A 1,153,433-nucleotide genomic window follows, 5' to 3' on the forward strand; every position below is an offset into this window, starting at 1 on the left:
ATAAATAAATAAATAAATAAATAAATAAATAAATATATAGATAGATAGATAGATAGATGGATGGATGGATGGATATATAGACAGACAGATAAATAAATAAATAATTAAGGGATGGGGTACGAAGGGGAGGTGGGGCATTAATGGAAGTTAGAGAAGTCAATGTTCATTCCATCAGGTTGGAGGCTACCCAGACGGAATATAAAGTGTTGTTCCTCTATTCTCTACTTTAGAGATTACCTTGTATTACTATCACCTACACACCAACACATGCAAGAGAAAACTCTCCAAATGTGTATCATTGGTGTGAAGGTTGGACTTAGAGTCAGCTAGAGAAAGACTGAGACCATGACCCTCTATGTAGAGTCTCCTCCTCCTGTCAAAGCATGTGGCATTGATTTACTCAGCTCCAGCAGATTCACCTTCCTGGGCAGCATCACTCGGCAGGTTAGTGGGACCAAGGAAGATATCCAATGCAGACTCAGCAAAGTTAGAAATGTCTTCAGATCAATGAGCAACGTATCGTGATCAATCAACTATAGTGTCCACACCATGGTGAAGCTGTGTTCTAACCACACTCTTGTATGGGACAGAATGCTAGCACAGGACAGAGAGCTACCTTGCTAAGCTGTCATTATTCCATACCATAAGCCTCCAGAAGATCCTCCATATGTTCTGGCCAAGAAAGAATTCTAAACATGCCCTACTCCTTCAGTGTCACCAAGGGGACATGGCCACAATCATCACGAGGAAACGTTGAAGATGGATTGGGCACGTGATGAGAAGAGAGGCCAACTCTATCATCAAGACAGCACTTCATTGGATCCCAGAAAGGAGGAGGAAATTTGGGAAACCAAAGACAACTTGGCACCATACCATAGAGGCAGGAATGAGGACTGAATCATACCTGCAGCATAATAGGGAAGATGGCCAAGGACAGACATTCATTGCTGCCCTAAACACCAGTAGCATAAAAGGACAGTAAGTAAGTCATTTCGGCTGGTTTGGTTGGAGAAATTAAACCTCTAAGCAAACTGTTTGCCTTCCCATCTATTGCACTCAGCCAAACAAGTAGTCGTTCCTTATCAGCTATCCATTGTTTTAAAATACTGCTCAATTCATTCAGTATACACGATCCAGTAATCTGTTATGCAATCAAATGCATCTATCTTTCCAATGTAGCCAGCCAGTTCTGCTTTATTTGTTTATCATTATTATTATTATTATTATTATTATTATTATCACCCAGTACTCACTGTTTATGAAGTGTGGTTATGGTTGGGATATAGTAATGACAAGTAGTACAGTAACTACTTTGTCCAACAAATGGAATGCGGTAAAGACTGGATAATCTGTTTGGCTGATGTTAGTTGAACTATGAAGTTTTGCTACATTGCAAAATGTAACTTTCCACAGGATCATCTCACAACTCCCAATTCTGAGTCAAACAATCATCTTCAAAATTGGACTTGGAACTTTGACAGAACCGGACTAGCAGATTTTACAGACTACAGTAATGCCCAACTATTATTCAACTTTCTTTACATGTTACACAGAAGTATAATAATTTCTCCAGTGAGTCTAAAGAAAATATTCAAGCACTACATACCCTGGCTCTGGCTGTAAACCTGTCCACATTCCTGATGTCCATTGTTCCAGTTTTGAACCCTGAATGCAGCCACACACTGGGCTGACTGCATTGACCCCGGCCCTAGCTGCACACCTTTCATCATTCCAGAGCCCTGGTCTTCCAGTCCAGACCAATGAGTGAGCCAGATCCTGAGCCAACAGAATCCCCAAAAGATTAAATGCCAGATTAGTTGAATATTTTATCCTATATCCCAATAGGCCAAGTGAAAATATAAATCCTTTATTCACTGTGTGAAAACAATTGAAATATTTAGTTCCATTTCTTCAATCATTGGAGAACAACGTTTGTACTTGCACCTCAAGACAGCACAGGCTGACAGTACTTAGAACAAGCTTCGACTGTTAAATTTTCATTAGGAGCATTAGGAGCCTAGGTATACTAACTCAATTTTAAGCATAAGCAATGGACTTTCTCTAATCATTGCCTGACTTTCTGACCACAAAGTACAAACTTGTTTCTATTCCTTAACCTTCAGCTAATTTCTTACGTTTCTTTCCTGTGTTTTACTCTAAATTCTCATCTCTGCCATCATTCTCAGAGGCTGATTATCTAAAACATTGAAGCACATTTTGGAAGTAAAATCACAGGATTCCTAATTTCCTTCAGTTACAGTTTCCTCAAAAGTAATCTAAAATTAACCAGATAATAGCTTCTCCTTTATCTTGACTTATTATGCAAGAAAGAGATACTGGAATCTGGAGCAACATGGTAGCATAATGGTTAGTACAATGGTTTACAGTGCTAGTGATAAGGGTTCAATTCCCACTGCTGTCAGTCAGGAGTTGATATGTTCTCCTGATGACTGTGTGGGTTTCCTTCCAGTGCTCTGATTTCCTCCCATGTTCCAAAGATGTACTGAATAGGGCTAGTGAATAGGGCAACACTCATTGGTGTTGGCCATTGATGCAAACACTGCATATCACTGTATGCTTCAGTGTCTCCATGTGACAAATAAAGCTAATCTTTTTTTCTTGCAAACAAGATACTGGAAGAACTTAGTAGGTCAGCCAGCATCTGTGGAGGGAAATGGATGGTCAATGTTTCAGTTGGATGAAGGATCTTTAGTCAAAACATGGTTTATTTTTCAAGAGGTCATTCATACTTATGATAATATATACTCCCCAAGCAATCTCAGAAGGATTAAACCTTCATTTCAGAAAATTAGCCTTTCCACTTGGCATCACAACAGTTCATCCAACTATAGTGTTAATTTTGATGATCTTTCCAAAATAATGTCTGATCTATTGACTACCTGTAGCATTCCTTTTTATATCAGATTTCCAGTATTTGTTTTTGTTTTTCTCAAAATTTCAAAATTGCTCCTGCTTCCAACTTCATTTGTTTCATCTTATTTCCATATCCTAACAGATCATTTGCACAAGAAGTCTTCATCACACTCTTTCTACGACCTCTAACATTGTCAATCTTGTTCAGTTTCTTTTTCTTTCCACCTTATCTCATTCATTCCCTTTATTCTCTACATTCTTCCCCTACTCTACAAATAAACGTATGTTTCATTTCTAGTTTTTCCCAGAACTGATGAAGCAACAACATCATGAAACATCATCTGTTTCTCTTTCCACAGATACTGCCTGGCTTGAGGAATTTTTTTTTATAGTTTTTATTCCAGGTTTCCAGTATTTACAGGCTTTAGCTTTTTGCTCAGAGAAGAATCGCCCTTCAAAGCAATATTGTGTTTTTTTTCCACTTTCCACAGGATCATCTCACAACTCCCAATTCTGAGTCAAAATTGGCAAAATAGAAATTGAGTCAAAATCATCAAACAGGATTATTACAAATCTGAGAGAGCCTTTTAATACTTCAGTTTTTGGTGTATAGAAACCCAGAGGCTTGATCTGAAAGTAGGGGGTGCTTTTTAAAGATTTAATTTTATTCAAGTTATGGAAAAGATGATAATTGCCTTTATTAAGTACCATGTGTGCAAGTTAAGCACCACCTTCAAGAGTCCATACCTTAGGGAATCGATATCATCCACATTCACGTTCTCCAGAGAAAACTTATTTAACTGACTGCTGAATTCAGGGCACTTACGTGCTGCCCCCCCCCATGCCAATGATTGGAGAAAAGCTGCCACTCCTAATCTGTGAATGGTTAATGTATTGTAGGAGATCAGAGAAAATATGTTTGAGAAGTTTGCAGATCCTTAACATTAAACACATGGAAAAGTATAAACATCTTAAACATTAAAAAACAAAATCTGAGCCTTCTTTGACTAAATTAAAAACAGTCGGTTAATGTTGCTTTGATGGAAATGCTACAGTATGACTTTGATCAGCTAAGTGAAGGACTTCTGAATGAATACAATAAAGTTAGGCTGCTGTATGGGCAATAAAAATACCTGAAGATTAGTGAACTTAATGTACCTTGAATGCATTCTTAATTCATTTATAATATTTTAAATAATAAAATATGAAATAGTGATGTAAGCACTAATCGCTATAACTAGCAATATTTTATTCATCTTTTCCCCTTTAGCCTGTTGATGTTGCTTTGCTGGATCATTTAGACTGATAGGACAGTTGTTCTTAACAATTATCCAAGTGATGGACACAGGATGGTACTGGTCAAACTATTTCGACTAATAACAGAACATTCACTATAAAAGAGGGATTTTAATATTGCCAACAACTGCTGTTTACCCTTCATTCCAGTGGTTTTGTATATTGTTGGCACATTCTACTACACACCCTCATGACCAAGTCATTTAATTCAAATGTAAAGTGGTCTGGCTGCATCGCTTCGAAAACTCAGAGATATTTTAAGCAGAAAGCGGGGAGCGGTCAGAAGCTAGGAGGAGAACTAAATAGGAGAATCGACTTCAATCAGTTAATTTATTACAAATAATTGAGCATATTTCCAAACAATTGAAGCAAAATGAAAAGAAAATGCACCTGGTTTTAAACCATCAGTCAAATATGAAAGAACAGCTTGAGTGGAGACATATTTATTTTAAAGCTTTTTCAAAATTATCTAAATGAAGCACACATGTTCATTCAAATAATACTTCAAACTTCTGTTTATTATTTATCTCATATATAAGACCATAAGACAATAAGATATATGAGCAGAATTAGGCCATTTGGCCCGTCGAGTCTGCTCCGCTAATCAATCATGTCTGATTGAATCTCTTGCCTTCTCCCTGTAACCCTTGTTGCCCTGACTAATCAAGAAGCCCGGTGAAACAGTCATATAACAACAAAATGTATAAGACAAATACTGTAGACATCAAACAAAACAATTAAATGTTCTTGGACCTTCAGAGACTGAGGGATCCACAGCAGAATGTTTGAACAAATACCTACTTGTAGATCTAAAAACTATTTTTAAAGAGATATGTGGTACAATTAATATTGTTGTATATTTAAACAGACGTAAACTGTATTTAGTGTGAATTTTAAAGCACAATTTGAAAAAGAGAGATAGTTAAAGAATACCAGAACTGAAGTAATAAATATAGTAAGCGACAGCAGTCTGAGTACGGGAGGGAAATGATTGCTGGGCAGATCTTGTAAATGTTTCAGCTTGCAGCTAAGAAAAGCTTCATCTACCTGATCACAGGATTAACAGCTGACCGAAGATGACCCAAGAGAAAGTGAAGATTGTTTCTCTATTTTTTTTAAAAAAGCATAGTTTTGGAATGAAATGCTATAAACTGGGGCCAGTCTGGTTCTCATACATGAAAGCTGAGATTTATCATATCAACATGCAGAAATCCTAGTTACAATATAAATCATATTTGCACAGGAATGTCATCACAAAACAGTTTCAGCTGATTGTCCTGGGAAACATATTACTTTAATTATTTTCTTTCCCAAATAAAAATCAACAAATGTTATCAATATCGTGCATCGCAACCACCCTTGATTTTTATGGCAAATTTCCCTACCCAGTTATGAATTATCTCACCAGATTCAATATGCAGACATTCATCATTCAAAGCTAGGACAAGCCCCAGTCTCTTGAATCATGCGTTTGAAACAGAGATGTATGCCCTGTTCTTTCAGTGGGAAACCAATTGACCTTGTGCAAAATCATTGGATCAAAGTTTAAAATAAAAAATTCAGCCTTTACAGTACCTTTGGGAAGCAAAAATAAAATCTAAATGGCATACTTAAATATCACTATTATTTCCTATTGCTACAATTAGTCTTGATTCTGTTTTAAATGTGAAATATTGTTGTTCCCTTCTAGTATCGAGGAGGCGATTGTTTTTAAATACAGAAAAACAATGAAATCAAGTTCTATGGAAAATAACAGCAACCACTACCAAGTCCATTATCTTCATGAAGAAATGTCGGGTTAGACTTCTAATAAATATACAAGTAAATACATCTTCAGCTTCAATGGAGAAGCAGAGTCACCATTTCTGATCAATGATTTTGCATCATTGCTGGGGGATAAAACAAACCATGTCTGAGATGCAGAGATAGGGACAAGGGAACAGGAACAAAGAAGATCTGTGATTGAGTGGAAGATGGGAGAAATTAAATGAGAAAAAAGATGAGGCAACAAGGAAAGAACTAAAGCAGGAATATTTAGACGGCATTAATAAACTATAATAGTACATTCATGATATGAGATCACTGAGTTTGGAAGGAAGAATTGTGCCTAGTTGGGTGTTTTATCTGAAGCTCGTGTTCACCATTATTAGTCTTTGAACCTGGCAGGAGCTTTGGCACTTCCATGCAGTTAAATGCAGCAGTCTTGTAGTGATTTGGTTCTTCTTCCCCTCCCCAGTCTACTCCAGCAGAATCCAAAAAAAATTGAACTGACATGAACTTCATTAATGAATTAGTTCTATTATATTTACTGCAAATCAAAAATATAGGGACAGAATTAATTATTTGAATTCCCTAATGAGGTTTCCATCCCTGCCATCATACCAAAACTGTGTTGAACAAAGTCACAAATGACATCCTGTACAATTGTGACAAGGATAATTTACCTTGAATGCAACTCGGCTGTAGGTTGACCATACTGCTCAAATTGCAGGGTGATATACTTCTCACCTGCTTCAATTATCATCTATCCAAACTTCACCAAAGAATCCTCTCCACTGGCTTCTCCCTCTATACCTGCATCAGTTTTTCTGATGTCCCTGTGGCTCTGTCTGTGGTCTCCTCCTATTTTTCTCTTATCTAACTGTTGATCCTTAGTCCCACCAGCTGAAAGCATGGCATCAGTTATCACATGAACCAATAATGCCACCCAAGTTTATCTCAGCACCATTTCTCCTGACTCTTCCCTGGAGCCTGATATTGTAAACTCATTCCCCAATCATACAGTATGGAATGGATGGGAATGCCCTCTAACTTAAAAATGGAAAACATGGTAATCACCTTTGGCTCATATCACAGAATCAGTTCACCAGTCATAGCATAGATGTTTCTCTTCTGCTCCCGTCGAAAGTTTGAAACTGAACCAAACAGTTCAAGATCTTCCCGTCACATTTTCCCCTGATTTTCATTTAGGGCTCGTTTCTGTTCCAACATGAAACGAGGCCCAAAATCTTCTGCTACCGCAGCTTTGTCCAAACTCTGAACATGCTGCCTTCATTAATGCCATTGAGATTAGACTAATTCAACAAGACCAAATATCATAATTATATTATAGCCCTGCTGCCTTTTCTCATTTGGCTCTCTGTGAACTTAAATGTCATCCAATGTCATTAGTCTTATTCTACCTCAGATCATATTTAATTCAACATCTCCTTTTGCCAGCTGACCTGTGTTGTCTGAGCATTAATTAAACTTAGAATTCACACTTCTGTTTTCAATTCCATCCCTGGTTTTGCCCCTATTTCAATTATCTTCTCTGGTAAAAATACCATCTGAAATATCTCTGCTCTTCCAATTGTTCCATTTCTGCCAGTCATTCCCTAGGCTGCAACAGCCTCAACTGTGGAACTCTTTCCTAGATCTCTCCACTTCTCAAGGCATCCTTAGAAACCTGATTAAGCTTATATTTTCTAACCTTACATCTTATGCAGCTGAAAATTACTGTTTTCTTTGATAATGTTTCTGTGAATGATCTTGGGTACAATTTTTTGATGTTCCTTCCTGTTCCATTGTGTTTGAGAATTTACTCCACCAGCTTGGAAGCATCACAGTTGCTGAACACCAGAGATTCTCTTGATCTGATGTCCAACAGCAACAGATGTTGGAAAAGGGGGATTTCCATCAAAATTCCTTTGTTTTTGTTGGAGCTTCCTTTGAGGTCAGTGGTGAGCTCTATCGCTTTACTGCTGACTACAAAAACTTCAGAACAATGTTGAACCAATCTACATGAAAGATGAGTTACTGATATCTTGACCATACACTGACTCATGTCTTGGTGATTCAAGTTGCTTGCCTTTTTAATTTTCCATCCAGCTATGCTCTCAGCCTTCTGCACAGTTCTAATAAAATCTTAATGGAGATTTGAGGAGTTACTTTCAGCATTAATTCAGCTCAAGAATTTCAGCTAATTCTGCACATGAATACCTCGCTTCCTTATTTCTCCCTCCATTTTGCACAACATGATCATCCATTTTATTTAGCCTCTCCTGCCTCTTATCCTATCACATTCCCTTTCATTCTTTCTTTTCTCTCACAGCATCTTAAAATTTGTTTTGCTTCAAATATCTCCAGTCTGATGTACAGTCATCAATCTGAAACCTTAACTCTGCTTCTCATTCCAAAACTCCTGTCTTGCCTTGAGTATTTCCAGCAGTGTCAGTTTATTTTCAGCAGCTGCGATGTCTTGTTTTGTTTTCCTTAGAGCATTGGAACTACTGTTGTCTGTATGATGTTCCAGTTTGTGCTCTTTCCCCTCCACCCACCTTCTTATTCTGGCTTCTTCCCCCTCCCCATCTGTCTTGATGAAGGGTCTCGGCCTGAAATGCTGACTGCTTATTCCTCTCCACAGATGCTGCCCAACCTGCCGAGTTCCTCCAGCGATTTATGTGTACAGGTACTACACTGGATCTCCAGCACCTGCAGAGTCTCATTTGTTCATGTTCAAATACTTTTCATATTTAACAATATAAAATGTGTTTGCTTTTGATTGGCCTACCTGAAATATTCTTCTATAAATAGGAACTGTGCATGAACACTTGGTTTTCAAAAGTGCAAAATTCTTGCTACCTAACTTCCATTCACAGTATGAAATAGTTGTCTTCAAATCAAAACAGGACTGCACAAGGCTGCACTTGAAGGATGATTATCCCATTAGAGCAGGAACAATTTTCTCTCACTTTATTTATTTATTCACAGAGTGTGGATGTTGAATTATTATCCATCCCTGATTGTCCCTGAATTGAGAGGAAAGTGTGGATATAGAACCACATATGGGGAAGAATGGCATATTTCCATCCTTGAAGAATATTAATGAACTTATTTCGTCCAGGCGATGGGAACCAGAGTACGAGGTAAGAAAGTAGAGCAATGGGGAGGAAGGTAGATGTCAGGGCCAGTAAAAACAGGCAGGAGCAAAGTTAAAGATATGATGGGGTGGATAGTTTGAAGTGTGTGTATTTCAATGCTAGCAGCATTATGGGTCAAGGTGATGAATAGAGCATGGGTCAGTACATGGAGCTATGATGTTAAGGCTATTACAGAGACTTGGTTAAAAGAGGGAGCAAGAATGGGTGCTTATTGTCCCAGGATTATGATACTTTAGAAAAGATAGAGAGAGAGGTAAAAGAGATGGGGGATTTTCACTACTAATCAGGGACAATATCACAGCTGTACTAAGAGGGGACAAAATGGAGGACTTGTCCGCTGAGTCAATATGGGAAAACTCAATAAAGGGAAGAGAGCAATCAGTCTGTTGGAATTGTACTACAGACTGTGCCATAGTCACTGGGACACTGAGGATCAGATATGCAAGCAGATGAAGGAAAGGTGTATTAACAATAGAGTTGTTGTCATGGGAGTCTTCAACTTCATTAATATATTCTGGAACCTTATTAGTGCAAGAGGTTTGGATGGGGCAGAATTTGTTATGTGCATCCAGAAGGGTTTTTTAAATCAATATGTGCTGGGTAAGGAGCCTGACTGGGTATCTGAGCTTTCAGTGGGGGCATAATTAGGGAACGGTGACCATAGTCCTTACGTTTTAAGATCGCCATAGGTAAGGATAAGCATAGTCCTTGCAGGAGAGTATTAAATTGGAGCAGGTCAAATTATGAGAGGTTAGGCAGGAGCCAGGGAGAGTTAATTTGGAATAGTTATTTTGGGGCAGGTCCACATCCAACATGTGGAGGGTGTTTAAAGACCAGCTGCACAGAGTACAGGACAGGTATGTTCCAGTCCGAACGAAAGACAAGGATGGCAATGTAAGAGAACTTTGGATGTTGAGAGAGATGATGAATTTAATCAAGAAGGAAATGGAAAAGTACAGTGCAGATAAAGTGAAAGTTTTCATGTTTTATTGTTTTACAGCATTGAATCACAGTGGATTTAATTTGGTTTCTTTTGACACTGATCAACAGAAAAAGATTCTTTCGTGTCAAACTGAAAACAGATCTTTACAAAGTGATCTAAATTAATTACAAATATAAAACACAAAATAATTGGTTGCATAAGTATTCATCCCCTTCAAGTCAGTATTTAGCAGAAGCACCTCCGGAAGCAATTACAGCCTTGAGTCTGTGTGGATAGGTCTCTATCAGCTTTGCACATCTGGACACTGCAATTTTTCCCTATTCTTCTTTACAAAACTACTCAAGCTCTGTCAGATTGCATGGGGATCGTGAGTGAACAGCCCTTTTCAAGTTCAGTCACAAATTCTCAATTGGATTGAGCTCTGGACTCTGACTTGGCCACTCTGGGACATTAACTTTGTTGTTTTTAAGCCATTCCTGTGTAGCTTTGGCTTTATGCTTGGGGTCATTGTCTTGCTGGAAAACAAATCTTTTCCTAAATCAGAGTTCTCTTGTTGACTGCATCAGGTTTTCCTCCAGGATTTCCCCGTATTTTGCTGTATTTATTTTACCCTCTACCTTCACAAGCCTTCCAGGGCCTGCTGCGGTGAAGCATCCCCACAGCAAGATGCAGCCATCACCATGCTTCACAGTAAGGATTGTGTGTTTTTGAAGATGTGTAGTGTTTGGCTTACGCATTCAGTCTAATGGCCAACATTTTGCTTTCATCAGACCATAGAACCTTTTCAGTTGACTTCAGAGTCTCCCACATGCCTTCTGGCAAACTCAGGCTGAGATTACATGTGAGTTTTTTTTCAACAGTGGCTTTCTCTTTGCTACTCTCCCATAACTGGTGAAGCACCCGGGTAACAGTCGTTGTATGCACGGTTTCTCCTATCTCAGCCACTGAAGCCTGTAGCCCCTCCAGAGTTGTCATAGGCCTATTGGAGGCCTCCATCTCTAGTCCCCTTCTTGCACAGTCACTCAGTTTTTGAGGAAGGCCTGTTCTAGGCAGATTTACAGCTGTGCCATATTCTTTCCATTTCTTGATGATTGAATTAACTGCACCCCAAGGGTTATTCAGTGACTTGGAAATTTTCTCGTATCCATTTCCTGACTTGTGCTTTTCAAGAACCTTTTCACAGAGTTGCTTGGAGTGTTCTTTTGTCTTCATGGTGTAGTTTTTGCCAGGATACTGACTCACTTGCAGTTGGACCTTCCAGATACAGGTGTATTTTTACTACAATCGATTGAAACACCTTGACTGCACACAGTGATGTCCATTTAGCTAATTATGTGACACCTAAAACCAATTGGCTACACCAGTGACAATTTGGTGTGTCATATTAAAGGGGAGGTGAATATTTATGCAATCAATTATTTTGTGTTTTATATTTGTAATTAATTTCGATCACTTTGTAGAGACCTGTTTTCACTTTGAAAAGCGTCCTTTTCTGTTGATTAATGTCAAAAAAGCCGAATTAAATCCACTGTGATTCAATGTTGTAAAACAATAAAACAGGAAATAATTCAAGGCGGGTGAATACATTTTATAGGCACTGTAGGAAGCTAGAATCAAACAGAGCCCTTGTGGTTTATAAAGAAGCCAGAAAAGGACTCAAGGAGTGAAGTCGGAAAGCCAGAGGGGCCATGAAAAGACCTTGGCAAATAGGATTAATGAGAATCCTAATGCATTCTATACATTCTGTACATCAAGAGTAAGAGGATAACTCAGGAGAGGGTAGGACCACTCTAGGATAAAAGGGGGAATATTTGCTGGGATGTAGAGGATGTGGGTCTTTAATGAATATGTTACATTAGTACCAAGGAGAAGGACATGGAGGATAGGGAGATCAGTGCGGAGAGTATTAATAGCTAAGGCATTTTGATGTAAAGGAGGAGGAAGTGTTGGGTCTCTTAAAGAGTGTTCGGGTGGATAAGTCCCTGGGACTGATGGGATACCCCCATGTTTTTAAGACTGGCAAGAGAAGAGATTGTCTGGTCCTTGACCAATATCTTTTTGTCCTCTCTAGCCATAGGTGAGGTCCTCCTGGAGGTCTGGCAAGTAGCTAATTTTGTTCTATCATTCAAGAAGGAAAACAGGGATAATCTTCAAAATTATAGAATGGTGAGTCTCACATAGTGGTAGGAAAGCTACCGGACAGAATTATTAGAGACAGGATTTATGTGCATTGGGAAAACCATGGCTTTGTCTTACTAACAATTGAGTTCTTGGATGAGATGATGCGGGTGATTGATGAAGGTAGAGCTGTGGGTGTTGTCTACATAGATCTTCATAAGGAGCTTGACAAGATCCCTCATGGGAGGTTTATCCAGAAGATTGAGATGCATGGGGATCAGGGATGAATCGGCCATTTGGATTCAGAACTGGCTTGCCCATAGAAGACAGGATGTGATGGTCAAGGGGATCACCCAGCATGGCGATTATGGCATGCTTGCCTTCATTAAAATGATACTGGACAGATAGTAACGGGGGACAATGAAACGGCAGATGAACTTAGTAAGTATTTTGTGTCAGTCTTCACTGTGGAGGATGCTAACAGTATACCAGAAACATGAGAGTGTCAGGTGACAGAAGTGAGTGTAATTGTTATTACTAAAGAGAAGGTGCTTGGGAAGCTGAAAGGTCTGAAGGTAGATAAGTCACCTGCATCTGATGGACTGCACTCCAGTGTTCTAAAAGAGGCAGCCGAAGAGATTGTGGAGTCATTAGCAATGATCTTTCAAGAATCAATAGATGCTGGCATGGTTCCAGGTGACTGGAAAATTGAAAATGTCACTCCACTTTTCAAGAAGAGAGGGAGGCAGAAGAAAGAAAATTACAGACCAGTCAGTCTGACCTCAGTGGTTGGGAAGATGTTAGAGTCGATTGTCAAGGATATAGTTTTGGGGTACTTGGAGGCACATGACGAAATAGGCCAAAATCAGAATGGGTTACTTGAGGAAAAGCTTTCCCTGATAAATCTGATGAAATTCTTTGAAGAAATTACAAGCAGGATAGGCAAAGGAAAATTGGTAGATGTTGTATACTTGGATTTTCAGGAGGCCTTTGACAAGATGATGCACATGAGGCTGCTAAACAAAATAAGAGCCCAGGGTATTACAGAAAAGACTCTAGCATAGTTAAAGCATAGACTAGCATACAAAACCATAGACTATTTTCTAAACAGGGAGAAAATTTAAAAATCTGCGGTGCAAAGGGATTTAGGAGTCCTCGTGCAGGGTTCCCGAAAGGTTAATTTGCGGGTTGAATTGGTGGTGTGGAAGGTGAATACAATGTTAGCATTTATTTTAAGAGGACTAGAATATAAAAACAAGGATGTAATGCTGAGGCTGTATAAGGCCCTGGTGAGGCCTCACTTGGAGCATTGTGATCAGTTCTGGGCCCCTTATCTAAGAAAGGATGTGCTGACATTGGAGAGGGTTCAGAGGAGGTTCACAAGAATAATTCCGGGAATGAAAGCTTCATCATATAAGCAGTGATTGAAGGCTCTGGGCCTGAACTCACTGGAATTTAGATGATTGGGGAGTATCTCTGTGAAACCAATCGAATGTTAAAAGGCCTTGACAGAGTGGATGTGAAGAGGATGTTTCCTTTGGTGGGGGAGTCTAGGACCAGAGGGCACAGCCTCAAAATAGAGAGACATCCATTTAGAACAGAGATGAGGAGGAATTTCTTTAGACAGAGGGTGTTGAATCTGTGGAATTTGTTGCCACAGGCAACTGTGGAGGCCAGGTCACTGGGTGCATTTAAGGCAGAGGTTGATAGGTTCTTGATTAGTCAGTATGTGAAAAGTTATGGGGAGATGGCAGGACAGTGGGGTTAAGAGGGAAGTGGATCAGCCATGATGAAATGGTGGAGCAGACTCGATAGGCCGAATGGCTTAATTCTGCTCCTATGTCTTATGGATTCATTATCCAGGACTCTGGATCATTAACAAAACTGCAATGTTACTATATCCAGTTTGATAATGGGATACCTCTGCATGTGACTCAGTAGCACACAGAAGTTACTGGGCATGTGGTGCTCATTTTTGGTTTGTCCTTTGTTAAAGATCGGTAGAGACTGCACTGCTGTGCAGTGCTCTCAACGACTCAGGTTCAATTCCCTCACCATCTATAAGGAGTTTGTACATTCTCCCTGTGGCCGTGTGAGCTTCTTCAAACACGTGGCTTCCACCCACATTTCAAAAGATACCCATCAGTATGTTAAATGGTCACATGAGTGTAATTGGGCAGCATGGGCGCATTGGGCCAGAGGTGTTGGATCTCTAACTGACTAAGATTTGAGATTAAGTTTAAGGTTAAGGTTAAGGTTTGATTTGATTAGATTGATAAAGGACCCAAGCCTAACTGAACTGTTGCCACCTCTCCCTCTATCTTCCTTCTAAACTCTCAGTTCAGATCCAGCATTGTCAACCATCATTTTTCCTCCACTAATTCTGCATGACCCACTGAGTTAGAGTCATTAAAACAGGCCCTTCAGTCCATCTAGCTTGTGCTGAACCATTTATCTGCCTAGTCCCATCAACCTGCACCTAGACCAACAGACCTCCATACCCTTCTCATCCATGTTCCTCTCCAAATCGATCCCGCATACAGCACTCATTCCACACCCTCACCACTCTGAGAGAGGAAAGTTCCCCCTCATATTCCAATTAAACATTTCACTTTTCACACCTAATCCATGACCTCTAGTTGTAGTCTCATCCTACCTCGATGGAAAAAGCCTGCTTACACTTACCCTATCTATACCACTCAATTTTGTGTACCTCTATCAAATTTCTCCTCAGTCTTCTATGTTCCAGGGAATAAAGTCTAAACCTATTCAATCTTTCCTTATAACTCAGGTCCTCAAGTCCCAGCAACATCTTTGTACATTTTCTCTGAACTCTTTCAATCTTATTTACATCTTTCCTGTAGGTAGGTGACCAAACCTGCACACAATGCTCCAAATTAGGCCTCACCAACACCTTTTACAATTTCAACATAACATCCCAACTCCTGTACTCAATATGTTGATTTATGAAGGCCAATATGCCAAAAGCCTTTCCTACAACCCTACTAACTATGACACAACTTTCAAGGAATTATGCATCTGTATTCCCAGATTCCTCTGCCCTACTGCTCACTGGGTAAGACCTATGCTGGTTGGTCCTCCCAAAGTGCAACACCTCACACCTGCCTGCATTAACTTCTATCTGTTGCTTTACAGCCCATTTTTCCAGTTGGTCCAGATCCACTGCAAGTTTAGATAGTCTTACTCACTATCCACTACAACCGCTCCCCCCGCCCCCGCCAGCCTTGATGCCGTTCACAAATTTGCTGATCCAGTTAACCATGTTATCATCCAGATTGTTAATGTGGATGACAAAGAGCAACAGACTCAGCGCCGATCCCTGTGGCACACCACTAATCACAGGCCTCCACTCAGAGAGGCAACCACCTACTACCACTGTCTGGCTTCTCCCGCAAAGGCAATGTCTAACTCAGTTTACCACCTCATCTTGAATGCCAAGCAACTGAATCTACTTGACTAGCCTCCCATGCAGGATCTTGTCAAAGGCCTTGCTAAAGGCCACAAGACAAGATCCACTGCCTTGCCTTCATCGACTTTCCTAGTAACCTCTAAAAGCTCTGTAAGATTGGATAGACATGACTCACTGCGCACAAAAGCATCTTGATTGTCCTTAATCAGTCCCTGTCTATCTAAATAATTGGTATATCCAGTCTCTTAGAGTATCTTCCAATAAATTTTCCACTTCTGATGTCAGGCTCACCGGCCTATAATTTCCTGACTTACTCTTAGTCTTTTTTAAACAACAGAACAGCATTAGCTATCTTCCAATCCCCCAGCACCTCAACATTGGTGGCAAATGAAGCTTTAAATTATCTCTACTCAAGCCCCCACAATCTCAGAACCAGCCTCCCACAGGGCCTGAGGGAACATCCTGGGTATCTAGCTACCCTAGTTTGCCTCAAGACAGCAAACACTCCTCCTCTGTAATCTGAATGGGGACCATGACCTCACTGCTGCATTTCCTCACATCGATAGACTCTGTGTCTGTCTCCCAAGTAAATACTGATGCAAAATTATTAGACCTTCTCCCATCTCTCTTGGCTCTACGCATAAGTACCATTTTGATCTTCCAGAGGACCAGTTTTGTCCCTTGTTATCCTTTTGCTCTTATTATGTTTGTAAAAGCCCTTAAGATTCCCCTTCACCTTGTCAAATAGAGCAACCTTACGTCTTTTTTTTAGCACTCCTGCTTTCCCTCTTAAGTTTTCTCTTCCATTTCTTATACTCCACAAGAACTTCATTTGTTTCTGCCCGTTGCTACCTGCTATGCACCTCCTTCTTTGTCTGAACCAGGGCCTCGATATTCTCAAAAACCAAGGTTCCATAAAACTGATATCCTTGCCTTTTATTTTATACAAACTCTGCACTCTGAAGGCCTCGAATTTACCAAGTACACATTTGCCAGAAAACAACCTATCCCAATCAACACTGCTAGATCCTTTATGAAACCTACAAAATTGCCTTTCTCCAATTTGGAACCTTAACCTGAGAATCAGACCTATCTCTCTCCATAATTACATTGAAACTAATGGCATTATGATCACTAGATGCAAACTTCTACACAAACTTCTGTCACCTGCTCTCGTTTCCTAATAGGAGAACTAGTATCACTAGAAACAGGTGAATTGATTATGGGGAGCAAGGACATGGCAGACCAATTGAATAATTACATTGGTTCGGTCTTCTCTAAGGAGGACATAAATAATCTTCCAGAAATAGTAGGGGACAGAGGATCCAGTGAGATGGAGGAAATGAGCGAAATACATGTTAGTAGGGAAGTGGTGTTAGGTAAATTGAAGGGATTAGAGGCAGATAAATCCCCAGGGCCAGATGGTCTGCATCCCAGAGTGCTTAAGGAAGTAGCCCAAGAAATAGTGGATGCATTAGTGATAATTTTTCAAAACTCGTTAGATTCTGGACTAGTTCCCGAGGATTGGAGGATGGCTAATGTAACCCCACTTTTTAAAAAAGGAGGGAGAGAGAAACTGGGGAATTATAGACCGGTTAGCCTAACGTCGGTGGTGGGGAAACTGCTGGAGTCAGTTATCAAAGATGTGAAAACAGCACATTTGGAAAGTGGTGAAATCATCGGACAAAGTCAGCATGGATTTGTGAAAGGAAAATCATGTCTGACGAATCTCATAGAATTTTTTGAGGATGTAACTAGTAGAGTGGATAGGGGAGAACCAGTGGATGTGGTATATTTGGATTTTCAAAAGGCTTTTGACAAGGTCCCACACAGGAGATTAGTGTGCAAACTTAAAGCACACGGTATTGGGGGTAAGGTATTGATGTGGATAGAGAATTGATTAGCAGACAGGAAGCAAAGAGTGGAAATAAACGGGACCTTTTCAGAATGGCAGGCAGTGACTAGTGGGGTACCGCAAGGCTCAGTGCTGGGACCCCAGTTGTTTACAATATATACTAATGACTTGGATGAGGGAATTAAATGCAGCATCTCCAAGTTTGCGGATGACACGAATCTGGGCGGCAGTGTTAGCTGTGAGGAGGATGCTAACAGGATGCAGGGTGACTTGGATAGGTTGGGTGAGTGGGCAAATTCATGGCAGATGCAATTTAATGTGGATAAATGTGAAGTTATCCACTTTGGTGGCAAAAATAGGAAAACAGATTATTATCTGAATGGTGGCCGATTAGGAAAAGGGGAGGTGCAACGAGACCTGGGTGTCATTATACACCAGTCATTGAAAGTGGGCATGCAGGTACAGCAGGCGGTGAAAAAGGCGAATGGTATGCTGGCATTTATAGCGAGAGGATTCGAGTACAGGAGCAGGGAGGTACTACTGCAGTCGTACAAGGCCTTGGTGAGACCACACCTGGAGTATTGTGTGCAGTTTTGGTCCACTAATCTGAGGAGAGACATCCTTGCCATAGAGGGAGTACAAAGAAGGTTCACCAGATTGATTCCTGGGATAGCAGGACTTTTATATGAAGAAAGACTGGATGAACTGGGCTTGTACTCGTTGGAATTTAGAAGATTGAGGGGGGATCTGATTGAAACGTATAAAATCCTAAAGGGATTGGACAGGCTAGATGCAGGAAGATTGTTCCCGATGTTGGGGAAGTCCAGAACGAGGGGTCACAGTTTGAGGATAAAGGGGAAGCCTTTTAGGACCGAGATTAGGAAAAACTTCTTCACACAGCGAGTGGTGAATCTAGAAACATAGAAACATAGAAAATAGGTGCAGGAGTAGGCCATTCGGCCCTTCGAGCCTGCACCGCCATTTATTATGATCATGGCTGATCATCCAACTCACAACCCCGCCCCAGCCTTCCCTCCATACCCCCTGACCCCCGTAGCCACAAGGGCCATATCTAACTCCCTCTTAAATATAGCTAATGAACTGGCCTCAACTGTTTCCTGTGGCAGAGAATTCCACAGATTCACCACTCTCTGTGTGAAGAAGTTTTTCCTAATCTCGGTCCTAAAAGGCTTCCCCTCTATCCTCAAACTGTGGCCCCTCGTTCTGGACTTCCCCAACATCGGGAACAATCTTCCTGCATCTAGCCTGTCCAATCCCTTTAGGATCTTATACGTTTCAATCAGATCCTCCCTCAATCTTCTAAATTCCAATGAGTACAAGCCCAGTTCATCCAGTCTTTCTTCATATGAAAGTCCTGCTACCCCAGGAATCAATCTGGTGAACCTTCTTTGTACTCCCTCTATGGCAAGGATGTCTCTCCTCAGATTAGGGGACCAAAACTGCACACAGTACTCCAGGTGTGGTCTCACCAAGGCCTTGTACAACTGCAGTAGTACCTCCCTGCTCCTGTACTCGAATCCTCTCGCTATAAATGCCAGCATACCATTCGCCTTTTTTCGCCGCCTGCTGTACCTGCATGCCCACTTTCAATGACTGGTGTATAATGACACCCAGGTCTCGTTGCACCTCCCCTTTTCCTAATCGGCCACCATTCAGATAATAATCTGTTTTCCTATTTTTGCCACCAAAGTGGATAACTTCACATTTATCCACATTAAATTGCATCTGCCATGAGTTTGCCCACTCACCCAACCTATCCAAGTCACCCTGCATCCTCTTAGCATCCTCCTCACAGCTAACACTGCCGCCCAGCTTCGTGTCATCCGCAAACTTGGAGATGCTGCATTTAATTCCCTCATCTAAGTCATATATATTGTAAACAACTGGGGTCCCAGCACTGAGCCTTGCAGTACCCCACTAGTCACCGCCTGCCATTCTGAAAAGGTCCCGTTTATTCCCACTCTTTGCTTCCTGTCTGCTAACCAATTCTCCACCCACACCAATACCTTACCCCCAATACCGTGTGCCTTAAGTTTGCACACTAACCTCCTGTGTGGGACCTTGTCAAAAGCCTTTTGAAAATCCAAATATACCACATCCACTGGTTCTCCCCTATCCACTCTACGAGTTACATCCTCAAAAAATTCTATGAGATTCGTCAGACATGATTTTCCTTTCACAAATCCATGCTGACTTTGTCCGATGATTTCACCGCTTTCCAAATGTGCTGTTATCACATCCTTGATAACTGACTCCAGCAGTTTCCCCACCACCGACGTCAGGCTAACCGGTCTATAATTCCCCAGTTTCTCTCTCCCTCCTTTTTTAAAAAGTGGGGTTACATTAGCCACCCTCCAATCCTTAGGAACTAGTCCAGAATCTAACGAGTTCTGAAAAATTATCACTAATGCATCCACTATTTCTTGGGCTACTTCCTTAAGCACTCTAGGATGCAGACCATCTGGCCCTGGGGATTTATCTGCCTTCAATCCCTTCAATTTACCTAACACCACTCCCCTACTAACATGTATTTCGCTTAGTTCCTCCATCTCACTGGACCCTCTGTCCCTTACTATTTCTGGAAGATTATTTATGTCCTCCTTATTGAAGACAGAACCAAAGTAATTATTCAATTGGTTTGCCATGTCCTTGCTCCCCATAATCAATTCACCTGTTTCTGTCTGCAGGGGACCTACATTTGTCTTTACCAGTCTTTTCCTTTTTACATATCTATAAAAGCTTTTACAGTCCGTTTTTATGTTCCCTGCCAGTTTTCTCTCATAATCTTTTTTCCCCTTCCTAATTAAGCCCTTTGTCCTCCTCTGCTGAACTCTGAATTTCTCCCAGTCCTCAGGTGAGCCACTTTCTCTGGCTAATTTGTATGCTTCTTCTTTGGAATTGATACTATCCCTAATTTCTCTTGTCAGCCACGGGTGCACTACCTTCCTTGATTTATTCTTTTGCCAAACTGGGATGAACAATTGTTGTAGTTCATCCATGCAACCTTTAAATGCTTGCCATTGCATATCCACCGTCAATCCTTTAAGTGTCATTTGCCAGTCTATCTTAGCTAATTCACGTCTCATACCTTCAAAGTTACCCCTCTTTAAGTTCAGAACCTTTGTTTCTGAATTAACTATGTCACTCTCCATCTTAATGAAGAATTGCACCATATTATGGTCACTCTTACCCAAGGGGCCTCTCACGACAAGATTGCTAATTAACCCTTCCTCATTGCTCAAAACCCAGTCCAGAATAGCCTGCTCTCTAGTTGGTTCCTCGACATGTTGGTTCAAAAAACCATCCCACATACATTCCAAGAAATCCTCTTCCTCAGCACCTTTACCAATTTGGTTCACCCAATCTACATGTAGATTGAAGTCACCCATTATAACTGCTGTTCCTTTATTGCACACATTTCTAATTTCCTGTTTAATACCATCTCTGACCTCACTACTACTGTTAGGTGGCCTGTACACAACTCCCACCAGCGTCTTCTGCCCCTTAGTGTTATGCAGCTCGACCAATATCGATTCCACATCTTCCCGGCTTATGTCCTTCCTTTCTATTGCGTTAATCTCTCCTTTAACCAGCAACGCCACCCCACCTCCCCTTCCTTCATGTCTATCCCTCCTGAATATTGAATATCCCTGAACGTTGAGCTCCCATCCCTGGTCATCCTGGAGCCATGTCTCTGTGATCCCAACTATATCATAATCAGAATCTGTGAAATTCTCTGCCACAGGAAACAGTTGAGGCCAGTTCATTGGCTATATTTAAGAGGGAGTTAGATATGGCCCTTGTGGCTACGGGGATCAGGGGGTATGGAGGGAAGGCTGGTGCAGGGTTCTGAGTTGGATGATCAGCCATGATCATAATAAATGGTGGTGCAGGCTCGAAGGGCCGAATCGCCTACTCCTGCACCTATTTTCTATGTTTCTATGTTTCTTTCTAGTTGGGAATTCTATGTATTGATTAAGACAACTTTCCCAAACATATTTGATAAACTCTTCCCCATCCAACCCTTGTAAAGTATGGTAGACCAGTCAATACCAGGAAAAATCACCTACTATCACAACCTTATGTTTCTTACAACAGTCTGAGATCTCTGCACAAATTTGCTCTTCTAAATCCCACAGACTGTTAGGCAGTCTATAATTTCTTATTCCTCAATTCTACCCACAAAGCGTCACTAGTCAAGCTCTCCAGTTTGTTCTGACTGAACACTGCCGTGACATTTTCCCTGACCTGTAATGCTACCCCGTCCCCTTTACGCTGTCCTGCTCTGTCACATCTAAAACAACAGAACCACAAAACACTGAGTTGCAGCTCCTGCACCTCCTGCAACCAAGTCTCACTTATGGCTAAATTCCATGTGCTGATCCATGTCCTAAGCTCATCCATCTTTCCTACAACACACCATGCTCAACCTTTTGATTCCTGACTTTGTATTTAGGCTTAACAACATCTTTCTCCACAACCACAATGCTATCTGTATGGTGCTGTGGTTCCCATCCACGTTTTAAACTCCAGTTTAAATCTCCACCCCACACCTCGCCCCCCACCACTACATGCAACGCTAGAAAACCTTCTTACTAGGATATTAATCCCCTTCCAATTCAGTCCACCTTCCCTGAAAGAGAGCCCAATGATGCAAAAATCTGAAGCCCTCCCTCCTGCACCAACTCACTAGCATGCAGCATGGGTAGCAATCCTGAGATCACAATCCTGGAGACCCTTTCCTTTAACTTAGCACCTAACGCCCAGAATTCAATTTGCAGGACCTCATCACCCATCCTACCCATGTCATTGGTACCGACGTGGACCACAACTTCTGACTGTTCACCCTCCCATTTAAGAATGCTGTTCACTCGATCAGAGATGTACCTGACCCTGGTATCTGGGAGGCAACCAACCACCTGGGAATCTCATTCTCATCCACAAAACCTCCTTCTGTTCCTCTAACCAATGAATCCCCTATCACTACAGCTCACCTCTTCCCTTCTGAGCCATGGGTCCAGACACTGTGCCAGAGACCTGCTCACTGTGGCTTCTCCCTTGTTGGTCATCTCTGCCCCAAAAGTACCCAAAGCAGTATTCTTATTATTGAGGGGAAAAGCCACAGGGGTACATGGCCCTATCTGCCTATTCCCTTTCCCTCTCCTGACAGTCACACAGATACCTGCCTCCTGCAGCTTAGGGGGGACTACCTCACTGTAGCTCCTATCATCTCCTCAGCAGTTTGATTTTTGAACCATTGCTAACGATTATTCGCCAACCTTTTTCCCTGATTCATTGTTGCTTCCCTCCTGTGCTATATTTTTCCTTCCCCACTCACCCTCACTAATCGCATGCAGGGTTTTGATGTGAAATGTTGACAATTCTTTTCCTCCCACAGATGTTGCTCAACCTGCCAAGTTCCTCCAGTAGATTGTCTGTTACTCCGGATTCCAGCTATAGTCACTTGCGTCTCCAACCTCGTCAATCTCCTTCACCTCATCACCTTGTCAATCTTCAGGTATTCTTTTCAAGTCTCATCTCAAAGATCTCAACTCTTTTCCTATGACAGTGTTTTGATCACAAATACTTGCTCTTAGTGACCTGCAGGACATTTTAAACCAGTCATTTTAATTTTGGTCTGTTGGCATCTCTTGAATAATTTACTGGGACTAGTGCACAAGGCCTTAAGCAGAGGAATAATAGTCTGAGAGGGGAATTGAGTTATTCTGGGAGGAGAGCAGTTTTTCTACTTTGATGCGGCTCCAGGGATGTGTTTTAACCTACACATGATGTTTATTCCTTTATTAAACTGGAAAGGAAAAGTTAAAAATTTTGGAACTGTCTTATGTGGAAAAACTGAGTAGCTATGAGTTGTGAAAACAGAGCAGAAATTAGTATTTCAATTTAGTGGCAATGCAACATTTTCAGTAACTAAAACAAAAAAAAATCAATTTCCTTTCGTCCTTCAGATTACCATTGAAATGAAGTTGAAGTTAGCTGTCCACATGCACGAATTCTACCCCTCTACCCTTCAGGCAGATTTTCCGTACATTTAGTTTGGAATTATCATTAGCTTTCACATTAAGGATAGCTTTTTAGTCAGCTGAACTTAAAACATTTAGTTTAAAGTAGAAGATGTAATAGTTCAGTGTCTTGGGTCTAGTTTTCAGAGTTCTGGTCTCGATCAAAACAATCCTTCCAATTTTTGGCTCACCACTACAGCAGGAAAGTGTGGAGTTCATTGATAAAACAGCTTGAACATGCCACGCATCAGAGGCATTTGAACTTATTCTTGAAAACGCATTGAATAAATATTCATGTGGAATGAAGCTATCAATTACAAATCAGTGAGGCCAGTCGGATTTCCCTTTTAGAAGCTGCTGATAACTAAAATGCAAAAAAGATCATTGCTGATCTGAAACAGTTAAATCCAAGGAATCTAACTTTTAAGCAAAGCGTTTGTTCTATAATTAACTTCTTACAAAGGCTGGTATTATTTCTCCAGCTGAGGTTTAGCTGTCTTTAAAGAGCTACAGATCTGCAGTTGCATAGCCTCAGGTGACTTTGAGTTCTGTTGCAGAAAAGGAAAACGTGATCCATAAGTCATGCAAAGTCACGGTTTACATGAGGTGCTTAGAGATTTACTTGATATTACGTTATTTAAATAAACAGCAGCTGATTTTAAGGTTGGATTGTTTTAGTACTGTCAGTCAAATAAAAGTCTATTCAGTCTCAAGGTACAAGTGAACTTTATTTTTAATCTCATTACACAAACTGAAATAAACTCATTCCAAATAATCACCAAAAAGAGCTTTTCTGAGTGAGGTCTTGAAATACAGCAACTTGGTCCCTTTAGCAGGTTACTAATGTACAACTAGGCACCCATAAGATCCAAATTGTAGAAATGTTCACCCAGAAAGATGGAATGTTTTCAGCAATCTAGTTTATGAAGGTCTGTAGGTTGTCAACAACATCCCAAATGTAGGATTTCACACACACACCATAAGCAGGACGGGAACTCAAACAGAATTTCACAATTACAAAGAGTCATCAGAATTTAGTATAACAATGCTGAGATTATAAACATGTTGAACAAAGGCTATAGAAACGAAATCAATGGATACAATTCTGCGAAACACACACATTAGTGGAGAACAGACAAAACTTAATACACTGCATTGATTTACGGTTCATCTAAACTTTGAGGAAAGATCCCTTTTCCAGCCCAGCAGCATGCCAATGACAAGAACACAGTTTCCAACACATTATTATAAAGATAAAAAAAATCTAGATCATAATTTAAATATTGCTTTTTGTTCCCAGTAATATCAGTGCTAAGCTACCATAACATTAAGGGAAATAATGCAGAAAAAAGAACCATGCCTTAGAAAGGATATATACACTTCCACGTGCAAACCTTCTGCCCAAAAAGAATTTCTTTTTTTAAAAATTTGATCTTTGCATATGGAATAATTAAATCACAGGTGTAAATATATTGCTTACTTCTAACATAATTATGAACATCTGATTTAAAAATTCAGTTTTACATTCTTTTAAATCAGTCATTTATTCTTCTTACAGAGATGAAGGTAAAGAAATAGTCTTGTATTTCTTATGAATGACAATTTTATAAAGAATCATGTAAAGATTTGTTCCTCCTAAAAAATAGACATTTTGTATTTCTGCATCAGACTTATATCCTCTGGTGATTTACTAATGATATGTCAAATTCCTTGTATACTACAAAAATAGCAGTAAGCATTTCAAAATACTCTGCTTTCCTAGAGACTTTTAAGTTACATTCAAATTTATTAATGGATGCCATTATATACAGTGACAGGATTGTATGATTCCATTGATTAAAAACTGTCATTGCACCAATGATGGCTGTTCGTTCTTTTCGATGAAAGTCTCAAGATTTCCGCACGTGGTAGTGAGCTCCTGTGCCTTGAATCCACTATTAGTACCTTGTTTGATACTCATGATGCCATCGATTAAAATCTATGTAAAACAGTACTATGCTTCCAGATGCCATACCAGTGATGATAACCCTAAATTTAAAGACACACGATTAATTACACAGAAATTCCACATTGATCACCATTGTTTTTAAGACCTGTCCAACGGAATAAAGATAATATTTGAGGTAACAATGCAAGACATCTACGTTTGTACTTGTTCAAAAGTGCTAGGCATTTGGTGAATAATAGCATCTATATCTTTTTGCTCATTTTGTTTTCAAGCAGGACAGTACAGTGCATTACATGTAATGACAGCTGTTTTAATAACATTTTAAAGTTAGCACAATGAAGCCTGTTATATGTTAATAGAGATTTAGAGAGCCTACTTGGACAAAATACCTAAAATAGGAATTGATTGGTGCTGTGGATTTGATGCTGATTTCCTTGTGGTATTTTAATGTAAATGCATCTCTGGGCCAGAGAACATATGTCATTTCCCTGCTGTATGGATTCTAAACTGACTTTGAACCAGTTTTTTATGGCAATGAAGCTACTGTAAGAAACTTCTCCTAAAGTAGAAGTAAACTGTCATCTCAAAAGATTTTACAGGAAACATTATACCATCTTGATTAAGTAATGTTGCTCATCTGCGAACAGGAATGAGGCACCCTGTTTACCAGTGTTAGTTAGAACATAGTACTCTGCATATAACCATGCCTAGCTGGGAAGTTTATTATCAACCATATTTGTTTTAAATCAACTGTTTTTCCTTCAGGATTAACAATTCATGTTCCGATATGCTTCAAAATAATTTTACAGCTACATTAAACAAAGGTATTTAAAAATAAAATTTTCAAACCCAGTTATTAATTTTAATGACTGAAGATTAGTAAAGAAAATAATCTTGGACCACAAGAGACTGCAGATGCTGGAGTGAAAAAAACAAACTGCTGTGTGAACTGTATGCTGTATGAAGGTCGAGCAGCATCTGTGGAGGGGTTGGTGGGATGAGGGAGGAATTGTCGGTATTTCAGATTGAGAACATTGTTTGGCCCAAGTTGGTGCATGAGAAGTGCAGAATCATTTCACAAAAAGACCGTAGACCACTTACTGAAAATACAAAATTACAATTGTTTAAAACATTCATATCTCGCACTTTCGATCTGAAACAGTACATTCAGCAACAACTTGCATTAGACTGCCTTCAAAGCAATTATCTGGAATGGCCTCTCTTATAACACCTGGATTTCTGCTTCTGCCTCAAGACTCTTTTCTTGGTTTCCTCTTCCTTCTCATCTACAAAGGACATTTTCCTAAAAACGTAACATCAGCTACCATGTCGATGCTGCCAACACCCAACTCCATCTCAATGCCGAGCCAGTTGCAATTATAAACATCATATGAGTTTCAATCACATGTTGATGCCATACCAAAAATCCTCTTCTAAACTTTCTCTTCCAGAACACAGCTAAATTCAACTTTTTCTGTACGTTACAAACGAATCTGTCATTTGTGCTTTTGTTACCTTTGGGCTTTTCCAGGTTTCCTTCTTCTACTCTTCAAGAATCTTTCTAAAATCTGCTGCCAAGGACCTAATTAGCAGAATTCCTTACATTCTTCAATCCTGTAGTTGCTGACTAACATGGGTATATGGTAAATTAAAGCACTAGTTTGAAAATACTTTTAAAAAAAGATTCATCCTCTCCTTCTATCTGTAATTTCCTCTTACTTTGTAATATTCCAGTATCACGGACTCTCCATCGACTTCTGGTGCATCCTAATTTAACTGTACTACCACAGTAACCAAAGCTTTGTGTGAACAAAATCCTCAGTTTCTCCCTAAACATATATTGTTTTGCTTTTTATACTGAGAATGCTCCTTATACCTATCTCTCCCTCTGCTGCAATTAAAATCTTATTTTGAAAATGGGAATTTAATTGCAGCATGTATTAATAACATTTTATTTTAATCTTTTCCCTCCTTTACTCTCTCCACTTTAAATGACAGAGTAAATTTTCAGTAATTGCTCAGGAAAATTGTCTTTGGCAACTGAAAACGAAGAGACTGGTGGAGTTTTGCCTGCTTCACACAACCACACAGGTATACTCACATGGAAATGGATAATACTATAAATATATCTTTAAAAGAAGTTACCGTAAAAATCAAATTGATTTTGTCAGTTGAGCTTGTAACTATCTGGAATTTTTATATTATAAGCTTGGCATGGGGATTTGATTCGAAACTTTATGTAATAATTTTAATAAAAGTACACGATTGCCACTTTCCAGCTCCATATAACAGGTAGCACTTAATCAAAAACACAAGGTATTCTGCAGATGCTGGAAATCCAGAGCAACACACACAAAACGCTGAAGGAACTCAGCAGGTCAGGCAGCATCTATGGAAGTGAATGAACAGTCGACGTGTTGGGCCATGATCCTTCTTCAGGACTGGAAAGGAAAGGGGAAGATGCCAGAATAAAAAGGTGGGGGGAGGGGAAGAAGGACTTGCTAGAAGGTGAAAGGTGAAGCCAGGTGGGTGGGAAAGGTAAAGGGCTGGAGAAGGAGGAATCAGATAGGAGAGGAGAGTGGATCATGGCATAAAGGGAAGAAGGAGTGGCACAAGGGGAAGGTGATAGGTGGGTGAGGAGAAGAGGTGAGAGGCCAGAGTGGGAAATAGAAAAAGAGGGAAGGGGGAGGGAACAAAAAATATTGTAAGCAGAAATTGATATTCATGCCATCAGGTTGTTCAACCCAGATAATTGTGAAATGGTTCATTTCAGTAGGTCAAATTTGAAGACAGAATATAATATTAATGGTAAGACTCTTGGCAGTTTGAATGATCAGCAAGATCTTGGGGTCCATATCCAGAGGACACTCAAAGGTGCTATGCAGGTTGACAGTGTTGTTAAGAAGGCATATGGTGTCAAAAACCATGGGATTGAGTTCAAGAGCTCTGAGGTAATGTTACAGCTATATAAGACCCTGGTTAGAGCCCACTTGGCGTACTGTGTTCAGTTTTCATCACCTCATTACAGGAAGGATGTGGATGCTATAGAGAGGGTGCAGAAGAGATTTACAAGGATGTTGCCTGGATTGGAGAACAAGCCTTATGAGTTTAGGTTGAGTGAACTTGACCTTTTCTACTTGGAGTGACGGAGGATGAGAGGTGACCTGATAGAAGTGTATAAGATAACGAAAGGCAGTGATTGTATGGATAGCCAGAGGCTTTCTCCCAGGGCTGGCTAACATGAGGGGGCATAGTTTTAAGGTGCCTGAAAGTAGGTACAAGGGGGATGTCAAAGGTAAGTTTTTCACACAGAGAGTGGTGGGTATGTGGAATGCATTGCCAGCAAAGGTGGTAGAAACGGATACAATAGGGTCTTTTAAGAGATTCTTAGATAGGTACATGGAGCTTGGAAAAATAGAGGGCTATGTGGTAGGGTAACTCTAGGCAGCTTCTAGAGTAGGTTACATGGTCAGTACAATATTGTGAGCCGAAGGGCCTGTAATGTGCTGTAGATTTTCCATGTTTCTAGGTTGGATGCTACTTAGATGGAATACGAGGTTGCTCCTCCACCCTGACAGTGGGTCACGGTGGGAGAAGAGGAGGCTATGGACTCACAAGACAAAACGGAAATGGGCATAGGAATTAAAATGTTTGGCCACTGGGAAATTCCGCTTTGGCAGATGGAGCAGTGGTGCTTGACAAAACAGTCTCCCAATTATGTCGGGTGGCATTAATGTAGAGGAGGCCGAATTGGGAGCACTGGATACACTAGATGACCAAAAGACGACTCACCTGAAAAGTTTGGAGCCCTGAATGGAGGTAAGGGGGGAGGTGAATGGGCAGAGGTAGTATTTCTGTCACTTGTAACAATATGTGCCACGTGGGAGATTAATGAGGAGGGTTGAATGGACAAAGGAATCATGAGGGAGTGGTCCCTGCAGAATGCCGGGGTGGGGGGGGGAGCATATCCTGTTGAAGATGGCAGAAATTGCAGAGAATGATGCATTGGATGCAGATGCTCATGGGGTGGTAGGTGAGGAAAGCCATCCCTCTTTTAAGGTGGCAGGAAAATGGGGTGAGCTTGGCTGTCCAGGAAATGGAGGAGATGTGGGTAAGAGCAGCTTCAATGGTGGAAGAAAGGAAACATCTCTGTTGTCCTGGAAAGGAAAGCCTCATCCTGTGAACAGATGCAGCAGAGATGAGGGAACTGAGAAAAGGAAATAGTATTTTTGCAGGAGACAGGGTGGGAAGAGGCATAGTCAACATAGCTCTGGGAATCAGTGGGTTTATAAAAGATGTCGGTAGACAGTTTGTCTCTAGAAATGGAGACAGAGAGATCGAGAAAGGGGACAATGCTTACTCAAGTAGTTTCTTTATAATTCCTTACCTCTGATCATGGGACATAGCCATGGACCTAATACCAGCATCACAGCCTGGGTAGGTCATCAGCTGTTTGAGGTCCCAGACCTGCCACACAGCCACTACTCCACTGTCTCCCCCAGTGATGAGGTATTGCCCATCACGACTCAGTAGCATCGCCTGGAGAAGAACAGCACATATTACAACATAGATCTCAGCTCATATCCACTGTCAACTGCTACCTTTGGCTACATCTCAACAGCTGGTATTTTTAAACAAGCCTATATATTAACAGTATCACCCAGGGCTTTCTCCAAGGACATAATGTTCTCACTTCTAGCACTAAACTGACAGCTTTACTTTTCCTAGTATGTCAGTTTGTCACAACTGTAAATCATTAAGCACACTATCCTCATCTTACAGCTTATACTTACTTTTTAGCAAATATGTCATTTTAGTTTCTACTGGCCAACAAATCAAAGACATGTACGTTAACAATGGGTGAGATGAAAACATTCTTCGGTTAATGGCTGAGTTATTTGACAAATGACACTGTTATGCAAGTTATGTTCATGATACTGCAGTGAAATTACATAGCCGAAAGATGCATTTGCTAATGGATGACACAATTCCCACTTCAATATTGTTTAGAAGATGTAGAAAGTCTAGTGATTATGCTCGTTTAAGACATACATAAACAAGCAGAATTTGTTTGCCACTAACCACAGCTTTTGTAGATCAACAGCCTCTGTTGGCTTTCTGAAAATCATGAGCAGAATTTCAGTAAGTTTTGAGAAGACTGGAGAAAGCACACTACTACCAAATTCTTTGCTAAATATCATACAAATTTTGAAAAATCAGAAGACAGCTGAACTAACATGTTTATTTAATCATCAGACTATGTCTCATTTCAAACTCACATCAGCTTTGAAAAAGGATCTCGTGTTTTCTTGGCATAAATGACAAATAATCTCTTCTCAAGCTTCTAGCCGGGTATATGTATTGATTATCACTGAGGTTTCAACGACAAACCCTGTTGTTCAGCATCATCCCCGATGACGACGGCAGAGCTTGTCATCAGAACATCAGTTATAATTGATACCTGTACCCGGCTGGAAGCCCAAGAAGAGTTTATTTGTTACATCAGATTTATTCTTGTAATTCTGAGCATCAGCATTGTCAGGATATAGTTATGATATAAAACTGCACCTAAGCAGATGCTGAAGAAAACGATTATAGGCTTAAAAATTCAAAAATATTTCAAAGGGCACTGTTCATTGCTGCCAAACCTATAGCGACTATCATTAGACGTATAACTGTGCATTATAGTGACACCATAATATCTGAGAAAATTAAATATTTACTTGTAATTCCTTGGAGTAATGGGGGAAATACAAACCACCCGATCTGTGGATTTTCAGTCCAAAATTAGGAAGAAATCCACCTCTATGTGAGAGTTCTGTGTTAAATATGACTTCTATTCTTGCTATTTTCAAGTCACATTCCACTTGATACAAACTGCTAAAAGCAATTTGTAAGCCAAGTATTTCAAAATCTTGACAACTGCTCAAATACTGTATATGTTTTGATCAGAGCACTGGATTTTGGCGAGGATACTGAAGCTAAAATATTATACAAAAGGAATAAATCAAGTAAATTCAGAACAATTGCAACGATGGCCCCTGTTGTTTTTTCGAGATTTACCATCTGGGAGTTTCAGCTAGATTGTATCATTATTTTTTTCCGGCACAACCAGTCCAATCCTGGAGAAACCAGGAAAAACAGTAAGGAACTTTAATCCCAGATTACATTGTGTACAAACTTTTCATGGTCAATTGTTTTAGTTTAAAAACACTATATAAAGTGGATCTAAACACAAAACTGATTTCCTACCAATGTCTAATTACCTACTCTTATACATCTAACGTTTCATAGAAAGAACATTTTCTCCAAAATAACAATTTATACCTACTACAGGAAAATACAAATTCATTTTCACCTAATTTGAAAACGAAATGGATATTCCTCTTCCCATTGTGTGCATAGTTTCTTGACAAGAAATAGTTATTTTACTTTTGATATAAATAGTGAGCTTTACCCACAATGCAAAAGAAAATGAACAACAGAAGCAGCTTACGATGCCTCAAGAGCATTAAAGAAGCAATTCCAGTGTAGATACAACAGCACTTCTCTAGTAGATTCTGAATTCAATAATATGCACAGAAAAAGAATTCTTAAGATGTATTTTATGAAAACAACACACCTTAAAGCTGCTCTTTCTGTAGAAATGAATTGACTGCACAAGTTAGGGCAGTGTTATGCCACTATAAACTAAATAAAAAACAGCTGCAAAACAGGACAATTGGCCAAAACTTATAATATTTCCTCATTTTATTGGCTGTTTACCTTTTGATTGTCACAAGAAGAGGTTTAAAGCTACACAGGAATGTTTCTCTGAAAGGACCAGTCAGGAAGAAAAAAATCAGAAAGAGACAAAGGAAATAGATCGCATGAAGAGACAGAAAATCATAATGCAAGGATAGATTTCACCCATGACTCTTAATCTAAAATAAACTAACTAATGTTATAAGTGTCAGACTGATAACTTAGGACAGAAATTCTGGTTGAAACAACTGCAAATCCTTGGTGAAAAAGTACATATTTCACAGACAGAATGGAAGTTTGCTTGTAATCTTTCCTTGCCATGTAAGATAAAAGTGAATTTGAATCCTGTCTTATGCTTGAAGATTGGCAATGTTGCAGTTGTCAGCATTCTGGTATTCCTTTCATGACATCTGAAAGGTATCTCAAAGAATTTCTTGTACACAGTCCAATACCCAAAGGAGTTCTGCATTACCCGATGAATTCTCTTCATTTCAAATACCACCAAAAATGTCATTTCACAGTCTTTGAGCAATCATTGTTTATCTCAAATAGTCTTTAATCATATAATTTTATTTGGCTTAAAGCATGATAAACCTCAAAAGCTCAAGGCTGCTCAAAGCCAGACTCCAAAAGGGCCCTTTCTAAGGGCACATCTGCAGATTCCTTCACAATTACATAAAGTAAAATTTCCAAAGTTTAAAACACTTTAAATACTTAAAATCTGCAAAATGCCGAAGAAGTTCAATGAAATTCATTGTGCATATTTTTTTTAAATCAGCAGTAAATATATTTGAGCAAACCAAATCTTTTCCTTCTCAAGGTTCAATACTTAGGAAAAACACAAAATCCCTGCTGACAGGAGAAAGTATTCAATCATGGCAAAGGAATCTGAGCGATAACAGCAATGAAAATAAAATTAAGAATGTGTCTAATGCTTAATCATTTAGGGTAGTGCATTGTTTTACTTTTATTATACATAATTATTTCAAGCACTCCTTGTACTAGCACGAGGAGCGTACTGTGCTCTGATTATACACAAGATGAGTCACAGGCTTGGCTTAATGTCGCTGAAAGAGAAAGATGCCAACTCTAGCCCTCAAACCTGACCACAATACCAAAACTCAGACGAATGCAACATAGTAAGTGGTGCCACAGTTTTAATGAAATATCGAACTGAAGACCCATGAATCAATATAAATGACCATAAACAACTTCAGGCAGAGAATATTTGTGCAAGTAAATATTCTTTCCAAAGCCATTACAAACATGAACTTGAAAAGAGAAAAATACTGCAGATGTTGGAGATCTGAAATAAAAACATGCTAGCTGAGGAAATATTCAGCACTTCAGGCAGTCTTTGTGGAGAATTAATAGCTATGACATTAAAAAAAAAGCAGGAAATCTAAAATAAATGTAAAAAAATATCTGAACCATGCAGCAGGTCAGGCCACATCTGGAAAATGAGAAACAGAATTGTTATCTGAAATCAATGTTGAGCCAAGGAAGTTGAAATGTGCCCATTAGAAACTGTTCTTTCAATTTATGTAGAGCTTCTTTGGAATGGTGTAAGGGGCCAAGTGCTGACTAACTAGACACTCATCTCTTATACTACATATGAAACGTGGCCTGTGAATTTGCCCACACAAGAACAATTGTTGCTATGTTGAGGAAGTAACTAATTAGCTCTGAAACAGCTTGGGATGCCTCAACCACAGGAAATATAAAACTGATATACTGATTTTCTCTTTTTCCTTTCACAAATCTTGATCACAAAACAGTTTTGACTTGGGAGATAGAGAGGAAAAACTTAACTGATTTCCCTCCATTCGGGAACTTTACAAGCCTTTAAATGGATTGAATGGCGAGCTTAGAAGAAAAATCTTTTCAGAAAATGTTTATTCAAAGAAATTACTGCACAAAACCTGTCAGATATTGTTCATAGGTCTGATGTTCAACATAGGAGTAATTCTTCTGGTATTTCTCACTGTAAGTGCCAGTAAATGTTTAGGACTTCTGCATAAATTCAGAACTTGGGCTTCACCACTACTTTCCAAGCAGCACAAGCTTTTGGATACCTCAAGGTGCCCAACAATGGACCATGAGCTTGCTCAGATTCCAGATCAATAATCTTGCAAGGTCATAATTTTAAATAAAAATTGTGAGGTGATTTAGCCCTGGAACTTATCAAAATAATTTGGAGATTCCATGAAATTTCAAGGCCCTTCAGATAGCATTTTGTCTTAAGAAGCAACAATGCCATTGAATTAAATGGACTGAATCACAGCCAAAGGGAACCACAAGCTGCCAACTGCCAAGTCGTAAGCCATAAGTCTGAGGTGAGCTGGAGTTTGGACCACGGTACATCCAACAGTCAAGCTGCTATTAGAGTCACCATTATGTCCTGCAGCTGAAGAACAATATATTGACAAAAGGGACCAGATTCATCTGTGACCCTGCCCTCAGCCTTATCCCAGGGAGGCATGTCAGACAAATGGAATAAGTAAACCTGTGCTCACTTCTATTAATGTTTTTTTCAATTATGTCTTAATGTATTTTAATTAACATTTTAAAATGTTTAAATATTTTAACCATCAGCTCTGCCAGGCCATTTCAGGTAGTTAGAAAGGCCTCAGAATATGGTGCCCATGCATCCTTGTTGCTCAGGCTAGGCTGTCAACAACACGTCTGTTGGGTGTGCAGTGAGTTCATTCAGCCTTCTGTACCAGTAAACCTCAGTGGAAAGGATGAGGAATGCATTTGGTGAATCTGGAGAACCATGAGGGAGTGGTGAACTGTTTTTAATTATTTACACAGTGTTCTTAATTTGGTGTGAAATAATTTTTGAAATTTTCTGATTTTTTTTAGCTCAATATTCTAAAAATGCTTTGAAAGGAACATTGAAAGGTTTTGATGTCACAATAAGGAATAAAGCCAGAGGCCGAGTCAAGCCATCCACCAAAGCTTTTCAGGGAAGTTTATGAAAAGAGCTAGCCTTGGCCTACACACATCTCCTTACCAGCAGTGGAGCTCCTGCATCATTCATGGTCTCTCGGCCTGGCTCCAGGATATCTAGTCCAGGGGAATCAGCCCTCTGGATTCAGGAAAAGTTTGGTTGAATGGGAAACATGGGCAAGAGGAAAATGTAGATAATTGTAGATCTTTCTATTACTGTTACCATTTTTAGATCCCAACTTAGCATACACAAAGTGTTGTACTTTTGTACTGGTGCTTCTAACCTAGTAACTTAGTGTCACGATTCAATTCCTCATGTGAGGCTATTAATCATTTTGGCTAGCCCTGCTCTCAAATAAAATCTTAAATGTGACAGTCCAGGTACAGTTGATCCTGAAATTTCTCCTGACAAACATCTGGAGACTGAAGTCTTTAATTGGAAGTAGAATCTCATTGGCCAAGTACAAAGTTCAACATAGTTAAACCCAGCATCCTGGATTTCTTCACGACTAAATGTGGGGATGACCTGTTCTACCTGTGGAACAAACCTGAGACTCTCATAGACAAAGTGAAAGGGATCAAGGATGGAAAGAGGACAGGGAAGAAGTGAAAGTGGATAATGAGCTTTGGTCATAGGATTTATCAAAACTAACAGGAGATTCTATGAAGTTTCATGGTTCATCATATTAAGCAAAGCCAAGAAAACCTTGAGGACAATCACCAGTCTTATCCCAGTTTCATCTTGGCTAACCGCAGACAAATCAATACTTCTTCACATTTAATACTGCTTGGAGAAAGCATCAAGGATAGGGCACACAAAGCACCTTAAGTTCGAAATATAAGCAATTCGTTACCTTTGCCGAATCCTCCGTCTCCATCTTCGTTAGCAGCTTTCCATTTACACTGAAGACACAAAATTGTCCTTTTTCAAAATAAATAACGCACTGGCCTTCAGAGGACAACTGGATTAATTTGGGATGCAAGCAGTTTTCAGGGCTTTCAAGGGCCTTCAGCAAGTCCCCATTCATTGTGTGGATCAGGCATGGACCCTCTATGAATCCAGAAGAAAAAAGGCATTTTGGTGAATCTTTCAAAAACATAGAATCAACATTTCTTTCCATACAGCACACTCAAATCACTTACTTAGTACAGGGGAGAAGGGAGCCGGCTAGTTCACAAGTTAACAACAATCCACTCTCCTTATTTCCACATGCTCTTGCATTTCTTCTCTCACATGCCCATCAACCACTAAGGGGTGATTTGCAGTACATTTCACGAACTAGCAAGTTTTGGGATGTGGGAGGAAAAAGGAGCACGTAGAGGAATCCTACAGAATTAAAGGGAGAATTGTGCAAACTGTACATATACCGCGCCAAGGTCAGGATCAAACTCAGGTTCCTAGAGCAGTAAGGCACCAGCAACACTCCAGTTTTACTTTTTGCCCTAGGGTTCCACTGGTATTGTATACATTATTATTTATCAACCCAATCTACATTATGTCCTTTCTAGAATTGTCTTCTCAAAAAGAACATACTTTCTCATTGTATTTGAGACAATGAGAACATACTTTTTCATTGTGAGACAGCTCACACTTTCTCTGTTTTTCTTCTTTAAAAAAAGGTAAAACAGCAAATATCACGTGCAAGGTAGTTACAGATTCAAATGTGTCGTTTCAACATAGCCAGAGCCAACCTGAGTTGGTATGCTCTGCATGTCACAGGTTGAATCTCTAAGTCTGACCCAATGATCATCTTTTTAGACACAATGACAGATTTTGAAAAAGTTACTCAATTAAATAGAACTTTGTTTGGGTCAGACATCTGGTAATTCTTTTATAAAAACATATTTTAAAGCCTCTGGGAAAAGGTAATAAAATTTTTCTGGAGCAAAATCAGCAGTAGGTAGAGTTCATTAAAAAAAGGTTTCTGTTTTCACAGGAAATCACAAGCAGTGCAGGGATTTGGGATATACAAGAGTGTAAGCAAAGGCATTCAGACCAAGTAACAATTATAGTTTTTTTTTTGCACAGTGACACAAAACAGGACCAACATGATTAGAGCTTTTTGTATTAAATGACTTCCAAGTTTTACCTACTTTGACATTCCACATGGTGTATTATTTATGCGATTCATCTTCTAAAACTTTAACTATCCCCTTGTTTTCTGTACAACTGATCCAATATAATAATATTACTAGTAACACAGCTCACAAGACATCTATAGAATACCTAGCCTCAAGTTTTTTTCTTTCCATCTAAGCATATAGAAATTTACAATACTCAATCCAACAGTCAGAGCAAGAATTATTTATACTTTTGAGTCCAATTCTCTCGTCCTGTGCCCGTACTTCCGTACCATCTAAATCTTTCCCCCGGAGCTGTTACTATGACCTGCTCTGTATATTAAAGCTATTTGCTGTATTCTCTCTGGAACAGTGTATTTTACATTCACATTAGTCCTTATTCAATGAAATTTCTCCTAATTTCTACGTTTGGTCAGTTGGTACCTTATATATCTATTTTATCTAGTAACTAAATGCCAAATTCTATAAAGATCATGAAACTTGAAAGTGTATCTAACTTTAGTTGAATTATAAAATTAATTGCAAAATTTATGATACTCCACAAATCAAAAATAACAAAGAGAGAATGTGTATGAAGAAAGGGCTGCTAAATGATGGACAAGATAAACTCACAAGTAACAACACCAACAGTTTAGTTATTTTGGATAATGATTTCCCAGGATAGTAAACACCGTGTATATACATTAGAAAAATAATTTTAAATAAATGATTGAAATAGAAAATGGGGGAGATAAATGATCAAATGACGGGCTGGTGAAAAATCAAGGACATGCAGATGCTGGAAATTGAAAATAAAAACAGAAAATGCTGGAAATATTCAACAGGGCGGGCTGCATCTAATGACTTAAAAGATTTTTCAGACAAGAAAAGGTTCAAAAGGGGCATTCCCCAAGATGGCATCACTGCTAATGACAATTTGCAGAAATAGTTTGAATTTGAGAATTTAATATTTCTGCCTCAAAGAATTAACAATGCTGGTTAATACCAGACCTCAATAAAGATAAAAGAAAATATTAAGAAACTTGTAAAAATGTGCACACAATGTGAAATAATAATATCTAGTGTCTTTCCAATTTACCTTTGAAAAATTTTAAGAACTTTTCAAAGTCATCTTTTTCTTTCTTACAGAAAAGAGCCCGAGGCAATTCATCCTTTTCACTTCAGTATATCACCAGCATATCTGGTTAATCTTGTTTGCACCTTGGGAAATTCAGGAGAACCTCAATCACTCAAGGAATGATTAGAATGTGAAATGTGTTACAAGCAGTGGTTAATGTTAAAAGTATAGGTGAAGCTGGATAAATACATGGGAAAGAAAAAAAAAGATATACAGACAGGTTTATACATTTTGATGTGCATCTCCCAATCTAATTATAATGTTATAGCTCTCCTCCAGACATCTACATTTTCCCCTCATGTTAGATTGCCACAACTGTTGCCTCCAACTCTTTCTCATGAAATGACTCTTTACATAACCAATCTGTGAAAAGCATGATAAAATTAATATAGGAAATGGGGAGATTTTTAATATTAAGCAGGAAGATACAGCCCCTTAAAATTGCACTTTGCAATAAAATATGACAGTTCAATAAACATTCTTTTCCCATACCTACCTTTAGAACCACTGATAACTAGACCGAGTTCTGCACATACTGCAGCACAGCTAATCTCAAAGTCATGACCCGTTAGGATTGCCCGAGGAGCAGCATATTCATCTGAAAAGTAAGATGAGCAGTCATTCAGTTTAAAATAAAAGAGTTTAATAAAGTAGGACTTGATGTGTAAGGACTGGCGCCAGTTAGCATTTAATGTTGAATACTCAGTTAAGTTTTCTTTTAAACCCTGCTTTTACAAGTATAATCATAATGCATCTCATTTTAAATTCTGACCATTCAGATGCAGAACATTCAGCATTTTTAGCTATTATTTAAGTTGCTTGAGGAGATTACTGCTGGAAAATTGCAATGTAATAATAATGTTAGAAATGTACTCCATTGGTAACATATACTAAATATTTCCTGTTCCTTGCAGTTCATTATGTCATCATTATGCTTGCATAAGACTTTTAAGTTCACTCTTTACCAATCATTTTCTGTCAATTTGCTCACATCCACATTTCGTTAATCCATTCATTAAAAAATCATATAATGAGCTTTTTATTTTAGAAGAGAAGGAAGGGTAATATGCTAAAAATAAGTAATTCAGTCAAAAGATTCCTGTAACCAAACTCAAAATATATTTGGCTTACTTTGTTCAAGTTCAAAAGTTCAAAGCAAATTTATTATCAAAGTACGTATGTGTTACTATATACTACCCTAAGATTCATTTTCTTGCAGGCATTTACAGGAAAAGAAATACAATTAAATTTTACAAAAAAACTATATAAACAGACAAAGTCTGACAAACTCCAATGTGCAAAAGAAGATAAAGACAAATAAAAATAATACTGAGAACACAAGTTGTAAAGAAAGTGAGCCTATAGGTCATGGAATCATGGGGATTGAAGTTATCCACATCAGTTCAGGAGGCTAATCGTTGTTGATTAGTAACTGTTTCTGAGCGTAATGGTGTGGGACCTAAGGCTTCTGTACCTCCTGCCCAATGGTAATAGGGAGAATAGGGAATGGCCTGGTTGCCCACTTCTGGTTACTCATTCACAAGAAAACACCATCCATCATCAGGGACAATTTGCTTTTCTGCAGCAGTGCTCCTGCAAATGCATTCAATGGTGGGGAGGCCCTCTCCTGTGATGAACTGATATGATTTGTAAATCCAAAACTAATCAAAAGGAAAACGCAGGAGCCCAGGAGAACAAGTACGCTTAGCTTTACTGTAGTGAGGCACTCACTTATGACATGGTGATGTAATAACGTATGCCATTCACATACTTCTATATATAACCCATAATTAATTATATAGACAGCAAATAATGTGTAATCAAAAATATATTTATAATATTACTGAATACAATTGAAATATTAAATACACACACTCCTCCCGGCTTAGCTATAAACTCCAACTCAATACACAATGCATCTCAACTTATAGATACAATATATAACTACCAGGTTGAGTACCCCTTATTCAAATTCCAAATTCTGAAAACCTATGAATATAAATTTTTTTTGAGTGCTGACATGATGTCACGAATGGAACATTCCACAGGGTGCTGGGAAAGTTCCCGGGTGATACACAGGTCTCTGCGCATCACAGACAGTTCTGAGAAGTAACCACACATACATAATGAAAAGAAGTTAATGAAAAATAGAAAAAAATACTGCATAAAGTGAAAACTGAAGTTCTCGATTGTGTAGCGTCAGTGTCAGAGTGAATATATGCCACTTCAGTATGCTGATCTTGAAACAAGCAAAGATCTATCACAACAAACTGGAAATTGAAGGTAATTGCGAATATTCAGCAGGCTGGTTGTAGATCTTTAAGAAAAGGCATGGTATTAAATTTTTTAAAGCATCTGCTGATCATGAAAATATAGCAACAGAACAAGTCTATGATGCTCATTGTTTTTATCACTTATAGGTATTAAAATTTTAAAGCATTGCTGATGAAAATCTATCACCAGAACAAGTCCACAATGCTGATTGTTTTTATATTGTACATAAAACCTAAGAAAATGTAAAATACAGCAACCTTTTAATCAAAACACTGCATTGTAGGTGGAGACTGAAAGCCAGCTGTAGTTTGTTGTTGTGCAGCAGCTGATTCTCCCAATGCTGCGGTGCTGCTTTTGTTACCCTGCACACATTATATTTTCATTATATAACCAAAATCCAAAGAAAATCCCAAATCCAAAACACTTCTGGCTCCAAGCATTTCAGGTAAGCAGTACTCAATGTGTACTATACAGACATCCACAGCATATTAAACTTTAAATTATTCCACTCAGAACTAAATATTTAATCGCTTGCGGAAGATTTCTTACTCTTGTGGGATAATGTCTTTCCTGACAAGGTGGGGATCACTCTGTTTGGCAGGAGAGTCATATGGCTATGAAACAATCTCAGGTTCCGGGGCTCCTTGGAGTGGTTGTTGGAGTTGACTCTGGTACTGCAGGAAGTGATTCTGACAGCTCTGGACATCTTTCTTCTCTATCAATTGAGGACTCTGTTCTCCTCAACTGATTGATGTGTCATCTCCAGATGACACTAGAAACAATCTCCACTGAGAGTGGTCCCTTTCTGCTCTTAGTCTTTCCAAGTACTCACTTTTGATCTCCTCTGTAGTTCCCCACCAGGACCGCTCATCTAAGAGTGAATCATTGAACCTTCCTGTTTGAAGACCCCTTCAATTTGTCTCAGCTTCTTGTCCTGCTTACTCCTTCTGAGTAGGTTTGAAGAGATCCAATTGTGAATGCAAGGGAGGACCTAGGAACTCATAGCTGGTGAGTTGCAGTTTGTGGAGTGTGTTGCATTGCAATATGCAGGAATTTAGCAAGCTTCTGATTCAGTGTCACTGCAGTGCGTTCTGCTGACATTGCTCGCAGTGCATTCCTTACATTATGAATAAACCTTTCCATCAAGCCATTGACTAGCTGTGTAGTAATATGTCGTATTCCATTCATTTTTGGGAATGAGTGAAACTGTCCCACAACTAACTGTGGTCTATTATCACTGACTCAGTGTTCTGAAACACCAGTCCTTGAGAAGAAACTTCTCAACACATCAGCAGTGTGCAAGGTTATCAGATTTTTCATCAACAGCAGATTAGTGCTCGTTTTCGAACTACAACTTGACCTTCTATCTTTTTCTCTTCCCTGTGCAGTCCGTTTATTTTTGTCTGCCCAATATGCTCTTTGTACGCGTCCTACTTTGTCGCATTTTCTGCAAGTATCATCTTTAAACCTGCATTGCTCTAGTGTATGTGAAGCTCCTGCCACAATCATAACACAATTTGTTCGGCCAGCCAGGTTTCTGATTTGAGGTTGCAATTTTGTTCATACTCAGTTTTATTCCTGATTGCAACTCAATTGTGCCTCTAGCTGCAGTGCCATTAATATGCGATTTCAACTGTTCTTTTAAATGTGAGTTGTGTTTCAGTTAGAAACCGTTTTTGAATGCTTTCTTGTAAGATTCCACAATCTAAACAATCTTTCAGTGTATCATTAAGCCTATGCTCAATTTCTTCAATTCAGCTACATATGCTGAAACAGACTCCCCTTTCCTTCGATTCCACTTGTGAACCCTAAAGTGATCTGAAATCTACAGTGGTTTCATTTCTAAATATTCCTGCATTATGTTTACAATATCAGCAAAACTCATTTTGGCTGGTTTAGTTGGAGTAGCCAAACTTCTAAAGTAAGCTTCGTCGAGCACCTCCGTTCCGTCCGCCAAAACAGACAGGATCTCCCAGTAGCCACCCACTTCAACTCTGCTTCCCACTCCCATTCAGATATGTCCATACATGGCCTCCTCTACTGCTATGATGAGGCTAAACTCAGGTTGGAGGAACACCACCTCATATACCGTCTAGGTAGTCTCCAGCCCCTTGGTATGAACATAGAATTCTCCAACTTCCGGTAATTCCCTCCCCCTCCCTTCTCCTATCCCTATGTCACTCTGCCCTCTCTCTCAGCTGCCTACCACCTCCCTCTTGGTTCCGCCTCCTTCTACTACCCATTGTGTTTTCCCCTATTCTTTCTTTACCTTTCCTGCCTATCACCTCCCTGCCTCCCTTCCCCCACCCCTTTATCTTTCCCCTTACTGGTTTTTCACCTGGAACCTACCAGCCTTCTCCTTCCCACCCTTCCCCCACCTTCTTTATAGGACCTCTGCCCCTTCCCCCTACAGTCCTGACGAAGGGTTCCGGCCCGAAACATCGACCGATCTTTTCCATGGATGCTGCCTGACCTGCTGAGTTCCTCCAGCGTGTTGTGAGTGTTTCTAAAGAAACTGTATTCTCTTCCAACAATTGCACTCAGCAAAACTGACACACATTTTTCATTTGCTTTAAAATACTGCTCAATTTGTTCAGTGTATCCTTTGTGCACTTATCTTTCCAGTATAGCCAGCAATTTCTGCTTTTTAAAAAAGTTATTATCACCTAGTACTCACTGTTTATGAACCTGTGAATTTTGTCTTGTTTTCTGCCTTTTGTTTTAACTCAACCATCTTTCTCTATCCCTTCTGAAGAAAAAAATACATGCTGCACCTTTTTAAAAAACTCAAGTGTCTCTTTCTCCCCTTCCAAAGAAAAATTATGCTGTGCTTGTTTTTTAAACTCAAACATTTCATTGTGCTTCAACAGGTAGAAAGTAATTTTGGGTTCGTTTAAAAACTTACTTGTCACCACCATTATCTTTTGTAACTCCAAAACTAATCAAAGGAAAAAACACAGGAGCCCAGCAGAATGTGTACACTTAGCTTTACTGTAGTGAGGTGCTCACTTCTGACGTATGACATTCATATACTTTTACATATAACCCATAATGAATTATGTAAACAACAAAGTATGCATAATCAAACAATATATTTATAATATTACTCAAATATCACTGACATATTAAATATACTGGGCTGTATCCATCATTTTCTTGGCCTTTTCCGTTCCTGGATATTGGTGTTTCCACACAGGTGATGCACCTAATAAGGATATTGTCCACTGTACATGTATGTTTGTCAAAATTTTTGGTGACATGCCAGATCTACACAGACTTCTAAGAAAGCAGAGGTGTTGGTGTGACTTCTTTGTGATGACACTTATTTGCTAGTCCCAGGATATATCTTCTGATACGTTACTGCCAATGAATTTAAAGCTACTGAACCTCTTTGACTCTGTTTCCCTAATGAGAATTGGCTCATGGACCACCAACTTCTTCCTCCAGTAGTCAATAATTCGGGACAACAAAAATTTTGCTTCCGGAATACTTTTAGCTCTATCTTACGGATCTTGGGCTGTTGATCATGAAAATTGCCATGAAATTTCCCTATCATACACCATTTTTTTGAAATTGCCTATATTTGTTATTTCAATTCATAATTCAAGTCAGATTAACTGATGCCAAGATTAAGGAAGGCAATATTGTTGGTCCACAAATCAAATATGTCATCAATGACAGGTAATTTGAAAAACTTCTTGTGGGACCAGAGAAAATTGCATGGAAGGCATTCAAGGATGTTGTTGAAAATTTTCACCAAACTACATGCAGCTGGTTGACAACATGCTTCAAGCATACAAAACCATGAAGTGCAACATCACTAAAGATCCATTTTTTGAATTCCCATTTAGACATCTTCCCTGCAAATCTTGGTGCTTTCAGTGACAAGCATAGTGAAAGGTTTAACCAGCATATTGCAGTCATGGAGAAATGGTGTCAGGGCAACTGGAATCCATCAATATTGCTGAATTATTGTTGGGCACTTAAGTGAAAAGCCTCAGAAACTGAGTACAAATGAAAATCATCAACAAAACATTTTTAACTTAGTTGAACTGTTGCAAACTGTCAGCACCGTTATGCAACTACATGCATTATATTCAATAAAAGTTAATTTTTTGTTTCTCCAAATTCCTACATGATACAAGTAGTCTGAAATTATGTTTGTGGTCAGCTTCCAGCAGTCTATTATAAATAAAAAAAACCTGAAGAAGCAACACTTTAAAAAAAATTGTTGTCGAATGTAATCAGCTCTTTTGGTCTGATGTGGAGCGAGAGGCTGTTGTCACGGCACCGCTCAACCAGATTTTCAATCTTTCTCCTATATACTGATTACCTGCAGATTCATCACCAGCTTTGATTCAGCCAACAACAGTGAGGTCATCAGCAAACTTAAAGACAGCATTGGGGCTGTACTTAGCCACATAATCAAAAGTATAAAGTGAGTAAAGCAGGGAGTTGCATCTGTGCTGATGGTGAGTATGGAAGGAGATGTTGTTGCCAATCCGCATTAATTGAGGTCTGGCAGTGAAGAAATCAAGGATCAGGTTGCACAGGAAGATACTGTGACCCAGGTCTTGGAGCTTAGTGATGAGCTTTGAGGAGATGATAGTTTTGAATGACATATGCATCTTCATTGTCTAGATGTTCCAGAGCTAAGTGAAGAGCCAATGAAATGGCATCTGCTGTTGACCTGCACTGATGGTAGGCAAACTGGAGAGGATCCAGTCACCCCTCAGGTAGGAGCTGATATGCTTTTGCTTCATAACCAACCTCTCAAAGCATTTCATAACAGTGGATGTAAGTGCTATTGGATGATAGTCATTGCATTTCTGCTGACTTAATATCTAAACATCAAAATTATGCTGTAATATTCTAGATTAATTTATAAACTCAATCAAAGCTAGGATGAAAGTATATCAAATGAATAGTACTCCCATAAAGATTCTTAGCTTTTTCAAACAGAGGCCTTGCTGTCAAATATTTGCACTACGTGACTACTCCACATCCTTGGCAGCTCGATGGTCATTGTGTATAATTAACTTCCAGCTAAAGCAGGTGTGAGAGATTGGTTGCATGGTATTAGACTTTACTGAAAGCCATTGTGAGGGAAGAACACTTTCCAAATGGAATGTAGAATTAATGGGCTGTTCTTGACTGACAATTCTGTCAATAAGTAATTAAATAACAGCTGCCGATATTGGGGTTTATGGGATATGCTAAGTTTCGATTCAAAGATCTGTGCATCCAACCACAATCCAAAATTGTACCTGCTGGATTCAATAAGGCTGGGATGTTCTATTTTTATTGATATTCCTGGCTGCCTGCCTTGGAAATTCTTGCGAATTTCTTTGGGCAGACCTAGTATTCACTAAACCAATATAAAAGCAGCTGTGAACCACGAGACATTTCCAAGAATTATCTGCACTGGATAACAAAATGCCTACATCTTATCAAGAGGTTATCAAGAGGTTATTTCTGGCCAGCAAAAATTTTGAATAGTGTAATATAGACACGACTTTGATTGGACTTATTTCCAGTGGTAATGAGACAGCCTACAGAGGAGAGGTTGACACCCTGACACAGTGGTGATAGGATAACAACCTCTCCCTCAATGTCCAAAAGACAAAAGACTTGTGGATTACAGAAGGAATAGAGACAGGCTCGGCCCAATCAACATCAATGGGTCTGCAGTTGAGAGGGTGAGTAGTTTCAAGTTCCTCGGTATACACATCACCAATGATCTCACCTGGACTGTACACACCAGTTTTGGGGCAAAAAAATGCAACAGCATCTCTTCCACTTTAGGCAATTGAAGAACTTTGGCGTGGGCTCCCAAATGCTCAATGCTTTCTACAGGGGCAGCATTGAGAGCTTACTGACTGGCTGCATCACTGCCTGGTACAGGAACTGCACCAACAGAGAGTGGTACAGACAACCCAGTGCATCTGTGAATGTAAACTTCCCTCCACTGAGGACATATATAGTAACAGGTGCAGAAAGAAGGCCTGGAAGATCATCAGGGACACCAGTCAGCCCAACCATAAACTGTTTCAGCTGCTTCCGTCTGGCAAACGCTGATGCAGCATTAAAGCCAGGACCAACAGGCTACGGGACAGCTTCTTTCTACAAGCAGTTAGACTTTTAAATTCACATGTCTGTACATTGCAACGGAGTCATAACGCAAAAATTTTTACTCCCTCACGTTGTGGGATAGATGTAAGATTTAAATAAATTCTAATTTTAATTGTCTTACAACTTCCTTTAAAATTGTTCTCAATCACTATCAAACATACACAAGTATTTCTATACAAGCTTCCCATTATTTATTTTTGGTTAGGGTTTTGTGGCAATTTAATCAGAAAAAATACTATATAGTCAAGGATTAGAAACTATGAGCAAATAGAAAAAGCTACTTTACACATTTCCACTTCAGTGAAAGGTTAGGTATATTATAAATTATTTCATTGAAATCACTGGCATACTGTTTCAAGCAGCACTCCATGGAAGGGTGTTGAAGTGAGTGATCAAACTTAAGTTTATTAGTACAACCTCCAACTTTGTATAAATTGCATGTATTTTCTCACTGCTACTGGAATACTGTTTATCTTATTCCAAGGGAAAAACATGTTACACATTGTATATTTAACAGTGTCAGAAATGGTTAGCCCTGTGTAAAAACAGGGTCAATTTGTCATTTCAATTTTTACACATGCAAGTGTTCGTTTGCGTGTGATTCTACTTGATGTTCACCAATACAGTGGTTCAAATGTTTAAATTTCTACCAGTACTTCCCTGACTGTCAGATAACAACCTTAGTGGTATTTCTTACAGCAATTATGTTTATTAAGAAATGACAGAGGTCCACATCTTTTTAATATCAATAGCAAAAGTAAATAGGCTACCATTGGTGCTACAATCAGGAAATCTAGTACAAACAACTTGAATGACAGAATCAAATATAATACACAGAAGAAAATTCTACAAACAAAGTCCCTTACTAAGCAGCTTTCTGAAAGAGCTAGCCACAAGTTACCTTCCTCATCCTTTCAAACTTTGTTTTCTTGTACAGAATTAACTTTGACTTTTTGCATTAACCATGCAACTGTTACACTTTTCAAATGAAATTGAGCCATTATATTTATCAACCAAAAAGTACTGACCAATGTTCTGTTTTGGCTAGAACTCAGTGGCAGCACACCTAAAGCCAGAATCATTTACATTAGAGGCAAGTATAACTCCAGAATTGAGGACAGAATTCAGGGCACAGTACCAAGGGAGTGCTGTACTGTCACAAGTACCATTTTTGGGAATGTTAAATGACCAAAGGCCCTCTAATCTCTCAAATGAACACATAATAATCCACAGTGGTAAATTGTTTATGTGCTGCATCTAAAGTTTAATCCTCAGTCATCACTATAAATGATATGATCATCATCTCAATGGAATTTTCCCAACATTATAACAGTGCAACATAATCGGTTGTAAGTGATTTGTACTATCTGGAGATTCCAAAAGGTGTGACATAAATGCAAGTATTTAATTCTGAGGCATTGATACTTTAGGAATCAAGTTCTTATAACCTTGTCAATTAACATGATACTGTAAATAGAATCCATTATGATGGGCACATTATGCATTTCAATGGTGGGTAAAAATACTTGGCGATCTTTAGATACTATTAATAATACCAATGAAATAAAGAACTCTGTATAATTTAACTTCAATAAATTAGATGCACAAACTATTTCAAATTTTTACCCCAATATGTACAAGCTAAAATTAAGCTGGTGGCTTAATAATTACGTTTTTCCAAATCAAAATGCTGGAGGACCTCAGCAGGTCAGACAGCGTTCTGAGTGAAAAATAAACAGTCAACATTTTGGGATTAGACCTTTCATCAAGACTGATATCTTGAAAATTTCCCATTTCATAAAAGTGGCCCAGATGTGATATTATCAGCTGTTCAAATAAGTACCAGCAAGTTTCAAATTTCCAGATACTTGGCTGTAAATATTGATGTTCAAAATGTCCTAGAATTTGCTGCCAATTCTCCAGCTATAAACGGCCACTTGATTCCCACAGCCAACAAGGAAACTCAAAGTTCAACCAACTCTCTAGCACTGCATCATGAGGCCCAACAAAAGAACAAAATATCCTTAATTTCAGAAAAGAGGGACAGCTTAGACCATAAGACATAGGAGCAGGAATAGGCCATTCAGCCCATCGAGTCTGCTCTGCCGGTTCATCATGGCTGAGCCTGGATCCCACTCAACCCCATACACCAGCCTTCTTGCCATATCCTTTGATGCCCTGACTGATCACGAAACTATCAGCTTCTGCTTTAATATACCCACAAATTTTGCCTCCACCACCGTCTTTGGCAGAGCCTTCCACAGATTCACTGCTCTCTGGCTAAAAAAAATTCCTTCCTACCTCTGTTCTAAAAGGTCGTCCCTGAATTTTGAAGCTATGCCCTCTTGCTCTGGATACCCCCACCACAGGAAACATCCTCTCTACATCCACATCTTGAGGGACAATGGTTAATCAATTCATTTGTATTTTTCTGAATTCTCCAAATTTATGTTTTTAGTAAGTATTTTAATTTTTATTTTATTTTAATTATCAATGTTTAATTTTTTGAATATCTTGAGACCTCCACAAACATTCGAAGCTTTTGACATAGTGGCAGGTCAGTAAATGATGGTTGTTCTGGCCAGTCGTAGTTATGTTATAGAAGCCTTATCACAAGAGTTGGTTTAAGGATCGGCATAGTTCATCCAGGAAACTTCTGCTGGAGAGGTCAAATTAGATAAGATTTAGTTCATTCACTTCAGAGAAATTCAAAAAATTCCAACATAAGTTTTTAGCTTCTTCGTGCCCTAAATTAAATGATCCATTTTCTCTCCAACATTTAGTTTTTTCCTATTCACATTACACCATTGTCTTCAGAATGAGCATTAACTTTACTAGCTTTGCATTTGAAAAGATGGTGCAGCCAACTCCATAGGATCATTATTTCTTCTGGTTTAGGTGGTAATGCAGGTAGAATGGTTGCTTGGCTACAAGTGAGCACTCAGTCTATACTAGCTGAGTATGTACCATCTACATGAATATCAGTAATTTCCTTTTCATTATCTCCCCAGCCACGAAAGTCAAAGGTAAAATTAAGGTGTCTCTGTTATTCTTTGCTTGTTGTTGTAACATGCATTCTATATAGGCTGAAATAAACAGCACCAAGGCAACTGATACTGAAATTAAGTACATTTAATATTTTTGTCTGGTTAATTTAAACCATGATTCTTATCTGAGCACTATTAAGAACATCTTAACATGAAGAGGAATGAGATTATTGTATAAATGGAAAGTTTTTTTCAATTAATATGCAGCACTATGCAAAAGATGTAGGCACATATACAGCATATAGCTAGGTTGCCTAAGACTTTTGCATGGTATTATAGTAATTTTATGTATTGCACTGTATTGTTGCCACAAAAAAACCATTTCATGACATATTAAGTGAGGATAAACTGGATTCTAATATGGGTCTCGATTATGGACTGAGAGTGGGAAGGAGGCAGGGAGAGAATCATAGTGGGGAAAAGGGGAAGAGAGGGGAGGGAGTGGGAAACACCAGAGAGATATTGACCAGAGGTCAATAAACCAATTGTTTGGAATCAAATGACCTTACCTGGTGTTTCAGGGCTGGGTATGTCTGCACCCATGCTACACCTTGCCCCTGGCACTCCTCCTCTGCCACCTGCCTACATCCCTTCAGTGACACTCCACCCTCGCCATTCCCAACATTCTTTGCTTCTGCCAGATTTACAAATTCACTCTTTGGTCCATGATGACAACTACAGTGCTGTGCAAAAATAATAAGTGCATATATATAGCTAGGGAGCCCAATACCTTTGCACAGTACATACATGAGAACTCTGAACTGTAGCCATACAGGTCATTTGAGACACATGCAGACTGAAAATCTTGGCTCCATTCCCAAATTTTGGAACTTTAACATACAGGCATATGAGAGAAACCTTTTCTTGCTTTGATATATTCAGCTGTTGCTCTGATTTTTATGAACCGATAAAATGCAAACTGGCAGCCACCAAGAAATGACAGCAATATTCATGTCTTAACAAACGTTGTTGAGGATAAAAATATGGGCACAAAATATTTTTGTCTGGTTTAATAGCTAGGTCAACTAGTGAAAGCAGAGATTTCCAGATCTCTGCTCCCATTAAAAACTAAAATAACACTGCACTAAAGCCTTGAATATACAGTTCCCCACCTCACAGGAAACACCCTGCAGTGTATCAGCTATCCTACAATGTAACAGAAACCATTCAAAAGAAATGACAGAAAAGCTGCAACTACTCACTTCCTCTCTCCCTAATGACACAAATCTCAACATGCTTACATTGGCGCAAAATTTTCAATGGAACAAAGTTCATTTTGTGTAATTACGGATCTGCATAAAACAGAAGCGTATATAAACAACCGGTTTCAAACTAAGGAAATCTACAAACTACACAAATTAAACACTTGATTCTCAGTTAGAAGCAATTAGAAGTCCACCGCAGCTTGTTATTTTAACTTGCGTAGTCAAATCTGGGCAGTTTTTCCAGCACATAATTTAAGATGATATAAAGAATCACCTGAAAAATGTGTGTGCGTGTGCGCTAAGAATGTGAGACTATGCACCTATATGCAGGAGGAATAAATGAACTCATTCTTCGTCATACTTAAACCATCTAACTGATGCTACAAAAAAAATCTTGTGTTCCCAGCTGACAAAATTCTCTGCTGAGTAACTAAATAAAATTTGAGACAAACAGGGGAGAAAGAAAACAATTTAAAAAAAGTAATTTTTCGTTATATTGAGACAGAGGATTATATCAAGAGCAAATTATTTTTTTAACTGAAGTGCAAATTTGAAATGCTTGGAGAAGACAAGTTACAAAGATTATCCATTGAAACACAGGCTTGATTTAGATGTGGCATCACACTCACTTTATGAACAATTTAACACAGTACAAGACACAAATGAATCTGCAGGTCACAGCAATGAATCCGAGTTTCTTAGCGTTAATCACGGCATTTCAAATTTATGTGTTGTAGCCTAAGGGTGAAATGTGTAGTCAATTGTCCCATTAACCAAAAAGATAAATAAAATTGATGAATTGTTCTTTTGCTTAACTAGTGTGCACATGGTACGTATTAAGGTTGTACACAGTTAACATCTGAATACAATCCATTTTATTATTCCTGCTAGCAAACTTGGTGAAGGGATGTAAAGCAGTAACTACAGAGAAACAACTTCTTGCAGTCTGTACCTACATTTAAAAAATGCCTTCATTTATATTCTAGCTTTATTCCCTTGAATTAATAAACCATAAAATGCTTCTTCCATAAATGTTATGTTTCTTTCCCCCAAGGTACTGCTTGAATAATGTTCTGTTCAGTTGACACAGTAGAAACATGATGCTGGTACAGCAATACTGCAGAGATACAATCATCACGAGGTGCTTGAACCAGTGTCTGCAGCAATGCAGAAAAGCTGATATAAAGGATATTATTTTGGTCCTAAGACTAAATGAAAAGCAACATGCAACATTTGGACTTGTACGTTCATTTAAACAAAAGCCTTACCCAGCTGTGCACATTTTAAAAGACTTGGCAAACAAACCCATTCCAGATTGTAGAAAAACAATTAATTAGAAAACTCAAGGAAGTCTAAATGCATGCAGATTGATTCCAAACATAGCATTTTATTACTTAATTCAATCACAACTTGGCAATTTTTCATCATATGATATGACAAACAGCACCATGAGGTGGCACCCTTTCTTGCATACTATAAACATGCTTTAATAATTGATTGGCACTCAGCTGGATAACCACAAATAGGAGAAGTAAGAAATCCTTTATTCTGGATTGAATCAAGACAATCTTTAATTCAATCTGCAAGACCTATGACCGAGTTTGCAAAATACGCTCCCTGATAGCTTCTTTATCTGGTCAGAAACCAAGTCATATACAAGGAAGTGTTGCACTTCACTTTCCACTCATTGTTGAATTAAATATTCATAATGGGACAGCTGGCAGCAACAACAATTGGCCACAGTGTTAATGATGGAATGTTTAGAAATAAAACATGAATGGAATGTTGACATATTGTAAATACTTTAAATGAATATACTTTTGGTTTAGTGAATGAAAATTATGTGACACCCTTTTGCAAACTTTTATATTTTTTGATTAAAATTTATTTTGTATGAAAATCTTAGATTAAATCAGGAGAAAATAGGGTAGGGGGTCATAATCATGATAACTATGCGGTGTAGGTGTGCTTGAACTTTCTGAAACAAACTGACCTGCTAACAGCCATCTGGAAGGATCAAACATGAACTACAACCTCCTGAATGATGCACTGGAGAGATACTGTATCTCAGAAAAGGGATGGACAAAAGGTGAAATAAATGCTGTGAATTGTAAAACACATATATACTGTAGTTTCCTCAAAAAAAGGTTGAATTACAAATTATATTTTATACTACCCAGCAGCAGAAAAAACAAATAAAGCTGGACCTCCTGAAAAAGTGGTGATTTCCTACTGTACCACCACAACACAAAAAGATGGGTTGATAGAACTCCATGGACTGTCATTATTCATTGGTTGGAAACAGAATGCTTGTGCCACCATTCCATTCCACCCCACCCCCGCATCACTTTCCCCAGTTTATGGCTTTACACATCTGCAATTTCAGGAACAGACTGCAGACACAAAATTATAAGTTGCAATTTGACTTTTCAACAATTGTATTGAAAAGCACCGTGGAACGCTGATAGTTTTAGACTATTTATGCTTCAGAATATTGCACAATTTCTTCATGTAATTTCTCTATTCAATCCAAACAATAAGCACTGCATTTATTGTGAGTTTGTGCAAATTCTGTTTATTTAACAGAATAAAAGTTAAAATCTCTTATAGAAAATATGCTCTCAGAATGGAATATAATGTTTGCTTTTGTTAAATTTGTATGATGTAATTTAGTTTAATAGGAAACACTGTCACTCTCTTTGGTATGTTAGTTTACCGGTTGTTTGAACTAAGGATAAGCACTTTTTTGAAAGTACAATATATTTCAGTGTAAATATGAAACATCTTGACTGCAGTTCCAGAAGTAAGCAAGGGTGGATTTATATGCCCATAGCTGAAGGCTGAGAGGATTACTGGGCAGTCAAGATTGCTTCTGTTAACCCAAGGGGACAATAGTTTGCCTTACAGCCTGTAAACTACCATCAGCATTGGTTTTATTACACCCTTATATTAACTTTAAAAACAGGAAATGTTTTCACTCATTTTGTGCAGTTTATAGCCTGTGCTTTGCAACATAAGTAGGCAGCAGTCTGTTCTGTTGTACTATGATTTTGTCTGCAGATGTCAATTAATGGCTTGTAGCGAAAGCTTCCCGTGAAGGCTTCGGGAAGCCATCTTTAATGCTTCTAATACAAGTGTAAAGTAAATTAAAAATATATACAGCATATTTATCACTTAGTAGGCTTTTATGTTCTTGGATTTCTTGATGATTATGTTGATTTCTTCCCAACTTCATGAGCATACGTATCCCCTTAAGTAATGTATTTCCAGGGTACCTACCATCTACTCCACTTAAGGTGAACAGGCAACCTCCTGCATAATCTCTATTTGCTACCTTCTAAAGTTTACAAGAATCTGTGGAAAAATATCTGGTAATGACTGCCTATAAAATATTGTCCTCAGGACAAGTTCTTTGGCTTGGTAATAATGAGACTATTAACTCAGCAGCCAGCTTTAATGCAGACATGATGAAAAAATGATATTTTAGAAAAATTAATTGTACTGTTGAACTGTTATTGCTTGGACCCACATTAACAGGCATGATCATTAGTTGTTGAAATAACTCAATTCAGACATCAAGGGGGAAAAATTAGGTTATAAAGAATTTTTTCAATATGCGCTTGAGAGTGTAAAAATGGGCAGATAGTGTGCCTAGGGAGATGGTATAGGAGGCATTGGGTCTGGATCTACACAAAGTGGCATCTGTACAAGTCAGACAGGTTGCACCTCACCAGGGCTGGGATCAAAATATCCTCACGATTAAGTTCAGCTTTTCCTTTTGTGAATTTAAACAATTTTGTCAGCAGGATGAGAAGCTGAGCAAAGATTCAGAAGGGACAAAAGCAAAATTGGAAATGGAATCCATAATGCTACAGTAATTATAAAATTAAGCTGTGCTGTGAACTCAATATTGAATTCTACAACTTCAGCATCTTGATTTCTTGGTCTGTATTAAATGCTAGCTTAGCATGTTGAATTTTCTCTTTAAAAAGTGGAGGACATATCCAGCCCGAACAGCCTGCTTGCTTTGCATTTCACAACTCCATGCAGCCTCTTGTCTATTTTCTCATGTTCTAGCTGTTCCCATTCATTCTCCATAACTTTGTTTACAACTTATCTGAATGGACATCCCAGTTTCACCGCCCCCAGAACAATGGCCCAAATGGCCTAATTCTGCTCTTATGCTTTATGTATATAATCTGACAGGTTGAGTGGAAAATAACAGACACAATTTAAATCTTGGAAATATGAGGTGCTGTATTTGGGGAGGTACAACAAGGCAAGGGAACACTCAGTAAAGGGTATTGGGAAATACAGAGAAATAGAGAGCGTGGAGTGTATGTACATGCAGATCATCAATATTAGAATATTGGTCAATAAGGTGATTAAGTAAGCAAATAGGATGCTTTTCTATTAAGTCAAGATTTTATATGCAAAACCAAGGAGATTATACAAGATCTGAGCACAGCAGCAACTATGCTACAGTTTTGCTCAGTGCATAACACAAAATGTGAGGCCAGAGAACGTAAAGGAGATTTAAGCTAATGTTGCAGACTGGAAAATTGTATCAATATGGAAAAATGAATAAATTATGATAATTTTCCTTGGAACCAAAGAGGCTAAGAGTGACTTAATTATATACTAAATAATGTGGATCCTGGATAGTGTAAATGGAAAATGCTAGTTGCTTTATCACTGGGAGAAAATTTAGAAGGATGAGGGATATTTTTCATCAAGAGGTTGGTAAGAGACTTGGAAGGCAAAAGGGATAGGAAAGGCAGGACCCTCATCTTGTTTAAATAGCACATGGCAGCATATTTGAATAGCTATGCTTGACATGGCTACGAACATTATGCTGGAAGGGAGGATTAGTTGGAGACCTCTTTTTGATTAGCACAGACACAATGTTGTAAATTTTGTAAGATTCTTTATGTCACCGTCTAAAGTATCTGCGAGGCTAATGGAATGAGTGACAAGCTGGTTATAGGCATCCAATGAAAATATTCAATATTTTTTAAAATCCTTCAGTATTCTGTAACACATATGCAACATGCAATCATTTTATACATCAAGATAAAACACAAATAAATGCATTTACTCAGATTATGAAGTTGGACAGAGCCATAATCTGAACTAACAGTATGTGGATTAACATGTGCAGACGAAGCTGGAACAGTTGTCAGCATATATGACAATCCTATAATACATAGATTGTTTGCTTGGGGGTAGTATTTAAAATTTATATGAACTTAAATTAAAACCATCACTTTACAGTGCCAGCACTGTCCCTTTGGCACTGTCTTACAGAATGCTTAATCTTAAGTGGTTTTATTGGTTACAAAGTCAGACCAGAGTTTGCTAATACAATCTCATTACTCACAACAGTGCCTATGGTTATTCTCAAACCTGCTTATCTAACTGTGGAAGCTGCAGCCAGCTCCAGCAGCTGGGTCTGAATAGTGGCAGGGCCTCAGAGGATCCAACAGTACAACGAGGAACCTCCATCCATACAGCCTTAGACAGCTGCTAATACCTTCCCCCAACACAGCAAAAACTAAAGCTGCAAGGGAATCATAAGAGTTTGGCAATTCTCTAGCATAAATGTCAGTAAATCTCATCATGCTGCAGTCAGGCTACTGAACTCCAAAGGGAATTCAGTGGTGTAGCAAACCAACAAATTTGGTATTCCAAATCAGTCAGTAACTCCAGGACTTCTGTGTTTGATTTGATTTAATTCCATTGAAACAGACAAATGCTGTTCATAACCGCTAGCATATACCAGCAACATATGACCAATACTTCTCTTAAAAACAGTCTGGTAGTCATCTGTGGCCAACATCTCTTTCATCCCTTAAGGCACTTGTTGCTCCAGCTATCTATAAGCTACTCATCACCGCCTACATGTCTGTGAGGTATTTACCTGGTAGTATTGAAATATGACTCTTTCTCTTTTTCTTGCTGTGCAAAGAGAACAAGTGGGTACTATTTGTAAATAGAGATACAGTATGTCAACTTTCATGCAATAAAGTAAAGCTCGTTTGAATAAAGCTAAATACATTATCAATTAGGTGGCTTTATTTTGTGTCAGAGAAGTACAAGAACTCTGCTCGGGAGGTATATGCAGTGGATGAATGGAGCCATATACTTAGTGGATTTGAAAGTGCAGTTCAGTTTTCAATCCCATCACTCTGGGACAGCATGCCACAAAGAAGACATCACTTGCATTTGTGGAAAATGGCATTGAACCCTAGCTGGATAAAGTCTCAGTGAATGAAACACGAAAGAACAGATGCTCTCTTTCTTTTGGATACAACCTCATAGCTATTATCAAAAATGGTAAGGCCAGAAAATCAGGTTTTGAAAAAGGGAGAAATTTTCCTGCCACGAAGTGCTTGGGTGCAATAATCAGTTCTGCCATTTGAAAGGTAAAGGCCGTGTTATTAGCATGTATTTATTTTGTATCTAACTTGTCACAAATGCAGTTGACTTCTCCATGAAAATTTTATTGGTAGAAATAGTCAAGTTGGTCCATATCTGAGTTGAACCCAGTTTATTGTTATACAGACGTGTTTGCACAGCTGCAGTGAAAAACTTGTGCAACAGTAGCACAGGCCAATAGCATTAGAGACACAACACTCACAAGAAAATTATACAAAATTTTACAGGAAAGGACAAGTAGAACAAAAGAAAACAAAGAAAATAGTTGTGCAAAGTCATTACAGTGTCACTATAATCAGCTAGTGATACAGGATGTACAGGAAGTAATGCTCATTGTAAATAAATTGTGTTGAAATTCAAAAAGAATGGAGAACCAGAATACATTACTAGTCATTTATTTTAAATGTAAAATTTATCAACAAGTACAAGCATGTTAAAACAATTAATATATAATTTGTAACCCTTCCACCTTTACCTTTAGAGTCCCAATGAATTCCAGACTAATTCATCTTCCACACTTAATGAACTTGACCACATGCTAAATATTGATCTCTTTACTCTAAATCAAAGTATGCTCCTGTGTTAGCTAACACACACCAATGTCCATTTAAGCAAACTTCCATTTTAAGATTCAATTTGCTCATGGCTTAGCCCTTCCTACAAAACATCTCTCCACATCAACTCAACCGAAATATATCTATGCTCCATCAATTCATTTCTTTTGTTAATTCCTAATTATTAATTGCACCTCCACTGGCAATTATGCCTTTAGCTGTTGTGCCTTTTAAATACTGATGTGCCTTCACAAAAATTTTCATCCCTGTACCTCCTTTTGGGTGCTACTTAAAACTTTCTCTCATCTGTTCTAACTTGTGTTGGGCACGGGGCCAAGTAGTTAAGGCATTCGTCTAGTTATCTCAAGGTTGCTAGTTCGAGCCTCAGCTGTGGGAGCGTGTTTGTGCCCTTGAGCAAGGCACTTAATCACACATTGCTCTAGTGTCTGTGAGAGGAGTGGCGCCCCACACAGACTTCCAATATGCGCCTTGTAAGGCATGAAAATGCCGGACGCAGGCCTCTCATGGTCTGAGTCGACATTCCCCCACCCTAACTGCTCATGTGGCTTAATTTCGTTCAATAATTCCTAGTGAGGTACTTTAGGAGTGTACTAGGTGCTTTGTAAACAGTAATATTATCTTGTAATTAGATTTGTATTGAATTGAATATATTAAAATGTCACCTGGCAGCTTTGTATTAGCTCTGTACGGACACTCAATAGTCCAGAAAGGGAAAAAATCTGAATTCCACAAAGTTTCAATCTATTAATCATAACTACAAACAATAAGAACAACTTCAAAGAAAATTTAACTGGATTAACGAAGCACTAATGTTGGCTTTACATTTAAAACTTAAAGATTTAAGAATTGTCCCATATATGTATACAGTGACTATACATATGTTGCAAGACAACAATATAAAGTTGCATATGAAATAATTCATATAATCTTAAGCCCATGATCAGTGCTCATGATTTTTTTCTCCATTATATTTTTTGCATCATCTTCATTTGTTAAAATACACATTGTTCTCTATTTAATCACACACATGGACAATGATGTCAAGTATATGACAAATCACTATTTCAGGAATATTTATTTTTTATCCTTTCATCATTTATATGTATTTGTTAATATTCAGGCATTTTAGCAAATATCTCAGGGTTACCTGTTAACATGAAGAATGAAATATAAATTTTATTAGTGACTGATGTGCAGTAGCTACCAAGTCTCCAGTTTTCTTCTGGTGGCTGAAATGCTAAATTTATGTAATCTGACGAATTTTCAAAACCAATGTTGAAATGCAATTCTGATATGACTAACTGCTACAGGTCAAACTTAAAACATCAGTAGGAAAAATGCAAGTGTGTAGATGATTTGATCATTCTAGTTTTACAGAGTGCCTTTTAATAAAATTGAAAATGGGATAAAACTTTAAGCATATTCAAAACACAGCTGATTGGAAGTGCTATACCATTTGACTGCCCATGTGTAAATTTAACTGTATTTCCACCTCTTTGAAAGTAAAACAAAAAAAATACAATTCAATTCTACATGCAAAATAATCAGATTATTTTAGGATTTGAAAAGACAAACAGTAATACCTTAACATCAATTTTCTCATGATGATTGTCAGATAATTGCTTTTGTAACATGACAATTACACCAATTTACATGAAAAATACATCAAAAACAAAAAAAAATACAATTTAATTCTACATGCAAAATAATCAGCTTATTTTAGGATTTGAAAAGACAAACAGTAATACTTTAACATCAATTTTCTCATGATGAAAGTCAGATAATTGCTTTTGTAACATGACAATTACACCAATTTACATGCCTAAACTACTAAGATAGAGTGTTATAAATAACTTCTCGTGTCCCTTGCAAGAATATTTAGTAATGCTCCAATAAAGAGCTTCCAAGAACAGCAGTTATATATATATATATATATGTGTGTGTGTGTGTGTGTGTGTGTGTGTGTGTGTGTGTGTGTATGTATGTATATATAAAACATACAAACAATTTTCTACTTCATTGTAAAATCAAATGACTCAGGTCAAGTTATCCTTATTAAAAAACATCAATGTCTACACTTACAAAGTTTAAAAAAGCTGTTCCTAGTTAATGAAATATGAAATTTGACACTATTGAAAAACAATATGACTACAATTTAAATATTGATGGTATGTACATACAAAATGGGGGAAATAAGTTGTAGACTCACCACAATCAATGTCCTGTATTCTATAAACAATTCTGATACATCTCAGCAACACAGCTAATTAGGCATTTGGTATACTTCTTTAATGACTGCGAGGAAGTGACAAAAATTGTTTTGCTCTTCATCCAAAAAGCTTCTGTTAGAAAAGTCTGAATGGTACCATGATTGGGTCTTGAACACTGGAGGCCCTTCATGAAATGCTTAATTATTAAAACTCTTTCCAAAGATAGTAATCTGGGAACTACAGTATTTTAGTTTGTCCCACACATCTCATGGATTGAACATTAAGACTTGCAACAGGTGCTGAATTAAGAAAAGCATAATCTAGATCTCTGATCTATGAAACTTTCCATTTGTTTTGTGTACACTGGTCATCTTCAAAAGAACTTTATTTCAACTCAATTAAAGACAATCAAAGGTTAAACTTCTAATGCAGAAAACATCAAGGCAAAGCTTCATCCCCATACTTATGCAGACAAATTCAAACCAGCTGCACACTCTTACTGAAATCAATATAATATTCAGCAGCTGTTCCCCAAACTAATGTTTTAGCACAGAAGAGTGTGAACCTCAGAATATGTCTTTTTAAATTTTATTTTGAGATACAGCGCAGAATAGGCCTTTCCGAGTGTTCGAAACGTACTGCCCAACAACACTGATTTAAGTCCAACCTAATCACTGGACAATTTACAATAACAAACTAACCTATCTATTACATCTATGGACTGTGTGAGGACCTGGAGAAAACCTATGCATTCCAAGGGGAGGACATACAGAGATGCTGGGAATTGAACTCCGAACTCCAATGCCCTGAGCTGTAATAGCATCAAACTAATCACTGAGCTACTGTGGCACCTCAAAGTCTTCCCCCAAAATCTTCTGATAAACTAACAACTTCTGGCAGCCTGCTCACTATAGCACCATATCACACAGTCCTCCAGTACAGAAGGATCTGAATCTCAATCTGCAGAATCACTTCAAACTTATTCACTTCAGCAGACGATCATTGCTTGCAATGTTTCACAGACAGTGGGATTTAAAAAAAATAGGATTAGCTTCTGTGCAAAAGCAACTGCAATGCCAGTAAAAAGAAAGAGAATAACGGTAGCTAAGTGGAAATATATTGAAGATCGAGAAGAGAGGAAAGTAACTGATAACATAATATTTAAAAGCTAAAACAAAACTAGTTTCTGACTAAATTCCAAACATATTTTATTAAAAATCCATGTTTAAATATATTTAGAGGAATTGAACTAACTAGCATTTACACACATAATATCAGCAAATTCAGGACCTTCACTGCAGAATATCGGAACTTGCTGCAGATTCTTGCCTGAAAATCGATCAGCATGTATTGTTGTAAGACACCAGAGGGTCAGGAACATTGGCAAAAGTAAGGAAATACCTTTATCATCTGTCAAAGGCATTGACTGTCATTTTGAATATGGGGGCTTGTTCTGCACCATCCACATTTATCATCACCCAAGATCTCACTAAACTGGACGTAAAAGCTTTTAACCAGCAAGTTTTCTTCCCTGTTAGGTTATGTATAGGCTATGTATAGGCTACGAATAGGCTAATTTATGTGAGCCTTGTTCAGGTAATGAACTATATTTGATCTATAAATTCCATTCGAACATTTCACCATAAAAATTGTAACTGTGAACTTATAATCGTGCAATGCTACCACTTACTTAATGCAGACAAAGTCTCATTAATCTTTCAAGTGGTGATTTGTAGGAAACAAAGTACTGAGTACAGGAGATGAGTTGTTGGGTGGGGCTATAACTGGAGGCCATGGGTTAAGGTTGAAAGATGGAAAGTTTCAGGGGAACACAAAGGGAAACTTCTTCACTTAGAGAGTCATGAGAGTGTGGAAAGAGCTGCAAGCACAAGTGGTGCACCTATGCTTGATTTCAACCTTTAAGAGAAGCTTGGCTAGGAACATGGATGATAAGGGTATTAAGGGCTCTGGTCCTGTGCAGGTCAATGGGAGTAAGCAGATTAAATGGCTTGGCATGAACCAGATGGGCCAAATGGTATGCTTCTGCACTGTACTTTCCTATGACTCTAAAGTGGTTAATTTAAAGTTCCCCCTCATGTTCCCCTTAAACATTTCACCTTTCACCCTTAACTCATGACCTGTAGTTGTAGTATCACCCAACCTCAGTGGAAAAAGCCTGCTTGCATTTACTCTATCTATACCCCTCATAATTTTGTGTCCCCCCATTAAATCTCCCCTCTATCTTCAATTTTCGAGGGAATAAAGTCCTTGACTATTTAACCTTACCTTATAACCCAGGTCCTCAGATTCCAGGACATCCTTGTAAATTTTCTCTCTATTTTACCAATTGTATTTTAAACTTTCCTGCAGGTAAACAACCAAAACTGCACACAATACTCCAAATTAGGCCTCACCAACATCTTATACAATTTCAACATACAGTAACATCCTAACTTCAATACTTAGTACATTGATTTATGAAGGCCAATGTGCCAAAAAGTTTCTTTATGACCCTATCTACCTGTGACGCCACTTTCAAGGAATTATGAACCTGTATTCCCAGATCCCTTTGTTCCATCACACTCCTCAGTGCCCTCCCATTCACAGTAAGACCTACCCTGGTTGGTTGTCCCAAAGTGTAACACCTCACACTTGTCTGCATTAAGTTCTATCTGTTATTTTTCAGTCCATTTTTCCAGCTGGTCCAGGTTCCGCTGCAAGCTTTGATAGTCTTCTTCACTGTCTACTTCATCCCCAATCTTGGTGTCAACTGAAAATTTGCTACCACATTATCATCCAGATCATTGATATAGATGACAAACAACAATTGACTCAGCACTGATCCCTATGGCACACCACTAATCATAGGACCCCAGTCAGAGAGGCAACCATCTACTACCACTCCTTGGTTTCTCCCACAACGCTAATGTCTAATCCAATTTACCACCTCATTTTGAATGCCAAGTGACTGAACATTCTTGACCAACCTCCCATGCGGGACCTTCTCAAATGCCTTACTAAAGTCCATGTAGACAACATCCATTGCCTTGCCTTCATGAACTTTTCTGGTAACTTCCTCTAAAAACTCTTAAGATTGGTTAGACACTACATACTACCATGTTGACTATTCCTAAATCAGTCCCTAACTATCCCAATATTTATATATCCAGTCCCTTAGAGTATCTTCCAATAACTTTCCCACTACTTATGTCAGACTCACTGGTCTATGATTTCCTGGCTTATTCTTAGAACCTTTCTTAAATAATGGAACAACATTAGCTCACCTCACCTGTGGCTAAGGATGTTTTAAATATCTCTGCTAGGGCCCCTGCAATTTCTGCATTAGTCTCCCACAGGGTACAAGGGAAAACCTTGCCAGACCCTGGGGATATATCCACTCTAATTTGCCTCAAGACAGCAAACACTTCCTCCTCTGTAACTTGAGTTCATGACCCTGCTGCTACTTTGCCTCACTTCTATAACTCTGTGTTCAGCTCCCGATACAGATGCAAATACCCATTTAAGATCTCTCCCATTTCTTTCAGCTCTACACAGAGATTACCACTCTGATTTTCTAAAGGACCAATTTTGTCATTTGCTATTCTTTTGCTCTTAATATATCTGGAGAAGCCATTAGGATTCTCCTTCACCTTGTCTGCTAGAACAATCTCATGTCTTCTTTTAACCCTCTTGATTTCCTTAAGTGTTCTCTTGCATTCCTTACGCTCCTCAAGTACCTCATTTGTTCCTACCTGCCCTTACCTGCTAAGCACCATATTCTTTTTCTTAGCCAGGTCTTCAATATCTCTCAAAAACCAAGGTTCCTTAAACCTTGCCTTTTATTCTGACCGGAACATACAAATTATGTACTCTGAAAATTTCACTTTTGAAGGGCTCCCACTTACCAAGTACTGTATACCTTTGCCAGAAAACAAGTCTCAATCCACATTTGCCAGATACCTTCTGACACTATCAAAATTGGCCTTTCTCCAATTTAGAATCTCAACCTGAGGACCAAACCCATCGTTTTCCATAATTCCCTTGAAGCTAATGGCATTATGATCACTAGCTGCAAAGAGCTCCCTTACATAAACTTCTATCACCTGCCCTGACTCATTCCCCAATATGAGATCTAGTATGTTACTCTCTGTGGTTGTAACTTCTGTGTACTGATTAAGAAAACTTCCCTGAACACATTTGACAAACTCTTTCTTAATCTAGCCCTTTTACAATATGGGAGACCAGTCAATATGTGAAAAATTAAAATCACCTACTCTCACAACCTTGTTTCTTGCAACAGTCTGCGATCTCTCTACAAATTTGTTCCTCTAAATCCCAGTGTTGGGTGGTCTATAATATAATCCCAATAACGTGGTCATACCTTTTTTATTCCTCAGTTCTACCCATAATGCCTGACTTGACAAGCTATCCGGTCTATCCTGTCTCAGCACTGCCATGACATTTTCCCTGACTGGTAATGCCACTCTTCCCCCTTTAATGCCTCCCACTCTATCACATCTAAAACAACAAAACCTCCGAACATTGAGCTGTCAGTACAGCCCCTCCTGCAACCAAGTCTCACTAATGGCTACAATGACATAATTCCATGAGCTGATCCATGCCCTAGGTTCATCCTACAGTTCTCCTTGTACTAAAATATATGCAGCTCAGGACATTACTCCTACAATGCTCAACCTTTTGATTCCTGACTTTGTGTGCAGGGTCAACAAAATCTTGCTCTAGAACCACTCCACTATTTGTTCTGGAGTTCAGGTGCAAACCATTCCTTCTGTACAGATCCCAGCTTCCCTGGAAGGGAGGACAATGATCCAAAAACTGGAAACCCTCACTGCTGTAACAATTCCTAAGCCACATGTTAAACTGTATAATCTTCCTATTTCTGGCCTCACTAGCACGTGGCACAGGTGGCAATCCTGAGATCACAATCCCAGAGGTCCTTACTTTTAACTTAGCACCTAACTCTGTTAACTCCCTTTGCAGAACCTCATCACTCTTCCTATCTATGTCATTAGTATCCACATGGACCACAACCTCTGGCTGCTCACCTTCCCACTTAAGAATGCTGTGGACTCCATCCAAGTTGTCCCTGAATTTGACACCCGAGTGGCAACATACCATCTGGAAATATTGTTTCGGCCACAGAACCTCCTTTCTATTCCCTTAACCAATGAATCCCCTATCACTACAGCTTGCCTTTTTTCCCTTCTTGCCTTCCGAGCCACAGAGGCAGAGTCATTGCTAGAGACCTGACCACTGTGTTTTTCCTCTGCTAGGTCATTCGCCTCAACAGTATCTCAAGTGATATACCTGTTGTTGAGGGGAATGGCCACAGGGGTACTCTGCACTGGCTGCCTATCCCCTTTGCCTCTCCTGACAGTCACCCAGTCACCTGTGTCCTGCACCTTAGGTGGAACTACATCCCTGTATGTCCAGTCTATCGACCCCTCAGCCTCCTGAAAGATCTGAAGTTGATCAAGTTACAGTTTCAACTTCTTAACAAGGTCTGCTGGAAGCTGCAGCTGGATGCACCTCTTGCAGGTGTAGTCATCAGTGACACTGGAGGCCACCCTGCCTTCCCACATCCCAGAACGGAAGCATTTCAGTATACAGCTCTAAATGTGCAAAAAGCTCTGTTCGCCAAAGCCTCAGCTCCCCATTCTAACACTGGTTCACTCACACAATGGACGCTTTGCTTAAACCTAATTTCTTCTTATTGGACCTAGTCAAGTGCCTAATTATGCATAATTTAATGCCTTCTCAAGAATTGTGGCACACAAAATGTGCCAACTGCCCTACTTGCTTCCTTTGCACTCTCTTTCCCTCTATGCAATCCAGTCATATATAGTTGTGTCACTTGTTAGAGCTTCTTCAGAAGTGTGGTAGGGACAAAAATCTGAGCAAAGGACTTAAAAAACACTGAATTCAAAGAAAGATGGACACAGTATGGTAAGTAATAGCACATTCAAACATTATGGAGAGAAAAAGAATGGTGAAAATGGGGCAGTCAATCTCAAGGTCAGAATTGCCATATGTATTGGATTCTGAAAGCAGAAACAACGAACACATATTTGAAGCAAAGATAATTGAACACTGTGATTTAACATGATGATAAGGAAAGGTGAGTGGTAAAAAGACAATTTAAAGAAAACTTTCGTATGAAGTTTGTGGGGAAAGTGCTGACAAATTTACTTGTCAGTTTGTTGGGATTGGAGAAATTATACTTGATCCTACTGGCTTGTAAACAAATTGAAAAAAAGTGACATCATAATTTCTCTAGGGCAATTAGCAATGCACCATAAAAGCTAGCCCAAAGATACACTTATCTTACAAATGAACAAAAATCTAGCCAATTTTGTTCATTGTTAATTTTAAAAATCTCATTTTAAATTTAAGAGGAAAATTAAGAATTTTGTGTGGCAGATGGTCAAGAATTTGAGAGGGAAATGCATTTCTTTATAACAGCATTCTCAGGATTCCTGTGCACACGTCTAGGGTTTTGCCAGTCCCAAACTAGCTGGCTTTTTTCTACCTGCTCTATTCTGAGTGCATGTTCCACATTGGCCTAAATCCATCAGTGGAGTGAAGGTGCAGCAGGTCCCCACCATTTAGGCTGGATAACCTGCCTAATGTACCAAGCTGGACCAAGTGCAGGAACATGGACTACACTTACACAAATGGAAAGGATCAATGTACGAGGTAATTTACATTTTATTTTCTAAACAACTGAGTCACAGTTATTTTTTATTTGTTTTTAAAAAGTGTTCCCATTTTTCAAATTGCTGAAATGATTTCTTTTGTTTAGATAAACCTTCTGCATGTTTTTAAACAACATGATTTCAGACATTCAGAAACATTCTTCATTTTTTAGTCAAATTCAACAGCTGGTTTATGTTCATTGTTTAGCCAACTGTCAAAGTTCTTTTCAACTGTTTAGTGGACAAGTTCTGTGCTGCCCACAGTACCATCCAACTGCCCTTTGAAGCTTATCATAGCAATTCACAGATCAAGGGATGAAGATCAGGCTGGGCTGGTTTCAAAGTGACACCATTAAAATATGATTTTTTTAATGCAAGCCACAGAGGCCCACGGTAAGCATGAGTAGCTTACGGTTGGGTGAAAGTTCTAGGCTATAACTTTCCTTTAGCATTACTGCAACCGAAATTTGAGTCATGAAACATTTATTGAAAGCAAAACAGCACAAATACCATAGAAATGGAACTTTATATTATTTTTCCTTTACTTACTGTTTGGGTATCCCCCAACACTATGGTTTTTCCCATTCCAGTACCAGAGAAGTAGAGTTGCATCACGTGACCCTGACAGGATGTAACAGTCACCTCCGATGTATGACTCAGATCTGGCTAAACAGGTTACAACATCCCAGTGTCCAAAAATCACCTGAGTTAGTTTACCTAAAAAGAAATTAAAGAAATCACCATTAATTCAATTTTAGATGAATATATGCTATTTCATGACCCACTAATGAAATTTTATTTTATTGAACCAATATTCTGCACCATGTCCTGAGAGATAATGAATGGATTTAATGATTTCAAGATACATCTTATTAACATTTACATCATATATGAATTATTAGAATATTAGATCTTCTATTACCTCAATAGTTTTTTTTAATCCCATCACACACTTAACATAGAAAGTGAGAGCTAATAAATTTTCAGAGAAAAAAATCAAACAACTGGAGTAGATAGCTGTAAAGGATGAGATAATAAATATTCAAGTACATAATTCTTTGATTTGAGGAGATTAAAAAGATCGACAGTGCTTTGGGACCATTTCTGTGCAATGATTATGACAAGCAAATATAACTTAGCCACAGCATCTGTAAAATAAATAATATTACCATTACAAAAAGATCTTACTGATGTCACAGAAAACGTTACTGTGGTCAGTATCTGCAGCCTTTTATGTAGACGGAGAAATCTTGGCTATAACAGTGGATAATGCATTTTTTTAAGATTGAGGAAAAAGAAATGCTTTCCTTTGATCAACATACATCAAAGTTGCTGGTGAACGCAGCAGGCCAAGCAGCATCTGTAGGAAGAGGTGCAGTCGACGTTTCAGGCCGAGACCCTTCGTCAGGACTAACTGGAGGAAGAGTGAGTAAGGGATTTGAAAGTTGGAGGGGGAGGGGGAGATCCAAAATGATAGGAGAAGACAGGAGGGGGAGGGATAGAGCCGAGAGCTGGACAGGTGATAGGTAAAAGGGGATACGAGAGGATCATGGGACAGGAGGTCCGGGAAGAAAGACGGGGGGGGCGGGGTGACCCAGAGGATGGGCAAGAGGTATATTCAGAGGGACAGAGGGAGAAAAAGGAGAGTGAGAGAAAGAATGTGTGCATAAAAATGAGTAACAGATGGGGTACGAGGGGGAGGTGGGACCTTAGCGGAAGTTAGAGAAGTCGATGTTCATGCCATCAGGTTGGAGGCTACCCAGACGGAATATAAGGTGTTGTTCCTCCAACCTGAGTGTGGCTTCATCTTTACAGTAGAGGAGGCCGTGGATAGACATGTCAGAATGGGAATGGGATGTGTAATTAAAATGTGTGGCCACTGGGAGATCCTGCTTTCTCTGGCGGACAGAGTGTAGATGTTCAGCAAAGCGGTCTCCCAGTCTGCGTCGGGTCTCGCCAATATATAAAAGGCCACATCGGGAGCACCGGACGCAGTATATCACCCCAGTCGACTTGCAGGTGAAGTGATGCCTCACCTGGAAGGACTGTTTGGGGCCCTGAATGGTGGTAAGGGAGGAAGTGTAAGGGCATGTGTAGCACTTGTTCCGCTTACACGGATAAGTGCCAGGAGGGAGATCAGTGGGGAGGGATGGGGGGGACGAATGGACAAGGGAGTTGTGTAGGGAGCGATCCCTGCGGAATGCAGGGGGGGGGGAGGGAAAGATGTGCTTAGTGGTGGGATCCCGTTGGAGGTGGCGGAAGTTACGGAGAATAATATGTTGGACCCGGAGGCTGGTGGGGTGGTAGGTGAGGACCAGGGGAACCCTATTCCTAGTGGGGTGGTGGGAGGATGGAGTGAGAGCAGATGTATGTGAAATGGGGGAGATGCGTTTAAGAGCAGAGTTGATAGTGGAGGAAGGGAAGCCCCTTTCTTTAAAAAAGGAAGACATCTCCCTCGTCCTAGAATGAAAAGTCTCATCCTGAGAGCAGATGCGGCGGAGACGGAGGAATTGCGAGAAGGGGATGGCGTTTTTGCAAGAGACAGGGTGAGAAGAGGAATAGTCCAGATAGCTGTAGGCTTATAGTAGACATCAGTGGATAAGCTATCTCCAGAGACAGAGACAGAAAGATCTAGAAAGGGGAGGGAGGTGTCGGAAATGGACCAGGTAAACTTGAGGGCAGGGTGAAAGTTGGAGGCAAAGTTAATAAAGTCAACGAGTTCTGCATGCGTGCAGGAAGCAGCGCCAATGCAGTCTTCGATGTAGCGAAGGAAAAGTGGGGGACAGATACCAGAATAGGCACGGAACATAGATTGTTCCACAAACCCAACAAAAAGGCAGGCATAGCTAGGACCCATACGGGTGCCCATAGCTACACCTTTAGTTTGGAGGAAGTGGGAGGAGCCAAAGGAGAATTTATTAAGAGTAAGGACTAATTCCGCTAGACGGAGCAGAGTGGTGGTAGAGGGGAACTGATTAGGTCTGGAATCCAAAAAGAAGCGTAGAGCTTTGAGACCTTCCTGATGGGGGATGGAAGTATATAAGGACTGGACATCCATGATGAAAATAAAGCGGTGGGGGCCAGGGAACTTAAAATCATCGAAAAGTTTAAGAGCGTGAGAAGTGTCACGAACATAGGTCGGAAGAGATTGAACAAGGGGTGATAAAACAGTGTCGAGGTATGCAGAAATGAGTTCGGTGGGGCAGGAGCAAGCTGAGACAATAGGTTGGCCAGGACAGGCAGGTTTGTGGATCTTGGGTAGGAGGTAGAAATGGGAAGTGCGGGGTGTGGGAACTATAAGGTTGGTAGCAGTGGATGGGAGATCCCCTGAGCGGATAAACTCGGTGATGGTGTGGGAGACAATGGCCTGGTGCTCCTTAGTGGGGTCACGATCGAGGGGTAAATAAGAGGAGGTATCCGCAAGTTGTCGCTGTGCCTCGGCAAGGTAGAGGTCAGTACGCCAGACTACAACAGCAGCCCCCTTATCAGCGGGTTTAATAATAAGGTTAGGATTAGTGTGGAGGGAGTGGAGAGCAGAGCGTTCCGAAGGAGTGAGGTTGGAATGGGGACAAGGTGCGGTGAAGTCAAGACGGTTGATGTCCCGTCGGCAGTTAGCAATAAAGAGATCCAGAGCAGGCAGAAGACCAGAGCGGGGTGTCCATGAAGAAGAGGAGGGTTGAAGACAGGAGAAGGGGTCATCGGTGGGGGTGGAAGAGTCCTTGCCGAAGAAGTAGGCTCGGAGACGGAGACGGTGGAAGAAAAGTTCCGCATCATGGCGAACACGGAACTCACTGAGGTGTGGGCGAAGGGGGACAAACGTGAGGCCCTTACTGAGAACAGAGCGTTCTGCCTCCGACAGTTGAAGGTCGGAGGGGATGGTAAAGACCCGGCACGGATGAGAGCTGGGATCAGAGGGGGGGAGGGGGGAGGCTGGGGGTGTCAATGGAGAGGGGAGAGTTGGGGTGAGAGGAAGATGGAGCCTCTGAGGGCCCAGGAGCTGATGATGGGATCTGAGGGAGACGGGGCTGCAGAGTATTGGTGGGGGAAGGGGAGACGGGAGTCACAATAGCAGCACATAAAGACCCGGCCTGGAGTTCAAGGCTGGAGTCGCAGTTGGTGGTTGCACAATCGCTTCGAATGTGTCCATGGTCGTTGCTGGAGTCCGGGTTTTGAATATGCCCTGAGGTGTTGGAGCCGCCGAGATCAATGGCAAGGGCCGCAATCTGAAGTTCATGCCTGCTAGCGTCGGGGCCGGCAGGCTCTGGAGTCCGTAGATGTAGGATCTTGCGATCTTTGCCTAACATGACAAAGTCAAAAAAACGGCGATTGCAGGCGTGAATCCGACGGAGGATGAAATAACGGGTAGGACCATTACAGACGGATTTCCTTTGATGTTATGTTATTTTAAATTCCTCATTCACTGCTTTGTATCTTACCTGTACATTATTTACCATCCAGAAAAATAAAAAGGTAAATGGTTTCAACTACCTGTGGTTCTTTCACTTCCTCTCTTCACTCGTGCCACTACCTCCCAGATGGCAGATGGGAGCATACACCAATCTAGCCAAGCATTTTATTTCCTTATCTGTGATTTTCTTTCTTCTGCTGAATCACTCAACTCTAAATGGTGACCTCGATATGGTCATTGAATCAGTTAGTGGAGATTAAAAGATCCAAGTCACATTTAATATACTATATTTAGCAGTGAAATGAATTCTCTTTTCCTAACAATCTTCTATCCATTATCTTCAACTAGTTCAATGGCATCCATTCATTTTCAAGGCCTTACAAAATTCAAAATGTTACAGTCTTTAAAAGGGGGGCATCTGGTTTTACATTTCGTATATTTATATGTATTTGAAACAAGGGTTAAATAATGATTTCAATCCAATCAGGATGTAGAAAAGTGCTCTGCACAGGAATACATATCATTGCACACATGCGTTCACTTAAATGCTACATATGATTTGTATATAACTTTAAAAAGACCAGTCTGGAATGTACATGCCTAATAATAACCTCAAAGGTTTTACAATAGAAATGTTTGAAGTCGAGCACTAAGAATCTAGCTATGTTCATTTCAAATGCTGAGAAGAAGCACTGGTGATATTTAAACAAAGGCATGAAATGGAGGATAATATGCTGAATTATGCTGGACCAATACTTAAATGATTGTTTGCAACTTTCAATTAAAAGAACATTAAATGGTAACCTAGGCAATGACATTAGTTACCTCTAAACATAGAACTCTACATTTAAGCATTCTTCCATTGATGATGTGGATTTATCTGCAGGGCTACATAGCAGATCTATACATTTGATGTCAAGTAACATTTCCTCACGTTTGTGCATTTACACTGTGAATACACCATTGTCAACAATTAAGTGGCTCAGTTAATGGAGGTAATCTTTACAGTTCTAAGGATATTGCAAGGCTAGAGTCAGCAAGTCTTGACAACTGCCATTAAAGTAGGCACCAACTAAATGCTCTGCTAGCTCTGTAAAAGGTAAGTTTTCCAAAGCCAGCTGTAATTTAATACAGCAGAATTGCAAGAGCCTTACCAGTTTTTTCCTGTTTGTGATATGTTTGAGTGAAGTTACCAATATTAAGGAATCCACTAATACAGAATTAATTGTGGTAACATAGTAAATAATTACCTAAAACGTTCTTGTGAAACCCAAGTACTGAAAAATATAACAGGATATAACCAAGTATCGAAATGTCAAGTGGAGAAACTTTCTACTGCAGTCCACTTTGTATGAAATTAAAAGCATTGCCAATGATTATATAGTTTTATTCATAGCATGAAACAGGCACATACAACTTTTGATTCAAGTATTAGCTTTTCAACCAATAGCTTGTAATCTTTTATGTTTAAAAAGTAGGCAACTTACTGACAAATTGGAATGCTTAAAATATATTATGTTTCCAGATTATGGGTACAGTATAATAGAGTATTACATGCAATTTAATGATTAATATTAAGAGGAAGGATACATCTCATGAACACTGAAATCAAAGTACCATACAGCATTTTTCTATATTGGATATAATAGAAATTAACACCCACTTCATTTTTAGCTTTTGGGGAAAAATATTTTTCATTCTCAAATTACAAATACGAAATGTTTTTCAGAACATTTAAATTCACTTTAGGTAGGGATAATTCAGAAATTAATACATCTTCTGTAGGAAAAGACAGAGAACTTTATTCCAATACAAGCACACCAAATTACCTACATTGCTTTCTATTAACTTGATATTTGATATTGCATTTTTCCTAACATACAGAACTGATTAAAAGGAATTTGTGCTTCCAGCATAGAGCAAAGCCTATAACAGGAAACAAATCTGGGGTGCACAAATCAGTTTTTCAAATCAATAGAACATTTCAGGGGACTTCTCAGTACAGTTTCCTGGCAAGCAAGGATATGTACAGAGAATGAAGATTTAAGAAATTAATTATTGCCACTGATGTCTTCGGGGTTGCAGTTCCATTGGGATCGCTGTGTAACTCTGAAACTGTAGCTCTTTTTTGAGCTATAAGTATCTGTCACCAAAGCCAAATTTTGTTTCCAGTAATTAAACTCAAGACACTTTAGAGATTGTGATTGTGTTAAACGGGCTCAACAGGGTGCTTCAGGATGAAATAAAAATCAACTGCATATCATAAAATTGAACTTATATTCAGGACCACAGTGTATTTGGTGGTAGCAATCTATTCTGATTCCTTGATAAACAAGTTCAAGCTACGAGATAACCCACACATTCTGTTTTAGATGGACACTGTGTTTTCATAAACTGTGGAGAACCTTGTCCAACACCTTCAAATGTTTCTGAACCATTTTAGGAAACATGTCATTCTGATTCTATAGACTTGTTAGGATTTCTTGTACCATTTTGCCTGTGCCTGAATGCAACATCTTAGGGGCTGACTTCATCTCATACAGTAATCAATGCTTATGGTTTGTTTTCTCATGTAGTCATCAGATTCTTTGGCTCTTGATTTACTTGTGTGCAGGCATGAGACAAATTGCTGGGGTATTATGGACCTGACTCATCTCCAAATCAATCTTGAATGGTGGATCAGGATATTGCATATCTTCAGTGGCTCTTTTAAAGTCACTACTTAGCCCCAGAAGAATCTCAGAATTTTACTTTCCATGAAGATCACAACCAACACAATTGCTCACTCAATGTATCAAAACTGCTAAGATGAAGGAACGTCAGATCTGTACTGATGGTCCATTTTGTTCCATCTTTCACAACTTCTCCTTCATCTACTGATTAAGTGCTCAAGAAACCAATCTGGGTTGACAGCAAATAGGCTTGCCTCTACAATGATGCAAATTTGAGCTCATTTGGACCTTGTTGCTGCACATGTCTTGTTGGTATTGTACGAAGAATCACAGTAAGACTTTGGGTGCCTCACCATCAGAATGAATGAGAATCCAATAACAATGCGGTGCCCCATAAATAGTTTCTATGCATCAACAATGGTAATTCTGACCAGATAGACTCAATGACTGGCAATTGTTTTTCAAAGCCCTTGAACAGGATTCTTATAACACAAGTACTCTCATAAAATTGTAATGGACCAGTGAAGCTATGTTGAATATTTGCTTCTAAATTCATTAATGAGAGTTTCAAACCTATGTCAGCTATTATTTGTACTTAAAGATCATTTAAGTTGATCATAACCACTTTATCCGGTTTAAGATGGTGCTACCGAAGATGTTCGACAGCTTACTGGTAAGTCATAAGGCAAGAGAATTAATTAAAAACATTTCTTATAACATCTTTCATGAAGCAAATTGTAATGAACTATCACCGTAGATAGTGAGGAGGCAGGTGGAGGCGAGGCTGGTTCGGAGGATGAGCCATGCTGAGGCATTGCGAGGCGCAGACAGAGACAGAGACAGAGTTTGTATCATTGCCAGAGATGGTGTGCATGATTTGGAGAGGAGTCAACGTGGAAGAGTTTCAATGCCCGTCCACCTAACCAGATGCGAGGTTGGATCACTCCAAGCGCTGAGCGGATTTGGTGAGATTGAGATTGGCTCCGAGCGGGGGCGGCCCAGGTGTATTAGGGCACCTGGATCTGAGTCCTGGAATGGGGCACTACTTGGTGCTTGGACAATTTAAATGCCAGCACAGATAGACTGGAAGCCTGAGTGTCGGGACCGGAGACGAGGATTGGGCAGATTTTGCTTGCTCTCCTGTGAATGTTCATTCCTTTCTCTGCTGCACTGAGGCTGCTGTGCGCTTCTGTCCCACTAGTGTGAAAACTGGGGACCGAGGCTAGGCTTGGGCCTACTCCAGCTGTTCCAGGAGTGGATCTGGGATTCATTCTGGTTCAGGATGCTGTTGGCTTGCTTCTATTGTTTACATGAGATGTGTGGTTTTTTTTCCTCTCTCTTTCTCTGCGCAGTGGTATTTGGCCTTCTTAAAAATTGGGTTACTTGAGTATTTTGCTTTGTGGCTGCCTATCAGCAGACGAATTTCAAGGTGTATAATTTATACATTCTTTGATAATAAATGTGGTTTGAATCTTTGAATCTTGAATCTTTATCATCAAGCATCGAAAAGCACACCTTAGCAAATTTTCCATTACTCAAGATCTTATTTCATGCCCAATTTGCTTTCTAGAAAGGAACATTGCCATCACTGTCTCTAAAAGTTTACTCACAGATCCAACATATGTTCTGGGCAAAAGTGGCACACATTTTTAAGTTCCATTTACATACCAGTGGATTTCTAACATACTCACCTAAGCATCAAGTCTACAATGCAACTTCAACTAGTCCCAAAATGCCCTCTATTAAAGTCTGAAAATTACACCTTCAATTTGATATTCTTTGCCCATTTTTTAACCAACAATTTACACACCAATTTGCTTTTCTAGTCCCTTCTGCATTTACCAAACCTACACATTTCAAAGATTTCTGACAGCATTGGACTGAAATGCCCTTTTAAAGTTTTAACTGTACATACAATACCTCTATAGTCGCCCATAACAACACTCACAACTGTTTTGAATGACCGGCAGCAGCCGTATTAATTCTTTGCTTTGCACAATGTCATGTTTCTGTGTTCCATTGCCTCTCCTGCAACACTGGCCATAAAGTACATCTCTCTTTCTAGATAAAGGGAAAACAGCTGGGATTGCACATATTTTGAGATCCCCAAAATAGTGAATCATTTGCCTGCTATTCTTACTACTCCCCTCTCCACATGTGCCCTTTTTCAGAATTTTACTTACTTATTCCTTCACATTAAAAGTGCTGTATTGGAGCACCAAACCATCCTTGTCACCAATTGTGCCATGGTCTTCACTCAAGCTGCTGCAATAAAGACCGGTGGAGGCAGAGCCTAATCAGAATATCCCTTATTCAGGGAATCAACTAATTACAGAGTTTGGGCAGAACAATGTATTCAAGTCATGCAATTTGACATACTTCAATTTATACCTCATTCTGTACATGGCCCAGCAAATAAAATGTAACAATATTTTATTAGTAGGCCATTCTATTTGGCAAACTGTTGTAGAAAAATCTATAAAATATTCCTCTGACTGGCAAAAGATTAATATTGTCACATATAAACGGGGCAGGACGGGTATTGTAAGTAAGCTGAATTTAGAATATGATCTTCTTTAGAAAGGGATTCAGACTGACAATTCAAACACCTTTGAGTGCTACTTTTGAACTTCCACTGTCTTTCTGATTGTGCTCCATGGCTGGATTTCTCATGGATTTCCCAGCAGGTACACTGGGAAATATGGTTGCTAAATGTTTATCAGATGCATTCAATTTCAATGGACAGGAATGTTTCCAAGACAGCCAATTTTCAGATCATCTCCATGTTTTCAATAAATGGATTTACAAATGTATTAAATGTACTTTATTATTTTCAGGTGTTCTAATTGCTTTAAATGTACACTTTAATGATTTAAAAACTTGTAGCTTTTAATAGTATGATATCCTTAAAACATTTTAAATGGTTTTGAATGTTTGTGAATGGTATTGTTTCTCACTGGAGGCACCATTTACCCAGTTGCTAAAAATCCAAAGGACCTTGCTGAATAGGTTTCGACTTCAGAGTCTCAGCTGATATGTTAGTCAGTTTTGTTCCACACAAAGATCACCACCATCAAATATTAACCATCACGGACTGCTTGTTTTATTATTACAAAACTAAAAGCAAATTAAGTCGCATTAAGATAAAGTTCAACATTGTTTTCTGCAGAAGATGCTAGAACTGTTCCATTACACCTTCAATTTCATATACTTTGCCAATAGTGAAATTCAAGGGCACTTTGACACATAGCTCCATTAGCAGCAATGGAAAATGCAATTGTCAATCTGCACTATGACTTCATTTCCTTTCTTTAATGCAACATGGAAAGGGTTTACCCTGAATTAGAAGCTAAGAATCTATTTTCTCGAGCTAGTATAGAAAAATATCAACTATCCAGAAAACAATCAGTTTTGTAACAATTTTCCATGTCTCTTACAAAGGCATCCATGTACAAGCAAGGCCCCCACACTTTACATTTAATTATTGTAGGATGGTAATTGGTCAGCAGTTGGTCATGTGGTCAAGAAATCAAAGTTGTACTAATCATCAACATGATTGGATAACCTTTTTTAAACTCTTGCAACACTATAATATACAAGTAGAGCTACTAGGACTTGAAGTTTCAATCCCTATGATAAGTCGGCACTCTCGATGTTGGCAGTGGGCTTGGATTGGTGACGAGGAGGGAGGGTAGGTACATCATCGGGGTCATCAGGTGGGTACCCTCCTTCTTTGACATTTCATTGATAAGCCCACGACGTCTCCAGAGGGCTCAATGGTGCTACCTGGTGTCCCAGGTACACCCCCCTCAGTTCCATACCCTCCTGTCTTCATCTTGTTATTGTCTTTCCTTTTAATCTAAATCCAATTGCTGCTTTTTTCTGCTGCATTTGACAAGGACTTAATTGCTTGTTGGAGGGAGTGACCCCCACCCCCATCTTCTTCAAGAGACTGGTCGTAGATGTAGCAACGAATCTCCTGCATCCCACTTCTACAGGGAAAATCTTGGTCTTCCAGCCATTCTGGGCAGCTTCAGTTGCCAGTTCAAAGTACTTGGTCTTTTTCCTCTCATAAGCTTCTTCGACACCATCTTCCCATGGTACTGTCAATTCCACAACATATGCCAGCTTGGCTGTTGTGGACCACAGGACCATGTCTGGCCGGAGTGTTATAGCCGCAATGTCTGGGGGAAACACAAGTTTTTTTTCCAAGTCCACGTCCATTTTCCAATCCCGAGCAACCTGCAGAACGCTTACATCTTTTGATGTTATATGCTGCTCTGCAGGTTGACCTGCTGGTACAAATCGTGTGATGTGGATATTTCCTGCCAATGTTTGTGGGAGAGCATTTGTGGTGATTCGCCTCTGTTCCAAGATTGATGTCAGCTGTCTGAGAACTTGGTTATGCTGTCAAGTGTACCGCTCTGGGGTGAGGCTCATGGTGCATCCTGTTAAAATGAGCCTTACTGATGCAGGTGCTTGACAAGAAAGCAAGCGGGGCCTTCTCCCCACCACTGCTTCAGGTTCTGGGGTGTGGGTAGGAGGTCATAAGTGGCTCTGGTGACAAAACTTAGCCGAGATCCCTCCATCTCCCAGATGTCACGCCAGCTAAGTTTCCTCTTTTCCAGGCTCTCCCAATTAGTCCATTGGCCCTGCTTGGCCATTGAGACGGCCCTGGCGTTTCACTCTGCCTCCTCCTGTTGTCTCAACTCCTCCACCATGAGCCGTCTCTTCTGCACTGATGTTGCCTTGCGCCACTGAGGAGCTTTTGGGATGAGCCCGAGCCCGGCTCTCCCATGTTGGACTTGGCCAATCACATCCCTGAAGTGCAGAGCAGACTTAGCAATCTGAACGGCTTCAGATGGGGTCCACTTCCTCCCCGTTGCCACACGGGGGGGGGGCCACTGTTTGAATAACAGCATCTTCAGATTCAGTGAGGGTCATGACCAATCTTGCTTTGGTGCATTTGAATTCTTCCACAAGACTTGCAATTGGTAATTCCAATTTGCCATTCCCATACAGTATAACAGGACTTAAGCACCGTGGAGGTCCAAGCCACTGTTTTACAGGTGTGCTGATTACCCTTTCAAGCTTTTCAACCTTGCTGATGGGGATTTCGTACACTAATTAAAGGCCACATGAGTCTTGGGAGTATGCCGAACTGGAAGCACCACAGCTCGAGTTTTCCTGGCAGCCAGGTCTTGTTGATGTGAGCTATGTACATGATGGTATCCTTTTTTAGTTGTTTAAACTGCTCAGTGTCCTTGAGCTTAGCATCATACCATCGGCCCAAGCTCTTCACTGGCATTTCTGAAACAGTTGGGACAGGTATTCCGTCAATATGAAATCTTTTATCCGTGACTTGACCTTTGACAATGGAGATGCTTCTGCACTTGCTGGGCTTGATTTTCATCCTCGCCCATGTGATGTTTTGATGAAGCTTTTCCAGAAGTCTCTTGGTGCAGGGGACAGTTGTCGTCAGTATTGTTACATCGTCCATATAGGCTCATATCGGTGGTAACCGTTGACCAAACCGTAGCCCTTTTCCTCCCGCAACCCGTTTTGAAGTTCTGATAATGAGCTCCATTGACATAGTAAAGGCCAATGGGGAGATGGTGCACCCCATCATTATGCCTACTTCCAGTGGTTGCCACGCTGTGGTGAAGTCTGATGTTGTGAGACAAACTTGCAGATCCTGGAAGTAGAATTTTACCAGATTTGTTGTTGCTGCAGGCACCTGAAAGAATTCAAAAGCAGTCCACAGTAGGGAATGAGGAACTGATCCATAGGCGTTGGCCAGGTCGAGGAACAAGACCATATGACGCTGGTATATTCAGGGCATCCTGAGAAGCCTGTTATGCCAGCCTTTTGGATCGACGTATCAATGAAATGATTTTGTTTCAGATACTTTGTAAGTCTTTGCGCCAACACACTGAAAAAGATCTTGCCTTCTATGTTCAGAAGGTTTATTTGGCAAAACTGCTCGATGGTGGACGAATTCTTTTCCTTTGGGATCCGAACTCCCCCCGCTCTTCTCCAGGCTTTGGGGATAATTTGCTTTTCCCATGCAACCCTCATGTTTTTCCAAAGGAATTTCAGAACATCCAGGGTGTTCTTGTAGACACAATACGGAACACCGTTAGGGCCTGGCGCTGACGCCGATCTTGCCTTCTTCACTGCCTCTTTCACCTCGCTCAGCTTGGGAGGGCTGATGTTAAATTGATGTTGTGGGGGTGAGATTGGTGGGATGTCAGCTGGGACAAGTATCGGTTCATCTTTTCGCTGATCAGTGTGGACGATTCTAAGATGTCTTTCAACCTCCTCTTTTGATACTTTCAAGTATCCGCTTTTCTCTTTTGTGAAAATGCTTTTCACATATTTAAAAGGATCTTTGTAGAAGTCTGTTCTTGCTTTTTCCTTTTTGCATCGTTTCCTTAAATTCTTTACTCTGCGCAGCTTCGAGAGCCTCTGTTTTAGGTCCTCTTGAAGGAGGTTAATGCCCTCCCTTTCTTCCGCTGTTGCTTTTTTCCACAACTTCCTCAGGTCTCTTCTTTCTTTAACAAATTGTTGGATTTCCTGGAGACGACGGGATTTGGGGGGAGGAGGCACATCTTTCCTGCTGACTTGTTCCTTCACTCCAAATTTCTCCTTTCCATAGCTGTAGATCAGGTCATCCATCCTCTCCAACTTCTTTTCTGCTGATCCCTTGATGCCACTTAAGATCAGGCTCACATCTGCATTGATGGTTTCCCACCCCTTGCTGTTAGACTTTGGCCATTTCACCAACCGCTTATGTCCTTGCATGTTCTCCACTTTATAATGTGCCTGGCAATGTCTTGGACTGCTGCTTGTGCCTGAAACTTCCTCCACATCCCATAGGGTGCTGATACTCTGCGGACTGTGGGTTTCTTCCTGCTGCTGAGTTTCATCCAACTGATTTAACCTTCCTCTTAACCGAATCTGGTCAATGCGGGGCCCTGGGTTGGAGATTTTCAAGCATTTCTTCCGTCCTTGATGAATTTTTAGACCATGAGTTGATGTTACTTTAGTCCAGCCACACCAACAGGTCTGAAGAACGTGTCCAGCTGCTGCTTTCTCAAGAGTATTGCCACTTTCTTGATTCATTGTCATGTCCATGCCAAGGTTCGCTACCGGGAGGTCAGTCAGGGAGTCTTCCTGCGTCCCCGCTCTTGCAGACTCTCGGGGTATACTTCTTTTTAAACTTTCCGTAGCCAAGTGAGGGTAGCTCTTGTGCCCTGACAAGGGTGATGGAGCCTGCTGTTATGGGTAGCTAGCCCATAACAGCCCCATTGGGGTCTATTTCCTCCTGTCAGATCGAAGTCACACAGTCAAAGTTATTAATACTCAAGTCAAACCTTTTTTATTAATACTAGGAATATAAGAACTTCTTTGTCAAACATTTATGACATTATCATGCACTTATATAATTGCTCATGATATTCAGAAAAGCGTAATCAAAATGAATGCCGAACCAAAGAAAAAGATGTAAAAGCTTGATCAAATGGATATGTTTTAAAAAGTGGCTTAATCAAAGGAGAGAGAATGGCAATCATGCCAGATTGTATTACCTACAAACGTTGGGAGAACTATTGAACAGAAAAGAATGGGGTGGATATAAGTAACATGAAATACAAAGCATGAGCCTTATATTTAACATCCACAAGACACAGGTCCTTTACCAGCTCTAGCTATTGTACTGGCCTCTGATCATAACTGGCAGAACCATGGAAAATATGGACCACTTTCCGCTTCTCAAGAGTCACCTCTCAGAGGTGACAGACAACAATGAAATTCATTCTCTTCAGTGCACCAGAACAGACCTTGGTCAATTAACTAAAAGAGCATTTGAAGCTTAAGATTCCAGACCTGGCACAGTGATCTATGTCCTCCTATACAGTTCTAAAATTTGGACCATCTAAAACAAACAGCCCAAGGCACTGGAAAGATATGACCAATTCTTTACAAAATCCTGCAAATCTGTTAAAAGGATAAGTGCACCACATTAGCATCCTCCCCTAGGCCAACATATCCAGCACTGAGACCCTAATTACATCCAGTTGGCTCCAGTGGTTAGATCACGCCTATTACTAAACCTCAAAGCACTAACTATCTTAAGACCGAAGTGTGGAATTAACTTTTATCTCAAACTTGGTGCATTTATTTTCAATAATCATTTGCCATTATAGTGATATTCTCTTGTCTGACACAATAAATGATTCTTCATTAACATTTAGTGTGTTATAGAGAGTACCAGTTAGGGTAATTGTTTATACTTGATATGTAGTGATGATCTATAGACATTCTCACTGCAGTTAATTTCTACATGTATGCTGTAGACTCATACACGCAATCATTTGTTACACGAGATGTCCCTTGCAATGGAGTATAGTTTACACAAATCCATTATTTAAAGCAATCTTAAATTCAAATATTTTGGACCCTAATTTTTACTTTGCTAGGAGAGAAGCTAGTAGGGAAACTATCAGAAAGCCTAACATGGATTTCATGTCAAGTCAAGTCAAGTCACTTTTATTGTCATTTCAACCATAACTGCTGGTACAGTGCACAGTAAAAACGAAACAACGATCCTCCAAGACCATGGTGCTACATGAAACAACACAAAACTACACTAAACTATGTGAAACAACACAAAACTACATTAGACTTCAGACCTACACGGGACTATATAAAGTGCACAAAACAGTGCAGACAGTACAATAATCAATAAACAAGACAATAGGCACAATAAAGGATAAATTACAATATAATAATAAATGATGTAAATGTAAACAATGTTTGAGCAGGAATTGAGAAAGAAATGAGCAAAAATTGCAAAGGGAATGGAGTGGTGTTCAGTTGAGTGAGTGAGAGAGAGAGAGAGAGAGAGAGAGAGAGAGAGAGAGAGAGAGTGTGTGTGTGTGTGTGTGTGTGTGTGTGTGTGTGTGTGTGGCGGTTGGTGTCAGACTAGACTCTAGGAATTGAGGAGTCTAATGGCTTGGGGGAAGAAACTGTTACACAGTCTGGTTGTGAGAGCCCGAATGCTTCGGTACTTTTTGCCATATGGCAGGAGGGAGAAGAGTTTGTATGAGGGGTGTGTGGGGTCCTTCACAATGCTGTTGGCTTTGTGGATGCAGCATGAGGTGTACATGTCTGTAATGGCGGAAAGAGAGACCCCGATGATCCCTTCAGCTGACCTCACTATCCGCTGCAGGGTCTTGCGATCTGAAAAGGTGCAATTTCCGAACCAGGCAGTGATACAGCCGCTCAGGATACTCTCAACACATCCTCTGTAGAATATGGTGAGGATGGGGGGGGGGGGTGGTGTTCAGCCTTCACAGAAAGTACAGATGCTGCTGGGCTTTCTTTACTATGGAGCTGATGTTGAGGGACCAAGTGAGATTCTCCGCCAGGTGAACACGAAGAAATTTGGTGCTCTTAACAATTTCTACAGAGGAGCCCGTTGATGTTCAGCGGAGAGTGGTCGTTCCATGTCCTCCTGAAGTCAACAACCATCTCTTTTGTTTTGTTCACATTCAGAGACAGGTTGTTACTTGGAAGAATATGACATATTCAATGTATGAATAGATAAAGATGTAGTAAGCATTAACTTCAAAATAAAGGCAAAATATTAGGTAGGTAATAGGAGATAATTAGATACCCTAGTACCTGAGAACTTGTTATATTGGAAAAAGCAAATGCACTGTTGGACTGTTTTTAGGAGTATTGCTTTTCACTAGTTTTATTCATAATTAAATGACGGTGAAAACTGAACAACCAATTAACTCGTGCACATTACACCAACATATACTGAATGCAGTAACCAAAAATGTGTTATATTGCACACTGAATTTGATAAAATCTAAAAATGTGATAGATGGCACTAAAATGCAGTGCTATATACTTGTAATAAGATGATCCCAGGCAATTTTATTTCCATTCTTATTTGTGGAGTGGAATACGTGGCAAGTCTGGGGTGATCTTTTCACAGATTCTTATTGGGTGGGATATATGTGGCTAGTGGGAAGCCATTAGATTGTTTGGGACAAAGACAGGATGAGTGAAATGGAAAGATTGTTAGCTTAGGAAAGCAGCTGAGAATGTTAGACCAGCAAAAGAAGAGAAAAATAGTCAGTATCAGAAGGAAATGGAAGCAGGATCACACAGGTTAGATTAGATCAGTGTGCAGGGGCCACATTGTCTAAGGAACTTCTAATGACCATGTAGTCCAAATTCTCCTGCAAGGACTGTCACATAGAGAATGACATCATCCCATATATCTGACTTGAAAATCAGGCCAGAGCTTCAAGTGGCTGGTGGAGGGAGGCAGGAAATGCCTGGCCTTCAATTGATATAAAAAGGCTGGTATCAGCTTTTTGCCTGGAAAAAGATCAATTTTCAATTACACAATGCTGGAAAGAAGAGTATAATGCAATTATTTTCAGGCTTTCTAATTTACTCCTTTATTCTTCCTTAATTCATGCAGCAGTACTGTTCCATAATGATTAGCAGCTCTCTAGTGCCTCATCTAAATGACACTATGTCACGTATAACTGCTATAGAGAATGTTGGCAGGCAGTTCAGACAACCAAAGTCTCAACAAATACATCTTCCAGAAGTCATCATTGGATAGAAACCAGAAATAAGGACTTTGGCTGATTTGAACAAGCAATTAATTCAAAAAAAACTTCCTGTGCCTTCACAGAATAGAAAAGGAGCAGATGGCCAGTCTTTGTTGGAGAATTAAAAGAGTGACTGAAAGTTTAGTTGAAGTGTTTTTTAAAAGCTTTTAATGCTGAAAAGGAGATAAGTAACAATGAAGAGAAAATTCCAGGCTTGTCCAAGGTGTTTGAATGCCACACTACTGCAGTTAGGGTGGAGAGTAGATCATTCAGACAACTGATGCATGCAGAGGGAAATATAGTACTGGAAAGGGAAATATAATTGGGCATATCTGCAAATTCAAATAGGCAAGTGCCGGTCCAAAAAATACTAATTGCTTTTGTTAACAATCAATTGATTAGTTACATGCAAAATTAAAGTCCTTAAATACACAGCTAGTAAAGCCACTGCCACACAAGACCAGGATCAGAGGTTCAATTCTGATTTCAGCCCCATCTGAGCAGAGTTTGCAGGTTCTCCTGTATTCATGAGTTTCCCACAGGCACTCCAATTTCCTCCCATATCCCAAAAACATGCATGTTGGTTGATTAACTGGCTATTATAAACTGCCCTTAGCGCACAGGTGAGCAGTAGGATTTGGGGGAAATTGAAGAGAATATGAGGTGAAGAAAAAAAAGGCAGGAACATAGGGTTTGTGTAAATGGGTGATGGATGGTCGGTGGGGACAGGGAACCTGAGGGCATTATTCCATACTGTAATTCAACAGAGGCATCAATTGCATTATGGCTCAGAAATTATTCATTTCTGGAAAGATTCATTTTGTGGGTAGGTGTCGTTGGGTCACCATGTTTCTTTCAAGATTCTACTGTTGTAAAATTCTAATGATATAAGAGCTAAGGTACAATAAATTGTTTACACTTTATGCATTCAATCACCTTTCTTCTGCTTGCTCCAGCACATAAAGCAAAAACAGTTAATATGGATCTGGGTCTTGTGATATATGGGGAGGTTGAGGAGAGTTGTGAATTGGTTGGGAGACTCGAGGGAGAATTCCTGAGAGATTTTTTTTTAAGTGGATTTACTATAAGACAATGCCTAGCATTTGATTTTATAGATTAGGACTCTCTCAGGCAGGTCCATTGAACATGTTGAAAAAGGTCTCACATTACATGATGGCTGCTTCAGCAAGCAAGGCTTCCACTGTTCTGGGCCCCAGAGGCACAAATGAAAATAACAGTTGAGTGTGCATACATGTTGCACACCACTGACCACATCTATTGTAGGACGCCCAGAAGGAAAATCATGGCTTCATGGACCTTACAATAAATCACTGATTACATTTTGCAAATGATTTCTAAGAAATTTATCATGGAATCATATACAATTAAAATTTCTAGGATCCAGTTTTAAAGGTGTCACAAATTCACTCCCTAGTCAATGTTAATCGACTTTTCTGATAAATGAGGAGTGTCTCACTGACTGAATGCAGCAAATGCAAACAGATTTACCCTGGCCTATAGGTGGCCAAGAAAAAAAACATAACTTCCTTATGCAAAACTATCTTGAATTAGCAAGCAAATCAAAGCTGAAGAAATTTTATATTCTGATTTTTTTTTCTGCAGTAGGCCACTATATAAATGTAAAAGTGCACTTAATAACAATGACAAAACAAATAATTCACAAAATGCTTTCTTTTCATAAAATTGCAAATTTCCTATTGGAATCAATGGCGTACTTCTACGGCCTACACTTTGTATAATGCATAGAAATGCCTCCTAGGCTTTGCACATGTACAGGAATGGAATATATATCACAGAAGTCTGACTCAGCATTCCCTTTCTGTGAACAATGCTACCAGTGAGGTACTCATTCTGAACAATATTTTCCTACATCAATTATTTATTTACCAACAATAGCTACTTTCTATTAAGAATAACAGCAATTAGATTAGCTATTGATCTTTTGTTGATAGAGGAAAAGAACAGATTGACAAGGACAGACCAATTATTTAGCCACTTATCTTTAGCTTCATTAAAAATTTACAAAAAAGGCTCAATCATTGTTGAACTTAAAAATAACTAGGAAATAGCAATCAATAAATTTTTGAACATTTTACAACTTAATTATTTCTTTATTCAATATTATGCAATTGAAAAGTCACACATTTAACTGACAATATCCTGGAAAACTTGTGCATGCCAGTCAATTTCATAAAGCAGAAAATTTGTCCATAAATGATTTCAAGCAAGAATGTGAAAAACAGAATCAACTGACATTAAGCAAAAGAGTGAGGTCCTAAAGAAAGAACAAAAACAGAATATGGATCTGAAATTCAAAGACAGAAAGCCACTTTGAACTCATTATCTTGGATTGTCTTCCTCAAAATATTTAGGCTCAAGCAATCGTTAATGTCACCAGGTTTCACACTATTGAATCAAATCACACCTCCGCTTTTAACTTTCTTTACAAAACTTGATTTTTAAGTCATGTACGCACATTCTCAAGTGCATTCACAATATATCCTCCATTTCTAAAAGTGCTTTAATGCTCTGATCTGAAAGACACCCTTCAAAATGACCCAGACATTCAGGTTTAGCCAAGGCACATCAGCCCAGGAGATCCAACTCTAGTACACCTGGAGAAAGCACCCCCATACCATATTATTTTACCATCTCATGCATCATGTATGATTTTTTTTCAACAAACAATCCCAAAAGGCACCATTACTTCTATTTTACTATCCCTGAGAACATTTTTCTAAAATATCTTTTCAATCAATTGTAAAACAACATGTTAGCAATGTAATAAGATCTTCAACACACCATGCTCTTCTACTGTATACAGATCTCTCTTGACATTGCCACATAATGGGCCAAATCCAGCTTCAATTGCCTGGAACGGATGCAAAGGACAGATTAAGCTGATCTTCTGTACTCAGAAAGTGTTGGATAAGGTATTGGGGGTGATTAGGAATGGGGCAGTGTGCTGCTGAGGCTCCACTCTAAAATGTCTAACAGTCATGGATGGGAAACCAACTGGGGGTGGAGTTCTGCTATTTGTCAAAGTCAGGACTGTAATTCAACAGCTGTTGCTGCAAATCATTAAAAAAGTATTGAAAATACAAAGTAAAATATTGAATTAATTAAACCATTAAAATAAAATTAAAATGGCCTGATCTTCTTTTAATAACCAAGCAGAGAGTCACAGTTCAAATGTATGAGGAATTTGATCCAAGTCAAATCTAGAGAGGTGGATTCCTGAACAAGATGAAGAGGTGTGATCTTTATACATGAGCCCAGTTATGACTATGAAGCTACTAGTTTATTGCTCTGAAGCTCGACACCTTTCTTGAGAAACAAGTATGATGGCATATGTGTAATTCTAGAACCAAGGCAATGTGGTTGTCTTTGTAACACCCTGGGAAGGTTTCACTGCTAACGTAATGGTCTTTCTGTAGAAGCAGTGTTTGGGTTATGGTTAGAGATAACGGGTGCTTTGGAATGTGAGCCGCCCAATGAAGGAAGTGTGATTTTGTATTGTGTGCCTGACACCGGTGTGTGAGCTGGGTCTTTTGTTCGGTGGGAGATGAAGGGAGAAGACGCCGGACAGAAGAGGTCGTAGGACTCGACCCAGAGTGGATCCATGATTCAACGAAGCCCGGGAAAATCAAAGGAGGATCAGCGAAGGGGAAACCATGAGTCCAACTTGTGCACATTAGACTGTTTCATTAAAATGAGCCCTTTTCTTTTTTTTTACTAATCCATTAGTCAAATTAAGAATTATAAAGCTAAATTGTTCAATTGTATGTGATGTACTGTCTGTTATTTTGTGGTACTTATTTGTAACAGTGTAACGAATCACACAGCATCCACACAAACAGGGGGTTTCAGGGTGGGCCTACACCACAACCTCACACCAGCCCCTCTAATACTGCCTCCCAAGCGTCATCCTCTGCCGAGTGCCTTCGACCTAGCCCCGGCCGCTGAAACAAGCAAAGCCGAGGATTCGGGGCCTTCTGCTCCGGAGATTCCGGTTACCACACGGTAGCAGCGGCAGCGAAGCGGGCATTTCAGGAGTTTTCCAGATGTTCCTCTGTACTCTCACGTCCGTCTCCATCAAATCAGAATTGTGCATGGTCCCCTACTTGACAGATTACAGATATCATTCACTGGAGAGGCCGCGCGCGCTGCCATTGTGTCGCCATCTTCTCCTTCCAGTGGGTTGTGTGTTTAAGTCTGTGCTAAACTATTGCCCGGTAAAGTGATTACGGTACATGTTTATGGATGCTGCCAGGGCTGAATGCTGGTGTGAATCCACAGGGTTACTGGTAACGAATGCGTGCGTGTTGAGTGGGGTAGACACTCATATCCTGAATGCATTATTAATTTGAATTTTAAGTACTGTTAAAGCTGTAGGAAAAGTTACGATTGTGGGTACTATCGGAGGTTCGTGAAGGGCTACATGAAAGTGAATTATCCTTTAAATCAGCTTCTGTCTGGTTATCCTCCCTTGGGGAAGAAAGGAAGGAAGACAAAAGGAGATGAGAGTAAAGAGTATCTTAGCCCTTCAGAGCATTTTAGGGAGGTGGGATGCGAAATGTGAAGAGGACTTTAAGTCGCTGAAGAAGCAGATGACACAGGCGCTTGTGCTGGCTTTTACAGACCCCCGATTACCGTATGCATTGCATACGGATGTCAGCAGAGAGGGCTTAGGGGATGCCCTGTATCAGGATCAGGGCACCGGGTTGAGACCTATTGCATTTGTCAATCGGAGTCTGTCGCCCGCTGAGAAAAAGTATCCCATGCACAAGTTGGAGTTTCTGGCATTGAAATGGCCTGTGGTGGATAAGTTGAGTGACTGCGTCTATGGTGCCAAGTTTGAGGTGAGAATGGACGACAATCCCCTAACTTATATCCTGACCTCGGCGAAATTGGATGCCACAGGCCATTGGTGGTAAGCAGCGTTGCCTGCCTATTTCAGCCTGAAGTACTGGCTGGGAAGTAGGAACATTGATGCTGATGTTTTGTCCTGACATGCACATGAAGGGCTGGACAGGGACAAAGAGTGGGAGAGTGTTCTTGCCCTGGGAGTGAAAGCCATGTGCCAGTTTTCCACCATGGTGAAGGCAAAGGGAAGGGAAGGCAAGGGCAAGATCGAGCAGTAGATCAATTGGGAGCTTCTGATGACGCCATTCCACAAGCTTACTGTAACCAGAATTGAGTCCTGGGGAAGTGGCAGTTGCTCAGCGAATGACCCAGGCATTGCTACCATCTGGTTAGCAGTCGAAAAGGGAGACATGGTCCAGGTGGAGAAGAAGATAAACCCTGCGGTGCCTCCATTACTGAAAGAATGGCCCAGATTGGAGTTGAGGAACCAGATCCTATACCAGGTCACATCACCTCCAGACCAGCCTTGGCGATCCCAGCTGGTTCTGACTGAGAAGAAGTCACTTCATGATGATTTTGGACATTTGGGAGTTGAAAAGACCTATGGATTGCTCAGAGATCTGTCCTACTGGCCCCAAATGAAGCCGGAGGTCGAAGAGTATTGCAAGTTGTGCATTCGATGCATATGGAGGAAGACGCTGCCTATAAGAGCCACTCCATTCTCCCACTTGCAGAGTGCGGGACCCCTGACCTGGTGCGTATGGATTTCCTGTCAATAGAGCCAGATGCCAGCAACATGGCAAATGTCTTAGTCATCACGGATCACTGCATCAGATATGCGTAAATTTTCCCCACCAAGGATCAGAAGGCACCCATGGTAGCCAATGAGTTATGGGAGAAGTATTTCATTTATTACGGCCTCCCCAGGCAGATACATAGTGATCAGGGACGGGATTAAGAGAGTAGGCTCATCCATGAGTCACTGAGTATTCCTGGAGTCGAGAAGTCGAGGACTATGCCTTATCACCCACGGGTGATCCCCAGCCTGACAGGGTTAATTGGACCTTGCTAGACAAGCTTAGAATCTTGGAAATCAGCAAGAACAAGTGTGTCAACATATTGGACATCTGATCCACTCCTACAACTGTACACGAAGACTTATCTTACCAAAGACTTATCTGAAGTTTGTGCCTGATATAAGAAGGGAGCTGAAAAAGGCTGATGAATTAGCTGAGGTCGTGGCTGCCAGGCAGAATCAAGGAAATAAGAGAAGGTATGATCATAAGGTTAGGTTCTCCCAACTCATGCCGGGAGACCGAGGCCTTATAAGGAATTTGGGGCTATCTGGAAAGTACAAGTTGGCTGACCACTGGGTGGCTATGCCCTATGTGGTGGAGAGTCAGATGCCAAATGTACCAGTTTTCCAGGTGAAACCAGAGGATGGGAATGGGCCTGTCAAGATTCTCCATTGGAACCACCTTCTGCCTCTGGGACAAGAGATGTGGGTTGACCAGAGCTCAGCTTGGAGCCTACAGCTAGAAAGAGGACTCTGCGGCGACGCAGAGCGACTGAAGGACCAACAGCAGGAGAAATTAGATTGGCCCCTGCCCCTGAATGGGAAACCAACTCAGATGATGAGGAAATGTGGGTGTGGTATTTGCTACCTTTTGCCTACTCCCCACTGATTGAGCAAGAGATTCCCAACCCTTCTCACACTGAGTCGGGTGAATTCTGGGGGACTATCTGTGGACAGACTGGGTTTCAGTGGGACCATGAAAGTAATGAAGCAGGACTCAGCCAAGTGGCAGAGGGGTTTGAGTTGCTGGAGGGCACAAGTGATACACTGGAGAGGCCTCGCCATGTCATAGTCATAGTCATACTTTATTGATCCCGAGGGAAATTGGGTTTTGTTACAGTTGCACCAACCAAGAATAGAGTATAGATATAGCAACATAAAACCATAAATAATTATATAATAATATGTAAATTATGCCAGGAAATAAGTCCAGGACCAGCCTATTGGCTCAGGTTGTCTGACCCTCCAAGGGAGGAGTTGTAAAGTTTGATGGCCACAGGCAGGAATGACCTCCTATGATGCTCAGTGTTGCACCTCAGTGGAATGAGTCTCTGGCTGAATGTACTCCTGTGCCCAACCAGTACATTATGTAGTGGATGGGAGACATTGTCCGAGATGGCATGCAACTTGGACAGCATCCTCTTTTCAGACACCACCGTCAGAGAGTCCAGTTCCATCCCCACAACATCACTGGCCTTTCGAATGAGTTTGTTGATTCTGTTGGTGTCTGCTACCCTCAGCCTGCTGCCCTAGAACACAACAGCAAACATGATCGCACTGGCAACCACAGACTCATAGAACATCCTCAGCATCGTCCGACAGATGTCAAAGGACCTCAGTCTCCTCAGGAAATAGAGACGGCTCTGACCCTTCTTGTAGACAGCCTCAGTGTTCTTTGACCAGTCCAGTTTATTGTCAATTTGTATCCCCAGGTATTTGTAATCCTCCACCATGTCCACACTGACCCCCTGGATGGAAACAGGGGTCACCAGAAGCATCCCAAGGAGTGTCTGAACCTGAAGTAGATGATGGGGTAAGGAGGTCTCAAAGAATCAGGAGACCACCACATGACTAGTTGTGGTGGGGGGAGAGTGCAACACCCTGGGAAAGGTTTCACTGCTAACGTAATGGTCTTTCTGTAGAAGCAGTGTTTGGGTTATGGTTAGAAATAACGGGTGCTTTGGAATGTGAGCTGTCCCATGAAGGGAGTGTGCTTTCGTGTTGTGTGCCTGACACCAGTGTGAGCTGAGTCTATTGTTCAGCAGGAGATGAAGGGAGAATATGCCAGAGAGAAGAGGTCGCAGGACTTGACATGGAGCGGGGCCATGATTCGATGAAGCCCGGGGAGATTGAAGGAGGATTGGCGAAGGGGAAACCGTGAGCTCCAACTTGTGCACATTAGACTGTTTCATTAAAATGGGCCCTTTTCTTATTTTTTTTCTTTTTCTTTACTAACCCTGTAGTCAAATTAAGAATTATAAAGCTAAATCATCTAATTGTAAGCAGTGTACTGTCTATTATTTCATGGTACAGGTTTCCCCCTCCATCCGAAGGTACAGAGTTCCTATGAAACGGTTCGTAAGCCGAAATGTCGTAAAGCGAAGAAGCAATTACCATTTATTTATATGGGAAAATTTTTGTGAGCGTTCACAGACCCAAAAATAACCTACCAAATCATGCTAAATAACACATAAAACCTAAAATAACAGTAACGTATAGTAAAAGCAGGAATGATATGATAAATACACAGCCTATATAAAGTAGAAATACTTCTCTACAATAATTACCTGCACAGATCTCTGTAGCAAAAATCTCACACAAGTGTTCTCGGCAGAAAATCTCACGCAAGCGCTGTTGGCATAAACGCGCTCTCCAGTAACCTTTAAACTACGAAGTTGCCAAATCTACCAAATAACACGTAAAAATACACAGCCTATGTAAAGTAGAAATAATGTATGTACAGTGTAGTATCACTTACCGGAATTGGGAAAACAGCACCAAGCACACTGATGATGGTGTGTTAGACTGAATCATTGCAGGCTGGGTGGTGCAGTGGCCCCCACCCTCGGGGCCGCCAACCTGATACATTGCCGTGAAGAACGCAGCAGTAGCCGGGAGGCACACAGCACATTATTAAGAAAAAAGCTGAAATAAACATGCTAATTAATTAGGTGCTGCCTGGCACGTAAATGTCAGCGCAGGTCAGAGGCGACTGCATCGCCTCTGATCTGGGCCGACAATTACATGCTAGGCGGCACCTAATTAATTAGCATGTTTATTTCAGCTTTTTTCTTAAAGATGTGCTGTGTGCCTCCCGGCTACTGCTGCATTCTTCGCGAATTGGTACAGTATCTGTCCGGGGCTTGGGTGTTGGGGTGGTGGGACACGGGGGTGTCATCTCATCGTCGATCAGGGCAGGCAGCTCATCTTCTCCTATGACTGTCCCCCTCGATGTCAAAGGTCAAGGTCCGTCGTCTGCTGTGGCTGACGTGGAAGGCTTGCTTGACTGCTGAGCCTCACGCATTTTTCTATCATACAGTTGTTTGTAAGCACTCAAACCATCCTGCAAATATCCCCTAAACCTACGTACCCTTTCAAGATTGAAGTCGTACTTTATCATTGCAGCAAAAATCTCACGCAGTTGCTTCACTTTCTGCATTCGGTTTCGATTGTTATCCTTTCCTCTTCCAACTGCATCAGCTCTTCATCTATCAGTTCTTGGTCATGGGATGTCAAAACCTCTTCAACATCATCTTCGTCAACTTCCACAAGCCAAACTTACTTTGTCCTTGCTTCATTCACCACGATCGAAACGCTTAATTATGTCTAGTTTTACGCTAAGTGTAACACCCTTACTCTTCCAGGCTTTTCCGACACCTTAGAACTCATCATGCTAACGGCTGCTCAATGCAACGTGTTTAAGCAATGCCGTTCCGAATCAGGGCAGAGCAGCTGCTCGGGGCACGTGCTGCCTTTTATCGCGCGCTGCCTTTCTTCGTACAGTGAAAACACCATCTGAAAGCAAAAACAGGGTACTAATGTAGGTCTTTCATAACAGTGAGGTTTCATAAAGCGAACGTTCGAAAAGCGGGGGACACCTGTACTTATTTGTAACAGGGTAACGAATCATGCAGCATCCACACAAAGAGGGGATTCAGGGTGGGCTTACTCCCCAATCTCACACATTTGGCGGGGCCGGCTGGAGATCATCTTCCGTAGACTTACACAGCTGACGGAACCAGCGTGTTTCACTTAGAAATGGCCTAATAGCTACCTCTGCCAAATGGCACAATAAATCCTCAGAAAACTCACGCATGGTATACCCTAAATGGTTAAACGCTACTTACCCGATTTAACCAACACTGCAAACTCTCCTCATAGACATTTGAGAATGTATATTTAAACAGGATGAAATTTCTTTCAAATTACATCCCAGCCTTTCCATCAGCTGTCCTGCCATTGCAGTGTATACTCAGGAGAAATCTGCAATTAAGGCATTCAACGTTGACTGCAAGGTCACGTTAAATCACATGGCATCAGATTATCGATGGGCATGGAAACCACTTACTGATTATCATCTACCATCCTCTCAACTAATCAATGAAATATGAGCATTGCTTGGCAGGAGCTCTAAAGGGGCAGCAGAATCATGGACTGGTGGGAAATGGAGATGGCCATCATCAGTTTGCTCAGTAGCACTGTGGCTGACCAAGACAACCCCATCTTAAAGGACAGAGCTACAAAATGGCACCTGCAACATATTATGAGATCGACATAAGGAAATAAATCCATTTGACTCCATTCTTATCAATTTATCTGCTGTGGATGCACTGCTTGTGAATGGTAGGTATGGGCATTGTGGAGACTTACATTAAAGAGTACCTTCTTTTGTATTCTGTCTCACTATCATGGTGTTAAATGGGTGTCTTCAGAAAAAAAACTTGATGGCTCAAAACTGAGCAAACAATGATGAGGGCCAATAGCCGCAGTTGAGCTATAGTCTATTACAATCTGTAACAGGTGGGTTAGCATATTCCTCACTCCACCATTATTATCAAATCTGCGACCCACATGAAATGTAGAAGTCCAGGGTGCATTTCCATGCCAAAATGTCAAACCAGATTGAAACTGATACAGCAGAATTATAAACAAAATTAAGCAAGTGATCCCATTACAGGATTAAATCTAAAGTTCTGCAGACATGAAAGATGATGGAAATGTATACAAAGGAGGAAGAAGCTTCATTAATATTGCCACTTCACTGATAGCACAGCCTAAAAATTTATGTCGTAAGATGCTGAAAGTGGATGATCCATCTCAACTTCCTTTGAGATACTTAGTTAAAAAAAAGTCATCAAGCAATTTACTGATATCAAGAAAATGACTGAAGGCAATGAATGCAGCAAAGGCTATGGATTCCACCAACATCTGACTGCAGAACTAATGATGCGCTCCAAAAATAGCCATGTCTCTGTCCATACTTTTCCAGTACAGCTGTAATGCTGGCATTTGCCAAATATCTACTGACAAATGGAAATTTTTCTAGGATAATCCTGCCTACAAAAAGATAGTGGAATCCAAACCAACCATTGCCCCATTGACTCTCACTTGCCAGTAAAATGATTGAAGATATTGTTTTCTTGTGTGTATTTTCCCTAAGTAACCTGTTCAGTGATAGGGATTTTAGCTTCAACCAGGGCAACCTTGCTCCAGAATTCATTGCAGTCTTGGCTCAATCATGGGATAAAAGAGCTGAATTCCACAGATAAACTGAGAACAACTGCTTTTTATATCAAGCCAGTACTTGCATCAATCACCACAAACAAAATTGAAAACAATGGGAATTATTCAACTCTCAGTTGGCTAAAGCTGCAGGAAGCACACAGGAAGACCATTCTTTCTAGAGGTCTTTGCCCAGGATGTCAAATTAGATTCCTGGGACAACTCTCCTTAACTGCTTCTCCTGCCACCAAAAGTGGGAACGTTTACTAACAAATGCAGTTTTCAAACTTATCTGCAATTCTTCAGATAATGAAGAATTTTCAGTTTAAATGTAGGATATCCTGGACAATGCTCACACCTGGATTCCTGAGTGGCAAGTAGAATTCTCAACTCCCATATGCTGGGCAGTGACCATTTCCAAGAAAAACCTAACTAATTCTCATGACATTCAAATCCAAATCCCTGGAGTCTGTGGGGAGCAGGGTGTGTAAAATATAAAATAAATGAAATCCTATGTCATTCTTTGAAAGAAAACTCCTGGTCTTCTTAATCATTCTTGTTTGTTGTGTAGGGTTTTGAACATTTATTTATTTCAAAAACGGCTCATAATTTAGCTTATCTTCTTTGCCTTAGTACCTTCAAACTTTTTCTTTAAGGCTATTGTCAATGTCTCAAGAGCCCATGTTCTGACTGTCAGCAAATTCCCTCCAAGACAGAGTTAATAGCCACATCTGTGCGTTCTGAATATGTGTGCCTTATAGAATTTCCCAGCGTTTAATCTTGGATGCATGCTATGTGCCTCCTCTTATTCTGTGACAACTTGAGATTTTCTACTTTTTGTAAAAGACAAACAAACTACAGATGAATTCTTAAAGCTTTATCTCAAATGAGACTCGTGCTCAAAATATTAACAATAGTTGCTTTTCTATTCTGAATTGTTTACTGACACACATGATTAACAGCACCTGTAGTTTCTTTGTTTTCATTTAAAGAACAAAACTCGAAACAGCTGAAACACATCACAGTGAAGGTATAGACTTCAGCAACATCCCAGCTGCAGTGCTGAAGACATTGTACTCCTGAACATGTTGCACCCCAAGCCAAGCTGTTTCAGTACAGTGATAACACTCCCATTAGTAAGCAAAGTGGAAAATTGATCAGTTATGTCTTAAACACAGAAAACAGGTCAACTCCAGTCCAGCTAATTCCAGCTCTGTTAGTATTAGGAGTCCTCAATAGTATGGTCAAGTGACATGAGCTCAGTGATAGTCAGTTAAGATTCTGCAAAAACAGTTTCATTCTAGACTTCATTGAATAGTTGGACCAAACAAGGATAATTGAGCAGACTTCCAGAGGAACATGTCAGTCTTTGACATCAAGAAACATTGAACAAGTGTGCAGTAAGAAACCAAAACTGGTTTCACATGGGGCATGAAGCAACCCACTTCATGAGAGGGAAACATATTAAAAAAATGGCTGATATTGTTAGAGGTTCTGGAATGCTGCAAGAGTTCTAGGCTGTAAAGCACACCTAGGATGTAAAGGAAGACTCTACACTTGCCAAGATGTGCATGGCTGTAGCCACACAATCAGACACACAAGGTCATTCTTTCATTATCATTAGGTCAAAATCTTGGAATTCTTTATTGAATGACAATATCAACAGTAGAACACGGGATGGAAAATAAACGCTGAACACATAACACATCAGCAATGCTCACAAACTGAGAATGAAAACACAATCCCTGTACAGATTGTTCTCTTAATTCACTGTCTCATCGACTTGTGCCTAGTGAACACTATTGCTGAACTCAACCTTATTCTTCTCCTGATCAATTAATTTTCATTTTTACAGTTTACAAGCATTAATCAGAAAAAAAAATTTAAAGCAACATAACATTTAAAAATATAAATATAATATGCCTGGAGGATGTGGACATGCGCAATAAAAAAACTGGAGTTCAAAGCATGATTAGAGTTACACACAAAAATTTCATTGTGACTAAGATTTATAGAGCAAAGAGTAAATTATAGGCTGAGCAGAAACCCATGGATGAATTTAAAGGCATTGGTGAGATCAGTGGGTGTTGTGGAGAGTTCTAACTGACCATGAACATAACAGCAGGGATGAAGAATAATGATCACAACTGATTAAAAAAAAGATAGAAAAAAGTTCCCTACATCAAAAAAGACTAATGCTACAGATTCTGGAGGAGTGATTCTTAAACAACAAAGGTGGCCCTAATCAAAGTTAAAGGCTGCTGCATGATTAAAGAGCTTATTTAAAGCAGTTTACAAGTATAAAAGGTGTGGTTCTTCCTTCAACTTTTCATCTGTGGTGTCTCCACAACCAATGATTTCATTCTCAACACCCTATCCAGCCTTTTGCCCTTCCCCACTCCTCGCCACCTACTTCCTTCACAGATGCATAGGTCAGTTAATGCTAACCCACTGATCATACCCTCAACTTGCAGTTCTCTGCAAATTGGAAAACTGGCAGAAAAATTTCCCTGTACATTTGTACGTGCATGGCACTTTGAAACATAAGAGCTACTGAATATCAGAACCCCTGGACTAAAATGGTGCCATTTCCATGCTCTGTATGAGTGGAAGGAGCGGTCATGTGATGCCTAGAGAAGGACAGAGGAGTCAAATGAGGATTGCTGGGTTTATTGAGTTGGGAACAATAAAAAGATAGATGAAGGAAAGAAAAAATGTGGTCACATGAGGAAAGAAGGCCCTACTGATGGAAAGAGTCAGTGGAGAATGAATGCAAGATTAAGGTGGGTGGGAACAAAAAAGGCGCAAGAGAGGACTGGAAACGTGTCTGGCAGATGGTTAAAAACAAAATTGCTTAGTTCTTGGGGAGGGATTGTGAACAATGGCAGCAAGAGAAAGCATTTCTCATGACAAAATTTAGTATACAAAGAAATCTGTAGCAGCAACCTTGGTAGGGAAAACAAATGAGAGGTACTTTCCAAACAGATGATGTGGCCTTCCAGGTGTCCCTTTTCAATATTTCATAATAAATATCTTTCAATTGAAAACAGGAATAAGGTAACAAGAGATAATACAGAAAAGTCTGGCTTACATAAACCCTGATGTATTATGTGAAAGGTATTGGATGTTCAAGGTAAAAATTAATGAAGCATGTACTTCAACAGTAGCATATGCAGTTCATATAGGAAGATTTCCGGACAATGGAAAAATATATGAGCAAGAACACTTCAGAAAAAATGCAACTGATTTTCTGATAAAATGAAAACTGCTTGCAAATGAACCTTTTTCTCTTTTTGTCTTCCGTGAAAGGGTTAATATTTTAAATACCAAACAAATGAATACTGTTACTATCAATGTTGCAGTTAATTTATTACTTAAAAGCATGAATAATCACTTACATACACAAGGGGAACAAGATGCTTAAAACTTTTTAAGCAATACTGGTACCACCAGAACTGATTGACCAATACTGGAACGACCCATTCATCCTATCAGGTTCTGGTCTGTTATTAATTGCTGAGAGGGTAGGACAAAATTCCTTCAATTCATAAATACAAAATATAACAAGTTTGAACAACTTACCTGCAACTAATATTTGAAAATTCCAGCCAAATTGCAGTAAATTGCACATATTTTATCCTGAGAAAATTGAAGCAAGCCAAAGTCAACTGAAGGGCTTGGTATGTGGTCCAGTTCTCAAGCAGCTGTCCCTAATCTGTTCGCCTCGGCAGAGTTCAGGCCTTTTAGATTATCACAATTCATTTTTCTTTAGTTTCTAACTAACCCATAACCTGGTCAATTGTTCTTTATCCGTTTCCTTTAGGATAACTAGCTAAAAGCAGTGTAGGTTTTTAAAATAAGCTGGTCTCGACCAGTTAATTGGTGCACACACCTGATTGTGGTTAACTGTCTGAGCTGAGGGAACAAAGTATACATATTTTATTCCACTGGTTTAATAACGGACTTTTGTTGGGAGCATTATTTTCTCTAAAAACATTAATAATAACACAAACAATGAAACAAAAATGTAAACCAATTTCTATAGAAATTGTAGTTGATAGAAACAACTACCAGTATTGTTCTTGGGATCTCTTTCTCTGTCCTGCAACAAATAGTTTTGCTTTCATGAATGAATCATTAGCAGCATTTTGATTCTTCATTTTACAAAACGCAGAAAAAAGTGCACAATATTGCTATTTAGGTTTATCCTTATTTTAGCTCTTTGCAGCTTTGAATAAATTGACAAGCAGAAATTCTACCCAATATTACAAAATTCTCTTTTTCATAATCCTTTTTTTGTACCCATGTAGATAATGTTCAACATAATTTTTAGAAAGGCTAATTCTGCCTGTTTAACTTGAGTCATTATCTGAGTTAACAATAGACAATAATGAACTAATTACCCACTGTGTGGCCATTCAAATGCTACAACAAAATATGATGCACAACTAGAATTATAAAGCTAACAGTTTGGTAAATCAAATAAATTATTAGAACACATCTGTCCAATTGTATAACAGCAAAATGCTTCCGGCAAACTGAGGACAAATGCTCTGGCTGGTTTCACTATAGTGCAAAGGCATCAATTTCATTCTTCAGAATAAAAAGTTCTAAGTATTTCCATTATCAAAGTACATTCAGTATATGTCACCATATAAAACCCTGAGATTCACTTTCTCGCAGGCATTCACAGTAAATCTAAGAAAAACAATAGAATCAGTGAAAAACTGCACTTAACAGGATGGGCAAACAATCAATGTGCAAGAAGACAAAAGACAAAAAAGAAAAAAAAACAAATAAGCAATAAATATCGAGAACATGAGATGAAGAGTCCTTGAAAGTCAGTTCACAGATTGTGGGAATAGTTCAATTATGGGGCAAGTGAAGCTGAGTGAAGATAACCCCTCTGGTTCAAGAGCCTGTTGGTTGAGGGGTAATAACTATTCCTGAACTTGGTGATGTGGGTCCTGAGACTCCTGTACAGTCTTCCTGATGGCAGCAGCAAGAAGAGAGCATGGCCTAGATGTTGGAGTCATTGATGCTGGACCCTACTTTCCTGCAACAGCACTTCGTGTAGATACGCTCAATGGTGGGGAGAGCTTCACCTGTGATGGACTGGGTCTTATCCACTAATTTTTGTAAGATTTCCTGTTCAAGGACATTGGTGTTTCCATACTAGGCTGTGTACAGCCAGTCAATATACTCTCCACTACAAATCTATAGAAGTTTGTCAAAGTTTTAGATGACATGCTGAATCTTCGTAAACTTTACCTGTGCTGATGGAGATTGTGGAAGAAATGTTGTTGCCAATCCGAATGGACTGGGGTCTGCAAGTGAGGAAATCAAGGATCTAGTTGTATATGGAGGTATCGAGGCCAAGGTCTTAAAGCTTATTGATTAGTTTTGAGGGGATAATAGCATTGTTGATGAAGAGATACTACATTGATTGGCCTTATCTCAAATAATAGTGAGGCAGCCTACAGAGAAGTCATCACCCTGACACAGTGATGTCAAGAAAATAACCTCTCCCTTAATGTCGCAAAAACAAAGCAGCTGGTTGTGGACTACAGGAGGAATAGAGACAGGCTAATCCCTATTGACATCAATGGATCTGGGGTTGACAGGGTGAGCAGCTTTAAGTACTTCGGCATACACATCACTGAGGACGTGTATACATACTGTATAGGTGGTGAAAAAAAGCACAACAGTGGCTCTTTCACCTCAGATGGTTGAAGAAGTTTCATACAAGTGCCCAAACCTTAAGGACTTTCTACAGGGGCACAAGTGAGTGCATCCTGACTGGCTGCATCACTGCCTGGTATGGGAACTGCACTTCCCTCAGTCGCAGGGCTCTACAGATAGTGGTGTAGACAGCCCAGCACATCTGTAGATGTGAACTCTTCACTATTCAGGACATTTACAGAGACAGGTGTGTAAAAAGGGCCCGAAGGATCATTGGGGATCCGAGTCACCCCAATCACAAACTGTTCCAGCTGCTACCATCCGGGAAACGATACCGCAGCATAAAAGCCAGGACCAACAAGCTCCAGGACAGCTTCTTCCACCAGGCCATCAGACTGATTAATTCACACAGATACAATTGTATTTCTATGCTATATTGACTGTCCTGTTGAACATACTATTTATTATAAATTACTATAAATTGCACATTGCACATTTAGATGGAGACGTAAAGCAAAGATTTTTACTCCTCATGTATGTGAAGGATGTAAGAAATAAAGTCAATCCAATTCAATTCCTGCTGATGTATGCATCTTTGTTGTCCAAAAGTTCCAGGGTTGAGTAAAGAGCCAATGAAATGGGACTTGCTGTGGACATGTTGTGATGGAAGGCAAACTGAAGCAGATCCAATTGGAGTTGAAGTTTTATCGCCAGATTCTCAAAACACTTCATCGGTGGATGTAGGTGCTACTGGATGACAGTCATTGAAGCAGGTTGCCATGTTCTTCTTGGGCACCGATATTATTGAAGCCTGTTTGAAGCGGATGGGTACTTCAGACTGCTGAAGCGAGAGACTGAAGATATCAGTGAACACATCAGCCAGCTGATCAGGTCTTTAGTCTCAGCCAGGTAACCAGTCAGAGCCCGTTGCTTTCCATGGGTTCACCTTCCTGAAGGATGTTTTTACATTGGCCTCGGAGATGGAAATCACAGGGTTGTCAGGGGCTGTGGGAGTTCATGAAGGTTCCTCCAAGTTTTGATGGTCAAAGCGCGTATAAAAGGCATTAAGTTCATCTGGGAGTGAAGTCTTATTGTCACCTATGTCACTTGGTTTCACTTTGTAAGAGGTGATGTATTCAAGCCCTGCCTCGGCCAACAGCATCATTCAGTGATTCACATTTGGTCCAGAATTGCTACTTCACAAGTGAGAAGGTTTTCCAGAGATTGCACCTGAACCTCTTGTCTTACTTGGTTGCCAGACCTGAAAGCCACTCATCTGGCCCTCAGCAGAATGGGAATCTCATTATCTTCTCAGTACCATTAATTTGAACATGTTGACAGCAATTTCTTTACCAGAATATTTATTTCTCTATTCTATAAGATTTATGAGTGTACTACTACAAATAAAACAAGAGACTTTTGAAGAATTAATGCTTCTCACACAGCACACTGTAGATGGTAGGAATATTGGCCATCATATTCCATCCAGAGTCAGAATGAGTTTCCTGTCCTAACTCTACTTTTCATTATGGGATCAGTAGCCCAGCAGTTATGACCCTATAAATATGCTTCCTTATGCTCTTGAAATATGATGAGAGATTCTATTTTTACTGTATTTCAGGTAGTGAGTTCAAGACCCCTCTGCATGAGAAAAAAGTTTGCAAGTATCCTGATTGGTTGCATAATGGTTTGGGATGGCAATTTAAATGTGCAGAAATGCAAGACGCTGCATACAGTAGTGGACTGCACCCAATACGTTAAGGGTACATCCCTCCCCATCATCTACAGTGTGCACAAAAGGCACTGCTTCAAGAAGGCAACATCTACCATCAAAGATCCTCATCATCCAGGCAATGTCATTATCTCGCATCTACATTTGGGCAAGAGGTACAGAATTCTGAAGTCCCACATTGTCAGGTTCAAGAACAACTACTTTCCTTCAACCATTCAGCTCCTAAACCAATCTATATAACCCTAATCATTAGCTCAGTATAGCAACACTGACCACTTTCCACTCCAATCAATATTTTGTTCTAATTGTGTTTTTCTTATTTAAAAAATGTATATAATTTATGTGTATGTTTTTCTTATGAATGCCGTGTACCTGATACTATGTGCCCGTGATGCTGCTGCAAGTAAACTTCTCGTTGCCCCATGCAAATAACTGTACTTGCACATATGTCAATACACTCAATGTTGATATCTCTCTAAGCCCACTTGTTTCCAACACCTTTGCTAAAGGGAATCAATCTTTCCTATTTATTCTATCTAGGTAGCCTCAATTTCTCCACTTTTCTTTTACACTTAATTCTCCCCTCAGGCTCCTTTTTCTCCAGAAAGCAACCTTACCTTATCCAATCTTTCATCATAACTACATTTTCTAGACCTGGAAGCATTTTCATGAATGTCCTACGTACCAGCAACACTACAATCATGTATTTCCTGAAATGTTATGCTGAGGCCTATCTGGTGTTATGTACAGGACAACTCTCCTGCTTTTATACTACATTGTGACTAATAAAGAAATGCATCCTGTACGTCTCAGAAAACTGTAAAAGACAAACTCAAATATTTGTAAATAATCATCATCCTAGAAACAAGAAATCATGGCAATCTTGAAATCACTCTGTGTGCTTAATAGATTAACAATGATATGAGATGTTCTACGAGATGCAACATTTCAAATTAAATCAAATAATGAAAAGTTAAAGTGGAAAATTTAAAATTTATACAGTACATTAAATATGTTACATAGAATCAGGACTTAATCAAATGAGATATTTTAAGTTTACAAAAAGGGTTGTTTGTAGGGTTAATTCAAGTTCAGAAAAGAGATACCTGCTTTCTTTGCAGAGAAAAAGAGCAGATGGTGTAATACTAAAAAGAGAAAAAAAATCAGACCCTGACCCCTGTGATTAACCATAGACTATGTCTGGTTCCGTGAATGTGCAGAGGAAAATGGCAATTACCAGTGTCGGTGGAGTAGACACGGAAACTCTTATCCCAGAAGCCACAAACCAGGATGAAGCGGTTATCGGCAGTGATCACGAAGCACTGGGAATTGACTTGAATGCTTTGATCCAAGGGGTCAGTAATTTGCCTTCTGTGCATGCCAGTGTTATTAGCTTAAAGGAAAAAAGAGAAACAGCATTAGTATTCTATCAGTAATGGAGAAATATAGGTTATAACTTGTGCTTGGAAATGTTATATTACTGTAATTTAGATTTCTGAACAGCAGGCTCATAAAGCCAAGATCTGATCGCCTTAATGATGAAATCTTGGCATCGGTTCAATATTTTTCACCACTCAATGTAATAAAGAACTCTGCTGTTATTATGAAAATTTCCTTTGCAATGGGGCCACTACATTACGGGGGCACCAATTTATCATAACCCAGCTCATTCACACTCATCAACAAGTCCAAGTGATGAAACGATCCAATATTATCCTGACAGCGCTTCATGCGCATTCTCAATCGCACATTATTACAGCATCCATATTAATTTTCAGTGACACAGATTCTATCCCTGTACAAATTAGGCAAACCAACGAGGGAGAGTTGATGAAATACCAGAGAATCCACAGCTCATTGCATTCCAATTTGCATGCAAATGGTTTATCAAGAAAATTCCATTCCCAACCACCATGAGTGAATAACAACAGTAATCTCCACTTCAGTCCACCACACGGCATGTAATGAATTGCAGAAAGAAAAGCTGACAGACCTATCAGAGGATCGATTTCAACTGGCAGCTGGTATGACTGTTCTTGCATAGATCCATGAAGGCCTAAGATTGTAAATAAAAATTAAATTAGATGTTGTAAGAGCAGCTCTGTGGGGGAAAAAGTTACATATTTCTCCCTTAGCTTTGCAGAGATGTGTTTTCATGAATACAGGTATGCAATCTTGAAATTGCACTCTTCGCCACATAGACTTGATTCCAGTTAAAGATTTTGCCATTGAACCAAAATACATTGAGTGTTTCCTGCATAGTTTTCTGAAGGGGTTAAGAATTATTTTGGATTTTCTCTGATCCAAGCATCAGTTTTTTGTTTCATTCAGCAAACCTCATCTGGTTTCCAGCCCAATTTTCTTTTCTGTCTATTGACTGCTATCACCATGCAGAATATCTTAACATATAATAAATTTACACCAGGCCAAAATTTACAGTTTTTAAAAAATGTAGAGCACACGTAGAAATAAAAATTTAAAATCTATATTGTTTTAATGCTCTAATTTTACTGTGTTAGGGCTGTTCAATAATAGTAAACAAAATATTCTGTTTAATCATTGCAGATGTTAGAGCATAGCTGTCTTTTAACATGTCAACACTCTGAAAATGATAAATCTAGCTGTTGTCACTAACATCTCTGCACTCACCGGTAACATTATGCCACTTGTTCACAGCAAACAGTCTGCTCGCAGTTACTGTAATAATGGCTGGTACAGCCAGGCCCGGCTGAGTGTTGGCAGCAACATGGGTGACCGGGGAGTTGGATGGGAACTTAAGTACCATGATGACATCTTGCTGCATCTGGTCTGTGAACATCAGAGGAGTCTGCAGGAGGAGATACTGTTCAGTGGCAAAACCCCAAATCAAATACAAATCAAAACAGAAAAGGTATGGGGAAAGAGAAGGAAGCAAATAAGAGGAAAAAAGTGACAAACAGGAAGAAATAGGTTAGCAGCAGAGAACAGAGCAAAGATGCAACTACATCCCTTGCAAACCTTTTTGATACGAGGTTCTGAGCATCATTAAACATATTGCTCTCATGAGAACAAGAGCTTTAATTGTTTTAAATAAAGAAATCCAATTTAAACCAGAACAGAGTTGTTTTAATATAAAAAGCAGAAACTATAAACAAAGATTGAAAGAGTAAGATATTTGCCTTGTAGGCAAAAGAAAGTGATTTCAAAGAAGGAACATAACAAATAGTGTAAACACATGAATTATAATTGTAGAGAAATTGAAATAAATAAAAGCCATTTCCATTTGTCATACTGAAACATTTCAAGATATTCTGTGTAAAATTACAGTATCTTCAGTCGGCACATTGCTGCATCAAATCAGCCACTAACGACAAAATAGGAAACAGAATTCAACCAGATGTCGTCATGAGACAAAGCAAGAAATATTGCACTGCAACCATACTTTAATTGTTGAAGCAGCAATTCGGTTTTTGGAGCATAAAGGAAGGTACAAAAATAATAAGGTGGATAATAAGCTTCAGTGACACCCTTCTGTGAGAGTGGCTAAAAGCCAATCAATATTATGAGTTAATCCTCCCCAGATACTCATTCAATTAAAGGTGTCAGTAATGCCTCATCTGATGTAGCCTCAATTAAATCCAACTATCTGATCCACTGAAAGCACTTGGGGATAGGGCAACAGAAATCTCAGCAGACAAATATGTATTGTGCATTTGTCTGCTAATTACTACACCTGGCATAAATTACCACTGATGCACTTTGCACAGCATGACACAACCTTATTTTCTAAAATCTGTGCCTCATTTCGAAGGCTAATTTGCTTGGTGAAACTAAATTAATTTTTATTAGGTGACTTAAACAATAAAAGGAAACTAGAAGTTTGGCATGGGGGTGGGAAAGGAAAAAAGCACTCGATCTTTATAATGCATTTTTGTTAAAATATTTTCTCACTAGCAGAAAATATAACAGGCTCTCACCCTCCTTCCCAGACACAGAGGGAAGACATTTTTTTCTAACTTAATGTTCCTCCATTTTATGTTGTTCCACATGAAAGAACATATATTTTGATGCTTGAATCCTCCTCAGGCTGCTGGAACGTGACATTAAGCTCTTGCCACATAGGTTTCTGCAAGAACTTGTACCTGTCTATTGCATGCATAGAGCTAATGAGTTCACTGTTCAGTCTCTCGGGTTTTTTTTTCTTTCCCCCACAAAGAATATAAGAAATAAGGTGAGAATTTTAAACATTTTTATACAATAATACTTTCAAATAAGTTATTTGTTTGGCCTTGAATCATACACAAAGATAGCTAGCCCATATGCTTAGCTACGGCTGAGCTAAAACCAATGCTATCCCACACAAAACTAAATTTTAAACCTATAGTATACTAACATTTTCCTACCATTTCCCCATTTCTCTCCTGTTGTATCTCAGAGCAATATAGTTACACAGATGATTGTGGCTATGAGCACCTCATTGACACACATATCCTTAAGGCTGATTTATACTTCTGCGTCAAATGGACGCGTAACCTACGCAAGTGGCCTACGTGCATTGTGAGCATTTATGCTTCTGCATTGGTGTGTCTGTGTCGCTCTGCAATTCCCGCACATCGTGCTTGTGCACACCTACCCGCGCAAAGCTTCATGGCCATGGTAGTCTTTCTCTGGGTAAACAAGTTTAAAGCGCAGCTTAATGTCACGTTCCAGCAGCCTGAGGAGGATTCAAGCATCAAAATATATGTTCTTTCATGTGGAACAACATAAAATGGAGGAACATTAAGTTAGAAAAAAATGTCTTCCCTCTGTGTCTGGGAAGGAGGGTGAGAGCCTGTTATATTTTTTGCTAGTGAGAAAATATTTTTTTGTAAAAGCGAAATGTGTCCTCCATAATTTCAGAGGTCTGTAAAGCTTTATGGAAAGCATTGTAGCCAGAGTTCCTTCCTGCCCCTCAGCCAGCCAACGGGAAGCTATTGCATCATAGGAGGAAATGCGATGCTACCAAGTGGACCAATCACAGTTGTTGCGGTCTTCGTCGCTGCGACGCGCAGTTACATTTTGGGAGAGGTGCGCGTCAGGCTACGGTGTAGGGTTCGCAGCAACACGTTACCTACGGCGTCGAGTTGACACACAAGTATAAATCAGCCTTTATATGAGAGCCTGATGTTTGCTGGCCATTCATTTCAAACTTTGGTTATTCTTTCGGAGCCACCACTGACCTATCATTCCTGTAAGGAATCACTGCATAGTGATCACTGGCCATTTTCTACTACCCTCACTCAAGGCAAAGATGCCAACCTTATTGTTTCTACTGTGCCACAGTGACAAACATAGAAGATCAGATATTCCAGTTAGCACTCCCCACCACCACCCTATCACACTTTATTACCTGTCACTGCTTTGCACTGTAAATACTTCAAACCATTTTTACAAAGCTGTTTATGTTATAAATATATGCCTTTATTTATGTACATTTTATTCCGTATCTGTAATTATTTTTATTATATTATTCTTTATAATTGTTACATGTTGATGTTTTTGTTGGATGTCGCCAATACACCGCAGCAAATTCTTAATACATGTAAATGTATATGGTGAATAAAATTGATTCTTGATCCTTGATATCATCACAGAATGACTTTTACAAAACCATACACTACATTTACTCACTTTCACCAAATTATTAAGAGCCTTTGATTCAGCTTTAAAATTATTTCCAAAGCTTTTTAGGTAAGCTTCAAGAATATTGGATGATTTCCAATATCCATAGAGCCTAATTACATTATTTTCTTTTAAGTCAATGCAACAAAAAAGGTGCACATTGACGCCCAACTATGATTGAGTAAATGATAGAGGAATAAAGGGCCAGAGAATTTCTTTTGATATATTAAAATAATTACAAAGGCATTCGAGGGCAAAAGAACATAAATGATTAAGCAGGAAAATAGCTGGATGTTTGTTCAGAGTGCGAAATACCAAATGCCACATTTGGAACCAGATGTAAAATGGAAGTGGAAACAAAAGCATGCAACACACTTACCACTTGCATGGCAGAGCTTCTGGGAGGATGCGGTTCTATTAAAAGTTGAGAAGGAGTTTGGCCAAAACTTCGGATCTGGGCTTCAACAGCCTGTAGGAAACATGTAAGTATATGATAAAGGCACCGATCACAAGCATCAGAAACTAAATGGTCACCTGAAAATGTCATGCAACACGTCTGGATTGCATCATAGTGAAAATCAAGCCCGTATGTTCACTATAGTTGGGAGCTTGGCACTAACACCTAGGATTATCTCATCACTTAACTGTACATGTTATTTCCACGAAACACTCTTAAAACATTCTCATTCCCTCCATTTGATAAGAAACAGAAACTGGCTGCTACAGCCATAATTCTGACCTTGCCTTTGTTTTGTCTCTCAAATCGAGGAGCCTTCTGGTTTTGCATTTCTCAGTAAATAAAAGCAGAACTAAACTTAGACATATATTAGCATTTTCTGTGCTGAATGCCTAATTACAAAATAACTGAGTGTAGCAATAGTAAAATACTGAACAGTCTATCAATAGTGGCATTCCTTGTCAATCATATGTACAAGTTAAAGGAACTTATTTTTGCATTTTGTTTAACTTCTGCATTGATTCATAATTCTCTGGCATGGTACTGGCTATTGTAAAACTGACATTTATTTCCAGAAAATTTTTAACCACTTCGATACTGAAAACCTAGCATTTTTCATACTGCATACAATTTCTCAAAATGTGGTTTGAGTATACATAGAGCAATGAGTATTACTGCAGTACCAAAATATCAAAGACCTGAGATTCAAATTAAATGTATGACTATTTGACCCACACCCAGAGAGAACAAGATAAGCATAATTAAAAGGGATATAGTGGGGAAAACAAATACAGGATGAAAATTTGTCTTTCAAATGCTTATTTTTTTAGTTTAAAAATGTTATTCAACATTTTTGAAAAGTATATAATTTTACCTCCTCCAATATCAATTTGAATCCAACAAAAAAAAATCATCCAGAGGAAGTTAATGGTGCCATTGATCAAAAAGTTTGTGTTACAAGTGAATAAATGTCGAGAGAAAGAGAGAGTGAGATTACACAAACCTCTGATGCTGGATTTTAAAGCACAATTGGGTTTATTTTCCAAGTACAATAAGTTATTGGGAGTTTAAATTGAATGTCTGCCGGACAGAAAATTATAAAGTGCATTAAAGATCTCAAACAAATTGTTATAGGTAAACAGATGATCTTAAGAACAGTGAAGAATAAAAAAGATAGGATGTAATACTGGAACCTCTAGAGATAATAAAGGAAAGCACATTACTTTCGTTGACACCAGATTTTACCAAAAATGTATCTGATTCTTAGACTAAGCCATGCGCAATGGGTATTGATTCAAAACAAAATCTAATCTTAAGAACAAGCAACATGTAATGGTTATTAAATCAATTCTTGAAATGACCTGAGAATAGCTGCTATGTATCTTCGGTACAAATAACTTTACAGTGCAGTGAGAAGGATGACCTTTCAAAAATAGGCTCATCAGGAAATACCACTAGTAACAGATGCTATCAAAAAATAAATTCAAAATTGAAAGACAGTGGGAACTTCACAAGATCACATGAAATTACAGATTTGTCAAAATAGCAGTGAAAGAATGAGACATTCAGTTACACACACAAAGAGAAAACCAAATTGTTCCTGATGCAAGATCCATCCAGTTCAGGAATAATTAGAGCAAGTTATTTCAACTATGTACTATTAGCATTTAGATTAATACTATGGCTAGTAGTTGATCTGGGAATATGCCTATGTTGAAATTATGGTAGAATCTTACATAAGGGTGCATATTCTGGCACAACGACAGAAAAATAAAAAGGAAACAACCTCTCAATGCACTGAAGGCGGTCCATTTACATTCAATAATCAGAACAAAATGTAATTTACTTACTTTAAACTAAACCAAATGATGAAAGTTTACATACTTATTGAACGTCATTTTAAAATGTTAAAATTTAAGTTGTTCAATTTCAGAATATAGTTCACTGAAAACATGCCGCCGTTCTCCAAAGTGGTTTTTATTAACACACATTCTTAATATTCAGATAGAAGTTATATTGCTTTCAGATGAAATACAGGTGGTAAACTTTATTATACATCAAAACTGTCAATTGTACAGTAAGGACTGCTAAAGAAATACAGAGGATGATGAGTTCAAGCAACAAAAAGAAACTTATTTTCTCCACCTTTGTCTTTGCAGGATTTAACAGTACAATATGTTTTACTGAAAGTGGACATGGTATTAGAAGCACTGTGAAAACTTTGCTCTTTGAGCTGCCAAGCTGACAGACAGCTAAAATAGAACCCACCTAACTTCAGAAAGATGGTATAACCCAGACCTCATGTCTGGAGGTAATCTCCTTCACCGTACTGTCTGGACTACGAACAGTAGTAAACAAATTAAAGACCTTTTTAATGGCCAATAGTTCTTCTCACTCCAGGGGTTTGGGGAGAGAGACTGGATTTCTCTGTTTAAACGATTCACAAGTTAAAACACTTTTACAAGATAATGTTCAGACAACAAGTCTACTGCTAAGAAATTAATACCAATGAGGACATTCCTTAAATAAAAAATAAGTAACACACAATTGCCTTATAAATGCTATGCTCAGAAGCCAAATAGAACTAAGTTAAATTCCCAAAATGGAGAATTATGCCCCAAAAATTTGACTCTTGATTTTGAATGACTCTGAGCTCACTCCCTCATAATTCTTTGGACATTAACCCTCATCCTGATATCACTGAGATCTTTTTCTCTGTCATAAATCACTGATCATTTCTATCTGCTCTTTTCTCCCACCTTTTCTCCAGATTTTTCTTTCACTCTGCAAATCGCTTACATTGGTGATCAATGTCCTCCAGTTATCTCACCCTCTACATCCCTCAAAACCTCTGTCATTAAGCAACTCTTTGAAAAGAAATTATGCAACACTTCAAAATTCAATTGTTATTCTCTTTCGTTAATTTTGGAATACATTGGTTTTCATTTCATAAATACCAAGGTCAGGAAGTTGCTGTATCAAGTGTTGTGTACATCATATATCAGTGATATTTGAATAATATTGTAAATATATTGTTTGATTAAGCCTTCTTTGTTTAAATAATTCATTATGGATATATCCAAGAAGTATGTGAATGGCATACGTCATTACACCACGTCATATGTGCGCATCTTGCTAAAAGTAAAATACAACTATGACATGCATCTCCTGACTCTGTATTTTTCTTTCAATGAGTTTCATGTTTCTGAACTACAAAATATAACACCAAGTTGCCCAAAGGTTTTGCTCTAACAGTTTCCCATAAAAATTAGTTGAACCACTAAGGCTACGTCCACACTATGCCGGATAATTTTGAAAACGCCAGTTTCGAGTAAAAACGACAGGCGTCCACACTATGCTTTTTTCAGAATATCTCTGTCCACACCAAAACGGATATTTGGGCGAATCTACTCCAACTGGGCATACGCAGACACATCTAAGAAAACAAGCGAAGAGGAAACGGTATAATATTTACATTTCAGTGGCGGCGTTGTGCTATTTCCATAGAATAAAACTAGAGTACCAACAACAACAGCGAAAGAAAGTTTTCAACAATGTCTTCCAGGAGTACAAAGAAAACCTCCGCTGGAAAAATTACCGGACTTCTCCGTTTAGACAGACAATGAGGTCGAGCTGTTTCTGCCAGTTATGAACAACTACAAAGTCAGCAAAGCAGTAGGGATGTTTAATTCCAAACAAACTATTAACATAGAAAATAAAGTAAACAACACACGCATGAAGCCGTCCTCTACCCAAGATCAACAAGTTAGTGGCATCTTCTGCCGCCAGACCTGTACAGTATTTCCGACGTTAATATTTTTAAAGATAGACTCAATCAAATCAATTTAGGGGATCTAGTCAAAAAAGCTCACTTTACAATTTAACTCTCACGCCGTTCACACCGACTGCGCGTTATAACAGTGGTGGTCAGTCAGCGACAGTGCCGGCTTGGAGACCCCGGGGTACAGGAGATCGAGGGTACAACCACCGCAGACTGGGAGACCGGACGGTACGGGCAGAAGAACAGAGGATGCAAACAGAGAAACCGAGGGGACCAGCTTGAAAGCCACCTCCAGTTTAAATTCCATATGGAATATTTTGGGAGGATCAAGAAACAAGAACCAGAAACCAAGAACAGCCGTCCAGCAATGCTTGCACAGTCCCAAGCAGAAGCAGAAAAAGGATTGCTGTTGTGGTGTTGTCATAACAACATTTTAAAATCTCTCCGTTTACCCTGTACACACTTCAACGCGAAACAATCGTTTTCAAATTTACACACTCTGGAGAGTGTTTTCGAAAATCTCCATTTTCGGGGGATGAAAACGCCGGTTCAGTGTGGATGGAGGGTCAAAACGAAGAGAAAAAGCTTTGTTTTCAAAATTATCTGGCGTAGTGTGGAGGTAGCCTGAAACAGGATGGTCAAACACAAAGTGAAGGCCATCCTCTTCTATCTGTGCATCTGTTATGCAGATCAAATGGAATAGCACCCATTCCAGTATGCATAAACACTGTTTACCTTGGAATAACCCTCATACCCTTTACAAGGACCACATTCAGAAGATAAAAAGTAAAATCAATGCCCATTACATCATCACTTGCAAGATTACAAACTCAAAATGACAGGCCAGGGCCCATCGATTACAGCTTTCATATTCACCATATGCAATCCAGTAACAGATAAGTTAGTCTGCCATAGGACTGCTCGTCCATACAATTAAACTGAAATTGTCATCACTGGCTGTCTTAAGCCAACAAAAGTCAGCAGCTTGTATATTCTCACTGGAATACTATCACCAGGTGTCTAGGAGTTGTGACTAGCCAAGGAAAAAGAAAATGATAATCTGAGAATGTCAGATACCTTCTACGTTGTTAAACCAGTGCAGATAAATGTCACTCAGGACCTTTCTCTTTCTTTTTAAATCTTTTTATTGAGTAAGTATACAAAAAAGGTAAGCCATATAAACATTAATACAATGTTAAAGTATAATAAAATTCCAAAAGATAACAATACCAAAAAGAAAATACTACAATGTAATTTAAGCATAAGAAACCAAGATAACATAATAGTATACTAGATTTTATATATATCAATGGAAAAAAAGAAAAAAAAACCCCCAAAAAAAACCCACCATGCAACTAACTAAAAGCAAAGCAAAGCAATGGGCTAACTTGAAACCAAACAGAGTTAAACTTAAAATCACGTCCTCAATCCCGACCTCCATTAAAACAGTGAAAAAAAAACAAGAAGGGTAAATATTACATTAAATGAAAATATCGAATAAAAGGTCCCCAAATCTGTTCAAATTTAAATGAAGAATCATAAAGGTTACTTCTAATTTTCTCCAGATTCAAACATAAAATCGTCTGAGAAAACCAAAAAAAGGTAGTTGGAGCATTAAGCTCTTTCCAATGTTGTAAAATACATCTTTTCGCCATTAAAGTAAGAAATGCAATCATTCTACGGGCTGAAGGGGAAAGATTACTAGAAATTTTAGGTAGTCCAAAGATAGCAGTAATAGGGTGAGGAGAGATATCTATATTTAATACCTTAGAAATAATATTGAAAATATCTCTCCAAAAAGTTTCCAAAGTAGGGCAAGACCAAAACATATGAGTTAAAGAGGCTATCTGCCCCGAACATCTATCACAGAAAGGATTAATATGCGAGTAAAAACGCGCTAACTTATCTTTGGACATATGTGCTCTATGAACCACTTTAAATTGAATTAGGGAATGTTTAGCACAAATAGAGGAAGTATTAACTAATTGTAAAATCTGCCCCCAATCATCCACAGAAATGGTAAGCCCCAATTCCTGTTCCCAATCTACCCTAATCTTATCAAATGGAGCTTTCCTAAGTTTCATAATAATATTATAAATCATAGCCGATGCACCTTTCTGACATGGATTAAGGTTAATTATCGAATCTAAAATATATATAGGAGGAAGCATTGGAAAGGAAGAAAGTATAGTACTTAGGAAATTTCTAACTTGTAAATATCTAAAAAAATGTATTCTTGATAAGTTATATTTATTAGATAATTGTTCAAAAGACATAAGGGAACCATCTAAAAATAAATCCAAAAACCGTAAAATACCCTTAGTCTTCCAAGTTTGAAAAGCGCGATCCGTAAAAGAGGGAGGAAAAAATATGTTACCTAAAATAGGAATCGCTAACCCGAATTGATTAAGATCAAAAAATTTTCTGAATTGAAACCAAATACGCAAAGCATATTTAACGATCGGGTTAGAGACCTGCTTAAGGCGTTTCGAATCAAAAGGAAGAGATGAACCTAAAATAGAACCAAGTGTATAACCCTGAACAGATTGTAATTCCAATGCTACCCATTTAGGAATAGATAGTATGTCCCGGTCAAGTAACCAAAATTTCATATGTCGAATATTAATAGCCCAATAATAAAATCTAAAGTTAGGTAATGCTAAACCTCCATCTCTCTTAGCTTTCTGTAAATGTATTTTACCCAGTCTCGGATTCTTATTCTGCCAAATAAATGAAGAAATTTTAGAGTCGACTTTATCAAAAAAAGATTTAGGAACGAAAATTGGTAATACCTGAAACACATATAAAAATTTTGGCAAAAAAAACATCTTAACTGCATTAATACGACCAATCAAAGTTAAATATAAGGGAAACCATTTAGATGAAAGTTGAGTAATATGGTCTATTAATGGTAAAAAGTTAGTCTTAAATAAATCTTTATGTTTACAAGTAATTTTAATCCCAAGATATGAAAGATAATTATTAATCAATTTAAATGGAAATTTATAATATAAGGGAAGATGTTTATTAATCGGAAAAAGTTCACTCTTACTAAGATTTAATTTATAACCTGAGAAAAGACCAAATTGTGCTAATAACTCTAAAACAGCAGGAATAGATCTCTCAGGATTAGAAATATATAAAAGTAAATCATCAGCATAGAGTGATAATTTATGGGACTTTAATCCCCGAGTTATCCCAGTAATATTTGAAGATTCTCGAATAGCAATTGCAAGAGGTTCTAATGCAATATCAAATAATAGGGGACTAAGAGGACAGCCTTGTCGAGTACCACGAAAGAGAGGAAAAAAAGGTGAGTTTAAAGAGTTAGTACGAACCGAGGCTACAGGGGAGTGATATAACAGTTTAATCCAGGATACAAATTTCAAGCTAAAATTAAACATTTCAAGCACCTTAAATAAATAAGGCCATTCTACTCTATCAAAAGCTTTCTCGGCATCTAAAGAAATAACACACTCAGGAACATTTTGTGAGGGAGTATAAACGATATTTAACAATGTACGAATATTATAAAAAGAGTAACGACCTTTAATAAAACCCGTTTGGTCTTCCGAAATAATAGAAGGAAGTACTTTTTCTAGTCTATTTGCTAATAACTTAGAAAAAACTTTAGAATCAACATTTAATAAAGATATTGGTCTATAAGATGCACATTGACTCAGGACCTTTCTCATGCCAGGCAGTCAGCTTTATCACTGCATTTACCCATGATGACTCACGATAGATAAGACTTTCAAGGCAGTATGCGGGGTTCAGCACGATTAGTAGGATGGCAGAGCAGCTCCCAAAGGGGGAAGAGGAGAGCCCCAAGCTATCTTTGTAACCAATGGACCAGTCAGGAGCCAAGAAAGTAAAATGGGATTGTGCCACAATACATGAGACCTGCAACTGTGGCAGGACACAAACTTAGTCAGTTCATTTTCCAAGGAGAACCCCAGACACAACTGAGCATCCTGCTGAGACCAATATAAGCTCTACACTAAACTCATCCATGGAAAGTTTTTCACTTTTGTGGATCAAAATATGAAGAACACAAGCTAGGGAAAGGTTGGAACTTGTCCATTCGAGAGCAGACAAAGGTAGGTGATTTGATCATTCTTAATTACAGCAGTTAATTAAGACCATTAGCATAATTAGGTCCTTCAGTCCACTGAATCTGTGCTGTCGTTTAATCACGGCTGAGTTATTTTCCCTCGCAATCCCATTCTCCTGTCTTCTTCCTGTAACCTTTGATGCCCTTACTAATCAAGAACCCATCAAACTCCACTTTAAATACACCCAATGACGATCTCCACAACCATCTGTGACAATGAATTCTACAGAATCACCACCCACTAGCTAAAGAAATTCCTCCACATCTCTTTTTCAAAGATGCCCTTCCATTCTAAGGCGGTGCCCTCCGGCCTAAGGCTCTCCCACTATTTGAAACATCATCTTCACGTCTGCTTTGTCTAAGTCTTTCAATATTCAGTAGGTTTCAATGAGATCCCCTCATTCTTCTAAACTCCAGCAAGTACAGGCCCACCACCATCAAATGCTCATCATATAGTAAAAAATCTCTGAAAATTTTAGTCTATATGCTTTAAGTCTCATTTCCTCAGATTTCAATTAATCTTTGAGATCTACCACAAAATTATTAAATGCTTTAAGGTTGTTTTCTTTGCTCTGCTTTCTTTCCCAGTGCAATCTAACCTTGCACCATATCATTTCTTGTACAATCTGGTCTGAAATACGCCAGATTTCCATTTCCCAGTTAAAGAGATACTCAGTTTTTTTTTGTGTTTGTGAAGGGCCTAGATAGAGTAGATGTTGACTTCAGGAGGACACAGAGTGACTACTCTCCGCTGAACATCAACAACTCCTCCATAGAGATCTTTAAGAGCACCAAATTTCTTGGTGTTCACCTGGCAGAGAATCTCAACTGGTCCCTCAACACCAGCTTCATAGTAAAGAAAGCCCAGCAGTGTCTCTACTTTCTGCGAAGGCTGAAAAAAGTCCATCTCCCACCCCCCTATCCTCACCACATTCTACAGAGGTTGTATTGAGAGCATCCTGAGCAGCTGCATTACTGCCTGGTTCGGAAATTGCACCATCTCGGATCGCAAGACCCTGCAGCAGATAGTGAGGTCAGCTGAAAAGATCATCGGGGTCCCTCTTCCCGCCATTACAGACATTTACACCACATGCTGCATCCATAAAGCAAACAGCATTATGAAGGACCCCACACACCCCTCATACAAACTCTTCTCCCTCCTGCCATCTGGCAAAAGGCACCGAAGTATTCGGGCTCTCACGACCAGACTATGTAACAGTTTCTTCCCCCAAGCCATCAGACTCCTCAATACCCAGAGCCTGAAGTGACACCTACCTACTGCCCTCTATTGGGCATATTGTCTTGTTTATTATTCATTGTAAAGGGAGGTGAAGATGGTGGCGCGACGCAGCGCGCGTGGCCTCTCTGGTGAATGATATCGGTATCTGTCAAGTAGGATGCCTGCACAATTTTGATTTGATGAAGACAGATGTGAGAAGCACGGAGGAACATCTGGAGAAACTTCTGAAATGCCCGGTTTGCTGCCGCTGCTACTGTGCGATCGAGAACCTCCGGAGGGGAGGGCCCCAAATCCTCGGCTTTGCCTGTTGCTGGTGGCCAGGGCTGGGGTTGAAGGGCTCAGCAAAGATAGAACATAGAATAGTACAGCACAGTACAGGCCCTTTGGCCCACAGTGTTGTGCCGACCCTCAAACCCTGCCTCCCATATAAGCCCCCAACTTAGATTCCTCCATATACCTGTCTAGTAGTCTCTTACACTTCACTAGTGTATCTGCCTCCACCACTGACTCAGGCAGTGCATTCCACGCACCAACCACTCTCTGAGTAGAAAACCTTCCTCTAATATCTCCCTTGAACTTCCCACCCCTTACCTTAAAGCCATGTCCTCTTGTATTGAGCAGTGGTGCCCTGGGGTAGAGGCGCTGGCTATCCACTCTATCTATTCCTCTCATTATCTTGTACACCTCTATCATGTCTCCTCTCATCCTCCTTCTCTCCAGAGTAAAACCCTAGCTCCCTTGATCTCTGATCATGATCCATACTCTCTAAACCAGGCAGCATCCTGGTAAATCTCCTCTGTACCCTTTCCAATGCTTCCACATCCTTCCTATAGTGAGGTGACCAGAACTGGACACAGTACTCCAAGTGTGGTCTAACCAGAGTTTTATAGAGCTGCATCATTACATCGCGACTCTTAAACTCTATCCCTTGACTTATGAAAGCTAACACCCCATAAGCTTTCTTAACTACCCTATCCACCTGTGAGGCAACTTTCAGGGATCTGTGGACATGTAACCCCAGATCCCTCTGCTCCTCCACACTACCAAGTATCCTGAGATGGTGCTTGGTGCTCGGTGTCGGAGGGCTGGTCGGAGGCTCGAAGTTTTCGGATGGACTCAGAGTCAAACTGCGGTCGGGTGCTTCCAGGATGCTGCATCGGCAAGTTTGCGGTGCTGGAAGCTCATGGCAGGGAGAATTTTCTTCCTTCTACCATCTGCGTGAGATGATGGGACTTTCGAGAGACTTTGAGACTTTTTTTTAACTGGGCCCATGGTCTGTTTTTTGTCAAATTACGGTATTGCTTGCACTGTTGTAACTATATGTTATAATTGTGTGGTTTTTGTCAGTTTTTCAGTCTTGGTCTGTCTTGTGTTTCTGTGATATCACACTGGAGGAAAATTGTATCATTTCTTAATGCATACATTACTAAATGACAATAAAAGGGGACTGCGTGTCCTCATAATCTAAATCTAATGCCTGCACTGTTTTGTGCACTTTATGCCAGTGATCCCCAACCATGTAAACATGCAAAGCATGTGCTACCGGGCCGCGAGGAAATTATATGATTTGGCGATATGAAACGATATGAGTCAGCTGCACCTTTCCTCATTCCCTGTCACGCCCACTGTTGAACTTGAATGCACGCGAGGTCATTACGCACGTGTCATCCATGTCAGCGCGAGAAGATGATCAACTCCTCAAGCTTGCAAATGACGGTGGGCTGAAAAGTATGTTTGACGTAACATCTCTGCCGGCATTCTGGATCAAAGTCAAGGCTAAATATCCTGAGATAGCCATGAAAGCACTAAAAACGTTGCTTCCATTTCTAACATATCTCTGCAAAGCGGGCTTTTCTGCAATGAATACAACGAAAACAAAATTGCGGAATAGACTGGACATAAGGAACCCCCTTCAAGTATCGCTGTCTTCCATCACCCCTCTATGGGACCGTCTCGTTGCAGGGAAACAAGCCCAGGGCTCCCACTGATTCAACGATATTGGTGTGTTGCAATGATTTTATATGTTCATACGGGGAAAATATGTGCTGTGTGTTTAATATCCAAACGTTACTTAAAATGTTATGATGCTATTGACTTATAATTGACTTATCACTATATTCATTCGAGGAAAATATGCGCTGTGTGTTCCAATATTAATTTCGTTAGATAATCTCTTTTAGAAATGAAACTGAGTGTATTAGCCACTTATAAGTGACTTAAAGTTGACTTATCACCTATATTCCGGTCGTGATTAACAGCACCCCCCCCCCACCCCAGGGTTGCCAACTGTCCCGTATTAGCCGGGACATCCCGTATATTGGGCTAAATTGCTTTGTCCCATATGGGACTGCCCTTGTCCTGTATTTCCCCCGCTAAGGTACAGCATTCCTGTGAAACCTTTCATGCCAAAATGGCATAACGCAACGAAGCAATTATCATTAATTTATATGGGAAAATTTTTTGAGCGTTCCCAGACCCAAAAAATAACCTACCAAATCATACCAAATAACACATAAACCTAAAATAACACTAACATATAGTAAAAGCAGGAATGATACGATAAATACATAGCCTATATAAAGTAGTGTGTGTACAGTGTAGTTTCACTGAACAGAATCGCCAAAAACGATTTGTAGAAAAAAAATCAGCACGTACACGTGCACGCATGCACACACAGGTGCCCGCGCAAGGCTTCATGGTCATGGTAGTCTTTCTCGGGTTAAATGCAACACATTTGACTACTACTCTTGTCCATTGGCAACCCTACAACCCCCACCCCCATGGGTCGGCCGGTCTGCAAGAATATTGTCAATAATAAACTGGTCCGCAGTGCAAAAAAGGTTGGGGACCCCAGCTTTATGCAGTCCTGGGTAGGTCTGTAGTCTAGTGTAGTTTTTGTATTGTTTATGTAGTGCCATGGTCCTGAAAAACATTCTCATTTTTACTGTGTACTGTACCAGCAGTTATGGTCAAAATGACAATAAAAAGTGACTTGACTTGATGTTAAAAGGATGTTTCCCATGGTGGGAGAGTCTAGGACAAGAGGGCACAGCCTCAGGATAGAGGGGCGCCCATTTAAAACAGAGATGCGGAGAAATTTCTTTGGGCAGTGGGTGGTGAATTTGTGGAATTTAATACCACAGGCAGCTGTGGAGGCCAGGTCTTTGGGTGTATTTAAGGCAGAGCTTGATAGGTTCTTGATTGGACATTGCATCAAAGGTTATGGAGAGAAGGCCAGAGAGTGGGGCTGAGGAGGAGAAAAAAGGATCTGCTATGGTTAAATGGCGGAGCAGACTCAACAGGCCAAATGGCCTATTTCTGCTCCTATGTCTTATGGTCTAAGATCCCATAAAGAAAGTGGTAACCACCTTTTGATTTCTAATAACCCTAAGTTCCAATTCAAAGAATAAAACATAAGACCATAAGATATAGGAGCAGAATTAGGCCATTTAGCCCATCAAGCCGGCTCTGCTATTCCATCATGGCTGATCTCAGATTCCACTCAACCCCATACACTTGCCTTCTTGCCATATCTTTTGATACCCTGACTGATCAGGAAACAATCAACTTCCACCTTAAATATATGCACGGGCTTGGCCTCCACCGCAGTCCGTGTCATTTAGTAATGCATGCATGAAGAAATGATACAATATTTACTACTCTCTGGCTAAAAAAAATTCCTCCTTGCCTCTGTTATAAAAGGTTGTCCCTCACTTTTGGGGCTGTGCCCTCTAGTTCTGGACACCCCCACCATAGGAAACATCCTCTTCACATCTACTCTATCTAGTCCTGTCAACATTTGGTAGATTTCAATTCTTCTAAATTTCAGTGAGTACAGGCCCAAAGCTGCCAAAAGCTTCTCATATGTTAACCCCTTCATTCCCAGAATCATCCTTGTGAAACAGAGTATGGTAAGTGCCTGGAATACACTGCAGGCAGTGGTGGCTGAGGCTGACACATTACAGGTATTAAACAGACTCTTAGAACGGCACATGGATGAAAGAAAAATGGGGGTTATGAGCTATGTTGGAGGGAAGGTTCAGACTGATTGTATATATATGGTAAATGGCCAGCTGATGGTTCCCACAAATTCATTTTACTTGAGGTTGCAAGCATGTGCAATTTTTAAATTATCATTCCTTGGCCACTGGATGCAAAATCCAGTTAAGTGATGAATTGCTCTATCCAGTTTTCCTTCCACGATATTTATTTTCTTTTCCATATTACCATGCAGCTTTCCTTCTGATGCTCTTTTGTGTCGTTCTGAAATTCTTCCTTTATCCATTTCCCTTTACTGCCCTCCACATCATAATCCTAAATAGCTATTCGTTTGAGTACACAATTAAAATATAACCTGAACCCAATTTTTTCCACATCTGAATTAACCCAAATTAATTTGCTCAGACACTGCAGTGAGTCAGATGATGTCCATGCCTGAAAAAGCCTTGGTGAAATCACGTTTTCGCTCTCCATGGTTAGGTGTCACCATTTGATCATAGTGAACTTGATGCTGACACCCAGAAAATGCTTCCTAATCTTAGCAGTGTTCCTTGCCAACTATCTGGCTAGATTTTACCATCTGACCAATGCATTGAGGCAAACTGACATCAAACAAATCAGAACATCGAATATGGTTCTATCTGCTTCCTTGTCAAATATCACAACTTGCTACCAGCACCAAGCCAAATTTGACAACACCTCCACAAGCTCTTTGACTTACCACCATCAGGAAGAAGCATCAAGACTAGGACTGCCAACTGGGTAACAGCTTCTTCCCTCGAGCTGTGTGACTAATGAATACTCTGCCACCACTGAAGATGTTAAGACAGCGAGATGTTTACCGTTACTGTTTTGTTTACCTGTGCACATATATATAGATACGCACACACACAAACACACACACACATACAGTATCTTACAGACAGATGACAATATACTTGAACTTGAAGAAAAGGCACTTCAAACTCTGGATGAAGTTCTGTATTAAATTTTCATGGACAGTTGTGACTTGCAGAATTAACAAGGGGGAAGAATAATCAGTGAATGTAGCATATCTGGATTTTCAGGTGGCCTTAAATAATGTTTGCACAAAGGGGTTATTAAATAAACACAGGCTTTAGGGATAACATGTTGGTATGCAAATAACTTTTTGCTGGAGCAACAGTAGCTAGCAGGGTAACAAAAGGCTCCATGGTGGTGCCCTGGTTGTTCACGGTTTATAATGAATGATTTAGATGAGGAGTCCAAGTGTAATATATCCAATCTGCTAATGATACTAAGCTGGGGGGAGGGGCAAAGCAAATTACAAGGCATATAATAGACTAAGCAAACAGACAAAAAAAATTGATGCAATATACTATGGAAAAAATACACTTTGGTCAAAAAAGTAGAAAGAGATAATATTTTTAAACGTTGAAAGATTGAAATATGTTGTTGTTCGGGACCCAAGTGTTCCCGTACACTGTAAGTTTAACATACAGTTCAGGAAGCAATTATGAAAACAAGTGATATGTTGGTCGGTGACATTCCCCTCAATAATAAGCATACCATTTTGGATACTGTTGTGGGGGATGACCTCCCGGGGGAATGCCACGGAGACCAGGATACTGGCACTGAGCATGGGTCTGTGGTGCAGAGGGAAAGAGGGACAACAAGGAAGTGGTAGTGATAGAGGACTCAATAGTCAGAAGAAGAGACAGGAGATTCTGTGGCCGTGAACAGGACACTTGGATGGTATGTGGCCTCCCAGGTGCTAGGATCAGGGACGCCTCGGATCGCGTCCACAGCATTTTGGAGGAGGAAGGAGAGCAGCCAGATGTGTCAGCCTATATTGGTACCAATGACATAGAAAGGAAAGGCAAAGAGGTCCTGAAGAGAGAATTTAGAGAGCTAGGCAGAAAGCTGAGAAGCAGGACCTCCAGGGTAGTAATTTCTGGATTGTTATGCACCAGTGACGGTAGAAACATGATGATTTGGCAGATAGGTGTGGTGGCCGAGAAGCTGGTGCAGGGGTAAGGGCTTCAGGTTCTTGGATCATTGGAGTCTCTTCTGAAGGTGGTATGACCTGTAGAAAAGAGAGATGGGTTGCACCTGAACCCCAGGGGAACCAATATTCTCCCAGGCAGCTTTGTTAGAGCTGTTGGGGAGGGTTTATTCTAATTTGCAGAGAGAAAGGAACTGGAGTGAAGGGACTCAGGATAGGACAAATGGTAAAAAAGCAAAGAGAGCATACAGTCAGACAGTCAGGAAGGACAGGCAGATGACAGGACATAATTGCAGCCAGCAAGGTGAGTATCAGTGCATTAGTGATGCAGAACCAAAAAAGGTAGTAAATACAGTACTTAAAGTGTTATATCTCAATGCATAAAATATAAAAAATAAAGTAGCACCATAGAACACTACAGCACTGAAAACAGGCCATTCGGACCTTCTAGGCCGTGCTGAAACTTTATTCTGCTAGTGCCATTGACCTGCACCAGTCCATAACCCTCCAGACCTCTCCCATCCATGTCTCTATCCGATTTATTCTTAAAACTTAAGAGTGAGCCCGCATTTACCACGTCAGATGGCAGCTCGTTCCACACTCTCACCACTCTCTGAGTGAAGAATTTCCCCCGAATGTTCCCCCAAGCCTTTCCCCTTTCACCCTAAAGCCATGTCCTCTCGCATTTATCTCTCCTAATCTAAGTGGAAAGGGCCTACTCGCATTTACTTTGTCTATACCCCTCATAATTTTGTAAACCTCTATCAAATCCCACCTCATTCTTCTACGCTCCAAGGAATAAAGTCCTAACCTGTTCAATCTTTCCCTGTAACTCAACTCCTGAAGACCCAGCAACATCCTAGAAAATCTTCTCTGCACTCTTTCAATCTTACTGATACCCTTCCTATAGTTAGGTGACCAGAACTGCACACAATAATCTTGTAGATGATCTTGTTGCACTTTTATAGATTATCAGGTATGACTTTGAGGCCATCACTGAATCGTGACTGAAGGATGGTTGTAGCTGGGACCTGAATGTCCCAGGTTACACATTGTATCAGAGGGATAGGATGGCAGAGGGGTGGCGTGGCTCTGCTGGTAAAGAATGGTATCAAATCATTAGAAAGATGTAATATAGGATGGGAAGATGTTGAATCCTTATAGGTTGAGTTAAGAAACTGCAAGGGTAAAAGGACCCTGACAGTAGTTATTTACAGGCTTCCAAACAGTATCTGGGATGTGGTCTACAGATTAGAACAGGAATTAGAAAAGGTGTGTCAAAAGGGCAATGGGTGATTTTAACATGCAGGTAGATTAGGAAAATCAGGTTGGTAATGGATCTCAAGAGAGTGAGTTTGCTGAATGCCTACAAGATGGCTTTTTAGAGCAGTTTGTTGTTGAGCCTACTAGGGGATCAGCTATACTGGATTGGGTGTTAAATAATGAAACGGAGGTAATTAGGGAGCTTAAGGAAAAGAAACCCTTAGGAGACTGTGATCACAATATGATTGAGTTCAACTTGAAATTTGATTGAGAGAACGTAAAGTCTTTCCGTAAAGGAAATTACAGTTTTATGAGAGAGGAGTTAGCCAAAGTAAATTGGAAAGAGATACTGGCAGGGATGACAGCAGAGCAGCAATGGCGCGAGTTTCTGGGAAAAAATGAAAAAGGTGCAGGATAGATGTACTCCAAAAACAAAGAAATACTCAAATGGTAAAATAGTACAACCGTGGCTGACAAAGGAAGTCAAAGCTAACGTAAAAGCAAAAGACAGGGCATACAACAAAACAAAAGTTAGCTGGAAGATAGAGGATTGGGAAGATTTTAGAAACCTACAGAAAGCAACTACAAGAATCATTAGGAGGTAGAAGATGACATATGAAGGCAAGCTAGTAAACAATGTCAAGGTGGATAGAAAATGCTTTTTCAAGTATATAAAAAATACAAGAAAGATGAGAGTGGATATAGGACCACTAGAAAATGAGGCCAGAGAAATATTAATGGGGGACAAGGAGGTTGCAGATGAACTAAATGAGTATTTTGCATCATTCTTTACTGTGGAAGACACTAGCAGTGTGCCAGGTGTTGAAGGGTGTGAGGGAAGAGAAGTAAGTGCAGCTATTATTACAAAGGAGAAGGTGCTGAAAAAGCTGAAAGACTTAAAGGTACATAAGTCACCCGGACCAGATGAAACACACCCTAGAGTCTGAAAGAGGTAATGGTATAGATTGTGGAAGCATTAGAAATTATCTTTCAAGAATCACTGGACTCTGGCATGGTTCCAGAGGACTGGAAAATTGAAAATGTCACTCCACTCTTTAAGAAAGGATGGAGGCAGCAGAAAAGAAATTATAAACCAGTTAGCTTGACCTCAGTGGTTGGGAAGATGTTGGAGTCAATTGTTAAAGATGAGGTTATGGAGTTCTTGGTGACACAGGACAAGATAGGACAAAGTCAGCATGGTTTCCTTAAGGGAAAATCTTGCCTGACGAACCTGTTGGAATTCTTTGAGGAAATTATAAGTAGCATAGATAAAGGGGATGCAACAGATGTTGTATACTTGGATTTTCAGAAGGCCTTTGATAATATGTAACACATGCGGCTGCTTACCAAGTTAAGAGCCCATGGTATTACAGGGAAGTTACTAGCATGGTTAGAGCATTTGCTGATTGGTAGGAGGCAGCGAGAGGGAATAAAAGGATCCTTTTGTGGTTGGCTGCCAGTGACTAGTGGTGTTCCACAGGGGTTGGTGTTGGAACCTCTTCTTTTTATGCTATATATCAATGACTTAGATGATGAAATAGATGGCTTTGTTGCCAAGTTTGCAGATGATACGAAGATTGGTGGAGAGGCAAGTGGTGGCATCCATTAGTCTCGCGAGAACATGGATCTGCACCTGGAAAGGTTCTCCAGGGTGCAGGCTTGGGCAAGGTTGTATGGAAGACCATCAGTTGTCCATGCAGCAAGCCTCCCCTCTCCACGACACCGATGTTGTCCAAGGGAAGGGCAAGGGCCGATATAGCTTGGCACCAGTGTCGTCGCAGGAGTTGCCAGAACGAGGTTGAAGGCAACATCGGACTGCCTTAGGAACTCCAGCTCTGGATTTGTCCTCAGGGTTTACTCCTGAAGCCATTCCCATGAGTGGGTATGGCCACAAGACAGCAGAGGTTTGAAATCAGAGTTCTCCCTCTCTTAGATGGACTGACGAGCTCCATCTACCCGAAGGAGAGGCAAGTAGTGTTGAGGAAACAGGTAGGCTGCAAAAGGGACTTAGACAGATTAGGAGAATGGGCAAGAAAGTGACGAATAAAATACAATGTTGGAAAATGTACTTTGCCATGCACTTTGGTTGTAGAAATAAATGTGCGGACTATTTTCTAAACTGGGAGAAAATCCAAAAATCTGAAATGCAAAGGGACTTGGAAGTCCTTGTGCAGAACACCCTAAAGTTAACTTGCAGATTGAATCAGTGGTGAGGAAGGCAAATGCAATGTTAGCATTCATTTCAAGAGGTCTAAATACAAGAGCAGGGATGTGATGTTGAGGCTTTATAAGGCTCTGGTGAGGCCTCACTTTGAGTACTGTGAACAATTTTGGGCTCCTCAGCCCAAAGAAGAAAATATATAAGAAAAGATGTGCTGGCATTGGAGAGGGTTCAGCAGAGGTTCACGAGGATGATTCCAGGAATGAAAGGGTTATCATACAAGGAATGTTTGATGGCTCTGGGGTTGTACTACTTGCTGGAATTTAGAAGGATGAGAGGAGGGGATCTCATTGAAACTTTTCAAATGCTGAAAGGCCTAGACAGAGTAGATATGGAAAGGAGTCTAGGACAAGAGGGCACAGCCTCAGGATAGAGAGGTATCCATTTAAAACAGAACTGCAAAGAAATTTCTTTAGCTAGACGGTGGTGAATTTGTGGAATTTGTTACTACAGACAGTTGTAGCGGCCAGGTTGCTGGGTGTATTTAAGGTGAAGACTGATAGGTTTTTGATTGGCCACGGCATCAAAGGTCATGGGGAGAAGGCTGGGGAGTGGGGCTTAGGAGATGAAAAAAGAATCAGCCATGATTGAATGGTGGAGCAGACTCGATGGATCAAATAGCCTAATTCGGCACCTATGTTTGATTGTCTTAATTGCAAAAGGTTTTGATAACAATAAAGGTTCAACAGATTTATTCTTAGCAAGGTGGAGGAGGATGTTTGCCTATAATTTAAGCAGATTGGATCTGCATGCTCCTGAGTTCAAGAGTATGCAAGGTGATCTTATTGAAATACACTGTTTATGGGGCTTGACAGAGTACAGGTTAAGACAATGATTCTTCTGTCAGTGTTGTCCAGAACCAGAGGTTACAGTTTTTAAAATTACAGGATTACAGGTATTACAGGAAGGAAGTGAAAAGCAATTTCTTTGCCCAGAAGATATGGATCTTTGGAATTCTTTATCCAAGAAGGTTGTGGAGGCTCGGTCACTCGATACATTCAAGACAGAAACTGATGACTTTTTGGATATTGTGGGAATAAAGGGTCATGGTGTCATTACAGAAAATTGGCAAAATGATGAAAGATAAGCTGCAATCTTAATGAATGGTGAAGCCGACACAAGAGGTTGAATAACCTATTTCTACCCTGTTTCAAACGCTCTTACATCACCATCTGACTGTGTACCAGAGCAAACCTGAAACCAATAGCCATGAAACATTGCCCTACATCCAGCCAACATTATTCATCCCATTCCTTATTGGGCAACACACCCACTGAAGACAAGCTAAAATAACCTCTCATGAATAAGCTGAGTCCAGGCAACCCTCCCCATCCATCTTTTCACTAAGTTTCATACTACCACTAACAAAATGTCAAATTTGAAACTGACTTCACAGAATCAGGTTTACTATCACCGGCACGTGTTGTGAAATTTGTTAACTTTCACTCTTCCATTCCTGGTCAAGTCCTTATTCATTTCTGTGGTTAATAAGCACGCACACTCACTGACACAGAATCTAACTAAACTGGCTGTAGCAGTGTTAGGTCAGTTGGCATAATCTTGTCTGAGTTTGTTGGTAGAAAATAAACCTGTCAAAAACCAAACCCTAACTCAGTATTGGATTCAGGTTAGAGAATCTGGCACTATGCATACCTTCTAAAATGACCTGAAATATCCATCTAAACACACATTCAAATCCGTAAGAAAACCTAAGCAAAAACAGTAAGGTTAAAATAATCAATAGTACCATCAATATTCAAAACAAATTACATTTTGTCATGCCTTTACATAAATGAGACAATATCTGAGATTTCAAAATCATACGCTACACTCTCTTCATGCCAATTAACTCATTACGGAAAGTCTGATTCTTATAACTGTGGTGTAATTCCAAAACAATGTCGCTGAATTGATATCATAATATATACATAAAAGGTAAACAAAAGATTTTTTTTAAAAAAAGGTCCCAAGCAGGGGGTGGGGGTGGGTGGCACACATGATGCAGCTGATATGATCTTTCTTGGAAACATACAAGGCACTTGAACCATGCTAGTTTAATGATGCATGTTTGGATTAGTTACACATGAAATGAACAGTACATTGGGAAAAAACTGATTTCAAATACATTTTTGGCTTCTGGTTGATGTCATTTTTATCCAAGCACCAATGCAGCAAATAAAATTCCATTTGTAACATTGTGAATAATCTGTTTCAAATGCAGTATGTTGAAGCAAAATCATCCTAAAGTAAATAATGATCTAATTGGCAGGGATTTTGTTTAAATATTGAAGACACAAGTAAATCTTGCAATAGAATAGGTAGTGTGATATTTCTCACTCATGTACAAAATATTTAATCAGGAACTGCTGCTATTTTGGATTCAGTTCAACCTTTTGATAAGAGACTGAAGAGACTGGTATATTAAGGTTGGCCAATTGGCTACTTTTTTAAAGCTCCTGATTCATGCAGAAAGCATTTTTTGGCAATAGGATTCTGCGTTCATCAAAACATAATTGTACCAAATTGTCAATTTTGGTCAATAAAGGTTAATTTTTTTTAGCATATACTCTGAAACCAGGTCAAAACATGGCCTAAAATTACAAAAAAAAATTTAAATTAAAATTTAATGTTCAAACTGATTGTGAAGAATAATAGTATATAGTGAACCTTAAAAGTTGCGTTTCAAAATTAAACTGTCTAATTGGGACCTGACTAAAATGCCTACTTGGATTAACTATTTTGCTTTTAAAAAATATCTAGGCAATATATCAGGTTCTACAACAAATTTCACTTTTTTCTGGGAATAGACATGAAAAAAAACTTTGCCTGCAAATAAACTCCTGTTAGGTGCATGTTGATTGGAAATGCCAACCTTTCAAAAAGGCTCTAAAAAGAATAACACATGCTGGGTTAATTAGATTGTGACCCTTAAAATGAAAAAAAAACATATTCCTGATATAAACATTTTTAAGTGAACCCATCAACTTAAGAAAATGCTAACAATATTGTGGAAGCATGTGAACATTCAAAAGCAGATTCAAAACTAACCAGCCTTGTTGGTAAATTATACAAGAAAATTGAGACCATCTATACTTAACAATATAAAATAGTGCAGTAAGATAAATCTTGTGTTCTTTATTTGTAACTTGTAGTAAGAAATGATATATTTTTTAAAAATGTTGATATTTCTATATTGGCCTTCCACTTCAAAAAGTGTAGGTAAATTGTCAAACAGAAAGGAAAGTCCCCATGGTCTGACCTGTTATTAGCACTACTCTATTAAACCTAATTTTTGTGGCTGCCAAGCAGAAAAACAGGAAATAATCATGGTCTGTAAAAACTTGCAATTGTTTCCCCACCAGGGCTCTTCTTACTAAAGTAATGTGAGGCAATACATTCCAAACCTATTAAAATGTAGACCTTGCCGGACATGCTCACTCTAGCTGCAGCCTTCCAGCTGTCTGTCTGCTATAATATATCCCAGCTGTCAATCCTGAAGGAAACCAGCCAGTTAGAAAAGAAACTATTTTATCCACAATTTTACAGACTTCTCCAGGTTTACAAATACATAGATAGTATTAGTGGGATGGGCTGAATCAAATCTAGCAGGACAGTCAGAGGGAAACAAAAATTGCAACTATCAGTTTGTTTCTGGAACTTTGAAGAAAAACTAACATTAATACTTCATGACAAAAGGTGTTTCCAGTCACAGGGAATGAAAGCAAAAAAGATAAAAATCAATTAATATAACATGAAATATCATCTTTTCAAATGCTACATACTGCAGACCATGTTCAAAAAAATGAAAGGGCAACCTTCAGCATATAATCATTTTCTAAAATAATTAAAAGGATATAGACATAAAGTACTGACTGAAAGGAGTGCCATTTTCGCATTTTGAATGCAAAATTGTGGAGTTTGGGTAGTAAATGGAAATATGTAGAATAAATGTAGAAATGTTAATAGCTGTTAACAGTGTACCTTGTCATAGCCAGTTAGATGTCCAAGTTATTTTTGATGAGTAAGATAATTTTTTTTTGGTTGAAGTACAACCATCCATTAATCGTGTGCAAAGTAGTAACAAAGCTTGACATACCCCAGTTCTTTCTTACCATTTTGGTTTAAAGTTTATTATTCTGCCCCATGCCTTAGAACATGCAGCCATCTGGACAACACTGATCCAGTAATTGTTTATAAATTCTACAAAGATTTCAGTAATCCCTATGATAGTAAGTATGATGAATTTACAACTCATTGACATTGTTTTCTAAATACTTGATTTCTATCTTTACTCTGGAGACTGCAACCTCAATTCTATGTCCACCTGTCCAACAAAAGGAAAGGATCTTACATTGATGACACTTTCGAGAAGAATAAAAATGCATTGTGTTAATTAATTATGCACTTCCATTCACTTTGATTTAACTTATATAATTCCAAGTTTAAATCTTTTGTATCAAGTTATGTCACACTCATAAATCATTACAAAGATCTCTAGGAACCCTGTCACATGCTCTCACAAAAACTTCTAATTCTCTTTGATAACATGAATTAATAACACCCAGAACCCTGGATTTTTGATCTGGGATCTCAAGTCACACCAGGGCAGATTAAGAATTTAAATTCAAGTAATAAAATATATAAATTTGGAATTAAAAATCCAGTAACAGTAATGATAACCATAAAATTGCCAGATAATTATAATAACAAATATGCTTCAGAGAAGGAAATGTGCCATTCTCATCAAGTCTGGCCAATATATGATTCCAGGCTGATGTGGCTGACTCTTAACTGCCCTCTGAAATGATCTAACAATGCACTCAGTTCTGGAACAATTAATGATTAGCTTTATTTGTCACAGTGAAATGTGTCAATTGCATCAAGGACCATCATAGTATAAGGATGTGCTGGAGGCAGATCGCCAAATGTTAGCGTGCTTCTGGTACTAACATAGCATTCCCATAATTTACTCATCTATAAGTCTTTGGATTGTGGGAGGGAACCCATGTGGCCATAGGAAGAACGTACAAAATTCTTACACATAACAATGGGAATTGAACCCTGTAAAGCTACCATGGACAATAGATACTGAGGTTGCCAGTGACATCAATATAATTAAGACAAAAGCAAAAATCCTCTGGAAGTAGTAAAACCCCAAAATCTTGTAAAAGATGAATCAACTTACTGACATTCAGATTTTTTTTGTTGAGATTCAAAAATGGGAATCCATATACAGTTTGATTTGCATCACTAAGTCTACTAATTTAACAGTATGCTGTGTCTAGCAATCACACCATGAAATTATTTTTGTTAAATATATGCTTTCTCTATTATATTCTCCATAAATGATTTGTAGTTCTTAATGCAATGAAGAGGAAAATAATTCTGCCTTGAAAAAAGACAAAGCAACTCTAATGTAACTATCTCCTTTTTAAACTTAACCAAATAACCAAATATTATCATTTAAGATATACTTGATGATAGAAAAGATTCACTTCAGAATTCTAAATTATGAGGGAAAAAGCTGTCAGCTTAATCTTAAAAATTCTTATAAGGAAACTTGATTCCAATCAGTTACTCAAGCCTGTTTCAACTGGGTTGAAAAGCAGTAGTCAATTTCCTGTAATTAATCTAATGTTGCTGATTACTGATCAACAATTGAGCAAATAGTTCAGAAGCTCATTTATCCAAGCATCATGATTGCTACCAAATGTTCTTAAGTTTTACCACAATGGTCAGAATCAGGTTTAATATCAGCGGCATAAGTCGTGAAATTTAGTTTTGCAGAAATAACATTATCAACTAAATGGACAAAATTCTAACCAAGATACCCACAAAGGACCAGTAAAGAAATAGGCACAAAAAAATTATCAGATTCAAGAATCCAGTTTCCAAAATATGGTTCAAAATATTTTGTTGCCTCTCTTTGTGTCCAGCATGCAGAAACTTATTTGTTTTATTTACAATGGAAATATGTGTATTATCTTCCTCTGAAAATCGTACCTCCTGACTCTGTCAAGATACACACTTAGTTTATAAAAGCAAAACCATTTTAATAAAATTGAAGCATCAGTATTGAGTTTATATAATTCTATATTTGAGGGGTTGTTTTGAAGCAGAGTATATCAAAACCCACAAGGAAATAATAATGTTTCCTAGAATCTAGCCTTGAAGTCTCACTGTTTCTAATAGAAAAGCCATTAAACTGCAATTTGAAAAGCACTACATTTCTTCAAAGCCTATTAATGGAGTCCCTTGGAGTAGGCACAATAATGGTTTGACTAGTTACTTCTCTGCTTAGCACAGTAACAGATTAGTAAAACAGTACATTCTCAGAAATTAAACCTTGCTCCTTTATGTAAAAGCCTTCTGATTAATTGAATTAGTGCAATCATCAGAAATAATATTTATATACATTCACATTCTGTCTTTTAGCTTAAACAACTAGCCGTGTAGTACAAAATAAATACCTTCACTATGAAAAAGAGAGAGCACAGAAATGGCATATATGGGGCCCAAGCTAGGGGGAAGGAACAGGAGGCTCCAGCTGGAACCCACACTACAGAGTTCCCAGCTTACATCACTAATCATCCCCATCTTCACAGTATCAGCAGTAGCCTGGGAATAGGGCAAGAGAATTCCTTATAAAAAGCATTGAACCAGTGACCTGAGTTGGGAGCAAGGCACCCCAGGCACTCTGTATGCCAACCATGCTGCCAAACAAAATCAGTTCCCTTGTACTTTCTTCATCAGTCTTCTCTAAATTTACCACCATTCTCATCCTAGATGGTGAGAGAGAAGCAAAGATAAATATGATAATTAATACCTAATAATGATTACAACAACCAATCAGCTCCTAGAGGCATCAAATAATAAAGTTGTTCAAATGAGAACTAACTAGATATATGGACTATGCGATCTGCCAAGCTGAGAGTATACAGACTTTCTTTCAATGAATGGTTCTGAGCTAGGGCCAAGCATTCTCTGATATTCATTATATCTAAGACCCAGTAATTCCTAATTGATCAATAAAAAGAAATCATAGGTGCACCACTGAAACTTTTCAACTTTATTTAGAAGTGTCTAGCTTCTCAGTAGTTGGACACTGCGGGCAAGTCAGATATATATTGTTTAAACTTAATCCACTGTGGAAGATATTGGTGGGTTTTCATCTTAAAATGACTACAATTCATGTGTTCAAAGTACTTCTGTTATGTTATTAATGCAATTAGCATACCAATAGCAGAATGCCTTTTGCAAATAAGGAGCTTGCTTACCAAATAATGCAGATTGACACCATGCTTCTGTGGAAGGACAAAGCCATGCTTTGTAAAATTAATGATATGTTAGATTAAACAGAAATTACCCAATTTAACCCAACTTTGCAAGGAGACTCAAAATAAAATCAGGGTAAAGCACATTTAAGGAATATGCAGATTATTAAACTAGGCTGTAAATTTAGAGTATAAAGACTAAATGTTATAAATTTTTTGTTATTTTATGAACTGATAGTTTACATTCAATATAAAAATGTTTAACAATTTTCATATTAAAAATCCCTCAAGTCACCTTATGTTTGTTTTATTTATTCCTTCTAAGCGACAATGATTCCAAATCCTCATGATGCAAAGTATAGACAATACTCTTTGTTTGGAATAGATCTTATTTCAGTTGGACTCGGGGATTAGTCATAGGTTCTTCCAATTTAAAATGATATTCACAGTAATAAAATTTGAAGTATCTGGCTATCTGGAGAAGACAAATATCAGAGTTGTATATATTTGACAATAAAATGAACCTTCGAACCTTTTGACCTGTTTTGAAGTAAATCAGAAAACAAAGTGAAAATAAAAAGGGAAACAAAAACTCTTGTGTAGAAAAATAATGAAGCAGCAAAACTCCCAGCTGCCTTCGATAATGTTAACAGAGGAGGCTTTTTGTACAAGCAATGTTGTTCTGCTCCTATCTCATTGCCCCCTATTCCTTCCAACTTCAAACTCTTAAATAATTCTTTTAAAAAACCACAAATTAACCTACTTCCATCATACTGTCAGGTAGTGCATTCCACCACACTAGATGAAGAGATTTTTTTACGTTCCTTTTAGGTTTTTTTGCCTATTATCTTAAATCATTGTTGTTTGCAATTCAATCCTTCCATCAATGGGAAAAGTTGCAGTTTATTTACTCAATCCAGATCTTGCTGGATTTTGAACACCTCTGTCAAAAACTGCTCTTATCTTTTTCTGATCTTTCCATGTAGAAATCTCTCATCACTGGAACTATTCGCAGAAACCTTCACTGAATCCCTCTAAGGTGTTCAGAGTGGGACACAATTCTATTGTTCTTTGCCAAATCAATGTTTTCGAAGTAGCTCTTTACTCTTTGTACTCGATGCTGTTATTTAAAAGTTACGCACTCCATGCAAAACATATATTTTCACAATATAAGAAATGAAACAGTCGCATTTTTCAAACTAAAGAAGTGCATTATATTTCAAAATACAAAATATTACATTAAACTGCTGTTTGGAGATTAAAGTTGTATCTGATATGCACATCAATATTTCTGCCAATGAGCCACATCACCAACAATGCACATTGCTGATCTGAAGTTAGTAATATCATTTGACCGCTCCAGCCAATACCCTTTCTCAACATTAAGCAAGAGGAACAACATCACCTGCCCTATTTAGAGATTCAACTTCTTTCAGTTTAGATTTTGGCTAATTTATTATGGCTGTTAATGCAATTTTATAATCTGTTTAGTATTTTCATGGTTGTTTGAAACTGTGAAAGACTACAGGGCAGACTGCACTGATTTTTTATTCCCCAGGCTTCAATTCAGTTTCTGCTACAGAGCAGAAATTTTTCAGGTTTCCCCTGGGGAAAAAAAAGCTTTTCTAGCAGATTAAGCAGAGGTCACAATGGTGAGAAGGAGAAAAGAGAGTAAGAGGTAAAGAAAGGAAGGCAACAACTGTATTTGCCATTTTCTGTGGACACTGTATATGAAGAACTGCGTCAAGTGAGATACCAGTGATTGGAAAACCCAAATTTCCCCATCATCAATAGTCCCACACTCTTTATCTTCACTCTGTCACCAATCGTCACATTGCCCATCTTGACCATAATGGAAAAATGAAGAGTAGCGCAAATAAACATTGCAAATCAAGTTTATAAATAATATCATACCACAGCTGAAACAAATATATGCCCTGATTCCTCCCCTCTTGGAACTTCTACTTGCCTAAACACATGCAAAGCTACCAGCAGTCGTGTCAATGTGACAAGTAGAAAGACGTCGAACTGCAGAGATGGAAACTTCAGCTGACCTTGGAGAAGCATCTCTAGCAGTTCTGGATCTAGAGGCACAGCTTTATATCACATCATCTTTGTATGAGCAGTTATAACCTTTGTTGTTTAGCTCCCAGGTTAAGACGAGAGTAGAATGGTAGTAAGGTGAAACAGAAATCTCAACAGAATACCTTTATACTCTCTGGAGCAAGAATCACTTATCACAATTGTACCTCAGCAATCCTAACAACCTGTGGGATATGTTATTGAACTGCAGTAAAACTCCGACAATGTGCTGTCCTCCAAACTTATCTCCACATGAGATAGTGTTGGGACATCCCATGTGTTTACTGTTCACTCCTCCCTCTTTGGTCAAACAAATGGAAATCCATACTATGACTGAAAACATGTTGCAGTATTGTATGGCACTACTTCAAACTCTTAAAGCCTTCCATCAACAGGTACCTGAAGGCTGAAAGTCATGATGCTGCAGAGTGTCAACCCTAATAGTGGGGAGATAGGGTACTGGTGAGATCCTACCAATAAACGTATTGCCTTGAGCCCCTGTGGTAAGACCCATTTCAAATTCTGCTGACCAGATATACTGCGTGAAGCTCCAAGGGAAGCTGACGTGATTCCATACATCATTAATTGCACATTAAACCAGCTGGGCTACTAAACCAGGAAACTGATCAAGAAGGACTATGACAATTGACTAACTGAATTATCCTATGATTACTGCTTGCAACTTAAGTAATGATTATGAATTATAAGTTTTGGGTAGTCTGTAGTCTTTTGCCTAAGTATGGAATTACCTCATGGAGAAATTGGCTAATGAAATAACAGTAGTGTTACGTGACATACACCAGGCCACTAAAGACATCACAGCTGAAATGGTGGCAGGCCGTACTGTGCAACTTCAAAATTGACTACCACTGGACTTCCTGTTGGCTGAGAAGGATGGTACTTGTGCCACTATTGGCCAGGAGTATTGAATGTACATCAATGATATTTATCTCAGAACACTGATTTGGCTGCATATTCAGTTGGAGCTGACAAGATCAGAAAGATTAGGCAGGAGTTACATAGCACCCTATCTTCACCTTGGGGACCCGTTAACTGGCTTCACTCCCTACTAGACTCCATTATACAGTCGGAAAGGGAATTGTGATATTTGTTTTAATCTCGTCTGAAATTAATTTATGGGATGATAGCCCAAAGAACAGCTGCGTCCATTATAATTCAGCAACCCTCCTCTCTTGACAAAGTAAATGACAGGGTCACTAAGGAGCTCCTTGTCACGAAAGAGCTTCAAAGGCTCTGTGCTATTGAGCCTTGGCCAAGGCCCCTGTTCTTTGGAAGACAAAAAGGTGGGGGAGTGTGGAAGTTCAGTAAGGCAAGATTCAAGATGACAAACTGACAGAGATGGTACACATACATAGTATAGTCATCCAACCTAAACATGGCTTTTGAAAGCCTGACTCTCCTTAGTACAGCCTTTCTCTTCAAACCTGAGCCGAAAGGTCACCAAGTATACCAAGATAAGATAAAGATGCTGACAAAAGCTTGTTGACACTTGGTAGCTAGTGGAGAGTTATTTTACTAATTCTGGAGATTGGCCTTTAACGCATAGGTTTTATTGGCTATTAACACCTGTAACATGTTATGACTGGTACTTACATATGCAAATACCAGGATTTAGGTGCACACAAAGTTTCTATTGGATCAATAACTGTATAAAAATAGACAATTTTAAACTTGTTCAGTTACAGACTTTGAACTGTTTTCCTTGAGCACAAATAAGTAAAGTGTAATTGAAGAATGAGTGCAAGTTGTCAAAGTCCAGTTCATTGGCGATGACACCCCCAATGAATACTAATAGCTTAGCTATAACATTAACCACCTGAATTTGCATGAGTACAGTACAAGAATAAACTGTGGCATCCATATTCCCAGTGGAAACAATCGTTTGCTGCCACAGAAGCGGAAACATACTGTTCTCTAGCACTTTTGTGCTAAAACACAATGTGCTTAAACACAAAGTGCTTCAAGTTTAGGTTAAATACCACAATGCCCCTCAGCATTTAATGCATTCAGCACTTCATTACTCGACCCTGACAGTTGGCACCTTTAGCTTGGCTAACCAGTCCTTGTCCACATTGTCTGTGCCAGCACTCAATTAAACATGCCAGCATGATTAACTAGCAGTATATACAAATTTGAGATATACCAGTTAGCAGGCAGTACCAAGTTTGAAAGAGTATTACAACATAATGAACATTCGGTGCAGGTCCGGATAGTTATAAACTTCTGGCAGGGGATTAATGAATTAAGACACATGTGAGACCAGTGGTGTGATAATGCATCAAAATCCTAAAGCCTTGGCATCAACTCCTGTACTAATGTGGTAATTTAACCATTACTCTATTATCTCCAAAGGGTTCTCACATGGTGAAGGGCTTGGAGACCGAACAAGTGGCATAGTTTTCTGCTTTGTAATCAATGCCTATGGCCATGCGCTGTAATATCTTTTGAGTACAAACCAGATGGCTCCCTGACCCTGTGGATAGAGTGCACTATTTAACTTTGTACCTCTACTGAAAAATATCATCTATTCTATTCTCTTATTTTCTTTTCCATTCTTCACTCCTTTTCAACTCAGATCCATTACAAAACAGGTCTCAACAACTACTCCAGACACAATTGCCTTTCCTTTAAAGGATGCACGTGTACATTAAACATTTCAAACAAGCTGCATTATTATTATCTGAATGTTTGGTAATTTTCCTGATCATACTAGATTGGATCATTTCAAAATCAGTGAAAGGATTGTACTGCATGATGAATCTGTGCCTTTTGATTACAAAACATGCTCCTTGATCAATTTGTGCTGCCCACTCATTGTAATGATGTCTGGGTGCCAACACGAACAGTGTGGTTGACTGGATGAACACATCAGCTGGAATCCAAACTTCTTGCAGTAAAAGTGAATTGCACAACACTTCACCAACTAGCATGCCTCAGTGAAACCAGCTCTTGTCAAGTCCAGAACCTGCTGGGCAAGAGAGCTTTTACCACAATAAAAACACGATGTCGGTTAGGCGGCAGCAAATGGGAAAAAAATCATTGACAAAATCCTTACAGATGGTGCCATGTTGAACTCCAAACTTAGACTGTAATAGACTTGAGCTAACTGCTATGCTATTGTGGCACCCAATTATTCAATAAGATAAAAAAAAGTTAAAATATGTTAGCACAAGAAAATAATAGGGACTATTAAAGAATAGAATAGGTAAATCATCATTAAAATTTACTTATCTTACTTTCCTTTTCCCAAATTTACAGACTGATTATCCCCATTTCTCATTAACAGTGTCAAAATTCCTACACCAAATCTGGTAAAAGGTTAGGGCTTGTAAGTTCTCCATGTGACTGCATGGGTTTTCTCCGGGTGCTTTAGTTTCCTCCTACAGTTCAATGATGTACCGGTTAGTAGCTTAACTGGTCATTGTAAATTAGCTTCTGATTAGGCTATGTTAAATAGATGGGTTGCTGCGTGGTTTGTTGGGGTGGAAGTGCCTGCTCTGCACTTTATCTCTAAATAAAATAAAAAATCTATATACATTTTTAAAATAATAAATAATTCGATACTACATTAAAAACTGCTGCAAAGCTTGGCAGGCAGTGAGGCTCCCCCATCAACTTCGTTCCTGTTGACAGCTGTCAGGGCATTTCACAAGCAGGACCACAGCAGTGTGCTGCCTGAGCCTACTTGATGCCAGGGGTCAGCCTGTTTGGATGTTTGCCCCCAAGCCCAAGTTCAATGCTGGAATGTGGGAAGTAATGGCAGCAAGCCAAACCTGGCTTAATTTTGCCCACAGAATTTTGAATAGTAAGTTGTTCCAAGGTATATGACAGCAACGCAATAGTTAAGAGCATGATTACAGATGAAATATAAGATTCCTTAGGCTGCCTGCTTTGAAATGATTAGATCTATACTCAGTAATTGTAATCAATGCTCCAAATCATGCAAACTAAGAAAATACTGAGTATAATTTACCTCATTGCTAATTTAAATACAAAATATGCATTTACTCAAATAAGTAAAAGATGGTTTGCATGCGGAACCAAAAAAAGTTAACTAATTCACTAATTTCAACCTGAAATCTTTATAACAAAATTTCATGTTCAAAAATTTTAGCTTTCAAATTGCATGTATGCAACAAAATACAATTAACTAATTGATGTCAGCAAAAGCTTTCTTTTTCCCCTCAAGATTATACCATTCAGGACAGATGAAATTTTATAAAGAAGACTTCATACAGCCTTTTCATTAATGAGGCACTCATTGGAAAAACATGGATATAGGAGGGAAGCCATTACTTAAGCCTCAGTAGGGCCCTATACTACTATCTGTACATATTTCCCAGTTCCAGTTTTACCAGACATATGCTGCTGGGCTGCTTGAGAAACTACTTGAAAGCAAAAGTACTTCTCAGGTTAGGGATCAGTTGAGTCAACTGCTAGTTATTAGTTGGCAGGCAGTTTAATGTGCCTGCTGGTGGCGTAGTGGCATCAGCGCCGGACTTCGGAGTGAAGGCTCCCAAGTTTGAACCCAGCCGGCTACTCTGACACGCTTTCCATCCATGCTGGGTTGAGCGTCGAGCTAGCAACTTGACCTCAAAAAAAAGAAATTGCCTGCTACAGAAACATCAACGGCAAAAAATTGATGGCCTATGCTCTCTCATGAGTTTAAAAGGCAATTTCCTTCCAGTTTAATGTACAAGTCCAGTAACAACATTTAACACTTAAGAAATTATATCTCCAAAACCTCATCTCAGTGCTTCTGCGCACAGCAAATGAAGCTTTCATGACAGACACAGGTGGGGTGAGAGGTGGGGGAGGGGGAGACAAAAGAGAATGTTTTAGGAAAGTTTACTATAAAGGGATGATGAAATGTGGAAAATTGACCTGAGATGCAGTTTTGCCAGTACTATGAGATTAAAACAGTTTTGAAATTATAACATATTTTTGATTTTACTGCTTGTATAGAGGGCAATGGCATTTTAAAATGTTTTTCAAGATCATGATTTTTTCAGATCAGTTGCTGAACAGATGCATTCATATTCTCTTCCATTAACATGGACAACATTCAAAAAATTGAACAGAACTGCAGTTTCTGTAATCTGAATTAAAAAAAAAATGCGGGAAGAACTCACCCAGTCAAACAGCATCTATGGAAAAAGAAACCACTTGAAGTTTCAGAACAAACATCCTTCATCAGAACTAATCTTTTCTTTCCACACATGATGCTTGACTGGCTGAGTTCTTTCAACATTTCTGTTTTCGATTTATTCAAACAACCAACATCATTGTTACTCATGAAACTTGCTTTGCATAATTTAACAGTCAATTATATTAAACCTATTGCTTCTTTTTCAAAATACCAAATTAGTTGTAAAATATCTTGAATATTTTGAAAGGCACAACGTAGATGCAAGTTCTGATTGCACAGCTAGTAAGGGTACTTCTGGGAACTGGCAGTACTTATTCCATCCCAATCCTACAGTTGCACTTGTTACCAATTGCTGGATGTGATTGGAGCTGTTGTCTCCCTACTGTTGGCTACACAGTTCTCCCAGCCCAGATATTTCCCCTTGGTAATCTCAACAGCTAGCAACCATAAAGACAGACATAGGAGACTGCAAGTGCTGTAAAATAGAGCAACTCACAAGATGCTGGAGTAACTCAGTGGGCCAGAGAAATGCTGTCTGACTGGCTGAGTTCCTTCAGCATCGCGTCTGAGGTCTTAATATGCTTTAATTCTAGTTTTTTTGTATTTAGAATCATTTTATTATAAATAAATGTATCAAATCTTGGTATAATAGTCACCCTATTGAATAAATTTAAATGCCTTGAATTACAATGTTTCAACATACATGTAATTATCTTTCTGGAACATACCCTTAGTGAAATTTGGGGGTTGATACTATTAACTCAATCGTGAATGTTACCTTTAAATTTATTAAATTTCTATGGCCCATCATACAGATAAATTAGAACGTTGTGGAAAATATCAACAATTGAAATAGCAGTGTAATATATACAGATACAGTGGAGAACATTGTGACAAACATACCAAAGAGCATGCACTTTTTTTTTGCCTGCTGGATCTGTTTTCCAAATGAACCCGAAGGCCAAAATGTCACAAGTTTACCAAACTCTTAAAGAAACAATAAAATCTATAATGGAAGATTAGAATAGGATTCTCCACTATCTTTTTCTGTTCCAATACTCAGTGCAGGTCCTTCCCAGCTTCAGAACACCTGACATACATACTGCCCATACATTAAAGAGCAAGATTCTGGAAGATCAATTAGATGGATTTGTTGGCTGATGAGCAAGCATTTTTTGCTAAGTTGAGTGAGATCCGGGATCAGCCATGATGGAATGGTGGAGCAGACTCGATGGGCTAACTGTTCTAATTCTACTCCCATGTTTTATGGTCTTATTGGGGATCCCTGTTCATGGCCGCATTACTGACTCACAAACCGTCCTGGGTACAAACAGTTCACAGGAATGGAAACCTGTCATAGGTTGAGCAGGACTTGAACTCAAAATGAGGGCAGGACGTTGAAGGTACTCGTGCTTGCAAAGGAAAACCATTTCCAAGATATATACTTAATTAATTTGATCTGCAAAATTTTCCCTTTTGATAGATAATTAAAAACAAGTTAGTGGAAGTGGATGTTCTTATCTGGAATTTCACATTCTTGTTTTCCTCACTTGTCTAAGCCAGTTTTCTTTCAGGGACCAGCAATACTGATTATTGTTAAAATGAGCAACAGAGAGAATAAAAACAAATAGTGTTACTACTTTTAAAAGGGGTATAAAGTACTTAAACCTTCTCCTTACATGTTTTAAAAACCCAGATAAGCACTTTAACTGTTTGTACCCAGGTTGGAGTACAGCAATCACAGATGTTGAAATGTTACGAAGATTGTTAAAGCAGCTACCACAAGTAGTGTTTTACAGCTGAAACGACATTATATACATAAGAGCAGCATAAAAGTGCCTTGGAAGTTTCACTTAAAGAAAATGCACTAATGACTTTTTAGAACTTCTGGCAAGTCAACTACACACTGCTTAAGTGCATACAAACTGGTGCCTGGCTGCTGTGCATTGATATTTTTTCTGTCACTAATATGGTTTCAATTATTAAAGATATATAGCAGCATTTGAAAAAAAACATTTGGAAGACTGAATGATTAAAAAGTTCCCTCTCTCATACTATGTTGAAGCCTGGTATGTAATGGTGTAGCTGTCATACCTCATAATGTCTGAGTACAGTTAAGGTATCTCAGAAGTATCACCTCATGTATAGCAACTTGGCAGAAATAGATAATAAATCTTTTGATGCTAGCTCTAATATTATTTTTGAAGCTATTATAATATAGATCCCACCATGAAAATATTTTGACTCTGATAGGGATTGGTAGCTTGAACAAGTAATGTTGCACTATGCACAATAGGCTACTGAAAGTAAAATAGGAAAGCAAAGACACATTATGCCAGTGACCCAACATTTTTGCTTGTTTCCCACAAGCTTTGCTGGTTCATTCAATGCTGCATCATGTCATCACATTTTGCCACTATTTACCTCTCTTAGCACTGGGTCATTGATGGAATTCAGGTTGACAGCTCCTTCATAGGTCAGGTAATAGAAGACATTGAGAGCTCGGACAGCCTCCGGGCCTTGCTGTTTATATCCAAAAATTAGATCAATCCACTGGTGAAGCTGGCAGGAAACAAACTCACTCTCCAGAGCCTATAAATCACAAAAGAAGATGAACATCAGTGCTGGACATCTTATCCAGTTTACTAAGGATTAATTTTATGTAACCCACTTCTAGGCTAAGAACCTTTTGGACAATCAACTAACTGGACAATCCATTATGCAAGAGTTTATAAACTTGAACGTCCATTTTGCTTGTCTTTTCCTTGGATAATATCTAGTCTTCAAGTACAAAGGACACAATAAATGGAGTCAGCAACCTACAACTCTCTAAAACTTTTTCTGTCTCAGATTGACAGGAAAGTCGTATAAGTAAACAAACCTAGACTGTCGGGGAGCCAAAATTTTAGCTACCACATTTCGAGCATAAAGTAAATGTTTTGAGTAAGAATTAAGTAGTTGCTTAGCCTTGAAAATCAAATATGGCTTGTGATAGTTTTGGAACTCTTTTGCTAGGCTATCAAGTGCAATAACATGGGCAAGACTTCCATAATGAACAGCAGCACCATAGGTTTCCAGTAAGTAGCACTAATCGTGACTTCAGAGATGATCACAGTAATGTACAAGACATCCCAACTGATGAAAGTATATTTCTGTCATGGATAAAAGAAACCATGGCAGCAAAATAGGCCAGCAGCCTTGAGATTACATTAACAGTGACATCAGGTCAATTACAATATCACTGGCTCTTCAAAACGTTTGAACAATTCACATATATAACTTGACAAAATTTGTTGTTTTTATTTGAACAATTTTATGTTAGTTTACAATGTATTTATTATACACCTTGGTTATATGCTATTTGAAGTATATACTAGTACATTGTTTTTATGAATAAGGTACACTTCTGTTCACTCCCCGACCCTACAAAATTATTTCCTTTCAATGCTTATCAGAGTCCTATTTAATCACCGCAATTGAGTTTAACCTCTCTGATTTTGACAGCACAGTGCCTTGAAAAGGTATTCAGCCCCCACAACTATTTTCACATTTCACTGTCTTATTTTCTAAACTTAAAATATATTGAAGTAGGATTTTTGAGCTAACCTACAAAACATTGTGCATCAAGTCAAATCAAAAGAAAAATTCTAAAACCTGTTAACAATTTACTAAAACTTAAAAATGAAAATTGTAAGGTCGAAATGTATTCATCCACTTTGTAATTACTGCATTGGCTTTCCTCTGTAGCAATATATTACTTTACCAATTCACCCAAATTGTTGATGCCAAAAATTGGAGGATCACCTGTTTTCAAAGAATTCCAAAGAATACTGTAAATACCTCCTCTCTCTGTAAGGTCCAACAGTACAGTAGAGTTTCAACAGACCAGACCAAAATGAAGACAAAAGAGCATTCTCTAAAACTTTTTCTGTCTCAGATTGACAGGAAAGTCGTATAAGTAAACAAACCTAGACTGTCGGGGAGCCAAAATTTTAGCTACCACATTTCGAGCATAAAGTAAATGTTTTGAGTAAGAATTAAGTAGTTGCTTAGCCTTGAAAATCAAATATGGCTTGTGATAGTTTTGGAACTCTTTTGCTAGGCTATCAAGTGCAATAACATGGGCAAGACTTCCATAATGAACAGCAGCACCATAGGTTTCCAGTAAGTAGCACTAATCGTGACTTCAGAGATGATCACAGTAATGTACAAGACATCCCAACTGATGAAAGTATATTTCTGTCATGGATAAAAGGCAGAGAAATGATAATCAAAAAGCCCAAATCCTCAGGGGAAGGGTACAAGATCTTAAAGGCACTGAATACATATCAGAGCTCAGTTAAGTCCATCATGAAAAAGTGGAAAAAACATGAAATCACACTCACACTGCCTAGGTCAGGCTGCCCCTCTAAGCTTCATTGCCGGAGAAAAATGGCATTTGAAAGAGAGGCTACTGTGACACCAAAAGTCACTCTGAGTGAGCTGCTGAAGTCAGTGGCTGCAACTGGAGATGAATTCATGGCTCCACAATCTTTAAGGGCTTGCACTAAAAGAGTATTTATAGAAGAATGGCAAGGAAGAAACCCTGGCTAAAAGAAGCATATTCTTGCCCATAAAGACTTTGGAAAGCGTCACTTAGAAGATATTGTATAGATGTAGAAAAAGATCATGCGGTTGGATGAGACTAAAGTGGAACTTTTTGGCTTCAACACTAAGCAGTACGTGTGGTCTAAATCTAACACTGCACATCAGTCAGATAACACCATCCCCACTGCAAAGTATTGTAGAAGTAGTATCATGCTACGGGGAAGGTTTTCAGCAGCAGGGACTGGAAATCTGGTCGTGGTCGATGGGTAAATGATTGCTGTTAAATTCAGAGAGATCCTAGATAACAACCTGTTAGCATCTGCCAGTAAGCTTAAACTGGGGAGGAGGTTCATCTTTCACAGGACAATAACTCAAGCACACTGCCAAAGCAAACTTGGAGAGGCTTCAAACGAAGACAATTGATGTCCTTGAGTGGGTCAGTCACAGTCCTGACCTTAACCTGATCAAACATCTCTGTCAAGACCTCACGGCCTCTCCCCAACTAACTTGGCACAGCTTGAGAAATTTTGCAATGAGGAATGGGCAAATCTTACACCATCACTTTGTGCAAAGCTAATAGACACTTACCCAAAAAGACCACTGGCTGTAATAACTGTGAGAGGTAGTTCAACTAAGTATTGAGCAAAGGGGAATGAATACTTTTGAACTGCTGATATTTCAGTTTTTGAATTTTTAGTTTTTTATGCATTACATTTCCGTTTTTTGCGGCTCTACTATGAGAAAAAGAACATATGATTCACAAATAAAAATCCTCAGTTAAATTGATCAAAATCCCTGGTTGCAATACTAATCTACGAGAACAAAGGATTGGGGGTTTAACAACAGGAATTCTGCAGATGCTGGAAATTCAAGCAACATACATCAAAGTTGCTGGTGAACGCAGCAGGCCAAGCAGCATCTATAGGAAGAGGCGCAGTCGACGTTTCAGGCCGAGACCCTTCGTCAGGACTAACTGAAGGAAGAGTGAGTAAGGGATTTGAAAGCTGGAGGGGGAGGGGGAGATGCAAAATGATAGGAGAAGACAGGAGGGGGAGGGATAGAGCCGAGAGCTGGACAGGTGATAGGCAAAAGGGGATACGAGAGGATCATGGGACAGGAGGCCTAGGGAGAAAGACGGGGGGGGGGTGACCCAGAGGATGGGCAAGAGGTATATTCAGAGGGACAGAGGGAAAAAAGGAGAGTGAGAGAAAGAATGTGTGCATAAAAAGGAGTAACAGCTGGGGTACGAGGGGGAGGTGGGGCCTAGCGGAAGTTAGAGAAGTCAATGTTCATGCCATCAGGTTGGAGGCTACCCAGACGGAATATAAGGTGTTGTTCCTCCAACCTGAGTGTGGCTTCATCTTTACAGTAGAGGAGGCCGTGGATAGACATGTCAGAATGGGAATGGGATGTGGAATTAAAATGTGTGGCCACTGGGAGATCCTGCTTTCTCTGGCGGACAGAGCGTAGATGTTCAGCAAAGCGGTCTCCCAGTCTGCGTCGGGTCTCACCAATATATAAAAGGCCACATCGGGAGCACCGGACGCAGTATATCACCCCAGTCGACTCACAGGTGAAGTGATGCCTCACCTGGAAGGACTGTTTGGGGCCCTGAATGGTGGTAAGGGAGGAAGTGTAAGGGCATGTGTAGCACTTGTTCCGCTTACACGGATAAGTGCCAGGAGGGAGATCAGTGGGGAGGGATGGGGGGGACGAATGGACAAGGGAGTTGTGTAGGGAGCGATCCCTGCGGAATGCAGAGAGAGTGGGGGAGGGAAAGATGTGCTTAGTGGTGGGATCCCGTTGGAGGTGGCGGAAGTTACGGAGAATAATATGTTGGACCCGGAGGCTGGTGGGGTGGTAGGTGAGGACCAGGGGAACCCTATTCCTAGTGGGGTGGTGGGAGGATGGAGTGAGAGCAGATGTACGTGAAATGGAGGAGATGCGTTTAAGAGCAGAGTTGATAGTGGAGGAAGGGAAGCCCCTTTCTTTAAAAAATGAAGACATCTCCCTCATCCTAGAATGAAAAGCCTCATCCTGAGAGCAGATGCGGCGGAGAAGGAGGAATTGCGAGAAGGGGATGGCGTTTTTGCAAGAGACAGGGTGAGAAGAGGAATAGTCCAGATAGCTGTGAGAGTCAGTAGGCTTATAGTAGATATCAGTGGATAAGCTGTCTCCAGAGACAGAGACAGAAAGATCTAGAAAGGGGAGGGAGGTGTCGGAAATAGACCAGGTAAACTTGAGGGGAGGTTCCGACACCTCCCTCCCCTTTCTAGATCTTTCTGTCTCCGTCTCTGGAGACAGCTTATCCACTGATATCTACTATAAGCCTACTGACTCTCACAGCTATCTGGACTATTCCTCTTCTCACCCTGTCTCTTGCAAAAACGCCATCCCCTTCTCGCAATTCCTCCGTCTCCGCCGCATCTGCTCTCAGGATGAGGCTTTTCATTCTAGGACGAGGGAAATGTCTTCATTTTTTAAAGAAAGGGGCTTCCCTTCCTCCACTATCAACTCTGCTCTTAAACGCATCTCCTCCATTTCACGTACATCTGCTCTCACTCCATCCTCCCACCACCCCACTAGGAATAGGGTTCCCCTGGTCCTCACCTACCACCCCACCAGCCTCCGGGTCCAACATATTATTCTCCGTAACTTCCGCCACCTCCAACGGGATCCCACCACTAAGCACATCTTTCCCTCCCCCCCTCTCTCTGCATTCCGCAGGGATCGCTCCCTACACAACTCCCTTGTCCATTCGTCCCCCCCATCCCTCCCCACTGATCTCCCTCCTGGCACTTATCCGTGTAAGCGGAACAAGTGCTACACATGCCCTTACACTTCCTCCCTTACCACCATTCAGGGCCCCAAACAGTCCTTCCAGGTGAGGCATCACTTCACCTGTGAGTCGACTGGGGTGATATACTGCGTCCGGTGCTCCCGATGTGGCCTTTTATATATTGGTGAGACCCGACGCAGACTGGGAGACCGCTTTGCTGAACATCTACGCTCTGTCCGCCAGAGAAAGCAGGATCTCCCAGTGGCCACACATTTTAATTCCACATCCCATTCCCATTCTGACATGTCTATCCACGGCCTCCTCTACTGTAAAGATGAAGCCACACTCAGGTTGGAGGAACAACACCTTATATTCCGTCTGGGTAGCCTCCAACCTGATGGCATGAACATTGACTTCTCTAACTTCCGCTAGGCCCCACCTCCCCCTCGTACCCCAGCTGTTACTCCTTTTTATGCACACATTCTTTCTCTCACTCTCCTTTTTCTCCCTCTGTCCCTCTGAATATACCTCTTGCCCATCCTCTGGGTCACCCCCCCCGTCTTTCTCCCTAGGCCTCCTGTCCCATGATCCTCTCGTATCCCCTTTTGCCTATCACCTGTCCAGCTCTCGGCTCTATCCCTCCCCCTCCTGTCTTCTCCTATCATTTTGCATCTCCCCCTCCCCCTCCAGCTTTCAAATCCCTTACTCACTCTTCCTTCAGTTAGTCCTGACGAAGGGTCTCGGCCTGAAACGTCGACTGCGCCTCTTCCTATAGATGCTGCTTGGCCTGCTGCGTTCACCAGCAACTTTGATGTATGTTGATTGGGGGTTTAATACTTTTTCAAAGCACTGTATGTTCCAGATTCCAAATGTTTCTTATATCAAATATGGTGTGTTTGCCAATCAACTTCATTCCATATTCTTTAGTTCTTGAACTTCCAATTGAAAAATGCAAGCTGTTTCTTCCCATCTACTGTCTAGTTCTTTTAAGTCATAAAATAATTTTGTCTGATCCCCTCTCAGTATCTTCTTATCTAAGGATAACAATTACAGCTTTTCTAGTCCAATATTAAGCCAGATTTTCTGGGAATAACTAGGGTTCTCAGTCAGTAAGAAGCCACCTGCCATCTAGCACTCCAGTTGTGCCAAACCCTAATAGAGTTAGGCCTCATCTCCTGATGAAAAGGCTGAAAGATCCCAGCTCCAGTGGCAGAGTGAGTGACAGAACTTGTTGAAGAATGGGCAAGAAGGTGATTCAGCAGGCTATTCTGATGATCCAGCCACTTTCCAACTGGAAATGAAGGCAAGTTTTGACAATACACAAATAACTGCTTGTTGGTGGGTCAGATCAGCTAGCCCATTCTCCTTAATCATGAATGCCACCACTTCTCCACCTCCTTTCTCTGTTTCCTGAATAATGCCAAAAAAACTAAATTTGATTTTTTGCTAAATTTTTGGCAAACCTCCATTACTAATACCTTATCATAACACTGTGGCTAATTGTATCTACAGCTCTTTGTTTAATATACTATGTGTTGATGCACATGCACCATAAACCTTCTTAGACCTTCCTGCACATTCTCCTTCTCTGTCCTACATAAACCCCACACTATGTCTTGCTCTAGTTTGTTACCTCTTTTCCCCTCCTTCCTTCCTTTATGGTTTTGTTTTTCATTTTTAATGCTACAATGGAGGAACTTTATCAGCAGAAGGTGGCCAATCTGTAGAAACTATTGATAAAGAGGGCGGTAGAGGTCAAGTCACTGGGTGTATTTCAGGCAGAGATTGAAACATTCTTAATTGGTAAGGGAGTGAAAAGTTATGGGGAGCAGGCAAGAAAATAGGGTTGAAAAAAGCCATGCTTAAATGGCAAAGCAGAGACAATAGGCAGAGTGGCCTAATCTGTTTTTATGTTTTATGGCTACATTCTGGTGCTCAAAACCTACCAATTTAATTTTAACCCTCCTTCAAACAATCCCTGTTCTCTCCCCACTAGAAAGTGCACTGAGATACAACATGTCCTGCTTGTACAGGTATGACCTCTCACAGAAGCTGTGCCCTAATGCCCTAAGAATTAGAACTCTTGTAATGTTCTCCAATTACTATGCATACCAACATATTCCAAAGGAAGTAATCCAAAAATTACTACCTCAGAGGTCTTGATTCCTGAACTCTTTCCTGACTTCTAATAATCCCTCTACATGACCTTATCCTGTTTTCTGCCTGCTATTGGTACCAATGTGAACCACAATTTTGAGGTCCTAATCTCTCAGTTTCCCCTAGAGAATGTCATGCATACACTCAGTTGCGGCATTTCCTTGGAACCAATGAGATATAAACAACGTATGGCTTATTTTCTAAGCTGTAGGAATGTCTACCTATGGAATTTCCTATGATCACTGCATCTCTATGCTTTGATATCTCCCTTTTATATTCCTTTGACCCATGATGCAGCATAAGCATGGTAAACAACTCGGAGACCCCTGTGCTCCCTGCACTTTTGGAGAGCCGCACCTTTGCTACCCTAAGTTCTTTGTTTACAGGTAGCTACCACCACAAATACCTATCCTTAGAAATTCTAAGCATATGCTCAACAGAAAACATAGTGTGTCCTGAAATTACCAAAAAACAGAAGGCAATAGGTCACAGCTGGTTGTATATGACCTATGAAATCTGGCATTTCTTTGCTATTTTCTTTTTAGAAACAATTATTATTAATTTGTTATCCTGACTGAACCAACATATGACCTAACAGCCTGGATATACCACTCAGCTTCTAATGTATATTTAGTTAGATCATGGCTGATCTAATTATAACCTCAACCATGCATTCACATCCACCCTTGCTTGTCAAGTGCTTATCTATTTTGCCCTTAAGAATATTCAAAAACTTATACTTCCTTTTGAAAAGAGCGCTCCAAAGTCTCTTAATGCTCTGATAGAAGCCTTCACCAATTTTGATTCATCCCCATCATGACCCAACAATGTTGGTTCTTTCCTTACTTAATTGCTGTATCTACTCTACTTGTATCCTTAAATTTTCTCATGTTTTAATTTAAATTTAAATTTCTGATGAAGTAAGCATGCAGCACCCCTCCCTTTTTCACTGAAATGCACCTCTTTATGACTGGTAAAAGATGCACCCTGTGCATTTGCACTCCATATACATTTACTCCATCAGCCCCAAAATTCTCAACCAGCCACCAGTAATTTGCTACACCCGCCCATTCACCTTCTCCCTTGCCTCCATTCAATGACACAAGTAGTCCTTCCAGATGAGGCAACATCACCTGTGAGTTCTATCAGGGTCATCTACTGCATTCGGTGCTCTTGGTGCAGCCTTCTCTACGTTGATGAGACTTGATGGAGATTGGAGGACTGCTTTGTCAAGCACTTCCATCCGCAATAAGTAGGATTTCCTGGTGGCAAACCATTTTAATTCCAAACCCCATTCCTATTCTGATATGTTGGTCCATGACCTCCTCCACTGCTATGACGAGACCACTCTTAGGTTAGAGGAGTAACACCTCACATTCTGTCTGGTAGCCTCCAACCTGATGTCATGAACATTGATTTCTCTAACATCTGGTAATTTCTCCCCTCTCGTCCTCCTCTCATTTTCCATTCCCCATTCTGGCATGCTCATACCTATTCTCTCCTTCTCATTTGCCTATCTCCTCCCCCCTGGTAACCCTCCACCTACCTTTCTCCCATGGTCCACTCTCTTGTCCTAAAAGACTCCTTCTTCTTCACTCTTTTACCTTTTCCACCTATCACCAACCAGGTACTCCTTCATTCCCCCTCTCCTATCCACATACTCTCCCCCTTGCCCGGCTTCACCTATCACTTTCTAGCATGTACTCCTTCCCCACTCCATCTTTTTGTTTTGGCTTCTTCGCCCTTCCTTTCCAGTCCCAATCAAGGGTCACAGCCCAAAATGCCAACTATTTATTCCTTTTCCTGACCTGCTGAGTTCCTCCAGCATTTTGTGTGTGTTGTCCTCGTAATTTCAGGAAACCAGTTCTACTTGCAATCAAATTGCTTTATAAATGTATGCTGCTGTGCTGCATGCAAGCATTTGATCATTTATTTATTTAGAGGTACAGTAAGGTAACAGGCCTTTCTGAGCCAACAAACTCACACCGCACAATTACACCCATGGATAAATTAACCTACTACCCTGTACATCTTCGGAGTGTAAGAAGTAACTGGTGCACCCAAAGGAAACTTACACTATCACATGGCCAATATACAAATTCCTTACAGACGTCAGTGGAATTGAACCCAAGTCACTGGTGCTGTAGTAGTGTTACGCTAACCGCCATTGCTAACATACCTTGATTGATCTTGCTGGGTATCCTATGATATGTAACTCTCTTCTTGGCACCCTAAACCCCTCCAATCACTTGCAAGTTGGAAGTCAGAAACTTATCAGAATGCCCAAAATATCAAGAACTCCCACATAATCCAGGAAATGGCAGCCCACTTGATCAGCAGCCCATGACTGAAATGTGCACCATTTATAAAACGCTGTACAGCATAAGATATAAAAATAGCTATAAATTAAAATAAGAATATAGGTATATTTAATCTATATTCTTATTTTAATTTATAGCTATTTTTATATATTATGCTGTACAGAGAGCAAAATAGTGAGGTAGTACTCATGGACTCATAGACTGTTCAGAAATCTATAGCAGAGAGTATGCTGCTCCTAAAATGCTGGTGTGGGTGTCTTCATGCTCCTGTACCTCACCCCTGATGATAGTCATGAGAAGAGGACATGTCCTGGATGGTATGGGTCCTTAGTGATACACGTCCACCACTGCAGACCAGATCGCCTCTAGTTCATACATAGCTCAACTCCCTTCTTTGTTAATGGTGAAAGATGAAAGGGTTTTAAGTATCACACATCAAAGTTGCTAGTGAACGCAGCAGGCCAGCCATCATCTCTAGGAAGAGGTACAGTCGAGGTTTCAGGCCGAGACCCTGAGTCCTGACGAAGGGTCTCGGCCTGAAACCTCGACTGTACCTCTTCCTAGAGATGCTGCCTGGCCTGCTGCATTCACCAGCAACTTTGATGTGTGTTGCTTGAATTTCCAGCATCTACAGAATTCCTGTTGTTAGGGTTTTAAGTATGGCTGATATCCAGAAATAATGACTACTAAACATGAACTGAATAATAACTTCTCAAAAATTACATTTTAAAAATCAAAACAGAAATAATTAGAACTCTAAACAGAAATAATGTTAAAGAGGAACCTAATATCCCCCTTGTTCTATTACTCTCAGTCCTACAATCTCCACTGACAACAATAATGGTCATGAATCATCAGCTTGGTTGAACCTGACATAAGATCTCCAGTGTAAATGCGTTCTCAATCAGCAATTACCACCTAAATCTAGGCCTTTCGTGACACATGGAGTTTTACTTCTAATAAAAAAAATAGTCTATCAGTGATCTTTGAGTGACAACTTCAAATAACAATTAAGATCCAAAACATAGCCAGAGGATTCACTTGAAATTTCCTACCAGATAAAGTCATAAAATAATAATTAAAGTAATGCCAAAGGTTCATACATTTTAAGCCTTCGATCATTGAATTAGTATCAGTTTAAATATGCTCAATGTTCTTCATTGAGTTTGTAATATTAAGAATTGATGTGAAGTAATCTAATTGGGAAGAGTGCAATACATTCATGATTTAGTAAGCGCTTTAAAACACAACCAATCTTTAATAAATGCTACCAGAATTCCATAACGGTTTATTAAAAATAACATATTTTCAAAGGAAAGTGCAACACAACTAGACAGTACAATACAAAGTCACACAGAGGCAAAATTCCTTCAATATGTTCATATGAAGACAAGCTGTTTGATTGCCACTGCAGTCTCATGTCACATTAAAGCATGACAAACATTAAACCATACACTTAAATGGCAATTTATATCATTTAAATGTTTACTGCTGAAGCAGCTCATCATTCATTTAAATGTGACTTTCTGACAGCTAATTTCAGTTAATTTTCTGTATCCACTTAATTAGAACTTTCAATCAAGAAAGAAGAAGGGCTTGTAAATGTTTTGTGGATGGGATGACATTTTCTTCTTGTTACAATGAGACTGTGAATTGTAAACCTTTCCCCATAATGAATTATCAGATAGTACATCATGCCAGAGCAAAAGCTGACCATATGGAAATGTGTTCCAGTGATTCTTCTAGACATATGCTTTGGACAGAATTTTATTTATGTTCACATATAAACTAGAACCACCACCATTCCTTGATATTAACAGATAATTTACAAACCCGGTCCTTACAACAATAATAATAGTGCAATGAACTATATTGAATGACAACAGAATCTCTGGAAGTAACACTACAGCATTAAAAATTCAGTTCTATTTATATACAAGCTTAAAAATGTCTTCATTTTTGCACTGATGGATTTATTATGGGTAATGGAACAAAAAAATAAATAGAAATAAAATAATAAGGTAGAACCTGGAAATTAAGTAATCTGCCTAAGTATGTTGATCATTGCTCCAGGCAGGGACAAGCTGATTCGTTTTCTTCCTAAATAATCAGATAAAATTACCTATGACATTATTTTTTTCATGTTTCACAATGAACGGTGTCTGTACTGCTATCACCTTTAACTGAGATCTGTGCCATCTATATATATTTGATAAAATACAGATTTATTACTCCATCAAAAATTGAGGTACAAAAACACTTTAAAAATGTAATTATTATGTTACATTTTCAACTTAGTTCATTCTGATGACTGTTCGACATAATAGCCTTAATTTTGCAGTGAACATCTGTCTTGACTTTCATTCCTTGATTTACGAAAGGGATGCATTTCTGGAAGATGTTACATTAAACAAAATTTTGTAAAGCAAAAAAGGTAGATTGATGCTAGACAACAGGAATTCTGCAGATGCTGGAAATTCAAGCAACACACATCAAAGTTGCTCGTGAATGCAGCATCTCTAGGAAGAGGTACAGTCGACGTTTCGGGCCGAGACCCTTCGTCAGGACTAACTGAAGGAAGAGTGAGTAAGAGATTTGAAAGTGGGAGGGGGAGAGGGAGATCCAAAATGATAGGAGAAGACAGGAGGGGGAGGGATGGAGCCAAGAGCTGGACAGGTGATTGGCAAAGGGGATATGAGAGGATCATGGGACAGGAGGTCCAGGGAGAAAGACGGGGGGGGGGGGGAACCCAGAGGATGGGCAAGGGGTATAGTCAGAGGGACAGAGGGAGAAAAAGGAGAGTGAGAGAAAGAATGTGTGTATAAAAATAAATAACGGATGGGGTACGAGGGGGAGGTGGGGCATTAGTGGAAGTTAGAGAAGTCGATGTTCATGCCATCAGGTTGGAGGCTACCCAGACGGAATATAAGGTGTTGTTCCTCCAACCTGAGTGTGGCTTCATCTTTACAGTAGAGGAGGCCGTGGATAGACATGTCAGAATGGGAATGGGATGTGGAATTAAAATGTGTGGCCACTGGGAGATCCTGCTTTCTCTGGCGTCACTGGGAGATCCTGTAAGTTTGATGCTAAAGGTATTTTGGTACAGTATATTATCAGTAGATTGTAGTATACTATTCATCAATGCAAGAAATATATTTGAAGTTACATACCCCAGCATCAATGGCATAAAGTTGAAAATTTGTAACTGTGATATATGTAAGTCAAGGAATACCTGTACTCTCCCTACAATCAGATGGCCCCAAACATTGCAATTAATTATCTTTAAACAATCCATCCTTTGAAAGGGCAGTTGTGACATCTCCACACAGGTCCTGGAGAATGGAGGGCTTACAACCAGATTGTAGAATCACAAGTACACCAGAAGCAGGACTAGAACATGTGGACATTTGGTATGATCTGCCAGCCAATAAAATCCTGCACCTTGAAACGGCTTTCTAACCTGATTCACAAAACACCTAATTGTCCCTGTAATCTAAAATCCAGTAAAAGGTTAAAGCATACTCAATAACTGACTATCCACAGTCTGCAAGAAGTCTGTGGACATCTGCACATAAGATATGGAGAAAAAATCCTTTTGTTGCTCACTGTGAAATTTAGGTTCACATGTTATAATCAGAAATAGATATAATCTAAGTAAAAAATGTAAAAGACTTACTACGTCTTTTATAAAAATGAATTCCTTCACTTATATTTGTGCATTTAATTCTGGACAGTACAGTGTTATGAGGCCAATGCAAACAAAAAATCATGACTTCTTCAAATATGATTCCTGATCACCCTTCTCCCACCTTTTCCCACAGCTCCACACACGTACTTTTCTTCCCTTTCTCAACCCCTTCTTCCTCACTCTCTTCTCTCTCACTGGCCCCCACCCACCATTTTTCTTTATTGCCCCCTACCCTCATGAAGGGACAACATCATAGACATACAGGATATTTGAAACTTTCTCACTTCCCTCTTGGCCAAATGCACGATGCTATTTTACCGAAGTTGGGTGACTTCTTTGCATATGAAGCTGGAAAGATGGAAAATGCTTGCTACTCACCAGAACCATCTTTGGAGCCATAGAATTGTGCAGCATGGAAATAGGACCTTCGACCCAAATGATCTATGCTAACCAAGAGGTCTACCCGAGTTGGTCCCTCTTATTTGCCTGTGTTTGCCCCACATTCGTCTACACCTTTCTGGTTAATCACGCTGACTAAAGATCTTTTAAACATTATAAGTATAGCCACCTCTACCATTCTTGGAGCAGCTCAATCCACGAATCCACAACCTCTGTGTAGAATGCTAGCCCTTAAGATCCCCTTTAAGTATTTTATCTTCTCACCTTAAACCAATGCTCTGTGGTTCTCTACCATGGGCAAAAGAATATGACAATCCTCCATATCAATACCCTTCATAATATTATAGTACACCTCTACAAGGTCACTCCTTAGACTCCTATGCTCCACTGAAAACAATACCAGTTTATCCAATCTTAAACAGCTCAAGCCCTCCAGCCCCGGGAATATCCTAGTGAATCTTTTCTACACTCTCTCTCACTTAATCCCACCTTTCCTAAAGTATTGTGAATGTAACTGTACACAATACTCCATGTGTGGTCTTACCTGTGTCTAGTACAACTGTAACTGTTTCATACAATTGTAATTTACTTACCAGCTACTTGCTTAGACACATTTCCTAACAGGAGGTCTACTGTTTCCTCTGTCTACAGGACCATCTACAATCTTGCTTGATAACATGCAGATATACAGCCCAGTCCATCACATGTAAAACCTTCTCACCATTGAACACATCTATAAGAAACACTGTTGCAGGAAAGCAGCATCAATCACCAGAGACCCCCAACACCCAGGACACGTTCTCTTCTCGCTGCTGCCATCAGAAAGAAGGTACAGGGCCCTCAGGAATCACACTACCAGGTTCAGAAACAGTTATTACCCCTCAACCATCAGGCTCATTGACCAAAGGGGATAACTTCACACAACTTCACTTGTCCCATTATTGAAATGTTTCCACAGCCAATGGACTCACTTTCAATGACTCTTAATCTCATGTTCTTCATATGTATTGTTTATTTATTGTTATTATTATTTCTTCCTTTTGTATTTGCACAGCTTGTTGTCTTCTGCACTCTAGTTATACACCCAAGTTGGGTGATCTTTCATTGATTCTGTTATGGTTATTATTCTATAGATTTATTGAGTATGCCCACAAGAAAATGAATCTCAAGGTTGTATATGGTGACATAAATGTCCTTTGATAATAAATTTACTTTGAATTTTGAATTCAAGTTTTTGCTACTGCAATATCACTAATATACATTATCGATTTTACATTGCTGCTCTGCAAATTGAATATCTGTATTTACAACTATTAATTTTATCATGATGTAAGTAAATCCTGTCCTTGAAATGCTGAATAATTTCCTGCTGAGACTCTTTGTATTGTCTAAAATTCTATCAAATTATGTAGGTGGAAGATAGTCAAATTGTAAACAGACTTGAAAAAATTAAAACAGAAGACAGGCTTGTTCTGAAAGCTAAGAGTCAATGTCAATTGTGTATTATCCCTTTCTTTGAGCAAATGCAATGTCATTTCTCAGCATTTTAATGGCACAGCTGAGACTGGTTAGCGCAGGGAATATCATGGTCACAGATATGCATCCAGCAGGTCACAATGCTGGTGTATCAGAGTGCTCTGCTTTGATGTGGCTTCCTTGCACATTTTTCTTATCTTCTTTCTTATTTCGTCTAAAACCAATACAAATTATCAATTGTGAAATCAAATGCAACACACCTGTCACAAGAATAAGACATATACTGCTTATAGTTTAGTCTGCTACATGGAGCATTCTATTATTATGATTATGCTATGCAAGTCTTTCATTCTCTGATGTTCATATGTTAAGAACATGATTAAACCTTGTAAGTACATTTTCATGAAGCCAAAGAGACAGACAGATACTGTCAGTTCAATTTACTGAAACTCAAATTAGCCTTGATAAAGCACCTGAATGCCAGTATTGGGTTCATTAACAAGATACATTGGTTACACAGTTTAGAAAACTGCTGACATTTCTCTAAAAAGCATACAAGTTCATACACATCAAAAACAGCATTTGATCAATAATTTATAATAGTTATGACTAACTGACCAATATTTTGAGAGAGTGCTGCTGAGAAAATTTTCTATGCCAAACAAATTAAATAAAAACTAAAAAAAAACTTTTAAAAAGTTGTATGTGCCAAAGGTAGATACCTGAATCAATAAATGGTACTTTCCACTTGTTTAGATACACTAAGATCTAAGCATTGTAATGAAATGAGATGGGACAGAAATGGATCAGAGCTTCAGTTTCAATATGCTTAAAGATTTCCAGACAGCTGCAGTGAAATATTCAGAATACACTGCCTTTAAAATGGAATTGACTTATTTTCGTATTGTTGCTGTAGCAATCTATGCTTCACTTTATATACAGAAAAGTATATGGAATATTTTCACAAGTACTTGAGATAGCTGGAATATTATGTAATTCCTTATTTCCATTCAGATTTTTACCTTATACACCTGTGTAAATGCTGATCTCAGTAAAATGGTGCAAACAAAACTAATATAAAACAAAAACAAGCCTAAACTGAATCACTATGTGCAATATAAATTCAATACATGCTGTGTTCAGTGGGTACACTGGTGCAGAAATTATACAGTCCTCAATTTTATCACAGGGCTAAAAATTTATTTTCAAGGCTCCACTGACACTGCAGAAAAATAACTTCTACATCTTCTGTTGGCTAACTTACAACCTTCATAATAAAAATCATTTAGAGAGCTTTGACTCAGATAGCAAAACAGTAATTATGATGGGATTGAAACTGGCAATTATTTGATTCATAACCAGCTAATTTCACTGCCTCACAAATCTTTACTTCCTTGGGGATACACAGACCTATGTTACCTTCAATGGAAGTTCCGTTTTGATATCATCTTCATAGTATGCCAAAGTCAAATGGTATGTAAGCAAATCACAGAAGGTGTGATTGGAAGTTAAGGAATTTGTGCTTTTTTGAAACATTTTGATTATTTGAAAATGTCACAAATTATTAACTTTGGACAACTTGATCTACAGTGGAATCTGTACAAGTATATTTAATGGATTCTCACTTTATAGTCTTCAATGCAAGGGCTTGAATACTTGAATCACGATAGGCATTTTCAGTAATGTGGTCAACACAAGGCAAGAATCAAAATTTTTTTGATCTGAGTAGTCTGACTTAAGCAAGTTTTTGTGTCCTCTCTTCCCAAAATACTAGCTATAGTTATTGGCATGGGAACATAAGAATAATGGAAGGAAGCCAATTGATCTTTAGTGCCTACTCTGCCATTCATGAACATTGGCTTAAATTGCCAACCGTTTGGTTTGAGGCTTTATGGGTTTTAGACACTCCAGTCAGGAGAAGCATTACCTCCAAATCTTCCCTTATGGTTTGTAATTATAAGAACACTACATCAGCTTGCAGACATATTCCAATCACAAATTTGCAATCAACCTGTGAAGCCTGGCACTAGGACTAGCAAAGATCTGTAAAAATTAGTGTGAATTATGCACTGAAGGGACTTTACCACAAAGTTAAAAGAGCGAACAATACATTATTATTTAATATGAAATTGTTCCAAACTGAATTTAATTAAGAATAATTGTGGTCTCAATATAAAATGCTCTGGTTTTACAAGATGCTTTTCATTATTTGAGATCTCTGCAAATTTTACAGTAAGAACCTCTGTATTGCTGATGCGTTTATAGTGTTGGTGAAAACTTTTGTACAGGTTTGGTGCCTATGCCCTAAGTATAGAGGAAGGCAATGAAGGTTCAATAAAGAAACTCCTGTGAAGACAACATTGACCTATAAGGGAAGATTAGGCAGAATGGAACTAAACCCACTCATGGACTGAGAGATGATTTCCTGAAACATTAAATTCCTACAAGGCTTGGTAGGGTAGATAAGGGACAATGCTTCTCCAAGATGGCAAGTCTACAACCAGGGTTCACAGAATCAAAATAATATATTAGCAATTTATAAATAAGATGTAGAGAAATCTGTTTACCCACAGCATAATGAATCTTTGGAATTTTATATCTAAGAGGGGTCTGAAGGATCTGCCAGACTATGGTCAAGGCAGAATGTTTTTAAGAAAGAAAAGGAAATATGATTAGTTCAGCAAAAGTAATATTAAGGTTAAAAAAACAATCAGTCATTATATAATTGAATGGCTAGGTAAGACCCACTTTTCCTTCTATTTCTCATGTTCTTGTATTCTTGCAGTTGAATTAAAACTATACATAACCGCAAGATATCCACCATCCATACATACCATATTTTGTACAAATTAAAGAGACTAGCTTTATTTGTCACACGCATATTGATACATACAGTGAAATGTGTCATTTCTGTCAACGACCAACACAGTCTGTTGGTCCAAAGACCAATCAGGTCCGATAGTGCAAACATGTGCATGAAGTTGGAGGAAGTAGCGGAGGTACTTAATGAATACTTTGCTTCAGTATTCACCAAGGGAAAAGACCTTGGCAATTGTGGGGATGAATCATAGTGGACTGAAATGCCTGAGCATATAGACATTAAGAAAGAGGATATGCTGGAGCTTTTGAAAAGCATTAAGTTAGATAAGTCACTGGGACTGGATGAGATATACCCAGGCTACTACGGGAAGCGAGGGAGGAGATTGCTGAGCCTCTTGCGATAATCTTTGCATCATCAAGAGGGACAGGAGAAGTACCAGACGATTGCAGGGTTGCAAATGTTGTTCCCTTTTTCAAGAAAGGGAGTAGAGATAACCCAGGAAATTATAGATCAGTGAGTCTGACTTCAGTGGTGGGCAAGTTGTTGGAGAAGATCCTGAGAGGCAGGATTTATAAGTGTTTGGAGAGACATAACCTGATCAGGGATACTCTTCATGGCTTTGTCAAGGGCAGGTCGTGCCTTACAAGCCTGATTGAGTTCTTTGAGGATGCAACAAAACACTTTGATGAAGGTAGAGCAGTGGATGCAGTGTATATGGATTTCAGTATTTGATAAAGTTCCCCATGCCAGGCTCCTTCAGAAAGTAAGGAGGCATGGGATCCAAGGAGACCTTGCTTTGTGGATCCAGAATTGGCTTGCCCACAGAAGGCAAAGGGTGGTTGTAGATGGTTCGTATTCTACATGGAGATTGGTGACCAGTGGTGTTCTGCAGGGATCTGTTCTGGGACCCCTCCTCTTTGTGATTTTTATAAATGACCTGGATAAAGAAGTGGAAGAGTGGGTTAGTAAGTTTGCTGATAACACAAAGGTTGGGAGTGTTGTGGATAGTCTGGAGAGTTGTCAAAGGTTACAGCAGGACATTGATAGGATGCAGAATTGGGCTGAAAAGTGGCAGATGGAGTTTAACCCAGATAAGTGTGAAGTGGTTCATTTTGGTAGGTTAAATTTGAAGACAGAATATAAGATTAATGGTAAAACTCTTGGCAGTGTGGAGGATCAGTGAGATCTTGGGGTCCATATCCACAGGACATTCAGAGCTTCTGCGCAGGTTGACAGTGTTGTTAAGAAGGCAAATGGTGCGTTGGTATTCATCAACCATGGGACTGAGTTCAAGAGCCGTGAGGTAATGTTACAGCAATAGAAGACCTTGGTCAGACCTCTCTTGGAGTACCGTTCTGGTCACCTCACTACAGGAAGGATGTGGATACTATAGAGAGAGTGCAGAGGAGATTTACAAGGATGTTGCCCGGCCTGGATTGGAGGGCGTATCTTATGAGAATAGGTTGAGTGAATTTGGCCTTTTCTCCTTGGAGTGACAGAGGATGAGAGATGACCTGATAGAGGTATATATGATGATGAGGGGCATTGATCATGTGGATAGCCAGAGGCTTCTTCCCAGGGCTGAAATGGCTAACACAAGGGGACATAGTTTTAAGATGCTTGGAAATAGGTACAGAGGGGATGTCAGGGGTAAGTTTTTCACACAGAGCGGCAGATGTGTGGAATGCACTGCCAGCAGTAGTGATGGAACCGGATACAACAGGGTCTTTTAAGAGCCTCTGAGATAGGTAGAGCTTAGAAAAATAGAAGACTATGCGATAGGGAAATTCAACGCAGTTTCTAGAGTAGGCTGCATGATCAGCACAACTTTGTGAGCCAAAGGGCCTGCAAGGTGCTGTTGATTTCTATGTTCTGGACACAGCCTGTAAGTGTCGTTATGCTTCTGGTGCCAATATATCATCCACACAATTTACTAATCCTAACCCCATATGTCTTTAGAATGTGGAAGAAACTGAAGCATCTGGAGGAAAGCATTGGGGTCATGGGAGAACATACAAATCCTTAGAGATGGCGGCTCTAATGGCATTACACGACAAGTGCACATTCCTTTATCTGAAATTCTGAAATCTAAAAAGCTCCGAAAAACAAAGTTTTTTTTCCACCAACAGCTGACGTCACTCAGGTGTGCAAAGGCAGCATTAGCAGAGGCCACCAGACGTCAGTTGTGGCTTGACGCTCATAATGGTTACACGTGCATTTGCTGTTAGCTGATATTTTGTGTTCACTGTTGTCTTTGTGTTTAATTTCACTGTGAAAATGTCAAAAAGAGCTGCAGATACCCCTATGGGTAACAATGAGAAAAAGAGAAGGAATCTTCTCTATCAATAACGCAGGAAGTGGAGTTATTGCAGAAACTTGATCGTGGTGTGTCTGTGCGGTGTCTTACTGAAGAAAATAGTGTCGGAACCACCACCGTATATGATTTAAATAAACAGAAAGACAAGTTACTGAAGTTTTATAGTGACAGTGACGTTTTACATTTATTCCAATAAGTCATTTACCATGTGTTTGATTTGGTTCGTTTGAAGCTATATATTTTTATGTTTTATTGAATGCTTTTGTTGGAAATAAAATTTCTTCTTGTCATTATTCCCTAAACAATATAGCATAACAATAATTTACATGATATGTACATTGTATTAGGTATTATAAGTAATCTAGAGATGATTTAAAGTATACGGGAGGATGTGCGTAGGTTTGGTGCGCCGCCGGGTCCTAAAGTCCACCGCACTGAGACAGGTTAAATAAGGGACTTGAGCATACGTGTTTCTTGGTATTGGGCGGGGGGGGGGGGTCTGAAATCCGAAAAATTCTGAATTCGGAAATGCAACTGGCCCCAAGGATTTCGGATAAGGGATTGTGGACTGTATCCATGACACTACAGTGCCGCCCTAACATGTGAGAAAAGCAATATGTGACTTCACCGATAATGTAAACAACTGAATCTATACCTTACTGTTACTCAATCCAAACTTGTGTTAGGATCACTATCTCTTTAAAAACGGTCATATTTTTGGGGAGTTCTAAAAGAATTTAAGTTTGGCGATAAATTTATCAATATGATTCAAACACTGTATGCTAATCCTTCAGCCCGGTTATGCGTGGGAGGAGGTTTCTCAGAGTCATTTGACATAGAAGGGGGCACACGACAAGGGGACCCTTTCTCTCCTTTAATTTTTACTATATCTATTGCACATTTGCACACGCTTGCACACTTAATTAGAAACTCTCCTCAGATCTCCCATATTACAATAGGTACAACTTCACATTCCATATCAATTTACGCGGACGACATGCTAGTTTATATGGCAAATGTTCAACAAACTCTCCCCTATGTTTTAAAAACACTGGAGCAATTTGGATTTCTTTCAGGATACAAAGTTAATCTGTCAAAATCAGCACTGATGCTGATTAATACGGATAAAAGTAAGGTGTCTCTCCCTCCCCAGATTAAGGTTACAAATGAGGTCCTCTACTTGGGTATTAAAGTTAATACCTCCCTATCATCTGTGGCTAAAACAAATTACTCTTAAATTTGAAAAAAATAGAAGATATTAATAGATGGAGACACCTGCCAGCATCAGTCCCAGCCCATATATCGGTCACTAAAATGAACATCTTACCCCGCACTGATTTTATCAGCTCAATGATTCCACTTGCACCTCCAGCAGGATATTGGCAAAAACTGGACTCCTTACTACGAGGCTATGTTTGGAACAGTAAATGACCCAATATAAAATGGTCAGCTCTACAACTCAGAAAGTCGGATGGGGGATTGGCATGTCCAAATTTGGCATGGCATGCCTCGCCTCGCCTGCACCACTGTCAAGTTCAACTGCCAGAGCAAGATAAGGAACTGTCTATCGCTGTTTGAAACTGTCTCTCTGTGTCCACGCCTTCACTAGGTAGGTCCGGCCGTTTGCTGCTACCTAGTGTTAGGATCTGTCTCTGTGTCCACGCCTTCGCTAGGTAGGTCTGGCCATTTGCTGTGACCTGGTGTTGGGAACTGTCTCTGTGTCCACACCTTCGCTAGGTAGGTCTGGCCGTTTGTCGCTATCCAGTGTTGGGAACTGTCTCGTCGTGTTCAGCATTCTGTGTAAGAGTCCCGGCCCTACGTCCTGTTCCCAAGGAGGGGTCCTGGCTCTGTGTTCCATTCCCTGCGTACCTGTCTCTCCCTCGACCAAGGCTCTGCGTTCCTGTCTCTCCTTCGATCAAATCAAGGCTTTCAGCATTGTGTTCCGAGGTCCTGTTTCCCAAGACCACGTCATGTCTTCACCTAGTTCCGGAGTCCAAGCCCGAGTCAAGACGCAGGTTCTGGGTCATAGTCATACTTTATTGATCCCGGGGGAAATTGGTTTTTGTTACAGTTGCACCATAAATAATTAAATAGTAATAAAACCATAAATAATTAAATAGTAATATGTAAATTATGCCAGGAAATAAGTCCAGGACCAGCCTATTGGCTCAGGGTGTCTGACCCTCCAAGGGAGGAGTTGTAAAGTTTGATGGCCACAGGCAGGAATGACTTCCTATGACACTCTGTGTTGCATTTCGGTGGAATGAGTCTCTGGCTGAATGTACTCCTGTGCCCAACCAGTACATTATGTAGTGGATGGGAGACATTGTCCAAGATGGCTTGCAACTTGGACAGCATCCTCTTTTCAGACACCACCGTCAGAGAGTCCAGTTCCATCCCCACAACATCACTGGCCTTACAAATCCTTGTCCAGTCTCTGGCTCGGAGTCCGAACCCAAGCCTCGTCATGTCCTCACCTCGAGGAACCCAAGCCTCGTCATGTCCTCGCCTCGAGGAACCCAAGCCATGTCCAGTCCTATAGCCACGTCATGTCCTCACCTGATTCCGGGGTCCAAGCCCAAGTCAAGACCCAGCTTCTGGGTCGTGTCCAGTCCTTGGCTCGGAGTCCAAGCTCAGGTTCCTGTTCAGTTCCATGTCCTGGTTCCGCTTGCCTAGTCAAGTCCTAGCCCAGGCCCTGTATCCTTGTCTCGACCAGGGCCTGTGTCATGTCCAGCGTCCTTTCTTCCCCACTTCCCTTACTTGGTTAACTCTAGTCCTAGTCCTGCTCCTAGTATGTCAGTGTCTGTGTCTTGCATTTGAGTCTACTCCCAGCACGCCCCCATGACACATTTGTATTAAGAAGTCTTATTGGATGGAGGAGGATAAAGTTTCATCATGGAAAAATATAGAACAAGAGCTAATAGCACCAATAAGGTTGAAGGACTTTCTCCTTTTAGGTATGTCTACCAAAAAATGTGATTTGTATTACGGTCCGATTTTAACCCATATGCTACAAGTGTTTAGAGCAGCAGAAAAATTCCTAAAATTTAAAAGCGTATGGTGCAAATCATCTCCATTATGGAACAATAATCATTTTCTATCTGGGGGGAAACCATTTACTAACAGAACTTGGGAGGATAAAGGTATTACTACTTTTCAAGATATTAATGGGGCAAGTACTATCCTTAGCTTTCAAGAACTGATATTTCATTATAATATTGATAAACACTCTCTTTTCTTCTGCTTTAGAGTAAGATCAGCTTGTAAAGCCTACAGCATTCCCTGGGGGTCAGATTTAAAGGACCATCCCATTTTAAATTGGATACAGAGTGCTCCAGGACAGATAGTGTCATATATCTATGATAAATTGAACATCTAGAAATCTACTCCCACATCAGGAATGAAAGCCTGGGATAGGGACATATCTGAATTGGGACAAGACTTAGACTGGGATGCAATTTGGGATAATGTTGCCGGTGCTTCGAAAAACCCAAATCATCAGTATATACACTTGAAATTTTGTCATACAGCATATTTATCACCGAGAATTTGACATCAAATGGGACTGATTCCTGACCCGTATTGCTCATTTTCTCCCCACGGAACCGTTGGCTCTTTTATACATGTTGTATGGGAATGTCCAGGGGTTTTTGGTTTGTGGGGGAAGGTTATCAGTACTCTTACAGAACTAACGGGGGTACAATTACCAATGGACCCCACTGTACATCTTCTAAATGATGACTCCCACCTTTCCCCTACGGAAAAAACATGCAAAGTCTGGCTGGCAGGCCTGACTGCAGCTAAGAAGATTGCAGTCCAGCGTTGGAAACCTCCCCATGATATTTCAAATACTCACTGGCTTCAGAGCTTTTTGGACATTTCTTATCTGGAACTTTCATCAGCAAGAGTAAATGATGCACGAACAAACACAGTCTTAATGTGGACAAATACGATATCTAACTTAAAAGATCTTTTGTTAAAATAGGAGTGCTTTGTCTGTGTATGCACTACGACTCGGTTGGTAGAGGGGAGAGGGATGGGGGAGAGAGAGGTGGAGGGGGGATGGTGATGAAGGTTGGGGGGTGGCTGGGTTAAACAGTCAAAATGTAATTGGCAATTGGTTGTATTGAATGTAATTTGTTAGTGTTGCAATAAAAAAATTAGTAATAAAAAAATGGTCAGAACATTTCAAAGATAGAAGCTGCTGGGAGGTCAAGAAATAAAATTAGAACCTGGTGATATAGCTGATAGGAATCAAGGTAGAATAGGAACGAGGTAAGAATGAGATTTAAACACCATTAAACATACAGTAGTTTATAAGGCTAAATAATCTTAAATCAGATTATCTGATGAATACAGGTTTCCCCCACCATCTGAAGGTAGAGCATTCCTATGAAACAGTTCGTAAGCTAAAATTTTGTAAAGCAAAGAAGCAATTACCATATATTTATACGGAAAAATTTTGTGAGCGTTCGCAGACCCAAAAATAACCTACCAAATTATCCCAAATAATACATAAAACCTAAAATAACAGTAACATATAGCAAAAGCAGGAATGATATGATAAATACACAGCCTATATAAAGTAGAAATACTTTTCCACAATCGTTACTGAACTGTTCTCCGTAGCGAAAATCTCATGCAAGCGCCATCAGCAGAAAATCTCATGCAAGCGCTTTTGGCAAAAACACGGCGCAAGCGCTCTCCAGTAACCTTTAAGCTGTGAAGCTGCCAAATCATACCAAATAACACGTAAAAATACACAGCCTATATACAGTAGAAATAATGTATGTACAGTGTAGTATCACTTACCGGAATCGGGACAGCGCCGAGCACACTGATGATGGTGTGTTAGGCTGAGTCGTCGCAGATTGGAGTGGTGCAATGGCCCCCACCCTCCGGGCCACCAATCGATACTGATCCGCGAAGCATGCAGGGGTGCAGCAGTAGCTGGGAGGCACACAGCACATCTTTAAAGAAAAAAGCCAAAACAAACATGCTAATTAATTAGGTGCCGCCCGGCACGTAATTGTTGGCCCAGATCAGTGCCGATTTCCGATTGCGTCGTCTCTGATCTGGGCCAACAATTATGTGCCAGGCGGCACCTAATTAATTAGCATGCTTATTTCGGCTTTTTTCCTAAAGATGTGCTGGGTGCCTCCTGGCTACCGCTGCATTCTCCGCGAATCGGTATCTGTCCGTGGCCTGAGGGTTGGGGTGGTGGGACACTGGGGTGTCATCTCATCATAGCCTGTTTCCATTAGGGCAGGCAGGTCATCTTCTATCTCTGCCCGCCTCGATGTCAAAGGTTGAGGTTCGTCATCTGCTGTGGCTGATGTGGAAGGCTTGCTTGACTGCTGAGCCTTGCGCATTTTTCTATCACACAGTCCTTTGTAATGACTCAAACCATTTTGCAAATATCCCCTAAACCTACGTATCCTTTCAAAATTAAAGTCGTACTTTATCATTGCAGCGAAAATCTCACGCAGTTGCTTCACATTCTATTCACGACTGCATTCGGTTTCGATTGTTATCCTTTTTTCTTCCAATTGCATCAGCTCTTCATCTATCAGATCTTGGTCATGGGATGCCAAAACCTCTTCAACATCACGTTCGTCAGCTTCCACAAGCCAAAGTCACTTTGTCCTTACTTCATTCACCACGATCGAAATGCTTAATTATGTCTAGTTTTACGCTAAGTGTAACACCCTTACGAGCTCTTCTAGGCTTTTCCGATACCATAGAACTCATCTTGCAAATGACTGCATGCAGGCATGTGTTTAAGCAATGCTGGTGAGAATGCCGTTCCGAATCCGGGGAGAGCGGCTGCTCGGGGCGCGCGGCGCACTGCCTTTTATCGCGTGCTACTTTTTTTTCGTAACAGTGAAAACACCTTCGGAAAGCGAAAACAGGGTCTAATGTAGGTCTTTCGTAACAGTGAGGTTTCATAAAGCGAACGTTCGAAAAGTGGGGGACACTTGTAATATTGAAAATAATCTGAGATATTTGTCTAGCCTACAAAATAAAAATAAAATTTAACTCCATTTGTGTTTAAACATTATGTTTTGCAGAACCATTGCAAAATTGTATGAAAAAAATTAAACTAGTCAATATTTTTTCCAGAAACATTAGAAAAGATGACTATTTATGAGTTTGTGCTGAGCTCTCATCACTGCTAACTAGTATTTTGGACCTGTGAATTTAGTCTATTACAGTCACAAACTGCCTAGACCACCCATTTCATTTCTTTCCTGACCATATATTGAGAAATGATGAGCTACTAAATATTTTCATTTCATACTTGGATTATAGACAGCTATGTGGTAGATGAATAGAAACATCACCATCACAAAGATGTCCTCTAGGTCATACTCCATCTGAAATAGGGTACTGTTTGTTTATTACAGCTGGGACAAAGTCCTAGAATTTGACTAGATGAGTACCATCTCTACAAAAATAGTAGCTCAAAGAGGTCACTCGTCATTCTCAAGGGAAATCATAGATAGATTATAGGTGCTGGCCTAGCCAGCAATGTCCACTTCACATGAATTAAGAGTAGACAACAAGCTGCCCATTATAAAGAGATATGCTCACATTAAAAACTTCCTAGGGGAAATCATTTATATTAAGCTTCCAACTCATTCTATATTTTTGAATTATGCTTTCACATTTTGATTTCATTCTCAAGAAGTTCTATTCCAATACCAGAAGTATTTCAATGGAAGTTTTTTTCTCAACCAAAATCTTTATTTAGTGTGATTAATTATGTGACATCAGGAAGAACATTCTGTAATACAATGCAAGAGATTTAAAAAAAAGCAATTAGGAAAGTACATTATAAACTTGAATGTTTGGATGTTTTTTATATTTTTGTTGCATGTGATAGGAATAGTGTCACAGAAGGTACAGTTCAGGATTCAGGTGAGCTCTCTGCCATGGTCAAGTACTTGCATGGGAAAGCATCAATGGTTAGGTAAGGAGGGGATTAAGGGAATCAAAATACCTGGAGGGGAGAAATGGAAAGTGCACTTTTCATTAGACTGAGGATATGAAAATATAGGAGAAATGCATTATGCAAAATAAAAAGGTTAACAGAAGAGTATCAAAAGATGCCAGGGGTAAAAGAAATAAGGTCAAGGCCGAAGTGCAGAATTCACTAATTCTGATCAATTCAGATTTTGACTAGTCTGTGTACAGTCATAATTACCTACCAACAATAAAATTGATATTTCATAAAAACTATCAAAAATAGAACATAAAAAACTATCTGAATGAACATTTTAAATATCAGCAGTAATGTTAATAACTAGACCATACAAGTACATGATATTATCTGAAAATGTTTTATTGCCTAATTAGAACTCTTGCAAGATGGCACTGATATTATTTCTATAGGATTCATCTTCTGTTAATCTATTTTTCTAAATTAGAGAGTATCTTCAATATATCTGACTGAATGCGAAAACATTTCATATCTCAGATCATCATAATAAAGAGGAAAGAGGGAACTTTTCATAAAGTAACCACGTTAGAGAAGGCCATTATGTATTTAAAAAGTTCGACAAATTATTTACCTTCAGCATTTGAATTAGAATCAGATTTCATTATCATGACATATGTTGTGAAATTGTCATCTTGCAGCAGCAGTAAAGTGCAAGACATAAAATCTAGTTTCTACAAGTGCAGACAGATTTCCTGCCATTTTCTAGGGGTATGCTGCTGCATAAATTGGGTGGTGGAGGTAGGAGGGGGGTTGGGTGTTGGGGTTGGATAGTTAAGTAATGCTTCAGACAAGAGCTCAAGCCAGGCATGGATAGGCCTCGCTAATGAGCCTCAAGTACCCTGCAGTGGTTTTAAAAGTTGATGGCTTCAAATGATGCCACCGCATGACAGAATGTGGCCAGCAATAGGAGGAGGGTGATTAGAATAAATGACTGAAGTAATTAACTCTGATTCTAAACCACTTAACTGGAAAGAGAAGCCAAGGGCTGTTTAGCTGATGGTCTGCCATGAACAATCAGTACTGAAAGTAGTTTCTGTTGTGTTATGTTACATCTGTGCGTACACACACACACACACACACACACACACACACACACACACGTTATATCTGTGCATATTTTATACACAGATGTGTTAGAGTGTGTAAACAAATGCAGTTCTGAAAGAAAATTTAAGAGAAAATGGATTTCTTGACAGACATTTTGTTATAGACAAAAAACCTCTGTTAGCTTAAATTCAGACCTCACTGCTTTTCACCTCTTAGAAAGACAGACAAAAATGGACAGTAAAAGGAAAGTGATCTCAAATGGAATACAGTTAGCAATAAATAATTTTAACGTACATTTTAATCAAAATAAATAGATACATAATTTAAAATGTTCTCTGCTCTTAAAATGGTAGATTAGAGGATGGGTTAATAGTCTAGTTTAAAGGCCATTGTTTCTGTAAACTTGACAGGCCATTCAACTATAGTGAATTTTGCAAATAATTGTAATCAATATTAATTCAAACTTCACACCTTTGCCAGTAGGGGTCACTGGATAGTAAATAGATATAACCTGATTTTATTTCAGAACCACAGCAACTAACAAATGCCATCTTTAAAATGGCCAAGATCTGAGCATACACATGAATTAAATCTAATAAATTTCTTGGTTCTTTAAGCTGGTACAGCATTTAATTAAAGTGCTTAAAAATAATCAAAATGTTTCTAATTACAAGCACTAGTAAAAGACACTGTAAAATGTTGGGTGTGTAAAGCCTTTGTTTTTTTTCAATGTTCAGAATAACAAACAGAAAAAAATCAGTTGAAAATATATATTAATGTAGAAACAAACTCAACTTTAATTTGAAAATTAGGCAAATTAAATAAATTTTCATTTAAAACACCCATACTGCAAAGACAGCTATTTTATAAGAGTAATGAACAAATCCTCCCTCCTACCTGCTGAGTTACAAGCAGAACCTTAATGGAAAACGCCTACATTCTGCTACGTAAACCTGAATTTATTATTTAAAATGGGCAACACCGGGGCAACTACAAAAAGTACAACACGTACTATCATCTAAATGTTTACTTTTAACAAGCGATTTATTTGACAGCTTTACACCTTCAGGCATCGCATAATTAAATGTTTTGACAACCAAACAAAAACTGTATAACTTTACAAGCTGTAACAGTCTGCAGGATTTTAAACAGAAGTAAAACCCTGTTGTCACTGAACTGTACAAAGGCAACACTTCTAGAATCATCCGCATTACAGAGCGTGCTCCACATAAAAACATACCAGTAATGTAGTGCTATTCTGTACCCAACCACAGAGCACTACAGCACAGAAACAGGCCCTTCAGCCCATCTAATCCATGCCAAACTGTTATTCTGCCTAGTACCTTTTAACTGCACCTGGACCATAGCCCTTCATAACCCTTCCATCTACGTGCTGACCCAAATTTCTCTTAATGTTGAAATCGAACCCGCATCCACCACTTCCACTGGCAGTTCATTCCATACTCGCACCACCCTCTGAAAGAAGTTGCTCCTTCTCAGGTTTCCCTTAAATATTTCACCTTAACCTATGACTTCCAGTTCTAGTCTCACTCAACCTCACTGGAAAAAATATGCTTGCATTTATCCTATCTATATCCATCATAATTTTGTATACCTCTATTAAATCTCCTCTCATTCTCCTATGCTCCAGGAAATAAAGTCCTAACTTATTTGCTCTTTCTCTGTAACTTAGGTCGTCATGCCCCAGCAACATTGTTGTACACTTTCTCTGCACTCTTTTAATTGTATTGATATTTTTCTTGTAGGCAGGTGAGCAGAACTGCACATAATATTCCAAACTCCAAACCAACGTCTTATTCAATTTCAACATTACATCCCATTTCCTGTACTCAATACATGAAGGTCAATTTCCCAAAATCTTTCTTTATAATCCTATCTAATTGTGATGCCACTTTCAAGCAATTATAGATATGTATTACCTGAATCCTCTGTTCTACCACACTCCTCAGTGCTTTACCATTCACTATATGAGTTCTAACCTGTCTTCCCAAAGTGCAACACCTCAAACTTGTCTGCATAAAATTCCATCTACCGCTTTTCAGCCCATTTTTCTAGCTGGCCCATATCCTGCTGCAAGCTTTCGTAATCTTCCTCACTGTCCAGTACACCCTAAATCTTGGTGTTACCTGCAAATATGCTGATTCAGTTTACCACATTATCAAAATTGCTGATACGAATGATAAACAACAACAGACCCAGCACTGATCCCTGCAGCACACCATTAGTCACAAGCCTCTAGAAAGACACTATCTATTACCATTCTCTAGCTTCTTCTGCAAAGCCAATGTCAAATGGAACTTACGTCCTCATCCTGAATGGCAAGCAAATTAATCTTCTTGACCAGTCTCCCATGCAGGACTTTGTTAAAGGCCTTACTGAAGTCCATACAGACAACATCTACTGCCCTTTGTTCATTAACTTTCCTGGTAACCTCCTCAAAAAAGCTCTGCAAGATTGGTTAGACACAAACTCTCATGAACAAAGCCATGCTGGCTAGCCCTAATCAGGTCCTGTCTATCCAAATACTTATATACTCGTTTGCTTAGATTTACCCACTACTGACATCAGGCTCACCATCTCCATCCCATTTCTACATCAGACATTTAATATTTTGCAGATTTAAGATTTGCATTGTTTTCTCTCACCAAAAATGAGAGGCATAATTTTAAACCTGATTACTTCAGAATGTGGACTCTAAACGGTTGCTTGCAATGTCAGTATGATGACTGAATCAAATATATTTTCTAAATAAGAGCTGATTTTAATGTTGTCATGGAAAATGGGGAAGCACATTTTCCCTGAGTTCTACACTGAGAATTTTCAATGTTTTTTTCTTGTTCTTAAGCCTTAATCCATACCTTCAACCTGTGATAATGAAAAAATTAGGTTTTAAGGGGAGAAGCTATTGAAAGTTAATTGGATGATCTGTTACAAGTTGAATAAAGTGAACCTCTTTCTGAGATTCGTGTGGATACTTAATTGCACCAAACTTACTCAAGAAAGGTTCACTATATGCTGCATACAAGTCAGGAAACATATTATCTTCATCTTGTATCCAATAATAACATCAAACAATTGTATGTCAGAAGTTTTCCATTAACCATAGGTTTGAAACTGTAGAGGAACTACATCTTTATACTGTTTGATTCTGTATCTGTTTTACCTTGAGGTGCCACTGAATAATGCTGAACTTGTACCTCTTGATGCCAATTTTATGCAGTTTTACACTGCTAAGCTTACGTTAATTGAAAATTAGATTATAACTAGTCAAGATCATTTCACTTGTGACCTTTGGAAAACCACCATCACCCCAGATTGAATGTGAAGACAAAAGTTATGGCAAATTAATATTATTCAAATTTCTAACACATTTGCTTACTGAATTTCACTAACAATTTTTGCAGAGTTAAATTAGATTTTTAAAAATTTAAATACTTTTCTCTGTGGGAATAGAAGCAGTTCATGTTCATTTAATGCTAAGTTACTAGCATATTTAATTCCTAACCAAAATTTACATTTGATTAACAAATTAAATTTAAATGTAGGGGATGTATGCTAAAAATGCTCTGGAGGAAAAACAAATTTTACATTTTAAGAGAAAGCAATGACTTTATTTTAAATTACAAGAATCTTTGGTTCTCATGTTGGAACATCTGATAGTATTTAGTGTTTTAAGCCTTTTGACTTGTATTTCCTGCCATGACCAATGTTTAAAACTCAGAAGTTGTCAGAAGTGACCGAACAGCTAAAAAAAGAAAGTCTCCCATGAGGTCTACAAATGTAACTGTTAAATGTAGAAAACAAGCCAGGAAACTTGGAACTAACCATCGGTCTGTGCAAATAAACTTCTAGAGTCAAGCAGTTAAACTATTTTAATAACCAATCACTACCATTTTTCTATTTGCCTTGTAGGGTTTTTTTGATCAAAAAGAAACTGCGAAAAGTCATAAACCTGACTACCAGCAGCCCATAGTTACCTCAAGTTCTGTCCCTTTGGGACCCATATCTATGTTCCAGAGGTGAGTTCAACTGGAATAAAGGAGTCCTTGAGGCCACTGTCCGAAACAAATTAGTCAACATGTTTTTTGGGTTCATTTCAGCTAGTCATCTTTATTTCTAACCAATTACATATAATACCCACCCGCTGCCTGCTAACAGTATAATTAACTTCAAAGAGGTTGAAACTACATTTATAGCTCACTAAACTACAATCAAAATTTGAATGATCTGTTAGTTAAAATTGAAGGCATAGTTGTAACTCCTCCTTTCTCCCTCTGTCAGAAAATAACAGTGGATTATTTTTCCAAAGAGTATGCAGAAAATAATGCAGTCAGTTTTCAAAAACAAAGTTCTGCTACAAATACAGTTGCAGGAAAATGTGAGCACCAAACTATACAAAATGAAGATTATGTATTGCATTGTACAAAAGGAAAATGAGAAGGTAATACCATAAGATCTATAAAACAAAGTTTCATTTGCTAGTAATTTAATTAGGTTCAAAACTAATGAAACACTAATTCTTCAATGTAAAGGGAGTTTGTGAGTAATTGTGTAAACTATTTAAATATAATTCTAAGATGATTTTTCTGCCAATTATGGTTAGTCCTAACCTGATTTGAGAATTGCAACAAGGTGCACATGGACAAAATATATTAACCTTTTATTAAAGGAAATACATGCATATGCTTGGATATGAAGCTAAGTGCAATGAAGAAGTGGTAAAATAATCAATAACAAAACGGCAGAACTCATTTTTGGTAGGACAGCTGAAATTTGTTAATCTGAAATGGATTTAGATGTAAATAAGACTATTTCATTTCATAGTTACATTGTTTTTTCATGTGAACATGGAAGTAAATTTCACTATCAAATGCATATTATTGCCTATGTTATTCTTTTTAAAGAATTATTTTACAGCACACAGAACTAAAACATTATTTTTAAAATGTAAAATTGGGAACTCTACAAGCTTGCTCCTGTATTTTTCTGCTTTATTTTCACACTATCAGGGTAGATATGATAAAGTATGCATGTACACCATTAACCATTCACACATAGCTCATATTTTCAGAGCCCAGTATCTCATTACAAATTTCTTATTCTGCTCCAGGAAGCAGATGACACCAGATAATGCCAGTTATCAGTCATTACAGAGGCTCCACTGCCTGAAGGTCCCCGCTGTTCCCAGGTTATTTTCTCTAAAGCCTGTTTTGCACAGCTGTGCCAGAGGTTTGAACGAACTGCTCATACTGTTGCAGGAAATACCAAGGTTGTTAACTTAAACTACATTTTAAATTTTAGATTTTATTCATGACATACAGTATTTTACTTAACAGATGCCATTTCAAGTGATTTAGTTTAAAGCTTTCTGTTAAAAGTCACATTCAGTATTTTTGACAAGAAATTTAAACTATGATAGGCTTGCCATTTTAGAAACAAACCAATACAGCAAAGAAATTACAATGACTTTTTAATACAAATAATCTGTTAAAATATTTATGCTGAATTCACTTCCATCTACATTCTAGCTGTTAAATTTAAAATGACTTATTAACAAACAATAATTACCATTCTGATATTACCAAAGCATTATTTGCCACCCCCTAACAGTATTTGTACGTAATGAGTTTCAGCTCCATTATTATTTTAAACCTCATGGGAATTTTACAGCAGCATCCAAGTTTGCCAAATTGGATCTTCATACACGCGCAACAATCAGCAAACCAGAAAATCATTTATTCTTTCTACAGATTGGAGGGAAAGCAATGGCATGAGAGGAATTCAAGCTTCGGACAATGAACCCTGCTTAAAAACAGCACAGCAACTGTGAATTTATAATGAGGATTAACTACGTGACAAGTTAATACCAACTGATTCAGTAATTATGCTAAATATATACAGAAAGTACAAAATGCTCTATGGATGATTACTACTTCAACCAAAGTAATCAGTTTAGAAGAGAACAAGTCCCTTCTGTATTAGCAACCAAGACAAATTAATGGTCAAGTGATCCAACATATTGGTGTTCAGCTGCTTAGACCAGCAGGAGTTTGTCCTCCTTGTTATTACACACCTGGGTGTCCCTGATTTCAGTCAGCGTGTCTGCTTGATTTGTGATCGAGGAATCGAGGACAGGAAAGCTTATAGATACCCTATGTCAGCAAATCAAGTCTCCTCATTCAGTAATACTGAATTAAGAGTAGACCATTCAGCACCTTAATCTTGTTCCACTATTCATTTATATTATGGCTGATCTGTATCTTAATTTCACTTCCAATAAGATGGTGGCGTGCTCGGATGCAGCAGCTACTCTGGGTCCAATCAAAGGTGCATTTGTTCATTTTGTATGTCTTTATTACGATTGGAGCTGGACTCATTGCACACTGTTGCTGTGTTGTTGTCCGGACTTGTTATGTACCATGGTGTGGAGAAGGAGCTACGCTGCGAGTGTTTTTTTTGGATGTTTTTATTGGGATTGCAAGACCCTGTTGGACACTGGTAATACAGAATACTGCCAATCTGGTTCATCTGGCAAGACCGATAACGGGGAATTGCACTGCCTCGGCAGTGCCAAGAACTAGGCTCACGTCGCAGGGTTGCCTGTGCTGCCACCCAGGAGAGGAGGCACAGAAGCAGTGTGGGGTTGGGGGGCTCTGTGGGGCATGCTTCATCTATACTGAGTTGGTGCTGCCCTCTAGTGTTTGCTCGGTGGCAGAACAAGCTACACCAGGACATAAATCTAGTCAAGCCACTCAGGGACTTATTTCTTTATTTATTGAGATACAGCTTGGACCTGGGCCATATTATTTTTTTCTTTATGACCGTATACTTTTTTGAAATCATAACCCTATGTGTTATTTGTGCTATGTGCTGTTGGTAACGTGTTTTGTACCTTGGCGCCAAAGGAATGTTGTTTTATTTAGCTACATTCAGGTATGGCTGAAGGTTAATTAAATGAAGTTGAACTTGCTCACCCTGGTTCTATCAGCTTTAATGTTTTTGCCTAATAAATATCTATTTCAGCTTTGAAATTGTTAAACACTCTGCTTCTCTATGTCTTAAATTTGGTGAAGCACTTTCAGACATTAGCAATCAGTGGTTCATCTTTAATGTATTCCCTCACTGATACTCTGATCCTTGGTTTCACTCTTGGTGGCTATTCATTCATCATGTGCCAGATCTTCTGGAACGCTCCCAGAATTCTTCCATCATATCACATTTCAGTATACTACAATCCTTACACTTAATATCATGAATTTTGAATGCAGTTACATTTTAAAATGCTTTCTAATATTTTCCAAGGTGGGCTGCTGCATTCTAATTATTGTTCACATATTTGTTCAATTAAGTGAAATGTGTATTAATGGAAGCTTTTTTTCTTGTGTGTTCCATGCATTGTCACCTTAGGTAAGAAAAAATACTCTTCTCAATTTTCCTGCACTCTAGCAGTTAGAATTGTGCAAGTATTTCTAGTACTCTATCTCTTCCTACCTGCCTGAAGACAATATTGCTTGCTGATACAACTACAAATGTTAAACCCAACACATTGTATGTTCCACACAGTAAAATTCTGACGCCAGTGACCGTAGCAAATATCAACAGTCAGATAAATTGCTTATTATACCAGCTAACAACTCACTTGTTAATCAAGCACGCTTTCATACACACACTCGCACACATATCTGGGTACTGCTAAAGTGACAGAAACTTTCAAAACACAGTGACTCAGGCAGACACAGAAAGAAGGAGGGAAACTAAATATCATCTCACAATTTTGTTTTATCTTTTCTAGCAAGCATATAGATATATTCGATCAGCAACAGTAAGTATTTCAATGTCAATATCATTCACATTTAAGAACAAGTATTGTCAAGACTGATTAATTTCTCTAAACTGCCATATAATTTTACTTTCATGAAAACCTTAATGTACAAACGTTTGTAGTACTAAAGAGCAAAGAAAATAATAATTGAATGTCTAGTGTTCTAAAACAACTAAGGAAACATTATCTGAATGACTGGTAGAAGCAAATTTAATAAACAGCTTTCAAAAACGAACTCCATATATGATTGCAAAAGAACGGTGGATAAAGAGCAAATAGGTAGAAATAATTCAGTTATGCACAACGTCTGAGCTGCCTAAAGCATCCAAACCAATTAAATGTTGATTTTTTTCATTAATCTGGTGGTAGTTTGCAGTGGGGGGGGGGGGCTGGTCTTTGGTACAGCTTCAAATGGACAGCATGACTGAAAATGGTATAAATCACTTAGTAGTAGGAAGCCTTGGTTTCTAAAACAAAAGAGACAAGGTAGTTGTTTTCACATAGCAAAAGAAGAGTTGGTCTATCTCCAAACCCCAACTATCCCATCTTCCAATTCATTGAGACACAGAAATTGCAGAAGCTGGAATCTGGAGCAACACACAAAAAGTTGAAGGATCTCAATGGATCAGGCAGCATCTTTGGTGTGACCCCTGAGTTGTCTGGGATGAATTGCTGGGAAATACAGTACTGTGCAAGTCCTAGGCACATATATATTAAGCCAGGGTGCCAAAGACTTTTTCATAGTACTCTAATAATTTTATGTATTGCATTGTACTGCTGCAAAAAACAAGACAAATTTCAGGATACATGTGAGTGATGATAAATGTGATTCTGATATAGGTCTTTATCTGAGAGTGGAAAGGAGGCAGGGAAAGGGGAATCATGGTTAGAAAAAGGGAGAGGAGAGGGAGTAGGAAGCACCAGAGAGACATTCTGCAATGATCAATAAATCAATTGTTTGGAATTAAATAACCTTGCCTGGTGTCTCAGGGCTGGGTGCATCTGCACGCGTGCTACCACCCCTGGCACACCTTCTCTGCCACCTGTCCTGCACCTCTCCCCGGGCACTCCATTCTCAACATTCCCAACATCCTTTGCTCCTGCAAAATTTGCAAACTCACTCTCTGCTCTACATTGATAGATACAGTATTGTATAAAAGTCTTAAGCACCCTAACTATATATATGTGCCAAAGGCTTTTGTACAGTACTGTATGTACTGTTTTGTATGGTTATTAATTTAAAATCAAAAATGGGATATTGTTTACAGGACTAATTCCTTGCATTAGTAAGTAAATTGTTATTCATTTGTTTAGTTAATGTTTTACACTACCAATAATACCTATTTCATCATGGTTAAATAAAAAAATGTTTCAAAGGATTTAGATTAATATTATTCTGTTCACAAAATACTGACAACTGAGCCAATCAAACTGATCCTTTAGAGGTGACACAGACATGTCAAAACATAAGGCCTTCTTTTGTGTTGTATGGTTCCATTAAAAACACTAAATTGTCCAAACACTATGTTGCTACAAGTATCGATTTTAACCAAAGTTTCGATGACAAACTGCCATCTTCATCAGAGATGATACCTGGGTATGTCTAGTCCAATGGTATATATGCTCCCGTCATCTGTCTCTCCTGATTGGTTAGTCCTCATTCAATAAGGATTCCGCTATGCCACCTTGTTTACAATCAAATTCTAGTTCTTACTTTGATTGAGACCTTCGTCTTTGTTAAAATTCCTTTCTAGTTTTATTTCAATGGCTTCCTTCACCAGGCAACCTCAAAAGCCATTGGCACGGCACTGTAGTTTTGTGCTGTTGAAATCAATCCTATGGCCATTACGAATGCAGTGTTCTGTTACTACTGATTTCTCTGGGTAATCCAAACGGACACATGTTCTATGCTCCTTGATGTGTGTTTCCAATGTGTGTCCTGTCTGGTCGATATATGCTGCTCCACATTCACAGGGAATTCTGTAATCACCAGCCATCCTGAGTCCCAGGATATCTTTGATATATATGCTGGGAAAGCACGAGATCCTTTTTCATTATATTGTTGTTTTCTATTTTAGCGTAAAGAATGTTTGCGTTTCTCAGATCTTGTAAACTTCCAGTATCAAGTATGTATTCAACCAAGTTACTAGCTGGAAGATCAACCTAACATTTATGAATAGAAACAGGAATAATTCAAGTGTGCAAGACAAATATCTTTTTCTAACACAGAAGCATTACACCCAGGTAATTTCAACAAATATCAAATCAGCAAAAACGCCACAAATATATTATATTACAAGTACTGAATGCGATGAAATATTCCATTTCAAATTCATTCTAATCACTTGGCAAGTTCCACTTGTGCCAAAACTAAGATTTAAAATTTATTGCAACTAAACAATGCATCTATGGTGTCACAGAAGAGGCATCCTTATGTTGAAAATGTCACAGATTACTGCAGCTTTGTGTTCAATCAAATTGATTGACACACAGGGGACAAAGGTAACCCCAAACATTCAAAATAAATGAGCGCATCTAAAATAAATGTTTTAATTAACTTTTCTTCCAACCAGTAAGCCTAACATATTGCTACACATTGCCAATTGTCTTTTTATGAATTGTTGATTTCCCAGATCCTAAAGTCCAAATTTCATGACAAGGGCTACTAATCAGTCTGGTGAGCCCATATTAGGATTGTTGCTGCATCCTATTTCTCTCCAGATCCAAAGCTAAAGAACTCTGAGGAATTCATATGGCAAACATTTCTCATCCTCCTGATAGATCCTCCCAATGTATTTCTTCTTCTTTCCATCTCTTTAAGGAGCAGAGCCTCCTTAAATCTGCTATTATTTGTGCTGCACTTGAGTAATCTGCGATCAGTCCCACCAACCCACCAATGTTTTCATCTTTCTTCTCAGCATATGCATGCAGTTGGAATTGCAGCTTCTACTCTCATTCTTTTGTTGTCTCATAAGACTGTGAACCTTGCACTCTTTTCCCCATTATCTTCCTGTTAGAAATCTGATTTCTTTTTGGAACAGCTTTGGGGTGAGTTATGAGCCTGTCCTAAACCCCAGCCTTCCTCTCACAAGCATTATCCCCAATTGACAGACAAAAGCTTTGGATATTTTGAGCAGCTATCATTTAATAAAGGCCATGCCAACACTAAGGTCTAGGATGTTAGCCCAATTCCCATCCCCCTTTCTCTACTTCCTATTTCTGCCAACTACAAACTTCTCTTCTTTTAACCCCTATCTATTCACAATCTCAGTATAATTATTCATTTCTCCATTATCTTTGCATTATCCTGTATATTACATTTGAATGCTAATGCAGTATCGTAGGGGATTGATTAGTATTAAATATTTCAATTAACTGATCATTTTGCACCTCTCTACTTAAACCAGCATTTTCTCAAATAACTTTACACAACATTTTGCATTCCAATTCAATTTGAATTTTCCTCAGAGAAAAAGTAAGAAATAAGGCTTTGGTAAAGAAAAAGAAATCAGAACTCCCCTAATAAATAAGCAGGCTAACCTACAAATTTAAAATATTTTGATATGGCTATAGAAGTAAAACAAAAAAGTTAATCTCATTTGCATTTTGGCTTCTTCGGGACAGTCTTCTGCCAATGAAGTCCTGAAACTCTATACAGAAGTGAAACAAATTTAACTTATAGGACTGTTAACCAAAATTCCTCTCAAAATGTGAACAGACTTCAAAATGTTACCTTTTTTGTACAGCCCTTTTGTGTTTTATTTTTAAGAAACTAATAAAATCTACATTTTGTCCAAATATTTCAAATATATGATAAAATATAAGAAGATGTAACAATAAAATTTAACAAATAATATTTTTCAGACTCATGACGTATACTACATAACATTTTTGGACATAATGTTGGTGAATGTGAACGTTCTGTTGCAATTAGCCACTGTAACTAGGACTTCGGTGAATTGAAGGAATTCCAAACATGTTTAACAAGAGATGGCAGGGTGTTTATCAACACTCTCTATTTAGTCTGCTTGATCTGAGCCCCCAATGATTTTAATGGGAAAGATGCTTTATGGTTATAAGATGCAAAGAAAAGTAAGTCACTTACTTCAATTTAGTTTAACATTTATAATGACTTAAAAGACTGTTTAGATGTTTTCAAATAACTTCCATTTCTGAATTTTCCCAAATATTTAATTTAACAACTTCTAAATATAATTATAGATGTCTTGAAGTTTCAAAGCTTGAAAGACTATTTTAGGACATGACCTCTTTACTGCATTGCTGGAGGTTCAGGCCCCACTCAGGCCCAACTGCAGGAGTCAGGGATATTCTGGCTTCAACAAATAGACCATGAAAGCATGGGTGTGGAATGATCCTAGGAGGCAGGCATGGGCCAACAGATTCAGTCCCAACAATTTTACCTTGAAAGAGGCACTTATATGTCATATCAATAACATATAAACCAAATATCATATTTTGTGATTTCATGGTTTTACACAAAATATTGAGATGACCTTTAATACTTCTGTAATTTGCTCTTAAACTATTGGTCCTTCCCATCAACAGACTGCAGAGGAAGAGTACTGTAGAATACAAACAGAAAGATCAGCATGATTTCTCTCTGACTAGTCTTCATGTCAATCAAAAAGCAAAAATGCAAACTTGGAACTGAAAACTGCTATACTGAGCTAGAAGATTAATTCCAAAATATCTCAAACCCAAGATATAGCATTCCAAATCATGACAGCCTATTCCCTCCATGATGGAAAACCTTGTGGAGTCATACTGAAAACAGGAAAAGCTCTCCAGAGACAATTTAATGAACTGCTCTTTCAGGTATTTTCTTCAACCATAGAAAATCATATGGCTGGCATTTTATATTAAGTTAGTAGATACTGATAAATTCAGCATAGCATTTCTACTAATTTATAAACATGAAATTTCAATTAATGAGATTTAGTGCAGCATTTACTTTTCACATTAACACATAGCCTTTTCTGCTTTGTCAATTTTTACTTCGTACTATAGAAACCTCATTTATCCAAAATGAGTACTATGAAGGAAATACTCAACAAATCACGCAGCATCTCTGTGGAAACAGAATCAACCTTACAGATCAATAACCTCTTGTCAGTAATGGGATAGTTAGAAGTGAAACAAAATCTAAGTTACAAAGGAACAGCGATGGAGTGGAAAGGACATTAAGGAGGTTCTATGGTAGGTTGGAGACCATGACAGATTGAATGACATAAATGTGCATGACAGTTCTGGGTGGTAAAGGTGTATGGAGGAGGTGTAGACAGGAGGAGATTCAAGATAACTTATATCCCAGAAAAGGAGAAATTAAAAAAAAAACTGAATGTAGAAATGTGAGATACAAGGCAGATATTTGAAACTGCTGAACTCAATGTTGACTCCTGAAGAGTAACACACATAGTTGGTAGATGAAGTGCTATATTTCTTACATGGGGCTTCACTGGAATAGTATAAAAAGCCAAAAACAAAAAGGCCAGAATGGGATTAAGAATTAAAGTGAGAAGCAGCCAAAATCTTACAGGCCTTCTGTTGTCACCCAATTTGAATCTGGATTTCATAATTCAGAAGACATGCAGTTAAACATCTGCTTCATTGAGAAGGATTATTTGCATCCTTGGATGATGGAAGGGAGGAGAATAGCAGAGTTTTGTCACCTGCAGTTGCATGACATGGTGAGACAAAGATATTGGTAAAGTGAAATAGTGGATCAGTATTTCAAGGAGAGTATGGTCCCTTCTGAAAGCTAAAGGTGGAGGGCAAAAAGGGTGAGGAGGAGGAGGAGGAGTACATGTATCTGGTGATGACATCATGTATCAGAAATTGTGAAAGATGACCTGTTAAATAAGAAGACTGGTGGGTGAAAAACAAGGATAAGTGGAATAATACCCATACTCTCAAGGACAGGAGAAGGGCCCGGAAAAGAAATGCAGGAGGTGCAACTAATGTGTTTGTGAAATGTGATGAAAAAAATTGAGTTTAAATACAGTCTTCCCTTGATTACTATTAGATATTTTTTCTACAGACCAGACTACCAGACAGGAGCTTATCAAATGCCCTATTTAGATCCATATAGAACTGCTTCTTGGTTGCTTTAATCAAATTAGTGAAGCAGTATTTCTCCCAGCAAAGCACCATGCCAACTATCCCTGATTAGCCCCTACTTTCCAAACATGTATAAATCCTTTTACTTCAGACTTTCTCTAATAATCTCCCAACTACTGATGTAAGTCTCACTGCTGTGCAGTTACCTTGCTTATCTCTGCTTGAATAAAGGAACAATGTTAATTATCCTCCAAAACTTCTGGCACCCCGCAAAGATGCAAAAATCTTTGCTGGGATCCCATCTATTTCCTCCTATACTTTCCCATGGTAACCTGAGATAGAATTCATCTAGCTCTGGGGCTTTATCAACCCTACTATACATCCTCCTCTTCTTGGTTATCTATGTACCATTTCCTCAACTCACTATGTTCCATGCCCTTCTCCTTGGTAAATAGAGGGAGGTTTTAACTTAGGATCTCACCTTATCATCTGGCTCCACACACAGATCACCGCTTTAGCCCCTGGGGAGACCCTGCTCTTTTCCTGGCTACCTTCTTGCTTCAGATATACTGATAGAACGTAGGGGAAATTCTCCTTAATCTTACTTGCTGAGAACATACCATTTTAATTTACTCCTTAAGATTTCCTCGATACACTTTATATTCCTTATAAACTCCCTTGTTTTCAGTTGACTATATTTGCCATATGTTTCATTTTCATCCCTGATCAAACCTTCAGTATCCCTTATTATCCAATGTTACCTAATTCTTTTCTTTTTGCCTTTCACCCTTACTGGAACATGCTGACCCTGGACTCCTACTTTCTCTCCTGTAAAAGATTTCCACTTGTCAGCTGTTATTTCACCAGCAAATATTTGCTTTTGCTACACCCCCTTTCATGCTATTGATATCAGCCTTTTCCCAGTTCATGACCTTATCAGAATCAGGTTTATATCACTGGCATATATCATGAAATTACCAACCTTATCCTCTTCAAAAAGGACCAACCTTATCCCTTTCCATCACTATCTCAAAACTTACAGAACTATGGTCATTGTTTCCAAGTGCTTCTCCAACAATACTTACTCATTTGCCCAGTTTTATTTGCTAAAATAAAGTCAAGTAGGGTGCATCTAATAGGGCACTCTAGGTTTAATCTCAAAAAAAAACTTTCTTGGAGCCATAAGAACATAAGAAATAGGAGCAGGATTAGGCCATTTGGCCCATCGAGTCTCCTCCGCCATTCAATAAGATCATGACTGATCTGGCCATAGAGTCATCACCACCTATCTGCCTTTTCCCCATAATGCTTCGTTCCCCTACAATGCAAAAATCTATCCAACCTTGTCTTAAATATATTTACTGAGGTAGCCTACTGCTTCATTGGGCAGAGAATTCCACAGATTCACCACTCTCTGAGAAAAGCAGTTCCTGCTCATCTCCATTCTAAATCTACTCCCCAGAATCTTGAAACCATGTCCCTTAGTTGTAGTCTCACCCATGGAAACAACTTTCCCTCCCCTATCTGATCTAACCCTTTCAGATGTTTCTCATTCTTCTGAATTCCAGTGAGTACAGTCCCAAGCAACTCAATCTCTCCTTATAGTCTAGCCCCCTCATCTCTGGAATCAACCTGGTGAACCTCCTCTGCACCGTCTCCAAAGCCAGCATGTCCTTCTTCAAGTAAGGAGACCAGAACTGCACGCAGTACTCCAGGTGCAGCCTCACCAGTACACTGGACAATTGTAGCATAACCACCCTGCTCTTAAATTCAATCCCTTTAGCAATGAAGACCAACATTCTGTTTGCCTTCTTGATAGCCTGCTGTACCCGCAAACCAACCTTTTGTGATTCATGCACAAACACTCCCAAGTCCCTCTGCACAGTAGCATGCTGCAATTTTTTGCCATTTAAACAATAATCTGCTCTTTCATTTTTTTCCATACCAAATAGATGACATTGCGTTTACCAACATTGTACACCATCTGCCAGACCCTTGCCCAATCACTTAACCTATCTATATCTCTCTGCAGACTCTCCATATCTTTTGTGCAATTTGCTTTTCCGCTCAATTTAGTATCATCAGCAAACTTAGATACACTACACTCGGTCCCTCTTCCAGATTTTTTATGTAGATCGTGAACAGTTGTGGGCTCAGCACTGACCCCTGTGGCACACCGCTCTCCACTGATTGCCAACCAGAGTAACACACATGTATCCCAACTCTCTGCTTTCAATTAGTTAACCAATTGTCTATCCATGCTAATACATCACCCCTAACTCTATGCATCTTTATCTTATGGGTAAGTCTTTTATGTAGAAACATAGAAGAATTTGGCCCACAAAACTGTGCTGAACATGTCCTTACCTTCGAAATTACCTAGGGTTACCCATAGCCCTCTATTTCTCTGAGCTCCATGTACCTATCCAGGAGTCTCTTAAAAGACCCCATCGTATCCGCCTCCACCACTGTTGCCGGCAGCCCATTCCACGCACTCACCACTCTCTGCATAAAAAAACTTAGCCCTGACATTTCCTCTTTACTTACTTCCAAGCACCTTAAAACTGCGTCCTTTTGTGCTAGCCATTTCAGCCCTGGGGAAAAGCCTCTGATTATCCACACGATCAATGCCTCTCATCATCTTATACACCTCTATCTGGTCACCTCTCATCCTCCGTTGCTCCAGGGAAAAAAGGCCGACTTCACTCAACCTATTCTCATAAGGCATGCTCCCCAATCCAGGCAACATCCAACTGGAATGTGGCACCTTATTGAACTCCTTCTGAAAAACCAAGTAAATAACATCCATCTGTTCCCTCTATCCACTGCGCTCGTTATATCCTCAAAGAACTCCAGTAAATTTGTCAAACAGGACCTGCCTTTGCTGAATCCGTGCCACGTCTGCCTGATGGATCCACTTCTTTCTAGATGCCTTGCTATTTCTTCTTTAATGATAGCTTCAAGCATTTTCCCAACGACAGATGTTAAACTAACTGGCTTTTGCCTACATCCTTTTTTGAACAGTGGTGTGACATTCACCATCTTCCAATCTGCCGGGACCTGCCCAGAATCCAGAGAATTTTGGTAAATTTTCATCAAAGCCTCTACTACAACTTCTGCCATTTTTTTCAGTACCCTGGGATGCATTCCATAAGGACCAAGGGACTTATCAATCTTCTGGCCCATAAGTTTGCTCAGCACTACCTCTTTAGTGATAGCTATTGTATTGATGTACTCACCTCCCATCGCATCCATAACTTCTCTCTTTGGCTCTTCCTCCAACGTGAAGACTGACACAATATAGTCATTCAAAGCCTCGGCCATTTCTTCATTACCCAATATCAATTCCCCCTTCTTGTCCTCCAAGGGACCTACATTCACTTTAGCCACTCTTTTCTGCTTTATATAATTATAAAAACTTTTACTATCAGTTTTTATATTTTGTGCTAGTTTATTTTCATAATCTAGTTTCCCTTTCTTTATTGCTCGCTTAGTGGTACCTTGTTGCTTTTTTAAGTTTTCCCAATCTTCCAGTTTCCCACTACTCATGGCAACTTTATATGCACAAGTTTTTAGTTTGATGCCTTCTTTTATTTCCTCAGTTATCCCAGGCTGGCTCTCCCCACCTTTACTGTCCTTGCTTTTAACTGAAATATACTTTTGTGTGCACCATGAAAAATCTCTCAAAGTCTTCCTCTGCTCCTCAACTGTCCCACCATATAGCCTGTGTTCCCAGCGTACACCAGCCATATCCTCCCTCACCCCATTGTAGTCTCCATTGTTTAGACATAATCCACTGGTTTTAGATTGAACTCCTGCATCCTACACCATTTGTATGAGAAATTCAATGATACTGTGATCACCCTTTCCAAGAGGATCCCCAGCTACAAGATCACTAATTTTTACCTGAATCATTGCACAGGACCAGATCTAAGATAGCACGCTCCCTTCAGTAACACGCTGTTCAAGAAAGCCATCACAGATGCATTCTAGGAAGTCCTCCTCAAGGCTACCTCGACCAACTTGATTCATCCAATCTATGTGCAAGTTAAAGTTCCCCATGACAACTGCTGCTCCATTCTTACATACCTCAGATACTTCTCTGTTTATTGCCTGTGCCACTGTAATGTTATTATTCGGTGGCCGATAGACAACTCCCACCAGTGATTTTTTTCCCTTTACTATTCTTAATCTCTACCCAGATAGATTCAACATTCTGCTCCTTAGATCTGATATTGTCTCTCACTATTGCCCTGATATCATTTTTAATTAAGAGTGCCACCCCACCTCCCTTACCTTCCTGTCTAGCCTTCTGTATTACTTGATATCGTTGGATATTTAATTCCCAGTCCTCTCTACCCTGCAACCATGTTTCTGTAATGGTCACTAAAATACTACGGGCATTCAAATAAAGCGTCTTTACACTCATAGTGCTTTTAAAATCTTGTAATCTTTTACTCTTTTCCACTTGACTTTTCTTCACTCCACTCTTACTTTTCTTTTTTTTTAACCTTTTGTTTTTTCTTTACCTTTATCCACAATTTTCTTTTTTACTTTATCCATACTTCTCCAATCTGTTGAACCCATAACAAATTCCACCCCATTAAGTCCCTTGCACTAAGGCAATCCCAATCAATACTGGGAAAGTTAAAATCCTCCAGTACGATAACGCTGTTACTCTTACACCCTTTTGTGACTTGCTTGCATAACTGTTCCTCTAATTCCTGTTGATTATTGGGAAATCCAAAGTGTAACTCCAGCAAAGCAACTACCTCTCACATATTCCTAAATTCCATAGATATGGCCTCTTTGGAAGTTCCTCCAAGGTGCTCTCTCTAAGTACTGCTTTTATATTCTCATTAGTCAAGTAGTGCGACTCACCCACCTCTTCAGCACTCTCCGCTGTCACATCTGAAACTCATGAGACCAGAAATATTAAGCTGCCAACCCTATCTTTCCTTCAACAATGTTTCTATGATTGCAATAACATCATAATTCCAAGTGCTGAGCCACGCTCTGAGCTCATCTGACTTATCAATGAAGATCCTTGTTGAATGTAATAAATGCAATTGGACATGCCTCTTTCTGATCTGGTCACTGGGCTTGCTTGATTTATCCTCTATCTTTTTCATTTTACCTGCTGTATAGGTACAATACTTTCGAACCTCCTGCCAAACTAGATTAAACACTCCTGAGTAGTAGGAGCAAACCCCCTTGCAAAGATTTTGGACCGCTCCAGTTTATGTGCAATTTGCCATTCTTCTAAGAAGGAAGGCAGATTTAATATTATCAACGGTGAAATCAAATACATGATTTATCTTGGGTTCCTCCATAGATTTCCATCATGGGCTTCCATTAGGGTTTGGATGCAATTTGATGTGACAAAACCGAGGCAAGGCCTGTAGCAAAGAGCGTGAAAGGTCAGGCACAGGCTGAATCAAATCGGCAGGGTCCAGGCCCCAGACCATATCGATGCAACTGAACATGATGTTCGGACAGAGATTTACGGGCTGGATCGAGGTGGTGAAGTCCAGCATATCCAAGTAGCAGAAACCATTGTTCGGACAGATATTTAAGTGCTGGGCCAGATCGAAAAGGTTAGGATGTTGTGGTCCGAGATGAGGTATAGGCCAGTTAAGATTGCTTTGCCATGATGTTTTACTTGGCCCTGCGCTGAACAATGAAACTCCCTTTGCAGATTTCAGTTCAGAAAAGTAATTACTTGAGGTTACTGTTTACATGATTTTTTAAATCATTGCACACTGGGTGTTCAGCGGTCTTTTTTAAGAGTTATTTTATTCATTTATTTTTAATAGTTTTTTTATGGGCATGATGTGGTTTTTATTCTCTGCACACCTGTACATTGGGTGTTAAGACAGTCATATTATACATACACACACACACACACTTACTCACAAATGCACATATATGTTTTTTGGATGTCTTTGTTTTGTGACTGCCTGTTAGGAGGCGAATCTCAAGGTTGTATAATGTTTACATACTTCGATAATAAATGTAGTTTGACTTTTGACTTGATAACCAACGCCTTGCTTGGGTTTCATCACAACTACATAACTCCAGAGTTCATCTACACTCAATTAATGACAACAAAGAAAAAAGCTCCATAAGGGCAGAATTTCAGAAAAAGTAAAGTTACTGACCTTGAAATCAGGCAGTATTTGATTAAATATGGCATAAAGGAAATCTAGTATAACCAAAGGGTATTAAAGGAAAATCACTCCAAAGGTTGGAGTAAGATCTTATACAAAGAAGATGATCTGTGCTTGTTGTAGGTCAGCCATCGCAGGAGATCATTGCAGGACTTCCTCTGAACAATTTCCTAGGACAAAATATCTTTAAGCTGCTTCATCAGTGACCTTCCTACCTTCATAAGGTCAGAAGAGGGAAAATTTGAAAATAATCATACAACATTTAATTCTATTCCCAACTCCCCACTGAATGTAGACACCCCTTGGATGCAGCAGGCTGAATAACATTGAGGAACGGAGCAAATTAACAGTTATGCCTCAGAGGTGCCAGACAATGGCCATTTCCATCTACATTTGACATTCAATGGCATCACCATCACCAAATTCTCTTCCACTAACAGCCTGGAGGTCACCAATCCAGACATTCAAATACTGTGGGTACAAGACAACAGAAGTCAGGTTTTCTGCAGCTAGCCACTCATCTCCTGACATATGAAAATGTCGAGAGAGAGAGAGAGAGAGAGAGAGAGAAAGAAAGAGAGAGCGCGAGCGAGAGACTGCCTTTAAACTCATGAGAGATGACAGCATAGGCCATCAACTTATCAACTTTTTGCTGTTGATGTTTCTGCAGCGGCAATTTCTTTTTTACGAGGCTGAGTTGCTAGCTCGACGCTCAACCCAGCACGGATGGAAAGAGTGCACGGAAGCCGGCTGGATTTGAACTCGGGACCTTCTGACCCAAAGTCCAGCGCTGATGCCACTATGCCACCAGCCGGTGCACCACTCAAGGGCATGATGGAATTATTCCTACTTGCCCGGAGGAGTAGAGATCATTGAATACCATCCAGGACAAAGCATCTACTGGATTGGTAGCATTTCCATCACCCCAAACAGTTCTTTGCTCTACCACTGAATGAGAATGATCATCTATAAAATGCAGAGCAGTTACTCAGTCATGTAACTATAAATCTCAAGCCAGTGACCTCTACCACCAAGAATTTGATGCACTTGGGAAAACCACCATCTGCAGATTCTTTTCAGGAGATATACTATCTAGACGTTGAGAGATATCACCAATCTTTCATCATTGCTGGGCCTGAATTCCCTAAGTTCCCATCTAAAAATACCATGACTAAAGGTGTGCAACGGCTCCAGTTGGTAACTTACAACCACCTTTTCAAAGGTATTTAGGGATGGGCAGCAAATGCTGGCATTGATAAAAACATCCACATTCCAAAAAAATGAATATAATCAAAATCAAATCACACAACCAGCCAGTTACTTTACAGTATTCTCCCGACACTAAATTAATTACAACAAAGAAAAATGCTCCCCTACAGGTCCATCGGGATCCAGTAAGACATATTTAGTGGCTGCATGTCATAATGGTCCCACCCAGCCATCTAGCATGCATGGCGCATATTCTAAATAACAAATTAATGACATATGAAACTGTAACAAACACTTCCCAATCTTTAAAATACTGAGACCTAACAACAATTTCACCCTTCACATTGACTTGCATTCAAATTGACTATGAAACAGGTAAGATTCACCTTAGTGAAATTAAATCTTATGAAATGCAAGACAGACCTTTCTATCCTCACAAATTAACACACCACCATCCAACTTAAAGTGAGTAGCAAATATCTACAATTTTAACCAAGGTAGCATTAGTACTTTCATCCATACTCATAAGCGTAAGCAATTTTACTGATTGCTAATTGTTGCCGTACGATTAAAAATATGTCCCTATCTTGTCTAACTTCCATCTTCATTGCCAAATCAATAGTTATGAGGTAACAAAATAAATGCCAACAGATTTAAATGAATGAATCCTGCATTTGATTTCCCAGCATGGCTTGCTCTGAGGTTGAGTTTCCCTTAGCTGAAGGGGCATCATAGAAGATAACCCCATTCCACATTTTCTCACCAACAAGCTGAGTCACTGCCAAAACATTTCAGAATACATTTTATAATTTCATATAAAATTAATTTACATTAATGTTCTCTCACTGGAATAGAGTGCATAAAATTTGAATGAAAAATATATTTGATGTAGAAAAAGAAAATACAATTGCATCATGCCTGAGCATTGCTCATTCAAAATGTCCAGAATTGAAAACTTAATAACCCCATAAAAATAACCACCATGGAGAGAGACAAAAACTAAAGGACAAAATGGTTTTGGTTTTCCCACTGATAGCTTATTAACATTTATCTGGCTCTGAAGGAACCATAGATTTAAAAAGATAAACAAGTTGTATTAAAATAATTCATCTGATAAAGTTGCAAACCATATTCATCTCATTATAAAGTAAGATGTGTATATTTTATTAATAGCTGAATGGTACACTCCCAAGGTAGTTGACTAGAAGAAATAATTTACTTACAACATAAATTAAAACCATTAATATTAGAATTAAAACTGTGGGTGCACAGTAACTATCTATAAACCCTGTTCATTGCACTTCACCTTAATACACTTAAATATACCAAAATCTGTTAAATCAATAGTTTGCTCAAGGTCTGGTATACAAGATTTGAAAAGAAATAACAGGCTTTAAAAAAAATAACATGACTGTCATTCTAACACATACTATCAACATGAATTTCACACAGCATGTAGTTAATTAATGTTGTGTGCTGCAGCTCTGACCCGGTGGTGTACAATCTATAATTATACATCCTCCTATATATCATCTGCTCTCAGCTATGGTTTCATACAGAAGACAGACAGCTGCAACACAATATCCCTACTCAACCTAAAGACCATCTGACTTTAATTGTAGACACAGCTTGATGTGGCTCTGGTCATTTGAAGCCAAAGTATCACACCGTAATAATCTATGCAGCAGGAGCCTGCCAAGTTGGGGCTATAAACACTGGCTTGGGCTGTCTGGCTCTGTGGCGGGCTCCAGGAAATATGATTAATGAGAGTGGTATAATGATATCAGGAACCCGATTAGCACCACAAAAGGTCATAGATCAAAGTAGTGTGCATTTCATGAACTGCAATCATTGTGTAAAATTTTATTGGCAGATAGAGTTAAACCAAAGAGTTAAACCACAAAGCTGCTTACTTTCCAGAAGAGGTAACAGAAGATGAATACAAGTATTCTGGTTTTAACCAAAATGCTTAAACTCGGCAATTATGCAGTGCCTACTGATTTCCTTTGCTGCTCTCCACAAATGATAGAATACAATTTGAAATTATCACAACAAATCATGAAATATTATAGGGACAGAAACATGTTAGTGGCAGGTTGAAATTGTAAATCTTCATTCAACATTTAAACATTTTAACAGAAAATGCAGAACTTCCACCAGTTGTTTAGAATATATATGCTTAGATAAATAAGATCAGTAAACCAATAAATGCTGGAATGGCATTTTGGTTATGAAGATGAGTTTTACATGTGCTATTTATATCAAATTATATAATTTCTAAAGTGGTGGCACTCCAGTTAAAATGCCATGACATTATGAGGATAAAATTACTGCAACATAAAACGATTGTCAAAATATCCTCAGAAGTCAATTTTTATACTTCTGCATTCTACTGAATGGAAAAAAATACTATGGAGCCTAAGGCCATTTTTTTGTATTTAGATACTACCCAACAGAGGTGACTAATGTCAAGACAAGGAAGAAAATGTACTAGAGTAAAGGAAGATTTTCTTCTCTGGCCATTTCTCAAACACACTGAAATATTTTGGCACCTAATATTGCAGCTGCAGTCTTTGGACCTTCCATCTTTGGCTAACCTCTGGGTAAGCACAGACATCCTGGTCCACAGAAGTGCCTGCCTATGCCTTTACCTCACTTAACTTGGGCTGAATCAGTAGTTTAGTGTCCAAATGACAAACAAAGCTGAAGCAAAAGGGTGGACTGTGAATGCCTTTGCTGTATTGTTTAAATGAGTTCACCATGCTCATATCTCCTCTAACCACAGGTCTGATTAAACATCTGGGAAAACTATAAGAAATTGCACATTGAAATTCTCGGCCTCTTCACTTTTTCTTCCATTGTGCCTAACAAATATCAACTACTCAGATGTAATAAAGAGGAAAATCTGCCCTATGATGTTCATTTGCCTCCAAATTACCAAAACATTCGAAGAGAAATGAAATTAACATTATGTATGGGCAAAACACAATAAATACAGCAGTTTTACAAAAAATGTTTTATTAATATCATTTATTTTTGAAGTATTGGTCTCATATTGGGGACTAATTATTCCCAATGTTATTAATTCTATGCACAATGTTACTTTTAATACCATAGTGCTTCAATAACAACCTTATCGTACTAGGGAATATACCCATTCTTTGCATCTAATGCCTGACACAGTAAGGAGAAAGGCTGTTAGGATATTTTGAGATCATCATGGGTGAAGACTGCACATAAGACTGGATTGCAAAGCGGCAGCCTGAAGATTAATTTCTTGAAATAACCCAGTCATATGATAGTTATGTAATAAAGACATTCAGAGAATTCCAGATACTTTCCCCACAGGATGCGGGGAATGCAAATTTTAAACAATGGGACAAAGATAAAGAAAAAGAATAGAATGAAAATCACAGTTAGAGACAAAAGCCAATAAGGGAAAGAGAAATGAGATCATGATGAATGTGGGCAAGAGTGAGAATGCATGTGAATGAATGAATCGTAATTTGGATAATGGTTGAATTTCTTCCAAAGGTGAATCTTAAATTTTCTAAACAATTCTAATGTAAGCAAATGTGAAGGGTGTAATTATTTTTTGATGAAAGTACTTTGCAGATTGGAAGTTGATTGTTTCAACTGATACATCATTGATTTCTCACTTAGGAAAAGTGACACATGCTAAACAGCTGGAAAGGACCATCTTAATATACAGAATAATTTGATATTTAAATACTGACAGGTAATTCTTTAAAAAAATGTAGTTGAAGAGTTCGTAAGAGTTAATGCAGTAAGTTTTCTTTCAAAATTAGGTTCTATTCCTGTTGCAACTTCAAACCTTCCAACGCAATACTCTTAAGTACCATTTCACCATTTTTTGGTGATAGAGCAAGAACAACTCTGAAGGACTTCACACCCATAGTCAACCATTTAATCACCATCTCCAGAAATGTTTTCCATAGCTTTTTACCTCTCTAAGATTAAAATTTTCCTTCCATCTACTTATCTATTTTTTCTATCCAATCAATCAATCTTTTGGGCTTCGAAAGTATAATTTCATCTTCGTTTTAGACTCCTCAGACATCATAAAGTCTTTTTCTATCATGCCCTCTCATTATTCAACCAAATCTCATCTATTCTAACTGGATTAGCCTAGCTTTTTAAGTATTTGTTTTATTTTATTTTAATTCCAGTAATAAAAGCAAAATTTCTTGAAAATCTCAGCAAAACAGGCAGCATTTGTGGGAAAATAAACAGTCTATGTTTTTCTCTCTCTATCCAAATGCTACCTGACCTTCTGAATAAAACAGCACTTTTTGGTCACCTTTCTGGAAAACCTAGCATTCCACTGGCTATTTGTGGGAAACCAACACGATGACATCTTCAAAGAAAATAAATTTGCATCACTTTGCCTTTCCACATCACCCATTCTTGTCCCATTCAAGTATAAATTATTAATTTCATATATTTCTAACCATGCAAGAAGGCAGGAGAATGGAACAGAGGGAAAATAGTTCACACATGGTGGAATGGTGGAGCAGACTTCTTAGGCCAAATGGCCTAATATGGCTCTTATATCTCATAATATCACATTATGATATTAAGTCTGTCAGCCTGAATATTTAAACCAGTTTCTTCAAGCCTTAATCCAAATTACTGACAACAGGGACACTTTCCAGAAAAGGTTCCTATAAACATCCTCATCGGGTTTCAACAAATTTGAAAAAAACACTTTTAACCTCTTCTTTGACTTCATCTTTTTCAATCAACTTTTAATTTGATGACCTTTTAACAATCCATAATTTCCTGTGTACATTAACTAAAGGTCCATATCCACTACATTTAATTCATTTCTCCAACAGTTCATCAAATTATCTTGCTCAAAATTGCTGTTATTTGCTGGATTCATCTAGATATTTAAAATTGAAAGATCACATTGTTTTTGCTATCACAGGTATTAAGCAAAAAGACCAGTAATCAAGTGAACTAGATTTATTTTCCTATAGGAAAATGTCATGTTACTCCTCCCTATGACCTAGAGCACAGCCTTTCATTAATTATTCTTCTATTCTCACTTTCAAAAAAATCTCTTACTTCTTATGAAAGAGCAATTAAATTTTCCTAAAACATGACTTTGCACTGTTCCTTATCTCCTTAAGAATCCAACAGAATTTCTTCCCAAGTTCTCCTAAGAACATTGGATCAACAACGGTCATGTAGCACCTCATTCCTGTCCCCCCATTCAATTACAGCAAGACTGTCAGTATCCAGGCTTCACTAAACTATTTTAACCCCAAACCCTTAAGACCAATGATTATCAAAAGCTATCAAGATGAAAATTTCAGTTTCAGTGATTCACCATTTCTTTTGTGTTACTTGAATTTTATGAGCAGTAGCTTGATGACGGACGGGGATTCCCTGCTGACCACCGAACGAAGCATCTTCAGAATTATCTTGAAGATCCTCCTGACGCTGTTGTTGTGCGATACATTTTGTGAGTTTGACCATGGTTTTCTTAGCAAATAGATTCTAGGAAACCTAGAATCTAGCAACGGTGGTTTGCTATTGCCTACGTTTGGGCAAACTAAAGATATCGCCATTTCTCTTCTGCATGCCACTTGGAATGTAAGAACCCTATAATCAAGCAGGAAGATTGGACAATGTTGGAAATGGAAAGACTAAACTTTAACATCATGGGAATTGGCAAAGTTCGTTGGATAGATGCTGGAACATGTCGGAATAGAAATAAAACACTAATTTATTCTTGTGGAACACCCATACTAATGGAGTAGGAATTCTTACGGATGAAAACATGGCAAAATGTCTTTTAGGACATTGGGCAATATCAGAAAGAGTGCTCCTTGTTAGATTCAGAGGACAACCATTTGATTTAGCAAATACACAGGTATATGCACCAAAAACAGATGGAACAAATGAGGATATAGATGAATTCTATGAAGAGATTTAACAAGCAAAGAATGGATGCAAATCTCAAGATATTGCTATTGACATGGGAGATCTAAATGCTAAAGTAGGACAAGGTGCTGATCGAAATACCATAGGAAAATTTGAACTAGGGGAAAGAAATGAAGGAGGTGAGAAATGGGTAGAATGGTGCAAGATGAATAATCAGGTCATTATGAATACCTACTTTAAAAACCATCCAAGACGCTTGTGGACCTGGAAAAGTCCAGGTGATAACACCAGAAATCAAATTGACTTTATTACTATAAACCAAAGATTTAGAAACTCAGTAACTCAATGCAAAAAAAAATATCCAGGTGCAGACTGTAATAGTGACCATAAACCAGTAATATGTCATGTAAAAGTAAAACTTAAAAAACTAAAGCAGCAAAACCCTGAACAATCCCTTGACTACTTGCAATTAATTAAAGAAAAAAGTTAAGACAAAAATTTACAATTGAAGTAAGGAATAGATTTCAGAGTCTAGAAATAGAATCTGTTGAAGATGATAGCAATCACGTAGAAATGAAATTTAACTCTCTAAAGGATGCCTTGGTAGAATCAGCAAAGTTAGTGATTCCTAAAAAAGAAAAAAGCACAAAGAATAAATGGATGACAGATGAAATCAAAAATCTAATGGGAGAAAAGAGACGGAAGAAAGCAAATCCTACAGAATATAAGCCCTTAGATAAAAAAGTTAAAAGCTTATGTCAAAAAGCCAAAGAAGAATGTTTAAACCAAGAATGTGAGCAAATAGAAAGAATCCCTTTTACTGATCCAAAAAGGTTACATCAACAAATCAAGAATATCACTGGTAAAAAGCTCCTCTGTTCTTCAGGTGGATGTTTGAAAGCGAAGGATGGTACCATTATCATGGAAAAAAGATGAGGTTATGAACAGATGGACTGGGTATATTCAGGAATTATTGAAAGACGATCGAGGTGAAAAACCAGAAATTAAGAAAAACATTGAAGATCCAAGTATTTTAAAATCTGAAGTTCGTAATGCAATAAATAAGATGAAGAAAGGAAAGGCAGCAGGTCCTGATGAACTAGTAATAAAACAAATTATCACCCTTGAAGATTATGGAATTGAAAAACTTACTGATTTAATCAATGACATTTATGAGACTGGAATAATACCATAAGAGATGAAAAAAATCAGTATTTATCACTCTTCCGAAGAAACCTGGAGCAACAGAATGTGAATTACATAGGACCATACGTTTAATGAGTCATATCACCAAGATACTGCTAAGAATTTTGATGACAAGATCTAAAAGTAAGATACAAGCTGAAATAGGTAAAGAACTTTTGTGAAAGACAAAGGTACAAGAAATGCAATATTGATGTTAAGGATACTATCAGAATGAGCTATTCAAGTCCAAAAAGATTTGTTTGTTTGTTTTATCGACTACACAAAAGCATTTGATAAAGTGAAGCACAATAAGTTATTTGAAATATTACAGAAAACTCTAGATCTAGATTCGAAAGACCTCTGCCTAATCAGAAATCTGTACTGGGAACAAATGCCGCTGTAAGAACAGATGGAGAAGTGAGTCAGTTTACGAAAATCAAGAGAGGCATTAGACAAGGGTGTGTTTTCTCCCCGATTTATTTAATGTGTACAGTGAAACAATATTATAAAAAAATAAGAGACATCTTGGGAATCAAAGTTGGCGGTGAAAGTATCAATAATTTCAGATATGCAGATGATACTGTGTTAATTGCAAGGACGGAGGAAGACCGACAAAACTTAATTGATATAATTGTTGAAGAAAGTGCAAAAATGGGTATATCTATCAATTGCAAAAAGACAGAATGTATGGTGATATCCAAAAAGAAGGAGAATCCTATCTGCAGGCGGAGAATAAATGGGGAAGACATAAAACAAGTACAGAACTTTTGCTACTTAGGAAGCTGGGTGACATCAGATAGCAGGTGTGACATGGACATCAAAAGAAGAATAGGGATGGCAAAAGACACCTTTATGGGAATGAAGAATATACTGACCAATACTAAACTAGGCATGACAACCCGCTTCAGAGTACTGAAGTGTTACGTTTATCCAGTTATGTTAAATGGCTCAGAATGCTGGACAATATCTAGTAACATGAGGAAATGAATTGTAGCAGCAGAGATGTGGTTTTTGAGGAGGATGGAAAGAATATCATGGACGAAATGAATATCTAACGAGGATGTCATGAACAGAGCAACCACAAAAGAGAAATAATGTATGAGATCATGAAAAGGCAACATAACTTCATTGGACATGTGATTAGGAAAGAGGAGTTAGAATGCACGGTAATTATGGGAAAGATTGAAGGGAAGAAGGCAAGAGGAAGACAAAGACAAATGATGATGGAGACAGCAGCCAGAGAACTGAAAATGAATACCAATGAATTGATCCAGTTGACCCGAAACAGGAGTGTGTGGGTCATGGCAGTCAAAGCTCAAACTAGGCCTGGCACCTGATGATGATGATGATGATGATGATGATGATGATGATGATGATGATTCACCATTGCATGAACAAAGAAATTTCTCTTCAACTCAGTCCCAAATTGCCTACCCCTAGTTCTGTGGCTTGCCTCTGGTTGTAGATTCCTCAACTAGGGGAAATATCCATCGTCCTTCTACTCTTTTAAGCCTAGGAAGAATTTTGTAAGCATCAACTGCATTGTTGGTTTCTATCTTACGGAATCTTTTCTCAATACATTAACTCTCTCTTTAGACAGTAATCCCTCCTTTGCCAAATACCACCACAAGTCTTCTTCTACTGATTCTTCTACCCTGTCTACAAAAGTAACTTGAATTTTATTTTCATGCCAAGAATTGGATACCCTGAAGTAGAAAGAGAAATTAGGCGAAAAGGCGATTCCAGAATGGCTCTAATGTCCAGATATTCGGTCTTAGACAATAGAACAGTACTGCAGTGGACAGGTTATTCAGCCCATGTTGTTGTGCTGATCTTGATGCCAATTTATAGTAAATGTCCTCCTTCTGCGTATCATCCATATCCCTCCAATCCCTTCATATTCATTCTGTATGTCGATCTAAAAGGTGCCCAAATTCCACCAAATTAATTCCACTATTACCTCTAGTAACCTATTCCAGGCACCTACCACTCTATCGATAAAAAATCTTGCCCCTCATGTTGGCTTTAAACTTCCCACCAGCTAATCTTAACAGCAATCCTTCTAGTATTTGACATTTCTACCCTGAAGAAAATATTCTGATGATAATCCTTATCTATGCCTCTCAATTAATTTTAAAACCATCGTCTCCCTTTAGTCCCCAACTCGCTAGGGAGAATGATCTATTCCTTAGAGCCCATTCATCATCCTGGTGAACCTCTTTTGCACCCTTTCCATATCTTTCCTATAATGGGGTGAACCATTACTGCATTCAATGCTTCCAAGTGTGGTCTGATTAATGTTTTAAATGGCTGCAACATGACTATCTTACTCTTATATTCAACACTTCTACCAATGAAAGCAAGCACACTGTATACCGCCACTGCCTTATCCAGTTGCGTGGCCACTTTCACTGAATTATGGATCTGGACCCCAAAATCCCTCTGTTCTTCAATAATATTAAGGGGCTGCCATTAACTATATCCTTTCCCCTTTCATTCCTCCCAAAGCGAATACCTCACACTTTCCCAGATTAAACTCCATCTGTCACTTTGCTGCCCTTATCCGCAACTGATTATATCCTGCATATCCTTTGATAGTTCTTGATACTGTCTTCAGCTCCACTAATCATGGTGCCATTTGCAAATTGTCAATCTATCCATCTACATATTCATTCAAAACATTGACATATATCACAAACACAGAGGTCCCAGCATTGATCCTTGCAGAACACCACTGTTCATGGATCTCCAGCCTTCCACCCCTACTCTGTCTTCTATGAACAAGCCAATTCTGAATCCAAACTTGCAATTCATTTTGGAGCTCATGTATCTTTACTTTCTGAATCAATCTACCATGGAGGACTTTATGAAATACCTTACTGAAGTCCAAATAGATAATGCCCGCTGTCTTACCCTCATCAATCTCCTTTGTTACCTCCTGAAAAAACTCAATTAAGTTTGTAAGGCAAGACCTGCCCTGCACAAGGCCTTGCTGAATGTCCCTACGAAGGCCACCTCTTTCCAAACAGACATAAATATTATCCCTCAGTGTCCTCTCCAGTAGTGCCCTACCACTGATGTGAGGCTCACTGGCTTATAATTACCTTGTTTAAGGCACAACATTTGCTACTCTCCAATCCTCTGGAATCCCACCTGTTGCTAGTGAGGATACAAAGATCTTTGTCACAGCTCCATGAATCTCCTCACATGCGCCTCTCAATATTCTGAGAAAAAGGTCTTCAGGGCATGATGACATCCACCCAGTGCTTTTCAGAAGACCCACACTACTTCCGCTTTAATATCAATCTGTCACAGCACTTCAATATAGTAATGGACTCTCAGAACAAGAGCTCCCTTTGTAATGGTATGAAAATGACTATCAACCTTATGGGTTTCTTCCAGATGACAGCATTGCTGACCATTATCCGGCATTTTTATGACCCTGCCTATTAATCAGACTGCTGAAGTCACTGCTGTAGAGATATCATCCAAGTCAAGCCAATCATAGCTTCTTGAAAGTTTAACATAAGGACATTTTATTTGTCCAGATTATCAGGAGTCATCTATCTCATTGGCAGCTTCTTTGGTTCTACTTCTACAAAGCATTAGGGTATTCAAGGGTGTAAATATGCCCAAACAAAGCAATTAGAGTCAGAGTAATACAGGATGGATATAGGCCTTTTGGCCTAACAAATCCATGCTGACCACAGTGCTCACCCAGCTGGTCCCAAGTTTCCCATGTTTGGCCCATATCTCTCTAAGCCCTTCCCTGCTGTGTATCTATCCAAGTCTTTATCTAGCTTAACTGTCTCATTCCATACCCTCACCATCTTCTATGTGAAAATGTTGCCCCTCAGGTCCCTTTTAAATCATTCCCCTCTCATCCTACATCCATACCCTCTTGTTCTGGACTCCCCTGCTCTGAGGAAAAACAGTGTTACCCTGCATCCTATTTATACCTCCCATAATTTTAAATAGGATTAAATTGCTATAAGGTTGACCTTCTTTCTCTTATGTTCTAAGGAATAAGGACTTAGTCTGACCAACCTCTCCTGATACCTCAATTCCTCTAGTACTGGCAACAATCAAAAATTGGTTTGATATTATTAAGCAATAAGCAATCCTGTTGATGTCTGGAAACTAGGTAATGGTGGAATGAGTGACCTTGTTTAATTAACAAAAACTGAATGCAAATGAATCTGATGGAAGGTAGCAAAATTCATCTGTAGCCTGTTGTTGGAGCACATCTTTCACAAACGATTATTTCTAAGATAATCATGCTGTCCTCCCAGGTGAAGCCTCTTAACATGGAAGATGCTACTGCTCCTCTTGACCCTCTTCCTCTTGTGGTTCCTGACCTTGACATTCTGGCATAATTGTAGGTTGTAATGGCTAGTGATCTTCCACGATTGTCTATTGTGTATTGTGCAACGAAGTACAAATATAGCAACAATCTCTGTCACCTGTTGACCAGCCAAGATATACAAAACTCTGCTTGAGGACCCTAGTGGTTTGCTTAATCAACTCTTCATAGCTAGACCACTCTCATTTTATGATGCTATGCTGGGGGATTTCCAGTGTGGCATAGCATTACAGACTTTGTCTTGTCTCCCAGTATGCAGACACATATATTATTTTTGGGTTCAAAGATCTGTGGGTCAAATCACAGACTCAATATAAATGCATTGCGACAACTCCCTAGATAGCAGACATTTACCAGAATAAATTACCTCTGGTTGTACCAGACAAGCTGTACTCTGAGAGAATCTTACTCTACCTGAACCCCTTCAAGATTAAATGTGTGCAGTCAATGTCTTTCTATACCTTGGGGAAATCTCACAATCTGTCAATTTCTAGTGCTCTTTACCTCTGGGTTTCTCTGGCAAGAGGGAATGAAATATAGTCAGCCTCAGGAATGAGTAACACCCCAGAGACGTTCCTAATGCAGAAGTTTGCAGAAGGTTGTAAGATATGCCTCGTATCACTCAAGGCAGTCTGGATAATTCCAGTACCATTAAAGTTAAATGCTACTGTGACCTTGGGGTTGCCACAGGCAATACTGTGTTGCACATCTGAGTCTTCTTTCCATAAGGTGACAAATCATTGTAATGACCTTCATGGTAAAGGACAGCTTCCTCATACGTGGGTCAAATGAATGTAAGACTAGTGCTTACCAAATACTCTGAGTGAACAGAGCCTCCTGCTGAGGTACTCCCTTCCTTCCAACTACTACAGCTGTGTTAAGGCTCATCTTTTCTTCTAAACTGCCATGCAGAATAAACTGAATCCTTATCAAGATTCCCAACACTGCCATTGTCCTGTTAAATGTCGAATGTGCACACTTTTTAAAGCTAAGGTTCTGAGAGAGAGTACCAAGAAGAATGTTGATAGAGTGCTGAGATTCTGACAAAGCGTCCCAGAAAGCCTCCTGATGTCTCTCAAAATTCTGTTTCAAAGGCAATGTAATTGTCGATCTCAATCAGCAAGTATACACTGAAAGCTGAGCATGGCTGTAAGTGATGCTTGAAATACTCAGTGAGGACTTGTTTTATCCTGTCCAGCAGTTTAGAGAAATTGTTAAATTAAGTATTATCCACTAAAATGGTGTACAGCCTCTTTAATGAGCTCTAGTAGACGCTTTAGTTGTCAAATAGTTCTTAATAATTTGCTGGGTGGCCTTTCCTAGTGACGATTTCAACTCATTTGCTATCATGGGATTCTGAGCTAAACGTGGGCTAACAGCAGCTTAGAATCATACGTCTTTAACTATACTGCATCTAAAGTTTTATCTATGATCTTCCTAGCTTTTCCTTTCCTGCATTGTATTTATTCCCATAAGGACTCTAATTGGTTGGTCCCTTTGGTTCTCCCCCCGCCCGCCACCTATAATCACCCTAAAGCTTATTGAATGCCATTTACCTACAGTCAACAGCCCTGAACAATATGTATCAAAACAAAATCTTCCTAAATACTTCAAGCTGCAGTAACTGCACTGAAGTGCTGCCAACCCACATTCTAACAAAGCCGAGGTACAGTTTCCATCACCAATATAGATAATCCTGACTGCCTTTGCTCTGGAAGTATCAGATATTTAATAAGCACTGACATAAATAGAGCAACTTGCATCCTTGACTTTAAAACAGGTAAGGAATGAACATAAGTAAAATAATTCTAGGTCACAGTATATAAACAAAACTTAACAAAATTATTATGGTGATGGAATTCTAATCTAATAAAGCAGGAAAACTCTAGAATGCCTTTCAATGAAAGTATATTTTAAAATCCACTTTTTGAAAAACATCAGCCCAGATGCTATTGAAAAGCAACAAAAAATGCCATAAATTTGAAATAAAAACAGAAATTTCATATAAATTGTACTTTTAAAAGCACTTTGGCTTCTTTGCACAAAACAGTTTCCATATTCTATGAATGGAAGAAAAGCAAATGCAAATCAGATTCACTTCCTCTTTGCTTGGGTTATTCATCAATTCTGAATTACTTTGTTTAGAATTCAAATGTGTAACACAACATGAACTAAAATATAACAGAAAATTCAAGAAATGTCGATATGAATTTGCCAACAACACAACTATTGTTGGTATTATTACGAGGAGGTAAACAGGAACAAGATGAATCAGCTGCAGAGTGGTGTTGCAACAACAACCTTGAACTTAACATCAGTAAGATCAAAGAATTAATTGTGGACTTCAGGAAGGGGAAGTCAAGGGAATACACACCAGTCCTCATTGAGGGATCAGCAGGGGAAAGGTTGACCAGGTTCAAGTTCCTAGGTGTCAACATATTTTGAGTATCTATCCTGGGCCCAGTATATTAGTGCAATTACAAAGAAGGCATGACACAGATTACACTTCATCAGGAGTTTGTGGAGATTCGGTATGTTACCAAACACACTCGCAGATATCTGCAGATGTACTCTGGAGAGCGCCCTAACTGGTTTGCAGGGACCACTATCTGGTATGGAGGGGCCACAGCACAGGATTGGAAAAAGCTGTAGAAAGCTGTAAATTCAGTCAGCTCCATCACGACCAGTAGCCTCCCCAGCACTGAGGACCCTTTCAAAAAGTAATGCCTTACAAAGACTGCATCCATCTTTAAGGAACCCCATCACCCAGGACACGTCCTCTTCTCATAGCTACCATCAAAGATGGATACCGGAGCCTGAAGACACACACTCAACATTTCAGGGAACAGCTTCTATCCCTCTGCCATCAGATTTCTGAATGGACAATAAATCCATGTACACTACCTCACTATTTTTTCGTTCTACTTATTTTATATATTTCTTATTACAATTCATAGTTTTTCTACTATGATGTACTGCAATGTACTGCTGCAAAACAACAAATTCACAACATATGCCACTGACATTAAACCCGATTCTGATTCTGATTCTCAAAAGCAGTATTTCTGAAGAGAAATACTTCAGGTTGATGATTTTTTAATCATCACCCAGATGCAATGGGACCTGCAGAGTATTTCCAGCACTTACTTTCTCCATATCAGATTTTCTAGCACCAACTGCAATTTTCCCTCAGCCCATTTCAGCCAAACACACACAAAGACAGTGCAAGATTTTCACACAGTGAGCAAATTTCATCATTTCCTTTTCATAAAGTTGAGAGATTTAATTTCTTCCAAGACAAAGACAGATCATGTTTGAAAACTAAGACTTTATTTTCAATTTTTAACCAGGTCTATTAGCTAAGAACTAGCATCTACAATGCAAAAGCCAAGCTCTTAGACTCCAAATGCTAAATTGGAGATCACACAAAACATGGTTGTATGCTTTGGGATTTACATGTAAAGTAGTGATTTGATTAGAATTCTCAAACTATGAGTGAGAATTTACAAAGTAGTTTAGTTTTAGAGATACAGCACAGTAACAGGCTCTTCCAGTCTAATGAGCCTGTGCCACTCTATTAAACGTAGAACCATAGAACCATAGAAACTACAGCACAGAAACAGGCCCTTTGGCCCTTCTTGGCTGTGCCGAACCATTTTCTGCCTAGTCCCACTGACCTGCACACGGACCATATCCCTCCATACACCTCCCATCCATGTATCTGTCCAATTTATTCTTAAATGTTAAAAAAGAACCCGCATTTACCACCTCCTCTGGCATCTCATTCCATACTCTCACCACTCTCTGTGTGAAGAAGCCCCCCGCTAATGTTCCCTTTAAACTTTTCCCCCCTCACCCTTAACCCATGTCCTCTGGTTTTTTTCTCCCCTTGCCTCAGTGGAAAAAGCCTGCTTGCATTCACTCTATCTATACCCATCATAATTTTATATACCTCTATCAAATCTCCCCTCATTCTTCTACGCTCCAGGGAATAAAGTCCTAACCTATTCAACCTTTCTCTGTAACTGAGTTTCTCAAGTCCCGGCAACATCCTTGTAAACCTTCTCTGCACTCTTTCAACCTTATTTATATCCTTCCTGTAATTTGGTGACCAAAACTGAACATAATACTCCAGATTCGGCCTCACCAATGCCTTATACAACCTCATCATAACATTCCAGCTCTTATACTCAATACTTCGATTAATAAAGGCCAATGTACCAAAAGCTCTCCTTACGACCCTATCTACCTGTGACGACACTTTTAGGGAATTTTGTATCTGTATTCCCAGATCCCTCTGTTCCACTGCACTCCTCAGTGCCTTACCATTAACCCTGTATGTTCTATGTTGGTTTGTCCTTCCAATGTGCAATACCTCACACCTGTCAGTATTAAACTCCATCTGCCATTTTTCAGCCCATTTTTACAGCTGGTCCAAGTCCCTCTGCAGGCTCTGAAAACCTTCCTCACTGTCTATTACACCTCCAATCTTTGTATCATCAGCAAACTTGCTGATCCAATTTACCACATTATCATCCAGATCATTGATATAGATGACAAATAACAATGGACCCAGCACTGATCCCTGTGGCACACCACTAGTCACAGGCCTCCACTCAGAGAAGCAATTCTCTACCACCACTCTCTGGCTTCTTCCTTCGAGCCAATGTCTAATCCAATTTACCACCTCTCCATGTATACCTAGCCACTGAATTTTCCTAACTAACCTCCCATGCGGGACCTTGTCAAAGGCCTTACTGAAGTCCATGTAGACAATATCCACTGCCTTCCCTTCATCCACTTTTCTGGTAACCTCCTCGAAAAACTCCAACAGATTGGTCAAACATGACCTACCACGCACAAAGCCATGTTGACTCTCCCTAATAAGCCCCTGTCCATCCAAATGCTTGTAGATTCTGTCTCTTAGTACTCCCTCCAATAACTTACCTACTACTGACATTAAACTCACCGGCCTATAATTTCCTGGATTACTTTTCGATTCTTTTTTAAACAACGGAACAACATGAGCCACTCTCCAATCCTCCGGCACTTCACCCGTAGACAGCGACATTTTAAATATTTCTGCCAGGGCCCCCGCAATTTCAACACTGGTCTCCTTCAAGGTCCGAGGGAACACTCTGTCAGGTCCCGGGGATTTATCCACTTTAATTTTCCTCAAGACGTCAAGCACCTCCTCCTTTTCAATCTGTACAGTTTCTATGGTCTCACTACTTGATTACCTCAATTCCATAGATTTCATGCCAGCTTCCTTAGTAAATACAGACGCAAAAAACCTATTTAAGATCTCCCCCATTTCCTTTGGTTCCGCACAAAGCCGACCACTCTGATCTTCAAGAGGACCAATTTTATCCCTTACAATCCTTTTGCTCTTAATATACTTGTAAAAGCTCTTTGGATTATCCTTCACTTTGACTGCCAAGGCAACCTCATGTCTTCTTTTAGCCCTCCTGATTTCTTTCTTAAGTATTTTCTTGCACTTCTTATACTCCTCAAGCACCTGATTTACCCCCTGTTTCCTATACATTTCATACAACTCCCTCTTCTTCTTTATCAGAGTTGCAATATCCCTTGAGAACCAAGGTTCCTTATTCCTATTCAATTTGCCTTTAATCCTGACAGGAACATACAAATTCTGCACTCTCAAAATTTCCCCTTTGAAGGCTTCCCACCTACCAATCACATCTTTGCCAGAGAACAACCTGTCCCAATCCACGCTTTTTAGATCCTTTCTCATTTCTTCAAATTTGGCCTTCTTCCAGTTCAGAACCTCAACCCTAGGACCAGATCTATCCTTGTCCATGATCAAATTGAAACTAATGGTGTTATGATCACTGGAACCAAAGTGCTCCCCTACACAGACTTCTGTCACTTGCCCTAATTTGTTTCCTAACAGGAGATCCAATATTGCATCCTCTCTAGTTGGTCCCTCTATATACTGATTTAGAAAACTTTCCTGAACACATTTTACAAACTCTAAACCATCTAGACCCCTAACAGTATGGGAGTCCCAATCAATGTATGGAAAATTAAAATCCCCTACCACCACAACTTTATGTTTCCTGCAGTTGCCTGCTATCTCTCTGCAGATTTGCTCTTACAAGTCTCGTTGACTATTGGGTGGTCTGTAATACAATCCCACTAATGTGGCCATACCTTTCCTGTTTCTCAGCTCCACCCATAAGGACTCTGTAGACAAGCCCTCTAATCTGTCCTGCCTGAGCACTGCTGTGATATTTTCCCTAACAAGCAATGCTACTCCCCCACCTTTCATTCCTCTGACTCGATCACATCTGAAACATCGGAACCTTGGAATATTAAGCTGCCAGTCCTGCCCCTCCTGTAGCCAAGTTTAACTAATTGCTACAACATCATAATTCCACATGTCAATCCACGCCCTCAACTCATCCGCCTTCCCCGCAATACTCCTAGCATTGAAATATATACACCTCAGAAGATTTTTACCACCACTCACAACCTTTCTATCAGCGGATTTGCTTAAACTTTCAATATCATTTATTTTCATCCCAGCCACACTGTCAGTTCTGGCACTCTGGTTCCCATCCCCCTGCAAATCTAGTTTAAAGCCTCCCCAATAGCACTAACAAACCTCCCTGGAAGGATATTGGTCCCCCTGTGGTTCAAGTGTAACCCATCTCTCTTGTACAGGTCCCACCTGCCCCAGAAGAGGTCCCAATGATCCTGAAATCTGAAACCCTGCCCCCTACACCAGTTCCTCAGCCACTTGTTCCTCCTCCAGAGCATCCTATTCCTACCCTCACTGGCACCTAGCACAGGTAGCAAACCTGAGATTACCACCCTTGAGGTCCTGCTTTTCAACTTCCTACCAAGCTCTCTATACTCACTGTCCAGGACCTCTTCACTCTTCCTTACTATGTCATTGGTACCGATGTGCACCACGACATCTGGCTGGTCACCCTCCCACTTCAGAATGTCATGCAATCGATCAGAGACATCCTTGACCCTGGCACCTGGGAGGCAACAAACCATCCTGGATTCTCTGTCACGACTACAGAACCTTCTATCTGCACCTCTAACTATCGAGTCCCCCATCACTACCGCTCTCCTCTTTTTCCCCCCCTCCCTTCTGCACTGCAGAGCCAGACTTAGTGCCAGAGATCCGGCTACTGCAGCTAGTCCCAGGTAAGTCATCCCCCCCAACAGTATCCAATGCGGTATACTTGTTGTTGAGGGGAATGGCCACAGGGGAACCCTGCTCTGCCTGCTTTTTCCTCTTCCCTCGCCTGACAGTGACCCAATTTCCTGTCCTCTGCTCCTTTGGCGTAACTATCTCCCTGTAGCTACGATCTATAATCTCCTCATTCTCCCGAATGATCCGAAGGTCATCCAACTCCTGCTCCAGTTCCCTAACGCAGTTTGTCAGGAGCTGCAGCTGGATGCACTTCTTGCAGGTGTCGTTGTCAGGGACACCGGAGGGCTCCCTGACTTCCCACATCCTGCAAGAGGAGCACTCCAACATCCTGCCTGGCATTCTCTCTATGCTAGACAATCTGAACATGTGTGACTAATTATACGACTAACCCAAAGATTACATTTCGGAATGTGGGAGAAAACTGGGAACCTGGAGGAAAACAATGTGGTCACGGGGAGAACATACAAGCTCCTTACAGAGAGTGGCAGGGTATTCAACCCAGTTGCTGGCACGAGAAAGTATTACGCTAACAACAATGCTACTGTGCTGCCTAGTAGATTTGTGATTTCCCCCCCATTTATTAGGGATTCAAACACTAAGAAATACAAAATTTAAAAAAAAATTAGAAAACATTCCTACATACACAAATGCATAGATGTCCCTCGCCTTTCTCTTTTGAAAAATGTAATCAGTGCAACTTCACCTTATAATTTTAAATATAAGATTTATAGACTTTATTAACCAAAGCTATTAATTAACACAGAACAAAAGCATGCACACGGATATAGGTCAGCCATCATCTCACTGAATGGGGAAGCAATGACAAAAAGGTAAAAGCCTTTGCCTGTTCCTACATTTGCTGTAATTATTTCTTTTCCTTATCCACCCAGAAAAAATCCTTATTTTAACTGGTTTCACACTAATGAATCAGGTTCTTATGCAAAATAAATTGGAGATGGGAGATACCAAAAATAGTAGTTGGGTCACTTCATTGAGGAAGGGTGAAGGGCAAGGGTGTCTGAGGCACAAAGATCTCTGCATAATTAATTATGGCAATCCATCCAAAATTACCTGGCCTATGTCCCTTTTCATCATCTGCTATCTTGCATTGGGATATATCATCTGGTGTTTCAACTAGAGAATTAGAAGAACATTTTATTTTTCAAGTCAGTGAAAAATATAAAGGCCTCCTGACTGTTCAACTAAAGTGGAGATGTTTCAGTCTCAGTCTCAGCGTATTCCCATGAGGGCACAGGGAAGGGAAATTAAAGCCAGAACTCCACAGATGACCATAAAGATGGAGTAAAATACAGCAGAAAAAAAGAGGATATGGCAGATGCCAGGTTGCTAGCACAAGTGGGAACCAGACTGATTACAGAATGTTTGGAGGGGAAGTTTAAAAAAATATAGAAGCAAAAAGAAAAAAAATTGACAGAAAATACTAAAGAAAGAAACAAAAAAATTCTGGCATATGAACAGGAAAATTATTCTAAGAGGAAAAGTGGGGATAATCAATTAGACAAACTGGAAAGAATATAGTCACAGGCCAGGCACAAATGAGGTACTATTTTAATATTTTGCACCATTCTTTACCTGGAAGCTGCTGTTGGAGCTTCTGCAAAGGAAGATGAAATTATCTTATCAATGGACACAACATTGATAAAGAGAACCGATCAGAAGGGCTAACTGCATTGAAAATAAATACATCACATGATGAGGATGGGAAACATCTTACACTGCAAAGCAAAGGAATAAATTTCACAGCTCTGCTCTTAATTTTACCATCTTATTTAGGTTCAATGTTGGTATTTAAGGACTGAAAACTGCTGATGTTACATCCTTGTTCTAGAATAGGAATAGTAACTAGGTATTACAGATCTGACAGTTTAATCTGGTGATGGGGAAAGTTCCAGAAACAACAAAGAGGGATGGAATTAAGAGTTCTTTGGAGAAACTGTGCAATATTAAAGGCATGTGTCTAACATAGATTTGTCTAACACAATCTTCTCAATGATTTGAACTAAATTATGGGGCACAATTTTCAAACATAGGGTATTTGTAACGTGGAGGCATAGTGAACCATGGGGAGGATAGTAACGACTCAGGCTTGGTGGAGCGGGTGAATAAATAGTACATGAAATTTAACTTTGAGAATAATCAAGAGTTACATTATGGCATGAAGGTTGAGGCTAGGCAATAAAAACACGAGGGCAATATTATATAAAAATAAGTGCAAGAACAGAAAAAGGATGGCATGGTAGTAGATCAGTAAGCAATACTGCCTTATGCCTCTGGTGACTCGTCTTCAATCTATCTATATGAAGCTTGTGAGATCTCCCCATAGTCACATGGATTTCCCCTACAGCTCTCATTTTCACCCAAATCCCAAAGATATGCTGGTTAGTTAATTCACTATTGTAAATTATTCTTTACTATAGGCAACTAGTAAAGGAATCAAAGGGAGTTGATGGGCCTGTAAGAAAGAATAAACTAGCAGGGCTGCAGGAAAATAAGGAGAGGAATGGGAGGAGTATCACCCATTGCCCATCCTGGTCCAACCACAAAGACATCAAGTAGAAGAAAGCTCAGAAGTACTTCTACTTCTGCAGAAGGCTAAAGAATTTGGCTTGTCCTCTTTGACCTTCACAGATTTTTCTTGATGCAGCCCATCTGGATACATCACAGCTTGATATGGCAACTGCGATAACTTAATAACCACAAGAAACTGCAGGAAGCTGTGGACATAGATCAGCATGTAACAGAAACCGGTCTCCTATCCATGGAATCTGTCTACACTTCTCGCTACCTTGGTAAAGTGGCTAACATAATCAAGCCCCACCCAACCTGGTCATTTCCTCTCCTCTTCTCCAACCCCCCATTGGGCAGGAAATACAAAAGCCTGAAAGCATGTACCACTAAGTTCAAAGACAGCTTCTATCCTACTGTTATAAGCCTATTGAAAGGTCCCTCCTGGTATGATAAGATGGGCACTTGACCTCACAATCAACCTCATTATGACCCTGCACTTTACTATCTGCCTGCACTGCACTTTATTTGCAGCTGTAACACTTTATTCTGCATTCCATTATTGTTCACCCTCACACTATCTCAATTCACAGTTGCAATGAAATCATTTGTATGCAAGGCTTACAAAATAAAGATTTTTACTGTGCTTCAGTACATGTTACAATAATAAACCAGTTTACTGATGTACCAATTGTGATTGCTCTGGTGGAAGTCATCATGCTAGAAAAAAAGGCCTTCCTTCTGTGTCTTAGTAAGTGGTGCGGCTAGCTGAACTGCAACATAGGTTAAATCCTGACCTCTGGTGCTATGCCTGCGGAGACTGTACATTATCCCTATCAGTGCTCTATTATTTCTCCAGTGCTCTGGCCTCCTACCTCAGCGTATGGCTTGGTAGTTGAAATGGCCACTGCTAATTGTCCTAGATGAGTGGTAAAATCTGGGGGAAGTTGATGGGAATGTGAGGAGAATACGCTGGGTCAAGGTAATATTAGAACAAAAATGAGTCCTTGAATGTCGGCGTGGTCTCAGTGGGCGAGAGGACCTGTCTGCATGCTCCATCAATCACTCTCTGATTCTAACTCCTTCAGAAAAAAGATCCTGGTGTATATAATTTTAGTTTGTTGAAAGTGGCAGAACAAATTAATAACATGGTTAAAAATACATGCTGGATCCAGGTTTTTAAAAGTACAGTCACAAAGCACAGAAAAGGCCCTTTGATACAATTTATTCATGCTAACTATCAACTTCCCATCTATAGTACTCCTATAAACAGAAATAGTTCATAACCATCTATGCCTTGGCAAGTTAAGTGCTCACAGAAGCACAGCACTCAAGCGCAAGGAAATTATGATGAACATTTTGGTTCAGCCCCAAATGGAGCATTATATAGTATTTTTGGAAAGATGTGGAGAAGATGCAGAGATTCACCAAAAAATTGTCTTTAGTTATGTGGATAGAATGGAGAGCCTGAGGTTGGAGCAGATTAATTTTCAAAGAAATGTTTTAAAATTATTTAAAATAATGAAGAGTAAAGACGTAAGATAACTTGTTCCAACTGGTAGAAGGAATGCAGATTAAGGGGACACAATGTTAAGTGAATGATAAAAGAAATTAAAATGATCTGAGTGGTCATGGTCTGGAATGTGCTGCCAGTAGTGGTGGAGGAGGTAAAATTCAATTGTCGGCTAAATCTTGTCTGCCCATATGATAGCTGTTCTATGATTCTGTAAAATCCTCAGAAAAATACATCCCATAATTTAAAAATGTAAACACTAGAAAACCTGCAGATGCTGGAAATTCAAGCAACAGTTCAGCAACATCTGAGTTGGATGATCAGCCATGATCATACTGAATGGCGGTGCAGGCTCGAAGGGCCGAACAGCCTACTCCTGCACCTATTTTCTATGTTTCTATGTAACACACACAAAATGCTGGTGGAATGCAGCAGGCCAGGCAGCATCTATAGGAAGAAGTACAGTTGATGTTTCGGGCCAAGGTGTCGACTGTACTTCTTCCTATAGATGCTGCCTGGCCTGCTGTGTTCCACCAGCATTTTGTGTGTGTTGCATCCCATAATTTCTATCTTTTAAGCTGAAGTAAAATAAAGCTTAATCAACTTTCCAGTTTGACAGAATATTCTGGAACTTTACCACTGTTATTGTATCTGATGCAGGTTTCTGACCATCAAATAACCTGACTTTCAACATGTATAAAATAAAAACAATTTAGTATCTTTATCAAAATAACCTTTTACATAAAGCTTTTATACCACTTACTACTACTTCTTGAAAACGTTAAACAGGACCAAATAATTCACGTAAGAATGAGAACTGTTCCAATGAAGCAATTTTGAAAATGCCATCTGGGTATCAAATTTCATTGTTACATATTAAAAATCATTATGACAATTTCATACTATTGCTTCTCAGAAGTTTTTTTATCATCCCATACTTTAAACTGGTTTCATGAGTCACAAACCCAAAACATGACATTCTTGAAAGAAATAATCTAAATCTCTTACCAGTCTGTTTATGCGAACAAATTCTTCAGGAGTCTTGGCCCATGGTGGAAGCTCTACATCAGACACCACAGTGCCATCATCCATAACACCCAAATTGTAGTTGCTGGAATTCACAAACATCTCCGGAAGATAATAAAATTCAGGAATCAGCTCCTATGGAAGAAATAAATCATCATTCATTTCAGAAAATAAAGTACTTATAGCCAGAGCCTCTTTTATCATATTCTACGCAAAATTCAGAAATGAGATGCAAATACGCATACTTTATTCACACTGTTTTAATCTGCTAAAAATAATATTTATCAGTTTCAGTGAACTATGTTCTGAGTACCAAAGCAATTTAAAAATAGCTGTGATAGGATTAACCATCTCAAGTTCAACTGCTTAAAAATATCTTTTACAACCCAAGCACCAATCAGTTAACAATAACTAATGTATTCATTACTATTTTGAACAAACAAGACCAAATTGAAAATAAGCCGCTAAATAATTGATTAATTCACCCATAACTAAATATCTGACAACATAATTCACAAAAAGACTTAGAGCTCAAGATTTCTGAAAAAAAATCACTGCTCCTAGAGAGAAAATAGTAAGTAAATAAGGACTGAGGTTGGCTTGCTTCATTCAAGTGGGGAGGAGTGGATGAGGCTTGTGCATGAATTGTTTTAACATTTGGTGGCCTTTACATATCAGGTGCCACAAAGAACATGGTTCTGGTCCATGATGAATGAAGACTAGGCTTTGTTGCACAGACTAGCATGCAAAAATACATATCCACTAAGTGTATGCAGGCTTATTCTAGCCTCACACACACAATCTTGCCATCACCTTTTCCTCAGTTGTTCTTTTGCAACAACTATGCTTGATCTGTTACCTCTTTGTATCTCCCTACCTCTGTCCCCCTTTCCCTAACTGCTTTTCTTGGCTACCCATTTCCCTTGGTTCCCTCAGGCTCCCTAACTTACCTTCATTCCTCTAAGATTCTCTTCCCTTCCCTCTAAATTCCATCGCTGTTTGCTCCTTTCCTTCCCCAAATCTTCACATGAGTTGTGCACTCACCTCAAGATAGGTTACCTAATGACTGCTGCCACTCGCTTGGAAATCCATTCTCAATGGCAATCAATATCTCATCATACAGTCACTACAACTATATTTCCTGAAGCCTGTGGTGTAGCCAGAACAGACACTTGCTCAGTACTGCTTGTGTTGGCAGTATGTAATCTCCCAGCAAACTAGTTTGGTCAAGCAATAAATATTGTCCAGAACAGAAGGAACACAGAGGGATCTATTAAAACATGTAATATCTCATCCTAAAAACTGCATGCCCAGTAATATAGCATTTTCTCAGTACTACACTGATGTATTGACCTAAAAAACATTTTAAATGGTATTAACCTGCTGCATTGCATTTGAGAGGAGCATTTACCATGTTTCTTGATTATGATCACGAGCAAAGGCAAAATCCTGACAGAATACATGGGCCAGAGTTTCCCAACTATTCAAAGGTACATAGCTAGGAAGTTGGAGGGGGAATAATATGATTCAGATTGTTACACACAATTCTCCAAGGCTTCTGAATCAAAGTATAAGGACTTAGAGATATTCAGGTGGTGCAGTTGTTTCCTTCTAATAAGAACATTTTGTCAGAGTCATCAAATTACTAAACAGAACACTGTAACATTTGTTAGTAACCCTGGATCTCCACTATCTGGACGTACTTATCACATATTATAACTGCTTAATATCATATTTCACCTAAAACAAACACGTACGGTATCTGTCACTGCTATCACAATATTTAGTTTCATAAAATACAACATAGTTTTAAAAATGAGCTAAAACTGCTAAACTGTAATGAAATATGAATGCACCATGGAGAGAAATAGAGTGAATGCATAATTTTGATATGTTAAAGAAAATTAAAACTAAGAGAGACATTTAAAAGATAGCTAAGCTGTTATTGAGAACTTTATCACCATAGGTCAAAATTGCCCTCAAAGAAAACAAACGAAAAGCCAGTATTTCTTTGATTACCTTAAACATTGGTGAGATTTGTTATGTGCAGCATTTCTACATTCTGTTAGAAACCATTTAAGATTATCTATAACTAATGCAATGTACCCTCTGGTTATCAATGATCAAATACTTACATAAGTACAAACGACTGCACAATATGAAAAGCAATCCACTTTTGTAAATAATTGCTCCCTTATTTTCCCCTATATTCCTCAGGCACTTTAAAACCCTTCACCTTAACATTTCCCATTTCATTCATGGTAACTTCATGCTAATTATCTGCAACATTATTATTGCTGGTTAAAACAATTAAGAATGCTGCAAGCTATTTTGGGCCCCTCAAACAAAATAGGGGTAATGCTTGTAATTAGTGCTCCAAAAAAAAATCACAGCAAGCGTTTGATCTAAAATTTGTCTATCTCTTAACAAGCACAAAACACACGGCATTTAACAAGCAGAAAAATATAGGCTGGTCTGATGGCTATTATGTGCAATGGCCCAGCACAGCCATGTCAAAATCAACTGGCTCTGATCTCAATCCCTTGTTCTTATGGGTCAATGGACCAGTGGTTCCCAGGCATCCCTTAGGGCCACTTTCAACAGCAGCAGCCTTCCATACAACTGACAGCAACTGAGCAGGTCATCAGATGCTGAGCAAGGTCATGTTGGAGCAGTCAGTGCAGAGACAGCAAGGATCAAGAAAGGAATTAAGATATTATCTCTTCTATCACCAAGAACAATGTAGTAAACCACAAAATTGTAGATCTCAACAGAAATTTCACTTTTGACTCACATGATATAAAGACAAGTGTCTTCAGTGAAGCTTCCTTCACATCAGAAATTAATTATCAAACAATCACAAGATAATTTTGTAAATTTATAAAGTGTAAATGATACAAAGCAAACGCATGATAATTGTTAACAGATATAATTTCTTGAAATAATTTGGACAGCTACAATCTCACAATTTATTCCAGTTTATTTGAAATTAAGATATATAATAATTATTTTATTTTTTCCAACTCATGCTTATAAATTATCATAAATTTAAATTCTTCAAACTACTGCCCTGCAGAAATGTTTCCTTTATAATATGTCCTAAAATGCATTGCCTCAAAGTTCAAAGTAAATTTATTATCAAAGTACGTATATGTTACCATTACTTGCTTGAGATTCAGTTTCTTGCAGGTATTTACAGGGAAAAAACAAAGAAATACAAAAAAAGTATACAGTTAAAGACTGACAAACAACCAATGTGCAAAAGAACAAAAAAAAGTACAGAGAACATCAATTGTACAGAGTTTTTAAAAGCTAGTCTATAGGTCACAGTATAGATTCATACTTCAAGAGTAATAACTTTTCCTGAACCTGGTGGTGTGAGATCTATAGCTTAGGTACTGTCTGCCCAGTGGTAGTAGTGAGAAGAGAACATGGCCTGGATGGTGGGTGCCTTTGATGATAGATGCTGCTTTATTGTGGTAGCGCTCCCTGTTAAAGTACTCAGTGGCGGGGAGGTGTTTTGCCTGTGATGGACTGGGCTATATCCACCACTTTCTGTAATCTTTTCCAATCCATACTGCGCTGGGATGCAACCAGTTAAGATACTCTCAATTGCGGATCTACAGAAGTTTGTCAAAGTTTTTGTTGAAATGCCAGATCAATGCAAACTTCTATGAAAAAAAAATGACGTCTTCAATTTGATGACACTAACGTGCTGGTCGCAGGACAGATCCTCTGATACATCAGGTACTTCTTATAATATAAAAATTGCACGTTGCTTTATAGCCACTTTTGAAGAAATATTAGAATTTGAATATCTATGATTTTTTTCACAACCTCAATCAAAGTCAGTCAAAAAACAGGATTCAAGATTGTTTAATGTCATTTCCTGTACACAAGTATAAGAAGAATGAAATAATTGTTACTCTGGATCTGATGCAGCACAGAAAAAAAACACAACGGAAAAAGAACACAATAATAATAATAAAACAATAAATATAAATACATGATAGGAAATAATAAAGTATTCATGGAGTTAGTGGATGGAGGTGTTGATCAGTCTTACTGCTTGGGGAAGGTAACTGTTTCTGAGTCTGGTGGCCCTGGTGTAGATGTGACATAGCTTCCTCCCTGATAGTGGGACAAACAGTCCATGAACAAGATATGGGAGATCTTTCATGATGTGACTCGCCCTTTTCTAGCACTCTTCTGTATACAAATCCTTAATGACGGGTAGGCCAGTGCCAGTGATGCTTTGGGCAGTTTTGAATACCCATTGTAGAGCTTCCTGTCCGCTCCAGTGCAGTTTCTGTACCAAGCAGTGATTCAGCTTGTTAGGATGCTCTCTACTGAGCATCTGCAGAATGATGTCATTATGGATGTGCAAACTCCAGCTCTCTTTAACTGCTTCAGAAAGTAGTGAGGTGAGCTTTCTTGACTGTGCAGGATGTGGTCTGGAACCATGAGAGGTTGTGTGTGATGTGCACTCCCAGGAGTTTGAAACTGCTTGTAATTTCCACTGCTGTGCCACCAAAGGGACAGAAGAGGCGTGCAACTTCTCTTGAAGTCAATAACTATTTCCTTTGTCTTGCTGACATTAAGAAAGAGGTTATTTGCTTATCAACAAGCCTCAATATCTTCCATATCCTCTCTGTAGGCCATCATTGTTGGTGATGAGCCCCACCACTGTCATGTCACCAGCAAACTTGAAGAAGTTGTTGCTTGGGTGTTTGGCTATGCAGTCATATGTGAGCAGTGGACAGCAATAGGCTCAACACACAGCCCTGGGGGGCACCCATGTTGAGGATGATGGGAAGGGAGGAGCGGTTGTTCATCGTGACTGAAATCTGTTCTTTAGGAACTCCAGCACTCAGTTGCACAGTGGTGCATTTAGATCGAGGAATCAGAGTTTGTTCACCAACGTCTGTGGGACAATAGCGTTGAACACCGAACTAAAATTCAGACACAGCATTCTGACTTAAGTGCCTTTGTTTTCTAGGTGTTTCAGGGGCAGGTGAATGACAGGTACTATGCCATCTGTCATAGAGTGGTTTTGTCAGTAAGCATATTGGTGAGTGTCCACTGGGGCAGGAATGGAGTTTGTGATATGTGCCATCATCAACCATTCAAAGGACTTCATGATGATTGGCATCAGTGCCATTGGGCAGTAGTCATTTAGTTCTGAAGGTGCATGGTTCTTTGGTATGGAGATGATGGAGGCTGATTTGAAGCATGTGGGTACAGCAGCCTGGAGGAGTGAAGTGTTGAAGATATGCATGAAGATGTCAATGAGCTGGTATGCACTCTCCCTGAGTACTTGGCCTGGGGATGTTATCTAGCATTGGCACCTGAGAGGGATTGACTCTCTGCAGAATCCTTCTCATACCTGCTGCTGTTACTGACAGTGGCTGCTCACCTGGGGGTGGGGAAGGGGGAGCTTTTGTGGCCAGTGTTGTGTTGCATGCCTCAAAGCGTGCATAGAACTTGTTTACAGCATCAGAGAGGGAAGCATCACAGGTACAGTTGATGCTGTTTTTCCTGGCGCAGTCAGTAATGTCCTTGATGCCCAACCACATACACTGGGGATTGTTATCAGACAGGTGTTCCTGAATTTTTTTGTGTATAGGTGGTCTTTGCCCTCTTGATGCCTAGGATGAAGTTTCTCCTGGCTGCTCAGACAGATATTCTGTCACTGGACTTGAAGGCAATGTCCCGGGCTCTTATTAGGGGTTGCACCTCAGCGCTCAGCCAGAACTTCTAGTTGGGCTGTGAGCTGACCATCCTTGAGGTACCAACATCTACAGACTTACGAATGTAGCCAATGACAGATGAGGCATATTCCTCGAGGTCTGCGTCTACTGTGTTTGTGGCAGCCACCTTCTACATCTGCCAGTTGGTCTATAAATAATATTGAAGTCAAATTACTCTTGTAGTGTACAGAAACCCAAGAGTTAATTGGCATCGACCAAAATCCCATAAACAGCGTGATGATGACCAATTGAGTTGTTTCACTGATGTTGGTTGAGAGATGCATATTGCCCAGGACATGAGGAAAACCTGCCGTTTTCTTCTTGAAATATGCCACAGAACTTGATCATTTCACTCACCTAAGGAAGAAGAGGCTCAGCAGAATATATTAGCCAAAAGATAGTGCAGCAATCCCTGAGCACCTTGCTGACATGTCAGCCTACATTTGTTGACACATCAGCCTATATTTTCTGTTCTGGTCTTTGGAGTGTAACTTGAACCCAAAATATCCACCGATGGAAGAACTGAACCTGAACTAAGTTTCTAAATTCACAATTACTTTTAAAATAATTTTATAAACTGTTGTACTATCAAAATTGTTAATGCCAAATCAAGAAGGCATCCTGGATTATTATGATTAAAGATTATCAACATGTGAATCAATGAAAGCTGACAAAAACAATTAGAGTTCATGAAAAAACCTATGCAGATCTTATCATGAATCAATATTTTATATATTTTGTTCACTTTGAACAGAGATTTACTTTATCTGATATCTAAACATTTGATCAATTTTTTTCTGCGAATTGAGACATTTTGACTGAGGAGAGAAGCAGAAGAAACAAAGGATATGTCTTCACTACCAAAGCACCATAATACAAGCCAAATTCAATGGTGAATTGTTTGGAAGAGATTCATATAAATATAAAGAAAAGCTCTGTCACTTTTGATTAACGCCTTATTACCATGCACAGAGTAACATTTCACCTAAAGTGACTAAAATTAAATGAGTAATATAGGCAGCAAAGTGTTCTCCAAATCCTTCTACGAAAGTGAAACATGATATAACGCTGACATTTTGACTTACAAAACACTGCCACCTCAACCAGTCTTGGAAATAAATATGCTTGTAAACTACTGTTTACTATTAATTTTATTTTAATAGTTTTTCTTTTGGCGGCTCAATCAGATTGGCAAATAGAAAGGAGGCAACTCACAGCTCTATGAGTGAGATTTTAAAAAGGAACAATAGTGGACTTTCAGTGTCTTCCGGTGGCCCAATCAAATCCCAATTCATTAGCAAAGGCAAACAAAACTAAGGCAAGCAGAGCAGCCAATGTTGGAGTGGCATTGTGGGTGTGGACCAGTGTTAGAGTGGGGAGGCTTTGGTGAGAACAGGCTTGGGCAAGGTACGTGTCTGGTAAGTTTCTTCTTCTCCATTCTTTGTTAGTACATAGTTAGAGCAGTAAGAATGGCTCCATGGGCTGTGTTATGCTCTTTGTGTGAGATGTGGGAATTCTGGGAGACCTCCAGCCTCTTGGATAATCACACCTGCACCAGGTGCACCAAGCTGCAGCTCCTCAGAGAACATGTTAAGGAACTGAAGCTGCGGCTCAATGACCTTCAGCTCATATGGGAAACTGAGAAGATAATAGATTGGAGCTACAGGAAGGTAGTCACCCTTAAGTTGCAGGAGGCAAGTACCTGGGTGACTGTCAGAAGAGGGAAAAGAAATGAGCAGCCCGTGGCTGTATTCCTCAATAAGAAGTATACCATTTTGGATACTGTTGGGAGGAGGGGGGTGGTGGGGGTTGGGATGACCTATAAGAGGGAAGCCGCAGCGACCAGGTCTCTGGCACTGAGTCTGGTGCTGTGGTTCAGAAGCAAAGGTGGAGAAGAGGACTACACTAGTGATAGACGATTCCACCGTTAGAGCAGTAGACACAAGATTCTGTGGATGCAATAGAGACACTCAGAGGGTACATTGCCTCCCAGATGTCAGAGTCAAGGACATCTTGGATTGGATCTACGGTATTCTAAAGGGGGAGGGTGAGCAGCCAGAAGTCTTAGCACATATTGACACCAACGACATGTAGGAAAAGGCAGGAGGTCCTGAAGAGAGAACTTGAGGAGCTAGGTAGAAAGCTGAAAAGCTGAACCTCAAGGGTGGTAGTCTCTGTATTGCTGCTTGTGCCATGTGATGAATTTGGCAGATGAATACATGGTTGAGGAACTGGTGCAAAGGGCAGGGTTCCATATTTCTGGATCATTGGGATCCAGAAGATGACCTTGTAGTAGATTGGCAGGTATAAAGTTGTGGGCATCACTGAATTGTGGCTGGAAGAAAATTATAGTTGGGAGCTTAACATCCAAGGAAACACATAGCAGACCGGTACATGGGCAAAGTGGGTAGTGTGGCTCTACTGGCTAAAAAAAAAATGAAATCAAATGCTTAGAAAGAGGTGACACAGGATCTGAAGCTGTAGCAAGGGTTAAAAAAAACCTTGATGGGAGTTATATACAGGTCTCCAAACAATAGCCAGGAGAGGGGCTATAAATACAGTGGGAGATAGAAAATCCATGTCTAAAGGGCAATGTTACAATAGTCATGGGAGATTTCAATATGCAGGTAGATTGGGAAAAGCAAGTTGATGCTGATTTTGAATCCTGAGAGAGAGAGAGAATTTGTAGAATCTGTTAAGATGCAGCATGTGGTTGAGCCCACTAGGGGATCAGCTATTCTGAATTGGGTGTTGCGTAATGAACCAGATTTGATTAGGAAACTTAAAGTAAAGGAACCCTTAGAAAGCAGCGATTATAGTATGATAGAATGCACACTGCAATCTGAGAGGGAGAGACAAAAGTCAAATGTATTAGTATTACAATGGTAATATGGAATTACAAAGACATGAGAGAGGAGTTGGCCAAAGTGACTAGATGGGGATACTAGCAGGGATTACAGCAGAGCAGCAATGGCTGGGGTTTCTGGGATCAATTTGGATGGCACAAGATAGATATATCCCAAAGCAGAAGTATACTAAAGGCAGAATGACACAACTATGGCTGACATGGGAACACAAAGCCAATCTAAAAGCGAAAGAGAGGGCATATAACAGAGCAAAAATTAGTGGGAAGTTAAAGGATTGGGAGGCTTTTAAAAACCAACAGAAGGCAAGTAAGTAGACACGAGGAAATCTGCAGATGCTGGAAATTCAAGCAACGCACACAAAAAATGCTGGTGGAACGCAGCAGGCCAGGCAGCATCTACAGGAAAAGGTACAGTCGATGTTTCGGGCTGGGACCCTTTGTGAGAACTAACTGAAAGAAGAGATAGTAAGAGATTTGAAAGTAGGAGGGGGAGGGGGAGATCTGAAATGATAGGAGTCAAAATGTGGTCAAAAAGTTGAAGGGCTGAAGAAATTACAGATGGGGAGCAGTGAGAGAGGGTTTCACTAAACTCCTGTCGAAGAGAAGATCTAAACTTCTTCAGTGTAGGCATCTATCATAAGGAGGGAAAAGATTAAATATGAAGGTAAGATTGCCAATAACATCAAAGAGGATATTAAAAGATGCTTCATATATATAAAGCGTAAAAGAGATGCAAGAGTAGATATCAGATTACTACTAAAGGATGCTGGAGAGATAGTAATGGGGGCAAGGAAATAGTTTGAACAAATATTTTGCATCAGTCTTCACAGTAGAAGACACTAGCAGTATGCCAGAAGGTTGAGAGTGTCAGAGGGCAGAAGTGAGTGCAGTTCCTACTACTAGAGAGAAGGTGCTTGGGAAGCTGAAAGGTCTGAAGGTAAGACACCCAGAGCAGATGGACTATACCCCAGAGTTCTGAAAGAGGTAGCTGAAGAAATTGTGAAGACATCAAAAATCACAAGATTCTGGCATGGTTCCAGAGGGCTGGAAAATTGCAAGTGTCACTACACTCTTCAAGAAGACAGGGAGGCAGAAGAAAGGAAGTTACAGGCCAGTTAGCCTGACCTCAGTGGCTGGGAAGATGTGGAGTCAATTAAGGATGAGGTTCCATGGTACTTGGAGACACATGATAAAATAGGCCAAAGTCAGCATGGTTTTTAAAAAGGGGAAATCTTGCCTGACAAATCTGTTGGAATTCTTTGAAGAAATAACAAGCAGGATAGACAAAGGAGAATCAGTGGATGTTGTATACTTGGATTTTAAGAAGGCCTTTGATAAGGTGCCACACATGAGGATGCTTAGCAAGATAAGAGCCCATAGTATTAAAGGAAAGATACTAGTATGGATAGAGTATTGGCTAATTGGCAAGAGGCAAAGAGTGGGAATAAAGGGAGTCTTTTCTGACTGTCCACTGCTGATTAGTGATGTGCCACAGGGGTCAGTGTTAGGACTGCTTCTTTTTATTTTGTATGTCAATGATGGCTTTTGTGGCCAAGTTTGCAGATAATATGAAGATAGGTGGAGGGACAGGTGGTGTTCAGGAAGCAGGGAGGCTGCAGAAGGGCTTAGACAGATTAGAAGAATGGGCAGAGGAGCCAGGAAATAGATGGTCATGCACTTTTGTAGGAGGAATAAAAGCGTAGACTATTTTCTAAACAGGGAGATAATTCAAAAGTCTGAGGTGCAAAAGGACTTGGGAGTCCCCCTGCAGGATTCCCTAAAAGTTAACTTGCAGGTTGAGCTGGTGGTGAGGAAAACAAATACAATGTTAACTTTCATTTTAAGAGGACTAGAATATAAAAACAAGGGTGCAATGCTGAGGATCTATAATGCACTAGTATGGGCTAACCTGGAGTATTGCGAGCAGTTTTGGGCCCCTTGTCTAAGAAAGGATGTGATGACATTGGAAAGATTCACGGAAGTTATTCTGAGAATGATAGGCTTATCGAATGAGAAGTGCTTGATGGCTCTGGGCTTGTATTCACTGGAATTTAGAAGAATGAGGAGGGGATCTCATTGAAACCTACCGAATGGATGGGGTGAGAATTTAGTGGGGAAGTCGAGGACCAGAATGCATATTCTCAGATGTCTATTTAAAACAAAGATGAGAAGGAATTTCTTTATCCAGACTGTGGTAAATCTGTGGAATTCATTGCCACAGATGTTTGTGGAACCAGGTAATTGGGTGTATTTAAAGCAGAGACAGTTATTTCTTGCTAAGTCAGGATGTAAAAGGTTATGGGGGAGAAGGTGGGAGTATGGAGTTGAGAAGGAAATGGCAAGCCCTGATCAAATAGCAGAGAAGACCTGATGGGCCAGATGGTCTAATTATGCTCCTACAGTTATGGTCCTATCTTTTGTTTCTGACTTGAATGTTCCTGCAACCAAATAACACCGCCCATCAGTTTCTCTGCTTATTGATATATTTGTTTTAATGAAGAACATGTGCAAAGTAGCAATGTTTTGCTTGAGTGGAGTTACCAAGAGGTACAATCATTTGTTGGCATCATTGTCAATACATGCTCTGTTCCCCATCACAATTTAAAATCTTAACCATTGGAACAGAACAGATGTCAACTAAAACTACTTGGCTTTGTAGCACCTGGAAATTTCCTATAATATCTGGCATGGATTTCACATAGTTACGGATAAAACTGTAAGTGATGGTTGTGGAGAGACCCATGATAGTGCCCCTTTCTATTTTAGCAACTGTTAAAATCATGTTCAATAACATGAATGCCAAAAATTGCTACCAGTTTTAACCGAATTATGATTTAACAGGGATCAGAAACTGAAGAGCTGGGGATATATTTTGCTGCTACTGGTACTTGTACGGAGTAGGTCTGAAGCTTTCTGTGTGCTAAATGTGTTAGTTCACTTAGTCACTGCACCCCCTGTTTGGCAAAGGATCCCGGAACACATCAATTCCAATGGGAATCATGGGGCTGACTGTGAGTTAGTATGGAATGCAAGTTCCTTTCATTTTTAATCATTGTGCTTTATTTAATTGATCTTAGATGCTCCTACTTAACTATATTTATCTTTACTTCCAAGAAGCTAAATAATTTATATTTTAAAAACACTTATCTTTACATATTATACCTTTGGGAGTTTCTGAATGTTAGAAGCATTTTAAAGTTTTTAAACTACTTTCAGAATTCTTATTGGTGGCAAAGCTGATATTATGGCTATCTATTGGTTAAAGATTTTGGGAGTGGAGGGAGCTTCCTCGCTGAAGCAAGAGATGTTCTGCTACACCCAGTTCAAATTGTTGGGGTCTGTGATGCTTCATGTCAGCAAGCTCTGCATCAAAACCAACTCAGTACTCACATGAAGCACCTGAGGCATTGATGTCAGGTAGGCTAGCAAGATCTGTTCCAAATTTCATTTGTACTGTATATTAGAATCAGAATCAGGTTTATTATCACTGGCATGTGATGTGAAATTTATTAACTTAGCAGCAGCAGTTCAATGCAATACATAATCTAGCACAGACAGAAAAAAAGTAATAATAATTAAAATAAAACAATAATAAATAAACAAGTAAATTATACATATTGAATAGATCATTTAAAAATGTGCAAACACAGATAAACTGTATATTAAAAAAGTGAGATAGTGTTCAAAGCTTCAAAGTGCATTCAGGAATCAGATGGCAGAGGGGAAGAAGCTGTTCCTGAATCGGAGTGTGTGCCTTCAGGCTTCTGTATCTCCTACCTGATGGTAACAGTGAGAAAAACACATGCCCTGATTGCTGGAGGTCCTTAATAATGGATGCTGCCTTTCTGAGACACCGCTCCCTAAATATGTCCTGGGTACTTTGTAGGCTGGTGCCAAACATGGAGCTGATTAGATTTACAACCTTCTGCAGCTTCTATCGGTCCTGTGCAGTAGCCCCTCCATACCAGACAGTGATGCAGCCTGTCAGAATGCTCTCCATGGTACAATTATAGAAGTTTTTGAGTGTATTTGTTGACACGTCAAATCGCTTCAAGCTCCTAATAAGGTATAGCCGCTGTCTTGCCTTCTTTATGACTACATCAATGTGTTGGGACCAGGTTAGATCCTCAGAGATCTTGACACACAGGAACTTGAAACTGCTCACTCTCTCCACTTCTGATTCCCCTATGAGGATTGGTATGTGTTCCTTCGTCTTAGCCTTCCTGAAGCCCACAATCAGCTCTTTCGCCTTACTGATGCGGACTGCCAGGTTGTTGCTGCGGCACCATTCCACTTGTTGGCATATCTCACTCCTGTACACCCTCCCGTCACCACCTGAGATTCTACCAACAATGGTTGTATAATCAGTAAGTTTGAGACTATTTTAACTTGGGATATGAGATAAGCACAGCACTGCAGAATGAGCAAGAACCTCAATTAGACTTGTTGGCTTGGGCTTTGATCATTTGAACTTTCCATTTTCATTAATCTTGCCAAACCCAGTGAACCCAGCAGACAGCATCAGAAGAACCATGGTAGAAACCCAGCACCATGTTTTAGTGTAAGTTTTTCTGAATTGCAATTGGTCCATTGAAATAAAAGGCACCAGGCTATAAAGAAAAGGCAGTGAAGATGTTGACAAGGAGAAGCCCAAGGTTTAAGCATAATTTCCTGTAAGTATAAATACCTTTCACTCTTTGACCATTAAAAATACTTTGCTCTATTATTTTTCCTACAAAAGTTGATGAGCTCACATTATTCCTCATTACACTGCATTCCTCAACATTTTGCCTGTTCAAATGACCTGCCCGGATCCCTCCAAAGCCTCATTACCACCTAGTTATGTATTGTTTGTCAAGAAAATCACTGAAAGACTGCAAAACATTCTGGAGCAGGAAGGTGAATAGCCAGAGGTCACATATGTATTAACATCGAAACAAGTAGAGTGGGACCAAAAGTCTCTTGGGTCGGGGGGAGTGTGAGGACTGGAGAGTTTTGCAGATGCATGGAAAACATTATCTGGCGAGCCAGATGCTGAACTATCTAGACTTCCAAATGATCAGATGGTAGCGTGTCTGCATATTTACTGTACTTTAGTCTAATCCACTGATAATTAGATTTTCTTAGTTGCATTTATTTCATGCGTAAAAGCAAAAGCAACATGTGTACAACTTCACCAGCTTGACAACTAATTTTTAGGCCCATCTTACCCTTCTGCACATGCTCTAGACCACAACTGACCTGCCTCCGATCCCTCCATCCCCCAGTTTAACAGTAATAGTAGATTAAGTGACATCAATGCATCATGAATCTATAAATTGAGGTGTAATTCTGTTGAAGCTCTTCAATGCCAACTTTTAGAATTTCAATAGGCTTACACCATCTGGTATATCGCCTTGGATCATTATCCACATCTGTGAAGAGGAAGATATACTGGGATATTATAGCATCGTCAGGAAAGGAGACGTTCGGCATTGGAAATTACAGACTCTTCCTACTGTTTGCCAGGAGAAAAGTCATCTTCAGTACAGTCTCTTCTCAGTCATTGACAAGCTGCTCCCTGAACTGCAGTGTCCATGGAAGTAAAATTCATCTTCACTGCACAACAAGATAAATGCTGGGAGCAGCACCAGTACATGGCCTTTCTCAACCTCATCAAAGCTTTTATCTCTTTTGATCATGAGGGACTGTGGAATGCCCTTTTGAACTACAGCTGTCCTCAACATTTCATTTTTATCTTATGTTTCCTCCATGATGGGATCAAAGGGAAAATGTCCAAACCTATGGCTACTACACTCCAGCACCAAGATCTCATGAACTTCAATAGCTGAGCTGCAGTATGCAGATGATGCATATTACTTTACTTTATTGTCGCCAAACAAATGATACTAGAGCGTACAATCACCACAGTGATATTTGATTCTGCGCTTTGCACTCCCATGCTTAGGTGCACGTACTTAGAGAATAAGCCCCAAACCTTCATCAACACTTTCACTGAAGCATATGAAAAGATGGGGCTTACAGTCAACCTCCATAAGACAAAGAACGTCTAACAATCTGCCATATCTCAGAGGCCATCTTTTAACAAAGGCAGAAGTTGCTGATGAAAGTAGCCACCCACAAAAATGCACCAGCTAGGTCTTTTATTTTTTTTATCAAAACAAAAGGAGTATTTGAAGATCAAGACTCAAACAAAATTCATGGTTGATTGGCAGCAGTGATCCTTGCTCTCCTACATGCTTCTGCAATTTGAACTACGCACATCAGTTACCTCAAGGCATTGGAAAAACATCACGAATGATATCTGTGAAAAGTACTTCCAAGTTCACAGGAGGGAAACAATATGCCAATATCAGCTTCAAAACTCTAGTTACAAATTGCTGACTATTTGGCCAGGCCACACTATATGCATAGCTGATACCAGACTACTGAAAAAACATGAGCTTCACTGTGGCAAGAGATTACTGGGTGGACAAAAGATTCTGCATTTCTTCAAGGAGGCTTCAACTATGCACTTGAAGAAATACAGCATCACCACTGGTTCCAGGTGATGTCTGGGCCATGACTGCTGAAAATGAATGAGTAACATCCAGGATGGCATAAAAAACGCTGTGTCCAGGCACTGAGTGTATACTGATGTGCTGCAGGCATCTCTTGACCAATCACTGGAAGTGTCTGCTGTTCCTATATTGCCTTCACTAACCACCTCAGAACCTGGAAAACCAAAATGAAAGCAAGTCATCCTCAACCCTGAGGGATTCTCAATGTTTCAGATCTGTAACCCTTCATTAGAACTCGGAAAGAAAAATGAAGGCAAGGGAGGGATACTATCTGTAGATCAAAAATGATATTATCAGCAATTACTACCACATTAACCTTCTTGGCCTGTGTGATGAGTTCTTAATTGTAAGGCGGTGATACCTATCCAACAAGCTAGAAACATTGAACCCAATGATTAAAACAAGACAGACAGTGGAAAATGTTGGAAAACCTAAGCAGCTCAGGCAGCATCCATGGAAAAAGGAATAGTTAATATTTCAATAAATAGACTTTGGTGAAGTTGTACTAAACTCAACTGCAGTTTCAGAATCCAGTTTGTTATCACCAGCATGTATCTTGAAATTTGTTAACTTAGCAGCAGCAGTACAATGCAACACATGATCATATAAAAAGAAAAAAACAAGTAAATCAATTACAGTAAGTATATATATGTATATTAAGTAGATTTTTAAAAAGTGTAAAACAGAAATAATATATTAAAACAAAAGTGAGGAATTGGATGGCAGAGGGGAAGAAGCTGTTCTTGAATCACAGAGTGTGTGCCTTCAGGCTTCTGTACCTCCTTCCCAATGTTAACAATGAGAAGAGGGCATGTCCTGGGTGATGGGGGTCCTTAATAATGGACGCTGCCTTTCTGAGTCACCGCTCCTTCAAGATCTCAGAGGCTGATACCCAAGATGGAGCTGACTAAACTTGCAACTTTTTGTAGCCTCTTTCAGTCCTGTGCAGAAGCAACTCACCAATACCAGAAAGTAATGCAGCCTGTCAGAATGCTCTCCACGGTTCCTCTATAGAAGTTTTCTAGTGTTTTAGGTCAGTGGTCGGGGGTCCCCAACCACCGGGCCGCAAAGCATGTGCTACCGGGCCGCGAGGAAACGATATGAGTCAGCTGCACCTTTCCTCATTCCCTGTGACGCACTGTTGAACTTGAACATAGGGTTGCCAACTGTCCCGTATGTCCTGTATATTGGGCTAAGTTGGTTTGTCCCATACGGGACTGCCCTTGTCCCGTATTTCCCCCCGCTAAGGTAGAGCGTTCCTATGAAACCTTTCGTACCGAAATGGCATAAAGCAAAGAAGCAATTACCATTAATTTATATGGGAAAAATTTTTGAGCGTTCTCAGACCCAAAAAATAACCTACCAAATCATACCAAATAACACATAAAACTTAAAATAACACTAACATATAGTAAAAGTAGGAATGATATGATAAATACACAGCCTATATAAAGTAGAAATAATGTATGTACAGTGTAGTTGGGAAGATTAAGCCAAAACCGATTTGTGGAAAAAAAAATTGGCATGTCACATATGCGCATGCACACAGAGGTGCCCACGCGAGGCTTCATGGTCATGGTAGTCTTTCTCGGGGTAAACCCAAGTGTCCCGTATTTGACTGCTACTTTTGTCCCTTATTTGGGAGTGAGAAAGTTGGCAACCCTAACTGTAAAAGACATGTTGAGGTGAGTTTAACCCTACTTGAACAACACCCCCTCCACCCCCGGTTGGTCAGTCCGCAAGAATACTGTCAATATTAAACTGGGCTGCGCTGCAAAAAAGGTTGGGGACCCCTGTTTTAGGTAACAAACCAAATCTCTCCAAACTCCTAATCAAATATAGCTGCTGTCTTGCATTCTTTATAACTGCATTGATACATTGGGACCAGGTTAGATCCTTAGAGATCTTGACACCCAGGAACTTGAAATTGCTCACTCTCTTCACTTTTGATCCTTCTACGAGGATAGGTTCATGTTCCCTCGTCTGACCCTTTCCGAAGTTCACAATCAGCTCTTCCATCTTACTGATGTTGAGTTTGATCTCTGTATTACTGAAAAGTATATTTCATCAGGAGGTAGTGCAGCATAGACATATCCTTGAAAAGGATTGACAGGTAAGACCATATAGTAATATGGGGAGTGGTTGATAAATTTGTGGTCTAAGGTAGAAGGAGTCAATTTTAGAAAACCTAGCACATTTATTTTTCCTACGTTTATACACTTAGTCCAGCAGTTGTGGAGCATACGGATCCCTTCTTTGTAGAAGTTGGTGTCTTCGACAGGGGTGATTGATAAGTTTGTGGCCTAAGGTAGAAGGAGATGAGTTATACAGCTCTCGATAAGTGCACATGTAGTTCAACTCTTTGCGTGAAAATGCAGAAAGTTTGAAGTTAATAACTAATCTCCTTCTACCTTAGGCCACGAACTTATCAATCACCCCTGCTGTGGACCACTTCTACAAAGAAGGGATCCGTATGCTCCACGACCGCTGGACTAAGTGTGTACATGTTGAAAAACAAATGTGCTAGGTTTTCTAAAATTAACTCCTTCTACCTTAGGCCACAAAACTCATCAATCTCCCCTCATACATACAAAATGCTGGAGGATCTCAGTGGATTATATCAAAGTTTGATTACTATGATGAGGTTACACCTAAGTAGCTTTGTATGGAGTTGTCTTTTTAAGGTACCCCCCTTTCCATAACTCCTCCATCAACCATCTTTTTATACTAATCCAACATTAATCTTTTTTTTATTCCCCCACTTTAACATCAACTTCACCTAGATTCTATCATTCACCTTTATACTAGGGACAGCTTACAATGGCCAGTCAACCAACTATCCACACGTCTTTAGGATGTGGGAGGAAACTGATGCACCAAGATGAAGCCCAGTGGTCACAAGGAGACAGAAACAGAAAATGCTGGATATGCCCAGCAGGTCAGAGTGGACCTGCGGTTTGCAATCTGACAGATGCAGCCTGACCTGCTGATTATTTCCAGCATTCTCTGTTTGTGCCTTAGATTTCCAGCACCTGCAATTTTTTCCCACTTTAGTCACAAACAGCACCCCAAGGTCAGGACTGAACCCACGTCCCTGGTGTTGTGGGGCAACAGTTCCAGTAGCTGCATCACTGTGCCAACCTTTGGGCACAATAGTAGTTATATTACTGGACTAGAAAGCTGAGTTACTTTTCATTTGGTAAGGATTCTCCACAATTTTCCTATTGTTCAATAGCAACCTTAGGACTGCTTTGTCCTTCAGTGGAATCTGATCATCTGCCACAATCTGTGCAGGATTGTTGCAGCTTTGACTTTGAACAATAGCCTGGACCTGTGAGAGACTACAAGTGAGAACTACTCAAATATGGAGGCTTAGCAATACAAGGTAAAAACTTGGAAAATTAATAACTCTTTGCATGAACAAAATTTTTTATGGGCTTGGAAACCACACTTCATACTCTAGGTGTGATTCATAGCAGCAAAATTTCATGTTCATCTAAAACCAGCTGAAATAAATATCAAGAAAAGAATGTAGAAGATTAATTGTCAGGTCAGAGACTAGCAATAACTCTTTGGCACACAGAAGCAAATTCAGTCAGCATGAAGGTGGTTTAAGACTCTATAGATTAATGTTACTGCATCTACCTCTGACCTCCCTTGTCTTTGCTCCTTCCACAACAAGCTGAAGTTTAAGTGAAGAGACTGGTGTTATGTCAAATATTCACTGGAGTAGATGTATTCAATTTAAATGGGAAGTAGCTTGAGTAATAACATCCAAAGAACCTGTTAGAACATCATTCAACATGGAAATTTTTCACTGTATCATGCAATGGGCAAGATGCTTTAAAATTCTATTCTACAGTGCCCTGAAAAAGTATTCAGCCCCCACAACTATGTTCACACTTTACCGTCTCATTTTCTAAATTAAAAATATATTGAGGTAGGGTTTTGAGCTAATCTACAAAACATTGTGCATCATGTAAAATCAAAAGAAAAATTCCAAAACCTATCTACAATTTCTTTTAAAAACGACAAAAATTGTGAGGCTGAAAACATATTCATCCCCATTGTAATTAATGCACTAACTTTTTTATCTTACCAATTCACCCAATTTGTTGATGTAGAAAATTGGAGGATCATCTGCTTTCAATGAATTCAAAAAAATAAATACCCCCTTTCTCTGTATGTCCCAATACAATGGTAGATTTTCAACAGGTCAAACCAAAATGAAGACTAAAGAGCATTCAAGACAAATCATGGAAATGATAATGGAGAAGCACAGATCTGAGGAAGGGTACAAGACCATCTCAAAGACACTGAACATACCTTGGAGCTCAGTGCAGTCCATTGTGGAAAAAATGGAAAACATGTGAAACCACAGCCACACTGCCTAGATCAGGTTGCCCCTCTAAACTCTGCTGCTGAAGAAGAATGGCAATTGTAAGAGAGGCTACTGTGACACCAACAGTCACTCAGAGTGAGCTGCAACTGGACATAAAGGTCATGGTTCCACAATCTCTTAGGCCTAGAACAAAAGGCGTATTTATGGAAAAGTGGCAAGGAAGAAACCCTAGCAAAAAAAAAGATGCATATCCTTGCCCGTAAGGACATTGCAGAGCATCACTTAGAAGATACTGAAAAGTTGTGGATGAAGGTCTTTGTGTATATTTTATGGTGGATGATAAGTTCCCGTCCCTGGAGCTCGTCGGCTGACCATTTTCTAACATTCTCCAGGCACAGCTTGGAACATGGAGCCTCCAGGGTGTGGCCTTGCATTTGACCAATTCCAGGCAGTGTTGCTGACTGAGGTGTCACTGGAGGTGGAACATTAAGATGTCACTGCAGTGGATGTATGGAAAAGTGACACAGCAGACTGTAGTATCATAACTGCGACAGTCAGTCTCCCTTTTCGCTGTGAAAATGGTTAGAACCATAGAACATTACAGCACAGAAACAGGCCTTTTGGCCCTTCTTGGCTGTGCTAAACCATTTTTCTGCCTAGTCCCACTGACCTGCACCTGGGCCATATCTTTCCATACACCTCTCATCCATGTACCTATCCAAGTTTTTCTTAAATGTTAAAAGTCAGCCCGCATTTACCACTTCATCTGGCAGCTCATTCCACACTCCCACCACTCTCTGTGTGAAGAAGCCCCCCCCCCCAATGTTCCCTTTAAACTTTTTCCCCTTCACCCTTAACCCATGTCCTCTGGTTTTTTTCTCCCCTAGCCTCAGTGGAAAAAGCCTGCTTGCATTCACTCTTATCTATACCCATCATAATTTTATATATCTTGATCAAATCTCCCCTCATTCTTCTATGCTCCAGGGAATAAAGTCCTAACCTATTCAACCTTTCTCTGTAACTCACTTTCTCAAGTTCCGGCAACATCCTTGTAAACCTTCTCTGCACTCTTACAGCCTTATTAATATCCTTCCTGTAATTTGGTGACCAAAACTGCACACAATACTCCAAATTCGGCCTCAGCAATGCCTCATACAACCTCACCATAACATTCCAACTCTTATACTCAATACTTTGATTTATAAAGGCCAAGGTTGATTTCTCTCTGTGCTTTGTAGTGAGAGAGAGAGCCTGAGTCATGTCGAACTGTCAAGTAAAGAATAGTTTTTGTCAACTGCAGGTCATAGTCTCTCTTTGGGTGCTTTGCTGTTGCTTGGTAGGTGATGGGCACTGATGATTCTTGCTGAAATGGCCAGTGGGGGAGGGGGAGGTTGGTGCTTGCTGCTGCTTGCACAGGGGTGGGGAGAGAGGAGCTTTGTGGTTCTAAGGTTTTCTGTAATTCATTCTTTTGGGATTCTTCTGTTTTTCATGGATGTCTGCAAAGACAAGTATTTCAGGTTGTATATTTAATACATTTTCTGTTAATAAACAGAACATTTGAACCATTTGGTTGGATGAAACTAAAATGGAAATTTCTGGCCTCTACACTGACCAGTACATGTGACGTAAATCTAATACTTCACATTAGCTAATTAACACCATTCCTACTACAAAGTGTGGTGGAGGTCCCATCGTGCTATGGGGATGCTTTTCAGCAGCAAGGACTGGCAATCTGGTCAGGATTGATGGGAAGATGAATGCTGCTAAATACAGAGAGATCCTGGATAAAAACATGCTAGCCTCTGCCAGAAAGCTTAAACTAGGGAGGAAGTTCATCTTTCAGCAGGACGACGACCCACAAGAGCAACCGTGGAGTGACTTCAAATGAAGATAATTGATGTCCTTGAGTGGCCTAATCAGAGTCCTGACCTTAACCCAATCGAATATCACAACCTCAAGATTGCTGTACACCGCTGCTCTCCAACTACCCTGACACATGAGAAATGGGCAAATCTTGCTCCATCACATTGTGCAAAGCTATTAGACACTTATCCAAAAAGACTACTGACTCTTATAGTTGCAAGAGGTGGTCAAACTAAGTACCAAACAAAGGGAGATGAATACTTTTGAACTGCTGACATTTCACTTTTTGAATTTTAGTTTTTCATTCTTTGACAATTTCCTCTGGTTTTTGGGTCAACAGTGAAAAAGGGAGCATATGATTCACAAATAAAAATTCTCAGTTAAATTGATCAAAATTTTGGTTGTAATACTCATTTATGTGAACAAAGGGTTGGGGCTAAATACTTTTTCAAGGCACTATATTTCCAGGAGTGCTGCATGTTGATAAGACTGTAATTTAACCAAAAAGAGAACAACCATAAAGCCACTATGCTTCACTATAATCATTGGGACCATTAAATTAACCAGGACAAAAATAAATAAATTCTAAAGTGAGAGCCTAAATATAGCAAATTTTATTTTCAAGGATGAAAATCATGTTAGTTTCTATGTCAAACTTTTCCTGCTGTGAAGTATATTTCATTAGAAACTGATTATGAGTATCAGTATGTGCTCAGTAACTAGCAGAATGTATTTTTGGTACAATGGTAAAGTAGTTATGCTACAGGATGAGTAATCCCAGATCTGGTCTCATGATCCATAGGTACTGTATGAGCTCAACACTATGACATTTGGGGAGTTTAAATTTACTTAAAAGGAAGAAAATGGATTTAAAAACAGTTATGATTAATAATAGTGGTCAGTGCTTTTGCAGGCTGATATTCCATTAGTAGAAGAAAATCAGTGACACTTCCGTGGTCAAAACAAGGCGGGAGCCATTTGAAAAGAGCAAGTCTTGTCAGGAGTGAGTTTTATTTAAGCCAATAAAAAGAAGGTGGTATAAGCAGAGTAGTCATTGTTGGAACAGCCATCACTGGAGTGGACCAGTGTTAGAATGGGACGCTATGGCTCAACAGGCAGAGAATAAGTAAGTTTCTATTAAGTTTTATTCTTTCTTTTTCTATGTCTATTAGTGCATGCATAGTGCACTGAGAATATATCTAGTGTCAGTGGTATGCTCTATGCGGGACATGTGGGAAGTCTGGGAGATGACCAGTCTCCCTGATAACTACATCTGAACGAAATGCATTGAGCTGCAGATCCTTAGAGACTGTTATGGAACTGGAACTGCAGCTCAATAACCTTCAGTTCATACAGGAGAATGAGGAGGTAACACATAGGAGCTACAGGGAGGTAGTCACCCTTAAGTTATACGAGGCAGGTACCTGGGTGACTGTCAGGAGAGAGAAAGGGAATAAGCAGCCAGTACGAATACCCCTGTTGCTGGTTCGCCTCAATAACAACTGTACCCAACAGACAGGAAATTATGTTGAATTGAAAAAGAAACATAGATGGTATTTGGCCTTCCAGATGCAAAGGTCAGGGATGTCTTGGATCGGGTCCACAGCATTCTAATGGCGGGGGGGGGGAGCAGCCAGAAGTTGTGGTACATATTGGTACCAATGACATAGGTAGGAAAAAGGAGGATGTCCTAAAGAGAGAGTATGGAGAGTTAGGTATAAAGCTGAAAAGCAGGACCTCCAGGGTATAATCTCTGGATTGTTGCCTGTGCCATGTGCCAGAGAGGGTACGGATAGGATGATTTAGCAGATAAATGTGTGGCTGAGGAATTGGTGCATGGGGCAGGGTTTCAGATTTCTGGATCATTGAGATCTCTGCTGGGGAAAGTATGATCTGTATAAAAAGGATGGTTTACACTTAAACTCAAGGGAGACCAATATTCTTGTGGGCAGATTTGCTAGAACTGTTGGGAGGGCTGAAACTAATTTGGCAGGGGATGGGAACTGGAGTGACAGGGCTGAGCATGGGGCAGTCGGTATACAAGTAGATGCAGTGTGTACTGAGACTGTGAGAAAGGACCGACAGATGATAGAGCAAAATTGCAGTCAGTGGGATGTGTTGAAGGGTAATATGGGGGTAAAATCAAAAAAGGTGATCAATACAGGACTGAAGGAGTTCTATTTTAATGCACACAGTACATGGAATAAGGTAGATGATCTTGTAGTGCAGTTAGAGCCTGGTAGGTATGACGTTGTGAGCATCACTGAGTTTTGGCTGAAAGAAGATCATAGTTGGGAGTTTAACATCTAAGGATACACATTGTCACCTAGGCACTAAGGGTTCAGGTGACGATGACGATACACATTGCATGAAAGGACTGGTAGATAGGCAGAGGCGGTGGGGTGGCGCTGTTGGCAAAAATGAAATTAAATCCTTAGAAAGAGGTGACATAGAATCAAAAGATGCAGAATCCTTGTGGAAAGAGTTAAGAAACCGAAAGGGTAAAAAGACCCTGACAGGAGTTATATACAGTCCTTTCTCGGAATAGTAGCCAAGACGTGGGTTACAAATTACAAAGAAAGATAGAAAAGGCATGTAAAAAGGGCAATGTTACAATAGTCATGGGGGATTTCAATGTGCAGGTAGATTGGGAAAATCAAGTTGGGGCTGGATCCCAAGAGGGGGAAGTTGGAGAATGCTTACAAGATGGCTGTTAGGGCAGCTTATGGTTGAGCCAACTAGGGGAAAAGCAATTCTGGATTGGGTGTTGTGTTATGAACCAAATTTGATTGGGGAGCTTAAGATATAAGAACTCTTAGGAGACAGTGATCATAATATGATAGAAGCAACCCTGCAGTTTAAGAGGGAGAAAATAAAGTCAGATGTATCAGTATTACAGTTGAGTAAAGGGTATTACAGTTGAGTACAGGGAATTACAGAGGCATGAGAGTGCAGCTGACCAAAGTTGATTGGAAGGGGACATCAGCAGGAATGATAGCAGGACAGCAATGGCTGGAGTATCTGGGGGCAATTTGGAAGGTGCAGGAAAGGTACATCCCAAAGATGAAGTAATATTCTAAAGGGAGGATGAGGCAACCAAGGGAAGACAGACAGCATAAAAGCAAAAGAGAATGGACATAATATAGCAAGAATTGGTGGGACGTTACAGGATTGGGAATCTTTTAAAAACCAACAGAAGGCAACTAAAAAAAAAGCCATATGGAGTGAAAAGAAGAAATATGAAGGTAAGCTGGCCAATAACATAAAAGAGGATACCAATTTCTTTTCAGATATATAAACAGTAAAGGAGAGGTGAGAGTGAATATCAGACCACTGGAAAATGATGCTAAAGAGGTGGTAATGGGGGGGGGGGGCGGTCAAAGAAATCATGTACCAACTTAATAAGTATTTTGCATCAGTGTTCACTGTGATAGACACCAGCAGTATGCCAGATATTTGAGAGTTTCAGGAGGGCAGAAGTGAGTATAATTGCCAATACTAAGGAGAAGTTCCTTGGAAACTTAAAGGTGTGAAGGTTGTTAAGTCACCTGGACAACAAGATGGACTGCTCTCAGGGTTCTGAAAGAAGGTGGTGAAGAAATTATGAAGGCATTAGTAATGATCTTTCAAGAATCACTAGATTCTTTCAACAGATACTATACTGGAAAATTGGAAGTGTCACTCCACTCTTTAAGGGAAGGAGGAAGAAAGAAGGAAATTATAGGCCAGTTAGCCTGACTTCAGTGATAAGGAAGATGTTGGAGTCCATTATTGAGGATAAGGTTTTGGGGCATTTTGAGCCACATGATAAAATAAGCCAAAGTCAGCTTGGTTTCCTTAAAGGAAAATCTTGCCTGTTGGAATTCTTTGAGGAAATAACAGGAAGAATAAACAAAGGAGAATTGGTGGATGTTGTTTCCTTAGATTTTCAGAAGGCCTTTGACAATGTGCCACATATGAGGCTGCTTAATAAGATTACAGCCCATGGTATTACAAAGAAGATACTAGCATGGATAGAAGATTGCCTGATTGGAAGAAGGAAAGGAGTTGTAATAAAGGGGGCCTATTCTGTTGACTGACTGTGACAAGTGGTGTTTCGCAGAAGTTAGTGTTGGGACCTCTTCTTTTCATGATATGTGTCAATGACTGTAATGATGGAATTGATAGCATTGTGGCTAAGTTTGTAAACGTTACAAAGATAGGTGGAGGGACAAGTAGTTTTGAGGAAGCAGGGAGTCTGCAGAAGGACTTAGACAGATTGTGAGATAAGGCAAAGAAATGGTACATGGAATACAGTGTAAGGAAATGTAGGATCATGCACTTCAGTAGAAAGAATAAGGTTATTTTCTGAACAAGGAGAAAATTCAGAAATCAGAGGTACAATGGAACTTGGAAGTCCTGTACAAGATTCCTAAAAGGTTTGCATGCAGGTTGAGTTGGTAGTAAGGAAGGCACGTACAATGTTAGCATTCATTTTAAGAGGACTAGGAAATAAAAGCAAGGATGTAATGTTGAGACTTTATAAGGCACTGGTCAAATTTCACTTGGATATTGTGAGCAGTTTTGGGCCCCTTAAATAAGAAATGATGTGCTGACTTTGGAGAGTCGAGAGGAGGTTCACAAGAATGAGAGAATTAACATATGAGAAGCAATTGATGGCGCCGGGCCTGTACTTGTTGCAGTTTAGAATAAGTGAAGGGAAATCTCATTGAAATCTATGGAATGTTGAAAGGCCTAAATAGAGTGCATACGGGGAGGATGCTTCCTGTAGTGGGCAAGTCTAGGACTAGAGGGCACAGCCTCAGACTAGAGGGATGTCCATTAAGAACAGAGAAAAGACAGAATTTCTGCAGCCAGAAGGTAGTGAATCTGTGCAATTCATTGCCATTGACAACTAAGGAGCCATGTCATTGAGTAAATTTAAAGTGATGGTTGTTAGGTTCTTGATTAGTCAGGGCATCAAAGGTTACGTGGAGAAGGCAGGAGGATGAGATTGAGAGGGCTAATAAATCAAATAGCCTAACTCTACTCCTATGTCTTATGGTAATGTGGTCAGCTTTGAAATGTCCTCAATAGGCATTTCCAGATTCCTATAAACTACATCAAATTATGACAATAAATCCAATAAGAATAAAAACCCGGTATCAACTTGTGCACTATACAGCCCTCAGAGAAAGGTAAAGGGGATAGAATAAGATTATTTCACCGAATTTTCACCAACATCTTGGATCCCTGGGATTTTTCAGTACTATGATGGACAAAAGGCCACACACTTCAGGTTTGGCAAAAGGCACTGACAATGACCCTGGGAAATCTGGAAATTCTGCAGTTGACACTCGAAGCTACAGAACCATCTTTATGCTCTATACTCCTTGCAGGTTTTCAGAGAGGCTTATTCTAAGAATTTATTGCACCATCCACGAATCACTCTCTCGAGAACTAGCAGGTTTTAGATCCCAAAGCAGCTGATGTGAATAAGTCTTTACTACAACCACAAAGAGAAGCAGACTTTCACCAGGATCTCGAGACTGGCTATTTTTGTCGAACTTTCCTCAACCTGTGATCCTGTGTTGAAATTTGAGCTGGTGCTGAATATCTGTATGTCCTGGCTATGTGTTATACACTGGCTCCTCTGGACATGGTTGAGTAACAGAAGGATGAAGGCTTACCAACATAACTACATAACCACACTAAGAATACATAAAAATATCTCCCACACTGTGACTATAGTGTCTTTAGTACTAATTTTCTTAACACACATAGATAAGATGCTAACCAGATTTTGACCTACATAAATGTTATTGCTTTGACCATCCACACAAAATCCATTCAGACGTTAAGCCACAAACTGTCCTTTCATTTGTCACCAATAAATGGCCACTTTCATCAGTGGAGACCACGTCCGAACCCGACCAGTTCTATTGTCTCAGTTTTCTGTCTTAACAGCCAGGCAAACCTCACTTCCAAACTGAATTATTCTTTGATTTATGGGAGACAGTTAACGATCTGAATGATGCAACACTGATACTGCAAACTATTAAACATAATAATGAACTTTGTTTTATCTCATATATTACGTGAAATATTTGCAAAACTTGGTAACCTGGTGCTATAAACTAAACATTGTTTTTGCTGAATCATTTGCTTCATTATTCTTCTAGAAAAAGATGATTTTTTAAAAAAAATGTAATTTGCTTCATTCTTTATTTATTAATTTTTTCTACATTTGCTTTTAACAATATTTTTGTTGAGGGAGAAATGAGTTAGTTGGGTTCCAAGAAATTTACTAGTATTTTTAAAAAAAATTTTTGCACTCATGTCTTTGGAAGACTCCCACTAATATTTAAAAGGAGGGATAGAGGAGCAAGACCTTTAAGTGTTTTTGGAATTTACAGCCTGAAAGCCTTAATATTCTCTATGCAGCAAATCAGAAAGTCTGACCCTCAAAAAATACAATGCATTTCAAGTTTTAAAATATTAAATAAGTAGCTATTTTAAGGTACAAAAATATATAACAAGGGGACTCTAGTAAAATCATATGATAAATGTTTAGTAAAATACTGTAAATCAAAGCAGCTTTCAAGAAAAATGAGCAACACAAAAAAATATAAAAACAATTAATTTGAATTTGTGAAAAGACACTCGTACTAGAACATTCCAATAAGTTCAAACAAAGGTTATATCCCAGTGCAGCCATATAAGGATTAGATGTTTGCTTTGATCATGAACCCCAAGGCTTTCATGGTACGAAGACATGAATTGGTTGTGACCACACATATGCTTCAGCTTTCTTCATTAAAGTGTGATACCTACTGGCATGAACTCCTCCTGCAGCCAATTCATGTGATTCTCTGCAATGTTGATTACCACTGGCCTCCAGGCAAGCCAGCTAACTGATACTTGAACAAATCAAAATAATCAATCAATCCACTACCCAGGAAGGTTTTTTTCAAAATTAAAAAGATCACAGAAGATTCATCCTAATACCCATCAACTTTACATGAGCTGGATATGAGTTTATTTCTGTACACCCAGAAATAAACGGGATATGCTACGAAAATTGCTCCATTGCTGTGCATTACACATATGCAACTTTATTCTGTGATTAAAATACAGATAGATTTTAAGTACAAATGAACATGACAACTACCTCTTCAGACGGTTTATATTATATCCTACTTCAAAAAAATTGTGTTTGCCATACATTAAACAAAAAAAAATCATTTGAAGTTTGCAGCTGAATACAGTTAGAATACACGGAGAATATTAAAATGTTCCATCTTATTAGTCCTGTTTCTCAAAGCAAAGCAAATGAATACCAAAAATATTTTGTCAATTAATGAGTAGAGCATTTTGCTGCTATTTTTTCTATGCTTTCTCCTTCTAATTCCACTGAAACTTTTCTATTGGCCTACGAAAAAATCTTATCTGGATTCTAGATGTGGAGAAATTCCTACTTTTTATGCTTAAATCTGATAGGCATAAGTAGTAAATTAAGATTTAAAACCCATATATTTTCAATACACAGTAGTGCAGTTTCAATTCACAGTAAAAAGTGCCCACATATTTGCTAAGTTTAATTATTACATTTAAGTATGTGTTTTTTTTGCTTTTTTATTTCTGAAATATGAAATCTTCTCCTCAGGTGGTTACAGACATTTAATTTTCAACTGACAATTGTACATTTTTCTTTGTTGCAGAAACATCATCAATAGTACTCAAAAGAAAAGCAAGCTGGAAGGCTATTAAACGGAGCATATCCAGGAACATGCACAATTCATAACACATAATGTTTTAATTCTGTGGTCCAGAAATCTGAGACCTGCTGAATACTCCAGTATGCCAGCCTCAGTTGCTAGGTTTTATCCAGTTCATGCTTTGAAAAGCAAGTAGCATTGCTACAACAAACTATTTCACCCAGGGGAAAGACAGAACATGGATGGTCCTTATAGCACTCAGACAGACACCAATACAATGGTAATAATCTAATCTTCGAAAGCACCAGGAAAAATTATAACAACCGTGGAAAATCTCAATGACTGCTGAAATTGATAAATGCTTTTGTGTTAAATCAACGTTGTAGCAAAATATGTATATTCTTTGAAAACTTGACAGAAGATTAAAACAAACAGATAAATTCAAAGAGTAGGAATGGGAAATGACTTAAGGTAAGTTTGACAAGTGGATTTCAAAGAGGAATCTGAAGACATGGAAGAGAATTGCAAGCTTTAAGTGCAACTCCTTTTTCGATACAAGAGAGAGGGATAGCAAAAAAATTAACACTAGATGAGGCTCAAATGTGGGGTGTGTAAGGCAAATGGATTTGAAAACTGGCTGGAGAACATCATAAAAACCAGAATAAAGTCATTAGGTATTTTGTAATCTAAGTTCAAAGTTCAAAGTAAAAATTATTATCAGAGTACATACATGTGTCCATATATAACCCTGAGATTATTTTTCTGCGGAATACTTAGCAAATCTTTGGAACAGTAACCGTAAATTGTAAACATCAGGAACTGTTAACTGTAAACAAACTAAGCAAAAGCATATATAACTAAATAGCAGTAAATAACAAACATGAAATAACAATATAACAAAGTACTTAAATGAGTGTAGCTATTTACTTTTGTTCAAGAGCCTGATGGTTGAGGAGTTGTAACTGTTCTTGAACCTGGTGGTGTGAGTCCTGAGGTACCTGCATCTTCTACGTGATGGCAACAGTAAGAATAGAGCATGGCCTAGACAGTGAAGATCTTTCATGATAGATGCTGCTTATGCACGGCAACATTTCATGTAGATGTGCTCAATGGTTGGGAGGGTTTTACTCGTGATGTACTGGGCTAAATCCACTACCTTTTGTAGGATTTTCTGCTCAAAAGCATTGGCGTTCCCATACCAAGCCATAATGCAGCCAGTCAGCACACTTTCCAACACACACCTATAGAAATTTGCCAAGGTTTTTGATGACATGCCGAACCTCTGCAGACTCCTGAACAAGTAGAGGCCACACAGTCATAGGTGTAAAGTGAGTAGAGCAGGGGACTAAGTATACATCCCTGCGGTGTTTCTGTGTTGATGGAGACTGTGGGGATGTTTTTGTCAATCCGAATAACAAAATTTAAAACTTGAGTTCTTTGGAATAAGTTGGCCAGTGGAAGTGCGTGTGAATGAGGTTAAAAGGCAAGCAAAATTAAGCGCCACACGTGAACATAATCACAATCGGGATGAGTTAGTATTTGTGTAATATCATAAAACTAGTAATATTAAGTTTGGTAGTGACATCAGTACGTGTGAAGATGTCAGCTGTTCTGAGGATGAGAGTGAGTTAAATTTCTAGATGAATATGGGCTATCTTGAAGATGGACTGAATTTTAGTTTCAAAGATAAGCTCAGTGTCCAAGTAGTCAATGAGACTACTGAATTCAGAATTGCCAAAAGGGAGTTTGGATTTAAACATGTAGGTGCACAATTTCAAGTGAGAACGAAGATATTTGCTAAACATCCAAAAATCGGACTTATCCAATTTAGTAAATCTGAGATGAAAGCAATAGTTATGGAGATGATGATACAATACACAAATTAGAATATCTATTCTGGCCATTGAATTTATAAAATTTCATCATAATGAGAAACAGCAAAGGAAATTACTTGTACATTCAGTAGATATCTCCAACAATGTTTAAGACCTTCAATACATAATTTTAGAATATATAAACATTCTATCACGTACCTTTACATCAGAAGTATCACGCTGGCAGTTGCGCCATGCTCTGGACACTGCAGAAAATGTTCTATCAGCATGATCAAATTTTCCTCCTTGGAGGTTTAGAAAAAAGGTAGTAAACGGCTCCTGTATGGGAAATGATTAAATTAACATTTTGACGAAAAACAACAGTCCTCTATTAAAAAACAAAATTAACCATATATAGTTGGCTGATGGATTACAATGTTGGCAAATGCAAAGTCATCCACTTTGGGAGAAAAAACAGAAGATCAGATTATTATTTAAATGATGAAAGATTGCAGCATGCTGTTGTGCAGAGGAATTTGGGACCACTTGTGCATGAAGCACAGAAAGTTGGTTTGCAGGTGCAACAGGTTATGAAAAGGGCAACTGGAATGTTGGCTTTCATTACTGCAGGGATTGATTTTAAGAACAAGAAGGTTATGCAACAACTGTATAGGGTACAGGTGGGGCCATACCTGGAGTACTGCATGTGTTTCTGGTCTCTTTAGTTAAGGAAAGATATACTGGCTTTGGAGGTGGTGCAGAGGAGAATCATCAAATTGATTCCAGGGATGAGGGAGTTAGCCTATAGAGAGAGTGAACCACGTGGGACTATACTCAATGGAATTCAGAAGAATGGAAGAGAATCTTATAGAACCAGGTAAAATATTGAATGAAATAGACAAGGTAGAGGCAGGGAGTTGAAGTTGTTTCCACTCATAGGTGCGACTAGAACTAGGAGGAATTACTTCAGATTTGGGGGAATAGATTTAGGACCGAGATGAGGAGAAACCGCTTCTCCCAGAGTGTAGTGGATCTGTGGAATTCTCTGCACAGGAAAGCAGTACAGGCTGTATCATTAAATCTACTGAAGACAAAATTAGACGTATTTTTGTATGGCAGGGGAATTAAGAGTTATAAGACGATAAAACTATAATACATAGGAGCAGAATTAGGACATCTGGCCCATCAAGCCTGCTCTGCCATTCAATCATGGATAATCCTTTTTTTTAAATCTCCTCCTCAACTCCAGTTCCCAACTTTCTCCCCGTAACCTTTGATACCATGTCCAATCAAGAACCTATCAATCTCTGCCTTAAATACACCCAATGACCTGCCCTCCACAGCTGCATGTGGCAACAAATTCCATAGATTCACCAACCTTTGGTTAAAGAAATTTCTCCGCATCTCCGTTTTGAAAGGGCATCCCTCTATCCTGAGGCTGTGCCCTCTTGTCCTAGACTCTCCCACCATAGGAAACATCCTTTCCACATCTACTCTGTCTAGGCCTTTCAACATTCGAAAGGTATAAATAAGATATCCCCCTCATCCTTCTCAATTCCAGCGAGTACAGACCCAGAGCCATCAAAAGTTCCTCATATGATAACCCTTTCATTTCTGGCATCATCCTTGTGAACCTCCTCTGGACCCTCTCCAATGCCAACACATCTTTTCTAAGATGAGGGGCCCAAACCTGTTCACAATACTCAAGGTGAGGCCTCACCAGTGCCTTATAAAGCCTCAGCATCACGTCCTTGCTCTTGTATTCGAAACCTCTTGAAATGAATGCTAACATGGCATTTGCCTTCCTCACCATCGACTCAATGTGCAAGTTAACCTTTAGGATGTTCTGCACAAGGACACCCAAGTCCCTCTGCATCTCAGATTCCTGGATTCTCTCCCTGTTTAGAAAATAGTCTACACATTTCTTTCTACTACCAAAGTGCATGACCATGTATTTTCGAACATTGTATTTCATTTGCCACTTTCTTGCCCATTCTCCTAATCTGTCGAAGTCCTTCTGCAGCCTACCTGTTTCCTCAACACTACCTTCCCCTCCACCAATCTTTGTAATTCTGCAAATTTGGCAACAAAGCCATCTAATCCATCATCTAAATCATTGATATACAGCATAAAAAGAAGCGGTCCCAACACCGACCCCGCAGAACACCACTAGTCACTGGCAGCCAAGCAGAAAAGGATCCCTTTATTCCCACTCACTGCCTCCTACCAATTAGCCAATGCTCTAACCATGTTAGTAACTTTCCTGTAATACCATGGGCTCTAACTTGGTAAGCAGCCTCATGTGCGGCACGTTGTGAAAGGCCTTCCGACAGTCCAAGTACACAACATCCACTGCATCCCGTTATCTATCCTACTTGTAATCTCCTCAAAGAATTCTAACAGGTTTGTCAGGCAGGATTTTCTCTGAAGGAAACCATGCTGACTTTGTACTATCTTGTCCTGTGTCACCAAGTACTCCATCACCTCATCCTTAACAATTGACTCCAGCATCTTCCCAACCACTGAGGTCAGGCTAACTGGTTTATAATTTCCTTTCTGCTGCCTCCATCCTTCTTAAAGAGTGGAGTAACATTTGCAATTTTTCACGTCCTCTGGCACCATGCTAGAGTCCAATGATTTTTGAAAGATCACTTCTAATGCCACCAGTCTCTAACGCCACCTCTTTCAGAACCCCAGGGTGCAGTTTCCCTGGTCCGGGTGACTTATGTAACTTAAGGTCTTTCAGCATTCTGAGCACCTTCTCTCTTGTAACAGTAACAGTAACAATTCTTTTCCTTAACACACTACAACATCGGACATACTACTAATTTCTCCACAGTGAAGACTGACGCAAAATACTCATTTAGTTCATCAGCCATCTCCTTGTCCCCCATTATTATTTCTCCTGCCTCATTTTCTAGTGGTCCTATATCCACTATCATCTCCCTTTTATTTTTAAGATATTTGAAAAAACTTTTACTATCCACTTTGATATTATTTGCTAGTTTGCTTTCATATTTCATCTTAATATTTACTATCGATTTGTACTCCAGGGAGTGCGAAGCGCAGAATCAAATATCGCTGTGATGATTGTACATTCTAGTATCAATTGTTTGGCAACAATAAAGTATAATGATTTTTTTTAGTTGTTCTCTGTAGGTTTTTAAAAACTTCCCAATCCTCTATCTTCCCACTAATTTTTGCTTTGTTGTATGCCCTTTTTTTGGTTTTTACAACAGCTTTGACTTCCCTTGTGAGCCATGGTTGTACTATTTTACGATCTGAGTATTTCTTCATTTTTGTAATACACCTGTCCTGCACCTTCCTCATTTTTCTCAGAAAGTAACTCTCTTGAGATCCATTACCAACTTGATTTTCCCAATCGACTTGCATGTTAAAATCTCCGATGACTGCCATAACATTGCCCTTTTGACTCGCCTTTTCTATTTCCTGTTGTAATCTGTGGTCCACTTCCCAGCCATTGTTGGGAGGCTTGTATATAACTGCCATCAATGTCCTTTTACCCTTGCAGTTTCTAAACCCAACCCACAAGGATTCAACATCTTCCAATCCTATGTCACATCTTTCAATCCTATGTCACATCTTTCTACTGATTTGATGCCATTCTTTATTAGTAGGGCCACACCACCCCCCTGCCTACCTTCCTATCCCTCCGATATAACGTGTAACTTTGGACATTATGCTCCCAACTACAACTATCCTTCAGCCACGATTCAGTGATGGCCACAACATCATACTTGGCAATCTATAATATTGTAACAAGATCATCCACCTTATTTCTTATACTACGCGCATTTAGATATGACACCTTGAGTACCATATTTGCTATCCTTTCTGATTCTGCATCCCTAATGATTTGATACTCAGGCTGCAACTAAGTCTCATCACTTGCTGACAATCTGACTGCACGCTATCTTTACTTATTTACTATCCGTCCTATCCTGAGTCCCTTCACTCCAGTTCCCACCCCACTGCCAAGTTAGTTTAAACCCTCCTTAACGGCTCTAGCAAACCTGCCCACGAGAATATTGGTCCTCCTCAGGTTCAGGTGCAACCCTTCACTTTTGAACAGGTCATACCTCCCCAGAAGAGATCCCAATTATCTAAGATGCGAATGGAAAAGGCAAGTAGGCCAGATCAACCCTGATTCTACTGAATGGTACAGAAACTCCTGCTCCTATTTCTTATTGAAAAGCCTGTGTATGATAGTCTTTGAGCTCCAGCACCATTAAAAGGTCAAAACTAATTTTATGCACTCTGCAACACACACAAAATGCTGGAGGAACTCAGCAAGTCAGGCAGCATCAATGGAAAAAAGTAGTCAGCGTTTCTGGCCAGGCCTGACTCCTGCTGAAGGGTCTTGGCCCAAAACGTTGACCGTACTTTTTTCCATAGATGCTGCCTGGCCTGCTGAGTTCCTCCAGCACTTTGTGTGTGTTGCTTGGATTTCCAGTATCTGCAGATTTTCTCTTGTTTATGTACCTGATCTCTTTTTAATTGGACTGATTTGTTAAACTTTTGCAATGCAAAAGCCTACTCATAATTCATCAAATGACTTTCAAGAAATTATTTACAAAAACCTTAGCTGATCCACATCTGAAAATTCATGATTTCTTCATGCTGAATGATCATGATAGATAAATAGCTGTTGCTAATGATACAATGACTGGTTGCAAGGGATTTTATTTGCACAGGGCAGCAGTAGCAATGCTGGATTTTTTTTTCCTCCACAATAAAGAATGCATTGTTACCGCACTACTGCTCCAATTAAGTCTGATTGAGAACTTGCAAAACCTACCCAAAGAGAAGGAAAGTGACTGAGTTGATCAACAGTGAGACAGGACCAAGCTTGAACAATTAGTCTGGCTGATCAGGAGCACAGTGAAATCAATTTAATGCAATTGCAGGTTATGTAAAGGTGTGAATTACAGTAGGTAGCTACAGAAAGTCAATTAAGATAAACGTGAGAATATATTGTTTAAATTGATATCTTTATCTCTAATTAAATGATTATCACTGTCTGGTACTACAAATAAGAAACTTGTGTGTCTCAAGAAATTAAGAAGAAAATGAATAATTTATCTCAGTAATTCCACTTTAGATCTTTCATTCCCTCTTTTCCAATGTTTAAATCTGCAGTGGAAATATATCCATCTGTACTTGGTCTATCCATTATTTTCATTTTCATTTTTAACTCCATTTCTATTTCCTCTATCCCCCATAAAAAAAATTCCCTCACCATTTCTCATTTCCCTTTACAATTTCCCATACATCTTTCTTCCCAACTAACCTTTTTCTCTCATTCCCTTTTCCTTTCATGCTACTGTGGTGGGGGAGGGGAGAAATTAACTGGCATTCCCACTCTTGATCACTATGTTGTTATGGATTTTGGATGAGGTCAGGATCAGGCTCAGCTGTAATGCAGGCTACAATAATTACCTCAAATTAGTCTACACTTGGAGTTTAAGTTAATAAATTTATGGCCACTTGGTGAGGCACAAAAGGGTGACCAAGACCTTTATAGGAGAAGAGTAGATGTGCAAAATATTTGGAAAATTTAATAATTTCTGTATGTTATAATATTAAATTTTTTGTCTAATTTAAGATAAATCAATACCCAAAGAAAAAAGGTGAAATTAAAAATAAGCAGATACTTTAAAACAATACACATAATTAATGCGGGTCAGAAACAAGACCACAAATATTGGAAATCTGAAATAATCATGGTAAAAGGCTGAAGATCTAGAAATCTAATACAGATTGCATAAACAATGAAATAAACCTATCTTTTATTTTCACAGCAGCTGTCCAATCACGATCAACCTGTACATACATTCATACATACAGCAGATCCATATGCTTTTAGTTCAAGTATAAAATTTTGTGTGTATTGGGGGGGAGGGAGGGATTGAGGTTCATGGAAACATCATTGGATTATAACAATTTTCATTTGTAATTCTCAATGCCCAATTCCAACATTGTGTGTAAAAATACTCCAATGTAAATGCGCCTCATATCATAAAGAAAGTTGTTTTTCATATCTTTCTATAAGACACTTCACATCATAAAGAACTCTATTAACTGTAAATTATTTTATGGTTATACTTTATTGCAGTGTTTTCAAATTATCACCTAATTATCCCCAATCTATGCTAAAATCAAGCTATGAAATTGATTTTAAATGATCTTAAAATATATTCTGATTTGGAAAAAAAATCAAATGCAAGTAATTACCTGGAATTAGCCTAAGTACTCCAGTTTATGTATAAGATTTATGTCTCCTTTGTGCTGCATTATCCTGCCTTAATCAAGGGACTTTTTTTTCAAAGGAAGAGACACATTAATGTGCTGACTGGATGAAGCAGCTTTAAATTTTACAGCCATAGTACTTACTATTCTTAACAACCATGCGAGAGTGAAGCTACTCGTCGAATAATGAGTCCCATAGTGGAAAGCAGGAACCTGGTCATCTTCCCAGCTTTCATGACGTTCCAAAAAAAAGGCAGCTCTTTTTGGGTTAAGTGCTCCAATAGGCTAAAAGGAAAGACCAGAATAATTAGCTTGAAAATAAAAGTGATTCAGAGACAATAGCAGAAGGTTATTTTCCCCAGAAATAACTCACTGCTGAAGTCCTTATGCATCTGGTCTGGATGCATATCATAGTTTAGTTATTAATGCATTGGAAAACTATTATTGAATAATTCTCCATTCAAGCATCACTCTACCAGGAAATTACAAGTCACAAGCTTGATTTCCCTCTGCAACAGGGGTTTCCAACCTTTATTTATGCAATAGACCCTTATCATTATCCAAGGGATACGTGGCCCCCAGGTTGGGAGCCCCTGTTCTACAACGTCAGAAGAAAACATTGTAATGAGGACCTTTTAGTTATATTGACAACATATAACATTTATTTGTTGATACCATGCACAAAAAATACAAACTAGAATAGCATGTCACATGAACAATGTATTGCAGTGTGAAAGAAACATTGCTAACAGACAACCTTAACATTCTTTAGGATCCTTTCAAAATTTGCATTTACAGCTTGCCATGGTAAAATAAACACTATGTACTGCAAATAAATTATTCACCTTTACAATTTCAACTTCCATCAGCTGTACAAGTGTTTGTATTTTTTAAAGTATGAAGCTAGTTTCAATGCAAAAGAGCAAACCTAGTGTTTGCAATAGTTCTTTGTTCCAAATAATAATGGTTCAGAAGCACAAAAATCAAACACAATTTCAGAAAAGTATTTAAATCATGACACTTCAATTTCTGCAACAATGGCTATTTGAACCCAGTTACTGGTGCTTTGGTGCTCCATACATCTTTCAACTAATATAAGTGATATTTCTGCAATAGAATTAACTTCAGAAAATGCAAGAAGCCTGGTTAAACTGCAGTATTCCACTGCAGTGGAATGGTTTATATTTGTGATGAAGATCGTGGAACCAGAAAATTAATCCCTTCTGTCAGATAACTGATGATTATGGATCTTCAAATAGAATATGAATTGATACTATCAACTAATTAAAGTAGTCATTTATATTGAGGCTTAAGATGCTCAGGTAAGCCTTTGCTTTAAATAATGCATTTGACACTGATCACTGAAGTACAAGGGAAACAATTAAATCGGTGATTTGCACAAGGAGAGAGTATTAGGAGTATTATTCATTATCTCAAAAGTCCCAGCAATGTTCAAGTTATCAAAATTCAAATGCTTGAACTTAAATGGTGCTAAATGCAACTGCTTTTAAGATAAGAAGTAGAAGCCAAGACATTTTTTATATTAGGAGCACCAGGTAACAAACAATGAAAAAAACAATAAAAGGTAAGATCAGGACTACTAATGGATAAATGAAACTATCGTTTTGTGTGAGTTAATGGGGACAAAAACATTGGAGTCATTCTTGAGGCTGGTGGATACCATATGTAAAATAAGGGGATGGGTTGTGGCAGAATGCAGATTCATTCAGTGACATGATTTTATTTCTAATTTTTTTTTGCTACCCATTAACCCACACAAAATGATAGCTTGATTTCTAATTTCCAGGATATGTTATTTTCTCCTCTTAAACCATTACTAAATAATACTATTTATTTGATAGATATACAGGTCTTCAGCAACAAAAAATTTACTAGGACCACGATTGGGTCACTGGGCCACTCATACCTACTTCTCATTCAACAACATTATGGCTGATCTGACTGTTATGTCAACTCCACATTCTTTTTCCACTAAGTAATTTTGCCTTATTTACTCTAATACATCTACAATTAACTTAAAAATATAAGACAAAGAAAGAAAATTAGGCTCTTTGGCCCAATGAGTTTTATCCACCATTCCATCATGGCTGATTTATTGTTCCTCTCAACCTCTCCTGCTTTCTTCCTGTAACCTTTGACTCCCTTACTAACAAAGAACCTATTAACCTCTATTTTAAATAAAACCAATGAGGTTGGCCTCCACAGCCATCTGTAGCACAGATTCATCACCCTCTTCTTCTTTATCTGTTATAAAGGGATGTATTCTGTGCCTGTGTCCTCTGGTCCTAGACTCATCCACTAAGGAAACATCCTCTCAATGTCCTCTTTATCTAGGCCTTTCGACATTCAATAGGTTTCAATGAGATCCCTCCCTATTTTTCTAAACTTCAGCGCGTACGGGCCCAGAGCCATCAAACACTCCTCATACACTAACCCTTTTCACTCCCGGGATAATTCTTGTAAATCTCCTCTGGACCTTCTCCGATGTCAACACATCCTTCCTTAGATATGCAATGCAAAACTGCTCACAATAGCCCAAATGTGGCCTGACCAATGCTTTATAAACCACAGCATTACATCCTTGCTTTTATATTCTAGTCCTCTCAAAATGAATGTTAACACTGCATTTAGATTCCTTACTAGTGACTCAACCAGCAAGCTGATCTTTAGGGAATCCGACACAAGGACTCCCAAGACCCTTTGCACCTCTGACTTTTGAATTTGCTCCTCACTTAAAAAATAGTCTAGCCTATATTCCTTCTACCAAGGTGCATAAGCATACACTTTCCTGCGCTGTATTCCATCTGCCAGATCATTGCTCATTTTCTTAATCAGTCCAAGTCATTCTGTAGACTCACTGCTTCCTCAATACTACCTACCCCTCCATCTATCTTTGTATCATCCACAAATCTGGTCTCAAAGCCAGCAATTCTGTCATCCAAATTGTTAACCTATAATATGAAAAGTAGGCGACCCAACACCACTCGACACCAGTGGCCAACTAGAAAAAGCTTCCTTTATTCCCACTCTTTGCTTCTGTCAGACAGCCAATCTTCTGTCCATACTATTATCTTTGCTGTAATACCATGGGTTCTTATCTTGTTTAGCAGCCTCATGAGAGTAGCAACTTGTCAAAGGCCTCAAGAGAATCCACGTAAACAACATGCACTGACTTTCCTTTGTCTATCCTGCCTGTTATTTTTTCAAAGAATTCCAATGCATTTGTCAGGCAACATTACCTAAATATCTTTTCTTTCCTCATTGTTTTTTTAGTTGCCTTCTGTTGGTTTTTAAAAGCTTCCCAATCCTCTAACTTCCCACTCGGTTTTGCTATATTGCATGCCCTCTTTTTTGCTTTTATATTGTTCCTGGATATACTTTTATGCTTTTTCTGGATATTCCCACAAGAGAAACCATCTTCTCCAGATCTACCTGCAAATACCCCTCTGGGATCTCATATGTTACAATGAAGTCTCTTGTCAGTCTTCTAAACCACAGCAGCTATATGTATAGCTTGTCCAACTTTCCTCATAAGACAACCTGCCTATTCCAGGCTATTAAATGAAAATCAAAAGAAAAAGAGATGTTGGAAATCTAAAATATAGCCAAAAAGTGCTGGAAATGCTCAGCAGGCCAGGTACTGTCTGAGGAAAACAAAACAGTTAACCTTTCATCAAAAGTTGACACTGCACCTCCACTCAGTTAAGATGAGAAATAGTAATTTGGGAAAAGGAAGCAAGCACATTGGAAGATAGTTGAAGCCATGTCTACTCCACCTTCTCTATGATGCACTTCCACCCTTCCTTTCATAAGGAGGCTTAGTTTTCTGTACCTGTGCTCAACAAAGTTCTACAAATATGAACCAAGATCTCCCTACTTTTGTAATCAATTCTCTGAACAACAAAGACTAGCATTGGTGAATTTCTTTTTTATTTATTATACTTGCACAATAGTCTTCTCTGAATTAGAACATCCAGATCTCTCTGCATCTCAAAGTTCGACAATATCTCACCGGCAGCAAAATTTAATTCTCTTGTATTTCCTTGCCAAAGTGAACAATTTCACATTCTCCCCATTCTATTTGCCAAATGCATTTATGCCAAGAAGAACTTTATTTTATAAAATATTCTGGAGCATTCCTCATGGTCAAAATTTAAGAAAATGTCATGGAGAGAGTACAGAGCTCAAAGTTCCATGATGCACACATAACAGATGACCTAACCTGGTCCCACAACAGCTCCTCACAAGTCAAGAAGGCACAGCAGTGTCTAAATCTTCTGAGGAGATTGAGATGGGCAAGGCTCCCAGTCCCCATTCTAATGATTTTCTACAGGAGCACCATCGAGAGTGTCCTGTTTGGTTGCATCATTATATGGTAGAGAAACTGTAAGGTATCTGACTGCCAGACCCTACAGATCACAGTAAAACCCTGACAGGATCATTGGCGTTCCCCTCCCCCCAGTTGTGACACTACCAGGAGCATTGCAGAAGGAGGGCCATAATCATTGTTGAGGATCCCTACCACCCACCACACAATCTCTTTGAGCAACTACGATCAGGAAGGAGGTACAGAGCATCAGGGCTAGGACCGCCAGGCTGGGTAACAGCTTCTCACCTCAGACTGTGAGAGCAATGAATATGCTGCCACCACCCAGGTCTCGTCACTAGGACAGCGAGATGTTTACTGTTTACCTGTACTGTGCTTTACTACATGCATTTTGAATTAAATTTTATTAACTTATTTATAGCATGATATTTTGGTTTATGTGCTGTGTGTGATATATGTCGTGTGGGTGCACCATGTTCTGAAGGAATGTTGTTCCATTTGGTGGTATATTATATACAGTCAGATGACAATGAACTTGAACTTGCACTTGATTTACAACAAGGCCAAATTGAACAAGGTTCACCATCCCTATTCCCTGCCTGGCCACTCTTAGCTCAGATGCCTGTTATCAGATGTTAGCTTAGAAACAAGCTGACTGCCCACCCTCAAGAATCAGCACATATCTAGCACTCTGTCCTACAGATCTATGCCTGAAATGGTCAAAGAACCTTTGATAGGAAGTAGGGTGGGGTTGGAACTTTGACTCTTGTCAAATTCAGGCGGTCTTTTTTAAAATACTTCTGTAAGTATCCATGATGCTCAGACATATATTAAAATTGCAGTACATTACTTAAAATGTTACTGTTTTAAAAATAAACTGAAAATTAAATACATCATTCTTACAAGAAATAATTTAAAATGTTAAAATAAGCAAAAATGCAAAGTTTAATATAGCTTTCCCTCCTTCCATCTGCAAAATAAAAATTTTCTTCCAAATCAGTGGGGTCAACATTCTCATGCTAGGTCTGGCAGCTGTACTGAGACAAATTCCTGGGCATTGTGCTAGGAATATCCAGCACATTAGGCTTTGCTTCTGGACTCCATGAGGAATATACTATGGTCAGTATCTTTAAGGACAGCCTTCCCAGACGCATGTAGATCTGCTTTACTTCAGGGTAACCAGATTTGCAATCCTCTTAGTCTCCCTTCCTTCCTTTCCTCATTCCGACACCCTCCCCGGCCACCAAACAAAGACTAGGAAACAGATTCAAAAGTTCTGATAGATTCATAGAGGAATAACGTCTGCATCCATCACTCAATTGGGCCCCAATACATTTCCAGGACTTGGAATCTGCAGACTTTGTTTACAGACACTAATTAAACTGTGAGTAACCTCAAAATGTGTTTACAGCATTAATATCTTTGATCTAATGCAGGGCACTACATGCCATACTACCTTATTACTAAAATAATGACCACCACCCTTTTAGTGAATAACTGTATGGATAGCTACTGAAGCATAAATTATTTATCTTTATGCGTACTTCATTTCTGTTACATGTCATGTACAAATTATGTAAAAGCACAATAATGACACAAAAGGTAGTCATTATCAGTGCAGAATGAAATTCTCTGATAAAGTACAGTACCTACAGGATCTTAATTCACTTCCTATTAACACATAGAGGGTCTACAAATCAATATAGTCAAGTTACACAAGAGGACAAGAATATGACAAATGGAGCAAAACATGGGAAAAATATGAGCTATTTACTTTGGCAGTATATTGTAAAAAATACAATATACTGTAATTAGTAAGGGAGTAATGATAAGGGAACATACGCCTGGTGCTTAGTGATACAAAAAGATGAAATACAATGAAAAAGTAAACTGTAAGGCAAAGGGTACATTGCCCTTATTTTGTAAGGGTATAATGGAATATCTTATCAGGAGGTCTTGCAGTATTTGCAAAGACTTTTGTGAGACCGCACCTACACCTGGAATACTGCATGTGCTGTTGATTTAATAGATTGATTCAAAGGATGAAAGCATTGCCCTAGGATGAGAGACTGAGTAAGATTAACCTATAATCACTGGAATTTAGTTGAATTAAAGATGATTTCAACGAATTATATTAGGTTCTGAAAGGATTGACAGAGTACGTTACCACCTCAGATTTGCAGAGTGGTTCTCAATTCATTCATCACGTTAAGCCACAACATATTGAGAACTAAAGTTATGTGGACCGTAGTTGAAAATTATTTTCCAAGAATACATATAGAAATCTATTTGAAAAAACAAAGTATGGTGTACTGTGGTGATTGGGTTGTACTTGCTCTTGGACTGGAAGGATTTAAGGAAGCTTGGTCTACATTCAATAGAATTAGAATTAATCCCCTTGTGACATACAAGGTTCTGGTATACTTGAATAGAATTGATACTGAAGAAAGTCCAGAACAGTCTCATTATTAGCCACTTGAAGCCAATGCAAGGAGAATTTTTTTTACTTAGAAAGTTCTAAATCGGGGCATTCCTTGCCCTTACGGGCTGATGATGCTCATTTATTGAATAGATATGAAAGACTTGGATATTTGGACACAAAAGCAATCAAGGGACCAGGCTGCAAAAATAGACAATGTTGAAATTACAAATGAATGAAGGGAGCAAATGCCTAAAACTGCATCCATTTGTTGTGAACTTGAAGCAAGGATTTTGACCTTCATTCTTTTAACATTCAAATAGATTCAGTGTTGGGCTCATTCGCCATTTATAGCCTTTTAAACATGTCTAAATTTAGCAGCAAAATAGAAGTCTTCACAGACATTAATGCAGAACGTTCAATCCACTTTTCCTGCGCAAAACAGCCAAACCCATTTCAAACGCACAGAAATTACACTTAATTATTACTTTAAAGCAGTTCAAGTTCAAGTCTAATTATCATTTAACCAAACATGAATAAAGCTGAATAAACCAGCATTCCTTTGGGGACCAAGTTACAATACACATCACCAACAGCAGATAGCACAAAATGAAACACACTGTGCGATAACGATTTCAGAAAAACATATAATCACAAAGGAAAAAAACTACAGTCCAAGTCCCTGAGTGACACGACTATAGATTTATGGTAAATTGTCCTGGTCCAGTTTGTCCTTCCGTCGAGCAAATAATGGAGGGCAGCACTGACCGGACCCATTCTACTTGATGTTTCCTCTCCTGGTCAGCTGCAACAGGTGACCCCATGGTGTGGGCCTAGTCCTCGCCAAACCAAGGCAACGTAGCTCCCCCACAGTCAGTCTCACCAATGAACCGGACTTGCAGTATTCCAAGTTACTGATCTCCAACAGGGTCTTGTGATTCAAATTAAAACACCCAAGACAATCACTTGCAACACCGTGCACCTTCTCAGTACAATGGTATGTAACAAGTCCAGGTGACATCACAACAATGGTATGCAATATGTCTAGCTCCATACCTATCGAACAACTCATTAATGGAGGTTTCAGTACTTAATGCTCTTGGTATCCAGCATTGACTTGTGACAATAAAAAAGATGTACAAAATTAATAAATACACTTTTGATTGGCCACTGCATTCATCTTGAAGCATATTAACAACCCTATTGTACCTGACCTAGGAGGTTTGATTTAAGCAGAGTATTTAACAAAAATCAGATCTGAACTTGACTCCCTGACAGCTGAAATTCTGCATACTTACACACTCTCAAGTCACCTGAAGCAATCTCTTCAAGAACCCTGGCTAGTTTTTCCTTCCTAGATTCTTGACACAATGTTGCTATCCCAAATGGGATCACCTAACATGGCATAACCTTAAGCATTCATAAACTTCACGAAGATCAACAAAGGTTATTTTCCTCTAGGTGAATATGGGGTAACAACAATGGTTTGACAATACCTACACCTTAGTGCTGGAAAGCCTTTGCAGCATTAATATGCAGCTCAACACCTATACTGATTGCCCATCTGAAAGATATCACACCGCTCCTTCATTTTATGTGCTCTACTTTATTGTTGAATCTTTTTTCTTCCTTGCATTGTGATTGTCCATTTTCCTATTTGTCTACTTCCATAATGCATTCTATTCTAGCTGCAATTTGTGGAGTATCTAGATTTGACAAAATGTTTGCCAAATTACAGATCTGTAATTTCCGTAACAATTTTTCAACAATACCTACTTCATCTAAGTAGAGCATGTTAAAAACATTCATAAAAATAGAGCAATATATTTATGTAAAAAAATGCCAGATGCTGAACATTGTTACAATAATACATTACAGCACTCATGTACCCTTAGCGTAGCAAATGCCAGGTATGGTGTCTGACTCATATAGCCTAGACTACTTAATTTATTCTATAAACTACAAATCCTTTCATTTATTCTTGATAATTCTACCCCGAAGGTTAAGTACATTGCTTTGTGAAATACCATGACTGACTGAAATGTAATCCCTCAAACATTTCTGGATTGATGTGCCACATGATCTTTAAGTTTCACTGTTCGACTATGTTCTGTGTCCGGGATATTACAAAATTGGTTGTGTAGAGGTTATATAAGATATTTACAGATTCAGTGAATTTTAGATTAATCATAAATTTAAAAAAATACTCCAATGACATCAAAGTTACAGCTCTGAACAGTGTTGCATTTTATTTAGGCAAATAGAAATATTAGATTTACTTTACAAAATACAGTTTTGCAATAATGTTGAGTCAAAACACTTCAAAAAGAGTGCATTTTCTATATAAATAATGCATCCAAAGCAGGGTATGTGTCTACCACTAAAATTCAAAGAAAAATTTATTGTCAGAGTACATACTCATCACCACATACAACCCTGAGATTCCTTTTCTTCGGGCATTCTTAGCAAACCTAGAGAACAGCAACTGTAAACAGGATCAATGGACAACAAACTGGACAAATACAAATACAAATAGATAGCAATAAATAACAAGCATAAAATAACAAGATAAAAAGAGACCCTAAAGTGAGACCATCGGTGGTGGGATGATCAGAAGTAGTCTGAGTGAAGCTATCCCCTTTTGTTCCAGAGCCCGATGGTTGAGGGATAGTGACTGTGCTTGAACCTGGTGGTTTGAGTCCTAAGGCATTGGTACCTTATATCTGATGGCAGCAGCAAGAAAAGAACGTAGCTGGGTGGTGAGGATCTTTGATGATAGATTCTGCTTTTTTACGCCAACCTTTCATTTAGATGAGCTCAATGGTTGGGAGGGCTTTACCCATGAAGTACTGGGCAGAATCCACTACCTTTTGTAGGGTTTTGTGCTCAACAGCATTGGTGTTCCCATATCAGGCCATAATGCAGCCAGTCAGCACACTTTCCACCACACATCTATAAAGATTGCCAAAGTTTTTGATATGTGCCGAACCTCCAGTGCCTCCTGAGGAAGTAGATGTACTGTCGTGCTTTATATTTTAATATTTACATGATGGTTCCAGGACAGATCCTCTGAGATAGTGATGCTTAGGAACCTAAAGTTACTGATCCTTTCTCACCCCTGATCATCTGATGATTACTGGCTCATGGAGCTCTGATTTTCCTGTGCTAAAGTCTTATATCAGTTTCTTGGTCTTACTGACATTAAGTGAGAAGTTGTTGTGACACACCACTCAGCCAAGTTTTCAATCTCTCTCCTGTGTGCTGATTCATCACCACCTTTGATACAGCCTGCAACAGTGGTGACATCAGCAAACTTGCATATGGAGTTGGAGCTGTACTTAGCCACACAGTCATAAGGTGTAAAACGAGCAGAGCAGGGGGCTAAACACACTTTCCTGTGGTGCTCCAATGCTGATGGAGATTGTGGAGGAGATGGTTTTGCCAATCCGGACTAACTGTGGTCTACAAATAAGTAAATCCAGGATCCAATTGCACAAGGGGGTATTAAGACCCAAGTCTTGGAGTTTACTGATTAGTTTTGAGGGGATGATGGTATTAAATGCTAAGCTGTAATCAATAAAGAGCATCCTGATGTATGCATCTTTGCTGTCCAGATGTTCCAGGGTTGTGTGAAGAGCCAATGAGATGGTATCTCATTGCTTCAGTAGGCAAATTGGAGCAATTCCAAGTTCACTATTCTAAACCAGCTCTATGTTCCTGAGGCAAAACATGCATATTATAAACTCAATCCAATAACAACACTGTCTTAATAAACACCTTTGTTAGAAAAAAAATAATTTGCTTAAAAGTTTGCAGAATATGCTTAAGATGTTGAGTCAATGATGAAAAAGACTGTCGAAGATTTCCTCTCCTGATTACGATCCAGAAAGATCACACTGTAATATGTCTAAATTTGCATAGATTCAAATGCAATATGATTGTTAAGACTGCTCGGGGCAATGGAACTATAACAAGAAACAATTCTTTAAGGAAAGAGGAAAAACAGAAAAAAAATCATTATTAAATTATTACAAACAAATTGGTTTAAAAAAACACAGAATGAAAACCAATTGTATCCATGGTATAGAAATAGACAGAGAAAATAATGATACAAACAACAAACGTGTAAAATGGCGTTCAAATATATTTGTTGTAACTCCTTTGGCTCAGATAAATAGGATAATGGGAATACATTCAGGAAATACAACTTGAACATCAATTTTTCCATGATAATGTAATACCAGTAAGTCTACAATGACCTTCTCTCCTTGAAAATTAAACAAATTCCTTTCAGCTCACATTTTGGATAGGCCTCGTAAGGACTGACTCAGTATCCCATTCCTGCACTGCATGTGAAGGCACAATCACTGTGGGCTGCTGTTGCATCTTCTCTCATCTCTCCTCCAGGTCATCATCAAAATGTAAATTACACACTGAGATCACCTTTTTTATTTATAGTGCTTTTTACAGTTGGACAGCCTGCAGTGGGTTCGCACATCGACATTTCAACTGTCCATCTGTGCCTATGGTATTTTACTTCTTCCAAACTTAGTCTCACTAACATCCCTTACTGTTAACATTACAACTTAGAATGGAATGCTTTGTTATTTGCAACTTATATCATTAACCTATATTAGACAACATTTACAATTTAAGACCATAAGCTATAGGTGCAGAATTAGGCCATTTGGCTGATCCCTTTCCTTCTCAACCCAACCTCTTGCCCGCTCTCCATATCCCTCCAAGCCCTGACTAATCAAGAATCTATCAACTGTTGCCTTAAATATACCCAATGACTTGGCCTCCACAGCCACCTGGGGCAACAAATTCCACAGATTCACCAACCTCTGGCTGAAGAAATCCTTCTTCACCTCCATTCTAAATAAACGTCCCTCTATCTTGAGGCTGTGTTCTCTGGTGCTAGACTCCTGAACCACAGGAAACATCCTCTCCACATCCACTCTTATCAAGGCCTTTCAATATTCGATAGGCTTCAATGAGATCCCACCCCACCCCCCCACCAGTCTTCTAAATTCCAGGAAGTACAGGCCCAGAGCCATGAAATCTTCCTCAAATGATAAGTTTTCAATCCCAGAATCATTGTTGTGTACCTCTCCACAGTCAGCACATCCTTTCTTATACAAGGGGCCAAAAATTGCTCACAGTACTCCAAGTGAAGCCTTACCAGTGCCTTAAAAAGCCTCAGCATTACATCCTTGCTTTTATATTCTTGTCCTCTCAAAATGAAAGCAAACACTGCATTTGCCTTCCTCACCACTGGCTTGACCTGCAAGTTAACATCCAGGGAATCCTGCTCGAGGCCTCCCAAATCCCTTTGCACATCAGATTTTTGAATTTTCTCTCCATTTAGAAAATAGTCTACTCTTTAATTTTTTTCTACCAAAGTGCATGACTATACACTTCCCAGCACTCTATTCCATCTGGCACTTCTTCGCCCATTTTCCTAATCTTCTAAGTCCTGCTGCAGCCTCTCTACTGCCTCAACACTACCTGTGCCTCCACCTATCTTTGCATTGTCTGCAAACTTTGCAACAAAGCCATCAATTCCATTATCCAAATCATTGACATATGATGTAAAAAGAATTAGTCCTAGCACATACATACCCTTGTGGAACACGACTACTCACCGAAAGCCAACCACAAAAAAAGTTCCCTTATTCCCACTCTTTGTCTCCTGCCAATCAGCCAAAGCTCTATCCATGCAAGTAATTTCCCTGTAATACCATGGGTTCTTAATCTTTAAGCAGCATCATGTGTGGCATCTTGTCAAAGGCCTTCTGGAAATCCAATTATACAACATCAACTGATTCTCCTTTGCCTATCCTGCTTGTTATTTGTCAGGCAAGATTTTCCTTTAAGGAAACCATGGTGACTTTGGCCTATTTTATCATATGCCTCCAAGTACCCTGAAACCACATCCTTAACAATCAACTCTAATATCTTCCCCAAACACTCCTTCTTCTTCTTACCGTGTCCATGGACAGTCTACACATGGCCCAGCCAGAACTGGGCACAATTTTGCGCCTTGTTTTTTGAATTCGGCAAGATCTGCAACAGTACAGGGTTCCTCCAGTGATGGACATTGCAGGAGAGGTTGCATAGTTTGTGGCTCAGTTCCACATTCACAAGTTGTTGGGCTGGTTGTATATCCCCATTTGCTTAGTGACACCTTTGAAGACCTATGCCAGTTCTAAGTTTGTTAAGGCACTTCCAGGTTGCCCAGATGCAATTAGCTCCTGGGGGAAGGCTTTCATCCGGTGAAATTTCCATCATTGGGGGTTGTTTGAGACTGGCGAGCTGGACTTTCCACAAGGTGATGCAGGCTTCAGATGGGGTTGATTGTAATGGAACAACACTGTTCATGAAGCTCTTCCTTGACTTTAGGCGGCTGGGTGTAGGTGTATGACCATGTAGAAGGTGCCTCTCATCTTATATTTGACGGAGTCGTTCTTTCTTGCTGGCTACCGTTCTTCTTATAATCGGGGGAGCGATACCCATCAGGGTATATAGGCTGTTGGTGTTTGTTGGTTTTAAACAACCTGTGATAAGTCGGCGGCTTGCACTCAGAACGGCATCCATCTTCTTAGCATGATTAGATCTTTCCCATGCAGGGCAGGCGTATTCGGCAGTGGAATAGCAAAGAGTAAGTGCACTGGCTCGCAATGTTTTCGAGCTTGCTCCCCACTTTGTGTTAGTGAGCTTATTCAGGATGTTGTTTCGTGCACTCACTTTTGCCTTTGTCTTATTGACGTGGTTCTTGAAAGTGAGGCATCTGTCAAGGGTGACTCCTAAGTAGATAGGGTGTTCACAATTCATCAGTGTTGCTCCATACCAAGTTACTTTAAGCTGGCGCTTGGCTTCACGGTTCCTGAGGTGGAATGCACAAACTTGCGTCTTTGATGGGTTTGCGTGGAGGTGGTTTTCTTCATAGTAGGATGTTAGTCCCTCCAAGGCCTCAGAAAGCGTTTTCTCCACGATGTTAAAATCAGTTCTTTGGGCAGTGATGCATAAGTCATCAGCATATATAAAATGGCGTGTGATATCATCTATAGGCTGGTCATTCGTGGAGATGTTGTACAGCAGTGGTGTAAGCACGCTTCCCTGAGAAAGACCATTCTTCTGAATATGCCTCCTGCTGTGCTTCCCACCTAGTTCAACATAGAACCGGTGATTCTGAAGCATGCTTTCTAACAGCTCTGTTAAGTGAATATCTTTTGTCATCTCCAGGATCTTGCAGAGGAGAGGTCTATGGTTCACTGTATCATAAGCGACAGACAAGTCGACAAAAACAGCACCTGTTACCATCCCTTGCTCTAAACCATCTTCAATATATTGTGTGAAGTTGAGCAGTTGGCTTGTTGCTGACTTGCTGGGGCAGAGACCTGCTTGCTCTGGAATGATCTTCTATCTACAGTTGAGTATCAGGCATTCAAACAGCTTATTCGTGTGGCAAAGCAGTGAGATGGACCGAAAACTCTGAGGATCTGAGGGATCTTTTCCGGGCTTTAATAGTGCTATTACATGTGACTTCTGCCAAATATTAGGTAGCTTGTGTGTTGCCCCAAACACTGAGGGCAGGCTAACTGGCCAATAATTTCCTTTCTTCTGCCTCTCTCCCCTCTGAAAGAGTGGGTTGAAATTTGCAATTTTCCAGTCCTTTAGAACCATGCCAGGATCTATTAATTCTTGAAAAATCATTAATAATGCCTCCACAATCTCTTCAGCCACCTCTTTCAGAACTCTGGGCCATCTCGTCCAGGTGACTTATCTACCTTATAGACCTTTCAGTTCCCAAGCACCTTCTCACTAGTAATGGCAACTTTACTCACTTCTGCACCCCACTACCCTGCCGATATTCTCAAACTTCCACCATACTGCTAGTGTTTTCCACAGTGAAGACTGATGCAAAATACTTATTCAGTTCATCCACAATTTCCTTGTCCCCCATTACTACTTCTCCAGTATCATTTTCCAGTGGTCTGATATCTACTCTCTCTCTCTTTTACTCTTTATATATCTAAAGAAACCTTTGGTATCCTCTTTTATATTATTGACTAACTTACCTTTGTATTCCATCTTTTCCCTCTTAGTGACGTTTTTGTTGCTTTCTGTTGGTTTTTAAAAGCTTCCCAATCTGTTAACTTACCATTAATTTTTTGCTCAATTATATGCCCTCTCTTTGGCTTTTGACTTTGACTTCCCTTGTCAGCAATGGCTGCATCATCCTGCCTTTAAAATACTACTACTTCTTTGGGACATATCTAGCTTACACCTTCCAAATTGCTCCCAGAAATTACTGCTCTGCCGTCATCCCTGCCAATCAATTTTGGCTAGCTCCTCTGTCATGCCTCTGTAATTCCCTTTTCATCACTGTAATACTGATACATCTGACTTTAGCTTCTTCCTCTCAGATTTCAGGGTGAATTCTATCATATTATGATCACACTCTCCTAAGGGCTTCTTTACCTAAAGCTCCCTAATCAATTCTGGTTCATTGCATGACACCCACTCTAGAATAGCCGATCCCCCAGCTGGTTCAACCATGAGCTGCTCCAAAAAGCTTTCTTGTTGGCATTCCACAAATTCCCCTTCCAGGATCAACCTGATTTTCCCATATCTACCTGTACACTGAAATTCCCCCGTGACTATTGTAACATTTCCCTTTTGACATGCATTTTCTATCTCCTCTTGTAATTTGTAGCTCGCATCTTTGCTACTGTCTGGAGATCTGTTTGTAATTTCCATCAGGGTCTTTTTAGACTTGCAGTTTTTTTTACTGTAGCTCTACCCAGAAGGATTCTACACATTCTGATCCTATGTTAGCTCTTTCTAAGGATTTGATTTCATTTTTTTTTTAGCAACAGAGCCATACCTCCCACTCTACCTATCTGCCTGTCCTTTCAATAGAATGTGTGCCCTTCCTTGGATGTAAAGCTCGCAGCTAAAATTTTCTTTCAGCCACGATTCAGTGATGCCCATAATGTCATACATTTTAATAGAAATAATATTAACAGATATTTAACTTGAACAAATTGCTGCATGCTTTTTTATTTCAATTTGTTCTAATTTCTTGTACCTTTCACATTGTACTGCTGTAAACCTTCAGCCTGCAGAATGATGCAAGAATAGAGCAGCAAACAAGGCATTCATCATCTAGTGACTCTGGCAGGTTAAACAGCAACAAGGTGCACAAATACTTCTCAGTATGCAGAACTGTATATAGTGAGGTATAATTTGTTCAAAATAAAATGAATAAACCCTTCAAGGCTGAATCTTAAAAGATTGTTACATTTTAACATTCTATTTAATATCTCTGGAACAAACGGGCTCAGTTTTCTTCGTTTTTTAGGTATACTTTGAGGTTACTGGAAATGCAGAACTACAAGATGATAACTCATACACATGATAGACAGCCACCTTCCAACAGAATGCAACACTAGCTATCTTAATCAAAAGAGACAAGCATCCCAAAACATAACAACAGTTTTCTCTAACAATGGCATCACTGCCCTGAAATATTTTGTTTGCATCGAAATCTATCTTACAGATAGAGATTCAAACGAAATATTGTTGGGCGAAGGCAACAGAAGTACATTAATGAAAATCATTTAGAGCAGGTTTTTCTGAATATACCGTACATTATTTTTCCCAATCAGATTATGTCTCACAATGAGTGCATATCAATTCATATGCCTTAGAAAATGCAACTGAATTTCAAGTAGATCGATTCGAATTAGTATTTTTTTCCTTAGGGCCATATAGTTAAAACCAATTTGAATTGATTTTTAGTTGTTTTCAAAAGCAAGTGTGCATAAATCTGTGAAGACAATGTGCTTTATGGAACTACTGCAGAGGGATAATGCAATTTAAAAATTAAACACGTGGCGCAGCATTCTCATTGTATCTTAAATTGTGTTTATTTACAAGCAAATTAAAGAACATATTTAGCTACCAAGTGGGAGAATAGTCTGGAGCATTTTTGAGCTCAGGGCTGACATTGATGCACTGTCGGCTTATTCAGTGAAGTTACAGTGGGAATACACACATTGAATTATACATTACAAGTTTGAACTGATTTATTGCAGTAATAACATCCACCTCATTAAAAAAAATCCACTTGGCTGCAGTGAGAGCAATACATATTGTTTACTGCAATAAATTAATTGCAGTGCATGAAGAACCTTGTGGAAACCCTCTAACAATACATCTGTAATGACAGTGCTATACATCACAGCTTCCACAGCAGGTTTATGACAAATGAAGACAGGGTGCAGTATTTGGAGAATACATTTCTTAAAAATATGACCATTAGCTCTTGACTACTGGTCGGACAATGTCTTGACTCATTACAGTTCCATGCCATACGGCAAGATACTGTAGCGTAAAATATTGGAATGTTTCTTTCTCCCCTCCACGCAAGTACACAGATACATCTAATACTGCAAAATACAGACATGTTCACACGAAACAGATAACATTTCTATATTTTTGAAACATCGGAATAAGTAACAGTATAATTATGGTTTTGGAAATACCTACCTAATTCCATTTAGTATATACCTTACAGAGCTATTTATCAAGGATGTAGTGATCCTACATTTTTTAAAATAAAGACAAAATGATTGTAAAAAGCTTACACTGTGACAGATTTCACAGCTGTTGCAAAAACAAATGACAACAAAAAAATTCTAGTGAGTATAATAAAAGTAAAAGTGGCATTGTTACTGTAGTAAAATATTCCAGAAGCTTCACAGGAATTTGTATTTTATCAAATACAAGTTTACATTGGGCCAAACGAGATTATTGGAGGAAATACTCAAAATGTGATTGATGAATCGGGTGAAAAACAATTCTGAAGGAGAAGAGAGATATCAGGAAGTTCTGAAAGCCCATGGTGGAGCAATTAAAACAAAGAATATGCAACACACCAAAACTGGAAGATATTACATATCTCAGAAGCCGCCTTAGAGAAATTACAGATATTGTGAGAGATGGGCCACTGGAGAATCTGAAAATAAGGATAAGAAAATCAAACAAAATTAAGGCATTCCTGCACAGAGGAATGTTGGGCAGTGAGGAGAGCTGTGATGGATGTGGGAGAGATTCAGATTAAACTGACCAGGATTCAGATTACTCTAAGCAATAGTCTACTAAGTAACACTAGAATTTAAAAGCATAGAACTACCAGTATAGAACAGCCTGGGACATCCTTTGAGGTTCTTTGGGATAAGCTAAAAAGCTAAAGAAAGTGAGTCCTACCCTTCCTCTGTAAATGCTGCCTGCACTGTTTACTTCCAACGTTTGCAGTTTCAATTTCAGTTTTTGAATATTTGAAGTTGTTTTGCTTTTCAAAAGGTAATAATCGATAACTACTTAATTGGAACAAGCTTGACCTGCAAATATACAGCTTTGGTTCCTTATTAACACACTTGAGCAGAGAAAGTGAGGGTTGAGGTAATGGGAGCCAGAGGCAACAGCAGATCAGTGGCAGTAGCAACATCTGAGAAAGAACAGTGTGTGAGGATAGTTACTGGGATTATAAGTGGTAATGAGGGGTAATAAGATCATAAGACCTAGGCCATTCGGCCCATTAAGTCTGCTCTGCCATTCCATTATGACTGATTTATTATCCCTCACAACCCCATTCTCCTGCCTTCTTTCCATAACATTTGACACCCTGACTAATTAAGAACCTATCAACCTCGGCTTTAAATATAATCAATGACTTGACATTTGCGGCTGTTTGTGGCAATCAATTCCACAGGTTTACCACACTCTGACTGAAGAAATATCTCCTCATTTCTATTCTAAATGGACGTCCCTCTATTCTGAGGCTGTGCCTTTTGATTTTAAGACTACCCAACTCTAGGCAATGTCCTTTCATATCCACTCTGTCTAGGCCTTTCAATATTCAATAGGTTTTAATGAGATATCTGCTCATTTTTCTAAACTCCAGTGAGTGCAGGCCCAGAGACATCAAATGCTCCTCATTTAGTAACCCTTTCATTCCCAGGATCATTCTCATATACCTCCTCTAGACCGTCTCCAATGCCAGCACATCTGTTTTTAGATAAGAGACCCAAAAATACTCTCAATACTCCAAGTGTGGTCTAACCAATGCCTTATAAAGCCTCAGCGTTACATCCTTGCTTTTATATTCTAGTCCTCTAGAATAATTAAATTAATGCTAACATTGCATTTGCCTTCCTTACCACTAACTCAACCTTCAAATTAACCTTTAGCGAATCCCACACGTTTCTCTGAATGTCTGATTTTTTAAGTTTTCTCCCCTCTTAGAAAATAGTCTATGCCTTTATTCCTTCTACCAAAGTGCATGACCATATGCTTCCCTACACTATATTTCATTTGCCACATCTTTGCCCATTCTCCTAACCTGTCAAAGTCTTTTGGCAGACTCCCTGCTTCTTCAACAATGCCTGCCCCTCCACCTATCTTTGTACTGTTTGCAAACTTGGCCATAAAGTCATCAATTCCATCATCCAAATCATTGACATATAATGTGAAAAGAAGTGGTCCCAACACTGATCTCTGCAACACACCACTAGTAACTGGCCCCCTTTAATCCCACTCCTTGCCTCCTGCCCAAATCCCCAGATGATTAGCCAGACCTCACCAGATCATCTGCCTGGGTTCTTTCGCCAACCAATCTGCTCATTCATCTCAATAACTCCCCATCTGCACTCCAACACCTCATCCTAACACACAATGCTTTCCCTGATACCACAATGCAACAATGGTCACACCAACCCAGCACCCCCATCCCTCCCTCTCCCAAAGTCATCCTCTCACTCAACCACCTGTTGCAATTTTCGATGGTACATGTAAATATTCTTGTTAAACTACACGGAGCAGATCAACTCCACTCATTGCTCCTATGTTGCAAAGTCCGGAAATTAAATGGGAGCCTACTCCATCATCCATCCTTCTTTGAATGCACTGCCTGCTATGATTACATGTCATAAAACTGGAGCTGATCATCAGTTCTGGCTGAAATATTCTAATTACACAACAAAGGCAGTGACAAACAATGAGTATCCAGTAACCTGTCTATGGCATGAGTACATGGAGTAGAATGTGTTCCACTTATTTTAATAGGGAAAGAGACAAAATAATCATATTGGTCATAGAGTAACATTAAAAGAATCCTTTTTGACTATCTGTGTCAATCACTCTACTAACACAGATTCTCAAGAAGCTCTGCTTATGACAATGCAGCTAATGAAAACTTATCATTGTAGCTCTATTAAAACCGCTTCATGTTTTCTTTGGTATATTCAACTTCCATCCCACAGAATAATGAGTGATTTTCTTCCCCATCTGGTGCAGAGAAGTGAGGTCAAATGTAACATTCCTTTGGAATCAATGCAAACAAACCAGGAACCAAGTATAGGGCATTTCCAGTCCTTATGAGAGCATTAAAATATAGATGACAACTGAAGCAATTATTAGAGCAGACATTTTAAATTCCTATCAGCGTTATTTAAATTTGAAGAATAATCAATTTCCAAATTAGAATCTAATTGGGTGCGTGCTTTTACTTAGCATTGTCATCAATTTTAACAGTGTTTCACAGGACAGAAAACAAACAGTGCTAATATAATTTTTACTAAACCTATACAAAGTAGTGTGATGAACATACTTGATAATTTAAAAGGGATCTTTCTTTAAATGCTGCTTCATAACCAGTATGATTATTTTGTCTCTTTTCTCTGTTTTTAGTTCAGTAGAAAGAAAACCTCCAAATTCCATGCTTCAAATCACATTCACATGTTCTCATGTACTTCAAAGTCAAAATCAAAGAACTGCTGTCCATGCTTCAGTGATCAAACTCACATCATATTAGTGGCAGCAATCTGAATATTACAGCTCTATGTACTGATAAATCTAATCAGGCTTCTGATATAGCTGAACAAAGCAGTGAACCATCCCTAGTGCAATAAGCCATCTTAAGTCTCTTGGGCAAGGGAGCTTGACTGCTTGCAAGGACAAGACTGTCAAAACACAGCGAAAAAGCAGCTATTTGTGTCATATTTGAAGCAGAGCATCGTAAAGTGATACAGAAAAACTAAAAGAAATCCCAGACCGTGGAAGTTTGTGAATAAGATACATAAGTCTCTTATATTGCTAGCAAGTGATATGAAATGATATGAAAAACATCAGACTATTGAAATGGTTCTCTATATTTGTAAGAACTCTCCCATGTGGATTTGAAGTTTCCTCAAAGAACAAATTTGTAAATTAAACATTTTCCAAGTGTACTAATGGGAAGAAGAGTGGACGAAGTTGCTTTCCCACTCCACATGCTAAAATCACAGCAGCCAACATTAGATATCTTTAATTCAGAGGCCAATTAAAATAGCATGCAGTAGAATAGAGCAAATTAATATATAGATTGCATGTGGAAATTGTACTTATAAGAAATTGGATTTGTAGTATCAAATGAGTTGTATCGTTTTTTTCTGCATTCTGAAAATTTTCTAAGAAAAATTCCAAAGAGAAAAAAACCTTCATCTTAGACCTATTGTACTAACACAAAAGAATAGCATAGATCTAATACAATTGTTAAAGCTGTTCAGTTAAATACTAAACATGACTTTTTAATTTTAACTGTGAAACCAATTTCCATTACCATACTTTAAACATAGGGTCTGTGGAAAAGAATCAGTCGAGTTACTTTCCTTTAACGCCAGATCCATGCCACTCATATTTCTAGGATTTCATTTCTGCTGTATGCACTCATTCTTTCTCTAACAGCCTCCTTCTTACCATTCCATCTCTACACTCAGTTTTCCTTTCCATGCTCAATGTCTACATGCCACTTTCTCATTTATTGCATTTTGCAATTTCTTTCTTGCCTCTTCATGTGCCTCAATATTGAAAACATTAATGTCACTTGATATCACTAAATCATTAGGAAATTCAACTAGGAATCTGTGGAAAACAATCTGAAGCAGTCAAAAAGAGTGGATTGTTTTCAGAGTATGATAGGACTAGGATATATTTTCTATGCTATAAGAAAGCAGGCATATCGATGTAAATTCTCTAATATGGAGATACAGAAGTACATGTGAACAGGAGCAGATAAATATGGTCTACAATCAGATTTCTGTGGCATTTGTGAATTGAATGTTTCCTTGCACATTTTCAAATCCAAAATTAAATATATCAAAAATCTAAGATTAAGAATAATTACATTGAATACCCTAATCACACTAGATATACCTACTTGAAACCTGGAACGAACTGCTTGAAGCAGTGGTGAGGCAGGTACTTCCAGAACATTTAGGTATTTCAATGTCATAGAAGGTAATGGGCCAACTACTGAGAAATGGGATTAGTCCCAATAATACTTAATGTTCTCCATGAGAACAGTGGGCTGAAGGGCCAGATTCTGTGATGAATATCTCTATGTCTCTATAGTTTAATAAGTATTCTCATATCTCCGCACACATCCCAGCCTCATGAAGAAGAGCACAGTATTCTGTGGCTTTTTTACAGATGCTCTTTTATAACAAACATTGACCATACTTTTCTCCATAGATGCTGCCTGGCCTGCTGAGTTCCTCCAGCATTTTGTGTGTGTAGCTCTTTCAGAATCAGCCAACAAGATGGGCTCTTCTCTCAGCTACCGTTTCATTCCTCACCTTTTGGGAATGAACTCTAGCTTTGGCACTAAACCAACTAAATATGTTTAATAGAAGATTTTTTTTTACTGAGGGCAAATTAATTTTTAAAAGATGTAGCAAAGAATAAACAGTTCTGTTCAGAGTAATGTTCTCTGCCAAGAGCAAAATGTCCAAAATTTCTACACTAATGTTACTGGTTAAATTAACTCTTCAAGTAATGTATACTTAATTAGTTATATGATCAAAAGATAATTTGGCAAATTTCCAGTTAGCCTCTAAAAAGGACATGAGAGAAAAAAGTCATGTGGAGACGTAAGAAATTATGGAGAATTGCAAGATGTTGCAAACGTTATATTCATTTCAACTTTTTGATTGCAGAAGATGTAAAATTATTGAATAATGATAAACATGTCTGAAAAAGTAGCTCTATCCATGTAAAGCAGTAATAGAGAATTGATTACAACTTACAATTGAATACATACTTTTACAAACATTCAGACAAACAATTGAAGTATGAGAATTAGGGAATGAAAGATCAAAGTATTTTTTTGAATTTGAAAAATATACATTTTGGGTTTCTAATACTTTTCTTACTACCTTAACAATAATTGCTAGCAGTAGTAATGTAAATGTAAGAGTTATCACTGCCCATCACTTAAATCCCCTGCTTCAGTCACATGACTGTTATTGCTCTGATTTAACACTTTATACTTTTTATGTTACGGAACAACATCCAAAACAATACAGTGTGAGGGCATGGTAAACTGACAATTCTTGCTTTCCACAGGGATAAAGGCATAGAAGCTAGTTACTAATATGGCAATTCAAAGACATGGACTAATGATTCAGAGACACAAGTTCAGATATTGTCATGGCTGTTGGGCAATATAAATTCATTTAATTAGATAATTTAGAATCAATAACTTGAACATGCTTTAATGCCCTTCAGGGAAGGAAACCGGCTGTCCTTTCCCAATATAACAGATTCCAAATACACAGCTATGTTGTTGACTTGTAACAGTCCTTTGAAACAGTCCATCTCACAATTCAAGGGAAATAGGCAGCAGAAGGAAAGTCTTGCAATGGAATTCAATTCCAGGAAATCATGAACAATCAGTCTGATTCTGTTTAATATATTTAAGCCAATTGGCTACTTTTTGAAAAGGAAAATATACAAAAATTGTTATATGGTAAAAGTAAAATTGAATTTTTAGTAAGTTAATGCAGCAGTAGACCTATTATTGGTTTTGCCTTTTTTTTTGCCCCTTCTGCTACAAATTTCCATTTTTCTCTTTATAGCATATGCTTGTCACCTAGAAGATTAGTTAAGACTAGTTTTCATAAGCAAATAAAATTATAATTCCCTATCTTTTACTACTGGATGCAAATAAAAAGTGTTCAGTGCTATTATGTTAGGATGTTTCTGAGGAAAGCTAAGGATTGCTTTTTGAAATATATTTGAATTTTACGAACGTGTTCTAAAATTTGCAAAAACAGACAACTTGCAGTACCAAGAGGTATGTAACTGTTTATCAAACATTCAGTTATTTCACTAATTCTAAGTTGTATTTGCCTTCGCGATATTAAGAATTAATAGTGCTAAATTTGAAATCAATCAGGAGGAGAAGATGGCGGTGTGACACAGCTCGCAACGGTCGCTCCGGTGGTGATGTCTGTTATTTGTCAGGTAGGGTGCCGTGCACAATCCTGATTTGATGGAGACAGATGTGAGAGCACGGAGGAACATCTGGTGAAACTTCTAAAATGCCTTCTTCGCTGCCGCTGCTACTGTGTGATCCAGAATCTCCGGAGGGGAAGGTCCCGAGTCCTCGGCTTTGCTTCTTGCTCGGCAGCCGGGGCAGGGTCGAAGCACTCGGCAGTGGATGGTGCTCGGTGCTGGAGGGCTGGTCGGAGGCTCGAAGTTTTTGGACTGACTCAGAGTCGGCTGTGGCCGGGTGCTTCCAACGCATCGGCAAGCTTGCGGCGCTTGGAGGTTCATGGCAGGGAGAGTTTCTCCCTTCTACCGTCTGCGTGAGATGATGGGGCTATCAGGACTTGAGACTTTTTTTTTTACTGTGCCCATGGTCTGCTCTTTATCAAGTTACAGTATTGCTTTGCACTGTTGTAACTATATGTTATAATTATGTGGTTTTGTCAGTTTTAGTCTTGGTTTGTCCTGTGTTTCTGTGATATCTTTCTGGAGGAACATTGTATCATTTTTTTAATGCATGCATTTCTAAATGACAATAAACGAGGACTGAGTGTCCTCATAATCTAAAATAAAGCTATGTACATTTGCTGCTGTCCTAAGCAAAAGAAAAACTCCATACTTCTTTTATAGAGTGTGTTCACATGAACTTGCTGAGAAAAGCTAGCCTAGACCTCAGCACTAGGGTCTGACAAGAATACAGCCTTCCACAGTATACATCCCATTGTGAATAAAATGGAAACCCTAAGACACAGGAGCAGAATTAGGTCACGTCCATCAAGTCTGCTAGGCTATTCAATCATGGCTGATGTATTTTCCTCTCTCAACCATATTCTCTTGCTTTCTTCCCATAATCTTTGATAGCTTTAATAATCAAAAACCTATGAACTTCCAATTTAAATATACTTAATAACATGGTCTCCACTGCCAATTCCAGCAATGAACTCTACAGATTCACCACCCACTGGCTAAAGAAATTCCTCCTCATCTCTATTCTAAAGGAACATAATTTTATTCCGAATCTCTGCCTTCTGGTCCTAGACTCTAATCCCCATCATCAAGGGTCAGAAAAAGCCCTGCCCTCAAAATCTCTTAAAAACGGGTACATTTAAGCAACACTGCCAAATTTATCTGGCTATCGATCAGAGGTACAGGAGGTACCTAATAAAGTGGCCACTGAGTGTATTTTCCATTAGGCGAATTTAAGCTATCATTAGACTGAATTCCTTTACCTCACATCCAATGCTCCTCCACCTCCTGAAATTTCTAAGGTGCACACTAACTCCATACAAGGTAGGATACATGATCATGACATCTCTTTTGTGCTGCAAGTTGTCTGTTATTGCAAATTTCAGAATACTTTTGTAAAATTCAATTATATTTGAATAAGCAATCCTTAGTTTTCCTCAGAAACATCCTACTATAATGGCACTGAATGCCAACATCACCACTTCCATAACATACAGAAATGAAAAAGGCCATCAAAATTCAAAGCAGAGTTATGGTATGGTTATACAAAAGACATCACCTATAGATAAAACACTGCAGATCAGAAACAACAGTCTGTTCTTGCAAAAAATAAGGCTGCATTTCACCAACTGCACACTGCAGATATATGACAACTTACCTATCCCTTATCAAAACAAACCATTTCACTAATGATGCAATCTACTTCACACTACCATCAAAAGTAGAATTCTTTGTATGTCAATTATAGCATATTTATTCAATATTAACAACTTGCCCTTCTATGAAATCATATGGTTATATATTTATGTCCAGTCAGTGAATTACTCTGAAATAAATTGATATTTGAGTTCTGCGAATTTAATACTTGAAATTCCCTCAGGGAGAAAGATCATGACCAACATCTGTGGAATGACAGCTCAGAAGACATAATGGAGAGTATTAAAGCGCCCTCTGTGATTGTAATAAGCTCCATTACAACTAGATATCAAGAAATAAGTAGATTAGGAGTCATTTTTGAATTAAGTTACATTTCACATAACATGCATAAGCTGCCTTTTAACCAGGCACCAAGGGAAAAGTTTCTATGACACATTTCCAAAACAATTTCCACCTTCTGCACTACATCTGAGTGCCACACCCAGGCAATCGTTTTTGATTGCCATAGGCAATAACATAAAGTCAAAACTAACCACAACAAATCCCTTATAGGTATGTGTGGGTGTCAGAGTGCACAAAGGGGTACCACTTGGTGAAATCTGCATGTTTACAATCAAATATATTGTGCTAATTACTCAACTGAATGAATTTCTGTGCATACTGTCATTCAGTACTATGTGGGAACGGAGATATGGTACAACTCCTTGAAAATTTATCTGATTTCCAGTAAAGCTTCATACAGATCCTTTAATTTATATTTTGTTGAGATCTCTGATTCTCAGGTATTTACTCCACAAACTAAAAGCTGATCATTACTCTGCTTCTCAGTTAAATTTACTGACATATATTCAGGGAAAGAAATAAATATCCTTTGCACATCCAAATAAATACTTTATTACAATGAACAATGTGTAATGCCACTACTTTACTCAGATTTTGTCTAAAAGTATTCTGGTACAGAGTCACTGGTTTCATTGATCTGCATTTTCAAAAGGCATTTAAAAAGACACCACACAAAATTTTAAACAAAACTAGAGTTGACAGAGGCAATTTAATGTCAATGACTGACATTTGTTAATGGACAGGAATAGGTAAATGGAATTAAATGGATTATTTTTCAGGTTGGAAAGCTGTCCGTAGTGAAATGCTACAGGAATCAATGCTACAGAGACCCCAGCTTTTTGTAAACTGATAATCAGTGGATCAAGTGCAATGTATCCAAGTCTGCAGGTGATGGCAAGCTAAATGGCAATGTTTGTTGTGAGGAGGATACAGTAAGCTTCAGGAAAGTACATGCAGAAAATAATGATGGGCAAAGGCAAAACAAATGGAATTTAATATGGAAAAATGTGAGATTTTCCATTTTAGTATAAAATAGTTTCAAATAATAGGTTGTCCATTCATGATAACGATGAGAAAAAAATGTCTTCATTCTGTGAGTGGTGAATCTTTGGAATCCACTTGCCAAGCCAGTTCTGGTGACTTATTCATTTAGTATATTCCAGACAGATGCTGATTATTTAGAAATCAAGGGACATGGGGATAGATGGCATGCAAAAGCAACTATGATTTACTGAATTAAGAAAAATGTCCCTATTCCTATTACTTGTTGTCTCACTTTTATGATGCATTTGTGTTCTAGGATTAATAAGGAAAAGTATATTCACTGACTTGAATCTCCCATCCAGAAGCTATGCTTGAGGGAAATTTGGGTCAGAGAACAGGTTCTGTAGATCACTCTCTAATTCAAACTATTTTGGAGCTCTCAATCATTCAACTTATTTATACACTTTCACACGGTCTTAAATCAATATTTGGGTGCACACAAATTTGGCTTCTGGTTAAACTCAGATAATTTGTACCGATTGTGAGTAAGACCAGAAAGCAAAATTTAATGCTGGAGATTGATTAAAATATCAAAAAAATTGTGACTATCTGGCAATTATAACAAAGTAGGCAGTGTTGAGATTGTCTTCAATTAGTTCCTTAATGACTACAATACATCAGGCCGATGATCACATTGAATTGATTTCTTTAAACATTGACACTGACTGGTCTAAGAGGCTAGAAGATTGAAATTCAGGATCTGAATCGGCATAAATTTCAACTGATTAATACATTTATACTTTATTAGGAAAGAGCAGCAGAGTGATCAAGTTACACAATTGATGATGCAGAGGCCTGAGTTAACAACTCAGCAGCATCATCTTAAATCCCACTACAACAGCTGGGAAAAGAAAATATGTTGAAAGTACCCAGCAGGTCAGTCTACATCTATGGGTAAAGAAACAGAGTCAATGTTTCAGATAGGTGACCCTTTGTCAGAAGATGTTCACAGCTGGGAAATGAAATTCAGTTAACCAAATAATCTGATTTTTAACAACAGTCTCAATAATAATGCCTTAAAATTACCAGACTGACATTAAAACCCTTGCTATTTAAATAATTTGCTGCCATTACCAATCTAGATTATGTGTGACTGCAGATCTCCAGACCCACAGCGATGATATTAACTATAAACTTTGAAATAGCTGAGAAAGTCTCGGACTTGTATTAAAACTGCCATATTAAAACAGGAGAAGAATGAAACTAGATGGACCGTTCCATTCTGAAAGCTTCAAATCCAGGCATCATTATCCAGTTTCATTGGGGCAGTAATATTGATCAAGGCAAATTAAAAACAATGCCATTAATGGATTTCTGATATTGCAAACTTACTGTAGGTTATTCCTGGTATTTACTTGGAATTGTATGTAAGCCAAATTCCACTTCTTCATTTATATTAGAATTAATGACTGATGCTTGCCAGTACCAATCACATACTGTATATTTCATGAACTACTGGAATAGCTGATGTTTTCTTTAAGAGATACAGCACAGAAAAGGCCCTTCCTGCCCCATGAGCTGTATCACCCAGGAATCCACCTACTTAAGCCTAGGACAATTTACGATGACCAACTAACCTACTAACCGGTATGCCTTTAGACTGTGGGAGGAAACCAGAGCACCTCAATGAACAATATGGTGACATACTAATATTACACAATGCAACACAACAATTTACTATGACTGAATATTTTTTACACTGCAGGAAATAATTTCACAATTCATAACATCTAAATATTGCTGTTAGGAAATCAGGAGAAGAAACAAATCAATAAACAAAGAAATCACCAGTTCAATGAAAATTATTTTCATAGTTCCTCATGACCTTCTCTGATTTATGGGTTAAAGTAGAAATTTTAAGAGTTAAAAATGACACATAATCAGTCCAAAGGTTTTTTTTTAGTAAATGAAGGAACTTCTCAGCCAATACAATGAAAGGCTATTTATTTGAGAATGGTCCACAATATTACTATGGGCCTCTGCCAGATAGAGCAAAATGGAAAATGCTTGGTTGATATAAGAATTTGCATAGATTTCTCAATCCTCGACTATAATCAGTGGCCACTTGCCTCCTGTATCTAATAAAGTGGTCACTGAATGTATATTCATGTAGTGAGTTAATATCATAATATGCATCTTGTTTCTACACAAGGCTGATCTCTGTAACCTTGAATCTGACCCTTCTAGTTTTATTTTTTCTTTGCAGTTGTTTCTTTTTGCTGTGCAAACATTAATCAGTACTTCTCTTTGTAGGTTTTCCAAATGTTGTAACAAGTACACAAATAATGGCTGGGGGAAAGGTGGTGGTCAAAATCCTCCCTTAAAGAACTAATTATGGACATCAGAAAGGGTAAAATGAGAGAACACAAACCAATCCTCATAGGGATTAGAAGTGGAGAGAGTAAGCAATTTCAAGTTCCTGTGTGTCAATATCTCTGAGGACCTAACCTGATTGAACCTATTGATGCAGGTTTAAAAAAGGCAAGGCAGCTGTTATATCTCATTAGGAATTTGAGGAGATTTGCTTTGTCACCTAAAACAATCAAAAACTTTTACAGATGTGCTGTGGAGAGCATTCTGACTGGCTGCATCACCATCTGGTATGAGAGGACTTCTGCACAGGATTGATGGAAGTTGCAGAATGTTGCAAAATTAGTCAGCTCCATCGTGGGTACTAGCCTCCGTAGAATCCAAGACATCTTCAAGAAGTGGTGCCTCAGGAAGGCGGTCTCCATCACTAGAGACTCCCACCACACAGGACATGCCCTCTTCTCATTGTTACCATCAGGAAGGCAGTGCAGAAGCCTGAAGGGACACACTCAGTGATTCAGGAACAGCTTCTTCCCTCTGCCATCTGATTCCTAAATGGACATTGAAGCCATGAACACTACCTCACTACATTTTTAAAAATTTACTTTTTTGCACTACTTATTTTAACTTAACTAATATATATACACGTGTATACACACGCACACGAACTCCAATTCAGTTAACTAATATATATACACGTGTGTACACACGCACACGAACTCCAATTCAGTTAACTAATATATATACACGTGTATACACACACATGAACTCCAATTCAGTTAACTAATATATATACATGTGTATACACACACACTAACTCCAATTCAGTTAACTAATATATATACGCGTGTATATACACACACACTAACTCTAATTCAGTTTTTTCTATATTTATCATGTATTGCTGTCGCAAAGTTAACAAATTTCATGACATACAGTATGCCAGTGATAGTAAACCCGATTCTGATTCAGTAATACCACAAAGAAAATGATTATCCCGACATCCCTCTCTAGCAAAAGTCGTGCATTACTCATGAAAGTTTCAACACGTGTTGGGACAATTAAAAATAAAACAATTCCTTTGCAATTCCAAAGATAATTGCAAAATCAGAATCAGAAACAGGTTTATTATCACTGACATATGTTATGAAATGTGTTGCTTTGCAACAGCAGTACACTGCAATACAGAAAAAAATTGCCATGTTACAATTAGAAACAGAGCATAATAATGACATAATGTTTATGATCCATTCAGAAATCTGATGGCAAAGGGGAAGAAGCTTCTCCTAAAACATTCAGTATGCTCTTCAGACTCCTGTATCTCTGCCTGATGGCATAATGAGAAGATGTCATATCGTAGATGGTGAGGGTCCTGAATGACGAATGCTGCCTTCCTGAAGCATCGCCTTTTGAAGATATCCTCAATGGTGGAGAGACTAGTACCCATGATGGACTCACTGAGTTTACAAACCTCTGCAACTTTTACCAAACCTGTGCATTGGTGCCTCCATGCTCTCCACGGTACATCTGTAGAGATTTTCAAGAGTCTTTGATGATGTACCAAATCTCCAATGAAATATAATTGTTGGTGTGCCTTCTTCATAAATGCATCAATATGTTGGACCCAGGGTAGATCTTCAGAGATCTTTACACCCAGGAACTTGAAGCTGGAGATTACATCACTGTATGATGCAGTTATAGAGTAAAGTCAGCCAATTACATGTTATCATCCAGCTACCTCAAAATTCTGTGATGTATTCAGTTACAGCAAGAGTGGGCAGCTTGCTGTAAAAGTTCTGCTGAAAGAAAACCTAGCATATAGCCTAGGTTTTGTTTAAGAAGCCATATGTTTTGCCTTTTAACTCTCCTTAACCTTTGTACTTCAAATCCTCTGTCCACTTGGACATAATCTTGACCCTTCATTATCTTGAATATCTCATTAAATCTTCATAAGTTCACACAATTCATAAGAAAAAGTTATACAACTCCACCTACCAATTGTGATAGCTAAGAAATTTAAACCATGAATCTTGCCAGTATCCCTCCTTTGAATATCATTCACTATATGATACACGTATTTTAAGTGAGACTAAACTAATGTTAGGCCATAAGAGCATAAAACATAGGAGTAGAATTAGACTATTTAACCCATCAAGTGTGCGTTGCCACTAGATCATGGCTGATTTATTTTCCCTCAGCCCCATCACTCTGCCTTCTCCCCATATTGCTCACAATACTCCAAAGTGCTCTGACCAATGTCTTATAAAGCCTTAACATTACACCTTTGTTTTTATATCCTAGTCCTCTGGAAACAAATTCTATTATTGCATTTGCCTTCTTCACTACCTACTCAACCTGCAAGGTAACCCTTAGGGAATCCTGCACTAGGACTCTCAAGTCCATTTGTACTTCCAATTTCTGATTTTTTCCTTTTTACTCCTTCTACCAATGACCATTCACATACCTATACTTTATTCTATCAAATTCTTCTTTGACCAGTCTCTTAATCAGTCCTTCTGCAAACTCGCTTCCTCAACACTATCTTTTTATCATCTGCAAATGGTTGCTCTGTAAATGCAACAGTACTTTTTATTTTACAGTGGATAATTCTAATAATAAACCATATTTTTTCATACATCACCATGGCAATTTTCATGAACATTTTCAGACACACAATGACACTGTAGGTTTCTTTCCTTCAATACAATTTCATCTAACACACTTTCATTTGAAACACATGTTCCATATTATTCCCATCCAAATGTTTAACGCTACATTTCTAGTTATCTGACAAATGCGGGCTCAATTTCCTACTGCTTCTAGTAAACACCATCAAGGCCAGCACTGCATTTGTTTTGGGACCCTGTGTTTTTCCCAGAAATTTGTTTACCAAGGCAATCAGAATAATGTTGCTTTTAAAAACGCAAACACGAGGAAATCTGCAGATACTAGAAATTCAAGCAACAGACACAAAAAGTGCTGGTGAACGCAGCAGGCCAGGGAGCATCTATAGGAAGAGGTACAGTCGACATTTCAGGCCGGGACCCTTCGTCAGTATTCACCAGAATACTTTTGTTAACTGTCTGATACTGAGAATAGATTGTGGTCTAGATAGTGAAGTAAAAAAACAGACTTTTAAAACATCAGTGATGTTGTGAAGATTTACGGGAATATGCTATAGGAATTATTTTCAGATTTTTTTAAAATCCTTTAATTGTTATCAACAGTTTAACAGACAAGAAGATTAATTGCACATTTTTATGCAGTTTCTCATTTCTTGCGGACATTAAAAATTCTCTTTAGTATTGGCATCTGCTTCTCAAAGTAGTTTTGACTGATATTTGGTTATTGTTGGGTGTTCGCTCATTGTTATTTGCTTTCTTTTGTTTGATACAAGTTGTCCTGGATAATCAGGAGCAGTGCTTGTTCTCAGTAAAAACCTGCTGACCCTCATTTACTCAGCTTGTAAATGGGGTTCATATACTTTTAATATAGTAGAACTATTTTTTCTTCTAAGTTCACATTTCAATTACAGAGGATTCTGGTTAATTGGGACACATTGGGACCAGTACTTCTGGGCTCAATTAAATGACTGCTCCAATATCTGAAGTTTCATAAAATAGTTAAAATGGTATATTTAAAAAAAAACACCATTCAAATGAGTAACAAATTATGTATTTAACTGAATACACAACAAATTAGAATACTACCAACATTACTACTGGACTATAAAACTGCGTATTAATTTGTAATGTTTACCGACAGAAGAATTCATCGAGTGTGTACTTGATTAATATTTGATTAATAAACTATCCATTCTTAGCCCCTTAAAACATCTAGGTTTAGCGCTTTTCTCAATAATTAACAATTTCTTTTTATAAGTTCTTGACATAACTTGAACATAACACAGTAATACGAATATAGCTTTCTTTGAAGCTGATAGCATTGCATGTTTGTAGTAAAGGGAACTATCCAGTATGGCATGATATAAAGGGTCTGTTTCATCGGCATTGTAGATATCACCTGCACAAAATTTTTTGAAGCAACTCAGAGAATTCTGTAGATTTCCCTGTTTCTGCACTTGCAGCATCAGCACTACCTATCTTCTGTGTGCTTTCTTGAATTTAATGTGGTGCCCACATTTCCATCGAGATAACTAACCATCTGTTGCTTTAAAATCTTCATGACCCAACTTCTTAGCTAACTCTGACTCATTTTATTTTAAAACATTGGTCCGCTGACATGCACACCTGATCCAGTTGCAATGGAAAACCATTGACTGAGGGCCTCTTCAACATCTGGATCCTTACCTTCATGCTTTCGTTTTTGGGGTGATCCTTGTTGTCCCTTGCATAATGGCCATACTCTCGCAATTTACCTTACTGATGTATCAAGTGCACAATTGTAGATTTTAGCTCTCCAGCTATCCCTGCCAGCTGGTGATGAGTGGTGTTAGGGGGATTGCTTTTAATTTGGTCCAGCAGGATAATTTTTTTTCTGGCTGGTGTCAAATCTTTTCATGGTAAGGGACTCAGACTTCTTTAAACAGTCAAAATTTAAAAAAAAAATTATTAAAAATCACTGCTTTTTGAATCAGTGTCCGTTGGCTCAAATGGATAACATATCAAGCACCCACCACTGATGGAACTGCTTGTTCCAAGCACAGTGTAGTGTCTAACTGCCACACAGGTATACAGGACTGACCATCTCCTGCCTCAATTAAGCGACAGCACCCAAATAAATTAGGGGAATCCTAGCTATTTTCTCGATTTGTTTTTGTTCTTTAAGAGTTCTCCCAAATCAGTGACCACCCTGATTAATTGATGACCTAACTAAGTGGAATCCACTGTATTTTATGGTCATGACATACATCTCCTCGACCTATCTCACATTTCTTCTCTCTGACATTTGTTCTTCTCATTTTGAGATATGGTTAATTTAGAACATTTATTTAGTAGAAAGATAATCTGCTCCTGGTAGACATGCATATTTTGCATTAAGATAATAAATTAAAATTTTAAAATATTTACTCTCATTTCTCTTCTTGACCAAGGACTTCAACAAAATGAATATCACTATTCAAAGCTGGATCATCAGATTCAACACAAATAAAGGTTTAAACTCAAGCACTCTTAAGCTCTACCAAGGAAGACAATTGTCTTCAACTAAATCAATATATTAAAATAAGCTCTGACCTTAATTTTTGTAATGTTTTTAAAAGGAAACTTGTCCTGATATTCAGCGATATCATCGTGGTTATACATATTGACTCCCTTGACTTTTAACCATGCCAGAATAAATATTAATTGAACTAGTATCAACTATTTCTAATGGTGAAGTATCTAGGCCTCTAGCCTCCATTTGAGATACAGTAATTTATTTAAAATGTTACTTGAATAACCCAACATTGATGTTAAGATGATGTTACCTTGTCCGAGTTCCCATCGGTAGAAACACTTTCTCTGTCTATATTCTATCAATTCCTTACCAAATTGTAACAAGTCGTCTTGCTATTAAATGTGAGTTATATAAGATTCTGTCCAAGACCATTACTGACTGAATCAAGTGTAATTGGAGGAAGGTGATTCATCCAACCTTAATTTTTATCAGTCAACCATAAAAAGCATCCAGATGATTCATGGCATGGTATGGTAACTGCTCTGCCCATGACTGCAAGGAACTGCAATTACTATGGACCCAGCTCAGCACATCACAAAAAACAATCTCCCCTCATGGACTCTCTCTATGCTTTTTGCTGCCTCAGTTCAAAGTGGAAAGTTCAAAGTAAAATTTATTATCAGGGTACATACGCATCACCACATGCAACCCTGAGATTCTTTTTCTGTGGGCATCTTAGCAAATCTACAGAACAGTAACTGTAAACAGGATCTGTACTGCAAACATCAGGAACTGTAAACTGTAAACAAACTGTGCAAATGCAGATAATAAATAATGAGCATGAAATAACATGAAATGAGATGATAAAAAAAGTCCTTAAATGAGTGTAGTTATCCCCTTTTGATTGAGAGCCTGAGGTTGAGGGATAGTAACTATTCTTGAACGTGGTGTTGCAAGTTCTGAAGCACCTGTACCTTCTGATGACAGCAGTGAGTAAAGAGCATGTCATGGGTGGTGAGAATCTTCGATGATGGATGCTGCTTTTCCACGGCAACATTTCATGTAGATGTGCTCAATGGTTGGAAGGGTTCTGCCTGTGATGTACTGGGTCGAATCCACTACTTTTTCAAGGATTTTCCACTCTAAGGCATTGGTGTTCCCATACCAGGCCATAATGCAGCCAGTCAGCACACTTTCCACCATGTTTATAGAAGTTTGCCAAGGTTTTTGATGACATGCTGAACCTCTGCAGACTCCTGAGAAAGTAGAGGCGCTGTTACGCTTTCCTCACAATTATATTTATATGATGAGTCCAGGACAGGTCTTCTGAGATAGTGGCACCCAGGAATTTAAAGTTACTGACCCTTTCCACCTCTAACCCTTTGATGATTACCGGCCCATGGACCTCAAGTTTTCCTCTCCTGAAGTCTACTTCCCTCTCCCGAAGTTCATTAGTCTTAGTGACAATGAATGAGAGGTTGTTGTTATTACACCACTGAGGCAAATTTTCAATCTCCTGTATGCTGGTTCACCACCGCCTTTGATATAGCCCACAACAGAGGTGTCATCAGTAAAGCAGCCATCATAATCAAAGAACATGTCCACCCTAGATATTCTCTGCTCTCCTCTCTTCCATAGGGCACAAGATACAAAAGCCTGAAAACAGGTACCACCATTCTCAAGGACAGCTTCTACCCTGCTGTAATAAGATGGTTGCATGGTTGCCTGATACAAAGAAACAAACACTTGACCTCACAACCTACCTTGTTATTACCCTGCACCTTATTGTCCACCTGCTCTGTGCTTTCTCTGTAGCTGTTGCATTTTACTCTGCATTCTGTTATTGTATTAGCTTGTACTACCTTAATATACTGTGTGATGATTTGATTTCTATGCAGAGTATGCAAGACAAGAATTTCACTATAACCTGGTACATGTGACCTAATAAATCAATTCTGATTCCCTGTCAGTGGTTTGGGCCTTTATTCAGACCAACTCCTTTCCATTCATCCATGAATGTGCATCCTACATTTACATACAATGCCCCACATTTTCCATTGTTTGATGGTGGGCTTCCAAAACCTTAATGCCAAATTCCTCCAGAACTTCACAGTACTGTGCAAAAGTCTTAAGCGCATATATATAGCTAGGGTGCCTAAGACTTTTGCACAGTACTGTATATTACCTCATAAGAGAGTACTCATTCCGTTCCCCATCCCCCAACACCCTAATCTACTCTATAACCATGTGATCCATTGTTTATCAAAAGCTTCCGGTACACCCCACCTAACTCTCTCTAGTTTGCCTTCTCTCCCTTGCTGTTTTCAGTGTGTCAAAACTTCCCTTCAGCCAAACCTCTCCCTTTACTACACAACATCCATCCTCCATCTTCTTGTGAGATGAATGATGTGCAAATACACTTCTTAAAAATACCACATATTATTTAAAAGCGATTGATCAAATACAAAGATTACAAACAATCCTGATGAACGACACAAACAAAATGTTAAAATTAACACCCTCAGCCATCATTCAAATGATAAAGCATACGAATGCAATTACCCTGGAAGTTTTTCTGCTCGGTTATTTGAGATCTTGTTACAGCTGAGGTTACAAAGTAGTGATTCAACATTTCCTAAACAAATTACTCTGCTTTAAGGTAGACAAGAAGTTGCCCAATTTAAATTTTGATAACATGCTTGTAAATTAAAATCTGATTCCAAGGCATCGAAAATTCTATTCTCTGATACTGGAATTTAACAAAATAAGCATGAAAACCTCTCCTTGCAATTGGCCAACTAGTAAACAACAGTGGATTAGTTTGTACTGAGTCAGACCTTTTGCTCAAAGAGTATGGCTACCTGCATAAATTTTATCCATTTATGGAGGTGTGACCAGACTAAAACTGGAAGTCAGTATCACCCCTCACCACCACTGAGGCTACATCGACACTAGACCGGATAATTTTGAAAACGCCGGTTTCACGTAAGAATGATAGGCGTCCACACGCATTTTTGAAAATATCTCTGTCCCATTAAAACGGGTATTTGGACAAATCTCCTCCTACTGGGCATGCGCAGGACACATCTACAGAAAACAAGCGAAGAGGAAATGGTATACTTGTGCGTTTGTCCAGTTAGACTAGAAAAACTTAAAAGGAAATTGCCAAACGACAGACAGCTGTTGGTTCTCGCACAGGAGGACTTAAAACTGAAAAAACAAATACTGGAGCGTATGGAGGCAACCGACAGGGAGTTCACGGACAGTATGACCCAGTTGACGATGAACATTGAAAAACTGACTAACTCTGTTGCAGAGGGATTTGCAATGATGAGGAATATGATAGCTCCCCCCCAGTACTTTTCACTGCCACAATACCAGCCTCACAGCCACTACAATAGCTACACATACGGACACACAGACCCCCGGGTGGCCCCACCAACATCTTCCCCACTCCCACAGAGGGGTTACCCTGGAAACATTTCCTACAGTCATAGTCTCTTCACTGATGAAAGGGACGACAGGTTTTTTAAAACCTCCGGTTACCCTGTACACACTACAATGCCCAACCGGTGTTTTCAGATTTAAACACCTTGGAGAGCGTTTTAGAAAAGCTCAGTTTTCAGGGGAGGAAAACTCCATTTCGTGTGGACGGAGGGTCAAAATGAAGAGAAAAAGCTTTGGTTACGGATTTATCTGGTCTAGTGTAAATCAGAACAACTTTGAACATTGTATCCCGAGTCTCTATTCTTCAATTATCCAATATAGTCAAAGAGATCAAGATCAAAGCAATAATGACCTGCCAACACTTTTAAGGAACATGGAGATTCACTATGAATTACCATTTCCTAAACAGGAATTTGAATTAGATTTGATTCAAATGAAAAGTATGTAAGTGGATCAATTAACATATAACTTAGTAAGTTTCACTTAAAGAGGTTAAAATAAAATAGTAGTCAAGGTAACAATGAAAAAACAACAATAAAATATGACATCTATAAAAATACATTCTGAAGAAACAAATCCACTAATGCATAAAGTAATAGAAGCTTATATTCAATGAACACACAGGGGGTCAAAATGAAGGATGCACTCTCTATCTCAATTGATCAAACTATAGCAAGGTTTAGTAAAGACTTCAAGGAAATGAAATGTAATATGACTTACACCAGCAATATCAATGAACCACATTTAATGGAAAGAAGAAGTCAAAATACAAAATAGAAAATGACTACTAGAGGTCAAAAAAATGTTGGAAACAGATTTAGAATTTTTGAAAAACCTAGAAGTAGATGATTGATAGATACGGAGTCAGAAAGTAATCAATGTTAATCAGTTGATAAGTGCAGTTTTATTGGGTAAATATATTATTTTTAGACCAGTATCATAGTTGAACACCTTGCCTTTTAAAATGTTCTTACTGCGTACAATAAATCTATGTACTTTTAACATAGTAGAAAAGAATGAAATCAATAACATAATTAAATAATCATCTGTAAAACTGCCTTTTCAGAAGTCAATTTGATGAATTAAGCAATTGCCCCTTTCATGATGAAAATACATTATTATAATTACTTATCCTACTATATCAGGAATAAAGTAAAAACACTTCAAATGTATATTGTCCTCAACAACAAAAAAATCAAAAGTTGCAGCATTTTTCCAGCATTTATTTTCATTGTTTGCAAATATTGCAGGAGGGGTTTCTTTCAGTTGAAATATGACACAGGGCCCAGCCTTTTACATGGATGCAAAAAAAGTTCCATGGTCTCATTCAAAATGGAGCTAAAGAACTCTCCTGATGTAATGGTCAACATTTTTCCATCACTCAACTAAATTGTTGATTATGGAATATTATCCTTCACAGTCTGGCAGCTGCTTTTTCCTATGACAGTGATCATACTTCAAAACTACTGAAATACTCTGGAATATCATAATTTGGTGAAACACAATTGATAAATGCTAGTTATTTTCATTCTGAAATAATATAGAAATATATATTAATTTTGCATATAATTATTAAAATAGTTAATTGGGAATTGAAAGACATTAATACATGGAAATGGTCAAGTTTGTAATGCAATTAACAGATAGTAGGATGAGATGTGGAGCAGATCAGGTAATACTGAGGAGACAGTGGCACAGGTCATGGCAGAGGGCCTAAATTAGGACCTTACTCAAAAGTTTATGAAGGATGAAGAGGTTCCTGGAGTCTCAGCAGAGGAAGGAAGTAGTTGGAAAACCAGATGATAAAGCAGAAACACTAGAAAAGCAGCTGTCCTTTGGGTAGATAAATTACACATACTGAATTTGAGGCAGACTAGTTTGCTGCGGAAAGTAAGAACGAAACACACAAAAGTGCTGGCAATAAGCTTTCAAATACCGTTAGATAAGGCAGTGATGCCTGAAATATGGAGAATTGTATGTTATAGTCTGGTTCAAAAGGTGTGAAAAATAAATCCAGGAACAACACATTAGTCAAGTTAACTTCAACAGAAGTTAAAATAGAAATCAGTTTATTAAGGTTGAAAGAGGTTATATAGAGGAGACTCAGTAGTAGCATTGAGGGGCACAATTAGTAGTTGCTTAGACGGGAATGGATTGATTCAGGAAAGTTGTCAAATGCAAATCATGTTTAATAACTACGGAAGTATTTATAGATTATGTAACTGAGACAGCACAGGAGAACGATGCAGTTGATATTGTGCATACCCACTTTCAAATGGGATTTAATGAAATGACAAATAACAGACATAATCAAGACTGTCACTAGTACAATAGAAGGGACAGTAGCAACATGAATAGAAAATTAACTGAGTGACAGAAAACATGAGATTGATAATTTTTGGACTAGAATTGTACAGTATCTGGGGCCAGTACCAGAATAACTGATTTTCTTAATGTTCAATAATGATTTAGAATTGGGAATAAATTTCCAAGACATGACGACACAAGAACATGGAAGTACAATTAACTGAGAGAATGACAGCAATAAAGAGAACAGAGAGATTGATGGAATGTAAGAATATATTCCAGATGAAATGTAATACTGGAAAACATGTAGTCAAATTTTGGTAGGAAGAGTAAAAAGATGCAATGCAAGCTGGAGGGTGCAATTCTAAATGGGGTACCACAGAGATCTGGGCACATTTATCACTGAAAATGGCAGGGCAGGTTGAGAAGGTAAAGGCACTAAGTAAAGAAAGTAAAGTGTGCTTTATAAACAACAATATTAAGTACAACAGCAAAAAAAAACAAGTTATGATGGAACTTTATAAAACACTGCTTTGACTATATCTAGAGTATTTTGTCTACTTCGAGGAAATTTGAAGAAAGATGTGAAGGTTTTACATTAGATGCATTAGAGATCTGCTGGAATGATTAGAGGGATGATGGGAAAGAAAAAAGGAGTGCTGTTGTCTTAGACCTCATAAAAATGACCAAGGAGGAGGTATTGGATGTCTTACAGTGCATTAAGGGGAATAAACCTCCAAAGTCTAATTTGGTCTAATTTGGACATTACAGGCAGCTAGAGAATAAACTGTGGAGGTCCTTGCAGAGATTTTGTTTCGTATCTGACCACAGATGAGGTTCCAGAGGACTGGAGATTTACTAATGTGGCACCTTTTTTTTTCCAAAAGGCCAGGAAACTATAGTTTATTCCAGCAATTTACCCACCACCAAAGTTAATGAGTCCAACATCGTGGTGGGTAAATTGCCAGAGGGGATTCTGAAGGACAGGATCTACCAACATTTGCTGAGACATGGTACAATTCAGATAGTCAGGTTGGTTTTGTACATGAAAAGACATTGCTGACAAATCTCCTGAAGTTCTTTCAGACCGTAACTAAAAGGACAGATGAGAGTAGGGCAGTGGATGTTGTCTAAGTGGACTTTAGCAAGGGCTTTGACAAGGTACCCCATAGCAGGCTAGTTTGTAGGGTTAATTGGCTCAGTGGTAGGAAGTACAAGGTGATGTTTGAGGGCTGTTTCTCAGACTGGAGGCCTATGTCTAGTGGTGTCCCACAGAGGTCAGTGACAGGACCTTTGTTGTTTACAATTTACATTTAAAAAATTGGATGTGGATGTCCCAGACACAGTTAGAAAGATTGCAAATGATACTAAAATAGGTGGTGAAGATTGCGTAGATTACAAAAAGTTACAGAGAGATCTTGATTAGCTAGGTATGTGGGTTGATGATTGGTAACTGGCCTTCAATCCAGATAACAGGAATTCTGCAGATGCTGGAAATTCAAGCAACATACATCAAAGTTGCTGGTGAACGCAGCAGGCCAAGCAGCATCTATAGGAAGAGGTGCAGTCGACGTTTCAGGCCGAGACCCTTCGTCAGGACTAACTGAAGGAAGAGTGAGTAAGGGATTTGAAAGCTGGAGGGGGAGGGGGAGATGCAAAATGATAGGAGAAGACAGGAGGGGGAGGGATAGAGCCGAGAGCTGGACAGGTGATAGGCAAAAGGGGATACGAGAGGATCATGGGACAGGAGGCCTAGGGAGAAAGACAAGGGGGGGGGGTGACCCAAAGGATGGGCAAGAGGTATATTCAGAGGGACAGAGGGAGAAAAAGGAGAGTGAGAGAAAGAATGTGTGCATAAAAATGAGTAACAGCTGGGGTACGAGGGGGAGGTGGGGCCTAGCGGAAGTTAGAGAAGTCAATGTTCATGCCATCAGGTTGGAGGCTACCCAGACGGAATATAAGGTGTTGTTCCTCCAACCTGAGTGTGGCTTCATCTTTACAGTAGAGGAGGCCGTGGATAGACATGTCAGAATGGGAATGGGATGTGGAATTAAAATGTGTGGCCACTGGGAGATCCTGCTTTCTCTGGCGGACAGAGCGTAGATGTTCAGCAAAGCGGTCTCCCAGTCTGCGTCGGGTCTCACCAATATATAAAAGGCCACATCGGGAGCACCGGACGCAGTATATCACCCCAGTCGACTCACAGGTGAAGTGATGCCTCACCTGGAAGGACTGTTTGGGGCCCTGAATGGTGGTAAGGGAGGAAGTGTAAGGGCATGTGTAGCACTTGTTCCGCTTACACGGATAAGTGCCAGGAGGGAGATCAGTGGGGAGGGATGGGGGGGACGAATGGACAAGGGAGTTGTGTAGGGAGCGATCCCTGCGGAATGCAGAGAGAGTGGGGGAGGCATTGAGAAAGCAGGATCTCCCAGTGGCCACACATTTTAATTCCACATCCCATTCCCATTCTGACATGTCTATCCACGGCCTCCTCTACTGTAAAGATGAAGCCACACTCAGGTTGGAGGAACAACACCTTATATTCCGTCTGGGTAGCCTCCAACCTGATGGCATGAACATTGACTTCTCTAACTTCCGCTAGGCCCCACCTCCCCCTCGTACCCCATCTGTTACTCATTTTTATGCACACATTCTTTCTCTCACTCTCCTTTTTCTCCCTCTGTCCCTCTGAATATACCTCTTGCCCATCCTTTGGGTCACCCCCCCCCTTGTCTTTCTCCCTAGGCCTCCTGTCCCATGATCCTCTCGTATCCCCTTTTGCCTATCACCTGTCCAGCTCTCGGCTCTATCCCTCCCCCTCCTGTCTTCTCCTATCATTTTGCATCTCCCCCTCCCCCTCCAGCTTTCAAATCCCTTACTCACTCTTCCTTCAGTTAGTCCTGACGAAGGGTCTCGGCCTGAAACGTCGACTGCGCCTCTTCCTATAGATGCTGCTTGGCCTGCTGCGTTCACCAGCAACTTTGATGTATGTTGCTTCAATCCAGATAAATGTGATTCATTGTATTTTGGTAGCTCAAGCCAGGGTAGACTTATACAGTGAATGGAAAGCCCCTGAAGATGATTTCAGAAAATAGGAGCCTAGGAATGCAAGTATATACTTTTAGTCATTCTCATATAAAAAAATGTTATTAAACTGGGAAGAGTGCAAAAAAGATTTAACAGGATGTTGTCTGGACTTGGGAAACTGAGTTACAAGAAGAGGTTGTATGGACTTGGACTTTACTCCCTGGTATGGGCAAAATTTTGGGGAACCAGATAATGGTATGCAAAATCATGAGGGGCACAAACAGGGTGAAAGCATACTCATTTTCCCAGAGAAGGGGTCCTAAAAACAAGAAGGCATAAACTTAAGATCAGAGGCGAGAGATTTGATTTATAAGTGGTGTGCACTTCAAAGGGTGGTGTGTATTTGGAATGAGCTGCCAGAAATAGAAGTTGAGGTGGCCTCATTAGCAACATTTGAAAGCCATCTGGACAAATACATGGATAGGAGAGGTTCAGGGTATTATAGGCCAAATGCTAGCAGATAGGACTAGCTCAATGGACAACACTTTCAGCATGGACGACTTGATCCAAAAGGCCTATTCCCATATTGTATGACTATGACACATTTTAATTTTGTGGGTAGTCCAATTTCTCTGGAAGAAACGCGCACTAAGGCCTAAAATTTAAGGCTAGAGTAGTGACATCCTCTTTTAAATGTTTTCTTTATATTTGCTCTCACCATCTCCCACTATACCTGTTCTTGCTGACATCTACAAGGTCTACCACTTATCTGATTGAGAAAAGATTTTCTACGCCTTCTTGCCCAATCACCCACCTATACAATCCACTGGCTCCAAGTGTCCCTTTCTTCACCCAATACCAACATCCAATCTTGTCTAAGCAATCACTACCCAAGTAACCAGCCCCCCATCTTTCCCAAATCACAGCTTATTCCTTATTTCCTTCCCAATATTGCATCTAGTCCAGTGACACTCTATCAACTCCCAATCTCTCTTTCTACAAACTACTAATTCTTTCAATACCACCATCCGACCCACTCCTTTTCAATTCACAGGTTAACTGGATTTCTCCACTTGCTCTAGTGCTGAAGGTGAGATCAGCTACTCTGCTTTGGGGCTTGCACACAATTGGATTTTACTAGCAATGCACCTAAAACAAAATCCAGCCCACTTCAATCTATTTATCTTATGGAACATCTCATACTTGACATCAACAGCACCTTTCCAACCATGACATCTCTTTTACTGAATGCGAAGTAATGGTCTCAACTGCTTGACTACAAACCTAATTTCTGTGGATCACAATTCTGAATAATGGTTTATGTTTGGAAGTAAAAAGTTGGAAAATATTTCATTTAAATGTTAATACTTTATTACAATTTTAGAAATCAAAACCATATGGATTTGGAAAAAAAAATCATTTGTTGTTTTTCTTTCAGATTCAGATTGAAGTTTTGAATCAAACTAAATATCTTTCAAAAACTATACATTCAATAAAATGGTAACTTGAGTTGCTTGCTTTTGTCCTTTTATTTTTTTATATAGTTTTACAGAAATTAATGTTCGTGCATCAATCTCAGAAAGATGGACTATTATAGGACCATTTCATCTCAAGGGTTGAAAAGAATTTCCAACCACAGCCATAGGGTATGAGTTGGGTAACCTGCATTACTTTTCCACTGTGAAATTATAGATTAACTTAAATTGAAAAGTTTGTCCACTGAATGTAAGGATTTCAAGAAATTTTATTATTCTTTCCCCAAAATAAAATTGGAAACTAAATTCATATAGCATTATTTCAAATGACTTCCAATCACAAAGACTTCAACCACTTCTATGCATAAGTTTCTAAAACATTGATCCAAGCTTCTTTGATAAATTTCGGCTACCATAAAGTTTTACTTTTCATACCATTACCTGCTAGCTTGTGCCCTTCTCCTTCCCCTTTCCTTTTTTATTCTGCCTACCACCCTATTCCTTTCCAGTCCTGATGAAGGAACTCAGTCCAAATCATCGACTGTTCATTTCCCTCCATAGTTGATGCCTGACCTGTTGAATTCCTTCAGCATTTAGAGTGATCTCTAACATCTGCAAAATCTTCTTTCATATCTGATTACAACAGTCTTGTTTAACTGTCATTCCCTTCTGGATGACATTCAGTGGTTATTTTTCCCCAATGCCTCAAAGTTCAACTTCTCACCCTTACATTTAAAGTTTGCACTAACAACACAATTATTACAACCTTCAATCCTTGCCCCTGATATCACTGAAGAATGCTGTCCCTTCTTCCGGGCACCTGTCAGGAGCCTAGCTGCAGCATTTTGGACCAGTTGCAGACGGGACAGAGACAACTGACTAATCCCAGTATATGGGGAATTGGAGTAGTCCAAGCGGGAGGATATGAGGGCGTGAATGACTTTCTTGAGATCTTTGAAAGAGACAAACTGCTTCATTTTGGCAACAGTACGAAGCTGGAAAACACTGGCTTTTACTACTGCATTAACTTGCTTGTCAAACTTAAAGGTGGAATCAGATATCACACCAAGGGATTTAACACGGGGTTTGACAAGGGTGGACAGGTTACCAAGACTGTTGGTAATCACTTTGATGGAGTCAGGGGGGCCAAATAGGACAACTTCAAACTTGCCTAAAGGGGCAGGGTGAGCAGCTAGAAGTCTTGGTACACATTGGCACCAGTGGCTTAGGTGGGAAAAAGGAGGAGGTCCTGAAGAGAGAATTTAGGGAGCTTAGTAGCAAGCTAAAAAGCAGGAACTCCAATTATATGAATGAATCGATTTTATTTCTTACATCCTTCACATATATGAGAAAAAATCTTTACATTATGTCTCTGTCTAAATGTGCAATGAACAATCATCATAATTTATAATAAATAGAACAGTCAATGTAACATAGAAATACACTCAAATCAGTATGAATTAATCAGTCTGATGGCCTGATGGAAGAAGCTGTCCCGGAGCCTGTTGGTCCTGGCTTTTATGTTGTGGTACCGTTTCCAGGATGGTAGTAGCTGGAATAGATCGTGGTTGGGGTGACTCGGGTCCCCAATGATGCTTCAGGCCCTTTATTTACACCTGTCTCTGTAAATGTCCTGAATCGTGGGAAGTTGACAACTACAGATGTGCTGGGTTGTCAGCACCACTCTCTGCAGAGTCCTGCAATTAAGGGATGTACAGTTCCCATACCAGGCAGTGATGCAGCCAGTCAGGATGTATTCAATTGTGCCCCTGTAGAAAGTTCTCAGGATTTGAAGGGCCCATACCAAACTTCCTCAACCGTCTGAGGTGAAAGAGGCACTGTTGTGTCTTTTTCACCACACAGCTGTTGTGTACAGACCACATGAGGTCCTTGGTGATGTGGATGCCGAGGAACTTAAAGCTGTTTACCCTCTCAACCCCGATTCCATTGATGACAATAGGGGTTAGCCCGTCTCCATTCCTCCTCTAATCCACAACCAGCTCCTTTGCTTTTGTGACATTGAGGGAGAGGTTGTTTTCTTGACACCACTGTGTCAGAGACATTATTTTTTCCCAATAGGCCACTTTGTTGTTGTTTAAGATTAGGCCAATCAATGAAGTGTTGTCGTCAAATTTAACTAGTAGATTAGAGCTGTGGGTAGCGACACAGTCATGGGTATACAGGGAATAAAGGAGGGGACTTAATACACAGCCCTGAGGGGCTCCTGTGTTGAGAGTCAGAGGGATGGAGGTGAGGGAGCCACTCTTAACACCTGCCGGTGATCTGACAGGAAGTCCAGGATCCAGCTGCACAAGGCAGGGTCAAGGCCAAGGTCTCTGAGCTTCCTGTCGATCCTGGATGGAATTATGGTGTTGAACTGTAGTCCAAGGATAGCATTCTCACATAGGCATCTTTCTTCTCCAGATGTGTAAAGGCAGTATGTAGAAGTTGATATAATCCCAACATTTGTGCACCAATGAGAATTAACTAAAAGCAAATGGTGCCACCTTCTTCCTTACCAGAGTTCGCGGTTTGATTCATTCTGAAAACTGTAAAACCTTCTGGTCGTATCACTGCATCCAGTGTATCCGCATTTAACCAAGTTTCAGTGCAACAAACACGAGATCTGCCTCATCTGCCTCTGATATAGCAGCCTTGCCCTGAGATAATTAATCTTATTTTCTAGTGACGGCCATTCGCCACCAAGAGGAGGTCACATCCCTCTACTCTTCAGCCTGGTTTGAATTCTGCCTCTCCTGCCTCATTTTCAGCCGTGGCATTGACACTTGAAGGCTGTAGTTTGTGACTTTTGCTCCACACTTAACCGTTGAACCTGAGACTGATGTAATAACAAGCAGGCTAGACAAAGGAAAATTGGTGGATGTTGTGTACTTGGATTTTCAGAAGGCCTTTGATAAGGTGTTGCACATGAGGCAGCTTAGCAAGATAGAAACGCATCGGATTGCAGGAAAGATACTAGGATGGAGAACTGGCTGATTGAGATGAGGCAAAAAGTAGGAATAAAGTGAGTCTTTTCTGATTGGCAGCTGGTGACTAGTGGAGTTCGGAGAGGTCTGTGTTGGGACCGCTTCTTTTTGAATTGTATGTGATTGATTTGGATAACAGAATTAATGGTTTTATGGCCAAGATAGGAGGAGGGGCAGGTAGCATTGAGAAGCAGGGTGGCTGCAGACAGACCTAAGACAGATTAGGAGAGAAATAGCAGATGTCGGTAAGTGTATGACCATGTACTTTGGTAGAAGGAATAAAAGCATAGACTATTTTCTAAATCAGAAAAAAATTCAGAAATCTGAGGTGCAAAGATACTTGGGAGTCATCTTGCAGGACTCCTTAAAAGTTAATTCACAGGTTGAATCAGTGGTGAGGAAGACAAATGCAATGTTTTCTTTCATTTTGAGAGAACTAGAATATAAAAGCAAACAGTGCATTTATAAGGCACTGCTGAGGCCTCACGTGAAGTATTGTGAGCAGTTCTGGGTCCCTTAGCTAAGAAAGGATGTGCTGACATTGGAGAGGGTTCAGAGGAGGTTCATTAGAATGATTTCAGGAATGAAAGGGTTATCATATGAGGAACGGTTTAATGGCTCTGGGCCTGTAGTAATAATGAGACTATAATGAGTCAACCTATAGCCAGGGAAGTGATGACCCCCTCCTGTTAGTCTGTTTGAGGAAACTTAGTTTTTATTCTTTCTTACTTCTCTTCTAATATTTGTTTGTCTGTGAACTCGTAATGCTACTGTGACACTGTAATTTCCTTGGGATCAATAAAGTATCTATCTATCTACTCACTGGAATTCAGAAGAATGAAGTTGGGGGAGTGGGGTCGGGAACTGGATATCAATGAAATCTATCAAATGTTAGAAGGCTTAGATAGAGTGGGTGTGGAGTGGATGTGGGTGAGCCTAGGACCAGAGGGTATAACCTCAGAATGCAGTGATGACCATTTAAATGGAGATGATGAAGAAATTATTTAGTCAGAGGGTGGTGAATCTGTAGAATTTTTTGCCACAGGCGCCTGTGGAGGCCAGGCCATTGGGTATATTTAAGACAGAGGCTGATAGGTTCTTGAGTAGTCAAGATGTGCAAGGTTACAGGGAGAACGCAGGAGAATGGGGTTAAGAGGGAAATCATCAGCCATGATGAAAAGGCAGAGCAGACTCGATAGGAACAGAATTAGGCAATTCAGCCTATGTCTTATGTCTTGTATTTAAAACATCCTTAGCCACTGGTGAGGTGCTGGAGGATTGGAGGATAGCCAATGCTGTTCTGTTGTTTGAGAAAGGCCCCAAGAATAAGGCAAGGCATTTTTGGCTAATGGGCCTGACATTAGTCATGGTAAAGTTATTGGAAGGAATTCTAAGGGACCAGATATTTAAGTATTTGGATAGACAGGGACTGATGAGGGACAGTCAACATTGTTCTCAGCATAGCAGGTCGTCCCTAACCGATCTTATAGAATGTTTCAAGGAAGTTGCCAGGAAAGTTGGTGAAGGCACGGCAGTAGCTGTTGTCTACATGGACATTAGCAAGGTATTTGACAAGATCCCGCTTGGGAGGCTAGTCAAGAAGGTTCAGTCGCTTGGCATTCAAAACGAATTAGTAAATTGGATTAGACATTGGCTTTGTGGGAGGAGACAGAGAGTGATACTAGGTGGTTGTCTATCTGACTGGACCCCTATGATTTGTGGTGTACCACAGGAACTGGTGCTGGGTCCATTGTTGTTTGTCGTCTACATCAATGATCTGGAAGAGGATGTGGTAAACTGGATCAGCAAATTTGTAGATGGCACTATGAGAGTGTAGTGGCCAGCAAGGAAGACCATCAAAGCTTGCAGTGGGTTCTAGACCAGCCTAAATAACAGGATGAAAATGGCAGATGGAATTTGATGCAGACAAGTGTGAGGTGTTGCATTTTTGGAGGACCAACCATGGTAGGTCTTTCATAGTGAGCGGTAGGGCCCTGAGGAGTGCAGCAGAACAGAAGGATCTGGGAATACAGGTCCATAATTCCTTGAAAGTGATGACACACAGGGTTGTAAAGAAAGCTTTTGGCAGATTGATTTATGAAGGCTAATGTATTGAGTACAGGAGTTGGGATGTTATGTTGAAATTTTATAGGATGTTAGTGAGGCATAATTGGAAGTATTTTTTGCAGTTTTGGTCATTTACTTACAGGAAAGATTGAAAGAGAGCAGAGAAAATTTACAAGGATGTTTCTGGGACCTGAGGACCTGGGCTATAGGGCAAGTTTGAATAGGTTTGGACTTTATTCCCTTGAACATAGAAGATTGAGGGGAGATTTGATGGAAGTATACAAAATAATGAGGGGTATTGAAAGGGTAAGTGCAAGCAGGCTTTTTCCAGTGAGGTTGGGTGATACTACAACTAGAGGTTAAGGATGAAAGGTGAAATGTTTAAGGAGGAACATGAGGAGGAACTTCTTTGCTCAGGAAGTGGTGAGAGTATGGAATGAGCTGCCAGCACAAGTGGTGGATGTAGGTTAATTTCAACATTTAAGAGCAATTTGGATAGGTACATGGACGGGAGGGGTATGGGGGGAGCTGGTCCAGGAGCAGGTTAATGAAACTAGGCAGATGAATGGTTCAGCACAGGCCAGATGGGTGAAGGCCATGTTTCTGTGCTGTACTGTTCTATGACTTCATATTTTCAAAATAAATTAACCTAGTCCTTCGAGCCTTTAGGAACTACCTCCCTCTTCCCATTGTAATTAGAACTATAGAATCAAAGTCATTGGCTCATCAGCCTACCGTATTCAAACTGACTGTTTTCCTTCAGTTCTAGGACCCATCTTAATGCTATACTGAAGTTCAAGTGTACCTCAATTCCAAAACCACAAAGAGCTCCCTCCACCCCTGAAATCTTCTTCCTGATAAACCTGGATTCCAAAATCTCTACCTTAAGGATTCCAGAAACTATATCCCACTCAATACCTCACTCCAAAATAATTAAAAATTTACAGTCACAGCTGAGGTGCTGTCTGAGCAGAAATCACTTTATTATGACTGCTAGAACTAGGTGATATCCTGACTGTTGCTCAATCTGCACTTCTAATAGCATTACTTGTACTTGTACAACTTTCCTTAAAACACTTGAATTCTCATATCAACTATAGGCATTACATTTGTTATCAAAATAACTACATGGTCAAAGAATGATGGCGGGTAAAACATCAAAACACAATCAATATGCTTCTGTTAAAAGGTCATCAATCAGAAATATTAATTCTGTTTTCAGCTCCACAGATATTACTTAACCTGCTGAGTATTTTCAACATCTTCTGTTGTTAGTTCAATTTCGAGCACTTCTTCAGAAATAACACACTTGTAATTGCCAAAAAAAGTAAATTAATAACAGAAATGGTGGATAATAGGAAATCCTGGCATGTACATATGTTAAAGAATGCTTATCGAATCTAAAAGTGCATATCTACCATACTTCCTCAACATTTTTTCCTTTAATCATAGATAACAAACAGATCAGAATAGAAAAGAAGACATCAGGAAACAGTCAAATATTAAAATAACTTGTGAATCTTTACAAAATGGCACCTAAATTGGAAGTTATTCTTGAAACTTCCTCCTTTCCAGCCATCTCAGTTCAACATTCAGACTGGACTGAAAATCCCCAAAATTCTAAAATATACCCTTCTTTAAGAATTGACAGCATTTAAAATTGAAAACTTCAAGGGAACAGGAAAGCTGATCTGAAAGTTTAGCAGTGAAACTTTTTAGCTGATCCATGATTCTAAGATCCCTGCAACTAAGAAGCAGGGAAGAGACAAAAAGTAAGAATAATTGGAGGGATGGAGAAGTGGTCCAAGTGTGAAAGGAAGGGCCGTCTCGGGGGTGTGAAGGACAGGAAGGAAACATGGGGAGTAGGATTAGAGAGAAGGGAGGGGTAGCGTGAAGCAGTAGAGTGGGAAGAGGTAGGCTGTGAGATTGGTATAGGCCATGGGACAGGAAGAGAGCAAAACAAAGTGAGCATGGGATTCAGCAAAACAGAAGGAGGGAAGTACTGGAGTACTGAAGAGGATAGAAAAATAAAAACTGATTTATTAAGGTTGTAAAAGGCTCTATGGAGGTAACATGCAGAAAAAGAAGGGAACACTGAGAATAGGAGCAATATTGAAAAGATGCAAATCCAGCATTTTTTTAATTATAAAGAAGCACTTAATATGAAGCCAATTAATCTTACAAAATTTAATGGCTCATTAAGTTCAACTATTTCCCAATGAAGCTAAGCTAAAAAAAATAATGGCCAAACTAACAATAAAAGTATCCACGCAACACACACAAAACACTGGAGGAACTCAGCAAGCCAGGTAGCATCTATGGAAAAGAGTACAGTCGGCGTTTTGGGCCAACACCCTTCTCCAGGACTGGAGAAAAAAAGATGAGTAGTCAGAGTAAGAAGGTGGGGGGAGGGGTAGAAGAAATACAAGTTGATAGGTGAACTGTGGGGGTGAGGAGTGAAGTTGATTGCTGAAAGAGATACAGGGCTAGAGAAGGGGGAATCTGATAGGAGAGAACAGAAGGCCATGGAAGAAAGAAAAGGGGAGGGAGCAGCAGAGGGAGGTGATAGGCAGGTAAGGAGATAAGGTGAGAGGGAAATGGGAATGGAGACTGGTGAAAGAAGGGAGGCATCACCATTTTTTCCCTCCTCTCTCCCCACCTATTTAATGACTCATCTTTTGTTCTCCATTCCTGATGAAGTGTCTCAGCCCGAAATGTTGGCTATAATCTTTTCCATAGACGCTGCCTGGCCTGCTGAGTTCCTCCAACATTTTGTGTGTGCTGCTTGGATTTCCATCATCTGCAGATTTTGTCATTTGTGATAAAAGTATCCATACTCAAGATAACCAGCTTACAGAGGAATACTTAAAGGCGGGATGACGCATGGAAAAAAATTAACAAAAAATGTGAAAATGAAACCCAGAAGATATTTGAAGCTTCAGGAAGTCTGTGTATCACTTGATTCTGAATGTTCTAACTGATAGCACTGATAAATTTAAGAGACAATACCTTGGACAAATCTCTGAAATTGCTTGGCAGAGTCAGATCCAATTCTTCTGATTCATAATTAGTTATCACCCAAGGAAAGACCGGATACTGATTTAAGTCACTGTAGGTTCGACCTCAAACAGTAAAGGAAATAAAATTTAGTTCATGAGCTGGATATGCAATAAATTGAGCATTAAAGCTTCCAAGCAGTTAAATTGCATGTGGTAATATATTTTTAACATATGAAAAGAAATATATATAATTTCAGCAACACACATAAAAATACATATATATCACATTTCCTAAAGGAAGCTAACAAATGGAAAAAACAAGATTCAGTTCCACCACAGCAGAGGAAAATTGTTGCAACTGAAGAGGAGAACTGGAAGATTTTAAGATAATATGGAAATCAAGGAAAATGAAGCTACTGCAGGAAACTGGTGCAAATGTGTAAAAGGTTATGATTTTATTAAGAGATGGAACAACTCATTATCTCTTATTCCTATAACAACATGCATCAATTTAAATACCATTGATATAATAAAATGTCTCAAGTTTCTGGATGTACATGAAAGCAGACAGTGAACAAGAGTATGAAGGATAGAAAAAGAGGATTGCATTTTAAGTCTGAAAGAAAGTTCTGACCCATCAGAGTCAGTGGAGTAAACATTAAGAGAATGAGTTCTCAAGAGAAAACAGTAAATTGCATCGACTGAAGACACTGCTAATGAATGTCAATCAAAATGCTGATGCTGAAAATTCGAAATAAAATTGGAAAAATCTGGAAACACTCAGCACATGAGGCATCACCGATGTTAAGAGAATTAGTTAATGTTTCAGATCAGATACCTTCATCAGATCTTGATTTCCAACAAAGAGACCTGAACCTGAAATATTAAGAGTTTTTCTTTCTACAGATACTGCCTAGCCCTTTGAGTATTTTATCCTAGTGTTTCCTGTTTTTATTTTGTACTAATAGTGAAAATGGAGCAGCATATACATGACTGAAGCTCAGAGCACTGGCTAAGATGTATGGTCAATGCAGATTACGGAAGAAGAAAGTGACTAAGACATGGAAATTTAAATGTGTAAATTTATTTTGTTTTGGAATAGGAATGAGAAGCAAATTTGGCTGGGTGGAGGGCAGATTATCAAGTAGTTGAACTATAAATGAATTGTGATTGAGGAAGGATGAACCAAAGTTTTCAGCAAATATCACTAGAGTCTTCAGTTAACTAAGACTGAGATAAGAGATGACGTGTGTGATAAACAACTAGAAACAAGGACTATTGAAACAGTACAATGTTCTGCAATGAATCTCCCTGTGCATGGGCTGGTATCTAGAGGTTGTGCTCAGCTGACTACTAGACAAGGAACCTCTGCCATGCCCAGTTATACTTCTCAATTGAGTTTACAAGTCAATACACACTTCTGTTGATTCTACAGTTCTCAGGCTAGGAAATACAGAAGCACAACTAGTACCAGATTAAACCAGGCATCAAGTACAGCAAATCTATTAAAATAAAGGGACGTGTGTGTTTGTGTGCATGGTCAGAATACTAATGCTTTTAAAAATAATTTTTGATGGATCCAACTTTCAATTTGAGCAACATACATCAAAGTTGCTGGTGAACGCAGCAGGCCAAGCAGCATCTATAGGAAGAGGCGCAGTCGACGTTTCAGGCCGAGACCGGTCTCAGACCGGTTTCAGACCGGTCTTGGCCTGAAACGTCGACTGCGCCTCTTCCTATAGATGCTGCTTGGCCTGCTGCGTTCACCAGCAACTTTGATGTATGTTGCTTGAATTTCCAGCATCTGCAGAATTCCTGTTGTTTGCGTTTCAATTCGAGCGTCAGGTTTTACACCTGTTGGCAGTGATGTTTTTGTCACTACAGCCAGCTATTTGCCTCAGGAAGAGCTCATGCAGAACTGCCATCTGGACCATGAATTCAAGGTAGCTCTGTTTACTGGATTCACCTAATTCACTAAGAATGAGGATCAGACAAGAATACTGAATTATTGGTTGGAGTCTTAACAAAATCGTTTCACTTTTCTAGCAATATAGATTGGACATGGTAGTGAAATCTAAACCAGAAGAATAACATGGCTGATAAACTTGGTAGGTAACTTTAATGATAGCAATAAAAGAAGAGCTGCCACTGTGAGTAGCAGCGGCGTTATTGTGGATGGGGTCAGGATGTCTGGGCTGGAGAAACAGCAAGAGAAAAAAAATTCTTTTCTGAGCCATTGAACATAATGATTATGAAGAAACAAGCAAGCAGTTGAGGATAGATAGTTCATGATAGAGCTGATATCATAAGCTAAAGTTGATGTCATCTATGAACGGAAAACTAGAGCTGATGATGATCTGGAAAATGGAATGGCAATTGTCTATGAGGTGAGAGATTGAAAGCAGACTGCAGGACATCTATATTTTACAGTTCTAAACCTGTTGGATTTTTTTTAATTAGGCAGAAGAAGCACAAGTTACACTCCAACAGTGGGATTATAATACAAATATTCTTTTCCTCTGATTTTGCTCAACCAAATCAGAGGGCATAGAGGTCAAGAATACATTTCTTCTTATATTAAACTACATCTTTTTGTATTTGCTCCTATAAATTGGTTTACAATTTGAAAACAATGCGTAGAAGAACTTGCTGAAAGTGACATGCTAATTTAGAAAGAGATACCAATAGCATTTCAAATTCCTCTTAAATTTGAAAATCTAAACGTGCGAATAATGCACGATAGAAATCGTCTTTAAGTTACATCTAATGAGATAAAATTAACATAAATATTTCTGTTGTTTGTGAACTGATCAAACTCTTCCTTTTCCCCCATTTCTGCTTAACTGTTCTCATTTCTAATCAAAACATTCATGTAAACCGGCATATAAACAGACCACATGCTCAAAGCTCAAGTATATTTTAATATTTAATAAGGTCTGAGTGCCAGTCAAGGAAAATAATGTTATATGAATCAGCTAAAAGGAGATGCATTACAACAAATAGAATTTCAACACCTATCCATTTATTTTTCTCCCACAATAACCAGTTGAAATGCTGACAAAGCTTATACTCCACATTGATTAGTCCATTGGTGCATTTGTTTCCAATGAGAAATCAAGCTGCACTTTGTTATGAGTTGAATGCTTCAATTTGCACAGTGATGAATAACTAACAGGCTTTCCTAAACTCTAAACAACATTTGCATACACATTTTATAATTTCACTATTTGAACAAAATTAGAAATTAAATATTTCAAACTTGCAACAAAATAAAATTGAGGCAATAAAGTAAATCAGACAAATTTTGGTGTATAAGAATTAAGAAAGGGCACAAATTCCAAGTGCTGCTAATGAGTTCACAACAATGATAAGGCCATAACTGGAAAATGTTATCTCAGCAAGCATTGCAATCTAAATTATACCTACCTTGCAACACCCGAGCTACGGGATAGCTGGCCTATCTGAAATTTCAAAATGTTAAAAGGGACTGTTAAACCAAATCCAAATGATGTGCTTGAGATTGCTGGAACTCAAGAAGCAGGGCAGTCACAGCCGCAATTTAAATTACAGTAAGTGTGACGTACTGTATGGACCATCCCGGAAGGAAAAAGATAGCAATTTGAAAAACTATGGAGTATTTATTTATTTTGGAGAATATATAACTCATCTATTTTATCTGTTCAACCAAATGGATAACTTCAAATCCCATTACTCACTTCAGGTTTACAGAAAATTTGAACTTGGTTAAATGGTGTGAATAATAAAACTAAATTCTTCAGTCCAATTAATTGAAATTTGTAACATTTAAATTAATATAAAGTTCAGATTAATCTCCAATTCCCTCTTCAAATAGTAGATTATCAGATATTATTCCTTTACCATCATTATTTTCATCACTTGAATGGCGGATGTTTTCCAGTAGGCTTGCAGAACCTGCTTTCAGAATAAATATGACTCAAGGCTCCAGGTGTTATATCATTAATTCCCCTACCAGTCACCTGCATTGCAAGCTTACAGAATCTTTGCCTAATGCCATGTATTTACAATTACTAGTAAGTTTCAAACAACACTATTTAAAAAAAAGCTTCAATATTCCTTTACCAGCAATTGTGTTGAGAAACATGAGGTATTCGAAGTTGGAAATTTCTCGTCTCTGCCAACGCTGCATCATATTAGACGCTTTAAACAGTTGGCGGGGATTAGCCAGAGTGATTCGTCTGTAGATCATGCACAAAGAAATTTTAAATGCTTTTTTTTATTGTGTAACAATAAATTTATAGATTACATTATTAAAAGACACACTGTATAAATTTTCAAGTACAGTGGATTGCGGTTAATTAAGTTAACTGAGGCGGCCGCTGATTTGGGATAATTCTTAAAGGAAAAGAACTAATTGAGAAAATAGAAGGCATTCCCTTCATTTAGTTAGGACACTATGCTGCTTAATTGGGCCAGAAGACTGATGCCAAATATATTCTAACTAGCGTCTGTTGTTTGCATGCCATGTATCCCTTAAGACACTACACCCTGCTTAAAGCAAAAAATTTTTAAATAATGCCAGTTGTGTGTTTATGTTTGCCAGCAACTTTTGTCACTGGTACTTGGCAAATAATAAACAGTAAGATAATTCAGAACTGTTATGCTCACTGCGGTTTCAAGCATTCAAGCTTGAAGATGCCAGAAGCAGACGGGCATGAAATCGAAACAATTTCACTACTTCAACAAGTTAGGAACTATGAAGAACTTGAAGGAATCAACAATCATCTTGAATCTTTAAACGAAAATAAAGATTTGGAGGATTCAATTGTTGAAAGTACTGTCTGAAGGCAGTCCACTTTCTGCACTAGATGTTGGCGTTCATTTTGTTAATTTACAGTTAATCAAAAGACTACAGAAGCCTACACTAAATGAATTCTTCCATCGATAACTATTAGGAACTAATGCAACTTTATAGTACTGAAGTAGTTTGATAGTGTTCTGATTTGTTTCATTTTTCACTTGACTACACAATTCATTATTCAATTAAAAGGTAGTTTATCATTTTTAAAACCTTACTATTTCCATGAAACTTTAGCTAATTAGGGCAGCCACTTAATTGGGACAAAACGTACTGGTACTGATGTGTCCCAATTAACCGGAATCCACTGTACAGTATTTAAATAATAACATACAACTTAATTTTCACAGAGAACTAAAACAACCACTACCCTACTACAGTAAGAGTTTTGGCTCCTATCTAAGTAGTATATAGAAAACAGATTGTAGATACTAAATTTGTGCTTTTACCTTTCTTTAAAAAAGATTATTCAAAATGAGGAACAGCCTCTTATGCCTGCCTGTACTTTGCGCAGAAAAATAAAACTTCTCGTCTTGGGGAAAGAAACTGTAAATCTATTTCACTGCTTCTTTGAGATTAAGTAAAATGTGGCAGACTCACTACTCAACACAGTTAGCAAAGTGACCTAGTTTCTCAAAGCTTTACCAACGATCAGCTACAGATTCACAAGATTTGTGAATTCATGTTCACAATGTAAATGAGCTTAATGAAAGTACAAGAGGAAATCACGAGAGCTTTTCATGGTTTTGCTCATTCTGTTTAACTTTCCCCAGCAGAGTTTTAATAGTCTTTTTCGTGGCATCTGAAAACATTCAACACAAACAGAATGGGTCTGACAAAAATTATAGTTGACAGCAACTGGATATTGTCATATGGCATGATTTGCATTCTTCTTTACTTTTAAAAGCCAGTTTGCTCAGTTTCACAGCTGTGCTAGTTCAATTAGTTCAACAAGACCAAGTTGACACAATGCAGTGCCATTTTAGCACTGATTTATGGATTTAGCATTACTACACTATACAACAAAATAAATGCAGTTGCATTTTAATGAATGAAATTTTTTGAGTAACAGAACAGAATCCCAGGGCACTGTGTGTGTTAATAATGTTTAAAGATGAACCTGGAGCACAAAAGCTGCTTTGGAGTTGAGAGCTAAATTTCTTTCTGTAACAATTAAAACAGCATATCCTTCACTATATACAGTATGCTAATATAGAACAGGTAGTGAAAAAAATTCTCTAAAAATAACATCTCAGGAGAAAAAGGAACATTTTGAATAATATGGCTACATACCTAGTTTGTGGTAACCCAAAACCTGTGCCAACTCCAACACGGGGCAAACAGTTAACGACCTTCTTCACTGTAGCTTGGTCTGGGAAGTTGAACATGACAGCAGCTGGCAAAGAAACAAACAATAAAAGTACATTTTTAACATGACATCACCTTCTGTGATTTATATTGTAGTTTTTTTTTTGTTTAATAGAACATCTCTTTGCAATTAGATATATAACAGATGCAGAATTGCAAGTCCCTTTGTCCACACATAAATCATAGTTTTCAATGGGCAACGGGTTATTTCCGTTTCTCCGCTGAAATCCATTCCCAAAAAAAGATTTCCTGCTGCAAACATGAACATGGATTTAAACAAACTTTACCGCATGGATATCATCACAAAATTGGAGTAGTCTACATCAGAGATTTTGTGGAAATATGTGCAACAATTTTAACCCATGCTAGGACAGCAAATACATGAACCATTTCACAGAACAGTTCAGTTACAATATTGTACCTTTTTTGTGGTATTCCAATGCATATGTTTAGAATGAAATGTATAGAGCGCAGCAGTTTTCTCATTAATTTTGGAAATTTAAAGTACTTCAGATACTTTTGAAGAATATTTTGATTATTTTGAATGAAAAATAGGACCACATAAGGATCAAAAATTATGGTAGATTGGTGGTTATTAACAATTGTTACTTACTGTTTTTGGATTATAATCAACACACTACAATTATCCAGAAATTGAATAGTTTTAACAACCACCCACAAAGTGTTGTTCTGGTCTTAACAATTTCTCTCTCCCAATTCAATAGTTCTAAATAAATTATGGGATCAGAAATTGAAAAAAATCATTCCCCTCTCCAAAGTGCAGTTCTTAATGTTACTTCTTTAGCAGGACAACTTTTACATTATATTTACTGAAAATAAATACCATTTCTAAGTAAAGAATAATTTTTTTTCATCATTCTCCAAATTTCTCTAACAATGCTGCAAAGTTTGTTAATATATTGTAATAACTTCACACAGGTTAAATAAGTAAGTAGAAATATGCCAGCAAAATAACTAATGACCAAGTATCATTAAGAGAAGTACTTACTCCGATTGGCAATAAAAATTTCTAGTGCAGTATTTTGCAGCAAGTAGCGCCTAGAGAAAATAGCACGGATTTCGCTGAACAGCCATTTTCCATGAAGTCCTTCAGTATATGTCAAAATCTATGAACAAAGATAGAAATAAATGGCTATTCTTAACGGGAGGAAGCTTGTGTCTGTCCTGTTGGTGCAGTCTTTCAGTGATTCTATTATCATTATTGGATTTATTGAGTATGCCCACAAGAAAATGAATCTCAGGGTTGTATACAGCGATATATATGTACTTTGTTAATATATTTACTTTGAATAATGAAAACATTCATATAGCTTAAGAAAAGAATTAAAATGAATTGCATAATCCCTTCCAAATGTGAGCATTATCACAGAAATAAATAGTTAAAAGAACATGATTGACAGAAAGCTTTCAAGAAATTATAAACACAAAAAACATTTTGGAAATTATATAATTTATTAAGCAGATTTGTATGTTCATGTGCAAAATATATACATGGTTTAAAAACCTGTTTTTTATATATTGAAAAATACAATTGATGATATCGCTGTAATAATATTTGCAACATTTGTAAGAGATAATACTAAACTTGAAAATATAGTGCAACAATACTCTTACATAAAATATATATTCTGCTATACGTGTGTACATATTTTACCTGTAATTATTGAAAATTTACTGATTTACTAATAGAAAATAATATGTCACACACCTATATATTTTTGTTATTGGTGTGGAATATTTCACACAGAAATTTAAAAACTGCATACGTGCATGAGGCAGAGACAATGTTTCCCATTGAACTATTAGAAGTGAGTCATATTGATACACATGGATTAGTGCAAAGACTTTATTTATTAACGAAAAGTTATTTAAAGATCTTACTTATTAATGCATCTGTATTTATCAGTAGCTCTTTCCTTTATTAAATGCAGTATCCAAAATAAATTTTCTTAAAATTGCTTTGAAGAATGAAAGGCATTAGATTCTTATACTGATCAAAACCTTTTAATCCCATATACAGAACCGTTCAAAGCAATACGCTGCCTATGTAAAAGGTTAAGTATCATTTTGTCAGCTAAACCTAAACAAAAAACTGCAAATGAACTCGGCATAATCTCTCCATGGAATTAGTGGTTGTCAGAGTAACTCGTTACAATGCCTGTCATCTCAGCTGACAGACACAGATGCTTAGTCTGCCTGCACAATTCAAACTAATCCTATCCTTAGCCTGAAACCACTTTGTGTCTTTGTTGCTCTAGTTTTGCCTTTTATTTTAAAGCCTAATTATGAAGGTGTTAAGGGACAACCGGATTGGGCCACTTTTCTGCCACTGTGTAGAAGACAGCATTAATCAAAAATATTCAAATAGGACTAACAGGAGAAGAAGGCTCATGATAAGAGTTTCTTAAAGTACTCATTAAAACAAGGTGACAGTAGTAAGGAACAGCTGAGGCCTGGCTAAGCAAATCTGATTCCTCTCTGGAATAGTATCTGCCTGATCTGCAGCTTCACATCAAAGTCTCTGGAGTTCAATTAAAACTGGATTAGGTGGAAGCAGCCCATCTTTGGGACTTTTAGGTCTCTGGCACTCTCTCACTGACAGTACCCCAGATGATGGCCTCTGCCTCCACTGAACCAGTTACCATAGAAACTGCATCTCTGCCTTTGCTCTGCAATGGCATGCACAAGATAACCATTTGAAAGGTGCAGCAAAGGGGGGAAAAGCCACAACTTTCTTTAAAGCATTTTGAGTTTGTACTCCTATGCTTCTAAATGCAGTTGGTTGTTGAATTGACATAGTGCTTGCATTCTGTTCTGCAGCAACATATTTTGTGCATTGTATCACAAAAACAGAAATTTATAAAATGAGGCGGAACCTCTCAGTTGAATACATGCTATTTTATACAACAGCTAGTCAAAGATTTAATTCGATCTACCTGGAATACCATCTCCACAATTCAAATAAGAATATAGGATTTCACAATTTGGTTACCTTTTTTTCCAAAAGACAGCACTTTATTTCCTTTAAATGTCTTAGAGGACATGAAACTAGATGAACTGCAACTCTGGATTTGTCATGATAGAGTAGTAGAATTAAAAAGACCAAGAGTCAAATTGTTTCCTTATTTGCTCTGCATGATGTTAACAGATTGCATGAAAAAGATCAAAAGAAGGTTGAATAGAAGTACCCAAAAATAACTCCTTTGCCACATTTTTAGAGCCATTTTAAAAAAATTGGTTTTTAGTAAATCTGCATGTAATTACTGTGTATGTGTATCAATTTACATACTAACCAAATACTTTTGTGATTTTAGATTATCTCAGTTATCTGATGATTAAAGTAGTGTTTACTAGGGAGGTGTCTAAAAGAGGGCCAACTCAAATTATATTTTCAATATTTGGTCATTTTAGCTCTACCAGCCTAATGATATCTATTATTGGACTACTCTCATGAACATTGGTTTTGATTTTGATTTTTGTGAAATTATCATGCCATATCATATAAACTAAATACAAGCAGTTTTTATGATATGGATGATCTATTACTGAATATATGGCACAATATAAAAATAGCAATTCAATGGAATCAATGCAAAGAAAATTAGTATCAGTAGCATTTTTGACATTTTCAAAGATATCCTGCATTTCAGCTTTGATGAGATGCATTGTACTAAAGTATCTTTGGCATTTTCAGTTATAAAACAGGATTGTGGAAAATGAGTGAATGCCTCCCCAGGCACAGCTTAAGGGCTAAATATTCACAGCAAAATTATAATTAGGCTACAAACTCAATTTACCCAAGTAATTATTTTAATTTACTCTCTTTGTCCAGACTGTTCAATGTCAGAAATTGTAAAAAAATAAAAACAATGTGCTCCATTTCCTCATTATGTAACCATTTTTAAAATCTTGTGTTTTCTCTTTCAATTACTGGTGGTGATGATAAACCAGCAACAAATGATATATCAAGTCATTTTATCTTATCGCTTAGAGGCTCAGTGACAATGAAGTTCATATTTCACTGGTTTCATTGAAGATTGTGAAAATTACTTGCCCCTTTGACCTCAAATTTCACTCTAAGACAGAAATTTCTCTTCTGCAAAGTAATGCAATTTTTCAGATGTCAACCTTTAGCCCAGCTTTAAAAATTAATTTCATTTATATTAACCATGATATTGATATTTTCATGGGTTCCCTTAAGAACAGCCTTTGATACATGAAGCAGTGACTGGCAATTTGATGTCTCTAGGACGACCAAAACTATTTTATTCAATGCTGCCACATCAGACAGATTTATGACAGTCTGAAATTCTTATTTTGTAATGTAATATTTGTACTGGACGGATGCACCTCACAGCCCTTGCCTGTAAATAATTTAGAACACCACTGGCTGGGACTTCCCTTTTTGCTCTATGCCTTCGCTTGAAATCCTGCTTAGAGAAAAAAATAGCTTCTAAGATGTGAATGCCACAGAGCTGCACTTGATTTGCATTTCTATGAGCAAACGAAGCTGATAAGGTTTGTCAGACAAGGTTCTCCGGCCTATACAAATGAAGTTTAGATAAGTACGTAGGTCCCTTCAGAGCTACTTTCACGAGGATCTCTTAAATCTAAAATACTGTCATCTCATCTCCCTGTTGGATTTTGATTGATTGCACCTCTTCCTTATGTTCATTAATCTCATCACCTTATCTTTTATACCACTTCATTTTACCAGAAAGGTAATAATAAAACTCTCATCCATTATCCTTTTACTGATCTATTCATGTGGAAATGGTTAATAACATGTTACAAATTGAGCTTCAATCACCTAATTTTCTCCTTTGTCAAAGGGATATTAGCCCAAAAGAGAAAAAACACAATTGCTTCATGAGGATGAAGATTATCAATGATGACATAAGAAGTGAACATTTCAAAAGTTGCTTATTAAAATTACTCAAATAGTATTGCATCTGTTGATACCAAATCACAAACTTCGATTCGCCAGCAGGTTTTGATCAACAATCCTGTTAAATTTTTAAAAACGTGCTTTAAACAGTGTCTTTAACATAGTAAGATATACCAAGGCACTTCTCTGTGTCATCTTCAACTAAAATTTGTTATAGAATTTAATAAAACACATGAAAAACATTTATAATCAAGGCTCTGCTGGACCAGGAGACAAATCAGCCCAGCACAGCAAACATTAAGACACTGGGATATACTGGAAATCTGAAATGAATACAGAAAATGCCAGAGATACTCAAGTCAGAAAACCCTGAAACATTAACTGCGTTTTTCTTAGATGCTACCTGACCTACTGGGTGTTCCTAACACTTCTGCTTTTATAAAAGACGCAATGTGTATGCATGACATAGTGCACATTAAGGTCAGACGGTTGTTTTAAGGGCATGACCAGAAACTACCAAACCGTTTATTGGAATAGTCAGTTCCTGATGTAACAAAAGCATGGATGAGAAATATGGCAGTAGTAGGGAAATGAACCAGTACTAGATGAAAATATGGTATCTAGAAATACAATGGATATAGGACCATCTCTATCTATCTCAGTCCTATTGCATTAAGCAAACTCATCACTGAACCCTCCTTCCTGGCCTCAGCATTCAGGTTATATCATCCTTGACTTTCTTTCCTCAAACACTGCCCCTTCCCTTCAAATATATCATCAATGTCCTTCACTTCACCATTAATTTTAATTTGGATGTCACTCGCAAAACCAGCACTTATTGTCCATCCCTAAAATACCTGATAAATTGAGTCACCATTTTGAATTTCTTGTGATGGCACTCCCACAGTGTTGCTGAAGAAGGAACACCAGGATTTAGTCCAAGCTGCGATAAACAAGCCAAGATAGTGTGCAACTTAGAGAAGAATCTGCAGATTTTGGTATTCCTCTCTGCTCTCCACTTGGTGATCATGGTTGCAAATGTGGGAGGGGTTTTTAGATTAAGCGAAGAGACAACCTGCAGGTGGTATGTATTGCAGTCATCTACCTAAGTTATGGAGGGAGGTTTAGCACTGTTGGAATGGGTTAAATACTGCTTTGTTATGGATAGTGTTATATACTCATCCACACTAGCAGATAGCATTACGTTACACTTCTAACCTGTGTCTTGCCATCGAGAAAGGACATTGCGACTTTAGGAGGTAACATCCTGTCTGGGATTTCACTTATATTTATGAGGCTGATCCAGCCTCTCATAACTGGTGGCCAACAGCACCCTCAATTTACCAACACAATGCACCAGAATATTAATTCAGGGAATTTTATGACTTCAATTCAGAGGCAGGTGGTTAGATTCTTCCTTGTTAGAAGTGGTGGGTTTTCAGCTTATGTGGCACAAATATTATTTGCCTCTTCTAATAAGACATTGAGCCATAGGCTGATAAATGTTATTGTACATAATCATGAACTGCTGAAGGGAATGGAATTATAAGTTATGCAATCATCAGGAGACATCCCCACTCTTGACCTTGCAAAAGAAGCAAGGTAACTGATGAAGCAGCTGAAGATGTTTGGGCTTAAGACAAGACAGTGAGGGTTCCCTGCAGTTATATATGAGACAAGCATAACCAACCACAACCATTTTCCTTTCTGTGATGCACGACTTCAACCACTGACATGTTTTTCCCTCACTAATACTCACTGATGTCTGCTTAGCTAAGGTTTCTTGATGCCACACTCACTCAAATGCTGCTTTAATGTCATTGGCAGTCACTCTCATCTTACATCTAAAATTCAACTTGCAGTCCATGCGCAGACCAAGACAAGATCAAGGTTTGATACTATATAACCATGGTAGAGCCTAACCAGTAGGTTATAGATGACTGAGGCACCTGACAATGCTGAGAATGGCACCGTCAATCATTTTGTTGATAACTGAGACTAAACTGAGTGAATGACAATTAGCTGGATTAGATTTATCCTTTATTTATTTGTGTAGCAGCTCATAATTTTGTAATTTTCTGTATTGTTGAGTATATTCCTGTTATAACTACTGAGACAGCTTGATTCTTGCCATGGTGAAGAACATCAATAGAAAGAGTGGGCCATTTGGCCCTTTGTGCAGAATTAGGTCATGTTTCATCTTTTTAACCTCTGCACTTTATTCTTTAATATCCTATAATTTATTTACCACTATCTTCAATATACAGAATGACAGCCCTCTTTGATAGATAATTCCTACTCCATAAGGGAAGAAACTTCTTCTCATCTCAGTTTTGAATGGCTGACAGTCTATTTTGAGACCCTTGGTTCTCGATAAACCAGCCAAGGGAAACATCATTCCTGTATCTACCCAACTTAATTGACAACAATTTTGTATGTTTTAAATGAGCTCCCCCAGTCATTCTTCTAAACTTCAAAGAGTGAAAGGCAAGTCTGCCTTAACTGAACTTCCTCCACTGGAAATATAACTTCTGTTAGGTAAGGAGACGAAACTTGTAATATTCTATGTGTGGTCTTACCACAACTAGGTTAAATTGTGGTAAGGTGATTATATTCGTGTACTCAAATTCCCTTGCAAAAAGCCTATGGGGATGATGTATCCTGCAAGTAAAAAAAAAAGAAAATGATGGAAATACTCAATGAGTAACAACTATAGGATGAGAAACAGAATTAACATTTTAAGTGAATGACCTTGCAGCTAGTTTTGAATAAAGCTCAGAGTTAATGTTTTAGGTCCATGAGCTTTCTTTCACGCCAGATGTCCAGTGACTGACTCGGTATTTCCAGGATTTTCTGGTATCATTTCAGATTTCTAGTAACTGCAGTTTTATATTTTGAAATACTATTTCCCAATTTAAATGCTGACTGTACCTACACATTCATTTTTCAATGATTCATGCTGAACACCCAGATCCCTCTGAACACAAACACTTTAAAATTTATTACCATTTAAAATGTACTCTGATTTTCTATTTTTCTGCAAAGGTCAATGACTTCACATTTTACCACATTATTTTTCCCATTCATTTTGTCTATTTGTATCCAGCCATGCCCACTCTGCACCCTCTTTACAACTCCCACTCCGACCCATATATCACAAATGGACCCTTTATGCAAATTACTAATAAAGTTTGTGAATACCTATAGCCCAAATATTGATCTCTGCAGCATCCCAATTATCCAGCCTTTCTAATGGATCATTTGGAGTAAATCAAATTGGTTCAAGAGTGGCATCTGTAATGACAAGTTCTTAGGAAGAAGGTAAGATAGATCAAGTGTGTGGTGCTTCTGGGCTGCAAATGTATCAACTTGTCTTTGGCACTCATGCTGGGACCCAACTTCTGAGGTGGTGATTTTAATATTGTTAAAGATTTCTCCTTCCATTAACCATTTAATTCTTAATCAGTATCCACAAAGTGGACATAGCAGGTCTGCAAAGTTTTGATCTGATCAGCTGGTTGTGGGATTGCTTAGTTTAGCCTATTGCATGCTACACTTGTTGCTCACTTCGTACTTAGCTCCAATTTGCAATTTAATTGGTGTAGCAGCTCATATATACCCCTGTTTTTACCAACATGCCCTGTTGCACCTCATTGAATCAGGGTTTGCTCTCTGGCTTGATAATAATGGCAGAATGAGGGATATACTGGGGTGTGATGTGACAAACTGTAGTGAAACATAATTCATAGTACCTTATGCCAGTTTTAAGCTGAATGGCAATGCTATTCAAGGTGGTATGTATCTCAAGATAGTATATAGTGATATATACATATTTTGACAAAAAGTTACTTCGAATGCCACAAACATGATCAGGAGTGTTTTACATGCAAAGATTAGACTCTCTCTGCTAATATTCTTGCCAATGCTGCCAAAAAAGTTTGATCCCTTGTAAACAACTATCTCATTACCAACATCTTTATGTCCAAAGTCCATTAATGCACTGCAGCTATCATCGGTAACCCCCATCTTTCCTTATTTGAATTTTATCAGTCAGGTTTCTATATTGGACAGCCAATGGTGCAGTGCTAGCCAGAGCGCACCGGAGCATGTCCAGCACATTTTTAAGAAAAGAGCCGAAATAAACAAGCTAATTAATTAGGTGTCGCCCAGAGTGATTTGAGTATCTCAGAAACTGCTGAGCTCCTGGGATTTTTATGCACAACAGACTCTGGAGTTTACAAAGAATGGTGCCAGAAACAAAAAAACATCCAGCAAGTGGCTGTTCTGTGAGCGAAAACATCTTGTTAAATCCACTCGCTGGATTTTTTTTTTGACATACACAAATATGCAGTTTATTTATTTTATTTAGAGCAGTGGGCAGTGCAGAACAGGCCTTTCAGGCCCAACATGACCCACTGCCCAGCAACCCACCCATTTAACCCTAACCTAATCACAAGACAATTTACAATGACCAATTACCCTACTAACCAGTACATCTTTGAACTGTAGGAGGAAACCAACCTGCTCACGGGAAGGATGTACAAACTTCTTACAGACGACGCCAGAATTGAACTCCAAACCCTGATGCCCCAAGCTGTAATAGCGCCGTGTTAACCGCAATACTACCTTGGTACCCAATGAAATAATTTGTACAGTTCTATAATACAAATCCATCTGTGGTTCCCTCGCAGCCTGTAATAAATCATTACATGAATGTATTATCACATGAGCAGTAATATCCTTCGTTAAATATTGGGAAGTTTACAGATATCGACTTCAGTCCCCGCTGCTAACTTTCCTAATCACTGATACTAGAAGATCAACGACTGTAGACATGTAATTTTACAGAATGACTACGTTCCTTTGTGAACACTTGTCAGAAAATGATTAACAAATAAAAACAGTAACCTTTCATTAATATATCGTATTTGGAAAATAGATGTATAGATGTTATTAATGGTTCACCATAGAAGGTATAAACAGAGTCTGCAGGTTCATTTCAAACAATTTTCTACCCCTTTCATTTGAAATCTAGCTTCTATTTAAAGATCACTTCTCTTAATTCCTTTTCATTTAGTTGGAACAAATGAACAACCATTTTTAATCTGCAAAATACTCACTGCAATACTGAATGTAGCATTATGGTTTTTATATTTAATAAAACATAAAAAAAGTCCATGTACTGTTACAATATTTGGCTTCAAGCGGTCAAGAAATTTCAAATAATAACAAAACATTGGGATTCAGTAAACCTCTGAGTGTGGAAAATTTGCATTTTGAACCTGTCGGTGCCCTTTTGATCTGCTCAACAAGAAAGCATCAATATGTACTGTGGAGCGTCTCCAGAGAGTTTGTTAGTGCTAGAAACAAAATGCACAAAGGAAAATATTTTTGCAATTTGCCTTTTTCAGAGCACTGACCAGATAATTGGTCAGAAGGTTAAACAGTATCAGTGCCTGCTGCTTCATTACATGCAACAGCCTTTCACTCATTATGCCACGTTTTTATAAAGTAAAGAGTTCCTGTGTTACAGATCATTGGTTTGGTGCTGAAGTAACTGCATCTTTATCTAGTGCCGCTGAATGGCCTCCCTATACTCCATATGCATTTCTTTACAATCAGAAATGTCATTTCTCATCAGCAAATGAGTTCATCAATTTAATGAGCGTTCACACAAATCTAGCTTTTAATGAGAGCACGTACTACTGTGGCATGGGCTCTGCCCCAGTGCTGCCAAAATGCAGTTGATGAAACGATAACATATATTTGAGAATACATTTCTCTTTGTGTGTCTCCTTCATCCAATTAATTCACTATACAATGCTCTTACACCCATGTTATTTTTGTACAATCACTTCGAAACAGGAAAACAGCAGTGTATGTATCTAACAATATCAGTAAATTACTTACTCAGCAAATGATCACAACTAAATAAATAGCAAATCTAATTGAAGATTCCATTGCCTAGCTTCTGTTTAAATTTCTCATAAATGTTTTGAATTAGAAAAGTCAGATGTCTCAAAAGACTGCATGCCCCTAAATGTTAACTACAATTTTTTTTCAATACAAGCTAGTTAAGGAAGAACTATCGAATTGTCCAAAGCTACAAAAAGTGTTGCAAATACAAAGTGAATTTTATTCTTTAAGCTGGAATCACTTGCCTACATATTTTAATTTACTTGACAGAAAAGAAATTTAGTCATTACTTCACAGTGCCATTTCTGAAATTAATTCCTACCAGGTCAGTTCAGGCATTAAAGCACTTGGGCCAATATGTTTAAAATGATTTGTTTCATTTTTATATGTTTTGTAGAAACGCATTTGTATTTCAAGGTTTCTACAAATTTTAGGCAAGAGAAAAGATCCTTGACTTCCTGAGGAAAAAGCATACATCCATTCAGACCAGTGAGAGGTACACTGGTTACAAAGGCTTAATTATTACAATCAAAGCACATAGACAAAATAAAAAAACTGAACATATCATTATAAAATGAACTAATCAGTATGATGTGATAAATTAATGATTTCATTTACATATAAATATACACAATATATTTGAGAACGTGTTTCAATGCACAACTGCACTGTATAAAATGGAAAATTTATAGAAGGCAAAGATATATAGGGGATTAGAGGTAACTAACTATAAATATGACTTTTCTTAAATAGCTCAGAATAATTTTATCATTTTCTTTACTGAACACGGACTTTATAAATGATCTCATATTTCTCATTTGTCCGTATTCTCTTTCGGCATCTGGTCACTTCACATTTGTAAATCTGAACAACAAGTGCCAAAAAGCACCGGACAATGGGGGATGATTAAGTTTAAGCCATACTTCATCTAACATCTACAAGCACATCCTCTTTCTAACATTCATTGGTTTTGATCAGTATTGGAAACCATGGATTATTTATGCTTTTCTCTGGGCCAACTGCTGTTCAACTGTGATCAACTGGCCTAACAAAGACAACAAACAGAAACCACTTAGACCTGGCAAAGTCTGGGTGCCTGAGTTATTAGACTTTTATGATGGGGCAAGAGAACAAGGACAATTGAGACCAACTGGAAACAGAACTCAAGAAATGAATGGCTACTATCTTCCCCTTGAAACACTGGCAGTACAAAATCTCTGTTGAATTCTAACAGTAAGTTAAATGCATCTATAACTATTTAGAAGTTTTTTTTATATATATTGAACCTTTCCATTTCTTGGAAGTCAATGGGTGTTATTTAAAACAGCAAGATACCAATAACTTCACTCTGGTATTAAGATCAAGTTGAACACAAAGTTGCAAAGAAAAACAAAAACCAAGCACTTTTTCATTGCCATCCTAGGATGTGTCAATACGTCATGATACACTATATAGATGAGTGGTTTAAAGGTGGACATGGGAATATATATGAATAAAAGCTCACAAAATTTGGCAGTAATATTCTGACCAGAAATATGCATTATCTTGCCATAATGACGCAAAACAATAATGGCAAATGTAATCCTTTGAAATCCGGTGTCATAACATTGTCATGTGCTTGAATGGGCTGTCACAGTTATAAAATGTGAAAGGAAAAATCTTGATTGATAATGCATGTGAATCACTTCAAAACATTTTGCTGTTAAATGTAATACATAAAAGTTAATAATTATATATAACAGCACACATGAATTACTTGTTTGTTCAGGTTTCTCTTAAAACATCAAAAGTGTGGATGAGCATGTGCCTGAAGAGAGATGGCATGAATTTAACAAGACTAATAAATCAAATTTATTTGGAAAAATTCACTGGCATTGTAGATTAGAGTGGCTATGGATATCATATATAGGCTTTCAGAAGTTACTTAATAAAGCTTACAAAAATGAAAGTTAGCAAGCTTGAGAGGCCATGAAATTGGAGGTAGCCTTGTCACACAATAATTGTTTGGGAGGTAAGGGACAGAAAGTAGAGATAAAAGACGGTTCTGTGATTGGAGGAATATGACGTTTAGAGATCTTCAGCAAACTATTGATGCCTCTGGTTTTCATCTTGTATAGTAATGACATATATGAATGAAAAGAGTTTCCACTTATTATGACCAGTAAGTTACAAAGGAAAGCAAACTGAGTAACCATAATCAAGTAAGAAGATAGAATTCAATGCTCAGAAAATCAAATTGAGATGGTTCCTTAATGTCAAAAAATGGGCAAAACAAAATAATTTAGGCATCCATATCCATAAGTCACTAAAACTCAGCACATTGGTACAAAAAATATGAGCTATTAAGGAAAGAAGCAACAGCAGGAGTAACATAGCTACTCCACCACTCATTGAGAATATTGCTGATTTGTACTCATAAATTTCAATTCTAAGTTCCAATCTGCTCTCAATAACCTCAATTTCCACCTAGTCCAAAAATCTATCTTTGTGTTGAATATACATAATAGCTCACTATCAAGGGCTCTGAAAGATTCACACCTGTAGAGAACACGTTCATTTATCTTAAGTGGGTAATTCTTTATTCCAAAAACTAAGCCCACTATTCTAGACTTACTCAAAATGCCCTCATTTATGCTTTCCATCCCATTTACAACAATGTTCCATTTGCCTTCCTAATTACTTCCATCCTAACTTTGTGTTTTTCTAGAAGAACAATCCAATCTCTCTGAATGGCAACATCAATAGATATTGATCTTAATTGCCCTACTCACTACATCTCTCATTGTTTAGTTGTTTGTCTGCTCAGTTGTGCTTCCCAGCTTCTGCAATTCCTTTTCTTTGACCACCTTTTTTAAAACTTTTTTTATGCTTTTATATTCTTCAATTCTCTCCTGAATGAGTGCTGAAGAAAACGGAGGGTGGAAGTGGCATAGAATTTGGTTTCTGGGAATACGCAGCCACACTCTTGTCAAGACTTCAATGAGAGATTCTGAATGTGGCTAGGCGGGACTCATTATGTATGGAAGTAGTAAAAAAAGGGCACACAAAGTTTAAAATGATTAGTGGATGATCGATACATCAATAATTTTGAAAATAATCAACAAATCAGGTAGTATTGGTGAAGAGAGTTAACACATTTCAAATCATTGAGCCAGAGCATCATAGACAGCCACAGTATGGAAACAAGCCTACTGCGTCCACATTGACTATCAACTATGCATTTTCACTAATTATCCATTAATTAAAATTTTCCTTAATTCTCTCCACATTCCCATCAACTTTCCCCCTGTTCTACCACTAATGCACAGCAGGACAATTTAGTGGCAAATTAAACTACCACAACGCACATATTTGGCAAGGAGGAGGTAACTGGAGCACCTGAAGGAAATTTATGTGGTCATAAAATGTGTAAATTCCACATTAACAACAGCGGTGATCAGGATTAAACCCTGATCTCTGGCACTGAGGCAGTGGCTTCACCAGATGCACCACCATGCTGTTTTATATTGCTTTTCACAAGAGAGTGAAAGTCAAGAAAGTGGAGAAGGATGAAATTCATGTATGCTTTCTTTAACTGTTCCAATGTGATAAATTCTGCATTGAGGCTACCTGGAAAATTAATTCAGAAACTGTCAATGAACCTGTATCACAGATAAATTTGCTACAATTAGAGTAAACTAAAATTGAGTAAAATTTTAATATACTAATTTGAAAATGATAATAACTAACCAAAATGAACGATTTGTTATTTATTCAAAATTAATGTTCAAACAAAATATTAGATTTGATAAACGAGTTGGAAGATGATGTATTAGGATTCATTTGAACACACCCATCTTGAAACATGTACATTGAAAAAATAAGTCCACTGACGTGTTGTTATGCTCACAGATGCTAGGCACTTCAATATCTTACACTGTCAATCTGTGTTCTAGCCTAAAGGCCTCACAAAGTTTTTTTTTTGAATGAGTGAATTTGGATTTAATTGGAAGAGAAGCAAAGCCTTTAATGGATTAGTTCATTAAGCATTAAGCCGAGTACACTATTTTTCATTTAAAGTTAGAAAACTCTGATGGGACTGGAGCAACAATATTGTAGTACCTTGTTGAAGATGATTATCTTAAAAATGTACTGAGCTTTTACTTGTTTTTAAACATGTTTACAAAATTTTGGAGCCACAAAATAGTCAAAATTGTCTAGCTACTGCATCTAAGCAAGTCTTTTTTTATTGAACAGAGATTCAAAAGAATAGATTTCCCACATAAACTGATCATGTTTTATGAGAGTGTTTCCCCTGAGGTCAACGTATGCATTTTTAACATTTACATTCAAACAGTTTTAACCTCCTGAGCTGGAGGGCAACATTGGTCAATTATGGATAAATCAGAATAAAAGAAGGATAAAGGTAACATAAGTGAGGAGGTGACGACCGTGAAATTTGTGAGACATACGCAAATTGGGTTATCTTATCCTGGCCTTAACCTTGTGATCTGTGAAATAATCACCACTTTGTACGGTGAAGGAATTTCACTCATACTACTACTTCTTGGATAATCGCAGCAGAAATAAATTCATAAATTTTTCTACAATTAGGAATGTGACTACCAGCATCTTCTTAACGTTGTTCACTTCTTATTTGTGCTCACTCTTGCTGTCAACATGGGTTGCCTTTCCCTCCTCCTTGAGTTCCACAACTCCTAATAAGTAAACTTGTTCTAATCCTTGTATTATTAAGGCTTTAATTGGATTGGAGCCAAGGTGGGGTATAAAATAGACTCTTTTCAGTCAACAGGACTGTAGTCTTAGAGACAAGAATTTGAAAAGTATTCTTGAAAGAAAATCCACAGGGATTCAAAGATTAAAAGAGGACTTCGCTGAACCCACCAGATCCTCAACTTGTAACAAATTGTTTCTTTAAAAAGGTAACTTCTGCAATAAATTACCTTTCCAATTCAATGTTAACCTGAGCTGGTGAATTCTTTGTAACCAGGGAGGAAAACTAGCTGATTACACAAAAGTACTCAAAAGAAAGTTTGAACAAATATTATATTTACTTGTCACAGTTAATGATATCGATCGTCTTCAACCATAATACCCAACACCACAAAACTGTTCTTTAACTAATATAAGTATCAGCTGAACTAATAAAGTAATTCAAATTATTCTTAGATTGAGAGAAAAGTAAACAAAATAACGTGTACAACATTAATTGTGTCATATATAAAAGTGAAGTCAAAACGTGTAAAATACAGATTTAACAAATCCAGTTTCATGCACACTTAAATTTCATCAAGAACTTATCAAGAAACTCCATTTAGCAACTGATTTACAACAGAATCTATAAGCGAGTCCTGAACTGGTCCTTCAGGTACAGCTCAGAATTCTGCAGCAATTTACTTGTAAAGCAGAGAGGAGAACCACAGTGGCTACGTACTGCATCAACACACTGTTGTTCCGGTTACTACAAATTCACCATTTTCTGCTTGAAGACAACAGTGTAGATCAAAGAGAAACCACTGGTCTCAAACGAAGGCCAAATTTAAATTATGGTAATAGAAACAATTCACTATGCAATCCAAAACTAGGGACCAGCTTGTACTGGGAAGATACTTCTGTCAGAGGATTAAACTACAAAGTTCTGTTTGGAATGAAATCCATACTAAATTCATTTCAAAAGGATCTTTATGCGTAAATGAGGTGGCAAATATTTCAGATACTGACAGCTGCTTGACACTACAAATGCTGAGTCTAAAATGATTTATAATGTACTTCAAATTTTAGTCTGCCCGTCCAATAAAACCCTTTATTTGTGCAAAGAAACTAACATACAAAAAAGGTTTTCCAAAATAATTACAAAATTCAGCACAAAGATAGGCAAATCGTGCTACCAGTAGTTTATAACCATTATTACCAATATCTGTCTTCTCTATTTTCATGAAAGGTGGTCAAAAGTAATTTGCAATTATCTCCACTCAAACACAATATTTTTAGGCAAAGAGTTAAAAATGTAGGTTGGTAACATTTACTTGTAGCATTTGAGCAATAATATGGACATGCATGAACAACATGATAAAAGAAAATTGGGGAAAACTATGGATATCAGAAGTAAAAGCAGAAAATGCTGGAACATCAGCAAGTCAGGCAGAAACTTTCCACAGATGTTGCCTGACCTGCTGAGTGTTTCCTGTATTATTTGTACTTCTATTGTAAAACAGGTAAAAACCTAGTTCAAGTACAATGAAGAAGGGATCAAGGTAATGAAGATCAGAAACAATATTTAAAATTGTGGGGACATCTGCTAGACTTAGTCTGCACGATTACATAAACAGCCTTATTCAGAACGTAATATATAAGACAGTGTTTTCAACTGCTGAATTTCATCCATTCTCAAGCACACAAAAAATTGACTTTATTATTAAACAGTCTGCAAGACTTTGGTACACCTGGAGTTTTCCCTTACTTTCCCTTGAATAAACCATATAACACTTAAACTTGATGGCCTTATGAGTGATCTTTTTTCCCCACAACAATCTCCATACATAGCAGCCATAAACCCAGTGAGAGAGTTCCCTTTTACTGAGGCTGAACATCACAATTCAATCAAGCAGCCATTGTGATGCAAAACAGTGTGCTGGATCTTGATTAGGATGCACTAAGAATGTTGTAATTCAAGCATATGTTGACAGGCTTCCCCTCCAGGTGATCATGCAACTAACACCTTTAAGTGGCCAATTATATAGAAGCTTGCGGAAAATGATACAAGACATTGCAAAAAAGGACCTGAGAAAGTGGGATTATTTGTTCAATAATTTAATATGTGTCCTGCTATTATAACACAGGACCATAAGAAACAGATGCAGAAACAAAGCTACAAACACGAGGAAATCTGCAGATGCTGGAAATTCAAGCAACGCACATAAAAAATGCTGGTGACAGGCAGCATCTATAGGAAGAGGTACAGTCAACAGGACTACAAAGGGTCTCGGCCCGAAACGTCGACTGTACCTCTTTCTATAGATGTTGCCTGGCCTGCTGCATTCATCGGCATTTTTTATGTGTGTTGCAGAAACAAAGCTAGTCCATTTGGCTCCTAGTATCTGTTCTGCCTTCAGCAGGATCAGGAGTTTTATCTCACTGCCACTTTCAAGCACTGACCCCTCATCCCTTGATTGCCTTTTTAGCTAAAAATACATCGATGTCTATCAAGAATCCAGATTATAGTAATCAACTTGAACCAGACAACCTCCTTTTATAGATAATTGAAAAAATCTACCACCCTCAGGGTGAAGAATCTCAGTCCCTTATGGGAAACCCCTTATTTTAATACTTTGATCTGAGTTCCAGGCACCCCACTAAAATTAACATCAACACTGCAACTCCTCCATTATGTTTCATTGTGATCATGTTATTCTTTTGAACCCAAGAGTGTAAAACCAGTATTCTTCAACTCTCTTCAGAGCACAAACGCTCCCATCCCACAAATCAATCAGATGAACCTTCATTGCAGTTTATCTATCACAAACAAATCCAGAGCCATTCACAATTCCAGGTGCAATTTCACTAAGATGTTTACAAATATTAATAGTATCATTAATTGCACTCAGAACCTCTTGCAATAACAAACCAACTGCATTTATTCCTGCAAAACTTCACTAAAAGATTGCATTAGATGTCTGTTTCCAACTGTAAGTAATGTTCAATAGTTAGAACTACAAAATTAAATCATGTAAATGCACAGCTCCGGCCTTTTTAGCAAATGTTAATTGGTTAAATCATTTTGTTTCCTAATAATGTAAGAAACACTGTCTTTCAGTGAAGATAAGGAACAAAACCACGAGTGATTATATACAGTCATTTCAAAATGACATGTTATACATTTAATAGTTCAGTAATATTTGAATGATATTGTAAATATATTGTTTGATTGAGCATTCCTTGTTGTTTAAATAATTCATTATAGGTTGTATGTAAAAGTACGTGAATGGCATATATCATGATGTTACCATGTCACAAGTGCATGCCTTGCCTAAAGTAGAAACGAAACTAAGACACTCATCTCCCATCTCAAGCAACACACATAAAAGTTGCTGGTGAACGCAGCAGGCCAAGCAGCATCTGCAGGAAGAGGTGCAGTCGACGTTTCAGACCGAGACCCTTCGTCAGGACTAACTGAAGGAAGAGTTAGTAAGAGATTTGAAAGTTGGAGGGGGAGGGGGAGATCCAAAATGATAGGAGAAGACAGGAGGGGGAGGTTGGAGCCAAGAGCTGGACAGATGATTGGCAAAAGGGATACGAGAGGATCATGGGACAGGAGGTCTGGGAAGAAAGACGGGGGGGGGGAGCCCAGAGGATGGGCAAGGGGTATATTCAGAGGGACAGAGGGAGAAAAATGTCCCTCTGAATATACCCCTTGCCCATCCTCTGGGTCCCCCCCCCCCTTGTCTTTCTTCCCGGACCTCCTGTCCCATGATCCTCTCGTATCCCCTTTGCCAATCACCTGTCCAGCTCTTGGCTCCATCCCTCCCCCTCCTGTCTTCTCCTATCATTTTGGATCTCCCCCTCCCCCTCCAACTTTCAAATCCCTTACTCACTCTTCCCTCAGTTGGTCCTGACGAAGGGAATCGGCCTGAAACGTCGACTGCACCTCTTCCTAGAGATGCTGCCTGGCCTGCTGCGTTCACCAGCAACTTTTATGTGTGTTGCTTGAATTTCCAGCATCTGCAGAATTCCTGTTGTTTGCATCTCCCAACTCCATGTTTTTCTTTCAATTAGTTTTATGTTTTGGAGTTACAAAACATTACAGCAGTGACTAGTAACTTTTAATTGAATCCAAGATTATTACCTGCCTGTTGAAGTACAGCGAGATGTTCAAATTTTTTAAAAAAGTACAGTATACTTTCTTCACAACAGGAGATGACGCTCCAGTTTCAAAAAAAGGCAGAAAATGGACTAATTCACAGATCCATAAACAGTGTGCACAGTGATAATAATCATAAAGAAATTTTAAAAAGTGCAGAAATGGCTGGCTACATTAGAAAGATAGACACATTTGATTACATAACGGATAACCACATATTGTATACTGAGTGAATTAAGCAATATTTTGAAGCAAATGAAATAGCCACTGAAAAGTGAGTGCCAGCTTTGCTGAGTGCATTGGATGGAAAAGCATAGAAGATTAACTGGTCCAACCAATCCAGCCAAAATTAGCTTGGTTGATATTATGAAAGTAATTCAGGAACATTTAGAACCAAAACTATTGTTGACTGCAGAATGCTTTAGCATTTCAAAAGCAGAATCAAAAGACAGGGGATTCGGCTTACGTGGCTGAATTCAAGAAATTGTCCGCACATTGTCAGTTCAGTGATGATGCACTGAAAGGTTGTTTAGCTTGTGGTACCTTCCAAAAAAGTATTCCAAAATGGCTCTTAACTGAAGCACAACTCACATTTAAAAGAGCAGTTGAAATTGTTGTATCAATGGAAACAGCAGACAAGAGACGCAATTAAATTGCACTCATGAACGTAAGTGAGCGCAAACAAAATTGCAATGTCAAAACAGAAACATGCCTAGCTGAGCAAATTGTGTTACCATTGTAGCAGGGGCTCACATACACCAGGCCAATGCAGGTTTAAAGTGATCGTCAATCACTAGTGTCCATTTTCAATCCACAGAAGGTGTTCCACTAACAGCAGCAGCACGAACGCAGAACTGGGCTCTGTTTCTTGAAGGACACAATTATAAGATCGAATTCAAGAGGGCAACTAATCAAGGAAATGCTGATGGATTGTCCTGTTTACCCTTGGAAAAGGAAATAACTGAAATATTTACAAAAAAGGACACTCCTCTTGACAGATTCCCCCTAATGCAAATTGAAAATATCTCTATTACAGCAGAGATGAACCAAAGGGAAGCCAGAAAAGTTCCCACACTGTCTCAGGTCTACATGGCAACTCAAAATGGCTGGAATGTGCAGCAGAAATTCCAGTCCCCCAATTTTACCGATGCTGGGATGAACTTACCCTTGACGGGGTTGCCTGATGTGGGGATTGAGAGCTGTTGTGCCATCCAAGCTGAGAGCTAAAGTATTAGAGGAGCTACACTGCAGACACCTAGGCATGGTCAAAGTGAAAGTATTGGCTTGAAGCTTTGTTTGGTGTCATGAGATAGACCAACAGATTGAACAGCTTGCCATGCACAGTTCGAGATGCCAATGCATCTAAAAGATAACAAAAGCATCTTGGAGAAAAAAGAAGAAAGGTGTCCAGGGCCATCAGAATTACTTCCTGCATTACCAGAGTCAACCTCTGCAACCATCATGGAGGAGGCCCCAGAACCTGAAATTGTTCCACAGCAACAACTCTCACTTGCCAAACAGAGTGACTCCCCCCACCACCGCCTTTGTCAGGCAACACGCTATCCTACAAAAGTAGGAAATTCTCCACAGTGAGTAAATCTTTAGTACTGAATGGGAGCGACAATTTAAAACTTACTTTGCTGTGCATGTCTATATGTTTTTTTTTGTGTGCCATACTCTGCCAGAGCCTCGGCGACCACTTTCCAACTGGTTGTTTTGGAGGAAAGATTCTGTGAATGGTCCCCCATGTCTTCCTCACAACGTAGTTTTCTTTTACGAGGCCGAGTTGCTAGCTCGTCACTCAACCCGGCACGGATGGAAAGCGTGCCCGGGAGCGGCCTGACTGGGTTTGAACTTGGGAACCTTCGCTCAGGAGTCCAGTACTGATGTCATTGTGCCACCAGCCGGCTGTCTATATGTAGGTGTATCATATTGTATAAGCATATATGTTGAGATGCATTCTATATTGACTTGGAGTTTAAAGCTAAGCAGAGAGGAGTGTTATGTATTTAATATTTCAGTAATATTGTAAATATATTTTTGATTAATCATTCTTTGTTATTGAAATAATTCTTTGCAGGTCATATGTAAAAACACATGACCAGCACACATCATTACAGCCACCAGATCATAAGTATATGCCTCACCTAAAGTAGAAAGGAAACTAGGGCACGTATCTCCCGGCTCTGTGTTTTTCTTTCAAGTAGTTCTATGCTTTGAAGTTCCAAACAAATGCCACAGAACTGAAGATACTATTGACAGATTAAATTACAAATGGAATATATACGTATTTGATTTTATTTCTGCAAGACTAACATGTTCTGAAGGTTTAAATCAAATCTCCCAACAGAAAATTATATTTGCTTCATATGTGAATTATTTTTCTGAGCTAAGAAAATTCATGTAATGCATTCTGCAGAGTCCATTGGAAGGAAACTGTCTGCTCAACAATGTTGAAAGCAATCCATTATGGAGCAATTTGTTTCCTTTATAATTACACCATGAATTTAAAATTACATTCATTCTTTCTTATAATATTTTACAATATCAACATCATACGTCCTTGAATGGTGAATTAATTTTGCTGGTTACAAGATTTGTTTTGTCACTTCATATGGTTACATGTCTACACAAATGCGTTTGGTGTGCAAGGATGCCAGAAACAGGAAGGGAGCAAAAGCTTCATTCCTAAAGACACTGTCCTTTCACATTTTCACATGTTCCATTAGAATATCTATTATCAACTGACAGCATTTTCAATTCATTGTCCATTAAAATGATCTATAGAAGTTCCTTTTACTGTTTGATTATCTCAACATGCAAATCGTTTCTCTGGCTTAAAATCATGCAAAGGCAAAGACTCCAGGAGAAACAACTATTTATTTATACCTCTTCTGAGTTTATGCTTACTCACACAGTGGTTTGGACTATGTTGGAAAAGCCAAATAAAAACAGCTTTATTAAACACTTCTGTTGAGCACATTAGGATGATCCTGGCTCTTTATTTCCTCACCGCTGTAATTTGTACCAAAGTCCAATTTAATCTCAGACTCTTTTGGTTACTGTCGGGGGGGATGACCTGGCAGAGGAAAGCCACAACGGTCAGGTCTCTGACACTGAATCTACCTCTGTGGCTCAGAAGGGACAGTGAGGGCAGGGGGAGTGAGATAGTGATAGAGAATTTATTAGTTCGGGGAACAGACATAAATTTCTGTTGGTGTGAAAGATTCCCGGATGTTGCCTCCCAGGTACCAGGATCAGGGGCACTTCAGAGCAAATCCACAGCATTCTTAAGTGGGAGAGTAAGCAGCCAGAGGTCATGTCAGTACCAATGCTATAGGTAGGAAGGGTGACGAGGACTTGCAAAGTGACTTCAAGGATTTAGGTGCCAAGTTAAAGGACAGGTCCTCCAGGATAGTGATCTCAGGATTGCTACTCAGGGCATGTTCTAGTGAGACCAGAAATAGGAAGATAATACAATTTAACACATGGCTAAGGAGATGGCGTAGGCTTCAGAGTTTTGGATTGTTGGGCTCTATCCAGGGAAGATGGGACCTGTATGGATGTAACAGTTTGCACCAAAGGGGACTAATATCCTTGTGGGAAAGTTTGCAAGTGCTGTTCCAGTGGGGTGGGGGGAGGCTGGCAGTGTTTAAACTAGAGATGCCTTAGTTTGCAAACCACCAGCTTCAGAAACAGCAATTACCCCTTAACCATCAGGCTCTTGAACCAGAGTGGATAACTTAACTCACGTCAACACTGAACTGATTCCACAACCTATGGACTCACTTTCAAGGATGTGGTAACAATATTTAATTATTTATTTGTTTGTTTGTTTTTCATATATTTTTTCTTTTTTGTTTTTGCACAATTTGATGTCTTTTGCACATTGGTTGCCTATTTTGTTGTGTGCAGTTTTTGTTAATTCCATTATGTTTCTTTGTATTGAGTGTGTATTTTCTGCAAAAAAATGAATCTCAGGGTAGAATAAAGTGACATTTATGCACTTCAATAATAAATTTATTTTGAACTTGAACTTTGAATCCCAATAGTGGGATTTAGAAGGGCAAATTTGTACAGAGATCACACACAGTTGCAAGAAACATAAGGTTGTGATAATAGGCGACTTTAACTTTCCACATATTGACTGGGACTCCCAAACTGTAAAGGGATGGGATAGAGTTTGTCAAATGGGGACGTTGTATGCTCCTGTCAGAATAAAAGACAAGGGTGACAGAATTAGAAAACTTGGTTAAGAAGGTGTGGATGCATAGCAGGTATAGGCAGCAAGGAGCAAATGAGGTACATGAGTATAAGACATGCAAGTGAAACACTTATGAGGAACATCAGGAGGGCTAAAAGAAAAAATGTGGCTGCTCTAGCAGACAAGATGAAGGAGAATCCAAGGACCTCTACGAATATATTAAGAGCAAAAGGACAGCAAGGGACAAAACTGGTCCTCTTGAAAAGCAGAGTGGCCATCAATGCACGGAACTGAAAGAGATGGGAGTGGGGGAGATCTTAAATGGAGTTTTTGCATCTCTGTACTTACTTGGGAGACAGACACAGAGTCTACAGAACTAAAGCAAAACAACAGTGAGGTTATGGACCATAATTTGAGTAGATAAATCCCTAGAGCCTGACAAAGTGTCCCTTTGGATTTTGTGGGAGGCTAGTGCAGAAATTGCAGGAGCCCTAGCAGAGGTATTTAAAATGTTCTTGCACAGGTGAGGTGCTGGAAGACTGGAGGATAGCTAATGTTCCATTGTATAAGGGAAGCTCTAAAAATAAGCCAGGAAATTATAGGTCAGTGAGCTATACATCAGTCGTGGGTACGTTGTTAGAAGGTATTCTCAGGCACCAGATATACAAGTACTTGGATAGATAGGGACTGATTAACGATAGACAACATAGCTCTGTGCATTGTATGTTGCATTTAACAAATCTTATAGAATTTTTGAGTTTGCCAGGAAAGTTGATGAAGGGAAGGCAGGGGATGTTGTCCACATGGACTTTTACCAAGGTCTCACAAAGGAAGCTGGTCAAGAAAATTCAGTCACTTGGCATTCAGGATCACATAGTAAAATGGATTCAACATTGGCTTCATGAGAGAAGCCAGACAATGGAAATAGATGTCTGCCTCTCTTAGTGGAGCCCTGTGATTAGTGGTGTGCCGCAAAGATTGTTGTTGGGTCCGTTGCTGTCATCTATACCAATGATCTGGATGATAATATGATGAACTGGACTAAAACTAAAGGTCATGGGTTAAGGGTGAAAGATGAAATATATAAGGGGCACACAAAGGGGAACTTCTTCATTCAGAAGGTGGCAAGAGATTGGAACAAGCTGTCCTTAGAAGTGGCAGATGCAGTTTCGATTTCAACATTTAAGGGAAGGTTGAATAAGTACATGGGAGGCATATAGAGGGCTATGGTCCAGGTATAAGTCAATGGAACTGGGCAGAATAATAGTATGGCACAGTCTAGATTTGGCCTAAGGGTTTGTTTCTGTGCTTCCATGCTCTATGATTCTATGTCTATGTATCAATAAAGCCTCGCAGAAAATTGATCACCTTACCTTTTAAACTGACTTCAATAGAGCCTTCCTCAATATTAAGATCTATAACTTAAGATCCCATTTTCTTAGACACCAGTAGCTAGTAACAGATCTATTGTTACAATATAAACTTTCTTTCAACCCATCATTTAGTTTCTTTTATTGCCCCATTACTATTCCCTTATTCCCATTCTACCATATGTTTCATCTCCTCACACACACCTCCCAGATCATCATAGTTCTTATATTTCCCTCCCTCTCTTTTTCTCTGGGTCTTTATTTCCTTACCATTTGATCCACCTTTCATAACTTCCATTTTTGATGTCCTGAATGTTCTATTACTGTCTGCTTATATTTAACAATGCACTCAAAATCATAGAACACAAAGGAGATTAAAACAAATAAATCACAAAGAATTTTTTAATTAATCTGAAGCAAATATTTAATTGAAAAATATGTTGTATCATAATTACTAGTTAAAGGTATGGAGATTACTGAAGTCCACAAAGTGAAGATTGACCATCATCTAAAAAATAGGAAAGCTTGATCAAAGGGAGCAATATAATCCCTCTTGTTCATCTATTTAATTTTAACATGTAATTGCTAAGTATGTTATTGGTCACACAAAAAATTGAAAATTTATCTCAAATTGTCTATACCTTTATGTCTATTGCACAGAATACAACAGATTAAGCTATCATGAAACAGAAAGAATAGGGAAATGGTGCTTATAGCACATGGAAGACACCATGGTCGTTTTATACATTAGCCCCCTGGTCAGGCTGAAACAACTTTTTTTGCAACATCAGGCTTAAAGTTCTCACCAAAAGACAAGACAGTGTTGATAGCACACCACATAGAAAAAATACCACAAAATTATCACTGACTTCAAAGGAAGTATTCAATAGCCCAGATTTTGTTGTCAGGAGTGAGGGAAAAAGCTGTTATCTATACATGTCTAGCAATCTTTGAGCCAAGGACATCTTATAATATTCACTTTCATCCAACCTTAGTTTAATTCATTCCTGCTGCCCACCATTCAAGACATTATCTGTCTAGTTCATCAACAAAGTATCAGTGCTCTCAGAGAAATGAAATTATGAAACAATTGCTTATTAACTTTTTAAATATGACACTGTGTGATTAAAATTAAGCAAAAACAGAAATGAAGTAAACACCAAAATAGCCTAAACATCAAAAATTATTTCAAAATATTTCTTGAGAAAATAAAATATACACAATCTCACAAACATAAATAAATTTTGGGTCAATTTCAAAGCAGTAATTATGGCCTAGAGTCCATTAAGAACATACTTAGACCTCTTGTAAGTACAAGATTTTCAGTATATTTTATCACATTATTATTTAATAAATAGCTAAATTTGACATCAAGTCAAGTAATTTCAGTTTAATTGCAGAGAACTCTACAAGCTGCACATCCAGTGAAAGTACTCTGAATCACTGACAGCAACATCAGAATTTTTGAATTAAGCTAACTATATGAAAAAGCCGAAGTTAGTGTCAGTTACAGAGAGCAATGATGACGATATGATGACACTTTCACCGTCGTTACTACAACAAAATCCAAAGAAATAAAGCAGCCCAGATTCCTCTGTCAGCAAAGTGACAACATTTGCCACTGACCTCGAAGAAAGCTGCCCACAAAGGTCTCATGATCCCTGTGGTGTGGATGTCTATTCTCCCAACATCCTCTGAGGGAATCTCCAGGTTCCAGAAACAATTATGTCACCAATTAGGCTGAACTGCCAATCACATTGAAGAATCAATTTATAAAGTGCAAAACAAAGACTGGAATACTAATACAATTAAGACAGAAACTGAAATATCAAACTTTTAACAAAGTAAAGATATGCATTATTTCATCATTTTAAAATGACATTTTTGAATTACTTCTGCAATAAAGGCTACCTACATGTATAACTTGGTTTATCATTTTTAAAAAAAGCTTAGCTACATCTCAAGCATAACATACTCAGAGATCTTTCCTACAGTACAAGTAACTCTACATGTTAATCTGTGCATTCTGCACAAAACAGAGTGACGGTATGAAAGAGACATGTATGAAAGCACTCTGACAATGCTGCTAAGGAGAAAGTTCCAGGATATACATCCAGCAACAATGAAAAAATTGCAATACGTTTATAACTTAGAAAGGAACATGTGGGTGCTGGAGGTCCTTGTCCTCCTTAGTGATAAAAGCAATAAATTGGGAGGGAATGTCAGCAGAGCAAAAGCAAGTAATTGTGATACACTTTGTAGATGGTACATACCATAACCACTATACACTAATGGTGAAGGGAACAAACATTAATGGTGCATGGAGTACCTTAAGAAGCTGTTTTAGAGACACGAGAGGTTCTGCATATGTTGGAAATCTTAAGCAACACACACAAGATGCTGGCTGAATTCTTCCAGCAACTTGTGTGTGTTACTTCAGAAGCTGTCCTGTCCTTGGTGGTATCAAATTTCCTTAATGTTGCTGGAGCTGCATTCAAACACATCCCTTTTGACACATCTTTGGTTTCTCTACTTGTTGCAAAATCAGATTTTTTTCATGGAATCTTTGTCCCTTTTGAGATTTTATCATTATTACCATTCATTCTAATACTTGTCTTCATTTATGTTCCTTTAAAATAGAGCACAAAAGGTACAATGCTGTTTACATTTACCTAAGGCAGATCAAGCAGGAGTCTGGCCTCCAAGATTGTAATTCCTCCTCATGGGCCTTTCCAGCATGAGTGGTGTGACCTGCTGCCAGAATTACTCTACTCATCAAGAAAGCCAGACACACAGGACTACCAACTATCAAAATGATGGTTGAATTCCAACAAGCACAAATTCAGAGCATGATGTCAGTGCTCTTGTGATGGTCTCTTCAATGAGTCAGAGCAAAGAATCGGACCTCTCAAGGTTTGGTACTTTCAATGAGTGGTCTAAGGCTTTTGTTTTGGTCCTATTCAATGAAGTGATGTGTATCTTAGCCCATTTTTGGAATATCGTGCAGAGCTGAGCTACCGAGGGAATCCCATATCCCAGTTACTTCATTCAAAAGCACTCCATTGATTGGTTTTTTTTCCCTTTCAATCCTTAATCTTGTTGAATAAAAGGATGCACTGTCTGCCTTGTGGCTCACCAAGGGCTTCAATTGCCTTTTGCCTGTACTTGGACGTTGTCAACAATTTATTTCCAACAACTGGAACAAAAATATTTTCAACTGAAGAGTAGAGAGACAACAATGTTTGAGGGGTCCTGACGAAACTAGGCAGAGTATAATGCACAACAACGCTGGCAGCTATCATCCCCAACAGCTGAAGGAAATGCACATTTTTCCAGGCAACTGGAAAGTATGTAGCCACATTCCTGAGTTGTGTACTGACTGTGGAAATGCTACAAAGCGTCAGAGATAAGTTACTCGCTTAGGATACCCAGTTTCTGACCTACTCCTGTAGCCACAGCATTTAAGTAGATGGTGCAGATGAGACTGGTAAACTGTGACATCCGGAATATTGATACTGCAGGTATGGAATCAGTCAATGTCTCTACTTTCAACATTTAAATGGAAATGGTGTTATTGATAAAGCAGCCCATAATGGTTGACCGAGGAAACTGCCCTGAAGAACTCCTCTGGTGATGTACTGAGATTGAAACACATTGTCTTTAATAACAACAACTTCACTTTCATGGAATACCGATAACACAGGATGCCATTCAACCCATCATGATATCAATACTCCCGCAACTGAAATATATTTCAGAGACACGAGAGATTCTGCTGATGCTGGAAATCTTGAGCAACACCTCCAGGGTTTTGTATGTGTTACTGAAACATATTTCCTTTGATGCCCAATGGCTTGACTTTTATTAAACTCAGATGCTGCCTTGATGTTAAGTGCAGTCATTCTCACCTCAGATCATCCCCAAATTTTGTCTTACTGCCTCCTCTTCCATTATTTTCTTCTTCAACCCAGGTCTCAAATAGTCCCCCACTTACTAGAAGTTTTTTTTTCATTAATTGGATTGTATGTTGATGTCAGTGCTTAGGGAAGTAGAATTGGATTAAGTAGAGAAGAGAGGCATTACATTAGTACAGTATTTTAAAAAATAGCAGGAATGAACTATTAAGGACCAGCAGGAAGCTATATCAAGAGTTGAAAAATGGTCAGGGGGCTGGGGAAAGGGAGAAGGAAGAAAGAAATTAAGATGCTGTATGACAAGAATTGATTAGCTATTGAGCACTATATCTTTTGTTTTTTCTTTCTTAAAGTGGCTCACTTTAATTTACGTTTCAGAGCAAAATTGCAACTAAAAGTATTTTAATCCAGTTTATTAATCAGGCTAAACCTTAATTTAAAAATATTAATAAGCAGTTGAGAAACAATTACTAGTGCAAAAAATTATGACAAATGTGGCAAAGTAGGTAATGTCCTTGTAGAAAATGAGAATTGACAGAGCCCACTGAGTTTCTCAGCAATCATATTTGGATCCAGTTTCTATATCTCTTTGGCTCATTTCAGCCATTCAAGATGATCATCGCTGCACTGCCCCAATCTCAAGACCTCTTCCGTGCAGGTTCCATTTAGCACTGAATTCCCAATCTTTCAAAAATATTTCTTTTTAAATAGCTCCAGTGTTCAAGGTCCTCTGGGATAGAGAATTCCAGAGCTTCATCACACTGTCCCAGAAGAAATTCCTACACACCTTTTAAATTACTACCCTCTTTAAAGCATGTTATCAATCTAGACTCTCCCACTAGTCTCAATATCTATATGGATATCATATAATCACTAAGCAAACATCAAGCACTTATATTTCAGTAAAAGTAAGTAGCTGAAAACTCACTAGAAGGAACTGTTTGTAGACCACATAAAAATAACTACTGTACAATAGCATAAAACCTACCAAAATGATAGGTATGTGAGAATGGTTAAACAGTCACAAATCAAATTAGTAGAAGTAGTCTTGGGGACAATACCATAGCTGGTCTGATGATACCAATTTGAAAAATATATTGCAGAACCAATCAAGGAATAGTCCATATTGAGTGGATTCTGGTTAATTGGGCCATTGGTTAATCAGTGCAGCCACTTATTTGGGACACTCTTAAAGAACAAAAACTAATTGAGAAAATAGCCAGGATTCCCTTCATTTATTTGGGACATTATACCACTTAATTTGGCAGGAAATTGTTGCCAAACAGTTTCTAACTAGCGCCAGCTGCGTACATTTGCATAACAGTTAAGATACTACACCATATTTAGAGTGAACAGGTTTTAAATAGCATCAGCTACATATGTTTGTTCTAAACAAGCAGTGATGTTTGTCACTGATAGTTGGAGAGAAATAAACAGCAAGACAATTCAGAACTGGTTTGTGCACTGCATTTTCAAGTATTCAGGCTTGGAGATGCCAGAAATAGCGGAGGCGAAAATCAATTTCACTACTTCAACAAGTTAGGGACTGTGCAGAATTTGAAGGTATCGACAATCATCTTGAATGTTACGATGAAAATGAAGATGCCATCATCAAAAAGATTGCATGAAGGTAGCCCAATATCTACGCCAGGTGTCTGCATAGATTTTGCTCATTTACAGTCCATCAAAAGAACACGACAGCTTACACTGGATTAATTCCTCCAGCAACAACTATTAGGAACTAATATGCAGTTGTATAGTACTGTAATAGTAGTGATAGTGTTTTAATTTGTTCCATTTTTCATTGAAATACATAATTTGTTACTCAATTAAATGGTATTTTATCTTTTTATACCTTTTAAACTACAAACGTTTGTATTCCATGAAACTTCAGCTAATTGGGACAGCTGTTTAATTGAGCCAAAATGTACTGGTCCTGATGTGTCCTAATTGACCTGAATCCACAGTATAAGACACCATTAATGAACATTAATTGATATTTAGGAAATCCTATAAAATTAAGCAGAGTAAGTATCATTTTGAGGAAGAGAAACAACAGTTGAAAGATTTATTGGAGTCCTCCAAGTATGTAAAAAGCAGATCGGCTAAAGAGGAACCAGCAGACATCAGTAATACATTAGAATGCACTAAAGATTAACAACAGAGAACCAGCAAAGTTGTTCATTTTTCTCTTGGCAATTTTTACTCCTACAGCAACAGGAAGAAGTAGTTTTGTAATATATTCATATTTCAGGACATGAACATCATAGGCAAGGCCAAGATTAATTGTCTATCATTTGCTAAAATGAGAGGCATAACTCTAAGGTGATTTGAGGAGAGTATAAGGAGGAGATGTCAGAGAGTTTTTTTTACACAAGAGTGATAGAACGATACAGTATGAACATTTAATAGACTCTTAGATAGGCACATGGACAAAAGAAAAATGGAGCGCTATATGGGAGGGAAAGGTTAGAGTAGATTAAACCTTGGAGTAGATTAAAAACTTGGCACATTATGGGTCGAAGAGCCTGTATGTGCTGTAATGTTTTATGTTCTACGAATCTGTCTCCTTCTGCCCTGTTGGCTGCTTGTGAGTGGACAGTGTTGAGCTGTCCGGTCAATCTGTAGTAGCCCTTCTGGTAAAGGTACCATCAATTGAACTGGGCAGAGAGTTCCAGTTTTTAGACCTCTGGCCCTGAAAGACCAGCAATATATTTAAAGGGATCAGCCTGGATCTGATCAATTGGCTGTGAGATTGCTTAGCTCTGTCAATAGTGTGTTACATTGCAGCTTCACTAGATATGCTTGGCTCTGCTCCTGGCAAGCACTTCTGCATTCCTCATTGAAACAGAATTGATCCCCTTGGTTTGATGAAACAAAAAATGAACCTGGCTCAGAGCTTACAAATTGCAATAGTGTACAGTTCTACTGCTATTGGTAGGGCACACAACCTCATGTCCATTTTTTGAGCTGTCAGATCTTTTGCTGAAACAATTCTATTTAGCACATTTGTAATTCCACAGAAGAGGACTTTATCAATATTATCATGTATCAGGTAAATTGTCAAGGATGCCATCTTGCATTGCTTTGGTTCAGTCCTTACCGTCCTGCAGATCTAGTTTAGCAGCTGTTTGATGTCCTAACCAATTCTATTGGTGGTGAAACTACCAAACTACCCTTGGTAATGAACACTAGAGTCTAAGAGTACATTCTACATTCTTCTTATTTTCAGATTTTCTTCCAAATGTTGTTCAATATAGATGACAGCAGAGAGTTGGTGGTACTCAGGAAAAGCTCAAATTTATTGTAGTCTGACCGTACATATATACAACCAAATGAAACAATGTTCCTCCAGATCATGGTGCAGCCCACAAAACATATATCACACACAGCACATAAACCAAAATATTACCAGAAACAAATTAATCAAATATAATTCGAAATGCATGTAGTACTCAGCACAGGTAAACAGTAAATAGCTCTTGTCTAGTGATGAGACCTTGGTGGTGGCAGGTTATTCACTAGTCTCAGAGCCTGAGGGAAGAAGCTGTTACCCAGTCTAACAGTTGTCATCCTGATGCTTCTGTACCTCTTTCCTGATTGCAGTGAGTCAAGGAAGTTGTGGGATGGGTGGCAGGGATCCGCAACAATACGTTGGGCATCTTCTTAGTAAATACATCATTAGTTTTCATGGCCACATCCATTAATATTTAATATGGTAACATCATTGTCTCATAAGTCCAGAGAACTGAGTTCTACCCTGACCTGGTGCTGTCTGTATGATGTTTGCACATTCTCCCTGTGACACAGTGGCTTTCAAGTACTCTTGTTTCCTCCCACTTCCCAAAGACATGCTATATAGTAGATTAATTAGCTACAAGCAATAGCCCTGAGTATAGGTGAGTGGTAGGAGATCAGGGTGGAGCTGATGGACAGGTGAGAGAAATTAGACTTCAAGAAATGAATGGAGGAATGGAGTGACTGAATGGTTCTAGCAGGCTGTATTGAAATGATTGACTAATCAATGAATTAGAATGTACAGCACAGAAATAGAACTTTCTGCACACCGCAATTGTGTTGATCTCCTTACCCATCGCCACTAATCCTATTTGCCCACATAGGTGTCTATTATATTCAGACAGAAATTTAAATAGGCAAGGCATAGAAGGTATGCCCATTACCTTCTATGCTCTGCCTATTTAAATATCTGTCTAAATGTCTCTTAAATGTAGTGATTCTATCCGTCAACTATTTCCTCTGACAGTACATTCAACATACCAACTATTCTCTGTGTAAAAAAGCTTTCTCCTCAAATCCCCTTTGAATCTCTTATCTCTCACTTTAAAACCTATGCCCTTTGACTTTGATAACTCTATTGTGGGAAAAATATTCTGACTATCAATACTATCTATGCCTCAGAAAATGTATGTGCCTCTGTCAAGACACTCCTCAGTCTCCTTCACTCCATGAGAAACAAACATGCATTTTAGTCATTCACCATAACTAAATTCCTTCAATAGAACATAGAATAATACAGCACAGTACAGGCGCTTTGGCCCACAATGTTGTGCCGACCCTTAAACCCTACCTCCCATATAACCCCCCACCTTAAATTCCTCCATATACCTGCCTAGCAGTATCAACTCTATCAACTCAAGCAATATCCTGGTGAATAGTCCCTGAACTCTCTCCAGTGCAACCACATCCTTTTTGTACTGTGGTGATCAAAGCTGCATATAGTACTCCATAGAGTCTGACTAGTATTTTGTAAATTGCAAAGTACTGTTCCAAATATTATATTCTATGCCCCTACCTATAAATGTAAATATGTAATATTCCTTTTCACTGCACTACCTACCTGTGTTGTCACTATAGGGACCTATGCAATTGCACTGTAAGGTCTTCTGTTCACCCAATCTCTTAGTATACAACCACTGACTAAATTCCCTATCCTTTTTAACTAATCAAAATGCATCAACTTGCACGACTCCACCAAACTTTCCATCTGATTGATATCCTACTGTATCCTTAAGCAAACTTTCTCTGCACAATATCACCACTTTCAGGTTATCCACAAACTTAATATTCAATTCTCCAAGTTATTCACATATATCGTAAATAAGAAAAGCTCCAGCACTGAACACTATAGTATACCATTGTTCACAGACTTCCAATCAGAAAGTCAGCGATTGGAACCACTACTCTCTACCTCCTACGGCCAAGGTAATTTTGGATCTAATTAGCAGCTTGGCTTGGATCACGCATACAGGCCTACCATGCAGATACTTGTCAAAGTCCATGCAATGTCCACACACTGCTTTCTTGAATTTTCTTACTTGTCTCCTCAAAAAGTCAATCGAATTAGTGATACAGTATTTCCCTTGCACAAAGACACCCGGAGTATCCCCTGCCTTTCCCAAACGCTATCCCTTCAGATTTTCACCAGTAATTTCACTATATCCCCTGCCTTTCCCAAATGCTATCCCTTCAGATTTTCACTACATATGATATAAGGCTCACTGGCCTTCGGTTACCTGGCTTATCTCTGTTGTCCTCCTTCTGTAAAGGACAACATTTGCTACCCTCTACTTTTCTCAAATCTCCTCTATGGCTAATGAAGATACAAAAATCTTAATTAGACATTGATCATCTCCTCCTTTGCTTTTAAAGGCAACATGAGGTAGATTTATCAGTCCTCATGCACCCCATGATATCTAATGGTCCTTCTTCTTACTGAACTGCTCTAGATCATTCACTGTGTTCCACACTCTTCTCCTCAGTGAATATGGATGAGAAGTATTCATTTAGAGCCTTACCCACATTGCCTGACTCCACTCACAGCTTACCGCTTGTGTTCGCAAGGAGAACCCACTCCTCCCTGACTACTCTCATTCTGAAAACACTTTGTTTTGGGATTGTCCTATATCTAACTTGCCAAGAATGGTTGTGAGAGCTGATTTTACCAACTTCAGCTAAATAAATTTATAATGTAAAATTGAGTACAAACATTTGCTTTTGCCATTTATAAATTATGCACCATTTTCAAAGAAAAGTCCATATAAAATGCAGACTGAGGCGATAAGAGATGAACTTTTTACAGCTGCATTTTAATGATTGGATAGAGAAATACTAACTGATTCAGTGGCTTAAAGAGTTGCTGCTCAGTAAATCCTACCCCCCTGGGTGTTTTCCCTTCAATCAAACTAGATGGCTCATTAGATGTAATTACCACACACTATGCTATAGAAACTGATGTGCTTGGTCTGATCTGTTTTTCAGCTCTTAAAAGTCCAGTATCTGAAGTGATGACTACTCAAATAAGATTCCTTTTTCCCTATAAATATGAATAGAGCTCAGTGTTTACCTTGATTATTGGCACAGTGTGAACAACACAATTACAAAATATATTCATGCAATTGCAGTTCCCACTACTCTTACTAAATTATGGGTTATATAATTATATGGTATTATTCTAAGTGAGTAAATCTGCAAGTAGATCCATGCAATCCAATATAAATAACAGCAGGAAATTTAGATTGAAATCTATTATCATCCACGTAATTGCATACTACCCCTTAGGATACAAAATAGACACCAATATGCTGACATCTGATAATGAAAATGATATCAATTCTTGTTAATTTGGCCAGTTTGATTTCTGTATCATGTCAACAAATAAACCCCATTTTACCAACTGAATGTGAAATGTTTATTAGTAACCAGATAAGAAAACCTTAGAATTTTACCATTGTTTAACATTCTAAGCCTAACTTATGAGCCAGGACACCGTGAACCTGGAATTTAGTTAACATATTTGTGAAGGCAATAACAGCATCATTATTATTGAAGAACTAAAAGCCTGAACACATTATCCAGAGATGAGAACTTGAATCCCACCACTACAGCCAGGAAATTTAACTTCAGTAATTTAAGTCGTAACCTGGAATAAAAAGTTACTATCAGTCAAGGTAAACACAAAAGTTTGGGACTGTTGTCATAACATCTGGTTCAACAACATACTTCATGGACAGAACTCTATTGCCCTTTTCCAGTCTAGCTTATATAGAGTCCAAATCCATAACCAAATAGTTAGATGAATGGCATGTTAGCCAAATTGCTTCGAAATAAAAATAAAATCAAATGAACACATCCAGGCATAAACAAATATGCCACATTCATGGATGGTTATTCCTGACTATGTCCTCACCCACCAAGGGTGTTACACAGTCGGGGAAGAACCTACTCTGGGATATCTTACAGAGACAAGGAAATCTACCACACATCCCTCAGCCAATGGTTCAGTCTTTCTCTTCTGCCAACAAAGGATGAGGCTGACTTATAGGAACAGAGAATAAGAGCTCCTGGTAGGGAATTATATTGACAGTTACCAAGAGTGTTTTGACGCCCTGCCACCTACTAATTGACTCTTGAAGAATGTAATAATCAGACCAGGTATGAAGAGAATAATGAGAGAACAAATATCAGTTTGACCTTACTCTCACCAATTCATCCTGCAAATGCAACTACAGCATCTATAACAACTTTGATAAGAGTAATCACTACACACAGTCTTTGTGGCAGGTCCAAACATCTAAGACAAGGTATTCACAAACTGCCATCAAACTGCAAACTCATGCCTTTATGCTTACCATTAGAGGTGCAAAAATAAAGCTAAGTGGTAAAGCCACAACGGTATCCATATTAACTAGCAAGCTATGAACCCACACTTAATGGATTCAATCAAATCTCTGCAGTTGTTACATCCAGCCACAAATAGCAATAGCCATTAAACAGCTACTAGAAAGAAAAAGGACAATGAATATCCGTTCTTAACAATAGCAAAGCTAATCACATGTACAAAAGTTAAGGCTGAAATGCTTGCAGCCTTCTTCAGCCACACTTTCACAAGGACCCTTTCATCTCCAAAGCCAGCTTTCAGCCATATCATTTGAATATACATGATGCCAGGACTTGCAATGGTTAAAATAAAGACAATGATCATCAACAACATTCTGGCTGGAGGGATGATTAGCAGTTGTCCAGCAAATCATAAAGTTATTTAGCCAATTATTATTACACAAAATGTGAATCTATTCAATCTGGCCAATTTGAAATTCCCTCTCAATCAAAAATGTAGTGCCAGAAGGTAGCTGCAACAGTGCACGCAAACAACACATTCTCACGAATAACATGCAAGGATCACTCTACTACAGACCTCTTTAAAATCTTGATTCAAAAATGAACGAGAAACTTTATTCCAAAGGAAGATGAATGTTGCTTCTTCATATTAAGCAGCAATGCACAAATTGACAGAGTGTGGTAGCAAGGAGCTGAATAAAATCATCTGCTGGCTAGATGAGACCCAGCACATCGGAAAATGGTTGTGACTGTGACAGGCTGATTATCTCAATCCCAGGACATCACAGCAATTCTTCAAGCAATCCCCTACATTACCAAAATCAGCTCCCTCAAGATTGCCCTTCCTTTCATCATTCAGTCAAGAATTAGTTATATTTGCTAATAATTGCAGAGCATTAATTTCTATTGGCCACTCTTCAGAAAATCAAAAAGGCAGCCTCTACATGCAAGTTAAAGACAGAGTGTACATGCAAGACATCATTGGATCTTATGCTAACATATAGAAAGATGGCATTTCTTTCATACAATGACCATCTCTGAAAAAAAAAGCAAAAACAATCCTTGCATTGATCAGGAATATTATTACCACTAAATCCCTTATAAATAACATCCAGCATAGTCATCATTAACCAGAATTTTATCAAAACCGGGAACAAAAATATTATTGTTATAAATAAGTGCAGATCAGAGCCTGGGTATATTGCAAAGAGTGACATAATTCTTCAATCCCCAAAACCTTTCCACAGATACAAGCAAAATTCAGGAAATCAAGTGTCATGTTTGTAACTCCAGTAAAATTCAAAAACCCACACAACTTAGAAGAAAACAGTCCTCATAATAGGTACTTTCTGTCATCCAGAATATTCACACTGTCTACTGCCAGTGAGCTGTGTATGTGCTCATCTCAAATTACAGGATTCATTTGAGCTAATCACTATGATTAATTTGACACCACCTCTTAAATACAGGACATCTACCAACCAAAAGGCTCCGAGCAGAAGGGTCATTGGTATGGCACCAGTGACATTTCTGCCATGTCACTCACAGTTTAACATGCAAATAAATTGCCATTTATCCTCCAACATTGGGTTAAAATCCTGGAACACCCTACTTAACAGCACTGTGAGTAGCTTCACACACAGCAGGTGATAGTTCGAGAGGCCACCACACCACTGGCAGAGGTCCATGTTGACACACACCAACATAAGCACTGGAGAGATGTCCCAAAGATCCTGCACCAGCTTAGCGCTGACACAGGACCCAAGACTATATTGCTTTCAATTAAGATTGCAGAGCTATGAATAAAAGAGGGATTGGCTTTGTTAATTTTTTTAAATTATTTATAGGTGTTTTGGTTTTTTTTACACATCTTAAAATATAAATAATTAAGTTTTTATTTAATTATTTCATTTTTCTTTTTAAATGTGTCTGAATTAATTTGAGGGTTACGTTAGAAACATATAGAAGCCTATGCAATATACACAACTATAAAAACAAAATTATTTGGTTTTAAAACTCTTTATGGCTCCATTTTGAGCAATAATGTGACGAGATTCTCAGTTCAAAACTTTTTCAATTTATGTTTACATATATCAAATTTTCTCCAAATCTCTCCAAGAGATCAAGATAACATGCATACTTAGATGCATTAAGAATGCCTTTTTTTTTGTCTCTAGCTACATCATTATGAAGGAAGATAGCATCAGTGACCAAACACAACTCTTGCAGACAGCTTACTGAATCACTGGATACTCCTCTTCTGCCAAATATACTTCTGAACTGCGAATAATTGCAGCCAGTAATTTCTCTTTTAAGAATGTATTTATGGACCAACTGAATTATCTGGACCTTCTGCAATCTCCTGGGGGCATTCAGCGAGGAGTGCAGCTATAGCCATTGCTGGGGGTGGCCTCATCGATTTCTAATGGAAGAACACAAACCCTGTGGTCAGCTCTTTTACACCACGCCGACTGAAGAATCAAGCAAGATTAAAATTGACGGGGTCGAGAACGGAAAACAAATGGGAGTTCAGTGCCATCTACCTGTTTTTGACCAGTCTTCCTCTTGCTGCTGCTAGCAGAACGTGCAGAAGTCTTGGATCACATGTTGTGAGGTTCGATCACCTCAGCAGCATATAACTGTGGACTCACTTTCAGCTGCGGTTTAATGTTTAATGCGTTCAGCACTGAACATGCTTTAGTATTTAAGCAATTTGATCGAAGCACTTTGGCGCAGAACTGGATTAGTAGTTATGGCCTGTGACCATTAACAGGCACAGTGCTGAACTGACTGAATCGGTGGCTGTGGCCACAGCCATCGATTAACTTTTGGGGACTCTGTGGTTTGACGTTTAATGGTCTGTGTGTTACTTGTTCGCTTTGTGTTGTTTGCATGATTATTTTGTTTCATATATTTAATTGACTTGTGGGTAGGTTTTTCTTTAAATGGGTTCTATAGTGTTTCTTTATTTTGTGGCTGCCTGCAAGAAGATGAATCTCAAGATTGTATACTGTATACATCCTTGATAATAAACGTACCTTGAACATTACTATACACTAAAAAGAAATCAGAACAGACATTCAAAAAGCCTTTTAAAATATATTGGCTACATGCTTTGGCTCAACAAAATTAAATGGTAAATGACCTTTCAAACCAGCGTCGTGACGAGAAAGACACAAAGTTACACATCAAGTATCAAATCCTTCAAAAGTAGCTTTTTAAATGCAGTTATTGTCACTGACAGCAATTTTTCTATTGCAAGGATCTACCACTCCAGAGATCAATAGCTGTTTAATATAATTATTATATTAACTTAATTGTAAAATATTTGGTCTAATTTTATTAGCTTGCACAGAATTTCAAGAAGTGTTAATAACAATCCTACAAAAGCAGTCAAAGTAGCACTGCTTTCATGAACTAGAACAAGAGATTTCAACAAATATTGCGAGAGTCACTGACTAAGTCTTTAGAGAAGAATTATCTTGCAATATTGTACTCACTAACCTTCCAATCTGTGCCTGCAAAGGTATCAACAAAATAATGCACAAATTGTTTCAGTTAGATGGAAAAACAAATGTTTCTTTTTGTAGTCTATGTTGTTCTATCTTAAAGGAGATGATATGCAATGTTTACATCTATCTTAAATGGCACATATTATTTATTCATCAACCTAGAAAGAAGATGCAGTGGCATTTTTAGCACTATATTTGGAAGCTGGAAGAGCAAATTTAAAGTCAACATAAAGATTTAGCAAGTCACATGTCATTCTCAATCTGCAAGTTGAACAAAAATATATTCATATGCTAGAATGCAGTGATTTAGAAGATACCCTTCATGATTGATGTGTGTGTGTGTGTGTGTGTGTGTGTGTGTACGCGTGCGCGCTGTTTTCCACAATTCTAGACCTTTAACATTGAGAACAAAATTACACTGAAACAAAAGAGTCCTACTTTGAGATTACAGGAATCTCAAAGGATTGGTTCAGCTAGCTGAAATGCTGCAAATGTTCCACATTAATAAGTGTTGCTTGAATGTGACAATATTCATGTTTGCATGGACTGTCAAGTCAGCAAGATAGCCTGTACACTAGAATGACAGGACACTATAACAGCTTGCTTGGTTGACCCTCATCTTAAAAGGGCATAAGCAACAAAGGCAGTTAAAAACCTAGATGAAATTCAATTTGTAAATTTTAACAAGTAAAGATTGAAATTCATGAAATACCATCAGAACCTTATTGATATTTGAAAACTGTGGCTTTGCCCATAAGATCCAGTTTAAACCCTTAACCCTTTGCTGTTTGGGGAAAGAGGTTTTTTTTCAGAAAAAAATGGAATCTATTGCTATAGGAATGTCATTTGAGTTCTTTGAGGATATTTTTTCTTTGATTAGTTTATAACATTAATATGCAAAAAAACACATAGGAGTTTCACAATCAAATATATAGTAGGTAATCAAATGACCATTTCCTTTACCAAAGGAAATACACAGCAACTGGAGTATGAAGTACGCTAAATTAAACTTAGGTGGAAATGAAGAATGATAAAAGAGATACAGTAAAACATTATACAATTTTTTAGTTTCATATCTGTCTCATCAGGGTCTGTTTCTGTTGGTTCTGTAAATTCACTTGAGCCCTATACCCATATTATTATTAAAATTATCAGAGCCCCATTTACGAAATTCTTTTTAACCTAAGAGCTCATTCTGACACATCTTTTGAATTCACTGGGGCCATTTTTCTTTCAATCTCTGTACATTCAATAGGTTTCAATAGGTACATTTAATGTCAGAGAAGTGTATACAATATACATACTGCAATTCTTTTTCTTTGCAGTCATCCACAAAAACAGAGAAGTGCCCCAAAGAATGAATGACAGTTACAACATTAGAACCCCAAAGCCCCCCCAGCTCCCTCCTTCCACATGCAAGCAACAGCAAAGCAGCGACCCCCCCCCCCACCAGCAAAAAAGCATCAGCATCCTCCGAGCACTCAAGTGTGTAGCAAAGCATCAATAAAGACAGACTGGCAGTACCCCAAAAACTACTTGTTCACCTGGTAATTTGACATACCACAGGCTCTCTCTCTCCCTAATAAGGAAAAAAGAAGTATCCCTGTTTCACAGATACACTGGGAAATTCATTATGTATAACATCACTAACACAGCAAATTCAAAGTGTACTGTATGCTAACAGAAGTAACATGCAATAGTCTGGATCTCCTGGAGTGGCACCACAAAATACTACCCGGATGCCATGTTATTAAGAGTTTTACCATAGGTAAAAGGAAAACAGAGGTAAAACTTAAAATAACAAGTTTCCAAAATTCCCTGAAAATATAAGGACAGGGACTTTATACTTGTAGCAGTAACAGACAAATTAATGTTATATTAAACAAATATTACATTATTAAAAGGGTACTGGCATTATTAATTAATAGTTACAGATTTCATCATCTACTATGAAAATAGAGTGATATTCTTAAGTCAGGCACTGAAATACCAATTTTACTAAGTAGGGCAGCTCATTTTGTTCAGCAACATTCGGACAACTGCATATAACTATATTGCCATTCTGTACCTGAAGATGCTATATGAGCAAGCATCCTTGCCTTAACTATTATTCTGCCAGATTGTTCCACCCAACTGTAAAGGAAACCGTTTACAGAGTACACAAACACAGCCAAGTATTTGAGCAGTTTACCCAAAGCAGTGATGACTTTACAGGTAAACTTGCTGGAGAATTTATCAGAAAGGCATTGACATGCAAGTGGGGTAACAGAGGACTCCGAAAGCAGAAGAACAGTCCAATCATAGTTGAGTAGCTGGAGTTATCTCTGCAAGTAGACACAAATCTCTGCCACAACTGTCTATAAAATTTTATCTTCACTAGACATTGTTCCTTGCACTTCAACAAAGTTTGAGGTAGGGGTTTTTGGTCTTCAATAACTCAGGGAGAAGGGGATTTGTGGTCATAAATTTGTCTTTCACAAACAAAAGAAAATCTGCAGATGCTGAAAATCAAGTTAACACACACAAAATGCTGGAGGAACTCAGCAAGCCAGGAGTATCTATGCAACAGAGTAAACAGTCAATGTTTTGGACCAAAACCCTTCATCAGGACTGGGAAAAAAAAAGATATCAGAACTCAGGGTAAGAAGGTGAGGAGAGGAGTGTAAGAAGTATAAGGTGAAACCAGGAGAGGGGGAGAGGAGAAATAAAGAGCTGGGAAGTCGACTGGTGAAAGAGATAAAGGGCTGGAGAAGGGAAATCTGATAGCAGAGGACAGAAACCATGGAAGAAAGGGAAGGCAGAGAAACACCAAAGAGAGGTGATTGGCACATAAGGAGATGGAAAGAGAGGGAAATGGAGAAGTAGTTGGGGGGGGGGGGGAGAATTACCAGCAGTTTGAGAAATTGAAGTTCATGCCATCAGGAGAAATACAAGGCATTTCAGAATGGGAATGGGAATGAGAAGTAGAATTGAAATGGCTAGCTACCGGGAGATCCCGCTTTTGCAGTCGGACAGAGCGTAGGTGCTTGGCAAAGGCGTCTCCCATCTATGTTGGGTCTCGCCAATATACAGGAGGCCACACTGGGAACACCAGATACAGTACATGACCCCAAAAGACTCACAGGCGAAGCGTCACCCTGAATGGTAGTGGGAGAGGTGGTGTAGGGGCAGGTGTGGCACTTGTTCTGCTTGCAAGGAAAAGCACCAGCAGGGAGATCAGTGGGGAGGAACAACTGGAAAGGGAGTTGCGTAGGGAACAATCCCTCTGGAAAGTGAGGGGGGAGAGAAGGATGCGCTTGGTGATGGGATACAGAGAATTATGTGCTGGACATGGAGGTTGGTGGGCAGTAGGTGAGGACAAGAGGAAACCTATCCCTAGTGGGATGGTGGGTGGATGGGGTGAGGACAGGAAGAGATGCAGGTGATGGCAGCATTGATGCTAGAGAAAGGAAAGCCCCTTTCTTTGAAGAAGGGCATTAGTTCTGGAATAAAAAGTCTCATCCTTTGAGCTGATATATGTAGACAGAGGAATTGAGAAAAGGGTTGGCAATTTTACAAGTGACAGGGTGGGAAAAGGTATCTTTCAGTCCAGATGCAGGGTCTAGACCTGAACCATCACCTGTCCATTTTCCTCCACTGGTACAGCTTGACCTGCTGGATTCTTCCACCCTTTTAATATGCTGCTGTGATTTTAGCATCTGCAGTCTCTTGCATCTCCACGAACATTTCCAGCTCTCTTCCCTCAGGTTTCCCAGCCACATCTCAACTATCCAGCTAACTCTCCAGTACGTCTATCACAGAAGCAACTATACTAACATGATTTTATGTGGGGGGAAAATGGCAGTGGGCACAGCAAACCATCTAATTTGTATAAGAATGACATTCAGAATCACCAGTCAACTACTTGAGTGTTCTGAGGAAGACTAGGGAAGTGAGCATAATGCATTTAATTCAGCCTGCTGCACAAATTGTTATAGAAACCTATTTGTGTACTGTGAGTGACTGAACACTGATCCAAAATGGACCAACATAACCCAATTTCTCCAAATAAACAATGTAAAGTATTGATTTCATTAGATGCTCAATCCATATAGAAAATAGGACATTGGCATAAGAATGAGTCCTGAGGAGAAATGTCTAGTCTAATTTCTGGAGTGACACAATTCAGTCATTAAATCCATGCTCTCACATTCCATATGCTACTGAAAAATTCAGTGCTAAATGACGAAATTTCCAGGCAACAGTGCCTCCTCTAGAAAATTCATTTAATTGAGCCTTTGCCTATGCTGTTTCTATTGTAATTATGAGAAGTTACATTTACAATAAATTAACAGGGAGCATATGAATTTATAATTAAATGGTGCAATACCACAGAATTAAAAAACCCTGATTTTCAGTTTCCAAAATCCCAATATTAACCAGGAATTGCAGTATATTATCAATGATGTCTACACCAAAACTCAAACTGATATTGATAGGTAATAATTAAAACTCCCCAATTCAACCTTCATTATTTATTTTCCTTTGGCCCATTTTCTTTTTTTAAAATATCCTTGTACCACTATGAGGCTTACGTTTAGACTTCTCATTATGACCAATACGATAACTTTTCCATGCCAAAATACTGCACACCTGTGCAACCAATAAGAAGTAAGGAATAATATTGACCTACTAGGAAAAGAATACAACAAGGAAATAACAAGGACAGATCTGTAAGAGACAAAAAAAAGATAATGCAGCTGCAAAACACAAGTGTGAAAATAACATTTCAGTGAATAAAGCAAACAAGATAAAAGGTAATCAGGAGCAGTGTGAGCCCTTGAAAATACTGAGATCACAAATGAAAATAATGGAATAGCAGATATGATAGGTAATTATTATGCATCACCACTCTTTACAGTAGATAAAAAAGGATAGCATGTCAGACATTCCAAGGATACTAATAATGAATCAGGACACAGACCTGCCATAGTTAACATAAGCAAAAGATCAGTGATGAAGTCAATGATAGTATTAAGGAAAAACACATTCTCAGGATCAAATGATTGTTTATCTGGAGGTTAACGGGACGAAATCACTGCAGATACCTTGAGTCAACGTTCTTTTGATCTGAGAATTATCTTTTTTTCATTGAAAATTGCTTATCATGACTTAAGAAAGATAAATCAGGATAGACCAGTTAGCCCAGTATCTATAATCAAGATATTACTTGAATCTGTAACTAAGGACTGACGGTTTGAACAACGGAGAATTTTTATCTGTGATCACTAAAGCCACTCACACTCCTCTCCATTTTCCCTCTTCCGTCTCATTCTTGTAACCGGGCTTATTTTGTTCCTAGTATTAGTTGAAATGTTAGCACTCCCAAGTAAAGACTACAATTTCTTATCCTTCGTGTTGAATTTGCATTTAATTTGTTCCTAGAACTGGCAAATCTGTATAACCAACATGTATGTGGACAACACACTTATCTGCCCAGCTTGATGTTTTTTTAAATTTCTTTCACTTGGTTTGTTCAATTTACATCTTTTAGATTTGTCTTTATTTATTATACTTTCACTACAATTTCACAGTGTTATTGCAATCTCAAGCAACAATCGGCAGAAAGAACTCAATGTTGAGCATTTAGAAAAGAGTGAAGGGTGATAGAAATTATGGTTGTTGGGTAAAAAGCCTCCATATGAACTCAAGTTGCATTTTGACTCAAAAACATAATTTCCTCCTCCCTCACTTCTGAACGCAATGAGTTCCTCCAGCCAACTGTTTGCTGCTCAAGATTCCAATTTCTATAGTCTCTAGTGTTTCCATCATTATAATCTCCTCTATTTTGTTTCAGAACTAACATTAAATTTTAATCTACTTGTACCTACTATATTAATCAACTATACTTGGACTGAAAATCCAACCCAATGCAGATACATGGTATTCAGAGTGAACATGTTCTGCTGTCTCAGTACAAGTACCGGTGTCTGATGGCTTACAAGCTGCTCGGCCAATATGACAAAAGGGGCAGAGTTACACCTGAACCCGAGGGGGACCAATATCCTTGGCCAATGTGACCGGGACAAAAGGGGCAGAGTTACACCTGAACCGAGGGGGACCAATATCCTTGGCCAATGTGACCGGGACAAAAGGGGCAGAGTTACACCTGAACCGAGGGGGACCAATATCCTTGCAGGCAGAATTGCCAGAGTTGTTGGGGAGAGGTTAAACTAATTTGGCAGGGGAATGGGAACTGGAATGATAGGGGTGAGGATAGGTCTGTTGGTTTACAAGCTGAGGCAGTGTATAGTGAGATTGTCAAGAAGGACAGATAGATGATAGGGCAAAACTGCAGTCACTGGAATGAATTGCAGTGTAAATGGGGGACAAAATCAAAAAGGGTGACAGATACAGGACTGAAGGTATTATGTTTGAATGAATGCAGTACAGTATATGGAATAAGGAAGATGACCTTGTGGCACAGTTAGCAATTGGATGTTGTGGGCATCTCTGAGTAGTGGCTGAGAGTAGGTCATCCAAGGGTACACAGTGCATCAAAAGGACAGCTAGGTAGGCAGAGGGGATGGGGTGGCTCTGTTGGTAAAAAAAAAAATTAAATCAAATCTTTAGAAAGAGGTGACATAGGATCAGAAGATGTAGAATCCTTGTGGGTAAAATTAAGAAACAGAAAGGGTATAAAATACAATGATGGGAGTTATGTTCAGGCCTCTGAACAGTAGTCAGAATCTGGTCTACAAATTATAACTGAAGACAGAAAATGCAAGTCCAAAGGGCAATATTATGATCGTCATGGGGAATTTCAGTTTGCAGCTCAGTTGGGAAAATCAGGTTAGTGCTGAATTCCAAGAGAGAGAATTTTAGAATGCTTACAAGATGGCTTTTTAGATCAGTTAGAGATTGAGCCCACGAGGGGGTCAGCTATTCTGGATTCAGCATTATGTAATGAACTGGATTTGATTAGGGAGCTTAAGGTAAAGGAATCCTTAAGAGAAAGTGATCATTCCTGCAATTGGGAGAAGCTAAAATTAGACGTATCAGTATTACCGAGGAGTAAAGGAAATTACAGAAGCATGAGAGAAGAGCTGGCCAAAATTGATTGGAAGAGGACACTGGCAGGGATGACAGCAGATCAACACTGTCTGGACATTCTGGGAAAAGTTAAGAAGGCGCAGGATAGATACATCCCAAAGAGAAAGCATTCTAAAGGCAGGATGACTCAACAATGGTTGACAAGGGAAGTCAAAGTCAACATAAAATCAGAAGAGAGGATATATAATAAAGCAAAAACTAGTGGGAAGTTATATGAATGGGAAACTTTTATAATCAACAGAAGGCAACTAAAAAACCCATAAGGGGGGGAAAAATGAAATATGAAAGTAAGCCAGCCAAAAATATCAGAGGATACCAAAGTTTTTTTCCAGATATAGAGTATAAAGAGTAAAAGAGAATACAGAGTAGTTACTGGACTGCTGGAAAATGATGCTGGAGAGGTAGTAATGGAGAACAAGGAAATGGCAGACAAATTGAATAAGTATTTTGCATCAGTCTTCACTGCGGATGAGACACTAGCAGTATGCCGGAAGTTTGAAAGTGTCAGTAATGAGTGCAGTTTTTATTAGTAGGGAAAAGCTGCTTGGGAAACTGAAAGGTCTGAAGGTAGGTAAGTCACCTGGACCAGATGGACTATACCCCAGGGTGTCAAAAGAGGTTGCTGAAGAGATTGTGGAGGCATTAGTAATAATATGTCTAGAATCACAAGATTCTGGAATATTTCCTGAGGACTGGGAAAGAGTAAATGTCACTCCACTCTGTAAGAAGGGATGGTAGAAGAAATGAAATTCTAGGTCAGTTAGCATTTCCTCAGTGGTTGGGATGATGTTGGGAGTCGATTGTTAAGAATGTGGTTTTGGGGTACTTGGAGGCACATGATAAAATATGTCAATGTCAGCATAGCTTCCTTTAGGGAAAATCTTGCCTGATAAATCTGTTGGAATTCTTTGAGAAAATAACAAGCAGGATAGACAAAGGAGAATCGGTAGATGTTATGAACAGTACTTGGATTTTCAGAAAACATTGTACAAGGTGCCGCATGTGAGGCTGCTTAACAAGATAAGAGCCCATGGTATTACAGGAACAATACTAGCATGGATAGAGCATTGGTTGATGGGCAGGAGGCAAAGACTGGGAATAAAGGGAGATTTTTCTGATTGGCTGCCAGTGATTAGTGGTGTTCCACAAGGTTCTGTGTTGGGACCACTTCTTTTTACGACGCAGGTCTATCATTTGGATGATGGAATTGATGGTGTTGCAGCCAAGTTTTTGGATGATACAAAAAGAGATGGAGGGGCAGGTAGTGTTGAGGAAGCAGGGAGGCAGCAGAAGAATTTGGACAGAGTAGAGAATGGGCAAAGAAGTGGCAAATGGAATACAGTGTCGGAAAGTGTATGCTCATGCACATTGGTAGATGATTAAAAGAAGACACTATTTTCTAAACAGGGAGAAAATTCAAATACCCGAAGTGCAAAGGGACATGGGAGTCCTCATGCAGGATTGCCTAAAGCAAGGGTTTACAACTTGGGGTAAACAGACCCCTTGCTTAATGACATTGGTCCATAGCAGTAAAAAGGTTGGGAACCCCTGCCTGAAAGGTTAATTTGCAGGTTGAGTTGGTAATGAGGAAGGGAAATGGAATGTTAGCATTCATTTTGAGAAGACTAGAACATAAAAGCAAGGATGTAATGCTGAGGCTTTATAAGGCACTGGAATATTGGACTATTCCTCACTGGGAATATTCTGACCTGGTTTGGGATCCTTATTTAAGAAAGGCTGTACTGACATTGGAGAGAGTTCAGAGGCTGACAAAATAATTCTGGGAACAAAAGACTTGTATGAAGGGCAATTGATGGCTCTTGGCCTGTACTCACCGGCTTTAGAATAATGAGGGGGAATCATAGTCATAGTCATACTTTATTGATCCCAGGGGGAAATTGGTTTTCGTTACAGTTGCACCTAATTGAATCTAATTGAAACCTATCAAATGTTGAAAGGCCCACATAGAGTGGATAAGGAAAAGATGTTTCCTTATGGTGAGTAGTCTAGGATCAGAAGGCACAGCCTCAGAATAGAGGGACGTCTATTTGGAACAGAGATGAGGAGGAATTTCTTCAGCCAGCCACTGGTGAATTTGTGGAATTCATTGCCACAGGTGGCTGTGGAGGTCAGGTCATCTGGTGTATATAAGAGAGAAATTGATAGGATGTTGATTAGTCAGGGTGTGAAAGGTTACGGGGAGAAGGCAGGAGACTGGGTTTGAGAGGGAAATGGACCAGCCATGTTGAAATGGTGGAGCAGATTCAATGGGCTGAATGACCTGTGGCTTATTCTGTGATTAATACAACCACCCAGAGATTTTAATCTGCAAATCTCAGCTCTCTAAATTAGCCCTGAGAACCTTCTAAACCTGATAATTTGCCTTCTTGCTTCAATGCTTTTTGCTCTAATATTGATCCTACCTCCCCTTCAATTCTTTTAATCCAAGTTGTAAAAAATCCATCACCTTGGCACCTGCCAACATGCAAGGCGGGACTCTTGATACAGTTTAAAAGACCCAGTATCTATCCTCCAATCTGCAGACGTATAACATACCAAATACCCATCAAAACTTCTGCAGCAGGGGATGCTACGGAGACCAGGTTACTAGCACTGAGCGTAGGTCTGTGATGCAGAGGGAAAGAAGAAGAAGAGGGAAGTGGTAGTCATAGTGGACTCAATAGTAAGGGGAAGAGACAGCAGATTCTGTGGACGTGAACGGTACACCCAGATGGTATGTTGCTTCCCAGGTGTCAGGGTCAGGGACATCTCAGATCCTGTTCACAACATCTTGGAGAGAGAGGGAGAGCAGACAGATGTCTTGGTACATATTGGTACCAATAACATAGGAAAGAAAAGCAAAGAGGTCCTTCCAAATAGGTAGACAGCTGAAAAACAGGACTTTCCAGGTAGTAATTTCTGGATTGCTGACTGTGCCGTGCACCAGTGAGGGTAGAAACAGGATGATTTGGCAAATTAATGTATGACTGAGAAGCTGGTGCAGGGGGCAGGTCTTCAGGTACTTGAATCATTGGGATCATTGGTATGACCTGTTCAAAATTGACAGGTTGCACCTGAACCCAAGGGGAACTAATATCCTCATGGGCAGGTTCGTTAGTGCTGTTGGTGAGGGTTTAAACTAATTTGGCAGGGGGCTGGGAACTGCAGTAAAGACACTCAGGATAGGATAGATGGTAAAAAAGCAAAGATAGCATGCAGTCAGACTGTCAGCAAGGGCAGGCAGATGATAGGACAAAATGGCAGCCAGCACAGTGAGTATCAGTGCATCAGGGATGCAGAATCAAAAAGGGTAGCAAATACAGTACTCAAAGTGTTGTATCTCAATGCATGAAATACAAATGTTTGTATAAAAAAATAAGGTAGATAATCTTTTTGCACTTTTACAGATTGTCAGGTATGATTTTGTGGCCATCACTGAATCGTGACTGAAGGATGGTTGTAGTTGGGACCTGAATGTCCCAGGTTACACATTGTATCAGAGGGATAGGAAGGTAGGCAGAGGGGTGGCGTGGCTCTGCTGGTAAAGAATGGTATCAAATCATTAGAAAGACGTGATATAGGATGGGAAAATGTTGAATCTTTGTGGGTTAAGTCAAAAAACCGCAAAGGTAAAACAGACATCCCACCCTGCAAAAACTCATTTCAGGGAGGTAGCACCATCAATTTGCGAGAGACTCCAGGAACTTCCGGGAGAGGTGGGATGTCTGCAATAGAGCAGCTCCTGAGCAGCTAGCCAGCTAGTTTAAATAACGTTAGCTATGCTAATGAACGAATGACACCTGTTAAACTCACCTCAACAAGTCTTTTACATTTTAATCCACCATGGGCAATAGAAAAGTCACTGTTGTAAACAGTGCAGCGAGCAACACTGTCATTATTTTTGACCCATATTAGGCAGGGGTATACTTTAGTGTAGACTGGGGTGACATACGTTTTATATTTTCTTTTTTTGGAACATTCTGCCATGGCACGCTCTTGCTCTCTCTCTCTCTCTCTCGTGCTCTCTCACTCGTGCTCTCTCTCTCTCGTGGTTGCTCTCGTGCTCTCAAAAAAAATTGATTTCCGTGATATTGTATATAATTTGCGGACATCAGGGAGCCACTATTAATATGCGGGAGACTCCCGGAACTTTTGGGAGAGGTGGGATGTCTGGTAAAAGGACCCTGATGGCAGTTATATACAGGCCTCCCAGCAGTAGCTGGGATGTGGACCACTGTTTACAACAGGAAATAGAAAAAGTGTGTCAAAAGGACAATGTTATTATAGTCATGGAAGACTTCAACATGCAGTTCAATTAGGGAAAATAGGTTGGAAATAGATTTCAATGCCTATGAGATAGCTTTTTACAGCAGTTCGTCGTTGAGCCTACTAGGGGATCAGCTATACTGGATTGGGTGCTCTGTAATGAACTGGAGGTGATTAGGAAGTTTAAGGTAAAAAAAGTACTTCATAGGCAGTGATCACAATATGGCTGAGTTCAACTTGAAATTTGTTTAGGAGAAAATAAAGTCTGACGTAGCAGTATTTCAGTGGAGTAAAAGAAATTACAGTGGTGTGAGAAAGGAGTTAGCCAAAGTAAATTGGAAAGAGATGCTGGCAGGGATGACAGCAGAGCAGCAAAGCCATGAGTTTCTGGGAAAAATGAGGAAGATGCAGGATAGATGTGTTCCAAAAACAAAGAAATACTCAAATGGCAAAATAGTACAACCGTGACTAACAATGAAAGTCAAAGCTAATGTAAAAGCAAAAAATAGGGCATACAACTAGGCAAAAATTAGTGCGAAGACAGGATTGGGAAGCTTTAAAAACCCTACAGAGAGCAACTAAAAGAATCATTAGAAGGGACAAGATGAAATATGAAAGTAAGCTAGCGAACAATATCGAAGTGGATAATAAAAGCTTTTTCAACTATGTTAAAAAATAAAAGAGATGAGAGTGGATATAGGACCGCTAGTAACTGAGGCCAGATAAATAATAACAGGGGACAAGGAGATGACAGATGAACTAAATGAGTAATTGCAATAGTCTTCACTGTGGAAGACACTAGCAGTGTGCCAGATGTTGAAGGGTGCTCAAAAAAAAACTGAAAGACCTAAGGGTACATAAGTCACCTAGACCAGATGAACTGCACGCTAGGGTTCTGAAAGAGGTAGCGAAAGAGGCATTAGCAATGATCTTTCAAAAATTATTGGACTCTGGCATGGTGCCAGAGGAGTGGAAATTGCAAATGTCACTCCACTCTCTAAGAAAGGAGGAAGGCAGCAGAAAGGAAATTATAGACCAGGAGTCCTGTTGAAGGGTTTCAACCTGAAATGTCGACTGTACTTTTTTCAATAGATGTTGCCTGGCCTGCTGAGTTCCTCCAGCATTTTGTATGTGTTAGCCTGCCCTTAGTGGTTGGGAAGATGTTGGAGTCAATTGATAAGGATGAGGTTATGGTGTACTTGGTGACACAGGACAATGTAGGACAAAGTCAACAAGGTTTCCTTAAGGAAAATCTTGCCTGATGAACCTGGTGGAATGCTTTGAGGAGATTTCACGTAGGATAGATAAAGGGGATGCAGCACATGTTGTATATTTGGACTTTCAGAGAGCCTTTGACAAGGTGGCACACATGAGACTGCTAACCAAGTTAAGTCCCCATGATATGATAGGAAAATTACTGAGATAGTTAGAGCACAGGCTGATTGGTAGGAGGCATTGAATGGGAATAAAAGGATCTTTTTTGGTTGGTGGCAGTGGTGTTCCGCAGGGGTCGGTGTTGAGCCGCTTCTTTTTATACTGTATATCAATGATTCAGATGATGGAATGGATGGCTTTGTTGCCAAGTTTGCAGATGATACAAAGATTGGTGGAAGGGCAGGGAGTGTTGAAGAAACAAGTAGGCTGCAGAAGGACTTAGTCAGATTAGGAGAATGGGCAAGAGAGTGGCAAATGAAATACCTGTACAATGTTGGAAAATGCATGGTCATGCTCTTTGGTAGTAAAAATAAATGTGCAGACTATTTTCCAAACACGGAGAAAATCCAAAAACCTGAGATGTAAAGGAACTCGCAGAACACCCCAAAGATCAACTTGCAGGTAGAGTCGGTGGTGTGGAGGGCAAATGCAATGTTAGCCTTCATTTCAAGAGGTCTAGAATATGATCGGAGGGGTGTGATACTGAGGCTTTATAATGCACTGCTGAGACCTCTCCTTCAGTACTGTGAACAGTTTTGGGCACCTCAGCCCAAAGAAGAAAAGATGTACTGGCATTGAAGAAGGTTCAGAGGAGATTCACAAGCATGATTCCAAGATTGAAAGGGTTATCATATGAGGAACATTTGATAGTTCTGGGTCTGCACTAGCTGGAATTTAGAAGGATGGGGGGGGGGGAGGGATCTCATCGAAACCTTTCGAATGTGGAAAGGTTATTTCCCATGTTGGGGGAGTCTAGGACAAGGTGGGTCACTTCAGGACAGAGGGGCATCCATTTAAAACAGAGGGTGGCCACTTGGTTGGGTGTATATAAGGCAGAGCTTGATAGGTTCTTATTGGAAACTGCATCAAAGGTTACAGGGAGAAGGCTGAAGAAGGGAAAAATGAATCATTCATAATTGAATGGTGGAGCAGACTTGATGGGCTAAATGGCCTAATTCTGCTCCTATGTCTTAGGCTCTTATGGTATAACTTCCTTCTCCCACCCACCAACTTACAACAGTCTCTTTCTCCATAATGTCTTGTCAGTATTTTGGGCACCCTTTCTGGCACTATCATAACTTTGACTGTATCTTTGACATCACAGGGGACACGTACATTGCAACTGTTGGAGAGGATCTGATGCTTGATCTCACTCAGGTTATTCTTTTTCTGTACGCTATCAGTTGATAATTTTAATCCCATTAAAATCCAGCACCACTCTGACAGATGACATTCTACAGTAAGTTGCTCTGATATTCCTGCCCTTCCCTCATGTATCACAGCTTCTCTAATTCACACCATCTCAATGAGTTAGAAACATCAATCACTCAGGATACATTTGATGTATACAAGCACTCATTCTTGAAATACTCGTTCTTGAGTGTTTCTCATCCCTCATCTTTTAAACGTATGCTATGGTTTCAACAGATCAGAGAGCTATGCATTTAATAATATCAAAAAAATTATAAAATCCCTCAAGTACAATCTAAAATTCAGAATCTATATGGAGTTTACTGAATTATAGCAGGCAGAAAAGATAAAGAATTTCATTAGTTATTTTCCTGTTTTATAGTGTTAACATCATATTTTTGTGCCATGAATGACTTTGAGCAGCAATAAGACTGAATTTATCAGCAAATTAGCATATCCATTCAAAATCTGTATTGTAATCATATGCTAGAGGTATCAAGATAAGTACGGACCTAAAAGAAATTTGTCCCTGCTAAAAAAAAATGTGAACATGAACATTCAAAATAGAGCTGCCTGCTTCCACAGGGTGAAATCATTAATTGCCAAATAACCAAATATCACAGTGTCTGATCACATGTCACCACAGCAAGAACTTATTTGTATATTGGTAGAATGTAGTGGCAAGACCAAAATTGAAGTAAATATATTGAACAATTGCTTTGTTTGAACGTATTTTCATATGCTGGACTGGGTAAAAAAATTTTGTGTCAACATGTGCTTCATCCAAGGCATTAGTCATCATTAGCAGCAGCAAAAACATCAAGTCTAACTGCTTCCCCACAATGACTGAACAGCAATCATCTCTCCCTTCCTGACCTAGATAATAAAACCTTCCTTTCCTGAAAACTCAATTTATCTTTATAATCTAAAACCATCATTTTTGGTTTACATTATATTTCAATAGACAAAACAAAATTTCTGAAATCCTTTCAATAAAAAATAGTCAAAGCTTTAGATATTTTCATATCAAAATCTAGGCAAGTATAAACAATAGCAATGGTCATCAAAAATTACTTGAACATAAACCTAAACATGAATAGGAGAATTTATTAAAATTCAAACCCACGTTTGAAAACATGCAATTGTTTAATACATTATCAAATCAACGACAAAGTAATTTGTTTTTTATGCTGTCATCACCAAAACATTAGTTGCATGGCTATCTTATGCCTAAATGCTCCATTTTCTTAAAAACCAGTGTTATGTCCAGAATTGCAAGGAAAATAAACTTTCTAAAGAAAGACATGCATAACTGACCATCCTTGCTAAAGCGCCAATTATCTGTAACAGCTTGTAGTGTGCAATTTTAACAAGATAAAGCCTTTCAATGCACCTCACAGGAATCTACACCGTGCCTCGGGCTTCATACCCAACAGAATTTTGTAATGAAGGCCCATACACTTAACATACTGTGCACTGGACAAAAGAGTATTGTCCATTTCGTGTGGCCTTCTTGATACGGAATATTTTCTAGACCAGATCTATTTTGTATAATGGATAAGGCTACTATAGAGGGCAAACATATTATTTCTTTCTTCTTATTAAAGGTTAGACTATTTTTATTTTAGCAGCAGGCTCCGCCAATACCACTCTGATCAATTATGAATAACTGAATAACTACCTGGGAATACTCAATCTCTACATTGGGAAACACCTACTTCAGTATTTCTTTGTGCCAATATAGTAATTTACTACACAACATCCCACTACATGAAAACTGTCCCCTTGAAAAGGACAAACCAATTGCTTTTAAACTTAAAATTTCTAAGTACAATTTGACACTAACCATTTTAGCTAAAGCATTTATTGAAAAAGTAGGAAACTTCTATTGTCATATGAACAAAAGGAATCAGTGATAACAACAATACCTCTGCATCAGCAGTTTTAGTATAAAACCATAGAAACCATAAACCATAGAAACTACAGCACAGAAACAAGCCTTTTGGCCCTTCTTGGCTGTGCCGAACCATTTTCTGCCTAGTCCCACTGACCTGCACACGGACCATATCCCTCCATACACCTCCCATCCATGTATCTGTCCAATTTATTCTTAAATGTTTAAAAAGAACCCGCATTTACCACCTCGTCTGGCAGCTCATTCCATACTCCCACCACTCTCTGTGTGAAGAAGCCCCCCCCCAATGTTCCCTTTAAACTTTCCCCCCCTCACCCTAAACCCATGTCCTCTGGTTTTTTTCTCCCCTTGCCTCAGTGGAAAGTTTTTTTCTCCCCTTACCTCAGTGGAAAGTTTTAACTTTGACAGAATCTTATTGAAATGAACAGAATGATCATTTTCTCTTTGAGATATTGATAACACATTTTCATGCCATTTAAAGTAAAGCTCTCCATAACTTTACTTAGCATAAAATTGGCAAAGGTGTAACAAGTTTACCCATTATCACTCGCCATAGCTATTAAATTTAAAGAAAAACTGGAAGCTAATATTGTGGAAAATCTCTCCAGAATACTATACAGCATACATATTTCAATAAATACACTTCAAAAATGGATAATCTAACACTTTGAATGTTCACTTAGATTAGGATTGACAAAATAAAAAAATTAGTGTGAATTAAAAGACCCAAGACACATGTAAATAAGCAATATTAGAGGATTTTATTCCATTTCAACATATTACTGTAAAATTCTGTTAATCTAGTATGTTAGGAGTGTGTCTAAACCACAAATAAATTCCAAAGTGTTATTAAATAACAAAAAATTGAGGTTAATTTGTGAACATATTAAAGCTGATTTTAGGTAAGATCTAATACTGCCAGAAATTTGTAGAATAACGTTTTTTGGGAGCATTTAATAATTATTGAGAACAATACCAGACATAAATCTGCCAGTTACTCAGCTGGTTCTTAATTACCAAATGAGGAATTTTATTTTGCTCTTGAGTGTTTGATACAGGTTTGTAGCTTGTGTGTTTAAGGAAAAGTCCAACTGTACTGACTGACATGCAAATGCTTAGAAAATGGAACCAATTTTTCTTGGTAAATAATGCATTAGTGCAAAGAACAGCACCAAAAATATCATTCTTCAACATCACAGACAAAATCAGTCCAGGTACTTTTAAGTGCTATTCATTTGCACAGAAAATGCATTTTGGTCATGATCTGTGTAGGCAGGGATATCACCATTGTGTGTGAATTCCTTTTATTGTTTTAATGTCATAAATTAGGCTTTATGAGTGCAACTTGCCATCTTTGAGATACACTCACCACATAACTGTGGACACGTCACTCTGCTATGATTTAAAGATATGCTGTTGATGCTGGAACATCTGAATGACCATTTTCAGAAATAAGATTGGGCTAAAAAATGATTCATAGCTCATGACTGCTAAAACACTTCTGCTGAATTTAACAGCTGAAACACTCAACCAATGGGGTTTCCATAGCCGCACAAATAAATGCAACCCATTTCTAGCTGAATTGATATATTGGCCAAGCAGGTGTGTGAACTGCTCTGGAAAAACTAATTTATGCCATGTTCTTGCTCTGGATTGCTTTCTCTGTGGAGGTCAAGGTCATCTCACCTGTTAACCATAAGATCTCAGTTATGTCTCTGCATTTTCTGTTCTCTGAATCACTTACAGAGGTGCTCTACTCACAGAAAAATGATTTAATCGACTATGATGTCAGAATGAAAGAGGTAACTTGTCAAGGATATCCAAGATCCTCACAACTGGTACCAGTCAATAACTACAATCATTGCCCATTGGAATCTACTCAACAAACCTGACCTTCACAGCAACAGAAAAGGCTTCCATTCTTTGTAGTGGTTTTCAGAAGCACCCATTGATGGTTAATGCAATGTGTCCTGGCATCACCAGCAGCACAATAATCCTCAGGGATGGGGGGTGGGGCTGGGCATGTCCCAGTGAACTGACAACACTGGGATCCAATGGACGATGCAAATAATTACTCAAGTACTACATGTCCTATTCACAAAAAGGGCAAATCCAATAACCCTAAATGCCTAGGAACTCCGTCATGTAACCACTCTGCAAAAATTGATTTGTATTTGGGTGCCCCACCACACTAAAATAATTCTGAATAATGTACGTCTTCAACCTATAGACAACCATATATATATATATATAATGTAAATGCTCACCCTTCATTTCTTCCTCTATACACATCAGTGAAGAGATGTATTACTCGTTTACTGTAATAGCATGCTATAGATTCTGCGGACCCTATAAAACATATGACGTTCAGATGCCTCTGTCACTTTCTGTGGTCTAAATCATTGTTTTCAACATTTAAAGCTCTCTGTACTGCTGACATGCATGAAATAATTAAGAACCAGAACAGCCACAGCAATAGAATAATGCACATAACAGTAACATAATCTGACTTGCATTCAAAGTTTATGAAGATGCTCAGAGGAAGTAACATTTTTTTGTGATTGAAGTCAAATCTCAGGCATCAGTGAGAAGAAACTAATGAGACTATGTGAGGAAGCACTACATCATTTCAACAAATGGAGTATCTGATATATGGAGAGATGATTGGGGGTGTATACAAATGCATACAATTGTGGAAATTGTTGGAAACAACTTATCGGATAATTTTGGTAGAGCTACGCAAAACATTGATGTATCAGTTGAAAATGGTTGGTTCAAGGACACTTATGATAAATTTCTCCCACAATGTCCTGGGACAGAGTTGGTTGACCTTCAAAAATAACATCCAGCTTCATTTGTGCAAGACACAATTCCAATGACAGGAATATTTTCGCTTTTATCCCTTTTGTTATACAAGGGGTTCTTGAAGCCCTATCTAGTCAAGTGGTGTTTTGATGACAAGGGCAATCATTCTCAAATCAGCGCTATAATATTGCCCTTTACACCAAGGATGTAATGTGGTCGAGAGTAGATTGAACCTAGCATAATCCAGCTGAGAATCAGTAAGCAGACTACAAGTGCTGAATCAATGAGACATTCTTCAATTATTTTAAATCAATTAGAGCATGGTAAGAAGGTGAAGATCAGTTAGATTAGATTTGTCTTGTTTTAATAGAACAGATATTCCTGCACAAAATCCAGATTCTCAAACAAGCACCAGAGTAATAATCAACAGGAACAGTATACCTGTGACAAAGCTAGACTGAAGTGTATTATAGCCCATCTGCTGGACTACATAACTTAAGCTATTTCTAATGCCCTGAACATTTTTTTTCAATAAAATGCATGAATTGTCAAATTGGCTGAAGACTACTGGGGGTATCCAGAACTAGGGGGCAATTGAGGGGTGACCTTTTAGAGTAGAGGTGAGGAAGAATTTTTTTAGCCAGAGAGTAGTGAATTTGTGGAATGCTCGGCCATAGACTGCAGTGGAGGCCAAGTTCATGGATATATTTAAAGCAGAAGTTGATAGTTTCCTGATTGGTCAGGGCAAAAAAGGTTATGGTGAGAAGGCAAGAGTATGGGGTTGAGAGGAGTCTGGGATCAGCCATGAGGGAATGGTGGAATAGACTTGATGGGCTGAATGGCCTAATTCTGCTCCTATGATCTCTGGTGGCGACCAAGATGGATTGATACTTTAGAATGAGCACAACCGGCCATTTTTCAACATCCCAAGGACGTGGCCGGGAGACTAGCGCGCCTTCAGAGTGCCGGATTTTCATGGCTCTGGAGACGGGCTGATCCAAGGCTGGTGCCGCCGCTTGATGCATCATGGGAGACGGAAGATCAGAAGTAGTGAGCTGGCTGCTGGCTACGTGGCCAAAGACCTGAGTTTTTTGGGCACAGGGCTCGAAAAAAGTGACGCAACAGACTTTATACACCATAAATCAATGGGTTGTTTTGTTATGTCTTCCCTCTTGCTGTGAAATGGGGACATTTTTTTTCCTTTATTAGGGAGAGAGAGAGAGAGAGAGAGCCTGTGGTATGTCAAATTACCGGGTAAATGAATAGTCTTTGGGATACTGTAGGTCTGTATCTTTATCGATGCTTTGCTGCACGCTTGAGTGCTCCGTGGGGGGAGGTGCATTTTTGCTGGTGGCTTTGATCGTGGCTTTGCTACTACGTATGCGTGGAAGGGGGAGCTGGGGGGCTTTGGGGTTCTAACATTTAACTGTCATTCATTCTTTGGGGCACTCCTCTTTTTGTGGATGTTTGTCAAAAAAAAGAATTTCAGGATGTATATTGTATGCAATTCTCTGACATTTAATGTACCTATTGACCCCATTTGGAGTATTGTGCTCAGTTCTGGTCACCTCACTACAGGAAGGATGTGGAAACTATAGAAAGGGTGCAGAGGAGATTTACAAGGATGTTGCCTGGATTGGGGAGCATGCCTTACGAGAATAGTTTGAGTGAACTTGGCCATTTCTCCTTGGAGCGACGGAGGATGATTGGTGACCTGATAAAGGTGTATAAGATGATGAGAGGCATTGATCATGTGGATAGTCAGAGGCTTTTCCCCAGGGCTGAAATGGCTAACATGAGAGGGCACAATTTTAAGGTGCTTGGAAGTAGGTACAGAGGGGATGTCAGGGGTAAGTCTTTTTACGCAGACAGTGGTGAATGCATGGAATGGGCTGCCGGCGACTGTGGTGGAGGCGGATACCACAAGGTCTATTAAGAGGTTCCTGGATAGGTACATGGAGCTCAGAAAAATAGAGGGCTATGGGTAACTCTAGGTAATATCTAAAGTAAGTACATGCTCGGCACAGCATGCATTGTGCTGTAGGTTTTCTATGAGCTATGTTCTACGTTCTATTGAACATACTTGTCTTTGGTATTCAGACGCCATGCCCAGCAAGAGCTAAGGATTGTGGGCATTCTTGAATTTTCCTCCAATTCTCCTCCTATTAGCTTTTTAATTTCTGGTTACTGCGATCCTTTGGATGTGAAACCCTTTAATTTTGAATACTCCATGCCCTCCACCACAGTTGTGCTGCAACTTCGCCAAGTTGGCACCTTACTTTCAAGTATGCTTCCAAAAGCATCCTTCAACCCAGTTGTGAGTTGCCAGATATTATCCAAATCCATCCCATTTAACAGGATGGTGATGTCACACAATATATATGTGGAGGTATTCTGGAGGTATTTCACTTTCTATCTACAATATTCCATTTAACCCAAAGAATATCAATATAAAAAGAATCAAAATTCATCAAAGAAATATTTTGATCTTATGAGTTAAAAATATAGCCGCTTTAGCAAACAATCACACAAATTAAATAATAGAAACAACTTCATTGGGAATTCTTCAGATGCTATACAAAGAAGAAATATAACATTTAAATGGGCACCTTGGATGGCATCATTAGGTTCTGCCAAAGGGCCTGTTTCCATCGATTGGAAGAACATGCACAGATTTTGTATGGCATCAACAGGTTATAAATCACCTGATATGGAAAAGTTTTGTCATTCACTATCCCTGATTCAAAATACTGAAATTCCCTACCTATGCTTCACCTCAAGGAAGCAACTCACCAATTCAAGATTATGTTCATTAACATCACCTTAATTCTTTGGATTGAAATTAATTGCAGGCTGTACCTGCAATGACTTGAATACCTGATTATGATTACATTCACTCATGGTTGCTCCAATAATGCATCAGCAGTTGGATAAAAATTTGCAGAGTAAAACAGAACAAAGAGTAACAACAAGGGATTAATTGGGTTACTGTACAACTGAGTTAAGGAAAGGCAAGGAAAGGCATGATGGATTAAATTGCTCTCTTCCATGATTACAGCCAAAATTTATGCAAATAACTGCACTCAAAGGCAGTTCAATTCATTCAGAAATATTCATCTGAAATCAATTACCAGCATAACAACATTATTATTTTTTTTTACACTATGGATATTACACACTTTTATTATTCAGGATTTGCTAAGCACATTCGGCTGAAAGCAAATGAATGAAGATTCATTTGCATTTCATTCTCAACAGCCATCAGGGAAAAAGGCATATGAAAATATAGATTTTGTGCTTTAATTCTAGATCATTAAAATGTTGCTCAGCAGCTTTCATCTCCAAAGGATTAATGATCAGAAATCTTAGGAAAATACAATAAAGCCAAAGCCAAACCCCTTTGGAATTCTGCATAGATAGATCAAATTACTTCCGTACCTAAATAGACAATGATCCTTAAAGTTGGTGAATGTTATCTACATACTTTATACAAAACTGACAATTTTCTCCCTATACTAGACCTCCACTGTGCTAATGCAAGCAAAAATAGAACTGTTAATAAAGGAATCAATCCAAAATCCAAATAATACTTATAAATAATTGCATACCTAGCATGTAGGCATTAAAAAGATCATCCTTTTTACTGCGGGCCACAAGAACCTCCCCCATCTCTCTTCATCTCATTCGTCAACTTATCCTTGTATTCATTTATACCTCAGGCAAGTGCTATTAGTCTCAACTGCTTCACATTATGGTAAGTTCCATATTCTCATTGTTCTCTAAGGAATTTAAGTTTCTATTGAATTTATTATCAAATTGAATAATTACTTTTTAAAAATTCTATACGGTTTAGTTTTGGATTTACATACAAGTGGAAAAAGTCTTTAATTTCATCCATTAGAATTCCTTCAGAATTTTGAAAGATCTAAATGGCCTTGGGACCACAATGATCATGCGTGCAGACCACTGAGAAAACTCTCTGAAATATCTACTTATGTTGCTTAACTGGCTTTCATGAGGCACAAATCACATAAGCAACTTCTTGGACAACATAAAAACCTACTTTCCTATTCAGTCAGGCTTATAGCCTCACCTCCACATGAATAATAACTCTTGAAATAAGGGGTAGATCACCCATACCAGTACCACTATCCTACGCCAGAAAGCTTTGTACCACTGTAATATTAACAAAACCAGAATACTTCCTTGAATACCCATATTTGTAAACAAGATTAGATTTTGTGTGCTACAGAAAAGCTTCAATTATTATAGAACCTTTAATAGCAGATCTTTAATATTGTAAACATACAGTGGCAAGCAAAAGTTTGGGCACACCTGGTCAATAGTTCTGTTACTGTGAATAGCTAAACGAGTAAAAGATGAACTGATTTCCAAAAGGCATAAAGTTAAAGATGACACATTTCTTTAATATGTTAAGCAAGAAAACTTTTTTATTTCCATCTTTTACAGTTTCAAAATAACAAAAAAGGAAAAGGGCCCAAAGCAAAAGTTTGGGCACCCTGCATGGCAGTACTTAGTAACACCCCCTTTGGCAAGTATCACAGCTTGTAAACGCTTTCTGTAGCCAGCTAAGAGTCTTTCAATTCTTGTTTGGGGGGATTTTTGCCCATTCTTCCTTGCAAAAGGCTTCTAGTTCTGTGAGATTCTTGGGCCGTCTTGCATGCACTGCTCTTTTGAGGTCTATCCACAGATTCTCAATGATGTTTAGGTCAGGGGACTATGAGGGCCATGGCAAAACCTTCAGCTTGCGCCTCTTGAGGTAGTCCATTGTGGATTTTGAGGTGTGTTTAGGTTCATTATCCTGTTGTAGAAGCCATCCTCTTTTCATCTTCGGCTTTTTTTTTTACAGACGGTGTGATGTTTGCTTCCAGAATTTACTGGTATTTGACTGAATTCATTCTTCCCTCTACCAGTAAATGTTCCCTGTGCCACTGGCTGCAACACAAGCCCAAAGCATGATCGACCTACTCCCGTGTTTAACAGTTGGAGAGGGGTTCTTTTCACGAAATTCCGCACCCTTTTTTCTCCAAACATACCTTTGCTCATACACGAGGAAACCTGCAGATGCTGGAAATTCAAGCAACACACACGAAAAATGCTGGTGGAACGCAGCAGGCCAGGCAGCATCTATAGGAAGAGGTACAGTCGACATTTTGGACCTGGACCTTTCGTCAGGACTAACTGAAGGAAGAGACAATAAGAGATTTGAAAGTCTTTCCCTCCCCCCCCAACACTTTCCGCAGGAATCACTCCCTACGTGACTCCCTTGTCCATTCGTCCCTCCCATCCCTTCCCACCGATCTCCCTCCGGCACTTATCCTTGTAAGTGGAACAAGTGCTACACATGCCCTTACACTTCCTCCCTCACCACCATTCAGGGCACCAGACAGTCCTTCCAGGTGAGGCGACACTTCACCTGTGAGTCGGCTGAGGTGATATACTGCGTCCAGGCTCCCGGTGCGGCCTTCTATATATTGGTGAGACCCGACGCAGGCTGGGAGACTGTTTCGCTGAACACCTACGCTCTGTCCGCCAGAGAAAGCAAGATCTCCCAGTGGCCACACATTTTAGTTCCATGTCCCATTCTGTCTATCCACGGCCTCCTCTACTGTCAAGATGAAGCCACACTCAGGTTGGAGGAACAACACCTTATATTCCATCTCGGTAGCCTCCAATCTGATGGCATGAATATTGACTTCTCTAACTTCCATTAATGCCTCTCCTTCCCTTCACATCCCATCCCTTATTTATCTATTTAATATATTTTTTATTTTTTCTCCCTTTTTTTTTCCTGGCCCAAAACATCAACTGTACCTCTTCCTATAGATGCTGCCTGGCCTGCTGCATTCCACCAGCACTTTTTGTGTGTATTGATACCTTTGCTCATTGCGGCCAAGAAGTTCTATTCAAAAGGTTCAAAGGAACATCTAAACAAGCCTGGTGTGTTTTGGAAACAAGTCCTGTGGACTGATGAAGTTAAAATAGAACTTTTTGGCCACAATCAGCAAAGGTATGTTTGGAGAAAAAAGGGTGCAGAATTTCATGAAAAGAACCTCTCCAACTGTTAAGCACGGGGCTGGATCGATCATGCTTTGGGCTTGTGTTGCAGCCAGTGGCACAGGGAATATTTTATGATAGAGAGAAGAATGAATTCAATTAAATACCAGCAAATTCTGGAAACAAACATCACACCGTCTGTGAAAAAGCCGAAGATGAAAAGAGGATGGCTTCTACAACAGGATAATGAACCTAAACACACTCCAAATCCACAATGGACTACCTCAAGAGGCACAAGCTGAAGGTTTTGCCATGGCCCGCACAGTCCCCTGACCTAAACATCATCGAGAATCTGTGGATAGACCTCAAAAGAGCAGTGCATACAAGATGGCCCAAGAATCTCACAGAACTAGAAGCCTTTTGCAAGGAAGAATGGGCAAAAATCCCCCAAACAAGAATTGAAAGACTCTTAGCTGGCTACAAAAAGCATTTACAAGCTGTGATACTTGCCAAAGGGTGTGTTACTAAGTACTGACCATGCAGAGTGCCCAAACTTTTGCTTCGGGCCCTTTTCCTTTTTTCTTATTTTGAAACTGTAAAAGATGGAAATAAAAACATGTTCTTTCTTAAAATATTAAAGAAATGTGGCACCTTTAACTTTATGCCTTTTGGAAATTAGTTCATCTTTTACTCGCTTAGCTATTCACAGTAACAGAAATTTTGACCAGGGGTGCCCAAACTTTTGCAAGCCACTGTATATCAGATGGACTTCCTGTTTTTCTTGCGCTTCTAAGTGCTTTCCCCTGATTATTACTAAATCAGACAATCAAAATAAACTATAACCGAGCGAAGAAACCAAGTAATAATAGAAAATGCTAGATCTGTGCAACACATCAGACTAACATGTTTGTAGAGCAAAATAGAAATGGTATTTCAGGATGATGACCCTTCATTAGAACCACTTGGAAAAGAAATAAGCTTTAATTTGCTGAGAAAGGACAGGATGAGGAGAACAAAATGGGGAAAACTGTAATAGGGTGAAGACCAGGTAGCAAAGTTAACAGCTAAAAAATGCTATAGACCACTTATTAATCAAAGATATATCTGAGGGAGGTGCGAATACAATTCAATTAAAGAAATCTAAATTCACCAGGAGAGAAAAAAATAAGGGCTGGAAATCAGGTGTGTGATTAAATATTCAAAATGCTGAATTCATATGCCCAGCTGGAAGATGAGGTGCTGTTCCTCAGGATTAATTTTTGTCGAAACAATGTAGGAGATGTGAGTGGGAAGGAAAATTAAGGTGACATGCAACTATAAGTTCAAGGTTATCCTTAGGCAGTAAACAGACGTGCACTAAAAGCAAACACACAATCAGCTTTTGGTTTCTATAAAAAGTAAGAGTAGGTCGACTGGGCTATATTAAAGGTAGAAGCCAATGATTCTTTTTGAAAATGGAGGAGAAAATGCAATGTGAAGGGGAGTGGGTTTCGGTGGAAGTAAAAGGGTAACTACAGTTCCATGGAGGAAATGGAGTCTTCCTAACATTGGAAAGGGAGAGGGAGAGAAGATGTAGAAAGTGAAGATGGATTTGGTAATGGGAGAATAACTGGTCATATGTGTACAGAGCATGGGAGAACACATGCAGCTGGAGAAAAAGTTTGCACTAATTTGAAATGATGTTTGTAATCTAATGAAGAAATCCATTCAAGAAGACTGATGTGTTTTAAAAAAATCGCAGAATGAAGCTAAGTAACAGTATTTCCAGTGAAAATGTAGTGTGCCCATAAATCACAGAAAATAGCAATTGTTGTGAATTTCTTAATGTTGCACTACAGATAAATATCTCATTTAATGTGTAACCAGTTACTTTTATGTGCAGAAAATATCAATTTGACAAATCTGATCTGAATAGATCAACACTGGAGATCATTGTTATTATTTTACTGAGATTTAAGAAACACAAGAATGAAGAAGTATTCATCACAAATTTACACAAATCATATCGTCTTTACTTCATAATGGTAACGTTGAGACCCAACACTACACTTCTGTTCTGCATCATATCCAAATAAAATTTAAACAAGTACCCATAGTGATCGGTTATTTTAGGAAGTTTTTCAAAACATTTGCTCTTCTGTTTCATTTCAATCTGTCTAAGTTTTAATATTGTCAGTACAGACTAAGCACACCAGCTGGCAGTTGGTGTTACTTTTGAAATTTAAATCCTGTTCGTCCTTTCCAAGAGTAACAGTTCCAAGAAGATTTAATATCTTACACAAATGATTACATTCAATAAGAGTAACTAACTTATTTACCTGAACATCTTAAAGATGCTTTATTCAATTTTCCTATCCTCTCACAAAACAATAATGGCTCAGATTTTTGAGGAAATGCCAATAGTTCCAATTGAGATCTCCAGCGTATCCCCACATAACTAGCACAGAATTCAGGATTGTGAATGTGTACACTAACACTGAAGTCCTGATCTTGATGGCAGCTGTTCCTAACTGCACTGACTTTGGACTGAAGAAGACCAGCAGCAAAGCAAATTATAAAATTGCAACATCTGCCATATAGTGATGCTCAGAATCACGCCAAAATAATCTGTGGCATTTTAGACTCGGCAAAGACAGGGACCACATCTCCATTCATTTGAAGAGCATAGGTAGCAGAGGAGGACCACATTAAATAAATTTATTTAATTATTCAATTGTTTTTAAATCCACTTAAGGAGTATAATTTTTATTTGTTTTCATTTCTTTTAAAAATTTTAACAATATAAACATGTTAATACTCAGGACATTTTTGAATGTGATTCAAAAATGTCCTAAGTTTAAAACTTTCAGTTTTGGGATTTTCTCCCAGAAGGCCCTAACACTACATCAGGCTGCATAATTGAAAAGGGAATTGGATTTGTCAAAGAACTAGCCTCAGGAGAGCTACACCAAGGAAATACATGCATTTTCATAGGTCAGTATTCAGTGCAAATGACTTGGTGCTGTCTGCAAAATCAGGCCATTAATTCATTAACAAAAGCTCAACATTTCAACCTCTCCTTTGTGTCATTAAAACATAACCTGGCTTGTGCGCAAGCACAGAGAGGTTCCAGTGAACAGCCCTGCTTCTGGTTAACATCTCTTTTCAAATAGCTTAGTAAAGTTGCATGTTGCTTCATGAAAAAAATATGCAGGTAAGAGGGGTCTGATTCACTTAATACCTAAACCTGTGGCACTCTGGATTTGAGGCTGCAAAACTGGTCCTCGCACTGAAAGTGGGGCATATAGTAATATGGGATGGGTAATATTGCCAGAACTGAAAGCATTAAGAGACAAATGCAGTAGTAAAATTGGATAAACACTTCCCCAGCCTAAAAAAAATGTTTTATCATTAAAACAGTTTTTGTCATTTGCAGCTAAAATGCTGCATAATTCAAGGATATTGTTCTGTATAAAAATCATTCCTCTAATTATATTTGTGTATTCTTTTCTAACAAAAACAGCTTTGTCAAAAACTCAAATAATGAAAGCCATTTCGCCCTTTATTCTGTACCTCACTCAGACTTTCAAATAAAATGCATTTGGTATTTTTTTTATGTGCTTGTCACAAAAAGGTCATACAATTTATTGACCATCATTGGATACTCTATGTCAATGTTGAAGGAAATATGAGGGAAGGTTATGGCTACTGTTGTGGAGTTCATTGATAATGACATACCTGCCTTCAACAACCATTATCCATAGTACAAACTACTTAGGGATAACTGAAAAATCAATATCCTCGGAGCACTGGCTCCTGCCTTTATCCTGTTTGATTGTCAGCTCCTGTCTAGGGCCCAATCTGACAAGAAAGGGGCAGCAACTACATGATGCCTTCAAATCATCCAATATGGAACAGAACAGTAAATTTTGCTTCCATACCCTCCTTATCAATTAGCCTTAGGTGAAGACTGTCTGTATAGTGTATGCTCTCCATTTTAGAATGAATACATGCAAACTAAACACACCACTGCCCTCAGCAATAAACCAGGAAATCCAGTGACAGTTTAAACAAAACAGAAAGTTGTAACTGTCATAATCCGCATCACACTTTCACGCCAACAAGGGTCTTATCAGCCAGGGTAAGCCCTGGATCACATAGCTCAAGCATCCCTGAATCACCCAGTCATAAATTTTAATGCAAAGTGTGATAAAACACACAAAATAGTAATGAATTTTCAAGTTCCTTGCAAAACACACTGCACTGGGAAGCATAAAATGAGGGCAAGAAACCACGAAAGTGCTCAGAATTCTTTTAACAAGCTGAAAAGTTGCAGGTTGTGACATCTCACAGTAATTTGTGGAAGTTACCTTGTTGAAATGCATCAGTAAAACTGACTTTGAAGAGCAAAAACTATTCCAAACAGTGTAATAACTTAGACAATGACAACTTTATTTCCTATAAATAATCTAAAATTGAATGGCAGCTAGATCATAGAAATCTTTAAAATGGGAAGTTTTAATAAGTATAGGGAGGGTGAGCTCACTTTTGTAAAGAGGCACTAATTTTATAGATAAACTCAAGTTCTTGAATCAAAAATTAGAAGGAGCCATGAAACAATGTTTTTTTTATATTCAAGAAAAGGCTTGGTATTTTCTAACAATGCACGCCTTGAGGACAAGGGAAAGAGGACAATGTCGAAAGAAAGTAAGTTCTTACTGGTCTGACCTGAAAACTAGGTCATCTTCATCTATCCATCTTCAACAATGCATCTTCATGGATCATTACCAAACTGATAATGCAGGTTAGAGCTTTGTTTTTAACTGTTCTGAATGCTATTCAGGAACCAAATTTAGGAAATCTAGAATTAGTAGCACTCAACTAGACCAGCAGTTTCCCTCAGCTCAAATTCCCAGAAATCAGTATCCAAAAGAGAAAAATATGGAGATTAATAATTTATGAAGATGATGGGATCTGTAGCTGTCATCACTGAATGATTCTCCCACAAGTTAGGAAAGACAAAATGATGAGTCCCTAGTGTCTGGGAAATAACAGCTTTTTTTAAAAAAGAAACTTGTATCAGCAGAGTACTGCCCCTTCATTCAGCAGCTAAATTGGTAATATGAACTCAAGCAGTAAGTTCTACAGATTTGCTAAGGAAGCCCACAGGAAAAAGATTGTATGTGGTGACATGTATGTACCCTGATAGTAAATTTTACTTTAAACTTTGAATTTTTGAAATTAACTTTTCATTGCTATAATGAGTCCTTTAAAATATTCAAATTTTATCTTACCTTACTACGATAAAATGACAATAAAGTTGAATCTAATCTAATCTAAATCTAAAAGCACCACGGAAGTGTGGAGTGAAATACTAATACAATCATTACAGACTTAAAAAAATTATTTTTGCAGTTGCAATTTAATGACAAGCTACACTTCTGTTAAAATGTCATGGCCTTTTGTATGAACGTCTGATAGTTAAGGCTATGGACAGTGTCCAGCCCAGCAGCCAGATCATTCTGAAGCAGTCACAGCCATAGATCAAAGATTTTCCATAAACTCCAGAATTTAGCATAAATTCCACCTACCCAGGCCTCACTGAACAGACAAGGAAGTCTGTATAAAATGAAAGCTTTTGAAATCTGTGGATAGTAAGGAAAACAGAAAGGAAAAAATCTAGAAAAATATTAACAAGAGCACTTGCAAACTCTGGAATCCTACAGTAAAGAAGCTGCCTAAATGTAAAACAACCCATTTAAAAACATACATTGGGAACTTCATCATTAACAACTTTTTTTTTCTTTCACAACTTATGCTGCTAGATATTTCTTCCTAGGAAAATACTTTGTTAGTATAAAACTATTAGAGAATTAAACCAGCCATAGTCAACAATGAAAACGTGTGTGTATATTACATTTGCTGATAGACATAACTATTAAAAGACATTATTCTTGAGAAAAAACTTATTGTAGGTTAGTAAATATTTTGTACATTTCAGTAACAGCAGCCAATGGTTTTATAAAAAGATTCAGATCTCTAATAATATTCCCAGAATAGACACAAAGATTCTGCACGCAGCAATAAAATATATTAAATTTGTGAGTTTAAAGTGATTACATAAAGATTCTGATCCTAAACAGAAAACAATTCTGTGACAATGAACAAAGTTCCAATACTATTTATACATGTCTAATTGTGTTTTGTCATCTCCTTATAAAAATTCAAAAACACAAAGACCTCTAACTTAATATAATATGAAAAATTATTATACATTTCCCCGCTGCAAATTAGCTATTTATGACAAAAATAATCTACATTTAAATTGTTTCCATTTTAAAAAAATTACTTACTTGTTCCCAGGTTATATAAAAATTACATCCAACGTGCAAGTACAAGTGAAGTGGTTAAATAGACTACTCACAAACTAAACCATCAGACCAACAGAAGGTTGCAAATATAACATATAAAATGAAGTGACAATTGAGCCTAAATAATCTACTGAGTCATAATGAAAATTCTAAAAATTGGAGATGCTGGAAGAAGAAAAATACAAGGTGCCGGAAAATTCTCAGAAGGTCAAGCAGCATCTGTGAGAAGAGAGATAGGCTTCACATTTCAGGCCAAAGGCTCTTCTTCAAAACTGGAAAAAGGAAAATTTGCAGTTGATCAAGAGGTCAGAATTGATAAGGTACAGATATCTTGGAGAATGGCTAATGGATGAATAGAACTAGTTCAGAGTTAACACATAGGCAAAACAATGACAAGTTTATAGTGGATAAAAAAGAGATAAGCCAATGGAATGAGGGAAAAACAGAGGAATCAAACAAAGACTTAACTGAGATAAAATACAAGTCTTCCCTGATCACAGCAGAAACTGTCTTCCATTTTCACACGCAATCTGTATTTCTTTTGGTTCCCTTTAGCCAATTATTGATTTTACCCCAAAACATTAAGCAACTGAATATACACAGCCCTCCACAACAGAGGGTTTCAAAAGTTCACAAATGCTTCTCATAATTTTCTGATGGCCCCAGTTCTAAATTCTCTAAACTGAAGAAACAAGTCTGTCAGCCTCTACCTTGCCAGCCCTCACAGAATCTTTTGTTTCCATTAATTTGTTTGTAGTTCACTTGAACTCAATCCCAGCTTTTTCCTTTTAAGATAACATTCTAATTCAAAGAACTGAAGTGGTAAATGTATATTTTATTGCCAAGTATATCTTAGGAAAGGAAGACTCCATGTGGTGTGCAGGCATGGTCTCACCTAAGTGCTGCACAGCTATAGGAAGACTCCCTTACTCTTAAACTTCAGCTCAATTGTAAAAAAATGGTTAAAATATCTTTCATCTTAATAATTGCTTTATGTATATGCATACCTTTTTCCATTTTATTCCCAGATGCAGGCAGAGCTAGAGCTACACTGATCTATGATGTTATGGTGAGGACAAAAGATGGTCCTGATGAAGCTGCAGTGTGGTGGAAGCATATCCTAAATTCTTATATGACATCAAGACTGTAAACAGTCCAACTCAGTTTCATTCAGCTGCCAGGGTAAGGGATTGAACTGATAACTGATAAAGATAATTTGTGCTGCTGACCAAAGACAATGTGAAACAAGCTGTCAACGAAGAGGTAGCAAAACTTTAACCCAAAAACAAATTATTCATCACTCATCACAGCTAATGCTATTCCTATTATAAGTAAATCTGCATAAGATTACTTTGTTAATTCCAAATAATACGAGATTCTGCTACAAACCCAAAGGATAAAAGCAAAAAGGAGAAATTCAATGTTTGTTACAATTATGACTTAGAGGATTCAAATACAATGAAGTAAATGATGCAGAATGATTAATACAAAGACTTTAAAGCATATATGCAGAAAAAGGTGTTTTTTCCCATTAAAGTAAACAGGATTACAATTGTCAGACAGAGCTATCTACTGAAACCATTAACCACCCTGTCAATTAAGAAAGGAATACGACATGCATTACTAAATAATTGTTTCAAATCTATACCTTCCCTTTAGCAATTTGATTTTCATCACTAGTGTACTGATTTACGAATGTGACAGGCTGAGAGAATAGCCTTTCTCCATACTATGATGTTTGATTTTATCGTCTTTGTGTGTATCTCTAACAGCCTTAAACATTCTTTATGTTTGTTAGAATTGATTTAGTTATATTACAACCTTAATACTCAAGTATTTTAAAAACACAAAGCTAAACCTGTATGCAAGTTCAGACAAAGCACCACAACTAACTAACCGAAAATTTGTTACAAGTGCAAACGTTATGGAAATACAATAATTTGATGCTTCATGTGAAATTGTTTCACATTTTTCCATCCATTCAATTGTTCTAATGTAGCTATTCGTACTATAAATTGGTGTATGAATCATTGTGCAAATATACCGCCCATACAACAGCATTAAAGTCAAAGTAATGAATCATCACAATGCACCCAATATTTACCAAAGATTAAAGCAGATGGTATGTTACTGTACTATAAAATATTAGAACAATAATTTCTTTTCTGGAGTATTCTCAAAAATTACATGTCAGAAGATTGTAGAAGTATTCATACAGAGGAACCAGCTTAATAAAATGAGCACATAAATTCTAAAACCTATAAAAACAGAAAAGCAAAAAGTTGCTTGAAAATGCAAGAAAATATTTGCAGAATTATTAATAAAAGACTATATTAGTTAAATAAGGTTAGTTTAATCCAAAAAAAAGTTTAATCCATGATAAACAAGTAGTCACAGAATGCAAGATGCTGATTTAATACTTTTTATACCCACATTTGTGTCAGTTACTCTTAGATTCATAAAAAGATAAATGTGCATTTAAACTGGTAAACTGGGATAATAATTCCAAGTTTTAGCGATCAAAAATTCCCAATGAAAATAGGAAGTAGGAATTCAATGTTTTTGATTTTTTTTCAACATCCTTACTGTTGAATAATGAAATGTCATCAAAACAGCAGTGGTTTTAAGGTGACAATATAGGCCAAATGATTACATCCCTTTAAAGTAGCACCTCACAACTATTTATGCAACATACATTTTAACTGTTAAAGCCCAGGGTCACTGCCATAAAAATATTGATATTTCCAAACTGAATCCAAGCAAGGTTGCAGTCATATTATACTTTACTTGAAATAATTGCTCATAAGACAGCCAATGTTCAAATTTCCTTCAATGATGTTTAAAAATAATTTAGTGTCATTGGTCACTTTATATTAAATGTTACCAATGACCATCACTGCTGGATTAAAATAGAGCAGTAATACCGGTTAAACTGAAATAATTTGAGAAATTGAGTGTGTTGATATGTGCACTTATGATATGTGTGGGTCTGAGCGTGTATGGAAAGGGGTGGGAAACGAAGAAAACGGGACAGTTGCTTTGTTTACATGTAGCTTCATCTCACGCTTCTCTGGATTTCTAAGCATTTAAAGGTGCTGCTCACCCCTGCTTTAATACACACCATAAACACAGGGTAAACTAAACAAACACAATGTCGAACAACCAGAGAAAAAGTCCAGCCTGCCATAATGTATTTACTGTCAGGGAGCGGAACTACTCCTCCCCAGGCTTATTAGTTGAAGTATGATGAGAGGTGGTAAAGAGTGAATGCAGTTCAATTCACTGAGGGCTTTCAAGTACCTCTCAAGATGGAGAGATTTTTCTGCTTCTGTCTTCTTCACTCATTCTCTGTAAACGGACTCCGCTTGTAGCGGCCTGACAATTTCTATTTAATGCACCCTCAAGGAAGTGCTGATGGACTCAAAAACCAACATCACACTAAGAGTGGCAAAACACTTCAATTACAGCTTCTGATGGGGTCGCCTTTAATTATTCATGCTAAGACTGCTTTCCCAGGATTTGTACCGATGACTGTTTCAAAGCAATATGGTAACAGTTCAAAGGGCAACACACCTTTAAAAAAAGAGGTCCACATTATCACTGCTTTAAAGTATTTTTTATTTAGTTTGACGCATCAGCGTAATACCGTGAATTTGGGGCTATTAAATGAAGTGCACTGAGCGGAGCCATTATGTACCATGGAAATCTGTAATGAAAAGTGCGATTAAGGATGGATACTTTGGTTGAAGGGCTCTTCAATTAATTGACGCTTCATGAAAACGTTGGCCTAAATCGTTTGGATGTTAGTTGCAGTATGATGAGTAACGCCCAAACATCACTGCGGAAATAAATTACAGGGACTAAAGCAAACCGGTGTAAAGAATTCGTAGCAAATTTTCTTTCGTGACCAACATTGTCTGTATATTTTAAAGCCCGTAACCCCGCATTTGAAGTGTAATTGCAGAACACCTTTAAAATCGAAAAGCACCCTTTGAAATTATTCCGCACCCGTCACTAAGTCTGCTCATTTGCGGCGTGGGTTCCAAGCACCGCCGACTGTCGTCAGCTGGAAACATTCCGCCTCGCATCTTGCAGAAACAACGTGGCTTGAAAATGTAAAACAATTAATTTTATCAGAACCTTCATAAAAACAAGTCGTTGGAAACAATTTCAGAGAAATTGAGGGAGCAAAGACAAGGTAGTTAGAAAGCGAAGGCCGTCGACCTGTTCCGGGTTAAGGGTATAGCTAGAAAGCGTGGTATCGTTATTACCAACAGAAGCTACCAGCCCATTCTGTAAGGGAACGGGAAAGAGCTCTGCTGGTTAATAAAGTTTGACCTTGATTAAAACAGCAAGTCGCTTCTCACTCAGTTCACTGCCAATATAAAATTCGTCAATGTACATTTCAACCACGAATATAAATTTTGGCCTTAAACTTTATTTTGATGCACCAATTATACATACCACTACTTCATTACCAGGCTCAAACTAAAATAAAACCTCGTTTAATGTCACATGAACGAGCACGTATTTCCAATTAAAAAAACGTTAATTGCATTTTCCGGACTACACCGATATTCACAGTAAAAGATGTAAATTGCAAACCCATCCAATGTAGCTGTCTTACGTCAGATTAATTTTGAAGTCTGTACAAAAGAGAAAACGCATTTCCAAACTACACGATACCGAATTTAAACTCTGTTTCGTCACGTTTTCATTTGCGGTCGCATTCACGATATTTAGGTACTTTAAAATAGAATTCAACGTTTAGCTTTGCTATCGATATTCTCAATTTCTGCAATTATATATCATTAGGAATGTTCCAAATGCCTATGTGCAAAATAAACATTGGTGTAAGATCGATATAAACGAGTAAATAGAGCCCGCTCCTGCCCTTGCCCCAGAGTGCAAGATGTGGCAGCCACAGCGAGTTGCCTTTTTTTTAATCCGCTGTATCCAATCTCCGAGTCCGCAATAGTCATTGGTTCCTATACTGACAGATCACCGCGGATTGGGTGAAAGTAATAGCACGTGCACGTTAGGTTCGGCCTCTCGGTGTTGAGAACGCATGCTCAGCCCGGCGGGGACCATTCATAAACTAAACTCTTACACACTTCCTGAGCGTGGGGAAAAGTGGCCATAGGAATAAAAACAGTCAAACTCGGACTGAGAGAGCGAGCAATAGAGAAATGAACGCTAACAGACAAATTTCTCCACTTTTATCGTTTCACTACAACGACAATCGCCTCTGATGTAAACAAGATATTTTGAAGAAACCAGTTACTGATTTCGGAGGATTTTGGTTGACATTTGTACTTTGTCTTTCCTCACTTTTCTCTCTCCCTCTAACCAATTAAATTCAATGCACTTGTTTCAAATTTGCGCCAGTTAAAAAGTGGGTGCCCACGGAACACCGGTAAGCGTTGGATCCATCAACCTATTGCGAGACTCCGGTATATAGTCCGGACCTGAGTCCCAACATGATTGCGGCTCAAGCCAAGCTGGTCTATCAGCTGAACAAGTACTACAACGAGCGGTGCCAGGCTAGGAAAGCCGCGATCGCTAAGACCATTCGAGAGGTGTGTAAAGTGGTCTCCGACGTCCTTAAAGAAGTGGAAGTCCAAGAGCCTCGCTTCATCAGCTCCCTTAGCGAAATCGAAACGCGCTTCGAAGGTTTGGAAGTGATCGCTCCAACAGAATTTGAAGTGGTCCTTTACCTGAACCAAATGGGGGTCTTCAACTTCGTGGACGATGGCTCACTGCCTGGCTGCGCTGTGCTAAAACTGAGCGATGGGCGCAAGAGGAGCATGTCCCTTTGGGTCGAATTTATTACAGCTTCGGGCTATCTGTCAGCCCGGAAGATCCGATCCAGATTTCAAACCCTGGTAGCACAGGCAGTGGACAAATGCAGTTATCGAGATGTGGTGAAGATGGTGGCGGATACGAGCGAGGTAAAACTAAGAATCAGGGAGCGTTACGTGGTGCAGATCACGCCAGCTTTCAAATGCACGGGCATCTGGCCCAGGAGTGCGGCTCAGTGGCCCATGCCACATATCCCCTGGCCCGGTCCAAATCGGGTGGCCGAAGTTAAGGCTGAAGGCTTCAACCTTCTGTCCAAAGAGTGCTACTCCCTGACGGGCAAGCAGAGCTCGGCCGAGAGCGACGCTTGGGTTTTACAGTTCGGCGAAGCTGAGAACAGGCTACTGATGGGTGGCTGCAGGAAAAAGTGCTTATCCGTGTTGAAGACTTTGCGAGATCGACACCTCGAGTTGCCTGGGCAGCCCCTCAATAACTACCATATGAAGACACTACTGCTCTACGAATGCGAGAAACACCCCAGAGAAACCGATTGGGACGAGTCATGCCTCGGTGACCGCCTCAACGGCATTCTGCTCCAACTCATCTCCTGTCTCCAGTGCCGGAGATGTCCTCATTACTTTCTTCCAAACCTAGATCTTTTCCAAGGAAAGCCCCATTCCGCCCTGGAAAGCGCGGCTAAACAGACTTGGCGATTGGCAAGAGAAATCCTTACCAATGCAAAAAGCCTCGATAAACTATAGTAGATCTTGCATTCCCAGCAAACCGATTTCAACGATTATTGCAAGGCACAAAAAATGAACTTACTAGATGATTAAAACAAAATACTTTAAAAGAAGCAAACGGACTTGACGTGAAACAGATTCAAGGTACATTTTAAACTAAGTGTGACTGTTTTGTTTAGATGTTGTCAACCTGTGAGGAACCTTTATTTAAGTATGCACCGTCTTTTAAAGGCCAAGAGAATTTCAGTTGTGAAATGTATTTTGCGTGCCAACCCCGTTTCCCCTAAAAGAAACATGTAATAATGGTAATAAAATTATTTACCCTTACCTGCACTTTTTGTCAGTTAATTAACATCCGAATAGATTTGTTTGGTTATATCAGATTTTATTGTGCTTCTGAAATGGTTATTTCAATTACATTTTCTCCCGCAACATATCTAGGAAAAAATATATAAAATGGCCTCTCTCAATCTTACCGACTTTTTAACTCCAAGAATTTAGGGAATGTTAATGATTCGATTTCCTCCATATCAATTCAATTAATGCAGTTTATATCTAATACAATAATTAAAATAGGTATAATAAATCTTTTACCCCTCTTTTTAATATGCAGCATCTAGTTATTTAGGAATTATTCCAGAAGTTTTATGCTATCAGTAAATATTACAGAACGGCATGAAGCAATAGTTAAAGACATCACAGCGGATTTACATTCAGGAGGCTCCGCAGTCGCGACTGCGAAGGTTTTAAAACACTAGCTTTTCTTGTTGTTCGAAGATAGTCAAGTAGTTTTAAAGTTGGAGCTGAATTAAGGAGAGTCATCAGTGAGGCTGCAGCTGTACAGTTTGAAAAAAAAACATGGTAAAAACACCCCACAACAGAGCCACTAAAACGGTTATTTCGTTGGTATTGAAATGCCGGCGAAACTGCAATATCTACAAAATAAGCATCTTTAATAATGGCGCCAGTGAACAAATGCAGTCAACAAGGCCGAATCCTTCTAGTCGGGTCTTTATTCTTACAAAAAGAGCCTTACATTGTCGGTGGTTATACGGAAAAGTGTAAACATTAAGTATTTTTACTAAAGAAATGAAAAATGAAAACTAATTCACCACTATTACGGCGCGATGAGTAATTTGATATTACACGCAATACAGGCGCGGCGAATTAATTCTAATGTTACAGCTCTACTATAGCGTCCCACAGGTGTATTGATTAAAAAAAAATCGGACTACGTTCACCTCAAGGAACATTTGAATTATGGAAACGTTGGCACAGTATATTAAGCGATCAAAATTACAACTAACCACGTTACAACCCAAATACTTGTCTTAAATATAGTAATAAATGATATAAATACAATGAACTTATTAAAATGATTTACTAATTGGCGAAAGGTCGGGGATATCGTTTAATACGACAAAGTTCTAAAATGATCGAGGTTTATAAAACGAAGATTCATATTGAAATTTTGATCACAGCGATTACCGCCTTAAATTCGGGTTTCAAGATTATTGACATTCCGACGTCTGACTAATTTAAGACTTCACACTAAAACGTTTACGATATTAAAAACTGAGAAAGGGCAGTCTTATTTTTTTTAACTGGATTACGTTTCCTTGTGTCAAAGGATCAACAAATGGGTAAACTTGTCAGAAATGTGCTTATTTCGTCTGATTTCATGGAAGTGTTGCTACACAAGCAAAGGCCGTTTTGTGGCCTTTCAAAAAAAACGAATCATTTATAAATTTGGCCATTCAACAGGCGTCAGAACTTGTCTTATCCCAGTTATGCAGCTACTGTCGGTAATTAAAACACCAAACTGGTGTAAATGTGAAGCCTGAGGTTATCTGCAAATCTTATCAGACCTGGATCTGCTAAAAGCTTGTCAGTCTGTTTTGGTTTCTGGTGTTACAAACAACAGCCTTTTTTTACATGTTCAAAACGTCACGGTGGTGAAGCAAGGGGGACCCTGCTTTGCGAATGTGCTTCAAGACATCATAGTTAAACATTACAATTCAATTTTTATATTGGTGTTCCGTGAGTTTCTCCTAACTACAATGAAATTAAGCCATCCTGATGACTGTAAAGCAGGATTACTATTTTACTACGTATTCCAACGGAGCAGGAAGGGCGCTATGCACTTCATTTTAAATATTGGCTATATGCATGATTGAAGCTCATCTTGCGTTGTTATGTAAATTTCATCTGAAATCCAATTTAGATACAGCCAGGAAGACAGAGAAAAAAATGTCAATTACAACTTATCTCTGGAGCTGAGTTGTTTACTTCTCTTTCGACGATATGAACATTAAATTTTAGAAACAAAGGAAACAAACGAATGTGTCACAAAATATATGTCCCACGATGAAAATAGAGTATTACTTCAGGATGAACGGAGACGCTAGAGTTCTTTCAGGCTCTTAAGAATATTTCTACTTTTCTAAGTTGCACACGTTCTCCCTCAAACCATAAGGTAAATGTTAGATAGATTAGATTATGAGGACACGCAGTCCTCTTTTATTGTCATTTAGTAATGCATGCATTAAGAAATGATACAATAAGCATCAATAATGATCTTTGTGACATTAGACCCTTAAAAACAGGTGTCATCTTAGAAAGATTTTTCTAAAATAATAGCCATTTCTTCCAAAGAGTAACAAGGAACGATTTCAAAATTAGCTCTCTACCCCAATAGTTTATACTTCAGCCAGCGTGTTCTACTAAACATGCCAATTTATGTGTGTGTGTGTGTGGCGGGGGGGGGGGGGGAGAGATATGAAATACCGCAACACTTAGGCTAAATCTCAAACGTCATTGCTTCAGCCCGTGCAGCGTACAAGCTAAATAATCAAATGAATTTCAAAGGTATTATTTTCATTATTTGAGGTAACATTTATCATTATTTCGCGAGTTAACAGACTTCCTATTTGACAACCCCCAAAGTAGACAATACAAAACTACCTGTGACCTTGAATAATAAACTTAAACATTTGCAATAGAAAGGTGCTTCTCCTAACCAAAACGATACAAGGTATAATTTTCAAATCTAAATGAAGCTCAGTCGTTTAACAACCATTCTCCTCCCAAAATTAAGCACGTTAAATACTTTAAATAATCAATCATGAGACTAAGCACCACTAACATACCAGTACGTTTCAAATCGCAAAATCCAAGATGCTGTTTGTTTCTAGAAAACCAAACGAAGACACAAAATGGAATAGGACTCCAAAATGACTAGAATAAATAATGCGCAGATGCCAACTATATTAAAAAAGATCCCTTGTGCCATGCAGTATTTCGCATTTTCATAAACCATAATCAGTGCTCATGCTTTTACAAAATGGAATACGTACTAATAATCAGAAGGTCGACACAATAAAATTAATTTTAAATTGATATATTAGAAACACGCATTTTATTCTTGTTATTGTCAGTCTCTTCCCACCACGCCGTTTAGTTTTAAGTCAATGAACAGAACCAGCCTTAAAATGAGAAAGATGACATTAATATTTGCTAAGAATTAAAATACCTTATGTTTTCGCGAAACCACATTTTATTGCGTTTGTTATGTGCATAAAATTCCAGAGGAATCTCAAGTATTTTAAGGATCGAAATGGTAACTACTGCTAAATATTAATGCAAGTAAAGTTTACAAACTCTGGATTTATTTGTCATTGGATATTAGAAACTTTTTTTCATTCGCGATAAATATTTTTTTCTCAAATCAGTAACAACACATAAAACTTATGACCGGTAAAAAGAAGTGTTTTTTTTCCCCAAAAATAAAAACTAATAATTTCACGTACACCATTTTTGCAGACCGCTGAAACATTTGAAAGGTTTCAAAAACTAGCAAAAGTGACGATATAGACTTTAAAAGTTGTACATTTTACAGATGGAATAGACCGACGTGCGTGGAATCAGAATATATTAAATACACATTGCAGTTTTAACATGTGCACGCACGAAAACAATCTTAATTATTATTTAATAGCAACATTATTTCGAAAAGCGAGAGATTGTTAATTTCACAGTTTTGTTATTGAATGAATGTAAAATATTCTTCTCTCTGACGTATCTGTGACTACTCGAGTTAAAATTTGGTATATTTAAGAGCTGTTACTTAAACTCTTCCCAAATATATCTATGGCCCCTTACCTTGGGGTCCAGTTTTTTATAACTGGGATCTTCGTCGTCCACTTCAAAGTACAGCTCGGAAGAGGTGATTGACAACGTCCCCTTAGCGACTACAACTGGAGCTATAAGTTGGGCAGCCGTGGTCAAAGTCACAGGTCCTAGAAATAGGTGATCAAGATAGCTTACTAACATCTTTTGGTTTCATGCAGACCAAGTGAATAAAACTTAATTAAAATACGTTTTTTCCAGCAAATTTAGTTAGATAGTAAGAAAAACATGCACAAACAAATCTGAAAATGAAACCAGTTACGATACACCTCTATTTGCATTGCAAGATTGACGTGTTAGTCATTAAACGTTGTCGATGTCGCGCTTCTGGAATAGTTTCAGTTTTCTTTTCTAACGGAATTCGCTGCAATTATAATCTCTCGGTTTACTCATTCTGGTTTAATGCCCCGCAGGATAATTAGTTACGAGGGTTTTCAAACGTTTACTAGTGCTCAACACTCGTGTAACTGCTACTAAAATTGTATGAAATGTAATATATTTTTTAAATCGTACATTAAAATAAAACAACAGAACAGCTACTGAAGAGTAACACTATAATTCTTACTCCTGTATTTATGTATGCATGGATGTAATGCATGCAAGCATGCATGCAGTGTAGCTTTTATGAGAATTGCCGTTGTTTTGATGTACTGGGAATCCACATTGCACAGCTGCTCGGCTGGTTTATGCTTGAGTGCATTTCGTTGTAACAATCACGAAGTACAATGGGATTTCGAGAAAGATTATCATTTCGCAACAAGAGCACTGGGGCATTAGCTGTAAACATACAAAACTGATAGGTTTTGTCTGATATGCTCCAAATGACATAACTATGAAAGTTATGTTAAAGAAACGGTGACGGGAAAAGGTAGATATAATAATGGCAACCCAATTAGGTCAGGATTTTCTTTTTAGGTAGGAAGTAATTTACACGTTTACACACAATCGGAAACCACTATTTGGTCCTACGTTTATTTTTAAGCTTTGATTTAGGAAACATAAACTCTCTCTGACTATGGTGATTGATTTCGTGAAATTTAATGAATACAATACAACCTTTCGTAACACTTTAATAGAAATTCACGAAATGAAAATGAATCCTTGGGCCATTTCTCATATTTCGACGTGCAGATTTCAGAAGCGCTAAACTTTAACACCAGGCTAACTGTTCTACATTGAATGTTTACATACATATATATTATATAAGCGACATCAGATCAGGTTCACCCGTCCAAGTGGTGGAGGTAATCATTCTGTGAGTAATTGCCAAAAAATTTTCAAATTAATTGTCATTTTCATTGATTGCTTAGACCCGGGTAGTCTTTAATCTCTCATCAATCTTAATGTATGCCACCTCGACAATAGCGGGCGATTCTCATGTGAGATTAGAGCAGGATTTGCCCTCTATTCCCAGTCTACAATATACTTGGTTTGCAGATGGTCAGTAGAGAGATACAAAACCGCCTTGATTTCCCCAAGCTCTTTCAAAAGTGGATGGAATCACCATCTCGTGTTCTCTGCCGTCTCTCAGAGACCTTAATACATTAACATGTAATACAGGAGAGAAATAACATTTTTCAATCATAGTGAGACATTCAATTACAATGAGAACACAGCAGCCATCTGCAATGATCTGGCAATGCGCACAGCCCATGGGCTCTTATAGGAGACCCCAGATAACTTTCAGTTAATTTACACTACAGACTTTATTAGAAAGGATTACTGCTTAATCCTATTCCCAATGTCAAGATTTCATAATTAAACTCTAATCTCTCCGCACTGTTGCGAATATCTGCGCTGTATAGGAAGCTTGCTACATCGCAAAACAATTTCACACTTGTTACATTAGACGGAGGGATTGAAAAGGTTTAAATGCTAAATGCTGTTATTTATGGCAACATCTATAGGTGAAATAATTGTAAAAGAACATCTCCAAAATGAGACGATATGCAATGGATTAACGTGGCCGTTTCTGTTTCTGCTGTGATAAAAAGAATCCCAAGTACATATTATTTCCAAGATACATTAAAGCACAGCAATGCATTTGATGTTTATTTTTCCTTTAAATGTGAATGCCATAAATTTGATTTCAAGCATCGTTTTCACCATATATAAAAATGCTAAGAAATTGTTAACGCTTTCGAAACATTTTCATCTTTACCACACGACGCCAAACTCCCTTTGGTTCAGGATAAGCAGCGCCCAACGATCCAGGCGTTTCCCCCGAAAAGAGTTATAGGGGATATTATCCAAACCCATTCCACCCTTTCGAAACAGTGACAGTAACCCCTTTCGAAAACCATTCTTCTTGACGGAACATTCCACCTCCCAAGTCCCTCCCTGCGGCGGATATCCCATTCTTTCTCCAGCGCAGTTAGTTATCCTTTCCAATTTAAATGCAGTGATGTACGAGTTTTCTTCTCATTCTAGCGAGATCATAGGTAGCAACAATCGTCGCCAACAAATTCAGTGAGAGAAGCGTTTTGGTCGCCTCGTATGAAGGTACCTAAAAGAATGTGATATCTCTGCGCATACTAAAAAAAACATCTTTTGTATTCCTGAGAAACCTTCCGACCAACCTCGCATTTGTCCCAAGCAAATCAAGAAGCAACTGCATTCATTTAAACTCTCCCGCGATCCTAACTAAATTATTTAATTATCGACATTATTTCCCTTATTTGATTGGCGCTAGATAGTTAAGACGCAACTCCGTATATAATTGATGAAAATGAAGAATGTTAAAAGACAACAGACATCAGATACAAAGGGCAATTTCATAATTAAGGTATTAGTTTTGATATTAAACAGCTAAAGAAAAAACTATGCTGGAATTAGGATCCACCTCGATTTTACAGAGGGTAACTTGCAAATATAATTTTATAATCGATTTTAATGCTCACATTTTGCGGTTTGATGGTTCTTCGCCATATTTTGAACATCAGATTTGAGCAAAATTAATTGTACTTTACAGTGATTGATCCTCTATAGTACCAACAGAGTGAGGTAAATATTACCTGCTTATATATACACAATGTGTGAATCTGAAACTTGTACCCTTTTCATGAATTTTTTTGCAAGACTGCTCTTGAAAAGTTGGAACTCAGCCCCAAACATAGACTTATGTTATAGGCAGTAAGACGTAAATTAGTAATGTCGTTTTAGGCACTTGGAAAAAAAGAAACTTCATGTCAAGTCATTTTATTCCAAACTTTTCAAGGTGGCTAGAAATGAAGTGGAAGAAAACAAACTAAAAACACAGAAAAATATGAAACGCCAAATGCTCATGTAATGTTGGAGTTTTTCATTCAATTTCGAGGGGAAAATGGTATTTTATTGGCTTCACTAGAATTAAGTAAATTTATCACTGTCTCAACAAAAGTCTTTGCACTGAACGAGTGAAATTATATAAGGAGTTTTAGTTGTAACGTTAGGCTGGTGTAAAGAAAGACAAATTATTTTACCCGCCATGTTATCAATCTCCTTCTCTTCCAGTGAAGTGATGGTATCATCGTCTCCCTCCAGCACCATTTCGCTCTCGGAATTCCGGCTGCTCACTGCTGGAGCCCGAATGGACTGCCTGCCTTTAACGAGCACATCATCTTCAGAACCTGCCAACACACACAGCAGAGACCGGTGAGAAACTAAGCAAGATCGGCCCGAAGAGGATCGCTGTTAAAAATCAAACACAGTGTGCAAAAGAAATTGCTTATAGGCGATTGCCCCAACATTTCCTTTCCACCATTCCAGTTTCATATTGTTACTGGAAGCTGCAAATATTCTGCGCATTTTTACAACTAATAATACTGATGTAAATATAAAAGGTTGCTCGTATTAGATGTTTAGTTTTCACTGTGGTATCTCTTATCGTATTGATAAACGCATTCAAATATACAACTTGTAGCTTTCCACTGTATATGGAAAATCTGGTCACTGAAGTACAATTTCGAGGAGAACGGTTAAATCACAATGCATCTTCATTTCTTACAAACACCGATGCTAATGGACGTACTTATAAAAATAATCACTCGCAATTCGCAAAAGTATCAAGGCAAGATAAAGTGAGTAACAGTTATTTCATACATGCAGAAGTATAACAATATTTCCTATTTTAATTACATAAGTTTATCTCTTTACTCCAGGTAATATTTAATGTGCACAACTAAAGCCAATACGTTGTGAAGAGTGTTCGATTTCAAAGCTGCCCTGTAACACAGAGTTCCTTGGAACAAATCACCGAAAAACAATGAAGACCTTTTTTCCCGCAGTTATTTTCAAATTCATCAACTCCATTTGATAAGTTTATACTTTTTGGACTTCCGATTTCAAAAATAAGAAATAAAAACAATTCAACATTACGGGTATTAAGGGGAAAAGTTCGCCGACAATATTTAGAATGGAGCAATACTTAGAATTATTTATTGCTCTTTTTGGCAAAATCTGAAACCAAACTTCTGACTAACTCCAGACCATACTAATTCAAGGTAAATGGCACAACTCAGAATGATGATCGGAATATTACTTCCATATTAATACGCGGAAGTAAACCTTTCTTGGGTTAAATAATTTCACGTAGCTCAAAAGACCATTATAGGTAAAGATATAGTTCTCAACATCTACCAGAGGAAACTTTTTTTTCATTGATGCAATATAAGACTGAATTTTAATCGATATAATTAAATATTTTGATGAATTATGTTCGTGCAGCGTTTTTAACCAAGTCTACTTAAATGCAGACTTGATACCCTTCAGTTTTATAAGCCCTTGAGCTAAAAGGTGTTCAAAACATTTAGGTTTCCCATATTATAATTAAAATCAGGAATTAAAATTATGCCCCTAAAACATGGATTTCCCATCTACAGTTTAATGATCATTACTGAAATAACTATTTGGGTGCTTTCTTGCCTTTGAATTTGAAAGTTCTAAAAAAGTACTGAAAAGTTTGCTGGATATAGTTCAGAAGCCCTTGATATGGCTGAATAATACACCCTTTGGGAATTTAGACACTCCTCTTAAAAAAGCTCACAATTTCAGAAATACAATTACCATAATTTGATTAACAGCACAACCACAAAATTTCAAAATTCATAAATACATCCATATTCTGTAACTGAATTCTATATATGGAAATTTTCTTCATATCCGTCCTTTAACCTCTAACATTGCCAGCTATTTATACATATAGTTTATTTTTATATAATTCTTTATATTTAATAATTGTTGAAAATGTTTTTTTTTGTTGTATGTCCTGTCCTGACTAACACCACCTCAAATTCTTAATTCATTTAAGTAAATGCATATGGTGAATAAAGCTGATCCGTTGATCCTTGAAAGTGGGATGACCAATATTTCGCAAGACTAGATTACATGTTTCCACTTCTTTCAAACACTATTTTACATTTCTAAAGTCCCTACAATAATAATTTTCAAGGATGACATAAGAACAACCATTACATAATGAAATGTTTCAAAAATCCACAACACATATAAAGTTCCATTTTCCTCCGTATATATATTACTCATCAAGTTTATTAAAAGGCCTCCCTTCAATTTTACATTTAATGCCAACTTTTCTAAAGGAACAAACACAAATGTTTCAACATGACTTCATGCAAGAGCTATTAGACTCCTTATTAAAATATCAAATATTTAGCAATATGCTACTCTACTGCAAATTAAATATAAGAACAATCAAATGAATTAACTGCTTTCCAGTATGGGTTCTTGATAGACCAAGCATACTCATTAGAAAAATACAAGGCTTTATGTCTGAGATATTTGTCTTTCATTAGGTTATGCAGTATTCATATATTATTACAAGCAAAAGATATGTATTTATCAGCACCAGATGGCCATATAATTATTTTAAAAGTTAAGCATAGTTAAATTATATTTTAATATTAATATTATGTTCAATCATGGATTCTCCATTAAATTAAAAATTTGCTTAACTCCAGTTAAGTTGATGCATGAAACATGGGATCAGATTTTCAAATCATGTCAAACCACTTGTTGGAAACCAAAGTATTTCTAAAGTCAGCCATGATGCATTAATGTAAAATAGTTCTCCAAAATGTTTGTTCTACAGAAAATATAGTACTATTTTTACCATTATGAAATAGCTCTATAAATAGGAAAGCAAACAATACAAATCTATTTTATATCAGTTATTTGACCCAGTTCATTTTGGTGTGGCAAAGCTGTAGTTATTTCACTCAAAGCCATGCTTACCATAAGTAAACTAAATTGGATTGTGATCTCAGGAAACAAAACAATTCAATTATTTAGCATACTACAGTAATGCAATCCCTTGTGGCATGCTAAATCAGTCATGTTTCAAATTTGTTTTCAAGTACAAAGCAGTTCTTTTTCCGCAGTACTTCACAGCTTTCAGGTATGTATTAGAATATGATCTGCCTAATTGACATCTTAAATTGTCACCAAAAGTTTACTCAGTTGCAATATTAGCAATAAAAAATTAAGCAATTCATAAAAGAATCATCAAATGCCTGAGTGAAAAAGAGAATAAGGCCAAAACTCTAACCCAGAGGCATGAAACCAAACTAATTAGTTTGTGCAGGGAAGACAAATCATCCATTATCTTGGTGAATTGTTAATACAAAGATCATAAGACCATAAGACAAAGGAGCAGAAGTCAGCCATTTGGCCTATTGAGTCTTCTCCGCCATTCTATCATGAGCTGATCCAATTGCCCTTTTAGTCTCACTCCCCTGCCTTCTCACCATAACCTTTGATGCCCTGGCTACTCAGATACCTAACAAACTCTACCTTAAATAGACCCAATGACCTCCACTACCACCCATGGCAACAAATTCCACAGATTTACCACCCTCTGGCTGAAAATATTTCTTCGCATCTCTGTTCTGATTGGGCGCCCTTCAGTCCTTAAGTTGTGCCCTCTTGTACTAGACTCCCCCACCATGGGAAACAACTTTGCGACATCCACTCTGTCCATGCCTTTCAACATTCGAAATATAGATATATATATATATACACACACACATATACATACACACACAGACACACACACAAGGGGTGATTGATAAGTTCGTGGCCTAAGGTAGGAGGAGTCAATTTTAGAAAACCTAGCACATTTATTTTTCAACATAGTCCCCTCCTTCATGTACACACTTAGTCCAGCGGTCGTGGAGCATACGGATTCCTTCTTTGTAGAAGTGGTCCACAGCACGGGTGATTGATAAGTTTATGGCCTAAGGTAGGACATGAGTTATTAATTTCAAACTTTCTGCATTATCACTCAAAGAGTTGAACTGCACATGCATGTAACGAGAGCGTCTTGGACCTCCAGGTGGTCCACAGCAGGGGTAATTGATAAGTTCGTGGCCTAAGGTAGGAGATGAGATATACAGCTCTCGTTACATGCACGTGCAGTTCAACTCTGAGTGAAAATGCAGAAAGTTTGAAGTTTCTCCTCATCTCCTTCTACGTTAGGCCACGAACTTATCAACCACCCTTGCTGTGCACCACTTCTGGAGGTCCAAAATGCCGACTTCTACAAAGAAGGGATCCATATGCTCCATAACTGCTGGACTAAGTGTGTAAATGCAGGAAAAATAAATGTGCTAGGTTTTCTAAAATTGATTCTTTCTACCTTAGGCCACAAACTTATCAATCACCCCTCATATGGCTAACTATGGGAAAAAGAAATCCTGTACAAATATTTAACATGGTCTTCCTGCAATTAACCCTCCCTTGAGGTTTTTCTAGCTAATAGTGGTATTACTGCATCCCATTATACACACCCAAGAGTTAGTTATTATTCACAGTCCAACAGTACTTTTAATATTTTGTTACTTATAAATCTTGACCTATTCAGCTAGTGCAGGTAAAATTTGGGTGAGAATTCAGCTTTACTATTATCTTCACAATTCTTGTTGACAGAGTTACCATATTCAAATTCTGACAACTGGTGCAAAATGTATTGAAACAATCATCTCAAGTTCTGCCAAATGATGTCAGCTGCAGTATTAGATTTACCAGGATAAACAGAAAGTTCAAAAACATAAAATGATATTTTATCAGAAGGCTTTTCAATTCCCATTTTAAAACAGCATTAAGGAACTCAGAATTTGGATAGGAATGAACAAAGTTTCACAAAGGCTCTGTTTTGTTAATTAAATGGAAATCTTGTGTTAGTAACTTACACTATTATTGTTTAAAGACATCCATACCTATAGATTAACTACTGTGGAACAGAATTCGGCATTAAACAAATTCCAAAACATATGATAGCTGGGAAATCAATCATAAAACTGATTTATACTGTGTGAAAGAGAAAATGTACAACATGGATAATGAAGCACAAAAAGCAGTAATAGTTGCAATATAAAAATATCCATGCAATCATTTTTACCAGATGCCTTTAAAAAGTCTTAAAATCAGCCCTGAAAAAACACAATTAAATTGTCAGAATTAACAAATTTGTTTTTAACAAGAGAGTGGCCTCAAGTACAATGGTGGGTCTGGTATTGATCGGCAGCGCAGCGAACATTACTCTTCAGGTATTTACTCTGCCACCTCTACACCAGAGGCTTCAGTCCAAATCAATTCCAAGAAAAGATGGCCTTTTCCAGCAATAAATACATAACTAGCCTCAGCAGAACTACATTGCTCTGGGACATTTTATAATAAACTGTTTTAAAGTTCTAGCCTGGTTTAAACAATTGCATATGTCCCAGGTCTATAGAATGAAAGGAATTCTTTCTAAAGTCTGTTGTTAAAATGAGAAAAAAAAGAAAATGGAAGTTCAAGAGATCTTTTCCCCATTATCACACAAGGAAAACAGGATCTTGTTTCAAATGTCATGATTTCCATATTTGCAGATGGCAATATGCTACAATTCAGATGAGAAAGTTTGGGAGGGAAACAAATAGTTCCTCTTTTAGAGTCATTGAGTTATATTGCACAGAAACAGGCCCTCAGCCCAGTTGATCAATGCCAACCAAGGTGTCTTCCTGAGGTAGCCCCATTCACATGCACTTGGTCCATCTTCCTCCAAAGCTTTCCTATCCACTTATCTGTCTAAATCTCTTTTAAGCATTGTAATTGTACCTGTCTCTCTCATTTCCTCAAATAGCTTGTTGCATATAGCCACCACCTTCCTTGTGGAAAAACTTATCTCTCAGGATCCCTTTAAATCTTTCACACGTATTACGTTCTGTTCTGGTTATTTCATTATCGGAAGAATAAGGGTACAGAGGAGATTTACTGGGATGCTGCCTGGATTAGAGAATACATTTTATGAAGAAAGGTTGAGCAAGCTAGGGACTTTCTCTTTGTAGTGAAGAAGGAGAGTTGATTTGAATGGTGTATGAGATTATCAGAGGCATAGATAGAGTGGATAGCCAGCATCCTTTTCTGAGGGCAGCAACGGCCAATACCAAAGGATATCCTTTTAAAGTGAGTAGAGGAAAGTTTGGGGAGATGTCAGAGGTAGGCTTATACACAAAGAGTTCTGGTGCCTGGAACACAATGCCAGAGGTAGTGGTAGGGGCGGATACAATAAGAACATTCAGAGACTCTTAGATTGGCACATAAATGTAAGAAAAATGGACAGTTATGGACAAGTAGGAGAGGAGGGCTAGGTTGATCATGGAATAGGTTACATAGGTTGGCACAACATTGAGGGCTGAAGAGCCTGTATTATACTGTTCTATATTATCTCATCATAAACTTATGCCTTTTCACAGACTGCCCAACCCTGTGAAAAAGATTGTGACCATCCACTTTCCTAATTTTCTCATGGTTTTAGAAAACTTATAAACCTTATAAAGTCAACCGCAGTCTTCATTGCTCCTGGAAAAGCAGTCCCTCTCCATTCAGTCTCCTCACAACTCAAGACCTCCAGAACCAGCAATATCCTTGTGAATCTTTTCTGTATTCTCTTTAACTGAATCACAGCAGTCCAATATTATAGTAATCAGCACTGCACACAATATTCCAGATATGGTCACATCAATGCCTCATAGAGCTATAATAATATGTCCCAACTCTTGTACTGCTTGCCCTATCCGATGAAGACAAGCATTCTTCACTAACTTGTCAAACTGTGTTCAGAAAACTCTATACTTGTACCCCTAGGTCACTCAGTTCTACAAACTCCCCAGAACCTGCAAATCACTGTGACTATTTTGACCTGGTTTAAAAACTCAAAATGCATCACCTTATTGAGCTAAACTTCATCTACCATTCTTTGGTCCAAGCTCCCAGTTACCTAGATCTGTTTTAGCCTTAGACAACCTTCTTCAATGGTCATTATACCACCAAATTTTGGAATCATTTCGGTTTCAAATTCAGACGGTCACTCCAGTTTACCAGTACATCACCCAGGACTAAGGATGATACAAAAGTCTCAACTATAGCCCAAACAATTTCTTCCCCTGCTTCCAGGATATACTTAGGTCCAGGGATTTATCCACCCTCATTCACTTCAATACTGCCAGAAACTCTTCTTTCATACTGTGAGAATTTTTCAGGACATTACCTTTTCCCTTTCCAAAGTCCTTTACTTCAATGACTCTTTCCATACAGATGAAAAATATTAATTTACGACCTTGCATATCTCCTGTGAAAACACACCAATCCTTAAGGGAATTTATTTTCTCCCTAGTTGCTCTTTTGTTCTTGATATACCATTGGAATCTCTTAGAATGCTCCGTTACCCAGTCTGCCATGGGTATCTCATATATCCTCTTTCTGTCCTACTCATGAGCTCGTATATAGGCTGAAAGAGTCAATTAATTTTAGGGTGCAGATTTTCCTCAGTGGGGTTTTCTTGCCCTACTTACTTCCTACATTCATTTAAATGAAAAAATAAGACCATAAGACACAAGAGCAGATCTAAGCCACTCTGCCCATTGAGTCTGATCCACCATTTGATTATGGCAGATATATTTTCCTTCTTAACCCCATTTTCCTGCCTTCTCCCTTACTAATCAGAAACCAATCAACCTGTTCTAAAAAACTTGGCCACGAGAGTCACCCGAGGCAATTAATTCCACAGATTCAGCACACACTAGCTAAAGAATTTCCTCTCATCTTTGTTCTAAAGGGACAGTCTTCTACTCTGGGGCTGTGCTTTCTGGTCCTAGACTCTCCAACTATTGGATACATCCTCTGCATGTCCATCCTATCAATATCTGGTAGAATTTCTTCGATCGATCAGGGGCTCAAAACTGCTCACAATACTCCAAATGTGGTCAGATCAACACCTTATAATGGCTCAGCATTATGTCCTTCTATATTCTAGTCCTTCATTTATTCGAAATGAATGCTAACATTGCATTTGCCTTCCTTAGTACTGACTCAAACTGCAAGCTGAACATTAAGGAATCCTACACTAGGACTCCCAAGTCCCTTTGTGCTTCCAATTTCTGAATTCACTGCCATTCATGTCTTTTGCCTCTCTCTCTTCTTAAAAAGTAGACTGACATTTGCAATTTTCTAGAACCATTCCAGAATCTAGTGATTCTTGTAACATCATTACTAATATCTTCACAATTTCTTCAACTACATCTTTCAGAACCCTGGGGTGAAGTCCTATCTGGTCCAAGCGACTTAACTACCTTCATATTTTTCGGCATCCCAAGCATGTTCTCCTTAGTAATGGGAACTAGACTCACTTCTGACACTCTTGAATTTCTGTCTTGTTGTGGGTGTCTTCCATAGTGAAGACTGATGCAAAATACACACAACTCATCTGCCATTTCTTTGTTCCCCAATACAACCTCCCCAGTCTTGTTTTCCAGAGGTCCAATATCTCACCTCTCTTTTAGTCTTAAAATACCTGAAAATCTTTTGATATCATCTCTTATATTAATGGCTATCTTACCTTCATATTTCATCTTTTCTCTCTTCATTGCTTTCTTAGTTGCCTTCTGGTGGCTTTTAAAAGCTTCCCACTAATTTTTACCATGTAAGCTCTCTCTTTTGTTTTTATGCTGTCCTTGACTTCCCTTATTAGTCATGATCGCCTCATCCTCCCTTTAGATTAATTCTTTTTTTGGGATGAACTGTACTAGCATCTTTGAATTACCCCCAGAAACTCCAGACATCGCTGCTCGAACTTCAACCCTGCCAGCATCCCCTTCCAATCAACTTTGGCCAGCTCCTCTCTCATGACTCTGTATTTACCTTTATTCCACTGTAATACAGATGCAGCCGATTTAGGTTCTCCTTCACAAACTGCTGGATGAATTCTATCGTATTATGATCACTATCTCCTAAGTGTTCCTTTACCAAAAGCTCCCGCATCAAATCTGGTTCATTACACACACCCAGACTAGAACTGCCTTCTGCCTAACAGGTACAACCACAAGGTGCTTAAAACGTCATCTCATAGGCATTCTACAAATTCCACCTCCTGGGATCCAACACCAACCTGATTTTTCTAATCTACCCGAACTTTGAAATCCCCATGACCTCTGTACATGTTTTCTGTCACCCGTGGTAATTTGTACGCCACATTCTGGTGACTGTTTGGAAGCCCATATATAGCTCCTATCAGGGTCTTTTTACCCTTGTAGTTTCTTAACTCTACCCACAAGGATTCTATATTTTCTGATCCTATGTCACTTCCTAAGCATTTGATTTCATTTTTTTCAACCAACAAAGCCACTTCAACCTCTCTGCCCAGCTATCTGTCTTGTGATGTGATGTACATTCTTGGATGTTCCCAGCTGTGATATACTTTCACCCGCAACATCATACCTAACTATTGTACAAGATCATCTATCTTATTTCATATATTGCATGCATTCAAATATAACATCTTCAGTCCTGTATTCATCACCTTTCTTTTCAATTTTGTCTTCATGTTGCTTGAAGTTAAATTCTTATTCCTTTCTGAACTTTTTGTCTAATTCTTAATTCTGGGGACTTCAGTAACTCTCCTGCACTCTCCTTTTCTTTTACTTTTTCCCTACTTTCCAAGCTATTGAACCTACTTTTTAGTTTAAAGCCCCATCCACAGCCCTAGTTATGCAATTCACTAGGACCCTGGTCCCAGCATTGGTCAGGTGGAGACCGTCCCATTAGATCAGCTCTCTCCTTCCCCAATACTGGTGCCAATATCCTACAAATGCAAATCCACTTCTCCCACATCAATCTTTGAGCCACACATTTAGTTGTCTGATCTTACTAACCCTGAGGCTCAGCTATCAATCCGGAGATTTTTACCTTTTTGGTTCTGTGTTTCAATTTAGTCCCCAGCTGCTCAAATTCCCCCAGAACCTCTTTTCTTGTTCTTCCCATGTCACTGGTACTCACACAGACTACAACAACTGGATCTTTTCCCTTTCACTCCAAATTCCTCTGCAGATCAGATGAGGTGTCTCAAACCTGGGTACCAGGTAGACAGCACTGCCTTCAGGACTCTCAATCCTTGTTATGGAGAACTGCGTCTATTCCTCTGACTATACTGTTCCTAATTATAAGTACATTTATCTTCTCTTTCCACTCTTGAATGGCTCCCAGAACCATGGTGCCATGGTTCGGTTGCTCATTCCTTCTATAGCCCCACATGCATCCTCACAGGGAGCAACAGTCTCAGATCTGTTGGGCAGGATCAAAGGCTGAGGCTTTTCCAGCAGAAATTTTTGGATCTTCGTACTTTCTTAATTTGCAGTCAGACCCTCTTGCCATGGCAACATACTTAACTTGAAATAGTTAATCTAGCAGGTGTGAATGACTCCTGAACCAGTGTGCAGGTAACTCTTGCCCCTCCCTAATGCATCACAGTGTTTAAAGGTCAGATTCTAGGTCATTGCTTTGAGCCCGAGTTCCTTGAGCAACCATCAATTAATACAGATGTGGTCATCAAGAATCATAATAGGCTCAACCAGCTCCCACATCATACAGCCACAACATATCACCTGATCCTGCATCCCCACTTTATTTAATTAGCTGTAATTTCGTATCATTTTAGTTAACTACTATAAAAAAAATTACCTGTTCTCACCTGCGCCTCCTTGCGAAACCTCTTGAACCAAAGCCTCAGACACCTATACTGACAAACTTACACAATGGCCAATCCAAAATGGTCTCCAGATCCTTGGCCTCTCCCTTCTAGGTGAAGCCCTTGAGCCAAAGCCTCAGATCCCCGAGCTAACCCTGTCCACTCCCACAATGGCCGCTCCGCTTAAACCTCACTTTTTACTGGCCCAAGTAAAACTCATATGCTACAACCTTTTCAATGGTTCTGACTCTGACTACACCAAAGTGACAATAAGTACTCCTGCTCGAGTACTGTTGGTGGGGGGGGGGGGGATGGCCTACCTGGGGAAAGCAACAGTGGCCACACCTCCGGCACAGAGTCTGGCCCTGTGGCTCAGAAGGGTAGGGAAAGGAAGAGAATGGCAGCAGTGATGGGCAACTCTGTAGTTAAGGGGTCAGACAGGCAATTCTATGGATGCAGGAAAAAAACACGGATGGTAGTTTGCCCCCCAGGTGCCAGGGTCCAGGATGTTTCTGATCGCGTCCACCATATCCTGAAGTGGGAAGGAGAACAGCCAGAGGTCGTGGTACATATTGGCACCAACGACATAGGCAGGAAAAGTGAGGAGGTCCTGAAAACAGACTACAGGGAGTTAGGAAGGAAGTTGAGAAGCAGGATCACAAAGGTAGTCATCTCGGGATTACTGCCTAGGACACGTGAAGAGTATAGGAGTAGAATGAGGTGGAGGATAAATGCATGTCTGAGGAATTGGAGCAGGTGGCAGTGATTCAGATTTCTGGATCATTCGGACCTCTTTTGGGGCAGGTGTGACCCGTACAAAAAGGACGAGTTGCACTTGAATCCCAGGGGGACCAATATCCTGGCAGGGAGGTTTGCAAAGGCTACTGGGGAAGAGTTTAAACTAGAATTGCTGGGTGGTGGGAACCGAACTGAAGAGACAGAGGAAGAGGCGGTTGGCTCATAAATAAGAGAAGCTTGGAGACAGTGCAAGAGGGAGGATAGGCAAGTGATAGAGAAGGGACACACGCAGACCAATGGTTTGAGATGTGTCCATTTTAATGCAAGGAGTATTATCAACAAAGCGGATGAGCTTAGAGCGTGGATCAGTACTTGGAGCTATGATGTGGTGGCCATTACAGAGACTTGGATGGCTCAGAGGCAGGAATAGTTACTTCAAGTGCCAGACTTTAGATGTTTCAGAAAGGACAGGGAGGGAGGCAAAAGAGGTGGGAGTGTGGCACTGTTGATTAGAGATAGTGTCACGGCTGCAGAAAAGGAGGAAGTCATGGAGGGATTGTCTCCGGAGTCTCTCTGAGTGGAAGTTAAGAACAGGATGGGGTCAATAACTCTACTGGGTGTTTTCTATAGACCACCCAATAATAACAGGGACATCAAGGAGCAGACAGGGAGACAGATTCTGGAAAGGTGTAATAATAACAGGGTTGTTGTGGTGGGAGAATTTAATTTCCCAGCTATTGATTGGCAAGTCCCTAGAGTGAGGAGTTTAGATGGGGTGGAGTTTGTTAGGTGTGTTAAGGAAGGTTTCTTGAGGCAATATGTAGGTAAGCCTACAAGAAGAGAGGCGGTACTTGATCTGGTATTGGGAAATGAACCTGGTCAGGTCTCAGATCTCTCAGTGGGAGAGCATTTTGGAGATAGTGATCACAATTCTATCTCCTTTACCATAGCTTTGGAGAGGGATAGGAACAGACAAGTTGGGAAAGTGTTTAATTGGAGTAAGGGGAAATATAAGGCTATCAGGTAAGAACTTGGAAGCATAAATTGGAAACAGACGTTCTCAGGGAAACGTATGGAAGAACTATGGCAAATGTTCAGGAGGTACTTGCGTGGGGTTCTGCATAGGTACGTTCCAATGAGACAGGGAAAGGATGGTAGGGTGCAGGAACCATGGTGCACAAAGGCTGTTGTAAATCTAGACAAGAAGAAAAGCTTATGAAAGGTTCAAAAAACTAGGAGATGATAGAGATCTAGAAGATTATAAGGCTAGCAGGAAGCTTAAGAATGAAATTAGGAGAGCCAGAAGGGGCCATGAGAAGGCCTTGGCGGACAGGATTAAGGAAATTCTATACTCTACAAGTATGTGAAGGCATTCTACAAGTATGTGGAGAGCAAGAGGATAAGACGTTAGAGAATAGGACCAATCAAGTGTGACAGTGGAAAAGTGTGTATGGAACTGGAGGAGATGGCAAAGGTATTTAATGAATACTTTGCTCCAGTATTCACTACAGAAAAGGATCTTGGCGATTGTAGGGATGACCTACAGCGGACTGAAAAGATTGAGCATGTAGATTAAGGAAGAGGATGTGCTGGAGCTTTTGGAAAGCATCAAGTTGGATAAGTCACTGGGACTGGACGAGACAAACCCCAGGATACCGTGGGAGGCAAGGGAGGAGATTGCTGAGCCTCTGGCAATGATCTTTCATTCATCAATGGGGACGGGAGAGGTTCCGGAGGATTGGAGGGTTGCGGATGTTGTTCCCTTATTCAAGAAAGGGAGTAGAGATAGCCCAGGAAATTATAGAGCAGTGAGTCTTACTTCAGTGGTTGGTAAGTTGATGGAGAAGATACTGAGAGGCAGGATTTATGAACATTTGGAGAGGCATAATATGATTAGGAATAGTCAGCATGGCTTTGTCAAAGGCAGGTCGTGCCTTACGAGCCTGATTGAATTTTTTAAGGATGTGACAAAACACATTGATGAAGGTAGAGCAGTAGATGTAGTGTATATGTATTTCAGCAAGGCATTTGACAAGGTACCCCATGCAAGGCTTATTGAGAAAGTAAGGAGGCATGTGATCCAAGGGAACATTGCTTTGTGGATCCAGAACTGGCTTGCCCACAGAAGGCAATGAGTGATGGGTCATATTCTGCATGGAGGTCAGTGATCAATGGTGTGCCTCAGAGATCTGTTCTGTGACGCCTACTCTTCGTGATTTCTTATAAATGACCGGGATGAGGAAGTGGAGGGATGGGTTAGTAAATTTGCTGATGACACAAAGGTTGGGGGTGTTGTGGATAGTGTGGATGGCTGTCAGAGGTTACAAGGGGATATTGATAGGAGCAAAACTGGGCTGAGAAGTGGCAGATGGAGTTCAACCCAGATAAGTGTGAGGTGGTTCATTCTGGTAGGTCAAATATGATAGCAGAATATAGTATTAATGGTAAGACTCTTGGCAGTGTGAAGGATCAGAGAGATCTTGGGGTCCGAGTCCACAGGATACTCAAAGCTGCTGCGCAGGTTGACTCTGTGGTTAAGAAAGCATACAGTGCATTGGCCTTCATCAATCGTGGGATTGAGTTTAGGAGCCGAGAGGTAATGTTGCAACTATATAGGACCCTGGTCAAACCCCACGAAGTACTGTGCTCAATTCTGGTCACCTCACTACAGAAAGGATGCAGAAACCATAGAAAGGGTGCAGAGGAGATTTACAAGGATGTTGCCTGGATTGGGGAGCATGCCTTATGAGAATAGGTTGAGTGAACTCGGCCTTTTCTCCTTGGAGCGACGGAGGATAAGAGGTGCCCTGATAGAGGTGTATAAGATGATGAGAGGCATTGATCAGAGGCTTTTTCCCAGGGCTGAGATGGCTAGCATGAGAGGGCATGGTTTTAAGGTGCTTGGAAGTAGGTAGAGAGGAGACGTCAGGGGTAAGTTTTTTTTTATGCTGAGAGCGGTGAGTGCATGGAATGGACTGCCGGCGGTGGAGGCAGATACGATAGGGTATTTTAAGAGACTCCTGGATAGGTACCTGGAGCTTAGAAAAATAGAGGGCTATGGGTAATCTTAGGTAATTTCTAAGGTAAGGAGATGTTCGACACAGCTTTGTGGGCTGAAGGGCCTGTATTTTGCTGTAGGTTTTCTATGTTTCTGTGAAAATGTTGGCCAAAGTGAGTGACCTAAAACTGAGTGGCAAAGTCTTGAGTGGTGACGTGGCTTGGAATGAAATAATCAAGTGTTTTAGGGGTCACTGAGGGGGGGAGTCCAAGTAAGACTTATCCCAAAGCTCCTCCAGAGACCTTAGACAATCCCTCACATTCAGAAAAATGTTAAAACACTTCACATAGAAAATAAAACAATCAAATAAACTGAAAATGAAGTTGTACCTTATTTTTAGTTTTCTCCCCTTTGCTTATACAGTATGTACACTGAGAAAAACCCGTATTTACACATGAATCTGCAGGCAAAATAGAAAATCTAGTACTGTTTTTTCACTTGATGATCATTATTTGCATCAAGCCAAAGTACAGATGTAAAATCTTTCTTTGATGTTGGCTCTTTAGAGTCATGAAAAATTAATATAGGTTGTCTTAAATCCAACTCTTCGTGGATGTAAAACTGCAAATAACTCACTGCTCACTGTTCAACTCCACTCAACACTACAAGGATATACTGTATGAGAGATAAACATATTTTGCTGACTGCCTTAGTTAAAAAGCAACTATAGAGGCCAAGAATGAAGAACGTGACTTCTTCAGACTCCTAATACTTCAAACCAACGTCTGTTTCAGAAATCACAATCCATATAATACTGTTTGAGAAATAATTTACAAATTATCCAGAATATCCCAATTAAAATTATAAATAAATATGTAATACATTTTATTTTTGTCTTGTAAAAGATTTGCTTTTAAATCTAAGCTGTTTAAAATAATGTCATTTAAAATGGATCTGAATAAATTGCTTAACTATTTACAGGGCGATTGGCGTGGGTTTTATTAGATAGTTTGACCATAGAGTAAGCTTAGGTATGGTAAACCCAGTGGCCTTCACAATGATGTTTCCAATGATTCAACAAATAGCCAATTTCTGAGGGAAGGTCAACTTTACCATTGTACAGTTAGAGAACATTTAAACAATGTAAGGTATACAGAACACAAACTAACTCAAACGAAACAGAAAATTTCCAGAGAATATAACATGCTTAAAGGTTAACCAAAGATTAACAAGACTGACAAATTAAAGTTACATAACTAAAGTAAAAAGACCATTGCCCCTTTCTCAGTTTTTGGAAAATACTATCTATTGAGCTTTGACTTCCAGTGAAGCTAAAATCACCAAACAATGTAATAACTTTAAAATGAGAGGGAGTGCAGACACTGTACTTGGAGCAAAAAAAAATCACACCACTGGAGGAACTCAGTGGGTCAGGCAGAATCTGTGGAGACTCAAGGATGGTCAATATTTTGATGTGAGACCCTGCATCAGGACTGAGAGTGATGTGGAGAGATTGACAGATTAAAGATGCGGGAAGGAAGAGAAGCTGGGAGGGAATATGTGGATCCAGATAAAGAGAAATATAATGAACAGACTGGCCAGCTTCTAACATTGCACTGGAGAATATCAGGGGACTAAGAGGGATGGGTGAATAGTGATGAGTGAATGGGTGTCACACAGAGTTGTCTCTGCAGAAAGCAGAAAGGAATGGGGAGAGGAAGATGTGACTGGCAGAAATGTTGAAGGACGACTTGCCGGATATGTAGGCTGGAAGGGTGAATGGTAGAACCAAAGGAAGTCTATCACCATTCTGTCTGGGGAAAGGCAGGGTGAAGAAATGGATGAGGCAGAAGCCACATTTCATGGAAAATGATGGTCCAATTGCCCTTGAACGAAAAGCCTTGTCTTGAGAACAAATGCAATGGACACAGAGAAACAGAGGAAAAAGAATGGCATCCATAGAAGGCTAGGTGAGAGCTGATGCAATCAAGGCCAGAGGTGGTAGAGCTCACCTTCACATCAACAGCACATTTTGATAGGAATTAATGAAAGTTGGAACATGACAGATTAATTATTCACCAATCAAGATTGATGAATAACTTCAATGTATACCAATAAAGGCATTATTGGCAAGGCATTGCTAGAACATATAGACAATTACCAACATATAAATCTATATGTAACTGTAAACATTGCATTTCAAGAGATTTCAAAGAACAAGTGCAATTTCAATACCATCTATGTGTCAATTAGCATTTTAAATCAGCCATGTTGACAAGTACCATTTGTAGTGCACAACAGGCAAACGCTAACATCTAAAATCTAATGGTTTAACCACATACCAGCCAATGACAAAATGGAGAATCCAGATTTCACAGATTGTTAAAAACAGATTCTGCATGAGTTTTTATCATTACAGTATATGCTGCATCAAATCCAATTGTAGTGAAGTTTCTACTATTTTGTTCCTTCATTTCTCTTCAAAATAAAGACACCATAGTACATTCAAAATATTTGGAACTGCATAAGGAAAAATACCTGAAAACAGCAGAATTTAATTTGATCTGAAATTCTCTAATTCTCAAAAGGTGAAGCAGTAAATGCAATTTTACTGAACTCAGCACATATTGGGGTGTCTGCTGCCAATAAATATATCTTCATAATCTAGACAATTCCACTCTTTATTAGGAGGTCCACAATTTAGACATGACAAAAACCAGTATTTTTAAATGAAACATGAAGTGAAAGGTGAAAGACACACTGGGCTTGACAAGGGTGAAAACAGCCAAGAATATCACAAACAATGAATGGGATGTACACAGCATCAAACATTGAAAGCCTGCTAACTGGAGCAGAGCAAAGAAATGACTGGCTAGAATTTGCACTGATTTGAATTGAGCGTAGTTACATTGCTGGAAAGAAGAATCACAGCTTAAAGAAAGTGAGGGATCTAATATAGGAAATGAGTATTTCAATTTGACTATGTCAATGACAGTGAGATGGGAACGAAGTATAAATGTTAACATTCATTGTTGAGGTTTGAGCACTATAACATGCTGAGATGGAATTTGGTCTTCTTGGATCAAGTTTTTCCAGTTTGTATCAAAATTGCCCAGTTCTGATGTAAGACCATTAACCTGTAATATGTGTAGCAGTTGTTTTCTCCATCTCATAATCAGGATGACACAGTAGCGCAGCAGCTAGTGTATCCCATTACATCACCAGCGAAACAGGTTCCATTCCTGTCACCATCTACTACGGGTTTGTCTGTTCTCCCTTTGACCGCGTGTGTTTCCTCCAGATACTCCAGTCTCCTCGCACATTCCAAAGACGTATGGATTAGTAAGGGTTAGTACAATGTGGGCATGCTATGTTGGCGCTGAATGCTATTCCCACCTTTTAGCTTATTCTTCCCACTGATAAACACTCCACTCTCCACAACAATCTTAACCAAAACTCTGCTTCCAATACCTAAATTTGCACTGGGTTCCACTTTGTTAGTTGAGCTATATGGGATCTCAAACCAACATACGCAAGATTTAAGAGTAACATTCTAATTTCACATCACATCATGGCCTCACCTGCAGTTTCTATTTCTTCTAGCACTATACTCCTCCAATTCTGACGTAAAAATTAAAAAAAAATAACTGCAGAGACTATACATCTAAACCAAAAACAGAAAATGCTGGAAATGCTCAAAAGGCCAGAACACATCAGTGGCACGTTGAAACTTTCTAAACTTAATATTGAATTCAAAAACTTCAGGTAATAATTTTTGAGTATGTTATCAGTCACCCATTTGAGATAATAGCTCAGATTGTTTATTTTTTTCTCTTTGGCAGTGGAGATAATGCCCAGCCTTATCTGCTGGACGTTAACCTGCATTTTGAACTCCTACATACTTTTGTCTTTGTTCTCAGTAAGTGTTCCTATTCACTCCTCAACCAGATACAGTCGTTTATCGCTTATCCACATGGTCACCCCAATTTTAACATATTAGATGTTTCCTACCTCCCTGCAGTTTAGTGAGCTTCTTTTGTTTAAACAGCAGCTTCATCGAGGGGTATTCAATCTAAAACATATTCAATCTGAAACATTAACTCTATTTCTCTTCCCATTGATGGACCCTGACTAGCTGAGTATTTCCAGTATTTCCTGCTTTATTTTCAACTCTGGCTTTTTCGCACCCTAAATTTTAACATGCATTTCTAAAGCATTCACACAATGTACAGCATTTCAAAGAGCAGAAGAAATAAAATGACTGGTTTTTGCTGAGGAAGTACATTGAATATCAAAGATTTCAGATTGAGATGCTTGGTCAATCACCATTTCAGCAGTAAATTAGATGTTAGGTCCTTAACGAATTTACAAATGAAAATAAAGTTTTAGATTTAAATCTACTCAGAATCATGGAACCAACAACGATTACCAAAGATTGGTGTGGTGGGTGAATGAGATTTGGGATGGGAGCAATCAACTTTTGATTAGTAGCGATTTTCTATTTGTGTACAAGAAGAGAATCACTTTATTTATTTAATGAGAAAGATAATGGAGAAGTAAAAATGTTAAGTTATAAAAGTGTGGACAAATGTTTCAATTGGCAATACTGTGACATTGAGACAGGGAAGCCAATGTTACAACAGTTTCCTTTATATGATATGTTGGAAAATGTAACACAAGTTCTTTTTCCCAACAAGAGAAAATCTGCAGATGCTGGAAATCCAAGCAACACGTACAAAATGCTGGAGGAGCAGTCCTGATGAAGGGTCTTGACCCGATATGTTGACTGTACTTGTTTCTATAGATGTTGTCTGGTCTGCTGAGTTCCTTTTGACAGTGAATAGCATGACAGAGATTGGAAAAGATACCAATACAAAAATCAAGTTTATTTTAAAATAATTGAAACAAATAAGACCTATCATATGCAAGAATTTTAATAGATGTTATTTCACAGTTAGTTCAAAAGCCTACTTCCAGACAATGATTACTTTTCGGCATTTTCCAGTGTGACAAACAAACTCAAATGATAGGTCAAGTTCATCAAGGGAGTTTCAAAGTTCATATTAGTAGGTTCTGAAAAGATTTCCCAAAAAAGTCTCTTTCAGCTGATGCTCAAAACAAGCAAAGGTTTTGAATGCTGAACTACAAACACTCAGAACCAACAATGATAAGAAACACTGTTGCTGAAGATATGACTTTTTGATTCTTTATTTGTTATTACTGCATTCTTTCACCTTGGTCCAAAAACTCATCTTTCATGGCTTCTGCCTGAATACAGTTCTTCCTTTTGAACCTCACTCCATATTTACCTCGACCTTGAAGATATTTCCCTAACTTCACCCATTTCTGATGAAAGGCATCTTCTAAAACAGAGGGACTGATTGTGGACTTCAAGAAGAGGAAGGCCAGGGAACATATGCCAGTCCTCATCGAGGAATCAAAATTGGAAGGGGTGAGCAATTTCAAGCTCCTGTGTGTCAATTTCTTTGAAGATCTATCATGGGCACAACTTACTGATGCAATGATAAACAAGGTACACAAGGGGATATATTTCATTAAGAGTTTGATGAGATTTGGTATGTCACCCAAGGCACTTGCAAATTTCTACAGGTGTATCACAGAGAACATTCTTACTGGTTGCATCTGCATCTGATATGGAGAGGCTACTGCACAGGATCAGAAAAAGCTGCGGTGGTTGTAAGCTCAGCCAGCTCCATCATGGGCACCAGCCTACCAGCCTTCCCAAAAACAAGGACATCTTTAAAAGGTGATACCTCAAAAAAGTGGCATCCATCATTAAGGACCCCCACCACCCAGAACGTGTCCTCTGCTCATTACTACCAACAGAGAGGAAGTATAGGAGCCTAAAGACACAAATTCAATGTTTTAGGAACAGCTTCTACCCCTCCATCATCAGGTTTCTGAATGAAATCACGGTGATTTAATTTGACTTTTTTGACAATGATCAACAGAAAAAGACTCTCGTGTCATAGTTAAAACAGATCTCTACAAAGTGATCTAAATTAATTACAAATATAAAACATAAAATAATTGATTGCATAAGTATTCACCCCCCCCCCTTTAAAAGGCCACACCAAATCATTACCGGTGCAGCCAATTGGTTTTAGAAGTCACATAATTAGTTAAATGGAGATCTGTTTTTGGAGACCTGTATGGAGTCAAAGTGTTTCAATTGATTGTAGTAAAAATACACCTGTATCTGGAAGGTCCAACTGCTGATGAGTCAGTATCTTAGCAAAACTTATACCATGAAGATAAAAGAACACTCCAAGCAATGCTGGCAAGAGGTTATTGAAAAGCACAAGTCAGGAGATGGATACAAGAACATTTCCAAGTCATCGAATATCCCCTGGAGTACAGTTAAGTCAATCATCATGAAAAGAATATGACGCAACTGTAAATCTGCCTAGAGCTGGCCATCCTCAAAAGCTGAGTGACCATGCAAGAAGGGGACTAGTGATGAAGGCCACCGAAAGACCTGTGACGACTCTGAAGGAGTTACAAACTTCAGCAGGAGAGATGGAAGAGACTGTGCATACAACAACTGTTGCCCAGGTGCTTTCCAGGGCTAGAGTTTGGCAGAGGGATGTGGGAGACTCTGAAGCCAGCCCTAAGAAGGTTCTATGGTCTAATGAAACCAAAATTGAGCTTTTTGGCTGAACACTGCACATCATCAAAAACAACACCATCGCTACTGTGAAAGAAGGTGGTGGCTGCATCATGCTATGGGGATGTTTTACTGCAGCTTGAAAGGTTTGTGAAGGTAGAGGGTAAAATGAATTTCACAAAATACAGGGAAATCCTGGAGGAAAACCAGACACAGTCTGCAAATCAACTGCGTCTTGGGAGAAGATTTATTTTCCAGCAAGATAATAACTCCAAGCTTAATGCCAAAGCTACACAGGAAAGGCTTAAAAACAACAAAGTGAACGTCCTGGAGTGGCCAAGTCAGAGTCCAGATCTCAATCTCAAGGGATGTTCCCTCACAACCTCCATACAATCTGCTAGAGTCTGAGCAATTTTGTAAAGAATGGGGAAAAATTGCAGTGTCCAGATGCGCACAAAGCTAATAGAAGCTTATCCACACAGACATTTGAATTGCTGCCAAACATGCACCTACATGATACTGACTTGAAGGGGATGAATAGTTATTCAATCAATTATTTTGTGTTTTATATTAGTAATGTTGGCGCATGGCCAAATGGTTAAGGCGCTCATCTAGTGATTTGAAGGTTGCTAGTTTGAGCCTTGGCTGAGGCAGCGTGTGTGTCCTTGAGCAAGGCACTTAACCACACATTGCTCTGCGACGACACCGGTGCCAAGCTGTAGGGGTCCTTAATACCCTTCCCTTGGACAACATCGGTGACGTGCAGAGGGGAGACTTGCAGCATTGGCAACTGCTGGTCTTCCATACAACCCTGCCCAGGCCTGCGCCCTGGAAACATTCCAAGGCGCAAATCCATGGTCTCATGAGACTAACGGATGCCTATATATATTTGTAATTAATTTAGATCTCTTTGTAGAGACCTGATTTCACTTTGACATGAAAGAGTCTTTTTTCTGTTGATCATGTCAAAAAAAAGCCAAATTAAATCTACTGTGATTCTATTCAATGTTGTAAAACATTAAAACATGATAACTTCAGGGGGAGGGTGTGAATACTTTTGATAAGCACTGTATATCCCAAAGAGGAAGACATATTCTAAAGGAAAGATGGCATGACCATGCCTAACAAGAGAAGTCAAAGCAAACATAAAAGCCAAAGATAATAATAGAGCAAAAATTAGTGGGAAGTTAGAGGATTGGGAAGCTTTTGAAAACCAAAAGAAGCCAATTTAAAAAGTCATTAAGAAGGTAAAGAAGGAATGTGAAAGTAACCTAACCAATAATATTAAAGAGGATATCAAAAGATTTTTTTTCGAATACATAAATTGTAAAAGAGAGGCATGACTGGTAGTAACAGGGAACAACAAAATAGCGGATGAAGTGAATTAAGTATTTTGCATCAGTTTTCAGTGTGGGAGACACTAGCAGTATGGAGGAAGTTCCAGGTGTCAGAGGTCATGAAGTGTGCGGTTACCATTACTAGAGAGAAGGTTCATGGGAAACTGAAAGGTCTGAGCGTAGATAAGTCACCTAGACCACATGGTGTACACCCTAGGATTCTGAAAAAGGTGGCTGAAGAAATTGTGGAGGCATTAGTAATGATCTTTCAAGAATCACTAGATTCTGGTGTGGTTCTGAAAGACTGGAAACTGTAAATGCCACTCCACTCTTCAAGAGGAAGAGAAGCAGAAGAAAGCAAACTATAGACCAGTTAGTCTGACCTCAGAGGTTGGGAAGATGTTGGAGTCGATTATTAAGGACGTGGTCTCAGGGTACTTGGAGGCGCATGATAAGATAAGACTGTAGTCGGTATGGTTTCAAGGGAAAATCTTGCTTGTCAAATCTGTTGGAATTCTTTGAAGGAATAACAAGCAGGACAGACAAAGGAGAATGGGTCAATGTTGTGTACTTGGATTTTCAGAATGTCTTTGACAAGGTGCTACACATGAGGCTGCTCGACAAGCTACGAGCCCATGATATTACAGGAAAGATTCTAGCATGGATAAAGCTGTGGCTCACTAGCAGGAGCCAAAGAGTGGGAATAAAGGAAGCCTTTTCTGGTTGGCTGCCGGTGACTAGTGGTGTTCCACAGGGGTCTGTGTTGGCACTGATACTTTTTACGCTATATGTCAATGATTTGGATGATGGAATTGATGGCTTTGTTGCAAAGTTTGCAAACGATATGAAGATAGCTGGAGGGGCAAGTAGCTTTAAGGAAGTAGAGAGGCTACAGAAGGACATAGATTAGGAGAATAGGTAAAGAAGTGGCATATTGAATACAGTGTTGGGAAGTTTATGGTCATGCACTTTGGTAGAAGAAATGAAAGGGTTGACTATTTTCTAAATGGAGAGAATATACAAACAACTGAGGTGCAAAAGGAGTTGGGAGTCCTTGTACAGGATTCCCTAAAGGTTGATTTGCAGGTTGAGTCTGTGGTGAGGAAAGCAAATGCGGAGTTAGCATTCATTTCAAGAGGACAAGAATATAAAAGCAAGGGTGTAATGTTGAGACTTAAAGCACTGGTAAGGCCTCACTTGGAGTATTGTGGGCAATTTGGGGGACCTTAACTAAGAAAGACTGTGCTGTCATTGGAGAGATTTCAAAAGAAGTTCACAAAAATGATTCCAGGATTGAATGGCTTGTCATATGAAGAGCATTTGATGGCTCTGAGCCTATATTCAGCAGAATTCAGAAGAATGAGGGGTGACCTCATTGAAACTTATTGAATGGTGAAAGGCCTTGATAGAGTTGATGTGGAGAGGATGTTTCCTATGTTGGAAGGGTCTAGCACCAGAAGGCACAGTCTCAGAATAGAGAGCATCCTTTTAGAATGGAGATGAGGAGGTATTTATTTTGCCAGAGGGGTGGATCTATGGAATTCTTTGCCGCTGTGGAGACCAAGTCTTTATGTTTATTTAAGGCAGAGGTTGACAGATTCTTGATTGGTCAGGGCACGAAGGGATACGGGGAGAAGGCAAGAGATGGGGGCTGAGAGGAAAGTTGGATCAGCCATGATGAAATGGCGGAGCAGACTCGATGGGCCAAATGGCCTAATTCTGCTCCTATATCTTATAGTCTTACTAACCCTAACTATTTGGAATGTGGTAAGAAACCAGAGCACCTAGAGGGAAGCTAGGAGTTCCTATCATATCCTTGGATGATAACAATTCTCTAACTACATAGCAGTCATCTTCAGACAGATGCATACACTTAGAAGAGCTATTTAGCACAGAACAAACTCTTTTACGAGTTACGTGAAATTAATACGAACTTGGACTTTTTCCACATATGCAAATGTTATCTTTACGTATTAAAACATCTCTTACCAAGGGAATTGTCAATCCTTGTCTGTAAAATCTTAGGTTACTTGCTGTTAGATTGAAATGTAAACAAAGCAATGGTATTATTTAGGGGAAAAAAGGTCACTGAATCATGCACTTAACTACAATTGGGACTGAATCATTTTCTTATTAAGCACGCTTATTATCAAAGTGTTCAATTATTGATGAGCACTAAACTCTAATGTGTATACCTGGCATGAGCACAGTATTTGCAGCACTCCCGCAGAAGGGAGAAATGATGCATCTATCTCTATTGCTATATTTCATTTTAAAGGTAGACTCTCTGTAGATGTGACTGATCTCAAAATGAATCCTGATGCAAGTCAGACAATTCAGTTGGTTAGACCATGACTGAGGCAACAGACAGTAAGAAATTATCACCAGTTTGGAGGATTATAGCTTTCACAGACAGGGTTCTTCTTTAAATAGAAGTAATGACCTTTGCCAGAAAAACAATACAAATCTATGCTTTGCCTTTCATTTCAAAGTTATAATAAAACATATTTTGTGCTTTAATATCATGCCATTATATAGAAACCACATAGTTTTAGTATTTTCTACATTGATAGAAGAGATTCTGGGAAAATGTCAATGTTTAGAGTATAATGAAAAGAGTCAATATCATGAGAAACAGCAAACGTTTGTAAAACTAAACCATCATTCTGAGCTTGTGGTACCTTCTTATTACTGACTCTGACCATGTACATCACTGTCTGTCAAAAAGAAAATTACTCTTGAAAAGCCAAATAGTGATCTCAATAAAGACTGGGTATTTTTATATTCCATGTAATGTGCTACAAAATTCTGCAAATAAGAAATTCTGTTCCAGATTAGTATAGTTCAACCATGAGCAGAACAATTCATCACATTGAATGCAAAAGTAATAGCATTCACAATTGTATGTTTAAATGAGTACAGCATTGTACAGCAATGAAAGTTTACCAGTCTACCTCTAGTAGTTTTATGTCCTATAGCTTCGGCCCACTTGAGCATTATTTTTGTACAACAAAATTTAAATAAATGTGGCCACCATACTATACCATTTAGCTTAAGTTCATCTCAGCTATACTATTGGGACAATGATAATATTGAGTTAATGCCCATTTGAACTTTCTCCCAGAATAGTGCAGTATTTTCAAACTTTAAGACATTTTTGGTTGCAGAAAAATTATTCTTAATTTTACATGTTGTGATTTCAGTGTTTCTGGGAAACTTAGCACATGGAATTTATCTTGAGTGGCAATACTTTGGCATTCTTTGAAAGTTACCATCTGATTACAGAAGCAAAACATTATATTATGCAGTACAGATTGATTACCAGTAGAGGGCTGTGTGTTAAATTGCTGCATAATCCATTTTACACATGCAATATCTGTCTACATTGGATTTAATCTTATTGGATTTAATCTTGTTGGCCATAGTCATCACTTCTGAAGGGAACTGCACATGTTCAGTGATTCAGACAGATACATGTCCCAGACTTTAATATGTAGAATCTAAGAGTAAGAGCCAATCCTTATGAGATTCTTCAGCATCATGCTGACGAAACACACTCAAGATCTTACAGTACCCCCCCACCCCACCTCCAACACAGATTTCCAAAGGAGCTGTAGACCAATAGTGAGAACATATAGGCTAAGCTTCATTGAATTTTTAAATGATTTTAAATTATTTTTAATTATTTTTGTGTCTTAACATTTTTCGATTTTCAACAATTACTTATCAGTTCACTTCTATTTTAATGTTTCTTAAATGTCTAAGAATAATAAACACAACTGAAAATCAAAAAAATGCTGCAGATGCTGGAAATCTTAAGTAACACACAAAATGCTGGAGGAAATCAGCAGATCAGGCAGCATCTATGGAGGGGAATAAATAGTCAATGTTTCGGGCCAATACCTTTCATCAGGACAATGATGGAAATACTCAGAAAGTCAAGCCTGGTCTTTGAGAAGGGGGAAAGGTTATGTTTCCGTTTATTTATGTTGCAGTCTTCTGGACTCCATATTGAATTATAGAACTTCAGATAACGATTTCTCTCTTTGTGTTAGTTGTCAAACTGTAATTTTGGCATTAGGGTTAGGGTTTTTGTTAAGTTTTTATTCTGCAAGTGGAAGACATCCAAATATGACCTGCTGAACACATCACCAAGTTCTGCATTTCATAATTCTTACATTCTCCTATATTCACATTCTCTCTTCTCATCTATTTATTAATTGACTAGATGACCTTGTTTATATTTCACATCCATAATCACTCTGATTTACCTTATCAGATATCTCTTCACCCCCACCCTTCTGCAGCTTAACAAGCTTCTCTTCCCTCTTCCCAATTCTGACAAAGGGTCTTCAACCTGAAATACTAACTCTGTTTAATTTCACTGACCTGCTCATATATTCAGCATTTTCTATGGAGAAAAATGAAAACTGTTAGAATCATCTGCATGTCTGACAAAAAAAACAAACAAACCTCTGCCTCCAGAGTATTACAGGGGCAGGAACCTTCCATAATGCCATTAAACTTCAGTTATTAGCTAACTGAAGAATACGAAGGGCCAGCAACATCAGTAGCTAGTCAAGCTAACTATTTGTTTTTTCAGTTTTCTTGTGTAGTCCACTGATTGATCCCGATAAGCTTAAACTGAATAAATAGTTTTCACAGAATATATATGGACACTATTGTAGCGTTTAAGCAAAGGATGATAACTTGATACACATCCATCTGCATTTTTTTATTCTACCCTCTTTAATTTACTTTGAAAGAGACTTTGGCATGTTTGGTTGGTGCTCTGCCTTACTTCCAGCTCAGCAAATAATCTTGACAAGTTGAGTTTACAGAGTTTACTATCAACAACTCCACACAACATTGTTGCCTTCGTCAACATGGTCATGGATACAGATGAGAGGTAAACCTTATACTCAGCATTTACAAGATGAAGGCCCTCTACCAACTTGCCTCTGCTGTCCCACACACTAACTACCCTCTGATAAAAAGATTGAGAAGGAAATACTGGAACAATGGACCACTTCACAGATTTCAGGAGCCACAAATACAGATACCAATGAAGAAGTTTACCATTGCCTTCATTATCCCAGTACAGCCTATCATTGATTAAGTTACAGGATATTGAAAGATCAAGAGCTGAGCCTGAGGTAAAACTCATGGTATGAGTAGCAGTGATCCTTGCCAACCTCTATCTGTAACCCGAATTACTGATACTAGGCACTGAAAAAAAGTACCACCAACACAGTATCTGCAACTCTTTCAAATTCACTGGGAGGATAAATGAACCAGCGCTGCATTTCCTCCAAGGCCAACATCTGAGTATTAAGGTCAGAGGCTACTTTAGACAGATAACATTATTTGTATAGTAATACCACATTCCTGAAACAAGCGAACTATTTTTAATTCTGTCATAGGCAGATATTATCAGGCAGAAAAAGAGGTTCAAGTATATACTCAAAGCTTCCTTGAAGAAATGCAATACCCCAGCTGATTCCTGATAATCTCTGGCCCTCAACTCCTCAAAAGGGAGAAATATAATGGTATCAAGAAACTCTTCATCAAGAACACACACAGAAGTGCTGAGAAAGCAGCTGAAGAAGCACAACACTTTCCCATCAGGTGGTTCCTGCCCCAGATGTGTAAGAGTCTGTTGCTCCCTCAATGCCTCATCCATTACCTTGGAAACTATAAAACTGGAAGCAAATCATCCTTAGTCCCAAAGAGACCTAAATGGAAAAACAGCAACAAATGCTGTTTCCATTCTACTGAAGTTTGGACTCTGTACTTACATGACCTACATTTTAATCAGAGGGCTAGAAAATAGTAACTTAAAAAATATGGACCAGGATGAAAAAAAAACATGCACTGTATTGTTTTTGTGCTTTATCAACAAGTGCTAAGAAAAACTGAGCTTTTCGCTTATTTACTTGAGAAAAGCAGCAGGAACATGAAGTGCTCATGAAGCTTGTTTAGCCAAGGGATTTGTTTCAGACTAACTAAACAAAAAATAGCATTTGCACCCAAGTTATAAGATTTAGCACCATTTCAGAACATTACCTTAGGTGAAATTTCAAAATACCACTGAACAAATACAGCACTATAAAACATGCAATCTTTCAGATGAAATATTAATATCAGATTATTTATCTTCTCACATGGACCTAAAAGATTCCACAGATAATTCAAAGTTAGTGACATCCCAGCCAAAAAACTATTGCTCAATCCAAACCAATTACATAGTCATTTATCTCACTACCACTTGGAGATCCTGCTGTGTGCATGGTTAGCCAGTTGAATCACCCAATGTTACAGTGACTTTCCTTCAGAAAACAATTCAAAGGGACATAACAAAGTCATAAAACAGCTATACAAGTACATTATGCATTCTTGCTCAGGTTTCTAATGATATTCTTAAATATTAATTGATCACTCTAGGATCATAGGATTTGAAACTACTCGAAGCATATAATCATTAACTTAATCAATGTTGGATAGTAAGCTCTGAATCTCAAGATTCACAAATCTGTCTTGCATGTCTACTGTATTCACCCATCGCCAGCAGATAACATCAACCTGAATCATCAGACTAGAAAAGTACAAGAAAAAAAAAGTTTAAACCTGCAATTCTCATCGGATGAGGACACCTGGGAAGCAATTATTTATAAGTCTTCTACTGATTTGGAGTTATTTCTGCTAAAGAGCTAGTCCTTCTTCTCATATCTGTTCCATTATTTGCACCAGCCCCACTGCTCATGTCACCTGATTGTAATACACATTGCTGTGTATTTAGTGGGTCTTTATCAACATGTGCTGAATAGGGTACCATACTCTGTTCTAACATTCTATACAAGGCCTGTTTATGAGAGGTACTACCTTTCCAGTAAGTGAAGAATTTGACTTTTGTAATATTTATGAAACTTCTCTTGGCTTGTGCAGCTGCTCTAGCTGTTGGATTTGTGTAGGTGCCACAGCTTCTGATTTTAGCAAACATGCCTCTGTATAAAGGGCAGGCATATTCGTACTTATCTTGAAAGTGTTTTAATATTTATTTTATTTGTATTTCCTATCAATATAGAAAGAAACCTTTTTTGACCATGAAAGCCACTGCACATGGTTTCCCTGAACTAAGTTTTTATTTGCTTATAATCACTAGTGCACTGGACTGCTGCGTGCACGATCTGAAAAATGGATGGTAATATCTGACAAAGTGGTTCAATTTTAACTACTAAACCAGCAACCTGAATTAGCTAGAAAGACAAAGTGAGCAGGTACATGGGAATACCACTATTTTCAAGTTCCAAACTGTCATAAGGAGGTGGCTGGGAACGGACCCAAGTGCAAGACACAGACACTGAAGTACTAGGCACAGGACTAGGATACAGGGCAATGGCAAGGACAAGGACAGGAAAACCAGGAACCTGGAACAGGACTGGACAAGAGAGTTAGGAGCCCGGGCTTGGACTCCGAGCCAGAGACTGGACAAGGACCCAGTACCTGGGTCTTGCCTCTGGCTCGGACCCCAGAACTAAGGCAAGGCTTGGCAGGCAGGCGAGACGAGGCTGGAGTCTTCAGGCTTGAGGCTAGGCAAGAGACGAGGCGAGACTTGGCAGGAGGCAGGAGGCTGGAGACTTGAGGCGAGGCGAGGCTGGAGGCTTGAGACTTGAGGCGAGGCTGGAGGCAGGAGACTTGAGGCGAGGCTGGAGGCTGGATGCAGGAGACTTGAGGCGAGGCTAGAGGCTGGAGGCAGGAGACGAGGCGAGGCTGGAGGCTAGATGCAGGAAACTTGAGGTGAGGCTGGAGGCTGGAGGCAGGAGACTTGAGGCGAGGCTGGAGGCAGGAGACGAGGCGAGGCGAGGCTGGAGGCAGGAGACTTGAGGCGAGACGAGACTGGAGGCAGGAGACTTGAGGCGAGACGAGACTGGAGGCAGGAGACTTGAGGCGAGGCGAGGCTGGAGGCAGGAGATGAGGCGAGGCGAGGCTGGAGGCAGGAGACTTGAGGCGAGGCGAGGCTGGAGGCAGGAGACGAGGCGAGGCTGGAGGCAGGAGACGAGGCGAGGCGAGGCTGGAGGCAGGAGGCAGGAGACTTGAGGCCAGGTTGGAGGCTGGAGGCAGGAGACTTGAGGCGAGGCTTAGCAGGAGGCAGGGGACTTGAGACGAGGCTTGGCAGGCTCCTCCTGGGCAGGGCGCGGATCACCTGGGCAGGGCACGCATCACCACCCGACAGAGGCAAGGGACAGAACCAACCCCAGGTAATGGCAAGACGGCCTGGCTTACCTGGGCGGAGGCAAGGGACAGGAAGGGAGCTAGGTACAGGGTGGCTCCAGGACAAGACTGCAAGCGAGACGAGGCAAGAGTTACCGGCAAGACAAGGCAAAGCTTCTGGCAAAGCAAGGCGAGACGAGAACTTCAGGCGAGGCGAGAGCTACCAGCAAGACAAGGCAGGGCTTCAGGCAAGGAAACAGAAGGCAGAGCAAGGGATACAAGGAGTAAGGACAAGAACAATCCAGCAGCCACGCCTGGGTCTCTGAAGGTATTTATGCAGTCAGCCCCTACGAGCATCAGCTGACTCAATTAGAGCTCAACAAGACAGAAACAGGGTAGACAGGAAAACCTGGAGCAAGGGTCGATGGACCGGACCGTGAACCTGAATATAGACATTACGGACCGGACCATGACATAAACTCTACATAAATTCCTGGTATGGAATTGTATTGCTACTACTTTGTTGGGTCAAAATTCTGAGAAACCCCACTAAACACTTTGTGGGAGTTCCTGCAGCTAAAGAGCTGAAAGACAATGTTCCAGAACTAGCTGCATCTTTATGCAAGCTGTTCCAGTATATTTGCAAAGCTGGCATCTACTCAAGAGTGTGGAAAACTGCTCAGGTTTCCTTATATACAAAAACAAAATGCAACAGATCCAATCCAGCAAATCACTTTCCAATCAGTCTGTTCTCAAATGGTAGAAGGTGCTGTTGATAGTGCTACCGAGTTACCAGTAGACTGCCTAGGTTAGGCTGTGCCAGCAGAACTTGTCTCCAGGCCTATCCAGTAAAGTATCAGAGTTGGATTCCAGAGTGAGGTAACGATGGCTGTCCTTGACAGCAAGGCTGCATTTCACCAAGAGGCACTTCCAAAATGCTTGGTAAAAATGACGTCATTGAGTATGAAGAGAAAGGCACAATAATGGTTCCAGATACTCCTGAAAAAAAAGTAAGTAGCTGTGACTATTAATAATCTACTGGGATATTGTTGCAAGAGTTCTTCAGCGCCTTTGGTACAATATTCCATCTCACTTTGTGGCACTACAAACTTTCAAATGTAATTGTTTCAGTCGAGATCTGAAAATGGAGCATCCATGTTGCACTATGGCCCAGCAGCAGCAGAAGATGCGCACATTACCACAACCACAAACTGTAATCTCATGGCCCGGCATTTCCCTTGCTCTGTTACCATCATCAAGCCAGGCGATCAACTCTGATTCAATGAAGAGAACAGAAGAGTATGCCAAGAGTAGCATGGCATACTTAAAGATGTTAAGATGCTAACCTGGTGAAGCTGCAAAGCATGATTACATGCATGCAACAGACACCAAGCGATCTCAAAATCAAGGGATCAGATCAAAGCTATGTAGTTTTACCACATCTTGTCATGAATAGTGATGGCAATTAAGCAGCTAATGGGAGGAGGAGGCTCCAAGGGAAGCTCCTAGGAGCAATGATGACAGGCCCCAGCACGTGAGTGCTAAAAGTTAGTAGCAATCACATTCAGCCAAAAGGGCAACTAAATTATCTATCTCCTCTGCATCGGTCTCTAATCAACATAATTCACATAAAGCCATGCAGATGCCATATCAGAATCAGGTTTAATATCACTGCCATATGTCATGAAATTTGTTGTTTTGTGGAAGCAGTACAATACAATACGTAATTTTTAAAAAACTGACAATTACAGTAAGTATACATAAAAATTAAATAAGTAGTGCAAAAAGCCAGCAAAAAAAATTAACGCTCATGGGTTCATTATCCATTCAGAAATATGATGACAGAAGGGAAGAAGCCGTTCCTGAAACACTGAGTGTGTGCCTTCAGACTTCTATACCTCTTCCTTGATGGTTTCAATGAGAAGAGTGCATATCCTGGATGATGGGGGTCCTTAATGATGGATGGCACTTTTTTGAGGCATCACTTTTTGAAGGTGTCCTCAGTGTTGGGGAGGCTAGTGCCCATGGCAGAGATGGATGAGTTTATAACTTTATGCAGCTTTTCCTGATCCTGTGCAGTGGCCTCGCCATACCAGATGGTGATGCAACCAGTCAGTATGCTGTCCACAGTATATGTGTGGAAATTTGTGAGTGTTTGATAACATATCAAGTCTCCGCAAAGTTTCTTTGTAATTGCATCAATATGTTGAACCCATATTCACCATTCTCAAAGAATGAGAGCAAAGGATATAGGAAAGGCTATGGGACCAGTAACCATCCCAACTCTGTTACTTAAAACCTGCATCTCGGAACCAAACACCTTCCAATCTCCATTCAGACTATCCTCAAGGATCAGGAAAGTGATGGAAGCTGTCATTAACAATATTAATAACCTATTCGTTTATATCATACATCATTTAGCCTAAACATGGGCTAAACTGATGAATTCCAGACTTGAGGCAAGAGTACCTGTCCTTTACATCAATGCACCTTGATAAAATGTAATTCACCAAGAAAACACTCCATTGGAGGAGTCATACCTCGTACAAAAAGACAACTGTTGTGCTTACTGGCGATTAATCTTCCCAGTCCCAGGACCTTATTTTAGGAGTTCCTCAGGATAGTGCACTGAGTTCAACCATATTCAGCTACATTGTCAATAGCCTTTCTACTATCATAAGTTCAAAAGCATGGATATTGACTGACAATTGCACTATTTTTAATTCTATTAATTCTATTTCCAACTCCACAGTAAATTAAAGAGTTCATCTTTGCACATGGCAAAACCTAAATGACATTCAGAGAAGAGCTTTTAAGTGCAAGTAATATTTGCATCACAAAATTACCAAGCATTGATCATCTTCAACAAGAGGTAATATCTTTTAAGATTCTTCAGCATCATGATCATAGTTTACCTCACCATCAACATCCTGGTGGTCAACAATGATCAGAAACTCAACTGGACCAGCTACATCAATTCCATGGACATAAGAGCAGGTCAGTGGTTGAGAATCCTGCAACTAATCACTCAACACAAAGCATTATAAATCAAGATTATAATAGAATATTATCCACTTAGCTTAATATCTGCAACTCCAACAACGATCAAACAACTTGACACCATTCAAGACAAAGCAGTATCCAATCAACATGGTCAATGTTCACTAATGCAACACAGTAGGTGAAGTTAATGTAATCCAGGGAATTAATTGTAGTAACCCACACAGATTATTATTCTAACAGCACCTTGTGAACTTGCAACCCCTCACCAAAAAGAATAAGAGGCTTCAAACTCATGGAAAAACAATCATTTGCAGGTTTTCCTCCACATTCCACACCATCTGAACTTGGAAATATATCAGTATTCCTTCATCTTCACTGCAGAAGTCTCTCTCTAACAGCTGTGTGGAAGTGCCTTTGATTGAAGGCTCACCATCACCTTGAAGGACAATTGGGGTGCACAATATATGCTTGCTTTGTTAAAGATGCCTTGAAACTGAAAAGTAAATAAGTGGGTGGGATGGAGAAGAACTAGAAAAACCCAACCTTTTCAAAGACAAAGGGGGATGGGTGTTAAATGATGATTATGTCAATGATGTCCAGATGCTAGGAGTGATAACAAAGGAATTAACCAATGAAGAGTCTTCAACCTGAAATATTCACACTATTTCTCTTTCCAAAGGTGGTGGTAGACCTCCTGAGCAATTCCAATGTTTTCTCTTCTTATTACAAATAAATATTAATACTAACAGATAAGCAGTAGTTCTATATAGCTGTCCTCCAGAAGTACAGAAGACTTATAGTGCTTGGTCCATCCAGCAAGGAGTGATAATGCATCTTATGGTGCACAACTGGAATTAAAATTTAAATTCACAAACAATCAAAATACGTTTGTAAAATCAAGCTTTGGCACTATACACCCTGACAAATAAAAGTTAAATTTGAAATTTAAATGTGAAACAAATTACAGACATATGAAATCTCATCCATTTGTCACCATCCACAAAAGTCAACAAATGTAATCATATATCATGGGGGGGGGGGGGCGGTCTCAGAATATATTTAACATCCCTAAGCTTCACCACGTGTTTCTTTTTATCATCAACTGACACCTTATTTAGCAACACCAACAAAAATTTCATACTATGCATATAAAGATTTTCTTACATGTTAGAGACTTATTACTGGCAGGGGATCATAGGTTTGCGCCATTGGTGGACTGGGTTAAGCAACATCTGCTGTGACGATGGAGTCCAATGCAGGAATGACAGTCCTTGCCACATTGTGAACAGCAGAATGCTGAGGCAGCTCTGACATCTTGGGCAGCTTGGGATCAGAGCTCTCAGCGGGCTCTCTTTTCCTCTGCGTGTTGCATCAGAATGGTCTTCTACCTCAAGAGACCCCTTTTCAACTCCCGCTTCCAGGCACACCTGTCTGAGGCAACTGCCTGCCACATGTTGGTGCTAATACCAAAAGCCTTGAGGTTGCACTTGCAGGTGTCCTTGTAACGCAGCTGGGGTCTTCCTGTTGGCCTCTTTTCAGACTCCAGCTCCCCAAAGAGAAGGGCCTTCAGTATGCGCCCATCTGCCATGCGCAGGACATGGCCTAGTCAGCACATACGCCTCTGTTTGAGGAAGGTGAACATGGAGCTGGTGCCCGCTCTCTCGAGCACTGTGTTGTTGGTAATCTTGTCTTCCCAGGTGATACCAAGTATGTGTCTGAGGCAACGCATATGGACACATTGTTTTGTGTGCAGGACCCAAGTTCCGCTGGTGTAGAACAAAGTGCTCAGCACACAAGCTGTGTACACCTGGACTTTGGTGTCTACGGTGAGCCTGTTGTTGGCCAAGACTCTCCTGGTCAACGTTGAGAAGGTTGTGGCTGTTCTTCCGATGCGCTCGTTGATCTCCTTTTCGAGTGACTGGTTATCCAAAATCATGGAGCCCAGGTATGTGAATTCGTGGACAACTTCCAGCTCCTAGTCAACAACGTAAATGGATGGCTTGTCATCAATGTCTTGCCACATCACCTGTGTCTTCTTTAGGCTGATAGTCAGGCTGAACTCTCTGCAGGCTTCCGCAAAGCGGGTCATGAGATATGTAGCTTCTGCTGTGAGTGAGTTGTGACAGCGGTGTCATCGGCAAACAGGAAGCCTGAGGAGTCTTATTTGCACTTTGGTCCTCGCTCTGAGTTATGTCAGTCCGAAAGAGATCTCTGTCTGAACTTGAACGGAGATAAATGTCCTCAGAGGCCCCTCCAAGGGCAGACTTGAGCAGGATTGCAAAGATGTTGAACAGCGTCGGAGCAAGTACACACCCCTGTTTTATCCTGCTGAGGAAGTTAAAGGACTCTGATGTGGAGCCATCAAACACTATGGTCCTCTTCATTTCATCATGAAATGATCTGATGATACTGTGTGGGATTGGGGGACAGCCAATCTTGGCAAGGATCTCAAAGAGGCCCTTTCTGCCCACAAGGTTGAAAGGCTTAGTAAGATCGATGAAGGCCATGTAGAGTAGTTTCTGCTATTCTCTGCACTTTTCTTGCAGTTGCCTGAGGGAGAAGATCATGTCAATGGTGGACCGCTCAGCTCTGAACCCATACTGAGACTTGGGATAGACTTTTTCTGCAAGCAGCTGGAGCTTCTTCAGGGCAACTCAGCAAAAAGCTTCCCCACTATTCTGAGAAGAGAGATGCCACGATAGTTGTTAAAGTCACTCCTGTCGCCCTTGTTCTTGTAGAGAGTGACGATGTTTGCATCCCTCATACCTTGGGGTACGCTACCTTCTCTCTATCACTGGCAGAAGATTTGGTGCAGCTCTGGGATGAGGGTGCCCTTGGCACACTCTAGAACCTCAGCAGGGATGCCATCTTTTCCTGGTGCTTTCCCAAAAGAAAATGCTTCCAGTGCCTCGCTGAGTTCCTCCAGTGTGGGGTCTGCATCAAGTTTGATCAGGGTGGGAAGAGGTCCAATGGTGTTCACAGCTTTTTCTGCAATGACAGTCTCTCTGGCATACAGCTCCGAGTAATGTTCTACCCAGTAATTATCTTCCATCTGTTGTGTTCTGTCCTTCATGACTTCTCCTGTTGATGATTTTAGTAGGGTAGTCTTGCTCTGTAATGGACCAGTGGCTGCTTAATTCTGTCATACATTCCTCTGATGTTGCCAGTGTACGCAGCTTCCTGGATCTTGGAGCAGAGCTGGAGCCAGTAGTCATTGGCACATTACCTGGCAGCCTGTTGAACTTTGTTCTGGGTAGACCGGAGCACTTGCAGGTTCTTCTCGCTAGGACAGGACTTGTACACTGTCAATGCTTTTCTCTTCCCCTCAATCAGAAGCAACAGCACTTCAGAGTGGGCCTCAAACCAGTCAGCAGACTTGACCGTCTGAAGGTGGATATCGCAGTGTTGTAGATGGTGGCCCACAGGTTTTCCCATCTCTTGCTGACATTGTTATTGGGAGAGCCAGGCAGAGCTTCATCCAGGGCTTGCACAAACTCGGGTATCTTTATAGGGTCACAACTATTGCTAGTGTCAATGCGTGGCCCCCCTCGCATTGAATGATGAAGTCTAGAATGATGAAGTCTTCTCGGTCAAAGTTTTACCTTGCTGCACACAAGGGAGTGGTCAGTGTCGCAATCTACACTCTGGTAACTGCGCGTCATTTTGATAGTCGAAGACTGCTGCATCTTGCGTGGATGAGATCAAGTTGGTGCCAATGTTTGGACCTTGGATATCTCCATAACACTTTGTGCTGAGGCTTGGTGTTGAAGAAGGCGTTAGTGGTACAGAGGTCATGTTGGCAGCAGAGTTCAGGGTGGCACTGGCCGCTTTCATTCATCTTTCCAGACTATAATTACCCTTAAGTCTAGGTTAAGACCATAAGATATTGGAGAATAATTGGGCCATTTGGCCCAAAGAGTCTGCTACACCATTTTATCATGGCTGATCCATTACCCTCTCAGCCCCAATCTCCTGCCTTATCCCCGTAACTCTTCATGCCCTGACTAATCAAGAACCTATCAATCTCTGCCTCAAATACAGCTAAGAGCTTGGCCTCCACACTTGCCACTGTTAGATTCACCACTCTGTCGAAAAAAAATTCCTCATTATCTCCCTTCTAACTGGACGTCCTTCTATTCTGAAGCTACTTCCAGTCCTAGACTCCACCACCACGGGAAACATCTTCACCGCATCCACTCTATCAAGGCCTTTCAACATTTGTTAGGTTTCAATGAGAATCCTCCCTCATTCTTCTGAATTCCAGTGAGTATAGACCCAGAGACGTCAAATACTCCTCAGATGACAAGGCTTTCAATCCCGGAATAATTTTTTTAGATTATGAGGACACTCAGTCCTCGTTTATTGTCATTTAGAAATGCATGCATTAAAAAATGATACAATGTTCCTCCAGAAAGATATCACAGAAATACAGGACAAACCAAGACTAAAACTGACAAAACCACATAATTATAACATATAGTTACAACAGTGCAAAGCAATAATGTAATTTGATAAAGAGCAGATCATGGGCACGGTAAAAAAAGTCTCAAGTCTCGAGAGCCCCATCATCTCACGCAGACGGAAGCGCCGCAAACTTGCCGATGCATTGGAAGCACCCAACCGCAGCGGACTCTGAGTCCGTCCAAAAACTTCGAGCCTCCGACCAGCCCTCCGACACCAAGCACCAGCTGTGCCGGGCGCTTCGACCCCGCCCCGGCCGCCAAGCAACAAGCAAAGCCGAGGTCTCGGGGCCTTCCCCTCCGGAGATTCTGGATCACACAGTAGCAGCGGCAGCAAAGCAGGCATTTCAGAACTTTCACAGATGTTCTTCCGTGCTCTCACGCCTGTCTCCAACAAATCAGGATTGTGCACGGCACCCTACTTGACAGATAACAGGTATCATTCACCAGCCACTGCAAACTGCATCGCGCCGCCATCTTTCCCTCCTCCCTTCGTTAATCTCCTTTGAACACTCTCCATGCTTTCTTAGATAAGGTGCCCAACTGCTCACAATACTCCAAATGAGACCTCACCATTACATCCTGGCTTTTATATTCTAGTCCTCTCGAAATGAATGCTAAAATGGCATTTGCCTTCCTCACCACCAACTCAACCAACAAATTTACTTTTGGGGAATCCCAAGTCCCTTTGCACCTCAGATTTTTGCATTTTCTCACATTTAGAAAATAGTCTATGCTTTTATTTCTTCTAGCAAAGTGCATGACCAGGCACTTCCCAAAACACTGCATCCCATTTGCCACTTCTTTGTCCATTCTCCTCAGCCAAGTCCTTCTGTAACCACTCTGCTTCCTCAACACTACCTGCTCCTTCACCTAAAAGCCAGCATAAAAGCCAGGACCAACATGCCGCATGACAGCTTTTTCCACCAGGCCATCAGACCGATTAACTCATGCTAACACAACTGTATTTCTATGTTATACAGATTATCCTGTTGTACATACTATTTATTATAAATTACTATAAATTGCACATTTAGATGGAGACATAACGTAAAGGATTTTACTCATGTATATGAAGGATGTGAGTAATAAAGTCAATTCTTTTTCAATATTTTTATTAATTTTCTACATAGGAGAATACAGAGTTCAAGAAAAAAGAATTATATCAAATAACTATACTGAATCGCACTAATTCCTTACTCTATATTCATACAAATTGATTAATTCATAATATTGAAATATAGTAAATTTATTATATAAAAAAAATCTAACCCACTACCAAGACCGAAGCTGATTGGCAAAGAAGAAAAAAGGAAAAGAAGTATATTATTAGCCATCATCTGTGCTTTAACAGCAAATCAAAGGTTTTGAAAATAGTTCAAAAAAGGTCCCCATAATGTTTGAAAGTCTTGATTAAATTCAGAAATCGAACACCAAATCTTCTCTAAATTTAAACATGACATGACATCACGCAGCCATTGAACGTGAGTGGGCGGAACCGCATCTTTCCATTTAAGCAAGAGCGCCCTCCTAGCCATAAGAGAAATAAAATCCAAAATGTGCAAATCAGATTTCTCCAAAATAAAGTCCTGATGAAGGGTCTCGGCCTGAAATATCGACTGTACCTCTTCCTAGAGATGCAGCCTGGCCTGCTGCGTTCACCAGCAACTTTGATGTGTGTTTCTCCAAAATAATATCCTTTCCTACAGCAATACCAAATAAAGCGGTCAAAGGAATAGGTTTAAAATTTACTTTTAAAAGTACCATGAAGGTTTGAAATACTTCTTTCCAATATTTTTCAAGACTCAGGCATGTCCAAAACATATGAATGAGGGAAGCTTCTCCAATATTACATTTATCACATTTATCAAGTAAAAGCGAGACAACTTATCCTTGATCATGTGGGCCCTATGGACCACTTTAAACTGTAGGAGAGAGTGGTGAGCACATAACGATGAAGTGTTAACACGAGGAATTCTGCAGATGCTGGAAATTCAAGCAACACACATCAAAGTTGCTGGTGAACGCAGCAGGCCAGGCAGCATCTCTAGGAAGAGGTACAGTCGACGTTTCAGGCCGAGACCCTTCATCAGGACTCAGGGTCTCGGCCTGAAACGTCGACTGTACCTCTTCCTAGAGATGCTGCCTGGCCTGCTGCGTTCACCAGCAACTTTGATGTGTGTTACGATGAAGTGTTAACCAATTTAAAAATTTCATTCCAAGTTTCCTCAGAAATTGAAGTCGCTAAGTCTTATTCCTAAAGATTTTTAGTTTTATCTAAAGGAACACTTCTCATTCCCAGCAACATATTATAAATATTAGATAAAGATCCATTATAAAAAGGTTTCAAATTAAAACTTACATCCAGTCAATTCTTATCAGGACTTTAAGGAAATGTACATATTTGAGACCGTAAAAAGTCTCTTATTTGTAGGTATCGAAAAAAGTGAGTTTTGGGTAAGCTATATTTAGCTGACAGTTACTCGAACGAAAGGAGACTTCCCTCCACAAACAAATCCTGGAAACATTTAATACCTAATCTATCCCATTCCTTAAAAGTCACATCTATCATAGAAGATCTCAAAAAACTTAGAAAAAATGGGACTTGAAAGAAAAAATCTCAATAAGCCAAAGTATTTTCGGAATTGTACCCAAATTCTCATAGTATGTTTAACTACTAAATTATCAGTTAACTCTGCAGTCCCCAACCACCGGGCCGCGGACCGGTACCAGGCCGCAAAGCATGTGCTACCGGGCAGCAAGGAAACGATATGATTTGGCAATATGAGTCAGCTACACCTTTCCTCATTCCCTGTCATGCTCTGTTGAGCTAGAACGCATGCAAGGTCATTATCCGCGCGTCACCCATGTCAGTGCGGGAAGAAGATCAACTCCTTGAGCTTGCAAATGACGGCGGGCTGAAAAGTACGTTTGGCAATAACATCTCTGCCGGCATTCTGGATCAAAGTCAAGGCTAAATATCCTGAGATAGCCACGAAAGCACTGAAAACGTTGCTTCTATTTCCAACATATCTCTGTAATGAATACAACGAAACTAAATTGCGGAATAGACTGGACATAAGGAACCCCCTTCGAGTATCGCTGTCTCCCACCACCCCTCGATAGGGCCGTTTTGTTGCAGGGAAACAAACCCAGGGCTCCCACTGATTCAGCGATATTGGTGTGTTGCAATGATTTTATATGTTCATATGGGGAAAATATGTGCTGTGTGTTTAATATCCAAACGTTACTTAAAATGTTATGATGCTATTGACTTACTTATATAACCATATAACAATTGCAGCACGGAAACAGGCCATCTCTGCCCTTCTAGTCCATGCCGAACGCTACACTCACCTAGTCCCACCGACCTGCACTCAGCCCATAACCCTCCATTCCTTTCCTGTCCATATGCCTGGCCAACCTTTCTTTAAATGATAATATCGAACCTGCCTCTACCACTTCTACTGGAAGTTCATTCAACACTTACTTCAAGCTCCCCTGTCCTCCCCTGATAACTGCCTTATCACTATATTCATGCGAGGAAAATATGCGCTGTGTGTTTAATATTGAATTTATTAGATAAACCCTTTTAGAAACGAAATTGAGTATATTAGCCACTTATCACCTATATTCCGGTCGTGATTAAAATGGTCCCCCTACCCCCCGAACAGAATCACCAAAAACGATTCGCATGAAAATAAATCGGCAGGTACACGCATGCGCACTGATGCCCACGCAAGGCTTCGTGGTCATTGTAGTCTTTCTCTGGGTAAACACAACGTATTTGACTGCTACTCTTGTCCATTGGCAACCCTTCCCCCCACCCCGGGGTCAGCCAGTCCATAAGAATATTGTCAATATTAAACCGGTCCGCAGTGCAAGAAAGGTTGGGGACCCCTGAGTTAACTTACTCAGGGATAAAGGAAGTGAGGCTCCAAGAAGAGAAATAATAGAAAATTTATCAATGGAGTTAGCTTCTAAAGAAACCCACATCGGACAATCCTCACAATTAATGTAATATAACCAAAATGTAAGATTTTGTATATTAACTGCCCAACAAAGTTTGGTAAAGCTAGCCCTCCATTCTTTTTAGCTTTCTGAAGATGAATTTTGTTTAGTCTAGAAAACTTATTTTTCCATATATAGGATGACTAGACAACGGGGTGACCCATTGGGGCACCCTTTGAGAGAAGGGTAGTGCAGTCTGATGTGACCAGAATGAACATTAAATTTTCCTGAATGCCATTGGTATCACTTTGCATTGGAAACTGAAGTAGAAAACCTCAGTTTATTAAAGAAGAATGATGTGTAGCAAAGCAAATATAGCTCCTCCTCATTTAACGAGGGACACTTTTGATAGTATCATTTCTGGTTTATCTGCCACCCTCGTGCCTCTCATTGTCATTCTGGAGATGTGCAGTCCTTTCATCCCCCGTCTCTTCATCTCTTCTGTCGTTTCTTCTTTGTCTCTGATCCTGGAGATGTGCATTTCTCAGCTCCTTTGTCCCTTCCTCTCTCCTCCTTCTGTGCCTGTTTTTGTCATTCTGGAGACGTGCAGCCCTTTCATCCCCCATCTCTTCAGCTCTTCTGCTGTTTGTTGTTTGTCTCTGATCCTGGAGATGTGCATGCCTCTTCTCCTCTGTTTCTTCTTCTCTCATCTTTTTTGGTCCTGACTCTTTGATCCTGGAGTCGTGCCGCCCTGGCCTCATCCAATTCTTGTTCTCTCCTTCTCCTTGCCGCTTCTCAATGACGTTTGGCGTAATCTCTTGACCATAATGTCCCCTTTCCCTTTCCACGTGGCATGATTAGGCTGACCATTTTTTGTTTACCCTAATGCTGGATAGAAGATACGAAGCACTAACACCAAAGGATGCTGATTATTCTTGTTGATGTGGTTGGCACTCTCCTAAATGGACGTGATATAGTCACCGCTGTCCTTTGCAGCAAAGGGTTTTATGGGTGTCTTGAAGTACGTAATTACAATAAGATTTAATTATTTCTTATTGATGGGTGGCAGTTAGATCTGTCCCAATCCTGCACATGCTGATGGCGATTAGCAGAATGTGACCCCTTGAAATAGAGCTGCCCTGACCTTTTGCTCTGGTAGGTGTCGCTGCTGAGGACGGCCGTGTGCATGCGTCGGGCTATCGCGTCCCGATTTCCATGATGGCCGATCGGGTCTCAGGTGAAAGCCAGCCTGTTGATTTTTGGTGAATGAGCAATTTTATATGAATATCTAACCCTGAACTTTGCCTGCATTCTGTAAGTTAGCACATTTTAATTCGATTTAGCTAAAAAAAGTGCCACTGTAACACACCGTTTGCGCTGGTTGGAGGTCAGAAACAGACAAACAGAGCATGAGAGTTTTAGTAGTATATAGATATAATAGAATTAAGAGAATCAAAAAAAGACTTAGGGATAAAAGAGGTAATGCCTGAAAAAGATATATAAATTTAGGTAAAATATTAATTTTAATAGAATTAATTTGACCAATCAATAATAATGAAAGAGGCAACCAATTTGATAGTGTCCTTCTTACATAATTCAATAGGGTAAGAAAATTTCCTTTAAATAAGCACTTATAATTTTTAGTAATTGTTATATCTAAGTAATGAAATTGATTTCTTACAATTTTAAAAAGGTTAGAATTAGTTGATATCCAATTATTCAAAGGAAAAAGTTCACTCTTATGCTATAAAATTCAGTTTATAGCCTGAGAACTAGCTAAAACAGGAGAGTAAAGAAAGCGCAAGCACAAGGAGATCTGCAGATGCTGGAATTTCAAGCAACACACATAAAAATTGCTGGTGAACGCAGCAGGCCAGGCAGCAACTATAGGAAGAGGTACAGTCAACGTTTTGGGCCGAGACTCTTCGTCAGGACTAACTGAAAGAAGAGATAGTAAGAGATTTTTTTTTTCTCTCTCTCTCTCCTTTTTTTCCCTCTGTCCCTCTCACTATACTCCTTGCCCATCCTCTGGGCTACACCCCTCCCCCTTTCTTTCTCCCTAGGCTTCCTGTCCCATGATCCTCTCATACCCCTTTTGCCAATCAACTGTCCAGCTCTTGGCTCCATCCCTCCCCGTCCTGTCTTCTCCTATCGTTTCGGATCACCCCTTCCCCCTCCCACTTTCAAATCTCTTACTATCTCTTCTTTCAGTTAGTCCTGACGAAAGGTCTTGGCCCGAAACGTCGACTGTACCTCTTCCTATAGATGCTGCCTGGCCTGCTGCGTTCACCAGCAATTTTAATGTGTGTTGCTTGAGTAAAGAAAGCGCATGGGATAACAAAGTCTCGACATTAGAAATAAAGAGCAATAGATCATCAGCATAAAGCGAAACTTTGTGGATAGTGTCTCTCCTTAGAATACCAGTGATATCATTAAATTCTCGAAAGGCTATGGCTAGGGGTTCTAAAGCCAGTTCAAAAAGCAAAGGACTCAATGGACAACCTTGTCTGGTGCCATGTTGAAGCTTAAATGGTTTGGAGTTCTGAGAATTAGTAATAAACTGAGCAGAGGGAGCGAAATAAAGTAATTTAATCCATTGAATGAAATCAGGTCCAAAATTGAATTTTTCTAAAATTTTAAATAAATAATTCCATTCAACTCTGTCAAAATCCTTCTCGGCGTCTAGGGATACCATACATTCCGATATCTCCTTAGAAGGAGAATAGATAACATTTAATAAACGATGAACATTAAACTGAGAATATCGATTTTTGATAAATCCAGTCTGATTATCAGAAATGACAGATGGTAAAATATTTTCAATCCTACGGGCCAGAACTTTAGATAGAATCTTAGTATCAACATTAAGTAAAGAAATTGGTCTACAGGAAGAGCATTCAATTGGATCCTTATTCTTTTTGAGGATAAGCGAAATGGAAGCCTCATAGAAAGACTGGCATTTTAATCTAACTTTGTTATCTGATAAAGATTTTTTTAAGTTTCTGGAGAGACAAATTACTCTTTTTTTTTAAAAGAATACGTTAGAGAAGACTTCTAGTCTTATCAACAGGAATTCTGCAGATGCTGGAAATTCAAGCAACACACATAAAAGTTGCTGGTGAACGCAGCAGGCCAGGCAGCATCTCCAGGCAGAAGTGCAGTCGACGTTTCAGGCCGAGACCCTTCGTCAGGACTAACTGAAGGAAGAATGAGTAAGGGATTTGAAAGTTGGAGGGGGAGTGGGAGATCCAAAACGATAGGAGAAGACAGGAGGGGGAGGGATGGAGCCAAGAGCTGGACAGGTGATAGGCAAAAGGGATACAAGAGGATCATAGGACAGGAGGTCCGGGAAGAAAGACAGGGGGGGGACCCAGAGGATGGGCAAGGGGTATATTCAGAGGGACAGAGGGAGAAAAAGGAGAGTGAGAGAAAGAATGTGTGTATAAAAATAGGTAACAGATGGGGTACGAGGGGGAGGTGGGGCATTAGCTAGAGAAGTCAATGTTCATGCCATCAGGTTGGAGGCTACCCAGACGGAATATAAGGTGTTGTTCCTCCAACCTGAGTGTGGCTTCATCTTTACAGTAGAGGAGGCCGTGGACAGACATGTCAGAATGGGAATGGGTTGTGGAATGAAAATGTGTGGCCACTGGGAGATCCTGCTTTCTCTGGCGGTCAGAGCGTAGGTGTTCAGCAAAGCGGCCTTCCAGTCTGCGTCGGGTCTTGCCAATATATAGAAGGCCACATCGGGAACACTGGACGCAGTATATCACCCCAGCCGACTCACAGGTGAAGTGTCGCCTCACCTGGAAGGACTGTTTGGGGCCCTGAATGATGGTAAGGGAGGAAGTGTAAGGGCATGTGTAGCACTTGTTCCGCTTACAAGGATAAGTGCCAGGAGGGAGGTCAGTGGGGAGGGATGGGGGGGACGAATGGACAAGGGAGTCACGTAGGGAGCGATCCCTGTGGAAAGCAGAGAGAGGTGGGTAGGGAAAGATGTGCTTAGTGGTGGGATCCCGTTGGAGGTGGCGGAAGTTACGGAGAATAATATGTTGGACCCGGAGGCTGGTGGGGTGGTAGGTGAGGACCAGGGGAACCCTATTCCTAGTGGGGTGGCGGGAGGATGGAGTGAGAGCAAATGTGCGTGAAATGGGGGAGATGCGTTTCAGAGCAGAGTTGATAGTGGAGGAAGGGAAGCCCCTTTCTTTAAAAAAAGAGGACATCTCCCTCGTCCTGGAATGAAAAGCCTCATCCTGAGAGCAGAAGCGGCAGAGACAGAGGAATTGCGAGAAGGGGATGGCATTTTTGCAAGAGACAGGGTGAGAAGAGGAATAGTTCAGATAGCTGTGAGAGTCAGTAGGCTTATAGTAGACATCAGTGGATAAGCTGTCTCCAGAGACAGAGACAGAAATATCTAGAAAGGGGAGGGAGGTGTTGGAAATAGACCAGGCAAACTTGAGGGCAGGGTGAAAGTTGGAGGCAAAGTTAATAAAGTCAACGAGCTCAGCATGCGTGCAGGAAGCAGCGCCAATTCAGTCGTCGATGTAGCGAAGGAAAAGCAGGGGATAGATACCAGAATAAGCACGGAACATAGAATGTTCCACAAACCCAACAAAAAGGCAGGCATAGTTAGGACCCATACGGGTGCCCATAGCTACACCTTTAGTTTGGAGGAAGTGGGAGGAGCAAAAGGAGAAATTATTAAGAGTAAGGACAAATTCCACCAGACGGAGCAGAGTGGTGGTAGAGGGGAACTGATTAGGTCTGGAATCCAAAAAGAAGCGGAGAGGTTTGAGACCTTCCTGATGGGGGATGGAAGTATATAGGGACTGGACATCCATGGTGAAAATAAAGCGGTGGGGGCCAGGGAACTTAAAATCATCGAAAAGTTTAAGAGCGTGAGAAGTGTCACGAACATAGGTAAGAAGGGATTGAACAAGGGGGGATAAAACAGTGTCGAGGTATGCAGAAATGAGTTTGGTGGGGCAGGAGCAAGCTGAGACAATAGGTCGGCCAGGACAGGCAGGTTTGTGGATCTTGGGTAGGAGGTAGAAACGGGAAGTGCGAGGTGTGGGAACTATAAGGTTGGTAGCAGTGGATGGGAGATCCCCTGAGCGGATAAAGTCGGTCATGGTGTGGGAGACAATGGCCTGGTGCTCCTTAGTGGGGTCACGATCGAGGGGTAAATAAGAGGAGGTATCCGCGAGTTGTCGCTGTGCCTCAGCAAGGTAGAGGTCAGTACGCCAGACTACAATAGCACCCCCCTTATCGGCGGGTTTAATAATAAGGTTAGGATTCGTGCGGAGGGAGTGGAGAGCAGAGCGTTCCGAAGGAGTGAGGTTGGAATGGGAACAAGGTGCAGTGAAGTCGAGACAGTTGATGTCCCATCGACAGTTAGCGATAAAGAGATCCAGAGCAGGCAGAAGACCAGAGCGGGGTATCCATGAAGAAGAGGAGGGTTGAAGACGGGAGAAGGGATCATGGGTGGGGGTGGAAGAGTCCTTGCCGAAGAAGTAGGCTCAGAGACGGAGATGGCGGAAGAAAAGTTCCGCATCATGGCGAACACGGAACTCGCTGAGGTGTGGGCGAAGGGGGACAAAGGTGAGGCCCTTACTGAGGACAGAGCGCTCTGCCTCCGACAGTTGAAGGTCGGAGGGGATGGTAAAGACCCGGCACATATGAGAGCTGGGATCAGAGGGGGGATGGGGGAGGCTGGGGGTGTCAGTGGAGAGGGGATGGTTGGGGTGAGAGGAAGATGGAGCCTCTGAGGGCCCAGGAGCTGACGGTGGGATCTGAGGGAGATGGAATTGCAGAGTGGTGGTGGGGGAAGGGGAGACGGGAGTCACAATGGCAGCACATAAAGACCCGGCCTGGAGTTCAAGGCTGGAGTCGCAGTTGGTGGTTGCACAATCACTTCGAATGTGTCCATGGTCGTTGCTGGAGTCCGGGCTTTGAATATGTCCTGAGGTGTTGGAGCCGCCGAGATCAATGGCAGGGGCCGCAATCTGAAGTTCATGCCTGCTAGCGTCGGGGCCGGCAGGCTCTGGGGTCTGCAGATATAGGATCTTGCGATCTTTGCCCAACATGGCAAAGTCAAAAAAACGGCGATTGCAGGCGTGAATCCGACGGAGGATGAAATAACGGGTAGGACCATTACAGACGGCGAAGGAAGTGTCCCAAAGGTGTGGAAGGGTCTGGGATAGGGACACCAAGTACCTCCTCATGGCGGAGAGAGTCGCCTTCAGAGCTTGACGGGAGAAGCGGCGAGAGGCAGAGTCAATAAAATGTGAGTACCTGGGATCCTTAGAAGGTCCAAATTGAGAGGCTTGGAAACGAATCCTAAAGCCAACTGGAGTAAGTTGGCGATGGAGGCACATTCCAAGAAAGGATATATGGCTGTGATAGCGAGTCTGAGTCAAAGTGTGGTCGAAAAGTTGAAGAGCCGAAGAAATTACAGATGGGGAGCAGTGAGAGATGGTTTCACTGAACTCCCTTCGAAGGGAGGATCTAAACTTCTTCGGTGTAGGCATCACCGGAAGAGGCTTCGCAGTAGTGAATTTAAAAATGCAAACAACAGGAATTCTGCAGATGCTGGAAATTCAAGCAACACACATAAAAGTTGCTGGTGAACGCAGCAGGCCAGGCAGCATCTCTAGGAAGAGGTGCAGTCGACGTTTCAGGCCGAGACCCTTCGTCAGGACTAACTGAAGGAAGAATGAGTAAGGGATTTGAAAGTTGGAGGGGGAGAGGGAGATCCAAAATGATAGGAGAAGACAGGAGGGGGAGGGATAGAGCCAAGAGCTGGACAGGTGATAGGCAAAAGGGATAAGAGAGGATCATAGGACAGGAGGTCCGGGAAGAAAGACGGGGGGGGGGGGTGACCCAGAGGATGGGCAAGGGGTATATTCAGAGGGACAGAGGGAGAATAAGGAGAGTGAGAGAAAGAATGTGTGTATAAAAATAAGTAACAGATGGGGTACGAGGGGGAGGTGGGGCATTAGCAGAAGTTAGAGAAGTCAATGTTCATGCCATCAGGTTGGAGGCTACCCAGACAGAATATAAGGTGTTGTTCTTCCAACCTGAGTGTGGCTTCATCTTTACAGTAGAGGAGGCCGTGGATAGACATGTCAGAATGGGAATGGGATGTGGAATTAAAATGTGTGGCCACTGGGAGATCCTGCTTTCTCTGGCGGACAGAGCGTAGGTGTTCAGCAAAGCGGTCTCCCAGTCTGCGTCAGGTCTCGCCAATATATAAAAGGCCACATAAGGAGCACCAGACGCAGTATATTACCCCAGCCGACTCACAGGTGAAGTGTTGCCTCACCTGGAAGGACTGTTTGGGGCCCTGAATGGTGGTAAGGGAGGAAGTGTAAGGGCATGTGTAGCACTTGTTCCGCTTACACGTCTTATCAGATGGGATGCCTTTAAGGCGTATATTAGAGGACAAATTATTTCTTATACTGGAAGTATTAAGAAAAAAGCTAATAAAGAGAGAAGTGATTTAGCTAACCAGTTGAAACAATTAGACCAACAGTATGCCTTGGTTCCAGATCCTGCTTTATATAAGAGGCGTGTTGAAATTAAAACTAAATATGATCTCCTTTTAACTTATCCAATTGAAACTCAACTCCTAAAAGATAAAAGTCAATTTTATATTCACAGAGATAAAACAGGTAAATTATTGGCTAATCAAATTAAAACCTTTATAGCTAAACAGCAGATTAAAGAAATACATAAAGCTAACAGTGATAGAACAACTGATCATTTAGAAATAAATGATACTTTTAGAGAATTTTATTCTGGACTCTATAGTTCTGATTCTCCTAAGGATAACACTGTAATGAACAATTTTTGAGACTAATTAAACATTCCCACAATCTCTGTTGACAACAGAAAGCAGTTGGAACAACCTATTTCTTTTGAGGAAATTGTCGAGGCTGTGCGCTCATTGCACTCGAGAAAAACTCCAGGTCCAGATGGATTTTCTGGAGAGTTTTATAAGACCTTTTCCTCACTGCTTATACCTCATTTATGTTCAGTTTTTTTGGATTCATTTAAGTTAATTAAGTCAATTCAATTTAAAACCCATCTTTATATCTTCAGCCATCTCTTTCAGAACCCTGGGGTGTATACTATCTGGTCCAGGTGATTTAGCACTTCTGTCCCCCGACATCCTCTAACTTCCAGCACTATATACAGTTGAAGTCATAAGTTTACATACACCTTAGTCAAATACATTTAAACTCAGTTTTTCACAATTCCTGACATTTAATCCCAGAAAACATTCCCTGTCTTAGGTCAGTTAGGATCACTACTTTATTCTCAGAATGTGAAATGTCAGAATAATAGTAGAGAGAATGATTTATTTCAGCTTTTATTTCTTTCATCACTTTCCCAGTGGGTCAGAAGTTTACATACACTTTGTTAGTATTTGGTAGCGTTGCCTTTAAATTGTTTAACTTGGGTCAAACGTTTTGGGTAGCCTTCCACAAGCTTCTCACAGTAAGTTGCTGGAATTTTGTTCCATTCCTCCAGACAGAACTGGTGTAACTCAGTCAGGTTTGTAGGACTACTTGCTCGCACCTGGTTTTTCAGTTCTGCCCACAAATGGGGTGTTAAAGAATTAGGAAGTTTTAAAAACCAGTAAAAGGCAACTAAAAACATCATTAAGAAGGAAAAGATGGAATACGAAGGTAAACTAGCCGGTAATATTAAAGAGGATAAGAGGATACTATATATATACACACACACATAGCTGAAGTCAGAAGTTTATATTCACCTTAGCCAAATAAATTTAAACTCAGTTTTTCACAATTCCTGACATTTAATCCTCGAAAAGATTCCCTGTCTTGGGTCAGTTAGGATCACTACTTTGTTTTAAGAATGTGAAATGTCAGAATAATAGTGGAGAGAATGATTTATTTCAGCTTTTATTTTTTTTCATCACTTTCCCAGTGGGTCAGAAGTTTAAATACACTTTGTTAGTATTTGGTAGTATTGCCTTTAAATGGTTTAACTTGGGTCAAATGTTTTGGGTAAATTTCCACAAGCTTCTCACAGTAAGTTGCTGGAATTTTGTTCCATTCCTTCAGACAGAACTGGTGTAACTGAGTCAGGTTTGTAGGCCTCCTTGCCCGCACACACTTTTTCAGTTCTGCCCACAAAAATTTCTGGCCTATTATATGCCCTCCCTGGGTTTTAAGTGGCTTTGACTTCCCTGGTTAGTCACGGTTGCATCATCCTGCCTTTAGGAACACTTTTTCTTTGGGATGTATCTATTCTGCACCTTCCGAATTGCTCCAAGAAACTCCAGCCATTGCTGCTCTGCTGTCATCCCTACTACTGTCCCTTTCCAATCAATTCTGGCTAGCTCCCCTCTCCGTAAATCCCTTTACTCCACTATAATACTGATACATCTGACTTTAGCTTCACCTTCTCAAACTGCAGGGAGAATTCTGTCATACTTTGATCACCTAACCCTAAGGGTTCCTTTACCTTCAGCTCCCTAATCAGTTCCTAATCATTGCACAACACCAAATCCAAAATAGCTGATCCCCAAGGGGCTCAACCACCAACAAGTCTAAAAAGCCATCTAGTAGCTATTCTACAGATTCTCTATTGGAATCCAGCACCAACCTGACTTTCCCAATCTACCTGCATATTGAAATCACCCATGATCATAACACTGCCCTTTTGACATGCATTTTCTATTTCCCATTTGCAATTTGTAGCACATACCATTGCCACTATTCAGAATATAACTCCCATCAGGGTCTTTTTCCCCTTGCAGTATCTTAGCTCCACCCACGATTCTACACCTTCCGATCCCATGTTACCTCTTTCTAATGATATGATTTCTTTTTTTTTCAAACCAACAGAGCCACCCCAGCCCCCCTGCCTACCTGCCTGCCCTTTCAATGCAATGTTTATCCTTGGATGTTAAGCTCCCAGCTATAATATTCTTTCAGCCATGATTCAGTGATGCCCATAACGTCATACATGCCAATCTGTAATTCTGCTACAAGTTCATCTACCTTATTCCGTATACTGTGTGCAGATATAACACCTTCAGTTCTGTATTCATCACCCTTTTCAATTTTGCCCCATATTACATTGCAACTCATCCTGTTGACTGCAACTCTGCCCTATCATCAAGCCTGTCCTTGCTAGTAGTCCCATTACACCTTGTCTCTGTTTGTAAATCAATAACCCCACCCTCAGCCCCATCTCTCAGGGTCCTATCCTAATGGCAAATTATTTTTTTGTTTAAGCCCTCCTGAACAGCTCTAGCAAATCTGCCCATAAGGATATTGGTTGCCCTCGGGTTCAGGTGTAGCCCATCCCTTCTCTACAGGTTGTACCTTCCCCAGATGAGGCCCCAATAATTTAGAAATCTGAACCCCTGCCCCAGATCCTCAGCCACACATTTATCTGACAAATGCTCGTATTTTTATCCTTCACTGGCACATGGCACAGGCAGCAATCCAGAGTTATTCAGACACCTACACAAGATTTCCTTTCTTTTAACATACCAGAGAATAGAAGCACATTACTGTTATCTCAATTTCTTCAGTTTAAGTTTTAGTTACATTTTTTTTTATTTGTGAAAGGTTTCAGGAATGACAGCTTTTCTTTACCAGCAAAAATGACTCTGAGTGCAGAATTTAATAATTCCACATTTGATTTTATATTTCAAGTGTGTACAATTTGTTTGTAAAGCTACCTTGATTAGATAAACAATGCTACAATTTTTTTTTATTTAGTTTTTTTTCCATTATGGGATTTTTATCTTATAGATTACTCAGCTACATTACCTTGGTTTTAAATGCATCATCTTAAGCAAAATAGTGCTCTTAAAATGGAATTTCTTTTCTTTAAATACCAATATGTCCGAGAAGTTCATTCATGCCCAATACTGGTTAAGTCTGCATTGTGATCAAGGGAAAAAACATACAAGAACTACAAAAAAGGAAATGCGCATTTATCAAAAACAGAAAATAATCTGCAGATGCTGGGGTCAAAGCAACACTCACAACACGCTAGAGGAACTCAGCAGGTTGGGCAGCATCCGTGGAAACATCAGTCAACGTTTTGAGCTGGAACCCTTCATCTGGACTGAAGAGGGAAGGGGCAGAGGCCCTAAAAAGAAGGCGGGGGGAGGGTGGGAAGGAGAAGGCTGGTAGGTTCCAGGGGAAAAACCAGTAAGGGGAAAGATAAAGGGGCGGGGGAGGGGAAGCAGGGAGAGAATAGGCAGAAAAAGTGAAAAAGGAATAGGGGAAAGTACAATGGGTAGTAGAAGGAGGCAGAACCATGAGGGAGGTGATAGGCAGCTGGGGGAGGGGGCAGAGTGAAATTGGGATGGGGGAAGGGAGGGGGAAGGAATTACCGGAAACTGGAGAATTCAATGTTCATACCAAGGGGCTGGAGACTACCCAGATGGTATATGAGGTGTTGCTCCTCCAACTTGAGTTTAGCCTCATCATGGCAGTAGAGGAGGCACATTTATCAAGTTTTTGTGCAAAAATATACTGAGATCAGTGTAATCCTAGCACTTACAGCATTTATCACACAATACTAGCAACATTTAGCTAAAGAGAGTAACGATGGGTTCAGGGCAATGAGGTTCTACAGGGTGATTTCAATCAAGCATTTTTAAATGCTATTCAATTCTGGCTTTGACAATGTTGCATAATTCTGAAGAGAAGTGCACTAATTAAAAAATAGTAAAGTTTAATTGTTATTATATTGCTGTAGTCTTTTATCAATTCCAAACTGAGGGTTTGCAAATAAAGCCATTCAGAAAATTTTGTTAATTTCTGTCTTTAGTCTCTGCTCAAAAGTAAACACACTACAGCTACTTACAGGTATTAACAACCTTTGTGTATCTTTTGATAAGTTTTCCTATTATGAGGTTGTGATACAACCAATATTAATGGTAACATAAGACTTGATTGAAAATTTTACATGACTTCCATGGTATTTGGATATATCAATTGTTTGTTCCTGGATGCTCTGCAATTAATTACTGGGGAGCTAATTTTTTGTCAAAATTTATACTATAATTTTAAAAAATATATAATACTGATAACATCTCAGCTTTCAGCTACTGCCTCAGACAAATTCTATCTATAACATTACTATCCCAAGTGTCTGATCTTTTTTGCTTTTTGTCAGCTATGCACTTCAATATCATCCTTTCCCATCATTGTCAGAGTCCAATGCTGAAACACTCATCTGTTGTTTTTAATACTTTTAAACTTGATTACTCTAGTGCTCTTGTGATTGGTCTCCCATTTGCTTTAATGCACAGAAGTGAACTCATTTAAAATGCTGACTATTCTTTTAACCTGTACATCTCCAACTTACCCATGAATTTTTGAATTAAATTGGCATCAATGCCTCAAAATTTAAATTTCCCATTCTCATATTTAAATAATACCATGGTCTCACTTTCCTAACTTCCCTTCCAAAACAATGACTGTTACACTGTATACAAACCCAACATTCATCTGTCACTGGAGTCTTGCAAATCCGATATGTCTACTGACCACACTATTAACAGAGATGGACCTGCTAGATCAAAAAGCATTTCACGGATTCACTAAAGGGGCATTGTCAATAAATGTTATTTTGAAAGATTAATAAAACTAACAAAACCAACAGAATGTGATTCTAGAATTCCTTTTTGTCACTTGTATTTTTTTTAAATAATCACCTTTTTTTCTGTCTAATGACGAACTTCTGTTGTAGCATTACATAAGCATGTTAAATCAGGCCTTGGTTATCTGGATACCTTTGCCCAAAATCACAGCAGTAGAGTGTGGTAAATGAAAAAAGTGACCATAAATAGTGAGTATAATCTTTTGAAATAATTCCGATATTTGAATGGTAAAATGAATTAAAACAAAAACTATATGCAAGTCTGCTTTTAAAAAAAAGCAATGCTGAATTTTTGGTCTAATAACTCCAATAAGGTTACAACAAATTGACAATGGTTTTGACAAAAAGAGATGCCTACCATAACAAAACAGCTGGGAGAAAAAAAATAATGGACAGAAACATGAGCAAAAACAATAGAAACAATTGTTACTCTGTAATATTGGAGGAAATCAAATAGCTCACTAAGATTATTTTCAAAATAAAAATTACAACTTGTAATGCAAAGCATAATACTCTCAAGCCAAAATTTTATTTGGCCTTTGTCAGATTAGATTTTGATCTCTATTTCTAAAATGCATTTGTGATGCCTGACCTGAATAAAGCAGGGAACATGTTATTTTGAAAGGATCAAAATTTGGAGTTAATGGGCCTCCAGAATTCTTGTTAGTTCAGTGAATCTTTTTGAAAAAAGTACAATACAGAAATGTGCACTGGTCTTATGGGTTATGTGTACAAAATTATTATTTTAATATAAGCTACCACTGGTCTGAAGAAATTCAGTAACCATGTAAAGAACATATACTTGCTCACAGCAAGAGTAGTTTGGGATAAGGATGCTGATTATTTTAATAGATTTAAACAGCACAAGAAGCATGGAAGATTTAAAAAAAAGAGTCAATTTAGATGCATCAGTAACTTGGGGAGAATAATTTCTGGTAATGAAGGGGAGTGCGTAGTCAAAATCAGTCAGGTATGTCAGATGCTATGATTCCTATTATAAGTGAGAGGATCAACACAAGAGCTGAAAATTTAGGTAGATCTTGACTATTACAGAAAAATTATGTGGCATAATTAAGTTAAATACAGAGCTAGCTCAGTTAGAAAGGTGTAGGCAGGGTGGGAAGTGGGAAATTAGAATATTGACAAAAGAAACCAGCTAGAAATTTAGCTTGTTAGCTCGTTTTTATTGCCATATAAATCTTATTTGTGATAGATGTAATTCTGAGGTAGCTTCCTTGACACACATGTTCTGGTCTTGTCCTCTTTTAGAAAAGTATTGGAAAGATATTTTTTGATATTACTTCAGCAGTTCTGCGTATTGATTTAGAACCTCATCCTATTACTGCAACTTTTGGACTACCAGTGACAGATTCTAGTCGTTTATCCAAGTCAGCTTACCGTCTAATTGCATTTGTTACATTAATAGCCAGAAGATCCATTTTATTTAAATGGAAAGATTCTAATTCCCCCACGACATTTCAATGGTTTTCCCAAACGATAGCATTCCTAAACTTGGAAAAAATTAGGAGTGGTACTATGGATCCTTCGGTTAAATTTGAAGAAACTTGGAGGCCATTTATTTAATATTTTCATATGATGTAAGTTGACCCTTTCTGAATCCTTTGTAGTAATTTTTTTTCATGTATAGAGGAGCGGAGTTAACAACAAATAATTTTAGCCGAGGCAATATGACAGCCCAAGCTTTGTTTGTTTTTTTTAGTTTCGTTTCTATTTAGTTTAGGGGGTTTTCTTTTTCTCTCTTTATTAATATCTTTTTCATGGTCAATTACTATGAGATTGGGAAGCTAACTATATTTGCTACTTGGAATTTATGCTTGTACATGATAACTTTTATCATTGTAATCCCAATCTCTATGTATCATTACTATTATTGTTATGTTTAACTATGAAACCTAATAAAAAGATTGAAAAAGAAAGAAATTCAGAAATGGGGATATGTACAGATGATAAACATCATGGGGAACAGAGCAGAAATTTAATTTGTTTCTATACTCTGTCAACAAAATTTGAGAAGTATTCAAACAATTTGCCAAGTTCAAATAAGATTAGTTAGTTTGAATGATCTACAATTGGTGTTAAAATAAAGGTATTGGTAATCCTAGATTTTGCAATTATATGCAAAGCTTTCAAAATTTCTTAATTTATTAAATAAAAATGAATTAGGATAAAGGGGACTAGATATAAGAGTATTTGGACAGACAGAGACTGATTAGGGATAGTCAACATGGCTGTGTGTGGAGTTAGGTTATGTCTAACCAATGTTATAGAATTTTTCAAGCAAGTTACCAGAGAAGTTGATGAAGGCAAGGCTGTGAATATTGTCTACGTGGATTTAGCAAGGCCTTTGACAAGGTCCTACATGGGAGGAGTTCAGTCACTTGGCATTTAGGACGAGATCATAAATTGGATTAGGCATTGGCTTTGCAGGAGAAGCCAAAAAGTGGTAATAGATGGTTGCCTCTCTAACTGGAGGCCTGTGATTGGTGGTGTGCCACAGGGTCGGTGCTGGGTCTGTTTTTGTTTGTTATCTATATCAACAATGTGGATGATAATGTAGTATAACTGGATCAACAAATTTGTAGACGATACCAAGACTGAACAGCAAGGAAGGCTATCAAAGCTTGCAGCAGGACCTGGACCAGCAGGAAAAATAGACTGAAAAATGGCAGATGAAATTTAATACAGACAAATGTTTAGTGTCAACACGAGGAAATTTGCAGATGCTGGAATTTCAAGCAACACACATAAAAGTAGGTGAATGCAGCAGGCCAGGCAGCATCTATAGGAAGAGGTACAGTCGATGTTTCGGGAAGTGTTGCACTTCTGGAACACAAACAAGGGAAGGACTTACATGGTAAGCAATAGGGCACTGAGGAATGCCATAGAATGGAGGGATCTGGGAATAGAGATCCATAATTCCTTGAAAGTAGTGTGATAGATATATAGGGCTGTAAAGAGAGCTTTTAGCACATTAGCCTTCATAAATCAAAGTATTGAGAACAGGAGTTGGGATGTTATGTTGAAGTTGTATAAAACATTAGTGAGGCCTAACTTGGAGTATTGTGTCCAGTTTAGGTCACTTACCTACAGGAAAGGTAGCAATAGGAATGAAATAGAGCAAAGTTTACAAGGATGTTGCCAGGACTTGAAGACCTCAGTTATTGGGAAAGGTTGACTATATCCCCAAGAGCACAGAATGAGGGGTGATTTGATAGAGGCATACAAAAGTATGAGGGGCACAGAGAAAATGTAAGCAGGCTTTTTCCACTGAGATTGGGTGACATTTGAACTGAAGGTCACGGATTAAGGTTGAAAAGTGAAATATTTAAGGGGGACATGAGAAAGAACAACTTCTCTCGGGGGGTGGTCAGTTTGTGAAATGAGCTGCCAGCAAAAGTGGAAGATGTGGGTTTGATTTCAACATTTAACTGAAATTTGGATAGGTACATGGATGGAGGGGTATGGAGGGCTATGGTCCAGGTGCAGTTTGATGGGCCAAGGCAAGTTAATAGCTTGGCATAGACTAGATGGGCCAAAATGCATGTCTTTGTATTGTAGCACTCAATGACTCTAAAAGGACAATCTTTATTCTCTCATGGAATATCAAAGCATAAAACTCATTCAGTGGAGTATGCTCTCACATTTGGAATGGTCCTGACAGAACAATGGGACAATGTTTTAATGGCAATATCTTAATGGACCATGCAAAAAGGGAGAAAGATTATTTACTAATGACAAGAATGGTTGGAAGAAAATGCGAACAAGAGGAATCTTGCCGTTGGCCCCAAAGAGAAGGGAAATTGCTTAAAATGTGGATAATGACTTTGAAATGATGCATTACCTTCTCTTCCATATCCCCTGAAATCCTCTAGTTATTCCATCTGGATTATGTAGGATATTGTTGGAAGCATTAAACCCATGGCTTCCTCATTGTACTTCCCTCAATTTCTTTGATCTCGTTCAATTTGAGGCTCTAAATATAGATCCCAATATGTTTATTTCAGTCTGCAAAGTTAGAATTTTGACTCCCAATTGTTAAACTCACAATTTCAAAATGATCAACTCAATATTTTATTCAATCCTTCCCTTTACCATCCATCTTTCAGTTCAGTAAAAGTTATTTGCTTCTTTCTGATTCATTTGGGTTCATTCTTTCAAACGTTGGCAACCACCACTGGTCTTAATCCCTTCCTCAGGTTGATACCTATTGCATATTCTTAAAACCATGGGACTAAAATAAACTTTCTTTCGGGCAACATTTTGGAAGACAGTTGCTAGTGAGCTGTTGTCTGTACCCTTCTGACTTTCACGCCTGCGGAATGCAATATGGAAGCACGGACAGTCAAGTGCCAGCACAGTTGATACCCCATTCTGTGCTGGGTCTGGCAGCAAAATCCAGAGGTAGAGCACAAATGTCCTGAGTAGAAGGGCTGGATCTGAAAAGCATCCAACACCTCAACTGTATCATTACACTGGCTGTCACATCTAGCATTTATTTTCTCACTCATGTGAATAGAGTCACTAATATGGATGGAAAGATAAGTGAGGGCAATGTTTTCCATTTCAATTAATATTAATATATTAATCAATATACATAAAATAAATCATTATTACACATTTAAATTTTTTACTCTTTTCAATTTATTTATTTACATTTTTCTACAGTTTTCAGATGACTCTGATGATGATCATAAGCCAGCCATTAAGTGGCCTTCAAGGCACTTCACTGGTGGGGCTCAGGTTGGACCACATGAATCAACTCTCTTTGCAGGCTGCGTTTTTGCAGTTCAGCCACTGCAGCAGGTATTGAGATGCTTTAGACCCACAGTGACATAAAAGGTTAATGTAGCTATCAGGTTGAGAAAAAAGGGGATCTGGTCAACAGCAGTTATGCCCACAATCATCTCACTTCTTGAAAAGAATAACCATCAATGTGGCAGAAATGATACTTTATACTTTATTGTCGCCAAACAATTGATACTAGAACGTACAATCATCACAGCGATATTTGATTCTGCGCTTCCCACTCCGTGGATTACAAATCGATAGTAAATATTAAAAATTTAAATTATAAATTATAAATAGAAAATAAAAAAATGGAAAGTAAGGTAGTGCAAAAAAACCGACAGGCAGGTCCGGATATTTGGAGGGTACGGCCCAGATCCAGGTCAGGATCTGTTCAGCAGTCTTATCACAGTTGGAAAGAAGCTGTTCCCAAATTTGGCCGTACGAGTCTTCAAGCTCTTGAGCCTTCTCCTGGAGGGAAGAGGGACGAAAAATGTGTTGGTTGGTTGGGTCGTGTCCTTGATTATCCTGGCAGCATTGCTCCAACAGCGTGCGGTGTAAATTGAGTCCAAGGACGGAAGATTGGTTTGTGTGATGTGCTGCGCCATGTTCACGATCTTCTGCAGCTTCTTCCTGTCTTGGACAGGACAACTTCCATACCAGGTTGTGATGCACCCTAGAAGAATGCTTTCTACGGTGCATCTATAAAAATTAGTGAGGGTTTTAGGGGACAGGCCAAATTTCTTTAGCTTTCTCAGGAAGTAAAGGCGCTGGTGGGCTTTCTTGGCAGTGGACTCTGCTTGGTTGGACCAAATCAGGTCATTTGTGATATTGACCCTGAGGAACTTAAAGCTTTTGGACCTGTTCCACTTGCGCACCACCGATGTAAATGGGGTCGTGCGGTTCGCTACTCCTTCTGAAGTCAACAACCAATTCCTTCATCTTGCTGACATTGAGGGATAGGCTATTGTCTTCGCGCCATGCCACCAGGTTCTTAATTTCCTCTCTGTACTCAAACTCATCATTACCCAAGATACGGCCTACAATTGTTGTGTCATCAGCAAACTTATATATTGAGTTCGATGGAAACTTGGCTACACAATCAAGGGTGTACAGTGAGTACAGCAGGGGGCTGAGTACACAGCCTTGTGGGGCACCGGTGCTCAGAGTGATTGTAGAGGAGAGCTTGTCCCCTATTTTTACAGCCTGGGTCCTGTCTGTGAGGAAGTTGAAGATCCAGCTGCAGATCTGAGTGCTAAGGCCCAGGTTCCATACTAAAACATCAAACGTGATACACAGATATGTACCATTTTCAGTTGCCCTGCATTCCATCAATACTGACAAATGTAATTGGAAATAGAAATTCCTTTTATTTAAGCAACATCCTCCAGAGTTGGTGGTGAATTCTCTGATACTGGTTGACCAAGAAATACTACTAATTTAACAAACATCTTGATACCACTGTTCTCACAGAGGCCTGTTGGAGAACATTATCACCAATAAAAATGGGTTTCAAATGGTTAACTATATGAACACCATAAATCTTGGATTGGCTCAGGCATTCTACACAATCACTGGCAGTTGTCATTAAGAGTTCCTTTTATCTACCAGGCCTTTAAAAGAAGAACATGGACTGTCCCATCCAATCAACAGAAAGCAGATTAACTTACTGCTTTCAGACTGGAATTAAAATTTTAATGTACAGGTGCACACAAAAATCACACAGCCAGTAATCTTTCAAATATGTAAATGGCGACAAATAAATTAACTAAATCATGCAACATTGCTATGTAAGCCTTTTTATTACTGCACTTAAATGCAATATCAACTATAAACAGTTAGGACTTCAGTTTGAACTGGAAATGATTGTAATGAATAATGTTGTAAAGATACAAAGCTTCCACTTAAGCTCTTACTTTAAGCAGATATTAGTAACAGACTATAATTTAAATAGTTATTTTTGTGGACCAGAACAAAACCTGAATTCATATTGTGACTTATAAAACAAAACCATCTATGCAGCTAAACAATTACAACAATTTTAGAAAAAACCTATAATATAGAAGTGCCAGTGATGCTTCATAGAGGCAGTTTTAAAATTATTGTTAAACTCAAGAAAAGGTTATTTACATATAGCATTGTGCCTGGATATTTAATAAATTATATTTAGATAGCCTTACATATCAAAAATTGAAACAAGTAGATTGGTTCTGAAAATCACAAGGCAGTGTTGAAAAATTCAGGTGCACTTGAACACGAAGAAAGAATTCAAGTTGAAGTGCTTTTAGTAGAGAGTATTTGGCACGTGTTCAGTAGCCAATATTGATGCATTTGTAAATATTGCTCTTGTCCACATGTTAACTGAAAAATTATATGAAATAAAGAGGAAAAATGTTTTATCTATTTATTTATATATTCTGCTAATAAGATCAGTACACTACATAAAAATCCCTTTGGCAGAAGCAGCCCAGCTGTGCACTTCACCTATATGGTCTTGATCGAGTCTCTGAGGATCTCCAGATTTGGTATAGTTATTGCTTTTAGATCACATTCTTATTGACTAGTGTCAGCCTGGTCATTCATCTTGAGTACAGATGTCATGGAGCAGTGCTATCTTGTGACATATTGTGAACATTTTCTTCCAGAAATACCTCTTTAAGGCAGGGTGCAATAGGTTAAACTACTAGACAGAAACCAAAATACAACTCATTGTGCTATTCTATTCCCTTTGTTAAAAATACTTCTAAGACTTGAAATTATAAACTACAGTAATAATCAATTTCCTAAGCGTATGCCTGTAAAGTGAAAAGGCTTAATAGCTGAACAATATCTTTTATTAAAATTACCGTAAAATTGACGTTAACATAAAATAATGCTCCAATATTTGAAATTCAATGATTTTTTTTCTTTTACACTTGATCTCTAAGAATCATTTTCAGAAAAGATGCCTTCAAGAAAAAGGAGTAGAGGTCTTCAAATGCACCCCGATGAGATAAGTGTTATGAACTAGTATTTTGAAGCTTTCATTCAGGTCACTTTTATAAGGTAATCAATGCTGGTTAATTAGTTTTCACTGCAGTTTAAAATGACCAAGTGCACGATCAAGTTAAATAAATCTGTTTCTGTAGAAGGAGCAATCAATGTTATATCTCATTAAATTACAGCTGCACTCCTGTGATCATTATAACACCAACTATGGTTTGGGAAAGGGCTTTGGGAATGAGGAGGAGAAAACAAAGAAAATATATTTTCATTCCTTTTCAAAACAATTGGAAGACTAGCCTTAGCTGATTTAAAAAAAAACTGAATTATTTTACTTTGTGTGCCTTTATTACAATACTTAATTTATTTTGTCTTAGACTATTTTTTCCCAATCAAATGGGATAAAATCATTGACCTCATTCTGCTCCACAGTAGTTTATTTCCTCGGCCATCAAGTAATCAGTTTTGCTATTAATTCTACATTCTTGTATATCAAATGGTGATTTAATTTACTCCAGATGAAATACAAATGCATTTTAGGCATATGTATTATTTTTTGTCCCTAGCTTTTGAATGGAAGAATGCCTACATTCAAAGGGGCATAAACTTAAAAATGGAATGGATTCTAAGTGGGCAAATTGGTGTCAATTTGTACAAAATTAAAATTCTCACCTGAATGACTCCTTTTCACTTTATGTACTTTGCTGTGCAATATGCAGAATAAGTATAAACCAATCTAGAAACAAATGCAGGTATACAGATCTTTTCCTAGTGAGACAACATGGTGCTATCCAGCAAATAAGTGTTTGCACTTCAAAATTGGTTATTTGATGTGCAAACAAGTGTTGTAGTACAATTTAAGTAATCTAACAAATGTAGCTCTAATTTTGTATACCCACTGTCATTTGAAAAAACCAATTGTCTATGAAACTAACCGTGTTCAATTGCTGCTTTAAGTGTGGCTTCAGGATGTGTTGATCCAAATGAGTTGCGAACGAACCGGCGGCGGCGCCGCAAGTCATCCTCCCAGTAGTCAAGGCGCCAGAACTCACGAGGACGACTGCAATGAAACAGAGGCAGCACATATGTTAGCAATTATCAAACAGCATGGTGGCACATAAGTGCTGAATAAAGATCTCCTTGTTTGGTTGGTCATTTTTGCAGTCTGCAATCCTTAAGTTAGGTTTGTCCTTGAAAATAACAATATCACCTTCCAGACTAAGAAACCCCTTTCCCTTTTCTTCTTGGAAGGTGAAATGAGCACTAAATACATCATTTTGAAATGAATTGCTGACAGTGTGATCAGTTTCCCCACACTCTAGTGGCATGTGCTCTGATTTCAGCCTCATTTCAGCCTCAGCAGGACACCTTTAGCTGTGACTGCATTTATAAACCAGAATAGGGAAAAGGCCATTATAAATATGGTATAGCATTACCTATATTAATCAAAGTCTACTCCTTCATCATTTTTCTTCCCAATTTGTGTGCTTTCACACAAGGTCAGTAAATCATACCTTGTGTTCTCAGTTCAGAAAGTGTTAACTTTAATGAACAGTACTGTTATGCGCGTACATGAGAGATAATAAAATATTACTCTATTTAGACGTGCAGAAATTTAATTAAAATAATCTCTTAAAATATTCATTACATTTAGCCCCTGAGGCATAGAGTAACATAAGAAAATGCATTTCCTTTCTTTTACTGATATTTTAAGACCCAATCCTATGACGGTAGAACAAGGTAATGCAGTATATTTAAAACAGATGATGTTTGATGTTATTTCATATTAAAATTAGGAGTGCTTGACATTTCTCCTCTTAACAGGACTTAAAATCTTTTCTCTAAATCTGTTCATGTCAACTTGGAAGGATGCTACACTGTAGAGAATAAAAACTACCTCTCCCTCTTACAGCTTTTTCAATGCTTTCACAATTCAACATGGGAAGATTTGTTAAATCAGATAAATCTTATTTGAAGACATTTCTTAGTCTTAATATTAGTCTCTGATTCTAACTGATATTATCAGTTTTTACAGGAAAGACAGGTGCATTATATTAAGGACTATTACTGTAATATTAAAGCATTATTTCAAAACACCAAGCTTCACACATCATTTGCAGTCGTACCCATGAACACACTACAGAGAAACAGAAGAATTACCTTGAATACCAGTGGGATGCCTCTGATATAAAAGCACTCACTTTACAAAATATAATCTAAACAAATTCAGTAAAACATGGACTATTCTGTGTCAGTACTTTGCATTTCCCAGTAGTAAGTGAATTTATGTGTATGGCTTCATCAATGTAATTAAGCCATTAAATCACTTGTGATACTAATTCACTAATATGGTCTTAATCCTATTGTAAAATCTCCTACGCATTTGCTTGTAGCTAATAATTAAGTTTTTATCACCAAATACACGTGCATCCTCTGTTCTCTTTATTTTTACAATGTAGACAGTGTTAAAGTTCAGGCAAAAATAAAGCGTGCTCTAAGATCAAGCTCAATCAAAAATATCTGTTTCTTCTTTTATTTAAAATTGCTGTCCCCCCAGCAAAAATGTGAACACTAGGTCCATTACTCGATTTTTAGCCACATGCGACAGACTGTTATGTGTTTGGCTGCGATAGCTGCAGTGCCAGAACAGGCACTTCATCATCCGAGCTTCCAACGTTCAGCTATTAAAATTATTATCAAATATCTACTGAGATCCAGGCGTGAATCATATACTGCACCCAGTCTTCTGGGGAAAGATACAATGAAGGTCTATTCATCAGTATGGCAATCGGCAGAAGTAATTAGTTCCCAAGACCTAGATTTCTTACAAAGCTTATTTCACACACTGCCACAAACAACATATGAATGTGAAAAGCTAATGAAAGCCTGTAAAATGTGTTAACCTCTCCAGCCATCAATCGTTCTGTTACTTTGTGTTAATATTTTTTTAAAACCAATAAATTTTTAATTTCTCATCCATCCCTGACAGTTTTTGACAGAATTACGTGGTCCCATTTTCTTTGAGATAACAACAATTACAATTACAAAAGGAATCTGCAGTATTCATTTATACACCATTTGTGTAATTAGTTCTCCAGCAACAAGATGCCCCACTCAAGAGTAATCTTGACAGAAAGCTCATGTTGTCCATTTGCTTCCTTCCAATATGATTTGTATAATTGTTGAATAACAGTGCTTCTTCTGGAGCTCCCTGAAAGGTCACAATGGAAAGTTTTTTTTTGTCTATATAAAACAAAACTTCTAAGTCCTAGTCTCTGCTTGGAAGTCAATGATGAAGGGGTATAATTACATTCAGTGCCTGAGCCTTTTGAGTAAGTCTAGGCTTTATAAATGTATGTAATTTACCCCTGATTGATAGGAGTCATTAACAAGATATCAACTCCTGATTCAATATGCTGCACAGCAGTATCTTCCAGAAACCAGGGCTACTTTAGAAAAACTGGAATGTTGAAATCTTACAGGAAAATAATGAGAAAAGAGAAAGTAGTTAAATTACATAAACTTAAAGTTGCATACTAGGTACACCTTTATGGTAGATTCCTAACTACTTTTTGAAAGCTTATTTATTTACAAATATCTAAGCATGCCACCATCAACTTGCATCATGTGTACATTTAAAAGTGACACCAGAAAAGTAGAAAATCTTCAAATTGCAGTAATTCAAGAAAATAAAACAAACTATATTGAACCAAATTGTTATATACAGTGCCTTGAAAAAGTATTCAGCCACAAACTCTTTGTGCACATGAATTAGTATTACAACCAGGGATTTTGATCAACTTAACTGGGAATTGTTGTGTGAATCACATGTTCCTTATTTCACAGTAGAGCCCAAAATACAGGGAAAATTGTAAAGCATGAAAATCTAAAAATTCAAGAACTGTAATATCAGCAATTTAAAAGTATTCACTCTCCTTTGCCCAGTACTTAGTTGAACCACCTCCCAAAATTATTACAGCCAGTAGTGTTTTTGGATGTCTCCATTAACTTTAGACAATGTGATAGTGTTAGATTTTCCCATTCCTCCATACAAAATTGCTCAAGCTCAGCCAAGTTAGTTAGGGAGCGGTAGTGGACACCAACCTTGAGGTCTTGCCAGAGATGTTCGATTAGGTTTAGGCCAGAACTCTGACTGGTCCATAAATTTTATCTGAAGCCACTCCATGCCATAGTTGCTCCGCCAGTGTGCTTTAAGTCGTTGTCCTGCTAAAAGACAAACTTCCTCTCCACTTTAAGCTTCCTGGCAGAAGCTAGCAGTTTTTTTTATCTAAGATCCTTCTGTATATAGCAGTATTCATCTTCCCATCAATCCTGACACGATTTCCAGTCCTTGGTACTGAAAAGCATTCCCATAGCATGATGCTGCCTCCACCATTCTTTACATTAGGGATGATGTTACCTGGCTGATGTGCAGTATTAGATTTATGCCATACGTACTGCTTAGTGTTGAGGCCAAAATGTTCCACTTTAGTCTCATCCAACCACAAGACCTTCTTCCACATCTTTACAGTATGTTCTAAGTGACACTTCGCAAAGTTTTTACAGGCAAGATATGCTTTTATATTTAGCCAGGGCTTCTTCCTTGCCACTCTTCTGTAAATACCCTTTTGGTGCAAGGCCTTAAGAAATTGTGCAGCCGTGAATTTCATCGCCAATTGCAGCCACTGACTTCTGCAGTTCACTCAGAGTGACCGTTGGCATGACAGGAACCTTCTTACAAGTACCATTCTTCTCAGGCAACTAAGTTTAGAGAGGGGACCTGACCTAGGCAATGTGGGTGTGGTTTCATATTTTTTCCACTTTTTCCACAATGGACTGCACTGAGCTCAGAAGTATGTTCAGTGTCTTTGAGGTGGCTTTGTACCCTTCCCAGATTTGTGCTTCTCTATCATTTCACTGACTGGACTTGAATGCTCTTTTGTCTTCACTTTGGTTTGGTCTGCTGAAAATCTACCATATTGTTGGATCTTACAAAGAAAGGGAATATTTATTCTTATTACTTCATTGAAAACAAGAGATCCTCCAATTTTCTACATCAACAAATAGGGTGAGTTCCTAAGGTATATTAAGAGCGAAAGGATTGTAAGGGATAAAATTGGTCCTCTTGAAGATCAGAGTGGTTGGCTTTGTGCAGAACCAAAGGAAATGGGGGAGATCTTAAATAGGTTTTTTGCATCTGTATTTACTAAGGAAACTGGCATGAAGTCTATGGAGTTAAGGGAAACAAGTAGTGAGATCATAGAAACTGTACAGATTGAAAAGGAGGAGGTTCTTGCTGTCTTGAGGAAAATTAAAGTGGATAAATCTCCGGGACCTGACAGGGTGTTCCCTCGGACCTTGAAGGAGACTAGTGTTGAAATTGCAGGGGCCCTGGCAGAAATATTTAAAGTGTCGCTCTCTACAGGTGAGGTGCCGGAGGATTGGAGAGTGGCTCATGTTGTTCCGTTGTTTAAAAAAGGATCGAAAAGTAATCCAGGAAATTATAGGCCGGTGAGTTTAATGTCAGTAGTAGGTAAGTTATTGGAGGGAGTACTAAGAGACAGAATCTACAAGCATTTGGATAGGCAGGGATTTATTAGGGAGAGTCAACATGGCTTTGTGCGTAGTAGGTCATGTTTGACCAATCTATTGGAGTTTTTCGAGGAGGCTACCAGGAAAGTGGATGAAGGGAAGGCAGTGGATATTGTCTACATGGACTTCAGTAAGGCCTTTGACAAGGTCCCGCATCGGAGGTTAGTTAGGAAAATTCAGTCGCTAGGTATACATGGAGAGGTGGAAAATTGGATTAGACATTGGCTCAATGGAAGAAGCCAAAGAGTGGTAGTAGAGAATTGCTTCTCCAAGTGGAGGCCTGTGACTAGTGGTGTGCCACAGGGATCAGTGCTGGGTCCATTGTTATTTGTCATCTATATCAATGATCTGGATGATAATGTGGTAAATTGGATCAGCAAATTTGCTGATGATACAAAGATTGGAGGTGTAGTAGACAGTGAGGAAGCTTTTCAGAGCCTGCAGAGGGACTTGGACCAGCTGGAAAAATGGGCTGAAAAATGGCAGATGGAGTTTAATACAGACAAGTGTGAGGTATTGCACATTGGAAGGACAAACCAAGGTAGAACATACAGGATTAATGGTAAGGCACTGAGGAGTGCAGTGGAACAGAGGGATCTGGGAATACAGATACAAAATTCCCTAAAAGTGGCGTCACAGGTAGATAGGGTCGTAAAGAGAGCTTTTGGTACATTGGCCTTTATTAATCAAAGTATTGAGTATAAGAGCTGGAATGTTATGATGAGGTTGTATAAGGCATTGGTGAGGCCGAATCTGGAGTACTGAGTTCAGTTTTGGTCACCAAATTACAGGAAGGATATAAATAAGGTTGAAAGAGTGCAGAGAAGGTTTACAAGGATGTTGCCGGGACTTGAGAAACTCAGCTACAGAGAAAGGTTGAATAGGTTAGGACTTTATTACCTGGAGCGTAGAAGAATGAGGGGAGATTTGATAGAGGTATATAAAATTATGATGGGTATAGATAGAGTGAATGCAAGCAGGCTTTTTCCACTGAGGCAAGGGGAGAAAAAAAACAGAGGACATGGGTTAAGGGTGAGGGGGGAAAGTTTAAAGGGAACATCGGGGGGGCTTCTTCACACAGAGAGTGGTTGGAGTATGGAATGAGCTGCCAGACAAGGTGGTAAATGCGGGTTCTTTTTTAACATTTAAGAATAAATTGGACAGATACATGGATGGGAGGTGTATAGAGGGATATGGTCCGTGTGCAGGTCAGTGGGACTAGGCAGAAAATGGTTCGGCACAACCAAGAAGGGCCAAAAGGCCTGTTTCTGTGCTGTAGTTTTTCTATGTTTTCTATGGTTTCTATGGTAATATAGTATCTTGCACTTGAGGAAAGTTAGCGCTGTAATTACAAAGAGGACAAGTACTTTATCAGACTCACAATTTTGGTCTTTAATTTTTAGTAGATTGTTGACAGGTTTTGGAATTTTTCTTTTGATTTAACATGAAGCACAATGTTTTGCAGATTAGCTCCAAAAAATCTTACTTCAATATATTTTATTGGTGTTATCACTTCAGAGGACCTGTCCTGGGCCCAGCATACAAGTGCAGTTAACGTAGAAAGGAGGGTAACACTTCTATTTCCTTAGAGGTTTGGAAGATTCGGCATGACAGCTAAAACTTTGACAAACTTCTATAGATGTGTGGTGGAGAGTGTATTGACTGTCTGCATGACAGGCTGGTAAGGAAAATGTACAGAAAATCTTAGAAAAACCAGTGGACATTGCTCAGTCTATCATGGGTATACCCCTCTCCACCCTTGAGCACATGTACACAGAGCACTTTCACAGGAAAGCAGCATCCATCAAAGACCCACATCACACAGATCATGCTCTATTCTCGCTGCTGCTATCTGGAAAGTGGTACAGGAACCTCAGGACTCACACCACCAGGGTAAGGGACAGTTGTTACCCCTTCAACCATCAAGCTCTTGAACCAAAGGGGATAACTTCACTGCCTCATCACTGAAAAGTTCTTACAACTCATGGACTCACTTTCAAGGACTCTTTATTCATTGTTCTCAATTTTTATTGTTGCTTATTTATTTTTTTCCCTTTTTTTATTTGCACAGAACTTGATGTCTTCTGCACACTGGTTGTACGCCCAGTTAGTGCAGTCTTCCATTAATTCTATTATGGTTATTGGGTCTATCGAGAGTGCCTGTAAGAAAATGAAGCACAGGGCTATATATGGTAACATATGGACTTTGATAACCAATTTACTTTGAATTTTTAAATTTAAAAAATGAGACAGTAAAATGTTAAAATAGAAGTGGGAGCTGAATACATTCCAAATACCGGAAGATCTTGATTTACAAATTTCCATGAAAATGTTATTGACTCTATGAGTTTTTGAATTAGGAATGTGTTCAGTGCTGAAATGTATAGCCACCCATTGGAATAAATTGCACCAACATATATTTCACCTAGCCTTTACATCTTTAGCTTAACTAAAGTTTTTCAAGAAATGCATCCATATTTGTAAATTAAGGAATACTTGAAAAAACTTGTTGAAAATCTACCATATTGTTAGATCTTACAAAGAAAGGGGATATTTATTCATATTAATTCAGTGAAAACAGGAGATCCTCCGATTTTCTACATCAACAAATAGGATGAATTTCTAAGGTAATATAGTATCTTGCGCCTGAGGAAAGTTAGCGCTGTAATTACAAAGGGGATGAATACTTTATCAGACTCACAATTTTGGTCTTTAATTTTTCGTAGATTGTTGACAGGTTTTGGAATTTTTCTTTTGATTTAACATGAAGCACAATGTTTTGCAGATCCGCTCCTAAAAATCTTACTTCAATATATTTTAATAACAATTTCACATAAATGTTATACTTAAATACTTAAACCCTCTGTTTTCTGAATTACAAATTATAACTCAAGTTAGAGGAAAAATCTCAATGAAAATTGATTGGCTAATGAAATGAAACATTTTCTGAAATGAACTTACCACGATTACCTATGGATGTTTCAGTTTGGCTCAGTTTGAATAAGAAGGTTATATGCTACAACACAACTTGACTATCTGCAAGTATTCTTGACAGACATTTCAACATTGTCAAGTCCAATATTATCTGAGGTGATATAGTCTGAAAAAAAACTGAATTACAATCTTTTAACAGATGTTAAAAAAACACATGGCTTAGAAGAACAGGAAGGGGAAGTCGAGGGAACACACACTAGTTGTCATTGAGGGTTTAGCAGTGGAGAGGGTTTAGCAGTGGAAAGGGTGAGCAGTTTCAAGTTCCTGGGTACAATTTCTGAAAAGCTGACATGAACTCAATTTATTAGTAGTTTGAGGAGGTTTGATATATCATCAAACACTTTAGAAAATTTTTACATATGTACCATGATTCTGAATAGGCTTATATAAAGTACCTACAGTAAGTACATGAATCAATATAATGCCATTTACCTCTTCTGTGAGATCTGACATCAAACTATATACCTCCTACATTTAGTGACACAACTATTACTATTTCCTGAGGTACTTAAAGGGCTTTTGGGACATACCTGAGCAGTAATAAAGACTAAACTGTCACTTTAGGGATACTGCTTTCACATATTAACATGTCAGTTACTCAATAAATTTTTTAAAAATGCAGAAAACTAGAACGGTACACAAGAGTACAGAACTGAGTTTCTCCACTTACTAGGAATCACACTTAATCCCTCTCTGCTCCCTGTTACTATGGATGGCGAAGACACGGATGTGGTGAGGACCTGGGGTGCACCTGGATGACAGACTTAAGTGGAGCACAAACACAAAAATTGTGTACAAGAAGGGCCAGAGTCGCCTCTACTTCCTGAAGAAGACTGAGGTCCTTTGGAGTATGCAGGTCTCTCCTTCGCGTGTTCTACCAGTTTGCTGTCACCAGTACAATCTTCTATGCGGTGATGTGCTGGGAAAATGGCATCAACATGGGTGATGACAGCAGGCTCAATAAACTGATTAGAAAGGCTGGCTCTGTTATAGGTGTCAAACTGGACATCCTGGAGGCTGTGGCAGAACAATGGACCCTCCGTAAAATCCTGGCAATTCCGGACAATGTTTCTCACACTTTGCATGCTATCTTGGCTAAACAGAGGAGGGCTTTTAGTAATAGACTAAGACAACTGCACTGCTCCAAAGAGCGCAATATGAGGTCACTCTTATCTCCGGCCATTAGGTTCTATAAGTCAACCTATAGCTGGGGAAATGTTGCCTCATCAGGAAGGACTGTTTGAAGCTCTGAATGGTAGTAAGGGAGGAAGTATAGGGGCAGGTGTAGCACTTGTTCCACTAGCAAGGATAACTACTGGAAGGGAGATCAGTGGGGAGGGACAAATAGACAAGGAAGTCGCATGGAGAGCAATCCATGAAGAAAACAGAAAGTGGTGGGGAATGGAAAGATGTACTTGGTGGTGCGAAATGGATCAGGTAAATTTGAGGGCAGGGTGAAAGTTAGAGGCAAAATTGATGAAGTCAACAAGCTGCACATGGGTTCAGGAAGCAGCACCAATGCAGTCATCAATGTAGCATAGGAAAGTTTGGGAAGTGATAATGGTGTAGGCTTGGAACATAGACTGGTCCATGTAGCTGCCAAAAGGGCAGGTATAGCTGGGACCCATGCGAAAGGATGGGGAAAGTGAAAGCAAGGGAGGAGATGGCTGAGAGCAGGAACTGGGGGGCGAGGAAAGATCAGGAGTGGAGCAGAAAGAGAAACAAGCACCTGCTGGGTGGAAATAGGGCAGAGATGGAAATATTTTAGAAGAACGTGGGGTGATCTTATGGAAAGGTCTAAGATCCTCAAGGTACATGGCAGGATAAATGTTGAGATTTTACCATTATTGGGAGTGGATCAAACAAAGAAACGTAACCCTAAAATGAGGAGTGGCCAATTAAAACTGAGGTGTGCTGGAATTTCTTCAAGCAAAGGAAGTGAATCTCTTAATTCTCTACCCTGGAGGGTTGTTGTGCTAGACTACTGGAGATATTTAAAGTGAAGATATTTCTGAAAAGAATAGAAATTAAAAAAGAGAAAAGATATAAAAAGAAATATTTATACAAAGCATTACATTTCTTGGCCAACTCAAAATCCTTTAATGGCTGAACGTGGGGTGGAACTCACAAGATTCTGATTTAGAGATAAAACTGGTGCCACAAAGTCAAGAGCTCAGACAACAAAAACATCCTTTCTTAAAGTTTCATGTCAAATGGATGCAAGATCTATTTTAGAGCTCTTTCTCACAGAACAAAAGAAAGCCACAACCAAATTTTATTCAAAAATCTAATATTTAAAATGAGACGCATTACTATTCATTCAAAAATTAAATAGCATAATAGCACAAACTAATTTATAAAGGGTTATGCTGATAAAATATATTTTCAACCTCTACTGAACTTCACCGAGTAGCACAAATCCATACAGAAGAAAATAAACACATCTGATAAGGGCTTTTCACTAAAATCAGTTTAAGATGGCACTGGTGAATTTCAGCGACTTCTGGCTGGTGGCTAATGAAACAAGGAAAACAACTATATTCCTTATTAATCATACCTTTTCTAGCAAACAATCATCGCAAATAACTTCCCTCTGGATTTGAAGGTAATTTGATGTGGCAGAACTGAGGTGAGGCGAGGCAGCTTCACCAATAACGAGAAAGACCTGAGGTTTGATTGATTTAAGTGTCGTGCCCAAGGCTGAATTGAGGTGGTAAAGTTCAGGCACCAGAACATACCAATTCGACTGAACTCAATGTTTCAGGACATTTACAGCAAAAGGTGCATAAAAAGGGCCCAATAAAACTGGTGCCACAAAGTCAAGAGCACTGGAGAGCCGAGTCACCCCAACCACAAACTGTTCCAGCTGCTACCATCCAGGAAACGGCACTGCAGCATAAAAGCCAGAACCAACAGGCTCTGGTACAGCTGCTTCCACCAGGACAGCAGACTGATTAATTCACTGACACAATTGTATTTCTATGCTATTTTGACTGTTCTGTTGTACATCATACTATACAAATTACTATAAGTTGCACATTGCACATTCAGACAGAGACGTAATGTAAAGATTTTTACTCCCCACACATGTGAAGGATGTAAGAAATAAAGTCAATTCAACTTAGAGACTGAAGCGTTATGCCGAAATGGAAAGGTCGGTGGGGTCCAAGCCGCAGAGCGTTTCGAGGCAATTGAACCTGATGTTTGCACATCGATTTGACCAGATTGAAAAGGTCAGGGTGTCTGGGCACAAGGTGAGGGACGGGCCAGTTCAGATCGCTGTTCCACCAGGTTTACTCGGTTCTGCACTGAACTATTGGATTCTTTTGTGTACTTCAATTCAGAACACTATTTGCTTGTGAATTTATTTTTCTCCGCACATTGGGTGATTGATAGTCTTTTTTTTTTGTTACTATCAGTTTAATATTTTTTTATGGGCTGTTTTTTAAGGGCACGATGTTTTTTTTTCCTCTCTGCACACTGGGTGTTCTGACTTTTTTAAAAATATGGGTTCTTTTGGGTTTCTTTGTTTTGTGGTTGCCTGTTAGGATACAAATCTCAAGATTGCATAATATATACATACTTCAATAATAAATGTACTTTGAACTTCGAACTTATAAACTGCTTCATAACAAGACAGCGCCAATCACTACTGAAAAATGTGCCTGTAAAATTATATGTTGTAGTTACTACTTAAACATGTAACACATATTAAGGTTTAATGAAATGAAATAAACAGAGAAAACACTCAGGTAGCTGTGCAGCCTTTTCAGAAAGAGAAATAGTGTTAAGTCATAATGAAGAGTCTTTATCTCTGGGGTGGCAAGGTAGCACAGCAGATAACACAATGTTTTTACAGCGTCAACTGTAAGATTGGGGTTTGATTCTCACCGCTGTCTGTAAGGAGTTTATATGTTCTCCATGTGATCGCATGGGGTTCCTTTGAGTGCTCCAGTTTCCTCCCACATTCCAAAGATGTATGGTTCGGGTTAGTGAGTTGCAGGCATAATATATTGGAACCTGAAGAGTGGCAACACATGTGGGCTGCCAGCAGAAACCTCACTGATTTGATTTGACCAAACACCACTTCACTTTAGTATTAAATTTCTTTTTTCCTCAAGAACCTATCAAATTTATGAGTATTTGCAGCAACTTTTCTCTTTGATTTCTAGTATCTAAAATATTTGATTTTAATTTTCCAAAATGGAAATGATCATATCCTTAAGTACAGGTTTTCCCTGCCATCCGAAGGTAGAGCGTTCCTATGAAACGGTTCGTAAGCCGGAATGTCGTAAAGTGAAGAAGCAATTACCATTTATTTATATGGGAAAATTTTGTGAGCGTTCGCAGACCCAAAAATAACCTATCAAATCATGTCAAATAAGACATAAAACCTAAAATAACAGTAACATATAGTAAGAGCAGGAATGATATGATAAATACACAGCCTATATAAAGTTGAAATACTTTTCCACAATCATTGCCTGCACTGTTCTCTGTAGCGAAAATCTCACGCAAGCGCTCGCAGCAGAAACACGGCGCAAGCGTCGTCGGCAAAAACACGGAGCAAGTGCTTTCGGCAGAAAATCTCACGCAAGTGCTCCTGGCAAAAACACTCTCTCCAGTAACCTTTAAGCTATGAAGTTGCCAAATCATACCAAATAACACGTAAAAATACAGAGCCTATATAAAGTAGAAATAATGTATGTACAGTGTAGTATCACTTACGGGAATCGGGAAGACAGCGCAGAGCACACTGATGATGGTGTGTTAGGCTGAGTCGTTGGAGGTTGGGGTGGTGCAGTGGCCCCCACCCTCCAGGACGCCGACCAATACCGATTCGAGGAGAATGCAGCAGTAGCCGGGAGGCACACAGCACATCTTTAAGAAAAAAGCTGAAATAAACATGCTAATTAATTAGGTGCCGCTGCATTCTCCGCGAATTGGTATCTGTCCGCGGCCTGGGGGTTGGGGTGGTGGGACACTGGGATGTCATCTCATCATTGTCTGTTTCCATTAGGGCAGGCAGCTCATCTTCTCCTATGACTGCCCGCCTCGATGTCGAAGGTTGAAGTTCGTCATCTGCTGTGGCTGATGTGGAAGGCTTGAAAAACGACAGTATGCTTGACTGCTGAGCCTCGCGCATTTTTCTATCATACAGTTCTTTGTAAGCACTCAAACCATCTTGCAAATATGCCCTAAACCAACGTACCCTTTCAAAATTAAAGTTGTACTTTATCATCGCAGCGAAAATCTCACGCAGTTGCTTCACATTCAGTTCCTGAACACCTTCACTTTCAGTCCGTTCACTACTGCATTCGGTTTCGATTGTTATCCTTTCCTCTTCCAATTGCATCAGCTCTTCATCCATCAGTTCTTGGTCATAGGATACCAAAACCTCTTTAACATCATCTTCATCAACTTCCACAAGCCAAACTCACTTTGTCTTGACTTCGTTCACCACAATCAAAACACTTAATTATGTCTAGTTTTACGCTGTGTAACAACCTTATGAGCTCTTTCAGGTTTTTCCGATACCTTAGAACTCATCTTGCAAACGGCTGCTCACAGGCACATGTTTAAGCAATGCCAGCAAGAATGCTGCTCCGAATCCGGGGCAGAGCGGCTGCTCGGGGCGTTTGCTGCTTTTTTTTCCCACACGCTGCCTTTTTCGCAAGCTGCTTTTCCCCGCATGCTGCCTTTTGTCGTAACAGTGAAAACACCTTCTGTTCGCGAAATCAGGGAACTAATGTAGGTCTTTCGTAACAGTGAGGTTTTGTAAAGCAAATGTTCGAAAAGCAGGGGGCACCTGTATATTGTTTCCTTTATGAAAGAATTCCCCTAACCATGGAATAAGTACTGAGGTTGTATCCTGATTTTTAAATTTATAAATCTTCATTAAGATGCCTGTCTATAAACAATAGATGTAAATGGAAATGGATAGTGAATAGTGTATGGATAAACAGGGTTTATCACATTATAAACTTTGTAACAAAGAACTAAAATAATTCATTCAAATTGTAATTGCTTTTCCATATGTATGCTGGGGCAGCAGGCTGAGGGTAGCAGACACCAACAGAATCAACAAACTCATTTGTAAGGCCAGTGATGTTGTGGGGATGGAACTGGACTCTCTGACGGTGGCGTCTGAAAAGAAGGTGCTGTCTAAGTTGCATGCCATCTTGGTCAATGTCTCCCATCCACTACATAATGTACTGGGTGGGCACAGGAGTACATTCAGCCAGAGACTCATTCCGAGTTGCAGCACAGAGCGTCATAGGATGTCATTCCTGCCTGTGGCCATCAAACTTTACAACTCCTCCCTTGGAAGGTCAGACACCCTGAGCCAATAGGCTGGTCCTGGACTTATTTCATAATTTACTGGCATAATTTACATATTACTATTTAACTATTTATGGTTCTATTTCTATTTATTATTTATGGTGCAACTGTAACGAAAACCAATTTCCCCCGGGATCAATAAAGTATGACTATGACTATATATTTTGGAATTATTTATGGAAATTTCATATACATCATACAAAACTTCAACTAATGTAAGACACAGTAATAGTAATAAACAACAGCAGAATCACCAACTTTGACTGGTCATCTCTGATGAAAGTCTCCCATAATGCTTTACTACTTGCCTTTGTTATAGGTATCCGTTAGTCTCATGAGACCATGGATTTGCACCTTGGAAGGTTTCCAGGGCGCAGGCCTGGGCAAGATTGTATGGAAGACCAGCAGTTGCCCATGCTGCAAGTCTCCCCTCTCCACGCCACCGATGTTGTCCAAGGGAAGGGCATTAGGACCCATACAGCTGGCACCAGTGTCGTCGCACAGCGATGTGTGGTTAAGTGCCTTGCTCAAGGACACACATGCAGACTCAGCCGAGGCTCGAACTAGCGAACTTCAAATCACTAGGAAAACGCCTTAACCACTTGGCCACGCGCCAATATTTGCCTTTGTAATTCAGCAATATCTCTCCAACTAAATTACTTCCTCAGATTCAGAGTCTTTGGATATAAATATCTACAAAGACATTTGGTTTATATAAGTTTTACATCTCAGCAGTAAATACAAATTGATGGAAGCAATATAATGTACTCTTAAATTCAAGTTCAATTATGACACTGATATAATTAATACTATTCATTTTCAAATACGTAACAACAACATAAAGTGGCATCAAAACACAAGAAATTCTGCAGATGCTGGAAATGCAAAGTAACACTCATAAAATGCTGGAAAAACTCAGCAGGTCAGGTAGCATCCACAAAAATAAACAGCCAGTCAATGTTTCAGGCTGAGACCCTTCTTCAGGTCTGGAAGGGAAGGGGTAAGATGAAGAATAGCTAGAAAGTGATAGGTGAAGCCAGGTGGGTACGAAAAGTAAAGAGCTGGAGATGAAGGTATCTAATAGGAGGGAGGAGTGACCACAGGAGAAAGGGAAGGAGAAGGGGCTCTAGCGGAGGTGATAGGCAGGTGAGAAGAGGAAAGGGGAAGAGTGTGAAACAGAGGAGGGGAGAGGGAGGGAGGAATTTTTTTTTACCGGAAGGAGAAATTATATTCATGCCATCAGTCTGGAGGCTACCTAGACGGAATACAGGGTTGCTCCTCCACCCTGAAGGTGGTCTCATCGTGGCACAAGAACCATGGATGAACATATCAGAATGGGAATCGGAATTAAAATTTTGGACCACGGGTCGTTCAAGTCTTGGCGGATGGAGTGCAGATGCTCAACAAAGCAGCCCTCCAATTTGTAACAGGTCTCAGCAATGTAGAGGACACAGTATTTGGAGCACTGGATACAACAGATGACCCCAGCAGATTCACCGGTGCAGTATTGCCTCAACTGGAAGGACTATTTGGGGCCCTGAATGGAGGTGAGAGAGGAGGTGAATGGGCAGGTGTAGCACTTTGGGATAAGTGCTGGGAGGGAGATTAGTGGGAAGGGACAAATGGACAAGGGAACCATGGAGAGAGTGATCCCTGCTAAAAGCAGAGAGTTGGTGGGAGGGGGTAAGGTGAAGATGTGTTTGGTGGTAGGATCCCTTTGGTGATGGAAGTTGCAAAGAATGATATGTTGGATGCAGAGGCTCATGGGGTGGTAAGGACAAGAGAGACTATCACTGTTAAGACGGTAGGAAAATGGGATAAACACAGGTGTCCAGGAAATGGAGGTATACTGTTTAATCATGGTGAAACACCGGAAAGTTTCATTCAAATGATATTCCCTTTACAAAATATTGTACAGTATTGCATTTGTCTTTGAATACATTTATACCTTTCAGATGAGTTTAGGGTTTGTATATTTTCTGTGTATGAAAAAGATACATATAAACAAATAACATTTTTAATCTAAAAAAGCAGCCAAAATTCTTTACCACTTGTTACCATTGAAAAGATCTCTCACTACTGAACGTCAAACAGGCTAGAGTTAATTCTTCCTTATAAAGAATACTGACTGTATGAATAATTTTCAGATTTAGCTTATTTTAAATCTTCAACATACTTTAAACCGTAGTAAAATTATTACAACCATTTTCCTTTTAAAATAAAAAAGTAAAATATCTATTTTGTCCACCACTAAAACCTAAGTTGTACCTTTCCTTGCAAGACTGATTCTGAAGTCACTCTTAATTTTAAACAGTCTGAAACTGATGGCTGCAAGAACATGCCTGCAAATGGTATTTATTTCCAATTTGGTTTCAACTAAACAGCCTGACAGTTCATTTTACAGGTGAAGGGTCAACCACTTTGGCATGGGACCGGAGACTCAAACAAATGAGGCCAGGTAACCATGACAGGTTTCCTTGGGAAAAGAACATGAAGGAACCAAATGCAATTTTCCTTCTTTTAAACTCAAACCATCTGGATTGTTAGTCAAAGTTTCTCCTTTGCTTGTCTAATATTGCAAGCATTATATGATCATAACTGATGTCAAGTGAACATTTCAAACTTCACTGAAGGGTTAAGACTTTATAAAGATTTGGAAATATTTGGAATAGAAGAATAATCCATCCAGTCCCTTGCACATGCTCTATCAGTCAATAACATCATAGTTGATTTTTTTTAACTTGCTGCTCACATTCCTTGATTTCCTTAACGTCCAAAAATCAATTTATATCTTAAATGCATTCAGTTACTGAGTACTCTTGGGTTCAGCATTCTGAAAAAACAAAATCACTTCCCTCAACTGAAGAAATTTCTTCTCATCTCAGACTCCTTATTTGGAGACTGGTGGCTCTCCACTCTGGGAAACATTATTCCTGAAACCATCTGACAAATTTCATAACCAATCAACATTTTTCATTTGATGATCCTTTTTACCGCCCTTCCTTGGCATCGCTGAAATTGACTTAGTTAACCTGTGTTGCTCTTCCCTGAATGCAAGCATGTACTTCCTTTAGTAAGGGGATTGACCTGCACACTGTATCCTAGGAATAGTGTCACCAGAGCCATATAAAACTGCAGTTAAGACAATTCTAGTATTGTACATGGAACACTTTTGCAAAATGCCACTTCTTTGCCTTCTAATTTTATATCACACAGATGACCCACAGATTACAGGGATATTTCATTCTTACAAAACGGTCCATAGCAAGATCTTCCATTACACAAAGCATGCAAAAAAAATCATTTATTTACTTTCTGCATAAAATTCATGAGCGTGCATTTTATTCGATATCTCAAATTTCTGGGTAGAGATTTGTGAAGTCTGTTGAGGTAAATTTCTATTCTGCACAAGGCTGTTATATGCAACGGGGAGAGTGGTGGTTGTTGGTTGCCTGTACTTAATGGCTGACTTTGCAAGGAGACCTGCAACCTTCTGATTGTCAGCAACTTTCATTTTGCATACACATAATGCCTTATACTTTGCATGGATATTTAGCAGTTCAGAATGCAAGATTAAAGTAACCATTTGGTAACACTAGAAATCATAATATCATAAATATTTCCATTAAAATCAATCCAGCGATTATCTTTGTGGAAATCTAAGAGAGATTTACACAATTTGTGACATCCATTTTCTTCAACTACTTCTACACAGCTTTGTATAATGGCAATGTGGCAACAAATTATTAGGCCTTTCTACATGCATGAAAGATGGAGCCTCCTGCCATAGTTAGCTTCAAATGGAAAGCAAGATCTTCAATGCCATATCCTATTGGAAATTAATTTGACAATGTTTTCAGCATTTTCAAGTTTATGACAGGTCAAAATAAGTGACTTTGTTCCTCTTTAGTTTCTTTGTCTTTTCCTTGTTGTTCAATGTAAGAATGGATTGAAGGGACTAAAGAGTACTATATTATTATGAGTACAAATATGATTATGATTAACATCCTGTCAAACCAAGAAATTTGTTGGCTTATACTTGCATTGTAACATTCAACCACTTCAAGTCTAAATTACTCACAAAAATAGATATTTTCATTTTGAATATTTGGAACATATAAGTTCTGTTGTTCTTCCAAAAAAATTCTACAATATATTATTAGGGAATCTTGCTCAGAGATTTTGACCTTGTTTTGTGAGCAGGAAAGGTTATATAATTTGTTTAAAAAGGAAGCCATCAGAAAATATAGTAGCTTCTTTTTCCACACTGCAACAGTATTAAGATACTCCAAAACATGGAATACCATAAATAAAATATTTAAAGAATTTTGTATAAACATTCTTGAAAGAATTCAAATAAAATGATGATTCATGGAAAAGAAATTTGAAAAATTAAACTGGACATCTGCTTGAACATAATTGTTTGCAATTGGTTCACAAACCATAAGAATGCTATGCAAGTCTTACTATAAACAATAATAGAATCTAGATATTCACATTATGGTTAATATTTGATCTGATACTGAATTTCATAGCTCCATCATATATTATGATTACTCATTTGTCAGTTCACTAAGCAACATTTTACATCAGTTTCAAGCTGAAAACAATATAGTATTACATCATTTATTTGTGATTTATAAAGCGTAAGTTAAATAACTGAACATTAAGAAACAATATAAAGCTACATTCAGTTGATAACATAACAAATTATTTGCATTTAGTACATATTAATATTATTGTAATTACTATATTAAGATGCAACCTCATTCAAGAGAATCTCCAAAATATTTTCATTTTAGGTACTTTAATAATTTTAGGAAGTTTGATGACAATATTATTTCATTGTCTGATTTTCTTTCTGTTTTGACAAAGATAAATGATTGCCATCAATCTTGATCTAATCAGCAATGCACAATCTCAAGGAAATGCATCACTCTTTATACTAGTTTTTCAGTTCTTCATGGGAACAGTACTTCAATTTTTTTATGCAATGAACAAAAACATTCCAGCCAAGAAATATGTCATTCACACCCACTGCAAAATTAAAAATCATAACTAATGATTGCATTTATCTTTAATGCATGAGGCATTATATTAGGGACAGAATCCTTTATATCTCCATTGAAGGTAAGGTAAATATTAGAATTTAAAGCTTGAATGGGAGAACTTCCACCATATAACCAGTTTTATGGGAATTATTAAATTTCCTAGAAGTAAATTAGCAAATTAGTTTAAAGAAAACTGATGATTTTTTTCAGCTATCTTTTCAAGTGAATGAGATAGACAGCCATTCAAAAATCAAACCTAGAAGGGAAAATTTACTTACTGAAAAATGTATAAGGAGAACGTTTTGACCAGCAAGAAAGCCTGCAAGTTAAAGCCTGTTGCTCATTTTCTTTTAGATTAAACGAAGTCCAATTAAAATCTAAACCACTTTCTCCAAGGTTTCAATCGTGCAATTCCTTATGTTATTCCTGAAATTACTGCTCTCAAGGATGAATTTTCAAAAACTTTGTTAACAACAAAGTTTCTCAACAATGAAAGTCATGAAAAATGTTGAGATACAAACTAAAAACTGTTTCAGAACTCGTAAAATACCATTTTACATGACACATATCTACAATGCTTGCATACAATTCCTTCTTCAAATATTATTGATTAAAGGATATACAGTAGTATGCAAAAGTTTCGGCACTCCTGGTCAAAATTTCTGTTACTGTGAATAGTTAAGTGAGTAGAAGATGAACTGATCTTCAAAAGTCATAAAGTTAAAGATGAAACATTCTTTTCAACATTTTAAGCAAGATTAGTGTATTATTTTTGCTTTATACAATTTTAGAGTGGAAAAAAAAGGAAAGGAGCACCATGCAAAATTATGGGCACACCAAGAGATTTAAACACTCAGATAACTTTTACCAAGGTCTCAGACCTTAATTAGCTTGTTAGGGCTATGGCTTGTTCACAGTCATTGTTAAGAAAGGCCAGGCGATGCAAATTTCAAAGTTTTATAAATACCCTGACTCCTCAAACCTTGTCCCAACAATCAGCAGTCATGGGCTCCTCTAAGCAGCTGCCTAGCACTCTGAAAATTAAAATAAATGATGCCCACAAAGCAAGAGAAGGATGTAAGAAGATAGCAAAGCGTTTTCAGGTAGCCGTTTCCTCAGTTCGTAATGTAATGAAGAAATGGCAGTTAACAGGAATGGTGGAGGTCCAGTTGAGGTCTGGAAGACCAAGAAAACTTTCCAAGAGAACTGCTTGTAGGATTGCTAGAAAAGCAAATCAAAACCCCCATTTGACTGCAAAAGACCCTTCAGGAAGATTTAGTAGACCCTGAACTGATGGTGCACTGTTCTACTGTGCAGCGACACCTGCACAAATATGACCTTCATGGAAGAGTCATCAGAAGAAAACCTTTCATGCGTCCTCAACACAAAATTCAGCGTCAGAAGTTTGCAAAGGAACATCTAAACAAGCCTGATGCATTTTGGAAACAAGTCCTGTGGCCTGATGAAGTTAAAATAGAACTTTTTGGCCGCAGTGAGCAAAGGTATGTTTGGAGAAAAAAGGGTGCAGAATTTCATGAAAAGAACACCTCTCCAACTGTTAAGCACTGGGGTGGATCGATCATGCTTTGGGCTTGTGTTGCAGCCAGTGTCACGGGGAATATTTCACTGGTAGAGGGAAGAATGAATTCAATTAAATACCAGCAAATTCTGGAAGCAAACATCACACCGTAAAAAAGCCGAAGATGAAGAGGATGGCTTCTACAACAGAATAATGATCCTAAACACACCTCAAAATCCACAATGGACTACCTCAAGAGGTGTAAGCTGAAGGTTTTGCCATGGCCCTCACAGTCCCCTGACCTAAACATCCTGGAAAATTTGTTGATAGACCTCAAAAGAGCAGTGCATGCAAGACGGCCCAAGAATCTCACAGAACTAGAAGCCTTCTGCACAGAAGAATGGGCGAAAATCCCCCAAAGAAGAATTGAAAGACTCTTAGCTGGCTACAGAAAGTGTTTACAAGCTGTGATACGTGCCAAAGGGGGTGTTACTAAATACTGACCATGCAGGGAGCTCAAACTTTTGCTTCAGGCCCTTTTCCTTTCTTGTTATTTTGAAACTGTAAAAGATGGAAATAAAAAAGTAATCTTCCTTAAAATATTAAAGAAATGTGTCATCTTTAACTTTATGTCTTTTGGAAATCAGGTCATCTTTTACATGCTTAGCTATTCACAGTAACAGAAATTTTGACCGGGGTGCCCAAACTTTTGCATGCCACTGTATCAGATGAGAGTGCTTCATAAAGGTAGAATATAATACCTTTGGACTACACAAATGTTGCTTGAAGAATGCACACTTTTAAGCATGATCTAATGCCATGTAAATAGTTCCAGAATTATTAAACTACATCATCAAGAATATTATTTTTTGTGATAATTAAGTGAAAGAACACTAAAGAACCAAATCCTCATGCAGGATTCTCAAAAGGCAAACTTAGGTTTTCAGGTCATTGTGATTTAAGTTTTTTAAAATAGTATATTTTCCAAAGCACATCAAGATATTATATCAAAGACTTACAATGCATTCTTTTGTCACTTGCAGACATGGATACAAAACCCGAGTTTAACATCAACAAAAGCAAATACGTACATTTTACTCCAAATACTTTTATAATTTTGAATATCTTCCACTCCTTTTACAATGTGAAAAGAAAATCTCATTAAAACAATTATAATGAATTTTTATTTTATTCATTTATTAAATGAGTCTGAGTTGTTAATGAACAAGAAGATCAGAATCAGAAGCAGGTTTATTATCACCAGCATGTGACATAACATAGGAGAAAAAAAAACAAAACAAAATAATAATAATAAATAACTAAATCAATCACAGTATATGTATTGAATAGATTAAAAATTGCGCAAAAAACAGAAATACTATATAATAAAAAAGTGAGGTAGTGACCAAGGGTTCAATGTCCGTTTAGGAATCAGATGACGAAGGGGAAGAAACTGTTCCTGAATCGCTGAGTGTGTGGCTTCAGGCTTCTGTACCTCCTACCTGATGGTAACAGTGAGAAAAGGGAATGCCCCGGGTGCTGGAGGTACTTAATAATGTATGTTGCCTTTCTGAGACACTGCTCCTTGAAGATGTCCTGGGTACCTTGTAGGCTAGTATCCAAGATGTAGCCAACTAAATTTACAAACCTCTGCGCAGCTTCTTTCGGTCCTGTGCAATAGCCCCCCACACCAGACAGTGCTACAGCCTGTTAGAATCCTCTCTATGGTACAACTATAGAAGTTTTAGAGTGTATTTGTTGACATATCAAATCTCCAGACTTCTAATGAAGTATAGCCACCGTTCTGCCTTCTTTACAACTGCATTAATATGTTCGGACCAGGTTAGATCCTCAGCGATCTTGACACCCAGGAACTTGAAAATACTCAAACTCTCTCCACTTCTGATCCCTCTCTGGGGATTGGTATGTGTTCCTTCGTCTTACCCTTCCTGAAGTCCACAATCAGCTCTATCATCTTACTGATGTTCAGTGCCAGGTTGTTGCTGCGATACCACTCCACTAGTTGGCATATCTCACTCCTGTACGCCCTCTCATCACCACCTAAAATTCTACCAACAATGGTTGTATTATCAGCAAATTTATAGATAATATTTGAGCTGTGCCTAGCCACACAGATATAGGTATATAGAGAGTAGAGCAGTGGGCTAAGCACACATCCCTGATGTGCACCGGTGTTGATCGTCAGCAAGGAGGAGATGTTATCACCAATCCGCACAGATTTGATCTTCTGGTTAAGAATTCGAGGATCAAATTGCAGAGGAAGGTACAGAGGCCCAGGTTCTGCAACTTCTCAATCAGGATTGTGGGAATGATGGTATTAAATACTGAGCTATAGTCAATGAACAGCATCCTTTCATAGGTGTTTGTGTTGTCCAGGTGGTCTAAAGGTGTGTGAAGAGTCACTGAAATTACAAATCTGCTGTTGACCTATTGTGGCGATAGGCAAATTGCAATGGGTCCAGGTCCTTGCTGAGGCAGGAGTTCAGTCTAGTCATGACCAAACTCTCTAAAGCATTTCATAGTCATAGTCATAGTCATACTTTATTAATCCCGGGGGAAATTGGTTTTCGTTACAGTTGCACCATAAATAATAAATAGTAATAGAACCATAAATAGTTGAATAGTAATATGTAAATTATGCCAGTAAATTATGAAATAAGTCCAGGACCAGCCTATTGGCTCAGGATGTCTGACCCTCCAAGGCAGGAGTTGTAACGTTTGATGGCCACAGGCAGGACAGAGATCACAGGGTCACCAGGGACCTTCACAGCTGTAGTTGTATTCTCCCTTTCAAAGCCGGCATAGAAGGCATTGAGTTTATCTGGTAGCGAAGCATTACTGCCATTCATGTTATTGGGTTTCATTTTGTAGTAAGTAATGTCTCGCAAACTCTGCCAGAGTTGTCGTGCATCTGATGTCGCCTCCAACCTCGCTCGAAATTGTCTCTTCACCCTTGAAATAGCCCTCTGCAAAACATACCTGGCTTTCCAGTACAGATATGGGTTGTCAAGACTTGAATGCCACAGGTCTAGCCTTCAGCAGACGATGTACCTCCTGGTTCAACCACGGCTTTTGGTTTGGGAGAGTACAGCAAGTCTTTGTAGGCACACACTCATCCAGGTTCAAAGATGAATCATAGAACATAGAATAGTACATACAGCACAGTACAGGCCCTTTGGTCCACAACGTTGTGCCGACCCTCAAACCTTGCCTCCCATATAACCCCCACTTTAAATTCCTCCATATACCTGCCTAGTAGTCTCTTAAATTTCATGAATCCATGAATACAGTCCAGTCCACCGATTCAAAGCAGTCCTGTAGGCGCTCCTGTGCTTCCCTTGCCCATACCTTCTTAGTCCTTACTACTGGTGCTTCAGACTTCAGTCTCTGCCTATACTCAGGGAGTAGAAGTACAGCTAGGTGTTCAGACTTCCTGAAGTGAGGGCGTGGAATAGCACAATAGGCATTCTTGATGGTGGTGTAGCAATGGCCAATGTGTTGTTTCTTCTGGTATTGCAAGTGATCTGTTGATGGCAATCGCTTAGTGATTTTTTCAGACCAGCCTGTTTAAAATATCCCAAAACAATGGCGAAGGTGTTAGGATGTGCTGTTTCATGCGTGTTGATCCCATTGCTCAGATCATCTAAAGCCTGACTGACATTGGCCTGAAGTGGAATTTATACTGCTACCAAAATGACCCCAGAGAACTCTCGTGGTAGGTAAAAAGGACGGCACTTTACTGCTCGATATTCCAGGTCTGGTGCGCAGAATTGGGACAGCACTGATATATTTATGCACCAAGAAGAATTTATCATGAGGCAAACTCCTCCACCTCTGCTTTTGAGAGACACTATAGATCGATGCTGATGATGTGTAGAAAACCTATCGATCTGAATCGCTGCATCCGGTACAGAAGGGGTTACCAGGATTTTGTGAAACAAAGGACATACGCGGTCCTAATGACCCTCTGATTCAGCACCCTGGCTCTGAAATCATCGATTTTATTCACCAGAGACTGCACGTTAGCCAGCAAGATAGTCAGTATTGAGAGTTTAAAACCCCGCTTCCTTAAACACACTTGTATCCCCAACCTGCAACACGTTTCCTATGTGGACCCTTCCGTCCACAATCAGTGTTGTTTCAGTCAGTTTTAAGCAGCGATAGTTTGTTTAAATGCATTAAGACATCTTTGTTGATTGTACTAACTTTGGAAGCAGTTGTGCTTTTTAGCCGTGTCAGGTTGAAATAAGAATATATAATCATATCCATTGAGAGTTCTACTGCTACTTGAGTCGCTCCAAGGCACCCCAATAAGGGTAAAACAGTGTGACTTTGGTACAAATCATTATGCAAGTACTAAAAATGCTAAGTAATGGAAGTAAGAATGTATATCAAACCTCTGGAAGGTTGAAGACAAAAGTACAGTATCAGAGCATAAGTAGAAAGTTTTGTTTTTTGTATTCAACAAGTGTGTGACAGAGAATAAATTTTGGGGTACATGGAATGAGAGAAGATTGAATAGGGATGAGTGAAATTGCACTCCTGGGTGCCAGCAAGGACCAGATAGGCTGAATGATCTTTTTTTTTATCATTCTCAGACTAACAATGTTCTGGGAATGTTTGGTTCTGACAATGAATGCCCAAAATGCAAAAGAAAAATCAAATTAATATTAATGTCCTTCATAACAAGACAAGCAAAAATCAGCATTCCTCAAATGGAAAACATTGACAAAGCTATATTAGCCATAATCATGATATGAAGGACGCTGCAAAGTGGCAGAAAACAGCCATGGGAAAATAGTCTGTCAAATGGCAGAATTTAACGCAGACAAGTGTGAAGTGTTGCACTTTGGGAGGACAAACCAGGGTAAGACTTATACAGTGAATGGGAAGACTTTGAAGTGTGCAGTAGAACAAAGCAACCTGGGAATACAGATCTATAATTCTTTAAAAGTGACAGCACAAGTAGATAAGGTTGTAATGTGCTTTTGACACATTAGCCTTTATAAATAAAGGCAATGAGTACACGAGTTGGGGTGCTGTTGGGCCGAATTTGGAGTACTGTGATTTAGATTTATTTATTACATGTACATTGAAACACACACTGAACCTGTGTCATTTGTGTTAACAACTAACACAACTAAGGATGAGCTGAGGGCTGCCGCAACTGTCGCCACACATTCCAGTGCCAACAGCACGCCCACAATGCTTGGCAGAATAATCAGAATCAGAACCAGGTTTATTATCACTGGCGTGTGATGTGAAATTTGTTAACTTAGCAGCAGCAGTTCAGTGCAATACATAATCTAGAAGAGAAAAAATAATAAAAATAACAATAATAAATAAGCAAGTAAATCAATTACAGTATTCATATATTGAATAGATTAAAACAAACATGCAAAAAAACAGAAATACTGTATATTTTAAAAAAGCGAGGTTGTGTCCAAGGATTCAATGTCCATTTGGGAATTGGATGGCAGAGGGGAAGAAGCTGTTCCTGAATCGCTGAGCGTGTGCCTTCAGGCTTCTGTATCTCCTACTGACGGTAACTGTGAGAAAAGGGCATGGCCTGGGTGCTGGAGGTTCTTAATAATGAATGTTGCCTTTTTAAGACACCGCTCCCTGAAGATGTTCTGGGTACTTTGTAGACTAATACCCAAGATGGAGCGGACTAGATTTACAACCCTCTGCAGTTTCTTTCGGTCCTGTGCAGTAGCCCCCACCCCATACCAGACAGTGATGCAGCCTGTCAGAATGCTCTCCATGGTACAACTACAGAAGTTTTTGAGTGTATTTGTTGACATACCAAATCTCTTCAAACTCCTAATAAAGTATAGCCGCTGTCTTGCCTTCTTTATAACTGCATTGATATGTTGGGACCAGGTTAGATCCTCAGAGATCTTGACACCCAGGAACTTGAAGCTACTCACTCTCTCCACTTCTGATCCCTCTTTGAGGATTGGTACAGTATGTGTTCCTTCGTCTTACCCTTTCTGAAGTCCACAAAAAGCTCTTCCGTCTTACTGACGCTGAGTGCCAGGTTTTGCTGCAGCACCACTCCACTAGTTGTGGAACAACACAGAACACAACAAACAACAAAAAAAAACAAAACAAGTCCCTTTGCTCTCTCCAACCCCCACACGTGGACACCCCCCCAAAATTTGGCCATCAGGCTATGACTTCCGTACTTTGATTGACCTTCAGAATTCCATCTTGGGTATCAACCCCTGAACTAACCAATGACAGGTCTCTGCGGCTCGAACTCCAAGGGTACTGACTGACCAGCTCTTGTGCCTCCTCCTTGCATGGACACGCACCAACCTCAGATAGCCCAACAACCATGGATGTCCTTTGTCGCCATGCATACGTTGCTAGACCATATGTGAAGCATAGATCTGGACTCTGGTTGTCCTTTGTCCTACGTCCACACCACTGGCCTTTCCAGCGCAAAACTTTGGCTTGGCTCCGGAAGTCCTTTGTCACCAATCCACATCGCTGGCCTCCGCAGCATGGAGTTAGGGCCTGATCTCTAAATCCTCCGCGGTCCTGTCCCTAAACCCTAATCTGAGCTCTAACTCCCTGTCCCTAAACTCCACTCTGTACCTAAAACAACCCTATGAACTTACCACTGAATCTGAGCCATGATCTCAACGGAGACCACAGTTTGGTACAATCTTGTGCAGTCCTGATCACCCAACTACAGAAAAAAATATCAATAAGCTTGAAAGAGTGCAGTAAAAATTTACAAGCATTTTGCTGGGTTTTGAGACCCTGAGTTATAGAGAAAAACTGAAAAGGTTAGAACTTCATTCCTCAGAGCATAGGAGAATGAAGGGACATTTGACAGTGGTATATAAAATTATGATAGGTATAGGTAGGGTGAATGCATGCAGGGTTTTTCCCCAATCAAGATGGGTGAGAATACAACAATAGGTCATAGGTTTAGGGTGAAAACAAATACAATGGATTCTGGTTAATGGCCATCGATTATCTGGGGCAGCCGCTTACTTAGGACAACTCTTGAAGACAGAAACTAATTGAGAAAATAGCTGGGAATATCTTTGTTTATTTGGGACACTATATCACTTAACTGAGACAAGAGACTGTTGCTAGTTTCTAACTAGCATCTGTCGCATGCACTTGTGTAGCCATTAGACAGTACACTATGCTTAGAATGAACAGTTTTTAAAATAGTGTCAATCACGTGTGCTTGTGTTCAAAAAGCAGTGATTTTTGACTGATATTTGGCAAAAAATAAACAGTCAGACAATTCAGAGTTGTTTTGCTCACTGCGGCATCGAGCATTCAGGCTTAGAGATGTCAGAAGGAGCCGGGAGTGAAAATCAAGCAATTTCGCTACTTCAGCAAGTTTGGAACTATTAAGAATTTGACAGTATTGACAAATATCTTGAATATTACAATTAAAATGAAGAATTGGAGGATGCAACCGTCAAAGCATTGTATGAAGGCAGTCCATTATCTGCAAACAAGAGAAAATCTACAGATGCTGGAAATCAAAGTAATAAACACAAAATGCTTGAGGAACTCAGCAGGTCAAGCAACATCTATAGAAAACAGTAAACAGTCGACGTTCTGGGCTGAGATGCTTCATCAGGGTCCATTATCTGCACTCTGTGTCTGCACTGAATTTGTTCATTTAGTTAATTAAAAGAATATGGCAGTGTGCACTGAATGAATTCCTCCCTCTACAACTATAAGGAACTAATACACATTGTTATACTACTATCATAATAATGGTAGTGTTCTAATTTGTTTTGTATATCATTTAAATACATAAATTTGTTATTCAGTTAAAATGTAATATTTTTAACTTTTTAAATGTAATTACTTTTTAACTATTCCATGAAACTTCAGCTAATTGAGAGAACTGCTTATTTGGGCCCGAATGTACTGATCCTGATGTGTTTCAATTAACCAGAATCCACTGTATTTAAGGGGAATCAGAGGGAGAGCTGAGAGGATGGTGTGAGTGTGGAATAAGCTGCCAGTAGAGGCAGCATGTGCAAGTTCAACTGCAACTGCAACATTCATGAGAAATCTCAACAGGTCCATGGTTGAGAAGGGTATGGAAGTCTACAGCGCAAGTGTATGGGACTAGGCAGACCCCTGCCAAAATGCATCAGATGGACCCCAGGGCCTGTTTCTATGGTGTAGTGTTCTATGATTCTAACTAATTTTCGTCACTGCCAAAGGGGAAATGATGACAAATGCATATCGGTATCTCATTTGTATAATATTAACTTGGGTTCTCAAACTACACTACGGTCAAATACTGGAGGTTGCCACAAGAAGATGCATAACGAAGTCACATCAACACATACGGTATATCTATGTTTTTGATACTTCAACTGTACCCCCTCATTATCTCAGTGACATGGTCTGCAGTTCCATTTCTTCACTATATTTGGTGATTTGACAACAATAATTTTTCATTATTTCAACCAACATACATCAAAGTTGCTGGTGAACGCAGCAGCCCAAGCAGCACCTGTAGGAAGAGGTGCAGTCGATGTTTCAGGCCGAGACCCTTCATCAGGACTAACTGAAGGAAGAGTGAGTAAGGGATTTGAAAGTTGGAGGGGGAGGGGGAGATCCAAAATGATAGGAGAAGACAGGAGGGGGAGGGATAGAGCCGAGAGCTGGACAGGTGATAGGCAAAAGGGGATACTAGAGGATCATGGGACAGGAGGTCCAGGAAGAAAGACAAGGGGGGGGGGGTGACCCAGAGGATGGGCAAGAGGTATATTCAGAGGGACAGAGGGAGAAAAAGGAGAGTGAGAGAAAGAATGTGTGCATAAAAATGAGTAACAGATGGGGTACGAGGGGGAGGTGGGGCCTTAGCGGAAGTTAGAGAAGTCGATGTTCATGCCATCAGGTTGGAGGCTACCCAGACGGATTATAAGGTGTTGTTCCTCCAACCTGAGTGTGGCTTCATCTTTACAGTAGAGGAGGCCGTGGATAGACATGTCAGAATGGGAATGGGATGTGTAATTAAAATGTGTGGCCACTGGGAGATCCTGCTTTCTCTGGCGGACAGAGCGTAGATGTTCAGCAAAGCGGTCTCCCAGTCTGTGTCGGGTCTCGCCAATATATAAAAGGCCACATCGGGAGCACCGGACGCAGTATATCACCCCAGTCGACTCACAGGTGAAGTGATGCCTCACCTGGAAGGACTGTTTGGGGCCCTGAATGGTGGTAAGGGAGGAAGTGTGAGGGCATGTGTAGCACTTGTTCCGCTTACACGGATAAGTGCCAGGAGGGAGATCAGTGGGGAGGGATGGGGGGGACGAATGGACAAGGAAGTTGTGTAGGGAGCGATCCCTGCGGAATGCAGAGAGAGCGGGGGAGGGAAAGATGTGCTTAGTGGTGGGATCCCGTTGGAGGTGGCGGAAGTTACGGAGAATAATATGTTGGACCCGGAGGCTGCTGGGGTAGTAGGTGAGGACCAGGGGAACCCTATTCCTAGTGGGGTGGTGGGAGGATGGAGTGAGAGCAGATGTGCGTGAAATGAGGGAGATGCGTTTAAGAGCAGAGTTGATAGTGGAGGAAGGGAACCCCCTTTCTTTAAAAAAGGAAGACATCTCCCTCGTCCTAGAATGAAAAGCCTCATCCTGAGAGCAGATGCGGCGGAGACGGAGGAATTGCGAGAAGGGGATGGCGTTTTTGCAAGAGACAGGGTGAGAAGAGGAATAGTCCAGATAGCTGTGAGAGTCAGTAGGCTTATAGTAGACATCAGTGGATAAGCTGTCTCCAGAGACAGAGACAGAAAGATCTAGAAAGGGGAGGGAGGTATCGGAAATGGATCAGGTAAACTTGAGGGCAGGGTGAAAGTTGGAGGCAAAGTTAATAAAGTCAATGAGTTCTGCATGCGTGCAGGAAGCAGCGCCAATGCAGTCGTCGACGTAGCGAAGGAAAAGTGGGGGACAGATACCAGAATAGGTACGGAACATAGATTGTTCCACAAACCCAACAAAAAGGCAGGCATAGCTAGGACCCATACGGGTGCCCATAGCTACACCTTTAGTTTGGAGAAAGTGGGAGGAGCCAAAGGAGAAATTATTAAGAGTAAGGACTAATTCCGCTAGATGGAGCAGAGTGGTGGTAGAGGGGAGCTGATTAGGTCTGGAATCCAAAAAGAAGCGTAGAGCTTTGAGACCTTCCTGATGGGGGATGGAAGTATATAAGGACTGGACATCCATGGTGAAAATAAAGCGGTGGGGGCCAGGGAACTTAAAATCATCGAAAAGTTTAAGAGCGTGAGAAGTGTCACGAACATAGGTCGGAAGGGATTGAACAAGGGGTGATAAAACAGTGTCGAGGTATGCAGAAATGAGTGCGGTGGGGCAGGAGCAAGCTGAGACAATAGGTCAAATTTTTCATTATTTGCAAGGTTACAAACTTCAAAAACTCTTGAACTCTGTAACTCTTCTCTAACTTTTGCTTCCCTTGTTCCTAATCTGCACCCACCCATCCCCTCCAAACTTCACCCCAAATGATGCCATCCAGCATTACACCCTTTGCTGGGTTTCCATTGTTCATTCTGATTATCACCTCTTTAATTCTTAATATTCAGTCATCAGCAGAGGCCTTGGCTTCTTTACACCATATCCATCTCAATTAATGATGTGGACCTATTCTGCAAGCATTCAGAATCAATTGTAATACTATTATCAAACTGACTGACAAAATAATGCTGTCTGGTGAACTGACCTCTACCTGCAGATGTTGAGAGGCAGCATTCTCGATATATGCTTGTAACTTTCATTGGACCTTGCCCCCACCATATAGCCTGTTTTATTTAATCCTTGCAAAGGACCATTTGGAATGTCATGGTAGATACACTGTTTCAGAATGTTTTTGATGCTACTAACTTACTTCTTCCTGCCTTCCTAACTTGAATCTAATGTTTTTCTCTTCATCCAGTCACATGCCACTTACAACTGTGTTACCATCTATCTTGAGAGTTTTCTGGTCCCACATGGCTCATTTTTACCAAGCTTATCCAATCCCATTGCATCTTCAGGTCAAGATGGTGCCTGCGTACAACGCAATTTGGGTCAACATCTTCTGGATAGATCATGGAACCATATATTTCTTTGATGTCTTTTCTGTTTTTTTTTGTCTTGAATGAGATTCTGGAACTGTTGGAGCCTGTGATTTTCAGTTTGGAGATCATTTGGGTGTCTCAGCGCTCTGCAGTCTCCAAGGGGATTCTGGGAGGCAGACGCAGCATGCGGGAACCTTGTGGTGAGAAGACTAAGGGACGGAGTGCAAACCGATGGTGAACTCCATTTCACCGATTAAAGGTTCCATTGTTCACCAATAAAATGATGAGGGAGATTGAAATATCGAGGAGAATGCAGGTGAGCACCGGCTGCCTGCCTTTTTGATCGTTTGCTACCAGAGAGGAGAGACTGCCTTTTGATCACTGGTGGATCGCCTTGCTACCGGAGAGTGGAGACTGCTTTTTGATCACTGGGGGATTGCTTTGCTACCAGAAAGGGGAGATTGCCTTCTGACCACTGATGGGATCGCTCACTGCCGGACAGAGAAAGACCTGTTGCTGTGCCCAGAGAACATTACCCCAGTTTGCTGCATTTTTCATATGCATTTGGACTACAGACTTATTTTTCAGTGTTAAAGTTTTTTGTATTGTGTTTTTTGCCCAACCTTTCTCATTCTTTGTGTGCGAGGAAGAGGGATTTGGAGGTCGACGATAGTTCCTTTCCTAGTTTCAAGGCTATCTCGAGAAGACAAATTTTGGAGTTGTGAGATATCTGAAGTAATGTACATCCTGGCTTTTCCACCAACTTTTTTTTGGATACAATGACAACTACATTGCCTCTGCACAGATCCTCCATTTTTCCAATACATAAACCGGTAACCAAGCCATGGCTGCTTATACCTCTGAGAAAAGCCTGAAGATTCTTCACAGTGTAGTCTTGAGTCAGGTTCTCAAGTCTCCTGTAGTTCAAGCCTTCCACATCCAGAATATATAATCTGGTTGACCAACATATGTTGGTGACTGTTGTGAGCAGTAGGCGAGATTCAGCCCAACTATTTTGAACAATAACATGAACTTTCTCATCTGGATTTTAATATTTACCCACATTCCTCCACATTTACCCATTCTAACCCTTCTACAATTTTGCACATTCTTATTAAAACTCTTTTCAACTTTATCTTCTCCAAGAAAAACTCTGGATTCCCTAATCCATCCTTATTCCAGAAATTCCAGATCCCTGGAACTGAACTAGTAAATATATTGAGCCGATGCATCTTTCTTTAAAAACAGTGACTACAACTGATGGGTTACTTGGGTATTAAATTTAAAACATCTAAATGAAGTCTGAGCACAGCCTATCAAAATTCAACTGTAAGATCTACAACTGTTTGAGAGAAAATAACTCACCTCACATTTTCTTATATGAGTGCCCCCTTTATTTTAAACAATGACCCTAGTTCTAGTTTCACACACAAGAGAAAGAAATTCTCTCCATTTGCACCCTGTCAACCCTGTCAAAAATGTTATCGGAAGGTGCTTCTATTTAGGTACATACTAGACTTTGAACAATTAAACAATCGTGTCCTCAAACCTGACCTCCGCTAGTAACAGATAAAATCCAGAAAGGGAATGTATATATGGTCAGAGAGAAAAAAATAGTTACATTAAATGAAAATATTGAATAAATGATCTCCAGGTCTGTTCAAATTTAACTGAAGTATCATAAAGATTACTTCTGATTTTTTCCAAATTTAAACACAGTATCGTTTAAGAGAACCAAATAAACGTAGTTGGGGCATTAATCTCCTTCCAATGTTGTAGAATACATCTTTTCGCCATTAAAGTAAGAAATGCAACCATTCTACGAGCTGAGGGGGGTAAATTACTAGAAGTTTTAGGTAATCCAAAGATAGCAGTAATAGGATGGGGAGAAATATCACTATTCAAAACCTTTGAGATAATATTAAAAATGCCTCTCCAAAAAGTTTCCAGAGTAGGACAAGACCAAAACATGTGGGTCAAGGAAGCTATCTCCCCATGACATCCATCGCAAGGAGGGTTAATATGAGAGTAATAGCGAGCTAATTTATCTTTAGACATATGCGCTCTATGGACAACTTTAAAATGAATTAGAGAGTGTTTGGAACAGATAGAGGAAGTGGTAACAAGTTGTAAAATATAAGCCCAGTCCTCAGCCGGGATAGTAAGACCCAATCCCCTTTCCCAGTCAGTCCTAATCTTGTCGAATGGAGCTTTCCTAAATTTCATGATAATATTATAAATAGTAGCCGTTACACCTTTCTGAAACGGGTTAATGATGGTGTCTAAAATATTTGTGGGGCGTAACGTCGGAAAGGAAGAGGGTATGGTATTTAGGAAATTTCTAACTTGCAAATATCTAAAAAAATGTGTTCTTGGTAAATTGTATTTATTAGACAACTGTTCAAAAGACATAAGGGAACCATTTGAAAATAAGTCAGAAAACCGTGATACACCATTAGCCTTCAAAATTTGAAAGGCACGGTCCGTAAAGGAGGGGAGAAAAAATATATTGCCAATAATAGGAATCGCTAGCACAAATTGATTAAGATCAAAAAATTTTCAGAATTGAAACCAGATACGTAAGATATGTTTAACTATCGGGTTGCAAACCTGCTTATACCGTTTCAAATGGAAAGGAAGAGAAGATCCTAATATAGAGCCAAGTGCATAGCCTTGAACAGATTGTAATTCCAGTACTACCCATTTAGGAATGGATAGTGTATATCTTGGTCAAGTAACCAAAATTTCATGTGTCGAATATTAATTGCCCAGTAATAAAGTCTAGTATATACCTAGATAGCCCATTGCTTTGCTTTGTTAGGTTAGTTGCATGGTAGGTTTTTTTTTTCTGGGTTTTGTTTTCTTTCTATTAGGTATATATGAAATATTAGTATACAATTATATTACCTTGTTATTCTATAATTAACATACATTGTTTGTATTTTTTTTGTATTAATATTACTTTTATATTTATATCCCTACAATGTATTGGTTGCTATATGCTTTACTCTTTGTGTACTAATTCAATAAAAAGATTTAAAAAGAAAGGAAGGTGCTTCTATTGCACTTAAATCCATCTTGACACAAGAAGACCAACAGTAGATACAATATTCAGATATGGTCTCACCAATGCCTTATACAAAGTTTTAACTTTTGTATACAATTCCCCTATCAGTCAACAATAATATTCCATTCGCTTTCTTAATTACTCTCAGTATCTATATACTCGCTTTTTGCAAGTAAAGTATTCAGATTTTCAGCATCCCAACACCATTTAGATCATCTGTTTGCTTTTTAGTTTTTCTGTCAAAATGGACAATCTAACATTTGCCCACATTATACTCCATTTGCCAGATCTTTGTCCACTTCTTTAAACTATCTAAACACCTTTGTAGCTGGCATCCCCTCTTTATATCTTACTTTTCCTACTACTTATTTATCATCAGCAATATTAGCAACTATTCCTTCTTCAGTGCCTTCATCCTAATTATTGACATAAATTGTAAAGAATAGAGACCTCAACACCAATGCCCAGATATATTTTACCAATCAGAAAGCAACATGCCAGCTCCCACTTTCATATTAGCCAGCCAGTCTTCTCTCTGTGCCAATATGTTACAAAATACTGCATGAACTTTCCTTTTCCACATTAAGCTTTGGTGAAGCACTCTGACCAAATGGTTCTTGAAAATCTAAGTGCAGTGTATCCAATGGTTCTCCTTCACCCATGGCATAATACTTCTTCAAAGAGGCCCAATTAATTGTTCACACGTAGGTTTGATTTCACAAAACAATATTGATTTTGCCTGATTTATTTTATTTTCTGGACTTGGATTTTCAGAAGGCCTTTGACGAGGTGTCACACATGAGGCTGCTTAAAAAGCTACAAGCCCATTGTATTACAGGAAAGATTCTAGCATGGATAAAGCAGTGGTTGATTGATAAGAGGCAAAGAGTGGAAATAAAAGGAGCCTTTTCTGGTTGGCTGCTGGTGACTCATGGTGTTCCACAGGGTTCTGTGTAGGGCGATTCTTTTTGCATTACATGTCAGTGATTTGGATGATGGAATTGATGGCTTTGTTGCAAAGTTTGCAGACAATAGGAAGATAGGTGGAGGGGTAGGTAGTTTTGAGGAAATAGGGAAGCTACTGAAGGATTTACACAGATTAGGAAAATGGGCAAAGGAATGTCAGATGGAATACAGTGTCGGGAAGTTTATGGTCATGCACTTCGGTCGAAAAATTGAAAGAGCTGACCGCTTTCTAAATGAAGTGCAAAGGAATTTAGGAGTCCTTGTGCAGGATTCCTTAAAGGTTTATTTGCAGGTTGAGTCTGTGATGAGGAAGACAAATGGGTGATGCTACCATTCATTTCAAAAGGACTAAAATATAAAAGCAAGGATGAAATGCTGAGATTTTATAAAGCACTGGTGAGGCGTTAGGAGTATCGTGTGCAGGTTTGGGCCCCTTATCTTAGAAAGGATGTGCTGAAACTGGAGAGGGTTCAAAGGAGGTTCACGAAAATGATTCCAGGATTAAACAGTTTGTCATATGAAGAGTGTTTGATGGCTCTGGACCTGTATTCACTGGAATTTAGAAGAATGAGGGGTGACCATATGCCAGACTGCTGTTAATAGACCAGTTTGGCGTTTAACACTATCATACCCCTGAAACTGGTGGGGAAACTGTCCTCATTGTGTCTCAACACTCCCCTTTGCAATTGGATATCAGACTTCTTAACAGAAAGGCCAGTCAGTTAGTGTGGGCCAACTGCTGATGCATGACTGTGTCGCAGGATTCAGCTCCAACTGTGTCAGGAGAGAAAGTTGAATGGCTGGTGAATTGTTGTGAGAACAACCACCTAAGCCTAACCATGAAGACCAAGGAAATCATTGTGGATTTCAGGAAGATGCAGATGAACCAGCCCCCTCTGCAAATACATGGCTCCTCCATAGAGAAAGTGAAAAGTACACCAAGCTGCTAGGAGTTCACATCATGGATGACCTCTCCTGGTCCCATAGTATCACCCCCCGAACAAGACAGCACAGCAGCGCTTCCACTTCCTGAGGAGATTGTGGCAAGCAAGGCCCCCACACACCAGCTTAACTGCATTTTACTGTAGCAACACTGAGAGCATCCTGACAAGCTGCAACTCCATCTGGTATGGAAACAGGCAAGCATCAGACTGGAAGTCCCAACACAGGACCGTGAAAACAGCTGCAAGGATCATAGGGGTCTCCATACCATCCACTGGGGATATTTATCAGGAGCGCTGCGTACACAAAGCCCTTAGTATTATTAAAGATCCCACCATCCATCCAGCACCCTCTTTGACTTTCTACCATCAGACTTTCTCTGTTGCATAAAAACAAGAATGGACAGGATGGGAAATAATTTCTTCCCTCAGGCCATTAGGCTTCTGAAAGTTAGAGATATTGATGTTCCTGGTATCAGGCTGAAACTAACATGACAGATAAAAGAGGTGCAGCTCCTCCGACCTACATCTAGCCTCATCATGAAAGTAGGGGAGGCTGTAGACATCACATCAGTGTGGGAATGGGAAGTGAGATTAAAACAGGTGGTGACCAGGAGGCGGGAGGAGAAGATGGCGGCACGCCTGCATGTGCACAGCCCTCCGGTGAAAAATGATATCGTATCTGTTAAATAGGGCCAGTGGACAATTCTGACTTGATGGAGAATGGACGTGAAAGCACAGAGGAACATCTGGAGAAATTTCTGAAACTCCCATTCGCTGCTGTCGTTACTGTGTGGTCGGGAATCTTTCAGAGGGTAGGCCTCAAAATCCCGGGCCTTGCCTGCTTTTGGAGACCAAGAAGGAGACTGAATCGTTCGGACAGAGATGGCGCTCAGTACTCGGTGTCGGAGGGCTGATCAGAGCTCAAAGTTTTCGGACGACTCAGAGTCCGATTGTGGTCAGCATGGCAGGGAGAGTTTTTCTTCCTTCCCCCGTCTGCGTGAGATGTGGGACATTTGAGAAACTTTGAACTTTACTGTGCTCATGGACTTCTTCATCAAGTTATGGTATTGTTGCACTGTTGTAACTATATGTTATAATTATGTGGTTTTGTCAGTTTTTTCAGTCTTGGTCTGTCCTGTGTTTTGTGATATCACACCGGAGGAAATAATGTATCATTTCTTAATGCATGCATTACTAAATGACAATAAAAGAGGACTACGTGTCTTCATAATCTAAAAAAACAGGTGGTGACCAGGAGATCATGGCTGCTCTGGTGGATGAAGCAAAGTACAGCTGTTGCTTCATTTCTGCCATGTGCCCAGGACCATACTGTATTCTTACATGCAGTCAGCTCCAACAGACTCATAATAACTTCCCAGCACACTTCAAACATAAAAATAAAACACAATGGATCTTTGGATTCACAAATGCAACTAAAACCCAGTATCAACAGAAGTTGGTTTATTAAGGTAATATCCTCTGGAGTAGGTTCAAAAGTGGACCATAAGAACATCACATATAAAGTGGCTGATCAAGCCAATTACACCTACAGTATCTCCAACCTGATGGCATGAGCAACACCTTAAATTCCGTCTGGGTAGCCTCCAACCTGATGGCATGCATATTTATTTCTCCTTCCAGAAAAAAAAAGACAATTTCCTCCCCCTCCCTTCTTCTAATTCCCACTCTGGCCTTTACCTCTTCTCACCTGCCTATCACCCCCTGCTGGATCCCCTCCTCCTTGCCTTTATTCAATGGTCCACTCTCCTCTCCTACCAGATTACTTCCTTTCCATTCCTTTACCTTTCCTCCCCATCTAGCTATCTTCCTTTCCCTCCCCCCACTTTTTATACTGTCATCTTCCCCTTTCTTTTCAGTTCTAAAGTAGTGCCCGAAACATCATCTGTTTATTCATTTTCATGAATGCTGCCTGACCTGCTGAGTTCCTCCAGCATCTTGTGTGTGTTGCTTTGGATTTCCAGCATCTGCAGAAACCTCATGTTTATGTTAGTATCTGATAATATTGGTTTCCAAGAAATAGCGTTAAACATAAATTTAAATATATAATAAATTGTTCCAGCACTAAGGTTAAACGAACTAAATGTTGCATGCTAGAAAAACTTAGGATCCAATTATGTTTAGGACAAATCAAACAAAGCTTCGATTAACTAATCGGAGGTAATCCTGTTACACAAAAAAAGAAAACTGAAACAAAATGAATAAAATCACGTCTCTGTAATATCAGTGACTAAGGAGGATTTGAAAAATCCCAAGGGAGAGGATGAATAAGAGCCTTTCTGAATATGAAGCAAACCTGTCGGAAAAATGCAAATGGTTTCCTAATTATCTACAGGCTATTAACATGAAGTTCCAATTACCACCAATTAAAATCTGTTTAAACATTATGACAAAGTTTATTGAAATGTGGAGGGGGGGGAATAATATGCTAATTATTGCACAATAAAAATGCTAAGTGCCTATTTTGACTAGCAGTATAATAAATAGAAAATTTTATACATCTTGAATTGGTAACAGGCTATTCAACACTCAGTCTAATTTGGAAACAATCCCATAGGTATCTGATGCACTTATGAAGACAGAAGGTTTATGAGCCTTCATTTTTAAAGAAAATCTGAACAGATTATTATCATTCATATTTCTAAAAATTAAATATGCTAACATTTGATTTGTCACAGCTAATTCTGCTAACTGCTAATAGTACAAGAGCAATTTGATGGCTCCACATTAAGCTCAATAATTTTTATACCGGATTTTATTTAGACACATCCTTGAAATTTAATAGATAAGAAAACAGGCCATGATTTTAAAGGTACTGAGCATTGATCTATTAACTATCATCAATCTAACAACTTTGATTCGAAGGAATTAGGTAGTGTTTATCAGTTCACTGCAGACGGAAATGAACAATTTCCACCCTCTTTATCTCATTTTAAAAAGTTTTCCAAATTTAACAAATTTCCAATCTTCTAAACTTTGTCGTTCATATACAACCACATTTTTGAAACCAATCAATAACTCTACAATTTAATCAGAAATGTTTGTTTGACATAAACAGTGATCAAAATATAGTGAAAACATTCCCTATTCAATTGTTGCATTCACTGTAACCTTTCTATATGTTGCCAAGTAAAGCTACATATGATGACATACCAAATAACAGTTCAAATGGAGATCTAAAGTATTATTCTTGCATTCCACACCTACAGGGCCTCAAAATTAACAATATTACATACTAACACTTGAATTAACAGAAAATGCTGTAATGAAAATAAATATAATTACAAGGTAGATTAAAATTTGCCTCAAAGCAAATTTGGATATACCTATCAATATGAACTACTTTCTCAAAATTTGGATGATATGAAGATGATACATGATGCACTTCAATTTTCACTTTGGAAAAGTGAGCACAAGATCTGTGCTAGAGCAGGAGCCATTCAAAAGAGCAAGCCTCATGTGAGGATCACTTGGCCCAATAAGAAAAAGTTTGATTTAAATGGGGCAGCCATTATGGGGGCAACCATTAAAGTGGACAAAATTAGAATGGGGAACTGAGACTTTGGCGAAAAGGGGCAGAGGTAAAGGACCTGGAGGCCCTTTTGGATCTGCCATTATGTGAGTGGGCTAGTCTAAGAGTTTGAGGTCTAAGGCTTCAGCTCAAGAGGTTTCAGCAAGGAGGCACAGGTGATAAGATGGTATATAGTAGCTAACTAAAAAGATACCAAATAACAATGAATTAAATAAAATAGGGATGTAGAATCAGGTGATGTGTTACATGATGTGGGAGCTAGTAGACCCCATTGTTGTTCCTGATGACCACATATGAAGCAAGTGTTGGTTGTTTGAGCAACTTAGACTCAAGATGATGACCTGGAATCTGAGCTTAAACACTACGATTCATAAGGGAGGAAGAGTTACGTGGATGCTGTACTTCTTGAAGCATTCACACCCATTAGATTCACTACTTCATACTGGTATGTGGTCAGACCAATATAAGAGAGTGTGATTGTGAGGGAAGCAGGTAAAGGGATTCAAGAGGTAGTACTGGAGGAGTCTCAATCCTTGACGTTGTCCCACAGGTCTGAGATTGTTGCTCCTTGTGATGATGAGAGTGGAGGCTGTAGAAAGGATGAGAAGCTGAGTAGCCAAACCCAAGATCCATTCGGTAAGGGGGGGGGGTGGTGAGAAGGTTGAGCGAAGACAAATGTAGCTGTAATTGGGGTAGTATAGTCAAGGGAATAGAACAAGGATGTTACAGAGATGGAGAGTCCCGAGGACTGTATTGTCTACCTGGTGCCCAGATCGGGATATCTCATCTGACTTGAAGAGGATTCGAATTCTTGGGACATTGATGCCAGTATTCCGGAAGGAGGGAGGAGTTCCAATGGGATGGGCACAACTTGAAACATGAAAATGCTGGGACAAAGGACCTAGCAAATTGCATAAATAAGAATCAATACAGCTTTAAACTAAATTGTAGAGGAGAATGAGTTCAAATACTGGGAAAAGTAGGGTTAAAGTAAAGGGGAAGGAGAGTTCAGGAGAGGTTCCAGAATAGAGATTAAAACAAAAACGTTAAAAAGAGATAAGAATTTAACTTTATGCAACATGGTACACAACCGAAAGCAGCAGTGAATACAAGACTGTATGTTTTATATTTGAAAGCATGAAATATAAGGAACACGGTAAGTTGATGCTCTTAAACTTTTCGATGATTTTAAGTTCCCTGGCCCCCACCGCTTTATTTTCACCATGGATGTCCAGTCCCTATATACTTCCATCCCTCATCAGGAAGGTCTCAAAGCTCTCCGCTTCTTTTTGGATTCCAGACCTAATCAGTTCCCCTCTACCACCACTCTGCTCCATCTAGCGGAATTAGTCCTTACTCTTAATAATTTCTCCTCTGGCTCCTCCCACTTCCTCCAAACTAAAGGTGTAGCTATGGGCACCCGTATGGGTCCTAGCTATGCCTGCCTTTTTGTTGGCTTTGTGGAACAATCTATATTCCGTGCCTATTCTGGTATCTTTCCCCCACTTTTCCTTCGCTACATCGACGACTGCATTGGCGTTGCTTCCTGCAACGCATGCTGAGTCCTGACGAAGGGTCTCGGCCTGAAACGTCGACTGTACCTCTTCCTAGAGATGCTGCCTAGCCTGCTGCGTTCACCAGCAACTTTTATGTGTGTTGCTTGAATTTCCAGCATCTGCAGAATTCCTGTTGCATGCTGAGCTCGTTGACTTTATTAACTTTGCCTCCAACTTTCACCTTCCCCTCGTTTACCTGGTCCATTTCCAACACCTCCCTCCTCTAGATTCTAGATCTTCCTGTCTCTGTCTCTGGAGACAGCTTATCCACTGATATCCACTATAAGCCTACTGACTCTCACAGTTATCTGGACTATTCCTCTTCTCACCCTGTCTCTTGCAAAAATGCCATCCCCTTCTCGCAATTCCTCCGTCTCCGCCGCATCTGCTCTCAGGATGAGGCTTTTCATTCCAGGACGAGGGAGATGTCTTCTTTTTTTAAAGAAAGGGGCTTCCCTTCCTCCACCATCAACTCTGCTCTCAAACGCATCTCCCCCATTTCACGCACATCTGCTCTCACTCCATCCTCCTGCCACCCCACTAGGAATAGGGTTTCCCCTGGTCCTCACCTACCACCCCAGCAGCCTCCGGGTCCAACATATTATTCTCCATAACTTCCGCCACCTCCAACGGGGTCCCACCACTAAGCACATCTTTCCCTCCCCACCCCCCCCGCTTTCTGCAGGGATCGCTCCCTACGCGACTCCCTTATCCATTCATCCACCCCATCCCTCTCCCATTCACTTCCGCTAATGCCCCACCTCCCCCTCGTACCCCATCCGTTATTTATTTTTATACACACATTCTTTCTCTCACTCTCCTTTTTCTCCCTCTGTCCCTCTGACTATACCCCTTGCCCATCCTCTGGGTTCCCCCCCACTGTCTTTCTCCCTGGACCTCCTGTCCCATGATCCTCTCATATCCCCTTTGCCAATCACCTGTCCAGCTCTTGGCTCCATCCCTCCCCCTCTGTCTTCTCCTATCATTTTGGATCTCCCCCTCCCCCTCTCACTTTCAAATCTCTTACTAACTCTTCCTTCAGTTAGTCCTGATGAAGGGTCTCAGCCTGAAACGTCGACTGTACCTCTTCCTAGAGACGCTGCCTGGCCTGCTGCGTTCACCAGCAACTTTGATGTGTGTTGCAAGGTAACTTGACCTTTAGATTAGAGGCTTACAGCCAGGTAAAACTGGCCCTTCCAGCCCAACAAGCCTGCACCACCCAGTTATATCCATGTGAGAAATAAACTTGTGAACCAGTACGCTTTTGGAATGTGGAAGGAACCCGAAGCACCCAGAGGAAATCCACGTGGTCACAGGGCGAATGTACCAACTTATAGGCAGCAGCAGAATTGAGCCCGGGTCACTGGCACTATGATCGGCTCTGCTAACTGCTACACTACCATGCTACCCACTTGTAGCACATTTATAAATTGGCAGTTATGTCATTGTGGGAATCACTGAGAGATGGTGGAGAGAAGATCACAGCTTAACATCCAAGGATACACATAATATCAAAAGGCCAGGCAAGTGATCAGAGAGGATGTGGTGCCTTTGATGGTTAAAAAAATGAAATCAAATTCTTAAAGAATTGACATTGGATCAGAAACCTTCTGAGTAGAGTTAAGAAACTGCAAGGATTTTAAAAAAGCCATGATAGGAGAGGAGATATTTACAGTCCTTCAAACAGTAGCCAGGATATGGGCTACAAATTGCAACAAAAGGTAGAAAAGGCATGTAAAAAGAATGCCAAGTGATGATGGTCATGAGGGATTTCAATATGTGGGTGGATTGGAAAAATCAGATTGCTGCAAGCTCTCAAAAGGAAGAATTTGTAGAATGCCAATGAGATGACCTTTTAAAGCAACTTGTGGTCGAACTCATTAGCAAAAAGGTAACTTTGCGTTGTGTAATGAACCAGATTTGCTTAGGGAGCTTAAGGTAAAGGAACCCTTTGGAAGCAGTGATCATAATACGGTAGCATCTATCCTACCATCTGAAGGGGAGGAGCTAATATCAGAGGCACTGATTCAGTATCGGTACTACAGTGGAGGAAAAACAACAACAGGGGCATGAGAGGGGAGCTGGCCAAGATGTCTGGAAGGGGACAATAGCAGAGAAGACGTAAGAGCGTAACGGGTAAAGTGTCTCGGATTAATTTAGAAGTCCATTCCAAAGAAAAAGTGGCATTCCTAAGGGAGGATGACGCAACTGTAGCAGACAAGGGAAATTTTAGATAGTACAAAGGCAAAAATGAGGTCTTACAATATAGCAAAAACTAGTATGTAGTTACAGGGTTGAGACATTTTAAAAAGTTAATGTAAGGCAACTAAAAAGCAGTAAAGAGAAAAAAAGTTTAAATATGAATGTAAGCTAGCCAATAATATGAAAGAGGATAGCGACAATTTTTTTCAGATATATAAAGAGTAAAAGAGAGGCAAGAGTCAACATTAGACTGCTGGAAAATGACACTGGAGAGGTAGTAATGGGGACAAGGAAATAACAGAGGAACTGATTAAGTATTTTGAATCAATCTTCACTGTGGAAGACACCCCCTCTGTATTTACTACAATTACAACATCATTGACAAAGAAAAAAAATCTGTTGCAAAATCAGCTTCTCCATTCCCCAAAACCTGATGAAAAGGCTTAAAATTTCATATGCCATGTGAGAAGGCAGCTCAAAACATTCACATCATGGGCACAAAACTGCATGGAATTATGGAACAGATCTAATATAGAGTTTCAATAACTAATCACTGAACCTACAGCTGAGCTCCCTAGCTTTGACACCACCATTTAATTGAAGGTCCTTCTTTCCTTCCCCCCTTCCCACTCTCCACTCCCCAACATCTTCATATCTCCAAGTACATGCAGGCTAATAACATTCCAAGCTTGGCAAAGAACTGACTGATTGACAACTCATTGTTCCTCACTCACTTATTGTCTGAATTTCTATCCATGGCATTCTCTGTTCAAACTTTGAGCACAGCATTAAATGCTACCTTTATTTACCTTGTCTAATCTCAGTTTCTTCCCTTATTCCAACACTTTACTATTTTCCTCATCACTAAACTTAAACTCTTTGAATTTCCTTCTGTTCAATTCCTATTTCTGTTTTATGGTTTTGGTTTGATTAAGTATTAATCATATTTACCTATCTACTTGTTTAAGATGGTAAAAACAACCTTCACTAATTCCCCAAAGAACAGCCCACGCCATATCAGCTATGAGCCAACTTTAAGATGAAGTTAACTGATAATACAAAATTCAGCTCTCCTGCAAACATTTAAATCAAAATCCTCAAAAGATATTAAGAGAACTGGCAAAAGTGATATTCTCTACGGCTAGAACCAGAGAATGTCACTGCCCCTCATCTTGTCCAATGTATTTGAAGGTCAGTCAATTATCTCACCCTCTTCATTTCAAGTACTGCCAATTTGTGATAAAATCTCTGTAGTTGTAGTGCCAAGTACAATATAGATTCTGATAGTTATCAGCTCTGCTGTTAGCCCAACTTCTATCGAAGTTGTTTATTGATTATAGGTCAGTGATCAACACCATCATCCCTTCATTACTAATCAATAAGCTTCAAAACCTGGGCCTCTGTACCTCTGCAACTGAATCCTTGGACTTCCTGAATAGGAGACCACAGTCAGTGCAGATCAAAAATAATATCTCCTCCTTGTTATCAATCAACCTGGCGCACCTCAAGGATCTGTGTTTAGCCCACCACTCTACTCTCTCTACACCCATGACGATATGGGTAGGCACAGCTCAAATACCATCTGTAGATTCGCCAAAAAGACTGCTGTTGGCAGAATCTCAGATGCTGACAAGGAGGTGTATAGAAGTGAAAGAGATCAGCTGGTTGAGTGGTGCCCAACAACATTCTTGCACTCAGCATCAGTAAGGCCATGGAATTGAAAGTGGACTTCAGGAAGGGGAAGCCCAGGAACTCACTCAAGTCCTCATTAAGGGATTTGCAGTGAAAATGGTGAGCTGTTTCAAGTTCCTGGCTACCAACATCTCTGAAATTGTATCCTAGGCCCAATATAGTGATGCAATTACAAAGATGGAATACCAGCCTTTTTATTTCATTGGAGTTTGTGGAGATTTGGGACGTATATCACCAAAGACTCAAGCAAATTGCTACAGATATACCATGCAGAGTATCCTAACTGGTTGCAACTCTGCCTGGTCCCGGAGGGGCCACTGCACAGGATCAGAAAAAGCTGCACAGGGTTGCAACCTAGCCAGCTCTATCACGGCACGAGGCTTCCTCAAAAAGGTGGCAATCATCACTAAAGACTGCCATCACCCGAGACAGGCTCTCTTGTCATTACTACCTTCAAAGGAGGTAAAGGAGCTCAAATACACACATTCAATGTTGTAAGAACAGCTTCATCCCCTCTGCCAGATTTCTGAATGGACAATAAACCAATCAAAAACACTAACTCACTATTTTTGCTGTCTTATTGCAGTACTTAATAATTTTTCATAAACATTTCTTATTGTGATTTATAGTATTTTTATGTATTGCACTGTACTGCTGCTGCAAAACAACCAATTTCACGACATACGTATGTTAGTTACAATAAACCTATTACTGACTTTACAATCATCTGTCTTGTCAGAACACCAATCCAACACTGAATCACGGAAAAGACAGTTTTCCTGCTATTTAAAGCCGAGGGTCATGACAACAAGTGGGCATTTTAAGGGTAATGGGAGAGGCACACTGAAATATATCGAAGTCAAAGTACATTTATTATCAAAGAATGTGTAAATTATAAACCTTGAGATTTGTTTGCTTACAGGCAGTCACAATGCAAGACACCCAATGAAAAAAAAGGCCATAACTACAGTGCTGAGAAAGAATAAAACGCACACATCAATAGGAGAAAACAACATTATTTCGAACCAGATTGAGTCCTTATATCCGCTCTCTGCAGCAGCCTGAGTAGGCCCAAGCCTCGATCTCAATTCATCATACTAGCGAGGCAAAAACACCACAAAACACGCAGTTCATAGCCTCAGCACTGGAAAAAGAGGAATGAATGTGACAGGACAGCACGCAAAATCAGCCCAACCCTTGCCTCCAGTCCTGGCACTTGGGCTTTCCAGTCTAGCTGGACCAGCATTTAAATTGTCCAAGCACTGTGTAGTACTTCGCTATAGGACCCAGATTCTGGTGCAGCAATATCTGAGTGGATTTATTTTACTTTCGTTTTCCTAATGTTTCAGTCCGGGAATAGACTGTCTGGTGTTCAATTGATTGGCATAGTTCTGGAAGAGTCCAACTTCAGTTCTCAACCATCTGTGCTGAGTTATCTAATTTCGACCTAATTGACCTAGTGCCCCAAGTGTCCTTAAGGTAGCAGAATAAAAACAGAAATTAAAGTACCACTCACTATTATCTGCTTAAACACTTTGAAAGCCCATATAGAAATTCTGCAGTTTTCAACAATCTGAAAATATTTCCTGCATAGGCTCACTTCACTAAGGTAATGAAGGGTGACCAATCTTCAGAACAGTTCCTCTTCAGCACTTAGTATCATTTGGAGAAATTAGAGGAAAAAATAAAATTACAGAGAACTCCATTTGTCTGAATGACAGAATACGGCTCTTTTGTAAGCAATTCTCCAATTCTCCATTGAAACAGGTCTCTGTACAGAGAAATGTGCAGTGAAATAATGTTAATCATCAGATACTAAATTCTTTCTTTCATTAGACAGTTGCTCAATTTTACATTCACTCCATTTTCTGCAAGATAGACACAGAAAAAGATCATTTCCAGAACTCTCAATTCAAGCTCTAAAATCATCCACACAATCAACCCGATCAAAAATACACAAAACCTAGAAGAGACCCTATAGTTACAAATATCAAGTGTAATTTGGTTTATAAACTCTTCAGTAAAACTAATGCTATAAATGCAAAATCAAACTGATGAGTCCTTTTCTAACCCCCACCCCATCTCTTAATGTGTAGCCTGTCTTAAAATGTCATCTAAATTCAATTGTTCGTTTATAGTAATATCTGGTGAGTATTGATCCTTTGGTCCAGTAGTTAGTCAAAGGCTATCTCCTTTGACTAACCTTTTCCTTGGTGTCATCCTTCTTGTGATGAATTGTTACAATCTCAGCTAGCGTAATTACATACAAGCAGAGTGGGTCATTCATTTCTTCAGCATTGCCATTTGCCAAAAAAAACCTTTTATCTGTAGACCCAAATCTTCTATTTGCTGTGAAAGACAAAACAATACATAACAAAATAATGCCCTGCGAGCTGTCTGAACCCATCCAACTGCAAAAAAGCAACCAAATACTTCATTGTTGGATGTTTTTAAAGTAGGATTGAAATAGAAATGGCCCTTAAATTGATTATCAACGTTTGATTAAATAATTATTTTTGTAAGTACTTCAATACACAATCTATCAGTACAAATTAACTTCATTTCTTTTTGATAAAAAATTTACTCTGGCTCTGCTTTTTCTAGGTGTAGTATTACTGTATCTATACATAAGCATTCACATATGCTCACATTTCTCCAACTAAAAGCAGTTCTTGAATCAACAACAACAAAAATTCCCACTGACAAAGCAAGTATGCTCATGAATAACTGGGTAAATTAAATCCAGAATTTCAGAATAGAACCCAGAGCAAGGCAAAGTTCCCTTGCATTCTAACAAAGAAAGGTTACAGAGGTACAAAATTGTTTCAGTGGTGGTATTACAATAAGGATACATACAAAGTAGTTGCACATTTGCAACAGAATCCAGGAAAAAACATCAGATCAATATTACTTATCTATGTTTCAGTCTCAACACATAGAAATAACCAAGGTCTAAACAAGAAGATCCAGATATACACATCTTGTACTCAAGCACAGAAATACAGAATTTGTTACGAAATCATAGCAAGATTTCCCAAACTGTAAGTGTGCAGTGCCTGAACTCCAGTGGCCATCGTTACCTGAATACCATTAATAGTGGACAAATGCTCTCAAATATACCTGAAGGTTGACATTAATGTCCACCCATCACCCAGACTTTTCTTGGTGGTATTAAGGGTTAACACAATCTGAACTGACATATTGAATCCTCTCAACTCCTCTCAAAGCAATGTTCTAAAAGGTAGTGAAAGATTAACTGTTTTTGAAAAGGCCGAAATAATTATTTTGAAAAGGATTAGAATAGAAATAATCCAAATAATGTTAAGGGCATATGTTTATTAATTTTTCATTTGTATGGAGGGGAATAGTGAAGTGCTCAGGGATTTTGTCTGCTCTTGTTTGACTTGTTCAGGAAATTAAATCAGGGAGCCTCATGTTAAATAACATGCAAGTGATATCCAGAGGAAGTAGACTCAATGTACTAAATGGTCTCCTTTCATTGCATTATGTACTTAAATGAAATTGAAGAATGTGCTATTTACATCAGAATGTTTCTAGTAAATTGACAGGGGCTAAGATTCTTTTGGCTAAGATTGTGCCCAGAGTCAGGTAAAACATAAGTAATCAGCTTAATGTTGACAGACACCCAGATAGAATGGACATAACTAAGATGTCTGTCTTTTTAAAGAAAGCTACGTGCAGCTTTGGAAATATAATAATGGGGGAGGAGATTCTTCAAAAACTCAGTTGATGCAATTGAAAACCACTTAACTAAGTGATTATTTAAAAGCTCAGGTATCAAACCTAAATATGAGCACCATTCCTACCATCATTGTATGTCTCCTTATTTTGACTGTAACAAACAAGGGGAGCTGACACATCACAAGGTTACATGGGACATCCTCTTCATGGGGAGTTCATGGTCATATTTATCCCTCTTGCAAATCCCTGTGCAATCTCATGAATCTCTGTCCCAACAAATTTTTCAGCTTTTCCGATGAAATCTCACCATCAATGCGGACTGCAAAATTTTATAGATGAAAGCAAATGATAACAAGTAACAAAAATCTATTATTAAATCTATAAATAAATTATTGCCTTGATTTGGCTTTGCACCACTGGCATTTAATTCTTAATGCATATTTTCTTTAATTCCCATTTTAATTTTGAATTCAAAATCCATACCCATCCGAAGAATTTTAACTTTGCTGTATTCCCTGCTAGAGAAAATATTCTGACTGTATACTGATTGTCTACTGTCTTAATATTCCCCATTTTCTTTAAATCATATTTGAAGTAAAAACAACAAAATATGTTCCAGTATTTGTTAGGTCACTTATATGAACAAATATGAAAAAAAGTCTGCGTATAGCATTAATGATATGTGTACTGTATAGCCTACATTATAATAAAGGACTACTTTATGTTGCAGTAACACATCACTGAATGCTCTATTAAGCGTGTATGAGCTGTACGTGTGTGTTCAGTTCGGTTTCAGTCAGTAAAGAACCCTGTTAACTTAGCTCCCGTCTCCAGCGTTTTTTATTTATAGCTTTGTTGTGTAACCCAGCCACATACACAATAAATTTGGCGACGACGTTAATGAACCTACATCGTATCGGAATGCCATGTTTTAATTGATAACGGCACTCGAAGGAAGAACGCAAGGAGCAGAGTGAGGCCACGAGTCTCAAAGGAAGCGGGAGTACAGTCGGGGTCGGAAGACTAAGAGACACAGTTGGAGCCGCAGCGCGTTCAGGCGAGACAATGAACAGCGCTGAACCCCAGGGCTAAGGGTCTGCCTGCCCCAGAAGGGAGATAAAAAAGAGCGACACACACATATCCGGACGGAGTGCGCAAAGGTCACGTGAGTCCAAAAAAAGGGGGAGAACAGGGCTAAATTAACATAACAAAGATGGCGATGATTGGAAACATTACAGCATTTGATAGTTCATTGAAGACTGGGCAACTTGCATTGAAATAGTGGTGTTATATTGTGATGCTAACGATGTTAATGATGAAAAGAAAGCCAGTGTCTTACTTAGTATTATGGGAACAAAAACACACAGCTTGCTACAGAGCTTGTTAACCCCTGAAAAGCCAGCTGACAAAACGTTCAAGCAAATAGTAGATACTCTCCAACGGCATTTAAACCCCAAACCGCTGGTCATTGCTGAAAGATTTAAATTTCACAATCGGAATCAAATCAAAAATGAAAGCATTTCTAAATATTGTGCTGAATTGCGCAAATTATCAGAACATTGTCAATTTGGAGCTGGTCTATCGGACGCATTGAGGGACAGGTTAGTGTGTGGCATGCACTGTGAAACCACACAGAAGAAGCTCCTGGGTGAAAAAGACCTTACGTTAGAGAAGGTGCTGAACATTGCAATATCAACAGAATAGCCACACGAGGTGCTTCTGAGATACAACAAAAATCTCTGGAATATGCTACAAATAAAATGTCATTAAACAGAAATGAAGGAAAGAAATGTTACCGTTGTGGGAACAGGTCACATGACCCAGGTAACTGTTGGTTTAAAGACAAAGAATGCAGAAACTGTGGCAAACAGGGCCACACTGGTAGAGTATGCAAAGCTAGTAAACAGCAGAAAAAGGTCAAAATACAGAGAAACAAGAAACTCCAGAAAGGAAAATACAACAAGGTACACAAAATGAAAGAAGGCAGTTCTGATGAAAACGAATCTGACGAAAGTTTTATCTGCAACTTCACAGCATGAAAGAGACAGATGATCGAAGAGTAATATGGATCACTCCACAAGTGGCGGGCGTGAGAAAATGGAGTTGGACACAGGCTCAACTTTAACAGTGATCTCTGTACATGACTACAAACGACTGTTTTCGCACATACCTCTGAAACGAACTGGAGGCATCCGTTAGTCTTGAAAGACCATGGATCTGCGCCTGGAAAGTCTTCACTCACCAGGCGCAGGCCTGGGCAAGGTTGTATGGAAAACCAGCAGTTGCCCATGCTGCAAGTCTCCCCTCTTCACGACACCAATGTTATCCAAGGGAAGGGCATTAGGACCCATACAGTTTGGCACCAGTGTCGTCGCAGAGCAACGTGTGATTAAATGCCTTGCTCAATGACACAACACGTTCCCTTGGCTGGGGCTTGAACTCACAACCTTCAGGTAGCTAGTCCAATACCTTAACCACTTGGCCACGTGCCCACACCGAAACGAACTAAACTTCTACTAAAAACTTACACAGGACAGAAAGTGCTTCCGAAAGGCAAAATTAAGTGACGGTGACCTACAGAGGTAAAACACAGCAACTGAACCTCCATGTACTGAAAAATGGAGCACCACCATTGCTGGGACGTGATTGGCTCAGGAAAATCCAGTTGGATTGGCACACCATCAAGGCACTAGATGTGTCAACAAAGGAGAGCAGCTCAGCGGGGAAGATGTCCACAGCTTTCCTCGCACCCATTGTCGACTATTACAACGAAGAGGAGGGGCTAGACAGCGACAACAGGGAGTCAGATATTGCCAATAAGCAGGATGATGAAGACTACCTGGAAGTAAAAGAGCAGATTGACATCTCTCAAAAGACAGCTACAGCAGTTACAGGAAGGTACTTTGCAGGAGTATCAGAAAAGGATGAAGAAACTAGGTCAACAATACAAAGTAAGATTATGAAATGCAGAGCTTTTTCTGCAACTGGAGACAGAACAAGTGGAAAGGAATCATATTCAAGAGAAGAAAGCAGCAGTGAAAGAATGTGAAGATAAAAAGAATGAGTTAGAAGAAAAAGATGATTGAGAATGAGAGGCTAACAATGGAACTCACAGGAGATTCTATGGAGGTAAAGCCAATAATGACTAGGAAACTAAGAAGGAGACCTAATGACCCTGTTCCAATTACAGACAAAAGACGAAAACCTGCACCTGCACAGTTAAATTACTTGTTAACAGAGGAACAGATAATGGAAGATCTGCAAACTCTCAATAAGATTAAATCTCCAAAAAGACCAGCATCTCCATCTTCTCCTGAACAATTTCCTTGGGAAAGATCCATAAAAATTGGTCATCCCTTAAAAGCTCTTGGACAAAATCAACTCCAATCGAACAGAACAGCTTTTGCACAAGGTAAATCTTGAACCAATCATTTCTTCAATTGAGAATCATACACTTAATCCTTTGCAGGGAAGTTTCTTTTGCACGTACATATTTTGAATCCTCAGCCGACGTGTCTTGTTTTGCACAAGGTTGGGAAACAGCATCAAAACAGAGGTGAATTCTGGCAACAAACTGTAAGGTTTCTACTGTTGTATTTTCAGACTTGTGCTGAATGTGCATCTGAAGGAATCCTCCCTCTTGAGTCAGGCAAGCAATCTTTTCTTGCACTGTGCAAAACTGGGATTTTTCATACATAGAATCCTCCAAACAATTCTGAAACAGTGCATAGAGTTCAGTCTCATTTTCTTGACCAAGATTTGTTTTTCGAACTTCAGACAGATAGCACTGCAGGTAGTCCTTAATATCAGCAAAACTGTACTTTCAACCAACTGCTTCATCAAACGGTGAAAGATTACTGGTAAAGTACTGATCTTTCTGTGAGTCATTGGATTGCCCCGACTTGAATAACTAACAGATCACCAACCACTTCTTTTGTTGGTGACAAGTCATCTTTGAAGCAGACCATGGAAACCGAAGCTACGAAAAATGCATCACACCTCTTGCGAGATATGACTAATTTTGCTACAGCTTCACTTATTTCTTCTGTTACCACTGGTACATAATCATGATCTAGAGAAGTACGGCACAGTGGGCAGAGTCCTCCCCAGAGACTTGAGTTACAAATGGGTCTTAGACCAAAAGTTTAAAAAAAGGCTTGTTATAATTTGATATTATTACATTACTAAGTAAACAAATGGTAGGCATTTGTACGTTAGGGGTAAATATATTTGTTTAGCATGTAGTAAAAAAGAAGTTGATACACTATTAAAATAAAAGGGGAGGAGTGTACTGTATAGCCTACATTATAATAAGGGACTACTTTATGTTGTAGTAACACGTCGTTGAATGCGCTATTAGGCACATATTGATCTGTATGCGTGTGTTCAGTTCGGTTTCAGTCAGTAAAGAACTCTGTTAACTTAGCTCCTGTCTCCAGCGATTTTTATTAATAGCATTGTTGTGTTGCCAGGCCACATACACAACAATATGGATCTGCGTTTACTCAAATTTAACACATAGACTACAGTCTACAAGTAGAAAATTCCACAGGTCAACAGTTAACTTATGGGAAGTTATAATAATCAAAGAATAAATGGCCTCTTTCACAGACTGCCACATAGTTTGTTGGTTGTTTCAGAATATCACTGACTGAGCATTGACAATCCTGCATTCATGATGAATAATGCTAAATCTAGCAATTACAATGTAATAACAAGCTACACAGGAAAAGAATGCAATTTTTTTGTTGAATCACAAATTATTAATGTAGTATTTCAAGCAGGAAAACTTCAGTCAGTCTTTGAAGGGAAATTAAGAGTAGTGTATTAAGAGAAATCAAGAATTGCTGAACTCTATTTGGCATTTAAAAACCTGACTAGAAATGAAGTCAGTACCATATCAACAAGAGTGAAGATACATCCATTATCACAAAATATTACAAAACAAGGTTAACAAACTTATTAAGTTTGTGATGGGGATTTCCTGTATTTAAGCTGCAATCAATTCCATAATTCAGCTCACTACTACAGATTTCAATAATCCTTTTTTGTAACCTATGAAATTCTAATTTAAAAATAATTCATGGGCACAAAAATGTAACATGCAGAATCCTAGCTTCGGAGCATTTACTCTGTAAAAACATCTTTTCCAGATACTCTTGATAATAAATTCATTTTGTCTCAAAATAAGGCCATAAGACCATAAGACATAGGGGCAGTATTCTGCCATTCAGGCCAATTAAGTTTGCTCCACCATTCCATCATGGTTGATTTATTATCCCTCTCAACCCCTGCCTTCTCCCCATAGTCATTGATCCACTGACTAATCCAGATCCTATCAACCTCTGCTTTAAATGTACCTAATAACTTGGTCTCCACAGCCATCTGTGGCAATATATTCCACAGATTCACTACTCTCTGTGCCATCAGATTTCCAAATGGATATTGAACCCATGAACACTACCCTCCCTACTTTTTAATTTCCTATTTTTTGGTGCCCAAAACTGCTCACAATACTCCAAGTGTGGTCTGACATATACCTTATAAATCCTCAGCATAACATTCTTTCTTTTATATTTTAGTCCTCTTGAGATGAATGCTAAAATAGCATTTGCTTCCCTTACCACCGACTCAAGCTGCAGGTTAACCTTTAGAGAATCCTGCATGAGGATTCCCAGGCCCCTTTGCAACTCAATTTTTTCAGTTTTCTCCTTGTTTAGAAAATAGTCCACGTCTTTTTTCTTTCCACCAAAGTGCATGACCATACATTTCCCTGTAATACACAAATGCTTGTATTTAATCTACCACTTATTTGCCCATTCTCCCTAAGTTTTTCCACAGACTCCCTGTTTCCTCAACACCAACTGTCCTTCCAACTATCATCTATAAATGTGGCCACAAAGCCATCAATTCCATCATCCAAATCACTGGTATTGGGACTACTTCTTTCCACGTTATATGTCAAACAGTGTGGAATATCACGAGTCACTGCAGACTACCAGAACTGACATTCCCATTCTCTACCTCCTGCCAGTCAGCCAATCTTCTGTCCGTGCCAGTATCCTTCCTGTAATATCATGGGCTCTTATCTTATTAAGCAGCCTCATGTGTGGCATCTTGTCAAAGGCCTTCTGAAAATCCAAGTATACAACATCCACTGACTCTCCTTTGTCTATCTTGCATGTTATTTCCTCAAAGAATTCTAACAGATTTCTCAGGCAAGATTTTCCCTCAAGGAAACTATGCTGACTTTGGCCAACTTTATCATGTGCCTCCAAGTACCCTGAAACCTCATCTATAATAATAGACGCCAACATATTTCCAATCACTGAAGTCAGGCTAACTGGCTTATAATTTCCTTTCTCCTGCCTTCCTCGCTTCTTAAAGGTTAGAGTGACATTTGAAATGTTCTAGTCCTCCAGAAAACTTCCAGAATCTGATTCTTGAAAGATCATTACTAATGCCTCCACAATCTCTTCAGCCATCTCTTTCAGGACCATCTGGTCCAGGCGCCCTTCGGGCTTTTCAGCTTCCCGAGAACCTGCTCCTTAGTAATAGCAACTACACCCACTGCTGCCCCGACTCAAATTTCTGGCATACTACTGGCTTCTTCCACAGTGAACACTGATGCAAAGTACTTATTCAGTTCATCGGTCATGTCTTTGTTCTTCATTGCCACTTCTCCAGTGTCATTTTCCATCTCTCATTTACTCCTTATACATATGAAAAAAAAATTTGGTATCTATCCTCTTTCATACTAGCTAGTTTACCTTCATATTTCATCTTTTCTTCCCTTATGGCTATTTTTAGTTGCCTTCTGTTGGTTTTTAAAAGCTTTCCAATCTTCTAATTTCCAACTAATATTTACTACATTATATGCCCTCTCTTTTCATTATATGCTCTCTTTTCCTTCCCTGGTCCTCCCTTTAGAATACTTTTTCTTTGGGATGTATCTATCCTGCACCTTCCAACTTACTCCTGGAAACTTCAACCATTGTTCTGCTATCATCCCTGCTAGTGTCCCCCTTCCAATCAACTTCTTGCTCATGCCCCTGTAATTCCCTGTACTCCACTGTAATACTTATACATCCGACTTTAGCTACTCCCTGTCAAACTGCAGGATGAATTCTATCATATTATGATCACTGGCTCCTTAGGGTTCCTTAACCTTAAGGTCCTGAATCAAATCTGATTTGTTATACAACACCCATTCAAGAACTACCTTTTCCCTAATGAGCTCAACCACAAGCTGCTCTATAAAGCAAACTTGTAGGCATTCTACAAATTCCATCTTTTGGGATCCAACAACAACCTGATTTTTCCAATCTACCTGGATAATGAAATCCCCCAAGACTATTGTAACATTGCCCTTTCTACATGCCTTTTCTATCTCCTGTTGTAATTTGGATCCCATATCCTGGATGCTGTTCAGAAGCATGTATATAACTCCTATCTAGGCTTTTTACCCTTGCAGTTTCTTAACTCTAGCCGCAAGGATCCTACACCTTCTGATCCCATGTTATTTCTTTCCAAGGATTTGATTTCATTTTTTTTTACCAAAACAGCTACTTCATCCCCTCTGCCCACCTGCTTGTCCTTTCGATACAATGTGTAGCTTTGAATGTTAAGCTCCTACTATGATCTTCTTTTTGTCACAACTCAATAATGCCCACATCATACCTGCCAGCCTCTAAATGTGCTACATGATCATCTACCTCATTCAGTACATTATGTGCATTCAAATACAACACCTTTAGTCCTGTATTCATCACCCTTCTCAATTTTGTCTCCATGTTAAACTTCAACTATTCCCACAGACTGCAATTTTGCTCTACCATCTGCCTATCCTTCTACACAGTCTTGTTACATACTGCATTACTTGTATACCAGCTGCCCCGTTCTCAGCCCTATCGCTCTAGTTCCCACCCCACTACTAAATTAGTTTCAACTCTCACGAGCTTACGGGATCTCTTAAATGATTTCACATAGAAATGCAAACAATGCACTATTATTTTATTTATCATTCAAAAATCTCCAACGACTGTCATGTCACCAGTTAACCTTCTTAGTTCAAGTGAAAGAGGTTCTTCCCTTCAAGCATCTCTTCACAGCTGCAAAATTTCACACTAATAGATATACAATGCATTTTCCCTATTGATTCCTTATTAAGACCACAAGATATAGGAACAGAATTAAGCCATTTGGCCCATTGAGTTTGCTCTGTCATTTCATCATAGCTGATCCAATTTGCCTCTCAGCCTCAGTCTACTGCTTTCTCCCTGTATCCCTTCATGCCCTGACCAATCAAGAATCTTAAATATACATAAAGACTTGGCCTCCACAGCTGCCTGTGACAATGAATTCCACAGATTCACCACTCTTTAGCTAAAGAATTTCCTCCTCATCTCTATTTTGAAAGGACACCCCTCTATTCTGAGGCAGTGTCCTCTGGCCTTGGACTCTCCCACCTTAGGAAACATCCTCTCCACATACCCTCTATCAAGGCCTATCACCATTCAATAGGTTTCAATGAGGTCACCCCATATTATTCTGAATTCAAGTGAATACAGGTCCAGAGCTATCAAACACTCTTCATATGACAAGCCAATCAAATCCTGGAATCATTTTCGTGAACCTCCTTTGAACCCTCTCCAGTTTCAGCACATCCTTTCTAAGATAAGGGGCCCAAAACTGTTCACTATACTCCAAGTTAGGCCTCACCAGTGCTTTCTAAAGTCTCAACATTACATGCTTGCTTCTCCTAATCTGTCCAAGTCCTTCTGTAGCCTCTCTACTTCCTGAAAACTAACTGCCCCTCCAGGTATCTTCATATCGTCTGCAACTTTGCAAAAAGCCATCAATTCCATCATCCAAATCATTGACATGGAATGTAAAAAAGAATCATTCCCAACACAGACCCCCGTGGAACACTACTAGTCGCCAGCAACCAACCAGAAAATGCTCCCTTTATTCTGAATCTTTGCCTCCTGCAAATCAGCCACTTATTTATCCATGTCAGAATCTTTTCTGTAATACCACGGACTTTTAGCTTGCTAAGCAGCCTCACGTGTGGCACCTTATCAAAGGTCTTCTGAATATTCAAGTACACAGCATAAACTGATTCTCCTTTGTCTATCTTGCTTGTTATTTCCTCAAAAAATTCCAATAGATTTGTCATTCTTGCCTAAAGGTGTCTAAAGGTGCAGCTAAATCTATTTTAAAACAACTGAAATACAACTGAAGGTGCCTGATAAATAAAATCAATACATGAGAAAAAAAATCTTGATATTCTGGTGCAAAAAACAAATCATGAAGTGGGTATGGGATGAGTTGGATGGGTTAAATTAACTTGTAGCCTTGGGCTAAATAACACATTGTCATAGCATATTAAACAAGCAAAGGAATAAATTCAACATGACATGCATCGCCCAAGAAAACATCTTAAGTATAAGAAAGCTTCCATGTGATTATAAAGAATAGTGCCAGTCTTAACAATAATGACAAAACAACCCAGGAAACAAAGGGCCTTCCATTTGTGCCATGGGAAATAAGGAAAACACACTGAAAAGGCCAGTTAATTACAAAGGGTGATTGATAAGTTCGCGGCCTAAGGTAGAAGGAGTCAATTTTAGAAAACCTAGCACATTTATTTTTCCTACATTTACACACTTAGTCAAGCAGTCATGAAGCATACGGATCCCTTCTTTGTAGAAGTCAGTGTCTTGGACCTCCAGAAGTGGTCCACAGCAGGGGTGATTGATAAGTTTGTGGCCTAACGTAGAAGGAGATGAGGAGAAACTTCAAACTTTCTGCATTTTCACTCAAAGAGTTGAACTGCACGTGCATGTAACGAGAGCTGTATAGTTCATCTCCTTCTACCTTAGGCCACGAACTTATCAGTCACCCCTGCTGTGGACCACCTGCAGGTCCAAGACGCTCTCGTTACATGCAAGTGCAGTTCAGCTCTGAGTGATAATGCAGAAAGTTTGAAGTTAATAACTCATCTCCTTCTACCTTAGGCCACAAACTTATCAATCACCCCTGCTGTGGACCATTTCTACAAAGAAGGGATCTGTATGCTCCACGACCGCTGGACTAAATGTGTACATGTAGGAGGGGACTATGTTGAAAAATAAATGTGCCTGGTTTTCTAAAATTGACTCCTTCTACCTTAGGCCACAAACTTATCAATCACCCCTTGTATTATTTTGATTGCTTAATACTTAGAGTAACTAAACAAACTACCAAATTAATTTGCAAGGTGATCTTTCTGCAGATCAAATTTATCACAAATACATTGGACAGCAAAATTCCCAGTGATAATTCACATGATGTACATGTCAGGGATTCATGCATAATCATTAATGAAACACAAAGCTACAGGAATTCAGATATAATGTTGAAAGATTAATAAACGACAACTATCAGAATACTGAGAGAAAACTAACATATCAATATATGTAAATTATTGTCTTAAGAGGCAAAAGTAAACAAAATTGGTATAACCTTGAAGGGCCAAATATTGCTATTAAATAATTTTGAAATATTACGTGCTATATAAAGAAAGCAAGGTACACAGCCATGTTTCATGGTGCACTTGCTGCCTCAGTAAAGCAACCAGCATAATCAAAGATTCCACTCATCCCAATCATTCTCTCTTCTCCCTCCCCCGTTCCATTCGGAAAAAGATACAGAAACCTGAATGTATGTACCATGTGCAGTTTCTATCCTGCTTCAATAAGACCATTGAAAGGTACAATAAGACGGACTCTTTATTTCACTATCTATCTTGCAGCTTACTGCCATTTCCCTTTGGATGTCACACTTCTTTCTGTAATCTGTTGTTTTACTTTGCTCTACCTCAATGCATTGTGTAATGATTTGATTTGTATAAACAGTACGCAAAATAAGCTAGCTTGTACCACACTGTAATTTGGTACTTGACAATAATAAACCAATTCCAATTACAAAAATTTTGCTGACATTTTATTTTGCAATGGTCAAACCACGAGGAGTTAAATCAGAACAAAACAAAAAGAAATGCTAGAAATACTCAACAGGCCCGGCCATATCAGTGGGAAGAAAAATAGAGTTAACATGTCGGATCAAAGACCCTTCGTCAGAATGCATCTTTTGATTTTCACAAAGGATGAATCAAGAATCATCCTTTGTAAAGAGAATGAATGAAGACAGAACTCATCCTCAATGCAAAGTGGTAGCATACAGAAAAAGCAGAACCAGTAATAGTTTGACTTCATGGTGCTTTTAGCCTGGAGAATTTCTGATCAATAATGTAGCAAATGCCTCTCTAAATTTTCTGGCCTTGTAGATAGACTAAAAGTAGTACATAAATGGCTAAAATATCTTCACTATTTATGCCAATAGACACCATTCTGTGATTTGAGTCACTGCAGTTCCAGAGAAGACTGGTGGCTAGAAATTCTACCCAATCACACTATTAGCAGAAGAGATAGTTGCAGTAGCACTTTGCATGGCAGACCATTTGAATACACCTCACCAAGTATTGTTTTATGTTTCTCACACCGTAACATTACAAAAAAGAAATCTTTCTACGCAAAAAAAGAATTATATCCAATGTGACCAGAGACCTGACAAAATACTGACCTTATTTGTCATTTTCATAACTATTTTAAAGTCACTGCTGCTTCCTTATATTGTAACTGTTATTGTCAGTGATAGTATAAAATTACTTGATCTAATCCTGAAAATTTCAACACAAGAAAATAACATGATAAATTATTTTACAATCAGCTTGTTTGACCAAGTTTTATGATTATGGAATCAACAGAAACACAATGGCAACCAGTAGGGCACCAAATCTGATAACTGTAATATCTAAGATTTTGATTGTGTCTTGATTAATATTTAAATTTATCTTTAAAGAATAAGTATTATAAGTACAGTTTCAGTTTTGGGTAGCTACTGAACCTAAAAATGTGGTAATTTTGCCAAGTCTTTCCCCCAGACCTCTACAAAGTAATTTGCCTATTGCCACATGTGAGAGAAGTCATGAACAAGTACTACTGGGTTAATTTAAGAATGCAATTTTAAAATGATTTTTAAAAAATTTTTTTTTGAAAACTTTAAGAATGCCACATTAGCGCAGTTGATTAAGAGTTTAAGATGAGTTAATGTAAAAAGGGTACTTACTTCAGAATATGATCTACCTTGAGGAACACAATTTTAAATCACTGAGGAACACAATTTCCTTGAGGAACACAATTTTAAACCTGTACTTGGCTGGAAGCCCGAGAAGTTTATTCATCATGCACTCTTTTGCTTTAAAAGAAATATACGAAAATATTTGATTCTAATATCTGGGTGGTCAGTTTGCAGAAAATTCCAAAAAAAAGCTATATACTCCAGCTTTTAAGAACAGACTTATTCATGACCTAACACCCAAACAAACTTAATTTAGACCCTCTGTAAAGATTTGCAAAAAGTCCAATCAGCAGAATGTGGATATTATTATTTTGGAATTGCCATCAGTTTTGTAAGCAAAATTTGCTACAAGCATGTTTCCTTATGTGTTAATGCAGTCTGGATTGGACCCAGAAGGCACAGATGAGACCGCAAATTAATAGTTTTCATCAGTATTCACAAAGGAAACAGACTGTATCATTGGAGAATTTAGTGAAGGGGTAGATGAAAGTCATCAGCAGGTCTCTGGAGATAGAGGATTTAAGGTTGGATGAGTCTCCCGAACCCAGTGGGATTTATCCCAGGTTATCATGGGAGTCAAACGAATAGATTCTTTGTGCTCTGGTTGCAATTTTTAAATCTTTGCTGAACACAAGTGAATGGATAAATGTCCTCCAAATGACTGGAGGACAGTAACTATGGTCCTCCTTATCAAGAAAGGTATCAGAGAACAACCTAGTAACCAGAGACTTGGAAGTTTAATACAGTACCAGTGGTAGAAAAGATGCTGTAAAAAATTCTGAAGGAGAGGATTAACAATTACTATGAAAGGCAGGCACTAGTCAGAGGTAGCCAAAATGGCTTTCTTAAGGGTAGATTCCGTCTGCCCAACTTGATTAAATACTTTGAATAGGCAACAAAGTGGATTGTTGAGGGCAGGGAAGTAGATGTTACTTCAAGAATCTTAGAAAAGCTTTTGACAAGGTTCCATTCAGCAAACTGATTCAAAATGTTACAGCCTCTGGGATCTCCTACTATCAAACCAATTTTGGATCCAGTAAGCCAGAGGATGATGGTAAAGGTTACTTTTGTGATGGGATGCCTGGATCTCGTGGTGTCACACAAGGATTGGTACTGGTGTCCCAATATATGAATAACTTGGATGTGGATGGAGGAGGCATTATCAGTAAGTTCACCAATCACACAAAGATTGAAATAATTGACAATAGTGTGCAAGGCAGCCTTAGGCTGCAGGAATGCATCAATGTGATAGTGAAATGGGCCACAAAGCCAGGCGAAGTTTAATCTAGTCAAATATGAGGTGATGTACTTTGGATATACTAATGAGACTTGGGCATACACACACATCCCACCCTGCAAAAACTAATTTCAGGGAGGTAGCACCATCAATTTGCAGGAAACTCCTGGAACTTCCGGGAGAGGTGGGATGTCTACAATAGAGTAGCTCCTTAGCAGATAGCCAGCTAGTTTAAATAATGTTAGTTATGCTAATGAACGAATGACACCTGTTAAAACTCACCTCAACATGTCATTTACAGTCTTAACCCACCATAGGCAATAGAAAAGTCATTGTTGCAAACAGTGCAGTGAGCAACAGTGTCATTATTTTTGACCCCTATTAGGCAGGGGTACACTTTAGGATAGTCTGGGGTGACGTATGTTTTATATTTTCTTTTTTTGGAACACTCTCTCTCTCTCACGCTCTCTCACTTTCGTGGTCTCTCACGCTCGCTCTGTCTCGCTTTCGTCGTCTCCCGCGCTCGCTCTCTCTCTCGTGGTCACTCTCGCGCTCGCTCTCTTGCTCTCATGGGCTCTCTCGCGCTTGCTCTCTCTCGTGGTCGGTCGCTCGCTCTCTCTCTCTCTCTCTCTCTCTCTCTCTCTCTCTCTCTCACGTTCTCTCTCTCGCTCTTGTGGTCTCTCGTGCTCTGTCTCTCTCTCTCTCTCTCTTCTTCGCTCTCTCTCCCGCACGCGCTCTCTCACTCTCAAAAAAATTGATTTCTGGGACATTGTATATAATTTGCGGGCATCAGGGAGCCACTATTAATATGCGGGAGACTCCTGGATCTTCTGGGAGAGGTGGGATGTCTGCATACACCATGAATGGCAGGGTCTTAAGCAATACTGAGAAACAGAGGAACCTAGGAGTACAAGAATGCAGATCTTTGAAGGTGGCAAAACAATGGTAGATAACGTAGCTACAAAAGGTACATGGAATACTGGCTTTTCTTTGTTGGGGCATCAAAAATAGAAATAGTGAGGTTATGCCCCACTTCATAAAACCTTGAGCAGATGTCAAATGGAGTACTACATGCAATTCTGATCAGCATGCCAGAGAAAAGATACGACAGCACTAGAGAGGGTGTAGAGGAGATTCAGCAAGATGTTACCTAGGACAGAACACTTTAGTTATGAAGAGAGGAGAAGCTATATCTGTTCTCTCTGGAGCAGAGGCTGGGAGGGAACTTACTGTATGTAAAATAATGAGGGGTATAGATTGTGTAGATTACAGGAAACCTTTCTCTGGAGCAGTGGTAGATAAAACTGGAGTACATAGGTTTAGGGTAAGGTGGGAAGACATTCAGAAGGGATAATGAAGGAGGTCTTTTTAACCAGAGATTGGTAAGTATCTGGAATGCATTGTCTAAGAAAGTGGTTGAAGCTGGGTTACTGAAAGACAAGCATTTGAATTATCTAGGCGTAGAAAGCTAGTACTGGGAGATGGGATTGATACAGGCAGTACTTAATAGTCAGCATGGATGAGCAGGGCCATATGGCCTATTTCCATGTTGTGCAATTCTACGACTCTAACAACCTCTTTCTGCACAAAATGCAATACACATTTCAAATCCAGTGATTCTTTATACTGTTTGACAAATTTGCGTGAAATGCATGGAGAAAACGAGCACAACCAGGCAGAACTCTTCCTCAACAACAAAAAAATTCTTAACTGTGTACTCAATATCACAAACTATATACAATGTGCTGCAACTTTCTGGGTGCAACACTGATTACAAGCAGGAGATTATAAAATGCATTACTAAATGTCCCATTATGAATATTTTGGAGGGTTAATGTCATCCAGAAATTTAGCTGGACCTACCAAATAAATTGCTAGAAGAGCAGACCAGTGGTTGTTTATCCTGGTACAAATGCTGCTCTTGCCCATTTCCCTTGCTTTGCAACCCTCACCAACACATACAACATATATTAGGAGTATTGTGTAATACTTTCTACCTGCCGCAGTAAAGTCATAACATCACTTAAGAAGCTCAATCCACTTGAAGATGAAACCTACCACGATACTGGCATCCCATCTACCACTTGTTCCATCACTGGTGCAACGTGGTGCAATTTGTTCAATTTACAAATTGACAAGACTTCTTCCACACACCTTCCATACCCACAATCCCTACCACTTAGGAAAAGAAATGAAAACACATAGGTACTACCTACCAGCTTCAACTTGCAACACACATCACACAGTTTCAGACTTGAAATATTTTGCAGTTCCTTCTGGCTGTTGGGTTTCAATCATGGAAATCATCACTAGAGTACTTTAACCAGATCAACTGCAGAGGTTCAAGGAGTCAACTTACTATTATCTTCTCAACAGAAATGAGGGGAGTCAATAAATTTTAGCCTTGCCAGAAGTACGTACTTCTTTAGGCATTTTGGTCAGTAAAAGAATTTTCAAACTGCCACTTAGAATTTGAATTTACCAGTTCTGAATCACTATCCACTGAGATAAGCAATATGGTACAATACCAATAAAATATTACTGATTTTGTAATACTGCAACAGAATTCTGAATGCTGAAAAAGCAGAGGGAAAAATCAGTTCAACATTTTACTTCAATGATAGCACTTCCAATAATCCAACACCCTTTACCTTGTCTCCACAAATTAACACAGCAATGATCCCATACTGTACTTCAGTGTTAACAATATAAACCTCTAATGCTTTATCATATTGGGCATTGAACCATTCAAACTTAAGTGGCCCCATGAAGTGATTACAAAAACCTATGCTGGTTTCAGGATTAGTATAAAACGAAAATGCATATTTTTCTTTCATGTGCCATATTTAATTGTAATTTATATTTAGGAGCAACTTTATTGATACTTTTAAACAGCTGCTTCTTCATTTCTTAAGATTTTCATCAGCTTATTTTCTTTAAAATCTAAGTGATTTTTAAAAAAATAATATTCAAAAGATGTAGAAAGATTGATGACAAATCTTACTGTGGTTTGCGGTCCATAAGACTTTTGTACTAATGTGGAACAATGCCAAAAATTTCCCAAGGCATATCATTAAGCAGCAAAAATTTCATGCTACCCGCAAACAAAATTATTTTACATTCTTATAGAGGTAATTATTGCAATGTGCAATCACCACACAATTAAGCCAAATATACTACAATTTAATATTTACCAGGAAATTGTGCCTAATTATTGCAATCAGCATGTCTGCAATCATTGATGAAAAAGCCAGTGCGCCTTGAAGCTTAGACCATTTAATCATTCATTTAGCACTTTACGCTGAGCAGAAACAAAGGAATTTATTACCTAATGTCCACTGCCATCTTCAATTTCACTATCATTTCATTGTACTTAATGAGCAAAGTATTGCAAGCATAATACATTTCATGCTGAGGTAAGGATTTCTATAAGTAGTTGATATCTGATGTAAGAACAACTCAAAAGGGGAGTGAAGGGAATGTGGGATTGATATGTTATATAGTTCTGACACACACACACACACAAAATTATGTTACGCTTTATCAGGAAAGCAAATCACTAGTAACCCACTAATACGGCATTAAAATTGATAAGTGACATAACTTTTCAAATATATTCTAATCTTCTGTCAGAACAATTAATAATTATCTCTTTCTGTTAACCAGCCACTTGATTTTTATAAAGCATTTTGTACAAAATGAACCTGGGGGTTCAAAACTCAAAGCCCCAAAACAGACCACAGCTACAATTCCATTAGATATGTGATCACAGAACTGAGTTAAACTCCGTTGGTAGTTAAGTGATAAATATTAAAAATACACTTCATTTTTAAATCAGAGAAGTCTGAATACCAGCTGTTTATAAACATGTTCCACATTGCAATACAAAAGAAATCAGTTCAAAGTTACTTGTACATCAGAAAATTTGACACCAAGATCAGATATAAAGAGCAGAAAATAAATTGGCATATTTGAAATATTTAATTTCTTCTGCCCCCCCCCCATAAAATTCAGAAAACAAACAAATGCTAAGATTGAATAATTATTCTTGAGCTCTTTGATGTGGCTCACAGAGGATGCAGTTGTGAAACATTTTGATATAATACAGCGATGTGTTCCATATAGAAGACCATACTTGCACTCACACAGTTAATTAAATCATCATTTCTTTCCAAATATCTTCAAATAAACAAGCTTAAGTAGCAGGTATTTTTAATTAATCTTTTTGGTTACACAATAATTATAATTCTATTTTTGTACAGGGAATAAAAGCAATACTATTTTACATATTATATTTAAATTTCAAGCCATACATTCATATCAAACTACTTGGTTCTAAAATGATATACTACCAGATAAAATAGTAATGCTAATATTGATAGTTTGTCCATTACAGGTCAGCTAACTGTCCACTGGAACAGTTACAAAGCTGTTAGTTTCGATTTCACAAGGCCAATCAATACGAAGGCATACTGTTTCAATTTTGCCTGCATTGATTTTTTTTTTGTAACACCCCAACCTAGGAGCATTCATCTTTCTGAAGGAAGGAAGATTTGATTTACTGAAGAAAAATTGGAGAGAGCATCACAAAGATTTTGCCAGCAAGTCTGTGACACAGAAAAAGATGAATGTCCCCAAGGCAAGGATGCCTTTTGCTTAAGGGCATCCATTAGAAAATATCCATGTATGCTGCAGTAGCCAAAACATGCATTTAAAATCGAGCTACTCTGCTAGCTTAATTAGAAAAGAAAAATGTGTAAATTCTATTCTGCAATCATATTTTCACAACACTTAGCATTTCTCAGAGATTCAGAAAATATATTACATGCCTAAGTCATGAGGTAGATGCTGCATTTTTTGGAGAGCAAAATGCCAGTTTTCTCAATACCTAGAGCAAATTTCCATGGTACATTAGTCAGCCTATTAGAATGCAATGAAGGACGATATGAGAAAAGGGGAGTATGTCCTTAGAGACTTGCATCCAGCATTCTCCATCATCTCTCGTACATTCAGCCACTTTACCAAGTGTCATCAACATGAAAGATGATTTGTCTCCTGACCCAAATAAACACAATGCCTGCTCTGTGCACAGCAAAAATTACTTCTGCCACTCTGCTCATTTACAAGCCCCTTTTGCTATTTTCGTATTTTCTTTAAAGAAGCTTTCTGGTTTCACCTGGATCTCATCACAGGTGACTGTGTGTTACAAACAGGCATTTGTTCACCTGCTTAGTCCCTGAAACCTTCTGGAATTTGTGAAAGCAATGACAAAGGGGGCCATACAGTAATATTTGCAGAGATCCTTCCCCTTGGCAACGGCAGGACTCTGGATATCAGAAATGCATAAAATGTTTTTTTTTGCAGTGGCAACTGGCTTAAACTAAATAAGCACCAATTGCATTGTGGCAGATCTCTGGGTGTCAAAAAATATTCAGTGTCCTCTTGTAGAAACAATAACTCCCATCTGTTTCACAGAAGACAATATTTTCATTTCTGTTTATTGAAAGAAACTTCTGGGAATATGCTTATACAAGGGCCACCAGAGGCAGCAAATGCAGTATGTTCTGAAGGTTATGATCAAGAAAGCATGATCCATAAAAGGCAAATTTCAGCTTGTTTAAAAGGTGGAAATTGGATTCTTCCATCCTACCAATAGTTATGATACTGTACCAGATGTTTCTCAAATGCCACATGCTGGGGCTCCTACACAGAATGCAGCTTCTGACCTTCTGCATAATTGACGAAAAATATTGATGTAATGACACTAGTCTGATTGTGATTTATTAAATCCACTGGCAATCCCAGGCAAACTGCCAGCATCGCAGCCGAGTGATCGCATGGCATTAGGAAAGTCATCAATATCAAAGCAAAAATAAATAACATTAATGGGCAAATATTAGAGATTCAAAATCGAGTTCTAAAGAAGATGAGTTCTGCATGCATGTGCACCACCTGTACAACATATATTAATTCAGCAAGTTTTTAATTTAAACATGCAGCATAAAATATGTACTGTATACAACATTTGCTACTGAGCAAGTATATATCACATAACAAAACCTATAAAACTACAATAGGTGGCAGACCTCAAATTACTATTGCCTTTAATTACTCTCAAACACATAGTACCTTCTTATTTCAGTGGTAATCATAATATAGTCAAGAACCATTTGTAACTCACCTCTCTCTGGTAAATACAGTGTATTCCGGTTAATTGAGCCATAGGTTAATCGAGACAGCCACTTATTTGACCCAACTCAAAGAACAGACACTAATCAAGAAAACAGCTCGGATTCCCTTCATTTATTTGGGACACTATGTCGCTTAATTGGGGCAGGAGAATCCTACCGAACAGTTTCTATCTAGCATCAGACACATGCCCTTGTGTTGCCATTTTACACCACAGTGTGCTTCAAACAAACAATCTTTTAACAGTGTCAGTGCTGTGTACTTGCATTCAAAAATCAGTGATTTTTGTCACTGATAGATAGTTGGTGAGAAGTAAATGGTAAGATGATTCAGATCTGAGCTGGTCACTTCAGTTTTAAGCATTCATGCCAGAAACTGATGGGAGTGGAAGTGAAATGATTTAACTACTTCAACAAGTTAGGAACTATGAAGAATCTGAAACTACTGACAAATATCCTGAATGTTACAATGAAAACAATGATTTGGACGATGCAGTCATTGATAGTATTGCATTAAGGCTATCCATCATCTATAAAAGGTGTCCCTGCTGCTTTTGTTCACTTATAGTCAATCAAAAGAATGCTGAATTCCTCTGTTGATAACCATTAGGAACTAATACACTGTTTTATAGCACTGTCATAGTATTGATAGTGTTCTAATTTGATCTATATTTCATTTAAACACATGATTTGTTACTCAGTTAAATGGTAGTTTGTCTTTTATGTACCTTTTTAACTATTTCCAGTAAACTTCAGCTAATTGAGGCAGCTGCTTAAATGGGCCAAAATGTACTGGTCCTAATGTGTCCCAATTAACTGGAATCCACTGTATTTGGACTTGAATTCACAAACATCACTTGAAAAATAACCATTAAGTATTTAAAGGTTCCTCTGCAGACAGAATGTGAGTGTGATCTTTATAAATGGCTCTGCATAGCATTACTTTTTCATTAGAGGTCTTAACCTTTGACCTACTCCAGGAAAAGACTTTCCAGGTGGCTCCTTCAATCGTAAGTAGAACAGTACAGCATAGAAACATATCTGTTGGCGTATAATATCTCTGCTGAACATGATGCTGAATTTAAACTAAATCTCTTCTGCCAGAATGTGATTCATATTCCTCCATTCCTTGCCTATTCATTTATCTACCAGCACTATCGTATGTGCTTCCAGCCCGTTCTACCAGCACTACTTTTGACAGCCCATTCCAAGCACCTACCACTCTGTGTAATAAAAATTCGCCCCGCACATCTCATTCAAACTTTCCCGCCTCACCTTAAATGTATGTCCTTTGATACTCAATACTTCTATCCAGGGAAAAAGATTTTGACCCTCATAAAATTATACACATCTATCAGTTCATTGTTCAGCCTCCGAGAAAGCAAACCAAGTTTGTTCAACCCAGCATTCTGGTAAATCTCTTCTGCTCCCTTTCTAAAGCCTCCATATCCTTCCGAAAATGGGGTGACCAATGAAGGAAAGCATGCCATATACATTTCCTAACCACTCTACATATTTGCATAGCCAGCTTCAGTGAGCAATGGGATAGGACCTCTGTACATCAATGCTATTAAGGAACCTGCTGTTAAATGTATACAGGTTTCCCCTGCCATCCGAAGGTCGAGCATTCCTATGAAACGGTTCGTAAGCCGAAATGTCGTAAAGCGAAGAAGCAATTACCATTTATTTATATGAGAAAATTTTGTGAGCATTCGCAGACCCAAAAATAACCTACCAAATCATGCCAAATAACACATAAAACCTAAAATAACAGTAACATATAGTAAAAGCAGGAATGATATGATAAATACACAGCCTATATAAAGTAGAAATACTTTTCCACGATCATTACTGAACTGTTCTCCAGAGCGAAAATCTCACGCAAGCGCCGTCGGCAGAAAATCTCATACAAGCGCTGCTGGCAAAAACACGTGCAAGCGCTCTCCAGTAACCTTTAAGCTATGAAGCTGCCAAATCATACCAAAAACCACGTAAAAATACACAGCCGATATAAAGTAGAAATAATATGTACAGTGTAGTATCACTTACGGGAATCGAGACAGCGCCGAGCACACTTATGATGGTGTGTTAGACTGAGTCGTCGGAGTTTAGGTGGTGCAGTGGCCCCCCCCCCACCCTCCAGGCCGCTGAGCGATACATTGCCGCGAAGAACGCAGGGGTCTAGCGGTAGCTGGGAGGTACACAGCACATCTTTAAGAAAAAAGCCAAAACAAACATGCTAATTAATTAGGTGCCGTCCATAACTGTCGGCCCAGATCCGTGCCAATTTCCGATTGCGTCGTCTCTGATCTGGGCCGACAATTACGTGTCGGCGACACCTAATTAATTAGCATGTTTATTTTGGCTTTTTTCTTAAGGATGTGCTGTGTGCCTCCCGGCTACCTTTGCATTCTCTGCGAATCAGTATCTGTCTGTGGCCTGGGGGTTGGGGTGGTGGGACACTGGAGTGTCATCTCGTCATCTGTTTCCATTGGAGCAGGCAGCTCATCTACTCCTATGACCGCCCGCCTCGATGTTGAAGGTCGAGATTCATCGTCTGCTGTGGCTGATGTGGAAGGCTTCTTGACTGCTGAGGCTCGCATATTTTTCTATCACACAGTTCTTTAATAAGGACTCAAACCATCCTGCAAATATCCACTAAGCCGACGTACCCTTTCAAAATTAAAGTCGTACTTTATCATTACTCATTGTTATCCTTTTTTCTTCCAATTGCATCAGCTCTTCATCTGTCAGTTCTTGGTGATGGGATGCCAAAACCTCTTCAACGTCATCTTCGTCAACTTCAACAAGCCAAACTCACGTTGTCCTTACTTCGTTCACCACGATCAAAATGCTTAGTTATGTCTAGCTTTACCGTAAGTATAACACCCTTACGAGCTCTTTCAGGCTTTTCTGATACCATAGAACTCATCATGCAAACAGCTGCTCACAGGCTCGTGTTTAAGCAATGCCGGCAAGAATTCGGGGGAGAGCGGCTGCTCGGGGCGCGCTGCCTTTTATTGCGCGCTGAATTTTTTTTTCATAACAGTGACAACACCTTCTGAAAGCGAAAATAGGGTACTAATGTAGGTCTTTCGTAACAGTGAGGTTTCGTAAAGCGAACGTTCGAAAAGTGGGGGACACCTGTACTCTCCGTTTAAGTCCAACACTTCATACTTGCCCATCTGTCATTTCTCCACCCATACCTTAAACTGACCTATATTCCGCTGTATCTCTTGACAACATTCTACACCGTCTACAGTTCCACCGTTGTGTTGTCTGTAAATTTACTAACCCACCCTTGTTTATTTTCATCCCAGTAATTGATATACATCACAAACAAATGACAAGTTCCTTCTCATCTGTTAACTAATTGTTATATGATTGAGATATGCATAGTTCATTTGATATTTGATGATTAATAGTGTCACACATAGACAGACCTTGGAATGCCTTGGTTTATTATAATATGCATTTTAAATACATAATTGATATGCTTACAAGTTAGAAAGCAAAAGCACCTTAATCAAAAAGTACCCTGAGCAGTAAAATATTAGCGCGATATTGTCGTCAAATTGTCTAAAACCACTGTACATTTATCAAAATCTTTTTTTAAAAAAGCACTTCATAACGAATTATCAAAAGTAAACTTGAGCTAATCTTTGTTAAAAGGAGTCACAGATACACAGTAAGGTGCAAAGTTTCAATGTAAAACAAAGCATTAGTGCAGTTCTTACCAGATGTTGCTGGACTTACAATTCTGAGGACTGGGTTAAACGCTTAGCAAATGTAATTACAAATCCTACCAATCTTTTGAGAATTTGATTTCATAAATATTGAACTGATTAGCACAAAAATATGGAAGAACAGCTAAGATTTGACTGAGATGAGATGAGACAAGGACTTTTAAACTTGCAGTACAAGATAATGTTGAAAATAATTTGCAAGCAATATAAGCTTTAATAAGATATTGCTCACAACTGTTTGTGGTGGTTAAATTGAAGTGGAATAATTAGGAGAGGGTTGTTGGCTAGACATTCTTCCTATGGAATAGGATGTAAACAACAAAATATTATGAGGCACCTGCCAACAGTTTTGTAACAACAAATAGGAGAGCCACCATGTCAGAGTAGAATGCTTTTATCAAGGCAATGAAATGGTACAAACTAATTCAGAAATTTAAACAGAAAATAAACATTGTAGAAAAGTACATATAGTTAAAGCAAATTTCACCTGAAAGTCAACTGTGAAAGCCAAAGAACAGCTGCTTAATTATGGTCATAGGAAAAAAGTCACGGCCTGCTCCATAATGAGGGAACTTTGTTTGAAGATTTAAGAAAAAAAAAGAACAGAATTCAGCTATGCATCCTCTCAAGCTTGCACTGTTATTCAATTTCATTTTTCTACGTAATTTTCTATAGTCTAAAAATATATTGCAGCCTTGAATATACTTACTGACTCCAATTCCTGCTGGGTAGAGAACTTTAATGATTCACAACCTTTTAGGTGAAGAAAATATCCCTCAGAATCTTACATGGGCAATTTATGAAGAGCTATATTTCTCCAGATCCAAATTTGCCATTAGAGGAAACATCCTCGCTGCATCTAATCTGGCAAGCTTCCTCATAATCCTATAATTTCAATTGGATCCCTCGCATTTTTCTGAATTCCAGACCCAATCTGTTTAATCTTTCCTAAAATCGTCTATTCATATCTGAAATAAATATATGTATCTGGAATAAATACAATGTACTTCTTCTGCACTAGGTCTAAGGAAAGAATTTCCTTCAATAAGGAGCCAAAACTGTATGCCACAGCCCAGGTGTGATTCCAAAGATTTTAACTATTGTGACAAAACTTACAAAAGTTACCACACATTATTTTATACCCCATTCTCCTGCAACAAGGACCAACATCCTATTTGCTTTCAGACTTGTTGTAATCCTCGTACACCAAAACCAAAATCACTGAACACCAGTTTCAATTGTTTAATGCCATTTAAATGGTATTTCATTTTTCGATCACACATTTTCACACCTTCCATATTTCACCACACTGAACTCCTTATTACTTTTGCCCACTCACTCAACCTGTTCGTATCTTTGCAAATCTGTTTCTTCTCACAACTGATTTTCTTTACTTCTATGTCATTGGCTAACCTTAAAATTATATACTCAATCTTTGTATCCAAATTGTGAATATAGATTAAATTGTCTGAGGCCAGCACTGATCTCTGTGGCTCTTCACTGGTTACAGTTTGCCATTTTGAAATAATTTTGCTATTTTCCCTGTTTTCTGTCAGGCCTATTTTCACACTACTATATTAACCTTAATACCATCAGCCTTTATCTTGCATAGACACTTTCTATCTAACAGCCTATCAAATCTATTTTGAAAATATAAATACACTATATCCACTGATTACCGACCAGCTCCTAAGTTTCATTGTGTAGAAAATTCTAAAGGTTCATAAACTATTAAGAATTGCTCCTCTTAAAGTAGGAACTTAACCAGATGTATGCTCCCCTTGATCTAGATTTCTAGAAGGAAACAACCTCTGAGCATAGAACCATAGAAACTACAGCACAGAAACAGGCCTTTTGGCCCTTCTTGGCTGTGCCAAACCATTTTCTGCCTAGTCCCACTGACCTGCACACGGACCATATCCCTCCATACACCTCCCATCCATGTATCTGTCCAATTTATTCTTAAATGTTAAAAAAGAACCCGCATTTACCACCTCGTCTGGCAGCTCATTCCATACTCCCACCACTCTCTGTGTGAAGAAGCCCCCCGTTAATGTTCCCTTTAAACTTTTCCCCCCTCACCCTTAACCTATGTCCTCTGGTTTTTTTCTCCCCTTGCCTCAGTGGAAAAAGCCTGCTTGCATTCATTCTATCCATACCCATCATAATTTTATATACCTATATCAAATCTCCCCTCATTCTTCTACGCTCCAGGTAATAAAGTCCTAACCTATTCAACCTTTCTCTGTAACTCAGTTTCTCAAGTCCCGGCAACATCCTTGTAAACCTTCTCTGCACTCTTTCAACCTTATTTATATCCTTCCTGTAATTTGGTGACCAAAACTGAACACAATACTCCAGATTCGGCCTCACCAATGCCTTATACAACCTCACCATAACATTCCAGCTCTTATACTCAATACTTTGATTAATAAAGGCCAATGTAACAAAAGCTCTCTTTACGACCCTATCTACCTGTGACGCCACTTTTAGGGAATTTTGTATCTGTATTCCCAGATCCTTCTGTTCCATAGCACTCCTCAGTGCCTTACCATTAACCCTGTATGTTCAACCTTGGTTTGTCCTTCCAACGTGCAATACCTCACACTTGCCTGTATTAAACTCCATCTGCCATTTTTCAGCCCATTTTTCCAGCTGGTCCAAGTCCCTCTGCAGGCTCTGAAAACCTTCCTCACTGTCCACTACACCTCCAATCTTCGCATCATCAGCAAATTTGCTGATCTAATTTACCACATTATCATCCAGATCATTGATATAGATGACAAATAACAATGGACCCAGCACTGATCCCTGTGGCACACCATTTAATTTTCCTAACTAACCTCCCATGCGGGACCTTGTCAAAGGCCTTACTGAAATCCATGTAGACAAGATCCACTGCCTCCCCTTCATCCACTTTCCTGGTAACCTCCTTGAAAAACTCCAATAGATTGTCTGTCATGTTAAACCACCTCAGAATCTTGAACCACATTGATTATGTATTTTATGATCAAGCTGTGTTATTACACTTCTTAATGATTGAAGCCAGCATTTTCTCAATGATAATGTTAGAATAACTGGGCTATTGTTTCCCCAAATTTTCTTTTCAGTTTTTTTCTTGAATAGCCGTGTTACTTCTGTGGTTTTCACATCCCTGGTAACAATCAAGATTTCATGCAACTTCAGAGGATTGTAATCAATGCATCCACTATATATCTTCCTTTCAGATGCAGGCCATCATGATCAAGAGATTTATCAGCATTAGTCCCATGATTTGCCAAATACATTTTGTTCAAAAATAGAGACACCTTCTCCTTTGCCCCTAATATCAAATTATTTTTTGTTCGTCTTCTGTGAAGATAGGCTCAAAATATCGAGTTAAATATTTTTGTCCAATGGAATTCAAGGTTCAGCTAGGAAACAAATTACGTTCAGCTGATTTAGAGGAGCGTGGCCCTTAAAAAATTAAGAAAATATATTTTTACATTATTAATATTAAATTTACTCTTCAAGAATTTCCAAAATCACAAATCAAAAAGTATAAAAATGCTATACTTCAGTATCTTTCGTTTCATGATAGAACTAATGGAATATTAGAAAAAGCTTCACGTAAGTCCTGACAAGTTCACACTCTAATGCACACACATTCTAAATACACTTTCATTATTTCTCATGTACGAGACCACCAGATATGAGATTTCATGAAAAAAAACAAACTGAAACACAAATCCAATTCTAAACCAATAAAAATCATAAAATCTATTGTAAGAAAAAGGAATTTCACTTATTCTGTCACTTTATGGAGATGGTCTTAGACACAGGGCTTTATTCAGAGCAGCTGTGTGGCCCTTTTGTGTTATCAGCTTTTTTTGTGGTTGAGTCAGCTAGTTTAAAATTATAGTCAGCCTTTCAGAGTTTAATAGTTCGGTGCATATAAAACTATCGAACTGGTAAAATATCAGATCAACAATTCTGTGGGGTTTAAATGACCAACCATTTCACTTCATGCATTCTGACCTGTGGTTACTACTTTTCAGACTGTATTTACAAAAATCAAACTATTAAACAAGTGAGTACAAAAACTGTAAGTGTGTGGAAGGAGCTAGACACTAACACATAGTACCCTTTTGCAAATCCTTGCAAAATGTAATTTGCAACGAGTTCAACATGTGGATTAAAGGTTAGCAAATGTGAACACACTGTTTAATAAAGCAAAGAGAGAAAGCAGATTAATTGGGATTTATTAGACTAGTAACAATTGTTGCAAAATGCTGGAATCTGTAATTAAAGATGTAATAACTGGATATCTTGAAAAAAACACACGAAAGAGCACAGTCAACAAGGAGTTATGAAAGAAAAAATGTTTGACTGATGCAGTGGAATTCTTTTCAGATGCAACTAAAATAGTTAAGGACAAACTTGATTTTTCAGAAGATTTTCATTATTTGTTAACAGTTGGAACATATGGAATCAGAAGTAACATACTGACATGGATACAGAATTAGTTGTTAGATGGAAATTAAAAAACTGGAATCAACTGGATTTTTTTAGGTAGCGAGGCTGTTACTCAGCTGTAGAGATCAGCACTTAGGCCCCAGTTACTCACAACCTATGCCAACAATCTTGCTAGGAGGAGGTGGGATCTCATATCATTTGCTGAGAATAAAACCTCAGTGGGAATTTTGCATACAGAGGGAGATAAAAGTGGCTGTGGTCTGATCACAGCCTCTGCGGATCGGAAAAACATTTCCACTTTGCTGATAATCAACACTGGCACACCTCTGTGATGCATGCTTAGCCCATTTAAGTACTCTCTCTTCACCCATGACTGTATGACTAGGCACAGTTCAAATGCCATCTATAAATTTGCTGGCAACACAACTGTCATCAGAGTTTCAGATGGTTACAAGAAGGAGCGAGGTATATCAGCTAGTTAAGTGGTGTCACAGTGCAGCAACAACCTTGCAATCAACATCAGTAAGACCGAAGAACTGATTGTGGACAAGTCAAGGAAACACACACAGGTTCTGAGAGGGATAAGAAGTGGAAAGAATAAGCATTTCAAGTTCCTGGGTGTCAACATCTCTGAGGATCTATCCTGGGCCTAACATATTGGAGGAGCTAGCCAGTGGGTCAAAAGAGCCAGACTGGGTTTGGAGGAACTGCCTGCTACTCAAAGGCATTGGAGTTGATGCATAAAGGCGGCATGCGGTGTAACCATGGGTCATTGCCTTGGATGTTTCTCTTGCGATCGCAAGTCCCTATTGGACACTGATAATATAAAATGCTGCAGGCCTGTTTCCCTTGTTTGTTGAGGTGACAGACAGAGGGGAAGCTGCGTAGCCTCGACTGTAGCGAGGATTAGGCCTGAAACTGCGGGCTTGCCTGTTGCTGCAGTCCAGCAGAGGAGACGTCAGAGGTGGTGCAGCAAGGCATCCATGCTTGTGGGTTGGGGGGGGGGGTGCAGCTGGCCTCTCCCGTCGATGCTGCTCGCCAGTGTTCGATCAGTGAAATGACAGGCTGGATTGCAGTGCCAGGAACTATACCATAATTTGTGGGATATGTTGCTCACGGTCTTTTTTTGTGTAATTTATTTTTTGTTGAATTTCATCATCAAACAAACATTTCCGTAAGATGTATTTCAGATACTAGTATATTTGTCACAAATCTCCACATAATATTTATCTGAGGTTTACACTTATAGAAAGGAGAGGAAAGAGAGAACAATCGAAAGAAGAAAACTATGTACTGTTACGTACCCCGTAACTGGGTTGCCAAACCAGCAGAAATGGATCACTCAGTTGGAGTCTGGAGTACTAGAACTAAGAAAGTTTTATTAAAGAAACAAGCAACACAGTAATCGAAAGGATAATAAATGCAACAATTCAACAATGATAACCACACATGTGCACAGAACTAAGATAACAGCATCAATCAAGCTCTATCGTTGTCTAGGGGTAAATGACCAATTTCAAAATGACTCAAAGTTCAGCCCAGTTTGTAGTTCAGTTCGCAGTAATCGTTGCCATGGCGATGGACAACGTGGGGGAAGAGAGAGAGAGAACAGGAACAACTGATCATTCAGAACGGCTTCACTCACAGACCAGCGAGATGGCTCACAGACCAGCGAGATGGCTCACAAACAGCTTTTGGGCAGGTCCTTGGTGATGTCACCTGAGGTCACCGACTGTGACCCCTCCTCCAGATGCGGTCGATCCTCTGCAGTGAACCCGGCACCCAGGCAAGGGCGGACACACACCGGGTTCCCGCTGATCGTACCTTTCCACCCTTGTCGTTGTCTGATACTTCTCACCCACTCGTGAGAAGCGCACCGCTTCCAGGGTCTCGTCACCTCGGGTGGCGTGTGTGCCTGTCTTAGCGAACCTGTCCCTTTTTATCCCCCTGCTGGGGTATCGCCTGTCCATCACTTCAAACAGTTCAGGGTTCAAAGGGGGGAGCCGCTCCAGACAGCTCCTCCTCCCACATCCCTTCATTACACATCTCCAGACGCTGCTCCATTGTTCCTTATCTCTCCTTCCCCTGAGGGCAGGTGGCAGACCAACTGCTGATGCCACTGATGCTAGCCCAGGCCAGCAAACATCTTAATTTTATGTGTATTCTCGTAACACTTCCCCCCTTTAAGGATTTTTACCGGGAGGTAAAAATTACAAACATGACTACATTATCTGATACATACACAATATACATCTTTAACAGTTATTTGGCTAACACAGCGAGTTTGAAGCTGTCACACCTTGACAGACAGTCATCACATTTTCTGTTCCTTTTACACGTGTTATTAATAATCCCTTAGACCAGGCTCCAACTCAGCAAACTTCATAGTGGCCAAAAACACTGATGAATTGCGACCAATGTAACCTCTCATTTGGTTTTTGTCCCGGACCACAACAACAAGGGTCGTCCCATTCCGACTCAATTTTCTCTCGCAAGGGCTTAGTAGGAGGGGGACGGGTATTGACCGCAGAGTTATTGCAAAACTTCCTGCAGTACCCCACCATCTCCAAAAGCCTTCTGAGGGCCCTCTTGTCTGTCGGGGTTGGGAGGTCAGCGATAGCCTGCACTGTAGCTTGCATCACTGCCAGCTGCCCCTGTGTCACCACAATTCCCAGGTAAGTGACCTTCGTGTGGCCGAATTCATTTTTTTCAAGGTTCACTATCAAGCTGGCTTCAGACAGCCGTATTAAATTGCCAATACACACCTCTGTGGTCATCAGCCCTTTAGTCACTGAATTACTCAAAAAATATGGGTGTTGTTTACTTGGCTACCCTATTGTAACCACAATCACCCAACGTCCCAGTTCTTTGCATTTCCTCGGGACAATCAAACACATGGGTGCGAGTCGTTTAATTACTCCTTCGGGGATTAAGGGAGAGACCTTATCAGTAGACCTGGCCAAAACAATAGCCTTCTCCCATCTGACCGATCCCATCCTAATCTTTTCAAAATGGTTTTTTCCTCTTATCAAGGGGCCCCTAGCTTCATTGATTTCCACGCTAACACCGACTAGGTTTGTTAGCATATCAAAAGCCGGTGACCGTCTCAGTTCGCGTCGGTCATGATCAATAACATTCTTCCCCCTGGGCAGCCGGTAAATCTCTTTCATGATTCCACCAACTGTTTCCTCCAGCACCGCAAAATGTCCACCGGGGGGTACCTCGTGGGCCATGTTAAAAACCTCATCCCCATAACTCTTTTGCACCACCCCCCACTCCTCATCTGCGGATGCTGTACTTGATTTCCCTTTCTTCCTTAGCACTTCCTCATCCGCACAATAGCCTACTAGTTCCCTTGTCAAGGCTGTGTCAGAGAGAGCTGTCTCTGCAAAACCCATCAGCCCCTCGCCTCGCTCCTGCGTCTGCACAAATTCTTTCCTGGCTACTGCTACGTCCGTCCCAGCTCCCTCACTACCTCTTATCTCACTACACCCTGTCTCATACAAGGTTGGCAGAAATGTTTCAGCCAAATTCACCATCGCGGGCGGGGCCTCCATGCTGGCAGGCTGACCCGTCAATCTCACGACTGGGAACACGATTCCTCCGGCGATGTCATTACCGAGCAAGACTTCCACGTCTTTCATCGGTAATTCGGACCTCACCCCGATCGTGACTAGTCCAGAGACCAGGTTGCTCTGTAAGTGTATCTGGTGCAAAGGGACTGACTCTGTCCCTTCCCCAACACCTTTGACCTCTACCTCCCCAGTCTGGGTCTCTGAGCTAAACTCTAATACACTCTTCAGTATTAGTGACTGACACGCTCCCGTGTCTCTCCAGATCCGCACTGGAACTGGTTTTAACCTCTCCTTCACTGACACCAGTCCGGCCGAGATAAATCTCTCGCGCCCTTCCTGGACTTTTTCAGACCTGTCCTTCCCTAGCGGTTCGCTTAACAGCTCAATACAGCCATTCAAAATTTCCGCTTTTCCTTTCCCCGTCTCCTTCCTTGGGGCAAAGCACCTGGACGCAAAGTGTCCGACTTTCCCACAATTATAACAGACGACCCCAGGAGACTTCCTACCAGACTGCTCCCGGTCTACCTTATCCTTTTCACTAGTCCCCGGCTTACTTTCTGACTTTTCCGGTGGACTCTCCCCGCCGTCCTGACTACCCTTCTGGTAGTCTTTACTCGGGGCAACCTTCATTTTATGCGTCAACGCATACTCATCCGCTAACTTAGCAGTTGCGGCTAACGTGGCTGCCTCTTTCTCATCGAGGTAGGGTCTCATACCCTCAGGGACACAACCTTTAAACTGCTCAATCAGAATCAGCTGCAGCAGTCTGTCATAATCCCCCTCTACCCCTTTCGAGGCGCACCAACGCTCACAATATGTTTGCATCTCACGAGCAAACTCCAAATACGTGCGGTCCCACCGCTTCCTCGCATTCCGGAACCTCTGCCGGTATGCCTCCGGGACCAACTCATAAATCCTGAGGATGGCCTCCTTCACCACCTCATACTTCTGGGCATCTTCTGCGGATAAAGCGGAGTAAGCTTGTTGGGCTTTCCCTTTCAGTACACTCTGAAGTAAAACAACCCACTTATCCCTCGGCCATTCCTGACTTATAGCCACCTTTTCGAAGTGGAGAAAGTACCGATCCACATCGGTATCGTCAAATGGGGGAACCAGCCTAACCTCCTGGGTCGCCCGGAACCCTCCACCTTGGTTCGGCACGAGCCCCTGCTCGGCCCTTATCTTTAACTTCTCCAGCTCAAATTCCCTTTCCCTCTGTTTCTCCTCTCTCTCCAACTGTCTGTCCCTCTCTCTCTCTTCTCTCTCCAACTGTCTTTCTCTCTCTTGCCTTTCTACCTCTTTCTCTCTCTCCCGCCTTTCTAACTCTCTCTCTTTCTCTTCGTGTTCTAACTGCCGTACCCGGAACTCGTGCTCGAGTCTCAGTTTTTCAAGCTGTACCTGTACCGCGTCTCCAGCAGGTTTTTCAATAGACACCACCCCCAGCTCACCTTGGGGAAACACACCTTTAGATACATAGTGCTCTACAATAGCTCTGTGTATCTCCTCTCTCCTCATTGTCGACTTCACCTTAGCAAGATTCACCCGTTTGGCCACAGCTATCAATTCCGATTTCCTGGCATCCTCTAATGCCTCCAAGGTCGGCGCCTTTATAAATTCCTCAACCTCCATTTCTGCTGTTTGTCTTTTCTTTCTTTCGGGAATTTTAACCCAATCAATTTACTCCGTCCCAAATTTAGCGTTCAAAATCCCGGACGAGCCCCCACTTATGTTACGTACCCCGTAACTGGGTTGCCAAACCAGCAGAAATGGATCACTCAGTTGGAGTCTGGAGTACTAGAACTAAGAAAGTTTTATTAAAGAAACAAGCAACACAGTAATCGAAAGGATAATAAATGCAACAATTCAACAATGATAACCACACATGTGCACAGAATTAAGATAACAGCATCAATCAAGCTCTATCGTTGTCTAGGGGTAAATGACCAATTTCAAAATGACTCAAAGTTCAGCCCAGTTTGTAGTTCAGTTCGCAGTAATCGTTGCCATGGCGATGGACAAGGTGGGGGAAGAGAGACATAGAACAGGAACAACTGATCATTCAGAACGGCTTCACTCACAGACCAGCAAGATGGCTCACAGACCAGCGAGATGGCTCACAAACAGCTTTTGGGCAGGTCCTTGGTGATGTCACCTGAGGTCACCGACTGTGACCCCTCCTCCAGATGCGGTCGATCCTCTGCAGTGAACCCGGCACCCAGGCAAGGGCGGACACACACCGGGTTCCCGCTGATCGTACCTTTCCACCCTTGTCGTTGTCTGGTACTTCTCACCCACTCGTGAGAAGCGCACCGCTTCCAGGGTCTCGTCACCTCGGGTGGCGTGTGTGCCTGTCTTAGCGAACCTGTCCCTTTTTATCCCCCTGCTGGGGTATCGCCTGTCCATCACTTCAAACAGTTCAGGGTTCAAAGGGGGGAGCCGCTCCAGACAGCTCCTCCTCCCACATCCCTTCATTACACATCTCCAGACGCTGCTCCATTGTCCCTTATCTCTCCTTCCCCTGAGGGCAGGTGGCAGACCAACTGCTGATGCCACTGATGCTAGCCCAGGCCAGCAAACATCTTAATTTTATGTGTATTCTCGTAACAGTACATAGTAGGGAATGGTCTTTTTTTTTTACAACATATTCATTGATTTGTGAGAATAAAATCAGGCCTATGAGGTGTTATGTAGTTAAACCATTTTTTCCAGTATGAATAAAATTGTTCCAACTTATGATTAACAGATGCTGTTATCTTCTCCATTTTGTAAATGTCCATTGTAATTTCCATCCATACATTTAGAGTTGGGCTCTCCTGTGATAACCATTTCCTGGTAAGGGTCTTTTTACCAGCCACCAGCAGTACATTCATTAAATATTTATCTCTTTTCAAACATTCTTGAGGTATATACCCAAAGTATATGGTCTTACTCTCTAAGGGTATTTCACATTTAAAGATGTCTTGTAGGGCATTATATATGAGGAGAAAAACAAATTAGTGAAGCCCATTCTCTTTAATTTTCCATGCATCGCTCACAGTCTTAAGCTATAAATGTAGTTTTTTTTGAATGACTATGTATTTTTGCTCACTACTTTGAATGGGCTGTGTATGTTTTGCACCTTGGTCCTAAAGGAACACTGTTTCATTCGGCTGAATCCATGTATGATTGAATAATAATTAAACTTGATTTGATTTGATTTGATTTATCATGGAGACTTATAGCAATTGCATTGTGCCTTTGCAAGATTTACCAGGCCACTGTGTATAGCTTTGGTCTCTTGGTTTGTCAGAGAGAAAATTCAACAAGGATTCAGCAGACTGGTTTCAGCATTAGCAAGATAAATTGAGTGAGATGAAACTGTACTCACATCAAAGCTCACAGCAATGTTAAACAGCTTGACAAACTGTATGCTGTGAGGATGTTTCCCTTGACCAAGGAGTCTCGGACCAGGGGAGAACAGTTCGACAATAAGAAGTAAGCTTTTTAAGACTCAGATAAGCAAACCACTTCACTCAAACATTAGTGAACTTTTGGAGTTGTCTGCCCAGGAGAGCTGCATAAGCCCAGTCTTATGTTCATTCAGAACATAGATTGTCTTAATATCTATTAGTTACCAATCAACAGATATGAGATCTCTGCTCAAAAGAGTGCTCAAGCCTTCGTGGTCACTTAAATTCATGGCTAATTAGATTGTAATCTCATCTTCACATTCCTGTATACCTTGATTATTATTTTACCTCCTTGCTAATAAAAAATACCTACCTTTGCCTTAAAGTATTTAAAGAATTTGTTTCCAACAACCCTTTGAAGAAGAGTTACAAAACCTCACAACCCTCAATTAGAGACACCTATAGTAGACTCACTGAATGGGTGAGGGGCCATGCGGTAACTGAAATGCTCCCACACACATAGCTCTTCACTACTTTACTTGCCTACTTATTTTGGTGTCACCAGCTAACTGGGCCATAGTGTGTCAAGATTGCAATAGATACCACCTCTCACAACACACTGTGAAGGCTGGATCGTGTCCTGAGGGCAGGGAAAGCAGAATCTGATTTATTATCACTAACAAATGACATGAAATTTGTTGATTTTCAGCAGCAGTACAGCACAAAGACAAAAATACTATAAATTATAAAGTAACCAAACAGTGCAAAAAAGGGATAATAAGATAGAGTTCATTGATTCATAGACTATTCAGAATCTGATGGTGGATGGGAAGAAGTTGTTTCTAAATCACTGAGTGTGGGTTTTCTGTCTTCCATGCCTCCTCCCTGATGGCAGTAATGAGAAGAGAGTCTATTCTGGATGGTGAGCATCCTTAAGGATGGATGCTGTCTTTTAAAATGTTCTCAATGGTGTTCCCATGGAGCTGGTTAAGTCTGCAACCCTCTGCAGCAGCTTGTAATCCTGTGCATTTGAGATTACATGCCAAGTTGTAATGCAACCAGTCATAATGCTCTCAACCGTATATCCATAGAAATTTGCAAGAGTCTTTGGTGACATACCAGATCTCCTCAAATTCCTAAAGAAGAAAAGACACTGACATGTCTTCCTCATGGTTGCACCAATGAGCTGATGCACAGGAACATGAAGCTGCTCACCATTTGCACTGCTGACTGATGTGTGAGGACAATGAGGACTGATATGTGTTCTCCCAACTTCCTCTTCTTGAAATCCAGTTTCTTAGTCTTGCTGATGTTGTTACACCACTCAACTATCCAATTTATCTCAGCACTGTACGCCTCCTCTTGCTAGCTGCAAATTTATAGATAGCATTTGAGCTGTGCTCAGCCACACTGTAATGACTATAGAGAGAGTAGTACAGTAGGCTGTGCACACATCCTTGAGCTGCACCTGTGCTAACAGTCAGTGAGAAGGAGATGCTATTACTGATCTGCACTGATTGTCATCTCCTATAAGGAAGTCAAGGATCCAGTACAGAGGCCCAGGTTTTGAAGCTTGGTTATTAGCACTGAGGGTATAATCATATTGAATGCCAAGCTGCAATTGATAAACAGTAGCTTGACATGTCTTGCAATTGTCTGGGTGCAACAAAGCAGAGTGGAGAGCCAGTGAGTTTACATCTGCTGTAGACCGATTGAGGCAGCAGGTGAATGGCAAGGGGGGAATTAACTCCAACTATAACCAATCTCTCAAAGCACTTCATTAGAGTAGATGAGACAACATAAAGTTATAGTAGTATTACCATGGTGGGAAAGGTCAGTTTGGATAGAGCATTGGTGGGAAGGTGGTGGTCCAGGGGTCATCTTCTAAATAACAGGTGGCATTGAGACAGTAGAACCTCTCACAATTATGTCCTAAATCACAATCCTGGCAAACGGGCTATATTGCCCAGAAAGAGTGCACAGATTTATGAAAATATTTCCAGAAGTTAAGATCCTGAGTTATAGGGAGAGGTTGAACAGGCTAGCACTTTATTCCTTGAAGCACAGGAGACTAAGGGGTGACCTGATAGAGGTGTATAAAATCATGAGTGTCATAGATAAGGCATAAAGTCTTTATCCCAGGAAAAGGGAATTAAAAACTAGAGGACACAAGCTTAAGGTGAGAGGGAAAAGATTTAAATGAGACTTGAGGAGCAATTTCTTCATACAGAGGGTGCTGCCAATATGGAACAAGCTAGTAGTGAAAGTAGTTGAGGCAGGCATATTGCAACACTTGGACAGGTATATTAATACGAAAGGTTTAGAGGGCTATGAGACAGACACAGGCAAACGGGACCAGCTTAGAAGGTGTCGAAGGGCCTATTACCATGTGTACTTACCTGGCCAAATTGCACCACAAAACCAGATTCAACTTTTATCAGTAAAGTCCTGGCAGACAACCAGTAAACCTATACCCCCAGTCTTACTGACTTTCAGAACTACTAAAATGAGAAATCCCATGACTTATTCACAAATATTTCTTCAAAAATATCATTTTTCTAAACATTTAAAAATTACAATCCTTAAAACAAGATAAAGTACAAATAGATTTAAGTCACCTCAATTCAAAATAGAGTATGTTGCTCAAAACTAACCTCACTCCCTCAAACAAAATGAATCAAGTTCACTGTCAACTTCCAATATATCTGACGAGAAACATCAGGAAGTTACACCTGCATCTGGAGTCCACGAGATGTTCAAAGTTGGAACACAGCCAGAACGACAAAAAATAGTATGCTAAAAGAACATCAGATTTCCACATTCATACATGCATTCCACACGTAACTGCCATTTTTTCTTTAAAAAATTTGGGTAAATTGAAATGATATCCAGGTATCCTAAAAGCTCCTTGAGATTTTTTAAATGTCTCATTTTACTCACATGAAGATTATATTTTTTGTTCATTAAAAGCAGACTTTTTGCTTAATCACATAGTGTACATTTGCAACTCAAGCCTGAGGTTTATTCTTTTTTCTAATACAGTTTCAAATTCAAATTAATTTAACATCAAAAAATAGTACTAAAGTACATTAGGCTGGATTTCCACTAACAGCAAACACAGAGACAAGATCTGAATGAAGATATAAGCAGAGACAGTCTCTATGCATACATTATCAAGTTATAAATCTACACTAATGGCATATTTACTCTGTAGAACAGTTCCCTCTAAAAGCATCCGAAATAAAAGCTCTTTAACATTTGCCATACACACAGGTAGTTGACTTTGCTAGGAAGTTTTTTTAATTCCTTTATGAAATACAGTTATCACTTGCATTTAATGCCATATTCTCAAGTACAGAGGAGGCAAGCCACCTTCCAGAACCACAATGTTACTGGGTTGGAAGCAAACATACTGACAATGAAGAAACAATGATCTATTTCCATGTCCGGTGTGCAGTGGTGCAGGTGGTGGTGTTCAAATGCACTTGCTGCCCTTATCCTCCAACATTATAGAGGTCATTGGTAAAGCAGACAAGTCAATTAAATGATGTGAATTTTGCAGATAGTAACATTGCAGCCACCACATGCTCATAATAAAGGGATTGCTTAAAACTGATGAAAATATAACAGTTTGGCTTGAGTTATATAGTGTTGACATCTTGAGTGAGTATCGCTGGACCTACACGCATTTTTTCCATCACACTGTACCTTACATAAGAGATTAGTCACCTACATACTTCTGGCAATTGGTCTATTTTGTTACTCATTGATGCTATGGAACTCAGTATGATTAAGCTACTGATTGTAAAGGTAAGATAGTCAGCTTTTCATTTGCTGCAGATAGTGTTACCTGGCATTAAACAACCCTTCCCTAAAGATTAAGTTTGGATCCATTCAAGCATGAACTGCCTCATTTTCAAAGGACTTTCAAGTGGAACTGAAGATTAGGCAATCATTAGCAAACATTTATTTTTGTGACTTTATGAAGGTGGACTTGAAGAGGTTTTGCCCTAGGTACTGGCCAGAACAATTCTGGTAGTGGCATCCTAGGAATGAGATGGTGGGCTTCCATCAACTGCAATCAACTTGTTTTGTTCAAGCTAATACTCCAATTAATTAGTGTTATATCACTGATGTCTGATTTCATTTGTACTAGAACTCTTTAATACCAAACTAATACCAAATAGCACCTTGATAACCTGGACAACCACTCTCCTCAAAATTCTGGATTTCAGCTCTTTGATCCGTGTCTAGACCGAGGAGGCAACCAGAGCTGAAACTCAGATATCCTGGGAAAACCATTAGTGATTAAGTCCTACTTGGCCACACAGTCATCAACCCTTTTCATTGTTGATTGAAATCAGCCAGGTCTGTTATGGAGGGTCTACTGCGCAGGACTGAAAGCTGCTGCAGAAGTTTGTATATCTAGTCAGCTCCATCTTGAGTACTAGCCTACAAAGTACCCAGGACATCTTCATGGAGTGATGTCTCAGAAAGGCAGCGTCCATTATTAAGGACCTCCAGCACCCAGGGCATGCCCTTTTCTCACTGTTACCATCAGGTAGGAGGTTCAGAAGCCTGAAGGCACACACTCAGCAATTCAGGAACAGTTTCTTCCCCTCTGCCATCGGATTTATAAATGGACATTGCATCTTTGGACACTACCTCACTTTTTTGAAAAATATACAATATTTCTGTTTTTGCACTTTTTAAAATCTATTCAATATACGTACAGGTTTCCCCCACCATCCAAAGGTAGAGCATTCCTATGAAACGGTTCGTAAGCTGGAATGTCATAAAGCGAAGAAGCAATTACCATTTATTTATATGGGAAAATTTTGTAAGTGTTCGCAGACCCAAAAATAACCTACCAAATCATGCCAAATAACACATAAAACCTAAAATAACAGTAACATATAGTAAAAGCAGGAATGATATGACAAGTACACTGCCTATATAAAGTAGAAATACTTTTCCACAATCATTGCCTGAACTGTTCTCCGTAGCGAAAATCTCACACAAGCACTCTCGGCAAAACACGGCGCGAGCGCTCTCCAGTAACCTTTAAGCTATGAAGCTGCCAAGTCATACCAAATAACACGTAAAAATACACAGCCGATATAAAGTAGAAATAATGTACGTACAGTGTAGATTCACTTACGGGAATCGGGAAGACAGCACAGAGTACACTGATGATGGTGTGTTAGACTGAGTCGTCGGAGTTTGGGTGGTGCAGCGGCCCCTACCCTCCAGGCAGCGAACCGATACTGATCCGCGAAGCATGCAGGGGTACAGCGGTAGCCAGGAGGCACACAGCACATCTTTAAAAAAAAGCCGAAATAAACATGCTAATTAATTAGGTGCCGCTCGGCACGTAATTAATTAGCATGTTTATTTTGGCTTTTTCTTAAAGATGTGCTGTGTGCCTCCCGGCTACCACTGCATTCTCCGCGAATCGGTATCTGTCCACAGCCCGGGGGATGGGGTGGTGGCACACTGGGATGTCATCTCATCGTCGATCAGGGCAAGCAAGTCATCTTCTCCTATGTCTGCCTGCCTCAATGTCGAAGGTCGAGGTTCGTCGTCTGCTGTGGCTGATGTGGAAGGCTTGCTTGACTGCTGAGCCTCGCGCATTTTTAGATCATACAATTCTTTGTAAAGCACTCAAACCATCTTGCAAGTATGCCCTAAACCGACGTACCCTTTCAAAATTAAAGTCATACTTTGTCATTACTCATTCAGTTTCGATTGTTATCCTTTCCTCTTCCAATTGCATCAGCTCTTCATCTAAGAGTTCTTGGTCATAGGATGCCAAAACCTCTTCAACATCATCTTCGTCAACTTCCACAAGCCAAACTCACTTTGTCCTTACTTCATTCACCACGATCAAAATGCCTAATTATGTCTAGTTTTACGCTAAGTGCAATACCCTTACGAGCTCTTTTAGGCTTTTCCGCTACCTTAGAACTCATCTTGCAAACGGCTGCTCACAGGCACGTTTTTAAGCAATGCCGGCGAGAATGCTATTCCGAATCCAGGGGAGAGCGGCTGCTCGGGGCGCGCGCTACCTTTTTTTTAATCGCGCACTGCTTTTCTTCGTAACAGTGAAAACACCTTCTGTTAGTGAAACCAGGTAACTAATGTAGGTCTTTCGTAAGAGTGAGGTTTCGTAAAGTGAACGTTCAAAACGCGGGGGACACCTATAATTGATTTACTTGTTTACTTAATTTTTTCTCTCTCTGCTGGATTATGTTTTGCATTGAACTGTTGCTGCTGTTAACAAATTTCACACCACATGCCGGTGATAAAACTGATTCTGATTCTTTACACCCCTAAGCAATCTTCCACATTAATGGGCAGATACTATTGCAGGACGGCTAGATATATAAGTGATTCAGGGACAATTAATGTGTTGCTTGGTCCTAAGGCCTATGCTGTACCCCATACTCTTGGTTACTTGTTTCCTATCATGTGGAGGAATCAGACTAGATGAATAGACTGTTTTCTGTAATAGTAGGGACCCAAGTAGGAATCAAATAGATTGTAGAAGTCCTGATATATCTGACTGAAGATGGTTTTAAAATCCTCAGCCTCATTTCTGGCACTCAGTAATGGGCATTCCATTCTTGTAGATGCAGTTGATTCAGAATTCTCTCTTTAACTTGTTACGTACCCTGTGACTGGGTTGCCAAACCAGCAGAAATGGATCACTCAGTTGGAGTCTGGATTACCAGAATTAAGAAAGTTTTATTAAAGAAACAAGCAACACAGTACTTTAATCAAAAGGATAATAAATGCAACAGTTCAGCAATGATAAACACACATGTACACAGAATTAAGATAACAGGATCAATCAAGCTCTATCGTTGTCTAGGGGTAAATGACCAGTTTCAAAGTGACGCAAAGTTCAGTTCAATTCAGTTCAGTTCAGTTCGCAGTAATCACTGCCGTGGGAGATGGACAGTGTGGGGGGAAGGAGAGAGAGAGCAAAGCGAATGAATATTCAAGCGACTTCCACACAGACCTTCGCAGTCAGCTTTCGGGCGAGTCCTTTGTAATGTCATCTGAGGTCACCGACCGTGACCCCTCTGTTTCCAGATACGATCGTTTCTCTGCGGTGAACCTGGCACCCAGGTAAGGGTGGACACACACCAGGTTCCCGCCGATCCTGCCTTTCCACCCTGTGCGTCTATGGCTTGTTCCGCGACCAGCCGTCCAAAACTTCCCACCGACTTGTGAGAGAAACACCGCTTCCAGTGTCTCATTACCTCGGGGTGTCGTGTGTGACCTGCCTTAGCGAACCTGTCCCTTTTTATCCCCCTGCTGGGGTATCGCCTGTCCATCACTTCAAACAGTTCAGGGTTCAAAGGGTGAGCCGATCTTGACAGCTCTCCTTCCGTTAGACTCTCCCGTCCCTTCATTAACATCTCCAAATGCTGCTCCATTGTTTTCCTTATCTCTCTCTCTCCTGAAGACAGGTGGCAGACCAACTGCTGATCCCACTGGTGCCAGCACAGGACAGCTACATCTTAATCTATGTGTATTCTTGTCACACTTCCTCCCTTTAAGGATTTTTACCGGGGGGTAAAAATTACAAACATGAATACATTATTTGATACACACAAATACACATCTTTATCAGCTATTTGGCTAATACAGCGAATTTGTAGTTGTCAATACCTGACAGACAGTCAGCCATCACATTTTCTGTTCCTTTTATATGTGTTATTAATAATCCCTTAGACCAGACTCCAACTTAGCAAACTTCATAGTGGCCAAAAACACTGATGAATTGCGATCAATGTAACCTCTCATTTGGTTTCGTCCCGGCCCACAATAACAAGGGTCGTCCCATTCCGACTTAGTTTTCTCTCGCAAGGGCTTAGTAGGAGGGGGAGGGGTAGTAACCGCAGAGTTATTGCAAAACTTCCTACAGTACCCCACCATCTCCAAGAGCCTTCTGAGGGCCCTCTTGTTTGTCGGGGTTGGGATGTCAGAGATAGCCCGCACTTTAGCTTGCATCGCTGCCAGCTGCCCCTGTGTCACCACAATTCCCAGTTAAGTGACCTTCGTGTGGCCGAACTCATTTTTTTCAAGGTTCACTATCAAGCTGGCTTCAGACATCCGTATTACATTGCCAATACACACCTCTGTGTTCGTCAGCCCTTTTGTCACTCAATTACTCATTCTATAGGGCTGTTGCTCGCTAGGCTGGCCTAGTGTAACAGACACCACCCAACGTCCCAGTTCTTTGCATCGCCTCGGGACAATCAAACACACGTGTGCAAGTCGTTTAATTACTTCTCCTAAAGAGTCGCTTTGTTCGGGGATTAAGGGAGAGACCTTATCAGCAGCGCTGGCCAAAACAATAGCCTTCTCCCATCTGGTCGATACCATACTCATCTTTTCAAAATGGTTTTTTTCTCTTATCGGGGGACCCTAGCTTCATTGATTTCCGCGCTAACACCGACTAGGTTTGTTAGCATATCAAAAGCCTGTGACCGTCTCAGTTCGCATCGGCCATAATCAATAACATCCTTCCTCCGGTGCGGCCGGTAAATCTCTTTCATGATTCCACCAACTGTTTCCTCCAGCACCGCAAAATGTCCACCGGGGGGTACCTTGTGGGCCAGGTTAAAAATCTCATCCCCATAACTCTTTTGCACCACCCCCCATTCCTCATCTGCGGGTACGGTACTTGGTTTCCCTTTCTTCCTTGCCACTTCCTCCTCCACACAATAGCCTACTGGTTCCCTCGTTAATTCTGCATCAGAGGGAGCTGTCTCCGCCAAAACCATCAGCCCCTCGTCTCGCTCCTGCGCCTGCACAAATTCTTTCCTGGCTAATGCTACGCCTGTCCCAGCTCCCTCACTACCTCTTGTTTCACTACACTCCTTCTTTTCACTTTCTACCCCCTTCTCGTACAAGGCTGACAGAAACGTCTCAGCTAAATTTACTACCGCAACCCCATGATGAACCTGTGAGTCCATGGGCGGGGCCTCAATGCTGGCAGGCTGACCTGTCAATCTCACGACTGGGAACACGATTCCCCCGGTGACGTCATTACCGAGCAAGACTTCCACGCCTTTCATCGGTAATTCGGACCTCACCCCGATCGTGACTAGTCCAGAGACCAGGTTGCTTTGTAAGTGTATCTGGTGCAAAGGGACTGCCTTTGTCCCTTCCCCAATACCTGTGACCTTGACCTCCCCAGTCTGGGTCTCTGAGCGAAACTCTAATACACTGTTCAGTATCAGTGACTGACACGCTCCCGTGTCTCTCCAGATCCGCACTGGAACTGGTTTTAACCCCTCCTTCACTGACACCAATCTGGCCAAGATAAACTTCTCGCGCCCTTCCTGAACTTTGGCAGACCTGTCCTCTCCTAGCGGTTTGTTTACCAGCTCGATACAGCCAGTCAAAATCGCCGTTTTTCCTTTTCCCGTCTCCTTCTTTGAGGCAAAGCACCTTGACGCAAAGTGTCCGACAATTATAAAAGACGACCCCAGGAGACTTCCTACCAGACTGCTCCCGGTCTACCTTATCCTTCTCACTAGTCCCCGGCTTACTTTCTGACTTTTCTGGCGGACTCTCCCCGCCGTCCTGACTACCCTTCTGGTAGCCTTTACTTGGGGCAAACTTCATTTTATGCGTCAACACATACTCATCCGCTATCTTAGCAGTTGCGGCTAACGTGGCTGCCTCTTTCTCATCTAGGTAGGGTCTCATACCCTCAGGGACACAACCTTTAAACTGCTCAATCAGGATCAGCTGTAGCAGTCTGTCATAATCGCCCTCTACCCCCTTCGAGGCGCACCAACGCTCACAATATGTCTGCATCTCACGGGCAAACTCTAAATACGTACGGTCCCACTGCTTCCTCGCATTCCGGAACCTCTGCCGGTATGCCTCCGGGACCAACTCATAAATCCTGAGGATGGCCTCTTTCACCACCTCATACCTCTGGGCATCTTCCGCGGACAAAGCTGAGTAAGCTTCTTGGGCTTTCCCTTTCAGTACACTCTGAAGCAAAACAGCCCACTTATCCCTCAGCCAGTCCTGACTTGTAGCAACTTTTTCGAAATGGAGAAAGTACCGATCCACGTCAGTATCGTCAAATGGGGGAACCAGCCTAACCTCCTCGGTCGCCCGGAACCCTCCACCTTGGTTCGGCACGGGCCCCTGCTCTGCCCTTATCTTTAACTTCTCCAGCTCAAATTCCCTTTCCCTCTGTTTCTCCTCTCGCTCCAACTGTCTCTCTCTCTCTCTCTCTCCTGCCTTTCTAACTGTTTCTCTTTCTCCTGCCTTTCTACCTCTCCCTCTTTCTCCTGCCTTTCTAACTCTCTCTCTTTCTCCCGCCTTTCTAACTAACTCTCTCTCTTTCTCCTGCCTTTCTAACTCTCTCTCTTTCTCCCGCCTTTCTAACTGCTTCTCTTCGTGTTCTAACTGTCGTACCCGGAACTTGTGCTCGAGTCTCAGTTTTTCAAGCTGCACCTGTACCACGTCTCCAGCAGGTTTTTCAATAGACACCACCTCCAGCTCGCCTTGGGGAAACACAGAATTAGATACATAGTGCTCTACGATAGCTCTGTGCATCTCCTCTCTCCTCATTGTCGACTTCCCCTTAGCAAGATTCAACGGTTTGGCCACAGCTACCAATTCCGTTTTCCTGGCATCCTCTAATGCCTCCAAGGTCGGCGCCTTTATAAATTCCTCAGCCTCCATTTCTGCTGTTTGTCTTTTCTTTCTTTCGGGAATTTTAACCCAATCAATTTACTCCGTCCCAAATTTAGCATTCAAAATCGCGGACGAGAACCCCACTTATGTTACGTACCCCGTAACTGGGTTGCCAAACCAGCAGAAATGGATCACTCAGTTGGAGTCTGGATTACTAGAATTAAGAAAGTTTTATTAAAGAAACAAGCAACATAGTACTTTAATCAAAAGGATAATAAATACAACAGTTCAGCAATGATAAACACACATGTACACAGAATTAAGATAACAGGATCAATCAAGCTCTATCGTTGTCTGGGGGTAAATGACCAGTTTCAAAGTGACGCAAAGTTCAGTTCAATTTAGTTCAGTTCAGTTCGCAGTAATCACTGCCGTGGGAGATGGACAGTGTGGGGGGAAGGAGAGAGAGAGCAAAATGAATGAATATTCAAGCGGCTTCCACACAGACCTTCGCAGTCAGCTTTCGGGCGAGTCCTTTGTGATGTCATCTGAGGTCACCAACCGTGACCCCTCCGTTTCCAGATACGATCGTTTCTTTGCGGTGAACCTGGCACCCAGGCAAGGGTGGACACACACCAGGTTCCCGCCGATCCTGCCTTTCCACCCTGTGCGTCTGTGGCTTGTTCCGCGACCAGCCGTCCAAAACTTCCCACCGACTTGTGAGAGACGCACCGCTTCCAGGGTCTCGTTACCTCGGGGTGTCGTGTGTGACCTGCTTTAGCGAACCTGTCCCTTTTTATCCCCCTGCTGGGGTATCGCATGTCCATCACTTCAAACAGTTCAGGGTTCAAAGGGTGAGCCGATCTTGACAGCTCTCCTTCTGTTAGACTCTCCCGTCCCTTCATTAACATCTCCAAATGCTGCTCCATTGTTTTCCTTATCTCTCTCTCTCCTGAAGACAGGTGGCAGACCAACTGCTGATCCTACTGGTGCCAGCACAGGACAGCTAACATATTAATCTATGTGTATTCTCGTCACAAACTTTACACTAGTACTCATCACTAGATGTGATAGGTTTACAGAACTTTGCTCTGGCTGCTGTTTTTTGGATTGCTTGCTTTTCTATTGCATGCTGTTTACTAAGGATGTGGTCATGTCTGATAAATCATTCTAAAGTTTGCCCAGGTGCTGCACACAATACATTCATCTACATGAATCATTAAAGTAGGGTACAGATCCCGGCTGTTTGGTAATGGTAGGATGCAAGAATTTTGATACATGGGGTTACAGATTGTGGTGGCTCATAGCCCACAGAACCTCAATGATGCCCTGTTTTGAGCTTTCCCAACTGGTGCAAAGGTAGCTCCAAATAACACAAGATAAGATTATCTCTACAAGAACGATGCAATAGTCACTCCCACCAAAATTGTCACAGACAGCTGCAAACTGCCAAAGTTCAAAGTTTAAAGTAAATTTATTCTCAAAGTACATACAGTATATGTCACCATATACAACCCTGAGATTCATTTTCTTGTGGGCATTGTCAATAAATCCAATAACCATAACAGAATCAATGAAAGACCACACCAACAGGGTGGACAACGAGTGTGTAAAAGATAACCTGTGCAAGTACAAAAAGAAAGAAATAATAATAATAAATAAATGAATTAGCAATAAATATTGAGAACATGAGATGAAGAGTCTTTGAAAGTGAGTCCATAATGGTTCACATACCACCAGTTAGAGGTAAGTGATTAAATATTTTATCTTTCCTAAATTTTGAATATAAAACCAATGTTTTTACCTTAATGAAGAGCTTCCCCAAGCGCCATGTTTATCTGTCAAAATGTTGACAATCTTCTGTATCAACTGGGTTGAAGTCACATGATCACGATACTTTGCTGCTCTTATTAGGTGATCACACATCTTTTCTTCTTCACGTCTTTCCGCTGAATACTGGGCACACAGAGACTGTCGAGAAAAGAATTAATGTATTTTTATTTATAATGTTATCATTTTTCCAATCAGATACAGCACGTCAAAAGGGCTATGGAGAATTAGGCTATATCTTTCTTCTTTATCAGTCTTTTTATTAATTTTTTAAGAAGTACAAACAAGAGGAGAATTATCTCAAATATCTATATCGATAACAATACATATAAAAGGTAAAATAAACATTATCAAGATCATACATAGTACTAATCTAATAATATATAATAAAAATAAGATAATCAATTCTCCTCTTATCATTTCATAAAAGAAAAAAAGATAAAGAAACTTTTATAATTTTTATATATAAAAAAACACTAGTCTCTATAAACAAAAACAAAAGGTAAATAATAAGAAAAAGGAAAAAAAGGAACTGGGCATACTCCACACTGAGAGTAAAAGAGAGAAGAAAGAGAAACTTTCTGATCAAATCCAAAGTTTCAAGAATGTAACTGGAAGAGCAATAAATCAAACCATATGAAAATATTGAATAAAAGGTCGCCAGGTTTCTTCAAACTTAAAGGATGTATCAAATGCCCAACTTCTTATTTTCTCTAAACTTAGACAGGACATAATGGAGGAAAGCCAATAAAAAACAGTAGGTGGATTAGAATCCTTCCATTTAAGCAAAATGGCTCTCCTAGCCAATAAAGTTGTAAAAGCTATCATCCGTTGAGTGGAAACAGGAATATATCCTGCTTCCGTTGGAATGATCCCAAAAATTGCTGTAAATAAGTTCGGTTGTAGGTCCAAATTCAAGACTTTCGATAAAGTTTTAAAGACATCTTTCCAAAAATTAACTATCTTGATACAAGACCAAAATATATGAGTTAAAGTAGCCACCTCAATATTACATCTGTCACAAATAGGATTAATATTAGGAAAAATACGGGCTAATTTATCCTTTGGCATGCAAGATTTTGGGCACCCCGGTCAAAATTTCTGTTACTGTGAATAGCTAATCAAGTAAAAGATGAACTGATTTCCAAAAGGCTTAAAGTTAAAGATAACATATTTCTTTAATGTTTTAAGCAAGAAAACTTTTTTATTTCCATCTTTTACAATTTCAAAATAACAAAAAAGGAAAAGAGCCAGAAACAAAAGTTTGGGTACTCTGCATGGCAGTACTTAGTAACACCCCCTTTGGCAAGTATCACAGCTTGTAAATGCTTTTTGTAGCCAGCTAAGAGTCTTTCAATTCTTGTTTGGGGGATTTTCACCCATTATTCCTTTGGTTTTCCAAATTAAAAAGGTCTGATCGAAAATCGATGGTTTAAAAAAAATAATTAAGATGGATTTTTACTAGAAAGAACAAAGTTTTTAAACTCAAAAAATCTACGAAACTGAAACCAAATTCTTAATGTATGCTTAATAATGGGATTGAGGTCTCGACTACCAACCTTAGAAAGCAAAAACGGAAGAAGAGCTCCCAGTAAAGAGGCCGACTGTATTTTTAAATGTCTTCTTAAGAGACTATCATCTTTCACATGTTTACTGCAGCACTACTAATATTATCAACCGATGAAAATCAGAAGCCTTATCACTATATTTCACTTTCACATCAAAGCAATCTCCTGACCACCACTGACTGTTCAAATGGAGGGGAAAAATCTTTGTTAAAATTAATATTTAATAAATTTCAGCTCTGGAAATTTACGGGTAAAAATTAAACTCTGATCATCAATTTGGACTAGTCTGCAGTACGGCAATATTGTGCCTATTTTTAATTACGTACCCATGCTTTAGGAAATTCAATTCCAAAGTTTTTGGTGATGCTTTCATTTGTTCTGCTATATTGTTTCCAGGTGCAAGTCTTCATCAAGTGACATTAACAGCAGTGTAATATTCATAATTCTTTATTAGCATAATCTTCAATCTCATTGGTCTAAAAGTGAAGGTTCTTAAATTCATAGAAGAATTAGTTTTTATTAAAATTGTTTCTATTGAAATTATGGTACCTTGGAGGCCAACACTGTAATTGCATTCTTTGCCTTTACTGAGATTTATGAATTCAAACACATGTGCATGTGCTTGGACTGCTTTGCCTCTGGAGGTTAAAGTTATTGTCACTCTCAGCTCTCTCACTATAGGGTCATTTCCAAGATTAAAAGGAGAAAATGTGAGAAACACTCAACAGAAAGAGAAACAGTTAAGTGTTCTAGGTTCAGAACCCTTCGTTAGAACTAGTATTCGGTGCTTATGAAAGGACTCAAGCCTGAATTGTAACAGTTTTTCATTCCACAGATGCTGCCTGACAAAGTGAGCATTTCAAACACTTTCTGCTTTTATTTTGGCAGTTTAAAAAAAATATTCTCACAGTTTGCTATTTACTGCTGCATTGAGGAAGGCATCTAAACTCCACACTCAACTATTTTTCCTTTAAGCCACAGAACCAGGCAGAGCAGCCCGAGCAATTGCTAGAAAATGTTGGTATTCCTAGATTGTATTCATATGGTATTACTCCATACAGAGAATACCCAAGCAACCTCTTGCCCTGACTAGTCTCTGTGGACCCTAGTAAAAAGAACAAACTTTTTAGGAGAAGATGGCGGTGCGACGGCAGCGCGTTCGGCCTCTCCGGTGATGAATATCTGTTATCTGTTAAGTTGGTACCGTGCACAATTCTGATTTGATGGAGACAGACGTGAGAGTACGGAGGAACATCTGGAAAACTTCTGAAATGCCCGCTTCGCTGCCGCTGCTACTGTGTGGTAACCAGAATCTCCGGAGCAGAAGGCCCCAAAATCCTCGGCTTTGCTTGTTTCAGTGGCCAGGGAGAGGATGGCACTCGGGAGGCGGTATCGGAGGGACTGGTCGGAGGCTCGAAGTTTTCAGACGGATGGACTCGGTGCCGGTTGTGGTTGACTGCTTCCAAGGCATTGGCAGTTGACGGTGCCTGGAGGTTTATGGCAGGGAGTTTCTCCCTTTTGCCGCCTGCTATCGGGGACTCGGGAGTCAATTGACTCGGGGACTTTTGAGACTTTTTTTTACCATGCCCATGGTTTGTTCTTCATCAAATTATGGTATTGCTTTGCACTGCTGTAACTATATGTTATAATTATGTGGTTCTGTCAGTGTTAGTCTTTGGTTCATCCTGTTTTCTGTGATATCACTCTGGAGAAACATTGTATCATTTCTTAATGCATCTATGCATTTCTAAATGACAATAAAAGAGGACTGAGTGTTCTCCTAATCTATAAAAAACTGCATCTTCACAGTTGACCATAACTCAGCAAGAATTTGTGGCTGCAATATACTGTGTTTGCATTCACCACATGGGATTTTAGCAAACTTTGCATCACTCAATCATCAGTGCATAGTGAAGGCCATAGGCTAGCCTCTGCACATAACCATGAAGGACCATGCCTGGTCATTCCCAGGTGATTGCCATGTAAATCTATGGAAGCGGTTCTTAGATTCATTGATTATTAGGACTGGGAAGAGCTTCAATACTATACTCCAAATAGGACAAAGCTGAAAAACATCACCATGGGTTTCCATGTCAATCTTGTGGAAGAATGGGGTACATTGCAAAAATAATCACACAGCTAGTTTTAATCTCTTGTTTGAAGCTTCACTAACAGTGCGTGTGACCATTTACGACCCAACTCTCCCCTTCCTGTTTTTTCCCAAGCTCCCATTCAACATTCTTGCCAATTAGTGACTCAAATGCACCAAAAAATGAGTATGCAGCTTGGATCACTGGGCAGAGCAGGGTGTCCGTGTGTGTGTGTGTTGGTGGTCATCATCAACACAGACTGGGAGATTACACAACCAGAGTATGGCAAGGTCCTCAATTTGCAGATGAGTTGGTGGGCCTGATCTACTGACTTGTCTCAAAGTCTGATCTACAAACTCTTCTCATTCAGTACTTTTAAACAGGTGAGGCAATAGCGATTATTCCTGTAATTGTAAATCAATATATGCTCAAACTGTCTCATGGGCACTATTCTTCAACAGCTGACCTACTGGGGTAAATTCAACTACCATTCTCCCCCCGACCCTCTTCTGCAACACGATAGCATGGTAACATAGCGGTTACTACAATCACATTACTGTGCCAGTGATCACCATCAGGGTTCAATTACCACTGCCTGTAGGGCATTTGGATGTTCTTCCTATGAACATGTAGGTTTGCCTCCCGTGCTTGAGCTTCCTCCCACATTTCAAAGATGTATGGTAATGGCTAGTGAGCTATGAATATCCTTATAGAAGTTTATAATGAGCTACATCCTTTTAAAGAGCTAGCTGCCAAGACTGCAGCTGCTAATCCAAATGCCAGTAGCTATGAGAATTAACACATACAAAATGCTGAAGGAACTTAGAAGGTCAGGTAGCATCTACAGAGGAAAACAAACAGCTTACATTTCAGGCCAAGACCTTTCATCAGAACCTGAAGCTTTGACTGTTTGTTTTCCTCTATAAATGCTGCCTGACCTGCTGAATTCTCCAGTATTTAGTGGGTGCTGATTCAGATTTCCAGCATAAGAACTTGTTATGGATTAAAAGATGACGCCCCACTGAAAGTGACCCAAAGCACAGCACTATATACGCATTTACAGGTGGCACAGCTAATAGAGCTTCTGCCTTGCATTGCCAGAGGACTGGGTTCAATTCCGACCTTGTGTGCTGTGTCGGGCTGACACACTGGAAGTTCAAAGGTCTAAATCCATGCAATTTCTCTCTATGAAAACTCAACAGAGCTGGTCTGTGAAACCCGTAACTGAAAAAAAAATGTTGTTTTACAGAACAACCAAAAACAGCAATAGTGTGACCCACAACACTATATTAACACTATTAAAAGGTAACAAAATAATTCCGAGATATCAGTCCTTAACAATAAATTAAATTGCACACCAGCAAGAGAAGTTCCTTAATCAATTACCAAACAGAAATAATCAAGAAAATTTGCAATTATATATCTAAATTATAAATATTAATGAATCATTATCCTTATCAGTGATTTTTTTTTAAAGAGGGTGGGAGAAAAAGAGACTGAACATGAGTAGAGTTCACACAATCCGAGTCCTGTACAGTGAAATACACAGAATACTTGCAAGTCCTTTCTCAAAAGTACTTTTTAAATCTGAATGCATGGAATTAAGCTGTTCATAGGAATTACCTAAAATAAAAATGAACCAAGGGATATGCAACTTCATATTAGTAATGAATAAAAACAATTTTATATTTCAAAGGAATTCTGTATGATTTTCACATTTTTAATTAGTTTAATTTTACTTTCTTTGCATAACATATCAACATGTACACTTTTGCATATGTATTTGAATGTTCATATTACTCTTCTGTGCAATATATTAGATGAAATATGGTAAATCACACTTGCTGATATGTACCCAAAATGAAGATGATCTACACATTACAATCTATTTTTGTGGTGGTATCTGCAGCATAAGAACTAGGTTGGATACATTACTCTGAAAGTGACAACAACATTGGAATTTTAATCTAAATAATCTCTAAATAAATATATTTATTTATTATCTGTGTTTACCTCTCTATCTAAATTGGAGGAAATCATGGGAATTGATGTAAATTTCAGGTCCTAAAGTAGTTAAGTTGTAAAATACCTGAATATCACTCACTTGGGTACATGATTCTAAAGTGGGTATTTAATAATTGCATACTAAGCCTTAATTACTGGACCTAAAAAACTAATTTCCACAAGCACTTTAAAATTTCTCTGAAATATTTCAAGCCACATGAGGTTTTGAAAATTATTATTTTCATGACTTTTGATACACACAGAAACACATATACACACATATATACATTTATACACACACACACACACACACACATATATATATATATATAGATAGAGAGAGAGAGAGAGAGACAGAGACACACACACGTTTTGAATTTGACTTTCATTTTGCATGTTTAAAATGCTAAAAGGCAGGCATTTTGGCTCTGGCTAGATTGCCAATGAAAGTTACTTGATGTTACTGACAGCTCAGCAAGCTCTATAACATTACAGCAGCTGGTAGCTAAGGGTTCCTTTGAAGTGATGCCTGATTGTAGCGACTGTTGGAAACGGAGGAGTCCTCACAAGATCACCAGATCTTTGGAGGAAACTTCTTCTAAGGACAATAGCAAGCACTGCCTCTTTGCCACTAGTCACAAATTCTTGTTCTATACATTATTTCCAGATATACGGTATTCAGCATCTATTTTCTAACTTTATTACATCAGAAAACTAAATTCATTTAAGTGTTTTTCTTTCATTCAAATACATGCCAATTTCAAGATCTGCTTAATATATTTTCAATTTATTTGTTGACATAGGTATATTATGGAAATATGGGGAGAGGAATTAAAAATGTTGAAAACAGGTGAATGGAATAAAGTGTTAAGTAAATGTCTTAAAGTGCCCTATAATTTACAGTTAGAACCTCCTCCACAATTTAACCATTAACTTTTCAAGTCCGACATATAATCTATAGCTATAAATCATGTTAACAAGTTAAGCTTTCCCTTTTATCAATCTCTGTCTCCTTAAAGAGAAGTTTCACTTTAAACATGTGATCAAAAGGAAATCAAACAACACTTAGTAATGACAGATGGACTTGCATGTGTAAATGGCAAATCCGATGAGGAAGTGGATAATTGTGCCAGCACAAAATTACAAATATGAAGTTATTGTATGTTAGTCAACTTATTTTATATCATATTGACAGCCTCTACTGAGCCTTGATTTCATAAACAGGTTTAAAGTCTACCAGTGTTGTCGCTTAACTTAATTGTAATTGTGTAAATCCATCAACTTACAAATGAGTTAACTTCCAGCAAAAGGTTACATTAAACAAAATCTCAAACACTGAAAAAGCAGTTCACATCAGTTTAAATGCAAAGGCTCTTAATGCATTAATATATTAATGCAAGTTTCAAAAAGTGAAAGGAGATTTGATTGAAACATGCAGGATCCTGAGAGTGCATATGGAGAGGGTGTTTCTTGCAGAGAATCTAGGAAAAGGGTATCTGTTCAAAAATATGAGGATTGCCCATTCATGATAAAAGTGAGGTGAATTGTTTCTCTCAGTGTCATCAATCTTTTGAAATTTCTTCTCAAAGCAAGGGAGAGGGCAGAAGGAGACAGATTCATAGAACATAACAGTACAGCACAGGCCCTTTGGCCCACAATGTAGTGCTGACCTTTTAATCTACTTTGAGATCAATCTAATTCTTCCCTCCCACATAGCCCTCTATTTTCCTATCATCCATGTACCTAAATGTCCCTAACATATCTGCCTTTCTCACCACCCCTGAAAGCAATACCATGCATGCGCCACTCTCTATATTTAAAAAAAACTTTCCTCTGACTTTCTCCCTATACTTTCCTCCAATCATCTTAAAATATTGGTTCTTTCCATACTGGGAAAAAGTCTCTGGCTGTCCACTTGACCTTTGCCTCTTTTCATCTCATACACCTTTATCAAGTCACCTCTTATCCTTCTTCACTCCAAAGAGAAAAGCCTAGCTCGCTCAACCTATCTTCCTAAGACATGCCTCCAATCCAGGCAGCATCCTGGTAAATCTCCTCTGCACTCTCTCTAAAGCTTCCACATCCTTCTTATAAGAGCTGATCAGAACTGAACACAATATTCCAAGTGTGGTCTAACCAGGGTTTTATAAACCTGCAAAAATACTTCATGACATAATCCTGTCTAATGAAGGACTACACATCATATGCCTTCATAACAACCCCATCAACTTGCAGAATCAGAATCAGGTTTATTATCACCAGCATGTGACGTGAAATTTGTTAACAGCAGCAGCAGTTCAATGGAATACATAATCTAGCGGAGAAGGGAAAAAAATGAAAATAATAATAATAATAATAAACAAGTACATCAATTGCATATATTGAATACATTAAAAATGTGCAAAAACAGAAATACTGTGTATTAAAAAAAGTGAGGTAGTGTCCAAAGATTCAATGTCCATTTAGGAATCTGATGGCAGAGGGGAAAAAGCTGTTCCTGAATCGCTGGGTGTGTGCCTTCAGGCTTCTGTATCTCCTACCTGATGGTAATAGTGAGAAAAGGGCATGCCCTGTGTGCTGGAGGTCCTTAATAATGAATGTTGCCTTTTTGAGACACCGCTCCCTGATGATGCCCTGGGTACTTTGTAGGCTAGTACCCAAGATGGAGCGGACTAGATTTACAATCTACAGCAGCTTCTTTGGGTCCAGTGCAATAGTCCCCCATGCCAGACAGTGATGCAGCCTGTCAGAATGCTCTCCATGGTACAGCTACAGAAGTTTTTGAGTATATTTGTTGACTTGCCAAATCTCTTCAAACTCCTAATAAAGTATAGCTGCTGTCTTCCCTTCTTTATAACTACATCGATATGTTGGGACCAGGTTAGATCCTCAGAGATCTTGACACCCAGGAACTTGAAGCTGCTCACTCTCTCCACTTCTGATCCCCCTATGAGGATTGGTAGGTGTTCCTTCATCTTAACCTTCCTGAAGTCCACAATCAGCTCTTTCGTCTAACTGACATTGAGTTCCAGGTTGTTGCTACTGCACCACTCCACTAGTTGGCATATCTCACTCCAGTATGCCCTCTCAACACCACCAGAGGTTCTACCAACAATGGTTGTACCGTCAGCAAGTTTATAGATGGAACTTGAGCTATGCTTAGCCACACAGTCTTGTGTATATATAGAGTACAGCGGTGGGCTAAGCACACACCCCTGAGGTGCGCCAGTGCTGATCGTCAGCGAGTAGGATATATTATCACCAATCCACATAGATTGTAGTCTTCCGGTTAGGAAGCCGAGGATCCAATTGCAGAGGGAGGTACAGAGGCCCAGGTTCTGCAACTTCTCAATCAGGATGGTATTAAGTGCTGAGCTGTAGTCGATGAACAGCATGCTGACATAGGTGTTTATGTTGCCCAGGTGCTCTAAAGCCGTGTGGAGGGGCATTGAGATTGTGTCTGCCGTTGACCTGTTCTGGCAATAGGCAAATTGCAAAGTTGCATTGCAACTTTGAGTGATCTATTAATGTGAACCTCAAGTTCCCTGTGTTTCTCCACACTGCTAGGAGTCCTGCCATTAACCCTGCACTTTGACTTCAAATTTGACTTTCCAAAGTGAAATTCTTCTTTACTGGGTTAAATTCCATTTGCCACTTCTCAGCCCAGCTCTGCATCCTGTCAATGTCCTGTAGCAACCCACGACAACCCTCCACAAAATGCACAGTACCATTAACCTTGGTAACATCTGTAAACCTACTAACACTTCCACTGTCCTCCACCAAGTCATTTATAAAAATCATAAAGAGCAGGAGTCCCAGAACAGAACTCTGCAGAACACCACTGGTCACCAACCACCAAGCAAAATACACTCCATCCACAAACACCTTCTGCTTTCTGTGGGAAAACAAATTCTGTATTGAATTGAATTGACTTTATTACTTACATCCTTCATACACACGAGGAGTGAAAATCTTTACGTTACGTCTCCAACTAAATGTGCAATGTGTAAATTTATAATAATTATGTACAACAGGATAGTCAATATAACATAGAAATACAGTTGTGTCAGTATGAATTAAGCAGTCTGATGGCCTGGTGGAAGAGGCTGTCCTGGAGCTTGTTGGTCCTGGCTTTTATGCTGCGGTACTGTTTCCCGGATGGACGCAGCTGGAACAGTTTGTGGTTGGGGTGACTCGGGTCCCCAGTGATCCGCTGGGCCCTTTTTATGCACCTGTCTTTGTAGGTGTCCTGAAAGGTGGGAAGTTCACATCTACAGGTGCGCTGGGCTGTCCACCCCACTCTTTGCAAAGACCTGCAATTGAGAAAAGTACTGTTCCCATACCAGGTGGTGATGCAGCCAGTGAGGATGCTCTCAATTTTGCCCTATAGAAAGTTCTTAGGATTTGGGAGCCCATACCGAACATATCCACAAAAGTTTCCTGGATCCCATGCCCCCTCACTTTCTGAAAGAGTCTACTTTATCCAGCACCTTACTAAAATCCATATACACTACCACGTCCATTACTCTACCTTCTTCAATGTGCTTTATCACATATCAAAGAATTCAATCAGGCTTGTGAGGCATGACCTGCCCCTCACAAAACCATGTTGATTATCCCTATTTTCCCTGATTATCAGACTATGTTTCTCCAAATGCTCACGAATCCTCTAAGAACCTTCTCCAATTATTCATCCACCACTGAAATAAGACTTACTGGCCTATAATTCCCTGGGTTACCCCAAATTCTTTCTTGAACCAAGGAATAACATTTGCTATCCTTCAATTGTCTGGTACTACTCCTGTGGCCAGTAAGGATGCAAAGATCATCACCAAAGGTGCATCAATCTCTTCTCTCACTTCTCTTAGTAACCTGGGGAATACCTTGCCTGGCTCTGGCGACTTATCTACTGTACTGTTTTTCAAAAGTTCCCGCACATCCTCTGGAACTCAATCCCCCAAATAATGAGGCCCAACACACATTATTCTTTCTCAACAACCCCATCAATTGCCCAGCAACTTTAAGGGACCTATGTACGTGGATTGGATGACGCCTGTTCTTCCATACTGTAAAAAATCCTGCCATTAACCCTGTATTCTGCCTTCAAATTCAACCAAAGTGTATGAGTTAAACTTTTCTGGATTGAACTCCATCTACCACTTCTCAGCCCAGCTCTGCATTCTATCAATGTCCCATTGTAACCTCTGACAACTTTCTACACAATGCACAATACTACCGACATTCGTGTCATCTGTAAACTTACTAACCCACCACTCCACTTCTTCATCTAAGTCAGTTCTAAAAATCACAAAGAGCCGGGGTCTCAGAACAGATCCCTGCGGACCACTGGTCACTGACTTCCATGTAGAATACGCTCTATCTACAAGCGCCCTTTGCCTTCAATAGATAAGCCTCTTCTGAATCCACATAGCCAATTTTCTCTGGATCCCATGCCTTCCCACTTTCTGAATGAGCCGAGCATAGGAAACCTTATCAAATGCCTAACTAAAATCCATATACACCACATTCACTGATCTACCTTCATCCATGTGTTTTGTCATATCCTCAAAGAATTTAATCAGGCTCATGAGGCAAGACCTGACTGTTACAAAGACGTGCTAACTATCCCTAATCAGACAATGCTTCTCCAAATGTTCTTAAACTGTTCTTCTAAGAATATTCGCCAATAATTTGCTCACCACTGAATTAAGAGTCACTGTTCTATAATTCCCCAGTTATTCCTATGCCCTTTCTTGAACAAAAGAATAATATCTGCCACCCTCCAATCATCTGGTTCAACTCCTGTCACCAGTGAGGACTCAAAGATCATCACCAAAGGCACAATAGTCTCTTGCCTTGCTTCTCATAGTAACCTGAAGTATATCCCATCCAGTCCCAGGGCTCATCTACCCTCATGTTTTTCAAAAGTTCCTCTGTCCTCTTTATTAACGTTGACATGTTCTGGTATAACTTCGGGTTTTATGCTGTCCTCATAAATGTCAAAGTAATTCCTGATAAGCAAGATAATGTTGACTTAACACTGCTAGAAAGAAGCTCAAAGTTTTTAATACAATAAAATCAGTCATGTTGTTAAATAGTGGAGCAGGCTCAAAGGGAGAGCAGCTTATACCTGCTTCTAATTTGCATATTTAAACAAAAGTGAGAGCAAAACATCAAACGACACTTGTTTGACTTTTGGAGACTGCTGCAAAATTGAGTGAATATTAGTCTATTTCTGATAGTCAATTGTATCAGCAGTCAATTATATCAATAGATTGTGATTTCATTTAATAGGAAATCACATCAGTGGTTTGTTCAAACAGTCAAACAGCAGCATCAACAAAGATCACTGCCCACTTGTTGGGGGTAGTCATCTCTCGACATATCCTGAGATCCCAATTGCCAGTTATCGCTAATATGAAGGATTACTCATTAAAAAAGGCTTCTTCAATTGTTCTGCTTCTAGAGGCACTGTTTGTTTTGTATGCAGTTCGTTTTGTACAAACATCACTTCCTGTTTGTAAGCTGTTTATCATTTCCTGTAGTGGTTCATTTGGATTTCAACTTAGAGTAAACACAGTAGAAAGACATCCTCTATCAGGTATTAAGCAGCAATTTCTGTGAGTCTTAAGCTTTCTTAATATTGGTAAATATTTAGTAGATGTACCTTAAAGGAAGTATTATGCGTATCGTTCATCACTATTAAGCAATCATTATAGCATGAGTTCACTCTACCCCACAGCATAGCTATAGAATGTTGCATTTATGTATCACTTTGTTTATTGTTGATCATGAGACTAATCGATAAAATTAGTATGTTCAGCCATGTGACAATTCTGTATTGAATCTAATATATGTTTTACGTAACTTTTTACGATCACACTAAGTTTTCTCATTAAAAATCCTGAAGAAAACTTTCGGTTCGGGTGATTTTTGAGAAGTTGTTTAACTCCCTGCCTTGCTTTTGTACGCAATGTACTGTGAGGGTGGTAGAGAATTATCTTCAAAGGCATTGCCCTCAGACTGGAAATGCATCTGAGCGCCATACGCTACAATGACAACCTCTGAACCCAGCAACTTCGATTGTCAAGCCCTGGAAGTCAGGTCAGAATGCGGCACATCGATCGCTTTTTGTGACACTCAAGTGAAACCACAATTGGCACAAGCCCGCGCCAGAGCTAAAACAACAAGAATGAGGGCACCTGTATACTAAGTGAGAAGTTGAAATGCTAATGGAAAAAGCTCGTATAGACAGGGAGAAAGCACACACAGTCATGGAAAAAGCTACAGAAGCTACAATGAGTGCACTGAAGGAGGAGCATGAAGCTGAGGTTACCTTAGCAAAGACAGTGTATGAAGCAACAGCTGAGAGAGTGATGATCATCTCTAGCAAAGTGATGAACAGTCAACCATTGGCGCAAGCCCTCTAATACGCCATGGTTGCTCAACAGAGGATGAAATCAAAGCAGCAGCCAAAGAAAGGAACCAGCTTCACACTAAATTTTTACCCAGTCTACCTCTGAACTAAATGCACAGCCCTCGCTCATTGACCAGGCAATTGTGATAAAAATCACCATTGGACAATAGTTTGAATGATAGGCTGAGTCTAGCCTGAGGAGACCTGAGGCAGAGTCAGTCTGAATGTGGACAAGACAGTCATGCAGATAGTGGTGGGGAGTCTGGGGAGGATTGCAAGGAGAACTGGAGAAGCAGTAATAATATATTGCAGAACACAGAGGGACAAAGGGTACCAAGAAACTGAGCCAAGAACCTACTGACACATCAGGAGAGTTAGATCCAGATACAGCTGCAGATTCAGGGTCAGCACTTTGGGCGAATGGTTCCAGCACAACCGCAGCACAGCACGGCAGGCAGCCAGTTGAACATCCATCAAATGTAGCTAATTCCCTATACATTCTAAAGACATGTTCTGGAAAATCAGAAGCTACCAGAAGTAGAGCCGGTGGATTCATCACACAGTCAACAGGAGGGGTTTATGCCCGGGAACTCTCATTGGCTGTGACCATATTCCCAAAAACAGGAATGAAAAACCAAATCCTGAAGCTGTACACATTCATTCATATCTTAAGGACATAGTTGACAAAATCTTCACACTCGACTCTTCTCCTGAGATTCTCCTGTTGCTTGGCAGAGACACCGTATGTGCACATAAAGTAAGTGAACAGCACAACGGTAAGCACAATGCACCTTATGCCCAATGATTGGACCTGGGTTGGGTCATAGTGGGTAAAGTCTGCTCAATGGTGCTCATCAGCCCACCGTCAGCATATTTAAGACTAATGTTCTGAAGAATAGACAACCAAATCATGTCACACTCAGTGAGAGTAAGATCTATATGAAAGTGAAGACTGTAGGACTAGCCAAAAGCAGCCTTTGCAGTTGTTGGCACATTTATAAGCAACCTCTCAACGCAGACCAAATGAATCAGGCAAAGATTAGAATCATTCTTCTTGTTCAAAGACTGCTAAATGCAGAGGAAGTGCAGTGCATCACAAAGCAGGAACCTCTTCCAATCCAAAGTTATCTCAGTGAACTCTGTCCCTTTCTTGATGCTGAGGGGCTACAGCAAGTTAGAGGATGTATTAAGGACAACTCACTTCAGAGGTACCTCACACAATCGTCATTCTAGGTGTGCACTGTGTCACCAGCCTGTTCATGAGCGAGTCTGTCATCAAGGACACCACTTCTGAAGCAAGAATGGTTAGACTGTGCAGTAAGACTGTTTTCAATACCAGACTCTGGGGCTCCTTCTTCTGCCAATGACTTAATGAAATAATTATTTCAGCTTTAGCTTCAGTAGTTAAATTTGAGATTATGGATATCAGGCGTGTAAGTGTTCTGCCTCTGGAGGCGCTGTTCATTTGTATGCATTTTGTTTTGTACAAACATCACTTCCTGTTCATAAGCTGTGTTTTTTTTTTACATAATTTCCTGCACAGGTTAATTTCGACTTGGAGTAAACACAGTAGAAAGGCACCCACCTCCAACCACTCTTTATTTGTCATTAAATGGAAATATCTGTGTCTTAGGCTTTCCTAATATTGGTAAACATTTAGTAGATGCACTTTGAAGGAAATATTATGTTTATCATTCATTGCTATTAAGCCATCATTGTACCACGAATTCACACTACTGCACAGCACAGCTACAGAATTTTGCATGTGTTTATTACCTTGTTTGGAACACTGATCGTGAGAATAATCGATAATATTCAGGCAAGCGACAAATCTGTATTGAATCTAATGCGTGTTCTACTTAACCTTCTGCGGTTTCACAACACTTTCACATTAAATACCCTGAAGAAAGCATCGGGCTCGGTAATTTTTGAGAAGGTATTTAACTCCCGGCCTAGCTTTGTACGCAACACACTGTGAGGGCAGTAGATCGATCAAGGTCACATACCCTGAGGTCAACTACATTATAGCAAATGTTTATAAACAGCATGTTTGTAAATAAAGGGATATTTGAATTATTCTGATGAAAGTAAGGATCCCACTGTACCAAATGAAAAGATTTCTCACAATGGAACTAATAAAACATAAATACATGAGCTAATCTGAAAACCTTGGCTACAAAAGCCAGCACAAAGATCCCTGAATATAGTTACTTAGATATATCATGAATGCTCCAATTAGTCTTATACATATCATCATGCTATAGAAACACAAGGCTTCCTTTTCAGTGAGTACAATTTTTTAAAAAACAAAATTTTCCTGAATAAGTATACCACAGTAATAGTATATCCATGGACCAAAATATAGTGCAAGAAACATACAGGATTAAATGCCACACCACAACTTCCTGGGATAATCATGCACACCGTTGTTTTACCCATACAGGCTACAAATAGTTAAATATTGCAGCTGTATCTTTCCACTAGATCCAATACAATTATTGCTCTTTGCAATTCCATTTTATTATCATGGGTTTGACAGCTAGGCCAGGAACTTAATACTTCTAAGTGCAAGCGCAACAGTGTCAGTTACCAAGATGCTGAACTATTGCATCAATTTACACAAAATAATTTGCTGTTTTAAAACATCTGAGCAATCTTAGTGGAAAGATAAAAGAATAAAGGTTATTCTAGTAAAATGGGATAAAGAATAGCAGATCAAATTTAACTTGGAGAAGTGTGGGATTATGCATTTTGGAAAGTTATACCATAGCTGGCTATACACAGGCTAGGGAAGTGTTGTAGAATAGAGAGACTTCGTACAAGTACATAATTCCCTGTTCCTGACAACACAGATAGACAAGGTGGTGAAGATGATGTATGATACCTTTGCCATCATCATATTGGCATTGAGTACAAGAGTTGGGATATCATGTTACAGGTGTAGAAGATGTATATTAAACACATGAATCCTAATAATTCCAGTCATGGGAATGGAAATGGATGAGGACAAAAGATGCTCATGCAAATATTTGTACAATTGCAAAGGTAATTCTGAAGGGAGAAGGCATTGTATAGATTGCTCAAGCTATAATTGTAAAGTCAAGCAAGCACAGACTCACTGAACTAAACAATGGAGGAAATGTTTCAGAAACCTATGGTATAATTAACCATAATGAAGTCTGTGCAGAGGTTGGGGGCTGGGGGAAATGAAGGGAATGTAGCATACCACTGTAAAAGAAAATATCATGCTGTGCAGGGATGTAAACATGATTGGAGAAATTCTACAACAGTTTTGAGAAATATAGATTCTAAAGCTAAGAAGACAACTGAGAACGGAATAGCAATTTACAAGGACAGCTTTGAGAGCAACATGGATAGCAAGGAGGAAGAAGAATCATTAAAACTATTATAAGGGATTGACACCCAGCAGGTTGTCACTAATTCCATACTAATAAGGTCAAATTACCAGGATGAGGGACCAGGGGAAGGCTTGAGGGATAAGAAGAAAATATAAATACAGCCGGTCATGACAAAAATCTGGTAATAGAATAAAAGCAGAGAAAGCAGTTGTAACAGATTGTCTCAAGCTTAGACACAAAGAATGAATGACAAAAAGACTAACATGATTTCTTGAAAACAGATAAACAATTTTCCCCTTTCTTTCAACCATCAGGCTGTCTAGCCACGGAACCATATTCCCCACAATTTCAAGGTCTGGATTATTCTTTACCCGCCTTGTTGCACTGGCTCTTGAATTTGAACTGCAGAAAGTTAGGCACGTGATCGGTCCCACATGGAGAAACAGGAGGCTCAAAATGGTGATAGTCTCAGGAGGCAAATTCCAATATCTGTCCTGCATCACTTTGATGGCCTTGTTTCACCAGCAAACTTGGTTAAACTACATTATTCCCTTTTCATGTAAATCATAAATGTAGACTCCAAAGAACAGAGAACATAGTGTGATCTTTCTGGCACCCCTCTGTACAATCTGCCCATTTGAGCAAACAATTATTTGTCCTCAAATTGTTTATGTCTCCGTTGAGCTACCTTATATATCAGTTTTCTGCTGTCAATTCTTCATCTATTAATCTGGGCTAGATTTCCTTTCTTAACAATTTTAACTCTACAATACTATCACTTGAGATAACATTCCCGAATTCCATTCTAGAAATCCATGTAGTTAATCTAGCTATTAGTGCAGAGTAATTATGAGAAGCTTTCAGATTAAATGTTAAATCCAAGACACTGATTGCTCTTGAATGGATATAAAGGATACTATTCATGCATCGCACATTCAACTGAAAAATTGCCAAATGCTTGAGCCAATAATATGAGGGCTTTATCAGGACAACAGTACAGGACAGAAGGACGGGAGAACATATGCAGTGTCCTGGCTAATACACCCCTCAACCAACATCACTGAAAAGGAATATAGAATCACTGCTGTTTGTAAGACCTGTGGACAGATCGACTGCCACGTTCAAGGGTTTGGAAAACCTTGTGGTTGTGAAAGGCACTCCATAAATGCAAGCTCAAATAAAAAACCTTGCATTTGCCAAGTTTTCTTGGATTATGCACTGTAGTGCTCCAGAAGTTGGAACAAAAGCACACCAGCTGCTTTTTGCATGTTGGAAGTTTTAATATTCCTTTTCCAAGCTGAGGTTTGAATACATAACTAACATAGATCATTTTCAATTTGTGGAACTTAAACCTAACCTTCAACTTGCATTATCAATTCATTTTAAATCCATCAACAAAAACCATTGATTAAATCCAACAATATGGTTCTCACGGAAATGCTCTGCCTCCCACCTTAAACTATGAACTTATGTTTCAATCAAGTTAAAATTTAATTAAAAGATTACTACACGCAAAAAAAAAATTGATGTCTTTTAAAAGGAAGTAGTTAAAGGGAGCCAACTGTATCATGGAAATGTGTCTGGAATGGACTGATATGGTGCCACTTTAGGATTTTCTAATCAAAGACACCACTTAATAACAACAAACATATTTCATTGTTAATGAAGCACTATAAAGGAAGGTTCAATTCTTTCCATCAAAGTATCAAGGAAAATCACACAGAGCAACAGAGGAGCATCAGTGGAGGATCTCTTTCACATTAAGAATCCCATTAGAAAGAAAACACTAAAAGGTAATTGAATTTCCTTCAGTTATCTTCATCTCTGTCAGCTACTGCTACAATAACTTACTCTCCAGAGCAGAGATAACTCAATTCTTTCCAGCAAGCATATGTTATGAATCTTTTAAGCAAACTTGTCTAAATCATTCTGGCCCTCTATCAGGTTCCATGTGTATAGGAACCCTGGCAAAGTGCAAACATAAATATATTTTTATCTATTTGATAATTCACCCTCTTTCATGTTTTATTTGAAGGTTCACTGGACATTCATATCACTCCTGACAACTGCTTTGTTACAAATGTTTTTGAACTAATACAACATAGAAGCAATGCAATATTTTATCTCAAACAGATAACTTTATCGGTTTACCATAATTGTCAGCTAGTTTTGATTCTAAATCATCAAAATTTGATGTACAATTTCAGTACTTAATTTTTGATGTTTACTTGTTGGTAACAATTGATGACAATATGATGCACAAAACATTAATAATATGTGACCAATGTACATAAAATGAAAAGAATGTCAATCTTATTGCAATGTAAAATTATGAGCAAACAAGCTTAATTCTCCTAAATCCAAGCAATAGATGAGCCTCCATTACTACTTCCAACATTTTTATTACATACTTAAAACAAATACAGTGGATTCCAGTTAATGGGACACATTGGAACCAATACATTTGGGCCCAATTAAGCAGCTGCTCCAATTAGCCTCAGTTTCATGGAAATAGTTAAGAGGGTATAAAAATACAAACTACCATTTAACTGAGTACAGAATGTGTATTTAAATGATAAACAAAACAAATTAGAACACGATCAATAGTACCACAATACTATAAAGCTGTGTATTAGTTCTTAACAGTTATCAATGGAGGAAAAAAATCCAGTGTACTCTACCATGTTCTTTTGATTAACTGTAAATGAACAAAATCAGCACAGACACCTTGTGTGCAGCTGCTTTTATACAATCCTTTTGAAGACTGCATCCTCCAAATCTTCATTTTCATTATAAAATTCAACATGATTGTCAATACTTCCAAAGTCTACACAAGTCATAATTTGTTGAAGTAGATAATAGTTTCATTTTCACTCCCAGCTATTTCTGGCATCTCCAAGTCTGAATGCTTGAAAATTCAGTGAGCAAACCAGTTCTGCTTTTTGAATACAAACACAAGCAAAAGACACTATTTAATAACTCTTCACTCTAAGCGTAGTTTCTAGCAGCCACACAAGTGCACATGACTGACGCTAGTTAGTAACTGAACTGCAACAATCTCCTGTCCCAATTAGGTGGCATAGTGTCCCAAATAAATAATGGGAATCCTGGTTACCTTCTCAATTAGCTCTTCTTCTTTAAGAGTTCACCTAAGTGGCAAAATTAACTGGATGGCCCATTTAGCCAGAATCCACTGTGCCTACATTTATACAACATTTTAGCATATTCCTGATAGAGCAGTGCAATAATTTAAACAACCAAGCAAAGCAGTAATCTTGTGCCATTCTAAATGTTAAGAACACCAATCAGATAATGACCAGTTTTGTGGTTTATATCATGGTTTAATTAGACAGCTTTATTCAAAACTCTGTCATTTTCTTTGAATAGAAACTAAAGCATTAGAGAGGTTGTTTTGGTTTCCGGCACCTATGCTTGTTCTGTGAAAGACCCAACTTATATCTTATTCAGTAAACCCATGTATTCCTTGTTCTCAAGTACACCTTAAATCCCTTTGTAGAATTTTTATAAAATCACCTTTTACCATCCCTACAGATGATGTTCAAATTCCACATACTGTAGTTGGAATCAAAGGAACTGACGGCATAGAAAGGAGGCCACTGGTCCATCTTCTCTATGCTGGCCACGAAGATGTTTGTTTTGTTTAGATCTCACTTCCTAGCTCTTAGTCTATAGTTCTGTAGGTTATGGGTCTTCAAGAGCTCATCCAGATATTCTGAAGTGTGAGGAGGGTTTCAAAATTCACTTGAGTTCTAGACACCAATAATAATTTTTGAGTAAACCATTTCTTCAATTTCACTCCAAAATCTTCTTCCATTAAATAAAATCTACATCCCCTAGTCACAAGCCCTCCAAGGAAAACAACTTCATCCTGCTTACACTTTCTTGACACCTTATATTGACCTCAGTTAAATCCCCCTCAGTATCTATTCCAAAGAAATCACACCAGTCTTACCAAGTTCTCCTCATAACTGAGATATTTTTAGACCTGGCAATACGTACTGCAGCTGCAGCCAAACAACTGTTTTGCACATTTCTAGCAAGACCTTCTGTATCCCATGCCTTGCCTAAAAAAGACATATAACCCATAAGCCTTCCTACTGTCTTGATAGATTAGTCCTGCTAGCTCTTGAGATGAGTGGTCATATACTCAAGATTTTAGAAGAACTATTTTTACACAGTTTTCATTGCCAAGCCATTTATGGATCTATTTCCTTCCCAAATCTATGACCTCATACTCCTAACTGAATTCCATTTGCCACATTTGTCTATCTAATGAGCTGAGTGAAGTTCTTTTGCATTCTACAACATCAGTGTCACCATCAACCACACTGCCAACTTCTGTGTCATCTGCACAATCCTTAAATCCAAATAATTGATGTATACCTCAAAGGAAGGAAGAAACCCACAATTGAATCTGACAGAGCCCATCCAGTTTTAACACTTCTGATAACCATTACCTTCTGAGGGTATCCCACTGAGCCAATTTTCAATCCAGTTTTACTTTCCCTTGGTTTCCATGGTCTTTTACTAGATCAAATGTACTACCATTATTGATCTTTCTTGTTACCTTCTCAAAAAATTCCATTAACAATCAATGAACTTCCCTTAAGCCACCCATGCTGACTTTAGAGAAAAAATACCTCATCTCTCTTCTAGATGGTTTGCCAATAACTTTCAATGTCTGACTGATAATTAGTGACCCAGTCACCAGAGGGAATAATATTTTTCTATCTACTCTATCAAACCGCATCTTGAAAAGCTCTAATTAAGACAGCTCATTTATGTTCAATATATAGCTCTCAGACAGCACACGCCCTTTGTGGCATTCTGACTGTTAGCCTCCAACCTATCACAGAAAGTTATACAGTTCATCACACTATTCTACCCTCTCGGCAATGAAAATGTATATGATTTCTGATGTGCAATTTCTCATGAAAGGTCACATACCTGAAATCTCATTTCTGTTTTCTCTATCAACACTACACAAGCAACTAAATATTTTGAATAGATGGTGACATGGTTTAAGATCGTATCCAAAAATCAGCACCTCTGTCAGTGCAGCTCTCTCTCAACACAGCACTGGACTACAAGAACATAAGACCATGAGATATAGGAGCAGAATTAGGTCACTTGGCCCATCGAGTCTACTCCACCATTTCATCATGGCTGATCCAGTTTTCCTCTCAGCTGCAATCTCCTGCCCTCTCATTGTATCCCGTCATCCCTGAACGAATCAAGAATCTATCAACCTCTGCCTTAAACATAGATAAAGACTTGGTCTCCACAGCTGCCTGTAGCAAAGAATTCCACAGATTCACCACCCTCTGGCTAAAGAAGTTCCTCATCTCCGTTCTAAAATGGTCGCCCCATATTGTGAGGCTGTGTCCTCTGGTCTTAGACTCTCCAAGGTAACATTATCTTCACATCCACTCTATCAAGGCCTTTCACCATATGATAGGTTTTAATGAGGTCACCCCTCATTCTTTTGAATTTCACTGAATACAGATTCAGAGCCATCAAACGCTCTTCATATGACAAGCCATTCAATCCTTGGATCATTTTCCTGAACTTCCTTTGAACCTTCTCCAGTTTCAGCACATCCTTTCTAAGATGAAGGGCCCAAACCTGCTCACAATACTCCAAGTGAGGCTTTACCAATGCTTTATAAAGTTTCAACATTACATCCTTACTTTCATATTCTAGTCCTCCTGAAATAAATGCCAACTTTGCATTTGCCTTCCTCACCACAGACTCAAACTGCAAATTTACCTTTAGGGAATCCTGCACAAGGACTCCCAAATCTCTTTGCACCTCAGTTTTTTTTTATATATTCTCTCCATTTAGAAAATAGTCAACCCTTTCAATTTTTCTATCAAAGTGCATAACCATACACTTCCTGACACTGTATTCCATCTGCCACTTATTTACCCATTCTCCTAAGTCCTTTTATAGCCCCTCTACTTCCTCAAAACTACTTGCCCCTTTACCTATCGTCATATCGTCTGCAAACCTTTCAACAAAGCCATCAATTCCATCATCCAAATCATTGACATATAACATAAAAAGAATCAGTCCCAAAGCAGACCCCTGAGAAACACCACTAGTCACTGGCAACCTGTCAGAAAAGGCTCCCTTTATTCCCACTCTTTGTGTCCTGCTAATCAGCTACTGCTTTATCCATGCTAGCATCTTTCCTGTAATACCATGGGCTCGTAGCTTGTTAAGCAGCCTCATGTATAACACCTTGTCAAGGGTACTCAGAAAATCCAAGTACACAACAGCAACCAATTCTTTTTTGCCTTTCCTGCTTGTTATTTCTTCAAAAGAATTCCAACAGATTTGTCAGGCAAGATTTTCCCTTGAGGAAACCATGCTGACTAGAGCCTATTTCATCATGTGCCTCCAAGTACCCTGAGACTTCATTCTTAATAATCGACTCCAAAAGATTCGCAACCACTGAGGTCAGACTAACTGGCCTATAGTTTCCTTTCTTCTGCTTCTCTCCCTTCTTGAAGAGTGGAGTGACATTTGCAATTTTCCAGTCTTCTGAAACCATTCCAGAATCTAGTGATTCGTGAAAGGTCATTACTAATGCCTCCATGATCTCGTTAGCCACCTCTTTCAGAATTCTGTGGTATACACCACATGGTCCAGGTGACTTGTCAACCTTCAGACCTTTCAGTTTCCCAAGAACCTTCTCTCTAGTTATGGTAATTTCACACACTTCATGTCCCTGACACCTGGAACTTCCACCATACTACTAGTGTCTTCCACAGTGAAGACTGATGCAAAATACTTATTCAGTTCATCCACTATTTTGTTGTCCCCCATTACTACTTCTCCAGCATTGTTTTCCAGTGGTCTGATATCCACTCTTCCCTTTTTTTTAGATTTTAGGTAACAAACACATTTATTGGGTAGCTTACTTACGTATTCCATCTTTACCTTCTTAATGACTTTTTTAATTTCCTTTTGTTGGTTTTTAAAATCTTCCCAATCCTCTAACTTCCCACTATTTTTTGGTCTATTATATGCCCTCCCTTGGGCTTTCATGTTGGCTTTGACTTCTCTTGTTAGCCACAGTTATGTCATCTTTCTTTGAGAATATTTCTTCCTCTTTGGTATGCATATATCCTGTGCCTTCCAAACTGCTTCCAGAATTTCAAACCATTGCTGCTCTGCCATCATTCCTGCCTATGTTCTTTTCCAATCAATTTTGGCCAACGCCTCTCTCATGTCTCTGTAATATCCCTTACTCCACTGTAATACTGATACATCTGACTTTAGCTTCTCCTCATCAAATTTCAGGGTGAATTCGATCATATTATGATCACTTGCCCCAAAGTTTCTTTTACTTCAAGCACTCTAATCAACTCTGGTTCCATGCACAACACCCAATCCAGGATAACTGATCCCCCAGTGTGCTCAACCACGAGCTGCTCTAAAAAGCCATCTCGTAGGCACTCTAGAACCGCACCCCACCCCCCACCCCCCAAGCACCAACCTGATTTTCCCAATCTATCTGCATATTTAAGTCCTCCATGATTATTGCCTTTGCCCTTTTGGCATGCATTTTCTATCTCCCATTGCAATTTGTAGGCTACAACCTTAGTACTGTTTGGGGGTCGGGGGTCAGTACACAACTCCCATCAGGGTCTTTTCACCCTTGCAGTTCCTTAGCTCTATCCACAATGATTTAACACCTTCTGACCTTATGTCACCTCTTTCTAATGATTTGACTTCACTTTTTTTTAACCAACAGAGCAATGCTGCTCCCTCTGTCTTCCTGCCTATCTTTTCAATACAATATGTATCACAGTGTCAGCCTGGATTGGATTACCCTCAGTTAATGAAACCATTGGACTCAGAAGAGTATTACAAACTGAGCCATGTTCCACATTTTGTTTGTGAATAATCCCAGTTAAATGCAGTGCCATGCATATATGAACATGATGAGTGATGAAGCTATGTACAACCTTCAGGGAAAAATATTAAGGTAGATGGAGCTCTAGGACACAGATCTTTTAAGGTTAATGAACAAATCAGTGAAGCAAGGCCAGAGTGAATAGTATGTTGGGATGTATTTATAGTACCATTTACAAGAGAGTGCATAGTTTTTCATCATTGACTGAGACCTTGGTACAGCTTCAGCTTTTATTTCCTCGTTTGATGGGTGCTATTAAGGACCCTGACAGCTGATGGACCAATTCCACATTTAAAGCAATTTCATGGACTTAAAAATACTGAATCATTGCACCTTACAGAAGTATGGGCCCAACATTTCTAAAGGTGTCCCTGAATTTCCAGTCAGCAGCATAATGTTTACACTCACTTCTGACCCATAAAAAGATTGCATCGATCTTGTCTATTTTTTCCTGACAACTCTAGTGAAATCAGTGAGATTCTTGCCAGAATAGCTATGCATGGTAGAGGGTAAATCCCATCATGTAAGAAATTGGCAGGTGGTGGGGGTGCAGGGGCAGGTAAACAAATCCCACACATTAAACAGCTCACTTGTTCAGCAAAACCACTTACTCTGCAAAAACTGATTGTGGACTTCTGGAAGAGGAAGTTCAGAGTGCACACACCAATGCTCATTGAAGGGTCAGTGGTGGAAAGAATGAGCAGTTTCAAGCTCCTGGGCATTAGCATCTCAGAGGATCTACCCTTGGCCAAACACATTGATGCAAGCATGAAAAAGACATGCCCTGCTTCATTAAGAATTTGAGGAGATTTAGTACATCAACAAGCTTCTACCAATGCATGGTGAAGAACAATCTAACTGCTTCCATCACTGCCTTGTATGAGTTCCTTTTTTTTTGCGTGTGCGTGCGTGCGAGTCTGTGTGTGTGCATGCATGCGTCCATCCGTGATGACGGATTTTTCATGGCTTTTACAAGGCGAGGAACGAGAGAGAGAGACTGCGTGGTGCACCACTCCTCACACAGACATTTTTCCCAATATTTTCCCTTTGTTTTACGAGGTCAAGTTGCGACCTTGACACTCAACCCGGCACAGATGGAAAGCGTACTCGGGGACAGACCCAACTAGTTTCGAACTCAGGAACCTCCACTCCCAGGTCCGGCCCCAATGTCGTTGCGCCACCAGTCGGCCCACCTTGTATGAGTTCCAAAGCACAGGATTGAAAGAGGCTGCAGAGAGTATAGGCTTAGCCAGCTCTACCATGAGTACAAGCCATTGAGGACATCCTCAAGAAGGCAGGATCCATCATGAAGGACCACAGTACGTGACATGACCCATTCTCATTACCACCATCAGGAAGGTACAGGAACTTGAAGAGGGACACTCAATGTTTTAGAAACAACTTCTTCCCCTCTGCCATTATATTTCAGAATAGTTCATAAACACTGCCTTATTATTCCTCTTTTACACTATTTATTTAATTATTGCAACTTATACTATTTTTTATGTCTTACACTTTACTGCTGCAACAAAATAATTTTCATGATACAAATCAGTGATAATAAACCTGATTCTGATTTTTAAGACCTTTGGCTTAGCCAGCTGTTAATGACTTTTTCAACATCTCTAGCATTCAGAGATATTCGTAAGATTACAAAGCTATTAACAAACTAGCTTTACAAAGGAAAAGTCCAATACCTTTTATTCTGGCATTTTTCCCTGACCATTGAAATCAAGGTTGATAAATTCACTAAGCCAGATCCCACTTGGTGCAGGTTGCTCATTCAGCTTCCATAGCAATATGGAGGATTGCTGCAGGTTTTCACACTGGATTCAGAGTGTAGTTGGCAAAAGGCTTTTAAACAAATGTCAGCAAGTTTAAGATATCCCTATTTTCACTTTCACGCAAGGAAATCCTGAACTTAGCTACTGGCAATTCTATGGGATCAAAAGAGCCACAAATAGTTCAAGTTGATAATCATTTCCAATTAAATGGTTTAGACAGAACTAGGGTCACCATGTTATAATTTTAAATTTTGCATGATTGTTTTTCCTCATGTTAGGTGAAGGGCATTATTCCCAGTGAATGACAGTCCTAAAGTGTAGGCAGCTTGCATATTGGATAGTTATTTGCAGAATGCCTTCCAGCAAAAACTGGACCCATTTCTGACTGGGGTACATATAATCTTTTCATTTTAAAATAAGGCAGGCATTGTACAAAAATATCAGTGACCATTTGAACTGGTTTCAACTCACTTGTGTGGTTAGGTGGCTGTGGGTTATAGGAGCGCGGTGATGATGGTGATCAGAGAAAAATCATCCAAACTTTTCTCTGCAAAAACAGCATGTTCGAGAAACCATTACATTAGGTGAATTGCGGAGAATGTGGATGACTACTAAAAGATATTAGGCAGGATTATCCGGAGGTTTCTTCAAATTAAACATTTTTCATTTGTTTTGGAAAATATTACTCATTTCTCCTCATTCTCATTTTTATCTTACTTTTCCTCTAGAAACTACCTGGTTAAACTAACCTTGTTCACAAGATTGTATTTCTACCATGCCTGCTGGGTAATCTATTTTTTTGGATTTCAACATTTATCAAGGCCTGAAGTCTTCTGCACCTTGCCCAAGATGCTCATTTCCAAACTTTCTGATCCCAGGAAAGCTCTAACTCTCAGACTCTCTTTTGCTGTACAAACAATCCAAACTTATTCCTTACTTCCTACCTTCTATTCTTTGCAATGATATTTATAGTCCGACGTTCACACCAACGTCATCCCAAAATCAGAAACATTCATAGAGCACTTCAGCACAAAAAAGGCCCTTTGTTCCATCTTGTCCATGCCAAACTATTATTCTGCCTAGACTCATTGACCTGCACATGGATATGGCCCTCCATACCCTTCCATCTATGTATTTATCTAAACTTCTCTTAAATGTTGAAATTGAACTGATATATATCACTTCCACTGGCAAACCATTCCACACTCTCACCACCCTATGTCTGAAGAAGTCACTCCTTAAACATTTCACACTTCACCTTCAATCTACGAACTCCAGTTCTAGTGTCACCCAACCGCTTGCATGTACACAATCTATACACAACAGCAATTTGTATACATCTATCAAATCTCTCCTCATTCTCCTATAACTCATATCCTCAAGTCCTGGCAACATCTTGTACATTTTCGCTGCAAGCCTTCAATCTTATTAATATCTTTTTTTGCAGACAAGTGACCAGAACTGCATACAATACTCCAAATAAGGCTTCATGAATGTCTTATGCAACTTCCACATAACATCCCAACTCCTGATTTATGAACTCTGATCTATTGTATGAAGGCCATTGTGCCAAAAGCTCGCTTTACAATCCTATCTATCTGTGGCATCACTTTGAAGGAATTATGGATCTGTTCTACCACACCCCTCAGTGCCCTGTTGTTCATTGTGTAAGTCCTACCAAAGCGCAACACCTCACACTCGTCTGCATTAAATTGTCATTTAATTTGCCATCTGGCATTTTTCCAGTTGGTCCAAACACTGCTGCAAGCTTTAATAAACCTCCTTGCTGCCCATTATGCTCCCAATCTTGGTGACATGCGCAAATTTGCTGATTCAGTTTAGCACATTATCATCCAGGTCATTGATAAAGATGACAAACAATAACAGACCCAACATTAATCCCTGTGGCACACCACTATTCACAGGCGTCCAGTCAAAGAGGCAACCATCTACTACCACTCTCTGGGTTCTCCTGCAAAGTTAATGTTGAATCCATTTTAGTACCTCATATCCAATGGCAAGTGACTGAACTTTTTTGACCAACCGCCCATGTGGGACCTTGTTAAAGGTCCTGCTACAGTCCAATTCAATGCAAAATTCAGTACAAAATTCAATGCACTTCCTTCATCCTTCCAAGTAACCTCCTTGGAAAAACTTCAAGATTGATTAGACATGACCTACCAAGCAGAAGTCCATATTGACTATCCATCGTTGACAATTTCTATCAGTACAGGTGCAGCTCAAGGCTGTGTACTTAGTCCCTTCTCTACTTGCTCTATATTTATGACTGTGAGGCTACACATAGCTCCAATACGAATGACACCACTGTCGTAGGCCAAATCAAAGGTGCTGCCAAATCAGCATATAGAAGGAAGAGTGAAATATGACTGAGTGGTGCCACAACAACAACCTCTCACTCAAAGAGGGGCTCAGAGGTGGCGAGGATCATCAACTTTAAATTCCTCAGTATTACCCATTTCAAAGGATCTGTGCTGGGCCCAGCTCGCAAATGCCATTACGAAGAAAGCAAAGCCACAGCAGCACCTCTACTTCCATAGAAATTTGTGAAGATTTGGCATGACATCTAAAACTTTGATTCATGAACTTCTATAGATGTATGGTGGGGAGTATATTGACTATTCGCATCACAGTCTGGTATGGAAACACCAATGATCTTGAAGGGGTATATCCTCTCCACCACTGATCACATCTACATACAGCGCTGTCGCAGGAAAGCAGCATCCACCATCAAGGACCTCCATTGCCCAGGCTATTTTCTTTTCTCACTGCTGCCATCAAGAAAAGATACAGGAGCCTCAGGACCCACACCACCAGGTTCAGAAACAGTTACTGCATCTCACTCACCCCATCACTAAACTGTTACCACAACCTATGGACTCATTTTCAAAGACCCTTCATCTCATGTTCTCGATATTTATCACTTAATTATTTATTATTATTATTTTCTTTTGTACTTGCACAGTTTGTTGTCTTTTGCACATTGGTTGTTTGTCCACCCCGTTGGATGTGGTCTTTCATTGATTCTATTATGTTTCTTGAATCTACCGTGTATGCATGTAAGAAAACAAATATCAGAGTTGTACATAGTGACATATATGTACTTTAATAATAAATTTACTTTGAACTAATCATTCCCTGTCTATTCAAATATTTATATATCAAGTCCCTTACAATACCTTCCAAAAACTTACCCTCTACTGATTTCAGGCTCACCAGTCTGTAATTTCTTGTCTTATTCTTTTCTTTTTCAATCTTTTTATTAGTTTCATAATGATAAACATACCATAACATTGATACAAAGTTGTTGGGATTACATTGTTATGATTAACATAGTTAAATATAAACTCATTTAACACATGGGTAGTAAACCTCCCAATCACACAAGATGCGAATGTAATAAACAAAAAAAAATAGGAAAAAAATCATGAAAAAGGAAAAAAAAATATACCCCAAAAGAAAAACTTACCTAAACAGTGTTAATCTACTAGACTAAGAGGAAAAAAAAGACATGGGCTATTATATAACATCAAAGAAAAAGAAACCATTAGTGTCGTCGACTCCGCTCCTCTCAACATTTATTAAAAAGGAATAGAATAAGTTTGGAAAGGTCAAATTACATCATATGGAAATGTTGAATAAATGGCCACCAAGTCTTTTCGAATTTAATAGAGGGATTAAAAATAACACTTCTAATTTTTCTAAGTTTAAACACAACATAGTTTGAGAGAACCAGTGAAATGTGGTGGGAGGATTAATCTCTTTCCAATTCAGCAAAATGGATCTTCCAGCCATTAATATAAGAAATGCAATCATCCGACAAGCTGAAGAGGTGAAATGACTTGATTCTATCACTGGTAACCCAAAAATTGCAGTAACCGGGTGAGGGTGTAAATCAATATTCAGAACAGTTGAGATAATATCAAAAATATCTTTCCAATATTTTTTCAAAAAAGGACATGACCAAAACATATGAGTTAAAGAAGCTATCTCAAAGTGGCATCTATCACACATAGGATTTATATGAGAATAATAACGAGCTAATTTATCCTTGGACATATGAGCCCTGTGCACTACTTTAAACTGTTTCAATGCATGTTTAGCACATAATGTCTATGTCATTGATTGGACGGATCAATGCTATTATGATGATCATTTTGCCTAAATTTTTATATTTATTTCAAGCGATGCCAATTTTTATTCCAAAATCCTTTTTTGATAATGTTGATTCCAAAATTTCTTCATACATATGGCAGAACAAAAATCCTAGGTTAGGTAAAAAACATTTACAGAAATCTAAAAAGGAGTGGGGTTTAGCTTTGCCGAATTTTAGATTTTACTACTGGGTAATTAATATTTGATATTTAAAATTTTGGTTATGGGACTTGGACGTAACTTCAAGTCCACATTGGGTTAATCTTGAATGCAATTCTTTACAAGGGTTTTCACTGGGTTCTATTTTAGGGACTTCACTTCGCTTTACTCTTTCTAAATTGTATAAATGAATGGATAACCCAGTAGTTAAATATACTTTACGTACATGGCTTCGATTTCGAAAATCTTTTGGGTTGAATCAATTCATTTTAGCAAGTCCTATAATATCTAATTTTTTCTTTCAACCCTCTACTATGGATCAAGCATATCTGGCCCGGAAAACTAAAGGTATAGTACAATTTTCTGATCTATTTATGGATAATTGTTTCATGTCTTTTGAACAATTATCTAATAAATATAACTTGCCTAGATCCTATTTTTTTTTAGATATTTACAGATTAGAAACTTTTTAAATACTATTTCTCCTACCTTCCCGAATTTATATTCAATGGATATTTTGGAAAAAATTTTAGATTTCAATCCTTTTCAGAAGGTGTAATAGCAATTATTTATAATGTAATTACGAAAATACGTCCAGACGTATTTAATAAAGTTAAGACTGATTGGGGAAGGGATCTTGGCTTATTCTTAGAGCAACATTAGGCATCCTCCAATCCTCCAATCCTCCGGCACATGGCTAAAGGCATTTTAAATAGCTCCATTAGGCCTCCTGTAATTTCTGCACAAGTCTCCGCAAGGTCGGAGTTAACACCTTGTTAGCCCCTTTGGATTTATCCACACTAATTTGCCTCAAGACAGCAGACATCCTTCTCTGTAATCATATACAGTCCACAACCTCACTGCTGTTTTGCTCTGTTCTACTCAGTAGTGTCCATCTACTGAGTAGAACACAGAAAACCTACAGCACAATACAAGCCCTTCGTCGCACAATGCAGTGCCAAACATGTACTTGTTTTAGAAATTACCTAGGGTTACCCATAGCCCTCTGTTTTTCTACGCTCCATATACCTATCCAGGAATCTCTTAAAAGACCCTATCGTATCTGCCTCCACCATCATCCGGCACACTCACCACTCCCTGCGTAAAAAAACTTACCCCTGACATCTCCTCTGTACCTACTTCCAAGCACCTTAAAACTGTGCCCTCTCGTGTTACCCATTTCAGCCCTGGGAAAAAGCCTCTGACTACCCACACAATCAATACCTCTCATCATCTTATATACCTCTATCAGGTCACCTCTCATCCTCCATCGCTCCAAGGAGAAAAGGCCGAGTTCACTCAACCTATTCTCATAAGGCATGCTCCCCAATCCAGGCAATATCCTTGTAAATCTCCTCTGCACCCTTTCTATGGTTTCCACATCCTTCCTATAGTGAGGCGACCAGAACTGAGCACAGTACTCCAAGTGGGGTCTGACCAGGGCCCTATGCAGCTGTAACATTACCTCTTGGTTCTTACACTCAATCTCACAGTTGATGAAGGCCAATGCACCGTAGGCCTTCTTAACCACAGAGTCAACCTGAGCAGCGCTTTGAGTGTCCTATGGACTCGGACCCCAAGATCCCTCTGATCCTCCACACTGCCAAGAGTCTTACCATTAATACTATATTCTGCCATCATATTTGACCTACCAAAATGAACCACCTCACACCTATCTGGGTTGAATTACTCATCTGAGTAAATTCAGATGGAAAAAATCAATTTCAGAGTTTCATGACCTCTTTCAGCTCCACACATAGATGAGCACACTGACGTTCCAGATCACTAATTTTGCCCCTTTCTGTCCAATTGCTCTTGATCTATCTGTAGAAGCCCTTTTGGGATTATCATTCACCTTGTCTCCTAGACCAATATCATGCTGTTTTTTAGCCCTCCTTTACTTCTCTCAAGTTTTTTTTTCTGTTTCACTTTCATGCTTCTTCAACATTTATCCCCAGCTTTAACTCTTGTAAGCTCTCAAATCTTGAGCAGCTAATTCAGCAACCCCTTCATTTTTTGCTCTACAGGTACTGAATTTTAACACTTCATAACTTACTTTTAGACATTTTACTAGTTAAATGGTAATACACAAGTTGTGTTTTTTTTTCCTTGTCTTTATTTCGAAGAAACAAATATCCAATAGTATCAAAATGACAGGTACCATAAAATTGCTGATTAGGTTAATCGTTCCAGGAACGATTTTGTGGGAGTTTGCAATGTATCAGTTAGGTAATTATGTCAGCTTACGTAACAACTGAAATGAGATGGTGAATGCTGATAATACTCAACAGATTAGGCAGCTTCTCAGAAGAAGGAATCAGATACGAAGTTAGTGATCTTTAATCAGAATTTGAAACAGCTACAAATTTGAATTGTATTGGAAAATAAGAAAATGTTGCTGCAGTCCACAATTTCACAAAGATATAGCCATATGCAAACTAAAATATGATCTTAATTGGGAGTTTATCCCACCTAACAAATGTGGGTAATGTGAGAATACCTAAACAATCTAGAATCTGAACTTGGAAGTATAATTTTATGATTCTGTCATCCAGTCCTTAAGAGATCCCATGAGAGGCAACTCTCATGCGAATTGGGTAAATTCAAGAAGAAATATACTGCACTATAGCAAAAAAAACTTAATACTTGATTGTAATGTATTAATCTACAAACAATGGAAACCCAACCAAAATAACAAAGATGAAATATTGTAATGGTATATTTTTTTTTACGGCAGTGTATTCAGAATATCATGGTGATATGAGAGACGAAGAAGAAGAAGAATAGCCCTTAACTCGGCAGTGGAGTTATTGGGGCACCGTCATGACGGTGTTTCCGTAGCAAGCTATTCTTGTTTTTACGAGGCCGAGTTGCTAGCTTGACGCTCAACCCGGCTTGGATTCGAACTCGGGAACCTTTGCTCTGGAATCCGGCACCAAGTGGGACATGTGATATAAGTGAGGGAGATGTTAAATAGTTTTTAAATCACACTTTTCATCATTTTGAAATATGCAGATATGAAGCCGTTGCTTTTGGACTCTGCAGTCACTTACTTTCCTCACCCAATAAAAAAATTAGTGCAGTTACTATCATGAAAACATTAAAACAGTATCTAGCTGGTTTTCACTTCGATTAGATTCCTGGTTCCTGACTTTAAGCTCCCAGGAGATTTGGCTGAAGCCTCACAAATTACACAGACATTAGCTTTCCAACTTTCATGGTAGAGTTACCCCATACTGAATGATTCCATCTTTGGATGTTAGGTGCCAATTACTGCAACAAATATAGCTAGCATTACTTTTCCTTAGATGGAGAACAGAAAATTCCCCTTATATTTCAAGCTACTGAGAGATAAATGCCGTGAATATAATACAGTTGGAAAAAAGTTCAAGCTTGTCAGGAAAAAAATTATGCTTAAAAACTCAGACTCTAGGACAAATCTCACAATTTGTTATATGTAGGTGGATAATAAACTGCAGACATGTGCACAGTAACAGCTCTCTCCCAATCACATGCATGCATTGTGCATTTGAACTTTTTGCTTAACACTTTCTCATGAACATCTCAACATTTTCCACTGTCTGTATCTTTCTTCACAGGTGTCTTCCACAAATGCTGTAAGTTCCATGTTACTCATCTGTTCCCTCACTGATATATTTGAGACTTTTTCTTTTTTCCCCCCTTGATATAATTACAGAAGCCCACTTTTCTTACATCTCACTTCTACATCTCCATTTGTGTCTACCTCTTTCTACAATCTTCATTCAACTCTTCTGTCTTCATTCTGTTAATACAATTTGTAGGGAATTGGCAACTAGCTTATCTTACCATAACAATGTCTTTTGCCTTTGTCAAAGAAAAATATCGGAGAATACCACCTGATAGTTCTATTTGGTGCCCTGAGCATCGTGGTGATAAGGACATTGAAATCCTTCCCGAAAAAGTGATGTCAAGTAAATTTCCTTGCCTAAAATGGCCTGATGCCATGAGACTTCAATGGGTCCAGAAACAATCTGAGGATTCTAAAGGTTGCTCTCTCCCAACCACATTCCACCATGTTGCCATTACTGATAGGATCTATCCTGTGGTCACACAGAATATATCAAGTGATGCTAATTGAACCATCTGAGGTATTAGGTGTCATCTGTGTGAATAACAATGAGAAGTTGTTGTGAAGGAACCTTGGCAAAAATTAACTGTTGGCTCTCAAAACAAGTGCCAAGGATGAAACTTGCTATCCCTGTTAAACTTACCTATGGTACTTTAGAAGAACCAAGTGATTTCCTCGGCCAGGAGTCCTGAAAAAATGTTTTTATCAGGACTCCAAAACAATGGATCATTGCCTCAAAATATACAGTAGCTATAGTTTGACCATACAAGGTTTCCCCAATCCTGATGCTCATGATCTACTATATCTACAGATTGTCTTCCAAAGTTGTAAAGACTTGTTACAGCATTGGTTACTCATTAGACATTACAGCTGACACTTTATCTATGGGAGATAATTCACTTAGGATTCAATTTAGATCCATCAACTCTACACAAAACGAGCAGACACTGTGCATCAGCAGACACAGAACTATAAAATCTTAAGACTATGAGCATAAAAATGTGGATCAAGCACACTTTAGACCGAGAAAATGTATCAGTGCAGTAACATACATGTTACTTTAAGCAGAAGACTTCTGACTACATACAGAGACAGGTAAATACATGTATTCTTTACCCCACATCCATCCTTGGCAAAAAAATAGTTAAAGAATGAATCAAGAAATTAAGGGGACAAATATAACATTAATTAAAACATTCATAGCCCATACATGTTGGATTTCTCTGAAAGTATATGTTTGATTAGCAACAGTTCAATTGTTCCACAAGTCATATACTTGGTTGCATACTTCTGTTATGATGTCAAGATCGAAGAGGATGGAGGAGCATAGCCGCCAACCCCGGATTCGGGACGGCACCCACTGACTGACTTCTGTTACAGATGAAAACAAAGTTTGTAGCGAACAGGAATTCTGCAGATGCTGGAAATTCAAGCAACACATATCAAAGTTGCTGGTGAACGCAGCAGGCCAGGCAGCATCTCTAGGAAGAGGTACAGTCGACCTTTCAGGCCGAGACCCTTCGTCTGACAGAGGGTCTTGGCCTGAAATGTCGACTGTACCTCTTCCTAGAGATGCTGCCTGGCCTGCTGCGTTCACCAGCAACTTTAAAGTTTGTAGCTTCCCTTCATGAAGCCCCATCAAAGGCTTCATCATGTCTATGGGATGCCTATCAAACTTACCTTAATGAAGAATGACTGTATGCACTGTAAATTGGAAGTAGAAATTTCTTAGCAATAAGCAAAATATTGCACCTTAGCATACATCTCCAAAGTTATACTTTTCCTCATGTTTTAACCTATAATTTCACTACACTTTAGAACACCAATTTGAAAAAATTTAGCAAGGAAATATTCAAAGTATATCAACTTCGGTTTTTTTTAAAAATCAAAGGACATCACCTCATATTGTCTCTAATTTCTTTAAAGCACAACAAACATAACAGCACAACATTTCACTTTGCAAAGCAAATGGTCTGTTAAGGCACTTTAACATAAAATGTTGACTGGTTTCTCTTTCCACAGATGCTGTTTGATTACCTCAGGTAATCCAGCATTTCCATCTTTGTTTCAGGTTCCAGCACCTGCAGTTTTATTAGTTTTCCATTACCAGCGAAACTCAGCTTACCTCAAACTCAGCATGCCTATGTATATCTTCTGCCCGCTGTCTGCTCAGGATAAACTCAGCCTCATTTGCAACCCTCACCAGGTGATCTTTCATAGTATGACACAGGAGTCTATGAAGGAAAAATGCAACGAAGAAAAAATTCAAAAAATAAAAATACACTTTTATTCAATACTCCAAGCATGTACTGTAAAATAAATGAGCAACATTCCATGAACATTTTTCATCTTACAACACGTAAAGGTAAGATTTTCATAGGGGATAAGGAAATACATCCAGATTATTTTATTCTGCACAAATTATTTTCCTGTTTCAAAGACAAAAGAACATAAATCCTTAACATAAAACTTGATACAATATGAGCAAACTTTTAACAATACAGCAAAATTTAGCACTCATTAAAAATACTAAATTCTTAAAACTAGGAACAACCTTATTGAAAACTTTTAACTTTAAAAGGTTCTTGAGTGAAACAGAAATGAGTTGCAAATGTTTTCAACCACTGAAACTTATTACAAGCTACATTACTTAAAAAGATAACAGCCTTATGACCCTTTCACATAAAAGCAAAATTAAAGCATTCAAAACCAAATTATCACAGCTGCTGGATAAAATAAAACAGAATATTATGAAAAACAAAAAAGCATCAGAGAGAGGGAGTTCAGTGGACAAAAACACATTGTTAACGTGAGAGGTCAGAGGACAATGGCCAGGTTGGTTCAAGCTGACAGGAAGGTGGTAGTAACTCAAGTAACCACATGTTACAACAGTGATGTGCAAAAGAGCATCTCTACACACACAACAGGTCAAACTTTGAAGTGGTTAAGCTACAGCAACAGTGACCATGAGCATTCACTCAGTGGCAACTTTAATAGGTACAAGAGGTAACAAACCTGTCCAGGGAGTGTAGAATTAGAAATTAACTTATACTGTCAAATTATTTTCACAAAGTAGTGTAAAACTACCAGGATTATAAATAATTTGTCATGCAATGCATTAGCACAAATTCTTTCAAGGCACTTTTTAGTTTTGCAATGTTATTGTTCAAATAGCTATTCAAATATTTTGAACATCTTTCACAATTGACGTAGTGTATTGTCCCACCAAATGGCATTTATTGCCATGGTTAGTATTCATAGAGTTGATTATCATCAGCTTCACTGGTTGAATTGCTTAAGTAGCTTTGACAGGCCCAATAGTCTGTTCATTCTTCTAAACAAAATTCATTTTCCAGGAAAAGCTATGCAATGAATTCCATTCACCTGCTTTTTGCCTGCTGCTCAGAACATTTTTTTCCTTTCAGGTATTCAGAATGAGCATCCTATAGTTTCACCAACATTGTCAAAACAAAGCTTCATATTTCTCTTCAGATCTGCCATGCCCTTAATTTTGTGTTATCGCCTGGATTACTCTACTTAGAAAATTCAATTTAAACTATCATTTGATTGCCTAAGCTTCTCAATCTAAGAGAACAGAATCCTAGTTATGCCATATTATACAGCACTAGAACGGCCATTTAGCTCAATCAGTTCATGCAGATGCTTAAGTTCATTTAGGTATTCCTTATTTCCTTATCCTGGCTATATCATCCCCTTTCCCTTCCCCCCTCATATGCTAATCCGGTTTCCCTTAAATGCATCTACACCAACTATCTGTCACTTCCTGTAACACAGTTCCAAGTATTTATCCTGGAAATTAAAGGTTCCTTCTTCATTCATTATTTTACTTCCCCGGCCTCTTGTCTCTCAACTAAAAACACTACCTGTTTCAACTTGAAATGTGTTTCTAAATTGTTTTTGCAAAATGATGACAAGAATAGTGCATAACACAGCAAGTACAATTTCTTGCAACATACATCAAAGTTGCTGGTGAACGCAGCAGGCCAAGCAGCATCTATAGGAAGAGGCGCAGTCGACGTTTCAGGCCGAGACCCTTCGTCAGGAGGGTCTCGGCCTGAAACGTCGACTGCGCCTCTTCCTATAGATGCTGCTTGGCCTGCTGCGTTCACCAGCAACTTTGATGTATGTTGCTTGAATTTCCAGCATCTGCAGAATTCCTGTTGTTTGAAGTACAATTTCTTGTTTCAGTTTCATCCTTACATCAACCTTGGTGTTTGCTTCTTTTTACAATGGTCGATTAATTTGCTGCTTTGTTTACTGGGCTGAATACTAGGTTATAGTAGTGACAAAACTGTCAATAATTTTGGGACTTCAAAGTATGCTGTTTAATCCAGAAATCACTGTTATATTCTCTAAGGAGGGTGTTATTTTTTTAACCTTCTGCACCATAATTAAAGGAAATAAGTAAAGTGTTTAACATTTAAGGGTATTTTACAGTGTGAATAGCTTGCAAATGCCTAAATCCCATATTATACTGTTTTACATAAAATGTGAATGAGATTCTCAAATTTAGGGACATGGATTGCAATTCTCTTAAACATTTCAAAATCTAATGAACAACACCGCCCCCCCCCCCCACCATTTTCAACCTTGATTTTGTATATATTCCAAATCTATATTTTGTTCTCACTGGAATGTTTAAAATATTAAAACTTAAGCTTCTTTTTTTCCTAATTTGTGGTTTGTTAAATTTCTTCATTTGCTTTTCAGTTCAATCAGTTATTCTCAGTTATCAGCTAACAGACACTTGACGGTAACCACTAATGAAAGGAAACATTCCTACCACGAAATCACAGACACCACACATACGACTTATTGTTGAGGCCAAAGAGTTCCACTTCAGTCTCATCTGACCACAAGACCCTCTTTCACATCTTTATAGTATCTTCTAAGTGACACTTTGCAAAGTCTTTATGAGCAAGGATATATTTCTTTAGCTGTACCTGTGGCATAAATATAATACTGCACATCAGTCAGGTAACACCATCCAATTGTAAAGTATGGTGGAGGTCACATCATGCTGTAGGGATGCTTTTCAGTAGCAGGAGCTGGAAATCTTGTCAGGGTTGATGGGAAGGTGAATGCTGCTAAACACTGCCAAATACAGAGAGATGCTGGATAAAAACCAGCTAGCCTCTGCCAGAAAGCTTAAACTGGGGAGGAAGTTAATCTTTCAGCGGGACAATAACCCAATGCACACTGCTAGAGCAACCATGGAGTGACGTCAACTGAAGAAAATTGATTTCCCTTAAGTGGCCCAGTCAGGGTCCTGACCTTAACCAGGTTGAACATTTCTGACAAGACCTCAAGATTGCTGTCCACTGCCACTCCCCAACTAAACTGGCACAGCTTAAGCAATTTTGCAAGGAGGGATGGGTAAATCTTACTCTATCATATTATGCAAAGCGAATAGAGACTTATCCAAAAAGACTATTGGCTCTAATAGTGCCGATATAATGGCTCTAATTATATGAGAGGTGGTTCAACAAGTAGCTTTCAACTGCTGTCATTTCAGTTTTTGAATTCTTAGTTTTTCATGCTTTACAATTTTCTCTTTTTTGGACTCAACTTTGAAAAAATGAACACATGATTCACAAATGAAAACTCTCAATTAATTTCATCAAAATCCCTGGTTGTAATACTGTTATGTGAGCAAAAGGTTGGGGACTGAATACTTCTACAAGGCATTGCATATTAAAGAAATCCATGCTGAGTATTCTGTGTCATATTTTGCTTTCAACCCATTTTATTTGCTTTAGTAGCGATTCCATTATTTTATCCACCACTTACAGCATACATTCCCTCTCATATTTCAAAAACAGGCATTCAATTAGCACTGCGTGATGTCACTGATATTACTCTTTTCAAACAAATTACTGAACACGTGCAATAGGGTCGTTACCTACTAGTTCTCTCAGTCATTGGTGATAGAATGGGTCACTGTGGGATAGAGTCAAAGGCACTCACATCAAGGTCACAGTGCCTTTGTGTTACTTCTAGATGGGGAAAACTATCTGTCCTTGATAAGTTCACTTTTCAATAAGCTGATTCTTGTGTGCCTGATCTACAAGATGACTTGACAGTGCTAAAAAATCTGCACGTTAGACTATCAGTGACTGTTCTTTAGGACATAGGTTTTCTCCTGTACTTCAGCTTAACAGGTATCTGTTTTTTCTCTGAGGAATTGTACGTTTCAATCCAGAAAACACTGGTTTATCACAAATAAATTAACAAGTAATAAGGTGCATATACAAGTTAAAAAAAATAAACAGTGTATCGCTACTGGTGCTTCATATGTGACAGCAGGGAGTTCAGTAGTTTTACGGCCTTGGGGAAGAAGCTGTTTCTCATTTTAACAGTTCTGGTCCTTCTGCGAGTAGTACCTCCTGCCTGATACTAGAGGTCAAAGAAATTGTTGGACAGATGGGAAGGATCACTGACAATGCTAGAGGCCTGCGTACACAGAGCTCCTGATAACTATCCCTAATGGGTGGAAGAGAGACCTCAATGATCCCCTCATCAGCCCGCACAATCCTTTGCAGGGACTTGCTGTCAGATGCCTTGCAATTCCTGTACCAGACAGTGATGCAGCTGGTTGGGAGAGTCTTGGTGGTGCTCCTGTAAAAACTGGATAAATAGGCAGCTGGGAGCCTCACTCGTCTCGATCTTCTCAGGAAGCAGAGAAGCTGCTGAGCTTTCTCGATCTTCTCAGGAAGCAGAGAAGCTGCTGAGCTTTCTCGAGCTTTCTCAATCTTCTCAGGAAGCAGAGAAGCTGCTGAGCTTTCTCGAGCTTTCTCAATCTTCTCAGGAAGCAGAGAAGCTGCTGAGCTTTCTCGAGCTTTCTCGATCTTCTCAGGAAGCAGAGAAGCTGCTGAGCTTTCTCGAGCTTTCTCAATCTTCTCAGGAAGCAGAGAAGCTGCTGAGCTTTCTTGACCAAGGAGGTGGTGTTGAGGGACAACTTTGATGTTTTGTGGTTAGGTTGAGATAGACAGAGAGACAACAAAAGGCTATTCAGTCTTCCTACCACACCTAATCAACGTGATACCATTTAAAGAAATAGCAAGGTCTTGAAAGCAGACAGTAGCCCTGTGAGGTTTTAAAACTCAATGAGGAACTCTAGTCACAAATCCACAACCTGAGAGGTTTCCAGGGACCACAGGGATACCATAATCATAACCACCTTCAAGAGAGGACAGTAAATACAGAAGAGTATTTTGCCAAAGGCAAAGTTTTTTGCCAGAGTCCTTAGTCGTCTCCACTCAGTGACCAGTGGGCTGCTCCCCAAATCTCAGTGTGGATGCAAACCACCTGAAGGCACAGTGGACATAACCCTCATAGTGAACTACAAGAGAAAAAAGAAGAAACTGTGCCAAGCACAAGATACAGCCTTTATTCAACATCAATAAAGCCTCCGACTCCATCAACCGGGAGGGAGCAAGAAACACTCTCCTTACACTTGTTTCATGGAGCCATGGAAACCATATTGCTAAGTCCACAAAAGATCCAATCTCAGTGCAGAATAGTCTTAAAGCAAGGTTACATCATTGGCTTAACATATTCTACACTCTTTCTTATGGTATCAATATTCTTGCTGAAGTACAACTAGTCTACAGGAGTAATGGGAAAATCCTGAATCTATTTCCATTCTACAGCCAAAGCCACCTCAAGATGAATAGTGGAGCTGCAGTATTCATAGGGGTTCGACCAATTTCTGCACCAAACTATAGTACTTCAATAACAGAGTTCCCAGCAAAGCACTGGTAAATGTGGATCACACGTGGAGAGTCATCTCTCAGCAAAGACAGCATCAGTGATAAAATTCATCTTCAGGACAAGGGCATTTGAAGGTTTCAAGCTCACGTAAAGCTCATAGATTATGGGACATAATTTTCCTCATCATATCCAGCTCTTCATATAGCCAGCACTCAAAGTTTAACCTTCAAACCCAGATACCTTGCATCAATCAGCTGCACTTGTTCTCAGGCAAATATACCAGGAAAGCAAACAGAACAGGAAATAATATCATATCGGCTGTAGATGATACTGAGTAACCCTGATGAATGCAGAGGCTGTGCACCAAGAGCATACAGAAGCTCACCATAACTCATGGAAGGAACACAGTGCCTCCCATACCACTGAACCACCCATCTCATTAAATATCTACAGCTCGATCTATAAAGTCCAGAGTTCCAAAATTGGCTCAGAACCCACTGAAACCATGTCATTTTTCAGGCTGGGAAACAACGGAAGACAGCAATTTCGTTTCTTTCCTTAAAAAGAAATCCATGTTTTTCTTTGAATTTGATTATATTGCAGAGGCCCTGGCAAAAGTACTTAAAATGTCTTTTGGCTTAGGTGAGGTGCCAGAGGATTGGTGGATAGCTGATGCTATTCCATTGTTCAAGAAAGGAATTAGTATAAATACATATTTAGTGGTCACAGCAGAGTTGAAGAACCAAAAGTCATTTTCCATGCTGTATTTCTATGTCTATCTATGAAAATGAAGGTTTTTGAAACTACCCTGCCTAGAAGCTGTGCAATTAGAGGGAGACAAAAATGGACAGACAAAAGCAAAAAGAAACAATACTGGAAATACTCAAGAGGTCTGGCTTAGCAGAGGAGAAAGAAAATTGAGTTAATATTAAAGGTTGATAACCTTGCATCAAAACTAGCCAAGCTCTGGCATACATTGGAAAGGAGGGTTATGTGAAAATGCAGAAGTCAATGTTGCGTCTTGAGGGTTATAACCTGATGAAACAAAAGATCAGGAACAGGTTCTAAAGTTTGCATTGGGTTTTGTTGGAACAGCAAAAAGGCCAAAACCAGAGGTCAGAGTGTTAGTAGGAAGGGCATCCATCTGGAAAGTGAATGAAAATATTCAAGAAAACACTCATCCATTCTACAACTGGTTTGCCCCATTCAAAGGATGCTGCACATTATGAGCACCAAATGAAATACTCTAAATTGGAAGTCAGAATACATTTTTGCTTTATCTTAAAGTGTTTGTTCTATGGATGAAGGGAAAGGTAAAGGTAAAAGGACAGCTGTGGCATCTTCAGAAGTTGCATGGGAAGGGTCTCTGAGAAAAAGCGTGAGCATTTGTAGAGATGGAAGAATTGTGGAATAAACTGTTCCTTCCTAATGTTGCAAGGTAAAAATCGGTAGCAAAAATGATGCAAAATTTATGTTCTTTACCAAAACAGAAAGCACCACCATGACAGTCATCAATGCAACAAAAGGTGATTAAAAAGAGGCTCAGAACCTGACTGAAACAAGTTTATTTTCAGATATCCTTCAAGAAACTTGTACGGCTTGGTCCCATAATGGTTCCTACAGCTACACCTACTATTGGAAAAATTAAGTAAAGTTCAACAAGTAGTTACTGAATTTCAAAATGAGTTTAGCCAAGTGGAGGAGAATGATGATAGAGGGATATTGTTGGGCTTTGATCAAGGAAAGAGGCAAAGGTCCCTCTGGCCATCTTGACATAGGGGAGAGATGCAGAGATATGGGACATACATAATCAAAATGAACCAAGACCAAGAAACAGGAAACCGTGAAAATCTGTAGATAATCAAGAGCATCATGGATGCTAATGTGAAGGGATTGGGAAAGGGGAGAAAAAAAAAGAGCAAGAAGAATTAAACTCTGTGCCAGAAGAATTGATTAAAACATCACACAAGAGAGTCTAGGGAGGAAGTGTAAGGAAGCCATCCCTGAAGCTCAACAATAGGGAGGGAAGGTATCCTAAGGAAATCAGACACAAAACAGGAACAGAATTAGGTCACTTGGCCTTCGAGTCTGCTCTGCACTCAATCATGAAGTTACTATGTCTGAAAGATATTTCAGAAAGTGGCATGAAGTGTTTTTATAATTCATATCAAAAATGTGGGCTTCACAGGCTGACCCAGCATTTAATTGTCTAATCCCTGCAGTGCTTAAGATGATAGTGGTGAGCTATCTTCTTGAAGTGCTGCAGTCCTTGAGGTGTGGATATGTCCACAATACCGTTCGAGAGGAAGTACACGGATTTTAAGCCATTAACCGTGAAGGAATAGCCATATATACTTTCAAGGCAGGAGTGTGTGGCTAGGAGGACAACTTTCAGTTGGTGGTGTTTCTGTGCTTTTGTTGTCTTTGCTCTTCTAGTTAGTAGAGGTCATGGATTTGGAGTATTGGTGAGTTGCTGTAGTGCTTCCTGTAGATAGTACTAACTAACGCTACTGTGTGTCAGTGATGGAGTAAATGAATAGTTGTGCATAGTGTGCCTATCAAAAGAGCTGTAAGGTCAACACTTCTGGGCCCAGTATATCATCAGACTGTGTTGGATGTTGACACAAAACAGTGGATTTCTCTGTACAGTATCTTTCTATGTTTCAATGTTTTGATGTACATATGACAAATAAAGCTAAAGATAATTTTTTTCTTGAGTATTGTTGAAGCTGCATTCATCCAGCCAACTCCATCACCCTCCTGTCTGAGGTTCAAGAAGTGGACAGACTTTGAAAGTTTGTAAGTCAATTTTGTACTGCAGGACTCTAACCTGCTTCATAGCCACATTATGTACATATATGACCACTTCATTTTCTTTTCAATAGTAATCCCAGATTACTATTTGAAAGTAGTGGTAATGTGACTGAATGTAATGAGACAGCAGATGGATTTTTTCTTGTTGGATATCACTGCATGGCAAATAAGTGGCATGAATATTCCTTGCCACCTACCAGTTGAGTCCTGGATATTTTCCAGGTCTCGCTGCATTTTGTTGTGGACTGTTTCATTAACTGGGGAGTTGCAAATGATGTTGAACATTATGCAATTATCTGCAAACATCCCTAAATCTGACCTCATGACTGAAGAAAGTTTATGATGAAGCATCTGAAGATAATTTGAATATCTCTCTGAGGATCCGCTGCAGTTAGTCTGTGGTTGAGATGAATGACCTCCATCCACCACAACCATCCTTCTTTTGTGTTAAGTATGATTCCAACCAGCAGAAAGTTTTCCTTCTGATTCCCATTGAGCCCAATTTGGCAAAGGCCCCTTGATGGCATACTCCATCAATACTGCCCTGACGTCAAGAGCAGCTCTTCTCACCTGACCTTTTGGACTAAAGCTTGAAAGAGGCCTGAATTGCCAGTACTGATGCCGGTGTTGCTGTAAGGGAATGGCTTAGCCAAGAGTGTGGCAAATTCTGAAACATGTCTGCAGAAATATTGTCAAGGCCCATAGCCTTTGCAGTATTGAAACTTCAGCCATTTATTAATATCACATGGAGTGCATTAATTTGGCTGAAGAGTGGCATTTAAGGTGCAAGGGACTAATGGAAGAGGCCGAGATAAATTATTTACTCAGCACTGTTGGCTGAAAATTCTTGTAAATGCTTCAGCTTTCACTCTTGCACTGATGTGCTGGGCTCTCTCATCAGTGAGAATGTGGTGTCTGCTCCAGTAAGATTTTTGGTTATCAGAATCAGAATCAGGTTTATTATCACTGGCATCTGACATGAAATTTGTTAACTTAGCAGCAGCAGTTCAATGCAATACATAATCTAGCACAGAGAGAGAAAATAATAATAAACAAGTAAATCAATTACATATATTGAATAGATTATTAAAAATGTGCAAAAACAGAAATACTGTATACTTAAAAAAAAGAGAGGTAGTGTCCAAAGCTTCAAAGTCCATTCAGGAATCGGATAGCAGAGGGGAAGAAGCTGTTCCTGAATCAATGAGTGTGTGCCTTCACGCTTCTGTACTTCCTACCTGATGGTAACAGTGAGAAAAGGGTGCTAGAGGTCTTTAATAATGTATGCTGCCTTTCTGAGACACCGCTCCCTAAATATGTCCTGGGTACTTTGTAAGCTAGTGCCCAAGATGGAGCTGACCAGATTTACAACCTTCTGTCGGTCCTGTGCAGTAGCCGCTCCATAGCAGACAGTGATGCAGCCTGTCAGAATGCTCTCCATGGTACAACTATAGAAGTTTTTGAGTGTATTTGTTGACATGCCAAATTGCTTCAAACTCCTAATAAAGTATAGCTGTCTTGCCTTCTTTATGACTACATCAATGTGTTGGGACCAGGTTAGATCCTCAGATATCTTGACACCCAGGAATTTGAAGTTGCTCACTCTCTCCACTTCTGATCCCTCTATGAGGATTGGTATGTGTTCCTTCGTCTTACCCTTCCTGAAGTCCACAATCAGCTCTTTCATCTTACTGACATTGAGTGCCAGGTTGTTGCAGCGGCACCATTCCATTAGTTGGCATAGCTCACTCCTGTATGCCCTCTCGTCACCACCTGAGATTCTACCACCAATGGTTGTATCATCAGCAAATTTGTAGATGGTATTTGAGCTATGCCTAGCCACACAGTCATGTGTATAGAGAGAATAGAGCAGTGGGCTAAGCACACACTCCTGAGGTGCGGCAGTGTTGATCGTCAGCGAGGGTGAGATGTTATCCCCAATCCGCACAGATTGTGGTCTTCCAGTTAGGGAGTCAAGGATCCAGTTGCAGAGGGAGGTACAGAGGCCCAGGTTCTGCAACTTCTCAATCAGGATTGTGGGAATGATGGTATTAAATGCTGAGCTATAGTCGATGAATAGCATCCTGATGTAGGTGTTTGTGTTGTCTAGGTCAGGGGTCCCCAGCCTTTTTTTGCACTGCGGACCGGTTTAATATTGACAATATTCTTGTGGACCGGCCGACCCGGGGGTGGGGGGTGAGGGGTGAGGGGGAGGGTTACCAACGGACAACAGTAGCAGTCAAATACGTTGTTTACCCAGAGAAAGACTACAATGACCATGAAGCCTTGCGCGGCACCATTGCACTTGCGTGACCTGCGCATGTGTATACCTGCCGATTTTTTTTCTAAAAAATCATTTTCGGCGATTCTGTTCGGGGGGGGTAGTGTTAATCACGACTGGAATATAGGTGATAAGTGGCTAATACACTCAATTTCGTTTCTAAAAGGGTTTATCTAACGAATTTAATATTAAACACAGCGCATATTTTCCTCGCATGAATATAGTGATAAGTCAATTATCAGGCGAGGTCAGGGAGCTTGAAGTAACTGTTGAACGAACTTCCAGTAGAAGTGGCAGAAGCAGGTTCGATATTATCATCTAAAGAAAAATTGGATAAGTATATGGACAGGAAAGGAATGGAGGGTTGTGGCCTGAGTGCAGGTCGGTGGGACTAGGTGAGAGTAGCGTTCGGCACGGACTAGAAGGGCAGAGATGGCCTGTTTCCGTGCTGTAGTTGTTATATGGTTATATAAGTCAATAGCATCATAACATTTTAAGTAACGTTTGGATATTAAACACACAGCACATATTTCCCCCGTATGAACATATAAAATCATTGCAACACACCAATATCGCTGAATCAGTGGGAGCCCTGGGCTTGTTTTCCTGCAACAAGACGGTCCTATTGAGGGGTGATGGGAGACAGCCATACTCGAAGGGGGTTCCTTATGTCCAGTCTATTCCGCAATTTAGTTTTCGTTGCATTCATTGCAGAAAACTCCGCTTCACAGCGATATGATGTTGGAAATGGAAGCAACATTTTCAGTGCTTTCATGGCTGCCTCAGGATATTTAGCTTTGACTTTGATCCAGAATACTGGCAGAGATGTTATGTCAAACACACTTTTCAGCCCACCGTGACCTGCAAGCTTAAGGAGTTGATCTCCTTCCCGCGCTGACACAGATGACGCGCGGGTAATGATCTCGCATACGTAATGGCTCAACAGTGGCCGTGACAGGGAATGAGAAAAGGTGCAGCTGACTCATATCGCCAAATCATATCAATTCCTCACGGCCTGGTAGCACATGCTTTGCGGTCCGGAGGTTGGGGACCGCTGGTCTAGGTGGTCTAAAGCCATCTGAAGAGCAATGGAGATTGTGTCTGCCATTGACCTATTGTGACAATAGGCAAATTGCAATGGGTCCACGTCCTTGCTAAGGCAGGAGTTCAGTCTAGTCATAACCAACCTCTCAAAGCATTTCATCACTCTCGATGTGAGTGCTACCGGGTGATAGTTGTTAAGGCAGCCCACATTATTCTTCTTTGGCACTGGTATAATTGTTGCCTTTTTGAAGCAAGTAGGAACTTCTGCCCGTAGTAGTGAGAGGTTGAAAATGTCCTTGAACACTCCCGCTTGTTGGTTGGCACAGGTTTTCAGAGCCTTACCAGGGACCTTCTGCCTTGCGAGGGTTCACTCTCTTTAAAGACAGTCTAACATCAGCCTCTGAGACAGAGATCACAGGGTCATCAGGTGCAGCAGGGATCTTCACAGCTGTAGTTGTGTCCTCCCTTTCAAAGCTTGCATAGAAGGCGCCGAGTTCACCTGGTTGTGAAGCATCGCTGCCAATCATACTATTGGGTTTCACTTTGTAGGAAGTAATGTCTTACAGTCCCTGCCAGAGTTGCCGTGCATCTGATATCACCTCCAACCTCACTTGAAATTGTCCCTTCATCCTTGAAATAGCCCTCCACAAATCATACCTGGTTTTCTGGTACAGGCCTAGGTTGCCAGACTTGAATGCCACAGATCTAGCCTTCAGCAGGCGACGTACCTCCTGGTTTATCCACGGTTTTTGGTTTGGGAATGTACAGTAAGTCTTTCTAGGCACACACTCATCCACACAGGCGTTGGTAACAACTGCAGCATACTCATCCAGATTCGAAGATGAATCCCTGAATACAGTCCAGTCTACCGATTGAAAGCAGTCCTGTAGGCACTCCTGTGCTTCCCTTGTCCAAACCTTTTTGGTCCTCACTACTGGTGCCGCAGTCTTCAGTCTCTGCCTATATTCAAGGATTAAAAGTACAGCTAGGTGATCAGACTTCCTGAAGTGAGGGCGTGGAATAGCACAGTAGGCATTCTTGATAGTGGTGTCACAATGGTCCAGTGTGTTGTTTCCTCTGGTATTGCAAGTTATCTGTTGATGGTAATTGCTTAGTGATTTTTTCAGACTGGCCTTAATCTCCCAAAACGATGAAGGTGTTAGGGTGCACTGTTTCGTGCATGTTGATCCCATTACTCAGATCATCTAAAGACTGCTTGACATTGGCCTGAGGTGGAATGTAAACTGCTACCAGAATGACCTCAGAGAAATCCTGTGGTAAGTAAAAAGGATGACACTTTAATGCTACATATTCCAGGTCTGGTGAGCAGAATTGGGACAGCACTGATATATTCGTGCACCAAGAAGAGTTGATCATGAGGCATACTCCTCCACCTCTGCTTTTGAGAGACTATAGATCTATCCAGACGGTGTGTAGTAAACCCATCAATCTGAATCGCCGCATCTGGTTTGGAAGGGGTTAACCAGGATTCCATGAAACAAAGGACACACACGGTCCTAATGTCCCTCTGATTCAGCACCCTGGCTCTGAGATCATCAATTTTATTCACCAGAGACTGCACGTTCGCCAGCAAGATCACCGGTATAGGGAGTTTAAAACCCCATTTCCTTAAACGCACTTGTAATCCTGATCTTCGCCCACACTTTCTCCGAGGTTTTCTCCATGGACCCTCCCGACCACAGACTGTGTTGTTTTCTTTGCTTTTAAGCAGCCATGGTTCATTTAAATGCATTAAGACATCTTTGTTGACTGTACTGACCTTGGAAGCAGTTGTGCTTTTTAGCTGACTTGTACCTGGTACTACTCTTTGTATGCCCTATGAATTCTTTATTGAACCAGGGTTGATCCCAAGCATTACAAATAGGCAGTCCTGAGCACTTACATCTCTTCACAGACTGCCCCATTTAATATGATGGTAGTAGCCCCAAACAAAACAATGAAGCACATTTTCACTGTGAATGTGGAATTTCATTTCCATAAGGCCTGTACAGTGGTCAGACTGACAAATAATGTTATAAAGAAATGTATCTGTGATAAATAAATTGATGATGACAAGATCATGTAGGTTTTTGCATTTTGTTGGTGGTTTCAATAGCCGACACAGACCCAATCTAGCAGCAATTTCTTTGAGTTCTTGTTTAGCTTGATCAGAATCTGTGCTACTGAGTTACTCCACCCAGAGTACATTCTGCATCTCTGCCATTCTCAGTGTTTTTTTTCCAAGTGGTGTGCTGTATGGAGAAGCACTGATTCATCAGCCAGGTGGGAGGGCAGTCAAAAGGCTTCTTAGCCAAGTTTAACTAGGTGCCAAAAGATTTCATGGGATCTGGAATTAATGGTGAGGACTCCCAGGACAGTTTCCTCCATTTAAATACTTCTGTGTGTCTGCTTTCTCTGCCCTGCCGGGGGCAGACATATCCAGGGATGTAGATGGTGGTGTTTGGGATATTGACTGTAAGATATGATTCTTTGAGAATGACAATGTCAGGCTGTTACCTGACTAGGCTGTGAGCTAGCTCATCCAGTTTTGGCCCCTAGATGCTAGTAAGAGGACAAGTTTTTGCCATTGTCATTTCCGGTGCCCAAGTTGATTTCCAGTGTTCTGTCCAGTTTCATTCCTTCAATGCAACTTAAAACATACTCATTTTCTGGCTTTTTCTCGTTCTACTGGCAGGTAATGTACATCAAGAACAAGAGGACAAGAGGGAGAGGGTAGGACCACTCAAGGGTAAAGGGGGAACATTTGCTTGGATGTGGAGGAAGTAGGTGAGGTCCTTAATGAATACTTTACATCGGTATTTAACAAGGAGATGGACATGGAGAATAGAGAGATAAGTGCCAAGCATATTAATATGCTAGGGCATTTTGAAGTAAAGGAGAAGGTTGTGTTGGGTCTCTTAAAGAGCATTAAGGTGGTAAGTCCCCAGGGCCTGATGGAATATACCCTAGGTTATTGCAAGAGGCAAGAAAAGAAATTGTTGGGCCTTGACAAATCTTCGTCTCCTCTCCAGCCACAGATAAGGTCCCAGAGGACTGGTAATTAGCTGATGTAATCCCAGTATTCAAGATAGTAAACAGGGATAATCCTGGAAACTACAGACCGACGAGTCTCACATCAGAGTTACTGGAGAGTGTTATGGATAGAGTTTATGAGCATTTGGAAAACCATGGCCTGATGAGGGAGAGCAAGCATAGCTTTGTGCGGGGCAAGTTGTGTCTTACTAACTTGATGTGAGTTTTTTTGACAAGGTGACGATGGTGATTGACGAAGGTAGAGTCATAGATGTTGCTTATATGGATTTTAGTAAGGTGTTTGACAAGGTATCTCATGGAAGGATCATCCAGAAGATAAAGATGCTTGGGATTCATGGTGAATTGGCTGCTTGGATTCAGAACTGGCTTCTCTACAGAAGACAGAGGGTAGTGATCGAAGAGATTCTAGCTGGGGGTCTGTGATTAGTGGTGTTCTTCAAGGATCTATACTGGGTCCTCTGTTGTTTGCAATGTATATAAATGACCTGATTGAAAATGTAGATGGTTGGAATAGTAAGTTTGCAGAAGATACAAAGGTTGATGGTGTTGTGCGATAGAGTACAAGACTGGCAAAGAATACAGCAGGATATAGATCAGTTACAAATACGGGCAGAGAAATGACAGGTGGAGGTTAATGCAGAAAAGTGTGAAATGTTGCACCTTAGTAGTCAAATGTAAAGAGGGCAAGATGCTTAACAGTGTTGATGAGCAGAGGAATCGTGGAGTCCAAGTTCATATCTCCCTGAAAGTGGCTACACTGATTGATAGGGTGGTGAAGAAGGGATATGCCATACTTGTCCTTATTAGTTGAGACAATGAGTTCAAAAGTCAGAAAGTTATGTTGCAGTTTTAAAAAACTCTAGTTAGGCTGCATCTGGTATATTGCATCCAGTTCCAGTTGCCCCATTATAGGAAGGATGTCAAGGCTTTGGAGAGAGTGGAAAAGAGCCTTACTAGGATGCTGCATGAATTAGAGGGCATGTGCTATAACGGATTGGAAGAACTGGGTTGTTTTCTCTGGACCGGAAGAGGCTGAGGAGAGATCTGACAGAAGTGTCAAGGAGGAGCTTAGGAGAATGATGGCACTTAATGGCAACTCCTTTGCTTGCATCTTCGGAAACAACTCTACTTGTGTCTTTAATATCTGTATTTTTCCCTTTCAGGGTTCTTTTGAAGACCCTGACTTCGGTTCTTTGCGGGAATGGAAATCACTCCTGGGGTCTCACAACTCAATATGCCAAGAATGCGGCCTAGAAGACTAGCATGCCTTTGGCGTTCTGGGATTTTGTGGCTCTGGAGGTGGGTGGACTTGAGGTTAGTACCGCTGCAGGAAACTTGTGTGTCATGGGAAACAGAAGATCGAAAGCAGCAAGCTGGCTGCTGGTTCTGTGCCCAGAGACCCGAGTTCTTTGGGCACAGAGCTTGGAAGAAGCGATGCAACAGACTTTTAACATCGTAAATCAGCAAGTTGTTTGTTATGTCTCCCCTCTCGTTGTGAAACGGGGACACCTCTTTTTCCCTTATTATGGAGAGAGAGAGAGCCTGTGGTATGTCAAATTACCGGGTGAACGAGTAGTCTTTGGGGTATTGCAAGCCTGTGTCTTTACTGATGCTTTGCTGCACACTTGAGTGCCTGGTGGTGGGTGCCAATGCTTTTTTTTTTGTTGGTGGGGGAGAGGGAGGGTCGGTGCTTTGCTGCTGCTTATGTGTGGGTGGGGGGAACAGGGGGTATATTGGGGTTCTAATACTTAACTATCATTCATTCTTTAGGGCACTCCTCTTTTCGTGGATGTTTGCGAAGAAAAAGAATTTCAGAATGTATATTGTATACATTTCTCTGACATTAAATGTACCTTTGAAAACTTGAAACCATTTGAATTTTATAAGATTATGAGAGGCACAGATAGTCAGACAGTACCTTTTATCCCCAGGGTTTAAATGTCTACAAAAGGAGATATGAGGGGCAAGTTGTTGTTTTTTTTTAAAAATAGAGTGGGGGGTACCTGGAATGCACTGCCTGGGGTGGTGGTGGAGCCAGATACATTAGAGACTTTCAAGAGGTATTTAGATAGGCATGTGAATATGAGGAAAATGGAAGTATATATATGGACATTATGTAGGCAGAGGGGATTAGTTAGTTGGCCACGTGATTACTAATTTAGTTGGATCAGCAAAACAGTGTGTCAAAGGGCCTGGTCCTATGCTGTACTGATCTATGCTCTATGTTATTCTGCTTCTCTGTACTGCTGCCACCTGACCTGCATTTCCAGCATTTTGTGCCTTCATTTCTGATTCCTTGCATCTACATTATTGCTGTACTGCAGTTGCCTGTCACTTTAATTACAGTACAATGTTAATGATAAGGGGAGATATCACATCCACAAGGCACTGATCAAAGTGTATTATCTATTATGGCATTCTTTTCTATTGCCGCAGCTGCAATTACAGTAGAAAGAGATGAATATTCCATCCTATTCTTTACAAGAGTATTACTAATTATGCTGGGTGCATTTAAGGTGAAGATTGATAGACTCTTGATTCGCCATAGCATCAAAGGTCACAAGAAGAAAGCCGGGGAGTGGGGCTGAGGAGGGGGGAAAAGAAGGATCAGACATAATTGAATGGCAGAGCAGACTCAATGGGTCAAATAACTTAATTCTTTTCCAATGTCTTATGGTCTATTGACAAACATACTTTGATCAATCAGAAGGCAAGATTCTCTGCAAAGTACCCAAATCTGTTCTGCTTCTTCAGCACAGTATTGACATGCCTGATCTAGTTAAAATCCTTCTTAATGATGACCCATTAAGTGTTAATGGTAGAAGAAATGGGAACTGCTGATCATGAAACTCAAGAAAGTTGTCTGGACATTAACTTGCTTCAATACTTCCAAATAATTGTTAATGTTTCAAAATAATTTCTTTTGACATCTAATTTAAATTCACAATTCCATTTGACTGACAGAATAAGAGCAATCTTCACATTTCATGGAACCTCAAATGTGATTACAGGTTTCAGCCATCCTTTCCAATATCGTAGCTGAGTTAGTGCATTTAACACCTTTCCGAGTTTAAAACCCTAAGCTATAAGCTGTTCTTAGTGCAGCAAAGCCTATCGATTCATTTCCCCATGCAACTTGCTTGCAGCTGTTGATATACAAAAGTTTGGACACCCCTGGTCAAAATTTCTGTTACTGTGAAACATTCTTTTCAACATTTTAAGCAAGATTTGTGTATTATTTTTCCGTTGTACAATTTTAGAGTGAAAAAAAGGAAAGGAGTACCATGCAAAAGTTTGGGCGCCCCAAGAGATTTGAGCTCTCAGATAACTTTTACCAAGGACTCAGAACTTAATTAGCTTGTTAGGGCTATGGCTTGTTCACAGTCATTATTAGGAAAGGCCAGCTGATGCAAATTTCAAAGCTTTATAAATACCCTGACTCCTCAAACTTTGTCCCAACAATCAGCAGCCATGGGCTCCTCTGAGCAGCTGCCTAGCACTCAGAAAATTAAAATAAGTGATGCCCACAAAGCAGGAGAAGGCTATAAGAAGATAGCAAAGTGTTTTCAGGTAGCTGTTTCCTCAGTTTGTAATGTAATGAAGAAATGGCAGTTAACAGGAATGGTGGAGGTCCAGTTGAGGTCTGGAAGACCAAGAAAACTTTCCAAGAGAACTGCTTGTAGGATTGCTAGAAAAGCAAATCAAAACCCCCATTTGACTGCAAAAGACCCTTCAGGAAGATTTAGTAGACCCTGAACTGATGGTGCACTGTTCTACTGTGCAGCGACACCTGCACAAATATGACCTTCATGGAAGAGTCATCAGAAGAAAACCTTTCATGCGTCCTCACCACAAAATTCAGCGTCAGAAGTTTGCAAAGGAACATCTAAGCAAGCCTAATGCATTTTAGAAACAAGTCCTGTGGACTGATGAAGTTAAAATACAACTTTTTGGCCGCAACGAGCAAAGGTATCTTTGGAGAAAAAAAGGGTGCAGAATTTCATGAAAAGAACACCTCTCCAACTGTTAAGCATGGGGGTGGATCAATCATGCTTTGGGCTTGTGTTGCAGCCAGTGGCACAGGGAACATTTCACTGGTAGAGGGAAGAATGAATTCTATTAAATACCACTAAATTCTGGAGGCAAACATCACACCATCTGTAAAACAGCTGAAGATGAAAAGAGGATGGCTTCTACAACAGGGTAATGATCCCACACACACCTCAAAATCCACAATGGACTGCTTCAAGAGGCACAAGCTGAAGGTTTTGCCATGGCCCTCACAGTCTCCCGACCTAAACATCATTGAATATCTGTGGATAGGCCTCAAAAGAGCAGTGCATGCAAGACGGCCCAAGAATCTCACAGAACTAGAAGCCTTTTGCAAGGAAGAATGGGCGAAAATCCCCCAAACAAGAATTGAAAGACTCTTAGCTGGCTACAAAAAGCGTTCACAAGCTGTGATACTTGCCACAGGGGGGTGTTACTAAGTACTGACCATGCAGGGTGCCCAAACTTTTGCTTCGGGCCCTTTTCCTCTTTTGTTATTTTGAAACTGTAAAAGATGGAAATAAAAAAGTAATCTTGCTTAAAATATTAAAGAAATGTGTCATCTTTAACTTTATGCCTTTTGGAAATCAGGTTATCTTTTGCCCACTTAGCTATTCACAGTAACAGAGATTTTGACCAGGGGTGCCCAAACTTTTGCATGCCACTGTAGATTCAAAAAATTCAAATAATATCCTTTTAACCTTCAGTGATTTTGTGTATAAAACAAAGATAATTATACTATTGTCTTACTTAAAAGTATTTAAGTATAATCCACTCAGAAATAAATAAAATGTCATAGTCAGTCCTGACATTTTCTCAATACAGATGGATTATTGGGAAGAAGCTGCAGGAAACTCTAACCTTAATGTTCAACTGTGGATTGTTAAATTTAATGAGTGGTTTATTACCAACATCATAAATGGACCGTTGTGATTTAGGTGTTTGGTGGATAACAATGAAAAACTAGCTATGGAGGTACTTGGTTGCCTCTTGAATTACATGGGCACAAGGACATTAGCAAATACAAGTTCACCATATCATTTCCTCCCAATTTAAGATTGGCTATTCTCCATCAATATGTGAAGTTCAAAATAATTATGGGATCACTCCATTAGTCCTGTTAAAATAATTCCTGATTGGATTATTTAACCACATGAATTTAGTGGAAGACCTTACAGTACTCCCTCAGCACAGCTCATCACAAAAAAAATAGTTGGTAATTGTTTACACTTCTTCATCACTAATTGATTAGTTAATGATTAACATCTAATCCAGATGGACCTTACCAACTCACTTATGAGCTCAGAATCTACATGTTATCAGTGCTCATAAAACATTAATCAAGGGCCAAATTCTTTTGCAAAAGGTCAAAACAGGTCAAGACCATATAATGAGAAATAATAACAGGCCAGGTCTTCATAATGTAATCCAAAACCCATGTTACTTTACACTGGCCAGTAGAACAAATTGAAAAGCAAACCCCATAGCTTCCCTCCTATCCTATCCCAAGCTAACTTTCCACACCCACTGCCGCCAAACTTACAATAAAACAGATTCACTCTTCCACAGCTTAATACATTTATATGGTCTTGTTCCATGCTAATTTTTCTAATTGGAAATAAAGTTACCCAAAACGATTTCATAAAAAACTCAAAACTGACATTACACAAACACAGTAAAAACATTTTTTTTGAAAAAACTGTTTTTCCTTGGGACAGGGCAACCACAAAATGATACAATTTACATGTATAACACTAATTGAGAAGTTTAGGTATGAAATACTATAGATGACTAAGAGATCTATTTTTTTATTTGTTTATTCTTAAAAAGTAATTAGAAAATAAGGCCCAAAAAGTGGTTCTGCTTTTTGTGGCCTGAACACAGTGTCATAACTCAGGAAATAATATTTGCTCTGTAGTCTGGCCTGGCAGATATTTAAGGACAAACTTTACTTTTCATTGATGGAGTACATGGTAAAAGTTACTATGAAACAGTAATCACATTCATCTATTTCTAATAAACGATGCAGTTGTTATTAACTGTAAAATGTACAAGCTACTAGCAGTGTTCTCAAAATAAATACAAGGATGTCTGTGAATATCTTGCAAATCCTTTATTAACCATGAATCAGCTTCACCTGGTAAAGATCTGTACTTAATAACTAAACTACTTAAATAACCTTACCTTCCTTCGTTTACAAGTTCAATAAATGCCAGACCGGCATTTTTCTGAATTGAGTTCTGCCATTCCTGTAATAAAATTTAAAAGAAAGATTAACTTCCAAGTGAAGCATACAAAAATAAACCAAGTTACAGTATAGTCCAGTGCCTTCACAACACAGCTGCCAAAGGACTGCCACTTACTATGAATTTTTACTTTATAATCAGTGAAGATAAAAAAAATGCCAGAATCGAGAAGAAAACATATTTATTATGATATGGTTTACTGTTATCTATTTCACACACAATTATCAAGGTACACTCTCCAAATAAGCCTCAACTGAATCAAATCCTAAGTGAGTTTTAATAGTTCTAGAAACAGCTTGATCATCAATATCTTTCAGAACCAATTTAATATTTCAATACTGCATATTCAGTGAACGATATGTGTGCAGGGTATGGTCTGAGATAGCCATTTCCCAGTGGCATTGAAAAAAATAACATGCTAAAAGCCTCAGACCTGACCACTAATGCTTCTAAAGTGCCGGAAATCATATTTTAGCGCTTCAAAGAGACAAGCTGTAAAATGCAATTAACTCAAACAATAAATTCATAGCCAGTCCTAAACTGTACACTGATGTTTTACAGAGATATTTCAAATAATACTTGCATCACATTCTATTCCTGTTAGAGCAATGCATCGTAAAACACGGAAACACCAATGACTGGTATAAAATCAAATTGAATCAATGTAATAAAGGAACGTAGAGATTTTATTTTCCTTGCACCTTGTTAATTGGTCACATTTTGTAACCAACTCCTCCAAATTAGCTACACAAGATTAATGGAATGGTGACACTTTCTCCTGACCCACAAGACCATGGGCTAACAGACTGGACAAGCAACCTGGACTTGGCATTGTCAGAAATGCCATCTTTTGGATGACATGTAAATTCAAGTCCCTATATAATCTCATGATGAAAATCTGTAAAATACAATGATAGTGGAGGATGACTCAGTGAACACATGTTTTTGTGATTTTGTATGAATCCCATGCCACAGGAATGATAATTGGTCTGCTCAATGGGTAATTGTAAGGGCAACGATTAACATCAATATTTTCACTGTTAACTTCTATCAATTCTATTAAACTGGCATGTTTTTGGGTGAGAGCACCAAATACTTTATTTATCACTGTGAATTTAAGAAAGAAACCTTTGAATTTAAGAAAGAATGTTCAAAGTGCATTTATGCATTCCGTAAACTCTATAAGTCTAAAGTGAAAGATTAAAATTATCACATTAGCAGATACATACAAGCTCATCTGCTTACTCTCAGAAAACCCCCGCCTGCAGGTTCTAAACAAACCATCCAAATTCAGTTGCATATTAACTGCTTCAATTGATTCCTGTGCCACATTTTCAAGTAACCAGAAGCAGGACTGTTTTACATTGCGATCATCAGGATTCACCCAACAAGGTCTCCACAAATGAAGAACGTTGCAAACACAAGTTGGCCTGACCTCAGGTAGGGGTCAAACAAAAAAAAAAGTGTTACTTGCTTCCTGCTGCAATTTCACATCTCAGAATGATCCCAGCCCCTCTGTCTGAGGTCAAATCCTAATTAGCTGATGAGCAGAATAGAAGACTAGGACCTTGCATTTCTAAGTTACTCTACGGTAAACTGTTGTCACCCAAATTGCCATGTGATTCCATAAGATCATAAGATATAGGAGTAGAATTAAGCCATTTAGCCCATCAAATCTGCTCCACCATTTCATCAGGCCTGATCCATTTCCCCTTCAATCCAATCTCCTGCCTTTTCCCCATAAGACATCACAGATCTCTCAGTGGGTGATCATCTGGGGGACAGTGACCACCGCTCCCTGGCCTTTAGCATTATCATGGAAAAGGAAAGAATCAGAGAGGACAGGAAAATTTTTAATTGGGGAAGGGCAAATTATGAGGCTATAAGGCTAGAACTTGCGGGTGTGAATTGGGATGATGTTTTTGCAGGGAAATGTACTATGGACATGTGGTCGATGTTTAGAGATCTCTTGCAGGATGTTAGGAATAAATTTGTCCCAGTGAGGAAGATAAAGAATGGTAGGGTGAAGGAACCATGGGTGACAAGTGAGGTGGAAAATCTTGTCGGGTGGAAGAAGGCAGCATACCTGAGGTTTAGGAAGCAAGGATCAGATGGGTCTATTGAGGAACATAGGGAAGCAAGAAAGGAGCTTAAGGAGGGGCTGAGAAGAGCAAGAAGGGGGCATGAGAAGGCCTTGGCGAGTAGGGTAAAAGAAAACTCCAAGGCATTCTTCAATTATGTGAAGTAAAAAAGGATGACAGGAGTGAAGGTAGGACCGATTAGAGATAAAGGTGGGAAGATGCGCCTGGAGGCTATGGAAGTGAGCGAGGTCCTCAATGAATATTTCTCTTCGGTATTCACCAATGAGAGGGAACTTGATGATGGTGAGGACAATATGAGTGAGGTTGATGTTCGGAGCATGTTGATATTAAGGGAGAGGAGGTGTTGGAGTTGTTAAAATATATTAGGATGGAGAAGTCCCCGGGGCCTGATGGAATCTTCTCCAGGCTGCTCCACGAGGCGAGGGAAGAGATTGCTGAGCCTCTGGCTAGGATCTTTATGTCCTCGTTGTCCACGGGAATGGTACTGGAGGATTGGAGGGAGGCGAATGTTGTCCCCTTGTTCAAAAAAAGTAGTAGGGATAGTCCGGGTAATTATAGACCAGTGAGCCTTACGTCTGTGGTGGGAAAGCTGTTGGAAAAGATTCTTAGAGATAGGATGTCTGGGCATTTAGAGAATCATGGTCTGATCAGGGACAGTCAGCATGGCTTTGTGAAGGGCAGATCGTGTCTAACAAGCCTGATAGAGTTCTTTGAGGAGGTGACCAGGCATATAGATGAGAGTAGTGCAGTGGAGGTGATCTATATGGATTTTAGTAAGGCATTTGACAAGGTTCCACACGGTAGGCTTATTCAGAAGGTCAGAAGGCATGGGATCCAGGGAAGTTTGGCCAGGTGGATTCAGAATTGGCTTGCCTGCAGAAGGCAGAGGGACGTGGTAGAGGGAGTGCATTTAGATTGGAGGATTGTGACTAGTAGTGTCCCACAAGGATCTATTCTGGGACCTCTACTTTTTGTGATTTTTATTAATGACCTGGATGTTGGGGTAGAAGGGTGGGTTGGCAAGTTTGCAGACGACACAAAGGTTGGTGGTGTTGTAGATAGTGTCGAGGATTGTCAAAGATTCCAGAGAGACATTGACAGAATGCAAAAGTGGGCTGAGAAGTGGCAGATGGAGTTCAACCCGGAGAAGTGTGAGGCGGTACACTTTGGAAGGACAAACTCCAAGGCAGAGTACAAAGTAAATGGCAGGATACTTGGTAGTGTGGAGGAGCAGAGGGATCTGGGGGTACATGTCCACAGATCCCTGAAAGTTGCCTCACAGGTGGACTCATATACAGGATTGATGTTTAGTGATGTCATTCCAGTGAGGATGTGCAAGCTGTTCTCATTGGTTAGTTTAAGTCAGCTAGTAACAAGCTTGCAGATATCATTCTGCATTGTATCTTTTTTGTTTTTTTTTGATAGTGCGTTCCCATCCAGGACACCTTTAATCACCATCAGGGCAATTTATAGTGTGAAGGGAGTTCTAGCCAACAAAAGGTAGGCCCAGATTTTAATTTGCAAAGTTACAGATAAAGCTATTTTTAGCACCATCTTTACTTTTCACATGGCACTTGTACAGAGGGCTGAAGATTCAGCATCACTGACGAAACCATTTTTGGCGTGAGTGATGGATTTTGTTCCAACTACTGCTTAGCTTTTTATTTATATGAGGAATGCACAAGTGGAAGAGACTCTACTACTTGGTAAGAAAATAAAGACAGAGAAGGATGGCAGCTATCATAAAACAGCTATTTTTATACCCACTGTGGTAAACCATGTATATATGTTGTAACTCGGTTACCGGTCTGGACACACCCCTCTGCTGACTGCCCCTATGGCTCCTCCCACAGAGTCCTGTATAAAGGTGTTCGCCTTGCCCCTCCCCCTCAGTCCGGGGCAGACACTCACTGTGGAGGTCGTATTGTACAGCGAATAAAAGCCTTTCAGTATTTTACCAAACCTCAGTCTTTTGGAGTAATTGAAGGTGCTTCAATTTTATTCGCTGTACGTTTTAAAACATGGAACAGGCCCTGAGACCAGAAAAATTAGGCCTCAATCCGCAAACACCTGAAGCTGGAAACGCTTTCGAACTCTGGCTGGCCTGCTTCGAAGCGTATCTAGAGGAGATTAAAGCGACCGACCCCGTAGCGAAGCTCAGAGTTCTACTCTCCAGGGTCAGTCCACGGGTCTATTCGCTGATCAGAGACCAGCCGAACTACGATGGCGCAATGAACGCACTCAAAAGACAATACCTGCGGCCGATAAACAGCGTCTATGCTCGGCACCGTTTAGCGACACGGCAGCAACGCCCCGGGGAATCAAGTGCTGAGTTCGTCCAGGCCCTACGGACACTCGTGCGAGCCTGCAATTGCCAGGAGCTGACGGCGGCGCAGCATGCAGAACTCCTAGTGAGAGACGCCTTCGTCACAGGGACCAGGTCAGTGTACGTGCACCAGCGGCTGCTGGAAAAAGCCAACCTTACCCTAAATACGGCGATGGAGCTGGCTGATACGCTGGAGGCCGCTCTGCATAACTCCGAGGCTCTCCAGGCACGCAATCCCCCGATGGCCTCGTGGGTGCCGCAGACCCCACAACCTGCCGGTGAATCGACCTCGGCTGCCGCCAGTCGTGAGTCCGCGAAGTGCTACTTCTGCGGACTGGAGAAGCACCCCCGGAAACGCTGCGCGGCCCGACAAGCTACCTGTTCCAGCTGCGGAAAGAAGAGCCACTTCGCCAAGGTCTGTAAGTCACAACCGCAAGCGGGATCGAGCAGTGCTGCGTGCGAGACGTGGGGGTCGCCATCTTCCCTGCACACTGCCACCACGTGCGAGACATGGGGGCCGCCATCTTCCTTGCCGCCATCTTCCCTGCACGCCACCACCACGTGCGAGACATGGGGGCGGCCATCTTGGTCGGCGCCACCTCCCACTGCCTACGACCAACAGGTGCTCACGGGGCACCCCACCACGCCGGACCAAGACAGCGACCCCACCCTGGCTTCCGTGACCCTCGACCAAAGCGCTCCCCACCAGCTCGCAAGGTCAATGATGGACATCCTGGTGGAGGGGCACAGGACAAGCTGCCTGTTTGACACAGGCAGCACGGAGAGTTTTATCCACCCGGCCACGGTGCAGCATTGTGGACTCATGATACGGCCGGTAAGTCGGAGGGTCACCATGGCCTCCAGGTCTCATACAACAGACATCCGGGGGGATTGTGTAGCGACACTAGTAGTGCAGGGCACAGAATATCGGGACTTTACGTTACTGGTCTTGCCTCAACGGTGTGCCCCTGTGCTGTTGGGGTTGGACTTCCAGAGCCACCTGAAAAGCATGACAATGAAGTATGATGGGCCCCTCCCGCCAATTACTGTCATAAATCCCCTGTTTTGTAGAGATATGTCACGTACCCCGCTACTGACCACACACACACACCGACCCGCGCATCCCACCCAACATCATGCCAACTGCCACACTACCGACACCACTTGCGGCCTCTCCACCCTCAGGATCCCTCCCCCGCCGCTGTTTGCCAACCTGACCCCCGACTGTAAACCTGTGGCAACTAAAAGCAGGAGGTACAGGGCGGGGGACAGAGCTTTCATTAAGTCGGAGGTGCAGCGGCTGCTCAGGGAGGGGGTCATTGAGGTAAGCAAAAGTCCTTGGAGGGTGCAGGTGGTGGTTGTTCGGAACGGGGAGAAGAATAGGATGGTCATGGACTATAGCCAGACCATCAATAGGTTCACGCAGCTCGACGCGTAACCTCTACCCCGCATCGCGGATATGGTCAATCAGATAGCACAGTACAAGGTGTACTCGACCATAGACCTAAAATCCGCTTACCAGCAGCTCTCCATCCGCCAGGAGGACCGCCCTTACACTGCCTTCGAGGCGGATGGCAGGCTTTATCAATTCCTGCGCGTCCCCTTGGTGTCACGAATGGTGTATCTGTCTTCCAGAGGGCAATGGACTGGATGGCGGACCAGTGCCAACTGAAGGCCACATTCCCATATCTGGATAACATCACCATCTGCGGTCACGACCAGCAGGATCACGACAACAACCTCCAAAAATTTCTCCAAGCCGCCAAATCTTTCAACCTCACCTATAACAAGGACAAGTGTGTATTTGGGACCACCCGACTTGCTATCCTTGGGTGTGTCGTGGAGAATGGAGTCATTGGTCCTGACCCCAACCGTATGCGCCCCTTGTTGGAACTCCCTCTTCCCAATACCCTCACAGCCCTCAAAAGGTGCCTGGGCTTCTTTTCATATTACACCCAATGGGTCTCTAACTATGCAGACAAGGCCCGCCCCCTGGTCAAGTCCACCACATTCCCCCTCTCTGCCGAGGCCCACGCGGCCTTCAACCGCATAAAAGGGGACATTGCCAAAGCAGCAATGCATGCGGTGGATGAGGTCATTCCCTTCCAAGTAGAGAGTGACGCCTCCGACTTTGCGCTGGCTGCTACCCTCAACCAGGCAGGAAGACCAGTGGCGTTCTTCTCCCGTACCCTTCAAGGCCCTGAAATTCGGCACTCTGCGGTAGAGAAAGAGGCCCAGGCCATAGTGGAAGATATAAGGCACTGGAGGCACTATCTTGCCGGCAAAAGGTTCACCCTGCTAACTGACCAGCGCTCAGTCGCATTCATGTTTAATAATCAGCAGCGGAGCAAAATCAAAAATGGTAAAATTCTGAGGTGGAGAATCCAACTCTCCACCTACAACTATGACATCACGTACAGGCCTGGGAAGCTCAACGAGCCCTCCGATGCCCTATCCCGGGGAACATGCGCCAGCACGCAGATCGACCGGCTATACGCCCTACATGTAGACCTTTGCCACCCGGTAGTCACCCAGCTTTTCCACTTCGTGAAAGCCCGGAACCCCCTTCCCTCCACCGACCGCAATGTGTACTTTCTTAACATAATTGACGAGTACTCGCGGTTCCCCTTCGCCATCCCCTGCCCCGACACCACTACCACGTCAGTTATAAAAGCCCTGCGCAAGCTCTCCACTCTGTTTGGATACCCATGCTATATCCACAGTGACAGACGGTCCTTGTTTATGAGTGACAAGCTGCGCCAATACCTACTGGCTAGGGGAACTGCAACCAGTAGGACCACGAGCTATAATCCCCGGGGGAATGGACAGGTAGAGAAGGAGAATGGCACAGTGTGGAAAGCCACACTCTTAGCCCTCAGGTCAAAGGGACTGCCGGTCTCCCGCTGGCAGGAGGTCCTTCCCGAGGCACTCCACTCCATCCGCTCCCTGTTATGCACAGCCACCAATGCCACCCCTCATGAGCGGCTCTTTTCTTTTCCCAGAAAATCGACCACTGGAACCACCCTAACATCTTGCATGACGTCCCCAGGGCCAGTGCTACTCCGGAAACATGCGAGGAGCAATAAATACTCCCCGATAGTCGAGAGGGTTCACTAACTTCATGCGAACCCCCAGTATGCCTACGTGGTTTTACCTAATGGGCAGGAGGACATGGTCTCCATCCGTGACCTGGCGCCCGCAGGAGCTCCGGGCCCCTACCCTGAACACTACGAGACACCGTGCACCCCAAACCCTATACAGACACCACACGACACTCCCATACCGGGCGCAACGCACACGCACGAGGGATTACCGACGCCTAACGTGCTGGCACCTGAAGTCAGGCCGGAGCCAGCACAACCGCTATCGCCGGTACAATCACCGCCGGTTCTACGTAGATCACAGCGACGGACTCGACCGCCTGATAGACTTAACCTGTAAATATACTTCTTGTAAATATTGTCAGTCACTTCACCCCGCGGGACTCTGTTTTTAAAAAAAAGGAGGGGTGAATGTGGTAAACCATGTATATATGTTGTAACTCGGTTACCGGTCTGGACACACCCCTCTGCTAACTGCCCCTGTGGCTCCTCCCACAGAGTCCTGTATAAAGGTGTTCGCCTTGCCCCTCCCCCTCAGTCTGGGGGCAGACACTCACTGTGGAGGTCGTATTGTACAGCGAATAAAAGCCTTTCAGTATTTTACCAAACCTCAGTCTTTTGGAGTAACTGAAGGTGCTTCACCCACGGGGTAAGAAAAATTCCATAGAGAAGAGACAATCAATTAGAAAATACTTATTCAATACTGTAGTAAAAAGTTAACCAATGGGGAGAACACTTATTCACCTGACGTGGTACAGAGCTTCCAGAATTATACTTTGTACAGCTACTAAGGATCATTGTTAGCAGTTACTTGTAAAGTACTGTGCAAAAGTCTTCGGCACATGTAAAAAAAACTAACGGGAAGATGTTTTGAAAAATAATGAAATAAAAGTATCTAAATATCAATAAATCTACTATAAGGAGAAGCAAACAGTAGGAAACTAAATGAAATCAACATTTAGTGTGACCACCCTTTGCCTTTAAAACTGCATTGATTCTCTCAGGTACAGTTTGAATGGAAAAATCAGGTGGTAGGTTGTTCCAAGCATCTTGGAGAATTGCCACAATTCTGCAGATTTCAGCTATATCACTTGTTTCTGTCTCTCCAGGTAATTGTAACAGCATTGATGATGTTGAGACCACGACTCTGTGGCAGTCATAACATCTGTTGCAGAACTCTTTATTCTTCTTTTTGCTGAAGGTAGTTATTTATGACCTTGGTCATGTGTTTGGGGTCGTTGTCCTGCTGCAGAATGTAGTAGGGACCAATCAGATGCCTCCTTGATGGTATTGCGTGGTGGATGAGAACCAGCATTGAGGATTCCATTAAATCTGACCAGTTCACCAGCTCCATTTGCAGAAATGCAGCCCCAAACCCACAAGAAACATTTGCTGTGTTTCACCATTGGCTGCAGACATTCATCCATGTGGGACTCTCCAGCTCTTCTGCAGACAAACTGCCTCCTGTTTGAGCCAAAATTTTCAAATTTTAGCTCATCAGTCGCGAGCACTTGCTGACATTGTTCAGCACCCTAATCCTAGTGTTTTTCTGTATAGGTCTCTTGGCTTTGTTTCCACTTCAGAGTAACAGCTTTTCAGCAGTAGCTCTTTCATAAAGACCACCGCTGAACAGAGAATTATACATTTTTTGCAGAATAGGCCCTTCCAGCCTTTTGAGCTGTGCAATCCCCAATTTAATCCTAGCCTAATCGCAGGACAATCTACAATGACCAATTAACTGACCAACTGGCAAGTCTTTGGACTATAGGAGGAAACCGAAGCACATGGAGGAAGCGTGTGGTCACAGTGAGAACTTACAAACTTCTTACAGGCAGTGGTGGGAATTGAACCCGCACCACTGGTACTGAAAAGTGTTGTGTTAACCACTATGCTATCTTGCTGTCCTTTACCTTCTAAGTAATCAAGTTTAGTTCAAAAGTGGTCTTTCACTTAATATGTTACTTCATTTAGCAAAACACAAAAAATTCTATAAGTTTGGAAATCCAAAATTTGCTCTTTTCTGCTGACACTAATGTAAAAGCAAAAAAAATTAAAAACAGAATTTATATAAAAATACTTGGGTTCCAAAGACTTTTGCACAGTACTGTATACAAGGGTGATAATTAATTGTTAAATGGCAAACAAGATAATTATACAGTCAGATCTAACACAGGACATAAGAATTTTTTTTCAAGTTTTTTTAACCAAATGAGCCACCCCACCCCCTCTGCCCACCTGCCTTTCCTTTCAAAATACTGTAATGTGTATCCTTTATTATTAAGCTCCCAACTGTGATTTTCTTTCATGACTTAGTGATACCCACGTCATACCTGCCAATTTCTAACTGCGATGCAAGATCATCTACCTTATTTTGTATACTGCCAGCATTCAGGTATAACACCTACAGTCTGTATTCATCATCGTTTTCCATTTTGTCCCCATGTTACCTGAAGTTAAAATTCATAGTCCTTTCTAAACTTGTCTGGCTTGTATTTTGGAGACTTCCATAACTTCTCCTGCACTCTCTTTCCTTTTACTTTATCTTTATTTTTCTTAACTGTTGAACCCATTCCCCCCGCCCCACTACTTCATTTAAAGCCCTTTCCACAGCCTGAGTTATGCAATTCGCCAGGACCCTAAATCTCAGTAGGATTCAGGTGGAGCCCAGCCCATCAGAACAGCTCCTTCCTTCTTCAATACTGGTGCAATATCCCATTGATTCAAACAAACTCTTCCCACACCCATCTTGAGCCATGCATTTGGACCTCTGATCTTATTAAATCAGTGCCAACTTCAATGTAGCTCAGGTAACAATCCAGAGATCATTACTTTTTTGGTTCTGTGTTTTAATTTAGCCCCTAGCTGCTCAAATTCCCTCAGCAGAACCTCTTCCCTTGTTCTTCCTACATCAATGTAGCCACATGGACCACAACAAATGGATCTTTCATCTCTCAATGCAAGTTCTTCAGCTGGTTCGATAAGATGTCACAAACCCAGGTAACCAGGCAGACAACACCGCCTTCAGACTCTCAATCTTTGTGACAGAGAATTGTGTCTATTCCCCTGACTATACCATCCCCAATTACAACTATATTTCTCTCATCTTCCCATCTTAAATTGCTCCCTGAAACACAGTGCCACGGTTCAATTGTTCATGCTACCTACAATTCCCACTCTCATCGTCACAGGGAACAACCATATCAGACATGCTGGGCTATGGCTCTTCCAGAACTACCTCGTGGATCCCCATATCTGCCTCACTCTCAGTCACACTTTCTTGTCCCTGGCCACCAGCTCCCACATGGTGCAGCATTACAACACATCACCCTGTCCTGCATCTCTAAGTTACCTATTTGTTGTAATTTGGTATATTTTTAGATAGATAAAACTAATACAATATAAAAAACAGTTAAAAATTTTCACCCAGTTTTTCAAATTTTGCATGGTCTCAGCCCAGTGCTGTCACACTCTTCAGATATGGAACCCGCACAAATCATTGTATGCCTCCCAATATGGACTTTTGTGCATCCACTATTTTAATTACTTTACCATACCTCAGCTCCCTTATCTCATATACTACCTACTCCATAGACTCTCCATTCTCCTACTTTTTTTTTCCTTGAAAATGCCTCTTTGACAAAGTCCCTGGTCGTCTATCCTGTCTCCTTCTGTGGCTTAGCATCAAATCTTGCTTGATAAATCTAAAGAACTTAGAAGTGCATTACTGTGTTAAAGGAGCTAACATCTAACACTAAGCTGGGGAACAAGATGTCACAATTGCCACAATATCTGGGTTTAGAAACTGTGGAGAATAACAGAATCCTTTTGCACACATTGCTACCATTATGGAAATTAAGTAAATTTGTTATTCAGAACTTTATTTTAATCTAATTCCTTGGACCCAAGAATGATTTCTGCAACATGTTTGTTCTTTCAATCCTGCAGATTGTTTATGTAATACCTGAATAAATGAGTAGGTTTAATGTGCATACAATGGCAGACATGATACAATGGTAGACAGAAACATGAATAGGTTAGTAAGGGGTGCACAGTATCAGGCTAGGAAAAAAGATTGTGTAGACAGATGAGGCAGAAGGTTTCATACAAAGACAAACAAATTGTGGAGAGAGAGTCTGCAAAATTAGTTATTGCAAGACATGAATGGTAGAACTGGGGCTCATAGATGAGCAAAGAGACAGATTGGCATAAAAAATTGGAGAGATTGGACAAAAAAAATGTTTATTTTGATACTGGAAGTAGAGAAGATTACACAAAGCGGGAAAAATGGACAGACCAGGACAGAGGTAGATCCAGGACAGCAAACAGGAAGTCTGCAGGAAGCAGGTGGACTGTGTGCAAAGTCACAGGGGATTAACTTACTTACTGCTCATAAATGTAAGTACTTTACTTAAATGTAGAGTCAATAAAAATATTCCATCACTCAAATCATTTATACTTTGGGTTGCAGAAAAAATAAACTATGCAAATGATTTATCTGAATTTTACTTCAATATTCCAGCACCAGTCAACATTAATGGTTTATTATTTTCCTTATTTTCTCATCGGGGCCAGAAAAGCTATTTTGAAACAAGTGTAATTAATGGAAAAGTTTTATCCATAGGTTTGCATATTTTAAAGAACATGAATCATGTATAATGAACATTTCTTCAATCATCCAGAACTTTAGTATAACGCTTTAAAATACATTTTATACATTTCTAAATGGCACACTGACAGTATGAAAAATATTCTCAATGCATATTATTGAAAATAAATTAACAATTTGTTCCTTTATTGCAGAAAAAATAACTTGCAATTTCCCCATTTCACTTCCCAATATAAAGTGTAACTTAAACTACATGAAATCTTGCTAATTAACAAGAATGCATCATTGTAAACTTTAAAAGAATTTTTGGAAGAGGAAATGAATGAGTGAGATCACATAAGCAGACTATCTCCAAGTCAAATTTGATTCTGTTGTGGCCAGCAAAACCTAATACTCTGCTTTTGTGATACTCTATGCTGTATGGTAGGGAGTTGCTCGTGAGCACAGACCTGTCCAAACTACACCCCAATTTGTCACGCTTGTAGTTAAATGAGAAATAGTATCAACATTATTCACACCGATAGGTTAAAGATTATAATGGGTTAAGTTAGAATATCAAGTCATAAATAATCATTCTCCAAATGACATTCTATAAAATTAGTAAAGTTGTAATTTAGTATCTATGGGGGTGGTTATTGTAAATACTAGTAAGTAGTAAATACAAATTTAACATAAACCAATCTCTTCCACATAATGAACCCTCAGCACCTTGTAAAATGATTCTGAATTAACTTGAAGTGACAGATTTTAGGACAGTTAAGTGCTTTTGTGATCAATTTGATTTCACTGTGGGTGATAAAAGTGGCTCCCTTCTGCTACTCAGTACAAGCTTAAAACAGATGATCATTAAAGCCTCTCCAATCTTGAGTCTGTGTAAATGTGTTCTATTAGTCCATGGTCTGTCTGTTTGGCAACTCTAGCCCTGAAGACAAATGGCAATTGCTGCCCCGAGAGGTCTGAAGTCAAGTCAATAGGGAATCTCAACTCTAACTTGAAAAAAAAGATGCCTGCTCATTATAGATTGCTCCAGGGGAAAAGAGTGTGCAGCCATTAGGACCATTAAAAAGCGCTAATTATTTTCATATTAGTTTCAAAAATTACACTCAAGTTACACAAAGGAAGACAAAAGAAAGTCAAAATGAATTAAAATAAAATAAACTGCAGATGCTTGAAATAAAAACAAGTAAAAAGCTATAGAGATTCAGCTAGTCAACATCTGTGAAAAGATTTAATTATTAATCCTTTTGTACACACTTGAATCAGAAGTAGAATATACTTCAACAAATTTTAAACTGAATGAGAAAAAACAAAAACACTGATGAAAACACACAAATTGATCTCAGAAAAATTAAAAATGAAAAAGGACACTGTTAATTGGCAAAAATTGTACTGGCATGAGACAAGAGAGGCAAAGTGAGAGCAAACAGAAGTTAAGTGCTACTTATGAGACAGAAGACACCTAAATGAGAAGAATTGCACATGAATACCTGAAAGTCAACATTCGTCTATGTCATAACAATTACTGAAGAAAAAATATAATTCATGCTGATACTATAGGCAATGCCCTATTCCACAATTATCACAACTTTTCTCCAATATAGATATACAAGTGATGATTTATCATTTTAATACTGGAAATGATTTGTTTCACTTAATTGTAGCAGAGTACCGGGAGGCTTCATGATTATGTTTGCTTCAGGTACAACAAAGTATAACGCAAGTCTGAAATGATTAATCCAGACCTTTCAATGTGTTTTTCACTCTTCATCCAGAGTATTAGTGAACCGAGAAATCCACTGTCAATTTCTTCCCTCACTAGCTCACCACTGATGTTAAACTTCAGCTGAGATTCAGCAATAATTTAAATTGGGTATTATTGTTTATAGACCAGACTTTTCTTCATTTTACATATGGAATTACACTAGTCAGAAATAGTGTAAGTTACCACAAAAATAAAAACCAGCATTTCAAATCTCAAAAAAGCAAACTGCAGAGGCACATGTGAGGTGACTTTGGTAGAATAGGATACTACACTAAAAAAAAACTTACAATAAACAGATGATGGCTATCATTTAGAAAATATATAGCTGGCAACAAATATACACTTAGTTGTCACTTTATTAGGTACACCTATTCATCAATGCAAATATCAGCTAATCATGTGGCACAACACAATGCATAAAAGCATGCAGACATGGTCAGAGATTCAGTTGTTGTTCAGACCGTGGAATTATTGTTGGTGCTACTCAGGGTGATTTGAGTATCTCAGAATCTACTGATCTAATGAGGTTTTCACGCACAATAGTCTCTAGAGTTTAAGGAGAATAGTGTGGAAAAAATCCAGTGAGCGGCAGTTTTGTGGGAAAAACACCTTGTTAATAAGAAACACACTCGAAATGCTGGAGGAACTCAGCAGGCCAGGCAGCATCTATGGAAAAGTATAGTTGACATTTCCAGCCAACATCCTTCATCCAGGACCTGTGGATCACAGCCCGAAACATCGACTGTTCTCTTTTCCACAGATGCTGCCTGGCCTGCTGAGTTCCTCCAGCATTTTGTGTGTGTTGCTTGGATTTTCAGCATCTGCATATTTTTTCTTGTTTACAATTGTTAATAAGAGAGGTCAGAGGAGAATGGCCAGTCTGGTTCAAGCTGACAGGAAGGCAACAGTAACTTAAATAATCATGCATTACAAGAGTGGCGTGCAGAACACCTCTGAATGCACAACACGTCAAACCTTAAAGCGGATGGGTTACAGCAGAAGACCATGAGTAAAAACTCAGTGGCCACTTTATTAGGTACAGGAGGCAAAGTAAAATGACCAGAGTATATTAAGATAAAACAGAGAGGAAAAAAAACAATAAAAGTTGGATTTTTATGTTAATTAACAAGAAGCTGAAGAAAGAATCATAGCAAAGGCTCATCATGGTAACAGCAAGATCACGAAGTCTGGAGTCTAAGAAAATTTCAGAATTCCACATAGAAGGATAAAGGAGGGAAAGGGAAAGCAGGATATAGGAATCATCTAGCAAGAGGTACTAGTGGCTGTAAAATCCTATAGTACAAGGGAATAAATTAGTAAACGTTAACATGGGTCCTATACAAACCAAGAGTGGAGTAATTGTTTCAGACAATAAGAAAATAGAACAGAAATTAAAATGTTTTGCATCTACCTTCATGGAAGATATGGAAAACCTCTCAGAAATAGTAAAGAAAAATGAGCTGAGACTGGACAAGGCAGTTGCCAGAAATTAGTACAACTGAAAAAAGTAGTAGGATTTAAGGCTGATAAATCCCCAAAATCCTATGACCTATATCCAAGGTTTCAAATGAGGCAGCTATAGATGGAGATGGTGGATTAAACTGGTTACCATCTTTCAAATTCCCACAGATTTCAGAACATGTAAGGTACAACTATAACTATTGTTTACAAAAGGAGGTGATAGGTAAAAAAATGAAGTGCAGAACCAGATAGATCAATGGTAAGGTAAACATTTTAATTCATTTAGTAAATTATTAAACGATAATTGGATAGAGAATGAAACGATTGGTCAGATTCAATGTATATTCATAAAAGAAAGATGACAGTTTTTTTGACATTATATCCATCAGAATAGAACACGTAATTTGGGCATTCGAAAAGCCTTCATAAAGAGGCACAAAGAAGGTTATTTTACACAATTTGAGCAAACGGGATTAAGGGTAATATATAATTTTGTCAACTGAGGACTTGCTAACAGACAGAAAACAGTTGAAATAAATAACTCACTTGTGGCTTACAAGTCTGCATCTACCGAGGAGCATATGTATCAATAGTCTGGATGAGGAAAGCAAATGCAATTAAAAATGGGGGAAAAAATCTGCAAGTGCTGAAATGTGAAATAAAAATCACTGATGATAGAAAGCTGGGTGGCAGAGTAATGAGGAGGAGTCAGAAAAATTTCAACAGTTCATTTCAACTGAAGATCATATGCTCTTCAGTTTAACTTTTATAAAACTGATACGTAGTTCAAAAATCTTGCACCAGCTTAACTGCTTATCAAAAAAAGAACAGGATTGACAACGGTGATCCTCATTTCCAACTAAATCAGCAAAATGATTTCACTGCCCATCTTCTAACCCATCTCAGATTACTCATTGTACAAAGACAAACAAGGACATTTCCAAGAAAATCAGTAGCAGTTATCTTTCAAAAATCATTAGATTCCGGAATGGTTTCAGAGGACTGGAAATTTATACATGTCACTCTACTCTAAGGCTACGTCCACACTACGCCGGATAATTCTGAAAACACCGGTTTCAACTAAAAACGATAGTCATCCACACTAAGCATTTTTCAAAATATCTCTGTCCAATCTCCTCCTACTGGGTATGCGCAGGACATACAGAAAACAAGCGAAGAGGAAACGGTATACTTGGTGTGCGTTTGTCCAGTTATGGAGTAGAAAAAGTTAAAAGGAATTGCTCTTGGCTCTCACGCAGGAAGACTTAAAACTAAAAAAATAAACAAATACTGGAGCGTATGGAGGCAACCGACAGGGAGTTCACGGACAGTATGACCCGGCTGACGACGAACATTGAAAAACTGACTAACTCTGTTGCATTAATAAAGTACCTTGTTAAATGTATAAAAACATGTCTGCATCAGTGTTATCTTGTATTTCCATACAATGCTACATTAGGCTGTTACACATCTATTGTCAGAGAAGTACTTGCATAACTAGGTAAACCACCTTGGTTCTTGATCCTCCAAAATATTCCTCATGGAATTTAAGCTGGAGGTGGCGGAGGGTGTTTTCTGTCCTTACCTTCATACAAGCAAGGACAGAAAACAGGGCAAAGTGAGTATACTTATTTATTCAGTAAGCTATGGGTCAAATTATTTGGTGAGTACATTTCTAACTCTTCTGGCTTCAGTCTCATTGCCGTCTGTTCTGAAATTGTTAGGTTCTGCGAAGCACAGAATCAAATACCGTTGTGATGATTGTACGCTCTAGTATCAACTGTTTGGCGACATTAAAGTAATAATAATAATAATAATAATAAAACAATGAAATGCCGTGCTGCCACCATCTGTTGCGGCACATCATGACAGCAGTTTTAAAAAACTCCGGTTACCCCGTACACACTGCAACGGATATTAGGCATTTTCAGATTTATTCACTCTGGAGACCGTTTCTGAAAATCTCTGTTTTTGGGGGCTGAAAACGCCGTTTCAGTGTGGACGGAAGGTCAAAACGAAGAGAAAAAGCTTTGTTTTCAAAATTATCCGGCGTAGTGTGGACGTAGCCTAAGGAAGGGAGGGAATAGACAGGAAATTATAGGCCAGTTTGCCTGACCAGTGATTAGTAAGATGTTGCAGTCCATTAAGGATGAGGTTTCAGGGTAGTTGGAGCCATATGTTAGAAAAGGCTAAATTCAGCATTGCTTCCTTGAGGGGAAATCTTGCCAGAAAAATCCGTTGGAATTCTTTGAGGAAATAACAGGCAAGATAGACAAAGTATAGTGAGTAGATATTGTTTATTTGGATTTTCAGAAGGCCTTTGACGAGGTGCTGCAATGAGCCCATGGTATTACAGGAAACACACTAGCATATACAGAAGATAGACTGGCAGGAGCCAAAGAGTGGGAATAATGGGGGCCTTTTCTCGTTGGCTGCCGGTGACTAGTGGTGTTCCACAGGGATCGGTGATGGTACTGCTTCTTTCACATTATACTGTATGTCAATTATTTGGATGATGGAATTGATAGCTTTGTGGTCAATGATAAAAGAAAGGTGGAGGGGCAGATAGTGTTGAGGAAGCAAGGAGTCTGCAGGAGGACTGCAAAGTGACAGATGGAATACAGTTTAGGGAAGTGTAGTCATGCACTTTGGTGGAAGGAATGAAGATATAGAATATTTTCTAAATGGTGAGTAAATTCAGAAATCAGAGCTGCAAAGGGACTAAAGGTTAACTTGCAGGTTGAGTCGGTGGTAAGGAAGGCAAATGAAATGTTAGCATTCATTTTGAGAATATAAAAGCAAGGATGTAATGCTGTGAGTTTATAAGGCATTGGTTAAACCACCTTTGGAGTATTGTGAACAGTTTTGGACCCTTTATGTAAAAGATGCACTGACATTGGAGACCATCCAGAGGAGGTTCTTGGAAATAGTTCTTGGAATGACAGGGTTAATGTACAAGGAGCATTTGGTGGCTCTGTGCCTGCACTCGATGGAATTTAGAAGAATGAGGTGGGAATCTCAATAAAATCTCTTGAATATTGAAAGATCTAGATATAGTGGATGTGGAGAGCAGGTTTCCTATAGTGGGGGAGTCTTGGACCGAAGAACGTGGCCTTAGAAGGCAACCCTTTAGAATACACCCATTTAGAACAAAGATGAAGAGGAATTTCTTTAGTCAAAGGATGGTAAATCTGTGGAATTCATTGGCAGAGACTGTAATGGAGGCCAAGTAATTAGGCATACTTAAAGAGGAGGTTGACAGGTTCTTGATTAGTCAGGGTGTCAAAGGTTACGGAGAGAAGGCAGGAAAATGGGATTGAGAGGGATAATAAATCAGCCATGATAGAATGGTGGAAAAAAGCTCAATGGACCAAACGGCTTAACTTGCTCTTGCCTTATGGAAAAGTGCTGTCCTGTATCAGTCCAAGCTGCGCAAGAGGACAAAACTGTCCATCCAGGGTCTGCCTAAGCATTTGCAATATCTAAATGAAGAATAGCTGCAAACAGATAGAGACACCCAGGTATACTTGAGCATAAATCACAAAAGGTTAGCAGCCAGCTGCAGCAGCAAGGAGTTAGGAAGACAAATGGCACTTTGATCTTTTTGCTGCAGTTTGTGCTTAGAAATAGGAACTGTTATTATTATATAAGTTACTGTACACACTTTTGGTCCCATTATTTAAGAAATGATATGTTAGCATTGAAGGTAGCACAAAAAACTATTCACTAGACTAATTCTGAGTAGATTGCTGTATCACAAGATCACAGCAGCTAAAGTTGGATCTGTATCCTTAGAGTTAAGAATGAGAGCTAATCTCAATGAAACATTTAAGATAATCTCTGGAGACAAACTGTCAAGCAAAATTTTTTATCTATAAACTTACTGATTCACACAGTTATTTTGACTAGGTCTCTTCCCACCCTATCTCCTGTAAACATGCTATTCCCTTTTTTCAGTCCCTTCATCTCCACTGCATCTCTTTCCAGGACATCAGTGATATCCTCCTAGTTCCAAGAACGGGGTTTTCCTCACTCCACTATTGCTGTTACCCTCACCCACATCTACTCCATTTCCCCAACATCCGCGCTCATCCCATCTTCCTGCCACCTTAACAGTGCCTCCACATCCAACACATCATCCTCCACAACTTCTGCCATCTTCAAAGAAACTCTATCACCAAACATATCTTCATCTTCTCCCCAGCTTTCTGCAGCGATCACTCCCTCCGCAATTCCCTTGTCTATTTGTCTCTCCCCACTAATCTCCCTCCTGGCATTTATCCCAGCAAACGGCCTAAGTGCTACACCTACCCATACATCTCCCCCCTCACTTCCATTCAAGGCCCCAAGCAGTCCTTGCAGATGAGGGAACAATTCACCTGCAAATCTGCTGGGATTGTCTACTGTGTCCAGGGTTCCAGATGCAGCCTCCTCTACATTGATGAGACCTGTTGTAAATTAAGGGACTTCTTCGTAAAGCACCTGCACTCCATCTGCCATAAGTGGAACTAAGCAGTTGCCAAGCATTTTAATTCTAATTCCCATTCCGACATATCTGCTCATGCCCTCCTCCTGGGCCATGAAGAGCAACACCTTATATTGTCTGGTTAACCTCCAACATGAAAGCATGGAAAACAATTTCTCCCTCTGGTTAAAAAAAATCTCCCCCCCCCCCGCCCCCATTCCCACTCTAACCTTTTACTTCTCACCTGCCTATTATACCCCCAAGTCCCCTTGTCCTTCCCTTTCTCCTATGGTCCACTCTCCTCTCCTATCAGATTCCTTCTTCTCCAGCCCTTGACTCTTCCCACCCATTTGGCTTCACCTATCACCTTCTAGAGCCTTCTTCCACTCCCACCACCTTTTCATTCTGGCATCTTCCCCCTTCCTTCTCAGTCCTGAAGAAGGGTGTTGGCCTGAAACATCAATAGTTTATTCATTTCCATAGATGTTACCTGACCTACTGAGTTCCTCCAGCATTTTGTGTGCATTGCTTTGGATTTCCAGCATCTGCAGACTTTCTCGTGTTTAGGACATAGTAGATGTTGAGATGCTTCCAAGATAATGGACTACCATTTAAAACAGAGATGCAAGGAAATTTCTCACAGACAGTGGTGAGACTCTGGAATTCCTTTCCAGGAGAGTTGTGGAGCCAAGATCATTAGAGGCACTTAAGGGGAGATAAAATTTTGAAAGACTGGGGAAGTGCCTTGAAAGCTTGCTTGTGCTGAGAATCAACTCCAGCCTGAGATGTGACCTAGATCTGCTTCAATTTGCTTACCGCCACAACATGTCAATAGCAGATGCGATTTCTGTGGCCCTTCACTCTGCCCTGGACCATCTGGACAAAAGCTCATACGTACATTGACTATACAGGTACCCCCAATTTTCCAACATTCGCTTTATGAAACCTCACTGTTACGAAAGATCTACATTAGTACCCTGTTTTCACTTTCAGAAGGTGTTTTCACTGTTACGAAAAAAAAGCAGCGTGATAAAAAATCAGCGCGCAATAAAAGGCAGCGCGCGCCCCGAGCAGCCGCTCTCCCCCGGATTCTTGTCAGCATTGCTTAAACACGAGCCTGTGAGCAGCCGTTTGCAAGATGAGTTCTAAGGTATCGGAAAAGCCTGAAAGAGCTCGTAAGGGTGTTACACTTAGCGTAAAACTAGACATAATTAAGCGTTTTGATCGTGGTGAACGAAGTAAGGACAACGTGAGTTTGGCTTGTGGAAGCTGACGAACATGATGTTGAAGTGGTTTTGGCATCCCATCACCAAGAACTGACAGATGAAGAGCTGATGCAATTGGAAGAAAAAAGGATAACAATTGAAAGCGAATGAGTAATGATAAAGTACGACCTTAATTCTGAAAGAGTATGTCGGTTTAGGAGATATTTGCAGTATGGTTTGAGTCCTTACAAAGAACTGTGTGAGGCTCAGCAGTCAAGCAAGTCTTCCACATCAGCCACAGCAGACAACGAACTTCAACCTTCGACATCGAGGCGGGCAGAGATAGAAGATGAGCTGCCTGCTCTAATGGAAACAGACGATGACGAAATGACACCCCAGTGTCCCACCACCCCAACTCCCAGGCCACAGACAGATACCGATCCACGGAGAATGCAACGGTAGCCGGGAAGCACACAGCACATTTTTAAGAAAAAAGCCGAAATAAACATGCTAATTAATTAGGTGCGCTGACACGTAATTGTCGGCCCAAATCAGAGGCGACGCAATCGGAAATCGGCACTAATCTGGGCCGACAATTACGTGTCGGGCAGCACCCAATTAATCAGCTTATTTCGGCTTTTTTCTTAAAGATGTGCTGTGTGCCTCCCGGCTACCGCTGCATTCCTGCATGCTTCGCGGCAATGTATAGGTCGGCGGCCTGGAGGGTGGAGGCTACTGCACCACCCCAACCTCCGACAACTCAGTCTAACACACCATCATCCGTGTGCTCGGCGCTGTCTTCCCGATTCCCGTAAGTGATACTACATTGTACATACATTATTTCTACTTTATATTGGCTGTGTATTTTTATGTGTTATTTGGTATGATTTGGCAGCTTCATAGCTTAAAGGTTACTGGAGAGAGTGTTCTTGCCAACAGCACTTGCGTGAGATTTTCGCTACGGAGAACAGTTCAGTAATGATTGTGGAAAAGTATTTCTACTTTATATAGGCTGTGTATTTATCATATCATTCCTGCTTTTACTATATGTTACTGTTATTTTAGGTTTTATTTGTTATTTGGCATGATTTGGTAGGTTATTTTTGGGTCTCTGAATGCTCACAAAATTTTCCCATATAAATAAATGGTAATTGCTTCTTCGCTTGACGACATTTCGGCTTACGAACTGTTTCATAGGAACACTCTACCTTCTGTTGGCAGGGGAAACCTGTACTTTATGCTTTATAGTCGCCAAACAATTGATACTAGAATGTACAATCATCATAGCGATATTTGATTCTACAGAGCCTCATTCAACACAATCATCCCATCTAAACTCATCAAGCTTCAACACCTAGTCTGTGCATCTCTCTCTACAATTGGATACTCAACTTCATCAGCACACCTCAGTGAGGAGTGGTAATAATAGCCCCTCCTTGCTGATCGTCATCACAGGTGTACCTCAAGACAGCACGCTCAGCCCTGCTTTACTCTTTATCCATGTGATTGAGTTCCAGTGCCATCTTCAAATTCTCCAATGACCCTACTGTTGGATGAATCACAGATGGTGATTAATCAGTTTACCAAAGCAAAATAGATAACTTGGTTAAGTGATGTCACAAAAACAACCTCTCTCAATATCAGCAACAAGAGCCAATTATTGAGTTCTGGAAGGAAAAGGAGGACATACATGCAACAATCTTTATTAGCGGATCAACAGCAAAGAGACAGAGAGACAGCAGCTTTAAATTTCTGAGCATTAGCATTACCTGCCCTTGGCCCAGCAAATAGATGCAATGACAAGGAAAGCATGCCAACATCTTTGCTTTCTTAGGAGATTAAGGAGATTCAGTTTATCACTGAAAACTAACAAACTTCAACAGATGTACTGTTGAAAGTATCCTGACTGTTTGCATCATGGTCTGGTACAGCAATTTAAATGCACAGGAATGTAAGCAAAGAATGCATGGAATGCAAAGAGTTGTGGTCTCTGCCCAGTACATCATGAGCACAAACCTTCATCAAAGATCCCCACCATCTATCATTTTTTCACAGCTACCATTAGGCAAGATGTACAGCAGCCTGAAGGGCCACAAGAGCAGTTACTTCCCTCCAACTATTCAGTTCTTGAACCAAGCAGCAAAACCCTATGATCACTTTCTTTTAGTCCTTTATTCCACTGTCCTATTAAACTCTTTTTTCCCTTCAGCCCTTTACTTCTTCCCATCATCTCCTAGCTTCTTACATCATCCATCCCTCCTATCTTACCCCTCATGTGGTCTCACCTATCACCTGCCAGCTTGTACTACTCCTCCTCCCCCATCCATTGATGCTGCCTGATCTGCAGAGTTCCTCCAGCATGGCTGTTATTAAAGCTATCCAGTATCTGCAGCATCTCTTGTGCCTATGATCAGCTTGATCACTTTGCACTAAAATGTGGTCTTTCTTCTAATTGTGGTTTGCAGTTTTGTGTAATATATATATTAAATACATATATGATACATATAAAATAATAATATGATAAATATATATTATATATTATATTTTTCCTGTTTAATGCTACTTATATGATGTTATATGCCTGTGATGTTGCTGCATGTTTTTCACTGCACCTGTGCACACATACCTATACTTGTGCATGTGATAATAAAACTGACACTCACAACACGCTGGAGGAACTCAGCAGGTCGGATAGCATCCGTGGAAATGATCAGTCAATGTTTTGAAGAGGGAAGGGGCAGAGGCCCTATAAAGAAGGTGGGGGGAGGGTGGGAAGGAGAAGGCTGGTGGGTGCCAGGTGAAAAACCAGTAAGGGGAAAGATAAAGGGGTGGGGGAGGGGAAGCGGGGAGGGGATAGGCAGGAAAGATGAAGAAGGAATAGGGGAAAGCACAATGGGTAGTAGAAAGAGGCGGAACCTACCAGCTTTCTCCTTCCCACCCTCCCCCCACCCTCTTTATACGGCTTCTGCCCCCTCCCTCTTCAGTCCTGACGAAGGGTTCCGGCCCAAAACGTTGACTGATCATTTCCACGGATGCTGCCCGACCTGCTGAGTTCCTCCAGCGTGCTGTGAGTGTTGCTTTGACCCCAGCATCTGCAGAGTATTTTGTGTTGACAATAAATTGACTTTGAATTGTGAGATAAAAGGAATTGGCTTTGAACTGAGAGGTAGGAGGAGTTGATGCTCAGGGCAAATGGTGATATTGAATTGTAGAGGACAGATGGCTTACACTGTGGGCCATTTTCTTTTATGAACTGCCATGCAGGAATCTTGGCAATATCAATGCCAAATGCAGGGAAAGCTAACAAGTTAAAGGCTCATTATTGATTGTAAGTTTTGCTTTTAATAAAGGCAAATAATGAATCATTATTATAGTAACATACAAATTATAGTGATTTGGCTCCCTTTTAATATCTTGATATCCATGATAACAAAATAAAATTAAACCTACTGATGATCAACTTAACTGTTAAGTCTCTCCTTCCCCCCTCCACAAATGCTGCCTGATTACTGAGTATCCACAGCATTTTGTTCCTTTCTCTCCCCACCCCACCAGATTTCTGCCCATTTCACCGCTCATTTTATATTCTGCTGCAATCTATCAGAATCTTTTTCACTGATCACAATATTGTGAGGTTTCTCATTGTCCACAGATTTAGAAATTGTGCCTTGCAGTCCTCCACCTTAAGTTCCTATTATCAACCAAAAAGCAAGCTGAATAATTCCTGTAGAACAACACTATTCAACTTTCACAAGTCAGAGAAACACCGTTGATTAATCAACTTATACCCAGGCAAGGAAATCTTAGCCTTTGCAATACTAAACTGTTTCTTAATGGTCAATAGCTTTACTGGGTGTTTTTTAAATAGACCACCCAATAGTAGCAGGGAGATCAAGGAACAGATAGGGAGACAGATTCTGGAACGGTGCAGTAGTAACAGGGTTGTCATGATGGGAGATTTTAAATTTCCACAACATTGATAAGCATCTCACTAGAGCAAGGGGTTTAAAGGGGGTGGAATTTGTTGGGTGTGTTCAGGAAGGTTTCCTAGCACAGTATGTTGATAATCCTACAAGAGGAGAGGCTGTACTTCATCTGGTGTTGGAAATGAACCTGGTCAGGTGTCAGGTATCTCAGCAGGAGAGCATTTTGGAGATAGTGATCATAATTCTATCTCCTTTACCATAGCATTGGAGAGGGATAGGAACAGAAAAGCGTTTAATTGAGTAAGTGGAAATATGAAGCTTGGAAGCATAAATTGGGAACAGATGTTCTCAGGGAAATGTACAGCAGAAAAGGCGGGAGCAAAAGATGGTGGCACAACGCAGCTTGCAGCAGCCACTCTGGTGAATGATATCTGTTATCTGTCAAGTAGGGTGCCGTGCACTCTTTCCCCCTCTTTCTTCTTCCTCCCTATTGCTGCTCATCGACATTCCAGGGCAGCTACAAAACCACGGAGCAGCATGTATAGAGGTTCACTGAGAGTCACAGAGTAATAGAGCATGGAAACAGGCCGTTCAGTTCAATTCTTCCAAGCTCACCAAAGTGCCCATCTAACCTAGTTTCATTTGCCCACAATCTTCTACCTTATCCTATGTATTGTTCTCTGCCTCAACCATTTCTACTGGCAGTTCATTCCATACTCACACCATCTGTATTGTTGCTAAGTCCCCTTTAAATCTTCCCCCCTCACTTTACCTTTTTTGCTTTTATTTTAAAAAACGAGATAAAAATTGGGTAAAATCCTGTGTGCCTTCACTGTTTCAATGCCTCTTGTGGTTTTGTATATGTCTATAAGGCACCTCTCAATCTCCTGTGCTCCAAGGAATAAAGTCCTTACCTTCTGAACCTCCCCCTAAAACTCAGGTATCGGATTCCTGGCAACATTCTCTCACATAACCGTTAAGATTTTAATACAATTGCACTCACTCAGTACAATTGTTGTAGATTAGAGTAATACATTTTGCTGGTTGTCTTCCTCCAAACCCATCCCTAGTCTTCCAGTTTGAGGTGGAGAAACTCACTCAGCCAGAGACTCAAAGTCATTCAACAACCAAAAATGTTAGTATGTCACATATATCAGAGAATATCCACCAACACAAAGATCTGTGGAAGGTCTTCCAAGGTCTGTGGAAGCTCACCAACAAGGTGGGTTCCATCTTCTAATATGTTCATATTACTGAGTGCAGGCAGCTATCACCATAACTGATATACTCTCACAACATTAAGTTTTTAAACAAAACTTGAATTCCCAACACAGATGGATATGGACAAAGTGCTGGTAAATGGCTATATGAATCTGACTGGGCCTGGAATAATTGGCTGAAGGACCTGCTTTTACTATGTGAATTAATTACTCCAATTGCTGGTCAGATTATCCAGGCCCGTGTACCTTGTGAAAGCATATGATCATATGCTTCAGTCTCAGGGCTGCCGTCTCCACAATCACATTTGCACTCTATACCCACTGCTGGGTTATTGTTTTTCCTCCTGCCCCATAGCTGTACCCAGCACCAAAATGTTGCTCTTTCTATTATACCTTCTCCAACAGTACCCTCTCTACCCTACCATCACCCTGCACCTAGCATTGATATCCCTCTCCTGGCACCATGGCCTTCTCAGGCTCTGAAGGAGCTATCATAGAGAATCCTTCTGTTGATCATGGAAAGCAGCTGTTATACAACAGGGTACAATGACTTCAATTTTTGTCCCAACCAAACAGAAACAGTGATCAGTCAAATAATGAAATTTTCTTTCTGAAAGACCTAACAATTAGTTTCACTCTCCCCTACAACTCTTTCATCTATAGCCAATGGATTTCAATTTTTTTTTCCAAGTTATTGGGCCAGATCATTTAACTTGACACATTAATGTAGAGGTATACTGAAGCTGCTCAACTTTTCCAGTACTGGTCCTAAAGCTACAATGGCAACAACTTCCCTGCTGCTGCTGCCAATAGACTCCTTGTGGAATTCACCTTGACAGCATGAACTTCTGAAGATTCTCCAGCCCTGGGCTGGCAAGTCTGCCCTTTGAGCCTGTGCCAGATTAAACATGCTGCAGATATACCGAGTGGCCTGAATCAAATGAATGGAAGAAAGAACTGGAAGGGAGAGTAGAGCTTTTTTAATATGTTATCTTAAAAGTTTTTAACCATAAAGTGTGCTTACAAACTGTTACTAATTCAATTTCAAGATGTTTTTGATAGATCACAAGCATCTTCACAATCAATAACATGACAACTGGGGTCGTCCCAGTTACCATTGTTGTTCTGAAGGCATACAGCAATTTGTGCTGCAAAGCTCAGAACTCGCACAAAGCCACCACAATAAGCTGATGCTAGGTTCCCAACAGAAGACTGCAGAACAGATTGAAGAAACAGAACAGCTCAGCAGCAGGTGACCAGCACTCACGGGGTAGCGAAATTGAATCTGTTTCCATTGCATCTTAAACCAATACAGTGAAGGGTATAACTTATCACATAAAAATGTTTCTCCTTCGCCATCTTGGGTTCATACACCAATCCTCTTCAATCTGCATCTATTAGTTGCCAACTCTTCTTCCACTTGAAACAGTTTCTCCTGTACGTATATCTAAATCTTTGTAACTTGAACATCACTTTAAGTTAAAATTTCCCTTACTGAACATCCTTAGTTTCTCCATTCTTCCTTGCAACCACGGTGCTATTTCGGTAACGTCTACCTATAAACTCTCTATAGCTTTGCTATTATTCCTGAAATGTAGCTCTCCATCTTAAAGGTGATTTAAAGATGTAACATTATGCTCTATGCTTCTCTTCATAAAAGCAAGGATTTCATTTAGCTTAAAACAAATTTTTCGATTTGTTATGAAAGGCTGGAGAACAGCCCAAAGATTTCTCTGTTCTTGTTCCAACTTTAAAAAGGTACTATTTGGTTTATATTGATGTTCCTTGTTCTTCCCAACCAAATACATCAAGTTCCAATGCTTTAATTTAAATGATTTTCCTTCTCATTGTTAACTATATCTTTATTCTTTTGTTAATTTAGGATCACTCATCACCAAGATGAAGTAGAGTACAACCAATATACTACATTGAACAGCACAAAATTGTACAGGCCATTCAGCCCATATGGGAGAGGGACTTCAAAATGAAATAACTGTCAATATCATAATTAATATTTAACCCTCATCTACTTTCTCTGAAATTAATCTTTCTTTAGGCAGTATGATGCTGCTGTGTGTCCTTTTGTGTAAAATAGCTACCGTGCTTTCTAAATTACAACTGTGATTACACTTCATAATACTACATTGACTGTAAAAAGGTTATAAGAATGAGAGGTCATGACAGTTACAATACAAATACAGCCGCTTTCCATCAATGTAATATGCAGGATGAGCGTTAGTTCTAGATTATCCTCATTCTCCATGAAAATATTGTTTTTTGGGTGATGTACTTAACTCTGAAAACATCCCAAAGTGTCTAACACAGAGGACTCATAAATGTTTTTCCACAATCCTTGTAGTGTTAATTCAATAGCTAACATTTTAATAATTTTAAACCTTGCTGGGTTAACAGTATTGTCATGAAAGGCAAATATAAAATGTTTTGTTTATACCTATAATGTCCAAAGACTCTAACTTTAAACCACTTATAACTACATTTTATAATGCTGTTTACATTGTAAACATTACACATGCTGGTATTGTATTTATGCACATTTTATTCCATGTCCTTACTTCAACCTCTAACTTCATTCTTATACAATTCTTTCTTCTTTATAATTGCCGCAGGTTGTTTTTTTTGTTGCATGACACACGAGCACACTACAGCAAATACAGCAGATTTTAAGTTCCCTGGCCCCACCGCTTTATTTTCACCATGGATGTCCAGTCCCTATATACTTCCATCCCCCATCAGGAAGGTGTCAAAGCTCTCCGCTTCTTTTTGGATTCCAGACCTAATCAGTTCCCCTCTACCACCACTCTGCTCTGTCTAGCGGAATTAGTCCTTACTCTTAATAATTTCTCCTTTGGCTCCTCCCACTTCCTCCAAACTAAAGGTGTAGCTATGGGCACCCGTATGGGTCCTAGCTATGCCTGCCTTTTTGTTGGGTTTGTGGAACAATCTATGTTCTGTGCCTATTCTGGTATCTGTCCCCCACTTTTCCATCGCTACATCGACGACTGCATTGGCGCTGCTTCCTGCACGCATGCTGAGCTCGTTGACTTTATTAACTTTGCCTCCAACTTTCACCCTGCCCTCAAGTTTACCTGGTCCATTTCCAACACCTCCCTCCCCTTCCTAGATCTTTCTGTCTCTGTCTCTGGAGACAGATTATCCACTGATGTCTACTATAAGCCTACTGACTCTCACAGCTATCTGGACTATTCCTCTTCTCACCCTGTCTCTTGCAAAAACGTCATCCCCTTCTCGCAATTCCTCTGTCTCCGCCGCATCTGCTCTCAGGATGAGGTTTTTCATTCCAGGACGAGGGAGATGTCCTCCTTTTTTAAAGAAAGGGGCTTCCCTTCCTCCACTATCAACTCTGCTCTCAAACGCATCTCCCTCATTTCACGTACATCTGCTCTCACTGCATCCTCCTGCCACCCCACTAGGAATAGGGTTCCCCTGGTCCTCACCTACCACTCCACCAGCCTCCAGGTCCAACATATTATTCTCTGTAACTTCCACCACCTCCAACGGGATCCCATCACTAAGCACATCTTTCCCTCCCCCCGCCCTACTTTCTGCAGGGATCGCTCCCTACGCAACTCCCTTGTCCATTCGTTCCCCCCCCCCATCCCTCCCCACTGATCTCCCTCCTGGCACTTAACCTTGTAAGCGGAACAAGTGCTACACATGCCTTTACACTTCCTCCCTTACCACCATTCAGGGCCCCAGACAGTGCTTCCAGGTGAGGCGACACTTCACCTGTGAGTCGGCTGGGGTGATATACTGCGTCCAGTGCTCCCGATGTGGCCTTCTATATATTGGCGAGACCCGACGCAGACTGGAAGACCGCTTTGCTGAACACCTACGCTCTGTCTGCCAGAGAAAGCAGGATCTCCCAGTGGCCACACATTTTAATTCCACATCCCATTCCCATTTTGACATGTCTATCCACGGCCTCTTCTACTGTAAAGATGAAGCTATACTCAGGTTGGAGGAACAACACCTTATATTCCGTCTGGGTAGCCTCCAACCTGATGGCATGAACATCGGCTTCTCCAACTTCCGCTAATGCCCCACCTCCCCCTTGTACCCCATCCGTTATTTATTTTTATACACACATTCTTTCTCTCACTCTCCTTTTTCTCCCTCTGTCCCTCTGACTATACCCCTTGCCCATCCTCTGGGCTCCCACCCCCCCTTTGTCTTTCTCCCCAGACCTCCTGTCCTATGATCCTCTCATATCCCCTTTGCCAATCACCTGTCCAGCTCTTGGCTCTATCCCTCCCCCTCCTGTCTTCTCCTATCATTTTGGATCTCCCCCTCCCCCTCCCACTTTCAAATCTCTTACTAACTCTTCCTTCAGTTAGTCCTGACGAAGGGTCTCGGCCTGAAACGTCAACTGTACCCCTTCCTAGAGATGCTGCCTGGCCTGCTGTGTTCACCAGCAACTTTGATGTGTGTTGCTTGAATTTCCAGCATCTGCAGAATTCCTGTTGTTTACCTCCTCCCCTCCACTTTCTACAGGGATCACTTCCTCCGCAACTCCCTTATCTATTCATCCCTCCCTGTACTTATCCCTGCAAGTGGCCTAAGTGTTACACCTGCCCATACACATCCTCCCTCATCTCTATTCAGGGCCGCAGGCTGTCCTTCTAGGTGAGGCAACACTTCATCTGCAAAGCTGCTGGGGTTGTCTATTGTGTCCAGTGCTCCCAATGCGGCCTCCTCTACGTTGGTGAGACCCGTTGTAAATTGGGGGACTGCTTCGTCAAGTACCTCCGCTCCACCCCCCCTCCCAACTTCCTCTATTCCCCACTCTGAACTTTTACCTCTTCTTACCTGCCTATTACTTTCCCCTAGGTCCACTCTCCTCTCCTATCAGATTCCTCCTTCAGCCCTTGACCTCTCCAACCCACCTGGCTTCACCTATCACATTCCAGCTCACCTCCTTCCAGTTATTCTGGCGTCTTCCCCCTTCCTTCTCAGTCCTGAGTAAGGTCTTCGGCCCAAAAAGTTGACTATTTATTCACTTCCACAGGTGCTGCCTAACCTGCTGAGTTCCTTCCGCATTTTGTATATTGATCCTTATTCTTTGATCTTTAGGTTCTATGAATTTTTCAAATATAGTAAATGTTACAAGAAAATATTGACTTCATTGAAGTTAGCCCATAAATGCTTTGCTGTATTTTTCTCTGCTGCCTTCCACAATATCCAACAAAAATGAACCTGATCTGCAACACCTATTATAAAGCTGGCAACTTAAATCACCAACCATAAATAATTTCCTATATTTAAAAAAAAGCAGCACTGCATGCTTTCCAGATTAAATAACTCTTCCTGGAAATAAACCCTGAGGCAACTTGACATCACTTTTTTACATTTTTCCAAACTATTTTTCAAGCCTCTCAATTTTCCCTGAAAAACTTTACTCGACAACAATTTCAAATTTAGATGATAAAAAAAATAAAAATGGATTAATCTAAATAGGCCAGTGATTTTCAAGGTCCTCCAAAATCCAGTTTTAATTCCTAGTTCAAGCACAGTTATCCAAAAGCAATCAGGAGAGCAATTAGAAAACTAGAAAACAAAAAAGACATGCAAGCTTTCTTGTTATAAACTTATTAAACTTGTGAAGCATTAAGGTCATTTGCCTCTCCTCAAACTACAATTGGATACTCTCCAGGTTTTGTTTATGCAAACATGAACTAGTTCATTAGCTCAGAAACTGCCAAGGGATGTTGCATAAAGCACTGACAGCCTAGTTCCTCGGGAAGACAACTGAAGTAACTTAAAATTCCTCTATCACTGCCTTGGAATTCAGATAATTCATCTCCAACAATTACAAACATCTTCATTTCTGTCAAAAATGGTTCAAGTTTTCATCTGACTCTAGCTTTATTAGGTTATTATAGAGATACCTTTCATCAAAATTCTACTCTACCCGAACAGTTAGTCAACTCACTTATACCAAGAGCCCTAAGTCAGGTGAATATGTTTTTGGCAAATAACTACAAACTAGTAAGTTCAGTACAATATTGCTTATAATGGGTGGATGATGTCGAAGTTAGTAGACTGAGATATATCCAATGTATTGAGTTATTTAAGGATGACATGTGCAGAGACAGTAACAAGCTGAAGACTGTTTTCTGTGATGGCAAGATATCAACATGAAGTCAAAATGGGAAAAATATATCCCTACAGAATCTCTTTGATGTTTAAAAAGTCCACAATCTAATCAACACACAGCCTTCAAACAAGTTGTACCCTCATTTTAAGTCCTAAAAGCCTGGTAACATTCACTGAATTGTACTATACCTAGCCAAATGTCAATGTATCATTGTTTGCAAAGACATCGGCTTTCATCTTTGCACTTTCAGCCACACCAATGAGGATGAGTTCGTTCATGAAGTAACTTCCTTCCACAATATGATTATTCAACGGCCCACCACAATAGTTCCAAGTCAATCAAACTATATTTTCGCTCACTATAGTCAATGACATCTATAATTTTTTTCTGCCTTTTCAACCTGGAATGTCTTCAAAATTGGATAACAAACATTCAATAAATTTAATGATAACATCTTTCACCCTGATGTCACCATTTCTGCTGTGACTTAATTGTGCTTCCCTGGGTGTGCCAGTGTTTACTTTTATCCTTTCACTATTCTAAGAGAGAGTTAATGTTTGCAAATTTAAAATACTTTTATACATACTAGATTCAATTAGTTTACATGGAATACCGATCAGAGAACATTACTTTGTCAGAGATAAAGTGAAGAGATCGGTGTTGTGTACGTCCTACTGATCTATAGACCAATTCCAAGGGTTTTCATTTCCACTAATTTCTTGTCCAAAAGTGCGGACTATTATCTAAATGGGGAGAAGGTTCAAACATCGGGTGTACAGAAGGACTTAGGAATCCTCGTGCAAGACTCCCAGAAGGTTAATTTACAGATTGAGTCTGTGGTAAAGAAGGCAAATGCAATACTGGCATTTACTTCAAGGGCAAACGAATGTAAAAGCAAGATAATGCTGAGCCTTTATGAGACATTAGCCAGGCCGCAATTGGAGCATTGTCACCAGTTTTAGACCTCATATCCCAGAAAGAATGTTTGTCATTGGAGAGAGTCCAGAGGAGGTTCACAAGAATGATTCCAGGAATGAAGGTGTTACCATATCCGGAGTGTTTCACAGCTTTGGGCCTGTACTCACTGGAATTTGGAAGAACGCGGAGGGTGGGGGTGGAAAATCACACTGAAACCTACCAAATGTTGAAAGGACTAGATAGGATAGATATGGAAAGGATGTTTCCTCTAGCGGGGCTATCCAGAACTAGAGGGCATAGCCTCAAAATTGAGGGGTGATCTTTTCAAACAGAGGTAAGGAGGAATCTGTGGAATGCTGTGCCACACACTGCAGTGGAGGCCAAGTTCATGGGTATATTTAAGGAAGAATTTGATAATTTCCCGATCAGTCAGGGCATCAAAGGAAATAGCGAGAAGCTAGGTGTATGGAGTTGAGTGGGATCAAGGATCAGCCATGATGGAAAGGCAGAGCAGGCTCGATGGGCTGAATGGCCTGATTCTGCTCCCATGTCTTATTGTCTTATGGTCTAAAATAAAGCAGAAAAAGAAATGATACACAATTCAGGCATATGACAGAAAATTTTTGAAGGAAAATACATTTTGATATCTCATTGACCACTATTTGCAAGGGTGGACTATGTATTTTCAATGGAAATTTTCCTCTGGTACAGGGAATCCCAAAGTTATTTTGCCATGCTCCAACAATTCTTCTTTTTTGTTCTGCCACACTCCCCAGCAATTCTCCGTTCTAATTTTCAACACAAAATAAAAATAGTTTCATCTCCACATCAAACATTACCTAGCTCCATTTTGGCACTCAAAAGCAGATTTCCAAAGATGGAATGAATCTAAAGTTATTTCCTTCATTAACATAGGAGGAACAGCAGTGCTCCCTTTTGAGCATTAAACCTCACTAACATGATAATTGCTCTACATAACCATCTGATTTCCAATGGCATCCACTCAATTTAAAAGCATCTAATTTCCCTTCCAACATTTTCCAAAATGGAGCCAGAAGACACTCTTTATGGTTTGCCTTTCTAAGCTACTAATTGCAGCTTTCTGTACTGATAACATAAATTAAGCTTTGTTTCGACCACACTTGGAATACAGCATGCAATTCTGGTCATTCCATTGAAAGAAGGATGCAGTCTTTGGAGAGGGTACAGAAGAGATCTACCAGGATGCTGCCTGGATTAAAGAATAATAGCTATAACGAGAGACTGGACAAACTGGGATTGTTTTCTCTGCAGTATCAGAGACTGAGTGGAGACCTGAAAAAAGTTTTTAAAATTATGAGAGGCATAAATAGGGTAAACAAACAGAATTCTTTCCCCATCCCAGGACAGAAATGTCAAATACTATAGGCCATACCTTTAAATGCAAGAGGGGCAATACTTAAAGAGGGTGAGTAGGGAAAATTTACTTATTTTTACACACAGATGACGGTTGGTGCCTGGAACAGGCTGTCAGGGACAGTAGTGGAAGCAGATACAATAGTGGTGTTCGATGTTTTTAGTTAGGCACACAAATCTGCAGTGAATGAATGCATACGGGTCATGTGAAGCAGAAGGGATTAGTTTAGTTATGGTGCCGTGTTCAGCACAGACATCATGGGGTTCACCCGAAGGGCTCATTCCAGTGCTGTACTATTCTATATTCCACATATTCCAAACCTTGAAACAACAACTTTTAACTCTTCTTTGTACATGCTAAATTATTTCAGAACTTGAATTCTTAGATCTCTCGTCTTCTTGTTACTAGTTTCACAGAGATCAGTAAAACTGTGCTATATCTGTGCATAAAAAAGATGAACTCAATTCCTAATACTGATCTTTGTCAGCTACATTTCAGCCTATTCACTTAATCTATCATGTTTCATTTGAAAACATCAGTTCACTTTGCACAACTAAACTTATAACACCAACAAACACAAGTTGTATCTGAATGAAAACAATAATCATGGCAACTGTAAACATATTGCAGTTGTATTGCAAAAGCTGCATTAAGTGCTGCAAGATTCTTTTCTTGATATGATCTCACAACCAAAATAACAAGCAAAACTAATGTCATTTTTGCTGGAGTTTTTTCTTGTTTTGTTTGAACATCAAACAAAAACAATGAAAATAAAAGAATATTTATATCTGAACTTCAAACTTTAGAAGGTCATATCTACTAAGTACTCCCACTATCTGGTCAAGTCTGTAGTTGAGTCAAAAGGACCTGTACCCATGTTGGATTACTCTATGACTCTAAGACAATCTCATGAAAAGACAGCTCTTTAACATAGTAACATTATATATCCAAATAGTTTAAACTGCCATTATATTAACAGACACCATTATTAGAGTTTAAGAAAAGTGAGATAGGCACATGCCCAGTGCAAGTAAGGAAAACAAAATACCATTTCTCAATCAATCTGGTGAATATAAAAGCCTCCACAGTGCTGAACATATGCAGCATATTTTTTTTCAGTTCACTCCTTGGAACTCCCTCAAACCTCTCTTTGTATAGCTGATCAACTGTCATTTAATACACCTAGTCTGTCTGGAATCTAGCACTTTAAAGCTACATTTTTAAGTGTGCAGCATCCGCTTCTGATAAATGAGAAAAGAATAGATGACCTGGCAGAAGGCTCAGACAATAACATGTGATTTACAGGACATGAATTCAGCTACTATAAGATTTATCTGACAGGTCTCTCCGATAGTGGACTGTTCAGTATCCGATGGAATGATTTCTAGTCTAGGAAATCAACTACTGAGTAGCCATACACATTATTTATTTATTAGATGTTTTGGGTTGAAACCATTTTTAAATGATGCACTTCAAAAACTGCAGCAATAAATACAGCTTTAAAACTGGAATTGAGGTAATGTTATTGGAATATGTGTCAGACTGAATTAGTATGGGGCCAAAAGGACATTGATAAAATGGCCTTGAATGGCATGACAATGGATTAAGAAACAACTTACCCCAATAAGCTCAGGATACTTGAAAGAAAAACACTAATATTTAAAATAAATTGTAGCAAGGATAATAGCCGAGAAAAGTTCTATACAAATGTTGCACACATAAATGTACATCTTTTTTACATTTTACACCTTTTTACATTCACATATCTCTTTTTGGTCATCTCATCCCTAATTTTGCTTATTATGCTATTAACCCAGAAGTACTCCCAATGCTTTTGTATAACAACACCAGACAGCAATGTGATAATCGCAAAAGAAATCGCTGTCTTTTTAAAATAAACATGCAAGATCATATCTCCTTTCAAAAATGAAGTCATCTGATTTTGTTGTGTGTTTATTTCAGATTACTTGAACTAAGTGAAACAAAAAAAATAGATAATACACTGACATATTTTATTTGTTTATTTGCAATACTCTAAAAGGCTTAGATCCTACTAGAGCTATGTAGAAAATCAGCTTGGCATGCTGGAGATCTACATTTTTGAAAGTTTTTGTTATATGCAACAATAATGCAATCATAGCTATTGATTCTCTGAAATGATCTGGATTTCATGAAATGCATTGCAAAATAAAACAAAATAACAAGTTCTCACAACATCGGGGTATGTGAATATTAGTGAGCAAGTCACTCAATCATGAACATTTATATTTTGATGGAAAAGTATAAGAAACCTCTCCAGTTTAAAAAAAATGAAGTCATACTCCACAATGAAAGTATCAATTATTCTATTTTGTTCTGTGTCATAATAATAGAACTGACATATTCAGCTATTAAGTAGAGAAGACTAATCTTTATGTGATTAAAATCATGATTTTATGACCTTAGCTTTTTGATCTTTGACACTCATCCTACTCCATCTACCCTACAAAATTAATTAAGATTTTAAAATGAAAATACCACATCCCATCCCATCTCGCCTCTGAAATTAATCAACCACAGTTTATCCGACACCTATGTCTTCAAAGTTTATCACAATTCTTAGCTCACATCTCACGCTTTCATTTCAACAAGACCTGGCATTTTAATTTTGAAACTAATTGCAGTTGCAACCCCAGTTTCATATAATGTGATCCAAACTTTAAGGAAAATCCATATTTTCAGGTTCAAAAAAGTTGTATTTTGTAGTCAATTCATCTGAATATTCCACTATAAAATGTTGCCAATCCATCTATAACCCACCATCCTCCAACCAATGTAATGAACTCTGGAGATCAATCTCCCCGACCTCCATGAGATTAGAGTGGCATTAAAACACATCTATGACATGTATGATAAATAGGAGCATCAGGCTTTGTAACCTATTAATATAACCCACACAAGTTGCAGCATTTGCAGGTCAGTTAAACAAGGTACAGGTGCAAACAATAATTCCAAGAACAACTTTGCAGGTGCACATGCAAAATTTGATTTGCTAAGACTTTAGGGAGAGGGAGGACGAGGTGGACCTGGGAAAGAATGCATCAGAGAGGATGGTGTGGTGACAGAACGAGAGGGAGGAAGAATAGCAGGGAAGGGAATAAAGACAAAGGCAAAAGCTAAGTGAGAAGGCAAATACAGCAATGAAACAATAATATTTAAACAATATTCTCCAAATTTATAGCATTATAACTGTACTGCCTCCTGTGCATACAAACGTTCCCAGCTCTGCCAATTATTTAATTCAAGAAATGTAAATAGCTGCACCTGTATTAGCTTACGTGAAAAACAACTGAAAATTGGTTTAAATTTCTCCAGATTTAACCATAAATTAAATTTTAATACAATCATTTTGCCAAATACACAGTATCTTTCTCAACTTCCTCTCAGAGTACTAGTAATTTACCTTTCACAATCTCTATAGAGTGATTTAAATATATTCACAAATACATTGCTCTGCTTAGATTCTGAGATCTATTAGGTGTGATAGTAAATGTGCTTATTGCACCATATTGACAACATGTAGCATTGACTTTTCACACCTTCTATGATTCTTTCATTTATATTCATGACCTATCCGTCAGCACGGCCTAAATAAATTTGGCAACATACTCACTAAAATGAATAAATCGATGCAAAGGAACATTAATGATGCATTATCCTTATTTGTCAACCAAGTAAACCTTTAGGTTGTAAATGAAGGTCAAAAGCTTTGAAAAGGGTCAAAACCCATGACCTCTGAAGCCTCATTCTCACCAGTTACAGCTTTTGCTTTATTCATAGTTGCAAAGTAGTACGTTGAAAACTTCCAAACACATAAATTAATTTCCAAATCGGTACAAAAGAAAAAGATCCAAATAATGATCCTCATTGGTTTACCTAAAAAGTCTATATATCTATATTTTCTCACGTGCTTATAATGTTAAAGCAAAATTAATGACCTCAAAAGAAAAGGAAGCGCTTCTTTCTTATCATGCAGTGAATAGTTTTGCTTGGGATTTTTGTTTAACTCACAAAATAATCCAAAATAATTTTGCTGTTCACTTCCTCAAGTACTTCTAAAGTTCACCAAGCAGGCCAGAAAAAAATTGTTTACTATGTTATTATAAATCAGTGATGCAAAATATAAATGGTCCCCAAGCTACATTCAACCTACACAATGAGCAGTCTCAGAGTCTCAGATGAGCAGCAAACCACTGTACAAGAACCACAATTGTTGCTGGGGATGAGGGTTCTTCCAATACTTCACTGGATTTTCCCCAAAGAAGGGAGATGTACTTTCATGTTACAAACAAGTAACATGGGTACTCACTAAACAAATATATTCTCTTTTGACACAATGAACTCAAACTAGCCCGACACATTCAATTCAATTTTTCCTTAATGCTTAAATAATTGGCATAAGACGATAGACAATGGAGTAGAATTAGTCCATTCAGCCTATCAAGTTTTCTGCCATTTCATCATGGCTGATTTATTTTCCCTCTCAACCCCATTTTCCTGAATTCTCCACATATCCTTTGATATCAAGTTTCATTCAGACTTTTAAACCAACCAAGTTCAATGTCAGATTTGTGAAGTATTCATCACTTTACTATCACAGAAACAACTGATTCTAGTTCTAAATATTTCAGCAGATTAAAACAGGGACTCTGTATTCGAAAATGCATGCCCTGTCCTGAGAAATGCATTGACAAGCAATTAAACCACTCCACCCAAAATAACTGTGCATCAAAATGGTCAAATGACTCTGAATGGCACTGATATTAATAAACTATGAAACTCGAATAAAAGGAAAAATCAAATGCAATCCTGCTGATACATTTAAAAACACAACAATAGAATTAACATATCTAAGTTAATTCAATTAATGTTAAACTTAAAATACATAGTTTATATACTTCCTTTGATGCTTCGCCACTCCACTAAGTGAGTGAAGTTACTAAACCTGCACTGCATATCTCTGAGCAACAGCCCAGTAAATACAGCAAGATGACACTCCACCACTGAACTACAAGGGCTTCAACCATCAAGTACATTCAGAATGACAGTGATAAAAGCCTCAGGCGAATAGGAATTTCTACAATCATGAGTGGCTCTCAGAATTCAATTCAACTTTAAAACCTGGCCCATCGATAAAAATATTATGCCCCATTGTTGTGAAATATTCTAATTCACCACAATGCACAAAAAATACAAGTCAGCCGGCAAGATATTACGATGGTAACTGGGCAACAAATACAGTATGGAGTTGGGGAAGTGATTCAATTAGCACAGTAAAAGCTAATGCTGTCTAGAGAAAATGTATATTGTTTATTTTACAATTTCTACTCATTAATTCATAGTTCAGTTAGTGAAATAATCTGCCATAATATTCAATTGTTTTGTGAAATCAATTTGTGATTTGCAAAGACATACCTGGGAACATAGTAACATGACCAACTCCACAACAGAACTGCTGGATTTCATACAAACCAAGCCTGAAAGGCAAAAAATGTACCTCATTACAATGCGGTTTTAGAATTAAGAAAGGAAAATTTGTATCGTACAATTGTAAGAAATTATTTGGAGGTAGAATGGGACTGCATTGGTTTAGAAAGAGCCTGTGCTAATTGGGCGAAATGACCTGATCACTTCTGTGCTGCAACAAATCATTGAATCCTGGCAAGTCTTAAACAGGACACCACTGTAATTAAAACATTTCAAGAGACCTTAAAGAAACAATACTATCAAGCAAAACTATATACCATTCAAGAATGTATTCAATTTATATGATATGTTACCTTACTAGTTCATGGATGTTGCAAACAGTTGATATTGTCATTATGAGATCAAAAGAGCATTGATACAATTCACAAATGATCAAACAGCGACTTTTTGAAAAATAAGATAGAATTTTAAATCTGTAATTTTTTAAAATTTTGAATCGGATTATTTATTTCAGTGATGCTAATAGCCATAATTTACGATATTAAGTATTCTCTGTTTTACTATCCGTTGAAAATATAAAACTTAAATTGAGAAGGTCTCCAAATGCAAGAAGTCAAACTATTTTTGGGGCTAATTTTGTTTGCTCAACTGAACAGAAGCTTTAGGACAAATGAAATGAAAATGTGTGCATATAAATGCACACTGTGAGCAGCTATATATCAGTTCCTGACACTGTAACACACAGTTGTCTGATACAGGAGTCTATTTTTTTCTGCTTACTATAACCCTCCCAGTGACAAGGATTCTTCAGGTGACTGATCACTATTCCCTATACCATTACAATAAATGATTATGAATGATGCAAAATTGTTAACAGTCTTTAATAAACTGCCCTGATGCAGTTTCCCTTTTCTGATGTTAGGTCGTCAGAAAATGCAGTGATAAGTTTACATGATTACTATGCTGAATGCAAGAGCCATTAGGCTTCCCGACTAAAATGTAATCCTTACTAACCCCACCCCCCTCCCACCCAGTATTCAGGAAAGCTGTATTGTGCAAAGCTTGCACAGCTAAAAAGGTATTTGTTTACCGTTTAAAGATTTCGACTCAATTTAGTGCAAATTTGAAGAGGGAATTATCCAAAGATCAACGAGTCACAAAGGCAGCTAGTAAGACTAATGTTCTGTCTTCATACGCTAGATTAGAATATTTATATCATTTTCCATAGAGAGGTTGGTGACATACATAAAAATGAAAAGGTAAATATATTTTATTCACATAACTAAAAAATGCCTTTTCAAGACTTAGCAAAAAGCAAAATAAGGAATCAGAGAATCAGTGTGTTCAAGTTAAATAATTGAATGAATTTTCTTATAATTCATTAGAGTAGCCCAACTGAACTACAGGGGAGTTCAATGCTCTACAACGCTCACAATTTCTGTTTTGGGTAAATTGAGTACTGTATCATTGATCACCCATTTTTAGTGGTTAGCTATATCTCCTTTATCCACAATTGCACGGTCTCCATTTCAATGCTACAGTAACCCGTATATTGTGTCTTAATACAGGTCCAAATGTGTACAGCATATGTCATATTGATCCACAATATCTACATTTTGCTATCCTTACCATGCAGGTTATTATATATGCAGAAAGGGGAAATGGCTCTATGACCTTTGCTTTCTCTGTTACTCTCTCCCTTCAGCCCTCCAGCTATCAATCAAGTTTCCATTTTGTTTTCTGGCAGCAGACATCCCAAACACTCTTATTAGTACTTTGACCCTTGACCCCTTCTCGGTAAACCTAGCAGAAGCAAAAGCGGTTTTAAAAAAGGCACTAGATACTTTATGGGTTTCATGGGATTACAAAGGGCTTTTATGAATATTAAAATGACATCTTAACTTCATTTTGTTTCCTATTCACTTCCTTTTGCAAAGTGATCAAACAAGGTTAACATGTTTGAAAGCATCATAAGGAAGTCTGCCCTCTATCAATAAATTAGCTAATTATATAATAATGTAGTTGTCAAAGTAAAATGAACCCTCCATTGTTTTTGTGAGATGTAACACTGCAAGAAGAAACTGTGAATATGTATGCAGATAAAACCTAAATGGGCAAGACTTCAAATCTATTACCAATTTGATAAACATCCGGTTTAGATTCAGGCAAACAAATATAAGCATCAAATAAAATTTAGCCAGAATGCATTATATGTGGCACAAGAGGAATATGTACGCATGTACAGAACTCAAAATAGCTTGTTCTTCTAACACAAACGGTGAGTGTGTAAAAGCCCTGGAAAAATTGATATTTTACAAGCTACTAACAACAACATTATGCTCAACTATGCCAAATAGATACTGTTATCATACCTCAATGTTTTTCACTGCTATGCCAACCCAGGCACACTCTGAATAATTTACCCATTCCTTAAACTGGGATGCATTCCGATGCATCCAAAATTAATTAAAAACATTTAAGTCAGCATGTGTTAAAATCCAGAACTCAAGCTCCTGCCTCAACTTGCCCAAGCAATGCTCAATTCTAGAGCTAACCCTTCATAAATGTGAGGCCACCAAAACTCTGTACATGTCCCAATTCAGAAGTAAGATATAATTCAGTCTTAAATTTCTTAACTATGCTCCATACTCCAGACTGGTTCAGGATCCTGATGGTTGTAGGGTAATGACTACTCTTGAACCTGGTGGTGCAGGACTTAAGACACCACTATTTTCTGCCCAGTGGAAGTAGCCCAATGGCATTCTATGCTTCTATTTGCAGTTTCTCAATCTACCCTGTCATTTTCAATTACTACTGCACACATCCTCTTGGGCCTTTCTCTCCAGTGCTACTCCATATAGCAGTACTCTAAGCTTTTTATTGCCTCACCTTTGTCTTTTGGCCAAAATGCAAAACCACACATTACTCCACACTAAGCTTCATCTGTCATGCACCTGCCCATTCACCACGCATTTTATATTCTGCTACAATCTATCAGTATCCTGTTCACAATATTGTCAAGTTTCTCATTGTCCACAATATTGTCAAGTTTCTCATTGTCCACAAATTTAGAAATTGTGCCTTGCAGCCCTGCACCTTAGGTCCCCAATATCAACCAAAAAGCAAAGAAAACAATTCCTGTAGAACAATGCCATTCAACTTTCACAAGTCAGAGAAACACCGCAACTCCATTGTTTAACCAACTCGTACCCAGACTATTATGTGTCCATTTTATTCCACAAACCTTTACTTGCTGAAAAGCCTTTATGTGGCATCTTAGCAAGCCTCTGGGTGTCTGCACACACTACTTGGATTGCATTACTCTCATCCACTCTAGTGGTTACTTTATCAAAAATTTCTATGAAAATGGTTAAAAATGACTTGTTCTGAATAAATCCCTGTTGCCATGTCTTAATTAATACATGTTCCTCCAGGTGACTATTAATCCTGTCTTGGGTCAACATTTCTGAAAGCTTTCCTATCAGGGTTACACTGACAGGTTTGTCACTGCTGAGTTTATTTTTATTCCTTTTATTTTTGAACAAAGGAATAACAATTACTACTTTTCAGTTGTCTGATTCCAGCCTCCAATATTTGCAAATGTAAAATAAATTGGGTAGCTAAATAAAAATAAAGAAATGTTTAAGGAAGTTCATTACAGGTTATGAGAAAAACAGTTAAAAATAGAAAATGATGAAAACAGTCAGCATCTGTAGAGACGCTAACCTGAAAAGTTAACTCAATTTTGCATCATTTTCTCGAGTTCAGACTTTCTAACATCAACAATTTCTTTGTTGCTCAGAGAAACAAATTACGTCAATGACCTTCACACTACAACATCAATCCTGTTTCCTTCCCTACAAATGGTGTCCAGAGTATTTTTAGCATTTTTTTTTGTTTTCATTTCATTTATCAATTGTTCATTGTATGAAACTGGCCTAAAAGAAGAACTGAAACAGAGATAAAAGGATAGATCGATACATAGCCTTTAATCATTACTCATCTGTTAATCAAGTACAGTTCATAGGGTGTAACATGTGCCTTAAACCATAATTGAAAACTTACTTGTACCCTCGATGAGCAACTCTTGCCCATGGCTGCCCAGAAGAGTACGAGAAAGAAAGGGAGCAAAATCCACAAAAATCTCCCTTAGAAGAGGTGCAGCCTTCTCTAGTGCACGTTCAAGCCTGGCTGTAATACTAAATAATTAAAACAAAGTTAAATTTTAAAACACTGCAACAAAGGACCAATATATTCCAAGACAACAAATTAATCCAATGCCATTCTCTTAATAAGATGTGATTTTGAGATGGAAATTTGGCTGCAATTCATGTAAAATCATAGATTTACCAGAATGTTTCTAAATGCAGAAGCCATGCATTCTATCATTATTACATTTATAAATGGCTAGTTTAGTAATGCAGAAATTGAGTCTCAGTAAACAGTTTGTAACTATTTTCATAAAATCAGGTAACATTATATTTCCTTTAGAGATACCAGGAGAAAGGGTAAACCAAAACAAACAGCATATAAGATCTCTATCAAAACTTAATAAAAGATATTACCTCATATTTGCTGCAGAGTCCTCAGGCATTGGGGACACAGTTTGAACAGATGGTAGTTTTGAGCTGGAAGGTCCATCACCTAAGAGAGTTCAAATAATAAATCTATTAGCAAAATAAACCCCAACGCTCTTCTATATTCAGGAAAAATGGTATACTACTTCTCAAACAACAGGAATTCTGCAGATGCTGGAAATTCAAGCAACATACATCAAAGTTGCTGGTGAACGCAGCAGGCCAAGCAGCATCTGCAGGAAGAGGTGCAGTCGACGTTTCAGGCCGAGACCCTTCGTCAGGACTACTACTTCTCAAATTGTTCAGTCAGAACTATTTCATGTGTATTAAAATATATGAGTTTTTAAGATTGTTTGGATAAAGCTTTTCTTGAAAACAAGACTGTAGAACTTTACTAGAAATATGGAATTTATTTTCAGAAGAGAGCTTCTAGTTTGCATTTGAAAATGAAAATGGCTAATAAAATGAATAACAACTTTACATTGTGCTTCATCATTGAATTGTGCTTGCGATCACAAAAGCCAAAGACTATGCAGCTGGGTTTTTGAATGGCAAAGAGAAATAGATCATTTATTCAGATTGGAAGTCGATCAATTGAAATATTACTTTAGCTCTACTAATCAAATACTGATAAACTATTTACAGCAGCTTTTTATTTCAGAGTTACAACATATTTTGCTTTTGAAACAGATTTTTTTTTGAAGTGGAATCTCAAATGTTAACATTTGCAAGACATATTCATGGGTACTTCATCACTTTATGTTTGCTTGCAAAATAGTCAGGCAAAAATCAGCACATGGGTTCCAGTTAATTGGGACATATTAGGACCTGTACATTTGAACCAATTAACCAGCTGCCCCAATTCACTGAAAATTCCTGGAAATCGTTAAAAGGGTAAAAAAAACCCAACAAATTACCATTTAACTGAATAACAATTTATGTATTTAAATAAAATACAGAATAAATTAGAACACAAATACTTCTACAGGACTATAAAATTGGTGTATTAGTTCTCAATATTTATCGATGGAGGAATTCATCCAGTATACATGCCATATTCTTTTGATTGACTGTGAATGAATAAAATCAGAGCAGACACCTAGTGCAGATAATGGATGCCTTCATTGCTTTCCTGCATGAAGTAGTGTCGTAATCCAATAATACATTTCCTGGCATCCTGTTTAGTCACTAACTGAAGATTAGATGTGTCATCTTCAACAATTTACGTACCAAATTACCTGGATTTCTTCTCCCTTGGTTAACCTTTCCTCTTCCCTTTCCCACCTGATACCATTTGCTATTATCCTTCACTTAATTGGTTCTACTTATTAGTCTCTGTCTCAACCACTTCCCTCCCCCACCCAGTTCTATCTGCCTAGTGTTTTTTCTTCTTCTAGTTCCCATCTTCTGCCTGCCAGTCTCACCTCTCCCCCTCACTTCTACATATAGGCGATCTACCTTCCACACTCTGATCTGGTGCAGGAAAAGACCTTCTCTCTCCCTTCAGAGTAGCTGCTTGACCCACTGAGTCTACCAGCAATTTGTTTTTTGCACACACATGGGATGATAAATAGCATATGCATGATACTTCCTATTTTCAAGAAAAGAAATAAGTTTGAACAAGTTTATCATAGGCTAATCCTTTAACTTCAGGGCCACCACAGACAAGAAGTGTAACTGTTCTAACTATACAAGTATTGTGACAAAAAGAACAAGCAAAGGACTATAGAGGCTTTCGAGAGATATTAAGGCTTGCTTAAAGCAGGTTTAGGTAGGTCAGTACAAATGAGGTACTTGAGTACAAGAAATGCATGAGAACACATGAAAAAAGTTAGAAAGGCCAAAAGAAGGCACGAGGAAGTTCAAGCAGATAAGATGTAGGAGAATCCCAAGGGCTTCTACGGAGATGTTAAGCGCAAAAGGATTGCAAGAGTCCTCTGGAAGGTCAAAATAGTAATCTATGCATGGACCCAAAAGGGACGGGGAAGATCTTAAACAGATTTTTTTGCATCAGTATTTACTCAGGAGACAGACATAGAGTCCACACAACACACATCAAAGTTAGAATACTGTGGGAAACGGTACCGCAGTATAAAACGCAAACACGAGGAATTCTGCAGATACTGGAAATTCAAGCTACCCACATCAAAGTTGCTGGTGAACGCAGCAGGCCAGGCAGAACCTCTAGGAAGAGGTACAGTCGACGTTTGGGGCTGAGACCCTTCGTCAGGACTAACTGAAGGAAGAGCTAGTAAGAGATTTGAGGGGGTAAGAGGGGGAGGGGGAGATCCAAAATGATAGGAGAAGACAGGAGGGGGAGGGATGGAGCCAAGAGCTGGACAGGTGATTGGCAAAAGGGATTTGAGAGGATCGTGGGTTGGGAGGCCTAGGGAGAAAGAAAGGGGGAGGGGGGAAAACCAGAGGATAGGCAAGGGGTATAGTGAGAGGGACAGAGGTAGAAAAAGGAGAGAGAGAAAGAATGTGCGTATATAAATAAATAACGGATGGGGTACAAGGGGGAGGTGGGCATTAGTGGAAGCTTGAGAAGTCAATGTTCATGCCATCAGGTTGGAGGCTACCCAGATGGAATATAAGGTGTTCCTCTGACCTGAGTGTGGCTTCATCTTTACAGTAGGGGAGACTATGGATAGATATATTAGAATGGGAATGGGATGTGGAATTAAAATGTGTGGCCACTGGGAGATCCTGCTTTCTCTGGCGGACAGAGTGTAGGCGTTCAGCAAAACGATCTCCCAGTCCGAGTTGGGTCTCGCCAACATATAGAAGGCCACATCGGGAGCTCCAGACACAGTATATCACCCCACCCGACTCACAGGTGAAGTGTCGCCTCACCTGGAAGGACTGTCTGGGGCCCTGCATGGTAGTGAGGGAGGAAGTGTAAGGGCATATGTAGCACTTGTTCCGCTTACAATGACAAGTGCCAGGAGGGAGAATGGTGGGGAGGGATGGGGAGGACGAATGGACAAGGAAGTCGCGTAGGGAGCGATCCCTGCGGAAAGCGGGGGGGGGAGGGAAAGATGTGCTTAGTGGCAGGATCCCGTTGGAGGTGGCGGAAGTTACGGAGAATTATATGTTGGACCCGGAAGCTGGTGGGGTGGTAGGTGAAGACAAGGGAAACCTTATTCCGAATGGGGTGGCGGGAGGATGGAGTGAGAGCAGATATGCATAAAATGGGGGAGATGCGTTTGAGAGCAGAGTTGATGGTGGAGGAAGGGAAGCCCCTTTCTTTAAAAAAGGAAGACATCTCCTTCATCCTGGAATGAAAAGCCTGATCCTAAGAGCAGATGCAGCGGAGACCACAGAAGCGGCAGCGAGGTCATAAACCATATAAAGACTACAGAGGTGCAGGTGTTTGCTGTCTTGAGGCAAATCAGGCTGGACAAATACCCGGGTGCTCCCTCGGACCCTATAGAAGGCAAGTGCAGAAATTGCAGGGCTATTTCAATCATCCTAAGCAACAGGTGAGTACCAGAGGATTGAAGGGTAGCTAATGTTGTTCCGCTGTTTCAGAAAGAATAAACCAGGAAATTATAGGCCAGTGAGCCTGACAACAGTTGAGGGAAAGTTATTGGAAGGTATTCTAAGAGACCAGATATATGAGTATTTGGATAGACAGGAATTGAATAGGGATAGCTAGCATGGCTTTGTGATTGAGACCTAATTTGGAATATTGTGTGCAGTTTTGGTCAACTAACTACAGGAAAGATATAAATAAGATTTAAAAAATACAGAGAAAATTTACAAGTATGTTGCAGGGACTGGAGGACCTGAGGAAAGATTGAATAGGTTAGAACTTTATTTGCAAGAATGTAGAAGATTGAGGGGAGATTTGATAAAGATATACAAAATTATGAGGGATATAGATAAGAGAAAATGCAAACAAGCTTCTTCCACTGAGGTTGGGTGGGACTGCAGCTCGAGGCCATGGGTTAAGGATGAAAAGTGAAAGGTGGATGTTTAAGGGGCACATGAGGGGAAACTGCTACACTCAGATTGGTGACAGAGTGGAACAAGCTGCTAGCGCAAGTGGTGGATGCTACTTCGATTTCAACAAGAATTTTGGATAGGTACACAGATGAGATGGGATAGGTTTAGAGGGCTATGGTCCAAGCCAGGTCAATGGGACAAGGCAGTTTAAATGGTTCAGTACAGACTGAATGGGATGAATGGCCTGTTTCTGTGATACAGCACAGAACAAGCTCTTCAGCCCACCAAGCTGTGCCCCCCAGCAATCCACCCATTTAACCCTAGCCTAATCACTGGGCAATTTACAATGACAAGTTAGCTTACTAGTTGGTACATCTAGTTAATTTTGGACTGTGGAAAAGCCAAGCACCTGAAGGAAACTCATGTGCACATAGAAAGAACATACAAACCTTCTTACAGAGGATACTGGAAATTGTTTCTGATGCCCTGAGCTGTAATAGCAATGTGCCAACTGCTACACTACCAATGATTATGACGTTATTGTAAAGGATACTGTTGCACAGTTCTTCAGAAGACCAAGCCCTGGCTCACATAAAAGACACCATGCTTTATGTTTGAGCTATGTACAAACACACTTAGTGCAATTAATATATCCAGCACTGCAAAACTGGACATCCTGAGGGGCAAGTCACAGTTGACTGACAGAAGTACATGCAGAACTGTACACACTACTCTACATGTTTCGCCAACTTAAAATCAACTGTACATTTATTCCTCTAACACATTAAAGGCAAATAGTTAACAGTTCCTCTAAGTTCAAAGGAACAAGCAACTTCCAAGCCCATGATGCCCTGCTTGTTCAGACTTGAACAGCTCTATCTTTTGTTACATGCACGATTCAGATTTCCTCAATAAAATTGCAAACCATAAACAAAAAACATTACCAAAGTATGCTGAATGACTGCCCAAGTATCACTTGGGAAGCAAACCATGATTATAATTCACAAACCACCAGACTAAACTATATTGGAAACATTTGATATTTTGAAAAATGAATTTTAAAAATTAATACTACACCTCTATGAAGGCATCTAAAGTTCGAAATTAATAACATTATCATTATTTTGTTTTAACTCTGTTGTGCTGTGTTTCATTTAATCTCAGAGTCACTGGCATTCGGGTGGCAAACCAAAAAAAAAATGACATGTCAATACTCTGGAAAATAAAAGTTTCATAATCATTAAGCAACCTAAATTTTTATATGCATAAACATTAAGTCATCCCATGTTTCCATTTTGAAATCAAAATGAGTTCAATAACATTTAGACTGACAAAAAAATCAGGTAAATCTGATTTGGGGCAGGGACAGATACAAAAGCCAACAAACATACACAACCTACTTCACTTATCCACTTTAATCTCTTACTGATAAACTGGCTCCCATTAAATGACAGTTTAGCAGACTCTGGTGCAGACTTGAAAGAAAATGCAAATAGATCATGCATCTAGCATCTTTCTGGTGATAGTCCATTGTTTATACAACTTCACCACAGCCAATACCAACGTAAATTAAAAACATAAAGCTTTTATTTATTAGATTTTAAAACTGTGATATGATTTTATCTAGTTAATGTCAAAGATTTTTGCAAGTACTAAATATATTTTCAGATACAAATTCAACATTTTAAAGAGCGACATTTTGCTTAAAAATACTAAAAACAAAAATGTATGGTTATTGTTTCCTTTGCAATTCATTTAAGAAATTAGATTTACAGTTCTACATGTAAAACTATGTTAGGTTGTATTACAGAATCAGTTTTATTCAAGATAATTCAAGCAAACTTAATATCAACATTTTACAAGTAATTGCCAAAATCAAATTCGATTAGCCATTTATAATCTATCAAAATTTTATACTATAAATATCCACATGATAATTAGATTTTAATAATAGTTTCCACAAATAATCTACAGATGGGAAAATTATTAAACCATGAAATATTTATTACCATATCATGAAAGGGTCATTTATTGGAGTGGGCAAGGTGCCTCTCAATTATCTTTGTTATATTGACTAAGATTTAGGTCTTCCACCTAAACTCATCACTAGGAATCCCCACTTCCCACTGATGGTCAAAGCATCCTGAACCCAATCAGGAAGAACCAATGTTACAAACGATATTACTGAAGCACTGGAAATAGCCCCACTAGTAAAATATCCCCAACATTTGAAAGCATTAAAAAAAAGGTAATGGAAAAATCATTGCAAAATCCCAAGTCACCAGAAATGTATTGTTTTAAATAACCTTAAACAAGTGAAAGAGCTGCAGTGTATATGACAAGTTCCCAGGCCCTGACACACAACTGAGGTACATCTAACATCCTACCATGTCCCTAAACCAATGTACTTTCATAAAGTCATGTTCGTAACGTGCTTTGCAAAGAGTTGCATTCATATTATATCTTGTCCCTATTTTCCCCAGTTATTGTTGCCACATCTCATATTAATATTGGCAAATTCGCACAAACAAGGCAAGTAGTTTCAGATATTTTAATTAAATATTATTGGTTAATTTACATCAGCTGAAAGCAGTTTTTTTACTATTTTATTAACTATTTCTAAATATCTCTGATCAACAGAGGCACTTAGAAAAAATGGAAATAGACCTTTGACAATGCAAACAGGACACGGGGAACTCTGCGGCAGTTATAGCATGTGCAACTGCAGGCACACTGTAAGAGGCAAATATCAATCATGAGCTAGAAAAAAACATAACAAACAAAAATAATCAAAAAATAAAACAACTTATCTTCTTCCTCCTATCTTCCAGCAAGCTGGGGACTTGCACATTTGGATAAGTATGTGCTAAAGTCTCCATGTTTTCATTTATGAGCATAATGCTCTTACTTTTTACACCACCTTAAAATTCATAAAAAGCAGCTAAAGGATATTTTTAAAACAACTTCACCAAGGTCAAGCAATTAAATTTATCATGGAACTGACAGAATTTACTAGTAACACTTGGCCCATTTCTATAATATTTGTTAGTTTCAGAGATTCCTTTGATATGTAAAGCAAATAATTTTAGCTTTACAAAATATTGTAGTCACTGAAACAGAGAAAAATGTCTGAGCAAAAATCCCTAAGAATCACTTAACCAGGACATATCTGAAAACAAATGTTCTAATCTGATGGTAACTATTGCAGATATGTTCCAAATCAAAAGCTTTGTATCATTTATCCACACAATTTATTAATCTACTTTTTCATATTGATAATTACCAGCTGGTTCAACAGCAGCATCTTCTGCAGATTCCATAGTAGAAACCACACTAACAGCATCTGTAGGAGGAGTAACAATTTCACCTCCAACAGCAATCAGAGGCTTTCTTGGAGCAACCACAACACTCCTAAAAAAAAATAAATTGTTAACAATCAATCATACAGAAGGAATTTGACTGATAACTTACACGGTATAACACAAAAATATCCCAAGAAATTCACACTAGTATTTTTATTAGGCAATTTAAAAATATTTAGCCAATTGTAGCCTTCTTCACACCTGGTCTACATTCAAAGAACAAGGTGCTCAAGCTGGGTGCAAACACACCATTCAAGCATAACACCCTGTTCAACTGCTTTTGAGAAATATGCATGTTGAATGGCAAGTGTGTATAATACTGGCAATCTCCAATCAATTATTTTTCACAATCATAACAGCGAGAATTCATGTATTTTGGTCTCCCATATTGAGTGTTATGTGCAACTGATGCAGCAGATATTTTGCTTCCATTTGACCAATTGCTTAGTGTTACACTGTAATAACACACAAAATACAGCCCTTACATTCATTTTTGTGGTGGAAAGAACAGTTTTCACTTCAACCTCAATTAATAAAATTCTTCAGAAATTGAAATACATTCTTATAATATTCTAGAAATAGAGATTACTCTGCATAAAAGTCTGAAGGCTAAAAGCTTTAGGCATGATCAATCTCTACATATCCAAATACATTTTTCCTATATTTCAGCTGCCATCATTTCTTCCTTATAGACCAGCCAAGATGAGGGTCCAATCATTTAGCAAATTCACAACTAAAACAGCACAGAAATTTATCTATTGGTAACTCACTTTCGGAAAATGTCAGGTATTTCAAGACCAAAAATAAATGCAATTTACTACCTAGGATTCTATGTTATGCCAGATAAATAACTAGAGCCATCCAATTGCTCAAGACTCGCAAGCTCATTCAGAACAGAACAAGTACCAAATTTTGATAAGGCTACACCATCGGTGGTTAAGATAAAGGTAAACTGCACAATGACCTTTTTTAAACATAGTTCTGTTCTATAGTTTGTATCTTTGTAATTATGTTAATAAATACCATTGTATTTGCACTGTGTACTCAAGACTATGGCCTCAATCCTCCCAATATTTAGTGGGAAAACAGAAACAATGAACTTACGGCAGGTCACAAGAGGCAGTGGCACAGCAGAGCTGCGTATCATCAGTGCACATGTAAAAACTGATGCTGAGTTTGTGGATAAGGTGCCAAGGATGAGATAATGGTAAGCAACTTAGAGAAACTTTAATGCTCTCAAATGGAAATTTGTCATCAAAATCCATTGATTTGTGCTTACACCAATATCAGGGGAGTAAAAGAACAACACACCTAAGAGGGAAAACCATTTCACTTCTGTTTTTTTAAATGTTTTAACAAGTACGAAAATCAAAGTTTCTTGTTTTAAATGCAAAGTTTATTGAGACACAAAAATCCAACTACCAAGGGAAATCCTTAAAACTGATAAATGTTTGACGCCACAAGTGCTCATGGTTAATCAGACATTAAATGCACGTCTAGACTGTATTTGAATCAATTTATGCAGTTTCTACTTCCACAAGTAAAAATGCATAATCTCACTGTAACATTCATTTCATCAGACTTGATTGCTGGTTTAAAAAGATAGCCTGAAATTAATGACTAGCTACAATGTCTAGACAGCAATTCTTGTGCAACTTGTAAGATTATCAAGTCATGGGTAATACTTGCTAAAGTTTCAGACATCTTTCTTAATTACAACTTTATTTTGGTTGTCTCTCTTACTGAAAAATAGAAAGGTCATATTATAACAGTTGTATGAAAAGAAACAGTATGAAAGGTATTAATGCTTCCTGACTTTATATTCCTAAGAAAGAGCAACTAATCTTTCAGGAATCAGGGTAACTCTCCAAAGTTGCTATTTGCACATTTGAGGAACCTAAAGCATTACAGACCATGCATGTATGTGGCTTTTGATGTGACATTAACCATATGTAATTCCTCACAAATTGCATAAAGAATGTCCTTAAACATTAGAAGTAATAAAATGCATAAAATAAATGCTCCAAGCTGGAATATTGAAAATTTAAAAATACATGAAGTTAGTTTGCTATAATACAATACTTATCCCATAAGCTTCAAGTATTTTTGAGAATGGGAAGGGAAGAGCAGAAATTATTGGCTTTTCTAACTGCATAATTTCCAGAAACACTGAACTGCAGAACAAGTTACACTATGTACTTCAAAAACAAGGCATTTCCAGTGAGAATCTTATCTGTATAGATAAGATGAAACTCTAATCTAAAGCAATGGAGACAAATTTTGAGCTCTTAAGATTTTGGTTTATATACTCCATCAGCCATGTGTCCAAAAAATGTGCAACACAAATAATTATTTGTTTATTTCATAATTAATTTGAATGAAACACCATTTGTAAGGCCTTATTAGATACAAATCTTTAAAGCAAAATAGTTTACCCTCCATATCTTCTGAGGTTATTTTTATTCTAAAATGATTGTAACAGTTCTGTTCTTAAATCATCTGCCCAGCCTCCCTTTTAGTCAGACTCCTGGTCTGGTACAATGACAAATGGGGTAGACAGTCCATCATGAATGTCTCTGTAGCACATGCTGCATAGGAAACGCAGGAAACAGATTTCATAAAAAGAAAAAAAAAAGAATGTCAGCCAGGTTGCTAGTCTATAGAATTAAAATATTATAACAGCAACTTATTAACAAGCCCCTCCATCAAAGCCATATTTAATCTAAGTATTTGACATCATGAAGTATATGCCACAATCCTTACATCTTCCATATAATTAAACGAATTATTTGCCTGATGACTACAACGTTACTATAAAATGGTAATCCATGTATGTCAACAAAGACTTGGAATTTAACTATATGGCAATTTAATCAATATTTTGTGGTATTGGTAATGCTGTATCAGACCAATTACAAGTTCTACTAATGAAATTTTAAGTTTAAGTATTATATACTGATTATAGGAAATAATTTCCTGTTAGGATTTTTTCATGTTTAAAGACAAGCCTAACTGACAAAAATAATCATTAACAGAATTATATAATGCAATAATATGCACAAGTGACCAATCTTTGCATTTGGTCTGCTCTAGAAGGTTGGTAAAACTAAGAACAAGCATACTCTTAATTCAAACACAAGGGAAGATACAAGTTTCCATCAAGATAATAACAAACATCCAGAACCTAGTCACCAATGATGTGAATCTCCACATCAGATAACAAAATTTTGGCACTGAATTGAACCAAGATGCACCTTGTTTAAAAGTCTACAAAAATGCGACACTCAGCAGACAGCACTCACTAAGCTGTTACTGTATGTTTTCCAGCTATGGCTGGCAGTAGATGTTGATAATCCTTAAGATATGAGGAGAGTTCAGATTTCTGACATAGCATTCCTTAGATAAATAGAGGATCAGAGAGATGTCTTGAAATTCCCATGGATACAACACTGCCAGGCTATTGAAAGAAGTCTGCATTTAACTAGGTGTCTTTTCCATAGAGACATTATAATTTGGCGAGTCAGCAAGTTAATGCTGGTCCAACGTAATGAATTAAATTTAAAACAGATTTAAAACCTTCCATTCGCATTACCAATATCTGAACATGGACAATAACAATTACAAAATCTCCTACAAACAGTTAGCAATTTCTCCATTTATCCTTTAGCAATTTAAACATTTAATGTAAATATCTGCCACTGTACAAGGAAACATTTTCCAACTAAGATTAAACCTTAAAGTAGTTATTCACCATTATAACACAAGTACTTAAAACTTCCTCAGTACCCTAATACTGGAATCAAGTTTTGTCCGAAATCAAGCGCTCTAAAATCATTGAGTCAAATTGCACTAAATGGCAAACAAGTAAAGCAAATATATCCTTAAAAAAGCAGTTTAAAGAATATTTGTTATCCCTTTGTTAACCTCTATTCACATACCAATGATTGGAAGAATAAATTTACTTTAATGGCCTCAAACTTGGGAAATCGTTTTCCTCTTGCAGCAACAATCTTACTGGTTCATGTTGGGGTATGCTTCCAGGAGAGGAAAAAAAGCAAACATCCAATAACCACCCAAGGAATTGTGTCCACTTTTGATCTTTGGTAATGAGTACGTGCATGCTATTCTATGACAAAGGCACTTTGCTTTCAACTGATGTCATTGAGGCTCGCTAGATTGTCATCAGAACCATGGCACTTTCTTAACCCAAGAACACAATGAGAAAGTTGCCACCCAATAATTGCTTTCGTATAGTTTAAATATCCAAAATAAACCACAAAATGGGCCTTGCATTTCTAGATCTCAAAAGTAAAAATAACAGAAACCTTACGCAGGTGAAGCAACAGCACTGAAGTCAATATCTCAGTCAAGTTATAACATATAAGCATAATAAATGTTCCATTATCATCTCCTACCCCAATATATATAAAAATCTCCTGAGAAGCACTGAATGTCGGCGAAGCATTATTGCCATTGAAAACAGGAGGATATTGGCTGGAATTACTTTTAGAAAACTTTCATACAGAAGGTTGAGGGCAAATGTAAATCACCTTATTCTGAAGGGTTTTGTACCCTGATAATATTTTAGTTCAGCAGGGTTTTTTTCCATTTTATTCCCTTCCATCTGTCCAACTATCTCTTTGATCACCAGGCAGAAGGTACCATAGCAATACCACAAGAACTGTTAGGATGGGAAACAGCATTTTTGCCGTGGCTGTAAGACTACTGAACTCCCTGCCACTACCCAGGTCTCATCACTTATGAAGCGCCAGTAGCATTATATCGTTTACCGTTTAAACTTGTATCATTAATGCACCTTATTGTTTGTTATTTGTGGTACTATTACTTTATATTAAGTGTGTGACTTGTATGTACCTGTATGTACTGTGCACCTTGATCCAGAGGAACATTGTTTCGTTTAGTGGTCTACATGTACATACAGTTGAATCACAATAAAGTAAACCTGGACTTGATTATGACTGGAAACATGAATTCTGCAGAACCACAAACTGATAGTATAGACATAAATCATGGTGTTGCATGCAGGGAATGGTAATTTACCAGCATAAGAATCCAAACCCCCAGACGTTTTCCTTATTATGACCTGAAGATACATAAACTAGCAGCTTTTCAATAAATACCATTGCCCAGATGTGATCCCAAAAAGACTTTCAGAAACTAGCGAATGAAGGGAAAACTGATATTCTTCATTTCTGTCTTGCATGACGGATTAGTAGAACCTCTAAGTTCTGGATTGTGATAATTCACGTGGGATGCCTCGCTAAAATTTATTGGCTATCAAATTCAAAGTGAGTGATCCCCAAGCAGACAACATCTTTGCTTGAAACAGGCATCAATATCTTGCACAGTCACATCAACAGACAGTTTGCGGGGGGGGGGAGAGGAAGAGCTTTATTTTAGGAAAATATACAACAAAAGCAGCTGTGATCTCAAGATCCAAAAAAAAAATACTGTAAACCCTTTCTGACATAGGTTTGTGCCCCTTGATTTTCCTCCTGTTTCCCATTTCTGGAAACTAATCACAGTCAAACAAGTTTCCTAAGGTCTTAATCAATAAGCCACATTGATCCATCTGGAAACCGTAGCTCATTATTATTAAATAGTCAAGTCCAAGACACAATTACCAATAAGCCTCTGGCTGATGCCTTCAGGTATGCTTTCAAACTAGAATGGCTATTTCTTGCCAGTTACCCAGCATTATACACATTTCTCTTATTTTTGCAATTGAAAGACTTGCTAAAATAGATATCGGTCTATCTAAATTCACATTCACCAACTTCAAACACGACTCTGAAAAGCAAAGGAACTGAAGATGCTGGATATTTGAAGTAAAGTTTAAAACAAAATGCTGGAAATGTTCAACAGATTGGGGAGTTAAAGGAGTAGAGGAATTAAATTTCCCAAATATTATCTGGCACCACTTTAATCTAGCAGCCATCATGGGAATGGAGGTTTTACCGTTTATCCAGTAATGTTTGCTGAGCCAGCATGTAGATTGATCAACTCAGAGGGGGTAACAGGACCTATCCTAAGGAATTCAGCCACATAAGTGGTTGAAGCAGCAACAGGAGAAATTGGTGTTGTGAGCATAACGCTGCAAGTTTCAAGGCAGTTACAGAAAGGAATAAGTTGCATTTTCAGTCTGTATCATGGCTTCAGCCTCCACGGCAAGTTATTCATCAGTGATATTATCTCAGTTTTTCTTCATTAGTACAGCTGGAGGGAGAAATCATACAGCTTCATAATATCTTCATACATTCCTTTATCTGAATTCTACATTACCCCATCAAACCATTTCCACAACTGCGTCCTCACCCTATCACATATGTCTTTTATTCCATTCAGCTCTTGCTCATCCCCTCTGCAGCTTAAATCAAACTTCCTTTCTCTTTCCCAATTCTGACAGAGAGTTGTCAACCTCAAATGTTAATTCTATTTTTTCCCAGTGCCCTCCTATGAGGTATTTCCAGCACTTCATTTAAATTTCAGATTTCTCATAGGAAATTGACATGAAAAATTTTAAAACTATTTCCCCTCTTCTGCCTTAATTAGTGGAGTCGCATTTATTACCCTCCAAAAACCTCTTTGCCTCCACAAGAACCTTTTTGGAACTTAGTGAATTGCGTACATGTTTGGACTGTGAGAAGAAACAGGGTCACGTATGCCCATTTTCTTGTGGGCATACTAAATAATTCCATAATAGAATAAAACCCACAAAAGTATCAATGAAAGACTCCCAACAGAACAGTGCCGAAATTTAACTCCAGAATGCCCCAAGCTGTAAAAGTGTCACAATAATCGCAACACTACCATGGCACCATATTTTGTTTTGCATGCTGTCCATATGTAATTGCATTAAAATAGTAAAAAGAAAACAGAATGCAGAATATGGTGATGCAGTTACAGGGACAGTGCAGTTCAAAGGTACAAAGTACAAGGGCCACAAAGTAGTAAACAAGGAGATCAAAAGTTCAAGAGTTCATCTTTTAACGTACAAAAGATCTGATCAGGAGTCTAACAACAGTAGGACAGAAACTGCCCTTGAGTCTGCTAATTCATGAGCTTGGGCTTTTGTAATTTCTGCAAAAAAGAAGAAGATATGAGAATGACCAGAGTCCTTATAATGTTAACAGTGGGAAATACAGAGTAAATTGGAGGGAATAAAATGACTTGTGTGATAGACTGGGCTGAGTTAACAAATGTCTGCAACTGTTTGCTTGTTTCTAAACTTTCTCAAAACCATGTTGCGGTGAAGATGGAGAGAACACAAGGTGGAAATGAACAGAATTTGGATGATAATTATATCAGTTCAGGTGGGACTTTGGAGTCGGGTTTTTTTGCATTTCATGTGTCTGCATTAGGAGATGAATGAATGAAAAACATCAACGCTGCAACTTCAAGAAACTATACAGTTGTTGCTAGAAACATGAAAGAAAATTCAGAAAATACACATCAGGTCATATAATACCTGGGGAAAGACAAAAAAACACATGACAAATTAATGACTACATCAGAACTAACCAGTTTTGACAGAAACTGGAAATCACAGATGAGCTGGTTATCTGAAATTGCTGAATTACATGCTGTCTTTTTGCTGCTACTATCAAGAAGGAGGTACAGGAGTCTTTAAGTCATAAATGACTAGGTTAAGGAACAGTTACCCTCGAGCCACTGGTACCTGAGCTAGCGCAGGCAACTTCTCTCACAACACTGAACTGATCACTGAAAAAAGTTTAAAATTAATTTATTATCAGAACATATATGTCACCATATACAACCATGAGATTCATTTTCTTGTGGGCATACTAAATAATTCCATAATAGAATAAAACCCACAACAGTATCAATGAAAGACTGCACCAGCTTGGGCATTCAACAAGTGTGCAAAAGACAAACTGTGCAATTACAAAAAGAAAGAAATAATAATAATAAATAAACAATAGGTATCAATAACATGAGATGAAGGGACCTTCAGAGTCTATTGGTTGTGGTATATTTCAATGATGGGGCAACTGAAGTTGAGTAACGCTATCCCCTTTGGTTCAAAAGCCTGATAGCTGAGGGGTACTAACTTCCCAAACCTGCTGGTTTGAGTCCATGGGCAGGTACATAGAGCTTAGAAAAATAGAGGGCTATGGGTAGCCCAAGGTAATTTCTAAGGTAAGGACATGTTCGGCACAGATTTGTGGGCCAAAGGACCTGTATTGTGTTGTAGGTTTTCTATGTTTCTAAATCTCCTGCACCTTCTTCCCGATGGCAGCAGTTAGAAGACAGTATGACTTGGATGGTGGGGGTCCCTGATGATAGATACTGCTTCCCTGTAACAATGAGGAATTTAAAGTTGCAACAACACTGAGGAATTTAAAGTTGCTGACCCTCTCTACCTCTGATCTGCCGATGAGGACTGGCTCATGGACCTCTGGTTTCCTCCTCCAGAAGTCCATAATCAGATTCTTGGTCTTGCTAACAATGAGTAAGAGGTTGTGGTAATGGCACCACTCAGCTAGAATTTCAATCTCCCTCCTATATGCTGATTCATCTCCACCTTTGACTCAGCCTACAACAATGGTGTCGACAGCAAACTTGAATATGGCTTTGGAGCTGTTCTACGCACACAGTAAAGCAAGTAGAGCAGAGGGCTAAGCTCACGGCTTTGTGGTGCAGCTGTACTAAGAGATCGTGGAAGAGATCTTGTTGCCAATCCAAACTGACTGGGGTCTACAAATGAGCAAATTGAGGATCCATTTGCACAATAATGTATTCAGGCAAAGGTCTTGAACCTTAGCAATTTTGAGAGGATGATGGTATTGAATGCTGTGCTGTAGTCAATAAAGAGCATCCTGATGTATGCATTTTTGCTATCCAGATGTTCCAGGGTTGAGTAAAGAGCCAATAAGATGGCATCTGCTGTGGAACTGTTTCTCCGGTAGGCAAATTGGAGCAGATCCAAATCGTAGGAGTTGACATTTCATGTTTTATCACCAACTCTATAATTTATTTTCTTGGGACCGTTTATTTATTTATTATTGTTGTATTTGCACATTGGCTGCTTGTTACTCTTTGTGAGCAGTTTTTGATTGATTCCATTGTGTTTGTTTTCCTGAGAATGTCTGCAAGAAATTGAAACTCAAGGTGGTATTTGATGACATATATGTACAGGTTTTCCCCGCCATCCGAAGGTAGAGCGTTCCTATGAAACGGTTCGTAAGCTGGAATGTCGGAAAGCGAAGAAGCAATTACCATTTATTTATATGGGAAAAATTTGTGAGTGTTTGCAGACCCAAAAATAACCTACCAAATCATACCAAACAACACATAAAACCTAAAATAACAGTAACATATAGTAAAAGCAGGAATGATATGATAAATACACATCCTATATAAAGTAGAAATACTTCTCTACAACCATTGCCTGCACTGTTCTCCGTAGCGAAAATCTCACGCAAGCGCTGTTGGCAGAATCACAACGCAAGCGCTCTCGGCAGAAAGTGATGGCGCTACCATCGCGCCATCTTCTCCCCTCTCCAGGGAGGATTTAAGCTGAGTCATCAGAGGTTGGGGTGGTGCAGTGGTCCCCACCCTCCGGGCAGCGAACCCATACCGATCCACGAAGCATGCAGTGGTACAGCAGTGGCCGGGACGCACCCAGCACATCTTTAAGAAAAAAAACAAAATAAACAAGCTAATTGATTAGGTGCCGCCCGGCACGTAAATGTCGGCCCAGATCAGAGCCGATTGCGTCGCCTCTGATCTGGGCTGACATTTATGTGCCAGGCAGCACCTAATTAATTAGCTTGTTTATTTTGGCTTTTTTCTTAAAGATGTGCTGGGTGTGTCCTGGCTACCGCTGCATTCTCTGCGAATCGGTATCTGTCCGCGGCCCAGAAGTTGGGACCACTGGGGTGGTGGGACACTGGGGTATCATCTCATCGTCGATCAGGGCAGGCAGGTCATCTTCTTCTATGTCTACCTGCCTCAATGTTGAAGATCGAGGTTCGTCGTCTGCTGTGGCTGATGTGGAAGGCTTGAAAAACGACAGTATGCTTGACTGCTAGCCCCGCGCATTTTTCTATCATACAGTTCTTTGTAAACCATCTTGCAAATATGCCCTGAGCTGACGTACCCTTTCAAAATTAAAGTCGTACTTTTTTGCAATCATTGCAGCGAAAATCTCACGCAGTTGCTTCACGTTCAGTTCCTGGACGACTTCACTTTCGGTCCGTTCACTACTGCACTCGGTTTCGATTGTTATCCTTTCCTCTTCCAATTGCATCAGCTCTTTATCTATCGGTTCTTGGTCATGGGAGGCCAAAACCTCTTCAACATCATCTTCCTCAACTTCCACAAGCCAAACTCACTTTGTCCTTACTTCGTTCACCATGATCAAAATGCTTAATTATGTCTAGTTTTACGCTAAGTGTAACACCCTTATGAGCTCTTTTAGGCTTTTCCGATACTTTAGAACTCATCTTGCTAACGGCTGCTCACAGGCATGTGTTTAAGCAATGCCGGCGAGAATGCAGTTCCGAATCCGGGGGAGGAGTGGCTGTTCGGGGCGCGTGCTGCTTTTTTTTTTTGCGCGCTGCCTTTTCTCGTAACAGTGAAAACACCTTGTTACTGAAAACAGGTAACTAATATAGGTATTTCGTAACAGTGAGGTTTTGTAAAGCGAACATTTGAAAAGCAGGGGACACCTGTACTTTGATAATAAAGTTACCTTAAACTTTAGTTTTGTGTGTCGAGTGCTGTGACATGCTTAAACACCATTTTTTGAGCTTGTGTTGCCTTTGTTAGAAGATTTAAGGAGATACGGTCAGAAATGTCAGAGTGGGAGTATCATGGAGAATTAAACTAACAACTAGAAACACTAAAATTTAAATGTTTAAACTTAGTTCAGTACATTAACATGAGAAGTTTAACACCAATACTGGGAAATGTGGAGATCTAATCTTATTGCCGTTGGGATATATTCCATGTATTAAATGTGCCCATGTTCAGATTTGTTTTTTTTTTATTCATTACATCTGGATTGCATGATTACTTGCTGGTTACTTGCATATTAGTAGATCCACACACCATGAAGGACAGAATGGGTAACAAATCATACTGACAATCTCAAGTGGAATCATAAATTAGTTTAAAAAGAAATTAACTAGCCTTTTGGTTCTACAGAAACACACACAAAATGCTTAAGGAACTCAGCAGGCCAGGCAGCATCTATGGAAAAAAGTGCAGTCAACATTTCAGTCTTTAGTGTTGCTCGGATTTCCAGTATCTGCAGATTTTCTCTTGTTTGTTGGTTCTGAGCATGGTCAAAACAATCATTTAATCACTAAGTGCTTTCCAAGTAGAAAGCCAGCAGAAACACACATTAAGCCATTGTACAGCAGTCCTATCTTTAAGCATTTGTTTCTCAAGCAACTGACCCCAAAGAAAGATTAATAGCAATTTCAAATGTAAATCACTGAGTAATTTGGGGCAATTCACAAGATGTTGGCTGCTCATAATAAATTGTCAGGAGTGTGGGAATCAGGAAAGGGAAAGGTTGCCACATGTACTTAACCTCATTCGTTCCTACATCATTAATTTACATCCTAAGTGGAGTATTTAGTGAATAAGGCAAATTTCAGAAGCTTTAGATATCAATTTTAGACAACATATTTCAAGCAATAATTATCTGTATCAATAATAGTGACATTTTTTTTTGGTTGACAGATATTGGTACAGATGATTTGATGACCCTGGTATTCCTGGGAACTTAGTTTCTGGATACAAGTAACCTCTGACGTTTGAATTTTTTCCCCAAAGAAACAGTCATTAAAAACCTTTGAAATGCTTTATACTTCCATTGTAAGGCAACAATCCAGTACTACAGTAATGTAATTACTTTGCTAAGTTAAGGTTTCTGGAGATGCTTTGTCCATTGATAAGAGGTAAAGTTTAAGATAACATTTATGAACTGTATGCAATAACATTTAATTTGAAAGCAAATAAAAATCACAGAAAGTTTCATCACCATATTTACCTGTCAAAAGAACGGAACTGGACAGATTGCTCTCCTGGTGTATCCCCAGTAACTCCTAAAAACGATGGTCCTATTAGTGCCATATCTACTTCAATATTATCTGTTGGTGTATTCACCAGGCTTCTTAGGATTTCCTTCACGTTGACATTTTTCCCTTGGGATGCAGTTGACACAGTAGAGGTACTTTTATTTTCAGAATTACTTCCATTTTCACCTTTAGTTTCTTGTGAATGTGACTTCTTAACCTCTGAAGACAGAGTTGACAGAAGTTCACTCATTGCATCTGGACCAGTGCTGACGGTCTCAGGTTTACTAGCTCCTAAATTGGAAATCGTATTTAAAATCTGTTCTTCTCCAATACCAGAGTCCCTTCGAATTGGTGCATCGGATGCATCAGCATTTGCTGCTGGAGCAGACAAACCTAATGAATCTTTGGCATCTAAAAAAAATAAATTTCAAAGTTAACATAAAAATGGCTATAAATTGTAATATGACCCAAATTTAATCTGTATGCACTGACAACCCCCATTGACAGGCAGTGCTAGAGGATGGTCAAACTAACTGCATTTTCGCAATACAGAAATATTCATAACAGTGACTCAGATTACTAACTAAGCAGAGCCAAGTTTCATAGTCTATTGTATCACTGCTAGTTTAAAACAACTTGCATTTCAAAAGAGAATTGTACACTACTAGCTCTCCCAATAGCAACAACATGGTAGAAGAAAACACCCGGCAGTGAGTGGTCCAGTTAAGCTTAAAGCTGCTTGCATTAGAGACAAGTTCACCCTCATGAAGAGGATTAATCCTTTTTTTAAACCAGAATTATCAAACACATTACCTACCCCACAACATTCCCAAAACCTATCTCTAGTTCCCTCAACCAATTATATCCAAGCGCTTTTGTATGGAATAACAAACTCCAAGTTGCACGATGAATTTCTAATTGAGCACCAAATAGCATGAAGACCATCTCATGGGTCCTCAGGTTCTTGCTACCAAATTCACTGATTTCAGTGATAAAATGGTCCATTTGGTAGGAAAAGATGGAACACTCCCCCTAAGGAAATCAAAATCAACTCTTCATAAGACCAGAGCAGATTTCAACCATTTGGCCCATCAAGTCTGCTGTTATTTAATCATGGCTGATTCATTTTCCCCATTTGTCTGCCTTCTCCCTGTAACCTCTGGTGCTCACATTAAATCAAGAACCTATCACTTTCTGCTTTAAACATACCCAACGCTTTGGCTTCCGTAGCTTTCTGTTGCAATGAATTCCATAGATTCACCACCCTTTGACTGAAGAAATTCCTACTCAAGGGACATTCTTCTATTCTAAGGCTGTGCCCTCTGGTCGTAGACCACCCCGCTATTGGAAATAATCTCATATCCACTCTATTTAGGCCTTTCAATATTCAATAGATTTCAATGAAGTTCTCTCCACCACCCCGCCCCCCGCCATTCTTCTAACTCAGTGAGTACTGACCCAAAGCCATCAAATGCCTCTCATGCATTCACCCTTTCATTTCCAGGATCAATCTCATAAACCTCCTCTGGACTCTCTTCAGTACTGTACATCCTTTCTTAAGATATACAGCCCAAAACCAGTCAGACCACATTTAGGGTATTGTGAGAAATGCCTTGTAAACCTCGGCACTACATTCTTGCTTTTATATTCTAGTCCACTTGAACTGAAGGTTAACGTTGTATTTGCCTTCCTTACTACTGTCTCAACCAGTTAACCCTCAGGGAAGCCTGCATCAGGTCTCCTAAGTCCCTTTACACCTTTGATTTCTCTAATTGCTCTCCAGTTAGAAAATAGCCCGTGCCTTTATTCATTCTACCAAAGTGCCTTTCCATACACTTCCCTACACTGTATTCCATCTGCCACTTTTGCCCACTTTCCTAATTTGTTCAAGTCCTCCTGCAGGCTGGCTGCTTTCTCAATTCTACCTGCGCCTCCAGCTAACTTTGTGTCACCTGCAAACTTCGCTACGAAGGGGTGAGAGGGTTACCAGGATGGGGAATAGGAAAGAGAAGTGGGAGGGAGGAGAGATCATCAGAAACAGAAGAAATCAATGTTCACGTCATCGCATTGGAGGCAATCCAGACTATGAGGTGTTGCTCCTCCAACCAGAGCTTTGGCCTCATCATGGAATGGTAAAATAAATTGAAATGAGTGGTCACTGGGAAATCCTGCTTTTTGCAGTAGAGTGAAGATACTCAACAAAGCTGTCCCACAATATGCGTTGAGTCTCAACTACATAGAGGTGGATGGACCAGATACAATAAATTAAAAGAGGACATCTCAAATATTCTAGAATGGAAAGCCTAACCTTGAGAACAGATGCTACACAGATGGAGGAACTAAGAGAAGGGAAGAGTATTTTTAACAAGTGATAAGGTTTTGTCAGCACTTTGGTCTGAAAAGGAAGGGTTAAGAAGCCACAAGAAGAAGGGTTGGGGAGGTGAAGGAGGACAAGATGGTAAAGTGATAGATGAGTCCAGGTGAAGGGGAAGGTAGGTTTTGTTGATGTTTCAATCTAAGATGTCTTCATCAGTACTGGAAATTAAGGGGGCCGAAGCCAGAATAAGGAGGGGTGGGAGGGAAGAAGTACTGGGTGGCAGGTGCTAGATGAGACCAAGTGAGGGGGAAGGCTTTCTCCAGCATTTGTTCAAGTACTTGAGTTCCTCCAATATTTTATGTGTTTTGCTCAAGATTTCTAGCATCTGCAGATTTTCTCATGTTTATGCTACCTTCTTTTGTATACTGTGTGCATTCAAATATAACAACTTCAACTCTGTATTCACCACTCTTCTTTTCAATTTTGTCTCCATGCTGCTTGAGGTTAAATTCTTATCCCTTTCTAAACTCTGGCTTTATTCTGGTGATTTCTGTAACATCTCCTGCATTCTCCTTCTCTTTTTCTTTATCCATAATTTTCCAAGCTGTTGACCCCATTACTTTCTTTCGGTCCTGTGTTTTCAGTATAGTACCAAAATCAGCATGATCTTTTAAGTAGTGAAATTCAGACTTATAGTTCAATTATACTTGCATTCTTCTCACAGCTAAATACCACCAATTTGATTGCAAACGTTAAGGATTTAAAATTCAGCTTGTACGTGGTTGAATTGTTGTATAATTGTTACTTTGATTAATTTAAGGACTGTTTCCCTAAATTTAAGGTCTAAGTAACATCTACAAAGTATACAGTTTACAGATAAAATATTTGGAGTACAAATCTGGTAACAGTATTCTTTTATTGAAAACCTTTAATTTAAATACAGTTAGTCTTATTCTTCAAATGAACCAGCTTTTAAACACTCAATGAATTGAACTGAAGTAAATCTGGCTAGCCATGATATGGTGATTAGAACAGATTTTATCAACTTAAAAGGACTCACTTGCACTTGTTCACGATCCATAGAAGTTAAGAAGGGGGATCTCAGCATTAGCAAAAATGTTACAGTAACTAAGTGTTTTCCTCAAATTACTTGAAATTGATAAAAGTGTGCCAGTTTACCCAGCTTTTCCACTCATTCCAACTCCCATGCAACAGAATCAGAGAAACCCTCACAGTTTACAGCATGGATCTGCAGGAGTGGTCTCTCAAGCAGAAATACTCAAGTAAAATCTATAAATGCACACACTTTGGGGAACCTTCCATCTGCTTGTTTGCATCTATGAGCAAGAAAATTGGTGAAGTTGCTTCTGTGATTCTGAAGCCTGCTTGATCTGCCAAATGTGCAAATACCAAACTGTGAAATATGACAAACAGCTAACAGCTTGAAATTATCCCGAATTTAGGAAAGCAACAAATCTAACCTGCGCTTGAGGTAGCCCCATTTACGTTGTCAGTACTTCTGACAGACTGACAACGAGATACCCTTCTTTCCTTTTGAGGTTCCAGAATTTCTCGATACTTTGATACCATCAGTACAGAGATGAAGTAAACCACAGCCAAGGCAAGAAACTGAGCCTGCTTGCTGTCCTCCTATAAAAAGAACAATTTATATACAGCATAATTTTGCTTAAGTCACTTCAATACAAAGCGGAAAAGAAATTACTCAGCAAATTACACAAAATTAAAAGCAATATTGGATAAGCAATGCTATTTCTTAAATACCTCAAATGCAAAATAATTGAATTACATTCATTAACACTATTACAATCACAAGAAAAGACCCTTAATATAGCAAAATGTCTGAAGGCAGGAATGTTATTGAACAAAACAACAGCACACCACAAGGAGATGTTGACTCAAAACCTATTACACTGGTCAGTCACCAGTGATCCCCTATACACACCTAATATGGCTTGGAGTACAGAGCTAAAACCTCTAAACATCCAACTGGGGGAGCCCAAAAGACACAAAGAAGCTCAGCCTCCAAAATCTCTCTAACAGGTGCTTTCAAAGCTCAAAGATACTTAATTCTCTATCAAAATGAATACACTAAAATATGCTTTAAAGTACATTAAAAGCTTTCAAATAAACCTCTTAAGTATCCCCTTTGTCTTACATCTGCATTAAAACAGATTATGTACCAGATCTAACCCAGTACAAGATCCATGACATATTAATGAATGTCAGCAAGGCACAACAGACATGTACAATTTTACGTGTTAAGACCATAAAACATAGGAGCAGAATTAGGCCATTCAGTCCATCAATTCTGCTCTGCTATTCTATCATGGCTGATCCCTGATCCCACTCAACCCCATACACCTGCTTCTCACCATATCCTTTGATCTCCCACCAGTCAGGAAACGTTCAACTTCCACCTTAGATAGACCCATGGATTTGGCTTCCACCGCAGTCTGTGGAAGAGTATTCCACAGATTTACTACTCTCTGGCTAAAAAAATGTCCTCCTTACCTCTGTTCTAAAGGGTCACCTCTCAGTCTTGAGGCTGTGCCCTCTAGTTCTGGATAACCCTACCAGAGAAAACATCCTCTCCACATCTACCCTATCTGGTCCTTTCAACATTCAGAAGATTTCAATGAAATTCCCCCCACCCCCATTTTTCTAAATTCCAGTGAGTGCAGGCCCAAAGCTGCCAAACACTCCTCATATGTTAACTCCTTCATTACCAGAATCATTCTCGTGGATGTCCTCTGGGCTCTCCAATGACAACACATCCTTTCTGAGATATGGGGCCCAAAACTGCAAGTGCAGCCTGATTAGTGTCTTATAAAGTCTCAGCATTATCTCTTTGCTTTTATATTCTATTCCCCTTGAAATAATTGCCAACATTGCACAGACTCAACCTGTAAATTAACCCTCTGGGAGTCTTGCACAAGGACTTCCAAGTCCCTCTGCACCTCTGATGTTTGAACCTTCTCCCCATTTAGATAATAGTCCGCACTGTTGTTCCTTTTACCAAAATGTATTATCATACTTTTCCCAACACTGTGTACATCTGTCTCTTTTTGCCCATTCTTCTAATTTGTCCAAGTCCTTTGTAATAACCGCAAACTCTGCCACAAAGCCATCAATTCCATTATCTAAATTACTGATAAACAATGTGAAAAGCAGTGGTCCCAATACTGACCGCTGAGAACACCATTAGTCACCCACAGCCATCCAGAAAAGGCCCCTTTTATTCCCACTCGCTACCTCCTGCCTGACAGCCATTCCACTATCCATGCCAGTATCTTTCCTGTAATGCCATAGAATTTCATCTTGTTAAGCAGCCTCATCTGTGACACCTTATCAAATGACTTCTGAAAATAACTTCATCAACTTCAAGACTTCCATGATTGATAATGCATGCAAGGAAGTTCTTGAAATGGTACTTCTTATCATTTAATTACCAAAATTCCCATAATTCTGATCTACAAGAACTGAAACATTTGGACCGTATGGTTAAAGGTAGCTATTAAGGAGCATTTGTTACTTGTCATATCTTCAGCTTCCAAAAGTCTCAAACTCTGCAATTCCCATCCTGAACTTTCCAACCTCTATTTTTCTTGCGTCAACTGGTTGCTCATTCCTCCATTAAGTCAAGCTAATTTGTCTATATCAGAATTTTGATCATCTTCCTTCTTTATCTGCCTCAATATCAAACTCCTCTGAAGAACCTTGTGACATTTTGCCATAGTTATAGATATAAAATAAATGTGTTTTTCCCCATTATGTGACTGGATCTAAAGAATATGCCCAAATAAATATTAGTTATTTTCCAATACCACAGACAGGTGGAAGCCAAATCATTGAGCATATTTAAAGCAGAGTTTAACAGATTGTTGATTAATAAGGGCATCAAAGGTTACAGGGAGAAGGCAAGAGAATGAGTTTGAGAAGCATAATAAATCAACTGCAATGGACCGGCAGAGAAGACTCGATGGGCTGAATGGCCTAATTCTGCTCCTATGTCTTACAGTCAAAAAAACATATCAGAAACAAATGCAAAAGGATATTTCTGTAGATTAAAGTAAAAAAAAAGAATTTGCAATTTACTGTTTTGGGTTGTGATTCTGCAAAGGGACTGAGATAGGCAAAACAGATGGGTGAGCTGGGAACTGGTAAGTGATAGGTGGAACAAGGAGAGGTGGGAAATAATGGGCAGATGGATCCAGGTACTGGAATGGGGGGGGGGGGGAGAGAATGAAGATTAGAGACAAAGGCTGCTGGTTATAAATGGAAACAGATAAGGAAAAATTAATAACTAGGTATTTGGAAAAAATGGGGGGGGCAAGAGAGGGGATAGGATGGATAGACCACAGAATAGGTGGATAGGCATGTTGGTGATGGGCAGATAGAAACTGCTGGGGAGATGAAATCAGCTAATACTGAGCATGGGAATGGAAAAGGTGAACAATGGTATAGAGAATCTTGGTGGGACAGCAGGACTGTGGGTTACTTGAAACTGGAAAATTGAATGCCAACCTTGTTGGGCAGTAGCTGTGCTGTTCATCAAGCTTGTGTTTGGTCTCACTGAAGTAGTGAAGAACGCCAAGAGCATATTGGTTGGGTGGGAATGGGAAGGGGAGCTAAAAGGACATTCCACTGAAAGATTAAGATGGCCACCACAATTACAACAACTTCCCATTGAACTTGCAAGATTTAGCCTTTAATGAGTGATGAAAGAAATATATTAAAACAAGCAGCCAACTCCTATCAGCGCACTTGTTCCATAAAATGAATAGGCAAAATAGAACTAAATACAAACCACAAATGCAAAACTTACAACATCTCTGAACACAGCAGCTCGAAGACGATTAATATCCATATCTTGCAGCAAACGGTCAGGATCTCTTATTAGAGAAATACCAGCTGTTACAGAATTGATAGAGTTCTAAAGAAAATAAAAACACAAAGAGCAAGTAAAAGCACAATAGTGTTAGAATTATTAACCTTTCGTATGTCAAATTAGCCAAACAAAACAGTTTTACATTCTCATTATTTTAATTTTCTTCCTTTCTCAAGTTACAAACTGGGTGGAGGACCCTGGTGGAGCTTTAACCTTCTATTTCAAGATATTGGTTTAGATCCAAGTAGTAACATGAAGAATGGTGGAGTACAATTTCAACATCCTTCATGTTTGTTAGGAGAATTAATTGAGTAATGTAACTAAAGTAAACAATTAAATAATAACAGAAGTCATCCTGCTAGTGCACCAAACTTGGCAACCAACCAGACATTCAGCATTCATTCCAACTGCTTCACAACATGCACTTCAATGAACCTTACAAATAATATTATGAGGGGTAACTGATAAGTTTGTGGTCTAAGGTAGAAGGAGTCAATTTTAGAAAACCTAGCACATTTATTTTTCAACGTAGTCCCCTCCTACATTTACACACTTAGTCCAGCGGCCGTGAAGCATACGGATCCCTTCTTTGTAGAAGTGGTCCACAGCAGGGGTGATTGATAAGTTTGTGGCCTAAGGGGGGTGATTGATAAGTTTGTGGCCTAAGGTAGAAGAAGATGAGTTATTAACTTCAAACTTTCTGCATTAACTGCACGTGCATGTAACCAGAGCTGTATAACTCCTCTCCTTCCACCTTAGGCCACGAACTTATCAATCACCCCTGCTGTGGACCACTTCTGGAGGTCCAAGACGCCAACTTCTACAAAGCAGGGATCCGTATGCTCCACGACCGCTGGACTAAGTGTGTAAATGTAGGAGGGGACTATGTTGAAAAATAAATGTGCTAGGCTTTCTAAAATTGACTCCTTCTACCTTAGGCCATGAACTTATCAATCACCGCTCATATATCAGTAGTCTCACTCTAAGAGTTCAAATCACAGCAAGGTACCACCTAAATTTCACTTGTGCCTTACATCATCATGTCTCATTATACATATCAACTACCCTTTATCACCTTAAATCCATTAAGGTTTATACATCCCATAAGTTGCTCTTTGTTTTGGTCTAAACTTACATACATTAATAAGGCCACGAATGGAAATTCATTATGTTCAGATAGTACATGATAGTCAAGAGTTTGATGTAGAACAAATACAAGAACAAAAACTGACAATCATTAATTTACTTCAATCATACATTAAGTTTTACTCTGTGTACTTATCCTCATCCAAAATTCATTTTTATGAAGAAGCAGAATGCTGTAGCCTATTTTCCATACTACTTATACTATATCAATGCATTAAAGAAATCATAAGGAATAGAAGCAAGAATGGGTCATTTGGTCCACCAAGATCGCAACTGATTTTAACCTCGATGTCACTTTCCTGCATTAACCCAATATACCTTTCTTCCCTATATCCAAAAACTTAATCTTCTTTTTGAAAATACTCTGTGACTGAGCCTCCAGAGTTCTTCTAGATAAAGAAGTCAAAAAGTTCACCACACTCAGAATGCCTGACCTTATATTTTCCCTTAGTACTATACACCTCAGCCAGGGAAATTGTCAGATCTGAAACCACACTGTCAAGTCCCAAACTTTCAATTAGATCACCTCTCCTTCTTGTAAATTCAAGAAACAGTACTACAGCCCAAGCCTGCTTCACCTTTCCTCATATGACATACATCACATTCCAAAAATCAATCTGTTGCATCCTGGTGCACCAACTGCTCAGAAACTCTGATTCTGATCAACATCACCTATAAGCAAGCTGGACCATGACACTAGATGAAATGAAAGAAATGTCAGGGCATCTAGGAATGATGATGAGTATATCCATATATTAAAAGCAATTTTATTGCTTAATAACTTTCCTTTAATTGCCTCAAATCATACAATGAAGCTGAGCCTGTAAGTATACTATACTTCAGCATTTCACATTTTTGACTATTTTTTCCTTCATAACTTAAACCTTTATGACGTGCAAAACTTAGTGATCATGGGACCAGATCAAAGGTTTTCCATTTATCTGGGTATCCAATCTACATGTGAATCAAACACTTGCCTTGGCTGTTAACTTCCCAGTTCCAAGAAAGCCATGCATAGTTTTTTGAGCTTTAATGTTATCAGCACCAGACTTAACACGGCATACTTGCTGACATTCCAAACAGTTTCTCACTGCCACAGCACACACTGCAATTGGAAAGAAAACAAATAATCAAATTACACACAAATCATCTGGCAGAAAACATTCTTTAAGTATGAACCTCAAAATATCTGGAGAAAATCATTATCACTCAAACAAAAGAAAATAGAAATTATTATATCAGCTTCTGGGATTGACTTTTACTCACAGTACAGTCAAAGAATAATTTACAATACTGCACCAAATCATTTTCTGCCCCTTTGCCCCTTCCCAAACCCCAATTTAAATTCTTATTTTTAATGCATTACACAGAATACTGGAGGATGTCAGCCAACATCTATGGAAATCATAAACAGTTAACATTTCGGGCCAAGAATCTTCTTCAGAGCTGGAAAGGAAGGGGAAAGACACCAGAAAAAAAGGTGGGAAGAGGTGAAGAACGTCCCCCTATTTTAAAAAAGTCTCACCAATATGGAGGAAATTCCCGGTGACCAAATATTTTAATTCCGATTCCCATTCCAACATGTCAGCACATGTCCTCTTCTTGTTCCACAATGAGGCCACCCTCAGTGTGGAGGGATAGCACCTTATATTCCGTCTAAGTAGCCTTCAACCTGGTAGCATGAACATCGATTTCTCCTTCCAGTAATTTTTTCCCTCCCCTCCCCACTCTGGCCTCTTACTTCTCACCCGCATAGTACCTCCATCTGGATCCACTCCTCCTTCCCTTTCTCCTTCGGACCTTCGTCTCCAGCCCTCTACCTTTCCTACTCACCTGACTTTGCCTATTACATTTCAGCTGTCCTCCTTTACCCTCCCCTACCTTTTATTCTGGCAACTTCCCCTGTCCGTTCCATTCTTGAACAAGGGTCTCAGCCTGAAAGGTCGACTGTTTGTTCCTATTCACGGATGCTGCCTAACCGGTTGAATTCCTCCAGCATTCTGTGTGTGCTGCCTTGGATTTCCAGCGTCTGCAGAATTTCTCATGTTTCTTATTTTTTAATGCTAGCCAAATTTACCAATGATTCAACTAAACCTTCAAAATCACCCTACATGCATCTCTATTGAACTATCATTCTAGTATCTAATATGGAGCACTTCCAGAGATGGGAACATTCTCAACTTTCCATGCACTTAAACTAGTTTAATCCTCAAAACAGACATATCACAGACCTTCATGAGAGAAACTGGGAAGCGCTTGATAGCGCAAGGATCAAATGCTTTAGTAACACACTACAAACAAACCAAAGAATTTGGAGTAAAGTTTGAGAAGAGTTATAAAGCAAATAATGAAATATATTCTTCGCAAAGTTTACCAATTTCAGAGTTTCAATGCTCTATTTTCACATTGTGAGCATCTACAGCAGAACCAAGGAAAAAGGATGCTACACTAGATTCATGCCTTTCAAGGAAAGTTACATAGTGTCAAAACTGACAATCTCCTATGAATTCCTTTGTGAGTCTACTGTGCTAATCTTCTCCATAATAGATCTGTACAACTCACTTTTATAGGAAATGTTTCACACAATCATTTTACCTGGGGATGATAGAATAGTATTCTCTTAATGTTTGGATGTCTTGTGCAAGTAATGTTCTAATCTCTCAAAAACCAGATTAAGTTGATGTGAGCCACCTGAGAAACTACAGCACAGAAACAGGCCCTTTGGCCCTTCTTGGCTGTGCCGAACCATTTTCTGCCTAGTCCCACTGACCTGCACACGGACCATATCCCTCCATACACCTCCCATCCATGCATCTGTCCAATTTATTCTTAAATGTTAAAAAAGAACCCGCATTTACCACCTCATCTGGCAGCTCATTCCATACTCCCACCACTCTCTGTGTGAAGAAGCCCCCCCTAATGTTCTCTTTAAACTTTTCCCCCCTCACCCTTAACCCATGTCCTCTGGTTTTTTTCTCCCCTTGCCTCAGTGGAAAAAGCCTGCTTGCATTCACTCTATCTATACCCATCATAATTTTATATACCTCTATCAAATCTCCCCTCATTCTTCTATGCTCCAGGGAATAAAGTCCTAACCTATTCAATCTTTCTCTGTAACTGAGTTTCTCAAGTCCCGGCAACATCCTTGTAAACCTTCTCTGCACTCTTTCAACCTTATTTATATCCTTCCTGTAATTTGGTGACCAAAACTGAACACAATACTCCAGATTCGGCCTCACCAATGCCTTATACAACCTCATCACAACATTCCAGCTCTTATACACAATACTTTGATTAATAAAGGCCAATGTACCAAAAGCTCTCTTTATGACCCTATCTATCTGTGACGCCACTCTTAGGGAATTTTGTATCTGTATTCCCAGATTCCTCTGTTCCACTGCACTCCTCAGTGCCTTACCATTAACCCTGTATGTTCTACCTTGGTTTGTCCTTCCAACATACAATACCTCACACTTGTCTGTATTAATCTCCATCTGCCATTTTTCAGCCCATTTTTCCAGCTGGTCCAAGTCCCTCTGCAGGCTCTGAAAACCTTCCTCACTGTCTACTACACCTCCAATCTTTGTATCATCAGCAAACTTGCTGATCCAATTTACCACATTATCATCCAGATCATTGATATAGATGACAAATAACAATGGACCCAGCACCGATCCCTGTGGCACACCACTAGTCACAGGCCTCCACTCAGAGAAGCAATTCTCTACCACCACTCTCTGGCTTCTTCCATCAAGCCAATGTCTAATCCAATTTACCACCTCTCCATGTATACCTAGCCACTAAATTTTCCTAACTAACCTCCCATGCAGGACCTTGTCAAAGGCCTTACTGAAGTCCATGTAGACAATATCCACTGCCTTCCCTTCATCCACTTTCCTGGTAACCTCCTCGAAAAACTCCAACAGATTGGTCAAACATGACCTACCATGCACAAAGCCATGTTGACTCTCCCTAATAAGCCCCTGTCTATCCAAATGCTTGTAGATTCTGTCTCTTAGTACTCCCTCTAATAACTTACCTACTACTGATGTTAAACTCACCGGCCTATAATTTCCCGGATTACTTTTCGATCCTTTTTTAAACAACGGAACAACATGAGCCACTCTCCAATCCTCCGGCACTTCACCCATAGACAGCGACATTTTAAATATTTCTGCCAGGGCCCCCGCAATTTCAACACTAGTCTCCTTCAAGGTCCGAGGGAACACTCTGTCAGGTCCCGGGGATTTATCCACTTTAATTTTCCTCAAGACAGCAAGCACCTCCTCCTTTTCAATCTGTACAGTTTCCATGGTCTCACTACTTGATTCCCTCAATTCCATAGATTTCATGCCAGCTTCCTTAGTAAATACAGACGCAAAAAACCTATTTAAGATCTCCCCCATTTCCTTTGGTTCCGCACAAAGCCGACCACTCTGATCTTCAAGAGGACCAATTTTATCCCTTACAATCCTTTTGCTCTTAATATACTTGTAAAAGCCCTTTGGATTATCCTTCACTTTGACTGCCAAGGCAACCTCATGTCTTCTTTTAGCCCTCCTGATTTCTTTCTTAAGTATTTTCTTGCACTTCTTATACTCCTCAAGCACCTGATTTACCCCGTTTCCTATACATTTCATACAACTCCCTCTTCTTCTTTATCAGAGTTGCAATATCCCTTGAGAACCAAGGTTCCCTATTCCTATTCAATTTGCCTTTAATCCTGACAGGAACATACAAACTCTGCACTCTCAAAATTTCCCCTTTGAAGGCTTCCCACCTACCAATCACATCTTTGCCAGAGAACAACCTGTCCCAATCCACGCTTTTTAGATCCTTTCTCATTTCTTCAAATTTGGCCTTCTTCCAGTTCAGAGCCTCAACCCTAGGACCAGATCTATCCTTGTCCATGATCAAATTGAAACTAATGGTGTTATGATCACTGGAACCAAAGTGCTCCCCTACACAGACTTCTGTCACTTGCCCTAATTCGTTTCCTAACAGGAGATCCAATATTGCATCCCCTCTAGTTGGTCCCTCTATATACTGATTTAGAAAACTTTCCTGAACACATTTTACAAACTCTAAACCATCTAGACCCCTAACAGTATGGGAGTCCCAATCAATGTATGGAAAATTAAAATCCCCTACCACCACAACTTTATGTTTCCTGCAGTTGCCTGCTATCTCTCTGCAGATTTGCTCTTCCAAGTCTCGTTGACTATTGGGTGGTCTGTAATACAATCCCACTAATGTGGCCATACCTTTCCTGTTTCTCAGCTCCACCCATAAGGACTCAGTAGCCAAGCCCTCTAATCTGTCCTGCCTGAGCACTGCTGTAATATTTTCCCTAACAAGCAATGCTACTCCCCCACCTTTCATTCCTCTGCCTCGATCACATCTGAAACATCGGAACCCTGGAATATTAAGCTGCCAGTCCTGCCCCTCCTGTAGCCAAGTTTCACTAATTGCTACAACATCATAATTCCACATGTCAATCCACGCCCTCAACTCATCCGCCTTCCCCGCAATACTCCTAGCATTGAAATATATACACCTCAGAAGATTTTTACCACCACTCACAATCTTTCTATCAGCGGATTTGCTTAAACTTTCAATATCATTTATTTTCACCCCAGCCACATTGTCAGCTCTGGCACTCTGGTTCCCATCCCCCTGCAAATCTAGTTTAAAGCCTAGTTTAATATGACGAACTAAAACAGAAAAGGCACAGCCCCAAACCTCTTTGATGAGTGATCTTAATTAATAATTTCAATCTGTCTTCTGTCCTTCAGACCTAGGGACTTCTGCTAATGGCTTTTTCATGTCTGCTTCCCTTATCCAAAACTTTATTCACACATCAACTTTTACTGATCCTGCCAAACCCACTTACTCCCTCCTAAGAGCAAAGCCCACGAGCTTTGCTATGGCCCCTGTTGGATCCAGATATATCAGTCTATCAATACGTTGGAGCACCAGTATATCTTTCATTTTTCATCCCAGATTCTATTTAGGACATTTACTTGGAAGTTGGCAGTCACTGTGGCTCCTCCGTTAGGTTGTCCTCCTCAATAGTACCTGAAGTTGAATAATTATTATTGAGGGGACAGCCACAGGTGAACTCTGCACTGGCTGCATATTACACCTCCTTCTCCTGATAGTTACCCAGTTGTGTGTCTCCTGCAGTCTAGGGATGACTACCTCCCTGTAGCTCCTGTCTGTCGCCTCAGCGAGCTGAAGCTCCAATTCCTTAACACATTAAAAAATTCATAGTGGTTACATCATATCTAATCCTCATCTATGACACATCCACTTAATCTGTCCACCAAGCAAATAAAGAGTCACTTTCTTACATTCCTGCCATTTTGCGATAGCTGCCTATGATATTTTTCCTATCCATATTTCCAATCCTCCAACAGCCAAGAAGGTTTAAGAGGGCAGTATGGTAGATGTGGTCTTCAGTAAGGCTTTTAATAAATTTCCATGTGGTAGACTCCCCCAGAAGGTAAGTTTGCATGGGAAAGCTGCCTAATTAGATGTATTTTATTTGTAGCTCTTCAAAACATTGTGATTTTGATTCTAACTTCCTTCTTTGCCTTCTGAATTTCTTTTCCTGACTACCAAGGCTTGTGTTTTCTCACTTGTCTGATTCACCATTAAGCATGTTAGATTATTCAGATTTATGAAGTATTTGTAAAATAACATCTTTTAAATTACAATTTAGGAATACAAGAATTGTTGTATTTCACATTATTTTAAACTGCACCCCAGTAACACATAACTTATGACTTGCATTTTTATGCAGTATAATAGTTGACACTCATTCACTTTTGTTGGTAAGAGATTATCGTCCATATTTTATTCCTGCTTTCTAACCCTCATTTTTTCCCCTTTGTCTTTATTCGTCCAATGTTAATCAGTGTGCTTTGTTCTTTAAAAACAATCATAATGCTTTTACTTTATGGACTATTGCACAGTCTTCAACTTATTTTCTACTGTTATTCTATATCATAAGCAATGAGGTCTGTTCTGATTCCCTTAAATCTATTGTCTTGATTTTATTTTTTCGCCTGTTGCATCCTTCTCTGTATCGTGCATATACATTGTGGTCACTCATATTAACTCAGTTGTGCCCATTTGCAGTAAATTTACTATTAGAGCTCCACTAGGAGCTGTGGGCACGTGGCCAAGTGGTTAAGGCATTCGTCTAGTGATCTTAAGGTCGCTGGTTCGAGCCTCAGCTGTGGCAGCGTGTTTGTGTCCTTGAGCAAGGCACTTAATCACACATTCCTCTAATGTCTATGCGAGGAGTGGCGCCCCACATAGACTTCCAATCTGCGCCTTGTGAGGCATGAAAATGCCCGACACAGGCCTCTCATGGTCTGAGAGGAGCACCACTAGGAGAACATTATCAATTTTGGCTTAAGATCTTATTAAATAATAGATTAGCAAATTTATTCTTGTGATACGTGTACAATTTAAATTGAACATAATTACTAATTTTATTAACCTGTTTTTCCAGCAAAAACTCCGTGAACTAGCAAGGAAGCTAAAGTTTGGAATGTTTATCAAAATAATCACAACATTGTTACTGGACTTCACATAAATTTCTTACCAACATAAATGAATGTCAACTATTCGACTGTATAAAACGAAGTATCAAAGAATGCAAGTCAGAATTTTTGTGTGCTACTGGGGTGTAGTTTAAAATAACGTAAAAGACAGCAATTCTTATATTCCTAAATGCTTGTAATTTTTTTTAAAGGTGTTATTTTGCAAATACTCTGTATATCTGAATAATCCAACATGCTCAATACTTTGATAATGCTGCACTAGCAGATTTTCAGTGCAGAGGATGGTCATTACTTTTCATATCCTTCCATATTTTGATTTATATTTTTACTCATTATTATATTAAGTATTTCAGTGAAGCAAGAAAAAAAAACTAAAAGTGAGCATAGGAACCAGAGGCCTGGCAAGTTAAAAAAGATCTCAGGAAACATCTGCAGGCAAGTCAGATGCTGAATCATTGAAATTTCTGAACAGTTCGAGAATGGATTAGAGGTTTACTGCAGCACACTTAAAATGTATAAACAAATTTAAATATTGGGTTAACTTTTTTGAAATAATGTGACAGCATCTATCTTTTAAAAGAGATCAATGCCTGATCATGCAACTTACATCATCTCACTTTTTTCATAAACAAACTGCTGAAAAATTAAGAATGTTCTTAGGTTGTAATATACGGGGCACACAGCACTACACTGTACTGCTTAATATACTCACCAAGTCGAAGACATTGCCTTAATATTCCTCCAGAAGACATGTTCTTTTCAGCCTCTATTTCAGTGAAGCTAAGGGAGCTGGCAAAAATCAGCACATCAACGAGACCTATTAGCCTCTGAAGAAAGGTCACAGAGGCTTCGAATGAAAGACCTTGAGTCGGTTCTATGTTTTCCAAATCATGCTGTGGAGGTTTTATTTTAAATCATTACAAATGAATATGAATTAATGACATTTCTTATATCACTGACCACACAAAATTATTCAAACTGAACATTATCCACACAACAAACAGGAACATCTCCAAAGGGCAAGCCTCATTCAACCCATGAGGAATGGTACACTGTCCATAATTTGTTTTAAAGTGATTTTCACAACATAGCATATGCATTCTAATGCTAATATTGCAATTAACATTTTTGTTTATACTAATTTACATAATTTTCCAACAAAAAATGGAGATTTCTGTTAGCTTGTTGCAGGATTTCGGTTCGGTAATGTTTACATCTACTCTTTTTAAATTCCTAGGACGAAATTTAAAGGAAGACATCCAGTCCTTTGGACTCATCACTCTTTAACATGTTAATGTTCATTCCATTATTTTTACTGCCAGTATTTGATTAATTTCAACAAGTTTCTATCCTTTATTCAATGAAATACCCACCACACTAATCTTCTAATGCAAGTTCTATTGCAAAGTAATCACTCAACATTCTCCATTTCATTTACAATTATCGCTATACCCATGCAGGTCTTTGCAAACCTGCCTTTATATTTTTTTTAATTTGTACTCCGATTACTTTGTATTGTTCTTTGTCTCTCTTCCAAGATATCATGACCACTACTTGCTCTTACTTCTTCACATGCATTACCACTTAGTTTTAATCACTTGTCATACTTCTTATTCAGTCATGATTGTTTTGAAAATCTAAGTCTTTCTTCTTAGTATCATAAACAGATTGTACCCCATTACATTCTTTATCCTAGACAACTCACCCAGTTGTAGCTTATCAAAGTCAGTCTTTGTTTCATTAGATGGAAATCAACCTCCTCTAAAGGTAAAGTCATAATATCTGTTTAACATTCCTTCCTTTCAACTATAACATTGAATTCAATCATGTTACATCTGCCCTGTTCAATCTGAAGGAATAAGAAAGCCCTTATCGGGAGTCATCAGGACACCGTCATGACGGGGCTTTTTTTTAAAGCAGGTTTTCTTATTTTGTTTTATTATTATTGAGCTCGACGCTCAACCCAGCACAGATGGAAAGTGTGCAAGGGAGCCGGCTGGATTCGAACTCGAGAGCCTTCACTCCGTAGTCCAGCGCTGATGCCACTACGCCACCAGCCGGCTAACTCAATCTGAGTTTTTACAAATTTTGACATGGTCTACCCTCAAGCCCCTACACATATTGGAAGCAATACATACAAGATGCTGGAGGAACTCAGAGAGTCAGGTAGCTTCTATAGAAAAGAGCAAACAGACATTTCGGACCAAGACCCTTCATCAGGACAGAGTACTGTTTACTCTTTTCCATAGATACTGCCTGGCCTGCATTTTGTACATGTTGCTTTGGATTTCCAGCATCTGCAGATTTTCTCGTTTGTGCCCCAACACATACCATTGGCTCAATAGCATACATATTGTTGCTTTAACTTACTCCATACACAATCTAATTTGTCTCCATCTTTCTGATGCAAGCTTGTCTGACCCCTTCCTTTATAAAAGTTAAAATTCGCCAGTACCATCTACTGCCTTTTTTATCTGGCTGTCATTTATTGCTACTGGAGGCCAAAATATATCTGTCTCTCATTCCTCGCCCCCCCTCCCCCACCCCCCCACCCCCCAGCCCCCCCCCACACACACACACACACACACACACACACACGGACTTCATTGCCTACTTTTCCATTGCTACATTCTCACACAGAAGTGACAATCCAAATAACATTTTCCTTGCAAGTTACCCAACGTTTACTATATTCCTTATATTAATACATGATTTATCACTCTCCCACCCTGTTAACCCAGCAGTCATATCAGAATAATGGCAACCACAGCCTATCCTTCAAGTTAAGCAATTCATTTGTCTTCTTCTCTATATTTGGCACTTGTATAAAGCCTGCCTTAATCTGCCCTTCGTGTTCTAATGTTTAACATTTCTTTCAAATGTACTCTCAAATGAACAATTACTCATGTTCAGCTTATTCTTCAATGATAAACTTGCACAATTTTGGGTATGGCTGCTCCACCACAAGTTCATAACAGATGGCCATGAATTATCATTATTTTAATTTTGAATGACTCCCATTTATCAAATGTAGATCTATCCACAAGTAGCTGCTTCTCATCTACTTTCGCAAGGTCCTATCTTACAATATTGAAATCAGCCTTCCTTCAAGTCAGGATCTTATTTCCTTGGCTATCCTTATTTATTTCCATAACGACCTTAAAACTTGCAAAGTTATGTTAATTCAAAATGCTCTCCCACTGACATTTCAACCACTTGTCCAGCTACGTACCCAGTACCTCAGACTAGGCCCAGCACTGTCCATTCTGGGCAGTTATCCAAGTCCTAGACTAAAATGTTCTCCAGAAAGCACTTTAAAAATAACACACATTTTGGACTAAATGGTCCAGTTAATCTTGGTAAAATTGAAATTGTCTACTAATCTTGCTGTGATTCATCTGTCTTTTCGATCTCCTTCTGGTTGTTAGAAGGCCTGCAACATACTGCAAGCAAAGTGATCACCCCAACTTCTACTCCTAAGCTTGACCCATGTGGCCACATTTAAGAGCCTTTTTGAATATGCTCCTCTTTACTATTATAATGGACTCCTTAACAATACTGTATTGCAGCTTCCTCTTCTACAACAAACCCCCATTCCACCTTAAGTCTCTATACCCTGGAATGTTGCACTCTTAGCTAGCCTACCCTTCTCATTGCCTCAGTAAAGCAGCCAGCATAATTAACGACCCCACCCACCCCAGCATTCTCTTGTCTCTCCTCTCCCATTGGGCAGAAGATAAAAAATCCTGAAAGCATGTGCCACCAAGCTGAAGGATAGCTTCTACCCTACTGTTGTCAGACTCTTGAATGGACTTTGTATGATAAGATGGTCCCTTGGCCTCACCATCTACCTTGTTATGATCTTAAACTTTACCGTTACCCTGCACTGCACTTTTTCAGTAGCTTTTACACTTTATTCTGCATTATTATTTTACTGTATTCTAGCTCAATACACTGTGTAATGAGTTGACCTTTATGAACAGCATGTAGGACAAGCTTTGCACTGTATGTTGGTACATGTGACGATATTAAACCAAAAAGTATACCCTTCATTCCAGATTGCTTCTGTGATAGCTATAATATCAAATTGTCATTTGGCCACTTTCTTGGCCAGACTCTAATCGTTAATGAGCTATTTTCATGCTACATTCGTCTCTTCCTGGCATAGTTATCTTTAGCTCAATCACTTTTTACTATACTTCTTCCCTTTTTTTGCACTTTAAATTTCTTGTCACTGATACCCAATCACTCCATCTTATTTAGTTTAAAGCTCTTCATACCTCCCAAATTAATTATTTCACTAGAATTCTGTTCTTGGCATGATTCAAGTCAAGTCCATCCCAAAGGATCAGCTCCCTCTTTCCCTTGGATTTATTCCAGCACCACAACCAGAATTCCACTTCCATACTAATAATTAAGCCAAGTATTCAACAGCCTAATTCTATTAATCTTGTGCCAATTTGCTTATGGCTCGGATTATGACGCAGAGATGATGACTTCGGTGGTTCAGCTTTCTAAATTTAGTCCCTGGCTAGCCTTGTTCTCTCAATAAAATCATGGTGCACTCTGATAACTGGATCCTTCTTGCCCCAACCCACATTGCTCTCCAGCACAGGGAGATGTCCCTTACCCTGGCAAGAGATAGGCAACATAGCCTTTGTATCTAATATCGGTGATTGTATCCCCCAATTATATTATCTTGTTGATTGTCTGCAGCTACAACCACTTTTTAAACTCCCTCCCACCCTTCTGCTTGAGTGGTTGTTCCCACTTAAGGTTTGCAAGAGCCATGAATCTGTTGGAAATGTGCAGGGGCTGCAGAACTGATGCTTTCATAATAGTGTCCTGGACCCGAATACCTAACTCACTTCCTGTCATATTCACTTGTCCTTGACCTGACAGATCAATTCCAACCTCTTTATTCCGTGGAGCACAATATCTCCCAGAGCAAATGGACTAAATAACTTTCATGCTTTACAATCTCTCAATATCTGCACCTTATACTCCAGCACCTTCATTCTCTGAGCTGCAGTATAGTTGCCTTGAACAAAAAATATTCACAAGCTCCCATTTATAATGGAAGTAACACATCTCCTGTCTTTCCTCGCCCCCCCATCCCCATTCTATTTAGTGAATAGGTTTTGTGTTAATCAAGTTGTTTAACTCACTCAACTTTAAGTAAATGTTTTGGTTGTTAGTAGTTAAAGACTCTGAGTTAACTTAGTGTACTATGACTAGCAAGCAGTTACCCAGTAATGCAACACTGCTGATTTACCTTGTAGCTTTCAAACCACTGCTGGTCCCACTGTAATAAATTCACAATGACCACTCTCATGATCAGCATGTCCTACAGCCAACCCAACAAGCCCCGCTGCTCAACTACACCCATGTGACCAATTAACCGACCAAGCCATATGTCTTTGGAATTTGGAAGGAAACCAGAGCACCTAGGAAACCCACTCAGTCACAAGGGAACATACAAACTCCTTACCAACAGTTGCAAGAATTGAGCCCAGGTTGTTGGCACTGTAAAAATTTACACTAATCGCTACGCTACTGTGCTGTAGGCCTCCAAACAGTAGAGGTTTTAGAGGTACAAATAACAGAGGTATTTTAATTTACAAGTAAACTAGCCAAAACAAATTAGCAATAATACCAGGGAGGATAAATTTGTGGAATGTGTGAGGATTTTTTTTAAACTTGAGGAGCCAGCTAGACAACAGGTAATCCTGAAATGGGTACTATTGATCTTGCTGTGCAGGGTCTGTAGGGAAGATTGGCCATAACATGATAGAATTCTACACTACGATTCAAAGTAAAAATGCTCAATTTGAAAATAAAATATTAAACTTCAGTTAGTGGGAAGTACAAGAAAGATTGAGTTGACTATGATAGTTGGAACAGAATCACTGAAAGGCACAACAACTGATTGAAATTGCTAACATTTATGGAACAGATTTAAGGGTTACAAGAGCTTTACCTTCCTCTCTGCAACAGTAATACAAAAAGAAAACTGAAGCAACTATGATCTAATAAGTTAGTTAAGAATCCAAAGAGGAGGCATATATTGTGCCAAAAAAGAGCTTAGAAATGTACAAAAGTATGATTAAAAAGAGAAAAGTTGAATAAGGGTAAACTTACAGTACAAAATTGTAACATCTTCTACAGGTACATAAAAAGATTTGAAAAGAGATCCTTTACAGTCAGAAAGTGGATAATTTATAAAGGACAAAGGACAAATTTATAAGAAAAAAAATGACAAGACGTTCCTTGCGTTCTGTTCTCATGGAAGATAACCAAATAGTGTCCCAGAAATGCTTGGAAACCAAAGGATAATGGAAAGAAGAAATTAAAGCAAAATAGTATTAGTTTAAAAATAAGTCCTGGAAAATTTAATGGCACTCTAAACAAAACTTGAGGTAGCCACAGCAACTACTGGATACAATGGTTGTCATCTCCCCAAATTTTATAGATTATTGAACAATTCTTGCAGATTGTAAGGTGGCAATGTAACTCACTATCTTGAAAAAAAAAAGGGGGGGTTAAAAAACAGGGAGCTACAGACCAGTTAGCCAATCATCATCAGTTGGAAAATGCTAGCTTATTATGAAAGATGTGATAATAAGTGATTGAAATAGCAACAACTTTAAACAACCAACTTAGATTTATTACAGGGAAACCACATCTCACAAACATACTGAATGTTATTTTTTAAGGATGCAGCTGGTAGAAGAAGAGGAGAACCAATGGATGGTATATTTGCATTTTCAAAACTTGGGATAATAAAAGACCCAGATCAAAAATTGACTGCCAGTCAATAAGCATAAAAGAATTAATAAATAGGATCTTCTCAGAATAGTAACCAGCCACTAGTGGGGGCATTTAGAGAAGTCAATGCTTGGGTGCTGGCTATTCACAAATTAGGATAGTTGCAGCATTAATTGTTTCCTGCTCTGACATATAGCTGTGTAATCATTGTGATCACTAAGTTGTTCAGTATAAATAGTTTAAATTCAAATCTTTGTCTTAAATACATTGTTTGATTCGAGCAGAAATACAATATTAGTACACAAGTCTTCACAATAATATTAAGCATTTTTTTCTACAATGTGCATTTTACTTCAAATACTCAAATGTATCAAATCATTGGCAGAGGCCACTGGCCCAGTGAGATTTTTCCAAACACTGATTTAGAAGAAGCTGTCAAGCTACAAAATCTGCATCCACCAATCAAATAAGAAAGCATCAAAGTTAGTACAGAGCAATTACTATGTATATCACTGAATACAAAAATAATGTCCTTTCATTTTAAGAAGCAGAGAGAGTCACGTGTTAGCAAAATATTTCATACTCACTGTAGTAGATGTAGCTGCAGAAAGAAGTGGGAGAATCCCACCACAAGACATGATGATGTTATCTACCACCTGAGAGACAAGATGAATGGTGTTGTGGACAAAAATGACGTTTTCGCTGCTGTTAACAAAATCCATCACTGTTTTTGTGCTATGGCTTTTCAAAGGGGGAAGAAGAAAGCATGGAATTACAACTTTTCTCAGTTCAATCAGATCCTCTACATACATACATGTATACAAAAATATTCACTATTAAACCAATATGAAATCAAATTGCTAACTGAAAAAAGAATATATTCAGCAACATTAAACGGTGCTGAGTTTTAACAAATTGGGTTGGAGAATAATATGCTTAACTAACCTTCTCCACATCTGAACATCTGTTTCTATGGAGAACAGCAAATCATTTAGCAAACGTTGGTGCATTGCAGACCACTTAAATTCTGGTATACGAAACATGGTGGTGCGTGCTGAAGGATTAGACCCTCTATTCTGTCCATCAGACACAAGACCTTGCTGATTTACAAGCTCCGACTGTGATATCTGGAAGAAATGCAGAAAGAATGGTTTAAAATCCCTGTGAAAAAGTTTGCAGCAGCATTTAATGTTTCTTGTTAAATGAGAAGGACAGAATATAAAATATTATAATTTTCGGAAATGACATATGTGCAAAATTGCTTGAAACTTGGGCTACACTTTTAAATTCAATGCCCTAAGAAAAAATAATCAAATTCTAAAATAGTTTAATCAATTTAGCGCGCTTTGAATTGTGTATCCTTATGCTTATCTGAATTTTCCTTTTCTCACAACCTGGAATTCTTCAGCCTTACAACTTCCAACAGCTCCCCATTTAATTTCTCCCTTCCAATCATCTAAGGCAACAAATACTCCATCAAGGTACGGTTGCAATGTTCTTGTACTTCCTTCAATTTACCTTACTATATCCTTAAACTGGGAATCCAAAGTTGGATTGCCATTGCAATTTGCTGAATACCACTGTTCAATCCGAAAAATATGACCTACTTATTTACCTGCCAAGTCAATTTTCTGAATGCACCTTATGCTTATAAAACTTCTAAGACTACTTGAGCATCAGCTAAGCTTCTTACATTTTAAATATGGAATTTACAACCTCAGAATTTGATTTCAAGATGTCATTCCAGAATTATCGTTCCTAATTTTAAAAAATAACATTGGAAACTAGTATGGTCTTACTGCTTCAGTTTACTTTTCCATACCCAATGTTTCTTTATCTTTGCATTTACCATCCCATAACTACTCATTTTCCATTATACCAGATCACTTTTTCTTCCCTTCTGCTGCCCCTTTCTAACACCCACTATCAATTTTTCTTCCTTTATGGGCTTCTTAAAAGTTGGATCACCTCCAAGTTCTTATAGTTTTGATTCCAAATAAACATCTTGAAGCTAACATCTCTACATAATTGCAGTTTGTTACTGCTCATTACAGCTTTGTATGTTTGTAGATGACATCAAACTTCAACCATCAGTGCAAACCTTTTAACAACTGAAAATTTTTTGTCTACAATAAATATTGTTGGAAATGTAGTGATTCAAACCTGTAATACAATTAACAAATGTCCTTACAATCTAAAAAACAGACTATCTAAAAAATTGATAGTTGTGGCAAAAGAATAAAATTGTAATAACATGCTGATATTTAATGGGAACAGAGATATTCCCGCTCTTTTCACTTCCTACCAATTGCCACAAAATTGGAACATACTACACTCTGTTTGTAATAGATAATGCAAAAGAGTAGAAAAATTTATCAATTTGTTTGGCCAATTTCAACTCACTGCAATTTGTAAGTACTATAATTACCAATTCATTTTCACTTTCTACTAACATGACACCAACCTTTTGGCTTAAAATCACACAGCTTTGAAACTTGCCAATAGCATTTTCATTTTAAGTCATATTCAGTAGTATTCCCACAACATCAATTCCAGAGATCATTATCTAGAGATCAGTAATTTTTCATGGCTTTAAATCACAGTAAAAAATAATGCAAATCGATTAAAAAGATGAATTATGGATATAATTTCTATCAAAGTACAGAACATTGCAAGGCAAGACTACTTTACCTTAAACAAAACCAAGATTTCCCCATGCTAATACCCATCAAAGAAAATGCAATTCTTTCCCCAACAGCAGGGTAACAGTTTATCTATTAATAAGAAAAATGATCATTACCTGAGTTGGCAGCTTTGGTGCATCTGCAGAAACTTGATTTATACTTGATCGAAGCTCCAATCTCTCAGTATCAGTTGCAACATTAGATACATCCAACCTAGCCATTTCCTTTGCTGTTGGCACTCTTAATTCTCTTGTTTTTGGACTAGTTATTCCAACAATTTCATCCCTGCTGTCAGAGTTATGAGTGCTATTTACAACAGCATGACTACTTGCTTGATTTAATGAATCAGCACCCAATTCTGTTTCCAATTTTGCCATCTCTTGGCTCTCTTTAATCATCTCTTCCTGTGGTACAGTTTCACGATGACTTGAAATTGCTTCCAAATGGCTTGCATCAACTTTAGATGCAGAAGTCAAAGTGCTGCCATCTAGTTCTTGATAAGCGACCTGAAGTTCTTGGGCATTGTTCACTTCATTATTATTTAAAGTGCTTTCATGCTGCTCATTGCTTGAAGATTCTACCTCATTCGCTTTTGAATCACATGGGTCTACTGCAAGATTCCTTTCTTTTTTATTTTCAGTATGTCCTGTTGTCATTTTCTCTTCAATTGATTCAGAAGGAGCTAAAGTAATTTCCTCAAAGGCTTGTATTGTACCAGTTGAGGTAGTTGAATACTCTTTATCTTCCTCACACACTTCAGATTCTCCTGTCTTCTCCATTTTGGAACTTCCTGAAGTGTCTAGTGTATTTGACATCTGATCTACTTCTGTTGCACTTTTTTCTGTTTCAGTACTGTGAGATGGTACAGTTGCTGTTTCTGTTTTGTCTAGCTGTGCCGAATTTACTGCCTGTATCTCTGTACTTAAAGTCCCAATCTCCTGGTCATTTTCAGGTTGCAATTCAAGTTTGCAATCTTCTGTTTCTTCCGGTTGCATACCAATATTCTCAGAATATGTTATATGCTTACTCTCAAAATCATCTTTCTTGACAGAGACTACTTGCGCACTGCTAATCTCAGAAATAGTACGAATGCTTGAAGCTTGCTTTGTATTCTCATCTCGGCTTTGGTATTCTTCATACATTTTGGCCATGTTCTCTTTGTGTAGTTCATAAGTGACCTTAAAAATCAACAAAGAAAAACAAAAACATTTTAAAAATTATCAGAACTAACAAAACATAACTCTGTAATGAAATATCCAAATTTGGCAAGCGCAAATCAAATTTTTTTGAATTAAAAGTAGATATATTTCAGAGGCACAGAGTCTTTCAAATACATTTTCATACAACTATGTGGTCACCTGATAATCCAGATGTTGCATATTTTTCTTGATCAGATTTCAACCTGGAATTAAATCCTCATGCCAAACTACTGGTATAGTCTATATAAAGTTGCAGGTTCAACTGGTAGGACACAAAACTTCAAGGATATGACATAACGATTATAATTTGAGAGCAAGAGTAGGCAACTCATCTCTACAGTTGTTGTTTTAATGTTCCACTGGATCATGATTGATCTACTCTTCAATTCTATTTATACCATTTCCCTTGGTATACAAAAAAAAAAGAAAATTTGTGATGAAAATTTAAACTTAAGCAAACAAAGTGATAGGGAGAGGTTAAGTGAATAGTCAAAGATCTGGCAAATGGACTGTACTCTGGAAAGATTTTGAATTGCGCTATCTTAGCAAGCGAAATTTTAAAAAACATTATCTAAATAGTGAGAGATCGCATTATTCTAACAGGCAGAGGGATGAGTGCCCTAGCAGACTTATCAAAACATCAGTATATAATTGTAGCAAACAATTAGGAAAGCAAACAACATTATTTATTCCTACGGGAATTAAATACAAAATTAAGGAAATTATACCTGAGATAAAAAGCAATATATAATATTTGTCTTATTTATGGAAGCAGTTAATATTTTGGAAGCAATTAATACATTGGAAGCAGTTCTGTTTTACTAGACCAATATATAGAATGAGTGCATTGCCTGGAACTAGGTTTCAGTGTTTTAAACTAGGTCCCTATTTAAAATAGGGTGAGACAAAATAACTTCTCAGAGGATTGGTCATCTTCGGAACTTCCTACCTCAAAAAGTGATGCATATCTTTAAGCCAGAGAGATTGGGCATCAACATCTCAGAAGATCCATCCTCAGCCCACCATATTGATACAATCATGATGAAGGCATGACAGCAGTTATACTTAATTAGGAGTTGACTAGATTTGGTAGGTCACTAAAGACAAGCAAATATCTACAGATGCACACATACTGCCAACATTCTCAATAATGAAGATATTTCATAGAACCACCCATAGGAATGACAAGAAATAGCAAGCTTTCAATAAGCAGTCCAATGTATATAATTGAATAATTAATAATAGCTTAGAGAATTTTACAATCAGCAGCATTAGGAAAAGATCTGCAAGTGACTCCATGTCTAAAAACATAGAAGAATACAAAGGAAAATCAAGGCCCATCTGCAAAAAACATACCAGAACCTACAGAGAAAATAATATATTAAGTGCTCACACTTGAACAATTTTTAATTATGTGGATCTACTACAGAAAGAGCACCTGAATTATTGGGTTTATAATATGTACAACATTAACAGCTACTTGAAGAATGGTGTTTTCATCTAAGTAGTTCTTCTCTGTCTTTATCACCCAAAAGGATGAAGCCAGTAGAAAGTGCCTGCACCTAAAAGTACAGGTCCACAACCCCTTATCCGAAATTCTGAAATCTGAAAACCAATGTTTTTTTGGCCAACAGCTGACGTCACTCATGGCAGCACCAGCAGAGGCTGCCAGACGTCAGTTGTGGCTCAGCGCTCATACTGGTAACACGTGCATTTGCTGTTCACTGATATTTTGTGCTCACTCTTGACTTTGTGCTTAATTTCACCATGAAAATGTCAAAAAGAGCTGCAGATACCCCTATGGGTAACAATGAGAAAAGAGAGAAGGAAGCACCTATCATTATCAATAATCAGAAAGTGACGTTATTGCAGAAGCTTGATCGTGGTGTGTCCATGCAGTGTCTTACATTGTCGAATTTGCCAAGATAATATCTGATGAAAACCTTAGCCTTGAACAAATTTACAATGCTGATGAAACACTTAACTAAATGTTTTGTGTTCACTGTTGACTTTGTGTTTAATTTCACTGTGAAAATGTTAAAAAGAGCGCAGATTGGGAAAACCCAGAAGTTCTCTCTCCAACACTCGTTTGTGCATGTACATTTCCTTGTCATTATTCCCTAAACAATACAGTATAGTAACTATTTACATAGCATTTACATTGTATTAGGTATTATAAGTAATCTAGAGATGATTTAAAGTATACGGGAGGATGTGCGTAGGTCCGGGGCTCCCCCGGGTCCAAAAGTCTACCTGCACTGAGACAGGTTAAATAAGGAGGGATTCTAAAATCCGAAAAATTCTGAATTCCGAAATGCAACTGGCCCCAAGGATTTCGGAGAAGGGATTGTGGACCTGTACTCCTCCAAGATACAATGTGCAGATTTAGAAGATATGTCATTCCATCATCGGTGCCAAACCTAAATACTGGAACTCAACACAAAACTAGCAGCTCTACCACAAGAAGTGATCCAATGTGCAGTTCAACACCACCTTCAAAAGACTGTTAGTGATCACCAAACAATCATCATTCAGAAAATGCAATCTGCAGGGCAAAATAATGTGATTATGGTTTGAAAACAAGGACACCAACATTTTTAAATGTTAAATGTACATTTAAGAACATGTAATTTTCAACAGCCAAATCACTGCCATTTAACTTAAGTTTTCATTCTCACTTCTAAAAGCCTCAGATTGTTACTTTTTTAAAAAATAGCAAACAGGCTGATTAAAACAATACTTTCTAAAAAGCATGTCAATAACTGGTTCAGACATCTATTTCTTCACAATTACAATATAAAAATTCTTGTACATTTATAAATCTTATTACAGATAACCTTATATAATTCATTCATTTGATGCTGTAGAGTTCACAGATGCACTGAGGATGTCACCATGACCAGTGATGAAATGTCTGCAAGCCAATTGCCAAGCTCAGCAAACACCGCAACATCAAATGCCTCAACCTGAGCTACCAATATACACCACCATCCTAAATCCCTTTATTTATTTATTCATTGCTTTCTATCTATTGTCACCATCTCAACAGCACCTCCACCCCATTTTCATGTCAAATGAGTACAGTACAGTACAGGAATAGGTCTTTCGGCTCACACCGTTGTGCCAACCTTCTATTAGTAATCAAATGCCCATCTAAACTGATCCCTTCTGACCACACCATGCCCATATCCCTCTATTTGCTTAACCAAGAGCCTCTTGAATGTCTCCATCACCCTGGCAGTACATTCCAGGCACCAACAACTCTAAAACATCTTTCTCCACACGTCTTTTGAACTCACCCCTCACCTTAAAAGCATGCTCTCTAGTGTCAGACATTTCAACCCTGGGAAAAAGACACTTGCTATGTATGCCCCTCATAACCTTACAAAGCTCTAGTAGATCTTCCTTCACCCTCTGCTGCTCCAGAGAAACAACCCAAATTTCTTCAACTCCTTAGCACATGCCCACTAATCCAGGCAACATCCTGGTAAACCTCTTCTGCACCCTCTCCAAAACCTCAACATCCTTCCCATAATGGGATGACCACAACTGAATGCAATATGCCAGATGAAGTCTACCGGAATTTTACAAAACTGCAAAATAACTGTCCAACTTGAACTCGGTTCTTCAACTAATAAAGGCAAGCATACCACCCTATCAACCTGTGTGGACATTTTCAGGGAGCTATGTACTTGGACCCCGAGATCCCCCTGCAAATCAACATTTGCCATTTAAAAAGTGTGCCTCTTTATACTTCCCTTTGCTTTCATCCATCCACCACCTATCCATACCCAATATACAAACTTTCAAGGGTTGGTGACTATTCAACTATTGCAAAGCAACTCTTCTCATAAATAAGTGACTTAATCACAACACTGTTGTTAGGGTGAACAAATCTGTCACCTCTGGCTGTCCATGTAAATTTAGTGTACAGCGTCGAACAACTGAAATAAATCAAGGCCAACGTGATGTGTATGTACAGAAAATCCAGCTTGGGTTAAGTTGTGTTCAGAAATATAAATCAATGGAAAAGCAGCAAAAGAAATGCATGTTTGTGTATGTAACTCAGCTTTAAAACTTACTTTAAAAGTTAGCTTTAAACCAGGTTCTACAGTAGTAAAAGCATTTTTCCAATTGAAATAAAAATCTGTGGCCAAAATTTTTCAAAAGCAGCTCAGCTTCTCCACACCTTTGTTAAATATTCTAGCCTCAGTCTAGATATTGAAAAAGGAAAAAAAAACTGTATTGCTGGAGATCAGAAGCAGAAATAGAGAATGCCGGAAATATGTAGTAAGCAAAGCAAATTGTTTAAGAGAGAAATATAATTAACTTTTCAGAATGTTGATCTTCCATTTCCCAAAAAAGTCATAGCAAGAAACCTCAGGGAAAAAAAGTTGTAGCTAAACAAGGGCTTTGGTAAAAAGGAAATGATGTATGACAAATTTATTGGAGTTCTTTAAAGAAGTGTTAGCGATATTGACAAACATTAAGTTGGACAAATCTCCAGGGTCTGATGTAATCTAGCCCAGAGTATTATGGAAGCAAGACAGAAGATTGCTTATGGTAAACACAGGTGATTCTACAAATGCCGAAAATCCAGAGCAACATATACAAAATGCTGAAGGAACTCAGCAGGTCAGGCAGTAGCTATAGAAATAACTAAACAGTCAATGGTTGGTTACAGGGAAATCACACTTTTGGCAGATGGAGCTGAGGTGCTTGACAAAGCTGTGCCCCAATTTACGTTGGGTCTCACCAATGTAAAGGAGGCCATGTTGGGAGCGCCAGATACAATAGTATTTCTGTCACTTGCAGGGATATGTACCAGGAAGAAGATTAGAGGGGAGGGACAAATGGACAAGGGAATCACAGAGGAAGCAATCCCTGCAGAAAGCTAAGAGTTTGGGGGGGGGGGGGAGATAAAGATGTGTTCAGTGGTAGAATCTTGCTGAAGATGACAAAAGTTGCAGACAATGGTATACTGGATGCAGAGGTTCATAAGGTGTTAGGCAAGGACAAGAGGAATTCAATCCCTGTTAAGGTGGCAGGAAGATAGGACAACAGTGGATGTTGACGAAATAGAGGAGATGCAGGTTAGGGCAGCATCAATGGTAGGGGAAGGGAAACCCAGTTCTTTGAAGATGGAGGACACCTCTGATGCCCTGGAAAGGAAAGCCTTGTCCTGGGAACACACGCAGCTGAGACGAAGAAACTGAGAGAAAGGAAAAGATTTTTTAATACCAGAGCTGGGAAGAGGTATAGTCAAGATATTCATAGGAATCAGTAGATTTATAAAAGATGTCAGTAGACAATTTGTCACCAGACCTGGAGACAGATGTCAGAAATGGACCATATGAATTTAAGGGCAGGGTGGAAATTGAAGGTAAAGTTCATGAAATTGATGAGCTCAGCATGGCTGCACGAGGCAACACCAACGCAGTCAAAGATAGGAAAAGTTGAGGAGCATTAGCAGGGAAGGCTTGGAACATGGACTGTTCTATGTAGCCAATGAAAGAGGCAGGTATAGCTGGGGTCCTTGTGGGAGCCCATAGATACCCCTTGGGTTTGGTGACTGTGGGAGGAGCCAATGGAGAAATGGTTAAGGGCGAGGACCGGTTCTGCCACACAGAGGAGGGTGGTTGTGGAGGGGAACCGTTTGGGTCTTTTGTTGAGAAAGAAGCAGAGAGCTTTAAGGTCTTCTTGATGGAAGTGTATAGGGACTGGACATCCATGGTGAAAATAAGGCAGTCAGGACCAGGAAATTAAAGTTGTTGAGGAGATCGAGAGTATTTAAAGTGTCACAGATGTAGGTGGGAAGGGACTGAACCAAGGGGGACTAGAATGGAGTCAAGTAAGCAGACACAAGTTCAGTGGGGCAAGAGCAGGCAGAGACAATGGGCGTGCCAGGACAGTCAGGTTTGTGGATCTAGGGTAGCAGGTAGAAACAAGCAGTTAATGAGGTAAGGGAACTATGAGTTTGGTGGCAGTGGATGGGAGTTGATATAGCCATACAAACTCCATAAGATTGCTTATGGAGTTGTTTGCATTATCTTTGGCCATTGCTAAGGTACTAGAAGAATGGAGTGTAGCTAATGCATGGCAGATGCAGCACAATGGAAAGTTGCCCACTTTGGCAGGAAAATTTAAAAAATTGATAGATCATCCAAATGGTAGTCTGAAGAATTCTAAGGGTACAGGGTGGCTTGGTGCATCATTATTAAAAGAATTATTAAATGAATACTGTTTGGTAAATTGGTTTATTATTGTCACATGTACCAAGGTACAGTACACAAACTGCTTTGAACATTCTCCATGCAGACCATTTCATCACAGTACATTGAGTTACTACAGTAGAAAGCAATAATAGTATGCAGAATAATGTGTTACAATTACAGAGAAAGTGTAATGCAGATAGGTAATAAGGTACAAGGCCATAACAAGGTAGATTGTGAAGTTAAGAGTCCATCGTTATTGCATTAGGGAATTGTTCAATAGTCTTATAACAGCAGGATAGCTCATACAAAATGTAACTGTTAATTGCAAGGGGATCAGAATATCAAAATAAGGGGATTATGCTTTAGTTAAAAAGGGCATCTGTCAGACTATATCTGAAGTACTGTGTATAGTACTGGCTTTCTTATTAAGGAAGGGCATTAATATGTTGAAAACAGTTCAGATTTTATGAGATTACCTGGGATTGGTAGGTTGCCTGAAGAAAGACTGGACCGACTAGGCAAGTCTAGAAGAGTCAGCAGGAACTTAGATTCAAATGCACAAGACCCTTTAGGGTCTTGACAACAAGGATGTGGAAAGGATTACAATAGGTTCCGGATAATTGGACCATAGGTTAATCGGGGCAGCTTTTTATTTGAGAGAACTCTTAAATAACAAAAACTAAATTTGGAAAATAGCCAGGATTCCCTTTATTTATCTGGGACATTATGCCACTTCATTTGGGCAGGAGTCTGTTGCCGAACAGTTTCCAACTAGCGGCAAATATGTGTACTTGCATGGCTGTTAGACACTACACCATGCTTAGAACAATCAGTTTTGAAACAGCATCAGCTGTGTGCATTTGTTTACAAAAAGCAGCCAATTTTGGAACTGCTTTGCTCATTGCAATTTCAAGCATTTAGGCTTGGAGATGCCAGAAACAGCCTGGAGTGAAAACAAAACAAATTTCACTACTTCAACAAGTTAGGAATTACGAAGGAAATGACCATCATCTTGAATGTTACAGTAAAAATTATGATTTGGAGGATGCAATTGTCTAAAGCACTAAATGGAGTAGGTGACCTCGCTGATTTTGTTCACTTACCATCATTCAAAAGAACAGCAGGTGAATTCTTCCATTGATTACTATTAGGAACTAAAATATAATTTTTTTTTAGGACCGTGGAGGTATTTGTAGTGCTCTAATTTGCTCTGTATTTCAATTAAATACATAACTTGCTACTTAAACTGCAGTTTGTCTTTTTTATACTTTTTAACTATTTCCATGAAACCTCAGTTAATTGAGGCAGCTGTTTAATTCGGGCAAAGTGTACTAATCCCTATCTGGCCCAATTAACCATATTATGCTCTAGTGGCAGAATCTAGATTTAGTGTTCAGTCTTTAAAAATATGGAATCACCAGTTTAAGCCAGAGAAAGAACCCCACCCCACCCCCCAAGGGTTATCATTTTTTGGAATAGTCTTCCACAAGGGGCTGTGGAAGCAGAATCTTTTAATTTTAAGGCAGAGGTGTGTACACATTTTGATAAACGTGGTGGTAAAATGTTACAGGGATATTCAGAGTTAATATTAGAATTGGATCAGTCATGATCTTATTAAATAGCCATATCACCTACTCCTGCTCCTAATTTATATGTACGCTTATATCAGAACTGAAGAAAGATTTTTAATCAAAAGTGTCCGGATGTGCAGAAAAGGAATAAGAAGCAAAAGGCTTAGGGAACAAAAATAGGCTTGTTAGTGGAGCAAATGCAAATAGGAGATGAACAAAAGCAGCGGAAAGTGAAAGAAAAAAATATTAGCACTGAGAAATTAAAACACAGCAGAAACAATGCAGTGCATATCCTGAAGAACAGAAATTAAAACAACAGCACTGGAAATATTCAGATGAGGCAGCATCTGTGGAACAAGAACAAAACAGTGCTTTAAGCTGCTGATCTTACACCAGAACTGACCAGTTCTGATGCACAATGGAAAGCTTGATTATTTGAAATGCATTCATATTAATTAATAATGACTATAATGCACCAAATCAGAAGCTTATAACCTTCATCAAGCTTAAATTGGTTTTTGTTAAAACAGTATTTGAGAGGTCAAACACAGAAGCCAGAGTGGGAATGGAATAGAAAATTAATGTTTCTAGCATTCACTTTTTAAACATCCTTTTTTGAAAATCGCTTTGGACTAAACAATCTTTCATTAGAGTTAACTGGAACTTATCCATTTGTAGCATTTCATCCATTATCTATTAGAATCAAAATATATGGCTTAAACAATTCACTGACCATCTACATATTAAGCCCAAAATATGTCGAGTTTTTCTTCCTTTTTTCACTCCTGAATTAGTAAGGTTTTAACTATTAAAATTATGCTGCCTTATTCTCAGTCTCTTCCACAACAGGAAACTGTTTCTGTATTCATTTTACAAAATTATTTAATCATTTTTGAAAAGCATTACTCAAAACGAATACAAGCTATGCACAATCAATCAGTTTTTCCAATTTTATTTATTAAGCTATAATAGTCTGATGAATTCCTTATGTTTAAAATAATGTATTTTTAAGCCTTTCAGTGTTGTACATTGTCCATATAGATATTATTGTCTTAATTTTAAGCTTTGAAAAAACAGCTTTGCATTACCAGATTAATTTACAACTAAAAATGTGGAATGGTAATTAAAACTATCACATCCAAAGATGCTGTTGAAGAAGCAACAGGATAAAACATTCTCAAGATCTTTACATGCTAACTACGAGAAATTATATAGCAAAAAAGAACAGTGCAGAAGTGTCAGGAAAGCCACCATGCATTAATGAGTGTGATGTAGCTGTGGGAGGAGTGGAATACAGTGACAAACAGCTTAGCTGCTTCAAAGGTGGCAGGAAATCTATCAAACTGTACAATAAAATTGCAATCATGTTTCTTTGGCTTTTTATAGAAAACTCACAGATCTCGACGTTCAACATCGCAAAACCTTTCAAATTTTTGAACAGTTACCAGGTACATGATTGGTTGGAATGCCATGCAACACAGAAAAATTTCAAGATATACTGAGGATAAATAAAATACCAAAGTTAGCTGTATTTCAACTTTAATTTTCTGTTAATTCTACTTGTAACTGCTCGAAAGAAAAATCAAATAACCATGTAGTTCATGCAAAACTTTTCTTCATAAAAGAGCACAAGTCCAATTTTCATCAGCACATTTTCACATCATAATAACATTTGAAAGAACATTGAACTAGCTGAATACTTTCCATATTGCTCCCCAGTTTCCTGGACAAGAATTTTTTTTATAAGTATCAGTGATTGTGGAGCTACTGGAATGATGTAAATATCCATTTGATTCACTTACTGGAAAAGACAGACCTTTCCAGTCCGGTGTACATGTGACTTCCAAAGCACCACATAGCTAACTCTTAATTGCCCTGTGAAATGAGCTAGCGAGCCACCCATTAAGGGTGCACGTGCAGAAGAACAACAAAATGCCAGTCTTGCCAACAAAGCACAGATCATATGAAAGAATAAAAAAAGTTAAGACCTACAAGGTAATTTAAGTACAAGATAAACACATTTCTGGATTAGTACTACAGGAATTGCTTACAACTTCATAATTAAATATGAATTAAAATTACTGCTCATAAAATTTTGTTTCTGAATTTGAAAGTAGCCTACTTACTTTCATTAGCAGCCCAAAGAGGGGATAATATGCTTAGCAGTTTAAAAAAAAGAGCAGAAAAAGAACACAGGCACAGGAATTCCTTTGAGTAAATCTGGGGTACAAATCACATGCCACAGATCCAAGCCTGAAGCTAGTATCAATTTCATGTTATCAAGTCCACATAAAAGAGATGGAATTGATAACACATAACAATAACTGGGAGAGCTGGCCAAGTTATTGTAGGGTACACGAAGATCAATCCTAGGAACCTCAGCTCTTCCCTTCTCAGCAGTCATCATACACTAAATTCAGTGTGCAGCAACAGTCACTGCAAATCTCTGACTGATCCCATTGCCCCAGCCCTCAGTGCAGTAATGTGTGGGTTGATAAAATGATGGGAAGATGCAACTAACAAGAATCATGCCTGTATAAGGATATCTTACATTCAGTACATGTTCATTTTCTGTCACTAAGTTGCTACAGTCCAAACTGTCACTTCAGCACTACAGGGCAAAGACCTTAATGTGAGAAATGGAATTTGGCATCATCAGCAAACAAGTTCCTTTCTATAAATCCTACAGTCTGCACACCTGGCTTGAATATAACCATGCTTGTCAAATAGGTTCTGGAGAGGGCAAGACAGACTGCAGCTATGACAAAGTACACACTCTACTATGTAAGGTTGATGAATGGTCACGTACAAAAACTTCACACTACTACACTAAGGACATTATTCCACAGATCTGCTATGAATGTGTTAAATAAACACGTTAAATTAAGTTCCTCAGACATAAGCTACTCTTTACATATCAAAGTAGAATAATGTTGGTGCTTGAAAACAGTGAGATACTTAACAAATTAAGTATATTAAGAATGTGGAGTGACAGTGGGAAGTTGATGCAGGTGAAGCTACCTAGATAATATAGTAAAACAACCAGAAAATAATTCCTATTTCTTTATCCATCCACATGCATTGCATAATATTTAGCACAAAAACTAATGTAACTAAATAAACTAATGTATATCATTTTCAACTTTTTATGTAATTTGTACTTTGAATGGATTTGAATTACTTGTTATTGCAGAATTTCAGTTCACAGGTAACAGGACGTTGAATTAAAGATGGGTGAATTGGTTTATTATTGTCAGAGGCACTGAGGTACAGTGAAAAACTTTGTTTTGCACACCATCCATACGGATCATTTCATTATGTTAGCATGTGGCAACAAAACAAGGCAAAAGCAATTTCAGAGTGCAGCATATAATGTTACAGTTGCAAAGAAAGTGAAGTATAGACAGATAATAAATAAGGTACAAAACCATGATGACATAGCTTGTAGGGTCAACATTCCGTCCTAGTGTACAAGAGGTCCATTGAATAGCTTTATAACACTAGGACGGAAGCTGTTCTCAGGCCTAGTGGTACATGTTTTCAGGCTTTTGTACAGTATCTTTTCCCCAGATGGGGGGGGGGGGGGAGAGAGAAAATCCAGAATGGGAAGAGGAGAGAAAATCCGGATGAGAAAGATCTTTGATTTATGTTGGCTATTTTACAAAGGCAGCAAGAAGTATAGACAGAGTCCATGGAATAGTTTGCAAAGCTGCTTCTAATTCCTATAATTATTGAAGTGGTGCTACAGCTATTGCAGTCTAAGAGTAAAAACATTTAAGACTTCATATCAGAACCTACCCAGTGAGTAATAATTGCTGTACATTTTTAGCCCACTTTTTAAGTCCTCAATCTATCCAATGTTAATATACAAGACTGGACTGCTAATGTGATAATTTGTGAATAAAAAGGGGAAAAGTAATGGACTAACTACAAGTCAGTCCAATATTAGGTATGGATAGCTTATCAGAGAAAAATATTTTTGTTTAAATAAAAAAAAGGATTGGACTCTTTGAAGAGGGACTTCTTGCATTTCATGCTATAATTCAAAGTAGCAAAAATGATTGGGAAGTTTGCAGAAGACACAAAAATAGTTGTACTTTTGATGGTGAGGGAAAAAGTTCTAGGCTGCAGGGAGCTATCAGGTGAACATAAAAGCATCAAATGGAATTCAAATGGGAGATGTGTGATATAAAGTACTTCGACTGAGCAAAGGTGGCAGGGGAATAAAAAACATGATAGAATCCTCAATCGCGTGAAGGAAAAGAGAAGCCTTGCCTGCAGACAGATGGGCAAGATTATAAAGGCAATGCACAGAATATGTTATTGATGCATAGAATTATAAAAAAAATAACAGATTATACTCAAAATGTAAAACACTAGCTGGATCACAACACACGGAATGTTGGTCAATACACTACAAGGATCAACTGATAGTATTAGAGGGGATATAAAGTTAAACTCATGAGCAAGTTAACAGAATTGGACAATTTTAGTTAAGCTGAAAAGTTTGGCTCGGCTGCTTGCATGCAGACTTGTAAGGAGTATAAAATTACAAGAGGCATTAACAAGAGATAGAAAAGACATTATTTTCCTTGTGACAAAAGTCAATAACCATGGTTTTAATGTAATAGTATAAGTATTAGAGGGAAGATCACTAGAAATCTTTGCACCAGGCATGTATTTGTGGTCTGGAATGTCATGTGATCTACCCGATCAAATATATACCAGACACAGACATGGTTTCCCTACTCAACAATAGATTATATTTAATAGTTTTCAAATAATATACCTGCTACATAGATTGTTTAGGCCAAGGGCCCATAGGGTTCAAATTACCAGTCATCCTCTAAAGAAATATTTCTAATCACAGTTAGCCAATCTGTTCTTATGTCTGTTCAACCAATTGGCCAAGATCACACAAGCTTGCCTTAACAGCTAATCCTGAATTTTTGTTTTACAGGTACATTTTAAACCCAGCCCTCACCACTATGCTATAAACCATGATAGAATGTTTTAATTAACCTAGCTCCTTTGAAAGGTAGCACAATCACAAAGAACAATCTTACAGCTGGTTCGAAACCTGAAAGCTGACCTTTTAGAAATAAAGGCTGAATACCCTTTATCAGTAGTGAATGCAAGGAAACCTTTAATTATTTATATATATGTATATTAGTTAAGCAGTTTAAAATCACATATCATCACTATTCCTCTGGCATTCTATTAAAATTCCATAGAAATTCATAACTTAAGAAAACAACTGCAGCCAATCTGTACACAGCATACATGACCTCACCTGAGAATATACCCTTTGTGCCTGTTAAATATCAATCCATTTATCGTAGTAGGTGTCTAGGGCACTTCCCCAGTACTATGCATAAATGCAATGCAATTATGCTAGTTTACAGAAATTAAGCCAGACACTGTTGCAAATCATGCACAGATCGTCCATGTTCTTCAACAGATGCAAATGCAATGGCATTATTTCCTGTACAACATTTATCAACAATGTAATTTGAAGCTCAATTCTAAAATTCAATTTGGATTGGACCTCTGATTTAATAACTGCACTTTCTCCTATATTAAGCCACCACTCATAATTGCTATCACCTGTATTTTTGTAACACCCCTTACACCAACCTCCTTCACTCCACTATTGCTATTTGCCAAACGTGATAAACAACAACCCAGAAGTCTCCCCCACACATCTGAACACCATCCTCCCCCATATGTGATGGGCAAGTTTTTTTTGAAAACACAGAAGCGGTGGGTGCCTGGAATGCACTGCCTTGGGTGGTGCCAGAGGCAAATACATTAGGGACTTTCAAGATAGGTCTATTAAACTGAGGAATTTGAAGGATATGGACATTATGTAGGCAGAAGAGATTAGTTCAGTTGACCATTTGATTACTAGTTTAATTGGTTCAGCACAATATTGTGGGCTGAAGGGCCTGTTCCTGTGCTGTACACCTCTATGTTCTTGTTCTAGATGTAGAATATTAAATCTAAAAAAGTGATGAAATATTGTTTCTATGGGCAGTGAGTTTGAAATTGAGATTCCTTGTTCTGGATATTAATTGATGACTGCAGAGGTATATTAATCGGTTTCTATGTAGAATGTTGGTTTGGGCCTGCTGTTTGCAAATTCTGTATTGCCCGAGTTAGTTTTACTGAACTGACCAAAGTTTTGGGTAATACCTAATGCCATAATACTATCTTTCTCTTGAGTTTGGATCCCCAGCCCCCCCACTCTCTAGTCCACTCACTGATATCAAATTTTCCCTCCTAATCTAGGATCCTTCACTCTGGCCCCAGCATCTATTTCCCCAGACCCAATCAGAACTAATTAACCAAAAGAAAAGTGTTTTTCTGGTGTAAAGGCTATTGAGTACAGCCAATTTCCATGTAAATACTACTGAACACAGTAAGTACAGTCAGTCACTTTAGATCCAACACCTTCCCTTCCAGTTGATGTTTTCTCAAGTATTTGGAACACTTTTCATGAAAAAAAATAGCAGTGCTCACACTCATAACACTACAAAACCTTCAAAATAATGCAATGTATAATATCAGATCAAGCTGTCTGAATTTTCACATTAAAAGCTGGTGTGAAAATCACTAATTACCTGATTTAGATGCAGAACCACTTTGTTTTAAGGGTTCATTTTAAAAACATCTTGTTACTCCGTTAACATTTGCTATTTCTGTATTTTAAAACTTTCAAGTAAATCTTTGTATAAATGAAAAATTGAATTGTAATGAACACAACATGAAAGCTGGATCCCTAATTTAAATTCTGGTTAAATTTGGAAATATTGAGGTCAGCTGCTGAAAACCAAAAGGAGCCTAGAAAAGTGCTTAGGCAGATGCAGTACTCACTACTGCTGCCCAAAACTCAAACTAGTTAGGACTTAATTTTAAAAAAAAGAAATTGCCAGCCATTCCATTGAGCCACCAGCATTCACAGCAAATACAGACCACAATATAATTCCATTGTCTGACTCATGCCACTGCTCCTTATTCTCATTGTGCTCACCACAAAGATCATGTACGCCTCCTTGTGGTTTAGAAATTAAAAGCACTCAAGCAACACGCTTGAAAACTTCAGCATATGCCTAATTAGAAAGATTATATAAACATAAATTTTGATCATGCAATTCTCTTAAAAATTGATATACACATGGCTCAGCTTGTAAAGTCTACTGCTTAATTTTGCTGTTTATACACTAGCAATGACATACATTGGATAGCTAATTTGACATAATTACTAGTAAAATATTTATGCACATATTAGTTATTGTCTAGATTGTTACTAAGTCTCACCTTTGAATGTGTAATTGAGAGTGTATCCACCCAGACTCTCCAGCCACCCCACTCATACTTTACTGCATGATAAAGCAATATCCGGAAGATAGCATACACCATCTCTGTCAGTTTTTGCTCTTCAGAATTCTTTGGGTTGACATAACAAAGAGACAACATCCACTCTTGCCACACTGAGCACTGCAGCAAACTTCTGCAAAACAACAATCATCATTTTGATTGTTAGTGAATATAAACAAATCCAAGGCAGATGCAGAGCAGAGAACCAAAAAAAGCATAAATTTGCTTTATTCAAGTACCACAAGGAAGATTGGTTACACGTTGTGCAAGCTTAGTTTATTACTCTGAATAATTACCTTAGGTGTAAAGTCATATATTTTTAAAAGATTCAGCATTTTCCAATGAAGTTGGAGCAGGCTGAAATATATGAATGATTTGCTAAAGAAATTCTAAAACCAGAGAGGTCTTCACAACTGTACAATATATATATAAATGACTGAGGAACCATTTAATGAGATGCAATTATTAAAACAATTCAAATGTATTTCTCAAAGGAAACAAACACAAGACAAAAATAATTAACTGGTTTATTTAATTTGCATATTTTCTGCTATTTGTTGTGCAACTTGGTTGCCATATTTGCCAACATAGTAAAATACAAGAGCACTTTTTAACTTTGAAGCAAATTGTGCAAATAAAATAATATTAAGAATAAGTTACAAAGAGTTCTTGAAAATGAGTCTGTAGGTTATAGAACCAGTTCACAATAGTAGTGAATGAAGTTATCTGCACTGGTTCAAGAGACAGATTGCTTCAAGCTAATAATTGTTCCTAAGGAAAACAGGTCCATGCATACATGAGGTGCTCTTTATTGACTACAGCTCAGCATTCAACACCATCATCCCCTAAAAACTAATCAATAAGCTCCAAGATCTGGGCCTCAATAACTCCTTGTGTAATTGGATCCTGGATTTCCTCATTTGGCAACAACATTTCCTTCACAATCTCCATCAACAGAAGTGCACCACAAAGCTGTGTGCTTAGCCCCCTCCTCTATTCACTTTACACTTATGACTGTGTGCTAAGGACAGCTTCAATGACATATTCAAGTTTGTTGATGACATCACTGTCGTAGACAGAATCAAAGATGGTGATGAATCAATTTATGGGAGGGAGATTGAAAATCTGGCTGAGTGTTGTTATAACAACCTCTTACTCAATGTCAGCATGACCAAGGAGCTGATTAGTGACTTCAGGAGGAGGAAACCAGAGGTCCATAAGCTAGTCCACATCAGATAATCATAGGTGAAGAGGGTCAGCAACTTCAAATTCCTCAGTGTTATTATTCTGGAGGACCTGGCCTGGGCCCAGCACGCAAGCTCAATTACAAAGAAAACCTGGCAGTGCCTCTACTTCCTTAGAGTTCGCGATATTTGGCATGACACCTGAAACTTTGACAAACTTCGCTCAATGTGTAGTGCAGAGTATATTGACTGGCTGCATCACAGCCTGGTATGAAAGCACCAATGCCCTTGAATGGAAAATCCTACAAAAATAGGCGATATGGCCCATTCCATCGTGGATAAAGCCCTCCCAGCCATGCATATCTACAAGAAACAATGTCACAGGAAAGCAGCACTATCATCAGCAAACCCCACCACCCCGGACATGCCCTCTTCTCACTGCTGTCATCAGGAAGAAGGTACTCACACGTCCAGGTTCAGGAATAGTTACTACCTCTCAACCACCAGGATCTTGAATCAAAGTGGATAACTTCACTCAATTTCACTCGCCCCATCACTGAGCTGTTCTCAACCAATACTCACTTTCAAGGACTCATCATCTCATTTTTATTGCTTATTTATTATTATTGTTTGTCCTTTTTATATTTGCACAGTTTGTCGTCTTCTGCACTCTAGCTGAACACCCTAGTTGGATGGTCTTTCATTGATTCTGTTATGGTTATTATTCTATAGATTTATTGAGTATGCCCACAAGAAAAAATGAATCTCAGGGTTGTATATGGTGACAGATATGTAAACATAGAAATCTACAGCCCAGGAGGTCAGAGATGAGAGACTGTAAAGCTAAAGTCAACAATCTCAGGACCAGTAGTTATGTTGATTATCATAAGCATTGGGTAACATTTCTTTTCCTAAAGCAATCAATGGTAGTGCTCCCTACATTGTGGTAGATGTCAAGCCTATTTGTAAATACATTGATTCTTCACATAGAATGTGTAGAGGATGCCTTAACCTACATATTCTAGTGTATGGGATACAATTTTGGTCACCAAAGGCACAATCTGTGTAATTATGAAAGTATCAGTCTTAGTTTTATAGTTACAAGACTCGAGGACCATTGAGATGAGTTGAATTAATTTTTCTGGATATTATTTTTATTACATTTAGTTAATAGCTCTGTGAGGATAAACCAGGAATATATTTTTGTTGATTAGCTTCTACTAATTGTGATAAATTCCACTTGCCTTCAGTTCAAATCACTTCTACTGACCTCCTCATGGAAATTTATTGGTGGAAGATGAATTGGAAGAATCATTTTTTCTAAATAAACTTAGCATTGCTGGTCAATTAAAGCACACTGAAAGTACTTATATTTAAACATCTGAAAACGCACATTTATCATGTTGGAAATGGTACACGGTATCTAATAACGCAAACACGAGGAAATCTGCAGATGCTGGAATTTCAAGCAACACACATAAAAGTTGCTGGTGAACGCAGCAGGCCAGGCAGCATCTGTAGGAAGAGGTACAGTCGACGTTTCAGGCCGAGACCCTTTGTCGGGACTAACTGAAAGAAGGGCTAGTAAGAGATTTGAAAGTGGGAGGGGGAGGGGGAGATCCAAAATGATAGGAGAAGACAGGAAGGGGAAGAATGGAGCCAAGAGCTGGACAGTTGATTGACAAAAGGGATATGAGAGGATCATAGGACAGGAGGCCTAGGGAGAAAGAAAGGGTGGGGGGAGCCCAGAGGATGGGCAAGGAGTATAGTGAGAGGGATTCCGTTAATGCCTCACCTCCTCCTCGTACCCCATCTGGGCTACCCGCCCCCCCCCGCTTTCTTTCTCCCTGGGCCTCCCGTCCTATGATCTTCTCATATCCCTTTTGCCAATCACCTGTCCAGCTCTTGGCTCCATCCCTCCTCCTCCTGTCTTCTCCTATTATTTTGGATCTCCCCCTCCCACTTTCAAATCTCTTACTGGTTCTTCTTTCAGTTAGTCCTGACGAAGGGTCTCGGCCCAAAACGTCGACTGTACCTCTTCCTAGAGATGCTGCCTGGCCTGCTGCGTTCACCAGCAACTTTTATGTGTGTTGCACGGTATCTAATGTTGTGGGAGAAAAACTTGACCAAGTGGAATATTTCAATGTTTAAATAGTTTTTACTTGCTAGAGCTTCAGAAACCTATTTTTGCAGTGTGTAATATGGTTAGTCAGGACTCTGTTCAAAAAAAACATTCAACATAAATTGTGAAGAGAAACAGTTCCGATGAAGGTTGTTCAACTTAAAATATCAATTCTGCTTATTTCCACAGATTCAGCCTGATGATACCAGCAATTTATATAAACAGATAACCAATATATCCCAAATAAAAGCTCTTCAGATTTAATCAATCTACCTCAAAAACAATACAACAAAAATCTATATCTGTAATTTCAACATACTAAATCATCCCAAGAGGATTTATATATGTAGAATCAAACAAAAATGGACACCAACATAAAAAGGGCCATCCATAACAGAGACAGAGATAAAATTAATAGGAAGAGAATTCTGGAGAAGATATGGTCTGGTCAGAAGAACAAAGCACTGAGGTTAAGGCAACAAGGATTGGATAGAGATGACAGAGTTTTGTATAAAATGAATGTGTCAAACGGTAAGTCAAAAAAAAGGGGAATAGTAAAGTAACACACATCAAAGTTGCTGGTGAACACAGCAGGCCAGGCAGCATCTCTAGGAAGCGGTACAGTCGACCTTTCAGGCCGAGACCCTTCGTCAGGACTAACTGAAGGAAGAGTTAGTAAGAGATTTGAAAGTGGGAGGGGGAGGGGGAGATCCAAAATGATAGGAGAAGACAGGAGGACGAGGGATGGAGCCAAGAGCTGGACAGGTGATTGGCAAAGGGGATATGAGAGGATCATGGGACAGGAGGTCCGGGGAGAAAGACGGGGGGGGGGTACCCAGAGGATGGGCAAGGGGTATAGTCAGAGGGACAGAGGGAGAAAAAGGAGAGTGAGTGAGAGAAAGAATGTGTGTATAAAAGTAAGTAACAGATGGGGTACGAGGGGGAGGTGGGGCATTAGCGGAAGTTAGAGAAGTCGATGTTCATGCATCAGGTTGGAGGCTACCCAGACAGAATATAAGGTGTTGTTCCTCCAACCTGAGTGTGGCTTCATCTTTACAGTAGAGGAGGCCGTGGATAGACATGTCAGAATGGGAATGGGTTGTGGAATTAAAATGTGTGGCCACTGGGAGATCCTGCTTTCTCTGGCGGACAGGGCGTAGGTGTTCAGCAAAGCAGCCTCTCAGTCTGCGTCAGGTCTCGCCAATATATAGAAGGCCACATCGGGAGCACTGGACGCAGTATATCACCCCAGCCGACTCACAGGTGAAGTGTCGCCTCACCTGGAAGGACTGTTTGGGGCCCTGAATGGTGGTAAGGGAGGAAGTGTAAGGGCATGTGTAGCACTTGTTCCGCTTACAAAGATAAAGTGCCAGGAGGGAGATCAGTGGGGAGGGATGGGGGGGACGAATGGACAAGGGAGTCACGTAGGGAGCGATCCCTGTGGAAAGCAGAGAGAGGTGAGGAGGGAAAGATGTGCTTAGTGGTGGGATCCTGTTGGAGGTGGCGGAAGTTACGGAGAATAATATGTTGGACCCGGAGGCTGGTGGGGTGGTAGGTGAGGACCAGGGGAACCCTATTCCTAGTGGGGTGGCGGGAGGATGGAGTGAGAGCAGATGTGCGTGAAATGAGGGAGATGCGTTTGAGAGCAGAGTTGATAGTGGAGGAAGGGAAGCCCCTTTCTTTAAAAAAGGAGGACATCTCCCTCGTCCTGGAATGAAAAGCCTCATCCTGAGAGCAGATGCGGCGGAGACGGAGGAATTGTGAGAAGGGGATGGCATTTTTGCAAGAGACAGGGTGAGAAGAGGAATAGTCCAGATAGCTGTGAGAGTCAGTAGGCTTATAGTAGACATCAGTGGATAAGCTGTCTCCAGAGACAGAGACAGAAAGATCTAGAAAGGAGAGGGAGGTGTCGGAAATAGACCAGGTAAACTTGAGGGCAGGGTGAAAGTTGGAGGCAAAGTTAATAAAGTCAACGAGCTCAGCATGCGTGCAGGAAGCAGCACCAATGCAGTCGTCGATGTAGCGAAGGAAAAGTGGGGGACAGATACCAGAATAAGCACGGAACATAGATTGTTCCACAAAGCCAACAAAAAGGCAGGCATAGCTAGGACCCATACGGGTGCCCATAGCTACACCTTTAGTTTGGAGGAAGTGGGTGGAGCCAAAGGAGAAATTATTAAGAGTAAGGACTAATTCCACTAGACGGAGCAGAGTGGTGGTAGAGGGGAACTGATTAGGTCTGGAATCCAAAAAGAAGCGGAGAGCTTTGAGACCTTCCTGATGGGGGATGGAAGTATATAGGGACTGGACATCCATGGTGAAAATAAAGCGGTCGGGGCCAGGGAACTTAAAATCATCGAAAAGTTTAAGAGCATGAGAAGTGTCACGAACATAGGTAAGAAGGGATTGAACAAGGGGGGATAAAACCGTGTCAAGATATGCAGAATCGAGTTCAGTGGGGCAGGAGCAAGCTGAAACAATAGGTCTGCCAGGACAGGCAGGTTTGTGGATCTTGGGTAGGAGGTAGAAACGGGAAGTGCGAGGTGTGGGAACTATAAGGTTGGTAGCAGTGGATGGGAGATGCCCTGAGCGGATAAAGTCGGTCATGGTGTGGGAGACAATGGCCTGGTGCTCCTTAGTGGGGTCACGATCGAGGGGTAAATAAGAGGAGGTATCCAAGAGTTGTCGCTGTGCCTCGGCAAGGTAGAGGTCAGTACGCCAGACTACAACAGCACCCCTCTTATCGGCGGCTTTAATAATAAGGTTAGGATTAGTGCAGAGGGAGTGGAGAGCAGAGCGTTCCGAAGGAGTGAGGTTGGAATGGGAACAAGGTGCAGTGAAGTCGAGACGGTTGATGTCCCGTCGGCAGTTAGCGATAAAGAGATCCAGAGCAGGCAGAAGACCAGAGCGGGGTCTCCATGAAGAAGAGGAGGGTTGAAGACGGAAGAAGGGGTCATCGGTGGGGGTGGAAGAGTCCTTGCCAAAGAAGTAGGCTCGGAGACGGAGACGGCGGAAGAAGAGTTCCGCATCGTGGCAAACACGGAACTCGCTGAGGTGTGGGTGAAGGGGGACAAAGGTGAGGCCCTTACTGAGGACAGAGTGTTCTGCCTCCAACAGTTGAAGGTCGGAGGGGATGGTAAAGACCCGGCACGGATGAGAGCTGGGATCAGAGGGGGGAGGGGGGAGGCTGGGGGTGTCAATGGAGAGGGGAGGGTTGGGGTGAGAGGAAGATGGAGCCTCTGAGGACCCAGGAGCTGATGATGGGATCTGAAGGAGACGGGATTGCAGAGTATTGGTGGGGGAAGGGGAGACGGGGGTCACAATAGCAGCACATAAAGACCCAGCCTGGAGTTCAAGGCTGGAGTCGCAGTTGGTGGTTGCACAATCGCTTCGAAGGTGTCCATGGTCGTTGCTGGAGTCCGGGACGGTAACAAAAGCAGCAGATTTAAGCCTGTCACTAATTAACGTGGGGCTACATCAGGATTTCTCAACCAGACTTCCTACGGGTTCCACAAGAGGTTGTGATAAAAAAAACATCATTTTGAACTTCACGAACACGTGATGCTAGCGCTCACAATGGTGGGGAGTGACTGAGCAGCCCCACAAGCAATCTCGTTAAGGTCTCCCAGCCAGTATGGCAGCGTACAGTAGGACCGTGTTTATTTGGTTGAGTCCATTTCTGACACGAGATAGGGGAGTTCATTGAAAAACAGTGAGCACAGTATTGCCCAGAGGTGAGGATGGTACACTGACAATTATTGAGTGCTGTATTGCACAGAGGAGGGCCAGTAGGCTGATGAGGAGTGAGAAGTACGTTATCAGAGCATTGAATGGTCTCACCCAACCTGGGCTTGTCATTAGCCTCTCCCTCCTGAATTAACTCCCTAACTTCCCTTTATGTACAAGTGACTGACTTATGGAGCAAACAAACTCTACTGTTGTAGTAGGAAATTCGAGGGAAATTTTCATTCTAAAGAAGGAATTTTTATGCACCCGCAACTCAGCTGCTGGCCCGCTGCCTTGCTGCTGTAAATGTTGCAAAAGGTGAATTGTGGAGGTTAGTGATGAATTGTATTGTGAAGTTTTCGTATTTTAGTTATTAATTCTGCCGCTCTTTTTTATGTTTTATTAACTCCCATGTTAGGACAAGATGTAGTACGAGAAATTGAAAAGATTTCACTCTCAAACAGCACAATAAGTTGACACATTGATGACATGTCACATGATGCTGAAGAGGATTTGTGTCTAAACTGAAAAACAACAAATTCTCTAACCAGGTTGATGAGTCAACAGATTTCACCAATAAACGTCATGTTGTAGCATTTGTAGGATTTGTAAATAACGGTGAAAGTCAAGAAAACTTTTCTGTTGCAAAGAGCTGCCCGAAACAAGTAAAGGCCAAGATATAATTAATGTTTTGTCTTCATATCTGGAAGCAAAAGGTCTGTCTTGGAGGAACTGTGTTGGTATCTGTGGTTGGCTCCATGAGAAGTTTCATTTCCCTTATAAAAAAGAGAAACTTCCTGACATTGTCACAACAGGCTGCATTCTTCACAGAGAAATGCTGCTGTCAAAAATCTCTTGGGGATTAAATGAAAAAAGTTCTGGATGATGCTACAAAAAATGGTTAACTTTATTAAACAAAGACCAGTTCACTCGAGAATGTTTAATGAAGTGTGAAAACTTGGACAAAAAGCACACCAATCTTCTGCTACGTACAGAAATCCGGTGGCTTAGCAGAGGAAGAGTTCTCAACAGGGTGCTTGAGCTGAAAGGTGAATTGCTGGAGTAGTTTCAAGAAAATAATAGGACAGATTTTGCTGAATATCCCCGTTTCAGCCTGATACAGCTAAAAAGCACAACTGCTTCCAAGGTCAGTACAGTCAACAAAGACGTCTTAATGTGTTTAAACAAACCATCGCTGCTTAAAACGGACGGAAACAACACCAATTGTGGTTGGAAGTGCCCACATAGGACACCTCGGAGGAAGCGCAGGTGTAGAGTGGGGTTACAAGTACGTTTAAGGAAACAGGGTTTTAAATTCCCTATACCGACTATCTTGCTGGCAAAAGTGCAGTCTCTGGTGAATAAATTTGATGATCTCAGAGCTAGGGTGTTGAATCAGAGGGACATTAGGACCGTGTGTGTCCTTTGTTTCACGGAATCCTGGTTAACCTCTTCCACACCAGATGCAGCAATTCAGATCAATAGGCTTTACTATGCACCGTCAGGATAGATCTATAGTCTCTCAAAAGCACAGGTGAAGGAGTACGCCTCATGATCAACTCTTCTTGGTACACAAACCTATCAGTGCTGTCCCAATTCCGCTCACCAAACCTGGAATATCTAGCAGTAAAGTGCCATCCTTTTTACCTACCACTGCAGTTCTCTGGGGTCATTTTGGTAGCAGTTTACATTCCACTTCAGGCCAATGTCAAGCAGGCTTTAGATGATCTGAGCAATGGAATCAACATGCACGAAACAGTGCACCCTAACACCTTCATCATTTTGGGAGATTAAGGCCAGTCTGAAAAAATCACTAAGCAATTACCATCAACAGATAACTTGCAATACCAGAGGAAACAACACACTGAACCATTGCTACACCGCCATCAAGAATGCCTACTGTGCTATTCCACGCCCTCACTTCAGGAAGTCTGATCACCTAGCTGTACCTCTACTCCCAGAGTATAGGCAGAGACTGAAGACTGCAACACCAGTAAAGAAGACCAAGAAGGTTTGGACAACGGAAGCACAGGAGCACCTGCAGGACTGCCTTGAATCAGTGGACTGGACTGTATTCAAGGATTCAGCTCCCAAGCTGGATAAGTATGCTGCAGTTTGTACCGACTTCATTAAAACCTGCATGGATGAGTGTGGGCCCACCAAGACTTACTGTACATTCCCAAACAAAAAGCCATGGATGAACCAGGAGGTACGTTGTCTGCTGCAGGCTAGATCTGTGGCAATCGTCTGGCGACCCGGGCCTGTACCAGAAAACCAGGTATGATTTGCGGAGGGCTATTTCAAGGGTGAAGAGACAATTTCGAACAAAGTTGGAGGTGATATCAGATGCACGGCAACACTGGCAGGGTATGCAAAACATCATTTCCAACAAAGTGAAACCCAATAGCATGAATGGCAGCAATGCTTCACTAGCAGATGAACTCAACGCGTTCTATGCACACTTTGAAAGGGAGAACACAACTGCAGCTGTGAAAATCCCTGCTGCTTGGATAAATCTTACATTAAAAGTATGGCAGAAGGTGGTTAATTCATGTGGAATTAATAACATGTTAAAACTCTTTAGATGGTGTGCATATGATACCGAATTCCTTCCCAACAGAGGAGATAAAAGATTTGAGCTATGGATAAAGAAAGTCTTACAACCTACCTCTCATTTATAGATAAAAGAGTATTACAAAGTTTCCAAATCCTGCAGGACAAACATGGCCTAGAACATAATGACTTTTTTAGGTACCTTCAAATACGAAACTATGTTAACCAGAGTTGTAGATATACAGACCTATCAAAAGTAGAATTAGAGTTTTTCAAGATTCTGAATTCGGCTTGCAGTTCAATACCTAGTAAATCAGTTTCTCGCCTATATAATGCACTCTCCCATGCTAAAAATGTAAATACACTGTATATTAAAGAGAAGTGGGAGAAAGAAGCGGGGTTGGTACTTTCAGAGGAGGCTTGGGGGGAAATCTGCAGCTTTCAATGGTCCTCGACTAATTCTTTGACTTGGAGAGAACATTGTTGGAAAAACATTACAAGATACTTCAAGACCCCATATCAGGAAAAATATAAAGATACAAATGTGATGTGTTGGAGAAGGTGCGGCTCCAAGGAGGCGAATCATTTTCATATTTTCTGGGATTGCCCTAAATTAAGTCTATTTTGGGAAGGTATTCATAGAACATTAGTTAAGGTACTTAGGTCCCAGATACCTCTGAACTTTGAGACGCTCTATTTGGGGCATGTATTGTTCCTTGAACAGAAGGAAGATATAAAGTTGCTGCAGGCCCTCTTAGCGGCAAGTAAGAAATCAATCACTAGAAAATGGCTAAATCCAATACCACCTACATTAGAAGATTGGTACGAAATTATCTTGGAAATATTTAAAATGGAAAAGTTGACTTACTCCCTGAGAACTCAAAAAGAAACATTTTATCAAATCTGGAATAAATGGATTGAATATATAACCCCAATGTGAGCAGACTTTAGATGACTCTCCTAATGATTTACATTGCTCTTCTCATCAACACAGTAATATTGCTAACGTAAACACCCCCAGTCTAAATGTTTGTTTTTTTTTGGAAAATAGAGAATTAACACAAGTAAAGGGAAAGATTTGGGAAAGGGATAAAAAAAATATGAAAAAATTAAGTAAATAAGTACATAGGGATTGGATAATTATGTCTGCGGGCAGGAACAAGCATGAACAAATTGGGATATAAACACCTACAATGGTTGGTATATAGGCTTGTATGCAACATTTTGGACCAGTGGAAATGGTCCAGAAGGGTTGTATGGAAACTATTATTACCATTTTTCTTAACAACTAATTTCATTACTTAGCCTAATAGGTTAGATTTACCACAGTACATAATTATCTATTTAAATGTTTATTTTCCTTTTATATCATCTCAATGTGTACTTAAGAATGTTTAAATAATTGTAGTTTTATACATATAAAAAAATGGAAAAGGTTATATGTGTGAAAAAAGTACATGATAATTGTGAATTCCTTATCCAAATAAAAATAAAATTAAAAAAAAAAGAAAATCCCTGCTGCACCTGATGACCCTGTGATCTCCATCTCAGAGGCCGATGTTAGGCTGTCTTTAAAGAGAGTGAACCCTCACGAAGCGGAAGGTCCCGATAGAGTACCTGGTAAGGCTCTGAAAACCTGTGACAACCAACTAGCAGGAGTATTCAAGGACATTTTCAACCTCTCACTGCTACGGGCGGAAGTTCCCACTTGCTTCAAAAAGGGAACAGTTATACCAGTGCCTAAACACAAAATACTCTGCAGATGCTGGGGTCAAAGCAACACTCACAACACGCTGGAGGAACTCAGCAGGTCGGGCAGCATCCGTGGAAATGACGAGTCGACGTTTTGGGCCGGAACCCTTCATCAAGACTGTAGAGGGAAGGGGAAGCAGGGAGCTGATAGGCAGGAAAGGTGAAGAAGGAATGGGGAAAACACAATGGGTAGTAGAAGGAGGTAGAACCATGAGGGAGGTGATAGGCAGCTGGGGGAGGAGGCAGAGTGAAATAGGGATAGAGGAAGGAAGGGGGAGGGAATTACCGGAAGTTGGAGAATTCTGTGTACATACCAAGGGGCCGGAGACTACCTAGATGGTATATGAGGTGTTGCTCCTCCAACCTGAGTTTAGCCTCGTCATGGCAATAGAGGAGGCCATGTATGGACATATTGTCTATCGCCCAGTAGCACTCATATCAACAGTGATGAAATGCTTTGAGAGGTTGGTCATGACTAGACTGAACTTCTGCCTCAGCAAGGACCTGGACCCATTGCAATTTGCCTATCGCCACAATAGGTCAACGGCAGACGCAATCTCAATGGCTCGCCACACGGCCTTAGACCACCTGGACAACACAAACACCTACGTCAGGATGCTGTTCATCAACTACAGCTCAGCATTTAATACTATCATTCCCACAATCCTGATTGCGAAATTGCAGAACCTGGGCTCTGCAATTGCAGAAATTGCAGAACTCTGTACCTCCCTCTGCAATTGGATCCTCAACTTCCTAACCGGAAGACCACAATCTGTGCGGATTGGTGATAACATATCCTGCTCGCTGACGATCAACACTGGCGCACGTCAGGGGTGTGTGCTTAGCTCACTGTTCTACTCTCTACATACACATGACTGTGTGGCTAGGCATAGCTCAAATACCATCTACAAATTTGCTGACGATACAACCATTGTTGGTAGAATCTCAGGTGAGATATGCAAACTAGTGGAGTGGTGCCAGAGCAACAACCTGGCACTCAACGTCAGTAAGACGAAAGAGCTAATTGTGGACTTCAGGAAGGGTAAGATGAAGGAACACGTACCAATCCTCATAGAGGGATCAGAAGTGGAGAGAGTGAACAGTCTCAAGTTCTTGAGTGTCAAGATCTCTGAAGATCTAACCTGGTCTCAACATAGCGATGTAGTTATGAAGAAGGCAAGACAGCAGCTATACTTCATTAGGAGTCTGAAGAGATTTGGCATGTCAACAAATACACTCAAAAATTTCTATAGATGTACTGTGGAGAGCATTCTGACAGGCTGCATCCCTGTCTAGTATGGGGGGGGGGCGGGAGAGGGGCTACTGCACAGGACCGAAAGAAGCTGCAGAAGGTTGTAAATCTGGTCAGCTCCATCTTGGGTACCAGCCTACAAAGTACTCAGGACATCTTCAGGGAGCGGTGTCTCAGAAAGGCAGCGTCCATTAAGGACCTCCAGCATCCAGGGCAAGCCCTTTTCTCACTGTTACCATCAGGTAGGAGGTACAGAAGCCTAAAGGCACACATTCAGCAATTCAGGAACAGCTTCTTCCCCTCTGCCATCCGATTCCTAAATGGACATTGGATCTTTGGACACTACCTCACTTTTTTAAAAATATACTTTTTAAAAATATTCAATATATGTTTTTGTACTTTTTAAAAATATTCAATATATGTACAGTCAGCCCTCCATATCCACAGGGAATTGGTTCCGGGACCCCCTGAGGATACCAAAATTCACAGATGCTCAAGTCCCTTATATAAAATGGCGTAGTATTTGCATATAACCTACGCACATTCTCCAGTATGCTTTAAATCATCTCTAGATTACTTATAATACCTAATACAATGTAAATGCTATGTAAGTAGTTGTTATTATACTGTACTGTTTAGGGAATAATGACAAGAAAAAAAAGTCTGTACATGTTCAGTACAGACGCAACCATCGTAGCTCTTCTGGGAACGCTGATGCTGCCTCAGCGAAAATACCATTCAGCGTTTGTTTTGCAGCAAGCCGTTATAGAGGCAGCACACACACCATAACTTTGAACGCATGAGATTTTCGCTACAATTGACAGTGCTGCAATGATAGCAGAAAAGTATGACTTTAATTTTGAAAGGGCACGTAGGTTTAGGGCAGGTTTGCAGGATGTTTTGAGTGTTGACAAAGAAATGTATGATAGAAAAATGCGTGAGCCTTCCAGTGTGCTCACTGTCTTCCCGATTCTGGTAAGTGAAACTACACTGTACTGAACATACATTATTTCTACTTTATATAGGCTGTGTATTTATCATATCATTCCTGCTTTTACTATATGTTAGTGCTATTTTAGGTTTTATGTGTTATTTGATATGATTTGGTAGGATATTTTGTGGGTCTGGGAACGCTCAAAAATTTTTTCCATATAGATTAATGGTAATTGCTTCTTCGCTTTACATCATTTCCGCTCTACTTTCAGATAGCAAGGGAAACCAGTACAGTATTTTCAATCCGCAGTTGGTTGAATCCGCGGGTGCAGAACCCGCGGATACGGAGGGCCAACTGTATACCATAATTGATTAACATTTATTTTTTTATATTTTATTTATTATTACTTTTTCTCTCTGCTAGATTACGTATTGCATTAAACTGCTGCTGCTAAGTTAACAAATTTCACATCACATGTCGGTGATAATAAACCTGATTCTGATTCTAAGTGCATTGAAGATGAAGAATAGCTGCAAAAACTAGCCTACTTTGCAGACATTTTTCATCATATGAACCAGTTGAATTCTGTAAGGCTCGGGAGAAAATGTTTTGACTTCAACTGACAAGATTCTTGGATTTAAAAGGAAACTGAATCTTTGGAAAAATCATGTTGCAAAGAAAATCTTGAAATGTTTCCACTGCTGCTTGGGCTTGAGAGTGAGGAAGGATATCAGAAAGTCTTGAATCTTATTGAAAACGAAGTTTATTATGTTTGCTTTAAGAGTTTTAAAAATTTATGAAAGGGAGAAAAAGACTAATTTCAAGAAAGGAAAGCTAAGCTTAACTACCTGTTTTTTCAAGAAAGGTTGGCTAAAAGTTCATTCTCTGCTTGAAAGAGCATGACAATTATTTTTGGATTACATTATCTACAACTTCCTGAACACACTAACATGAGCTGAAGATATATTTATTTCATTTTTTTTTAATGCAGGGGGTTCCCTGAGGCCTGAAAATTATTTCAAGGGTTCCTCCAAGGCAAAAAGGTTGAGAAATGTAGGGATAGATAATGACTACATTTAATAAGACTACATGATGTCAAAAGCATAATCAATGTCTCTTTTGCTGATAAACCAGTAACCAAATCGGTTGATTAGGTTTTTTTAAAGCACTTTTTCATATCTTCTACTCATATTCATTTTAAATAATTTTTCCAAAATTCTCAAGGAGTAATTACTTACACAGCACACAATTCAGGACCTTTTTTTCTAAAAGTAGCTTTACATAGATATCAAAATTTACCAGATTTATTGATAAAGGAGGCAGGGCAGCAAGAGAAGAGGTGCAAGACAGATTTCTCAAGAACTCCAGTTAGAGCTGGAAAAAGAAGTCATGGCTGGAAATGCTGCTCGACTCTAAAGGGATCAAGTGCATATAATCTTTTGAGTAGCAACGATTATAAGTTCTGCATTTACCATGGAAAGAGAACACCTAAAATATTCTATTGCATCAAGATACATGCAATGCCAATACGCAATATTAGCAATAATCCAATGTCAGAAAACCTGAACTGTAGCAGATAGGTGAGCTGAGAAAAATCTCAGAAGTGATTCGTAGTTATAACCAAATTATTGGTCAAAACCAACCTAAGTTCCAAATTTAAATGTATTGAAATGTACGTGTTTAATTCACTTAACTGAATCGCAGTTAATAGATTTTGCCAACGCACCTTCTATTTTCTCGGCTATTGTTGAAGAGTTTGATCATGTCAGATAAGAAAACACGAGAAACCTCCATTTTTTCGAGAAGCTGAGGAGAATTCCTCAAAAGTGCTGCAATCACTTTCAGAATTTCTGGAAAAAAGCAATCATAAGGTTAAAAGGGGCAGAATTTTCAAAGAAGCTGTATTTTGAAAAATATCTAACAGTTTCACTTTGAATTTTGTGCTGCTGGGTATCTACAAATTTCCACAAGTTTTATAGCGTTGCCATAAAATATAAATATTTGTTAAAGTTATTACAATTTACATATTATGCGCATTTATGTCCAGTAGCAAAATGTGCAAAGCCAACTTCCATTGTAGTTGATAGTATTAATTTAAATTGAGATGATTTTGTATTGCTCGAAGAGGAAATGTAATCAAATTATCTGAAGAACTATCTTTTAACATTGTTCTGGACTGTTTTGATCTAGAACAGGGGTCCACAAACCCCTTGGTTAATTGTAGGGGTCCATGGCATAAAAAAAAGGTTGGGAATCCCTGATATGGGGCAATATACTAAATCTCACAAACATGTGCAACAAGACTGTGTATCTACAGTGGATTCTGGTTAACTGGGCCATCAGTTAACTGAAGCAGCTACTTAGTTGGGACAACTAATGAAGAACAAAAAGCAATCAATAAAATAGAGCAATGGTGTCCCTTTGTTTACTTGGGACACCATGCCACATGACTGAGGCTGGAGACTGTTGTCAAACAGCTTCTAACTAGCTTCAGACGTGTACACCTGCATGCCCATTAGGCACAACACCATGCTTAGAGCAAACAGTTTTTAAATAGCATCAGTTGTATGTTCTTGTGTTCAAAAAGCAGTGACTATTGTCACTAATAGTTGGAGAAAAATAAACATGAAGACAATTCAAAACTGTTTTGCTCTCTGCAGTTTTAACCATTCAAACTTGAAGATGTCACAAATGGCTGGGAATGCAAATAAAACTATTTCACTTCCTCAAGTCAGGAACTGTGAAGAATTTGAGGGCACCAATAATCATCTAGAATGTTACAACAAAAAAAAAAGATATGGAGGATCAAATCATCAATAGCATTATATGAAGGCAGTCCAAAATCTACGTTACATGTCTGGGCTAAGCCTATTTATTTACGGTCAATCAAAAGAAAGTATACACTGGATAAATTCCTCTAACAATAACTGTGAGGAACTAATACAGTTTTATAGTACTGTAGTAGAATTGATAGCATTCTAACTTGTTCTGCATTTCATTTAAATAGACAGCTTGTTACTCAGTTAAACAGTAGTTTCTCTTTTCATTTTTTTTTAACTATTTCCATGAAACTTTAGCTATTTGGGGCAGCCACTTAATTTGAACCAAAACGTACTGGCCAATGTGTCCAATCTAACCGGAACTCAATGTATTTAAATGCTGGGCATTATTTACATACGTGCTAATCCTACCAACAAGGAAAATAAACACAATGCAACACACACAAAATACTGGAGGAACTCAGCAGTCAGGCAGCATCTGTGGAATTCAAAAAGCAGCAGATGTTTCACATCAAAACCCTTCATCAGGACTGGAAAGAGGAAGATGCCAAGAAAGTGGAGAAGGGGAAGGAGGACAAGCCAGAAGGTGATAGATGCTGGGTGGGTGGGGGAGAGGGGGGGATGAAGTAAGAAGCTGGGAAGTGATGTGGAAAAGGCAAAGGACTGAAGAAGAGAGAATCTGATAGGAGAGGAAAGTGGACTACGGAGAAAAGAAGTGGGGGGGGCCACCAGGGGAAGGGCAGGCAAGTGAGAAGCAGGAAGAGGCCAGAGTGAAGAATAGAAGAGGGAAGCGGGGGTGGGGGGGCAATCATCAGAAGGAGAAACTGATGTTCATGTCATCGAGTCGGAGGCTACCAAGACGAAATACGAACAGTTACTCCTCCACCCTGAGAGTCGCCTCATCATGGCAAGAGAGGCGGCCATGGGCTAACATGTCAGAATGGGAATGCAGAGAGGAATTGAAATGATTAGCCACCGGGAAATTACACTTTTTGGAGGTGCTCAGCAAAGAGGCTCCCACAATTTACATCGGGTCTCACCAATGTAGAGGAGGCCACATAGATCAGTGGTCCCCAACCACTGGGCCGCGGACCGGTACGGGCCGCAAAGCATTTGCTACCAGGCCGCGAGGAAACAATATGATTTGGCGATAGGAGTCAGCTGCACCTTCTCTCATTCCCCGTCACGCCTACTGTTGAACTTGAATGCACGCGAGGTCATTACCCGCGCGTCATCGTGTCAGCGCGGGAAGGAGATTAACTCCTCGAGCTTGCAAATGACGGCGGGCTGAAGAGTATGTTTGACATAACATCTCTGCCGGCATTCTGGATCAAAGTCAAGGCTAAATATCCTGAGATAGCCATGGAAGCACTGAAAACATTGCTTCCATTTCCAACATATCTCTGCAATGAATGCAACGAAAACCAAATTGCAGAATAGACTGGACATAAGGAACCCCCTTCGAGTATCGCTGTCTCCCATCACCCCTCGATAGGGCCCTCTTGTTGCAGGGAAACAAGCCCAGGGCTCCCACTGATTCAGCGATATTGGTGTGTTGCAATGATTTTATATGTTCATACGGGGAAAATATGTGCTGTGTGTTTAATATCCAAATGTAACTTAAAATGTTATGATGCTATTGACTTGTATAACCATATAACAATTACAGCACGGAAACAGGCGACCTCGGCCCTTCTAGTCCGTGCTGAACTCTTACTCTCACCTAGTCCCACCGACCTGCACTCAGCCCATAGCCCTCCATTCCTTTCCTGGCCATATACCTATCCAATATTACTTTAAATGATAATATCGAACCTGCCTCTACCTCTTCTACTGGAAGTTCGTTTAACACTTACTTCAAGCTCCTTTGTCCTGCCATGATAATTGACTTATCACTATATTCATGCAAAGAAAATATGCGCTGTGTTTAATATTAAATTCGTTAGATAAACTTTTAGAAACAAAATTGAGTGTATTAGCCACTTATCACCTATAGTCTTGTAGTGATTAACACTCCTCCCCCGCCCCCCCCCCCGTACAGAATCGCCAAAAAGGATTTGCAGAGAAAAATAGGCAGGTCACGACGCGCATGCGCACTGCTGCCCGCGCAAGGCTTCATGGTCATTGTAGTCTTTTTCTGGGTAAACACAATGTATTTGACTGCCGGTCCGCAAGAATATTGTCAATACTAAACCGGTCCGCAGTGCAAAAAGGTTGGGGACCCTGACATAGATGACCCAGCAAATTTGCTGGTGAAGTGTTGCCTCACCCAGGACTGCTTGAGGCCATGAATGGAGGTGAGGGAAGGGATGGATGGGCAGGCATAGCATTTCTGTCACTTGCAGGGATACACACTAGGAGGCAAAGTGGTGGGGAGGGGAATCATGGAGGGAGTGATCCCTACAAAAAGTGGAGCATGGGAGGGGGAAGCAAGGATATGTTTGGTGGCAGGATTCCATTGAAAATGGCAGAAGTTATGGAGAATGATGCATTGGATAGAGGCACACAGGGTGGTTGGTGAGGACAAGAGGAACTCTATCCTTGTTAAGACAGTGGAAAGATGGGGTTACCAGAGATATCTGGGAAAAGGAGAAAATGCAAGTGAGGGAGGCATCAATGGTGGAAGAAGGGAAAGCATGCATTATATTTTCAGTAGAAAGGCAACAATTCAGTCTCAATAAGTCAGGGAACCTAAATGTAAATTTAGGCAATGGAGGTAAGTTACTAAATCTCAAGACTCACTTTAACTCCTATTTTTTTGTGAAGCCTAAATGTTCATGCTCCTATTAGTGAAAAAAAAAATGTTGATAGCAAATAACAAATGTTATTTTGCCAGTGTCACCCACTGATCTATTGTGGCAGGATATTTGAGCTCATTTCATATAACAAGTTTCAGGCATAGACATTGATTTGGAAGCCAGTTCTCAGTTAATCAGCAAGGCAGGTGCAAAGTTTCACATAGTATTAGGGGCTGGTTACACTGACAAAATAACTTTGACAGTCCTTGGGTTAACCATATATCAATGTACTTCATATTTACAAAAATTCACAATGACTCAATATCTAATATTAGAGCAAAAATATTAAAAAGATCAAAAATATTTAAATATTAAAAGACTAAAATCTCACACATACACAAGTGAAACATTTAAACTAATTTAGCCCATATATAAAGCTCTGCTGACCTTTCTCTCAGCTTTTATTTCAATAGTGATGGTCTACTTTGCACTAGTTTAGCAGGTCAACTTTCTAGGCTTAGTTACAAAATGTGCAGAAAGTTGTGCACCAACACCAGACCATATGTTGTGCATGTACTCAAGAAATGGCCCCAAAAGTAGCTTGTACAACCATAACAATAGTTCTCTATGTCCAAGCTACAATGCTCTCCATCATAAAATTTAATATCTGTGCAAACCATGATGTCAATATCTTCCTGAATGTGATCTCTATCTATATCTTGTTGCACTTTTACAGATCATGGGTATGATGTTGTGGCCATCATTGAATCGTGGCTGAAGGATGGTTGCAGTTGGGAGCTGAATGTCCAAAGTTACACGTTGTATCAGAGGGATAGGAAGGTTGGCAGAGGGGGAGGTGTGGCTCTGCTGGTAAAGAATGGCATCAAAGCATCAGAAAAATGTGACGTAGTATTGCAAGATGTTGAATCCTTGTGGGTTGAGTTAAGAAACTGCAAGGATAAAAGGACCCTGATGGCAGTTATATACAGGCCTCCAAACAATAGCTGGGATGTGGACAACAAGTTATAATGGGAAATAGAAAAGGTGTGTCAAAAGAGCAACGTTATGATATTCATGGGAGATTTTAACATGCAGATAAATTGGGAAAATCAGGTTGGTAATGGATCTCAGGAGAGTGAATTTGTTGAATACCTACAAAATAGCTTTTCAGAGCACATTGTCATTGAGCCTGCTAGGGGATCAGCTATACTGGATTGGGGGTTAAGTAATGAACTGGAGGCGATTGGGGAGCTTAAGCTAATGGAACCCTTAGGAAGCAATGATCACAATATGACTGAATTCAACTTGAAATTTGATCGGGAGAAAGTAGTCTGACATAGCAGTATTTCAGTGGAGTAAAGGAAATTAGAGTGCTATGAGAGGGGTGTTGGCCAAAGTAAATTGGAAGGAGATGCTGACAGGGATGATAGCAGAACAGCAATTGTGTGAGTTTCTGGGAAAATGAGGAAGGTACAGGACAGATGTATTCCAAAAACAAAGAAATACTCAAATGGCAACACAGTACAACCATGGCTGACAAGGAAGTCAAAGCTAATGTAAATGCAAAAGAGAGGGCATAGAACAAAGTAAAATTTAGTGGATTGAGGATTGGGAAACTTTTAAGAACCTACAGAAAGCAGCTAAAAGAGTCATTAGGAGGGAAAGAATGAAATATGAAAGCAGGCTAGCAAACAATATCATAGGGAATGCAGTGGATGTTTTACATTCAGGTTTTCAGAAAGCCTTTGACAAGGTGCCACACATGAGGCTGCTTACCAAGTTAAGAACCCATGGTATTGCAGGAAAGTTACAAGCATGATTAGAGCATTGGCTGATTGGTAGGAGGCAGCGAGTGGGAATAAAAGGATCCTTTTCTGGTTGACTGCCAGTGACTAGTCGTGATCCGTAGGGGTCGGTGTTGGGACTGCTTCTTTCTATGCTGTACACCAATGATTTAGATGGAATAGATGGCTTTGTAGCCAAGTTTGCAGTTGATGCAAAGAATAGTCGAGGAGCAGAGCGTTGAGGAAACAGCACGGCTGCAGAAGGACTTAGCAGATTCAGAGATGGGCAAGAAAGTGGCAAGTGAAATGCAATGTTGGAAAATGCATGGTCATGCACTTTGGTAGAAGAAATAAATGTGCAGACTATTTTCTAAACGAGGAGAAAATCCAAAAGTCTGAGATAAAAAGGGATTTGGAATTCCTCATTCAGAACACCCTAAAGGTTAACTTGTAGGCAGAGCCAGCGGTGAGGAAGGCAAATGCAATGTTAGCATTAACTTCAAGAGGTCTAGAATGTAACAGCAGGGATGTGATGCACTGGTGAAGCCTCAACTTGAGGTATCGTGAACAGTTTTGGGCTCCTTACTGAAGAGATGTGCTGGCATTGGAGAGGGCTCAGAGGAGGTTCACAAGAATGATTCCCGGAATGAAAGGGATATCATATGAGGAACGTTTGATGGCTCTGGGCCTGTGCTCATTGGAATTTAGAAGGATGGGGGGGTGGGGGTCAGGAATCTAATTGAAACCTTTTGAATGTTGAAAGGCCTAGACAGAGTAGATGTGGAAAGGATGTTTTCCATGGTGGGGGAGTCTTGGACAAGAGGGCACAGCCTCAGGATAGAAGGGTGTCCATTTAAAACAGCAAAGCGGAGAAATTTCTTTAGCCAGAGGGTGGTGAATTTGTGGAATTTGTTACCACAGGCAGCTGTGAGGGTTAGGTCGCTGGGTGTATTTAAGGCGGAGACTCATAGGTTCTTGATTGGCCACGGCATCAAAGGTTACGGGCAGAAGGCCAGGAAGTGGGGGAGTGGGGCTGAGGAGGGGCAAAATAAAAAAGAATCAGCCATGATTGAATTGCGGAAAAGACGGTGAGCCAAATGGACTAACTCTGCTCCTATGTCTTATGGTCTTTTTTTCTCTCTATTCCCTGCCTCTTCACTTGCCTATCTAAATGGTCCTTAAATGTTGCTGATTTATCTAGTTCCACTATCTCCCCTATCCACAGATTCCAGGAACCAATCATTCTTTATTAAACTCCCTTATCTTTAGTACTTAACCTGGGAAACATCAATCTACCTTGTCCATGCCTCTCAATTTTATATATTTCTAACAGAATGTATCCAATACTGCTGTTCGTGGCCTATAGACATTGGTCTGCAGAGCATAAGGCTGATCATAATCAATGTTCAAGAAAACATCGAATATGCAGTACCTTCACTAACTCATCACATATAAAGAATTATCTATGTGCTGTGGTAGCCCTGTATGGGCACATCTGCTTCTCAGATCTCATCAGAAAATTTGCTCTGTTATTTCTTTTTGAATAAATATATACATTTGCAGCCTTACTTTGCTGGCTCAAAACTCGTGAGAATATCTCAAATATTACAACAAGCTTCTTCTAACTTGTCAATTACTTCCTTGCATTCTCGGATGATGCCATCAGGTGTGTGCCTTTTCCACTTTAAACTCCAGCAAAACAGTTTAAACTTTCCGTTCTACAATTTAATTCAATGTAATAAAGCAGTTTTTTTTTAACTGCTATCTTAGAACTTACTGTTTCACAAGGAAAGACACCTCATGAGGAATGGTCGAGATGCTAAGAAATTTTTAACTAAACATAAATGGTGCTTACGTGGGTTTTGGATCTTCACTGATGAATCTGGGTCAGGATGCTGCTTGTGCACAACTTGAGTACAAATTTGTTCAGTCAGGATCTTAAAAATTTAAAGTTCAAGTACAAACAAATTGTTAGCTAAACTAAACCATCTTCAATACACTTTATCTTCAGATTTTATAATCTATATAAAATTTCCAAAATGAGAACCTTGTAAATAATTCAGTTTTAACTTTTACGTGGAGAACAATATCAATATGTATAATGCTCACAAACAAAAGGGACAACAAGAGATCAGGGAATTCTGACATAATAATCATGAACAAATCTGAAAAACTACATCAAATTTCAAATAAGAGCCAAAACTAATTCATGATCATATTCATCCCCATTTTTCTATAGTGTTGTATATCAAAACAAAACAATAAACAAAGCTCTTAGTTTTCCACAAACACCAAATATTTCACCTACAACTAAATTAAGCCTGCCCTTCCAAAAAATTTGCCAATTGCAAGTTTGTTACTTCCTAACATACAAACTAGTTGCCAAGCAGTGACATATCAACATACACAAGACTGATGTAGATTTGTACTTGTCACTTTTTCAGATGTGAAGCTTTTAATTTTAGCCATAATGCCACAGGCACAAAACAAAAACTGTGATCATCTATTTAAAAGTCTATTAAATTGAAAGGAAAAATCACTTCCGAATCTTACTTTACATTTTTATAAAGAGATATTGATGACAAAACAGAATCGGGGAAATAAGAGGAAAGAAACAAAACTGCAAAATATGGTGTAGAAATATGGGAGACACAAGAACATAAGTAACTAGATCTTAACTTCCTCCAAATTCCTTATTCTTGGTATCTGCAAATTTAAGATTTAATGGCCACAAATCAGAAACACAATAAGCCTTGCCTGGTTTTCCAAACTTTTCTATCATTTAACAATATGCCACTTCCCCCAGTGCAACTTTAATAGCCGTAACTAAAGTAAATGCATTCAACTTAAAGCCACAATATACAACTTAGAAAACTCATATTATGGATCAATCTTTAAATTAATGAAAAAGGAGCAAAACAGGTGATAATACAAATACTTTCCAATATAAATGCACAACTCAAGACAAAAACTAACAACCCACCCACATAAATTCAATCTACAACGAACTTTTATTATTAACACTGTATGGTCGACCAACAAGAGCACACCGAAAATATAAAAACATTAATACTATTAAAGTAAAATAGGATAGTGCACAAAATCTCCCAGGGTTATTTAAATACCCTACCATCCTACTTCAATTTGTGAAGAATGATTATCCCATGTTAAAAAAAAAACCATAATACAGCTAAATGGAGTTGAAAAGAAAATATAATGCACAATTCATTTATTTGTTACAGTCGCATTAACAATGCATTTGCTTAACTGTAATATCTTATAAAACAAACCATTCATTAAAAAACACTGGCAAGAATAATTAAATTGACATTTGCTGTTGACAAAAAACTTAAATCTATTCCAAGTATGTCTACATTATTCAAGTATTGCTTTGATTAGTTGATGCTCACCTCAAATAAAGCATTGTATGTTGTCATGGTAATTATGTTGGTGTGCAACATCAACCTCTCTGCCAACAAAGAGAACAAACCATGTCCAAGCATGACTTCAGCCTTGCGCCTAGAACAGAAAGTAATTCTTTTAAAAGTCACAAAGTTCCAGTTAAAAACAGTCCCAGCCTAAATATAAATCTCTCTCAAATTCCTATAACTAATGGATTATAATGCAAAAACTGAATAGTGGACAAAGTTATTTCGAAATAAATCCTATCCAGATTGTAAAACGTAAAACATTTTTTAAACAGGCTAAAAGGATACAGTATTTATGACTAATTAATTGAGTAAATAGGTTAAATAAAATTTACTTTCACATACTTTGGGGCAAGATGTTTTAGAAAGTAACCCATCACTTTCAATGCTTGCACTCTTATCCCTTCATTTTTTGAAGCCAGCAGTTTATAGATGATTCTGTAAAAATACAACACAAGTCTGAAAAGAATCAAGAGTTAATAGATTTAAAATCAAGAAATCATAGCTCATATCTTAAAATCTTAGCCATTCCTCGGCCAAAATGTTTTCAGCACTGCATCATGTTAAGGAGACGTTAAACAGTTCCTTAGAGGAAGAGAGAGCTGGAAGGCAAAGGAAACACTGAAAGCTCACAATGGTGGTGTAACTGAAATCATAAAAGCACAAGCAGTCATGACTGAAGGAATGCAGAGATCCAGGATGATTGCCAGGATTGAGGAGATTACATAAATTTCAGGTTCAAGGATAGGGGATGATGCAAGGCAGCAGAATAATGATAATACACAAAGAAAATTCTAAAATCAAATCACTGCCAGACCAGAAGTCAGTGTAAAATAGCTAGCAATAAGCAAGCTCAATTATACTTGTTAGGATAAGAACAGCAAAACTTTGGTTAAGTACAATTTGTTGGCCATCCTGCTATGAAGATAGATGTCATTCAGAAATTTGTGCTTGTGATCTGGCCTGACATTTCAGTGCAGTAATAAGAGAGTTCTAAAATGATAGGAAGTATATACACAGGTATATGGAGGAATTTAAGGTGGGGGGTTATATGGGAGGCAGGGTTTGAGGGTCGGCACATTGTGGGCTGAAGGGCCTGTAATGTGCTGTACTATTCTATGGTCTATGTTCTTTACTGAGATACTGAGCTAATGTAAAGTCATCACCGAATGAACACAGTACAAGTACACTCAGACCCTGCATAGCACTGATTTGTTGGAACATAGTTATTCATTTCTTTATTGGAATTTTTTTAAATGACAAAATCATTCTAAACACTTAAAAATTATCAGGAACATTTGTCATTACAGTAAACATTTAATCAGCCAATGAAAACGCTTTACATACACTCTGAGCCACTCACTGCCTCCCCCACATGCGTAAACGTTCTTACTCCCTCACCAACTTATTCCCTTTTTTCCCCCACCCAAAGTGTTTGGAAAATTGGCTGCAACTTCCACTGAGGATAGTACATCTAAGATGTCTCGAAAAAGCATTAGCATGGACGTGACTGCAAGTAATATGGCGTGAGGATGTTAATAATGGTGATGTTCAAGAGTTAACTGCATTCTCATGGTGACAGCCTTAATAACGTACAGCAATGCATCCTGGATGGAGAAGAGGAAACATCATCAAGAGACCTCATCACAAAATTCCTCAGCACCAGCATCACCACAATCACACAGATCATGGACCATGCAAAGAGGTGTTCTCAACATGATTTCTTGCTACCGAGAACTGTTTCATGAGAGGAAACTTAAGAAAAGGCAGTGAAATATTGATGCCTGCTTGAAGAAGCTCACAGCCTGGTCTCTCCTCTAAGGCATAACCACCACCCGCTTCACTCCGCTGCTGCTGCAATGTATTGCTGCTCCATGGATGTACAGGTTAGGCCTACTTGCATGTTCGTCACTCCATGAATTACTATATTATATATAAAACATCATGCACCTCAGGTTGGATTTTTTTTTAATCAGGCATTCATGTCCATTTACATAATGTTATAATGATCCCAAATAGCGCCGATTTACATAGTACTCCACCTCCGAGGAACTCATCCTCAGCATTAAGCAGGATCTGTGTAGTTTATACTAGTGTAGTCTGAGTGTAATATCAAAAACATGAGAACAAGACTCCTTCATAGTGAGACCTTAATTTGTGGGAATATTTAAATGATGGGGACAAGTGAAGTTATCCCCTTTGTTTCAGGACCCTGATGGTTGAAAGGTAATAACTGTTATTGAATCTAGTGATCCAGGTCCTGAGGTTCCTCTACCTTTTTCCTGATGGCAGCAGTGAGAAGAGAGCATAGCCTTGTTGGTGGCGGGTCTCTGATGGTGCTTCCCGCATTTCGTGTAGATGTGTTCAATAGCGGGGAGGGCATTACTGGGCCATATCCACTACTTTTTGTAGGATTTTCTATTCAAGAGTATTAGTGTTTCCATAACATGCTGTGATGCAGCAAATCAATACACATCTAAAGAAGGTTGTCAAAGTTTTAGATGTCATGCCAAATCTTTGGAAACTCCTAAGGAAGTAGAAGCACTGCTATGCTTTCTTCATAGTTTCACTTTCATGCTGGGCCCAGGACAGGTCTTCCGAAATAATAACACGGAGGAATTTAAACTTGCTAACTCTCTCCAACTCTGATCACCCAAGGTTGTAGACCTCTGAAGTCAATAATCAGCACCTTGGTCTTGCTAACATTGACTAAGAGTTGTTGGTATGGAACGACTTGGCCACATTTTCAATCTCCCTCCTATATGCTGATTGATCTCCGCCTTTGACTCAGCCTATGACAGTGGTGTCATTTGCTTTACTGCCTGACTTAAATGAATATATGCTCATAATGGGTGGGGATTTTAATTGCTGTTTAAATCCTATGATTGATAAAAGCTCAACCAATCAGCGACTTCCAAATCGATCCGCGTCATTTATTAATTCCTTTTTGATTGATTTTGGGTTGATTGATTTGTGGAGCTACCTTCATCCCGATAAGAGAGAATATTCTTTCTTCTCACATGTTTATAAAAAATATTCGAGAATCGATTATATTATAATCGATCCCCACTTCTTGCCTAGTGTTAAAACTTGCGAATATGACGCTATTGCTATATCTGATCATGAGCCTCTGAGTTTCTCTTTTGAATTTGATGATGTCATTCTTGCCCACTCACCTTGGCGCATGTCTCAGACATTATTGCAAAACTCTGACTTTGTCAGTTTCAATGAAACCCAGAGAAAAGAATTTTTTCTTTTTAATGATATAGGGGGTATGTCTAAATTAGTTATATGGGATACATTTAAAGCATTTTTACGTGGTCAGATTATTTCTTATTCAGCTAAACTTAAAAAACAAACTAAAGCAGAATAAGATAGAATTTGAAAACAAATTAAAGATTTAGATAACATTTATGCAATTTCCCCCAATACTGATTTATTTAAACAAAGGGTGGAACTTCAATCACAATATAACCTGTTATTAACTCATCCCATTGAAGGTTATTTGCTTAAGTTAAAGAGCCAATTTTATATGTCTGGAGATAAAAATAATAAACTGCTTGCATCTCAATCGAAAATGGCTGCAGCCAAAAGGCACATCATGAAAATTCATAGGAAAGATGGTACCTTAAGCTCAGGAATATGAAGAAATTAATAAGATTTTTCAAGATTTTTATGCTGAGCTATATAAATCTCAATGTCCGTTAGACTCTTCTAAAATGAATGCTTTTTTTTTAAACGGAAGATTGTTCTTCCTAAAATCTTCGCTGAGGATCAAAACACTCTCGATGCTCAAATTACTGAAGCCGAAATTCATAAAGCTATTTTTTCAATGCAATCTGGTAAGTCCCCAGAACTTGATGGCTATCCTGTAGAATTTTATAAAATATTTGGAAAGTTGCTCTCTCCGTATATGTTGGAAATGTTTAAGGATTCTTTTGTGAAAGGTGACTTACCCTCTACTTTTTATGAGGCTTCTATTTCTTTAATTCTTAAAAAAGATAAAGATTCTACTGACTGTGCTTCATATAGACCTATTTCATTATTGAATGTTGACGCTAAGATTTTGTCAAAGATAATGGCCAATCGGTTGGGTAATATTTTGGGTAAAATTATTCATAAAGATCAAACAGGCTTTATAAAGGGTCGCTATTCTTTTTCAAATGTTCGGAGACTATTTAACATTATATATTCATCCTCTTCTAAAACTCCACAATGTGTTGTATCTTTGGATGCTGAAAGAGCGTTCAACCGAGTCGAATGGAAATATTTATTCAATGTCTTAGAGAAATTTGGCTTTGGTGTTAATTTTAATAATTGGATTAAAATGATATATAAAGCCCCTATTGCTACTGTTGTCACTAACAATCGTAGGTCTCCTTTTTTTCAGCTTTCACGGGGGAGAAGGCAAGGCCATCCATTAGGTCTTCTGTTGTTTAATTTAATATTAGAACCCCTTGCTATTGCTCTTCGTGAGGCTAAAAATATCCATGGGTTCTTTGTGAATGAGACCATGCATAAGGTCACTCTTTATGCTGATGATTTATCGGTTTATATATCTAACCCTGACGAATCCATTCCTGCCTTGCTAAAATTATTTAATGAATTTGGATGTTTTTCAGGATATAAAATAAATTTTAGTAAAAGTGAATTGTTTCCTTTAAATGATTCTGTCTCTATATATGATAATACTCCTTTTAAAGTTTCAGACTCTTTTAGATATTTAGGTATTATAATTACTAAAAAATATAAGGATCTTTATAAAGCTAATTTTGTTCCCTTAGTAGACTCTATGAAGTATTTATTTAGTAGATGCAGTCCACTTACATTTTCACTTGTTGGTCATATTCATATAGTTAAAATGATGATTTTACTGAAATTTTTATATTTATTTCAGAATATTCCTTTTTTTTGACTAGGAAGTTTTTTGATCGGATTGATTCTATTATTTTACCTTTTATTTGGAATAATAAAAGACCAAGAATTAGTAAATGTCATTTACAAAAATTGAAGAAGGATGGAGGTCTTGCTTTGTCTAATTTTAGAATGTATTATTGGGCTGTTAATGTGCGATATATGTCTTTTTGGTTATACTGGGTTGATAAGAGTGATCGGCCAATTTGGGTAGACCTGGAACTGAAAGTTGTAAAACAGTTTTATTTAACCTCATTATTGGGAGCTCCTTTACCTATGCAATTAGGTAAACTTGTTAATTTAAACTTATATCCTGTGATTAAGTATTCTTTACAAATGTGGCTCCAGTTCCGCAATTTTTTTAATCTTAAAAAATTTAAACTTTGTAGTTTAATTTACCGAAATTACTTTTTTAAGCCTTCTTTGAGTGATCCAAGTTTTTTACTTTGGAAAAATAAAGGTATTAACTCTTTTTTGGATTTATTTAAAGAAGATAGATTGATGTCTTTTGAACAATTAATTGATAAATATTCTCTTTCATACTCACACTTTCTGCAATACCTTCAAGTTAGATATTTTTTACAAAAATATTTAAGTAATTTTCCTTACATATTGGAGGCTGTCCTGTTAAATACTATTATGAGCATGAATCCTTAGATTAAGGGTTCTATTGGAAAAATTTATTATTACAATGGGATAAGCGTCCTTTATCTAAGATTAAACAGGATTGGGAAAAGGACCTTAATTTGACTTTTATGACGGAGGATTGGATGTGGATATTGAAGTTGGTTAACTCTTCTTCAATTTGTGCTAGCCATTCATTGATTCAATTTAAAATTGTACATCGTTATCATTTGACAAAGGAGAGACTTTCTAAAATCTTTCCTAATGTTGATAGTCATTGTGACAGATGTAAAACTGAGATAGCTACATTGACACATATGTTTTGGTCTTGTTCTATATTGGAACAGTTCTGGAAGTCGGTTTTCTCAACAATTTCTAAAGCACTTAAAATTAATTTACAGCCGAATAAATTAACTGTGCTCTTTGGAATAGTTCTCAAAATATTCATGGTATTTCTGTGTCTGACCAACATGTTATTGCATTTGTTACATTGATAGCTAGGAGGGCCACTTTGCTGAAGTGGAAGGATACATCAGCTCCCACTTTGTCACAATGGTTCTCTCAAGTGATGCTATTGTCTTAGTTTGGAGAAAATTAGAAGTCGAACCTTTGAACCTTTATTTGATTTTGAGAAAAGATACGGCTCATTTGCTCATTATTATCATTTGAGTTAATTGATATAATTTTTCCACGATCTAATTGTAAATTTTTTTAGTATATTTTCTTTTCTTGCCGGCAGTTTGATTAGAAGCTTTTTGTATGACGCATGACTCCGGGGTTGTACACCTAATAGGTTCTTTTTTTTTTCTCACTTTTCTGCTTGTAGGCTTTTTTTGTTATCACAAAATTTTTTTTCAATCTTTAAGATAATGTTTTTTTTGAGGCATTGTAAGTGTTGTTACTTCGATGTACTCATGTTATTTTTCCTATATATAACAATAAAAAGATTTGGAAAGAAAGACAGTGGTGTCGTCAGCAAACTTGAATATAGCATTGAAACTTTGCTTAACCACACAGTCATAAGTGTAAAGTGAGTACAGCAGGGGCCTAAGCATACAGCCTTGTGGTGTGCCCACGCATGGAGGATATGTTGTTGCCAATCCGAACTGACTGGGGTCTGCAAGTGAGGAAATCAAAGATGCAATTGCACAAGGAGGTATTTGAGGCCAAGGTATTGAAGCTCAGATTAGGTTGAGGGAATGATGGTGGTGGCCTATCAATGTCATGTCCTCTGTGAATTTGATCAGCAGATTGGAGCTGTGTGTGGTGTGGGTGTAAAGGGAGTAGAGGAGGGGACTCAGGACTCAATCCTCGGGGGCACCTGTGTTGAGGGTCTGAGGGACAGAGGTGAGGGAGCCCATCCTTACTACCTATCGGCAATTCGATAGTCTCTAGCAGTGATGATATACCCTACAGAGGAGAGGTTGACACCCTGATACAGTGGTGCTAAGATAACAACCTCTTCCTGAATGTCAAAAAAAAACAAAAGAGCTGACTGTGGGTTACAAGAGGAACGAAGACAGGCTCACCCGGATCAACATAGAAACATAGAAAATAGGTGCAGGAGTAGGCCATTCGGCCCTTCGAGCCTGCACCGCATTTATTATGATCATGGCTGATCATCCAACTCAGAACCCCGCCCCAGCCTTCCCTCCATACCCCCTGAACCCTGTAGCCACAAGGGCCATATCTAACTCCCTCTTAAATATAGCCAATGAACTTGCCTCAACAGTTTCCTGTGGCAGAGAATTCCACAGATTCACCACTCTCTGTGTGAAGAAGTTTTTCCTAATCTCAGTCCTAAAAGGCTTCCCCTCTATCTTCAAACTGTGGCCCCTCGTTCTGGACTTCCCCAACATCGGGAACAATCTTCCTGCATCTAGCCTGTCCAATCCCTTTAGGATCTTATACGTTTCAATCAGATCCCCCCTCAATCTTCTAAATTCCAACGAGTTCAAGCCCAGTTCATCCAGTCTTTCTTCATATGAAAGTCCTGCCATCCCAGGAATCAATCTGGTGAACCTTCTTTGTACTCCCTCTATGGCAAAGATGTCTTTCCTCAGATTAGGGGACCAAAACTGCACACAATACTCCAGGTGTGGTCTCACCAAGGCCTTGTACAACTGCAGTAGTACCTCCCTGCTCCTGTACTCGAATCCTCTCGCTATAAATGCCAGCATACCATTCGCCTTTTTCACCGCCTGCTGTACCTGCATGCCCACTTTCAATGACTGGTGTATAATGACACCCGGGTCTCGTTGCACCTCCCCTTTTCCTAATCGGCCACCATTCAGATAATAATCTGTTTTCCTATTTTTGCCACCAAAGTGGATAACTTCACATTTATCCACATTAAATTGCATCTGCCATGAATTTGCCCACTCACCCAACCTATCCAAGTCACCCTGCATCCTCTTAGCATCCTCCTCACTGCTAACACTGCCACCCAGCTTCGTGTCATCCGCAAACTTGGAGATGTTGCACTTAATTCCCTCATCTAAATCATTAATATATATTGTAAACAACTGGGGTCCCAGCACTGAGCCTTGCGGTACCCCCCTAGTCACCGCCTGCCATTCTGAAAAGGTCCCGTTTATTCCCACTCTTTGCTTGCTGTCTGCTAACCAATTCTCCACCCACACCAATACCTTACCCCCAATACCGTGTGCTTTAAGTTTGCACACTAATCTCCTGTGTGGGACCTTGTCAAGAGCCTTTTGAAAATCCAAATATACCACATCCACTGGTTCTCCCCTATCCACTCTACTAGTTACATCCTCAAAAAATTCTATGAGATTCGTCAAACATGATTTTCCTTTCACAAATCCATGCTGACTTTGTCCGATCATTTCACCGCTTTCCAAGTGTGCTGTTATCACATCCTTGATAACTGACTCCAGCAGTTTCCCCACCACCGACGTTAGGCTAACCGGTCTATAATTCAAACAACAGGAATTCTGCAGATGCTGGAAATTCAAGCAACATACATCAAAGTTGCTGGTGAACGCAGCAGGCCAAGCAGCATCTATAGGAAGAGGCGCAGTCGATGTTTCAGGCCGAGACCCTTCGTCAGGACTAACTGAAGGAAGAGTGAGTAAGGGATTTGAAAGCTGGAGGGGGAGGGGGAGATGCAAAATGATAGGAGAAGACAGGAGGGGGAGGGATAGAGCCGAGAGCTGGACAGGTGATAGGCAAAAGGGGATACGAGAGGATCATGGGACAGGATGTCCGGGAAGAAAGACGGGGGGGGGGGGTGACCCAGAGGATGGGCAAGAGGTATATTCACAGGGACAGAGGGAGAAAAAGGAGAGTGAGAGAAAGAATATGTGCATAAAAATGAGTAACAGCTGGGGTACGAGGGGGAGGTGGGGCCTAGCGGAAGTTAGAGAAGTCAATGTTCATGCCATCAGGTTGGAGGCTACCCAGACGGAATATAAGGTGTTGTTCCTCCAACCTGAGTGTGGCTTCATCTATACAGTAGAGGAGGCCGTGGATAGACATGTCAGAATGGGAATGGGATGTGGAATTAAAATGTGTGGCCACTGGGAGATCCTGCTTTCTCTGGCGGACAGAGCGTAGATGTTCAGCAAAGCGGTCTCCCAGTCTGCATCGGGTCTCACCAATATATAAAAGGCCACATCGGGAGCACCGGACGCAGTATATCACCCCAGTCGACTCACAGGTGAAGTGATGCCTCACCTGGAAGGACTGTTTGGGGCCCTGAATGGTGGTAAGGGAGGAAGTGTAAGGGCATGTGTAGCACTTGTTCCGCTTACACGGATAAGTGCCAGGAGGGAGATCAGTGGGGAGGGATGGGGGGGACGAATGGACAAGGGAGTTGTGTAGGGAGCGATCCCTGCGGAATGCAGAGGGGGGGGAGGGAAAGATGTGCTTAGTGGTGGGATCCCGTTGGAGGTGGCGGAAGTTACGGAGAATAATATGTTGGACCCGGAGGCTGGTGGGGTGGTAGGTGAGGACCAGGGGAACCCTATTCCTAGTGGGGTGGTGGGAGGATGGAGTGAGAGCAGATGTACGTGAAATGGAGGAGATGCGTTTAAGAGCAGAGTTGATAGTGGAGGAAGGGAAGCCCCTTTCTTTAAAAAATGAAGACATCTCCCTCGTCCTAGAATGAAAAGCCTCATCCTGAGAGCAGATGCGGCGGAGACGGAGGAATTGCGAGAAGGGGATGGCGTTTTTGCAAGAGACAGGGTGAGAAGAGGAATAGTCCAGATAGCTGTGAGAGTCAGTAGGCTTATAGTAGACATCAGTGGATAAGCTGTCTCCAGAGACAGAGACAGAAAGATCTAGAAAGGGGAGGGAGGTGTCGGAAATAGACCAGGTAAACTTGAGGGCAGGGTGAAAGTTGGAGACAAAGTTAATAAAGTCAATGAGTTCTGCATGCGTGCAGGAGGCAGCGCCAATGCAGTCGTCAATATAGCGAAGGAAAAGTGGGGGACAGATACCAGAATAGGCACGGAACATAGATTGTTCCACAAACCCAACAAAAAGGCAGGCATAGCTAGGACCCATACGGGTGCCCATAGCTACACCTTTAGTTTGGAGGAAATGGGAGGAGCAAAAGGAGAAATTATTAAGAGTAAGGACTAATTCCGCTAGACAGAGCAGAGTGGTGGTAGAGGGGAACTGATTAGGTCTGGAATCCAAAAAGAAGCATAGAGCTTTGAGACCTTCCTGATGGGGGATGGAAGTATATAAGGACTGGACATCCATGGTGAAAATAAAGCGGTGGGGGCCAGGGAACTTAAAATCATCGAAAAGTTTAAGAGCGTGAGAAGTGTCACGAACATAGGTCGGAAGGGATTGAACAAGGGGTGATAAAACAGTGTCGAGGTATGCAGAAACGAGTTCGATGGGGCAGGAGCAAGCTGAGACAATAGGTCGGCCAGGACAGGCAGGTTTGTGGATCTTGGGTAGGAGGTAGAAACGGGAAGTGCGGGGTGTGGGAACTATAAGGTTGGTAGCAGTGGATGGGAGATCCCCTGAGCGGATAAAGTCGTTGATAGTGTGGGAGACAATGGCCTGGTGCTCCTTGGTGGGGTCACGATCGAGGGGTAAATAAGAGGAGGTATCCGTGAGTTGTCGCTGTGCCTCGGCAAGGTAGAGGTCAGTGCGCCAGACTACAACAGCACCCCCTTTATCAGCGGGTTTAATAATAAGGTTAGGATTAGTGCGGAGGGAGTGGAGAGCAGAGCGTTCCGAAGGAGTGAGGTTGGAATGGGGACAAGGTGCGGTGAAGTCGAGACGGTTGATGTCCCGTCGGCAGTTAGCGATAAAGAGATCCAGAGCAGGCAGAAGACCAGAGCGGGGTGTCCATGAAGAAGAGGAGGGTTGAAGACGGGAGAAGGGGTCATCGGTGGGGGTGGAAGAGTCCTTGCCGAAGAAGTAGGCTCGGAGACGGAGATGGCGGAAGAAAAGTTCCGCATCGTGGCGAACACGGAACTCGCTGAGGTGTGGGCGAAGGGGGACAAACGTGAGGCCCTTACTGAGAACAGAGCGTTCTGCCTCCGACAGTTGAAGGTCGGAGGGGATGGTAAAGACCCGGCACGGATGAGAGCTGGGATCAGAGGGGGGAGGGGGAGGCTGGGAGTGTCAGTGGAGAGGGGAGGGTTGGGGTGAGAGGAAGATGGAGCCTCTGAGGGCCCAGGAGCTGACGGTGGGATCTGAGGAAGACGGGGCTGCGGAGTGGTGGTGGGGGAAGGGGAGACGGGAGTCACAACAGCAGCACATAAAGACCCGGCCTGGTGTTCAAGGCTGGAGTTGCAGTTGGTGGTTGCGTAATCACTTCGAATGTGTCCATGGTCGTTGCAGGAGTCCGGGTTTTGAATATGTCCTGAGGTGTTGGAGCCGCCGAGATCAATGGCAGGGGCCGCAATTGAAAGTTCATGCCTGCTAGCGTCGGGGCCGGCAGGCTCTGGAGTCCGTAGATGTAAGATCTTGCGATCTTTGCCTAACATGACAAAGTCAAAAAAACGGCGATTGCAGGCGTGGATCCGACGGAGGATGAAATACCGGGTAGGACCATTACAGACGGCGAAGAAAGTGTCCCGAAGTTATGGAAGGGTCTGGGATAGGGACACCAAGTACCTCCTCATGGCGGACAGCGTCGCCTTCAGAGCTTGACGGGAGAAGCGGCGAGAGGCAGAGTCAATAAAATGTGAGTACCTGGGATCCTCAGAAGGTCCAAATTGAGAGGCTTGGAAACGAATCCTAAAGCCAACTGGAGTAAGTTGGCGACGGAGGCACGTTCCAAGAAAGGATACATGGCTGTGATAGCGAGTTTGAGTCAAAGTGTGGTCGAAAAGTTGAAGAGCCGAAGAAATTACAGATGGGGAGCAGTGAGAGATGGTTTCACTGAACTCCCGTCGAAGAGAGGATCTAAACTTCTTCGGTGTAGGCATCACCGGAAGAGGCTTCGCAGTAGTGAATTTAAACGCAAACAACAGGAATTCTGCAGATGCTGGAAATTCAAGCAACATACATCAAAGTTGCTGGTGAACGCAGCAGGCCAAGCAGCATCTATAGGAAGAGGCACAGTCGACGTTTCAGGCCGAGACCCTTCGTCAGGACTAACTGAAGGAAGAGTGAGTAAGGGATTTGAAAGCTGGAGGGGGAGGGGGAGATGCAAAATGATAGGAGAAGGTAGGAGGGGGAGGGATAGAGCCGAGAGCTGGACAGGTGATAGGCAAAAGGGGATAGGAGAGGATCATGGGACAGGAGGTCCGGGAAGAAAGACGGGGGGGGGGTGACCCAGAGGATGGGCAAGAGGTATATTCAGAGGGACAGAGGGAGAAAAAGGAGAGTGAGAGAAAGAATGTGTGCATAAAAATGAGTAACAGCTGGGGTACCGGGGGAGGTGGGGCCTAGCGGAAGTTAGAGAAGTCAATGTTCATGCCATCAGGTTGGAGGCTACCCAGACGGAATATAAGGTGTTGTTCCTCCAACCTGAGTGTGGCTTCATCTTTAATTCCCCTATTTCTCTCTCCCTCCTTTTTTAAAAAGTGGGGTTACATTAGCCACCCTCCAATCCTCAGGAACTAGTCCAGAATCTAACGAGTTTTGAAAAATTATCACTAATGCATCCACTATTTCTTGGGCTACTTCCTTAAGCACTCTAGGATGCAGACCATCTGGCCCTCGGGATTTATCTGCCTTCAATCCCTTCAATTTACCTAACACCACTTCCCTACTAACATGTATTTCACTCAGTTCCTCCATCTCACTGGACCCTCTGTCCCTTACTATTTCTGGAAGATTATTTATGTCCTCCTTAGTGAAGACAGAACCAAAGTAATTATTCAATTGGTCTGCCATGTCCTTGCTCCCCATAATCAATTCACCTGTTTCTGTCTGCAGGGGACCTACATTTGTCTTTACCAGTCTTTTCCTTTTTACATACTTATAAAAGCTTTTACAGTCCGTTTTTATGTTCCCTGCCAGTTTTCTCTCATAATCTTTTTTCCCCTTCCTAATTAAGCCCTTTGTCCTCCTCTGCTGAACTCTGAATTTCTCCCAGTCCTCAGGTGAGCCACTTTCTCTGGCTAATTTGTATGCTTCTTCTTTGGAATTGATACTATCCCTAATTTCTCTTGTCAGCCACGGGTGCACTACCTTCCTTGATTTATTCTTTTGCCAAACTGGGATGAACAATTGTTGTAGTTCATCCATGCAACCTTTAAATGCTTGCCATTGCATATCCACCGTCAATCCTTTAAGTGTCATTTGGCAGTCTATCTTAGCTAGTTCACGTCTCATACCTTCAAAGTTACCCCTCTTTAAGTTCAGAACCTTTGTTTCTGAATTAACTATGTCACTCTCCATCTTAATGAAGAATTCCACCATATTATGGTCACTCTTACCCAAGGGGCCTCTCACGACAAGATTGCTAATTAACCCTTCCTCATTGCTCAAAACCCAGTCCAGAATAGCCTGCTCTCTGGTTGGTTCCTCGACATGTTGGTTCAAAAAACCATCCCGCATACATTCCAAGAAATCCTCTTCCTCAGCACCTTTACCAATTTGGTTCACCCAGTCTACATGTAGATTGAAGTCACCCATTATAACTGCTGTTCCTTTATTGCACACATTTCTAATTTCCTGTTTAATACCATCTCCGACCTCACTACTACTGTTAGGTGGCCTGTACACAACTCCCACCAGCGTCTTCTGCCCCTTCGTGTTACGCAGCTCTACCCATATCGATTCCACATCTTCCCGGCTTATGTCCTTCCTTTCTATTGCGTTAATCTCTTCTTTAACCAGCAACGCCACCCCACCTCCCCTTCCTTCATGTCTATCCCTCCTGAATATTGAATATCCCTGAACGTTGAGCTCCCATCCCTGGTCACCCTGGAGCCATGTCTCTGTGATCCCAACTATATCATAATCATTAATAACAATCTGCACTTTCAATTCATCCACCTTATTACGAATGCTCCTTGCATTGACACATAAAGCCTTCAGGCGCTCTTTTACAACTCTCTTAGCCCTTATACAATTATGCTGAAAAGTGGCCCTTTTTAATGCTTGCCCTGGATTTGTCGGCCTGCCACTTTTACTTTTCTCCTTTGTACTTTTTGCTTCTACCCTCACTTTACACCCCTCTGTCTCTCTGCACTGATTCCCATCCCTCTGTTCTGAACTAACCTCCTCACGCCTAGCCTCTTTAATTTGATTCCCACCCCCCAACCATTCTAGTTTAAAGTCACCTCAGTAGCCCCCGCTAATCTCCCTGCCAGGATATTGGTCCCCCTAGGATTCAGGTGTAACCCGTCCTTTTTGTACAGGTCACGCCTGTGCCAAAAGAGGTCCCAATGATCCAAAAACTTGAATCCCTGCCCCCTGCTCCAATCCCTCAGCCAGGCATTTATCCTCCACCTCATCGCATCCCTACTCTCACTGTCGCGTGGCACAGGCAGTAATCCCGAGATTACTACCTTTGCGGTCCTTTTTCTCAACTCCCTTCCTAGCTCCCTATATTCTCCTTTCAGGACCTCATCCCTTTTCCTACCTATGTCATTGGTACCTATATGTACCACGACCTCTGGCTCCTCACCCTCCCACTTCAGGATATCCTGGACACGATCAGAAATATCCCGGACCCTGGCACCAGGGAGGCAAACGACCATCCGGGTCTCTGGACTGCGTCCACAGAATCGCCTATCTGACCCCCTTACTATCAAGTCCCCTATCACAACTGCTCTCCTCTTCCTTGCCCTACCCTTCTGAGCTACAGGGCCAGACTCTGTGCCCATCAATGCATCTGCAGTCTAGAGGGTGAGTAGTTTCAAGGTCCTCGGTATACACATCACTAAAGACCTCATTGAAGACCTCACCAGGACTGTACACACCGGCTGTGTGGCAAAAAAAAACACAACAGCGTCTCTTCCACCTCAGGCAACTGAAGTAGCTCGGCATGTGCCACCAAATCCTCAAGACCTTCTACAGGGGCACCATTGAGAGCATCCTAACTGACTGTATCACTGCCTAGTAAGAGAACTGCACCAATCTTGATCACTGGGCACTGCAGAGAGTGGTATAGAGAGCCCAGCACATCTATGGATGTGAACTTTCCTTCATTAATGACATTTACAGCAGCAGGTGCAGAACAAAAGCCTGAAGATCATCAGGGACACCAGTCACTCCAACCATAAACTGTGTCAGATGCTTCCATCTGGCAAACGGTACTGCAGCATTAAAGCCAGGACCAACAGGCTACGGGACAACTTCCTTCTGCAAGCCATTAGACTTCTAAATTCATGTGCCTGTACATTATGACGGAGTTATCACACGAAGATTTTTACTCCCTCATATTGTGGGATGGATGTAAGATTTAAATAAATTCAAGTACTGAATGCTGAGCTGTAGTCGATAAAGAGTATCCTGATGTATGCATCTCTGTTGTCCAGATGTTCCAGGATTGAGGGAAGAGTCAATGAGATGACATTTGCTGTAGCCAAGTGATCCAATTTACAGAAATATGGACTGGGCATGGAAGAGTAGGCATTTCTTATCATAGTATAGCAGTGATCTAGTGTGTTAAGATCTCTGGTGCTACAGGTAATATGCTGATGCTCACTGCGCAGGGCTTTGTTCAAACAAGTCTGGTTGAAGTCCCAAACTATAACTTGAAGTGTGTTGGGATGGACTGTTTCTTGTTTGGAGGCGGCATCATGCAGCTTCTCAAGCGCTTGATTATAGTCGGTCGCTGGTTTATTATTGTGCATAAGTGTGAGAAGCTATCAATGAACAGGATTTTGTGCAAGTTAGAATATAGAAAGAAAGGTTTTAGATGAATTCATGTGTTTACAGGGTAGAAAATGAGAGGAAAGTATTGGAACCTCAGATCTAAACATAGTTGAAAATGCCACAATATGGTTGCACAGATACGGTTCAAACCAAATCGTCCAAAAAGGAAAAGAGAATTAGTGAAATTGTATGTTATTTAATACTCAGGAAGCCATTAAAAATACACTATTTTTAATATCACAAGAAGATCTAAAATTCACTTTAAAAATTTTCCTTGGAGCAATCTGGGAAGCCTCTTTACATATTCACAAACTGAAGACTGAATGTGTATTTTAGGAACTTGAAACAAAGCTCAAATAACAAAATTTTAAAATATTATTTCTCTCGCATTTTTTCTCACATTCAAGCAAAGAAAAACTGCAGTGGCAAGAAAAAGTCTAATTATCCACAATTCCTGAGCATAAACTGATTTGGTCATACCCTGGCACAACCTGAGAAGCTTTAAAAAGAGAAACCAATTAAACAAGATACAAATTAAAGATTTCTCTACTTTTAAAATGCCAATAGATGACAAAAGATAGCAAACCTCTCAAAATATATGTCAATATTCAATTCAATAATTTACCAATACAACACTCTGCAGAATAAGGATTAAATTCTCAAATAAAACACCATTAACAGAAAGGGAAAATATTAAAATAAAGGATCTACTTTACTTCATACATTGCGTGCTTAAGATATACTGCAAGCTACTAATTTCAATCAACTATAAAATTCCAGCTCCTTTAATTTACTTTGCAAGATTCAAGATCATGCTTAAACTTTTACCGTATTCCATTCCTCTGATCAAAAGCAGGAATCATAGAGCCTGGATGTTCAGACATCAGAGCGACAAGTAATTGCAGAACGTCCATCAAATTATCATCCTGAAGTAAAAGGCAGAATTATAAAATGTTCTACAAAAAGAAGTTAACAATTAAGTTAGTGAGAAGTATCCTTTTTGTAAAGGAAAACTTGAAGGGTAAGTTTTGAAAATAATGTATAGTACTGTGCAAAAGTGTTAGGCATATATATGGCTAGGGTCTCCAAGGCTTTTGCACAGTACTGTAGTAATTTTATGTATTACACTGTACTGCTGAAGCCAAAAAAAAAATGTCATGACATACGTGAGTGATGATATGGGTCTCTATTGTGGACTGAAAGTGCAAAGCGGGTAGGGAGAGGGGAATCATAGTTGGAAAAAGGGAGGGTAGAGGGAAGAGAGAGAGGGGAGGAAGCAGGAAGCACCAGAGAGACATTCAGTAGTGATCAATAAATCTATTGTTTGGAATCAAATGACCTTGCTGTGCATCTCAGGGCTGGGTGTGTCTGCAACTGCGCTACCCCACCCCCATCCACAGCACTCCTCTGCCACCTGTCCCACAACCCTCTCCATTCCTAACATCCTTCGCTCCTGCCAGATTTACAAACTCGCTCTCTGCTCCACATCGACAACTGCAGTGCCATGTAAAAGTCTGACAAAGCAGTTTTAACAGTGTAAAGTTAAAAATTAAGTCTTAATATCTTGCACTACATGATGCATAAAGAATTATTTTTGATAATCAACTTGTAGCAAATTAATTTTTGAGCTGAAATATTCAAAATATTACTCATAGTACAATAAACAATGCCAAAAAGACACAAAACACCTTTCTGCATAATTGATACCTCATTTTTTTATTATTTTGAAACAAATTTGAAAGTAAGAATAGAAAAAAAATGATATTCCAATGTGTGGCTGAGAAGTTGGTGTACAGGACAGGGTTTCAACATTGTGGATCATTAAGAAGGTGGATCTTTATACAAAAGATATGGGTTTACTAGAGTTGTTGAAGAGGGTTTAAACTAAGTTGGCAGTGGGATAGAATCAGAATGTAGTCAGTGTTAGGTGTAAAGTAGATGCAATATGCAGATAGAATATATGAGGTAGAATAGGCAGCGGATAGGGAAACGCACAGCAAAAAAAAAATTTGGAGGGTATTTAGGGACCACTTGCATGGGATTCAGGATAGTTTTGTCCTACTAAGTCAGAGAAAGATGATAGGGTAAAGTAACATGGTTTACAATGAAGGTGCGGGGAGGAGGAAAGGAGGGGGTGCGAGAGGGGTGGAGGGGGGAGGTGAGGGTTCAGGAAGCAAAAATCAGACACAACTCTTGACTATAAACCATAGGATCCAGGTGAGTTAGGCTATTCAATTCTTGAGAACTTAAGAAAGCCAGGAAGGACCTTAAGAAGGGACTTAGAAGGACTTGATGGGAACAGGAGAAGGCCTTGATGAGTAAGATCAATGAAAACTCCAAGGCGTTCTACACACACTTGAATTGCAGGAGGATGACGAGTGAGAAGAGGACCACTCAGGGATAAAGGGGGAAAACATGTGTGGAGGCAAAGGAGGTTCTTAATAAATATTTTGTTTCTGTTTCCAAAGAGAACTTTGACAAATGTGCTGGAACATATTGAAGTCAGGAAGAGGTAGTGTTGGAGCTTCTGAAAAACATTAGAATAGACAAGACCCCAGAGCTAGATGGAATGGACCTCAAATAACTACAGGAAGCAAGGGAAGTAATTGCTTGGGAGTTGATTAAAATCCTCCCTGGTCACGTTGCCCCTTGGCAAAACATCGTGGGCCAAAGGACCCATATTGTGCAATACTGTTCAATGTTGTATTTATGAAAGAAGTTGCCATGAATTATGAATGCTCCTGCAAATATCAGGTTAAAACTATTTCAAATAACATTAATCACATTTTAATGTTTGCATAATGTATATCATCAAGGCAATTTGATAATTTAGGAAGACAAATCAGATTTCACAAACCAACTCAAGTAGTAAAGATATAACCAATTTGTTGGTTGCATGTTCATTTACAGCAGTAAAATTGTAGTTCGATACCAATACAAGATTAGGACATTGAAATTATAATTAAGTTATTAATACATGGATTCAAATTCCAAGTTCATATCAGCTGCTGTTATATTACTAATGGTACAAAGCTTCAACACGGCTTACTCCAGTCCACAGTCTCTTGAATAATTCAAGAGAGAACAGCAAATGTTCATAATGCAATTGACAAAGAAAGGAAGACTGATACAGTTTGTTTTTAAAATCTTTCATGTAATGCGCAATTATACAAATAGGAGAGAAAATTGAGGAAAACATTCCCAAGTGTCTGGCATAGCCCTTGCTAATCAATGCTTAATGTTTTACATTATGCTTTGTGAATACTTACAGTTTGTCACTGCAAATAATGAACTCAAACTCACAAAAACAACAGAAATATCCATGTGGAACTGATTCTTCCATGGCAGGAATGAAGTTTGAAGTTTATGGATTAATGCACATGACTTCTTCACAATTACTTAGCTTTAACAAATTTATCAGCTAATCAGGTGAACAAACTGGTGAGCTGGTACTGCAAGGTCAATTCATTTATTAGGATTTTACCAGCCTTCTTGGGAAAAAATGACACAATAGTCCTCTTAAATCTTACTTAAAATTCCAGCTAAGCTGCCATCTTGTGGCAATACTTGAGCCACTACTTCAACAAATTTGTGTAATTCTTCTTCCATATTAAGACAACTCAGACTGGACCAATTTTATTGATGATTCCCTTTAAAATTTATCATTAAAACTGCAAGTTAAAAGCATTTCAGCATTTCAGATGTAAAGAAATTACATTAGAAATGATGAATATTTTTATTAAGTAATGTATAAAGTATAATGTATAAAGTAAGGTCACATGAGACAGATTAGATTACTTAATTAAACTTTCTGCTTAAGAGCATTTTGCCTTACCGGTGACTCTGTTTACCTTCACTACCATGATTATCTTCAGGTCAAGCAAAAATTAAGCAGAGTGGTAATTCTGCTATGACTGAAGACTACAGAATTTCCAAGGATGTGTATGTTAAAAATGGCTGAAACGAACAACTGTTAAGTCTCACATCATACATATCTGAATCTATTTTATTCTTAACCACAATAAAGCAGACATCTTTACATTTAAACATTCCCCTAGCCTGCAGATCCTGCTTTCATAAATCAAGCATTTTGCTTATAAATTGTAATTGTACAATACATTACAAATTTTCAGTCCAAGTGTTTGATTAATTTTACCTCATGCATGGTGAGAAGATAGTTCAGAATACTCTGCAGCTCATCTTCCTTAATGCCGTGATCCTTTGAAAAAAATAATTATTCATTAAATATTAATTCTTTAGACAAGTTTCCTCAACGGCATTAAATCTGCTAAATTGATCACATGTGTCAATGACACTTCTATATTTTCTTAAAGAACAACGGGCTGGCTATGGTTCTCAGCTGTTCCCCACCAATTTAAAAAATCATTTAACTGCCATCCTATTTCAGACAAAAACATTACAAACGTTAAGGTATTTAAAGAAACAAAAAATTATATTATAACTAGACAACGGGGTGACCCGTTGGGGCACCCTTTGAGAGAAGGGTAGTGCAGTCTGATGTGACCAGAATGAACATTAAATTTTCCTGAATGCTATTGGTATCGCTCTGCTTTGGAAACTGAAGTAGAAAACCTCAGTTTATTAAAGAAGAACGATGTGTAGCAAAGCAAATACAGCCCCTCCTCATTTAACGAAGGACACTTTTGATGGCATCATTCCTGGTTTATCTGCCATCTTCGTGCCTCTCGTTGTCATTTTGGAGGTGTGCAGTCCTTTCATCCCATCTCTTCATCTCTTCTGCCGTTTGTTCTTTGTCTCTGATCCTGGAGACGTTAATTTCTCAGCTCCTTTGTCTCTTCCTCTATCCTCCTTCTGTGCCTGTTTTTGCCATTCTAGAGACATGCAGCCCTTTCATCCCCTGTCTCTTCAGCTCTTCTGCTGTTTGTCTCTGATCCTGGAGACGTGCATGCCTCTCCTCCTCTGTCTCTTCTTCTCTCATTTTTTTTGTCCTAACTCTTTGATCCTGGAGTCATGCGGCCCTGACCTCATCCAATTCTTGTTCTCTCCCTCTCCTCGCCGCTACCCGACAACGTTTGGTGTCATCTCTTGACCATAATGTCCCCATTCCCTTTCCACATGGCATAATTAGGCTGACCATTTTTTTTTACCCTAATGCTAGATAGAAGATACGAAGCACTAACACCAAAGGATACTGATTATTCTTGTTGATGTGGTTGGTGCTCTCCTAAATGGACGTGATATAGTCACCGCTGTCCTTTGACTGCAGCAAAGGGTTTTATGGGTGTCTCGAAGTACATCATTACAATAAGATTTAATTATCTCTTATTGATGGGTGGCAGTTAGATCTGTCCCAATCCCGCACATGCTGATGGTGATTAGCAGAATGTGACCCTCGAAATAGAGCTGCCCTGCCCTTTTGGTCCGGTAGGTGTCGCTGCTGAGGCGTGCGCATGCGTCGGGCTGTCATGTCCCGATTTCCATGATGCCCAATCGGGTCTCAGGTGAAAGCCAGTCTGTTGATTTTTGGCGAATGAGCAATTTTACACGAATATATAACCGTAAACTTTGCCTGCATTCTGTAAGTTAGTGCATTTTAATTCGATTTAGCCAAAAAAAGTGCCACTGTAGTGCACCGTTTGCGCTAATTGGAGGTCACAGACAGACAGAGCATGAGAGTTTTAGTAGTATATAGAGTCCAACATTTGAGAAAAAGAGGGGTTTAAAAATTAGCAGTAAACTGAAATTCTCTTTTCAGAATATTTTTAATTTTACTTAAGAAATATACATAAATTACATAGTTAAGCAACGAATCAAATTGAAAATCATTACAGATCTCCTTTGCAGATTAGCCATTATTTATATGATTACTCAGAAGACTGCTGTAGATAAAAACTTTTTTTAAAAATTGGACAAGTTGATAAAATATATGCCAAAAATCTAGAACAACCTTGAAACTTATGCAACACACACAAAATGCTGGAGGAGCTCAGTGGGCCAGGCAGCAACTATGGAAAAGAGCAAACAGTCCACATTTCGAGCAGAAGACCCTTCAGACATGATGAAGAATCTCAACTAGAAATGTCAACTGTTTTCTCTTTTCCATAGATGCTGCCTGATCTGCTGAGTTCCTCCAGCATTTTCTGTATGTTGTTTGGATTTCCAGCATCTGCAGATTTTCTCGTTTGTAACCAGAAACCTATACTTTTTCCAAATGGTAGCATTCATCAAAGCCCAAGTACTTACTGATGAATTTACAAAAATATGGGTTGAAGACTCAAATTTTCACCTGCTATTGTTCATTGTGCGACATACTTCCAGCTTACTGACATCCTTTAGAAGAAAAAATGCTTGTATACAGAGCTGTTGTTACTTCAGGTTAAGTTCACAGTTTGGTTTTAGTTTTGATAACTGCTTGATAAAGTCATTTAATTTCCATGTTAAAAAAATTTCAGTCAATAGATGCACGAATCTTTGGTCTCTTACAAGGGCAATGTACTAGATGTACCAAGGACATTTCCATGCAATATTTCTAGAGGAAATGCAGTCTTGCAAGATTTCCATGTTATCCATTAAAGTATTCAACCGGTTTTTCTTGTAAGTGAAAGGAAACAAAATATCATGTACTTCATGCATAAAGAAAAATGGGCAATATTTCTGTTAAAAAAAATCTCTCAACATTTCAAGTATTTTTCATGAAACCTCGGATAATTTGAGTGACAATTCTTGCTGCTGGCACTCTTTAAGGAGTACTTTTAAATGTTATTAAATAAATACAACTGCCCAATTTTTTGAGTCCACTATTGCCTTAAGAAATTGTGTTCTAACTTGTGTTCTAACTCTCCTTCATACTTTCTTTTTGGTTACACTTTCTATAATAGATATCTTTACTGCACCAAAATATTAAGAACAGGTTCTGAGTTTCGGCCCAAAACATTGATCTTTATTCTTTTCCCTAGATGCTGACTGACCTGCTGAGTTCCTCCTGAATTTGTTTGTGCTACTATTACAATTTGAATCTTTATTTATGTGTAATATAGAAAGTATTCCAAGTCCACCAGGTGGCTTTGCTAGTAACCACCCAAATGACAATTTGACACCACCTATTATAGTTCAAGTTTCCTCAGAATTTTAATTGTCTTTCTCCTTATTATATATAGCTTTCACTTCTTGACACATTGCTACCATATTTGCCCCCATTATTAGGCTCATGTTCAGCACATATCATTGACAAATGAGATTCTGTGTTTCTATACACAAGTGTAAAACTGTATGCCACATTAAATAAAGCAAAATACAAAGTCTACAGGGTTCACATTTAAAGGAGACGTAGTTCTATCAAAAAAAAACTTTCTTCTTTGTCCATTACAAACAAAATTAGCAGTAAATTTACATCATGTAAATCAACATGAACTGCATTGTCAGCTACTCTGCAGTAAACTAAGAATTTTTTTTGGTAAAAGCCTTGATTTTAAGCACCTTATTTTCTCCACTCAAATTGATATCTTGTCTTGTCCTTTTGTCGACTCAACTTCTCTCCCTCTCATTCCTTCTCTAACAAGCACTGCCAGAACCATCCCTTAGCCAACTGCCCTGATATACGTATGTGGGTCAGTATGAATTTATGTGAAGTGTCTTGGGAGATTGCTTCATTAGAGACATTTCACAAATACATTAATGTAAATTTATTTGTAGCATGTCCATTTATCAAGTTATTACAACTTCAGTACTTAAAGTAAATAAATGGAGTTAAAATAATTGAGAAAATGTCCTCCAAATAACAGTAACACCTACATCCCATCGCATTTTCAGGGAAAATGCTTCACAGAAATGTAAAACATCTTACCAGTGTGAGAATCCTTCAGTTGTCCTTTTTATTTTAAAAAAAAAGCTGTTACAGAATGAGCTCACTTCTGCATATGATTTACTCCTGACCATAACTGTCCTTCAGAAGATAGTGGATAGCATCTTTCTTGAATGAATGCAGTCCTTCCCAGAGTACTATTAGATGGGGAGATTCATGATTTAGGCCCAGCTAAAATAAACAAGTACCAATATATATCCACCGCAGAATGCAGTATATTTTTCAAGTGGTGCAGCCTGGTGCCATGGGGTACTGGTGACAGAAAGAGGAAAATGTTGAGAGTGGCAAATGAGATACTTAATCAAGCACACTGCTGTGCTCTGGATGGTGGCGTGAGATTATTCAGCATTGCTGGGGCTACACACATCTAGATAAAATTACTGCAACATTATTTCACCCTAGAGAAACTTCCTTTATTCCTGTCATTGTCCTCCCCTACCTTCTGTGCTACCTAGACCAATTTGCTCTTTCTTCCCCCCACCCCCAACAGTTCTGACGAAGGGTCCCAAACCCGAAATGTTAACTGTTTCTCTTCCCACAAATATTGCTTAACATACTGAGTTTTTTTCCAGCATGGATGTTGTCTACATGGATTTAGTAAGGCATTTGAAAAGGTCCCACCTAGAAGGCAGATCCAAAAAATTAAGGTTTATGGGACCACAATAACTTGGTAGCTTGGATTCAGAATTGGCTTACCCATAGAAGCCAAGGTAGGAGAGGAAAAGTGTTATTCTGTCTGGACGTCTGTGACCAGTGGTGTTCCAAAGGGATTGGTGCTGGAGCCTCTGTTTATGATATATATATGCTGCAGAGGACTTGTTGTATCCATTCCAGGCCAGCTCCCTCACCTTTGGCCCCCACCAGACTCTCAGCTCTCACCTGTGGCTCCAAGTAGCTGTTTACATGTGACAGCAGTTACACCCCTGCATACTACCTTAACTGGCAGGCTAAACCACATGAGAGATGTCTGCAGACTCGCACCCTGATGAGATAAGGACATGTGTGTCCAAGCACGCCAAGTCAGCTCCAGCAGACTGGGCAGATGAAATCTACAGTGAGATCCAATAGCCAGAAAGGTGATACTGCAATGCTCCATGGACAGCCAAGGTCATGACAAAACACAAAAGACATCATGGTCATCCACTGCAACCAAGGAAGACCCCAGTTTGTGATGCTTGTTCATACCATTGGACCCAGAGTTCTGAGGTCGAGCATGTGGAACAGCCCCAGTGAAATAGCTTTTCCACCATCGTCGGAAACAGATAACCGCTATACTCATTTTTATTTCAGATTTTTGAATACATAATGAGATGGTTTCAGATCACCATCATTTCCAATTTTGGATTTACTTTTGTGAGCAGTTTTTGTCTTACAAGTATTATGTACTTAACCGTAAAAACTAGTACACACCATTAATATAATAAAAATATGAATTGTGCAGGGCAGCAAAAGCAGCACCGCAGCATTGGGAGAATACCTGAATCAGCTGTTGAACAACAACAAACGACAGCAGGCTTTCAGTCTGCACCTACAATGCCATGTTTTGATTAAAAGGTAGCCGTACCTGTATTTGCATTTTACTTTTTTAAAAGTTTTTATGCAAGGTAGAAAAACCAATCAACATTGTAAACTTGCTGCGGTGTAAGATTTTCGTGATCAGACACTTTAAAATTTAATGTCATGTCTTTTCATAAATTTCTGCAACCAGCCTGCTGAATATTCACAATTATCTTTGCTTGTTTCATGATCTGCACAACATTAAACAGCATATGTTCACTCCAACACTGATGAATTCATTCTTTCAATACACAATCGATTTCTTTATTCAGCATTTTTCTATTTTTCATTAACCTGTTCATTACATATATGAAGTCACTCCTCAGAACTATTTAGTGCACGGAGACCTGTGCATTGCCTAGGAACTTTCCCGGTGTCTTGTAGAATTTTCCATTTGTGACATATGTCAGCGCTCAAAAATTTCAGATTTCATAATACATATGAAAATGTAAATGATCTGGATGAAAATGTCAATGTATGGGTTGGTACACCTGCAGATGACACAAAGATTGGTGGAGTTGTGGGCAGAGTAAAGGGCTGTCAACAAATACAGCAGAATATAGATCAGTTACAGAAATAAGCTGAGAAATGGAAGATGGAGTTTAATCCAATTAGGTGTGAGGTATGCATTTTGGGAGGTCAAAAATAAGGGGAAAATACATAGGACCCTTAAAAACATTCATGAACAGTAGAATCTTGGGATCCAAGTTCAGAGTTCACTGAAGGTGGCCAGACAAGTAGATAGGGTGGTAAAGAAAGCATTCAATGGTCAAGGCGCTAAGTCGAAGAGTGAGAAAGTCACACTGCAGCTTCTTAAAACTTTGGTTAGGCTGCACTTGGAGAGTACTGTGAGCAAATCTGGTCACCCCATTACAAGGAGGATTTTGCAAAGGTTGCAGAGAAGATTTACCAGAATGCTGCCTGGGTTAGAAATTATGAGTTACAGTATATTGGAGAGGTTGGACAAACTTGGATTGCTTTCTCTGGAGCATCAAAAGCTAAGGGGAAATCTGATAGAAGTTTATAAAGTCATGAAAAGCATTGATAATCACTTCCCCTGCGTGGAAATATCAAGTGCAAGAGGACATACAATTAAGGCGAGTGTGAGGAAGATTAACAGAGATATGGAGGGCATTTCCTCCCCCATCCCCAGAGTGGTAGGTGCCAAGAAAGGACTGCGAGGGATAGTGGTGAACGCAGATTCAATAGTGGTGTTTAAAAGACATGAATATACAGCAATAGAATGATATGGATCTTGTACAGGCAGAAGAGAATGGGTTTAATTCAGCATCAGGTTCAGCACAGACATTGTCTTCATGTGCTCTACTGCTTTATATTCATTTTTCTATATTGATTAGACTTCCAGCATCCATAGATTTATTTTTATTTTCAATTTCACACATCAGACATTGCTCCCAATGTTTTAAGGCAGAGACAATTCATTTTCAACAACCATAACCATCTTCCTTTGTGCCAGACAGGGGTCCAGCTCATATACAGGGTTTTGACCTTCATTCCCAATGAACTCAGTTTTAGCAGATCTCATTGATTCCATACTCAATCAGGTGCTGCAACTCGGATATTTTTTATCCATAACATAGGCTTAGCATGAAGGCAATTGCTGAGTAAATACAACATAGTCCTCTTAACAAAATCATTTCGCTGATAATATTAATGAGAGAATGGACTTGTCCTGCCTTCTGTATGCTTGAGCAATTTTCCACATTGTTATGTAGTTACTGGCATTATAACTATGCTGGAACAATTAAACTAAAATAAAACACTTGCCTCCGGCGTTGTCAGGTCCTGAAATCTTAGCTTATTCTGATATTTTAGCCATTACTTTGTATCACATTAGACAAATGGAACTAGCATCTAATTACTAAGATATACCTAACAAGATAACCAAATACATTTCTGGAAATTCAAAGAAGAAATAGCTTGATAATATACAGCTGGCAAGAATAACCACAAGCCAAATAAATCAGGATAACACCACACTATTCATGATGAAAATTCTGCATTACAATTATAACTTTCAGATTCTCACCTTCATTATCAACTGTTTCACAAATAGCAACAAGAACGCCCGCAAGGAAAGAATCTCCTTCTGGTTTGGTCTGGGGCCATCTAGGAAGTAAAGAAGTGTAATATTTTTATCTTAGCATCAAGTAATTACAAAGTTACTCATCTATGCTGATTATGTTTCTTCACAAATAGGAAACAAGTCATGATTTAGATCAGGACATCTACACAGAGTGTTGCCGCAGGAAAGCGGGATCCATCAACAGGGACGCCCACTACCAAGGTCATGCTCTCATCTTGGTGCTGCCATCAGGAAGGCAGTACGGGAGCCTCAGGGCTCACACTACCAGGTTCAGGAACAGTTATTAACCCATCAGACTCTTGAACCAAAGGGGTTAACCACTTAATTTCACTCGTTCCATCACTGAACTGTTTCCACAACTTCTGGACTCACTTTCAAGGACTCTTCATCTCATGTTCTTGATATTTGTTGCTTATTTATTTACAATTATTATTTTTTTTCTGTATTTGAACAATTTGTCATCTTCACACTGGTTGTACACCAAGTTGGTGCGGTCCTTCAATGATTCTATTGTGGTTATTGGATTTATTGAGTATGCCGGCAAGAAAATGAACCTCAGTGTTGTATATAGTGACATATGTACTTTGATAATATATAACTTTTTTAAACAGTGCACAATATTGAACTGAAACATCAAATTCTCAGTTTAGATTCCGAATTTGTCCCAAATCAAATTTAATCAGACAAGAAAATGTACCACATGTAGCTGAGTGGTACGTGTGCACCTGTGCACATATGCATGGAAGAGGGGGGATGTTGGAGTGGCAATTAAAGGAGAAGAATCTCTGTCTCTGTCTGTATATAATATTCACCAACGGGAAGGGAAGATCATCAAATTCATACTTCAGACTTGCATCACACTGCATCAATGAATCATTGTGCTCTTTGACATGACTAATTGCTACACATTAAGACTAATGACAAAACACGGCAATTGTTCTCCTTTGCAGAAATGAACAACATGGCTAGTGGGGTTGGAGTGAATGAAGGCAGCGTAAGAATAAGGACAACATAAAAACAGGGAAGGGAATCGGGAATGATTGCCTGAAGTTGTCCATCTTAAATAGTGTAAAACAGGATTATCTTGAAAGGGAAATTCACTGCAAACCTGGGAAAAAGTATCATATCACTTGCCTCCAATACTTGCAGCGGGTCTGAAAACTAAGAATTTAACGTGAGTTTTCTTGAGCTTTGGTGGTTTAAAATAATACACTAGTGAATGAATTCATCACTGAAGTTCAGCATCTAAAAACTTCAAACACCAAGAAGATAGGAAGATTAAGATGTGGATTAATGTGGTCCAGAAAGTAGCAAGCTTAGGTTGAGAAGCTGCATCAGTGCTGTGGACAAGATCAAGATGCAATCAGAACTAATTGTAGATATTCAGTTTAACACCATAATGCAATATTTCAGAGCACAAGTTCGCTCCAACATCTTGGCCTCTGTGCTGATTTACATCATTCTTCCATCCATAACACCACTTTGGAGCAGCAGAGCAGCTGCATTAGTAAAGCAGGTGCCTCACAGTCTTAGCAGCCAGAGTTCAATTCTGATCTCCAGTGCCACCTGTTGGAAATTTGCAAGTTCTTCTTGTGACCACTTTGTTTTCCCCCTCAATGTCCATTTCCCTCCCAGACCGAAGGACATGGATTGGTAGCTTATTGGGCCGCTGTAAGTAGTTCCTAAAGTTCAGGTAAATTGTAGAAACTGGAAACTGGGAGGGGTCAATGAGAAAGGGAGAATAAAGTGATTTACTGTATTTTTTTTTTGACAGTGGGCACAGAATGAGGTTAGCGATCCTGTGATGAAACTCAGGAAAATAAACACTTTTCCAGGACCTCAATACCCCTCACTGGCATCTGTAATCACCTAATCCTGCAGGTGCATACAGTCAATCTCTAGCAAGACAATTTCCACATTGTACCAAGTTGGAAAGACAAATAACAAATAAAGGTCAAAATAAGCACCTTATGGAGAGATGTCCAGGGCTTTGTACTCACTTGTTTATTTTTTGTTATTACTGAGTCACACACACATGAATTTTGGCAGGTGTACAACTCAGGAGGGGGAATTATGATACTATTAGGCAGGAACTTGGGAACATAAATTAGGAAAAGATGTACTCAGAAATGTACAACAGAAATGTGGCAGTTGTTTAGGGAATACTTGTATGGGGTTCTGGATAAGTTTGCGCCTTTGAGGCACAGAAAGTATGGTATAGTGAAGGAACCAAGGTTGACAAGAGAGTGGAATATCTAGTCAAGAGGAAGGAGGAAGTTCAGGAAGCAAGGATCAGACAGGGCTCTACAGAGATACAAGGTAGCCAGGAAGAAGCTGAAGAATGAACTTTAGAGAGCAAGGGGGAATGCAAAGGCATTGGTGAGTAGGATTAAGAAAGATCCCCAGGCATTCTACATGTATGTGAAGAACAGAAGGATGGCTAGAGTAAGGGCAGGACCAGAGATAGTGGAGGAAACGTGCCTGGAGTCAGTGAAAGTAGGGAGGTCCTTAATGAATATTTTACTTCAGTAGTCTATGACCTTGATATTTGTGAGGACAACATAAAACAAGCCGACATGCTAGAAGATGAACAAGGATGTGCTGGAACTTTTGAAAAACAATACCACAAATAAATCCTCGAAGCCAAAAGGAATATATCCCAGGTTATGACAAGAAGTAAGAGAAGAGATTGCTGCATTTTTGGCAATGACTTTTGCATCCTCACTGACCACAAGAGAAGTAACAAATGATTGGAGGGTGGCAAAAAAGGAAAGGAAGTTGGGATAATCCTGGATATTATAGACCAGTGAATCTTATTTCAGTGGTGGGCAAATTATGGGAGAAGATTCTTAGATACAGGATTTACGAGTATTTGAAGAAGCATAGTCTCATTAGGGATAGTCAGCATTATTTTGCGAGTAGTATTGACAAAGGTAGAACAATGGATATTATTAAGGCACTTGGTAAGGTTCCCATGGTAGGCTCATTCAGAAAGAATGTCTGCTGCACATTCCAGCCACTTTGGGCAGCCATGTAGACCTAACAGAGTGTGGGGGCTTCCCTAGTTTCCCTTTGGGTCATTTCTGCCATAATAGAGACTTTTGATTTGCATTAAGGAAATACATGTAAATTTTCAGGTATTTCCTCTTCCCAGGGTAAATCCATTAGCATTTCCATGATTAGTTGTTTTCTTCAATTTGATCTTGTAATCGTCCTGCCAGCAACAGAGCACGTCTCTGCATTCGTGCTGCTGTTGTTGGAGGAACACCCTGCCATGTATTGAAAATGGACATTAGTTGTTGATAGACAGTGATGAGGGTAAGCTCGCTCCCATATAAGTACTGGTTGAAATATTTTGCACCCAAAGCCAGACTCAAGGCCCCTCTGTCAATCTGTGCAGAGGTTTTCTACGCAGCAGCCAGGGAACGTGATGCAAAGGCAATGGGGTGTTCATTTCTAACACTACTAATGTATGACATGACTACATCTATACTGTAAGGCAAGGCATCACCAGCAAGTTTCAGTGGACAATGTGGATCATAATGTGTGAGTACAGTGTTTGACCTCACATTTCCTTTGTCCTTTGAAAATCCACCTCACATGCCTTTGTCTATTTCTTCCCAATCTCTAGTAATGAGTTCCAGGGATGGAGCACAGTAGCCAGGTTTGGCAGGAACCCGTTATAGTAGTAGAGAAATCCTGAAAAGGATCACAACTGTGACACATCCTTTGGCCTTGGGGCATCCACCATTGCTTGAATTTTATCAGCACACTTGTGTAATCTTATGCCTCAATGATGTGATCACAGTAAGTAATGCTTGGTTTGAATAATTCATACTTATTGCAAAATGGTCCGAGTGCATACTTGCCTAATCTTTTTAAACACTGCTGAGATTTTGGATATGCTCCTTGTCATCCTCACCAGTAACAATGACGTCATGCAGGTAACGCTGAGTGCCTGGGCAGCCTTGCAGCATCTGGTCCAAAGTTTTCTGCCAGAGTGCAGGTGCAGATGCTACTCCAAAAATATGCCTATTATAGCAATAAAGCCCTTTGTGAGTGGTTACACTAAGAAACAGTTCCAACTCTTCTTCCATCTCCATCTGTAGGTAGGCCTCAGCCAAGTCCACTTTGCTGAAGTATTTCCCTCCAGAAAGGTTTACAAAGATTCCCCTACCTTGGGCAGTGGGTATTGAACTACTTTCAGTACTAGGTTGCTGGGTTGATGGTGGCCTTAAAATCACCACAGATCCTGACAGACCCATGCTTCTTGGCTTCTGGGATCACTGGCATTGCCCATGGCTTTACTCAAACTTGAAAGAATTCCTTCAGCCACCATGACATCCTGCTTACTGGCTACTTTATCACGGATGGTGTAAGGAATCAGGCAGACTTTGTAAAACTTGGATGTAGCATTTTCATTTAACACCATTTTATCCTTGATATGTTTGAGTTTTCCAGTGGCATCCTTGAAACTATTGTGGCATCATCCAGTACCCTTCTTAATTTCCTTTTAGTTCACTTGATTGCAGGGGATGTGGAATGCAAATGGTGGATGAATCTCCAATCAAGCTGCAGTTGTCTCAGCCAGATACAGCCCCGCAATGCTGGCCCTTCTGTTTTTACCACATACAAGACAATATGCCTTGTTATTTGTTGTATTTCACTATTATGAATGTCATTCCCACTGGAGTTTTCTTTTCTCCAGTATAGTTCTTAGTTGGATATCCGCAGGCTTCAGTTCAGTACCTTTGAAACACCATTCAAACTCATTTGTGAAATGACTGAAACAGCCGAGCCAGTATCCAATTCCATTTTAATTAATTTGCTGTGCATTTCAGGTGCAAGTCATATTGATCATCTTCTGTTAGTTTTCACCTTGTAAATCTCAAGGCTACCCCATTCTGTGTCACTCTCATATTGTTATCAGATGTTTCACCATCAGCAGACAGATATATGTTCTTTTGGAAAATTTAACTTGACTTTTCATCTTTTTCTCTTCCCTACGCCATCCATACATTGTTTCTGGCCAAAATGCTCTTTGTATGTGGCCTACTTTATTGCCTTTTCTGCAAGTTTCACCTTTAAATCTGAATTACTCTGGTGTATGTGAGCCCTTGCCACAACAGTAACACAATTAGTCCGCCAAGCACGTTTCTGCTTGGGCATTGCAATTTTGTTCATGGTCACTTTCATTCCTGATTGCAATTCAACTGCGACTCTCGCTGCATTGATACAATTTCAACTGCTCTTTTCAATGTGAGTTGTGCTTCAGTTATGAGCCTTTTTTGAATGTTTCTTTATAAGATTCCACAAACTGAACAATCTCTCAATGCATCATTAAGCCGAATGTTCTGACAATTACCTCAGTTCAGTCATGTAAAAATTTTTTAAACTCTAATGTCTTGCTGCTCTTTAACAGGTAGGCAGTTGTCTCGGGATCACTTTAAAACTATCTCGTTGCCGCTGTTATATTGTGTAACTCCAAAACATAAAAATTATTAAAAGAAAAACACGGGAGCCAGGGATGCATGTAAGCTCATAGTTATACTTTTTGTGAGATGCGCCCTTATGACATACATGCATGACATTCATGTACTTCATATAACCAGTAATGAATTATGTAAACAAAGAATAAACAATATATTTACAATATTACTCAAATATTAAATACACAACAATCTTCTCGCAGCTACCATCAGAAACGACAGCTACTTCCCTGCAACCATACGGTTCTTGAATCAAACTGCGCAACCCTAATCACTACCACAGTTTAGCAACACTATGACCACTTCGATCAATTTGCACAACAATGGACTGCATTTTTTGTTCTAATTGCATTTACTGTGGGGGTGGGGGAAAACAAAATATACATATATTTGTTATCTGATGCTATGTGCCTGCAATGATACTGCAACTAAGATTTTCATGCATCAAAGGTTCAAAGGTTCTTGTGCATATGACAATAAACTTGACTTTGACCAATACTTTGTTTTGTAAAATAAATTGACCCAGCACATTGGATTGCAATTGTTTTTCCATTGTTTAAACTCCTGTGTTTAGCTTTACACCATCTCTCACATTATTTGTCAACCATTATTAATGAAACAAATAGAGCTTTTAATTGTTAGGGTCCTGTACTGACTTTGCCTCATACCATAAACCACTTTAAAATGCTTCCCATTATTTTCCCATTAATAGGTTAGACCATATTTTCATTGCTGACTTACACTTCAAGTTTGTCTCACTCTCCCATTAAATTCAATATTATGGTTATGATTTCCAAGCTACTCCCTTCACTAAAGCAGGTGCTTGGACAGCTTTATGTTCAGCAGCATGCTGGAATGAATCCCAAACCAAAAGCTAAGATATCCCTGTAGAATACCATAAATTGCACATTTAAAGTCATATTGCTTTCTCACCTAAAAATCTTCTGTATAGCTTTGGAAAGGCTCAATAACCAAAGATTCAAATCAATCTTTTCCAAATTCATTGCACTGTCGGCTAAAGTAATCAAATGCAACAATCTTGAAAGTTTTATTTGAAGCTATGTTTCTGCTTAGCTTCCAAATAAGATGCTCTTCGCTGATTGAATATGCTCCGAATTGATTTGATGTACCTGCGCATGTAGTGGTGCCAATTTACATGGAAATGGAAAGATTAGGTTCAATATTTATTGGGCATTTATGGAATATAGAGAATAAAATAAATCAGCATAGGTGAAATTACTTCCTGAATTATTGGAGGTCTCATCTTACCCAAGCCTTTGGGAACAACTCCACTACGATCTTGAGGATTCACCACCCAGTAATAGTATTTCAGCGTGTGCATTATCTGTAACACAGTACCAACTCTTCGAACTGCATTATAAATAGTAGCAGTGCTGATGAACTCAGTAGACAAGTAAGTGTACAACTGCAACTGGACCTGGATTGAGACAAACAAGAAAGACTAAATGATTTATGTTCAGACCCAATGACTTAACAATTCATGAACAGAAACCGAAATGTATTAGCTTTGCCTGCATCCTAACTTCATGATTAAACTGAAAAAGCTTAAAAGAAAACAAAAAACCCTCATGAAGCCTGCATGAAGATCAGTGCATTTAAAGGAATATCATTAAACTTCTAATGTGAGAAAAATTCCAGTGATTTGGGGTGGGGAGGGGGCAGCAGAGGGAGAGGGAATAGGAAGTGGGAGTACATGCACATGCGTATGTGGGTAAGTACGGGCACATGCTCATATGTGTAGATGCAAGGACTTTGGAATATTTAACTCTTCATGGCAGAGTTAAGACCCAAATTTTTAAAAGAACAGCAAGACAGGTTCCAAGAGTCATGTCATGAGATAACAGGTACATGATTGGCCGGTGTGAATGAATTCTTTTTTGTAAACAGAGACTAGGAAATTATAGACTACTGGATTAAATTTGACTTAATCAATTTAAACATAACTGCAAATCATCAATAATTAAACACTAAAAATTGAACACTGGAAGAACACAGGACTGATGCACAGTCTAAATTCAAGAGGTCAATATACAACTTCAGACCCAATGAATGCTGCTTGACCGAGTTCTTCCAAAATCGATTTTTCCCAGTTCCCAGCATGTCTCATGTCTCAATTAAAGACCAACTCATTAAATAAATAATTTCAGAGTTGTAAACTTTGATAATATGAACCTTTGAAATATCATAATAAACCATCTACCACATGACAGCAGTTTGTGGAAATCTATAGATGGCAAGATTCCTTGAGCTTCAGCACAGAAACAGGCCCTTTGGCACATCTAGTCCATGGCGAACGGTTATTCTGCTTCGTCCCATCAGCCCTCACATGGACCATAGTGCACTGTAACCCTCCCATCCATGTTCTTATCTAGACTTCTCTTAAGTGTTGCAATCAAACACTTCCGCTGGTAGGTCTTTCGACACATATAGCACCCTCCGAGTGAAGTTCCACCTCAGGTTCCCTGAAATATTTCACCTTTTATCCTTAACCTATGATCTCTAGTTCTAGTCTCAAATAACTTCTAGTCGCACAGGAGATACCTCCATCACAAATTTCTCCAGCTCAAAATCAGTGTGCTGGAGAGTGTGTCTGAGATACAAACACAGATAAGTGTTTAGACAGTTTTATCCAGGATAAGGCCATGAACCACAGGAAAGCACAGGTTCTGCCCAACAGGTACAATGCACAAAAAGCAGATACATTGGAAGAACTTCACCAGCAACTGTGGAAAGAAAAAAACAGTCAAATACCCTTCACCAAAACATTAACCTGAAGCATTAGCTGGTTTCCACTTATGCTGCTTGACTGGCTGAGTTCTTGAAGCATTTGTTTTTGTTTCAGAGTCCAGTATCTGTAGTTATATTTGTTTTTTTTTCCAGTTATGCTGTAATCTGTGCTTATGAGGCTAAGCAGAAAAACTACAGAGTAGACAGCCACAGTGTATTCCTATTATAGAAGCTAATTATCCCTTCAATCAGTACAACCTTCTGGAGGAGGCCCATGCAATCACAGTGAGAAAATGCAAACTGCAAGTCAGCACTGAACCTGACTGCTGCACTTGGAAGGCAACAGTGATAATCCCTATGCTATCAAGCTGCCAGTGCAATGCCAGGATGAATGGCCTAGCTGTGTTCAAAGCTAGAATGATAGGAAGCTATTGCTATTGCATTCTAAAGAGGGAGGCTGAGCAGCCAGAAGTCGTGATACATATTGCTACCAATAACAAGCTAGGAAAAAGGATAAGGTCCTGAAAAGAGAATACAGGGACCCAGGTGGGAAGCTGAAAAGCAGGACCTAAAGGGTAGTAATCTCTGGATTGCTGCCATGACACATGCCATTGAGGACGTGGATCACTGGGATCCCTTCCAGGCAAGGTATGACTTGTACAAAAAGAATGGGTTACACCTGAACTTGAGGAGGACCAATGCTCTCGCAGGCAAATTTACTAAAGCTTTTGGGGAAGCTCTAAATGAGTTTGGCAGGAGTGTGGAAACCAGAGTGACAGGTCAATTGGTATACAGGTAGTGCACTGTGGAGAGACAGAGGCAGGATAGGTAGTTGACAAGGCAAAATTGCAGTCAGAGGGATGCATTAAAGTGTGTCTATTTCAATGCAAGATGTATCAGGAGCCAGGTGATGAACACAGAGCACGGATCAGTACATGGAACAACAATATATTGCAGCTATTACACAGGCTTGGTTGTCTTTAACAGCAGGAATGGCTGCTGAATGTTCCAGGATTTACCTTCTTCAAAATGGACAGGAAGGGAGGTAAAAAAGGTTGGGGGTGTGGCATTGCTAATCAAGGATAGCATCACAGCTGCAAAAGGTTTAGGTGGGGCCCAGGAAAGATTCCTAATGCAATATATAGACAGGCCAACTAGATGAGAGGACATTCTGAATCTGTTGCTATGTAATGAACCTGGTCTGGTGCCAGATCTCTCGGTCAGTGAACATTTCGTAGTCAGTGATCAAAACTCCGACCTTTACTATAGCCCTTGAGAGGATGGAGTAGATTATATGGGAGAGTATTTAATTGGGGAGGAGGAATTATGGTGCTATTAGGGAAAACTAGGGAGCATAAATTGGGAATTGATAACTCAAAGAAGTGCACAAACATGTGGAAGACTTTTTAGGGAGTACTTGCCTGTGGCTCTGGAGAGGTTTGTCCCATTGAGGCAGGGAAAGGATGGTAGATAGTGAAGTAACCATGGCTGACAAGAGATGTGGAACATCTAATCAAGAGGAAGAGAGTTTACAAACCAAGGATCAGGCAGGGCTCTACAGTGTTATAAGGTAGCCAGGAAGAAGGTATTCTACATGTATGTGAAGAACAGGAGGAGAGCTAGAGTGAGGGAAGGGCCAATCAGTGATAGAAGAGGAAATCGGGAGTCAGAGGAGGCAATGGAATTCCTTAATGAATATTTTGCTTCAGCATTCACCACTGAGAGACCCAAGCATTTGTCAAGGCAGTGTACAACAGGCTGATATTTTAGAACATGTTGACATTAAGAGAGAGTTTGTGCAGGAACTTTTGTAAAACATTAAGATAGATAAGACCTTATGGCAGGATAGGATATACCCCAGGACTTTGGCAATGACCTTTGTGTCCTCACTGGCCACAGGAGTAGTGACAGATGATTGGAGGGTGACAAATGTTTAAAAAGCGGAGTTGGGATAAGTCTGGGAACTAACTACCAGTGAGTCTTACTTTAGTAGTGGGCAAATTATTAGAGAAGATTCTTACAGATAGGATTTACAAACATCTGGAGAAGCATAGTTTGATTTTACTAAGGTTCCTCATGATAGGTTCATTCAGAAAGTCAGGAGGCATGGGATTCAGGGAACTTTGGCTGTGGAGATTCAGAGTTGGCTTGCCCATAGAAGGTAGAGAGTAGTTGTATTGGAGCATATTCTGTCTGGACATCGGTGACCAGTGGTGTTCGGCAACAATATGTGCTGTGATCCCAGTTCTTTGTGATATTTATAAATGACTTGGATGAGGAAGTGGAAGGATGGGTTAGTAAGTTTACAGATGACACTGTTATTGGAGTTGTGGAGAGTGTAGTTTGTCGTAGGTTACAAAGGGACATTAACAGAATGCGCACAGCTGGGCTTAAAAGTGGCAGATGGAATTCAACCCAGATAAGTGTGAAGTGATTCACTTCGGAAGGTCAAGTTTGAAAGGATAATACAGGATTTATGGCAGGACTCTAAGTATGGAGGAACAGAAGGATCTTGGAATCTAGTTCCATAGATCCCTCAAAGTTGCCACACAGGTTGATAGGGTTTTTAAGTAGGCCTGTGTTGGCCTTCATTAATCAGGAAATTGAGTTCAAGAGCAGCATGGTAATGTTACAGCTCAATAAAACACTGGTTAAACCATACTTGGAATATTATGCTCAGTTCTGATCACCTCCTTTTAGGAAGGATAGCAGCACGGTAGCATAGTAGTTTACCCAGTGCAGCATATTTTAAGATGATTGGAGAAAAATATAAGATAGATGTCAGAGGCAAGTTTTTATATTTTTTATATATATATATTGCATCCTGTGCACTTCTGTCAAGAGCCACCCAGTAGTTATTCCACCATGAATAGATATACAATGGACAAACACATTGCACATCAGGTACTCAGTCATTCCTCACATCTAAAAAATGACACCATTTCAGAGAATAACTGTACACCTCTGACTTTGTGCTTGGAAACACATGACAATTCTGTACATAATAGCAAAGGATCAAGCTTGTAAAAATCAATATGGTACTTTGTTAAAAAGCAAATCAAAATTAATAGCAATATGAAAAACAATTTGTTGAATGGCTAATGATCCAGTTTTCCTAAGGAACCCAATTTGGAATGGCATACACAACCTTAACTTATTTTTATTCACATAGCAAATTTAATTCAAAATAGATTAACTCAAGGTACGTACATCATGTTTTTTTTAAATTCAGTTTTATTTCAGACTGGAGTTTCTCAGATGTAGGTATTTTCCAGAAGCTGGAAGTGGTGTTTGTCTTCAATATTTTCAACCAATTATGTTTGAATGATACTCAGCTTAACGCAGATTTTTTAAAAGAGTGGTGTATTAGTACCATTCCGTAATTCTTTGCCTTTGCGAAATAATCCTAAACAAAAATGCAAATATTCACCTTGGCTGGAGCATGGATCCAAATAGCAGGATTCAGAAGAATGTGATCACAAAGTTGTTTAAGTAGAGGACCACCATTCTGCAAGTTACTCAGATATTTAGCAAAGGCCAAACATAGTTCCAGCACTTCTCTGGTGATATGAACTTTGGAAGACTGTAAGAAAAGTGTGATTTCAGATCTTTATGTCTCAATATTTAAACAATTTAAGCATGAAAATGCACTTCTATAGAGAATAAGTCTTTTTGATTTCACTTCTGATTTATCAACAAGTTAGGCATTAACAAAACAAAATTAGAACTCATACCATATTGGTTACCTTGAAACCACAAATTATTCTTTAGTTTAGCTCATGCATTTGTTACACTCAATTCAAAACATTATTCAATCCTCCTTAAAGAGCCATGGATGAATCTGGTTTTTGAAAAACTCGTTTCAAAAAACTGAGCTTACAAAGTTATGCAGGCCTGTATTTGAATTCTACTACTTGATCTGAGATGAACCAAACAGCTCTTTTTAAAAATACCTATATCTCACTAAATCACAAAAATGTCACAATTTAGAAAATGGTGCATGCAGATTATTCATTAACGTTAATCCAAAACTAAAAAATTGTCCAATTGCCACAAATGATTCTAAATTAAATAAACAACAAAACAGTACAGAAGACAGAATACACTGCTAACCAGATATAGCTCGCCTTCTGGGAGACTTGAAAAAAACTGCATCACTCACCCACAACAGAAGACTTCAATTTTCATCCTAACCACTAGATGGGGTATCTCACCCAAGGAATAAAACATGACCAAACAGAGTAAACTGACCATTTACACCATAGTTTAAAACTAATCTTTAAAATAGGTCACAAGAACACAATGAAACAGGAGTAGGAGTATACAACCAGACCACACAAGCCTGCATTCATGCTTCAACTATACTGGTCTCAATTCTTCTCTGAGCCAGTTCCTCATAGCCTTCAATTTCTCAATCTTTCAAACATTTGCCCATCTTCACATAAAACATATCTAATGTATATTTACTCTGAGACACCACTCTCCAAACATTCACTATCCTTTTGAGGTAGCCAGTTTCAAGTGGCCAGCCTCTTACTTACCAGCTAAGTCCCCTTGTTTGTGATTCTCCTACTAGTGAAAATAATTCAATAGAACACCAATCCTGTTAAGGTGACATAGAATCTTTTATGTTTGAGTGCATTCTTATATCCGTCAATCTTCTGTAACTCCAGAGAATATAGACCCAAACTGTCTACCATAACTTGATAAGACATCCCCAGGAATTAGCCTGGTGAAACTCCTTTGTTCAACCTCCACTGCAGCTACATCCCTTTGGAAATGGAACTAAAACTGTACAAAGTTTTCTAGATGTGGCTACACAAACACCTTGCACAACTGCAAAAAAAAACTTATTCTTAAAATCCAATCTCACTGCAACAAAGGCAAACATGTTGTTCACAGTCTTTAATTATTTGCTGGACCTGCCTACTAACAGTGATTTATGTAACTAGAACTGCTTCGTCAAGTGCCTTTGCTCTGTCCACCACAAAAGGTGCAATTTCCCATCGGCTACCCATTTCAATTCTACTTCCCATTCCATAATGTCTGTCCATGGCTTCCTCTACAATCACAAAGAGTCCATTCTCAGGTTGGAGAAGTAACACTTCATTTTCCATCTGGGCAGTCTCCAATCTGATGGCCTGAACATCAATTTCTCTAACTTCCAGTTTTTTCTATCCCTTCTCCGGTCTCTTTCTCCATTCCCCATTATGGTTCACCTCCTACCCCTCATCTTCACCTGCCCATCACCTCCCTCTGGTGCCCCTTCTTCTCCCTTTTCTCCCATGGTCCACTGTTCCCTATCAGATTCCCCTTCTGCCATTTATCTCTTCCACCCATTATCTCCCAACTTTTCGTTGCATTTCCCCTCCACCAGTTCACCTGGTTTCACCTACCTGCCAAGCTTGTACTCCTTCCCCTCACCCCAACCTTATTTTGGTTTCTTCTTTTTCCAGGCCTGATGAAGGTTCGTGGCCCAAAACTGTTTATTCCTCCATAGATGCTGCCTAACCTTCTGAGTTCCTCCAGAATTTTCTGTGTGATGCTCTGGATTTCCAGCATCTGCAGAATCTTGTGTGTGTTCCATTTAGATAATCTACCTTCCTGATTATTTTTACAAAAACGCAATACTTCATGCTTTCACACATTAAACTCCATTTGCCAGATTTTCACCCAACATACATCCTGTTGCAGAATCAACGTCCTCATAACAACATGCCCTTTGGCCTACCTTTGTATCGTCAGCAAATTTGGAAAACTTACACATCATTCTCTCAATCAGGTCATTAATGTAAAAGACAAATATTTAAATCGAGGGTCAAGAATTGATGCTTGGGGTATTCAATTAGTTACACCCCTCCAGTCTGAAAAAGACCCAACATAAAACCCACCATCTCTGCAGCTACTTCCTTTTGAATCTTGATGCAGACCATCCAAGTCCTTGTGCTCTGTCTACCTTTAACCTGTCAGTTGCTATAATAATTATCCCTTTTAATTAAGATTTTTTAAAACAAGTTCCTTCCTGCTTTTAATTAGTCCACGTTATCTTTGGTATCATTGTAGTATCCTCCATGGTGAGGACTGGTGCAAAAAAAATGTATCTATCAATTCTTTGTTCCCTGTTAGTAATATAACAATATACTATAACCACCTAGCTTTCTTCTTCCTATCTCTATACCCATAGAAACTGTTTGCTTTGATATTACTCAAAATTATTTTATTTTCTTATGAGCATTTTACTCTTTAGCTGCTGAATCCTAAAATAAAATGAATCTCAAAGTAGTATATAACAGATACATACCTTGACAATACGGTTTATATCTCACAAAATAGTTCATTTTGTCTATGGCAAGTAATGATTTTTTCAGATACAAGCATATGCAAAATAACAATCTGAAATTCAACTTTTGAAATATTTTCTCAATACAAATTTACCAGTTTCCTTATTATGAAGCCATAATTAGCAAGTACCAGAAAGGTAGGCATTGGGTCATGTAGACTAGCCATTCAGGCTTCGTTTTCAATGAAACCATCCTACAATTTAAAATATAGACTTTGCAAATGCTAAATATAGTGTTAAATTAAAACACTAATTTGGTATAACTTGAATTTTAATGTACTTTGCTTAATATGACTCACTTGGTTCAGCTTAGCTCATTTTAAATTCATTAACCTGGATGCTTTAAGGAAGTACACTCAAGCTAAACTATCGTAATATTTACCTTTTCAAGGGTATAGCCAATGACAAGGAAACCCTTGCAAGAGAGAATTTGTTCTTGCATAGCCACTGAATTCTTCAGCAACTCCATTATAAATGCCAGCAATGTGCAACTGAAATTTAAAGATATTAACATTTCAGTATTTTACACATAAACAAGGAGAATTTTACAAAACAATTTAGTTTGGCACTCAGCATTTACTTTAACTGCAAATATCAGCATTATCTTATATGTGCTTTTAAACATCCTTCACATAAAGCTTCCTATACACCAAAATATTAGACCCCAACCAAAACCGCAGGTTGTTGAATATCTCCAAACTATCTGGAAATAATAAGTAACCATCAAGTTACATTGTGTCTGAAGATCCTAACTAGATGATGACTAGAAGGAAAAGCCTTGAGAACATGTACAATTTATGGGCCCAATACAGAAAAATCAATTATCCACTTCATGCAGAATTACAAGGACCAATGTGGCAGAATGTCCATCTCACGATAGACAAAATCAAACAATTGAGCTATCCTTGACTTTGTCAAGTAACTTGGCTGGTGAAGGCTTGGTTCTCAGGTACTTGACTAGCCAGCAATTCAGTGGGACAATGCCAAGAGACAGTTTCCAGGCCAAGTAAAGAAAACACTGGGGAATCTCTGGACTGACCTAGGGGAGCTACCAAACAAACATGGGATTAATCAGCATATTTATTTAACCAGTACCTATAAAAGCCTGGCACATTCTAGATAATCCAATTATTTACTTTAAGCAGAATTCAACAGCAGAAAGGTTAGGAAAAACACTAAAAATTGGGACCTGTGCACAATTTTAAAATCCACACAAGTCACTACAACGTGCAGTGGATTCTGGTTACTTGGGACACGTCAGGACCCGTATATTTTTGGCCCAATCAAGCAGCTGCCCCAACTAACCAATGGCTCAATCACCAGAATCCACTTACTTGCATTGGTACGTGAAAATACAAGAACATTAAAAAAGTGTATAAGATATGTTCTCTAGATTACTTATTTATTTCTGCTTCTTTCTTCAGGAAATGTAGAAAACATTGCATTTTCAAGTTCCAGATTGTTTTCATGTATTTGATAAATCTGCAATCAATTTTTAAAGACATTATGAACAAATGGCCAGAGTTTGGTGGGAACTGCCTCGAGTGCTGTACCCAACTGCAAGAATTCGTCCTTCTATCTGTACAACATATGCAGAGGACCCAGACTTGCTGGGGACTCTAATTGGGGTTCTGCCAATGTGCTCTAAAGTTAAAGTTCTCATGATTTCCATGAGTGCCACCTGCCTGTAAATTTTCCTTCAAATATGCTGGAAAATCTGCCTGCTGAATTTTTCTCAAGTAAAATTTGGTGCTGGGAAAAAAATCCATTCATATCAATGCAAAGGAAAAGATGTGCATTATTTAAATAGATTAAAAAAATGTAAATATAACCAAACTTAAAACATGTTGAAATTGATAAACATCTGGACCAAGTAAATGGATACAAATTGTTTTATTTTTATACTTGATCACTTTAAAACTAATTCTTACTGATTTTTCAATAGTTTTAAAATTTTTTTTTTACATGTTTTTACATGCATAGGGCATTCAGAAGCCCTTGACAGCTTGCCAAAGCCAAAAATATACAATAGAATACAATCAAAGATTTATCAACTGTTTGATGAGCACAGTTGTGGCTTTGTAAAGGGGTGCAGAAGCATACTGCATTAACCTTCATACTGGGTGACATTAGAAAGCAAACTAGCATTGATCAATCTAGAAAAGGCACGATCAAATTTTGTCACGTCAGTAGCATGCAAATAGCAGTAAGTTCCAAAATATTTTTCTGCTAAATGACCAAGTTATTTGCCTTTTACCACAAGGTTTAATGAGTTACTGCATACTTTAATTTTTTTATACCATGCTGCCAGCAGATCAGCATTACCTTTTTCTTTTATAAATGGTCACTAATACTCTCAATCTAAATACTGTCAGCATGAAAATTTATTATGATCCAGAATGTGGGAAGTCACCATCTAAAGAAAGTTGGGTTACAATCAAATTCACAACAGCAACATTGTGTCATGATAATAACCTTTCCCTCAATGTCAGCCAAGCAAAAGAACTGGTTATTGGCTTCAGGAAGGAAGCAGTGCACATAACCAGTCTTAAAAGCGTTGAGGTTGAGAGTTGAGAACTTCAGCTTCCAAGCAGAGAACATCACCAATAGAACGTCCTGGTCAAACCACGCAGACATCACAGCCAAGAAAGGTCTTCGATGCCTCTACATCCTCAGGAGACTGAAGTAATTTGGCATGTCTCCTTTGACCCTTACCACCTTTTATCAATGCACTATAGAAAATATCCCATCTGGATGCAGCACGGCTTGGTATGGCAGTTATTCTGCATGTGACCACAAGAAAATGTAAACCAAGGTGCAAGACACAGGAAACCAGGTGACAGTCAAGAAGGGGAAAGGGATTGAGGAGCAAGTTCAGAGTACACCTATGGTTATCTGCCTCAAAAACAGGTATACCACTTTGGGTACTGTTTGGGGGAGGGGGCAGAGGGAGAGAGAAGACCCAACAGAAGAAGGTCACGGCAGTTGGGTGTCTGGCACTGAGTCTGCCTCTGTGATTCAGAAGGGAAGCAGAGGGGAAGAGCGCACTGTGGAGACAGGAGATTCATTAGTTAGGAGAACAGACCGGAAGTTCTGTGGGCGAGAATGGGATTCCCAGATGGAATGTTGCCTCCCAGGTGCCAGGGTCCGGGACATCTCAGATCGAGTCCTCAGTGTTCTGAAGTATAAGGGTGAAGAGCTAGAAGGCTGTGGTCCATGTTGGTACCAATGTCATGGGTAAGATGAGTGACAAGGATCTACATTGGGAGTTCAGGGAGTTAAGTGCCAAGTTAAAGGGCAGGACCTCCAGGGTTGTGAACTCCAGATTGCTACTCATGCCACATGCTAGTGAAGTCAGAACTAGGAAGATTATAGTTTAACATGCGGCTAAGGAGTTGGTGTAGGAGGGAGGGCATAAGATTTTTGCATCATTTTGTTCTCTTTCAGGGAAGGTTTGCACCTGAACTGGAGGGGGGACTAAAATCCTAGCGGAAAGGTTTGTTAACGCAGCATGGTAAGGTTCAACCCAGAGTTGCAGGGGGATGGGAACCAGAGTGCTAGAACAGTTAATGGAGAGGTAGTGGAGACAGATGCTGGTTAGACCTCAAAGTCAGGAATCAAAAGGATGAGCACGGTGCAACTAGTGTCCTGAGCTGCGTATCCTTCAATGCAAGAAATATTCTAGGAAAGGCCGATGAGCTCAGGGCATGAATCAACACCTGGAATTATGATGGTGTAGCCATTGTGAGACTTGGTTGCAGGAGAGGCAGGACAGACAGATCAATATTCTGGGGTTCCATTCTTTTAGACATGACAGAGCACGAGGAAAATGTCACTGCAGTGCTCCATCAGAACAGACTGGAGAACTTGACTAGTGAGGCTTTATGGGTGGAAATGAGAAATAAGGAAGGTATGATGACGTTAATGGGGCTATATTACAGACCACCCAACAGTCCTAGGTATTTAGAGGAACTAATTTGTAAAGTGATTGCAGACTGTTGCAAGAAACAAAGTTGTTATATTAACTTTCCGCATATTGAGAATCCCATACTGTAAAAGGATTAGATGAGAAAGTGTTTCTCAAATGCATTCAAGAATGTTTCCTTTACAAGTGCATAGAAGTCCCAATGAGGGAGTGTGCGATACTGGATCTGCTATTAGGGAATGAGACAGGGCAGGTAACAGAAATTTGTGTTTGGGAACACTTTGCTTCCAATGCCCACAATGCCATTAGTTTCAAAGTAAGTATGCAAAAATATAGGTCTGGTCCACAGGTTGAGATTCTAAATTGAAGAAAGGACAATTTTGATGATATCAGAAATGATCTGGCAAATTAGGATTGGGACAGGCTGTTTTCTGGCAATGGTGTACTTGGTAAGTGGAAGGCCTTCAAAAATTAATTTTGAGTGTACAAAATGTTTGTATGTGCCTGTCAGAATAAAAGGTAAAGATAACAAGTGTAGGGAACTTAGGTTTTCAAGAGATATTGAGGACCTGGTTAAGAGAAAAAAAAGGAGGTGCATAGCAGGTATAGGCAAGCAGGAACAAATGAGCTGCTTATGAAGTTTAAGAAATGCAAGAGAACACTTAAGAAAGAAATCAGGGCTAAAAGGCATTTAGTTGCTCTAGCGGACAAGGCAAAGAAGAATCGTGCTTTTCGCACATTGGTCTTCGAAGATCAAAGTATTGAGTACAGGAGCTGGGATGATATCTTTAAGTTGTACAGGACATTGGTGAGGCCTTACTTGGACTAGTGTATGCAGTTTTGGTCACCTACCTACAAGAAAGATGTAAACAAGGTTGAAAAAGTACAGAGAACATTTACAAGAATGTTGCCGGGTCTGGAGGACCTGAGTTATAAGGAAAGATTGAACAGGTTAGGAATGTATTCTTTGGTATGAAAAATATTGAGGAAATTTGATAGAGGTGTATAAAATTATGAGGGGCATAGATAGGGTAAATGCAAGCATGCCTTTTCCACTGAGGTTGGCTGGGACTAGAACCAGAGGTCATGGATTAAGAGTGGAGGTTTCCTGGTGGTGGCTGATGGAGTAACAGCAATCTGCCATTGCTCCAACTTTAATTACCTTACTATTTCCAACCTATCTTGAAACTTCTTTTTTAAGTGTGATATTCCCTCATTATGGCTGGAAGGAGTGCCAGATGATTTTCCTGCCTCTTTGGATTATATTATGGATTTGCTGCGAAGTCATACATGAGAAGCCTCTGAGAAGTTTCAACAATTCAACACTGAATTTAAACAAACAGATGGTAAATTGGACTCTGTCCAACAAACTCATAATGAACACGATAAACATATTAAAGATAATTAGGAAAATTTGTTGGCTCTGGAAACAGAAGTGGATGAATTGCAGAAGATTTGTGAAAAGTAGTCGAAGTCCAACGAAAAGTTAAGAAGATTATCGACCTAGAAAATTGAAGTAGAAGGAACAACCTACTGGTTCTGGGTCTCGAAGAATTAATCGAAGGTAACCATCCTATGGAGTTTTTTGCAAACTTTTTGCAAGAATTATTTCCGGAGATTTTGACATCAGTGCCTAGGATCGGTTGAGATCACAGATCTCCTGTGTTTAAACCTCCTAATGCTCAGAGACCAAGATCAGTAATAACCTGTTTTCAGGAATTTAAAACAAAAGAACTCTTAATTCACAATTCTCATCGAAGAGGCATGATTGACTAAAATGGTCGCAAGATTAGAATTGTTGAAGATTATTCTCCTGAGGTTATGCGGGAACGTGTTAAATTCAAAGAAGTTATGTCTGAGCTTCTTTAATATGGGTTTCAAGCCTTCTCTTCGCTACCCAGCCCGACTCAGGATCACACTTAAAAATGGTTATTTTGAATGGTTCCACTCGACTGTTGAAGCACAAAAGTTTTTAAAATCCGAAGGCTAACTATTTAGTTTCTCTTTACAGGAAGACACAAGATTAAATGAGAAACTTTTAATTTGCAAATCCCATTGAAGGGGCATGATTGGTTATAGGGCGGAATATTAAGATTCTCGAAGATTATTCGCTCGAGGTTATGCAGGAATGTGCTAAGTTTAAACAAACTCTGTTGGAATTTTTTTTAACAAGTGTTTTAACCCGTCCCTTGGCTACCCAGTTTGACTGAGAATCTCATTAAAGATGGATCATTTGAATGGTTTCATTTGAATGCTCAAGCACAAAGATTTTTTATATTTGAAGGCTAATTGCTTAGTCTGTTTTTCTATGAAGATATAAGATTAATGTTCAATGTCTATCTGTATGAATAATTGTATCTTTCACTTTTGGTAAACCTCTGTAACTAATTTCCTTTTCTATTTTTAATGCTGTATTTTTGATATATGAGAATTGAATCTCTTGTTTGGGTATTGTTTAGTCTAGATTGGAATATAAATAACCTTGAAACTAATTGGAGCGATCACCAGGTTTTTTTTTGGGGGGGGGGGGTTGTCTGTAGTTTGTAGATGCCGACTTTCTATTGGTCGGTTTTCTTTCTTTGGGAGGTGGGCAGGGTTATGTTTTTTTTCCCAGAAGCTGTTTTCGAATTTTTAGCCAACTTGTTGCTTGGTTACAATTTCTCAAGGTTTGTGTTTTCAACTTACATTTTAACCCTTCCTTTAAATAATATTAAAAATGGACCAAACTATTAATTTACTCAGTTTTAACGTGAAAGGGTTTAAATCACGCTGTTAAACATAATAAGATTTTCCCTTATATTAAGAAATTTAAGGTCCCTATTATTTTTTTTTACAAGAAACTCACATACACAAATGTGATAATCTACGTTTTTTTAGCCATTGGAATAGACTTTGTTTTCACTCTTTTCAGGCCAAATCTAGAGGAGTATTGATTCTTATATAATACACTTTCCTTTGTCCGACATGCAGTAGTGTCTGATACTAATGAACGTTTTGCTATAGTTTCAGGAAAACTAGATAATAAATTAATAGTATTCGCCAATGTGTATGCTCCAAACGTAGATGACCCAGGACTCTTTGGATGCTTTTTCTCATTTTTACCAGATCTGAATCTTTATTCTTTGGTGATGGGAGGAGATTTTAACTGTTGGTTAGACCCAATTTTAGACCGATCATCTTCTAAACCAGCATACCTTAATAACTCAGTTTTGTTTATTCAATCCTTTTTATTGAAGTGTGGTATAGTTGAAGTTTGGCATTTTTTACATCCTTTAGATAGGGAGTATCCGCTTCTTTTTACCATGTTCATCACACATATTCCAAGATTGATTTTTTTTTTTAACTCGATAGTCAAATGATTTCATCAGTTCATTCCTGTGACTATAAAGAGATTGCTGTTTCAGATCATGCTCCTATATTTTTAATCTTTAAAACTCCCAGGTATTCTTCAAACCAACAGATTTTGGCATTTTAATACAACTTTGTTATCTGATAAGGAATTTTTAAAATTTCTAGAGAAGTATATTATTTTGTTTTTTGAAGAGAATAAAAAGGAAGGGACTTCTAATCTTATTGTATGGGATACTTTCAAGACCTATATTAGAGGACAAACTATTTTTTATGCTGCGAGTGTTAAGAATAAAGCTAATAAAGAAAGAATTGAATTAGCCAATCAATTAAAACAATTAGATCAAAAATATGCTATAGCTCCGGACGCTGTTTTATATAAAAGAAGTGTTGAAGTTAAAACTAAATACGATCTTCTGTTAACATATCCAAATGAAACTCAACTTCTTAAAGATAAAACTTAATTTTACATTCACAGAGATAAATCAGGCAAAGTATTGGCCAACCAATTAAAAGCTTCTGTAGTTAAACGACAAATCAAAGAAATTTGCAAAACTAATGGTGGTAGGACAACTGATTACTCTGAAATAAATGTTACCTTTAGAGAATTCTATTCTAAACTTTATAGTTCTGATTCCCCTAAAGATAATACTAGATCAATTAAATATCCCTGCACTTTCTGCAGATAATTGCAAACAGATGGATCAACCCATTTCTCATGAGAAAATCGCCGAGGCTATACGTTCATTACACTTGGGGAATGCTCCAGGTCCAGATGGACTTTCTGGAGAATTTTATAAGGCTTTTTCTTCATTAATTATACCTCAGTTACACTTAGCCTTTTTGAAAATTGGGTAGTTTGCCTCAATCTTTTTATGAAGCTTCTATTTCACTTATGTGTGGGCACATGGCCAAGTGGTTAAGGCATTCGACTAGCGATCTGAAGGTCGTGAGTTCGAGCCCCAGCCGAGGCAGCATGTTGTGTCCTTAAGCAAGGCACTTAACCACACAGTTCTCTGCAACGACACTGGTGCCAAGCTGCATCGGCCCTTGCCCCTCCCTTGGACAACATCGGTGTTGTGGGCAGTATGGGCAACTGCCGGTCTTCCATACAACCTTGCCCAGGCCTGCAGCCTGGAGAGCGAAGACTTTCCAGGCGCAGATCCATGGTTTCGCAAGACTAACGGATGCCTTTATATTTTGCTTATCCTAAAAAAGAACAAGGATCCAACTGAATGCTCTTCATATAGAGCAAATTTCATTACTTAATGTAGTTCTGGCTCATAGGATTGAAAATATTTTATTTTCTATTATTTCTGATGATCAGACTGGATTTATTAAAAACCAATATTCCCATTTTAATATAAATCGTGTATTAAATGTTACTTACTCTCCTTCTCAGGAGATATTGGAATGTGTGATATCCTTAGACGCTGAGAAGGCCTTCAATCGGGTTGAATGGAATTATTTATTTAAAACCTTACAAAAATTTAATTTTGGACCAGATTTTATTCAATGGATTAAATTACTTTATTTATCGCCTTCTGTTTGGGCTCTTACTAATTTTCAAAATTCCAAATCATTTAAACTTCACCACGGAACTAGACAAGGCTGTCCGTTGAGTCCTCTGCTTTTTGATTTAGCTTTAGAACCCCTTGCCATTGCTTTTCGAGAATCTAATGCTATCTGTGGTATTTTAAGGAGAGGTATCACCCACAAAATCTCACTTTACGCTGACGATATATTGTTTTATATCTCTAATGCTGAGACCTCGTTACCTTGTGTACTTTCTTTACTCTCCCGTTTTGGCCAGTTTTCAGGATATAAATTGAACCGACATAAGAATTATTTCCTTTAAATCATTTGGTATCAATTAATACTAATCTCCCTTTTAAAATTGTAAGGAATCAATTTACTTATTTGGATGTAACAATCACTAAGAACTACAAACACCTGTTTAAAGAAAACTTTCTTACTTTATTGAACCATTCTACCTAAATTTATATATCTTTTTCAGGCTTTACCCATTTTTATTCCATAATCCTTTGTTGACTCTCTTGAATCTATTTTATCCTCCTATATATGGAAAAATAAATGTCCTCATTTAAATAAAATTCATCTTCAAAAACTTAAAAAGTCTGGAGGTTTAGCTTACCTAATTTTAGGTTTTATTACTGGGCAGTTAATATACAATATCTTACATTTTGGCTATATTATACAAACGTTTGTATTAATCGTGTAGACTGTCCGGTATGGGTTTCTTTAGAAGCTGATTCTGTTAATAAATTTTCTATTATTTCTCTTCTTAGACCCTCACTTCCTTTATTTATAAGTAAATTAACTGATAATTTAATTGTTAAACATACTCTGAGGATCTGGATACGATTTAGAAACATTTTGGTTTATTGAGATTTTCCCTTTCTAGTCCCATTTATTCTAATTTTTTAAACCCTCCATGACTGATTTAGTCTTTAAAGAATGGGACAGGTTGGGTATTAAATGTTTTTGGGATCTCTTTGTTGGAGGAAATCTTTTTTTCCATTTGAGCAATTGTCAGCTAAATATAGCCTACCCAAAACACACTTTTTTTTTTAAGATATCTACAAATCAGAGACTAAGATCTCAATTATGCACATTTCCTATAAGCTCAGATAAGAACTTGCCAGATGTAATTTTTAATTTGACACCTTTTTATAATGCCTCAATATCTATGGTATTATAGTATGTTACTGGAGACAAGGAATGTTTCTTTAGACAAAATTAAGAATCTCTGGGAACAAGATTTACAGACATCAATGTCTGAGGAAACTTGGAATGAAATTTTTAAACTGGTTAATACTTCATCGCTATGTGCTCGCCGTTCCTTCATGCAATTTAATGCGGTACATAAGAGTCCATATGTCTAAAGATAAGCTATCCCGTTTTTATTCGGATATATCTCCCTATTGTGATAGATGCAATAATGGAGAAGCTTCATTAATTCATATGTTTTGGACTTGTCCATGTCTTGAAAAATATTGGAAGGAAGTTGTTCAAACTTTTTCTTTACTTTCCAAAGTCAATTTTAAGCCTAATCCTCTGACTACCTAATCTATTCAGTATTGTTACAGAACAAGATATCAAGTTGAAATTGGCCTTTAGCTCTCTTATAGCTAGGAGGGCGCTTTTGTTTAAATGGAAAGATGTTTCTCCTCCTACTCATGTTCAATGATTACGCGACGTTATGTCATGCTTAGATTTAGAGAAGATTCGTTGTTCAATTTCTGAATCTCGTCAAGACTTTCAAACATTGTGGGGACGCTTTCTGAATTATTTTCAAAACTTTCAAAACCCTCAATTCACTGTTTAAATTAGATGTTGGCTATTATTAATTCTTATTGTACGAGAAGGTATTTTACCTTTTTTCTCCTTAATAAACAGCTTCGGTCTTGGTAGGGGTTAGACTCTTTTTGTAATTAGTATATTTCAATATAACTTTGACTAACCTACATGAATACGGGGTAATGAGATTGGTATTATGAATAGATATAATGTAATTGGTAGGGTTTTTTTTAAACCTTTATATATACTTTCTTGTACTCTGTATTCTTCTATGTAGAAACTATTAAAAATATTGAAAGAGAGTGAAAGGTATGAAGTTTAAGAGGAAAATGAGGGGAAACTTATTCACTCAGAGGTTCATGAAAGTGTGGAATGTGCTGGTGTGTGCGAGCTCAATTTAAACATTTAAGAGTAGTTTGCACAGGTACTTGGATAGTAGGGGTATGGAGCGCTATGGTCCTGGTGCAGGTCGATGGGAGTAGGTGGTTTAAATCGTTTTGGCATGGACTGAATGAGCTGAAGGGCCTATTTCTGTGCTGTACTTCTCTATGACTCTATGAAACTGCAGACAGCAGTGGTCACAGCTCAGCGCGTCATGGAAACCAGTCTCCACTCCATGGACTCACTGCCTCAGTAAAACAACCAACATAATCCAAGTCCCCATTCATCACAAATATTCTTTCTTCTCTCCTTTTCCATCAGGCAGAAGATAAAAATGCCTAAAAGCATGTACCATCAGATCAAGGACAGCTTCTAGCCATCTGTTATAACAGTATTTGTGTAGATTTAAATAGTTTAGAGAAATTAGACTCTTCATAAGACTAGAAATGGACTCTTTTTATTTCAAATATTTTTATTGTTTTTTAAATAAAGAGAGCATAGTATAAAGGTTTGTGCAGTTCATAACAACTGTATCAAATGTACAATTCACATCTATGAAAGAGATGCACCCATATTACAATCATGCTTCAGTTGCCTCCCTGCCCCAACCCACTCCTCCCAATCCCCATCTCCACGTCATCATTGTATTAGCAAAAAGGGTTAAACAGAACCTTTGTCCCCACAGAGCTACATTGGTATAGAGAAGGTGCACTTTCCTAATACATAAACTGTTGTATATTTACAAGTCTGGGTCCGTAGAATTTTACTGGGAAATGCTGGAAGTCAAGAATTTATGTGCAGAGGAAAGGAAGAAAGGATGGACCTTTAGTTTGGCTGGGAATTCTGAAAATATTCAAGAAAGGGTCCCCACACCTTTTGGAACATTATGTCCAAGTTGAGAATTAAATAATGGATCTTCTCAAGGTGTAGACTGGACATAATGTCCCTGAGCCACTAAGCGTGGATGGGAAGGGCAGCATGAGGGAAAAGACAGTGTGCGACGTTTAGTCAGACTTAGGTGCATGTCCCCGTCTCCAGAGGCGCCGAAAAGAGCAATCAAAGGGTTAGGTTCCAAATTGTAATTAAGTATTTGGGATAGAGTTTGGAAAACATCTTTCCAGTATTTTTCCAAGCAAGGGCATGTGCAGTACATGTGAATAAGGGAAGCCTCACCCGTTTTGCATTTGTCGCAGCAGGGATTAACATCTGGGTAAATGCGAGATAAGTTAGTTTTAGACATATGGGCCCTGTGTATGACCTTGAATTGTAACAAGCAGTGACAGGCACATAAAGAGGTTAAGTTAACTAACTCAAGAATTGAATTCCATACATAACTGACAGTGAGAAATTTAAATCTTGCTCCCAGGCAGTTTTAATTTTGTTAAGGGGGACTCGCCTCAGGACCGCTAACTTGTTGCAAATAATAGATATTAGACAAGTCTGGGTATGTAGAATTTTACCGGAAAATGCTGGAAGTCAGGGATTTATGTGCAAAGGAAAGGAAGAAAGGATGGACCTTTAGTTTGGCTGGGAATTCTGAAAATATTCAAGAAAGGGTCCCACAATGGATACATGCAGAGAAACATATCAACGATGTTTGTGTCGGGTGCCTCAGGGAAGTTTGATTTCAAAGGGCTGATAAAATGTCTAATTTGCAAATATCTGAAGAAATGAGTGTTGGGTAAGTTAAACTTTGCAGACAGTTGTTCAAATGATGCAAAGCAGTTGTCTATAAAAAGATCTTTAAAGCACCTGACGCCCTTTCTATACCAGTCTTGAAATGTTGAATCATGTACAGAAGGCTGGAAGAGATGATTATATAGAATAGGACTTGAAAGAGAGAAGCCATGGAGACCACTATACCTTCTGAACTGAGCTCTCAGGGTGTGCTTTATAACAGGATTAACAATTGGTTTAGGCACAAGAAAAGGGAGTGTGGATCCAAGAAGTGCGGAGATGGAGAAATTCTTAAAAGAGTTCAGCTTTTTTGCCACCAATATTGGGCAGTCAGATTGGTTGTAAAAATGAGACCAAAAGATGAGACAGCGTATATTAGCTGCCCAGTAACAGAAGCGGAAATTGGGCAAAGCCATGCCCCCAACACTTTTAGATTTTTGAAGATGGACTTTATTCAGTCGGGGACGCTTGCCCTTCCATAAGTAGGACGATATGACTGAGCCTAGCGAGTCAAAGAAGGCTTCAGGAACGAAAGTTGGTACGGATTGAAAAAGGTGTAAGAATTTAGGAAGGATGTTCATTTTGACAACATTAATTCGGCCCATCAGGGACATGGACAGGGGTGACAACTGTGCTAGGCTCTGTTTTGTATGATTTAACAAATTAATGAAATTTTCTCCAAAAAGACAGTTATGTTTCCTTGTTACTGTGACGCTGAGGTAAGTAAATTGATTATTCACTTCCTTAAAAGGGAGGTTATGGAACTCTGGTGCTTGTGCTTCTCTATTTATTGGAAAAAGTTCGCTCTTGTGTAAATAAAGTTTGTATCCTGAAAACTGGCTAAATTTGTTAAAGAGTGAGAACATGGGAGGTAAGGAGATGACCGGGTTTCACATAAAAAGTAAAAGATCGACAGCATAAAGAGAGACTTTGTGCTCAACTCCCTCCCTCCAAATCTCCATCAGGTTCGCACAACCGCGGAACGCAATCGCCAGTGGCTCTATGGCCAGATCGAAAAGTAAAGGACTTAAAGGGCACCCTTGGCGGGTTCCACATTTGAGGTTGAAAGGTTGGGATTGTTGAGAGTTGGTCAAAACAGAGGCAATGGGACACAAATACAACAGTTTAATCCACGTGATAAAACTTGGACAAAATCAAATTTTTCTAAAACAGCAAAGAGGTAATTCCATTTCACATGGTCAAATGTTTTCTCTGCGTCTAAGGAGATGACACATTCAGGGATCCCAAATGAAAGTGAATATAAAATATTTAATAGACGGCGTATGTTAAAAAAGAGGAGGCAGTTTTTGACAAAATCGGTTTAGTTTTCAGAAATAACTGAGGGTAGGATGTTCTCCAGTCTACGGGCCAAAACTTTAGCTAAGATTTTAACTTCGACATTTAACAGTGAGACTGGCCTGTATGAGGTACACTCTGTTGGCTCTTTGCCTCTCTTCGCTAGAATGATGCATGCCTCATTAAATGATGCTGGCTGTTTAGCTTGTTTAAACGAATCAAATAGAACCAAGGTTAGTTGAGGTAAGAGCAGTGACAAAAATGAATTTGATTTAATTTGAGCATATTGTTGGTCTATTTCTTTAATTTGATTGGCCAGATCTTGTCATTCTTTATGGGTATTCCTTTTCATATTCTCAGTGTAGGAAATTATTTGACCCCTGAGGTATGCTTTCAAAGCACCCCAAACAACCAGGCTTGAGGCTTCAGGTGACATATTGGTATTAAGGAAAAAGATTATCTGGTCCTCCACAAATTTTACAAAATCATATTCTGACAGTAAGGTTGAATTAAAACGCCAATGCTTATTTATTTGAGGAAGGCCAGGAAGAATTATAGACAGGACAACTGGAGCGTGGTCTGATATCACTACACTCTGATAAACACAGGAACGGACCGATGGAATCAGCTGGTTATCAATTAGAAAGTAGTCAATTCTAGAAAAGGTGTGATGGACGTGAGAAGAATTAATATTCTCTCTTATTTGGGTGGAGAAAGTGCCATACAGAGATGCCATAGTTGGAGAGGAAGGACTGAATTAATGAGGCAGGTTTGCTTAGTACTCTGAGAATAGGAGGCGATTGATCCAGCACTGATCTAACCAACAGCTGAAGTCTCCACCTAGTATGGGAGAGTATGAGCTCAGATATGGCAGCACAGAAAAAAAAGTTCGAAGTCGTCCACATCATCCGAGTTAGGAGCATATATGTTAGCCAACACTACCAATGTATTATATAATTTCCCTGAGACAATGACAAAATGGCCGTTTGTATCTGATATTGTATTGTGGAGCTCAAAGGGAACATTTTGATTTATGAGAATTGAGACGCCCACCCCCCTCCCCACCCCTAGCCTGGAAAGTAGAGTGGAATTGCTGCCCCGCCCATCATGACATAAGACGGGAATTGTCAGAACTGCAAATGTATGTTTCTTGTAGAAATGCAATTGCTGTAGTAAACAGTGAGATGTGAGAACACCTTCCTTCTTTTAACAGGGTGATTCAGCCCCTTGATGTTCCAGCTTACAAAATTTAACGGACTAACCATTCTCCTTTAAAAGAGATACAGGTTGATAGGCACAAGCGGTGTCAAGATTTCGGGTATCAGCTCTGAGGCAAAAGTGTAAAATAAAGAGAAACAGGGCAGAAATAAAGCCTGTATAACAAGGACTTCTAAGGGTTCTTAAAACAGTACCAGCATTGGAGTACCCTCCCCCCACCCCCCAAGACAGCTGCCAGAGAGCACAGCGGAAAGCTCTTAAGAACATAAATCATCTAACAGTACAGCTTCCTGTCACTAGTAGCGTCATCTTCAACTCCATTACTGATATTTAAAGGAACCAGTAAGCATTCAACACTCCTAAACTGACATTGTGCTTGGTGAGAGACAAAACAATTTCCCCAAAGTTTATTAAATATGGCTCTGAAAAATGAACCATAAAACAGAAATACAAACTGATATTTGAAGAAAAAAATAAAAAATAAACAGACTTTACCCAGTGCTCTTCCCAAAAGGTTGTAGAGTTCACTGAATTGAAGGTAAAAGGAAATACTCTCTCAAGACAGCAGTCTGAATGAATATTATTCCACCTATCATGGTAGTCAGTACCTAACCCAGCCAACACAGACCAGACCTCGCTATCCAAGCACTGCTAACATTACCTGGCAGAGGGTATGGGAGAAAAGTATTTTTATGAAGAATTCGGTGTAGTGAGGAGGCTGTCAATACATTTCCGTGCTTCGTCTACCCAGCATAGCCACTTCTTGTCACCGCTGGGAACTGTGATACGGAGCCGTTCAGGGTATAGTAGAGAACCCCTGAGTCCTTGGTTGTATAGCTCCATCATTACTTCTCTGTACTTGGCTCGCAGGGTCAAAACTTCGGGAGAGTAGTCCTCCACAACCCGAACCTGCTGGCCACGATATTCTAGCTTCCCTATCCGCCGGGCCTCTCCAACCAGGAGATGTTTAATCTGGTAGCAGTGCAGGCGAAGAATGACCGGGCGTGGTCTCTGTCCTGGGACTGGTTTAGCTGCTAGTGAACGGTGGGCTTTATCAATCTCCGGTGGGGATGAGAGCGTCTCCTTCTCAAAGATCTCACAAAGCAGACTGGAAAAAAAAAATTCAATACAACGTCCGCCTTCAATAGATTCTGGCAGGCCCAGGGTGCGTAGGTTCTGCTGTCTGCTCCGGCCTTCCAGGTCAGTAACTTTAGCTATTAGCTTGATATTGTTTTCATGTAAGCTGGAGCAGATGTTTTCCAGCTCACTGACGTGTTGGCTCAGGTCGTCTGTAGCGAGCTCGAGAGAGGGTAGGCGTTGGCCATGGTCCTCCACTTTGCATTGGATTTGGTCAAGTTTCGTTTCCAGCAGACTGATAAAAGATTTAAATTCGGCCGCTAACGCCTCACGGTGTTGGTCTAGCAGCGTGGAGATAGCCTCAACTGTCAAGCCAGCTGCCGAATCGCCTTTTTTCCCCAGATTTAGTACTCTGAGGTCATTGTGAAGTGAGCATAGTCGCAGGCAGGGGGAAGGGCAAAAAGTCCAACAGTTTGGTATGAGAAAAGGGGTAAGGAGGAGTGTGGAAATAAAAAGTAGGACGAAGCGCCGGTTCTCTGCAACTCCTCCATGTGGCTGCCAACTGGAAGTCCTAGAGATGGACTCTTGACTTCACAATTTACCTAATTATCACCCTGCACCTTATTCTCTGCTGCCCTACACTTTCTCTGTAGTTGTTGCTTTATTCTGTGTTGTTATTGTTTTACCTTGTTTATCTCAAAGCATTGTGTAAATATTTGATCTGTATGAACAATATGCAAGACAAGTTTTTCCACTGTCTCATTATATGTGCAATAATAAACCAACTAAGTGTTTTCAACCACTCACAAAGTCCTTGGGAAAAAATCTATGATACCCATTACATAACTTCATCTTTCTATTCATGTGTCCCTATATTGTATATGCACAAACCTCAATATGAGGCTAGAAATGCACTTGAGCAGATATCAAAAAAGCAAAAAGAAAGTGCTGCAAATACTTTAAGGAAGAACAATGGAATAATGATCTTGGGCTAGCAGGAATCAAATGAAGAGCGAAAGAATTTGTCTAAAAGATTTGCACACACATGCAAAGTCCAGAAATTCAGAGATAATAGGGGTTTCAAGGCTTGCAAAAGAATTGGTGGGGTAATTATGAACTGAAAGAATTAGCTCCCTTCCTGCCAGCTGGATTCCCAGTTACCAAGCTTCCCAACCACTTCAAATTCCTATGCTTATTGAACAATTGGGGCCGCAGTTCTACACTCTCTCGAAATTTAACTTAATATATTTCTGTGTCTTCTTGGAACTTACTGGGGAACATCTTTTTAAAAAGTAAATGAGAAATTCACTGGAATACTAATAAAATAACAGCTGACAGGCAGAACTGCTGGTTTGGGATTGAACTCTTGAGCAGGCTTTAGTAGAGTTTTAAAGTGGTTTCACAGCCCAAATTTTCAGGTTCTCCATGCCCTACTGGTGTTTTGAAAGAAACACTAGCTACTAAGGTAATGCTGTATCAGATTCCAGCTATAATCAAGCTACTAGCTCAATAATTTATTATAATTTTACTTAACAGTGGAAAGGGAGAGAATACCAGAAATTGAATACCTTTTGTGTCTACAGTAAAAAGTTAAGAGCATAAGTTTTTTTTGACTAGAATTCTGAACAAACTATTTATAACAGCCACTCTCAGATCTTTCTAGGCAGAAATCAGTAAGACAAAAGATAGCTTTTCCCACTCTTTCAGGCTATAGGCCATGTAAATCCACATTATCTCTTCTATATTTTTGTTTCTTCCACATTGCAACCATGGTTCTGACACAAAAAAAGCAAATAGTAAGTCTTATTGATCACCCAAAAAGATCATATAGAAATTAAACAAAATATTTTAACAGGTTTTTGAACCTAAAATAAAAGCTGGAAAAGCCGGGAACATTCATTTTGAACCCCCATTATCAGAAGAGTCCCAGACTTGACTAACTGCTTCTCTTTGCACATTAGCTGCCTAACCCACAGAGTTTCTAGTCTTCTCAGTTATTATTTCAGACTTTAATTTTTAAACCTAATGTTCGCAAACCACAGGTGCTACTGCAGTTTGGAAGCATAACAATGAAACTCAAAATCAGGGATCATGCACCAACACTGAGCCACAAATAAATGAAAGGGAACAGAATAGAAAAGCAAGTTACAGTATGACTGCTTGGTGCTTCAATATAAAATAAATGCCATATCCTGGAAGACATGGCAATATTATTTTTTAATATCAACAAAACTACTTCCATGAGGAACAGTACAGCTACAGATACATGTAACCTCTAGAGCCACCTCTTAAAAAGATGGAAAACCATGTCAAAATTTATAAGTATTTCTGATTCAGAACTCTACAAGTCCATAATTAAGAGAAAACTGTCTAATTACAGTCTCAACCTTGTCTGTACCACACTTTAAGAACTCTTAATAGTGTTTTCAATTCTGGCAAAATAATTGTTAACACATTCCTTGAAGCTGGAGTTTTTCCCAGATGCCTTCAAAATTGCGGCTGTCAAACTCCTACTAAATAAGCCAAGCCTTGAATGCGAAGTACAGGTTGACCTTCACTAAACCGGCACCATTGGGACCTGAGGAGTGCCGGATTAGTGAAAATGCCGAATTACAGAAGGATCACATTAAGCACAATCAGTGCCAGATTATCAAAGGAACCGGATTACAGGTAGTCAAATTAGTGAAGGTCGACCTGTACTAGCTAACTATAGGCCTGTATCAAATCTTCCCTTCCTGGGCAAGATTCTTGAAAAAGTCATTTTCAACCAACTCAACAACTTTCTGAATGGGAACAATATTCGAAAAAAGTTTGTCAGGTTTTAGAGCAAACCACAGCATGGAGACAGCCCTTACCAAAATTGTCAATGACCTTAGGCTCAGCACTGATGTCAACTGTCTCAGTTCTAATTCTTCTAGATCTAAGTGCAGGCTTCAACACAATTGACTACAAAATTTTCTTAGATCGCCTTGAGAACTAGATTGGCCTCTCTAGCAGTGCCTCAAATTTGTTTTGTTCATATATTTTTGTTTGTCTTGGAGACCAATTTTCTAAGAGATACAATGTACCTTTTGGTGTTGTTCAGGGAAGCTGGCTTGGTCCCCTACTCTTCTCCTGAAACATGCTCTCCTTCGGAGACATTAGAGAGCTTAAACTTGATTGCCACAGTAATACAGATGACACACAACAGTACATCTCGGTCAAGCCTGACAATGATAACACCCTATCGTCTCTGACTTCTGGTATGGTTGTAATAAACAAATGGATGAGCAATAATTTCCTAAAACTAAATGAAGATAAAACTGAAATTCTTTTGGTAAAGCCAAAGGGATAAACTTCTTGAAAAATTTGGGAACTTGGCTCCCCTTATAAAATCAAGAGTAACTAGACTGGGCATTATGCTAGATTCAGATTTCAATTTTAAATCCCACAAAGTAACAAGAGCAGCATTTCTACATTTTAAAAAATTGCAGAGGTACATTTGTTTCTGTCATTCCCTTACTAACGACTCTGCACTGGCTTCCTGTATCTTTTAGAATTGACTTTAAAGTCCTCTTCCTTATTTTAAAGTCCTTCATGGTCTGGGCCCCAAGTACATCACAGAATCATTTTCATTTTATAATCCTGCTCTAACTCTCAGATCTTCTTCCAGCTGTCTCTTGAATTTAAACAATCTCCCTCAAAAAAATATTTGGCAAGTCAGCTTTTTTTGGACTATGCTCCTAAACTGGAGTTCAATTCCTAAATTGAACTTGAGAAAGACTAGAGAAAGGCTGTATCAGCATCTCTCTCTCTCTCTCACACACACACACACACACACACACTCAGTTCTAGGCATTGAGTTTACATGTATATCGGTTTACGATCACATGATCGACACGTGTAGGATATTGTGTGTACTCATAATAAAGTAACTGTATTTTCAGAAGTATTTGTGATGTTCCACAGCAATTTAACAACATCTCCAATGAGCCAGGCAAGCTTAAAAGGGGGAAAATCGTAAAAAGAACCCAGTAGGCTAAACGCCAAACCATGAGATTTCTGGAAAAATAAGATAGTTGATAAGTGCTACTGTATCCTCAGCTCGCTGTCTATAAAGAGGCAGAAACCCAAGTCATTTTTGATTTTCAACAGATATCCAAGAAATAATAATTTACAAAGATACAAGAAGAATACGACTGATCTCTCAAAAGCTAGGGGGGGATTTGATGAGAGGAATGGTAGTATCCTGATTTTGTTTTAAAGTTACAGGGGATTTCAGCTAAAGAAGGTTAAAACTATCCGGATATAGTTGCTTATTGATATTAAGTAACAAAAGAGATATTCAAAAGTTCAAAGTTCAGTTTAGAAACAAATAATCTTTCCAGTTAACATTACTGGTTAAAATAGCTGAAAAGTCAAAACCACCATGATTAAACTTTAATACAGAAAATAGCATTGTCAAATTAGATGTAGGAATAGGAGTGGGTGGTGGAAGTTGACATGTTTTTTTGACTAAAGCCTAAAGCAAAATAAAGGCATGTAGACATATAGTACATTAAGCTACAAAACAGCCCATTTACCTATATTGTCCAGAAACCATGCTCATCTTAAAAAATGAGTATGAGACAGAGTGAGAAATGGGTTTGCATTCTACACGTCCTCAAGGATTAGGAAAAAAGGTATTTTGATTACCCAAAAAAAAATAATCACAGGTAATCTCACAATAAAACATTCAGAATTCTACCAGTTTCATAGCCAAAAATTTGGAACCTTACATTTATTCCAAAAAAGTCAAACATTCCTCACAAAACTTAAGCAGTGTGAAATTTTGTGTTCCAGCTTCTTCCAATTCACTTTTATTCTTAAAAAATACCTCGTTAATAATTTTAATGTTTATCTAAAATCTATTTTGATTTGTCAATCACATGCAGACACACATTGTTATTTACTAATCAATAGTCCATGCACTGATAACCTTAGATGTTTGAACAAAGTATGAAAGGCAAATGCCTATAATGCAAATAATGGAAGAATTTTAGTCAAATTAACCATTGTAGTGTAGTATGTCCTGATGAAGGGTCTCGGCCTGAAACTTCAACTTTTTACTCTTTTCTGTAAATGGTGCCTGGCCTGCTGAGTTCCTCCAGCATTTTGTGCGAGGTCAGGCAACATCTATGGAAATGAATCGACAGTCAACCACCTTTCAAATAAAAACTTGATTACATTAAAGATATATAGCCAAGTACAAAGATAACAGATGCTAATGATCAATGACACGAGCTAAATGAACTAAACTGATTAACTGAAACAGGTGCAGAAGGAATCGAACTGGGTGAAGAACAACCAATCTAAAAGATGAGCGTGTGGCAGATGTGACAGTTTAATCTTCAAATCATCAATCCTTACACAATGGCAAGAGTGAGCATACCCTCAAGTCACAATGAGCAAGCTCTCTCCAAAGCAGAAACTTTGCAGCAGACAGGAGTCTCAAGATGTGTTGTCCAAGTTCTTCTGAAGAAGCATAAAGAAACAGGCAAGGCTGATTAAAAGAAATTCAGTGATCAGCCACGGAAACTGAGTGCAGCAGATGAGAGATATATCGAACTGATGTTGGCTCTAATCGGAAGAAATCCAGCACCGTTATCAGCTCTGAACGCACAGAAACCACTGGAACCCAAGTACACCTCTCTACAGTCCAGGGAACTCATCAGGAGTGGTCTTCATGAAAGAGCTGCTGCCAAAAAGCCATTCCTTGGAAGTGGAAACAAAGGCAAGACACTCGCCTAAACAGAAAAACACAAGGAAAGGGGTGCTGAACAATGGAAGCAAGTGCTCTGGACTGACGAGTCAAAATTTGAAATACTTGGCTCAAACAGGAAGCAATTTGTCCATAGAAGAGCTGGAGAGCAGTACATAGATGAGTGTTTGCAGCCATCAGTGAAGCATAGCAGAGGTTCCCTGCAGGTCTGGGACTGCATTTCTGCAAATGGAATTAGTGATCTAGTCAGAATTAACAAAATCTTCAATGCTCAGAAGTACAGGCAGATTTTCATCCACCACATCAGGGAGGCATCTGATCAGTCCCAACTTCATTCTGCAGCAGGACAATGACCCCCAAACACAAACAAGGTCATAAAGATCTTCAGTGAAAAGAACCAGAAGTTCTGCAACAGATGGTATGGCCTCCACAGAGCCCTGATCTCAATATCGAGGCTGCCTGGGATTACCTGGAGAGAGAGAAACAAGCAAGACAGCCAAAGCCTGCAGAAAAGCTGTGGCAAGCTCTCCAAGATGCTCAGAACAACCTACCGGCCAATTTTGTTATAAAACTGTACAACAGGGTACTGAAGAGAATTCATGCAGTTTTAAAAGGCAAAGGGTGGTCACACTAAATATTGATTTAATTTAGTTTGTTACTACTTACTGCTCTTTATAGTAAATGTTGTTGTATTTAGACAATTTTCATTTCATTTTTAAAAGCATCTTTGCTTTTCAGATTTTTTTAATATATGTGCCTAGGACTTCTGCACAGTACTGTAGATACCAAGACACAAGGTGCTATAAAGGCAAGCAGAAAGATACAAGTAGAAAATTTCATGGCCTTGGCAACTGAAAGCATTGTTACCAATGGCTGAGCAATTTAGCTCAGAGAAGCAGACATCTTAGTGATGCAGGACTAGAGAAAATTGATAAACAGAGGGGCGTGGGATTTTAAAACAAGAACATTCAAAACAGAACCAGAAACTATTGTTTGTCAGCAAGGACAGGGTGTGGTGGGTGGACGGATTGTTCTTTAAACTTGTTAATCCATCAACAATATCCTATTTAAAATCAATCCCCCAGTGGTAGGAACATCATCAAATTCACTTACCACACAGTACTGTCTACTTGGTCTGAAGAATGCTGATAATAGTCAAGCTGTGCAAACAATGGAAAAAGCACCTGAACACCACCAATCGAATGGATAGCACTTTGTACTGAATGTGTTACAACGGCTTTCACATCCTGTTAAGAGAAAATTCAAAGCTCAAATCCAAATTTTAGAAAGATAACCTTGACTTAACCCATCATGCACCTCAAAAGCAGAAGAAAAAGAAGTAAAAAATTTTTAAACTAAATGAAATATTGAAAAAGCAATTACTCTCAATCTTTCTAAAGCAAAAGTTGCAAGTGTTATACAGGCAAAGGTTATGGCTCCAATACATCTTTTATCCCCCAAAATCAATGAAACGTCCATGTGTTATTCACATAAATTAAATCCAAGTACAAAATCTACCTTACTTTCATTACTTAACAGGCAAACTTCAAGTCAAAAAAGAAAACATGATAGTGCAGAGTTGCTTGCAAAAGGTTCCCCAAAAACCACAGATGTATAAAGCCATTTAAATTTGAAGAGAACTTTACTAAATTTAACACATTTTTCAATTAGAGATTTGACAATAATACTTCAAAGTATGTTTTAGACGTTAAAGATAATTAACTTAACAGGAAAATATACTTTTTAAAGTGCAAAACAGACTGTGGCTCTTACCTGTAGCATGAGAGCATGAGGAGAATGAACAAAAATAGATGGATTATCCTTCGGGGATGATTCTAAACACAGCTGAGCATCTGTAGCTTTTGGATTGTATGTGAAGGCAATGCTGCTGGAGAGCTTACCATCATAAAGTAGTGACTTGTGATGTTCTGCTAGTAGGAGATCACTTTCTGCTTTAAATTTGAAAGCACCCTGGAAAAGTACAAATACTTCTCATCAAAAATGAAGGTTGAGATTATTTAATAGCACAAAATGATTCAATTCCACAAACTACCATCTTTGAGACTTTCAGTACTGAAACCTCAGTAGTGTGGACTTCGAACTGCTTCTGACAAACATTTGTCTTTCATAGTCATTGTCTGGCTATTTATCAATGTTTGATGTATATTCAGCCTTGGGAACATCACAAATTTCAGTACATGTCCTCTACCTTGAGGATTCAACATGCATTTTCTCCCCCATGACTCATTTAGTTACAGAATATACGCATTCCAATAATTTCTGCCATGACTTCCTGGGAAAGCATTATTACAACAACTTTTAAATTCTCAACCTTGTTTTATAGTCTATTACTGCCTCTCCAAATTTCGGCTTTAAAAAACCCTACAACCCTCTTCTCCCAATTCTGCCCTCTTGAACAACCAATTTTAAAATCATTCAACTACAAAAAGTACCTGCTATGCCAAAGGCTCAAGGTCCGGAATTCGCTTCCTAAATATATCTGCTTCTCTTTCCTAATTTAAAACACTACATAAAACTTATCCCTTTGGCCAAGCTATTAAAAACTTGTTGTCTACTGCTAAACATCAAGATGTTTAGCATCAAATGGTTGTCTGAAGTATCTTGCAATGCCTCACTGTGTTAAAAGATGCTACACAACTACAAGCTGTTGCTTTCTACTGTATAACAAACACAATCTACAACAGAGCTTAAGCACTTGGACATGTGCTTGATTGGTTTCCATTCATATGCTGGACCTTGGACATGTGTCACATTCTTCTCAAGACAGTGGGCAGCTCATCTGTAGAGCTGCAAACTCAGCTTCTGCTGCCCTCACAGTTCAATCCTCCAGTGCTGACTGTAGAGTTTGCACATTCTCCCTATAGCCTCAGTGTTCCAATTCTCTCCCAATCCCAAAGAGATGGTTGGTTGGATATTTGACCACTATTAAGTTGCCCCTTGAGCAGGTTGATGTGTAATCTGAAGAGCTTGATAGGAGAAGGGTGTTTGATGGGAATGTGGGGAGAATAAGTTACTAGAAAAATGAGTGAGCGGTTGAGATGGGAGTGCTCTGCAGTCCATCACTGACCCAATGTATCAAATGGCCCCTTTTCGTGTCATAAGGAAACACAATATAGAAATCCTGCAGAATATAATTATGTTTATGTTTTTCATTTCACAGGTACCAATAGCACAAACATTCAAGGATGAACACCTGTAGCATGAATAAGTTATTTATCATATTAACAGATTTACAAGATAAACTGCCAAGAAATGAAAAGTCTCTTTCGATCCATCAAGGTGAAACTCTCTCTCAAAATCCAAACTGTCAATTATCTTTAAACTACATTTTTGTTTTTAAAAAAACTTGAAATACTCAGTATCAAGAAGCACCTCTCATGATTTTATGTAACAAGTCAAATGACTTTGACAGAATTGAAAAATGCTAGCATTTCATTCATCTTTTTACACGTCCTAAACATAACTTTGGTTACTCACGAGCCTTTACTGCTGCTGGACAGTAAGAACTACAATCTTCAAATCAGCTAATAGGAATGACGTGAGAGCAGTGGAACTTGACAAAGCAAAAAACTTTGTTTTTGTCAATGTGATTGCAGGAATGGGGTCAGCCATTTTGTGAGATTGTTCAGTGAACTGGTTCTTGCTCAGGGATAACTTAAATGTGGACACAAGGAGTTTCTGCTGATGATCTGCTAAACCTGAGACCATTCTCAGATAAGAAGCTGTTTATTATGTTAAGCAGCAGGTAAGCAGAAAGAATACCCTGTGATCTGATTCGCCGGGTCCAGTATTTGGTTGACCTGCTTTGAGCCAGTCTGAGACATTATCCAGGACAAAACGCTGAAAGCAGAATCATAAAGCAATACTGCTTATAACCTTGGGTCACATCCAATGAGAAGCAAACACAAGTTGGTCAGATTATCTTGAGCCAACAAAATTGAAACATCATAGATTTATCTGATCAGGAAAAGAATAAAAATGGAGTATTTCAGGAGCATAGACAGTGACACCTCTGTGGAAACCAGCCATTGCAGAAGGGAATGTCTCCGCATCAGAAATGTGGCAATTAAATTGAAATCGAGAAGAATCCTTGACCAGAGTAGATTCCTTTTACTACGTATTACCTTTTCTCTTCTTTGACTGTTGGCGGGGGGGGGGAGGTCAGGGAAATCTGGTCAGTGTTCACAGAGGTATTCAAGTTTTATAAATTCATGTGTTTGCTAAGTGAGCCAATAAAAGTGCTTGTCAGTAAATATAGATTCTCTATGCCTAACTGATCATTATTGAGAGTTAATACTTGAGTTCATCCTTGTAACACTACTATCTTTTGTCTATCACCACTTCTGTCATTCAATCTCTTCTATCTTCCAATCACTGAGTTTCTATTTATTCATTCCACCCTAACTTTCTCTGCAACTTACAATTTGTTTTATCTCTACCAAAATCCAGCTCTGATGAAAACTTATTGCCACAAAACATTAATATTGATTTTCTCTTCACGGATGCTATCTGTACTATTGAATATTCCTAGCATCATCTGTTCTATTTCAGATTCCCACCTTCTTCGGTATTTTGTTTTATCTCTGCTTTACAATACCTTGTATCCAGGACCAAGTTGATATATTGCAAATATCTGAGCTGCATTGAGAGCTTCCGCGAACACATAAACTGCTCCAAGTTGCCCACAGAATACTCGATTTGCATCTGCTGTTTCCGAAGATCCCAGGAAACATTTGTCAAATGTCTAAAAAGATCAACAAATTATTTTATATATGTTATGCAAATTTTTCATGTCAAAAATTTGATTTCTTAACCAAGGTAACAAAATAGATGAAATTTTAAGGTAATTTCTAAATGCTATTAATATTCAATCTTGAATTTATCTGTCCTTCACAACTTAAGAGCCTTCAGCAAGTACAGTGCTTATAACAATGTTAAAATATAGGTGACAAATACCTCTAGTATGAAGGGTACAACCTTCAGAAGACAGCAGCTTGGAAAATAATTGTACTCAAAATAACCAAACTCGGAAAAAAATGCCATATAAAATTTATTAAGCCTTCATGTTTGTAAACTAAGTAATGCATCATCTGAGAAAACAGCAAAACAAAACTAACTCTAAACAAGAATGGGAGAAGCATACAGTTTATCTTCTCATTGGTTATAGTGATCTGTGCAAAATATGCAAGATATTTTAATTTCTAATCAAATATGTTATGGCTCCACTTTAAACCGGAAAATGAAATATGAATACAAAATATGAATAATCAAATCCTTCAAAACTGAATTTCAAAATTCTTTTCAAAATTCTCCAATTGGCCAGTGATGTTGTGGGGATGGAACTGGACTCTCTCACAGTGGTGTCTGAAAAGAGGATGCTGTCTAAGTTGCATGCCATCTTGGTCAATGTCTCCCATCCACTACATAATGTACTGGGTGGGCACAGGAGTACATTCAGCCAGAAACTCATTCCTCCAAGGTGCAGCACAGAGCGTCATAGGAAGTCATTCCTTTCTGTGGCCATCAAACTTTACAACTCCTCCCTTGGAGGGTCAGATACCCTGTGCCGATAGGCTGATCCTGGACTTATTTCATAATTTACTGGCATAATTTACATATTACTAATTAACTATTTATTACTATTTTTCTATTGCTATTCCATTACTAGTTATTATTTCCATGACTATTACTACTTACTAATAGTAGTATTTCTATTACTATTTATTATTTATGCTGCAACTATAACGAAAACCAATTTCCCCTGGGATCAATAAAGTATGACTATGACTATAGTTCCAATTCAATACTTTCAGGCTACATTTAGCAGAGAATTAAGATACTCTCCAAAATGACAGAAGTGCTCATCAGTTTCTGCAGAGAAATACAGTTCAAACTGAATGACTTTCATCATAACTGTAAATGATTAGCGAAACAGATTTAAAAATGTAGAGTGGGGAAGGGAAAGGAATCAGAAAGGAAAGTCTCAAAGCAGGGGCAGGGAAGTTTAACTGACAACTGAGAGGCAAGGGACCCATGTACCTTTCCCCTCACTTATAAAAATATTTTATAATATTCCAACAGGAATTCTAAGTTTCTAATTACCAAATGATTTTAATTTATAAAAAGCATTGAGAATGGAACAAAGATGCTGCAACAAGAAAAAGAAATGCAATATAAAAACAGGATCTATTCCCTCAAAATGAATTTTGCAGAAGAACTTGGAAGTTTTAATCCATTATATTATTTGTAAATGTTAAAGATCAATAGTTATTTAAAGATGCATTTTCAGATCAAAATACAAGGAATTTAACAAAAGGTAAAACACAGGCCAAGATATCTACAAGATGTAGTATTTCAATTTTTCACCTTGTAATTCTACTTACATCACTGGTATTCACAAGCCATGTGATCTCCCCAAAAGATGCCAGTTCACCGTTAACATAGCAGCGGATCTCACTGTTCTTCCAACGATTATAGATGTGTACAATTGTCACCATGTACCACTGCAATAAAGGATTATTTTAATTCCACTATGTTTTAAGAAACTACATGTCAACGGTTAGATACTGTGACAAAATACCATGGTCTAAATTGCATTATGTATTTTCTTCTTTTGAAAACTTAATCCCAACAATAAACATCTTGCTAGTTTCATACACAATTGTTTTTCTCAACTACAATCTCCAAAAAAAAAACTAAAAATGGTCTACAAGCTGCAAATATGAACCATTTCACTACAGTTAGATGGAAGAAACTAGATAAACTAGAAATGTCCAAGCTTTCAACATGGTAAGCATTTCTGTATCTCAAAACAATCCTCCAAAGTTCAAGATGATTTTTAATTCAGGATTTAAGCTTTTATTGAATTGTTGATATTTTAAGACAATCTTATTTATTGTCAAATTAAATGATACTTTCCTATTGGTTGTCTCAGAAATAACAATTATCAAAATGTATTTATCGCTCCATTTTTGTTTACCTAGACTGGCATCTGGTAACACAACTGCCTCACATATCACATTTTCAGCTTTGTATTTAAACTACCACCACCCATCTCTACATTCACCTCATACACTACAATCACCCACTCTCAGGTTCCCTAGATTCCTCACACTCTAGCATCACACATCCTCCCTCCCTACAATCGACAGACAAGCCCCTACATATTACATCAAAGTTGCTGGTGAACGCAGCAGGCCAAGCAGCATCTATAGGAAGAGGCGCAGTCGACGTTTCAGGCCGAGACCCTTCTCGGCCTGAAACGTCGACTGCGCCTCTTCCTATAGATGCTGCTTGGCCTGCTGCGTTCACCAGCAACTTTGATGTGTGTTGCTTGAATTTCCAGCATCTGCAGAATTCCTGTTGTTTGCCCTACATATTACACTTGTTTTTAAGTTTTACAACTAAACAATCCTTTTTTTAATTTAAAACTTCCAAATATCCCAACCTCTCTTTGATTGACTCCTCCTTTATCCACTTTTTATCTCCTTTAATCCCCAAAGCAATAGCTAATATTTGGATATTGTGACAATATTCCTTGCCTAAGTAGTCCGTGTTCATAAACAAGATTAATAAATGTTTCAAACCTTTTGTTCATCATACAGCTGCTCTTGATACACCAATATATGTAGTATTTGTGTAGCAGGAGACCAGAACAAGCAGCAAGACGATCCTCAAACTAACTATCCTAGCAGTAAATTATATAATTCTGACCAGCAACTAATTAGGACTAACACAAGATTACTTTAGGACTCTCGTTTGGAAACTGATAAACAGAAAAAAGGAACAATATAGGCATTTAGCCTACTTGAGGTTGCTTCACCATTCAATATTGTGGATAATCATAAAATTCAGTATCCTGTTCCTGCTTTTGTTCCCTCCCTCCTCCCACCACCCCACCACATCTCTTGATACATCAGCCCTTCATGTATTTATGTAGTGGTGATATTGCTTCTATTATTTCATGGAAGGCTTACAGTCTTAAACTGCTTACCTATTACTCTTATATTGGGACTCCTATTCCTGGACTGCCCTGTCTTCAACAACATCCTCCTGCATCTTGTCTGACTTGTTCATATTGAATTTTGTACATTTTTATTAGATCCCCTATCATTCTTCTCAACTCTACCAAAAAGAATGCCAGTCTGCCAACTCTCATCAGTTCTGCCATCCCAAAAAAAACAGATGGTGCGCACACCCCTCACTCCCTCAATAATGAGAACATGCATTTTTGGACAAAGCTATAAAAACTGCATACAGTACTCAAGGTACAATCTCACAAAGGTTCTCTGGAATTTCAGGAAGGCATCCCTCTACCTTATTTCAGCCTTCTCACGATGGTCTTATGGTCTAAGGCCAATGTATTCGCCTTCTTAACCACTGCATGCCATGCATGCATGGTCACCCATTCTCCTTTTCCCAGTTAATAATTTAACCTTCATGTTATTAGCAAAAGAAATACCAAAGCTCATATTTATTCATTACTGTGCCTGTCCACTATCTCAAAATATCCTATACAACACTTGAGCCCTTCCGCATTCTCATCGCAGTTCACAATCCCACATAGATTTGTGTCCTAGGTAAATCTGGAAATATTACATTTGGCTTCCTCATCAAAACCATTAACATATCCAATGAATAGCTCAAGTACCAGCTAGTCCAGTATATAATCTTTATGTGGAACCTTACTAAAAGCCTTAGGCAAATCCAATTACACCACAGCCATTGGTCCTCCCTCATCTATCCTCGTAGTAACATTCTCAAAAGAGAAAAATAACAGCAGATTTCCCAAACAGAATTTTATTTCATAAATACATGTTGCCATTATCCATTTCTTCCCCAAGTGCTCTGCTGTTTGGTTTATATAATGGACTTAAGACATTTTCCACACTCTGAAAGCCAGGCTAACCAGTCTATAATTCACTGCTTTCTCTCTACCTTTTCCTTGGCTTTCCTCTAATCTTCTGGAACTGTTTCAGAGATAAAATATTTTGGAAAATGAAGGCCAATGCACGCACTAGGGCATTTCTCATTACTTTGGGTTGCAGCTTCTCAGGCCCAAGGATATATCAGACCTTTAAATTTCCCCCTACTATTACTTATTTTGTTCAGCCTTTCATTTTCATTAGACCCCATATTCCTTGACTTTGAGGTTATTTCTGAATTTCTTTGTGAAGAAAGATGGGTTTGCTGGCTCCTTGTTTTCCCAAAATACACTGTTTCTAACAGTAGACATTTCCATTCCATAGACACATTTCCATTAATTGTAAAATGCATTTCTTAATATTCTTTGAAAGCTTACTTTCCTTTCATCCAAAAGAACCAGCACCATTCTAAAGATAGGATGAAGTAACTGTGGTTGATGACGGAAGTCAAAAATAGCAATAGAGCAAAAGAAGGTCATGTAATATTTCAAAAACTAGTATGAAGTACTAGGATTGAAAAGCTTTTAAAAACCAACAGAAGGCAACAATAAAAAACAATAAGGGGAAAAACGATGAAATTCAAGTTAGCCAATAATATATAAAAGAACATCGGTTATCTAAAACAAAAAAGAGAAAGGCAATGTGGACATTGGACCACGGGAAAATGATGCCAGAGAGATAGTAATGGTGAACAAAAAAAAAATGGCAGGTGAACTGAATAACACATACAATAAATGATAGAGGAACAGTTTTCACTGTGGTAGACACAAACAGCATCCCAAAAATTCAAGAAGAGCATGGGGCAAAGGGGAACGTAGTCACTTTTACTAAGGAGAAAATGCTTGGGAAGCTGAAAGGTTTGAAGGTGGAAACTTAGACCAGATGCACTACACCCCAGGATTCTGAAAAAGGTACCTGAAGGGACTGTGCAGGCATTAGTAGTGATCGTTCAAGTATCATTAAAGTCTAATGATTCCACAGGATTAGAAAAACACAAATGTCCACTCTTTAAGGGAGGCAGGCAAAAGATGGGAAACTATAGGGTGTTTTCCCTAACTTCATAGGCTGATAATATTTTAAGAGTCCATTATTAAGGATGAAGTTTCAGGGTACTTAGAAGTAAATGATAAAATAAGATCATAAGACACTGGAGAAGAATTAGGCAACTCAGTCCATCAAGTTTTCTCTGCCATTCCATCATGGCTGATTTATTATACCTCTCAACCCCTCCTGCCTACACCATAACCTCTTACACCCTAACCAAGTACCCTTCAACTTCCACTTCAAATAGACTCAATGATTGGCCTCCACACCAGTTCATGGCAAATGATCCCACAGATTCACCACCTTCTGACTAAAGAAATTCCTTCTGATCCCTGTTCTAAATCGACGTCTCTCAATTCAGGCTGTGCCCTCTGGTCCTCGACTCCCCCACTATAGGAAACACATCCATTCTATCTAGGCCTTTCAATATTCGATAGGTTTCAATGAGGTTCGCCTACCCCCACCCCCATTCTTCTGAACTCCAGCGAGTACAGGCCCAGAGCCAAACGCTCCTCATGCATTAACCCTTTCTTCCTGGAATCAGGCTCGTGAACTTCTGCTGGACCCTCTCCAACGCCAGCACATCTTTTTTTAAGGGTCCAAAATTGCACTCAATATTCCATTCAATCTGACCAATGCCTTATAAAGCCTTAGTATCACATCTTTGCTCTTATATTCTAGTACTCTGAAAATAAATGCTAACATTGCATTTACCTTCCTAGTTAACCTTTAGGGAATCCTGCACAAGGACTCCTCCCAGTTCCCTTCACACTTGCAATTTTTGAATTTAGAAAAGACTCTACACATTTATTCCTTCTACCAAAGTGCATGACCTTACACTTCCCTACACTATATTCTATCTGCCACTTCGTTGCCCATTCTCTCAAACTGTCCAGGTCTTTCTGCAGACTCCCTGCTTCCTCAACCTGTACCTCCACCTACCTTTGTATCAATGTCTCCCATCTACTACATAATGTACTGGGTGGGCACAGGAGTAGATTCAGCCAGAGGCTCATTCCACCAAGATGCAACACAGAGCGTCATAGGAAGTCATTCCTGCCTGCGGCCATCAAACTTTACAACTCCTCCCTTGGAGGGTCAGACACCCTGAGCCAATAGGCTGGTCCTGGACTTATTTCCTGGCATAATTTACATATTACTATTTAATTATTTATGGTTTTACTACTATTTAATTATTTATGGTACAACTGTAATGAAAATCAATTTCCCCCGGGATCAATAAAGTATGATTATGACTATCATCTACAGACTTGGCTACAAAGTCACCAATTCTGTTATCCAAGTTGTTGACACACGTGAATAGAAGTGGTCCCAATACTAACCCCTGCAGAACACCACAAGTCACCGGACGCAACCAGAAAAGGCACCCTTTATTCTCACACTTTGCCTCTTGCCAGCCAGCCAATACCAAGGACTTGTCTTGTTAAGCAGCCTCATGTGCAGCACCTCGTCAAAAGCCTTCTGAAAATCCAAGTAATCAACATCCATCTACTCTCCTTTGTCTATCATGCCTGTTATTTCCTCAATGGATTTCAACAGATTTGTCAGGCAAGATTTCCCTTTAAGGAAACCATACTGATTTTGGCCAACTTTATCAAGTGTCTCCAACATCTTCCCAACCACTGAACTCAGGCTAAGTGGCCTATTATTTCTTTTCTTCTGCTTCATTGCCTTCTTGAAAAGTGGAGTGACATTTCTAATCTTCCAGGCCTCTGGAACCATTCCAGAAACTAATGATCCTTGAAAGATTATTACTAATGCCTCCACAACCTCTTCTGATACCTCTTTCAGAACCCTGGAGTATAGTCCATCTGGTCTAGGTGACGTATCTACCTTCAGACCTTTCAAGCTCCCCTAGCACACCTCCTTAGTAATAGCAACTACACTCACTTCTGCCCAACACTCTGCAATTTCTGGCATATTGCAAGTGTATTCCACAGTGAGGACTGATGTAAAATACTTTACATTTGTCTGCCATATCTTTGCTCCCAGTTGCTACCGCCCGAGTGTAATTTTCTAGCAGTCTGATATCCACTCTAGCCCTCTTTTCTTCTCAGAGGTTGATTAAGCACAACTCCTGCCTGAATTACTTGGATCCACACCAATTTGGCTACCATCACAAAAGGTCAACAGATGACATTTCATTGGCTCTTCACTCAACCCTGGAACATCTAGACAGTGAAGATGCATACACCGACAGCAACTCTGCATTCAAAACAATCATCTCCTCAAAATTAATCAATAAAATCCAAGACCTAGGCTTCAATAACTCATTGAGCTACTAGATCCTTGATTTCGTTACTTGCAAACCATAGTATGAATTAGCAATGACATCTCCTTCACAATCACTATCAGCACAGGTGCACAAGTCTGTGTGCTTAACCCTCTGTTCTACTCGCTTTAAACTTATGACTGTGGGATTAAGCAATGCTCCAATGTCATATTCAAACTTGCTGATGACACCACTGCTGTGGGCCAAATCAAAGGTGGTGACGAATCAACATTTAGGAGGGAGATTGAAAATCTGGCCAATTGATGGTGCCACAACAACAACAACTCTTGACTCAATGTTGGAAAGACGAAGAGCTGATTATTGACGGCAGGAGGAGGAAACCAGAGGTCCATGAGTCAGTTGTCAGAGGATCAGAAGTGCAGAGAGTCAGGAACTTTAAACTTCTCAGCGTTGACATTTCAAAGAATCTGTCCTGGGTCCAGCACATAACTGCCATTACGAAGAAGGTACCGCAGCCCTTCTACTTTCTTAGAAGTTTGCGCAGATTTGCAATGTCATCTAAAACTTTCCCAACCTTCTATAGATGCACGGTACAGAGCACACTGAAGGGTTGCATCATGGCTTGGTATGGGAACACCAATGCCCTTGCACAGAGAAACCTACAAAAAGTAGTGGATACAGCGCAAACCATTACAGGTAAAGTTCTCCCCCACCATTGACCACATTCACAAGGAATGCTATCCCAGAACAGCAGTATCCATCAAAGAAAGGATAACTTCACTCACCCCAACATTGAACGGATTCCACAATCTATGGGCTCACTAAAGGATTCTACAATTTCTGTTCTCATTATTTATTTATTTCTCCCTTTTTTGTATTTGTACAATTTGTCTTTTGCACATTGTTTGTTTGTCCATCTTTGACGTGTAGCTTTTCATTGATTCTATTGTGTTTCTTTGTGAATACTCGGAAGAAAATTAATCACAGAGTAGTGTATACTTATGTTTCTTCAAATACCTGAAGTGTGAAAGTGAGGCGACAGTGAATATTGGACTGCTGGAAAATAATGCTGCAGACGTAGTAATGTGGAACAACGAAATAATGGACAAACTGACTATTTTGCATCAGCTTTCACTGTGGAATTCAAATGCAGTGATGAAAGTTCTAGGTGTCAGGGGTATGAAGTGTGTGCAATTACTATAAACAGAGAGAAGGTTCTTGGGAAACTGAAAGGTCTGAAGGTAGATGTCACCTGGACCAGATTGTGTACACACTAGAGTTCTGAAAGAGATTGTGGAGGCATTCGTAATGATCTTTCAAGAATCGCTAGATTCTGAAATGATTCCAGAAGACTGGAAAATTGCAGATGTCACTCCACTCTTCAAGACGGGAGAGAAAGAGAAGAAAGGAAACTATAGGCCAGTTAGTCTGACCTCAGTGGTTGGGAAGATGTTGGAGTTGTTTATTAAGAATAATAACGACTTGCAGTACTTAGAGACACATGATAAAATAGGCCGTAGTCAGTATGGCTTCCTCAAATGAAAACCTTACCTGACAAATCTGTTGGAATTCTTTGCAGAAATAACAAGCAGGATAGACAAAGGAGAATCGCTTGATGCTGTGTGCTTAGATTTTTAGAATGCTTTTGACAAAGTGCCACACAAGGCTGCTTAACAAGCTACGAGCTCATGGTATTACAGGAAAGATTCTAGCATGGATAAATCAGTGGATCCTTGGCAGGAAGCAAAGAGTGGGAATAAAGGGAGTCTTTTCTGGTTGGCTGTGGTAACTAGTGGTGTTCCACAGGGGTCTGTGCTGGGACCAATTCTTTGTACATCACATATCAATGATTTGAATGATGGAATTGATGGTTTTCTTGCAAAGTTTGCAGACCATATGAAGGTAGGTGGAGAGGCAGGTAGTTTTGAGGAAGTAGAGAGGCTACAGAAGGACTTAGATTAGGAGAACGGGCAAAGAAATGGCAGTTGGAATACAGTGTCGGGACGTGCGTGGTCATGCATTTTGGTAGAAGAAAGTGTTAATATTTTTTAAATGGAGAGATATACAAAAAAACTGAGGTGCAAAGGGACTTGGGAGTCCTTGTGTAGGATTCCCTAAAGATTAATTTGCAAGTTGAGTCTGTGGTATTAGAGGTATTATGAGTAGTGTTGAGCTCATGTCTAAGGGGGCGTGCTGGCATTAGAGAGAGTGTAGAGTAGATTTATGCAAATTATCCTGAAAATGAAAGGGTTAACAAATGAGCAGTGTTTGACAGCTCTTGGCCTGAACTCACTGGAGCTTAGAAGGATGGGTGGGTTGGGGTGGGGGGGGGAATCTCATTGAAACCTACCAAATATTGAAAAGGCTGTAAAGAGTGAATGTGGTAAGGAATAGTGGAAGAGTCTTGGCCAGAGGGCACAGCCTCAGAATAAAAGGATATAGCTTTAGAACAAAGATGAGGAGGAACTTCTTTAGCCAGGGGCTAGTGAATCTGTGAAACTCATTGTTGGAGACTACTGTGGTGGCCAAGTCATTGATGTATTTAGAGGCTGATAAGTAATTTATTATTTATTTAACAATGCCCAGCAACCCCCGATAAATCTGATTAACCCTAACTTAATCTCAGGACAATTTACAATGACCAATTAACCTACTTACCAATACATCTTTGGACTGTGGGAGGAAAGCAGAACCGCTATGCTAAGAGAGTGAAAGGTACAAGAATGGGGTTGAGAAGGAATAATAAATAAGCAATGATCAAATGGCAAAGCAGACTTGATGGGTGAATGTCCTAATTCTACTCCTATATCTTATGGTCTTGTATCCTGTTTTCCATTTAATCAATATCTTTGTCCTCTTCTGCTGAATTGATAACTGTTCACAATCCTCAGGTTTACCAATTTTTTTATTGATCCTCAGATGACCCAACACACTTAAGGGATGGCGAATCTGTGGAATTCACTACCCTGCAGGTTTGTGCAGATGGAGCACCAAAGAAATTTAAAGAGGAGGTGGATCCAGTGAATTGAGTATGGGGAATTGACACAGAAAAGGATCTGAGGCACGTAACAAATCAGCCATGATCATATTGAATGGCAGAACAGGCTTTACAGGCCAGTTAACTTATCCCTGCTCCTATTTTCTATTGTTGTGTCTGTTTTTTTTTTCCCTGAGTCAGTTAAGTCACTCTTCCAGTTTTATTTTTTGCACCAGCCAATAATAAATAGTCATTGTAATTCATCCCCTAATATTTACAATTAGTCTTGTAACATTCTCTACCTTATCACAGCCAATCTGTCCTCATAACTTCATAGTTTTCATTATTAGCCAGGGCTTGATCTCAAAAAGCAACTCTCTCTCTCTCTCCCCACTTTAGTGAACAATTTTAATTATGTGATAGTCGCTCTTCTCGTAGGGATCCCATACAACAGATTACTTATTACTCTTCTCATTACATAATACCCACTTTAGTATGGTCTGCCCTCATGTAGAATTCTGAAAGTACTGATGAAAAAAGCCACAAAGAGTACACAGGAAATTCCTTCCCTGCATTATTATTTCTCATTTGGTTTGTCCGATTTAAATGTAGATTGAAGTCACCTATTATTATAGTTGTACACTTATCACATGTTTCACTTATTTCTCATTTAGTTTCATCACTTACATTGGTAATATTGTATGGGGATCTATACACACCCTCCACCAACAGTTTCTGAGATCCAGATTCCACACAGTTCTTTGAATTATATAAAAGCATCCATTAGTCTTGCGAGACCATGGATCTGTGCCTGGAAAGTCTTCACTCTCCAGGGCGCAGGCCTGGGCAAGGTTGTATGGAAGACCAGCAGTTGCCCATGCAGCAAATCTCCCCTCTCCACGACACCGATGTTATCCAAGGGAAGGGCATTAGGACCCACACAGCTTGGCACCAGTGTCGTCGCAGAACAATGTATGGTTAAGTGCCTTGCTCAAGGACACAACACACTGCCTCAGCTGGGGCTCGAACTCACGACCTTCAGGTCGCTAGTCGAATGTCTTAACCACTTGGCCACGTGCTTTGAGTTAATCTTTTTTTAAAACACTGCAATTCCACCCTTTTGCCTGAATAACAAGTACCCCAAGATATTCAGGTCCCATCCCTAATCACCCTACAGCAATGTCTCTATAATTGCAAAAATACGATACCTTCTTACGTCCATTTGTGAAGTTAATTCATCTACCTAGTTCTGAGTGCTCCACATGCTTAGACATACATCTTTCAGTTATAATCAACATATCCAGTTTCCTGCACATCTGCTCCCAGCCCCTCTCCCCGGTCCTTAACTTCCATCCCATCAGCCTCCACATCAACAGATCATCCTTTTCAACTTCTGAGCTCCAATATTCCTTCACCAGGCACATTCCTTTCCAACCCCTTTCAGCATTTTGAATGGAATCTTAAGTCACTTCCCGGTCTGCTCTTCTGTCCCTACCTCCCACAGTGGAGGTATAACACCTGTCCTTTCATATTACTCCTTTTTCTTACATATTTTTGGCAATTTAAAATAACTATATATTTGCACAGTACAGCTGCTGCAAAACGAATGTTATTTTATACAAGTCAGCAAAAATAAACATGATTCTGATACAGCAGTGATTCACTTGCACTTCTTACAATCTAGTGCAGTGCATTCAATGTTCACTATGTTGCCTCCTCCACATTGGAGAATTTGAGATTAGTGTTCTGCAAAGTGATCACCAAACCTGCAGGAAAGACAAGTTTCTTGCTGCCTGCCACTTTTCATCATGATCGCACTGTGTCCCCTACAGGAATGCAAGATTGTGCAACATCTTCCATTTAGGCACACTGCAACCTGATGAACTCAGTATCAAATTCTACAACTTTCGACAACTTACTCTTTCAATTTGTAACAGAACTGGCTGTTTCTGCCCCTCATCATTACTTTAACTCAATTTTTCTTTTTGCCAGCTGGGTCCAGGATGTCCCATACTTTGCAGTTAGCAACAAATTACACAGACAAAGTAATTTAAGCTGACCTTAACTGTTCACTGGAGAGAAGAGACTACAGACACTGAAATCTGGAACAAAAATGCAAGCTGGAGGAACTCAGTGGGTTGAGCGCATCTGTAGAGGGAAAGGCATTGCATCAGGATTGCTAACTGCCACGTGGCAGTCACTTCCGGACCCTCTATGCTATCTAAAAATAATTTGTTTTTTCCTCTTTCCAGAATTCCAGGATGCAAACCAAAAATATGAATGATCCCATCCACAGATACTGCATGACCTACTGAATGGTTCCAGCATTTTGCATTTATGCTTTTAGGCTTGTCTTTTTAACTTCCTTCAGCATTTCAATATTATTTCACTGTACAGATATAGACCTGCTTACTTCAAATTCGTTGTCATGGGCATGAAAACACGGGCCCCTCACATTGCTTTTTATTTCCATCTTAATTTCTGTCCTCATCTCTTTCTTGTTTGCAGCCAGAGTTGAGCCATCAACACTACATTATGTGATGCAGTTATCTCAATGATATTGCAAAGTTTGCAACACTTCCAACTTAAATCAAATGTTTTAAGTGGGTAACAAGTTATGTTAAAACAATAACAAATATCAGAAAAATATTTTTAGGTTTATAGATAATTTATTCACACAAGGAGATTAAGCAACTTAAAACTGATTCCTTAAAAATAAAATTTTCACATCGTAACCTAAAAGGATATCAAATAGTGAATACTTGCCTTTTGTGGCTTGAAGTCATATTTTACACAGTGCTGAAATCCTTTTCCTTTTGATTTTATTGATGTCACAATTAGACAACCACCAACAAAATGAGAAGAATATCCAAGACCTTTATTGGTACGGAAGCTAGTGGAAGAAATAAGCATCTTAATGAAGTAATTGCAGCATCAATTATCAATTCCCCTAGAAACATCAGAAAAACTAAATATTTAAATGACAAGATCCAAGCTAATGGTAGATTTCCTACAGTACAGTGAACCAAACATCACACTTTTGCAAAACACTGGTGCAAGAGGGTGGGTGTAAACCACTGATATAGTTCTGACAATGAACTATTTTTAAAGTGGAAAATAAAATGGATTTTTTTTTCCACCCAACCATTAACAATCCCCCAAGAACAGAAATGAGTCAAACAAAGCTATCATATTTTCAAAGGGAAGCAGTAACATAACTAGGATATCAAATGCTTCAGTCTCCTTCAGGTTGCTCCAGAATAGCAGTGTATAACTTGTTTCAGAGAGACCAAAACAATATGTCAAATTACTTCACTCATACAATGGCTGACATCTCAAACTTATACCCATCACCATCAGTTCCATGTGAACTCCAACCTTTCTCTGTTTGTGAAAATCAGAGACATTCACAGACACTGACCTCTGAAAATAAATCTAGGTACATAGCTAAACCAGGTTCCAAAGCACTTCTAGGGGTGGTTTCTCAAATATAGCTAAAGAGACTGTTACTGCATTATTAGTCAGCTTTTAAAAACCACTAGGTTCATTCCAACTCTGGAGTACAACCCATTGGGTATATTTAAGGCAGAGGTTGATGGGCTCTTGATTTGTAAGGACATAAAAGATTATTGGGAAACGGCAGGAGAATGGGTCTTAGGAGGAACATAATGGCCTAATTCTTCTCCCATCTCTTATTCCATGCTGACCAAGGTTGCCTTCTAAGGTAGTTCCATTAGCCCTAATTTGGTCCATGCGCCTATATGTTGAGACACGATATCTTAAGTGGAAACTACAGAGTAATCTAGATAAAATTAAAGCAATGTGATTAGCTTTGCATGCTCCAAAATTGCAAGTACACTGAATACTACAACCAGAGGTTACTGAAGCTATAAATAGCTCATCCTACTCTATTAAGGCAGTGTAGTACCTATGTCAGACATGATTTGACATTACTTTCTAGAGCAGGGTTTCTCAACCGGGGTTCCATGACAGGTTGCTAGAGATTCCACGAGAGATCAGGATTAAAAAAAGCTTTTTTTGAACTTCACATAATGCACGAAGCCAACACTCGCAGTGGTGGGCAGTGACCAAGCAGCCCCATTAGCAATCTCGTTAAGGTCTCCCAGCACAGTATATCAGTCAGCAGTAGGACCGTGTTTATTCGGTTGAGTCCATTCTCAGTTTTTGACGCAAGATAGGGGAGGCCATTGATAATTGGTGAGCACTGTATTGCACGGAGGGGAGGACAGTAGGCTAATAATTGGTGAGAACTGTATTGCATGGAAGAAAGGACAGTAGGCTGATGAGGTTTTTTTTTGTGTTTTTCTCATTTAGTTATTTATTATGCTGCTCTTTTTTATATCTTATTAACTCATGTTTTACAGACATGTTTGATGGTCCATTGTGGCGATTTGTGAAAATGTGCGAGATAAAAGAGAAGGATTCTAGTCCAAGGCCTACAAACAATTCTGATGAGGTTAATGGTGAAGAACTACAATCTTCTGAATCATCTCACTGCACTAGTGTGGTAATGGACACAAAAGAGTCCAATTTACAATGAAAGCTTCTTATCAATAGACTGGTGATCCAAGTTGTCCAATTCCATTCTGTTTACTCTATGACAAACAACTTACATATGTAGTAATGGCTCCAGCAAAACTGAAAGACAATTAACTACAAATCACAGCCATATAATGCGTAATAAAGTGCTGATTATTTTAAACAGCTATTGGAATCTCAAAACAAACAGAGTAAAGTTTTTGTTAATAAAGTTACAGTCAGTAAAGTTAGCTAGAAGCAGAACTTATTACCCAGAAAAGGAAAAGTCACACAGTTGGTGAGAATCTAATAATGCCAGCATGTAAAATTATAGTGGGTAAAATGCAAGGACAAGATGCAGAATGGGAAACTAAAAAGGTTTCACTCTCAAATAGTTAATCTATTATGTTTGCCTTATGAGTTTTTAAAATTTATGAAAGGGAAAGAAAGGTTAATTTCAAGAAAGGTTGATTAAAAGTTCATTCTCTACTCGAAAGAGCTTTGATAATTATTTTTGGGGTTTCCTCGAGTCCTGAAAATTATTTCAAGGGTTCCTCCAGGGCAAAAAGGTTTAGAAAGGCTGTTCAAGTGTAACAATTCCAGCTATGAACAAGATAACATACTTAAGGACTTCAATGTTGCAAACTTGCATAGAGCTAATTAAAAACTCCACTTCAAAAATAGCTATGCACAGTGTATAGACGTACAGCTAGTCTTCCTTATTCAACTTCATTTATGTTTTCACAAATATAAAGAATCTTTTATCAGGCCTACAGAATTAAAATTGAACACAAAGTTCCAAAGACAACACCAAAAACCTCTTGGTATTTTTATTTGTTTTACATTTTCTGAAAACTCCTGTTCTAACATGGATATTTTTTTTACATAAAACAAGTTACTTTCTGGTTATTTTGCAGCACTACATATAGCCATGTACTAAATAAGCAATAAGAAATATCAGTAGAAATGAAATTTATATTTCTATACACTTACCAGTATAAATAAGGTTTGTCTTTATCAACATTGATATTATTTAAAGGATCCATTCTGAGCCAGGTGTGAAAAGTGAAACCATTCTGGTAAGGCCATTTAGCAATTGGAGGTAGAGCTATAGCCTGAAACAAACAAAATCAATCCATAAGTTCTTTCTTGCTGTATTCTGGTTGGTATTGTACTTTCTCCTCAGTTATTCATTGTCACACATTAGTCTTCATCACAAAGGAAGAACATGGGACCAGTTTCTTATTTTCTTGCATCCAAAAGTACATTGCTATGGTTAAAGTTCTAAGTAAACTTGTTCCCAAATATTTCATCTTTACTTTAAAAGGATAATCTGGTTGTCAATAAGAAATTGTAAATCAAAATTATGTTGTAACTACACAAAGCCCATTTGTTACTTCGTCACAAGGATGAAACATTGTTTTCTGGGAGGGGGAGGAAGCACTTACATATTCTGTAAATTGGTCAACAAGTAATTGTGCATGAAAGCATTCAAACTGGACAATGTTCTTAAAAACGAGCAAATAGCCAACTAAGTTCCAAAAATATCAGTAAGTTTGTAGGTTGCAATTGCTTCACTTTCTATCCTTAGATAAAATCCAGGAGCTGACCAGAACCACAATTTAAATTTGTAAATACCTCCTAAACACTATAAGCAGTGATCATTAAAAGCAGTAATGACTCAGTTCTTGAGTGAATGGAAAACTCCCATCTAGATTAAAAAAGTACAAACCAAAACATTTAATGTAGTGTTCAAATACCATTTGCTCAATGTAGAATTGTAATCAAATTGCCACATTCCTAATAATTTCCATGAAGAGGCTGCACAAAATCTAGCATCAAAACAAGCACGTTTAAGTTCAAGTAAGAAGAAAATTAAGACATTAGGTCAAGAAATGTTAAAGATTCAAAAGAAATCAAACAGTTCAAATCTGAACGAATATGAAGAACTTTGGGTCATCAGCAGAAATGGATTCCATCTCAATTTGTGGCCTCAAGGCAAGGTATCATTCCATTACGATCATGGCAAAAATTAACCCTCGTTCTATAAGGTAGAAGGACATGATGGGAGCAATACAGCACCTAAAAATGACATGTCATGGTTATAGATAGAATATAGGACTACAAGCACAAATAGCAAAAGACCATACAAATAGAATCAAACAATCACACAGATCAAAGCTCTGTAGTCCAGCCATATCCACTCTTCAGTGTACAATTAAACAGCTAACACAAGGCAGCATCTCCAAGAGAATCCCCATCAATGATGAAATATGATAAAGCTGAAACATTCCAGCAATCTTCAGGCAAAACAGCCTGTGGGTCTTGCAAACATAAAAGCTTGTCTTCAGCGATCTCAAATCACTCCCTGCAATTTATTTATTTATTTATTTATTTTTAAATAGCTGGGGACATTATAGAAAAGGCTACACAGCATCCTAAGCTAACATGCTGAAAAAAATGGCCCTTCACACCAGCTCACCTCCAGCCATAATTGGCAACTGGTTTATTATTGTCACCTGCACCAAATTATAGTGTACAACTTCATACAGATAATTTCAATAAAAAATTGTATCAAGGTCGTACAATGGAAAAGCAATACAGAATAGTACAGAGAAAGCACAGTGCAGGTAAGCAATAAGGTGCAAGGGCCATGATGAGGTAGACTGTGAGGACAGGAGTTCATCTTTATTGTATGGAGGTCTATTTAAAAATCTTATAACAGAACAGACACTATCCTTGAGTCCAATGGTGTTGTTTTCAAACTTTTATATCTTATGCCTGATGAGAGTGACTAGAAGAGTGCATGTCCAGGATGGGAGTAATCCTTTATTATGTTGGCTACTATCCCAAGGCAACCAGTATAATGGCAATGTCCCAACAATAACACTCCTGAGACAAGCTCTGTTACCAACCTCCTCAGTTACTCTATTTCATCATGATGGAAGATGTCATCAAGTGCCTTCAAGCAGTTCTTTAACATCAGAATTAAAATTGGTTTATTATGGTCACATACTCAAGGTAGAGAACAGCTTGTCTTACTTATTGTTCATACAGATCAATTCATTACTAAGTGCACTGAGGTACAACAAAGTGAAAAAAATAACAATGCAGAAAAAATACAAGACAGACAATAAGGTGCAAGGTAAATAAAAAGGTACATTGTGAGGTCAAGAGTCCATCTCATCATACTAGAGGTCTTATAAAAGCAGGTCTATTGGTCAGGAAGATGAGGATCCAGTTGCAGAGGGAGATGCTGACTCCCAGGTCTCGATGAGTTGGTGATGAGTTTACTTGTACTTATAGCATTGAAGGTAGAGTTGTAGTCAATTAAAAAATAGTCTAACATAATTGCCACTATCACGCAGATGGCTCCAGAAATAATTGTAGGACCAGGGAAATGTCATCCACTGTGGACCTGTTTCAGTGGTAGGTGAATTGCAGTGGGCCAAGGTTGCCTTGGAGGCCAGAGTTAATGCATGCCTTGATCAACCTCTCAAAGTATTTGATAATGGAGTACTGAGCAGCAGTCATTAAGGCATGTAACCTTGTTCTTCTTCAGTACCAGGATGCAAGTGATCTTCTTAAAGAAGGTAGGAACCTCAGATTAAAGTAGGGAATGGTTAAAAATGTCTGCAAATAACCCCAACAGTTAATCTGTTCTTACTCACCAATAACTGCTGAGTAGGTCCAGATTTTAACAGAGCCTTGGTCCAAACATATACAGGGGACCTAAATTCTACAGTGATTTGAAAGTAATGTTATATTTACTTGTGATATTCTTAGTCCATGAATGAGTTGACATAAGAAAGCAAACACTACAGATTTGAAACATATTTTAGTTGCACTAAGTACAACTAAGCACAACCATTTCTTGATGATTAAAAATTGAGATTGCAAAATTGTTGGATTAATTTGCTTAAAATGTGATCAACAGATCAATAATTCTTTCAAAAACTTCTACACTCCTGGAATATAGTGCACAGACATTTCAAATCATTTTCAAAGCTGGTTTCAGAGCATAGATTAACTTCACTGCCACAAGACCTAGAAACCAGGACAGGGTGATTTTAATAACTGTCCTCAATAGCACAGCATCCTAGTCCCTACTACAGCTGCTTATCAGCAGTCATTAAAACAGATTAATAAGTGATTCATGATTTGTTCTCTGTAAAAAATTGAACTGGAACATAAAGTGCTGGTAATGCTCAATAGTCATGCAGCATCTAATATGAGAGAAACAACTTTAAATGCTTCCAAGCAAGGAACCTTGATCAGAACTCACAAAAAAAGAGAAACAATGATTTGGGTTTCACAGAAAAGTGAGTTATGGAAAAAAAATGCCTGCAATAAATTAGAGAACAAGAAAAAGATTAAACGATGTAAATGATAGTGGTCACTGCAGAGAGCATGTTGAAGCATCATTAATTGCATTGTATTTGCCTGGAGATTAAAAAAATAAGGGCAGAGGAGGTAAAAAAAAAAGTTAGAATTGGGAGATATAAAACACTGAGTTCACTAGGCATTTAAAACATGAGAATGCTGGAAACTTACTTTGGGGTTATTTAGTACAGTGCAAGAAACCACAATGGAAAGGTTAGAGTGGCAATGCAATGAAGATTTAAAAGTAATGGGCAACTGGACACATGTGGCCATTTTTGCAACTGAATGAGAGCAAATTACAAAGCAAACATCGAATCTGCATTTGGTTTCTCCCACGTAAAAGAACCATATCGAAAGTACTAGATTCAGTATATTGAATCTGTAGAAGTGAATCATAGTTTCATCTGCAAAGTGTATGGCTCCTTAGATGATGCAAAGCGAAAAGGTACAATCTCCTGTAGATGCTGTGAGATGAGAAGTGGATGTTGATGGATATGGTAAGAGTGAAAAGTGTTTCATTACAACATCTGTGATTAGGAATTCAAAGGCAGTAACAAAAAGCAGCTTGAAATAGAATGGAGAATGAAAGCAAACTAAACCAGATCCTAGAATCAGAAAGAATAATGAAGAAGAGGATTTTCAAGTCTTTGGCCATAGGTAAAGTCATTTTATAACCATCATCTGCAAAAAAAAAAACATTTTGAGTGGCATAATTAGAGAATGCGAGAACAGTGGCCACAGACAGACAGTGTAGACAACCGTTTACAACCAACCAGTAAAATGAGGTTTCAGTAATGCATTTGTTATCGATGCCACTAGAATGGAAATGGCTGGCACAATTTACCTGATTATAGGGGACCGCAGGGTACAGAGATTAGCAGAGACTAAACAAGTGGAAACTATTCTCAGTAATGGCAATAATAAATACTACAGGGATAGATTATAAATTATGGAACTGGGATTTGAGGGAGAGAGAGAAATAATAAATCAACCTCAGTAGCTCCCCTAAAGACTTAAAACAGGAAAAAAACCAAGTCCAAAAATAGCAGGACAAGCAATTTCTCTACAGAGACACTATCAGAATTTCAGGCAAATAAGCTTTCATCACAATGCAAAAGAGCTAGAATTAATAAAGGTAGAGACAAAGAAAGGAGGGGGAAAAGTTGATTGTAATGTGATAACCAAGAGAGTCTAAATGACCTAAATGTAGGATAATAAAAATTGCAGATAATGAGACAGCTAAAATAAACAAAAAAGGTGGATCTGGAGGTTAACATGCAGTTAGCAGACCATTTCCTGTAATGTGCAATTGAAAGACAAGTACAGTTATTGAGTTTTACTGCAAAAACGCTCAAGACTCAGGAACAGGCATTGCCTTATATTTTCCTCCACTCCCCTTTTTTTCCTTACAGCATTTATCATCTCTAGCATTTTCTAGTTCTGATGAAAGACTGATGAACACTCTCTCGGTTCCCACTGGGGTGTTCTGTTTTAACAACATATTGTTTCCTGGAATTAAGTTTTAGCAAGATCATTCCCTGAAATTATTTGCACAATTGCAGAGTTTAGAAGATTCTAATATATCTAATATGTCTAAAGACAACATTGAACGTAGTACAAAGTTGCTGCTCCAGCTGTAAACAACAATTGAGATCCTGGATAGCTGAAAAAGGAAAGGTAAAAAAGTAGGGTATTGCACAGAAATCAGAATGCAGAAAGGACAGGGGAAGTTGATAAACAGAATGAATGCAGAGAGCAGTGAGGTGAAAGGTTAGGACAGAAGGAATCTTACGATGATTCTGAAAAGGGAGAAGCAAGAGGAGAAAAAAGGAAAATGGAATGGGCACGCCATTGCTTCCTGCTAGTTAAGGCTGGTGGCAATCCATTTACTGAGAAGTAAAATCATATAAGCGTCATTAATATGACAAGTACTGTCAGCACAAATGCAGCAGTGATGGTGAGTAGATTTAAGGAATAAAACAGTGAGAAGCTGAGCCACATGGATGAGGATACTCTAAGTATCTGTGCATGCTAAACTGCCTCAGCACACCTATAGTGACAAGTAGCTCATTGTTTCTTGACTTAGTTCCTTAATGGTTTAAAAAGTACAGAAATTGGAATTTCAATTGCTTTATGTCACATGTACAAGGTATGTACAGTGAAAAGCATACTGTTCACAGAGATCAATTTATTGCACAATGCATTAAGGTAGTACAAGGAAAACCAGTAACAGAATGTAGAATACAAGTATAACAAAATGCAGTACAAGTAGACAATAAAATAGTGGATTGTGAGCTCAAGTCCATCTAATTGTACTAGAGAATCTTATAAGAACAGGGTAGAAGCTGTCCTTGGGCTTGGTGGTAAGTACTTGCAGGCTTTTGTATCTTTTGGCTGATAGGAGGCAGAGAAGTGAAAATGTCTGGGGTGCATGGGGTCATTGATAATGCTGGCTATTTCACTGAGGCAACCAGAAGTACAGTCTCCATAGAGGGGTGGTTTGTTTCCATGATGTGAATTGTGTACACAACTCTGTATTTTCTTAGTCACAGACAGAGCAGTTGCATTACTAAGCCATGATGCATTCAGACAGGATACTTTCAACAGTGCGTCGATAAAAATTCGTAAGAGACCATGGGAACATGCCAAATTTCTTTAGCGCCCTGAGAAAATAAAAGCGATGGTGAGCGTTCTTGGCTGTGGTGTCCATGTGGTTGGACCAGGACAGGCTTTCGGTAATGCTCATTCCCAAAAACATGAAGATGTGGACAGAAGCATAGACACCAACCCATTTCCAGAAGTCAATGGCCAGATCTTGTGTTTGGCTGACCTTGACAGAAGTGTTGTCATGGCACTATGACACTGTCAATTGAGTATTATTCATTGGCCCCTTCCTGTAAATATAATGCATGCCTATCCTTTAGCCATTATTCACTGGCAGACCAATGCATAAGTTATTTATGAATATTGAAAGGAAGTGCAGCCAACAATACTATGATTAGGTTCCTACTAAAGTTAAACTGGAAAGCAAAAACTCAGTATACAGTTGCTTTCACTGGACACTAAAAATACCAAAAGTGGACAAAAGGACACATTGTTCATACACAAACCTGCCACTTTTGATACTTAATTTGATAGCTCTCAGATTTTACAGATCATTTCCCAAATTTGAATTATCAGAGTTGAATAAATGCTTGGCAACAAACACAGCAATTCTACTGGGGGCATGGGCCATCCTCTTGCATTTTGTTTTTGAAAACAGCTTAAAATCAATACGTTTTGAAACAAATCAGTTTTGATTGCAAAACTTCTACGAATTATTAATGCACAAATCTAAAATCCAAGTTGAATGCTAAAATTGTGAAAAATCACTTTCATAACCTCTCTGACCTGATCACCTGATGAGTTAATAGAAAACAATATAGCTGCTTTTCAATTTAACAATCTGCAACATTTTAAATCCTTAGTAAAACTCAATTTTTAAATCAATTTTCCTAAAACGTAGTTATAAATTAGGACTATAAAAAACAATTCAGAAAGCAAATTGAATAATCATTATATTTATTGCAGGCAAAGTAATTCCAGAATAAAATTTCATTTTAAAAATAATTTACCCGGTCTACTTAAAATATACTGCTGAACTTGTGCACTTCTAAAGTTAATTTTCAGAAATCCTGAGAATAAAACATGTCAACTTTCCAGAGAAACAACATTTAATTAAAAAGTATAACTAATCTTCGCAAAAGTAATTTTCATTTAATGTATTATTGCTCACCAATATCAGGAGGGAAACAGCTTTCTTATAAAAAAGTAGAGCATCTTTCAAGTAATAACTAACTGTGCATACAAATTCTGAATTGAACTCCTAACACTTACTGCAGCACTCTTCCCAGGAAAGCTGAAGAATGCATCTGGACCTGGCTTCGGTGGAACGTGATTGAAAATGGTCAACAGTTTCACTGCATGTAGCGGCTGCAAAGAAAATTATTAAAAAGAAAATAGTTGACAAAAATTTATAAAAACACTAAACCATAATACTATCTACATCCATGCGTTAAGAAAGCTTTCAACGTTTTGTCTTAAGTGCCCAAGCTCAGTAATTACAATAGTTAAGGTCAATGTGAAATTTTCAAAAATTGCATTAAAGAAACCTAATGAGCTTTATTCTCAAATCAGTAACTTCCATCAATTACCACCATTGTTCAAAAAAAACCTAGCCTCAATTAAGTGCACAACTATTCGCTGCACTGATATTCTGCATATTATCAAAAGTTCAGCCACTAAACAGGGAACCTAAAGGTAAAGCACAATTTGCTGAAATCCCCTTCAGGACAGAAGAGCACTCCTTTAAAATTGTTTTCATATCTTCATATTTTGCACTAAAATAATGAAGGCTTTAAGTGATCAATTTTCTGTTAAATTAACTGTCAAAATTTTAATTGATTCCAAAAACTACAAATGTTTCTGAATGTCCTTGACACGAAGTTTTAACCCATTTTCATCTAACCAAAGTTACAGCTTTTGACCATTCTTAAAAATCAATTAAAAAGAACAGGAAATTACCCATTGTCCTTTTTCTCCTTGCACTTTGCTGACTAGTAGTTTCAGTTCACGGACACTAATATTGTAGCTAGCCAGCACTCCCAGCATATCAACCAGCAAATCTGTAAGTAACAGGATAAATTTGTTTTTTAAAAAAATGTTCAAACATGCAATATAAATTTATATTGAAAGAAAAATATGTGAAAGATATTTAATGGATTTATTAACTCCCAGTAAAGTCAATTACTCTGGTGAACCTATGAAACAGCAAAGGAGGAGCAAGCAAATGTGTACTAATGAAGACAAGAACAATGCTGGAATACGCTGGAATATATTTTGTCACAAGGCAGTTTTATGTCAAAACTGGTTATTTACAACCTCATTATACACAATTTTGCCAAACAAAACTTGTTTATTCAACTACTAACAAAGACATCTATGCTGAAAAAAAACTCTTCCTCTGCTAAAATATTCAACCGTTTAAATCATAAAGATATTTATTTCAGAACACCACGCAAAAAATATGGCTAATCTATCAGAGGTGGTAGTCACCTGTTTATAAAGAGAATAAAGCATTAGATACAACAAGCTAAGTGAATCATTTGAAATTTTATTAAAAATCTTAATTTCTTACCTCAACAGGTCAGCTGACATTTTGAAATAGAACATCACAAAAAGTAAATCTTACCTGCTATCATATTATTAGCACGATCAATTCTCTTCAGAACAAGTTCAATCAAACCAGCATCTGTGCAAGCCTGTAGATTGCGAACACTTTTTTTCAGAATAGCAATGAATATGCTCCAAACTTCAGCCTGGCAGGTCACATCACAACTGTCCAATAGTTCCACCATGCAGCAAACACTTTCCACTTCTTGGATGATAAAATTCATCTCCAAATCAAACTGTCCCCCTACAAGCTTCAAAATAAAAAGAGAATATACTATACAAGCCAACTTTCATGAGAAATACCATTAATAAAAATTAAGCATACCTGTTTTTATACTATCTATTTGTATGCTATAAATCTTACTTGTTAAAATGAAATCATATTTGATAAAATTCCATTAAAGCAGCAGACTTGGGACAGAAGATTTCCCGGAATATCAGACACCACTCCTATTAATATCTGAACACATTTTTGTGTTTTTTTTTAAATGTTACAAATTAGTAATACAAATTTTCGCCAAAAATCCTGTGAATTTAGAGTGAGAAATATATAGACACTTTTCACCCCGTTATGCCACAAACCCTCTCTTCATTCCTGGTCCCTGGTATTCCCTAATCCTGGCCACACTCACCACTTACATTCTGAACCCAGCTCACATTCCACACTGGAGTCAGCCACATTTTGGAAGATCAGGATTTCCAAACAATCTGAAACTAGAGGATCAGCTTTATTCTACCGAAAACAGTCTGAGAAACTACAGCACAATGAAAAATGTGATTCATTCTTTGCCTTTTTCTTTTCCAAAGCATTAAAATTTCAAGATTTAAGGCATCTAAACAAATGCTTACATTAAAAAGAAACAAATATTACAATTGATGAAGATATCCAATGATAGACATGGGTTATGCAATAAGAATATATATTTCAGGAAAGAGTAAATATATCTGACTAAGCTGGAGGATCTTTTAGCTCAGCACCACAATGCACTAAACCAAGACTCCTTTAATATCCAAAAATCTATCGGTCCAATTCTAAACATTGTCAACAAATGAGTCACTGCAGCCTACATGAATTGAAAAGAAAGCCTCCTCCTTATTTTAGGAATGTGACCCCCGGTTCTCAGCACCCCAGCCAATGGAAATATTGTTGACATCAAGCCCCACAAGGAAGATGTACATTTCAATTAAATCACCCCTTATTGTTAATCCTTGTACTCCACAAAGTAATTGCCATTGCACTCCCCCTCTCATAAGCAACACACACAAAATGCTGGAGGAACTCGGCAAATCAGGCAGCATCCACGAAGAGGAATAAATAGTCAACTTTTCAGACAGACCTTTCATCAGGACCTGAAGTCAGACACAGGAAGGGAGCAATCACTCTGTTGGGACTATTCAACAGATCTCCCCAATAGCAACAAAGACAAACAGCAGATTGAGAGGAGGGCTTTGGAAACATATCAAATTTTAATTTCCCTAATATTAATTGGCACCTCCTTAGTAAAAACAAAAGATTTAGATGGGGCAGAATTTGTTTGGTGTGTCCAGGAAGGGTTCTTGACACAATATGCAGACAGTCCGAATGGAGGAGAGGACATTCTGGATCCATTACTTGACAATGAACCTGGTTAGGTGACAGATCTCTCAATCTGGCATCCTTTCCATGCCTCGATGTGACAAACCTATCCAGAACTCCATACAAGTGCTCCTTAAGCAACTGCCACATTTCCATTATACACATCTGCGAAAACGTTTTGGAGACAGTGACCACGCTCTCCAAGTTTTCACAGAACTTTAGACAGGGATAGGAGCAGACAATATTGGAAAGTACTTCATTGGGACAGGATGAATTATGATGCTATTAGGCAGGAACTTGGAGCTGTAAACTGGGAACAGATGTATTCAGGGATACATCTGAGAGGGTGCGGAGGAAATATATCAGGATGCTGCCCAGTAAAGAACTGAATTGAATTGAATTGACTTTATTACTTACATCCTTCATGTACAAGAGTAAAAATCTTTATGTTACATCTCTGTCTAAATGTACAATTATAATTTATAATAAATTATGTACAACAGGACAGTCAATATAACATAGAAATACAGTTGCATCAGCATGAATTAATCAGTCTGATAGTCTGGTGGAAGAAGCTGTCCCGGAGCCTGTTGGTCCTGGCTATTATGCTGCAATACCGTCTCCCAGACGGTAGCAGCTAGAACAGTTTGTGGTTGGGGAGACTCAGATCTCCAAAGATCCTTCAGGCCCTTTTTACACACCTATCTTTGTAATTCTTACAAGCTAAGTCTTATGAGGATATATGGAGCGAACTTCAGCTATCCTCTTTGAAGCAGTGTTATCACTTTGGAAGACCTTACTGGGCCCAGCATGCAAATGCAATTAGGAAGAAAGCACGACTGTGCAGCTATTCCTTAAGAGGTTGTGAAGATTCAGCATGGCATCTAATACTTTGACAAACTTCTATAGATGTAGGGGAGAGAATATTGGCTGGCTTCATCACAGTCTGGTATGGAAACACCAATGCCCTTGAATTTAAAATCCTACAAAAGTAGTGGACAAGGCCCAGATTATCACAGGTAAAGCTCTCCCCACCATAGAGAACACCTACGTGAAAAGCTGTCACAGGGAAGCAGCATCTTTCATCAGGGACCTACCCACCTTGCCACCCAAACATGCACTCTTCTTGCTACTACCATCAGGAAGGTGATACAGAAGCCTCAAGACCCACATCACCAGGTTCAGGTTGACTCTGTGGTTAAGAAGGCATACAGTGCATTGGCCTTCATCAACTGTGGGATTGAGTTTAGGAGCCAAGAGGTAATGTTATAACTATATAGGATCCTGGTCAGACCCCACTTGGGAGTACAGTGCTCAGTTCTGGTTGCCTCACTGCAGGATGTAGAAACTACAGGATGCAGAGGGGATTTACAAGGATGTTGCCTGGATTGGGGAGCATGCTTTATGCAAATAGGTTGGGTGAACTTGGCCTTTTCTCCTTGGAGTGACAGAGGATAAGAGGTGACCTGATAAGAGATGATGAGAGGTATTGATCATGTGGATAGTCAGAGGCTTTCTCCCAGGGCTGAAATGGCTAATATGAGAGGGCACAGTTTTAAGGTGTTTGGAAGTAGGTACAGAGGAGATGTCAGGGGTACGTTTTTTTTTAAATGCAGAGAGTAGTGAGCGTTTGGAATGGGCTGCCGGCGACGGTGGTGGAGGCGGATACAATAGGGTCTTTTAAGAGACTCCTGGATAGGCACATGGAGCTTAGAAAAACAGAGGGCTATGGGTAACCCTAGGCAATTTCTAAAGTAAGTACATGTTTGGCAGAGCATTGTAGGGCGAAGAGCTTGTACTGTGTTGTAGGTTTTCCATGTTTCTATAACTACTACCACACAACCATCAGGCTTTTGAACCACCACTTGCCCTGTCATTGAAATGTTCCCAGAACCAATGGGCTCATTTTCAAGGACTCTTCATCTCACGTTCTTGATATTTAATGCTTATTTATTTATTTATTATTTCTTTCTTTTTGTATTTGCAGTTTGTTGTCTTTTACCCACTGGTTGAACACCCAAGTTGGTGCGGTGTTTCATTGATTCTATTATGCTTATTTTTCCATTATTGATTTATTGAGTACGCCTGCAAGAAAATGAATCTCAACACTGTATATGGTGACATATATGTACTTACATAATAAACATACTTTGAACTTTGATGGATGAGAAGCAACTTAGAGATGTACCAGATGTAAGGGGCATGGATGGAGTGGACAGCCGGAGATATTTTCCTCAGATCAGAAATGGCTAATATGAGGGGGCATAATTTTAAGGTGAATGGAGGAAAGCATAGTGGGTGGGTTGTGGGGGGGTGGGGGGAGTATGTCAGAGAAAGTTAAATGTTTTTTTTAAAAAAACACAGGAGGTGGTAGATATTATGAAAGTAGTCACCAAGGAGCCGGTTTCTATGGTGAATGATTCTCAGCCGATGAATTTTCAATGATTCATTCATTAGTACACCATCTCCTCAAAACACCAATACTTTTAATCTCACTCTACCGGGGCTCCGCGAGGGATCATGATTGAAGGAAATAAACATTGTTTTTTGAACTTTGGGCAACACGTCATGCTAGCACTCGCAGTGGTGGGCAGTGACCGAGCAGCCCCGGTAGCAATCTCGTTAGAGGTCTCTCAGCACAGTGTGGCAGTGCACAGCAGGACTGTGTTTGGTTGAGCCCATTCTCAGTTTTTCAAAACAAGATAGCAGAGGCCATTGATAATTGGTGAGGGCTGTATTGCAAGGAGGAGAGGATAGTAGGTTGTTAGTTGGTGAGCACTATATTGGAGGGGAGCACGGATGATGAGTGCTGTATTGCATGGAGGGGAAGCTGGTAGGCTGATGGTGAGTGTTGTATTGCACAGATGGGAGGACAGTAGGCTGATGAAAAGCGCAAAGTACGTTTTCCAAGCACCCAACTTAGGCTGTGATGTCAGCCTCTCCCTCCCAAATTACCTCCCCCAACTTCCCATTATGCGCTGCCGACTGACTTATGGGAGCGAACAAACTTCCAGTGTAGTCGAAAATTGGAGGGAAATTTTCATTCTGAAGACAGTCCAGTGTGGCGTTTTTTTTTTTAAAAAGAGGTGTGAGAGGGATTCTAGGCCAAGGCCTACGGACAATTCTGATAAGGTTAAGGATGAAGAATTGCAATTTTCCGAGTCACTTCATTGTCAGCAGGCAGTCCACCTTGAGTCATTTCAACAACAGACACAAAAAAAGTCCTTTTTTTTTAAAAAAACTACAGAAGTTTATTTACACAACAAATACATGAAGTACAAACATTATTTACAAGACTGAATAAATTCAAATTAAAATACATTTACTACTGTCTATAAAACAGTTAATTCCCTCTGGGGCCACACTGCCCCCAGAAATCCCCCACTGTACACATTGTGACCGCATGCTCCCTCTCCAAGGACAGCCGGGCTTGAACGTATCCACGGAAGAGGGGTAGGTAGTCAGCTCCGGCACAGCCCTCGACTTCCCACTCCCTAGACCCATGAATGGCCATCTTGGCCAGGCCCAGGAGCAAGATCCTTCTCGTGACCCGCCCCCCCCCTCTGGACTGGGTGCCCGTATGTGAGGAGCACAGCGCTGAAGTGCAACCTGGACCTGAGCAACAGTCCCCTCAGATACTCAAAGCTGGGCTGCAACCTCTCACACTCTATATCAGGATGGTGAACCTGCTTAAAAACCTGTTGCACGATACTGCCCTATGAAACACCTTCCACCCCAGCTCCCCAATGTACAAGGGAAGGACCCCTGCATAAAGATTTCCACTGGGGACCTCCTCTGCTGCCAGATGGTAAAACAGATCGCTAAGGCCAGTCTGGTCAGCAGATGAAGGCAAGAAAGTGACAGATGTGCAAGACCAGCCCGTACAAAAAAACACTTTAAAGCGTCACAGCAAGGCATGGCAGGCATCCCTGTGAGATGGCTCACGTTATGCAGAACCTGCTCACATTATGCAGCACCCTGTCCCGCATGGTATCCTGAAGCCTGGGTCCGATGAGCAATTCCAACCCATCAGGTGGTGGTGCAGCTGGAACCACTCCACTTACCCAAGCCCCCTCAATTGGGACCAATCCACCTCGCAGTAGAGCACCAACCCCCACTGGCACAGGAGCACCCTGTCTGGATGAGACTAGACCCCATACCCTCAACACCTCTTGGTAAAGTGAGGCAGTTCCCTCAAAGTGGCGTGGCTGATGCTGTCTACTGGAAGCTGTATGTCCTCCTGCAGGCAGTGTCCCCAGCAGAGACAGTGCATCGCCAGCTCATGCCATCACAGAGGATGGTCACTGTACAGGTATCTCTGCAGGGTCCTGAGGCAGAGAGCCACCAGCTGGGTGCACACACACACCAATGACTGATCATCATCTGCGATTGGAAGACTCATGACCCAATACCTCCTGTTGACCCAGAAATTGTCCACCAGCCTTTTCTGGGTCCTGGAGACAAAAAGTGGGTGGAACTAAAGTAATCAACCAGTACCATATCTTTACAATAAAAGCTACTTATCAATGGGTTTTACATGGACTGGTGATCCAAGTTGTCCTATTCCATTGTGCCTAATCTATGGCAAACAACTTACAAATGTAGCAATGGTTCCAGTAAAATTGAAAAGGCACAACTACAAATCACAGCCACATATAAGTGCCGATTATTTTAAACAACTATTGGAATCTCAAAACAAACAAATTAAAACTTTTGAAAATAAAGTCACAATCAGTAAAAGGCCTCAGGAAGCAAGTTATTTAGTAGCTTTAAGACCACCTCACTTGAGAATGTTTAAAAGAACTGAAAACCTGGACAAAGAACACACCAATCTCCTATGACATACAGAAATCCGGTGGCTTAGCAGAGGAAGAGTTCTCAACAAGGTGTTTGAGCTGAAAGGTGCATTGCAGGAGTACGTTCAAGAAAACAGTAGGCCATATTTTGCTAAGTGTTGTGATGATGAAGAATGGCTGCAAAAATTTGCCTACTTAGCATATATTTTTCATCATCTGATGCAGTCTCCTCAAGGCCCCTGCAGAAAATGTATTCACTTCAACTGACAAGATTCTTGGATCTGAAAAGAAACTGGATCTTTGGGAAAATCATGTTGCAAATGAAATAATATCTAATCTAATCTATTATACTATATTAATCGTGAGGATTGTCCAATATGGGTCTTTTTGGAAGCCAACTCTGTTACGAAATTTTCTATTATTTCTCTTCTTCGATCCTCTCTTCCTTTATCTTTAAATAAATTAACTGACAGTTTGGTACTTAAACACACTCTGAGGATCTAGCTACAGTTTAGAAAACATTTCTGTTTATTGAGATTTTCCCTTTCTAGTCCTATTTTTTCTAATTTTTTTTAAACCATCTACCACCGATCTGTTTTTTAAAGAATGGGATAAATTAGGCATTAAACAATTTCAGGATCTGTTTGTTGGAGAGTATCTTTCTTCTTTTGAGCAGCTCTCAGTGAAATACAACCTATTAAATACCCACTTTTTTCAATATCTACAGATTAGAGATTTTTTTAAGATCTAAACTACACATATTTCCTACCAGCCCAGATAAGAACATAATAGATGTAATTTTTAATTTGAAACCTTTTGATAATGGCTCAATATCTTATACTTATGGTCTGTTGTTGGGACTGATAATGGCTCCTTTAGACAAAATTAAAAAAAGATTTGGAAAAGGATTAACAGACTTCATCATCTGATGAGACCTAGAGGGTTATTTTCAAAATGGTTAATTCTTCATCATTATGTGCTCACCATTCCCCCCTACAATTTAAAGTAGCACATAGGGCTCATATGTCTAAAGACAAGCTCTCTCGTTTTTTTTGCAGATATCTCCTTATTGTGACAGATGTAATAATGGAGAGGCTTCATTAATTCATATGTTTTGGTCATGTTTGAGCCTTGAAAAATATTGGAAAGATGTATTCCAAACTTCTTCTGTACTTTTTAAAGTTAATTTTAAGCCCAATTCTTTGACTGCCTTATTTGGTATTGTTGAGGAAAGAGCTATAATTTTGGAGCCTTCTCATTTGCGGGTACTCGCTTTTATTTCTTCTATGGCTAGGAGGGCGATCTTGCTTAAATGGAAGGAGGTTGTTCCCGCCCCCCCCCAACACATGCTCAATGGTTATGCGATGTTATGTCATGTTTAAATTTAGAGAAGATTCGTTGTTCGATTTCTGATTCTAACCAAGATTTTCAAATGCTATGGGGACCCTTTCTGAACTATTTAAAAAATCTTTGAATTGTTATTGTTATTAAAATATAGATCTGGGCCACTATTATAAAACACTATATGGTAAAGTACACTTTTTTCCCCCTCTTTTTTTAAACTAACCAGCTTTGTCTTGGTAGTGGGTGTAGAATTCTTTTTTATAATATAATTAACCGTATCATATTTTATTTGATTGATCATGAATATGGAATACCGTGATTGTATCAGTGTGATTTATATATCGTGCATTTCATACTATCTTATTTTGATTTGTATTAAGTATCCTTATGAATTCTGTATTTGTGTATATGAAATTTAATAAAAATATTGGAAAGAGAAAAGAAAACCACTTGGAAGAACTGCAGAACAAGATTGAAGAGTACTTTCCTCTCTTTCAACACAAGTGTATGACAAGTTTATGAGGGACCCTTTCTCTGAATCTTCTGCTTATCCCAAGAATTTGACTTTGAGAGAAGAGAAAGAACTTCATGTGCTACACTCTGATCATGCACTCAAGATGAGATTTACTTAACTGCTCTGGACAAGTTCTGGATTTCTGTGAAAGAGTATACTGCCATGTATAGGAAAACAATGAACATTTTGCTGCAGTCTTCAACTTCTTACAAGTGTGAGCAAGCTTTTTCTTGTTTAACAAACATCGAGCAAGGATAGAAACCATCTAATTTCAGATGAAGGTGAAATCCATGTGTGTTTATTTCAAGTTGGACCCAGAATTGTGAAATTTATTATATTTCCCTGTTTTTAAAATTTATGAAAGAGAAAGAATGATTTTGAGAAAGGTAAACAACAGGAATTCTGCAGATGCTGGAAATTCAAGCAACATACATCAAAGTTGCTGGTGAACGCAGCAGGCCAAGCAGCATCTATAGGAAGAGGCGCAGTCGATGTTTCAGGCCGAGACCCTTCGTCAGGACTAACTGAAGGAAGAGTGAGTAAGGGATTTGAAAGCCGGAGGGGGAGGGGGAGATGCAAAATGATAGGAGAAGACAGGAGGGGGAGGGATAGAGCCGAGAGCTGGACAGGTGATAGGCAAAAGGGGATACGAGACGATCATGGGACAGGAGGCCTAGGGAGAAAGATGGGGGGGGGTGACCCAGAGGATGGGCAAGAGGTATATTCAGAGGGACAGAGGGAGAAAAGGAGAGTGAGAGAAAGAATGTGTGCATAAAAAGGAGTAACAGCTGGGGTACGAGGGGGAGGTGGGGCCTAGCGGAAGTTAGAGAAGTCAATGTTCATGCCATCAGGTTGGAGGCTACCCAGACGGAATATAAGGTGTTGTTCCTCCAACCTGAGTGTGGCTTCATCTTTACAGTAGAGGAGGCCGTGGATAGACATGTCAGAATGGGAATGGGATGTGGAATTAAAATGTGTGGCCACTGGGAGATCCTGCTTTCTCTGGCGGACAGAGCGTAGATGTTCAGCAAAGCGGTCTCCCACTCTGCGTCGGGTCTCACCAATATATAAAAGGCCACATCGGGAGCACCGGACGCAGTATATCACCCCAGCCGACTCACAAGTGAAGTGTCGCCTCACCTGGAGGAAATGGGAGGAGCAAAAGGAGAATTTATTAAGAGTAAGGACTAATTCCGCTAGACGGAGCAGAGTGGTGGTAGAGGGGAACTGATTAGGTCTGGAATCCAAAAAGAAGCGTAGAGCTTTGAGACCTTCCTGATGGGGGATGGAAGTATATAAGGACTGGACATCCATGGTGAAAATAAAGCGGTGGGGGCCAGGGAACTTAAAATCATCGAAAAGTTTAAGAGCGTGAGAAGTGTCATTTCTCCTTTTGCTCCTCCCATTTCCTCCAAACTAAAGGTGTAGCTATGGGCACCCGTATGGGTCCTAGCTATGCCTGCCTTTTTGTTGGGTTTGTGGAACAATCTATGTTCCGTGCCTATTCTGGTATCTGTCCCCCACTTTTCCTTCGCTATATCGACGACTGCATTGGCGCTGCTTCCTGCACGCATGCAGAACTCGTTGACTTTATTAACTTTGCCTCCAACTTTCACCCTGCCCTCAAGTTTACCTGGTCTATTTCCGACACCTCCCTCCCCTTTCTAGATCTTTCTGTCTCTGTCTCTGGAGACAGCTTATCCACTGATATCTACTATAAGCCTACTGACTCTCACAGCTATCTGGACTATTCCTCTTCTCACCCTGTCTCTTGCAAAAACGCCATCCCCTTCTCGCAATTCCTCCGTCTTCGCCGCATCTGCTCTCAGGATGAGGCTTTTCATTCTAGGACGAGGGAGATGTCTTCATTTTTTAAAGAAAGGGGCTTCCCTTCCTCCACTATCAACTCTGCTCTTAAACGCATCTCCTCCATTTCACGTACATCTGCTCTCACTCCATCCTCCCACCACCCCACTAGGAATAGGGTTCCCCTGGTCCTCACCTACCACCCCACCAGCCTCCAGGTCCAACATATTATTCTCCGTAACTTCCGCCACCTCCAACGGGATCCCACCACTTAGCACATCTTTCCCTCCCCCCCTCTCTCTGCATTCCGCAGGGATCGCTCCCTACACAACTCCCTTGTCCATTCGTCCCCCCCATCCCTCCCCACTGATCTCCCTCCTGGCACTTATCCGTGTAAGCGGAACAAGTGCTACACATGCCCTTACACTTCCTCCCTTACCACCATTCAGGGCCCCAAACAGTCCTTCCAGGTGACGCTCTGTCCGTCAGAGAAAGCAGGATCTCCCAGTGGCCACACATTTTAATTCCACATCCCATTCCCATTCTGATATGTCTATCCACTGCCTCCTCTACTGTAAAGATGAAGCCACGCTCAGGTTGGAGGAACAACACCTTATATTCCGTCTGGGTAGCCTCCAACCTGATGGCATGAACATTGACTTCTCTAACTTCCGCTAGGCCCCACCTCCCCCTCGTACCCCAGCTGTTACTCCTTTTTATGCACACATTCTTTCTCTCACTCTCCTTTTTCTCCCTCTGTCCCTCTGAATATACCTCTTGCCCATCCTCTGGGTCACCCCCCCCCCATCTTTCTCCCTAGGCCTCCTGTCCCATGATCCTCTCGTATCCCCTTTTGCCTATCACCTGTCCAGCTCTCGGCTCTATCCCTCCCCCTCCTGTCTTCTCCTATCATTTTGCATCTCCCCCTCCCCCTCCGGCTTTCAAATCCCTTACTCACTCTTCCTTCAGTTAGTCCTGACGAAGGGTCTCGGCCTGAAACGTCGACTGCGCCTCTTCCTATAGATGCTGCTTGGCCTGCTGCGTTCACCAGCAACTTTGATGTATGTTGCTTGAGAAAGGTAAGCCAAGCTTAAGGAGCAATTTTTTCCAAGAAAGGTTGGCTAAAAATTCATTCTCTGCTCAAATGACAAAAGGTGAATAGAGGAAACTATAGGGGTAATTTATCAGAGGTAAATTATTTTTTTTGAAACACAGATAGTGGTGTGTGTGTGTGTGTGTGTGTGTGTGTGTGTGTGTGTGTGTGTGTGGAATGCACTGCATTTGTGGTAACACGGGCAGATACATTAAGGACAATTAAGAGACTTAGACAAGCACATGGATGAAAGGAAAAAGGAGGGCCAAGCGGGAGAGAAAAGTTAGATTACATTTGAGTAGGGTTAAAAGAGCGACATAATATCAAGGGCCAAAAGGGTTGTTCATTTCTATGTTCTTTCATTCGCCTTACTTAATCTATCTTGTTTGTACCTTTACTATACATGTTTCCTTTTCTCTGCCGAACATCAATTAGATTTTTATTACAAAATTCTCTATCACTCATGACCTTGGCTTTCAGCTCATTACCATCTTGCAAATCTTATTATATACATTAATAACCGTACTCTCAATTTCTTCCTCTAGTTGCTAATCTCTACTTGTACGTTTCCCTTTCCTTCTCTTTCACTGCTAGATTCTGAGCCAAATATAGTTGGACAAGGATCCATGGATACGGAGACACTACTTGAATTAAGGAACAGAATGAGGAAAGTGTCTTTCTGGAATTGTTTTTCATAAGGTTATGGAATAGCAGGTATGCTCAAGATGCTGTGGGTATATACCTCTGGCTCCCATTTTTTATATTTTTCTCAATGTTCATGTCCCTCTTTTTGTGTCCGCTTCTGCTCCATTGTCTCATTCACCAATATTACTTTGTTCCTCCGGCCTTCTCTACTTCCCCAGCCCCTCAGCTCCTTTCCTTTCTTGTGCCACCACCACCTCTCCTTTCATGATCTATATCCACTCTTAGCTCTGTTTACTCTCTACCTTCCCAATACCTTTTGCATTCTTCTCTTCTTCTCTCTATATAGCCTGAAATTTTCCCATCAGGAGCAGAATGATTCCAAATGAAGAAAGAGTGTTGTTGGGAACTAGAACAGTTACAACAGGAGTCTTTTACAGGGCACTTTATCTTCAGCCAGATAGCATAGTTACTACAAAGGAGAAACTCCAGGTTGGGAAGAGAACAAGAAAACATTCAGTTACAAAAGCCACCATCGCCAAGTTTACAGGAAGCAAAATATTTTATAGGAATTGTGCACATTAAAGAGAACATTCACTTCCTTAGGCATTCAAGATAACCATTAGTTGCAAAATTCTACAGTAACTTCAAACTATATTGGGCTATCATGGCAAAATGCTGCACTTGCATTGGAAAATATGCTAATTAAGCTGATAGGATTACCTATGATCTTGCTGTGCTGGACTCAAGTTCTATAAATTTAACAATTCCTGAGGGGGGGGGGGGGAGAACAAAGAAATGTGATATGGGAAAGAGGTGAAATTATTGTTATTATACCACAAGCACTGACGAGGTGCACTTTTAAAAAAAAATAATTAGAAGAAAACACAGCTTGACTCTTCTCTCAAAATCAGGTCGGGAACAAACCTAACAAAGACCTGGGAGCAACTCATCCATGATTTACAGTCCTAGACACTCAAATAAGATTGGGGGAGTGGGGGGGAAAGGAGGAGAAAATTAAGCCAACTGAGAAATGCTATCTGAAACACTTGCTCCTCCCAGTAAATTAAAAACCCATTATAAATACAGACATGATTGCAATGTTCAGTGATCTACTTTCATTACAACCAACAGAACTCTTTCTGATATGACATAATTTCGATATAATTTATTAATGCATTTCTGAAAATAACTGTTAATCTACAATAGAATTAAGTGGAATTGGTTACAAAGAGTAATTCAAATTTCATGTGATGTCTATAAAGTGAAACTAACAAATTAAAAGCAGCATTAATAATCTCTCAGCTTCCAAAGTTCTATTTGTCTACTTCTAGCCACTTAATTTCCTCAAATATAAACTAGAATCTTGAAGAAGGATCTAATGCTTTCCCAGCGTACGTGATGAATAAACTCTTCTTGGGCTTCAAACTGGGTACAGTTATCGATTATAACTGACATTTCGATGATAAACTCTGCAGCTTCTTTGGGGATGATCCCTGGGCATGTCTAGTCCAGTAGTATTTATACCACTGTAGTCCATCCCTCCTGATTGGTTAGTCCTCATCCAACCAGGTTTCCACTCTCCCACCCTGTTAACTATTGACTTCCAGCAGAGCTACTAGGACTTGATGTTTCAATCCCTATGGTAAGTTGGCACTCTCGATGTTGGCAGTGAGCTTGGAGTGGTAACAAGGAGGGAGAGTAGGTACGTCATCGGGGTCATCAGGTGGACACCCTCCTTCTTTGACATTTCGTTGATAAGCCCGCGACGTCTCCAGAGGGTTTAACGATGCTACCTGGCATCCCAAATACAACCCCCTAAGTTCCATACCCTCCTGTCTTCATCTTGCAGCCCAGTTGTTGTCTTTCCTTTTAATCCAAATCCAATTGCTGCTTTCTTCTGCTGCATTTGACAAGGACTTGATTGCTTGTTGGAGGGAGTGACCCCTCACCCCATCTTCTTCAATAGACTGGTCGTAGATGTAGCAACGAATCCCCAGCATCCCACTTCTACAGGGAAAATCTTGGTCTTCCAGCCATTCTGGGCAGCTTCAGTTGCCAGTTCAAAGTACTTGGTCTTTTTCGTCTCATAAGCTTCTTCGACACCATCTTCCCATGGTACTATCAAATCCACAACATATGCCAGCTTGGCTGTTGTAGACCATAGGACCATGTTTGGCCGGAGTGTTGTAGCCGCAATGTCTGAGGGAAACAAGTCTTTTCTCCCCCAACTCCACGTCCATTTTCCAATCCCAAGCAACCTGCAGAATGCTTACATCTTTTGATGTTATATGCTGCTCTGCAGGTTGGCCTGCTGGTACAAATCGTGTGATGTGGACATTTCCTGCCGATGTTTGTGGGACAGCATTTGCAGTGATTCGCCTCTGTTCCAAGATTGATGCCAGCTGTCTGAGAACTTGGTTATGCTGTCAAGTGTACCGCCCTTGGATGAGGCTCATGGTGCATCTTGTTAAAATGTGCCTTAGGGATGCAGGTGCTTGACAAAGAAAGCAAGCCGGGTCTTCTCCCCACCACTGGTTCAGGTTCTGGGGTGTGGGTAGGAGGTCATAAGTAGCTCTGCTGACAAAACTTAGCCGAGATCCCTCCATCTCCCAGATGTCACGCCAGCTAAGTTTCCTCTTTTCCAGGCTCTCCCAATTAGTCCATTGGCCCTGCTTGGCCATTGAGACGGCCCTGGCGTTTCACTCTGCCTCCTCCTGTTGTCTCAACTCCTCCACCACGAGCCGTCTCTTCTGCACTGATGTTGCCTTGCGCCACTGTGGAGCTTTTGGGATGAGCCCGAGCCCGGCTCTCCCATGTTGGACTTGGCCAACCACATCCCTGAAGTGCAGAGCAGACTTAGCAATCTGAACGGCTTCAGATGGGGTCCACTTCCTCCCAGTTGCCACACGGGGGGGGGGGGGGCCACTGTTTGAATAACAGCATCTTCAGATTCAGTGAGGGTCATGACCAATCTTGCTTTGGTGCATTTGAATTCTTCCACAAGACTTGCAATTGGTAATTCCAATTTGCCATTCCCATACAGTATAACAGGACTTAAGCACCGTGGAAGTCCAAGCCACTGTTTTACAGGTGTGCTGATTACCCTTTCGAGCTTTTCAACCTTGCTGATGGGGATTTCGTACACTAATTAAAGGCCACATGAGTCTTGGGAGTATGCCGAACTGGAAGCACCACAGCTCGAGTTTTCCTGGTAGCCAGGTCTTGTTGATGTGAGCTATGTACATGATGGTATCCTTTTTTAGTTGTTTAGACTGCTCAGTGTCCTTGAGCTTAGCATCATACCATCGGCCCAAGCTCTTCACTGGCATTTCTGGAACAGTTGGGACAGGTGTTCCGTCAATATGAAATCTTTTATCCGTGACTTGACCTTTGACAATGGAGATGCTTCTGCACTTGCTGGGCTTGATTTTCATCCTCGCCCATGTGATGTTTTGATGAAGCTTTTCCAGAAGTCTCTTGGTGCAGGGGACAGTTGTCGTCAGTATTGTTACATCGTCCATATAGGCTCATATCGGTGGTAACCGTTGACCAAACCGTAGCCCTTTTCCTCCCGCAACCCGTTTTGAAGTTCTGATAATGAGCTCCATTGACATAGTAAAGGCCAATGGGGAGATGGTGCACCCCACCATGATGCCTACTTCCAGTGGTTGCCACGCTGTGGTGAAGTCTGATGTTGTAAGACAAACTTGCAGATCCTGGAAGTAGTGCTTTACCAGATTTGTTGTTGCTGCAGGCACCTGAAAGAATTCAAAAGCAGTCCACAGTAGAGAATGAGGAACTGATCCATAGGCATTGGCCGGGTTGAGGAACAAGACATGCAGATCCTTTCTTTCTTTGTCATCTGGATTTGATGCCATATGACGCTGGTATGTTCAGGGCATCCCGAGAAGCCTGCTATGCCAGCCTTTTGCATTGACGTATCAACGAAATGGTTTTGTTTCAGATACTTCAGATTCTTAGTTAGAGCAAGACCTTCCTCTTTGTTAAAATTCTTTTCCTCCAGTTTTATTTCAATGACTCCCTTCACCAGGCGGTCCCAAAAACCATGGGCATGGCACAGTAGTTTTGTGCTGTCAAAGTCAATCCTACAACCATTGCCAATGCAGTGTTCTGATACTGCTGATTTCTTCAGGTAACCCAATGGATAAACCTCCTCTGCTCTTTGATGTGGGTTTCCACTGCACATCCCGTCTGGCCAATATATGCTGTTCTGCATTCACAGGGAATCCTGTAAACGACAGCCAGCCCAAGTTCCAGGTCATCTTTGACCCACATAAGTTGTGTTTTGAGCTTCCTTACAGGTTTGCAGATGATATTAATCCAGTATTTCTTCAGGATCAAGGCGATCCTTCCAGAAACCATTAAAAGACAGGTGGTAAGCAATGGGTTCCTCCTCTTGTTTGGTTTCCTGGTTTTCCCGTCAGCCCTTTTAAGAGCTCCATTGATTCCCTTCTCCTTGTAGACACTCTGTAGGAACATCATGCATAATCGTCTTACTTCCCCAGGGAGACTCTCCAGGTCCAAAAGAGTTTATGCACGGTTAATCAAAGTAGAAGGAACCACTCTACATAGGGAAGCGTGATGGCGGCTGTTAATACTGAGTTATAAGTCAGTGTGAGCAGGTTTCCAATTGACACCATGTGCGAGGCTACCGTCAGTTTGTGTCGTATTAATGTCCAGGAACAGGAGTCATCCATTCTTCTCTATCTCCATTATAAACTGAATGTTTGGGTGCATACTGCTCAGATAGTTGGGGAGTGCCTGGAAGAAATGAGACCACACTACGAGGTGTCATCAGCATATCTGAAGCAGCATTTGGGGTGTATGGGCGATGAATTCAGATCCCTCTCCTCAAAGTCCTCCATTTAGAAATTAGCAACAGATGGCGACAAGGGTGATCCCATGGCCACGCCATCCTTTTGTTCAAAGTAGTTCCACTTAAAGAGGAAGTATGTTGATTTAAGGGTGTGTTCAAAAAGGTCACTGGTACCCTTATCAAACCATGACTGCAGAAGGACCAAACTGTCCTTAATGGGAACTCTCGTGAACAAGGACACCACACCAAACTGAGCATTGTGTCCTCCTGGATCAGCTGGATGTTGGTTATCGTTTTTACAAAGTCGATTGAATTCATGATAGGATGCTAACAGCTGTGAGGTAGTGAGTTGGAGAATAGCTCACTGACCAAAGGCCTGAGGGAAAAATTCTCCTTGGGCATCTTAGGGAGCCTGTAAGATCTTGGTGGTACCAGCGCCCAAGGAAGAAGTGTCTTGCATATGTCTACTGGCAGTCCAGATTTCCTCAGTAAAGCAGAGATCATCCTCACATTCGAATCCATGGGATGCTGCTTAGAACTCTGTAGGGGGATCATCCAGAATCTGTTGGACTTTCCTGTGATATTCCTCGGAGAACATCAGGACTGCTGCATTCTCTTTGTCTGCTGGTCACCTTGTCGATGCTTTGCCCAGTTTGAATGAGGACAATCCTTTCTGGGTCCAATGGTGGGGTGACTGCAGTTTATTTGGATAGTTTATCATATTTCCTCACCTGCCTTGCAATGTTCCTTCGGGAAACTAGTTCATCTTGGGCAGTGATGGACCTGTCAATGTATTCCTAATGACTAGGAGACAAGAGGGCTGACAATTCCAGCTGAGGAGACAGTAATCTGTTCGCATTGATGTCCACAGAGGATCTCATGTAATGGACATGCTCTCTAATCAATGCTTGGCTAGCTCGTTGTAGAATGTGTTTACCCTCCAGAGAAACTACCACAGAATGCAACCTCGCGAACTTCGGGATAACGTCTTTGTCCCCGCCTATTAGAAGAAAGCATAAAGGACATAGAAAGCGACAAATATTGTGGTGAACTTCCTCCCCATAGAGGTAAGTGAAATAAGACAATTACACATGATGTTCCTACAGAATGGCTACAAGGTGAAGGAAATCAGTCAGGCCCTTAATAGGGCTGACAGAAAAACCAGGAAACCTAACAACGAGGCACACATCCCTACTGCCTGTCTTGCCTATATTTCAACAGTCTCTGGAAGGATCGTCAAGTTCCTGAAGAAATAACGGATTAATACCATCTATAAACCCATAAGGAAGCTCAAATCACAACATAGGCAGGTCAAAGATGACCTGGGACTTAAGTCGGTTGGCGTTTCCAAGATTCCCTGTGATTGCAGAACAGCATACTGTATATCGGCCAGATGGGATGCGTGGTGAAAACCCACATCAAGGAGCACAGGTGTATCCATTTGGGTTACCCAGAGAAATTGGTGGTAGCAGAACACTGCTTTGGTAATGGTTGTAGAATTGACTTTGACAGCACAAAACTGTGCCCATGGCTTTTGAGACCGCATGGTAAAGGAAACCATTGAAATAAAACTAGGGCAAAAGAATTTTAAACAAGGATTAAGATTTCACTCCAAGTAAGAACTGGAATTTCATTGCAAACAAAGTGGGAGAGCGGCAACCTGGTTGGATGAGGAGTAACCAATCAGGAGGGATGGTCTACAGGGGTATAAATACCACTGGACTAGACTTACCAGGAATCATCTCTGAAAAAGATGGCAGAGTTTGTCATTGAAATGTCTTTTATAATCGATATCTCCACCCAGCTTGAAGCCCAAGAAGAATTTAAACTATAATGTTCTCTCCTGAACTACGGTCAATTGAATTCTTTGGGACCTTTAACCTTATCTTCAGGTCTTCCAGACTTGTTTAATTTTTTTGCTATTAAATGGTTAATTACTCTTACTTATCTTTATAAGTTAAACTTGAAAACGTCAAAGTTTTCTCACCACTCTGTAACATACCTGCTTTTTCTCTTTTAGAAACAATGTCTGTAAATATTTTTGACAAATATATAGAAGTTGAGATTTTCATAAAACACATACAAATTAAAAATACACAGCATCAGAACAACATGCTTGCATTACGAGGGAAGAGAAAAGATACAGCAGGATGTTGCCGGAGACAGGATAGGCAGGTTTTGTTTTTTTCTGGAGTGGAAGATGCTGCAGAGTAGTTGATAGAAGTCACACAAAGGACAACATTCAATGGTTCTAGTACTAAGATGAACTTCTCACAAATCTACTTTACTCTTTATTGTCCACCTGTACTGCACTTTCCCTGCAGTTGTTATACTTTATTCTGCATTGTTATTGCTTCATTTTGTATTCTCTCAATGCATTGTGAAATGAATTGTACTGTATGAACAGTATGCAAGACAAGCTTTTCACTGTACCTTAGGACATGTGAGAATAATGAACCAATTCCAAGATTATGACAATAGGAACCCTTCCTTATAAAAGGTGTGTAAAACTAGAAGTCATGGCTTTAGGGTAAGAGGCAGGAGTTTAAGAGGGGATCTGTGGAAGGCCTTTATCACTCAGTGGGTGGTTGGATTCAGGAACACATTGCCCAAGTGGGTGGAGGCAGATACTCTCACAACAATTAAGGATCTAAGAATTGAATCCCAAACCTCGTTGGACAGAGAAATATTTAAATCATGCTCCCAGGCAGTTCTAATTTTATCAAGGTCACTAACTTATCATGAGTAGTAGATATTAAACTTTTACCCAATGGGTTTGTACAAAGAAACAAGTCCACAACATTTTTTCCAGGCATCTCAGGAAAATTTGGTATTAAAGGGTTAATAAAATGTCTAATTTGAAGATATCTAAAGAAATGAGTATTAGGTAGGTTAAACTTTGCAGACAGTTGTTCAAAAGTTGCAAAACGATTGTCTATGAAAAGATCTTCAAAACGCCTGATGCTCTTTCTGTACCAAACATGAAATGTTAAGTCTTGCATAGAAGGTCGGAAAAGATGATTATGAAAGATAGGACTAGAGAGGGAGAAACCATAAAGACTAATGTTTTCTGAACTGAGCCCATATTCTCAGAGTATGTCTAATGAGAGGATTAACAAGGTTTGGGATTCGATTCTTAAAGTCAGTCAACTCAACCTCTTTATATGCTCGCCAGTGCCTTTTGTAGTTCAAGGTTGTACATAGGGGCTCATATGTCTACAGCCAAATTATCGCCGTTCTATTCTGATATTAGTCCCTTTTCTGACAAGTGTATGGTGGGCAAGGCTTCTCTTATCCACATGTATTGAGCTTGTCCCAGTTTGGAGAAATTTTGGAGAGATGTCTTTTTAACTTTATCCCATAGCCTTAATTGCCATTTAGAACCTAACCCTTTGATTGCTCTTTTTGGCATTTTGGGTGAAGTTGACACGAGTTTGAGTCCGACTAAACGCCGAACATTGTCTTTTGCTTCTCTTTTGGCCAGACGTTTAGGTCTTCTTAGGTGGAGAGATGTTGCCCCACCCACTCATGGTCAATGGCTTAGAGACATTATGTCCTGCTTAGACCTTAAAAAGATTCATTATTCACTTCTTAATTCGGACATAAAGTTCCATAAGGTGTGGAGTCCTTTTCTTGACTATTTTCATAACTCCTCTTTAGATTAAAGGTTTATCTTCCTTTTTCTTTCAGTGATTTAGTCCCTTCCAACTAGCTTTCTTTTTTGGTTAATTTTTATGGCTTTTTTTATGATGTGAAATATATTATAGTTTAGGTAGGCAATACACTTTTTTTTATATTCACAGCTCTGTGGCGACAAAAGCTCTGATCAACTTTTCTTTATATCATAATGGTTGGCTTGGAGTGCATAGTGGGAGGGTGGGGTGGAAACTAACTTTATATGATTTTATTTTGGGTGCTTTTTCTTTACTGTTATCAATTGTACATCGGACACATTAGTTTTGCACTGTATAAATCTCCTTTTCATTGGTGGGGTTTTTTGTTCCAATGTAGAAATTCATAATAACAATTAAGGATCTAGAAAAGCACTTGAATAACCAAGGTACAGAAGGAAATAGATCAAATGCTGGTAAGCAGGAATAGTAAATATGGTTACTTGATAGTTTAGATGAACATGATAGCCTAAAGACTAATTTCAGTGCTGTGTGACTGCATGAAATAGTTCAGTATTATTTATCACAACACAAAAACAATTAACAAGGTAAAACAATGATTACATTTTTCTTTCATGGACATAACAATTGTTCAGCTGGACAAGGGTAATGATGCCAGTAACATAGGATTAGAAACTAAGCTTGAGAGTACTAAAGTGTCAATGGAAAGGATACTATGTTTGTGTCTTCATGCCAGGTTGATGTGTGAGAAGCTAGAGACAAGGGATCAGAGCTGTACAGAAGGTATCTCAAAGCTCTAAGTAAATGTTATTATCAAAGTACATATATGTCACCACATACAACCCTGAGATTAATTTTCCTGTGGGCACACTCAGCAAAACTATAGAATAGCAATTTTCACAGGATCAATGGAAGATCAACCAGAGTGTGGAAGAAGACAAACTGTGCAACTGCAAATATAAATAAATAGCCATAAATAAAGAGAACATAATGAGATAAAGAGTCCTGAGGATCTCTAATGATAGATGTTGTTTTCCTACGACAGCATTTCATATAGATGTGCTCAATGGTTGGGAGGGCTTTACCCGTGATATACCAGGCTGAATCCACTATCTTCTGTATGATTTTCCATTCAAAGGCATTAGTGTTTTCCATACCACGCTGTGATGCAGCCAGTCAATATACTCTCCACTACACCGTTCTAGAAGTTTGTCAAAGTTTTAGATGTCATGCCGAATCTCCACATACTCCTAAGCAGAGGCACTGTCGCACTTTCTTCATAATTGTATTTACATGCTGAAGAGAAATTTGTATTTATGGGCAGAGGAATGCATCAACTGCTGTCAACAAAGCAAACAAAAAAGGAGGATCAGGGAGCCAGTAAGTTGTGACAAAAGGTGTTTATGGTTCATCCTTGCTCACCAAGACATTTCTGAAACTTTTTTTTTTGCAAAGCATAGCAAGGCCCTGAAGAATAATTTGTTGCCTAGGCAATGAGAGGCAGAAAAAAGTAGTGATACACATACAATCCTGTTCAAGAGTAGGGGGGCAGGAGTAAGGTTTTGGCAAAGGGATGGAAATTGAAAAGTTGAAAAAGGATCCAGGGCAAATCAACAGCCACATTACGGCAAATGAATCCCTTGACAAGTGCATTTCCAGGTAGTAAACTAATTGGGGATGTTTCTTATTTTTCACACTTAAAATTCAGTTTTATATCTGCTAATACCCCAATTATGCTTCTGAAGTACAAGGTCAAAAGTTAACTATTGTTTACAGTCTTGGCTCCTATCTGAAAGGCAAAATTATTTTTAGTATTTGTTTTATTTCAGATTTCAAGCACACACACAATGTTGATTTTGGGGATGCCAGTCTGGTTTTCCAGCAGTTCTGGTAGCTGACAATTCAGGACAAACATTAGGTCAATACTGAGGGACTCCTCCTCTCCAGGCCAAGCTTAAGGCAGCATTGTTACATTGGAACATTGATTGGTAGATTGACAAACAGCCCATGGAAAAAAAAATCAATTGACTATTTGCAGGTGAGGTTACTGATGCATAACGGAATGTATTATGACAGTTATATTAACAGACAGGTCACCAAGCCCCTGCAGCCTGCTTTACAATTAAGTATCATTACTAATCTTACTTGCAGTAACATTTCAACTACTTACCAAATTGTTCATCTGATACTGCCTTAGAAATATTTTAAGATTGTTTTCACTGGCCTTTATGGCAGAAAACTATTTTTTAAAAATCATGATTTTTAGAGAAATTCTGCCCATCTTAAATAGACGACCAATTATTTTTAAATAATTACCCCTAGTTTATGCTTCTCCCACAACAGGACATGTTCTATAATCTCTCTTTTCAAAACCATGCAGGATCTTCTGTGCTTCAACCAAATACCCTCTCATTTTTCAAACTCCAGCCACAAACACCATAGACCTAACCCTTTTGGGCAGATGTCCAGTAAAACTTTTCAGAACTGTTTACAGTGCATTAACATCCTTCCTTAGATGAGAAAATAACGTGCACAGTAACCCATTGATGATGCGTGTTTTGTACCTCTTTGAAAACATTTCAAAGCACTTTGCAACCAATGAATTACTTTTTAAATATAGTATATATATGCCTGGTTCCTCCACCCCCTACCCACCAATCTATGGCACTCATGATTTTTAAATACAAAAATTTAAACCTGAAAATTAAATACAAAACTAGAATCATATCAAACATAACTTACTATAGTGTTTGGCAACTTTATGGACAAGAATTTATATGACACCTTTCACAATCTCAGGAAATTACAAAATATTTTACAACCAATTAACTTTCAGTCCTGTCTCTCATTACATAATCCTACAGATAAAGGTACGAAAAGTATATTTTAATCCAGACAATTGCTTAAAAATCTATCAATGTAATTATAATGCCCAAGTCAGCTTACTATAGAAATTCCATTGGCTTTCTGCTCACTCTGTATAAACATGCTGTACACACAAAGGGATGTTCACCACTTGCCACATGCACAGTATTTTCATGCATTTTGGCAAAACCAAGCCCCAAGTGCTCCCAAATCAACCAAATTGCTTCATAGCTGCATGCTGTTGCCCAACACCAATACGATCATTTTAGTTTTATAATTAAGACAACAATCACTTGTAAAAGTTACTAGGACACCTCTCGCTTCTTCATTATTGAAGACATTTAGCTCATCAACCAGTGCTCAAACTGTGCTTTACTCAAACGTTTATGTCATCATGTCCACAAATGAGTATTGCCCATTCTAAACTTCCATTCAATTAACAATTCAATCTTAGGTTCCATTAATTCCATAGAACAGTCAACAGGTCCTCATTGAGCGGAATGAGGATGGTACAGCATGAAAGGGGGCTGATCATGCCACCAATCTGGCGAGCTACACTCACTTGTCCTCTGCCCACAGTACTGAAAATTCTTTCCCTTCAGAACACTGCTGCTAAATCTTCAGCCAGCTCAAAGAGTGAACTATTGGGGGTATTCTATAGGCCCCCTGGTAGCAGCAGAGATACAGAGGAGCAGATTGGGAGGCAGATTTTGGAAAGGTGCAAAAATAACAGGGTTGTTATCATGGGTGACTTTAACTTCCCTAATATTGATTGGCACCTGATTAGTTCCAAGGGTTTAGATGGGGCAGAGTTTGTTAAGTGTGTCCAGGATTCCTGTCACAGTATGTGGACAGGCCGACTAGGGGGAATGCCATACTAGATCTAGTACTAGGTAATGAACCGGGTCAGGTCACAGATCTCTCAATGGGTGAGCATCTGGGGGACAGTGACCACTGCTCCCTGACTTTTAGCATTATCATGGAAAAGGATAGAATCAGAGAGGACGGGAAAATTTTTAATTGGGGAAGGGCAAATTATGAGGCTATAAGGCTAGAACTTGCGGGTGTGAATTGGGATAATGTTTTTGCAGGGAAATGTACTATGGACATGTGGTCGATGTTTAGAGATCTCTTGCAGGACGTTAGGGATAAATTTGTCCCGGTGAGGAAGATAAAGATGGTAGGATGAAGGAACCATGGGTGACAAGTGAGGTGGAAAATCTAGTCAGGTGGAAGCAGGAAGCATACATGAGGTCTAGGAAGCAAGGATCAGATGGGTCTATTGAGGAATATAGGGAAGCAAGAAAGGAGCTTAAGAAGGGGCTGAGAAGAGCAAGAAGGGGGCATGAGAAGGCCTTGGCGAGCAGGGCAAAGGAAAACCCCAAGCCATTCTTCAATTATGTGAAGAAAAAAAGGATGACAGGAGTGAAGGTAGGACCATTTAGAGATAAAGGTGGGAAGATGTGCCTGGAGGCTGTGGAAGTGAGCGAGGTCCTCAATGAATACTTCTCTTCTGTATTCGCCAATGAGAGGGAACTTGATGGTGAGGACAGTATGAGTGAGGTTGATGCTCTGGAGCATGTTGATATTAAGGAGAGGTGGTGTTGGAGTTGTTAAAATATATTAGGACAGTTAAGTCCCCGAGGCCTGATGGAATATTCCCCAGGCTGCTCCACGAGGCGAGGGAAGAGATTCCTGAGCCTCTGGCTAGGATCTTTATGTCCTCGTTGTCCATGGGAATGGTACCGGAGGATTGGAGGGAGGCAAATGTTGTCCCCTTGTTCAAAAAAGGTAGTAGGGATAGTCCGGGTAATTATAGACCAGTGAGCCTTACGCCTGTGGTGGGAAAGCGGTTGGAAAAGATTCTTAGAGATAGGATCTATGCGCATTTAGAGAAACATGATCTGATCAGGGACAGTCAGCCTGGCTTTGTGAAGGGCAGATCGTGTCTAACAAGCCTGATAGAGTTCTTTGAGGAGGTGACCAGGCATATAGATGAGGGTAGTGCAGTGGATGTGATCTATATGGATTTTGGTAAGGCATTTGACAAGGTTCCACACGGTAGGCTTATTCAGAAGGTCAGAAGGCATGGGATCCAGTGAAGTTTGGCCAGGTGGATTCAGAATTGGCTTGCCTGCAGAAGGCAGAGGGTGGTGGTGGAGGGAGTACATTCAGATTGGAGGATTGTGACTAGTGGTGTCCCACAAGGATCGGTTCTGGGACCTCTACTCTTCATGATTTTTATTAACAACCTGGATGTTGGGATAGAAGGGTGGGTTGGCAAGTTTGCAGACGACACAAAGGTTGGTGGTGTTGTAGGTAGTGTAGAGGATTGTCGAAGACTGCAGAGAGACATTGATAGGATGCAGAAGTGGTCTGAGAAGTGGCAGATGGAGTTCAACCCAGAGAAGTGTGAAGTGGTACACTTTGGAAGGACAAACTCCAAGGCAGAGTACAAAGTAAATGGCAGGATACTTGGCAGTGTGGAGGAACAGAGGGCTCTGGGGGTACATGTCCACAACTGAAAGTTGCCTCACAGGCAGATAGGGTAGTTAAGGAAGCTTATGGGGTGTTAGCTTTCATAAGTCGAGGGATAGAGTTTAAGAGTCGCGATGTAATGATGCAGCTCTATAAAACTCTGGTTAGGCCACACCTGGAGTACTGTGGCCAGTTCTGGTCGCCCCTCTATAGGAAGGATGCAGAAGCATTGGAAAGGGTACAGAGGAGATTTACCAGGATGCTGCCTGGTTTAGAAAGTATGGATTATGATCAGAGATTAAGGGAGCTAGGGCTTTACTCTTTGGAGAGAAGGAGGATGAGAGGAGACATGATAGAGGTGTACAAGATAATAAGAGGAATAGATAGAGTGGATAGCCAGTGCCTCTTCCCCAGGGCACCGCTGCTCAATACAAGAGGACGTGGCTTTAAGGTAGGGATGGGAAGTTCAAGGGGGATATTCGAGGAAGGTTTTTTACTCAGAGTGGTTGGTGCGTGGAATGCACTGCCCGAGTCAGTGGTGGAGGCAGATACACTAGTGAAGTTTAAGAGACCACAAGACAGGTGTATGGAGGAATTTAAGGTGGGGGGTTATATGGGAGGCAGGGTTTGAGGGTTGGTACAACATTATGGGCCGAAGGGCCTGTACTGTGCTGTACTATTCTATGTACTATGTTCTATGAACTCCAACCTGAAGAATTATGTGAAAATCATTTTCTTCTTGCTAGTATTGCTTATTTTGCAAAACATTTATCTCAAAGCACTTTTAACTCAGTCTAGTTATTGTATTTCCCTGCTCCCTCACTATCCCCCACTGGTGTGAAGTGAGTGTGCAAATTAAATACTGGAATCTTACTGAAATCAGATTTTGCTTTCAAAAACCCATGAAACTTAGCTGGATTTTTTTTTTTTAAAAACATGATACGGTATTTCTTCATTTTATATTTCAGCACTTTCCATACTAGTGATGTTAAGGCTACAAATTAGTAACCCTGGTTTTATCTTTCTCTTCCTTTTTCCCCAATAGCAGAGTCACATCTGTGACCTTCCAATGTTCAAGAATTGAACCTGAATCTATTAAATTTAACAATGTGATACCACTCTGTTAACTTCTTTGCGATACAAAAAATCAGAATCCTAGAATCCAACTTTTCAGTCTCACCATCTTATTCAGCATCCGAGTTTAATTAATACAAATTTTCTTCAGTTTCCCATTCTTACTGGACTCTTAGTTTTTAGTACTTCTGAAAAATAACTGAAAATCAATAGTTTAACCTTGTTGGTGGGAAGCATCCTGGAAACAATGATCAGGAATGGAATTAGCAGTCAATTAAACAAATAAGACCCCAAGACATAGGAAGAGGATTAGGCCATTCAGCCATCACGTCTACTCCACTATTCCAATCTGGCTGATTTATTATTTCTCTTAATTCCATTCTTCTGCCTTCCATAACCTTTGATGCACTGACTAACCAAGAACCTATCAACCTCTGTTTTAAATATACTCAATGGCTTGGCCTTCACGCCATCCTTGGCAATAAATTCCACAGGCTGACCACCCATTGGCTAAAGAAATTCCTCCGTGATTCAGTTCTAAATGGACAACTCTCTATTCTGAGGATGTGCCCTCTGGTCCAAGACTCACCCACTACAGGAAACACACTCTCTACGTCCACTCTAGGCCTTTCAATATTCAATAGGTCTCAATGCAAAATCTCCTCATTCTTCTAAACTCCAGCGAGTACGAGCCCAGAGCAAACAAATGTTCCTCATACATTAACCCTTTCATTCCTGGAAACATTCTTGTGAACCTCCTCTGGAGCCTCTGTAACGCCAGCACACCTTTTCTTACATAAGGGACCAAAAGCTGCTCAAAATACTACAAATGCAGTCTGACCAATGCCTTACAAAGCCACAGCAGTATATCCTTGCTCTTATATTCTAGGCATCTCAAAATGAATGCTAAAATTTAATTTGCCTTCCTTCCCACCAACTCAACCAGCAGGTTTGAGTGCATTGATAAGAGAAAGCCTGCAATGATTTGCTGACAGATGAAATTTAATGTTATTTAATGTAATTTTCTACATCTTTATAAATGAGAGATAAGAATCAAAAGGAACAATATAAAGGACACAATTCTAAAAATGCTTTAAGAACAAAGATCCAGGTATATATATCCACTTAATGACCTTAATTTAAAAAAGCAAGGTCTTGGTGAGGCATATCAGGATGGACTTAAAGAAAGTCATATTTCACTCATTTACCAAGTCCTTTGAAAACGTGGTGGAATAGATGCAGGAGCTTCAATGATACAGGTATTTTATTGCCATGTATACCATGATACAGTGAAAAGCTGTTTTGCATACTGTTTATACTGAGCACATAGTGCACTGAGCTAGATAAGGCAAAACAATAACAATACAGAACAAAAGCGACTGAAAAAGTGCAGTGTGGGTAAATGATCATCAAGAGTGAGACTGTGAGGCCAAGGAGCCATCTTATTGTACAAGAGGTCCATTCAAGAGTTTGACAACAATGGAATAAAAGCTGCCCTCGAGTCTAGTGGCATGCACTTTAAGGCTTTTGTATCTTCTGCCTGATGGGAGTGGGGAGAAGAGAGAATGACTAGGCTAGGTACGGTCTTGCAATTATGCTAGCTGCTTTACTGAGGAAATAATAGAGTCCACAGAGCAGTGGCTGGTTCCCATGATGCGCTTCTTCCAGTCAAGTTGATGCTAGGTTAGTTTTCTAAGACGTGGCTCAGATTTAGTTGTTCCTAAGGTCCGTGGGGATGTTTGGGCGACTGAGAGGAGAGCCAGGGTCAGGTTAGGGTTTCAGAATAGGGATGAGGGAAGTCAGAAGTCAGGCCAGACTCCAGGTCTCCTCTCCAGTTTCGAAGGCCAAAGACGTGGACATGTGATGAAGCACATTCGTTGTCAAATGGCAGGCCAGCAGACCAGTGAGGACAAGGGATGCTGTGCCTCACCACCCCAGGTTAGTGAGTCATCAACGGGTCCTGGGATCAGAGTTCTATGCAGGCAGCAGGCACGAAGGCTATTGGCTCCCTGGTATATGGATTTGCAAGACTGGAGGTCAAGGCCTAGTGTTTAGGATCCTGTCATCAGCAAGTATGGAGTTCAAAATCCTCATTCATCATCATTGGACAGTCCTAGGATCGATACTGAAGATCGAAGGTTAATCCGAAGTCCAAAGTCAAGGCCCAATGGCCGAAGCCCCATCCCCACCCCAGTCTGAGAATCCACTAGGGAATTCAAAGACCAATGTCTGCAAATCTGAGAGTCCAACGGAGACTGGAAGCTGAAGACTGGAGACTGCCTGTCCTGGGGTTAGAGAACTTTGTACGTGAGTGGGAGGGAGGAACATGGCTTGTTTTACTGTTGTTGTTTTGATGCTTGTCGTGTTTTGTTGGTTTTTTTTCCCATTCTGAGTTATTCTGCCAAGCACTGTGAGCATACTACGGGTCTGGAATACAAGGCAACACATCTTTGGAATGCCCCCCAGCACATCCACAGGTTGTGTTGATTCTTAACGCAAACAACACATTTCACTGTTTTCACGTACATGTGATAATCTGCATCTGAACTGCAAGATTTTGAAACTTAACAGTCATCGTAAATGAAGGTTGAGCACATGGATGGGGGCTGGGGGTGAATATACCAGGACAGCAGAAATATTGCTTAACATTCATAAATCAAAAAATAAGGAGAAATTGGTCTTAAGCTGGCACACTGTTGCAAATGTTCCAAGTTTGCTGATGTTGCAAATCTAACTGGGATTGCAAGATGGCAAGAGGATACAGGTAGGGGGGGGAGGGGGAGGGGGAGGGGAGGGGGAGGGGGAGGGGGAGGGGGAGGGGGAGGGGGAGGGGGAGGGGAGGGGAGGGGGAGGGGGAGGGGGAGGGGGAGGGGGAGGGGGAGGGGGAGGGAACAAGGCACGTGGAATATAATGTGGAAAAATGTGTAGTCATCCAACTTCACTTGCAAAGCAGAAAAGCTGAGTATTTTCAGAATCAGGTTTAATATCGCCGGCATAGTATATGTAATGAAATTTGTTGCTTTGCAGCAGCACAATACATTACTGTAATAAAAACTATCATTGAAGTATATATAAAAATGTTAACAAGAGGTGCAAAAAGAGGGGAAAATACTGAGGAAGTGTTCATGGTTCATTGCCCATTCAGAAATTGGAAGTCAGAGAGGAAGAAGCTGCTCCTAAAACATTGAGCATGCGTATGCAAACTCCTGAACATCCTTCTTGATGGTAGCAAAGAGAAGGCAGCATGTCCTGAGTGAGGGAGGCCCTTAAATATGGATGCAGCCTTTCTGAGGCATCATCTTTTGAAGATGCCCTGGATGCTGAGAAGCTAATGGAGTTTAAAGCTTTCTGCAGCCTTTCCCAATCCTATGCAGGGGCACAACCAGTTAGAATACTCTCCACAGTACATCTATAGGAAATTTGCAAGTATTTTTTGTGTCATATCAATTCTCCTCAAACTCTTAATAAAATATAACCACTGTCATGTCACCTTCGTAACTGCATCAACATGTCGGCCAAAGATAGATTCTTAAAGATTGTGATACCCTGGAACTTGAAACTGCTCACCCTTTCCACTGCCAATCCTTCAATGAGCACTGGGGTGTCTCCCCTCGACTTAACCTTCCTGAAGTCCACAATTAATTTCTTGGTCTTACTGACACTGAGTGCAATGCTGTTGCCACGATACCACGTACCAGCTGATCTATCTACCTGTACACCACCTCATCATCATCTGAAATTCTGCCAACAATAGCTGTGTCATCAGCAAATTTATAGATGGTTTGAGCTGTGCCTAGCCACAGTAGCAGGAGTAGAGCAATGGACTAAGCATGCATTCCTGAGGTGTACCAGTGTTGATCGTCAGCGAGGAGGAGTTATTTCCGATTTGCACACAGTGTGCTCTTCCGGGAAGGAAGTCAAGTTGCAGACAGAGGTACAGAGGCCTAGGTTTTAAAGCTTTTTGATTAGAACTAAGAGTATGATTGTTTTCAACATTGAGCTGTAGTCAATAAACAGCAGCCTAACTCAAGCATTACTATTGTCCAGGCTAACTGGAGAGCCAGTGAGATTTCATCTGCTGCACACCCATTGTGGTGGTAGACAAACTGCAGCCGATCCACATCCTTATTTAGACAGGAATTCAATCCAGCCATGACCAGCCTCTCAAAACACTTCGTCACAGTAGATGCGAGTCCCACTGGGTGATAATTGTTGAGGCAGCTGAACCTGCTCTTCTTGAGCAATAGTAGGATTTTTCAAGAGAATGTAAAACATTGAACTTTAAGGTACCAGATCATCCCTATTCACAGGTGAAATAAAGCCAATACATAGGTGCAGCAAGTCAACTACAAAGCAAATGGCATGTTGGTGTTTTTATGAAAGGGTTTAAGTACACGAGTCAAGAAGTCTTTCTGTAGTTATATAGGATCTAAGCAAGATCACACACGGTGTACTCTATATAGCATTGGGCTAATCTAAATAAGGATATACTTGCCAAACAGAAAGTAAAACCAAGCTTCATTATACTTTATGACTTCTAACATGGCTTGTTTTTCATACTAACAAATGAAAGTCAAGGCCTGTATTCTCCAGAGTTCAGATGACAAATCTGATTGAAGCAAGTCTGTAGAGGGCTCACTAGGGTGAGCTTGTCCCCTATCCAAGGAGTCGAGTACAAGCAATCACAGTCTCAGAATGAGAGAAAGGCCACAAGATGAGAAATTTCTTTTTTCAGGTCTGTAACCGCTACATCTCATCCACATTTGCTTGATTGTCTGAAAGTTCAACATCTCATTCCAGCATTCTTTTTGACAAATGACAAGCACAAATTTGAGTCTCACTATTTAGACAGCACATCAGGATCATGAACAGTGCAACTTAACATATAATGGATGTCCACATTACTGCAACTAACATAGCCAAATAATGCATCCACATTGCAGGTATACCCTAATAAATAATATACCCTCCCTTAATGTCACCCATGCTTCAACATGAACTCCATTTGCATGCTTACAGTTGGGATTCACATAAATTTTAAAAAGTTATAATGTAGATATCATATTGCGGTTTCAACATTTTGCTCTTTCAGTTGTTACCCAAATACTGTGCAACAATACTTAAGTAAATTAATACTCCTAGCTAACATGTCATATTAGCAAAAGAGTATCAAATCTTTAAACGATATAACTTTTATTTAGCCTCAGTTAGCTATATTTTGACTGATATTTGCTCAGAACATGTAACAAGGGAGATTTCAGCACATTCTTCATAATTTGTGTTGCTGTATCAATCCAGGGATTTATCCTACCCCCAAAAATAATTAATTGCTGGGAAGTACTGATAAAAATTTGCATTGAGCAAAATCAATTCAAAACCCAAAACAAAATAAAATTACCATGGCACAAGAAAATTCTCAAACATGCAATTATATTATACATTTCAAAATATTGGCATAAAGGTGCCACATGCCACAAAATGTTGAATCAATGCACAGTGGTTATCAGGCAAATAATGGAGAGATTTGAACTGACAGTCCAGTTCAAAGCTCACCATAGTCTACTAAATTTAAAACAAATTAGAATTTAAAAGAAAATTAACTATTAATAATGATGACCACATAACTTCAGGAGTGTTACAAGAAACTATTTGGTTCACCAATGCCCTTAGGCAGAGTGCATGGTCTTTTCTCTATATGACAGTAGACCAACAGCAACGTGACAAACTCTGAAATGGCCTAGTAAACCACTCATTCAAGAATTAGCAAGTGATTACTCTGACAGCAACATGATAAAAACTAAAAATCCATGAAAAAAATAAAAACTTAACACTTAGCAATCTGAACACCTTCCTTTTCAGACTGGACCTACATGTAACAACCCGATATTACCTACTTTCAATAAACTGAAGACTTGCACATCGTGGTGCGATTTGGAATTTCACTTCCGCGTCTATAGTCCCCACAGACCTCAGCATGATGCCAAGGACAAGACCTTATTTAGCACGCGACCCATCCTTCAAACACCCAAAGAATGCAACTGGTGAACTCAATTAACAAAAAAATAAGCGTTGTACAATTCCTCATATCGCTGCGCTATGCAACAAGCAAGCGTCTGCATAAGGCTCCTCCAAAACTTTCCAACGCGAATATTTCATTAGCACAAGCGAATAACCAAAATAAAGCACAGCAGGTTCCTACGTTTTCAATTGGAAATGTAAACATGGAAGTAATGCATGTAGTAAACGTCCAAGTGGATAACTGCGTGACTAATTGAGGCTGTCGGGGAGGGGGGAGGGGGTCATACTCTCTTACCAGGTTAAATATGGTTTCCACGATGTCTCGGTTGGTCACTTCGCCGGCCTTTAAGAGACTTGTCAACACTGCGAATTTCATCCTGATCCCTCGAATAGGTAGAGAAGGGTTGAGGCCCAGGGAAGCAGCCGCGTCGGCACCTGATGAGGTGTTCCTGCTGGTGTGGGGAAGAGTGACTTGCCTCTCATCCACTGTCTGCTGCCCGGGCACGGCTGCAAGTGTCGACTGGCCTCCCCTGCCGTCGGCGGGCTGTGGATTGCCGAACACATTCGACATGACGATCTACTCAAAGAACAGGTAGGCAAACGGATGAAGGGAGACGACTGGAGACTGCCACCGACGAACAACTTAGCGGCGCACGGCGAGCCGAGCTCGGCTGCTGCCCCGAGACTGCTCTGCTGCGCTCTCCGTCTGTCCCGAGCCGGGCCCACTCACTCGCTCTCCACTCCGGCACCTCACGGCTCTGATGCTCATACACGCTCCGGGTCAGATAGTTTTTAAAAAAAAACAAAGTTAAAAAGGAGCTCCGAGGACGAAACGGGCAGATTCTCTTCCTCGTTCCTCAGCCTAGCGCCGCCATGACAGCGTCAAACCATCGGCTCCAGCTTCCGATGACGCGCTCGAGGTAAACGCGCGCGGGGCGGGAGGGAGTGCGCCTGCGCACGGGGTGTGGATTGGCTGGCCGGCCGCTCAGGTGTTCCGACAGGTAAAGATGGAGGTGAGTGTTGGGGGGGGGGGTGGGGTTGGGCGCTGGAGGTGGAAGCTGAAGGACTGCAAGGACAGAGGGGATGTGAGAGCAGAGCCCGGCGAGTGAACAGGAAAGATAAGACTAGGGAAGGACCGTGGCGCTCACGTACTCGTCGCGGCAAGTCACTCGCAGCGCCATCTGCTGCGCTGGGAGACTTTCCAATCATAAACTCAATTTGGATGGTAAAGTTAGCTCCAATTGCATAGGCAAATGTTTTGCTTTTGCTCGTATTTGGAATGTGAACTTCAAAAAAAAAATCGGAAAGGTGATCCATTTTACAGCTGGCAGTATCAATGAAGAAAAAGAAGTTTGAAGTTTCGGGTTTGGGGGTCATTCATCAGAGGTGGTTTGAAGGACTTTCAGAGGAAGGTTGTTGGATGACATTTAGAAACAACATTTCGACTTCAGTAACAAATTCAGCATTAAGATAGTGGGAGCCAATGCATATCAACGAAATAAGCGGAAATAAGAGGGAATGTAGAATTGGATGAGCAGAATTTTACAGTGACAAGTAGGCCAGATAATTGGTGGTAATAAAAGTGTAGTAGCACTTTATACAACATACCTAGATGGTCTTAATTCATAGTAAACCCAAAATACTAACTTCTGCTTTTTACCCCCACAGGAGTTTATTTCGATTGAAAGTACTTTTATTGTCAAAGTATATATGCAGCATACAACCCTAAGACTCGTCTTCCCCCCGCCCCACCCCGACAAACACTAAACAGAGAAAACCACGGAACCTGTTCAAAGAAAAACATCACCCCCCCCACACACACACACACAACAAATTGTGCTAACAGCAACAAAAAAGAGCAAAAAAACACAAAATCAATTGAGTCCAGACATATTCAGTTCAGCTCAGTGTTCGTTATCTGCAGACCACCCCGATTCAAAATCACCAAAAATAGCAACAGAGAGTGACCAGAAACACGTCATAACATGAACTACAGAGTCCAACCCACAAACCGTGTCGATCAAACCTTGCCCTAGACCCAGAACACTGGCACCATCAAAGGAGAGGGGGACCATCAAACGCAGGACCATCTCCAGCAGAGAGGGAGAGAGAGACTGAGACTGACTGACTATGACACACAGACACCTTCTCCGGCAGCAGAGTGAGAGGCTGTTAGATGTCAATTAACACCCCCTCGCCTTTTGCACTTGCCTCAATGATTTCAATCTTCCTTGGCATTTTAATGGGCAGAATCGATGAGAAATGGAGTTGATCATGGGCTTGCAACCCGTCTCCAGGCTTTTGGGCCTCATGGAATACCCTCAGAAACAGACATCAGGTTCATGCCAGCTCCCAGGGGAGCAATTCCATTCATCTCATTACTCTTTCCTTGTTGCCCTGTTCTCCAGTGACATTCTCTCACATATACCCATTGTCTCCCCTTTGACTCGTCACCATTTTCCTATAGTAAGGGGTAATTTTTGGGATGTGGGAGGAAATTAAAACAGTCGGAGGAAACCCATACAGTCACAAAAAGAATGCAAATTCAGTCCCGCAGTTGTGAAGCAACAGCATTGATGCAACACTAGTCTCTAGCATTCAGTAACATGGATTAATATTTTAAAATCTGGAATCTATTGTGAATATCCTTCGTGATTAAATCTTCCCAACCCTCATGTGGAAAGTTCACTGAAAACTCACTATCTCTGAGTGAAAAATTATTCTCCTAACCTTCTGTCATAAATGCTCGAACCTGTATTTTGAGACTGATCCCTAAACATCCAACCTGAGGAAACATTATCATTGCGTCTGCTGCCAAGCCTGATATGAATTTTGTATGTTTCATTGAAATCCCCTCGCATTTTTACTAAACTAAATTGAGTATAAGCTTAATACACCTAATCTCTCTTTGTACAACCACGCCATAACAAACATACAGATTAAGAGAAGGAGTCATCTACTTTACTGCTTGAGCTGGCTCTGACATTTAATAAGATCATGGTTGATCTGAGCGTAACCTCAGCTCTGCTTTCCCAATCCAACCCCCCCCCCGCCCCCAGTTGTGAAGGCACGTTCATAAGGGCATGACTAACTACCACTTTGAATTGGTCTGACAAAATCCCTGTAGTCTTAAAATGACCTATCGACTTTGTGTTATTTTGTTCTATTTAAACTCACCTTTATATACTTGTGATAGAATAAGAAAATAGACTTTTACGTAGCAACAATTTTTCACCTATACGGCACTTTTTCACAACTCAAGGCAGAAAATAGTTGAAGGGATAAGACAAGATAAAACCAACTATGACAGCTTCACACCTCCTCTTAAAATACTGAAGGTGTTATATGGATAGATGGTAATGTGGCTCGCCCAAAGAAATACTGAAAAAGTACCAAACAAAAAAAATAAATAACTTCAGTGGCAAAGTTAATAAAACCAGGCACTTCAGAAAGAAAGAACAAGCTGAATAGGCCAGCAGAAGTATTACCCAATAATATTTCTTCAGACCACAGCAGTTACAAGTCAAACAGATTTCTAAGCTTGGCAGTTAGAGTAATGCTGAACTTCTATTTTGTTCCCATGACAGGAGGCTTCTGGTGATTTTGTTGGTATCATAAGAGTAATTTTTGTCTCTTTACCAATCAATTCCTTTTGAAAATCAGAGCAGCAGGCCAGTCTGATCTCTGAATGTAAGTATTTGTCTTAAAGACATTTTGATAATCTGGCAGCCTCGGAACTTTGGTGGACTGGCAAATTTTCCAGACTCTTAGACATTACACCTATTCATACATGAAAAGACTTTTGATTGTTTTGATAGATGTTATACTGTTGCATGATAAATATTTCGTTAACCAAGTGAGTTTAAAAGGAGAATGGCATTGGCGTCCCAGTGAGTTTAAATGGAATATAGGAAATAGAGCGTTGATGAGTGTAAAAATAACATCAAAGTGACATTAAAGGGATCCATGGGAAATGGGTCCCCATGAGTTTAAAAGGGCATGTGAAAATAAGGTCCTTTTGAATTTAAAACCAGTGTGAGAATGGGGTCCCAGTGAGCTTAAAGCATGCATGGGGAAGCAGGGTTCCAGTTAGTTTAACGGGAGCATAGGAAATGGAGCACCGGTGAGTTTCAAAGGAACATGGAAATTGAAACTCAAGTGAATTTAAAGGAAGCATGGGAATCTAAGCAAAGGTGAATTTAAAGGGAGTGTGAGAACCAGAACTAGCTTAACTATCAGGATTTCTGAACAATGTAAGAAAACAGGTTACCATAGTTTTGTTCTATAGATTGCTTGAAATCTGTCAACTTAATTCTTGTCTAATTTGAAATATACAACCAGCACTTCAATCCAAATCAGGTAGAAGACATAATAAAGTGGATCCTAAAGTGCTCCTGCCTTGGTATACTTTCAGATTGATAAGCAGAACTGGAAGGTGACTGGAGACACTCCCAAACAAGAATTGTGCTGTTTTTTTGTGTGTAGAATTGCAAATACCAGATTTGCATTCTAATGAACATTGAAACATGCACATTAATATAGTGCAATAAATGTGGTTCTTAACAAAGGTGGATAGAAAATTATTCTGATCTTTGTGTTCAAATGGATAAGAAATTGATGGCCAAAAATATTTTTTAAAAGACTTGGGTTTATCTGCACCCTCTGTACATCCCACACCATGTTATAGAAAAGGATTTACTGCAGCTGTACAGTCAGCATTATAATTCAGGAAAACACAATGCCAGTTTACAAAGAGCAAGCATTCACAAAATTATGATAATGACCATTGGATCCAAAATTGGCATAATGATAGCAGGCAGAAGGTAATGGTGGTAGGATGATTTTGTGATTGGAGGACTGAATAGTGGTGTACAAGGATTGGTGCAGGGACCTTTGTTGTTTGCGATATATATTAATGACTTACATGTCAATGGAGGAGGAATGTTAAGTATTTTTACAGATTATACAAAAATTGGTGGAGTTTGGTTAGTGAAGAATGTTGTTGAAGGCTACAGCATGACATAGACTCAAGAGAATCTTCAGATGCTGGAAATCCAGAGGGATACACAAAATGCTGGAGGATCTCAGCATGCTGCCTGACCAGCATTTGTGTGTTACAACATGACATAAGTCTGTTGGAAAGTTGTGCAGGAAAATGGCACTTGGAATTCATTCCCAACAAGTACATAGTAATGCATTAGACCATAAGATATAGGAGCAGAATTAGGCCAGTTGGCCCATCGAGTCTGCTCCACCATTCCATCTCGGTGATTCTGTAGATATCTCTCTCAACCCCTTTCTCCTTCTTTCTCCCTGTAACCTTTGACGCCCTTACTAATCTAGAATCTTTCAACCTCCAATTTAAATATACCCAATTATTTGGACTCCACAGCCATCCGTGACAATGGATTCCACAGATTCACCACCCTCTGGCTAAAGAAATTCCTTCTCATTTCTGTTCTGAAGGGACATCCCTCTATTCTGAAGCTGTGACCTCTGGTCCTAGACTCACCTACCATAAGAAATACCTTCTCCACATCCACTCTGTCTAGGCCTTTAAATACCGTATTTGATAGGTTTTATTGAGATCCTCCATCATTCTTCGAAACTCCAGCGAGTACAGGCCCAGAGCTATCAAACACTCCTCACCCTCTCATTGCCAGAGTCATTCTCATGAACAACATCCCCTCTGATTTTATTTACAGCTGGATAGACCAACATTGCTCTGAGCAAGAAATTTTTACGTGGCCTGAAAATTGCGCAGCACTTTAAATGTTTTTTTTAAATATGCATACTATGAATATTTAGAATGAAAGTTGAAAAATCGCAGTTTTGATTTCATTTATTAATTGAAGGGTATAATGAAATACAGTATAACAAAGAAAATCTTTCGTGTTTTGTGAACTTTTTCTCATTACAACAAATCCATTGTCTATAAGTACTGTCCAGTTAATTTCGAATGCAGATGAAAGATGGATCTTAATCCCCATTAGATCATCCAGATGTTCTCCTTTTAGTCTGTTTCTAGATTTACATTTGATTGAATTCATAGGACTAAATCCACATTTGCAGTCAGCGCTAGAAGCTTGAAATGTACCAACAAGAATTGACAGTTCTTCAAATTCTTTGTTTCTAAACTCAAAATTCAACATATCACCAGTCTTAACTTCCTCAGAAACAACATATTTAAAATCAAATTATTACTGTGATATTTTTTGAGGCAACACTTTCATCATAGTTTGTGATAGTAACTGAGTATGCTTTTGTCAGTCAGACAACATTTTCTTTTCCAATTCAAAAATGGTTGCATTTGCAATAGCAGCTGGGTCAAAAGCTTCCCATTTTCTTAACTCATTGTCAGGAAATCTATTATCTAAGTGAAACCACACACATTGAATGAATCGAATAACAGATGCAATATCGATGTCAGAACATACAGGTGCAAGCAGATCTTTAACTTTGTCACTCTAATAAACGGTATGGCTGAGATACTGTGACCTTAACTGCATATTGCAGTGTTTCAATTGTATTCAAACAGCCTTTCTGAAGGTATTTACAAATAAATGACAGATCTTCTAAAACATTGTTAAAGGACAGTTAATGCTACTCGATATTATGGATTGGTCAGAATCTTAATGTTGATTGGATAACTACATTCATTAACTTGCTGTTTGCGTAATTTCAAAATTATATTAACATTATAGAAAAGAAAATTCCCGCTGCATGGCAACAAAGCTAGGTGTGTGAGAGCATTTCAGTTACTGCGCAGCCACACAGCTTGGAGGGAACAGTGCTTGTGGACAGCCTCCGAACCCTCTCGAGACCAGTTCAGTGGAAAATGTAAAAATCCTCCTTCAGCATCTATCATTAAAAAATAGTTTTTTGTAGTTAACTGGTAGGTTGAGGTTATAAAAGAAGTGCGAACTTTATTTTATTTTTATCAATATGAGTAGTAAGCAAGATCACCGGACTTCTCTCCTTGGACTGGAATCGCGATCAGTGCCAAGGACTTCTGAGATTCTCCAACCAGTCATAAATTGGAGACCTCAGTGAGCAGAAGGGATTGAGGCTTGCTATTGTATCGATAATTTTACACTCTGTTTTAGATTTGTTGTTTTGTTAATCACTTGCTAATCAAAAGGCTTGTTCTTTTTCAATTATTTTACACAATCGTCTTAGTCTTGGTGTTTTGTACATCCTTTTATGTGTTTCTTATCACTTATACTCTTTTTTTCAAAAAAAAACCCCTGAAGTGTTCCTTCTCCCTCAGTGACCTGAATCCTCAAAGCTTGTCTACATGGACTGAAGGGATCATGTCTATGGCACCAAGTGCAGTTTCAGGAATATTGCAAGAGAGCTGATAAATGGTCTTGACCTGAAACATCGACTGTCCACTTCCCTCCACAGATCCTGCCTGACTTGCTGAGTTCCTCCAGTTTTTGTGTGTTGCACCAGATTTTCAGCATCTGCACTCTTGTTGTAGTGTCTCTGATTTTCTGTGTGACTTTTCACCTGATGTGAGTTTTCAAAGCTGCAGTTCTCAATGAAGACCACAGCTAAAAGTAATCGATCTAACTCAGCTGACCTAATCCTGAGAGTAGTTGGATTGATATCAGAGGTCATAACAATGGAAGTGGACACTCAGACAAAGACTGAAGTGGCCCATGTAAGATGGCAGCCTTACTTGCAAAGTTGGTGAATTGGAGAATTTGCTGTTTCTTTGCTGGTGGACTCCACGTTAATGCTTCAGGTGTGGACCAAACCTTTAAGTAATGCTCCAGCAAACTTGCATTTGAAGGCTGCTTTCCTGGTTAAGGACCACACATTTCCATTCACAAATGTGTGCTTCTCTGTTGCAAAGCAATCAGGGTGCTTTGCATGTTGATACACATCACCATTGCATGGCCGGCATCATGAAGCATGCAATTAAACTCTCTAGTTGTGTACATTATGTAATCCAAAATGTCAACTTGGTATTCTCTTGCATAGCTCACCCCCACCCCCCACAGCTGATCTGCATTTTGCACTTTGTTCTTCCCATAGTGCACACCTAAACTAACCATCTGAGTGATATTCCAGAGCTTCTTGGACAGCTGAGCTGATTTTGCATACTAATAGCTCGTTTGATCAGTTAGTAGTTACCAGGTCTTTGGATTTAATTGGTCCTATTCCTGATGAGTATCATCTGCCAAATAAATCCATCAGAACTACTTCACTGGCTGTTAAACTGCTGTGGACTGTCCCAAAAAGGGAAGTGAAAATAGCAATATAAATGCCCATCTTTCTTTCTTCTCACAGCACCATTTCAATACATAATCATGTCGCAAACATTTGCTTCTCGGCTGCCTTAAAATGGACCCTTGATGAAGAGCAAATGTGCAGCAATCCATCATAACCATCAGCAAGAGCCTGCTTCAAGCAGCCTACATCTGGATGGCAGACTATGGTGCAGCTCACAAAGACAATACCCATGGTAGAAAGTACACAGGCAGAACCTGAGTTTCCTTTCTATCAAAACAGCAATGCCATTAAGAGGCTCTGGTTATGTCAGGTAATATATACAGAATGTCAGCTATTTCCCATAGGAACCCCTGTTCCCTGCAAGATCTGATTGCTTCACTTTACCTGTGGATATCCAAGTCACAAATGCTGTCAACATCTTTTGACTCTGGATCTCTTAAAACTCTACCGAAGGTATTTTTGGGGTTTTCCGTTAAAAGCCCAAAATTGTATAATCTAATTAACTGATGAACCTTTTGACAGGAAAACAAATCTATTAAACTGATTTCAATAAAATGAGCAGGTGCTTGTGTTTCCATCTATGGCTGGCTCTGTACAGACAGAAGCAAGGCATCAGTGACTGTGCAGATTTGATAATACACAAGGGCTTCCCTGTCATCAATGTGCACCTGGTGTACAAACAAAATCTTATTTATACAGATGTGCACAAGATTCCACTACAACTGACATGAAGCTTTCATCCCACAGGGTGCTTCATCTCTTGGAGACCAGGGATATGCAACAATATTACAATGAATGCCAAGTGACCATCAAATATGTGATAGATCAAGCAAGGGGCATTGGGAAGATGCACTCTAGGTGTCCACGTGGTCACAATATGCAAGGATCCACACAATATCAGGCAACAGCAGGTTTGGAACTGCAAAGAGCAGCTGGGAGAATGATTCTGAAGAGGAGAAAGATAATGGGAATACAGTGAAAGCTGCTTGCAATATTTCAGTGAGTCCTCTGATGCAAAGTTTACTTCAGTCATGCCGGCAGACCACTTTTAAAAGCACTAGCAATGCCCACTCTCCCATCAACCCCTCCATCCTATGTCATAATCATAAAGTAATCATGTCAGCAACCAACTCTTTCACATCTATTCACTTTTCTCTTTCATCATACAGTTAGTTGAAAGGCAACCAAGAATTGGTAAAATGGAAAAGTCATAGTAAATAGTAAAATTTGTGGGATTCTATTCAAGAAAAAGAAGTCCCTTCCAGTTTTGACACTTCTAACTTTTGCTCAAAGCTTCTGGATTAATATAAATGTTGGATCCTGAGCAATGGTGACGTAAATGCTAAGCCCATGTACATTGAGCCATTTCTTGTACTTGGATGTCGCAAAGGTAAAAAAGGAAGTCCCCAACCCTTGCATTCATTGTTCCCTCTAAGGAACATCTTTTGCTACTAGCACACAAATGAATTTAAACTGCACACAAATGGTTGTCACGCTCTACCTCGTTGGCATGTTAAGTATATTTCATGATCATTCACAATCACATTTCCTTTTCTGGAGTTTGGTGCAGAAAGTGTTGGCAATGTGAAGTCTGTCAGTTTTAGAACTGGCTTATTTATATTGTTTTTATTGAAGAAATTATTGATTCACTGTGTCGAATTGCAAAGAAGAAAAGGGTGTGAAGTGCAAAAGAACTGCTAGTTTATTTAAAGCAGAATAGCTTAATGAAACAGTAGAAACTACTACACCAAAAGTTCATGAGGTCAGGAAAATGCAGCATGAGAAATATTTATGAACAGTACAGAAACTTGTGTTGCTTGCATTACTTGCATGTATTGTCATGATGCAAAATTTGCTGGAGAATTTACAAGTGGGAAGAAGTGGAATGATGTTTGGAAACTTGACTTTTTTAAAGTGTCATTTAGCAAGAAAATCACATATGTATGGTGTGCGAAATCTCCGGTGAGAAAATCCTTCATTACCTGCTACAGGCCCACTACGTATGTTTTGTGAGAGTGCAGAAGAACAAGAACAAAAGTGATCAAACCCAGCAAAGATCAAGTTTTTTAGTTATTGACAGTGTTTTGCTAACTGTTAAAATGAATACCTTTTATATATAAAATTCAGTGTGCACATGTTATTGTCACTGGGCAAAAAATTGTACAGCACAAGATTTTTATGCACACTGGTCATTACGAATTAGGGGGAACATTGCTTGCCATAACAAATTGAGTATCATTATATTGGAGCTAAGAGGTGAGTAGTCATTGTTGTCACAAGTCATGGTCCAGTTAATGACGCATTTTGAGAACTTAACTAGAACAGGAAAATAAAGCAAAATGCTCATTTGCTTATATCTTCTAGTCTGACTGCAACAACCAATCTTTATCTTGTCAGTTATATTACATTCATATCAATCCATTAAATTCCAGCAGCCTTGAACATTGCATTTTAAGGTTTTTTTTTCTCACCTTCTTTCAAATTCCTTATGTACTATGATACCACATTAGTCAACACTCATTCCTACCCCCACTTCCGACGCATCTCCTCAAAAGCTTTTTGGTGCCACTTTATAACACATTTACCTGATAGTAAACTTTGATACAAATGGAAAGAGAATGCAGAGTACAAGGAAGAAGGAAAGGGCTAGAGAAGTTGGAGCTACAAGGCATGTAAGTTTTCTCAGAATCTGAAATGTTGAGATGTGTACTTCATTGCTACATGATGTCACAATTAATAAAGAAAACTTAACTAAATCATTTGTTTTGAGTCAGGTTTAGTGTTAAAATAATAAAAATCTCAAGCCCGAGTGCAATCCAATTTGAACCTATCATGCTACCCAATGGCCAACTGTTAATCTTTTTAGAACCTGAGGGGAAAATGTTTTTACATTTTCTGATGGCAAAATTACACATCGACTGCTATTTGCAGCAATTAGCAAAGTAAAGGATATGTTGGCCTTTAAAATGAGTGATTTGAGTACTGGATTAAAGATGTCTCATGCAATTATATAGGATCTATTGTGAGATCACATCTGGTGTACAGTTTTGGTGAAGATGTATTAGACAGGTTCTAGCATCGAGGATTTGTTGTATGAGGAATGATTTAACAGACCACGTCTAAACTCTGCAAAATTTATAAGAATGAAAGAACACCTCATTGATACTCAGAAAAATCAATAAGCTCAATACCGAATGCTTTCTTTGAAGGAGAAGTCCACAGCCAGGGATTGATCTTATCCATTTAGGATGAGATAAGGATGGTGAATCTTAAGAATTCTTTGTCCCAAAGGCCTGTGAAGGCTCTTTTCTTGGTTTCATTCAAATCAAGAGACTGATAGATTTATGGATATTAAAGTAATTGTGAGATAAATGATAGTGCAAGAAAATGTAATTGAGAGAGAAAAACATCTATGAATAGGGTAGACTTAGAAGGGCCAAAAGGCCTATTTCTTACTCCTATTTCCTACGCTCTTATTCATCAGACAATCATGCGACACATAGTACTGTTAGGTTTGATGTCACCTGCTGACCACCTCTGTTATTAGTGAAGGGTAGAGAAGTAAATGGTATCTGAAGCAATGTCCTCAAGTTATGTTCAATCAAACAGATATGCTGGGAAAATGCTGACTCCCATGAAAAGGAAAATGATGGAGGGTCACTAAGAGTTGTACAGAGTACCAGAAATTCTATCAGACAACATTTCCATAGTTTCATGGAGAATGGAGAAATTCAGCAAGATTGGCAGCCTAAAGTAAATGCAAAAGGTGCCATTGATGGAGGAGCAGGTACTTCTGTACAACTTGAAATATTGTGCATTTGGTTAAATGGCAACCCTGCAAGCTATGAATTTCAGCATATTACCTTTTTATTTTACCCATGGAATTGTAAGCTATCAAAGTTGTCGTGAAGTTTTCATCCAAAAAGTTACTTTAACATTAATCTCTTAGAGACAAAGAATACCCAGCAATAATGGCACCCAACAATATGACGATGAATGCTCACTGATTACCAAATATGTGATAGAATAAGCAAAGAGCACTGGGAAGATACATTTCAGGTGTCCAGGTGGTTACAATGAGCAGTGCTCCACATATTATACAACACCAAGTTTGGATGTATGCAGAACAACTAGGTACAGACCACAACCATCAGTGAATGATTCTGATGATGAGTAAGATAATAGGAATACAGAAACAGATGCTTGCAATGTTGTTCAAAATTGTCCAAATCTGTTCTCCCATTAAAAAAAAGTATGGACGATGGGCCAGGAATTGAAGAACGTTTGTAAAATGAATGGGTGAGCGATGAGCAGAAAGGAGAGGGAAATTGAAAAGGCCCAGGGAGGAGATTGGAATGCTCTGGTGAGGTTAAAATGAAAATATTGTGCTTTGGGTCAAGGAGAGAGGTGAAAGAAGGATGAATGTGAAATTTTTCTTACAAAATGTTCTACATTCACCTTTTTTCATTTTCTGTCAATCGAATTAATATACAGATCCCAAAAAAAAAACAAATAAAACATAATCACTTTCAGCTGGCTGCCTTTCACCTCCTGACTTGCTACTTGCTCTCTCCTGCAACATTTATGGACAGAACCAACAAGTGCTCCTGCTCCTGAGAATCATCTTCGTCAGAGGACACTGCCACTTCAGCTGAAGCATTATACGATGGTGGAGTACTGCGGAGAGAATAAGAAAGCTTTGTACTGAATTCATGAAAAGCATGTGGATGTAGTTGAAAATAGGTGGTCAGTTTAAGTTCATTTTGTCACTTGTAATTTTTTCTATTCCCAGTCTTCCCTATTCTTGAATGATAGACACCAGTGGGTATTTCCAATTACTTGGTGCTTTAGGTGAAACCGATGGATAGTTACTGGATTGTTTGTGTCAGGGGATTGGGAGAGGAAATGCAGTATATTAAGTTGCCTTGCTCCAATGTAAATGACTACCTGAAACTTTCAATTATTAAGATGGCTCTGACTTTCTGACCAGTCATGCCGATGTTTGGTCTGGTATTAGGGGTCTCACCTTTGTTCTTCTCTCCCATGGAACCCCCAGAAGAACAGAACAGTTGAGGAACTTGTTCCTCCTACATTTCTGGTCCTTGCTTCTGTGGTATACTATAAAGAATGCACCACACATTGATTAACCTGAAGATAAAATACACTAAAAGGACTCCCTTCAACTTACTCATTGACGTATCATGGGGAATCTATATAGCCGTCAGTTCTGGCAAACATCTGTTATATGTCTTAGATGTTTATGTCCAGCTGACTGCAGGACCCTTGGTATGTCTCTGGTATCAGAGGGAAGGAATTGAGGCTTGGTAAGGCTGAACACGGGTCGGGTAAGTAAACAGTCCTTTTGGGAGCTGCCGCTCTCTTTGATTTTTGTTATTGGTCCTTCCAGCCCTTCGAGCTGAGTCACCCCAGCATCTGCTATTTAACCCCAGACTAATCATGACACATTTTGCATTGACCAATGAACCTGGTAACCAGTTCCCCTTTGGCTGTGAGAGGAAACTGGACTCAGAGTATCCGGAGAAAACCCACGCATTTCATGGGAGGATGTACAGATTCCTTATAGATGATGTCGGAATTGAACTCCAAATTCCGACGCTCCAAGCTGTAATAGCATCATGCTAACTAACATTTCCATGACGCACCAATACACTGAAGTGATAATTACAGCTTTAGGAGCACCTATCATCTGAGAAATCATGGCAGCCAAAACTCCGTTTGATGACCATGCGACGCTGCTTCCTGATCTTGACCTCTGGGGTACCTCCCTCCTTCCTTTTTTTAACTTCCCTTCACAGTATGCTACTGGTGTCAGTTGTTTGGTTTTATCAGCCTAAGTCAAGCACAACTTACAATATTATTTCTCTGCACAAACAATAGGAATGGTGTCATCACTTGCCTTTGCAATAGGCCAAGAATTTAACTACCGACAATTAGGTAGAAGTCCCAACTGTGAAGTTAATAAATGGCAAAGAGATCTGAATTTCTTTTACTGCGATGACATACCTTTGCCTGATGTTGAGAAAGTAGAATAAACTTAATATGACACTGGCACAACAACATTCATCCCTTCCTCTTTATCATGAGTTGAGACGTGCTTACTCATGTCTGTTTTGGGGGTCAACCAACCGACAATTGAACGAAGCATGATTTTTGGAGACTGAACAAATTATACATCCCACTGCTGCAACTATTGACTCAGTGATTCATGGGTTCACAACTGCTGGTAACCGGCCAGTTAATTACTGCAAGAAGGTAAGAAGGCTTACGTCATGCTTGCCCTCATCAGTAGAAGTGTTGAATATAAGATAAGGAAGTCATCTATATAAATCTTCAATCAGATTGTACTTGGACTATTGCCTGGTTGGCCCATTATAGGGAGGATATGGAAGCTGTGCAGAAGAGGGTCCCGGGATGCTGCCTGATTCAATGATATATGCTATAAGGAAAGGTTGGACGAACTTGTATTGTCCTCCCTAGGGTGTCAGAGGCTGAGGGAAAACTTAATAGAGGCTTTTAAAACTATGAGAGGCATAGTTAGGGTGAATAGTCAGAATCTTTGCCCCGGGTAGAGATCTCAGACACCAAAGAACGTGTTTTTAACGTTAAAGGGGGGATATTTTTAATGCAGAGAGTGGAAGATGCTTGAATAGGTTACTAGGGGTGATGTTAAAAGCAGGCAGTTTTGAGGAGTTGAGACAAATGAACATGAAGACAATGGGGGGGGATATGGTTAATACACAGGAGGAGCACTTAACATCAGGATCGGCACAACATCACGGGCCAAATGACTTGTACTGTTCTATATATCAGTCTCAGGCTACAATACACTTATGGCTAAGATTTACTTTTAAAGAAAAATCACGCTGGATTTAAACTGCTGCTAATAGGTTTTGTGTATTAAATGTTCCAGTTATAATTGAATAGTATTGTGTAATGCCGTGGTAAAGGGTTCACTGCTAACATAATGGTCTTTCTGTAGAAGCAGTGTTTGGGTTATGGCTAGAGATAATGGGTGCTTTGGAATGCGAGCCATCCAATCAGGGGAGTGGGAGGGTTTTTGTGTGCCTGACACCAGTGTGAGCTGGAGTCTTTGTTTGGCAGGAGGCGAAGAGAGAACCGGTCATAGGATTCGAACAGTGGGGGACCATGATTCGATGGAGAGAACAGGTCATAGGATTCGAACAGTGGGAGACCGTGATTCGATGGAGCAAGGTGCGGAGGTCTACCAAGGATCGGTGAATATAATTTTTGGAAGAGTTGAGCTCCAACTTGTGCACATCTGACAGTTTAGTTCTAATGGCCCCTTGTTGTTTTTTTATTTTTCTTTACTAACCCTTTAGCTAAATTAAAATTCATAAATATAATTCCTTTATTCATATGCAGTGTGCTGTCTGTCATTTCTTAGCACTGAGTTGTAACAGGGTAACACATTACACAGCATTCACACAAACTGGGGTTTAGAGTGGGAGAGCAGTCCCAATCTCATGGATTTGGCAGGATCAGAGTGTGAACTCCCTAGACTTGCGCAGCCCAAGGAAACCAGGGTTTCAATTGTAAATATATGTATTGCTTAATTAAGCATTCTTTATGGTTTACATAATTCAATATGGGTTATATGTACAAAGTACATGAATGGCATAAGTCATTTGACCACCATATTGCATGTGTATGCCTCACCAAAAAAAAAGAAAGTAAAATAAAGTAGACATGTTATTCCCAGCTCTTGTGTTTTTCTTTCAATTAATTTTTGGAGTTACAAAACATAACAGTGGTGATGAGGAAGTTTACAACCAAACCTGATGTCTATCTTCCTGTTGAAGTGCAGCATGTTTCTTTCTACAGAAGGGGAGAAGATGATTCAGCTTTCTAAAAAAAGCATAGCATGTGTTTCTTCAGGAAGAGAGCAAGAGGTATGAGTTCAACAGTGAGTACCAGGCAAAATAATAATAAATTTTTAAAAAAGCAGAAATGGCTGGATACATCAGAAAGATAGACACATACGATTGCAAAACAGATAGCTGGCTGATGTATACTGTATGAATTGAGCAGTATTTTAAAAGGGAATAGCTGATAGAAACGAGTGCCAGGTCTGCTGAGTGCAATTGGTGAAAAAGTGTACAGTTTGCTTCTAGGTTTGACTGCTCTAACCAAACCAGCCAAACTGAGCTTTGCTGATTTTGTGAACATTTAAAACAAAGGTCATTGTTGGTTGCAGAGCACTTTAGGTTTCATAAGTGGACTCAAAAGGAAGGGGTGTCCATTTCAGTTTACATGACTGAACTGAAGACATTTCCAGGTGGTGTTAGTTCAGTAATGGGCTTAATGAGAGATTGCTTAGATTGTCAAATTTTAAAAGAAAGCATACAAAAATGGCTCCTCACTGAAGCACAACTCACATTTAAAAGAGAAGTTGAAATCATTGTATCAATGGAAACAGCAGCCAGAGATGCAATAGAATTGCAGTCAGGAATGAAAGTGAACGTGACCAAAATTGCAATGTTAAAACTGAAGCCTGCCTGGCCAAACAAATTGTGTTGCCATTGTGGCAAGCACTCAAATACACCAGAGCAATGTAGATTTAAAGGTGAAACTTGCAGAAAATTCAGCAAAGTAGGACACATTCAAAGAGCATGTTGGGTGGACAAAAATAAATGGACTGCACAACAAAGAGAAAAAGAATAAAAGTCAAGTTGCAGTTTCAAAAAGAGCACTAATCTCTCTACTATTGATGAAAATTCTGATAATGATGAGAGTGACAAAGGACTGGATAGCCCTGAGATTTACAATGTGAAAACTAACAAGAGACAAGCAATATGGCTTACACCAGAAGTGAACAGCAAATTAATTAAGGTGGAATTGGACACTGGCTTGGTTGTTTCAGTCATTCCACAAAGTGAGTTTGAGCAGCATAACAGCATTTCATAGATACTTAACTGAAGTCTGCAGATAAGCACTTATACTGGAGAAAAGATAACTCCTGTGGGAATGACATTCATAACGGTGAAATACAACAACCAATAGGCCACATTGGTCTTGTATGTGATAAAAACAGGAGAGACTGTATTGTGGGGCTGTAATTGGCTGAGACAACTACAACATGATTGGAGCTTCATCCACCACTTGCATGCCACTTCCCCTGCAGTAGTGTCAATTGCAAGAGAATTAAGAAAGATACTGGATGATGCCAGAGCAGTATTCAAGGATGGCATTGGAAAACTCAAACATATCAAGGGTAAAATAGTATTAAATAAAAATGCCACCCCCACGTTTTACAAAGCCCATCTGTTCCTTTTCCCATCTGTAATCAAGTAGCCAGTTGTTAGATCACATGGGGTCTGAAGAAATTCTTTCTAAGGTAGAGTAGAGCCCATGGGCAACATCAGTGGTCCCAGTAGCCAAGAAGGGTGGGTTTGTCAGGGCCTGTGATGATTTTAAAGTTACCATCAACCCAGTACGGAAGGTAGATCTATACCCTTTACCCAGTGTAGAGGATATCTTTGCAAATCTTTCTGAAAGGAAGGACTTCAGCAAAGTGGACAGCTGAGGCCTACCTACAGATGGAGAAGAAAGAAGAATCCGAAGTGTTTCTCACCATAAACACTCACAAAGGGCTTTATCGCTATAATAGGCTTATGTTTGGAGTAGCATCTACACCTGCACTCTGGCAGAAAACTATGGACCAGGTGGCACAAGGTTGCCCAGGCACTCAGTGTTACCTGGAGGACATCATTGACCATTGTTACCGGTAAGGATGACAAGGAACATCTCCAAAACTTCATGGCAGTGTTAAAAAGATTAGAAGATTACGGGCTCAGAGCACAAGGTGACAAGTGTGAATTCTTTAAACCAATCACCACTTACTGTGATTACACTATTGATGCACAAAGATTTACACAAGTGTGCTGAGAAAATTCAAGCAATGATGGTGGCCATAAGGCAAAAGGATGTATTGTAGCGGTGTGCTACACACAGCGCTAGAATAACAACACGTAGTCGTTGAGTTGTAGTTGCGAAAAAAGATTTAATCAAACTTCGCGTCCTCCTTTAAAGCCTTCCCGTTCCTGCCCTCCCTGGGCGGGACTGCTGTGGGGAATGCATATTCGCAGACCCTTCCCACGCGTGGGTTTTTCCCCCTGCTGGTGAAGATGGCCTGGCGCCCTTTTTGGGGCCAGACCTCTGCTGGCGTGCACCGTTTTGTGAGCCGGTTCGAGTGCACTGGAAAGTGGGTCACCACATAACCCCCCCCCCAGAACTGGCAATACCTCCCCCAATGCCCACAGTCTGGATCGGCCTCTGTTTGGGAGGTCTGCCCCTGCGCCGCAGTGCCTGAGCCCGGACTGGCTGCGCCAAGTCCACATGGGCCGGTTTGAGTCGGTCCACTGTGAAAACCTTCTCTCTCCCCCTCATGTCCAGCACGAACGTGGACCCGTTGTTCCTGATCACCATAAACGGCCCCTCGTAGGGCCACTGTAGCGGTGCCCGGTGTCCACCCCGTCGTACAAAAAGAAACTTACAGTTCTGCAGGTCTTTGGGTACGCAGGTCGGGCTCTGTCCGTGCTGTGAAGTGGGTATTGGGGCCAGGTTACCGAGCCTCTCCCATAGTCTGTCCAGAACTGCTGTGGGTTCTTCCTCTTGCCCCCTTGGGGCTGGTCTGAACTCTCCTGGGACTACCAGGGGTGCGCCGTACACCAACTCGGCCAACGAGGTGTGCAGATCCTCCTTGGGTGCCGTGCGGATTCCGAGCAGGACCCAAGGAAGTTCGTCCACCGAGTTAGGCCCTTCCAGGCGGGCCATGAGAGCTGACTTCAGGTGACGGTGGAAGCGCTCCACTAGTCTGTTCGACTGTGGGTGGTAGGCAGTAGTGTGGTGTAGCTGTGATCCTAAAAGGCTGGCCATAGCTGACCACAGGCTGGAGGTGAACTGGGCGCCCCTGTCAGAGGTAATGTGGGCTGGTACCCCGAAGTGTTCTACCCAGGTTGCGATCAGTGCTCGGGCGCAGGATTCGGAGGTGGTGTTGGTGAGCGGGACCAGCTCTGGCCATCTGGTGAACCGGTCTACAATAGTTAGGAGGTACCGCGCTCCTCGTGACACTGGCAGGGCGGGTGGGTTCGGACTGCTGCATCGGAGCCTTGGTGTGCCGCTGCACCTTGGCCATTTGGCACTGCATGCACGTTTTGGCCCATTCACTGACCTGTTTACGAAGTCCATGCCAAACGAACCCGTTGGAGACCAGCCAGACGGTTGTCCTGATGGACGGGTGCGCTAAGTTGTGAATGGAGTTGAAAACTCGCCGCCACCAGGCTGCCGGGACGATGGGGCGGGGTTGGCCGGTAGCTACGTCACATAGTAGGTCCTCTCACCTGGGCCTACGGGGAGGTCTTGAAGCTGTAAACCGGAGACTGCAGTCCTGTAACTGGAGATCTCAGCGTCTGTCTGCTGTGCCTCTGCCAGCGCTGCATAGTCCACCCCCTGGGACAGGGCCTGTATGGTAGGTCTGGAAAGTGCGTCCGCCACGACGTTGTCCTTTCCAGAGACATGCCGGATGCCCGTCGTGTACTCGGAGATGTAGGACAGATGTCGCTGCTGGCGGGACGACCAGGGGTCGGACACCTTCATGAACGCAAAGGTAAGCGGTTTGTGGTCTGTGAACGCGGTGAAGGGCCTACCTTCTAAGAAGTACCTGAAATGCCGGATTGCCAGGTATAGTGCCAATAGCTCCCAGTTGAAAGCACTGTATTTGAGTTGGGGTGGTCGTAGGTGTTTGCTGAAGAACGCCAGGGATTGCCAGCGACCCTCGATGAGTTGTTCCAGCACTCCACCGACTGCTGTGTTGGATGCATCCACTGTGAGGGCAGTAGGAACGTCTGTTCTGGGGTGCACTAGCATCGTAGCATTTGCCAAGGCTTCTTTGGTTTTAACGAAAGCGCTGTGGCCTCTTCATCCCAGGTAATGTCCATGCCCTTACCCGATATCAGAGTGAACAGGGGGCGCATGGTTTGGGCTGCTGAGGGGAGGAAATGGTGGTAGAAATTCACCATACCCACGAATTCCTGCAGGCCTTTGATTGTGTTGGGTCGGGGGAAGTGGCGGACCGCGTCTACCTTGGCGGGCAGTGGGGTTGCCCTGTCTTTAGTAATCCTGTGGCCCAGGAAGTCGATGGTGTCAAGTCTGAACTGGCATTTGGCGGGGTTGATTGTAAGGCCGAATTTGCTCAGGCGGGAGTAGAGCTGGTGGAGGTGGGACAGATGCTCCTGATGACTACTGCTGGCTATGAGGATGTCGTCCAAATAGATGAATGCAAAGTCCGGGTCGCGTCCCACCGCGTCCATTAGCCGCTGGAATGTCTGTGCGGCATTCTTTAGGCCGAATGGCATTCGGAGGAATTCGAACAGGCCGATCGGGGTGATGAGTGCTGTTTTGGGGATGTCTTCCGGATGCACCGGGATTTGATGGTATCCCCGGACGAGGTCTACCTTGGAAAAGATCCTTGCACTATGTAGGTTTGCTGCAAAGTCTTGAATGTGCGGCACAGGGTAGCAGTCTGGCATTGTAGCCTCGTTCAGTCTGCGGTAGTCGCCGCATGGTCTCCAGCCCCCCGTTGCCTTGGACACCATGTGCAGGGGGGAGGCCCATGGGCTGTCGGACCGTCGTATGATCCCCAATTCCTCCATCTTCTTGAACTCCTCCTACGCCAGCCAGAGCTTATCCAGGGGAAGCCTTCGAGCACGGGCATGGAGGGGTGGTCCCTGGGTCAGGATGTGGTGCTGTACTCCGTGTCTGGGCATGGTTGCCGTGAACTGCGGTGTCAGAACTGATGGGAAATCCGCCAGGACCCTAGTGAATTCATCGTCGGACAGTGTGATGGAGTCCAGGTGTGGGGCTGGCAACTTGGCTTCATCCAGGAAGAACGTTTGAAAAGTCTTGGCATGGACTAGTCGCTTCCCTTGCAGGTTGACCAGCAGGCTGTGGGCTCGTAGAAAATCCGCCCCCAGGAGTGGTTGGGCCACGGCGGCCAGTGTGAAGTCCCACGTGAACCGGCTGGAGCTGAACTGTAGCCGCACCGTGCGGGTGCCGTAGGTTCGTATTGTGCTGCCATTAGCGGCCCTCAGGGTGGGTCCCGGTTCTCTGTTGCGGGTGTCGTAACTCGTTGGAGGTAAGACGCTGATCTCCGCTCCGGTGTCGACCAAAAAGCGGCGTCCCGACTGCTTGTCCCAGACGTACAGGAGGCTGTCCTGATGGCTAGCTGCCATAGCCATCAGTGGCGGCTGGCCCTGGCGTTTCCCCGGGAATTTGCAGGACCGTCTACAGCGGCGGGCCTCTGTGCCCCACCGCTGGTGGTAGAAACACCATTGTTCGTTGTGCTCCTCACTCCCGTCGCCGGGTTTTGTAGGCTCTGCTGCCGGGCCTGGTCTGGTCTGTCGTTGGGCACGCAGCTTGGTGATCTGTGTGACGGATGCCCCTCTCTCCTTCCTGGCATTCCACAGCACATCTGCTCGGGCCGCCACCTTCCGGGGGTCGCTGAAATCTGCATCGGACAGCAGCAGGCATATGTCCTCGGGCAGTTGCTCTAGGAACACCTGCTCAAACGTGAGGCAGGGTTTGTGTCCTTCAGCCAGGGCCAGCATCTCGTTTATTAATGCCGATGGCGGCCTGTCTCCCAAACCATCCAGGTGCAGCAAGCGGGCAGCTCGCTCGTACCACGAGAGTCCAAAAGTCCTTATGAGCAGGACTTTGAATGCTGTGTATTTGCCGTCCTCCGGGGGCAACTGTGTAAACTCCTCAACTTGTGCAGCAGTCTCCTGGTGGAGGGAGCTCACCACGTAGTAGTAACGAGAGGAATCAGAGGTTATCTGCCGAATATGGAATTGGGCTTCTGCTTGTTCGAACCATAATTGGGTCCAGCATCCAGAAGCTTGGCAGTTTTAACGAAACTGCATGAACAGCTGCGGCGTCGGTCATCTCTGGTCCAAATATCATTTGGGCTGTTGGGGTCACCAAATGTAGCGGTGTGCTACACACAGCGCTAGAATAACCACACGTAGTCAGTGAGTTGTAGTTGCGAAAAAAGAGATTTATTCAAACTTCGCAGCCTCCTTTAAAGCCTTCCCGTTCCCGCCCTCCCCGGGTGGGACTGCTGTGGGGAATGCATATTCGCAGACCCTTCCCACGCACGGATTTCTCCCCCTGCTGGTGAAGATGGCCCGGCGCCCTTTTTGGGGCCGGCCCTCTGCTGGCGTGCACCGTTTTGTGAGCCGGTTCGAGTGTGCAGGAAAGTGGGTCACCACAGTATCACAGTTGTGGTCTTTTTTAGGCTTTGTCAATTACTGTAACAGGTTCTTGCCAAACCTGCCTACTGTATTCCACCTCTTGAACTCATTAATAGAGATCAGGAAGAAATGGCAATGGACAAAGGCAGAGTGAGCTGGCTTTTCAAAAGGCAAAGGAAATGGTGACATACTCACACTGTATTCACACATTATAACCCACAATGTCCGGTGAAGCTTGTCTGTGACACTTCGCCTTGTGCTATAGGTGCAGTCATGTGACATGTTATGAGTGATGAAACTGAATGGCCCATGGCCTTTACATCATGTTCCCTTACCACTGCAGAGAAAACCTAAATGCAGATTGACAAGGAAGCCTTGAGTCTGGTTTGGGGTGTAAAATGTTTCAACCAGTACTTGAATGGGAGAGAGTCTACCCTGATAACTGCAGGTGCCCATTTCCCATCCACTAACAGCAGCAGCTTGAATTCAGAGAAGGGCTCTGTGTCTTGGAGGACACAATCACAAGATCAAATTCAAGAGGACAACTGATCATGGAATGGCTGATGGATTGTCCCGTTTACCCTTGGAAAAGGAAATATCTGAAAAATAAGACATATTATATCTACACTGTACCACTCAGCTACAAATGCCTTGGCAGAAAGTTTTGTCCAGAGGCAAATGCACTGTGTGCAAGGTCAGTGGAACACACTACACTGACACTGAATCAGAAGCTTGCCAATTTTCTCCTTGCATATCGCAATGCAGAAAACTTCACGACCAGCAATTCACCAGCTATGCTGCTACTGGGTCATCCCCTGTGCTCACACTTGGATCTCCTCAAACCCGATCTCAGAAAGTATATGCAGGACAAACAGCTGAGACGAACTGAGGGCATCTCCAACAAGAAGGTTCGATGTTTCGCTCCTGGACAAGCAATCCTGGCGAGGGACTACGGACCAGAAGTGGGCACTTGGAAATGGTAAGAGCAGAACTGAAGAACAAAAATATTCATTTAAGACTTTACCAATGTCCTTTGGTTCCACTCAGTTTCTCCTTTTAGTCCCAGATCGGTCCCACTGTTTCCCTTATTAGCCTTTTGCTCTAAATACAGTTCTGAAATGATTTGAGAGTTTCCTTCATTTTATCTGCCAGTGATAAATTTTGGCACCTCTTTGGTCTCCTGGTTTCTTTTTTAAGCAATTCTCTGCACCCTCTATACTGATAGGCCTCCATTTATTACTGTGCTCTGTATCCATTCTTTTTTTTTTATCAAACCCTTGATATCAAAGTTCCCTGCACTGCCTGTCCTTACCCCTCGACCTTAGAGGAATATGTGGGCTCTAAACTCTGTGTTTCATTTTTAGAGGACTCCCACTTACCAAATGTTAACAATTTTGCACTTTCCTACACCACTGGAACTTCAGGCAAGATGTGTTCCAAATCAGTTTCAAATCTGCAAAATACCGTTATTTAAAAAATGTTAATTATAAACCCTCTGAAGCAGGTCACTTAGAGGACCCCATTTCATGATCATAAAATTCATACATTTTGGCAATATTTTCATAGTTTGAAAAGAGAGATCTGGTCATTGGTGACAAACCAGGTATTTATTGTCTACCCCATGTTACCCTTAAAGAGCCAGTGGTGAGCTGCCGCAGTCTTTTCTAATGAAGATGCTTCCACATAGTTCATGAGGAGTAAGTTCCTGAATTTCGACCCAGCAATGATGAAAGAAGAGCAATACCATTCCATTGCTCAAATGTTGGCTTTCAGTTACTGCGGGTCCAGTGTGATCGGGTTGTGATTCTCTCGTGCCATGAACATATGATTGGACTCAGCCAGTGCGTCACAGGAATTAGAAACCTAATTCATCAAATGCTGCTAAAGTGTCATCCTAACACCATGATTTCTGGGGTATGTGTGAGATGGACTCCACTCTGCTCAGACCTACCTTGTGCATTCAACATAATAGATTGGGCAATGTGGCAGGCATTTCTTTGTGCACTTTTTTTACCTGAATGCTTGGTTTTCATGGTCTACGTCTGATCCCTCTAAGGTAGTATAACTGTATGAAGTCTCCCTCTGACATACATAATCACATACATTTCCTTTCTTTGATTATAGCCACAAATGCCAAGTATTTCTTCTAATAGAACATTCTCTCTAATCCAAATTCTGCCTTTCCAGTGCCAACATGTGAGCTGATGTAAGACTCCTGCTTCTTCTCCTGAAGGACATGAAACTTTGGGAGGTTTCACCCTGGTGTCACCCTTGACTTAATATACAGTATAACTTTTCTACTTACATTGCTCCTTTGTGTAAAATATCCTGTAAACTTGCAGACTTTTTTTAGATAGAGATGCAATTTCAATAGGGAGTGTAAGTAAACAGTAAAGGCATCCATTAGTCTTGCGAGACCATGGATCTGCACCTGGAAAGTCTTCACTCTCCAGGGCACAGGCCTGGGCAATATTGTATGGAAGACCAGCAGTTGCCCATGCTGCAAGTCTCCCCTCTCCATGACATCAATGTTGTCCAAGGGAAGGGCATTAGGACCCATACAGCTTGGCACCAGTGTTGTAACAGAGCAATGTGTGATTAAGTGCCTTGCTCAAGGACATAACACGTTCCCTCGGCTGGGGCTTGAACTCACGACCTTCAGGTAGCTAGTCCAATGCCTTAACCACTTGGCCACGTGCCCACACTATAGGGAGTGTAGTGTTTTAATTTTTACTTTTTCTGCAAGGTCATAAGTTACTCAAAGAATCAAGGCTTAGCTTCTTTTGGGGGGAAGGGAGATTCACAAAAACTGACAAGGATCACAATTATTGCAATATAATAAGACTACAATATAGTAGTATTGTAAAAGATGAGACAATTCCCTCATTGGTTATTCATACAATAAATTTAAAAGCATCTAGCCTTCAGACATGGGTAGCAACAATCATTTTCTCAGCCTTCTCAAATTAAGCAAGATAAGGCTAGCACTTATCCTATGTTGAAGAGATCTTGTTAACTGTCGGCATTTTATCCTTTGAAGGATTGGCAAATGCTCCCTGTCCATCACCTCCTTAAATATCTTAGCCTATGTATAAACTGATTAGAAATGAACAGATAACCCGACCAAATGTTCCTTGATTGTAATATAATTCTGACCCTACCTCATCTCAATGTTGGTATGTCATGTTTAGACAATCCTTTCGCTAAACCTATTCCGATTACACCAACTTAATTGGCTCAGCTGTCTTGTATATTTAGTATTTGTTTTATTGTCGAGTAGGAAATCTAACCTGACCTTGTGAAGGAATCAGGGTCACAAGCTGTTACTTTTATAACTATGTTTAAAAAATCTTTTGAAACCTTTAAGTCTAATCAATCTATTTTTTTCCCTTATATATTTTCCTCCTTGACTACAATGCTTTGACCATATCACATTGTGTAGTTAATTTTTTATGCAATGAATAACTATATTCCTACCAACTAATCCATATTTTAACTTTAACATATTATAGATATTACACTAAAAGCTCTGTAGGAAGGAGTAAAGCATAAGATTGTTACTTTTCCAATGAAATTGCAATCTCCTCTGAGGGCCTTATGTCATGGCACTTGGATATCCTGGTGTACACCAGGACAAGTCTGCCTGCTCTCTTGCACCAGAAATGTATTAATCTCAAATATTCTCCTGAATTCAATCCCGCCCCCCTTGTGCTAATAGCACCAGGACATCCAGCTGCCATGACGCAGGGCCCTCAGAGGAGACAGAAATCTCATTGGAAAACAACAGTAACATAACACGATTACAGCACCAGTGACCCGTGTTCAATTCTGCCGCTGTCGATAAGGAATTTGCATGATCTCCCCATAACTGTGAGGGTTTCCTCTGGGTGCTCCAGTTTCCTCCCATATTCCAAAGATGTACAGGGAGGGAGGGTTAGTAGGTTATTTGGTCACATGGGTGTAATTAGGTGGTGCAGCCTCATGAGGCTGGAAGAGCCTGTTTTGCTGTATCTCTTAAAGTAATGAAGTCGCCCTACTCTATAGCTTTTGCACACCTGTGTCATTTTACTACATAAGGTTCGTCCATCGTCATCGATGAAGACCTCGACACCATTAGTACTTCTTACGAGGTCTGATGGGCCTGGTCAACCTGGCACGGATGGAAAGCGCGCCCGGGAGTGGCCCGACTGGATTCGAACTCAGGAACCTTCGCTCCAGAGTCCGGTGCTGATGTCACTGCGCCACCAGCTGGCTATGATGGCGCCGTGACTAGCGCTTGATTTGGATTTAAGTGAGGGAGAGTTGCGCAGCGTCAGCCTCACCCTCTCTTCCCAATTCCCATCTGGATCCAGTGACAAGACAAGAGTTGAGATGGCTGGAGATGGGACTAGGCGCAGTGGATGACCAGGACATCTTCTGTGTCTTGTTGTGTGCTACACATTCCATGACGCTTGCAGAGACCGCCTTCTTGACTGTTGGACCTTCCATTGGTCTCATCCGCTCAATCCGCTGGAGTCTGTCTTCACATGCTGGGATAGACAACTCCCTATCTCACTGAGGGTTTGAGATCTGTCAGCTACCCTCACCTGGTTTAGCCGGCTTGTCGAAGCCGTTGCCCGGGGTGTGGCCACTGTCGCAAGCAAACAGCTACGGGGAGCCACAGGTGAGAGCTGAGTGCCAGGTGGGGACCAAAGGTGGACAAACCGCCCTGAAAAGGATGCGACGTGTTCCCCCACCAGAGGTGCTACCCCTCCCTGACACCCCATACACTCCCATTTTACTACAAATTTGTTGGTCAATATCATCCTCACACAATGACTCCCTGATCATCTTCTATCCGATTGGTCAGAAATCCCAGTGTTTGACGTCTGGCTCACCACACGTATTCCCCTTAACAAAAGAGATCCCTGGTCCCAGGTTCCCTTTAACACACTGAGGCCCCAGTTCCAATGTTCCCTAGGACTCTGGTTTCTTGCACTTGTTCTTACCTGGTTCTGTTTGGAAAAGGTATTATTCTACAATGTAATAGCTAAAGAAAGTATTACAAATTTTTGGAGTATTGATTGGAACAACAATCAATCTTTCATAAATTCTGCCTGTCTAGTACCACCAAAGTTACAAGCATTTTGCTTTACTAAGGTTTTATTGTACAGAATTAGTGTTGACTCTTTTCTCTTAGCAGGGAGATTCAGACCTTGATTGTTCCAGGGCATTTTTCTCTCTCCAGCCCTACAATGTTCTCCTGAATCATTATTACCACTCCCCTGCCTTTTTTTCTTTCCAGAATATCTTGTATCCAGAATTATTTAGTGTATGTTCTTGCCTCATTTTTAGCCCAATCACTGTTACTTCCAAAACATTGTAATCTGATATGGTTAATTCCCTCTTTAGCTCACTGATCTTGTGTATCATGCCTCCTGTGATTCCATACACACATTGTAAAGCCTTACCTCTTTGGGAGGATCTAGATCTAGGGTGTCACTGTTTTGAATATAAGATGTCAACTGGTTAAAATAGGGATTAGGTATCTTGTTTCTAACCTCAGAGGTTGCAAGTTTTTGAAACTTCCTTCCTCACAGATCTTTGAATAGTTGTAAGATAAAGATAGGTAGGTATGTTATAAGGTTACCAGACAGACTGGATTGCAGAATTGAGATAATGATCACATCACTTTATTGAATAGCTGAACATGTCTGAGGGTTGAATAGCCTGCTTCTGTCCTAATTTGTATATATTATGGATCAATAACTTTAAAATTGAAAATAAATTTTTAATTCCTTTGATTAGGGAATTTTTTTTCTAAACATGTACCTTATTCTAAAATATTTTATCTTGTACATCATGTTTCTATATGTATGCAGATATAAGAGGGGTGATTGATAAGTTCGTGGCCTAGGGTAGAAGGAGACGATTTTAGAAAACCTAGCACATTTATTTTTCCTACATTTACACACTTAGTCCAGCGGTCGTCGAGCATACGGATCCCTTCTTTGTAGAAGTTGGTCTCTTGGATCTCCAGGAAGTGGTCCACAGCCAAGGGTGATTGATAAGTTTGTGGCCTAAGGTAGAAGGAGGTGAGTTATTAACTTCAAATTTTCTGCGCTTTCACTCAAAGAGTTGAACTGCACGTGCATGTAATGAGAGCTGTATAACTCATCTCCTTCTAGCTTAGGCCACGAACTTATCAATCACCCTGCTGTAGACCACCTGGAGGTCCAAGACGCTCTCGTTACATGCATGTGCAGTTCAACTCTTCGAGCGATAATGCAGAAAGTTTGAAGTTAATAACTCATCTCCTTCTACCTTAGGCCACAAACTTATCAATCACTCCTGCTGTGGACCACTTCTGCAAAGAAGGGATCCATATGCTCCATGACCGCTGGACTGAGTGTGTACATGTAGGAGGGGACTATGTTGAAAAATAAATGTGCTAGGCTTTTTAAAATTGACTCCTTCTACCTTAGGCCACAAATTTATCAATCACCCCTCGTATTATATTAGTTCCACTGGCTGACAAGATTTATGATACACCAGCAGAACAACATTTTTTTCTTTTACACATATTCTGAGTGATAAGTTCAAAACATTTTTAATATTGGTTTCAGCCTTTCAATGTGCAAAGACAGGAGGGCCATAAACAGTGACCTTTCACCACAAATCTTCTGCAATGGCTGTATTAATCTTCAGAGCATCCCCTGACATGTCATCTTGGATCTCAATATGTGCCAATCTGCAACATTTGGTTATAGATGACTTTTGCTCCAGAAGTTCTGGCAAAGTAAAATGTGACATTTTCCAGCAGGATTTGATGTTTGCTTAAGTGTGCAATCGTAGAAATAGACTGCGAAACTGTGTTCTGGTTTACACAGCTTTTCAGAATAAACATCGAGACAATTATCTCTCCTTCCAGACCGCTCTTGCTTCAAAACCTGGGATTTTTTTGTGCAGATTGTCTTTTAAGCTCATCATACTTTTTCTTAAGTCAAAGGGAGAAATGTAATAATTTTACGGTGGAAGGAATGTCCAAAAAATTGATAGTAATTGTGTTGCTATAGAATTACATAATTAGTTATATGTAACACCTCCCTCCTTCCAGGAACATCTGTGAAAAATGGAAATATTAGGCATTCACAGGATTTCCAAAATGCCTTTGATATATTTCTGAACTGAACATCCTAAGGATTTGATTGATGGATCAATCAAGACAAATAAAATTAATGACAAGTACATAGAAAGAACATTATGTAATGAAAACTATAGAAGAAAAAGTAAATTTTAAGGAGAGGTACTTCAGAATTTGATGAGATTTGATCAAAAGAGAATTTTACTTGTTAATAACTGAAATCTCCTGATAAAATTTCCTAAGGTTTTCTTTTTCTGTAAGTACTATTAAGAGTAAGTTTAACTTTTTTGATAAAAATACTAATTATTAGATCCATAATAGATCTGAATGTGCACATGTCCAAAATTTACTGACCAGATTTTCTGCTTAAGAAACAAAAATTTGGATATTTTGAGTAAGATTGGGACTGCAGTTCAGTATGAAAGTCCTGAATATCCATGCAACCGATCAACACTCAGAACCACTGTGCTTGTGACACTTGAACCCTGGAGGAAGCAAATCTTCCATTGAAAGCTCAATTAGCCTGCTCAGCTGCCATCTGATAGACAGATAGTGTGATCACCGAAGTCGAGTATGATGTTCTCCTCAGAAGTTGTCTATTGATGGGTGCTTAGGTGGCTGTAGAGACTGAGTCAAGATCCACATATCCAGGACGTTAGGATGGATTCCGTTAATGAAGTACACCTGTGCCTGACTTTGTTTTAACATACTGAGGCTGATGCACGACAGCCACTATGTGATCGTGGTCCAGTGACATGGAATGCAAGACTGAGCACCCTTCGTTGCTGCGGCCTTCCTCTGCCCTCACTGCCCTCATCCTCTGCCAGCTCTACCACTGAGGGCTTGGACGGTTCGTTCTTTGTCTGGAACCTCCCCCCTGACCTACTGCCCTGGGTGACCCCACCAGGAGCTAAGCACCCAATGGCTAAGCTCCAGACAGCTTCATCTTCAACATCTCAGAAGCTCAGAAGCCTCTCCATGACAGGAAGGTGACGATCCTTGGAGAGGACTATCTGCTACGCCAATGCAACGTTCTCTTCAGCAACTTCCCATTGACCTCTCCTCGCCTCAGTACAGGCTTGTCAGCTGCACCCTTAAAGAGATGGTTGTGTTGACCGTTCATTACGTAACAGTAGCCAAAATATTTCTGCTGGAAAAATATGAGATTATATTTCAAAATATTGTGATTTCCAGTGAAGTGGTCGGTAGATCTGTAAGCAACAGGATAGCAGTGTTCTGTCACTGGAGTGTTTTCTCCCAAGCAAGCAGTGCAAAAGGAAGTGTGCCTGACTATGTCTGAACATAGTCAGACACATGTAAGAACAAATACATTGCATCGTACTGAATATTGTTTGAGAAGAATTAAATTTTAAGTTAATGGCGTCCCACTACTCAGTTTCTCCTCCCTCCCTTAGTCTTCCTCACCTTCCTGCTTCTTTTCAGCGTTTTTTCTCCCCACTCATGTCGTCTCATTCTGATCCTCCTCACACTTTGATTTCCACTTGACACATCCTTCCCTTCCTTCCTTTTTAATCTAACCTTCCATGTATAAAGGAGAATAAAGACTTTAAGATATTGAAAATCTTAATTGTTAATGTGAGATGGCTCAGTTTCTACTTTAATTATTGTATTTATGAAAGTGGGTCATCAGGGATCAATAAATATTATATTTTAGTCTCAATAATGGCACCAAGCGATGCCATACACTGCTTTTCACTAATTAGCTCAAGGCTGAATATTCCTCTGAGTTGTATTTAAAACTCATAGGAATAACTTCTGTTGTTTATAATAATCATGCTGGGAAATCTATTGCCATGCCTGACAAGTTGTTTTTCACTTATACTGTATGTGATTAAGTAACCTAATTTCCCTATACCATGGTTATCTCTGCTACTCCTGCAATTTCAGACATCTGTTTATGTATTTAATGAGGGGTGAATATGACACGATTGTAATGCAATTGTAAGAAGAGTAAATTTAATAGTTGAATTATAATCTAAGTGTATTACCTTGACGACAGGTGATTAGCATTTTGTTTCTCACATATGGTACACAATCTTGAAAATTGTTCTGCATTGGGTAAACAGATCTAATATTCATTGTGCTATCCACAGGGTCATTAATTTTGGAATTGTACAATGGCTACTGACAAGAGCAAATGCTGTTTTGATAATTCCAACACACAAATATTCTTCCTTACATAATATAATTCAAAAGAGCAAAATCTTCATAGACAGTGTTACTAAAGCAAAGTGTCATTTTTTGGGATTTGAGGTTCTTGTCCTTACTTAATAGTCCTTGAGAAAATGATCGTAACTGCTACGGTCTTTTTGGTGAAGTGTCACTGGGTTGAGAATTCCTTGATTTTAAGCCAGTGATAAAGAAATAACAATTATTTCAAAATCAGTATGTTGTGTGATTTTGCTGGGAGTGTAATTACTACAGTTTAGCAACGTTATGACCACTTTGGTCACTTTACACTAAAATGAACTTTACGTTTTTGTTCTAATTGTGTTCTTTCTTGTAAATTGTGTTCTTGTATTTAATTTATGTTCTTGTTGGGAATTCTGCTTGTATGAGGCCATATGCCTGCAATGCTGCTGCAAGTAAGTTCTTCTTTGCACTGTGCATCCATGTACTTGTGCATATGACAATAAACTTGACTTTGACTTTGGTGTTCCTTTGACTCTGAAGCCTGTATCTATCTAGATCAGGGGACCCCAACCTTTTTTATGCCATGGACCAAAACCATTAAACAAGGGGTCCGAGTGCCCCAGGGTGGGAAGCCCTTATCTAGACGATAAAGGTTGCAGGTTTGAGAGACATTTTGAAGTAGCTTTGGGAGGTAACTGTAGTGTGTTTTGTGGAATGGTAAGTATTGCAATATTGGTGTTCCTTGGTGAAATTGAGCTAGACTGATAGCCAATCATGCAGGCTGCTTTATTCCAGATGGTGCTGAGCTTCTTGTGTGTTGGTAGAACTGCACTCATCCAGGCAAATGGGGAGTCCTTCCTGTCACCTGTCTTCTAGGTCAAAGTTCATTTAAGAAGTTCAGAGTAAATGTTATTATCTAAGTACATATATGTCAGCATATACAACCCTGAGATTCATTTTCTTGTGGGCATACCCAACAATTCTATAGAATACTGTAGTAACTGTAACAGGATCAACGAAAGATCAACCAAAGTGCAGAAGACAACAAACTGTGCAAATGCAAATATAAATAAATAGCAATAAGTAACGAGAACATGAAATAACAGGAGTCCTTAAAGTGAGATCATTGGTTGCGGGAACACCTCAATCGATCGGCAAGTGAGTGTAGTTATCCCTTTTTGGCAGAAGGATGAGGTTCTACTAAAATCTAATAGTTCAATGAACATCACTCCTCCAGATTTATTTAATTAACTTAACTTAAATTTCTCATCTGCCCGTGAGAGGAAACCATGCAAACACAGAGAGAATGTAGACAGCACAGGTGGTAAGTGATGAAACTGGATTTTGGAGGCGGAGGAATGCAGCTCTACTAACTATATATACTGCACTGCTCCCAAATGTTTTATATTTGTCTTAACCAACGTGGAGGGTGCTGCTGAAATCTTGGTAGATAAAAAGGATGGGAAAATTGCTAAGAAGGTAGTACATGGAGGAAAGGAGGTGAGGTAAAACATGATCAACACGAGAGGAGAACTGAAAACCCACAGTTATGTTTTCAGGAATTAGAGAGGAAGTTAAAGAAAGGATCTTGAAGGTAACGATTTCTGTATTTCTCCCAATACCATCAACTTAGACTAGATATGATTAAAGTAAATAAGTCACTAGGTCCAGATGTTATTTATTTATTGAGATACAGCAGGACATAGGCCCTTCTGGCCTTTTCAGTCATGCCGCCCAGTAATCCCCCAACTTAATCCTGGCCTGATCACGGGACAATTTACAATGACCTATTAACCTACCAACTGGTGCGTCTTTGGACTGTGGGAAGACACTGGAGCACCCGGAGGAAACCCACACGGTCACAGGGAGAATACACAAATTCCTTATAGGCAGTGGCAGGAAATGAACCCGGGTTGCCGGAACTGTAGAGCATTGCGCTAAGCACCACGCTACCGTGCCGCCCCAAATGCATCTTAAATTCCTAAAAGAAGTGATGATAGAGAAGGAGGGTTTTCCCTTCCTGAGATACACCAAGTGTCAGAAAACCAGCTTTAAAGGTACACGGACATACCCAACTCCTATAGTGACAGCTAGTTTAACCTTGATGGTGGAAGCTTTCAAAAAGTAAAAACACAAGGCAGTCAGAGTTATTAAGTTAATGGCTAAGTTTTAACCTAATTGGTTTTGTTATGTTTAATTCAAAAGGTGTACATTGAGTGCCAGCTAAAATAACGTTAGATGAATAAGAGGCTTGTGGAATAAAGGGATGGATGACAGGCTGGATAAAATAAAAATCTTCAGTGTGGAAAGCAAAGTGTATTTATAGCAAGTCCTCATACTGGGGGACAGTAGGCAGTAGTGTTCTCTGGATCAGTTTTAAATATATATATATTTTTATAGGCATCCGTTAGTCTCGTGAGACTATGGATTTACGCCTTGGAAGGTTTTCAGGGTGCAGGCCTGGGCAAGGTTGTATGGAAGACCGGCAATTGCCCATGCTGCAAGTCTCCCCTCTCCATGCCACCGATGTTGCCCAAGGGAAGGGCACTAGGGCCATTACAGCTTGGCACCGGTGTTGTCGCAGAGCAATGTGTGGTTAAGTGCCTTGCTCAAGGACACAACATGCTGCCTCAGCTGAGGCTCGAACCAGCAACCTTCAGATCACTAGACCAATGCCTTAACCACTTGGTCATGCGCCAGCACATTTTATATATATTAATAGCTCAGGAAAAGGCATAGGGAGTAATATTTCAAAGTGTACAGATATCACCAAACTTAGAGATGTGATATAAAGCAATGGTAACAATATATTATAAGAGGGAGGGAATAGATAAGCAGATTGGGCAGACAAATGACAGATGTAATAATGAAGAGTGATACCTCTTCGCAGAAAGAATGAAGGGGATACCATGTAGATTAGATGGTACTGTTGAAAAGAGTATGCAGTAGTTGAGCTGAAAATATGCATAAGTACTTCAAAATGGCTGGTCAGGTCGAGAAAGTGATCAGTCCAATGGTTGAAATTCTGGGATTTATAAATTTAAGTATGTAATTCAGTAGCAAGGCATTTACAGTGAACCACCATAAAACTCTGGTCTGGCTACAACGAGAATCTTATGTTAGTAATGAAAGACTGTTCATATCCCATCCACGTGAGATGGCATATCCTCCTCATTATCAATACTCCATGTGAAACTGCAGTTACTAAAGTACCTCTAGTTAGTCAGACTGCATTTGGTGCTCATTCAGTGGCTTCCTCTTCACTGGAGAATGCAAAAGTAGACTGGGGGACCATGTACGACAGTTTTCTGTTAATTGTCCACCCCACCCCTACTCAGATTCCTCTGTCCTACATTGTTGTGTTATCCTCTAACCCAATGTAGGCTGCAAGGACAACTAAGTTTTTTTTACACAATATTCTGGAGTTCACACTTTTGAGTAATTTCAGATAATCACTCAGTGAAGAGGATGGGAAGTGAGGGAGCTAGTGATTACAAACTGTGGGTGGGTGCACATGCATGTCGATAAGCACATCTGTAAATCTGTTACTCCTGAAAAGTTTACTTACATATATATGTGCATTTAAAAAAAAAATAATTTCATGCTTCTTTGCGTTCTGGTACAAGTATCACATAAGCAGGCTTTGTTTTAATTGATAAGATTGGGTTAAGTAGTAATAACGCCAAAATTAAGAGTTAATGCGGCTATAAAGTTTAAAGTGGCACAAGAGTGCAGATGCGGGAATTTGGATAAACAATAGAAAGTTGCTTTTGTATTTCAGGCATCAAGCCAAAGTAGCCCTTGCTCGAAAAATGGCTGTCCTATTGCACTGCCGACGTATCCAAGGATCTGATTTAACAGATTGGCGGGTGTAAAAATGTCGTGGCAAAAGTAGGATCAAAAATTAGACAGTTTAGATATTTAGTGCACTGCCAATGTCCTCCACCCCGAGTTCTGCACGGAAGGAAACAGTTTGGGAGAGGAAATACGACAATAAAACACGAGATCATCTGTACAGCTGCAAATCTCCGGGCAAATTGAAAATGCAAGAGGAACACAGCACCTCGCCGAGTTCCTGCAGCATGTTATGTATGTTGCTCAAGATTTCCAGTATCCGCAGAAACTCTAGATGAGAATATTCCCTAATCCATAGTGGGTACTAAGTAACCGGACAAACTGCAGTGCGGCCTCAGCGTGGCAATGAATGCCCCGCTATCCCTCACCCAACCCGGCTCCCATTAGAGGTCGCACCACCTTCCTGTGACGTAGGGCGGTACACGCCGTGACTAGATCTCGCGGGATCGCCTCCTCTTCCTTTTCCAGCTCCCCGGGCGACATGGCTGTCGGTAAAAATAAGCGGCTGACCAAAGGAGGCAAAAAGGGAGCCAAGAAGAAGATGTAAGCCGCCCGAAAGCGAGCCGCAGGCGTCGCGCTGATTATTCTCTGCACAGAGCTGGGGTGAAATCGGAGAAAGTGGGAAGGATGGCGGAGATGTTGAGTGGATTATGAAGGCGGGCGGGGAAAGGGAGAGAGACGCCGGGCCTGGGCCACTGGCTTGAAGCCGCGACATGCGGGTCTGTAACCGCAGTGAGGCCGAGCAAAGCACACACAGCGTGCAAATCAGAATCACAGTGCTGTTAAATTCGGCTGCTTTTGGACCCGGAGCCGGGATTCCCTCTGTTGCCTCGGAGCCAGGCGGCGATGTTCTAGCCTAGGAACGTGGACTGTTAGAAATCGAAGCAGGAGTTGGTTGTTGGTCACAGCCACTAAAGAAATTCGGGGCTAAATCTTCGTAACAGTGTTCCTTTGCCTGCACTAAACCGTGATTTTCTTAATTTCAAAACAAACCTCTCTGTCTTGGGGTATTCCAGATTTACAGTCCTTCGGTCTGGTCTCTGGCCTGAAGGACTCCTCTCTTCTTTTGAGCGTCTGATCACTAGTATTGAGTACTGAGTCAGGAAACGTTTAATTACATTTATTTATGGGAATTCTTTACATTTCGATGAGGGTCATTCTGTGAGCCTTTATAAGTACAGGCCTAGTCTTCATCTGACACACCTAAGAAGCATTCTGATGAAATTTTGAGGCATTCCCATCTATCGTAATGTTTGAACAGGGATATCAGGCCCTGTAAACAGTATTCCAAGTGCATTAGTCTTGGTGATTTGGGTGCTGAACAATAGATGCTATTTTCACATTCCTCTCTAGATTGTAATCTGATTGTACCAGTTACTTTTCTGAAATCTTATTCGAATGTCTTTCCACAGTGTGGACCCTTTCTCCAAAAAGGACTGGTATGATGTCAAGGCTCCTGCAATGTTTAACATTAGGAACCTGGGCAAAACCTTGGTCACAAGGACCCAGGGAACTAGTAAGTGTTCTCCAGTATGCATCTTCTACCTGGCTTTGGCTAATTAATTAATCAGAACATAAGCTGAAACTTCGATAGATGTTGTAAGGCTTAATAGCAAAGACTGTTATTTCTAATGTACTAGTAGGTTAATGCAGTTAGTCGGCTGCTTTATGTTCGAACAGTACTTGGCCTTTATGCATAAAATCTATTTAAAATCTTGCACAAAGCACGCAAAATGCTGGAGGAAATCAGTGAGTTGGGTAACATCTACGGAGTGAAATGGACTATTGGCATTTTGATTTGTGAGTCAGACCTCTTGGGTTTCTTGTACAAAACCCCACACACAATAAATGCTGGTGAACGCAACAGGCCAGGCAGCATCTATAGGAAGAGGTACAGTCGTCTTCGCAGCTCTTAGCTTTATCCCTACCCCTCCTGTCTTCTGTAATTTTGGATCTCCCCCTCCCCCTCCCACTTCCAAATCTCTTACTATCCCTTCTTTCAGTTAGTCCTGACAAAGGGTCTCTGCCCAAAATGTCAACTGTACCTCTCCCTATAGATGCTGCCTGGCCTGCTGTGTTCACCAGCATTTTGTGTGTGGCTTGAATTTCCAGCATCTGCAGATTTCCTTGTGTTTGCATATTGTTTAGGCCCTTTGACATTCCTGTTGATACCTAATTGAAAATTAGGTAAGTAAAAATGATTGTCAGCTTTGTGTAGTTTTTGATTTTCCTCATAAGTAGTGTTCTGTTTAATATGCAGAAATTGCCTCAGAAGGCTTGAAGGGCCGTGTATTTGAGGTGAGCCTTGCCGACTTGCAGAACGATGAAGTGGCCTTCCGCAAATTTAAGCTGATCGTTGAGGATGTTCAGGGCAAAAACTGCCTGACCAACTTTCATGGGATGGACTTAACACGTGACAAGATGTGCTCAATGGTCAAAAAATGGCAGGTAAAGTTATTGAACAGTTGTCCGTGATTTGAGTAGTGAATTTTGCTTTTGTATAATTCTGAGTGAATTTACTTGTTAATACCCAATTACCAAGCACCCAAGGTAACAAAATTGGTTCTTGGTATAGGTATCCCCATCAATTATGGTGTCAAATTAGGAATGTATAGAAGAAAACTGCAGATGTTATAATCTAAATGCTGGAAAATCAGCTCATTAGGCCACTCCTGTGGGAAGATCCACAATGCAGCCTGACCTGCTGAGCAGTTACAGTAATTTCTGTCCTTATTTTAGTAAGGAAACTGCATGGGCTTTGGTTTGTTCCTTAACTTTTTTAATGTACTCAAAGTTTTCTAATACTTCATTAATTTCTTTCATAGAGGGAAACACAGCCCTTCAGCTCAGAGTCAGCATCTATTTTACACTAATCCAGCTCTTGAATTTTATTTTCATCTCACTTCCATTAACTCCCCCACCAATCGCCAGTCTCTTCTACTCAGTCACATACAATGGCCAATTAACCTATCAGATCTCACCTATTTGTGATGTATGGAGGAGACCAGAGCATCCATAAAACCCCGTGTGCTCACAGGGAAAACGTGCTAATTCCCCTCAGCATTGGAAGTTGGGATTGAACATGTGTTTTAGTGCTTTCATTGCTGTCTTTCTAAGCGGCCTTGCACCGCCACAGAGCATGGTTAGGCTGCTTCAGATATTTGAATATCTTTAAAATATAATCCAGTTTTTGGTAGATGCAAATTATTCCGAGGTACAACTTGAGTTGCTATTTTTCATTTAATCCACACCAAAAATGTTTTGGGACCGATATTAACCCTGTCTGCTCTACTGGATGAAAGTTTACATGGTGCTGTATTGAAAAGTAACTGTAAAGCTACTCCTGTTGTGTTGGCAAGTCTTTTCTGGTTACCTTGACATCATTATTTTTATTTTAGCGTGAGGTTCTACAGGTTCTATTTCATACCTTTTGGTGTGTTTTCACATGTATATAGAACAATATTTTTCCTTGGTGGTTATAATGGTTTTACCAGTTTTTTTTCTGATTTTTGTTTTAGACTATGATTGAAGCCCATATTGATGTCAAAACTACAGACGGGTACCTTCTGCGCCTTTTTTGTGTAGGCTTTACAAAGAAGCGCAACAACCAGATCCGTAAAACCTCCTATGCTCAGCACCAGCAAGTTCGTACAATCCGCAAGAAGATGGTAGAAATTATGACACGTGAAGTTCAAACCAACGATCTCAAGGAGATAGTCAACAAGTTGTGAGTAATCTGAACTGTTACGTTTTTATTTCTCTTAACGCTCCAGTATTTTGCATTTCAGTGAAGCACAGTTGAAGTGAGTTTGTGCAAAGTGGCAGATGCTAGTAAAATAATCATTTACAGGCGGTTGTATATACTTATGAAATGGGTCAAGGAGCTAAGAATAAAGAGGATCCTTGAGTGGGTGATGGTTAACTGGAATCATGGGTGCAAGTGTGCTGTCCTCAAGGATATACTGGCTTTGGAGGTGGTGCAGAGAAGCTTCACCAGGTTGATTCCACAGATGAGTGAGTTAGATTGAGTCACCTAAGATTCAGAAGGATGAGAGGAGATCTTATAGAAATATATAAAATTGTGAAAGGGACAGACCAGGTAGGGACAGGAAAGTTGTTTCCACTGGTAGGTGAGACTAGAACTAGTGGACGTTGCCTCAAGATTGGGGGAGTAAATTTAGGACAGAGATGAGGAGGAACTGTTTTCCCAGAGAGTGGTGAATCTGGAATTCGCTGCCCAGTGAAGCAGTAAGCGGTAAATAAATTTTAGATAAGGTTGGATAGATTTTTGCGTTGTAGAGGAATTAAGGGTTATGAGGAAAAGGTATGTAGGTGGAGATGAGTCCGTGGCCAGATCAGCCATGATCTTACGAATGGCGGAGCAGGCTCGACGTGACGGATGGCCAACTTCTGCTCCTATTAATTATGTTTATAGATCCTGGATAGTATAGGCTTAGAATCTGCAGTTTCACTCAACACAGGATTTTAGCTGAAAAGCTCTCTATTCCAAGAAGTGGCAGTTCTTTTTTCAATTCCTAGACTGACTGTTTATCCCATTAAATATTTGAATTCAAGTATAACATTCCCTCAGACCACTTGGGCTCCAGCATATTTTAGTTTTAGTTATTACTCAAAAGTCTTTGGTTACTGTTGTCACTTTGGCCTTAGACCTGCTGAATCTGAACGCTACTATCTTTTATTTAAACTATTAATACATTTTACTGCACTTTCATGCCTTCAGGCCCTGTAGGCCTGAGTCGACATAGTAGTAGTTATTGCACTTGGAGAATGTCAATGTCACTGATGTTGAATGTCACCTGTCCATGAACTTGTGACCCTCAGAGGCAAACAGATAACTGAAATGTAAGACTTCCTCCACTAGTGCTCTCTCCCAACTCTTATATTTTCTGTCACCTCAAGGATGCACATGGCATTGATCTTGTGGGTCCATTCTTTTGACATCGTGGCCAATGGACGTTATTTCTGTGCCATTTTTCAAATTCTTGGGTTCAGTCAAGTACACATTTGAAGTTTTTTCATTATGGACATCTCTTCTAAATTTCCTTTCTTCATTTAGTGGCCACTAAAGCCTGGCTGAGCTTATTTTGAACCTTTGGCTTCACTCACTTTTTTCAAATAAGGCCCAGGTAGAGTGAATAGAAAGGGCTAATGTCCCCTCAAGTTGTGGTCGACAACATGGACAACAGTAAATGGTGGAGGATGAGGGTAAATGATTTTCACTCATGGCGGCATGGATCTGGAACTTGCTACTGTATGGGGTGGGTCAGTCAGTCAGGCAGTGGGTGCCGTCCCGAATCCGGGGTTGGCAGCTGTGCACCTCCATCTTCGATCTTGTGGCAGCACCGAGTACAGCCTCTCCTCCAGTTTGTTCTCGCTGGCCACCTTGGCACAGCCTGCCGAACTCGAACCCGAGGCCATATCGGCCTCCAGCCGCAGCTGCTTCTTCGAGCTCAGCCCTTCCTTAGGCAGAGGCCTTGGGCAGATCCAGGCACACGGTGCAGCGCCCAAGTTCATCATGTCTCTTCTAACTAGGTGCATAGCGTACAATTCATAGATACATGGTGAGGCTTTAATCTCTTCCACGGAAGATGGCCGTTGGCTCACAAGGAGCTCTTCCACCCTTTGTCAGGTCTTTTTTTTAGTCCTGCTGGGTGTCCTCACACCCTCCTCACCAGACTAAGTCCGGTGGGGGAGTCCGCCAAGTCGCCGACCACCCGACCACGGTTCCCAACCGAGTGCTGGGTGCTCGCCCCCCTGCTGAATCTCTCCGAGCAGCTGGCGACCAAACCGGAATGGAGTGAGATGGTGAGGAATTAATCACGCTTTGCTAGTACTTCTATATGTGCTTACAAAAGATTAGTGTCTGCATCAGGAATAGGCTGGATTGTTCTTGATTGGAGCAGACCTGTTTGTGCAAATGGGCTCCTGTGATGCAAGTTTTCCCTAGTTCAAAGTGGGAGACTACATCCTTTGCCACTCTCACCATTCTGGGCTTCCTACTTTTGTCTCTCTTTGTGACACTGATGGTTTGATTTGTGCTGCTATTTACAAGTGCCTAATTTTGTCCATTTTACAGTTTCTGATGTTGCCTGTACCTTGCCTTTGAAAAGTTGCTTGTCATTTCTTGGGAATAAGTTTCAATCAATTACTGATATTTATTGTTAACCCCTCTTTTCAGTGTTCTTTTGATAGTACCTTCTCCCACCATGCCCTTGCAGGGCCTGTGTTTCTCCAAATCTTATGTTCAGAAAGATGCAACATTTCAATCTAACACTTAAATATTTCTTCGCCTACCTTAAACCTCATGTTCCCCAGGTCACTGGTCACATTTTGTCCCATTTCCTGGACTTTGGTCTTCACAACTTTCTTTGTTCATGAGAAGATTTCTTCTTCTTGCCTTCTACTCCACTAACCATATTCAACAGATCAGGCATTGCAGCATCCATGATGTTGGTGGTTTTGGTAATGAGGGCGTAGTCTTTGCCTGCAGGATATTAATTAGTTGGTAAAATGATCAGAGCAATGACAGATTGGATTTAATCTTGCTAAGTGTAAGGGTCTTGACCCGAAACATCGACTGTACCTCTTCCTAGAGATGCTGTCTGGCCTGCTGCGTTCATCAGCAACTTTGATGTGTGTTGCTTGAATTTCCAGCATCTGCAGAATTCATCTCACACTTAAACATGAGGATATATTTTGGAAGATTTGAAATGGGTATTATTAAGGAGTAGCGATGAAGATATCCAAAGGATACTAGAAAGTGGTTAAGAAGGCATATGCAACCATTGCCCCACCTGTTGAAGGCATAGAATGCAAGATCAGGGAGGTTATGGTATAGTTTTAATAATTATCAGGTCACAACTCTATTGTCATATATAGTTCTGCTCACCACATTGGAAACAATGTGAGTGCACTGAAGAGTATGCAACAGATTCATCCGAGACTGTCTTGAATGGAGTGTTTCGGTAATGAGACTGGATTTACGTTCCTTACAGTGGAGGAAGCTGAGGGTGGCCCTGGTTGGGCTATTCAAAATCATCAGATGCATAGGGTTAATCATAAACTTTTCACCTATTGGGTGTCTAAAACTAGAGCCAAAGATTTAGAGGGGATTTGAGGAATTTTCTCCAGGGTTGTGGTTTTAGTTGGGAATGCATTGTCTAGGGAGTTGGTGAAGGAGAATTTTAAAGATTTATATATTTACAAACACTTCATTTAAACCATAAAACATAGGAGCAGAATTAGGCCACTCTTTGACATACTAACTAACCAAGAACCTATCAACCTCTGATTTAAATATACTCAATGACTGACCTCCACAGATGTCTGTGGCAATGAATTCCACAGATTTACCACCCTCTGGCTAAAGAAATTCTTTTTCACCTCTATTCTAAATGAATGGCCGTCTATTCTGAGGATGTACCCTCTGGTCTTAGACTCGCCCTCAATAGGAAACATCCTTCCCACATCCACTCTGTCCCGCCCTTTGGATGTTTGATGGGCTTCATTGAGATCTCCCCTCATTTTTTTTCCAACTCCAGCAAACCAGTAAACCTCTTGTTTTAGTTCTACAGTTTCTGAGTCAGTTTCTTCTTCCTCTTGTTTTTCTTCCATCTTGACATCAGACATTGGTGCTTCAGGAGTAGTCTTAACCAGAGCCATTAAATGTTGCTGATATGGTAACCCTTGCAGTCTTAATATCAGTCTTGTGAACCTTCTCTGGACCCTCTCCAATGCTAGCACACCCTTTCTAGGATAAGGGACCCAAAACTGTGCACAGTACTCTCAAGTGCAATTTGACCAATGGCTTAGAAAGCCTCAGCATCACATTAGTGCTTTTACATTCTAGTCCTCTCGAAATGAATGCGAATATTTGCCTTCCTTACCACCAACTCAACCTGCAAGTTAACCATTGGGGAATCCTGCATAAGGACTCCCAAGTCCTTCTGTATCTCTGATAATTTTTGAATTTTCTCCCTCTTTAGAAAATAGTCTACACCTGTATTCCTTCTACCAAAAAGCATGACCATGGACTTCCTTACACTATATTCCATCTGCCACTTTTTCCCCATTCTCCGGATATGTCCAACCTCCTCCACCTATCTCTATTATCTGCAAACGTGGCTACAAAGTCATCCATTTCCATCATCCAAATTGTTGACATAAAAAAGGAGCAGTCCCAGTACTGACCCCTGAAGAATCCCAGTTGACACCGCAGCCTCCTTTGATCTTCTATCCACACAAGTATCTCTTGTGTAATATATCATGGGCTCTTCTCTTGCTGAGCAGCCTGATGTGCAGCACCTTGTCTAAGGCCTTCAGAAAATCCAAGTAAATAACATTGACGGACTCCTTTGTCTATCCTGTTATTTCCTCAAAGAATTCCAACAGATTTCTTTTTAAGGAAATTACACTGACTTTAGCCTATTTTACCATGTACCCTAAAACCTCACCCTTAATAATGGACTCCAACATCTTCTCAGCCATTGAAGTCAGGATTTCCTGCCTTTAGCTTCCTTCCCTTAGAGAGTAGAGTGATATTTGCAATTTTCCAGTCCTCCAGAGGTATTCAAAACCCTAGGGTGTAGTCCATCAGGATCTTCAAACCTTTCAGCTTCCCAACCACCACCACCTTATTAGTATCAACTACACTCACTTCTGCCCCATGGCACTCTTGAGTTTCTGGCATATTGCTGGTGTATTCCGCAGTAAAGTCTGACGCAAAATACTTAGTTCGTCTGCCATTTCTTTGTCCCCTATTACTACCTCTCCATCATTTTCCAGCAGTGTCCACTCTCACCTTATACTCTTTTGTACTGTATATCTGAAAAAAAAACATTAGTATCCCATGATAGTTTTGGCTAGCTTACCTTCATATTCAATCTTTTCTCTCCTAACGTTTTTTTTTTGTTGCCTTCATTTGGTTTTTAAAAGCTTCCCAATCCTTTAACTTACCGCTAATTTTTGCTGTATTATTTACCTTCTCTTCCTTTTATGCCATCTTTTGACTTCCCATTTCAGCCATGATTGCTCTCAGAAGCTCCGACCATGTCCCCTTCCAATTAACTTTGGCCAGCTCCTCTCGTGCATCTGTAATTACAGTTACACCACTGATACACTTGACTTTATCTTCTTAAACTGCCGGGTGTATTTTATCATGTTATGATCACTACCTCCCAAGGGTTTGTTTATATTAAGCTCCCTAATCAAATCTGGTTCATTACACAACACCCAAATGGGAATTTCCTTTCCTCTAGTAAGCTCAACCGCAAGATGCTCTTTTAAAAAAAAAACCAACTGGTAGGCATTCTAATTCAGCCCTCTTCGGATCCATCACCAACTTAACTTTCCCAATGTACCTGCATATTGAAATATACATTCCACATCCTAGCTACTGCTTGTGAGCCTGTATAAAGTCCTATCGGGGTCTTTTTACTCTTGCAGTTTCTTAACTCTATCCACAAGAATTCTACGTTGTGGCATAGAAGGCTACAGTTCAAACACTGCTAAATGGTTATAGTATGGATGGGGGCTGCATATTTGGCAGTTATGATAAGCCAAAGGATCTGCTTCTGTGCTACACGACTGCAAACCACTGCCAAATTACGTTCAACTCTTGACATTCCGAAGGCAGCACTTTTTCAGGCATTCTGGTTCGTTCTTTAAATGGTTACTCCCTTTTCGGTGACACCTTCCTGCACCAGACATAAAATGCATTCTTTGTTTCTTTGCTTTTTCACTGTCATGGGGGTCCAAAAAAGTATTCCTGCCATTTAAAACTTTGATTTGTTGTCTTTAAAATTAGTATTTCCATAGTATATCAGGGAGATTAAATCAGACTGTTTTGATGGATGCAGCCTTCACTCTACACATCTGACACTGAGCTTTGAGTTTAATTGTCAGACTGAATCCCTTTATCCTTGGGATTCACTGGATTGTAGAACAGGCCTTTGACTAGACACTTATTTTCTCACTTGTGTTTTCATTTCTGGCAAATCATATGTGATGGTAGATCATCAACTTTTGACCAAGTGTAGTGGCCAATTTTATTTGAATACTACCATTACTCCAGCAAAGTATTTTAATAGAGAGTATAATTGCTAAAGTCTTTTTGGCTGACCCTGTGAAAGAAGTGATTTTGTGAGGTAAAGTTTGAGAAACTTAACATTAATATTCAAGTCCCTATAATCATATCATTCCACCATTCACTTTTTAGGATACCAGACAGCATCGGGAAGGATATTGAAAAAGCTTGCCAGTCCATTTATCCGCTCCATGATGTGTTTGTCCGGAAAGTCAAGATGTTGAAAAAGCCCAAATTTGAGTGTAAGTTCTGCTTCTATACGCCTTTCCACATTTGAAACTTTGTGTTGTTCTTATTATAGCAGTGTTAGTCTGTGAATGCTGAAATTCAAGAACGAGAATATGTTGATTGGTATTTAAGGATTTGTTATTTATAGCAATGTGGAGTTTGTTTTGTGTCCAACTATTAAAGGTTCCAGTCCTACATGAAAACCCTTTGCACTGGTCAATAATAGAACATAGAATAGTGCAGCACATTACAGGCCCTTGGACCCACAATGTTGTGCCGACCCTCAAACCCTGCCTCCCATATAACCCCCCACCTTAAATTCCTCCATATACCTGTTAGATTTTAAATTAGATTTGAATGCTCTTTTGATTATTAAGTGCAGAACAAACATGAAGTGACTATAATTGGGCGGAGCTGGAAGGGGTTAATTTTGAGAACCCACATGACTTGAAGGGCTGCTGATCAGCAGGGAGCATCAGTGCTTGAGACATTGGGTAGCTAGTAGATGTGAAAATGAGTGGTAGGAAACCAGGGTGTGATATTTTGCAAGGGAGTTAATAGTTTAACTAAGGGTGGCATCAGTTTGTCCCTGTGCCATTTACAAGCACCACGCTTTAATTGATTTCAGCAAGGCAGAGGATAGTAGGAAAGTTGAGGGTGAGGTTAAAAGTTCTTAACAATGCAGTATAAAATTTCAGTCTTGGAACCCTGAAAGAGGCTACAAATACATGATAACATCTTGATTTGATAAGACAGGTGGTCTTATAGAATAACATTGTAAAGATTTAGCCACCTTTTATCAATATCTTACTAAGTTTTGTGCACAATTTTAGACCTTGCTAGCCATGTTTCAAGTAATCAATCTGTCAATATACAAGTGAAATGCTAACTTAACTAATTAATAACCCTAATAAGTTTTAAATAAAATATAGGAATCCATTTTTGGAGAAATTGTCTGAATCCTCAAGGCAGTAAGCTTAGTAGAAGGTATCCAATGTTTTTAATGAATGCATACTTTAAGTGCAGTATGTAACTATGTACCCTTTAATCAAAAAGATTTTTCAATCTTAGTTGGCAAGTTCTTGGAATTGTAAATATTAAATCAGTTCATCTGGAAATGTCTGAGGTGGTCAAAAGAGTTAATAATGCAGGGACAGATGTATTCCTGCTGTTCAAGACAGGACTGATCTACCTCAGTGCCAGTTTCTTGCGTTAATCTGGTATGTTCTGATTCTCCTAAAATTTGAGGAGCTTTCAACCTCAAATATACTGAGTGTATGAGACGGCATGGTCCTCTTGGGTAGTGAGTTCCATGGACTCTTTTTTTTTAGTGTGAAGTAATTTATTTTCACCCGTCCTACCTGGCTGACTACATTTTTGTTTTACAACTTTTGAATCCCACTCTGGGTATTCCAGAGTAGAGAAGCATTACTCCATCTGTGTTGCCAAGCCCCATTAATATTTCGGGCAGATTCAAATCACCTTTTATTCTTTCAAACTCTGGGCCCAGTTGGCTAATTTATTGTACAATTAATTCAGCCAAGAAATTGGGTTGGTACACCTTTGCACAATATTCAAAATAGTCTCACCAGGGATCTATATAATTGGTGCACTCTACTCACTTGTGAACTTGTGTATTTCCAAATGCTTGATGAACCTCCAAGTAAACTCTTCAGTACACTCTGATCCTTCTGAACACGAGAGCCTTCTATTGTCTCACCTTTTTTAAAATATACTTTGCCTTCCTATTTCTTGCACCAAACAGATGACTTCACGTTTTTCCTCATAATCTACCCCATTTAGACAAAATGACCATTCATTTTATCTATATCCTACTGAAGATCAATTAGATCTTCACTATAACCTAGCTTCATCAGCATGTTTGAATACATGATTCTTGATTCTCTCATCCAATCACTGATATAGATTGTGAACACTTGTTAGCTATTCTGCTCTTTACAACTTTAAACAATCCCAGCAGATTTATTTTCTATTTCATGAATCCATGTTAACTGCCCATTCCCTTATTTTCCTTACTAAATGATAGGCTGGGGTGTCAATTGTTTCTTGATTTCACATACTCTCTTAAATAATAACATTTAACTTGCTACCTTCCAGTCTGTGGGAGCCATCCTAATTCTCTGTTTCAAAGATGGCAACTAGTTTATCCGCTCACTGAAACTGCCACCTTCAAAACCCTATGATCCAGGTCAACGTGTTCTGGGGATTTTATTGCCTTTTGTTTTCTCAGTACTAATTTTTATATTGTTAATTTCTTCATGCTCATCAACTCTAGACTGTGATTCTCCACTATTTAATGGTTTAAAAAAAAAGTGAAATAAAAATTCTGGAACAAACTTACTGAAAATTGAGTGTAGAGGATTAATTATTGTTAAGTTGATGCAAGGGAAATGGTGAGCCAGCTGAAAGGTTGGGGTCACATTTGTGGGCTATTTGAAGGTGTTCGGCAAAGTAGAAAGTGAGACTATCACATGAAGATGGAAATTTAGTTGGAGGAGAAGCTAAGACAGTTCAGTCTTGAAAGGGGTAAATGTGTTTAGCAGGGGTAGGCAACCTTAAGCACAAATGATTTTCTAGCATGCGTTATTCATTAATTTGAGGCAAAACATAACTAGGTGTTTTTAAATGGATAATTCCCATATTTCAAGTTTTTTTATGGCATTTATCAGGCCCACCGTCTTCTCATTAGTACGCGATCCGGCCCACAGAGGCAAAAAGGTTGCCGACCCCTGGTTTAGAGGTATCAAATTACAGAGGAAGATCCATTTGATGGGGTCTTGGAGTGGAAGTTGAAGATGGAGGGAGTTCATTAATGCTTGGGAGAAGAACAGATGACAGCAGAAGTATCGGAAAAGGAACAGATGTATTTGGCGGACCTTTGGCTATGAAGAAGGGGAAGCCAGCTTTGAGAGGAAAGGAAGACTTAACGGAAGCATTTGAAAGTAGCTTTGTTGCCAGATGAGGCAAAGTTCAACGGGGAGAATATGCCAATTGAAAGTAGCATGGGGAAAGGTGCAGTGAAGATATGTAGAATCTACATGTTGACAAATTAGCTATTTCCTCGAACGCAGCAGTTGCTGAGGGTTTGAGCTAAGCAGGTATTGACTTAGTTCAGTGAAAATGGAATTAGTTTATTGTCGTGTACCAACCTTTGTTTATTTGGGACACTATGCCACTTAATTGGAGCAGCAGGTTGTTGCCGTACAGGTTCTAACTAGCGTCATTTGTGTGTGTTGTGTTCAGAAAGCAGTATTTTTGTCACATATTTGGTGAGAAGTAGCAGTAAGACAGTTCAGGATTGTTTTGCTTATTGCAGTTTCAAGCTTTCGGGCTTCAGGAGTTGTTCAGCCAGAGGAAGAAAATGTGACAGGAAAATTGTTTGGGTTTCTCTGGTGACAAAGTGGAAATAGGCCTCGAGGATAATAGAAGTGAGATCAATCAGGAAAATAAGGTGCCAGGGAGCTGTTTTTGCATTTCTTTTGACGTTTGGGATTATGAAAAAAAAATCAACTGTACTGCCCTTGTCAGAAGGTTTAATGTCAATGTTGCAGTTAGTGAGAGAAGAGTTGGGATGAACAGAGTAAAATAACATGCAACAAGTTTGTGATTTGGGACAATTAACTGTGTTAATTGTTCAAAATTCAGTTTCAGATTATTCTTGGATCAAAGCAAAGCTGATTGTAGTTTTAAGGCTCGATCAACCAATGTTCTGGCCAAAGTACTATGTTGTAATTGTCCTGTTGTATGATTTGCTGAGTTGTTCTGGTGTTTCATTAAGATTAATGGAAACTCTTTTGTTCTAGTGGGCAAACTGATGGAGCTGCATGGTGAAGGAGGAAGTGGTGCAAGCAAACCATCAGGTGAAGAGACTGGTGCTAAAGTAGATCGAGCTGATGGATATGAACCTCCTGTCCAAGAAACTGTCTAAATATGTATAATAAAACATCTCTTTTATGACGGCTTTATTGTTTCATTTAGTTTTCTAATTGGAGGCTTAAATAAATAGGCGAAGTTGTCATTCTGGACCATAAGGGGAGTACTTGTATTAAGATTTGCATTAGAATTTGCATCTTATCCAGCCTTTTTCAGCTATACTGGAAAGGTTTGTGACACTGGTCTATTAATCTGATCTTGTTTGACCAAGGAAGTCTGGTGAAGCTCAGTTCACAAAGGTTCAAATACCAAAGATTAGTGGTTATCAGCAATCAATCATTTCTTAGTTCAAGGTAAACTTATTATTTAAGTTTGTGTCACCATATGGGATTCATTTTCTCACACGCATTCGTAGTGGAACAAAGAAACACTATATAATAAGTGGAAAAACTGTTATTCACGTTGGTTTGGAAGCATGATGGTTGAAGATTAATAAATATTCCTGAACCTGGTGGAGAAGAGCGTACATCCTTCTACACACTTGGACAGAATACAACTGAAAACCTTACAGCAGCAACTGGATAAATATCTATCTAGATTAAAGTATTTATAACAATTGGTAGTTATTTTAATAAATTAACTGCTATTAGAAAAGGGTGTTTCTACTTACATAATTTAATATGGATTTTTCAAGAAATGAGGCAGAGGGCAGATGTGTCGACGTCCTAGGTATAGCTGTGACTAAAATTAGAAGTTTGACTTAAAAGTTGTGCACCGGTTACCATTTGATTTCATGCTAACATGCGCTACAAGATTCACTACCACTAAACGCTTTAAACCACTACCAGCAAAACTGGAATGATATCATCTAGATCATGTTTTATTTGGTACGCCATGCGTCATTAGTTTTTTGTGCTAGGTTGGTGGCTCTGTTGCATTCCTATCAGTCAGAAAATTTGGGTTGTCACAAATGCCTTGCGGCACACTTAAGTTTTTAAATAGTCACTTATGCAAACTTGTGATCTTTTATCATAATGTGCTTCCTTGCATTGTGTTTCTTGCATCACCTAGTTCTAATCTGATTAATAAGGGAATTACTTGATTGTCTCTGGCAGCCTCAATAGCATTATCTTGTGTTGCCATTGGGCAATTTCCAAACTAACACCTTTGCTTTAAGAACAGAAGTGAGTCAGTTAAGTTTACTAGGGATGAGAAACAAATGCTGACTTTGCCTTGCATCCTGGTGACAATTTTGAAGATACCTGAAGTGTCTTAACTCTTGTTTCCAGAGAATCATATTAAGATCAAATACAAATTTATGCAGGCTTTCAGTGGTTTCTCTGACATCTGTGCATGTAAGAGTCATGTCTAGAAAGGTTCGGGCTCTCTGAGGATTTGTGGCGATGACAGTTGAAATGGATCCTCTGCAATGCATAGTTGTATCCTATCTGACAGTTTTGGCTGCTGTTTGGTGGAAGTGTATTCTTTCGATTGGGCAAAAGAAGCTAAGGGGAAATGGGAACTTAAGCCAACTTGTCACTAAAAGGATGGGGTGGGTATGGCCAGATCTCTGGGTGGGCTTAAGTTGTATTAAGTACTGATTTATTTTGACAAGTTGAAGTTATTTTATCAATGTTTTGTTTTACTGCCAAACCTAGTTTGGCTTGGAACCGTACTACATAATCAAATTAGGTTGAAGCAAACAGAAACTGCTGGAAACAGAACACGCAACAATTTAACGAACTGTCAACAAGTCTGACTGACATAATTTGGTCACCTGACTTTATCTCAGTATCTCTGATACTGTGATCTCACAACTGAACATCAAGCCATTGTCTCCCATTCATAGACCTCATTTCCTCAAGACACCTCCAAAAATTTCAGCCTTTTCACCCCAAGTCAACATAATACGATTCTATCTCCTAATCCACAAGCAGGAGCCCTTCATAAACTGCTAAATTGGATCTAATGTTGGCTTAATCATGAATAACTGAGGGCAGTAGTGGAGGGGTGATTTTGTTTTTTGACTGGTGGTCTGTCATCATGGTTACTCCACAGGAATCTTTACAAGACCTCAAGCTGTACAGTGAAGAAACAGAAAGCCCATAACTTCAAGTGGAGTCATGGGGACACTGGCGTGATGGTGTTTTTTGTAGCAGGCTTGCTTTCTTTTATGAGGCCAAGTTGCTAGCTTGAGCTGCGCAGTAGCATAGTGTTTAGTGAGACACTGTTACAGCTTAGGGTGTTAAAGAGTTTAATTCTGGCAGCAACTGTAAGAACTTTATTCTCCATGTGACCAAGCGGATTTCCTCTCGGTGCTCTGGTTTCTGCCCACAGTCTAAAGTCACCAATTAAATGATTAATTGGGAATTGTAAATTGCTAGTGTGAAATAGGTTGGTTGCTGGGTGATGCAGCTCATTGGGCTGGAAGGTCCTGTTCAATGCAGTATCTTAAATAAAAAATAAATGACACATTATTGAGTTAGGGATTGTGAGGAACGTTGTCAAATGAGAAGTAGGATATAGATCAACTGCAAATTTGGGTGACGTAATGTGTTTACAAAGCCAGCGACCCAGGTTCAATTCGGCTGTCTCCCTGTGACTGCATAGGTTTCCTCTCACATTCCAAACATGTACGGATTAAGGTAATTGGTCACATATGTAATCAGGAGGCATAGGCTTGTTGGGCTGGAAGGGCCTCTTCCCTTGCTGCATCTCTAAATAAACATGAAAGACATGGATGATATGATGAGCTTTGTTTGGGGTTATTACTAGAGGAAATGGGAGGACCAATAAGAGCACTGATGAACAGAGGGACTGTAGAATATAAATCTATAACTCTCAAAGTGACACCACGAATGGATACCATAAGACATACGAGCAGAATCTGCCCATTGAGTCTGCTCCGCCATTCAGTCATGGATGATCCATTTTTCCCCCCCCCCCCCTCAGCCTCGCTCCCTGGCCTCCCCATAACCTTTTCTGTGGCCAATCAAGAACCTATCAATCTTTGCCTTAAATTCATTCCATGACCTGCCGTCCACAACAGCCTGTGGTAACAAATTCCACAGATTCACCACCCTCTGGTTAAAGAAATTTCTCTGCATCTCAATTTTAAATAGACACCCCCCTGCCCCCCAATTCTGAGGCTGTGCCCTCTTGCCCTAGACTCCCCCACCATGGGAAACATACTTTACATATCTACTCCGTCTGGGCCTTAAAGCATTCAAGAGGCTTCAAAAAGATCTCCCACCCCGTCCTAAATTCTAGCAAGTACACAACTAAAGCCATAAAATGTTCCCCTTTCATTCCTGGAATCATACTTGTGAACCTCTCCATGCCAGTGTTATCCTTGGATAAGGAGCCCAAAACTGTTCACAATACTCAAGGCGAGGCCTCACTGGTGCATCACACCCCTGCTCCTGCATTCTAGACCTCTTGAAATGAATACTGACATTGCATTTGCTCTCCTCCTGCAAGTTAACTTTTAGGGGTTCTGCACAAGGGCTCCCAAGTTCCTTTGCATCACAGATTTTAGAATTTTTTTCTGCATTTAGAAAATGGTTTGCACATTTATTTCTACTACCAAAGTGCATGACCATGTATTTTCCAGCAATGTATTTAATTTGCCACTATCTTGCCCATCTGTCTAAGTCCTTCTGCAGCCTACCTGCTCCTCCACCAATATTCGTATCACCTGCAAACTTGGCGACAAAAACCATCTATTCCATCATCTAAGTAATTTATATACAGCATAAAAAGAAGCACTCCCAACACTGACTTTTGTGGAACACCACTGGTCACTGGAAGCCAACCAGAAAATAATCCTTTTATTCCTACTCGCTGCCTCCTACCAATAAGCCAGTGCTCAAACTAAGCCAGTAACTTTTCTGTAATACTATGGGCTCTTAACCTGGTAAGTAGCCTCGTGTAGCACCTTGTCAAAAGGTCTTCTGAAAGTCCAAAAACACAACATCCACTGCATCCCCTTTATCCTATTTGTAACCTCCTCAAAGAATTCCAACAGGTTCATCAGGCAAAAATTTTCCCTTAAGGAAACCATGCTGACTTTGTCCTGTGTCACCAAGTATGCAGGTGTTTTCAACCAGTGAGTAGCCGCAAGGCTTTGGGACCGGATGGCATCCCAGGGCGGGTACTTGGAGTGTGTGCGGCACAACTGGCTGGTGTGTTTGCAGACATTTTTAATCTCTCCTTCTCCCAGTGCAGAGTGCCCACCTGCTTCAAAAAATCCACTGTTGTCCTTGTACCCAAAAAGACCAAGGTAACATAGAAACATAGAAAATAGGTGCAGGAGTAGGCCATTCAGCCCTTCAAGCCTGCACCGCCATTTATTATGATCATGGCTGATCATCCAACTCAGAACCCCGCCCCAGCCTTCCCTCCATACCCCCTGACCCCCGTAGCCACAAGGGCCATATCTAACTCCCTCTTAAATATAGCCAATGAACTGGCCTCAACAGTTTCCTGTGGCAGAGAATTCCACAGATTCACCACTCTCTGTGTGAAGAAGTTTTTCCTAATCTCGGTCCTAAAAGGCTTCCCCTCTATCCTCAAACTGTGACCCCTCGTTCTGGACTTCCCCAACATCAGGAACAATCTTCCTGCATCTAGCCTGTCCAATCCCTTTAGGATCTTATACGTTTCAATCAGATCCCCCCTCAATCTTCTAAATTCCAACGAGTACAAGCCCAGTTCATCCAGTCTTTCTTCATATGAAAGTCCTGCCATCCCAGGAATCAATCTGGTGAACCTTCTTTGTACTCCCTCTATGGCAAAGATGTCTTTCCTCAGATTAGGGGACCAAAACTGCACACAATACTCCAGGTGTGGTCTCACCAAGGCCTTGTACAACTGCAGTAGTACCTCCCTGCTCCTGTACTCGAATCCTCTCGCTATAAATGCCAGCATACCATTCACCTTTTTCACCGCCTGCTGTACCTGCATGCCCACTTTCAATGACTGGTGTATAATGACACCCAGGTCTCATTGCACCTCCCCTTTTCCTAATCGGCCACCATTCAGATAATAATCTGTTTTCCTATTTTTGCCACCAAAGTGGATAACTTCACATTTATCCACATTAAATTGCATCTGCCATGAATTTGCCCACTCACCCAACCTATCCAAGTCACCCTGCATCCTCTTAGCATCCTCCTCACTGCTAACACTGCCACCCAGCTTCGTGTCATCCGCAAACTTGGAGATGCTGCATTTAATTCCCTCATCCAAGTCATTAATATATATTGTAAACAACTGGGGTCCCAGCACTGAGCCTTGCGGTACCCCACTAGTCACCGCCTGCCATTCTGAAAAGGTCCCGTTTATTCCCACTCTTTGCTTCCTGTCTGCTAACCAATTCTCCACCCACGCCAATACCTTACCCCCAATACCATGTGCTTTAAGTTTGCACACTAATCTCCTGTGTGGGACCTTGTCAAAAGCCTATTGAAAATCCAAATATACCACATCCACTGGTTCTCCCCGATCCACTCTACTAGTTACATCCTCAAAAAATTCTATGAGATTCGTCAGACATGATTTTCCTTTCACAAATCCATGCTGACTTTGTCCGATCATTTCACCGCTTTCCAAATGTGCTGTTATCACATCCTTGATAACTGACTGTCAGTTATCTGTCAGATAACTGTCAGTTTCCCCACCACCGACATGTCTGAATGACTGGCGTCCTGTCACACTCACCTCAATAATAAGCAAATGCTTTGAGAGGCTGGTCAAGGACTACATCTGCAGCTTGCTACCACCCAAACTGGACCCCTTACAATTCACCTACTGACACATCTGATCAACAGATGACGCAATAGTCACAACTCCACACACCATCCTTACACACCTGGAGAGGAGGGATGGATGCTAATGTGAGAATTCTGTTCTTGGACTACAGTTCAGCATTCAACACCATAATTCCCCCCAGTCTCGACAAGAAACTCAGAGACCTCGGCCTTCACCCTGACTTTTGCAGCTGGAACCCAGACTTCCTGTCAGATCACCAGCAGGTGGTGAGAGTGGACTCCCTCACCTCTGACCCTCAACACAGGAGCCCCCAGGACTGTGTCCTAAATTCCCTCCTTTACTCTCTGTATACCCATGACTGTGTCACCACCCACAGCTCCAATCTGCTAATTAAATTTGCAAAATGATACTACATTGATTTGTTTATCTCAAATAATAACAAGACAGCCTACAGAAAAGAAGTCATCACCCTGACACAGTGGTGTCAAGAAAACAACCTCTCCCTCAATGCTGCAAAAACAAAGGGGCTGGTTGTGGACTACAGGAGGAATGGAGACAGCTCACCCCTGTTGACATCAATGGATCTGGGGTTGAGAGGGTGAACAGCTTAAATTCCTTGGCATCCATATTACTGAGGATTTCACATGGTTTGTACATACCAGCTGTGTGGTGTAAAAAGCACAACAGTGCCTTTTTCAGCTCAGACAGTTGAAGAAGTTCGGCATGAGTCCCAAATACTAAGGACTTTCAACAGGAGCACAATTGAGAGCAACCTGACTGGCTGTATCACTCAAACACGAGGAAATCTGCAGATGCTGGAAATTCAAGCAACACACACAAAATGCTGGTGGAACGCAGCAGGCCAGGCAGCATCTATAGGAAGAGGTACAGTCGACGTTTCGGGCTGAGACCCTTCGTCAGGACTAACTGAAAGAAGAGATAGTAAGAGATTTGAAAGTGGGAGGGGGAGGGGGAGATCGGAAATGATAGAAGACAGGAGGGGGAGGGATGGAGCTAAGAGCTGGGAAGTTGATTGACAAAAGGGATACAAGGCTGGAGAAGGGAGAGGATCATGGGATGGAAGGCCTAGGGATAAAGAAAGGGGAGGGGAGCGCCAGAGGAAGATATAGTGAGAGGGTCAGAGGGAGAAAAAAGAGAGAGAAAGAAAGGGAAAAAATAAAAAAATAATAAATAAATAAACAAACAAACAACTAAATAAATAAATAAATAAATAAATAGATAGATAAATAAATAAGGGATGGGGTAAGAAGGAAGGAGGGGTCACAGTTTGAGGATAGAGGGGAAGCCTTTTAGGACCGAGATTAGGAAAAACTTCTTCACACAGAGAGTGGTGAATCTGTGGAATTCTCTGCCACAGGAAACTGTTGAGGCCAGTTCATTGGCTATATTTAAGAGGGAGTTAGATATGGCCCTTGTGGCTACGGGGGTCAGGGGGTATGGAGGGATGGCTGGGGCGGGGTTCTGAGTTGGATGATCAGCCATGATCATAATAAATGGTGGTGCAGGTTTGAAGGGCCGAATGGCCTACTTCTGCACCTATTTTCTATGTTTCTATGTTTCTATTAACGCAAGTTAGAGAAGTCAATGTTCATGCCATCAGGTTGGAGGCTACCCAGACGGAATATAAGGTGTTGTTCCTCCAACCTGAGTGTGGCTTCATCTTGACAGTAGAGGCCATGGATGGACATATCAGAATGTCAATGGGACATGGAATTAAAATGTGTGGCCATTGGGAGATCCTGCTTTCTCTGGCAGACAGAGTGTAACTGTTCAGCGAAATGGTCTCCCAGCCTGCATCGGATCTTTCAGCGAAACAATCTCCCAGTCTGTGTCGGGTCTGTATCACTGCCTGGTATGGGAACTGTACTCTCCTCAATCGCAGGACTGTGCAGAGAGTGGTACGGACAGCCCAGCGCATCTGTAGATGTGAACTTCCCACTATTCAGGACATTTACAAAGACAGGTGCGTAAAAGGGGCCCAAAGGATCATCGGTGACCTGAATCACCCCAACCATGAACTGTTCCAGTTACTACCATCTGGGAAATGGTACCGCAGCGTTAAAGCCAGGACCAACAGGTTTCAGGACAGCTTCTCCCATCCGGCCATCAGACTGATTAAATCATGCTGACACAATTGTATTTCTAATCTATATTGACTGTTCTGTTGTATATATTACTGTACATATTATTTATTACAAATTACTATAATTTGCGCATTGCACATTCAGATGGAGATGTAACATGAAGATTTTTACTCCTCATGTATGTAAATAGTATAAGAAGTGAAACCAATTCAATTCAAGTACTCCATCACCTCATCCTTAACAATTGACTCCAACATCTTCCCAACCACTGAGATCAGGTTAACTGATTTATAATTTCCTTTCCGCTGCCTTCTTTCTTTCTTAAGAGTGGAGTGACATTTGCAAATTTCCAGTCCCCTGGCACCATGCAAGAGTCCAATGGTTCTTGAAAGATCACTACTAATGCCTCCACAATCTCTTTCAGAACCCTAGAGTGCAGCTCACCTGGACTGGGTGTCTTATATACCCCTAGGTCTTTCAGATTTTTGAGACCTTCTCCCTTGTAATAGTAACTCGCTTCTCTTCCCTCACACCCTTCAACACCTGATACACTGCTAGTGTCTTCAACAGTGAAGACTAAGGCAAAATACTCATTTAGTTCATCTTCCATCTCCTTGCCCCCTGTTCTTATTTCTTCGGCATAATTTTCTAGTGGTCCTTCCTCCACTCTCATCTCTCTTTTTCAAGTATGTAAAAACTAAAGGCTTTCACTATCCACTTTGATATTGTTTGCTAGCTTGCTTTCATATTTCATCATTTCCCTCCTCATGATTCTTTTAGATGCTCTCTGTAGGTTTTAAAAGCTTCTCAATCCTCTATCTTCCCATGAAGTTTTGTTTTGTTGTATGCCCTGTCTTTTGCTTTTACATTAGCTTTGACTTCCCTTGACAGCCACGGTTGTACTATTTTGCCATTTGAGTATTTCTTCATTTTTGGAATACATCTATCCTGCACCTTCTTCATTTTGCCCAGAAGTTAATACCATTACTGCTCTGCTGTCATCCCTGCTAGCAGCTCCTTCCAATTTATTTTGGCCAACCCCTTGCTCATACCACGGTAATTTCCTATACTCCATTGGAATACTGTTACCTCAGACTTTACTTTCTCCCTATCAAATTTCATGTTGAATTCAATCATATTGTGATCACTGGCTCCTAAGGGGTAAGCTCCCTAATTGTCACTGGTTCATTACATAGCACCCAATCCAGTATAGCTGATCCTGTATTAGGCTTAACAACAAATTGCTCCAAAAAGCCACCTCGTAGGTATTCAACAAATTCACTCTTGAGATCCATTACCAACCTGATTTTCCCAATCTATCTGCATGTTAAAATCTCCCATGACTACCATATCATTGTCCTTTTGACTCACCTGTTCTATTTCCTGCCGTAATCTGTAGTCCACCTCCCAGCCACTGTTGGGAGGCCTGTATATATCTGTCATCAATGTCCTTTTACCCTTGCAGTTTCTTAACTCAACCCATAAGGATTCAATATCTTCCAATCCTATGTCACATCTTTCTTATGATTTGATGCCATTCTTTACCAGCAGAGTCACACCACCCCCCTTCCTACCTTCCTATCCCTCCGATACAACATGTAACCTTTTCCAGGAATGGGATCTGCTCTCGGGGTTTCACAAGTGGCCGTTATTTGGCACGCCAAGGGCGTGGTCTAAGATCTCAGCTGGCCTTTGGAGGGCCGAGATTTCCTGGTTCTGGAGTCAGGGGGAATCGGAGGTTGGTGTCCGGGCAGGAGATTGGTGTGTTGTGGGAGATGGAAGATCTAAGACTTGTGTGCCCAGAGACCCAAGATCTTTGGGCATAGAACTCGGAAAAAGTGACGCAACAGACTTTTAACATTGTTAACCAGTGAATTGTTTGTTATGTCTCCCCTCTCTCTGTGAAACAGAGACATCTCTTTCTTCCTTATTAGGGAGAGAGAGAGCCTGTGGTATGTTGAATACCGAGTGAACAAGTAGTCTTTGGGGTCCTGCAAGCTCGTGTCTTTGCTATTGCCTTACTCACGCTTGAGTGCTTGGTGGCAGGAGCCGATGCTTTTTTTGCCGGTGGAGGGAGGGGGAATTGTTGTTTGCTGCCGCTTACGTGTGGGAGGGAGGAGCTGGGGGGACTTTGGGGTTCTTACATTTAAATGTTGTTCATTCTTTGGGGGCACTCCTCTGTTTTTGTGGATGGTTGTGCAGAAAAAGCATTTCAGGATGTATATTGTATACATTTCCCTGACATTAAATGTACCTTTGAAACTTGGACATTCAGCTTCCAACTACAACCATCCTTCAGCCATGATTCAGTGATGGCCACAACCTGACAATCTGTACTGGTGCAACAAGATCACCCACCTTATTTCTTATACTCCGTGCATTGAGATATAACACTTTGAGTACTGTATTCGCTACCCTTTTTGATTCTGCATCCCTAATGTACTGTTACTCACTCTGCTAGCTCCAATGTTGTCCTGTCATCTGCCTGCCCTTCCTGACAGTTCGTCTGCACGTTTTCTTTGCTTTTTTTTAACCATCTGTCCTGTCCTGAGTACCTTCACTCCAGTTCCCACCCCCTGCCAAATTAGTTTAAATCCTTCCCAACAGCTCTAACAAACCTGCCCACGAGAATATTGGTCCCCTTCAGGTTCAGGTGCAACTCTATGCCTCTTGATCAATTCTTCTTGGCACTCAAATGTGCCAGAGATGGCTCAATTCTGCTCACCAGACCTAGAGTGTCTCACAATGAAGTGTCGGCTATTTTACCTGCCAGGAGATTTCTTGCCTTCTTTATAGCTGCATCAATATGTTGGGACCAGGTTAGATCCTCAGAGATCTTGACACCCAGGAATTGGAACTTGAAATCAACTATGATCATATTGAATTGTGGTTGAGGTCAAATAGCTTATTCCTACTCCTATTTTCTATGTTTTTATCTCGATCTTTCCCAGATAGCTGTCCAAGTGATTTGCATATTTCTTGCCTCATGCAGCAAATGTGTACGATTTAAATGGGCTAGGAGAAAGGGACCGAAGGATTACTTGCTCCACTCTCTGGAAGGACCCAGGCATTTATTGCTCTTCTATCATTGCCTTTCTGAAGGTGTTGATGAGCCTCCTTCTCAAACCAGTGAAGGTGATAGTGACCTGCTAAGTACTTCCAGCATGCTCTTTCCAGAATCTGTTTTTTTTTAGGTTCGCTTTTCAATTCCCAAAGTGCATTTGGGGAGGAGTTTTACCATCTACAAGATCCCAAATGGAAATATATAACCAGTCCTTCGTTGTTGCTGGTCTAATTCCTGGAATTCCCATCCAACATCATAGGAAGAGCACTTTCACTAAATGGACTACAGAGTTTCAAATACAACTAGCTTCTGGAGGGCATTAGTGATGGGCAATAATATTCTTGATTCTGATGCCCAAGTGCTAAAAAAATATAATTTTAAAAAATAGCTTGCTTCCACATTGGTTCTTACACATTCTTTTAATACTACATACTGATTTAGTTTACCAAGTTTAAATATCGATTGAAGTACAGCAGGCTTAATATATTAAACTTGTGATATGCACCCCTAACTTCGCAATGACCTGAATTACCATTTGAGGTCCATGTACATCTCTCACCAATGTTTTCCTGATTCTACTTCTGGATTTCCTAAGCTAAGGTTCTTTCTCTCCACTGCCCTTTACCACGTTCTGAAATATCATGGTGATCCTGCCTCATTAATAAAAATTATAAACAGAACATATTGGAAACACTCAGCTACATAGGCACTATGTGCAGGAAGATAACAGAATTAATGTTTCAGATTTAAGATTCTGCTTTGAAATGTTAATTCTCTTCTCTTTCCACAGAGACTGCTTGACCTGCTGAGTGCTCCTAGCATTTTGTTTTAATTTCAGATTCCAGCATTTGCAACTTTTTTTGTTCCTTTACCCTTTTAATATACAGTATATTTTATGTCTGTGTATATATATGTCACTAAGGGTTGTGTGTATCATGTGATATGAGTTTTGAATCATCTTAGTGGCATTCATTTTTAGTAGACAGTGCTGCTCATCTGCACTAAAGAATATTTCGTTCACTTGCTTTATGGAATAGCAATATTCAAGCACTTCCAGGCACCGCAGTTTCCCTACCATCATCTTTATTCGCTGGTATTATCAACTCTGACCACTTCATTTGTTATCAGGATAAAAGATCTGGTTTCATTACACACTTGACGTCATAGAAAAGTACAGCAGAGAAACAGGCCCTTTGGTCCATCTAGTCTATGCCAAAACCATTTAAACTGCCTACTCCCATCAACCTGCACCAGGATCATAGCCTTCCATACCCCTAGGTACCTATCCAAACTTTGCTTAAATGTTGAAATTGAGCTCATATTCACTTGTGCTGGCAGCTCATTCTACACTCTCACAACCCTTCGAGTAAAGAAGTTTCCCCTCATGTTCCACTTAAACTTTTCACCTTTCACCCTTAACCCATGACCTCAGGTCATAGTCTCACCCAACCTCAGTGGAAAAAGCCTGCTTGCATTTACTCTATCTATATCCTTCATAATGTTGTATACCTCTATCAAGTATCCTCTGAATCTTCTAAGTTCTAAGCAATAAATTCATAACCTATTCATCTTTCCTTATAACTCAGGACCTCCAGACTCACTAACATCCTTGTGAATTTTCTCTGCACTCTTTCAACCTTTTTTACATCTTTCCTGTAGGTAGGTGACCAAAACTGCACACTGTCTTCTCGTTACTTTGAATCAAGATTTGTTGAACTGTCAGGGATCAAATCTAAGAATCTTAAACTCCTAATCTTCTGAAATATATAGTTCTTTATTTTAAAAATTTTGTAGTGCTTTCTTTTACTTATTCTTCTGCTCTTTCCCCACAGACAATTTAGAAAGGGACTTGTTATAGAGCCTTACAGCAGAGAAACAGGCTCTTTGACCGACCATGTTCATCCCACCTATTAAATAACTACCTGTACGAATTCTGCTTACCGGTGCATGGCTTGTACTACCTTGGCAATTCAATAGCTCATCTAAACACTTGTTAACAATCCAATTTTTAAGTTTTGAATATCATACTTATGGCCCCAGATCTGTGCTTCCCAGCAATTGAAAGCTTCTCCTGTAGGTACCTTATCAAAAGTTTTAAATACCCCTCTGAATTATCCCTCAGTTTCTTGTGAAATAAGCTTTATTCTGTTCTTTTTTTTGTTCAGAATACCCTCTCACCTCTGGTATCACTCCAGTAAGTCTTTTCTTTCCATCTGTTTCAATGCTTTGAGTTCTTTCAATAAAACCAGTATGACAGCTGGAAACACTCAAAACTGTGATCTAACCAGAGATGATTTGGGTTCACCATGATCTCTCTCTTTAATCCCATTTCTCTCAAAGTATTCTTTATTAGTCTGTGCTGCCATGCGGTTTCCCACAGCTATATCCCTCTGTTCCTCCATTTATGTGGTGTGTATTACCCTGAAAGTAATTTGTGAATTAAACATTCATTCCATAAATGTATTAGTATCTCCTTGTCTTTTTAAATTGCTGTGCCTTGCATAAATATTCCCTACCCTTCTGCTGTCAGCTACAATCAACAATATTGCAAAAACTGAGTGCAATTGCTTTCCAAAGCTATATTGCTGAGTTTTTCAAGCAAACAGTGAGCTGGAAAGGAAATCCTTAAGTAATAGTTTATACAAGTCAAAGCTTTTCCCCTGGACAATGATACTTGCTATGTTTTGTTTGCAACTTTGAATATCGGAAGTTTTTTTAAAATCTCAAGACTGTTGATAAACACAAACTTTTCTTCATCTTTGTTGAGCTAATAGTTGGACAATAGGTGGTTCTGTATTGGACAAATGAAATGAAAGATGGTAGAAACAATAGGGAGGGTTGTACCCACCAACCGTCCAACCTTTCAACAGAATCACCCTTCTACATAAACCTTCTCTGAACTGCTTCCAAAGCATTAACATCCTTTCTTAAACAAGAAGACTCATACTGTGCTGGACACTCAGGAGTGGTCTCGCCAGTACCTCATAAAATAGAAACATAACCTTCCCACTTTTGGATTCAATTCCTCTAACAATACACAATATCATTCTATTAACTCTCAGATTTCAAATTGTTAGTGTCCAAGTAGCAAGGAGAACACCACTTGGTTGAGTTATTAAACTTTGATCCATAGCCTGCTTGTTACTCATCTATTTATTAAATAATCCCAAGTTCCAACAATTTTGACTTAAGATGTGTTCTACCAATGGCCTTTTGAAGTATGCTTCCTTTTGAGCTCATGGCTTCTATTTCTAATATATTCTACATATCACAGCAATCTATGAGCTTTCCATACCAAAACACTGATGTACATCTGATACGTATACAGTATTTCTGTGAAAGAAATACAAGGATCACGACCACAAGATGGCACTATTGTTGAAATCAATTTTCACCATGCTATTAAAATTAGTTTTGCAATATATGTGTTACAATACAGGTTTAGTGTGAGAGAGTTATGGTGCAATTTACGCAAGTTCACAGATGAAAATTTACCAACAGTACTGAACAGTCACACTCCAAAATCTTTTCTGAAAAAAATCTTGGAAGTATTGAAATAAATATTATTTATTAAAAAGTTTATTACAAAGCAAATGCTACCTAGAATTACCAGTGGTGAAGAATCCACACCAAAATAATTTGTTACTGCCAATGCCCAGTTATTGCTAAATAATACTGCAGGCAAATCTTGAAGACCGATTTTATTTTTTTATATATATATATAAACCATGTTAACTTTAAAAATTACAATTCAGAAGAATATGAAATAACATGCAACGATGCATTTTTATAGACATTACAATAAAAAGTGTATGCAAGTTAAAGATGGCAGCAACAATGGGAAAACCAGCCCACTCACTGTTAGTACCTGCATACTATGTTGGATTCAGTATAATTATATCATGATTGTGTTCTTCAATCCAAACTCATTTTATACCAATGTATAAAAAGCATGGAGTATAATTATCTGGAGTATAGTGTTGAGAGTACAAACCCTGGCCACCATCCATACACTGCTTCCAAGTGACTGCAGTGCATCTTGGTTCACAAGTAAATGAACATTTAGTTAATCATTTCAACAACAGCAATTAAATTTGTTTCAACCTTTCATGTCCCAGACTCCAATGTGCTTTGTGTTTCCTTTGGTACAAATAAATGATTGACAGAGTTCAGTGCTGTTCCACACATTCATTCTTCAGTCTCAGCAAGAGAATTTCACAATGGATCCTTTAGAACCTGAACAAAACTCCTGGGAAATATTCCCTCTTTTCCCTGTAGTTCCCCTTTCAGCCAGTCAGCATCTATGGATTCCAGCAGGATTATTGTATCACCAACCTTTGGGAGAAAAATCCATTCAGATTTCTGTTAATATTTTTTGACTGGGATGTTCCAACAAGTTAATTATGCTCTAGAATGCACAGCCACATTGCACAGTCAGTCCTACCTAAAGAATGAGTATTTTTGGACAATATTTTTATTTACTTATTTTTGTTTTATCTGCAGAAAGGATGCATTCAAAGGGAGTTTTATCAGAGGGTATCAATGGCGTCAATCAAAATACAAAAATGAGTGAAGTGAAAATTATAGTACAGGTTGTAATTTAGAATCAAGTACTAAAGATTTGGAATACAAGGTAAAAGTTGTAAAAACATTGATATTATTCAACATGCAACTAGATTCTGTAACTACAGCAATAATGTTGCACCCAATGAATATTGCTTTCAGTAAGAAAATTAATTCCTTAATTTCATTAGAGTGTGATTTCATTAAATATCAAGAGCTTATCCTCAATTTTTCCAGCAAAGAATCTGGTAGTGAAGTGTCAGGAGGAAAGTAAAACAACAGTTTATTACCCTTAATTTTAATAATATCTTAAATTTCAGCTTTATTTTTCAAAAATTTCTGTTGTGCTGTCTTACTAAGCTAACACATTTTGCAGTGTTTGTTATTTACAACACCCATTGCTGTATTTGTTTTCTTCTCTGTGATATACAGTGGTGCCAGAGGCACAAAGTGAGGTGGGTTGTACAGGTTTTACTGGCTGCTCGCTTTGCAGAACCTACTGTCTCCTTGGCATGACATGGGCTGTACAGAAATCAGGACAGTCACAGAGGCTGCTGAGCGAGCCCCCAGGTGACTACTGATCAAGGAGGATGTGACCTGTGGACCAGTGCTGCTGGGACACCAGCCAGGGGCTATCAAACCTGGGTGAGGACGTGTGATGTTGAAAGATCCAATTACCTGATGACCCCAGGTTACATGACTGATGTGTCCCAGCATATCCTAGGTACATCTCGACATCAAATTGAACTGTTCTCATACTTCTTCTCACCAACCTCCATTACATTAAGCTTGCACTTTGTACCTTTCCAATACATGTTCTGAAAAAAACCCCATCAGTTACGATCCTAATTGCAGAAGGCTGATGATGAAGATTTCAACTCGAAGTGAGGCAAAGCAATTAAAAACTCTCTGCCTTCCTACCATGTCTATAATATATAATGAATGCATTTGTATGCTTTCAACTTGGAACTTGTGCTTGAAGTTAATTTTGCCAATGGCACAAAAAAACTTCATTTACTTATGTGAGCTTGTGACAAGTTTCAAATGACATATTACTGAAGGATAAAAGTACACAATTTGGCTGGGCTCGCTGTAAATTCCCGGTGAGAAAAAGAGCGTATGGTTTTCAACTAAGATCATAAGTGCATTCGGAAAAGAGTACAGAGGTCAGGACTTGGCAAAGCATCAGAATTAGGTGCAAAGGAAGAATGAACTGCTGTGTAGATATTTTAAAAAAACAAGTCAGAGCTGAATTAATAAGCTCCTCCAGCAATGGCATCCATTGCAAAAGCTTGAAAAATGGAGAAAAAAAATATAAAGTTTATACCACAGAAAAGCAGTAAATATTGTAGTTCTTTTTTCCCCTTCACCTTAGAAGTTCATTCTAACTTAGAGTTCAGTAAAAAAATTAAACTAAATTGATACTGTAAAACCAGATTGTTAACTTGACAAAATCATAAAGATTCTAAAAAATAGTTTGAAAAAAGTATTTGCTACTTTAATAATTCCTATAACAGACACAGCAGGGTAGGTGGTGCAGAATGTGGGTACTGGTTTAGATCACTGCGCAGTCAATCTCTGCAGCTTGATGAATTTTGGCCCAGAGCTGGAATCTGACATCCAGAGGGAGAAAGTTGTCCAGACATGTTGCAGGAGCCAGTCACACCCTGCAAGTCAGGTTCTGTGGATTCTGTCGGTGGCAGAGAAAGGAGGGTCTGACCATCACTGAGGTTCGTACAGGCTGTCAGGTTGTACATGTCCCTGAGTCCCTATCTCGTCCAACAGGTACTTGTAGCTTTTGTGGATGACAGCAGGGACTGAAGGAGTACAGGCAAATTGACAGTGCAGGGACATTGAAGCTGGGGAAACAAAACGGAACCAAGTAGTAGCAGAGGGTAATAGGGTTATGAAGATGGACATGATTTAGTCATTAGTCAAATATCTATGAAACAAATGAAAGGGGTCTTATGAAAGGGAAATATCATGACAAATGTATTAAAGCAAGATGGATAAAGGATAGCCAGTTATTATGTATTTAGATTTTCTGAAAGCTTTTGATAAGATGCCACTTAAAAAAGCATGAGGCAAAAATCTTGTGGCATTGTGTATATGGGAGGGGTTACACAATAGGATGTGAAAAGGATTGCCTAAGTAATAGAAAACAATATTCGTACAAAATTGTCATTTTCTGTGCGGCTGGTTGTAACTAGTGGGGTTCAGTGCTAGCCCTCAACTAAAATAATGAATTACATGAAATAGATGCAAGTACTCAGTGTACCATAGTTAAGTTTGCTTACGATAGCAGAAGAGATAAGAAAGCAAGATTTGAGGAGGACAGGAGGAGTTTGCAAAATGATTCTGGAAAGCTAAGAGAGCGGGCAAAATCTGGTAGGTGGAATATAATGTCCAGAAATAAACTGCTCACTTTGTTAGCAAGAATGGAAAACAGGAAGAGAAATTACAGAACGCCACTGTATGGGGGGATCAAGGTATATAGACATAGCAATTAATTAGGAAGGCAAAAGAAATGTTGTAAAGGGGCTGTCTTTTGAAGAATAGTTGAACAGGTTGACTTAAGAAAACTGGGAGGTGATCCTAATGAAACATACAAAACAAAACTGAGGGGATTTTAGAGGGTAAATGCTGAACAAATGTTTCCTCTTGGAGGCAATTTTAGAATAAGGAACTGTCTATGTGGGACAGAGAGGAGGATTATTGTTATTCAGAGTGCCATGCATCTATGAAATTCTTTTTCCTTTGACTGGAGGTCTGTGACTAGTGGAGTGCCACAGGGATCAGTGCTGGGTCCATTGTTGTTCGTCATCGATACTGACAATCTGGATGATAACGTGGTTAACTGGATCAGCAAATTTGCCATTGACACTAAGATTGGGGGTGTAGTCAACAAGCGTATCAAAGCTTGCAGCAGGATCTGGACCAGCTGGAAAAATGGGCTGAAAAATGGCAGATGGAATTTAATGCAGACAAGTGTGAGGTGTTGCATTTTGGAGGGTCAACCAGGGCAGATCTTAGACGGTGAGTGGTAAAGCACTGAGGAATACAGTAGAACAGAAGGATCTGGAAATACAGATCCTTAGTTCCTTGAAAGTGGCATCACAGATAGATAAGGTTGTAAAGAAAGTTTTTGGCACATTAGCTTTCATAAATCAACATACTGAGTACAGGAGATGGGATGTTATGTTGAAATTGTAAAAGATGTCGGTGAGGCCTAATTTGGAGTATTGTGTCCAGTTTTGCACCTACCTACAGGAAAGATGTAAATAAGATTGAAAAGATTGCAAAGAAAATTTACAAGGATGTTGCCGGGACTTGAGGACTTGAATTATAGGGAAAGGTTGAATAGGTTAAGATTTTATTTCCTGGAGTGCAGAAGACTGAGGGGAGATTTGAAAGAGGTACACAAAATGATGAGGGGTAAATGCAAGCAGGCTTTTTCCACTGAGGTTCAGTGAAACTACAATTCCAGATCGTGGGTTACAGGTGTAAGGAAAAATGTTTAAGGAGAACATGAGGGGGAGCTTCTTCACTCAGAGGGTGGCGAGAGTGTGGAATGAGCTGCCAGTGCAAGTGGTAAATGCAGGTTCAATTTCAATATCTAAAAGAAATTTGGATAGGTACATGGATGGTAGGGGTATGGAAGACTATGGTCCGGGTGTAGGTCAATGGGCTTGGCAGGTTAATGGTTCAGCACAGATTGGATGGGCCGAAAGGCCTATTTCTGTGCCGTAGTGTTCTTTGACTCTAGTCCCATTGCTATTTGTCATCTATATTAATGATTTGGGTGAGAATGTACAAAACAAGTCAGGAAGTTTACAAACAACATTAAAATAGGCAGTGTTGAAGACAGGGAAGATAGTTATCAAGAACTAGAGTAGGATCTTGATCAGCTAGTGTAATTGAGACAACTGGGAGGTGTTACATTATTGGGAGGACAAATCAGGTATTCTTTAACAGTGAATATTAGGGCCCAAAGATGTGTTGTAGAACAGTGATCTAGAAGTACAAAAACTTGAGAGTGACATCACAGGTAGACAGGATGGGGAAGGCAGCATTTGGCATGCTGGCCTTCATCAGTCAAGGCACTGAGTATAGAAGTTGGGATGTTATTTTGCAATTGTACAAGACGTTAGTAAGGTGGCATTTATAATATTGTAAACACAAGGAAGTCTGCAGATGTTGGAAATCCAAAGCAACATACACGCAATGCTGGATGAGCTCAGCAGCTCAGGCACCATCCATGGAAAAGAATAAACATTAAACATTTCCAGCCAAGAAATGTCGACTATCTATTAATTTCCATAGACGCAGCTTGACCTGCTGAGTTCCTCCAGCATCATGTGTGTGTGTGTTTATAATATTGTAATTCGTTTTGGTCATCCTGATATAGGAAAGATGCCACTGACTTCCTATGGCAGGGTGATCTTGAAAGAGTGCAGAAAAGATTTACGAAGTTGTTACCAGGACTTGAGGACCTGAGTTATATAGAGATGTTGGGACTTTATTCATTGGAGCTGAGAAGAATGAGGGATGATTTTACAGAGGTGTTTAAAATCCTGAGGGCCATAAATAGGGTGAACCCATATAGTATTTTCCCCAGACTTGGGGAATCAAGAAGAGGGTATAAGTTTAACTTGAGGAGGTAAAAATTTAATAGGAACCTGATGGTCAACTTTTTGACCCAGATGATGGTCAGTATATGGAACAAGCTACCAGAGGAAGCCGTTGAGTCAGATAGATTAACAACATTTAAAAGGCACTTGGACAGGAAGCAGACATAGTAAATTTAGAGGGATGTGCGCTAACGTGGGCAAAACTAGCTTAGAAGGGAACCTTAGTTGACATGGACTCACTGGCTGGCCAATGGATCTACTACCATTTTGTATGACTGCAAGGCTCTTGTAGCTGGGCTCAACTACTCACATAATATAATTCACATATTTTGCTTATGTTTTAAAATAGGTGTTGCAGATCTTTGGAGTTTTCAACCAGAGGGCAATGGTAGCTCATTTGTTCAGTGTATTCAAGACTGAAATGGTTTAGAACAAGGGGATGAAGGGATAGTTGGCTGGGAAGTGGAGTTGAGGCATGATCTTATGAAATCATGAAGCAGGTCTGAAGGTTCAAAGAACCTACTCTGGCTTCGATTCCTTATGGTTTCGATAATCAACTACATTATTGATCTGATGGTATTACATACCTTAAAGTTAAGCTCATCTTCATTCTCCCCTACAAAGTTATACAACGCCTTGGCCATTCCTCTTTTATTCTCAGAGGATTGTTGTTTCACAGGGCTGGTTGTTCCTGACAAAAGATTTATGCAAAAATATTAAAAGTGCAGGTTGGATTTTAGCCTATGACTTTCAGATAAATTGTAGGTTTTCTCTCTCTCAATCTCAGTTGCTCATCATTTCCTTGATATAATTTACTTGTAACAGCCACAATCTGCCCAGTAATCATTAATGCTGCATCTGGAGTTAAGTTTCAGCTGGACAGTTAAAGCTGACAAAAAAAGTTCCATCATCCCTAGTGTTTGCCTGTTGCAATCAAAATTTGGGCATCAGTGTATACAGAATACAATGCAGCCTGAAAATACCAACCAATCTTAATCACTGGGTAAGAAGTTTAACCGCAGAATTGGAGAAATCTACATCAATTTAACCAATTTCCCCCGGGATCAATAAAGTATGACTATGACTATGACTGTCAATACACAAATCCTGCAACTTCTGTTTCCAACTCCAAGCTTCTCCTCATTAAGAATAGCGACCTGCCATTCACAGGTCTACTGCAGAGTAGTACTTTTAATAAAACAACAGATTAAATATACTACTTTTAATAAAATAATATAAACAACAATGTGCGTCCATCATTAATGACCCCATCACTAAAAGACTATTTCTATGGTGTGATTATTGTAAATTCCTGGCTTTATTTGCAATAATACCTGTGGAAATTCGAACAAACGCAGATGGGAAAATTCCCTCGATACCATTAAGTTTCCCCTTGCACCATTCAGAGTCTATCTGCTCTAAGATGAGAATTTGATCACCACGTTTAAATGGTAGATCATCAGCAGCTTCTGCTTTGAAATCATAAAGTGCCTCACACCACTGCAGGTCCAAGTCTCCAACCTGCAGAGATCACAGAAAAAGTTAGCTTGTTTCCACTGTAGAGGAAAATAAAACTTGTCATAGCAGTAGAAAAGCATGAAGAATGACTTTATTTAACCTAGATAAAACAGGAAGTATTGCACTGCTGAAAGATCTGTTACTATTGCCTCACAGTTGCATATTTCTCACAATACAAATATAGCCTCTCCCATTTTAAAATACATGTAGAAAACTATCTCTGTGATCATAAGCATTGTGTAAATGCCTGAACACCCGTTACTTTCAGCCTGACAAACAAATAAAGCAATATCTCCAATGCAATGTATAAACACGTAATAAAAATAAACGTATAAAAAAGCACCTGAGTATAAAAGTCTGAGTTAAAAATAAATTAAGCTTTTAGAACCTTCCAGTAGCTAGATGCACTTCAGCAAAAGGATGCTCATACTCAATTCAGTAGAAATAGTAAAATTCTCAATTATATTAACATGAGAGACAGCAGACAAGGTGTTCTGACATTCGTATCAATGTAGCTATTTGTATACACAATGGATATATTATGTGCGGAGAGTTTAAAAAGGCAGGTTGCTACCAACGGCTGTCTTTTGGATTGGAACTACAGAGTGTCGTGGGAGCTGAATTCTGAAGGAAGGCAGTTTTTTAAAAAACTTCTTCGAGTGCAAGAAGGACGAGACTGTGCAGGCGCGTGACGTCAACAGGACAGCGCGGAGAGTTTAAAAAAGACCACCCTATACGGCGGGCAGCTGTTGGAGTGGGCAGCAGAGTGAGTGGCAGCAGAGTGTAGGGCTTTGGCTTTAACGGGCTTCAGCGGTAAACGGGAAGAGGCGAGAGCGAAGCACCAACTCATTTTTTCTCCCCCCCCCTTTCGCGAATCGGCCCGGACAGACAGGAACAGCAGGGCTTTCACAGCTAACGGTACTAGCTAATGGTTTAAAAAGTTCGTCTGTTTAGCGAGGTAAGTGGGTGAGTGGACTTATTTTTCCTGTTTCATTCCTGTAGAATTAGATTGCATGCCTGCAGGGTTAGTGCTTTGTTCAGGGTGTCAGATGTGGGAATCCTGGGAGATCTCCAGCCTCCCTGATGGCCACATCTGTGCCAGGTGCACCGAGATGCAGCTCCTCAGAGACCGTGTTAGGGATCTGGAGCTGCAGCTTGATGACCTACTGCTTATCAGGGAAAGGGAAGAGGTGATAGACAGGAGCTACAGGGAGGTAGTCATCCCTAGGCTACAGGGGTCAGAAAACTAGGTGACTGTCAGGAGAGGGAAGGAAAATGTCCGGATAGTGGAGAGCACCCCTGTGGCTGTCCCCCTCAGCAACAAATATCTTGTTCTGGATGCTGTTGAGGGGGATGACCTGACGGGGGACGCCCACGGTGACCGGGTCTCTGGCACTGAGCCTGGCGCTGTTGTGCAGAAGAGAAGGAGGGAGAAGAGAAATGCGGTAGTCGTAGGGGATTCCATAGTCAGGGGAACAGACAGGAGATTCTGTGAGCCTGATAGAGATACCCGCATGGTGTGTTGCCTCCCAGGTGCTAGGGTACGGGATGTCTTGGATCGGGTCCTGCATATTATGAAGGGGGAGGGTGAGCAGCCAGTTGTCTTGGTACATGTTGGTACCAATGACATAGATAGGACAAAGGAGGAGGTCCTGAAGATAGATTTCCAAGAGTTAGGAAGGAAGCTGAGAAGCAGGACCTCCAGGGTAGTAATCTTGGGATTGCTACCTGTGCCATGTGCTAGCGAGGGCAAGAATAGTAGGATCAGGCAGATGAATGCCTGGCTGAGAGACTGGTGCAGGGGGCAGGGCTTCAGATTCTTGGATAATTGGGATCTCTTCTGGGGGAAGTATGACCTGTTCAAAAAGGACAAGTTACACCTGAACCTGAAGGGGACCAATTTCCTGGCGGGAAAGTTTAATAGAGCTGTTAGGGAGGGTTTAAACTAATTTGGCAGGGGGATAGGAACCGGAATGATAGAGCGGAGGAAGGGGAAAACAGAAATAAATCTAATATAGTGAGCAGTAAAGATGTCAGGAAAGACAGGCAGGTGATGGGGCAAATTTGTAGCCATTGGGGTGAGTTGCAGTGCAATAAAGTTGCAGTGAAATCAAAACGAAAAGTACCAAATACTGGTCTTAAGGTGTTATACTTAAATGCACGCAGCATAAGGAATAAGGTGGATGATCTTGTCGTACAGCTACAGATTGGCAGGTATGATATTGTGGCCATCACAGAGACCTGGCTAAAGGATGCATGTCTCTGGGAGCTGAACGTCCAAGGATACACGGTGTATCGGAAGGATAGGAAGGTAGGCAGAGGGGGAGGTGTGGCTTTATTGGCAAGAAATGATATTAAATCATTAGAAAGAGGTGATATAGGATCAGAAGGTGCAGAATCTTTATGGGTTGAGCTAAGAAATTGCAGGGGTAAAAGGACCCTGATGGCAGTTATTTATAGGCCTCTAAACAGCTGCAGGGATGTGGACTACAAATTACAACAGGAAACAGAAAAGGCTTGTCAGAAGGGCAGTGTTATGATAATTGTGGGGGATTTTAACATGCGAGTGGATTGAGAAAATCAGGTCGGCACTGCATCTCAAGAGAGAGAATTTGTAGAATGTCTGCGAGACGGCTTTTTAGAACAGCTTGTTGTTGAGCCCACTAGGGGATTGGCTGTACTGTATTGGGTATTGTGTAATGAACTGGAGGTGATTAGAGAGATTGAGGTGAAGGAACCCTTAGGAGATAGTGATCATAACATGATGGAGTTCACTGTGAAATTTGAAAAAGAGAAGCCGAAATCTGATGTGTCGGTATTTCAGTGGAGTAAAGGAAATTACAGTGGCATGAGAGAGGAACTGGCCAAAGTTGACTGGAAAGGGACACTGGCAGGAAAGACAGCAGAGCAGCAGTGGCTGGAGTTTATGCGAGAAGTGAAGAAGGTGCAAGACAGGTATATTCCAAAAAAGAAGAAATTTTTGGTTTGAATGGAAAAAGGATGCAACCGTGGTTGACAAGAGAAGTCAAAGCCAAAGTTAAAGCAAAGGAGAGGGCATACAAGGAAGCAAAAATTAGTGGGAAGACAGAGGATTGGGAAGTTTTTAAAACCTTACAAAAGGAAACCAAGAAGGTCATTAAGAGGGAAAAGATTAACTATGAAAGGAAGCTAGCAAATAATATCAAAGAGGATACCAAAAGCTTTTTCAAGTATATAAAGAGTAAAAGACAGGTGAGAGTAGATATAGGACCGATAGAATATGATGCTGGAGAAATTGTAATAGGAGATAAGGAGATGGCAGAGGAAATGAAGGAGTATTTTGCATCAGTCTTCACTGAGGAAGACATCAGCAGTATACCGGGCACTCAAGGGTGGCAGGGAAGAGAAGAGTGCACAGTCACAATTACGACAGAGAAAGTACTCAGGAAGCTGAATAGTCTAAAGGTAGGTAAATCTCTCGGACCAGATGGAATGCACCCTCGTGTTCTGAAGGAAGTAGCTGTGGAGATTGCGGAGGCATTAGCGATGATCTTTCAAAAGTCGATAGATTCTGGCATGGTTCCGGAGGACTGGAAGATTGCAAATGTCACTCCGCTATTTAAGAAGGGGGCAATGAAGCAAAAAGGAAATTATAGACCTGTTAGCTTGACATCGTTGGTTGGGAAGTTGTTGGAGTCGATTGTCAAGGATGAGGTTACTGAGGCCTGGAGGCATATGACAAGATAGGCAGAACTCAGCATGGATTCTTTAAAGGAAAATCCTGCCTGACAAACCTATTACAATTTTTGAGGAAATTACCAGTAGGCTAGACAAGGGAGATGCAGTGGATATTGTATATTTGGCTTTTCAGAAGGGCTTTGACAAGGTGCCACACATGAGGCTACTTAACAAGATAAGAGCCCATGGAATTACGGGAAAGTTACATACGTGGATAGAGTGTTGGCTGATTGGCAGGAAACAGAGAGTGGGAATAAAGAGATCCTATTCTGGTTGGCTGCCGGTTACCAGTGGTGTTCCACAGGGGTCCGTGTTGGAGCCGCTTCTTTTTACATTGTACATCAACGATTTGGATTATGGAATAGATGGCTTTGTGGCTAAGTTTGCTGACGATACAAAGATAGGTGGAGGGGCTGGTAGTGCTGAGGAAATGGAGAGTCTGCAGAGAGACTTGGATAGATTGGAAGAATGGGCAGAGAAGTGGCAAATGAAGTACAATGTTGGAAAGTGTATGGTTGTGCACTTTGGCAGAAATAATAAATGGGCAGACTATTATTTAAATGGGGAAAGAATTCAAAGTTCGGAGATGCAATGGGACTTGGGAGTCCTCGTACAGGATACCCTTAAGGTTAACCTCCAGGTTGAGTCGGTAGTGAAGAAGGCGAATGCAATGTTGGCATTCATTTCTAGAGGAATAGAGTATAGGAGCAGGGATGTGATGTTGAGGCTCTATAAGGCACTGGTGAGATCTCACTTGGAGTACTGTGGGCAGTTTTGGTCTCCTTATTTAAGAAAGGATGTGCTGACGTTGGAGAGGGTACAGAGAAGATTCACTAGAATGATTCCGGGAATGAGAGGGTTAACATATGAGGAACATTTGTCCGCTCTTGGACTGTATTCCTTGGAGTTTAGAAAAATGAGGGGAGACCTCATAGAAACATTTCGAATGTTGAAAGGCATGGACAGAGTGGATGTGGCAAAGTTGTTTCCCATGATGGGGGAGTCTAATACGAGAGGGCATGACTTAAGGATTGAAGGGTGCCCATTCAGAACAGAAATGCGAAGACATTTTTTTAGTCAGAGGGTGGTGAATCTATGGAATTTGTTGCCACGGGCGGCAGTGGAGGCCAAGTCATTGGGTGTATTTAAGGCAGAGATTGATAGGTATCTGAGTAGCCAGGGCATCAAAGGTTATGGTGAGAAGGCGGGAGAGTGGGACTAAATGGGAGAATGGATGAGCTCATGATAAAATAGCAGAGCAGGCTCGATGGGCCGAATGGCCGACTTCTGTTCCTTTGTCTTATGGTCTTATGGATATATGGTCGTCTCATGAGTGGGCTTACCTGATTAGATGTGGAGGTCTCTATTGCTCTGTCACCTGTTACACTGTTAGAACCTTAGGAGAGATTCAATAATATATTTTAAAAATCATTTGCATTCCTAACTGGAGCGGTTTGAAACTAATTAGGTTACTTCATTAGCAATGTGTTAGCGAACATTCAAAAGTAAGATGCAACAAGCTTTGTTTCAATGCAGTTTGGAATGGGTCTAAAATTGCAGGATACCAAAGGGAAAATTATCTATTGAACGTTTACAATTTTATTGTTTTAGTATAGATAGCCAGGGACAAAACTGGCTACTTCTCAGAATGATAGCATTTGGCAAGTTAACAATCACATAGTGCTTACAGTATATAAACTTAGTAAATGATAAGCAGCTTTCCAAATATTCACTTAGCAATGTTAGACACGTACTTATTGATCTACTTAAACTGAGTTTCTCCAGGGAAAGAAAAAGAGCTCCAATCTTTCCCTAATGACTCCAAAGTAAACTGGCTCTAAATTTTAGACAACGCTCCATCGCCTAGACTTCCCAACCAACAAAAATGTCTTTCCTCTTTCTTATTGGTTCCTCTCAATACATTGAAAACTTGGACCAAATCTCCTCTTACCTTTGAAACTGTCTGGAATCTGAACTGATTTATGCAATCTTCCCTTGTAATATAACCCAGAGTCCAGGTATCATTCTGGTAAATCTTTGCAAGGACAATATGTCTTTTGGAAGGGACCAGGTGCAAAACTACTTACTATCATTGAAGTATGGTCTAACCAACACATTGTACGCTTCAATAGTCCCTCACCTGGAGGCATAGGTGAATTCTGGACAGTCTTCTGCTCAGAGGTTGGTAGGTTCTCAATAAGGTCTACAAAATTCAGTGGGAAAATTCCTGTTTGACCTTTGAGTTCTCCTTGAGCCCATTCTTCGCTCACATACTCCTTCAGTGCAATAACATCACCTTCAAAGAAAGTGAGCTCATCAGGCTGGTCTCCTTCGAAGTCAAACCGAGCCACACATCGAGGTCCCCTGTGGATAGCAGGTCAGTAAGTATTTCCAATCATTTCATTTATACTCCTACATTTTATGCTTAGGAGCCACTATCAACTTTGGTTTCTTGAGTTCACTTTAGTTTCAATCGAGTACAAGAAATATTTAATAAAATGCCCAATATGTGTTTAAAATGTTACCAGTTAAGTAACAATCCCAATTTGGAAAATTTCCTGAGCACAACAGCAAAGATTTTCCATCACTAATGTGGAAACATCTCAGCAGATTTCTTTTGGTGTCAAGTCCATTTCATCATAACTGATGTATATGCAGAATAGGGAGGTGTGATGTGCATTGAGCTGATGGGACATTTTCTCTGGTAGGCTGACTCGCATAATTATGTAATGTGACCTTGACTTTCAGTACTGAGTTCGTATAATCAGGAGAGGGGCATCTCTCAAGTCATTTGGAAGGATTTGCTCTGGAGGAATGGAGTCATTGCGAAGTAATCCCTTCCAAAACTGAACATAGGACTCAGAACATAGACCAGTACAGCCCAGGGGCAAACCCTTTAGCCCACAATGTTGTGCCAAAACAATTAAATTAGTAATCAAAAGGCCAGGTTAAATAATTTCTTCTGCCTACACAATGTCCATATCCTTCCATTTTCCTCACATTCATGTCTATCTAAACATCGACCAGACTGTGCAACAGTTTCTTCCCCCAAGCCATCAATCTCCTTAATACCCAGAGACTAGACTGACACCTACATCATTTAATATATTGTAATTTGTCCTCTACTGTGCCTATTGTCTTGTTTATTATTTATTGTACTGCCCTGCACTGTTTTGTGCACTTTATGTAGTCCTGTGTAGGTATGTAGTCTAGTGTAGTTTTTGTGTTGTTTTACATAGTCTAGTATAGTCTTGCGTTGTCTCACTTAGTCTACTGTAGTTTTGTGTTGTTTCATGTAGCACCATGGTCCTGGAGGAAAGTTGTTTCGTTTTTACTGTGTACTGTACCAGCCAGTTTATGGTTGAAATGACAATAAAATTGACTTGACTTGACTTGATCTCTTTGAAGTCCCGAATGTATCTACTTCTACCACTATCCCAGGCAGTGCATTCCAGGCACACACCACTCTGTGTAAAAAAAAAATTGCCTTTGACATTTCTTTTGAAATGATCCCCTCTCACCTTAAGTGTATGCCCTCTGGTATTAAGCATTTCAACTCTGGGAAAAATATACTGTCTACTCTATCAATGTCTCTCATAATCTTATACATCTCTATCAAATCTCTCCTCAGCCTCTGACTCTCCAGAGATTAAAACCCACATCTGTCCAACCTCTCGCTATAGCATAGGCCCTCTAATCCAGGCAGCATTCTGGTAAACCTCTTCTGCAATCTCTCCAAGACCTCATCATCCTTCCTAAAATGGGGCAACCAGAAATGCATGCATTACTGCAGATGTGGCCTAATTAGAGTTTTATATAGCTGCAACATAACTTCTTTAACTTTGAACTCAAAGCCTTGATTATAATGGAACGAATATCATAAGCCTTCTTAACCCTCCGCCCCCCCCATCAACCTGTGTAGTCACTTCCAGGGAGTTATGAGCTTGGACCCCAAGATCCTTCTGCTCATCAACTCCCTCTTTACATTTGACTTACCAAGATGCAACATTTCACATTTGTCCACTTTAAATTCCATCTGCCATTTCTCCACGCATATCTGCAACTGATCTATATCCCATTGTATTCTTTGCCAGTCTTCTATGCTTGCAAAGTGAAAGAAAATCCTTTATAGAGGCAAGAAGACTGATAATGTAGTCCAGCTTCCGATGTTCCATTTTGTGGCACAAGAAATGGAAGATTTTAATCCTATTTGGTTGTACTGTTCTGATACTCTGGATATCCTGGTCCAGAAGATTTTCCTTACAGAATAGCAGAAGATCACAACTGACGCCAGTGAACAATGTGACCAAAGGCACCATCCTTCGGACAGTTCACAAAGTTACTTCTTCTTCTTCCTAATATGATTCGGCTACTATTGTAGCGTGTGATGTACAGTTTGATGGTGTGAGCCACGTGGTGCTTTGCTATCTCTGAGGGAGTCCAGTGAGGCTACCAGCAAAGTAAGCAGCCTGGAGATGGAGCGCTGCCAATGATCAAAGCGTTGAGGAAGACTGAAATCAATGAGGATGATTTGAAATCAGTGAGTGTGCGTTCAGCGTCGCCTGCCTGCGAGCGACTGGTCTCTCTCTCTTTTGCTTGCCGCTCCCGGAGAAAGGTTCCTGCGTTCGATTGATCTCTCTTTCCCTCTCGGTCGTTGCTGCTGGAGTCATGGGACTTGGGCAAGGTTTAATCGACGCGGTTTGTAGACTGAACACTGTAGTTCATGTTATGATGTGTTTCTGTTGCTCCTTTTTTTGTTGCTATTTTCTGCAATTTCGATTGGGGCAGACTAACACTGCAGCTTGCAGTCAACGAACAACACAGCACTAAATTAGAAACATAGAGAACCTACAGCACAATACAGGCCCTTCGGCCCACAAAGCTGTGCCGAACATGTCCCTACCTTAGAAATTACCAGCCTTACACATAGCCCTCTATTTTTCTAAGCTCCATGTACCTATCCAAAAGTCTCTTAAAAGACCCTATCGTATCCGCCTCCACCACCGTTGCCGGCAGCCCATTCCACGCACTCACCACTCTCTGCGTAAAAAACTTACCCCGACATCTCCTCTGTACCTACTCCCCAGCACCTTAAACCTGTGTCCTCTTGTGGCAACCATTTCAGCCCTGGGAAAAAGCCTCTGACTATCCACACGATCAATGCCTCTCATAATCTTATATTGAACTGAACTGGGCTGAAACTGAACATTCCTGGACAGGTTCATTGACTTAGTGGTTTGATATTTTATATTTTGTGTTTCTTGCTGCTTTTTTTTTGCACGTTGGGGATTTGATGATTTTCTTTGAATAGATTCCATGGTTTTCTTAATTTCGTGGCTATCTGTGGGAAGATGAATATCAGGGGTGTACACTGCATATGTACTTCCATAACAAATGTACTTTGAATCTTTGAAATGGAAGTAAAGTCCCATATGGCTGGTGGTAACATTGCTTTTCAGGTCAATAGCTATACTATGGCCCGGTACAACTTGGCTGCAAGACACGTGAAAATTGCAGGACATTGTTTCCCAACGTCTTTGGTCTTTGCAGGTATTTGCAATTGTACGGACAATTGTGTGTAGTAGCTGCTTCAAAGAACATGTACTGTGAAAAGACCACAAAGATGGGAAAACATATGGGTGCTGGAAATCAGCAGATGCTGAGGAAGAACGTAGTGGATTCTGGTGAATTGGCACACATCAGGACCAGTACATTTTGATCCAATTAGCCAAAGTTTCATGGAAATAATTTAAAGGTATAAAAAGGACAAACTGCCATTTAACTGAATAAAATATGTATTTAAATGAAATAAAGAACATATTAGCACACTAACAATATTGCTACAGTACTATAAAACTGTAGTTCACTAATGGCGATGGAGGAATTAATCCAGAGTATGCTGCCATGTTCTTTTGATTGACCGTAACTGAACAAAATCACTGCAGACGCCCAGTGCAGATAATGGACAGCCTTCATACAATGCTTTCGACAATTGCATCCTCCAAATCTTCATTTTCGTTGTAATGTTCAAGACAATTGTCGATACATTCAAATTCTTTATAGTTCATTGAAGTAGTGATATCTTTTCATTTTCACTCCCAGCCATTTCTGGCATCTCCAAGCCTGAATGCTTGAAACCACAGTGAGCAAAATAGTTCCAAATTGTCTTACTGCCTATTTCTCGCCAACTATCAGTGACAAAAATCACTACAAACACACGCAACAGACACTATTTAAAAACTGTTTGCTCCAGGCACAGTGGGGAACACAAGTGCACACAACTGATGCCAGTTAAAAACACTGGCAATTCTCCTGTTCCAATTAAGTGGCGTAATATCCCAAATAAATGAAGGGAATCCCGGTTATTTTCTCTATTCATTTTTGTTCTTTAAGAATTGCCCCAATTAACTGATGGTCCAATTATCTGTAATCCATTGTACATGCAATGGAAGCACATCAGAGGTTTACTACATCAATATGTGGAATGGACAGGTTGACTCATAAAGAAGGGTAGACTTTCATCTGTGGGGGTTTAGAAGAGTGAGACAGTACACAACTGAGGGGCTTTGATGAAATAAACATATGAGGAAAGATATTCTCTCTGAGAGAATCTAAAACTGGGGTCAGTGTCTGAAAACAAATGGTTGCTCATTTAATACAAATAGGCATTTTTTCCTGTCAGGGCAAAAGTAGATAGATTCATGATAAGAGGGTGAAGTCTATTCACGGATGGAAGAATTGCAGTGTTGAAATTATTATCAGGTCTGATCTTACTGAATGGCTGTGCAGTTAAAATCATCTGGAACTCCAAGGCATCAATCCCAACTCTCACCAAGCCCTGCTTCGCCTATACTTGCAGTCTCTCGTCTACATTAGCATCTGGTCTGACAATGCCTTGAGTTTAAAATTCTCATTGTTGTCAAATACTGCAATGTCTTCCCAGACCCCTTGCTTCTGTACTCCCATTACTACTGCCAGCCCTATAACCGAGCAGCATGGTAACGTAGTGGTTAGAGCAATGGTATTATTACACCAGCGACACCGGTTCAATTCCTGCTGCTGTATGTGAGGAGTTTGTATGCTCTTCCTATCACTGTGTTTGTTTCTTCCAGATGCTCTGGTTTCCTTCCACATTCCACAAAGATGTACAGGTTCAGGGGTTAATTGGTCAAATGGGTGTAAGCGGGTGGCAAGAGATTATTGGGCCAGAAGAGCCTGTTACCATGCTGTATTTCTAAATTAAACGTATTAAATCATCAAAACTTTCTGTGATGTCTGTTCATCCAATCTGGACTTGTGCTTAGGAGTTCAGACTGGGTGGTGTATGCTTCAGGGTTCATGGAATACTTAGACTCACTTGGTAGGTGGAACTGACTTAGACAAGTCCTTCTTCACACTGCTCTCCTTTGAATCACCAACAGCTAGATCGACCTAACACAAAGCAAACATACACAGCAATCAGCAATGCTCCAAGAACAGACAGTGTATCAAATATATGATGTTGACAATGTAGGACATTTAATATCCTCCTCTAAAATACTCATTATAGTTACTTCCCAGCATAGAGAGTTCACAATCTCATTCAGGTCAATTTTTGAAAGTATGGAGTAGGATATTATCTTAAAAGAGGGTTAAGATTACTAAAATTGGGAAACCCACGTTGACTCCTGTTAAATATCCTGCCTATGAAAACCTTCTTGAACGAGGTCTCCAGTGAAGCAGCAACCTGTGCTGCTGGGTTAGTAAAGTAAGAGGAGCCTTTAGACTAAACGTCTCATGGTATCCTTGTTTGAAGCAGGTGCGTGAGCATATGCACATATACTCTGTGAGAGAAAAACATCGTCTTCTTTTCTTGCAGAGTCTCTATTGACCTACAATGAATTGTTTCCACTCCAGTTCTGTACGTTCTGCAGTGATTAATGAAGCCAACGTGGAAACCACAGGTTCGTCCAGAAATAGAACCATTACTGCTTGGTGGGTTGGCAAGGCTGGGGGATTTAAAAGCCGTGTTCCTCTCACTGTTTATCTAGGGTTCGGTGGGTTCCTAAAACGAACAAGGTTCTTAATACTGAATGCTCCTACTCCACCTGAATGGTCAAGAGCAGCGGTCCCCAACCACCGGGCCGCAAAGCATGCGCTACCGGGCCGTGAGGAAACGATATGCTTTGGCGATATGAGTCAGCTGCACCTTTCCTCATTCCCTGTCACGGCCACTGTTGAGCCATTACACATGCGAGGTCATTCTCCGCGCGTTATCCGTGTCAGCACGGGAAGGAGATCAACTCCTTGAGCTTGCAAATGACGACGGGCTGAAAAGTATGTTTGACATAACATCTCCTGCCGGCATTCCGGATCAAAGTCAAGGCTAAATATCCTGAGATAGCCACAAAAGCATCGAAAACGTTGCTTCCAACATATTTCTGCGAAACGGAGTTTTCTGCAATGAACGCAACGAAAACTAAACTGCGGAATAGACTGGACATAAGGAACCCCCTTCGAGTATCGCTGTCTCCCATCACCCCTCGATGGGACCGTGTTGTTGCAGGGAAACAAACCCAGGGCTCCCACTGATTCAGCGATATTGGTGTGTTGCAATGATCTTATATGTTCATATGGGGAAAATATGTGCTGTGTGTTTAATATCCAAACGTTACTTAAAATGTTATGATGCTATTGACTTATATAACCATATAACAATTACAGCACGGAAACAGGCGATCTCGGCCCTTCTAGTCCGTGCTGAACTCTTACTCTCACCTAGTCCCACCGACCTGCACTCAGCCCATAGCCCTCCATTCCTTTCCTGGCCATATACCTATCCAATTTTTCTTTAAATGATAATATCGAACCTGCCTCTACCACTTCTACTGGAAGTTCGTTTAACACTTACTTCAAGCTCCCCTGTCCTCCCCGATAATTGATTTATCACTGTATTCATGCGAGGAAAATATGCACTGTGTGTTTAATATTAAATTCGTTAGATAAACCCTTTTAGAAACGAAATTGAGTGTATTAGCCACTTATCACCTATATTCCGGTCGTCATTAACACCCACCCCCACCCAACCGAACAGAATCGCCAAAAACAATTTGCAGGTAAAAAAAAAAGGTTACACATGCGCACTGGTGCCCGCGCAAGGCTTCATGGTCATTGTAGTCTTTCTCGGGGTAAACACAACGTATTTGACTGCTACTCTTGTCCGTTGGCATCCCTACCCCCCCCCCCCCCCCCCCCGGGTCGGCCGGTCCGCAAGAATAATGTCAATATTAAACCGGTCCACAGTGCAAAAAAGGTTGGGGACCCCTGGTCAAGAGTCAGTGGGGCTGTCGCATTTCTTCCCCCAAACAAGACTGGAATTCTTGACTCTTTCCATCTCTCTGCCTCGCAATCTTATCTCAGCGCAGAGCTTGGAAAAGAGTGTGTGTTTTGGGAGTTTGCCATTGGGCATACAAAATAAATAGCCTGCCCAAAGACTTAACATTGATTTCCTGACCCTTCCAGTGAATTGTACGATATTGTGGAGCAGCATTGGCAGTACCTTTCCACTGAGGTACCTGCTGGAGACAGTCCAGGTCTTGGAAGCATTAGGAGGGCAAGGATTACTGCTGCCCAGTAGACCACCAGCTTCAATCTAGTCTGAATACTTGATCTTAAGCACCCCCTTTTCTCAAAGGTTCTGCTGACACATTGAAGGCAATGGTGAATTTTATGGATTATATTTCACATGGTGTCAATATGAATCTTATTTGATCAGAGGGTAGTGTAGTGCAGGAGCAGGAAGCTGGCAGAGTATCCCGGCTAATGAATATTGAGCACAAGGCCCCTCCTCTTGCTTATTCCAGCTGAACTACAGGAGAGTGTTCAATAGCATCTCCTGATCTCCTGCCTGATGGAGTCAAAGTGTGGCTCCCATCTGTACATATTTGCTTCCTAATGATGGAATATTCTGTACGGTGGAAAAGTACTCTTTTCTTATGGCAAACAAGAAAAACTTGGAGGACTCCACCTCAGTCTGTGCTGCTGGAAGAAGACAGAGAAACAAAGATAAAGGGAAAAGTAATCAGAAAGTGCCTTGAACAGAGGAAGTTAACAGAATAGAGATGAACAGTGAAGAAACAGAATCGCGAGAGTGAGAGAGGGAGAGAGGGAGAGAGAAGGATAGAATAAAATATATGGACTTTACCATTACAAACTTACAAGAACTTTGACAAAGTTAGCTGGAAAAATCCCAGTATGCCCTTTGCACTTTCCACTATACCAATCTTTGTCCAACTTCTTCAGCAAGTATACCGTGTCTCCTGCCTTCAGATTCAATTCGTCATTTTGATCTGTCAGAAAAATAACATGATTGGTTTCAAGATTGCTTCCTTGACGAATAATACATATTGTCTCTTGGCTTACTTCAAAGACTCAATCACAACTAGGGGCTGAAAGCCTAACAACAATTACAGACATGCATAATTTTTTTTACATAATGCAAAAGCAAATTTAATTAAAAAGATACATGTTCAAGAAGATATTGAAGTGTGGTGTCGGTACTGGTCCAGAAATAAATAGCCTGCATTGTTGGCATCCTATGGAAACCATAGTAACTGGGAGATGGTAGACAATTCAGACACATTTAAACATAAGCAGTTGTTCATGGGCTCTTACAGATGATAAAAAGTTAAGAATAGAATTCACTGAGTAGTAGAAACAGATCATTTTGTCTCCACCAACCATTTTCCCATCTACACTAATCCCATTTGTCTGCATTAGCTCTGTATCCATCTATATGTTTATCAGTCTCCTAAGCATAGTGATAGTGCCTGATTCTACCCCTGATAGCGAGTTTCAAATATCAACCTATCTCTATACAAAAGAACTTACCCCTCAAAACCCCTTTACAACACCTTCCCCTTACCTTAAACCTATGCCCTTGTAATGCAGCATGCTTTACCTGCTGTGAAGTCATGCAGCACCAAAGCACGGGGAGCATTACTGTCTCCAAACTGCAGATCAGAAGCGATGGATTTCTAAAAACATTGGCAAAAAAAAACAAAAATGCTTTCCTTTATTTTTTTTTTGAAAGATACAAAGGCAAAAACCAGAAAAACAGATGTTTCAAAGAAATCAGAATGTTATTATTACCACAAAAATTGTAATTATAACTCATTATTGTACAACTTAAAATCAAAACAAAATATTGCAAATCTCTGTAAAATACATGTCCAAGATAAATGAGGTTACATTGTGGGCATGCTATGTTGGTGCTGGAATGTGTGGTGACAGTTGTGAGCTGCACATCCTTGCATGTGTTGGTTGCTAATGCAAACAATGCATTTTACTCAATGTTTCGATGAATATATGATAAATAAATCTGAATGTGAGTCATATCAGTAGAACATAAAACTAAGAGAAGGGTAAATACATTGCTGCTGGAGCTATAATACAGGCCATCTGATAGGAATTAGATAAACAGATATATAAGCAACACACAATGTCTACAGTGACGAGGTTCTAGTAGTGGTGGATTTTGAAACTTCCCAATGTTGACATGGATTGTCTGAGTGCAAAGGACTTAGATAGGTTGTTAAGTCAACCGAAGATAAATTTTTGAGACTACTGTAGAGTACTATGCAAAAGTCTGAGGCATGTATAAAAAGTCTGAAAAGCAAAGATGCTTTTAAAAATAATGAAAAGTTTCTAAATATCAAAAAATTGACTATAAAGAGCAGTAAAGAGTAAAAATCTAAATCAAATCAATATTTGGACCACCCTTTGCCTTTAAATCTGCATGAGATCTCTTAGGTACACTGCTGTGCAGCTTCTCTCTCTCCAGGTAATCCTACACAGCCTCGATGACGTTGAGATCAGGGCTCTGTGGAGGCCATAGCATCTGTTACAGAACTCCTTGTTCTTCTTTTCACAGAAGATAGTCCTTTATGACCTTGTTTGTGTGTTTGGGGTCACTGTCCTGCTGCAGAGTGAAGTTAGGACTGATCGGATGCCTCCCTGAAGTGGTGGATGAGAATTTGCCTGTATTTCTCAGCATTGAGGATTTCATTAAATCTGACCAGATCACTAACTCCATTTGCTGATATGCAACCCCAAACTTGCATGGAACCTCCACCATGCTTCACTGATGACTGTAGACACTCATCCATGTAGCACTCTTCAGCTCTTCTACAGACAAACTTGCCTGCTGTTTGAGCCCAATATTTCAAATTTTGACTCGTCAGTCCAGAGCACATTGTTCAGAACCCCCTTCCTTGTGTTTTTGTGTTTAGGTGAGTCTCTTGCCTTTATTTCCACTTCCAAGGAATGGGTTTTTGGCAACAGCTCTTCCATGAAGACCACTCCTGACAAGAGTTCTCTGGACTGCAGAGAGGTGTACTTGGGTTCCAGCGGTTTCTGTGAGTTGAGCTGACAGCAGTGCAGTGCTGGACTTCTTCCCATTTAGAAGGAACATCAGTTTGATATAGCTTTCAACTGCTGCACTCAGTTTCCGTGGCCTGCTACTGCGTTTCTGGTCCTCAACCTTGCCCATTTCTTCATGCTTCTTCAGAAGAGCTTGGACAACACATTTTGAAAGTTCTGATGGCTACAAAAGTCCAGTTTGGGAGAGACCTTGCTGGTGCAGGATGGCCACCTTGAGTCTTGTTGCTATGCTCACTCTTGCCATGGTGTAAGAATTGATGATTTGAAGGTCTCATCTGTCACACCATCACCTTTGAGTTTGGCTGTTCTTCACCCAGTTTGACTCCTACATCTGTTTCTGTTTCAGTTTATCAATTTAGTTCAGTCAATTCATTATGTCGTTGATCATTAGCAACTGTTTGTTATCTTTGTTTAATCAATGGTATTTAATTTTTTTTGGAAAAAGAATGTTTAGAAATCTAAAATTTGCTCTTTTCCACTGACACACCAATGCAGAAGACAGAAAATAAAAAAAAAACAAATTTTATATTAAAAATCTAGGGTGCCTATGAGGTTTGCACAGCAATGGAGTTGTGCTCGAGATGGTGCAGTACTCAGCCCTCTCAGCAAATTAAACTGTACAGGTGGTGGAGAAGCAATCCGGGATCATTAATTGTAATTCTGTCAGTTTCAATGTTCTCAAGTTAAGTCACTGAATTGGAGAAGGCTGAATTCGTTAGCATGAGAAGACCTGGCAAAATTAGTTTGGGAACAGTTATTTGTGGGCAAAACAACTGCTGAAAAGTAGGCATCTCTTTAAAGATAGTTACAGAGGTTTCAGGGCCCACGCAAAAGAAATGCTGGAGCATCTCAGCAGGTCAGGCCCCTATGGAGTTCAAGATCCTTCATTTAGACTAGGGAAATCTATAGGTACATTTATAAGGAGGAGGTATTAGATATTATGTGTTACATAAGAGTGATAACTCAACAGGACCAGATGAGATATACCCCAGGTTGCTGTGGGAAGCATAGGAGACAGATGTGGTCCCCAATAGAGGTCTTTGCATCTCCATTGGCCATGAAGATATCAGAAGACTGGAGGATAGCTAATGCTATTCTTTTAATTAAAAAGGGCAGCAGGATAAGCCAGCTACAGGCTGGTGAGCCTATGTTAGTGGTAGGGAAAATATTTGAGGAAAATCCTATGGGATAAGATTTATGTACATTTGGAAAGGCAGGGGCTGATAAGGGAGAGTTAGCATGGCTTTGTGTGGGGGAAATCCTGCTTTCATTAATCTTATTTTCTAGAAGAGGTAGCTAAGAAGATTGAAGGTAGGGTGGTCGTTGTTGTCTATTTGGACTTTTGCAAAGCCTTTAACAGGTCTCATATACTTGGTTGGTTCAAAAGGTCAAGGCACTTAAGATCCAAGGCAAACTGGTGAGTTAGATCCCAAATTGGACTGGCAATATGAGGCAGGGGTAGTGGTGCAAAGATGCTTTTCTGATTTGAAGCCTGTGACCAATGGGGTACAGCAGGGAACGGTACTGGGACCTTTGCAGTTTAGATGTGAATGACGGAGGGATTACAGTAAGTTTGTAGACAATGTGGAAATGGTAGTGTTGTGGAGAGCAAGGAAGTGTATCCAAGGTTACAGCAGAATCCAGAGCACTGCATGTGAAACTTAACCTTGGCAAATGCAAAGTGATTCACTTTGTAAAATCAAATAGGAGTAGGACTTGTAGAGTGGGGTCTAAACACATTAGGATCCTAACAAGTGTTAATGAGCAAAATGATCCGGGTGGGGGTCAAATCCATAGTTGATTTTTTTTTTTAATTTTATTTTTATTTGGATAAGGAGTTCATAATTATCATGTACTTTTTTCACACATATAACCTTTTCCATTTTTTTATATGTATAAAACTACAATTATTTATACATTCTTAAGTACACATTGAGATGATATAAAAGCAAAATAAACATTTAAATAGATAATTATGTACTGTGGTAAATCTAACCTATTAGGCTAAGTAATGAAATTAGTTGTTAAGAAAAATGGTGATAATAGTTTCCATACAACCCTTCTGGACCATTTCCACTGGTCCAAAATGTTGCATACAAGCCTATATACCAACCATTGTAGGTGTTTATATCCCAATTTGTTCGTGCTTGTTCCTGCCCGCAGACATAATTATCCAATCCCTATGTACTTATTTACTTAATTTTTTCATTTTTTTTTATCCCTTTCCCAAATCTTTCCCTTTACTTGTGTTAATTCTCTATTTTCCAAAAAAAAACAACAACAAACATTTAGACTAGGGGTGCTTACGTTAGCAATATTACTGTGTTGATGAGAAGAGCAATATAAATCATTAGGAGAGTCATCTAAAGTCTGCTCGCATTGGGGTTATATATTCAATCCATTTATTCCAGATTTGATAAAATGTTTCTTTTTGAGTTCTCAGGGAGTAGGTCAACTTTTCCATTTTAAATATTTCCAAGATAATTTCGTACCAATCTTCTAATGTAGGTGGTATTGGATTTAGCCATTTTCTAGTGATTGATTTCTTACTTGCCCCTAAGAGGGCCTGCAGCAACTTTATATCTTCCTTCTGTTCAAGGAACAATACATGCCCCAAATAGAGCGTCTCAAAGTTCAGAGGTATCTGGGACCTAAGTACCTTAACTAATGTTCTATGAATACCTTCCCAAAATAGACTTAATTTAGGGCAATCCCAGAAAATATGAAAATGATTTGCCTCCTTAGAGCCGCACCTTCTCCAACACATCACATTTGTATCTTTATATTTTTCCTGATATGGGGTCTTGAAGTATCTTATAATGTTTTTCCAACAATGTTCTCTCCAAGTCAAAGAATTAGTCGAGGACCATTGAAAGCTGCAGATTTTCCCCCAAGCCTCCTCTGAAAGTACCAACTCCGCTTCTTTCTCCCACTTCTCTTTAATATACAGTGTATTTACATTTTTAGCATGGGAGAGTGCATTATATAGGCGAGAAACTGATTTACTAGGTATTGAACTGCAAGCCGAATTCAGAATCTTGAAAAATTCTAATTCTACTGTTGATAGGTCTGTATGTCTACAACTCTGGTTAACATAGTTTCGTATTTGAAGGTACCTAAAAAAGTCATTATGTTCTAGGCCATGTTTGTCCTGCAGGATTTGGAAACTTTGTAATACTCTTTTATCTACAAATGAGAGGTAGGTTGTAAGACCTTTCTTTATCCATAGCTCAAATCTTTTATCTCCTCTGTTGGGAAGGAATTCGGTATCATATGCACACCATCTAAAGAGTTTTAGCATGTTATTAATTCCACATAAATTAGCCACCTTCTGCCATACTTTTAATGTAAGATTTATCCAAGCATTATTAAATTTTTCCAACTGGGCCATCAATCCTTTGTCAGCTATTGAGGCCTGAAGAGGAAAACTGTCAACTAATCCAAATTCTATTTCCTTCCATCTAGCCTTATATTCTCTATTACACCAATATAACAGAGGGGTTATCTGTGAGGCATAAAAATAATTTCTCAGGCAAGGAAGAACCATACCTCCTCTTTCCTTCCCTAACTGTAAAGTGTTATATCGAATTCTAGGTTTCCTTCCTTGCCAAATGAAGCGGGAAATCCATTTGTCCCATTCCCTGAATTGATTATCATCCACCTCCACTGGTGAAGTACGGAAAAGATATAATAACCGAGGAAGAATATTCATTTTTATAGTATTTATCCTTGAATTTAAACTTAAAAAGGGGATAAGATTCCATCTATGCATATCTGCTTTTATCTCTGAGATTAATGGCCCATAATTTACCTGTGACAGTGTTGAAAGATCCTTCGGCAGGGGTATTCCTAAATATTTTAATGATTTAGCTTCCCACTTAAGATCGTATGTATCCTGCAATTTTTTGGATGGTGTATAATTTAGGGACATAACCTGCGTTTTCTTTACATTTATTTTATAACCTGATATTTTCCCAAAGTCATCCAACAGTGTAAACAATCCTATAAATGATTTTTCTGGCTCACTCAGATAGACCAAAACATCATCTGCAAATAACGCCACTTTCTGTTCAATCCCTGCCACCTTGATACCTTTTACGATTTCGCTCTGTCTTATTAGTTGGGCAAGTGGTTCAATATATAGCGCAAAAAGGAGAGGAGAAATTGGGCATCCCTGTCTAGTGCCTCTCTCTAAAATGAAGGAGTCAGAGAGGTCCCCATTTATCTTAATTCGGGCTGTTGGGCTGTCATACAGAGTCTGAATTACTTTAATAAACCTTTCTTGAAAGCCGAATCTTCCTAACACTCTGTATAGGAATGCCCAACTAACCGAATCAAAAGCTTTCTCAGCGTCCAATCCTACTACCATTGTCTCTGTCTCGTTCTTATTAACCTGTTCTAATATGTGCAGAGTTCTCCTTATGTTGTCCTGTGTTTGTCTTTGTTGAATAAATCCAGTCTGGTCTAAATGGATTAGGCCAGGTAAAAGCTTTTCCAATCTGCGCGCTAATATAGATGTAAATAGTTTGTAATCTAAATTAAGAACACTAATTGGCCGATAATTGCCACATTCTAGTTTATCTTTACCCTCTTTAGGAATAACTGAAATAATCGCTTCTCTCCAGGAAGGTGGAGTTTCTCCTCTCTGCAAGATCCAATTAAAGGTGTTAAGTAGTAATGGGGCTAACTGTGTCTTCAGGGACTTGTACCACTCTGAGGTAAACCCATCAGAACCCGGGGACTTTCCAGCCTTTAACCTAGAGATGGCCATGTTCAGTTCTTTGACAGTTACTGGTTCTAATAAACTTTCATTTTGTAAATCTGTAAGTTTAGGTAGATCTAAAAAATTCAATACACTGTCTATATAGGGCTCATTGGGGGCCCGGGGTTGGGAGTACAGCTCTCGATAATACGTTTCAAAACTCTCTTGAATTTTCCCTATTGTACTCTCCACAAGCTTTGTCTTTGGATTCTTTATTTTATGAATTGTATTGTCTGCTTGTTGTTTTCGTAATTTATATGCTAATAATCTAGCTGATTTACCTCCTACTTCATAATTCTTTTGTCTCAGGTAAAAAAAATTTCTTTGAATTTCCAACGTATAAATATCATCAATTTCACTTTGCAATTTCCTAATTTCCTGTTTTCGATTTGAATTACTTTTGTTGCTATCTCCAACTTGAAGTTGTTTTAATTTTCCTTGAAGGTCTGCTAATTTTTGTGCATTGATTTTTTTCATGTGAGTAGTAATGGAAATAATTTTCCCTCTCAGTACAGCTTTCAATGTATCCCATAAAATCACTGGTGATGTTTCTCCCGTGTCATTAAGGTCTAGATATTCTTTGATTTCTCCCCTTAATCTCTCCATTACTTTTGGGTTATTAAGTATATGTGAGTTTAGCCTCCATAGTGTTTTCCTCATTTTCCTTTCCAGGATTAGAGACATAGAGACTGGGCTATGATCCGACAGACCAATTGTTGCAATATTACAGTTTTTTATCCTGAGTCTATCTGTATTAAAGATAAAGAAATAGTCTATCCTTGAATAGGCTGAATGAGGGAAAGAGTAATATGTATAATCTTTACTAGTAGGGTGTAATTCCCTCCAGACATCTATAATTCCCAACTCCTCCATCAATGAATTCACTTTCCGAGTCAGAGGTTTATTCTGAGTAACTATTCTTGAAGAATCTAATATAGGATTTAATCTAATATTAAAATCCCCTCCACAAATTACTACCCCTCGAGAACTGACCATTAGGTCAAAAATGTGTCTATAAAATGACCATTCACTTCCATAGTTGATTTAAAGTGACGGCATGGGAGAGGGTACAGAGAAGGTTACAAGAACGATTCCAGAATTGAAAGGGTTAACCTTTGAGGAGCATTCAATAGCTCTAGGCCTGTATTCACTGGAATTTGGAAGAATTGTGGCGGGGGAGGGGGGGGGGTTTGTTAATCCAATTGAAACCTACCAAATATTGAAAGGCCTAGATAGAGTGGACAGGGAGCAGGCGTTTCCAATTTTGGGAGAGTCTAGGATGAGAGGGCACAGCCTCAGAATGGAAGGATGTTTAAACAAGCCCATTGCCAGAGGAAGTGGTAGGGTCATTATACGTTTAAGAGACATTAAGATACACAAGACTAGAGGGTACTGACCAAGAGTAAACTGAATAGATTAGTGCAGATATGGAAAAAGGATGGCACAAACTGGTGGGTAAATGGATTTGCTTCTGTGTGTATAACTCTATGACTCTGCAGGATATGGTAAGAGAAAGAGATCTTTCATGGGAACAAAATCAGAGAAAAAAATGGTCTAGGTAGCAGAGAGGGTGCATAAAGTCCTCTCAGCTCTACCCTTGCCCTCCACAGCCTTCTCTGATTCCTAGATGGGACTGTCTAACATACCCGTCAAGTTAGCAAGTTAGTTTGGGTCGTAGGAAAGGAAAGGTACGTCGAATCCGGAGTTTCTCCAGTTAGCGGACGATTTCCCTCCACGCCTCTCCGATGTAGTGGGGAACCGTGTACGAGGCAAGCTACAGCCGGGTGAGTTTCCAAAGAGATCACCAGCTCGTAACCCAGCACGGATGGAAAGCGTGCAGGGGAGCCAGCTGGATTCGAACTCGGAACCTTCCATCCCGAAGTCCAATGCTGATGCCACTACGCCACCAGCCAGGTCGTAGAGAGGACAGAAAAAAACAAAGGCAGAGTTGGGAGTATAACATAGAAGAACTGAGATATGCACATGAGCTTTGAAAAATGTTGGTGTTCAGAGAGACCTTGGTGTTGTCTAACATAAATCAATAAAAAAAAATGTGCCAGGTACAACATAAAATTAGGAAAATATATGTATGTTTGTTTTTACTGCTAGAGAGACGGTGTAAAAGAGTATGGACACATTATAAGAATTACTGTATATTGGGCTGTGGTAAGACTACACCTAGAAAATTATCTTCAGGCCTGGTCTCCTTATTGAAGGAAAGATGTGAAGGCGGTGTGCACTGAAGGTTCACTGGAATGGATCCTGGGAATGGGTTGGGTGAGGGAGCAAGAGGATGAAGAGGAAGTTGTCCTTTGAGGAGAGATTAAGAAGACTGGTCCAGTAGAGTTCAGGAGAATGAGAGGTGACCTCAGTAAAACATACCTTATTAAGGGGCTGCAGGAAAAATATTTCCTCAGGAAGCAATGTCTCAAACTACAGATCCTCTCAACATAAGGGGTCAGCTGTTCAGGATTTAGATGAGAAAGAACTTCTTCACCAAGAGGCTAGTAATTCTTTGAAATTCTCTGTCTAAGTCCCAGTTGCAGAGTATATCCGAGGCAGGAACTGATGATTTTACACATTAAGGGAACAGAAGATATGGAGGAACTCTGCCCATAAGCTCAGGGTGAGGCAGAGCTGATGGGGAAGTCCCAGTAGCCCACACCTGTTTCTGTTTCCTCTGTTGTTAATTATTACAATTGTTCTGACCTGGGAACTTTCCAAAACTGTGAAAGACAATCACAAAATTTACTTGCAACAACATTCTGCCTTCTTGTGCATGACTGAAACTATCAGTACTTTGTTGGGAATGGTTAAAGTAAAACATATTTTGCCTGATTGACCCTTGGAAATGATTAGCATTGTCAATCTAGCCTGCACCCCCAAAACAGTTGAGCAACACCCATATAAATCCTTAGCGATTATAAATACTTCTATTAGGCCTCCTCTCAGCCTTCACTGCTCTAAGAAAATCTAACCCTGTGTTCACATACCTGCAGATAGTCACCATAGATACCCAACCTCAGACCTGCTTTTAAGGCCCCAGTATTTATACAGTTAGTCTTAATAATTTTCTGATCAATAATTATTACTCAAGATTCAATGCAGCACAAAACGTATTAAGATAAAGAACACAATAAAAAACACAATACTGTATAAGATAGCTTATATACATAAATGAATTGTATGTACATTAAGTCACACTAGGTTCAGAAGTGTCTGTACATAAGGGGACTGGCAGGAAATGATAAGGTAACAGTGGGGGTGTTGAGGGGAGGGTTAGTGGGTCGTGGTGTTGATTAATCTTACTGCTTGGGAAAAGTAACTGTTTTTTGAGTCTGGGGGTCTTGATATGGGAGTGGGACAAACGGTCCATGAGCAGGGTAGGTGGGATCCTTCATGATATTGTTGGCCTTTTCCGGCATCTTTCTGAATATATGTCCTTGATGGCAGGTAGGCTGGTGAAAGTGATGCTTTGGGCAGTTTTGGCTACCCGTTGTGGAGCCTTCCAGTCCGCCACAGTGCAGTTTCCATACCAGGTGGTGACGCAGCTGGCAGAATGCTGAGGCATCACTGCTACAGTCGTTACTGGTACCATTATTTTTCCTTGTTTAATCAGTAATGCCCTTGATGCCCAGCCCCATATGACGGGGGTCGTTACTGGACAAATGTGTCAGTGGTCTTTGCTCTCTTGATGCTGACGATGGATTCTAGATTTGCTGATAGGGATGTAGTTAGACTTTCTCTTGTTGAAGATGGTAAATGCCTTGCATCTATGTGGAACAAATACTACTAATGTACACGAAGCTGAATGTTCTTCATGGCCTCCAGCATACTGACATAAACTGCGGCATTATCTGAAACTAAACCCTGTATTTATCAATAAACACCTCTGTTTCTGACTTGTGATGGAGGTAAAATCTGTTGATGCAGATGAAGATGGATGGGCCAGGACACTGCACTGATAACAACTGCAGCAATATCCTGAGGCTTTGGACAACGTTCTTTATGTTCAATCGGACCTTAATGTCTGGAGCGTTTCCCCCTTTCATGGTCAATAACTCCAGTTTAAGCAGAACTCCCTAATGCCATATTCAGTCTCACTCTGCCTTTATGTCAAGGATCGGCAGTCTTAGCCACTTCTGGAACTAAATTCTCTTGAACGAAGGTTGGAGTTGACTGGTCTTGGTGGAACTAATGAAAGGGAGCTCAGAGAGGAGGCAGCAGGAGATTGAATTACATTTCATAGCTTGTTGGTGACAATTTTCAGCACTTTCAATCAAGAAAAGAGATGAACAGCCAATTTAAGAGCGTGTAAGCTGCCAACACTCAGAATTCATAAATAGGTTCAATGCAGGGGAAACCATATAAAATATAATATATAGAGGTAATCTGGAAAGTCCAAACATAGGTTAAGTCTTCAGAATATTTCCTCTAATTTCTTTATGTGTCGATATCCTCTGGTGTCCAACACAATCCACATAAACCAACAGCCTACTTGGTGCATCCAGTCAGCTATGGGAACTTGCAGTGTTTAGGAGCTAAGCCACAGAATGGCTGGTTATCTACTTTAAGATTACTTGTTACCATACAATGCCTGGGCTCAGAACATAACAAGGTAGCAGGTGATGCCTATGAACTGGCACTCCTGTATCTCCTTTGAGGCTGGTTGCAAGACAGACCATCAATGATGCATTGGGCAAATCTTCTCACAACAATGTAATTGATCACCACTTGCAGCGCTAGTTATGTCGTGCTATGATCTCCTCTCTTGCATAGAGATATATACCGTACTTCTACCATTTCTTAACTTTCATCTCATTTTGCAAAGGTTGCCATTGAGACAAAATGACTTTTCATATTTTACTAAAGTCTTGTAGAATTTTTTGTTATTCTGTTCTGTCATTCCCACCATACAAGTGCACCTGGAAAAATTCTAATCTACAACTACTGTATGTTTATGCAGAATTATGATAATGAGCTACTCCACAACACTGGGTGGAACCAGCATTCAACGTAAAGTCAACTTCTTGTCATAGTATTTTCCATTTGAATTTAACCCTGTTTCATTAACTGCAGCATTTGGTTTCTACACTAATGTGGCAAATACAGAGACCACACTAACCTTGCTAATTCCTTTCACCTCGTCTTCTTCCAGTGGAGTAATTATCTTCAAATGAGATGATGCAACTTTGCCAGTATCAAGCCCCTTTTGACAATGGAATGATTGGTCAATGCGTTGTTTAAGAACAAGGATGTCGCCTTGCTAATGATGCAGAGAGAAAAAAAGAAATAAAATGCAACTTTTATTTTAATTTATATTTTGATAAACTGATTTTTTTCTGTTTTATATCTCTCAGACTATTCCAGTCCACAAGCTATTTTTCTATTAGATACACAAATGCAATTTATGCCGATGTAGAAAGCTTAACTGCATTATTCTAAAAAAATACAGAAAAAATATATAATTTGGAAATGAACTATTGTCTCGGTAAACTCCTTTACAACAACTTGTGCAAAAACACAATCCACTGACAGTTCTTTTCAAGTTGCAAAACTATTATATCATTGTCGGTAATAGAACAAAAGGCTGAGTTCTGAGATGCTTCGAATGAAACAATAATTACAAATTAATTTTTTTAGCATTTACCTATACAGAAATGTTTAGACAATATTAAAATTTGGTGAAGAGCAACAGATCTTAAAAGATGGGTCTGTCTTCTCAGTTTATTTAGTTCTTGCTGCCATACCCTGATCAATAGAGAATTTATAAATGGAGAAATAATAAACTGCAGATCCTGGAATCTGAGCAAAAAATGATCCTCCTCAACAGCTCGATTTTTTTTGCTGCAGAATTTATAAAAGAAGGCTCACCTGGAAAGACAGTTCTCCGGGGACCTTGGAGGTGATGTTACATTCTGCAATCCCATGAGGCACAGGTAACTAAAAAGCCAAAAAAACAGGTACAGTGCTGTGAACTGTCAGGTGAAAGGATGAGCTCAAAGTATCTTTGACATGCCAAAAGTGTCCTTGCTGGTAATGTTAACTGTCAAACTGTTTTATATTTAAACAGAACAATGAAACAGGTGACCAATTAAGCAAATTTTAGTCCTGCTGATCGAATAGTACTGTAGATTCCTTTATTTGTACCTGAGAGAGTGAAGTGAGGCCTTGGTACAACACTCCACTACATGTCCTCAGAAATGAAGTGTCAGCTAGATTAGTGCCACCTTGGAACAGAACTTCTACCCACAGCTTCAGATTGCCTTTCATCCTATACTGATATTCATAGATACTGTATAAAAGCTTAGACAAGCCAACTCAGCCACACAAGTTTACCTTAAAGCCACGATGTTAATGCACAAGATACTGCTCAAAAGAAAATGTTACTTCTCACAATAAAAGTTATAAATTCAAATATAGAGAAAGTGTCTCTGATTTTGCTGCCCAGAGCAAAGCTGATTCTCTTCCCCCTACTGCAGGATTTTAGGATTTTACAGTTTTGGCTGCCATGAAGTTTCTAACTGTAATTTGAGAAGTCGATTGCCCAGAGCCATGTGAATTTAATAGAAAAGGGGTTTGTAAGCACATTGCAGGGACTCAATAAATCCCCAATGAAATTCCAGAATATCAACCTAAGGAACACAACGCCAAGTTAGAAGGTGACATGAAGCTGAAACTCAGATGGATGTAAATAAAAAGAACTGCATATCAGAAGAGTAAAATACTGGAACAACATGGCAAATCACTCAGAGGTTAAAGAAAGGTAATTTCAGACTCTTTAATAGTCAGGGGAGTTATCTATTCCAAGGATACATTGTCACGAGAGAGAGTTACGACTAAAATGTTCACCGTATCCTTTTTTCATCAGAGGATACTCACATCTAGTAAGATGGCAGTACGTTCAGCCAAAACTGTTCCATAGAGGCGCTGATGTGCAAAGGAGGTGTGCAATCTAACATCGAGTGATCATCTTAGTCATTTTCCTTGTGACTGCAAGACCCTGGACACTGGTGGTGTGGAATGCTGCAAGCCCAGTTCAATGGTTTACTGGTGAACACCAGGGGAACTGCATGGCCTTGGTCATTGAAAGGACTAGGCCTCAAGCTGCGGTGTCGCCTGTTTGCAGCTGCCCAGGGGAGGCGCTGGAGCTGGGCACTCCACTGGAATGCAAAATTACTCCAGCATACGTCATTTAGTGATAACAGTATTTTGTAGATGAACACATCTGGTTGTATGTCTGTGACCGAACAGCAAAGATTATTCAAGTTGAGTGTCCATATTTACTCTCCAATGTTGCCTCAAAGCTGCCATGTCTCAGAGCTCCACTTTTCCATTTTCAAGCCTGTGTCCTTTCCTCACCACCTTCCTCTAAGTCAGTACTCGTGCTTATGGTCACCTAATTCTAACCTGTCTCCAGGTAATCTTTTGTCTTGCATCTCATTCTTTCCTCCCTAGCTCTGCCTTAAATATAGTAAGCCATATAACCATATAACAATTACAGCATAGAAACAGGCCATCTCGGCCCTTCTAGTCCATGCCGAACTCTTACTCTCACCTGGCCCTCCACTCTTTGCCTAGTACTGAGGAATGGTGCCTGATGCAAAAGATTTACTCTTTCCACAGATGTAGCTTGACAGGCTGAGTTCTCCCAACATTTCTGTTTTCATTTTAAACATCGATCCACATTCTTTGACCAACCAGGTGTGATGTCTCCCATCCACTACATAATGTACTGGGTGGGCACAGGAGTACATTCAGCCAGAGACTCATTCCACCGAGATGCAGCACAGAGCGTCATAGGAAGTCATTCCTGCCTGTGGCCATCAAACTTCATAACTCCTCCCTTGGAGGGTCAGACACCCTGAGCCAATAGGCTGGTCCTGGACTTATTTCCTGGCATAATTTACATATTACTATTTAACTATTCATGGTTTTACTACTAATTATTATTTATGGTGCAACTGTACTGAAAACCAATTTCCCCTGGGATCAATAAAGTATGACTATGACTATGACTATAAATCCAGCTTGACCAATAACGTCCATATGGCAGGGACCCATCATTAATAAAGGTAAACATATTTTATCAACAGTATTCACACAGGAATCTAGAAACACAGTACAGATTCCCTAAGCTCCAATTACCTTGCCTTAGTCAGGTTGCTGTTCCCCTGTGGTGTACTTTTCCATTTGAGGAAGTCAGTTGAATGAATAAACATCAGAGGACAATTCAGCTAAACAGCATTTAGAAATAAATGACGGCTGGTTTCAGCTGCGAAACCAGGTGTGTACAAATTGGTTTTAGCATAACGTCAATTTCAAAAGAGGTGTACAGGAATCCAGGGATTCATTTTCGTGTCACCGTTTTTAAAAAGATCATAAAACCATAAAATGTAAGTGCAGAATTAGGCTATTCAGCCCATCGAATCTACCCCAACATTCCATCATGTCTGATTTATTATCCCTCTCAACCTCACTCTCCTGCCTTCTCCATGTAACCTTTGATGCTCTGTCTAATCAAGAAACAATCAACCTCTGCTTTAAATGTACTTCACAGCCATCTGTGGCAACAAATTTCACAGATTCAGTACCCTCTGGCTAAAGAAATTCCTCCTCATCTGTGCTCTAAATGGATGTCTGAAAATCCAAGTAAACAACATCCACCGACTCTCCTTTGTCTATCCTTCCTGTTAATTCCTCAAATAATTCAACAGCTTTGTTGGGTAAGATTTCCCCTTAAGGAAACCATGCTGACTGTGACCTACTTTATGCTGTAACTCCAAGTATCCCAAGACCTCATCCTTAGTGATCGACTCCAACATCTTCCCAACCACTCAAGTCTGACTAAATGGCTAAAATTTCCTTTCCTCTGCCTCACTCTGTGAGTGACATTTGCAACTTTCCATTCCTCAGGAAACATTCCAGAATCTGGTGATTCTTGAAAGATCTTTACTAATGCCTCCACAATTTCTTCAATTACTTCTTTCAGAAACCTAGTGTGTAGTCTATCTAGTCCAGGTGAATTGTCTACCTCAAGGCTAATTCCAAGTTCACCGATCTCAGCTAGAGCCAGCCTCAGGCTAGTTAGGATGCAATGAAGACAAGTGAGGTGTCTCTGATGACCACACAACTGGTATATGCGGATACCAGGCAAGATATGGCTAAATGACAATGAACTAGCACCTTTCACTTTGAGACTGCCTTAGGCAGAGGAGTGGTCACTGAACAGAGAGCTGCCCTTTCATCATGGAACAAGGCACCAATATCACACACACCTTCATGAGTGAAAATAACAAAAAAGAAGAAGATATGGCAAAAATAAGCAACTCACTGCAGTGGTTCCATGCTGGTGACATAATCAAAACTAACAAAATCTACCCTATGAATTACCATGTACTTATTATAGAGTGGGTGTCCTGGAGCTGGTCGAGGTGGAAGCCCCGGTCCTTTTCTTTGGAATGCTTGACTTTTAGGACGAGCCTTCCCTGCAGTAGATGGGCTTCGTTTTCCCACAGCGTTGTTTATTTTCTGTTCCGATGAAGAACGACGGAACTGGTTAGGCACAGCAGACACCTTCGGTGGAGGAGGTCGAGCTGGACCGGCTTTCAGTGGGGCAGGACGTGCTGGAGGAACTTTACCCACTTTTACCCTGGAACATAGATAAGCTGCAGTCACTGGGTCTGAAGGCAACACATATTCGCCTGAAGTTATTCTAACTTGATCCAATATAAGGCTTGTTAATTAAAGATCTATACAAAACTTCTATTTTGACAAAGAAAAGTCAGTGGATGTTGTTTACTTGGAGTTTGAGAGGGCTTTTGGCAAAGTGCCATACATGAGCCTGCGAAGTAAGTTAAGAGCCCAAGGTATTACAGAAAGATAACAGCATGGCCAGAAGACTGACAGGCAGAAGGCAAAGAGTGGGAATAAAGAGGGCCTTCCTGGTAGTCTGCTGGTGACTAGTGACGTGCCGTAGGGGTCAGTGTTGAGTCCGCTGCTTTTCACATTATGTATTAACGATCCCCCAGGTTTGTGGATGATACAAAGATAGATGGGGGAGGGGGGAGCAGGCAGAGTTGCAGAAAAGGGAGTCTGCAGAAGGATTTGGACAGATTAGGAGATTGGCAAAGAAGTGGCAGCTAGAATACGGTGGGGGGGGGAGGTGAATGGTCATGTACTAGGGTAGGAGGAATAAAGAACATAAAACCTAGAACAGTACAGCACACTGCAAGCTCTTCAGCCCACTAAGTTGTGCTGACCTTGTAAACTGTTTTAAGACCAATTTAACGCTTCCTTCTTGTACAGTCCTCCATTTTCTTTCACCCATGTGCCCATCTACGAATCTCTTTAACATCCTTGCCTCTTTCCACTTTCCCTGACAGTGCACTCACTACGTCGTGTAAAGAAACCTACCTCCTATACTTTCCTCTAATCATCTTAAAAATATGCCCTCTCATATTATCCATTTCCACCCTGGGGAAAAAAGCACTGGGAGTCCACTCTAAATGTGCCTCCATCATTTTACACACCTCTACCAAGTCTCCTCTCATCCTCTTTCACTCCAAAGAGAAAAGTCTGAGCTTGCTTAGCCTTTCTTCACAAGACATGCTCTCTAATGCAGGTAGCATTCTGGTATATCTCCTCTGCACCGTCTCTAAAGCTTCCACATCCTTCCTATAATGAGGTGACCAAAAATGCACTCAATACTCCAAGAGTGGTCTAAACATTTTTATAGAGCTGCAACATTATCTCATGGCTCTTGAACTCAGTCCCCCAACTAATGAAGGCCAACACACCATATATTGCATTAACTACCCTAGCAGTTTATGCGGCAACTTTGAGAAATCTATGAACTTGGACCCCAAGATCCCTCTATTCCTCCACACTGCTAAAAAGTATGCATTAACTCTGTACTCTGTCTTGAAGTTTGGTCTTTCACAGTGTATCACTTCACACTTTCCTGGACTGGACTCTATATGCCACATCTCAGCCTAGCTCTGCATCCAGTCAGTGTCCCGTTGTAATCTACAACAACATTCTACACTATCTGCACCACCACCAGGCTTCATGTCATCTGCAAGTTTACCATCCCACCTTTCCACTTTTTCATCCAGGTCATTTATAAGAATCACCAAGAGCATGGGGTTTCGAACAGATCCCTGTAGAACACCACTGCCCACCAACCTCCAGGCAGAAAATATTCCATCTACTACCACCCTCTGCCTTTTGTGAGCAAGACAATCCTGAATCCACATGGCCAAGTTTCCTTGGATCCCGTACCTCCTGACATTCTAAGTGAGCCTATCATGGGGAACTTTGTTAAACACTTAACACTAAAATCCATATACATCACATCCACTACTCTACCTTCATCAATTTGTTTTGTCACTTCTTAGAAGAATTCAATCAGGCTCGTGAGATGTTGCCTGTCCCTTACAAAGCCATGCCACCTATCCCTAATCAGACTATGCTTCTCCAAATGCTTTTAAATCCTGTCTCTAAGAATCCTCTCCAATAGTTTGCCCACCACTGAAGTAAGACTTACTGGTCTATAATTCCCAGGGTTATCCCTATTACCTTTCTTGAGCATTTGTTATCCTCCTGTGGCCAATGAGGAAGGACACAAAGATCAACAACGAAAGGTAGGCAATCTCTTCCCTTGTTTCCCGTAGTAACCTGGCGTATATCCCTTCTAGCCCTGAGGACTTATCTATCCTAATGATTTCAAAAGTTCCAGCCATTCTCTTCCTTAATATCTACATGTTCCAGCATGTTAGCCTGTTTTGCACTGTCTTTACACTGTGAATTTGTCAAGTTTCCTTCACTGGTGAATACTGAAACAACAAATTCATTCAGGGCCTCCCCCACCTTCTCCAACTCTAGGAACGTTTCCTCTTTTATCCCTGATCAGTCCTACCCTTACACTGGTCACTATTCTGATCTTCACATTGGTGTAGAAGCCTTGGATTTTTCCTTAATCTTACTCACAAAGACTTTCTCATGCCTTTCTGGGTCTCCGAAGTCCCTTCTTTTGTTCCTTCCTGGTTACCTTATAACTCTTAAGAGCACTGTCCAGTTCCTTCGTCCAAAACTTAACTATGCTTCTTTCTTCCTCTTGACTAGTTGTTCCACATCTCTTGTTAATCTTCACCTTATCATCCTTTCCCTGCATCAATGAGACAAACCTATCTGGAATTCCCTGCAAAAGTTCCCTAAACAACCTCCATATTTGTTGTGCGTTTCCCTGAATACATCTGTTCCCAAATTACATTCCCAAGTTTTTGCCTAATAGCATAATTCACCCTCCTCCAATTAAATAATGTTCCATAGGCTATGGTAAAGGTCAGAGAGTTGTGGTTATTGTCTCTGAAATGTTCACCCACCAAGAGATCTAATCACCAATCCAAGTTCATTGCCTCGAGTCGGCCTGCCCACATACAGTACTAGACACATTTAACAAATTCTGTCCCATCTAAACCTTTTGCACTGAGGAGTGCCAGTCAATATTTGGAAAGTTGAAGTTACTTGTGGAAACATGGCATAAGTGCTGTCAGTTGGATGGACTGAAATTTTTGCACCTTTCCAAATTCTGCCTTTGGATCTGCTGCTCTGGGTTTCAGCTGCTATTGTGTTGGGGGTGGGAATTCTCACAATCGAGTAATTACTCCATTCCTCTTGAATGAACAGGAAGCTAGAGATGATAACAGGGCAGACTCTGTACGGACAAGGAAGAGGATAGGTTTGGGAAGTGGGGGAGTGAAGGCAAGGATTATGGAATGGGAATGAAATGACCAAGTCAGAGAGTGAGGAGAGGGAAAGGCAGCAAGGACTCAGAAAGTCAGCAACTAAGATGTAAGGTCCAGGAGCTGGGAGCAGGAGGGGAGACACAGTGAGGCACAGGGTGGGGTTAACTGAAGGCAGAGTATTACAGGCGTAAGAAAGTGTCGGAAAAAGCAGCCAGGAACCTGGAAGAAGGAATTCTTGAGGTAGATGGAGTTATGGAGAAGTGTTGTCGACAGCACAAGGGAAGGGGCTAAGGTGAAGGTGGCAATAAAATGGCAATCTTGTGGTGGTGGGAAGAGGAAAGACCACTGAGGCATTTAGTAGATGGTGACAGCGGTGGTGCTGGTGGGCGCGGAGTGACAACAGGGAAGATGACAGGAGAGCTTGATTGACACAAGAAGCATTAATTCATTCTGGTGTGCTACACTTATGCACAGACACAAGCACATACACCTCAGTTTTAACCTATTAACTTTAAAGCACATCAATGTAAAAAAAAGGTGAACAGAGTAGTGTAAGATTTGAGACACTCTGTTTGTCAGACCTCAGGAAGCCATCTTTCTGAATAGTAACTCGTTTGTTTTTTGATGTGTGTCAGCTAAACTGCATGTTTCCTGTATTTTATATTTTTGCTTTAGATTTCAAAATTTGCAGTTTATTTTGTTTTCATTTGCACTAGTGTTACGAGAATACACATAAAATTAAGATGTTTGCTGGCCTGGGCTAGCATCAGTGGCATCAGCAGTTGGTCTGCCACCTGCCCTCAGGGGAAGGAGAGATAAGGAACAATGGAGCAGCGTCTGGAGATGTGTAATGAAGGGATGTGGGAGGAAGAGCTGTCTGGAGCGGCTCCCCCTTTGAACCCTGAACTGTTTGAAGTGATGGACAGGCGATACCCCAGCAGGGGGATAAAAAGGGACAGGTTCGCTAAGACAGGGACACACGCCACCCGAGGTAACGAGACCCTGGAAGCGGTGCGCCTCTCACGAGTGGGTGAGAAGCATCAGACAACGACAAAGGTGGAAAGGTACGATCAGCGGGAACCCGGTGTGTGTCCGCCCTTGCCTGGGTGCCGGGTTCACTGCAGAGGATCGACCGCATCTGGAGGAGGGGTCACAGTCGGTGACCTCAGGTGACATCACCAAGGACCTGCCCAAAAGCTGTTTGTGAGCCATCTCGCTGGTCTGTGAGCCATCTCGCTGGTCTGTGAGTGAAGCCGTTCTGAATGATCAGTTGTTCCTGTTCTCTCTCTCTCTTCCCCCACGTTGTCCATCGCCATGGCAACGATTACTGCGAACTGAACTACTAACTGGACTGAACTTTTGAGTCATTTTGAAATTTGGTCATTTACCCCCTAGACAACAATAGAGCTTGATTGATGCTGTTATCTTAATTCTGTGCACATGTGTGGTTATCATTGTTGAACTGTTGCATTTATTATCCTTTCGATTACTGTGTTGCTTGTTTCTTTAATAAAACTTTCTTAGTTCTAGTACTCCAGACTCCAACTGAGTGATCCATTTCTGCTGGTTTGGCAACCCAGTTACGGGGTACGTAACACTAGCACGTTCAACAAAAGCTGCTGAAGAGAACAATACTGCAACTTTCCATTAACTACACAGGTACCTTGTCAGAAATCCTCATTTCATTTGATAAATTGTTTTATAGCTGCAAATACTTACAAAGGCTGGCTTGCAACAGGTCCCGGCAGATCACAGTTCTCCTGAAACGTTGAATAAAAATCACTGAAAACCAGGGGCTGAACAGTAATTGAACATATCTACAGACAGTCTAACGGCATCAGAATTCATTCAAAATGTTGTTCCTAATGTTTATATAGATAAAAAAAAATAAATGGGGAGAAAGTTCTGTTATTTATTTTGATGGGGATTGGCAAGTACTGTGGAAATCAGAGGATTCAAGTCCAATTTTTGTTTCACAACCATAAGCTGTTCCACCATTGAAAAATCCACCTTTTAAGGGATAAAATGAATTCTCTGCACTTGAGGAATGTACAACTGTAGAGATCTAGATTAACTGCAAAATCAGAACACATTACATGCCATCTGGTTTTGTCTGGTGATTGACAGTACCAGATGCAACATGCTTAGTCTGAAATGCCGTACAGCAGAGGTTTCCAACCTTTTCCAATATCATTAAACAAGGCGTCAGTGGACCCAGGTTGGGAACCCCAAATCTACAGACGTTCTCAAATTCACTGCCAAATTCACTAACCTGGGGTCTAATAGGGAATTGCTGATCTAATAGGGAACACATTCCACCAAAATCAGTGGAGAAGAGTCAGTTTTCATAAAAAGCAGATGGTTTGCTCCACCGTGTTACCGTCACAGTCACAGAGTGAATTAGGCAGTGGCAGGTCCAGCAGTCATCGATGACTGTCATGACACAGGAAAGGTGCTTCCTCGCTCAGACAATGATTTCATCCCATGGGTGCCAGTGCTCGCACCAGGGCTGTTGCCATGACATCTGAGCTTGTCTCTCTGATGTAACGGGTTTGCTATGAAAAGGTGTTGTCAGGCAATGATGATGTCAAGACATCCGAGTTCCTCAGCTATGAAATCAGAGTGGTGTTCATGGGATTATCCATGAGGGTCCTGACATTCTAGATTCCAACTCACACATCTTTGGGTGGCTGTGCACGATTACTTTAGACTTCTGGTAGCCAACACACACCAAATACCAAATGAACTTCACAGAGAAAGATCTTGATTCCATGGTAATAGGAACCAAGACAACTGGTTTACTGGGTAGCAGTGATCTCTCTGTCCTCCGATGTACTTCTGAAACTTGTACTACATGGGGACAGAAGAAAAGATTCAAAGCCCCCTTGAAGAAATATAATGTCTCCACCAACTTTTGCCCCAAGTTGGAGAAGCAACATTTGGGATAACAACTGAAAACTTCCATGAACCACAAACTCCATCACAGGGGACTATCACTATGAGTCTCTGGAATAATTTCTGGCTTCCACATTGGTCTCGGTAGCCACTTCAGAAACCACAAAACCAGAGCGGTAGCAAGTTATCCTCAATCTGGAAGGATTGTCCAAGAAGAACACCACTGCTACAGTTATCCATACTGCATCCATCTTCTTTCCAGTTGCTATATTTTGGCTTGGGATGTTGTCCTTAAACTGTGCAAGGATAATTATATAGGTTTCTCCAATAAGGTAATTCAATGAAGCATTATCAACCAAGTAAATATGTGCTCTCACTTATTGCTGCAATTGCTATCTTAGTGATTCCAATGCCTTGCATTTGATGTCTCACTGGAATATTGGTGTGAAGTAGCAGACGTATTGGTAGTCAATCGCAGAACCCAGTGCCACTCTCCAGGCTTTGCCAGACTGCAGGTAATTAAAGGAGTCTTGGGCATCAGTATCCTCAAGCCATAGTTGAGAGGAAACAGAGATTTGAAAATTAGGGTGCCCTCAGTGCCATTAGTTTCATTTTGTTAGTTTGTAATTTCATTCGTTTGTCTTTAAATTCTTTTTGGCTCCAGAGTGGTTTGTGTTTCTTGGCAACGGTTATGCGATCTAGAATAACTGACTCAGCAGGAAGGACTGAAACACATCGGGTTTTTCATTCTCTGATACAAGCAAGCTGCGCTCCCAGGCAAAAAGAAACATCGAGTTGTCAAGAGTAACTGAGTTACAGCATCAATGCTAAGGCATCAACGTTGAGGCAAATCAATGCTAATTTAGCTGCTGCTAAATACTCAGCAATGCTGAGTACTTAGCAGATCATACAGGTTTTTTATAGGCTGGATGTTTTTTTTCAGAGCCAAGAGATCACTCAGAAGTGTTTATTCAGTCTTTTACTTGCTCTTAAAAATGGACAGCTTTTATTCTCATTAGTATTGCTCATTCTTTCTTGCAATGTAGCTTTAGATTCCTAAGCTGCTTCCCTTCCAGAGATAGCTGACGTTGAAAGAGCTTAAATGATCAGAAGGCAAAGTTGGCAGCAATCCAAGAAGTAAAGGAACTGCAGAAAGGATAAAATAATGGGCTATTTTCTCTCAATTACTGTGCATGTGAATTCCGGGAATCTTAAATCCAATAAATAGCAGGACCCTTTGGAGCATTAATCTCCAAAGGAACCTTGGAGTCCAAGTCTAAAGTTCCCTGAAAGTGAGAATACAAGTTGCTTTCAACAATCAGGACAGTGAGTACAAGAGTCACAAAGTCACACTGTGCCTATGTTTAGACTATGTCCGGAGTATTGCATGCAATTCTGGTCGCAACCATTACAGGATGGATGTGGAGGATTTGGAGAGAGGGCAGAAAAGGTTCAAGGTTCAAAGTAAAATTTATTATCAGAGTACATAGATGTCCCCACATTCAACCCTGAGATACTTTTCCATCGGGAGGCTGTCTGGATTAGAGAGCATTAGCTCTCAGGAGATGGAAATAGGGCAGACAGAATCTTTTACCTTAGGTATAAGTGTCAAATGCTAGAGGACAGTTTTAAGGAAAATTTAAAGATGTAAGGGGTTAATTTTTTTAACGCAGAGAATGATAGGTGCCCGGTGGGGGCTGAGACGATAGTGCCATTTAAGAGGCATTTAGACATGAACATGAACATCCAGGGAATGGAAGAATGTGGATCATGTGTAGGCAGATAGGTTCAGTTTAATTTTAAATCTTGGGTGGTACAGATAATGTCATCCGAAGGGTCTTTTCCTATTCTGTACTGTTCATAAGACAAGAGATAGGAGCAGAATTAGGCCACTCAGCCCATCGAGTCTACTCTGCCATTTCACCATGGCTGATCCATTTTCCCACTCAACCCCATTTTCCCGCTTTCTCCCTGTAACCTTTCACACCCTGACCAATCAAGAACCTATCAACCTCCGCTTAAATACACCCAATGACCTGGCCAAAACAGCCACCTGTGGCAACAAGTTCCGCTGATTCACCACCCACTGGCTAAAGAAATTCCCCATCATGGATGTCCCTTTACTCTGAAGCTGTGCCCTCTGGTCCCTGGCTCCCCCACTATGAAACAACCTCTCCAATCCACTCTATCTATACCTTTCGATATTTGACAGGTTTCAATTAGATCTCCCCTCATTCTTCTAAATTCCAGCTAGAATAGACCCAGAGCTATCAAACGCTCATCATACAATAACCCTATCATTCCTGAGATCATTCTAATGAACCTCCTCTGATCCTTCTCTAACATCAGCACATCCTTTCATAGATAACTGACCCAAAACTGCTTACAGTACTCTCAAGGCTGACCAGTGTCTTATAAATCTGCAGCATTACATCCATGCTTTTATATTCTATTCCTCTCAAAATGAATGTTAACATTAGATTTGCCTTCCTTACCACTGACTCAGTCTGCAGGTTAACCCTTAGGAAATCCTGCGTGAAAACTCCCAAATCCCTTTGCACCTCTGATTTTTGAATTTTCTGCCCGCTTAGAAAATAGTATATGCTTTTGTCCCTTCCACCAAAGTGCATGACTATACACTTCCCGACACTATTCCATTTGCCACTTCTCTGCCCATTCTCCTAATCTGTCCAGTCCTTCCACAGCCCCCCTGCTTCCTCAACACTACCTACCCCTGCACCTTCCTTTGTATCATCTGCAAAAGGCTCCCTTTATTCCCACGCTTTACCTCCTGCCGATCAGCCAATCCTCTATCCATGCTTGTATCTTTCCAGTAATACCATTAGCTCCTATTCTGTTCAGCAGCCTCATTTGTGCCACTTATCAAACATCTGAAAGTCCAAGTACACAACATTCATGTATTCTCCCTTATCCTGCCTGTTATTTCCTCAAAGAATTCCAACAGATTTGTCAGGCAATATTTCCCCTTAAGGAAACATGCTGACTTTGGCCTACTTTATCATGTGCTTCCAAGTACCCTGAGACCTCATCCTTAATAATCGAGTCCAACATTTTCCTGACCACTGAGATCAGACTAACTGGCCTGTAAGTTCCTTTCTTCTACCTCCCTCCTTTCTTGAAGTGTGGATTGACATTTGCAGTTTTCCAGTCCTCCGGAACCATACCAGAATCTTGTGAATCTTGAAAGATCATTACTAGTGCCTCCACTATCTCCTCAGCTATCTTTTTCAGAACCCTGGGGTGTAGTCCGTATGGTCCAGGTAACTTATTTACCTTCAGACCTTTCAGAATCTCAAGCACCTTCTCCCTGGTAATAGCAACTGCACTCACTTCTGCCCCCTGACTTTCTCGAACTTCCAACATACTGCAAGTGTTTTCCACAGTGAAGAAAGAAGCAAAGTATTATTTTGTTCATCCACCATTTCCTTGTCCCCCATTACTGCCTCTGAGTGTTATTTTCCAGCGGCCCACTATCTATTGCACCTCTCTTTTACTCCTTATATGTCTGAAAAAGCTTATGGTATCCTCTTTGATATTATTGACCAGCGTACCTTCACATTTCATCTTTTCCCTCCTTATGGCTTTTTAATTGATTTTTCTTTAAAAGCTTCCCAATCGTCTGACTTCCCACTAAGTTTTGCTCAATTTTTTGCCATCTCTTTTGCTTTTATGTTGGCTTTGATTTCACTTGTCAACCACAGTTGCATCATCTTGCCTTTAGAATACTTGTACTTTGGGGTCGATCTATCCTGCGCCTTCTGAATTGCTCCGAGAAACTCCAGCCATTGCTGTTCTGTCGTCATCCCTGTTCGTGTCCCCTTCCCATCAACTTTGGCCAGCTCCTCTCCGATGCCTCTATAACTCCCATTTCTCCACTGTGCTACTGATACGTGACTTAGTCTTCTCGCTCTCAAACTGCAGGGTGAATTCTATCATACTGTCATCACTGCCTCCTCAGGGTTCCCCTAATCAAATCCGGTTCACTACACAACTCCTGATCCAGAGTAGTCTTTCCTGCAGTGGGCCACCAGCTACTCTAGAAAGTCATTTCGTAGGCATTCCACAAGTTCAGACTTGGGATTCAGTACCAGCCTGATTTTCCCAATTTGCCTGCATATTGTAATCCCTTATGACTTGTAATATTGTCCTTTTTAATGCCTTTTCTACCTCACTTTGTAATTTGTACCCCATATCCTGGCTACTGTTTGGAGGACTGTATCTAACTCTCATTTTTTTTTAAACCATTGCATTGTTTTTAACTCTACACAAAAGCATTCTACGCCTTCTGATCCTATGTCACCTCTTTCGAAAGATTTGAATTCATTTTTTACCAACAGAACCACCCTAACCCCTCTGACTACCTGCCTGTCTTTTTGATACAAGTTATATCCTTGGATGTTAAGCTCCCTTCTATGATCTTCTTCCAGCCATGACTTAGAGATGCACACAACATCATACCTACCAATCTCTAAATGCACAAGATAATCTACCTTATTCCATATACTGTGTGCATTCAAGCACCTCCATTCCTGTGTTTGTCACCTTTATTGATTTTATCCCCATGTTGCACTGCAACTCATCCCACTGACTGCAGCTTTGCACTACTATCTGCCTGTCCTTGCTGACATCGCACTGCACATTGTTGCATAGCAACTGGCCCATCCTCAACCCTATCACTCTGGTTCCCAATCCCCGACAAATTATTTTAAACCCTCCCCAAAAGCTCAAGCAAACCTGCCCACAAAGATATTGGTCCCCCTCGGGTTCAGGTGTAACCCGTCCCTTTTTTTTTTACAGGCCATACTTTCCCCAGAAGAGATCTCAATGATTCAGAAATCCAAAGCTCTGTCCCTTGCACCAGTTCATGGTAGGGTTAGAGGAGAAAGAAATATTAACAGGGATAGATGATGAATTGCACCACCCCTGCCACCTTCTGCGTTCCTTCCATATTTTCTTCATTTATAACCATACTGCACCTCAGTACCATGATCTGAAATACCCTTTCTACAACCATCCCTCTCTGCAGCTTACTCTACTTCTTACGATTCACTCTGAAATTATGTAATAAAGATTTAATGACTCTGTTCAAAACAACAAAGGAAATATTTTGTTTCTCTTTAAGTATTCAAATGTTGAGAGCAACAGCAATTTCTTCTGGCTCCAAAGCCAATTTGAGGCAATTTTTAAAAAATACCAATTATCTGACATGAGTTATAGACAATAACTCTAAAACATTCAAAATGCAAACCCACAAAACTTGCAGGCACTATGGACGACAGGAGGCTAAGGTTAGCTTACAATGAACAAAGTGATGTAGATATTTCAGCCCACTATTACTAAACCCCAAGAGAATGGGGAAACCACAACCCTACAAGGCATCCAACACTGGTGCATGTGAACAGAGCTGTGTGCGTACTGACATGTACCTGAAATCTGGATATATGAGCTAAATTTAACACGGGGCATGTGCCTTCGAAATTACTCCCATCAACAAAGGCTTGTAAAAATGCCACTACAAACAAAAACTTAAAAAGATTCACTGTGAAGAGAGTGAGAAGTTAAAGAGTAGAGGTTAACCGTCAGTTCTGTGGTTTAACGGAGCAAGTGTGTGCACTTTCAAATCTTCATGTTATTTATATTTTTACATTTTTATTGAGAAGCCACCTGCCCCCAGTCATGTCCCTGATGGGAAGAAATGACAGAGGTAGAGCAAAGGATTTGGACGGATTCGAGATAACTCTTTGGAAGACACCAGTGGTAATGTGGATGGGCTTAACCTGCAGGCAACAAGCAGAGGAGGTTCAGATGAATTCAAGCTGATGAGAGGAGGAACTGGCAGCAAAGATTTTGACAGCCTCAGGTTTATGCAGGTTAGCGCGGAGGAGGAAAACCAAGACTGCATTGAGACACTCAATTCTACAGGTAACAGTAGCATGGATAATCATTTCAGATTAGCTGAGAAAGCAGCAAAAGTCCTTACAATTTTCAGTTTTCTATTAAGTCACCTCTAGCCTTCCAAAAAAAGGCACCCAACTTCAGTTAACCCATAGCTAACATCACCACCCCTTTTATATGATAGTGAGTTGCATGTGTGGGAGAGAGAATGATTTGTGGAGGTAGGGATATCTCTGACAACGAAGGAAGAGAAATTGTCGTGAATGAGAAGAGGCTGTGGAATACAAAGATCATCAAGAGAGCTCCTTCCTCCAGAATATCCTGTCTTTGCATAGTTTCAACATAATTCTGCTCATACCAGACCTCTAGTCTTCAGTTTACTAACAGTAAGGTTTTGTGCTTGGGAGAGGAAGCAGGAAGATAGTGACTTTGGCACTCTATCACCACTGTATGAGACTGTGCCAAAATGTTAGAAGTTAGGAGTAAATGTACAATAAAAAGCAGACTAAATAACTTTTCTCCATTGTTTCTAATCACTAGACTCCCAGTTGCTAAGAGTAAATAACCATTTTACTGCTGCGGGAAACCCATGGCAAGATTATGTCCGAGCAGTAATTCCTTAAGTAAAGGTGGTGACAGGATATTTGATTTTTTTTGGAGGGTTTCTTTTTAAAAAAATATTTGTGGGACTCAGTGGCAATTGACTGGGTCAGCATTTACTTTACTTTCTGATTTGCCCTTACATTGTGGTACATTTTCAACCTGCTACTCTCAACTAGGAGAAGACAATTCCACTGGAGGTGCTTAGTTATAAAATTAAAACTCAAGATGAATGACTGTGGCCAATCCAAAACCTGTGACATTTCATATCAAACTTGATAAACAATCTGGTAGTTTCAGGCTAACATGGATGGCCAGTCTCTAAATCCCAAAGCGCAGCTGGGCGGAGGTTTGAGGATACTACGCTGTTGACACTGAAGAAACATCAGTGCCTTCCCGAGTCAGGATAGAATGAAACTTGCAGGCAGTGGCATTCCCATAAGCCGGATACTATTATCCTTTCAGGTGCAGGTTGAGAGTTTGGAAGGTACTGTACTTACTGGGCTCCTGGAGCACACTCAGCACAATGTACAGGAGTCACTGCCCACGAATAGCAAGAAAGTGAATGGATAGGATGGCAGCTAATAACGAAGTAGGTTACTTTGTACTGGACATTTGTTGGAGCTGTACTAATCCAGATAAGTACAGTATATTTCAAAACACTCCTGAATCGTGATTGGAAGATACTGAAAGCTTTTTTGTGCAGCCAAATGCATCACTCACTTGACTCAGGTCTGCTCTTGTACGAAGTGTTTCTACGTAGTTTGTCCGCAGTCAGTGGTGCATCTCTGCTTGCTGCTGGTGCTGGAGAATAGGGATGTTGTCTGGCACAAGTAATAACTTTGTAAGTTAAGGACAGACAGAGCCTCTTCTGTTGAAGATGGCCATTGCCCAGCACCTGTGTGGTGTAAACATTTGTTGCTACTTTCCTGAGGCTTGAACATTGTCCCGATTCTGTGGCACAGGTTCTGCTTCATTAGCTGAGGATGTGTGATTGGATCTGAACACTCTGAACATCTGATCAGACCAGTACTAGCGCTACACTTGAGACAAATTAATTGATAAAGCAGATTTATAAAAAGTGGATTTCTCTCTAATTCTCAATCACTTCAATTTTAGCAGGATTGAATGAAATGCTGCCTCAATTGATGAGAAGCATTGATCGTGTGGGTAGCCAGAGGCTTTTTCCCAGGGATGAAATAGCTAACACGAGGGGGCATAGTTTTAAGGTGCTTGGAAGTAGGTACAAGGGGGATATCAGAGGTAAGTTTTTCACACAGAGAGTGGTGGGTGCGTGGAATGCACTACCAGCATAAGTGGTAGAGGTGGATACAATAAGGTCTTTTAAGAGACTCTTAGACAGGTACAGGGAGCTTAGAAAAATAGAGGGCTATGTCCTAGGGAAACTCTAGGCAGCTTCTAGAATAAGTTACATGGTCGGTACAATATTGTGGGCCGAATATGTTTCGAATGTCAAGGATGGCCACTTTGCCCTACCTCTGCAATCTAGCTCTTTTGTCCATGTTTTTAATCAAGGCAGTATGAGTCTGAAGCCGAGAATATTGGTAAGTCTGTTGCTTGGATTTTTGATGACACCCTCTATCACCTTGCTGATGGTTAAGAGTAAATTGTTAAAACAGTCATTAGCAAGATTAGATTTTATCAGCTTTCTGTGACAGGACAGACATGGAGAATTTTCCACTCTGGCAGCTGGCTGCCAACATTATTGCCATCCTGAAACGTAAAAGGTGGCTACAGCACGACTATGAGCTCTACACCCAGAACAATCGCTGTGTCCTTGTCCTTTGGTGTAGCAATTCCGTCAGCCATTCTGAATCAGCTTGTGGAGTGAATCAAGCAGACTGAAGACTGTTCATTAATTGATGTGACATTTAAAATGACTGTCTATAACTTTCATTAGCCTATTCCATTTCTAGCATGTAGAAAATCAAACCTACTTTTTACACAGTCTATCAGGGATGAAGACTGCTTTCACTCTGTTTCTGTGGGTTCAGAGGTGGCCAACGAGACCTATGCATAATCTGCACAGTGCCACAGCTGGGCACAGGTGTTTGACAGAGCAGGGAGCTGGGTTGTTTGGGAGGTTCTCTGCACACATGGGAGTCATTGACATACATATTTCCCCTCTTTGTGACAATAACCAGCTCCATATTATTAGGTTAACTGAAACTTTGTAAGCTATATCTCTTAGCTTTCTACTACTTGTATAAAATCTATCTACTTATAAATTGAGGGACCATGGAATCCGTGGTCTTTCAAAGGTCATTAAGTGTGCAGGCAATTCATATCTTACCGTAGATACTGTCTTAGGTCTTTCTGCAATGAAGTTACCTACAGGAGTCACAGCAGGAAGTGGGGGAGGACTTGCAATGTCTTCTGAAGATGCTGGTGAAAAGAACAAGTACTATCAACATTCACTGAGAAAGCTGGGTTCTGAGTTAAAATTGAAATTCAAGAATCCTGACAAATTTCATTTCATCCAAATTAACAGTAAAGTTCCATTTTCACAATGAATTTATTTATTTATTCATTCAGAGTGTTAATGGGGGATAAAAGCATTTATATATCAAAAGCACAGGAGATTCTGCATGTGCTGGAAATCCAGAGAACACACACAAAATGCTGGAGGAATCCAGCAGGTCAGATACAGCCACAAAAATGAACGAACAGTCGGCATTTCGGGCTGAGACTTCCTTGGGACCGGAAAGGAAGCGGGAAGACGCCAAAATAAAAAGGTGTTGCTGGGGGGAGGAGGAGGAGGACTAGTTAGAAGGTGAAGCCAAGTGGGTGCAAAAGGTAAAGGGCTGGAGTAGTAAATCTGATAGGAGAGGAGAGTGTGAACATGGGAGATAGGGAAGGAGGGGTACCAGGGGGAAGTGACAGGCTGGTGAGGAGAAGAGATAAGAGGCAAGAGTGGGGAAAAGAAGAAGAGGGAACAGCAAGGGAATTTTTTACTGGAAATTGACGTCCATGGCATCAGGTTGGATATTATCCAGACAGAATATGACCTGTTACTCCTCTGTCCTGAGAGAGCCTCATCATGGCAAAAGACCAACATGTTGGAATGGGAATGGGAATAGGAATTAACACGGTTGGCCACTAGGAAATTCCGCTCTTGGCAGATGGAGCAGGGGTGCTCGACAAAAATGGTCCCTCAATTTACGCCGGCTTTCAGCATCGTGGAGGAGGGCACATCAGGAGCACTAGATACGATAGACGGCACCAACAGATTCGCAGGTGAAATGTTGCCTCACCGGGAAAGACTGTTTGGGTCTTTGAATGGAGGTAAGGGAGGAGGTAAATGGGCAGGTGTAGCATTTTGAACCTGTGGTATTCGTGTAACAGATCCATTTGAGTTTCTGATCAATGGTGATCTGCAGGATGCTGATGGTGGGGAACTCAGTGACTAGGGTATCACCACTGAATGTCAAGACTAGGTGTTCAGACTTTCTCATGCTGAAGATGCTCACTGTCGCCATTTTGTGCTGCAAATATTACTTGCCATGTTATGTAGGTATAGGTTCCTTTATACCTACATAAACTGAATATTGTGTAATCAATAGCAAACATCGCCATTATCAGCAAACACCAAACCTTATGACTGAAACAAAGTGGAACAGCTGAAGATGGTTGAGGCCAGAGCATGACCACAAGAAACTCCTGCAGAGATATCCTGGGGTTGGGATGAAAGACAAATGCAACCATCTTCCCTTGTGTGAAAATTGAATCTGACCTTTTGATGACCACTGACTACAGTTTTACCACTGTGCCTTTATGCCACATTCAGTTCAATGTTGCACTGGCAGCAAGGACAGTAATTTTTTAATTTACTCTGCAATTCATTTCTTCAGTGCATGGTTGGAGTAAGGTTGTGATGAGATCTGGAGTGAGGTTACTCTGACAAATTGCAGACTGAGCATCTGTAGCACCTTTGACGACATCTTGTTTCATTGAAGATTAAGAGTTGGTGGCTGGCCAGAAAGGTCAAACTGCATTTGTCTTGCTTCTTTGTGAATGGGACACATGGGACAGTCTTTAATATTGTTGAGCAGATGTCAGTGTTGTTAATGCATTTGGATAGCTTGACTGGAAAGTCAGTCAGTTCTGGAGCCTTTACTGTATCCAATGCTCTCAGCTGTTGACAGCACATGGAGTGAATCACTGGCTAAGCTGGGATCACAGGATCATCCCACTTTATATTTTTCAATGGCCGTTACTCTTTCTACATGATGCACCTCCAACAGGAAGGAAGCAACAAGGGTAAATATGAAAACAAACTGGAGCTGTGGTGCCAGCATTTTCCCTGCCTCCAACTGTCCTTATACTTGGAAGGAGGAGGCACTTCCTAAACTTTTCACTCAGAAGGTATTGGAGAGGAAGAGGAAAGAAATATTTCAACATACAAACAAACTAAACAAATAACACTTACTTTTACTTGGTTTGTTAGGTATACGGATTACAGTTGGTTTACGTGATAACGGTGGCCGACTAGGTATAATGTCCGTGGGGGGTGCCTGGCCTCTAGGCAAAGTCTGAAAAGGATCTGTCAGGACAGAGAACAAAATGGGATTGCAATAATACAGATATATCCATTACACCATTACTAATCACACACAGACAACCAGGTGTGAAACTTTCATGAACTGGAAATATTCTGGATTAATTTTAGGATATGTGCAACAGGTTTCTTGTTCTATCTAATGATAACAGAAAGAATGAAAGGAAGGAAGAGCAAAATAGAAGAAAAAGTGAATAAAAATAAATAAGAGAGAGAAAGGCATGAAAACACAAATGATGAAATAATAAAAGAGAAAAGGCCCAAGACAAAACATATTATTTTTAAATCTGTGTAACACCTGAAATTTCTTTATTGCTGTAATGTATGCAATTCAGTAATCAGTTTGAAAACAGCAAGGTTAATTCACAAACTGATATTTTGTTTCAGTGGTACAGGTATTGAATGCAGAATAAATGCTTGCCAGGACATCCATAGTGCTCATCTTTGAAAAACAATATGAGAGTAAGTGCATTCCCTGAATAAACTGATGCTACAATTTAAAGATTTACCGAGAGAGAGTGCCTCACACAATACTTCTCAGCAATGAGCAGTAGCTTGGATTGTATCCTCAAAGTACAAGTGGCATTAGGACTCACACTTCATCAAACAAAAATGCAGTTTTTATTTAATAATTAAGTTCCCAAAGACTTTGATCATTGTTTGTACTACAGAAACCTCACTACCTGAGCTTGTGTGTTTTGGTGCACAATGGAGGTTGCTGAAACGGAACAGAAGATCTCGCCATTTGAATGCCAACAGCAGCTGAAGAGGACAGTGTCGTTTGGGGGCAAGGACAGTTAAGGCAGCTTTTGTGAGAGGAAATAGATGGGAAAGTTCAGGAGGATTGCTGAGCAGGAAATTCAGTCAAGAAAAACTATCTCTAAGGCATGTTGTAGCATATGTTTAAAGATAATGGAATTTGTTATTTCAGAACATTTATAAAGTTCAGTATATAACTGTCCATGATACTGGGCATTGTGGCTGAAATTCCTCATGATGATTTAGGACAAGCAATTATCCAGGAAGCTTATCATACACCTTAAAGCAGTGGGTCATAAACTTGGGAACAAATACATTACCTTCCCCACTAAGGGGATAATACTTTGTAGAAATCTTTTTAAAAAAAGCCATTCACTTAACAGAACTAATTTTGAAAATTATCATTCATGCATAGGGTTAAATCAGCATTCTAGTTACAAAACCAATGACTAGTTTGCTTTTGAATTAATTGAAGTATTGGGCATGGGTACTTTTTCTGCCCTAATTTTCTCACTTGGTGGTATTTGTTGATTATGATTTTCAGCAGGTGCTGGAGCTGCTGGAACCACTGAATCAAAATCATCAACTTTCAAAAAGGAAAGCAGGGCAAAAACTAAAGAAAATAATTCAAGTTTAAAATTATATTCTTTCTTATTTTATCATCCACGGCTACATGTAAAGTGATCTTGAGAATACTAGCAAAGCTTATATTACATTACCTACTGTCACTAAAGAGGTCACATTATCTCCTGTTGGAAGAGCAGGTATCACATCATCTTCAAAACTTATCAGATCTTGTGTACTTTTTGAGTGTATCTGTAAAGGTGGTGAATGTTTATTGATTGAAGATCCTTCGGCTTCCACCACTGGGGTCTTTGCTATAGGTAACAAAGAAGGTCTAGTTGTAGGAGGTTTAGGTGCTGTAGGAGGCGTAATACGATTTTCAATAGGGTTGGTCCTTTTTGCCACTGTTGGCCTTGGTGCTGGTATAGGTGTTTGATTCCTCCAAACTGCAGGTCTTTCTCTTTGTGTCATCACAGGATTTGGAAGCTCCTCCTCCTGAAGATCTAAAGTGCTGCAAGTTTGATCATTCTGCTTTGATTCTGTAGAGATACTAGACTTTGGTTTCTTGGGTGGTTCTGGCTTGGATCCAATAGCTGTGCTCCCCACTTGTGGCTTTGGATGCAGGATAGGCCCCTGTCTCTCAGCTGCTATAGGTTTGGCTTCAACTCCATCATTGGATTCTCTTGAAATCTTGTTAATCATAGATGGTTTTGGAGCTACAGCTGGTCTCCCCTGGACCGCTGCAGACTTTGGCAACAAAGTCCGTGGAGCAACCTCAGGCCTCTTTGATGGCTGTGCATTACTGGCAAAGTTTTCAGGATCTGTTTGTGTTTCGAATGCCTTTATCTTGCAAAGGACGCTCTGTCCATTACTGTCTCCCATTATGTCTTGACTGGAAAAATTATCTTTGGCAATTGGAATTTGGTGGCTTTCCACAACACTGACTTTGGAGGAACTTTCTTTGCCTTCTTCCTCTGCAGGTCCAAGCTGCAATTCTTGAAGAAGTACCCTGAAGTTACCTAAGGACCTCGGCCTTGGTATGGGGCGCTCCACAACATTCGTGTTTGTTTGGACACTTTGTTCCCTGCTTGTATCACTTTCTAGTGAAATCAAAGGTGCTTCATTCTCATCAGGCCTAATGGGAATGAGGCATACAGCAGATCTGGAAGGTTTTACGGGAACTATAACAAAAAAGACAAGGCAAGTTGAAAACAATGCTTGAAAAGAACAAACACATATACATTTAGGGTATCATTCCTGATAGCTACAAACTTCATTGCTGTAGCTACATGTCTGCTCATGTTGAGTCAGAATTTGATTGGGATTAGTCATTTTTACCTTGTGTTGGTTTAAACTAACTGGCCAAGAGCATGCTATTGAAAGAAAATACTGGTGAAGAAATAACAGGAAATGGTCAAAGGGAAAAGTTTGAGGAGAAAGGACAACTATTATTTTTTTCAATTGTGGAGAATTATATATATATAAAATATGTGTGTGTGTATATTATATATACATACACACACAAATACATATATATGTATATGTATATACGTGTGTGTGAGTATACACACACACACACACACACACACACACACATACACACACATACACACGCTAATTGCTCACCTGTCACAGGAAGAATCTCTCTTAAACATGCAAAATCAGCATCAGCACTCCTGGTCTCTAGATCTTCAGTATCCTGGTCAAATTCAGTCTGTGTTGATATGGTAGCAGTTGAATTCCTGACGGCAGGTGGTGTGGGCGCAGGCTGCTGGCTGATTTCTCGAATCACCTGCTCATAAGATGGCGGAGGCTGTAAAATGAATAGCCGGTCAATACAATCCTTGTAAAATTAATTCCTCAGACAAGTTTATCCATTTTTATACCAAAACTAGTTTCTTACCTCTGCTGCAGTAGGCTCATCAATACTCCACAGAGTCCGAGGGTATGGTGCTCCCACTCTTACAGGAGCTGCACAGTTCCCTGGGACACCAGGATACCAGGAGCTTGGGCCAATGGGCTCTGCAGATAAGACTGTAATGGCTGGGCGCCTGAGGAAAAAGGGAAGCATTCTTTCATTGACCAAGGGAAGCATTCTTTGTTAAGGTAAAAGAGAAATTACCCACCAACAATATTAAAATACTCTTAGTTACAAAAATGGAATAAGTTAACCAAAACAAAAATTCATAGTAAACTATAAAATTCACAATTTGATACGTGCTCAACTAACCCATTCCACTGAGGAAGGCTTCAATGCACAATACCTGGCATCAATGCCTTATATCAGCAGAGGTCTCCATTTTTATCCAGATTCAGTGATTGTTGTCAGACAATGTTCGGCCGACAAGCAAAGGGCACCACCAATTTAACTGCTGCCACTGCTGCTTGGGCTATCTCTCCACTCAGATATAAAAAAAAATCCTGCCTTCTACATAAACGAGGTAAAATTTAAAATTTGCCGTAATTGGATAGACAAGACTTTTACAAAACATATAAAGAATAAATAGCAGCAATTTCTGATGCTGGAAACTAATAATGAAAATATAATAATAAATAAAGGCATCCGTTAGTCTTGCGAGACCATGGATCTGTGCCTGGAAAGTCTTCCTTCTCCAGGGCGCAGGCCTGGGCAAGGTTGTATGGAAGACCAATTGCCCATGCTGCAAGTCTCCCCGCTCCACGACACCAATGTTGTCCAAGGGAAGGGCATTAGGACCTATATAGCTTGGCACCAGTGTCGTCGCAGAGCAATGTGTGGTTAAGTTCCTTGCTCAAGGACACAACTCATTGCCTCGGCTGGGGCTCAAACTCACGACCTTCAGATCGCTAGTCGAATGCCTTAACCACTTGGCCACCTGCCCACACATGAAAATATAAAGTGCTGGAAATACTCAGCAAGTTAGACTTTATGCTTGTAATTGATATTACCCAGTAACTTATCCTGAGGTTATGACAGAAATTGAGAAAGGCAAGTCAGATATGGACCATAGAATGTGAGAAGAGGCAACAAAGGTGAGAAAACTGAGTCCTCTACGACAGCAGGAAGCAGCATCATGGTACTCATCACTGCATCAGAAACAGAGGTGCGGCAAGGATCGAAGAAGGACTGATACAAGGGTACTTCCAGGTTTCCCACAAAGACACAGACACAGCTTGATTCATGGCTGTTTCTGTTGCTAAACATGTTACTTGGAGAAAGCGAGTGGAGTTAAAGGAAAAGTTGTTCAATGTAAGAATGAGGTCAGCCAGGCAAAGTTGAGGAAAGCTGATATAATCCCACTGAACACATATTAATAGCTACAGAACTGTCATTAAACATTGGCTCCAGCTCAGGGACTGGGAAGTGGTAAGGAACCCTATCAAGAGCTCTTAGCTGCCATGCAGGGTCAGAGTAATGTGGCCGTAAACATGCAAACGGTGAACCACGTCTTTCAGAACAGTCTTACCTCCTTTCTCTCCGCAGTTCACTCTGTGATGATGCACGACTTGACGCTACATAGGAAAAGGAGAGAACAAAGTGTGTGAGTAGATTGACACAAATATTACTTTGTCACTATAGCAGGGATTTATTAATGGGAAAATTCATGCAATCAGCAGTAGCTGCAATTAAAACACAAGGTTCCATTAATAAGTAGGAAAGAAAGAGGCATTTATTAAGTAGAGCAGAGAGATGCATTACAAAAGTGAATATGAATGCATTTAGAAGAAATTGACAGAAGGAAAGTAACATTAAAGTACCAAGAAACATTAAAGTATTAAAATATTGTGTAGGCACATCCTTATAAATGCCTGGGATGGCAATAGGGCCATTAAGGGAGAGGAAGCACAATACCACAAGCAGCAGTTAGGGAAATAACAGAAATGTTAAATCTTTTTTTCCTGGCTTTGGTATTTACTGGGGAGGTAGAACACATGAACATGGCAATGGATGTTGAGTAAGGAGATGTACATGTAAAATTGAATAGAAGAGGGCACGTTCAATAAGCTAATCACACAAAACAGAAAGATAAAACTCCTGGTCTTGATGCATTGCATCCAGCCATTTTGAAAGAATCTCAAGATGTGATAGCGGAGGTGTTCTCACAAATTTTTATGGCTTGTTAGAAAAGGGTGTGGATAGCTAATGTAACACTAATGTTTAAAGAGGGGAAAGTATATTTCCGAGGAAGGAGAGATGGGTAGCTTCAGGCATAAAACAGAGAGTGAGAGTAAAAGATAATGACTGGCAGTGGAAGGTGTTTCACAAGCAATACGGTTAGGATCACAGACTCCGGTATTAAAAAACACAATTTCTAAGTTTGGAATGGTATCTTTGGGAGGGATAGATTGGAGTTGGGGTCAGTAGCTAAACCTAAGGAAAGGGATGGCAATAAACTTGCAGAATGCACAAATAAATCAATGTTTTTAAGTTCCACAAAAGGTAAATGCAAAGGAGCATACTTCTGCAAGAAGAATATGGGTGTCACATGTTACTAGAGTGGACCCTCAAGAATAGTATTTTTCATCTTAAAACCTCTGCAATATCCACGTAAACACAAGTGAAAAATAAGATTGATGTAACTGCAGCTTTCAAGGCCCAGGTGTGTATCAATTATTTCAACATGTAACTACTCACTTAGGTGGAGAGCAATAATAATGAACACTGATCAAAAATAATCACTTCACAGAATGGGGGGTGAATGGCTGGGGATATCGAAGCTAGTCCAGTGACCTTAAACACAGCTGAGTAAGTACTAAGTGAGTAAAAATGGTGGTAGTATTCACCCTCATAAAGGCACACTGTATAAAGCAAGCATGTTTTTAAGAGTGATAAGTGTTCAAAAGGTTAGAAGGCAAAAGGTTTCCTAATGATTGCAAAACAGCAGAAAGTCACATGAGAATTTCCATATTTGACATCACCGTTCTAAGTTTTCATGACTATATGGAACATCTGCAAAGGGGCTTCTCTCAATTTCAATACCTTAAACTTTGCCCTCCAAATCTACAAGATGAAATGCAGACTTTCTCCTTTGTTACATCAGGACTTATTAAATCATTTGCTTGCCTGCTGGACACTCCTTATTGGCACCACACCAAAGCTTCCCACAAACCATTTTGTGCTGTCAGCAATCATTAGGGTGAGTTTGGCCTCCTCATGAATGCTTTTAGCTGCAGCCTGCTATTTAACAAACCATAGTATAACATGTTGCTTACTTACTTCTTCTGATAGCTGCTTTTATTGTAGATAATGGTCCATGGCTGTTTGGGAAAACAAATAATAAGTCATTTGGAAATATGAATCACTTAACTACATTGTTTCTTTATAGAAGTTCTTAAAAATCAAAACTTCTACTTCCTTTCTTAAATTTTGGTAATAAAATATTATAATGTAACTGCACATTAATAAATGTGACAACATAATAGCTGAAGAAGTTCTCTACAAAGATTTTTATGGCTGGTAACCCTGTGGAGACTGAACTGTTCCAGTGAAGTTCTGTGACATGGCCGACACGTGCATGACTTCACTCTCCCTTTTTCTTTCTACCACCTGAGCAGAACTAATGTTTTTTTGTAAATTGGGGTACGGGGAAAATTAAATGGAGAGGTAGGACATTCATAAAATTGGAGTTCTTTTGGGCAAATAATTGTGGGTGGTATATTAGTAACTAAGCCAAATCAGTGTCTCTTGAACCATGGCCCTTGCTGAAAGGGGAGCATTTTGGTAGTGGAGAGCTTTTACCCTGCTGAACTATTAGGGCAATTGTAGCCTCAGTTTGTACTTGGTTTAGATCAAGAGATCCATATAAGAACTCAGCATTCCCATGGAATGCACAATAGGATACAATTACAATTCCCTCCATCTTTACAGAAACCCCAGAGGGAAGTTAACAGTCTGCAGCATTTATTCATAACTCCCTCCAACCTTTACCAAACATTTCTCCTAACAACAGACGAGTGTGTAAAAATACCATGCTTGATAATCAACTTGTTTGTAAATGAAACAGACTGAAACATTTCAACCTCAGGTTTTATTTCTCAGTGGTTCAGAAATCCTAAGGTAAATCTGAAATGGGTAATGGATTAATAGTTTTAATAATATCCAGTTAACAACAAATGAAAACACGTAATATTTAATGATCCAACACCACTAACGTACTTTTACTAGCTTAGTTAAGTTCTATTACTCAAATAAAATGACACGGCCCCATGAAAACACACCACAGTAAAACTTTTCAGTGGAAAGTTGGACAACTGTCACTAGCCCAGAAATCTATACCCTGTCACAGCAAGTTCTCTGTTATCGTTCATTTTTGTTACAATGATATTGATATTGCCATAATTATACTATATTATTTTAGCCTTCAGTTTCTTCTGATATCTGATCAAAATTCTTTTTCTTTACAGATAATTTTCTAATTGCCCTATAACTTCACTTAGTTCTATCCAAAGAACCAATCCCATTTGAATTTTCAAACTGAATACAGTAACCCAGTTTTCCATCAGCAAACTCATTCCCCTGGCGCACAGCTAGTTCTGACCCCTGGAAAAGAATGTCTTGCACAAAACAAACAGCAAAACAGTTGAGCAAAGCTGTGAACAGCTGTGCTAACTTGAGGGCAGGCAGAATGTGGCTCTGCCAAGAGATTGGAACAAAACACATTCTGCTCTAACTGTCTGGTATTTCCCTACAACCTATTGCATGTCATTCTTGCTTTATTTGGTGGCAAGAGAAAAACTTTCTACGATCATCATTTAATCTGGCGGGCACTGAGACGTTCAAGTAAAGAAAGCATGGAACTCGAACTTTCTCTCTCTCACACACACACACGGACAGACAGAAAGACGCACACACACAAGCACAGACAGACAGACAGACAGACACACACACACAAGCACAGACAGACAGACAGACAGACACACACACACACACACACAGATGCGCGCATTTAAAAGCAATGCAGGAAACCAAGATGCTTTGCAAATATTACAAAATATGACATTGTTTATGGGGACAACTATACATTACAGCATTACTCTTGACAGTTTGTGGCATCAAGTTAAACATGCATTTAAAATAGAATTATTTTGCTCTCTTTTTCAAGTCTTCACTGTCTGAACATAAATCTTACACTGCTGTAAAAGACACATATTCTCCAGTTTTTCAATTTTACCTAATTATTTTAATTCTGACATCTTACATTCCAGGTTTTCAGCTTGTTGCTTCTCATTCCAATTGGATAACTGACCTTGGTTTCTGCTCATCAGTTGAGCAGCTGACCTCTCGCTCTTCCCACTGTCCTCCCTGGTTCGATCTTGTCCCTCTCCCAGCTTGACACTGTCCTGTCCAAGTGCTCTCAACCGTCACAAATGGCACTAGTATACAATATTTAATCCTCTCATTACTGGTAAACAAAATTAAATTGTTAGTGTCCCTCCAAACATTTGCGTCTTGTTCTTTCTCATCCTCTTGCAACGCTCTTGCTCCTCCCTATATGCTGACTAAGGGGACAGATAAATCCCACAATCTCCCGTTCTAATTATTTCTCAGAACTTTGGAATTTCTTCCTTCCTTTCATCTGTCCACTCTCTTATATTCTTCAAGCTGTTAAACCCTAAGCCTATTGCCACAAAAACTCCACCTCCCGATTTTCCTCATTTTGTTTTTCCTTCAGAGTTCAAAAAGGTTTTTATAACGAACTCCAATTCCCTCACCAGTGATTGCCAATATTTGCTATAACTGCTTTAAAAAATCCCCAGATTATTCCCCCAGTCAAATGGTTTAGTCCAGATTTGTGAGCACTTCCAAACAAATAGAGTTTTAAAAAAAATGAACAGGAAAAAAGCCAGCAGGACCAATTGTAAATCATTGTGCAATGGTGGCTATTATTAATGAAATGGATACGGAGACAAAAAAACACACAACCATAAAAAGGCAGCACAGGCAAAGCTGGTGACTGAATAACCAGAAAAGAGACCTTTATTTTTGGAATGCCAGAGTCTAGGCATGGACATAAACTCACAAAGCAGGAAAACACAGTGTTAGCCAGGGCAAACTCTAAGCATCTAGACTCAAAGTTAAGCCCAGGGATTATACTCTAATTGGAAAAACTCATGTTTCATTGAATTGAAAACAAATTATAACTTCACTTCCAATTCTGATGGATGAACATACTGGCAACTTTACGGTGCCAGCTCTGAAACCAAAGAATACAAACCACATTCCAAACTTTGTATACTGTCAAACTTCTCTGTCTCGTCTCACTGTATACTGTGAATGCTTTTTATCTCCCACCTATGAAAATTTTTCAGCAAAGCAAGGCAATTTGATTACAGACCAATCTAATAATTTTCCAATTAGAGTTGTACTGAATAAAACACATCCAACTTTTAACTACGGGTCCTCATGGTATACAAATAAGTGAAGATTGTTATCTGAATCCTTTAACAGAAGTTCTTTTCATTAAGACTGGATACTATTAAATGTTAGAAGGACAATAATTACATTTGTGTGGCAGCTTTAACATTGCAAAACTTCCCATGATGCTTCAAGAGAGCATTATCGTAAAAGGAACAAAAGTGTGGACTATCGTCTAAATGGGGAGAAGGTTCAAACATCAGAGGTGCAGAGGGACTTAGGAGTCCTTGTTAAAGACTCCCAGAAGGTTAATTTACAGGTAGGGTGTGTGGTAAAGAAGCAAATGTAATGTTGGTATTTATTTCAAGGGGAATAGAATATAAAAACAAGGAGATAACACTGAGCCTTTATAAGACACTAGTCAGGCCGCACTTGGAGTACTGTCAACAGTTTTGGGCTCCATATCTCAGAAAGGATGAGTTGTCATTGGAGAGAGTCCAGAGGAAGTTCACGGGGCTGATTCTGGGAGTGAAGGGGTTTACACATGAGGAGTGTTTGGCAGCTTTGGCTTTGGGCCTGTACTCACTGGAATTTAGAAGAATGCAGGGGGATCTCATTGAAACCTATTGAATGTTGAAAGGACTAGATAGGGTGGATGTGGAGAGGATGTTTCCTATGGTGGGGGTGTCCAGAACTCGAGGGCACAGCCTCAAAATTGGGTGTTGACCTTTTAAAATAGAGGTAAGGAGGAATTTTTTTAGCCAGTGAGTAGTGAATCTGTAGAATGCTCTGCCACAGACTGCAGTGGAGCCCAAGTCTGTGGGTATATTTAAGGCAGAAGTTGATAGTTTCCTGTTCGGTCAGGGCATCAAAGGATATGGCGAGAAGGAATGTATATGGGGTTGAATGGGTTCCAGGATCAGCAATGTTTGAATGGTGGAGCAGACTCGATGGGCTGAATGGCCAAATTCTGCTGCTATGTTTTATGGTCTTATTACAGAACAAGAGTCACCACCAAGTTATAAAAGGGATTATTAAGCTAGATTTTAAAAGGCCTCTGAAAGGAATAATGAGCAGAATCGGCCACTAATTGTGGAATGATTGAAACTGGGTTTGTGGTAGAATTGAAGAATGCAGGTATCTCGAAGTGTTAAGGGAAAATTAAAGTCAGGAAGGGATCAGAAAACAAGAAGGAGAATCTCAGAACTGAGCTATATATAGAATGCAAGTGAACAGCACAGGCAACGAAGCACAGAAGGTGACAGGTGAACAGAATTAGCACAGAGGCAGCAATGTTTTGGATAATGCAGGCTTGCGAAGGGTAGTAATCAAATCCATTCGTAATGAGGCCCACAGAAGAGGCATACAGCAAGAAAGGCAGCATGGTAGCATAGTGGTTAGAGCAACTCCTATTACAGTGCCAGCGACCTGCCTGTAAGGAGTTTGTATGTTCTCCCTGTTGGTCACGTGTGTACTTGGGCAGTGTGCTCACTGGGCCATGCTGTGCCTATAAATAAAAAACAAACAAAAATGACAGAGGCAGAATCAGGTGGAAGTGTATTCTTCCTGAGGACACTGATATCCAGCTGCTAAATCATCTCGAGGTCAGATATGACATTACGTTTGCATAAAGTCTGGATTAGTGTTAGAGCTGACACAGGGAAGGATAAATTTGATAGTTAGCAACAGAGTTGAGAGCAAGGACTGAATACAATACCCTTGGTTTTTCCCCAATCTTGAAAATTACAATGAATTATCATCTATTAATTTGAAAATCATGATGATTCAGCATTTAGCTTACTCATTAATCCAGCACACTCATTAATGTGACTGGGCACAGAATACAAGTACAAAGTTCAAAGTACATGTATTATCGAAGTATGTATACAATACACAACCTTGAGATTCGTCTCCTTACAGGCAGCCACAAAACAAATCCGATAGAACCCATTAAATAAAGACCGTCAAAACACTCAACTTGCAGGGAAAAAAAATTTGTGCAAACAATAAAAGTAAGCAAATAACATTCAGAATTGAATTTCAAGCCAGTCATCACTGCAGCCGATCCAGGAGCCCGTTTGTTGCAGGCCACAGCCTCAGCTCAGTGCAGAGACGAGTAAACTGCACAGAGCAGTGAGGCTGCCCCTCTCCTCCAGCCCTGACATCTGACTTTTTCAATCTGGCCCACTACTTAAATTATCCAAACCTGGGGTCATTCCTCGTTCTCAGACCCAGGCCCTGCCGCTTCGACATGCTCTTGGGTCCCGCTGCCTCAACTCTGCCTCATTGAATTGCCCCCAGGTCTGCTCCAGTGATGGCCAAACTGGCTCATTCTCTGCTCTCGGGCCTGAACCCTGCCACCTCGATTCAGCCCATACACGGCACGCCACAAGCATCCCGCACCTTCGAGGCCTTGGTTCACACCTCAAAAACAAAAAGCCAGGACATACAGGCCCTTCAACAGCTCAACTCCGAGAGGAAAGTCATGGGCCATTGGTTCCAGTGATGAGTGTAGCTGAGGCTGGGGTCCAGGCTGTGGCACAGTTGTGCAGTCAGGCCCAGAACTGGATACTCGAATGCCAGTGGTCAAGAACACAGGTAGGTTTGCGGGCAAAGCCGGGGTCTAAATGTTTGTATATTTCTGTCCTCCTGAAACTCAAGAGTTTACTGCAAAGTATACACTGTGCAACATGTAAAAATGTAAAATAAGAATGTTTGGGTATTAATAGGAGTAACACCCAATACACTGGAAAATCTGCTGGTCCAGTAGTATCAAAGCCCCAATGGATTTTTGGAGCTTTACAAATATTCTACTCATCTAGAATTGGATGTTAGACTATTTGCTAAGTTAGGGATGCTGTAGATGTTGACAGAGGTAACAATGAGGTAGATATCATCAGTATGTGTTCACAACAGGTAAGTAACAAGAAAAATAACTCAGCCCATAAGCAGAAGATTGGTAACAGTTTGGGTGCAGGAAGAGAAGGTGCTTCTCCAAATGTAACTGCACAGAACAGAATGGAACATAGTATGTACAGTAGACATGCAGGAGACAAAAAGGACACAGATACAGCTGATTCTGGTTAATTGGTTAATCGGGGCAATCGCTTATTTAGGACAACTCTTAGCGAGCAAAAGCCAATTGAGAAAATAGCTGGGATTCCCTTCGTTTATTGGGACACTCTACTGCTTAACTGGGGCAGGAAATTATCGTCGAATACTTTCTAACTAGTTGTTAGGCAATTGCATAATTGGGCCAAAATGTACTGGTCCCGCTGTGTCTCAATTACCAAAATCCACTGTATTTCAAGTAGTTTTAGGACTAGTAGAGATTTTTTGGGTTAGTAGAGATAGACAGGGACAAGATAAAGTGATATTCGATGTCCTATGCAGATTGAGAAGCATTAAGAAAGATAAGTTGCTACAATGACAGTTTGTTATTGATGAAGGTTGAAGCATGAAGTTCTTCAAAGAGTTGATACAGATTTGGGAGCTGTTATTAGTTATAAGTACAGATGAGATCGAAGAAGCTGTTGGAAGTTTTAATAAAGGTACGACTGCCAATCCAGACAAGTTGCTTTTTTTTGATTGAATCAGCAAGTTGCATATGGAGGTTTTACCAAGATTTAATCTTTGGATTAAAAGTAGGAAAATAATAAAATAGAAATAGCTCTACTGTTTTATTTTCCTGAGTCAGATAACCCAGTTAATGAGAACATTGATGGAGACCTTTAACAGGGTCCATTGTGCAGAAAACTTTAATTAAAATTCTCGTTAAGTCAATAACTTAGTGATTGACTTCTTCCGGTAAAACGGCAGTGCACTTGGACACAGCTACCTCTCTGAGTCCAACCAAAGGTGTAATTATTCACCCTTGACATCTCTTTCATCATTGCAAGCCTCTGCTGGATATTAAGAACACCAAGTACTGCAGGAAATAGCAAGCTGCAAATTGTTCGATAGCAGTGGAGGGGGACGTTGGGTACTGTGTTACAACCTGCTTCAGCTACTGTGTCAGAGGCGATGATTACCTTGGACATTTTTGTGGTGATCACAAGACCCTGTTGGACAATGGTAATATGGAATACTGCAGGTACAATGCACTGGTCCATTGGTGAGACCGACATCTGGGGAACTGCGTTGCCTCGGCTGTTGCGTGGTCAAGACCCGTGTGCCTTGGCGTCACCTGGTGCAGCCGCTGAGAAAGAAGGTGCCCGAGCCAGCTGACTGCCATTGGATTCCGTGCTGGGTTGGGGACTAGCCCTTCCCGTTGGGGCTGTGCTCCAGTGTCAAAGAAAGGAGCCAATAGCGATACGAAAACAGAGGGTTTGTCAGATGATATTTTGGATGAGGAAACTAAGAGCAGAGATCAGATCATAAATGGGGCAATGGAAGGACTAATAAGAGAATACCCCGGTGAACTGAATGCACCTTCCCAAGATCAAGGTGCACAAACTAGAAGAAGAAAAAGGACGAAGAAGAAAGGGGGCTACCTACTGCTGTCAGAACCACTTTCCACAATCTCAGAGTAAATTCATACAACCAGCACAGAGGAGGCCCCAGAACTTGAGATTTTTTTCATTGCCACAAGTCTCACCTGTCAAGCAGAGAGTAATCCCCCTTGTCAGGAAAGATGTTATCCCACAAGAGTAAAAAAGCCTCCACACCAATTAAATCTTTAGGCCTGAATGGGACAATTTAAAATTTACTATGCTGTGGATGACTGTGTGTGTGTGTGTGTGTGTGTATGTATATATATAGTAGCTATACTATATAATAGACTGTGTATACAGTTGAGATGCATTCTCTATTGAGTTGGAGTTTATAGCAAAGCAGGAAGGAGTGCTGTGTATTTAATTTTTAAGTAATATTGCGTAATCTTGTATATACATACTGGTTGATTAAGTATTCCTGTTCGTTTAAATAATTAATTATGTGTTATATGGATAAAGATGTGAAATGCATACATCATCACACTACCATATGATATGTGTGCACCTTGCTTAAAGCAAACATGAAGTTAGACTCATATTTTGGACTCCCGTGTCTTCCTTTGAATTAGTTTACTGTTTTGAAGTAACAAAACATACGAATATGTGTGGTTGAATGGCAATTAAACTAGAGCTTGAACAGAGCAGTGACGGTGGCAGATGGGCATAGGGTTGCCTTCTTGACGGGAATGGCGATGATAGATTTAAAGAGAAGGCCAAGGTAAAAGAACTTTTAACACCCAGCCCGAAAGAACAGTTATGTGGCCAACAGTCCAATAGTGTCTTGTGAAAAGGAACACGGTTAATATGAATAGGATAGCACATGAGGGGAAAGAGAAAAAGACCCCGTTTCAGAGCCAGAGCTGGTAGTAGTTTAGGCCGATATGCCAAAGAAAGAGAAGGAAATGGCAGAGGCTGCTAACCCAGGGACTCAGTCTTTGTGCTGAAGGAGGCCATGAGTCCAATCCACTTGCAGTCATTGGTGAACGCAGAGAAATACTTGAGTTTGTATGTAGAAGAAAATTGGTGAGCAGAATAAGTTGATGAAAGCAGGGTCTGGCAGGGAACTTTGTGTGGTCTGGATAGCTCTGGCAATGAATGACCACTAAGTACTGTATACGTTAACTCTACTTAAAGGAGTGGAGATGAGGGCTGCAGTCCCATCACTGACTGGGGTGAGTAATGGTCTTATATGAAATTCAGGCATCAAAAACTGGGAGTGAGGGCTCAAGGCAGGAGACAGTTACAGTGAAAGGAAAGGCTAGGCTGTCACTATTTTGGGAATGCAGATTATAGTGATATGGGACTTCTTTCTCCAGCCCAGGCATGGAAATTTATTACATTTATATGTCACTATACCTTACCCTTGAGGTTCATTTTCTTGCAAGCATTTACAGGAAATAAAAAGTACTATAGAATTTATGAAAAAAATATACATAAGGAAGACTGATACATAATCAATGTGCAAAAGACAAATTGTGCAAATAATTCAAGAAGTAAATGATAACAATGAGAACATGAGTTGTAGAGTCCTTGACAGTGAGCCTGTAGGTTGTGGAGCAACTTCACTGTTAAGGAGCGTAACCAGTATCTACACTGATTCAGGAGCCTGATATCTGCTGGGTAATAACTATTTCTGAACCTGGTGGTGTGGGAGCTAAGACTCCTGAACCTCCTGCCCAATGGTGGTAGTGAGAAGACAGAACAACCTAGAGGATGAGGTCCTTGATGATGGATGCTGCTTTCTTGCAGTAGCACTCCTTAGAAATGTGTTCAGTGATGGGGAAGGCTTTGTCTGTGATGGGACTGGGCTGTACCCAACTTTTTGTCAACTTTTCTGTTTCTGACCATTTTTTGTAGACTTTTCCATTTGGAGAGTACAGTTTAGAGAGAATTGGGGAACATGCATGAAGAGCAATAAAGGTAATTGCAGAATGATACAGAAAGTAGCAAAGACAAAGTCAAGGAGTAATTGTGAACATGGATAGAACAGATTATTCAAGATTGAGGTAAAATTGAATGGGAAATAAACTCAGAGAAGGATATGACAATTTGAAATGGTGCTCAAAATCATAAAGAAGGAGAAATATTTGTGAAGCAGCAAAGATACTTTGGTGAGAAAATTGACATGATACTTGGATGGGTGATAGAAAACAATTTAGTTCAACAAATACAGTTTCAAACCTGAGACACTGGCACTGGAAGAGTTATTACCACTATACAAATTGGTGCATATACAAATTGCATGGCAGGTAAACATATACATATAGATTTTGAAATGTGTAGTTACAGGTTGAGAAACATTTCGACCAATACAGTTCTCCTTGACAGAACAAACAGGGCCGTGCCCAATAAAACTTCAAAAGGGAGTTTGACATCATTTGTACAATGAACATTTATACAAGGCTTTTCAAAGGATATGATAATCATATGTTTTACTCTCAATTCAATAATTCAAATATTATGGGAAAGTTTGGGCTAAATTTGATTAATTCTGAACTGTTGATAAAATCTAACCAGCTACATAGACACAGAAATTTAAAACCAGCCACTCAAAGCATCAGCATGTTCCAAATGGTCAGCTGAAAATGGTTTAATACAATAATACATTCCTCCACATAGCTGTTCAATTGTCAAACAACAGCTGTACAAAGCCCTCAAAGAATGCAAATGCGAGTTGACAGGACATGCCATATAAACCAATGGTTTTCATCTGAGCAGCAGAATATATGACTTCAGAATTTTCACCGGTATGCAAATTATATGGCACTCCAACTTGATCAAACCTGAGCCAATCATTTATACTTCTATTGAAAGTGAACAATATCAGTTACTTTTCAAGATTGAGTATTAAGATGAGCTATATTTGTCACATGCACATCAAAACGTACAACGAAATACAGCATTTTGTTTGCATCAACAACCAAACACAGTCTGAGGATGTTTTGGGAGCAGCTTGCAAGTCTCACCATGCTTCTGGCCCACACCCTTAACTTACTAACTGGTACATCTTGGGAATGTGGGAGGAGACCGGAGCACCCAGAAGAAACCCATGTGGTCACGGAGAGAATGTACAAACTTCTTTAATGGGCCAATGATGAATGGCACCAGCCTACAAGGGCCAAACACAGGCAAATGGTACCAGCTTACATGGGTATCTTGCTCAGCGTGGACGAGTTGGGCTGAAGAGCCTGTTTCCTTGCTGTATTACCCCACGAGACTATGACTGTAACACATACACGTTTGGTTCACATCACTTGTATATCTCCTCACATATTTCTCCAATATTTTTGATAAGAATACAGCAGGGTGTCGCATTGATCAGGGTTTAGGCCCCAGCTATTCATGATATACATCAATGAGGGATATAAACATAACTTCTCAAAGCCCACAAATGATACAAGTTTGGGTGGTTGAAGGAGGACAGCACAGGTTCTGAGGTCGATGAGACAGGTCGGGTTAATGGGCAAATGCATGGTAGGTGCAGCTTATTGTGGAATAATGTGAGGCTATTCACCTTAATCCTAAGAATAGAAAGACATTATAAATCCAAAAGGTGATACAATGGAAAAAGGAAAGATGTGAGCTGTGTTGTACACCAGTTGCTGAAAGCAAGCATTCAGGTGCAGCAAACAATGAGGCAGTCAAATGGTATGTTGGTCTTCATTGCAAGAAGATTTTAATAAAGGAATAATGATACCTTGCCATAGCATGTACAGAGCTTTCCAAGACGCCATCTGGAGTTTGCATGCATTTTTGGTCTCCTGTGGAAGACTGTTCTTGCCATGGAGGGAGGGCAACAAGGTTTACCAGACTGCTTCCTGTAAGAAGAGAACAGGAGTTGTCCAGGAGTGGAACATCGAACCTCCTTGTTTGAGGAGCCCTCAACTTGACTCAGCTGTTTGTCCTGCAAGCTCCTTCTGAGATTCAGTTTGAGGAGATCCAAGTGCGTGCGCAAGAGATGACCCAGGAACAGCATAGCTGTTAAGCTGTTGGCCGTGAAATGTGCTGCATTGCACCCCCCAATCTGCATTGGCTCTCACCAGTGTAGAGGAGGCTGCACTGGGAGCACTGGATACAGTAGATTACCCCGAAAGACTCACAGGTAAAGTGTTGCTTCAGCTAGGAGAATTGTCTAGGGCCCTCAGTTGTGGCAAGGGAGGAGGTATTGGAGTAGGTGTAGCTCTTGTCAGAACTGATGCTACATGGTGTAACTCTTCTGATTTTCACACTGAGTGAACTTTGTCCTATTAATATCAGCATGACAACTGCATCTTTGCGGCTTCTCAAGAATTAAAACCTTGCCAGATGGAGCATGAGTAAGGGAGACCACTTTGTCTTCCAATTTCACAATTACAGCTGCTGCCTCCATCTCCAAAACTGAATGTGGTGAGGGGGTAAACATTCAAAGTTCAAAGTAAAATTTATGATCAGAATACATACATGTCACCACATTTGTCGAGCAGAAAAAAGCAGGGAGAAAGGATGTCGCAATGCCATTTTAGTAGAAGGAAAGAATAGAATCAGAGGACGTCAATAGGGCAGGTTTTAAAAGACTGATGGGTCTGCATGAGATTCCAGCAACAGCAGCCCAACCACCTGGACATTGAAATGGAAACTCAGTCTGAATCAAGCAGAGTAGAAAGACAGACTTAACGTGCAAGGTCAGACTGCTGTCATCTGATCTATAGAGCGTTTCAATGGGAGTGAACAGGGCATTACAAATCACAGGAGTGTACAGGAAACCAGATCACTGCTGCCCAATGGTCCATCTGCTTTGCCCTGTGTTTGAAGCCTTGACCTTTGAACACTCTTTTCCTTTGGTGGCTAAAGGCGGGGCTGGTACATGAGAACTGGTGATGAATTCGTTATGGTATCTGTCTTTGCTGAGAAGTGGCTCCTGAGGTATGGATATGGGCATGTGTGGAGCTTTGTGTTTAGAGGGAAATCGTAGATAGGGAACTATTATTTTGAATGCTTAGTATAAAGCTAATTTTCTCACATACTTCAGGAACAAGCCAACAATGACTAAGAAGGCAGCCTACGTAAGGGAGAGGCAACAGCAGTCATTCCACATATGGAGCTCTTACTGCTTTCAAAACAGGTTTCCACTTTATAAAACACATGTGTCATGTGAGAGTATTCTTCAGGCTTCACAGTATGACAGAGAGTAGGAGCGACACCCTACCAACGTTTGTACAACACGTCCCCACCCAAATCCATGACAGACTGGTCTTTCCAGGTGGAATCCAATGGACCACTTCCTGCTGATAAAAACTACCTCGGCATGCAGAACTAAATGTGAATCTTCTTGATCTCTTAAAAAATGAAAGCAAAATCATTTTAGGAATTCACTTGCTGAAACAGTAAATTTAGTACTGAACACAGAAATTCTCCGGATGCTGAAAGTCCAAAGCAACACACACAAAATGCTGAAAAGACTCAGTAAGTCAGGGAACATCTATGGGAATGAACAAACAGCTGATGCTTTGGGCCAAAGAAGGAAAGGGGAAGATGCCAGAATAAAAAGGTGGGAGGGAGGGGGAGGGGATAGCTGAAGGTGATAGGTGAAGCCAGGTGGGTGGGAAAGGTAAAGGGCTGGAGTGGAAGGAATCTGCTAAGGGAGGAGAGAGGACCATAAGAGAAATGAAAGGAGGAAGGGCACCAGGGGGAGGTGATGGGCAGGTGAGAAGTAGTAAGAGGTAGGAGGCTACCCAGACAGAATATGAGATGTTGCTCCTCCACACTGAAGGTAGCCTCAATGCAGCAAAAGAGGAGGCCATGGACGGGCACGTCAGAACGGGAATGGGAATCGGAATTAAAATGTTTGGCTACTGGGAAGTTCAGCTTTTTGGCGGATGGAGTGGAGGTGCTCAGTGAAGTAGTTCCCCCAATTTACAAGTCTCACCAATGTAGAGGAGGCCGCATCGGGAGAACTGGGTACAAAAGACAACCCCAGCAGATTCGCGGGTGAAGTGTTACCTCACTTGGAAGGACCCTGAATGGAGGTGAGGGAGGAGGTGAATGGGCAGACGTAGCAGTTTGGCCGCTTGCAGGGCTAAGTGACAGGAGGAAGATTAGTGGAGGGGTGTGGGGGGAACAAATGTGCAAGGAAATCATGGAGGAAGTGATTCCTGTGGAAAGCGGAGGGAGGAGGGAGAGGTAAAGATGTGTTTGGTGGTAGGATCCTTCAATCCTGCCTGCCTTATCTTTCCCTCAATTGGGGCAAAGTTCCTAAATGCCAGTATACAAGATCCCAAAGCAATAATGTGTCTTCAGTAACACTGCACAAATTGTCACACATGGAAATTTAAATCTATATTTTGAAACATAAACTCCTGTGGCTCAGCCTAAATGGCAGAAAGATGTCAGCAGCATTACAGGCCACCCTGTGCAAGGGAAACTCCTATCCTCCTCGGAACTAAACAGCTCTAAAGGCATTTTTAAAAACTTATTCCGAGATGCAACTTGGTAACAGACCTTGCAGCCCCACAAACCTGTGCCGCCATGTAACCAATTAACTGGTGATTTGCACATCTTCAGAACTTGGGAGGAAAGCAACGCACCCGGAGGAAACCTGCATGGTCACAGGGAGAACGTGCAAACTCCTTACAGACAGCAGTGGAATGGAGCTCGGGTCACTGGCGTGAAATTTGTTAAGTTTTTATATCATGGACTTGCATCAAACCCAAGCCTGATAACTAGTTTGAGATCATCACAGGTGTTGAAATTCAACAGATGTGAGCAAATGATTTTAACCCCCAAAATACTGCAGCAAATTTAGCCTTGATGTGCTGGCTCCCTGCATTTGTGTTTTTAGATTCTCTCTTCATTTCCTGGAGCCAGAATCCCATTCACATAAAGATAGATCTATGATTTTAAAAAATTTATAAATTATATACGGATAGTGGAGTAAAATATAATTGCATTAAAAGAACAGCTTCAATTTTTGCACCTGCCATCCCAATGGGCAGGAAAGTATTAAATCATTAAAATCACGTCAATTTTATTGTCATTTAATTATATACATGTATGTAATGTATAGAGAAATGAGAGAACGTTTCTTCTAATCAGGGTATAAAATCCTAAAACAAATTTAAAATTCTTGTCCAAGGCTGACGCGCTCTTACCCACCAGTGATTATACTGACCTCAGAAGGGGTTCCTGCTGAAAGGCTACAGACATGCACTATGTTACACGTCAGAAACCCCACCAGTCTTCTGCCTGACATCAAGAACATGGCTTGATGCCAGGCAGAAGGTTGGCCAGAGAAGGCTGTTACTTTTCAAATGTTGTCCATGTTGGAACTTTCTATTAGATAGGTGAAAAGAGCACTTCCACCACCTCACGTTCCCCCGGAATTCCTCTCCTAGAATTTCTACAATTTGTAGGGCCATGATAATCCCCCGCCCTGTGATGAAAGACAGTTCATTTGCTCACCAGGATGCCTGGAAATTGTCTGTGCCCAGCAACTGCTGACAATCTTTGCAATGGGTCTTTAATTGTGACCTTCAGGCACTAGATTCCCACACTTGCTTCATCAACTTCCCTGCCAGAGTCTGGAAATTCTTTAAGGCTGATAGTTGCAATAGACAAGGTCACATGACCCAACCTTGCCAACTCCTGTCAGACTTTAACCACTCATCTGGATTGCAAAGCTATTTCCAGGACCAGAATGCATCACCTGGGTTATTTGATCAGATTTTGCTGCATGTCCAGCACCAGATATCCTCCAATAGTACACTGTTTGTATTCTCCCCTCAAACAACCACAGACACACTTGCCTTCTGCCACTTTCCTTGGACAAAGACAGCAGTTCCTTGATGCTTCAAACAGGCTTGATTATGACTAGGTAATGAACACAGCTCAGCACAGAATGATAAATATCAACATTGTAGAACATTTCCACAAGCCCTCCTTATTATTATCATTTTACAACAAGCATCAAATCAAAATTGTCCACATCCTATCTTGCACTGTTGGTTAATCCTTACCCCTTTCTAAGCAACAAGAGGAGTCAATCACCCAAAACTAGCATTCTCATTACTGTTCAAATTCTGTCCTGAACTAATCTCCCTTTCCTCTGCAACCTTATTCCTGCCCTGCTCTGTAAACTTTCTTCAGCCGACTAATCTTCAAACAACTCGGTGTTCCTCCCACCCCTAATCTCTCCATGCCTAGCATTGGTATCCATCCATCTTAGCATTAGGATCAGGAACTTCCTGCATAAGCCTTTCTCCCCCAAAACCCCCTGTTATGCCTTTTTCCTTTACTAAGTTCTTGGCTCTCCTTACATGTGTCACTTTGTCTCATTATCGCAATTACAAGACAAAGCACATTGAGCCATTTTTAGACGTTAATGACACGACACCATGTGGCCGCCTTTGTTGATAAACTTCATCTTCACATTCCCTTACACTATGAAAATCAGGCTCAAGTCTGCTTGAAGCATCAAGGATCTGCTGACATGATTCAGGCAAAGTTGCAGAATGGTTATTCGAGGGGCAGAATGTAAATGGTGCCCGACTGGATGTTATCCAGCAATATGTGTTAATACCTTCGGACTGTTTACTAACACACAGAATATCTCGCATTCAGTCAGCTGAAGAAAGAACAGCCCACAAGGTATTTCACAATTTATCAGTATTATTTTGCATCAATTACACTGTATTGACAAAGATATTATTTTCTTTGCCATTAACATAATGGAGCTTGAGTAAAGCAGGATAAAGAACCTTTTTATTCCCATATCTTCATGATGTCGCACCTTAGAACAAGTACTTTAGTAAAGGTATTAACATGCTCAGGCAACCTAAACCATAAAATGCAAGTGCAGACACTGACCTTTAGTGATATCCTCAACTGCACAACTTCAAACTTTAGCCCGCTCAGTCCTGATGAAGGGTCCCAGCCGAAAAGTTGACTGTTTATGTTTTTCAATAGATGCTGCCTGGCCTCTGCTAAGTTCCTCCAGCACTTTTTAGAACATTAGAAAGATTTTGACAAGAACAGGCCATTCGGCCCAACAAAGATTGCCGAATTCCTCTTCACATAGTGTGCTGAAATAACTATCAAGTTTAGATTTGAAGGTCTCTAAGGTACTACTCTCAACTACACAACTTAGTAGTTTGTTCCATGCGTCCACAACTTGCTGTGTAACAAAATATTTCCTGATGTTAGTCTGAAATCTCCCCTTAACCAGTCTCCACCTATGGCCCTGTCTCCTCGATGATGGATTAATTTTGACGCAGCAGCTGACATCCACTTTACTTATACCCTTAATGATTTTGAAAACTTCTATCATGTCTTCTCCCATCTTAGGCTAAAATGATTTAATTCTTTCAATCTTCCTTCATAGCTCATACCCTGCAGAGCTGGAATGACTCTAGACACCCTACTCTGGACTCTCTCCAGTGCCTTCACATCCCTCACACAATATGGAGGCCAAAATTTTATCTTGTGTGTATTTCTTTTATTTCCAGGATCTGCAGATTTTCTTTTGTTTTTAGCCTGATGAAATGATTCAGGGCGACAGTGAAGGTTTAAACCACAATGCTCTGTTTCCACTGGAAATCTGCTGGCTTCCATTCTAACTTTTGGTAAGGGTTGTAGGAGATCTCTCCGGGAGTAAGTAAGAACTTCAACTGGCACTATCCGTTGTTTCCTTAGGATCCCAATTGAATTTAAATGTGTCTGAGAAGGGAAGGCCCGCAACTTTCCCACTAGGTTACAGCTGGGAGCAAGTCAGTTGATTTTTTCTTCTCAGGGAACTGTAGGGGCAGGAGGCATTCTGAAGGGCACAGAAGCAAACCGCAGACACTCCAACCTTCTTGAGACACTGACCTTCTTGTGGCATCTCTTTACAGTTGGACAGCAAATTCTAACAGAATTAACTCCTGTCCTCCAGACAGCTGCGGGTTTCTTTCCATTTTGAGTTTGCAGCTGACCAATAACAAGAAGTTGAGACCATATTCTGTCTGGGTAGCCACCAACCTGATGGCAAGAACATTGATTTCCCCATTCTGGCTCCCCTATTACCTGTTCTCATGTCCTCACCTGCTCATCAAGTCCCTCTTGTTCCCCTCCTCCTTCCCTTTCTTCCATGGTCCACTGTTCTCTCCGACAAGATTCCTTGTTCTTTAGCACTTAACCTCTTCCAACTCTCAGCTCCCAGCTTTTCGCCACGTCATCCCCCACCCACCCACCTTCCCCTTCACCTGGTCTCACCCATCACCTGCTAGTTTGTACTCCTTCCCTTACCCATTCCTCCTTACTCTGACTTCGTCCCCCTCCCTTTCCAGTCTGGAAGAAGGGTCTCCACCGAAAATGTCAACTATCTATTCCTCTCCATAGATACTGCCTGACCTGCTGAGTGCCTCCAGCATTTTGTGCGAGTTGAGACCCAAGAATGAAAATGCCTTGCACTTCAAGTCTGAATCAGTATTGCGTGCTGTGCACCCCCTCACTGGCAGGTAGACATTAACACCACACATGAAGCAAATCAGAACAGCTAATGCAGAACAAAGAAAGGATCGAAACCAAAAGCTCTCCAGTCTGCACAGCTCAAGTGCTCACCAAATTTCAATAACATGTTATAGTTCCTACTTTCGAAAAGCAACATTTATTATACCTACCTAATAAACTGCAGATATTCTTTTAAAAATCATTATTTCCATTGTGACATCATCTGTCATCATTTCCATTGGCAGAAACATTTTGGAAAAGGAAGGAACAGCCCAAATCCCATCAAAAAAACTTGGCAGTTTCTGCCAATTGCTCATATTCTACCACTGAAACCCAAAGTTCAAACTGCAGTGATGTCACATTGTTTACTTTTCTCCATAAAAAGCAAAGAAAAAAATAAAAGATATGTACAGTTACAATCAGGAATATCTCATTTCCTTTTTAGTTATGAAGAATTTGAACAAAAGAATCAAGTTAACGGGTACAGGAAGAGGTTAATTTTGGATTAATTATTTAGTAGTGTTGTGGAAATGAAGCTAACATCAGAGCTATACTTCATCCGAAACAAATGGTCCCTTCCAAGGAAAAGTAAACAAGAAATATACATGAGACCAGATTAAACACTGTAGTCGACCAGTAACATTATGACTCAAATTAAAACAACATCCAGTGCAGATTTAAACCAACAACAATTAACAGGCTGAGTGTTGGGGCTACAGCCAAATTCACTTTCAAAGATCGTCAAACAAGTCATTAAGAGAAAGACTTCCCCACAGACTGACTCGATATGGAAAGCATGCTGTGCAACTGCTTTCTACAAGGAAGAGACATTCACGAAAAAAAAATTAGCAGCAGATAGTGGGATATATGTACTTTTTACTGTAACAAAGAGAAAATATCTTTAGTTTCAAACACCCTTCTGCAAGTTCTACTATGAAACATGCCTGAAGTTAGAAAAACAAATAATTTCAAGGATCAATGAAACAATATCTGTAATTTTTCACTGCTAATAGTTTGGTTACATGGGCAGTGAAGTAGTTTAATTACTGAACATTTCAGGGCATCAAATACAAGTTCCACCACAGCAGCTATAGAATTTAAATGGAATTAATAGAAAATAGAAGCAGAAGGCTGTCTCTGAGAGCTTCTTCTCAGATTTGGGTTTCAGCCAGATTGATTCACTCCACAAGATATTAAGAAATGGCTGACTGGATCCAGAGAAGATAATGGGATTAGACACATCCCAGCTGTAATACTGATGACCTGTGCTCCAGAACTAGCCATGCTTCTAGCCAAGTTATAGAGTACAACACTGGCATTTATCCCACAATGTGAAGCTGAGAAGGATCATCTATTCAGCACATCTGACTGAACATGGCTGTGGATGCTTCAGTCTTGTCTTGAATATTGCCCCTACTGGCACTCAGGATGGGGATGATCATAAGACTTTCTTCTCCCATTAACTGTTTTAACTGTTTACAAAAAAATGGGACATATCCGATATCATTATTTCCCATTCAAGCCAGGCTCAGTCATGCGCAAAGTTGTCAACATTGCTTTCAAGGGGCACCTCCTCACCAATACTCAGTCTGGGTTTCACCAGGATCATTTTGCTCCAGATCTCATCACCACTTCAGTGCAGACATGGATCAAATATTTGAATTCCAGAGGTAGGTGACAATGGCTGCCTTTGACAAGAGACAGCACTTTATTGAATGTTGAACAAACCCTGGTATAAGTAAAGACAATGGACATCAAGAGGTAAACACTCCAAAGGTAGGAGAAATACCTTGCAGAGAGCAAGACGACTGTGCTTCCTGAAGAATTATCACCATAGCATTATGATAGTAGCCTGTAGCCAACTCTCCTTGGCTGCTTTATCAATGACTTTTCATTTTATTTCTAATTACTAGATCTCATTGTTTACTTGTAAGTTCACAGTTGTTGATTATTTATTATTGTGTTGTTAAGTAATTAACTTTCATCATCAGGTTGGCCATTTTATATCATTTGAACACTCCATTTAGCTGCTATTAGATAGAAGCACTTTGTTAGATGTTGAAGAAATCTTTTTTTAATTTATTACAACAAAAAACAGAAAAAACAGCACATCCACAAAAAACACAACCATAACAAAATCAAATTAAACACTGAGCAGCAAAAGGGAGAAAAATATAAAGGCAAAAGTAAACATACACAGCAGAGGTGCACTGCACCGAAAAACCTCAGTCTTCACCCCGTAAGAAAGTCCAATACAGGGCCCCATATCCTTTCAAAGATGCCCCCTCTGTCCTCATTACATAGTCTCAGTCTCTCCAAATGTAAAGTGTTTGCCAGTTCTCTCAGCCGTAGATCGTATGTAGGCACAGAGTCCATTTTCCACATTTGCAGGATTAACTTCTTAGCAATCACCATGCCAAACAATACAGCCTTTTTTTCATACTTATTGGCTGAAGATAGGGAGCTTGATGCTCCAAGGATGGCTATGAGCGGGTCTGGTTCCCGTCGCTTCCCAAAAGCCTCAGAGAAACAGTGAAAAATACCTTTCCAGTATGCATAAAGCTTACAACATGACCAGAATGAATGTGACAAGTTACTGTTCACAGATTTACATCTATTACGAACTGGTGAAACATCAGGGTAGAAACTGTGCAACTTTTCTTTGGAATAATGGAGTCTATGTATTGTTTTAAACTGTATAAGTCTGTGTCTGACGTTGACTGAACAATCATGTATACTCTTTAAACCCTCATCCCAGACCTCCTCTGTCAGTTCTATACCCAGTTCATCCACCCATGCCTGTTTAAGACCTGCAGCATTCACTCGAGCTCCATTATGTAGGATCTGATAAGAACAGGATACCGCACTACGAGTAACAGGGTCAAATTTATTTATTTCCTGCAGGGACTTATGTTTGTCTAAAATTTCGAAGTTAGGTATATATTTCCTAACATAATCTCGGATTTGTAAATATCTAAAAAAACTAGATGTAGGGATATTGTAATCTTCTTGTAACTGCGCAAATGAGGCAAAGTTTCCATTAATATATAGGTCACTACACTACAGATGCCTCTCTGTTTCCAGGTAGAAAAAACAGTATCATTCAGGCCAGGCAAAAAGGAATGATTGTCACAAATCGGAGTGTCAATGTAAGTTTTTGGGGCCTTAATGTGTAGTTGAATCTGCTTCCAAATTCTTACAGTGCTGCCAACCACGAAGCTGTTACTAAAATGTGACTTATTAACTGCAGTGGAGCTATTAAGGACAGCTGGTAAGGAAGTCTTCTTACAAAGCACCCGCTCTATGAGTAACCATGCTGGGCATGAGTCTGAGGTAGAGGGTGGGCCTTTTTTCCACCACGCAAGAATGGATAGGTGGGCAGCCCAGTAATACATTTTAACGTCCGGTAGGGCAAAACCACCTGCTTCCTTGGGCTTTAGAAGTCGAAGGAATTTTAATCAATATTTGAATTAATCTTTCATGAGAACGCTAAGAAATCCTGTCTTCTTATTCAGCTCCTTGCATACTGTAACATGCTGGTGAATAAGGAAACTGCCTCAAACTGCAACTATGCAGGACCGGAGTTTACTTATCTGCATAAGCAGATGGGAACTCCTGACCTGATAAATAGCAAAAACATGCCAGAGACTAAACAGCTGCAACAGCTTCACTCTCTTGGGATCACACTTACTTGCCCCAAAGTTGTTTTGATGTCTTTAAAGTTTGACTGGTGAAGGGGAGAATGCAGTACAATGGAACTCTGTCAATGCAAGAGTGAGTGAAACTGTCAAGTCAAGTCACTTTTTATTGTCATTTCAACCATAACTGCTGGAACAGTACACAGCAAAAACGAGACATTTTTCAGGACCATGGTGCTACATGAAGCAATACAAAAATTACACTGAACTACTTAAAACAACACAAAAATTACACTAGTCTACAGACCTACCCAGGACTGCACAAAGTGCACAAAACAGTGCAGGCATTACAATAAATAATAAACAAGACAATAGGCACAGTAGAGGGCAGTAGGTTGGTGTCAGTCCAGGCTCTGGGTATTGAGGAGTCTGATGGCTTGGGGGAAGAAACTGTTACATAGTCTGGTCGTGAGAGCCCGAATACTTCGGTGCCTTTTGCCAGATGGCAGGAGGGAGAAGACTTTGTATGAGGGGTGGGTGGGGTCCTTCATTAATGCTGTTTGCTTTGCAGATGCAGTGTGTGGTGTAAATATCTGTAATGGCGGGAAGAGAGACCCCAATGATCTTCTCAGCTGACCTCACTATCAGCTGCAGGGTCTTGCGATCCGAGATGGAGCAATTTCCAAACCAGGCAGTGATGCAGCTGCTCAGGATGCTCTCAATACAATCTCTGTAGAATGTGGTGAGGATGGAGGGTGGGAGATGGTCTTTTCTCAGCCTTCACAGAAAGTAGAGACGCTGCTGGGCTTTCTTTGCTATGGAGCTGGTGTTGAGGGACCAGGTGAGATTCTCCGCCAGGTGAACACCAAGAAACTGTCAGTGAAAGGTTGGGTAGCTTTCCAATGTCACTGCAGCTGACAGATGAAGGAGCCCTTGGTCTCACATCTTGATGAAATGTGGAATAGTTTGATGCAAATAATAATCAAATTCAAGTACAGTTTGTGGCCTATCGAGCACTTGTCAAACCAAACAATACCTCTGTCGTCACAGTTGCAGAATGCTGTAAACCTAAATTTATAATGCAACAACTCTGACAAAAATAGAAGATATGGTGGAGAAACAAATCAACGGGACTATCAGCTCTTGATTTTAGTTATATCCAAGTCATTTGTTTTGATTTAAGAGTTTACTACTCAAAAGCATCCGTACCCATCCAGTCCTGTGTCCAGTTACTATGCCACCCTCCAAACTGAGCACATTAGAAAGCTGGAAAGAACATTTTGTGATCTTTCATTCTTGAATCAAATACAAATAACCACCCAGTGGCCTCACTGAACAAAAAACAGTTTGATTTGAATTAGGAGATCCACCAGCTTTGGAGGTGACCAAGAATGGACTCGTGGAACAGCAGGCAGAAAGTAAGTGGGACCTGATGAAATCCCTTTTGTATTCACACGTGGGGCTTTGACATCGCAATGGACGGGGATGTTCTAGAGAACTCCATAATGCATATTTTCTTACATGTCCATCACCAGGACATTGGGTGCAAAGTTCCTTAGCTATCTATATCATGCTACATCTTCCGTTTAGCACACAATCCATAGCTTCAACAGATGAACAACATTCTTCACATGTGCCCGGAGGTGCTCCTTGTACCGTGGTTGAAGCCTTGCTTTAAAGGAGAGCGAGGGAGATGCTGGACTGTGAGGTGGTAAGAATGTGGCAGAATACATCTCCGCTGCTGATGACCCACAATGTCTTGCAGGTCATAGACAGCTCTGTCAGTGCAGGTGTTACTCGGCCATTTTGAGACAACAAAATGTTGCACAGAATATACTCTAGAGTCCACGCTACCCTTAGAGTGTACAAAAATGAATACTGATGTATCATCTGAGTGCGGTCACTGCTGGGTTAGGTTAACCAACGGGCAACGTATTTGCTCAAGGTAGAGATGGCACAATGCACAGCAAATAGACCCATCACCTCACTGCGCTGGAGACCTGGCTTAAATCGTGTCCTCAGGTGCTGTCTGCATGGCATTGGCATTTTCTTGCTGTGGGTTGAATCTGGGTGCTCCAGTTTCCCCCCACTTCCCATAAACAAGGGCATTGGTAGGTTAACTCATAACTATAAGTTGCTCTAAATATGTAAGTGAACAGTAGACCCTGAGCAGAATTGAAGGAGAGAAGAGCAAAATGTGGTACTAATGCAGAATTTGTGTAAATGGGTTAGTAAGGAGTCAGAGGGCTGAAGGACCTCTTTCAATGCGATATCTCACTATGACTATGACTCCGTAAGTGATCAGAGCCGGCACAGATACAACGGGCCAAACAGCATCTTCTGTGTGGCTCTTTGTCCTAATAACTGAAATGAAACCTGGAACCTTACAGGCTAAACAAACCAAACCAAAACTGGGGAATTAGGCATATTTACACACTACTGCAAAACAGCAGAATACGTCAGTCATCATTTCCAACCACAAAGGTAAACACAACCAAATGACTGCTTTCATTAGGCAACTCACAGCTAGCACTAGCTTCAAATCGATAAAAACACAAAATCAAAAATTCAACTACAAATAATGTGAACTGACGGACGGTCTTGGTAACGCAAGCATAGGCTGGTTGAACTTCAGAAACAGCAACAATCTGTTATTAGAGGCAAGCCTGTATTTTGACCAGCAGTAAACCAGATAGTTGAAATCACATTCGAAACAAGAAAGCAAAATGGTTTTGTGATCATTGGCCAGACAGCTGAGATTGCCAAGATCAGAGCAAGAACTGTAAGCATAATTGCTTACAGTTGTTTTAACACCATAGCTCTAAATCTCCTTACTATATCTCAACTCATTGTTATATGAGATTTAGCCCACAAACCGAGGCATCACCTGCAAACTTGTGGATAGAGCTGGAGCAGAAACAGGCTACACAAGCGTGAGTGTATCATGTATTGCTGAAGTGCAAGTCTTTCACACTCCCTTCAAGGGATTGAAATGATTATTCAGTGCTGTCCCCTTAAAGCATGTACACTGCTCTAATGCAGCAAATTTACTGAAAGTAATCTTCAAAAAATAGCTGTATGATTATGAACAAATAATCTGCTTGTATGAGTGTGGATTAAGGGATAACTCACTGATAACATAGCGTTTCTGACATATTGCATTGATGTGTCTCAAAGTCTTTGGAAAAGGATGTGAACCGAGAACATTCTGCCTCAAAACCTGGAGTGCTATTAAGCAAACCAGAGCCACACTGGGAGCGTAAAGGGTAAGAGTGCAAGTTAAATTAGCTATTAAAGTACCTATCACTAAATCTGAAGTAAAAACGGTAAAAATCATAAGTATTTATGGGAGCAGCATGAAAAAAAACGAGGTAATGATATCAGATGGATCCAATACAAAAATAAAATCAAGCTGCTTCTTTCTGCATCAAGATCCTTAACCTTCAATAATAGGCCCTAGGCTTCTCCAATAACCTTCAATAATAGGCCTTAGGCTTCTCCAATAACGGTGGGCGAGAGACTGCACAAAGTGGTCCACACAGGAAACATCCAGCTGAACTCTTGCTGAGATGCCATAAGAGTTTGTGTGTTGTGAGTGAAAAGAAAGACTAGAAAAAACAGGAAAGGCTTGATGGTGATTGATGATTACTAAACAGGTTTGGGTGTGATGCCAGAGAGCTGCTGATGCCCATGGGACAAGATGCCTTAGGTTCAGGAGAATACTGTTAAACAAAATAAGCATCTCCTATCAAATCACTCATTTTAATCGTTGCCCAGATTTTCTTTCTGGAATTGTTTACTATTTCATGCATAGCAATCACTTTTACAATTATTTATTTTACTTTTAATTTCTAACGGTTGATGACAATTCTAATCTTGACTGAAATCCAGTTTCAAGTTTAAAAACCCAGCCTCAATTGGTTGTTCCAATCCAAGCTCCCACCACAAATATATTTTGGCAATTTTAAAAAAAAACACTGTAGTTAGGGCACTTTAGTATCAGAGATCTCTTTCTGCGATCAGGCCCTTTTAAGAAACAGGCCTCATTTCAACCCATGCCTGGATGAATGATAACAGCTGCAGAGAAATACACAGCAAAGGGAAAAGAATCCCCATCTTGTCTGAACAGAAGCAACAAATATCCAAGAAAACAGTTATGCAACTCTCATTAACTAAAATACATAGAAACATTTTTTACAATTTTACCTTCAGGGAATTTCATTGTCAAACAAACTTCCATCAGCTTGAGAAAGAAGTCAGAGGAAGTGGTCTCCTTTCCTAAATGTCTGTGGAATCAGGTCATTCTGCACACTAAGTGCAATTGCAAATTTCTCCATGAATGAATGGAGAAAGGAGATTATTACACCAATAACTAATCTTTTCCCTTCTATATATGAAATGAGAATTGCACAACAAATATCTCTCCATAATTTCTATCTGCAAAAAATATCTTATTTTAAGTGGAATGTCTTTTCTTTGGCTTTGTGTTTTAAGGCCATTACTTGCATGCTTTACACATCTGGTATACATAGCAAGCTGTATTGGACTAGAAGCCCATTATCCTACCATTGATCACTGTCCAAGAACAATTAACACTTAACTCTCCACATAACAATTATATTAAACATTCAAGATATTAAATAATAACCCTTTGACAGTGTAAAAATATATTTTCCATAATCAGTTTTGTTTTTTACTGTTTATTTTAAAGAAAGAAGAGTGAAGCTTTGTACACTAATAAATGAGAATTGTGTTACACTAATTCAAGTTTTTCAGGCCTTTAAGAAATGACATTGATGAATACAGATCAAGTGCCTAAACGGTTGTAGCTCCAAATATGTTAATCATGGGACCATGATTCCTACAGTTTAGTAAGGTTCCAATCTCCGACCTAGCACTAGTAAGGATTAAAAAAAACACTTTGCTTGCAGCACTGGTGACAAACGTATAACAATATTATTAAAAAACACAGCTGAATTGACAATTGGCAATTACTTTTTTCATAACTATCACCATCGATATCTAATAAAATAAATTTCACATTATGTTCACTCAGAGGGTTGTGAGAGTGTGGGACGAGCTGGCAGTGCAAGTTTGATTTCGACGTTTAGGAGAAGCTTGGAGAGGTACATGGATGGTAGGGGTATGGAGGGCTATGGTCTCGGTGCAGGTTGATGGGAGTAGGTAGTGTTTAATGGTTTGGACCCACTTCTGTGCTGTACTTTTCCAGGACTCTAGGACTTTATTATCAAGTTTGTTACCTAGTAGATTTCTTAAAAATTGATAAGAGAAAATGTGCCTTGTTTTTAAAAGGATGATATCTGCATCTGCGAACAAGAGCTGAGTGACATTTTTGCTTGTGTTGAGTTTCAAAGAAACAATTCCTGAAAAGAACTAAGGTAACAAAGAACTGCGCAGAAAAAAATTATAATTATCTAGCATTATTGAATTTGGAACTAGTACCAGAGCTGGTCTTTCAGTACTAACTGGTGCCACAGAAGTAAAGCAAGTACTGGTCAAACAGCAATTGGTATAAGAGTTTTGGCCAGTTTTATTCTAATACAGTTGTTTGTCTTTACATAACATCATAGTAAGCAATGTAACAACTGAGAAAAGACTCTTGAGAGTCTAAAGATCAAAAAGGACTCTGAACACAAGCAGATTAAAAATGTAACAGGGTAACAGCTTATCAAACTAATGTTGCATGGATGCACAGTAGAAATCATTATTCTTTTGAAGCTAAAAACATACCTCAAGAATCATTTTGTAGAAATGAAACATATAGAAATCAATGATGGAATACAATGATATGTGCACAGAAGACTTGACAGTCATTGTATACCATGATCTTGAACCCCACTCAACTTCACATTTTGACTCATGAAATAACTGGTGCATTTTCCAGCATTTGGATGCAAGTTTAGTTTGGGCAGGAGAGCTGTACATCTCCAGTGATTCAGATTCAGTCCTGACCGTCAACGTTGTCTGTGTGGAGTTTGCACGTTCTCCCTGTGTTCCTTCCAGGTGCTCGTTTCCTTCCACGTCCTACCCACGTGCAAACTGGCCTCTACAATGTACAAGGCTGTAGGATTTTGGGGGTGTTTCTGGGAACGTGGGGAGAACAGATTACAATGTGAGTTAGAATGCTTTACATTGCTTTATGAACCAGCACAGACTTGATGGGACAAAATGGGCTTCCTTTTACAGTGTGTCCTACAAAAACATGAAAGGAAAAAAAAAAAAATTCTCTCTAGCCTGCGGATCTCAATCCTGGAGAGTTTTTGAAACTGAATTACAGACCGACTTTCGAGGTTTTACTACAACTTTAAAGAATTGCTTCTTTAACAGCAAATCAAGTCTACTATGCCTCCTGGTAACTAGTTTATTAAAATCTTCTGAAATTTACCACTATAATTCCAAAAGCAACCAACCCAGTCTAGATTTACAAGTGTAGCTCACCATCCCAATCTCATTGGCAGCCACTGTCAAGAAAGACCATTGCGACCATTGTTATTTAACTGTTAACAGTTTTCAGAAAGAACTAGAGACGTGTACGATATTAGGATGTCCCCATACACATTAGACCATAAGACTATAAGACCGAGCAGCAGAATTAGGCCAATCGGCCTATCTAGTCTGCTCCACCATTCCATCATGGCTGATTTATTATCCCACTCAATTCCATTCTCTTGTCTTCTCTACGTAAGCTTTGATGCCCTGACTAACCAAGAATCTATCAATGAGTTAGCCTCCACAACCATCCATGGCAATGAATTCCACAGGAACACCGCCCTCTGACAAAATAAATTCCTTCTCATCTCTGTTCTAAACAGATGTCTCTCTAATCTGAGTCTGCAACCCTCTGGTCCTGGACTCACCCACTACAGGAAACATCCTCTCCACATCCACCCTATCTAGGTCTTAGGTTTCACTGAGCTCCCCACGCAATCTTCTAAACTCCAGTGAGTACAGGCCCAAAGGCACCAAATGCTCTTCATATGTTAACCCTTTCTTTCCTGGAATCATTCTTGTGAACCTCCTCTGGACCCTTTCCAATGCCAGCACACCTTTTCTTAGACAAGAAGTCCAAAACTGCTCACAAGTGCGGCCTGACTAATGCCTTATAAAGCCTCAGCAGTACATCCTTGCTCTTATATTCTGGTTCTCTCGAAATGAATTCTAATATTGTGAATGCTAACACCACCTGTCCCTATGCCTATCTTCGTATTGTGTGCAAACCTGGCCACAAAGACATCAGTTCCGTCATCCAAGTTCTTGATCTATCATATGAAAAGGATATGTCAAGCCCTGCAGAACACTGCTAGTCACCGACAGCCAACCAGAAAAGGTCCCTTTTATTCTGACTCTTTACCTCCTGCCAGTCAGTCAATCTTCTACCTTCTATCCATGCTAGTATCTTTCCTGTAATACCATGGGCTCTTATCTTGTTAAGCAGCCTCGTGTATGGCACCTTGTCAAAGCCCTTCTGAAAATCCAAGTCAACAACATCCACTGATTTTCCTTTTCTATCCTGCCCGTTATTTCCTCAAAGAATTCAACAGATTTGTTAGGCAATGTTTCCCCCTAAGAAACTGTGCTGACTTTGGCCTATTTCATCATGCTCCTCTGAGTACCCCAAGACCTCATCCTTAATAATCGACTACAACATCTTTCCAATTACTCAAATCTGGCTAAATGGCTATAATTTCCTTTCTTCTGCCTCACTCCCTTCTTAACGGGTGGAGTGACACCAGTCCTCTGGAATCATTCCAAAATCTGGTGATTACTAATGCCTCCACAATCTCCAGCCACCTCTTTCAGAGCCCTGGTGTATAGACAATCTGGTCCAGATGACTCAACTACCTTCAGACCTTTCTGCTTCTCAAGCGCACTCTCCTTAGTAATAACAACTACACTCACTTCTGCACCTCCACACCCCTCCCCCCCCCCGACACTCCAATTTCAGGCACATTGCAAGTGTCTTCCACGGTGAAGACTGATGCAAAATACTTAATAAATTTGTCCGACATTCCTTTGTCCCCATTACTACCTTTGCAGCATCATTTTCCAGTGGTCCAGTAACCACTCTCACCTCTCTTTTTATATATATCTAAAAAATCCTACAGTATTCTCTATCAGCTTGTTTACCCTAAATTTTCATCTTTTCTCTCCTCATGTTGCTTTCTGTTGGTTTTTAATTGCTTCACAATCCTCTACTTCCCACTATTTTTGCAATATTATAAGTCTTCTATTTTGCTTTTATGCTGTCCTTGACTTCCCTTGTCAGCCACTGTTACCCCATCTCCCTTTAGAATACTTCATCTTTAGGATGTATCTATCCTGGGCCTTCCGAATTGCCCCCAGAAACTCCAGCCATTGCTGCCCTGATACCATCCCTGCTAGTGTCTCCTTCCAATCAACGTTGGCCAGCTCCTCTCTCATCCTCTGTAATTCTCTTTACTCAACTGTAATACCAATACATCTGACTTTATGTTCTCCCTCTCAAAGTGCAGGGTGAATTCGATCATATTATGATCACTGCTGCCTCATGGTTCCTTCACCGTAAGCTCCCTAATCAAATCTGGTTATTTATTTATTGAGATGCAGCATGGAATAGGCTCTTCTGCCCTTCGAGCCGTGCTGCCCAGCACTCCCAGATTTAACCCTTGCCTAATCACTGGACAACTTACAATGACCAATTACCCTCCCAACTGGCATGTCTTTGGACTGTGGGAGGAAACAGGAACACCCAAAGAATACCCACGCAGCCACGGGGAGAATGTATGGACTTCTGACAAGTAGCGGTGGGAATACACCACCCAATCCAGAATTGCCTTTCCCTTAGTGGGCTCAACCACAAGCTGCTCAAAAAGGCTAACTCATAGGCATTGGGATTCAGCACCAATCTGACTTTCCTAATTTATCTCAATATTCAAATCCCCCATGACTATTGTAACATTACCCTTATTACAGTCTTTTCTATTTTCCATTGAAATTCATATCCCACATCCTGGCTACTGTTTGGGGGCTGTATATGATTCACATCAGGGTCTATTTACCCATGCAGTTTCTTAACTCTACCCACAAAGATTCTACATCTTCCGATCCTATGTCACCTCTTTTTAAGCATTTGATTTCATTTTATACCAATGGAGCCACCCCACCCCCATTGCCTACCTGCCTGTCCTTTCAATATAATGTGTATTCTTGGATGATAAGCTCCCAACCATCAGCTTCTTCCACCCATGACTCAGTGATGCCCACAACATCACATCTCCCAATCTCTAATGGCACTACAAGATCATCTACCTTATTCTGTATGCTGTGTGTATTTAAATATAACACCTCCTTCCTGCATTCATCGCGGTTTGCAATTTTGCCCCCATGTTACACTTCAACTCATCCCATTGACTGCAATTTTGCCCTATCTTTTGCCTGTCTTTCCTAACAGCCTCACTGCACAATGCATCGACTTGTATACCGACTGTCCCATCCTCAGTCCTATCAATCTGGTTCCTATTTCCCTGCCAAATTAGTTTAAAACCTCCCCAAAAGCTTTAGCAAACCTGCGCAAAAGGTTATTGGTCGCCCTTGGGTTCAGAAGTACCCTGTCCATTTTGTACAAGTCACACATCTCCCAGAGGAGATCCTGATGATCCAGCAATCTAAAACCCTGACCTCTGCACCACTTACCATCCTACTTCTGCCCTGACCAGCGCATGGTACTGGGTGTGATCTAGAGATGACTACCTAGGAGGTCCTCTCTTCAGAGTCTTCCCTAACTCCCTACACTCACTGCGCAGGACCTCTTCCCCCTTTCTACCTGCGGGTGCTCACCCTCCCTCCTGAAAATCTTCTGCAACCACCCTGAGACATTCTGGACCCTAGCACCTGGGAGGCAACACATCATTCCGGCTTTTCTTTCGCATGTAATTAAAATGGAAAACAATATTATTACCCTTATTACAGCAGGATTTGAGTACAACAATAAAATATCTCACGAAAATTATGTGGCTTCTGTTTGACCATCCTGTCCATCCCCTAACTATTGAGTCTCCTATCACTATCACTCTGCCCGACTTTACTTTTCCCTTCTGAGTCTCAGAGCCAGTCACAGCCCCTATGGCGTGGCTGCTGCTGCTGTGCCCAGATCGGACATCCCCCCCCACCCCCACCAGTATTCAAAGGGGTATATTTATTGCTGAGGGGAATGGCCACAGGGGAACCCTGCACTGACTGATCACTCCCCTTACTTCTCCCACTGGTCACCATCTCCTATCTGAAGCCCGCACTTTGGGTGTGACCACCTCAGTAGAAGTCTCATCTATGTGGTTCTTGGCCTCCCCAATTGTCTTCAGTACATTCCACTCCAGCTCCAATTTCTTGACCTTGTCAGTTAGGAGCTGAAGTTGGTGCACTTCCTGCAGTCATCAGGGAGGCCATTCAGTACCCTGAAATCCCACATCTCCCAGGAGGAGCATTCTACTGCCTGAACTCCCTCCCTGCCTGCACTTGTTATACCTCCAACTTCTCAAACTTATGTGTTCACCTGCGTCCGTTCTCGCCCAAGCCTGCTGAACCAAAGCCTAACCACTCTAACACTGGCCTGCTCCAACAATGGCCGTTCCATTTAAACCTCGCTTCTTTTTATTGGCCCTTGCTAAGTTACTATTAACTCAAGCAATCTCTCGCTCCACAGACAAGTTCCGAAAAGGTCCACTTACTTTTTAAAACAGACACAAGGAACTGTATCTAACTTACTCTGCGGTCTCCAGCTTTGCAGGCATTTAATTTCAACAACTATTTTAATTGACAGATTGTTACAAGAGGTAAACATGATCCACAATTGAAATAATTGTTCTGATAAAAGACTAAGCACCAAAACAATAACCTATTCAGCTGCTGATTAGCATGCAGTCTATTTCAAAATTTTCCAATTATTAAATCTTAAAATTCAAGACTAGAGCACTAGAAATATGCTGCCAGCAAGCTCTGCTCATGTACTGCGGAAACACAGGAGACTGCAGATGTTGGAATCTGGAGCAATAAACAATTTGCTGCTTGCACCATCCTCATGAAGGATTTCAACCTAAAATGTTGACAATTCCTTTCCACTCCAAACGCTGCTCAACCTGCTGAGTTTCTCCAGAAGACTTTTTGTTGCCTGGGTATGAGATTCACTTGGCAATGAAGCATGTCCAGTTTTTAATTCGACCATCAGTTGCACATGCCCCTTCACCATGTCTTCAGCTATTCAAACACGCTGCATCTCATTAAGGCCTTCTACACTTTGATGTCTTTCTTTGACTGTTTAACCAAGCACTTCTCACCTAACACAGTATTTTTCATTGTATTTATTTTTTCCAATGTGCGTCACAGTGTTTATTCCCTTCCCTGCTTATTTTATCAAATGTTATTTATCTGAGCGAAGATTCAGAGCCAAAATTTCTTATTCAGTCTTTCCAATGATGCTGCCAAAATTTAAAAGTGGTTGTAGTCATTACTTTCCTCCACTAGAAGGACAGACTTCATTAGACTGCCTCCATCCAACTAACTTGATCAATTAATAACTGAAACACTTCATCACAGTTAAAGGATTCTCAAAAAATGTCCTGAAGTGTTGGCACAGATATGTGTGCACATTTTGTTTAGACAATTTTTCCTCGGAACAGAGGCTTCAGTGTGCATGGGCACCACTCGGTAAACAAATCAGGTTTCGTGGAGCATTGCCATCAACAAAAGTGCTGAATGAATGAAACGTTAAATGGGCACCTTATAAAATTGAGCAGATGTGCATATTTTTAATTCATCACCAAGGTAAAATACAATATTACAAGAAATATCATGACTGTGTACATTTCCACAAATCAGTCCAAGTGGCATTATCCAATAACTTCACAACATAGACCCCAAACAGTGAAGTCAAATGTGCTTTGGGTGACTGCTTTGGCAGATGTCTCATTTAATGTGCAGAAGCCGACCCCAAACTTCCAGTTAAATGTCACAACAATTCTCCAACTCGCATTCTGACTCATTGGACTAATGTGGTCTTGGCTCCTTACTCACTTGTTAACAAAACACAGCAAATGGTTACAGAACAGCACTCCATCTTTTGCCTGGGCAAAAAGCAGCCTTACAGATTCAATCTTGTGTTCAGAATTTCAGGTCACCTATTTTTCTTTTTTTAGGCTCACTTAACAGTCACTCTTGTCAAATGTTCAAAAGCTGGTCAGGACAAGATGAGAAATCAATGCTCTTGTTCTATGTGGCTGCTGAAAACCTATTCATACTTAGTGCCTCTGGATCATCAGAAACAAAAAACAGAAAATAAATTGTTTTTAAGCAATACGATGGCACAGAGAATACACATTTGAAAAATTCAATATAATGCACATCTATCCAGTTCAAAACTAAATCTACATCAACTGTACTTCAGATCCATTTATCAAACAATTCGCTACTACTCTGGTGCTAAATCTGAAGTATTTCTTACTAAAAGTTTTCACTGTACATTCTTTGCTTAACCATGCAAAATAAGTATGCAATACATTTTACAAATATTTTGAAGGATAAACAGTTCCAATTTGGCATCTACTACACCACAGCCAATACAAAATCAAAACAAAGTCCATTTGGATTTGATTTCCCCAGACTCACATTGCTTGCATTAACCATTATTGCACTGCTATTTTCCTCATATGATCTCCAAGGAGATCATGGATACCAGAAAAAGTCTGTAGCATAGTTCTCATTCATTCCAAAGAGTTATTTTGTCCTTACCTGGAACTGCGGGATGCCTGATCTGGTTTATTTCTATCAGAACGATCTGCAAACCGAAACAAAAAATTATTTTGGATTATTTTGGATTCAGGCGATTTATGCTGTTCTGATCACACAGTTCATTGAATATGATGAGCTGTGAGGAATCGTGTGTGAAAACTGAAGGAACATCTTTATTAATTTATTGTAATAGAGCGTGGATTGCAAAACCCACAGGTGTCATACATGTGACATGTGTATTGTCGCTTTGCAGCTTTACAAAAACTCAACATATTTACATTAATGTTGAAATGATTTCTTTGTGTGAAATAAGTTATCGTTTCAGGTCGAAGGCCCTTAACCAGAGGTTGTTGCAACATGAGTGGCTGAATTCAAAATTATTTCTATTGCTTGGATTTCTTGAAAGTTGTTCAAACACACAAATAGATTTTGAAACCAAGAAATTTTTAAAAAGAACATCTGATTTGCTACTACCTGTTTTAGATTATCACTCAAATTCAAATCTTACCAGAGTTATTTTACAATTCCACATTCAAACACAAAGTTAAAAATAGAAAATTTTGAAATGTTCAGAGTTTGCATTTGATAAATTATTATTTCTTTCTTCCTGTTGTATTAGAAACACATTGCTCAGAGGTTTCCAAATATTTTCAGACGCTGAAGCTACTCTACTTCACAACTTCATTTTCAAACATGACTTAACACACGATGGACCATGATGCTAGGTTAAATTGCACATCTACTGATCTACATCCCTCAATTTTTTGCCTCTTCATCTGACTGTCTAAACAGCATGCATTCTTCTTCTGGTGACAAAATGTTGGGAATTGCATCATGAAGTGTTCAGGAATTCTGGTGTCTTGGGAAAGTTACAAAAATAGGTATTTAGATAAGTGCAATGTATTGGAATACAACCACGTGCAAGCAGAAGTGCAGTTTAAATTGACATGATGACCAGCACAGACATGATGGGCTGAAGGGCCTGTTCCATGTTCTATTCATGTTATGATGTCTCACAAGGAAAATTTATAACATAATCTATTGTGGTACTGTGATTCTTTAAGGTTGTTATAGCTCGGGGGAGTAGTGGAGACAAGCTCCCACTACTTATTAAATGCTCCCAATGGCGTGCACCTCAAATCGCCTTTGACAACCAAGTCCGTTTCCTGGCATTTGTGATGATATCACGTGTCACATGTAAGAACCTGATTGGACAGAGTTCAGAGCATGCACATAAATGACAGAACGATCTAGAAACTTGTATGTTAAAAACATGGTTGCTGTTGCTAATAAAAGTCCTAGTTTTAATTCTTCCAGAATATGGTTTGTTCTTAGTAACTCACGGCATGTATAAAGAACACAACAGCGTTCACATGTGTCTTAGCTACTAAGCCCAGCGGATCCGTTTCTACTAACAGGAGAAGGAGCAAAGGCAGGTTACTGGTGCCTTAAAACCAGTCGATTCGGACAGATGGGGCTCGTCAGCCATGGTTGGCAGCTCATCTAAGAGAAGGAAAACTCTGATCTCAAACCTCTGTTGACTTGCAGCTTCCCCACTCATGGGGAAGGCTTCGGAAGTAAACCCCAGGGGAAAAATTCAGAGCCGGAGTCCCTAAGGCAGTTCTACATTGAGTTCAACGCTGACCAGCAACTCCTGCGACACTGCTGGTACCAAACTGTATCGGTCTCTGCTGTTCCTTTGGGTTCATCAGTTGCACGGAGAGGGGGAGCTTGCTACATGGGCAACATCTTGCTCTCCATATTTTACTGCCCAGGCTTGCGTATCTAGACAGCTAGGATATCCAATATCCATGGTTAACTCTGATCGATGGAGGCCTTAGTCAGTCAGTCATTGTAGTAAAACCACACATCCAATTACTTGATGTGCACAATTAGTGCTCATAATATTTAGTGGTTATCTGAATGATCTTGTTACTTAAAAAGTTAATGCAAATATCATATAACTACTGACACAAGTTTTGTAGAGTGCCTAAAAGCAGCAGTACATGCAGACAAACGCCAGGTTTGTGCATTTCAGCCTCTATATCTTCCTGTAGCAGTACTGTTTTGCGAGTTCCAATCCCTTTGGGGATCCGTCATCAGATATTCTTTCTCTTTGCTTTATCGTTATTCGAATTACTAAAGATTCAGAATCACTGATGCAAATCACAATCTGCCATGGAAAAAAGCAACAGTCCCACAGCTATGGGGCAAAATAACTGGAAGCAATTAAAAATAAAAAACTGAAAATTAATGTTTTAAGTCATGATGCTTCATATCTAAATGCTTAGCAATATAAGCAAATTATTGTACAGTCTGTCATCATGTCAGACTACAATAATTTGCTCATATGGCTAAGCATTTGGTGGAGGACAATGGACACCCTATTTCTAACGAATGGGAAGATGAAAGCACAAATGATGGCGTGCACAATATTATTTTAACTCAGTTTTCCTCTCACCATTGTAGACACAGTGGTGAAACTCACGACTTTTTGCGATTCAATAATCACTGTTCTGTGGGTAAAAGAAGTGCTGTTGAAATCAGATACAAGACTCAGAAGGCACATACAACAAAATAATGGTCCAAATCCAAAGATAGCTTCTTTGTTCTAACTAGTTCATTAACAATACTGAGCTGATAGTTTTTGATGAACATATTAGATATATATCTACCTACATAAGGCTTTAGTGTTCTAAATAGGATTCATTTTGTATGGATACTTCCAACACCCGAAATGTATCACAGAGATTCAAACCACAATTAGCCTCAAACTCACAGACAATCCAATCTCAGCCCAGTTATCAAACACCACATATGATCGATATTTTCAAACAGGAAAGGAAAGATAAGTTAGTTTTGAGTTACTTCAAAGAGCATTTTCAGATTATGTTGGACAGAGTTGAACTCTGTATACTTATTCAGCCACATGTTAATGCACAGAGACATGAGGTGAACATGGAGTGAAAAAATAATTTACATAACCATGGATTTTCTTCTTGCTATGTATCATAACTATTCTAAGCCAAGGCATCAATAACCTTTGCACTTACTTCCCTTCCAAAATACTGACTATGCTCACATATGAAACAATGTAAGGTACAGTAGATCATGCTATAAAAGTTGCAGACACCCACATGGCCCTCGATTAGTTAAGGTTGACGCTGGATGTTGTGTCCCAGCTGTCTACGTTGTTGTGACAGTGCCATCTGTGGCTGACGAGACCAATGTGAGAGTGACAGTCTTTGTTGCAAAGGTTTCATCTATAAGTGGTGTCAACACTGCTGGAGCTGTAACGTTCCTTTCTAAGGACACGTTTGTCTTCTGCCACTTTCAGGAATTTTTCTTCGCCTGACATACGAGGGGTGATTGATAAGTTTGTGGCCTAAGGTAGAAGGAGATAATTTTAGAAAACCTAGCAGATTTATTTTTCCTACATTTACACACTTAGTCCAGCGGTCGTAGAGCATATGGATCCCTTCTTTGTAGAATTCGGCATCTTGGACCTCCAGAATTGGTCCACAGCAGGGGTGATTGATAAGTTCATGGCCTAAGGTAGAAGAAGATGAGTTATTAACTTCAAATTTTCTGCATTTTCACTCAGGGTTGAACTGCACGTGCATGTAACGAGAGCTACCTAAGGCCACGAACTTATCAATCACGCCTGCTGTGGACCACCTGGAGGTCCAAGACGCTCTCATTACATGCACGTGCAGTTCAACTCTTTGGGTGAAAATGCAGAAAGTCTGAAGTTGATAACTCATCTCCTTCTACCTTAGGCCACGAACTTATCAATCACCTCTGCTGTGGACCACTTCTATAAAGAAGGGATCTGTATGCTTCACAACCACTGGACTAAGTGTGTACATACAGGAGGGGACTATGTTGAAAAATAAATGTGCTAGGTTTTCTAAAATTGACTCCTTCTACCACAGGCCACGAACTTATCAATCACCCCTCGTAAAGTCTTGTTTCAGGGTGCTTCTCTACCTGGTGCGGTCGGCTGCAAGTTCCTCCCAGCACTCAGTGTTGATGTCCAGTATCTTCATGCTCCATCCTTGTAGTGCAGTTGTGGACGGCCAGCAATTCTCTTGCCTGAAGACAGCTCACTGGAGAAGATGTCTTTTGGTATGTGGCCATACTGCATGTGGCAGACAAGGCCCAGCCAGCACAGCCTATGCTGTCTGAGCAGGGTTAGACACTAGGGAGGCCGACACGAGACAGAACCTCAGCATTGGGTACTCTGTCTCTCCGGGAGGTGCCCAAGGTGTGATGAAGGCAGCTTAAATGGAAGATGTGGAGCCCTCTCTCCTGCTTAGTGCATGTTGTCCAGGTCTCGCTGCTGTACAGCAGTGTGCTGCTGACACAAGCATTGTACACAGCCATCTTTGTTTTGACTGAGAGTTTGGAGCTCTCCCAGACTCACGTGGTGAGGCAGACAAGCGCTGTTGCAGCCTTCCCAATGCGCTTGTCTGCACAGTCCCCTTCATGGTGTTGTGGAAGGATTCAATCATGGTGGGCAGCATGTTCCCCAGGTTGGTGGGCAGCCTACCTTCGAGCGGATCTGAAAGAGCCCGTCTCTGCTGACCGAGTCAAGTGCCTTGGTAAGATCAATAAACACAACATGAGGGGCTTCCTCTGCTCTCTCTGCACTTCTCCTGGAGTTGGCAGAGAAAGAAAACCATGTCCACAGTTGACCTTCCAGCACAGAAGCCACTCTGTCGCTCCAGGTAGACACGTTCAGCCAACTTCTGTAAGCAGACCAAAAAGTCTCAGGCAAAGACTTTGCCAACAACACTTATGAGGGAGATGCCCTGTTTTTGTTACAGTCGCTTCTCTTGCCTTTGTTATTATAGAGAGTTAATGATCTTGGTGTCCCTGATATCCTGTGGTACAGTTCCTTCCTGCCAAAACTGACAGAGGACTTCATGCAGTGGGTGCAGTAGGGTAGTCATGCAGTGCTTGATCAGGTCTGGGGTAATCCCATCATTGCCTGGTACCTTCCCTGAGGCTAAGCTGCAAAGGGCTCGCTGAGCTCCTCTGCATCCAGTTCTTCCATTGTTAGCAAGCACTCAATGGCGTCCAGGGCTGAGGTGGTGACAGTGTTCACTCTGCAGTCCAGGTCAGAGTAATCAACCCATCTCTCTATCCGTTTGCCCTGGTCTTTCCCACTGACGAATCTGGGGGGAGGCATCCTGAGGGGGTTTGAGGGGAGACATCCCGAAGGGATTTGAGGGGACAAAGAGATTAAGGCTGCAGTCTGCCCTCAACTGAGTCACAATTTTCCCCTTAGATTTTTATTGAAGCTAATTGGTCCTGTCAATCACATACGGATACTAATGTTACTTGATTACTGTCAGTTGTTATGCTCGGCTTTATCCTAATGAATTGATGCAGAAATGCAGAAAATCCATCTCAGCTAAAGAGATAAATCATGAATTCAACATACTCAGCACACAGGAGAATTACCAAAGCATCTGACACTGAGCCACAAGGAGCTATAAAGGTAGATGACCAAAAGCTCAATGAAAGAGATAATGCTTGGCTCATCTTAAAGAGGTAAAGAGCTATAAAGGAGGTTAAACAAATATACACTGTTGCCACTTTACTAGTTACACGTGTACATCTACTCCTTAAAGCAAAAAAACAAATCAATGATGTGGCTACAACTCAATGCATAAAAAGCATGCCGACATGGTCAAGAGGTTCAATTGTTGTTCAGACCAAACATCATAATGGGGAAGAAATGTGATCTAAGGACATTGTGGAATAATTGTTGGTACCTGATGGGGTGAATTGAGTATCTCAGAAACTGCTAACCTCCTGGGATTTTCATGCACAGCAGTCTCTAGAGTTTACAGAGAATGGTGCAAGAAATATCAAGAAAAAACATCCAGTGAGTGTTCTGTGGGCAAAAACGCCTTGTTAATGGAGAGGTCAGAGGAGAATGGCCAGACTGGTTCAAGCTAATAAGCACGTGTTACAACAGTGGTGTGCAGAAGAGCTTCTCTGAACACACAAGACATTCAGCCTTGAAGTGGATGAGCTACAGCAGCACCACGTATATACACTCAGTGGAGACTTTACCAGCTACAGGATGAGTATTCAGAGATCTGATCAACCAGTCAGATATGCAAATAATGGCCCAATATTACTACACATAGGATTCAGAGTGCATCTCTCAATAAAGCACAACACTAAGGGCGAGAACAGTCTGTGGATTAGATAAACCCCAGAGGAATAGTGTCTGTGGAAGCAGTTTAAATATCAGCTTTGGTTTTCCTGATATTTTATTCAAACAGTGTTGTATATTGGACAAGGAATCTGGATACTTAGAGGCTGTGAACTGGCTATGCAAGGTGGCGTGATAATGTCATCAGCACATCACAAACGCAAGGATTCTGGAGATGCTGGAAATCCAGAGCAACGCACACAAGACGCTGGAGGAACTCAGCAGATCAGGCAAGATGTATGGAAAAGAATAACCAGTCGACGTTTTGGCTGAGACTCTTCATCAGGACTGAAAAGGAAGGGAGAAGGTGCCAGAGTAAGAAGGTGTGGGGGGGGGGAAGAGGGTATTAAGGACAAGCTAGAAGGTTGCTTATTAGGGTACACCTGTACACTGGTGAAGCCAGGTGGGTGGGATAAAGTAAGAAGCTGGGAGATGATAGGTGAGAAAAGAAAAGGGCTGGAGAAGAAGGAATCCGAAGAAGGAAAGAGGAGTGGACCATGGAGAAAGGGAAGGAGGAGAGGCACTAGGGGGAGGAGACAGGCAAGTGAGGAGAAGAAGAGGCCATGGGGGGGAATTGAAGTAGAGGGGAGGGGGAGGGAGAAAAAAATTACTGGACGCTGGAGAAATCAATGTTCATACCATCAGGTCGGAGGCTACTTAGACAGGATATGAGTGTTGGTCTTCCAACCTGAGAGTGGCCTCATCAAGGAGCAACATGTCAGAATGGGAATGGGGATAGGAATTAAAACAGTTGACCACCGGGAAATCCAGCTTTTTGCAGATGGAGCAGAGCTGCTCGACAAAGTGGTCCCTCAATTGACGACAGGTCTCACCAACCTAGAGGAGGCCACATCAGGTACAGTAGATGACCCCAAAAGATTTGTAGGTGAAGTGTTGCCTCACCTGGAAGGACTGTTCGGGGCCCTGAATGGAGGCGAATGGGCAGGTGAAGTGCTTTGGCCACTTGCAGGGATATGTGCCAGAGGGAGGTTAATGTGGTGGGATAAATGGACAAGAGAGCGATCTCTGTGGAAAGAAAGTGGTGGTGGTGGGTGGGGGGAGGTAAAGATATGTTTGGAGGTATGGTCCTGTTGAAGATGGTGGAAACTGCATACAATGATATGTTGGATCATGTGTTGAAATTGATGAGCTCAGCATGGGTACATGAGGCAGCACCAATGCAGTCATCAACATAGTGCAGGAAGAGTTGGGGAGCTTTACCAGGGAAGGCTAGGAATGTGGACTGTTCCACATATAATCTGTAGCCAACAAAAAGGCAGACACAGCTGGGGTCCATGCGGGCGACAATGTCTAAACTTTGAGTTTGGAGAAAGTGGAAGCAGCCGAAAGAGAAATTGCTGAAGGCGAGGACCAGTTCAGCCAGATGGAAGAGGGTAGTGCTGGTGGGAACCTCTGTTGTCGAGAAAGAAGCAGAGAGCTTTAAAGCTTTCTTGATGGGAGATAAAAGTGTCATCCATGGTGAAAATGAGGCGATCAGGGCCAGGGAACTGAAAGTTGTTGAGGAGATCGAGAGCATGTTATGTGTCGGTTCATGGCCTTATCTTTGCCTCAATGAGGCCACTCTCAGGTCGGAGGAGCAAAACCTCATATTCCGTCTGGGGTGTCTCCAACTTGATGGCATGAACATTGATTTCTCCAACTTCTGGTACTTTCTCTCTTCCCTTTTCTTCAATTCCCCTCTCTGGCCTCTTACCTCTCCTCCTCACCTGCCTATCATCTCCTCCTGGAGCCTCTCCTCTTTCCCATTCTCCCATGGTTCATTCTCCTCTCCTATTGGATACCTCCTTCTCTAGCGCTTTACCTTTTTCATCTATCACCTCTTGGCTTTTCACTTCATCCCCCCTCCCCCACACACCTGGCCTCACCTATTACCTTCTAGCTTGTCCTCCTTTCTCTCTCCCCACCTTCTGGTTTCTTCCCCTTTCCCTTCCAGTCGTAATGAAGGGCCTCAGCCCCAAACGTCAACTGCCTATTCATTTCCACAGATGCTTCCTGGCCTGCTGAGTTCCTCCAGCACTTTGTGGGTGAGTAGATCGCTGAAGCTACATTTTAGGATGATGTTCCATGGATCGGCATGAGAAAATTACGAAGGTTTCCCAGTAGTTTCCATTTATTCAGTGACCAACTCTTTAACCCCTTCTCCACCAAACTTGCCAAAAATCAAACGTGATTGGATCAGCTATTTGGGTTTGTAGTGTATTTCTATGTTACATTGACTGTTCTATTTATTATAAATTACAATGATTGCACATTGCACATTTAGACGGAGACGTAATGTAAAGATTTTTACTCCTCATGTATGTGAAGGATGGAAGAAATACAGTCAATTCAATCTAATCTCTGGCAAGGACATTAAAGTTGAAAAATTTTCCACTACACAAGATTTGCATAGCTCATGAATTCCTGCATGACATACAGCTTTAAAGTTCGCCTGACCACAGTGTTCTTCACGCTCAGAACTCACCAAATCATAAAACTGACACAGGTTGAAATGAACACCACAAGCTATACTAATTTACTTCATGTCTATCTAACATTCAGCAATCTCAAGCAAGGTGCATAATCTCTGTCTGTACAGATATGTCAACACAATATGCACATCATCACTGACGTAACCACAGCCAAAAGTCAGTATAAATAGCCATATTCTTTTAACAACTACTGAAGGATGGAACAACTCTACCATACATCATTTAAGAAAACCTGCGAGAAGAAGGGATAACCTTTTCTCCTACCTGCGTAAATATAGAGCCTGTGGTCCCTTGGAGCTGCTATCTCTTCGCTGAAAACAAATACACAGATCGGCTAATAATCACAGTGCTAATGCAGCTTCCTTTTCGGGCAACACCTAGTGTCCAACAAGAATGCTGTTTTTCAGGAAGTTGAGAGAATGCCTTTCATAGTTCCTGTACAGGAAGTATCTCTCTATTCAGGCCCAACAGGGCTGGTCTAATTTATGACAAATAGGCACAGGAGAGAAAACAAAGAGAGAGAGGAGGAGCATAAAGTGAACAATTAAACATACATAGTTTGTTCTGTTCATTCCAATTAAGGATTAAAATTCCAATTACCTAACATGCTGATGTGGGCAATTGGATTCAACACAATTTACATTTGGTTCCTGGTACAGTAAGTTATTTTCGGGTCATTTCAGCTAATATGTGGATTTCCAAAAAAGGGCAATAGTGTGTTGATACTCCATTCCCACACCAGCTTTTATCTGACCAAAATCTCTTGCACATTGACTCTGACTGCGTGGGCATGGATGGGAGGGAAGAATGGGACGTGTTTTTGATGTTGTTTGTTGCTTGTTGTGTTCTGTGTTGTTCCTCCAAGCATTGTGGCATGCTACATTGGTGGCAGAATGTGTGTCGAAGCTTGGGCATGTTGGTTGTTAATGCAAATTATGCATTTCCTTAACACCATAAGACATAGGAGCAGAATTAGGCCACTCAGCCCATCAAGTTTGCTTCACCATTACATCATGGCTAAATTATTATCCCTCTCAATCCCACTCTCTTGCCTTCTCCCCGTAAACTTTGATGCCCTGAATAACCAAGAACCTTATCAACCTCCATTTTAAATATACTCAATAACTGGGCCTACACAGCCATCTGCAGCAATGAATTCCACAGAGCTATCACCCTCTGGCCAAAAAAATTCTTTCTCATTTTTGTTCTAAATGGATGTCCCTCTTTTCTGAGGCTGTGCCCCCTGGTCCTAGACTCACCCACTTATCCTCTCCACATCCACGCTGTCTAGGCCTTTCAATATCCAATAGGGTTTAAAGAGATCCCCCTTCATTCTTCTAACCTCCTGTGAGTACAGGCCCAGAGCTGTCAAATGCTCCTCATACGTTAACCCTTCCATTGCTGGAATCATTCTTGTGAACCTCCTCTGGACTCTCTCCAACACCAGCACATCCTTCCTTAGATAAGGGGCCCAAAACTGCCCACAATACTCCAAGTGCTGGAAAATCTGAAGGTAGGTTAGTCAGCTGGGCCAGATGGACTACACACAGGTTTTTGAAAGAGGTAGCTGAGAAGATTGTGGAGACATCAATAATAATCTTTCAAGAATCACTAGATTCTTGAAAGGTTCTGGAAGACCTGAAAATTGCAAATCACTCCACTCTTTAAGAAGGGAGGGAGGCAGAAAAAAGAAAATTATATGCTAGTTAGCCTGACATAAGTGGTTGGAAAGATGTTGAAGTCCATCATTAAGGATGAGGTTTTGGTGTACTTGGAGGCACATGATAAAATAGGGTTCGGTTCATGGGCCATAGCCCATAGTTTCCTTAAGGGGGAATCTGTTGGAATTCTTTAAGGAAACAACAGGCAGGATAGAGAAAACAGAGTGAGTGAATGTCGTTCACTTGGATTTTCAAAAGGCCTTTGACAAGGTGCCGCATGTGAGGCTGCTTAACAAGATAAGAGCCCATTGTATTACAGGAAAGGTACTAGCACGGATAGAAAATTGGCTCACTGGCAGGAGGCAAAATGTCGGAATAAAGGGGACTTATTCTGATTGGCCGCTGATAACAAGCGGTGTTCCGTAGGACTCAGTATTGGGACTGCTTTTTCTACATTATATGTCGGCAATTTGAATGACAGAATTGATGGCTTTATGGCCAAGTTTGCAGACAATACAAGGATATGTGGAGGGGCAGGTAGTGTTGATGATGCAAGGAGTCTGCAGAAGGACCTGGACAGATTGGCAGAGAGGGGAAAGAAGTGGCAGATGGAATATAGCATAGGGAAGTGTATGGTCATGCACTTTGGTAGAAGGAATAAGACCATAGACTATGTTCTAAGCAGGGATAAAGTTTAAAAAATCAGAGGTGCAAAGTGTCTTGGGAGTCCTTGTGCAGGATTCCCCAAAGGCTAACTTGCAGATTGTGTGTTTGGTAAGGATGGCAAATGCAATGTTAGCATTCATTTCGAGAAGACTAGAATATAAGAGCAACGATGTAATGCTGAGGCTTTATAAGGCATCAGGCAGACTGCACCTTTTCCTTAGTAATAGCAACTACTCTCACTTCTGTTCCCTGACACTCTCCAATTTCTGGCATTCTGTTGGTGTCTTCTACAGAAGACTGACATAAATAAGTTTATCCACCCATTACTACCTCTGGTGTGCCATTTTCCAGTGGTCCAATACCCACTCTCGCCTTTCTTTTACTCTATCCGAAAAAACTTTTGGTGTCCTTCTTGATATTATTACCTAGATAACCTTCTTATTTAATCTTTTCTCCCTTTTTTTTAAGTTGCCTCCTGTTGGTTTTTAAAAGTTTCACCATCCTCTAAGTTCCCACTCATTTTTGCTATATATACATGCTTTTTCTTTTGCTTTTATGCTGTCTTTGATTTCCCTTGTCAGTCATGGTTGCCTTATCCTACCATTAGAATATTTCTTCACCTTTGGGATGTACCTACCCTGTGCTTTCTGATTGCCCCAGAAACTCCAGCCATTACTGTTCTGCCATCATCCCTGCTAGCGTCCCCTTCCAATAAACTGTGATCTTCTTTCAGCCAAGACTCAATAGTGCCCACAACGTCATATTTGCCAATCTCTGGCCGTGCTACAAGATCATCTGCTTTGTTCCATATACTGCTTGCATTCCAATGTAATGCTTTCAGTCCTGTATTCGTCAACCTTTTCAATTTTGTCCCCATGTTGTACTTCAACTCACCCCACTGACTACAATTTTGCCCTATTATCTGCCTGTCCTTCCTCACAGTCCCACTACACGCTGCATCGCCTTGTATAACAACTGTCTCATCCTCAGCCCTATCACTCCGGTTCCCATATCTCTGCCACCTTGGCTGAAACCCTCCCCAACAGCTCTAGCAAACCTTGCCCGCTAGGAAATTGGTCCCCTTTGGGATTCAGGTGTAACCTGTCCTTTCTGTACAGGTCATAGCTTCCCCAGAAGAGATCCCAATGACATCACTCTACGTTTTGATGTACAGATGACAAATATACTTGAATACTGACTTCACTCTCTTTTTCTTTTCTCTTTCCCTGTTCACTTCACTGCCAATCACTGCAGCATGGAACGCACTGAGACACAAGATTCTGCAGATGCTGGAACCTTGAGCAACACAAACAAAATGCTGGAACCAAGACCTGGCACGAAACGCCGACTCTTTAAGAAGAATGAGAAGAGATCTTATAGAAACATATAAAATTATGAAAGGGATAGATAAGATAGAGGCAGTAAAGTTGTTTCCATTGGTAGGTGAGACTAGAACTAGGGGATATTGCCTCAAGATTCGGGGGAGTAGATTTAGGATGGAGACGAGGAGGAACCGCTTTTCCCAGAGAGTGGTGAATCTGTGGAATTCTCTGCCCAATGAAGCAGAGGAGGTTACCTCAGTAAATATATTTAAGACAAGGTTGGATAGATTTTTGCATTGTAGGGGAATTGAGGGTTATGGGGAAAAGGCAGGTAGGTGGAGTTGAGTCCATGGTCAGATCAGCCATAACCTTATTGAATGGCGGAGCAGGCTCGAAGGGACATATGGCCTACTCCTGCTCCTATTCTTATGTTCTTAGGTTTATTCCTCTCCATAGATGCTGCCTGATATACAGTGTATATCATAAGCACAATAGTTTCTGCAGATGTTGGAAATCCAAAATAACACACACAAAATGTTGGAGGAACTCAGCAGGTCAGGCAGCATCAATGGAAGGAAATAAACCATTAACATTTTGGGCTGTGACCCTTCATTGGGATTGGGAAAGAAGGCATAAGAAGCTAAAATAAGAAAATGGTGGTAGGGGAGAGGAGCACAGCTGGCAGGTGATAGGTGAGACAAGGTGAGTGGGTTGGGGGGCGGGGGAATGAAATGAGAAGCTGGCAGGTGATAGGTGAGACAAGGTGAGTGGGTGGGAGGGAGGGGGGCATGATATGAGAAGCTGGCAGGTGATAGGTGGCAGAGGTACAGGGTTGAAGAAGGAATCTGATAGGGGAGCACCGTGGACAATGAAGTAAAGTGAAGGAGGTAGTGGGCAGGTCATTAGGTTGGGGGAGGAGAAGAAGTGAGAGGATCACCAAAATGCGGAATGGAAAGGGAAAAGAGGGAAGTGACTACCAAAAGTCAAAGAAATCAATGTTCATCCATTGTTCTACAAACTGGTGTTCATCAACTCCCCGACTCTCTCCACACAATCTCAACCTCACCTTTAAACCTGCAGACAAGGGCAATGCTACTGTAGTCTGGCAGATTGACTAACCTTGTTGAAGCCAGATGGTAGCTCTCAGACAGATCCTCTTACTTACCCATTAAACAGGACCCCATTAAGAAGCATCAAACCAACGTTTCCCCTCACCATCATGAATCTCTTCAACTCTGGAGATCTACCAACTAGTGCTACCAATCTCATAGCTCCCATACCCCGCACTGCTCATTTCTACCTCCTACCAAAGCATAACTATTCTGGCATAAACACCGGGTAGGCAGGAAGTGCCTCCAATACATTTTGCACTTCTTTCTCTCTCCTGTTCTCAATCATCTATTTTTATTTCCATCTCCTCTGGACAAACAACACACCATGAAACTTTCTTTGTTCTACTCACCTCCTCCTTTTTACAACAGCTTAAAATGTCCTGGGTTTCTCTGACGAAACAACATTGACCTGAAATGTTAGTTCAGGTTTTCTGTCCACAGATGCTGCCTGACACGCTGAGCATCTCCAGTATTTTCTGTTGTAATCTCTGATTTTACTTTTGGCTTGCATCCATTCTAGCCCCATTGCAAAATACCTGCAAGATACTGATTAGTTTAAGGAGATCAAAGTATTTATTTTGATTACATGTTGGTTTACTTGTGATTCGTTGATTCCAAAGTTCAAATATATGGCTTCTCCCTCTTACTTAGTACCCAAGAAATGCATCACTATCTAATTGTACTTAAGCAAGTATCCGGCTCCTAAAGTATAATCTTATTTAATGTGCTTAAATGAAACCAATTCCCATCTCCTGGAAAGCAATTTTATTGATTACATACTCTTTTTATGTAAGTTTATGCAGCTTTCTAAGATTTTTTTTGATGATGTGTGGTAGCAGTAATCTCTTATTTCCTGCATTTTATTACCCTGAATAATATAACTTCTGAAATAACGTAAGAATAACACACATGCAAAGAACAGTAAATGACTTCATCTGATAAGAGTGACATTTGCTCATGACCCGAATATAATTTGAAATAGAAAAAACATGCAATTAAAATTTATGAGTCCACTGTTTGCTAGAGTTAATAAACAAAGGTTAAATGTGATCCAGCAGTAGCAAACAGCATCAGAAGGTTTGACCTCAAGCATCTAAACCAGTCACACAGTCTAGTATTGTTCTGCACTGTTGGAAGTACCATTTTTGTCACTGAGCAGCAGTAATGATGAGCCACTGGGCTGCTGTCACACTGTTCCAGTGAGCTAGGGGATCTCATTGTCATGTACTTAGGTAGAGCAGACACAGGGAGGATGTTTCCTATAGAGGGAGAGTCTAGGACTAGAGAGCACAGCCTTGGAATAGAAGGACGTTCCTTTAGAACAGAAAATTCATTGCCACAGACAGCTGTGGAGTCCAAGTCATTGGGCAGAAGTTAAGAGGTTCTTGGTTAATCAGCGCGTCAATGGCTATGGGGAGAAGGCAGGAGAATGCGGTTGAGAGGGACAACAGATTAGCCATGATGGAAAGGTGGAGCAGACTCAATGGGCCGAGTGGCCTAACTCAGCTCCTATGTCTTATGGGTGTATGGTATTATGGAATTGCATCGTTTGCATTAACAACCAACATGTCTGAGAAAGTGCTGGAGGCCCAGTTCTAACCGAACTACGTCTTATAGTCTCTGTGGAGTCTTGCAAGCTCTCCTTCAGATCCCATGGCTTTCTTCCTCAGCTTTTCTCCCACAGCACAAAAATGCAACGGTAGGTTAACCGTTAACAGACTTAGTGTAGACGGGTGGCACCAGAACTGGGAAACGTAGATGGACATGTGAGTAAATATACACACTGAGAACACAGAAAATAGGATTAGGAGTAAATAATATGATCTTTTTTGAGCTCTCAACCTCATTGTTCTGCTTCCTATAACCCTTATTTCCCCTGCAGCCCAAACATCCTATCTAGTATGAGTACACTAAATTACTCAGCATCAACAGTTCACAGAGGTAAGAATTCCAATGATTCTAAGAGAAGAAATTTGATATTTCAATCGTGTGATCAACTCCCCACCCTGAGACTAAGCCCTCCTGGCTGAATAAAACTTGTGCATTAGACTGGGTGTCATTTTCATTATTAAACAATTCCATTTCCCAAGCTCTCTGGCTTGCATATACAGTGGTGGATGGCAGGATCAGTGCAAGACAAAACACTATGTATCACAAAGTTTCTCCTCAACTGCCACCATAATCAACAGGATCTTACCACCAAACACATATTTACACCCCAATCTCTGCTTTCTGCAGGGATCGCACTCTCCGTGATTCCCTTGTCCATTTGTCCCTCCCCACTCACTCCCGGTAATTATCCCTGCAAATGGAAGAAGTACTACACCTGTCCATTTACCCCCTCCCTAATCACCGTTCAGGGCCCCAAGCAGTTCTCCCAGGCGAGAAACACTTCACCTACAAGTCTGTCAGAGCCATCTACTGTATCCAGTGCTCCCGATGCGGCCTCCTCTACATCGCTGAGACCCAGTGTAGACTGGGGGACCTCTTTGTCAAGCATCTTCACTCCGTCCGTAACAAGCAGGATTGCCAGGGTCCAACTATATTAATTCCACTGCCCATTCCCATTCTGACATGTCGGTCCATGGCCTCACTCACTGTCATGAAAAGGCCACTCTCAGGTTGGAGGAGCAACACCTCATATTCTTTCTGGGTGGTCTCCAACCTGATGGTATGAACATCGATTTCTCTAACTTCTGGTAATTTCTCTCCCCCCCCCCACTCTTTTTCCATTCCCCATTCTGGATCCCCTCTTACCCCTTCTCTTCTCCTCACCTACCTATCACCTCATTCTGGTGCTCCTCCTTCCCTTTCTCCCATGGTCCACCCTCCTCTCTTTCTTCTTCACCCCTTTACCTTTTCCACCTATCACCTCCCAGCCTCTCGCTTCATCCTCCCCTCCCCCAGCCACCTACCTTCCCCCCTCACCTGATATCCTTCTAGCTTCTACTGCTTTCCCTCCCCTACTTCCTTATCCTGGCTTCTTCCCCCTTCTTTTCCAGTCCTGATGAAGGGTCTCACCCTGAAATGTCGGCTCTTTATTCCCTTCCATCAATGTAGCCTGGCCTGCCAAGTTCCTCCAGCATTTTGTGTGCGTTATTCTGGATTTCCAGCATCTGCAGAAACTCTTGTGCTCATGATTTCACTGAATACCGGGCAGCATCTATGGCGAGCAATAGAGTCAGTGTTTCGCCCCAGGTCTCGGCTCAAAACGTCGACTGTCCATTCCTCTCCATAGATGCTGCCCGATCTGCGAGTTCCTCCAGCACTTTTTGTGTGTTGCTCAGGATTTCCAGCATCTGCAGAATCTCTTGTGTTTCTAAAACACTGTACACAATGCCTTGATAAAGTAGTCAGCCCTCAACCCTTTGTTCACATTAGAGTATTACATCCAAGGATTTTGATCAATTTAACTGAGGATTCTTATTTGTGAATAACATGCTCTTTTTCACAGTACAGCCCCCAATACAGGGAAAATTGTGAAGCATGATAAACTAAAAATTTAAAAACTGAAATGTCAGCAATTCAAAACTATTCATCCCCCTTTGCTCAGTACTTGGTTGAACCACCTCTCACAACAGCTATTACAGCCAGTAGTCTTTTTGGATAAGTCTCTATTTGCTTTGCACAACATGATGGAGCAAGGTTTGACCATTCCTCCTTGCAAGGTTGCTAAACTAGGCCAGGTTAGTTGGGGAGTGGCAGTGGACAGCAATCTCGAGGTCTTGCCAAAAGTGTTCAATCAGGTTATGGTCAAGATTCTGACCAGGCCACTGAAGGATATCAATTTTCATCGTTTGAAGCCACCCCATGCCTGCTCTTGCAGTGTGCCTGCTGAAAGATAAGGTTCCTCCCAGTTTAAGCTTTTCAGTAGGTTTTGATCCAGGATCTCTCTGTATTAAGCAACATTCATCTCTCCATCAATCCTGACCAGATTTCCAATTCCTACTGCTGAAATTCACCCCATAGCATGATGCTACCTGCACCATACTTTAGAGTAGGGATGGTGTCGCCTGGCTGATGCGCAGTATTAGATTACCGCTAAAAAAAAAATCCACATCCTTGCCCGTAGAGACTTTGCAAAGTATCACTTAGAAGATACTATAAAGATAGAAGATATGAAGCAGTAACACCAAAGCCTCCAAGATCCTGTTGTTTCTTGATGATGTGGTTGGTGCTCTCCTAAATGGATGTGATAGTCCTGCCCTTTTGCTGCGGTTGGTGTGGCTGCTGTGAGCATCGTGAGGCCATGCACATGCGTCGGGCTATGGCGTGCATGATGGCCAATTGGGTCTCGGGTGAAAGGCAGCCTGTTGATTTTTGGCAAATGAGCAATTTTATATGAATATATAACCCTGAACTTTGCCTGCATTCTGTAAGTTAGCGCATTTTAATTCGATTTAGCCGAAAAAAGTGCCGCTGTAATGCACCGTTTGCACTAAATGAAGGTCACAAACAGACAAACAGACAGACAGAGCATGAGAGTTTTAGTAGCATATAGATAAAGATGTGGTAAAAGGTCTTGTGGTCGGATGAGATTAAAATGGAACACTTTGGCCTCAACATTAAGCAGCACGTGTGGCATAAATCTAATATTGTCCATATAAGACATTACATGTAATTCTCATTTATATGAACAAAGGGTTGTGGGCCGAATAATTTTTAAAGGCACTGTATACTGTTGTGTGTGCTGCAGACTAATCTAGAATGAATGCCAATCTTTCCTGATAACATTATTACACTGATCAATAAAAACACTCCCCCTAGTATTTCACGTCCAATGCCATCATTTCAATCTCCTGACTGGATGAACAGGAGTTTGTAAATTAGTTCCAAGTATACTTACAACGAGTAGGAATGGTGCAAACATTCAATTCAATTAAATGCAGTACAGTCTTTCCTTAAAAGAAAAGCTTCTGCTCAAGTGAATTAGTGTAATCAGGAGATCATGATTTCTGAAACACCCAATCTAAACATAGCTCAAAGTTCAAAGTAAGTTTATTATCAAACGAGATATACGTCACCATATATAACCCTGAGATTTATTGTCTTGTTAGTACACTCAATATATCTATAATCGAATATTAACCATGATAGAATCAATAAAATACTGCACAAACTTGGGCATTCAACCAGTGTGCAAAATACAAAAAGAAAGACATAATAATAATAAATTAATAAGCAGTAAATATCGAGAGTATGAGATGAAGAGTCCCTGAAAGAAGGTCTATATGTTGTGTGTACCTTTTCAGTCAACACCAGTGAGATAAGAGTTTTTGAAGTTTTCCCCATCAGAATGGCAAATTTTAAAACTGCAATTTTCACACCAGCTCTATGCTTTAGTTTAAAACAAATCACAGGAGTGCAAGAAAATAGGAGCAGGAGTAGGCCATCAGGCCCCTCAAGCCTGACATGCCATTTGATATGTTCACGGCTAATCTATTCTGACCTCAACTTTTCTTCTGTGCCACTTCTCCATATCCCTCTATCCCTCAATCCACCAAATATTTATATGACATTACTTTAAATACTGTGCATAATGATCCAGCTTCCACCACCTGCCACAGGTGAGAATTCCAGAAATTCACCACCCCTACGAGAAGAAATTTCTACATACTTCAATCTTAAATGACTACCCCCTTAAAATTGTAACTATTTTTTCAAGACTCTCTCTAATGAAAACATTTCCAAGTTCTATCCAGACAAGCCACATCAGGCATGTTTGAATAAGTCACCCCTATTCCTCTAAACCAGATGCACTGATGGTCCAGTGGTAAAATTCTCACCTGCCCAGCAGGGGCCCACGTTCGATTCCTGGCCAACACAATGATGATGCTTTAACAAATTTCATGACGTATGCCAATGATATTAAATCTGATTCTGATTCTGAATATAGGCTCCAACTATTTAGAAGGACAACCCTCTCATTCTACCCTGGTGAATTTTTTTTTTACTGGCTCCAATGTTATTATATATTTTCTTTAAATAAGAGGACCAAAAACATGCAATATTTCAGGTGAGGCCTTACCAGAATGGCAGAGAATTCCCAAGAGCTGTACAATCAACAAAATCTCCCTATTCTTCAAGTCAAGCCCTTTTGAATTGAAGGCCAAATGATTTGATTTCTCTTGCTGAAGAGCCTGACTTTGCACTTCCCTGCATTAAACTCCATTTGCCAGTCTTTTTCCTTTTCACTCAATCTATCTATATCCCACGGCATCACAACATGCCTTCCTTCTATTTTTTATTGTGGGCAAATGTGGCGACTTTACATACTACACCTTCCTCCAAGGCTTTGGCGCAAATTGTGAGCAACCGTAGACAAAAAAGAAATCTCTATACTCTACTAGTTACCTCCTTCCAGTCTGAAAAAGGACCCATTTCTTCCAATCACAAACAAGAGAAAATCTCCAACTCTTGTTTTTCATGACACAGACAGTTTTCAACCTATTCTAACACATTACTTCCGATATTGTGGGTTTTTATGGTTGAAAATATTGCAACGGGACCCCTGTTCAAAAGACAAAAGCAAAATAACTATGCACAGCAATTAGCACCTTTTTCAGGTTTATAGGAGAAATAAAAGCAGAATCAAGCAGTGTATCAGCTTTTTGGCTGCTGTGGTCATTTGGAGCTTTCAAAACATTGACCAATGATAGATAGCACTTAGAAACTTCCTAATCTACTCAAGTAGCTATTATGGGATCACTTAAATGGAAATGTAAGCACTATATATATAATGTATATAAATTATATATTTAAAGAGTTAAGATGGCGCTGGTGATGCACAGTGACAATTTGCTGGCAATAAACATAACTATTAACTACTTTCTCAATCACACTTTGTCTTGAAATCGATCACTGCAATCAATAGCTTGTAACTCAGACATCCCACCCTGCAAAAACTCATTTCAAGGAGGTAGCACCATCAATTTGCGGGAGGCTTCCGGGAGAGGTGGGCTGCAATAGAGTAGCTCCTTAGCAGCTGGCCAGTTAGTTTAAGTAACGCAAACAACAGGAATTCTGCAGATGCTGGAAATTCAAGCAACACACATCAAAGTTGCTGGTGAACGCAGCAGGCCAGGCAGCATCTGTAGGAAGAGGTGCAGTCGATGTTTCAGGCCAAGATCCTTCGTCAGGACTAACTGAAGGAAGAGTGAGTAAGGGATTTGAAAGTTGGAGGGGGAGGGGGAGATCCAAAATGATAGGAGAAGACAGGAGGGGGAGGGATAGAGCCAAGAGCTGGACAGGTGATAGGCAAAAGGGGATACGAGAGGATCATGGGACAGGAGGTCCGGGAAGAAAGACAAAGGGGGGGGAAACCCAGAGGATGGGCAAGAGGTATATTCAGAGGGACAGAGGGAGAAAAAGGAGAGTGAGAGAAAGAATGTGTGCATAAAAATAAGTAACAGATGGGGTACGAGGGGGAGGTGGGGCCTTAGCGGAAGTTAGAGAAGTCGATGTTCATGCCATCAGGTTGGAGGCTACCCAGACGGAATATAAGGTGTTGTTCCTCCAACCTGAGTGTGGCTTCATCTTTACAGTAGAGGAGGCAGTGGATAGACATGTCAGAATGGGAATGGGATATGGAATTAAAATGTGTGGCCACTGGGAGATCCTGCTTTCTCTGGCGGACAGAGCGTAGATGTTCAGCAAAGCGGTCTCCCAGTCTGCGTCAGGTCTCGCCAATATATAAAAGGCCACATCGGGAGCACCGGACGCAGTATATCACCCCAGTCGACTCACAGGTGAAGTGTTGCCTCACCTGGAAGGACTATTTGGGGCCCTGAATGGTGGTAAGGGAGGAAGTGTAAGGGCATGTGTAGCACTTGTTCCGCTTACAAGGTTAAGTGCCAGGAGGGAGATCAGTGGGGAGAGATGGGGGGGACGAATGGACAAGGGAGTTGTGTAGGGAGCAATCCCTGCGGAATGCAGAGCGAGTGGGGGAGGGAAAGATGTGCTTAGTGGTGGGATCCTGTTGGAGGTGGCGGAAGTTACGGAGAATAATATGTTGGACCCGGAGGCTGGTGGGGTGGTAGGTGAGGACCAGGGGAACCCTATTCCTAGTGGGGTGGTGGGAGGATGGAGTGAGAGCAGATGTACGTGAAATGGGGGAGATGCATTTAAGAGCAGAGTTGATAGTGGAGGAAGGGAAGCCCCTTTCTTTAAAAAAGGAAGACATCTCCCTCGTCCTAGAATGAAAAGCCTCATCCTGAGAGCAGATGCGGCGGAGACGGAGGAATTGCGAGAAGGGGATGGCATTTTTGCAAGAGACAGGGTGAGAAGAGGAATAGTCCAGATAGCTGTGAGAGTCAGTAGGCTTATAGTAGACATCAGTGGATAAGCTGTCTCCAGAGACAGAGACAGAAAGATCTAGAAAGGGGAGGGAGGTGTCAGAAATGGACCAGGTAAACTTGAGGGCAGGGTGAAAGTTGGAGGCAAAGTTAATAAAGTCAACGAGTTCTGCATGCGTGCAGGAAGCAGCGCCAATGCAGTCGTCGATGTAGCGAAGGAAAAGTGGGAGACAGATACCAGAATAGGTACGGAACATAGATTGTTCCACAAACCCAACAAAAAGGCAGGCATAGCTAGGACCCATACGGGTGCCCATAGCTACACCTTTAGTTTGGAGGAAGTGGGAGGAGCCAAAGGAGAAATTATTAAGAGTAAGGACTAACTCTGCTAGACGGAGCAGAGTGGTGGTAGAGGGGAACTGATTAGGTCTGGAATCCAAAAAGAAGCCGAGAGCTTTGAGACCTTCCTGATGGGGGATGGAAGTATATAAGGACTGGACATCCATGGTGAAAATAAAGCGGTGGGGGCCAGGGAACTTAAAATCATCGAAAAGTTTAAGAGCGTGAGAAGTGTCACGAACATAGGTTGGAAGGGATTGAACAAGGGGTCATAAAACCGTGTTGAGGTATGCAGAAACGAGTTCGGTGGGGCAGGAGCAAGCTGAGACAATAGGTCGGCCAGGACAGGCAGGTTTGTGGATCTTGGGTAGGAGGTAGAAACGGGAAGTGCGGGGTGTGGGAACTATAAGGTTGGTTTCCCCCATCAGGAAGGTCTTATATTCTTCCATCCCCCATCAGGAAGGTCTACCAACCTTATAGTAAAGATGAAGCCACACTCAGGTTGGAGGAACAACACCTTATATTCCGTCTGGGTAGCCTCCAACCTGATGGCATGAACATCGACTTCTCTAACTTCTGCTAAGGCCCCACCTCCCCCTCGTACCCCATCTGTTACTTATTTTTATGCACACATTCTTTCTCTCACTCTCCTTTTTCTCCCTCTGTCCCTCTGAATATACCTCTTGCCCATCCTCTGGGTCGCCCCCCCCTTTGTCTTTCTTCCCGGACCTCCTGTCCCATGATCCTCTCGTATCCCCTTTTGCCTATCACCTGTCCAGCTCTTGGCTCTATCCCTCCCCCTCCTGTCTTCTCCTATCATTTTGGATCTCCCCATCCCCCTCCAACTTTCAAATCTCTTACTAACTCTTCCTTCAGTTAGTCCTGATGAAGGGTCTCGGCCTGAAACGTCGACTGCACCTCTTCCTACAGATGCTGCCTGGCCTGCTGCGTTCACCAGCAACTTTGATGTGTGTTGTTAGTTTAAATAACGTTAGCTATGCTAATGAATGAATGACACCTGTTAAACTCACCTCAACATGTCTTTTACAGTCTTAACCCACCCTGGGCAATAGAAAAGTCACTGTTGCAAACAGTGCAGCGAGCAACACTGTCATTATTTTGACTCCTATTAGGCAGGGGTGCACTTTAGTGTAGTCTGGGGTGACGTACATTTTATATTTTTTTGGAACACTCTGCAATGGCGCGCTCTCGCTTGCGCTCTCTCTCTCTCTCTCTCGTGGTCGCTTGCGTGCTCTCGCTTGCTTTTTCGCTCGCTCGCTCTCTCTCTCTCCCTCTCTCGCTTGCTTTCTCGTTTGCTCGTTCTCTCTCTGGCGCGCTCTCTGTCCCATGGTCGCTTTCGCGCTCTCTCTCTCATGGTCGCTTTCGTGCTCTCTCTCTCATGGTCGCTCTCGCGCTTTCTCTTGCTTTTCTCTCGCTCGCTCTCAAAAAAATTGATTTCCGTGATATTGTATATAATTTGCGGGCATCAGGGAGCCACTATTAATATGCGGGAGACTCCCGGAAGTTCCGGGAGAAGTGGGATGTTTGGTAACTTCTCTTTCAGAGTTGTCCGCCTGCACAACCTGGCTATTTTGTGGTGTGAACTGAAATCTTGATGGTTGCAGTGCGGTGTGTACGGGCCAAATCGAGGTGACAGGGCCCAGGCCTGAGACCGTATCAAAGCATCAGGCCCAGGGTCTGACAATGAGGAATGAGCCAAGGCTTGGCCAATTTAAGCACTGGGTCAGGTTGAAAGTTCATAGTATCAGGCCGATAGAGAGGGTCAGGCTGGTGTTCAGCTTACTGCTCCACAAGGTTTACTCATCTCTGCACTGAAGTTGGACCAAACACCAAGTGGGAGGACATGAGGAAAGCTACCTTTTCAATCAAGTCCACAATCAAGATTTAAAAGGCAGAACTTTGCGGGAGTTTCTCAAAATTGGACAGTAATCACCAAATGTAATTCACTAGAAAGGGCAAACAAAAATAATGCAAGTGCAAGCAGAGCAGCCATTGTTGGAGCGGCCATTGTTGTGAGTGGGCCAGTGTTTGGAGTGGCTTTGGCTCATCAGGCTGGTGAGGTCAGATTTGGGCGAGGTAAAGTATCTGGTAAGTCTCTGTTTTTATTCCTTATTTTTCATTCCTTATCTGTTAGGACATAACAGTGCAGAGAGAATGGCTCCAGGGCAGTGTTTTGTACTGTGTGCAAGATGTAGGAATTCTGGGAGACCTCCAGTCTCCTGGATAAACACATCTGCACCAGGTGCATTGAGATGCAGCCTGTCAGCGAACGTTTTAACAAAACTGGAGCTGCAGCTGGATGACCTTAGGCTCATACGGGAGAATGAGGAGACTGAGAAACAGGAGCTACAGGGAGGTAGTCACCCCCTGGCTGCAAGAGAGGTCACTGGCTGACTGTCAGGAGAAGGAAGGGAAATGCACAACCAGTGCAGAGTACACCTGTTCCCCTCAATAAGTATACCACCCTTCAGGAGGACGACCTATCTAGGAGTACCAGATCTCTGGCACTGAGTCTGGTGCTGGGGCTCAGAAGAGCAGAGAGGTGAAGAGGACTGCAGCAGTGATAGGAGATTCCTTAGTCAGAGGAACAGAGACAAGAATCTGTGGGTATGATAGACACGGCCGGATGGTATGTGCCAGGATCAGGGATATCTTGGACTGTGTCCATAGCATTTTAAAGGGGGAGGGGGAACAGCCAGAAGTCTTGGTACATATTGGCACCAACGACATGGGTAGAAAAGGCAAGGAGGTCCTAAAGACAGATTTTAGGGAGCTACATAGAAAGCTGAAAAATAGGACCTCCAGGGTAGTAATTTTATGCATCTGTATCTGAATCAGTATCAGGATAAGATTTAATATTACTGCTATATATTGTGAAATTTGTTAACTTTACAGCAGCAGTACAATGCAATACATGATAAATAGAGAAAAGTGAGTTCACTAAGTACATATGTGTCTATTAAATACTTAAGTTTAAATAAGTCGTGCAAAATAACAACAGAAATAAAGTGTTCATGGCTTCAAAGTCCATTTAGAAATGGGAAGAAGCTGTTCCTGAATCGCTGAGTGTGTGCCTTCATGCTTCTGTACCTCCTTCCCAATGGTAACAGTGTGTAGAGGGCATGTCCTGGGAGGCTGACGATGACTAGTGGTGTTCCACAGGGGTCTGTGTTGGAACCACTTCTTCTTATGCTATATGTCAATGACTTAGAGGACAAAATTGATGACTTTGTTGAAAAGTTTGCAGACAATCCGAAGATCAGTGGAGGGACAGGTAGTTTTGAGGAAGTAGAGAGGCTACAGAAGGACTTAGACAGGTTAGGAGAATGGACAAAGAAGTGGCAGATGGAATACAGTGTCAGGAAATGTATGGTCATGCACTTTGGTAAAAGAAGTAAAAGGGTAAACTATTTTCTAAATGGAAAGAAAATTCAAAAATCTGAGGTGCCAAGGGACTTGGGAGTCCTTGTGCAGGATTCCCTAAAAGTTAACTTGCAGGCTGAGTCTGTGGTGAGGAAGGCAAATGCAATGTTAGCTTTCATTTCAAGAGGACTAGAATATAAAAGCAAGGATGTAATGTTGAGACTTTATAAAGCACTGGTGAGGCCTCACGGAGTACTGTGAGCAGTTTTGAGCACCTTGTGTAACAAAGGATGTGCTGACATTGAAGAGGATTCAAAAGAGGTTCGCGAAAATGATTCCAGGATTGGAAGGCTTATCATAGGAAAAGCATTTGATGGCTCTGGGGCTGTACTCACTGGAGTTCAGAAGAATAAGAGGTGACTTAATTGAAACCTATCAAATATTGAAAAGCCTTGACAGAGTGGATGTGGAGAGGATGTTTCCTCTTGGCGGCAGAGTCTAAGACCAGAGGACACAGCCTCAGAATAGAGATGTGCCCTTTTAGAACAGAGTTGAAGAGGAATTTCTTTAGCCAGAGAGTGGTGAATCTGTAGTATTTATTTCCACAGGCATATGTGGAAACCCAGTCTTTAGGTGTACTTAAGGCAGATGTTGATAGATTCTTGATTAGACATGACATGAAGGGATACCGGGAGAAAGCAGGAGATTGGGGCTGAGAGGGAAAATGGATCAGCCACGACGAAATGGCGGAGCAGACTCGATGGGCCAAATGGCCTAATTCTGCTCCTATATCTTATGGAACTGAGGCCTGCAACTAATGGTCTCCTGGACAGGCTACAGTGATATAATTGGTTTTGTGGCTGTGGACCCACTTTTGTGAACTTCAGTTCTGAATGTTATTTGCTTACTTTTATTGTTTGTATGATCTGGATTTTTTTTCCACATGGTTTCCTTTTGTGAATGGGTTCTGTTGGGTTTCTTTGTTTTGTAAGGAGACAAATCGCAATGTTGTATTTAGGATGCATACTTTGAAAATAAATACACTTCTGAATTTTTTAATGTTTCCCACTTTTCTTTTAATGATGTTTATTGAACAATTAATCACTGAGGGTATTTAATGACCAACAATGTAAATCTAATTGGTCACTCTAAACATGGATAAGTATAAAATACTGTAAGCCTACTCTGCTGATTACAGGTTAATACAGTATGCATTTTGATAATACCAGCACTCCTTCCAGTGTTAATTTTTGAATATTATTCCGTTCATAATTTATTTATCAGTAACTAGTCAATCTAACTTCCCCACAAGAATTAACTGAGATCTTATCAATCTGGATTTAATCTCTTCTCATACAAGCAAGTGATATACGACAGAAACTAACAAGAAACTAAGGAAAAATCTGAAAGTAATAGCCAATAAACTGCGAGTTGTTGCTAAATTAATGATCCTGAACAACATAAAGTTCAATCAATGCAGACTGGGCCTTCAAACAGTCAGAAACACCTCAGTTATTTCACCCTTAATTATAAATGCAGGAAGAGAGGCGGGACTGCGCAGGCGTGTGACGTCGGGCAGTGCAGCGCGGCAGATTTAAAAGGGCAGACATCCTGCTTCGGATTTGATTCGAAGAAGGAGTCTGAGAGTCTGAGTGGGAGTGCCGAAAAAGAGATTTTTGAAATTTTCGTTATTTTTTTTTCTCCAACGGCTTTCTGAGAGGCGGGACTGCGCAGGCGTGTGACGTAGGGCAGTGCAGCGCGGCAGATTTAAAAGGAACAGAGCCTCATAGAGCGGGCAGCGTAGTTTGCGGGCGGCGGAGTGAGCCGGGAGCAGAGTGAAGACTTAAGGGCTTCGGCTCACCGGGCTTAGGCGGAAGCGGGTGAGGCGAGGAAGGTTTGACATTCATTTTCTGTTGCTATTTGAGGAGAGGGGCATTATGACTGTGAGGGCAGTTTGCTGTTCTCGGTGTCGGATGTGGGAGGCCCTGGAGTCTCCAAGCCTCCCGGGCGTCTACATCTGCGCCAAGTGCATCGAGATGCAGCTCCTAAGGGACCACGTTACGGAACTGGAGCTGCAGCTCGATGACCTTCGTCTGGTCAGGGAGAGTGAGGAGGTGATAGAGAGGAGTGGAAGGCAGGTGGTCACGCCGGGGCCACGGGAGGCAGACAAGTGGGTCACGGTTAGGAGGGGGAAGGGGAAAAGGAAGGTGATGGGGAGTACCCCGGCGGCTGTGCCCCTTAACAACAGGTACTCCTGTTTGAGTACTGTTGGGGGGGACAGCTTACCCGGGGGAAGCGACAGTGGCCCTGCCTCCGGCACAGAGTCTGGCCCTGTAGCTCAGAAGGGTAGGGCAAGGAAGAGGAGGGCAGTTGTGATAGGGGACTCGATAGTAAGGGGGTCAGATAGGCGATTCTGTGGACGCAGTCCAGAGACTCGGATGGTAGTTTGCCTCCCTGGTGCCAGGGTCCGGGATATTTCTGATCGTGTCCAAGATATCCTGAAGTGGGAGGGTGAAGAGCCAGAGGTCCTGGTACATATAGGTACCAATGACATAGGTAGGAAAAGGGATGAGGTCCTGAAAGAAGAATATAGGGAGCTAGGAAGGGAGTTGAGAAAAAGGACCGCAAAGGTAGTAATCTCGGGATTACTGCCTGTGCCACGCGACAGTGAGAGTAGGAATGCGATGAGGTGGAGGATAAATGCGTGGCTGAGGGATTGGAGCAGGGGGCAGGGATTCAAGTTTTTGGATCATTGGGACCTCTTTTGGCGCAGGTGTGACCTGTACAAAAAGGACGGGTTACACTTAAATCCTCGGGGGACCAATATCCTGGCAGGGAGATTAGCGGGGGCTACTGAGGTGACTTTAAACTAGAATGGTTGGGGGGTGGGAATCAAATTAAAGCGGCTAGGTGTGAGGAGGTTAGTTCACAACACAGGGATGGGAACCAGTGCAGAGAGACAGAGGGGTGTAAAGTGAGCGTAGAAGCAAAAAGTACAAAGGGGAAAAGTAAAAGTGGCAGGCCGACAAATCCAGGGCAAGCATTAAAAAGGGCTAAGAGAGTTGTAAAAGAGTGCCTGAAGGCTTTATGTGTCAATGCAAGGAGCATTCGTAATAAGGTGGATGAATTGAAAGTGCAGATTGTTATTAATGATTATGATATAGTTGGGATCACAGAGACATGGCTCCAGGGTGACCAGGGATGGGAGCTCAACGTTCAGGGATATTCAATATTCAGGAGGGATAGACACGAAGGAAGGGGAGGTGGGGTGGCGTTGCTGGTTAAAAAAGAGATTAACGCAATAGAAAGGAAGGACATAAGCCGGGAAGATGTGGAATCGATATGGGTAGAGCTGCGTAACACTAAGGGGCAGAAGACGCTGGTGGGAGTTGTGTACAGGCCACCTAACAGTAGTAGTGAGGTCGGAGATGGTATTAAACAGGAAATTAGAAATGTGTGCAATAAAGGAACAGCAGTTATAATGGGTGACTTCAATCTACATGTAGACTGGGTGAACCAAATTGGTAAAGGTGCTGAGGAAGAGGATTTCTTGGAATGTATGCGGGATGGTTTTTTGAACCAACATGTCGAGGAACCGACTAGAGAGCAGGCTATTCTGGACTGGGTTTTGAGCAATGAGGAAGGGTTAATTAGCGATCTTGTCGTGAGAGGCCCCTTGGGTAAGAGTGACCATAATATGGTGGAATTCTTCATTAACATGGAGAGTGACGTAGTTAATTCAGAAACAAAGGTTCTGAACTTAAAGAGGGGTAACTTTGAAGGTATGAGACATGAATTAGCTAAGATAGACTGGCAAATGACACTTCAAGGATTGACGGTGGATATGCAATGGCAGGCATTTAAAGGTTGCATGGATGAACTACAACAATTGTTCATCCCAGTTTGGCAAAAGAATAAATCAAGGAAGGTAGTGCACCCGTGGCTGACAAGAGAAATTAGGGATAGTATCAATTCCAAAGAAGTAGCATACAAATTAGCCAGAGAAAGTGGCTCACCTGAGGACTGGGAGAAATTCAGAGTTCAGCAGAGGAGGACAAAGGGCTTAATTAGGAAGGGGAAAAAAGATTATGAGAGAAAACTGGCAGAGAACATAAAAACGGACTGTAAAAGCTTTTATAGATATGTAAAAAGGAAAAGACTGATAAAGACAAATGTAGGTCCCCTGCAAACAGAAACAGGTGAATTGATTATGGGGAGCAAGGACATGGCAGACCAATTGAATAATTACTTTGGTTCTGTCTTCACTAAGGAGGACATAAATAATCTTCCAGAAATAGTAAGGGACAGAGGGTCCAGTGAGATGGAGGAACTGAGCGAAATACATGTTAGTAGGGAAGTGGTGTTAGGTAAATTGAAGGGATTGAAGGCAGATAAATCCCCAGGGCCAGATGGTCTGCATCCCAGAGTGCTTAAGGAAGTGGCCCAAGAAATAGTGGATGCATTAGTGATAATTTTTCAAAACTCGTTAGATTCTGGACTAGTTCCTGAGGATTGGAGGGTGGCTAATTTAACCCCACTTTTTAAAAAAGGAGGGAGAGAGAAACCGGGGAATTATAGGCCGGTTAGCCTAACGTCGGTGGTGGGGAAACTGCTGGAGTCAGTTATCAAGGATGTGATAACAGCACATTTGGAAAGCGGTGAAATGATCGGACAAAGTCAGCATGGATTTGTGAAAGGAAAATCATGTCTGACGAATCTCATAGAATTTTTTGAGGATGTAACTAGTAGAGTGGATAGGGGAGAACCAGTGGATGTGGTATATTTGGATTTTCAAAAGGCTTTTGACAAGGTCCCACATAGGAGATTAGTGTGCAAACTTAAAGCACACGGTATTGGGGGTAAGGTATTGGTGTGGGTGGAGAATTGGTTAGCAGACAGGAAGCAAAGAGTGGGAATAAACGGGACCTTTTCAGAATGGCAGGCGGTGACTAGTGGGGTACCGCAAGGCTCAGTGCTGGGACCCCAGTTGTTTACAATATATATTAATGACTTGGATGAGGGAATTAAATGCAGCATCTCCAAGTTTGCGGATGACACGAAGCTGGGTGGCAGTGTTAGCAGTGAGGAGGATGCTAAGAGGATGCAGGGTGACTTGGATAGGTTGGGTGAGTGGGCAAACTCATGGCAGATGCAATTTAATGTGGATAAATGTGAAGTTATCCACTTTGGTGGCAAAAATAGGAAAACAGATTATTATCTGAATGGTGGCCGATTAGGAAAAGGGGAGGTGCAACGAGACCTGGGTGTCATTATACACCAGTCATTGAAAGTGGGCATGCAGGTACAGCAGGCGGTGAAAAAGGCGAACGGTATGCTGGCATTTATAGCGAGAGGATTCGAGTACAGGAGCAGGGAGGTACTACTGCAGTTGTACAAGGCCTTGGTGAGACCACACCTGGAGTATTGTGTGCAGTTTTGGTCCCCTAATCTGAGGAAAGACATCTTTGCCATAGAGGGAGTACAAAGAAGGTTCACCAGATTGATTCCTGGGATGGCAGGTCTTTCATATGAAGAAAGACTGGATGAACTGGGCTTGTACTCGTTGGAATTTAGAAGATTGAGGGGGGATCTGATTGAAACGTATAAGATCCTAAAGGGATTGGACAGGCTAGATGCGGGAAGATTGTTCCCGATGTTGGGGAGGTCTAGAACGAGGGGTCACAGTTTGAGGATAGAGGGGAAGCCTTTTAGGACCGAGGTTAGGAAAAACTTCTTCACACAGAGAGTGGTGAATCTGTGGAATTCTCTGCCACAGCAAACTGTTGAGGCCAGTTCATTAGCTATGTTTAAAAGGAAGTTAGATATGGCCCTTGTGGCTACAGGGGTCAGGGGGTATGGAGGGAAGGCTGGGTTCTGAGTTGGATGATCAGCCATGATCATAATAAATGGCGGTGCAGGCTCGAAGGGCCGAATGGCCTACTCCTGCACCTATTTTCTATGTTTCTATGTTTCTAAGTCTTTCCCAGAATTGTTGAACAAAACTAATTTTAACAGCTGAAATTTAAAAGAAAATTGAAATCCAAGAGGCTTCTGCTAGACATGTCTTTCCCATACTTGTGAAGCGTCTACAGTTCAAACAATATAGAAAGTTAAAACTTTCTGAGAGTTATTTTTAAACATAAGATTGTTCCTACTCATATTCACACAATTATTTTCCTACTTTATAATCCTGGATATCAGACAAGTACACAAAACTTCGTAGTGGGCATATCAAAATCAGAATCAGGTTTATGATCAGTCTTATATGACATGAAATTTGCTGTTTTCCACCATTTCTGCGTGTGAGCAGGCACGGGAAGAGCTCGGCTCTGCTCTACAGCCCTAGCTCTGCGGGAAGAGCTCATCTTTCCTTACAGTCCTAGCTCGGCTCGGCTCAGCCAGTCTCCGATTTCTGCTTCTCAGGGGTGGGGGGCAGAGGAGGGAGAAGAGAAGGCTTGTGGAAGTGCTGTTCCCATCCCGTATAAGATGCCCACAGCACCTGAAAAATTCATCCACATCGATTCCGCTAGTCTCCCAAACACTTGCATGTATGGGTGTCTGTCACCGACCGGGGAGGACATTAATACCCACATCCTTGTTAAAGAATGACTGGTTAACAATTAAATAGGGATGTTTATTCTCTTATTTTCCCCAGCCAGACAGCATTAATTGCTCCTTTTCCTGGAATGGGAATTAGTTTCAGCAGAATCATTTTTTTTCGCATTGAGGAAAGTAGAACACCTAATGAAATCTGGTTTGAGAAGTTCTTACTGCACATTATTTTCTTGTGCTGTACCACTACCAACTGTACGATATATTACACAACACTTGAGCAAAGTATTCTGATTCAGTATCAGTACCAACTTCAAAAGAAATTTAGAGACATAGGAGCAGAATTAAGTCATTTGGCCCAATGAGTCTGCTCTGCATTTCATTTAAACTCCAAACTTCAGTTCATAGTGCTTGTAAATAAGTCAATGGTATAAACGTACGATCAGCTTATATTGTTAACTGAAAGATCAATACAATCAATAAAAGTGGGGCTCTGCTGGCATTTATAATGACCAAGTTTCACTCTCACTCTGGTTGGTTTCACAGCACTCGCCCATCATTATTTATTTATTATTTGGAGATATAAGGTGGAATAGGCCCTTCATGTGGTGCCCGACAGCTCCAATTTAACTCTAACTTAATCACGGGACAATTTACAATAATTAAATGCAGCACCCGGAGAAAATCCACGTTTTCCACGGGGACGCCAGGATCGAACTCTGAACCCCGATGCCCCAAGCAGTAATAGCGTCGTGCTGACCGCCATGCTACCGTGGTGCCCTAGTACTTCATGCACCTAGTCATTACTCAAGTAAACAGTAGTAACAGGTTCTCAGGCTATTCGATCACAGATGCCACTGTAGGGTAATGTAACGGGTGACAGATGACACATAACGTTTCCTAAGAGAAACTGTTCTACACAGTTCACAAACACCAGCATTGAGTTGTTGTGTTCACGTTAAGAGTCAATGTCTGATGTAATGATGTCAGTGTAAGGCAACCGATCTTGGTTTGCTTGAAATGGAATTAAAGGGCTATAGCTTTTGTTAAGCACATAAAATGACTCTCGCATATTTTATCCACAAAATCCTACATCAGTGACCCCGACATTCTCGGATGATTCCAGAGTTACTCAATGACATGTCGATCACTTTGAAGCTGCCGGAGTTTTGAGAGAAGTACACTCCCGTAAGGCTTGCACAGGTGGAAGCCCAGTTTACACTGTGAGAAATCACCAAGGACCGTTTTAAGTTTTACTATGTCATAGCATCTCTATGTAGATCCACTGCAGCCAGAGTGGTGACTACTCAAGACCCACCTGCGCATGATAAATATGTCACTCTGAAAACTCACCTATTACTGACCTTCTGAGTCTGAGAACGCCAAACAGTTGCTCTCCTTGCCCGGCCTGGGAGATGCTAGACCTTCAGAACGAATGGACCACATGCTACAGGTATCTCTCCTGCGCAATCACCAACCTTGTTTTATTTTTAAAGAACTCTTTATGAAACAAATACCTGATCAAGTTTGCACAGCCCTTGCTAATACACCCATGAAAGACTGTAGAGAGCTTGCTAAAACGACTGATAGTCTACACTCAGCCAGGCAGAGATGCATCTTCCCCCTCCTTTCCCTGTCTCAATAAGCCCAGTCAGCAGAGCCTCCAGCACGCTCATGTCTGCGGCTTCAAACTAGACAACGGCGGATCTATGTTTTTATTACAAATACTTCAGTACGAACGCCAAGAAATGCTGACTGCCATGCAGCTTTGACAGTGCCAGCATATTGGGACATCGGAGGTCTGGGAACACGGTGGATTCCAGCTGTCAGGGTCGTTTGTTGCTTGTTACAGATAACCTCTCAGGACATTTCCTATGACTCAGATGCTCGAGTGAGTGTGCTGCCAGCATTGCCGATTGGCTATAAGGCAGAGACCGATGGAGCCGCGCTGGAGGCCACCAACCGCAGCAGGATCCAGACCTATTGGATGTGAAATGTGACGCCCTGCTTCGGTGGATGACACCATAGACGGGAATTTGTCTTGGCTGGAGTGACTAGACCTCTACACAGCGTATATTTCCTGCGCGCCCAAGGACTGTCAGTAGACCTTAAGAGCTGCCAGCTTGTGGACTTTGGGTTGTTACCCTGTACCCTCAGTACATTCCCCATGACGACTTTGTCCAGCGTACGCACCACCACTTGTGAATTCTCTCGCCTGCTGGGCGAATTCCCAAACCTCAGCAAGCCCACATTTCCCACCACAGTCACCAAGCACGGGGCCAAGCACCACATTTCCACAACTCGCTCACCAGTCCACGCCCGTGTGCGTAGATGAGACTCAGAAAAGCTGGCCAGCACAAAGGCTGAGTTTGCTAACATGGAAATGCTTGGCATGGTATACAGGTTGATTAGCCCTCCGGCAGGGCTGGATTTAGTGGAGCTAGGGCCCCTGGGCTGTAGGCCCTGATGGGCCCCTGCCGACACCGTAAAATGCTGCTGTGCCAAGCAAAAAAAGGCAAGAACAAGAGCAAAGGTCGTACTGGGCTAAATATCTCAGCTGTGGACCAAGACAGTGGTTTAGTACAATACGTAGGCTATAAACTTACAGGCCTTAAGAGGGAGGACAGAAAGTAATGCAGATTCTTAGTTTGAAGGACAGCATCTAAAGCACTCAAAAATTGACCTGGGCTTAGTTGGCTTAGTAAAGTTATGAGGGAGATGAAGTATGATGTACCCAATCTTAAATCTTTATTTAGCTATTGCTGCACATACCATAGGCCTTATTTCTCAAACTATGCCAAAGCATTTTTATCCAGGTATTTTTCTCAACCATGTGTTCTCAGAAAGTAAAATGGAAATGAGCTCAATAAACTCCTCACATGTTTTAGGTGAAAGATATGAAGGGGTGCCTGATCCTGCATTTCCAAATTTCTGTATGTACGTCTTCAAAAACGGGTCAAACTCAATTATTACCTCTAGTATGCCCATGTAGTTGCTGTTATCAGGCCTGTCAAATATGTCACTGGAGCCTCGGATAGCCAGTCCCCTCTCGACCAAAAACTTCACAACCGCCGCGACTCTTCTCAATACGTCGGTCCAGTAGACACACTCTGACTTGCAGTTCTGTATCTATACTTCCGCTGTCAGACACGAATGTAATGTAGGTCAGTATCGTTTTCCTGTGGTGTTCGCTATTTTCATGCTCTATGCGCTCAGCGGCATGTTTCCAGTTGCTAAAGCCAGTTTCGAAGATGGGCGGACAGTTACCATCACTGAAGATGCAGCATGCAAAACAAAACACACAGCCGGTGGAAGGGGAATATAAGAGCCATTGCCTTGATACGTACTCACCTTTTACGAGCTTGTGTTTGAAGTGAAATTTGGAGAAAAAACCTCTCTGTTGTTCGTATACTTGTTCCGAAGCTTCGATATCCACATCCTTATTCTGGCAGGACTCCGGCCCTTTCTTAGCCCAGTATGCTCAGACTGAATCATCTAATGTTTCCTTTCCCCAGCGAGCAGAATCAGTGCTGTAAGGATCCTCAGTAGCGGTAACGTTAATATTAATGGCAGCCCGACTTGGTTGTTCGGAGGCCTCTGTAGTCGGGAATCCCAAAGTCATGCTCTCTGCCTCTTCAACGTTAGCTGCTGACGGTAGCAAGGACGGTGGTCCTGTGCTAACGCTGGTGCTAGCGCTAGCTGTTGAACAAGTGTCCATTTGTCCACCGGTCTCAGACTATGACAAGAGCGATGGTACTGCTGCATCATGGAGAACAGGTTTAAAAATTCTGCCAATTTCAATGTCTTTTTTAATGCTTCTTTCGCACGGTCCTCTTTTTCTTGCTTCTTTTTTTCTTTTCTGTGCTCCACTCTCCTATTTTTTTTTGTCCGCCATGTTGATAGCTACCTATTTTGGGCCCCTCTGCAGCTCTGGCCCCTGGGCTGCAGCCCAGCGTAGCCCTGCCTAAAGTTCAGCCCTGCCCTTGGGCTTCACCCCTCCACATGGTCCGTCAGCCCAATGGCGGTGGCTGTCCATGCGAAAATTATTGCTGTCTTAACAAGATCACCACCCTGATTGTTACTCAGTCCTATATATTCAAGAGCTTTCTGCACATTTAGCCAGAAAGATGTCTTCTAAATGTGGATTTAGTCAGGGGCTACCATCAGGTGCCTGTGCATGCTGAGGACACTCCCAAAACTGCTGGTGTAACCCTGTTAAGCCTATTTGAGTTTCTACACATGCTAGTTGGGCTGAAAAGTGCAGCACAGACTTTCCAACAACTGATGGACTCTGTGTTAAAAGACTTAGAATTCCTTTTTTTTTTACCTGGATGACATACTTGTTGCCAGCACTTCCAAAACCAAACTCTTATCACATCGCTGCACACTTTTGAAGCAATTATGCCAACATGGGCTGATTATTAACCTTGCTAAATGCAGTTTGGATTGTCTACTATTTACTTCCTCGGCCTCCACAATCTCCACAGAAGGTGTAACACCCCTGTTGTCGAAAGTAGCCACTGTTGCAGACTTCCCCTTGCCCTGCACTACCAAAGCACGGCAAGAGTTTTAAAGTATGGGGACCTTCTATCACCATTTCATTCTACGATATGTTTGAATGGTCAGCGAACACGACCAGAGCATTTGACAATACCAAATGAGCTCTTTCAAACAGGACCCTACTGCCACACCCACTCCCCAATGTGTCCACAGCCATCACTACTGATGCCTCAGACTACACTGTGGGTGCTGTTGGTTGGAGGCGTGAGGCAGCTGTATACCTTCTTCAGCTGGCAGCTCTGCCCTCACAGTCCTCCATCTCCCCCAGACGAAGTACAACACATTTGACCACGAACTTCTCAGTCTCTATCTGCCCGTACACCATTTTCGTTTTCTACTGCAGGATCGGCATTTCACAGTGGTCATTGACCACAAACCCCTCGTGCACGTGATGACCAAAGCATCAGAACCTTTGGTCTGCACAGCTGCAACACCCCCTGGCCTACATTTCACGAGTCATGACTGACATACAGCACATCGAAGGGAAAAATAATGCTGTGGCTGATTGCCTCTCACGGCCCACCGTCAATGCCATACACATTGGGGTTGACAATGCCGGCATGGCAGCCAATCAAGTGCTGACCCAGAGGTCCAGGCTTACAGGACAGCAGTCATGGGTCCGCAGTTGGCTGATGTCTTGGGGACGCAGGAGTTTCTCATATTTAAGTAATTTTCCATATATACAAGATTCGGACCTGTTACACATTATTTTAAAAATGAATCCTTTAGTGAAAGGTTTTATTGGGAAAATTTATAATTTACTATTACAACAGTACAATTAGCCTTTACTTAAGATTAAGCAAGATTGGGAAAGAGAGCTTAACATGACCTTGATAACAGAGGATTGGTTGCAAATTTTGAAGTTGGTTAACTCTTCTTCGATTTGTGCCAGTCACTCTTTAATTCAATTTAAGATTGTACATCGTTACTATTTGACAAAGGAGCGACTATCTAAAATATTTCCTAATGTTGATAGTCAGTGTGATAGATGTAAAACTGAGACAGCTACATTGACACATATGTTTTGGTCCTGTTCTGTATTGAAACATTTTTGGAAATCTATTTTCTCTACAATTTCTAAAGCTTTAAAAATTAATTTACAACCTAATAAATTGACAGTTTTGTTTGGTATAATTTCTCAATATATTCACGGTATTTCTATATCAGACCAACATGTAATTGCATTTGTCACATTATTGGCCAGAAGGGCTATTTTATTAAAATGGAAAGATGCCTCTGCTCCCACTTTGATACAATGGTTCTCTCAGGTGATGTTATGTTTGGAGAAAATCAGAAGTCAAACTTTTGATTCTCGATTTGACTTTGAGAAAAGGTGGGGTTCTTTTGCCCGCTACTATCATTTGATTTGAGTTAATTAAGATGGTTCCCTTCTGATTCTCGTTTAAATGGATTTGAGTTGGCGGATTGATGTTTTTCTTTTATGGAAGCTTGTACGGCGTATAGCTCCGGGGTTGTGCTCCCAATGGTCTTTTTTTCGGATTTTTGTTTTAGTTAGTAGGGGTTCCTTTTTCCTTCTTTCTTTTTTCCAAAAAAAGTTTTAACATTTTAATTTTTCTTATTATTGATATATTGTTTAGCTTTGTTAATCAGTTATTTGATAATTTAATTCTCATTGTACATATTGACATGTTGACTTGATTACTTTAATTTTTTTGTTAATCTTCAATAATAATTAATAAAGAAGATTTTAAAATGAAGGAGTTTCTCTCCTGTGCGATGTCTCAACCGATTGCCCTTGTCCCATCGTGCCTACAAAATAGAGGTGTACTGTTTTTAACTCCAGTCATGGCCTCTTGCTTCCAGGTGGGAAGGCTTCACAGAAACTTGTTGCTTTGTGCGACATGGCCCTAGAAAGGACGTGTGAGGCTGGGGTGCAACCTGTGTTTAGTGTCAGTGGGCGAAAATAAACCTTCACATTTGGGCAGCATCAGCACCTATCGAGACCCCTTGACTATGTCAGTGTGGGCCTAATTGGTCCCCCACCCCACCCCTCACGTGGTTTCACGCATCTCCTTATAATGGTGAACCGTACCTCCAGGGGTCAGAGGTTGTCCCCCTAGCATCGAATTCAGCTGCGGTTGTGACTCAGGCATTCATCAACACCTGGGTGGCTCAACTCAACACCTCATCTGATATTTCTTCCAATTGTGGTCCCCAAATCACGTCAGACCTCTGGGCTGCAACGGCTCAGAACCTTGACGTTAAGTTGCATCACACCGTGGTGTATCACCCGAAATTCAATGTAAACAGTTTCACTGTTCCTTAAAGGCTGCTTTAAAACCACCCCCCCCCCCCATGCACTATCATCTCCTGTGTTCTGCTAGGGCTCAGAACAGCTCCAAAAGCAACATGCAGTCCTCTACAGCCGCTATGAGTTTATTCCTGACACCACATCCACCTGGTTGGCGGTTCAGCAGCATTCCGCTCTCCCCAGTAAACTCAATTCTTTTACACCTATTCCTACCTCCCATCATGGCACGCAGCACCCTTGGGTTCCAGTTGACCTATGGTCTACCTCGTTCATTTTTGTCTGCCATGATGCACGCCAACACACCCTCAAGCCCCCTTACGATGTCCCGTTCCAAGTTTTGGAACGGGGTGAAAAGACTTCTATTGTAATGTATTTCTGTAGATCACTTTAACCGGCTCGCCAAGACCTGGATGGTTCTACTACCATACCCCCTGCATCACAACATCACCATGTGCGTGTCAGCACACCCCAGGATCTTCTTACCGTGTCCATGGACAGTCTACACATGGCCCAGCCAGAACTGGACACATTTTTGCGCCTTGTTTTTTGAATTCGGCAAGATCTGCAACAGTACAGGGTTCCTCCAGTGATGGACATTGCAGGAGAGGTTGCATAGTTTGTGGCTCAGTTCCACATTTACAAGTTGTCGGGCTGGTTGTATATCCCCATTTGCTTAGTGACACCTTTGAAGACCTATGCCAGTCCTATGTTTGAGACTGGCGAGCCGGTCTTTCCACAAGGTGATGCAGGCTTCAGATGGGGTTGATTGTAATGGAACAACATGGTTCATGAAGCTCTTCCTTGACTTCAGGTGACTGGGTGTAGGTGTATGACCATGTAGAAGGTGCCTCTCATCTGATGTTTGACGGAGTCGTTCTTTCTTGCTGGCTACCGTTCTTCTTATATCAGGGGGAGCGATACCCACCAGGGTATATAGGCTGTTGGTGTTTGTTGGTTTTAAACAACCTGTGATAAGTCGGCAGCTTGCACTCAGAACGGCATCCATCTTCTTAGCTTCTCGGGATGAGCCCAAGGCACCTGCTGTTACTTCAACCAAGGCATACAGGACCCAAGCTGGCTCTGACAGACTCACAGTGCTGGCCTTGGGGAATTCCAAGGGCGCCTGTGCAGGGTAATGTAATGGGTGACAGATGACACATACTGTTCATAATAGAAACGGTTCTACATCGTTCACAAACACCGTCACCGAGTTGTGTTCACTTTAAGAGATAGTGTCTGACGTAACCAGTGTAAGGCGACTGCTTTTGGTTTGTTTGTAATGGAAGTAAAGGTCTGTGGCTTTCGTTAAGCAGATAAAGCGACTGTTGTATGACTTATTCACAAAATCCTACACCAGCACAGCCAAGCGAGATCTTATCCTCACCGGATTCTGAAATCCACATATTTCCACAAGCCAAGAGAAAGTGATATGAAGGCTGACCAAGTCTGAGTTTTCCATTCCTCACTCATGGGCACCGGACTAAATTGACTGACTTCTACCTTTATTTAGAACAATGAACTCTAGGGAGATCAGGGCTCAAACTTGTTTCTGACCTATGAAAATCAGCTCAATTTGACATTAAGGTTGACACAGTCCAAAGTAAACAATATTCAGTAGATCAATCCAAAATAAACAACATGCAGTAGATAACTAAGTGATGCCTTGACAACAGAACTGTATTAAATAAAGACAAAATTAATCTGATAGTCATATTATCTCTTAAAAACCCCAAGGTAAATATGTATATGTATGTGTGTGTGTATAGATATATATATACTTTCTTTTACGACATCTTTCCTGCAACAATATACTCAAGGATCTAATAAATTCTAGCTGGTGAATGGTAACGCAGAAGCCATATAACTATAATGCCCCATACAGGAAAATGCAGTTTCAATTACATTGTCCAGAAATCACCCCATGCTTGATGGTTCCGACTGCAAAGGTGTAAGGTACTCCAGTGGGCTTGCTTCTCTTTATTGCCTTCCGTCCTAAAGCTTTGAGATATCATCATTCCTTCACTGCTGGCTTCCTGATCATCCACTACTAGTGGCCATGCCTTTAGCTGAATCCCTGGAATCTCCTTCCTAAACCTCTTCACCTAACTTTCCTCTTTTTAGACCTTTCGTTCAAGTCACTGGACTTCTGAAATCTTGACTATACCTCTGTCACTTGTAAAAATGCCATACCCTTTTCTCAGTTCCTTCATCCGATCCCCAGGATGAGGCTTTCCTTTCCAAAACCTCTGAGATGTCCTCCTTCTTCAAAGAAAGGGGCTTCCCTTCCTCCACCATTGATGCTGCCCTAACCCACATCCTCTATTTCCCAGAGAGCTGCCTTCACCCCCTCTTCCTGCCACCTTAACAGGGAAGAGCTGTTCTTGTCCTTTTCTACCATGCCATGAACTATCACACACAGCACATCACACTCCACAACTTTCGCCATCCTCAACAGGATTCTGCCACCAATCACAACTTTAGCCTCCCCCACAGTTCTCTGCTTTCCACAAGGATCACTCTGTGATTCCCTCATCTGTTCGTCGCTCCCCACTGATCTCCTACCTGACACGTCCCTGCAAGTGGACAGTGCTATACCTGCCCATTCACTTCTTCCCTCTCCTCCATTCAGGGCCCCAAACCGTCCTTCCAGGTGAGGCAACATTTCATCTGCAAGTCTGTTGGGACCATCCACTGTATCCGGTGCTCCTGACGCAGCCTCCTCTACATCAGTGAGTTCCAAAGCAGATTGGGGGAATCACTTTGTCCAGCACCTTCACTCCATCTGCAACAAACAGGATTTCCTGGTAGCCAACCATCTTAATTCCAATCCCCATTCCCATTCGACATGTCGGTCCATGGCCTCCTCTTCTTCCACAATGAGCCCACTCTCAGGTTGGAGGAGCAACACCTCAGACTGCCTCTGGGTAGCCTTCAACCTGACGTCATGAATTTCAAGTTCCCAAACTTCTGGTAACTTCTCCCCCTCCCCCTTAGCCCTTCTGCCATTCCCACTCTGGGTCCCCTAGCACCTCTTTACTTCTCCTCACCTGCCTATCCCCACCTGGTCCCCCTCCTCCTTAGCTTTCTCTCATCGTTCCCTCTCCTCTCCTGTAGGATCCTTTCTTCTTCACCCCTTTGCCTTTTCCATGTATCCCAGCTTCTCCATTTATCCCCGCCTCCCCCACCCACCTACCTTCTCCCCCACCAAGCTTCACCAATCACCTTCTAGTTTGTGCTACTTCCCCACCCCTGACCTTCTCATTCTGGATTGTTCCCTCTTCTTTTCCAGTACCGATGAAGGGCCTCAGCCTGAAATGTCGACTCTTTATTCCTTTCCATAGATGCTGCCTGACCCACCGAGTTCCTCCAGCATCTTGTGTGTGCTACGCTGGATTTCCAGCATCTGTAGAATCTCTTGTGTTTATGATTGGCCATGAAACACAACATTCGGGTTTATTTGATAACAGTTGGAGATCTTTGCCATGGTAAAAGTCACTACATAAATGGAAGCAGTTGTTGTTACAAGATTAGGACGTGGCACTGTCTCATATATTTGAAATTTTTACTTCTCTTCATTTATTGTTGGATTTGTGCTGAAGGAAGAAAAAAATAAGGAGTTAAATTTGGCCATCTCCAGCATTCTTCACGGTTCAATGCATCAGGTTACAGTTTAACTGAGCACATCGTATAGTTTCTGCTGAGAGTGCAGGAAGTGATTTTCCTGTCCCCGCTTTCTGTCAATACAATGGCCCCAAGATAGCTGTAGGAAGTGAGGTTGCAAGGCCAAAATGAACTGCTGTATGTCCAGATAACAAACAAACTGACATCTGATGTTTTGTAGAAATTATTCAATTTCTGGTTGGCTTGTTCATAAACCGTACTCAAGGTACAATAAAGCAATACACATATTGAGACTTCTATCACCATCTGCTTGGAGAGCGAGGATCAATTTAGATCAAGTCTCTGCACAGAGAATGACAGGATTTATTCCTCTGTGTGTAAGTAGCTATATCTGGAAATAGTCATACAAAGGAGTAACAACTCCTTTGTGTGTCAACAAATACACTCAAAAACTTCAACAGATGTACCGTGGAGAGCATTCTGACAGGCTGCATCATTGTCTGGTATGGAGGGGCTACTGCACAGGACCGAAAGAAGCTGCAGAAGGTTGTAGATCTAGTCAGTTCCATCTTGGGCACTAGCCTACAAAGTACCCAGGACATCTTCAGGGAGCGGTGTCTCAGAAAGGCAATGTCCATTATTAAGGATCTCCAGCACCCAGAGCATGCCCTTTTCTCACGGTTACCATCAGATAGGAGATACAAAAGCCTGAAGGCACACACTCAGCGATTCAGGAACAGCTTCTTCCTCTCTGCCATCTGTTTCCTAAATGGGTATTGAACCCACGAACACTACCTCACCTTTTTAATATACATTTCTGTTTTTTGCATTATTTTTAATCTATTCAATATAGATATTCTGTAAATTTATTTATTTATTTTTCTTCTATATTATGTATTGCATTGAACTGCCGCTGCTAAATTAACAAATTTCACAACACATGCCGGGGATAATAAACCTGATTCTGATTCTAAATTAGGAGATATGCACCTCACTTGGTGTTACAGATTCAAATGCTCCGACTGAAGGGAGCAAGGTAAGGAGGAAACACGAACGCATGACCTGCATATCTGCTGCACTCATCTTCTGCAGGAACTGTTGCAAACCATCTAAAATCCAGGAAAGCTGAAAAAGCAGAAGATAGAAACACGAAGAGAGCAGAACAATAACTGGTCCTCTAATGCAATATCACATCCAGGCTCTCTCTGCCCCATATCACACAATGCCTCCTTTTGTCGAGAAGTCCAAATCCTCCTTCTTAAAAATATTCACAGATTTGGTGCTGTCGAATTCTGTTACAGAGAATTCCACAGGTTCATTATCTTTCACCACCCTCTTCGCCATGTGAAGAAATTCCTCTTCATCTCAGATATACAGCTTTCTCCCAATTTCCTCACACTTCAGCCACAGTATGCATCCAACAATGTCAGCACTTTGGGCATTTCAGTGAGATCCCTCTCATTCTTCTGAATTCCAGTGAACAAATGGTAAAAGGGAAGACAGGTGACAAGGTTGTGTACAGGAATGTGACAACAATAGGACACCAGGTTGAATGGTGCTGTAACAATAACACATCATTTGAAATCCAGTGCTCTGATATGGCGGTTTTGTCATATCCGTGTTCTCCCAAGCCAGAACACCTAACGATCAAGTGCTGACTGTTCTACCCACCAAGAGAGTTCTCCTGCATGACCCTGACCACAGTTCACATATCACCATCAGCCAACTGTAATCAGGCACTTGAGACACTGCATGCTGCCATCACCAAACAAGGAACAGTGCATCCCGACGTATTTCAAATCAAAGTTGGGGGCTGCAATCAGGCTTGTTTGAAGAAATCTCTGCCAATTACCATCAGCATATAAACTGGCCACTGCCATACCATGATAAGGAATGCTTACCGCTCCATGTCCAGACCACACTTTGGGAAATTGGATCACTTGGCTGTCCCTCTCTTACCTGCATACACAGAGAGTAAAGAGCAAGACTCCAGAGAATTGGACAACAAAGGAGTGGTCGCAGGAGGCAGAGGAGCGGTACTGGATTGCTTCATGTCAGTGGACTGGGCCGTGTTCAAAAACTCATCAGTGGATCTGAATGAATACACCACAGCTGTCACAGACTTTATAAAAACAGTCGTAGACGAGTGTGTCCACACACAATCATTCAGAGTCTTCCCCAACAGAAACCCTGGATGAACCATGAGATCCACAACCTGCCACAGGCCAGATCAGAGACATTCGGGTCTAGCGACCAAGTAAGATATCAGAGGTCCAGGTAGGATCTCCAGAAAGCTATCTCATGGGCTAAATGGCAATTCTGGACTAGACTTGAATCAACAAAGGATGCTTGACAGTTGTGGCAGGGCTTGAACGCTTACACCTCTTATAAAGTGAAATCAAGCAACATAAGTGACAACAGAGCTTTGCTTCCAGATGAGCTCAATGCCCTCTATGCTCACTTCGACTGTCAGAACATGGAGGAACCTTCATGAACTTCCACTGCTCCCAAAAACCTTATGATTTCAGTCCCTGATGCTGACGTTACAGCATCCTTCAGGAGGGTGAATCTACGGAAAGCATCTGGCCCAGATGAGGTGTCTGACCAAGTGCTAAAAACATGTGCTGATCAACTGGCTGGAGTGTTCACCAATATCTTTCACCTCCCACTTTGGCAGTCTGAAGTACCGACCTGCTTCAACTATACCGGTGCCTTAGAAGAACATGGTAACCTGCCTCAGTGACTATCACCCAGTAGCACCTACATCCACCATGACGAAATGGTTTATGAGGCTGGTGATGAAACACATCAACCCCTGCCTGAGAAGTGACTTGGATCCACTCCAATTTGTCTACAAGCACAACAGGTCCACAGCAGATGCCATTTCATTGGCTTTTCACTCAACCCTGGAACACCTGGCCCTCTTTCTAATGACTTGATTTCATTTTTAACCAACAGAGCCACACCACCACCTCTGCCTACCTACCCATCCTTTCAATACAACGTGTATCCTTGGATGTTACACTCCCAACTATGATCTTCTTTCAGCCACAACTCAGCGACGCTCTCTAAGTTATACCTGCCAATCTCTAACCGCACCATAAGGTCATCTGGTTTATTCTGTATACAGTGTGTATTCAAATATACCACCTTCAGTCTTGGATCCATCACCCTTTTCCATTTTGTCACCCTTTTACACTGCAGTTCATCCCACTGACGGCAATTTTGCCCTATCACCTGCCTGTCCTTCCCGACAGTTTCACTACACACCTCCTCTGCTTGTAAACCGACAGCCTTATCACTCCATTTCCCACCCCCTGCCAAATTAGTTTAAACCCTCCCCAACAGCTCTAGCAAATCTGCCGGTAAGGATATTGGTCGCCCTCGGGTTCAGGTATAACCCATCCCTTTTGTACAGGTCCTATCTTCCCCAGAAGAGATCCCAATGATCCAGAAATCTGAAACTGTGCCCCCTGCACCAGTTCCTCAGCCACATCATCCTATTCTTACCCTCACTGGCATGTGGCCCAGGCAGCAATCCAGAGTTTGCTACCCTGGAAGTCCTGCTTTTCAACTTTCTACTCTCTAAATTCTCTCTTTAGGACCTCCTCACCTTTCCTACCTACGTCACTGGTGCCAATATGTACCAAGACTTCTGGCTGCTCACCCTCCCCCTTGGGGCCGATCCACGACACCCCTGACCCTGGCACCTGGGAGGCAACATTCCACAGAAACCGAAAGACACCCGGATGGTATATTGCAGCTCAGAGCGTCGGAGTTCAGAGTTCAATTCCGGAGTCCTCTTTAAGGAGACTATCCGTCCTCCCTGTGGAATGTGCGAAATTTCTCCGGATGCTCCGGTTTCTTCCCACAGTCCAAAGATGTACCAGTTAGTAGGTTAGTTGGTCACTGTTGATTAAATTTGCCTGGGGTCAGATTGGGGGTTGCTAGGTGGTGCGGCTCGAGGGGCAGAAGGGGCCTTTCTTGCACTGTATCTCTAAATAAATAATTTTTTTTACACACAGAGAGTAGCAGATGCATGGAACTCATGCGACGGTACAGATACATTAGGGACAATTAAAATATTCTTAGATAGGCCCATAGATAGAAAAATGGAGGGCTACTTGGGAGGGAAGGTTCAAACTGACCTTCAGAGTAGGTTAAAAGGTCCACATATGATTGACTATGTTCTATCCAAGCAAGTCGAGAGAATTCGCTCACACTCCTAATTTGAGACTTGTAGATGATTAACAAACTTTGAGTTAGGAAGTGAATTACTCCCTGCAAGATTCCACGCCTCCAACCCGCTCTTGTACTTACATGGCTACTCCAGCACAGCTCCTAGTCAATGGAAACCTCCAGCATATTGATAGTGATTCAGTCATAACCATGCAGAATTTTCTCGTCAGATATCATCATTGCTTGGCACTTATGTGCTGCATGTGTTACACACACTTTGTAAGATTCTGCTGTTACTGACTGTTTGCTTTTTGTGGGCAGACACAGTCAAGCATAAGTTACACCATTGGCTATTTATGAAAAAACTTCTGGTGGTGGTGGGGGGAGCTCCACTGTTGATCTGGAAGAAAAGGTACCAAGCCTCACAGATCAAGAGCCCCTAATTCAAACCCTGAGTTCAGATGAGGCTGCAGATTATGGGCTACAATCCCTGTATCAATAAAGGGGACAAAACTGACCATAAGACAGGGGAGTCTGCTCCACAAATCGGGCGGGATCTCTAGCTGTGATAGCTGTGTATCTGACAAGTCCTGATCAGGTTCCACCTTCACAGCCAAGTGAATGTTGACATCCAAAGTCCAAGTTTGCTCGTTAAGGATGTTCATTGGGAAAATAGACGAACCAGATCACTGTCCAGCAGCAATCAAAAGATTTAGGATGGAAACAAAAACAATTGAAGCACAATGAGCAAAGGTCAGGTGGAGTACAAATCTCATATCCCAGCAAAAAGTTTCGCATTTAGACAATGATTTAATGCATTTCCCAGTACTTCACAGTGCTGGATATGTAATCCTAAACCATTCACCAGAATGAAGACAAATGCTGAAAAGGGAAACCATTGATCGAATTTACTGAAGTTCTCACAAGTTACTTTTGGTCCCTATTTTTTCTTCAATACAAAAAAAAAGTGAAAATGTTGCGGAGAAAAATGCCGAGTTCAGAAATGAAATAAATAGGAATCTTTACACCAGGGTTAGTAAAATCCAATTCCCAGTCAAATACTGTTAACCCACAGGGGGAAATCTGCAGATGCTGAAATCCAAAGCAACACACGCAAAATGCTGGAGGAGCCCAGCAACTCAGAACTCGCCCTAATGAATAGTCTCAGCCCAAAACGTCAACTGTTTACTCTTTTCCATAGATGCTGCCTGGCCTGCCGAGTTCCTCCAGCATTTTGTACGTGTTGCTTCAAATGATCCAGGTTACTTAAGGTCCAACTCCCAAACAAACTGCTCTGCGAAGCAGTTAACAACAATCCAATTCCTGATCAACTGTGCTCAACCACGAAGCATTCCAACAGCTGTTAAAATTATCTACTGGCATTCATTGTCCAAACTCACAATCTAGTCAAAGGGATGGATGGTATCCATAGAACGCGGCATTTTCGGGGGGGGGGGAGGAGAAATAAATGGGGTCTATTTACCCGTGCCAACAATAGATCTCCACTGAATAAACTCGAAATGAACATCTCACCCTCCTCCAGTTCAAACACAGAGCACTTACAAAGCAAGCTAAAACACCCCGCCTCATGTCGTTCACTCAATGTGCTGATGACTATAAAATCAGTCGGACAGGCACAACTGTCGGGGAGCGGGTGAAGTGAATCTGAAGCCTGGGTTCGAGCGGGAATGGCAAGGTTTGAAAGGGTGGGCTTTGACCATCCAGTTGCCGCCATCCACCCACCCAAGATGCCTCGCCATCTTCGGCCAACGCTCCCCGCCAGCTGGCCATCAAAATGTAGCTGCGGCCGGAGATAGAAGACACAGCCAGGAACATTTAACAGCGTTTATAAACAAAAAAAAAACGCTTATTAAATGAGCAAGGAGCCGGGCAAAACAATATAAGACACGCGGATCCCCCATACGACGTTTAAAATAAATCAGAGATCATGGATTCAGTTGTCTGCGGAAAACTCGATTCTCGGCCAAGTGACAGGACTCTTAAGCAGCCCGCGAGAAAGCGGGGGAACAACTGGTCATTCGGGCGAGAAATGGCCAAAGTCTTCCTTCAGCCCGATCTGGGGCGGTAGGGGAGTCGGGGCGCCGCCAGCCGCCGAGCTTACCTGCTAAGGAGGCGCCGGTCCGTCTGGCAGCTGCCGAGCGGTGCCTGAAGCCGGGGTCCCTGTCGCTCACCCCTCGCACCTCCTTCTCCTCCTCTTCCTCCTGGATCCAGGCTTCCGCCATCATCACACGGAATCGATCGGCGTGGGCGGGAGGAGCAACGCTGCGGACAAGTCCGGTTAGAGAGTCAGCGGTAACATCCAGCCGCCCGCACCCCCCGGTAGAACACCCCTCACACACGCACGCACCGTCCCTCACCTGTGCCAGCAGCCACCCCCGGAAAAAATCGCCGGGGCCGCACCAGCAGCCGTCCACCGCCCCCCTTCCCTCCCCGCCGGCCCTCCTCCACCAGCAGCTGGGTAGAACCTTTCCAGCCACCTCACCTCTCGAACACCACAGGGCGCTACCTTGCACCAACTTCCGAAATACTCTTGTCCTGACAGGAAACTCTGCAACTAAATGAAAACAAAAGGTGGCGGTAGCGGCTGCTGCTGACTTTCGTTCATTAAGGCGTGCAGATCCAACGTGTAATTATTCTGGAAGTCTGTCGCTAGCAGAGATGTTTTCTCCGTTCCCGTTGAACGACAGCCAACTACAATATATTTCCCACTGAAGGAACACGTTTATGTTACATTGACTCGAGTTACTTGAAATGCAAGATAAAAAAACTTATCTAGAATTAAACTTAGCAATGCTCTATAGATGACAATGCAGATTCAGTTGGGTAAAGGTATAAGGTGAAAATGATTAAAGACCACTTGTGATTTGTTTCATCCATTGCCTACAAGCTAGCTGAGTTGTCACAATGATAATTACAGACACAAGAGACTACTACAAACTGAACATCTGTGGAAGGGTCATGTTTCCAGATGTAATATGCCGCCTGAAGGAAGGAATACCTCAGAATCGGAATCAGGTTTAATATCACTTGCAAGTTTAATATTAGCTCCGCTGTCACAAGGATCGTTATAGAAAATCTTTCCAACCAAATACAACAGTTCATCTCTGTCTGACAGGAGAACACACATCATAGTACAATAGTCTCTGTTTTATTATTTCGTACTTTATTATTGAGTATATTATTATTCTGTACTTTATTATTAGTTAAGTCTGCACACTGTATGTTTTTAAATGTTGCTGTTATAACAGAAAGAATTTCCCACAGGACCAATGAAGTACTTATTATTATTTATTCTGTTGTCTCATAGCAGCAGTTTTGTATAATACATAGGAATAAAACTATAAATTACAATAATAAGCATATATTAAAAATTATTTAAATAAGAAGTGCAAAAAGAAGGAAAAAATACTGAGGAAGTGTTCATGAGTTCATTGTCCATTCAGAAATATGAAGGTGGAGGGGAAGAAGCTGTTTCTGAAATATTGAGTGTTTGTCTTCAGTTACCTCCTCCTTGGTAATAGCAATGAGGAGAGGGCATGTCCTGGGTGACGGAGGGAGTCCCTTAATGACGACTGGCACCTTTTTGAGACATTGTCTTTTGAAGGTTTCCTGGATTCTGGCGAGGCTCGTGCCCACAATGGAGTTGGCTCAGTTTACAACTTTCTGCAGCTTTTTTCAATCCTGTGCAGCGGCCCCTCCACACCAGATGGTGATGCAACTAGTTAAAATGATCTCCACAGTTACAGCTGTATAAATTGGGGGACATACCAAGGCTCCTCAAACTCTTAATAAAATATAGCCACTGTTGTGCCTTCATTGTAATTGCATCAATATGTTCGTCCCAGGATAGGCCTTCACAGATGTTGACACCCCAGAACTTGAAACTGCTCACCCGTTCCACTTGTCATCCCTCAATGAAGGGTGTATGTTTCCTCAATTTACCCTTACCAAAATCCACAATCAATTCCTCGCTGACATTGAGTGCAAGGTTGTTGCTGCAATAGCACTCAACCAGCTGATCCAACCGTTCCCCCTTCGGAATTGAGAATGACTTGCTTGTGAATCTTGAGATGGCTAAAGAGGCCAATGGGAGGGCTGAAAATCTTCCATAAATGAGGCATTGAGATGGCTGACAGGATGGGTGTGTGTGTGGGTGGTCCATGAAGCAGATGTTAGCTTGTATGCTCCTGATGCATAGCTTTGTTTTCAGTACTCCAAATCCTCTCTGAGTGGTTATATATATGAGATATGTGGACAACACAGTTCTTTCAAGTAACTTTAAGCACTACCTTGTATCTTTTTTGCTGTCTCCTGGTAATCTCCTCCCCCAACAGAACTTGGAATAGCCAGTCTATTTTGGGAGTTTGATATCAACCATAAAAACTACTTGGCCACCCAACAGGGTAACTAGGGATTCAATACTGGATACATTATCCAGGGAGATGATGATAATTTTGGTAAACTTGTCCTTTCTGTAAATTGAGAGGACTTTACAGGTTCAGAATTGGCAGTATTTCACACGTCCTTGGCTGGGAGGCAAGTGTGCCAGGCCTCAGAGTGTAGGGACCAATTAATCGTGAGCTTTGTGCCACATCTTGATCTTCAAATGCCCTTTTCCTCAATTGACCAACAGATGTGCTTGTCATACGGGGGTGGCTGGGAAATGGACCCAAGTGCAAGACACAAACACTGAAGTACTAGGGACAGGACTAGGTTACAGGGCGATGGCAAGGACATGAAACAGGACTAGACAAAAGAGCTAGGAGCCCGGGCTTGGACTCCGAGCCAGAGACTGGACAAGGACCCAGTACCTGGGTCTTGCCTCTGGCTCGGACCCCAGAACTAGGCAAGGACGGGGCTTGGTTGGCAGGCAGGACGGGGCTGGAGTCCAAGAGACTTGAGGCGAGGCTTGGCAGGAGGCGGGAGTCAGGAGGCCGGAGGCTTGAGGTTAGGCAGGAGGCTGGAGTCTTCAGGCTTGAGGCCAGGCAGGAGGCTGGAGTCTTCAGGCTTGAGGCCAGGCAGGCTCCTCCTGGGCAGGCGCGGATCACCTGGACAGGGCACGGATCACCACCCGACAGAGGCAAGGGACAGGAAGGGAGCTAGGTACAGGGTGGCTCCAGGACAAGACTGCAGGCGAGACGAGGCAAGGGTTACCAGCAAGGCAAGGCTTCTGGCAAAGCAAGGTGAGGTGAGAGTTACCGGCAAGACAAGGAAAGGCTTCTGGCAAAGCAAGGCAAAATGAGAACTTCAGGCAAGAGTTACAGGCAAGACAAGGCAAGGCTTCAGGCAAGGAAACAGAAGGCAGGGGAAGAGATACAAGAGGTAAGGACAAGAACAATCCAGCAGCCACACCCTGGTCTCTGAAGGTATTTATGCAGCCAGCCCCAACAGGCATCAGCTGACTCAATTAGAGCTCAACAAGACAGAAACAGGGTAGACAGGAAAACCTGGAGCAAGGGTCAATGGACCGGACTGTGAATCGGAATACGGACTTCACGGACAGGACCATGACAGTGCTGGTGCATTGAAGGTGCATTTTATCATCAGTGTCTGCCTTTGCTGAGGGGTGATTCCTGAGGTGTGGGAAGCGGTCCATGTTTTCACAGCATTCATTGTTGGAGGACAGTTTGGCACAGTGAGAAAGTTGATAGAGGAACTTGGTCTTGTGGGTGTTGGGTGCAAGGCTCATTTTCATGTACGCTTCAGTGAATGAGTTGATGGTGTCTTGGAGTTCAGCCTCCAAATATGCACAAAGACAAGTGTTCTTTGTATTCCTACAGCTTGGTTCTGCAGTTGCTGTAATTTGAATGGTTTCCCATTAAGTAGCACCACTCATACACAACACTCACCACACGCTGGAGGAACTCAGCAGGTCGGGCAGCGTCCGTGGAAAAGATCAGTCAATGTTGATGCTGCCCGACCTGCTGAGTTCCTCCAGTGTGTTGTGAGTGTCCCTTTGACCCCAGCATCTGCAGATTATTTTGTGTTTACCACTCCTGCACAGTTTTTTTGGAATTAAGTTGTAACATTATTTTGCGAAAGAGTAAGGAAGGTGTTGGAGTAACGACAAAGACACTTCTTCACTGACTTCGGTTCGACTGTAGATTTAATATCATAGACTAAGTGTAAGGTAGAAAGAAAGCATACAATCCTAGTATTCTTCTCTTGCCATATATGGAGGATAAGATTTGGATTTGGGATTGAATTTCCTTACTCCTGAAAGTTATGATTTCAACAGAGAAGGCTTTAATTCCCAAGGCCTTGAAATTTTTGAGTTGAAATATAGTCTTCTTGACTTCTTGCCAATCAGAAGTGGCTGTAACGCTAGCTTGAAATGCTGTGGGAGAGGTCGTGCTTCTTCCAGTGGGCACTAACTGTCCCTCTATCCCTATCGATCTCAATCACAAACAAGAGAAGATCTGCAGATGCTGGAAATCCCAGCAAGTCACTTTTCCATAGATGCTGCCTGGCCTGCTGTTTCTTTCAGCATTTTGTGTATCTTACTGATTTCAATTCTGCTCTTGATTCTGAGTGATCTGGGGCCTTGTGTGCTTGGACCATAGATGGCTTTTGCAATACTGGAAAAACCTACATATTTCGTTTCACTACATTTGTTGCCCATCTCTAGCTGCCTCTGAGAAGGTGGCAAAGAGACTTTTTGCACTGTTCCAGTTGTTCTGGTGTAAAAAAAAAACACTTACAGTTTTGTTAGTTAGGGAGTTCCAGAATTTGGATTCATTAATAAGAAAGTCACTGAACCTCCTGGGCTCTCTCCACCTACCATATGAGAATTAGATCGTGGGTTTTCTGCTGAAGTTCCACCTTCAAATATTGCAATTGTACTTCTGGGCCAACTGGAAGAAGCTGCCTAGGTGTAACCTAGGATATCAAGCTTCATATCATTGGTGTCTTCACTGAATGCAAACTTAACTGAACAACGTGATCAACAAACTAGCTGAGTCGATCAATGGCGTGGATGACAGACACATTGTGACTATGAAGCATCAGATTTGGTATTCAAAGCTGGCTCTTCTGGGCTTTATCTTGCATGCACAAGAGCTGAACAAAATAGAACTGGAAGGTAAAATGTGCATTTATATAGTGCCTTTGAGATACAAAAATGCCCTAACATGCTCTACAGAAGTATAATCAAAAACACATCAAATTGAAATGGATAATTAAAAGTTTGGTCATAGTGATAAATTTTAACAAGATTCTTATGAGAGGAGGGAGAGGTAGAGAGATTTCTCATAGCAGTAATCTATATTTATTCTTCACATTTATTGGACTATGTTTTCCCAAGTTACTTCACAGCAACATTATCACAAGAATCTAATATTGAATCACACAAGGAAGTACTGGATACCTTAAATGAAGAATGAAAGTAAAGCTGAAGACTTTGGGTTCAGAAGACTTTGGAAGCCCATTTCAGAACATGGGAGTCTGCTAGTTGAAGGCTTTCACATCAATGGTAGAGCAATCAAATTTGGGATGTTCGAAAGAGTACAGATACTGTGAGAATATAAACTCAGTGACCACTTTATAAGGTACACCTGTACCATTGGTCACTAATACAAATATCTAATCAGCCAATCACGTGACAGCAACTCAATGCATAAAAGCATGCAGACATGGTTAAGGGGTTCAGTTGTTCAGACCAAACATCAGAATGTAGTCAGTGGGTTAAGGGTTCAAATCTCATTTGAGCATCCAAATGGACAAACTTGTGTATTACTATTTGTCCTCTCCATCACCAAGATATCTTTATAATGCCACTTGGAGGAAATCAGCTCTGCATACACTTTGTAGAAAATAAAAAAAGACTGGTATAGATCATAAGACTATAAGATATAGGAGCAGAATTAAGCCACTTGGCCCATTGAGTCTGGCCTGCCATTCCATCATGGCTGATTTATTATCCCTCTCAACCTCATTCTCCAGCCTTCTCCCCACAACCTTTGAAGCCCAGACTAACCAAGAACCTATCAACCTCCGCTTTAAATATAGTCAATGACCTCCACGGCTGACCATGGCAATGAATTCCACCAATTCAGCACCCTCTAGTTAAAAAATTTATTTCTTATCTCTGTTTTAAATGGATGTCCCTTTAACATGAGGCTGTGCCATCTGGTCTTAGATTCCCCCACTATAGGAAACATCCTCCCCACATCCACTCCAAGCTTTTCAGTATTCAATAGGTCTCAATGAGCATATTGCTATGTCTTCCACAGTGAGGACTGACACACTAGGAGAGATTTAGCAGCGGGTGGGCACCGGGCCCTCGGCCGGGGGCCGTGGTCGAATGGTCGGTGACCTGGGCCAGCTCCCACACTGGACTTACTCTGGTGAGGAGGATATGAGGACACTCAGCCAGATTAAAAAAACAAGACATGACAAATGACGGAAGAGCTCCTTGTGAGCCAACGGCCATCTTCTGTGGAAGAGATTAAAGCCTCACCATGTATCTACGAATCGTATGTTATGCACCCAGTTAGAAGAGACATGATGAACTTGGGCGCTGCACCGTGCGCCTGGACCTGCCCAAGGCCTCCACCTAGGGAAGGACCAAGCTCGAAGAAGCAGCCATGGCTGGAGGCCCACACGGCCTCGGGCTTGAGTTCGGCGGTGGGCAGTGCCAAGGCAGCCAACGAGAACAAACTGGAGGAGAGGCTGTACTCTGTGCTGTTGTAAGATCGAAGAAGATGAAGGTGCATAGCGGCCAACCCCAGATTCGGGATGGCACCCACTGACTGACTATTACTATCTTTACAGGGTATGGTGTGAAAGGCAAAAAACATTCAGCAAGTGGCAGCTCTGTGGGTGAAAACACCTGGTTAATGAGAGAGAGGGCAGAGCAGAGTGATTCCAAGCTCTCTACTAAACAAGACTATGGCAGTTTGTTTTTACCCAATTTAATGTAGCATTTCAACAAAATTTCTCACCACTTGTGTATTTAATATTTCAGTAATATTTGATTAGTATTGTAATTATATTTGATTAAGCCTTCTTTGTTGGGACATAGTTCATTATGGGTTATATGTAAAAGTATGTGAATGGCATACATCATTCTGCCACCACTTCATAAGAATACGCCTCACTAAAGTAAGAAGGTGAACCAAGCACACGCATCCAAATACCCATGTTTTGTTTCGATTTTGATTCTGAAGTTACAAAACATAATAGTAGCATTGAGGAAGTTTTAAAGTGAACTCAAGATGGCTACCCACCTGTTGAGGTGCAGCACGATGTTTGAGTTTTTTAAAAAAGTGCAGCACGCTTTCTTCACAAGAGGAGAGAAATGGAGTAAAAAAAAGCACAGAACGATTTTTTTCTTTGCAAGAGGAGAGAGACATTCAAGTTTTAAAAAAAATATGCAGCACGTGTCTCTTCAGAAAAGGGAGAAAGACGTTAAGTTAAAAAAAGCAAAAAATGGACAAAATTTACTGGTTAATAAAGTGGGAATCAGATGATAATAATCAAAAAAGAGCAGAAATGGTTGGCTACATTGGAAAAATAGATGCATTTAATTGTTCAAACGATAACTGGGTAATATGCTGGGCAAATTGAGCAGTATTTCAAAGCAAATGCAATTAGCTGATGAGAAATGAATGCCAGTTTTGCTGAGTGTAACTGGTGGAAAAGCATACAGTTTGCTTATAGGTTTGATTACTCTGAATGTATCAGCTGAAATTAGCTGTGCTGATATTGTGAACATAATGCAGGAACATTTAGAACCCAAACTATTGTTGATTGCAGAATGCTTTAGGTTTTATCAGAGGAATCAAAAGGCAAGGAAGTCCATTTCATCTTACATGGCTGAATTGAAGACATTGTCTGAGCATTGCAAAAAAGTAGGACACATACCAAGAGCATGTCAGGCAGACAAAAATAAATAGACTGCACAGTGAAGATAAAAAGATAAAAAGTCACATTGCATTTTCAAAAAGAGACTAATTTGTATGTTCTTTATGAAAAATCTGATAATGAGAGTGATACAGCAGTGGGTAGCCTTGAGATTTAAAATGTGAAAACTAATAGGAGACAAGCAATATGGCTAACACCAGAAGTGAACGGCAAAGTAATTAAGATGGAATTTGACACAGGCTCAGCTGTTTCAGTCATTCCACAAAATGGGTTTGAACAGCATTTCAAAGGTACTGAACTGAAGCCTGCAGACATTCAACTATGAATATACACTGGAGAAAAGATCATTCCCATGGGATACATTCATAACAGTGAATACACCAACCATCAAGCCATATTGAGCTTCTATATGGTAAAAACAGGAGGGCCTGCATTGTGGGCCATGATTGGCTGAGACAACTACAATTTGATTGGAGGGTCATCCATCATTTGCATGCTACATCCCCTCCAATAGAGTCAACTGAAAGCAAATTAAGTACTGGATGCCGCCACAGCAGTATACAAGGATAGCACTGGAAAACTCAAACATATATTATTATAACAAGTTCCTGCCAAATCTGGCTACTGTGCTGCATCCCTTGTACTCATTCCTACAAATCAGGAAGAAATGGCAATGGACAAAGCAGTGTGAAGTGGTTTTCTAAAAGGCTATCAAGGGTAAATTATTATTAAATGAAAATACCACAGCCAAGTTTACAAATCCCATCTGGTCCCTTATGCCATCTGTGATAAAGTAACCAGTGAGCTAGATTGCATGGAGGCTGAAGGAATTCTTTACAAGGTTGATCAGAGCCCATGGGCAACAACAGTGGTCCCATTAGCTGAGAAAAAAGGGCCTGTCAGGATCCGTGGTGATTTTAAGGTCACCATCAACTCAATAATAAAAGTAGATCAATACTCTCTGCCCAGGATAGAGGATAATTTTGCAAATCTTTCTAGAGGAAAACATTTCCGCAAAATGGACTTATCTGAGGCATACCTACAGATGGAGATGGAAGAAGAGTTCTAAGTGTTTCTCATCATAAACATTCACAATGGGCCTTATTATTATAATGGGCTTATTTTTGGAGTAGCTTCTGCACCTGCATTCTGGAAGAGAGCTATGCATGCTGAAAGGCTGCCTAAGCACTCAATGTTACCTGGATGACATCACAGTTATCAGTATGGATGATAAGGAGTATTTCCAAAATCTTAAAACAGTGTTAATAAGATTAGTAGATTATGGGCTCAGAGCATGATGCAACAAGTGTGAATTCTTTAAACCAAGCATCACTTAATGTGGTCACACTGTTGATGCACAAGGATTACACAAGTGTGGTGAGGAAATTCAAGCAATGATGGATGCCCCAAGGCCAAAGGATGTGTCACAATTGTGGTCCATTTTTTGCACGGGGTGACTGAGGAGAACACAAGTGCAGGACACCAGCACGTCGACTGAGTTGGGGATGCTGGCGTAGACGTGAACGTAGAACAGCAAACCGGAGGAATCTTGACAAGGAGACGGGATTTACAGGGACTATCTTGAAACTAGAGCTGAACTTGGAACTAAACTTAGAACAGACAGTTCTAATCGGACAAGAGAACGAAGTATCACATGAGAATAGACCAACAAACTGGCAACCTATGATAGTTCTTCTCCTTTTTTGTTTATGGCGGTTGGCACCCAGTTTTCAGTGCATTACCGCCACCTGCTAGACTTCTTGTGTTCCAACCAAGTATGTCCTGGAGTTCTCTACTTTAGACAATCTAGTTCAGCCTGCAGTTCTCTATTAGCATCACTCTATAGTTGCAATTCCTCGTGAATGCTTAATGCGCTCATTAGATAATGCCGCAAACTGCTATTCTTCCCTAATTTTGTCACATGTTTTCATGTAATTGCATTACCTCAATTACATTGATTTCATCTACATCACTTGTAAGACCAAAATCGTCTGGTTAAAGAATAGTAATTATCACAGGTTAGAATTGGAAAAACAGCACTTTTAAAAGTCTGTCTGCTTTTTCAGGTTTTCCTTTTCTTGGACCGTAGCCTGCAGTTGTTTACTGAGACCTCGGAGTTCTTCTTCATTTGCTTCCATGTTTTCATTTTATAATCTGAATGTAGATAATTCACTTTGCAACAAATTCCTTTTCCTTTTGTATCCTTGTAATAATTTCCTCCATTTTCCAATCTCTCCAACTCACCGTTGTTCTTGTCAGGTACCTCTATTTGTTGTTGGAGTTCTGCACATCTACCCTGGGCTTCAACCATAAAATCTGAGGATTTTCCTTAAATTCTGAAACATTTCTTAAATTCTTGACCATTTGCTATAAATATACTGCCATTAAGATTCCATCTCCCCTGCCTGTGAACTGTTGGATCCTCCATTCAGAGTTTCTTTGACTTCTTCCCACCTAATTCCTTTCATACCAAGATACTTTTCTGCAGACTGGATGATAATTTTAATTTTCTGTTCTTTTGCTTGTTTGCGCTGAACAATTAATTGCATCCACCATAAAAAGCACAAAATCCTTTCTACTCATTAATAGTGTATCCTTATTTTTCATATTACAGCTCTCACAATTCACCAGTTTATTATTCCCTGTATTTGTTTGCTTGACAGCCTTTTTTTATCAAATTCTTTCACTGCCTCTGCATAACTGATTCCTTGAGTTACTTTTACATACTGTATCTCAGCCGCCTTCTTGCTATAAATGCACCCTCGATAAGCTGCGCTGTGTTCCTCGCCACAACCGCGGCATTTCAGCCTAGCTCCCGCTTCACATTTCCCATATTCATGTTCTCCAGCGCATCTCCCACATCTTTGTTTTCCTCTGCAGACCGCCGCAATGTGCCCGAATTTCTGACATTTATAGCATCTTAAAGGCGGTGGTATATATATTCTAACCACATAACCCATATACCCTAAGTAAACGTTAGTCAGCAATCTCTCTTCGTCAAAGTTGATCATTACCGATAAACTATCACACTTTTTCCCGTTTCTTGTAACTTTCAAACGTTTGGCCTCAATAATTTTTGCTCCTTTTATGTTCTGTTTAATCTCATCCATAGTAACTCTTGTTGGTATCCCCGAAATAGCTCCTCTAGTCCACTTTCTATTGTTGGGTATTGAGCATCGTACCTCTTTGCCATCTATTTTACATAATCTTATCACTTTACCTTGCTGAGCACTATCCCGACAAATCACTAATAGCGATCCATTTCGTAAAACCTTTGCTCCTTTAATCTCGCCTATAATTTTGTTGAGCATCTTCGTCAAACGAATCGGGTTCCAATCACCAAAAGACACCCCCTCTTCACTTAGTATTATAATTGCTTTAATCTCATTTTCTTTCCATCGTTTTGCTGTCCTGTTTTGATCATCCGCTGATTCCTCAGAGTTTGATATCCCGTACCTCTGCTTTCTTTTCTTCCTCTTTCCATTCTGTTCCTCTTTCACACAGACCTCCATCTCTAGTTCACTTCCACTCTCACCAAAAACTTCCTTCAACAGCTTGGCTCTTTCCTTGATGGTCTCTCTCTCCGCCATTTTCTAGTCACAACTATGACTCTGAACCAGCCCAGTTCAACCTGTGATAGTGACGCCATTGTACTTATTTCAGTCTCTGGTGAAAACCAGGTGTACTTTAATTAAGTAAACTAGTGGCAATTGGAAATCTAATGGCTGAAATTAGGGCATAATCAGGGAGAAAGGAGCCTTAAAGGGGAACAGCCAAACGGAATTTTAGAATTTGTCGATTATTATAACAAGTTCCTGCTAAACCTGGCTACTGTGCTGCACCTCTTATACTCATTCCTACAGATCAGGAAGAAATGGCAATGGACAAAGCAGTGTGAGGTGGCTTTCTAAAAGGCAAAGGAGGTGGTAATGTCAGACACAGTACTCACACATTATGATCTGCATCATCCAGTGAAGCCTGTCATGCCTGTGACACCATCTTATTGTACAGGTGTAGTCATGTCACATGGTATGAGTGATGGAAGTGAACGCCCCATAGTCTTTGAATCATGTTCCCTTGCTGCTACAGAGAAAAAAAATTATATACAGGTTGACAGAGAGATCGAGTCTTGTCTGTGGTGTAAAACATTGCAACTAGTACTGTACCTGTATGAAAGAGTGTTTACTCTCATTACTGATCATCAACCACTGATGTATTTTTTCAGTCCACAGAAGGGTGTTCCACTAACAGCAGCAGCATCAATGTGGAGATGGGCTCTGTTTCTTGGAGGGTACAATCACAAGATCAAATTCAAGAGGACATCCAAATGCTGATGGTTTGTCCTGTTTACCCTTGGGAAAGGAAATATCTGAAAAATAAGACATATTACCTCTGCACCGTACCTCTCAGCTACAACTGGCTTGGTGGAAAGGTTTGCCCAGAGTTTTAAAAAAATGAGCTGTGAGTAATGTCAGCAGAAAACACTCCACACTGACACCTAATCAGAAGCTTGCCATTTTCTTCCTTGCATACCGCAATGCAGCACACTTCACAACCAACAGTTATGCTGTTCCTGGGTTGACCCTTGCGTTCACGCTTTGCTCTCCTCAAACCCGAGCCAAACTGAGGGCTCCTCAAACAAGGTTTGATGTTTCACTTCTGGACAAGCAGTCCTGATGAGGGACTATAAAAGTGATCAAAAGTGGTTACTTAGAAAGTTTAAGGACAGGACTGGACTACTCTCCTATACAGTGGAGATCGCATCTGATGTCATCTGGAGAAGATACATCGATCAGTTGAGGAGAACAGAGTCAATTGTTAGAGAAGAGAGGTGTCCAGAGCTGTCAGAACCACTTCCCACAGTCCCAGAGCCAACTCCTACAACCACCATGGAGGAGAGCCAGAACCTGAGATTGTTTCACAGCCATGTCTCACCTGTCAAGCAGAGTGACTGCACCCTCCCCCCAACCTTGTCAGGAAAGATGTTGTCCCACAACAGTAAGAAATCCCCTAGATTGATTAATGCTTTGGGCCAGAATGGGACAATTTAAAAATTTACTATGCACTTGATGTCTACTTAGTAGTCACTTTATCAGGACAATGGAGCAGGGATCCAATCACAGACCCAGTACTGTGCACACAGTGATATTAATTGAGTAACAAATCCCGAGGTGCAAACAAAGTCGGAGTCAAAGTTCAGGCAAAGATCAAAACATTCAGAGAAATCCAAAAACCAGAATCGAGAAACAGGCAGAGTCAAAATCCAGACAGACAGAGTACAGGTACGAATGCTGGAAAGGCTCAGGAAAATTCACTACCACAATCGGGTGGAAACACGGGACTGAAATACACTGAGCAATAAACAGAGAGGCAGATGATAGGTGGAGCACAATGAGACACAGGTGGAGGGGGAACTGCTGGCTGCTGGGGGAGTTGTGGATAGAGTTGCTGGAGTGGTTGTGGAAAGAGAGAGTCGAGTTGTGACTGGAAAATGGCGGAGAGAGAGAACATCAAGGAAAGAGCCGAGCCGTTGAAGGAAGTTCTTGGCGAGAGTGGAAGTGAACTAGAGATGGAGGTCGGTGGGAAAGCCGAACGGAATGGAAAGAGGAAGAAAAGAAAGCAGAGGTACGGGATATCAAACTCTGAGGAATCAGCGGATGATCAAAACAGGACAGCAAAACAATGGAAAGAAGATGAGATTAAAGCAATTATAAAATAAGTGAAGATGGGGCATCATTTGGTGATTGGAACCTGATTCGTTTGACGAAGATGCTCAACAAAATTATAGGCGAGATTAAAGGAGCAAAGATTTTACGAAATGGATCGCTATTAGTGATTTGTCGGGATAGTGCTCAGCAAGGTAAAGTGATAAGATTATGTAAAATATATGGCAAAGAAGTACGATGCTCAATACCCAACAATAGAAAGTGGACGAGAGGAGTTATTTCGGGGATACCAACAAGAGTTACTATGGATGAGATTAAACAGAACATAAAAGGAGCAAAAATTATTGAGGCCAAACGTTTGAAAGTTACAAGAAACGGGGAAAGGTGTGATAGTTTATCGGTAATGATTAACTTTGACGAAGAGAGATTGCCAACTAACATTTACTTAGGGTATATGGGTTATGTGGTTAGAATATATATACCACCGCCTTTAAGATGCTATAAATATCAGAAATTCGGGCACATTGCGGCGGTCTGCAGAGGAAAACAAAGATGTGGGAGATGCGCTGGAGAACATGAATATGGGAAATGTGAAGCGGGAGCTAGGCTGAAATGCTGCAATTGTGGCGAGGAACACAGCACAGCTTATCGAGGGTGCATTTATAGCAAGAAGGCGGCTGAGATACAGTATGTAAAAGTAACTCAAGGAATCAGTTATACAGAGGCAATGAAAGAATTTGATGAAAAAAAGGCTGTCAAGCAGACAAATACGGGGAATAATAAACTGGTGAATTGTGAGAGCAATTATCCTTTAATATGAAAAATAAGGATACACTATTAATGAGTAGAAAGGAGTTTGTGCTTTTTATAGTGGATGCAATTAATTGTTCAGCACAAACAAGCAAAAGAACTGAGAAAATTAAAATTATCATCAAGTCTGCAGAAAAGTATCTTGGTATGAAAGGAATTAGGTGGGAAGAAGTTAAAGAAACACTGAATGGAGGATCCAACAGTTCACAGGCAGGGGAGATGAGCTAAGCAGGGAGGAGTGTGTATTTAATATTTCAGTAATAGTTGAGTAATATTGTAAATATATTGTTTGATTGTTACATAATCTTTGTTGTTAGGTAATTCACTATGGGTTATATGTAAATGAAACCTCCTGGTTTCCTTGGCTGTGTTAGTCTAAGGAAAACACTCTCCGGTCCCATCAAACTCGTGAGACTGCGACTGCTTTCTCTCACACCAGACCTTGGTTTGTGTGGATGCTTTGTCATTCGCTACCCTGTTATAAATTAGAGCCACAAAATAACAGACAGCACACTGCATGCAATTAAAGGAATTATATTTATGAATCTTAACTAAAGAGTTAGCAAAGAAAAACATAAAGAAAAGGGCCCATTTTAATTAAACAGTCAAATGTGCGCAAGTTAGAGCTCGTCTTGAACTTCTCTGTCACTCACGCTCTGGGCCCTCGGTCAGCATGAAAACACACACCACCTTCCAAACGTCACTGGCAATCCATCTCGAGCAAACGGATCTCCCACTGGGTCGTATCCTACGACCGGTTCTCCCCAGCATCTTCTCTCTTCATCTCCTGCCAAACCAAAAAAAAACCCCAAGACCATCCATAGTGTCCCTCACCAGAGAAACCTCCCCTCAGCTCTCCCATCCTAACTGGATGGCACTCCTCATCCCTTATCTTCAACAATAACCCAAACAGGCTGAAAACAGAACAGACAGCTCTTACAGAACTGCCAAAATGAAATACATACGGCATAACAGTCAAAATATGAACCAGGGTATTACATAAAAGTACATGAATGGCATACGTCATTACACTGCCATGTCATAAGTGTCTGCCTCACTAAAATAAAAAGAACAAACTAAGCACATGCATTCCCGCTTCAGTGATTTTCTTTCAACTAGTTTATGGAGTTACAAAACGTAACAACCACGGCCGTCCAGGGGCAACTAGGGATGAGTATTAAATACAGTGAAACACACATCAAGTAAAAGAATAAAACAAGAAGTCCGACTAAGAGCAATAATCAACACCTCCCGTGCTGTTGGCAATCTAGACGAAACATCAGAATCTTCTGTATATCAGACGTTATTATCAGCAAACTCTCTGGTGCTTTGATCACAAACAAGAGAAAATCTGCAGATGCTGGAAATCCAAGTAACACACACAAAATGCTGGAGGAACTCAGCAGGCCAGGCAGCATCTAGGAAAAGAGTATAGTCAACGTTTTGGGCTGTAACCTTTGGCAGGACTGGAGAAAAAAAGCTGAGGAGTAGGTTTAAAAGGTGAGGGGCAGGGAGAGAAAAACACAAGGTGATAGGTGATGTCTGAAGGGGGCGGGGATGAAGTAAAAGAGCTGAGAAGTAAATTGGTAAAAGAGACAGAAGGCCATGGAGGAAAGAAAAGGGGGGAGGAGCACCAGGGGGAGGCGATGGGTGGACAAGGAGATAAGTTCATGCCATCGGGTTGGAGGTACAACACCTTATAGTCCATTTCGGTAAGCCTCCAACCTGGTGTTTCTCTCACCCCCTCCCCACACCTTTTAAACCTAGTCCTCAGCTTTCTTTCTCCAGTCCTGTTGAAGGGTTTCGGCCCAAAACATTGACTGTACTCTCTTCCATAGATGCTACCTGGCCTGCTGAGTTCCTCCAGCATTTTGTGTGTGGTGTTTTGATCAGACTGCTTCCGGAGTCCTGTGCTCCTCTTCCGTCACTAAGGAACAAGGAAAATGTTCGAGTTCTGGAAAGTGTGCAGCGAAGAATCTTTAGGTTGATGTCTAATGATGTGCCTATAATTTCCTGGAATTCAGGAAAATATAGGCCAGTTAGTCTGACCTCAGTGGCTAGCAAGATGCTAGAGTCCATTATTAAGGATGAGATTTCAGAGTTCCTGGAGGCTCATGATAAAATAGGCAAAAGTCAGCATGGTTTCCTCAAGGGAAAATCTTGCCTGACATATTTGTTGGAATTCTTTGAGGAAATAACAGGCAGGATAGACAATAGAGAGTCAGTGGATGTTGGAGAGAGATGAGGAGGATTTTCTTTAGCCAGAGGATGATAAATATGCAGAATTCATTGCCACAGATGACTGTGGAGGCCAAATCATTGGGTATATTTAAAGCAGAGGTTGCCAGGTACTTAACCAGGGAGAAGGTGGGAGAATGGTGTTGGGAGGGAAAATAAGTCAGTTACGATGGAATGATGGAGCAGAGATAATGAACCTTATTCTGCTCTAATGTTCTCCATTCTGATCAAAAAGGAGCAACAGCGCCTTTATTTCCTGCGGAGCATGAAAAAAGCTCACCTCTGTCCCAGGATACTGACGGACTTTTACCGCTGTACCATTGAGAGCATACTTACCAACTACATCTCAGTGTGGTATGGCAATTGTCCTGTATCTGACCGCAAAGCACTCCAGCGTGTGGTGAAAACTGCCCGGTGGATTATCAGCACCCAATTGCCTACTATTGAGAACATCTACCATAAACGCTGCCTGGGCAGGGTGAAAAGCATTATTAGGGATGCATCTCACCCTAACCATGGACTTTTTACTCTCCTCCCATCCGGTAGGCGCTACAGGAGCCTCTGCTCCCACACCAGCAGGCACAGGAAAAGCTTCTTCCCTGAGGCTGTGACCCTGCTGAACCTCTCATCACAGCGCTAAGCAGTATTGCACCCATATTGTACTGTCTCAGTACTTTTATATTTGTGTGCTGTAGCACTTTTTTTTATTCACAGTTATTTTGTAAATAACACTATTCTTTGCATTTCTGGTCAGATGTTAAATGCATTTCATTGGCTTTGTATCTGTACTCGGCACAATGTCAATAAAGTTGAATCTAATCTAATCTAATTTATGGTCTTGCGGTCAAATTGGGAGAAAGTGCAGAGGAAATATGGGTTTTTCATCATGGAAGCAAAACATCTAAAATGTAATCTTATAGAGACAAGTTAGATGGCAAATGGGAAAGCAAAGGTTTATTATTATTCACTCATAGGTTGGAAGTGTTACTGGCAAGTTTATAAATTAATTTACCATCCCTGCTAACAATAAATGGTAGTGATTTTCTTTTTGAACCACTGCAGTCATCGGACAGTTCCAGGAACTCTGCACAGCTTTGAAGAAGGAACATGTTTATTTATCAGGTTTGGATAGAGTGTGTTCTCATGAGCTGTCACCATTACCCATTGGTATGATATTCAGTCTGGAAGGGTCAGCAGGGGGAACCTTGATGAGTTGTCGCAATGCATCTTCAAGGTGGTACATATCCCCAAAATGCTGGGCCAGAGGTGGAGAAGGTGAATGTTTAAGGAGATTATGGGGCACCAATCAAGCAGGCTAAATATTCCTACATTGTGTCAAGCTTCTTGTAGTTTTAATCCTCCCGCCATGTGGACAATATTCTATCACATATCTGAACTGTATCTCATAAACGGTGGAAAGACTTGTTGATTCAGAGTGTGAGTCACATACAGCAGGATATCCAGTTTCTTACTTGCACTTATAGCTTCATGATTTATGTAGTTTGTCTGGTTAAGCCTTTGGTCAATTGTGGAGATTTGGCCAATACAGGAGTCACGGATACAGAAATCTTCTTTACAGGTACGTAAGAGCAGACCTGAGGAGGTAACCTTCAATGGTACAGGCTAATAGCTGGTCAGTGGGAATAACCAATGAAGTTTGGCATGATTAAAATGAACCAAATGACCTCCAGCTCTGCCACAAATCTCTCTGATTCTATATTGTGGTTGAGTGACAAGAGGCATTCTCGTTTTGCAGTTGGTTTGTTTGATCCTTGGACAGAACTGCCATCTATTATGTACTTACATGTCTGACTGGCTTTGTAGGTGGAACTGAACACCACAATCATTAACGAGAATTGCCGGTTTTGACGTGATGAAGGAGGAAAGGTCAATGGTGACATGATTGGAGAAGAATGAGTCTAGGGATTCCTACAGGGAAGTCTTGGGGCTGAGATGATTCACCTCCAACGATCACAGCTATTTTTCATCCTACTAGATATGACTCCAGTCAGTGGAGGACTTTACCCCTAATTCCCACTAACCTCAACTTTGTTGGTGAAGCTTATTACCATGTTAATTCATTTGCTTGTCTATGCATCAGGAGAGCCATCATTTTTTTAAAAAAAGGAGACAAAGAAATGAGACTCCACTCAAGACATCCCTGGTGAAATATCTCTGAGCGCTGAAACGTGCATGACATCAGCCAAAAGCATTTGACAGTAGAATCAGAGAAAGGATTTGCCCAGTGGGTCTCTCCTCTTGATCCAATTGACATAATTCTGGAAAATTCAGCCCTGATTGATTGGTGTGCAATACATTTACCTAAAATATTCATTACCTCCATCACTGGCATGCTGTATTGGGGATATATACTAAGATAAATACTGGCAGGGAGTTGAGTTACAACTTGCCAAGGCTCCTTTGGTTGCACTTCCCAAACCATTGACTACAAAAAGAGACAGTGGTAACAGCCATCGCTCAGGACATATTATTGTACTGCAATCGAGTTCCAGGGAGCCAAAAGTGACTTCTAGCAGATTGCAAATTTAAAATAAATGGGAAATGCTTCTGTTCAAACACAGATTCTGTAACACATTTTATAGACAAAATCTTCATCTTTGGTCATTTGTAACTGCAATTCATAGCTGTTATTGTTATGTTGAAAGGGTTTATTTTCTGTCGTAAAACACAATCATACAAAAAACTGTGGAGCAAACAAATGATCAAAATTAGGACACAACGATATCTGCAGATATAAACAATATCTGGAAATTCAAGCAACACACACAACCTGAAACGTCAACTGTACCTCTTCCGATAGATGCTGCCTGGCCTGTTGCGTTCACCAGCATTTTTTGTGTGTGTTGCTTGTTTATCAAAATTAGGAACTTTTTTTTGTCTCGAGTTCTTGACTGACTCCTTTCCAGGGTCGGCAATCAAGTCCAGTCACATGCATCTTCAATAAAGAGGGGAGAGATTTATTCACCTGAGACAATAGCACCTTTACTGTAAACTCAGAACAATTTTCCTTGTTGCAGAATAAATGAAGCACTGCTACTCTGCAGTAACAATGCCTTTAAGGTGTCTGGGCTGATTTAACAGAGTTTAGAAGAACCTGATTTCCCATTCTTCCAAATGGGCGTGAAGCCCATGACTCATGTGGGTGGTGTTGGCTGCATGCCTGACTGCTATAATGCGTTGCCATCACCGTTTTATTGTGTTCTCTGTGATGATGTGCGGTATCTACTCTGCTTCTGCATGCACGTTATCAGATGTGATCAAATTCCTCCCTCTGCATACAATTCCATGAATTTATCATTTCAGAATTTACCTTTCCACCCTTAAGAAACAACATCTGATTCAGTCCAATTTTTTTACAATTTCACCCACAAGAAAATCTGATTAGTTTTGGTAGTTCATCATTCTATTTAACATTTCTGAGTTATGTGTCCAGCTTTACCTTATACAAATCCAATTGATTTCTGAAAACCTTAGTTCCAACTCACGTCATTCGTCGCTACTGAGGAGCTGTGATTGAGGTCAAAGGTACAGATGCTTTTTGTGATATGCTGGAAAATTGGCATGGAATTGAAGCAAGACCATAAAGGTACAATGACTTGCATTTATGGTGTGACTCACTGAACCAAAAACTGAGATGTGATTACTTGGGTCAGAATCAACATATGATCTCATATGAGTCCTGCTGAAGGATCCCAGCCGAAATGGCGATTGTACTCTTTTCCACAGATGCTGCCTGGTCTGCTGACCAAAATGCTCTCCACCATTTTGTGTGTGTTGCTTGAATTTCCAGCATCTGCAGATTTTCTCATGTTTGTGATATGATCTCTGAATCTAGATTTCTGTAATAAGGAGGGTATAGAGTTGTTCCCTGTAATGATGAGAATTCCACAACGAATAAATAGATAAACTAAGTTTTCAACTCAATCTATGCCAGGTAGTAAGAGTGGGCTCCCTTACCTTTGCCCCTCAGGGCTGTGTACTAAGCCCCCTCCTTTACTCTCTGTATACTCGTGACTGTGTCGCCACCCAGAGCTCCAATCTGCTAATTAAATTTGCTGACGACACTACACTGATTGGCCTAATCTCAAATAATAATGAGGCAGCCTACAGAGAAGAAGTCATCACCCTGACATGGTGGTGTCAAGAAAGCAACCTCTCTCTCAATGTCGCAAAAAGAAAGGAGCTGGTTGTGGTCTACAGGAGAAATGGAGACAGGCTAGCTCCTATTGACATCAATGGATCTGGGGTTGAGAGGGTGAACAGCTTTAAGTTCCTCAGCATAAACATCACCAAGGATCTCACATGGTCTGTACATACTGGCTGTGTGGTGAAAAAAGCACAACAGCACCTCTTTCACCTCAGAAAGTTAAGGAAGTTTGATATGGGCCTCCAAATCCTAAGAACTTTCTATAGAGGCACAACTCAGAGTATCCTGACTAGCTGCATCACTACCTGGTATGGGAACTGTACATCCCTCAGTTGCGAGACCCCGCAGAGAGTGGTGCGGACAGCCCAGCGCATCTGTAGATGTGAACTTCCCACTATTCAGGACATTTGCAAAGACAGGTGTGTAAAGAGGGCCCAAGGGATCATTGGGGACCCCAGTCATCCCAACCACAATCTGTTCCAGCTGCTACCATCCGGGAAGCGGTACCGCAGCATAAAAACCAGGACCCAGGCTCTGGGACAGCTTGTTCCACCAGGCCATCAGACTGATTTATTCATGCTGAGACTATTGTATTTCTATGTTATATTGACTGTCCTGTTGTGCATGCTATTTATTCCAAATACTATTAAGTTGCACATTACACATTTAGACTGAGATGTAACGTAAAGATTTTTACTCCTCATGTATATGAAGGATCTAAGAAATAAAGTCAATTCAATTCAATTCTATTACAAAGCAACAGACACAAAATGAATAAACAGTCAGCAGGTCAGGCAGCATCTATGGAAATGAATAAACAGTTGACATTGACAATGTTGACTGTTTATTCATTTCCATAAATGCTGTCCAACCTACTAAATTCTTCCAGCATCTTGTGTGTGTTGCTCTGGACTTCCAGCATCTGCAGAATCGCTTGTACTTCTATTGCAAATCTCCCATAAACAAGACAACGAGTTGCATCATATACCAATAAAACATTATACAAAAGCAAAATCAAAACATCGTAAATTCACATGTCCATGTTTGTGATACTTGCAGAGATAGCTAATCCACAAATGTAAACCAGAAATAAAACCCGTTAATTGATTCATACCTAGCGACATCTTGTTAATCACAATTGAACATTTTGCAAGTTTGAAAGTACCCATTATTTATTTAAATATATTTAAATAAAAACAAAGGCTGACCAGTGTGTTAAACAAGAGCATTTAGCAGCCATTCAAATGTCTAATTTCTCTCTTGGAGTAAGTACAGCTGTAAATTGTGAGTGGCCAAGAATCTCAGCCAATGTGAGGGGACAAGGATGAGACTAGTGACTGTTCTAGAGGAGCTGAAGGTAATAGAAACATAGAAACATAGAAAATAGGTGCAGGAGTAGGCCATTCGGCCCTTCAAGCCTGCACCGCCATTTATTATGATCATGGCTGATCATCCAACTCAGAACCCCGCCCCAGCCTTCCCTCCATACCCCCTGACCCCCATAGCCACAAGGGCCATATCTAACTCCCACTTAAATATAGCCAATGAACTGGCCTCAACTGTTTCCTGTGGCAGAGAATTCCACAGATTCAGCACTCTCTGTGTGAAGAAGTTTTTTCCTAATCTCGGTCCTAAAAGGCTTCCCCTTTATCCTCAAACTATGGCCCCTCGTTCTGGATTTATGGATTTCATTTTCCCATTATTCAACCAGACAAAGTTGTAGCTCATGTTAGATATCAAGCAGTAGTAAATCAAGGCAACTAGACTTGTTGTGTTGTCTAGAAGATGTTTCACTGCTCATCTGAGAGATTTCTTCAGTTCTAATCCTTGGTGGGTAGTTTTCCAGTTTATACACTCTGTGAGTTGTTTAAAGGTATAGCAATCACACGAGGATTGTTAAGAGTTGTGAAGGTAATGAGAGGACCATTAGTCTTACTTTGCATGAATGGAAGTGTGAACTGTTGTGATGCTGAGGTAAAGATGTTAGGACTGCATTGTAAATACAGTAGCTCTGTTCAGGGGTGGGTTTTCCAGTTTGACAAAGATGGCTTCTTTATCCCCTCTTTCAAACTACTTGTCCTCCCTGTCCTAAATATGCACAAAGGAGTGACCCTTGTCCTTTAGGTGTAGATATCCAACTGACTGTTGACCTGAGGTGTTGGGCCATCCGTTTGTGAAGTGGTTGTTTTGTCTGGCCGATATACAGATCTGTGCAGTTCTCATTGCATTGAATAACTTATACAAAACGTCTTCTAGAAAACGCAGCAAGTCCAGTTGCCTTGATTTACTACTGCTTGATATGCAATGACCTGGATGACCGAGGACCTTCATAGACATAGCTATCTTAAGTGGAAGTTTTAAATATTATGGGTGTTGCTTAACTCCTTCCAGTCATAAATTCTTTTGCTAACATTTACTCTACATCAACAAGGCCAACAAAATAAATATGTGTGACAATATAATAGTACAATCTAAGATGCTTCAAAGGAGAAATGTTGAAAAAATAAAGCGGAACAATTAAAGTTATATGTTATTGAGTAAGGAAAAACTTTGAATTGTTTAAAAACATCAGGGAAGTGATGAGTGGGGTCTGGGCATGTGGGGGTAGAGAAATTAACACAGGGAATTCTGGAACTCAGGATTAGCTGGCATTGGTGATGTAGCAAATTTCTAGGTTCCTAATAGGTCCACTGAGGAAGATACATCGATTACAGTAGGTTATAGGCCTGGGAGAGAGAATGGAGGTTCAAATGGTTCAAATCATTCCATTAATTATCAGAGGATGTATACAGTATACAACCTGAAATTCTTACTCTTCACAGACATCCACGAAAAACAGAAGAGCCCTAAAAGAATGATCAACAGAAAAACGTTAGAACCTCAAAGCTCCCTCTCCCCCCCCACGCAAGTACTGTAGCAGCAAAGCAACAACCCAGCCCCTCCACCCACCTATTTCAGTAGAAAGCGTCAGTGCCCACCACCCACCAAGCAACAGCAAAGCCCTCAAAGAGAGACCATGATATGCAGGCAACAAAAACTTTATTGTCACCAAACAATTGATACTAGAGCATACAATCATCACAGCGATATTTGATTGGGCGCTTCGCGCTCCCTGGAGTACAAATGGATAGTAAATATTAAAAATTTAAATTATAAATCATAAATAGAAAATAGAAAAGGGAAAGTAAGGTAGTTTACCCAACAGTTTGACATGCCACAGGCTCTGTCTCTCACGAACAATGGAGAGAGAGATGTCACCCATATCGCAGTGAAAGGGGAGACCAACAAACAGTCGCTGTTACGGTGTTACAGTCTGCCACGTCGCTTTTTATTCTGAGATTCTCTGACTTGAGAATCGGCAACAAACTCTCCCCACCATAGAGAGAAAGAGAGAGAGAGTGATTGCTCAACTACGGAGACCTCCATCCACAGCATCCGCCACCACAAAATCCTGGTGTTACTTCTCCTGTGACGCCTCCGTTGGCGGCACCTGCCTGGAATCGGTTGTCCGTGGGGCTGCGCAGGGTCGGGTCGCATCGCGCCGTCTTCCCGGCAGTGTCAGAAAATGGCCGGTCAGTGAACTCCAAGAATGGGAGCTGATCCATCATGAAAAACCATAGTTTGAGTGCTGTTGCAGATTAGGAACTTCAATTGAACCCCAGCCACCTTGAAAAGGGAAAAAGAGACATTAAAGACCTCAGGTCCTGGGGGGGATGCAAAGACAAAGCGGGAAGATTCCCAAACTGGAAGGCGACATACACACCATGTGAACCTGAGAAAAGTGAAACTGGTTTGTTAGGAGCAGCAAGGAAAATATAGTGGAAGATGAGAGGAGATTAAGTTAAAAGGTAACAAAGTCATGGATGCGTGTTTCGGGAGTAGAAGAACTGAAGCTGGTCGTGACATTATCAAAATGAGTGTATTCCAATTTAATTTTTAAAATTATCTCTACTGTAGACCTTAAGATCTACCTTTTTTGCACTACCTTACTTCCCATTTTTCTATTTTCTATTTATGATTTATTATTTAAATGTTTAATATTTACTAATTGTAACTATTTTTAATATGTTTAATATTTAATATTTGTAATCCAGGGAGTGTGAAGCACAGAATTAAATATCGCTGTGATGATTATACGTTCTAGTACCAATTGTTTGGTGACAATAAAGTATAAAGTATCTATGAAGGTGACTGTTAGAGAAGTACTGGAAATGCCATTTTACATGAATCCTTTAAATACATATCTATCTAGGCAGTGATAGAAAAAGGTAGTTACTGTCTTCTCCTGAGGTGGTTCACAACTGTAGTAAACTAAGATGACAAACAGATTAGATCAAACAAGGGACTGCATGAAAAGGCAAGGTCAGCATTTAGAAGTACGCTATTGGAAAGGTTCTTAGAGATAGGATCTACAGGCACTTAGAGAATCATGGTCTGATCAGGGACAGTCAGCATGGCTTTGTGAAGGGCAGATCGTGTCTAACAAGCCTGATAGAGTTCTTTGAGTAGGTGACCAGGCATATAGATGAGGGTAGTGTAGTGGATGTGATCTATATGGATTTTAGTAAGGCATTTGACAAGGTTCCACACAGTAGGCTCATTCAGAAAGTCAGAAGGCATGGGATCCAGGGAAGTTTGGCCAGATGGATTCAGAACTGGCTTGCCTGCAGAAAGCAGAGGGTCATGGTGGAGGGAGTACGTTCGGATTGAAGGGTTGTGACTAGTGGTGTCCCACAAGGATCGGTTCTGGGACCTCTACTTTTCGTTATTTTTATTAACGACCTGGATGAGGGAGTAAAAGGGTGGGTTGGCAAGTTTTCAGACGACTCAAAGGTTGGTGGTGTTGTGGATAGTGTAGAGGATTGTCGAAGATTTCAGAGAGACAGTGATAAGATGCAGAGGTGGGCTGAGAAGTGGCAGATGGAGTTCAACCTGGAGAAGTGTGAGGTGGTACACTTTGGAAGGACAAATTCCAAGGCAGAGTACAAAGTAAATGGCAGGATACTTGGAAGTGTGGAGGAGCAGAGGGATCTGGGGTTACATGTCCACAGATCCCTGAAAGTTGCCTCACAGGTAGATAGGGTAGTTAAGAAAGCTTATGGAGTGTTAGCTTTCATAAGTCGAGGGATAGAGTTTAAGAGTCGCGGGGTAATGATGCAGCTCTATAAAACTCTGGTTAGGCCACACTTGCAGTACTGTGTCCAGTTCTGGTCGCCTCACTACAGGAAGGTTGTGGAAGCATTGGAAAGGGTACAGAGAAGATTTACCAAGATGTTGCCTGGTTTAGAGAGTATGCATTATGATCAGAGATTAAGGGAGCTAGGGCTTTACTCTCTGGAGAGAAGGAGGATGAGAGGAGACATGATAGAGGTATACAAAATATTAAGAGGAATAGATAGAGTGGACAGCTAGTGCCTCTTCCCCAGGGCACCACTGCTCAATACAAGAGGACATGGCTTTAAGGTAAGAGGTGGGAAGTTCAAGAGGGATATTAGAGGAAGATTTTTTTACTCAGAGAGTGGTTGGTGTGTGGAATGCACTGCCTGAGTCAGTGGTGGAGGCAGATATACTAGTGAAGTTTAAGAGACTATTAGACAGGTATATGGAGGAACTTAAGGTGGGGGGTTATATGGGAGGCAGGGTTTGAGGGTCGGCACAACATTGTGGGCCGAAGGGCCTGTACTGCGCTCTACTGTTCTATGTTCTATGCTATGGAGAGATTTCTATTTGTAAAATGCCTTGTTCTAGAAAAGTTTAAAGACAGAATGGATTTATATCTGTTTTTAGAGTGCTATTGGGGATTCCATCACTGAATAAAGTGCATAAAATACTGGACTGCTTGAACAATGGTTAGAATGGTTGTCAAGAATAATTGCAACTTCAAGGACACTTTTTTTAACAAGGAACGGGGGATGCTGGAAGTCTGAAATAAAAGAACAAAAGATGCAGGAATTATTCAGCACTTCAAACAGCATTCTGTGTAGAGAAAAACAGAGCTTAGTCAATATTTTAAGACCATGACTCTAATTCAGAACTGGGAAATCGGTGGAGAGAAGGAAGAAGATATCTGGGATAGGGTTCCTGCCTCAAATAATGTTTCAGAAAGCCAAAACATTTCTATAAAAGTTTCACAAAACATAAAGCATTACAGCATGGTACTGGCTTTTTGACCCACAATATTGTGCTGACTTTTTAACCCACTCTAAGATCAATCGAACTCTTCCCTCCCACATAGACACACCCCCTCCTTTTTCTTTCATCCATGTGCTTTCTCTCTTAAGTGTCCCTAAGGTATCTGTCTCTACTATGAACCTGGACAGCATGTTCCACTCACTCGCTACTCCCTGTGTAAAAACACTTACCCATAACATCCCCATTATACTTTCCTCCAGTCAACTTAAAATGATGCACCCTCATATTAGCCATTACCACCCTGGGGAAAAAATCCCTGACTGTCTAAATCTCTGTTTCATTCATTTATGTTTGAAAATTAATTTTAAAATTTTTGCTGCATCACCCCAGGTGTTTGTGATCCATGCTGGGATACAGAGTAGTGATGAATAGTCTTTATTTCCTGTCCTTACCTGCCCTGCAGTACAATATACTATTTAGTAAATAATTATGGTAACAACTGTTGTGTATTTAATATTTCTAATATTTGAGTGATCTTGTAAATATATTGTTTGATTAAGCATTCTTGGTTGTTTATATAATTCATAATAGTTATATGTAAATGTACATGAATTGCATTCCGTCTCCGAGCCTACTTCTTCGGCAAGGACTCTTCCACCCCCACCGATGACCCCTTCTCCCGTCTTCAACCCTCCTCTTCTTCATGGACACCCCGCTCTGGTCTTCTGCCTGCTCTGGATCTCTTTATTGCTAACTGCCAACGGGACATCAACCGTCTCGACTTCACCGCACCTTGTCCCCATTCCAACCTCACTCCTTCAGAACGCTGTGCTCTCCACTCCCTCCGCACTAATCCTAACATTATTAAACCCGCTGATAAGGGGGGTGCTGTTGTAGTCTGGCGTACTGACCTCTACCTTGCCGAGGCACAGCGACAAGTCGCGGATACCTCCTCTTATTTACCCCTCGATCGTGACCCCACTAAGGAGCACCAGGCCATTGTCTCCCACACCATCACCGACTTTATCCGCTCAGGGGATCTCCCATCCACTGCTACCAACCTTATAGTTCCCACACCCTGCACTTCCCGTTTCTACCTCCTACCCAAGATCCACAAACCTGCCTGTCCTGGCCGACCTATTGTCTCAGCTTGCTCCTGCCCCACCGAACTCGTTTCTGCATACCTCGACACTGTTTTATCACCCCTTGTTCAATCCCTTCCGACCTATGTTCATGACACTTCTCACGCTCTTAAACTTTTCGATGATTTTAAGTTCCCTGGCCCCCACCACTTTATTTTCACCATGGATGTCCAGTCCTTATATACTTCCATCCCCCATCAGGAAGGTCTCAAAGCTCTACGCTTCTTTTTGGATTCCAGACCTAATCAGTTCCCCTCTACCACCACTCTGCTCCGTCTAGCGGAATTAGTCCTTACTCTTAATAATTTCTCCTTTGGCTCCTCCCACTTCCTCCAAAGTAAAGGTGTAGCTATGGGCACCCGTATGGGTCCTAGCTATGCCTGCCTTTTTGTTGGGTTTGTGGAACAATCTATGTTCCATGCCTATTCTGGTATCTGTCCCCCACTTTTCCTTCGCTACATCGACGACTGCTTCCTGCACGCATGCAGAACTCGTTGACTTTATTAACTTTGCCTCCAACTTTCACCCTGCCCTCAAGTTTACCTGGTCCATTTCTGACACCTCCCTCCCCTTTCTAGATCTTTCTGTCTCTGGAGACAGCTTATCCACTGATGTCTACTATAAACCTACTGACTCTCACAGCTATCTGGACTATTCCTCTTCTCACCCTGTCTTTTGCAAAATCTCCATCCCCTTCTCGCAATTCCTCCGTCTCCGCCGCATCTGCTCTCAGGATGAGGCTTTTCATTCTAGGACGAGGGAGATGTCTTCCTTTTTTAAAGAAAGGGGCTTCCCTTCCTCCACTATCAACTCTGCTCTTAAATGCATCTCCCCCATTTCACGTACATCTGCTCTCACTCCATCCTCCCACCACCCCACTAGGAATAGGGTTCCCCTGGTCCTCACCTACCACCCCACTAGCCTCTGGGTCCAACATATTATTCTCCGTAACTTCCGCCACCTCCAACGGGATCCCACCACTAAGCACACCTTTCCCTGCCCCCCCCTCTGCATTCCGCAGGAATCGCTCCCTACACAACTCCCTTGTCCATTCGTCCCCCCATCCCTCCCCACTGATCTCCCTCCTGGCACTTATCCGTGTAAGCGGAACAAGTGCTACACATGCCCTTACACTTCCTCCCTTACCACCATTCAGGGCCCCAAACAGTCCTTCCAGGTGAGGCATCACTTCACCTGTGAGTCGACTGGGGTGATAAACTGCATCCGGTGCTCCCGATGTGGCCTTTTATATATTGGCGAGACCCGATGCAGGCTGGGAGACCGCTTTGCTGAACATCTACGCTCTGTCCGCCAGAGAAAGCAGGATCTCCCAGTGGCCACACATTTTAATTCCACATCCCATTCCCATTCTGACATGTCTATCCACGGCCTCCTCTACTGTAAAGATGAAGCCACACTCAGGTGGAAGGAACAACACCTTATATTCCGTCTGGGTAGCCTCCAACCTGATGGCATGAACATTGACTTCTCTAACTTCCGCTAAGGCCCCACCTCCCCCTCGTACCCCATCTGTTACTTATTTTTATGCACACATTCTTTCTCTCACTCTCCTTTTTCTCCCTCTGTCCCTCTGAATATACCTCTTGCCCATCCTCTGGGCCCCCCCCCGTCTTTCTTCCCGGACCTCCTGTCCCATGATCCTCTTGTATCCCTTTTTGCCAATCACCTGTCCAGCTCTCGGTTCCATCCCTCCCCCTCCTGTCTTCTCCTATCATTTTGCATCTCCCCCTCCCCCTCCAACTTTCAAATCCCTTACTCACTCTTCCTTCAGTTAGTCCTGACGAAGGGTCTCGGCCTGAAACGTCGACTGCACCTCTTCCTAGAGATGCTGCCTGGCCTGCTGCGTTCACCAGCAACTTTGATGTGTGTTGCATGAATTGCATGTGTCATGTTGCTACCATGTGATACATGCACACCTCACATAATGTAAAAACAAAGTACAAAGCTTATCTCCTGGCTATCTTATTTTCCTTTCAATTAGCTTTTTATACTTTGGAGTTACAAAACATAACAGTGGTGATGAGGTATTTTTAAAATGAATTGAAGACGACTACACTACCTGTTGAAGCACAGTGAGGAATGGTCAAGTAAAACAAAACGATGCAGCACATGCAGAGACAGTCAAGTTAAACAAAAGATAGAAAATGGAAGAATTCACAAGTTCATAAACAGTGATTAGCAGATGATAATAATCATTACAATGAGTAGAAATGGTTGACTACGTTCGAAAGATTAACATGTTTGATTGCTCAGCAGGTAACTGGCTCATGTATACTGAGCTAATTGAACGGTATTTTGAAGCAAATGACATAGCCAATGAGAAACGAGTACCAATTTTGATGAGTGCTTTGGGTTTAAAGCCATACAATTTGCTTTGAAGTTTAACTGCTCCACCAAACCAATCCAAAATGAACTTTGCTGATATCATGAAAGTAATGCAGAAAAACTTAGAAGTGAAACCACTGTTGATTGCAGAACCCTTTAGATTTCATAAGCGGAATCAAAAGGAATGGGAGTCCACTTCAGTGCATGTGGCTGAATTGAAGAGATTATCTGAGTATTGTCAGTTCGGCAATGGGCTGAGTGATGCACTGAAAGATTGTTTAGTTTGTGGAATCTTTCAAAAAGCATTAAAACATGGCTCCCAGCTGAAGCACAACTTACATTTAAAAGAGCAGTTGTAATAGCTGTATCAATGGAAATAGCAGACAGGGTCGCAATTGAGTTGCAGTCAGGAATGAAAGTAAGTGTGAACATAATTGCAAAGTCTAAATGGAAACCTACCTGGTTGAACAACTAAGTTACTGCTGTGGCAGGGCTCACATATACAAGACAAATACAGATTTAATGGCGAAACTTGCAGAAAATGCAACGAAGTAAGTTGCATGCAAAGACCATGTCGGGCAAGCAAAAATAAATGAATTGCACAGGGAAGAGAAGCTGTTGTTTTAAAAACAGTACTAATCTACATGCTGTTGATGAAACATCTGATAATAATGGGAGTGACTAAGATGTTAACTGTCCTGTGCTATCACCGGTGGGATCATCTGTTGATCTGCCACCTGTCTTCAGGAGTTTTCACCCACTTATGATCAAGACTCCCTCGAGGTGGTGGGCCAGCAGTGCTAAAGCACCACCTCCCACTGGTGAGCTTAAAAACTTGGCATCTGCCTCTGTCAGAGTTGTTGCTCATTTCCATCCAACAGATAGTCTGCTCTTCAGGTGTCTATGCAACTACTAAAGGGTTTGCAAAAGATGGATACACTGTCCAACTATTGGCCCCTCTGGACGTACTTTGTCCACACCCATGCTGATCCTGTCTCTGCTGCCTCAGCTACAGCCCTGCTGGTTGACTTGATCTCTCTTCTAGTGAAGCCAAGGTCGCGCAGCCACTTCTAGAAAGTGAATGCAATAAACCCACAGCAACCTGCTTCGAATAGATAGTATGAGACCTTCCACCCTCTGTCTCTGCACTCTGATCTTAATTCTTCATACTTGGTTAACTTGCGCTCATGGGCTTTATCGATGTTGTCTTCCCAGGGGATTGTGAGTTCACCAATAACCGCTTCTCTACTGGTGTCAGACCATATGATTATATCTGGACGCAATGTCGTGAAAGCTATTTGCTCCGGGAAACTGCCTTTCCCATCCAGGTCAGCCTTGACACACCAATCATTGGCTGAAGAAAGTATGCTTGACCGTGGGCTTGAGCTGTACACCCTTGACTTGGAGCCTTCTTTCACAAATGATATGCGATGTTCTGTGCAGCATGGGGCATGAGATAAGTTGTGCTGCAGTACTCTCTGCTCAACCACTTCTGTTACAACTTTGAGAACGTTGTTATGTCTCCAAGTGTACATGCTGCTGGAAAGATTAACTCTGCATGCACTCAAAATATGTTGAAGTGTTCCCTTCTTGCCACAAGCAGCACACCTGTCTGTCTTATCTTCATACCAGGTGCTGAGGTTGGCAGATTTTGGGAGCAGGTCGTACGCTGCTCTGCATAGAAAAGAAATGCGGAGCGGTTCCATCTGCCACAGAACATTCCAAGATAGATGTCGTTGTTCAACACTTTCCCTCCAGGTCCAAGCCCCTTGTTTGGCCAGGCCAGCTGTTTTAGCTAACTTCTTCTCTTCTTCTACCTCTTGGATTTCTTGCTTTACAAGCTCACGGCGCTTCTTACCTGTAGAAGGTGACCACCACTTGTGGGTTGTCCACCCAAGTCCCTGGCAGCCTTGCTGGATAGCCCCAACCATCTCCTTGTGCTTCAATCTAGACTCTGCCTCATCAACTGCTACACGGGTTGACCACTTCCTGCCTGATCTCACACCTGGCTGGGTGTTCTTGATAACAGGGTCTTTTGAGTCTTGAAGCATCAAGGATGATCTTACCTTGGCTACCTTGACCTCCTCAACAAGGGATTGCACTGGGATGGTAAGCTTTGTCTGGCTACTGTAGATTGCAACATCGGTGAGGCTGCTCGGTACTCCAAGCCACTTCTTCACATACTTGTTGATCTTCCGTTCCATCGCCTCAACATGGGACATTGCCACTTCATAGACAGTTAGTGGCCACATTATCCGTGGCATCAGTCTGTACTGCAAGCAGCACAACTTCAACTTGCCAGGCAAGCCACACTTGTCAACAGATATCAGACCTCTGCTGATCGGTTCTCCTGTCTCTTGAACCCTCTTGGTGTCTCTCAGCTCCTCTGTGTACCATCGCCCAAGGCTCTTAACTGGTTGGTCCTAAATGGATGGAATCTCCTCTCCACAAAGGGTGAAATGAAAGTCAACCAGCTTTCCTCTCCTAAGAACAATGCTCCTTGACTTCTTGGTCTCGAACTTCATTCTTCCCCAATCCATTAGCTCCTCGAGTCTAGATAGTACATTTTCCACTGCCTCTGTGCTAGGACCCAAAAAGGTGAGATCGTCCATGAACGCTCGTATTGGTGGTAATTCCCCTCCACCATCAAGTGCAACACCTGGTCCCACTGATTCTGCAGCCCTCACAATGACCTCCATGGCTAATACAAAAAGGATGGGTGAAATTGTACATCCCATTGGGATTCCAACGTCCAAGCTCTGCCACCTAGTTGTAAACTGCTGAGTGGAAAACCTCATCCGGAAATCGTTGTAGTACTGCATAACAAAGTTCCTCAACTTAGCAGGAATCCATAGGAATTCCATTGCAAACTCAATCAAGGCATGGGGAACAGGACAATACGCATTTGCAAGATCAAGCCAAACTACAGCCAGATTTCTTCTCAACCTTTTTTTTTTGTAATTTATTTTTTATTGAATTTCATCATCAAACAAACATTTCCATAAGATGTATTTCAGATACTGTACACATATATCATATAATCATATTTGTCACAAATCTCCACATAATATTTATCAGAGGTATACACTTATAGAAAGAAGAGGAAAGAAAGAACAATCGAAAGAATAAAACTATGTACAGAGTACGGAGTGATTTTTTTTTACAACATATTCATTGGCTTGTGAGAATAAAATCAGGCCTATGAGGTGTTATGTAGTTAAACCATTTTTTCCAGTATGAATAAAATTGTTCCAACTTATGATTACCAGATGCTGTTCTCTTCTCCATTTTGTAAATGTCCATTGTAATTTCCATCCATACATTTAAAGTTGGGCTCTCCTGAGATAACCATTTCCTGGTAAGGGTCTTTTTACCAGCCACCAGCAGTACATTCATTAAATATTTATCTCTTTTCAACCATTCTTGAGGTATATATCCAAAATATATGGTCTTACTCTGTAAGGGTATTTCACATTTAAAGATGTCTTGTAGGGCATTATGTATCCCACTCCAACAGTCTTTGATAATGGGGCATTCCCAGAAAATATGACAATGGTTTGCATTTTGATTTCCACAATTTCTCCAGCAAGCAGGGGAGTTACTATTATAATGGGATTTCTGAGAGGGTGTAATAAAATATCTTATCAAGTTTTTCCACCCGAACTCCCTCCATTTCTGTGAACTGATACATTTCCATTGATACCTCCATATTATTGTCCAGTCTTCCTCAGATATTATTACCCCTCCTTCCTTCTCCCATTTTGTTTTAATGAATGAAGTCGAATGTGTTTTAAGATTTGACAAACCCTTATAAACGTTTGAAATTATTCTACTACCGTTGTCTGAATTACAGTATATGCTTTTCTAAATAGCTCTATCAGACATGTACTTGCCTTGGTTACATTTTTAACTGTCCTATTAACATACTGTCGCATCTGTAAATGCCGATAAAAGTCTTGTTTTTCCAATATGTGTTTCTCTTTGAGCATTTCAAAACTGAACAGTGTTCCTTCTTTCATTATATTGCAAATAACTGTTATTCTTTTATCTGTCCAGTCCTTAAATCTAACATCCAGTTTATTTGGTGTAAAATCCGAGTCATACGCACACCATTTAAGAATGGCAATGTCTATCTCTAGATTGTATTCTTTTATAATAGTTTTCCATATTTTAAGAGTCCATTTCACCCACGGGTTGTCAATATTATTTATGTAACTTTGTAGGTTGTTATCAGCCAAAATTGCCTGTATGGGGATGGAAAGTATCCTCTCCTCAATGTTTTTCCATTGAGCGTCATATGATGGATTGCACCAGCATATCACGGCTCTCAACTGTGCTGCAAAATAATAATCTCTAAAAGAGGGTAGGCCCAATCCCCCCTTTTCCTTGGCTAATTGCAAAGTTTTGAGATGAACCCTAGGCCTTTTACCTTATAAAACCATATATATCTTGATAGCATCTTGTTCCATTCATTGAATTGATTTTGCTTAATCTCTATTGGTAGGGTCTGAAAGAGATATAGTAGTCTGGGCAGTATATTCATTTTAATAGATTCAATCCTTGAACTGAGACCAAGAAAAGGAATTGGGTTCCATCTTGTTATATCTTCCTTAATTTATATATATATATGGGCTGATAATTGCATTCTGTTAACTTTGCCAAATCTTTTGGCATAATGATGCCCAAATAATTGACGGACTCTGTTCGCCATGCCCAAGGATATCTATTTTCAATTTCTCTTGGTGGGCTATAGTTATATGAAAGTAGTTGGGTTTTATCTATATTGATCTTGTATCTTGATAATTGGCCATATTGTTCAATGGATTACATCAATTTAGGTAAAGAGTATGTTGGTTGCCCTAGATAGATCAAAATGTCATCCGCGTAACAGGCCAATTTATGTTCTGTCCTTTTAATAGTAATTCCCTTGATACCTTCATTTTGTCTGACGTATCGAGCTAATGGTTCCAGATATAATGCGAAGAGTAGCGGTGACCATGTACAACCCTGTCTCATGCCCCTTTCTAGGGTAGAACTATTAGATAAATATCCATTGATTTTAATCCTGGCAGTAGGATTGTCATATAGTGCCTCTATAGTTTAATAATTGTGTCATGTAGACCAAATCTATGTAAAACTCTGTACAGAAAATTCCAATTAACCAAATCAAATGCCTTTTCAGTGTCCACGCTTATCACTATTTCTTCAATTTCATTTTTTTTAATATGATCCATAATGTGAAGTGCCCTTCGTATATTGTCTTGTGTTTGGCGTCGTTGTATAAAACCTGTCTGATCATTATGTACCAGTGTGGGTAGAAACTCTTCTAATCGTTTGGCTATGATGGAGGTAAATATTCTATAATCCACATTAAGAACAGATGTTGGTATTAATGACCCACATTCCATGTTATCCTTGCCTTCTTTCGGTATAGCTGAGATTATCGCCTCCTTCCAGTTGGGTGGCATTTGCACCTTTCTTAGGGTCCAGTTCAGTGTGGGGAGTAAAATAGGAATTAACTCACTTCTAAACTCTTTATAGCACTCTGCCATATATCCATCTGATCCTGGTGACTTGCTTAATTTAAGCCTACTAATAGCAGTTTTTAGTTCCGCTTCAGTTGTGTCAGCAGTCATCGTTCCATTTTGTTCTTTGCTTAAAGTGGGTAACTCTAGAGAATTCAGGAAGGTGTCAATTTGGGTTATGCTTCCCCCGGAACTTTGGAATATAGAGTTTTGTAAAACATTTCAAAAGCTTCTTGAATTTCACTTCACTTCTTTTTTGTCACTTTTGTTCTTGGATCCCTTATTCTAGGAATTGTATTTTCTGCTATTATTTTTTCAGTTTCCACACCAGTATTTTCATAGATTTAGATCCACTTTCATAGTGTCTCTGTTTCAGAAACATTAAATTTTTCCTTATTTCTTGTGTAGCCAAACTATTAATTTCATTCCTAATTTTTAAAATTTCCTCTCATGTATCCTGTGCCAAACTCCATTTGTGTTTTTTTTCTAGTTCCTTCAGCTTATTTTTTAATTTCTCTAATGTTCTATTCCTTATTCTTTTCTTCTATGAAGATATCACTATAATTTTCCCTCTTAAGACAGGTTTCAGGGTATCTCATAGAATGGGAGGTGAAACCTCTCCATTATCATTGAATTCTAAGTAAAGACCAATTTCTTTTTTAGTTTGTTCCTTAAAATAGGGATCATTGAGTAGACTTGAATTTAATTTCCAAATAGTATTCTTTGGCTGTAGGTCAAAATCAACAGATAAATATATAGGTGTACGGTCACTTACATCTATTGTCCCAATTCCACAGGTGATTATTTTGTCTTTATCTTTTCCAAATGTTATGAAATAGTCTATTCTGGCATATACGGAATGGGGGACAGAATAATCAGTGTAATCCCTTCTGTCGGGGAAAAGATCCCTCCATATATCAATTAGAACCACATCCTCAAAAAGTGTGTTAACTTTCTTATGTAAAGACTTTGTTTCATAAGTTTTTCTATTGGAAGAGTCTAACTTTGGTTGTAATTGTAAATTTAAGTCTGCCCCACATATCAAGAGACCTTCTGTTTCCGTTACCATAATATTAGTAATTTTCTGGAAGAAAATGATATCACTTCCTGGTGGTGCATATATATATATTCAATAAAGTAACTGGATTTCCATCTATATTCCCCCTCACCAGAATATATCTGCCTTCCTTATCTCCCATTTCAAATACTCTTTCAAAATTTAGCTTACTTGAGATGAGAATAGCAACTCCTCTTCTATGTCCTGATTTATATGAGGAGAAAAACAAACTTTAATTTTCCATGCTCATTATCACTGAAGTGACTTTCCTGTAAATATACTACATGGGCTTGTTCTTTTTTCATTTTTGATAGAATTTTACTGCGCTTGACTGGATTCTACAGCCCATTGATATTAAAAGAAATGAATTTTACTTTGTCCTTAGCTATGTGTATTTATCTGTTAGTATATCATTGAAATTTGCAGAATATAACTTAATCGATTTACTCCCTGAACAAACAAGTGTCAAGAAACATGAATAATTACAAAAAAGGTAACGAAGGTGTGATTCCAAGGCTGGGGTCTCTAGATGACCCTGGGTTGGGCTAGAAGAAAAGTCTAGCCGTGGGGGATAGCCCCTCCTACCTGTGGGTTGAGGGCCCCTGCTGCAGTACCTATAAAAGTAAGTAAAAAAAACTATATTCATTACACAGAAATGATTTCCCTGTGTATTCCTCCCATGTATATATTCTCATTTAGGTGGGGAAAAAGGAATGAATAAATGAATTTTTAAAAATTGAGTAATATAAAATCCACATTATATCACGTATTTCTCGAGATAGGTATATCACCGTCTATTTTTGCTTCTGTTTAGTTTATCAGCACTTTTAAAGTTAGCCAAACCTTATGGCGCTTCTGGAGGAGGTGAGGGCTGCCCTTGGAGAACTGACAGTCTCTTCCTAATATCCTTCTCTCATCCTGTTCCCATCCCCTGCTTTCTCGGTTCTCTTACCATTTCCCAAGCAGCTCAGGACAACTGCTCAGTCAGACTTTCTCTTGGTTTGACCACGCTAACGGGCAGTCCTCTGTTGTTCATGTCTGTAGTCACCTCCTCCACCGGCTGGTACAGTTGCATCTCTTCTTTGTAAAATGCCCTCAGTTTAGCAGGGTAGGCAGTTTGGAATTTAATCTTTTCTTGCTTTAATATTCATTTTACTTCGGAATATTCCTTCTGTAGGACCGCCGGGGGGTAATCATGATCGAAGTATATTAACTTCCCGTTCCAAAAAACCCTCTTCTTACCCAAGGCCCTTTGTAGAACCTCCACCTTGCTCTTGAGCCGAGGAATTTAAGTATTATTGAGCGCGGTTTATCTTCTCTGTCTCCAGAGGGCCGCGGGACGAGCGAACGATGTGCCCTCTCAATTTCAATCTCCATAGTCTGGGGAATCTCCAGTGTTTCCCGCAGCAGCTTGTCTACAAACTCCATCATCGACAATCCCTCCACTGCTTCGGGAACATTACAAATCCTAATATTTTTCCGTTGCGATCTTCCCTCCTGGTCAAGCAATTTACTTTCCTGTTGATTTAATATTTTTATTGTCTTACTTAGTATCTGTTCCACCTTTTGCACGCAATCTTCCACCTTCTCAATTCGAGTCTCTGCCACCGCTATTTTCTGATTGACTTTGGCGAGCTCTGACTTTATATCATTGAGTTGCTGCTTTATATCTTTTTGGACTTCCCTTATCTCTTCCAGAATCTTCATCATATTTGCCGCTTTGCCTGAACGAAGCCCAGCATCAACTTTGCCACCACGCACACGTGTAGGAGAGCGGCTCGTTGTACCTCTGTCTTCCATAGGCTCCACAGTGATGCTTTTATTTATTTTCATTCTTTCTCCCCATTCTTGCCCCCCTTATCAATTCAGATATTTTCGAAAGATCTTATACTTGATGGATTAACAGGGCAAAATATGCGTTTTTCCGGAGGAGCTATTGATTTAAACTGCCATTCTGAACGATGACGTCACCAGAACCCCCTCTTCTCAACCTTTTCGACTCCTGGATAGTATGCCATATCATGCTAGTATGTACAAGGCATCCCGGGAAGCCTGGTATTCCTGCCTTCTGCACAGATGTACAATATTACCAATCCATTCTCTATCACAAATGAAGATATTCTTTCTGCCAGAATGCCAAACATAATCTTCCCCTCTACATTCAGGAGTGAAATTGGTCAGAACCGATTCAATGTAGTAGAATTCTCTTCCTCCAGGATGTATACTCCTTCAGCCTCACTCCATGACAAAGGAACAATGACACAGGACTGGGTAGCCTCGAGATTTACAGTTTCGAAACGAATAGGAGACAAGCAAAATGGCTAACACCAGAAGTGAACAGCAAAGTAATTTAAATGGAATTGGGCACTGGCTCAGCTGTTTCAGTCATTCCACAAGATGAGTTTGAATGGCATTTCAAATATGCTGAACTGAAGCCTGCATAATAATGATTATATTATATATCCAATATAATCATTGGATATATTTAAGGCAGAGGTTGATAGATTCTCGATTAGTCAGGGCTTGAAGGCTCACCAATTTCCTCCTTGCATATCACAATGCAGCACACTCCACAAACAACAACTCACCAGAAATGCTGTTTCTGGGCCGCCCCTTGCATTCATGCTTGGATCTCCTAAACCCGTTCTCAGAAGCAGTATGCAGAACAAACAGCTGAGACAAATCAAAGGCTTCTCAAACCAGGAGGTTCAACGTTTCACTCCTGGACGATCAGTCCCTGCTGAGGGACTACAGAGGCGATCAAAAGTGGGTACTTGGAAAGATTAAGGACAGAACTGGACCACTCTCCTACACAGTGGAGATTGTGTCTGATATCTTCTGGAGAAGGCACATTGATCAGCTGAAGGGAGCAGAGTCAATAGTTCAAGAGGTGAAGTGGCTACTGCTGTCAGAACCACTTACTGCAGTCCCAGAGTCAACTCCCTCAACCACCATGAAGGAGGCGCCCGAACCTGAGATTGTTTCACAGCCTCAAGTCTCACCTGCTGAGCAGAGTGACTACATCACCCCCCAACTCCCCACACCCCATCACGAAAGACGTTACCCATAAGAGTAAGAAAACATCCACAGCGATTAAATTTTTAGGCCTGAATATGGCAATTTAAATTTTACCATGCTGTATAGTAGTTGTATCATATAATATACCGTGTATATAGTTGAGATGCATTTTCTGTTGAGTTGGAGTTTACAGCTAAGCAGGGAGAAGTGTTGTGTATTTAACATTTCAGTAATCTTTGAGTAATCTTGTAAATATATTGTTTGATTAAGCATTCATTGTTTATATATTCATTATCGTTATATGTAAAAAAATATGTGAATTGCGTAAGTCATTACGCTATCACGTGATACATGCACGCCTCGTTTAAAGTAAAAATGAAGTACATAACTTATCTTCTGACTCTCTTGTTTTCCCGTCAATTAGTTTTTTTGTTTTGGAGTCACAAAATGAAACAACAAGTGTTGATTTTCTTTTCAGCAGCTGAAGTTCATCCAGTGATATTCTGTGATGCGTCAGTTCAAATAAGTTGCAATAACCTGATTAACGTAGCTAAAGCAGAAGACAAACACGTTGTATTTAATTTGGAAATTCACGCTCACAGTGTCATCATGATAGGAAGATAGCGCTGTTCTTCTGATCCAAGGCTGTGAATCCAAACCCCACTTGGAGACTTGCACACGTAATCGAGACTGACAATCTGGTGTGTGCCCCACTGTAGGAATCACTGTCTTTAGATGAACCAATAAACCAGGGCACTGTCTGCCCTCTGAGATGGATCCCAGCCCTCTCATGTTTTCCTCTCTCTATAAATGAAGCCTGATTTGATTACTATTTCCAGTATTCTCTGTCTAATGCAATCAAACCAACTAAAACATTGAAGAATCCACAGGTGTCCTTTCTGTTGAAAAGATATTTACATCAGGGTTCACCCAGGTTGATATTGGAATCAGTTTTTCTGCCACCTGTGGGTCATTAGTTGAGAGGAAAAGGAATGCTCCCCGAGGTGATTGTACTGTTGGAGCTCCCCCATGTGGTTCCACGTTTTATTGCACCTTTCAATGGCACATCCCCAGCCTGGGGTGAGGAAACTGTGAGAGACTGTCCTGTTGCTGACCAGGTCCACAAAGAGATGAAGGACTAGAACCCGGTTTCTCATCTCACTTCCGTTACATTCCAGCCCCAAATACTGAACTTTGCACCATGAGTTCGGTTTCAAAAGTTGCATTTTACATTAAATGGAGTTTAGAAAACACTGAAAATTGCATGTATTATTTTTACAGATTAATTAACTAAATAAGGATGAGTGAAAGGAAAGCATTGTTGGTGACTGAAAACATTTAAAAAAATCATTTTACTTCACCATTGTAATTTACAAGTAGGCTTCTCCAAATGTATTTGGTATATTTTATCAAGTTTGCTGCTTAATAAAACTGTGCACTGCCACTCTATATACCTTTACTGAAATCAGCATGTTTTATCTGAGCTATAAATAAACAAATTTTTTTTAATGCACCTTGTTATTAAAATATATAATTGTGAATTGTCTTGAATTTAGCAATAAATAATTTAGCACAAATAATTTAGGTTCCAACAATTTTCTCACTAAACAATGGATCTAAAGATATTATTCTACATGGTGGCATGGAAGCATAGTGGTTAGCACTACAGGTTGAACTCCCGCCGTGGCCCGTAAGGAGTTTGGAGTTTATTCTTTCTCTCTATGACTGCGTGGGTTTCCTCTGGGTGCTCCAGTATTCTCACACAGTCCAAATTCATACCGGTTGATAGGTTAATTAGTCATTGTAAACTGTCCCGTGAGTGGGCCAGAATTAAATCGGGGAATTGCCGGAAGAGCCTACTCCATGTTGTAGCTCAATAAATTAATAAATAAATCAAAATACATAAACAATATGACAACAGCCAAACATCTGGTAGTAGAGGACAATCTGTTACTTCAGCTCAGCTCCAATGATATTTTTTGGTTGAAGCTTTTCTTTCTAGTTCTCGTGGATCTTAATGTGTGGAAAGGTGAGATTTGCATTAAATAAAGACATTGAGAGATCTTCTCCAATTTAAAAGTTACCTCTGCTTTGTATAGTAAAACAAATGGTGATAGTAAAGTTTGACTTTAAGAACTTAATACAAATATAAATGTTTAATTACCACATTGCTTGTAAAATTCACGTTGAAATCCGGAACTCTCAATTTCAGCTGCAAAAATACAACAGTACCATACTCTAGCATGCTGGTGGCCAAGATCACTGTGAACAAGGGCTTGAATCTGTGCAGTAAATCAGGGGAAGTGTCATGAGGGTGGGGTGACCTTGATAAGGTATGAACTCTACATAGATGAGCATTGCATGATAATATGTAATACCTTTGATATCTCGAAATGGCTCATCCCAGTGAAAGCAAATATTATTACAGGTAATGTATCACCTGGCCATTCACCTCCTCCCTCACCTCCACTCAGGGCAGCGAACAGTCTTTCCAGGTGAGGCAACCTTCACTTGCGAATCTACTGGGGTCGTCTACTGTATCTGGTACTCCCGATGCAGCCTCCTCTACATTGGTGAGACCTGCCATGGCCCTTTCTTCTGATACGATGAGGCCAATTTCAGGTCGAAGGAGCAACACTTCATATTCTGTCCAAGAAGCTGGCAACCAGATGGCAGAAACATCGGTTTCTCCTTCCAATTAAAAAAAAAATCCCTCCCCTTCCCTCTTCTTTTATTCCTCACTCTGACATCTTAGCTTCTCACTTGCATAATTCCTTGCCCAGTTGTCCCTCCTCCTTTCCTTTCTCCCAAGGTCTACTCTCCTTTCCGGTCAGATTCTTTCTTCTCCAGCCCTTCGGCTTTTCTACCTATCACCTCCCTTCCCCCACCCTTCTGGCTTCACCTATCACCTTCTATCTTGTCCTCCTTCCCCTCCCATCTGTCTTATTTTGGCATCCTCCCCCTTCCTTCTCAGTCCTGAAGAAGGATCTCAGCCTAAAACGTCAACTGTTGATTCATTCCATGGATTCTGCCTGACCTGTTGTGTTCCTCCAGTAGTTTGTGGGTGTATCATTACTGGTAACTTTAAATGGAAGACCCTAATCAAAGTATGTACTGGTAAAAGTAGTCATCAGTAGTGGTCAGGAGGAAATAATAAAAAGGTGCTTCCATATAAAAAAATGTAGGACTATATGCAATGTGGTGCCAAAATTCTAAATGTGATACAATTTAAAAGATTCCTTCATATCATTTTAAACGGGATTGCTTTAACGAAGAATAATCAGCTAAATAATAAAATAATTAAAGGTGAAATTTACAAAATTAATAAGCTGCTCGGAATAAAAATAACATGTACCATAATATCTCCTTTCTATAAGTGTGCCTGAAACAGGAATGCAAATAATTTTATGGAATTCTAACATTATAATCATCACTTTTAACTCAGTCTTGGAGCTTTCTAACCTATGACATTTTGCTCAGACAAGTTATTATTTTGCTGCCATGTGCAACTATCCCTTGGCGATTTTAACTACTGAGATTCTTTAGAAAAGTCACTGATCCTCAGTTATTTGTTCTGGACAGAGCAGCTGATGGCTAGAGAGTCATTTGGGAATTTCAGGAGGAAGATGAGTGAGTGGAAAGCTGGATTCTGTGGGAGGAAACCATGCTGATTTTCCAGTGGCCTAATGGAGAACTGCTGCTCATCCATACTCCATGGGGAGAATTTTTCCACCTACCCTCTTGTTTTCCTGCTTGCCTTGATTTCACCCGGCAAGAAATCATTCTCTCTTATACTTGAGTTAAACTCCATCCAAGGTTCCTCCGACATTGTGGGATTCTAAGGTAAATGAATCATAGCATCTCTCGCAATTCTGGTGAACCTATTTATCACAAGAATAACAATGTTAAATCACAAAATTAGCTCAGCTTAAATGGTTAGGCAAATCAGTTTTCACACTTATACTCTATATTTACTCAGTGGCCACTTTATTAGGTACAGGAGTTGAACACAGTGTGGTCTTTTTCTTCTGTTGCCCATCACTTCAAGATTTAACATACCATATTCAGAGGTGCTTTTCTGTACATTACTGTTGTAATGTATGGTTATTTGAGTTACTGTTGTTTTCATGTAAGCTTGAACTAGACTGGCCAATTTGCACTGACCTTTCTCATTAAGTTTTGCCCACAGAACTGCTGCTCACTGAATGCTTTTTTTTTGTTCTTGCACCATTCTCTGTAAACTTTAGAGACTGCTGTGCATGAAAATCCCAGGAGATCAGCAGTTCCTGAGGTACTCAGACCACCCTATCTGGCACCAACAATCGTTCAATGGTCAAAGTCACTTATATCACATTTCTTCCCCATTCTGATGTTTGATCTGAACAATAACTGAACCTCATGATCATGTCTACATGCATTTATGCTTTTGAGTTGCTGCCACGTAATTGGCTGAATAAAGAGGAGGTGTACAGGTGTACCTAATAAAGTGGCCACTGAGTGTTTGATCCTGAATCTGCATTGATTCTATGTCCATTCACTACATAGTCTCCTGCCACAAGGTATTTACATACTATCAAATATAAAAAATTTTTGTGAACTCTGCATTATCATGGGGAGCATTGTTTTGCTGAGATACTTTGCATGGGAAAATAGGAGGGCTATTATTTAATTTAGCCCTCTAATCCCATGCAAAACCGAGCCACCCTGAAGGCAAATTCAAATAACCATCTCAACACCTGGACATAGAAAGCAGGAGGAACTAGAAATTCTAACCTGCAGCACATCGTTAAAATGCTTTACTGGATCAAGTTTCACGATAATAATCCGAGTTTACAAATTCTTCAGTATTCACTCTAGATTGCCTGTGCACCAGATCTATTAATCCACGGGGGCACCTGGACTTGCAGTATGGAGTGTGATGAATGTCTAGAAGTTTCTTCTGTGATTTTCACCTGCAGATGTGTGGCCTACATGCAAAGCCTAATTTGGTGTAATTTAAAAGCTCCCAGGCTGTTGAGTCCAACCCTGAAACAGTGCGAGTTCAGGTGCCTCCTTGGGTGAATGGATCTGATGCACAGGGAATCTGGAGAAAAAACTGTGGAAACTTGCAAATTTTAAGTTAAAAACTTAGCCCTTGGGTAAATCTATCCCTGTCCTTAGAATCTATTCCCACTCTGTATCCTGAGACAATAAGACAGTAAGATATAGAAGCAGAATGAGGCCATTCAGCCCTTTGAGTTTATTCTGCCATTCAACCCCCCGTGGTTCATACATAAATGGTCACAAAGTTGACATTTCCACCAGCTTGATTGGTGACACCAACCAACATCTGAATTCCTCCCTTGTACTGAGGAGAGCCAGAAGGGCACTATTCAATGTTCAAAGTAATTTTATTATCAAAGTATGTATATGTTACCATATACTACGCTGACATTCATTTTCTTCACAGGAAAAGGCATATGCAATAGAATTTTATGAAAATGTATACATAAACGGACAAAGACTGACAGACAACCAATGTGCAAAAGACGACAAACCATGCAAATAAAACTAATACTGAGAGCACGAGTTGTAAAGAGTCCTTGGAAATGAGTCTGTAGGTCACAGAACCATTTCAGAGGAGTGGTGATTGAAGTTATCCATGCCAATTCAGAATCCTGATGGCAGTAGCTGTTCTTGAACGGGTTTTGTAGGACCTAAAGCTTCTGTACCTCCTGCCCAATGGTAGTAGTGAAAAAAGAGCATAACCTGGATGGTGGGGGTCTTCTAGACTCGATGCTACTTTCTAGAACTCCATGTAAATGGTGAGGAGGGTCTTGCCTGTGATGGACTGGGCTGTATCCACTACTTTATTAACCAGTCACCTAACTTCCCTCCATCTCTTCTTCAGGATCTTCCAGGACATACGATTGGCACCTACCGATTCTGTTTCACTCTTTCTGTTGCTACAAAGAAAGGTCAACCAATCTCTGCTTTCATGGTTGGTAGCCAATTCCATGCATGAGATGCCTCAGGCCTCAAATAATTTTGCAAGGATGAATGCTTGAATGAAACATCTTTTGGCTCACCAATACAGTGTCAATTTAATAACCATCTGCAGGTGCTGAATTGCATCAAGGCCCACTTTTAGTGTAAAAAGAAGATAAAAGTCACAGAACATAGATCAGATGAAGCTGTTCCTGGCTCGGTCACTCAATCACTCAGCTGGACTTGATCGTGATTGTCATTTTCTCTCCCAACCTGTCTGAGGGCCTCTACTCTGTGGAAGGAGCTGACCTAACTTATGAAAATGGAAAATGAAGACCCAGTTAGAACATATAGCTCACCAGTGAATATGCTGAATCAGATCAAGGCCTGACTTCTGGTTCTAGTGTCTTTTCTGAGCCATCAATAGACATAATTATTTAATTAGAGCCCTTACCTGAAATCAGCATCCTCTGAGGGGAGTGGTTAATGTTTACATTCTCATGTGTGCTGTATTACTAAAAATCATTAACTTCTTTGAAATTAACAGAGAAACAACGGAATCAACAGTATAGTTGTGATATAACAAACATCAAATTTAAGAACAATAGATCTTAAACTAAATGCTGCTGAAGTTGCTGCTTGTACAGCATTCTGCAACAGTTGTTATTTGGCAATTACAGTGCCTATAAAAAGTATTTACCCCTCTTGGAAGTTTTCATGTTTTATTGTTTTCCAACATTGAATCACAGTGAATTTAATATGGCTTTTTTGACACTGAACAACAGAAAAAGACTCTTTTGTGTCAAAGTGAAAACAGATCTCTACAAAGTGACCTAAATTACTTACAACTATAAAACAATCTCTATTTTTCCCTTTCAAGGTTCTCTTGAAGACCCTGACCTGGAGTTACACGCTGACTACGGTTCTTTGTGGGAATGGGACCCATTCTTATGATTTCATGACTGGCCATTATTCGACATGCCAAGGGTGTGGCCTAAGAGTTTTGCTTACTTACGGAGGTCCGAGATTTCGTGTCTCTGGAGATGGGCTGATCAAAGGTTGGTGTCATGGCAGGAGATTGGTGTGTCGTCATGGGAGTTGGAAGATCTACGGCTGTATTCCCAGAGACCCGAGATCTTTGGGCACAGAGCTTGGAAAAAGCAATGCAACGGACTTTTAACATCGTAAACCAGCGAGTTGTTTGTTATGCCTCCCCTCTTGCTGTGAAATGGAGACATCCCTTTCTCCCTTATTAGGGAGAGAGAGTGAGCCAGTGGTATATTGAATACCAGGTGGACGAGTAGACTTTAGAGTACTGCAAGTCTGTGTCTTTGCTGTTGCTTTGCTGCACACTTGAGTGCTCTGTGGTGGGCGCCGATGCTTTTGTTTTGCAGGTGGGTGGAGAGGAGGGAATTGTTGCTTGTTACCATTTATATGTGGCAGGGAGGGGAAATGGGGGAGTACTTTGGGGTTCTAACATTTAACTGTCGTTCATTCTTTGGGGGCACTTCTCTGTTTTCATGGATGGTTGTGAAGAAAAAGCATTTCAGGATGTATATTGTATACATTTCTCTGACATTAAATGTACCTTTGAAACCTTTAAATAATTGATTGCATAAGTATTCAACGCCTTTAATATGACGCACTAAATCATCACTGGTGCTGCCAATTGGGTTTTGAAGTCACATAATTAGTTAAATGGAGATCTGTTTTTGGAGACCTGTATGGAGTCAAAGTGTTTCAATTGATTGTAGTAAAAATACACCTGTATCTGGAAGGTCCAACTGCTGGTGAGTCAGTATCCTGGCAAAAACTACACCATGAAGACAAAAGAACACTCCAAGCATCTCTGTGAAAAGGTTATTGAAAAGCACAAGTCAGGAGATGGATACAAGGACATTTCCAAGTCACTGAGTATCCCTTGGAGTACAATTAAGTCAATTATCAAGATATGGAAAGAGTATTGCACAGCCTTAAATCTGCCTAGAGCAGGCTGTCCTCAAAAACTGAGTGACTATGCAAGAAGTGGACTAGTGAAAGAGGCCACCAAGAAACCTATGACAACTCTGGAGGAGTTACAAGCGTCAATGGCTGAGATGGGAGAGATTGTGCATACAACAACTGTTGCCCAGGTGTTTCACCAGTCACAGCTTTATGGGAGAGTGACAAAGAGAAAGCCACTGTTAAAAAAAAGCCTCATGAAATCTTGACTGGAGTTTGCCAGAAGGCATGTGGGAGACTCTGAGAGGGTTCTATGGTCTGATGAAACCAAAATTGAAATTTCTGGCCATCAGACTAAACGCTGTTTGGCGTAAGCCAAACATCGTACATCATCAAAAACACACCATCCCTACTGTGAAGCATGGTATTGGCTGCATCTTGCTGTGGGGATGGTTCACTGCAGCAGGCTCTGGAAGGCTTGTGAAGGTAGAGGATAAAATTAATACAGAAAAATACAGGGAAATCCTGGAGGAAAACTAGATTCGGTTTGCAAGAGAACTGTGATTTGGGAGGAGATTTGTTTTCCAGCAAGACAAAGACTCCAAGTATAAAGACAAAGCTACAGGAATGGCTTAGAAACAACAAATTTAATGTGCTGGAGTGGCCAAGTCAGGTTCTATTCCAGTCCAATAGAAAATTTGTGGCAAGACTTGAAAAGGGCTGTTCACTCAGAATCCCCATGCAATCTGACAGAGCTTGAGCAGTCTTATAAAGAGGAATGGGAAAAATTGCAGTGTCCAGATGTGCAAAGCTGATAGAGAGCTATCCACACAGACTCAAGGCTGTAATTGATGCCAAAGGTGCATCTACTAAATACTGACTTGAAGGGGTGAGTAATTATTGTTTAATGATTGTAATAGTTTTAAACCACTTTGTAGAAATTTGTTTTCACGTTGACACGAAAGAGTCTTTTCTATTGATCAATGTCAAAAAAGCCAAATTAAATCCACTGTGATTCAATGTTGTAAAACAATAAAACATGAAAACTTCCGGGGGGACGGGGAATGAGTACTTTTTATAGGCAACGTATATGGAGCTAGAGCTGTGATAAAATGCACTTTGCCATTTGCACACATACAGTACACACAATTCTATTCATTGCTTTCTGATATTATTTCCTGTACAACTCTGTTTAAGACTTTAAGAAATATTCGAATGCTCATCCACTTAGTGAACAAATATACCAAACAGCAATGGAATACACCAGTCAGCAGGTTTCTGGGTTGAGGCCCTGCCCAGAACTGAGTCATCCAGAGTAGCACAGGAACAGTTGAAACTGAACGAAAGGTGCTTTGGTTGGGAATGAACCGGTTGTGCTCTTGGGTATTGAATAACGTTGGATGCTGTGTTGGAAACACCTGTACATCCACTATAGGCACAGACAATAGTCCCAGCAGCCACTGGGGTGGGGGTGGAAAGTAAAAATGCAGCCACTGCCAACGTTTAGGAAGGTAAGTGGTATGTCAGCCTCTATTGCAAAGATGTGAAGTATAAAAGTAAAGAAGCCTTGATGAAATTAGTTTGAGTATTGTCCACAATAAGTTATTCATATCTGAAAAAGGACAGTCCTGAAGAAGGGTCTGGGCCTGAAACGTCGACTCTTTACTCTCCCTCCATAGATGCTGCCTGACCTGCTGAGTTCCTCCAGCATTTGTGTGTGTTGCAAAGGATAGATTTGTCTGTGTCACTGTAACATTGATCTCTGGGAATGACTCTTACGTTTAGAAGAGTGACAGGTAATCTCATTGAACTATTCTATATAATGAGAGGTTTAGGGTAAATGTTGAGGGATGTTTTCTGTTGCTGGAGCCTAACACCAGGGGGCATAATCTCAGTGTAAGGAATTTGCCATATGAACTGAGTTAGGAGAAATTTTATTGGAGAGAGAGAGGACTGTAAATCTTTGGAATGCTCTACCTCAGCAGCATGTAGATGCTCAGTCACTGAATGGAGGCACATGGGATTTATTTCATGTTTACATTGCTACCAGCTACCACTGCTTTACTTATGAACTTTGGGAACAACACTTGGTTGCACAAAACTGGTGGCAGAGGATTGATCAAACAAAACTCAATAACATGTCATAGCTTTCCTATCCCATTAATTCCATGCTTGATGTTGCCTGAAAATCAGTAGACAATTATAACTTAAGTAATCAGCTCAGCATTCAACAGCATAATTCCCTGCAGGCTTGACAAGAAGCTCAGAGAACTTGGCCTTCACCCTGACTTGTGCAGTTGAATCCTGGACTTCCTGTCAAATCGCTTGTAAGTGGTAAGAGTGGGCTCCCTCACCCCTGCCCCTCAACACGGGAGCCCCCCAGAGCTGTGTCTTAAGCCCCCTCCTTTACTCTCTGTACACCCATGACTGTGTCACCACCCACAGCTCCAAGCTGCTAATTAAATTTGCAGATGATAATACATTGATTGGCCTTATCTCAAATAATAATGAGGCAGCCTACAGAGAAGAAGTCATCACCCTGACACAGTGGTGTCAAGAAAACAACCTCTCCCTCAATGTCACAAAAACAAAGGAGTTGGTTGTGGACCACAGGAGGAATGGAGACAGGCTGGCCCCTATTGATAGCAATGGATCTGGGGTTGAGAGGGTGAACGGCTTCAAGTTCCTTCCTATACACATCACTAAGGATCTCATGTGGTCTGTACATACCAGTTGTGTGGTGAAAAAAGCATAACAGCGCCTATTTCACCTCAGACAGTTGAAGAAGTTCGGCATGAGTCCCTAAATCCTAAGGACTTTCTACAGGGGCACAATTGAGAGCATCCTGACTAGCTGCATCACTGCCTGGTATGGGAACTGTACTTCCCTGAACTGCAGGACTGTGCAGAGAGTGGTGTGGACAGCCCAGTGCATCTGTAGATGTGAACTTCCCACTATTGACTTCCGGTAAGATGGCAATAGGTTAATCACTTAAAATTGTCACTCCATTCATTTCTTACCTCCGCACTTCTTATTTTCCTTTTTCTACTCCAGACTGCTAATTTTTTTTTTGTTGTTCTCCTACCTGCCTGCGAATACGTCTGTCCCACAATGGCCTTCAAAAAAAAGGCCATTGTGGGACAGACGTAAAGCTGGGAAAAAAGAAGTCTCTGCGACTGCCTCTGGCTCCTCTGCCAACATTATCGCCATTCTGGACCAGCACCGTCAAGAGTTTACATCTGAATTTAAGTCTGGATTTAAGTCTTCCTTCAGTTCGTTGGAGTCAAAATTGGATCAAATCAATTCCAAGGTGGTGGAACATGCCGTTCGTCTCTTTCAACTTGACTTAGAAACCGGAGATTTAAAATGTCGTGTTCAGCAGTTGGAAGCTGTTTGTTCTAATTTGAGTGAGAATAACACCAGGTTATCATCCAAAATAGTTGATTTCAAAGGTCGGAGCAGAAGGCATAATCTACATATCCTCGGTCTGCCAGAGGCTATCGAAGGCAGAGCTCCTGTTGAATCTTTTTCCTCTTTACTTTGTGAGATTTTTGGGAAAGATACTCTTCCGAATTTACCTGAGTTAGACAGAGCCCGCCGTACACAGGTATTTCGGTTTAAGCCTGAATTGGGCTCCCGGCCACGCCCAGTTATACTTTGTTTTCATTGCTATCAGGTGAAAAACCTTTTGATTATGGAGGCATGTCGGAGAGGAAAATTGCATTACAAGGGCCATCCCATTCGTATTGTTGAAGATTATGCTCCTCAAGTTTTGAGGCTGTGTGCGGAATACAAAGGTGTAATGAAAGAGTTTTACAATTGTGGACTCAGGCCCTTGCTACATTACCCCGCCCATCTCCGAATAACTCTTAGTACTGGGGACAAAATATGATTCAACTCTGTTACAGAAGCTCAGGAATCTATCAAAAGTCTCCCTGCCGCTACGACTTCTTCAGACTCAATTTGATTATTTAAAATGGCTGATTACTATTTTTTTCTCTCTCCTTGGTTTTTTTTATTTCTTGTTTTCCTGTTAAATTAAATTTTTAAATTACTGAAAATGGTTTATTTCTGGTATAAGAAGTTCAGAAATTTATCGAAAGTCTCCTTGCCATTCTGATTTCTTCAGACCCGATTTGATTATTTAAAATGGCCGATTACTTTTTTTCTCTTTGTTTTTTTTAATTTTTTGTTTTCCTTTTAAATTTAATTTTTATATTACTGAAAATGGTTTAACTCTACTACAAGAAGTTCAGAAATTTATCAAAAGTCTCCTTGCCTTGGTATCTCCTTCTGACTTGTTTTGATTATTTAAAATGGCCGATTGGTACTTTTTTTTCTTTCTTTATTTTTTTTCCGTGTTTTCTTATTAAATTTAATTTTTTAATTACTGTATTCTTTTTTTTGCAGGTATGGTAATCTGGATTATTCTTTCAAGTTAAGTCTAATACTTTTTGATAGTACTGTTTTCTTTTTTTTTTCTTTATGTACAATTTTAATTCCAAGTGCATAAGCTCTCTTTTTTTTAAACTGTTAATCAAACGGAGCTCGTGAAGATATTTAGAAACTAGAAGTTGGGGTTAGGGGTAGTTTTTTTCTGAAGAGCTTGCTGCTGTTCTTTGGTAGCTTTCTGGCTTTGGGATCTGAGGGGGGGGCAGGGTTTCCTAGTGCCAACACTGTTTAAACAACCCTTAGTTATTCTTCATTATTCAGGACCTTTTTTTGTCCTGATTTTCTTGTTTTATACTTCTTCCCCAGAGCTGTTATTAGAATGTTTGTCCATATTTATGCCTACTACCCTATATGTTTTTTTTACATGACAATGGTTAGCCCGTTGAATCTTATAAACTGGAATGTTAAGGGATTGAACCATCCTGTTAAAAGAAGGAAGGTGTTTTCACAACTCAAGCAGCTCAAAGCTGACATTGCTTTTTTGCAAGAAACACATATTCGTAGTTTTGATAACTCTTGCCTTATGTCTAGGTGGGTGGGATAGAACTTCCATTCTGCTTTTCTGGCTAAAGCCAGGGGAGTTTCAATCCTTATGAATCAGAATGTTCCCTTTGAGCTTCACAACAAAATTTTGGATACAAATGGTTGTTTTATGATTGTCTCTGGGAAATTATATAATAATAGGGTAGCCTTGGCTAACCTCTATGCTCCCAATTCAGATGATGTGGACTTTTCTGATCATTTTATATTCATGGGGATAAGTCCGGTAAGTTTTTAGTTAACCAATTAAGGTGCTCTAAAGCTAAACAACAAATTACAAAAATTCGAATGGGAAATGGGAACATTACTTCGAATCATTCTGGTATCAATGACACATTTAAGAACTATTATTCTTGACTTTATACTTCTGAATCTTTAAATGAGAATATCTCGGTTGAGCATTTTTTAAATAGTTTAAATATTCCTTCACTCTCCCCTGACTTTAAAGCAAAACTCAATGAACCATTACCATTAGAGGAAATATCATCTGCCATCCCTGTATTACAGTCGGGTAAATCTCTCAGACCTGATGGCTTTTCTGCAGAATTTTATAAATCATTTTCTTCACTGCTTTTGTTTCAATTATTTTTAGTTCTATCTGATTTGTTTAAGCATGGTAAATTGCCTGTATTATTTAGCGAGGCATGTATCATTCTTTTAGCCAAAAAAGGTAAAGATCCGACAGAGTGTTCTTCATATAGGCCGATTTCTTTATTAAATGTCAACGTTAAAATTTTGGCTAAAATTTTGGCTCATAGATTAGAGAACATTATACCCTCTATTATTTTTGAAGATCAAACTGATTTTATCAAAAATCAACTTCACTTTTTTAATATATGGCGCTTATTTAATATCTTATATTCACCCTCAACTGGGACTCCTGAATGTGTTATTTCTCTTGATGTGGAGAAAGTGTTCGATTCCGTCAAGTGGAATTACCTTTTTGCGGTTTTAGAAAAATTTGATTTTGGACAAAGTTTTACTACATGGATTAAATTGCTATATTCACGTCCCAACTCTTCTGTTTTGACCAACTCTCAGCTATCCCAGTCTTTCAGTCTTAAACGCGGCACTCGTCAAGGTTGCTCTTTAAGTCCCTTACTCTTCGATTTGGCTATCGAGCCACTTGCCATTGTGTTTCGTAGCTGTGCTGAAGTGATGGGGATTTGGAGGGGAGGTGTTGAGCATAAAGTTTCCCTTTATGCTGACGATCTTTTACATTTTATATCAAACCCGACTACCTCCTTACCCAAACACGAGGAATTCTGCAGATGCTGGAAATTCAAGCAACACACATCGAAGTTGCTGGTGAACGCAGCAGGCCAGGCAGCATCTATAGGAAGAGGTACAGTCGACGTTTTGGGCCGAGACCCTTCGTCAGGACTTCATCAGAAATTCAGTCCTGACGAAGGGTCTCAGCCCAAAACGTCAACTGTACCTCTTCCTAGAGATGCTGCCTGGCCTGCTGCGTTCTCCAGCAACTTTGATGTGTGTTACCTCCTTACCCTCAATGTTTTCATTTCTTAATAAATTTAGTCAATTTTCTGGTTATAAACTTAATTTACATAAGAGTGAACTCTTTCCAATTAATAGAGAAGCACAAGTTTTAGTATTCCGTGACCTCCCTTTTAAAGTAGTTAACAATCAATTTACTTATCTTGGTATTACAGTAACAAGGAACTTTAAGAATCTTTTTCGAGAAAATTATACCAATCTTCTAAATTCTACAAAACAGAGCTTGACACAATGGTCACCCTTGTCTATGTCTCTTGTAGGTTGTATTAATGTTATTAAAATGTATATCCTTCCTAAATTTTTGTATCTATTTCAGTCTTTACTAATTTTTATTTCTAAAGCTTTTCTCGATGGGTTAGATTCTATTATTTTGTCTTATCTATGGAAGGGTAAATGCCCAAGGCTTAATAAAGCTCACCTTCAAAAATCTAAAAAGGAAGGTGGTAGGGCCTTGCCTAATTTTCATTTATATTATTGGGCAGCCAATATTTGTTGTCTTATTTTTTGGTCTTTCTTCCATAATAAGTCTGACTGCCCAAAATGGGTGGCAATGGAGTTGAACTCTACTAAGGATCTTTCAATTTCTGCACTTCTCGGTTCCGCACTTCCTTGTCATTTGCCTAGACTTATTGTTAATCCTCTTATCAGACATACTTTAAGAATATGGGCTCAGTTCAGAAAATTTAATGGTCTTCATGGTTTTCTCTCTCTAGCCCTATTTTACACAATCATCTTTTCCTATGTGGGATTCAACATTTTACGATTTGTATAGAAAGGGTATTAGGGCACTTTGAAGATCTTTTCATAGATAATCGTTTTGCAACTTTTCAACAACTGTCTGTAAAGTTTAATCTACCTAATACACATTTCTTTTGATATCCTCAAATTAGACATTTCATTAACCCTTTGATATCAAACTTTCCTGAGATGCCTGAGAAAAATGTTCTGGACTTGTTTCTTTGTATCAATCCATTGGGTAAAGGTTTAATATCTGCTATTCGGGGTCAGTTAGTGATTTTGAGGCGTGCCCCTTTCGATAAAATTAGAACTGCCTGGGAATAAGATCTAAATATCTCCTTATCTGATGCAGTTTGGGATTTAATTCTTAAGTCAGTCAACTCAACCTCTTTATGTGCTCGCCACTGCCTTTTGCAATTTAAGGTTGTACACAGAGCTCATATGTCTAAAACTAAATTATCGCAGTTTTACCCGGACATTAGTCCTATCTGTGATAAGTGTGAAGGGGCTGAGGCTTCCTTTATTCATATGTACTGGGCCTGTCCTAGTCTAGAGAACTTCTGGAGAGAAGTTTTTTCAACCCTATCTCATATTCTTAATTCCTGTCAGATCCCTCCTGTACGCCCGGAACGTTGTCTCCACACCCTACTGCCCACGGGAGGACTGCAGTGAGGAGGAATCTGTGACCCACCTCTTTGCACGCTGTCAGTTGGCACAGAGGGTGTGGAGAGGGTGGATGGGCTAGTGTCACGTTTCATCCCCAGCAGCTGCATAACAGAGGACTCTCTGATCCATGGGCTGTTCCCGGGGACGCACACGGAGACCAACATCCGGTGCTGCTGGGAGATCATCAACTCGGTGAAGGATGCTCTTTGGTCGGCCCGAAACTTGATGATCTACCAGCACATGGAGATGTCCATGAGAATGCTGCCTGGCACACTCTTGGCTGCAGGAGTACGTGCTGAGGGACGGACTGAAACTTGGTGCAGCCACTGCAAGGGCCCGGTGGGGAAGGACCACAGTTTAGGTTTCTTCTCCCACGGGAGTGTGAGGGGTCGGGTGGTGGGGAGTATACCCCTCAACAAAAGTGTGGTAAGGTGAACCAACGGAGTGCCACGAAGGTGGCCAAAGTATGGATTTGTAGAGAATATTAGGGAAACATATGTAAAGGATTGAGAGTCATTGAATGGTTTATTGTATGTAATTTTGTTTTTGAATAAAGTATATTTTGAAATTTAAAAAATCTCATATTCTTAATTGCCATTTAGAACCTAACCCTTTGGTTGTTCTTTTTGGCACCTTGGGTGAAGTAGACATGCATTGAATCCGACTAAATGTCGAACATTATCTTTTGCCTCTCTTTTGGCTAGACGGTTGGTTCTTCTTAGGTGGAAAGATGCTGCCCCACCCACTCACGCTCAATGGCTTAGTGATATTATGGCCTGTTTAGACCGCGAAAAGATTAATTATTCACTTCTTAATTCGGACATAAAGTTTCATAAGGTGTGGGGACCTTTTCTTGAATATTTTCAGAACTCTTCTTTAGGGTAAGTTTATCCTTTTTTTGTATGCTACAATCCCTTACTTTCAGCTCTTTTTTTTGTAAGTTGTACGGTTTTTTTTATTGTGAATTACATTATACTTTTGGTAGTCGGCATTATACTTTCTTTTTTCCTATATATGTTTACAGTTCTCTGAGGTTGAATGCTCCGATTAATTTTTATTTTCTTTTATATGCAGAAATGGTTGGCCTGGGTTTTTTTTTCAGTGGGAGGTTGGGGTGGATACTAATTTTACACAATCTCTTTTGGGTGCTTTTTCTTATTGTTATGAACTACATATTGGATTTGTTTGTTTCGCACTGTATAAATCTCCATTTTGTTGTTGGGTTTATTCTCTGTAGTTTCACTGTAGGAATGCATAAAAAATGAATTTAAAAAAGTACTTCCCACCATTCAGGACATTTACAAAGACAGGTGTGTAAAAAAGGCCCGAAGGATCACTGGGGACCCCAGTCACCCCAACCACAAACTGTTCCAGCTGCGTCCATCCGGGAAACGGTACCGCAGCATAAAAGCCAGGACCAACAGGCTCCGGGACAGCTTCTTCCACCAGGCCATCAGAATGATTAATTCACACCAACACAATTGTAATTCTAAGCTATATTGACTGTTCTGTTGTATATCTTACTGTACATACTATTTATTACAAATTACTATAATTTGCACGTTCAGAAGGATACATTACGTAAATATTTTTACTCCTCACGTGTGTGAAGGATGTAAGAAATAAAGTCAACTCAATTCAATTCTTGGAGTTCTTGGGATACTAATTTGTTGTTGTGTGATATTCATTTTAACAGGTTGGATTTGAATGTTTGTTATTTGAGTAAGAACTTTTACAGTTCTTTTGAGGATAACTCAACTGTACAAATGAATACGGGTGTCATCCTAAATCAGCCCTGTCCTGTGTCATTTACACAAAATGACTTTAATAAACAGTTCCACCTCTATAATTAAATAAATACTGGAGACTCTTAGCAGGTCAGGTAGTGCTGTGGAGAGTGAAGTTGTAGGGTAGTGCAGTGGGTGACCGATGACACATATTGTTCAGAATAGAAACTATTCTACATAACTCACAAACACCATCATTGAGTTGTGTTCACTTTAAGAGACGGTGTCTGATGAAATGACGTCAGTGTAAGGTGACCACTTTTGGTTTGTTCATAATGGAAGTAAAGGGCTGCAGTTTTTGTTAAGCACATGAAATGAATCTCGCATGTTTTATTCACAAAATCCTACATTAGTGACCCCGACGTACTCCGGTGATTCTGAAGTTACTCAGCGACGTGTTGACCAACGCAGTCACTTTGAGGCTGCCAGAGTTTTGAGAGCAGAATGCTACCTTAAGGTTGACACAGGTGGAAACCCAGTTCGCGCTGTGAGAAATCACTGAAGACAATACTGAATTTTACTACGTTGTGACATCGTTAAGTAGATCCACTGCAGCCGGAGTGGTGTCTACTCGAAGACCCGCCTGCACATGATGAATATGTCACTCGGAAAGCTCACCTGGACTGTCTAAGTCTGAGCGTGCCGAACAGTTGCTCTCCTTGCCTGGCCTGGGTGTTGCCAGACTTCCAGAGCTAATAGATCACATGCTATCTCTCCTGGGTAATCAGCATCCTTGTTTTATTTTTAAAGACATCTTTATGCAACAAATGCCTGATCAAGTTCATATAGTCCTCACTAATACAACTGTAAAGGACTAAAGGGAGCTTGCTAAACTGACCAAAGGTCTTCACTCAGCCAGGCAGAGATGCGTCTTCCCCCTCCTTTCCTTGTCTCAATAAGCCCAGTCGGCAGAGCCTCCAGCAGACTCACACCAAACAATGCTGGGTTTATGTTTTTACCATGCACGCTTTGCCACGAACGGCAAAAGTGCCAACTGCCATGCAGCTTTGACAGTGCCAGCATATCGGGACATTGGAGGTCTGTGAACACCATGGTTTCCAGCTGCTAGAGTCGTCTATTGTTCACTATGGTCACCCTTTCAGGGCAACACTTGCTGTATCACGGGCACTCAAGTGAGTGTGCTGCCAGCATTGCCCATTGATGATCAGCAGAGAGCGATGGACCCTCGCTGGAGGCCGCCAATGGCAGCAGGATCCATACTTATGCGACACGACATGCGATGCTTAGCTTCGGTGGTTGATGCTACAAACAGGACTTTGTCTTGGCAAAAGTTGCTAGACCTCTGCTTGGCACAGATTCCCATGAGCTAAAGGACTGTTAGTAGACCTTGAGAGCTGCTGGCTTGTATATGCGAAGGACTTTGGGTTGTTACCCTATACCCCCAGTACGTTCCCCATGACGACTTTGTCCAGCGTATGCACCAACACTTGTGAATTTTCTCGCCTGCTGGGCAAATTCCTAAACCTCAGCAAGCCCACATTTTCCACCCCAGTCACAAAGGATGGAGTTGAGCATCACATTTTCACAACTAGCTCACCAATCCACGCCCATGTGCTTAGACCAGACTCAGAAGTGTTGACCAGTGCCAAGCCTGAGTTTATGAACATGGAAACACTTGTCATTGTATACAAGTCAATTAGTCCTCGGGCTTCACCCCTCCGCACAGTCCCTAAGACCGATGGTGGTTGCTGTCCATGCAGTGATCATCACTGTCTTAACGAGGCAGTGATCGTTACCCAGACCTACATGTTCAAGACTTTCCAGCACATTTAGCTGGAAAGATAAAGTGGACTTAGTCAGGGGCTACCATCAGATGCCTGTGTACACTAGGACATTCCCAAAACTGCTGTTATAACCCTGTTTGGCCTATCTGAGTTTCAGCGCATGCCATTTGAGCTGAAAAGTACAACGCAGAATTTCCAGCGACTAATGGACTCTGTGTTAAAGACTTGGATTTTCTTTCTGTTTACATGGACGACATACTTGTTGCTAGTACATCCAAAACCAAACACCTAGCACATCTCCGCACACTTTTCAAACGCTTAAGCCAACATGGCATTTTGGGTTGTCTACTATTGACACTCTTGGCCGTCGCATCTCTGCAGAGGGTGCGGCAACCCTGCTGTCAGAATTGCCACTATTGTGGACTTTCCACTGCCCTGCACTACCAAAGCACTGCAAGAGTTTTTAGGCATGGGGAATATCTATCACCCTTTCCTTCCGCAAGCTGCTGAACTTGTGCTCCCATTGTACAGTGTACTGAAGGCAGTGACTTCAACCGCGTGCTTGAGTGGTCAGCATACACGACCAAAGCATTTGATGACACCAAATGAGCTCTTTTGAAAACACCCTGCGGGCACACCTGCTCCCCAATGCTCCTATAGCTCTCACTACTGATGCCTCAGACAATGCTGTGAGTGCCGTACATGAACAATTGGATGGAGGTGAGTGGCAGCGGCTTGTCTTCTTCAGCCGGCAACTCTTCCCCAGCCCCCGGAGAGGAAGTACAGTATGTTTGACTGCGAGCTTCTCGGTCTCTGTCTGGCCATCTGCCATTTTCATTTACTGCTGGAGGGTCAACAGACCACAAACCCCTCATGCATGTGGCAGCCAAGGCGTCATACAAGCTACCAACCTAGAGGCCCAGGCTTTCAGGAGCGTAGTCACGGGCCTGCAGTTGGCTGATGTCAAGTTCGGATTGCAGGAGTTTCTCTTGTGTGATGTGCTGACTAGTTGCCCTTGCCCCGTAGTTCCTGCATATTGGAGGCATACTGTTATTAACTCCATTCACAGCCTTTTGCATCCAGGCTGGAAGGCTTCACAGAAAATGGTTGCTTTAAAGTTTCTGTGGTATGGCCTTAGGAAGGGTGTGAGAGACTGGAGTATACGTTCGGGCACCACCTGCACCTCTCGAGGTCCCTGAGCGATGGTTTGACCACATCAGCGTGGACCTGAATGGTCCTCTCCCCAGCTCCCCTGCTGTTACCATGGTGGACCGTACCACCAGGTGGCCAGAGGCTGTCCCCCGAGCGTCGATGGCGTCCATCCACGCCTGGGTCACTCAGTTCGGCACTGCATCTGATATTTCTTCCGACCGCTGCCCCCAATTCATGTCAAACCTCTGAGCCACAATGTCCCAGAACCTCAGCATTAGACTGCATCAAAACCCTAGCGTATCGCCCACAGTCCAATGGCCTATGCCAGCGGTTTCACCATTCCTTAAAGGCTGCTCTGAGGGCCATCCTGATGGATGAGTGTCGGCACGTTTGTCTCCCATGGGTCCTCCTGGGGCTCAGAGTGGCTCCAAAAGCAGAGCTGCAGGGCTCCATGGCTGAGGTGGCAGCCGCTATGAGTACTGGGTGATTTTATTCCTGACACTACATCCACCTGGTTGGCGGTTCAGCAGCATTCCGCTCTCCCCAGTAAACTCAATTCTTTTACACCTATTCCTACCTCCCAACATGGCACACAGCACGCTTGGGTTCCAGTAGACCTACTTTCTACCTTGTTTGTTTTTGTCTGCCATGATGCACATCAATACCACCCCCTGCACCCCCCTCAAGCCCCCTCACGAAGGCCTGTCCCGTGTTTTGGAACAGGGCGAAAAGACTTCTATTGTAGATGGGAGGGGTAAAGCTGAATGTATTTCTGTACATCACCTTAAACCGGCTTGCCAAGACCTGGATCGTCCCACTCCCATACCCTCTGCATCACAACATGGCATGTCAGCACACGCCGGGATGAGCCAGGGGCACCTGCAATTACTGCAGCCAAGACACATGAGACCCGAGCCAGGCAGCATGTACATCAATGTACGAGCTCCAGACAGACCCACAGTGTCGGTGTTGGAGAATTCGGACGGGGCCTGTGCAGGGTAATGTAATGGGTAACAGATGACACGTATTGTTCATAATAGAAACTGTTCTACATCGTTCACAAACACTGTCACTGAGTTGTGTTCACTTTAAGAGACGGTGTCTAAAGTAATGACATCAATGTAAGGCGACTGCTTTTGGTTCATTCATAATGGAAGTAAAGGGCTGCAGGTTTTATTAAGTACATAAAACAACTCTTGCATGTTTTATTCACAAAATCCAATATTGGTGATCCTGACTCTCTCCGACAAAGTTAACATTTTTAAGTTGCTGAAATTTTATTGAAACTGGCTTTCCTATAAAATAACAGTTGTGCAGCTTAGTTCTAGATTGTTGGCTTATTCCTGATTGGAGAAATATTGAAGGAGAACAGATAGGGGATAAGAAAGTACGGAGAATAGATCAGAACTGTAAGGAGTCAAGGGATCAGACTGAGATTGCATTTATTGCCTCTAGTGCAGCATGCTAACACTGTTAGAGGTGTCAGAAATATTGCAAATTCACAACACGTACAAAATGCTGGAGGAGCTCAGTAGGTCAGGCAGCATCTATGGAAAGACAAAAACAGTTGACATTTTGAACTGTGATCTTTCATCAGGACTGATGAAAAGTCATGGCTGAACTGTCAGCTGTTCATTTCCCTCCATAGACGCTGCCTGGCCTGCTGAGTTCCTCCAGCATTGTGCGTTGATCAAGATTTCCAGCATCTGCCAAATATCTTGTATCTCCACTTGGCAAAGTTGCAATGCCAGGTTGACAGAGAGGCATCATCAGGTCCCTGAGTAATGAAAAGCTGAGTCATTTTCAGCAGTTATTCTATGGATTCATTGCAAAAGCTTGAAGTTGCTGCCGCATGGCCTCGTGGTCCAAATACAGGGTTCTGTTTTGGACAAGTACCACGCTGAATACAATTTCATAGTGATGACACACCTAGTGATATAAGACTAATATCTCGTGTGCAGAGTCTGGGTGAATACCTCTACTCTAAAAAGTCTGCTGTTCTACTGTTGGAGGAGAATGCAGAGGAGAGGGAGAAGGCTCCCAGATTCTCATAGAGGAATATGAAGTGGTATGAAGTGCAGGTAATCTTACAGGCGGTTGTGATTTCTTTGTGTTAGGCAGTTACAGAGATCCTCCAGGTCTACATGTGTCTCTTGGATGAGACTTGGATGCCTCAGGAGCAGGAATGACTGCTGAGTGTGCCAGGCTTTAGGTGTTTCAAAAAGGACAGAGAGGGAGACAAAAGAGGTGGGGCGTGGCATTGCTAATTAGGGATGCTGTTACGGCTGCAGGAAAGGAGGAGGTCATGGAGGGATGGTCTACTAAGTCAGTGTGGGTGGAAGTCAGAAACAGGAAAGGGGCAATAACTCTACTGGGTGTTTTTTATAGACCCCCCCAGGAATATCGAGGAGCAGATAATGAGGCAGATTCTGGAATGGTGAAATAATAATAGGGTTGTTGTGATGGGAGATTTTAACTTTCCTAATATTGATTGGCATCTTCCTTAGCGCAAGGGGTTTAGATCGGTGGAGTTTGTTAGGCTTGTTCAGGAAGGGCTCCTGATGCAATTTGTAGATATGCCAACTGGAGGAGAGGCTGTACTTGATCTGGTATTGGGAAATGAACCTGGTCAAGTGTCAGATCTCTCGGTGAGAGAACATTTTGGAGGTAGTGACCACAACTCTATCTCTTTCACCATAGTGCTGGAGAGGGATAGGAACAGACAATTTGAAAAAAACATTTAATTAGGGTAGGGGAAAATATTATGCTATAAGGCAGAAACCTGGGAGCATTAATTGGGAGCTGATGTTCTCAGGAAATGCACAGCAGAAATGCGGGAAATTTTTAAGGAACATTTACATGGAGTTCTGCATAGGTATGTTCCATTGAGGCAGAGAAAGGATGGTAGAGTTAAAGAACTATGGTGTACAAAGTATGTAGAAAATCTAGTAAAGAAGAAAAGAAAAGCTTACGAAAGGTTCAAGAAACTAGATACTGTCAGAGCTCTAGAAAATTACAAGGTTGCTAGGAAGGAGCTTAAGAATGGAATTAGGAGAGCCTGAAGGGGCCTTTAGAAGGCCTTGATGAGCAGGATTAAGAAAAACCCCAAGGCATTCTACAAGTATGTGAAGAGCAAGAGGACGAGCCATATGAGAATAGGACCAATCAGGTGCGATAGTGGAAACGTGTGCATGGAGTCGGAGGAGGTACTTAATGAATTACTTTGCTTCAGTATTCACCTGCGAAAAAGACCTTGGCAATTGTGGGGATGACTTACAGTGGATGGAAACACTTGAGCATATAGACAATAAGAAAGAGGATGTGGTGGAGCATTTGAAAAGCATTGTTAGATAAGTCACCAGAATGGATGAGATGTACCCTAGGCTACTGTGGGAAGCAAGGGAGGAGATTCTTGAGCCTCTGGCATTGATCTTTGCTTCATCAATAGGGCCAGGAGAAGTACTAGAGGATAGGAGAGTTGCAAATGTTGTTCCCTTGTTCAAGAAAGGGAGTAGAGATAACCCAGGAAAATATAGACTAGTGAGTCTGACTTCAGTGATGGGCAAGTTGTTGGAGAAGATCCTGAGAGGCAGGACTTAAGAGCATTTGGAGAGACATAATCTGATTAGGAATAGTCAGCATGGCTTTGTCAAAGGCAGGTCATGCCTTGTGAGCCTGATTGAATTCTTTGAGGATGTAATAAAAACACATTGATGAAGATAGAGCAGTGGATGTAGTGTATATGGATTTCAGTAAGGTATTTGATAAGGTTCCCCATGCAAGGCTCCTTCAGAAAGTAAGGAGGTATGGGATCCAAGGAGACCTTGCTTTGTGGATCCAGAATTGGCTTGCCCACAGAAAGCAAAGAGTGGTTGTAAATGGGTCATATTCTGCATGGAGGTCAGTGACCAGTGGTGTTCTGCAGGGATCTGTTCTGGGACCCCTCCCCTTTGTGATTTTTATAAATGACCTGGGTGAAGACGTAGAAGGGTCGGTTAGTAGATTTGCTGATGACACAAAGGTTGGGGGTGTTGTGGATAGTGTGGAGGGTTGTCAGAGGTTACAGCGTGACATTGATAGGATGCAGAACTGGGCTGAAAAGTGGCAGATGGACTTCAACCCAGACAAGTGTGAAGTGGTTCATTTTGGTAGGTCAAATTTGAAGACAGAATATAATATAAATGGTAAGATTCTTGGCAGTGTGGAGGATCTAAGAGATCTTGGGGTCTGTGTCCATAAGACATTCAAAGCTGCTGCGCAGGTTGACAGTGTTGTTAAGAAGGTGTATGTTGTGTTGGCATCCACCAACCATGAGGTAATGTTACAGTTTTATAAGACCTTGGTCAGACCACACTTGGAGTACTGTGTTCAATTCTGGTCACCTCACTACAGGAAGGATGTAGATACTATAGAGAGAGAGAGCAGAGGAGATATACAAGGGTGTTGCCTGGATTAGAGGGCGTACCTTATGAGAATAGATTGAGTGAGGTGTACAAGATGATGAGGGGCATTGATCGTGTGGATAACCAGAGGCTTTTTCTCAGGGCTGAAATGGCTAATGCGAGAGGGCACAGTTTTAAGATGCTTGGAAATAGGTACCAAGGGGATTTGAGGGGTAAGTTTTTCACGCAGAGAGTGGTGAGCGCGTGGAATGCACTGCCGGCGGCGGTGGTGGAAGCGGATACAATAGGGTCTTTTAAGTGACTCTTAGATAGGTGCCTGGAGCTTAGAAAAATAGAGGGCTATGTGCTAGAGAAATTCTAGGCAGTTTCTCAAGTAGGTTACATGGTCAGCACAACATTGTGGGCTGAAGGGCCTATAAGGTGCTGTAGATTTCTATGTTCTATGTTCTCTGTACAGCCAGATGTACCTGACTGGAAATTCCTATGATTTACGTTTGGTTCTCAGAGCTCTATTTCTTGGTTACTTTCAGTCTCAAACTCCTGATTGCAACTGGTTTTATTTTCAGACTACAAGCCATCTACTGCCAAGTGATATAATGTATGTCTTCCACATAGAACGTTGTGTTCTGGTGTGTAACTCAGTACAATAATTACAAATAGCATTTTTGTGCTTCTAACAATACATATCCTCAATCATTTTTGCAATAATATAACATTTCTTTTTCTTCAAAAAATATTTTTGAAGTTTAAATACCTTTCTTGAGAGATTGCTTGAACTTCATTTAAATCATATTATAATTTGCCATGTCTCTGTAATTATCATTCACTTTCTGTGCTTACCTGGGATGTAAAATTTCCACTTAATGACCTGAATGGAGTCGCCCCTCTCCACGAAGGCTGTGTTAGAGATGTGGTCCAATGCTGCAGCTGTTGAAACTGATGCTCTCTTCGGACGGAGATGGATTTTGTTCCATCTCATTTTCTGGCCTGGGTTAATTTGGATACATGATCTTGGGGCATCAGTGTCATTGATAACTTATATCTGGATTTCATAAATGGAACTTATAGCTGGATTTCCTAAATGGAACCCATTACCGGCGTTGCGCAGTTTATCAACAGCTGATGTAACAAGCTAGTTTGGTTGTTGTAGAGTTTGTTTCCTTTGACTTGTACATTGGCCAGTCATTTTCTTACTACTTGGTCATGTGGTTGGTAAATTGCTACTCAGTGACTAAACCGTCGATTTCATGGGCAACACACACAAAATGCTGGAGGAACTCAGCAGGTCAGGCAGCATCTATGGAGAAGAGTAAACAGTCAACGTTTTGGGCCAAGAACCTTTACCAGGATTGGAAAAAAGATGAGAAGTCAGAGTAAATAGGTGGTGGGAGGGGAGGAAGAAGTACAAGGTGGTAGGTGATAAGTGGAAGTGGGAGAGGGGCTATCAACTTCATGAATTATATCCCAAAAAAATAAGGGTGATAACATTCGGCAGCATGAAAACAAACGGTTTAGTCTTTCTCTGTTTCCCATATTGTTATGTCTCCTTGTCTATTTCAAAAGTTCAAAACGTTCATTTTATTGTCAAAGTATGCAGGTACAAAACAACTCTGATATTTGTCTTCTCCAGGTAGCTACGAAACACAGGAAGACCAAACATCAACTCCCTGCACGAAAAAGAAAAAGGAACAAAACTCACAAAGCTCAAAATTCCCCATCCCTGCCCCGCAGGGAAAAAAAAGCGACAATAGCAACAAAAGCAACACACTTCCACCCCCTTCCTGCAAAGAATAAACAGCGATAATATCAATCTCTGACCCCCTCACTCGCAAAAAAGAATAGTAACAGTAGCATCAAAACCTCCTCCCCCTCCCCCCCACACACAAAGAACTAACAGATCATCCACCCGCCAATTGACCACAAGAAAGAAAACGCCAAAAAAACGAAGGAGACCAATATAAAGTTCAGTCCAATCACATACATCTCAGAACATAGAACAGTCCTTCCGTGACCAAGCATGAGTTATGAGTATGACTGGCTATTGCTGTGACTCCAAGTCTTCCATCACTCTGTCATGTGGGAATGTGAACAATGTACGTGAAGAAACAATGTTTGTATCTTTTTGGCTGTGATGATTCTGGATCTGGCTACTAAGCACATAATTGATTGCCTTCCTAAACCCAATGCCTGCTTTCTCGTGGAATTCTCAGAACTCGTGTTCTCCATTATATTGAACTACAGGAGGAATGTCATCGCTGGTGATTTCAATATTCATATTAATGATCTCTCCAATGTGAACTCCGTGGCAGCTGAATTCATGAACTTACTAGACAGCCTATGTCTTACCCAGCATGTCACTGAGCCCACACATTGACTTGAAAATACACTTGACTAAGTAATAACAAAAGAGATGAATATTATTAACATCTCCCTGTCTGATACCACTATCTCTGATCATTTTTATGTACTTTTTGATGCCCTCCTGCCTGTAACCAGGATCATTAAAGAAGTAACAGTCAAAAAACAATTTCTTGAGTCTGCAGTGCACCTTAAATTCTCTGAGCTGACTAGTTTATCTGACCCACGTGACCTAAACTGCTCAGTTACTGAAATGGTTGATTCTTTCAACAATAACTCAACGAAGTATTGTCAAGTCAAATATTAAACACCTTGGCCCATTTAGGCATGAAAAGAAATCACTTAGTTAAACATAGCCATGGTTAAACAATTCTGTCCGCAAACTCAAGAGATCATGCAGAGTAGCTGAGAGAAAATGGAGGAAATCTGAGCTAAAAGTCCACTGTAATATTTTCAAGGAAAAACTTATCTCCTTTAATGCTGCTTACACTCTTTACACTCTTCAAGAAGAACCCATTTCCCAAGATTATTACTGAGCATAACGGCAATTCAACGAAAATTGTTCTCAACTATAAACCCACAGTTGAACCCTGCTCCAATCTATAATGTCCTCAGTCAAGCATCTGCCACAAAATATAAGAAATTCGCAGAATTTTTAACCACAAAATTATTTCCATTAGGGAGGATCTTGCTACTGATACTGGTAACCTCTTATAGTCAACCTCATAAAAGACAGCAACCATGTCAACAATTATAAGTATTTTTGTTGCGGAACTCTATAAGATTGTACCAAAGAGTAAACTGTCTACTTGCTAACTCAACCCCATCCCTACCGAACACTTTAAGGACTCTTTTAATAGTGTTTTCAATTCTGTTAGAAAAATTTGTTGTGTATTTAATATATCAGTAATATTTGAGCCATATTGTAAATATACGGTTTGATGAAGTGTTCTTCGTTGTTTAAATAATTCATTATGGTTATATGTACGAAGTACATGAATGGCATATGTCATCACATAAAAAGTGCAGCAAGAAAGGGATGAGATAAAAAGGCAGTTCAGAGACTGGCAAGTAAAACAAAAGAGTTCACAGGTTCAAAACAGTGAGTACCAGGTGATAATAATCATAAAAAAGAGCAGAAATGGCTGGTTACATCAGAAAGATTGATGCGTATGGTTACATAACCGATAATTGGCTCGCCTATATAGACGTAATAGAGCAGTATTTTAAAGCAAATAAAGTAGCCCATAAGAAGCAAGTGACAGTTTTGCTGTGTGTGCTGGGTTTAAGAGCATACAGTTTGCTTAAAAATTTAACTGCTCCAACCAAACCAGCTGAAATGAGCGTTGCTGAATTGTGAATGTAATGGAAGAACACTTAGAACCAAAACCATTGTTGATTGCAGAATTTCATAAGCTGAATCAAAAGGAAGGGGAATCCATTCAGTGTATGTGGCTGAATTGAAGAGATTGTCTGAGCATCGTCAGTTCGGTAATGGTCTTAATGATACACCAAGAGATTGTTCAGTTTGTGGAATCTTACAACAAAGCATTCAAAAACAGCTCCTAATTGAAGCACAACTTAGATTTAAAAGATCAGTTGAAATAGCTGTATCAATGGAAACAGCAGACAGAGATGCAATTGAGTTGCAGTCAGGAATGAAGGTGGGCACAAACAAAATTGCAACAACTAAACAGAAACCTGCCTGGCTGAGCAAATTGTGTTACTGTTGTGGAAGGGGCTCACATACACCAGTCCAATGCAGATTTAAAGGTGAAGTTTGTAGAAAATTCAACAAAGTAGGACATATACAAAGAGCGTGTTGGGCAGACAAAAATAAATGGAATGCACAGGGAAGAGAAGAAGCAGCAGTTTCAAAAGGAGCACTAATCTGCACACTGATGATAAAATATCTGATAATGATGAGAGTAACACAGGATATAGTAGCTTTGAGATTTACAATGTGAAAACTAACAACAGATAAGCAATATGGCTCACATCAGAAGTGAGCAGCAAATTAATTAAAATGGAATTGGACACTGGCTCGACTGTTTCAGGCATTCCACAAAATGAATTTGAATGGCATTTCAAAGATACTGAACTGAAGTCTACAGATATCCAGCTAAGAACGTATACTGGAGAAAAAATAATTCCTGTATAACATCCTGTATAAAATAATAACATTCATAACAGTGAAATTGGGCTTGTATGTGGTAAAAACAGGAAGGCCAGCGTTGTGGGACCGTGAGTGGCTGAGACAACTACAACTTGATTGGAGATCCATCCACCATTTGCATGGCACATTCCCTGTAACAGAGTCAACTGAAAGCACATTGAGAAAGGTACTGAATGATGCCATAACTGTCTCCATGACACAATGAACTGTTGCCCAATACAGGGCAAATAGGTGTTGGCACCAAACTCTGTGCCTCTGGCTGGAAACCATATTAACCAAGAAAGGACCAGGCTGCTCAGAGGAATCATGAAAGCGACAAAAGCAGTGGTCTGACTACAACAGTTTTTCTAGGCAACATATATGAGAAAGCTTCCAATATGTTAATCAGGCAGTTACTTCAAAATATGGCTTGGTTTTCAGCTGGAAGAGGGTTTGAAGAGCTTCTGTGAGTATAAAGGACCAGAATCTACTCTGCGTGCAGTTTGGTTATTGCATGAACTTCAAGTTGGAGGTGAAAAGCCCAGTTGGATGAATGGAAGGCCAAAAAGGAAGGATCAATGGAGATACATCCTCCGATGCTGTGGGCGAGGAAGCCAAGAGGGGAGATTAGATCGCAAAGAGAGCAATAGAAGGATTGGTAAGAGAATACTCCAGTGAACTAAATGCACCTTCCCAAGATCAAGATGTACATTCTAGAAAGAAGAAAGAGGACAGAACTAGACCACTCTCCTACACAATAGAGATTATGTCTGATATCATCTGGAAATGACACATTGATCAGTTGAGGAAAGCAAGGTTAATTGTTAGAGAAGAAAGTTTGCCAGAGTTGTCAAAACCACCTTCTGCAGTCTCAGAGTCAACCCCTACAACCACCACAAGCCACAGCCACAAGTCTCACCTGCCAAACAGAGTGACCTCCCTGGTCTTATCTCACAGGAGTAAGAAATCTTCCATTGTGTCTTTAGGTCTGAATGGATGTCTATATAGTAGTTTTATTTTATAGTATGCTGAATATGTAGCATATGTATATATGAAAATGCATTTTATATTGCAATGGCATTTATAGCTAAGCAGGGAGGAGTGTTGTGTATTTAATTTATCAATAATATTTGAGTAATATTGTAAATATATTGTTTAATTAAGCATTCTTTGTTTATTTAATTATTGTTACGTATATGTATGCTGTACATGAATGGTATATGTCATTACACGACTGTCATATGCCTGCGCCTCACTTAAAAGTAAAAACGAAGTTTGACTTTGCATTCAACTGTCCATGCTTTTCTTCCACATAGCTTTGGAGTTACAAAACATAACAAAATTAATAATACATCCCTTGGAACTGGAGTTTTCCCAGATGCCTTCAAAATTGTGGCTGTCAAACTCCTACTAAAAAAGTTAAGTCTTGAATGTGAGGTACTAGCTAACTATAGGCCTGTATCAAATCTTCCCTTCCTGGGCAAGATTCTTGAGAAAGTAATTTTCAACCAAATCAACAACTTTCTGAATGAGCAATAGAGCAAACTGCAGCATGGAGGCGGCCCTTAGCAAAATTGTCCGCGACCTTAGGCTCAACATGGGTGCCACCAGGTTCTCGGTTCCAATTCTCCCGGATCTGAGCGCTGCCTTTGACACAATTGGCCACAACATTCTCCTAGATCATTTTGAGAATTTGGCTGGCTTCTCTGGTAGCACACTTAATTGATCTCACTCATATATTTCAGAGAGAAATCCTTTGTCTGTGTTGGAGACCATTCTTCTGAGAGATATGATGTACCTTTGGTGTTTGGTTTTGGTGGAAGCTGCCTCGGTCCCCTACTCTTTCATTATACATGTTCCCCTTAGGAAGCATGATTAGAGAGCATAAGAATTGTATATCTCAGTTGAGCCCAATGATGGTAACACTCTTACCTTATCTGACGTCTGGTGTCAATACAATAAACAAATGGATGAGCAATAATTTCCTAAAACTAAATGAAGATAAAACTGAAATTCTTTTAGTTGGTCCCAAAGCCAAAAGGGATAAATTTCCTAATAA

At 40.0% G+C, this 1,153,433-nt stretch overlaps 4 protein-coding genes across 8 annotated transcripts; 2 read left to right on the forward strand and 2 right to left on the reverse strand.

The window, feature by feature from the left end:
- Positions 1 to 24,197: 24,197 nt before the first annotated feature.
- lrba (LPS-responsive vesicle trafficking, beach and anchor containing) lies at positions 24,198 to 873,972 on the reverse strand. Of its 2 annotated transcripts, none has more exons than XM_063046460.1 (56): positions 873,369 to 873,972; positions 840,415 to 840,646; positions 839,748 to 839,848; positions 839,061 to 839,156; positions 831,795 to 831,916; positions 829,029 to 829,155; positions 817,447 to 817,566; positions 815,661 to 815,807; positions 812,816 to 813,013; positions 812,156 to 812,289; positions 789,442 to 789,550; positions 786,150 to 786,302; positions 781,241 to 781,409; positions 774,426 to 774,505; positions 767,132 to 767,194; positions 763,804 to 763,901; positions 747,517 to 747,609; positions 747,154 to 747,262; positions 745,599 to 745,680; positions 738,168 to 738,291; positions 722,859 to 723,051; positions 706,670 to 707,731; positions 704,815 to 704,996; positions 704,457 to 704,610; positions 697,814 to 697,994; positions 690,505 to 690,632; positions 688,319 to 688,426; positions 684,954 to 685,122; positions 681,128 to 681,566; positions 669,003 to 669,130; positions 661,760 to 661,838; positions 661,260 to 661,393; positions 657,183 to 657,244; positions 617,043 to 617,107; positions 596,007 to 596,115; positions 559,747 to 559,913; positions 463,162 to 463,286; positions 399,921 to 400,067; positions 396,433 to 396,569; positions 315,348 to 315,465; positions 314,264 to 314,366; positions 312,235 to 312,350; positions 308,144 to 308,256; positions 255,386 to 255,526; positions 249,191 to 249,310; positions 218,062 to 218,214; positions 144,891 to 145,058; positions 109,261 to 109,350; positions 105,891 to 106,068; positions 105,235 to 105,297; positions 104,479 to 104,634; positions 67,472 to 67,639; positions 38,822 to 38,923; positions 35,981 to 36,177; positions 29,818 to 29,969; positions 24,198 to 25,510 (listed from the first exon to the last, which is right to left on the reverse strand). In XM_063046460.1, exons 1-56 carry the CDS (start codon positions 873,642 to 873,644, stop codon positions 25,420 to 25,422), a joined length of 8,631 nt encoding a protein of 2,876 aa, XP_062902530.1. In that variant the 5' UTR covers positions 873,645 to 873,972; the 3' UTR covers positions 24,198 to 25,419. The 2 variants fall into 2 exon arrangements, with proteins under 2 accessions (XP_062902530.1, XP_062902529.1); XM_063046459.1 differs by having other exon boundaries at positions 105,891 to 106,083.
- Positions 390,021 to 393,403, forward strand: mab21l2 (mab-21-like 2). Its single transcript, XM_063045049.1, has one exon. The coding sequence runs from the start codon at positions 391,210 to 391,212 to the stop codon at positions 392,287 to 392,289; it is 1,080 nt and encodes a 359-aa protein (XP_062901119.1). The 5' UTR covers positions 390,021 to 391,209; the 3' UTR covers positions 392,290 to 393,403.
- Positions 873,973 to 909,120: 35,148 nt separating the features above from the next.
- rps3a (ribosomal protein S3A) lies at positions 909,121 to 923,042 on the forward strand. The gene is made up of 6 exons (XM_063046461.1): positions 909,121 to 909,277; positions 910,147 to 910,250; positions 910,995 to 911,182; positions 912,253 to 912,461; positions 918,972 to 919,081; positions 922,892 to 923,042. Exons 1-6 carry the CDS (start codon positions 909,216 to 909,218, stop codon positions 923,014 to 923,016), a joined length of 798 nt encoding a protein of 265 aa, XP_062902531.1. The 5' UTR covers positions 909,121 to 909,215; the 3' UTR covers positions 923,017 to 923,042.
- A 14,284-nt stretch (positions 923,043 to 937,326) lies between these two features.
- On the reverse strand, positions 937,327 to 1,082,598 carry sh3d19 (SH3 domain containing 19). Of its 4 annotated transcripts, none has more exons than XM_063046464.1 (22): positions 1,082,496 to 1,082,598; positions 1,082,091 to 1,082,251; positions 1,033,283 to 1,033,328; positions 998,773 to 998,813; positions 997,022 to 997,067; positions 995,479 to 995,626; positions 995,202 to 995,388; positions 993,731 to 994,756; positions 992,124 to 992,237; positions 989,988 to 990,079; positions 979,982 to 980,022; positions 974,907 to 975,165; positions 971,388 to 971,456; positions 970,639 to 970,779; positions 959,271 to 959,346; positions 958,529 to 958,659; positions 955,689 to 955,762; positions 950,472 to 950,695; positions 949,675 to 949,727; positions 944,431 to 944,617; positions 943,684 to 943,787; positions 937,327 to 938,237 (listed from the first exon to the last, which is right to left on the reverse strand). In XM_063046464.1, the coding sequence occupies exons 2-22, from the start codon at positions 1,082,212 to 1,082,214 to the stop codon at positions 938,118 to 938,120; spliced, it is 3,303 nt and encodes a 1,100-aa protein (XP_062902534.1). In that variant the 5' UTR covers positions 1,082,215 to 1,082,251; positions 1,082,496 to 1,082,598; the 3' UTR covers positions 937,327 to 938,117. The 4 variants fall into 4 exon arrangements, with proteins under 4 accessions (XP_062902534.1, XP_062902533.1, XP_062902532.1 ...); XM_063046463.1 differs by having other exon boundaries at positions 1,082,472 to 1,082,596; XM_063046462.1 differs by lacking the exon at positions 1,082,496 to 1,082,598 and adding an exon at positions 1,082,347 to 1,082,456.
- Positions 1,082,599 to 1,153,433: the final 70,835 nt, after the last annotated feature.

This window comes from Mobula hypostoma, chromosome 4 (assembly GCF_963921235.1).
Source record: "Mobula hypostoma chromosome 4, sMobHyp1.1, whole genome shotgun sequence".
In the NCBI taxonomy this organism is placed as follows: Eukaryota; Metazoa; Chordata; class Chondrichthyes; order Myliobatiformes; family Myliobatidae; genus Mobula; species Mobula hypostoma.

Excerpts from the sequence above, each read along its gene's own strand:
- mab21l2 (XM_063045049.1), top strand. The coding sequence starts at position 391,210 with ATGATTGCGGCTCAAGCCAAGCTGGTCTATCAGCTGAACAAGTACTAC.
- lrba (XM_063046459.1), bottom strand. The coding sequence starts at position 873,644 with ATGTCGAATGTGTTCGGCAATCCACAGCCCGCCGACGGCAGGGGAGGC. Across the intron at positions 763,902-767,131 it reads ATCTTCTCACCATGCATGAG|GATGATAATTTGATGGACGT; the intron begins GTAAAATTAATC and ends CTTTTACTTCAG. Across the intron at positions 106,084-109,260 it reads GAAGCTCTGCCATGCAAGTG|TATCTCCTCCTGCAGACTCC; the intron begins GTAAGTGTGTTG and ends GCCACTGAACAG.
- rps3a (XM_063046461.1), top strand. The coding sequence starts at position 909,216 with ATGGCTGTCGGTAAAAATAAGCGGCTGACCAAAGGAGGCAAAAAGGGA. Across the intron at positions 909,278-910,146 it reads AAGGGAGCCAAGAAGAAGAT|TGTGGACCCTTTCTCCAAAA; the intron begins GTAAGCCGCCCG and ends GTCTTTCCACAG. Across the intron at positions 910,251-910,994 it reads CACAAGGACCCAGGGAACTA|AAATTGCCTCAGAAGGCTTG; the intron begins GTAAGTGTTCTC and ends TTTAATATGCAG.
- sh3d19 (XM_063046464.1), bottom strand. The coding sequence starts at position 1,082,214 with ATGATGGCGGAAGCCTGGATCCAGGAGGAAGAGGAGGAGAAGGAGGTG. Across the intron at positions 998,814-1,033,282 it reads CAGGCATCCCGCAGTTCCAG|CCATGGACCATTATCTACAA; the intron begins GTAAGGACAAAA and ends TTTCCCAAACAG. Across the intron at positions 994,757-995,201 it reads AGAGATTCTTCCTGTGACAG|TTCCCGTAAAACCTTCCAGA; the intron begins GTGAGCAATTAG and ends TTTTTGTTATAG.